Genomic DNA, 1,136,607 nt, shown 5'->3' with positions numbered 1-1,136,607 from the left:
CATATGATAGTGAGTCAAGACAAATTTTGAGTGAAATAAATAGTATCCAAAACATGTAAATGTGTTTGAATCAGATTTATCAAAATTAGAGAAATTGCAGCGCATCTCAGTTGCAAAACTTACTGCTAATATCGCTACAAAAAGTGATTGAGCAGCACGATCAATCATTTTTTGGCCTCTTCCCCAATGTGCGTGATGTAATTGAATATTTTATATCCTTTAAACTCGCTGTCTTCTGCTCAAAATAAACGTCTCCCCAACTTTATTTTTTTAGCGTATCCGAGAGTAATTAAAGTTACTGAAGTGCTGACACAGATGCTTTGCCAGCAGTAAAGCTGGCGTTTACAGCATTCCTGACGCAAAGAGAACAGGAAGGACAGAAATAAATCCGACATGTCAAACTCCTTCAGGAATAGTGTTAAATGTTCCACAGGCTCACAAAGAACGATGCTTAGGATGAAATTACAGGTCAGGTTTCTCTTAAGGCTGGTGCTGCTCATAAACATTGTTCATGTCAAACTATAGTTTACGCTGGGGAATACATGTGAAAACAAGCGAAAGCAGTCTGCTTTCAGAAAAAAACAAAAGTGTGTAGGCGCTTTAAATGTGAATTCCAGAATAGAAAAAATGATCAGAAAAATAAATAAAAAATTAAACACTCTTGGCTGTAATGTTCAGTAATGAAAGAGGAAAATAAATTAATACTATGTTACAGAGTCTTAAGTCAGCAATTGGAAAAAAAAAATCTGCCTAGATAAAAAGCAGATATTGTCTGAAACAATCGTCTTGTGAAGATGAACTCATGCAGAGATTAAAAACCCTCCACAAACTTGGAAGTTGGAGAGATCTTGGTGTCCTCAATCTGTCACCACCCCTTTGTACAGCGCCAATGAAGAACAGGTCACATGGTCTCCAGAACCCACAGGCAGCCATACTGTAATGTATATGCACCGCAAGGTCCACAGGAACCACTGGAACACCATACATGTTACGTTTGTGGCGTCCTCTCATGATCCTGAGCAAGGTGGGGAACATTTGTTTGTTTGGAATAAAATATCTCATATCTTAAGTGGTAAATAAATCACAGTGTCTGTATCTCAATCTGCTTAAAAAAAAAAATTGCCCATGATTTTCTCAATTTTTTTTCCCCAAAACACGTGCAACAAGACCTTTTCTGGCATTTATAAAGCTATGTTTTAATACAATATCACACATTTTTTGTCATTTATTTCCACCTATTCTCTCACAAGTGTAGCTGTTGCATGAAACTCTTCCTTCCTGTCTTTTCCTCAGTTTTAAACTCTTTCGAGTCCCTCTTGGTAGCGATCAGTGTGGGTGGTCACAGCTCAGCAGCAGCCAGAGCTGACACTGTGCAGACAGAGAGTAAGGTTTAGCTTCAAGCGTCAGTGATGTAATGCAGGTGAGCCCGAGGATAACAGATTACAGCTAATAAGACTAAGGCCGGGTTATTTCTCGACCATCAATTACATAACCTCTACCCTCGTTTTGGCTTTATCACAGCTTCCGTGAGTGTGCGTGCGTGTGTGTGTGTGTGTGTGTGTGTGCGTGTGTGTGTGTGTGTGTGTGTGTGTGTGTGTGTGTGTGTGTGTGTGTGTGTGTGTGTGTGTGTGTGTGTGTGTGTGTGTGTGGGTGATCTTCTGGCACAGACTGTTGCTCACTTATACATCTCACTCATGCTACCCTAAATGCTCAGGATGGAGTAGCTTGACAGTGAGAAACAGAACCTATACAAAAAGTGAAAGTAGATAACTTATCCGAAACAATATTGCAGCAAAAGACGGAACGCGGTGGGAAGTGAATGATTAATCTAAAATTTTATATATGAATAATTTCAAAAGTGCCATGTTTCCTCTTTTAATGCACTTGATCATTGTTGCCGTCCACTAATACAACATGTGCTTTTTCTGTGGGAAAGTAAGCCGCCTATGCACTGTGCCATCAGACCGCACACAGTCAAGTAAAGCATTTTAAAATTCTGAAAATGTGTGCAAAGTTTTTGTGTGGCTTACCAATAAAACACAAACGTGTCCTATTATTTATTCAAATAACCCCTGATGACTTTGCAGTTAGTCTGTCACAATGCAAAATAAAATCTATGTGCTGCTGTCAACATTTTTACTACTGTAGTAAAATTATCAATCAGCTTTGACCTTGCGTCTCTGTTCCTGCTGTCAGACACATTCTCACTTTCCTGACATTTCACGACTTTCAAGACAGCTGCCAGCATCCCCGGGCCTGGCCGTCCAGGCGAGTTCAACCTTAGAGCGGACTGCAATGTGCTAAAAGAAACACTGAAAACCACCAAAGTTTTTATGGCGCCCACAGGTTCTTGCCGCTCTTGATCTTGAAATGCGTGTCTGCATTCCGAGACAACCAAAGTTGAACTTTGGTGTGACCTGTGCAAGGAGGAAAAGGAGAAGCCTTCCTGTCTAAGAAAACACGAGGATGGATGTATGCGAGAGAGAATGGAGACAAAGAATGATACTTCTGTTCTGCTCTAACCTTCTTTGTACAGGTCCATCTGAAAGTCAATCATTGCAAACAGAGAATGTTATTAATGTATTTTACCATAAACTAGAGATGGGTTTTTACAGTGTATCTTTTTCTTAGGGACTAAAATTGGTTACATTTTTGTTGGTTATGTACCTTTAAATTTTTCTTGATTAAAAAACAAAAAACATGAATCAATATGGGAACGTTTATTAAAAAGTTACATATTTAATGGTTGCCCTATTTTTTTCACAAAATGTTTTTTTTCTATCTATCATATTTAGTTGTATTTTCTATTTTTTCTTTCTTCCTGTCTTTTTTAAGAAGCTCAAGAAAAGAAGAGAAGTAAGGAAAACATCCTGACCAAAGACGATCATGCGTGTGATTCACATTCTGGTTGTCAAGGCATGAAAACATCTAAAGCATCTCAGGTTCTGCTCTGTTTGGGTCACCAGTGAATGAGGACGGCTTTAGATGAAGATAGATTCAGCAGAGATAGAAACAAAGACTCAGAACAAGCAGTTGGAGCGTTTGCCTGCCTTGACCTACATGGGCCAATCCCAATCCTATTAGGCTGTTAGCTGCTCATTTAGCCTCAGTGTGAAGAATGATGGTGTCATGTCAGGCCAGCGTGACAAACAGCACCTTTGGAGGCTCTGCAGTTTGTCTTGTTTTCTAATTGCCTGAACTGAACATCTTGAACGGTTGGGTGTGGTTTGGACAGGAAACATATGAAAACAAACATTTACGTTAGTTTTAATGTTGCAATTGGCAACACTTTGGCTTTACATGTAAGCTCTCGCCTTTCAGTTATATAGGTAGTGAAGTTTATTGATTGTTTGGGCATGAATAGTAGATATTTTCACACTAGATTTTGAATATTGTTTTACTAAGTAGGACAGAAATTAAAATACTTATTGTACAACTTTTGTCTTGCCATTTTTTTCTGAAGTTGATGGTTGAAGCCACTAAATTCTGGAGTGATGGCTAAGATTTCATGCTTATCCAATCATGTATTGTGCTTGAGTTTGCTTGTACATTCAGGTGTGTCCCTTGAGGAACGCCTTACTTTGGATATGCCGTCTGCAGACTGACCTACTTGCCAAAGAATGTTGTAGTAAACACAAACCTTGTGCACTCTGATATGGTGCGTTCACTGATGTGAAAATTGACCAAATACAGTCATCAAAAGCAACTTATCGGAGCATTTTCGGTGGTAATCCTTTATTCCAAAGCTGGATATTCTTACTTGAGGCAAAGGTAATCTTTTGGACTTTGGAAAAAGGAAAAAAAAAGAAAAATAAGCAACAAAAAGGTGAGCTCAGAAAAGTCTGAAAAGCAACATCTTAACTTTTCATGTTGTTTGGATTTCTACTTGAACTGTTGAAAATACTGGATCATTTACAATACACTCAGATTTCCCTGCGTCCAATCTGCTTAGACCTCCTGTTGAGGGACTTTTCATCATATGACACCAGGAAGACGTCTCGCAAAAAGGTGATGCATGCATACTTATACCCTGCAGGCATATTTTTGGGACTCCCACAGAAAACATTCCTTGTAAACAACATTAACAAGGATGCAGAGTAACGGTGTGTGTGTGTGTGTGCGTGCGTGTGTGTGTGTGTGTGCGTGCGTGCGTGCGTGCGTGCGTGCGTGCGTGCGTGCGTGCGTGTGTGTGTGTGTGTGTGTGTCTGTGTGGCAGCAGTTTGAGTGGCAGGGTGATGACTCAGACCTCAGATTTATGAATTGCAAATACATCATTTTCCCAAAGCTTTCACAGTAGACAGAATAAATTATATTTGTGGTGCATGTTGTTAAGGAAATAATGCAACAGTTATATTCCCTTTCAGCCTGAATGTGCCTAACGTTTTACTCTGAACACTTTGTTCCTCGTGGATGCTCCAGGGCAGAGAAGTCCAGGCATCTCCAAGTGGTCTGTGGCTATCAGGAGCTAATCTTTGCAGAGTTGTTAATGATAAGAACAAATCCAGTTGAAGCACAAAGGCAGATTTACAAACTAATTAATCCAAAATGAAGACCACGCATGCTCCGTCTGTGACTTTCTAAATTTAATCCTATTGCCAGTGGAGACAAACAATAGGCAGATTGTTATTTTGATCCCAGGTACCAGCAAGTAAACATGAGAGTGGCTGAATTTAGAAAGTGGCACATTAAACTCAAAATAATACTCCAACACACTGGCAGCTTCTTGTTATTTTGTTATCCTGCCAACCTCTGAGGAGTCCGTCTTTTATTGCAGAGAGGAAATCTCATATCCACCACAAAGAATTGTCTCCTTTATTTCTATCAGGAAGTAGGAGCTCAATAAGAAGATGCTGTGAATACAATAAGGTACCACGTCACAAAATGTATCAACATTCTGTATTCCAGGTATTTTTTTTTATTTTTTATTATTTTGCTTGTCTTTCTCTGTTACTCTGCCAGGATTGTCCGTCTGTAAATTTCGCAAACAAAAAAGCGGAAAATATTATTATTTCTGTAAACTCTTGTAATCGTGAAATGTCTACGTGAATCGCTGGACACGTCCACCTCGTCAGGATTGAAAAAGAGATGTGATAATCAGCTTCGGGACCGATTTCTGAAGATTTGAGTAGTGAACACAAATTCAGGCAAATTCTAGATTCTCTAAAATGTCCTTTTTGCCTTTTTGTTTCATGTGGCTGAGTACCAAGGAAAAGCCCAACAGATTTACTTTCACAAGTATATAAGCACATATATAATTTTTCCCATTTACATAAATACTTCTACCACTACACTGTCTTGTTGATATTTCTGTCTCCAGGACAAGTATGTTCACTAATTCACTACACATGGCTTCTCTTTCCCTTTACTTTACTTCTTCAGTCTTGAAATGTTTTCATCCCACTCAGCTAAGCCGTGTGACAGGTCCTCCACTTTCCCCACCCACCTTTACATGCATCTGCTTCAGGTCACAGTCAAATTACCCGACAAAAGGTTTTCAGCCAGTGTCTGTCATTGTCATGCCACAGCGCTCAGGGAAATGTGCCATCTGTGTCCTCCTTTTTTAAGGGGTTTGAACACCTAACCGATGCAAAGACACCAACACATATTGCTTTACAGAGGCCACAGACAAAGTTGTTGACACAAGCAAATGACAAACCATCTATAAAAAAAATTAAAAATAAAAATAGCTTCTCAATATTGTGATTTTCAAAGATGATGATGATTTTTATTCACTGTTAAATATGATTTTAATGAAGGATTCTGATGCACAACCACCAATCAGTTAGCGTTGTATAGAAAACTCAAACAAAACAGTGATGTCAGAGCCTGGCCATTGCCTTGCTAAGCAGCTCGGTTCCATTCTCATCTCCCTTCAGTCTGGACTTTCTCCCATTGAGCTTGATTTCTGACTTCAACAGACCCCATGCCTCGAGGAAGCAATCGTTTGGCAATAGCCGAAGGTTCAGACCATCTGGAGCTGGATTTTACAAAGCTAGTGCTCTTAGTGGACTGAAAGGTTGGACAACATTGGCTTGTTATTTTAGTTTTTGTAGCAACAAGCTGAGTGTTGCTGTTGGACTTCTGTAGTTCTGTACTCTCATATTAAGGCATAGATTTGCCCAGTAGAGTGGTGCAGGGCGGTAAGCAGATCACACTTTTAGCGATTAAATGTCTTCAATTGAGTTGCAGGTGTAGAAACTTTTAAATATATTTCCTCACAAGCAGAATTAATATTTTCTTTAATTTAGTTGCATTCCTTCATGTCAAAATGACGATGAGTGCTATTTTTGGTTTACGTAGAGAGAGGAGAGCTGTTGATGTGATGTACTGGCAATTTCTTTATATCTATTGCTGGAGATAGGCACCAGTGACTCTGCGACCCGGCACCGGGTTAAGTAGGTATAAAAAGCAGATCGTGTAGATGGATGGATGAGTTGTTTAATTATACCTTTCAGCAACCTGCCATAACCTGGCACCAGAACAAATTTGGCTTTTAACCCCAGTTTCTGCTTCACTGACTCCAAACGGCTGCAATAATCATAATTAGCAAAGCCTTCGGTGGTAATAAAGTCAGAGACGAAGATAGATGTTTTGTGCAAAGCACTCACATTTATTGCTTTTGCTGCAACAGTTTTTCTCGACTCAGACAGAGATGGTATCCTTTGCTGAAGCATAATGTGATTTACATATCCCTGATGGAAGACCAACATGACGTTCGGCTGTACAACAGGAATTTGCTCGCGTTGAATCAGCAGCCTTGAAGAGAATGGGTGTGAGAGAAGATTGTAACACTCCTGAGGTGTCGCATTGATCCATTTTCAAAGTCCCTTTTGTTACATTGAAAATACACGGAGAGCATTCTATCGGTTTCCTTCCCTTTGTGCGTAAAGAACTGGGTGTAAGGAAGATAGAGACAGGAAAAGAGGAAAAATGGAGGCAGAGATAAACGCAAGATTTAAAAAAAAAAAATGAAAGAAACATATGGAAAGGCAGGGAACAAATGAAGTGCAGAAGGGATTCCTCTTTTATTTCCAGGTCAAATGTCTATAACATCAAAAGCTGCTTCATCTGTGCAGCCTGAAGGTAATAGATTATCCACGTGATGGACAACATTAGGACCACATGGGGGAGAACAGTGGCAAAAAGGGTGAAGGCAAAGGAAGGAGGGCTAAACAATTCCATATTTCGCCAAGTCGCTGAGCTCCATGTCGCCGAAGGCTTCCCATGGGCAGACCACTGTGAAGTCTGTGCCAAGACCCTCCATGCCTGGAATGTCATCTCCAAAACTAAATCAAAGAAACAAAGAAGCTTTGATTAGAACAAACGGAAAACCTGAAGGCTGGAAATATGGCCTAAAATATTAAAGTGAATCTGTCAGGTTCTCACCCCTTCTGGCCTGGTTTAGGTGCCTTGCTCTTGAAGGTACGAGCGGCCCTCTGCTTGAATTTGGGAGGGGCCTTCTTCTCAGCGGGAGTTGCGACGTCTGCCATTTTTATCTGGTCACTGAAAGCAACGAAAGAAAGAAATACATAAACCTCGTTTTCTTCCACTTATCTTGTGCCTTACAATTTCACAAACATTTCCTTCACTTTTAGTCCAGTTTACAAATAAAGAAGCTAATCAAAAGGTAAAGGTAATTTAATTTTTATAGCACATTTTCAGCAACAAGGCAATACAAAGTGCTTTACAGGAATTAAAAGGAAATACAAACAAAATAACAAACCAAAGGAAAGAGCAAAAGAAGAAAAAGCTAATAATATTGATCCAAACTAAATAAACTAGATACTGCTATTCAGGGTTGGTAGATAAGTATAAGTAAGTATCCTCTGGTCTAATTTCTTTTCTGGTTTGGAAGAATAGGAGTCTGAAAAGTAGTTGCTAAGGTAGTTTTTCTGGATTCCAAGTTCTAATCCCAAGTAACAATTTAAAAACTAAATGGATGAGGAACTGCAATGAAAAAACCACTGGGTAGCTTGAGAGACGCAGAGTTCGGAAATGCTTTTCAAGACGTCTGTGCGGCTCCATTTCTATCAGCACAAGTAAAGGAAAAAGTAACTAACAGCTACGCTTTCTCTCTACAATCTGTTCTTCAATCTATGAAGAACAGATTGTCAAAGACGTGAAACTGTATAAGAGTTGACTAAATTGCAGAGTCATCTCACCTTGTTCGGTGTTTTTCAGAAGTTGTGTGATGAGCTTGTTCGTTTCTCTGCTCTCGGTGTGTTTCTCCTTTCCCGGTCTGAGCGTCTGCTTTTAAAGTCCCCGAGCTGCTAATCCTGCTGTCAGTCTTTTGAGTTGGCACCTTTTCCAGACCCTCCCATGTACCAGCTCAGCTGCAAATAGGTGAGATAAAGGATGGCCAGATATAAATCCATGGTGTATTTTAAGATGGACGTGCTGGTCAACGTGCAAATTCAACAGAATCGCAGCCGCCGTGTTATTTGAGGTCAGTTGATAGGCAGTATGCATCTTGACCATTTCACGCTATTTTTGCATTAAAAAAAATTTAAAAACAGTCTAATGGCTTTTATTGAAAACAAAAAAGTGATTAATGAATTGATTAACAATGTAGTATGTTGTATGTGCAGCACAAAATCTACCATAAAATCTTGTTAAACCTAGCATTTTCAAATACTTAATATGCAGAATACTTTGTATTCTAGTTATACTGTAAGTTTAAAAGCTGGCATTAGCTGGTGCATTATTGATCTATCTGCTAGCCTGCAGTCAGCTGCTTTACAGTCGCAACACCTGCAGCTTGGAAATGCTTACTGAGCGACACCTCAACATAAGTGATGGTCGGTGCTCCTTTAATTTCCAGTTTTCCACCATTCCAGATATGGCCAAACAGCCATGTTAGTCGTTTTTAACAGTAAGAGACAAGTGGAGCTTCCTTTCTTCTGCCAGCTGACTGGTTGTGCACTGCCACAGGTGAGGTGCTTTGCAACGCAATTTGGATGAAAAGCCCTTTTGCAAAGTACATTATTATGTTTTTGTTTCTTTTGGGGGGAAGAGGGGAAATATTTTTGGCACTAGTGGCCTTTATTGAACAGTAAATAAGGTAGACAGAGAAGGAAAAACATGCAGTAAATGGCCCTGGACTGGCAGTTGAACCCAGGATGTTCACATGGAGCATTACAACGTCTGGACATGGTGCGTGCGCTCAATCAAATGAGACACCCAGCTCCAAGTTTTGCAGTTTTTATTCAATAATTCCAAACCTAGTATATCTTTTAGCAATAATACCATACTTGCAAAAGTTTTAAACTATCCATTATCTGTTTATGCTAATTATTCAAGGAGCAATGTTTCTAATTGGTGATCAATTATTCTGCTCGCTTTTCTTCTTTGGACTTTGGATGCCTTTTTAAAAAAAAAAAAAAGTTCTGTGAACTTCTTGCAACCTGAAAACAGTGAAAACTACAGTATGTTCTCTCAGTTTTCTTTTAATTGTATCTAAAGAAATTTGCTTTCCATCTCTTCTTTTTTTGGGAATCAATTCTAATTATTCTAATTATAATTCTAATTAATTATCTAATTAAAATTATAAAATTCTAATTATTTTCTATATATACTGCTCAAAAAAATAAAGGGAACACTTAAACAACACAATATAACTCCAAATCAAACTTCTGTGAAATCAAACTGTCCACTTAGGAAGCAACACTGATTGACCCGACGAGGGTCCCCGTTGTCAATCAGTGTTGCTTCCTAAGTGGACCGTTTGATTTCACAGAAGTTTGATTTACTTGGAGTTATATTGTGTTGTTTAAGTGTTCCCTTTATTTTTTTGAGCAGTGTATTGGTAAACATGTGTCTCAGGATCACCTGCTCAAAGGTTTGTAGTATGTGATATAAGACCCCAGAAGCCTTGAAGTCTTTGCAGGAGATCAGCCGCATGGAAAGAGATAAAGTGTACTTAATTATTCAGCTCTTAATCTGTCCCTTCATGGCCCCAGGGGAAAAGGTAACGCTCAGACTGTAAGTAGGACCTTAAGTGATCAATCATCAACGTGACACGAAGAGTCAGACATTACTTTATAAGAAAAAATGTTATTAAGATTTGCTATATGTCAGAGTCACATTGACCAGACTGAAATTAAAACTGCTTTTATTAGAGGCTATGGTTTTAGAAGAAAACATAAGCTGTGCACTTTTTGAATATTTTCACACATGGTTTTATGTTTTTGGACATAGAGCCACAGTGAGATTGAATAAATGTGAAATGACTGGAAGCTGTATAGACAGTCGTGCAGTGCCATCGTAGAAGCACTTTCACTGCCTTGCAATGGGATTTTAATGCTGTACAGACTGCGAGGTAGCAAATGATTGAGTTTTACAAACAAAAGAAATCAGTAAAAGTCTGTTTGTGTTCATCTTCCTTTACAATGATAAATAAAAGTCAGCACTACTAACTGTCTTCAGAAGTCACAGAGTCATGAAAACACCAGATTGTTGGGCAATGAGACAATTTCCCAAGCAATGAACATATATTGGCTTTTCAGTTCATCCACAACCTGCAGAGTTTGGCTCTCCACCAGCCTGGCCTTTATGGCAGAGTGCCAAGAAGAGAGACACTTGACAGAGAGTCACTGCTGGTCCTGTTCCACAAGCCATGTGAGGACAAAGTAAGCAGGTGGAAGAAGTTGTTCTCTTAAGATCCTGTCTGCAGAACTCTATTTGTGGTGGAATATTCCATATATATCACCACAAACAGACTGTTCCCTACCACAAAAACTGATGGTGGAAGTATTTTGCTGACGGAGTGTTAAAAAACAGGGAAACTCCATGTAGAACCTGCTGCTAATGAGCGTCACCATCCAGCAGATGACCCTGATCATTTTGCCAAGTATGTAGTGAAATAATCCTTTAACTGCTGACTTAAAAATTTCTCTTCGCAAATGTTCATTCAACTTGACGCAAGTTCGGAAGGAAGGATGTTATTCTGTAGTTATTTGGAAAATAACTCGTTACATGTAGCTGTGCTATACATTGTAATTTACTGGGGGTTTTTTTCCAATTCTTTCAGAGCATTTCTCTGATTAGAATTAAAGTTATTATAGTTGCTGGTTCAACCTCCACAACACTTAGTGATTTGTGACCATCATAGTAACGGTTTCACATTTCTTCCAACAAATTGCAAACCCTTTAGGATACATGCGTCAATTGCTTCCATTCTTTTCTGCTTTATTGTAACATTACCATTTTCTCGCGTCAGTCGAATGAACTGTACTCAGGACTGTTAAATGGTCATTCTCTACAAACTTAATGGCTCTCATTTTGCTGCTTGAGTCGTTACAAACAAAAGAATGTCGAGCAGGTTGTCAGAATCTGTCATGCAAATGTTCCCAACCCAGACATAATCTGAAACACCTGCGGTTTAAATTCCAGCTAACAGTGTTTCTTGCATAAACGCAAATTCATGCGCCACTTTGGAGATTTGATTTTGTGAAAGACAAAGACAAAGACTTTTGCTACTTTATATTGATGGGATGTTTTGTGATGATCTATCACATCAAAATGTGTGGCTATAAAGTTAGAAATGATGAAAACTGTAAATTAGTATGAATACTTGTGCGAGGCAGGCACTGTGCTTTGTTTACGGAGTGCCGTTTCGATGAGCAAGGTGGCAAACTTTCACATGTCAGGACACATTAGGGTATTAGAAAGCAGAGAGGGGAGGGGAGTATATAAGATAATCACATTGCAGAATGCATGCGCATAAGAAGCTGACCAGAGACACATCACCATGAGGTAGGATGAAATCTGTAACATTCTGTATGGAGCCAGTTGCATAAACATCTATTTTTTTTTTTTTTTTTACCTCTTATAATTTTTCTAAGGCTATTTTGTAATTTGTATCGTTGTAGTGTTAGACTTTGGGGAAGAAGTAGGATTGGGGTTCTTGAAAGCATCTCGAAGAGAACTGATGATGTTGACTTTTGTGAATCCAAAACTCTCCCCCTACAATTGACAAGATTGGATGTTATAGTGTCAATGTGTATTGTGTTATTTATTAATTGATGTTCATATAGCAGGTAAATGTCTGAATGCAAATATGCGTGGGTTTAGTTAGTTTTCTTATTTTCAAATCAATTCATTTTTTGTGGTTGAAAACACCGAAAGGAACGCACAACACATTGTCTGAAATTCTGTATCTACGAATTATTACTTGTTTTCTGTGATTCAAAGAAAAGCAAACTGATACTTGTGTAAAAGTCTGGCTTACTTAATGAGGCATAAAAATCCAGCCAGGGAATAAAGATTTTAAGATCTAATAATAATAATAATAATAATAATAATAATAATAATAATAATAATAATAATAATAATGATAATAATGCATAAACTCAAAGCTTCTTCCCATCAATAAAAGCTGGAATGAAAACAGATCACAGGGTGCTCTGTGATTATTACACAGCAGATTAAAACTAATTAGATAAAGTGTAAATAACAAAGTAGGGATTACCCCTTTAAAGCTGGACACAACAATTATTAGTCAGAAGAGCCTTTACGTTTAACAATAGCCACATTATAGCATTGATGTTACATTGGTTATTTACAGAAGAAACATATTGTAAAACCCTAATCAAAACATGTTTTCCAGTATATCTAAATCTAAGTTATAAAATATTCAGCAGTTTTTGGTTTGGTATTTGACCGTATGAAAAAAATATGTATTAAAAGACATATCTTTATGCATTTTTCATTTACATATTTTCTATTAAACATTTAATGTCTAAGCTATTTGTATGACATTAAAAATAGGTATTTTTAATATCATCCAGACCCCCTGTAACTATTAAAACCAGGCACCCTTCTAAAAATCCGAGTTTTCAATAAGAATAAATGTATTCTTATTGAAAACTCGGATTTTTAGAAGGGGGCTTGCAAATCATCTTGGACTAGAATAAAACTGATATTTGACATATGTAGAACAGAGACTCTCCACCAGGGGGCATAAGTCAAGGATGCGATTCAGTACAGAAGGCCTTTGAGAAAAGTGCCAACTGTGGTAAAGCGGTAGAGGTCCCAAGAACTAAAAGTATTAAAAAAAATGTTAGATTAAAATAGGGTTAAAATGTAAGAAGAAAAAGATTTTGAGTTTATGAAGTAAAAATTAAAACCAAGACTTCTCCCTGTGTACCAAACACTTGAGTTTTTCTGTGACATGTTAAAACTAATGGAAGTACAAAAACAAAATCTCTTTTTGTCAAAAGTTTGTTGATATATGTTAAGCCAATTAACTTTTGTCAGGTTAAAAGATATTTGGGTATTTATAACTTTGAATAGACCGGGAAAAGAAAAAAACAAAAAAAACAAAACAAGAATAAGCTCTTTGCATAACAAGGTCTTAAGGTGGACTAATAGCTTTGGTGTATAAATTGACCTAATCTGGGAGAGTTATGTCACTGGATGTCTAGTAGGGTCTTAGGTAAGAAAGCACGCGAAGGCTGTTTAACTCTGAGATTACCAAACTCACTGTACATTTTCTTCCAGTATCTAAAAATAACTGAAGGGGTAGAGAGGACTTCAGTAAACATCAATGCATCAAATAAAATGCCAGATAATCAACAATTTCTAACTCAATAGCACTACTTGAGAAAAGATGACACTTTACACCAATGACCCTCCTGTGAAATAATTCAGAGGGAAACTAAATAGAACCAGAGAATTACATTTTTAATGGTAATATTTTGGAAGACATTTAATTGAAAAAGTTTTTTTGTTTTTTTTAAGAAACTCCAGCAACTAAGTCCACACTTTGTGTTTTCAGTGAATAAACACATTGAGATTCCTCTTTGTCATTTACACAATAATACACGCTGAGTCAAGACTTGTTTTTGATTGTAGATTGGATGACGACATCACCTGCCTGGAAGGCTTTGCCACAGACATCACAGTGATCTGTCTGTAGGAAGCTTACTGGGACGTGGAGCTCAGCGACTTGACTCAATATGGAATTATCCTCATGTCATCGTGCAACCTGTTCTCCAGATACTCCCTGCTCTTCTCTGTCTAATGAGTTAACTCAAATTGTGTTTGTTGATGTAATGCTTAAGAACACTTTCTCAGAAAAATTTAAAATATGAGTTAAAAGTCATTTCAAACATATTGAGTTTTATAAACTTCCCTGAATTCTCAATCGCTCGCATACTTTGCACTTCCCATGTGTTTCCATACATCTGCTTTTTTTTTTTTTTTTACATTTCTTTATTGAGAATGACAATGCAATTAAATTAGATTTTAATTTGACTTGGTTTCAACGTTGATATGTATTTTAACACTTCATATGAAATTTAAAGGTGCGTTTACTTTTTAAAAGTGCAAATTATCGTTTTTGTTTTAATCTGATGCTGTGGGTGTAACTTTTGTGTTTGAGCTCGGTTTGTTCACAAATACATCTCAGAAAATAACCTATTATTTCTTATCCAACCTTGCTGTACCCACATAAATAAATGACTAAAACACCAACCAAACTGGAACCAGTTGGAATGGTGAAGAGCTAAGCAGGAGCATAGTCATCCTCATAGGCAGCCATTTTGAATTCACAAGATGAAAAGGAAATGGTAAGATGATACAGTATAATAATTGTAGTTGGAGTGGATTAATGGATTTAGTTCACACTAGGGAGGTTCATACCTACTATATACCAAGACTAAGCTAGTGCTGGCTGTGGTCAATATTCTCATGATTACCAAATAATTGGTTCTAAAGTCAATAAAGTCTATGTAACAATCTGTTTCTGGCGTTTTTCTTGTGATTGTGTTCCGGCATTCAACCTCTGTACATTTTATGCAACTTTAACTTTTTATCCCACATTGCATAGTGACCATGACTTTTGTTATTGAAATTTTACTGATAAAAATCATTAGACATTATAAAGCCTTATGAATTTGTGCTGTTGAAATCAAAAATAATTGCACCCGATTAGTATTTCAAGTAGTGTGGTAATTTGACAATTAAATTTTCGGTATCAATGCAAGAACCTAAAAAAAAATTCTGCAAAACTGTCTTATCCATGTGTAGATATGGGCTGGTATTTAAAAACATTCCTTTCCTTTACATTTACAATTAAAGACTTACTTAAACAACTGTGTATAGCAGCAGGTAAAATGGGAATTATTTCATTTCTTTTCTGCTACATTGTGTTAAATTGTAGATAGATAATAAAACACTTATTTGCCTCATGTCTTTTCCCTTTTTAAAAAATCAAAATCAGCTAAATGAAGTCAAATGACCAAATCATAAGTACATTTTAAGAAAATTTGATTGGTATTGGGGATTCTACCTGTTTTAACTTGGTTTTAGATCGATACCAAAATCCCCAGAATCACACAGCCCTAAATACCAGATGAACAAAACAACAAAAATACATAGAAGAACAGCACTTCTATTTGATCTTGTTCTTAATCTGTATTTTGTGCTAATATTTATCAGAATATAGTTAGTATATTTTAGTAGAAATGTAGAAGTTGAACCCATTAGGACAGTCAATGCAATTTTAAAGTAAAAACAAACAGGAGGCTCAAGCACAACAAAACATTTTATATAAAACATTTTATATGGACATTCAATAACCAAAAAGGAAAAAAATAAAACAATGGTAGTCAAAGGGATACAGACAGGACAAAGGGACCGTTCATTGAAAAACTATATTAACTATGAAGAATGACCACATAGTTTTCTATAATACAGGGCCGAGAAAGCCATGACAGGAAAATGAAGCTGCCAAATTCCATTTTCTTCAGCAGCCATTTTGTTTGTCAGCAGGCAACTTTTTTTTTTTTTTTTTTGCCAACAGCGATGTGCTCTTTGTTGTCAGCTAGATTGCATCCACTAGCTGCCCATCAGGAAGTTTAGTGGTGATGGAGGGTGCTGCGGCTCTCCGCTGTAGGAATCAAATATGAGAACTCACGAGATTCATGCAAGACGGTTTTTTTTTTTCTTTTCTTTTTTTTTTTTTTTTACATGACAACTATCACTCATGCTGGTTTGTCCATGCCATTAGTGGCTCCAAAAGTCCATCTTCGTGAATTTTATTTATTTATTTTTTTTGAGCACTTTTCAAGTTGGGAACCAGAACATGCTGGAAACTTAACATCTTTGGCTACTGCCATTTTTAAAATTTAGCCCAGAGCACATTCTATATTTAGATAAAATACCAAACCAAAAGGATGAACTAGAACTGTTAAATGAAAGAAGAAAAAAATGTGACTGCCCAAAATATATTTTTTTCAATAGTTAAAAAAGTGGGACATTAAAAAAAAAAAAAATTAACCCAATCCCACCCCACAAACAAAAACAGCTCAACAACAGTCCTATTTCACACAATGTATATGATTTGCCAAACCAGAATATCAACCTGCGTATGCATGAGTAAAAACACTTTCAGTCATTCAAACTGAATATCCACTGAAATGATGAGGAGTCTTCATTAAAATAGAGGAAAACAAATCAAGCAAAAATAAAAAATAAAAAAAAGAACAAAAAAAACTACAAACATAAAGGAAAAAGCCACTGATTTAACGAAAGTGCCACAGACCTGGTCTCAGTCTTTCTATGGCTCACTGAAACAAACGGAGGGGGGGAAAAAAAGAGCACTTTTTGTAATTGGTGAAATAATGATTACGTGTCACGACAACAATTCCTATGATCAATTGAACAAAAAAACAAAACAAAATAATAAAAATGAAACACTTTGGTGACGTTACCTGCATACCTTTAGTTACGCTATCGATGTATGCTCTCAGCTCAGGAATTTTAATCTGAGCCCAAAAAGTAAAAGTTGAAATTTGCACCTTACTGAAGAAGTGACAACACATTTTTATATATTAAAAAAAAAACAAAAAAAAAAACAAAAACAAAACATTTAAAACAACGTAAATAAAGACACCTATAAGAGCATGATAATAATAACACAAGTAATATATTTATATTTATATATATATATATTTATACGGCAGAAAAATGTGCTTTCTACAAATCTTTGGAACACAAAATAAGTCAAAAGAAAAAGCCACATTTTGGAAATATAGGGTACAATAGTATAGAAATATGCACAATAGTAATGTGTTTTGCATTTAAATATTCACTATCAACTCACCAACGGAATCTCTGTCTTGCTCAGTAATTGCTGTTGGCAGCATCTTAAACGCAATTACCAACTAAAGTATGTTTCAGGAAGACTCATCCATTGCTGGACTCTATAAAAGATGAAGAATGAGGGGAAAATCTAAATAATAGAGCTTTACAATAAACAGACCACCGGATACCTGAACAACCCCTACGGCTGCAACCAGATGATCCCCAACAGGATGTAAACTTAACAGGAACATGTTTACAGTGTAGTGTTGCACTTTTTTTTGTAGTGTTCCATGATGGCCGCACACAGACTGTGTAGTGAAATTCTGTGCATGACCAAGAAGACGTGAGATATAGTTGGTATATTACTGAAGAGTGGAGTGTTTGTAATAAAGATGCATTTTTTTTGTTTTGTTTTGTTATCCCCCCCGAGTTTCACTGATGAACCTCCACCACAGTGGTGCAGCTGTTTCAAACAAAAAAAAAAAAGGTTTTAATATTAAGAAGAATGAGAATAATTACAACAGTAATAATAATAATAATAATAATAATAATAATAATAATAATAATTTGGTAATTGTTTTTTTTCTCTAAACTAATTTCTTTGCATAACATTTTTTTTTTGTTGAAAGTTTAAAGGTTTACCATTTCCACATACAAAGAGAAACTTGAGGTAAGGAACAGCTCTAATAAACCCCTCCCTCCTTCAGCTTTCCGTCATTTCTCCAAGACGCTGGGTTCAGTCTTCCTCACAGCAGAACACTGAAAGGGTGAAACTCGTCCTTTTACCATCTGCCGACATTGCGGACGAACTCTGAAACCCACCACTGGGTGCTTTTGTTATTTCGCCATTCTGGTTCAAAAATCTTTTTTCTAACCGAAGGCACCTTTCTGCTCTCGAGACTGTCTGCTTCCCTCTTACTTTCCTCAAGAGTGTGTGCAGGCCAGCCGGCGCTCGGCTCCTTCTAAGGCAGCTGCTCAAATGTCCATTATCCACATACAGCCTCTGGAAGAACGCCTGGGCTCTGTCCCCAAATCTTGTGCTGCTGAGTGCTGAGAGAATAACAGGGGGAGACTATAATACAGCCGTGCAATTGAGAAGGTGGTCACTTTTCAGTCAGATTTTTTTATTTTATTTTTTTTTATGTAAAGGCGACCCTTCAGTCTTTAATACAGCATTCCTCTATTTTTGTAGAAGCTTAGATAAGAAAACGTGGGACTGCTCTGGGGTGGGGTCTGAAATATCTTTGCTGTGGTCGACTCCACTCTTTAAAACAGGGCGCAGTCCACCTCCAGGACAACAGAGGGAGCTCTTTCAGAATAATTCAATGGGAGAGGGGAGGCCCTGGGTCATGTAGTGTCTTTTAATAAGGGGCAAATCTGCTGTAGCCTCCCCTGTAGAGAGTAGCCTGAAAAAAAAAATACAAAAAGATTTTTACATTTTTTGCATTTGTTTCAGGGAGGATCTCATGACTTATAATGAATCCCCCCATAACTAGTTTTCTTTTGACATGCTTACTCTCCCCCATGATGAATGCAGCTGTGAGATACCTAAAAACACTGACTTAACATAGTGTAATTATGTATCTTCCATTATAGTATAGAGCCAAAAAATGTACAAATATGGTGATGACAGACCACTCAAGCAGTGAGTCAACAGCCAGACCATCGAAATGACCTCTGCAGGCATGAAGTTTCACAGGTAAGACAATGGAAAGTGTTTACATTTCCATATCCTTTTTTTTTTTCAGTAAAAAAACCCAACAAAAAACATCTGCAGATCCTTTTTTAAAGGAACTCAATAATTGCTCTCTAGCACTCCTCCTACATGTTAACAAGCAGTAAATAGCTGCAGCGACATGCTTTTTGGTCAGTGTCTGAAGAGAATATATTAAGATGTTTGACTCCAGCAGTTGTCACATTGTATGAACCTCTCCCACTGGCACCATATGAAGTATTAGTGAAGAACGGTTCACTTAAACTTACCATGGCTCCAACACCATAGGCTGCTGGGGCCAGAGCAGCATGGTAGGGATCTGCCGTGTAAACCCGTCCGTAGCTGTGAGAAACATCGCATTATGCTTAGAGACAAATAGCAACAAAAAATAATAAACAGCAACAATGAGATAATGAAGGGTTTGTTATTGTTTTATCTATACTTGTATATTCATTTTGACACCATATTTTTATTTATTTTGTCACCTAAATCTAACTGTATTTTAGCAATGGAAAAATGCTGCAAAAAAAAAAGTAAGACTGAAGGGTGAAATCCCGGAGGAATACACTTCTAGAAGCCGTCACATCTTGAAAAAGAAAATGTTTGATTACACTCACTTCTAATATTTAGCCTAGGATCGAACATAGCTTTTATTTATTATTGCTAAAATTAGATATTGTTGGAATTCTATTTTTTATTAGACACATTTTTTGTTATTGTTTGCTTGCATAAATGTGAATTATTTTTGCCATTCTGTTTTTCATAATTTTTTTTTTGTCAATGGCGACAAAAACTGACAAAGGTTTTGTGAACAAATTCAAATTTACATATTACTGGTGAATTAATTTATCAACAGTGTTTGAATGTGATCCTGTTGGATGAGCAGATCCTAAAAAGGCTCCTGTGAATGTTTAGTTGTTTGTGTTTGAAATGTTTTAAAGACGTCCTGAACTATTGACTCACCTGTCACTGTAAGCTGCTGCTGCTGCAGCGGCTGCTGCTGCAGGAGTCGCTACAGCAGCTGGCTGGGCGTAACGATACGCTGCGTAGCCGCCCTGTGAGGAGGCGATGGGAGAAGAGGGAGATGGATGAAAGTACGTGGGAGTGCAGAGGAGGACATGGGGACGATGTAGGGACAGGTGGGAAGGGGCAGGAAGAAAAATGAAACATTTGTTCAATGCTCACTATGTGCTTTCTGCAGTGCAGACGACTAGTAGTGAATCTAAAGGGTTATATTGCGAGAGAAAACTGCTGAGAAGAGCGAAATATTAACAAGCAGACAGTCAGCAAAACTGGCTAATCTGGTGCAGTACAGCATTCACAAGGATGTAGCTACGGCTCTGTGTTTCTCTCTCACTCCATGACTAACTCAGCAAAACTATCCGTAATTGTATGTGACGCTATTTTAAAAACATTTTTTTTTATTTTTGGGCTGTTTGCAGCCTTCAACGTGCGTCATCTTCCCCACTGTGTTAGACAGAGAGGGAGAGAGACCTTAAAGCCATAAATGTGCCCAACCACCGTTCCCTTCCAAAAACACACGGTCAGAGAAAGGGGAAGGAGAGGCGAGATGACTGTGCCATTATTTATGTTTGCATGAACAGCTTGTGAACAGACACCAAAGGAAAAAAACAACAAAAAAAAAAAACTACAGGTGTAAGGAAACAGTCAGCCAGTTGGATTAAAAAAAAGAGCAAATTGCGCACTCTCACGTGGCCGGCAACCAATCACTGACAGACACGGCATGCTTTCCCAAACTTAGAACACATATTAGGTAAAAAAAAAAAAAAAAAAATCCTACAAAAAATAAAATAAAATAACACACACCACTGCATTCTACCCTAAAGAATCAGTCACGACCAAGTCCCTGCATTCAGGACCACACATTGGCTGCTATGGGGGGAGAAGGCTGGACTAAGTAGGAGTGGAGGAGGACAGAAATGAGGTGAAGGAACAAGAAGATGGAGTGAGGAGGGGAAGAAAAATGAATTGGAAAGGAGTTGGAGAGAACGGTAGAGTAAGAAATGGAAAGGAGATTTAAGAAAAGCAAGAGGGAGAATAGAGAATAAAACTACCGCAGCTAGAATGAAAAAGAAAGATGAGTTGGGAGGATGGAGAGATTTGGGAGGTAACAGGAGGGAGGAACGGGGGGGGAGGGGGGCCAGCCTTGTAAGTATGTCCGCATGCTGACACTGATTCAGTTAGCATGCCACAGGTGAAACAGATAGGGAGATTCCTGGAAGGGGTCTGAAATAACTGAATGTGTGTGTCCTACATCCTTCTGACTGCCAGTGTACACTCTGTGGACTACAACACTACTCACGACCGTTTCCTTTTTCCTCACTTTCCCAAAACTTAAAATGGATAATTTCACTGAACAGTCCACACTGGGTTATTATTAGGTATAGATTTGCCTTAATTTATAATCTGGATTTATCTGACGCTCTGACTCACTGGGACAAAAACAGAAGTGTTGGATTTAACAAGAAGAATAACTTTATTCAACTTTTATCTTTTTAAAGTTTCTACTCCACAGTCAACACCTTTTAATTGAAAGGTCAAGATAATAACTTGCTGTGTACTGCAACTTTGTAAGTTCTGACTCATTCTTTCATGTAGGAGAAGACCTTTCTTTCTTTAATTTTCTTTTGGACAGCTGCACAGATCCACGGCGCTTTTTTACAAAGCATAGACTCTCCACACATTTCAGATTAATTGTAAAAACAGCTAAGATTAAAACCTATGGTAATAAAATACATTGAAGTTTGCAGTTGCAATGTGACAAAAAGTAATAAAAGGTCCTGCTAAGCACTCCATGTACAATTGAAACCAGAAGTTTACATACACCAAAATAAACAGACACATGTACCTTTTGTCCCCCACCATCTGCAGTTGAATCAGACTAAATCTCTGTTGTTTTAAGTTTATAGGCTGCCTGGATTGAGATCAGGGCTTTGTAGTGACCACACCAACACACTGACTTTGTTGTTCTTGGGCCAGTTTGACTGTATGCTTTGGATCGTTGTCCATTTGGAAGACCAACCTGCACCTAAGCTTTAATTTCTTAGCTGATGTCTTCAATATTTCCACATATTCTTCTTTCCTCATAATGCCATTTATTTTATGAAGTGCACCAGTCCCTCCTGCAGCAAAAGAGCCTCACAACATGATGCTGCCATCCACATATCCTTCACAGTTAGGATGGTGTTCCCAAGCTTACAAGCGCCTCTTCCTTTTCCTGCATAAACATACAAACATACCTCCATGCACACATTATTATTATTTTTTTTGTAAACGTCAGACTTTTAAGACATTATTAAATGAATCTCTAATATATCCTTACTCTGATTAACCCCCCCTAAAAAAACTTCAGAAAGTGAAAAGAAATTGTGCATCTGTCTTTTCATTCAGTGCTTGTGAGCTTCTGGTTTCAAGTGTAGGCATCTTAAAATTAGTCTTGTAAAACAATCAAGTTATACTGCAATATCTCAGTCCATTACTGTAACTGCACACCTGCCATCTGGATTTCAACTTATCAATTATTTATCCACATCACTTGGAAGATTCGTTGTTTTCTTTGGGAATTTTAGCCCAATTTTTTTCTCCCCCTTCCGTAACTCCACCCATGTCAGAATCCAGTGAGTTAGTAAAAGAAGACAGAAGAGGCAATTCAATCTCAGATGGTCAATAATGTCTAGCAGCACGCAGTCATTGGAGACGAGGAGGATGCACACTGGCTGTCACATAGAGTGTGTAAACCCTACCTGGGGCAATCTGCCACTAATGTCCTGAAACACTAGTCTACAGAGAGAACAGAAACAGCTATTGTCAACCTGGTCTCACACATACACACACATACACACACGCAGCAACACACTCATGATCACACTGGTACAAACGTACTCCACAAAGGCACAGAAACAAACCCCAGAAGAGTTTACTTGTGAATGGGCCTGATTTGAACGGTTTGCTGCACTGAGGAGGAATACTGCATATCACCAGGTGTGTTACTAAATATTTAGGGCTCTTAGAAAATACCTAAAAAATAAACTTGGCGTGACGCATTGTAATAATAATTTCAGATTTAGGCAGAACGACACAAAATGCGTTACAGTGACTAATCAAAACTGTCAAAAGTACACGCCTCTGTGGGTTTGATCCACACCGTTTCACACTTGAAAAACCCACAGGCAAGCGAAGGAAAACGTAGGTGACGAGTGAAGCAGTGGAGGAGAGGCATGGCATACTTACATAGAGGTCAGCCGCACCGTAAAAACCATCCTGATAGGCCATCACACTGAGAGGGAGACAGACGACAGCAGGAGAAAAGACAGAAAGGTAGAGAGTACAAAGGAGTGGTGTTCGGAAAACCAAAAAAAAAAAGAAAAAAAGAAATCAAAATGAAACAAAACAATGAAATAATGGAGTGAAGCGCCACCGTGTGGACAGAGCAGAAAACAACAAATAGAGAAGGTGATGGGGAGGTGAGAAAACGGTGCCAAAGAAATTGTGAGAGAGAGAAGAGAAAAGAAGGGTGAGATTATTACACACCGTGCAACATGCAAGACTAAATACCACCTCTTTGTATACAGATGCACCGACTTCAAAGTGTTACTACTGCTACTTCAGCTGGTGAGATTTACCAAAAACAAATAACTTCAATTTAATTTTATGACAAACTGCAGTCACATCATAATATGTTTAAAGGTACAAGGAAATGGTATTTTAGCTCCGCAAACTATCAGTTATTGTTTTTATAAAAATGTATCCAAACACAACATGCACGATTTGAATCACTGTCTCGATAAGTGAAGCCATGCCTTAAAAGAAGATGGACCTTATCCAAGTTTTTCCTTACTGATCTAAAAATACAGGTATTTCTATTACACATATTTACATATATATTTACCCAGGGTATGCTGGGATGGCAGGTTGTGGGACGGCAGCCCTGACCGCGCTGTAGACGGGCCGAGCTCGACCCCGCAGATGCGTTCCTCGAAAGGTTGCAGCGGTGGTAGCGGCAGCCGCTGCTGCTGCTGCTGCCGGGTACGGGAACCCTGGAACTGAAGATTAGACAATTATACGACAAAACATGCCGCTTTCATTGTATTCACAGTGGTGCAGTATTAACAATATCTCCACAGAGGGAAAAAAAAACATCTTGATTAATCTGTGTTTTCATAATTTACCACCTACGTAAGTGAGTGGCTGTTGGCAATCATTTAGAGTTTCTGCAGTTTTATTCAGCTAAACCGATGTGATTTAAGTTGTTTGGTATTCAAGCTTCTAAAAAAACTTTAGAGTCAGGTTGGTGTTAATAAAGGTAGATGTTCTCAAAATAACAACTAGGCTGTAAAAAAAAATACATTCACATTGAATGTATGATCCTTGCCCTTGCAGGGTGGGGGGGGCAAGATTGTGTCTTCAGATTATACTAAGCTCCACCTGTGTAGTTATGCACTAATGCTTCACTTCTTATGGTCTCCCTGATCATGATTGCTTCTCATTTTGTATTTCTTCTATTTGTCCAAGAATCATACCAAGCCTTGATGATAATCAAACTACTTATTTTTTAGATTGTAGGTTGATGTTGTCCCACTGAATTAAAATAAAAGCACAACAAAAGACTATCTTATAAGAAACATGTTTTACCTCTGCTATAATTTATAGTTTTAGTAATGCTCAACAACTTTGGAAAATAAAAGCCTGCGGATGTGCAGGTGTCTCATGTTCTAATTCTTAGTTTGTCTTTGCAAGGTTTTGCCTGCAAATTCTGTATCTGCTGGATATTATTTGAGAAGCAGAATAAAATTCATTTTTTAATATCTTACCTGTATAGAGCTCAGGACTGTACATGGCTCCAACCATAGGACTTAACTTCCAACCAGCTGTAGGAATAAAATAAAAAAACAGCATCAAGGCAACATTCCTTCATAAAGAAAGCTAACATTTTCATGACTAGTAACTTAACGGGTGAAAGGAACCAATTTCGCCAGTCAAGCTGGTTGCAAGAACGATCCAATATAACATTTTTATTTACGGTTCGTAACAGCGCGAAACAGAATGAATAATGTGATTTGAACCCAAATGTTGGATCAGAACTCAAACAAATCCTTGTAAAATGATCAGTGATCTAGTCCTAGAATAAACACATCCACCTTTCAATGTTGTTTTGTGCTTCCCCACATCTTCCAAGCTGTTTGGGAGAGCAGTTTATTAAATTTAATATTGGAGCTTGAGATTTATAAAAACGTAAGCCTATTGACAGAACTGGCAAAATAAATAAATAAATAATAAATAATCAAAAATTCCCTTATGGTTTTAGTCAAAACCATAAGGCAAACATTAAAATTCAATACATGAAGTAATTAAACCTGGACTGAAATATTATACAACAGTTTTTTTTTTATTACAGCCACACTTAAACAGCTGCAATTCAAATACAACAGGTGCAGTTCACTTCAGTTTAAAACACAAAAAGTAAAAAAAGTAAAAACAAATGTGCGTATGAATGTGTGTGTATTCAGTCAAGAGTCAGAGGCCAAATACTTGTACGTATGGTGTTAAAATTAAAGGTCTGATGTGGCAAATGTATGACGAAGACCGTCATTAAATTATAAATCCATGTAGAAACCATGGCAATTAGTGGGCCAGAATTTCTGTCCTTTAGAAAATGTAATACAAGAAAAAACTCAGAAACAAATTAAACATTTTTATAAATGTAAAATGGTCAGATAAAATTTTACGCTTTATAAGACTATGTAGGGCCTTTCTTTCTTTACACAAGTGATATCTATTATGTAAAAAATACATACTGGTTTTTGCAGCTAGCAGCTGTAACTACATTTATAGCTAGAATAACATTTTAAAGATTATATAAATGAGACATATTCTGCCTTTTAAAGGACAGAATATGTCCTTTAAAAGGACATATGCTGTTATTTTTTAGTTGTTATTATCCAAAATCCTTCTGTCTGGTAACTCAGAGTTTATTTAATGTAGGATTTGACTGAGCAGCACTGGAATCCTGCAGACTAAAATGAAGATGTTGCCACGGAGGTAATTATGCAACGATGATCTCAGCTATGATATGTGCCTCTCTTTTTTATCTGTGATTCCATCGCTCTGTGACCTTTAACCTTTAGCATATTGGAGAACATCATTTGTGCTGCTGTTGGTTAATTATTACATTGGCATGAAAAATGTACAATAATAACAGTTGGAATATATCAGCCAACAATTACTGCACTCCAAGCAGCCCTTTATGGTGTGAATATTGCCCTCAATATTGCGATGATGATATATTTGTGATTATATTGTGCGGTTATATAAAATGAGTTTCATTCCTTAAAATGCTACCAATATTTATATTGTACTAAAAAGGAGAAAAGTCACCAGTATAGCTTAGGATAATATGTTACCATATGGAAGTGCTGCAAGGCTCTCTCCATTAGCGTATGGTGTGGTCATTTTCTTGTTCGTCATCACTCTGGCTGTGGCATTATTAACCTGGAAAATAAACAAAAGGTTTAGGAGCCAATTTATTCAGTTTTTAAAAAAATAGAGATTCAAGCAAAATTCAGGAAATATGAACATATTAATAGGAATACATTTTCTTAAAATTTTAGAACATTTTATTTTTCACAAAAATCTTCTGCTTTTCATTTAAGGCGCCATCGTACTTTTAATTTCAGTTTTTATTCTTGACAGGGTGTTAATTCTGTATATGAGCAGCGATGGTATTTAATGCATGCGCTTCTTTTGAAAGAAGAAACACTGAAAACAAGGATCCCAGTGAGTAATCAGGCAGTTTTGCACACAAACATTGCAACTATTGGCACATAGAACAAAGAAAATAAAAAAATATATATATATATTTCAGAGCAAAGGCATTCGAAAAGAAATCCAAGACCATTATATTGCTGCTAAAAAAGGAGGAGACAAAGAAGGTGAATTAAGCAGCAGATTTGTCAGTTGAACAAAATGCAAAAACTTATAACCAAAAATAAATAAATAACATCAATCAAACAAACAGTTTGTACAGAAATTACAGACAGCCAACCAGAAGTGCATCACATCACCAGAGGTGAGCAAAACTAACCAATTAGCAAGCATCAGATGCAGCAAATAGACCAATCAAAAACAGAAAAGAAAAAAGGTTGGATTCCCTCCCAATTGAGAACACATCATACAGAAAAGGGAGGAGGGGATGGAGAACAACAGAGAGAGGACAGAGGATGCAGGGGGAAGTGCCAGTCCACATGAAAGGAAACAGAAAAACACAGAAACGTGAGGAGGAGAGTGAGGGTGAACGATTCATCCAAATGTGCAGTTCTTCCAACGAAAGGAAAAAAAAAACAATAAGATGTGATACACATACAACACACAAATCTGATTGTTTGCCTACATCGAGTCTAACTGTACATGAGCCATGATGGAGGAGATGATGATTGGTGCAAAAACGGACACAGAGAGAAAGGACAGCACAGAGAAAAGAAAGAGGATGGGGGATGCAAGTATCATTTCTCAAATTAAAAATAAAAAAAATAAAAAATTCAACCAAACCAAAAGCAATCAAACCATTGCTGTGAAACACTGCCGGGCATTTCAGATCAGTGTCGCACACCAGAAAACACCTCGTAGCACACAACCGACGACACACACCATCCAGAACCAAACTGATCAAAAGGTAAATCAAGGACACCTCCTCACAGAAATCAGAACAAGGCAAAGCTGTTTTCATTTAGGTTTGCCAGGAATTATTTCAGGGTGCTTTTTTTGTTTTATTTTATTTTTTATTTTTTTTATTTTATGTCAGCTTTGCTTTAAAAATCGGCCCCGTTTGGGAACCCGAGCTACTCATCCACGAAACACAGCTCTGATTGAAACATTAAGGCTGCAAACCTGCACTTCGACAACAGTCTGAGCACTGGTACAGGAAGTGATCATCAAGCACTACAGCACGCCATGATATACAGACAGCTATTATCCCCTCTCCAGAAGAGCTAACATAGCACTCATGCTCCAGCATGCTCTCCCGCTAATAAGGTGCAAGAATGCAGCTATTGGCTGACACATGACACAGAGAGATGACATAGTACTACATGACGTCATACAGATGACCAGAAAGAGAGTAAACCATGCAGGATACAGCTCACGAATTAAATGCTTTGAATGCAGTTAGAGGTGATTGTAATGAATGCATTAAGAAGTGGTAGTCGTAGTTGTTGCACTTGCAGATAGATGCGGTACATTCAGTTACACAAGTGGCCTTATTGTAATGCCATGCGGTAAATGGCTAATCTCCTAAGAGTCTCATTCACCACCTCCCCAATCAATCACAGGATTAGCCAATCAGGTTCTGTCCACCAATCAGTCAAGCTCCCTGCAGCAAGGGAATCCTTTGTTTGGGTGCATTTTCTTTTTTTTGTTTGGGCGCATGGGGTGGGGGGAGGGGTCATTCAAAGATGATGCCATGTGTACACAACTTACCGTGGTCAGGGGAACGGCGTGAGGACACGCGAGCAGTTACCGTGGAGACTGACAACAACAACAACAACAACATACAAAAATCATCAGGGAAATCGAGAAAATATGCGTAAGAAACAAATGATGAACCAAACAAAAGAAGAAAAGTAAAACAAAATAAGGCAGGAAGGGGGAGGGACAAACAAAACGAAGTAATGAAAAGCAACCCCCACCCTGTGGTAGAAAGGAAGTGATGTCAGAGGTCACATGACAATAGTCACCTGCAAGTATCAGCCAACCACCTAGCCTCTATAACCCACCATGACGACAGATCATAAAGGTTAAAGAAATGGAAGAAGATGAAACTCAGGGGACACGCTACGATAAAATAAGAAATTAGAAATTCAATCTCTTTCTAGAGTGATTTTGCCTCTTACTACATCACGAGACAGAAAAATGAACAAAGATATGGGGGGATGAAGGTTGACATGAGGACAAAAACAGAGAGACAGACTGGTCAGGTGTGAAAAGAAAGATAGAAGGAGATGGAAGAAAACCTACTTAAAAATACAGAAAGGAGAGGGAATGACAGCTATCTATGGCATTGTCTTCACTTCTTTCTCCACCCTCCATTTATTTTTGTAAATCAGCACAACCTACACACAGACAAAGAGAAGAATGCAGGACATCCAAAGACCATGCAGAAGAGCTACAGCAGTAAGTAAAAGAAAAAAGAAAAGACGTAATCTGAAGCACGATTTAATACCAACAGCTCGAGCAAATGACAGAAAGCATGGTGCGCGCGTGTGTGTGTGTGTGTGTGTGTGTGTGTGTGTGTGTGTGTGTGTGTGTGTGTGTTCCCTCTCGGAGGCCATTTGCAACTGAAATCTGAGCTCATGCTGACAAATTAAAAAGGAAAAAAAGATGCCACAACAAAATGCACTTCCATGAGATCTGGTGTTCGTTTTCAAGCGGGGTGTGTGCAAACAGTAAGCCATTTTTTTTTTTTTGTATTTAACCATCCATCTTGCTTATGTGATTATATATATATATATATATATATTTTTTTTTTTTTAGTTCTGGAAAATCAAAAATGACATCACACTTCTCACAGCAGTTTCATTCCTCATCTCCCGCCCCTGAAATGTCCCACCACCCCACCCATCATGCTTCGATCTCTGAACGCACCAAACATATCAGCTGCGACCGCATACAAGTCGCTCAGTGTGAAGTGACAGGCTGGGGGAAACTCCCAGCAAACTCTAACCTTACAGTGCCTCACCAAAGTATTCACGCCCTTTGAACTTTTTCACATATTGTCAAGTTACGACGTCAAACAGTTGGGTATTTTATTGGGGCTTCATGTGGAAGACCCAAATAAGATAGGGCATCATTGTAAAACAGAAGGAAAATGATAAGACTGATTTAAAACGTTCACAAATAAAATCTGAAAGTTTTTTTTGAGACCATTTTGAACTATTATAATAATACTGCAATTGCACTCTCTCAAATATAACAAAAAAAAATGTTTTAAGAGAATAGCCAAAATAAACTAACAAAACAACGGAAAAGAATAATTAAAATGGATTATGAAGTCTGTAACTAAAATTTTATTTCAAAAAATAATAATCACTTGGTTTAGACAGGGAAAACAGGCAAAAGTGACAGGTAGTGCAAACTAACTACTTCATATCGGGTATCAAATGTTTAGTGTTTCTCAAAATGCAGACTTTCCAACAATATCAAAAGGTAGCATCTATTTCAGAATCCTTGTCCTAATAAATATCATCACACTAATTTTAATTTATCACATGATTACTTGATCTACTGCTTAATGTGCAAGACTTAGAATTGGGGCTGAATTTGTGTTCAGTTTCTTTTTATTGTGAACTCAGGTGCCGTCAGAAGTCACAGAGGTAGTGACTGGGGTTTAACTGTGTGTAATTTAATCTCAGAGGTTTGCTAGAGGACACTAATAAAGGAAGAGCATCATGGACTGCAGGGAACGCAGCAGACATGTTAGAGAGAAGGTTGTGGTATAAGTTCAGATCAGGGTTAAATTCTGAAACACTATCCTAAGCTTGAAAAATCACGTTGAGCATCGTTCAATCCAAAACTGACAGGCTGAGCGAGGAGCGCGTCAGTCACAGAAGCAGCCAAGAGGCCTGAGGTAACTTTGGAGAAGATGCAGAGATCTGCATCTCAGGTGAGCAAAGCTGTTGACAGGAAAACACGTAGTCTTGCAAAGTGCGGCAACAAAGGGGTTGTTGGAACAGAAACAGAAAGCAAGGAGACAGAAAGAAGTGCTGTTTCCAATTTGCCACAAGCAATGTAAGGGGCATATTAAATACGCTGCTTTAGTCAGGTGGTCTGTGTATGTAGGGGCGGGTGATATGGAGCTAGAATTTCATTGCAATATTTTGCGGTACTACTGTGTTAACAATTAAGATGATTTAAAATATATATATATATTTTTAGGTATAGCATTCATAGCATCATGTATAAATATTGTTCCTGAAAAGCATACCCATTTGAAACAAGCTTCTTCAGGATGCCAATTACTTAAATAAGTTGTGATTTGTGTCACTAAACTGCACATAGTAATTGCATTTAATCATATTTTCAAATTTATTTATCTCGTTGTGGAACAGACAGTGGAAAAAATAGTAAAAAAATAACATTTCCGATAAAATTGTCTTTTTTAACAATTAATAGGAATTTATCGAGACAAAGATAAGTGAAAATTCATATCATAATTCATAAATGCCCACTTCTAGTATGATCCCTTGAACAAATCATCCCAGTAACTGAAGCAGAATCAAACTGTGACGATCTTGTTTATTCATTGTGGAAAGCTAAGTCTGGCGTAAAGATAACCACTAAGCAATCCTGGAAGACATCCTGTTGTGGCCTTGAAAAGAACTGAGACCAGGGGCAGACAGCTGAATAGAAATGCAAACCACACTTTTCAGATTTGTATTTTTTTTTGTTTGAGAGGATTTGCGAAATGTTTCCTTCTGCTTCACAAATTTATCCTACGTTTTACTGAGTCATGGCAAAGTCATAAGAGAATACATTTCGGTTTGTGGTTGTAAAGTGACGAAATGTGAAAAGGTTCAAAGTGCTTAAATCGTTTCGCAAGACACTGTACGTTTCCAACCATGCGACACCAGCAGGCACTTTTCCGTTCACAGGAGAAAACAAGAGAGGCTTTTGAAATCTCTTCCAGTCATAAACACAACCATAAATCAAAAACGGCCACTCATCATGATCATGGAAGAAGTGATGATGAGGATGGAGAAGGTGCAGGGAAACAGAAAAAATAAGATAAAATAATAATAAAAAAAAAAAAAACCAGACCCTACATGCTGTGACAGAAGCAGCAGAAATCGCCAGCGATCGAGTCGTAGTGACGTCTCACCAGCCATGCCTGTTGTGTAGCCACTCCACCCAGCAAGCTTTGCAAACCACACAGCTCCAAGTTCAAGGTGCAATGGAGAGCCCACAACACCAACATCATCAACAACATCAACGACAGGAAGTGCCGTCATGAGAGAGCGTGCGGCACCGCTGCACCATGCTATAGTGAAGCCAGAGGAGGGGGGAAGAGGGGCACACAGAACAGCCACGTGGAAACCTTCTCTGGGGGCAGAAACCACCATAATGGTTCTCATTTGTCATTTCTAGAAATGAAGGAGAGACAGAGGAGAAAATGGACATTGTTCTGGAGGGCTGGACGCTCACCTCGATTTTACGTCCTTCCACCAGCGTGCCGTGGAGCTTCTCCCTGGCCCTCTCTGCATCTGAGCTGGACTCAAACGTAACAAACCCGAAGCCCTGCGAGGAGAGGGGGAGGAGGGTGGGGAAAAGAGGAGAGGCGGCAAAACGGGCAGAAACAACAATTCAGTTCCTATTTTATAAAAAACAAAACACTTTAATGCTTGAGGGTCTGTCTCCACCATCTTACCTTGGAGCCCCTCTCGTTGAAAATGATCTCAACATCAAGGATTTTGCCAAATTGCTGAAACGAAAGAGAAGACGCAGTGAAATTAGGAGACTGCAGAAGCACTGAAGTCACATGTTCGCCACAGGGAGTCAGCACTGCTCAGCCATGATGAGCTGGCACTGAGCCAGGATGGGTTCTCCCACATCTATCTCTCCCCTACTCTTGCCTCATCAAAACATTTTGGAGGCATTTCTCTTTACCAAATAGCGGTTATCACGACAGGCCGTTTCAGGGTAACAAAATGTTCTGACTTTAAAGGGGCAGAGAAAACGTTTTGCGCATTGCAAGCAGAGAGAAAAGGAGGATTTTATTTTTTTATTTTTTTGGCTACGTACCCCAAACATTTGCCGTAGGTCGGGGTCTCGGAAGCGGAAGGGGATGTTAGACACATGGAGACGTTTGGGCGTCCCCTTGGCGTCCGAATCATCCCCAGGGCCCCCGCCGCCACCCCCTCCACCTGAGCCAACTACAGACTGACCGTCAATCTGAGAGGAGCCGTCAGACTGCAGGGTCAGAGAGACAAAATAAGACATGAACCAGGTTATTCAACTGATTACAATTTGTTCAGATATTTGTTTTTATCATAAAAGCCTGAGTAGACTAATGACAAACAAGAGGCACTAATGACAAACAAGAGGCGGTAATTAGCCGATTATTCCTCTGATTTATCTATGTATCAGTATTTACAGACATGTTTCCATAAATGGTACTTGTAGGTACTTGCATTGTTTAACATCAAACAACAGATCAGAATTAAATCAAATGCCCCCTCATGAAAATAAGACTTCAGTAGGTCCAAAATTTACTAAAACCAAAACCAAAGATACAAAATGGATCGGCGCATCTGCATTTAGAACCAAATTTTGAAAGACATTTAAGTTTCTGATTAACAACAACTTGAGTGGCTTTTTCACTTTCATCCAACACAATTTATGTTAGAGAAACAGTCCCAGATCCAGGCTGCTTAATAAAACAGAAAAGGAAGGAATTCAGCAAATGTGGAAAGCTGCAGAGAAAATAATGTTGATTGCCTGAGAGGCTTTACTTAGCAGATTTATTAAGCGAATTTATCACCTGCAGTCCAATAATTCAAAATAAGTACGCAGCGTAGTCGGGAAAGTGTATTTATTTAAGAGGAGAGGAAGTCTGAAAGAAACATCCCTATGTAATGTCAACTGTATTAAACAAACAGATCTATTCAGCTCAAGTTGTTTACAAATGTTAAATCATTAGAGCAAATATTTAATAGTAATTAAGTATTTTTCTGTAGTAAAACATTTGACAGAGCTATTTAGGTTCAGAGCAGAAACATTTATAGAAGTCTGGAGATTCACCGATCAAGTTTTTACTGGAAAATACAGATTTCTGCCTGTCATTAATGTCCCAGTGAATGATTCCAAATTAACTTGTCTGGCATTTTTATTTTTAAAAAACATATAACATGTGTAAAGCAATTTTTTTCACAGAGGTTGTACTTTTGAATCCATCAAAAAGATGACTTTTTCCTTACTTACTCATCAGAAAGGTCCTTTAATTTTATCTGATAGTTTTACAATTAAAAGGGTCACATCAAAGAGCAGCAGTTTGTTGCATTTATAGACCAAATATGGTCGAAAATATTAGTTTGTTGTGTTCAATGAATGAAAGAAAAAAAACTCATCAGGTTTGCAGTATTTTACCTCCTGATCACAGATCAAAGCCAGACAACAACAACAGACTGGATGACTCAGATTTCTGTCAGATTGATTGGTGCATCTCCACATATCCAGCATGGATATTGAACCTATGATTTAATTACTCAGCAGTCTAAAAGAAAAACATAAAACAGCTCTAAAAAGCTTAAGTCTTTTTGTGGGCCACACCACAAGGTCGGCGCTCACCTGGCTGAGGCTGTTGCCGGCGTTGGCCGCGTTGTTGCCTGCTCCGCCGGCCTCCACCGGGCCCTGCACCGCTCCTGCCGCATACAGGCTGCTCCCGTAATCCAGAGTCAGGCCGTTCTGAGGAGGCGGAGGCGGAGGAGGTGGGAAGGCGGAGAAGGGTGGGGGTACGAGTCCTTCCTGACCGCCAGCACTATCCTGAGAGCCCTGTGGACGGAACGAGAGCAGAGTGAGATGGCAGCGGGAGCCACGGTAGCCAGCTGGTGAAATTCCCCTACACCTCCCAGACACTGCGAGACCATTTCCCCAGAGTCTTGGCCTAAAAGTCATGCAGACATGGTGGATACTAAATTTTAATTTTTCCCTCCTGTGTAAGAGCGTGCATGTATCTACAGCCCCCTGCCCATTAAATATTCACTGCAGCCACATCTATTATTGAGGGTCAGATGCCTCCATGCTCGGTTTGTTGCACAACGATGAGTGTCTGACGCCTGCACACACACTCACAAACGCCTCTGCGCACAAATCACCTTTGACATGCAAACACCCACACACCTAAGCGCTCGCACAAAGACCAACTGTTATTATGGAAGACTCTCCAAGTATTTCACACACAATTACCCCATAAGATACCAGTTTAGGTTACCAGCACATAGTGGAAAACAATGCAGACATCTGCAAACACACAGTAACACACACGTACGCGCGCACACATTCCTCCCTGCTGGCAGAGGGGCATGAATACCCTAAATGGTAATAGTTAGTGAGCAAGGGAGGCAGCAGGGAAGGAGGAGGAAAGGGGGGGACGGGGGGGATGGACGATAAAAGGTGGTGACTGATAGAAGAGGCATGCTTTGCCTCTGATCCATAGCTGCAGAGATAAACCATCCATCACTGTCTTTCAGATCTATTTATAACTCTTGAGAATTCATGGGATGGCCAATCAATTAGAGGCTGCAACAAACTGGGACAATCCTTTGCTCTTAGTTTATTGATCTCACTAATATAATTACATCAGGACTGCAGCCGTGCCAAGTTGCACCAAGATGCAGGCAGGCTTTAAGGTAAGTGCTGAGGTCAGCATGCAAACATGCTGAAGCTGCTTACGGTAACGGCGCATGTTGGCGGTGATGTCAGCAAACCACCATAGCAGTTTGTACTAGTGCTTGGCTGGCTTCTCATGAACAAGACGGCCTCCTATAAACATATGATGATGGTAAAAGACCTTCTTCACCAATGCATTATGTTGACCACACAGAAACACTCACACAGAAAATAAAAAAACTAAAAAAACTAGTGAACACATCTAACTTTTGCCAGGTACAAAAAGGCAACCGCCTTGTAGACATCTTGTCACAATGACAAACGGACTTCGCTAGATACCATCAAGGCTAACCTGGACGCAGCAGAGTAGATCTGTTTAATCCTCTTAAAATTTCCACCTCTGGAACATGTTGTATTTAGAAACATTGGCAGTACTTTCGAAATGTCAAGATTTATTTTACAGGTCTGCATCTTCAACGCAAACATGGAGCTTGCTGTTCACCTGCAGTAATGAAAACCAAGCTGTGCAATTAACCGAGATCACAGTCCCAATTGTAAGTATGCTTTTATTTCGTAATGTCTTCTGACTGATGCGTATCTCTGCACCTTTCAAAGGCTGAAAGCAAGATAAGCTTTGCGAAGTCATGTTTTGAAAAGTCTGCACAAGTAAAAATGGGAGAAAGAGGAGAGGAAATGACGCATGGTTGGTACTAAACACCCAGCAATAGACGGCACCATGTTGTATCTGGAAGAAGTCGAGTGTAAAATGAAAATTAATTTTTCCACAATTCAGCAGGCCATATCACTAACATAAAATATGCAACACAGCTTAAAATAATAAAATCTTGTTTTACAAATATTCTTCTCTCAGACACAAACTGAGACTTCGTCTCTGTTCCTAAAGTAAAAAAAAAGAGAAAGAGTTTAGAATCGTTCCTGGCAGGAGGGCTAAAGAGAAATAAGTACAGTTCTTAAAGTGGGACCTTGGATAAAATCATTATTGGCAGGAAAAATCAAAGTATAAGCAAAAATGGATGGTTTTACATCTCTCAGCAGGACTGCAGATCTTTTCCCGTTTTTCTCCTAGAATCTCAAGTTCTGAACCATTTCCCTCATTGTTCTGGTACTGTTGGATTGCAGAGATGCCTTTAAAGGCAAGAATGCCCGCAGCTTGGCTGAACCAACCATACACAGTTAGGAAAATGTTGTCTGAACTATGCTGAAGTGCAACAATAACATGACTTTTTAAGCATGTTCTGCAACCAAAAGGTGGCCTTTCATACAGCAGACAGCAGGTTCACTGTATTCACCATCACAGTGAGGTACGAGGCTGAGCACTGCAGAAATGCTTCAGTTTGCTCTCAACGCCAGTAGAGACGTAAATCTGCAGGGCGGCAAGTGCATGTGGAAAAACTTCCTTCTGCATCCATATGAAAAAAAAAAACCTTGCTTGACTCTGAACCTGACATTGGTGACTAGTGCTAATAAAATTGTAAAAGAAGGTTGGTAGAGCTACTCATTTTTTTTACCTTATTGCGTTATTTTTGTGTTTATTTAAAACAATGGGTTCTTGTTAATGCAACCTGTTCATGCTGTTTCCAGATGCAACCTCGATTTAATAAAGACAATCAAGTGATTAGGAAACCATCAGATATCCTTTTTGTAGAGCAAATCGGCCCTGGCACAGGCAGCTTCTCCGTGTCGTATGACTGGGAAGCTGCGATGTGAAAAGTGGAAAAAAAAAGAGACAAAGATACTGTTCACACAATAATAAGGACAAACTGGGCCAAAAATGAGTCACATGCATTCATTTAATATCAACCTGAATATGATAATTAGTAAAAAGAAAATACAGAGTTTGTGTTTAACCTAAGAAACTTTTTTTCCAATGAAACTTACTTTTTATTTATCTTCCTATTGTGTTTTTCATTCATAGTCTACATGTAATTATTTTCACCATATTGGTTCTGCTTTCCTCTGCGGTTATTAATATTTAATGATAGTTGTAATGAGGTAGCACAAAAAGAACACACTGGTAGTAGCAATTTAACAGTAATGGTTGATGTCCTTTTTATCATAATCGTTTACCAGACATCTGCTTGGTGTATGTGTGTGTGTGTGTGTGTGTGTGTGTGTGTGTGCGCGCGCGAGCGTGCGTCTGTCCATGCGTGAGTGACAGTGATGCCCATCTGAGCTGCACAATGGATCACTGTCCCTTTGGGAGAGTTAAAAGCGTGTGGGAGGGTGTTTATGTCTGTGTATGTGTGCGCGTAAGCCATCTGTCTCCCAGCTTTTGACCTTTCTCAGCGTCGCACCTGTGACACTGTAGTCCAGCCCCTCGACTCTGTAACAAACCGGGGGATGAACGCGGTCGACACGGATCACATCAATATTGTGACACAGGAGCAGCAGACTGTGAGGGGGAAACTTTGTCTGTTCGTTGGCAGAGACAAACAAAAGTAAATAAATACAGCAGGAGCCCTGGAATGAAATGCAAGAAGCTTTTAGAGAAACTGCTCTTTCAATTGCTTTGGATACTGGTTTGATAGTTTATACAGTGCCTTACATAAGCATTTATACCTAGTGAACTACAACATTTTGTCAGGTTCAATCTGTCATCTGGAAATACACAGAGGATGGAAACAACTGTGAAACTACAGACACGGCTGTCCATCAAAACAAGGAGAATTTATCAGAGAAAAAGCTGATTGTATCGCTGGAGAAGCTGCATACATCCACTGTTCAGGAGGGAGAATATCCTGAAAGGACAACTATCAGTTGTTGATTTTACTTGTTCTTGAATAGTTAAAAAAAACAGAAGTGAAAAATAGAAAGAGCCGCTGTTGAAATAAGCCATTTAAAGTTTGCCCCAGGCCTATGAGGGACAGAACAATCATGCGGACGTCGATTTCAAAGGGCAATCCTGAAAGAAAACCTGTTAGAGGCTCAAAAGACTTGAGACTGAGGTTCAGCTTCTAGCAGGACAATGACTCTCAACATTCAGACAGTCGCAGTGCATTGGCTCAGACAAAAGTAGGCCTGGACAATATGGCAGAAAAATTACATCTCTGAATTATTTTCATGCCAGATCCAAATTTTTTAAAACATTTTTTCCAAAATAGTAATTACAAATGACAGTAAACATTTTTAAAAAGTGGCTTTTATTTCAATAATACCTTCTGTGAGTTGTACAACAGAGTATTGGGGAAAGGCTACAAGGATTCTTGCTTAATTATGAGAATATAATCATAATATTAGCAGATTAAAGACACAATTTTTACCACATGAAAGTCTTGTGAGAAAAAAGTCATTATGAGAAAAAAGCTTGGATACAGTAATTATTTTTGTTATTTTTTGTGGGATTTCTCAGAATTTGGCTACTTCATTCTCCAAATATTATGACTACATTCTTACAATATTTTTGTACAAATATTCTATATTAATTACTCACAATTACAAATGAGAAAAATCTAAGCGAGACCCCTATATATTTTGTTGTAGAGTTGACCTGAATTCAAGTCCAATTAAATAAAAGCTGTAAAACATCTCTCTGCTGAACTGTGGAAATCCCAGTAGTGTATTGGTGAAAATAAATTCAGATTTTCCAAAAATCTTCAAAAACAAAGTTTTGATTAATTCAAGGGAATTTATCGCCCGGCCCTAAACCAAAGCATATTGCTGTGTTAACTGGCCCAGTCAAAGTCCACATCTAAATTCAATTGAGAATCTGCGGCAAGCCAAACAAAACAGATCCTCACAAAGTCTCTCCATCCGATCTGCCTAAGCAACTCTTTTCCTTCCGCTTCATAACTGTGCAGTTCTTTGTGTTGGACTATGACATCAACAAAATGCATTAAAGTTTGTGGAGGTTGTGGTTTGAATATTATTGCTCTGTACTGGAAATTTCAGACTACGTATTGCTGTATAATCCTTCAACAAAAACTTTTGCTAATCTTACAAATAAGAATGTTACCCTTGCAGAAGCCATTAAACCTGCTAACTAATCCTCTTTTTCATGCTGATGTCGGGAGAACGTAAACACTTTCTGTAGCTTCAAGAGGAGAAAATGCTCAGAAGTCATCCTTTATTGACTGCAGTACCGGACTGCCTCTTGTGATTTTCAGCAGCGTAATCACAACATGAAATCCTGTTATCTTACTCCCTCCTGCTCCCTGATAGCACGCAGTAAATGCATGTACGCCATTAATCTCGACACTCTGGCAACGCAGTCATTTTTTTATTTTTTTTTCATACGGAAATCCTTGAACTGCTCCTTTGAGAGTCTCTCCCAACACAAACCGTGATCTCCATCTTCAGCGTGTGGCCACTCGAGCTGCGCTGCCAGCAGATTACTGACCGCTGTGTCCAAGTTTAACTTCATTCACATTCTCAGATAGCAGCTGTGTCCGCTCATCTAAACTCTGCAGCTGTATGAACCTGCTCCAATATTGCCCACGGGCATCCAAAATAGGATTCTGCTGAGTGATAACATCCCTCACATTGCTGCCTTCCTGTCCTGTGAACATTTCATGTGTTATATGTTGAAAATGGGGGCTCATTTTTTTCACACTAACCATGGCAGCTATTATTACTCTCTGATAATTTAGAATACCCCACGTCAATGATGAGGCTCTCAGTTGTAATTGGGGCCTAGAGTGAAAATAAAAAATCCTGACCTCTAAGCATTTCTCCTTCCACGCTATAATGCCTCTTTTAAATGTGCGCTCGGTAAACAGCTGATATAATTTTATGCTCTAATTAAAGGATAGAAGCCTTAAAATAGACCAGGAAATCATTAACGTGAGGAAATTTCTCCATGTTGGATAAAGAAATTCAATCTGTGATGGTAATAATGAGAGCTGCGTTCCTCTGATGAGAACGATCTGAATTTATTACATTCGCCTCTCCATCTCGGAGACGAATAGGAGAGAGCAGAAACGCGTAAATTAGTTAGCTTAGATCATGTTTTAGGCTGAGTAATGGAAGAAAAAGAAACCTATGCTAAAGGACCGACCGATTCATAGGCTCGTCTTAGATTAAATGCACTCACAGACATGAAAATGATCAAGGGAGGAGGAACTAATTCCAGGTCAGCAGGTGGGAGCAGAAACAGAGAAACTAGAGCTGCTCAATGAAGAGCAGGAAGTCAAAAGTTCAACACCTGGATTGGGTAAAGTGGAGGAAAAAGTTGTTTCTTGAACAACTTTCTGGAGAGATTTTTAAGAATTGATGAATCCATAAGTCCATTATGGATTTAAAACTGAACTGAAGAAATAAACATGATTTTTTTTCCCTCTAAGCAACTTAAATGTCACACTGACCACCAATCAAACGGCTTGACATTTTCAGTAAAATTGCTGGGTGAGCAAATGGTGACGTCAATAATCCTCATACAAAAACAGGATATGTTTACAGTAGAAACTTGAGATATAATCTTACAAGCAGCTTCGCAGGTTGCACATTACTCAGACACTAGAACGAATACAATTTTTTTTTCCAACTTCTGGCAATAAACGTATAAATATCCAACATGCTTTTTAAACCAGGCTGCACAACCTCTTCTCACCTTCACTCGGACAAGTTTAACTTTATTTATCCTTGGTGTTGTTTGGCATTGTGGCATCGTCTCTGCACATTTGCCGCACAGATGGTATATAGAAGCTAAAATTTCTAGCTAGGCTCAAAGAGCAGCTCATTTTGATGCAAATGATATTTGGCTCCATTTCTACCTAACTGCAGTTATAAAGGGAGACGTTGTTTGCTTGTTAATGTTTTCCTTATAATTTATTAATCACCTATGAGTTATTTATGAGGTAGAAAAAAACGAAAAACACTTTTATGATCGCTCTATGCGGGTACCCATTACATCAGCCGAACAAATCAGGTTTTGCCCTCTTTATTTGTTCTGATGAACTTCACTGCTATGAACAATATCTTTTGTGTTTCTGCGGCTGTTTGGTTCGTCTTCGTCACAAAGCTGGATATCATGCCAAGTTACTGATGGCATTTGGGCAAACGGTAAACATGACTTCTTAAAACTTTATCTCAAAAACAGCTTCTTTTTTAACCACTCCTCCAGAGGACAGAATTGTGAAATCCATGTAATTGTTGATCAACGGCTCTCTGATTTTAATGCCGATATTTGATCTGATCTTCACCTTTCCGACAATTATAAGAACACGCAGATTACCGTGATGGCTCTAATCATGATCTTAATAAATATTCCTCCCATGTGTGATAAGACTGATCAGAAGGACCCCAGGACCGCTCCGAACAGGAAATGTTCAACATGTTTGAATCCCAAGGACAAACAAGTAACGTATTGTCCAATGTGACGTGTAGCCAATCAGAAAGCGAGTTGACAGACACACGAAAGGGAATGCAAAGTACATAAATAAGTTGTAAAAATACAACTGTCATGGCGCATCAGAAAGTCCAAGTGGACATCAGAGACATCTTTTTGTTTCTTGTCTGTTAAAAATAGTCCCCAATCGCCAGTGCTTCTTCCTCGTCGGTCATGCTTGTTCACTTTGAACTCACGTTTGATCTTGAAAGGTTTTGCAAGTGGCGTGTTGCATTTGCTGTGTGGTTTGACAAGATTCACTGTTGGACTCCATGTCTACATCGCCAAACTTGTGATGTTTTGTGTTGTAAAATGTGAGTTGTAAATCAACTGACAGCTGAACCAGGCATTCGGTAGGCCTGTAGTTGTGCCATACAGTTTCTATTTTCAGAGGATGGATAGTTTTGTTGGTTTCATGATGTTTCTTCAGCAATATTCTCAAACAAACCTCCAAGGTTGGATTTTATTTTGGGGTGTCATGTTGTCTTTTTCACTTCAGTTCTATGATTTGATAGATGTGTTCGTCTATCACATCAAATCCCTGTGAAACCATTGCTGTTTCTAGGTGTAATATGACAAAAGGTAAAAAAAAATAAAAAATTAAAAAAAAGGTATGTATGGTTTTGCACAATGATATAATTATTTAAACAACCAGTTCTGACGTCATTTACATTATCTCGTTTAAAACCTAAAGTCATCCCTTGCACAATGGACTTTTTACTGCAAAAACAAATGGCCCCACGTTGTACGCTAAGCTTCAAAATAGGCCAATAAAGCAAAAACAAACCAATTAAGCTCGCTGTGGAAGCTTTCCTCAGGTACCTGCCTGCTGCAGAGAAAAATCACTGACTATGCAGTGAAATTCTACCTTCTGACACATTTGCTGGGGAAACTACCTTCCTGCTGTGCAGTAAAATGTTCCTCACAGCTCCGGTGTTGTCATTTGCGAGTCCCAACATCTATGACTCATGACACATCTCACTCGACTACTGATGAGTCAGACTTGGACTTGACAAGTTGTGATGCAACTGGACAGAATGATAGTAACGTGGAATTTAATACAGCACCACCACAGGTCCGATCAGGTGAACCGGAGTTGTTGATGCTTTGAAGCGATGTGATTTCCATGGTGTTTAAGCGTTCGTCGGCTCCGTCAGACGCCCTTGCTCGCTGCCGTTGCTCATGCTCTAACAGACCCCAGTCAGCAGGAGAACGGACTACCCCGGCTGTTAGCGCCGCTTCTGCCAGACGAAAATAGAAGCAGGAACGCGAGCCAAAAACAACCCAGTATTTGTGTTTCACGACCGCCGTTTTCAGAGATCCATTTTGGCTGCATCTCGGCGGTCTTTTCTTTACCTCGTATGCCGTGTTAAAAGCCTGGGTATCTACACAAACATTATGTGCTTTGCGTGCAGCTCTTTCTATCTGGCATGAGCCTTTTGCTGACTGCGAGTGGCTTTTGAGATTCACATCAGGATAAAAGCCTCAGCTGAATAAATGCACTCAGAAAGGAGGGTGAGAGGGGGGTAAGAGAAGGAATACAAAGACACAAAAGAAGGGCAGTCCCGGTCAATTGTAAGAGAGCAAACTTATGCGGTGCATTTGTGTCAGCACTCAGGTTTGCTCTGTTTAAGCGCGCACGCCTCAGTGTGTGCGTCTGTGCATGTGCTCCCCCTGGCGTTGGAACGCTACTAGGTTGCGTGTGCGTGTATGTGTTGGCCCCCCCGCAAAAGCCAGTGAGTCAGAGCGGTAGCTGTAGCTGGCTTCCTTTCGGGTCAGTTAGCAGCACCAAGTGGGTCTGAGGAAGGCACGTTAGAAAGCGCCCCCCGTCTGCCGCCGTCTCACCACGAAACACGAGGAGACAAGAGGCAACACGATTTACACTAACTAGGCCATCGCTGGGTCATTTCACATGAATAATGTCATTTGAGGATCTTTACTTCCTCTGGGCGCCAGCGCCTCTTTGCAGGCCGATTCAGCGACTCTGGAAAGTGTGATTCATGTTGTTAACAGCCCCTCGCGTTTTGGCTCAGTGATCGGATTAACTGAGGAAGTTCAGCGCCTGGATCCCATCTTGGATTATTTTATTCGCCGCTGCAGAAAAAAAAAAAAACAGCTGGAGAAACGTTCATGACATGTGTCTGTGGCATAACGATGAGCCAGGAGACACCCTCTTGTTAAATTATTCCAGCCCACGCCATCATCCCCCACCCCTCACCCAGTTGCTCTTCCCCGCTCCTCTTGCTGTTCTCCCTTTCCTCCCACTCTCTCTCTCTATGCTGCGCGCTTCACTTCTTTACGCTTCATAAAATCCAGACGGGACCCCTCGCATACGTCCCGCCCCCACACTTGTCAATCAAGCCCATTTGCCTCTTAGCAACAAGGATATCAACGATGCTCAAGCTCCTCCCACCACTCCATTCTCCATCTCCTTATAGGGTAACATATCTGTTCATCAAACAAATGCCTCCTACCCAACCTCTACAGTGTATTGCATTACACCTCTTTAAAACTTTATTTTTACATTCTTATATTGCAATTACAGACCTGAGTAATTTGATAGATCAACACCAAGAAATGCTTTATTGTTAAATTGAAAATTTAAGAAATACTTTGTAGAAGAAATTTTCACTGCAACTGCAGCTCAAAGCATTTTGGGATATCTCTCTAACTTCTTTCCACATCTGGGGACTGAAATGTTTGTCCATTCTTTGCAAAATAGCTCGTGTCATACTAGATGGAAAGCAGCTGAATATTAATTTCACAGCCACACCACATGATTGCAGGATTCGCTCCATCCATCTTTTCAAATACCTTGCACGTCATAATACCACCCACCACCGTAGGAATGATTTTTGCAGTTCAGTACTGTCTCTACCCAGATTGAACATCTAAACACAAATTTTTTTTTTTTTTAAACTGCTATTCTAACACATATTTATGCTTTGATCTGAAGCTTTTCATTGCAACCGAACCAGTAAGTTTGGCTTGCTAAAAGCCAAACCAACAGCAAAAAGGTTTGCTGTTTTAGTTTTTCCTCCAAGAACTCCCTTTATTCAGTACCAACATCCATCTTCTTATCATCAGCATTGTCATCCTAATGGTCTCAACACAGAATCCCAAATTATGGAATGCATGGTCATCACAAATTAAAGATTTAGAAATAGTCATTTATAACCACCTCATAGGTTTTGTATGAACAAATAACAGATGTTGTGTCGATACTTTTTCTTCGGTTATATTTTTAATAGTTTTTGTTCTTTTAAATATTTTATATTCAGCACTTTAGACATCGTTTGCCATTTTTAAAAGTGCTTCATAAATAAAGCTTACTTAGCTTTCCTGTCCCTGCTTAAGACAGGCATCCCCGCAGCAAGATTCTACTGCCATCATGCCTTACAGTACTGAGATAATGAAGTTTTTGCTACACAGCATTTTACATTTAGGCTGCAAAATTAAATTTTGGTCTTGAGTGACCAAAGAACTTTCTTTCCACGTTTGCCGTCTCCCTGGCAAGCCTTATGGCAGACTGGTCCTCTTATGGCTTTCTATCAGCAGTCCTTCTTATTCTACAATAAAGTCAGACGTCTCCACAAAAGCTGCAGCCTTTTATGAAAAATAAACAGTCCAAAACAAAAAAGAGGGGATGACACCTGACAAACATGTGCAGGTGAGCACACAAGCTCTCTAAACGATGTGTGTTTACCCAACTAGCACAGACAGCAAGGTATGACCATGAAACCAGTTTGGCTTGTTCAGGAAGGGCTCTGCTTTAGGGCGACTCATGTCCTGGCGTCCAGTTTGCTTTTAAAGAGCGCACGCAAGCCAGCTGGAGGATGGTGTTGTCACTGTCAACTTCACCCTACGAAGAGTCAATGAGGGCAACCCCCTATCTGTCACACAGGCCGTTTTATTTTTTATTTTTAATAACGCCTCACAGAGCGCCGTTCCAGGGCCAGCAGAGACGACTGCTAAGGAGGCAGAACTGTCACAGCAGCTCAAGACTGGAGCGCTTTCATAACTCATCTTTTTTTTTTTTTTTTTTTTTTAAAGTCCAAAAGGTGCTTAACCTCTCACAGCTCTCCCAAACTACAATCACCTCCTTCCTCAAACCGGCAAAACAATTGGCACAAAATGAGTGACTCATGCAAGTTGCCACAGCAACACTGCTCATTGGGATCATTTAACAACCTTTATTGTAAAAGCCCAAAGTAGAATCAATAACCAGATTTAGGGAGGTGTAGGTGGGGGCGTATACTCACAACCCGTTAACAGTTTATGCAAGCGTGGCAGCATGTGTTCAGCTTCGGCAGCAGGTAGGCGTCTCTCCCTCGCCTCTGGGCGCACGCTTAGGTGGGGCTTGAGAAAATATTTCAGTCTTTTGAACCTGATCTGCTGCTCCAACTCCTGCAGTAAAAGGCCAACCTTATTAGCGCATGCAGCAATATGAGGGAGCTAATATATTACCCTCATCGTACGGCACCTTTACACACTCGTAACTGCAAAGTCAGCTCCAAGAGCGTCCCAATGGCCCGCTCCAACAAACCGAACGCATTGTCACATCTCCAAGTCCGTCACCTCGTCAGTCTATTTCCACCCCAAGCATGCAAACTGTCCAAAGGTGTCCAGTCACCTTAAAAGTATATTTCCTGATCTCATGCTGCTGTTCTCTTTTGGTTTTTCCAGCCCATCCCCCTCTCTTCCAGGGGCTCTTAAATGAAAACATTGAGATAACAGCTGCCAGGGCCCCCGGGAGAGCAAGAGGAGGGAGAAAAGAGGTCAAACAGTAAAGAGAGCATGAATCTAAGGTACAGCTGAAAAAGAAGTGAACACACACACACTCACTCTGATCCTGACTCACTCCAACTGAAATGTAATATGAACATGACACTTCATGCACCAACTTTGCAGCCCACTGTGTGTGCTTCGGCTTCTGTGTGTTTGTGAAATGTGTGACACAGAAATTACAGTGAGGAGGTGTTTGGAGCTGAACAGGAGAGAGGGAGACGGAAACAAGAGAAAGTAAAAGTGAGTAACAACACATGGAGAGAGAGAGAGTAAAAAATAGACAGGAGCAACTGTTCACTGGACACCTGTCCCTTTAGCTCAGGGGTAATGTACAGAGACAGCTGCAGGGATAATACAGACTTTTTACCAACCTTTCCTCCTCCGTAAAGCTCATTTATTTCCACTTTTTTTTTTTTTGCTCGAAAAAAATATCTAAAGAGTTGGCGTGTAGCTAAACTGCTCCATCCAGCTGTACGATCTAACGCAGCGAGCGGCGCGCTCACATGGATTCCTCTGAGCATACATAATACATTGCCGAGCACAGTTTCTGGCAGCGGCAGCTCTTCAGATTGCGTGCACACTTCTAGCTCTGGGCAGGGGAACAGATGCCACAACAACGGCGGTAACAATAATGCATTGCCACTCGTGCGTCTTGCCGTGGCGAATCATGATTGCGGCCGTTACAATCTCGCCGTCATCCACTACACTAGTTTCTCTGTTTGTCGGCCGAGTCCTAACAGGAGTCTGGCATGTCCCGTGCGGACCACGGTAACGGGTCAAGTAGAGTCCTCGTCTGTTAGTACTTAATTAGCGCTTAATGCTCGGTGACGGTGCCCGGTGCTCTCATGCTGTTTCTCGTACTGCAGCGGCGGAAAGGTACGGAGACAAACACTCACCGACAACACGTTAGGATAGTACAGTCCCATCATCGTATACTGTGCAACAACTCCAACTGTCGCCGCTCCTCGCTCCTTTCCTCTTCTCGCGCTGCCTCGCCTTCTCTCCCTCTGTGTCACCTCACCAGCTCCGTCTCTCTTGTCTGTCTCACAGATTCAAAATCTCCCTCTCTCTGCCCCCGCTCGCTCCGTCTGCCCTGCCAATCCCCACCCCACCTCCTCCTCCACCTCCTCTGCTGGCCTCTGTCCCTGTCACTCTCCCTCGCGTGCCTTCTTCTGTATTCCCCCTCTCTTTCCGCTTCTGTCGTCTCCCACTCACTCTTTTCTCTTCTTTGCCTCTCCCACTCGCTCCTTGCTTTCCTTCTACCCCCAGCCTTCCTTTTCGCTGCTGTGCCCTTGCCTGCTCATCTCTTCTGTCTCTTCTCCAGTCCTCCTCCTCTGCTCCTCTCTCACCCAGAAAGCCTGACGCCTCCTCCCCCCTCCTACTTCCCTGCTTCTGTCACACCTGCAAACTTTCCCCTCCCCTCTGCTTCCTTCTCATGTCGCAGTCCTCCCCTCCTCTTTCTCTCTCTTCCTCTGTTCTCTTTCTCCATGTAGGTGAGTTAACTGGGGCTGCTGGCACCACTGGGAGAGAAAGACAAGACTTTCCCTCTTCTTCCCTCTATTCCTTCTCAGACATGCACCTTGTTAGGAAACCGCACTGCCAACTGCACACAAGGTTTACGTTTTGAGCAACATTCAGGAGACACTGCTTCAGAACAAATGCCATCAACTCAAATCACCAAACAGAGTGTTAAAGGGCTACTAAACCTGCTAGGATGTTACAAAATGGCACATTTTTAAGTGTATGCACATCCTTTTGAATAATATATGAAGATACACAGTGAGAAATAACAGCCGCAACTCAAAAATCTGACCTTTTTCTGATCAGTAAACACCTAATCCCTAAGGGTTAACAGGGACGGGTGAAAGCTAGTTTTACAACAACAGCACTCTCTCTCATACACACAGTTGGACGTCTCCCCTCCACATAATGTAAATAATGAATGAATTCACACAGCAGGAGTTTAGAAAGAAATATTCTGAAAGCTACTGTCAGGTCCAAAGCGTTGTAGAAAAAAGACAGTAACACATCAACTACTACACTGTCATTGGTGCATCTCAACCAGCATAACTTTAATAGTTTTTGTGCATTAGAATACAGTGACAAAGCCGTTCAGTGTGTGCTATTTTTAGCATTCATTCAACATACATAAACATGTTTAGTTTCATGATGTTTATAATGTTAAAATCAGTTGAAACAGCTAAAGAAGTACTTTGTAAAAACCTAAAATTATAATTCCTCCCCATTAGGCACGTTTGTCAGGTAGCCACTGGTGGTTTTTTGTGTACTGTATCACAAAATACAGGCTAACGTCACCAGCTAAGGGGGCTTCAACTGTGCTGGGACTTCATAAATATGCTTTTAGTACTGCCATCATTGGGCTAGTGACGTTGCACTGTGGTGGAAAAGATTTATGTTCTGCTAAAAGTAAATCAAAGTATTGAGGCCCTGTCCGTATTGGATATTTTTTGTTAAACAGAGATATTCTGTGTTTGCACCTCTAATCCACAAGAAAAGTGATTTTTATAAAACTAAAACAAACAGGCTGTTAAAACCGTTTGTGGTGCATCCCTGTGGATTTAAAGCTTTGTAACATAATGATACAAGAGCCTACTTCGTGCAACCTACTTATGACTTTGTGGGCTGAGAATTAGAGCGACAACTGGGATGTCTTACGTTTTCTGTCCATGTTGGTTCCATCTCTGTTTTAGTTCAACTTGCTCTGAAGAAGTCGGTGACTAAAACCAAAGGCTGAACAGCATAAAAGAGATCACCATAAACACATTTTAGGAAGAAACTGTCATGAAAATGCATGAAAACATGGTGAACAGAGTCATATACTAAAGCAGTAACAGGTGACGCAAATCACATCCCTCTCTTGTATGGAAATGGTCATTGAAAGGAAGACTCAAGAGTTAGCCATTTTCAGCATAGGTGAGAGATTTAAATATGAAGTCACATGTCAGGCTGCTGCTTTTAACTCTGGATTTTAAAAGGCTGCCTTCATTTTCACACCCAGATGTTATTTTTTTCTTCTTATTTACAGTGGGATCTCCATTTTCTCAACAATATGAAGACTGATATGTACAGCTGGCTACGCCAAGAATGCCAAAGGTTAAAACAGGATGTTTAAGAAGTCAACTTTAAACTAGTAAAACCTTGCATTTACTCCTGACAGATTAAAAACCATACTTATTTGAGCTACATAGAAAACTATGCACATTGGGTACGTAGGTTGTTAGTATATTAATTGTAGAGGATTGCATCACATCCATTCTGGTTAAAAACTTTGTGACTGGCTCCTTATTTTTCAACAAGACATTTTTAAAGGCATATTTGTTTTAGCTTGACACGATGAGTTTTATCCAGAAAAAGGAGGAACAGATTTTAATATGGAAAAGTTTTTCAGCTGACACAGCAGTGTTTCTCATGTTTTTTTATTATTATTAATACGTTTTATAATAGAGCCTTCCCTTAATTTATTTTGGCTGCTATAAATAACTGCAGTCGTGCCTAACGGTCTTACATAACGATTAGAGCTCTGGCAGTGTTTGAAGACCTTGAATTTGAGACTTTAAAAAGGAAGACGAATATTCAGAGATTTTTGTGTTATTTTGGCATAAAATATCAGCTGCTAGGCTTTCTAAGATACTTATAAGATATTCATATTTCTTTAACGGTACCTCTCAGCTCTGCCCACCGTAGCTTTCCACTAAAAGCATAACTACCTAATTTCTATCGCTGAAGGATTCATTTCAGCTCTCTGCCTAGTAATGAGTTGTTTCTCCCTTCACACACACACAGCTCCCTCAACTCTCCAGGCTCTTCCTTTCAGGAGCCTTTGATCGCATCATTCTCACACTCCTGTTGACAGTTTAGCACCTCAGTGTTGTGGAAATCTCCGCTGGCCGGCATTGTTTTCTTCCTCCCCGCCCCGCCTTCCCCTGACCAGTTCACACCTCCAAGCCCCAGGAGAAAGCCCTGACTGACGTCTCAACATCCCAGAAAGAAATTGCTCAACACAAAGCAGAAAAACTTTATGAGTAGCCTTGAAACATCATCTAGAAGGAAATGATTCAAAGCCTCATCATTTTCCAATGAAATAAAATCCATCTAATTGACTCCCAGGCATACACAGCATCTACTTAGCTGTACTGGGGAGGAAAAAAAAACCTGACTTGGACTGCGGCAAATAAAAGCGCATGAGTGAAGACCTAAGACAGATAAAGAGCCGATAAAGCAGCCAGAGGTTGCTGAGCATCGCAGAGAGTGAGGGATGAGGGGATTACGAGCAGAGGCTGAGAGGATGAGTGGATGAACACAGGATGATCTAAGGATTAACCACATAAACTGAACAGCCTAATAACACAATCAGCCAACTAATACAAACAGATTGTATACTTACACACAGACATCCGCACAAAAAACATGTGATACGGCTGGTTTTTCTTTCAGGAATTAGATTTTTTTTATCCTATATTTGTGGGCAGAACAACAAGAATCTGCGTGTGTTTAGAGGCCTAAAGATGAAAGAAGTGTGTCCTGTGAGCCTAAAAGATGATTACTATCATCGAGGACAGAGAGGAAAGTAGGTGGAGGATAGGAATAGATGAGTGATGGTTGTGGAGGCACATCTTCCTCTACACAACCATTAAAGTGAAATCTACACCCCCACCTTGTGGCTTACAGAACAACACCGAGCCATGTTAGTGCTGTACGCAGGCTGCAGGGATGTGGCTTATTATGCAACTAACATAATACCAACACTTTCACAGGTGCTCTTACCTGACTGTGAGATGGGTATCCATGGTAGCCAAGGGTCAAAGGATCGTTGTTCTGAAAGAGAGGAGCGGATTTTTTTTTTGGTGTAAACATGGCCTGTAATTTCAAAGGCAAACAGACACTTTGTATTTTCATCACTCGGGAAAGCAGTTTCATCTCTTGTCGTGTCTCTATCTGACTTTACAGTTTTTGTGTGACCCCCCCAATCAAATTAACTCCACTGGTGACACACTCCTGCAATCTCCTCAGTCAGCCTCCTCTCCAGTTTTCCACCCGGCGGATCCTTTTGTCTGCTTGTAAAGACGTGATAACGGGGGCGAGGGAGCTCATGCGAGCGGCGGATAAAAGGCAGGAAAAGAAAGAACGAGTGTTGGCGCGGCTCTTAAAATCATAAATAGGTCAGGAGTGTCGGCGAGCGTGAAGCCCACTGGTGTGGAATGCCATCATAACCTCTTATGCAACCTCTAACAAGTTCCTTTAAATGTTCTGGCTGCACGGAGCAAAACTTGCTACATCAAACGTCTGGAGGAAGAAGCAGAGAAAGTCATTCCGGGCCAATTCATCCCTTTGCCAACTCGCACCCCCCATTTCGTACCTACATGTTGCAATTTCATCCAACTCTACTTCCATTTTGGATGTCTAAATTACGTTTACTCAAATGGATAGTTCAGGATTTTCGTAAGGTCAGTTTAAAAGGCTGTAAGCCGTTAATCCCTTATTGGCAGAAGATGACTCTCTTGACATCGTACCATTCCAAACTTGCTAGGCCAGGAAGCTAACGCTAACTGCTGGTCCGTAAGGGGCCGAGACCAAGTGGACTTTTACCAAAACAAAACATCTAAATTTCAGCAACATCTGATAATGCTGATGTATGAACCTTCAAACTGACATGATGTTTTCATTAGGCAATTATTTACCCAGGAAATAGATGTAGGAGGCTGTGTGTCAATAATGTGAAACACATATCCCTAGTCAGTCATTGCAGATGATGGCCACTCACACTAGTGATGTTTACATGGACATAAGTAAATATCTTATTGGAATAAAAATGCATCATGTAAATACCCCATTCAGAATATTCTGATCAGATTCACCTCGATCAGAATGAAATTGTAATCCGAATGAGAGGATCACAAGAGCGATTGTTTATGCTGATTGATCATTTTGAATGGAATGTATTTAAGCACTTCTTATTAACTTGTCTGTCTAACTGACTTGAGATAGGTGCCCTATGTTAATGTGATGTATGTTCGGCAAGACTCGGTATCAGGGGAAGCAAAATTGTTTTAAAACTGGCTTGTTATGGTCCAAACTTAGATGGATATTTATTTGCTTCTGCTCTCTAATCCTGTAATGCAGGAAGACCAAAAACATATGTAGCGTAGCCCGTAGCTTAATTAGGGGGTGCAGTAATGTCTCAACCAGTATTAAAATCTGGGATCCATTATGGGTGCTCAGAATGGACAATCTACTGCATTTGTTTTTATGGAAGTGCAACTTTTTCTGTGTATTTTTAGGAACATTTTACAACTCTGCATATGTCCGTGCTTCTATTCAAAATAAATACTGGTGCATGTAAACCACATCATGATTGGATTTAATTAACTCTGTGCCTACATAAATGATACATTTTGATTATTTAATCCAAATACAAGGAATTTTGGGCATGTAAACAAAACTCCAGAGCCAAAACTCCTGAGCTGGAGATTACTTCCTGAGGTGTCTTGTCCACCTTCGCTGCATGCATGCTCAGTGGGATTTCAGAAAAAGTTAACTTAATGCAATCAATTGTTCGCTGTCACTCAGGAGGAGTGTTTTCTGCAAGTCTGCAGTTTGCTAGGTTTCCTTAGATTGAAAATGTAACTTGAGTGCACTGCTTCATAACGGAGATAAACTAACGTGTAATCAACTTGGAATCTGTTCATATGATTGGATTCAAGTGACTTCTTTTGGTGAAGAGCCTCGAGACAACTTTTGTTGTAGATCGGTGATATATTAATAAACAAAGAACAAAGTTGTTCCTGTCAGACTGAATTCCTGATATAAAGGAGAAGCACTGTAATGTGCAAAAATATAAGAACCTTTTAAGTGAATTCCATCAAATCATCAAACTCAATTTACCGTGTAATCACCAACTTTTTTGTAAATATGTATCGAATGCAAATGTGACGGCAGTTTTGTTGTTCATAAAATAGTATTTACATAAACCACCATGACATTTCTAGGATTGAAATTGTTTCAAGGCAGCAGAAGTCCATTTGTTTCAAACCTTACTAGACCGGCCACATGCCGGTCTAGTAAGGGTTGACCGGCAACCCTTACTAGGTTGCCGGTCAACCCGGCAACCTTCTCTAAGAGATGTCTTAGTGAAGACATTTCTTCACTAAGAGATGTCTTGGCATCTCTTAGTGAAGATAACAGTTATCTACTGCAGGTTAGGCTGGGCCAGTTAATGATATCAAGGTTTAATATTTATTATTTTTCTAGGTGTGATTTTAAAACAAGTAAAGTTTTCCACATTACTGCTGAAAAAGCATCATGAGATGCCAAAGAAAGAGCCAGAGCAACTGGTAGTACAAGACTAAAAATGACTACTGCACATACCTTTATAAGAAAGAAAATATAACAATCTGAAAAGCTACCAGTAAACAAAAAAGACAGAATTTTATTGTGGAAACTAACAGTACCCTCCATCACTCCTAATAATCCAATAATGCTGTTTATAACTATTTTTGGCCAGCCATGAGTGCTATGCATGTTAAGCAGCTGCCAGCAGGCTCTCCTGACAAGCCCAACCAACTTGCTTAAATCAGTTTCTTAAATTTTTCATATAAAGACCAGGATGCCAAAATGGTACAAGAAGCAAATATACAAGAAAATTACAACTGAATAAAGAGGGTATTTATTCTATTTTTAAGACTATCAAAAATAATTATCATAGCATTATCATAAACTCAGTTACCAATGTGTTACATTATTTTAGCGGCAATAGAAATGGGAATAGGTTTGTTTAAAATTTTGTGTTTAGTATCGTCATGTTGCTCAAGGTTGCCATCTGTGCAAAGAGTCTACTTATGGCATCTGCTCTGAATTGGTACTACAATAATAAACGGAATTGAAACTATAGCATGAGAATCTCATAAGGCTCCATGCTTCTTAATATATCTTGGGACCAACTTTATGCAGACTCATAATGTTGTTGTTCTGGCTATTATGCAAATGTATTTCATTAAAAAGAAGACTTTTCACAGCAATTACAGCACACTCGGAAAACAGATTCTCCTGTCCCTGACTTCATATCAGCAGATTACAAAACATCTCCGCTCCTCCCTCTTCTCTCAGTCCTTCCTCCTCTGATCTTCCTTTCATGTGGAACCAATGTCCCCTCGTCTGCTCTGTCCCCCAGGGTGGAAGGGGGGTGGGGGGGCACTTTGCTCTGCGCACATTGCAGCTTGAGTTGCCTGATTAATACTGGAGCCATCTCACTCTGGACCCCATGAGGCCATTTCACTAAAACTGAACACAATGTATCCAAATGTAAGAGGCAGAAGCAAGGAAGAGGAGGGAGAGGAGGAAGAGGGAGCAGGAAGCGCCTTCGTGATTGAAAAATACAGCTTGTGCGAGTCTATCTCGGAGCCAAAAATGTACTTAGTGATCTGGCTTTGGGAGGTAGAAGCTCTAAATAATGAATCACCTCTTAGAGGCTTGAATAACATGAATAAAGTATAAACCGTCTTTTGCAACGAGGGCAAACTCCGAATGCAACACACTGCAGGTATGGAGGAGCAAAACAACACCCGGAGAGGAGACGAAAAGAAAAAAAAAGAAAAGATTTATGGAGCTGCATGCTGCGTGGAAGTAGAGGGGGTGCTGGGTGAAAACACACATCTGGAAACATCTGGAACTCATATGTGCGAGGCACTGAATATGGAGCCTGCGATATAACGGAAAATGGACAGGGAAAAAAAAAAGATGGAAGGAGCAAAGACAATGACTCATACATGAGCAGAGTCATGTGCTTAATTTCCTTAAGGACCCGGGAGAGCTGAGATGAAGGAGGGAGGGGGGGGGGGTCTGTGTGGAAGAAGCACAACATGAGTGAGTCTCACTCTCGCGCTCCACGCCACACTTACTTACACTGTATATGAGAAACAAAACAACTGTGTATGTCATGGAGTCATGCTTGACTATTTAAATTCTGTTGGCAACAAAACGAAGCACGGACGGTTCCTGCCTGGGAGATGGTGACTGGGTTATTTTAGCACCGATTAGAGTTTTGTAGCCAATTCCTGGTTTTGTAAAGCTTTTTAAAGTTAGCCAATTTCGATTTTTTTTTTTGGCAAGAACTGTACAAACAGCATTACATTTTTCCAAGCCTCTTAATTATTCGCATCAGCAGCAGAGGCTATGTCACACACACAAAAAAAAAACTATGATTGCGCAATGATGTCTTAAGCTGTCTTTAGCCTGTGGCATTAGTGACAAGCGCAGTTAACGAGGCTAGCCTTTTGAAAATAGCAGTCTGTGCATTCCTCGAGGATGTAGAGCCCAACCTTAAATCAGATTTTCAAAATGCTGCCAACATTTCCAAATCAAGTATATTCCAATAATGACAGACTAAAAACACAAAAGGCTGAAATATTTGTAAACTTTTCTCTCCATTAAGTTTCCTGCTGAAAGTCTTGCTCTCTCTTGCTCTCCATCAGCCTAAATTAACCACAGACAGCATATAGTCCTTGTTAAAATAGATTATTTTATCTCTGCTTTTTCTGACTTATTTTCAAAACACTTAACCTATGTTGGAAATATATAACTGTTGGTATTTTCTCAGTGCGACACAGTAAGTGGATTTTCACACTTGATAGCCCAGAGACTTGGTTTGACTGGGGACCAAAAGTGCAGCATTTGTTACATTTTCAGCTGGTGCAGTTCGCTTTCACACTGCATTGTGTCAAACAAGCCGAATTAGTTGAAAAACGAGCCCACCCTCTCACCTGTAGTAGTGCTGCACCAAGAATCACTGAAGGCAACAGCACGGAAACCTCAGAAGACATGAGTGCAAACTCCTTCTTTGCAAAATGGAAGCAAAAATGGAGTTAGCGTCAGGTTTTAGAAACTGCTGGTTTTCTCTTTGGTCTTTTAAGCCTTTCGCATTTGTTTAGGTTGCATTTACCCAGAATTCCTTGCGCTATAGTCCGCTTCCTACATATGGACTGCAAGTGGGCTAGCAGTCTCTAGTCCACTTGCAACCACATACGCATTCAAACTGTGTTAGAGTTCACTTCAGTTGGAATGAGACCTACGTTTTTAGGTGGACCCGCACTGGCTGTTTTGGTCTGAATCAGAGTTTGATTGTAAATTTACACTTTCACACACAAACTGGCGAGGGCATACACAGTGAACCGGTGGCTGTGCAATCTGGAGAAAATAAGAAAATGACCTGAAGACAACAGATTGTAAAGAGGAGATGGGGGGAGGAGGATACATGGCTGTGCAATCTATTGAACACATCAACCTCAGTGCTCCAGCAACCACTGCAGGTCACGGCAGGTGCTTGACGGTAATTCTGGTCACAGGACCCATGTCTATTATGATTCTGCCCTGGGTCGGCTGCTTTTCTGCTATTACCCGAGAGTTAGCCTTCCCTGTTGCAATGCAGGAGACCACATACACTCAGGAGGATGTGAATCCACTGTTTCCACAGCACGTATGTGCTAACCCTCCAGGCAGCCAGCCCAGTGATCTGAAGTTTGTTTTCCCTTAATACACCTCACATTCCTTCGACTTTTCACAGTAAAACTACACGTGCTTCCTCAAGGGGATGTTGGCTGAAGTCAAAGTGGATCTTGGAAGCTAGCTTGACACTTCGGGAATCAAGATAATCACAGCAGCATCAGCTGCCAAATCATGTGCTACACAGCGAACACCACGGTTCACTGCACTGATCTTAAACAGAGAAAGAAAATACAGAGTTTCTTTTTTCCCCCCAATAAATAACTTCTGATCTGATAAAACAGAATCAACATTTGCTTGTTGTCGATTACTGCTCATGATAATTGCACATAATTATTTGCTCTGCCTCACTGCAACATCATTTAAGTGAAAGTAGAGACTGAAATGTGGCTTCTGGGAATAACGTCAGTGGCTGTATGTGGAAAAGTATATGTGGAAAATACTGCGGCCAGTGCTCTGACACTTTAGTGGGATTTTGATAAATGTGCTGATAAAATTGTTAAAAAAAGTGTTGGATTGGGTATCACACTGGCTTCAACCCGTCAGCCCCCTGGTGTGCAACTTCAATAATGTCTAATTGCTGACTGGAGCCGGTAACTTAGCACAACAGTTTTCTTTCCGTTTCTTTTTCTTTGTGTATTATGTTTCAGCCAACTTGCAGAAAGTACAGCAGATACATCCAGGATCGTGTAGTGTTGATATCAGCTTCAAGAAAAGTCTGTATTACAGATATGTTACTCTTCCATCAGGCTCAAATTTCTGTAGAAAAACAGATTTCTGTTAGCAGTCTTTCTCATAAACAACAACTTTCAAAGTTTCAGACTTGGCATGGAGCAGATCAGGTAAACATTATATTGTAAAAAGTATTTGCTAATCTACCCTCAAACACATATGAACTTGAGTGACATCCCATTCTTAATCCATAGGGTTAAATATGACGTCGACTCAGCCTTTGTACTGATAACATTTTCAATATGGTTGGAAAATTATTAAGAATTATGGTGTGAAAACTAAAATAGAAAGACAACAGTCTTCTTGAGGTAACACATTATTTTGAAAACTACAGTGAGCAAGTTACAAGCCATCAGTCTGTCAAGCAGCTAACTGAACAACCTGACAAAAACAGTTTTACTGTATGCACAGCAACAGTTATTGGGGGATTATCTTGTATTTTTAAGTACAAGTATCAATATGATAAATAATAACTATAATAAAAATATATTATTTTTGCAGTTGCAGAAAAACTGACTTTTTTAAATAAAAAGAACATTGATTTATATATTTCTGGATTATTAATTTAAAACGCCAGTGCTAACATCATATTTTTAATCAAGGTTATATTGTGAGAATCTCATATTCATCCACGCCTAGCACAGACCCTCAGCCCCAACATTGGCAGCTAGAGTGGAGCAATATCATGTGAATTAAGGTAGAGGCTGCATTGCAGATGGAAAATTATTGACTATGATGAAGCAAGAAGGTTATCAGACCAAAGGAGAAAGAGAAAAGTGAGAATGGCTTCTAAGGCCCTGACAAGATCTTGTCTCTCGAGACAACAAAAAGCTGTGATACTTCTTGTAAAAGTGAACTCTGTCTTGCAAATTGCTATCTAGTTGGTATGTGACTGTCTGTTACAACAAGTGGAAGCTAATATTAGGAGCCCCATATAAGAAGGTGAGCACTTTGTGGCTCCTATTTCAAAAAACAAAAAAATGGAAGCAGTTTTTCAACTCTTCCATGTTGTTCGTGGTTAAATATGACTAAAACATTACTGGCTGTACTCTGCGGTTGGGTAACAAACATAGCACCAGATTCATACCTTCTATGTTGTTGCAGGTGGAAACGTTTTTGAAAACCATTTTTACAGGCAAGTTGAAATCAAAATAGAAAAACTTGGAAAAAATGACTTAATAAGGCACCTGTCCAGGGTGTACCCCGCCTCTCGCCCGGAACATTAGCTGGAGATAGGCAACAGCAACCCTCCCGACCCCACTGAGGGACAAGGGTGTCAAGAAAATGGATGGATGGATGGACTTAATAAGGCAAATGTTTTCAAAGGAAGAGTGATATAGATAGAGACAAGAAAAATCTGTCAAAAAGAGGAAACTGTATGCAACCTACAATCATTTAACTGCTTTTATTCAAGAATGACATTTTGTCTTGTTAAACTGTTGCATGCATGGTTTAATGTTAAATCCTGTGGTGGCATTATGGCCCCCTGAGACTATTTTTTATTACCAAAAGCAGATTTTGAAAGAATGTGATAAAATCTTTCTTTGTGAGCTAGGTGTATTATTACGCCCACCCCTGATTTTACCTAAAATAATCAAAATGCATTAATGCAAATTGGGGGTTTTGATGGATGTATTTAAGTACGGAAATTAAATTAACCAGAAAAGAGACGTTTCAGATTTTTAAGTAGCTTTGTGATAGATTTGTCATCACTATTATCAACCAGCTGGGTGTTTCAGGTTAACATAATCTTTTTTTCAAATAATTACAGATTAGTTCATTTTTTCTTTTTTAGTTCTTAGTAGGCCTGTCGCGATAAACGATAAATCAATTAATCGGACGATAAATTAAACCTATTGACCTCATTTTAATTATCGTCTTTATCGTCTCTTCCGGCCTTTTTTCTTTTTGTTGATGACACTGAATGAAAAAAGGCTCAGCTCCGATGCTCTCCACTGACCCTCCCTTCCTCATTTCCTTAGTCTAATGTCCAGCGCACATTACACGAGTTCTCGGCCCATTTTTAAACCCTGAGAGACAACACCTTAGCCGACAGAAATCCTAGGTATAACGGTTCGATCGGGTTTGTCGTGCCGTGTGGTGTGTGGTGTCCAGCCACATGGGCACAAAATAATGGCTACAAGTCCAGTTAACTAATTTTAAAATCAGGCATTAATCAATGCTTTACTATAATCTACCTGTGATGCATGTGGCTAGAGTCAGCGTAAAGTTCTGACTCAATGAAAATCATTTTAACCTGTTTATGTCACGTTAACGAAGAACAGCTGAAAACTTACCTGGTTTATCAACTGAGGTAGCAATTTGGCTCCAACTCCTCCCCTTGTCATTTCTATATTCTTTGCACGAAATGTTAAATAAATATTAATGTTGTTTCCACAAATCATCTCCAATGTCCGCTGGACTTCGGGTTGCGCGGTTTCAGCTGTTTGGGATTCCCCTCCGTAATTTCTCCTCAGAAAGCGGAGGAGGAGAATCCGCGCTTTCTGATTGGCTACTTGTCACATTCAGCTTTAAGCTCCCAGCCGGGGAAAACCCCTGATTTAGATCGGAGAGGCCACGACGATCCACGGTAACACACCACACACTGCAGGATGATCGGTTAGATCGGCCAACGATCTAAGATTTTCGTAAATAGGGCAAAAAATGGTGTAGTGTGAACTATTGCATCAGGTGGTCGGATGTGCGCGTTTTCTCTATTTAAATCTAGTGATTACTGAAGGGCAATATAGTATACAGACTTCATAATCTGCACTCTTTTAGTTGAATGCAGTATTAATTTCCACTTTGGCTTTTTGTTTAGTTTTTATTCAAGTACGTTTTTTGTTAATGGAGACTGAGAAACCATTTTAGTTTTGTTTTTGGTTGTTTTGTTTATTTAGTTCATCAGTTCCAGTGTTATGTGTTCTTTTGAAAATAAAGTGTATCAGGAAATTGCATGTTTTAGTCATTTCCATTAATCAGTGTCAAAAGGTCTTGAAACAATATTATCGTTTATCGCAATAATTTTTTAGACAATTAATCGTCCAGAAAAATGTGTTATTGTGACAGGCCTACTTCTTGGTCTATATGATATACTGGAATTATCTAAAAATGTGGACAAAAAAGGCTCAAGAACAACAGAACCTTGATTCGTAGAAAAAAGCAATGGCTGCTTTCCCATTTCCAAATAAGCAGGTCTTATTATACTGCTATGCACCAGAAACACATCAGGAGCAGCACATCACTCAGCCGCAGTTCATATGGGATGATAACTACACTTTATCATTGGCTCCTCAGCAGAGCCGCATCCCAAAACACTGCTGCTACCTCAGAAATGCAAATCACTCGAAAGGTTTTCCCCAGAAATTTATAGCAGCCCTGAAAAATAAAAAAAAGGTTTTCAATCTGGTGGATGAGGACATTTTTCTTACTGATGTTTCTGTGTCGTTTCAGTGCTGTGGCCAAGATAAAAGCATGAAGGGCTGAACCACATATATTACTGTTCTGGTCCAGTCATTTGTCCTCTGGGCTGCCACTCCAGGCAAGTCCTTATTAGGATCGAGAGAGTCCCGATTCCTACACAGAGCGACAGCATAACACCAAGCACTCCACGGCAGGCCAGACGGATATCGAAGCCGACAACCTCCTCTCAACATTCCCAATGATCTGACTTGAGCTGAAGATGAGAGGTGTTATAAATCCCCTGCCACCCTGAAAATAAAAACAGGACTTCCCCCAGCACAGCGCATGAATATAAAGTAGACTGATTATATGTTGTGAAGTCAGCAGCAGTGAGCCAGACACCAATGTAAAATCCAAACCCTTGCTTTTAAAGTACGGCTCAAACTCCTGTTAGACCCGCAGCCGTTAATTTGGCCGCATTAGCTGAACATTCAGTCACCTCCTTCATGCTGCACTGATTTAGCAATGCTTTGTTGCTTAGCTAAAACTCTGCAGATATGATTTGACAGTGCATTTCCACCCCTGCACATTGATGACATCACGTCAAGAAAAGAAAAAAAAGAAAAGAAAAAAAAGCAGCGACAATGACAGAGTGGGTAAAAATCTCATTGTTGAACAGTGGTGGCATTAACATATTACTCACTACTTCAACCACACCCAAATGTGCTGTCTTCACATTCAGGTCAAAGTTCAAATCTTGCCATTAAAAACAAAATTGCCCTAATGTCAGCAATACAGGTTTTTCTTTTCCTTTTTTTTTTTTGATTTACAAGAAAGGATGGAAAGGATTAAGTAAGGGGGACTCTTGCTTCTGCGAGCCGGGGCAGCTGTAATATTTTCCATTCCCTGCAGATTAGCTTAACAGACACACTTCTCTGCACTTTCATACGGCTTTCTTGGAAACAAGTTTGCAAAAGTCGGAAAACTTAAGGTCATTTAGAAAAGTTTGACTCTAGAATATGTATGGCGTCACCGGGTTGGAGAAAAATAAATACGGCAACTTGCAAAAGTAAACGGAAAAAGTTCAAGTAAACCACTTTTTTTTACATTTTTCCAGTTATAACAACAAACTTCTATGTTTTCATTTAGCTTTTATGTGACAAGACCACCACAAAGCAGTGGAAAGAAAAGGTTATTTGGTGGGGCTTTTCTTTTTATTATTGTAAATACAAATTTGAAAATGTGAAATATATTTTTATTTAAGTCCCTGTACTCCAACACCTGGGGAATAATCCAGTTCTACCAACACTAGTGAACAAGGCATTGTGAAGAGAAAGGAATGGGAAATTTTCAGTCCCTATATGAAACATTACGTATGTTCCTGCCCTGAACGAATCATCCCCTTGGTGAAGCATGAGGGTGGCAGCATCACGCTGGAAGGTGGCACTAAATACAGACCAATCCAGAAAAAAAACTCAACTATGAATCTGAGGCAATACTAAGAAAAAAAAAAAAACAAAGACTGAGCTGAAGCTTTCTCATAAAGGCAAATAAACTCGACACGTGCAAAGGAGATATACATATCTTTTGTTTTGCTTTTTGTTTTAAATTTATTTTTGCTTGTTTATTCTTTTATTACACTATGTTAAATAAAGTCAAACCAATATATATATATATATATATATATATATATATATATATATATATATACCCTGAAAAACTTGCAGCAAAAGGTAGTTTTAAAAAGATTGCATACAAAAGCATGCAACTCTTTACAGATTTTCTATGTAAAATCATTTGAAAATTATATGTCATTTTCTATTTAGTTCATAATTATGTACTACTTTGAGTTGGTCTGTCAAACACCTTGAAGTTTGCAGATATGTTACAAAATATGAGAAGGTTCAAGGGTCCGTCTTCAGTTTTTTTCAAACAATGAGCTTTAACAATAATCTGTGTAAAAAAGGTGATGATAATATGTCTATAAAGGAATTTCTTTCAAAGTCAAGCTTAAATTAACTGTTGGAGACATGTTTATTGCTCTCCATCTTCATTCTAAATTCATTGTCTGATTCTCTAAACAAATTAATGTTTAATTTATGACCTGTCAGAAGTAATACACTGACAAACATCACATTTCACAGTGATGACATTATAATGTACTTTTTCAGCTGAAAGGGTCAAAATTGTTTCATAAATTCTGATTGAAAAATTACTGTACTAATTGATCATACTGGTGTCAGCCAATTTGAGCAGCTAAAAACAAATAGCAATATTAATCTTCATTTACTACCCGCTACAAATATCTGGGCATCCACTTTGTTCTTTTCGTTTTAAATAAGAATCTTTGATCCCTTCAGTATCCACAGTGATCCCATAAGCTGGAAACAAAGCCTCTTTACTGCCATTGATAGTGCAAATCTGCTCCTGCAGTACCAACAGAGACTGCCTTTGAGGGGGGGGGAAAGGGGAGAGGGTACCTTTCCCACTCTCATTTCCGGACTGTCCAGCCAGGCAGTTCGATACGTTTTAGAGCCTGAATACGATTGATCCAACCCCCACCACCACCCAAAACACACACACACACACATACAATCCCCCAATCACGTGTGTAAGTGCATTACAGCAGGCACTGCCTGTCAGCACTCACTAGACAGGACGGCGATCTGAAGCAAGCCATTTAGTTTTCCCAAACAGGAGCAAACAGGCCACTTCACCTCCATTACTGGCTCTTTCAGTGGTGGAGAAATTGCTGTCTGTCTTCCAGTGGAGTACTTCAGTCTACATAATCCACTCTAATGATATCCCGCACATCCCTCTGCCCTTCGGTGATGCTCTATTAAAAACAAGATACGGCCATTTTTGGTGCACTGAGGCCAAGACGGCTCTATTGTCATTTACTTTTTTATTGCTTAGTATAAATCAGATAAAGGTTAGAGACATACTTTGATGCATAAACAAGTATAATCTTTATATTATGTGTTAGACTCTAAATGTGTCTATAAAAGGACATGCAGCACTTTTCAACCTTAGTTTTGAAAAAATGTTTTACAAAATATTTATAAAACAATCTGAAGGGAATCAGAAACCGGTACTGGCCGAGGGAAATGCTGATCTGTGCATCTCTAGTTCATACCGCATTGGCCACATAATTAAAGGCTCGGTTTGTTTACATTGTCCACCCTGTGGTGTGTTTTAAGGATATTTATCAACCAGATGTTTTTTGAAAAGTTCTAACAGGATGTCTGGGAAGCAGCCTGATGGAGACATGCGTTACATTGTTACAACTCCTGCTTCGTATTAAAAGTCAACTCAAGGCATGTGTAGCTGTGAAACGTGGTGGTATTTCCCTCCCAGCTGGTAATGGAAGCAGCAGAGTGCATGCAGGGCCTTCTGCTTCAGCTCCAACAACAACCATCACTTGGGATAAACATGTTGAATAAAAACAGCCTTACTGTTCTTAAAATATGAATCGACAATTGTCCTCACCTGTCCAATCTCGCCGATCCCTCCTGAGCCGTCGATTCTGGGGCGCTTGCACTCAGCCCCGGTGGAGTCCACCAGAGCGGCCGCCGTCTGTCCATCGGGCTCCGGGTCTCCGCGCTTCATGCCCCGCACGGCTCCCGGAGCACCGGACTGGTTGGCGTGAACCCCAGCCATGGTGTCCAGCTCCCTGTCCCGGTCTATGAGAGCCCGGGACACAGGCAGCATGATGGATGCAACGTCGGTCGACATTAACATTTAAAAAATCTTCTTTTGTTCCTTTTTTCCCGAAATAAACCGAGGCTAAGACCGCCTACTTAATTTTCTGCACCTCCGTGCCTTGAGCCTGACAGTGGAGGACAATAAACGTCTTAATAGGACAAGTTGTTTTTTATTTAAGTTGGGCCTTTCTATAACCCCCCTAAAGAGTTGATGTCTGTAAAAAAACAATTTTTTTGGCAAATATCTAATAGCCTGCTTTGTTTTTACTCTCAGCAAATATGAAAATGTCCCTGTAAAATAAAAGCAGCTTTAATTTTAAGCTAAGCAGGTAGCCCCTCTGCTGTCCGTGTATTTATTTACTGCGGGGCTGCCTTAGAGGCCTGCCTTATTTCAGACCATAACAAAACCAATTAAACACACCAACTGACTGCTGAGCTCAGTTTCCGTTTGCCCCGTTTTTTAAGCCTCCTCCTCCTCCTCTCCTCTTACCGGAGCCGAGTGTTTAGAGAGCGGAACACCGACAACAGCCTACCGCAACCTCAAGACGAAGAGCCCCTCAACATGTCTTCCCCGTCGCCTTTTTCCTCCCTATCAGCCACAGAGAAGTGGTTCACTCAAAGTCAGCCCTCCTCATGAGCTCTTGTCCATGTTAGTCCGCAAGAGAGGGGGGTGAAAAAAAAAGCTCTCTCTGGCTTAAAGTGGGGGGGAAAAAAACCAACCAAAAGGACGGACGCACAAACGGAGGGACGGATAAACGGACGGAGGGGCTGCGGTGTTTCCTTCTCCCTCTCTTGGTTATTATTTTCTTCCCTCTCCCCGTTTTTTTTTTTCCCCGGCGGTGTGTTCCTGTAGCGTGTGTTACAGAAAGGAAACTGTCCACCCTCCCTCCTCCTCCCACTCTCCTGCTGTATTCATTCCCCTCCTCCTATCTTCCGCTCTGCCTTTGAACGCTGAGCCAGGCAGCCATGCAGCCCGCAAAATACACGCAGTGTGCCGCAGTGCTTCCATACATTTTACTGAGGGGAGGTGCGTTTATGGGGAGGAGGGAAAGCCCTGCTTTAGGAGCCTCTCTGCTCCCCACGGTCCAGATTCTTTAAATCAAATTATCCTCCTTACATTTCTACTTGTGTTGTTCGGGTTTTTCTAGCTGTTTCCATGCAGACACCTCACATGACTAAATAATAACGGGGTGGGTTTCTCTGCGAGATTTCATGCCTAACTCATTACACAACCATTACCCAGGCCAAGGTCCTCACAAGCCCAGCTGTGAGTCATGCAGCTCGCAGAACCTCATGTTCCTCTGGCAATTTTATTGCTTGGATGACACCCAGTGGTCAAAGGCTACCAAGGGAGGAACATATAAAAAAAAGGTACAGAGAAGGCTTTATTGACTCCTAAATAAACTGGTCATAAACATTTAAAGGACATGCTTGTTCTTATACTCAGAAGGAATAACTAGTTAAATCTAAATGCAAACCCTAAACTTTTCAGACTTCTGTCCTTTCCTAAATTTACCCAAATGCAAACTATTTGGTAATTTGGTGACCTAGTTTCAGTCAAGCGTCTTAATGAGTCCCATTAAACCGTGAACCACAAATTGAGTGTATATGAGGGAAAACAATGACATCACTTTCACCAGATACTGGGCTCAAAAGTCCTCTCAAATGTTCAGTGCCTTGCATAAATATTAACACCCCTTTAACTTTTTCATATTTGGGTTTTGAGATTTCATGCGACAGACCAATGCAGAACACGGCGAAGCGGACGGAAAATGGTTTTCAACAGTTTTTACCATCAAAAATGTGAAAATTGTGGAAAGACGGTGCTCACTTTGTAGCACCATCTTTCACTGACAGCTAAAGAGCATCTGTGAAACTAAATTTCCAGGTTTTGTCACATATTCGTCATTTAATTTGGACTTTCTCGTTATTCATTACTTTGATCTAATCCACTCCCCTGTCTGGCTGTATCCTTAGGATCATATTCCTGCTGGTGAATCTCCACCCCAGCCTCAAGACTTCTAAGCTTCCAATTGTTTTTCTCCCATGACTGTCCTGTATTTAGGTCCATTTATCTTCCAACAACTCTAACCAACTTCCCTGTCCTTTCTGCGGACAATCCCCACAGCATAATGCTGCTACCACTACGGCAGCTTCCAGGTGCACTACTTTGTTTTAGGCTATCACATTCAATCCAATAAAATACATTGAACTTTGTGGATGCAACATGCCAAAATGAGCAGAGCACCACAAAGGACTGTACTCTTACCATTCCATTTCACTCTACACCAAACTTGCAATATAAGTCAGAGTCCTGTCATCTTCAGAAAGAGTCTACTGACTCTGGAGTCGTCAGGTGTATCAGAGATGGTCAAGAAGCTGAAGACAGAGTTGGTGGACCACTTTGTGGCATGGCGTGGCAACAATCATCGCATCTTGCAATGCGAACAAAACATTCTAGATTTCATAAGAAAAAGGGTCAGGTCAAACACTTTCTATAGAGAGGATCTGGAGGTGGTGGAGGCAGAAAAATACTTCTGTGTTAACATGCAGACGAAAGGATGAAGCCATCTACAAAAAGAGAAGAGAGAGCAAACTTTAGTAGCACAGTTTTAGTAGCACAGTAATTCAAATGTTTCCCTTCATTCAGACATTAAATTGCCCAGTTTTATTTTTAGCAAAAGGAATGTGCCAGTGTTTGCAGAAGGGATTATAAATAATTTTCTTTGCAATATTTAGAGTAACCAAACATGACCCAAACCCTCCCGACCCCACTGAGGGACAAGGGTGTAAGAAAATGGATGGATGGATGGAAACATGACCCAGTGGTATGCATTTACATTAGTGGTTAAGAAAAAAAAATAAACAGTTCTGTGGTCGAATAAATTCAGAGATTGGTAGGCTTAGTAGTGGGTGAAAAGAGGATGTACTACATTTGCTTATTGGCCTCTAAATAAGAGAAATGCTATATTATTTACCTTGCTTTCAGCCATGAAATCTAGGTAATTTAATACACCGCAATGCAAATATTTTTCCCATTGGCCAATGGGTTTAGGTGTCTAACCTCTTCACAACCCCAGATTAAATTGCTCCCTCTCAGCATGTGCAATTTAAATAAACTTACATCAATTGAAACAAGCTGTGTTTTTATGGGCTACGGTACAGAAGCCCATTTGGCCAAAATGACAAAAATATGGAAAATCACCCAGTTAGTAGAAGATGGTTGATTTTTAAACTCTTAAGGACTGAAAAATATACACCACCTTTGTATGAGATATTTTAGTTTTTTTCTGGGTTTGTCTACTCATAGTACTTGAACCGGTATTAATACTTTAATCACAAATCTCAATGTATTTTTCTGGGATTATATAAAATACAAAATGACATAATTGAAGCAAAAGGTAAAAAAAAAATGTATGGGTTTTAAATCTTAAAAAATAAATATGTGGTGTGTATATTTGCATTTAGCCTACAAATAAATATTTCATGGCCATCTCCATGGTGAAACATGGTAGTTCGCTGTGGAGATGCTAGAAATAGCCAACTCTACAAGGTATTGACCAAATGAGGCCAAATGGGAAAAAAATGCACAATTTCCTTTTATTTTGCAATTCAGCATTGAAAGTGAATTATGTTGCAACATTAAAGCCCAAAACTGTACATTGAAGTTTTGCAGTGGTGACCTGACAATTACAAGACATTGCATCTTGAAAGACGTTGTACATGCATTGATAATTAACAAAAGCAAATTGCTGGTAGTTTTCAGTGGAATTGATTTTTACACTTTGAAAATTTTTAATTTTTCAAAATTTGCATTTGAAGTCTCAACAAAAATGTACTATGTTCTTAAGGATACTGGACAAACCCCATTACATTTTACATAATTTATGCAGTCAAACAAAATGGTTTTTATTTACAAAGCTTTAAAAAAAGTTATGCGAATTTGACTGCCATTAGACCAAAATTAGCTTGTGTGAGCTATGCAAATACCTGCATGCAGCTTGTGGGATATTTCCAATGTACTGGGTTTGCAGACGGTGAAGAGTTGTTAAGCAGGTTTATGCATTTGACGGTGAAATGAAAGTTGAACAGACGTTCAACAAAAATCTAATTTTTGGCACTACAGAATGTAGGGACAAAGGCATTTTACATAGGTGCAGCTACAAGGATTTGTGTGAACTAAAGTTTGACCAAACAAGCAAAGAGTGTTAATTCATTAAACAATATCAAGGTCTAGTCTTTACAGGCAGAAGTTTTAACTCTTTCATGCATGAATTATGATCCTTTGTGTCAGGATTTTTTTCCAATGTTTTATTTTCTTAAGGCAAAAAAAAAAAAAGGTAGGAAAATTTATATACATATACACATTTTTTTTTTAAGGTAATCAATTGCAATTTTTTTCCAAATACAAAGTTATTCTAAAAATACATCAGTAGTATTGTTCTTTAGGGGTTAGCTGATGTCAATTTTTTTTTTTTCCTGCAAGAGTCGTCTACAGTAGGAGGGACCGGGTTGGTTGGCATGTTTTGTCTGTCGGCCATATTGGATTCAACAAAAATAATTTCTTGCATTTGCAGCTGATGGCCAGTAGTTGATAGCATATTTTATGATGCATCTGTGTGCATTTATGACATAAAAATCCACAAGAAAATGGCTTTTAGATAGCTGTCCACTGTAGTGACCACTATGCATGAAAGGGTTAATGTAGGAAAAGTACATAAAAGGCATAATCTCATCTTTGTCATTATTGCACACTTAGATTTGGGATCTATCTTCAGCACAAATACAAAGTACATGAATTCCTCTCAATTTGAGATGTTGACCTTTTTATTTTGTTGGCAAACAAACTCAAAAAAAAGTTATTTATTTTGACTTTGTTCAGTTGAAAATACTTCATACTTTTCTATGATGCATTTATTGGTGTAAATGCAAACATTTATCAGCGGAATTTGCAAAAAGTACCCCTTAATTACAATAAAATATGAGTGATGTTTTAAAAACAGGATCTCAAAAAGCTTGCATGTAATGCCTTTCTGAAAGTTATTTTCTTGCTGCAGTTTTAACCTAAACTTTTACTGCTCATCCCCATATCAATAAATAAAATAGTTGCAGGATTAAAGGAAAACACAGCCCCGCCTTCAGAGTTTTTCAAGAGCTTTTATTGGAGGTTATTTGTATCATATCTGAGGACAAAGAGGAGAGAAGACAGTCAGAACGCAGACATAAAAGCTTTCAAACAGGAGCATCAGCTATTTGTACCATCATTTCCAGGTGTTATGCACGTTTCAACTAACAAAAAAAATGTATTTACTCAGTCACCGTTCTCATTTAATTAGGTTAAATTAAATTGTAGTTTTCACAAACTTTCTGAACATTTTCAGTCTGATTGCAATAAAGCTGCATGTTAGTATACCTTCCACTGGAACTCAAGGATGCTGTGAATTAAATCCATTTTTCCATCGTCACTGACCAAAACATCCCTCAACACAAGGACCATCTCGAGGAGAACAGATCTCAGTTGAACACATAAAGTAGATCTGAAAGGGAGCCAAATGAAGATCAGGAATGAATAAAAGTATTGCAGACCAAAAAAAACCTCATTTGAATTTTAATCTCATTAAGAAATAGTTACGTCCAGATAATTTGGACTTAAAAATAAACGAAGTCAAAGCAACTGTTCATAAACCATATTGAGGCTTATATTTACAGTGACCGTCGATGCTCAGCCTTACCTCCTCATCCATATCCTGGAACTCCCCATCCGGCAGGAACTGAAAGGTGCGAATGGTGAAGCGGCGAGTCTGACTCTGAGGAGACGGTGGCGTCGGGTCTGATAGAACCGTCTCTGGTGTGGCTGGGTCCAGTGGGTTGGGGCATCTGCAGTGATGGCATGAGCATTTTTAATTCTTCTAGAAGCTACCTCCTCAGATGAGTTTGGATTTAGTCAATGCTGGTTGTTTTTACAGTGTAGATGTCCTGGCATACCCATTGTAAAGCAACACCCACGCTGCATTTCCAGAGCGAGGGTAGGCCACACAGAAGTGCACCAGCAGCACCAAACTGGGATCTGGGGAGCTGAGGAGGCGCACTTCAAGGTGGAGAGGTTTCCCCAGCAACATGTGCAGAGGCTGGTGATACTGTGGGTAGTAACTGGTGTACTGGGCATCTAATAATAGATGGTAGCATAGGAGGGAAATAATCAGTTCAACAAATTCTATTTTTTTTTGGTTCATCTTCCTCATCAACCAGCATGTATCTACTTTTTTCATGATGCAGTCGTTCTTTTGTAATCTTTAATAGAGGTGTAATGACCAGTAATGAATCAGTTTAGAATATTGTAGACCAATTTGATTCACCCATACATTGTTTTTCGTTTCTAGGGTAGTCATAATGTCTTTTTTTTAAAAGTCCTTTTTGTTTACACAAACTACTTCAGTAATTTTGTTCAGTGTAGAATTTTCCAGCTTAGGTTTGACTAATAATTTAGATTTTGAGCCACAGATGATAAAATGCAGCTGAGAATCACTGCCAAGTGTAAAACAGCCCTTCAGTTCAGCATTGACTACAACTGGGGACTCCAATAAAGTCTGGTACTTGAGAGCTACAATCATATTTCACCAGACAATATCATATTCAAAGCAACCAGATGGCACTACAAAGAGACTGTAATTAAACATGAAATACTGTCCTTTTTAATATCACGCGACTGATCCACCTCTGATCTCAAACATTAACAGAACCTTTTGGTTTCGAAAGAAAGACCATTTACCTTTGGCAATCCTGAGCTGGACTCCAAACACCCCCTGAGTATGCACATCAGGACCCAGGGTGGGAGTTTTAACGACGTAGCTCACACTGAGAACTGTTCCTGGCACGTATCTGCACTCCACCAGTAACCTGAAAATAATAGACGAGACTCAAGTCATAGCAAAAACCGTTTAAATCCAATATGTATTGCTTTTACAATTTTACATTTGCAACCAAATGTAGTGCAATCAAAATCACAATGAGTTGCGGTCATGTTGGTTAAGAAAACTGAAGATTACTTGCAGTCAGACAGCGAGTGTAAAGTACCAGCGCTGAGATCAGAACGCAGAAACAGCTGCTAAGGCTTTCTTGTGGCTTTATTGCTCCCCAAGCATTCACTGGAAGCGCTTCAGGAGCAGAGCATCTGTTGTACAGCGTTTCTAACAAAGTTCAGATTTGTTTTGCCAGCAAAGCTAATCACACACAGAAAACTGATGCATGTTTGAAGTCAGCTGTAAAAACCACACCAGAGGCCTTAATGTTTCTGAATTTGTTCATTTCAAAGACGTGCATCTCATAGAACTGATGCCAAATTGCATTTCATTTTTTATGTTGGAATAAGACTGATCTTTGTAATGACATTTTTACAACTAGAGCATCTCAAATTAAGAATTAAGTTTGTTTTATTGGTTTGCATTTATTTGCTTTATTTTCCTTCAAACTTAAACTCCTGTAGATTTATTACACAGTAAAAGAATTTGTGTCTTATTTTTGATTGAATGCAGCTATAACCCAAAATCTAGCTGGTCAGTGGAACTGCAATATCTAATTTACTGACATATGCAATTTGTATTGTACTAGAAAATATGTCACCTTGCTGAAGAGCATGTTCATGTACATTACAGTCACTGAATACTTGCAGAGATTAACCGAGCTAAAATCCCTTTGATGTCTCTGGTTCACGAATAACACAATAACTGCTACAGTTTTCGCCCATGTCCCCAATACATCTGTGTGATGGCTTTTAAAGATCCGACTCCACCAACCTTGTGAAGCTTCTCAGAACTCTTTAATCAACTTTGCTTCACAATCCTCTGAAGGGTTCAGTCATCTTGTGCACTTTCCCCATATAACACATTTTCTTAACACTAAACCTTCCAATAATATGCTTTCATACACAGCTAGCGTTAATGACAGTCTGCTGGTTAGCTGTTGAGCAGCAAACTTGATTGTTTAGGGAACAACATCAAATTTTGTATTAAACATAATTTTAGTTATTCTTACGCAATATTCAAGGTTACGAGAAACTAAATTCCGTATTTTCATTAGCTGAAAACAAAAAATCATCAAAACAGAGATACAAGTTTTAACGTGTCCAGTGAAATTGTATTGTTCAGTTCCATGACTACTTCTCCTTGAACTGAACCAAAATAAAGTTAAGATATTTTTGGAATTTATATAGACACTTTTAAATAAATGACAACTACAGTCAAGAAAGAGTAAAATAGGGGAGAAAAACTTAAAAACCACAAATTATGTGCTTGTTGAAGACGTAATTTGATCTTTCAGAGGAACGATGCAAACTAGGTGCATGAAGTTATACAGATAGAAGTTTAGCAGTGCTTCACCAAGACTACTACAGATGGGATATAAAAGCGTTAGCTGACCTGACAGGTGAGTCTCTTGTGATGGTGCCATAGTTAAGGCTGACAGTTTGTATTGTGTTCGTAATCTCCACCATGTAGACGACAGTCTTCCCCACCACCTGTCAAGACAGAAGGAAAAACAAATACTTAATCCATTCTGTCCATTTGGATGAATCAATCCATAATCTATTGATGTGATCCCAAAAGGGTCAGCCTTCATGTTTGTTTAGGGTGATCTCCTGTATTTTAAAACAGCTGAGAGTCTGTTTTAAAGAAAATGTAGCCTTTCCAGGTCCTCATTTCTTTAAGCACTAAAACCTCCCAAGCTGAATAAATATTTTCCAGCTCCTGGTCAAAACTGCCCAAAAAAATCCACAATTGAAAAACTGCAAACACTACACAAACCTTTGTTTGATTAAACACCTTTTTATGGGTAAACAGTCTTGAAATAGAAAAGTAATCCGTAGTGGGTCCATGTCCTCCTGGTGGTTGCCTTAATGTTCTGGAACATCGAGCACCAGCAACAGCACTGACAGCCGTCTCCTAAATAATCATCATTAAGCCATCAAGGATATTTCAAAACTGTAAAGAAAACACCCACTAACTCCAAATACAAATATGTTTGGCTGATCAAACCGTCAAATCAGAATTTATGCCGCTACTTAGTTTAAAGCTGGAGAAATTCAGACAGGAAAGCCCCCGAAGTAGAAAACACTGCAGACAAGAATTTCTGAAAGCTCACCACTGTCACATTTCGAACTAAAACCCGTTCAGCTCAGGAGAACAGAACCCGTCTCCTTCCCGACTCCTGTCATTGTGGGACACTTCCATGGTGCTTATGCTTGCATACAACTCAACAGACTAGCATAGAAACTTTCAGGAATCTGGCAATTGAACCAAAAGATGAACCAAACTTGGCTGACGTCCATTTTTTCATGCAGCCAGACAAGGAAGCAGTGCGTTTGAGATGTTCCCTTAAAAACACACCGTCATCTGAGCAATCTCAAATGCTCAAAAGGCTTATGCATAAGCCTCTTGCCTGTTGCTTATGTTGTCTGCACTTAATTGACAATATAAGCAACATTTTCAATTCAAAAACTCTTTTTGCTGCTGAATTATTGAATAAATAGGAAAATGAGCTCAGCAACAAAGATGTTCATTTTTAATCTGCTAAATAGGTTATTCATTCATTGATGCCAAGTGTTATACCAGTATTTCAAGAACACGTGATCATTCATGTAACTCGGTTTTTTTTCCCTTTAGTAATCTGAATGGTAACATAAGCGTTTGGGATATCTGCGGTTGCTGCAACATGTTTTGCATTGAGATGGTATTTTAGGCTTTGATAGCGTCTGTGATAGGCCAACTCCTTTGTGCACAACAATAGTCTTGTCCAACTTCCCATCAGATTGTTTTATAAGCAAAAATGAAGCCAAAGTGGGCCAAGAAAAGCAGCTGTGTTGTTCATCACTGTCGGCACAACAGATTTTCAGGTGTACAATCATCAGAAATATTTGACTCTAATAAAAGTAATTCAGTTAAAAATGTTTAAATTTTAAATCTATGCAATTAGTCAAATTTGAAATGAGTGCTTTAAATCACATCCTTATGAAGCGTGCACACACACACAACAAAAAAATCTCAATCTGTTATTTGCGAATACAAATAATTTTGGTAGTCCCAACCCACATTACAGTTAGGTTCTGCTCTACTGGATTTAATGTCAAGGAGAAGAAAAAAAAACTTTATGCTGGCCTTCTGTAAAAAAAACTTTTTACACAAGGCCTGGTTTCAGCTGTATATAGTAAAATAAAAATATATTCACAAACCTAATTAGTTAAAATGTCTTTGGCTTAGACCCGAGAATCTGAACAAAATGGCGTTCATTTCCAACCCATTCTTCGATATTTTGACATGATTTATGAATCTCACCACTCTGCGTGTCCCACAGCCATCCATTGGGATTTTGAACAATGCATACTCAGGGGTCACCCTCTGAGGTCTGCAGGTGGAGTTGCTGGCAGCAGCCAGCAGCGCAGTAGAAAGAGGTGGGTCCGTGAGGGAGGCGGGCACAGAGAAGATCATGTGGCGGTCAATAGTGCACTCTGGAGGGATGAACAAAGACACACAAACAGATACACATGCACAGTTACGAAAAGGTCGCATGAACAAAAGGTCAGAAATCTCAGGAGGCAATTGATAACAAGACCCAAGATTCTTCCAGCCGTTCTGTGTTGCTGCCGGCTTAAATCATGCTGCGCCTGCCCTGAATATGCTTCTTCACACGTCTGGCAGCAATAGTACCTTTCTGTACTCTAAAACAGCTCGACTGCACTTAGCTAAGTGGCGTGAAAATGCCAGTAGGGATACAGAGCGCAGCTCACCATCCATTGGGTAGTAGCAGGCAGGGGGGTGCTTGTTGAAGCAGCAGCCCATGGAGAGGCACTGTGTCTCGGATATAGAGCTGGATCCGCAGGGGAGGCGGTATTCGCTGTGAAGGTTGCACTCTGAGGGGCAGCACGACAAATGTCAGGAACACAGCTGAAATAACAGACGGGCCTGGACAAACTGAACAGCCTTTTAGAGAGTTAAAATCTACCTACCATGCTCAGAGCTCGGGATCACAAGCGGGCAGGAAACCTTTGCCTCCTTTTTTCCACTTTGCGTTGTGTAGAGGATGCTAATGATGTACATTTTACCCTTTTCAACAGAAATACAATCATACAAAGAGTTAATACGCGCATAAAATAGTCACTTGTTCAAAATATCATGTGCTCAGCGTGAAATCCGAGTCAATACTTGCCTGCACGCTCATATGACAGTGTGAATGTAACTGGAGAAACAAATGGATTTTGCCATCCTTGGCCTCACTTGCATAATATCCACATTCTTTAGGCGCTTCAGCAAGGCTCATCTGGTTCCCATTGGTATCTTAAATGCATATGTGAAAAACTCACAATAAGACATTTCAGTGTAGACCTTAAAGAGAACAATTACAGCTCTGCAGAGGGAGGCAGAAATCCCCAGTCACAATAAAAAGCCAAGCTTTACCCCCCGCTCCCATTCACCGTACAGCAGAGCCTCTGAACCCTCTGAACTCATGCAGAAATGATGGCTACCATATGCACCTGGTGTGTACAAAAGCAGACACACACCTTTAAAAACTATTTCTGAAATGGGTCCAGGAGGAAGCACGACCTTCATCTGCTGGAAGGAGCAGAAGACTTCGGTCCTCGTGGCAAAGGATGGACCTGACTCGTCCTCGGTGGCGCTCGGAGCGGTGGGGAAAGTCCATGGAGTTTCTTCTGGAGAATCAAGGGGGCTTTGATATGGGCACTGTAAATCGAGAGTCCGATTCTGCCAAGTGAAGAAATCCCAATAACTTATGGGTAGAGAAATGGTTGTGGGAGTCTGAGGAGCGAGAGAGAAATTGATACAAAAAAAGTTAGCGCAACTACACAAAATTTATAGATACACTTTTTAAAAAACAAGTGAATTTACCTAAACTTGCAAAAACAATGTATTCTTGACAGCTAAGATGTATGGAGCATGAAAAAAGATAAGACTCTACAGTCCACAAATGCTTATACTCCGTGATAGATTTATCTGAACATGAATTAAGCTAAACTGCTGCTTTGCTTAAACAGAAATTCAGACCTTATAGAGCAGAACGACCCTAGAAAGAAGAAATATAGATTACTAGAGTTTTATCAAACGAAACGCTTAAAATACTGTGCAACCTTGGAACCGATTAAATTTTTTTAATACTGCTCCAGCTTTTTCCTATAATAAACCCCAATTGTTATGGTGTGTGATTCAAAATTTATCAAGATCATGTGCCATTTCATACCTAAAGTGCTGTAGTTATACATAAAAAGTACATTATTGCAAAAAGTCTAAAAGGATCAGAGAGAAGGATGATCTTTACTGACAAGGCAATAAGCAAACTTTATGTAAACATGAACAAAAAAATAAACTCAGTAAACACACACGCAGCACATAGAGGAATTAAACAGTCGTCTGACCTGTAACTGGCTGTGGCAGGCCGGCAGAGGAGAGTGGAGGATTAAGCCGTGGCCTGCAGTCGCCTGCAACATGTAGCCACAGAACGGAGACACGCTGGAGAGCGACTGCCATGACATAAATGGGTCTGAGGAAAGTAGTGATGCGGTTAAAGATTTTTTTATATTTAGAATCAATATACTGCTTTAAAACTCATTTTCAAATGTAAACTAATATTCTGCATTTAGGTTTGATGCCTCTGAGAAAGAAAAACTAAACAAGGGATCAAAGGTTCTCGGATTCCAATAAGCTATATTGTTTTAACATGAATAGCTGTAGCATATTGTGTACTTTAAGCTTAGTTCTTTGGAGCAACACCAAAATGTATGCAGTTGGATGCATTTTGATCAAATGTGCCATAAAAGAAAACCTAATTACCCGCCAACAACCTTCCAATTTTGTAAAGTATAATTCTGAAATGGACAGGCTGTAAAAATGTTGGAAATAGAAACATTAAGATAGGAAAGAGGGAAACAAAAAAGAAAAACGACACTGAGAAAAAAAAACCAAATGGAATAAGGTATAAGGTATTCTGGAAACACATATTTGCCCATATTTGTTGTTGTTGCCCCATTCTTATCCAGAACTATAAAATCACTTAAAATCCAACTGGAGACTTTTTCCAGACTGAGGAGGAACTCTCAAGAACAAATTTCAGATGATTTATTCCTTAAAGCTAAATCAGCTAAAATTATAAAAACATCACATCCTTTGATACCTGGAACCCCCTAATCCTGGAACACAAATTATATTTGACAAGCCGTAAGGAGCCACATTTTCCTCTGAGAAAATCTTTTCTGTTTACACAAATACTAACCTCTAACATGGATGGATTCTGGGTCGGCATAGGGCAGGAAAGCAGCCATACTGTCCTTCAGACACTGGACCCGGGATTCCAGAGGGGTGATCCAGTTCGGGGGAGAATGAATCTTTGGATATTGGGGTGAAAAGGAATGGAGTTTAGGGTGGTATGTTTGGTAGAACATGTGAGGACTGGCTGTCGGTTTCTCAGGCTCCTTTTGGACTGGCAGCAGATATGGCGGCAGCTGAAAGTGAAAAGGAGTTTGGATAGGAGATTGGCTGGAAGGATGCCCAGGACTATCAGGGGTGTCAACCGGTGGAGTAGCAGCAGGATGTAAAGCAGAGTAAGAAAATACTGGATGGTAGTAGGACATGGGAGGATAAAATGAACTGGTTTGATGCTGTGGGATTAACGGCCGTTTTGGTGGAAAAGAAGGACGAGGTACAGGAGCTTTGGTCACTGGTATTGCCGTGAATACAGGATGATCAGGTTTCTGATGATAGTACTGAGGATAAAATGGACCCACTGGAGACTTGGACTGGTCTTCAGCTGCTGCAATCAATTCCTGGTAATAGAACGGGAGGTAGGGATAGAAGACAGATGGGTGATCAGGAAATAGAAAAACCTGATGTTCGGAAGGATCCTTCAGATGAAAATGAGGAGGGAAGTACTGCAGATAGCCGCCTAAAGAATACATCAACTTTTCAGATCCAGGTGGGTTCTGGACGTGCTGTGGCATGGACTCAGGGAAGCGGTCAGTAGTGGGCTGAGGTGGATGAGGGGTCCCTAATAGGATATGGGGGACGACTGGAAGTAGATGGTGGTACTGAAAACCAGAAGAGAAGTGGTGCTGGTAGAGTGGGTTTTGCATTGTCTGCTCCTTAACTGGGGCTCGATGAGGGGGAGGGAGAGTGGTAGTGGGGACAGGGTGGGTTGGAACTGGTAAGTATGGAAACAAAAGGTCACCGGGAAACTGAGGAGGATACTGAGGCAGGGATGGAGAATAGGGAAGCTGAGGGCTGACGGGGCAGGAGAGAACATACTGCAAACCACCCAATATGAGCCGAAGCTGCGGACCATCCTGTGGAGAAAAAGCATATTGACCTCATGTTATTCACTGGTGAGAATCCAGGAGCAGTCTTCAACTAAATGAGCAAACTTACATCAGTTGTGATACAAGGAGCACTGTAGGAGATTAGGTAGGTCAACTCCTGGGCCTCAGAGTCAACCAGGAATGCACACCTTTCAGACACAAAAGGATCCTTTGCTCCATCCACTGCCAAACAAGTTAAACATTTCTGTTACCGATCCAGTCAAGGATTGAAAATTGAATTTTGGACATTTCCATACCACTTATGAGTTTTTGACTCAAACCTCTTGTAATTTCATGTTCAGCTGTAGAAACAAAGTAGTCACTCCTCTGTTTGTTAATCAGTTTTGAAATTGTCCATCCAAAACCGTTATTTCTTTGTTAGAGATGGTGCTCCCGCCACATACAGATTTTATTTTTGACTTTTTGTCAGACTAAAATATTTCAAACAAATTTGATTAAATCATTGTACAAAATCCAATTCTATCATCCAAATGTAACAAAGTCTATCATGAAAAATCTGGCACAACTTGGAAAAAAACATTTTTAAGACTGAGAAAGTCTTAGAAACCACAATGAGAGCAATGGAAACCATCCAAGAGTTCACAAAGGAACCAGAACAATGTCCGACATACTCATAGATGCCTTTTTTGGGCCAAAAAAGGCATCTATGAGAAAATTCCCAGGCAAAAACCACTGAAAACCACAGCCTGATTTCACATTCTCCAAACATCTTAATGAGCCACAAGACAAATATTATATTGACTATGAAGGCACAAAAAATAAGATTTTTTCTGCATTTGGGCAATGCAACAGGATTTAAGAACAGGCAAGTCCACTTTTGCCTTAAATAGGATGCATCCATCCATCCATTTTCTTTACACCCTTGTCCCTTAGTGGGGTTGGAGGGGGTTGCTGGTGCCCCTCTCCAGCTAACGTTATGGGGGGAGGGGCGGGGTCACCCTGGACAGGTCGCCAGTCTGTTGCAGCCTTAAATATGATGTTTAAGCTAAAAACACCCCTCCGGAATTTTTGGTGTCACTTTTTTTTGACACCAAAAAAATTTGTCAAAATTCCTGTGCAGTCATGTAAAACACTTTCATTTACATTGCATCAGCTTGTTGTTGGCACAAACAATTTAGGGGTCATTTTTTTTAATACACAATGCCACATTAAATAATTGTGTTTCTTAATAAACAAAACCATTAAATAAACTACTTAGAAACAGGCAACTAGATATTTAAAAATAAATTTGTAACTGGACAAATATGTATTCACAGCACAAAAAGAAGACAGCTGAAGAGAAATGCTCTTTGCCCTACTGGTCAGTCTGCCAAGTAAATTCTGAGCAGATACAGCATAAATAGAACTAGTTTTATGATGTGCCTGTAGCCTACATACCAACGACATCAAGCACAGGTAATCTATGCTCCTGCCCTTGGATCTTCACTGCCATGCCATAGGGAGAGCAGAAGACAAAGGGAGCAGACAAGGAGTACATGGGAATAGCCGTGGATATCATCACCGGGCAGGACAACTTCAGTGGGTTCCCCAACCACAGCATGGGCAGCACGTAGCTGCCATTCTGAAATATAGCATAAATAATTAAATAAGACACAGCGTGGCACAGGTATACTATAACTAAAGACGACAACACTTTTGATCCTGACACCTCCTTAACAATATAGCAGCCGTCATATGGCACCATCATCTCCAGGTCAGTCCATGATGCCTTCACTGAGTAGCCACAGTCGGAAGGTAGCTGGAAGATGGAGATGGGAGAGGCCCTGTCTGGAAAAAGATGTTTTAAGATGGTGAATAGAAAGGATTTAGAGACTTCAGGAGAAGAAAGGGACTTAATACAGTGCTTAGTTCATCCCTCAGGAAAGGTCGTATACACTTAAAGTTCAAAATTGGTGCAGGAATGTCAACAAAAAAGATAGTTCAGCTATCAGGCAGAAAAGGAAATCATCACAATTACCACCATTAACACGTGAATCTTTCTGCTTTGTTCATGCTCTTTGAGGTAAACACAGCACATCTGCAATGCATCCCATCACCTAATGAGATGTTTGCAGCATGAACAGAGCCTTACTTCTGTCAACTTGCAGGTGGCTGAAGCCTCTACCGGACAAAGTTAAAGTCATGACATCGTCAGCACACTCCACCAGAGGTCTCATGGCCTCCCATTCAGAGAAATATGGGCTAGAGTCAGACGACAGGCCAGAAACCTTCCCCTCAATTTCAGAGAAACCTAAAAGATACAGAAAAAAATGTCTCCCGATTAATGTCAACATGACTAAATTATTATATGCTTGCATTGATAATATAATTTTTTTACTTCTTGAAGACGCAAACATTACACTGAAACGCAATTTAGAAACGTCAAAGCCCAGACCTCACCTCATGCAACTCTGAATAATGTTTTCTAGCACACTGAGCTGCAAAAATGTGATTCAGGCACTTGAACAGTTATTGCATGGGTAGGGTGGGTTTCATAATAAATAAAATTAGAACTGCTTTAATGTTAGTGAAGCAGCCAAAATGGTGAGGATTTATCAGTCTGAAAGTGCTAACATTTATAGCTCGTGCTAACTGTATACATAATAAAAGTGCAAAACTGGTTTGTTAAAAACCCATAAAACAAATTAATAAAAAATGCTATTCAAGAAAACATCTATTCATACAGAGCTAGAGATTATGGCGTTGGCAATGAAGCCTTCCTAATAAATGAAGTTCACCAAAACTGTCCGAATAAAAGTGGAAAGGCACAACAAGATGCTGAATTATAAGTGTTTGGCTCCTATGTCAATAAATATTTTGTCATTCAATATTAAGAGTATGAACAGTTTTTAGTGTGTCAATCTTGAAACTAAAATGTAAATAAACGTTTATCGGCACTCATTTCCAATGACAAACTAATGCAGGTGATGTAAATGTCGCGTGTGTTAATTTTACATGTTATTTACGTCATTCGACATCATCTACAAAAGGGATGACTTTCTTCTGGGTTTAATTCATTAAAATATTTCCAGTTTACCGTACAATACAGTCGCCCCACAGGTGTATGTATTTACTATGTGAAGCCCTTTGGTCAACATTGGTTGTTTTGAGCTGTGTAAATAAATTTTACCTCACCTGTAAAATCTGCTTGATAACCATCTTCAGAGTCTGGAGCAAAGGGTCCTTCTTCTTCCTTGACATTACCAGTGGTCCATGTGGGGCTAATGAGGGCTAACCTGTCGCTAGTTTGATCAAGTTCTGGTGTCCTGACACCTGGGTGTGGGTTTGTAGGATGCTTAATGTCTAGCTGGGGCTCCAGGAGTTTCGACAGGATGGATAAATTCCGACTAGGGGTCCATATAACCTGTTTAACCGTATACGGCCGTCCTCGCTGACCGTCGTCAGGCCTCTCCTCCCAGTTTAAGGCTGACTCTCCCCGCTTGGTGGTCGAATCATCTTCCCTTTGTGCTAAACTAACCGAGCCACTTAATTGAAAAGAATAGAAAAGAACAATAAGCGCTATTAAAAATAAACGTATTTTTCTTATTAGCTCGCAAGTCATGGCGGGTTTGAAGAAGCTCCTTTCCCAACACGCACACTCACGCGCCACCTGAACACGAGGCAATTAATTAGGAGTCATCAAGCACGAGCCAATTAAAGAACAGCAAGTCGTCACAAAACGTGGGAACTGGGAGAAAGTTTCTGCTTGGCAGTTATTGAGATTTTTTTATTTTTTATTTTTTATTTTTACGATGTCTTGTTAGTATAAATTCTAAAATGAATTGAATCAGTTTTACTCTGATATATTGTTTGAATTTAATCAAAATAAAACAAGCGTGCCAATTTGCTTCATTTTTTTTCTTTATATTTGAATCAACACTTCTAAACAGTGATGTAAATGTAACAGCTGAGTGATTCTTAAATAAATAACTTTAATTAATTTTTTTTCAAATATACTTCCATCTTAAAACATAATTTTTAAGATCATTATACTCAAACTAGTTAAGTGAAGACGAAAAAAATGCTATGGCCCACAAATACTTTTAACTAGGCAGTCTTGGGGGGGGAGGGGATTATTAAAATTGTGTATTAAGTCTGACGCTTAGTATTTTTATTGTATTATTTTAAATGAAGGTGACTAAAACATAGCAGTCACTAAAACTTAATTGGTGGTTGATCTTTATGAAGCTGCCAGCAGATGCTTTCTAAATATGATTATTTTCTCTGATCCAGGCTCAGCAGGGGATTCAGATTAAAAATAAATAAATAAATAATAAAACATTTGTGCATTTAGGACTGGAAACCTCTCCAACAATGACCATTGGATATAGATAGGCACTATCCCCCTTATTATCCTGCAAGGACAGGCAGCTATAGAAAAAAGATGAATTAGTGCATTTACGTGCCCTTGGTGAGTCACATCTTTTTGTCCTGAAAAAAGGTGCAGAAATACTTTGAATGTCAGAAATCTGCTTGCAGGGGTTGAGAGTGCAGATGGAAGTCAAGTTTGCTCCTAAACAAATCCAGCAAGAGATATGAAGACTACAACCGTTGTTTGCTTAATTTTTTTTTGCTTGAGGAAAAGGACACCGATATAAACTGATAGCACAGGAAAGGGGACAGGAGAGCTGTTAAAACGGAAGGGAAACTCTGGGCATGATCCACTAGCAAAGCCTAAAACATCAGAGGATATCAGCAACCTCTTGGTTCTTTCCCAATATCGCTCTTTGATATAACACCAGGCTGACTGTTGTCCAAATAACACAAAATGTTACCAACTCCAGTTCCAGATGCATTCCACTTTTATTGGTTAACATTTTTGCCCCAGCAGCTTGCACAACTCTTCAGAAGCATGATCTGATTTGAGCCCACCCACCCCCTCTTTGTCTCTCAGAAAACAAACCCCTCTCTACGTCTAACATCAAACCGTGTAAACTAAGTCGTCAGTCTGTTCATGCCTAGTGAAATTCAACTGTCAACAAAAGAGGAAAAGAGTGAGACACAGCAAAAGAGGAAGTGAATGCGTCTGCACCCTTCCCGGCTCAGACGGAATAAAGCAGCCTTTGTAGTACTCAGAGCAGGACTTCATCACTCCAGGCCAGTTTCTCTGAGAGATCGCCGGCTGTCAGATAGCCGCGCTTCTCAAGAAGCCGCTCTGTGACAGTTTGTTTCATCCAAGACGGATGATGTTTAAATTCTGCCAACTAATATCATGACTTTACTTCATCCATGCTCGTAAAATAATAGCTGTCTGGCGATATCCAGTTTGATTATGTGTATTTGAATGAAATGTATACTCTACTGCACAAATGCAATGTTTGTGCAGTAGAATAATCCACAAACATAGAATATTGAGATGAAGGAAGTCCTTTCTGTTACTGAGCAGTAAATATAAAGTATTCCTCAGGCCGGCATAAAAAAAAAGAAAAAATTTTTGATTAACTTCAGATTTACCAGAATTTTATGAATGCTAGAGACAGGGCATGTTTCATTATACAGGTCTGTTATGATGTTAGTGCCTGAGAAACAATGAGATAAAAGAAAAGTATTGAACATTGGAAATGAATAGTTCTTGCAGTTTCACTTGGATAATAATCATGTCACCAATAACTATGGGCCGCAAAAATATTAGCTAATCATGTCGTATGTTGCTGTCTGGCTCTCCAGTTATACGATTTCTGATGTTTGTTGTTTGATGCAGCAGTCAGTGTTAAAGAAAATCACCAAGATATTCTGGTAAAGCCATTAAGAAAACTACTTAGATGTATAATTCCAACGTATTCTATTAAACCATATTGTTGAACTATAAATAATGGGTTTCCTTTTTCAAAGTTTCCTGGATAGACTACTCACTACCTGCATTCTGTTCGCAATGGATGCAAATGAGAAAAATATTAACATCGTTTAGTAAAATGTTTTTCTCATCACGACAGGCATCCATGTTATTGCATATCACTTAATTTCCTAATTTTGTGCAGCCCTTATATGTAACACAGGAAACACAGAGTTAAATCCAAGTTTCCAACTTCAGTAGACCAGCAAACTGGTTACTTTTCCAATATATAACCCTTTTTCTTCAGTTTGAAGACAGACAGAGCCAAAAAATAAAAAATTGCCTTCAGTTTTTAAACAACTTCTGGCTTGGTGCTTATGGGGTAAACAGAAATGTTCCAAAACAATGAGAAATGCTGGCCAGCTGAGAGGCGAGGGACATAATAACTGTCATTCTCTGTCTAAGACGATGATTCTCTTATTTAATGGAGACCTTCAGAGAAGACTATGAGACACCAGCACTGAGGAATGTTCTTACAGCTACAGACTTGCAACTATATATTTATACCCCTGACACTTTTAAACACTTTATGACTTTGCAAGAACAAACTTTAATGCATTTTGTTCAAATTTTAGGAAGACAGTCACAACAAAGTGCATTATTGTCTAACAGGTTCTGTGCTGTAACCTGCCAAAGATGTTTTGCATATATGGCGCCGCTCTGTGAGATCTGCAATTAACAAAATTATTGCATGCAAGAGGAAGTTGGGCCTCAGAAACAGCTTTTCTGTAAGACAAGTCTTGCTGCAGACATGAAGATTCAAACTGTGGGGTATTATCCAATTGAAAATGTAACAAACAGCTTGATAAATCATAATTTTTAATCCTCTACTATATGGAGATGCTTTTCTTCAGCAGGCACAGGGGGAGCTGGTTCGAGTTATGGGAAGATGGATCAAGATCCACGATAATCTGAAGGTTGTGATTGGAACATATCAAAACGCAAAAAAATGAAAAGAAAAATCGAGAGATATGAACAACTTTACAAGGAACTGAACCTCTTTACCTTGACATCATGAAAAGCAGAGGATTTGGTGACCTGCCTGTTTATATTCAAAACACATCATTCTGTGGGGAAAAAATAAGATATTAAACATTCGGTCAAAGCAAAGCTCTGATGGGAACTTAGACATTTTGTCTTAGTTCATTGCTACGACAGTGAATCTCGAGGTTTAATTGCAGCATTTCTGACTGATGAGACTGTTGACACTGTTGATGAACTTATAAATGTGGTTCTGGCATAATTCGATCAACATGCTGTAGCTGCTGAACGTTCATAAAACTCTTGAATGCATGAAAAATTCCTTAGGCTGAGCAGCTCACAGTCATAGTTTTAATCTTTTGAAAATATTTTTATTTTAGCAAGCACACACACACAGACACTTTGGGATGTTTGGGATCGTGCGAATTCTCTCAAACTCACAAATAACTAGAACTGCTTTTCCCTAGACTCAAGAATTTCACAGAGGTTCATGCATATTTTCTTTTATAACCCTTTAAACTGCTGTCATACAACATTAGAAGATAATTTGCATTGATTTCTGTGGCTATTTATGCTGAACCTGGCCCTCATGCAAAAATGAACTGTAAAAAGAATGGACTGAACTGAAATTGATCTCTTTTTCATAAGAGGGAACTCCATGAGGTAAAATGTTGAAGCAAAATTTATTATTTGTGTACTGGTGTTGAATGAAAACTAATTTTGAAAATGTAAAACAGAAAGGCCTTTCTACCAGGAATAAGTTATTAATAAGTTGCTATTGAGGTTGCCACGGTTTCAGGAACCTAAACTTAGTCTGGGTCAACTTTATGGAAGAGAAATGTTGTCATTCGGTAAGTTCACGATTTCAGTCTTTTCAGATCTGAGATGTTGTTGGTATTAAGAAGATTTCTTTATTCATCAGACATTTGTCAACTTTATGCAACCTTAATGTTGTCCAACCTGACAACCTACTTACTTTTCCTACGACCACAAAGCTATAAAGAGCACAAAATAATAAATCAGTTAAATTAAAAATAAAACATTGTTTACATCAGGTTTCAGCAGCAACAGACAGTTAAACATTTTTAAAAAACAAACTCTGGAAAGGCTATATTTGGGTAATTTGTACAGGTCAAAGTATACATCATTAACGAGCATCTTATTTATTTATTTTTTACCCAAATCTGATTTAAAAAAATTCAGAAACTGCAAGCCTTTCTTAAACTATAGCAGATGTGTGAGACCCATTATGTTTTAGATTTACAGACAGGTGAATGGGCATAATTTATGGTTTGATGGATAGTTTATTATTGAGCAGGTAAAGAAAATAGAAATTTTAAAAAGATTTGAAAATTTTTGACTGGACAAAATTGTGTCCTTTGAGTATTTTTAACATTAGAAGATTCAACCATGTGGCAACATGCTTGGACACGAATGGCCAGCTCTTCAGGGTGAAACACGGTGGCAGCAGAGTCATGCTATGGGTTGCTAGTTTGCAGCTGGCACAGAAATGATCATACTAATACTTTTGATAAAGTTCATATAAAACAGGAGCCATGTTGCTGAAACTTATGAAATGTAGACTTCTAGTTATTGTCTTCTCTTTGCTTTTCCCCTCACGCTTTAAATGTCACCATCAGAGTGCGGCTGTTTCGCAGAGGATGGACTCAGATCGCGCTGCTCCACTGGCTACAACTCTGTCTAATGTGCCATCATTGCAGAAGTTATTCTGGGTGCACAATGGCACAGAAAATGGAAGTTACAGGGGATTCTTCCTCTAACTTCCATCAACACATGGGGACAGTTGAGCCACTCGACTCAAATATTTAAAAATACAAACTCATCACAAAGTCAGGACATTGAAAAAAAAAAAAGCATATATATATACTCATATATATATATATATATATATATATATATATATATATATATATATATATATATATATATATATATATATATATTTGAGACTTTCTGGGTGGGGCTAAGAGGGGAGAGTAAAAAGGAGTGGAAAGAGAGTGAGAAAACAGGGAGATGTGTGTGTTGAGAATTAGAGGCAGGGTGGGGACACACTTTTACACATTCCCAAGCAGCTGCCGCGCCGAGACTTGAAGCGCTTTCAGGTAACTTTTACTCATTCTGTTCTGTTTCTATTTCGGAAAAGTCCTGGATTACCTCACGTACTCTGCGGAACTGTGTTATCAGTCTTATTTGCTATTGTAAAGAAAGATCAAGTTAGCCGAGTGCACTGTAAAAGCGTTGAAGGGCAAAATAAGCACAATAAGTGCGCCAAAGAGGCTGCACATTTAATATAGTCATAGTTGTTTTTGTGCAAGTTAGAGTTGTGAGTCGTTTTTGCCTCGCTGGATTCTCGCGCTCTTTCTAAAGTTGTTGACTGCGGTGTCGGGCCTGTGTGTGTGTGCGTGTGTGTGTGTGTGTGTAAAACTGAGGGGGTCCCATTTGGGAATGCCCAAACACGTCCAAACAAACGCGCCTTTCTCGTCCACGGAAACTGCGGAAAGCGGTGAAAACGAGAAGATAAGCGAAGATCAGTAGTTTTCAGAGAACGTAATCGGGGAGGAATTGACTTTAAGTTGCTAGAAAATAGGACAGAGTTGTAAAACGAAGCGCTTTGGAGCGTCAAACCGCCTGACTGTGCGACGTGTCTGACTCCAGATGTTGTTCAAAAATCCTCCTGACTCCCGGGGCGTGTTGGGATTCGCATGTAATGGCTCTCTGTCTCTCTCCTCTCTGTTTTCAACGTCTTTCAGTGTTAAATTGTATAACTGGAACTCGTGCTGTGTATTAATTGATGCGTCCTATAAAGCGCGTGTGAGTGGAAAATAAGCAGTGATGTGCATCCGTTCGCATTCCTCTCATTTATCAATTTTCAGAGGGTCACAATGTTGGTGCTGGCAGGGATCGTCGTTTTGCACATCACCACCGTCATCCTACTCCTGGTGGCCACCATTGATAACGTGAGTACTTTTTATTTTCTTACTTACGGGGGTCAGAAGTGATCCCCCCACTAACTGATCTGTACGGATGGCAAAAACAAAGTTGGGAAACAGATTTTCACTGCAGGAGTTTAAAAAATTGCACTGAATGACAAAAGTCCCTGCTAATTTGTTTTCAATTTGGATGATGACATCACAAGAGGCAACAGAACTGAGCTCATGGGTTTGGGTCAGTCAGCCCCTTCAACAATTTATACTCGATGTTTTGCCATTTTAAAAATGCAACCGACTTTGTAAAAACTTTTGCAAAAAGTTAAATAACGTCAACTGAGACGGCCAATGGCCATTTGTATGCACACTAGCAGATTCAGGTTAGGAAAAACATATATTAAAATTTTTTTTAATTTTGGAAATTTACAATAAGCAGATGGCACCCATTTGGTGGAATGGCCCATTTCATGTAATCAGTAGTGAAAGCAAGCCTTTGTGAAAGCTAGACAGCAGCTTTAGCATACATTGCTTCATGTTTTACTTTTTCACTATTAACAGTGGACTGTGAGCAGTTTAAGATCACAGCAATCTGTTCATGTTAGCTGTGGGGTGATAAACACTGATGCTACTTTAACTGAGGGTTGTATTAAATGTCCTTGGATCATTTGAAAGCAAAAAAGAACTTAAGAAACTGAAATCTTATTAAGCTAGCTAAGTCATTACGCACTCTCAGCTTATCAAAATAAAAGCACTTCCTGCTCTGTTCATTCAGAAATTCTACATTCTTGCTCATTTGGTGTCTTTACTGACCTCTGCCCATTATTTTTCACTTCATAGCTTACAAAGGGGTCCTGATGCCAAAAAAAAACATTGACAAATAGAGGGAAGGTTTCATTTATCTTAAGCTGTGTTTTAAAGAATCATTGTTTAATATAGATTTATCCAGTTCACGTTTGATCAGTCTAGATATCTGAAATAAACAATCTTGAAAGTGAAATACATTCCAGATTCCATAAAAACTGTAAAACATCCATGAGTTTACGTTTTAAAGGACACTTCCAAGCAGATGCCAACTTTAGCGTCAGTCTTGGCGAACAGTTAGCCTGTCTCTGTAATCACTTAGTGCAGATCTTTATTCCAGATGTAGAAGTCTCACTATTAGTTGGCCCTTAATTGTGAGACTTAAGTACAATTTCCTTTTCCACTTAGCGATAAGAGTCTCAAAAATAACTATAATGTGGAAAGCTTAAAACACTCCTTCATATTCAGGACTCATGATATTAGCTTACACAAAGACACATGCTAACAACAATGGGATAGCCCTTCAGGAAACATCCTTCACATTGATTAGAAATGTAGTGGATCTATAGTATCAGAAAGTTTTATGATAATATTATTTAACCTATCCCTAGCCCTTAATTATTATTTTTTTTTACATTTTTGGCAAATATTCCTGAAATTCCATGCGGTGTTTTCTACTGCAGCTCCAATGTTGTGGTGTGACAATAAATAACAACATGTAAACACCTCAAAATAAGGAATTTGATTAAAAAATACTGAATAACAAAGAGACAAAAAGACAAATTACATTATCTAAAAGAACCATGATTATTTGCTATATGCCCTATGTGATGTATTTTACAGACAAAAGTGTGTGTGTGTGTGTGTGTGTGTGTGTGTGTGTGTGTGTGCGTGTGTAAAATATTCTCACGAAGACTGTGGATTTTATCTTGACTAAATAATGCTTTACAACAGCAACACAAATAGAAAAACCAAACATGACATGTTGTTTTGTATGTGATTTACCATGTTTAAAGTGAATTTGATTTTACATAAAAGTCTGACTAATCTCATTAAGTTATATCTGTAGCAGAATTTTTTTTAGTTCAGAACAGCCTAAGTTTTCAACATTGCCTTTCCATGCGTCTTTGGCCTCACGGTGCCAGTGTGTAAAGCATCGAGAATAAAGCCTGACTTGAATGTCAAAATATGTTTTCGCCGCCCACTGTGTTGCAGATCTTGAAACCTCCACATGCACAAAAACAAGCAGAGCAATGTGTATAGAATAATAAAAAAAAGCTTTGTAAGAGAACAGTGAATTGGTCTGCCCACACTGATAAACACATACGCACACACACACACACACACACACAATTAGAGGGAAAAATAAGATGAGGAAAGAAACTTTTGCCGGCAATACAACTTCCAAACGTTTGCAATGTAATCATTATGTGCCTCTGTATGTTTTGACGTTTATTCTTGTTTTCAGGCTTGGTGGGTTACTGACACTGAATACACAGACCTGTGGGGCAAGTGGGACTTAATAGGCTTAGACTGGCATTATGGCAATCTGAAGAAATACTCAGATGTCCAATCAGGTTTGAATACAAAAAAAAAGAAAAAATTTAACATCAGCGGTGTTAATTGAAAAAGTAATTTTTTTTTCTCTTTAAATCTTACTGCAGACTTCCTCCAGTCGGTGCAGGCCACCTCGGTCCTGGCCTGCGTTTTCACCATCCTGGCCCTGTTTGTGTTTGTGGCTCAGCTGTTTACCCTGCCCAAGGGGCAGAGGTTCATCTTCACTGGCATTTTGCAGCTAATCGCTTGTAAGTAACCTGGAGTCAAATGCAGAATGCTGCTGTGAGAGATATTGATTCATGTCCCTGTTTCATATCGCTGGATTTGGTTCCTTACGGATGCCACATGCTTGGCTGACTGAGGTCAATAATGCCATTAAACCTCGATGCTTTCGGAACGGAACGATGCAGACGGTTGAAAAAAAATGAAACATTGAAGCAGAAATAAATATGAGATTTTGTAGCATTACGGCTGCACAGTGGCGCAGTTGGTAGAGTTGTTGCCTTGCCCCGGTCTTTCTGCATGGAGTTTGCATGTTCTCCCTGTGCATGCGTGGGTTTTCTCCGGGTACTCCGGTTTCCTCCCACAGTCCAAAAACATGGCTGTCAGTTTAATTGGCCTCCCTAAATTGCCCCTAGGTGTGTGTGTGTGCATGGTTGTTTGTCCTGTCTGTCTCTGTGTTGCCCTGCGACAGACTGGCAACCTGTCCAGGGTGACCCCACCTCTCGCCCGGTACGCTAGCTGGAGATAGGCACCAGCAACCCTCCCGACCCCACTGAGGGACACAGGTGTAAGAAAATGGATGGATGGATGGATTTTGTAGCATTACAAAAAGATGCATTATTATTTAGTCATTTAGCCCTAAGACTAAATGACTACAAAATAATAACAACTTGTTTAAGATCTTGTTTTAAAGGTCAGAGAAAACATGTGATGCTTGAGCTTCCATGCACAGATCAGCTCAAATGAAATGCAAATCCTAAACTGTAAATGACAGCTTATGTTTGCTCATTATGTAGATTGTTATTAAGTTATAAATTGTGAACTCTTCTCTTCCTGGTCCTTCATAGTTACAGCCACATATTCTGACTGCAACAGTAGTTTTGGTTTTTATGTGATAGAGTCACACAGAGTAGCATAAAATTCATTTTTTATACAATTAAACATCTAAAACCACGAGTTGCATTCTTATTCAGTTTCCGTCACCCTGACACCCTAAAATAAAATCCAGTCCAATGAACTGCCTGCAAAAGTCACGTAATTGGCAAACAGAGTCCATGTGTGTGTAATTTAATCTCAGTTTAAATCTGGCTGTTTCACAAAGGCCTAACGGGTTTGTTAGAGAACACAGGTGAACACAGTGACAGACAACTAACAATATACTCCTGAAAACACCATCCCCATGTGAAACATAGTGGTGGTGGCATCATGCTAAGGGAAGCTGACGTTGAACAGAGACAGGAAAGTTGGTTAGAGCGGATTGGTAGAAGAATGGAGCTAAATATACAGCACACCTGGCTGTTAAAGATTTGAGACTAGTCAGAGGTTCAGCTTCAAGCAGAACTACAACATCCTGACAAACACCAAGAAGTTCATCCATGTTTTCAGTCAAAGTCAGGATCAAAATCCAGTTGAGAATCTGTGGCAAGACTTAGAATTTAATGCTTGATATTCTCCACCAAATCTGACAAAGCTTCTACAATTTTGCAAAGAAGAATGGGTAAAAATTCACGTCTGTACATGTTCAAAGCTGGTAGAGACATACCCTAAAAGAATCACAGCTGTAGTTGAGGGAACAGGTCATTCGGCAAAGTATTAACTCATTTTCTTTTTATTAAAAAAAATTGTCCTAAGTTGTGTTGTTGTATCACATAAAACCTAAATGAAATACTTTGAAGTTTGCGTTTGTAAAGTGCCAAAATGTGCAAGAGCTCGTCTCTTTTATAGCCAGATGAGTTGCTGGGAAAACCTTTCACCCTGACTCATTCTGACGCCTAGCAGTTTGTTCCCATCTTGTTTGTTCCTACAAACAAGATGAGAGATTCATCTATCTGGGAACAGTAACTGTGTTCAGATATCTTCCAGGAGTTTTATCGTCCTTTCCATTGTTTCATCTGTCAGTGCCTTTGGCTGGGCCGCGTTTCCTGTCGATCTGCCAGCTCACTCAGCTCCACAAGCACAACTTTTTAACTGTAGACTCATTAACAAGATCCTCGTAAATTCAACTTGTCTCAGTCCTTTCGGTATGTTTTAAGACAATTTTGTATGACGCACATATGTATCAGATAATGGTTAGGGTTTTTTTTGTATCGCAGGCAACACCCAAAAACTCCTCCAATGTCTTTACAATCCCCAGTGGGGGATACAGAAGGGTGGGTCAGTTTCAGACTCATGTTTCTGTTCGACTAAAGAATTTGACCAGGTGGTATTACACAGAAACATCATCGGCTTTTAGGAATCATGAACTCGCCTCTTTTCATCTCACAGGAAATAAGAAAGTAAAACATTTAAGGCGTTTTAAAGTAAGAGCGACCTCCTCAAATGCTGTGACCGTGTTTGCGTTATTGTGTGAAAGCATGACAATGTAGCAACAATAAACAAGTAGAGGAGAACGGCGTTCAAAATCACTGAGTGTAAAAAAAGATCGTGTGTTAACGTGTTCCTTTTTTTTTCATTTTCATCTCAAAAGCAAAGATTTAGTTGAAGCTTAACTCACCAAACAGCTGCCAGTGAGCTGAGAATGCCTGGGATGTTACATTATTCAAGGCTCCAAAGCTTTGTTGCTTCAGTCACGATTCAAAACAATTGGATTTTTCCATCCTGGAAGCCTCCAGAGGTTTTTTTTTAGTGCACAGCCATATACTGCAATGCATCGAATAACCACATTAAAAAAAATGAAAATGGTATGCATTCTAAACATGACTATAATCAGTGTGATCCTTTTAGATGTTTTGGTGGCAGTTCCTACTTCTAACAGATTGTGTTGGCCCAGATTGTTTAAGGAAATAAACAATCAGCAATCAGCAGGCGACTATATGGACACCTGATGACAAAGAAATAGTTACTGACTGCTTCCTTGAGGACGAACCGCCACAAGAGGTCATTCGTAAAAAAGCTTGCTTGTCACGGAGTGCTTTATCCAGGCATAATTGAAAGTTGAGTGGAAGGAAAACATGTGCTAGGAAAATCTGCACCAGTAATAGGGATAACCACAGTCTGTTCAAAGACATGGAGTAGATTGCTGCAGTGTGGACTGCCGCAAGAGTCAGTGTTTCAAAAGCCATCTCAAAGAGAAGCGTTCAGAAAACAGCTTTTTACATTCCTTCTGTTAAGCCAGAGCGTTTTCCAGAGGTCTAAAGTCAGTGCAGCCAGACCAAGAACCAAGTAGATGGACATGCTTTCCTGTAGGCCGACATCTTGAAATAGCTGGTATTTACTGGTCTGATGTAAGACTGTAACATTGTGAGAACCTCGGTCTTGTAGTTAGGGTTTGGCTTTGCTTATCATTTACAGCAATCATTTTAAAAAAAATCATGATAAGAATGTTGACTTAGCGTTGTCAAAATAAATTCAAACTAATGATGCTTAAAATAGCCCCAAACTGTCTGTATTGTTGGCATTGTTAGTTTTACTATTTTCTCCACTGTTTTTTGCATTGAGAGTATCAATAAATATCAATACATTTCAAAAATATAACTAAATGTAATTACTGTGTGCAGATTAGTGATATAAATCACACTTTTTTGTGTGACTGGTGTCCTAAAGAAGTGCATTACAAGTGGGTATGTATGGGTATGATAACACAAAGTATATCGCTAACCCCTACTTATAATAATCATCGTAATGAACAGAAATAAAAGCTTTTCAAGCTTTTATAATCAGGATCTACATAACATTAATGGTTTTACTGTTTGAACTGAATGGCCTGGCGCTGTACACAAGCCCTCTTTAACAATCTTGTCGCAGTTGACATTTTTCCTTTTCAGAGAAAACATGACTACTTCTAAAAATCTCATCTATGTGCATCATCACTCCCCATTTCCTTCCTTCCTTCTCTCCTGCAGGCCTGTGCATAATGACCGCAGCCTCGATCTACACAGCACAGCTTCACACCACTGAAAAAAAAGGAGGGTACGGGCACAGCTACATCCTGGCGTGGATCTCCTTCGTCCTCACTCTCTTCCTTACCATCACCTACATCGTCCTGCGGAAGAAGAATGCCTGAATCGGAGGATGACGGGATCCATGCTCCTTTGTCCTTTCAGTCATTTCAAGACTTGTCAGCTTCATCCTCAGTTAGGAATATGTTGGAATGCTAACGAGCCAATACTCTTTGTTTTGATCTTAACAAGTTGGAGTTGGAGAGTGGGACTGTAAGTGGGTAAGATAAGGAGCTTTCATCTGTGTAACCTTAAATAATTAATCATTTATCTCTGCGATGTAGCTACTTGTAGGTCTGGAAACTCAGTCCAGACGTTATCAGTATTTTAAAGTCTGTGTGAAATGTCACTTGCTGTTCTTCTGACTGTACTGACTAGATTTCCGCCGCGCTCATGTCTGATCTGATCATCTAAGTTTAATGTGTGAGTGGAACAGATCCAGTCAGAACTGTTCACACACACCTCATTGGCAGGCATTCAGTATTCCTCAATTTTCAGGTTGCTGAGCTAATTTATAGGTTAAGCAAAAATGTAAACAATCTTGAATTTGTTGTGAATTTTCGCTAATCCGTCCCACACCTACAGGCTCAAATGTATAATTTCGGAACGGATAAAGCAGGCTGAGAAAATAAGGTCCTGGGAATCCATAACCCAATTGGAAATGTGTGTTCTGTGCTTAAAAGATGGGCCTCTGCCTGAAAACCAACTAATTTGAATGAACTCTACCATTTTGATAAGAAGTAACCAGCCAGAATTATACCAAAAGGTCAGTGAGGGTGCATATTTATTTTTGAGTGTTTATAGAACAAACATTTCATTCAAACTCATGCATCAGATTCTTGTCTTCTAAAAATTCCTGAAGCTACATGAGGCATCATCCTGTCCTGGGGAGGGAAAATAAGAAAAATAAAAGAAAAAAATTAATATGAAACTTAGTCCTGTAATTAGCGGATCTAACCTCTGATCAGAATTGCAGTTTATGTTTGAAGCTTATATCCAGGTTTTATTCTGCAGCGGTTGCTGACGTCCTAAGACACGAGCGTTGGGCCATTCATCTTTTCTGTTGCTGAGCTAAAAACTAAAGTTTCTAACAAAGTTCTGATGTGAAAAGATGAGCACCAGAAGAAGCAGCTCCTGGGATATACTGTATTTTAGAAAGATATGTCGAGTGAATCCATCATGTGAGGAAATTGTGTCGTGAGGCTGATGGTTACTACTTCCCTGTACCCCAGAGGGTACAGCGACTTGCCTAAACCGCAATAACAATGAACACTCTTGAAACAAAAGCCTTACTTCACAGAACATTTAATCGTTTCTCATTATTTTACAAGTATGGTATATGCCTTTTACGTCTATGTACAATGTAACCAATTATATTTTTGTAGCATTTTGTATTGAGTGTATTTTTCTTAAGCTATGTTTTGTTTTCTGTCTGTAGTCGGCTGCTATCTTATGTAAAGTACGTTTGTACAAGTGAATCTTAAAACGACCCAGGGATGAAGAGCGGAGGTGTTATGTTTTACCATTTAACAGAACTATGCATTAGACAATTTGTTTGTATTTACATTGGAATCTAAGCCATGTCTTTTACTAATAAAGTCAATTAAAACAAACAGAAGCTGTGTTTTACCTCAAACAACCTCACTTTTACATCGAATAAGAATTGGTCCAGGTTGAAATGAGTGAATAAAACATAATATCTCTACCAGAGTTCCTAAACTGTGAAAACAACCCTTCTTCGGGTCTTACAACAGACCGCTCAGAAACGGGAATATTCCATTACACACAGTATTGTTCCCAGAGGAAGTGAGTAAAAGCCAGGCTGTGCTAAATCCCTTGACCAGACGGTGCAATTCGCTCCAGAACCACAAGGTGGAGCAGGTGATTCTGCTCTGCCGTCAGAAAGGGCCTGCAGAAAGAAGCCACAAAAACATGTGATCAATATTGGCAAATGATGGCGAAGCCTGGAAATGCTTCTCTGATGATCACATGATGGGAAGAGACATTTATGAGTGCTCACCACAGCTCAGTCTGCAAGGACTTGAGGGACTCGGTGTCTTTCTCCTGACACGCCATCTGCAGAACAGATCTGCTGTTAGACACCGCACCAATAAAAACACAACTACAGATTCAAATGAGCTTGTTAACGTCTCATATTTCTATGTTTACTGCCTCATAACGAGCTTAGGCAGCATAACAACAACAGAAACTCTTATTTTATTAAGGGTATTTGACATATGCAGAGCCTTGCTGTATTAGTCAAACAGCTTGAACGTTTTCCACTTCTTGTCACATTACAAACGTCTATTTAATTGGGAATTTGGGGAGATTTTTGAGACAGACTGGCACACAGTAATGCATAATTGAGAAGTGGAAGGAAAAGAAAACACTTTTTTTATTTACAAATTAAAACCTGAAAAAGAGTACTTTGTAGAAGTACGAGCACCTTTTGGTGTAATTGCAGCTGCAAACCAACACCGTCAATATATTTAGGTGTAGGCCATTAAAAGACGCAATTGTACTTTGATCAGTCTTTCTACTGTAACTTAAGGCCAGTTGAAAACTTATCACAATATAAGGGTTTCATATCAGTCAATATCAATAATTTTTCATACTTTTTTTTAAATTATTTTAAAAATCTGAAATACAGCCGGCAACCAAAGAGCAAGTGATGCCACCAACGTTGCTTAGCTGGCCGTGAGAGCTTGAGTGGATAAAGCCTTTCCTTTGCCTACATCTCCCAGAATGCTCTGTGGTTCTGGATTGCAGTTAAGTGAAAGTATTGAACATTCTGTTGGACATATATTTTATTGATATTAATCGCATGTCTATTGCGGCAGCTAATGCTATTGACTTATTGCCCAGCTCTCTAGCTTTATGTTTAGAGTCTTTTTCCTGCCGGAGGATGAACCTTCGCTGCTAGGAGGAAAAAAAAACCCCAACCCTCTATCATTTTACTTCCACTTCACCATCATGTTGAGCTGATAAAACTCCAATAAACTACTTTGTGGCTGTACAAATAAAAAACACAAAATATTAACTGCGAGAACCTGAAAGATATTATGAAAAGTCTAGCAACATAGGTGTCAAATAGAGAAGAGTAATTATGCTGCCAAAGGGGGAAATGCAACCAAAACATTTATCACTGTCATGTAGAGGCTATGAAAAACAACTTCTGTGTGCGAGGCAGAAAAGGTCAGGAACCTTTTGACTTGGCCAAATGCATGTATCACAAAACTCACCACTACAGACTGCAGAAGCAGGAACACATTCTCAGGCAGGAAGGTCACTGAAAGAGCAAACAGCATTCATATTTAGACCACTGCCAGGGTCATTCGCCTGATTCATGCTCAGAGTTTGACAGGAACTAAAATCGTTCACTTTTTCCCCTCCAACTCTCCCAAACAGTTAAATATTAAGGAGCGCCTACCTTGGCTGTGAGGGTCAAAGGACTCCCATGCGTACCTCTCCAGGGTCTGGGCATGTTCTGGTAGTAACTTCTGAGGTGGAGGCTGCAAAGAAACACACACCCACACACACACTGAGGCAGTTCCATTAAAATGTGATGACCTGCAGCAGCTGAGCTGTTTTAATGCCTGAAAATGCTTTGCTCTTTTACAGCTTTAACGGTTAAGGGTTGTTTATTTGTAAATCAATTGCAGGATAACTGACCTTGATATATTTTACAAAGATGAATAGGCAAAAATTTCACTCTCTTTACATGCAAAGCTGGTAAAAACACTGCCTTCGTAGAACCATCTTCTGCAGCAGAAGGTGGTTCTACAAAGCACGGACTCAGGAAGGCTGACTAAAAATTCCCACCACACTTTTGAAAACAATGTCTCAGTTTCATTTCACCTCACAAATTTGCGCAAGTTTGTTTTGTACTTGGAAAATTCAATTAACAGACTGAAATGTACGATTGCTTATGCATTGTGAAAGACTTGCAGGTGTGTGAATACTTTTAGAAGACCCCAGTGTTTGTCGCAAAAACATGTCAGGAGTGTCTTTACATAACAAGAGCAATTTTTTTCACGAAGCTTACCTCAAGTAACATCAGCAGCAGAACTCTAGATATCTCACATTTTGCTACAATGTCCAGAAAGGCGCCTTTCGATTGAAACAAAAGAAACTGGTCAGCTTTTTCAGTTCAATCACAGGAATAAACAACACTAGAGACAACATAGAACAATACAAAAGTCTGAGCATCTGAGAATGGTGACCAGTAGGCTCTGGTCGGAGCCTCACCAATAGGGCTTGTGGTGCCTGGCAGCTGCAGTCCTCTCTCCTGACACATCAGCTGCATCTCTGTGAACACCGATAAAGCACCGTCATAGTCACCTGCAAATCAGAGGAGTTGAATACAAAGTCAAACATCTGGAATCGAGCCCGACGTACCGCAAACGACATGATCTCATTCGAATGAGCGGACGCAACTCACGTGTGAGGATTTTACACGTGGCCATCTCTCCCATGGACAGCAGAGCTTCTATAGGCGTCTGCGTCTGTAACTCCGCAGCCCTGTGGAAGTGAACGATCGCTTCTCCCGGTCTGTTCATTTCCTATAGAAGTAGGGAGGAAAGACTGATGCGCCATGTGGCTTACGTGACCCTTAAAGCAAAAATGAAAACCTTCTTCATTAATCATACGGGACAGCTGGAAGCAACAATCAAACCTTGAGCGCGTTGCCAAGTTCCAAACACAGGCTTGCTGCCATCACAGGCTGGTTCATCTCAATGTACACCTGTAACACATTTTCACATCAGCATTCAGTCACAGCCCAAGAATGCAGTCAGACTCCCATCTGTTTTCAGATTTTACACCGAACGGAGTTCTGCTGCTGTTACGCAGCCGACCTTAATGGCAAAACTGTAGCAGTTGAGGGCAGCTTGAAGGTGTTCGTCGAAGCCCGGAGCCTGCAGGGCTCTGATCTCCTTCTCAGATGACAGGAAGAGACGCGCAGCGTCAGTTAAGGCCAGCGCTTCTCCAGGAGCGTTAAACAGGGTCTGCTCGCACCTGTACAGAAATAAAAAAAATACATATATGGAGCTGAATGCAAAAGTGATTTGAGTCATTTTGAAATTGTCACATTTATTGGTCGCTGAAAAAAATCAGTGACCCAGCGTTATTTTCCAAAATGATAAAACAATTTTCTGTAAGCATCTTTAAGGAAAACTTTCACTGAAGCAGCTGAATCTACATAGTTAGAGCTACAGCAAAGTCAGGCAATAATGTTGGACTCAAGTCCTTACAGTAAACTGCAACTTCAGGTACTTCCAGTAGAGAGTGCTGTCCATATGCAACTGGCATCTTAAAATCCAAGACATCCATCCAACTCAGCTTATTTGAAATCTGGTTGCCGAGGTAACAGGTGGTTCAGAAGGAAAATTCAGAAATCCTCCCTCCCCAGTGATGCTTTACAGCTCATTCTGGGGAATTTCAGGACCTTTTAAATAAATCCTTTCGAAGCAGAGAAGCAGCGGCTCTACTACAAGTTCCTCTGATAGAGCACATCAACCTGTCTCTAAAGCTGAGTCCAGTCATCCTGTCATGGAAGCTCATCTTTTAGTCACGTTTCTTATGACCATAGGTAAGGGTCAGAACGTAAACACAGAGGTTTAAAAAAAAAAAAGGAAAGAAGTGTGCATAAGAGTACTATAATGTAGTACAAATATTTTTCTAAAACGGCCCCAATTACAAGTGAAAAAATAGAGCTAAATTTTCATTTATGCTGCACTTTTAGAATAATAATCAATAAAAGCAAATATGGTGTCATGTTATAATTCAACGCTCAAATGTTTGGAACCTTTGCACTTTTTAACCTTGCTATTTTGCAAGCTCATTACAAATGGACAGCTGGAAGCAAGGCTGTTAATACCTGATATTTAGATGCGTCTTTGTATTTGTTCCGAGTAGAATAGTCTCGACTAAAATTACCACAGTTTGAAGGTAGCAGACACACGACTGGTCCAACCTCTGAGTGCAGCTGCCAGCTTTGATCAGCCCCCATGTAGCTGCTCATGCATGGCACATTGCTGTTGCGTAACAAAATTTACCTAGGTATAACTTCGCTTAGTTTTTTAGACCACTTCAGACTTAGAAAACTTAGAACACTTTAAACCAGGTTCATCTGGCAGCAGTAAGACGCTTTATCTGCCATGTTTGTTTCGAAAGAATAGCTTAGAGTCAGCCAAAGACTGGAGCCAAACTCAGCTGACTCACACAGCAAACACTCCGAGACACAAATACTGCTGCAGGTAGTAAAACAAAATTAAATACATGTAACGATGTAGACAAAAATATGGACATAGATGCATTATTATAGTGGGTGTCAAATACATAAACCTGTTAGCCTTTAGTCCCATACATTCACGATCAGATCACTCAGATCCAATAACATCAAATATCAACAATACTTTCAATAAGTCAATATAACCCTCTGAAGAAAACGTCCCAAAATCTCTCATTGTGTCGCCATCACAACCAACTGAACGGCAGACTGAAATAACCATAAAGAGGTCCAAACAACATTAAAATTCAACCTTAGCCGTGTGCGCTCACCGAGCCATGGCCAGGTTACAGAAGGCCGCATACTGAAGACAGTCCTGCTGCTTCAGCTCCTTCGCCAGCTGACCTGGAAGCACGCACGCAGAAGGAAAAAAATCAATGAAACAGAAGAGGCAAACAGTGAAACTGTTCTAAAACATCTGCTCCCCGTTATCACAGGGGCAGACCAAGTGACAGCGCTGGTGTCCTGTTCAAACATTTCTCACCCTAAGAGAGCTGTTAAAGATATTTGTGGAAAAAATGAGGGTCGTGTGCAGGATACACACAACCTTCATCCTGAAAAACAGGACAGCTAAACTGAAAGGAAAGGAAAGACACACGATGAAGAATTAAAGCAAGCTTTTTTCTGTCCATGTTGAGCAAACACATATTAAATCTGTTCTTTTTAATATAGCAGTAGTACCTTTATGCTAATTACTTTTGCTGTTGCCCTGTGATCAGTTCGGTCTTTAGGGTCATGATAAACAACCCGTGGCACAATTATTCTATTCTTTACTTAAATATTGTAAACGTTATTTCCTGTCAGCTCTGTGGCAGCTATAAGCTGCTAAGAAACCAGACGATATAAAATTATATCAGTCAAAACTGTCTCACAAAGAGACAGATTTTCAGCTCTTCTTCTTGGTTTGACTTGATCCATCTCAATCTTTAACTGTTGCTACAATTAAAACCTATGTAGCCATGGAGATGAATCTGTCTCTGATATCCTGACAATCTGCAGACGCAGAGTTTGACAACCATGACAAGAAAATGCCTCTTTGTGTCTATTTTCTGTTTCAGGTAACTGCTCCACTGGAGCCTTGACAGCCTCCTGATGAGCATCTTTGTTTGGCCAGGAAACTTGGTAGAAGAGAAAAACAGAACAGACTAACTCAATGGGACTTAAGTTATTTGAGCCTTTTATAGACGTTTGTTAAGATTCATAATAGTCATTTTCTAATATAAAGGCAGTTCTAAAAGCAGCAGGTTACAAGTTTCTGCTTAGTTTTGGCAAACATTACTGCTAGAAGAAAGAAAAAAAATCTTATTCATAAAGAAAAGTTTTCTATGTAAGGACTAATTATCAATATGACACAAGATACATTTTTAAGAAGCTATGCAGGAGAAAAAAAAACATCTATCTCATGGAAGCGAATGTACCCGGCTGCCATCGACAGCAGATAATCTTCAATTATGGATACGGATCGACTCACCAAACTGTTCACTGGCTTCAGCTACATTTGGCTTTCGAAGAAAACGTCTGCAATGAGAAAGCAAGATTAAGTTTTGACCTGTTATGTGTTACAGGGCTTAAATCTGACAGTGATGAAGACTTAAGAGTTTGATTAGGGATACATGAAATATAGCAACATGTCAATATCAGTGCACACAACAATAAGGCAAAGGGTTGTTTGGAATGAGGTAATACTTTGCATGCCAATAAACCTACTGAATGTAGTCTCAATGCAGTTAAATGTTCACACCTGACAGATTACAATACCAAACATGATACAGGTCACATCACACAATGTTGGAAGCACAGATTAGAAATAGAAGAGTGAAAAATATGGGGATTTAGAGCAAATGATGTTGCCATCTTAATGATTACCAATCATTGCAAACATGTGATTTTCTAATATTGTGAAGCCCAACTTTAATGCAGCATATATTTATTGAAACCTGGAAACAAACATGTTTCACAGAAATATTAATACTGTAAAATACCTCAATAAACCCCAAAAGTTCAAGGAGTCAGAGAGTGATAGTATTACCTTAGAGTGTTTCTTAAAACAAAAACAGCAAACAAATTGTGAAATTAACTGATTAATTTTAAGCATGACAACAGCTTACCTCTTAGATAAGAACACAGAGAGTAATGGGGGTAGAGATCAAGCAATAGAAACAACATCTCTTTTCCTTTTACTTTATATAGCTGATCAATATTTGGATTAATTTAATAACTTACATGGCTGTCAGCAGAAATATCAACAAATGCTTAGATATTTGATTACATTAACAAACTAGTAGTCCAATATTATTTTTAAGATTAAAAATAAGCAACCAGGGTGAGGGTTAAAATCTACTCTTTTTTTTCTTGCTCTAATTTTAACACAATTGTTATGCAAGAAAAATGCATTTGGTCACATTCATGTTATTCTTCTTGGTCTTACACCTCAACATTTTGAAGTCTGACATTTCTATTACATTTCTTTTGTGGTTGATGTGTCTAACGATGAACGTTTGGGAGCATGTTTTTCTGAAATCAAACCAGCGACTACCACTAACTAATAAAGGTAAAGCTTACTCAATAAAAGGAATAAACGTCAAAGCTAACGTCAAGTTAATAAAAATAAGCAAACACATGTATTGCACAGATAATGGGGAAAAAAATGACAGAAACGGACAGCGACCGCTAGCTTTGACTGTTAGCATTAGCCTTCAATGCTACATATAGCAATCAAGACAATAAACGTTATTGTTCTTAACGTTGTCTAGTCATTCCTTTCAACCTCACAGTGAAACAAAGTAAGTTAAAGTCTTACTGACTTCTTCAATTTATTTGACACAGCTCTGTATCTCGCCAGAAAATCGCCTTCCGCAGCCATGATAGACACAGCTAAACAAACCAAACCAGGAAGTCATTCTGACAGGAGCTTTGCGATTGGCTCACTGAAGGTTTTCTCAAGGTTTCATTGGCTGGCGTATGCCGAATGAGTAGCGCGTGTCCCAACAGGAAATGTCCAAAAACAGAGCTTCTAAGCTGATGCATCTAAACAACAGGTAATGTTATTACGGTATTATCCATCCTTTAAAATCTGTATATTCGGCGGTGGTTACAGAGGCTTTTATTAACATATCAAGTTAAATAGTTTGTATGATGTAAATTAACAGTCACATGATTATAATAGTTTCTCCTTTTTCCTTCTTGTTTTCTCCACTGTCACTCCTTTATGGTGATTTGACGTAGAAAGTAGCTCCTTAGTTTTGGCAACATAACAATGACGTGGTTTAACAGCAAAAATGTGTTTGCTGCTGTGATGTTAAAGAATGATATGCCCTAAGTAATAGTAAAAAATTCCAGTAAAATATATTTAGTGATGCATGATGCTCGCCTCAAGCGGAGTTAGATGAATACCTCCAAACAAAAAATCATAAAATCAATACTTTATATTAGACCTTTGATGTTAAATAAAGTTACCAGTATGTATCTGAAGATACTTATATAAGTATATCTGTATCATACTATGGGAGAAATGACTAGGTACTGCTGACATGCTGTGCATTTCTTGCTGACTGCTGGTCATGTTGGTTTGTAGGCATTTTTAAATGGTACTGGCAGTGCCAATAGGTGTCAATATATCGAATAAAACATATTGTCCATAGTCATATGCAAGTATATCAACGACACCCAAACTAAACCACTACACCGCAAGCAAACAATTGCAAATATCTGCTCATAATCCCTGCGTATGAAATAATGTCACAAGAACACAAAAAACTACAGTAAATGAAATATCTGTTACTGATTCAGCAATATTTATTATATCCAGCTATCAGATGTATAACAATGTGACGCAAGATCTAGGATTCTTCATTTAAATACAAGTTACTCTTAATACTTTTGTTTATTTATTATTTACACAGTTTTATTGAAATATTTGTTGCAGATGTTTGTTTTTTTTATCTTTTGCTTTTACTTTTCTTGAAATATCTCCTAACTTGTTCCTGCCAAATGTGACAGTGAAAAGCACTGATGTTTAGCTCGGTCCTATGAAGCGAAATCAGTCAAACCCAGTTTATTTAACTCAAAAGTTCTCATAAACAGACTCAAAGATGCCTTCATCCTGGTATTCGGCAATTTGCTCCGCCTGTGGGGGACAGAGCAGGAGACGGAGCAGTTATGGGTTTTATGTTGACATTAATTATTTCACTATTGACATCAAACATTTTAGGATTGCTAAAGAGTACCTTTTTTGGGGCATTTACTCGCTTTTCGTTGGCAGCTGAGTGATCCAGCACATCATAAATAGACCTGGGCCGAGCCTCCAGACTCTGACGGGTTCAAGAATGATTAACCAAAATAAACTCATAAAACCATGGCAGATGGAGAACAAAAAGAGATGAGTGGGGAAAAAAATGTATGCTTACGGCATAGAACGAAGAAGACTGAGCTGCTGCCATGTCCATGTTGTCTTCCTCTTTTTCTTTCTCCTTCCTTTCTTCTGTGTTCTGCTTCTGTGTTCTGCTGGTGGCCAGAGATCCAGACTGTGTCTCCTTCTAATTGGAGAGAAGTTTATTGGTCACAGGCTAACATGAAACAGATGTAGGATAAGTATTTCTCTAAAATGTTTATATGTTTATTTGTATGTATGTATGTATGTATGTATGTATGTATGTGTCTGTATACATCCATGACTGTATGTAGTATGCACATAAATTTGGGTATATGTTTTTTTAACAGTTGCAGATTAAAAACACCTTATACTTTATTAGCATATAAACTCATCATTAACATTAACTTTAATCCCAATCCAGTGTCGAATAGGTAACAAGTACAAATGATTGAAGTTGTTCTGTTTTGCGTGGGCTGCATGGTGGTGCTATTATTAACGCTGCTGCTTTGTGCAATAAAAGTGCTGTGGCCAAAATGGGGCTTTTCTAAATAGAGTTTGCATGTTCTCCTCTTGCATGTGTGGGTTTTCTCTTGTGATTCAGTCAGTTTTCCTCCCACCGTTTAAAATTTTGGATGTGTCTAAGTTAGATATGAGTGTGTGTCTTGCGTGTGTGCGTGTACTCCCATGTTTTTTTGTACCTTTCTAAATGCAGGAAATTCTGTACAGATTTTGTAACATCCCAATATGAGACAAAAAGCAACACTTACATCTTGCGACGTGCTGCTTCTTAACCTAAATCTTACCCAATGTCCTCTGAAGACATACACAGAGGCAAACACACTGAAGACCAGCAGCACGCCCGTGAAGACAGCCATCATGAAGACCTCTGTGTAGTCCGGCTTCTGCGGCTCCCTGTAGGCTTTAGATGGAAAAAACACATGGTCAGTCTGTGCTGGAATGCAGCAACACTGGATGGCAGAGGTTGACTTATAGATTCCCCATCTGGTGGGAAGATACTTGTGATCAAAGAAGCTGTTGCTCCTGATGTCACCAAGTTTTGACTGAAGGCATTTTTCAGTGTAGGATTTTGAAACTGGTTGTTTCCAAAAACAGAATGTGCTCAACACAGTCAGGCTGAGAATCTGCCTTCTGGTTTCATGCAAAAAAAAAAAAAAAAAGAAAAAAGTGTGTACTCCCTTAAACTATTTTCATAATTCGAGGATTATAGTTGATTTAGGATGATAAAAACATTTAAAAACTGGTCATGTGCTGGCTAAAATTAGCTTGATCTTTTGATAAAGGCTCCTGTGGCAGATTGAGAACAAAGGGAATGTGATGTGCTTAGAGATGGAAGTTGGGCAGCAAATCCAGTTGATGTTGTAACTATAAGAAACAACTCCACCACTGTTTGGCTACTATTGCTCAGCTGCTGGATAAGAGGGGGGATTATTTACAGCTGCATACCCAGCATGTGCATATGCATGAAAGAGAGTGCTATGTTTTCTATGACTGTCCCTATATATCTGGTGGACTGGCAGGCTGGTAGCTTTGATAATCAAAGAAGAAGAGAAAGAAATTTTTATTTCACTATATATTTTGAATATACACTTGTTAAATGGCAATGTGTTGTTGGTTACGTGTTTCTTCTTGAAACTTAGATGGAAGTTGGAAACCATGATGCAGTCGTATAAACAATAGATGCATGTTTATGTGTTTGCATAAAAGGAAAACAAAGGCTACATTTACATTGGTTTGTAGCTTGAACCCTTCTGTGCTTGTTTCACAAACATTTGTAATACAAATGTTTGTGAAAACTAACATCGTATTTGCTGGAGTCACATTCAGAGGATCTGGTTTTTACAAAATCAAACATCTTCATGTAGGTATGTGGATGAAAGGAACTCTGTGTACCCTGATGTCTTGTTAATGCTTACCTGTCACCCGAATAAACCACTTCACCTCAGCCGAATTACTTTTGCAACTGTACAATCCTGAACTGCTCAGGTTTTTCAGATCCAGCTGTAGGTGTTCCCCTACTGAAAGGTCGATCATAATTTTGCTTATCTGTTGTCCATTTGGGTCGTAGCATGTCAAATATTCTGAAGTTTCGTTGGTAATTTTATGGATGGTGCCATGAATTGTGAGATCTTCGCCGGAGAAGGCCACAAACACAGCGGTGTTCAGCATTATCTCTGCAGTTTAGACACAAAAGAAGTTCATGTTACTCCTAAATAATGAGATTAGAGATGAATAAGGCTCTGATCACTTAGCTGGTAATTTCTAAATACTTCATGCTAAATACGTCATGCCGTCTGAACATTCTCACATCTGGTCAAGTTACAATCTCAACTTTCAATGCATTTTATTGGGATTTTACATGACAGAGTGACACAAAGTAGCATTTTGATGTGGCAGAAAATAATGCATGGTTTAGACAATTGATGTCCATGGTTGGTAGAACCAAGTTCAACCTCAAAATGGCTGCATATTTCTGAGTTATGCCTCGAATAGTCTAGCAAATCTTGAGGATGAAAGTTTTGTCCTTTTTATTCCACAAATAAAACCTGAATCTCAGTCAGATTTACAGAGAAGAGTCCGTAAATGCAATTTTCAAGTCTTTCTAGGATCACCCTGTATTTAACTCTACTATCAGTGAATTAAATAACTCACTGATTTTCTTCACCTTCATGGGGGTGAAGAAAATCACCCCCATGGCATGGAGCTGCCACCACCATGCTAAGCTGGTGGAATGCTGTGTTCATGGTGATGTGGGGAAACTTAAGTTTTAAATTTCCTTTGACCAGAGAGAAACGAATTTGTGTTTTCTAGATAGATTAAGGTAAACTGCATGCAGTATGCCTGTATTTATGGAGTGCACAACTAGATCATTGTATGAACCGTGGATCTCTGCAGCTCCTCCAGAGTTACCAAAAGCTTTTTGGCTTCTTTTCCGATTAATGTTCTCTTTGCCCCTCCTGTCAGTTCAGATATGTCACATAAAAGTATTACTGATTAAACTTGAAAAATTATGTAGCTTTATGTTATTAAAGCTAGAGTTTAATCAGTAATACTTTTGTAACAAATTTATGTCAGATCATGATTTCTTGGTTAATCTCAAGTTGCCATAACGAAGACATTTTTAATCATGTCAACTTTGTATTAAAAGTGTCATTATTTACCAAATGCCACTTTATGACAACAGTAATAAATATTCATGAAGACTTATTCATGTTCATGGCAGGTGTTATGTCATGTTTATGACAGTGTCATGATAGTCTTATTCACAACCCGTCAAATAAAGTGCTACCGATGAAATTACGCAGAAATGGAAAGTATTTATTTAGAGAAGCAACGAGTTGCATTCAGTTTTTTTTAGTATTATCAGAGTAAAGAGAGCTGAATCAAAAATGTGTGTTAAGCTTCTCATTTTTACTTTGAAATAATGTTTAAAATTAGAAATAGTTTTCCTTCTTTTTTATTTATTTATTTAGCACTTTTATGTTGTTTTATCAAGTCAAATTCCAAAAAAGTTGCTTTGTGGTTGACAAAATATTTAAAAAAATATTTATAGAAAACTGTAAACAGCACTAAACAAGAGTTACTTTATCATATTAAATATAGGTTTCAATTTTTAAAAATTCTGACCCATGAAACAAATTTTTTTTAAACATTTTTATGACATTTACAAACCTTAGAAGAAAGTTAAAAATAAGTAATTGTGACTAATGTGACACTAAACAAATGCATATTTGATGAGGAAGACGTCAGCCATGACTCCTGTAGCGATCTGAATCGGCCTATGCAATATTGAGAAAGCATTTTCACAGTCTTACCTATTCCATTCATTCCTTTACACACAGAAGGGAAGGAACATAGAAATATCCAAGCCAAAGTAAAGGAAAAATGCCAGAAGTATTGAGCTTCCATGTCAGGGAAGTTATCAGCCGTCTGGACGGGTTTGCGCCAAATGTCTCCTCTCTCTCTGTCTTGGTGAATAAACAGCAGCGGGTTTCCTGACAGCAACAAAACCACTACTTCCTCATAAAAATGTTCATTTTTCAGGAACCTGCTTCAACTGGACATTAAAGGGCCAGAACACAAACATAATGAGACCTTCCATCTCTGGCAGCTTGCATTAAACACAAAGGCCTGATTCCTGATGTGACCTGCTCTGAGTTGTGGTAAAAAAACAAATAAAAAAAAAAAAACAAATAAAGAGTTTCTGGCTGCTGCATTTTAGTCAGTTTCTAGGGGTGAATTGCTGTGTTGGCTTTCTACCACAGTGAGACAGTGTTGGAGGAGTAACTGCGTGAGTATGCTCATGTGGTTAGAGCTTCTCTGTGTTTGATGTTGCAATTTTACTTGTGTTAACATGAACCAGGTTCTTTCATTGCTGTCGCTTTCTGATGAAGTTTTGGGATGTTGGAAAATTAACAGCAGGAGTTTTCATGCCCAAGTTCATTTGGTGGTCTTGTTTTTCATCTGACCTCCCTCCTCCTCTTCCTCCCCTCTGCTTGACTTTTGCACCACATTTTTCTCTGGGGGCACTAACGGGCCAACTCTGACCTCACCTCTGCTGCAGCATGAAAACAGACGTGTGAGCTGGAAAAACATCTGGATGCCAGGAAAACACTTTTTTTTTTTTTTTTCAATTACACATTTGATGCAATTCATCCTATCATCTGCTTATTTTCTCTCCCCTCCCTTTTTGGGAAATAAATTAAGCAGATCTCTTCTTAAAAGATGCAGTTGAATAAAAATATTTGCTGCATTTAAAAAAAAAAATCACCTTAAAATGGTGATACCATAAACGTGTACACACCACAGTCAAAAGATGGTGATTTGTCAAGGAAAAGAATCATTTAAAAATATTTCTTGGCTTTAATGTGGCCCATCTGGGAAAGTTTAAGTTAAGTTAAAAAACAAACAACTTTGTTAGGAATGAAATCTCAAAAATAAGAATAAAAAGCTGAAATAATCTGGTAACATAAATGTGCACACCTTTATACTGATACAGTATATTGTACAACAAACTTTTTATTCAAGTTCAACATTCAGGTTACTCCGGGGTTTTGACTACTTGTACCTATTTGCTCTCTAAATGATTTTTAAATGTGCTTGTGAATTTTATTAAGCAGATTTGCTGTTCTTTTTACACATTGGGTGTATGTAACTGCACACTCTCAAGACAAAGACTATAAGACTTTACCTCTCTTATAGTCTCAGTAACAGCACAGTAAAGTTTCACTGCATATGTGTGCAGCAATAATAAAAACCTATCCTTGATTCATTCATTTAAAATTATGCAAGTGCAGAAATGTAGTTTTATAAGAAACCGAGACCTGGAGCAAATGTAGCAGGCTGTGTGGTTCTATTGTACAGCTGGATTTTGAGTTGAATTGGCTGAGACCTCCTCAACCAGGAAGAATGATGATCTCTAAAATGTTGTCCTCTGTTTTTGAAAACTAAAATGTTTTTTACAAGAAAAAAAAAAACTCACAGTAGAATGATAGACTTTCAATATTTTTAGGGGGAAATTTTTACTTTTCCATGATTGAGTTGCAGCAGATTACTTCTCTAAGGTCCCGGTTGATGTCTTTTGTGTGTAGCTTTATGTCAACACACACCTGTGTGCTCCAGACCAGCAAACTGCCAATACATTTTTGCAGCCATGTGCTTTTATTATTAAAAGCACATGGCTGCAATTTTCTATCGTAAACCTTATGTAATCACTAAGGCCTTATTGTGTTTATGTATACAACTCTTTTTTTTTTTTTGCTAAATTATAACATATTTGAACATCTTGTATGTTTTTGTACAACTTGGTTAAATTTGATTTAGTTTATTACCTAGTAAAGACTGAATCAACTTTTGACAGTCTCATACACAGAAAGCACACAAAAAAAACTGCTTTTTTTTAACATTGCTATATCCCTAAAGGGACATTGAATAAAAATAATAAAACAATGCATTTTCTCATGCATACCAGATGTTATCTGGTACGCACAAGATCTGGTAAGCACCAGGTACTATCTGGGGCACACAAGAAATTAGTTTTTTTATTTACTCCATTATTTAATGTCCCTTAAGGGACTCCATGTATTTTTGTGTAACCTTTCTTTAACAGTAAATAAAAGGTCCAAATATATCAGCCTGCAGCTGAGTGATATAGTTTAAATTTAGATTAAATTATATGTCCAGGTCCCTCTTGCAAATGAGATCTGGATCTGGAGTTTATGATAAAATAAAATAAAAATAAAAACTATTTTCCATATGTTTAATAAAACAGCAATTACATTATATTAAGCTGATCCCAGCTTTGGAGAAAATATTGTTAGCAGCACATGATTAAAGTAAATCAGACATTAGTGATAAGAAACTGTGCTCTACTATATTAGTACAGAACTTTCATCACTTCGCACAGCAAAATTAAAGCCTCTTACTTCAACTGCAACTGAAAAAAGGTGATGAATACATGGAGAGAAGAATGTGAGGCAAATCAGGAAAACGGGAATCTTTAACACATCTGGCAGCAGCTGTATAGCAGAGTGAGTGAGTGCGTGTGTGTGAGAAAGAGGGAGAGTCAGAGGTGGGCGTGCGCTGAGGTCTAAAGATACCACAGCTCTCAAAGCCACTACACTTATAGGTGTACTCAGATAAACAAGACTGTCTTCATAACACCTCTGTGGGCCAAGGGAGACGAGACGAGAGCATCAGAGTGGATCGCAGGCGGATCACTGACAGAGAGGAGAGAAAGTCTTACAGGCTCATCATCATTGCTTACAACTGTGAGTATTCCATCATTTTTTCCAAAACAGCTTCCAGCTCCCCCCCCGATTCTTACGTAAGTTTATAAAAAGTTTCAAATTTCCCAGCCACAAACTTTAACCGCAGCAGCAGAAGATAACTTCCTCTGTCTCTGTTTTTCCTGCGAGTTTCAAATTAGTATTATTCAACAGCAAAATAATGAGTAACCGGTTAATTATTGTCTTTGATGGAACCAGAGTGTGCTACTGATGGAAGCTGTTTGATTTTAGCTTTTAGTTGTCTTCCTGCTCGGTCGCCAGCCTGTAACCCGTTTCTTGTTTTTCCACTGTCAAACATGGAATTTAAAAAGGTTTTTTTGTGTGTGTGTCAGATTAGAGCAGAACAGACAAACAGACTAAATACTTATAAAATATGAGCCTAGTCATAAAGTCTAATTCAGGGGTCACCAACTCCAGTCCTCGAGGGCTAACATCCTGCAACTTTTAGATGTGTCTCCGCTCAAACACACCTGGATCAAATAAACTGCTCGTTTCCAGCCTGTTGCAGAGAGGAATGAATGCTGGTGAGAAAATTCAGACATTTTGGAGCAGAGGTGAATCTAAAAGTTGCAGGATGGTAGCCCTTGAGGACTGGAGTTGGTGACCCCTGGTCTAATTCAAGTGATTGGAGACAGACAAATATGTTGATTCAACTTGATCAAAGCCAAGTCTCACAAGTATCTTTGGTGTTTCATTCTGTTTGTTCCTCAGTATGTTTTCTTCCTCTGTCATATGGAGCAGCTTTTAGCTTTTAGTTTAATGAAGTATAAAAAACCTTGCAGAAGTTTTAATTTCACTTGATTTGTTTGGCAATTTACCACAATAAAACCACAAACATTTGAGATATTTTAAGAGATATTGAGACATTACAGTGTAGCTATGTGGAGGGAAAAGGATAAATGCTGTCCACGTGTTTTGGATTTATGTCTGGACTTTGATTAGGTCACACATTAATGTGTTTGATTGTTTCCTTTAACTGTGATCAGTTTTCTGTTTCTGTTGAAGAAAAGCAACCCCTCAACATGACTCGTCCACTAAGACATACCGTCATAGTTTTCTGTCATGCATAGTGTGTTACACGGTGACAGATGTAGAAAACTTTACATGGATGTGCAAAGGCGTGCCAAGAGATCTGGGCAGAGTGACAGTGCTGTCTTATGAGGTTTCTGTTTCATCATGTCCTTGTTGAGAAATGTTTTGAGTAGCTGTCAAAAACAAAATTTCTCTTTTATATATTTTGCTTTTGAATAACTTATTTTAATTATAAAAATCTCCTTTTACACAGCGTAGGTGTATTTTTCATAGCTGTGCTTTTGCACTCACTCTATGCTGTCCTGGCATTCACATATTGCTTGCAGAGGTAGTTACTGATTTGAAAAAAATCTACATTCAGGAGTAGTTTAACTGCACAGTCCTTTTTTCATTTATTTCACTAATATTTCTGGATCCTCTCACTGTCATGGGTGAATTCACCGAATGAAGAAAATCATGTTCTAACAACAAATGCGCCACACTCAGATTTATGTTAAAGTGAGACCTCTTTTTTATACACAAGCTTTGCTGTTTTAGTGATCCTTTTCTATCTGTTGTGCCTGTTGTGCTGTGATATTGATCCTGTATCAGTAACGGTAAAACTTAAACTTCTTCACTAGTGTTCTCTGACAAACCTCTGAGGCTTGGGCAAAAACGTACTCCACACTTTTCAAATTTTTGTGCTTAAGAATCTTGCCAAGCATTCATCATTGCCTTTCTGCTTTAAACTTACGCATTATTTTGTGTCTTGTTTTTTCACATTATGTCCAAATACAATACAGATGCTTTTGGTTGTAACATGACAACATCTGGAAAAGTTTAAGGGCGCACGATTACTTTTACAAGGCGCTGTAGTTTCATGTCTGCACCTTGAGAATTTGAGCACCACCATCACGTTGAAATTGGTTACATTGTAAAACACAATTTCAATGAGGAAAACTGTTACTTTTTCTTGGACCAAGGTGACTTCTGCCTGACATCAGTTCCACATTTTGGATCCTCATCAAACCTACAGCGGATGACCAAATGCCAAACACACTCGTCAGCCAAATTTAACAGCAATGAAGCTGCCAAATAGAAAAACAGAGAAAGTACATCCCAGAAACGTTTAAATCTTAACTTGGTGAATAATTCAGATTGGGTTGCAAGGTGTTACTCTTGTCCCAAATGTTAGGCTGCCAAAGAAAAAAATGACACAAAATATTTGGGTCACAGAGAATGATTTTTGTCTTTAATTTAAATCGGCAAGAAAAATTATCTGAATAAGAAATGACCTCATCATTTCTTTTGCAAACTAACAACTGAAATTGGAAATCAAAACTCTTTGGTTAAAAGTATGAATGCAAAACATAAATCGTTTTTACTATAGCTTTGTATTTAAAACTATTATTTTTATTGGAGAAAATTGTTCACCAGTTTGAGCCAAAATCATAAACGTAAGGCCCTGAAAATAACATTATTATATAACAACAGTTTATTGTCACTTTTTCCTCCTGTGGAAAATTTTCTGTGAAGTCTATTCACCTCTCTTACCTAACAAATTAGATCATACATTTTGGACAAATATCAGTATTGCATGTTTGAATTGCAATAATTACCAACCATCACTTAGGGTCAAGCATGCCTCGGTGGTGAGCTAGCAGTCATGTGAATAAATGCTAAGGCTGGCACATATGACTTGAGATGATTGAAATCTGATTCTGCAAACTAACTCAATAAAGGAAGTCAGGCATTTGTGGTTGAGATTACATCAGTAGCTTTTTATAATATGCTGGATGTCTGAAAGAGGAAAAAGTGGAATATGATAAGAGCAGATTAACATCGAGTTGCTTCAATCTTGAAAGTGAAAGTTAGAAGAATCTTCCTTATTTAGATGGGATAGTACACTGGCACACTATAGATGTAAGGCTTGCTAGGCTGCGCGTCCCGTTGTCTGATTTTCCATTTTCCAAGTTAAGATTAAAGGTCAAATATTTCTTTATTTTGTTTCTTTAAAAGGCTGCGTGAGATATTTTATCCCCCCATTCATGTCAATACTTAACAAAACTGTTTGAGCCTCGTGCTTGACAGCACTATGATTTTATCATTTTTCTCTCTAATGTGTTTTATTGTCTCATGCAATAAAAAAAACCCTAAAAGATTTATAGTTTATTTTCAGCAAAAGGCCACATAAAAGCTTTGTTCTTTCCTTTGTATCCTTCTTTTCAAAGGACAGCATCTGTCTCCTGGTCATGGGCCCTTACTCTGTGTTCATGGTGTTGACGTTGGTTGCCACAGCAACGGAGGCCCGAGCAGGCAATGAGGAGAATGAGTTGGATTACGGGTACTGGAACTACAGAGAAGGAGGTATAAATTTATGACTTTCAGAGTCCGTAAATCACAGAGCAGCTAAAGGAAATGCAGCAAAGTGTCCAGATGAGATCTTTGATATATTCAGACGTGAATGGAAACCTGATGGTGTCCTGCTCTGGTTTCAGCTGACAGCGTTGACGTGGCCTCGGTGCGCAGCGTGACCAGAGTTTTGGACGCCTGGGGGAAACACATATTCAGGGAGATAAAGACTTTACTGCACTCTCAGCCCAGCAGTCTGCTGCCGGACTACTCCAGGTAAATTTTAAAACAGGGGCGTGTCAAGAAGGTTTTTGACAGGGTGGCCAGATGGAGGTCCCGGAAACACCTGAAGCAAAACAGAATTTCAGGAGGTTAAGTTGCTTTTATCATATTTCAGGCTGTTTGAAAAATTATAGACTAGTGTGGTGTGAACTTGTTTTTTAGCCACATGAGGAGGTGTAGAAATACGTGTAGAAATACCTTCCGCTGTGGCTGTATCTAGACATTTTTGCCTATTAATCTATACTGAAAGGTTCAAGCTCAATCTGACCACTTGTGAAAATATATTCAGAAGTCATGGCACAAATTCTGGACTTGGTCTGAACATGTATATTTTTTGATACAAATCTTTCCATTGTAGCTGTGGCTGCAGGCTGCCATCTTGCTAGAACAGTGGTTTTTAACCTTTTTTGAGGTACCGAACCCACCAGTTTCATATGCGTTTTCACTGAACCCTTCTGTAGTGATAAATAAAATATGATTTCCCCCCCCCCACCCCCACCCCAAATTCAAGATATAGGGGTGACCCAACTAGAGTCTAGTTGGGTCACCCCATGATCACTAAGTCTTCTTAAAAGGTGGAGTCTCTGGGAACAGTTCTTCAAAATATAGTCTATGTTTTCAGCAAAGTTGAGCTGACTGTCCAGGAACGACCCAAGGTATTTAAAATTTGCCACAGTTTCAACAGGTTGGCCATCGAGAGAAACTGGAACCACTTTAAGGTCTTGTTTAGATCATTTAATTAGCTCTACATTCTTAAGATAAAGAAAAAATAATAATAAATAATAAAGACTTTGCGGTATTCTGATTTAGTAGTGTAATTATATTAGTTGTGTTACCACCACCACGCCACTAGAGGCAGTAGCAACCCCGAAAAGATGCGACTAAGGAGCAGATTTAGAAGTACACCGAAAGCTACAGAATTAGGTAAAAACTGAGCTTTGCTGAAGTAAATAAAGACACAAGTTTAAATCCATGCTGAGAGTGGAGCTCCTTCTATCAGGGCTCTTCCGCAGCTCTGATTGGCTAAGCAATGTAACGTGATCCTCTGCAGCAAGTGATGGCAAAGCGGGGCGTCATCACGACTTTACACAAGTGTGTCTTTACCTCCGCGACAGAGGCTCCGCCGAACCCCTGAGACCAACTCATTGAACCGCTGGGCTTCGATCGAACCCAGGTTAAGAACCACTGTGCTAGAAGTTAAACTTTGGTCCTAGGTTCAAGTCTTTTGCTGTCTGAAATGTTTTCTCCCAGAATTTCTCTGAATTTAGCTCAATCCATCTTCAAATAACCTCTGACCAGCCTCCTTTTTCTCATGATGGTGCCACCACCACCCTGTTTTACAATTAGAGGGGACATCATGTCACAAAGTTACACATCAGGCAAGCAAAGGGGAAGATTCAGAAGTAAATAGAGCTTATAAATGTCATTTACATAAAAAAATATTATGCTAGATCCTATTTAAACACTACAGCAGTTTCCAAATGTTTACTGAGTCTTGTTAAAAGGAAGTGATGCAACGCAGCAGTAAAGCTGCCTCAAGCTCAAGACTTTTTTAAATATGTGGCTTGGATAAAATTTGAAATGAACAGATGTTTCCCCAAGAAATAAACAAAAGCACGCCTCATTTTTAAATATTTAAGATGCTATTTGAGGCCAAATTTAGAAGAACTGTTCAAAACAAAAACTCTTTTGATGGCTCAGGGGTACAGCGGCAACATTACATGAAAACAGCACTGCATTTTCTTGGTATTAACTCCCGGCTGACCTTTTCAAATTCTTTAACTCAAATCAGGAGATGTTTTTAAAGTAGAATTAGAAGAATTCATAGGTTCCACATTTTCACTCTGACACAAAGATCTAGGTCTGCAGAGGTTTTTAATCTTTCATGGGCTCTTTGTATTTTGTTTCCATGGTTCCACATGTTTTTGTTTTCCTGAAGCTTTTCCAAGTGAATCATTTTGTGATTTTCTTTGAACTTTACCTGCTTTTACCTCAAAGCCAGTCCAACACCTGACTGTTTTCAGATGAACAATTTAATTGTGTTGTTTTTTTTTCTTTTAACTCTTTCTTTTGAATCATTCAGATATAAGGTATTCCTGAATTTATTGGCTGACTTTGAGATTAAAACAGAAAATAAACAAATAAAAAAAACATGCAAGTAGCAGTTAATGTTTTTCTTTAGGCCATCTTCTCCCTGGTTGGCGCTTTATGTGTGACACTGCATCTCCACTGCTCTTCCTGCAGGGTGCGCCCTCTGTCCGAGTCTCTTAACGACCTGTTTAGGGAAGTCTCCCTGCTGCGCCATCGCATCACCGAACTCTCTCATCGCCTAGCAACGCTGGAGCCCTACCTCCGTCGCCACGGTTACCGCGGGGATGACATGGCGGAGGCGGGAGGCGGCCAAAGGGCTCAGATTCTTCATGGGGAGGCCACCACGCTCGCCCGGTACGCCCCTGAGAGCAGAATGACTGCGAGGGGGAACAGGGTGATGAGGAGGAAGCGGGTGAGGGTGGTCAGGAACAGAGGTGCTGGTTCAGAGTGAGGGACAAAAGACTGGACCGAGGGAGGAAAGTTGTTTATAATGAACTGTGGAGTCGTTGTATGTGAAAGTATATGTACAACACACTCAAATGCAATCCTGAGATTATGAGTTGTCATTGTGTGACTCAACAAACTCTTTAAAACTCAATAATACTCTGTTTGTTTTAGTTTGCTGTATTCCAACAAGTTTCAGTGGTCAGAAATGTGATTTCACAGCTCCTTTGTTCACAAATGTGATCAAAACAAACACTTAATTTTCCTACTGAAGGACACTCAGGATATTTGATAACTAAAATACCCAAAGACCAATAAGCTACGGTCGAAAGACTGATCTGCCATTTTTTTGCTCTATGGTTGCTATAGACCAGGGGTGTCAAACTCCAGTCCTGGAGGGCCGGTGTCCTGCACCTTTTAGAAGTGCCTCTGCTGCACCACACCTGAATAGAATAATTAGATCATTAGCAAGGCTCTGGAGAACTGAGGAGGTAATTAAGCCATTTGATTCAGGTGTTTTGTACCTGTGGCACATCTAAAAACTGCAGGACAGCGGCCCTTCAGGACTGGAGTTTGACACCCCTGCTAGACAGATAGGATACCTGCCTAACTACTGGTGTTATCTTTCAACTTTTACGGTTATCATCAATATTATTTTGAGTGGTTCAAATCTCTAATATCTGCTCTAAGCATGTCTGTCTTTGCTTCTTTTGAGTTTTTTTTGTCTTCTTTTACATTTTTGTATTTTAAAAATGTAATCAATGAAATGAATGTATGGATGGATACAAATAGCTTCTGTCCTGTTTGTTCTGCTTGGACAACAACGATATAATGAAAAGTAGAATTCTGTCAGTTTTCTCTGAAATATTTTTGCAAATAAACTCAATGTATGCATTTTATGTTGACTTGTAGTTTTTCTGCAAATAAAAACGGTAGAATAATTCATCTAATCAAAATGGTTTCAATCTGTTTTCACTCTTTCCAGAAGAGTTGGTGTCTTCCGATGATGGAGTGCAAAGAAAAATCATTACCAGCACTACGAACCTGTTATTATTTTTGTCAACTATAAACATAGAAGTCATGTCAAATGTTAATTATATTTCGGTGATTTTTAATCCTTTGGAGCCGGGATGTTAAGTTCTACAGTTTTGAATTAAAAACAAAAACACAGTTTTTATAAAATACAGTTTTGGTAATTGTAGCTGAACTAAAACAAGAGAACAGTCCAATTTAACGACAGACGGTGAGGAAAAAAGTGTGTGTCTTTTCATTCGCTCAGTGAATCTAAGCTCTTGGTTTTAACTATATTACTACTTGTTTTGTCCCAAATTTCCTAAAATGTTGGAATGTGTTTTTACATTATGCACTTTGAGGGTCAGTAAAGGCGGATGATACGCAGCAGAGAGATAATCTATCAACTGGCAACTCTCATTAAATTGATACTAAATGTTTCACTTCTCAACATGATTTCCTTAAAGGATAAGGTGAAATCATGGAACAGGCCATGAAAATATCAGCTCAGGTGATGAGCTGATATAAATCTTCAGTCGTCTGTTTGAATCGAGTCACAGATTCCTTTTTAGGATTGAAGCATTTTCAGATCTGGCTTCTTCTTGTCCCCTGGGGTTTTTAAAGAAATAAAAGATATATAATAAAAGAACAAGAGGTGGAGATGTTATAAAATAAAAAAAGAGCCATTGTTGGCAATTCCTATCATTTAGAATTGCAACTTTAGGGTTGAAAATTGGTGCATTACTATGGAAGGTCAAAAGTGACTCTATTCAGTATCACAAATGAAACAACAGATTATCTTTGAGTTGTGTTATTAAATATTCAAAATAAACAAATACCGTTATCAAGATGTTTCACACCTAAAGCAGATTAGATTTAAAATCAGGAAGTTTTTTTTAATTTTTTTTATACGGGAATGAAAAGGATCTCTTAAACAAAATAACAACAAAAAACCCAGCATTTCATTTCATTTATTTATTTATTTCGAACAGACATTAAAAACAGTCAAAAAAGAACAAGAAAACAAAATAGAATGAGACAAACTTAAGAAATAAAATGTAAAACAAATTATTTTGCCCATGTGACATGCAATTTTATATTTTCTGTTCGAAAAGGAGCAGGTAGAAGATACATCTTATAATATCCTGCCCCTTTCATACTAGTCAATGTATTACCAATACATTGACTAGTAGCATCAAATCAGATACTGGGGTTAAAGATAAAAACTTAAAAAATTATTCAGACCCTGCTGTGGCAGAGGCAGGGACCTGTCTGAGCAGCAGCTAGGTTTAAGTAGACTGGGAACACTGGGCTCAGGTGTTCCCAGTTAACGGTTGATTCAAGACCTACTTCCACTCCCATTCCAGCTGAGAAACAGGCAAACATAAAGACAGGGAAAAACAGCTGTCAGATGACATATTTATTTAAAATGTTATTTCATTAAAGACTTGCATACATAATTATTGAATAATTTAGATGATTAAATTGTGGCACTTTTGCCCAGATTATACCGACATTTTAACAGATGGCAAAATAGTTCCAACCAGCATGGTCTTTGTGAAATTCTAATGAGACCTTTGACCTCTCACTCTTAACCGTCCAGCACCAAACAACAGCCTGGCTCCACAATCCGATGATGTTTCTGCCACAGGGTGTCAGCCCTCACCTGCTCAGATCCTTTTGATGAGGACTTGCTGTCAAAGTCAGAAGTGACCCTCCTGGTGCGTTATTATCTTCTAACATAACTTTAATATTCTCTTTCTTTACGGCAATGCCGTGTGCTTCTGTGTACAAGTTTGCGGGCACAGGCGTTGAAGTTTACACTTTCATTAAAACTTTGCCAAGTGTTTCTACAGCAACAAGCTGCTCTCCTGCAGACCGTCACCCTCTCCGCCGTGTGGCCTGGTCCTTTGCCGTTTCAGCGTCTTCTTTCATACTGTAAGCTGTATATCCCGCCCACCCTCCTCCGGACCCTCCTCTACTCACTCACTCCTTCCTCCGTGCTGCTCGGTGTGGGCGTTGAGCTCAGGCTGTTCTTTCCATTTCGGTACTGTATTGTCAATGCATTGTTGCATCCGATCCAGTGAGGATGCTGCGGGAATACTCTATAACTCTCTCTCGCTGCCTGTCTCTCTTTCTTCATCCCTCCTCCCTCCCGTCCCTGGGAAAAAGAGCCAGTTGCTAGGTAACAGTTAATTGTCAAGAAGTAGTTACATGTGTTTCGCTGCATCCCGAGCTTGTTGGGTTCCGCGTAGGAGCCGAACAAGTGAGCAAAATAAACTGTTTTCCTTCCATCCTTTGAGAAGAAGATGAAAGTTTCGAGAGAGATCAAAACAGCTTTCCTCCAGCACCCCACCTTGTTCTATGTCACCACCCAGGACTGCAGATGTCAAGGAGTCTCCCACCCAATCTCTGTGCAAGGCATTGGTACTTTTTATCCAACCTGCTGGTTTCTTTAAATAACTCCTGTTGCTGGACAAGGCTTTCACAGTGAAGGGTGAGTCTGAGGAGTGAGCGAGGTTTGGGAGCTTTGATCTGTGCTTCTCGGCTCAGTTTGCATCACTTTCCTTCTCCCTCAACAGATCGACTAGCTCGCTCGGTCTCTCTCTTTTTTTTTCCTCAGGTGTTTTTACCCAAACCATCTTGTCCGTTGTCGGAGAGTCTTCCAAGAAGAGAGTCCAGGTTAGTGTAGCAGACAGAGGGAAGCAAATGAAACATTAAAAGAGCAAAATATTATTAGCTGTAATCTAATAGCTAACAGCTTATCTATTAAATTAAAGATTTAAATGATTTTTACTAAAACCAGTAAAAAATCATTTTACTGGTTTTAGTAAAAATGAAAATTTTACTAAAACCATTTTATCTCATTCCTCTCAGAAAGCGTACAGCAGAAATTTAAGCAAACAATTGTGTTTGTGCAAAGTAATTGACATTGGGTTTTTTTATACTCGTCATCTTTTAGATTTATTTATTCAAACTAAATTTTCAGTAAAAATCTATGGAAAACTAGTTACAAATTCTTAATAAATCAGTTTTTAAACATTTAAAGTAATGTTTTGTAAGACAAAACATTACTATTTTGTTTTACAAAAGAGTAAATCTGAATCACTGTATGTGATGTCTCTTAGTGTTTATAATGCAGTACCAGCTGATTTTAAAGCTGAGAAACATAGTTACATTTGAATGATTTCTGACTGTTCAGACTTGACGGTGGCAGCCACATGTTCCAACAATTTACCAGGTTTAGCTGAGAGTACAGACATTCAGAGATTATAATGAAACATAGTTAAAGGCTCAAAAACGAATCACTTATAAAACAAAAACATTTCCCGCCGTCTGAACACATGGAACCACAATCCTGAAGCAATCATCACATGCACTCTGGAGTGGTTCTGGAAAATCTTTCTAATAAACTCTGGACCTCAATGTCTGTCAAATACAATGGCAACTCAATCACACAAACAAACCCAAAATGAAATCCTGAAGCGAGTTGAGACAGAGTTGAGGAAGGAAAAGAAGATTGTTTTTCTAATGCAATGAAAATTTCCCTTTAGAAATCAGATAGTGAAATGTCCAACTTATCAATAGTCATATTACCCACACAAGTTTTTAATGGAACCAGTGAATGTTTCATTAACGGCAAATGCTACTATCTAGTTTATCTCTTGTTTTAAGGAAGGTTTTAGTCATAGAATCAAAATAAGGTTCCTAATTTGGAAGTGAAATGTCTAAAACTGGCTATAATTACTTATTGGAAAGATTTGCTGTATTCCGTAATACAAAAACCAATGACGGTCCTGCACACTTCAACAGGATTCTATCAAGGCAGAATAAAAATGCTGGCAGTTTCCTAAAAGCATCCAAGGTTTTGTTGGATGGTCATTTTACATACAAGCTCAAATAGAAATAAAACCGTCACTTACACTTTGGGTACATTTCAACAAGCTTCTGGCATCATTCTCTCTGTTTGAAAACCTCTGTTCCCTTTAGAATTAGTTAAGCTAATGTAAATTAGCCAGTTTCATAGCACAGGTCCACCCTTCGAAGCATAGTGGATACATTCTGAATATGGTTGAGGTCAGTGCTTGAGGTCGACCACTCAGGAAGTTTAGTGTTAGCCTTCCCAAAGTTTTGATGTTTATGATCACCTAAATGTGGCGAATGTTTCACTTTGAGAGGAGGGGATTAGTTAATGTACTGTATTCAAGATCCACCAAGGCTCAAGCCATCCTTTGGGTCCTGCTGGAACACCAGTATCAACAGTGGAATAGATCTGACATAAGATTTACTTTGAAGGGTTTGCTCCAACGTGAGCACAATTAAAAGCTTGAAGCTGCAGACACAAGAAGCCAAATGCTTCTTCAGGAAAGAGTTTTGCTCAGAACAGACAAATCTTGAGCTGTTTGGCTCCAGCAATCACCAACATGTTCAGAGGAGTCAAGACAAGGCTTATTTTTTAGGCCCATGAAAACTGTGGCAACTGGTTTGCATGGTGGTGGCAGCACCATGCTAAGGGTCTTTGCTTTTACTTTGTTAAAAGTGGATGGAATAATAAAAAAGTAAGATTACATCCAACATTTTTAACTTTAGCTCAAAGCAACAACTTCGTTTTTGTTTTTTTTCTAGACACAGCAAACCCAACAAAAAGAAACTGTGTTTGGGGTAGATCAAGCTTCTGGAAAGATATTGAACATTTATGAGCTGTGGGAGACCATGAAACATCTCGAACAATCTCAACCATATCTGATGAAAAGAGTGGTCAAATTCAGCCAGAATATTGGCAAAAAGCTCATGGTTTTTCTGCAGTTTGCTGAAGGACTTTTATCTAAGTAATAGTGGGGTACGTGTATATTTGTGGTTATATTGATACTTTTAGCCTTAAAGAAAATCCACAATGAATTTAAACACTAGCATCCAACTCTTCCCTGTAAGAAAACATTGCAAAAATCATTCCATCACAAGAAAAACAGTGCAATAAATCCTTCCAATCCCAATATAAGTCTGATTTTATATAAACTGCCCCAGAACTGTAAGTGAACTGCAAACATTTTTTTTACAGTATTTTCTGTTAAAAAATATATACACACATGTAATTTTACAAAACCACATAAACATTTCATTTCAGTTTCACAGTATGAAAAATGGTACAAATAACATTTTATTTGTTTGCGATTTACAAGTTATATGAAGGTTTGAACAATATTACACATGATCAAAACAATGAAAAGGCGACTCAGTTGAGATTTCTTATTTTTTATTAATACTCAACACCTTTATTCCAAAGAGACAGAAGAATAATATTTCTCAGCACTTATTTTCACATTGACTGTGTTTAATCTCGTTTTCAATATTACTAAATATTCAATCAAATCTGAAATACTCTCTTCACACAAGTAATATCTCTCCATACAAAAGAATGCAAGGATGAACTAGAGTTTTCTTGTATGTACACTTTTCACAATCTGTACAGCTCAGGGATGAAGTTCGATCCTCTGCAGCAAAACACACAAAAAAAAAACAAAGACTTTTCTTTTTTAAGACAAAGAGGGGAAAATAGAACGGCTCTGTAAAAATGTCAATTGTGCTTTCTGTTTACCAATAAATGAAGGTCCTGTACATTTTTTTTTCTTTGAGAAAAACATCCTTTTTTTAAAGACCAAATCAAGAACAAAATGAAAACACAGACCTTCACTCATTAAATATGTGCACTAAGTGTAATAATAAATCATTGCACAATTCCTGGCCTGAAGTCGTTACAAAAGCACTTTTGTTGAAGGGATGTTGACTAATCAAAGATTTATCCCAAATAGATGTACTCTGTTCATTTTCTTTACAGTTATTATCAAAAGTTCATGAATGTGAGGTAAGATATTTACATCTCATTTTATTGTACATGTACAACAAACAGTGGTCTCACTCACTCTGCCTCTCTTCCATATGAGCACACACAGAGGTAATCAAGCGTATGTATTCAGGCACATACAATAACAAATAATGAGGTTTTTTTTTTAGCTTTTTTTAAAAAAGGGAGAAAAGCAAAAAACAAAAAATAAGCAGAGGTTATGAAAAAGAGCCACTTTCTTAGTGACAAAGAATCAAACCAAGACCTCAGCTTTGAAGAAAAGTGTGAAACAGTCAAGAAAACTGGTATTTAAATCACCACAATATGACCTTTTTCATAAAAAATGTTTCAATTAATTCAGCCATATTTGTATGCACTTCAGCATGAATTTCAGTCTTGGATTGGTGTTTTCTCTTGAAAGAAAAATAAAATCAAACACTCACACACATCTACAGAACTGCACGGATCATCGGCATCAGAATGAAATAAGAAAAAGAAACACATACATGCAAACCCATACAAACACTAGAGACCTTAAGTATCATACATACTGACTTGTCAGCCAAAGAGAAGAAAAGTCTAGAAAGGTTCTGAGTGGGCTTTACAAGTTAATATCATTCAGTCACATTGTGGTTCTGTATTAGATCTAGAGCGGGTAAAATGACTGAATCTGCATGCTAAATGGCAAAAGGAGACTGAAAATATGTATTTATTTTTCTCTAATTGTTAGTAATTTGGCAATTGTAGATTTGGTAGGTGTCAAAATCCTAAAAGCCATACCGTTTTTTTTTTTTTCCTTTTATACAAAAAGTTTATATAACTCATTCTCATATTCTCCCCAAAAAGTCAACAGATGACTTTTTGTTGACTTTCAAATCCAAGCCAATTTTGGCTTGGATTTGAAGCCAAAATTCATCCTTTCTCAAAGTCTAAATATGTGACAGCTTTACAGTTCAGCAAAGGACGGTTTAAGGCTATAGCTTTTTATATTTTGGTAGCTAAAAATATTGGACCCACAACTTTGAACAAGCAGTGCATTTTTGTATTTGTGGGCATAATCTATTGCCTGCAGTTAATTCAGAAACTGATTATAGTTTTTTTTTATGTGCTTATTTGAAATAAAGACTGTAAAAAGCACAAAAACAGCGAGTCAGGCTCAGTCTAAAAGGTATCAAAATGTCTGCGAGCTATATACTATATTTTAGTAAGCAAGTTGTGATTTTTCCTGTTTGTTTTTTCCTTCCAGTGGCATTGGACTATAAAGCACTTCAATGTTTAATAGATAAAAACAGATCTTATCAGCATTTGGGTACTTTTTGGACAGTTATTGCAAAGTTTCAGTTTAAGTCTACAGAGTTTCTATTTAGTCTGAAAAATGACTTTTCACTATAGTATCTTTAAAATCTGGATACGTGTTTAAAAAATATGTATGGAGAAATATTTATATATCCATCCATTCAGTCTGTTTTTTTTTTTTTTTTTGCAGTTTTCCATATTTAAAGCCTGTTTCCAACAGGAATGACATAAATTCATAGTGAAGTTTTTTTTTTCTTTTTAAAGCACTGAGATCTCTGAGAGTTTGAGTCTGAAAGATTACATCTGAGCAAGGGAATAGTATATATGCAGACGGACTGCAAGCCCATCACAAGGCGTGACATTTTTGCACCTCTGATCGTACAGTAAAAACTTTTCTGCAACTTATTTTTGTATTCAATGCGTGTACAGTGATTTGCCGACCTCTGATAATGCTGCTAGCAACTTGTTAATTACTTACACGTTGTCCCTTTTAAGTAGATGTTTCTCAAATCAGAAAAGGAAATAAAACCTTAATGGATTCCATGCTGATTTGAAACAGACTGTCAGGCAGCTGTTTTGTTTCTTATGGTTTATGTCTACAGTTCTGTCTGCTATTACAGAAAAAGTCCTTGTTTTTCCCCAGAAAGCTTACTGAGCCTTCTCAGTAAGGCTCAGCTTACTGAGCCTTCTCAGTAAGGCTCAGTTTACTGAGCCTTCTCAGTAAGGCTCAGTTTACTGAGCCTTCTCAGTAAGCTTTCTGACTCTGACTCTTGTCTTCTGTGCGGCCTTGTATCACTTTTGTTAAAGGTGGCATCTTTACAGGACTTACACTTTTCCACTTTTCCAGACAATGTTCGATTTGTCCTCACACTAACTATGTAATCCAGTATAGAGTGGGTCAACAATTGTGTAACAGATGTTTTATTTCAACTAGAAATGACTCTAAGGTTAATTTAACACAACAGTAACTCTTACCCTTGTTTTGTACCCACTCATTGCCAGTGGTCCTAACCTAATTCCATGTTACAAGCCAATGCTTACCAGTTTATTTCTCCTTTGGTTAAATAACTTGTAAACATTATAAAAAGTATAAAAATAAAAAATCACAAACCTGCTCACTCCTCACATACCCTAATTGCTTTTTTTTTTTGAGGATTTTATTCTACACCACATTCCCATTGATTGTGTTTCTGATTCCAATTTTGGTCATAATTTGTGAAGCACAAGAAATTACGACCCCAGAATAAACCCCAAATAACTCACAGTCCTGACAGACACTGTTAGACAAGAGCTGCTGCACAAAGTGACACGACCAGCCACATGGCTTCTGCAACCTCTGGCACTGAAGCCACACAAGACTCTTAAAATAATTTAGGGTAACCTATTTTTCATATAATCACGCTAATAAAAAAAGACTAATTGTAGCAGATTTTTAGTGCTTGAAATATTTTTCTGTTTTTTTTTTTTTGTTTATTTTTTCATTAGGTTTCAAACTGAGTAAAACCTAAAGACACATTTCAGATATTTTATATTAGAGCTCTTACAGAGAAATTGGAATGAGTCAAAATTGGTATTGGCGGGTAAAAGCATTATAAAAACTAGAGCCTAGAAAATGACAACAATTTGATTGTTTCATCTGCAAAAGTAAACACTTTGCAGACACCGACTGAGGGAACAGCTATGGTCTATTTTTTACCATTATCTTCAAGAATTGGGGACTAATAAAGCAGTCATTTTCTTAAAGAGTCAGTGGTGTTGAAGTCCCCCTCTCCCAGCACAGGACAAATCACAATGTTTGCTCATCTGTTTTTCAATTACACAACTTACATTTGGATCACTGCTTATATATACTTGACATATAGGCAGCAATATTTTTGCTCTTTTTTTAACTTGCAAACAAAACTATCTTATTCAGTACTAATTAGTAGACTTCAGAGGTGCTGGACGAGTCATTTTACTATCTTCAGAAAGAACCAGAAGGACTGTTGTCTCACTCTTTCCAGCCTTTATTCCCATACTGGCATTTGGCTGTAGTAGCCTCGTTATCTTTATGTACTCTGAAGTTGCAATGTGTCATTGCAACTTCAATGAGACATTGCAACTAAGTATTTCTGATTTTACTTAAAATAAATGTGTAACAATATTTTTTTTGCAAGGTATTAAAAACAATATGTAATGCTAGATCTCTGTGGTTTTCCATAAAGCGGATCAAGATTATATTGGCGTTGGTAGTTTCTTTATCATTTCGTATAAGGAGCTTGGGATCAATACATTATTTAAATAAAATAAGCCTCCCATAGTTATGTTAACGTTAAAAATAAAGGAATGTTGTAAATATATTTCCTCTTGATCTAATGCCCATGGTGTCTTTCAATTTGTTCATTGCAAGCTTAGTTTAATGGCACCAGATGAAACTAAAACTATAATATTGAATGGTTTTCTCGTGTGTCTTTGCTCCCAAATCAGTTGACTGATTGCGAGAGGATCTTCCTATCAAAAGAAAATGGATAGAAAATCAGTGTAAGTCCCATTAAGGCACATCCAGCGCAAATTGAGAAACCCTTTTGGTACTGGCGAAGCAAGTAACAAAAACCGCAAATCAGTATGATGATGTTGCTTCTGCAGTTGAAAAAAAAATAAAAAATAAAAATCACAAATTTAAAAGTACATTTAATGCTCTCAGCTTATCATGCCTCTTACATACAATTCACTGCAGTCAAAGTAAGAAAAGTTAAAAAAGTAAAACATGAAGAATTTATAGGAAAGAAGATACAGAAAACCAACAAATATCGGTGAACTGGTTGCCCAGCCTCCTGTAATGTTGGCGAACTAAGAACGAATTAAGATCATACAAATATATAACATGAACTATTTAAATAAATCAAATAATGATAAGAATAATAATAATAATAATATTATAAAACAATCCAAACTGATCATCATCATTAAACACTAGAATAATATTCAATAATATTATTAACATCATCAATACAATTATTGTTAGTTTACCCTGTTACTTCGGCAGAAGTGTAGATTTCTCATTCATGATTGTATATCCGTTGCTAAACAAAATGTTTGGACAGACTGCAGGAAGGAGGGAAAGACCGTAAGGATGTGAGGAGAGCAGAGACTGGAGAATTGATCTCACCTTTTCCCACTCCCTCCAACCCTCCCTTCCCTTCCCTTCAGATCGCTCAAGCGTTGGAGCAGCACCAGAATCCTTTCGTCTCATTAAAAACTTCTCTCACTTTGAACTTTGCCAAACCTTATGTGGCAGAGGCCCCTGTGTTTTGTCCAGAACCTCTCCTTTTAGAAGACCGAGAACAACACACACACTGTTGTGTACCCTCATTCTCTTCACACAGAGAAGTCATTAGTTTTTGTCCTCTTCCACTCTTTTCTTCACCCACTTCATCTTCTCTATCTCTCCCTTTCTTCCTCTGACCAGTCTCAGACATCTGACTCAATGCTCGAGAGCTTTTCATAAACATGTCCATTGGCACCATTGAAGGGTCTCTGTCCCTGTCCCAGACCTAACGTGTCCCTGCCTCCGGGCAGCAGTTTGTTGGCCCCGTGGTGGTTCCCCATGGGTCCTCCCACCCCACCCAGGCACAGCTCATTGGGGTACCTTGTGGCCACATTGGACATCACCCCAGCTGTGGCGGACGCGGGCAAATAGGAAGTCGCTCCCATGGAGCTGCGGAAGTCCCCTCCTCCTCGGCTGTTGTTGAGAAGTTGCTGCTGCTGCGTCTGTGGCTTTTTGATGTAGTACGGTTTGGCACCGTGTAATAGACACTGGTCGTCACCGAAGGTTGGGATGAAGGGGTTCTGGTTCACCTTATCTGGGTAGAGAGATTTAGACAAGGAGTAAGTCCCAGCCCCTCTGTTACCACCACCACCACCACAGCCCCCTCCTCCCATCATACTTCTGTCTCTGTCCCTCAGGTCTCTCTCCCCCACTGAACGTCGATGCAACCCACCTTCTCCTCCACGGTACAAACTGAAGGAGGACCCTCCTGCTGCTCTATCCCCTCCTATTCCTCCAAACATGGGAGATTCCCTTTCACCCGAATACCTCTCAAACATGTGTGCATAGGGACTGGGGCCCTCCATGTAACGGTCTTTTTCTTTCAAACTCACACTTCGGGGCTGAACAAACTGCCCACCAATACCTCCTCCAACCCCACCCATGCGACCAGCTCCCTCTCTCTGCAGATCTACAAATGTATCGTAAGAGTGCTGCCTCCGTAACACCTTCCCCCCTGGCCCTAGTTTCCTGCGCTGTGTATGAGTCTGGGTCTGACTAGGTCCTATGCTGCTCTTCAGACCACTAAAAATCATGTTGTTATCCTCACTGATGTTGTAAAGGTTGCTTGGCTGTATCTTGCAGGAATCACAGCGTTTGCAGAGCGTAGCAGAGCTGGGGCGACTGCCACTCCCCCCAACTCCGCTAGCTGAGCACGTGCTGCCTCCTCCTCCACTGTGATGACACACAGTGTGGCAGTTACGACACTCCCAGTCACCCCCTGCTATACCTCCCCCTCCAAGGCCAGAAACTCCTTTCTCCCAGCAAGTATGAGCCTGTTGCCCTGCTGACATTCCACCAATCCCACCTTTGCACTCTGTTTTCTTCCCTTTACCTTTGAGGAAGTCTTCCACAGGCACTAAGCTTTTACAGATACCACCACCACTACCACCGCCTGCACCGCTTCCTCCACTTCCACCCTCTTGCTCCCACTTGGCCTTGCCCTCCTTGGAGCGGAACTGGTCCGCATAGAAATCCCTCAGGTTGTCTTTGTCTTTGCGGAATATGTAAGGTGAAGAATTACCCGTTCCTCCTCCCCTCTTCCGCTCCAGGGGAGGTGAGACCGGGCGGTGTGCCAGAGGCCCATGGGGGAAGTGGTGGTGGACGGTGTGGTGGTGGGGTCTCTTCCTGAAGGCGTTCAGCTCTATCTCGTCCTGCTCCCGTCTGACCTTCGCGGAGGCTGGCCTCTTTTTCAGGCTGTCCCTGTACTGCTTACGCCTCTTGGTGCTGCCCTCCAGGTTTCCATAGGTAACAGTGTGCGTGGAGATATCCGACACATCAGAGCGAATGTTCCCATCGTCACCCCCTGAGCCTCCCCCTCCCCCGCCACAGTACCTGTCGTGTCCCCCGATGAGCCCAGTGCTGGATGCTCCTCCTTTGAAAGAAAACCTCCCGTAAACATTGCTTCCTTTGAACCCACCCTGATTGGTATCTGCAGCGGTGTGGCCTGCAATCAGGTCAAATTTACTTGTATTCCTGTGAGTCATTGAGGGGCGGGGCTGGGTGGTGAAAATGGGCGCTACCCCTCCCCCCAAACTGTCAGCATCGAACATGCCACCTTCCAACGAGCTAGCGCTGCCTAAGCTACGCGGCCTATTGGGTGGGGGGCCGGACATACCCAGAGCCGAGGCCGGGTGGTGGTGCCGGTAATGCTCCTGGTAGAGGTTGCTGTCCTTCAGGGGCAAGTTGCCAAAAGTCCTCTCCACCTCGCTGATATAATCACTGAACATGGGATCCTCTGGAAGATAGGGCGGAGCAGACTTACAATCTGCAGGGTGACCCACCAGGCTGTGCCGGTGCTTCTGGATATCATAGATGGCCGCTTCACGGCTACTGTGGCTATACTCTAGGGCTGCATGTGGAGAGCCATTGACGCCTGGGACTGCAGTCATGTCCTTAGCAGTTCGAAGTAACCGTAGGATGTTGGAGTGGGTGTTGTTCATGTTCTTCTTTATGGTAGAAGATGGTGAGTCAATGGTTGACTTGTTTTCCTCGATTTGTACCCCATGGATGCAGCTGTAGATACCCTGGAGAGTGAAAATGGAAGAAAAAAAGGGTAGAGAGAAAGACAGGGTGAGACAGACCATAGGGGGAAAAAAGAGAGTGTGAGGCAAGGTATGAAAGGAAACATTAAAATGCGTTGAAATAGACAGAACCAGAAAGGGTTTTAACAGAAAGAGAGAGAGAGCATCACAAACACCAGACAGAGGCAAACAGAAACAAGAGAAGTTAATGCATTGCCATCTTCTCTGTGACTATGAGTATGTTTACTCTATTAAACAGTTATAGGATCTAAGTTCATGAATGAATCATCTCTGGGGAACAATATGGACTGGCTCAGCTCAGGAACATATAAGAAACCAGGTATTCACTGAGCAGATCAGTGTCTTGATTGAAGCCACACAAGAAGCACTAATCTTGTGGTTTTGACCACAAATCAATAGGATTAATCAATGTAATCTGAATTCATAGTACATCGCTGCTACACAAGAGTTCTGCATGTTCCCCTACACTAAACTGTAAAATAAATCACTGCCAGGGAGCCACTTCTAACCTTCTTTATATGTGAGAAACTGGTTACTTAACGTCTGTATAAACAAATGACACATAACATTATGACCACTGAACGAAACAACAGGATTTGCAAACTATTACATTCAATGGTGACTAAACATTTTGCCTTCAAATTTGATCCTTCAGAAGGAGGAAAGATGAGGAAGTGTAAAAATGTAAAAGAGCTTTACAAGGGCCATATAATATGCCTAGAGGTCTGCAGTGATCAGTGTCTATGAAAACAGTCAAAGGAAGAAACAGTCGTGAACCAAAGACAGAGTGGCGAAAGGGCAAGTACAATGTTAAACACTATACGCAGCCTTTCATGCACACAGCTTTACATTATGTCTGTTCTGTTTTTCCAGAGCACAATGCACCATGCCAGAAACCTGAATTAGTTCAAGAATAATTTTTAGGACCACAACAATTTTGAGGTATCAACTTGAATTCTGAAACCTCCACATCTTTATCCAATTGAGTGTCTGTGGGAACAAGTGAATATCGCCCTACAGGTTTTTAAAGGAGGCATCTTAAACTCCAGTCCACTGCTGGTAAATGTTGCCGGTGTCCTGTAACAATTAGATGTGTAACTGGCTCACTCGATCAAACTCAAGCAATTGATTAGAGCCCTGCCGGTGACCTAATTATTTAATTTGACTGCAACAGAGAGACATGTCTAAAAGCTGCTGGGAAACGGACTTTTACGGCCTCGAGTTTGAGACGCCTAAATTAAAGGATCTGTTGCTAACATGCATGTGTGCAAGATACTACAGCACACCTTCCAAGGTCTAGTAGAGTCCACATCTCAAAAGGTTAGCCATTTTGGCAGTAACAGGGGTCCCCAACACACTGCCAGGAAAGTGGTTATGATATTATGTCTGATAGATGTAATCTGCCATTGTCGAAAAAAAGTGTGTGTTTGGCTTTTGATGAATGGTGAAATGGTTAGTTTGGTGTTGGGTCAAGCAAACATGTTCTTCAAATACAGGCTGCGAGAATCTGGTCAAGGCGACAGTCAAATCTGAAAGGTTGACGACACACTGCCCACCAGCGAGTGTGCTGGCCAACGCTCCTCGAAGGCGTCGACTTGTCAGAAACAGTTTTTGTCTGTCTCTTAGTCACTTTCCACGTCACTGAGCCGCATTCATAATTGTTAACCATCAACCCTCTTTTCTCTCTTGGCTTGATCCCCCCCTTTGTATTTTTTATTTTTTTTAATCTTGCTTTCAGGGTGCATTGATGAGCGACAGCTGCTCCAATGGGGCTGTCTGTCTTTATCTCTCTTCATCTGCTGCTTCTCTGGCTGAAAAGTAACGGGACCGAGGTCGTGAGCACACTTCTTTGTTGGTACTTCTCACCTTTCCCATTTTTCTGTCACCCACGTGATTGCTTATCCCTTCTTCCATTACCTGATCTCTTTAACTCGGCCGGTGTCGATAGCTTTTCGCTGCCGTGCTACTTGCTCATGCGTTCCAGTAAAACAAACTGCATTTAAACTATCGTAGATGTTTCACAATCTTAGAACGCTGCGTCAGTCTTTAGCAAATGTGTCCTGAAACAACCGTAATAGGTTGCCCTTTCTGAACTGTGTCTTTGATTGAGAAGGAAGTAGTTCATCAAGCAAAACCAGTTTCTCATGTTTTTCAAACCAATCTCTGTCTGGGGTCCTTCACCTTAGTCAGTGTGGGTGTAAACTAAATGACATTACAATTAGAAAGGCCTTGCTTCTTAACACATAAATACTGGTGGCCTTTATTCCAGTAACTAGCTATGAATCATTTGCACAAAGCAATTTTCTGCCCCCTGAAAGGTAACATTATGCAAATCAAGTACAATAGAAGGATTATTTATATGGATCTAATTTACTTGTGTGAACTTGGCAAGGACTAAAATGTTTTCTTCTCTAAAGCTCCTTTTCGTCTCAGCTAACTATTCACTACTTTTCACCAAACGCTTTGAGGCTGGACCTGTGATGCCTTCTTGTCACCTTGTGTGACCTGTGTTAGGGCTGTGGTCTCACGGACAGCTGCAACGCCTGCTTTAACTAAATAAACACAGGTGGGGCGTGGTTGGATTGTGACAGGCTAAAATGGATCATAGAGTTCGTAATTCGTCTTCATTTCCACTGACTGCTCTTATAGATACAGAGTTCTAAGATAGCAAAGTGTGTATGTACCTCAATTTAGCATATATCTCAATTTAGTATATATGTTGTGCTAGAAAGCAGTCTTCCCCACAACTCTACTTAGAGATGTGTGAAATCTTAAATCTCAAAATCTCATACCAAACAATTTAGAAAATCTAGCATTTAATTTGAGTAGATGAGACGAAGCCAAACTTTGTTTCTGCTTCACATCTGATGTTTCTCACACTCTGGATATTTATTATGTCTACCTTAATTATTTGGCGACACATTATAAAGTTTGTTTGTCTTTTCTATTTGTTAAGCACAATTATTTCTTCCCACTGAAAAGAAAAGTAATTTTTTTTTTATTCTTAATCTGGAGATCATGTCACTGCAGTAAAAACTTTAAGGCTTGTTTTACATCTTTACCAGAAGTGCCAAAGCACCAGCTCACCTATTAATAGCAAATTCAGATTTTGAAATGGCTTTTATGTGAAGTGAAGGATACATATTGTGTATTTTTAGTTGTCTAGACTAGTAAAAGCTACAGGTAAACCAGATGAGTCATCACATCCACCTGACTGACTTGATACACTTCAACCAGTGCCGGTGGCTTCAAAACAGCCGGTCTTGTGATCTTTCTGTCAGGAGGACAAAGGTCAGAGCTAAAATAAAACCTGGGAACACTCACTCTGCTGATGGAGAACGTGACCCCGGGCTTCCCCGAGCACACGCCCATGAAGCAGAAACGCAGCTGCCAGTAGAACAAATGTTCACAGATGAAGGTGATCAGTGACAGGACCATGGCAGCCCCGAGCATGTAGAAGACCCCCGCCATGTTGTCTACGTCCAGCTGGCTGCTCATCACCTCGTTCTTCTCGTTGTGACAGATTCCTGTCAGCCATAAGGCCTCGAACTCCTCCATGTCACCTGGAAATATAGTCACACAGCAATCGTCATGGGGATCATGTGATAGACAAATTTTATTCAGTTTGTCTCTTAAGAGAAGAAAGAACTGGACAATGCATACTTACATACATGGAACAAATGTCATTTTGAATTACTATTTCTGAATGCCCAGAGGAGCCTTACCATTAATAATCACTTTTGAAAGGCTTGAACATTTTTGTCAAACATTTCAGTAACCAGCAGATTTTAACAGAGATCTTTACAAGGTCTGATCTTTATGCCCAGATTGATGTCTAGGGTACATTAGAACTGGAGCATCATCACCACCATTTTTCACCAGAGATAAGGACGTGGATGAATCAGAACTTTCCAAAACTGAGGCCATATTGATCGGAACACCTCACCAGGTTCAATCTTCAACTTTGACGACTATTTTCTTTTCTGGACAAGACATCCCCCTTTCCACCACAGTTACAAATCTTGGAGTTAGAATGGATTCTCATCTTACATTTGAAAATCACATTAAGCGTTTATTTAAAACCTGTTTCTTTCATCTTCGTAATATCTCCAAAATTCGTCCAACTCTCTCTTTCTCTGATGCCGAGACTCTCGTCCATGCCTTTGTCTCCTCCAGGCTCGACTACTGCAACTCTCTGTTCATTGGAATCCATAAAAAACATCTTCAGAAGCTTCAATACATTCAAAACAGCGCAGCCAGGATTCTTTTGAGGGCCCGTAAATCTGACCATATTACACCGATTCTGCATGACCTTCATTGGCTTCCTGTCACCTACAGAATTCAGTATAAACTCGCCCTCATTACCCATCAATATTTAAACAGAACTTCACCGGATTATCTGAAGGACCTTCTCATTCCACATTCATCCACCAGATCTCTACGATCACAAGCCTGCAACTTCCTCCACCTTCCTCGATCCAGATTAAGGACCATGGGAGATCGGGCATTTGCTGTGGCTGCCCCCCGTCTCTGGAACTCTCTACCCGGATTATTTGAGAGCTCCACAACCACTGGTTGACTTCAAAAGAGGCTTAAAGACTTTTTTATTTAAGCAAGCCTATTCTGCCTCCACATGATGTTGATTTTATCTACGATTTTAGTTGCACTGTGTAGCACTTTGAGATTTTTTCTAATGAAAAGTGCGGTACAAATTAAATTAATTATTATTATTAATTATTATTATTATTATTATTATTATTAATAAAGTCTTTTTTTCTCCCAAACCCCAATGACATGAAAAGAAATGTTACAAGCTATGATATACATCATTATCCTTCAGTTTATTTTCACAAACGAACCTCTAAGATCGACATCTTTTGCTTCAGGTTCAATTAAATATGAAAAAAAAGTTTGTGAATCATTTTGAAAATGAATAAGGTAATACATTTTTACCCCATGAAAATTCTGAATGTGCACTTACAAAATTAAGCACTTATTCACATAATCTACACCTTTGAACTTACTTTCACTGCTGATTTCATGAGAGAGATTGTTTATGAAGAGGCATTGACTTTGAACTGAGTCCATAGTTCAGACTGAACGTCTTCGACCGTCGAAGTATTTTTTTGCAATTTATGCGTGACTTGAGTCATATCTATACAGCAAAGTATTTTTGTTGACATCCATTTTATAAAATAAATTAAAACGAAATTAGAGATTTCAAATAAAACGCAGAACAGGAATTAACCGGTTCGGCCTGCAGCAGGCTTAGACAAAGAGATATTCTCTCCAAATAGATGCTTGCAGTTACGCCATCTGGACAATATGTCTTTGTTTTACGCCAAGCGATGTAAACCAAACACGGAAGGAGCTGACTACGCATTTCATAAAGTAATAATCCGTCAGAATTAAAATCAATTTAATCGCCTATGAATTACTCTCTTTTCTTGTACTATCCAGCTCATCCATCTCCACCAACAAACCCCTCTTCTTTTTGTTCTTAATTTACATTTTCTCAGGTAAAATTGTTCTCAGAGTGTTGTTGTGAGGACGCTGCTAAAACCCTGCCTGTGCACACACAGACATGAAGCTCTCACCAAGACAAAAACGGGACTCGACAGATGTGAGCAAACATCGATGAGTCTGATCTCCTAACCTGGATTGCTGTATGTATCCTGACATCCAAACAACCCATATGAAGTAATGAGGTAATGTCAGAATAGTTAGCCTTATGTACAAGGCAAACAAAAAAAATTAAGAAAGAGTAGTGCACAAATGCAGTTATTTATGTAACAAACACGTTGCATGCATGCACGCGACACAGTTTCAAACAATCTGTGTAAAAGTCTGAGTCAGTGTGACGCTAAGAGATCTAATCCATGGTGAATGTGTTCCCTGTGCTGACCTATTTATCCATCACACAGGACACAATGGAAAGTGATAGCACCTTGAAGGCCACCGTCTTTGAACGAGTGTGTGCGCGTCAGCATGCTGCTCCGCATGAGATGTGACAGGAAGTAAGCAGCAAGACATGAATGGTTTGCTGGATTCTCAGAGGGCAAAAGTTCACTCGTGGAACATTTGTTTCTTTTCTGTTAAACCTCTCCTGAGAGACAACATTTTAAAATGCTGCCAAAACACCAGCTGATAACACGTTTAAAAAGGGGTGGTATTATGTAAAAATGACTTTTTTGAGCTGTATGCCATGTTATGGTGTTATTCCATTATTAAAAACATGCATGACAATTGCCACAATTGCAGCAACAATCACACAAAAAAAAAAACAAAAAAAAAACACTGAAACATCCTGGAGGGATTGATTAAGTCAAATAACATCCACAACAGAGAGCCAGAAAAGGTTGAGCTGAGTAAAGCCATCATGAGAAAGAAAATAGCAGGTACATAGCTGTGCCCTTTCTACACATGCTGTGTCAGCCTTTCACACATACAATTGTTCAACTACCTGGGCTGCTAGTTCAAAGAAACAACAACAATGGAGTCCATTTTGTTGCTGCTTCAAAGAAAGGTAGACAAGAGTAACAAAGGACCAACAGGTCTATCTTTAACATGGACAAATAAGCATAACACAAGCGTGCCAGTTGTATAAAATGGCTAGAACACGAGATGTTTTGTGTGACCTCAATTCCAAATGTGTCTACGTATTTTAATGAAAACAAAATCTTACACAATTAAACGTTTGCCATTTGTGAAGGTAAATAGTCAAAGACGATTAAGACCATACTGATAAGATTCAGATTAGGAAAATCAAGAATGATGATTCAAACTTCTAGAACACCTGTTAGATCATGGTTACAAGACTTTACCGTGCGTTTGTCACCCACTTCTTAGGCTTCTTTTTTTTTATTACACACCCATTAACCTCATGTGAGGTTTAATAACTCGTGGATTACTGAACACCAAGAAGTCAGGGAAAAATAAAACTACTGGTTGAAAACAAACTTTGTGTAATTTGATGCAACATGTATTTATAATTCCACAAAAGATGCTGAATTTTAGACGTGTGTCACATTTGTGGGTTTAATGAATGCAGGAATGAATTAATTGGGGGAATTAATTCGCCTATTTAATTTGGAGAGGGCAGTTTTGTGACTTATATTGGAATAACTGACTGCAAAAATAACTTTCGAAAAGGCAGACAGCTAGATAATGTGTGTTATTAGAAATAAGTTTACCCCCAAATAATCTTTCACAGCTAACTAATTCCAAGTACTTTCACCTTGAAATGTCATTCAAACTTTAAAATGTAGTCACATTCTTCAAATACTTTTTTATTTCAGCTTTTCGATATCTTTTAGAGGTTTCATAAAATCCCATGGCAAATTTTTTGCTTGCATTATGCTCCTTTTCTACAGTTTTTCTCCTTGCCTTTTGCTTTATTTCGCTGTTTCTGCCTATTTCTTACATTTCAGCAAGTCTTCTGCAATTAACTCCAAACGCTTCTGCAATTTTCACTGAAAACATGCAGCTTACAGCCTTCACAGTGCGTTTTCGCAAAACATTCACATTTTTTCTGTTACTTTTTCAAATAGGAAATTACTAATAGTTACTTGCAAACTTTCAGGGGGGAAACAGACATTATTTGTCTGAAGTTACCTGGTAATAATTTACTGCAGGTTTATGATCAAGCAAACTGAATTATGCCATAATTGAGAGTGATGTAATTAGATTGCTGCTAAGATTGGCTCGGTTAATCACAACAAACAAAAGCTATCTCATTTTTCCACACTGTATCACCATCATTAGTCACCATTCTGCAGCCAGTGGATGCTAATGGGAGATAAATCAGACACTCAGACAACCTGCTGCATATGCATATTGAAATAATATGTTCTGTTATAGCAAGACCACAATAACATATGAGATTATGTGGAGGTAATAATTTATACAGAGATAAAAGCACTGGATATCAGAACATCAAAACATTTTGAAGAGTCCAAGCTTAATTCTTACAGAGAATCTGTGGAAGGAACTAGATTATGATGACAGTATGGAAACCTCCAAGCCTAAAAGAAATATATAGCTCATTGACAATGGTTATTTAAATACAAGTGGAAATATGCACATATATGTTCAACAATTATTATTAGAAGGACTTTGACAGCTGTGATGTTAAAAAAAGAATCACAGCAAATAACCCTCCCTCATGGTGGTTACTTCTTTCACATTTTATTTTTGAGGAATGTCCATCTCACTTTCTATCAAAAAAATAATCGATCTAAATCTGCCAGAGGTATGAATAACTGTGGGCTCAATTGAAGATCAAATTGATTACTTTTCCAGATTTTTCCAGACTGTAGGAACTCAGTTTCCAACTACTGAAAAGAAAATGTCAGCAGGATCAAACTGGTGGAGTAAAAAGTGAACCTGAAAAGAGGCTGACAGAAACTGATAACAAATGCAGCAGCAAATTACATCACTGACAAATTCAGTATAATTTCTCTGCTGAGATGCTGCTGTATAAATCAGATAAAAATCTGCTTCCCATATCCCCTGGTGAATTTATTTTCCATGTCAGCCTGCCAACATATGGAGGCAGTTGCTGCAATCCATATGACACCGACTGTCAGTCACACCTGTGCGGCAGCATATAGAAGCATATGCATAAGAATGATTCCATCCACCATGTTGCTTTCAGGTAATTTCATCAGTATTCTTTCTGGTTTGTGGCAAACAGTTTTCTGAGTGTTTCCTGAGCAGCTAAATATACACACTCACACTACATTAAAGCTTTTACACCTACAACAACAGGAGGGTTGCTGCTATATGTCGACTGCTCTGTAAAGCTTGGCTCTTGGGTTGTTTCATCCTGCAGCCCAACAGTTTCTGAGTATTTTCTCTGGTTCTACTGTGTCAAACTGAAAGCTGCCCATTTAAGCATTTTGAAGTTCTAAATTTCATTTCAATAATCGTTGTTAAGAACAGAGGCATTGGGCGCAAGTTGCTACAAAGCAGAGATATGTATTACGTAGTAGGAACATGACACATTTCAAATCCAAATATGTGTTGTGTGCTTCAAAGGTGAAATTATTTTTGTAGCAATTTTGAGATATACATCTACAGATTTTCTAACTGAGTTTTGTTTAGAAAATGGGTGGTGAACAGAATTTGAAAATCTTCATTTCCCTATTTATTAAGACATCACACCTAAAAGGTCAACCCAACAAATATACTCCAGCTATCAACAACAACAACAAATAAAATAAAATAAAATAACTTGTGTTATTTTCACGTCAGCCGTTTGTTCAAGCTGCAACAGACATTACTGGCAAAGGAGAGAAGTGACCCAGAAGTGACCTGCAGCAGATACCAGCAAGGCATACCTAGGAGAAGAAAGTTTCTCAGTTTTATCCTTTTCCGTTTTCAACCTGTTTGATAGGGAACATGCTGTACTTGTAAATGATTCAGGCATTTAGGAAATCTCAGAGGTAAGGATTTGCACTCTCTACACACAGATTCTGCCGTTTACACTGACTACGCCAAAGCACACTAGTCATGCTAATCGCTAAAGCGTGCGTTAAAGGAAGTCTGAAACTTGGACTATAACAGTTTATCTGTGTTGTAAAATAATGGTAAAACCTTGATTTACAGCAACTGTTCTCTCGCACATAGTGCTCTGCTCCAAATATTAATATTTAATGGCTGCTCACAGCAGGAAGGCTAGAAAAACACATGATGATGTTAAATATAGTGCTTGAAGAAAAATTGGAGTCAATGAAAATCAGGAGGCTTACAATGTTACAACATAGGAGATCAGAAATCGGCTACTACTAATGCCTGATTGGTGTGATTCCTTTAATTCCTTTTCTCTCATTTTCGGCTAAGCTCCAACAGCTGGCCATGATGGCATATTATGCAGCGTTTGCTTAAAATTAGTCATGTGGAGAGCAAAAAGAAAAAAGTCACCACAGGCCTAAAAAAAACTAGTTGCAGCTGAAAGTCAAGACAAATCCAGCAAGCATGTCTCTTAAGCCAATAGACGTTTGGAGTCAACTTACTAAAATGCTTTTTTCAGTCCATTTAATTGCTTAGTGAATTTTGCATGATTCTCATGCAGATATGGAGACCAGCTGGTTTCTTTTCTACAAAGTGTTTAAAGATCACATTTAAAATGGACTGTTTTGAGTTTAGGAATATTTTTCTACCTAAATAATTTACAAGTTACAGTTTAGTTACAAATAAAATAAATGAATAAATAAATAAATAACAGGCTGCACAGTGGCGCAGTTGGTAGAGCTGTTGCCTTGCAGCAAGAAGGTTCTGGGTTCGATTCCAGGCCCTGGTCTTTCTGCATGGAGTTTGCATGTTCTCCCTGTGCATGCGTGGGTTTTCTCCGGGTACTGCGGTTTCCTCCCACAGTCCAAAAACATGACTGTCAGGTTAATTGGCCTCTCCAAATTGCCCCTAGGTGTGAGTGTGTGTGTGCATGGTTGTGTGTCCTGTGTGTCTCTGTGTTGCCCTGCGACAGACTGGCGACCTGTCCAGGGTGACCCCGCCTCTCGCCCGGTATGCTAGCTGGAGATAGGCACCAGCAACCCTCCCGACCCCACTGAGGGACAAGGGTGTAAGAAAATGGAAGGATGGATAAATAAATAAATAAATAAAATCTGAAAATGGCTGAAAATAAGTAAAAAAGCACTCAAGAAAAACTGCTCTTCAAAAATCTTGAGCAAATATTGTTAGAACAGGAAGCACAACGTAAAGAAATAATGACTGTCTCTTGACCTTTGTGAAGTTTTGCATATGCTCGTTATTGGTCATGAGTGTTACCAACGCTGTCCAGCCTTACCATCTCCAAACAGCATGAGGATAGCCAGATCCACGGCTCGTTTCCAGCCCGAGTCCTTCTGAATGGCGATGCCGTAGCCTGTGGAGGCGAATACTTTGCCGCTGCCAATGGTTACCAGCTTACAGCCCTCATCCCTGCCAGCCATGTAGTTTAGCACTGCTGCGTCATAGATGAAAGCATCCAGTTTCCTGTGAAGCATAAAGATGTGCTGTTACAGTGGAGAAACTCATACAACAGTTAAACCCTTATAGACTTTCGTTGTGCCTCACAAAAGACGCAGCCTAGTTGATGTATGTGTTCCAGTTGCTCGCCAGTTAAATTCTCAAGAACTTTATAATCATTATGGAGAGATTTATATTTGCTTCAGCAGCACTGGGCACCTGCTCACACTGCCAAAAGTACCAGCAGCTGGTTTAATGACCATGGTGCTTGACAGGCCAGAAAACCAGACTGACCTAAAGCTTGTGGAGAGAATCTACAGAGGATTATCAAGACGAAGATGAGACACATCAGAGCTATGCAGAGAAGCTAAATGCTAATATCAAACCAACCTGGGACCCCTGAACAGCTCAGCAGAGCCACAGACTGATCACCTCCAAGCCACACTGAAATGCTGATGACCAAGTTGAGTGCATACTGTGCAGTGCGTGGACATATTTCTCTGTAAATCAACATTTGTGCTTTTAAAATCTCTTTTATCGACTTTATGCAATATTTAAATTTTTGGGAAAAATTCAATTTTGGGTTTTTAACATCAAAACATATCAAAGTGACCAGGAATAAAAACCTTAAATATGTCACTTCATGTGGGATGAATATGTATGACTTTCACTCTTTAATCATTTGCTGCCGTCTTTCTTCTTACTCATGTATAACTTATATCTATTTTAAGTTACTCTGTTGTCATGGTATTGGTGAACATACTGTCATGCTGATTGGTTTTATGTAGTTAAAACTCAAAGGTCTCTATCAAACCCGAAAAAGGTATTGATACCTGGAACATGTTCACATTTTTCAACGTTTCAACCACAAACCTTAATGTATTTTATTGGGATATTATGTGAAAGATCAACACAAACTGTTTCAGATCAATACTGTACATTTGAAAGCTACTATCAGCATATAGTTGTATTCAGTCACATATACTTTAATAGTCCTAAAATGAGTAAATAAATTCAATGCAATCAATTACTCTTGAAATTACACTATTTAGCGCAAGCTACCTGTGTGTAGTTTAATTTAGACTAATTATGAAACATTATGAAGACCCAGCTTAAGTTTTCTTTTTTTTTTAATCCCTAACTTTGAACATCTCACAGAGCACTGGTCAAAAATAATGTGAATATAAAAAGAATACGGCAAAACTGTAAACCTATCAAGACACGGCTGTCCATCTAAAATGACTGGCAGAGCAAGTCAGAGAAGCAGACAAGAGGCCCGTGGCACCTCTGGAGGAGCTGCAGAAATCATGAGGAGGAATTTCTTGACAGAGCTATTATTAGCTGTGTATTCTACAAATCAAGGAAGAGTGGCAAGAAGTAAGCCGGTGTTGCAAGAATGCCAGAAAGAAGTTCTGGTTGCAGTTTGCCAGAGATCATAAAGTGAACGGAAAAGAATGCTCTTTTTAAACGAGACCAATACCGGACACTTTAGGCTACATGCAAAAAGCAACATGAGGAGGAAAGCTAACTCTGCACCTCTACCTGAAATCATCACCCACTGTGAAACTTGCAGGTTCCTGCATCATGCTGGGTGGAATTTGGGAAAGCTGAACAGGCTTGATGGGAAGATCAGTAGAGTCACAAACAAAATCCTTAAAGAAAACTTATTTAAACCTGTAAAATAATGAGGTGAGGATTTCATTGTCTGCAGGACATTGATCCTTAACATTCAACCAAAGCTTCAATGAAATGGCTTAGAACAAAGCTGTGCATTAGAATGGCCCAGTCAAAGTCCAGACTTGAATCATATCAAGTATCTTTGGCAAGACTTGATAAACGATGTTCACACTCCAGAAAAGAAAGTTAGTTGAGACATACCTTAACCCTTTTTAAATTAATTAACTTATGGGGCCTGACAAATATTTAACAAACTTTTCAGATTCTTCTTTATTGGAAAAAATATTTAAAAATTTAATCTTTTTAATTCTGCTTTGCAACTTTTGAACTACTTTAAAATAGTCTTGCCTATAAAATGTCAACAGAATACTTTGAAGTTTAAAGATTGTAAAGTTATAAAATGTGAAAAAGTCCAAGGGGTGTGAATACTTTTGTAATAAACTCCATAAATTCCTCTCAAAATCAGCGGGTGGTTTTTCTATGGCTCCTGTTTTTGGTCTAATTATGTTAAAACACTGTTGTAAAATGTCCAGGATCCATTTTCCCATTGTTTAAAGTAAAGTATTTTCCAGAGAAGCTGTGTATCTTCTACATATTGACCCACAGTCAGTTGACTGATTGACATGACAGTCTGCTGCTTCTCCTGCTACCATCAAATGTGCCTCAGGGCACCTCAGGCTTCCGTGGCCATTCAGCATCGGTGAAACATCACAACTTTGCATTCCTGTTTCCTTGGCAGTGCTTGATGAAAATGTTTGAAGACAGCGAGAGAGAAAGAGTGACAAAGATTCAGTTATAAAGCGAACACAAGCTCCGCTGCTGTTCTGGACGCCACTGTAAAGGCAGATGTGCACCGCCGCTGGCTGCTCCTTCACATTTCCCCCAAATGATCCCTCTTCTTCTGCAGTCCTCTCTTATCATTTCATCATATTTTTTTTTATTGTTGTTTTGCATCATTGCGCGACATTCCAGATCTTTAACACTGTCTTTTTTATTTATGCTGACATCCTTTCAACTCCCTCCTTCCCTGCATCCCCCATCTGTCTCTCTGCCACCCTCCTCCCCACCCCTCCAACCCTTTTTCTCTCTGTCCCTTCCTCACCCCGTCTTCAGGCTGTACAGGGCTTCATCTACATTCTTCTGGTGGAAGCTGGTCATGTAGGCGTGCATGTCTCTGTAGTTGTTGCGGATGTTGCGCTCTGTGCTCCCGTTGGGCACCGTACCAAACCGGAAAGGCGGAGAGAACTCGTTCGGCTTCTGGAACTGTAGAAAGGAAGAGAAAAAAAATAGAGAGAGAGATATTCTCGTTTGGATGTAAAATAGCAAAAAGCTGCTAAAGCACTGATAAGAAAAGGAAAAGCAGAGAATTACACAAGTGCCCAGAGTTGCAGCAAAAAGAAATGGAACATTTTAGACAAGCACACTCTGCACACCAGGAGACGTTATAGATAGTGCAAGCAGAGAAATGAATTGGACTCAGCCTTTTGCACGTATATGAAAAGACAATCGCAGATAAATCTAAATTTCTTGGTGCAACGTGAAGGTTTCATGGAACCGAAAATAAGGGGGGAAAAAGCTACTATATCAGACGATATCAGCTCCACTTTGAATTTTGAAATTTGAGCTCCAAGCATTACATTTTGTTATCTAGCTATCGCAACCCACAGATCTTCTGATTAACTAATTGTGACATAACGTTGCCAAAAGAAAGAAGGAAGGGAGGAAAGAAGAAAAATGTTTCTTTGTAGAACTATACACTATTTTTTCAGTAATCTGATATAATCCTACAAACAACAATTCACTTTAACACTCTTACAAGGTGAGAGACAACAAGAGTGAGCGAGCAATTCCAACTGAGGATGTTATAATTTAACAAAATGTCTCATAGCTGCTCTCACACCATTTCCATACCTATTGGCTTGTAAAATTACACTTTTTCAACGCAATTGAGCCAAAAGAACCGAAAAACAGCTGAATGCTAATACACAGCTACTACTATACAGAAAACACACAAAATATCCTGTTCTTTTGCATTTATACACAAGAACAGCCTTTTTAGTATTATATACTAAAAAGGCTACATAAATTAAACCAGTAACATGAAAAGTCTGCAAACAAGCTCTAGAAGCCCAAATTTTTCACACACCTGCTCGTCACGTCGCTCCAAATCCTCACCTTTTTGTCTGACAAGCCCGACACCTGGTCCACGTATTCCTCCTGGATCATGAAGGCAGCCAGGTTGGCAGTGTAGGAGGCCAGAAAGATGACAGCGAAGAAGGCCCACACTGACACCATGATTTTACTGGTGGTGCCTTTGGGATTCTGCACAGGAACGGAGTTGTTGAAAACCAGGCCCCACAGCAGCCAGATGGCCTTGCCGATGGTGAAGGAGGGACCGCCGGGCTCTAAAGGGACAGAATGACAAGACGAAAGGACAGTGGTGGGATCAGCGCGCTTTATTTACTTCCGACCAGACGTCGTGGGAGGCATTTTAAAGGATCGCCACCATTGAATTTGTCAGGGATCACAGTATGTACTGAGGAGTTTCCATTTACTCCTGCTGCAACTGCTGGGGACAGCCCGGCTGTTATACACTCACTCTGCTCCACCTGCCTCTGTGGCTGTATGACAAGGTGTCAGGAAGCAAATACTACCTACAGCAGCTTTGTGGCAACACAGATGAGGAGGGAGTGAGAAGGGCAAAGTGGCAGATGGACGCACAACAGGCTGTGGTGATGCGGCAGCCGCAGCAGAAGCCCAAAAGAGTCTCGTATATGCAGGAATCCTACATATATTTCATGCCAAAATTACATTGTTTAGTGTTCCAGAAGATGCTGTTCTTTGAGGCGCCAGATGTAATACAACATCAGTCTACTTATGTGCCTTTATGAGGCATCCAGTCATTCAGAAATTTCAACACTCTCAACAGAAATCAAACACTTTTTTTTTCTTGTTTGACTGTAACTGATAAAAAAAATTCAATCTCTAAAGTGAGTCTTGTGTATAAAAAGGAAAATAAAGAGCTGAATCAGAACCAGGGAATCTGATGAGTAAATTGAGTGCACCTACCTGCTAAAAATGCATCTGATTCAACAGACGCCATTAAATCTGAATCATGTTTTCTATCTAACTCCGTCCATTCAGCGGCGTAACACTTGTGTTACGTTTAATATTATAACAACAACAAAAAAAGACATTCCAATAGCAGAACAGGTGATTTCTAGTTCACACAGTGAGGCTAAGAATACTTAAGACCACCAATCTGGTTCTTGTCAATGATCCTCTTCATTAGTGAAAGAGCTTAAGTGACTGTCAATGTAGATAAGCACTCAAAGACATCACGCAGAAAGTCTCAGCACTCCAGTTGCTCTCATTCAGTAAAGATTGTCAAAGCAATTTAGCACCTGGAGTTCTCTATCTGAACGGTGCATTCAAGGAGAAACCAAAACTCGATCTTCATTTCGGCACGTTAGATTGTTTGACATTGAACCTCATTGCCCCATTTTTCCAGCATGAATTAACCGGGCCCAGACGTGCAAATGTGTGTTTCTGAATGCGTGCGTGCGTGTGTGTGTCCTCTCACCTCGTCCGTCTGCCAGACAGCGATTGTAACCCACCGGGCTGAAGTACTCGAACACAAAGACAGCCACGGCCGACACGATCAGCAGCATCACAAACATCATGACCCAGACATCGGCGCTGAAGGGCTCTGAAGGAGAGCGTGTGTTGGGGTACAAAACAGGGCAAATGTGTTAAAGCATTTTAAAACCTTCTGTTTTTTTGTGTGTGTGTTTTGTTTCATTTTTCCATTCAAGCACTGTTCTGTTAATGTTTATGGATTTTTCTGAGATTGTGTGAACAACGACGAGCAGAACTGACGGGAAGGGAAGTAAGCGTGAATATAAAACTCATAGAAGTGAGCATGTTTTCCAGTTGCTTTATATTCTGCACTGCAATTTTCACCCGCAGCAATTTACTTTACAAACAAAGCTATTAGATTAATGTACTTTGACAGCTGCTCTGGAGTGTTAGGCTTTATTACAAAATTGCGTTTTTGAGCTGTAATCACACCAGAGATGAGGAGACCTGAGTGAAAACTCTTTTAAATGCCAAAATATTTATAATAGTGTCATTTTTACAGTTAAATGGAAAAGTATTGTTCATCCATCTATCCATTGTCTATACCAGCAATGAGTGGGCGAGAAGAAACACTGGCTGGGTCTAGAAGGGTGTCTGTGCTTTTATTTAAAGAAAAAATTAATTTGGTTAGCAACTAATCTGCAACAACCTTTCTCATTACAATAAGATGCAAAACACAAGGTTTATCATCATTTTCTGATGCTTCTTTAGCTAACTTTTTGGTTAAATGTAATACAAAGCCTTTCTAAAACTTTTTTCCTTTTTCAGTTCTTTTTGCATTGTTAATGTGGAAGTGTTCTAACTTTAACTGTTAAGTATAGCTCAGAATTCTGCTTTTGTTTTTGATTACTCCAAATGTTTAAATGATCGCTAATCGCATTTGCTCAAGTTTTTTTTTTTTTTTTTTTTGCTGATTGCAAAATCTCCTCAGAGGATTTATCTGCTTGATGTCAATGATCTGACCTTTCTGAAACAGACTAACCTTTATTCTACAACCACATGTATCATTCCACATTTGTGTCGACATCAGCTGAGATTAAATAACTTGTTACCATCTCAAAGATAATCGCACACACAGTAATTTTCCAACAGAATGCTGCCGTCTATTTGCTTAGCTAAATCCAGCTGGTAACCTTTTTTTTTTTTTCTTTTGCCAAGTAACGTAAAAGCTCACATGTGAGCAGAGACTGCACTATTTTCTTTTTGGCTGGCCATTACCATATGCAAGAATTTGATGTTCCTGTTTCTTTATGCGCACGTATGTTTGTTTTTAACTGCAGAGATGGAAATTAGCATAAATGTTGTCTCCAAAATGTTGTGAAAATGTTGAAATTTGGTCTTTGAAACTATTATGTCATAAAATCTGAAGACAGGAAGGATTTCACAACAACACAACACAAATGAAGAATGTGTTAGTAAGCGTTGAGCTGATGTCCAGATCGAAGCCTAAAAGCTGACGATCGGTTGCTGTCCTTGCTGGAACATTTATTGCTTCTAAAATTTGAGCTGAAACAACATTGACAGCTAAAACGAATCAAAATCAGTGGAGGCTGATATCATTGTTTCCATTGCTACTCACTTCAGTAAAAAGGTGTTTAGATGTGCATTGCTGTGCATTTATGATGTGAAGCGTGAGTACATGTGCATCTAGTGGGTGTTTTGCCAGAAGCGCCAGGCGTGTTTCTCCTCACCTAGAAAGGCAGAGGGGGAGACGGTGCCGTTGCTGCGGGAGACCATGACACTGATACCCGTCTCGATGAACGGCACGGAGAAGTCGATGACCTCTGACCTCTCCTCGTTGATGGTGAGCGAACCCACGGCCATGTGAGCATTCTTCGCCACCACCTGGGGGTCAAACAGACACAAACACATGGGCTCCGTTATAGAAATAGACAAAAAAAAAAAAAAAGAGTGAGCTAATGTGATTTCCAGGTTTCTCACATTAGGAGAAAGCGGCGGAGAGACTAATGTCTACATAATCTCTATTCTGGGTCAGCGTTTGACTCCCACCAGCATGCTCTCCTGGTGTGCTCAGGTATATTTAGCTCCATGTTTCTGGAGCCTCTGGCCACAAGTAAAAAAGGTGGACAAATGACTATGTTATTAAAAACTACGTATGCTGGAGTGAATAATACTCTTGCACACTTTTGTTCCTCCATCACATTTATTCCTCGAGGCCTCCTCTTTTATTCTCTATCTGTTCTCTGTCTGTTGTCCTGTTTTTTTTAGTTTTTTTTTTTTTTTGCTCATGTAAATGTAATCACTCGCCACTCGCTTAAGCTTTAAAGTATGCACAGCGTTGCCTAAGTGGAAACCTCATCATCTAAAGACTTCAGATTTTAAGATGACACACAATCAGCTGCACGTCTATGCAAGACGGCTGAGCTGTGCCGACTGCATAATGTGTGCAGCAGTGGAGTGGGTCTTTGCCCGAGGCTGCTTTCTCCCCCTCACTCCAATCGGCGTCTTCTCTGTTCTTGCTCCATCTCTGATTAGGAACCTTCATTGAGTCCTCCTGAGGTTTGCTGGATCTGATCACAAGCTTCCCCTCAGGCCGGGTTGTGGGAAACAAGTGCTAGATGTCCTGACGGAGACGGCGAGGAACTAACAGAGAAGGATACTTAGACAGCATCATCAGCCATAGTAAATAAAATTTAAAAAAAAAGATATATTTCTGTGAGTGGGGACTGCATTTCCTGGCGGTTGGAGTGTCTGCGCAGAATTTTTTATTTCAGACGTTTCATTGAGACGCCGACTCGAAACGGCTTGAAAAGCGGCTTTATGCGTGCTCAAAGTAAAGGCGGTAAAAGTGATGGGGAGGGGTAGAAGGGAGACAAAGATCTTTTATGGATTAAATAAATAAACACATTTATTGATGAATTATAAATGCATTCATATCTGGTGCGGCTTTTCACCCACACCCGCAGAGATGCATGCGCAGCCCTGTCACAGAAAGAGTCGCTTCACATCTGTGCAGCTTCTCGCTGACATCTGCTTGAGGCTAAATTAAAAGGCTACACCTGGAACGACAGCTTATCTCTCGCTGCATACCAGCAGATGTTAAACTGATCAAACCGAGGCTGCCCTCTATGTATTCGGGTTACGTGGGATGTGTTAGGGTTTGCAAACATGAACAATCTCGCTGCTGCGATGAATATGCAGGTTTAAGCACACATCATATTCGTTGTTTTTGGTGCACTGCCTGGTTGCGTCACTCCGGCGGCTCAGTAACATTTGTATGGTAATATCTCCTGCGTTCTGCTGCAGTGCTCTGCCAGCTGTGAAATTCAAAATCAGCTGGTGTGCCAGCAGGTCTGCATGAACTGTCACTGTGGGTATTTTCAACCTGCTTACAGTCCACACAAAGCTGGTGCTTCTCTCCAAAGGGGGGATAAACTTGTCACTACAACACACTCCTCTTTTCTTCACAGGATTATTTTAAGATTTAACACAAAAGTAACGTGAGTTAACTTGCTGTTAGTCAGTAATTAGTGAAAAGTGTTCTTACCTCTCCCACCATGCCGTTCCAGGTCCCATTAACCTTCTTGCCATGTTTACCATTGGTAACCAAATATAGGTCGTACGTGAACTTGACGGTTTTCGCAATCTTTTTCAGGATGTCAATGCAGAAGCCTTTGCAGCAGCGCTTGATGTAAATCCCCGAATCGCCCGTGTGATTGCTGCGATTTGGGAAGCGGAGGAGGGAAGCAGAGAAAAAGCAGAAAAGGCAGGTCAGTATTTGGGTTGACACAAAATGCGTCTCTGAATTGAACAGTTCATCACAAAAGCCACGTCAAGTCTGAACAGAACGGATACAGCGGCTTGTAAGAGTATTCGTACCTCTTGAACTTTTCCACATTTTTCCTTACCATGTCAAACTTCTGTGTGCTTTATCAACCTTTCATATAACAGGTCATGACTGTAAAGTAGTAGAAACCGGATCACCTCTTTCCATTTAGTGCCATCACCTGCATGCTCTACCCTCACTCCAGCTGTCTCCTGGTAGAAACCAGACTGTTTTTAAGTCTTTTATTACCTCCAACTGGTTTTTTCCTGCTTTTCTCTGTATTTAGCTTCAACCATCAACTCCGACCAGCTTCCATGCCTCTGCTGTGGAAAAGCATCTCCAAAGCATGATGCTGCCGACACCATGCTTCACTGTTTGAACGGCGTGTTCAGGTTGAGCACTTTCTTTCATATATCTGCTTGTCTTGTGGAAAACTGCAAAAACTACTTTTTATGGCTTTTTTAAAATCACAAATCATTTATCAATCATTTTCAACTAGGTGACTTCTAAAAGGAAATGTTTTCCGTGTATTTTATCTAGAAGAATTTGAGTAAAGGGATACATTTTTTAACAACTTTTTGAAAATGTTGATCTACCAAAAACAAAACAATAAAATGAGTTAAATATGAAAAAGAAAAACTCAAGCATAATGCAGCCATCATTTTTTTAAACACATTAAACCTGTAAATGAATGAGTCACAGATTGAGTTGGGTTGTGCTTCATGCTGTTTTTCAGTCAGTTGATTAACTTTTACATCTGCAACAAACTCACAGATGCCAATTGTATGCTGACACAAGAAAACAGGCTTAACTCTTCCATCCAAATCATACAGTAATGAAAGCCTCAGAATAACTCACAGGGAAGGCAAACATCTAACCGAGCCGTGCGTCATCAGTCAATAGGCTGCGCTGGCTCCCAGCAGATACAGGTGCAGAACAGCTGTGCACCAACACAATGGCAGCTTTGGCACAGTTAGTGGATGCTGTTTTCGCCAGAGCAAGGACAAAAGTGTTTGTGCTTTTTGTGTTAATTGTATTTATTCCTACAGCTGCCTTCTGAAATCAAGCTGCTTTAAGTGAACAGCCCTGGCGATAAAAATGCAGCAGAGAGCAGGAGGTTTTAGCACCAACGCTGCAGAAGCTTGCTGAGTACCGCTATGCGTTTAAAGACGACTCCACGTGGCTCTGCGCACATTTGTGTCTGAAAATAATCCTGCATGTTGGTGCGCCTATGCCTGATATGCTGCGAGGGAGACAGGCGGAGGAGGGTAGTGCGAAGATGGGCATTGGGAGAAAGAAAGGAGGTGAAAGATATCTCAATAAAGAAATACAAAAAAAAAAAAACATGGAGCAAGGAGATGTGGTGCTGCCTCAGGAGATTTCAGGTAGCTCAGAGATAGAAAAGGGGACCACTGAACAAAATTCATTATCACACTCCAAGCAGAGCTGGGAAGGGAGAGGGGGTCAATGTGACTGGGAGGAAAACAGGGACAGAAAGCGAGCCAGTGTTCTACTTTGCAGAGGTGAAACAAGTCAAAGTAATCGCAGGACTGAGAAGAAGAGCTGGAAAGTGATTACAGCGAGCTGTGGCAGCAGAAAACAATACAAAGCAGACAAAAAGAGACAGAATGGAGCTAAATAATAATCATAAAACAAACACTTTACTTACAGGCATGTTTCTAAATGGAACTGACTTGTTTGTTGTTTTGTCTTTGACTAATATACACTAGCTTGCAAACACACCCTTACACCTCTTCAACTTTATCACCTTTTGATATCCTAAACTTGAAGTTTTTTATTTTACTGGACTTCATTATCAATCTCTTTTACTGCAATGCCCTGCTCTGCATCCTCAGAGTCAATCGTTCACTGTGTGTTATTTTAGTGTTTTATGTTGTAAAGTCTTTGAAATGCCTTGTTGGTGAAATGTGCTGTACAAATAAAATTTGATTGATTGACTGTAAATGTACTGCAATGCTTGTGTGTGCACTTGTACACACAGACATGAGGAGATGCAAACAAGCACACACCCTCACACACACACGCATGCACACACACGCATGCACGTATATACTCATTTAAGCTTGCACACATTTATGAGCAAATGGGAAAAAGAAAACGTAGGCATTTTTATTGGTAATTTAACACCTGTTTTTTTTTAAAAAAAACTAAATATTTTTTTCATAAATCCAGCTGATTATTTCTCACAATACATGAAACATGTTGTTCTAAGATGTGCTCAATCCACTTTAAGTGAAAAAAAAACAACCTTGTAGATGCACAGAGGTGATAAAGACATTCCTTAGAGTACCATTTTATAGCACAATCAAGTAACAAGCAACAACTTTGTGGAGTAACACGAACACTTGGAAAGTTTTACAAAATTCTGTCTTCAGATAATTTATAGACGAAGCATTAATGTAAACTTTTCACCTGAGTTTTAGCTGCTTCCGACACGGCACAGTGTTCCTCATACATGTCCCACTGAGTGGATCCACGTCCTCCACGATGACAAACGGCGCCTCCTCCAGAGTCACGATGGACAGGTGGTCCTCCCGCTCCTCCACGTCAGAGTACAGCTCGAAACGAGGCCACACATGGTACCTCATCGTCAACGAGCCTCTTTCCCACTTGCCAACCTGCGGAGGGAGAGCCGTGTGATGCACGGGCAACTCCAAAACATTGATTTCAAGTGGCAGAAGGAGACACTCCAAAACCGAAAGCAGCGGCACACACCTCACACAAGGAGCAGAATGCAGGGACGGGGGAAAAAGAAGAGGGTGGAATGAAAAGAGAAGACATTTTACCCTGTCCCACTGCCGGTCCTTGTCGAGAAGTATTATGACTAGTTTGGGGAACATCTGGTGGCCTTTTTCGCTAAATGACAGGTTTCGACCTTCAAATGTCACATTCATGACGTACCTAGAAACATAAAGAGTTTAAGTTTTAGTCACAAGAATCCTTTTCTTTTTTGGAGAGGAGAAACTCTAACATGACCTAAATCAGAATATACAGTAAGATGAGTGAAGGTTTTTACCAGGTTTATATTTTGATTGACATGTTTTCTAATAGGTATAACATCAGTGGATGTTGAAAGAGTTGAAAGAACACACTAAAATAGTCTGAAATTTTTCTGTCCTAGCCACTGATACCAAGCTGATGCAATCATTTTGGCATCTCTGGAAAGGAAGTTCGGTCGACAAAAAACTAAACTTCACAACCCTCAGGGCCCCAAAAGCTCCATCTCTACATCCTGGTAACTGTGGGAAACCTTCAAGTATCCTGACACGTGTGCTGGACTTTCTTCACCTGCACACACAGGAATCTGCTGGTTATTTCTATAAATGCTCTGTTTATGCTGTTGGGACAGACTCTGCAGAATCTCAATCAAATTCGAGCTCTAAAACAGTGACCCAGGAAGTAACCTCGAAGGAAACTTCATCATTCTTCAGAAACTGTCGTTCACAAGAACCCGGGTCAGACGTCGCCCACCGTTCGGTTTACAGTTCAAACAAGAGAACGTGTTTGAACTAACATGTAAATTCACTGAATCTACCAATTAGCCTCACACCTGCTTCTAGTGTCAACTATGTTCTAAATTCACACAATTGGTCATAAAGTCAATAAAAACAGGCTGAAATAAGAATATCTCTTATTTATGTTGCAATTTTATTCGAATATTATTACTAGTTTTATATGCATTGAGTAAATGTTTATTTACTTCTTGAAGTTTTAGTCAAGATGTTTTAAGGAGAACAAAGTAAATTTGACAGGTAAATATTGAGTGTGAAATTTGTAAGGCTGCTGACAGGAACAGCAACTGGCTGTACGCAATATACACATTGCAAAGAACTGCCTGAACTGCAATAAATGTTAGCTCATTACTGCATTCAGACTCTTTACGCCTGTAACATATTTAGTGCCACTTGTTGTTTAATGCAGCTTATAAAATATTAGAAGTAAAGAAGTGGTAGGGTGGTGAAGCATGTAATTAAAAAACTGCAAGTTGCTTCAATGCCAAAACAACAGACAAAACCAAGAAGCAACTTTTTAAAATAAGACCTTGTTGAGATGGAAATTAATATATATACATATTACTTGGGAGTTTGCACCAAATTCAGAACAGATAGCCAAGATTAAGGCATATTGTGATGTTTTTTTCTCCTGATATTGCCTTGTTCATAATTTCATTCACTTTATTAAAATGAGTAGACAATGGTAATCTAACCTATTTTTGGCTTAATTAATTAATCCATGACATGTTAAATTGATATAGTCACCCTAATATAAACATTTTTGACTGATTAACCTTTTAGCTCAAACAAATTCAGAGCATGTAGAGGATGTATTTTAACTTTTCACACAGTTGTTTCCTTGACAGCTGACGTACAAAACGGTGCCTTTAACACAAGATATTTCTAAAAGTGGAAACCGGAGAACAATCACTTAAGTGTCAAAGAGTCTGACTCATTGCTATGAATACTCACTGCTAAGCATTCATCTTTATTCCAGCGTAGTATTTAAAATGCAATTTTATTCAAACCTTTTGTATGTAATCAAGAAAAGAATGTCTAGTAAGGTGACGCTGCAGAAATGTCGTTTAACATCTGCAGACACAAAGATCTCTCTCTTTCCATGTAGAATGTATTTTTAAGTATACAGATTCTTTTGTTAGGCACTGTTATCACTACACTTTACAAGCAAAACATATATGGTGAAAGATGTTTAAAATATTTTACTATAAGCCTTCCAACAACCACAGAAACGTCTAAATTAGTTTAGTCCTTTGTGTAAACAGATACTGTGGAGAATCTGGAAAAAAATCAACAACAGAGTAAGCAATACAGCAAGTATAAAACTGAAACCTTGACTGAAAAATTTGTTCCAAAGAATCACTTCCTGAAGTACGACAGCACAGACAGACGTGCAATAACACATTTCACCCTGTTGAGGGCAACATACTATGTTGTAACACATAGAAAATATATGTCATGTATTATCTTATTGACACACGACGGGTATAAACATTGTTGAATTTAAGTCCTAATATTTTCGTTCATTTTGTTCAGTTTTAGAGATAGCGCAACAACAGTAGTAGTAACGGTGCCTAGAACAGTAATATTGCACGCTGATGCTGGCTCAATAACTGTCGACACAATATACAGAAACAGTGGGTGATTACCTAATATCTAGTGGCTACAGTCGATGACATAACTCCTTGAAGAAGTACTTCATTTCCAAGTATCGTGCAATATTTAAGAACCACTTCAAATTAAGTGTCAAGAGATCAGGGCAGGTGTAGGCGTATGGATAGTACTAGGGAATGGGATGAAGTTTTAGCCTTTTCTTCCTGCTATTTTTATCAGTAGAAGTAGTAGCCTTGACATTTTTGCATTCAAAGCACAGGACTAGGACCACTACAAAGGTGACCCACTTTGAAACATATGCCACCCGATAGACTTAGGAGGAGGCGGAGGAGAAGGAGTACAGGTGGGAGTGAAAGCAGAGCGACAAGCAACCAGACCGGAGAGCTTGAAGCACTGAAAAGCCGAGAGAGAGAGAGAAAGAAAAAGAGAGAGAGAGTCTATTAACTGCCTGGTGAATCCATATCAGGATATACAGTATATGTGTCAACAAGTGTAGAGCGCTGGCAGATAAGCTGGAAGCATGGCTTTCGCTCTCAGCCGCCTCCTTCTCTCCCTCTTTCTCATCCTGATCTGTGGGCTGCCATCACCATGGAGATGCTGCGCTTCTGAAACAATCCACCGGAGAAGTAAATATCATGAATGCAAGCAGAAAGGAGCAGTGTGTGTGTGCGTGCGTGTGTGTGTGTGTGTGTGTGTGTGTGTGTGTGTGTGTGTGTGTGTGTGTGTGTGTGTGTGTGTGTGTGTGTGTGTGCGTGTGTGTGTGTGTGCGCGTGTGTGTGTGTGTGTGTGTGTGTGTGTGTGTGTGTGTGTGTGTGTGTGTGTGTGTGTGCGCGTGTGTGTGTGTATAGACCTTTAAATTTCACCCATCATCATCGTCATCATCATGTCCAACAAAGACAATCAGTCTATTCACGGCTAAATCCAGAAAACAGATGAGGCTGAAATCTGCCCAAGATTTTATCACAAGTACATCCCACTAAAACAGTCAGCGCCTCTATCCATTGTGTCTTTGATTTTATTTATAGAGCAATTCGCCCTCTATAACGAACACACACACACACAGACCCGAGCAGGCTAAATGCTTCGAGCGAGTCAATAATACGACCCAAGCCTCCATGAAATGCCTACTGCTGCATACAGGCTGGCTAGCAACACTCCAAGAGCTGTAATGCGTGTGTAACATGGGATTAGCCTCCTAGGAATAATCTCAGTTTTGAATAGGCGACAGAGAAGATCAGGGCGGGTGTGGGTGGAGGCTCCGGAGGTCCAACCTGTTGCCGCTGCAGCTGCGAGCGTGGACAGGGAAAAGGCACGCATGTACGGGTGGGGGCAAAAACCTCAACATGGGGACACGGGGAGGTCCTAAACGCCATATAATGTCATTTGACGTGTTGCCATGGCACCCACAACCACAGCAATTTTTATGCAATCAGCTGTGTTGCTATGGGAACAGTAATCTCGTCCAAGAAAGAGAGACAGAAAGAGAAAGAGAGCAAAGGGAGTTTTTTTTTCTCCTCAAATCCAAACCTGAGCGTTTACCAACTTCCACTCGCTCTTCCACTCTCAGATCAATCTGAACATCTAGCCCGCGAGCGCCTCCCTCCAATCGCACATCAATACGGCTCATTTGGCCATGCATTGACCTGTGGCTTTACAAAGGCCGATACAAGCTGCGAATGTACAGTGCACGGCGCTGCTCTGTTTGTCGTTTTGTAGCCTTCTACCCCCGACGTAGCATTTATGTGCCGTTTGATCCTCCACATGTCGGAGCTCCCCTCTGACTCTAGTGGAAAGAGAGTAAATGTGGAAACAACTGGGATGAGCCGCTAATAGAACCTCATGCGGCTTCATCACAGCTATACGCTGCGCCTTCCTTGCCAACTGCTCCTCTTTTAATCATAGCTGCGATGGGATTTTTAATTCTTAGTTGCAGACATAATGAATCATCAGTCGCATGCACATGACTCTCTTTTGCTACACTTTCTTCTTTTTGTAGCTTTTGAAATGCCCTTTCTTAAATTGGTTCTTATATATCAAAGCGGAGCTGAGCGGGATCACAAACTCTGTCACTGCAATGCAGTAATGTAAAAATACACTTTATGTCTTCTCCACTGCGTGTGGACATGTACACACACACTGGCATACTGTATCTATCGGCTTTGGATGTATGACTCACAGTTTCCAGAAGAGCAACCTATGAAAAGACGTGTTTAAGAGAGAAAATAGGTGCTTCATTTGAAAATGTCTGCTTCACAGAAGCTGCAGAAAAACTCTGTAAAAGGCCAAACTGAATAGAAAAACCAGCAAATAGCAGGTTTAGCAGGTGAAATATTCAGTTAACCGTTGGCGTTTGATCAAAATACAAGAGCTCCTCTTAAGAAAGGAATATATTGTATACAGAGAACAGCTACATTGATTTCAGACATTTATAGCCCGGGGTTTCAAGGATGTAGTCCTCTGGGCTTCTGTCTTACTCACAAAAACATACTTAATTTACACAGAGAAATTACAACGGGTAGGCACCCTTATTTGTGTCCTTTATACAAATATGTATCTGGAGATCTGGAGGACTTGAGTTATGAAGTAATTTTTAAATTAAGCAAACAACTGAATACATGATTACGTTTTCAATATTTTCAATATATCTACCGAGTACATGACAGTGCTGGTACTGACAAGTTTTGCTCTGATTATTCCTATTCTTATGTAATAAATCAAGAAAGAGGTTTGAGGACGGTTGTACACTCCTGACATCTGCTCGTAATGCAGTGCAGACCATGTGAGAGAATCGGTGCATTTAAATATTGATGCATCGACAGTAAGAGAATTTGCAACGAGTCTAAAGCCAGGGACACATTGCATGACTTTCACAGTCATCACAGATTTTGAAAAGACTAGATGTTCACACTAACAGTCTGGTTTTTTTGTGTCCTGACTGAGAGACGGGGGATCACAGGCTTAATATCTTCACACATCAAAGGATCGCAGACGAGATTTTTCAGGCTAACTAAAGCCAACAGAGAGCACCAAACACTTGTGGAAACTCACAAGAGTGCTGCCAGAGCGGATTGTCTGGTTGAAACAAAAAAGTCAAAGTTTATTTATCCAACCAATATCTGTTGATATTTAGATGTTACTTTTGTATACAAGTTAAGCAGTTTTGCTTTAAAATTAGCTATGCACAAGAAATTCCTTGCCTTACATTTTGTGTGCAACAACCTTGTTTATGTTGGTTTTAAATTTTTGATTCCGTTATGTTAATTTATAGTGCGCTCTATAATTACAGCCAACCATATACCCTTCTGTGCTGATTTCCATAGGGTGGAAAATGAACACAAATTTAGGATTATTATGTTTGATAGAAATACAAAAAAGGAGTCATTTAACCACATTTATAGCTAAATATGCGTATAGCATTAAAAAATTAAAATGAGTAAATAAAAATGTACAGCTGTGAAAAAAGTGGGGAGACCATGTGTTTATAGTGCAGATAAACAACTAATATATTTGTAATTTAATATATTTCAAAATATACTGAAATAAAATAGTTTGCTTGTTCACTTCTGGTATAAAACAATGTGAGGCTCTTAATCATGACTGGTAGGATCTCTTCTGCCAATGCACGGCAACCTGCTGAATTTTAAAAGCAGTCGCACTCCCATTCTAAACTCCAACATAATTTTATTGCTTATTTATTGAGTCATTCGTAGCTTAAGGCTCAGCGCTGGCACCACACACATACAGGGAGAGTGACGAGGACTCCACACAGGAAAGATGTAAGACACTGAGCCTCTTTGAGCTGCAGCCTTTAATAAGTGAGTCCACAGGAGCTGCATGTGATCTAGGCCCATGAGGACCCCCGTAGAGCGGGACACATCAGACAGCTACCTGTGGAGCCTGAGTAGAGCGAGCCTGCATCAGAGCACGCTCTTATTTTGGAAGTGAATACGAGAGTCAGGGACAACGACCTTCTGAAAAAGCTCAGGTTACTGATTTGTGCTTTATTTAGGCTGCTTTCAAACTGAGAAGCCATACTTTTTTATATGTCGTCCTGTAGTCAAAGTAAGTAAAAAAAATAAAATAAAATCACGCAGCTTCACACTTTGTCCTGTTACAACACAAACTGCAATGAACTTTATTAGGATGTCATGTGAGCACAACGTAGAACAATTGTGACGTGGAATAACTGCGCACCATGTCATCGAAGCGACGTTTTGATCGCATTCTGTTCATCTATTTGTTTTGTAAGGTTTTTTTAGGATACCACAGCAAAATGCTACTTTGTGTAGATCTGTGAGACACAATACCAATAAAATACACTGATGTTAGAGAGTGTAATGTGACAAAATGTCTAATAGTTCAAAGGGTGAACGAGAAGACTAAAAATACAGTTTTTATTTCCCTACCTATATTGGTACGCATATTGTTGCATGCAATATGCATAAAATGCTTGCAGCATCCATATAACTATGTTTTAGCTGTGATAGTGAAAGTGATTCTCCAGGGTGTTATTTTCTCTAAAAGCTTTGACAGATTATGTAAGAAAGTAAAAAATATTGACAAAAGGTCAGATAGTATATGACAATATGCTAAGGAAAACGACACTAAACAAAACTCCATAAACAAAACTCCAAGAGTTGTCGATTTATGACATCTTATGGTTGAAGATTTGATTACTGAGGATATGCTGATATGACGTATGAAATATGATCCGCTCTCTTGCCTAATCAATACATTTAATTAGCCCTCACTGGATTGAAGAGGCAATATAAAAAAGGGAAATGCTAATAAAATATCAGACGCTTTTTAAACTGAGATGTTAAAACCTTGAGCCAAGGCCCTGAAAGCCCTGATGGGATCAAGACTGGAGAGGAGGAGAGTAATCTCTGTCTATTTTTATCAAGCCACAGGCTACAAGGAGATCAGGGCTTCACTCTGAATTTCTTAAAAAAAATAAAATAAAATCTGATTTAAACTCCTAAATATATCCATCCCAGTTACCTGCAGTAGCTCCTTGACTGCATACTAACTTCATTTCAAAGCTGTATATATCTTGCTGAATCAAAGCGATGAGGTATAATTACACTTCCATCACAGTGTTGGACTGAGCTTCAATCAACCACAACTCTTATTATCTGGTCTCAACTCTGACATTAACATCCACGTTGAGGGGAAATGTCAAAAAGGTTCTAAAGGGTATTTATGGCATTAATGTTATCCAGCAGCTCAAACAACCGTCTCGGTTTACGGTTTAGCAGAAAGCTGTTGTTAACTTAAGTGGTTGCAGATTGTGTCCCTGGGGATGGTAAGTGGGGTAACTCAGGTTAATTAGGCAGGAGGAATTTAAGAAAACAGACTCTCTAATTCTGGATAAATTCCTTTGCCTTGTGACTGATTGCATTCTGTGTTTGTTAAACTGAGTAAAAGATGTATCAGGTACGTCTTTGTTTGATCTGAAAGATGAATTACCAAGACATCCAGTGCCGAGCAAATGTATTCACACCTTTCCACGTTTAGCCACATCACACGGAAAAACTTCAGCGTGTTTTATCTGAATCAAAATGTGATAGACCAACAGAAAATGATGCATCATCGGGAAGTATGCAGAATAGATGGTTCTCAAGCTTTTAGCAAATAAAACTTTGAAAACTGGTGTGCGTTTACGTTTAAACCCCTTTAATCTGATACCCTTAACTAAAATAGGATGAATCTACTTGTCTTGAGAAGTCCCAAGTACAGCTTAACTTAATGTCACTATGAAAGCATCAGAGATTAGTTGATGCACTTTAGTGAGCAAACAGCATCAGCAAACGTGTGTGTAGAAACACATTTCATTTTCTACTAAAATATCCCCACTGTGAAACATGGTGGTGGCAGCATCATGCTAAAGAGGCAGATGTTCTCCATTTTTTTTTATCTCTAATGAAAAACGTGTTGCTTTTTTTTTTTATCATTCCATATTCTGTAACTTTAATCTGACACCATTCATCCATCCATTTTCTTACACCCTTGTCCCTCAGTGGGGTCGGGAGGGATGCTGGTGCCTATCTCCAGCTAGCGTACCGGGCGAGAGGCGGGGTACACCCTGGACAGGCTTTTCTTTTTTTTTTTTCATGATAAAAGATCATAAAGTTCATGTTGTATAACCTTTGCAGCCTCTTGTTCATGATTCCACTAAGCATATGGTTTTCAGTCTCAACTGGACTTCCCTGGTTAAATAAAGGTAAAATAAAGAAATAAATATCTGCACATATAAACTTTTATCAATCCCACATATGAGCATATAAAAACAGTAGCAGGGTGAAACAGTGCTGCACATGTAAAATGTTAATTCTTATTCCTTAATGAGAGATCCTGTTGTGTATCTATGACATTTAAGAGTAAGTCCTCCACAGCAATTACACTGCAAAGGAGAAAAAAATGCTTCATTCATGCTAAATTTTATCCTCAGAGAAACACAAATTACTCTCTACATAAAACAAATGACTTCATGTGCTTCATGTGATTAAAACACATTTTCTGTGAAATCGGACAGCCATATGACTGTCCTACTAAATATCGGGGTAAAAAAATCCGACTGGTAAAGGAAAAAAAAAAAAATCTAATACAACTAGAGGAAAATAGAAAACCGCTTCGGGAAAAGCAGTGCTTCTATTGATAGCCTGACTAAATACACTTCCAAAAGAGATTCTTGGAGGAGATATAGGAGCTCTTGATACCCAGAAGCACACTGGAATGGCTTGTGCGCCTTGTAATAAGAAGCAAATTTATAAGACAGACACTTTCATTGTGCCATTAAGAAATGCAATAATGTTTCCTTCCTGCTGCAGGAAAACACTACTTTAAAGGTAAAATTAGATGGGGGAAAAACACATGGGCAGCGTCTGCAAAGGAAACACAAAGATTATGTGATTATCTAGGTTTTATTTTAAAACTGGCTTTAAAATCAGCTGCCAAATACGCAGATGTGTAAGTACAATGAAAAACAGCAGATTGCAGGAGCATTCACGCTCCCTCAGCTCTTCCAGATTTATTTACATTTTTACTATTTTATAAGAATTTTATGAGCTAGACTAACACAATGTAGTGTTAGTCTATCTCATAACTGTGAAATGGAAAGACGATAATACATGGTTTTCAAAACAATGTGGCGTATACATCTATACGTAGCCTTGTTTCATTCATGAATTTGTTGAACCACCTTCCTTTTTAGTCACCAATTCAAATGGTCTGAAGTGTGCCTCTGCACTTTTTACCCGTTCTTAATTTACAAGTCTCGCCACAGATTCTTAAATAGATCTATGCATAGACTTTGACTGGGTCATTGTAACACAAGAACACTTTAATCCAAGCTATCTCATCCTAGTCAATGAATCATGTTTAGGTGGCATAATTTTAAATATTTTTCATGTTTTTTTTTATTGTTTTTTTGTTTTGGTATCAACTTCTCTACTTGGTTTGTTTTTGTCTTTCTCATTTTTCAGCTTTTCAGATTATGCTTTTACTTGAAACTATTTCAGAGTTGAGGTTCAGATTTAGATTACGACAGATCAATCAGGTGTTATGATCTGTGTTGTTCAGTATAGTTTATTTTGAGATTTTCTGTGTTTAGTACTGTTTAGTACTGTTTCCCTGTGAGTCTCTGTCCTGTCCTCCCCGTTGATTGATCCCAAGTGTGTCTCGTTCCTGTAATTACCCTCCCAGTGTATTTAGTCTCACGTGTTGTCTGTGTTCTTCGTCGGATCCTCGTCATGTGTCTATCGTCATACATTAGTCGTCGTTGTCAGTGTGTAGTCTGCCGGCACAGTTGAACTGTGAAGTCCTGTGCCGGCCTTAGCTCTTCGTGTCAGTCTTTTGTTTTGAGACAGTTGCTACCGGTGCTGAGCCTCTGTGTTTCCCGCTCTGCCGTGCTGCCTGCTTGTTTTGGACTGTTCCGAGCATCTATATTATTAAACATCATCATCTTCACCATAACCTGGGTCTCAGCGTTTCTCCTCACCACTACCAACCACAACCCCTGACATCAGGACTCTATGGCAGAATAAAGTGTTGTATCTCACTAAAGGCTTGTAGTTTTTTCTATATCCGTTAAAAGAAAATCCATGATGCTGCCAACGCCACGAGTTCAGGGTGATCTGAACAGAAACCGAGTTTTGCTCTGTGAGAAGTTAAAAACTTAAAAACCAAACCCTGCTTTGAACTTGTCCATAGCTTTCTGCCTGACCTTTCTGCTGCATTCTCTGGTTTCCATGATGTTTGTTTCTTAACGTTCTCTAACAAACAGAACAATTAGATTCATATTTGACTAAAATACAACTCCATCTAAAACAACTTGGACCACATATTCCCATTATCTCCTTATTCCTGTTCTGTCTGACAGGAAACGATGGATGGCCTCTGGAGACCCGTTTGCCCATTCCTTATTTTTGTTGTAATTTCTGTTGAGTATATACTTATTTATGCATATTTTTATGAGTGTAAGTGCCCCATAAGGTCAACAGCCTCTAAACAAATTGGAAACTCTGACTCACTTGGGTCCTCCCTCTCTGTCCGTCAGCACTGACAGGATGTCATGCTAATGCAGCATGCAGCCCATGGTGGCCTGTAGCCATACAGGACCTTGCAGAGACATATGGCCTTATTATTGCTTTTGTCTCTGGAGGTGGGGTCCAAGGGATGGAATGGGTGAAATTAAGTGTGTGTGCAGCACAGGTGTCTTGTGTGTGTGTGTTTGTAAGAGCCTTGCTATCCCCTAGAGTCGACATCAAGATCCACCGATTCACATTCTCTACCTTCACTCAGCAGAGAGGAGGAAAATGGAATGGCTAGTTGGAGAACACACACGCACACACACACTGTTCTCACGTCAACACAGACACACAAACAGCGCGCTGCATCCCAGGTGTGTGCCTGAAGGATGATTGAGAGCCAACCCTGTGTCTGAAAGTGTCCCTCGGGGACTGAAATATTCATAGCTGTGGTCCCATTGTTGTCTCAGTGCTGTTGGTGGCTGAATCCTAAATGGCATACATAAGTGCTCCTGATATTACGTGCAGAAACGAGGGCAAAAGTTGCAGTAATACATCAACCTTCACTTGTATATTACCGCTGCTGTGGCAGAGGAGGTTGCATAATTTCCCTATCTGCTTCCATTCCTCAAACTGAACCTGACAGGGAAACAACAAAAAAATTGGGGGGAAACCAAATGAAAATCATAAGATGATAACTGATGTGGACTAAAACATTAGTTTTGTAACAAAGATTCGTATCCAGCAGTTCTTGGCATTTCCTTCCGTTAAGCACAAAGATATACCCTGCAGGGCCTTGCTGAATATTCATACCCCATTAATATTCCATATTTTGTCCTGTTGCCATAAACTTTCATGTATTTGGTTGAGATTTTCAAAGTAGACCAACACACAGCAGCCTGGTCGTTGCCAGCTTCACTCGATTCTCATTTCCCTTCAGTGCTCCGTCTAGGATTTCTCCTGGTGAAATTCTTCAGTAGAATTTTGTACTGTTCAATCAGCCAACAAAAGGAGAAGCTGTGTTGGGAACAATCGTTCATTTTAGAACTGTAGTTTGCCTGTAGTTTAACAACGGCAGTGGAGGAAGTGGAGGAAGTGAACGAAGTCGTTCAGTCTGCGTTGGTCACATTTCCAAATATTGAGCAATTAAAGTCGGAGCAAGAGGAATGCTTAAGACATTTTATTGCTGCTGTTCTCATTAACAACTATCTCACGTGACAATTTTCATTAAGCTTCACAGTGTAGCTTCCTTCACAATTGAGCTGGCACATTACGTACGTCACGGCCAAACATCAGTGATTGGGTAAAATCAGACCCAACTTCCTCAGACTCCACTCCTCCAAGAAGCAACCAATTCTCAATAGCTAATTTTCAGATTATGGGCTGAACATTGCCCTGTGGCCTATTCAAAGCCTGGGATATTGTTCCGTCACCTAAGATTGTTTTTTATCTTCTACCCAACAATATTTATGGCCTGCCTGCTGTTCTCCCCAATATCTAAATTTCATTTAGTGGCATCAGACAAAAAAAAGCCAAAGTGAACACATTTCTGAGTCGGTGTTGTTGAAAGCAGCAAATCCAGCATGCGAGTCTAAGAGAGTATTTACACATTCTCTGAGTTGTTCTTTGCCTCTTTTTTCATTAATCTGGTTCTCCTCGGGCAGTCAATTAGCTGTGAAATCTCTGATCAATGTAAACATCAAAGGCATGCCCTATGAAGTTAAATGAGGATTAATTATTGAATACGAATCCCCTTTCTTGCAACGTAATGTGCCAAAAAGCACAACAAGGAGATTCCGAGGAACAGGAAGAGAAGGATGTTTTTATTTAAAGATCCCTGTGGGTTAGGATAAAGATAAGAGGAGATCACGTTATAAACTAACATCTGTGTTTGCTTTAGGTTTTAGACTTTTATTGGCTGTGGAAATAAATTCCAACTTCTATTTTAGTGAAATTGAAAGCAACGATCTGCAGCCAGGGAGCCAATGCGATCAGCACCAATATAGAAATAAGTCAGAGCTGTTTGTGGTAGTGCATACATCCAACAAGTCTGAATGAATGTTACTCCTGATCCGCATCTGCATCAAAAACATAAGGGTGAACTGAGTCATGTTCCACGTCTGGTAATGTTTTGGTACTTTCTTTCCCACCAACATAACCAAGAAAAGCAACCAAACTAGTCCTAACGGAGCAGGAAGACCAATAAAAAACAAACAAACCAATAAATAACAAAAAGTCTGAACAAAAAACTTGGAGGTCAGTGCTTTCATAAAGTCAAAATTGTACAATTATTGTCCATGATGAATTCTTTGATGTGACTTATTGATTCCAAAAGTCAGTCTAGCAGTAAGCAATAAGTATTGGGAAGGATCTTAATTCAGGTCAAGGATCTTCTTGTGTCTTCATTAGCAGCCCCTATGATCGTCTGCCTCAGCACAGGTGGATTTATTTTTAGTCCAGCACTTGATTGTTTTGTCCCCATCCTGTCAGGATCTTGAAATATGAAATAATTGTTTTCCTTCATCCAACCTTGTGCATCTCAACAGCCCTAAAATACTCAAAGACACAAAAGGTTTTTTTGCAAAAACGACTAAGTATTTTAAATCTGGATATTTTTTGCTTCTTTAAGGTGTCTTGATTATGTGAATGCTGTACAGAAAGTCATGTGAAAGCCAAATTTATGAACAGATTTTGAATTTTTGAGGCTAATGGACATAAAAAAGTTTAACTGAGAGTTTCCATTTCATGCAGTTTTCAATTGATTGCCTCCTTCATTTGTTTGGCCTCCTTATTTACTTACAACCTGCTAGTAAATATCCTGCAGCACCAAATGCAAATGCTTGCAAATTCTTTCCTGCACTCATGATTTTGATCAGGAGTGGATTGACAGATAGAAGCAATACATGCCTACTAGATTTTGGGTTGGATAATATTGAATTCAGGTTTTATTTTTAAAAGAATTATCTATTTTTGATAATACTAAACACATCTTTTAAAATCTGGTTATAATATGTTGCTATATTAGACCGCACCATACACAAAACGAGACTCACGTTTGATACTCCAACTCGAGTCACATTCACATTGCAAAAATGAAAACTCAAATTTGACTTGTGCCCCGAAGACTTGACACTTTACCTGAATGCCAGGTAAAGTGTCAAGTCTTAACAGACTTGACACTATTAATAAGACTTGCTTTCTTGTTTACAAGTCCAAATGATCAACTTTCTGCTCAAACAACCTCAACTTTGTTTACCAGACAAAGGTAACGATTACTGATTATTAAGTATTGTTCTTTAGTGACAAAATTCAGTGGCTCTAAAACCTTTTCAATGCTGCACCAACATTTTTGGGAAAGTCCCCCTTAGACATACAAAGTGTAATTATATTTGGTTTGTAAAAGGTGAAATAAAGGGACACTGGTAGATGCAGCTAGTAGAACGGGTCATTAGGAGTAAGGCCATGTTTGTTTTTGCACATCCTCCATTTCCCCCCAGCACTGACTCACTTCAAGATTTCCTTGGAGTGGCCGATGCTGGAGCCCTTTTTGTCAGGCGTCCCGAGGCAGCTGGACTTCTGCAGGGTCTGTTTCCCTCGGTCCAACATCATGGTTGAGGTTGCCGTGGCAATGACAGCCACTGCGTCACGTACTCTGGCCTCGATGTTGTAGTCCCATTCGTCATATGACACAGAGATGAGCCCTAAGAGAGAGAGAAAAAGCACGAGAGATGAGGTGAGAAAAAGGCAAGTTTGAAGAAAAAGGAAACCAAAGAGAAAGTGAGGGGGAAGAGACAGAACAGTGAGGAGACAGGATGCAGAAAATAGCAGGCAGAGAGCTGTTAAAAATTCCCGGAGGGTGAAGGCTTCCATGAAAAAAAAAAACTACGCATTTTGCTAGAGAAGCAAAACTAATAGTGAAAATATAAATCAAATTCTTAGCACAATACCGAAGAGATCACTCTCAATCAAGTATAGTACACTTAAAAAAAAGACTACTATTGGTTAAAAATAGAAAGAGATTGCTGAATTGGAACATCAGTCTAGACTGTGAACCCCCCTTTCCAAACGCTCACTTTGTTGCTCTTGGCTTTTCAAGCATGAGAAACTGCTTCCTATCAAATGTCGACATCCATTTCTTACACCCAAACAACTTTTCAGGTCATTCTTTTTCTCTCACCGCTGGTTTGGATTATGTCTTCGTTTTTAAAACCTGTACTGTAAATGCATCAGAAAATGGCAAATCTGCTTTTTTTTGTGTGTCATATTTCAGAGTGTCAAAGCAACAGCAACCCTAACCGTTCTTTATTTTCCTTCTGAAACAAATGATAATTAAAAAAAAGGAAATTCAGATAAGCTCTTTGTGGTGAGAGAAGAGATGTTTAGTATAGAGCAACTGTGACAGGGCCTGACGTTTAGGAGAAATAATTAATTGGGGGGTTCAGATACAGATGGACTGCTGCAAAAGCTGCTGGTTAAACTTAGGACCAACAGACACATTTAATTTTTATTTAAAATAACACATGTAAAAATATAAAGTCTAAAACATTTCCCAAACAAAATAACTTTAGATTAATTAAACTCAAAACCCATCTATGCCCCACGGTGACTACCAGTATAGCGCAAATACTCGAGGAGAACATTTGCATATGCAAAACAGCCCATCTGTCACCTAACTTTATTTTTATACTGATTTTTGGGACACATACTTCTGTTATTATAGCTAAACTTGGAGGCAAATACAATGTCTTAGAAAAGTATGCTTAGCCCCTTTAACTTTTTATCATTTGGTCACGGTACGACCACAGACTTTATCATATTGCATTGGGATTTTATGTGACAGACAAACACAAACATGATTGTGTTTGTCATGTTTTTCATTATTTTTTACAAAATAAATACAACAAATTGTGGTTAGCATTCAGTCAATCTGATACTTTTAAAGAAGATCCGGTATAACTGGTTTAACCAACTTCCTTAAGAGTTAAACGTTGCCTGTTTTTGAGTTACACATGTTTGGCTTTTATGGAAGTGCCAACTAAAAAGGAATTCTCTGAAAGCCATAACGAGTCCTACGTACAGTTACCGACAAGTCATGTAGAGGAAGAAAGTGCTGTGGTCAGATGTGACCAAATATGAAACATCAAACTTGGTGGAAACCTAACTCTGCACCTCACCCTGAACATACCACCCCCACTAAGGTGGTGGCAGAATCTTGCTGTGGAGATGGATTTCTACCCTAGGAACAGGAAACTTAAAAGGACCACACAATTAACTCTCTATATAACACTACCTTCATAGCAGTGATATAAGTTGTTGGTTGCAACATAAAAAATGACTCCTGACTGCATTCTGCTGCATATGTTGCATTCCTGGAGTCGAATTACATGGCACTGATATGAATTAATAGTTCTTTGCCTACCTATAGGGAAGACAGATGGAACGTGGTCTGCATCACCGGCCACCAGCGAAGGTACAATCCAGGTGTAGCCATAACCTGTCAGGCCTACGGAGTGGGCCACTTCAAAAATGGTGGTCGCTTCCTCCTTGGTGCAGTAGAGCAGGATGACTGGACTCTGCAACTTTTTCATCTGATTTTGGATCTTGGAGTCTCCATCGTCCACAGACATGTCCAGTATGATGACTTCTTCAAGCTCCCAGCCCACAAAGCTGTTGTCAATTGTGCTGCGTACCTGGTTTGAAAAGGAAGAGGTGAGCTGAGGGAGTGACGGGTGAACACAGGCGATGGAGTGTGGAGATGCATCCTCCCAAATCAACTCCCAGGTTGCTACACAACTACTCTGTACATACCCCTGGAGAGTTGGAAAGAGCGTTCAATTTTCTGTTTTAACAAAACTAAAATGAGACAATCTGTTTCCCATAAGCTTTAGGCAGGAAAGGAGCTGTGCTGGAGGCACTGTGGTACACCAGTAGCACAAAACCACATGAAGATGGAGGTGCTGTGACGCTAAAAGTAATTCACTGTCTTTCTGTTTGCACTTACTCCTGAATTGTTTATCAAAATAAAGCATACAGATGAAAATAACATGTTTTTGGAGTTCTGTTTTTAGGAGCAACCCAGAGAAATGCTGACAGAGTTATTTAAATGTAGTATTTGTTGCTAGTTTGCACGTTTTTGTTTACAAAAGTCCTGTCCGTTTTCCCTGTTTTCCCCAATCTGAGACTATGATTGTATCTTTTGTTTAAAGGCAAATTGGTTTAGATAGACTTCAGTTGTTCTATTTATTTATTTATATGGGGTATTTAAAATGCCTTCCAGTTCCAGAGTAAAGTGTTCTTTAGAAATTAAAGTTTACTGATTTTGAGAGGGTGTACTTACTGTATAATGCCATTATTATTATTTTGTTACTTGAAAACTCTCAAAAAGGCAATGCTATTGATTATCACAATCATTTTTGGGACAATTTATTTTTGAGCAAAATTTGTTATCATAACAGGACTAAACAGTACTGTGCAAAAATACTAGATTATACTTTAAATTTAAACAGGGAACGCCATCATCTTTCAGTTCATACACCCTGCCAGCATGGGGCCCACGTGAGCACTTGGCTTCTCACACACAACATAAAACTTCAAATTTCTAGCTAAAATTTGGAGAGAGAGAAAAAAAAAATCTGAATTTCAAACTATGGTCTGATGAAATTGTTTTAATTGTCTTAATTTAATGTGATTATTCATTCATTTCTGCTGTTTGTGTCTGCTAGTGTCATGTTTTCTGCATACTGTATCTGTGACTAAGTCAATAAATAAATTACCACTTTCCATGTGCAGTTGTAGACACGACCAATTAGTCGAAATTGTCCTTCCCCTGAGTCTGCACTAAAAAGCTGCACACAGGACACATCTGCCAGACCAGGTGAATGAGGGGAATAACCTTGTCAAGACATCTAATTTGCTGCTACGAATTTGATAGTGAGATGGTCAAGAAGACACATTGAAGAAAACTTATTGGTATGCAGCTTGGTAAATCATGAAATTAGGGATGCTAAATGGGCAAAGAGTCAAGCTTAGACAGCCTGGACACCTTTTAAGAAATGTCCTCACTGAGGAAGCTGGTGGGAGATGGACTCTGAACTTTTTCTGCATTCACAAGAAAGACGCATAGTTGTAAAAAGTCACATTAAATGCATTTTGCTGAAGTGTGCTGAGGCAGGACCAATTACCGGACTCAAGATTTATATAGATTTGTTTAGAATAATCAACGTTTTTGAATAAAACAGATTGGGTAGATCATTTGATATAAGAAATTACACAGAATACACTCTTTACAACTGCTAAATTACTCAGGTTGTTTTTATCTATATTCTTGCTTAAGGTCATGTATAAAACTTAAAAAAATATGTAGATAACATTATTTTAATTTGGGCTGCACAGTGGCGCAGTTGGTAGAGCTGTTGCCTTGCAGCAAGAAGGTTCTGGGTTCAATTCCCGGTCTTTCTGCATGGAGTTTGCAGGTTCTCCCTCTGCATCCGTGGGTTTTCTCCGGGTACTCCAGTTTCCTCCCACAGTCCAAAAACATGACTGTCAGGTTAATTGACCTCTCCAAATTGTCCTTAGGTGTGAATGTGTGTGTGTGCATGGTTGTCTGTCTCTGTGTTGCCCTGCGACAGACTGGTGACCTGTCCAGGGTGACCCCGCCTCTCACCCGGAACGTTAGCTGGAGATGGGCACCAGCAACCCTCCCGACCCCACTGAGGGACAAGGGTGTAAAGAAAATGGATGGATGGATGGATTATTTTAATTGCAATAGTTAATATGCAATATTGCAAGAACGCTACATAGTAGGTCTAGTTATTGCTTTTTTGTTGAAGCTAAAAGTAATTAGACGACTGGTTTAATTTTTGTGTAAGTCATGTAAAAGTATAATATTTGTATTCTCTGCTTTGATACTATAGGAAAGTCAGACAATCCCATACTACTAGCAGTACAAAAGGGTTATTTTGTCCTATTAAAACTGTATATTATTGGTACTTGTGTGCATTTAGGAAACCCCATTTTACTCACACAGCTATAAAAAGGCATTTTGTCCAGGGGTGTCCAAACCTTTGCATGCCTCTGGATTAGTAAGTTGATACAAAGTGAATCTGACCACTGTAAAAAGCTCCTCAGAGGAGCATGAGCTTCTTCTTTTATATTCTTATTTTTTCTCCTATTTTTAAATGGCTTGCTGCTTTAATATTCAAAGCAAAGACGCTTGACACTGCTGCAATATCACTATGAAATTTGATTAGATGACTTTCAGTAACCTTGTCGTGTCTCTCAGATGTTCTAAGTTATTCAGGAGCTCATGCTCTCCCTTTTTTATTTTAACTGGTCTGTTCCCTGCCTCAGAGATAAGCAGGCTGAAGCTGCATTCAGAAGGGCATGTTAAGCCTTCTCCATTAAAGCAAAGAGAAACGGGAGGGAGCTATCCACTTGGAGCAAACTCTGACAAACTTTATCATTTTGAAATGCTGATAATTAGGGCTTCAAAACCAGAGGATATGTGCCTGGAGACAGATGAGTTTCAGACCATTTCAGTAGCTGAACTCAGTCCTGACAGAACGAATCCCATAAAACGGAAGATAAGAATAAACTTTAAGTGATTTTGCTTGGATTGCAAAAGGAAACGACAACAGTTACTGCTGCAGGATAATGCCTCAAGAGCGTCTTTTTGTGCGTTTACCTTGTTGATAAAGTCCTGGTACCCGGGGTAGTATGTGGTGACGATAGAGAAGATGTACCAGTCATACTCCTCCATAATGTTCAACATGACGGACGCCTGCTGCTCGATGGAGGGGCCAAACTGGAAGAACATGGAGTGGTCGTCCTGGAAACCAGAGACACGGGACCAATCAGCAAACAAGGTCATGAGTCACACATCATGGGAGAGAGCAAGAAGGTTTAGGGCATGGATAATGGTGGAGCCTGTCCAGTTCCTGAGAGCCTGAGAAACAAAAAAAGTCTTGCATCACTGAGCTTTTTTCTGTTTGCTCAATGTGAGACAATTTGACACATTTAGTCATTTAAGTAATATCCTGCTCCACATAAGTAATTAAGTCCAATATCTTGTCAAATATTAAAGTACATAAATTGACATTTACTAAAGTAAACATTTGGTTGCTGAAGTATTCTTAACCCTTGAGTTTTTGCCAAGTGACAACCACATACTTCAATGTGTTTTCTTAGAACTTTGTTATAGACCAACACAGAAATGATAAATGCTTTTTAAAATGCTGCAAATAAAAATGGCGAAGTTGGATGTACATGTTTAAGTCACTGCTAGCCTGATATCCCATAGTAAAACCTGGTTCAATCAGTTTGTATCGGAAGGAACAGTTTGCCACCATAGCAATGAGCAAATCTCACGATTTTCTAACCAACAACTAGAATGGCACTAGCTCAGGTGTGACATTATGCCCAGTTCACCCTCCAAGAGAAAAATCCAAAGCAGCACAAATACAAAACGATCCAGGAAGGAAACCTGCCAAGAGGCCGGTTCCTGTTCCAGCAGGAAATCAGCCCTAAACATGAAGCCAGAGAAACAACACAGATCAAAGCATGCAGATGTGTTAGAACGAAGATTGCTGCTCATATGTTCACCACCCAATCAAAACTGGCAAAAAAAAAAAAAAAAACTGGTGAAGATGAACTATGAAAAGCTTCAGCTGTAACGGCGGCAGCAAAAGTGTTTCTATAAAGCTTTGGTTCGGCTGGGGAATTCAAATGCCACTCTTTTTTACATTTTTATGAATTACTTACACCTCCTATGTGCACCACACAAAACTGGAACAAAGCACACCCATCTTTACAGTTGTAATAATAAATATGCACAACTCTTTAACTGTTGTACATTTTTACATAATGTTCAACAGTTTTAACTATGACTATTTTTCCAAGACTCTTTATTTGTATTGTCAGGCGTCTGATTTCCAGACATCAACCTTTTTTTTAAAAGGTCATTCTCCTTGTGAGACAATGGAAGATGTTTTCTTTTCGCTCGAGGAGAACATTTGGCTCTAAAATACCATCAAGGACAGGTCAGTAACTCACTTCCAAACAGCCAGGAAACTTGTGGGGATGAAGATGTCCACACTTGTTATTTAGAAATGCAAACAACCAGCAGCGACAAAAGAGACAAGCTGTAATAAGAAACTCATCCTGTCAGTTGTTTCCCAGTTTCTACAGAACAAGACGTACTGCTGACAGGTGACAAAGACAGAGGGAGGTGTTGGATCGGCCTTTAAACATTGACCTCTGCCTATACATATTCTTATAAATTAATCAAACCTGCCAGTAATCATGGCAGCAGGGTAGGACTAATGCATTTACCCCTGCTCTGATGTCAGCCTATATCTTCCCATTCATCCGCCGTTTTCCCACAGGGGAAAGAATGAACGTGTTCCATAGTTTCCGCTTTAATGATATGGTTATATCCTATCATTGTCAAATCACGGTGGAGATACTGGCAGTGTTGGAAATAATTGTCTGAGTAGCGTGTGTATGTGCCGGCCGAACCCTGACACATTATCCAACCTGGCAGCATGGCGGTGCGTACACTCCACTCTGTTAAAGGAGGTAATGAATGCATTCTCACGTTGATTGGCAGCCGGCGCACCGTTCACCCTCTAACTCACACCTGCTTTGAAAAAGTCATACTTGTTTAAGCATTTCCCTCCAGCGGTGCACGTCTGAATGACTCACTGATGAGTGTTATGTGCACCTTACCTCACCCTTTATTATTCAGCCATTCTTTAACCATGTCGCAAATCTAGGTTTCCATCTGTTGCCTCCTCGTTCACACGTCTCCCTGGCTAGTAGAGAATAAAACAGGCTGGAGGTGTTGTGATTTTTACTGCTACTGAAAATGATCGGTTTTGCCTAATCAGTCTGAGCAGCCCGATCTGCTAAAGCTTTGAAATCTGTGCCGTTATAAATGTGCTAAAAGTGTGAAGCGCTCCCTGTCTGATCCTAATTCAAATTGTCTAGAGTTTGCTGGATGTTTGAGAGATCACACAGATGGAGATCGTCTCTGAACGTCGCCTTTTAACTCTTGCCATAAATTCTTATTGAGATTTAGGTAATAATATAATCCGACATGTCTGCTCTAGACCATTCCTTCAACATCTCACAAAATGCCTCATTACGACATATCCTCACTGAAGCTGGGTTGTAATATCCGGAGATCCAGGCAAAGAGCAGCTTTTTGTTTAGTTCCTTAGCTGGTTTGAATCAGTCTATGTCCTTTGTACTCTCTAATTTACTCAAACAGTATCATTTTCCCTTCAGTGCCATGTCCCCCTGCTTTGTCTTGATCTCACTTTTTCCCTGCGTCTCCTTTCCAAACGTGAGTGATGTACGATGTAATCACTCATGAAATCAAACCTGCCATTCGTCGGCTATTGTGAGGGCACTGCCTTCTAAAATTGCAGCTATTCATTGTCACATTCTGTTTTCTTCTTCACGTCCTAATAGCCCTCTTTTATGTCATATCTATTATTCACATCGGTGCGAGTTTTTTCCTCTTCCATTTTTATTTGACTCCTCCAACATTGCCCTGTCTTTTTCTCTTTGTCTTCCATTTTTACATAATGGCCTGTGGCTCCATTAATTCGTGTCACAGGGGTGTGAAGGGATGGCTGTGTGCAGCATTTAGTGGTGCTGCCTGCCTCCTCGCTTGCTTGTCTGTTTTTGATATAATATTCCATCAAGAGTCCAGGGGAAAAAAAAAAGGCGCATCTCGTAATTTGTCTTCACTCTTTGTGTGTATGCCTCTGTCTACTCACAAATTAGCTTTCTGTGAACGGTCAAAAGTTTACCCCACAGATTTTAAACAGGGGCGAGTTCAAGGCTTTGGGGAGGCTTAATCAATCCCTTCTCCATGCATTGCAAATTAAGTTTTGATGGATGCCCAATTGCAGCTTCCAATTCTGAGAAATCTTTTAGTATTAACTTTAAATAAAGGTTTCACAAATTACAAACTAGGTTTTGAATATTCTACTTTCAGCGTAGAATAATCTAGTCCAAGTTTGAAGAATCTAAGTATTGATGTTTTTAATCTAGAGCAGATTAAAGATGTTCAAGGTAGTGAAAAAAATTGGTGGACTCGCCCTTTAGCCATTTTCTGAATCAGAAGCTGCAATAAGAAGCTTTGTTTTTTTGCAAAATGGAAGAATGAAGTGGAACCGTTTCTAAATTCTTCAACATCGGCAGAGTTGAAAACCAACAAAGCTAAATAAGATTCACCATTTCTGATTAAAATTGTGGTCAAAAAGTGAGGATGTGTATTTGTGTCTGTATATGTATATTTGACCTTATGTAGATTACAGAAAATAAAAATAAAAATCAAGACAAATTCAAATATCATGAAAGCCCAAAATAATATGACATATATTCCAATGATCAGTGTATGAAAAATTCTGGGTAGAAAAATGTAGTTTTGCAGCTAAAATGTTTCTTCTTTCGCATTTGGAAATTTGATTTCTCTCGCTAAGCAGTCCAAAGTCTCCTTTGATGGATTTTATCATTTCATTATGCACCAAATGTTTTCAGTGCTTGACGGGTTTGAACTGCCAACAAGCCAATTTAACAAGCCAATTTAACACCAGGAGTCCTTCACGCCCACTGAAGCCAGCAGAGCAAACAAACTGGTCTGTATGCAGAACAATCTTCATTTTATGATGGGATTTTTGAAACACAGCTGAACACTATTCCAAGTTTCCAGGGTAGAGCTGATCAATCCATTTATGTAAAAACTGCTTTTCCATCCAGTTTTTCCTCCCACAACGATTGGTGTCCACGCTGGCTATCAGGAACTTCCAACATCATCATGCGTGATAGGATAATAGACTTCCTGTCAGATTGCTCCAGGAGAATCAGACTGGATCCCTACGCCTCCACCGCTCTCAGACCAAAGACCGGGACACCACAGGGTTGTGTGCTCAGCCCACTCCTCTACAGCCTCTACACACATGACTGTGTCGCCACTCAGAACAAAATAAACAACAAGATCGTAAAGTTTCTGAATGGCTCTATAATAGTCAGCTTAATCTTGAGCAAGAAGAGAGAGAGCGGGTTTCAGAGTGTGCATACTCAATAACCTGCTCCTCAAAACCACAAAAACAAAGGCCATTGTTATTGACTGCAGAAAGAGCAAAATAGACATCCAGTCACTCATGATCGATGGTGGCCTTTGTGGAGAAAGTACCCGTGTTCGGGTTTCTGGACATCGAGCTGGAGTGCCATTCAAGGAGCTGCTGAATGAGCCTCAGCAGAGAATGTGTTTACTGGAGATCCTCGGAAAAACATTGTTCCACAAAACCTGCTGCTGGCTTCCTATCACTGTTGCAGAAGCCACGCTCATGTATTACATGTGTGTCGAACGGCCTCTGCACTTCTTCGGAGAAGAAAAGCGCTCAACGGGGCTGCCAGAGAAAATAATTAGTCATTTTATTTATTAAAGAATGTTGGTGCACTGCTTGGCTTTTGTTTATGCCTTTAACCTGCATGCATTAAAGAAAGTCCTTAAAGACGAGCACTGTGGTAGGGGAACATGCGGCTAGAGGAGAGCTAAAAATAAACTCCGATGGCGTTCAGTCAGCTTTCACAGTGGGGACTTGATTTGTAAACTGAGCTTTTTTAAAAGATTCATAGACTAATCTAATTAGTTAATGACGCTGGAAGACCAAGCTGCTGTGTTTGATTACATCTGTCTGCGTCAGATTTGACTGACATCATAATCCCACAACCATTAGCAGTTTGTTTTAGCTGGAAAAATTACTATTAATCATGCTCCATTAAATAAAACCTGCACATCTGCAGGTCACGCCATGCTCTGCACAGTGTTTGAGATTTATGGTTCTTTTTTTCATTTCTTGAGGCAAAACCCATTTCCAAGCCAGTTAAATGATCCAGTGATCATTCACAAAAATAGTCAAGTTTTCTTGTGAACACTGATAATGCTCATTAAGATTTAAACATGGGAGTTCCACAAGGTTGGATCTTAGGTCTCATGTTTATTAGGGAAGCGCACATTGGGAGCCTTTAGCAGTTGTTGCCTTTAACGCACATCAGACGTGCCACACTGGAGTGCGAGGACAGATTACAGGAATCCAGGCTGAAATCCAGCTTTATCAGAAGTATCAGTGCTTCAAATGTGAGTTATTCAATAGAAGATAATAGTAAAAGTCTTTACGTGACCATTTACACATTTACGTGATGTCATCAAGACACTGCAATAATTTTCAAAGCTATGCTGATGAAGCAGAGCTCCTATGTTGCTACATGACCGAATAATCTACTTAATGCATTTTTGAAATGCAGATAACAAGTCTTGGATGGCAGAATTTTCTTCAGCACAATCAAAACAAATCTTTAATTTTAGTAACTGGCCTTGAAATTCACAGTACAGTCACAATGAACCTTTCAGAACAAGTAAACAAACCTTTTCCAAAAAAGTATTCTATAATCTGAAGAACAAACAGGCTTGGACCATTTCTCCCTCGGTCCTAATAAGACCCTAATACACTCATTCATAACTTATCTTCATTAATGCAGTGCCCTGTTATAGCTGATCTTACTAAAAAGAACGAAGAGTTGCTAAAAAAATTTAAAATGTCATAAAAAGTGTTGAAGGGGACCATGAAGCAAGCTCATCACAGCAGTTTTACAGTCTCTGCATTGACTACTTGCATGTTTATTATCTGTTTTAAGGTACTTTGATTGGTTTTTAAATCCATCAATGGTTATAGTCCAACTTTTCTTTTTTTTTTATCCGAGTAGCTTTTAATCTACAAACGGTCCAAACTACTAATGTGACATCAGGAGAACGCATTTCCTCCAGTTCAGCATTTCATATGACATTTTTATTAACCTTTGTTTCGTTTAAGCTTCGGCAGTTTAAAAAGCGCCCCAAAAATAAAAACACAAACTGATCGGATTAGTTCAGCCGCAATAAATTCCTTGAAGAACTGCAAAACATTCAGCTGGAATTTATCTGTGACTTATTTGTCTTTGTTTATTACAGTCAACCTAACAAAAAGATCACAGCACAAAATATATAAATATATATATAAAATAAATACAAATAAAACAACTATCTGATTACAAAGATCTTCCCAGCATCTCAGATTCCACTGGTGTACTCTTTTATCTGTGGCGAGTCAGGGCCAGTTAATTCATTGCTGTCATGTTTCTTTGTATCATTTTTCTCGCTGCCTTTATGCATCTTTTGTTTTCTTGCTGATCGTGAGACACATCAAACATTGCTTTCATGTCTCAGCCTGAGCCCACCATTCTCAAAATAGTTGCACAAACCCTGCAACAGTTGTGTGAATCTCCCCCCCACCTCTCAACACACACGCACACACACGCACACACTCCTCAGAGCAGCTGGTGGGAGAGTGAATCACTCGAGGAGCAATATTCAACCTTTGTGCAGATAAGCCACGAGAGCTCTCAAAGTAAAACAAACCTCTGTGTGTCACTCCTGCTCCCTGACGCACTGATCTGCAGCCTAAAGTGCGAGCATGACCTCCAGTTAAGAGGTTGACGCCGGCGCTCTCACTGAACTCACTGGAGATCCCAGCGGATGACAGAAATAACCACATGCTAATGCACGCACTCATCTGTGTAAATATACACAAAGTTTTCTGTTTCTCCCCCCAGATGATCCAGACGGAGCGAGCGTCTTATCCTCTCAGCAGGAGGCATTAGAATGAAACCCGACTGCCAGAGACGAGTCAGGGGCTGCTGCTTGATTTAAACCCATTAGGACAGTGAGTTTTTCCTTCGTTTGTCACAGACACCTCTCAGGGCACGTGATCAGCCCGCCGCAGCCGCCGCAGCTGCTGCATCGGTGTGCAGCGGCGCCGCACGAGAGCTGAGCCGAGCCGAGCGATCCTCCGGAGGGAGGGCTGAGAGGATTTGGCAACTCATCTCCATGTCATGCCAAAGAAAGCCTGTCTCCAATTAGATTTGTAGCAAAAGAGCGACATTTCGGCCCAGTGCTCGACAACCCCTGATGGAGAGAAGGATTGGGGGTGGGAGGTGGGTGAGGTGGTGAAAGGGGGTGGCTGCTAAAGCCGGAGAAAGACTTGCTTGAGAAAACAGGCAAGCAACCCTCAGAAGTCACAGAGGCAAGGCTTCACAAACACAAACATAAAAAATAAAAAAAAAAGTGAGGGAGGGGGTTGGGGGAGCTCCCATCCGATGGCAGTGCACACATCTTTCCTTCCAACACTCGGCTTTTTCCACTTCATTACACTCTTCTTTCAGCACTTTTATCTTCATCCCTCTCCTCCTCACAGCCTGAGCACTGTTGCTGCTGCTGCTGCCACTCCTGCTCCATTTAAGCCCAACCTGCCTCAGCCTCACATTTCCAATGAAGCACAGCATCTTGTGTTGATTCATTTTGTACTCAGCGATTTAATAATAAATGAGCAAATTTTTGTTTCTAATTGTTAGTTTTATTTTAAAGCTCCCGTTAATGTCAGACAGATTTAATAACATTATTTTTGGGCCGAAAGAAGTGTCAGTGAAACACAGATAAAAAGCACAACTTTTTCACACTATCAGAATCTGAGTTGCTTTTTATAATGTAAAATATGCTAAGCGACAGAAAAATGACAAACGAAGGGAATATTTGGAAACACGTATTTATGTAGGTCTCAGTTAATGAAGACTAGCCCATATAATGTAAATCTTCAGTTATGAAGTGCCGATGCTGTTAAATCAGTTTTTTTTTTTTTTTATTCACTATGATTGCGTAAATACAATACATGCGATTAAATCAGCAACAACCACTTCTGGTCGGTGATTTTCATCCTGTAACATTAATGCGGCTGATATTCTTTGATTTGTATTCCGTTGCTGCAGGTTGAACAATCAGAGCGCATTGTGTTCGACGTGGTGTTACTCATTCGGGTCTACGCGTGTTAATCAGAACCTTCGCAACAGAACGCGTAAAAGGGGACGTCACGCTGAGTTGAAATTCGGAAAGGTTTTTGTTGATTTGGTTCCACGACTTCTTGCTTGAACAAAGGCCGTTCAAGTGACCGTCCTTACGAACCAAAACAACTTTATTAAAAAATACTAAAATAACAGGAGGAGGAGTCTGCACGGGGTAATAAAGGGCAACTTCCCCCTTTCAAGTTTTTTGTTCCTGAAATCATGCTTATAAAAATTTTAGGTCCTTGAAAACTGCAATTACGGCCCTGCATCGTACACTGTCTGCATCCTGGTGTGTGTGTGTGTGTGTGACCCAGAACGATGTTCGGGGATGAAATAGGAGGTTAAAGAAAGTGAGCATTTTGAGACAAAGAACGCTTATGCCTAAAACTTGTCTTTGTATTCTTAGAAGTGACAGTGATCCAATAAGTGAGGAAACTTTAAAAACCTGCAGTGCATCTAATAGTTTTTTCACCACTGTTATGTTTTAGCTGGAAAGCAGCAGGATAAAGAATAGTTTATTTTTGTACACTGAGGTTCAAAGGACAACAGGTTTATTTTATTTCAAGCAGCAAAGGCAGTAATTTTAATCAGCAGGCAGACTAGTTATACTATGTAGTGGATTTACCTTTTCAACTATGATGCACATAATTACTACTACACAACCTATTGCCATTCATCATGCAAATGTTCATGCATTAATATAAAACTACCATGACAATATTTTCATTAAAAATTTTACTATTGCATTCCACTACTTGATCCACTACATTTTTTTTTTTTTACTTTAAATTAGGTCAGTTGAGGTAGCTGCTTAAATTTGAAATTTATTATGGATTTTCTCTAATTCATAAAATGTCAAAAAAGAAATATGCAGAAACGTGTAAAACACATGCATACACATTGTAACAAACTAACTTGAATAAACTTTACAATTTTTTTTTACAAGAACAAGCCAAAAGTCCACCAGAAGCTGTTTGCACACTAGTCTAGTCTTCTGTCTACTGATGACACCTTAAAGACAACCAAAGTGTCGTAAAGTGTCAGCAGCAGATGCTGTTTTCTACCTTTTCAGTCAGTGTTGGTAGGTGGCTGGTTCAGTAGTAGATTTGCACCGGTGTCAGGAATGGCAGGTTACATCCTCCGTATGTCTACTAATGGTGCTAAATAGTCGCAATGACTGAAATCAGTGTGGCTACTATCTTCACAGCTGAGACAAATCTGCTGCAACTTCAGATTTATTTAAGGCTTTAAATCAGGGATGTCAAAGTCAAATACACAGAGGGCCAAAAAAACAAATTTGCTACAAGCCGAGTGCCGGACTGGTTTAATGTTTATTAAAACATATTGAAATGATTGCACATAGCCTATTGAACCAAGACCTAACACAGTGTATATTATTTAACGATTAAATGAATAAAGCAATATTTTGTTATGGCTCTATCAGTAACTTCAAGGGAAAACATTTTTCAAGAGGCAAACAGCAACAAATTTAATTGTTTTTAAAAACAAAATATGTTTCTTAATATCAAGATAAATGCATAAATCAAAGTGCATGCATTATAAACTGAAAATGCATTACTGTGCTGCTCTATGATCCTACCGATCACTGCTTTCAAATAGTAAAGTAAAAAAATAAATCAAATCAGTTGTATTCTTTCTCATGGCTTTTATCTGCAATTTTACCTGAATCCATTCAACTGAAAAATAAATAAAATAAAATAAAATACAAAAATATATGGCACACAGACAAAACAATACTTCATTCAAAGAAAAATCACGTCTTGTAGAAACAAATGTAAAAATTTAACTGAAACTTATAAACTGAAAATACGTTACTGCTCTGTGATGCTCACTTGTCTGAGGCTGAGCCTGATACTTGGAGGTGTCTCATATTTTGTACAAGTTCATCAATGTTCGGGGTGAGGCTCTGAATAATGAATAATGAAGCCGTTTGGGCGCGCTGTAGTCACTTCGCGGGCTACCGTTGCATTATGGGAAATGTAGTGTTTGCGGGCAAAACACGAGCGGGCGGCTCTGGCTTGCGGGCCGGTTCTCATAGTAATTAAATATCATTCAGGGGGCCATAGATAATTGATTTGCGGGCCGGATGTGGCCCGCGGGCCTTGACTTTGACATATGTGCTTTAAATGATGCTGCACATCACAAAACAAGTTAAAAATGTGAACATTAAATGCATACGTTGATGTGATGTAGGAGAAATGTTTAATATTTCCTCAGATGGTTATGTCCTTTTTCAATTTGCCATTTAAGTTTCGTGGACAAGTTCAAACACTCAACTCTAAATGCACATTGAGTATTTTACGAAAATGTTTTGTTTTCAGATCCATACCTGAATCGCCAGAAACAACTCGTAGCTGCAATACTAAGAGTTTCTAATGCAGAAGACCTTTTAAAGTGTGATTTATTTTCAAAAACATTGTTTATTCTTTCTGCGGTGCCTGAAGGGCAGCATTCTGTCTTCTTTCTCTGTGAATCATTTAACGCCGCTTATTATAGACACACTACATTAAGCGTGCAGCATGAAGTTGGTACAGGTGAAAAAGGGAAAGCATGTCTCCGCATCACGACGCCACCATCAACACATTCCCCACAAATCTCCGACTGAAACTAACATCTTTGGTTGCGTCGCCTTTGTGCTTCACAGAGTCTCCACACTGCTGGCGGTACGATTTGTTCATAGCCGCTTCCAGGAAAAAAAATGAAAACTATTACTCTCTCCAGAGTGCACCTGCAGAGCCACCACACACTAAACTCCTTCAACAGCCGACCAGTGTTTTACTTGTTGGGGCTGCCGGATTTCCACATGGGGAAAGGAAAACTCTCACGCTGGGCTTCTGACAGCACATCTGTGTGATAGTCATTCACACCAAGGGAGGAAATATTCTCAGTGTCCTGGTTGAAAAAGGACTAAACCAGCCTCAGACAGGTTTACATTGAGACAAGTTATTCTGAAAACTGTTTCTAGATCAGTTCCTTGGACGTCTTCAGCAACAGTCAAAGTCATTAAGTTTATCCTTTGGCAGCATTTCTGAAACACAGATAAAATGTCTTTGTCAATCAGTGTGGGTGTTTAAGATCTTGATATGCGATACAAATCTTTAGGGAAGATTTAAGTCACATTAATATGAAGTAAGAGCTTTGACAAACTTATACGTCATGCTACAAGTACAGAATTGAATATATTTTTCAGTGGTTTTAAGTGCTTAAGTCGTGAGTAAATGTAAAGATTTGCATCAAGTGAAATATATATTTTTTGTCCATGATTCTGGGCAAAGTAGCTACAGATCACATGGAGTGTCTGTAAACAGTAATCTTCAAGTACTGAAACAAATTCTAAAGTAGATCTGGACTTTGACTGGACCATTCTAACACATGAATGTGCTGTCATCTAATTGAGTTCAGTTCTCTATTTTCCCACATGGGGACATTTGGTGCACAGTAGCGAAGACAGCCGAGGCATAATCCACACATGTGCAGCCCAAAATGTAACGCTTATGACAAATACACTAAGAAGTATGTGTGAAACATATTGCTTTACAAGAAACCTCTCAAAAGCCTGCAGGTGATTCATGCAACAGCGATTTACAGTCTGATCTCAGAACATGAGATAGTAGATAACGATAAAGCATGTTAGGCTGATAAGATCCACAAGCCAGTGAGTGTTTCCTGAGAGAATAACAACACGAGCCAAAAAAGATCTTATCTAAAAAAGCACTGAAAACACACGGGATTATTTTTGCCAAGGAGAAACTTTGCTGCCAGCAATGTTTTGAATAATTTGCAGGTAAAAGAGAATGGCTAGAAGTTTAAGGCGTCGCTGTTATCAGCTCTGGAGGTGAGAATGTTTCATTTGCACAAAACACTGATCAAATGGGGTGAATCCTAGAAATGTTTCCCTTATTGGTGGTCGTCCTTTCCAGTACAAAAACTAAACCTGCATAATACAGCATAAAGCACATCAAGTGGAAGTATCTTACATTGTGACACACAGAAGCTGTAAAAATGTCTCTTGTAGGACATGTGGCCTCTTACAACGGCTCATGAAAAATATTTTCCTTTTTAATTAGGGAGGAAATCAAACTGGGTTGGTCTGTAAATGTTTCAGAGTGGGCAGCATGAGTAACACAGACTCCAAACTAAGCAAATATAAAAACCTCCGACTATTTAACGACAGCAAGGAGTCACATTCAGTCTATTTTTGATGAACAGTAGTAAAACTTCAGACTGCTTCATAAAATTGCTAGGATTGCACCGCGATAATGGCTGGCAACAATATTTAGATGTTTCCAGCTTCATCAGGCCATGATGGGTAAATCAGAAACTCAAAGATTAAATATTTTTACAATCAGTTCAGTACCAACACTACCAGGCAGGGAGCAAACTGTACTTTTATGTCATAGTTTTCTGATTAAAATACAAGTCACAATTTAAATGTTCCCTTGAATAAAATCATTCTAAAACAATTAGACTTCTGCCTATTTTGAGTTTCTCTCAGAATGAGCTGTTTTAGGCCGTGTTGCCACTTCAAGTCCAGCTGCTGCTGGCCACGCCCAACCAACTCAACGTCTACATGTGACAATGAATGCGAAAAGATGCGCAAGTCTGCAACCGTACATCTTTGAAAAGCAGAAGAATGAAAATAAAAGCTTGAATGCTTTACCAAAACTCTTGTTGTCTCCTTAAAGCCGCCAATCTGCCACACAAAGCTTCACAATTTTTAAAATGAAAGTTAGTGCAAAGGATCCAGCTATCCATCGCTGATTTGCAGCTGAGTTTTTATGTTGAGTTATGTTTCCTAGAGATCTACATTTAGTCTGGAAACTCGAGTGACATCAGTTGCTCAGCAGGATAAACAACATAAGAAAAACAAAACAGCAAGACAGCAAGCTGTTCAGCAAATACCTTACAATTCAAGGTGTAAACTGACTCATGATGTTTAATAACTGGACCACAAAAAATAAAATATTTGTCAATTCAGTGGCTGAACAGGCCAAGAAATACGTGTTTAATGTGCAACTTGTCAGCTGCAAGCTGCTGCAGGTTCATTCTTCTGTGTTTGATCTAATTTATTAAAGATAATAAGAACTTGTACTTAACAGGGATAGCAAGTGATAGTTTTCAAATATATTTAAAATTGAGGCAAAACTGCAAACGAGTTTTCTGTTACAATATCAAAGATGAACGCTGCCTCATTTTAAGTGATATATTGGTAAATATTACAGTAAATAATACAGTTTAATACCAGACATGAGCCTGAATCAGTGAAGTACAGAGGACTCTTGCCTATTTGCAGTTCAGCATTTGCAGATTTACCTACTAGTGGATTTTTTCTTTTTGGAATGTGACTCCAAATTATTCAAGATAAATTTGCCTGATGGATAGCAAATTTGCGGATTTCACCACAGAGCATATTTAAAATATGTTGCAGCTGAAATACCCAGGCACATTGCTACTTGCCATGCCATTGGCCTGTGTTTTGACCAATGGCATGGCAAGATCTGATACATCATATTTCATATGGAAAGCTAACTGGGTTAGACAAAGCTGCTTTATTTATTGATTTGTTTACACTTTACTTTAAATTAAATTATTCACTGAAAAAGTAAACTCCTGCATAACCTCCTATTTCTCTTCATCTCTGTTTATGAATAATCATTGCTCCCTTGTGTAACATTGTGTAAATGCAGTGGCATATTTTAAACTTCTATAAAACCACAGAGTTGGCAGTGCCAGCTTTTTTCAGTTATGTTCTAAAGTCTGTTGTAAACGGCCCAGATGGAGCCGTTTTCACAGCTTTGTGGCGCTAGCTTTGTGACATACTTATCTTTCCACCTACAACCGACTTAATGAGGCATTTTTAAACCTAAGCAAGAGTCCATTATAAAACTGCCTCATTTGTGTTTATATTAATAGTATGCTAGTACTTTTTGGTAAATTTGTAATCATTCCTTTTTCAACAAAACATAGTAAAAAAAAAAAAAAAAACAGTATCTGTGATTCCAGTTTTAAATCATTCGATCATTGAGCTATTGCTATTTGTTCTTGCCCTACATGCTAAAGACAGTAAAGTGACAGCTGGACTGTGCTGTTATTTTCTCAGATAGCTGCAACTCAACATAACACCACAATCTGCAGTTTCTACAAAAAAAAGCTGACTCTACATGATTCTGAAAGAGCCTGAAGAGCATTGGGCGTAACACAGGACAGCTCGAATTCGCTTCATTTTAGCAACATAGACACCCTCAATGATGGAAAGATAAAGATATTCGGGATCTGTAACTTAAGGAAACGTGTTTCCATATTTCATCTAATTGTGACAAACACCTGCATCATGATTTAATCCAATATCGATTTAAAATACTTCGCAAACCACTTGATTTTATTTCTCCTATTTGAGCTCTCTTTTGTTTCGAAACAGATTTATGTTATGTAACAATCAACACTCGACAATCTAAATTCATTAAAACACCAGAGCGGCCTGTTATCTGCTCTGAAAGACATCATGTATTCAATTCTGCAACACTAATCATCAACCGAATGTCTAATTATAACAAATTAATCTCTTTGTCTCACTAACACATTCAGCCTCAAACAAACAGAGACACACACGTACTGGAAGCAATGCGATGCCCAGTAAACCACATGTGCACACGCAAACACAAACATACACACACACACTGAAGCACATTACGATATAAGAAAAAACAAGGAGCAAGAGTTTGCCTCGAGCTGTCTTTTCTGCTGCATTGCTATTGCCGTTCTTCGCACCACAAGGAAGACGCAATTAATTGTCTGATTCAATCTCCCGCTGCTACATTCGGTGCTCCGGCAGCGCTCACATTATGACAGTCGGGCCCACAACCGCGGCCCTAACGCAGAGTGGCAGAGATGACGACAGAGAACAATGGACGGAGTCCAGCCCACGGAGCAAATAATGAGTTTGAAACAGCTCGATTTAATGAGAATAATGGACATGAGAGCGAGCAGCGCCGACCTGTTAGCTGCGCCCAGATCGTTGGGTGAAAAACTTGCAAGTCGAGCAAGACAGTAGGAAGGGGTGGAAATTAATGGGACCTTTGACCCAGCGACCTAATGAAAAGCTCCTCCACGAGGAGTTGATTATGCTCGTTAGCAAAGTAGGTAATTAATCACTGACACACAGCAGCTTTCTTTACTACTTGGGTCAATTTCCACCAAACCGAATGAGCGTGAGACATAATTAGACTTGAACCCTGACTAACCAACTGGTGTGCACAAACTGTGCATTTGTGCTTCTGCATGGCTGTTCAGGAGATTATTCATTACACAAAGTCTGAGGAGAAAAATGGAGGGAAGATTTCCAAGAACAGCCCTGAACCATTTCACACTTTGCTACAAACACAACTTTCAGAGTATTTCAGTGAGATTTCTGGTGATAGTAGTGCACATTATGAAATGAAAAAAAAAAAGAATAAACGGATTTCATAGTTATTACTAAAAGAAAATCATTTGTATTCAGTAACCCTGAGTCGATACTGTAGAATAACATTTCTCTGCAGTTGGAGCTGCAGAAAAATGTAGAGAAAGTTTTGAGGCATATCTCAACCAGTCTTAAACAAACACAGTCAGAAGGTTTCGTCCATTCTTTATATATATACTCAAGCTCAGTCAGATTCAATGGAGAGCTTTTGATTACATCAACTTACACGTCTTTCTGCAGATTCTCAAATGGATTTAGGTCTGAACATCGACTGGTTCATTCTAACACATCTCTGTGCTTTTTTTTCTTGGTTACCCATCTTTGTGACGTAAATGTTGCTTTATTGTGGACTGAAGAAGTGTTCCTGCATCGTCTAGCTTCTGATCAGCTTCAGTCTTGGTGTTCCTGCTCGGGTTAGAAGGTTGAAACTTGGACAAGACTTTCCAAAAGGACAACAATTCCAGAAACACGGAGAACATAGAGAGAGAAAGCAAATCTTCAGCTTCTGGAATAGCTGGCTGTTGAAAATGTCTATTGGAACCCAATCAATTTACTTGTACTGTGCCATTTCTGAAAATACATTTCTGAAAAGAAATGGCACAAATTTCTGCTCAGGCAACAAAATGTGTGGAGTTTGCTTGCAACTTATTGAAATACAAGCAAGATGTGGAGACATGCTTGAGCCTGCATGTGAAATTTTTACTGTGTAGATTGGAGAATATTCACAATAAATTCAAACTCGTGCATACAGTTATTCTCTTTTTTATCTTTTATACAAGTTTATTGTATTTGCATATTCACTGAGAGTGACCCAAAATGTATCCGACATTATTTAAGGAACTCTGGCCCATAATAAGTCAATACAAACTTCTTTCAGACACTACATGCTTCAGATCACCACAGTTCATGCCTATCTGCTGATCTACAGCTGGAAGTGTTCATTTGAGTCTTTAACTATGTCAAGTTCACCCCGACTCCTTCCGCCACTTCTCCTTCTGCATCCATCCATCATTCCCCCCATCCCAGCGCTCTGCCTTTTCGGTTCTTCCTTCCTCTCTTACAAGCACGCAGGGTGAGAGTGCAGGCTGAAGTCAAGCGCAGCGTGCAATGAGAGACACGCGGTTCAGAACCTTGTCATGACGTGCTGCTCCTCGGCGTGTCTCCACTCCATTTTCTCTCGCTGCGTCTCCCTCTCCCACTCCACTTTCCTCAAGGCATTAATCTCTTAGTCGCTTTTTCATTTGTGCAATCATCTCCGTACATCCACTTCCTCTCGTCTTTGCGTGCGTTTCTCTCAATCTGTTGCACTTTTTCCAGCCCCTTTTCTCCCAAATCCATCATCTTTCCCTCTCTCTCTCCCTGGGTGAAATCAGAAAGGCTGCTAAGTGTGGCAACGTAGTTCTACATACACATGGCGCCACAGAGGAAATATCAATCACTTCGCCCTGTCTCTTTCATCAGCTTTCTTTCTCTCTCTGTGTCTTTGTAGCCCTCCCCTCCTCTTTCAATTTTCCCGCTTCTCATTATCATTATTTCCTTAGTGCCGTTCATCATTTCCTTCCGATTTCAATATTTTACCCTTCCGTTCTTTCTTATAGCACTCCCATTTCATTTTTTTCGTTGACGCCAAAGCCATCTTCCTCACTTTCCTTGCGTTTGCGCCGCGCGTCTCCTTCCACGGCGCAAGACTTGCTGACTGGCAGCAGCTGGTCTGTCAAAGACGGAGAAGCCGTGGAAGGAGGAGGGCGAGAAGCAAAAAAAAAAGAAAAGAAAAGAAGAAGTGAAGGCGAGACTCGCAGAAAAGAGGCACGTCAGGGATACAGAAAGCCATTTCTAACTCAAAGAGACATGCAGTGTTTCCCTGGCAACTCGGTTGCCATAGAAACGGCCTTGCTAAAGATGCCATTAGTGTGAAATAATACCTACTTAAACCGGGCTGCACTGTATGCACACAGATACTGGAGCATAGCCACTCTCACATGTTAAGTCTACTCACTGAACAAACTCAGGTCAGCAGCAGCAGGAGCAGCAGCAGCTCAGTAAAAAAAAAATACTCAAGTTTGTAGACTAATTATAACTTTTTGCCAGAAGGATGAGACAAATCATTTCACTAATATTAGAAGTTTTACTGGTAGCTTTTGCTTTCTCACTAGTTGGGATTAAATCAGACTCAACCTGTCTTGGGTCTGTCAGAGTTAGCGACGTGATTTCTCGCTGCGAAATTTTTCGAGATTTTTTTTTTTTCCGAGGTAATTATTAAGCGTTTAAACTCACTAAGATCACTGTGCCCTTCTTAAAGGACGTGGAAAACCTAAAAGTTAAGATTTTGTGGTTTCGTAAGTTGCCTGTGAACGTATTTTAAGGCACATTGCTTCTTTTTATGGCACCCTGAGAAAATCACATAAAAGAAAATTAGAAGTTGGATCCGTAACAAAATAATTGAGGAGATCCTTTCAGAGAATGGACTATAAAGATTTTACTAGGGACAGTTCACATATAAATTGCATTTTAGCTTATAAGTCCTAACGCACAAGTCACATCAAAAAACCTAGATTTGGCATTCACAACAAAATTAAATTGTGACTGGAAGCTTGAAGAGCTGGACTGGTCAGTCAAACATTTGATCCAGTCTCCATACATGGAAAAACAACAAAGCTCCTCTCTGTGAAAGCTGCAGTTTGAGGAAGAAGACTAGACATTTACAGTCAAGTTTGCTTTAGAAATTAATCATTTTACCAGAGAAACGTTTAAAAATAGCAAATATATTACATAAAATCAACTTTTTTTAAACTTTACATCATGTTATAATGTTATTACCTCATCAAAACCACACCTGGAATGCAGTTTTGATTCTTGATGTATCTTTGAGAAATCCCTGAATCAGCCATTTTGGGGTGCCTAAACGCTTGCTCGTTACAAAGCAGCATCTATTTCCACAAAGCTCTTCTTTGGAGCTGCAGTCTCCAACCAAGATTCCAGTTCCTCCAGACTAGCAGCAGCAGCAATTAGCAATTATCATCCATCATGACTCACACATGTTCAGAGTCAAACTCTGGCTGAGACATATAGAGATACACTGCTTTCAGCGTAAACTGTATCTGTCAAAGTTATTTTTATTGAATATAAAAAAAGAAAAGGAGTCTGAACTGGATGAAAATGATTCAAGATCCACAACACAATCTGTTAAAAGTCACTCAAATCACAGTTTCTTTATGTCAGCCCTTGTTGTAGTCATATACTACCAGACCTCATGCACTCCTCTGACACAGAAAACTTTAGATTTTGGTAAATTACTACTTTGGATTTGTATCCTACTGCTTTTTTATGTTTGTGCTGTTGTTGAAAAGGAAATGCACCTCCGGCAATTTATTTCAAATGTCAAATGCTAATACAATGTCCATCTCTCCACGAGGATTCTTCAGAGAGAAGTTTTTCACATTTTAAAAAACAAACTATTTTACAATAAATGACACTGACCGCTTTTCTCTTTTTCCTTACATCATAAAACTAGCTCTTATTTCTCAGAGCTAGCACCAAATGGCAGTCTTTGACTTCAGTTAATATAGGTGTGTTTAGCAGAAAACAACTAAAACAATGGTGCAAATGCCCAACATGAGAATTAAACATCACTAAAACCAAAACGGGCTGCACAGTGGCGCAGTTCTGGGTTCTGGGTTTGATTCCCGGCCCGGTCTTTCTGCATGGAGTTTGCATGTTCTCCCTGTGCATGCGTGGGTTTTCTCCGGGTCCTCCCACGGTCCTCCCACCGTGGGAGTATTCTCCCACGGTCCAAAAACATGACTGTCAGGTTAATTGGTCTCTCCAAATTATCCCTAGGTGTGAGTGTGTGTGTGTGTGTGTGTGCATGGTTGTGTGTCCTGTGTGTCTCTGTGTTGCCCTGCGACAGACTGGCGACCTGTCCAGGGTGACCCCGCCTCTCGCCCGGAACGTTAGCTGGAGATGGGCACCAGCAACCCTCCCGACCCCGCTGAGGGACAAGGGTGTAAGAAAATGGATGGACTGATGGATGGATGCTTAAAATCATCCTAATAGATAATTATTAGCTTGTAGCAAGCTACTAATGTAATGTAGCAAGCTTTTATTAGCTTGCTACATTACATAAGTCAGCTTTAACCTTTTTTTTTATAATATTAGAAGTTATTCGTTTGTATTGTCAGCTGATCATGTAAGAGATGAAAGAGGATGTTTTAATGCAAGAGAAATTATTGAACAGACTTGGTAAAGTAAATTAAGAAAAAAAGAGATAAATGGCTTAGCAGTGTCTTTGACTAATGATGAGTCTGTGGCAGAAAGTGAGAAATGGATAAACGGCATCTGTAACATTCAACTTTTTTCCTCAGTAGGTCAAAAATGCAAGCAACATTGAATTTCTTTGACTAATACCAAAGCACTGCCTTTGAAGGGTGGGAATGTAAGCTTTGAGCCTGTACTTGCCAGTTAGTGCTGGCTTACTTTGATCCAAAACTGAAGACGAAAAAAAAGGGACAGAGGAGAAGATTAGAGGGAAAGATGCAGCGTGAAGATAGAGGAAAAAGACGGTGAAAGCAAAAAGAGACGGGTGCGGGAAAAAAAAGCAGGAGAAAGTCGGAGGCGAGCGGCTCTTGACTCTGAACATTTTGGGGTTTGCGGCTCCCCATCAGTGTGGGTAGCATAAACAGGGCTGTGTGCGATAACACTCTGCAGGCTCCAACAGCAGCAAAGTCCCTGCTTACCTTCAATCTACCATTCTCAGACTCAGCGAGAGCTACACACCTACAACAAGCTTACCTGACTTTATACCTGGAGCTTTCTATAGAAAGTTGTGGGCGGTAAGATATCAACTAAGGCTAAGAAATAAAAACCGTATGTCAGGTCCTCCGTGTAGCTGCATTTCAAATCTTCTGAACTATAAATAGAAACCAGTCCCAAAAGTCCAAATCCGCTATTTAGCACATGAGGTTTTACATGTTAGACTCATTGTGCAGCATGGCTCTGCCTCTGTCACTGTTTGGATGCATCAGAAACAGTTTGGAGACCCAATTCTCTGCAAGCTGACAGTCTGATGGCGCCGTACAGAGGAGCAATAGGATCCAGCTAAATTATGGAAGTCGCCTTGTTTTCGAGAAATTATGAGGACTTTCAGTGGCGCAGGAGACATGAGCTCAGCAGAATGGAAATTAAGAACGAGGGTCGAGGCTGATTAAAGGACAAGCTGAAGGCGCCAGTCATGGTGCCACTCACTGTGTGTCATTTTCATCGCAGATAAAGACAACAGAGCTGAATGTGTCAGTGGCGGCTCCTGGAGGGGCTCGCCAGCTGTCACCAACAGATACTAGTTCCCGCTCCCCACCGCTCAAACACACACACACACACACAGCGGAGGAGACATGTACACGTTGCACATGACATGTTCCTGCAGGCCGATGCATATTCAAATAAATGTTATGTTTTCTGACATTTTTGCAGCACTTACTCTGTGCTACAAGAGGATTTAAGAGCATTTAATCCAGCCTACTGTCTCACATCAGAGGAGATAAATGCATGTAGCACATATCTAGTACTCTCTTCTGAAACTGTGTCAGGTCTGACTGAAAAAAAAACCAACAATAAAAAAAACTGTTAACAGTGATCGAAATGTTTTATTCCACACCCGTTTTAGTTGGTGACACAAATAAAACTATGGAGTTGCTGGTTAAATATTGTAAAGTGTACCAGGTCAATTTGCTAAGGTAAACATGATATGTTGCTTTAATTCTCAACATAAAGAGATCAAGAAGAACAAAAAAACCCAAAAAAAACTAAACCCGCAAGTAATAAAAGAAAAACTTTGACTGGTGCCGACCTGTGACAAGCTGGTCAGAACTTAAAAAGTGCAATTTCTCCAGTCAATGAACACATCACATGTGAAAGCTACTGAGTCATGAAAACATTATGAAAACCCCAAAATTCATCAGCGAGATGTTTAACTCTAAAGTTTATATATTTAGACTGAATGTCTGTACTCTGAGTGATTGAAACCGATGTCAAACACAATTGTGGCCAATAAAGTTCATTCTGAAGCACAGAAATGTAAGAGCCAAATAAAAGAAGCTCTATTTGCTACGACATGTAGAAACCTGTTTAGGATTTAGTCAAAGAACAAGTGAGAGGCTGAACATCTTAGGACAAGTTGTGATGGAACATGACGGATCAAGAAATGTGGAACATGACAGATCAAGAAATGCCTGCGGTCTTTTGACAAATATGGACTCTCTCGATGTTTTAAAATATTACTTTCTAAAATCTTGTTTCGCAGCGACTGCTCTCTCACACAGTGTGACAACTCTTCTAATTCTACTAGAATTAATGTCCACTAATTGACACAGCAGCTGGAAAAGAATTAAATCCTTCTCTGCCTGTAAAGGCTGCTTATAAAAAATCACTCCAAGCTGGGACTAGGATGCCTTCTCGTCATCTTTGTGTGATTTCTGAAAGACTGAGGGGGCGAAGAGGGTTCAAGTCAAAACTCTGTTGCTACACCTCTGAGTTGCCAAGCAAAGTAGTAAACTCTGAAATTTTGGCTTACGTGCTCGACATTCACTGTAGTTTAATTTTAAACAGTGCATGAAATCTGCCTGTATTAGAGTTTCAAATATAGGAGCAAGCTAAACACAACTGAATATCCTCCTAACCAACAGGGAGCAAATCAGCAAGTTAGACGCCTCTGGTGTGTTTTTTTTTAAAGTAAAAAATAAAAAATAAATAGGGGGTTGTATTTTTTCATGCACATCACAAACTTATAAAATGGTTCACTTGACATGTATTTTATAAATGAACATCAGCATGAACTATTCTGATTTCTACTCCAGACATTCTGGGATCCCACAAAGACGGAGCCATTTATGAAGTTTTCCATCTGCATGGGACATGATCCGCTCGACTGATGTTTTATGAATAACCAGCAGCTGCTGGTTGCCGCTGCTGCTCTTTGTGGATATATGATGCAACTGTTCTCACAATGGAGACGTAGCAACAGCACGAGGCATTGACCAAGCCTTAGTAGTTGCTTTGAAGGAACTTTATTAGAAACATAATATTTCTGAGCTGATAAACATTGCGGTGTAACAATGAATAGATGTGTGAAGGAATCATGAATAAAAGGCTCCACAATTTGATATGGATATAAAAAATTAAAAAAAAATTAATTTCCAACCTTCATTCCAACTTGTGAAGAACAAACTCTTCTTTTTAGTTTGTGTTTTATTCACACTGACTGAAATATGACAACACACATTAGGCCATGCTGAGAGAAAAACACACTGTGTGTTTTTACTGATACAGAAACAAAACTTCCACCTTGCTTTTTCAGCATCCTCCGCGGCTGCGCTTATCTCGATCCCAATAAACGAGGGTTGGCTCATGAATGTAAATGACTGCAATCCCCTGCTCCCCGCAATTAGAACAAACTCAACTTTTTCTGGCTTTTAGGGATTAAATACCCACAAGTCAGCCCTTTCTTACTGGGTTTAAGAGGCCTTCCACAAGCCTGATGCAAAGCCATGAAAACCACCACATCGTGTGAGAGGTTTCTCACCACCGGCTCTTATCTTTGTGCCTTTTATCTCTTGCTGGCTTTTTATCTTTCTGAATTCCCCTAACCACTGCAAACACATCCGTGATGAAGGTCAGCTTCATAAACAGTGGCAGCGGAGCTCTTTCTAACACACACAGCTTCAGAGAATATTGACTGCAGTTCACAAGAGTTTGTGTAGAGTTTAAAGATGTTTTAAAGCTACGGCACAAAAACTACCATGCACAGAATAGAGAAATGTATGCTGCTGCACTACTACCACCTAGACAGTGAAGCACATGTTAGCTATCCTCTTCAGCGTTGCAATAAAACAACACGATGACAGGGTTGTGTACCTCCTCTTTCAATATGGCCTCACTGATAACATGCCAACGCTGAAGCATCTATCATTTATGTGTTCAGCCCTTCTGGCAACAGCTTAATATTGTGATTTTAAACAAGCCAGGCGGCCACTGTGACTGGCACATGAACACAACACCAGACGCAGAACAGCAGTCCATCACTCAAGCTGATCACTGCTTGTTTTTTAAAAAAAGTCGTGGGAACAAATTATTTGTCAGTCAGTGATCATGACAAGTTCTGTGAAAAAAAAAGAAAAAGAAAAAAAAAGTATAGTCGCCTTGTGCAGCTGCTCACTTACTCAGGGTTCAGTATGGAGGTAGGATCAGGTTTGCAACAGGTTACAAGGGCAGAATATTTTCTCTTTTCTGCTCTTTACAGAAACAAGAACAAGTCAGCTGCATAAACCACTTGTTGCTTTCAAACCGCAATTTTAAAACGGTGTCATGTCACATTAAGAGGACTGATTTATTATTATTATTATGGTCATTATTAATACTTGACTGTTGTTTTCTAACTGCTCCACATACTTTTAATGTCATTAGGATCACCATCATTGCTTATACACTCTCATACACACACACACAAACACACACACCATTAGAAATATTCATACATTAAAACACAATATTTTCTGTTTCTTTTTCTTTGTTTGTTTTGTGTTTTTTTACTAATGTAATGTACCGCACCAGGTATCTTGTACTCTGATGTAAAACAAATCTATATATTGAAAGAGATAATTTGTAGCTTCATAATAAAGTTATAAATTACGCATTAAATCTTTCTGGCCATGGTGCAACTGACGCTCATCAGGAAGTGTGATGGTCAAAATAAGGATTTATAATTGCAAATAGAAAACAAAATTACTCAAAAACACTACTTTGCGACAAAATCAATTCCACATTTGTCCAAATTGTTGAACTTCTTCTGGCAGCAGTGCTAAGATACTCGGCTCCTTCCCTCCTTAAGCTGCAGCTGGAGGTTTTAAACTCTGCTACCATGGAGAGTACATCTAGAAGACAACATGTGCAACACTCTTTAGCCAACAGGACAAAATATATATATTGTTCAGAGGAACTTTTCCGGGCTGCATAGTGGCACAGTTGGTAGAGCTGTTGCCTTGCAGCAGGAAGGTTCTGGGTTCGATTCCCGGCCCCGGTCTTTCTGCATGGAGTTTGCATGTTCTCCTTGTGCATGCGTGAGTTTTCTCCGGGTACTCCGGCTTCCTCCTACAGTCCAAAAACATGACTGTCAGGTTAATTGGCCTCTCCAAATTGTCCCTAGGTATGAATGTGTGTGTGTATGCATGGTTGTGTGTCTCTGTGTTGCCCTGCGACAGACTGGCGACCTGTCCAGGGTGACCCCGCCTCTCGCCTGGAACGTTAGCTGGAGATAGGCACCAGCAACCCTCCCGACCCCACTAAGGGACAAGGGTGTAAAGAAAATGGATGGATGGAACTTTGCAGAAAGATGGGACAAAAAGGAAATGTCAAGGGATGCCACATGGTAGCTATGCTACCACTATGAGAGGCACTTCAGAACAACTTCAAATGCTAAGCATAGCTCCTGTATCTGGAGTAGCGAAGCATCAAACAAACAACATAAGCTAATTGTGTTAATGCTTCATGGACAGCAACAGCATCAATGATGTTCTGTCAAACTGAGCTCCCGAGTCCTGACAGCTTCGCTTCCCAGCTGCAAGGTTCTGAAACACTCCGCTCCAATAATGCTTTGTTCTGCTGCAGTACGAATTAAGACAGAAAAATGTTAATTAGCCGGTTGCTCAGTCGGCCTCCAAACAATGAAACAATGACACAAACCAGCATACCAACGTAGTGACCACCACCTTCCTTGGTGGTCACTACAGGGAATATTTTTGCAAAATTACCAGAAGGACAGAAATTGTACAGAACTGCTGCCAAATGTGTTTGTATAGACCAGGTCCTTGTTTACACTGTGAAAATGTTTGCTTCGTATGCTCCAGATCCATGTTTGTTTTGAAACACAATTTATCTTATTATAGGTTGAGCTTTTATTTGTCCCTCAGCAGCAAAAAAAATATTTTATACCGACAGCAAATTAACAGACAAATGAAAACTCACAGTGGCAGAGTAAAGGTAAGCAGTTATAATAAAACACATAAATAATTGGATGACTGAATCAAAGGAACACATTTCCACAAAGAATGTCAACATTTATGCTAAATGTTATCTTTTACATTATAGATTGTATAAAGTTTTATCTTGAATGTTAAAATGTTATCATATTGTAATTTAATTGTATGTTTTGCTCCTAACTAGAAAGAACTCTGATCCTTAAAAGATCCTGATTCTGTTGTTGCGTCGGTACTGAAAACTGTCGATTCATTTCCTCAGTCTTAGGTTCAAGGTTGTAATTTTTTATTGTTTCGACCCTACCAGGAAGCGCAGCGGGCAACTTTGTTTTTACAGTTGTATGTATGGCTAAGAATGACCCCAGGGGCAATAATTAGACCCAAAATGTTTCAATATCTTAAAATAACTTAAAAGTTACACCCCTTAGGGCAAACTGCGTAGCCAGGGTTATATATATGAGAATTTGACTTCCTCTGGATTCATCTTCTGCTACGTCTCTTTTGATTCAGGCAGATTTAGTCTGTTGTAACATCTGCTGTTTAAAATGAGAAATGGAGTTGGTGTCATGTTCTGGAACCGACACTGTTCATATTGAAGGCAGAACAGGCTTGCAAAAAGATTTATGCTCAATAACCTCAGCATAATTTGTACTTCATACATTCAGAGAAGTATCTTTAACTTCTAGGAACTACGGGTTGTCTAAATAATTGATATTTTATCTCAAACTAATCAATATTTCCAAGAAATGGCTATAAAAGTGACATCTATAAAGATATTCTTTTGCATCTAAGTCATTACAAACAGGGACATTTTAATCTTCCCAAGCAGACACACATATTCACCCAGTAACAGAGACACAAACTCCCACCTCTGCACCTCTCTGCAGTTTCACCTGAACATTAATGACTGAGAAAAAAAACAACAAGCCGCTGCTGGAAGTTTAAAATGCCAATAACATTTCAAGGATCAGAGCTGTGCCATCTTTAAGGGAAACACAAATGCAATGTATAACCAGCACTCGTAAAACATCAGTAAACATCTTGAATCTGCAACAATGACGCACGCAGTAAACCTCCTGGATAAAATTAGCTAACATTATCTGTTCAAAAATCAACTACTTTCTCATAACCCTATGATTGCTCTAAGTGAGATGTTTCCCCTGGAGTGGATGTGGTGCAGAGTCTGCACCATGCAATGCTCTGAAAATACAGAATAAATATTACTAAGCATGCAGCTTTTTTTTGGCTACTAAATGTCCAGCTAGTGTGGCTAATAATAAAACAGGTAAACATTAGTAAACTGTGGAATCAGAAAAAGTCTGACCCAGTTGTATCCTATCCCGCGGGCTGTTGTTAATCACCCAAAAAAAACAAACATGTAAAAATACCAGAACCACACAAAAAATGAACAACTGCTGAATATATACAGATTTTTCTGTAAAATGTGACTTCAAATAAATCACAGAAAATGTGCCTATTTTTTCGTAGAGCAAATCTAAATTAGAAAAAACTGACTTTTCAAAATGGTATTGCGTCTCAAGATATGTTTCAGTACCAATACTAAGTTTGAAATTTTAAGAATTCAAGACAACTCTAAGAACTAGTCATAAATCTTCCCTTCTTTTTTATTTTCTTTTAGATAGTGCATTTTGAGTCAGGATACAAAAAGGGGCCATTCAGGTCAATAAAAAAAAAAGTCTAAAGTACTATTAGCAACACTGTGTTTCCAGCATTTCAACTTTTTATAAAGTTCAAGGTAAATATAACATTTATCACCACATTATGAATAAAAATTATCTAAAACTCATCAGCTGGTAAGAAATCTGCAGTGGCACACTATTGTATGGTGTCATGAAAAACCTAATCCACTTCCGTTTAAATCATATCCCATCTTTGGCTTCCTTAATAAGATTAGCAGGCTAATTAGGCCTCATGAATTGGAATGTTAAAAAGGCAAGATAGTTACTGCTGGCAGGGAGAAGCGGAGTGCGGCTCCCAAAGCCGCCTGACAACCTGTTGTAACCGAGTGTAATGCAGAGAAGCCTCCTGTGATCTCCAGAATTATTCATCCTGTCCACGCACTGCGCGGTGGCTGATAAAACGAACTCATTATAAGGAAAGAAAGGCGAGTTGGAAGTAAAAAGAGGAAGCGGGAGGGAAAAGGGAAAGGAGAAGTTTTTCAGCTCATTTGAAGGACACAATTAAAATTTACGAAATTAACTGGAAAAAAAAATAAAGAAGGGAAGAAGCTGATCGAGGGCTCGGTCAACTCGCAGGACACGGTGTACCTGAGTTGTAGTTAGGGTTTGGCTTAAGAAACCAATACAGGAAAAGAAAAGGCAAAACCAACACAGGAAAAGGGTGTTACGGAAAGAGAAAATGTATTTCACTTTAACCCTACCTGACTTCCTTTAATTTGTGTGTGTGAGAAAGTGGGGAGTGTAACAGTACAGCAAGCTTTCCGTCTAATCCTGGGGGTAGTGTGAAGTGAGTCGTGGTGGTCTGCTGCTAGGATACCGCTCCTCCATGAAATATTAACTCAATAAAACTTTACCTAGCATTGCGGTAGTCTCTGCTGTTATTGTTGCATGCATTTTGTCAGACGGTTGTGTTGTCTGTCTGCTTGCTGGCTGTAAAAGGCTAAAGTAAATAACGTGCCTGTTTATAAGACAGTAATAAAATGACACAATGAATGGCCCACTTGCTAAAAAATTTATGAAAGCAACACCAATATGCTAAGTTTAAAAATGTATTGCATAAAGAGATGTGAATTGTCAACAAAATGTAATCAAATTACAAAATGTTTTAGCAAGGTGAGGAGGTAACAGTTTTTTGTTTTGTTTAGTTTTTTTTCTGGGAGATTAGTCCATCCCAGCTATGGTCTGTTGCTAAATCTAAACTTGTAGGTTTTTTTTACCTAAACCAAACTCAAGAGTAAACAGCAAAATGCCTTAAAATCAATATATAATCTCTAGACTAAAATACCCAGCATGAATGACTTGAAAGTTACATAGTTAGCAAAATTGTCGTTTATTATTATATTATTATTGTAGTTTATGATAATTACTGTGGTATAAATTTCCATTTCCTCCTGTTTCTAGCACTTTATTCTCGAGTAAATAAACAAATGCAGATCGCAACATAAAAAATAAAAAAAATCTGCTAGAACATCCACAGTCTCTATAGGACCTAGCAGCAATCCTAGATCTTCTGGATTGCATCAATAATGCATTATGCAGCATGAAATGTGAAAGTTCTCAAAATGTTTTGAGCAAGCACACAACTTCTGTGGTGAGACTGTGGTGGCTCCAGACACCAGTGGCAGCAAGACTGAGCTGTAGAAATGAACAACCTGCTTTTACTGTGCATGAAAACACGCACACAGCACACAGCTTATTTGCATACACATCTGGAAAGCTAACAGATTAAGTCTTTTTCTCAGGATGCAGCTTAAGTAACATATTAACACACATAGATTTCACGTGAAAGCTAAAACCGATTGGTTGTTTAGCTCTTATGCTTCTTGTACGGTGATTGCAATAGTGACTGTTTCCCTATCTGCAGCAGGTGTAGTGATGGAGATGCAGAAACTTCCCATTGTAGTTAGCAACCTTTCAAAAGGCAGTAAAATGGTCTGAATTTGCTTTGTGCTTTTTCAAGAGGATGCCAAAGAGCTACAATCAGTCATTCACCCTTTAACACACTGGTGGTGGTGAGCTACATTGTAGCCAGTGCTGCCCTGAGGCAGGCTGACAGTTCAAGCCAAGTCAATTGGTGCCACTAGGGCCTTTACCCACCATCAGACAGAGCAGGAGAAGTGTCTTGCCTAAAGAAACAATGATTGAGAGGGACAGACAGAGCAGGAGTTTGAACCGGCAACCCACTGGTTACAGGACAAACCCCTGAGCCACTATCATCTCTAAGTAAGTCTTAAAACCTGCAATTAAGAAGAGGGAACAAATTTATTTCTAAAAATGCTAAATCTGACTTTCTTTTTCTTGACTTTTTAAAATGAAATGTCTTTTCTACATCTTGTATTTATTTTTTCAATTAGCAGACTCCCTGAACAATTACTGCCTGGTAAATGTTTCATTTAACTGCTAATCATTTGCATGAATTTTATACATGTATGCACATAAATTAGTCAGCTTGATGGAACTAGATCAACATTTTTTTTTTTTAATTACATTCTTGGCTGCTGCAATAATCAACTGAGTCACAAGAAAATATAATTTCCAGACAATATATTTATAGACTGAGACTTGGTGATGCACTGATTTTATTTTGGCATCAGAAGCAATAAGCTCAAGAAGTAACAGTTTATCAGAGTGGCATGTTCAGGATCTGCAAACACTCTGGTGCCACATTAAGGAAACTTGTGATGGGACTCGAATAAAGTATTTAATTGAGATTGACAAATCAAGATAAAAACTTTTAAACAAATTAATTTCAAGATTTGTAATTAATTAATAGAATAGGTAAATTAAGCTCAATCTAACACTCAGATGTAGGTCTTCATTTTAAATTTGTCCAAGCAAGTTGAACAAAAGCAATACAATAATCTTAAATTTATCGATTTGATTTTTAATTTTAAGTGTCACAGAACTTATCCTATAAACTTAGTGTGAGTCTTGTAACTATTCTTTGTTTAATGGAGGTGCCTGGAGAAGGTTAATGCATTTCAGAGGTTTCATAATCTTTATTGAGCTTCTTCACATCCATCTAAGTATCATGGCTCCTGGTCTGTAAAGGAGAGCCGATATAAAAAGGACTTCTGAGGTACTCTCAAACATAAGATTAATTCATAATTTGAGAAAGAAGACTCTGAGAAGATTTTAGAAGGTTGAAGAGACTAGTTCAGTAAAAAGTTTGGTTTGAAAAACAGAAACAAATGAGAGGTGAAACACATCACATAAGTCACTGCACTATATTTGACTCTTACTAATGCTTTCAAATGCCTGGAAAAATGCACTAAATGGAAGATGCTGGAAATTTAAAGCAATAAAATGGGACAAAAGAGCAGTTCGGTTCCAAATGTTTTCCTCGGATCGATTCGGATCTCAAAGCTCCTTAGATTTTACCTTTCTGAGTCAAATACTCCTGTCCTCGTAGAGCACCTTCGTCTGGCTCTCCAAGACCACAGGGATGGTAAATAGGATTATTTCTGAGGAGATTTATATCCCATCGCAAGCTCCATCTGTTAGGGGCTTTTAAGGGTTAAAGGTAGCAAAATAAGAACATCAATCAAATGAAGTCTGCCAAGGTGTCTCATGAAGACAGAGTGATTGTGAGCGAAAGGAAGTGTGTTTAAAGCTCTAACAGGATGAGATTAGCTTAACCACAGCGAGGACAGCGACAGACACTGCAGCTTCATCTCTGCTGTTGTCACAATAAATGTTTGAAATCCCCCAAAATGTGTCTTTATTGTCAGGAATGTTACGTTTTACTGGGTTTGTTTCACTGCCTGTTTATTGTCAATAAATATCAATAAAATAGAAAATATGATTAAATGCAGTGACTGTGTGCAGCTTAGTGATACAAGTTACACCTCTACATGTGACTGGTTTCCCAAAAAAAGTGTGTACTGTAATAGGTTTGTGTTTGTGCCATGCAGTCACAACCACACAGTTGCATAAAAAAGAAGTAATAAATAGTTCTTATTGTTACCTTTATCATCATCACAAAATATCCAACCTTAAGTTTAACCTTATATGTTAATTAGTTTTGGCATGCTTGGTGATAGATCAAGTCAAAGTCGCAGATAAATGTGAAGGAATGAAAATGATACACGTTATCATGTGTCTTTCAGATATCATGTTATCTGAAAGAAAAGTGAACATTAGTGACCAGAAATATCTTGAAAAATAAGGAACACTGCAGAAAGATGAGGAAGAAGGTTTTAAAGTTTAGACTATAAAACAATATCCCAAGTTTTGCACACCTTGTGGAGCTCTGTTCCGTCATCGTTAGAAGACCGTCAGACAATCAGCCAAGAAACCTGTTTTAACTCAAATCTAATCAAAATTTTAAGAGCTCTGGAAATCCACAGCTGAGGTGGGAGAATCGTTTAAAGGATTAGTTGGTTTAGTTAGATTGGGGTAGCCAAACCTTTCCCGGTTTCTGATGTGTTTTATGTGTTTAAAACGCCTGAATCAAATGAGCTTTTAAAGATATCTAGAGAGCATCAAAATATTAATATAACTGTTGGAGCGAGAACACATTAATCATGCAGGATACCGATGCTTTGGGCCGAGAACTGGTGTTTAAATCAAAGCATTTTAATGAGATAATGGCCTAGTCAAAGCTTGTACTTAAACTCAAATGAGACAGCCTCAAAATCGGTGTCTATTTACTCTCTCCTTCCATGTTCATGTTTCAAATTTACATGTTTTTCTGATTATTTTTTTTGTTACAGAGGGAAAAAGAAAAAAGTAACATTTTCTTCATGACTTTCTATACGCTAATGTGCATTCAATAGTTGCTCTCAAGTCCAGTGGACCTGGAATCAAATATAGCTTATTATCTAATTTTGTACAGTCAATCAACTTGCATAACAGACCTTGGAGTAATAAGGAAGGATGCTTACAAAAGCCCCAAGTTGGAAATGAGAACAATACGGAGGAGAAACTGTGGTGACCCTTGGCTCAAACCATCATCAGATGCTGCAGATTGACAAGGAGCTACTTATCGCTGTACAGTTGGCCTGATGTATGTCGAGCTCAAGTAGCCAAGCAGGTCTGCGAGATAATTTACTTCCCAGATCACATCTGTCTAACAAGAGTGCACACACACACACACACACACAAGCACACACACAAACAAAAGGATGCCTATTTCAAGATAGAGAGGGTGTATAATTGCGGTGATCAATCAAAGAGCAGTGAATCAGTTTTCAGTGACAGGGCGAGCTGTGTGTGCACAGGAGAGGAGGGCTTTTTTTCATCTGGGATACAATGGCGGCTTGCTGCTCTTACACACAGTATTTTATCTTTCTCTTTGCTGGAGAAATCCCACCACGAGCGAGCCAAAACACAGCAGCCCATTCATCTATGAGTTTTATTACTGACCACCTGATATAGACAGTTTTTCAACCGAGACAGACCGACATGAAATCCAAAAATAAAGAACCGTAAGCAGAAGAAGAGGCTTTAGGATACGGGAGGCTTCATGACACTCAGCCTGTTTGTTTTCATGATTTCTGCAATGTTTACTGATTGTACAGGGACTACTTCTCCCTAGAAGTTTTTTTTTTTTTTTCATCTTTTTGATTACAACCACAAAATTCAATGCAATTCATTGAGATTTTAGGCGACAGTCCAATAAAAAGTTCAGGATTGTTGGGAAACGAAAACAAAATGATACATAACTATTTGATTCAAAGAAATCTAAAATGTGTGGAGTGCACATAAAACACATCAGGTTGGACGGAGACCTATTGTTAACAATTTTAACAGTCTTGCCAAAGATCATGAATTGGATAGATGGCTAGACTTTGACTAGGACACTAACACATGAATATGTTCTTAGGAGAACCTAAAATTTTTTCTTTCAAGATTCCCTTGCGTGGAGCTCCATCCGTCTTTCCATTAACTCTGGTCAGTCTCCCTGTTGCAGGCGAGGAAACGCATCCCCACAGCATGATGCTGCCACCATCATGCTTCATCATGTGGATGGTGTGAATGTCTTTTGGCCACTCCTCTGTAAAAGCAAGGTGTTTTGAGTTCATCTTCTTTCACTTCTACAGCTGTAGCTGGATTTTCCTTTCACTTAGGTATCTTTGTGTTGGTACATTTTGTAAAAAGCCAATAAAGTGCACTGAAATGTGTGGATGTTAAAAAACATGTTGAAACAGAACAGTGCTTCATTTTGAAGAACTTTGTATATTTTGTCTGAAACAGGTGCTATATAACCTAGAACATATATATCTTTTTTTTTTTTACTATGGTGCTTAAAAGAATGTTGGACAGTATTAAACTGAGCACTCAAATCCGAAAAGAAAAATAAGAGCGTACCATTTATGACTGATGACACCGGGTAAGCAGAGCGCCCCTGTGCACCTTGTTTGCACTGAAAACAACTGCTGCTAATCTCCCCAAACGCAGGCAAAGAGGCTATTATCTTTCTATACCAGCACACTGTACGTGTCCGTATTCCTGCACAGACACACACAGCTTATGTCCCAACAAAAGATCTGAAGGGCCTCATTAGTCTCCGGAGCCATAGTTGAGTGCAGGCAGGGGCCAACTACGACGTCCTATTATCCCCAATACCGACGCATGGCACAGTGTGAATTAATGGCTAAACGGAAGCGTGCAAATCGCTTGGTGGATAATGGACCAACCTGGATGTAGCACGGCTTTATTACAATGAGCTCCTGGAAGCCAGAATACAGTCACAAATCGGGTCGTCTGCAATGAGCACGAGGGATGATGGTGGGTTTAATTGAAGTTCAACGTGGCTTCCAAACTGTGCGTCATTTTACCAAACAACAAAAGCAAAGAAATGAACTGATAGGAATGAGGAATAATACTAATACTGCCATCACCAGCAAATGAAGAGCATAACAGAAAACGCGTATGCGGGTCTAAATCACCAGCTCCTCTTCCGTTCTTCAGGGTGCACATTATGTCATAAATTGGCCAGGAACGCATTAAGACTGGTGCGCAATAAAAGCAGATGCCAATCCATGCCTGCACAGCCTAGCTTGGGGTGCAGACAAGAGGTTAATTGACAAAAATTACTTCCTCTTTGCTGAGACGTGTAAGGTCAACGGGGCTCATGTTCTGACACAGACACACAGCTGGGACGTCAGCACGGCACTTTTCTATACCGTCACGTCCTTTATTCCTGAAGTCTGCGACATCCAAGGCTTATGAAAAACTGCTCTACTCACACTCTGTATGCAGTGTCCTGTAAAAGTATTTAAAAAATCCTTACATTTATTCACGTTAAAAAAACTCAGGTTAAGAACCCAAAACTGAAAATAATTTTGCTGGGATTTTTATGTGAAAGTTCAGCACAAAGTAAGTAAAGAAGAGGAAAGCATGGCTTTAAATTTTGTTACAAAAACATTTATATTAGTATTATACTAGCACAAGACTTTTAATTGGGACAATAAACTCATAATATCATGATAACAATGTGAACATCAGAAAAATAAAGGCACAATATTAGCGGAATATTGTCATAAAATGTATTAGTCATAAAACTATGAGAAAAAATTGTTTATATATATATAGTATATTTTGTCTTTATTCTGGTATTATTTGAGTAATATTACAACTGTTGTTTAACAACTGCACCAGTTTAGTGAAGAAAGCTAAGCAATAAAACAATAAATTTGTTTCACTTTGTCAGTATCCTGTTTTTTGCAGAAAGATATTGAGAAAGAAGGTCAATTTTTTGTTTTTTTGGGGGGGATTTTTCAGCATCGTAGCAGGGTTCTGGATTATATTCATGGGATGTGTGAGTCAAACTACAAATAACAGAATCATGAGCAACATTTCTAAAAGAAAAAAAAGAATTGCTACTTGGCAGCAGTAAGAGGCAATTCTCCAGTCAATTCCCTCCTCACTTTATCACCATCCTATTATTGATGCTTTTCTTCCTGTTTTTCCCACTCATGTTATTTAGCTTTAATCTCCCCGTTCATCTATTCAAGTACTTGCCCCTTTATGACCGCGACCTTTTCTCTTTTGCCACCTCTTTTGTCTGCCTAAAAAAATAGCCATCTCGCCCTCCTGCCTGCTTTTGTACAGTGTGTAAGGAGAAATATATAAGCAGGTGGTTGCCATGCGAACAATATCCACCGCTCTCACCCCCTCGCTCTGCGCGTGAGCGTGTGACTGACAGCGAACATGTGTAGCGCAGCGAGAATAAAGGCTTCAGAAGAAAAAGGCCAAGTGAATGGTAATCACTGGAAAAATGTGTTAAGCATCTGATGATGTTTAAAGCAGTTTTCAGTCATAGATGCACAAACATTGTTTCCTGTTGCCCTCAGGCGCGCTGTTAAGCATCATCCACATGTTCACCTCTGTCTCTTTCCGTTTGTGGCCTCTGTCACGCTGTCGGCTGCAAATGCGGTAATTATATGTTGAGTAAATAATTGCGTTATTTTAAAATCTCCCCCCTCCTTCTCCTCTTTATCTGCCTTGTTCCTCATCTTTGACACCGCTGTCTTCTTGTTTGCCGCTTTTTGTTTATTATGCAACAGCTTTTTATTAGAAGAAAAACACGGCGAGGTCTCCTGATTGGTTCTGCTTTTCTGGAGAAAAACAGGGCACAACTGGACTCGGTTCTGTTGCTAATTCAAGTTAATGTAGTCCTTGATTAAAATGTTCTATGAGAACTCAATTTAAACCAGATTCATTTGGGTGGTTTTATGTACTTTATAACACAATCAAATATGCCATTACCTTCAAGTATTAAAAGAAAATGCTGTATATATTAAATATAACTTTGTGGAAATTGGCAGCACTTTGTGGGAGCAATTAAAGCAATATGCAATATGCAAGCAGTTTTCAATGAAAGAGTAACATCATAACTTAATATAAGGTTGTGAAAAGTCAATTTTACATAATCCCACCCGCATAAGGCTTTACATTTCATGAAACACAAATATTGCAGTTTATTATTGCATTATATTTACTTATTTATTAACCTATAACTAGGAAAGGACTCATTGAGATCAACAATCTATTTTGTAGGAACGTTCTAAGACAAGCAGCAGCATAAAAAACAGTTTCAGACTAGATCTATGAAGAGAGACCACAAAATGTAGCAAAACCACCTGCAATCCGATCTATATTTAGATCGGATATTTTACTGCCATAGGGAAGAAAAACTACACAGTCGGCTGTTCGGCAATGGATCAAGTGTTACTACCTCTTAAGAAGCACAAGGTTTTGACAGCTTCCAGGTCTGGAATATACAAGTGTGTCTTACCCCAATGTCAGCTAGGGAAGACATCAGCAATGACCTTAGACAAGCAATAAGACAATTCAGAGTCAAGTTATGCTGCATTCAGAAGGATTATTCACATGTAAGAGTGATGCCAATCTACTCCAGAGAATGTACTAGAAAGTTCACAACAAAGTCACACTGTGAAATGTGTTCAGAAACACTAAGACATAAAAACGCTCTAAGAGTTCCTTCTCATATGACACAGTCCTTAATTAGAATGCAAAATGTTAACGTTCATGACGGTACAATTGCAAGAAAACTGAACAAGTATGAGTAATTTGGAGGTCAAAGTTGCAGCCGGATGAATTATTTTGGGGGAAAAAAAACCAAAGAAATGGTGTAATTCAGAGGCGTTGCATATGTACTGTAGTGACATTGCATAACCACCTGTTTGGAAATAAAAAAACAACTGGCATTCTCTTGGGCTCACAACTTATTACCTAATTATCAGTACATTCAATTAGCCACATGCAAGCTTGCAAACTCGATTAGCCACGACCCACATTGATACATTGGTTAAAAAATAAACTTACATGGTTGAAACTGAAGTGAAATGTACTTTGAAAGAACTTTGATGATAAAGTCTGCAGATGAAAACAAATTGTAGCATATTAATGGTTATAAAAAATAACTCCTTAAATATCCCTCTGTCAAGCTACCAGTAAGTAGGACCTGCTTCTTAATGACTGGCAGCATAATGTTTGGAAAATTTCCAAAATATAATATCAGCATAAACACATCATGCCATTGAAAGATTTCAATAATTTAGATTTTTATTTGCATAAAAAAGGTCGATCTTTATTGACACTCTCATAAATAGTCTGTGAAAGAATCCCCCTAATCTTCAGCTCATTCCACATATCCTCTATCAGATTCAAGTGAGGATCCTGGCTGGGGAATATTAATATCACTTCTAATCAGAAAAAACATGTTGATAAGATTAAAACCTAAACCTACCAAGGGTATAAATAATACATGGTTAACTGCAGTTATAGAAACAAAAAGAAAACCTCAATAAGTGCCTCTCTGTTGAGGAAACATTTCACACCAAAAGAGAGAGTGGAACCACTAAGCATAAATAAATCAGCGAGTGCAGACAGTGGTTTCAAAATCTCAACATTTTCTTCTTTACTTCTTCTACGGTTTAAATTCCCCTCCCCCACCACGCTGCAAGTCAACAGGCATTAAAAAAGGCTCTGTTAGTTCAGATTATTAAAACTGTATCAATATGATATGATATTTCAGCATTAGTAGGAGGAGTCATTTTTGCTTTAATTAAAGTCAATAAGACCCCGATCAAAATTCTTTTGCTTGAAATTTGTGGGTGAATACATGAGACCGTAAAATCAGGGTATTTTTAGTGAGGTTATCAGACTGGCTCATGCTGCGTACAGCTGACTTCAACACTAAAGTCAGTTTCAATCAGCTACTTTCATTCTTTTATGTTCATTTTTATAGTTTATAGTGGCATTATACTTTTCTCATTGTGCTTCCTGCTTGATATTTGTTTTGTTTTTTTCTTTCCTGCTCTGTTTAATGTTTTACACCTTCAGACCAGACTACAGTCCCACAGAGATGTTTTTGGACTTGTTAGCTTCACACTGTGAGTCCTTTAAAGGTTGAGTCTAGCCATTGTCTGGAGGCTCAGTGTGACGTCAATTAACAGGGAAAAAAAAAATCGATCTGTCAAAAGGCTGCGAAGGAATGAAGGGCCAACGGCAGAGGGCAGGCCTACCTCCTCGATCTAAAACAGACCACTTGGGCTGATCCACCTGTTCAAACTGCTGAAGCTGACAGGATGCCACAGCTTGTTGAGAATCGTTAGATTTACACGAGCAGGAATTATTCTCTTTGTAAATGAACTCCACATAAAATTGCTCGGCTTCTTACCTTGGCAGCCATGACCATGGAGGACCCCCCTCGGATCCCCAGGATGGGAATGTGTGTCTGAGCAGAGATGAAGTCCAGGATCTGAGCGATGGCCTCCTGGTCCGTGTCGTCACCAAACACTACGCCTTGTAGAGAGTTCCTCATCATCTGCGCACAGATCCGGTTAATGATGCTCTTTGGGTCCGTCTCGTTCATGGTGACCACCTCGACTTTAGGGGGATAAGGGATGTGGAGGAAGTCCTCTTTCTCAAGTCCTGCACCAAGGGTTACTTCACTGGAATTGCCCACCAGGATGACGGCAATACTGAGCGAGCTGATCAGTTTGGGGGCGTTAGGAGGAAGTGCTGGCGAACCCGGAGAGTAATGAGGAGGGATAACAGCGCCCCTCTGGTTTCCGCCTCCTCTCTGACCTCCTTGTCCACCTGGGGAACCTCCAGGCCCTGTTCCTGGCCCCCCAACTCTCCGGGGTTCGCAGATGGGCAACAGGAGTATGGAGAGTAGGAGCAGAGATGAGGACAAGGAGAAAAAGGGCAGGATGAGCCGTGGCTGGCGTTGAGAGCGATGGCACGACTGGTCCGAAGGAGGAGGAGAGTGCCGAGTTGAGGAGGGAGACACCAAACACTTGTCCTGAAGATGGGAGGGAGAATGGTGGAGGCTGACAAGCATCGTGGAGAATTGTAAATGCCGTCCCTGTACGGATAGAAGAGAGACACAGTTAAGATCTGGGAAACTTTTTCTCGATGCAGGGCAAACAATCAATTAGCAACTGGACCTTTTTGAGGTTTTTGAAACGGCTAATTTTCCAAACACCAAAAAACATTAACTTATTGTCCATAAAGTGCTTGAGCTGTTTTTACAAGCAGTAGATAGCCAAACGGAAGGACAAAGAAATGTGAATTTTGGATAAACGGTCCCCTTCAAAAGCTGACGTCTGAAGAGAAGTATCACAAAGTGAAAGGTTTTGCTCTTGTATGGGACCAAGATACAATCAGTAACACAGTGCAGTGAAACATGGTAATTTGAAAGTAAACACTGCGAGTGAAATATAATACTGTCCATCCACTGTTGGAGATTTGGTGGGAATCTGTAGCTGGTGCAATCAATACAGGGGACAGTGGTGGTTCAGGTTAAGCTACATTAGCAGATTAGGAACAAAAATTATAAAACAAAATACCTGAAAATTACACCATACTTTTCAAGTGTATGTTTTTTCTCTTATATAAAGCCACAAAAACTTAAACTATAAACAATCAAAAACAAAAATGAAACATAAAAGATCAAAATATTTTTTTCAAAAATTAGAATATTTTAACTGTGTATTTTGTCTTAGCTTAATATTGGGGTCAAACACACAACTGACTTTTAAAGCTCAGTATCAAACTACAGAGTGAGAGGGACTTCCTTTCACAGTGCATCAACCAGCAACACTAAATCCATTGTGGGCCGAATGTGTGAGTCAGTTTTGATAGAGTCGGGGTAGTACTGGGTGCGTTTTGACAGATTGACAGCCTCAAAGCGCCATGAACTCGTTGCCGGGCTAAGTGACCATTAGACACTCCAACAGAGCTGCGCTGAGATTCTCACTCGTTTTTTTCTTGCTCCTTCTTCTCTCCCACTTCCACATTACTTTCACTGCTTTTCTGCCCCTAGAAAACTGTTGACTCTTCCATTTTTAGTTTGACATTAAAATAGGTTTTAGCTAGTAGCTATGAGTAAGACCAACACGCATTCATGTTGTGACTGTCCAGGGAAGTTAAAATAAAAAAAAAAACACATACAAGTTTAAAAAAAAAAAAGGCAAAAACTCTCATTACGACTAATTTATATTGTGGTGTTGCAGGTTCTGTAGCCTGCAAAGCACAGAAATACAAAATGACTTCAAGACTTACATAAATCCAGTGCAATACAAAAATATTATTTCTTTGCACAGTTAAATCATATTTAGGTTTTGATGCAGAATAAGGGATTTCTTTTTTTGTTCTGAGCGAAGAAAGAAGCTGTGAAATATGATGGTGGGAGTGTTTTAGTTTGTGACTCCTTATTCAAGGAGCTTGCAACAAATAAGAAATTAATGACTGTTAGAGATCAAACATGGCACTTCTATAATATATTGACTCAGGAATGCTGAATACAACCACTCAATATATTGTGCAGCTCTACTATTTTGCAGTGACAGCAGAAGTATGTCTTTTAGGCACCTTTAAAGTGTGTTTAATGTAATATGTAGGCATACTTTTTAAGTACCTAAAAAGTATGAATTTTTAAGTGCCTTAAAATCTTTTATTATTTATTAAAATTGCATACAATAAAAAATGATAATCATGATGTAATTTTTAAGAAAGTACCCAATCCATTTTCAGATGTAAAACCTTATAATCAACGGCATTAGCTCCAGTTCATACTCCAGACCAGATGGTGGCGGTATTGCACACTTTCATTTATTTAAAAAACGCCACAAAGAGAAGAAAAAACTTGAACGCAGGGAAGATAACAGACGCTGTTCAAATTCGTCATTTTTACTCGCATAATATTGCCTTCAAAGTAGAGAGGGCCTTGACAATAGTTACTAATTTTGGTAAATTCAAGCTGGTGACGTCCTAATTCGAGTTAGACGACAACACAACGGGACAACAACCGATGGAAATGAAATGTGTGTCACAAAAGGAGCCCGGGGGGACGAAGGCTGCTAAGTGTTGCTAGCTGGTGGTAAGTTTGCTTATTAATTATCTTCATTTAATTATAAACAGTGTAGAAAAGATATATAACTTAAGTTGGTTTTATAAATAATTATTTTATCAATTTTATTGTGACTTGTATGATTATTACAATAGGAATCATTCAGCTTCATGTTATAACTGCATGGAGGATGTTTGTTGCGACTTATACTTTAATCCATAAACTTAACCTAGTTTTAATTAAGCTCCATAAGACAGAGACTTTGATATTGTGAGGTTGTTGTTGTTCTAATTCGTTCATCAATGTTGTTATCTTCAACATATGTTTGCAGTCTAAGCAAATGAAGATGAAAGAACAAGCCAGAGAAATCAGGTGTTAGGAAACTAAATAGTTTTCTGTCTCAGAATAAGCTCTGACTCCACCAGGAGTGAGGGCTTGAAGGAGGATGAACCTTCACATTGTCTTCATGGTGTAAGTTTGTTTTTTCAATGAGGCGCTAGCTACATTTTCAACAACAAAAACTGCTGTGTTACCAACACCAAGAGCTTAATAAACATGATTTGATTTAAAGATAACTGGAAATAATTTTTTTCCTTGTTAATCTAACATTTCTCTTTCATACATCTTATTTGTTGTTGGCTTTCAGGACCCTGTGATGAACTGGTGACCTGTCCAGAGTGAGCCCTGCCTCTCATCTGATGGCTGCTGGAGATGGGCACCACCAGCCCCCCTGACAATGATCAGTGTGTTCAGATCATGGATGGAAAGATTTTACGGTAGTTTGTCTCCATAAGTCCACACTTAAAACAGCTTCATGGTTATTGCCAACATCAACAGATTCTATGACATTGCTGACTATTTTTTCTATTTCTAACATAAACAGGCAAAGAAGACACCCAGAAATGTTTTTCCACCCCAGGCATCCGGTCCCAATCATCATCAGTTCTGATGATGTCATATACACAGCGAGTACAAAATGTCTTAAAATTGTAAGTATTATTTTTTTATTTGCCATTTTTCTGTCTTCTTTAAAATACAAATGCTTTCTCTGTTTAATTGCTCTATTGTTCTTTTTTGTAGGTTTCTGCAGTGGTGCAGTGAACGGGAATGTTCTATCGTTGATCCTCACTTTCATGTTTTATTGTCACACTTAAATTTTCATGTTCATGTGTTCACTTTTGATGTGCAAACTGATAATTTATGTAAAGTTCATAAAGTTGTGAGTAAAATTGGACAATTTTAAAATGTCGGTAATAAAACAAAATATTTGAATTACCTTGGGCATCTTGTGTAATTAATCTTTCCATGTAATTGTAGCCTAGAACAATTCGTTCATCAATGTTGTTATCTTCAACATATGTTTGCAGTCTAAGCAAATGAAGATGAAAGAAGAAGCCAGAGAAAGTACATCCATAATGTACTTTGTACATTATGCATGTAATGTACAAAGTATGAGTAATTAAAATTTTACTTTATTACCAATAGCAGTAAATCAAAAATGAACATTAAGTGTAATTTATATACATTACTAATATACTAGTAGCATATTAAAAATATATTAAAAGTATATTTTTAATATAATTCTATGATAGAATTAGTACACTCAATATGGAATATTTTGGAATATTTCTCTTGATTACTACATAAAAAAGTATACTTAAAGTATATTAAGTACAACTTTAAGTTGTTCCAAAAAAGTAAGTTGAGTATACTAAATTATACTAAAAGTTGTAATTTAATACTATTTAAATACTACTAACGTATACTAAGAACAAAAAAAGTTGTTCCAAAATAGTACAGTTTACGTACATCAATCAAAGTATGCTAAAGTATGTTAAAATTTAGTATACTAAAGCAGACCTTTTTTTTAATTGGGTAAGGCAGTGGAGTGCCCTACCCATTGGCCCAAAGCAATGGTTCCCTGACCCAAAGCAATGGTTCCCTGGCCCCCCCTGTTCCAGCAAAGCTGCGCAGATCACTGCCAGTTCAGACTTGTGGGAATAATGCATTTAGTGCCCACAGATTCTATTTTTTTTTTCATAGCGCATGCTCACTGAGGACCCTGAGTGCTATTATTAGCCCTAGCAACAGTTGCCATGCTGCTGACAATGATGTCATCAGCATGACTTCAAATGATGTCTGTGTCATGAGGCCCTTCTAAGGATGATTTTGTGATGTCATAGAGTCCATGACATCACCAACTGATCAGTTAATTCTCTGATCAGTTAAAACAAATCAGTTAACAAGTAAGTCAACACAAGATTCATTTGGAAGTTTCAGCTCAGCTCAGTAAAGATGAATGACGAAAGACCACAGAGGGAAATGGATGTGAGGCCTAAGGTCTCTTTTTGGACAAAAGTGAAAAAAACATTGTCCAACAAAGTTCATTCTGGTCAAAGAAGCCCAGATTGCAAGAAGAGAAACTTTCTCAGTGAACTTCTGTGGGAAGTGATTGAAAAGGCTGCAGATGGACCAACTCTGCATCTTGTCAGACAAACCTTTGAGGAACAACATAGCAAAATTTTGATCTTGCTTTTGAGAAAAACTGGAGAATTAAATGTGGACGTACTCTCTGAGGTGTCAGAAGAGTTAGGAGAAAGGATTTTCCAGAGTATTGCGAGAGATGCATTCCACTTTGCCAGTGGACTGCATTTAATCGCACTACTTGATTACCCAGAAGGACACCAAGTTATTGTGGAAAAATTCAAAAAGCACCTTGAGAATCCTGTTCCTAAAAAGAAAATGTTAACGTCCACAAAAAGAAAGTTCAGAAAGACTTTTTTTCCTAATGAGGACTTGTACGCAGATGAAAACTGCCTGAGTGAAGATTATACTCAGGCAGCAATGGACCCTGAACAATTTTTGAGGGACGCAAACCGGATGGGTTTCAGACGAGGAACCGAAGACGAAAGGAGAGTTATGGTGGAAAATATTCTTTGGAGGTTGATTTATAAGTCTAGTAACAGATCTAGCTATGGGCATTACAAAATGAAGCACACCGAACCTGTCCAGAGAAAGCTTGCTCCAAAAATCTGGAAAGAAGTAAAGGACATAGACTTTGTCTTTTTTGAGGATATGGAAAGAAAACTCTGCCGAGACATCTTGCAACTTCTCTGGGGCAATGAAGATGCAGTTAGAGAATTGCTGTTCAAGATGATAAAAAGCGACAACCCAATAGTTATTTACAAGGTTGTACAGAGCTTTAGAAGGAACCTGGCACAACCAAGGAAAATCAATCTCCAAGAAAACTTTCTTCAGAAGGCATGGAGATGCATCAAACAGGCTGCGTGTTGTGCAGACGCTACAGATGTAGTAGAGAGGCAAGAACCCTCTGGGCATCTCAGTTTGGTCCACTCAGAGGTCAGGTCTGCCTCCGAATCAGGACCTGTCTCCAAGTCAGGACCTGTCTCCGAGACAGAGTAAGGTCCGAATCAGGACCTTACTCTGAGACAGGACCTGCCTCCGAGTCAGGACGTTCCTCCGAGTCAGGACCTGTCTCCGAGAGAGGACCTGCCTCCGAGTCAGGACCTTCCTCCGAGACAGGACCTGCCTCTGAATCAGGACCTTCCTCCGAGACAGGACCTGCCACCGAGTCAGGACCTTCCTCCGAGACAGGACCTGCCTCTGAATCAGGACCTTCCTCCAAGACAGGACCTTCCTCCGGGTAAGGACCTTACTCCGAGACAGGAACTGCATCCGAGTCAGGACCTGTCTCCAAGTCAGGACCTGTCTCCGAGACAGGACCTTCCTCCGAGACAGGACCTGCCTCCAAGTCAGGATCTGCCTCCAAGTCAGGACCTGTCTCCAAGACAGGACCTTCCTCCGAGTCAGGACCTGCCTCCGAAGTCAGGACCTTCCTCCGAGACAGGACCTGCCTCTGAATCAGGACCTTCCTCCGAGACAGGACCTGCCTCCGAGTCAGGACCTGCCTCCAAGACAGGACCAGCCTCCGGGTCAGGACCTGCCTCCAAGACAGGACCTGCCTCCGGGTCAGGACCTTACTCCGAGACAGGAACTGCATCCGAGTCAGGACCTGTCTCCAAGTCAGGACCTGTCTCAGAGACAGGACCTGCCTCCAAGTCAGGACAGACCTCTGAGTCAGGACCTGCCTCCGAGTCAGGACAGACCTCTGGGACAGGACCAATTTCCAAGTCCAGACCTACCTCTGAGACAGGAACTGCATCCGAGTCAGGAACTGCCTGTGAGACAGGACCTGCCTCCCTGTCAGATCCTGCCTCAGAGTCAGGACCAGCCTCTGAGACAGTACCTGCCTCCGGGTCAGGACCTGCCTCAGAGACAGGACCTGCCTCTGGGTCAGGACCTGCCTACAAGACAGGACCTGCCTCTGGGTCAGGATCTGCCTCCGAGTCAGTACCTGCCTCCAAGTCAGGACAGATCTCTGAGACAGGACCTGCCTCCGAGTCAGTACCTGCTTCCGAGTCAGGACAGACCTCTGGGACAGGACCTGCTTCCGAGTCCAGAACTATCTCTGAGACAAGACCTGCTTCCGAGTCAGGAACTGCCTCCGTGTCAGGAACTGCCTACGAGACAGGACCTGCCTCCAAGTCAGTACCTGCCTCCGAATCAGGACAGATCTCTGAGACAGGACTTACCTCCGAGTCAGGACCTGCCTCTAGGTCAGGACCTGCCTCCGGGTCAGGACCTGCCTCCAAGTTAGGATCTGCCTGCGAGTCAGAACCTGCCTCTGGGTCAGGACCTGCCTCCAAGTCAGGAAAGACCCCTGAGACAGGACCTGTCTCCCAGTCAGGACCAGTCTCCCAGTCAGGACCAGTTTCTCAGTCAGGACCATCCTCCAAGTCCTCATGCCTAACGGTGTTTCCAGGATTTTTTCTCACCAACGGAGAGACACGTTATCAGAAGTCTCAAGACTGGATGCGTTTCTTCAGCAGAACTTCACAACTCACAGGAGTGGGTGATTATGACCTTTAGAGTGCTTACAAGTTTTGGGTCTGAGAATACCGGAAACTTTTACTCATCCGCTGTTACAGTCAAAGCGAGATGGATAGAGCTTACCGAAGAGTCAGAATGGGGGGCCGAGGGAACGGTGGCGGACTGGGGGGGCTAGAGTATAGTTAGAAGGGGTTCGAAGAAGAAGGAAAGAAGGTGGGAGGGCGGACTGTGGGGGACTGATGTATCGTTAGGGGGTTGGGGGAAGCGAAGAAGGAGGGGGCGAAGGAGAGACATTGAGGGTTGGCTAGCGTACCATTAGAAGTGCGAGGGGGCGAAGATGGTGGGGGGGGGGGGTCTAGCGTACCGTTGAGTGCTGGGGGGACAGACGGACAGACAGCGTATTGCAAGAAGGGGGAGGAGGTCTGGCTGTAGAAGGAGGGGGGCGAAGGAGAGACGTTAATCCCCCCGACCCCACCAGATATGCTATTTTATTTATATAATTAGGGCTGTTGTAAACGAATATTTTAGTAGTCGAGTAATCTATCGATTCTTTTCACGATTAATCGAGTAATCGTATAAAAAAAATTACAAAATAAAGTATTGGTAAATCTGGCATAACAGCAGTGTTACTATCAGATATCAATATCAGTCCAATTTTTCATTTTTGAGCTTCCCTAATAATTACTTTTTTGTAGTTTAGAAAACTAAACTGTAATAATAACTTGCTTTCTAAGTTAACCTGAAGAAATCTGAAATTATTTTCAATTTAATAAAAAGAGGCAGGCTCACAAATACGCTTATGTCTATAATCCAGCTTTTAGTTTATGTATTCAACTTCAGTAAGTTTAATAGATGAACTCTCACGTTGCCCCATACCTTTCAAGCTTTGAGTTTGAGAATACGGGAAATGTCGCCTGGAGAGGTGGTGAGGGGCTGGGGTGAGGGCAGGCGAACGTAAGATGGGGGTGGAAATACGAACGAACAAACCTAATGTGTGTAGGGGGTGGGGGGAGACACGACTGTAGACCAGGGAACGAAAGTAAGCACTGGGGGGAGCAATACGGGATATTTACGGCACCTTCATTCGTCAAACTCAGAAACTCATATACTAGCCATGTACCGCCACAATGCGCTCTGCCTCCCATTTGTTCAGAATGGGACGATAAGAAATTTATTGTGCGGTTCGTCCGTAAAGCTACACTTACACTGTAAGCATCAACTACTCAGCCGCCCGCCGTGCTCAGTCTATCCGCTCACCTGTATAAATACACCTGCAGTGCTCTTCCCACTGTTCGCTTTCAACCAGCAGCTCCTGGAGGAGAAAGGTTGCCGTACTCCAGGCATCGCATCAGTCATTATGAGGATGCTTACTGGTTCCCCAGAAACAATGAAAACCCGGGCATTATCATCAATCAATAAAATCCCCACGGGCCGAACTTGAAAATTTGGCATTATGCCGCTAACACTTAGTTTTCGTCAACAACTCAGAGGCGGAAGTCAGAGCAACGCGTAACGCAAATAATGTTCCCACCGGAACACTGTGCGCTAAATAATAAAACATAAATTAAATAAAGTGTTGTCCAAGTGTGCCATTTGGAGACGCCAAATGAGACTCCAGATGGCACACTGGGACAACACCTGTACATCCTCAAAAATAAACATGTCCAAAATGACATTTATTTATTTTTTATTTTTTGTGCTATTTTTAATCAGTCTTGAAATCCACCAGCAGAATACTTTATTCTACAGATTTATTGTATTTTCCAGTCCATACATTCAACACTCAATGTGCATTTACACGAAATAAAAAATAAAAATCTGTGTGAAGCAAAATCTTTCATTTTTTTGTGTTACAAATGTAACAGCTACAAACTACTAACAGTTAAAGTATTTTTGACAGCAAAAACAGAAAATTTTGCTTGACATCTTCATAAAGAGACCAAGCTTTTGCATGTACTCCAAACTGTTCAAGAAAAGCAGCTGATTTAATTTGGGTATGCCTTTGCAGCCATGTTTGGTGATTTAGGGGGGTAGGGTTAAGTTGTTTACAAAACCTGAATTTTCCTTAAATTTGTTTTGCATAAAGTTACTCAGTTATATTTGAAATCATATCCATCAACGAGTAAAGATAAAACATAAAAAAACACCAGAAGAAATGGCATGGATCTTTCAGCTGGGTTTGTATTCAGATCTCATGTTGCATCAACAGGAAGACAGAGGAGCAAAACCCATCAAGTGTAGCTCAAGTTATCTTCTGAGAAAAATAAATCATCTTGCTGTACTTAAGGCATCAATTTAACTGTAAGAGAAAAGCAGCAGGCATTATACATTGTAAACTTGAATAATATTTTAGCAACAAATGTAAATGTCAATTTTATCAGGTTTTTGTGATTATAATTTCTATTGACTAAAACTGAAAATTGAAAATCAGGTGTTTAGTTTGGAGTCAGTTGTTAGATGGGAGGGACAAACAGCAGCTGACTTAAGATATTGGAAATAAATGTCCCATAAAAAATACACATAATATGTTGTGTTGCTTCTTTATTTATAAATGTGCTCCTTTAAATAAAAATAGCTTGAGACTAACATGTTCTCATTTCCTTTGTGATGAGCTGAACTTTGTTTTGCTCATCATAAAGTAACATTTTAATGAGGTACGAAGCGCAAAATTTTCATCAAAAAATAACTGTCGTTTTACTTGAGTATCCTACATTATTTTGTATTCTTTCCACCTCTGCTGGCATATATACACATAGATAAACCATTTGACTTTTTTAACATCTGCAGTAACCTTTTTATCTTTTGTATCACTGTCTTTTCCTTTGAACAAATTAGTAATTGTTCTCTGGTTTTAATTTCACTTGAATTAAAAATTCACTGCCTCGTGGTGTTTTCCCAGTTTTTATTTCAAAGTCTATAAATGATAAGCGATTTATTGATTCAGATTTCAGATAAGTCCCAAATTGGGCAATTGATGTTGCAGCAAGTAAAAAAAACTAAAAGACAAAGTATCAAAGATTTAAAAAAATAAACAACAAAACATGCTAAAAGAACATGAAATACAAATCAACACATAATGGGAAGAATACAGCAGTGTATTTCATTATTGACGGACAGTTGCTACAAACACTAAATCAGGTGCAAGTCCCCTGACCTCGTCCTGCATTAAAAAGAAATATTGCTGTAAGTAGGAACCAAAGAGAGCTTGTACCTGTTACTTTTCATACTAGGAAGTCTGAGCCTGATGCCGGAAGGCAGAAACTGGAACTCAGCATGTAAAGGATGAGAAGTATCAGCAATAGTGGCTTTAGTTTTACTAATGATTTGAAGTATCAGCAATAGTGGCTTTAGTTTTACTAATGATTTGATTTTTACGCAGTTCTTTAAGTGAGTGTTACCAGTACCAGACCTAGTGGAATCTGGGGCCAGTATCAAGTGGGGCACAGGCAGATGAATCCTGTGCAACCAGATCTGTGGATCACAGAGGAAGCGAGTCGTAACAATTTATCTCTGGCAAGAGCTCGTTTATTCTGATTACAGAAGAACAAAAAAATAGAAAAATAAAATACAATTACAATACAATTCAAATTCAATCAACATCCAGAATTTCCACAAAGAAATAAAATAAAACAAAATTCACAAATAAAATAACATAATAGCAAAAAATGAAGAAAATCGAATCCTAAATTAACATAACCAAACTGAAAAAAACACTCCACCTAACACACAGTAAACACCAACGTCCGTCAGTTATAACGGCCCTCTTAATCATTAACGTTGGGCAGTTATAACCATTACAGAGGTTATAAAAGAGATCAAGCCCACTACAAATAAGAAAATTTTTAAGAGAAATAAAAATACTGCAACACTACGAAATACAAACACAACATTGACTAATTATTATATATTTACAGAACATTTCAACTGGCCCATAAAAGTTGCCGTTTATACTACCTGTATGAACAGGAAGTGAGTCGTAACAATGTATCTCTGGCAAGAGCTCGTTTATTCTGAGCCGCACATGCCCAGAGCCAGGAAACCCGTTCTCCCTGTTAGACCCACAGACAAAATAATCTTTGCTGACCCTTTTTTTGTTGATTGTCTGAATTGAAGGTAAATTTTAACTTATCCAAAATAGTCTCTAGATATTTGTAGTTTTCTACTGTCTCCACTGTCTGACCTTTAATTACTGTTTGATTTATGTTACGGGGCTTCTGTCTACAATCAATGCACACACAGTAAAAAGTGCTGGGTTAAAAATAACCCAATTCGTAACCCAGCTCTGGGTCAAATATGGACAGACCCAGCGCTGGGTTGTTTTAACCCAACTGGGTTGGGTTGATGGTTTGATCCAGCACATTGGGTCATGGCAACTAACCAAACGTTGGGTTAAATTAACTTGTTTAAATTGGTTAAATTGACCCAAAATTGGGTTACCAACACAAGGGTTATTATACCACTATAGCTGGGTTAAAAAAATAAATTATTTATTTACCCGCCTACCCGGGCCGCATGGGTGCCCATGGGGGCCCGGGTCTGGAGGTGCCAGGGAGGGAGGAATGTTTTCAATTCGCTTTAATGTCTGATTAGAGATGGAGAAAGTGCGCCCTCGCCTGTTCAGAAAGGTGTATGTAATGTTAAAGTTACTGGCCCTCAATGGAATATATAGTAGTCAGTCCCAGTGACTGTTTGACTCACAGTTTAGCCAATGTTCTTCCTGGCTAAAAATGAAACGAAAGACGCGCACCCCCCGAGCTCAACAGTTTCCAGCAGCGCAGGTGATACATGTGAGGGGCCCGGTCATTGGCCCCGGTCATTGGCCCCGCCCCCCGGCCCGACGCTGACTGGTTCCGCTAGTGGTGCTTTGTGTTGGTTCACTCCATAAAATCCAGATAAAACGCACTGAAATTTGTTCTTTCAGTTGGATAAAATGTTACTGAGCACACTCATGTCGATATCAAAGCATCCCTTCAATAAAGTTTAGCTGAAATTTCCAATGCATTATCCTCTAGAATCACTTCTCCCTCAAGATCGATATGAAGTCGACTGATTACCTATTATTTACTATTACTTTAATCATTTACAGCTCTTCACTGCTCACAGACAAAAAGGGAGACGAGAGGAGGAGATGGTGGAGGAAGAACAGAGAGAAAAGATGAAAAGATGTAAGCAGGGATAGGTGACAAGCAGAGAAATATACAATTAGTCATAGTCTGAACCAAAAGTTAACTGGGGAGCAACAGATTGGGCCATAATTCCTGCAGATAGATTAGACATCTTAATAAAACTAAGTTCTTGCTCCAATTCTAAATTAAGCATGCAGCAGCATTTGAGAAAAGAGGTAAATAAAATGCAGATCTCATTTGCAGAGCTAATCCATACATTTAAAGTTAAGGGACCCAAAAATAAATAGGTCAGGTTGTTACGGGAAAAAAAGTGAGCAAATGTGGGAAAAGGGGCAAGAGACGACTGGAGAGTCCAACAATGTGGAGGAGACCTGATATCCACAAAAAAAGAAAACCTGTCTCTCAAAAAGTCTAATTACCAGTGGTTTGTCAGGCTTAATTGCAGGTGCACATGCTAATTGTAAACGAGCTGAGTTCTCCACGAGGACGGCAAAGAAGAAGAAAAGGCGCAAAGGAGGAGGAAGCGAGTGGGAGGAAGGCAGCAGAGAAAAGAGGAGAGCAAAGAATAAATAGAGACATACACAAAAGAGATGGAGGTGGAGGAAGGAACAGCAATAAGGAACCCAGAGGAGGGAGGGAAGGGAAGGGAAGGGAAGGAGAGCAAAAAGCAGGAGCTGTGAAGAAGAAATGCAAGGAGGAAAAACGAAAAGAAGACATGATTAATACGAGAGGCTGGAAAAAAAGAGGAAAAATGGTGGGGGCATGCTTAAAAGGGAGGGAAACGGGGGAAAAAAAGTGAGAAAGGCCACAATTCATGGTGTTGATGAATAAAAGAGAAGCTGATGAATCCACTCAGAGAAACTGTTGGGGGAAAAAAAATATTTTTAAAATCACGCAAGGAATGTGACAGCGAACGAGGCAGCGGAGAAAGGCTCATCAGGATATAACAGCAGTGCTTGGTTTCCATAGTAACACTTCAAAAATGCCTCCACATAACACCCTGATGGACAGGAGGATGCACAAAACTCAAGTTCTGCAGTTAACGCGCCTTCTGCCAAATAATAGCACAACATCCACTTCTAACCGCGTGCGGTGTCACCGCTCGCCGACAGAAATAAAGAGGCTCGTAAACGCAAGATAAATAGAGCAGGCATGTGTGCGGACACCCACGTACACATGCGTGAGGTGAGTTAATGCACTCCCCGCAGATGGAGATGATCTCCCCCTTTTGGTGTACTTCACATTAAAAATTCATAACCCAACATGGCTACGGGCAAATAAACAGGAGCAACACAATGGAAGGAGCAGCCATTCAACAAAGCTGCTCAGACCTTCGTGCATCATCAGCGCTGCCAACGCCAACCCCTAACCAGTTTAATGACATTTCAATACACAACGTCAAGAGTAGATTATTTACTCCCGGAAAACTGAATCCAGGGTGGCGAGTACATATGTGCCCTTAAGTAGCCATTACTGCACTTACACGGCAATTACAACAACATATGCGGCGCGCAGAGAACATGGGCGAGTGGTAATAAGTGGCTACACAAAAACACTCCCCAAGTGTGCGTGTCTTGTACCCGGTAATTTGCAGCAGGCGGGAGTAGCTGGGCGCTCGGTAATGACACAAGCATGAGCACAAACGCAGCAGTTCAAATCAGCCGAGAGCTGTTATCCACACGTTCAGACGCCTGGTCCATCCTGATTGGGCCTCGCCACACTCTAGATACCCATACATCCAGCAGCACACACAAACATACCAAGGGTTTAACAAGAATGCAGCACCATGTGGGCTGCTTGGCAGTAGTGCTGATGGATTAGTCATTTTCTTTTCAGTGTTTTTGAAAAAGCACAGGTTGAGAACAACACACTCATCCAAATGGTTGACTTTTAGCACTTTGTCTTGTTGCACCAAAGTTCAACGGATTTCATTCGGATTAGCCAGAACAAAGTAGGCTGTCGTTTATGAAGGCGGACGAAAATGATAAAAGGCTTCCAAAAATTGTTTTACAAAAATCTGAAAAGTGAGGCGTGCATATGTTTTCCATGCCCCTGAGTCATTACTTTGTAGAACCAGCTATTACTGCAGTCGCAGCCACTAACATTTTGGGGAATGTCTCTACCAGTATTGCTCACCCAGAAGCTGAATTTTCTCTTTGCCAGATTCTGTGGAGGTTTGCAAAGAACAATTTTCAATTTGGATTTAGGTCTGGATTTCTACTAGATCATTCTAACACATGTAATCTAAGCGATTCCTTATATAATTCTGAGGCTGTTCAGTTCCAACACTGAAGAAGACGGCTGTATTGGTTTAAGCACACAGGAGGAAAATGAAGACAGCAATAAATAATTTTTCCTGGTAGGCTAATGTATCTTTGCTTTGTAGCAGCCATGTTCCAGGCACTGTTTGGAAAAAGCATTTACGTTACATATTTGTGTCGTTACACATCCTGAAGTCAACGGCACTTATTTCACTAAAAGTTAAAAAAGTCTTTCTGTGCACCATCTTCTGTGTAAATATCTTATGTTAAAACATGGACACCTGTAGCTTATTCACAGATGCAGCTGATACAAACAATTGTGTTTTTCTCTTTAAGTGAGTGGCATTCGGGTGCGCTCAATAGTCTGGAAATTACAGTACGTTTGCAAGGAATTGTAGCTTTTCCTGTTGTTTTTGGATGCTATATAGAAACCATTAAGACAAGCAGATATGGATGGATCTCAAGTATAAATAGCATGAATTAAAGTAAATGATTTCCTATATGTATTGACCAATTAGTAGACTTCTGAGGGCAATTGTTAGTACTGGACATCAATTAGGGGTATAAGATTAAGTAAAATATGTCATTCTCCTTCCACTTCACCATTTTTGCACTACTTAATGTTGGTCTACCAAATCAAATCTTAACAAAACACATTGAAGTGGTTGTATTGAGGAAAAATATGAGAGTTCAAGAGGGACGAATACTTTTTCAAGGCCCTGCAACAACTTACAATAACAAATTCATATGGAGTAAAATTGTACACTGCAGAGCCTAAAGCAACACATGCATGCATGCAGGGCATCATTATCAGACTCTGCAGCATCCCTCAGGACCTGATGTGGTGGGCTGCACTGAATACTGCTTGAAAGGTATTACACTTAACCTAATCCGACAGCCATGTCTGTTAAGGAGCCCATTTCTACTCAGTGGGTGGTCAGTCACAGGTAAGAATGGCACTTGTGTCATCTCCACTGAAAAACTCTGTAAACAAGACATCACTTATCAAATCATACCCCACATTGTGTTTTAATGAACTGAACATCTTCAATGAATGCATACTATGACGTGACAACCTCCATATTTTACGGATATCCCCTGAGGAGGCGCACCACTGGCTGACTGATGTCTTACATTTCTGGTTAGTGTCCCTACTCCAAAATATCATCTATAATTCATAATTGTACTGGACTTTATTTATTCGAGGGGCCACAAAACCAGCAGCTCGGTAATTGCTTCACGTGTTTCATATTTTATTTTTGCTGACAGACAGCAGCATTGGTTCACATCAAAGTGCCAGTTTGGAAATGCAGAAGTGACCAAACCAACGCTTTCCAATCGCAGCAGCAGTTTCAATCTCAAACCAGGTGCAATTTTTGTCATATGTTTTAGTACATTTTGTAAATACCCACTGACTAGTATTTAGTGTTTGATTCAAATCAAGCTTTATAGTTTGAAACCAACACCTTTTGCACTGAAAAGCCCAAAAGCACCTGTTATGTATTGATGAATGAGCCAATGAACATCCAGAGACACAGCAGTTTAATTTGACTTCAATCTGAAGTCTTAAAGGTGACCTATTAGGTTTCCTTGAACAGGCTAGGATAGCTCTATGAACTATACAAGACATGTTCAACGTCATTCTTAGATAAGATTTTGGTCTGCTCATTTTTGCCTATCGTGAGCTCTTTTCAGAACAAGATGTTTTGGAGCCTCTTGTCACTTTAAATCCAAATAAGCTCCTGGCTACGTCCTCCAACTCAATGTGTACATGAAAGTGGCTGTATACAGAAGCTCAATTATACAACTGTATATGTCTGAAAATAAGATGTAGAGCCTCCTGTACAACTAATAAGAATGTGGCAAGTGGTTTCTGGGTGGTAAGTCAACAACAAAACGTGTCTCTTCCTGCAGCCGTTGTACAGTGCATAAAGCACCAAAACCTTAACTTAACTTGACGGACTTAATTGGGAAGTTTTTGAAATGGCTCATTTTCCAGATATCAAAAAACATTAACTAATTTCCAGAAATAGCTGGGTGGTTCTTTTTTTGGCCTCAGACTGTTTTTTTAGAAGCAGTTGAGACCCAAATGGAAGTAGAAAAACATGTAAAGGGAGAATTTTGCACAGTAGGTTTCCTTTTATGTGTGTCAGGTGCAGAGCGTGTCACATTGTGCGTATCTAAATGAAGTTCATATGAGGCTAATATTGCATGATGCATGCAATATTATATGTCAGTTGTAAACTGTCCCTCTGAGGAGAGATGCAAACTTCTGGGAATTTTCAATGTTGGAAACATTCTGTGTAAAGGAGCTGGAATTAACAAAAATTTATGGGTGTAAACAAGAATACATCCGAAATTACTAAAGGTTAGCACGCAACAGGGAATTTAAATGTAGTTGGCCCAACAACCAGATTTAATGCATGTACACGTCAGTGATTTTAAAGCTGTTCCTCAATCAAAAACACACAGCGCACTGCTTCCTGCACAAGTATTGAGGTCATGCCCCCTACCGGCACCGTGTATTCCTCCATCACATCCACAGATTTTTTCTACCGAGGCTACACTTCTGAGCCCAGAGCAACAAATTACTGAATCTTCACCTCTGAGTCTGTAAACCAGATAAAATGGGAGACATTTAGATGACATAACTGAGTAGCTACATGCATTTTATTTAGGTTATTAAGGTTCAACTAGTAAATGTCAGGAAGATTTTTGAATGAACGAAAATATTTTTATATATGTGGTTGGATGTGATGCTGCCCCTAATTTCCAGTTATTTACAATACATTATCAATAATTACCATAGTTTTGATAGAAGGTTTCTATTCCTATTTGGACTAACTTTAGCCTAGACTTGGGAAGCTTCTGGGATGTTTTCGGTAATTTACCAAACATTTTCCAACCCTTCTCAATCCTGTATGTCCATTATATTACATTATTTAAATATTAAACACAATTACACTACCAATTACAGTACTGCAAGCAATACATTTCTTAAGGAAAATATATTTTCCTGACATATCCAGCTTATTGCTTAGTTTTTATTTGCATGAATGCTATTAAGACCCTCTTGCTCTTTACATTTAGGGTTAAATTCATTTGTCATTTTAACTCAAGACTAAACTCACCTGCTTAACTAAATTTTCAATTTCAGCTTGTGTTATTTTTAAATGTTCAGACTTTTCTTCAACTTAATTCAAGTAGGTTTTTTTTTTTGCTAACCTGTGTTTTTGGCTAATTCCTCGAGTTCTCCAGGTGTTTGTTCCTGCTTAAAATACTTCCACACTCAGACTCACTTTTGCATTTTCTTCAGTATTTTTATCACATTTTTAGTAAAATTTTAAATCCTCCAAATATTTTTGAAAAAATTTTTACAGTAAAGTCTTAATCATATAAAGGGATCTTCTTCACTTTTTCACATTTTTCATGCACATCATACAAGACCTATACATTTATTAGAAATGTATGTAGTTTCGGTTTCAATGATTTGGACAGCGGCGAAACAATCCATTCACTTAAGTCAGTAAACATAAGACAAAAGAGTGTCAGCCTTTCTGCAGGGACACCAATATATCACAGCACACAGGACCACGGCTGCCTTCACTCACTGGAATATTAATGTGGAACATGGGTTAAGCATAGAGAGAAAGTGGGATAAGCACTTGGTGTCTGCGGTTTCCAACTGATAAGTCCTCCAGCTACAATCCAGTACAGATTTGTCACAGTTCAAAAGGAGCTCTTGTCACATGGCAGAGGCAGCAGCAGTGAGTCCAGGGTTCGGTCAGTGTTTGTAACTCAATGTGGGCTTTTTTTTGTTTGTTTGTTTTTTGAAGCACCTCCACATTTTACAAAGGTGTGAGCTGCATAGAAATCAGAGAAAATGATCAGCTTGATCAGTGCTGTCAGATTGGAAAGGTCTAGTCTAGACCCAAAGTGAGTTATTCTCATAAGTCATAGGAAACAAATACATTTAAGAAGATGTTTAGATTTTCATGACATGTGAAGACATGAGTGGTTCATTCAGACCGTGAGAGATGAAGAGAGAACAAGACGTTCAGCAGATAACAGGAAGGCTGAACATGTCAAGATACTCTTGTGGAAAGAACAGTGGAGGAAATAGTAAAAGTAACATTTCAGTTAGTTTAAAAAAAGCCCCAAAAACTAAAGTTTATTGTGACAATAAAGAAAATTCTCGTCATAAAAACACATTTTTCACAATAAACGCCCAACACTGGATACAGTACGACATTTTATAGATAATAAACGCTGAAGTAACCATTTTAGTAATGCTTATCCAGCTCATGGCTATCACATTATGCCAAAGATTGTATTCAGAATAAATGTCAACAACACATTTATTCTGTGTGGTTTTTTTGGTTTGAACACTCAAAGTTGTTGTTTTTTTAAATTGAGATTAGAGTTCAGTTACAAAATTTTGACTAGTGCAACTCTACTAATAAATCCAGGTGTCCATCAGTTGCCATTGTGCAAAGGTATGTTAATGATCTAAATGTTGGTGCTATTTCAGAATGTTTTAGTGTCTTTTTTGTCTTCTTTTGCTCCCAAATGTCAAACCAATTCAGGGGGTATAATCAGTACCAAAATAACTGCAATAATTTGAACGAACGCTATTAATATTAAACTGTCAGTCAGTGCTGCGAGTCACACTGTTGTGTTCAGACAGGTAATCAGACATCCTGCAGTGATAATGACTCTCCTGCAGGAGTGGTGGAAACCAGCATAACTTTTATTTACACTTTGTCTAATTATTCAAGTCATGCTTACAAAGTCAAATATCAGTTTCAGGTGAACTTTAGCTGCTAAGTACACGGCCTCTCTCTGAGTCATGATTATACGACACCGTGCAAACTGTGAGCTTTTGCACACTTCAGCAGCCACCGGCTGATTTTTATTAAAGACTTTTTTTCCACTATCAACAAATCCCTGAAGACAGTATTAGTCCATTATTGTTCATCTCTTTCTCACCTTCATACCAGAGTGTTGGCAGCCCCTGCTTTTCATGCGTTTCTCACAAAGTCAAACACTCAATAAACATGCAAATGTCCCAAATGATGTTTTGAGTATTGTGACAAAAAGACAAAATAATGTGCCCTGCACAATCATTTGTTGTTGTTCTTTTCTTTTTCAAATCTTGTTTATTTGGGGGAGAGTTTATTTTTTTCCGATAGAAATTAGGATTTTTTTTTTTTTGCTCTAATGTATCACTTTTTTTTTTTGACCAGCACTTTCTGGGTAAGTTATTTACCCAGAAGAAGAATTAGTCAAATAGATTCATATAGGGGGCTGCACAGTGGCGCAGTTGGTAGAGCTGTTGCCTTGCAGCAAGAAGGCTCTGGGATCGATTCTTTCTGCATGGAGTTTGCATGTTCGCCCTGTGCATGCGTGGGTTTTCTCCGGGTACTCCGGTTTCCTCCCACAGTGCAAAAACGTGACTGTCAGGTTAATTGGCCTCTCCAAATTGTCCCTAGGTGTGTGCATGGTTGTTTGTCGTTAGCCGGAGATAGGCACCAGCACCTCCTGACCCCACTAAGGGACAAGGGTATAAGATGGATGGATGGATGGACGGACGGACGGACGGACGGACGGACGGACGGACGGACGGATGGATGGATGGATACAGGTCAGGAAGAGCCAGACAAGTATTCAACCTGCCATCACATGGATGCAAACATGTAACATTACGTAATGTGCCTATAAAGTCTTCATCCCTTTGAATGTTTCACTCTTTTTATTGCTGTTGCAAATCAATTCTGATCAAAGGAGAACATTTATTTTCCACACACAGATTGTGTCAATCTGTGTGTGCATTTACTTAATGCTGAACTGAATATTTAACTAAATATACTTAAATAATTTTATTTAATTGTCATTATTTTATAGAAACCAGTTTTCACTTTTGCAATAAAGTTTGTCACAGTATTAGTCAAAAAAACCTAATTTTGTTGACTTGTGAAAGCGACAAAACAGGAAAAAACATCCAAGGAACTGAATACGTTTTATAGGCATGGTAAGGCGTCCTTTAATGGATTAAGCAGCACCTTTACAGAATCGGTCGCAGTAAGGAAAAAAAATAAAATCACCACTTTACTGAAGTGCCTCTTGGATATTTCATTAAGTGCAGTTTAGTCTGGTCAAGATCCCCCTCTCTACTATTTGTGCATATAATGATGTCAAAGAGAGGCTTCCTTAAGATAATGCTATATTGTCTCTTCGTGGCAGGCCAAGAAACTGACTGAGCGTGCTCAGGCATACAGATGGCCGCAGAAGTGCAATGCATACATATATGCACAAGTAAAAGCTCCACGGCGAAAAGGCCAGGAGTGAAGAAAAATACTTGGACAAAGAAAAAGCCAACTGCCCCCCAGGGTCTTCATTATTTCACAGAAGTCCTGTATTCCACTGAAGTTTAATCTCATTTCCTGGACTTAATTCAGCAGCGATATAACATGTTCCTCTGTACAGATATGCTGCAGTTGACTGAGCTTTAATAGTCCTGGAGAGCCACTGTTCCTACATTTACTGTTTTTGTCCCACTTAATCAAGGGATAGTTAAGAGCAAAACAGAAGAAGAAAACCTAATGTCAGACGACACGCACAGTGTAATGCAGAAGCAAAATTATCACTTGGGTGTTAAACTTTGGAACGTCTAACGGCTTATGTAAATGTTTCTCACTCAGTGACTTCTGCTTTTGAATTGAATATTTGTGTCATCAAGTCAACAAACCCTTTCCACGTGTCCCTGAAAAGCTGCCACCTTTGGTAAGATAGTATGTTGTCATGCCAGTGCCAGATCTGGTGTGTGTGTGTGTGTGTGTGTGTGTGTGCGTGTGTGTGTGTGTATGTGCGTGTGTGTGTGTGTGCAACTATACTCTTGGTTCTTCAACAGTTGGAAAATTAATGAGCCACTATAGAGGTGTTTAAAAGTTAAGACAAAAGAAGCACAGATGTACACGAAATTATTTTTAAAAAGTCTTCAGCCATTCATGTGTTACATTCAGGCTGCGAGTCAGTGAGAGAGAACAAGACTTCAGTAGGAAACAATAACGCTGAGCGAAGTTACTCGCTTTTAGTTGCTAACATTACAAACTGTTAACAGCAAATTAGTAATACAGGAACATCATCTAACATCACTCTTAGTAATGTAAACTGATATAAATGTAAGATTTTAAATTTATTTAAAAATATGAAACCCCTAGTGCAGCGTCGTCACACAGCAGGGTGACCTCACCAGCAGTGCTTCTAATAAAAATAGTAAATGGTCATTCATGGCAAGTGAGAAGGTAACAGATTTATAAAGAGGAATTTGCTTTATGTTGTTATATGAAAATTAAAATGAAAGCAAAAGTTGTTGTTAGTAAAACAAATAAATATTTGATGTTAAATGCAACATTTTCCTGTTTAATATTTACATTTCTCTTAGACTTTGTTGAAAGGTTTTTACACCAGTGAAATTTTTGCCAATTAATAACTGGAAAGCAAAATGTCCTTAATGGGAGGTTGCTTTTTTTTTCTTTTTACAGAATTTCAATCAGGTGAATGAGGAGGCTTTGGTAAAACATATCTGCTATGAGAGGTTTGTTGGATAAAAGTCAAGAGTCAATCTGCCTTTTGACTTTTATCAAAGTGTACTGTAGGTATCTGTTTGGATGTTACACCCCTTTAAAGTCTGACCTGGCTAAATTTTGACAAGTGCAAAAGGTACTAATATAATCTAATGTCAGTAATGATGAAGACATTCTTAATTGATGAAGGAAGGGATCATTATTGTGAGTGGGAAGTAGCAGGGGTAATAATCCCCTACAGTATCTGCCTCTGAAGTAGAGCCAACAGGGTACAGTTGGTTTCATTCCAGGTTTTTTCTTCCTTTCTTCCCTTTTTTATACATAAAAGAGCATTGTGCTGTTAGTCCCTTTAATATAGTGTGTTACCCTGAGCACAGTCCATAAAAAGCTCGTCCCAGCATGTTTTCAGTCACTGCTGAAAATGTATTTCCCTCCAGGGTTTCTTTCAAACCTCTTACTGAAAATCTGAAACATGAAAGTGAAGTTTTCTATCTCCACAATCCAGGTAATTTTGGTCTTTACTACTTCTCCAGCTGCACAAAAAAATTACTCACCTTTTACAGCTCTCCTGAGGTTTCCATAACAAGTTTATTGCACCTTAGATTCACAAGTACAGAGGAGCTACTGTTCGGTTCAGTCGATTTTATAATCCCCGCTATTTATACCGAAGGCTATTTGTTGGCCCAAACTTTCTGATTCTTCTACCTGCGGCTGCGGTGTTTCCTGGAAAGCTAAATCATTTCTCTATTGTTTTCATGCTATCATAGAAAACATTACAACTTCACATAAACAACATGTTTGGACCTAAATGAAACTCTGTGGGAAAAAAAGACTTTTAGAAGCATTTTTGTGGTGGCCTTGGTACAACCAGTAGTTCATAAATGTGCATTTTTATAAAAGAAAGTTGTTGTTTTTTTAAAGGTTTCAAAGAAAGCACAGACTAAGAGGTGCTGTGTGGAGGAATGGATGTAAGAAAACAGCTTTTAGTCTAATTCACAGGTTACTTCCAAACAAAGATTTGCATCCTAAAATCCAGTGCAATATATTTATTTCTAGCTGATAGTTCCCCCAGTTAAATGAGAGCATGCGTTAAATTGGAAAGGCCAACATATGTATTTATTTAACTGCAGCCAGTCAGGCTTTTTAAAACCGTTGCTGTTTACAAGATGCAGCGTAAAACATTTTCTGAAAACCTATTGTAATTTTTCCGGCAGGCGACCAAACGAAATGACTTGTTATACACCTGAGTTCACAACAAAGCAAGGGCACAAAGTCATCAAAAGTATTATTCAAATCGCTCACACCTGCAGAATGTGATGAGGTTCCATCAACGGTTAATGTGTTGCATTTGTTTTCAGAATGAGTCGTTAAGACGCGGTAAACCGAAAGACGGACAAAGGGAGCTAAAATTACACGTTAGTGGTATTTGTCAGTTAAAAATAAGACTCAGATTATGTATCTTAGCAACACGATGTAAAAAGTGTAATCATTCAGGTCACATCAGCTCTCAGCCTGCTCTGCTAACATAGAAACAGCGTCGTGTGGTGCAGCGAGCAAAGCGGGTGCCCATGTAAGAGGTTAGTCCTCAGCGAAGATGTCCTGGGTTTGAATTTGGGCCTGTGCCATTTACAGCTAGTCTTCTTCTTCCTCTGCCCTCCTTCCTGTCTGAAGAGCCGACAAAACCAAGGTCACTAGTGCCACAGAAAAACTTAACAAAAATATGGCACTGTTGTACTGAGAGCTGTTTGAATAAGTGCACGCAGCAGTAATAAAGCTTTTAACTATGTGTCACACAGCGGGGTTTTTTTTACTCACCAAACAATTTAAAAAATGACTTGTACTTAAAAGGTTTAGCTAAAAATTCAGCTCTTGCTTTTTTCAAATATGCACAATGGGAGTATGTTTGCATTTCTTTAAAAACTCCCTACATACGGCTTGCCTTGATGAGATAAAACAGACAAACCTTTTGCAGAGAAAGATTTTTTCCTCTTAACCCCAAACCACTTAGAGTGACACTGAAAACCTGGCTCTCCAGCAATTTCAGTGACAAATGCAGTGAAAGTTCAGCTTAAATGACAGCTGAATTAAATGGGATCATTATTCCAAAACTGTATGAAATCGGTACTATTATGCTATAAAAAAAATTAATAGTGTGTTCTGGTTGGATGCATCTGTTTCTGTAATCCAGTATCCGAGTACTCAAAGACTGGATATTGTTTTTCCAGTGAATCTTATAAGAAGAAGAAGTGAGCAAATCTTTTTTTTTTGCATATATGTAGAACATGATCCTGTAGCCCCCTGCTGCAATTACCTACATCATGGTTGATTCATTTCCCTCACTTACCAAAATGAGGTAAATGACCAACTTTCTCTCGCTTTCTCCTTCTCCACCTTCAAATTTACCCCACTGAGAAGTCTGCTCGTCTCTGCCTCCCCTGATGAGCTTTGTTAAAAATCCCTGACAACTGCACATCTTGGTGTTGTTCCAGCGTGTTTGGGCGATTTCCTCCTCATCATTTCTGCAGCTGTTTCCCCTGCGAACCCACTTCCAGTCTCGAGTCATGGCTAATTAATTGACAAGTTGCCCCCTCAGAGGGATCAGATGGAGACATATTCGCTGACACCTAGAATGGGTTTAGCGAGCCGGTGCCCTGGAGATGTCAAACAGAAACCACCTGCAGTTTGCACAGCTAAAGATCTGTGAGGGAAGTGCATGACAATGGAGGAAAAAAAAACAATCTGATCTGAATCAATTACGTTGCTAGGAATTCTGAAAATAAATCTCAATGCTCTCGTTCTCTGCGTGCTATCATTTGCAAACTCCCATGAATAAATAAACTACATGGCAGAACTTGATTGATTTTGTCCTGAATAAGCTGGATCTGAGGAGCTGCATCAAAGCAACCTGTTTTCTCATCCTTTCCTCCTTTTGTTCATCACTTCCTCAGTTTCTGAAACTGATCAACGCGCCATCCATTCTGAGCAAAGTCAACTATGCCTCTGTTCCTTGTGCTTCTTTCAAATACAGTATTATCAAAAGTAACTTTTTCAGCTATCAAACCCTCCATCACTCCTTCTCATCTCCAACACCTTGCCCCCTTTTCACAGCTCGCAGTTCTTGCCTTTAATCCTATCAAGTCTCTTCCATCTGTGGCAAAATTATACGCAAGAAACCCCTCTCAGTCTCTCTCCCGACTGTCAGTGGAGGCGCTTCAAACAGCTTCCCTTTGGCATAAAATAAAAAAGTGTCAGTTTCAGATAAAAACCCAGCATGTGTTGTTCTGCTCGTACTATTACGTGCAGGATAAAAGGTCCATATGTGGCTGAATTGTTGATTCTGGAGCTACGATGAAATATATAATTACCAGTGCAGCGAAATCAGCCACCTGCATTGAAATGAATGCAAGGAGAGCCTGCACAAACATAGCAGCTTATAACTGGTTCAGTGACAGAAGGAGATGCTCGGCGTTGTAGGTTGAGGTGGCATCACAGAGCTGAGCTCCCTTTTCTCTATTCTTAGCTGCTCCTCCTGCTCTCACAGTCACACATCACAAGGTACTGAAGAGGAGAGGAAGATGAGGCATCTTTGGATTCTGGATTCAGTAAGTAAGGATGGTATGTTTATTCACTTCGCAGTTCATCAGGAGTCCTGCTCTTCCTGTTACATCAACGCTATCCATATATTTCGAATGAGTGCAAAGGTAAAAGTTTATTATACACAAACCAAACAAATAAGAGATCCGAGCAAGACAGAGAGTCAGATTGACCTCAATCTAACAAACAAACAAAAAGTTGAAATACCGGTATTGCCACGCACAAAACAGTTTAAATTTTACATAAATAGCACAATGCACAAATAGTGAAATAATACACTTATATATTTTATTAAATATACCAACAATTTATACACTTTTTCAAAGTAAAAAATCTTGAGTGGCATTACACCACTCAAACCCTATTTTAGTCTGGTGTTTTGATGATATTTCTTTGGTGAGCTCCAATTTTTTTGAGGTTGGAAGGCCTTCTTGCCATCACCCTAATCTTTAGATTCTGGTTGAGACGCTCCAAAAGGTCAGTGCTCTTTGAATTTGAAGTTACATTTCTCAAGGTAATTAATCATTTTGGGTTTAACTTCAAAAGCAATCTGGGACAAATGGCTGCATAGAGATGTAGCCCAAAGGATGATGACACATTGGTGTAAAACAGCGAATATGAGACATGCAGGATAAAAGAACTTCAGAAAGTGATGTAAAATGATGCTGCAACATCTGCAAGTTGCGCAAACAAAATAAGCTTGAGCGTCTCTACATAATTTGCTGTTGGTTGTGTAGTGTTTTTTCTCTCTGTCTCTGCATCCTTGTCTTCAAAAGGACAAATAGGAGACCCAGGGGACTACAGTTTCATAATACAACTGTCTGAGGAAGCAATCATTTAATAAAATTAACACTCCCTCACCATCAGCTCCTCATTCCAGAGAGGATTCTTCAAAGAAGACAACCAGGTGTGCTCAGCATCTTTTTTGCTTTAGGGTAATGATGGGAAAGAAAAGCTACCCATTACAGAAGGACACAAACATATTCAGGCTTCCTCTTCCCCCCTCCCCCCGACTACATGAGTTCAGACTGATGCTTAGTTGCTGTCAGCTTAACAATTACCAGCCAAATCTTTTCATTCTAGAGTCTCATGTTCAAACAATATGTAGTACAACTCAACACTAAGGTTGTAGTTACCTACAACAATGTATAACATGCTGAGTTATCCCACGTAGTGTCAGTCAAGATCACAATTCATCAGACAGCCAGGACCCAAAGTAACAGTCTTCTCTCCGTAACAGTCTGTCACACTGTTGGAGGGGAATCTTGGCCTCCTCTTCTTTTCAAAGTTGCTTCAGGTCACTGAGACTTTCAGCAGGACCTCGATTCTCTTTCTTCTCAGACTCTCTTTTGTAAATTGTGCTGCTCTGCTTGGTCTTATTGCTCAGGCAGACTCTAGACTCCAAAACCCGTTTTGCTCCGAGGTGAGAATATGTTCAACTCAGCAACTGCACAATCCAAAGTCCCCGCAGCTCTGAAACAAGCCCAGATCGTCACACCTCCACCCATGGACTTAAGTAGTGGCATGTTTGTGCAGATGGTGTGGGTCATCTCTAATCCTCTTTCTTTTCTTTTGTTTACTTGTTAGAAGGTTGTTTTTTTTTTATCATTATGTGATCTTAACATATGAGGTTTTAAAGAAGTGCTAACTCGATCTGCTAAGTGGAGCAGGTCTGATTAGTAATGGCCAGTTCTCACCTAGCCGGTACATTTCCATGACAGTCTGAGGGGTGAGTCTTAGTCTCCCTCCCTAATTTTGGCCTAATTTTTGTTCAAATATTAATGACAGTGTAATTTGTCATGTTTTGTTCATTTTAAGGTTCTTTTTAAACTATTTTTGGCACTTGATAGGGACCTGGTGATTTATTATTTATTTATGCAATGAAATGTAAAACTCTAGACAGGAAAGAGTGTATTTTTATAGTTTTCCATGGACACAGAACATATTATCTGCAGATAAACATTATCCCATTTGACAGGCTCTGAAAAAAACATAAGATGACTCATTTCGCCATATCGCTTATTACTTCCACATCTCTATAGAGCACGGTTTATGGTTTTTGCACCACTGAACACTGAATATACATTTTCCTCTTTGTTATGAAGAGTTTATGCCCTGCTACTCTATTGAAACATGTATCTCTTTGAAATAGTTTATGTTTTCTTCTCACTGACATCCTCAGTCGCATCAGAAAAAGGTTGGGTTTTTTTCCCCCGTTGTCGTGATGTTTTGCACTAATGCATAAGCATGAAAGCCCTCAAATGTGTGTGTTTATTGGCCACATTGTTGCGCATTGTTCAATAATTCTGCAAATATAAACACAGATCTCAAACAACAAAATGTAGACCCTTCCAGTCAAATGCTGAAGCCCTTATAAGATGTTGCAGTCTAGACCAATTATATAACTATGTGGAGACTTGATAATTGATGTTTGCAGACGCGCTCCATCTGATCTCACAGAGTTGTCAGTCTCTGTGCAGAGACATCCCTCAGCACACCTGCAGCTGTAATTGCAGTGAAAGGTGGTTCTACTAAGTATTCACTCAACGGGGTTGAACACAAATGCGTTCCACACCTTTTCAGATTTTGATTCATAGAATATTTTCAATCGTCTCACTTCCACTTAACAGTTCTGCGCTACTGTGCCTTTCACATAAAACCTTAATGAAATACATTGAGATTTATGGTGGCAACATGACAAAGCGCAACAGCAATATAAAACACGAAGCGGACGTAGTGCTGTTGTACGCGCAGTGTGGTTCCTACTGCTGATATGAAATGTGAAAAGTCTAGTGGTGGAGGGAGAAAGACGTTTCCATTTAGCGATGTGCCATTTCAGTGAAAACTCAGACATGCATGGATGGCAGAGAGACATTTTTGAGGCATTGTGCAACTCCGCACTCTGCAGTCTCCCTCTCCGACTGGCTCTGAGTAAACAATAAACACCAGGCTGCTCAGCACCTGTAATCCTCCAACGACTCAATCAACATTTGTAAAGCTGCTCACACGAGGCTCACATCCAAGACTGACTCGACCGGCTGTCGGTGGAGTTCCAGCCTCACCACCACGTCCTTTTTCTTTGCGGCACCGCACCGATGCCGCCCTGCTCTTGGATCACCGATCAAAGCAGGGGGGAGGCCGTGCTCCCTCTGGTTTCAGGAGAGTCAGAGCTACGGACCCATCCCCAACATTAAAAACATGCAGCATCACGACGCAGCAACAACACACCCCTCCCAGGCCTTGTTGCTTATTCACTAAGAGATACATGTGTCTACAAAGCTGACTCCTTCATCCACTGTCAGCGAAGCTCCCTCGGGATTTGCCGCCTGCGCCTCGGTCTTTGCCTGTCTGTCTTTTTCACCTTAACCCCTTACTTGCTCTCATCGTTTTCTCTTTAAAATAATTTTTTTTTAAATAATCTGCCAAACCAGCCCTTAATTTCCAACTTTGCCCAATTAGAAAATTACGGTTTGCATTTGGGAACTGTCACTTTCTGTGCCTCATATGTTAATAAGTGAGCATAATACAATAAGCCTGTTCTCCGTTGAAGCTGTTGCCTTGTGCAGGAGGGACACGCCGGCTGTCACACCTCCTCTAAGTCACGCTCCAACAAAGACACCCGAATTAGATGGTTACGTCAGATCTTGTGATTTGATGAACGCTCAGTTTAGACTTGTGCGAAGAAACTTGTCTTTACCCCCGAAGGCGGGGGAAAAAAAAAAATTTTAAAAAACTATCCAGCCAACAGTCTAATCCGCGGTGCCACCAAGAGACAAATCCTGGAGCTGCTCCATTGGCAGGAGCCGGACACTGTGGCAGAATGAAGGATTTTGCTCATTTTCTGTTTCAAAACTGTTTGCGCACACAAGAGAAAAGATCAAACACATATTCAGCTATCTGAAAGCAATGTGTGCTCATAGATGTTAGCAAAGGCCCCGCATATCAGCGGATTTTACTGGCTGACTTTCTGCAAGCGCTTTCACCACAAAATGAAAACCTACAGCGCCTTGCAGAAGAATTCATACTTGTTGACTTTTAAAACATGAATACACTTTGATCTAAACCAATCAAATCAAAGCTCTGGATCTATTTTTATGGTCGTAGTCCTGCTGTAAACCTCCACCTCAGTCTTCTAACAGGTTTTTCTGTAGGATTGTCCTGGATTTTTCTCTATCCAGCTTGAGATCAACCCTTTCCAGCTTCTTTACCCTCACCAAGCAAAAGCTTCCCCACATTATAACGCTGAGATCAACAGGTTTCACAACAGGAATGGTATGATCCACCATGGCTTTTGGCAAACTTTAAACAGGGCCTCTGGTTTTCTCTCAGGATATGTTGTCATTCATTCATTAGGAGCCAGGTTCATTTGAGCTGTGGCTCTTCAAGAGTTACCAAGAGGCCCCCTGTCTGCTTCCCTCGTCAAAGCCTGTTGCTGTAGCTCAGGGGTCTGCAGCCTGCAGCTCTGGAGAAGCAAGTAGCTCTTTGGGCATTTCATAATGGCTCAATAATTTGACTAAAGAATTGCAGAACCAACTTTCTTTTTTTTTTTTAATGCTTTAAAAAAAAACTCAAAACAGAAATAAACTGGTTGTTCTTTAAAAATTACCACTAACTTCTTATAATACATAGATATTTATTAAAAAATGTTAAGTTGTCTTTCAGAAAAGGTTATGTAATATTTGCAGCTCTAAACAGGTTATATATTTAGCTGCACTGAGGGTAATATCGGCTCTTTGGTTTGTAAAGGTTGCGGACCCCTGCTTTAGCTACACCTCTTCACAGAACAGCTTATGTATATTATATATGTATACTGAATTTTTATTCAAGCGGAGGCATTATGTATTTTCCAGGCATGTAGTGCCATTTCACAGCACAATTAGGCAACAATTTTACCTTCAGTTGTTATAAAAATGCTGTATATATCAAACATGACTTAAAAGAAATTTGACATTTTCAATTTGACGCCTTGAAATTGGCCTCTGTTTCTGAAGCTCCTGCTCTTTCTACTTCTCTGCCTTCAGCATGTCGCCACAACAACGCCTTTCCATTAAGCCATTCACAACCGATAGGAGCGACGGACTGAGAACTAGTTGGTATGATAAGCTCAGGAAACTCAAGACCAGGCATTTGTTAATTGCTACTGCTGCTAGTCTGAAGAAGCCGAGTGTGGCAGTTGCTCTGCTGTGCACTACAGCTCCAAGGCGGAGCTGCGTGGAAACAGGTGGTGCTTTGTGAGTCCGAGCATTTAGGCACCCTTGATTGGCTACCACCAGAGATCCGAGAATGACAAAAGCATGCATGAATGAGTCAAAACAAAACTATAGGCATGTTTTTGATGAATGAATGACATTATAACATGATACAAAGTTTAAGAAAAAAAAGTTGATTTTGCATAACACCCTCCTCCCCCTTTAAAAAGAGTACTAAAGTAAAGGGGAATGAAAATGTGTACACCACGCTTTTCAGATTTTATTTGCGAAAACGTATCATATCAGTTTCCGTCACCGATAGCCAAGCACTATTTGTTCTGGTTCATCACATAAAACGAAATGTATGAAGATTTTTTTTTCCATCTGTAAGCAGCAGCCAAAACGCTCTCCAAGAAATACGCTGCAGCTTCCCTGTAATACTGCATTACACTGATACTGTTGTCTAGACCGGTTCTCCCTTGTGGCCCCCCAGAACTCTTGTTTCTGATGGGCTTATTGAAGCCAGTGCCTTGTTATCCCCTATCGCAACGTAACTCTGGCTAACAATGTACCAGGAGAAAGCTTGCGCACGGGGAAAAAAAACAAAAAACGTCTGTTTTTATTTTATGCTTCCACACTAAATGGGTTTTTCTGTCATCCTCTCACATTTCTCTCTTCTGTTATTTTCTACACATGTGCTTCTTGTTCCCTTTTAAACACTGGATGCAGGCATATATATATAAAGCTTCTTTGTCAAGTGTGACAGCTGAAGTTTAAACACAAACCCCACCTGCAACTTGAGTCAATCACATCAGTGAAAGCCTGCACAGAATTCAGCCATGTTTTCATCCAAGCCTGTTTTTTTTTTCATGATGCATTGTTGTGAACTGATTGCTTTCACAAAACATCACAGCTCATTGCACAGAGGCCTGTTTCATTGAGTACAACTACAAGGCCAACCAACAAATCATACCGCAGACCCTTGAGGCTATTGTATCCTGCATGCACCATGTGTTCCCACAATGGGAAATAGTATTGTTAGAGTCCTCGTTATTATTCTTTTATTTCAATTTGAGTAAAATAATCTAAAATTAGCATGAAAAAGATTTAAAAGTTACTGCTTTTAGAATATTTAACAAAAGGAACAAAACACTTCCAGATGTGCATATCAATGACCACATCAGACTATTGTGTTCAGTAGATTCCCTGCATATTTGTGGTTCATTGTTTCCTGATTTTTCTGCAGGACATAGCTCCAAATTATTCACTTAAAAGGCCACTTATTTGCAGAATTTTTCTATAGAGCACATGTAAAATATTTGAAAGAAGATGTAACTTGGGAAGCTGAAATAACTAAGCTGCTTGACCTGCTTATTGGCTGGCATTTAGAAAGCAGCCAATCCAGGAGTGCCATTCATTTTCCTTGCTATTGATTGGCTGTAGTATCTTCAAGAATGGAGATAAGGAAGACTGTAGTTCTGCAGTAGTACAAAGGTGATTTTTACTGAGTGTAAGGTATATTTGGTGTTTGAATTATTAAAATCGGCAGTTATTAGTCAGATATTAGTAATTGGTATGTTTCAGAAAACATACCAAGCTTTCCGCTGTTGTCCGCTTATTAACTGTCTAAATAATCCATCTTTGAAGATTTTGTGCTCTTACAAAATAATTCTTAATAAGCTGGTGCAAGGAATCTGACAATAAGGAAAGCTTGATAAAGAGGGACGTTTTAAGTAACCGCATGGACACACATCCAACCTATACACAAAAGTCTGTGGCCTACCTTGAACATTGCCAGCCTGGATCTCCTCTCTGCTCTTCAGAACGGGCATGATGGAGTGGCCTGCGATGTGAATCCTCCTCTCATAGCCTCAGATGAAGGGATTTAGATGTAGAGAGATTAATTTGCGCACAGAGGACAGAAGTCTGGTGGACACTGGAGTGAACTTGGGTTGGTTGAAGGTGGAAGGGCGGGGGGCTTCTGAACTAGTAGAGGGAAGGAGGATTGTGTGCGTCAGGAATGAGTTCCAGACTGACTGATCTATGGTTTTTTTTTTTTTTCAGGATTTCAGAAGTCTTAAGAACTGACAATTAACCTAAAATGTCTGTACAGGTGAGCAGATTTGAAGTGACTAGATCATAAGGCGTACGGATGGATGAGTTGAAGTCTTTTCATTGGTCTCTCTTCCTCCAACTGCCTTTCCCTTCCCACCAAAGATGGTGATCGAGCTGAAGCCTCCCTCCAGAAGTCTGCTGGAGTGTGAGCGCTGTTGCTGTGGAGATGAGGAGATGAGGAGCGCTGTGTCTATATGTACTCCTCTTTGTCGCTCTCCCCTTCTTTCTTCTTTGGCGTTCTATCACTTCTGTGGTTTTGCTTAATTTAGCCAGTCATGATCAGCAGCTTGCCGGCCCGATCTCCTTCTCGATTGTTCTCGATCTGAGCAGAAATAAGAAACGAAGGACAGAGTCAGACGGCAGGAGAACGTTGTTCGTGAAGGTTGAACGTCATTGCTTAAACAAGTCAGCAGCCTCTGAGGTCAAGGTTTAATTCAGTCAAGCTGCTGTGACGACGTGCGTCTTTCACCGCAGTCTCGGCGTGTTGGATATTGTTGTACCAGCTACTTATTCTGACAGCAAATGCGCCCACTGTTGGGTCTTCTGTGCTAAGATTTGATCTGCTGCTTTTTAAAGCAAAAGTCCAGAGCAGAAATTATATGAAAAATTTATGGGGAGCGTTGTGAGAACATTAGTCACAAGAAACTCTAGTTGTACCTACATCGAGGCATCTGATTGATTCCTGGTGGTAGAACAACGAGGGCAACAATTCATCAGCCTCAGCTCAATCGGTCTTCCTAACAACGTTGTAGTCGGGTTATTTCTTGACTTTATGAGCCAATTTCTAATGACGGTGTTGCAAAGGGGTTCTGCAATCTATCATTTGCTTTGTTGTTCACTTTTTATTGCAGCAGCGAGAAAAACAAAATGGGAAAACGTGCACATATATTCATACATTAACAAAATCAAGAAATAAATGTTTGGCATTAAGAAAATCCCTGGAGACAGTTTTATTGTCACCTCAGCTGTCAACACGACAACCCCTTTTCACCAATAGCAGCAGCATTTAGGAATTATTCTATAACGATTCACAAGGTTAGAAGAAACAGCGGCATTCCTCTTTGCACAATCTCTCTAGATTCTCTAGAGTCCATGATCCTCTCTTATCCTCAGGTCACCCCACAACATTTTTATAGCATCAAAATCTAAGGACTGAGATGACCAGAGAAGTTGACCATTTCTGTGTTGATTTGTCCAAGTTTTTGGTTTGTTCAAGTTTGTCTTGAGTTCTAATTTAAAGTAAACTGAAACAAAGGAGGCTTTTTACAAACTTTTTACCAGAGTTGTATAAGTGTGGACGTTGTTGTAAATCAAGACAGTGTTTGACATGTGCTGTGGCTAACAGAGAGGTTCCCACATCCATATCTGTTACCTCTAGCTAACCAAAGTTCACCATTTGCCTCACTGTGAGTGCGTACACCAAAAAAGAGCAAGCCAAGACGCGACAATGGCCACCGCTAAGTAAACTGACTGCTAAAATTTAAATAAAAATCAAGTGTATCTGTTTTCTTACAGTGGGCTTGTAATTTGTGCTGTACCCTATTGCTTATTATTAACCGGATGTTGCAGTTTTATTCCCGTTTGTTCCTCATCTCTAAACAGTTCCTCTGAAAGCAATAGAGACATCATTCTGTCTATACAGCAGCAGAGCCAATTACCGGATAAACAAATGCGTGTATCCACATAAATTTAGCCAATCAGCACCCATAAGGGTCACTGTTTTGACACGCCATCTTATATTAGTTCACCGTGCTGCAGATGCACTTGTCATTACTGACAGAGACAAACGTGGGAACCGAAGACCCAGGGCTACATAATTTAATCAAACCTTGGAAAGAGTACAAGTGAAGCAGCATTTCCCACAGTCATGCAGAATCCTTGCAAAAACAAAGCTTCTAAGCAGAAAAGCACAAAGACTACAGCTGGAAGCAGTCATGCAGATACAGTGTGCAGCTTTCCATGCTTACTTTTAAAAACATCAGGGACAGATAAAACACGGACTGTTGAAGGCGAGAGACATTCATGTGAGAAAACGTCAAGAACCAGACAACCTGGACTCTGAAGGACTGATTCTGTATAATTGCTTGTATTTCTGTAAATTAATGTTTGTGCAACTTCTTACTTTGCTTGTAAACTGAGATATACAGTTAATTACTCATCCTCACATATTAGCAAAAGACATTATTGAAAAATTTAGCTGGGCCATGCATTGCAACGGGTTGTGTGAAATGTTACCTGGTTGTAATAAAATAACGAACGAACGAAGTTAATCTCCGTCATGTTTACATTTTCTCGGCTATTAGAGATCCAAGGAAAAGCAGAGAAAAAAACTGTGGATTCTTTGTAAATAACGCAAAAGGTTTCCACTAAAAGCGTCAAATAAAAGGTGAAATACGTCATTTAAATATAAAATAAGTATTAAACAAATAATCTTTTGTTATAGAAATTTAAATATTTGTACATGAGAACTGGAAACTTCTACATTTTTCCAGACCATTTTTTTTTATTTTTGCAACAAATCCAGACCTGGAAAACATCACAAAGAAAATTACATACTTTTCCTGACCTGTCAAGACAGCGTACAGATTCTGTAAGGCGATCAAACAAGATGTCGTTTTTACGCATACATCTTCAGTGGCGTGTTTCTGCATACCAGAGTGTGTCTCTGTAACTTGAGGGGGTTGAATAATATGTAGGTATGCACCGTTAAGCCTTGGGAACATTGTCAGCGGATATCCGATGTGCAGAATTTTAATCCCGTCTGGCAGTGAAATGAATTATTCATCTAACCAGTTTTGTTTATAAATATCCGTCTTTCACTCAGACTCCTTTATGGTCTAATTATCTCAAACTCTCAAGGTGGTATTAATATGATGCATATAGCTTGACTCCTTTTTGCAAACCATATTTCAATAATGTTTATCTGATTAATCTAGTTGTGGGTAAAACAGCATTTCTGAATAATGCTTTTATAGAAAACCATTTGGTTCGACTAAAGGCTTTTGCGTACGCATGTTTTTCTTTCTCATTGTTTATTTTTTTACACAGCATCAGCTTTTTCTTTACAGCAGCACTGTTTGTTTAATCTAGTGCTAGCTCAGAGCATGACAGCGTTTCATCATCATTTTGAAAGTTGTCCTGAATCGTTTAGAGCATTTGAGCTCAAAACCATTGGAAAATCCTCCACTTCTTAAAGAAATAAGGTGCGCTGTTTCATGCTGTTAATGGATCATTTAAAAATAAATCCATGATAAAGATTCCTGCCTGGCATAAAATTTTAAAGACGCCATGCAGTGGTGCATTTTATTTTTTCTACTACAAAGAAAAACACGGCGCAGTATGAAAGTTTGGACTTCCACAGCAGGACTTCACAAAACACAATGTTTTTAAAGAAACACACTGCTTTGTGCATACTGGGGTTTGATGACATCACAAAAGGCAACACAACTGAGCTGATTGACTGGCATTAGTAAATATTATGATTTTCGACAGATTGTGGGTTTCAATTGCATCCACGTCATTTTCCGTTCTGCCTGGTTCTTTTCACGAACTACTCCAATTAATTTAATCCAGGAGTGTGATGAGATCTCGCAATATTAAAACACAATAATTCTCCCGAAGATAAAATATGTTATGCAAATCAATAACTGCTGTCTACTTCTGTTTGTACGTACTTATTAGTACTTAAGCTTTTATAATTAAGCTCTGAATATGAAGGTGTGTGTTTTAGGCTTCATACTTAAGCTACGCTCACACAGCAGGTTTTTCATACTCACTAAATGCGACAGCATTCAGACTTCTGTGTGAACGGTTTACAACCCGAAAGCGACCCACATTCGCAGAAGAAGAACGTTGACGTCACACAGCAGCGCACTGTTTTACGGAAGTAATGATGGGTGCCGCCGCCTTTGGATGGATTTTTAAGTTGATGAGCAATGGGAACCGATTGTCACGAGATCATAACAAGACGAAGGACGCTATTAAGAAGAAAGCACAGCTACGGCAGTGGCCTTTTGTGGAGCGTTGACGGCAACGTCTGTAGAGAAATCTGTTTGTGTTGGTAGTCGGATCCGGGACTGGTGGGATTGTGATGTGATGCGCTTCACTGACACAGACTTCTTTCATAAGTTCAATAATGAGCTGGCCCTCGCGACATTTTCACAGAACAATTCACTTGTTTCATTTCATTTATGAAACTCTCATTGGGAAAAAAAAACCTTCATATTTAAATGCATTTGCATAACATTTGTGAAAGTTTCCTTTCTTGAATTTTAATTAATGGGGCAGTATTATGTATTTTCCTGGCTCCTAGAGCCATTTTATAGCACAATCGAGTAACTATGTTACCTTCAGATGTAATAAAAATGCTGTATACATCAAACATGATTTTAAAGAAATTTGACTTCGCAATTTAACGCCGCAAAATTAGCTTCTATCTCTTTAAGAACCTTCTACTCTTTCCATCACTTCGCCTTCAGCACATCATCACAATAATGCTTCTCCATTATCCCATTTAAAACAGTTCTTAAGAGCACTGGACTGAGGAGTAGTTCATATAAGCTCAGCACATATATACATCCACCCAGGTGTGCTAAATTGCTGCTGCTGCTAGTCTGAAGGAGCTGAGTGGAGAAGGCGCAGGGGAGCCGTGTTCTATGAGGATTAGCTTGGGACTGTAGCTCCAAGGAGGAGCTTTGTGGAAAAAGGCAGTGCAACACTCCAGGTATGTTTTTGATGAGGGAACAACACTGTAACATGATATAAGGCTGAAAAAAGTCAATTTTATATCATACTCTCACACTCCTTTAAGCACCAAATCTCCAAAGCATCCCCCATCTCCTTTGGTTGCTTTTCTTTTCAATTTTCGGTTACAAGTTATCTGAATCGACTACAACAGACCCTAGAGCTCAACTTATTTAACCCACTGTCTGCTTTTAAGACTTACTAACAAACACCTGCCTAAGAACACTGCACATGCTTTTAGCGACTTATCTTCCATTTGTCACTTTATCTGCAATTCGTTTTAGTCTGGTGTAAAATTCTGGTGTAAAATTGCTTGTTCTTTCTTTTGTGGTATATATTTTTTTATTTCTCTTATGCTTCATCTGTTGTAGATCTTTGTTTTAAATGAGAATTGGTTCTCAATGGATCCACCTGGGAGGTTTAACAATAATTTTAAAACATTACAACAATATTATTGCAATCTTGTCTTATGTAGTTCTTGTAAACTTAATATTGTGCACTATCACATCACTGATATACATCTTTGGAAGAGCAATGTAATAAAAACACGTGAAGACAAAAAATCCATTAGGTCATAATCAAAGTAGCTTGAAATTTTATGTGATGTTTTTCTTTTTTTAAGAGGTAAGATTTCACCTCCCGACTTACAACACTGATGTATTTGCAGTCAGCTATATTTAGAGTAACTTTAATTAAAGAAAAGTCAAGGTAATAGCTTTAAAATATTAAAATGAGAAATTATGTTGCTGCCTGTTAACTCAGTCTAAGGAATCAGAATTCTCACCTGTTGTTATATGCAGGTGAACACAGCACTGGATCACTGTGTTTTTCATGGATTTACAGCCTGTTATTGCCATGATGTGCTCATTAGGGAATATATGGAGAACACCAAAACTAGTGCACGAGTCACATTGAATGGGTTTATTAGCCGAGATTTATTCATATATTTTCCACTGCTATAGATCCTTTTTTTTTTTTTTAGCAAAGAGCTAACACTCACAAGGAGGGGGACTAAAATAAATTTTAATGCACACACCTCAGCCTCACTGAGAATTTCTGGCTGGTTTCTGGCTCTGAATTATAAATAGAGCCTGATAAGTCTCTCTTCCTTAAAAACACAGTTGAGCAAAGCGATAAGGGAAAGAGGTGTGAAATTCATAGAGATACAACCGTGAATGTGTAAAAAATGGACAGAGATCAAAGGCACGGTCCGCTAAACAATCAGTTAGTCACAGCGGAGCAGAGAAAGGTTTCATCCCTTGAGCAAACGTGGTGGAAAATATGAAAAACAGCCTTTTTCGTGGAGAACCTGCTGATGGAAGTTCATGCACGACATAAAGATCATGCAGACAAGACGGGTGCGCGCTCCTGCTGGATCAGCTGGGTCCGCGCACACCCACCCCCCTACACACACACACACACACACACACACACTGCTCATGCACACACTCGCTCAGTAGGAAGTAGTGAGGGCTAAATGGATTCACTACTCACCTAATTAACTTTTTTTTTCTGCAAAACATAATTTATAGACTGAAGTGGAGATGTTTTAACACTGGAGCAGAGTTGAGACAAAAAGCAAAAGACAGAGCAAAACAAGAGGCGGTGGGGGTCCTTCATGTTTCTTCATGACGACATCCCCTCCCCATCTAAATAAGAGCAAGAGGGATTTATTAAGCCCGCCCTTCAGCGGTCCATAAGAACGTGGTTGGCGTAAAGAAGCTGGTGTAGGCCTAAGCTACAAGTCTGCCCTCAGGTTGAGCGTGCAGGCGATTTCAGCTTAGTGTCCATGTCAGTGTAGGCTGAATGGAAAATAGACTAGAAGCTGCAGCAGAGAGAAGTACAGAGGAAGCGTCAAACAAAAACATAAAGAAGAGGTTGAAGCCGTGACAGAGGAGAAGACAAAGGCGATGAGGGAAATGGGAGATTCCGTTCTATCTGTTTACATCTGTCCATCGGTCTCTCTACAACCTGCACATGCTGTCGAGAGCCCCTCCAAAGCGCGCGGTCTGAGAAATCATCAGCCTGCTAATGCCACCTGGTCTCTGTTGCACGTAGGATGGGGCAAAGCAAAGGTGGAGCGGCTTCGAGAAATTTGGAGAAACTCAATGTCTGGATGTGCATGAAGGTGGGAGGAGAGCATGCAGATGCAGCGGGGGTTTCGATTCTTGGAAATATTTAGGATTGTGTGTGCGTGAGAAGGCAGCGGGAGGAGGAGGCTGGAACAGAAATAATAGCTGCTGATGGAGTCACAGCACAAATTAAGCATGAAATGAGGAACAATTTTAATGACTTCACATGACCAGCAGTTCAGAAGTCAGTAAGCAGCTGAATAAATGTTTGTTCTAATTTATTTTAGGCTACATGGCAAAAACTTTTGCACAAAATGTTTTTGCAAAAAAAATCAAATAAAAACGTTTATAATCACACGTTTTTAATTTACTAAATGAAAAAGATATAGATGAAACAAAGAGGCATATATTAAAAAAAAAAAGGTTTTCACAATGAGATGGATGGATGAGGAGCGTGCGAAAGCGGCGCGAGACCAGATCAAAAGGCACTCGGCGATCAACCCTTTTTCTGAGGCTTCAGTTTAGTGTGCGAGTGCATGTGTGTGTTGATGTGTGTTTTATGTATACGTAAAGCACACACAAATACACACAGACGGACAGATAGACAGACACTAAACAATAGTTAACCTACCTAGAGGTAACATTAAAGAATCCCGCAAGAGTGTGATGCAAAGAAAATGGGTGTGGAGGGACCAAGAGAGAAGGAAAAAAAAACCAACAAAAAAAAGAGTCATTCATGAGGAGTTTTTAGTTGTCTCTGAAGAAAATTCATCCAACTTCATATCACATCAGAGTTTATAGAGACAGAGAGAGGTGTGAGATGGGAGGGATGGTGAACTGATCAGTGGTATTTGGAGGTAAAATGACAGGAAGTGACAGGGATGGTGGTTTGGTGGAAGGATGTGGGGAAAGAGTGAGGAGGGACAGGGAAAAGGACAAAAATCAAATCAAAACTCCCCTCTCCTTTCTCACATTCATGGATATAAGAAATTATACACCACGTAGATGGAGAAGTAGATGAGGAGGCAGATGACAGAGAGGGAGACTATGTGAAAAGATGAAGCACCTCCCAGCACCGCGATGAGGAATAAGAAAAATATAAAACGAAAGAAAAAATTGAATACTCCAAAGCCTTCCGTTTTTGCTCTGTTTAGTGAGGCGAGGAGGAGAAAGGGGGGTCTTTCAGTTTTATCCCCCCACTCTCTCTCTCTCTCTGTTCCTCTCTCTCTCTGCAACTGATCAGTCTTCAGCTCCCCCTCAGTCCTCCTCAAAGCGAGATGCCACCTTCCCCTCAGATGAGCCGTAACCTCAGGCTGGCTGCATGATCTTGTCGCTGTGCAGAGACACAGAGCGTGGAGCTGAAACACACTTCTGACGGGCGTAGCGAGCGGACCACAACTCCAGCTGCACTCTCGCTCGCCTCCCTCCGATCTGGAGAGAAAGGTGAGAGAGAGAGACAGAGAGAGAAGGAGAAAAGGAAGCGCACTGAGAGGAGGGAGAGAGAGAGAGCAAGGGAGACGTGAAGGATTGTGAATCAAAAAGAGAGTACAGTAAAGATGGGCTGCAGCAACAATTGTGCAGAAAATAGTTTCTTTATAGCGAACGTTGGCTCCCTCTGTTGTTGCGCTGCGCTCAGAGACCAAAATAAAACAGGCAACTGGGACGCTTTCTGAGAGATTAGTCACTGGCTGCGATGCAGGAAAACAGTGGCGGTATGCAGAATTCAGCACAATAACATAACAATTGATAATTAAATGATCTGATATATGCTGTTTTACTCACCTTTTCTCTACATAGAAAGTGTTGAGAAAACGAGACATTTGCTACCTGTTGCTCGTTGTTACCTCGTCTCCCCAGGTCCGTCGATGTCGTGTGTAAAAGTGAAACCGCAAAGACAACAGTCACAGTTCAACTTCACAGTCAACCAGAATTTTATTCAAACAATCAAGCGCATACAATCACATCAACAGCTCGTCATAATCATCAGAAACCAAAGTCACAAAGAAGGAATTAGAAAAATACAAAAATACAAAGACGCGCCTTTGGAGACCACTGTGTTCCACCCCAATGATCTGATTAGCTGTTTTAGCTCAATTACTTTTATATCAAGGCGTGTTTCTACTTTCTGATGCGTTCTAACGTACAGTTTAGAGGTGGCCTCAAACAGCCAGTAATGATGTGTTGCTGTTTGCACGCCAGAGACCATGCAGGTGGTACCAAGGCCAAGCGATGAATTTATCGTTGTCTAAGCTATCCTCCCTGTGCATTTTCCCAAGGCAGGAACAACAGATGTGTTCATTTTCATACACAAACATTTTACTCAAGAAAGTGGGACCAAAGTTTGTCAGCTATCCGTGTTTCTCATTTCAAACTGCCTCAAACTGGTTCCTGAACCACACAGGGCTCTCCTGACCTCTCCTCTGACCCAGTGCATCAAACAGCAGATTTTGATTAGAAAAATTGGCACACGTTTCTTATAATATCTTCAAACTCTTATAAAACAGACATGAGCAGTTTCAATACCAAAACATTTGTTACACTCAATATTTTCTGATTAGTTTTCTACTTGTTTGGATATAATGAACTAAAACATTTTCTGATTAATATATCACTTACACACTTGTTAAGAATGTGATCTACTATAAAAAAAAAACTACTGATTAGACTAATTTTAACTAAATTGTGATCATTATATATAAGAAAAATGTTCTACTGATTAAGTTATATATTGATTAAACTAAGTCCAAATCTAACCTAAATTGAGGCCTATTCAAAACAATCAGGATCAGTCTAATATTTCAACATGTGCTAAAGTTAAAGCTAACATTAAAACTAGCATAATTAAACTAATTTTTCCAACATAAGCTGATTGTTTAACTCTCTCTCTCTTAGATGGAGCTGTTCGCTGAGATCTTGCAGTTTGTCTTCCTACCGACTAGAAAACCTTCTCAGAGTTGATCAGTTCAGCTGTGAATCTCTGAGATGAAGCCGCTGAAGGAGCTACTACTGCCATTAACATCTTACTTTTCTTTTACTTAGATAGTACTCATGGATCAGTGCTTCTGTGTTTTGTGTGCCCTGTCTATTCAAACCACCAGGTGGTCATCGCAGATGGCCATTCACACTGACTCAGGCTCCGCCAATCAGGACAAAGGAAAATAAATGCTGCTGCTGAACTGGCTGCTGAACTGGCTGCCTTATAAACACCAGCCTACAGCGTGTGTCAAGTAGCATTGTGCTTAGGCATTTCAGCTTCCAAGGCTGCATTTTCTTTAGAAAAAAGCCAAATTAGAACAAACTAGTATGGTGTCAAATACTTTTTCACACCAAACCAGTTAGTTACAGCTAGTTTCAGAAGATAATTAAGTACAGATTATGGGACACACTTAACACAATATTGAAATTAAAATTGATGCTAAGATATAAATGGATATTGGTGTCTAAGACAATTCATAATAAAATGAGCCAATAGTTTCATATTTGAGATGAATGATTTCTTATCATAAGGTCATAAGTAAGTAAGTGACTTAAATTATTCATGAACCATATTTTATTAAGAGCTAAATGTCAACGCAATGCACAATAAAACTATGAAAATTTACAAAGTTCATTATCATCATCATAAAAAACAGTATAATGAAAATAATAATATTTATTATGATTATTATAGTCATTATTAAACCAACTTGATACTGGTTCCAGGGCTCCCCTCTGTGGTCATTAAAGGCATTTCAGCATGAATGGTAAAACCAAAAATCCAAGTGTCACTTAACTGTTTGCAATTAATTTAGTCGCTATGTATTTTACTTACTGTCAGCTTACGGAACTTATCATAAAGCATAAAACCTTTATCCAACTCACATTTCATGATCAACAGAAGCTGACTTTGCTGTCTAGGCTGCATTTCCTGTGGCTCACATTGAACGAGCATCATACTGAACTGAACTGAACAGGACTTGGTCTCGTTTGTCTCGAGTCTTCAGATAATGGTTGTTGTGTCTCGGCAATGAATCATTTTCCTTCAGTTGTGTGTTCTTTGCAACAATTAGCCTAATAAAAATGAGTCCACTCCTCCTCTGGGATGCATCTGCCTCTGAATCTCTGTGGAGATTTTATGTCGACTATTCTGTTCATTTTTGAGGCTGGTGAAATGTATTTAACCCATCTTGCAGGACAGGACATTATTTGTCTTTTTGTCCCTGGACTATCTTTTTTGGAGACGCCATTAAAGTTCTGGCAGAAATCGTTTTTATTAGTAGTCATGCCTTAAAGAAATAACAGATTGTACATTTCATTTGCAAGCGGTTGTGCAAAAAGATGTTTACAACATATCAGCATTGCTGATGCTCATCACAAATTCAACTTCCCATTGTATGCAGTAGGATGGAAATTATCTTTCTTGGAATTAATTGCGACGACTGTTCGGTTCATACTGTTTAAAGTTTGTTAAAAGCGGCTTAGAGGATGGATGCATTATTTAATATGACGCTTTATTATTGCAAATATTTTTCATTTTTCACACACAGAGCAGCACGGCCATTGCTGTTTGCATCTGAGCTGAAAGCATGGAAACCTTGCACTTGTGACAGGGAATGTGGAAAGACTTTACAATAATAAGATTATGGTATGAATGTCTCCATCCACCCACTTATCTGTGCCTGGGTTGTTGTGGCAACAGGCTGAGTAGAGTATTCTGAACATCCTTCCCTCTGCAGCGATGTTTTCCAGTGCCTAAAAGATATGCTTAGGCGTTCTGGAGCACACGATTATATGTGCTGCCTAATAATGACTTCTGGGTCTTCCTGGGTTCCAGCAGTTTCTTTGCTTTTTTTCCCCCCCGAAGGAACCCAGGAGGCATCAGAATCAGAACCAGCTCAACTGGATTACAAGAGCAAAAGCCCTCCTGAGATTTCAGTGCTTCTTGTCCTATTCTGAAGGCTAAATCCAGACACTTCCCTGAGAAAACTTACATCCTGCCCTAACAGAGAGGTTACATCTATTTCTACTTTACTTTCAGTTGACTTTTTTTTTACAAAAGCATATCTCTGCATTTCAACTTAATCTACTCTGAACTTTTCCCACTCTCAATTTATTTTCAGGCATCCTCAAGATAGATTGTCATTCCCAACCAATCACATTTCCAATTAGGTTGAAGGTTTAGGGTGCATTAAGCATGTTAGGAATTATAGGAGCTACAATTTAAACGCAATAAAATCTGAATGCGATTTAAAATCACATTTACTGGGATTTTATGTGGTAGACCGACACAAAGCACCACAGCATCATGAAGACTCAGGAATGTTGTGAAGACGTTTGAAGCAGGGCTAGGCTACAAAACAACACCCAAAAGTATTTCGCAAACGAAAGCAAGAACGCCTGGTTCCGTAACAGAACAAATGCATAAAATCAGGCAAGAAAAGGATTTTATAAACTTACAAAACATTCATATTTACAAAATTAAGCTGAAATGTGAGGTTACAGATGATAGCAAAGAGCCGTTTGGGAGCCTAAGGAGGCAGCGGGCTTTCTGAAAAGAGCCAAACTTCTCCTCAGTTCAGAGCGCTATCTCTCTCTGCAACAGCCCAACTATGAAACGCTAAAAACCGTGCTGAAGTGTAACAAGAGAAGAAGAGAAAGAGGCAAGTGACGCGTGAAGGAAACACAAGCATCAACATCGTCCAGCTGTCTCTCATTTTGTTTTTATTCAACTATGCTGGCATGATTAACTATATTGGTTCTTCACAAGCCACACATTATGCTGAAAACAAAATAAAAGAAAAATCTCTAAATTTAAACGATGCTATCCATAAAACAGACAAAATTATTGGAATGTGAATGAGAGTAATTTTGAAATATCTGTAAAATTATGTCCTGGTACCTGCCTGGTTTCTCCCTGCACCAGGCATATTTTCCTCAGCAAGTTATAATCTCTCCTTACCTGAGAAGACACTGCATCATCATCATCATCATCATCATCATCATCATCATCATCATCATCCTGCTGCTGGCCTCTGGTCTAATGTCTCCTCTCTGACTTTGCTCTTTCTATTGTGACAATAAAGATTTCATTTAAATATGTGGGAAGCAACAGTGAACACATCTTCAGTACAGAAATGAAAGACGATTCGGTTTATTTCTAGCATTAATATCAAGGAATGCAACACGGATAAAAACATCAGTATTCTTCTCAAAGGAGGGATATTATTCAAAGTCACCTTTTTCATATCGGTACATTATGTGATAATGGTATTCTCTCAGTTAAAACATTGCATTGGTTCTTTCCTGCATGTTTAAGGAATCCTTAAATCTCTGGCAGCCAATCAATGCTTCCTAAACTCTTGCTCCCACAAAGCGCCATCTATTTCCACATAGCTCCTCCAAGGAGCTGCAGTCTCCAGCCAAGCTTCCACCTCACAGAGCACCTCCACCCCAATTAGGTTGAAGGTGTGTTAAGCATCAACTTCACCAGACTAGCAGCATCAGCAATAAGCAAATGGTGAAGCTTATCATACAAACTGCAGTGCTCCTGTTGCAAAGAACAAAATGGAAGCATGGTTGTCATGATGGAGGACAAGGAGGAGTGTTGGAAAGAGCAGGAGCTTCTTAAAGAAACAGAGGTCAAATTTATTTTAAGTTTGAAATGCAGCATCTTTATAACTGAATGTAGTTGTTAGGTCTACTTGATTGGGATATCACATTACTCTATGTGCCTGGAAAACACATAATACCACCCAAGCTTATTAACACGATAGCCTACTGGCTAGTCGTTTAGCTAGCATTATCTGCATGGAGCAGTATTGGTCAACTTACACGGTTTGTTTGAGGGGTAACGGGGGGGAAACTGCGTAAAGTTTTTTTGGCTCATGCTGGTTTGCTGCCACACAGCCCCACTCAGCAAATCTCCCGTCGGTGAGTCACGGCTTGCCTGTCCGCTGCACTACGGAACCAGCTATGTCATTGCCTTTCTGTGCAAATTCGCTCAAAAAACATCGCTTACGGGACAGTCTGGGCTTTCTCCCCTTCGTTTGGGTTCTCTCCGGTAATTTTCTACCGGACCAATCAGCGAACAGAAGGAGAGGTCGAAAACGATTACGTCGATTTTGTAGTCTGCCTGTAGTTTTAGCAATGGTAGCGGAGGAAGTGGACGAAGCCGTTCAGCCCACGTTGGACACAATTCCATATGTTCCATACTGTTAATGTTAACATAACATTAACAGTAGTGATGGGTCCGGCGGCAACACAGATGCGTCAAGCCCATAGACCAAAACCCGTGTCGGTGCGCGTATTGGTTTCAGCAAGTCACGTGACCGATACAGGAACTGTTTCGAAATGACATTAAAGCGCCAAACTGTGTTCATAAGGAAGCGAATCTGTCAAAAGCATTTACCAAACGAATTCTTGATCTTTTACGGAACAGCGTCAACTATGGAGCAGCTTCAAAGGAAAGGTTTCCGCAGTGTGGGACCATTTTGATCTTATAAAAAAAAAAAAAAATTATTTTCATTTTGTTGTTTCATCCGGTTCTTGTCAGTTTCTACTTGATCTATCTGAATCCAAATCCAGCTGAAATCGACTCTTAGTTTACTTTCATATTGTGTTCTGCAGGTTAAGTGTCGCATATGTTTGACTAAACTGTCTTATTTAAATAAATACACCCCCTCGATGCTGAGGCATTATGAGGCCAGGCATGAGAATGAAGTCCCAGATACACCTAGGACAAACTCAGATATACAGCCATTCTACAAATTGCTCAGTTGCTTTTTATAAATTATTTCATATACAGTGAACCCTCGCTATAACGCGGTTCACCTTTCACGGTATCGCTGCTTCGCAAATTTTTTGTGCAGTTTTTTTTTTATCCCACAGTGTTCTGCGTCCTGATTGACCGTATGATTGGTTAAAAAAAAAACAGTATCCGCGCTTCTTCTCTACCTGAGTGCCAGTAACGTTACAGTATTGAATAGCCTACAGATTTACCATTCAGGAGATGGAAACTTAAACTTTGAATGCCTGCTGGAAAAAAAAAAAAAAAACTGTGGCCAGATGCAGTGGCGCAAAACCCGACTGAAGGCTCCATTGACGAGATCCATCGCTCTGCCGTAGATACAGCTGTGAATCTGGCGGGGCAGGTTGGAGGAGACGCTTTAATGGCATGACTCTGGATCACATTAACGCCCGATTGATGCACACGCACATCCGCTGATCTGAAAACAGGTTTTGTTATTTGGTTTCAATGTAGAGTATTTATTTATGTTGTGTAATAACTGTAAAAAATAAATAAATAAAGGTAACTACCAAACGGATTTCGCCTATCACCAGTGGCGGAGCTGGACTTTTAAAGTTGGGGGGGCCAAGGGGAGGCCAGGACTACCTCTGGGGGGGCAAAATTTTAAATGTGTGTGTGCACATATATATAATTTAAAAAAATAACCAAACTGAATATTTGGTTAGTTTTTAAGCCCCTCTGTCATTTGACATGTTATAATTAACACATTTGACTGGCGCACATGGAGACATGATAGACTTTTATGCAAAGAGTTCATCACAGAGGAAACTAAAATCAATCAAATAAAAGATCCTTTCTGAATATCATCTCATGGACACTGAACTAAATGCGTCTTTCTGACCGGGAGCTGACAGCGTGTTGAAGAGTTATGGACACCTTGGTTAGGAAGCTCTGATTGGACAGGTAATTTGACAGCTAAAAATAGTCCGGGTCGGACCAGAATTATTTGCCTGATGGTGGTTCGGGCTTCTAATGAGTTTACATTAATGAGTTTGGAGCACACAGAGAAAACCTAAAGAGAATATGAGCTACTTATTGTAGTTTAAGTAGAGGAATAGCAGCTGACTGTTGAGAGAGGAAAGAAATTAAAGTGCAGATCCGTTAAGCAGAAACAAGCGCAGAGCGCTGGGCGATAAATGCTCCACGGTTACGCTCCAATTAATCACACATGAGATGACAAACACCAGATATACAATATATAGTTGCACTGCTTACGTTAATGGTGTTTTAAAAACAAAACCAGTAAAAACTTAACCTAGTTAATATGTCAGATTCCCTCCTCTCCCTCGTCTTGATAAGAACAGAGAGCAGTTCGCTGGTTTCTATCCAGAATGTGATCAGCTGACCACTTGGTGCTCAGACAGTTTCAACTTTACGCACAGAGAACATCGTGGAGCTCATTATTAATCAGACTAAGAACAATATCAGTCAGAGAATCATCTCTGATCTGGACGCTTTAACGGACCAGAGACTTTGGAGCTCCTAGCTCAGCTGATCTGCTTCTGCTGGTTTTTCTCCCCTGAGAGAAGTGATGCGGATCAGGAACCGATCAGAGTTCTGCCGTCTTCTAATCACGTCATTTGGTGAAATGTTACCTGATTTCAAAAACGTTCTAGCAGAGAAATAATAAATGTTTCGTTTGATGACTACAAATTGGAAATAAAATGATTTTTTCTTTGACAGACAACGAAAAAACTCCAACCCAACCTCTGCTCCAAACTACGAACATTGTCGGCCCCTCTTCGGTTTTTTCTCTTTTTTGCGGAGGATCAATAAATAACTTATTGGTGTTTTACCATCACCACCAGGTATGAAGGGCTTTAGCCTTTGAGTTGCACCACAGCGCAGCATAACTGAAACATCCAGGAGAAGAATATCAGCTTGTTGTTATGAGTATAAAGGAGGCTGGTATCGCGCCTGATAAAAATCTATTTATTTATGTCATCACATGGACTTATATAAAGTTTTATACATTTTCTTTTGATATATTTATTATTTTTTTCTTCTTTAGATATTAGGTTGGCTTAGAATGATTCCAAATAATGTACAGGAATGACCTGGTGCTGTTACATGTCAATCATCTGGGGGGGCCACTAGGGGGGCCAATCAGATGACAGGGGGGGCACTGGCCCACCTGGCCCCCCCCCTCTGGCTCCGCCACTGCCTATCACGGGTTGTTTTCGGAACGCAACCTCTAAGAAAAAACAAGGGTTCGCTGTAAACGTAGTATTTACTTCATTTTTTTCTACAGCAGGAGAAGTTTTGTCAAACAAGCGTAACAGGATAAATTTCAAAATGTCGTAAAAACTTTTTTTTTCAAATAAAAATGTGTGGGGGAAAAAAAAGCATCCACAACTATCCTCATTCCAAACACATTCACTTAAATTTTCATTTTATGGTACATGTTCACATTATTTATTGACTGTATATCAAATATATTTGAAATTTTACTGAAGATATGACATAATACAATATATAATATTCAATAAAATACAAAGACTTAAATCTTATTGTATAGAGGTTATCAAATCACTACGTTGCCTGTAGGAATTTTTAATGTCCAGCAGGTGTCAGTATTCAGTGACACAGTGTCGACACAGAATCGACACAGTTTTGCTATGGGTCGAAAAGATACACGACGCCTCATCTACCCATCACTCAGCCGCCTCATTCATCTCTTTGTGATACGGGATAGTAGTTTACAGCATAGACATAAGATATTATATTATGAACTTATATTATGTCTGTGGTTTACAGCACAGGTAACTTCCGGTATGCTTTCGTAGCCCCGAACTGGCGCATTACATACGTCACGACCAAACGTTAGCGATTGGGTAAAATTTTTAATTTTCAAAATCGGCCACACCTCCAGGAAGCAATCGTTTCCCAATAGTCGACAGGCCCCGCCCTTCTGTACGAAGCCGACAGCGTAGACAAGGGGCTGTTTTTTTTTTTTTATCAAACTACCACGTAACGGACTAAATGGTAATTATTGAGCGTTTACATTATTATCTACCACCCCGGTGCACGACCTCCGTCCGGCAAGATTAGAGCCAGTGATATGTGCACTCATGATGCGTTTAAATACGGTTCAATAATATACTTTATCGCATGTTAAGGAATTCAGTTGTTGCAACGACAAAAAAGTGCGGGGAAGAGAGGGCACAGCTCCCACGCCTATTACAACAATTATGTCTTCAGCTCAAGGTCCAGGGCCAGTTCTGCAGGGTCACTGGGCTCTGTTGGTCCCTCTAAAGAGTATTCATCATATCACCATGATCTCTGTAGGTCACTGTTGCATATTACAAACCAGAAATTAAAATAAAGAGGAGATTAAACTTTAATAAAACTTTTTATTCTGTTTTTCAAAGTCTGGTTGCCAGACAGAACTTAAAAAAGTTATTCTGTTTCTACCACACAAGTATACATATTTGTGCAATCGAGTTGAACAATGAACAATCTTATCACCTGTCATCAAGAAAGGAAAGAAAAAAAAAAAAAAACAGAACAGTCTTGGTCTGAGTTGCAGGAGTGAACATAAATATCTGACCTGGCAGAGGGCAAAAATAATACGGTCTTTTACACAACAGCTTAGATCACAAAAGAATACATCACATACAGAGGAATCAGACAGCCAGCAGTTTGCTGGTTCATTTATCCGAGTCCAGTTTTTTTTTATGAAGACATATTTACAGATACTGTATGTTCAAGCTTACAATATTTGAAATCATGAAAAGAAGAAAAAAAAAAAAAAAAGAAAAATCATAAGAAGAAGCTGAAAAAATGTCTTTATTTTGTATCAACTTAGCTTGAACTGGAACTGATAACATTTGTGCATTGAGGTTCACAGAAAGAACCGTAGCGCCCATAAATGTCTTTGGCTCGAACTGCAAAATAGTACGTGGAGCCGCACTGGAACTGGGTCAGTGTGCAAGCCATGGGCAGAGGAAGGGCGTTCACTTCCCCTATCTTCTTCCAGTGCTGTTGAGCTGTACCGCTACTAGAGTTGTCTTGATGGAAGGCATAGAGGTGATAGCTGTCCACAGTCGCGCAGGTGCGATCGGTTTCTGCAACGCTCCAGGACAGCACGATACCGGTCTGACCCGGCACCAACTTCAGCTGAAGTTGCTGGGGGGGAGAAGTCTGCTCCGCCTCTGGGGGCAAACGCTGAGGCGCAGGAGCGGGAGGGAGAGGAGGGAGCGCCGAGGTGGGGCCACGGGTCGTTGTAGTGGTTACAGTGCGGGACTTCAAGGATTCCTTCACAAGAGAGCAATGAGAAGAGCGGTTGTAATTTCAAAAAAGCAAACAAATGCCTTCATAAGTGAGTAAATATTATAGTAAGTTTCTTTCATGCTTTTCCACCAATCAAAAACACCAAACATAATTACTGAGAGTCACAAAACTTCTATATAATGGCTCAACCTATCTTACACAGTAATAACTGCCGTTGAGTGGAAGAAAATACAGCATTATAAATACATCTGAATCAAATATATTAAGGAAGCTTCATATATTCACCTGTGGGGGGCGGTGATGCACCGTTATCTGGGGATTGCTTGTTGAGTTCGGATTGGTTTTTGGGGATGATCTTGGTCCTGTACCTGTGAAACAGGAATAAACATGCATTATACATCACAGGCATCAATTAAATACCATAAAAACAAAGCATAAATGTGAATTTTTTAAACATTTCAAATCTTAATGGTTTGGGCCAGTACATGGTGAGTTACTCTTGTAAAGCCTTAAGGACTGGTTTGCATACAAAACTGGCCACATTTACTGGTGCCCCTGTTGAAGTATTACTGCAGCGGAATGAAAACTAAAAAATGAATTTTAATTTGAGCATATCTATTAACCAAGATTTGTTTTGAAAATGAATTGCTTTGTGGGATTGCTGGGTGGCTCAGTTGGTAGAGCGGGCACACTATGTGCAGAGGTTATAGTCCTCGTCGTGTTTATCCCGGGCTCACGTCACTGATTAAAAAGAAAAAAAATTGTTGGCAAGAAGAGGGAAGAGAAGAAAAGAGAATCTGGAACTCTATTATCTTGGCTAAAGAAATTACTCAAACAGTAATAATTAACACTAGAACAGCCACAAGCAGTCATTTTGACCTCAGTTTGTTGACCTTGTAAGTTTACTACCAAAATAATAATTTATCTAAATGTTTTTTTCTAACTAAAATAATCCCAAAACAGACTTTTCATTCAGTAGGCAAAGTTTAATTGTGCGTTAAGCTTTTGCTTGCATCGATCATCAACATTCAACTATTGCAAGCAAATTTTGTTGACTTATCAAAAATCTAAACAAAATGACTAGATACAGCAAAAATATTTGTAAACAGTAAACATTAAGTATGAAATAAAGTAACAGAACACAAATTTGATGTCAAAAGTAGAACAAGAACGAACACAAGAACTATGTACACTTTTTACAATGAAGCCAATGAAATCATTTATCATTCACAGCGAGTGCAGATCACCACTGTTCGCCTGGCGCAACTCCCACACACAAATTTAAAGCATTTGCTGCAAATGTTGGAGGTTTTATTTTTACTGCAGTATTTCCGCACTTGGCACTGCTTCCTTGTAAGGCTTTTGGACACTTTTAAGTCCAAATGGCTAAGACTTTCACTTTGCTCAACCTTCTTTGGTAGTCGTCTCGCCTCTGTAAACTCTGTATAAAGCTCCTCCCCTAGCTGCTGCAGAAACCTGCACCATGGGATCTGGGTGCCAGTGCACTGCTGGAACAGAATGTGACCATTTATTCCCGCAAGGTCCAGTATGTTGTAAAACACAGCAACATACCATCTCTGTGTACCAAGATTTACTGAGTATTTCCTTGCCATGTGATCCAGAATGTCCTCACTGTATTTTGTGTTTTTGCCGAATTGCACAGACTCTGATTTTGCCTTCAGCCCATCAATAAAATCCGGGTTCACAGTACTGAGACTACAGGTACTTCTGCAGATCTCCCTGGGCTCCAAGACAGTATCCCGTTTTAGAGAGGTGAAGAAACCATCAGTGATGTTGATGTTTCTTCCCTTTCCCATGAACGGCTCCAACAGATTCACAGCTACTTTCTCCTCAAGAAGCATTCCCTCCTCTCCCAGATAAGGAGCCACACTCAGCATGTATTTTGACTCGATGTCCACTGCCAGCCAAAGTTTTATTCCAAATTTACAAGGCTTGTTTGCCATGTACTTTATAAATTTACACTTGGTCTTGGTGGGGAAAGGCTGTTCTTCAATGATGATGTTGGCATCGGGATTGTAACAGGCAATACAGTTCTTCACAAACATGTTCCAGGTAGCTCAGATCCTGTCTTTCATCAGTCGTGAACATTGATTTTTATTCTGATTGAAACTGAGAAACCTCATGTCTTTGAACCTGTCTCTGGACATCGTTTCCCTGAAAAACCGAAGCCCCATTTCTCCGACCAGAGACTGCCCAAGTCCATATATTTTGTTCCCTTAGCTCCACGGATATACAGGATGCCGATAAAGGCTTTCAGTTCAGACATGGTCATGTCCCACGATCTGTTACTCAGATGTTGATGAGCTTCAGTCACAGTACACTTCCTGATGTGCTTTAGCATGCTTGGGTCAATAATGCACAGGATTGCAGTGAGCGCAGTATTGATGCTGTGCTTTGCGTAGAGAGTGGGGCCAGTGGCTTCACTGAGGACATTTTCACTCTTCCACTTCCCTGGATGCTCAGCAGTCCACACAGACTCCTCCTTTACATTTTCTACCTTCACCGCCGCTAGTAGGCTGGCCTTCGTGTTGGCACCAGGTGTGGAAGCTGGTTCAGTATGCCCCATGATGAAAATAAATTGGCAATGAATAAGGTTGCCAAATCCAGCCTATGCTGTAGTATTATCATGATTCATTAACCTGATGATTTAGCCAACAAAGCGCCTGCAATTAACCCAGCTTAGGAAAGCTCACCTGACACTTCAGCTTTTATAATTGCCTTTGTGAGACGGTCAGAAAACATTATGGGTCTCCTTTTGCTTGAGTTGTCCTCTGACTCAATCTCTGAAGATGAGGAGTTTTCATCCACCCAGGAATTGTCGATATCGTGTCGATACCTCCAGGTCAGATTGTCCATCGGAATTGTAGCTGTCCATGTTCAGTCTTTCCAACGCCATTTCTACGGTCATATTTCTTTTATCAGCCCCTCCTGGATTTCCCGATTGTTTTTGTGTTCATAAATCACAGATTTTGTACCGCGACTTTAGAAATATTTGCAAGAAATTTTGTGACGTTTTTCCACAAACACCTTCCAAAATCTTCATTTCGAAGTAGTTGGATTAGAAAAAAAAATACAAAGAAATGTGTATTCTTTACAGGACTTAAATAGCTGGATTTTTGGTATCGGCAATAAAGCAGACTACAACATTACATCAAATTAAGCTAGAGCAGCAGCGTATTAGAAGCAAAAAATACTGACACCTGCAGGTGGGAGTTAGAAGTGACTTGAACCTAATATCTATGCTTCTGTCCCCTTAAATTTTTTTAGCACCTTTCTCAATTTCTTTTATCTTTTATTGTCTGCATCCATGTCCATTACATTTAAAATAAACCCAAAGAAACGACACAAAGACCAATGATTTAGGTAATTTCTGCAAAAAATGCAGTGGTGAGTTGATTTTGTTTTTTGCTATTGCTGAATTGTAAAAAACTGGAGGGACTGTTTTATACCTTTGTATAGTTTTCTGTCTTCCTTTATAGTTTCAGACATAAAAGAAACAATTAGGACAATTAGGAGAACAAACACCGCTGGAGATGCTGTTTGACCGATGGCCGTCATATTTCCCACCTTCTATTTTGGAAAATCAAAATAGACCAGCACAAAATGGCCGCCTGTGGCCAAAACAGGTAGAAACGATTGTATTTCATTCGTCTTTTGAACACTAAATATGAAATCCATTTAATTGTGAATATTTACATAGTTTTTCAGAAACGTCGGGGACCAGCAAGGATTTGTATGCTTTGCTTTGATAAGTGATTAAACATGCAAAATGAAAAGCAGTCAAAAGCGCCGTCACAGCTGTTCTAAAGTTAAAGATCCCTCTGTCTGTTCACGTTACCCTTAATTTCACAGAAATGAGGATGAACAACACATTACCAGAGTGGCAGATGGTGGATTTTTCTCAGATGTTGTAACCACAATAAAAGATTAACTTATTTGAAGGCTTTTCACTCATCTTTATCATAGGTGAGAAAAATTGGGGCTGGCATTGTCAAGTTTTAAAATAGAAAATAAATTCATGCTCATTGTAATTTGTTGCTCTTACTGTTGGGAATGCTGATCACTGGGTTAGGCCGGGGGCCAGAGGAGGGCGTTGCACCTTGCGCAGTCTTCACTCCTGTCACTGAATAACACAGGAAGCATAATAGTTGGATCATAATGAAAAAAAAAACAAAACAAAAATTACTCCAAATCAGTTTTTAAATGAGAAAAACGCTCCTTTGTACCTTGTACATCGTCGTCATCCTCGGTGAGGTCAATGACAGAGCCTTTGGGTCGTGCTGGAGGGGGAGGTGCAGCTGCTTTAGATGGAGTGGGTACAGAAGCTTGGTTGTCTAAGTAGAATAGAACATTGCTGATGAAGATGTGCAACTAAGAGGAGAGGAAGTGAGCATTGTCCCACTAATCCTACAATTCCCTCACCTGTCTTGGATGTGAGAGACGTCCCCTGTGGTGTTCCTGGTGCGGTGGAGCCCGTCGCTGCTGGCCCTGAGGTTGCAGGTGACGAGGCTGAAGACACAGCGCCGGCCACGGACACAGACTGAGCCGGGGCTCTGACTGTGGTCACAGACACCCCGGCGTTGGGTGTGGTTATCCTTCCCGCCCCACCTTGATACACGGCTCGGGCTAGGGAGATTTGCGTTGTGGCCACCTGCCCAGAAGAGGCCTGCAGAGTGGGAAGGGCGGCAGCTGTGGAGGTGGGGGCTGACGCCGTGTTGGCCGCAGGAGAAGGCTTGAGGATGAAGGTGGTGGTGGATGGAGTGGTTTTGGCCTTGTTCAGGGAAGTGGCTGCAGCCAAAGAGGAGACGGGGAAGTTGACGAGCGTTCCTGTTTGGCCGTTGACCGACAGAGGCAGCTGGATGACCAGCGGCTGGCCTGCGGTCACCATGCTGCTCCCGGAAGTCGTTTTCAGCACCAGAGTGCCCGGTTGGCTTTGAGTGGTGATGCCGGTGGAAAAAGTGGAGGCGGCGTTAGAGCTGGAGGTGATCAGCTGCAGGATGGAGCCCTGTGGGACTAGGGTGGTAGTGGAGGTGGAAGCTGGGGCTAGGGCTGAAGCTGGGGCCGAGGCAGAAGCTGGGGGCGCTGTAGAGACCGACAGAGGAGCAGCGACTGGAACCACTGCATTGACAAATGAGAAAAATCAAGCGGATGAGTAAGAAAGACCCATGGAAACTTTGAAATACCCTGTAATTTGGTTATTTTGTGAATCCTTAACACATTCATTTTGTCAACCACAAACTTAAACCCAGGGCATCTGGAGTTCATCATTCTGAAGTTGAATCAAAAGTGATTCATGATTTTTAAAATGCTTTATGAATTAAAATCCCAAGCAACATAGAAAATATGTCGGGAAGAAAGTTGCAGAGGGGTTTTAATCGAGGGTTGCCATTTAATCTATAGAGAATTCCCACAAGTGTCACGTCACAATGCATTCTGGGAAGTGGTTGCTCCACGTCAGGTTTGTTAAAGCCAATTCTATACGACGTAGTTGAACAAACAGTAAACTAGTGCAAAAACATGCACTCAGTACATAAACTCATGGATGTTTTCTGTGCAGCAGTTTGTCTAACTTCAGATCTTGTGGAGTTTCAGAACACATCTATGGAATGACTTGGCCAAAAGTCAGCAAATTGGAATATTTTAAAGAAGAATGTTGTTCCCTCACCACAACCTCAAAGTAACATAGTGATTGGAACCAGTGCAGCTAACAGCATGTTCTATAAAGTGAATGCTGCATAAACTCCCCCATAAATTAAAAGTCATTTTAAGTGTCTGGTATTTAACTAACTCTACATGGGGTGCTGAATACACATGTGCCACTTCATAACTCTGAGGTTGGAACTGAACAAAACAAGGTCAAGTTGAAGTTATGTGAATAATTTTGAAACGTTTTTAACTTACCAGCGGTGCTGGATGAACCAACAGCTGCTGTAGTCTGCTTGACTTCAACAGAGGTCCGGACTGGCCTGTTCAAAAAGATTGCTTATGCTTAGGATTACTGATATAAGAAGCCAAGTACGTCCATTGACAGGATGACGACTAACTGTGTGGTGGTGGGGACAAATAATTTTATTCCATTTCAAACAGCCATCTTTTCACATCTTGCAGATAGAGACTCCAGCTCACAGGCAAAGTTCAGGTTTAATTCTACATTACAGTGTCAGGTTTAAATGTTTCTCTTTTTTTTTTCAAATGATGTAAAGCCACGAGGAGTCTGTGTCAACATGTTAGTGATTCGTCTAAATAAAGTGTCTAGGTTGATCATTGACAATTGTCCCAGAATGTTTTCACTTCGCTGTGTCAAAAGAGCAAAGGAGTACTGTCGTCGTATTCGCGGAAAAAATCTGGCCTCCTCTTTACTCGGAGTATTTCATTGATGGCATCTCGGATCTCTCTCCACCTGTCAGTGGACAGGAACGGAAAACGACGGTCGATGTACATCCTTATTGTCCTCCTCAGGTTTCTGGGCAGAGCCTCCTTGCCCATCAGTCCAACATAATTGACCTTTGCGACCCAGTCACAGTAGACGTCATATGGCACCAAGTACCGGAATATGTAGGACGCATAGCGGTCGGGTCTGGGATTCCCTGAGCTTCTCTGGCAGTTGTGATAAAGTACTCTCTCCAACTGAGACGAAATTGTGCGGAGCTTTACATCAGCTCTGCATCTTCCCTCACTGTGCTCTGCCAGCATTCTTGCCATGGCGGTATGGCGCGCCATGTCTGGCTCCTTCTCTTCCTTAATTTCCAGCTCTTCTTTCTCCTTCTTGACAGGCAGTGCAGGAGTCCTGCCAAGAGAGGGCGCCCCTCCCTCTCTGGGCGCCTCAACTGTCTGCCCACGGAGCACGCTGTTGGGAGGAGAGGTGCAGTTTTAACTACACTCTGCACTGCCTGAAGAAACGCTCAGGTTATCACATTGTAGAACGTCACAAGACTCAGGACAAAGGGTGCAAATCACCGGGGCACGGGGGTGTGGGGGGTGGGGTGTGTGTGTTTATTCCTAGCAAGTACTAGGAAGTGCTCTAAAGCTGATCCTGACAGGATAGGAGGATTGAATTTTTCTGTCCATTAGCTTTATGTTCACTTTTACTGGTTACACTTAGCAACCTGGGACAATGTCATCGGATGGCGCTCTGCACGGTCTCCTGTGTAGTATTGGCTTCAGTCCGGTATTGTCACGTTCTTACAAAAGCCAAATTCTAGTCACACAAAATATCACAGACAACTTACATGTACAAAACTCAGCTGCTGCGGAAATATTCAGTCACATGGTGATAAAGGCTTGAAAATGTGAGTTTCCAGTCAACTTGTAAAAATAACCGTTATAAATTTGAGAAGCTACATTAGTTTTGTAAATTAACAGCCACAACACCTGGTGAGCAGATACTTACCGCTGAACTTGGGAGTTGTTTGTAACAGTTGCAGTCTTGGCAGCAGCAGTAGCAGCAGCAGCAGCAGCAGCAGCAGCAAATGCCTGTGGAAATCAAACGGTCATCTTTTATATCAGACCTAGACATTTTAGACGCTCTGCTGAAAGGCCAGTCTGCGGTTGAGGTAACAATAATGTTTTGAAGTTCATTCAAAAAGCTGATTTTTTATTTTATTTTTTTGTTAATTTTGTGAGAAAGACTGAAATTCTAGTGACAAATTCCTTGTGTGGCCCTGAATTGTTTTGTCACAATGTCACACCCTAGTAACACCTCAGGCAGCAAAGGACTCAAAACGTAGCTATGAAGAATAAAGGAAGCAAAAACAAACTAATTTAAGACGTGCTAAAAACTAGCTAAAGTTAGTACAGCATGGCATCAAAGGTTGGTTACGTAAGTACTGAGTCACAAACAAGAAGTGAGTAAAAAAACACACACACAAATTACTATGAGTACACTGATTTCAGTTTTATGGCCCAATGCTGATCTTGGAAAAGCCTGACTTGCCGATTCCGTTTTTGCCTGATATAAATTTTTCTTGCCTGAAATGTTGCTAAAGATAGCAAAAAAGTTGCTGAGTTGGGGTGACTATTTATTGCAAACGTGCAGGCATGATCTAGTGGGCCGGTCCATCAGTCAAGGGAGAGCAGAAGAGGACAGTGATTGATTTTTAGATCTTTGCTGAGATGGATAAGATCAGCGTCACATGTAAGCATCGGACGATCACCGATCTCCCAAGATTAAGAAAATCGGCTGGCCAATAAATCGGTGCAGCCCCTACAAATGACCAAATCTCAAATTACAGTGGCAACCACAAGATTTATGGATGAATGTAGAGTAAATAAGTTAAGTATTCTTCACATATTAATTGTTGGCTAATATATTCTTAGTGCTATGAACTTGCATTTTATTTCCTAATGTGATATATAGACAGGTGGACAGCATCTCAAAGCAGGAGTTGCTCACTGAACACAAATGACGTTGCCCAAAACGTGAACAGTAGGAACCACAGATGGGAAAAAAAGACAGAAGAAAATGGACATGTACCGAATTTTCTGCACTACAAGGCGCACCGGATTATAAGGCGCACCTTCAATGAATGGCCTCTTTTAAAACTTTTTTCATATATAAGGTGCACCGCATTATAAGGCGCATAGAATAGACGCTTCAGTTTGGGTTGCCAATTTGTTCCATACTCTTATTATTACCCATCCACATTTGTAAGGAAGTGGTCCCCGAGTACTTTATATAGTAGTCTGCCCCAGTCGTTGTTTCACTCACGGTGTTGGTGTTGCGATATTGTGCCCAACTGCTTTCTGGGTAACACAGACCAACCGACACGCTGCCGCTGCAGTCTCTGTCTCTCTCCCCCCACCCCCCGGCTTTAAATGTATTATCAAACTTTATTAACAAACCAGCGTTCTGACAACTATCCCAGCATGCACCGCGCACTTCTTCTTCTATGGGGGAAAATGAAGTCGGCAGCTGCTTACCGTAGTTGCTAGACCTGTTGTGGCTCAATATTAGTCCATATATAAGGCGCACCGCCGGCTTTTGAGGATATTGAAGGTTTTTAGGTGCGCCTTATAGTGCGGAAAATACGGTACTGCAAATAATATCGCAATATTTAACAATATCATCGCTGTTACAAGATGTTCTAATATTCCACCCATCCATCCATCCATTTTCTTTACACTCTTGTCCCTTAGTGGGGTCGGGAGGGTTGCTGGTGCCTATCTCCAGCTAACGTTCCAGGCGAAAGGCAGGGTACACCCTGGACAGGTTGCCAGTCTGTCGCTGTGTTCTAATATTGTGCAGCCTAAATACCAATATGATATTTAACTTGATGGCAACAAAAGACACATGTGATGGCAATTATAACACACAAGGTACTGAGTTGGAAGCAACAACACTACAATTTTCTAATATTGTTCAGCCATATTTTAATTATTTATTAGCTCAAAGAGGTTCTACTTGGGGAGAATGTTCTAACAGCCTTGATGAAGAAGTTTTCTTCCTAGTACTTTTGGGAGAATCTTATTAGAATCATATTTAAGTTACATAGCAACATTTTTGGATCAGCAGTGTTCATCCAGCCCCTTATAACAATCGATTGCTCACGTTGCCATCTGAGAAAAAAAAAAAAGAGAGAGAGAGAATTACCTAGCCCCTGTTTTATGGCTTATGGCATGACCTTACTACAACTTTAAATATGTCAACCATACGAAACAATAAGGCAGAAAATCCCATTTTACCTCCTGTTTTCTTTTGTTTTCCGACACCTGATTCGCCTCTCCAAACTTTTTGGCCAGTCGAGCAATCTTGCTCTTAGAGAAATAAATAAAAAAAGTTAGATTCCTAACGGTGTTACAAGCCTGTAGATTTTCTTCAAGCAGAAGACTCCCCGTTTACTTACTTGGAGTGAGTTGATGGCAGTTTGGTGTTTAGTGGCACAGTCGATTTTATCTACTCTGTCCTTTAACTCCTGGAAATGTTTGTCAAAGATTGTCAGCTCCAAGATCTTCAGACGCTCATTCACAAGCTGCTGGACGATCTGAGAAAGGAAATAAATATTCTGTGAGCTTATTCGTCACAAACAGGAGAAATCTTTTTGCCAGCCCAAGAGACGCAGAAAACAAACCTTTTCCAGTTTTTGCTGGCTGCCACCTTTTGCGGTGATTTTGAGCTCTAGTTGGGCCTCCAGCTCCTCGTGCTCAACCTTGGGCCTCTTGCCCTCTCTCTTCACAGTCACTGCATCGTTTTCATTTCCCTCTGATAAAGTGCGCTTCAGTCCCGAGTTTGAGCTCTTCTGCCCTTGATCTGTGAGTGAAATAAGACACACTAGTAATGACCCTGTTTGGCTCAGTTGTTCTACATCCTAATCATAGATAGATGCAAAGCTAGTTGAAACATACCCCCCAAAAAAAACACTTTTAATGGAGCCAAACTTCGCAGCAAAATATTTTGATAAGAAAACTTTGAAAACCAAATCTTTTACTTGACAAACATGGAACACGCACAAAAAAATACTTTTGCAAGGCATGCTTGTCCCAGTCTGTTATTTTGTCTAAGGTGACATTTATGGCAGTTTTACTTCAGATCTATTTTTCTTATATGGGAGGAAAAGAAGGAGCTTGTTATGATTTCTGTACCTGTGTTACAAGGTGGGGTGGATGATGGTCGAGTCGGTCCTTCCTCTTGTCCAGCGTCACCTTTTTCCTTTTTGAACTCAACTTTCACTGAGTTCACCTCCATTTTTTCCTCCGCATTTGAGTCTTTCTCAACAGAGGCTTTGTCGCTGTCTTTCTCTTTGCTTTCAGCCGTTGGTCGTTTGTCCTCACCAGACGCAGGGGGTTGTGTTAAAGAATCGGAGGGTGCTTCGCCGGGGGAAGGAGGCTTTTCATGTTTCGCTGTGGACGAGGATTCCTCAGAGTCTACGTTTGTTGAGTCGTTTTCTTCGTCCATTGGTTCTATACATTCAGACAGTGCAGATGGTTCAGGAGACCGTTTGTCGGAGTCCTTTTCCAACTCCTCAACTACTTTCTCTGGTGCAGCCGTTTTCTCCTGAATGAGGATATTAACAATAAATTAATTCAATATATTAATGGTAAACTTTTTAAATTCAAAGTGTTTTGAATGTCCATTTCTGAGCATTTACCTCCGTTTCATCCACTGGAATCACATCAGCGTCTTCCTTCTGTTGCTCCGTACGTTCTGCAGACACCGGTGCGGCAGACTTGCTTTGTGCGGATGGTGAAGAACTTCTCTTCTCTTCATCCTCCATCTTCTTTGCATCGTGGGATTCTGAGGGTGGTAGCGACGACTGAGGCGTAGCTTCTTCCTGTGGGTTGGGACTTTGGGAAGAGCCCGGGGAGGGCGAGAGATTCAGGGACAGGAAGGGCGCCGGAGAGCTCAGGGATCCTGGAGTGGCGGGGGAGGCCGCCTGAGGAGAGTTGGGGTCGGAGGAACTGCTTTGCTCCTTTTCGCCGACCTTTTGCCCATCTTCCTTATGCGTGCCGTTCACCAGCGGCGGCGGGGACGGGTTGGAAAGACCCGGAGCAGAGTTCAGTAAAGTGCTGTGAAGGCTTTCCAGTTGCAGACGATCACTAATCTTCATGGTTTTCCTGGCACGAAAAATTTTCTTTTTTTCCTCTGTCATAACTTCCATTTCTTCCTGCAAGGTGACAAGAATAGATCAGATTTCAGAGGCTGGACCAGTCAGTTCCGCCCAGGAGTCTGATCGTTACGCCCTGACAGCTGTAGAGCCTGATCCAAAACACTAGAGGTCACTGTGGAGCTCTTCTACCTTTTTGTTTGCTCTTTTCTAGAGGGTTCCTTCACAGCTCTGAGAACCAATCAGTTCGGAATAGCAGACAGTATTCTGCAGCCGATTTCTCAGTTTTCAAGTAAAATCAGGTAGATCCTTGAAATCTGATCCACATTGTCTCTGTTTTAGAGGCAGAACCAAAAGTAGCATCTCTGTCAGTCAGAACCTCTTTTTTGAGTCCATCAACAAAAAAAGAAAAATGAAGTCTAAAATCCAAATTTTGTTTGGATTGGGCTATCAACTTCCTGTTTACCTAAGCCCGGATCCAGAGAACAGAAGAAAAGGACACGGAGTTGAAACAGCAGCTGTAGCCCAGGCTTTCTCCCTTCCCCCCCTTCAGCTATTGGCGGAATCCTCAGCCAATCAGAGCGGACTAACTGGGGCAGTCCTTGCAGCAGCAAAGAGGTTATGCAAAACATGGAAGGCTTTCCGTACAAGGTTTTTGTTTCCCCACACACGATACCACTAAGGCTAGTTGTAGAATTGCTTTAAATCTCCATTTTAGGAGCCTACATAAGTGAGAGCTCTTTTATTCATTAATGAGATTTACAGTCAAATATATGTGATGAGGGAAATTGCTGAAAAAACAGCAATGCTACTAACAAAATAAGTTAGACTTTTAATCTGGGACTCACCTTCAAACCAAAAGGTCCTTGGTCATGGATTTAACACCAGCTTTGTCTGCAACCTGAACAGGTAAAAAGAAAAAGAAAAAAAAATATTTAAGTGATTTTCTTAGCAACAAACATGTCGAACAAATTATGATGTAAGCCTAAATTTAGCTCCGTTAAAAAAAATAATCCATCAGGATCCTAAAGAGATTTATTGAAGCATTTTGAGCTTCTAATATCGTAGCACACAGAAAAAGGTCAACACACCAACAACTATATAAAGAGCTGTTCTGCTGAGATGCAGCAGAAAGATACTTAAAAAAAAAAAAAGCATTTTATTAACAATGACAAACTTTCTTATTTGGTCAAACACCAGAGAAGACATATCTCTATATTGAGATACAATCATCAAATGCTGACTTTTCTTCCCGTATTTAAAGAATCAAAAAACTGCGATCAATGCGATGGGATCAACAGCAGAACTAAAGGTTTCTGTTGGCTTCGGGGCAGGAATAAGGTTCAAAAGCTGGGTCTGATGATCATTTTCTGTGTAAAGTTGGTTAGCTTTACTGTTTCTGCATTGCTGATCTGTAGGACTGCAGCAGACTCGGTCATGTGACACCGCTACAGTCAAACAATGTTTGATTTAGCCTTCTGCACCTTTGCAGGCAGCTCTATGTATGTGGAAAAGTACTAGGATGAAGTGTATACTTTACACTGTAAAGCACCAGCGCAGGATGCTGGCGCACACGCTCAACACCCTAAACCATCTCTGCTCTGTTCTCCCACTGGAAGCATGCTCTTTGCAATGATTATAAAATCTTTGGCTTAAAAAGATGAGGCATTTTGTGTTGCTTAAGACATTAACAATGTTTAAGAAGAAAAACAGTCGGCATTAAGAAATGGAGCGATGTAAAATAGCAAGAATGATCAATGTTCCACTTCACATTCCAATCTGATTGCAGACCGCGCAGAGCATATTGTCTCCCCTCCCCCATCCTACGGCCTCAGTAACCGAGCCTGGATTTGGTGCAAAAACTCAAAATGGCTGCCAGCTCTGCTGTTCGTTGTTAAGCTGAAATCTGTAGCTAGCTGAAAAGGGACTCTGTCAGATGGATTGGGTTGCAGCGCAACCGTGTATAATAAGGTTTCCTTGCTGAGCAGAAGGCATCAGCAACCAGAAAGAAAACAATTGAAATAATATAGTTTTTCAAAACATGTAACTTCTTGCTTTAGTAGATAGTACGAGTTCTTTCTTAAATTCATCAGACATACAGCTATTTACCCTAAAGTTATTGTTGTAATCAGAAAACTTTGCCAGCAACAACACTTTGCAGAAAAGTGAGAAAGTTATTACATGCTATATTTATGAACCAGAAAAATCACCAGATTTATTGTTAAACATGTTAACTGCAAGTTAATATTGTTAAAGCGTGATACGTTTCCTTCAAGATAGCATGGTTTGTAGATAAACCTTTCCTTCTTGTTTCACTTGCTAAACTAAAGTCATCAGTATGACAACATCAAGTTTTATTGCAGATGAGAGAGAGATGCTGACCTTTCCTAATTTATTTATTTTTTTCACTTTTTTGATAAACAGCCGCAATATAGAAAAAGGTCAAACGCTGACAGCATTAAAAGGTGAAGACAAAAAGATATTCTCCTCTTGTGTTAATAGGAAAAAAAAAAACCTTTATTATGTTGTAAGCTTGTAAAACGCAGGGTATGAAAATGTCTTTGTCAACCCAAAAGTGTCGTCTGTTTCACTACGGTCATTGCTTTTAGTACTTTGTGCTGCAACATTTAGTATGTGTTGTAGTAACTTCATGTACTACAGAAATGTAAAACAGAAAATTACTTGTTTGGGACAACAATCTGAGATGCTGTACACGTGACCTCTGAGAGGTTGTGAAATATATCAATTCTAGCATCTTATGTTAGCGATTAGCATCAGTCGTTTGCTAGCATTGCACTTTCTGTGCGTGTTCCCTAGTGAATGCAAATACAAAACAAAATACAATACAAAATTAAAATGCTGCCAACACTTAAATTAAGCTTACTTGGTGACAGAAATTGGTTGAAAGTTGAAAAAAAATAAATAAAACTTTGCATCCAGCCTTCCCATTACCTGCTTTAAGTCCTGCTCTCCCTCAGCTTCAATGTACCATAGACATAACTGGATATGTCATGGAAAGCACAGAATCCTTTTATATAGTTTCACAAATCTCTGTGCTAACTTCATTTGGCAAACTTTAGCTACATACACTCCCGATCCTTTGGTTTAACTGCTTTTGCTAAGATCCACTTTACATGATTGTTCATATAATTTAAATGTACCTGGTATCAGATTAGTATAAACAGTCCACAGCCTTGAAGTGACATTGCGCACACAATGAAATGTAGCATCCTTATTCACTTATTTATCGCTGCACGATGTTGCAAGTGTTCATTCTCTAGCTGTGCGATCTGAGCCGGTTAAAATACAAATTGATCCATCAACCATATCTTCTCTAATGTTTATAGTAGAGCAGGGGAATAAATCGATTTTATCAACTAATCAGATTTTTTTTTCACGAAAATTTAATTTTTGAGAATTTTTTTTTTTTTTACCAATTCACTCCTTGGGCTTCCATAGCACAGAGTAAAGTCAGCACACTTAGGGCCTACCATCTTGTTTCACAAGCATGTTTTACAGCTTGTATTAAGCTGTACTTTGAATTCAGGTCATCTCCCAAAATAGATTACTGAAAATAAAACCAGGTTTTAGGAAATAAAAAAAAAAGATTAAAATTGGAAATCAGTCTTGGTATGAAAATAAAAATTTATTTTATTTTTAAGCCACAACACCCAACCCTAGTTTGTAGAGGCTTTCAAAGGTACCTATGGTACCTTTCAAGAAGGTATCCACGGTAATAACAAAGTAATCGATATTATTTACTTAGTTTTAGTTTTTGACTGGCTTGTCAACATTCAGCTCCAATCACTTCGTCGTTGGTAAACCCAGTTTGATGTCTCAGTCCATCTCTGCTTTTTGTACTGATCTTCTGCAGTTTGGTGCCTGTTGTGACTTGTTGCACATTCAAAGCAGTTATGAAAGAGAATTGAACTTTGTAGCAACTCAGCTACTACCCATTTTTATCATCTCATAGTTTATGGGATCCAAAATTTATCTGTGTTAATAATAAAGTAATTGATTGCTGTATTCAGAAGTACCATTCCGTAGGTCAGATTATGGAGGTCACTTAGTACTTTGTTTAGAAGGAAGTCCTACATTTTCAAGTTTTACACACAGAAACCACACAGGAACTGATGTCACAGATTTGTGAGGGTGAAGGAGAGGAATGTAAGGATAGCAACAAAAGCAACCAGCAATTTCACCAAACATCCAAAGCTGTTCTGTGGGTCATCAAGTTCATCCAGTTTGAGCAAAGAAATTTTGATGACCTCTGTAAAAGTTGCCATGTGACCCCCTCCTCACACCTCTAGGGTTATTACACATGCAACATCCTATGCACAATAATATAATTCATTTGCAGCAGGGATATGGTAAGTGTTGGCATCTACTTGGGCAATTCCGAAGAACAATGATTCAAAAAAACAAAATAAAAACAAACAAAAAAAACACACACGAGTTGACTAATCTGAACATTTTGGTTTCTGCAAAAACAAAAGTACAAACTTTAAGTATAAACCTTTTTTTAATTCCTACTAGAGAATACTCTAAAGGTTTAGCTAAAACATGAACCTTAAAACAGGAAGAATAAATCAGTTTCAATGAGGCAGAAATGTAAAGCATGCTTAAAAAAAGAAATGGCAACCTTCCGCAGGATGTGTGGGAAAGGGCCCTCCATATTATTTGCTGATTGTGGGAGCTGGGAGCAGCTGAGATGGCGGCCCCAGAATATAAAAGAAAGGGGGAGGGGCTCAGCTGGGACCAGTCCATGTTGCTCCTAGCAGGGGTGTGTTCTCCACAAGGGTGTGTAGTCAAAGTGAGAGCATTCTGGGCATCACCAAATCCCTTTAAAAAGACACAAAACTTTCTTCCCCAGTGCTTTCTGTGACATGCAGCGTTGACTTCATACAGTATAAGTTGAATAACTCTGTCACTTGCTATAACTGAATCATACACCTGCAGGTATAAAAAAATACCTGGATATTGTTCATGCTGCACTTTAAAGTGCACTCTGGTGATTATCACTTACAGTCATAGCTAGCGGTGCACAGACAGAGGGGAAGTACACTGCACAGCCTGTTGCATAGCAACACCCATCCCCCACCTCTAGCACTAACTAGTGCACAGTATGGAAATAACACCCAGCCTGGACTGTACCACTCTGACAAAAAAAAGGCTAGGAGGGGAGGAGTGTCTGTTTGTCCTTTATTTGTCATTTAAAGAATCAGCAGTCAACTGTAGCTTCGTGAGTAAAAAGGTCAAGAAAAGCACTGTAAAACCTGCTACTGTTATGACAAAGACATTGATTATTACTGTAAATTTTGAATGTGTTTAAATGATCTTTCACTGGACTGAAGATGTGGTGCTGCATTCATTTTTCTTATGCAATTAAAAATGAAAAGTCGTCCTTGGAACACATAAGAGATCAGCTAAAGTGCTATGTGCTATAAACTGAGCACAGGTTGCCACTGTACTGAGTGCTAATCATGTTAGCCTCAGCCTAGTTCTGTCACTCCACCGACGGTCTCCGTTTGGACTACAGAGAACCTTAGTCAGAAGGCAATTTGATCTCAAAGGTCTCTTACAGATTACAGCTAATGTCAAAAGGACAGGCTTTTAGAGAAGACCAAACTGTTCATTGTCTGGCAGAGTTATCCTTCTAAAATGTAACATTTAAGTGGTGTCTTTGTAAACAGCAGCAGCATGTCTTTGTAAACGTATTTTATCTTTTTATTTTTTTCAAAATCTGAAAGTTTAGGAGATTTAGGTATTTAAGTATAAAAATACAAAGATGTGCTCAAGGATTAGGGAGGGGTCCTTCCTTTAGTGCTAAATTCAGTTCAACAGACTATGTGGAGACTTGACAAATAACAATGGAACTGAGGACTTTGGTTTCTGGTTACTCCCACAACCAGTTTTGTTCTCCAAATGCATTTTGCTTCAATCCAAATATTCCAGCCACAAAGCAGAAAAAAATATCGACAAATTTTCAAACTATTACGCCTTCCGAGTCTTTCAGAACAGGGTAGATCACTGAAAATCTGAAAATTATTCTAAGAACTTTCTTTTTAGTAAATGACCTAATCGGAATGTGCTTTATTTCATCAACAACAAAGAAACAGCAATTTCCCAACAACAATTTACATTCTAATCCTTCTAATAATTCTCTTAATGCGTCATAGAAATGGAAGAAATAAAAATATAAACCACTTTCAATTTGGCACAGCAACGCAAAAATCACCCAAGTTGAAGCTTAGCTAACAGTGCACGGCCGTCGCTAAATTGCAGAGGCACATAACACCTAATCTAGAAGCAACTGCCCCCCGCCCCCCACCCCCCAGTCCCACAGTCCTCCCACCCTTTCTGTATCTTACACACACAGCCTGTGTGTCTCTGGAACAGCCTCTCCTGCTCAAACATGGACTGTACCACTCTTAGGGGAGGCGGGAAAACGAGTGGGGGAGGGGCGTGACAGACAAAAGCGAAGGAGAAAAAAAAAAAAGTACCACAGCACTAAAACAGGCAATTTGACTGCTTTTAATGCCTTTCAGTTTAATCTGACTGCTTTCACACAGACCATGAAGGAACACACCTAATCTCTTGATTAAACCAAACAGGTAGAATCAATCCTCCTAAGAGGTCTATTTAAATCATTTCCTTGCACATTAGCATATTTTTCCACTTATTCTCTCAGCATTCCAGCATGTGCAAGTAACAACTGGCGCATATTAGCCACACAGTTGCAGGCTAGTTGCAGTAAGTGGGGGGGGGGGGGGGAAACAACAACAAAAAACAGAGCAAAGCATGCCACACTGAGGAGTCTCTATCTGTCCAGCCTCTCAAACAGCAGGGAGGGGTTGGTGTTAAACAGGCTGAACCATTCCAGCAAGAGGGTGGATCCTTTCTACGAACAGGATCAAAGATACTAATTTTTAACTTCTCATAGGTAGATCACTTGGTGCATTAAAATGTCACATTTCAGTTTCTACATTAGTTGATTCTTAAACCCATTTACTAATATGTTGAAGACTCAGAAATAAACACGATGGCATAAGATGAATCTGAGCTTTTCATTTAAAAAAATAGTTTAATATGTCTTCTTGTGATTTCTCTCCTTCACTAAAAACACTTGTTTTGCAAAGAACAACAAAACTAGCTGTGCATTTATTGCCCAACCCCCCTCCTCTCTGTCTGCCACTGTAGAAACACAAAATGGCCACCAGTGTTGCTGCGAACAGCATGCCGAGCACAAGCAAGAGCAGATCAGATTACTGACTCCGCCCACAAAAACAGCCAAACAGGATTAAAGCAAATACTGTTATCTTTGCATGTTATTTTTGATGAACTTAACTCCTGCTTTAGAGATTGTTGTTGTGAGAGACCACATGAATGTTGACCTGGAACAGCTTTTTTTTAAATACTCCTGCTTATTTGACCCCAAGCTGTACTAGACATATTAATGTAAAACAAGAAATAGCAGAGGAAGGAAATGGAACATTTTATTTCCTTTCCTATTCAGATGGTTTTAGGTGCTTCAACCAGTGTTTCCAACTGTAAACATGACACAGACTTTCTTGGGACTGGGACACAGAGCAAGTTCCTGTTTATTTCTGATAAACTAAACTATTAAAATAAGTAATTACCAATAATGGATATAAAGCAACGAATTGTCCAAAAAGGCTAAATGCAGTGTGGACAAAAATAAAATCAGCCAGCTATTGAGGGCAGACACTGCATTCCAACTACACTGCGCAGAGCGCGCGCTCTACCCTTCCCCCACCCTGACTGCTGGCATATGGATTCACTGAGACTCAAAATGGCCACCCTGTTTGCTGTGCGTAGCAACACGGAGCTTCTCCAGCCTGCCGCAGCTTCCAACAGAGCGTTAGCTTCAGCAGCACCGAGCCGCTGGGAAGTGATGCCTGTCTGTCACAAAAAAAGTAAAACCTTTATTTCGGTGGAGCTGACGTCTTCAGTGCTTGTCGAACGCAATTTTTCTTTTTCTTTTTTAAATATTGGTTATGTCAAACTGATTCCTAGGAATCAACGTGACCCGTGTTGATTCCAACCACACACTAAAAATTATTTTGATCAGCTTCCAGTGATTTTGACCTTGCCAACCAACTTGACTAAAATCCTCTAATCTGCAGTTCCAGCGGATATTACAACATTTTATTGAGATTACTAAGAAAGTCAAAAAAGTGATTAATCACATCACCTTCCTTTTTAACCTAGCAAATCTGTTTCTCAGTCACAACTTATGAACACGTGACTCAGGTCCAGTGTTAAACCTGACTCGCCTGTAGCTGTGAAAGTGAGACCGTGTCAGGCTGGCTGTTCGCTTTGTGCCAGACTAACATGTAGAAGGACACTCCGCCTCAACCTGACAATCTGAACAAATCCGCATGTTTAGAAAACACAAGCATTACGAATGATTTGAAACTGTTTAATAGATGTATATATGTTTACAATCAAGCTGTTACGACTGATTATTAGGAATTTGTACTCAAGTATTTCTTGAAAGGAAGATAATTCACACACAGGTGCAACTCAGTCAATTAGAATATCTACAAAAGGTTTGTGGATTTCTGTAATCCATATCTTGGATGCGTCTGTATGTGGTGACACCACCTGAAGTCCAGACATTGTCAATATCCCCTAAACTTTTGAATATGACAAAATCCACTTAAGATATTGCTATATTGTGTACTTTTTAAATAACTACACTTTTTTCTTCCACTAAACTTTCTATAGTTATGCTTGGATGCAGCCCTCACTCTAGCTTACCATATTTGTGGATGATATCAACCTTATTTCCCATGATTGTATAAGCCATAACAGGGCATTTGTGCATTAAAAGTTATTTTAATTTTAATATATTACAATTCCTCAAGAAATACAATGGTGTTTTTTTTTTTTATTTCGTCAAAACTACCAGATCTAAAAACCTAAAATATATCACTCACTGCGAGATGAATTGATGTAAAACTTTTCACTTTTGATGTCAACTGCTAACTTATTGAGATACACGTGAATAATCTTCTGGTGTCTGAAAAAGAGCCATTTCCAAAAACAGGATTTTTGTGGCGTCACAGAATACCAATTTGCACTCAAATGCCTTCATTTGAGTGAGAATATAGTCGGTATGTTACTACGTATCAAACACTATAAGTCGTAATCTAATAACATCAGTGAAATTATTACCCAACCAGTTTTATTTTACACTCTCCCATAGGATCAAACATTTTATCTGTGCTGCAAACTCAAAGGCAGGAAACCTGGTGGGAGAATGCAGCAGATTATTTTTTCCTTTCTGTAACATTCCCTTACGTACATCCGTTTGTGTCTTTCTCCATGTACCTTGGAGCGGTTTTGTAGCGAAATATACTTAAATGAAATTTTCTCTAACATTACTGAAATATTTATTAGTTATTTTGGGGTAAAAAATGTTACTAAACATTTGTCGACCACTTGACTGATTTCCGTTTCATCTTATAAGATCTATCCAAGATAAGTCAATTATAGATTAAAAATGATAGTAATTATAACGACCACTTATAACCTGTTAAACAAATAAACAGAATAGAGAACAAAGTATTAAAATAACATGAGTCTGCTCCCTAGCCTACTACTGCCCAAGTATTGTACGCGTGATTTGCTCCTGTTGTGCAAAAGCGAAGAGCAGCGACAGCAGGCTAAAAGGAAAAAGGGGAAGAAAACTGGGAGGGGGAGGGCAGAGCCAGAAGGTTCCATGTGAATCAAGCATGCACATGGTGATTATTCTTTAGCCATGCGCTACGGAGAGAGGCTTGTATCATAGCTCAAAACAGGCCACATATGTTAATCAAAAGAAACATCTTGATGCAAAATAAGGTTAGCCTTGGCTTCCTTACGGTATATAAACAAACAAAATTCTTGTTGACAGCTAAACTAATAAGTCTTATAGCTGCTTGTGTAGCTCTGAAAATAGCCCATCACACCTAGAACAATCTCTGAATGTCTCCACGGTCTAAGTCACACTGACTGATGAGAACTAAAGCTAGGACTACAGTCAGAGCCTAAGTCCACAGCCAGACACAGCGCCAACACCCATCCCCCACACCTGCAGTCTGCTCCTCGCTGGAGGTTTACTGCCAAGCGTGGACTACACCATTTCAACAGAAGGGTGTTCTTACAAATGAGTGACAGACCTGTAGAGGGGTCTCACAAATTTGCAGCTGTTTAAACAAACTACACTGTAATTAAAATTCAACCAGCCTGAGTCTAGGATGAATTTATTCCCAGCAAATTACAGGTCTCTTAAAACTGGTAGACATTCTACCCCATAGCCTCGAAATGGTAGCTCGTTCACCCTGAGCTGCTGGATGAAATTTTAATTAAGTCTCTGTAGCTAAAAAATCTGCTATATTCTGCTTAAAGTTTGTCATGTCTAAGTAATGTTTTTTTTTCCCCTATAAAAACAAATCCAATATTCCGTGCTGCCTTTTCTCCTTCTGCATGAAACACACACTGATTTTTTCTCTGTGAAAAGATGACCAACACCTTCTGATTTAAACTAAATGCATTAGTTTAAAAAGTTAGCTTCAGCTACATGCTTCCCAGCCTCCATTTCTAGTGTGATGGATTGCTTGCAAGTGGACGCTTGTAACAGAAAATGGCGGCTCCCACTGCTGCTGAGAGGGTTTCCGTTACGGTGACTACTGTAGCACAAACCTACATATGACCGTCTCTTGTTCATCCAAACCTTCCTGCTCCTGACAGTCGTTTTTCAAAATCAGATCAACTTACTAATTTTATTTGATTACTTTTCCCCCCTCATTTATTAACTTTTATTTAGAACAGGTGGCACACATTTAGGGAAATTTGCATTATACACAATGTCCAGAGATCAATTGTGTTTAAAATGTAAATGTAATTTATTCATTGTCTGCAATCTTTCATGAAATAGAGAACATCAAACTACAGAAATGTTAGACCTAGTTACTAGAGTAAAACCTGATGCAGATAATTTACATGACACATTATCTCACAATGTGTCATGCATACAACACTCGTCTGAAACAACTGAAGCACTAATCCAAAATAACAGGGAAAAAAATGTTTTTTCCAAAACTTTGTTTTTATCCACTAGTAGGTTTAACACTGCAAATTCCTGATGTAAAACATATATTGCCAAATTGCTGTACTATGCTGATGATACTTTGTTGATACTACACTATTGTACCTCTTGCTTTGTGTGGAAACAAAGACAGTAAATGTTTTCCTACAATTGTCTTGAGTCAAGACAAGACTGAGCTTTTCTCTGGTTTAAAGACACGGAATGCTTGGACTGTGCCACCACTAAGAACTTTTCACTTTTGTGCAAAGTTATCATTAAAAGGAAAAGATTTTAACTAAAAACATGCCTACTTAGAAAGAGTACCTTTTCGTAGAAAATTATGTTCCAATTTTAAGCTTAGTTAGGGTCTGAAATAGCAGTGGACTCCAGAACTGATAGAGCCCGGTATCTATGTTTTTTGGGGGGGTTGTATTGGATGGTTGTGCACCTCAAAAGAGGGAGAAGGCAGCTTTGATTTCACAAGCATTAGTAGACAAACTAAACTCTGGAAGCTGCATTTGTTTTAAAACTATGTAGTTCCAATTATTTGATGTGAACGTTGTACGTCTTGTAGATTGCTCAAGCCTATCCTACCAGTATTGTGATCTCGGCAGTACCGAGACGATGCAACAAACTACAAATTTCTATAAACTAGTTCTCTATTCTTTTGCGTTGGGTTACCCATCACAAATATACTTGAACTATTTTCACATTAAGGTTTAGGTTGAGAAGTGTCAATTTCCCCCTCAGCAGGCTGAATGCATTCCTGATAAAGACCAGCTTCAACATGTGCATAAAACACAAGTAAGAGATAAGCTATCTCAATTGTATCTGTATAAATCGCATGCTCTTCCAACATTTGTTCACTATTGATTAGCCTCTTCTTTTGTGGCCTTTCTGGGTTGGTCGCATTAGCTCTTTTATTCTAAAGAATTCGTCTCGAATTGATATTTTTCAAGATTTTAGTTTGCAATGCTTTCTTGTTCTCTTGTCAGTTAGGTTTGGTTTTATAAAAGCAGTTACTTGTTCTTATTCTTGATAGATTTTGCATATATAAATTACATAAGCTATATTATTCATGACAAATCGTTTAACAATCAAAAAACCTCTACGAAATATAGCCACAGATTTGTAAATGTAACAAGTGTGCAGTAGCAAGTGCTTTACATCTGCAGGGAATTTATTCCTGTAGATACTGTTCTAACCCCAATATTGACTATACAAAGTGATTGGGTTATTGGGAGTCTCACAAAATCCTGCAATAGGCTTTTGAAAAAAAAAGCTCACCATTCAATTCAACACCGTTACAATAACCACCACAAAATTTCTAGGTAAACCTATAAACCAACATTGCCCATCCCCATTTCTGACACCTTCCCAAGCTAGAGTCATGTGTGAAATGACTAGAGTAAAATGGGAGGTCAAAGCTGTATGTAATGGAGGTAGTAGTCTCAGAGTCCAGTTGATTGAACATGTGTGAGGTGGAGGGTAGGGGAAGCTCAGTCTATGCAATTTTTCACTCTGACCATCGGGGATCTGTCCACACCTCTGATTTTGCTATGCTGACTTAAAGAACAAAAAGCACACATTGTTGCAGGGCTTGACTGGTTACTGTGAAAGAAACAGGAAAAATACCGTATTTTCTGCACTATTAGGCGCACCGGATTATAAGGCGCACCTTCAATGAATGGCCTATTTTAAAACTTTTTTCATATATAAGGCGCATAGAATAGACACTACAGTTACAGTGGCCACCCGTCCGTATTGAACCGATACGGGACATGAGTTGCTCCGTTCAAATGTGGATGTGTAATAATAAAGAAGTGGTCCCTGAGTACTTTACATAGTAGGCTGCCCCAGTCATTGTTTCACTCACGGTGTTGGTGTTGCGAAATTGTGCCCAACTGCTTTCTGGGTAACACAGACCAACTGACATGCTGCCGCCGCAGTCTCTGTCTCTCTTCCCCCCTCCCCCGGCTTTAAATGTATAGGGGCTGGTCCCTTGGTAACCCTAGTCAAAGCACCCCGGATGAATGTCTAAAGCCACTTTGTTGACATAAAGACTGTCAACAAAACAGCCCAACTTGGGTTGGCGAGGAGAGCCTTCCGCGACTGGGCCAGGGCGTGGCCGGACGATGGTCACCCTTCTCCGTTCGCGCACAGCATGTTCGTGGAGAACGTGATGCTAAATGACCTGCAGACGACATGATTATCAGGTCGGTAGGTAGATGGGTCAGTTAAACTTTATTAACAAACCAGCGTTCTGACAACTATCCCAGCATTCACCGCCCGCTTCTTCTTCTACGGGCTAAAAATAAAGTCGGTGGCTGCTTACCGTAGTTGCTAGACCTGTTGTGGCTCAATATTGGTCCATTTATAAGGCACACTGGATTATAAGGCACAGTGTCGGCTTTTGAGGAAATTGAAGGTTTTTAGGTGCACCTTATAATGCGGAAAATACGGTATGCATTTTTAACCAAAAGAGCTCTATACATCGTTTCTTTGCCATTTCATACACAGATTTTTGTTTGCAATTTCAAGACAGTCCAACTGTGACGAGTTGGACTGTCACAGTCCAACTCGTCTTGCACACCAAACACAATACATCTTTACGAAGACTCCTTTTTATCTTTTGGGTACAGTTTGGTGTCTGATGTGAAAGCATAGGGTAAAATTATGGCAACCGAAAATATCTATCATCAGAAGGAGTTGATTTATTTTGTTTGGATAACAAGATCACAAAGGCATTGTCTTTGCTGTTTGCAATCTAGTTCTGTATGGCTAACGTCTACAGTTGCAAACTTTATAAGTTTATATTTTCTAATCTTCATCTAACCCCTGCAAGAAATTTGTCTGACTCAGATCAGTAAATAATAATGGTTTTGTTTTCTTCTAGTACATTTCAGTTCTATGGCATCATTACAAATATTCATGAACAAGTGGCCAGGTCAAAATCAAGGAAAGTTTGCCATATGTGAAATGGCCAGGTCAACCCTTGAGCAGGAAACTGAACTCCACATTGCCTCTGACCCTTTTGCATTGGCTAATGGCATACACTGGATACCTTAGCAAATCTGCAAATACAAAGACTGATTGTAAGGGACATCCATGAACAACTATTGCCATTATTATTTGGTGTAACAAACTGTCGGCAATGTCCAACCACAGCTAATTTTCATTTTCTTCCCAATTAAACATTCTAAGTCAAATGTATATAGAGAAGGTCAAACAACAAGTCTTGGAAACATTAATATTACCAAAAGCATGTTGACTGGCTACTGGGGAAAAGGCAAGTCACCTACCTACAGAAGACATTGTTGCAGCAGCAAAAAAATATCCTCTTGGTAAAATTTACACAGCTTAAAATATGCAGTAGCCCGTGAGAAAGGAACTGCAAAACAACGAAAGTGGGACACCCACAACGACTAATCCTCCTGGCCAACACGGGAATTGCAAATCTGATCATTTTGAAGTCAAAGAATACACTTCAGACATGACAGACACTGGAAACAGATAATTCTCCACCCCAAAGAAACAGCAGTTTGAAACCAGCCCTGATAACAAGCCTTGTTCTACTTTTTGTGTCCAATATTCATGATTTTTATAAATAATTTCCTTAACTCAAATTCATTTATGGTTGATACTGAATAAGTAACAGTCCCGCAAAATAGTTAATGTTTCTTTAGCGCTTTGTTTGATTTTGCTGATGTCCACATCGTAATATTTGTTATGATGTTGCTATGAATTTCAAAATGGATTGTTTGCATTACATTGACCATTGGATATATTTCTGTTAGGAGTGTACCGATTTATCGGTGCAGATTTTCTTAATTTTGGGAGATCAGTGATCGGCCGATTTTTACACAGAGAATAGATTTTTACACATTGCCAATTCAGCACTTTCTTGATAAATTGAGCAACATTTAAAAAATAAAAATGGTATCAACCAAAATTGGAATTGGTAAGTTATGCTTTTTAAAAGATCGGTAATCGGCGATCGGCCACCCCTAATTTCTGTTTAGTGATGTCCAAATCTGAACCCAAGTAAGAGTTGGAGCTTCAATCAAGGCTTTGTAAATTAGTGTTTGAGTACCTTGTCCATTTCAGAAAATCCTTTCTATTCTTGATCTGCATGTTTCTTACCAAGTAAAATGTCTTAAGAAGTAGGGGATGAAGTCAACCCAACAATATTAGACCCCTGATCCTCGATGGTAAATAGTCACAACCCAGTGACCTCTATGGGCTGTTGTTGTGGGACAAGTTGGCGGTACAATTCAAAGCAGACAGTATCTGCTGCAGCAGGAGTCCATTGTGGCAAACAGAGCAGTAGCACCACATTATTGTCCATCTGATCGGCGTAGCAGTTTATTGTATACAACAAATTCTTAAAGAAAGAATAAAGCATGTAAATGGATATATCACTGATTATATCCATGTACATGATTGCAAAACTGTTCTATAGGCTGGGGATTTTGTTGGTATAAAAAAAATTGGGCTTCCCTTAACAAGTACTTCCTGTTTGCAAAAGCGTTCCAAGTGAAAGGGAGGCTTTTTATTGGCTCTCATTTGTATCATGTGATCTACTCTGAGTGGGGGAGGAACAAACAGTAGTCATTAAAAATTGCAATATTGAAAGCAAAGTGCTAAGTTTTGAAGCCAGACAACCTATTCTTTAAGCTTTGTAAAATGACATTTCAACTGAACTCTGTTAAAATTGAAATTTTTTAAGAGCCAAAAAAATGAAAATAAATAAATAAATAAAAACAAAACTGAGTTATTAAAATAAACTTGGCCTACATTAGGCTAATGTAGGCTAATGCCAACATCAGCCTATCATTTAAACCAGGGGTCCCCAAACTTTTTCCTGTGAGGGCCACATAACTTTTCCCTTCTCTGGTGGGAGACCGAAGTCAGTTTGTAACAGAAAAAGTGAGATGATTGCAGGAGTGCCTAAATGTTCAATGTATTGTTTTCCAGAAAGCACAATCAAATAACCTTCACAAAACAAAAGTCAGGGAATAAATAATAACACTATTAATGAAATAAATAATAACCAAATAACCCTTTCTGGGTTCTTCACAGAAAAAAAACCCAGGAAATAACATCATTTATCAAATAAATACCGTATTTTCCGGACTATAAGCCGCACTGGGCTATATTGTTGCCGCTGTAGGTTTTCCACAGCAACGCAGCAGCAGCAGAGGGGGGCGGACACCCACAATTTGAGTCATAACAGGTCAATTGAATATCACATTTATTACGGTTGAAAAAGAAAAAGTTCCTAAGTTTAGATTTGACTGAACTGATTACGGTAGTTTCCGAACGGTAACTACAACAGTAAAAGTGCTGATCCTTTGTGTCTGACACTAGCATGTGCTAAATGAAAATGGGCACTTTCTTTGTCATATTCTTCTTCTTCTCCTTCTTCTTTAGATTTCAACAGCAGCTTGCATCCATTATTGTTGCAGGGCTTCCCCCAGTGTATTATAAGCCTGGCGGCCCTCCATGCTTTACTAGCCCCGCCGCCAGGGCTTATAAACCTATCCTCCTAAAGGATAGGTTTATAATAGATAGGTTTATAGTTTATGCATTTAAAGCCGACAGTGTGCGGACTAATCACACAGCTGGCGCCTCTACACTTTGCTTCGCGTTTGTGGATAACAAGCAGCGCTAACCTCATCATGCAGGTTCAGCCCGGTGAGGCGCTTTCGCGCACTCCTCAGAGTCACTCATCACGGTGATTTTATATTATTTTTAGTATTATTTTTCCGTTTACACGATACATCAAGCCATATCAAATGAGTTGCATACTTGGAGTTAATGTGCGCAGCCGCACGGAGATCTGAGAAACTCGGCCCCTAAACTCGACCAACCAGAACAGTTTCTGTGACGCTTATTAAAAACTCAACAGACATGAAATAAAAGAGCTACTAAAGCCACATTAGCAGCATTGAATTAAATCTCCCGTTTATTGCGCATCTCTGCGTAGTGCAGCAGATTACCTCATCATGCAGGGCCGATCCAAGGCTGTATGAGGCCTTGAGCAGAATTTGATTTTGGGGCCCCTTTTGTTGCTAAAAATATCAGCACCTCTAACAGCTTCATCAGCACCTCTAACAGCTTCTGTGTTAGATTTAGTGAAATATGGGAGAAGGGAGTAGTTTAAGACGAGAAATCTTCTTTTTCCCCTCAATGCTATTTAACTGATCAACAACATTCTCAAATTTCAATTCCCTATTAAAACCTAATTCCGTTTTAATGACCGCTTTCTTCTTTTATTTCCAATTTTGACTTCCAATGATTCACTTGGTGGTTCAACCCCTGGTGGTTGAAGAAAAATCGACATATAAATATAAATCTAACATAACAGCAGTATTACTATCGCATATCAACATCAGTCCAATTTTTCACAGTTGAGCTTCCCTAAAAATAACTTTTCTGTAGTTTACAAAATTTACCTGTAACAATAATAGCTCGCTTTCTAAATTAACCTGAAGAAAAGTTATATAAAAATCTGAAATTATATTCAATTCAATAATAAAGAGACAGGCTCAAAAATACGCTTATAAAAATGTCTGCACTCCAACTTTTTGTTTATGTATTCATCTACAGTCAGTTTAATAGAAGAGCTCTCACCTTGCCCAGACATTTATAGCTTTCGTGTTCCTCTTAGCGACGGGATTTGACACCTTTGTTCATCACACACAAAAACTCATCTACCAGGTACGTGCCGCCACGATGAGCTCTGCCACTCATTTGTTGCAACCGGGATATGAAAAACAAAAATTTTCGGTTCGTCCGTAAAGCTACACTTACGTAAATAATCTAATGCGCAGCCGCCCGCAGTGTACAGTCTATCTGCTCACCTGTACAAGTACACCTTCAGCGCTCTTCCCCACTGTTCGCTCTGAACCGCCACCAGGCAGCAGCTCTGGGAGGAGAAAAGACTACCGTACTCCAGGCATCGTGCCATTTATTTTAAGGATGCTTATTGGTCCCCTGAAAAACCCGGACATTATCACCAATCAATAAAATCCTCCCAGGCCGAACTTGAAAATTGGACGTTATGCTGCTAACACTTAGCTTTTCTTCAACAACTCAGGCAGAAGTGAGAGCGCTGCGCAACACAAGTAATAACCCTGCCGGAACACGGTGCGCTAAATAATAACATCTAATTTAACGAAGCTTCGAGGCAGATACATTTTCCTCGAGGAATTTTAATAATTGAGGTACTCGAATCACTCCAGGAATCGTTTCAGCCCTAATTCTTTGTATTCATTTTAAATTCTTATTAAATCCTGTTTCGCAGCAACTTCTCATTTGCATATTGTGTGATGTCTCCTGCGCTCCAACTGTAAACAAAAGATGACTGTTTATGGCAGAAATATAGAAAATCCTTGAGGACAAAATTCAAGCATATCCATGGCATCGCTTTCATAAACCTAAAAGTTGTATTCAATTGAGACGATGTCAGAAAATGCCTAATCTTAAATGTCTTGGGGTAGCTGTAGCTTACTCACCAAGAGTAGCCTGACAATAGGGAGACTATAAGTTTGATTCAAACTACCTTGTCCACTAGCGGAACAAGTCAGCATCGGGCCGGGGCCAATGACCGGACCCCTCACGTGTATCACCTGTGCTGCTGGAAACTGTTGGGGTTGGAGGGCGGTTTGGGCCGCGCTTCTCGTTTCATTTTTACCCATGAAGCACATTGGCTAAACCGTGAGTCAAACGTCACTGGGACTGACTACTATATATTCCATTGAGGCACAGTAACTTTAATATTGCATACACCAATATTACATGCACTTTCTCCATCTATAATCAGACATTAAAGCGACTTGAAACCATTCCTCCCTCCCTGGCACCTCCAGACCTGGGCCCACATGGGCACCCATCCAGGCCCGGAGGCAGCCACCACCCCAGCCTCCCCCCATAGTGCCGCGCCTGACCTTGTCCCAACTAGCCGATGCATCTTTGGGTGTAGCATTGAACCCCTAAATTTTTTACCGATTTGTATGTGACAAATGTGGTTTATAGCAGTTGGTAAGTTTAGGCCCTGTTTACGCAGATCTGGACTAAGAAGTAGTTAGTATGCTGCTGCCGCTAGTCTGGTGGAAATAAGTGATAAGTGTCCTGAGGCGGGAGCTCGGCTGGAGATTGCAGCTCAGTGGAGGAGCATTGGGTAAATAGGCAGAGCTTTGTGAGAGCAAGCGTTTAGGCCTGAAAATACCAGACGGCAGTCTTATGTAAACAAACTTTTAGATAACATCTAGAAAAGTGCTGCGTAAATGAAGTCCTTCTAAACTTCTAAAATATTGGGGGAAATGTAAAAACAGCTCTTTGAGGTCCACACACACTGATGTGTCCATCTGATACATCACTGTAATACAAAGAAACCCAACAATATTACTTCTTGCCATAACTTATTATGAAGGCCATAGAATACGTGGCTTAACTATTACAACACATATTTCATTAAAGCAAAGAAACTCACTGTTAAGACTTTATGAGCTGAAAAAAATACACTCCTTGATAATTGTCAGTGTTATATAATAAATACCTACAAATGAACAAAGAAATGTTTATACAGTAATATTTTGATTTCACGCTAAATAGCAAAGGTTTTCTTCTCGATTCATATTTGGCAGCTGAATACAGCTAACTTCAAAAACTGTTCAATTGTAGAAAATCTATGATTAATGGTGTTAAAAGAGAGGCTAAATGAATCTGACAAACTAAGAAATACTAACTCCTTCATGGACGTCTTTGAAAAATGTAGGTGGTGCCTTTAAAGACTGCTCCCACCTCCACAGGGTAAAAAACTGCAATGAATTACAAGTGCACCATGTGAGCACTGCAACAGAGGTGTGGGGGAGGTGAAACAAGAAACAGGGCTGTACCATCTTCCAAAAGGTGAAACAACATCTGAAATGGACTAATTTAGATTAATTTTAGATCAGATTCAAGTACCAAAACTATGATGAAGGAGTTCAGTTGTGAGAACTGAAATTTTACTGTGATTCAATAGCTTTGTTAATCACATGCTTCTGTTGTTCCCTTGGGAAGCGTGTACTCATTCATTTGTACATTAGTTCAACTAAAACTGAAAAAAAAAAAACTCATTCTAACTTCATAAGGAAACACTATATAGCAAAAAAACTGCCTAGCTCTAGTTTTACCATAGAGATTAGGCCACACCCACTTTTTAAGGCAATGTGCTTCATGGAAAATCACTGGCCTGTACCACTTCAGGCCAAAAGGGGACCTTGACAACATACAGTGAGGCGTGCTATCATTTCCTCTTATATTTTAGTCATAGTTGTTTTTTGCCACATGAAGATATTCATGTGTATCGTTAAGTTTTACTTTGGGTACAAAGAGAGAAAAAAGGGCAACCTTAAAAAAACCCTCCAGAAACGTAATGACAGATGGAAATAATGGGACAAAAAAAAGTATTGGTTTTATAACTCCTTAGTTTTTTTGTATTCAAGTATATGGAGAAAATCCATGAACACATCTCTCCTGTGTGTCTCTTCACTCAACTGTAACTTGTGCTGTGAGCTGGTTGGGGTTGCTGCTTGTTTTAGCTTCAGCACAACATACCCGCCATGCTGACTTGTTAGGGGTGGGTCTTTAAATATTTCACAAAGACATATTTATACCAGAGACAACATATGTTTCCAGATAACACTGTAAGTATTTAAACCAGAGAATCCATCAATAATATTCATGTCAGATAAAAGGAATAAACTAGTGTACTATAATGTTTCAAAAAGTAACAGAAAGCTAAATCGAGCCAGAAGCTGGATTGACATCAGAGTTAGACATGCAAACAGCCAATAGCACAAATATTAAACAAGTAAACCCCTACAGCAAATCTACCCTGCAAAAGTATGAAACAGGAAAGTCTGGTTAATTGATCAGGCTAAATTGTTGGTTAGGCTCCGCCTATAACTTCAAATCAACGCTACCAAAACGAAAAAAAAAATCTCTCATTATAACATTAAAATGCATTCAACAAAGCATAAAAAATCATTAAAATTTGAACAAATTAGAATTTCTGAAAATGTGATGGCTTTCACTAAAGCCGTCAATTCCCACAAAAAAATAATCATGCTGTAACTTGAAAACTAAAATGCACAAAACTGTAAATTACTGCCCAGTAAAAACTGTCAGACGCAGCAAAGACACTCAAATAAAAGTGCCGCTATAAGAACAGAAGAGGCAAGAGTGCCTAGTGTCAGTTGCTAGGACAACTGGTCAGCTGAAAATTTTGGATAGGCTCCGCCCACAAACATATCCGCCACGACAACGTTTAAAAAAACAACCAGCTTCCTTGGTCATGACATTACGAATACAAAGTAAGATTTTTCATTGCAAAATTCAACATTTGAGGAAAGTTGCAAAACGGAATTTGTGGAACTCGTAGCTGTTTTTCGCTCAAGCTAGGAGCAACGCAAAACTGCACTGTAAAAAGTCTTTATGATACAGCAAATATATTTAAAAGCAAAATATTAAATAATAACGATAATAATAGAAGTAAAAATAATAGAAACATGTTTTAATATTTATTTTAAGTTTTTAGCTATAGTGATCAGTGTTAGCTTACATTTCTTATTATTGCTAGCTGCTAATGACAGCTTCAACAGGTCACTCTTTAAATGGTTATCCAAAAAATATTTTCTTATTGACTGTAAATTCAATCAGGAAAAAAAACACAAGAAAGCCGCTTGACTTAAAAAAAAAAAAAAAAAAGAAAGAAAAAAGAAAGAAAGGGAAAAAAAGTGAGGCTTGGTTAGCATGCAGTACCGCAACTCACCGACCCGTAGTCCAGTGGTGTTGAGTTATTTTCAGTTTGGACTTTGATGTGTCCGCTTCTCTGCAGAACGATGCAGTCAGGATGTAGTGTGGATGGAGCTGCAGGACACCGCTTTTTACATGCACAAGGTAAATAAAGCCGCAGTTCTATGTTGTGCTGTAGTCGGCACACTCCACTCCGACTCTGCTTCTCTTGGAGGAAAAAAAATAGACTCCTCCTCCTTTCGCACAAACGACTCAAAAAAACAAAAAGACCAACGGTTGCGCTGTGACGTCAGTTGTCGGTGGCGGGAGCGGGGGGTTGGTCGGCAACGCCGGAAAGTCGTCCGCGTCGAACAGCCGTCGCGAGCTGATTTTTTTTTTCCTCCTTTTTAACTCCTCCTTGTAGTCTTTCTATACCGGCGGAGATACCAAAACTGGTACCTAAAACCGGAAAAGGTACTTATGAAGAAGCTCCTGGACGTCACGGGTGTGGTTCCTAGAAGTTGATCCGGCAGGACTCGGCAGCAGCAACCTCAGTCTGGAGCAACCCAGCTGCAGTATGGTAGAAACAGCCACACAGAGCAGACTTCTGCTAGGACAAACTGCAGAGGAGCTGCATATTAGCACGGAGAGGGAGGGGTGTGTGATTTGTCCACGACAAAGAAAAACGGTTCAGGGGGAGGGATTAAACCGAGGGGGAGGGATTTAAACAAAGGAGGAGGAGCTAGTCCAGCAACAGCCTCAGAAGTGTTCTAAACTAACTTCCACTACACCTGTGGTATAATTAGGCTTTAGGTCCTACATGACAGTACTATGACTGTGATTCATTAGTCTTGTGTGTTCATGTTCCCAATATCTGGATCAGCATGGAGAGGTTGAGCTTTTCTTACTCAAAATTATTGTTATTCAGAACTGTGCCTTATATGACACGATACGTATAAGGCACATAAACATGTACATGTACAGCCTAATTTTTATGTAAGCAGAGTGCTAAATCTAAAATTGTGGAGGAAATGTGAAGGTACCTTTTTTTTCAGCTGAATAAGTAGATGGATGAGTCCTCACTCTGAGCTGATGGGAGGCCACAGAAAAGCAAGACCACAAGAAAAAAAATTGTTAAAACCTTAAAAATGACAGATCTGTCGTGTTTGTGCTGCAGGAGATTGCGTCTTGCTATCTATCATGGCTCAGTTACACATGTCAGCCATTTTGTTGACTCACTGACACAAAGAAGTAGTACAGTACCACCAAAGACCAGCAGAGGGCAGACTGAAGATTCTCTGATCATAAGCAGTAGAACAATATCTGTCTTTGATCACCCCAAGTAGTCCAGACATCTGCACTTACTTTAGTCTGGTTTAGCTAGGATTTTTTTTTTACATGTTCATACATTAGCCATGATCAGTAAAGAGTCTCTGCTCTCCATGACCAATGCTTTTTTTCCCCCAATCACATTCATGCAGACCAGCCCAGACAAGATCTGAGGTGCCAGCCTGATCAGGCAAAAGCTTTCTAAACAAGGCGCCAAAGTCACCTGCATATGTCAAGAAATACTGCTAGGTTGTGCTGCAACATATTGCTTCTAAAGTCACAGAAAGCTCCATATCTTGCCATGTGCAACATTTTTACAGTGCAGCAAGTTCAATAATGTTGAGGTAACTTTTCCTACGGATTACACGCTTGGCTCTGTTCTCGTTACTACATTAAGCACGTTACTTGTTCATGCTTAATTGGACAAAAAAATGCTAGCAAAAATCAAAACTTCCTGTTGTACATTTAACCTGATGGAGTCATTTTTCCTCATCTGACAGTGCCTGACTGATTCAATGTTTTTTGCTATATTTTGCAGCAATGTAATTTTTTCCTGTTTTTTGATTAATTTCTGCTTTTATAGGTTTATAAAAATATATATATAAAATGAAGTCATAACATTTCTAACCACCGGGGGGCGCTAGAGCTCAGATTGCGTCTCAGTGCTCAGGAAGAAGCAGATATTATTAATGCTTCAATGATGCGAGTAGAACAGCAAACAATTACAATAATGTACTGTTACAAAAGTTTGTACACCCCTAAACCATGTGCACTGCTTTTCCCATTTTTGATGTAAGGAGGAGGAAAAATAAAAATTAAGAACACATATTTCTTTGAAAATGATGACTTCAGTGTCATATACATGTATTACCATATTTAATAATGTGCGAAGGCAGGATGTTTGTAGCTCAGAATTTGCTCAAATTTAATGAGATCCATCGTCTTCAGTTCTAGCCATGTTGTCTGTGCAAGCATGGCACATTTTTTCCATCCCATATACCTTCAGTGGTACCAGGCATTGAGTCCGGTTTAGACTGAATTCGCTGATGGGTATTATTTGTTTGTAAAAGGACTTGAGCATCTCCAGATTTTCCTCCGAAGACTCAAGAAGTTCAGAAATCACAGGTAAGTTCTTTGTTGACATTTTTATGAATGACAAACATCTAGTCTTCTAATGCTATAAATTTTAAAATCTTTAGCATAGCACATTTAAAAAAATGAAATATCAGTCTTATTAGGGATCTGACTACCTCTGATTAAGTTTATATCCACATTCAGTAACTAATTCACTTGAAGTTTGAATGAGCCTTCTTGGAACCAAAAAGTAAAGTCTGATGTTCACTGTGATTTTTTTGTATCAATTAATTTCTTTAAAAATCTGTTGTAGGCCATAGCATGGCGTAGCAGTAGCAGACACCTCATACGCTAAGGATGTAGGCCTCGACACAGCCATTCTGTGTTCGATTCCTGGCCCTTGCTGCATGTCTTCCTGTCTTCTGTCTGTGCATTTCCTGTCTGGTGACTGTCAATAAAGGCCACTCGTGCCAAAAAAGTGTGCTGGGACCTTGAATAAGTGATCTGTGCTAATTTAGCAGAACAGGCTAATCAGCAACTGATTTAACAATCTCAGCAAACAATAAATGTCAGTATCAAAATTTTAATAGACCGTTTTTGTTGTGTGGATGCTACAACAGCTGTCATCTTTGTCCTTCACATTATCTGTCCTAACCATTTTTACCATTGGAATTAAGAGCTTTAGTACCAGGACTAGCCAACTCGTGCCAGTTACTAATGAATAATGAGTTGACTCTCAACTGGCAGCCCATTGTGAGCCAATGGCCTGCCAGTTTTCAATGTCTCCCCCTTTTGAGATTGGGAGACCATTCAAAAGGTCCAGCTATCTTCTCAGACAAACTTCTACAGAGGCCTGCTAACGAACCTTCATGTTTGTTTAAGGAAATAACTAAAACATGCATTGGCACTTGAAACTTTGGGTACCACTACGCTAACAGATCATTCACTGGGAGTCATTTTGTTTGACTAATGTTTTTTGGGGTTTCTTTTGTTTTTGTTTTTTTGGTTTTTTGACCAAACGACCCAGAGGTTTTAGCAGTGAAAATCTTCCCTTGGTTTCACCTTACACCACTTATGCCTTGCCTACAATACAATATTTACCTTTCGCATCTGATTCAAGGTACGGTCCCAAATAAACTGAATACGTAGGCCAGTGATTGTAATAACATTTTCATTTTGTAAATGTATTACTGTGGCAAAACACAAAGACAATCACTTGAGATGAAATCTGTCTTTATAGACCACATATACCCAGATTAACTTGTTATCCTGCTCATTTCTTCTTGGAAAGCCTTTTCCCAAAGTTTTTGTTTCACAGGTTTGCAAGTAATGAAAGTCTGCCTAAAATACTGTGGTCCCTTTCATGTTTTTTTTAAATGTGCCAGTTACTAATGAATAACGGGCAATTACACCACATAATTGTTTACCTTGTCTAGCATTACATTGAAGAACCTGAAACTTACAAAAACACATCTGTTCATTTATTTTTGCATAGCGCATCCAAGAAGTCCGATGGCCTCCATTTTACAACGTTGCATCCAATATCTACAAAGGAGGCATAGTCATTTGTTAGAAGGAAGTGCTGTTCAAACTGTCTAACAGACTAAGCTTTCTCCTGCCGTGCAGAATCATGCATGGTTTCATACTGGGATAATCTGATACAGATGCATACCAGTTAACCATACCTTGCCTCTATTATAGGAGCATACGCCAACATCCACCTTCCATCCCCCAACCTTAAACATAAACTGGTCCAGAAAGTGAAAAACTGAATAAAAACTGCATAGGTTGCACATTTCCACCTACAGGAATGTTTTTTGTTTGTTCCTTGTTGATTTGGTTGCATACTGGCACAGTTGTTAGCACTGTTGCCATATAGCATGAAGGTCCTGGATTTGAATCCCCCCTGGGGCCTCTCTGTGTGGAGGTTTTATGTTTTCTCTTGTTTCCTCATAAACTGGTATGCTGGGTTATTTCAGCGCTATAATTTCCTTTTAGGAGTAAATGTATGCATACGCGATTGACCTGCTAGCTCTACTTATAAACTGGAGTCCTGCGTACCCTCAGTTTTACCCTCTGATCACTGAAGAGAAGTACCAGCTTCCCACCATCTTGTGAGGATACAGTGGGGGAAAGAAAAGGAACAGATTAGCTTTTTTCAGTTTTGTTTAAAAAGAGCAGATCAATTTAACCTAGAATGACTTGCAGTGCCACCATTTGACAAGTGAATGTCATTGCAGATGAGGTTTGTCCGAATCTTTAAGAAGCATAGCATTTTCAAAGATGTGCAAATAAAAACTGAGAAATGTGAATATTGAGAACTGATATACAGTTAAGCCCAAAATTATTCACACTCCTAGCAAATATAGATTTAACATTATTCATCCAACTAAGAAGCTATTTATGACTGGAAAAGAGGCATCTCAGAAAATATAATAAAATGACAAAGGAATACCCACTCTGAATTATTCTATTTATATTCAAATTAACAATGTTATTGAAAATTTGTTATGTTCTTCTCAGTAATTAGTGAAAAAAATATTTACATGCATTGCAGCAATGAAACCCTCATTGTATTTCCTGACCAAGTTTTTCACTGGCATTTTGATCATTTGTCTTTGGTGATGAACTTCAAGTCTTTGAGGTCAGAAGCACTCCTTACCATCACCTTAATCTGTAGCCTGGCACCCGTCATCACACGTCATTTGCCTAAAAACGTGATTAAAGGTGTCGTCAACTAGGTTACAAGAGGGGATGATATCCAATATCCTACATGTTGTACCGAGTGAATCAACCAAAAGGGAACGCTGATATTACTTCTGCTCTGAAGAAACATGAGCAGTATTTACATAACCGTTTAATCCTGTAAGTGATATTGGAGGGATTGGTGCAACTCTTCACCAGTCAGCAGCTGAAAGGACAGTAGGAAGTCAGTCCATTAACCGTCTACCACACAGGTGACTATATCTTACAACTGTAATAAAAATCCCTACAGATACTTGATCATAATTTGTCTAACTGCTTATAGAACCAATAGTGCTTCTGCAAGCAGTGTAAGCGAAAGTAAAAACTATTTTTGTCAAGATCAAGATGTGCTAAAGTGAGAACTCTTACATCAATTGGTCCAAACAGAACTCAGCCACACAACCAGCACGTCAAAGGAAAAGTACCACCAAAGTAGAACCAGAACCATCTGTCGTGGTCCGCATTCATTATCAAAGTTTCACCGTTTTGACAACAGTCTGCAAGAAATCTGGTAACTGAACGCTGGTTTAATCTCACTTGCATGGAACTAGGACTCTCACTGACTTAGCCCGCAGACTCCTCCAGTTTTAAATAGCCTGCTAGTGTGTAGTGTTTTATTCTCTGAATCACCGAATAAGCAGGGGTGAAAGTAAGGGGGTACGGCACGGTACTGCGTACCCCTAAAAGATTTAGCGGTGGTACGCAGTACCTGCAAGAGAGGGGAGCGGCTGTCTGCTGTAAAAAATTAAATAAAATATGTGCAGCCGTGAGTTCACCCACTAATCAGCCGTGACTGATTCGTTTTTCAAGAACAATCTAAAACAAGACTTAATCAGTTAATAAATAGCTTTTTACTCATTTCATATTGTTTCTGAACTGTTCGTGCTGTGCTAGAGCAGGGGCGCAACACGTCGATCGCGGAAGGTTTTGAGTCGATCTCTGCATTAGGAGACAAACTGAACGTCGCCAGGACGCTGAGAGCAGCACGTCCTCCTCTGGCTGGCTTCAAACGTTCGTAACTTTATTAAAGAGCAACAAAAATCAACAAAACGTGTTCAAATTAATGACCCAACAACAATAATAATCTCAGTGATTATTGTTTCAACAAGGTGTTGCGCAGTTCTGTGCGTTTCTGCTCCATTACCTAGCAGAGCAGGAGTTTAAAATTAACTAATCAACCACCGCTGTGTTAAGGGAGCGCTTATTAATGATCGCAAAATAAATATCAAGCCTGCAAACCTAATATCGTAACGGCCTGAACGTTATGTTTTTAACGTAATCTCTGGTCGGCTTGTGGAGCGCAGGCAGTTGCCATGGCAACGGATATGCTTAAATGACAGAGAGAGACGGAGAGTAAAAATGTGCGAGTGGTTTTGAGTTGATCACATGTTCAGGTTGTTTTACTTTTGTTTACCTTTGTCTTGACGCATCACAGCCGCTGTAGTTTCTGAACGTTCAATAAACACAAACTTGGACTAATTATCTCGTTCTTTGTGAATATACGTCATTTACAACAAAAATCAAACACGGTATATATTTTTCATTAAGTATTTGACAAACAAATGGCTTCTACCGCGACAATTATGTGAAATTAAATTAATTGCCTAATATAAAAAATAGTTTGCTGTCGGGCTCAGAGAGAGGTTTTTCCTTTATCAAACAATTTTTCTTTGCCTCTTATGTAGTGGAAATACACTACATAATCTCACCAACATCAGTTGGTGAGATTTAATGATAACCTTTTTCAACCTTTATAGCTCCACTGTTGAAAATGAGACTCATTCACAAATGACAGTGAAATAAAATCCAGTCCAACATCTGGTTTGAGGTGATTCCTCTGGAACCTGTTGGAGGAAAAATATCCCAACTTCAGAAGATGAGCTTTAACCTAACAGAGCTCTGTGGTTCCTCCTATCAGTTTGAGAGTCAGGATAAGGAAGCATCATGTTAGGAAGAGATGTGGAAGCTGCAGGATCTTCAGAAAAACAGGTCATGATGCTGAGCTACTGATTATCCCTCTGTCTGGACACAGGATCAATATAAACAGTTTAAAAGTTAAATGAATGGTTATATGACAGACATGGAAAACTGGGATGCACTCCATGCCATAATGTTCAGAATTTAGGTCTCATGGCATCTCAAGGTGTCAACATTGCAGCCAGTGGGCTGAAGGAGGAAATACAGCTTTATTTTGTAGCAATTCAAAAGCTACACAACTTTTATCGCTTCACAAAAAAATTAATCAGCACAGAAACTCCAAAGCACACAAAGAAGCTATATATATATATATATATATATATATATATATATATATATATATATATATATATAAAATTCTTGGGGGTACTATTTGTCATAGTACCCCCAAGAATTTAAAACTACTTTCACCCCTGTGAATAAGAAACAGGTTTGTTGGAGGGAGCTTCAAGGAACAATAGGGCTTTTGTCCAACAGACATTTTGAGAAGACAGGCAAGAAATACAGAGCTGTGCATGCCTGCATTCCATCAAATATAAGGTCAAGGTGGATCGTCAGTCGTGTTTTGGGCGCTAAAGCAAAATTTTTTCATCATTTGAAGCAGATGATCAACTTTCAGAAGCAACATGACTGAATATGACTTTAAGTGGGTTGCAACTTTTAGAGACAATCCCTTCCCAGTCAATTCACATATCCCGCAACTTTGAAAAACTTGCTACACCACTGCGTGCAACTGATGTACAAACCAGTAGGCAACTTGGGGTTAAATACCTTTGCCAGGGACAAATCAACATTTGTTAGGAGAAAGTTGGAATTCACTCTCCAACTTTCAGACTGCTAGATTATTACTCTTCCCTCTGATCCACAGTCGTTTCAGCTACCTCCAAACCATAGAACATAGCAAAACAGGTGATTCATGGTTACTGTTCTACCAACGTGAAAGCAAATATTTAAAAGAATCCCAAGGTAATAAAAATCAACTATGCATTCACTTGAATTGGCCAAAATTGACGTTTAAAGTTCTTTATGGTGGTAAAGAACTGGGTATAATGGCGTTTGAATAGCTTTTAGCTTAGCTTGTCTCTCAGGAAACCCCCCCTGCTTCTAAATTCATGCTGTGCTGACTGCTGTCTGATAAAATACTGACTGATCAAAAACGAAAAGTTAAATCACGCACTGCTACAGAATAAAATGATTCTAAAAACAAGTCAATTTCAATGTGCTGTGTAACTGTACAAAACTAGCCCCACAACCCAAGGCGCCGAGTAACAATATAAAGTTACTGTTTCAAAGTATGAGGTGACCTATTCACTTATCTGATCAAATTGGACATTCCAACAATTTATGTAGTGTTTCCTATTCTTGCTCTCTGGAGCACACACTGCATATTTTAGACATTTCCCTTCTCCAAAGACTCTCAAAGAAAGGAATTACCTCAACAGCTTGTAATCTTGTTTTGCAGAGGAACCACTGCCAATTACTCACCAGCTTAAATCAGGTGCGTCAAAGTTGTCTGCAGACAGCAATTTCAGGGTGATGAGTTAGGGAGGAGTTCTCCTCAGGTTCAAGCGAACCGCTACTCAGGGCAGGGCTTAAAGAAAGAACATTTCTGTCAACCAGAACAGCTCTAAACTCTAAATGCAATTCCATCTTTTTTATAAATTGTGAATGACCCAAAGAAGACAGAAAGCAAGCAGGTATGATGCAGAAAGCTTTAGTAACCAACATAGCAAACAAAGCTCCAAACACAAGAAGGCAAAAAGAAAAAAAAACTAAAGACAATCAAACGAGAACAGAGATACAACAGGAGACCAGCAGTACATAGGATCAGACAGGGAACCAAAGAAACTCAGAAGTGCAAATACTTGAGTGTACATTTAATGAGTGTTGAAGGTCTTTTAATTGCAGATGGATTGTAGACATTTTCTGAAAGAAAGAGTTAAGGTTAAGCAGGCAACAAGCAGACTGATAACTGTGGTGTGTGTGCAAAACTGCAGGTTATTCGCCCAATGGGACTCCTCGGGCAGCTGGAGTTAAAATACAGGTTGGCAGGAAGGAAAACTCTCCTCTCAAACATAGTTTTCAATGCAACTAAGAAAGACACTGGAGGGAAACTGTATTCATTGCACAGCTCCATCCAAAATGCTACTTCTAAGCTCATATCTCAAAAATCACCCAGGTGATCCTCAAGACAAGGCTTGGACCAAGGATATAATGCGTGTATTTATATTTTGAGTAAAACAGAGTATTTCAGAAACATGATCCAGTCAAACACGGTGCCATTAAGTTAAACTTGTTCACTGTCTTTTTGATTGTCTTTATTGTTTTTGATGGCTGCACTATTGCAGCATAGTCTCCTGAGTGTCCTACTGACTGCGTCTGGCTGTTGAACTTACTTTGACCAGCAGGGGGCTGTACGTGCGCATGAAGAAATTTGTTGGTAAACCTTAATTTAAGTCTCTCCACTTGACTGCACTGTATCACTCCATGCACTGGCGCCAATGTAAGTTCACACTTTTTCTTCACACCAGCACTGCCAGAATTCAGCCAATAATGCAGAGCACCTCTTCAATGTCTTGTTAGTCCTCTACCCTTTAAACTAGCTGGTTCACCAAAGGGTTAATGTTCTGTTCTGTTTTACATGTTGTTTTCAGTTTTATGGTAACCTCCTGCGTGAATCTGTGATGCACTCCTGGGGTAGGTTTTGTTGCCACTCTTGGGAAGATTGACCACTGTTCCATATTATGTCCATTTGCAGATGAAAGTTCTCACTGTGGTTTGCTCAAGTCTTGAAGCCACTTCGTGACTCTTTTTATACTGATGGATGACAAAGAACTCGTTTGTCATCTGTTCTTGAAATTCTGCGGATCGGAGCAGATCCGCCCCGATCCGCGGGCAAAAAGAATCATGATGTGATTCTTTTTGCCATCTTTTTTGCCTCCTTCATGTTCTCAGTAAGGTTCTGTTTAAAGAGGCTGTGTTATGATCCAGTCTAGCAGCAGAAACAATTAGCAAACTCCTGGCGGAACTGTGCATCTGCAGAAATTCTTATTATATGAACTATTATTCAGTCCCACACTGAAAGAAAATTAAAAGAATGTTTGTAAATGTCTTAACAGAGAAATGCTGTAATGAATTGCTGAAATGTAGAATGTGGAGTCTTTAAGGAGCTTCTTAAAGACACAGAGGCCCAGTTTCAAGGCGTCAAATTGAAAAGTCAAAATTATTTTGAAAGGTTTGATATATACAGTATTTTTATAACAACTGACGTAGTTACTTGATTGTACTATAAAACGGCAGTCAAATAGTCAGGAAAATACATAATCTTGCTCCTTTAAGAGAATCCTTGATTTTACAGTATGACAGTAATTACAGTAATCATTTCTGTATAACAGCAATCATAAGGATTACTGTATGACAGTGGTCAAGCCTGGAAGTTAGCTGTAAAATGAATCTCACCCTTCCAAAAATGTGGGTATGGTCATTTCTGATTTAACAGAGATTGTTTTGGATAGCTTTTTCCAACTCTAAAGCACAAATTTCTGATTTTAATTCTACATTTTGTATTTACTTAGGTTATCTCTGTTTGATATCAAAAAGTGTTTGATGGTCTGAAACAATTAACTGTGACAAAAAAGCAAAACCAGAAGAAATCCGTGAGGGAGAAAATGGTTTTCACAGCCATGTAATGACTCAACACTGTAATGGAACATAAACTTGAAACAAACTGATCTTGACCTCTGAATGAAGCCGTGCTGCAGTCAGGCTGAGCAGATAAAAGGCCCCAAAGGAGGATCAGTCTCTGATGTTATGATGACTAGACACTGAGACATTGTTCTGAAGGAGTCTATGTTTGCAACGTCAAACATCGGGAATGGTTCATTGAGCTACACGTGAAAGGGATGACCTCAGTAACAAGGAAATATGACATTATTGGTTCTCTGTTTCGAGACGATTACCAAAGCTTTCAGGAGTTTGCTTTAAATAAAAGACACTTGTTTCAGTCTTGAGTAGGTTTTCTCTAAATAACCTTGATTAATGCCCTGGTGTTTTCACGTTCAAGGAATAAACTTCTTAACTGCTCCAGATTCAGCTTGACGTTTCACCTGAACATGCTCTGAAACATTTCAAGATATTCAAGAATCAAAGGATGTTTAACTCTCTGAGATTTGACAGAAAAGAAACTCCACTTTATTTTGAGGTGCTTCCACCCCAAAAATGGCTGTGAATCTGATATGAAGGATTTTCTTAATGGTGTGATGTAATATTCTTATGTCATGTTTTCATTATATGTAAGCACAAAATCATCAAAACAGAAATAAAGCCTTTCAAATCTATCTAATAATGGATTTCAATGTGTTTAAAGTTCCTAAAATAAATTGGCTTTTTAATATTCTAATTCACTGACTGAGTCTGAACATGCAGTTTAATTATTCTGTATGCTATTTAAAATTCAGTGGGATAACATCCCAACTTGTGCTTGATGATGTTTCCCACTCTGGAGGTCAAATACAAACATATTCAAGATAAATCAACAAATTAGGAGACAAAAATTAAAAACATGAAGAAGTGCATTTATTAAATAAAAGAATAAATTACAATGATAAGACACCAATGTATAAATACTGCCAAATAACACTGGAAATGATGCTATAAATGTGTCATGTCAACTTTGCAAGAAAGTTGTCAATAATGAAGTGACCATGTTGAAGTTATACTGACTGAAAGGAGTAACAGGAGTTCAGAGGGCAACCCCGTGACACACCAGTTCAATGCACAAACCACACATCCAGAAATATTCAGTTAATGATAGTGACGTGAGAACTGACTGGCTGTACAGACACAAGCATGCACAAACAAACACAATACCACACATCTCTGCTTTTAGACCTTGGATTGCACTAAAATTCACAACTATGACCATTTTGCCCAACGTCACACCCACACAAGTGACTGTTTATATTAATGATGAATGATTTACTGAAGGATTACAACATTTCGTTTTGGCATATTTGCTCTCCACAGCAAACTGTACAGTCATGGCCAAAAGTTTTGAGAATGATTCAAATGTTAATTTTTACAAAGTCTACTGCTTCAGTTTTTATAATGGTAATTTGCATATACTCCAGAATGTTATAAAGAGTGATCAGCTTAACAGCAATTAATTGCAAAGTCAATATTTGCCTAGAAAATGAACTTCATCCCCCAAAACACATTTCAACTTTATTGCAGCCCTGCCTTAAAAGTACCAGCTAACATCATTTCAGTGATTGCTCCATTAACACAGGTGTGAGTGTTGATGAGGACAGGGCTGGAGATCAATCTGTCATGATTAAGTAAGAATGACACCACTGGACACTTTAAAAAGAGGCTGGTGCTTGGCATCATTGTTTCTCTTCTGTGAACCATGGTTATCTCTAAAGAAACACATGCAGTCATCATTGCACTGCACAAAAATGGCCTAACAGGGAAGAGTATCGCAGCTAGAAAGATTGCACCTCAGCCAGCAATCTATCGCATCATCAAGAACTTCAAGGAGAGAGGTTCCATTGTTGCCAAAAAGGCTCCAGGACGCCCAAGAAAGACCAGCAAGCGCCAGGACCGTCTCTTAAAAGTGTTTCAGCTGCGGGATCGGGCTACTAGCAGTGCAGAGCTTGCTCAGGAATGGCAGCAGGCAGGTGTGAGTGCATCTGCACGCACTGTGAGGCGGAGACTCTTGGAGCAAGCCCTGGTCTCAAGGAGGGCAGCAAAGAAGCCACTTCTCTCCAGGAAAAACATCAGGGACAGACTGATATTCTGCTAAAGGTACAGGGAGTGGACTGCTGAGAACTGGGGTAAAGTCATTTTCTCTGATGAATCCCCTTCCCAATTGTTTGGGACATCTGGAAAACGGCTTGTTCGGAGAAGACGAGGTGAGTGCTACCACCAGTCTTGTCTCATGCCAACTGTAAAGCATCCTGAAACTATTCATGTGTGGGGTTGCTTCTCAGCCAAGGAAGTCGGCTCTCTCACAGTCTTGTCTAAAAATACAGCCATGAATAAAGAATGGTACCAGAATGTCCTCCGAGAGCAACTTCTCCCAACCGTCCAAGAGCAGTTTGGTGATGAACAATGCTTTTTCCAGCATGATGGAGCACCTTGCCATAAAGCAAAGGTGATAACTAACTGGATCAGGGAACAAAACATAGAGATTTTGGGTCCATGGCCTGGAAACTCCCCCAGATCTTAATCCCATTGAAAACTTGTGGTCAATCATCAAGAGACGGGTGGACAAACAAAAACTTAGGAATTCTGACAAAATGCAAGCATTGATTGTGCAAGAATGGACTGCTATCAGTCAGGATTTGGTCCAGAAGTTGATTGAGAGCATGCCAGGGAGAATTGCAGAGGTCCTGAAGAAGAGGGGTCAACACTGCAAATATTGACTTGCTGCATTAACTCATTCTAACTGTCAAAAAAAGCTTTTGTTACTCATGATATGATTGCAATTGTATTTCTGTATGTGATGAAAACATCTGACATACACACATGAAAACCAGAGGGCAGCAGATCATGTGAAAATCTAATATTTGTGTCATTCTCAAAACTTTTGGCCATGACTGTACATGGCGGAACATTTATAAATGCTTAAGTCTTGAAGAAAACCCGGTAAACACGTTTACAGCTCGCTTAATTCAGTGCACATAATTTGAGTATTTAACATTAAAGTTTTTCATAAACCTGACACGATGAGAGATGTTGGCAAACTCTGTAAACCTTTTTAGGAAAAAAAAAAAAAAAGTCAGAGCAACTGAAGTCTTTTTTGATCCTGTCTTAATGTTGCGTAGTGCTGCCACCAAGTGGTGAGCATGTGGAATTTAATTTGAAACTGGCAGTACACATTTTTTTAGCTCTGTTCTCACGCTTAGTAAACAGACCACATACCAGTTTATTTTGCAGATATCTTTTAAAAATCCTGCTCAGATTTCGGCCATGCAAAGATAACACACTGGTGACAAAACTGGAAAATGTTTTTTTTTTTTTTGTAAAGTCAGAGCATGTGATTAAAAGAAAACCTTAGTGCAGAGATTAGTGTCTTTCAAATGCTATGTCCTATATATGAATATATACTGAATTAATCTAAAAGCTTGTCATCTGTTTAAGTGTAAAAATATTCACAATTACTAAAAATCCATCTGAATCTATGATCATCTAGTTAAACATACTCAAGGTGTCATTGCAGGAGCACACGAAGCCCATGCAAGAGTTCAGCTGGATCATTCCCATTTAAACCTAAGTCCTCATCTGCTGTAATATAAAGTGGATAAAACCGCTGCTGTCTCCAATTTAAAAAAGGTTGAACTGAGCCGGGTGAGGGAATATTACAGAAATGTTTCTTTACTGGAGTTGGTAATTGAAGAAGACAGCACAGCTTGTTAGGTTTGTTAGGACCTTCTGACAACAAAGCCACAGGGATCTTTTGTGTATTCAAGCAGCAGCTGCAGAGAATTTTAATCTTTAGCAGAGCTGGCTCGTTACTCCCCGCTGCACAGAAAATCAGATACAATTCTAGAATCTCTATTAGTTAATTGTACACTTCTTAATGTGGCACCTTATAAGATTTTTAAAAACGGATAAAAAAAAGTTCATTTAAAATGGCACTATGTCTCACCGTAATTGGTTTTACGTAAGTAAACCATAAAACAAAAGATTTCTTATTATTTCAACTTCTAATGCTCGACAGCGTATGTTTCGGTCTTTGCAGCCAAGAAATGGGGGAAAAAAAAAACAAAAAAAAACGGACAATAGTATGGTGATTTTTGGTCACCCATTCAAAAAAATCTATTTCAGTGCAAATTTCCAGGTAGAAATAATCCTTTTTGAAGCAGACGAAATGTCATCTAAGCAGAGATGCATTAATCAGGCCTTTTCAAATCATTACCAATTCTGAACACTTTTGGATTTGACCCGCAGATTCAGATTTTCACCCAGTCAGATGTTTTGAAGCAATTTTGAATCAATCAAAAAAGAACCTGCAAAATAATAACCATCAAAGTCTGATTAAAGAGCATCAAATTTCATTATGTTTGGTGGGAGTTCTTAGCTGATCAAAGCCGATCAATGGGGAAAATTATCCACTTTGGGTCTCTGGCTGATTAACTGCTGCATCTCTGCTTCCTATCCGCATGCCAGCCACAGTTTGACTTCATATCCTGCTGCCTCTGTTGTACTACGTAATGTTAAATTATAATCAGAACTTACATATTACATTTAAAGTCAGAAAGCATTGACAGTATAGTGTTTTACACCCAGACTTGAAAATCGGACTCATTATTCTCTTATAAGTTGCTCTCCACACATAAACTCAAAATTCAACATTTTTGTTGCTGTCATTGAACACAACATTAAAGAAAAGTGACAAAAAAGTAAACTACAAACCCCCTCAAGAATGAGCCAATTTCAGCCGTAATCGCTCACGTTGTTGCGTAAAAACTTAAACGAGGAATGGATGCAAAGTAAAGGTCAGGTAACGCGGATCGTGAATGTGCTGGAGAAAATAAATTCGGCTGGAGATCACATTAGTTTGTGTTAAATGCTGTGTCTAACTATTCAGGGGGAAAAAGGCTTCAGAGTTGTAGTCTGAGCTCAGCTTGATATGATATGCTTGTTATTACATGTTGACAGAATGTGAACTGCTGACTCTCTTTAGGAGTTATTGCAATTCATTTGTAAACAGACATCTGCAAATACCCCATAGAAGAGAGGGGAGAGCAGCAGCAAGCAGCTCCTAAAGCCAGCTGCTATGCACAAGTCGGAGATGTAATGTAATCATGTTTTATCTTGGCTGAGGCATATCACCGATTTTCCATTAAACCCTCATCAGATGGTGTCCCTTAGGGGAAAAGATGCGCATATGTTGGATGGGTTTAACACGGAGAGGGAGGCAAACAGAGTTGACACCAAGTTTTACAGACTGATAACAGTTATTTCACTCATGCAGCAAAGCTGGGGGTGAAAATCATACATTTTCTTATAGACTCCTATATGAGCTTCATTGCACTGTTTTCATCCTGATCGATTCTTTCACTGCCTGACTACAGGTTGCTTTCCTGGGTGTCATTTGAAGTGATGGGGTGCAGACCTCCGTTGTCGTTCAGTCTCTTGGCACGGTACGTCTCGTAGTGAATGTTGTGAGTGACCTCCTTCAAATCCTGGAGGTGGGACCTGGAGAAACGATGAGGGAAAACTCAGAAGACAGCTCTGTAGTCAGTTTCAATACCATGGAAATAAACAAACACTCCTACAAATACTTAAAAGTGAGCAGTTCACCTAACAATTTTTGGACTGTAAGAGAAAACTGGAGTGCCCAGAGAGGACCCACACATGCACAGGGAGATAATGGAAACTCCATGCAGAAAGACCCAGTGTCAGGATTTGAACCTACGTACCTGATCAGGAAATCTCTCAGCTGAGCAAACTCACAATGGTTCGGATTTTCAACTGAGACAAAAAGAAGAAACAGATTGAAACGAACATCCTCATTGTTTGTGTGGCAGAAACACCAAAACGTCACCAACGACGCCCACCTTCTATGATTCCCCACGGCGTCTTCCTCCCCAGGACTCGCTTCCCGTTCACTTGGTATTCTTTATCACTTCCCACCACAGCAAAGGGCATCATTTCCTACAGGCAGACAGATTTCCACACTGACTAAGGTTCATGAGTTGGAACAAGTGAGCAAAGATATTCCTCTGCCTCAAACTCCAACAAAAAGCGGGAAGAAACTGTGAACAAAATCATGAAATTTGGAGCTTGACTTGGGCTGAGAAGCTGAAAAATCCACTCATGTTCAGTGAAGGCCTCGTACTGGCAATAACAACACTCTTCAGTGTGAAAGTTAGCTGTTTTCACTATCAGAGGTGTTTCAAATATAAATATCACAAGAAGTTTCAATACTTATTGAGGCGCATTTAAAGGAAATCTCTTTTCATCTTTTTGAGCTTTCATCTTCTGTCTGTCAGGGAATGTGGCGGATTTGGAAATGTTGGCAGTCATAGTTAAAGTGAGGATCCTCATAGTCAAGGAAACTGACACAGAAACTGCTGATCACAGCCACTAAAGCCAACTGTACAAATTACTCATATAAGCTACTAAAGTAAAGCCTTACACTCTTATCATCTTGCCTTTCTGTTAAATATTATAACAATCCTGCTTTAAGACTACGTTCCCTCTCACACTGTGGCTTTGCATGTTCCCCATATAAATAATTAATAATCATTCTGTTAGGTTTGACTGTGAGCATTTGTTTAATGCAGGAAGATGCCAAGGAAAGTGTTTCATCTCCAGTCCTTTATGCACTAAGGATTAGATTTGTTCATTACACAAAGACCTTCATCTTCCTCACACACAGCTCAAGGTGCTAAAAAGGAAATCACTTCACATCACAGTGGGTTTTTTTAGTTACAGATGCATCCTCTGTTACAAATGATCAAGCATATACTAACGGAATGTTATTTTAAGCAGTAAATTGTTTGTTTTGTTATTTAAAGTAGGAATTGAATTTGAATATTTTAATATATTTCTAATACTGCATAACAAAGGCTTAAGTGGTTAAAAAAAACTCTGCAAAGGCGCCTATTTCTTTCAATCTGATTAATCGATAGAATAATTGATTACTAAAATAGCTGCAGCACTAAAGTAAATCAGAGCAGATATAGGCAGGCCAATTCAAAACAAAAAGAATCACAAATTAACCACAAAAACCCCGGTGACCGGTGCATCTGTAGTCACTGGGATCAGATGGAAAAGACAGAAAGAAAGAAATCGCGAGCACGTACCCTGATCTTGTCGTTGTCACTCTTGTCCTCTATGTCATCATCAAACTCTTTCTGCGGGTAAAACTCAATCCCGTTCATTTCCAGCTCCTTCCTAACCTGCAGCACCAGCGAAGACAATTTGAACAATTAGGAGAAGCCGTGGGGTCAGAGTTGCTCACAGATGAAAACATCTGCGATCAAATGAGTTCTCTTCCCTGTCGAACAGATGTTGCGGCAGCTGTACCGATCGCACTCACACGCTGTTTGAACTCTTGTCGCTCCTCGACAGTCATTGTGTCAGACTTTGCGATCACTGGAATGATGTTCACTGAGTGACTCAGGCGCTTCATGAACTCGACATCCAGTTGTCGAAGACTGGAGCAGATGTTGAGAGAGAATAAAAGCCGCGTTAATGCGACAAAGAGTTTCAAGACAGCTCATCCCGCCAAAAAAAAAAAAAAAAAAAAGAGAAAAGAAAAGAAAGACAGGCAGAGCCAACATGGGACACAGAAATATCTGTAACACGTCACACATCTCATTAGCTTTTCTCTGTTTAGGAATTACTCAAAGAGTGTGAAAGTTGTTGAAGATTCACTGGACAAAGGTTAAATGTTCAACTCTTATCTGAATGTTTAAAAAAACTTCCAGTTGATCTTAATTATTCCGACTGAAAACGATGAGACAAACTGGCAGAGACATACAAAAGACTGAATGGTCATTTATGCATTAAGGAGTAATTTCACAGCTGTCAGCAGCAGCTAATTGCGAGGTGCTCAAAGGAAAGACAAGAGCATCGCATCGAGGCAGTTTCCGGTCTGCACGAAGGATTTTTGTGTTAAAACATCAATTTTACTTACGAGTGTCCAGTTGGGGGAATAAAGTAGACGCAGCAGTGCACTCTGGTGTCGGGGATTCGCTTCTTTCTGGTAATGTTCACCTCTTCTTTCAAGAACTTCTCAAACTGCTCATTGATGTACTTAGAAATGGGCTCCCAGCTGCGGGACACAAAAAGCATGACGCTGCAGCGCTCCGGATCCCAGACGTTCAGTTTTACAAAGAGAGAACTATAAGACAGGACAATAACTAGGTGGGTTAGCCGGAAAACCTACCAGTTGTCATTGTTGATTTGGTCTCCAAAGCCGGGAGTGTCAACAACCGTCAGCTTCATCTTGACTCCACCCTCTTCAATCACTGCAACAACAAACGCAAAGACAAAAATGGTTTTAAAGCAGATAGTGTGGTCCTAATGCCAAAAAATAGGGTAGAAACAGATCGAGACTCTAAATCAGGCTCAAATCTCTAATCAGTGTATCTGTTGTGAAAGAAAATATACAAATTAGGTTTAAAAAAGTGGAAACTGCCTCACTTACACCTTGGATTGTGGGTGAGTTTAGTTTGAGCTTCATTAAAAAAATGACTCAAATCAACCACAAGTAGTGCAGTTTGATGACTTCAAGCTGATAGTGCTAAACAGAGGACCATATTTTGCAGGTAAATTAGTAACTAATGCAGTTATTCATATGTCCCGCAGCCCAAAGACATTGGCTAGTGACAGGATCGGGGGTCTCTTCAGTCCTGCACGGACTGGGCAGCATGCAGTCAGTGATTCATGTATTATTTCTGCAGCGTATCAAATTTTGCTTGGCATAACTGTGAGGCCATCTGTCCAAACACTGAGCTGAAATCGGGGTTTCTGATAGCAAAGTGATCCTCAGCGAATAAACAAACAAGTCCACAGGTGTAATGTATATAAAAAAGACAAAATATTGAACCATTTCTTACAGTAATGAACTCTCTCTGTCTGTTCCTGAGAAATCTAGCCTCTGTGGGTTGCTTCTTTTTATATCCTATAAGGTTACTGAGTGACTACTCATTAGCCTAATTAGCCGGGAGAAATTCCAACAGGTTTGCTTTGCTTTTACATAATTTCTTTTCAAGTGTTTACTTGCTGCTGCTTAAAACTAACATGGGGCTCACAGGTTTGTTCAGAAGCTGTAAGAGGACCTTGAGGCAAAATTAAGGCCACAAGATTTGGGGGAAGTGAGAGCAAAGTATCTAATAAAGTTGCAACGCTGGTTTTATTTTTTGTGTAATGGTGCCACTAAACAAATGTTCAATTTTATTAATGTATATTTTATCTAAAAAAAGATATACTGACCAACATTGGACTATATATATCATTTGTATATGTCATTGGCAAAATTTGTGGAACACATGCACAATCAAATCACAGTTTGGTGTAACAGATAATCCTGCTTAAAGAGAAACAGAAGGTGTAATAGTTGGTTAAAACTACCAAAAGTAAAAGCCTTTTATTTAAAGCTCTTGAGAAATTGAGGTTTAATTAGGAGCTGGAAATCAAAGTCAAACCTTTTTCTTTTTTTCTTTTTTTTTTTCACAAAAGCAAAGATGAAGCTCACTCCTACGTCATTGTTACAATTTATCTCACCAACTGGATGAATATCAGTCAGATCTCTACAGTTAATTACCTGGACAACATTCACATTCAGCTGACTTAATATACTGTATGTAGTTAGCTTAGCACGGGAAATTAAAATAAATGTACAGTCCAAGAAAATAACTTCTCTGTTACAGAGACAGAACAAAATTATTTATAATTATAATTATTATACTAATATAATTATAATTATATTATACTAATATTCCACATGATCTCTTTGACAGCCACCATATTACTAGCAGTATATTCACTTCCTTCTAGATCACAGCAGATATGACTATGGTTATTCTATAGTCTAATTAATGGCTTGTACTTGTATAGCGCTTTATCAAGTTCATAGGATCCCAAAGCGCTTTACACTACGTTCTGTCATTCACCCATTGTCACAGGCATGTAAACTAAGTTCATGGGAAGAACCCTGGTAAATTAAATTTTGGTAACGTAATGCATATAAGTTCAAAGTATTCTGTAAGCTCTGGAAAGAAACATTTAACTTCTGGGAAAATACCCTGGTAAGTTTGACAAACATTGAAAAGGTTCAGGAAGGCCACATCCTTTATGCTCCAGAGCTGAAATATGTTCATTTAATCTGAATGTAAATAAAGATCTTTCTCGCTTTACTTACCGTGAGACACTGACTTGATCTCTACAGTTTTGGGGATCTTTTCGTCACGTGACCATCCTGCACTCTTCCTGCTCACCTGGGACTTGAATAAGGTGTTCACCAGAGTCGACTTTCCAAGGCCGCTGGGACCTGAGAGGGAGTTAATGGAAGTCAGACAATGCAGAAACTTAAACCGGGGGATCAGCTAAGAGAAATACAATCTATTGTGACGTACCAACAACCATGATGTTGAAGTCAAAGCCAGTCTTCATGGTCTTCTTTCTCATCTGCTCAATGATGGTGTCAATACCAATGTAGCCAAGCAGGGTGGAGCCCCCTCCGGAGCTGTGGGAGCCTCCGTGACCCACACTGTGAACTGGAGCATGACCCCCAGCATGACCACCGCTGTGGCCCACACTGTGGCCCACACTGTGACCCACGCTGTGACCGACAGGGTGGCTGGGGCCGTGACTTCCAATGGGAACCGGAATAGCGCTTGGAGGGGGCACAACGATGCCACCGGCTCCCACAACGGGGCCCTGGGGTGGGAAGGGACTAGAAGGGGAAGGAGCGCCCACATTTGGGGGCTTGGCAGGGACAGCAGGCTTGGGTCTAACCTCTGGTGGAACTATGTCTGACATGTCTAGAGAGATGGAGAAAGACAGAAATAAAAAAATATGATGGAGAAGTAGGCCAGTGGAGCAGCTAATGCTTCTTGTCCTTTTACTTGCTCTATATTGAAGAAATGAGCTGCTGCAGCCACCACTGGCTTCAAGCTGACATGCCAGTCTGTTTTTGAATGTCTAAGCATAAAAAAAGATGGTTTTGGGGTGGCCTACTCAAAGTCTAGACTTAAATCTCATAAAGATGCATTTTGCAAGCAGAGCCCCTACCTCTTAGTGAGACCCTGAAAACATTGTTTTTCAGAACAAAGGGGAAAGGGAGAAATCTGACTTCAGTTTTCTAACAACATGAAACACGGTACCAGAAGAAGGCAACCGTACGAGCAAGAGGTTATGTCAGAGAGGGACAGACAAAAGTGGAGTCGTTTCGATTGTCTGAAATGGGCCAAACTCAACAGTTCTGCCTCTACAAATGTTATAAAAAAAGGGGAAAACAGAAACCAGGTCTTAAAACTGGAGTGTTTTTCCAATTATTTTTGCGTCTGTATTTCTCTGGTGTGTTGTTGCTGCCACATTTGATTCCAAGTTGCTAATTATTATAGGTTTAACCGATTTAATTTCAGTGAGCAGAGACATCAGAATCAAAAGGAATTAGCCACAAACCCGCACATCACTGCCCCACCATCGGAGCTCTGGTTTTAAGCCAAGCGGACATGTAAAGTGTGATTACCAATTGGAGGAGGGGATTTGAGATTTGCTGCTGCAAAGAGAAGATGTGAGCCTGTATATTGATATGTAAAGGGGAAAATAGAACAGAATACAAAGTAAAAGAAAAATTACTTCGTTAAGGGAAATTATTGTAGTTTTTTTAATCAGAATTTTTATTTTAATCACAATAGTAGCATAAATTATTGCAATAAAATTCAAAGTTTGTATCGCTCACCTCCAACAGTAACATATTCTCACACTGAATTTTAAAAAAAAATTAAGAAAAAACATTCTCTACTTAAAGTATATTTTTTCATTAGTAAAAATCTTACAATAAAAAATCCCCTTTGTCACCATTATGTATTTTCCCCAGCATGCAGCAAACATAAAGATCATTCTGCTTTGCACAAATCTAGATCATCCACAGTCCTTGGTGCTGTCTTCTCTTCATGTCCCAGCTTTTCTATTTCATTTTGGTTTGGGGACGGCGGTGGCCATTTTTTATCTGGTGGGACGTTTTCTGGATGGTTGTCCTGCTGAAAGACCCAATGATGACTCAGTTACAAAACCACCACATGTCGTTTTAAAACATCCTGATACTTCAGCACTTTATGATGTGATGGTTATCAGGGTGTTTAGAAGAGAACCCCACAGCAACACAACTCCTTCACCGTACCTAACAACAAATCTCAACAAATCTTTCGCACCTGGCCTGTTTGTTGCTGCAAAATTCAATCTTAAGCCCCTTTCAGATCATCCTTTTGTTCTGACTTAGCTTGAGCTATTTCACAAAGAAAAACGGGCAAAATATTCACTAACAAAGTAGCAAAAGGTGGCTCTACAAGACATTGGCTCAGGAGGGCTCAATAAGATTTGAAGTTGTACCAAACGTTGACAAAATGTGAAAAAAGTTCAAGGTGTAGGAAAACATCTGTGTCATGTATGTTAGAGCTTCGGGACACTGCAACAGAACACAGTGGAAGCTTATTGGGACAAGAGCAAACCACTACTGCATCAGAAACATCAAATCAATCCAACGTTTTGGTAAAACATGCTTTGTGAAACGAGCCTTTCGGTGCAGCAGGCCGCAGAAAAATACAGAAACCTTCCTGTTGATGCTGAGCCAGAGATGCTGATGATGACCCGAGCTCTCTGGATGTGCTTATGGCAGGGCCACTTTAGTCACAGATGCGGAAAGCAGAGGCTGTCACTTTGAGTTACTCCAGCCAATGGTCATCATGCAGCTCTGCTCCCTTCACATAATCTCATCTCAGAGACATATTGTTAGAAACATTTCAGCACAGTCCACGAGGGCTGACACATACACGAAAGATGCTAACACAACCACAGCTCTCATTTTAAAAGTAAAGATATATAAGCTTTTAGAGAATATGTTAAATGTTTTGTGTGTTTTTTAGGAACGAAATATGAGCAGATTTGCCATTTTCATTTGTTCTGAATAAAAACACGAGGTTAGTTCCATCCCTCCCAGCCCTGCCAACCCCATTGTCTCTGCACTCGGTCCTGCGGGCTGCGTTAGCCCGCTGCTAACACGGTCTGCTCAGCAGCGTCACACTCACCGATCCCCGATCAGTCCGGCCGCGCAAAGAGAAGCTGATCTCACCGGGTCCGAAACCTGCTCCGAAAAACTCAACACAGAGATACCGAGAACAGGAAGGGTCATGTGACGAGCGATGCTACCTTTTCTCTCTTCCCTCCGGCCGAAAGAGAGCCCCCCTTTGTCTGTTGCCAAGGCGACAAGAGGACAGGGAGTGGGGAGATGCAGTGCACATGCGCACAGTAACTTTGGCTCAAAGGGACTTCTTTTTTTTTTAGAACAGTCTGTTGACACTGATGCGCACTATTTATAGATCTGGACTGTAGCATAATTAAAAGACTAAGTACCCTAAAGATCTGGAATCATAACACTATTTTAAATATTCACAATAATCCTGAATATTTGCAGTTTAAATGAAACAGGTGAGAATCAAGAAAAAAATCTGCACTTGCTACTTTTTGAGAAGTTCGCAGTTTAACTTTAAAGTTAATCAAATACAAAGAAATAACCTCATATACCAGAGACTCAAAGGCAGAGCCGGACTGAGAAATGAGTGAACTAAGCTGCTGCTCCGAAAACCATCAGGGGGTTCCCATAAATGTTTTCAAGTTCAACATAGAGTATAGAGCCAAGATTTTTATTTTTACTTTTATTTATTTAGAATGACAGTAATGTTATTGATTTGTCAGTTTCAGCATTTATAAATAAAAAGTTTTTAAACTATTTAAAATGTAAGTTTTAAAAAAAATTGGCAAGTTTACTTTGAGAAAGCTCAACAAATAACCCTAGCTGTTGTTGTGTTTCAAGCTGGGGGTTTAAATTTTTTTCTTTGGCGTATTTATAGTTAAAAATACAGTAAAAATTCACACCTCCAACTACACAAAACATTATCATTTTAAAAGTAAAGATATATAAGCTTTTAGAGAATATGTTAAATGTTTTGTGTGTATTGGTATTGCCTTCCAATACCAAGGCATTGAAACAAAATCATAAATTCAGGGGAGGATGAAAAAATTACACCAGACATTCTCCCTGAGCTGTTTTTTCCCCCCCAAAAGTCGTCTAAAAATAATGTGAAGCACTTCATGACATAGCACATCCAGGTCCACAATAGGATCCTGATTCCACACAGAATGACGTCTGACTGGTCTTATTTAACCAAAAACCCCTCAAGAAGACATTGCAAATCTCATGGAGAGATCGATCATCAGAGACTTCACCAATAACTCATGTTTATATCAACACCCCCAGAAAGCCTTTAGAAGTAAAAACTCTTTTCTTTTCACCCACTACTCACACTTTATCTCACAGTTGCTCTCCTTACGTCACTCTGCCGCCATTGTTTCTGCATGTTTCTGCTGCGTTTATGTTCCCATGTGGAAAAACTGTGCTGCTTCCAGTTCTCTTTGCTTTGACAGAAACTGTTAACTAACATGGTCACATCTTTACTCAGCCTGTCTGTTCGTCTGCTGATAAGGAGCAGCGTCTTCCAACCCTCTGCTATCCTCTTCGCCCACCCCACCCGCCTGTGCCCCCAACCCCCGCATGTTCAATATTAGTGGACTCCTATATGAAATAAAAACAGCAACTGAAACACCATGAGACTGACCTGAGTTAAAGTCATTCTAGCGTTTTGTGGACATGTTTACACTCACCTACATACACTGAGTCTGGGTAGTACATGGTGACATAATAGGGGTCTTCTGAATCCTCTGTGATAATTGCTCTGTCTGGGCCAGAGTGTTTTTGTTGACAAGCTTGTGTCTCTGCAGAAGGCTGGTAAACAATCTGCTGTGGCCACTCAGAGACTCTCCTGGAGTTGTGACCAGATCTGTTTCTGTTGAATGGGCGTCCTGCCATGGATGGGGCCCAAGGGTATTCTGGACCCACGTTGTGGTCAGGTGTTTTGCAAACACCCAATTGATTCAGAACTGCGTGACTGAAGTTCATCTCTCTGTGGTTTTCACATTGCTTAGTCATCTCCTGATTCCAGGGGTGTTTAGCCTGGACGTCAGGATTTGAAAAGGCTCCATCCTGGGAGTAAAGAGGTTCATCATATGCAGACTGGAGGATCCCCAGACTCTGAGATGCCTCTATTTGTGTCTTAACTTGATTTAATCTCTGTGCACTACCAGACATCAATGATATCTGACCGAAGTCGCTTGACTGGCAGCTGAAATCCTGTGATGGACGCTCAGATCGGCTTACCGTAGTCTTTACATCCGTCTGGGTGGAAAGCCTCAGGGCCTGGTTTGGTGCAGACCTTTGATTCTGAGAGGACTTGCTGTTTAGAGACAAAGCTTCTGGTTTTACTCTTGTTTCAGTGTCCAAATTAAATTGTTGTCTTCTTCTTGTTTCACTTTTGTCTGAATTAAGACTTATCTGAGAATCTGCAGAAAGGGACGATTTGGTCAGCTTTGTCCTTTTACTGCAATCTGTTTTCTGAAATGATTGATCATAGGTGGTACATTCAGAAGTGTGTGTGTAATTGCTCCCGAGGTTGTAGTCTGTTAACCTACTTCGAAGCCTTGACTTGATAGAAGAGGCATCAAGCTCTGATGGAAAAGCATCAAAATGCCTCGTCACTTCCTTTGGTTCACATTGCTTTTGCAGTTCTGCTATTGGTTTCGGTGTCAACATGGTAGCAATATTTGAATTCCTGTTTGGAGTCTTTGGTTTTTCTGTTACTGTAATTTCTGTTTTCTTCAATCCAGCTTTACTTTGAGCTTTGCAGGAATTGTGACATAACGCTGGAAGCCTGCAAGAGTCAGTCTGTCGGGTCTCTCTGCAGACTCTTCTATTCCCAGGATGAGTGAAGTTCAGCAATGCTCCTTGGTCAAGAACATCATGCTTGATCTTGTTGGCCGGCTCCACTGCTGTGTTAGATATGGAAATAGATCGAGCATGTCTCTCCAGAGCAACAGGAGAAGGCTGCCTCTCTTGTTGGCTGTCGGTAGCCGATGAGGGTGATGGGGTCCGTCTGGGTGTTGGGACTGTCAGAGTTGGCGACACTCTTGGCTTTTGGTCTGGCTGCTGTGGTATCGGGTGAAAATCACCCAACACCGAGGAGGGGGGAAGAAGAGAATCCCTTGGTCTTGGTTTCAAAGTGCGGAGTGTGGGAGAGGAATTTGGCTGTGGAGCAGGGGAAACGCAGATGTTGGGTTTAGCAGAAACGGTCAGAGAGTTGTGTGTTGAGGACTTTGTCCTTGGAAGTGTTGAAGCTCTCTCCCCGTAGTTTTTCTGTGAATTCAGACATTCTTTGCCTCGCATGAGCTGACATGAGGTCTTGGAGGAAATCACATCATTAGATCTAAAAGAATAGAGAATATCAGATGTAAAAGGCATTCAGCATAATATTTATAGACATGTGACATATCATCAAGCCACACATCTGCTTACCTGTTAACTGCTGAGAGTTTAGAGTTGCCCTTTTCAAAGATGAGCCCCTTTTCATCAAACGATGGGAGTAGGATAGCCTTCTTCTTGATCACAGGAGAAGACAGAGAAAGAGGAGGTGACTGGCAGACTTTAGGCAGCTCGTTTGTTTGTCTGCAGGATGAAGATGTACCCGACATCAGAGGTTTGTGACGATGAAAAACACTCATTCTGTTGCATGTAAAATGAACCACCTGCAAAGAAAGACAAATTTTATTTATGGACTCGCACAAAGTATGCATAATTGTGAAATGGAAGGAAAATTATATCTTGGCAAAAAAGAAATGAAGTCTCTAAAAGTGCTACACTTGCATTTGCAGCAAAAATTGGTTTTACAAAGCATTGAGTTAAGGCACTTTTCAGAATTTTATCAGTAAAGTACTTGGAAAAGGATGCACTTCCAAAATATTCAACGAGGTGACAAAGCATGAAAAATATTGAAGGAATATACATTCTAAATTGAATGTATTTACAAATTAAAACGTCCAATTTCTCTTATCAGTTTCCGCTACGCAACCTATAAGAGCAGAATCAAAATTACCTAAATGAACAGCAACATTGTGAAAATACAAACTGATCCAAAATATTGTCATTCAAAATCAGTTTAATGAGCCATAACAGAAATGGAGATGTTAGACTTTATCTTTTAATTGCAATAAAGAATGATGTCAAATTAGTTAATACATTCCCATCAAGCATCAAAACTAAAGCAAGTCTTAGAGCATATTAGTATTTACTGAAACCAGCTTTTACAACTGCCATGTTATGGAGTAGAAAACATGGAAATCTCATCAAATGCAACATTTCAAGACAGTGTGCATTCTGATACAGAACAATTTTAGATACTTAAGAATAAAAAAAAAAAGCAAACCTGATGTCTGATGGTCTCTCTGTTACCGTCACTTTGAGAGAGTAAACAAGCCTGCGAGTGCAAGACAATGAGCAGAGAAGTAGGAAGCAGTGGGCGCACAAGTGCCATTCTCGCCATTTTTCTCCTCTGAGCCCTCACTGTTCCACTCCCACTCTGGTGTCCCGTTTGATTTGCTCCGCTGGGCACCGTGAAATCTGAGTGTGGCCTGTGTGCAGCCTGTCTGGTCCCAAAGCAGACATGCATTCAGAAACCTACTCAAGCAAAACTACAGAAGGATGAGCGGGAAGTTGTTTGAGCACAAATGGTGGACCTTTGCTCCTTTTCTGGCCTCTGCAGAAGGTCACACGATAACTCTGTGGGGGTAAAACTGCTAGATAATTTAGGAAATTAATTGTCATTCCGATAAAGCTACACACTAAGCTCATTAACATGTACAACATGTAAAAGACTTGGTATGGGATGGTAAAATTGTCACACTATAACCTTGATTACACCCACTAAAATTAGTTGTAGTTCTCAAGTGGACAGAAGTATACTTTATAACGAGTGGATATTAGCTGGCCAGACTAGCACTGGCAGTAGAGGCAACTGGCTAATTGTCTGAGAACTAAGAGGGTTTATGTTTTTGCTGCAATGAAATGCAAATGGTTCCTTACTGGATTCTCAACACCGCCCAACCCTCTCCAACCGGGGCGACTGCTACACAACTTGCCAAGTGGAGAGTTTTTGTCAGCATATTGAACTGTACAGGAATGCAACATTTCAGGAATGCAGTTGGCCTTGATTTGTTGAAACATCAGTGTTACAGTAACTCTGTCAAAATGGACGCAGGCAGTGAGGACTTTGCAGGGACTCAGTGCATTTGCAGGGAGTGGAGGAGTAAGTGGCAGCTTTCAGAAAAAAAAATATTGGCAAGTGCAAACAGCTGTATGTGACAGAGTATTAGGGCCAGACAAAGAAAAAAAATGTAAGTTACGACCATAAAGTCATAATAATAGAAAAAATGTTGTGAGAATTAAGTCATAGGAGATCTTTCCTGCATCTCTAACAACTAATTTAAAAACCGTGGATAATACGAGTAACACCAACATTTAATTTCAACAACATTTAATGGGATCAAAAAAGTATTTTTGAATCAAACTGAAAACATTAACATATGATAAAAAAAAGAGCAAAGAAGAAAGCTGTTAATATTTTTGTGCAAATCAAACACACAAAAGTCTGGCAAACGAATGGAGTGAACGATTTTATTTTGTATGAACAAAGAAGGCAAAAATGGCTGTTACACTATTTCCTCATGACGTTGTCAGAAATCAAAACACAATGAATTAAGAAACGCTATTTTTCCTCACTGTTGGTCCATCTGTGATGTTCTTGGCACGTTGAAGGAATCTCTTGTATTTATTCACAGCAGGTCACTGTAAGAAGCGTTGCATCAGTTTGGCACGGCAGAACTAATGATCCACATGCCTTTTCAACAGCTGCCTTACGCACATCAGAGAGAGGGGAAAAAAAACTTCCCCCAGTGGCAGCAGATTTACATCATTCACTTCCAGAGTTAGGTAGTGAGGATAGTTGCATTTACTCGAGTAGCATTTTGCAAAAACAAAAGTACTTTTTACTACTGCTTTTATTTGAATAATTTTATTATTACATCTCTTACTTGAGTAAAATTTTCTGGATTCTCTACCCACCGTCAGTATCTTCACTGAATGGAGAACAAGCTTGTTTTAACCAGTAATTCACCAAAAACACACCTGCTGTTTTTGTTGAAGTGTCTTAAGTTTTATACTGAAAGAAATTGATTTGGATTTATTTTTTCTTAAGTTTGTAATTATGTTATTTGCATGAATCATTTTCTTTTTGGTCCGCCAACATTTCACATAACTTTATATTTTGGTCCATCTGATGATGTAATTTAAAAAAATAATAAAGTAATTGATATTTTGATCAGTTACTCAGCACTTGAGTAGCCTTTTTACTGAATACTTTTTTTTAAACTCTTGACTAATTTCTTGGATGGCTACTTTTTAGTTTCACTTGAGTAAAAATGTGTTGAAGTAGAGCTGCTCTTACTTGAGTACACTTTGTGGGTACTCCATCCATCTCTGTATTCACGAACAAAAACACAATCAAAGTCAACTTTGTGTCACATGTAAAGTGATTGTCAAATTACAAAATGTATGCAAAAGTTGGCACAAGTATAGAAGATGGCATCAGACGTACAAACACTAAACGGAAACATGTTTTTTTTTTTTCATCAAATCACGATCTTCTTCTGCAGTCCTGCATATCTGCCTTACTTTCTTTGATCCCTGCCGGGAAAATCCACAGAGAGCAAAGAAAAGTTGGAATGATAAATGATCCCTCATCCTGCTCCTCTTTTTGTTGTCAAGGTGTCCCCCCCCCTCCCCCCTGTACGCCCTCCTCTCCTCCCTGTCCCCTCTGTGTCTTGTCTGCCCCCCACCCTCTGTCTGGACGCGTCCTCCGCCGGCCACCGCTCTCCATCGTCGGATCAGATCAGGGCATTGCTATCGTCATCTCTGCAGTTCACGCTGGCCACCAGCGGGTGATGCCGGATCGTTTTGTTGCTCCATTTGTGGGCGTCCTGCAGCCCGGGCTCGAGGAAGTACAGACACGCTCCGAAGCCTGCCAGCACCAGCACCGACACCAGCAGGTAGAGGGGCACGAACCAGTCCAAGAACAACCAGGACATGACGGCTGGGGGCAGAGCGCGCGGGATGGGGGACGGCGCGAGGAAGAGGACGAGGATGAGGAGGGCAGAAAGAGAAAGAGGAAAAATAAAATATCACTGCCTCTACTCCTCCAACGTCACATGTCTTTTTTTTATAAACCTGCCAAAACTGGGATTCATCATTGTCAATGAAAAAAGAAAAAAAAACAGAGGGGGGCGGGGGGGTCGATGCTTACCTGTGGAAGAGCTCAATCAGTTAGTCCCTTGGGGTCCGAGGGTGAGGGTGGGTGATGAAGAAGAGCAGCTGGAGCGAGTCAGAGCGGTCATGGGAAGATCGCTTTCCACCCGGTGCAAATCACACACTGCCCTCTGAGAGGCTCCGAGAGACACACAGGAGCTGCATGCGGCTTCATCCTCCAGCTACCCGACACGCTGACGTGGAGAGGAGGGGCTGCCGTTACCATGACAACGCCCCCTGATGGTGGCTGAGAGAGCACTGGGGGAGTGGGAGGAAAACTTATATAACTATAATCATTTTATTCTTTTTTTTTTAAAGTGGGGGCAGAGCGTGGAGGGGATGTGGGGCTTATGGAAGGAGGAGGGTGAGGATGAGGAGGATGAAGTCCTTCGGATGTCTCTTGTTGCTCAACGCCTCGTTGCTCACTGCATAAAATCGGTTCTAATCGATTTAACACCAGTCCGATCACACACTTTATGTGACATCGAGTAAGAGACAGGCAAGTGAGCGGAGCATTGGTGTTTCCTTGTATTTTTTTTTTAATCTTGACTGACTGACAGCGGCTGCTACAGACTGGCGACCTGTCCAGGGTGAACCCCGCCTCTCGCCCGGAACGTTAGCTGGAGATAGGCTCCATGCAGCAACCCTCCTGACCCCACTAAGGGACAAGGGTGTAAAGAAAATGGATGGATGACTGACAGCGGTTGCATTGTTTTATGGAGTCGCTCCCAAAGGGTTTCCCCCCTCCCCCCATTTTGCCTTCATTCCTACAGTTTCCAACACAAAAGCTGAGGGGATGGCCTACATAGTGAGAAGTTGTCATTTTTTTACCCCCTCAAACTTGCCAGGTTTAGCTCCTTCTGCACAGATGTCACCAGATTCTTGAAAAGCTGCTGACTTCAACAGATAATCTTCAGCTGGATGTCTGAAACATCAGAGAGCAGAAGTGATGACCTGACTCCAGAAATAACACAAGGCTGTTACTTTATTTGGTAATGCTCTCAGCCATACAGCACGTTTTATATACTTTTTCCATTCAGGATGTAGCTTATTTCAGCATGCTGTGTCACATGACAGGTAGAAGAACAAAATGTTGTCCTTTTTGTCATTTACTCTGGACATTTTCCCCTCATTCCATTGGTTTATGCAGGGGCATTTCTCTTCCTTCTGCCAACCATTATTCAGATCACAAGATGAGACGATTTGGGGCTCGTGAGAATGGGAAGAGACCTCAGCTATATTTCTGGAGATACCTGCAAATAGATGGCAGGTGTCTTAGTGAAATAGAGGTTACAGGGAGACAACATCTACAAAAAACAGAGGAAGTCCAGAGCAAAAAAAACAAAGTTCAAATGGATAAGCAAACAGGGAACATAAAGGACTGAAATCAAGGACCAAAAGTGAAATAACTACATGTAGCCAAGAGGAAGATCTGACAAAACAGAAAAACAAGGGAGGTATACATACACAGGGAGGGTGATTTCAGGCACAATGAAGAAGTTAGTCAGATTTACTGATTGTGGAACATACACATGTGTTGTGACTTTTTTCTGCCTCATTCTTTACACGGTGAGGACCCAAATATCAAACAAATGCATCATGAAATAAATATTTAATGAGTGACAGATTCTTCGTTTTCTGACAAGTTTTTAAATTTAGAATTATTACTTTTTATGACAAGTTAAAGTTTTAATTACACCGGAGGACAAACTTTGTAGGGGCCTGACAAAGAACCTGCCATGCTGACCACCAGAACACTCAGATTGTTTTTGAGAAAATCTCCTGTTTGTGTTTATCAGATCAGTATGACTATTTCCCTGCCAACCTGACAAAAAAAAAAAAAAAAAGACAGACCGTTTTTTTCCTTCTGATGTTGAAGTGGTTTTGCCGAAGCATTCTCCTCCCGTGCTAAAGGCTGCGCCTGCCAGCACTGCCTGGAGCTCCTCTACCGCCTGCGAGGAAAGAGATAACGCACAAAAAGTGCTTGCAGTGCTTTCCCTGCTTCAACAGAGGGACGGTGGTCAATAATTTAATCAGAAACAAGCCTCATCAGAGCAAATATTCAAGTTTATTTAATATGACTGAAGAGGCACTGTGATCTGAGAAAAGATGGCACAACCACCAGCGAGAGGATGTAATTAAGTCAACTACCTGTGCCGGTATAATAGCTCTAGGTAAGAAAAATAGCAGCTGGAGCAAAAGTCTATTGTTTAGATTTTGTTGTATTATCACCGCAGCGCAACTAGGTGCTACAGGATGGTAGAAAAGTAATAAAAGCAAGTTTGTTTTTGTCAAATAACTACAATTATATCCAGAGTTTGTCAGATGGAAAAATTGCCTTGGTACATCCTGGAGGCAAGGTGCCAACTTTTACCCAAAATGCATAATTTCAGTTTACCCTTGTAGCATCACAGCTAAATGTGTTACAAATCCATGTAAAGACCCCACAGTAGCTACTGCTGTGTTTGCACTGAGCATTTATAATGGATGAGTCTATTGGCAGCAAAGGCAGACAAAGAAACTAAGAAACATGTCATTGTTCCCAAAATAAAATACTATTTATTGAGGCAATTCCACAGATAGTCACAAAGGTGAAGGATTTAGACCCCAAAATAGGAAAAATACACATTTTTCTAACTCAGAAATATTAATAACCCTTCTCTGTTGTTGGCTCAGAGGCTGGGGTTTCAACAAAACAGCAGCATAGAATAATCAGCAAGTTAATGAGATGAATAATGCATTTCAAGAAGCTTTAGACATGTTAATATGACGGCACTCAGCTTTGTGTCACAGTGTTTGACTGACCAGAGGACCCTCACATCTATAACAGAGGCTGTAAGAGCACTTTGGTCTGCAGGAAGTCAGAATTAACAGGATAAGAGATGACTTTTGGGTAGATTAGATGAACATGATGATAATGAGGAACAATCAATATGTCAGGAGAAAAGTTAAAATATGGATACTTTAACAGAATCATTTTTAGTGTTTTTTTAAAACCAACAAACAGATTCTTAAAGTAAATCAAACTACAAAATTACAACCACGCCCTGAAAAATCAACCAATCTACTGCTAATGAACTAGTAAACTAAACTTATTTATATAGCCACTGGAGTCTCAGCTTAAAGCAGATATTTGCTAGACCATATTTGTCCAAGGTCTGGAAAATATGTGGGTTTACTAGGCAGCAGCCTTCATAAATGCATAATTTCATTGAAATGTATGGCATAAATGTTTTTAATTTTTAATCATTTGCTTAAAAGCCCAATAATCTAAAACCAAATCAAAAGAAAAACTAGACTGAATGGAAAGATTATCTATCCATCCATCCATAACCAAACATAAAGAAATGTGCAAAATAGTTGATAAAAGTCTTACTATCAAAAGTTGTAATGACAACTCTCTTACTGGATTGTAAAGTCTGAAAAGAGAAACTCAGAGAAAGAGAGAGTAAGAAAAAGAAAAGCTTAGAGCGAAAGAAAAAAGCAAAGAAGAAAATCTATGGTGCAAAAGAGCATGGCCCAGAAAACATCAGGAATCAAACACCTTTTTGTCCTGGATTGGGTTTAGTCATGTCTGACCCACCTTGGGTTCCTCAGAGCCTCACAGGACATGAAGGAAAATCTGGGGTGATGTGACAATGTCAAAGTGCAGAAAAGTAAACAATATGTTTTGTTGCGTGGAAAAATCAGTCCTGTCAGTCAATCTGACTCCAAAACATATTTATTATGCATTACAGAATCATAGCTGAGATACAATTGACAACTTTTCTTCTTCAGAGCATAGACAGCTCCAAAACAACAACAAAAAATCTAGCTAAGAGAAGCTTTCCGTATGAAGCTGGAGAGTAAATCCAGGTCTAAAAGTCATTTTAAGAAGAATAAGTTAGTACAAAAAAAAAAACAACCAAAAAAAAACCATACAAACAAAAAAGACTACTACGTTCTAAACTTGCAGAAAAAGACCAAGAAGAGCATCATTTGACATGCTGATATGCATATAAATGAACAGATTTCCATAACAGCTCCAGGCTTATAAACCTTCCTGTTATTCATATTTTAACCATCTCAGGAACATTATCTATGTGATAAAGGGTAATTTCAGCCAAATCTAATGATGTCCTTCTGCAAATGTCTTTTCAGAGGGTGAAATATTTGCGTGAGTGTTCAAGCAGCAAAGTCAGAGTTTCAAGGTTCATAGCTACAAAGTCATCCTTAAATGTTCTTTCCCCCCGCCCCCATAACCATTTGCCAATAAATCTTTCTCAATTTTTTTTTAGAATCTGAAGCTAATTTTACCAACTGCCACAATTAGCTTTTGGTCTTTCGGTTCAGGCTTTGGTGTAATTATTCTTCCACACCAGCTCACCACCTGCTGCCTTTCATTTCGTGTCTCTTATTACTCGACTATGCCAGGGGTGTGGAGTCATCATAGGAAGTATTCATGCCAGAAATAGAGCCAAGGCGGCCGGGATAAGAGTTAAACTGTAACAGACTGCAGCAGTGCTCATTTGGCTGATGTTCAGTCTCAGCAGAATGGAGCTGATGAGATGAGCTTTTGGGTGCGGAAAGGGAGGAGAAAAAACAAAAGATGTATTAAAACTATGTTTCACTCCACCACAGCACCACAGACAAAGAGAAGACTCTGTAGGATGTACTGAAATATGCTCGGTGTTAAGTGTTTTACATACGGATTTAACTACATATCAATTAAGAAAGCACACATTGCTTTACAGCTCTATATTTCTTTAAAGAAAAAAGACTTTCTGCATTAATTAGATTCGCAGTACTGCTGACACCTTTAAAAATCTGCCTCATCCTCCACCTCTGCCATATGCTGTCAGTCTGACAGCAGACACCTCGTCCCATTTACTGACAAAATGACAGCCATAATTACCAAACTGTTCACACCCAAATCACTCCCCAATCAAGAGCGTCACTTCTGAAAAATTTCCGCCGGCCTGTCGACTCATCTCAACTCTGCACGACTTGGATGGTTTTCCATTATAATTGAATAAAGGCTCTAAAGTGGGTGGGCAGCAGTGGCCTGTGCAGACACTTTGGGAAAAGCTGTTCCAGTGGGAAAAAGGACACCTTGTTTGAAAGGTGTGTGTCATTTCTGATTGAAATCCTCAAAATTTCAACCGGAAAAAATGCCTTTTGGTGATGCAAGCTAAGCAATGAGTTCTAGAGTCAAATGGCTTTTAGCTCAGTGAGGAGAAAGCTCTGAAGCTTGGAAACAGCCGCTGTGAGGAGGAGCTGCGTCTCCGAGGTGGCACTCGGTCCACCCAGGAGTTCTGCACAGCTGATTGTCCGTCCTGGGAAATTAAAGGATTACTCTAACACGAACGAAGGAATCAAGGCAACACTCAAGGCTCGTTTTTGATGATGACATTAAAGCATGATTTAAAGCTAAACAAAAGTTAATTTTACATAATACTGTCCTTTTAATATTTACCAAGATTAGGTTTTTAAAAATGCGTAAAGCTATATCCTGGTAGCTCTGTTGTATTTGGATTAAAGCGTGTTACAATAGGATGTGCCAACTTGTTGGGAAACATTGCACATTTTGGAAGCAACAATAAGCAGCAGGTAGAGTGAAGAAGAGTTTAATTATAAAGCAAAAAGAAAAAAAAACATTTACAAATGTTCTCAAGAAATGACGATTAGAAAATGCAACAAAGCAGAACGAAGAACAATGGATGAAGGATTGATAGTGACGGGAACTAATGAGGAGCAGTGAGGCCAGGCAAGTGTGAATACTCTTAATAAGGAATGGGAATGACAGGGAAACAAGAAGAGCTAATCAGAGGGAAGTGGAAGCAGCTGAGAGACAGAAAGTGCACACAAGCAGATGAGACATAAGATAAAAAAACAGCTGAGAAGAGGAGAACGCTGTCAGGCTAAGGGAAGGTGAAAGATGAGCAGGAGGCAGATCACAAATGAGAAACTTAGAAACTAAATAAAGTTGAACACAACTTGAAGAACCTCTACATTAAAAAAAATATTAAACCAGATAGTACACAAAATAGAGGAAGGAATTAAAGGTGGATCTAAAAAAGGAAAAAACAACAACAACAAAAAAAAATTTAAAACAAACACAAATCAAAATAAAAGTCCAAACTCCTACAGATTAGGACAATCTTCCTCTTCTTAGTTCAGTTTAACACAGAAAACTGAAACGTGCCTCGTAATGCATCCTGCTAGATTTTCACTCACTTTGAAAAGGTTTGAAAGCTTTTCCCACTTCGAGAGCTGACTGATCCAAGAACGCTGAACCTTTCATGATGGAGACAGTCTCTCTCTATTTTTTTTTCTGTTGGTTTGTTTTTGAAGCGTGATAACCGCATGAGCCGTCCTACTTCTGTCACAGGATTATTCTGACACTCAGCCTCTACTGGAACCGGTTCCAGACCTCATCGTGTCGATGAGCTTTCCACGGAAAATCTGCGAGAAGAACATTTGCATCATTTTTGTTTTTCAGAAACTGTGAACATTTAAAGATTAAAATACACCAACCCTCCACACAAAAAATATAGAAGTCCAATGTTTAAAGCATTTGCAAGGATATGCCATTGGAAAACACTGAGCTTTATGCTCATTGTTTTCTGTGTCATGTTTAGGGTTAATAAAGGGTCCACGTATAGAGACAGACTGTTTAATACTAAACTGTTCGTTAGTAATAAGTAATAAGGAAAATTTACTGGGAAAGAGGAGAACAAACAGGAGGAATGAGCTAAGAACAATAATAACCAGTGATGTTATATACTGAGGTGAGAGTGGAGACTGACAGGTGAGATAATCAGGAGATTAGCAACAGCTGCGGAGGGACGCAAACAGAGGCAAGGTAAATAATAAACACCAGATACAACAAGACACAAAAACTACCAAACAAGTCCAGGAATACTAACTGATCTAAGAGAAATAAATCCAAATGCACAGAACAAAAATAAACTAAGAAACTAAACACAAAGGGAGGCAACACCTTTCCAATAATAGTAAATACAAAGTTAAGAACTTAATCTACATTTTGCAATCACAAACTGCAATGTATTGCAAAATTGTTAAAGTATGTTTCATGTTTTTAGACCTTTTTTTTTTTTTTTTTTTTTTTTACACTGAGCTGGTTTTCAGTGAAGTCATTACATTTCTGTTGCTGTAGAGGTGAGAATGAGACTCGACTGACATTCCTTCTGAAAATTAATGCTTCGTCGTCCCAGAATCGTTTCTCAGTTTGTGTAAAGAGGAAGCAAGCTGCGGGTTGATTTGTTTTTGCACTGTGAAAAATGTAAAGTTTCATTTAGAAGCCCCCTAGTGGGGACGCACACCTTCTGTTATTTCTCATCAGCAGTACTTGATCAATCAGGGGCGGATCTACTGGGGTGGCATGGGGTGGCAGTGGCCACCGCAAACGAGAGGCTTGCCACCCCTGTTGCCACCCCAGCTGGCGACTAAGATATTCAATAAATAGTTATGGCAAATCGGAGATTAAGCGCATGAAACTCTTTTTTCCGACAACATTGAATGCAACACAATGTAATCTGACACCCAATGCCAAGTAGTGAGAAGTGCGAGAGAAGGACAGAGCGCGAGGCAGCAGCATTGATGGATATATATGTTACTGGACTGGACATTACGTGACTTATCGTAAGTCACACATGCGCCATTTCTGTCCATTGAGTCAGGAATATCGGTGGTCAGGAAAATACTACAATCAGAACAACGGACGCAATGTTTAGCAGTTAATTCAACCATAGATAATGGTAATAAGGGCTTCAGATTTCACAGGTGAGGAAAACGTTTTAATTTAAAGAAAAGATTGAACAAGTGAGCAGTGGGTCAGTTATACTAGCCTAACTGTTGCTGGCCTGGTATTGACTTTGATAACCTTAGCATGTGCTGCGCAGTTCGGTGTGTTTTGGTTCCGTTAGCACTAAACAACCCGCCCACCACGTCATCAGTAGAGCAGCTGTTTAAATCAGCTAATCAACCGCCGCTGTGCTCAGGCGAAAACTTATTAATAATCACAATATAGACATTAAGCCTGACAACATAATGTAACAGACTGGATGTTCTGTTTTAGTGTTTTTGCTACTTTTTTGTGTGAGAAATGTTTGCTTTTTCGTGTTGATTCCCCTGATCAGTAATCTCTGCTCTATCTGCTCGTCGAGCTGTTGTTTGTCGGTCGCCATGGCAACGGGTCCGCGTAAAGCCGACATACAGAGCGTGAAAAGGCGGAATAAAAGTTGTTGGAGCTATTTTTTTATTTAATTATTTATCCATTTGAATTTTGTTACTTTATCCTTAAATTTCAATTTTTTTTGTATTATATACAGAGTTTATTTGTAGGTTGATAATTGTTGATTTTTTTAATTTTTTTGTTTTATTTATTTTTTTATTTATTTTCTAAATTTAGACAGGAAGTAATGTGGGTCAGTCCACTTTCTATAAGTGCAGGGGCCTGGGGGGGTTCGAAACGAAACTGAAACTGTTGACTTTAACATTAAATACACCTTTCTCAACAGGTGAGGGCGCACTTTTTCCGTCTATAATCAGACATTTAAGCGACTTGAAACCATTCCTCCCTCCTTGGCACCTCCAGACCCGGGCCCCCATCCGGCCCGGTTCGGGGGGGGCAGTCGCCCCCCCAGGCCTCCCTATAGCTCCGCCCCTGCCAAGAACAATCAATAAGTTTGGACATTGAACCTTCTTTTGCCTGTGTCGAGAATCATGACCCCCGTGCCTTAGTGGCTTGGAGGAACTTTTATTGGATGTTTGGCTTTACAAACAGTCAGAAGTGGTTCTGTCTAGTTTGGTTCTTTACCTGTTTATCAGCTTTATTGTACCTTTATTGTGGCGCACTGCAACTGCTGCAATTCCTAAAAACAAGCGACAAAAACTGAGCTAATCCCCTGTGTTCTCAAAACATGGTGATATTTATAACAGTCGTCAAACTACGGCTCCTACAGCATATTTAAAATAAAACGATTTACCAATATAAGTAGAAATTCGCCCTTTCTTGCATCTTGACAGAACTAACAGAAACTAAACTGTTTATAAATGTGTATCATGGAGAATTTATCAAATATCAGTTTTCTAATCTTTCTTTTAAGTCGTATTTAATAGATATATCTAATAACAAATGATGGCGCTACTAATATGTTCGTGACAGATTTCTCCTTGTCCTTTATTGGGATAAAATGGTTTTCTGGACACAATGAATCACATAGCGACCAATAGGCGCTGTCCAGTCCAGTAATGCATATCAATTAGCAGGAGAATGAAAGACGTAAAAATAATTAACTGTACTACATTAAGAAATTGTATTTAAGCCTCGGTGCTACATGAAGCTCATTTTGAAACAATGCAAGTTAAAAACAATATTTTGTGTATATATATATATATATATATATATATATATATATATATATATATATATATACTGCCACCCCTGAAAAAGTCCCTGCCACCCTCTTGCCACCCCATAAATATTTTTCTAGATCCGCCCCTGTTGATCAACATCCGGTATGTAGGTCAGTGCTGGAGTTTACGGCTGTTAAGATTTTCTGCCGCCTCAGAGACGTTCCGCTCATACTGACACTGCTTCTTTGAATTTGTCTGTCTGTCAGGCCCAATTATGCACAGGCCTTATTCAGGCTAAAAATAAACACTAAAGATGCAAGCATGCCCATTTTTGCATAAGGAGGCAGGAAGAAATGAACTCACATTTCTGTCCCTGCAGGCTTGCAGAAGTTCTGCTGTCAATTTCCTTCTGATCGGCGTCTGCAAATATTTTCTCCAAGCTGCTTTCTGCTGTGTAGAAACAAATTTCGCACGTGTTATTTCCAAATGTAAGTGGAAAAGATAAGTCGGAGGAACATCTTACAAAATACAGAGCGGAGAGGCTTCCAATCTCGACTGCAACTCTGCTCATAACAGATGTCGCAAACTTTTTCTTGAAGCGCAGATAAAAAATTCCCCGAAGATAGAGAGCAGAGCAGCAACCTGCCAGCCAGGTTAATCTGAAACTCTCAGCAGAGTTTCAGATTAGCACCGCTCCTTCAGCAGGAAAAAAGAAAAAAGTTCCACCTTCAGTACTTTCAGCATATTAGGATAAATACAATCGCTTGGAATCAAATTGTTCCTCACTTCTTTTCCACATTTTGTCACGCTACAGCCATAAAATTAAATGTATATTATTGAGATATTATGTGACAGACGAATGCAAAGTAGTGTTTATGAATTCAGCTCAAAGGCCTGATTTTTACCCATTCTCAGCTAAAACTCGCACAGAGTTTTAGCTGAGAGCGCCTCTGGGAGTCGTTTTCCAATTCTTGCTCAAATATTTCCGCTGAATTTAGGTGTGGACTTTGACTAGGCCATTCTATCGTGACAGTGTTTTCATCTGAACTATGCTATTGTAGCTCTGGTTGGTTGTTGAGTGTACTGTTACGTTGGATGTTATAACTGGAAACACATCCTCTTTTTATACACATATAAAATAATGATTCTTCCTCCACTTTTAATACTCTTTTATACACTACTTTCTGCTTGTTTGCCGAAAAGCATTTCAGTAGAATACATGGAAGGCCATGGGTGTTAAATGGCAAAACGTTAAAAAAAAAAACCTAAAAACTTACACAAGCCGCTGTGCGAACCATGTTCTACTCCAGTCGAAACCCTCGGTGTTAAAAAAGAGAAAAAGACGAAAAAGTGTCGGCCAGTAAACAATCAGCTGCTCTTTGTGTTCTGACACTGCAATGCGTAATAACGGCGAGACATACAGGGAGCCATTAGATCAAGTCAAAGAAAAGGGCAAAGATGTACCAACTGGATTTCAAGATGAACACGACGCCTTAAAAATGTCAAACAACTTGCATTTCTTTTTCACTTCCGAACAGTGAGGATTTCATCTGACTTCATAATGATGTCTTGAAGCTTCTTGCAGAACAAAAAATAAGCAGGAGGTTAATGGAGTTTCTGCTTGAGCAGCCAGTAGAGAAACACAACAATAATGTATAAAGAATAAGCGGTCTGACTCTGCGTCGCCTCTCTGCCTTGTAGTTACAGCTTTGTTTGTACCGAAGACCCATTCAGCGGAGAGGATGTTGACTTGACAACAGCAGATCTTCAGATTAAAGAGCTACTACTCATTGTTTCCCTTTGCCTGCTTGAAACGAGGCACTGCGGTTCCTTCCTGCTGTTTACTGCTGAAATTGTAACTGTGAGATATTGATCTTAATGCCAAGGAGAAAATCTCAACAAGTCCAAACGTCATCGTTATGCTCATGAATCTGTGTGGACTTTATATTTTCAGGTATCATTACACCAAAGCAAGCAGCACAACAGTCTTCACCCCTAAAGGCAACAACTGCTGAGTAACTTTAAATCGATCCATAGACGGCGGCAGCCAGTATTATTTCTGTAAAATAAAAAAAAAAGTGCTGCTGTGTGATGTGTGCGTGTTGCCTGTTGGGGGTCACTTTGGGGTCGTGAATTGTTCAGACAGAAGTCTAATTATGAACAACCAGGCATTCTATCAATTTGTTGGGGGGAATTCAAAAGTCTAACCTTGCTGTATGCAAGGTTCTTGTTCTACAACCCACAGCAAGAATCAAACACGGAGAACCAACATTTAGCTAGAACTCAGCCCAGAACAACTGGAACCAATATCTAGCTTTATACCTCCAGAACAAACTTAAGAAACCCCTATTAGTTTAGAAATCATGGACCACCACTTCTTCTTATTAAACATAGGCAGCCAATATTTAGCTTTGTTCTTTACCTTTTTGTCTTTCTTGTGGTTTTTGTTTCTATTTCCTTCTAATTCATGTAATGCACCTTGAAGTGCCTTATTGCTGAAAATGTGCTATATAAATAAAATTACCTTAGCTTATGTTGGTCCAACCCAGAACCCAACCCTGTAGTGTTCCATATTTATCCAATTGAAAGTTAGAAAGATCCTCTGATTAGTTTTAAGAAAAATTAAGTTATGATGAACAAAGGGCCACTTAAACTCTGGGGAAAAAAGCAGTAAATTATCTTTAAATGCCCACATTTGCTGAAAATTATCTGTAACTACTGATTATTGATTCATTATTTATTTACCATATTACATATTGTCGCTAACCTAACCGGCAATGATAACCAGCCACAACACATGTTGATCCAACTATCTTGCAGAATCGTTCACCTCTACTGTAAAAGTGACTACTTTTCTCACATACTTTATTTACTAGAATATTGCTATTCTAATTTTAACTCAAGAAGATCGCAGAAGGCAACTCAGAGTGTTTGGGAATGAATCTCAGATAAATATTTTTGTGTAGAAGGAGAAAAAAAAGGAAGTAGATCTGTGGAGAGCAGCGAGGCGACAGCATCCCCCCTGTGAGGATAGAGAGCGCTGGACTGTGGAAAACACCATATGGAAGCTGATGACGCAAAATAAGTTCAGTCTGAACTAAAATCAGACACGTAAAGCCACTCACAACACCTGCCATGATACCACACGATGAGACATAAACAAACACAATAAAACAAGAAGGTTTTCCAAGTTGTTTTTCTTCTCTGCAGTTTCATTCAGCCATGCTGTAGCCGAGGATGGAGAATTTGCTCCACTGCAGAGCGGTGGGAGCAATTTCACACATCATCAGTCCGCTTCAGTATCTCATCACAGAAACACTGAGACCGTTTTTAGTTGAAAGAAAACATCACTGTTGCTTTTAGCTGGCAACGCTGCGGAGCTTCGGTCGGATAGTTAAAGTCAATAAAACTTTCATGATTGATTTTTTTTTTTGTTTTCCACACTTCGTGGTTGTAAATGTAGCCCAGACCCCATTGTACCATCCACCGGCATCCTTTCACATTTGAGTTTAAATTGCTGTCATCGTCTTTGTTGACAGTGTTTTGTAGGTTGCTGTGATTCTCTGTGACATAAAAAAGAAAAAAATCTAACAGTTACTTTCAATGAAAGTGAGTTTAGATGGTTTACAAAAACACTGAAAACACAGAAGCATTAGATGTTATTGTGATCTACTAAGCAGATGCTGTTTGTTATAAATGTAAAAAATTAAGTTTTAAAAAATTAACTTTTTTTTAAATAATGCACCACTACTCACCAAAATAATGAAGTCTCTACTGTCATCTACAGGACAAAACAAGAAACAGATGCTTCATATAGCATTTATATATAGATGCTACATATATACATATTAAGATAATTTACTTGATGTGTCTTGTAATTATGACTTTGAAAATTAAAATTATGACTTCCTGTTGGGCTTTTATTTTTTTTTCTTTCATGGCCCAAATGGGTTTCCATAATTGCACTCAAGACAAACCTGTAAAAAAAAAACACTAAACCTTAAAGAAGTTAAATTTCACTTTAAACCCTAATCTGTAACGGGTATGAATAAATTTGGGCTTAACTGTACACTTTCAAACCTTTGATTACTCCAAAATAAAAACACTTGTATCCATGCAAATTCATAAAATCATCACAGGCTTCATTCAGTAAGGGCAAATGTATTTTATTTCTTTAAATATAAAATACTCCAAAGTACACAATGTGTTCAGACAATATTGATGAATATGTCAGCCTCAATAAACAGTGAACAGAAAAACTATATGGGTAGTTTGGCTGTCTGATTGAAATAAGTGACTGTTTCATGTGCACAACAAAATAGGACTGAAAAATAAAGGTTTTCTGAAGTTAAAATAATAATAATGATAAAAAAAAAAAAGACTGGTGAAAATATTCCCCTTTGGCATAAACTGTATCTAACAAGGACCAAGCATCAAAATAAACAACCTACTGCTATTGGAGAAAAACTGCAACTTGTCGGTCACTAGACCAGGAATGGGACACGGCTAAAAACAGTTCATGTGACTTACATGAAAACATATTCATTTTCCTCTACCGGTACTGATGACGTCAGTAAAACAACTTTGAAAAGTAGGAAAACCTGCAGATGCCGACATCGGAAAACCCAAGTATGCTATTTTTGATACTACTCACCAAACATGCCACAAAGAGTAATGTGCTGCTGGTTTCTAGGAAAAATAAAAGTATCCCACTGATTTCCACCGTCTTTCCTTAAGCTTTCCTGACAGAAAAACACTTACGAGTTGATGAAAACAAAGTTTGAATTTACCATGTTCAAGATCGAATATACTATAACACTACTTTCAGGACAACTTGCCAACAATAAACCATGCTGGGATCCCGACACAAACTTTGCAGGATTCGTAGATATCAGGCCTTAATGTCAACTACAGATTTGATTTTCTGTACAGCGCTCTCATTAAATAATCCACAGCCAATTTCTTCACCAATAAGAGCGTCAAAGCAATCCTCAATATTGGATGTGGCGTAATATTTTGTTTTGTTTTAATTGTTGATTTAACTTTCTAGAAACAACCAAGAAGTGCTAAAATAATCAGCTAAAAGTTATAAACATGGTTAAATTTTAAGTGTACAAACAGCGACAAAGTCCTCAGTACAGTTTTTAACTGTAACCTTCATACAACATCGTTAAATCAGTTGTGCCGTAAGAGGAGACGCACTTTATTCGTTCTCCCATAAAAAGGGGGGGGGAGGGGGGGGGGGTGTGGTAAAAGCAGGACCAACTTGCATCGTCTCGCGTCCTCAAAGTGGATGTGGGTGATTTCGCTGTCATTATTGTTCATATTTGGTTGTTCTCAAGTTTCAGAAACCTGTTTAGCCTCGGTACTGGTCAGCTCAGATCCTCCGGCTGCCAGTTTGTTAGCCTATCTAAGCACCAAAGGATTGGAAATGTTCCTTGATTTACCAGAAAACAAAATCATAAAGCCCCGCGTGGGTCTCTGTCCCGTCCGTCCAGACTGACATCAGTCTGTCAGAGCGCTTTTTGTCCGCTTGCCCTGCTTCCCTCCGCTGGACGTAACGGCGCTGCCGTTGTAGCCACCCGCCGGCCCCATCGCCTCGTCCTGCTGCTCCCCCTTGGCGTCCGGCAGCTCTTCTTTGAGTTCTCGCAGGCTCGCCATCACCTCGTCGATGGTGGCCGTGCTCACCAGGTTGAAGTCGTGCATGCTGACCAAGTGCAAGAGGAAGTTGCGGCAGAGGTTGCGGCGGATGATGTGAGCGCCGAGGTTCTCCACGAACAGCATGACGGCTTGTTTCATCTGGTTGTCGGCTATGAAGCTGGATGAAAAGAACAAAGCAAAAGAAAAAAAAAAAAGGTTAACGTCAAACTGCATCAACAGGTGTCAGGTGAGGGAGGCATGAGGTACTTCCTACATTTCTAGAGTTTATATAATTACACCCCCATGACATCATCGATAAATGTTTCCATGGTGACGGAGAACAAGACAAGTCAAGACCAGACTTTCTTTCTGCTGACAGGTGATTAGCAGTGCGGGATTTTTAGTCCCACAGAAAAAAATGTTTCCATGACGATATGTATTATGAATAACTCCATCTTCATAATTGTTCCTTAGATTTCTGATCTTAGTCACTGACCGGCATAAAGGTAAGTGAAGTGAAAACTCATCAAAATCACAAGAAGTGAGTCACCTCAAGCTGAAATATCTCTGGTTGAACTCATGTCTATTTATTCAATTCAGCAGCAAAAAGGGTTTTGGAATTTAAAATGTTACTTATTGTGTTGATATATGATTTTCAATTAAAATGCGACCAATTACAAACTTTTCTTAATTTTTTTTTTAACTGAACATTTTATGATCCAAGAAGCTTTTAATCTCCTCTGGCTTCTTCTTGTGTTTCTGTTGTGTGGTTTGAACGTCGACCTGTTTGTTAAACTTACCCGTGCTTCATGACATGCAGGTTCCAGAGCTTCATCACCTCCTTCTCTCCCTCATTGACGTCTGTGAACTCATCCAGTTGCTGCAAATGGAAAAGAAAAGAAAAGAAAAGAAAAGAAAAGAAAAGAAAAAAGGAGTGTCAACCAATTTGAAAAACAGTGCATACAGTGTTTCATTTTTCTTGCATGAGGGCCTTTATCGCCTCTTTATTTCACATCTGGCTACGAGCAGTTAATATATCTACACTCTGTTTTGGTTGTATTTTGCACCAATTCAACTTTCTGCTTTTTGGAGCGGTCTCTCATCCATGTAGCATTCAAACAGTGCCAGAGTTTAGGCGGACCAGAGTTCGCTTTTTTTGGTCCACATCAAAGTTTGGTAGGAAACAGACTTTCTAGGCACAGGGTTGAACCAGATGGCAGCTTCTCACCGTGGCCGTCTTCTCTCGGAGCCACTCTGGGTCTCTCTCGTCTTCGCTGTCCACGTCCATCTCCTGGGGCCGCAGCGGCATGCAGCTGTCACTGTGGAAGTAGAGCCGGTTGTGGCCGCTGACGTACGTCCTCTGCTGCTCCAGCTCGCCGTCCTCGGACTCCAAGAACTCCGACAGACTCGGTTTGGTCCGCTTGGGCCTAGAGACGGCGAAAAAGAAAAGGCAGCCTGCTATAAAAGTGTAGGTTCAGACTGTGAAGCAACCAAAATGTTGATTGTGAGGCATTTATCTAAAATCCAACATATCAGCGCTTACTAACCAATGGTGTTTAGTGACTCTACAATGAAGCGATTAAAACTAACTGGGAAGACGTAGCAGAGGTTGAAACAAGGCGGCATTTACCTTGAGACAAGAATGTGGGTAACTGGGGTCCTTTTAACTGGGCCGTTTCGGCTGAAAGCAAAGCCCGGCTGGCTGTGGATGTCCTGAGGGTTGCCCACGTAGGAGCCATCATAGCACTCATTGATGGACACGTCTATCCTGGCTCCTTTGGGGTGAGGCTGAACGTTTCAGAAGGGAGAAAATGATCAGAGAATTAGGCATCACCGCATGCACAGAGAGAGAAAAAAAATCTGATAAATTAAAAAATAACTTGGATATCTGACCACACAGTTTCCTCAAAGGTGACCTACTATGCTTCCTTGAAGAGGTTAGAATAGGTCTATGAGTTATACAAAATATGTTCACTACATTTTTCTGCACAAAACAATTCTAAGATAATGAGATTTTAGTTTGCCTATTTTGAGCTTATTTCAGAATGAGCTGATTTTGAGTGTCTTGTCACTTTAAATTAGGGCTGAAACGATTCCTCAAGTGATTAGAGTACCTCGATTATTAAAATTCCTCGAGGAAAATTGACCTGCCTCGAAGCTTTGTTAATTTATGTTTTATCATTTAGCGCACCGTGTTTCAGCCGGAACATTATTTGCGTTGCGTGGAGCTCTGACTTCCGCCTCTGAGTTGTTGACAGAAGCTACGTGTTAGCGGCATAACATCCAATCTTCAAGTTCGGCCCGCGGGGATTTTACTGATTGGTGATAATTCCGGGTTTTCATCGCTTTTGTGGGACCAATAAACATCCTTAAAATGACCGGCGCGATGCCGGGAGTTCGGCAGCCTTTCTGCTCCGGAGCTGCTGGTTGAACGGCGGGAAGAAGCTGAGGAGGATTTATACAGGTGAGCGGAGAGACTGAACACGGCGGGCGGCTGAGGGTTGATGCTTACAGGGTAAGAGCAGCTTTACGGACGAACCGCACAATAAACTTCTGAACAAACGGGAGGCGGAACATGGCTGGTAGATGAGTTTCTGAACAGAGGAGCCGTAAATATCCCGTATTGCTCCCCCGGTCTACAAAAAAGTAACTGGTAGGGAAGCTCAAATGTGGAAAAAATAGAATGATGTTGATATCTGATAGTAACACTGGTGTTATGGAAGATTTACCAATATTTTATTTCATAATTGTTTTTATCCGATTACTCGATTAATCGTAAGAAAAATCTATAGATTACTCGATTACTAAAATAATCGTTTACAACAGCCCTAGTTGTGACTAAACATTTGGGAGGGTTTTTTTTTAAAAAACCTTTTCTACATACCAAAAAAAATAGCTTTTTTCCCCATCCCTTAAGCGCTCAGGCTGTTTTTGAAGCAGTAGAAACCCAAGTATAAAAACATGAAAAATGTGAATCAATCTCTGAGAGAATTGGTCCAGTAAAACTCTTGTTTTATGCTAAACCAGGCAACAGAAAAATGGTGGCAGTATTGCTTTATACGACATAATTAAAAACAAATTAAAAATCAGTCGTGCTGAGATGAATTTCCCATCTTATTTCCTGCAGTATTACTTTCTCTAAAGCGAGGCCTTGTGGCTAGAAGAGTGATGGCACCGAGTGTCATTCACAGGTATAAACAATCATTCTCCTCCAAGTTCAATAATAACAACATAACATTTCTAATAAATTACAGAGCCCAAAACCTTCAAAACAATGTCCTTGCATTTAAAATTATTGCAAACTTAGCAAGTTCTGCCAAAAAAAGAGCAGGGACGGAGCTAAAACTTGCAGGGCTAAAACTTGGGATACCTGGACAGAATCTACACATGCATGAAGGCAACAAGCAAACTTCAGACCCTAGCAAAGGATTCAAACCCAGAACCTCCTTGCTATGGGACAACTGTGCCTCCTTGCAACCCTGAAAATTCTGAAACTTAAGGTAGCAATGAAAACAGTAATTCTGCTGAGGCAGAAGGACAAGGAAAACTGGGAAAAAAAAAGAGCTAACTGGATTTCAGGGAGAGCCTGTGATGCACAGTGATAAAATATTATGCCTGTTCCTTCTTCTGTGCACTGCATCCTGGAGTGAGTCTTAAAGTTTAAAGTCTGTTGAAGCAAAGGAGGACGCCTCTCGATTTAAACCATGGCAGATTAAAAAAACAATATGTGGCAGACATGAATCAGAGAGAAACCGGGACAGCAGCGTCTAACAACAGGAGATTGGATATTGTGGAGACTCTGGAAATGCAACAGCAACCTTCCTGACCTACAAGCACAGGATCTGGATCAGATCTTCAGATGAAGATATTTTCTGCTCAGAAATTTGTTGCTTATTTCTGACAAAAAGAACCAATAGAGGTGAGGTGTTTGTTCTGTAAAGTGTAATATATGGAGCTTTTTGACCGAGTGCTTCCTGTGCCCATTAATCGGCTGCTTAAACCACTTTTTTCAGCAATACCACTGAAGTAAGAAAGGAAAGAAAACAAGTAATTTATTGTACTTTAGATCTATGAGACAAATCTTGAACTACTCCTTTAGGAGGGTGGATGGTACCTGGACCAAAACTACTGAGGACCAACACACGAGGAAAAAGGACTGCCGTCTAATTTTTAGGTTGTCTCAAATACTTTGAACACTGCCCCCAAGTGGTGGCAGAAAGCAACAGCAGCTAAATGTGCATCTACAGTTTAATCACACAGCTACAGAAATGCTACAAACATAAGTAAAGATGAACTGGTGGAGCATTAATGGTGCTTTGATTATTCTGCAAATGCATAAAAAGACAGGACAGTCTGACATTTCTTAACCGACTTCTCTGTATGAAATCCAGGGACGACAACACAAAACTGTGCAGTATGTCTGATGTTGCATTATTGGCACTGAGACTGAAACACTTGGATGTTTCCCCTTTTCCAAAACGGCTGATTTACTGCAGACGTGAAAACGGCATAAATCGCTTTAAGACAAAAAGTCCCAAACTCGCTTCCTTACCACATAGTTGAAAATGAAGCGCGAGTGGGAGAGCTTGAGGTGCTTGAGCAGGCTGTAGAGTTTGCTGCAGTTCAGAGTACACCAGGGACAGTGGAGGTCGTCTCTGGCCTCAGTCTGCTGCCGTGTGTTATTGTTGTACAGGAACTGTTGAAGAACACATCACAGAATCACTACAAAGCAGTAAGTAGGTGTAAAAAAAAAAAAAAGTCAAACATTCTTTTTCCTATCAAGATAAACGTTTAATTCAGATGCAATTCAGTGCCAATCCCAGTGATTTTTTTTTATTTTTTATTTTTACTGTACCTGATAAAATATACGGAGCTTCTGGCGCGGCTCAGATGGGATCTGCTCTTTCCTCGTCTGACTGTCTGTGCTGACCGACTCTTTCACTGCTGACAGAAACAGATGCACAAGTTAACGTTTTGTTTGTCGCCAAATACTGTGCGTTTGAGACGAAACTAAACAGTGACTTTTCCTCTGCTCCCAAATATGCGACACAAATTTGAACATTGGAGAAGTCCCTTCCAGACAAAACAACATCCAACTCTATGGTGCCATGTAACCGCTAATGATGATAGTAATAGCAATACATGTCTATACTAGAGATGCACCAATCAGGCTTTGCTCGGCTAATTTTAAATAAACAAATTATACAGCTCATCGTTTTATTTCACTACAGTAGCTTTTATTTTATGATGCTATTGGTAGACGTAAGCGTTTTTCTTAATAAAAAGCAAACCAAAAAAAAAATGTCCCACTGTAAACACTGAACATTTCATCATCATTTCTTGTTTTTCAGATTTTTCACATTCTGTAATGTCAATCATGATGGCCAGGAAGCAGACGCAGCGGCGCTTAACTAAGAGTTTGAGGTCGCCGTCTTCTAGAAACAACAGACTTCAAGGGCATTTCCGTTTCGACAAAAGGCAACATGACCGCGTATGCTGATGTATTTAGATTGATCCATGATCTAATGGATGAGGCCTGAAACAGCAGCACAAGGAAACGGTTCCTATTCATCTCCTCGGCCCCCGACTGGATGCTGCAGATTCTTCTCGTCTATTATTTAAAGCTCATCAGCATTCTGTTTATTTGGGATTTTCTTCCATTCGTTTGAATGTAGTTTTCAATTTTCTGTCACTTCATTTTGGCCTAGTTTAGATTGTTCTCTTCTTCAAACTGTTTGTGATGTAGAAACGATTTGTACCCAGAAAAAAGAAAACTGATTGAAACTGCTTGGTGAAGTTTGTCACAAATGCACATCAGGGTTATTGTGTTGGACAAGCCATTCACACACACCCAAGGGGTGTGTCACACAATCACAAATGTACCATTTAATTCAGGGGTGTCAAACTCCAGTCCTCAAGGGCCGCTGTCCTGCAGTGTTTAGATGTGCCACAGGTACAAAACACTTGAATGAAATGACTTAATTACATCCTCTTTGTGTAGATATGTTCTCCAGAGCCTTGCTAATGACCTAATTATTCTATTCAGGTGTGGTGCAGCAGAGGCACATCTAAAAGTTGCAGGACACGGGCCCTCGAGGACTGGAGTTTGACACCCCTGATTTAATTGAATAAAAACGTTTATAAGATTACCCAGAGATATTTTGTCAGCACTTGTTAAGCCAGCTATGACCACAGGCTGGTGAACCGGTGCATCCCTAGCATATTTACATCAATAGGTCTGGAATTTTATGTTGCAATATGAAGCAAAAAAGTAATGCTTACACTTTAGTTGTGTGCTACATGAGTTGATCTCTGCTGAATGTTTCTCTGAGAAGTAACAGAAATAAGATTATGTAATGACTAACTCACTCATTTTCTGCAAAACAATAAACTGAATATAAACAGTAAAAAATTGTTGTTTTTTTTTAAATGTAAAAAGAAGCAGTCAGCGTGACTTTTGCAAATTAACTAATTATAAAAACAGTTTCTAAATAAAATGAATAAAACACAAAGTAGTTCTCGTGTCTGAAAGGGACTCAACAATTACAATGCTGTTCTTTTTAGGTCCAAATGCTTTATGCCAAACAAACTGTTAGCAATTCAAGAGCACACAGCCATCTGTGCACCATCTTCGTCTCTTTAATTAGACTTTTCTGTCACCTCTAAACAAAAGACCTAACAAAAACTAATTGGCATTCAAAGAGACGACCAGGACGTATGAACATTTCACAATCGACCTCGACTTGAACTTCGTACGTACTCATAAGGGCTGCGCGGTGGTGGCTGGTCCGGGTCTCCATTGGGCTGGTGGCTTCTGAGTTGCGGGTGGAAAGAGGTTTGGCTACAGGCGCGGTGGACTTTGCTCCGGCATCGCCTGTCCAACGCAGCGTAAACTGCAGCGTGGGTCCCTGAGAAAACGTCTCGAACGGTGGGATTCTCTGTGGGACCGACACACAGAATAAAAACGTCTCAGAGAGGAGCAGCAACGACTCCGACACACTGTCGTCTCAGACAGGAGTCAAGAGCGAGGGAAAAAGTATCGATGTGCCGAGCAGGTTTTTATTGGCCAACACAGATTTCTGGTTTTCTTTGAGGTCTGATCTGCATGTCAGATTCTCACCAATACCATTTTTGTAAAAACTAGAACTACTGATGCACAATTTTTATTAGCATTAACCAAAACTGGCCGATTCAATATCAACGTCGGCCCAAATTTTCACATTCTTGCGTCCCTAGTTACAACACACAAGAGAAAAATGAACAGCAGGTTCTTCTGATAGTGATTGTAGATGAGCAATCCAACAGAAATTACAAGATTATCTCCTTGAGTGAATGGAAGTATACATTCCCTCATTTCTACAATCGTCTGATCAATCCATAGAAACTAACCTATCACAGCAGACTACACAATCTGCTAATAGATAGAAGTCTGTCTCCATCTGCTGTATAAACAACATTGGACAACTATCAGTGTGGATCTGCAGGTGTTGACAAGGCAACTGCAGAGACGTTGAAAGAAGAACTCATAAGTTAAGACGAAAAGAAGCTGATCTGGAGACAGACTCGGGTCACTCACCTTGCCATCAAGGATCGTTTCCCACGTCGCCCGTTTCTTGCTGACTGGACTCTCGTCCATCCCTTGCATTGACACCTCGTACTCTCCGTCCAGCAGCTGCAGCCTCCTGTAGGAGAACGGATTCACTCACTAAAAACAGGTTTAGCCCAAAAATCTGTAAGGAAAAGGGAGAAATTGGACCAGAACCGGCTCACCGATTCTTATCAAAGACGGTCATCTGTGCAACATAGGTCTCTGTGGTCCCTCCCTCCTCTCTGTGGGCTGAACCTCTCTTCTTTCTACTGGGAGTTTCTGTCACATCTAAGTGGGAAAAAGTGACGTTTTACATCTAGTTATTAGAATTACAGCTGCACATAAAAAAACAAAAAAACATTGACGCACCAATATTCTCATTGGCCTCCCCATTGACCAGACCACTTCTCCCAGTGCGCGACACCCTGAAGAGGAGCGAATAGGACTTCACCATGTGGCTGTTGCTGGGCTCAAACTCATTGCTGGGGACGAGTAAAGAGGGGCAGGAGCCCAGCTTGGTCTGCTTGGAGTCAGGATTCAAAGGCACCTGCTTTTTACCGGTAGGCACTTGTTTTATCGGGCAACTGACGTCCTAAAGAAGCAGACAATAACGAGAGTCGTCAGCAGGGAAGTGAGGACAACAGAAAGAAATGATCGGCTTCAGATATGAAACTTTACACGATACCTTGCGCTTTTTATGGCAGACTTTGACAAGTAGCACCTCTAATGACACTGAATGTTGCTCGTTCTCTGAATTCTGAGATGGCTTTTCTGTCAAGCAATAAAAGAATGTTAATATTAACGCTTCAGCTGAATACATTCAAACACGGACGGGTTCTGCTGGTACCGCTATGAGTGCCAAGTTTCGCAGGAGCACACCTATCCTCATTCAGATATTGATTTGGAAAATGTTTTTAAACAAAGAAAAACACACTGCTTACCATCCTTAAGGAAGAACCCGGTAAATGTTAACTGTAGGTGTGAAGACAAGCTAAAAAGTACAAAAAGATATGCAATAAATGCGTATTAAAGACTGACGTTAACCATCTTAAAATAATTCAAAGTGTAAAACTTAGATGTGATCTTCCTTACCTTGGAGAATCCTGCTCTAGTTTCATTTTCTCTACCGTCTTTAACAAATCGTCCACTTTGAATGTTTTCCTACAAATCAGTAAAAAAAAATTTAAAAAATTAAATATTTTTCAAACAGGGTCTGCTGACTTGTGTAACAGAAATTTGAATTGCGTACCTTCGAGCATTTGTTCGATTATTTCTGTGAGACATGAAGGTGAGGGTCCTGTGCAAAAATATGGGCTGAAAATGATAAGAGGTGAGAATAAGTTTGGATGGTCAGGCTAGTGCAGACAAATTCCTGAAAGGAAAAAGGAGTAAGAGTTCACTTACCGCGATGAGGTTCCTTGTACGGAGGAATCTGTATATCTGAGTAGGTTCTAGAATCAATAAGACAAACAGTGAGCATTAACATTGAGGTATGGTTCAAATCTGCTTGAGCTGCTCAATCTGTCTCTCAGCCTCCTTCTATAACTGATGATCAAATATCAGACCATTTTAGTATGTTGGGAGCTTTCTACTAAATTACACATTTTTCATTAGTTTCTGTTTGGAATTGCCTGCAACACTAGTTGAAATATAAGAAAAGGCTAAAAAAATGTTTTCCTTTTTTAAAATGGCTGCTAACCATTTTGTCAGGAGGCAGAATCTTCTATTGACTTAATTGCTGGCATTTGTTTCTAGTTTCAAAGAAATGTAGACCGCTTTTAAACAGATAAACTCAACTTAAAATCTGCAAAGTCGCATCACATCTTAGAAAATATGCAATATTTCTTCTAAGTAAGCCAAAGTGTGAGTCAAGTCAAAGCGAGTGTAGAGAGGATATACTGAAGTATGACAACTTGGGGTATTATATTCTCTAGATTTACTGACTATAATTAAGAAAGTGTCTTAAATCTCAGAATCGCAACAAATCTGTGTGTTTACCTCAGTCACGTGGGTCTTATATCTGGAGGCAAGTTCAACAGATCCAGGTTTTATAAGCATGTTAATAAGTAGCACCACAAAAGCTGTGTGTAAACTCTAAGTCAGTCGAGGGTTACTGAACTTGGATGTGTGTACTTTCAGGTAAAACAGGTATAAAAGGAATAAGAGAATGAATCAGGATTAGGAGGCAGGAGGAAAACTGAAAAAATGAGGTGGGCATCCCCCACTTTCAATATTCGTACAATAATCATATTGCAAATGACTGCTTGCAGTGCAATAATGAATTTGATGTCTGATATACTTTAAGTGTTATGAATGAAAATGCAAAAAATGAAGAAATAAATACAAAAATATTAGCAATGTCACATTTATTCCAGAGCTTTATTTGTGTTATCTGGATGAGACGATCATCGTTAGAAAAGCTTGTTCTGTCCTTTCAGTCGTTTAGAAATTCCTTCCCCGTCGATTTTGTCATATTCCATTAGGCCTAAAACCATCACCCGATTGAGACCGATTAATTAGTCTGCAACAAAGTTCGGTCTGGTTTTCTCACTTTTCTCACTACAGAACAGGTTCTCACTGCATTCGGTGTTTTTTACGTCTAGTTCCAACACTATGAGAAGGTGGGAAACCGGAGGCCTGACAGAAATGATCAGCCCAACAAACGTAACTTCGCTGTATAGCGGGCTAGAACTCTGAAAAAACATAGTAAAGTTAAATCAGCATGTAGAAAGCGGCGAAATCTTACTTTCAAAGGCCTGTAAGAAGAGCTCATGGTCGGCCTGGATCTGCTCCATCTTCGGCTTCTTCACGGAGTTCATCACCGCGGATGAGGCGGGGTACACGGCGCCGTTAGCTTTGCAGCTCGCCCCGCTCATGATGTGACCTGAGTTCTGGGAGGGAAACGGCATCTCATATGGGTATATAAATCACTACAGAACAGGTGGTGGATATTTACAACAGTTAGCTTAGCCACAACAAGGCACATTCTCTCGCATTAGCGGTATAGCCATCACCAACTAGCTCGGCTAAAAGCATGGCTAACGAGTTTGCTATCTTGGGATTCCAGTGTGAAATTAAAACTGGGCGGGTAAAGAAAGTCGGAAAATTTTCTTGGGGGAAATATTGAAAGTAATGAAACATAACCCACCCTGGCTGATGGCATTAATGTGTCAGACGACTGGCAGGAATCAACAGCCGAAACCCATGAAGAGGAGGCAACGACGCGGAGGCTAATTAGCTAGCAATGCTAGCATAGTTCAGTTAAAAAAAACAGGCGTCCTTACACCCAAAGTTCCGTTTAATTCTCCTGATCCAAAATACTAATTTATATCAGTGTAATCCTTGGTGAAATTAATCACACTGATAAAGAAGTGTGATTTACTGTAAGCTATATGTCGCTCCCTTCAGTTTGTACTAAACAACAGAACAAGAGTAGGTGGTCAGCCAATAAAAGACGAGCCGAGAGAAAGCTGCGGCCTTATTGGACAATCATCTCCGGACATGACGTACACCCCGCCCTCGCTTTCAGCGATTTTGCGGGAAATCCACTTCACCAGCTTTCATTTCAAAACAACCAGGTGCTTTCACACAGCATTATAACCTTTTTGGATATATATTGTTGCATTTTAATTTATTTGTCTAGCTGTTTTTTTTTCTTGAAAAGCTAAATAAAATACCCAAACATCTGTTTTATTTATTCTGAGGTTTGTCCAAAATTAATTAAACTCTTCAATAATCAAAAGAAAATTCTTAATGTGTAATGCAGCAGCCAAAGCTAACCAGATTTTTGCAGATTTCCACTTGTATTTTGATGTTTCATCTGAAGTTAGAAAGCCTCCCTGCCATCACCCTAATTGTTAACTGCCTCAGCAGATTTCAAGTCAGGACTCCAAAACATAAATATCACTTCCTGTCAAAAAAAAAAACAAAAAAAACCACACATGTGGGTAACAGGAAGAGATTACTTTTAAAACCTTAATTTGCCAGCGATATGACATATTTGGGCCTTACACGCTAAACAGTCTGTGTGAATGTATATTCATGTATTCAAAGATTGTGAAAACATTTTTCAAAGTGCTATGGAACAATGTTTTAATAATTTTCACCTGCTGTGATATGAATTTATGCTATTTAAGGCATTTTAAGTAAGAATAAATGTCAAGTGTCCCCATTTATTCCTCATCTTGTGTTTTTTTTTCCTCATCAAATTTTGCAAGCGTTTTTAAAAATATTTTTCTTCAATTGTAATTGTTTTGAAGTATCACATGACCCTCAGAGTATTTTTGGAACTGAAATTTATGTGTGTCCAAATATGCAAACAATATAGATACTTTCATGGGGTGTCCTAACTTTTTAACATTGATGCAGTTACCAGACTTTTGAATCTTTTTCTTCTTATTCTGAGAAAATGTTCTCATTGGACAGAAGATTAATCTTCATAGATATGCTAACACCTTTCACTCTTCAAATCAAAAGGAAAAAAAAAATTGCTGCTATATCCAAACAAAATTTGATTGGTTTTACACAGTATTAAATATGTTACAAACAATGTGTTATATTAAGAACATTGCCTGTCTGACTCTTTCTCCCAGACTGAAGACTGAATATCTTCTTTCTGGTTTTCCTATTACAAAATTCAGCTGCATGAACGCTCAGGAGGAAACAGAAGGACAGCTTACATCATACTCATTTTAAAACCTGTGCATTAGATATTTGTGCCACTTAAAATCAATTTAAACAAACTTTTGGTTTTGTAAGTATGCCTTTTTATTTGAATCGCTTGTGTAGTATAAGCCTTACTGAGCCCAGAGATATTTGGATAAAGCTCATCTGATGGTGTCTGAAGTTAAATGGAAACTCATAGAGAGGCATTAATGATTTATTGCAGCCCTCACTTTTGGAAAAATGGCAGTCTCAGGATCAGATGACAGCTGAGAAGACAGTCTTTTTGTCCTGGCCTGTAGCTGAACGTCAGTGCTTCTTTTTATTTATGATTTTTTTCCACATTTGATACTAATCAGTGTATTTCCAGCTTGCATTGATTCCTTTATCGGTTTGTCACAGATGAGATTATTTTAGCTTTGCTTTATTTTGTTGTATTTTAATGCAATATTCATGCAGTAAGTACTATCTTTTAAACCAGTTTTTAGCATTGTTTTAGATTTCATCAGAAATGGAAAAAATGACTTTTTGTCTACTTGTCTTATGGTTAAACTAAAATCTGTTTAGAATCTCCAAATGCCAAAGCTTTTTAAAGGCTTATAATTCACATCTCATTATATTTGTTGAATTTTTATTGATATGATCATTATTGTTGGAAATTCCCAATATATTGACATAGGTATATAGATATTGGTCAAAACTCTTTAACTTTCCTTGCGGTCTTTCCTCAACAACAGCATTAAGGTGTTACATAATGTGTCACCAATCTGAGCTTGCAGTCAGTGAAACTGGTGTGAGCGTATACATCTATGTAAGTGAACAAGCAAATAACTAGTGGTGTGCACATGTAAATCTTCTAACTCTAACAAACTGCCCATTAGTATTCTTTGCAAATACCATGAAGAACAATTTTAGGATTAAAGGAGTAGCATCCCAGTAAAATCTTGAGAAGCTCATTCATGTGTTTATCTTTAGAAAATTTATTTCTGCAACAGTGCCTTCAGGTCAGTCTAAAAAGTCAGCTGATTCAGAATGCTGCTCACATTCTCACTGAAAGTAGGAGAATAGAGCACATCACTCCGGTTATAAAGTCCTTATACTGGCGCCTTGTAATTTAGAGAATACTTTAAAATATATTTGATAGTTCATAAATTACTGAATGGGTTAGCACCAAATACATTAAGGAACAGTTGTCATTGTAACAACCTTCCAGACCACTCAGGTGTTCTGGTTATTGTCTACTCTGCAGCCCCAGAATCTGAACAAAGCATGAAGAAGCAGTATTCATCATTTTTTTGTGCTCCTCTAATTCAGAACAAACTTCCAAAATCTCCAAAACTGCTGAAACTCCCAAGGCAAACCCCCCCCCCTATTTTTTGAGTTACCTTTGTTATCAAAATTAACTGAATGATTCTAGCCCAGATTACATTTTATTAGTTCTCTTTTGTTGCTATAGGTAATGTTTCTTTTTAGTTTGTTTTGTCATATTTAAGTCATGCATATCACATTGAATTGTCTTGTTGCTGAAATTGCAAATAATAGCAACAGTTACTCGACTTGTTTTTTGTTTCAGTTTCTGTAAAACCACCTTGTGGATATAAAGTCTTACTGATTGCTACTAAAACACATAAGGGAAAATACATAACTAAAATCTATTTTATAGACATGCATTTTTCAAAAATATTTATTTTCTTACAAAAATTACATTCAACATTTGTATTTTGTTTGAAATGTAGATTTACGAATAACAACTGAAAAAAAAAGGAATGAAAAAAGAAAAGTGTCTCCCTCCGTCCGTCCCTCTTCCGGTGTCGTGCTGTTCCAGCGGCGGATGTTGATGTTTTGTTTCGGAGCTCGCTGAGGCGATATGTGAACTACTTCATATTTTTGTACCCACCCTCTCCGTTTTGTCTTGGGTCTGTATTTTAGGAAAGGTTTCTCTGTTTGTCGGCACCGTGTTTCTCCCGGTGTCACTGCCGGGGAGCGATGATGGAGGACTTTGATGAAATCTACGAAGAGGAGGAGGAAGAAGAGGACGAGGACAGGGCCGCAGAGGAACAGCTCCTCAAGTACGCTCCGGACCCGGTGGTGGTTCGAGGGTCCGGCCACGTCACGGTGTAAGTGACCGGTGAAGCCCGTCGCTTTAATGAGGGACCCCTTGTCTTTACCGAGGAAATAATCAAGCCTTCGCTGTCTTCCGCGTAAAACTGTTAGCACAGTGTTAGCGCTAGCGAAGTCAGCTAGCTGCTAACCTAACACAGCAGGCTGAACAAGGAAGGAAAGTGGAGCTGCTTATGACATTTACATTTTGACAATGGAGATTTACGCGCTATCAACCTCCCACCTATAGCTTAATAGTGACGTTCCACTGACAAACCCAGCTACTGTGTGCTGACACTTTTACAGACTTTGTTTTAGCCTAAATATCCGTATATCCAAATATTGACCTGTAGAACTTTTAAGCACAGTTTAGGAGCCTGTTTACTTCAGCATGTATGTTTATGTTTTATGGCCAGATTTAAGAAGATTGATCTAAACCAGCTTTGTTTAACAAGATTAGCTGTCAAGATGAACTTTTTAGCTTTGCATAAAGATTTTTAAGTTAAATAGACACCATGTATCCAGACTAGTCAGTTTGTGTAAATCTGACTAAATAGAACACAAAAACAGCAATTCAGTAGTTATTGATAACTTAAATATGATTAAACATTCTTGAAGTGAATCAGAGGGGGGGGGGGACCCATACTCTTGCAGAAAATGCAACATCCTACAAAGACAAGTGAAGTCCTGTAAACTTAATAATAAAACAATGATTTTGCTATAAGCTGATTGAGGGACAAGTGGGGGGAAAATAACAAAGTTTGAGAAGAAAACGGTCAGTAAACTAGAGATAACATCCATCCATCCATTTTCTTGCACCCTTGTCCCTCAGTGGGGTCGGGAGGGTTGCTGGTGCCCATCTCCAGCTAACGTTCCAGGCGAGAGGCGGCGGTCACCCTGGACAGGTCACCAGTCTGTCGCAGGGCAACACAGAAACACACAGGACAAACAACCATGCATACACACACTCACACCTAGGGGCAATTTGGAGAGGCCAATTAACCTGACAGTCATGTTTTTGGAATGTGGGAGGAACCCGGAGAAAACCCACGCATGCACAGGGAGAACATGCAAACTCCATGCATAAAGACCGGGGCCGGGAATCGAACCCAGAACCTCCTTGCTGCAAGGCAACAGGTCTACCAACTGCGCCACTGTGCAGCCCACATAGACATAACACATTTTTCAAAATACAGTTAAACAAACAAACAAAAAAAAAGATGAATCTGTCCTCAACCATCTAAAAATGGCAGACTACAAAAATTCGGAGTGGGCTTTCCTAAAAACCTGTATAAAGGACGGATTGAGGATGGATTTAGATTCAGTTACACAGACCAAAGTCAGACGCATGTTTTGCAGTCTGAATGTAACTCTGTCCTGGGACATATAGGTGGCTAGATATTACAGATATGTCGATTAGAATTTTGTGACCGATATCTGATCTTAAATTTGTGAAGCGTTTATATGCTGATACAGATTTCTCTAAGAACTATAAACACAACATTTAAGATATTTTTGGATCCTTTCTTCCTTCCTTGAGCAGACATTAATTATTTATGTTGAGGCCAGAGGTGGTGTCATGCCCTGAAAGGGCAGAGCGAAAGAGACTGACTGATTATAGACTTGATGTTTTAATTGGCTGTAGCATCTTGTAAGGGAGACTGGTGTAGCCATCACTGCAGAAACCACATTCTCTGGTTCAGTTCCCTCTAGGTTTTTTGCTGCTTAACTCTTAGTTTTTTTTAAAAAGGCTGCCAACTTTTCCAAATCCATGATGTTCCTTAAGAGGTTGAAAGCTCAAAAGAATGAAACTGCACATCTTAGCTTTAATCCATTCAACCTACATGGCTGTTGTCTATTGGTCTCTCTTGTCATGTTTTACAAAATATATATTTTAAGTAGATTCTTAACTCTGTGTGCTCCCTCTGACCTTATTTTAAACACCTCTGTAATAATTAATATATATTTGTTGGGGACACTGATTGAAAATTTGGGCTGGTATCAATAATATTGCAGTTAAGGTCAGTAGGCATGTTTACAATAATAATAATAATAATTCAGGTGGTTGAAAACTTTTCTGAAACTAATCCCGTGTGGACAATATTTGTTTATTTCAAACAATGTGGTGGAGATATTTCTTTTTATAAAGACCCGTCTATGTGTGCACAAGGCCTTTGGATAGAAAAGCAATCTTTATAGCGGACATTTTATAGTAGTAGTGAATAATCTGACCTGCTTGTGGAAGTGGATAACCTTTTCATAAAATAGTCCATAATATTTAAAAAATCCGAGCTTTCGCGTCACAAGATGTGCATTCACAAGAGCCACAAGAGAGTCACAAGAGCACCGAGACCCAGTGAAGTTGTAGATGAATTTGCTCGACACTCTGCGGTCAGCCTCTAGACTTTTAAGGTTTATGTATTCGGGAAACATTTTTCTGTCATTGTGTGAATGCAGAAGCTTTGCACTGTTGGCTTGTGATTGTATAGGCTGTAGCTGAATGCCATAAATATTACCAGAGATTACTTAAAAATGTTAAGTATGCAAGTCTCTCCTCTTAATCCTTTTATACTTGAGGAATTACCTTAAAGCGACTTAATCCTTTGCACAAAAGAATTCAGCTGCATTTTTAAAAGGAAACATTCCTTCATGCAGTCATGAGAATGAAAAACTGTACTGAGTTTTTTTTTCTCTCCTAGCCTTTGTTAGGCCGTTTTGTATTACCGGTCACCAACCATGGGTCCAAAGATACTGATTATTGTTTTACAACCGTTACATTACAGTGATCTGTGCAGGACTTTTTCTTTACTTAAGGCACGTTTTAAGAGTTTTATTTCAACATTTATAAGCGAGTCCATGGCATGGAGCGGCTTTACATGTCACAGACGTGTAACATGTAAATTCTCTTTGTATAAAGTTTCTATTTGTTATAAAACTTCTCACACTTATTCTTGCCTTCTGTGTCTTCTATGAATGCACATCATCTTTTGAATGGTCTAGCTGATATAGATTAAACATTTAATGCTGCTGTGTTCGTCAAAGTTAAGTAAGGTTGACAAACTAAATAAGAACTGATCATGGTTTTTACTGGCTGGTGCTAATTCCTGGTTTTATTTCAAGATAAGATAAGCTTTATTGTTATCCCACACGTAAGGCAGTTCAGTGAAACAGTGTCGGCAGCAATAGATCAGATAAAGACGCAGTGCAAAGGTGGCTCGAAAACATAAAAGTTTGTAGTTAAAGTGAAACAAAAGTAAAAAGCTTAAAATTATATTAATATTTAGTACCTAAAATAGTCTGATTTTGACCTATCTCAGTTTTCTAAATAAAACCTATAAAATCGACTGACTTGTCTAAGTTCTCTTTTACACTGTTGGGCCCCATTTGTTTGCATTTGACCTGCTAGATACGAATCAGAGCTGATAGAATGGAATATTGTCACGTTTTGAACACTTCACCGGAATACACAAATCAGACCATCTTTCCTTATCCATAATAAATGAATAATGATTATTCCATCAAGACTGCTTTGCCTTTGATTAAGTTGGGTTAAAATGTTTTTGTTTTCTTTTTTTTCCACAGGTTTGGACTTAGTAACAAATTTGAGTCAGAATTTCCTTCAGCACTTACAGGGAAGGTGAGTGTGTGACAAATACCCCACTTACTTATACATGTTCACGGTGGGACTGGTAGAACCGGCAGGATTCGCACATCAACGCATCACAGGCCCATGTAGAATGGGGCTGGTGGATCACCAGATATTTCCTACATTACTTGACTTCCAACTACCAGACGCTCCAAAATATATGCCGTCTCTGTTCTATTCTTTGTTTTTCATTTTTTAAAATGCCCTTTTTTAAAATTGTTATTGCCTGAAAAGCAATAACATAGCATTTGCTTGGTTTTGCTTTATCATTTGCAGCTAAAAATACTTTTAACGAAAGTTCAGCCCTTTATTCTTGACTTAACGTTTTTACAGTGTTGGGCTGATTGGATCTGATAATTGGATAGCAAATGGTGCTTAATAGGAGTTTTCTTTTAACAGAATTTGAATCAGTTGAAGCTAAAAAGTGAATTTTTATTTACAGACAGATTTCTTTTTTATCTTAAATGCAACATCTATATGTTTTTTGTACAGTATTGGCTTAATATCTGCTCTGAATGTGTTGTTCTTTCAGCAAGTTGCTTTTTTTTTTAGTCTGTATTCTCCAGTTAATGATTAAATGACTATTTAATAAGTGATTTATTGCTATTAATCTATTATATATATATATATTTTTTCAGGACTAATTTCAGTTATCTTCTTTTTTTCCCCTATATTTACCAAGAAAAATGCAGTAAATATTTGCTCTTGCACAAGAAATACAAATGACTTACTTACGTAATGTCAGTAAGTCTGCGGTGTGTCAGATGAGACTGTATTTACAGTTTTTCGGCCTCCTGTAGGTGGCGCCAGAAGAGTTCAAAGCCAGCATCAATCGAGTGAACAGCTGCCTGAGGAAGACGCTCCCAGTGAACGTGCGCTGGCTCCTGTGCGGCTGCCTCTGCTGCTGCTGCACTCTGGGCTTCAGCTTGTGGCCGGTCATCTGCCTCAGCAAAAGGGTAGGAGGCAGCCGCTACATGCCGACTTTCACTTGCATGCATCTCGAAAGTAGCTGTGTTGGATTTGCTGCAGCATCACTGTGAAAACATTGTTTTCATCATTCAATGTTTTGTCCTTTCCCTCCTCAGACGAGAAGATCAATAGAGAAACTTTTAGAGTGGGAAAACAACAGACTTTATCACAAGGTAGGGGAGCATGCTGATAGATGCTGGGTTTGGAAATGTGCAAAATCTCTCATCGTTATTTCACTCGTTTTGCAGTTGTGTTTGCATTGGAAACTTAGCAAACGGAAGTGCGAGACCAACAACATGATGGAATATGTGAGTATATAAGTCGTGTTTTATTGTTTTATGAGTCTATATGTTAAAGCGACACTTGAAAATACATCTATAGGATCTATAAACACCAATCACTGCGAAAGAAAACTATTGAAGGCACTGTTGAAAGTTTAGTTGGGCCAAGAAAAATTACATAATTTGTGGTAACGGGTTAGCAGTAACCCATTACCACACCTCTTCCATTGAAGTAACCCTCTTCCATTGTAGCAATTTCAGGTTAAGAAATTATACTTTTTAAAATATTTTCTGTCAGTATTTAGCAGATGTTTGAAATTGTTTCTTTAATCAACTGTTAACAAAAAATACATATAGATATACATATTTAAAGCAATCTATTTTTTACCCTTTACAGTGACGTTAACAGAGAAAGAGACTTCAATTGTCTGCTGTGGCCACAAATTGAGACATTTGTAGGTGTAAAGAGGGAAACGCAGAAAGCAGCTGAAACATTAGTCATTCAATTCTAAGACGTTCAAGACTTAATCCTAAGTCTGCGAAGGAATATTATCATTTTTTTTCTAAATTATTAACTATAAACACCTTTTTTCAACAGACTTGTCAATTCGACTAAAAATAAACTCTTGTATGAGTTTCTCAAAATCTTGTTTTAGTCCTGGAAATGTTCTTCTGGTGGCAGAAGACCGACTTTGTACTTGTTTTTATGTGTCTTGAAGGTTCAGCTCTGCTTCCCATAAGCAATGTTGCACATTATGTCACACTGCCACATGATGGAAGCGTAAGGCCTGAGGAATGGCATCAGTGTCAGGAATAAACAAAACCACTCTAACTACGGTCTCTTGTCCATCTTTGAGTTGTAACTTGCATTCTTTTTGTTTTCCGACCTGCAGGTAATCCTAATAGAGTTCCTTCCCAAGATCCCCATCTTCAAACCAGACTAACGAGACGACAGAAGAGCCAAAAAAACCCTCCACCGCTGCCCAGTTTTCTCCTAATGGCTGTGAAACTCCTCCCTCTGAAAAACTCCACTAGTGTTTACATTTGTCGCCCCTCTTTCCACAAATATACCTGTTCTGCATCCTTGTTTACAAATCCAGCAGCCCCTTGCTTTTTTTTCCCCTTTTGCCATTGAAATTTGACCATTTGGTCAAACTTGTGCTCTGTTGAGCAGCTGCTGACCCTCTTCAGAGGAGAAGCAGCCATTTGCAGGGACGCTGCTTTTAAAGCTCCGACAAGAAAACTGGACGCTCAAGTTGAGTTCTGTGAGACAAAAACTGGATATTTGTCACTTTCGTCCCTAAACTAAGCACACAGCACAGCCAGACTTTAAACAAACTTCACAGGCTCCCTTGGTTTGAGAGCTGTTGGCTTCACGCCCTGAATCTGTACTTTGGAAACAAGCTGGAGCGAAACACGAGAGTTCATCCAGATAAATGTGAAGCAGACAGACTGGTCCCACAGGAACATGTCAAAGTTCACTCCTCAGCCGTCGGATGTCTTCTTGCCCTGTGCACAACCAGTGACAATCACACACTCTGACTGCACTGTTTATACTATATAAATGGGTCTTTGTGCTACACAGTTCACCCAAAGCAATTAGATTTCGATGTTTGTGTCCAAGTGATGGACTGGTCACCTAGCAACCGGGCAACGACAAAACAAAGGTTTCTTTCACTGTTTTTCTTTATTTTACGGATCAGGTTTTGTTTACTGTTTTTGTTCAAGTGTGCATGTGCGGGTCAGACAGAGAAACAAGCAGTCAAAATGGAAATACAGAAATGTCACACCTCAGAAAGAAAAAGATTTCTTTCTTAATGGGGTTTTTTTTGTTACCTCTTATGATCTTTTTTTGGTTTGTGTAAGTGTATTGTTCATGGCAACTTTTGGTTGTTCCTTTTGTTAAATTTGTGGTTAAGTGTCAACATTGAAGCACTCTCTCTGAGTCCTGCACTCCTTTTTCTGTGGCCTGTGTCACTAAAACACAAAGCTTAACTTGTTTCCAAGTGTTTGAGTCCAAGGGTGCGTTCACACTGCCATGAAAAGATCAGATACAGGTCACATTACGTCAAAAAAATCGGAATTGGGTCACTTCAGGCTGCAGTCTGAACGCACCCCAAGACAAGAGTCGGAGCTCTGCTGTTTTAGGTGTCTCGATTTATAAGTTCAGGTGTTTTGGTTGACAAGGACGTTTAAATTAAGCAGACTCAACCCAAACTGGAAACGTGAATTAAACGTTGCACTAGTACATATTTGTTTTTTTTGTTTGTTTTTTTTAAACCATAAAACTGCTTCTTACGTTGGAAAACCTACAAAGATTCATCTTAGCATCCTTGTTTTTTTTACCCTCATGTTCACTTGCTGCAGTGATGCTGAGCTGAATAAAAGGCGATCAAGACGGTAATTTCTTGGTGAATATAGGGATTTCAAAGGTGCCACTCTTTCTGTTTAAAGCTTGAACGCATCATAGACGTGGGAACAGGTGTGGGCCGATATGAGACTGAGTGAAAACGCCACGCTTTCACCGATTCACGCAAAGATTGAAATCGGTGTCTAACATGATGTAGTTGCTTCGAAAACGGCTGCAGCTACAAAAATAACAGTATTTCTACAGTTAGTTTTTAAAATGCGCTGACTGTGCATCATGCAGTACCTTGTTGCAGTTCTTGCCTTGTACGCAGCGACACAGGCAGCATAACAGTCTGATGATAGCTGGTCAGTTAGTTGTGCTAAGGTAGCTATACCAGACGTGATGCTCACAGCTTTCATTACCAGGAATGTTTCTAAACGGCATCTTTTTTTTTTTTTTTCCTTGCAAACAAGGGGAAGTGAAGTGGCCTTTTTTCAGCCAGACGACAGCTCTGTTGTTCTGAATATTCAGAATGGAGAGAAATACATCCACTCTGGTTCTTTTTCACGGACCTTTGCAGCATCATGGCGATAAATTGTAGCGGTTTGAAAGTTTCTAAAAGCCTTGGTGTCCCTTCATTCTTTAAATCTGCCCACACCTACCTGAGAAGAAAGAAAACAAAATATCTAGCACCCATTGTAGAATATAAGTAGTAAATTTATGGCACCTAAAGTGAGATGATTTGTTTTAAATTCAGCAACGGTTTTGGTTTATTTTTAACTTCATTGACTTTGTCTAAAACTGCTTCCATGTCACACGTCACAACTCAAAGCACCGCTCAGTCTGATGGCATACTCGGCATTTGATGAGGAGACAAGTTGGGACCGACAAAGACTGCAGACCAGTGCCCAAAACATCCATATATGTTTACTGAGATTATGTATACATATATCTGTGGAATTTGAACAAAGCCACCCTGTTTTAGCTCCGGTGACTGTACAGGTGGCACTCAGGGGACATAAATAATAAAATGTAGCATTAATAATCCTGTTGTCATTTTCTTTCCACAGTTGTGACAGGGTACCATGTGTAATAAGTACAAAAGACCACACATTACTTGAATAACTGTAAAATTATGCATTTAGTTTGTTTTGAGATGAAGAAAAAAAAATGTCAAAGTTGATTAAGCTTCCTGATGTCTCTGTGGTCTTTCTGTGCAGAAGCACACACTTCACCAACCCACACAGAAAAGTATTAGTTTATATCTTAAAAGACGATAAAAAAAATAAAATCAGCTGTCTTGCTGGTTGGCATTTTTGGTTCATCTGTCACTTTTCTACTTTTGATTGTCCTCTGCTTTTTGTAAATCAAGGCATAAGGTGTTTATTTTGTTTTTACGCTTTGGTATGCGCACAGTGAATGCCAGATGCATATTGAGTTCGTATTGCTGATCGTGTGATCGAGTTCTACACAGAAATGTGTCATTTTTTATATGATCCAGAGTGTAACCTGTATGTGTGTGACTGTGTGAGTGAGAAAAAGATATATACACATGTAGATAAAGTTATAAAACTACCAATAAAACAAAAATGGACAGCTTTCTTCCTCATTATTGTTGATGTGCAGGTTGTTCTTAATTTTTACCATCTCTCTTTGTTAAGACATTTCTTTTAAAAATGCTTCATAACCATAACACTGTAAGCCCATTTTAAGTCTGCAATAAATCTGAATAGAAAAAAGGACTAAATTAAAAAATAAATAAACCACAGTCCAAAAACATGACTGTCAGGTTAATTGGCCTCTCCAAATTGCCCCTAGGTGTGAGTGTGTGTGCGCGTGGTTGTGTGTCCTGTGTCGCCCTGCGACAGACTGGCGACCTGTCCAGGGTAAACCCGCCTCTCGCCCAGAACGTTAGCTGGAGATAGGCACCAGCAACCCTCCCAACCCCACTGAGGGACAAGGGTGCAAGAAAATGGATGGATGGATGAAAAAACATTATTGAACATGACTTCTTGTAAGAAATTAGCAATTGTGCACTTCTATTTATCATGTCACACTGAAGGTTCTAGCAATTGAAGAGTCCAATGAACCTCAAGTCAAATTCTTAATAAAGTTGATGAAGTGATCCCAAATCTTCTCTAAGACGTAATGTTTGGTTTTCCTAATTTGGTAAATTGAGCTCAGCTCACTCAGAGAAACAAATTATAAAGATTATTTATATATTGATGTTTTCAAGCCTATACTCATGACAGTTTGCTTTTGTAGATTATGATGGTACAATTCTTGGTTGTAACTAACTGCGACCAAAATTAAAGGTTTGTTTATAGATTTTAGGAAAAAAATCCACCTTGACCTGGTGTTTTTGAAGTCAACTGAGCTTATAAGCTTATAAACTATAGCTCTGCTGAATTCCTTTGCAATTAGTGGATGATTTATTCATACTTATCGAGCTAAAGTTACTTTTTCTCCCGCAAAAGAAAGCACTTAGGAACAGTTTTTAAAATTATTTTACTGACATTAGTGTGACAGTAAACTTGCTTTCAAGGGACTCACTAATTTCATTGTAGCAGTTGTAAAATATTGATATGACAGCTGAAAATATTGGGCAGTGCCAGGTCTTAATTAAGAACTTTAACTTAAAACACAACGAAATAAACTTCAACACAACTTTTAGAGGTTTATTTAATACATTTTACAAAAGCATTTTATAATAAAAAAAACTTCTCTAATGTATTCCCTAAAATTGGTGGTAATTTATATTCATAGTAGTTTAGTTTTTTTAACTTTTTAAATTCACTTTATTCCTAGAGCAGTCAGAATGTGAGTGTAGCCATTTGACTACTAGTAAGAGGATTTGCCACAAAATTTACATATTTATTCTTTTCTAAGCTCATTATTCTTCTTTTTATACTTTGGAGTTTTATTTAGGGGAACTGAGTCAGAGCTACTATTTCAACCAATTAAAAATTTCAAGTGTCTTCACCTTCTGACCAGATTCTCTATCGCCTGTATTGCTCTTGTGCCTGATCCTCATTTTGTTGAAAGTCTTAGTTTAAAATAGACTTTTAAGTCTTATGTCATTGTGATTTTTGTCACACTTTTGTTACACCGACATAAGACTAATGTTGTTATGTCTGCATTTGGGTCCAACTCTATTGAAAAACCTGACAAACTAATCTTGATTTATGCGAAGCAAATTTTTGCAAATAATTGGACATTTCAGAGCAGCATAAAAACTCTCAAAAACTCTCAAATATCATCCAGAAGACACAATTCTTTGTTGCTCAACATTTTTATTGAAGGGAAGAACTCATTTTCATTTTCTACAAACCCGACATGCTATTTCTTGACATCCAGCTTTTCCATTGCTTTCAGTCTAGAGTTGTGGGATGGCGAGAAGACATCAATTAACATGATATTTCCTGTAGAAACTCGAGATCAATTGAGTTTGGCCTCCAGATCACAGACCTTCTCCTCCTGATCACAGATTGCCTTCTTTACCTTTGCAAAATTCTGAGGAGCAGAAAATCATTTATTAATTTCATTTAATTAGAAAACATCACGTTTGTTTTTCAAAAGACATACAACAAAACAACATATACAGTGGTCACCGCAGTTCTCACATATTTTTGTGTAAAACATAACCCCAAATTCTTCACCAAAAAGTTGCTTTTTTTCTAGACCATATCTAAAACATTTTTGGCGCTGTGCTATTTGACATGCTATTGGCTGGCATTTGGAAAGCAGCCAATCCAGGAGCACCATTTATCTTCCTGTAGGGTGCGTTCACGCTGCATCCTAAAGTGACCCAATTCCGATTTTTTTTTTTAAGTAATGCGACCTGTATTCGACCTTTTCATGGCAGTGTGAACAGCACAGGTCGGATTTTTTTTTTTAATATGACCCATATCCGACACGTATCAAATTCAAATGCGACCTAATATTCAGGCCGCATTCATCCGAACTGAACGTCACTGATTCTCAACAAATCTCACTATTCTGCGTCCTGATACGCGCAAGCGGGAAGAAAAACAACAACCATGACGGACTATACGAGGATTAAGTTGTTAATATGTCGCTCCGGCAGGACAACAACTTCAAATATGTGAGCTATGCTCCACCGTTAATCTCCATGTTTACTTCCGCAAACACTGAGCACTTCTTCTTTTTATAGCGGTTGGCAGAACACTGAGAAAGCTGACGCTATTGCGCCCTCTAGTGCGCATGCGGGACACTTTCAGGTAGTTTGCCCTCCACACTGCAGAACGCATACAGGTCGCATTTACTGGCAGTATGAACGGCCCCGGCAGGGGCGGATCTACTGGGGTGGCATGAAGTGGCAGTGGCCACCCCAAACGAGAGCCTTGCCACCCCAGTTTGCGACTAAGAATTCAATAAATAGTTATGGCAAATCGGAGATTAAGCGCATGAAACTTTTTTTCCGACAACATTGAATGCAACACAATGTAACCTGACACCCAATGCTAAGAGTGGAGGGAAGTGGGAGAGAAGGACAGAGCGGAGGCAGCAGCATTGATGGATACATCATGGATATATATATATATATATAATATATATATATATATATATATATATATATATATATATATATATATATGTTACGGGACAGGACATATATTGGTGGTCAGGAAAATACTACAATCACACTAAGAATCAGAACAACGGCCGCAATGTTTAGCAGTTAATTCAACCATAGATAATGGTAACGTTTTAATTTAAAGAAAAGATTGAACAAGTGAGCAGTGGGTCAGCTATACTAGCCTAACTGTTGCTGGCCTGGTATCGACTTTGATAACCTTAGCATGTGCTGCGCAGTTCGGTGTGTTTTGGTTCCGTTAGCACTAAACAACCCGCCCACCACGTCATCAGTAGAGCAGCTGTTTAAATCAGCTAATCAACCGCCGCTGTGCTCAGGCGAAAACTTATTAATAATCACAATATAGACATTAAGCCTGACAACATAATGTAACAGACTGGATGTTCTGTTTTAGTGTTTTTGCTACTTTTTGTGTGAGAAATGTTTGTTTTTTGGTGTTGATTCCCCTGATCAGTAATCTCTGCTCTATCTGCTCCTCGAGCTTGTTTGTCGGTTGCCAAGGCAACGGGTCGAGAAAAGGCGGAATAAAAGTTGTTGGAGCAATTTTTTCTATATCCATTTGAATTTTGTTACTTTATTCTTAAATTTATATTTTTTGTATTATTTACAGTTTATTTGTAGCTTGATAATTGCTGATTTTATTTATTTTTTGTTTTATTATTATTATTATTATTATTATTATTATTATTATTATTATTATTATTATTATTATTATTTATTTTCTAAATTTAGACAGGAAGTAATGTGGATCAGTCCACTTTCTATAAGTGCAGGGGCCTGGAGAAGGACCAGCAGGCATTTGGGTTTGGGACCAATGGTTTTTAAGAGTGGTAGCATGAGAACAAATGAAAGTTTGATCTCTGTAATTGTTTGGTGAAAGAGGAAAATAAATCACCAAGAACAATCAATAAGTTTGGACATTGAACCTTGTTTTGCCTGTGTCGAGAACATGACCCCAGTGCCTTAGTAGTGGCTTGGTGGAACTTTTATTGGATGTTTGGCTTTGCAAACAGTCAGAAGTGGTTCTGTCTAGTTTGGTTCTTGACCTGTTTATCAGCTTTATTGTACCTTTATTGTGGCGCACTGCAGCCGCTGCAATTCCGAAAACAAGCGACAAAAACTGAGCTAATCCCCTGTGTTCTCAAAACGTGGTGATATTTATAACAGTTGTCAAACTACGGCTCCTACAGCATATTTAAAATAAAACGATTGACCAATATAAGTAGAAATTCGCCCTTTCTTGCATCTTGACAGAACTAACAGAAACTAAACTGTTTATAAATTTGTATCATGGAGAATTTATCACACATCAGTTTTCTAATCTTTATTTTAAGTCATATTATCTAATGACAAATGATGGCGCTACTAATATTTTCGTGACAGATTTCTCCTTGTCCTTTATTGGGATAAAATGGTTTTCTGGACACAATGAATCACATAGCGACCAATAGGTGCTGTCCAGTCCAGCAATGCATATCAATTAGCAGGAGAATGAAAGACACAAAAATAATTAACATGAATATATATACAGTATATATATACTGCCACCCCTGAAAAAGTCCCTGCCACCCTGTTGCCACCCCATAAATATTTTTCTAGATCCGCCCCTGGGCCCCGGCCAAAAAATCGGAATTGGGTCACTTCAGGCTGCAGTGTAAATGTACGCTTAGACTGATTGGGTGAAACCACAAGAGCAATAATAAGGAAGAACATGAATGTTAGCTTTCGTGTGAGACTATTTCCACTGTGCATATTGAAACATTTTAAGGTTTATATGGTTTTCGATTTAAACAGGCAGTTAGAAGCGCTTGTAGAGGGGGTTTCAAATATAGCACCTATTTGAGAACACCAAGAACATCAGATTCACTGATTGGATTTGATCTCAACTTTTCTCTTTGGATATTTGTCCCACTCAACTTTTGATTTCAGCTATGGATGAAGAATAAATGTACGTTATGCCATGCCTTACAAAAGTATTCATACTTGGTAAGCTTCCATATCCTGTGACATTAACACCAATTAGAGGGAGTATATCGTTATGAACTAAACAAAAAATGACACATTGCTTTACACAACTAGATGAAAAAAATGTGGTGGGGTCAAAGTTTGTCAAAGTTGGAGGGAAAACAAATTGAGTGAAACTTGTATAAAGGAAAAGGCTTTACATCAAGGGAAATAATGTTAAAACAGTACTCTACGTACAACGTACAACCCAAGGAGTTACACTTTTCAAGAAACAACATGCGCATTTATGATTAAATTAGTTTTCACACCTGTGTTGGGATCCTTGAGTTGAACTACTCCGAAGTTCAAACACTCGGCCTGCTTCTTAAAATCTTCCACCTCTTCATCCTTCACTGCAGTTCTCCTACCTGAGAGAGAAAACAATATCCTAGAGTTTTTTAAGAGTTTATATGAGACACATTACTGTTAAAACAAGGATGGTTCTGTGTTTAATTATTTTATTGACAGGTCTCGCTCTGCTCTGAGCAAAGATTTTTATTTATTTTTTTTGCTAAATGTTCTGTTAATACACGTCAAAGAATGAAGGAACTTGAAAGTCTTGTTTTAGTTTTAAGTAACTGTAAAAAGTATTAAAAAGATGCTGTTTTATGAGAAACATCCCTAAGAGTGCTAATCTTCTGAATGAACGGATCAGAGCTGAAGAGAGAGACAGAGCTAAATGGAGCTGGAGAGAGTTGAAAAAAATTACTATCTGCTGTTGTTTGATGTTATTTAATTTATCGAGTGACAACTGAAAACTTTTTGCTGTTTTCAGCCACAGGGATGTGGCCGGATTTTTCTAAGCTTATTTGATGTGACTTGGTGCTTTTATTCTCACTTAGAAGCTCCAGACTCCTGTGCGATAATCTTCCAGTGTACTGGACGTACAGAAGCATGCAATCTGGGCAGGAAGTCGGCAGGAGTGAGGCACGGTAGGAAAAAGGTCGCTCTGAGAACACAAACATGCACAGCATAATTAAAAAGCGTTTTTCCACCTCTGAACACAAGGTTCCATAATGTAGGTTCTGCGTAACGGTTTCTACAATGGTTGCCACCCACCCGAAAACAAAGTGTTGTTTATCACCGTTATGTTGTTATTGATTATGTGGCAAATGCCGGACCTTCAACAGGAGAAAAATGTTGTTAGGAATAAATTGTTTTAAAATTGTTAATGAACTAAAACACTGCAATTCGAGGTTTGAAATTACATTTTTGGGTGCTGAGTGGTGATGACTTCATCATTCGGAGTAATAGCCTTGACATCCACCCAGTTGGATGGTGGCGAAAATAATTGCCCAGCTGAGGCCATCGCCACAAAGTTCCATCTTCCAAGCATCTGGAAGACAAATAACTCACAAGGTTTGTGATTTGATAAATACAATCAGTCAGCATCACTGCGACAAAGAATCCGTGAAGGCGTAGATGATCTTACCTTATCTCTCTCATGGACTTGAATGGATTGGGTCATATTTTCACAGCTGATCACAGGAGCTGTCTGTCCGAGAGACAGAAGACTGAACACAACCACGGCTGCCTGAAGAGACTCCATCATGGCCGACTCGCTGTACGTGTCTGTCCTGACTTCACAGGGTGCTGTAAATTAACAAGGTTCAGGCACTGTGGACTGACAGGGGCCCCATTATTTATTTTAGTGTCGCAACAGATTAAAAAAAACAAACGTCAGTTTCAGTCAGTGGTGCCTACAAGAGCGGGAAATGTTTTGAAATGTTTCAAAAGATCAGATTAATCAGTAATGGCTTGGTTCATGATGTTTGAAGAAAAACAGCATTTCTTTCCAGCAATGACATTTAAAACCAGCGTGTTTAGTTTTAAGGAGTTTCAAAACATTCTTTTTGATTTTTTTGCACGTATTTGAGATATTTGTGGCTAAAGGGTTCAGGTTGCTTTTTCTCATCCATCCATCCATCCACCCACCCACCCATCCATCCATCCATCCATCCATCCATCCATCCATCCATCCATCCATCCATCCATCCATCCATCCATCCATCCATCCATCCATCCATCCATCCATCCATCCATCCATCCATCCATCCATCCATCCATCCATCCATCCATCCATCCATCCATCCATCCATCCATCCATCCATCCATCCATCCAGTGTTGTAGTGAACTGTCTTGTTTGTGTTTCAGTTACTTTTTTGTCCTGGGATTTTGTTCTCAAGATGACAGGTGTGACATTTACCGCAACTTAATATGAAAGACTGGTTGTATTCAATAGCAGCCATGTTTTTCCACTTTGAAAACTTTGAAAATTCAGACTTTCTCCATACGTTTACAGCAAAAACTAAAATTTTGCCGCCATGGTCTTGAATGGAACTGAGGTTAGATTTTTTTTTTGATAGGATTTTGACAAATGTATTTGCTTAGGTGACAAGTAAGATTTACTTTGAAATAACAAAAAGCTTAATTTGGAAAGTTGTCTCTTACCAGTTAAGGTTATATATCAAACAGATGATGGAAATTAACTGACTCTAAAACTGAAACTCATGGAGTAGAAAATTCACTTTTAACATTGATCTTTCTGAATAAACAGTGTGTAACCAAGTGAAAGAGTACAATGTGAAGCCCTGCATGTCAGGAGACTGATTAATTATATGCCCATCTTCGTTGTAACCCTGTTGTCATCATGTTGATTCCAGAAATGCTTACCATATTTGGAATTATTTTCCTGATATCCATATCTTCTGATCTAACCCCAGACCATGACAAATCCTGTTAAGAACATGAAGGAAAGTCTTTATGGATGTCACAAAGTGTCATTTGTTAAATAATGACACTTTTACTGCAAAGTTGGCACATTTAATGGACTTTCAATGCAAGATGTTCTGCCATGTTTCTGATAGTGTCATGTCAGTCTTATGCACACCCCTTCAAATTAAGTGTTATCATAATGAGTCTAACCCATAATAAAGAAATAAATCTATCGCCATTTTGGAAATAACTATATATATTCTGTACCTGAATGGTTTTCTCCTTAGCTTTGTGATGGGGGACATACTGCTCCACTTCCATCCACCTCAAAAACGTCCAAAGCATTTTCCTGAAATAAGTTCTCAGTTGTTTTAGGTAGAAAACCTAACACTGAAGTTAGCATCTGATTCAACGGGTTCCTGAACAAATCATGTGCTGACTTCAACTTTTAAGAACAACATGAAGGTGGTGATTAAACATTTCTCTGCATCCAACTCGTCCTCTGTGAAGTAGCTGGTGAACATTTCAACCAGAATAAAAAGCGAAATACGACCCCACAGACAAAAACAGTCACACAATTTTTGTTCTCCCATTTTTTTATTAGGGTGAAATATCATTTCCATACATGCTAATTTTCCACCGTTTCTCCAAAAGTGCTGAAGATTTGTGAGAACATTTCAGAAAAGGTCTCTACCGCTGCTCCACTTCTGAAAATCTCATCGATCATTTTCATGTCGCCAGCACCCATGAAACTGGTCACGTCAAAACTAGTTGAGTCTTTGGAGAGAGATGGATCTGGGCAAAAACCTGAGTGGTAGAAAATAAACAGTTTTGATTATACTCTTATGACACAAGACAATAAAAATTATACTTCATATCATCTACTTAGAGATTCAGGACTGAGTATGGAGGTGGCACACTTCTCTGACAAAACTTTGTAAATCAGAAATTTATTTGAATTTAAAGTGTCTCAGCTTTGCTTCCAAGTATAAGATGAGATTCACAGTGGAAGAAAGAATGTATTCGCTGACACAGGCTCTTAATACTGGTACATGCCTACAACCTGGGGGGTGACATTGACAAATGTATGAATGATTAACCCAACCAGACGGAGAGTTTGTACCTTGGTTTGGATCCAGGAAGGCGGCTTCTGGTAAGTTCAAACACTCCACCTGCTTCTTGAACTCCTGCAGCTCAGCAGCAGAAACCTTCGGTCTCCTGCCTGAGAGACACAGCATGCAGACGACGCACTTTTGTTAAAATATCAGCATTTTGAAGTGTCCTTAATTGATAAATGAAAGCTCTTTAAACAAAACTAACCAGATTTGTTGTAATAGTTGAGAAGTCACTCTAATATTGTTTGTGGTTTCTAGAACTAATGATAATAGTAATAATACATATATTAATAATAAGTATTATAACGTACTATTTATTCCTAAAGCATATATAAAATTACCATGCCAGTGTAATAATATACAGCATTTGTAAAGAGCAGCGTTCTATTGTACGTGACTTCATTTATAAAGTACATAAATCCTGTGATGGACTTTGGATAAATGTTTCCTCTGGGCCCCACACACACATCCACCACAAAACACACACAAGCACACACACGCACACACACCACACAAACTCAGAACTTTAGCTTGGAAAAAAACAAACAAGACTTGTTATGCAACTCATCTATCCATTAAAAACTCCACGCATCTTTTTAAAAATCTTTTTATCTGCATTTTCATTATTTTTAAAACAAAGCTTGAACTCTAACAATTATTCTGGAATTACTGGAACTCTAGAAGACTAGAAAAATAGATATGTGCAACTTTACAATGGTTTGCTTTGAACCAGAACTTACACACTGTTACTTTCCACAACTGCTGTGAAGTTGCAAAATATTCGACCAGTGTGGCTCAGTTTTCTACCTAAATTCAGTTTGTCTGATGTTTAATCCACTGAACCTGAATTATGAAAACATACGACGCATCTTTTCAAGTTTTTGGTCTTACTCAGAAGCTGTACACCTCTGTATGAACTTCTTCCAAATGTTGCGTTGTAGTACAAAACCATGCAGTCAGGACAGCCTGTTTTCAGCTGGAAACTAGTTGTGGAGTACGGGTAGGCTGCAAAAAGAATTTAAAACACGTTTGAAAATGTGTTTATCTTCAAAGAGCATGAAGGCCAACCACATTAGATATGGTGATTGAAGAAATCATTACTACCTACTTAAAGTAAAAGTGTTGTTTTCCAGGGTTGAGTTAAACGTCATAGAGAAGCATAGACCAGCCCTTTAAGAAAAAGAAAAAAATGTTAAAAAGCCTTTTCACTTAAATTACCTAATAGGCACGTCATAAATTTGTGTTGGTTTTGTATATGTCACATAAAACAAAGATAGAACCCGGAAACTGAGGGTTTAAATTACATCTTCAGGTGCATAGAACCGATCATGATGTTTTCCTCAGTAGCAGCGACGTAATTCGCCCAGAGGGTTATCCTTGACATCTCCAACAACTGTTTGGCGCTGACTACGTCCGTGCTCTCTGCTATGAGGTTCCATCTTCCGAGCAGCTGGAAAACGTCGGATGTGTGATTGCTTTCATCAACCCTACAGATACAGATAAAACCTGAAGACCTTCAGAGCTTCTTACCTGATCCCTCCCAGGGATCTGAATTCGTTTGGTTAGACTTTCACAGTTGGTCGTAGGAGCTGTCTGTCCGAGAGACAGAAGACTCAACACAGCCACAGCTACATGCAGAGACTCCATCATGGCTGACTCGCTGACTGTCGGTCGTGGCTGTACATCTGTGCTTTTGGGTATCAAGGTTCATCCCATGATACCCTAATAGCAGCTTCAATTGTTTACTTTAGTGTTCAAATAGATAAGAAAACATCAAAAAGAAAAAACAAGTCTCATCCCGTTAGAAGTTCTTGGAAAAATCCATGACTGCACACAGAAGCAGTGGTACTGGTACACTGCAGGACGAAACAAAATACACAAAGACTACGGCTTCTGGAATTGTGATTTTTATTCAAAATAACATGTAAAAAGAGGAGCAGTTTTCTTCTTCTGTTCAATTTTAGTGGATCAGAGTCCTGGCTCTCTGGGCCACACTGAATAAATCAACAAACGCTTCAGTTTCTTATATAATTGTCATGAGAAAGGAATAAAACCAGAGCACTGTTTCAGTTTATAAACATGTCAAAAAGAGAATCCAAAAATTTTCCCACTCGAAATCCCATCTTTGCCTGCAGTACCGAGTTGATTGCGCTCAGGCCCTCAGAGGGCGTGATGTCGTCAGGGCAGATTTCTGTTTTCATTAAAAAAAATTTTTTTAAAATTCAACTATTAACAATCGACATATACTGGAACATGGGGGGGAAAAAAAGCTCAGATTTTCTTACCGTTGTCTGAGTTTAACATTATAGGTGTCGGCATGTGAAGGCACTCTGCTTGTTTCTTGAGCTGCTCCAATGCAGCAGGTGAGACGCTCCTGCTTCTGCCTAAAAAATAAAACTGTTCCCTTTTAATTGCATCTTTTATTAAAGACTAAATGGATTTAATTGTAAAGCCCATGCAACACGTTTCCACTAATATTTGTGTTTCGTGTCAAAACAGAAAAAAAAAATGTTGGTAAAGTGTGTTTCTTACTAAAGATAAGCAGACTAGTGAAATTAGTTGCAGAGATGATGTCCTCTTTGGCAACCAGACAGTCAGCGCACTCTGTTGACAGGTAGACCTCTTTGAGGTAGAAAGGTTGCTCTGTGGACAGCAAACACAGCACAAAGCAGACAGCAGAGTGGATTGCATCAACATAAAGGTGCTTCATGTTCTCCCTGTTACTTCTCTTTACTTACCGATCAACATTGTGCTGTTCTCAAAGATCACGTCGTATGCTAAGCTGGAGCAAGTCCCAAGTCTATAATGTAAAAGGTATAAGATCTGATAGTTATTCCTGTGATCAGAAACTAACCGTATAAAGACCTTATATAGACATTAAACCAAAATTAGTTCTAATTCCCCCCGTGAAAACTATGAAAACTATGCTTTTGCCTCACCTGGAAGAATACTCAAGAACTCATGTGTTATCAAAGAAGATACTCTTGGTTTCCTGGTTTCTAAATGGCTCTAAAGGCAATTTAGAAATTGAGAAAAAAAAAAAAACATTTTAAAAGTCAACGTTTCTTCAAATATTGACTTTGCGAATCCATTCGGGGCTTGTAATGGGAGTACTTGTCCATAAGCTAACCCTGTTTGGGGGTAATGGCATGGAAAAGTTGGGGAACTCCTGTTCTAGACAGATCTGCCTTCTGAACTATACTTATTTACACCAATAGTGTATATGGTTATTTAAATTGAAGGCTACTTGTATGTAGCGCTAATATCTCATGTTTTGCAAAGTAGAAGCATATCTTAGGTGGGTAACTACGTGAAGAACAGCAGTTTAAAATGAATAAATCCATATTTCTCTGTCTGCAAATATTCAGCTAACAGTGCTGTTGCGTGGGACGCTTTACATCCTCTGACTCTGGACGATATTGAGAACGTTGCTCTTGGAGGTGACATTCAGGTCCAGCCAGGTGTCAGTCATCAGGTAGGCCAGCGACCGACTTCCTGGGATGTCAGAACTCCCCCCGATGTAGTACCACCGACCCAACATCTGCAGCACACACACATCACAGTGTACAGTTGATATATGTTGGAATATAACTATTGGTGTCATTTAAGGAGTGTGCAAACCTTTTAAAATGATGAAGCGATATGCAAATCGTTTCAACGGTTTCTTGGAAATAGATGTGGTGGACTGTATCATAAGGAAACTATATCAAACTATATTAAAGTGAAGAAGTGGCTAAAGTGTTACTTGTTGGGGATTTGATGAGATAAAGGATTGTGGCTATGGTTTGATTTAAAAAAAAAACAACTTTCAAGGAGATGTTGGTTTAAAGCTTAGAATACAAAATTGCAGAGATGAATCAGAAGTGACATGACTTAGTGCCAATATCTGCTATTTCTAATTTAAACTTACAAATCAATCTAAATAAAGCTCGGACCTTTCATTAACACATCAGAAATTTATTTTAGGAAAGTTGTGTTAGATTTCACACCCATTTATTAGGGAATTAATAAGCTGCAATTAGACAATCTGTTTACATGTTTAGTTTTAATTTAATAATGCTGACAGGGACTTACTTCTTCTTTGCTGATAGCTATTGGTTTGAGTAGATCGTCACAGCGGCTCAGAGGAGCAGAAAGTCCCAGAGAGAAGAGACTCAGCAGCACAGCAGCAGCAAACTTCATCTTCATGAATAAGCTTTGAGTTTTCTTCTCACTATCCTCCTGTGTCTTAACTTTATACCTCCTTCCAGCTAACTTTTCGTCAGAAATGTACCGTCAGTGTGTCACAAATTTAGTTTCAACAGTGTCCCTTCTGGGTGAAACCTACAGGCGGTGTAACCAAGGTAAAAGGTTAGAGAGAGAAAACAGATGTTGGCCTTTTTTTTGAGGGCGATTGATCAGATCACATGGAAGAGAGAGAGTTGAAGATAGAGACACGTGTACAAAACTGTTGGTACCCTTCTGCTGGTGACTGAAAAGCCCACACTGGTCACTGAAATAACTTGAAACTGAGAAAAGTAATGATAAATAAAATGTTCCTGAAAGTTAACAAATGAAAATCAGACATTGCTTTTGAAATGTAATTCAGCAGATCCATATAAAAATAATAAATAAAATTACAGACAAGCATGTTAAAGGTAAAGACTATAAGACCATCTCCAGGCAGCTTTATGCTCCTATTACTGCAATTATTCACAGATTTAAGGTCCACAGGACTGTAGTCAACCTCCTTGGCGACAGGAGGAAAAATGACACACTGAAATGTTAAAAGTTCAGAACCTGCAAAGAAAATTTCAAGTCAAACAACTGTCTCTACTACTCTTCTACTTTTGCCAAATGTTCAAGTAGCTAAAATGACTCCTGAAAAAAAACCCCAACTCATTCAGACTTCTGTTTTAAAATTAAATCACAGAGGCACTATTTCAGAGTTGCACATGCTAACAAAGAGAAAAAAAATCCACAAGGGGAACTGAAGCATAAAACACCCCAAACTCTGAACAGCAATAGATTTCAAACACAGCACTTTTATGTGTTCAAGCAAAAACATTTTGCATTTTAGTAAAATCCCAGCTCTGACATCACCAGCTGAACTCTAAAAATCACTTAAACCAGTGCTGAAATCGCTTAACGGTTAAAGATTTACACAACATATCAGGTATTCACATGAAGTTGAGAAAAGAACATTCTCACGTGTTCGATGTTCAACAGGAACATAGCGACTTGGAAAAACATACTTCTAAAAACCTGATTTGGAAAAATACTCTCACCAACACACCAGTAATGATTTTTTTTTTCTGCAGGTGAAAGGCGCTCCACTGAGGGTCCCCTAAAGAATCATTTCTTTAGGTTTAAAACACAGAGAACTGGAACAGTAACCAGTAAATGTCAATGTCAATTATTAACAATGGATTTTAGTACTTAGTCCATCCATCCATCCATTTTCTTCCGCTTATCCGGGGTCGGGTCGCGGGGGCAGCAGCTTCAGAAGGGAGGCCCAGACTTCCCTCTCCCCAGCCACTTCTTCCAGCTCCTAAGGGGGAATCCCAAGGCATTCCCAGGCCAGCCGAGAGACGTAGTCCCTCCAGCGTGTCCTGGGTCTTCCCCGAGGCCTCCTCCCGGTGGGACGTGCCCGGAACACCTCACCAGGGAGGCGTCCAGGAGGCATCCTTACCAGATGCCTCAACTGGCTCCTCTCGACGTGGAGGAGCAGCGGCTCTACTCTGAGTCCCTCCCGGATGACCGAGCTTCTCACCCTATCTCTAAGGGAGAGCCCAGCCACCCTGCGGAGGAAACCCATTTTAGCCGCTTGTACCCGTGATCTCGTTCTTTCGGTCATGACCCAAAGCTCATGACCATAGATGAGGGTGGGAACGTAGATCGGCCGGTAAATCGAGAGCTTCGCTTTTTGGCTCAGCTCTCTCTTCACCACGACGGACCGGTACAGCGCCCGCTTCACAGTAGACGCTGCCCCAATCCGCCTGTCGATCTCCCGCTCCCTTCTTCCCTCATTCGTGAACAAGATCCCCAGATACTTAAACTCTTCCACTTGAGGCAGGACGACCCCCCTGACCCGGAGAAGGCACTCTACCCTTTTCCGGCTCAAGACCATGGCCTCGGATTTGGAGGCACTGAGCCTCATCCCGGCCGCTTCACACTCGGCTGCGAACCGCTCCAGTGAGAGCTGCAGATCACGTTCCGATGAAGCCAACAGGACCACATCATCCGCAAAAAGCAGAGATGCGATCCTAAGGCCACCAAAACAGATCCCCTCAACACCTCGGCTGCGCCTAGAAATTCTGTCCATAAAAGTAATGAACAGAATCGGTGACAAAGGGCAGCCTTGGCAGAGTCCAACTCTCACCAGAAACGAGCCCGACTTACTGCCGGCAATGCGGACCAGACTCTGACACCGGTCATACAGGGACCTGACAGCCCGTATCAAAGGGCCCGGTACCCCATACTCCCGGAGTACCCCCCACAGGGCCCCCCGAGGGACACGGTCGAACGCCTTCTCCAAGTCCACAAAACACATGTAGACTGGTTGGGCGAACTCCCATGCACCCTCCAGGACCCCGCTGAGGGTGTAGAGCTGGTCCAGTGTTCCACGACCAGGACGAAAACCACACTGCTCTTCCTGAATCCGAGGTTCGACTATCCGACGGACCCTCCTCTCCAGGACCCCTGAATAGACCTTACCAGGGAGGCTTAAGAGTGTGATCCCCCTGTAATTGGAGCACACCTTCCGGTCCCCCTTTTTAAACAGGGGGACCACCACCCCAGTCTGCCAGTCCAGGGGAACTGCCCCCGATGTCCATGCGATATTGCAGAGTCGTGTAAGCCAACACAACCCTGCAACATCCAGAGCCTTAAGGAACTCCGGGCGGATCTCATCCACCCCCGGGGCCCTGCCACCGAGGAGCTTTTTGACCACCTCAGCGACCTCGTCCCCAGAGATTGGAGAGCCCAGCCCAGAGTCCCCATGCTCAGCTTCCTCAACAGAAGGCATGTTGGTGGGATTGAGGAGGTCTTCGAAGTATTCCGCCCACCGGCCCACAACGTCCCGAGTTGAGGTCAGCAGCGCACCATCCCCACTATAAACAGTGTTGGTGCTGCACTGCTTCCCCCTCCTGAGACGCCGGATGGTGGACCAGAATCGCCTCGAAGCCGTACGGAAGTCTGTCTCCATGGCCTCTCCAAACTCCTCCCACGCCCGAGTTTTTGCCTCAGTGACAACCAGAGCCGCATGCCGTTTCGCCCGCCGGTACCCATCAGCTGCTTCTGGAGTCCCACAGGCCAAAAAGGCCCGGTACTTAGTTTTTAAGAAAAATACTTTTTGAAGAGGAAACTAAGCATTAGAATAAGGAAGAAAGGAGATTTTAAATTTTAATTGCTTGTTGTTCTGGGTGTGAGATGGTCCTTCCAGTTTATTTTAAAACTGCTGATATATTTTGGATTTATGCACAAACATCATGGTGTGAAGAACATTTAAAAAAAAAGAAATCCAGGGAACAGAAGTTGTCTGAACAACTGCTCCTCTGCTGATGGTTAAACTGGTTTGAGAAAAGGTAGTAGCTCAAATAGCCGTTTGTTAAAACCAAGGTATGCAAAATATCATCTCTGAATTCATAATGGAAATAGCTGGACTACAGCAGCAGAAACCCCATTTGATGCCACTCCCACTAAGGACAGAAAACTTAGGTTGTGGATCACACAATTCCCAATAACAGACTAACCAGGAAAACTTTTTCTAAAAAGTCTTGACATTTGCTGCGATATAAAATAAATTAAAAAAAGTATTTCTGTGTTGTGAAGCTCTTGGTCATCCATAACAAGCATAAAACACGGTGAGTAGACATTTAACATTTTGTCCAACACCTAATAAATAAACAGACAAAGGCGACTTATCAAAAGTGTTTTTAATGGAACTTAACAGACAGCACTTTTTTTTTTTTTTTAGATGTCTTAATTTGGGACGAGAACAAAAGGATATCAAACCAACAATAGAAAAAGGTCGTATCAGACTGATGGTCCTGAATATACAATGAAATCTGTGAGCACGACCTAACTGCTGCCGTCGAGCTCTGACGGGAGGTTTGGGCCAGGATGGAGGTGGGTGAAGAAACTACCGTCTACAGGGGGAAGATAAGAAGGATGAGCAGCTCTCCCTTCAGCTCCCGCTCTCCTCCATCTATTCTGAAGTGATGGTGAAGTTTAACAAGAGGATGCAGGGAAACCGATGGAGAGCAGAACGACATGATGTATTGATCTCATCCCCTTCCCCAGCATGAGGACGCATTGAGGACAAAGCAGGAGCTGGTCGACGCTACTCCATAGCCTCCTGGTTCTCCTGATCTGCACCCATATCCTCACTAGCCTCTTTGCCCTCCTTGCTCCTCTTACTCTTCTTGTGTTTGTGTCTCCTGTGGCTGTCGCCCTCCTCGCTGTCGTGTCTCCGTCGACTGCTGCTGCTGCAAGAAACAGGAGGAGGACACAGTGAAACGAGGGCAAAAGACAGGAGGAAGGAAGAGAAATCAGAGATGAACAAAGATAGGTGAATGATCAATAAGACAACAGCGGGAGAGGGGACAAGAGGACAAAGAGGAGGCATGATGGGGAATTGATCAAGGAGGAGGTATCTGTCAATTAGGAGAGAGAAAGATGAGAAATAAACAGAAATTCTATTTTTGCCAAGCCTTTCAGCTCAAACTTTTCAGATATTTTTAAAAGAGCTTCGACTGACACAAAGTTTAATCTACTGCAAGTGTCGGTAAATATTAAATCTACATAGTTTTATTGAAAAAGCAAAAGAATCGGCTCGCAAGATGCATGAAAGACAGAAGCTAAGAAAGAGAAATATTAGAGACGCAATCAGGTTTTTACGGAGCCCCTTAGAGGGTATGGGGAAAATTTCTATTTTGCATTCCCTCGCAATATGCTTACTGCAATATCGGCTGGTCAATATACATTGAGAATTTATAGATCCTCAGTGAAAACTTCATTATTAACTCTTTGGTGCAAAAAAATGATTGAAAATTGACTTATTCACTGCACGTGTATGTCTGTTTGTGTAAGGTTGAGATGGAACTGCACATGAAAACGGCCCTTTAAACCATTCAGTCAACCAACACAAAAGGGACAATTAAAACGGTTTCATTACACCGTGATCAAAACTCAGAAATAATCCAAATTGTTTGAATGTGTTTTTTATTTCTTTCCTTCTTACGAAAAGTTTCCGCTTACATCATAGGTTGTGGTGAATTTCTATCCTAAAAAAGAAAATATAAAACTTCAGATGTTTCACAACAAAATATTAACAAAGTTTTTCCACGCATGTTAATATTTCGTTGTGAAACATTAACATGCATGGAAAAACTTTACAAAAGCCTTATATTATGGCAGAAAGTGCGATGGCCACCGTAAGAAAGGCTTATAGTATTTAAATGTGCTGCATGAACTGATTAGTATATTATTGAGAGAAGGCAAAACCTATAGTGAGGTAACGCAAAAGAAAAAAAAATCCTTAGGACATCCGTCTTTGTTTAATTTACATAATGTGTTTTGCTTGGTAATTATTCACTTTTCTTTTCAAATAAGAAAAGTGAATAACCTTTTCTTATTGGTTCTCAACCTGTTTTATTTACCAGTTAAGTGAAAGTAATTCACTTATCAATAATATCCTAATTTATTATTTACCCATTAAAACAAAAAATCTAAACTTTTTATTAGTTCCACAAACACATCAGAAAACATCACTTTGCATTCAGTTTTGAGTTTAGATAACCTCACATTAAAGTTAGGGACGCCAATGCTTTCATGCATAAAGAATTTGCTTTCTGCTGGATTCAGAGCTGCAACTTTAAGTGAATAACCTTTTCTTATTTGTTCACAACCTGCTTTATTTACCAGTTAAAATAAAACAAAATCAGAACCAATTTGATTGGATCAGACATTAGGACAAAAATTGCAGCTTGCAGGTGAAAATATAAAGGTAGCCAGGAAACCATATCAGTAAAACTCTGATCTGAACCCATAAAGTTTAGGAATGAACAGCTGTTCCTGAGAAAGACTGTAATAAAGAAGGATTCAGGTTTACAATCTGAAAAATTGTTTTTTAAGATGTTGTTCTTATGCAGCGAAGAAACAAGGAAAAGTAGCATCTGAATGAAGAAGGATGAATTTAAAAAGTGCTACTGTAAACCAGTTAGCTCGTTATGAGTGTGTGCTGGTGTACCTGTGAGAGGACTTGCGACGTCCCTCCTCTTTCTCTCGGTGCCGCCTCTCTCTGTGTCTCTCCTCTTTTTCTCGGCTTGCCCGGTCACGATGGCGCTCCCCGTAACCACGTTCTTGGTACTCACGGTAGCGATACCGCTCCTCATCACTATGGCAACAGATTGAGAATTATCATCCATCTGGATGAAAATTGTTCATCGAAATTGTGCATTTACTCATCTACATGGTTTCTAAAGTGATATTAAAGACACTTTTCTATATGACGGTGACAATCAAGCACTTATCTCCATCTAAAGCCTGAGCTAGAATGATTACATGACAGTGAAGCCCCCCCACCCCACAGGTCGTTCTCCAGAAGAATACACACCATTGTTGTATCTGTCCTTCTGACCTGGTGTAGCTCATGGTTGAGGGGCTGTGCTCCCTCTCTCGCTCGCGCTCATGCGTTCGCTCTCTGGGCCGGTCCCGCTCCTTGTCTCTCTTGTCTTCCCGACGGGAATAATAGTCCCAAGGTTTGCTGTTGTCCACCATGGGGGGCCACGGAGGAGGCACGCCTCCAGTTAAGGGTGGAGGGTAAGCACCTGGAAAGGAAAAGGAGACGAGAGTTTGATGGAAATTAGATCCCGAAAACTGCAACACAAACGAAACACTGAGCTCCTTTAAATCAAGGCTAAACCTCCCCACCACTTCCTTTTAGAATTGCTCTAGTTAATAATAATTGCAACTTTAATCAATACATTTGATGTATATTTGATGATGATTTTGATGATGTGACAAAATGTAATGCCAATTGCTAGTTTCATAACTGGTTACTATATTATGTTTTTATCATGTGAAGCACTTTGAACTGCCTTGTAGCAGAAATGTGTTATACAAATAAACTTAACCTTTATTCAGTTAATTATTTTTGATAGTTTTCTTATCATGTGATAAGGAGAATGCCAATAAAAATGTTTTACCTTGAGGAAACGGGTACGGTGGGACAGAGCGACCATCGTAGCCTCCAGGATGGCTGTTATGGAAACACAGAGAAGACACTGTGTTAGTAAATTGAATTAATTACAACACTTTATTAAACATCCAGTTCTTTATTTAAAAGTATTCTGACACAAAGTAAAAAAAAAATAAAAAATAAAAAAAAAAGTAGATTAAAGCTGCAGTATGTAATTAAAAAAAAAAAGAGTTTTCTACATATTTGTAAAACTGTCACCATGTCCTTACAGTAACAAGATGAGCCATAATCAGGGGAAGAAAAAAAAATAAAATAAAACACTTGGTCAGAAACAATCAACCAAAGAAACAAGGAGGATTTTAGCGCTGTCAATCAACTTTGTGAATACGCTGCTCACACTCTCAACCTGGTTATCTCCTGCGGTACAACTCCTTACCCACAACAGAGCCATGCCATGACTACAAAGGCCACCATTGACGACAACAGCTTTCACGTTATTCAATGCCATATTGGAAGAAAACATAACTTCAGAGTTCACTGACTTTAATTGAAAACATGTTTACATAACTGAGAGCACATGACAAGTAGAAACATTAACCCCAGATTGTTCAATGCAGCTGCCATCAGGGCGAGTGTTGTCATGGACGTTACCTATCCATTGGGGGAATTAGAGAAGGTGGAGGGCCGCTTGTTGGAGGGTGAAAACCAGGAGGAGGAACTGTGATGGGCAATCCTGTGAGGTGGAACAAGGTGGAAGAAATACGCATACTCAAAGCAACCAGTTTTCACAAAAAAAAACAAAAAAACAACAGAATTATAGGAGAAACTGAACTCACTGGGTGGAGGTATAAGAGGAGGTGCAGTGCTGACGTTTGGTGGAGGAGGGAGGAAAGGAGGCGGGGGTATGTTCGGAGGAAGTGGTCCAGGGGGGAAGAAGGTGGGAATCTTGGCTGCGGCTGGTTCAGCTTCTGATGTTGAGTGTTCAGATATCACCTGTGCAACAACAGACAGCAGAGGGCGCTGTTAGCATGTCGCTCAGGTCTTTGAGAAGAAACTTGTTTCAGTTGCTTCTGTACCTGGATGTTGTTGCCCTCTAGATTGTGTCTGCGTCGTCCCTCAACCCTGCTGATCGTGGCCGTCTGTCCACCAATCACATCAATAGTACCACTTGTCTTCCTACAGTCAGAATATTTAAAAAACATTTGAGCCAAAGCAGAAACCAAAACAACAATGATTTATTACTTCTTGCAAAAAAGAAAACCCCATCAAGATGAATGATGATGGAATAAAACATGGAAATATGATGTTTAGTTGACAAGAAACATACCAAAAATCTTTAGCTACATCATAATTAAACTAATCAAACTATTAAGTCTAAACATTATTAGGTTAAAAAAATAAAATAAAATTGCAAATCAGCTATTTTTTATTTCTCAAGAACAAAATGATGCTCATCAATAAAAATAAACCAAAATTTACAGAACCTCAATACGTCAGGTGTTTCTCTCATAATGAACAAAAATAAGCCACTTTTAAATGTCAAAAACAAATACCACATTGACGTTTAGCTTAGTTTTTGTAATTCTATTTTTCCAAGCCTTTCCTCCTTTCTTTCTGCTTCTAAAGACAGATTAAAATATTTTCTAATGTTTTCAATTTATTGTTGAAACTACTCTGCATTGGAAACAGTGTTGCCTCATATTAGTCTTCTCTGGGGGCCATTTGGAAAAATAAATGTTCTGCTGCTCAAATTTTTATAGAACATTTACAGGTAATGAATAATGTCGATTTATTATTTAATAAGTTGCAATATCTACAAAATCTCTAAACTTTTATATGTTTAGTTAACAAAAAAGTGGATTTTATGGGTTTTTATGAATGGGTATAATTTTGATTCTTTTGCCTTTTTTTTATTTGTTTTTATATGTATTCCCTAGTTTTACAAACAATAAGTTAAATAGCAAAAGCCTAAAAGAACTGTACACAATATGTTATGCAAGCTTAGTTTAGCTTTATTTTATGCATTTATGTGACTGACTTCTTGTTATAATGTGACATAATTTGTATTACCTCCAAAGGAATTTGCCAACTATAATTACTCCAAGAAATGTGATTTCAGATACTCTTATTGCAGCAGCTATTAGCTTCAAGGTAATTAATCAAACCTGCATTTAACCAGGATAGAAAACTAATTGAAAGCATTTTGTTTTTGCAGCTAGGAACATTAAAGTACAGATGTTACCTGGTGATCTGACTGACAGCAGACTTGTACAGGCTGACAGGAGACGTAAAGTCTGTCTTGGAGGTGTGAACAACCAAACTGGATACATCCTTTTCATTTCCTGTTCTGCCCTGCTGAACCTTTGCAGACAGCCAGAGGAAATCATAATTAGCTAAAGATTTTCACAGTTCGTACTGTCAGTGTAACTGATGAATCTGAGTAAACTGGTAGAGGAACAAATGTCATACAGAGATCTTGCTGGTCACTGAGCCAATTGTAGAGACCTCCAGGCCCATTCGCAGCCTCTTCTGTTTCTCACAGTAAGCCTTCCAGGTGTCCTCATTAAAACCATAGTTGAAATAGTCTGACAGATCGGCTCCTGCAAACCGAATCACAAAGACACTTTCTGTGAATTACAGCACTAATAAACCTGGGAAAGTAAACAGGGATACGCATTTCAGCTTGGTTTATTATGTGGCTGTAATAAAATATAAAGTGTATTTGAAAATGGATTAAGTTTACAATCACATTTGAAGGCAGCATAGACAACTATAATGTGAGCACTGATCCGTTTTCCCTGAAATTACAGTCTGAATTATTTTAGCAAAACATGTGGCTGTAATATTTTAGATGATTATTGTGATGAATCTCTCGATTGCATTTGATTTTTCCACACTGTTCTTTTACATCATTACAATAGTCCTTTCAACCAGTCATACATCACAGAAGCAGGGAGAAGCTGAGTGCATATAAAATTAAAGAATAACTTTCCAAGTATAGCCCTCTGCAAATATGATATTGTGGTGATCATTGTGATTTGAGAAAGTTCAACAGACCTGGCTTCCTCCAGGGTTTCTCTTCAAAGCTCTCCATGTCCACCTCCAGCACAGGAACGCCATTAATGCTTCCTGGTGCATCCAGATCCACGCCCTTCACCTTTGTGGTTACTGGAAATAAAAACAACATCTTAAAGGCTGTTTTCACAGAAAGAAAAGAGGTAAAACTGGTTTTACCTCTTTTCAGGTTAACTACAGAACCTGAAAGTAGCTTAACCTTTCTGCAGGTTAAACTACAGAAGGGTGCCAACCTTGTCCATAAGGTCTGGATCCTGTTGTCTTTATGTTGAGGTTAACAGGGGGGGTGCCATATGTCCTGAAGAGAGAGAAAGAGAAAAAGACATGATAATGTGAGATTATGCTGTTTTCCTGGAGGACATTTTAATATTGGTGAATGCTGATAATCATATGACTTGAAATAAGAAACTAAATTAGTTGTGTATAAATTGGATGTTTGTGGCTCTGCACTACATAAACACACTAAACAGAGATGAAATAATAGTAAGTGTGAACATCTTTCTGTTTGGAGCTCACAGCAAACACACGCATGCCCTCATTATAAAGTCTATACAGCTCCATTATTTTCAGCAACAGTAAGGCTTTCTTATTATTTTAATTAAAAAGTTGCTTCTAACTTTTTAGATGCAACTTCTAAAAAGTTAGAAGCAACTTTTTAGAAGCAACTTTTAGTAGTTGTTGAAACAACTAACGCCTGACAGGAACGACACAGTTCAGTTCACCATTTTATGTTCTGGCTTATTCAGGAGAGCGTTTTCACCAGTTGAACTCTCACTGGGAAGGCGGGGTGAAACCCAAAATTCTAACATGGCATCCATTGGTGCTACAGCAAACGCATCGCACTGGAAAGATTTGTACTTGAAGCAAGCAGTGGCCGCACTGCACCCACTCACACCATACCGCTCAGAAGAAACGAGGCATCGGTTGCTATTTTTTAAAAGACTCTTTATCTTCTAAAGCTTTTAGGTTGCATTTAACAAGCATTGCAAAATATATTTTAATATATAGAGCCTGAATGCATGGTACTTATTTAATTAGCCACAACGTGAACATTGTGTAATGATAAGTTTGCAATGTAGTGCATAAGAAGCCGCTGTCCAAAAATCTCCTTCAAGATTTGACTCCCTCAAACAGAAAATTATATGAAGTTGCTACTGAATGCTGATTGGATCTAGGTTTTATTTTCATTAACTTCAGAGCTTCCTTTTCCATATTTTATGTTACAAATTAACTCCAGTGTGAATTGCATTCAATTTTCCCTCAAAACTCTACACACAACACCCTATAGTGACAAGAAAAATTCTTATTTTAAATTTATTTCTGTAAATATATTAAAACTAAAAAAAAAATAAAATAAAAAATCAATGTATGCATTCACAGCCTTTGCCATGAAGCTCAAAATGAGGTTTAGCTGCATGTCGTTTCCAAAAATAATCTTGAGATGTTTTTGCAGCTTAGCTTAAACATAAATCCTCTTGAAAATATTCTAAGGAAAACCTACGTGTATTGCGGTGCTCCAGTTTTGATGTCACCAATGGTGACTCGGACATCGTCGTCGTCATCATCGCTGTCGCTGTCGCTCTCCACATCCTCGCCTGCAGCTTCACCTTGGGACTGAAAGCCCAGAAAAAAAGCGACACATGTAAAGCCATGAATGTTAATGCGAGGTCAGAAAGAAAAAAACAACAACAGTATCAGAAAGGTGAACAACAGAACAAAAGAGAAGGATGTGCCAGGATGTGAAGAGGTTACGTACCTCGGAGACCACTCCGTTGCCCGTAGCGTGTACATCAACAACAGCAGCAGCATCGTCTGTTGAAGTCTCAGCAGGTGCACTGCAGGTGTAAAACATAATCAGACACCATCATTAAAAATTAAACAACCAATGTGTTCTTAATGGATAGAGTTTTGAAAAGGACAAGATAATGATAGGTTAACTATTTCTTCCTCCCTGAATTTTACTTGTTGCAAAAAAATTCTGTTGAAATGCTTAAACTACAGCGTTTTGTACAATCTGTGAATCAGCTTTCTCCAACCCCAGACCTCGACTGCAGGTTTCCTGTAACTTTTGGAAGCATCTCTGCATATTAAGCCTCTGCAAGTCAGTGAATTAAATAAATGATTAATAGAAAGAAGATAATTCGGCCATTTGATGCAGGTGTGTGGAGCGGGGTGGATCCAAAACGTTGCAGGTCAGTGGCGCTAAAGAACAGGAGTTGCAAACTCCTGCTGTAGATGATGGCGGCATGACTGATCCTGGTGTAAATACAGAGGTTTGAACCAGTAATATAACAAAAGCATCAATCTGAGATTTTGCCCTTGCGAAAGGAAATCTTAGATTTAAAAAATCTTATCTAATCCCTCGACTGTGTAAGTAGCAGTTTGTGAATGCACCAACCCACAATGATGTTCCTCTAGAGTAGAGTTTGTTACCTGGCAGCAGCATCTAGCTTGGGTTCTTCATCTTCCTCTTTGCTTTCTGACTCATCTGAAATACAGAACAAACAACAGTTTAGCTAATAAAATTACAGCAGTATTCTAAAAAATTAACTTATAACAGCAAAAGACAGAGACTATTTATCATAATACGGTACAATCCTATATATTGTTTAGTTTCAAAGCATGCTTCTGTTGTTGATGCTAAAGGCCCGAAGACCAAATCAAACAGTCAATGCTAGTTAGCTTCCAGGCTAATGTTCCGTTATTCTCACAGAACGGAGAGGTAATTACTGCTTAACGCTTCGTTATCAGAGCTGCAGAGAAACCACAACGCGTCTCTAATAGATAAAGGGAGTTGTTTCTAGTTGTTTTTACCTCCATAAAGCCATTCCTCCTCTTCGTCACCGGCGCTGGCGTCAGTGGTAGCTGTTTTGTCCGCCTCCTCCCCGGACATGTTGAGCTAACGTGCAGTTTAAACCAACAGCAGCCGAAGCAACAAGTCCCAAGTACGCTTAGTAACGCAAAAATACGAGCGATATTTATCCCTGAAACGGGAAAGTGTAGTTAAGAACCTAAAATATTACTTCTTACATTCATATTAAACCTCTGGAAGTCAGCGAGACGCCCGGAAGAAGCTGCGGGGCCCGCTAAGGTCAGAGAACTGGAGCTGAAAATCACAGCGACCCCAGCTGGACAAAAATAACTACTACTGCTTCAGGTTAGTTTGTTACCGGATAAAAGGATAGTTTGGTACAGTAAAAAGTACTCACAATCTCTGCTTAAGTAGAAGTACAAATACCTGAAAAATGTTCTAGTAAAAGTAAAAGTACAGGTTGAACTGTTTACTCAATTAAAAATAAAAAGTTTTGAAATGTACAAAAAGTAGAAAGTAATTTTCACCTTCAAGAACACAGAATCACTTTTGATAAGTCTAAAATACTTAAAAAGTTCTAGTCATACAAAATACTTTATTTTTTTCTTCTGTTGACAAAATGAATAAACTCTCCGTAACAGCGTGGATATACTGGAACAGCAGTTCTAAGAACAAGCCAGTTATATGTAAATAAACAATTTTCAGTATTTTCTTCAATTATCTGCTAGATTGTGTTTTTTGAATAAAATACCTCGTAAACATACTGAACTTTGTTTTTGTGACATGAAAATGTGCAAAACATTCAAGTGGTATGAATCATTTTGTTATAATCACTGTGAAGAAAGTCTGATTGTCATGCAACCAACATTTGATGTTGTTTTATCATCAGTGTTTCTTCTTCATCTTCTCCTTCTTCTTCTTCTTTTTTAAATCAATGTTTCATCTTGATTACTCAGTTTAATTCATTTGGGATGTCTGAGAACAATAATCGTGTCCCATTGTTAGTCCAATATTGCTCCGTTATTGTTGTCTGTTTCTACATTTCATGATGCACCACACATTTTCGTAATGGGCTGCAGCGGGCAGGCCAATACAGCACTTAGTAAGCATAATTAATAACGCAGCTCTGCTTTTCTTTCCATGACAAATGCAACTCCTATAGAAATCTGAGATGGAGCCAGAAGACTGCAGAGTCAGCAGCATCAGATACATGTTGAGCTTGATGTGTCAAAGATCCCCCTGCTGACTGTAAAAGTCTTCAGCTCCCTTGTGTTTTTTCACCTAATTCTGTGAAAAATCTGCTCCACAATCAGGTTTCAAATATTTCTGAGCGAGGCCTGAAAAAAGGAGCACAATTAGGATCTAGGTGCACTTTTGTTCTGTCATCTGGAAACAAAAAGAGACCTTTTGGTGGATATTACGTTATTTTTAAAACCGCTCATTATTAAATCATTGCAAGTCAGTAATTTGATGTAATCACCTGGATTTCGTTAGATAGAAAGGTAAATTTTTTCTACCAATTTGAAAAACTAAGCTTGACCACATTGTTTAATAACTAGGATGGAATAGGATCTAACTACTCCTATGTTTCAGGATGAATAAATTCTCGTAAGATTTGCAGTTATCAGTTACTTATGAGTTATTCTAATAGTTTTCATCTGATTAAAACAGCAGCACGGTGTATTTCCTTCGTTTATTGCACATTCCTTTACTGTTTGGTTTCATAAATGGAGGAAAATACATCAGTTGATTTGTGTAGCTGATAGTGGTTGGTTCAATAACAATTATAAAATCTCAGTGGTTTTAAAACGCACTAAACTTGATTGGTACATCATTTCCAGCTTCAAGACAAATCGAATGCAGAATACTGTAAGCTCCTATCTCTTAGAGACATCACTCCTGACTATCTCTGTCCTCCACTTGGTCAAAAACAAGTGAAGGACACTGAACATTGAAAACTGATGTTTTTTGATGGAAGCTACAGACCAGTTAAAAGATGGTCCACAGACCAGATGAGACCCAAGTGAGACTTCATGACCTTCATGCAAAATGTCATTAGTGTTAAAAAAAACTGACACTTTATGGTGCTGAGAAGACAGGAGAAGATAATTACAGGGAGGAAAACCTGTTAGAGACTGGGCTAGAGATTTGCTTTCCACCCTGAGCACGCAGCCAATACTCAAATAAAATGAAGTAGATCTAAGCACCTTCCGATGCAGAATGGCCTAGTTAAAGTTTAGTATCTCAGGAAGACTGTAAGATTGATTTTCTTAACAGATACTCTCCATCTAACTTGACTGAGTTTAAGATGTTTTGCTAAGAATAATGGGCAGAAAAAGTTTCACTATAGACATGCAAAGCTTCCAAAAAGAAAAAGAGAAAAGAAAGCCCTAAAGACTTGTAGTTGTAACTGAAGCACGCAACGGTTAAACACATTATTGTTTCAGGGGGGGCTAAGCACAAATTCAGACCACACTGTTCCGATATTTATTTATAAAAGCTCTTTTAAAAACCATATATTATTTCCCTACTTCAACATTCTGCACTACTTTGAGCCGGTCGCTCTCACAAAATCCCAATGAAGTGCGCTAAAGTTTGTGATTGTAATGTGACAAAATGCTTTGCACGGCGCTCTATATCCTTTCCTCCCACAGATAGCTGCAGCTCTATGTTTTTTATGACTCTGAGCAGCAGCAGCTGCTGCAGACTCAGTAAACCGACTCTCGTGACTTCTGGCTCTGTTTGCAAGAAGTTGCCATTAATGCAAAGCAGACTGTTAATGCTTTTATGGCCTTTCACCGTTTAAGTGGGTTCTGTCTAGCTGCTCGGCAAATGACTCGGAAATTTTGTGGATTGTCTCCCGTTCTTCTCTTTTCACTCTAAGTGTCATCACAGAGATTGCACACAGAGGCGTGAGCAGCATCCAAGCTGATCCGCCTGCTGCTGGGAGGAAACTCACTAAGCATGTGTAGCACCTCAGCTCTCAGAGGGGGAAACGTTATAGTTAGGAGTCTATCGATTTTCCACTTCTGCGTGTGAACCCTCTGCGGGGGTTCATATCATGAGCATCTACCGTATCATATCATATGTGTGAGTTTCATGTGGCTCTTTGTAAGTTCTCACGTACACACAGTTAAAACTCACACACACACACACACGCACACCCCCACACACACACACACACACACACACACACACACACACACACACACACACACACACACACACACACACACACACACACACACACACACACACACACACACACACACACACTCAGAGGGACGTCAGAGAGGGCTGCTAATGGTCTCTGAGTTAAACTGATCATGAAAATTACATTTATTTTATTCACTCCGTCTCCTTCAAACTGATCTCTCCTGCAGCGTGGTTCCACCATCTTTCCTGTGTTTTGTTTTACTTTGTTTTTCCAGTTCATGCCTCATCTTCTTAACCATTTCCCTCTTGATGCCCTGTTCTGCACCTGAGCCATTTATGTTCATATTTGATTTTCCAAAATAACAAAATTTTCAAATTTTCCACTGAAAAGATTGTTCACTGCTTTCTTTTTTGCCACAGCTAGCTTTGTTTGGGATCATTTGACACTTTGATGGATTGGCATCAGCTCCCTTTGTGGTTACTTCTTGTTTTGTTCCACTGTCTGCCAGAGTCTGTGATTACTGCATGTTTGTCTCGGTGGGTATTATGTGCAACTCTGGCAGTAATTCTCGTGTGTGTAGGAACATCCATGCAGGTTTGAAGAGCACTGGGTTTGGTAGAAAAGTGTGCAGTTGTCTAATTAGTCTTAGATAAACTGGAAAAACATTGTTGGAGGAGTTGTTTTGTCTGGTGCAATGATTACTGAAGTAACAAGGTTTAAAAGGCTTTAATTAACTGGTCTCAGTGCACAAATTACCTTTTATGTGTAATGATAGATCTGTCAGGCTATAAAGGCATGGGTGACATATTAAGAGATTGTGCATTTGGATCAGTCTACTGAGTGAAATGGTCCACAAAATGCTGCCAGACAGTAACATTGATTAGAGAAGCTTGAGGTGTTAAATTGAGACACTTCATCAATTTTCTACAATTTCAAAATTACTTTCTTGACCATTGCCATTCCACGCAATACGGTCATTTGCATATAGACGCTGCAATACATAAGCGGAAGAAAATATCCAAACAATACAATCTAGGAATCCAGAACCAACATGCACTTATTTATTTCCAAAAACCAGTTGAAATTGTTCCACCAATACCGCTTGATTTTGGGTTGCCTGACATGAACAAATGAACTAATCTCTTGTTTGTCAAGCTTAGTACAAGCTAAGACTGTGAAAGATGATTGAGATTTTAAGCAATAATGAGAATATGAAGTGGTTAAGGGCTGAACGAGCCAGAGCCTCCTGCTGGTCAAAATCTGTTGTTTTGTCCTCGCTGTTTCTTTGTTTGTTTGTTTACATCTCTCCTATCTCCATCTTATCTTCCCTTACTGTCATGCTCATATGCTTTGCTTTTGTTTCATCCAGTATCTCATCCGCCCTCTGTACCGCCCTCTCTCTCTCTGCTTCCAGCTCCACGCTCTCTCCCTCCTGCGTCCATCCCTCTCTCCTTACGGGGGATTAGGGCGACTCACAGCCTATTCGATGCTAATCGGGTTTATCCAGACAGAGGACGATCATTGGGCTATCAGTAATTACCCCTTACTCATACTAGCTTCTACAGATATGTGCGCTGACACATTTTCAATCCACATCATCTTTTTGCATCAAACATATTTTTATCACAGCAGCGTGATGTCACCACAGATTATTAAAACAGATTCTGTCTCCTTTGTTTGACAACACAAAAGTCCATCTGTCAGGAAACTGAGTCTGCTTCATTCAAATATGCTCAAAATGTACTTCTTTTGTAAAAATGATTAGTGTATCTTTGAGACGGTCTATTCCAGATTTGAGAACAAAACTAAGGGATTTTCTTGTAGGATCATTTGCTCCAAATGTTAAAGCTATGCAAGAGACTTCTGTGTAAAAATCAGCCAGAATTACTTTAGATGTAGTTTGTTGCCTATAGAAGGTCTTGGTCAGTTTTTCTATTTGTTTTTGCCATTTTGTTGTGCAATATTTTTGATCCAAATTATATTATAATAAATTATTAAAGGAGTGGTTTTAATTACTGCTTTAGCTAAATCCAGTGAGCTGCATTTCAGACCATTTTAACCTGAAAGACATTTTTTTTTTTTTTTGCCATATTAAAGTTGGGATATTCTGGTGACAGCACAACTATTAGTTTTACATGCCACAAATCCAGGCTTATCATGAGAGTTGTAGAAAGAAAACTGTTGGAAAAAATTGTAATAAGTTCTGTTTAAAGTTACCAACTAACACTGCACATCATTTTAAATCCCCACTTCAAAACATGGTGATGGCAGCATCATCCTGTGGGTCTGTGTTAGAACAAGTTGCTCATTAAAAAGAACAGCCAAGACAGGAATCACAAAGAGTCTCTCTAGATCTTCAGGAGGAAGATACAATGAGTTACAGTCAGTCAAAAGAAATGATCCTGCTTATATTCACTTTTTATGAACGTAACACAAATGCAGGGTGGAGGATAAGAGAGTTTCCACCTCTGCAAAATCCCCTAGAACAATGGTTCCTTATCTGTGCTAACTGTCCTTATCTCACAACAGGAAGTGAACCACAAATGCTGCCATGTGTTTCACTTTAATCGTCAAGAAGTTACAGTATTCTGAATCTGTACTATGTTCTGGAAATAATACGGTCAAGAGGAACAGATGAGTAAGTAATAAATGAAATCAATGCAATCAGTGCAACTGATGCAACTGATTCTCAGTTGACAACATAAAAATAATTTTTTTTCCAGAAGTATGCTTTTATTTCAGCAAGAACAGAGCTAGTAAGAGTTGATGGGGGAAAAGCACTGAGCTGAATCTTAAAGAAAAACCAGTTAGGGGCTGCAAAAGACACTAAAATATGTAAAATGGGTAAAAAAAAAAAAAAAAAAAAAAGCAAAGGTCCAATTCCAGCACAGACTGAAATCCAATGAATAATCTGTGGTAGAATAAAAAAAAAATGCCACAGACTTACTCTATTCAGTCTGATTAAGTTTGATCTGCTCTTAAAAACAGAGTGGACAAAAAAATGGCAGTCTCTGCATCCAAAGATGGTATAAACATTTTAAACAAAACACTTCCAGCTGGAATTTCAGTAAAAGGTGGTCTGACAAAGTATTGAGCCAGGAGGGCTGAATGCATGCCACATTTTTCAGATTTATATTTCTAAAAAAAAAAAAAGTTTTAAAACCATGCCTTAGGTTTTATTTTTTATTTTAATTTTTTTTCATTTTACAATTATGCTACAATTGTTTTTGTCTGTTCCACTAAAATACATTGAAGTTTGTGGTTATAATGTGAAATTTCAGGCATTGATATCTGTAATGACCATGCCAATGTCTTTTTGTTTGTATAAATAATAATAATAATAATAATAATAATAATAATAATAATAATAATAATAATAATAATAATAATAATAATAATAATAATAATAATAATAATAACAACATACAATTTTATGCCATAATTTGACCAGTAATATTAGTACTAAAATGAAAAGACATTTCTTGTGTTTTTCTTTTTTTCCCCAAAGGTTAACAATCCACTGAGATGCAGCCTATTTTGGAGTATTCAGTCAAAGTAAAAGTTCTAAATTTCTCTTAAGGATAAAACTTCAATATGTTACTTATTACTTTTATTTATTTATTTATTTAACCCTCCTGTTGTCCTCATTTTCTGTATATGAGGAAAACATATAGCGATCTCGGGTCATTTTGATTTATCTATCTGTGCTTTTAGTTCAGTCTGTCCAGTCCTAACTGAAAGGAAAGAACAATAACTGAACCACCAATGGACACTTAGCAACCACACAAAGTTGATATTAAAAAAAGAAACTACACACATTCCTGCCCTGACCGTAGTCAAGTGGACACAAATGGACAGATATCAGGTTTATAATGTCCACTCAGCAGACAAAGAGAAGAGCTTGGCTGGATTGTATCGAGGGGGGAAAATAAAGCTTAACCTGAGCTTTTAGACAATCATTAAAAGGAGGAACAATGAGGTTTCCTTTGAACTGCACGTGTCTCCAAATGTGTGCTGTCCTGCATGTGTCAAAGACTATGCTGGTTTCTGCCTGGGGGTGTGAAGATAGCTCCATTTGCAGGTGATTGAGTTAGGGTGAGTGTGTGTCTGTGTGTGTGCGTCACCAAAAAAAAAGAAAGAGAGGGGGGAAGGTGAAGGAGAACAAGAGGGAGGGTGGAACAAGGAGAAGGAGGAATGTTTTTCATTACGTAATTTAATCTAAGTGGCTATTTTTCTTGTATAAAACCTCCATTGCCCTCAGTGAGACCGCTGTCCTCATCTGTCTAAAAGCACTGAGTGAGTCACGCTGCAGATCCACACACACACACACACACACACACACACACACACACACACACACACACACACACACACACACACACACACACACACACACACACACACACACACACACACACACACACGCACGCACACGGAAAGTCAAAGTGAGTCAGCCCAGATCTGCTGCAGACACTCACCTCAATAATGAATAATGTAACAGGGAAGGCAAATAACTTCTCAAGTGGCATGTGAACTCAGCGGACAGTGGACATATGAATGATCCTGCTGGACAAAAAAAAAAAAAAACTCAGAGCGTAGCATCATCATGGAGCATATGGGCAGCTGGACCTCAGGTGAATTGTACTCTGACACCCCGAGGTGCTGCTTTGTCTGTGGAGGAATATTTAATAGAAGGTGTCAAACTACAACTGGTAGGTTTTGGCGGATCTCATTAAAGCAACATATGGAATTCATTCATGTATTTATTCACTTTAAGTTTGTACCAAAAAAGCTATTTTTGTCGGATATATGAAAATTAGCTGGAAACGGCTCGAAATGTTACATAAAGTGTAAAAACGCAATAAATACGATACTGTATGTAAACATATCTTCCTCTTCATGCAAGTTCAAGATGAAGGACTGAAGCAAAGTATACAACCTAAATGCATACATGGGTATTCTTTCTTTTCCTCTTTATTTTATTTTATCTTTTTTTACCAAAAACCGGGTCAGAAGTTGTGACCCAGTTTTTTGGGTTGAGGAACCTGCTAAAAGTAATGCTGGTTGTGAGAAGGTAAATGATGTCTGCCACACGTAGAGATACTCTTTCCTGTACTAAGAAAAAGCTGAAAATCTTAACATTCCTTCTCCAATCCTTGTGGATTTTTTTTTTATTAATTTCATTTCATGTTTGTATTTGTCACGGACAATCAAGAAGTTAATTATTGGTTATTTGAATAACTATATACAATATAACCTTTAAATTTCCAATTGAAGTGTTAATATTGTGATTTTTTCTTCTTCTTCTTCTAATGTCCTGTCATGGCATGTCAGACTTACCGCACGGTGAAGCTGGTTGTCTGCATGTGTCAGGACCGGTTTGGTCTGCAAAAAGGACGTCTGGAGATGGTATCCTAAATGCTTGATTGACTTTATTAAATCAGGGTTGCATCTGGTATCAAAGTGGACAGGTTACATTATTAAAAATAACCGTGTGTTTGTATGACCTCAACTTTATGGATTATTTGTGTGGGTGAGTGAGTGTGAAAGTGTGTGTGTACGTTTGTCACCTACAATGGAAAGATGAGGCAAGGAAGGAGGAAAGCTGCTTTTTACTGGGCAAAATTAGAGATTTAGTTATTCAAACCTCTAAAATTAATGATAAACTTTAGCTACTGATATTTAACCAATGTATTTTGAGTCTATTAAAAACATGACATCATATTAAAATCTTTCCCTATGAAGACATTATCTAAGCGATTTACCCTGCTACGATCCGTGCTGGAAAGTTAAGAGTTGTTTTGTTTTGCAGGACGTCTGGGTTGCTCCTAATGGGTGCTTGTCTGCAAAGGGAGATTTGTAGATCTATTTACATATTCCCACCAGGCTGTCAGAGATGCACTGGGTTTAATGTGTTTAAAGCAGTGATGCTGCTTAATTAAAAGGCTGATAGATGGAATATCTGAGATACAGAATCCTCATGGAGAGTTTGCTCAGTGTTCACCAGCAGATTGTCTCATCTAAACCCATTTTAACAGATATTGCTATCTATGTGCTGAGTAGTGTTTATAAAAGTTTAGTAGCTCTAAACCTCTTAGATTTTTAGCCTTCAGTGCAGTTTTTGAACTTATTTTTGGGAGTTTATCAATTAAAATAAATATCTCTTATATCCTTTAATGTTTTGAACCTAGACTAGGCTGCCTTAACTGGGATCATAAACAAGATATAGTTTATTTTAGCCAGTACCATCATTTTATCTGCAAGCACTCTATTGAGAGAGGGAATTTGCCTTCTACTATTTTGATTATGAGATTCAGGTCAGTTGTGTCAGCTTCTTCAGCATGTTGGAAATATGGATGTTTTGCCAATCAGGGATGGTTTGACGGAAATGAAGATCAGAGATGCAGAGCGCTTTTGACTTAGTCTGATTCATAGAATTGTCTGAAATTGTTGAAAATATATTAATCAGTATCATTACTGAAAGAGATTAGTTTGCATTTTTAAGGAAGAGCATGACATCATCAGCATAAATTTTATAGATTATAGCAAGTACAAATCAGGAGAATGGACTCCCCTTTATACAGGTTGAATTTTGTTATATTTACATGTGTAAAAACAGATGGAACATAATTTAATAGTAAAAAAATATTTAGGCATAGCATACATAAGTACAAAGCTGAAAAATGAATGTCAAGCTGTGGCTCAAAGACCACCGGTAGCCTGTTGGCTACACATTCTGGCTCTCCGGGTGATTTTTGTGTCAACTATCTCCAAGGAAAACAATTACACAGAGCACAAAATAATAATAAAAAAAAATGTTTTTGAAAGCAATGTTCTCTGCTGGTTTATTTTTTAGCCCTACTACTCAGTCATCATGTGCTGCGATAAGACTGTAGGGTGGTAGAAACAAACAGAACTATTTTAGTGCCGTCTCATAATTGTATCCAAAGAGACAGGACCAACATGAACCAAAGTACAAAAAAACAAGCGAGAGGCAAAGCCACACGGAGTCACACACTCTGACAAGCAGCGCCAGTCAGAGTCGTGTAAGTAAATTATGCAATAACCTGTGCTTGTTAACCCATTACTAGAAAGAGAATTAGAAATGCACATTGCTTTAAGGGTTTGTTTTAGTCATGTTATGACGGACTCCTGAAGTGCTCTTTAAGCTTCCGTAGCTCTTTGAGGAACAACCTGCGATAAAATCATTGATCTAAAATACATTCATCACTGGTTATTAAATAACAACAGATCTAGTGTATTTTATCTTTATTGATGTCAGATTAGGCTGCAGAAGTTGTTTGTGTTCATGAGAAATCGGATGTCATCGGAGAGAAGTTTGTAGCAGAACTTGTTCTGGCCTTTGCTAGATCTTTTTCTGAAAGGGAACAAAAATATATTGAAGCTAAAACACATTCTGTGATTAAGTAAAATCATTTATGTGCCACTAACCAATGTAATTTAGTGATGTAATTCGCACCACAAGCTTAGATAATTTAAAAATAAACATTGTTGCTGTGGCGGCTGGTTGGTGACAAACTTAACTGAAAGTGAGACCCCAAATCAAGTATCTGCTCAGGATTCCCTGCTACTTTTGGACAATTGTTTCAGACATGACTGATCTACAAATTGTTGCACGCCTTTACATTACAAGAACTGGTTAAATGAATTGGAAATTGGATCAGTGTATTGCTGATTAGGGGAATTTGTGAGCCATCTCTCACTGAGCTGCAGAGAGACTCCACTGCCAACAAGTGAGAAGTGTCAACATGCAGTGAACACTGGTCCATGAAGTGTGAGGAGATGCTGCTAGAGAACGACACTGCTACCACATTAGGGATGAACATTTGACAGCCAGCTAGTTTAAGGGAACAGTTCTCGCTGAATGTAACCCTGCAGTTCTATTTACAGGAAATGTTCTTAAGTACGTTTCTCTGCAGTGACAGTGTAAGTTAGAAGGGCTGACTTGGATAGAAGCTGTTTTTTTTTCCGGTAAATGACCGACTCACAGTCTTGGCTGCTGTCCAGCCAGTGCCGGACAGATGCACTCTTAAAAACTGCTGGGTTACTTATTTAACCCCAATGAGGGTTTATGTTGTTGGGTATTTTGAAACCAAAACTGTGACCACATTTGGTGGGTTAGAGGAGCAGCTAGATGAAGCGTCATCACTTCTGGTCCATGGTTTTCTAGATGGCCTATTCAGGAGGACTTTCACATTAGACATTGTTGCTGGTGGTAATATGCCGTTAGGTAGACATAAAGCAATCTTGGTGTGGGTTTATGGGGAATTTTGTCTAATTGTCAGAGCGTAGTGGTGTTTGCACGTTTCACCTGTTCATGTGTTTGATTCTCTGTTGTTGTTTTTTTTACCAAGGAGTTCACCCAAAGTCCACCTGAAACTCTGCAAAGATTAAAGTTATGAATCATTCACTTTAACCAACTACATGACTGAAATACAATTTATTGGTTTTTATTTTCCACCTATACTTCGATGGCATTTAATGTTTAACATTTCTCACTTGGATACTTTTGTTTTTAATGAGAAAACCAAACTCAACATGCCTGATCAAAGTTACAACCAACTGTTGTTTTAAATGAACCCAGGCCTGGATGAGTCTACACACGATCCACTTACCAAAACACTGGTTGATTTTGAACCCAGCCGTTTTTAGAGTGTAAGGAGGCGTGGCAGCCATCCAGCGCAGGGAGCAGAGGAGACTGTGCCTTTAAACGCCTCAGCTTGAGCTCCATCAACAGAGACTCGGAGTCTGCAGGAGGACATCACCGCGTCTGTGCGCTTGTTTCTCTGGATGGACTTGTTCTGCGTCGTTGTACCTGTGGACGGAGTCTGCTGTGCCACCGCGGGATGGTTATTTGTGCCCTTGAAACGCATGGAGTAGAATTAAAAAAGACGCAAAATCTGCCTAAAAATGAGGTGCCCTTGGGTTATTTGTGCCTCATATTTCATCTTTCTGCCTATTACAGGTAAGAAAAACACTTTTAATGTTGTTTAGAATATATTCTGTAATACCCATGTTGATTGTCTCTTCACATGTATAGAACATATGCTAACTTCATGTCCAATTTATCAATTTTGTACATTTCCCCAAACCTCCTCGCTCCCAAAACGAAGTCTGTGTTCTGCTTTCTAACACTGTTTCTATTTTTGAGATTGTCCATGATTAACGGCGTTGTGCATATTTTAGAACAGCCTCCTGTTCATTTTTTTCCTCTAAAAGAGAGTTTACATGGGCAGGAGCACATTGTTCAAGGAGAGCTTGTTCCCGGTGTTTTCCCTCAACCTGCTCTTCATTTATGCAAATACGCTTTACCGTAAATGCCTCCCCTAAACGGCAACAGGTGTGTGTCCGTGCGTGTCTTGTTTGAAAAAAAGAAAGGGTAAAAAAAAAAAATCCATTAATTATTTAGACTGTCCCTTCCTAAATGGCACGGATTAGGTTGTACGAGCAGAACAAACAAAAAGCTGCGCGCACACGAACGCACCACGTAATCGACAACTCAGCTCCGGTTTAATTCATCCTTTCGCTTGTTTGCACCTGTAGACAAACCATTTAGCACCGGCTTGTTTAACGGCTAGCAACTTATTGAATTTTGTTGTATTTAGGTATTTGAGTATCGAACATGAATATTCATGTAAATGTCCACATTTACATTTAAATACTTGTGGCACTTTCATGATCGTAGAAGCATGTAAATATTTAGAAGATTACTTGTAAGATATTTATATGTCACTTGTAAGATATGCAAATATCTTACAAGTAATATAAGCTGTACATATTTCAGAAATCTTTCTTGCATCTTCACATAGTGGCCAAAACTTGATTGCTTCTTTGGATGCTGGCCTTTTCGCTTGCGGTTGTTTCGTACGTTTGCAGTTTGGCAGTTATATACAAAATGATATAATTTATTAAGAAATTATTTATATGACACAATCACAGATATTAATCAATAAGAGCGCGTCACAGAGTGGGGGTCATATATTTTCCCAGGCACGAAATGGAGCCAGTTATGTCTGTTTGAATGCTGGTCGTCTCGTACGTCTGCATTTTTATTCGTTTCTTCCAATGCTTTTTGAGTAGTCATGTAATCGTCTACCACAGGACGTGGACCCTATACGTACAAATATATTCGCCCTGTTGCTGTTTGGTACCTATCCAGCTTTATTTGTTTCGTATCTGAAATGGTGCCATCTACTGATGATTTCAAATGTTTTTCTAGTCGACACCATAAGGAGCGGCTCTAATTAGCACTATCTACAAGCTAAACTTTGAGTTGATTTGTTAGCGTCCTTAGTACATCTCATTAGAATAAACGTACCCAAACAGTGTAATGTAATTATGAATAGAGTCAAATACAAAGTTTTCAGGATAAAAAAAATGTACAAAAAAGAAAAAGAAGAATCATAGTTGAAATTTTAATGTTATTAAAAAATTATGGTGAAATGTGATTATGAGATGGTGAAGAGGCAAATTGACCAACACCCTATGTGGAATAACATAATCTCATCTTTTTGTTTGGCCATAAAAAAAAAATAAAAAAAAACCCACTTGTTGACTAACTGAACAGCCTCAGGTTTTTACACAAAACCTTTAGCCGGAATGGCATATTTTTCCCAAACAAGCCGATCAGCCGGGGGACATGCGCCCACTGCCAGTGTAAACACAGATAGCCTATTGATGTTTTGGAGGGAGCTCATCCAGATGCTCCGTCAGAGCTCCACTCCAACCCCCAGGCATCACAGTCACATGAAAATCTTGTTCTTGAAATGCTGCTTATCATGTGAAAATCTCTGGCTGATGGGGGCCTGACTGAAACTAAAAATGTTGGTTTAGGCTTGTGTCTTTGAGAGATGGATCGCTGGGGCTTAATGTGTGATTACTCTGGTTGGATTGCTCATAATTATTGATTGCTTATTTGAGCTGTGGTGGTTTAAAAGCAGCCTGTCCATTGTGCCAAGGATTACATCCTATTTAACACATTATAGCCCCTTTCATTGGTTTTGGTTTTGTTCCACTCTGGTCAGTCCATGAATCATTTAGTTTGTCGAATGGAAGAAAAGCAGCAGTAAAATTTGATGTGTCATCCAAGGAGAAATACCAACACTGATTCTGTTATAACTTCTCAAGTCTTATTAGTACATCAAAACTTAGTTTGTTGCATGTTGTTGAGGTTTGACATCATAACCCAGCATTAAATGACACATAACGGTGGAGGAGGTGGTGGTTGGTGCTAAATAAATACTTAACCCTAAATAAAACCTGTTACAATATCAATTGTCTCTAGAAGTAATTTATTTACTGAAAAGAGTCCACCATTGTGTAAATGACCTCAAAGCTCTTTTTTTCCACCCAGGCTTTTATGTCACGATTGTTTTTATTCTTTGTACAATTAATGCGGATTTTTGTTGTACGTTGTATGTGAAAAGCACTTAATAAATAAACTTCTCTGGTCAGATGAGAACCAAAGCCAAACTTTTAAACCTCCATGTAAAATGCTACATGTGCAGGTAAACTAAGATGAGTCAAAACTGAGAACACGTCATCGCCATGGAGACACACGATGGTGGCAGCATCATACTGCGATATTACTGCTCTTCAGAATGAACAGTGAATGATATGTTAGTCCAAACTGATGGCACACTTTTCAGATTTTATTTGCGAAAGTTCCAGTTTATCATTAAGTGCTACTTTGCATCGATGACAAAATGTGACATAGTTAAATACCTTTGCGATCCACTTTGTAATCAACTAAATAATCTGAATTACAATCTATTAGTAAGATTCTCCTGATTTGTCCCTAAGTTGCTTCATCACCTGTATTCTCTGCTCTCTGTTTTAGCGTGGAGCAAACCTGTCATCTTCCCCAGCGAGCCTCACATAGTGGTTCCCAAGAAGGGGAAGCTGCAGCTGCGTTGCCATGACAACGCCACAGTGTCCGGAGCCCCGTTCCTGCTCAGGTGGCACAGGGAGAAGAACCGCAAGCTTGAGGGGGAGGTGGAGGAGGGCAAGGTAGCTTCCCTCACCTTGTCGGGGGTCCAGGCCCAGCAGATGGGTTGGTATGTGTGTGTCAACAACCACACCCAGGAGAACAGCTCAATCTTCGTTTACGTTAAAGGTGGGCACTCGAGATATTAACGGATTTTCTTGATCGCTCAGCCGACTCTTTTTACAGAGGGATTTTCAATCTAATTGATGTCCCCAGACCCTCACAGTGCTTTCCAGCAGACCATGATGAGCAGTATTCTGGTTCGGGCTGGTGAGGACTGCATCATCCCGTGTCTCGTGACCGACCCCGAGGTCGCCAACCTGTCTTTGGAGACCTGCGACGGACGACCTTTGCCTTCAGGAATGGTTTACAGGGGGAATCTGCAGCGAGGCATCATCATCCGCAATGCTAGGGAGAAAATTAAGGGCTGCTACAGATGTGTGGGACAACTCGACGGAAACAGAGTCACGTCTGTCCCATACAGCGTTGATGTTCGACCTGGTGAGTAGGAAACATGAAGTAAAAGAGAAGAGTAACATGTGGTTCATGTTGCCTAAAGGGCTCCGCATTAGCATTCCAGCTGGCATAGCTTCACTAGATTTGTCTCATGGGTGTTAATGAAGTTAGAAAGGAGAGAGAGAAACAGAAAGAGACTGAGTGCTCTCTGTATGTTATGTTGGTAAGGGAGCTATTTTTGGGGAAAGCAAGATTTGCCGTGTATTTCAAATGCTTTTCCACTCACAAAGAGACACAATCGACTAGATTTTATTGGAGCATTTTCTTCTTTTCAAAGTCCAAGCTTTTCCTTTCTGCAAATGGAATATTGTCAAGATCACCATTAATGTGAACATTCCTGGAAGACTGTCTTTCTACACCACATGATGCTACTGATGGCATTTATGCAGATTTTGTAGCGTGGAGAGCAGCAGAGGTGGAAGGGCGTTTGTAAAAATGCAACATTTTACTTGCTTTTTCAACTATAAATTTTATTGTCAAACTGTCTTGGCTCAGATGTCTGAGAAAATCCTTCTACAGATTCTCAATCAGAGACTCTGGAGAGAAGTCTTAATATTTTTAAATCCAGGAAACCCGGAAAACCAGGAAATTAGTGATTCAGTTCACCAATTTTAACTTCCATATGTGCCGGATATGCACATCCCCTCACACAGAGAGGATGAATTGTTGGTTGTTCAACTAAAGATGTTATCTGTACCATAACATTTCCTTTTGGTTTTGCAAATTTAAAAAAAAAATTGAAGTACCTTTAAAAACTAGAGTAGCAGGACACACCAGTTCCATCTGCGTAATTCAGCATCGGCGCATTTTACAGAGGTAAACTGAGATCGTTTACCATCAAGCATGTTAGAGCCTAAAGCAGACAAGGGGTTATGAACAAATTATTTAAAAATAAAGACTAAACTATTTCTAAAACATCTTAATCAAATCAAGAATATAACATTCATAACAAAAAAATATTTATTGCATTTAACAACAAAAAACACCTTTTGTTAACAACATACTAGTAATGGTATCATGAATTTGAGAGTATATATGTTCAAACTATGACCAGTTTCACCGGCTTGCATTATTCATTAAATCACAAAAGTAATAACTAGTAGCATAACAAGACATTTTGTATTTTTCTAGGTCCATGAGGTTAACTATTGCACTGCTGCACCTGAAACATGCCAAACAAAATGACTCCAGGTGACAATCTGCTGGTATTAATTGGACTTAAATAACCCTAATGCATTATGTCTGTGGAGTATCTGTATGTGGGTATACCTTGCTGTTGATCATGTTTAGGATCAAAACGTTAAATGCTGTAAAGTTCTTCTGTGTGAGCTTCTCTCTACGTGAAATTCTTAAAAAAAAACAAACGCATACATACAAGATTAATGGTAATACATGGATGCAAAAACCTATAAAGTAAATCACTTAAGTAATTATGAAGTCAGATGCTGGATTTTGAAGTGATTCTAATGGTAATGCATTAAAACATGCCTAGGGTGAAACTACAATTTATACAGACTCAAACTTCACTTAAACCAACCTTAAAAGCCTTGAGGCTTTGCTAATCAGTCAAAAGATTACAGCTGAAACTGATTTGTCCTCTCATCCTCAGTTCTGCATCACACACTTGCTCTCTTCTCTGAGGACTGTGTCTACATGGAGACAGGGAGGAGGGTTGGGGACGGATAGGGACGGGTGGATGATGCGTGTGGGAAGGAGGCGCCCAGGGATTTGAACAGAGCTGTGTGCGAAGATTGTTTGGGTTAAACAGAATTGGTGCAGAACAAGCAGAGAAACTACGCAGCGATGTGAGCTCCGACGGCAGTTGATTGTAGAAGTGAATCATGGCATTTATGGACAAACAAGCGTTTGCCTACTCGCACACACATACTGAGCTTTTTGTGTGCTGTCATGTGAGCACAAACTACTGGTCACACACCCTCTGAGGTTCGTTTATCTTGGGTGTGTGATACTCATTCGTCATGCTTTTCACGAAGAGTGAGCGTGGTGATGAAGTATGCAAATATTATTGGTACTGCTAATTCTCTTTGATGCAAATATTAAAACACTGAAGCCTATTCAAAAAGCCTCAGTTATCACGTAATTGGAATTATAAAAGAGAACATCTGGAAAAGTGCGTTTGCACTGCGCTTGTTTGCTTGTCCTCACCTCATGTGGAATTATGACATTGCTGCCTTTGTATCCCAGTGCCAGAGTTGCGGCCAGAGGTCATCCTGTCCCACAAAGACACGGTCATCCTGAAGACAGGCGAGGCATTTGAGCTTACCTGCAACTCCACCAACATCAACTCAGAATTCAGTCTTACGTGGGACTTCCCTTCAGCAGCGGTAAGATTAATGCTGGGTATTTAAACAAAGTTATTTGAGAAGGGTGTCTTTTTCCTGGCTGTTTAAAACTCAACACTTAGTTGTTTTTTTTATTCACTTATTACTAATGTGTACATGTACAAACATTTAGAGGTCTGCCACGTGGAAACAGTTAAAAAATACATCAAAAAATAAATACTTGCTTTATACTTTCACAGCGCAAAACAAGTCTATCTCCAAAAACTGAGTGGGATATGTGCAGTATCTGTGAATTGTAGGGGCTAACACAAGACAGAAGTTTAAGTCTCAGATGCAGAGAAGTATTAAGTTCACTGCTGTGATTTGAGCCAAGCTTTGAAATATTTTTTTTCTTGTAAACTGCTTTGCCTAGATTTTATGTACCTTTTTAACTAAACCAAATTAAATTGACAAACCTCTGGTGGGTTTTTATAGAGGCATTAATTTGGCAACTGTTAAAAATGACATTATCTATTAACTTCAAAAAGTTTAGTTTTGCAATTAACTACAAGACGGCTGAAAGTGAACTAAAAGCACAACTTCTGATTGGTTAAGTGGCGTTAAAAAGTTTATAATTTAAATAACTATTAGTCACGATGCTAAGTTGCATGTAAAATACAACAATGTGGTTATGTTTGATGCTAATGATTTACAGAATCCTGTGAAGTCCCAGATCTCACACATCCTGCCCAGCTCCCGGGGATATTTACGTTCAACCACGCTCTCCATAGCAACCGTCGGCCAATTAGATTCTGGAATTTACCGCTGCCACGCCCACAACGAGAAAGGTCACAGTGACGCTGCAATGCAGCTGGATGTACGTGGTAAGTCTTAAAGTTGGTTTGTTGGGTCTGAATCATTAAGTTTATGAAACCAGTAATGTCAAACAAAACTGGAACCTGAGGGGAAGAAAAGCCCCAGATCAAATGGTATATTATTCACCCCAAAATGACATATTTTATTTTCTTATTATGCAAACTTAGTCAGTACTCCAGGGGAGCATCCATCACTACTCAAATTACATTACAGCAGTGCACTGTGATTGTTTATTCAATAGATGACTCAACCAACAGAAATATGACTCAAACATGCTGCAAAGTTACTATACCAACTGTGGCAACAAAACTATGTTTTCTTTGTTCTTCAGGTCAGGGGTTCATTACACCTTTAGGAAATCACAGTCCAATCCAAGAAGTCAAAGAAGGGGAGAGCCTGACCCTCTGGGTGGAATTTGACGCCTATCCCGCGCCGCGCTCCATCTTCTGGTCCTACAACAAGGAGCACCTCCTCAACACCACAGAGCACGTCATCACTGTCCGCGCCGTCAAACACAGGAAGTACAGGTGCACGGCATTCGGAGCGCAACAACACGGTGGGGTTTGTCTGCCTGAGGACAGATATTGAAGTCTGTTTCTGTTCCCGTCAGATTCACCAGTCAGCTGAGACTGGTGAGGGTCCTCAGCTCTGAGGGTGGGGTCTACACGTTCTCGGTCAGTAATGGAGACGCGTCCGTTGACCGCTCATTTCACGTTTACGTCAACAGTGAGTAAAACGCATTCATCACATGTGGTGTCAACAAGAGCAAAGCTTCCTTATCTCGATCAACTCTGAGAAGTCAGAGTTGATCGAGTGTTAGTGACTACTCATTTAGCTTTGAGCCAGAACATGAATGCTAATTGCTCTGCTAATAACACACTGACTGCTAGTTGTGGCACTAAATTTCTTATTTATTATTATTTATTTAAGTGCAAAGGTGGGTAATAACTAGTTGCATTTACTCTGGAGCATTTTCTTGAGTAACTCTGGGGAAAAATGTACTTTTAGGAGCAGTTTTACTACACTGTACTTTTATATTGCTACTTTTATTTCTGGAAGAATTAGTACCCACTGTGAGTATCTTCATTGAACGATGAAAAAACAAAATATGCACAAGATACAGGCACACCTACACCTTAAGCTAAAGTAGGACTTCTTTTCTATTTTTATTTTCTATCTGCTGACCCTGCTATTTGGCACTGGATGTACTTCACCCTGCTCTAGCATTATAGTATATTTGGATTCCCGACTGTAAGTGGTTTCATAGATTTTTTTGTTTTATGATTTGGAAAAGTGCTGCCTGAATCTGTTATTTTGCATTCAGATAATTTATTTATATATATATATATATATATATATATATATATATATATATATATATATATATATATATATATATATATATATATATAATATTTTTTTTTTTTGTTAATCTTTAAAACAGCAGAATTTGGTCATACCTTTACGTCTGCATCTGTATGATGACGTCATTTTTAAATATTAAGTCAGATGTTCTGATACTTTTTACACGTACATGAGTCATGTCTTGTACAGTTACTTTTTACTTTTACTTGAGTAAAAATATGGTGAAGTAATACTTGTCTTACTTGAGTACAATTTTTGGGTACTCTACCCATCTCTGTTTAAACGCCAGTTAAATATGTTGGGTAACAGAGAAGGCTCAGTGAGTGCAAAAAAGATTTATTGTGATATGAGGCATCAGTTATGCAGCTAAACAGCAGCTTTAATAGACTATAAGAAAGGATTGGTGAGTAAGAATATTTTCCCAGTTAGAATCTCAACTTAATGAAAATGTCCTCTCTATACATTTAAATTTCTTTAGTTGTAGTAATGGTGATAGTTTTTTTGGGGGGGGAAAAAACCCTGATATTACTATTTTCAAACTTTTGTGGGGTTTGGAAAACTTTGGTATTTACTGTGAAACTCTTGGTTGGATCATTTCAGGGTTGTCACACATATAATCCTCTGAAGTGAGATCTTCTAAGTTTTCATAACATAAAAAATCACTTCATAACAGTTGCTATGTCTGTGTTTAGTTCAGTTGAGATTTCCCTGTGTACAGTATTACAAATGACTCATCTTCTCAAGTTGTGTGTTCATTTTTCTTGTTTTATAAACATTTCTCTTATCTGTCGTTTATCTTTTCCTACTGCAAGGTAAGCCTGTTATCATTGCGCAGGACGGGCCAGTTGATGGTCAGGTCCGCTGCATTGCCGCCGGTTATCCGGTACCGAAAATTAGCTGGTACTTCTGTGAGCTGCCCCGCACAAGGTATGTCAAAATGTAGACTGGATTTCTGTGATCGTGTCGTAATCTCTTTTTGTTTGCCTTATTAGATTATTTAAGATGATATGACGATAAGAAAGACAAGCCGGCGCAAGTCTTTGTCACATTTCGCTTTGTTGGTTCATAGCCATCTGTCTCTCCATCTTTTTTTTATGTGGTAATATTACAGATTCTCAGTTAGTGAGCTGCTGACCTAATTATGATGGACAAAATAAAGGTTAGCAGTAACAACTGTCCATCTAAAATAGTGAATTACCACAGTTATTATGTTAATTCACTGGGTAAGGCAGTGAGTTAATAGATGAAGGTTTTCCTGCAGTAGAAATAATCACCTAAAGATGTTTTAAATATGTTTTTGCCCTTACTGCTCTCTTAGTGACTTTACACAGATCACTTGTGATAAAATAAAAAAATAGCTCACTATTCACTTCTGTAACCATTCATCTAAAAGAAGAAAATGCTCAAAGAAGCTGGACGAGATGATTAACACCCTTTTGGGCCAACAGAACACACACAAGTAGCCAAACCAGGCACACATGCCTACACACAAACACCATAATGCCAAAAAAAGTGATTTATTTTTAGAAATGTGAAGTTAAATATCAAGTTAGGCTAAACATATTCAGAAATTTCCTGCTGTCACTAGGAAAAACAACTGCTGGTTTTCTTGTGTTAATGATACAGTTATCATGTTGGGTTTGTTGGACATTACTGTAGCATTTTTACAAAGAGAAAGATGTTGGAATTGATCATGGAAGCAAACAGAAACATTATGAATGTCTTTGCTTGTTTCAACCACATGCTTCTGTGTATCTTTTTGCAAATTCTGCACTATACGACTGGACTCAAATACAAGAGTTACCTTCAGTAATTGTCTTTCTACAAATATCACTATTTTAATTTTTTTTTTAAAGAGTCCTGTTGTTTTAGCAGAACAGAAATCAGTGCGGGAAAAGATTTCACATGTCGAACCTTATTATTCATGTCATTTTTGAGTTTCGAAAACCTGCTGGTGTAGATCGCATGTTGACGAAGACAGAGTAAAAAAAAGTTAAATAGTTCAACTTCCCATCAGGTGCTCCAACCTGCCCAATGCCACCCAATGGGAGAGCCCAGAGGTCACCGTCCTGTCGGAGTCAGCGTTTGGCAGGAGTGAGGTGGAGAGCCGGCTGAACGTCAGCAACGAGCACGCTCAGTACCACACTCTGGAATGTGTGGCGTCCACGCAGGGAGAGGAAGCCTACACTCTGTTCACCATCAGAGGTAACACATTTCACACCCCTCACACCATCTGAAGCCATACAGGGAGGGTGGACGGTAGAGACGGCGCTGCATAAAGGGGGCAGAGGTCAGATGTGTGGAGGGGAGGAGGGTTATATTCTGGGCTATGCTGCAAAAACATTGTTTACATCACAAGCGCATCAACCCACTGACCCTGTGTTTGCAGAGGTCAGGTGTGTGGTTACTGGGTACGGATTGAATAAGATTACTGTATGCTGACTTTGCAGGCTGGGATTATGTGTTGTAGATTTACTAATCCCTCTCACACAAACACCACTGCTGCAACTGTCTGCCGTTACCGAGGAAGATGTGTGTGTGTGTGTGTGTCTGTGTGTGTGTGTGTGTGTGTGTGTGTGTGTGTGTGTGTGTGTGTGTGTGAGGGTAAAGGAGCAGCTAATAAAAATTCACTGATACTGTAAATGATTTCAACTGCCATTTTGCTCATCTTGGGATTTCTAATTTTGCTTTGTGTGGGTGTGTTAATTTCACAGAACGCATTGTCCCCCATAAACTCTTCACGCCTCTCCTAACTGGCATGTTGGCTACTGGCGTCTTCCTCAGCGTCATCCTAGTGGTGCTTTTCTATAAGTATATGCAGGTGAGAGCAAAAATAAGTGTGCTGAACTGGTAAGTGCGCCCTTTGCCAATTCGAGGGTTTCACTTTTTCTCCCCGGGTCTGAAAGTTAGGCAAATGCAATCTAGATGAGCAAAATCATATCACATGTAACAACATGCCAATGTAGTGCAAAAATAAAGCCAAACTATACATGCAGTGTTTAAAAAAAACGGCACACTGCAAAGTTTGTCCTTTGCTGCTTTGATCGAACTGAACATGAACAGGTAGAAATTTGGGGAGTTTTCTGGTCTTGAGTATTCAGAAAAGTTGCCAGTATGGTGCAATGCTAATAAATTAAGGCACATTCTTTTAAAGATGTTTTTTTTATTTTTTTTATGTGCGATTAACACACAGGTTTTTTGCAGTCTTTGGACTCCTTTTGTGTCGCAGTTTGTTTGAATGTTATTACCTTTTAAATTCCAGTGGTTTCTCTATGGCACCAATATCTTTTTCTTTAAATAATCATCTCTGAAAATAGATCGACTCTCTCCCTTTGCCCGTCCATCTCTCCTCATACTCGCTGCTGCTCTGTCACACTGCAGCATAGGAAGAACCCAGAAATGATTTTACTGTTGTTGACAAAACAACATAGCACAGCATCACTTTACATGCAGCTGGTCACCACTGAAGCGACACTAAACTGCTATGGACAAATTGATTGACGAGTTGAGGAGTGGTCCTGTTCTGCCTGTTGCATTCTGTTTTAATCAATTGACAGACCTAAGTCTCTGAACGAAACGTTTCCCAATCCTGCATACGCTCACTTCAGAAATAGCAGTTTTCTAAGGAATTGTGAAAAGCAGGAGAACCTTACACCATCTCTCCAGTAGAAGGGTTATAGCTGGGGTCAGTTTTCAAGCCACGTGACCCTAACACATTGCAACCATTATTTGACAGTGGTCTCCTCTGTATAAATAGGTTGTCTAGTGTAAAATGTGAGGCTAAGAGTGAACTGGAGTTTGTGCATGAATGGCTGTTTGTCTAAAGCAGTGGTTCTTAATCTGGGTTCGATCGAACCCCAGCGGTTCAATGAGTCGGTTTCAGGGGTTCGACGGAGCCTCTGCCGCGGAGGTAAAGACGCACTTGTGTAAAGTCGTGATGACGTCCCGCTTTGCCATCACTTGCTGCAGAGCATCACGTTACATTGTTTAGCCAATCAGTGCTGCGGAGGAGCCCTGATTGAAGGTGTTCCACTCTCAGCATGGATTGAAACTTGTGTCTTTAATTACTTAAGCAAAGCTCACAGTTTTTACCAAATTCCATAGACATTAATATGTAGACGCCTCATGGAGCGGGCCGGCCCGTTGCTGCGATACGTAACAGCGTCCGCCATATTGAATGTGGAATATGTGCCAGTAAGCTAATACAAGTGAATGGACCGAACTTTATAAAGTGCCGTTTTACAAAGTATTTTAAGTTAATACCTGCAATAAACATTAATGATACCACAAATCATCTCCTTGACACATTTTCTCACACACATGTTTGGCAATAGAAGAAATTACTAAAGACAGAGTTTCTAACTTTTGATGTGATTATTTAATTGTTTTGGGGCATTTCTGAATAAAGAGCACAATGCTTTTATTTGATAGAAATGATTCTGATAATTTTTATATTGAATTGATGAACAGACACACTTTTACAGTGTTTTATTAAAGAATATATTTACATAATTCCATAATTCAATGTACATTTAACATTTCAAGACAAGAAAATAATTTTCCTGCATTTATTTTTTATACGTTATTGAGAAATGACGATTTATAAATCAGTCATTGTCAAACATTAAACTACATATTTTTCTTACTTTTTTCCAGAGAATAAATATTTATTACTGTATGTCAACTCTGCTATTGACAGCAGAGTGAAAATAATTCTAACAGAGTAAATTGTTTTTATTTCATTACAAAAGCTACATTAATACACTAATACTTCAGATTGAGATATTTAAAAATACACAAAAAGTGAAAGAATAAAACATTTATTTATAATACTGGGAACACTGGTCACAGGCAGGGATTCAGTCTGCTGGTCACACTGTTTGTGACTGAGCGGAGTAATTATGCAGAACAGGGAGATCGATTATTTTTTTAGAGATCATCTGTCTCATGTTAGGACAGCGAAAGTTTTAATAGGTATGTAAAATGTATTTTTTTTTAGGTTAGATGCTGCAGTTTTAAGCAGAGGTTCGGTGTGAAAGTCACTACCAGGTGGCTGCTACAGGCTGCTGCTACGCTAGCAGCCTGTAGAGTAGCAGCACTACAGGCTGCTACGCTACCTGTAGCGCGTAGCAACGGTTCAACAGTGAGAGCAGAACCAGCGTCTTACATCGCAGCTCGAAGACTTAAATAATTTTGCGGGTTATTTGTTTAGCTTTCTGGCCGTCATGCTAATCCGGGTGAGTGTTTGTAGCTGTGCGCTGCTTTACCTGCCATCTGATCCTCCATATGTCTTTTTTACTGCAGTGAGCCTCGATGTAGCCAAACTCCGTCAAGTATGGCATTGTTTTTATGTCGTTTTAGCTTCGTTGTGTTGATGCTTTTTGACGTGCTTCAATTTTCCGCCGCAACACGCAAACTTCCCCATTCACTCAGTGCGTTATAGTTTCACATCGCTTAGGATTTGTTGCTGCGCGTTTGCGCAGTGTGAAGGAAAGAGGAGACCAGCTAAACAGGCAGGCTGCGAAATGAGATGCAGGTGATCGGTATCGGCAACAAGAGCCAATGATCGCCGATCACCGATCATGCACTTTTTCACGAAAATCGGCCCGATTCGATCGGTGACCGATCGAATCGGGCCTATGTATATATATATATATATATATAAATTTCTATTTATACATATATTACCTCGACATTAACAAAGACAGATGGACAGGGAGAGCCTGACTAAAACTACCTAGATGTCAGACAACATCTGGATCTTATTATGTGTCTCCGCTTATGAGCAACTTCATGTTCAAAAACAAGCCCAAAAATCTGCAACCCGCGACTCATTAAGTTTGCTAGCGACGTTAGAAAAAGAAAAAACAAGCCCAAAGTCACTAATCGGACTTGACAGAAACTCAAAATAGTTGATTTTCCAGCAACAAAATGCACATCTCCCTCCTCCCTCCATTGTTCATGTTTCTGATCAGCTGATGAATGTCGCGTAGAAACGGCGGTCGTTCCCCGAGACGCGCAGAGGAAATAAATTACATTGCTAAAGAAAATAGTAACGCACAGTGATTTGGATAAGTAACTTTTATCTGATTGCTGGATTTGGAATAGAAATGCGTTAGATTACTCGTTACTGAAAAAGAAGTGGTCAGATAAGACAAAGTGACGAGATAGCACAGATCGTCAGAACACTTGCAGGCTGATTACGTCATAGCTCTGCATGTATTCCGGAGATGATGCGTCATAGTTTGTGATGTCACTAGCGCTTTGTTGTGTAACACGTATATAATTCCTGTTGGTAAAATTCTACCTCATTCCAAGTCAGTTCGAGGAGAAGAAGATCTGTGTTTAATCCAGTAAAATGGCTCCGATGAAGTCAATAAGAGGAGATCTCCAGGTCTTAGTGGACAACCTTGCGATTCCAGCTATTGAAGAATACTACCGACAAATCTCGGAGAAGGATTGGGAGGATTTGACATTGGGATATGAGGACATCAGAGAGAACACCAAATATCTCTTGAAATATCTGACGGACGTCTTTTCAGATGTGGTTTCAGACCTGGTTGACAACCGCGGGTTCACATATCAGGACTTGAAAGCCGCATTTGAGAATATAGTCTCTCAGGCCTTCGCCCAGGCCATGGGCATTCAGGAGACTATAAAAGACGAGTGCACAGAGGTAATTAACATGCTTTTTATAAAGCATGTTATATCAATGGTGACATCTCCCTCAGATCACGAGGACCCCACCGAGTGGCTCAAGGTGGGGTTACAATTCAGTTCTCTGGTGAATCCTGTCATCTGGTTCGTCCAGGAACTGAGAAAAAGCAGGAAATCACTCGAGGAAGAGCAAAAAGACGCGGTACGACTTTTTGTACAGGAAGTCTAAGACACGTTGGTGTCTTAACTACCTGAGAGAGACGCATGATCGCATTGTCGACCAAATCTGGGCTGAAATTGAAGGACAGCGATTTAAAATCCAGCAGAAATGGATTCCTGCCCTGAGCAAAAAAGTTTTTGGTGACATCACTAAAACCTTTGGGTGTTCTGCTGGATGGACGCTATCCTTCATGGAGAGCGAGGAGGTTGACGATGTGATCGCGTCGTGTCTAGAAAGTCACCTCAAAAAGCGCCAGAAAAAGAGAGGCAGCTTTGTTTCAAGGCTTTTTTTCTGGTGCTGTTAATGCCGTGAGATGCTATTTCTCTAAGTTAGGGTCAATAGTGTCTTGCCTCTCTGTGCCTCCGTCAGCAATGACCCCATGATGCCTCTGTGCTTCCGTTGATTCCGGACGCATTACGCCTCTCTGTGCTTCCGTCGATTCCGGACACAAGAAGCCTCCCCATGCTTCATCCGATTCCAGCGAAAACGTCCGTTAGCCCTCTGCTAGTCCCAGGGCTTCCAGTTTGCGCAGTTCCAGCGAGAAAGAGTCTCCAGCTGGTGAGCCTTCAGTTGTCGAGCCTTCAGATGTCGAGCCTTTAGTTGTCGAGCCTTCAGCCATCAAGCCTTCAGATGTCGAGCCTTCAGCCGTCGAGCCTTCAGATGTTGAGCCTTCAGCCGTTGAGCCTTCAGATGTTGAGCCTTCAGCCGTCGGCACGACAGCCTTCAGATGTCGAGCCTTCAGTTGTCGAGCCTTCAGCCGTCGAGCCTTCAGCCGTTGGCTCGACAACCTTCAGATGTCGAGCCTTCAGTTGTTGGCTCGACAGCCTTCAGATGTTGAGCCTTCAGCCGTCGAGCCTTCAGATGTTGAGCCTTCAGCCGTCGAGCCTTCAGCCATCGAGCCTTCCGATGTCGAGCCTTCAGATGTTGAGCCTTCAGCCGTCGAGCCTTCAGATGTTGAGCCTTCAGCCGTCGGCTCGACAGCCTTCAGATGTCGAGCCTTCAGTTGTCGAGCCTTCAGCCGTCGAGCCTTCAGCCGTCGGCTCGACAACCTTCAGATGTCGAGCCTTCAGTTGTCGAGCCTTCAGCCGTTGGCTCGACAGCCTTCAGATGTCGAGCCTGCAGTTGTCGAGCCTTCAGCCGTTGAGCTTTCAGCCGTCGAGCCTTCAGATGTTGAGCCTTCAGCCGTCGGCTCGACAGCCTTCAGATGTCGAGCCTTCAGATGTCGAGCCTTCAGCCGTCGGCTTGAGAACCTTCAGATGTCGAGCCTTCAGCCGTCGAGCCTTCAGATGTTGAGCCTTCAGCCGTCGAGCCTTCAGCCGTCGGCTTGAGAACCTTCAGATGTCGAGCCTTCAGCCGTCGAGCCTTCAGATGTTGAGCCTTCAGCCGTCGGCTCGACAGCCTTCAGATGTCGAGCCTTCAGTTGTCGAGCCTTCAGCCGTCGAGCCTTCAGCCGTCGGCTCGACAACCTTCAGATGTCGAGCCTTCAGTTGTCGAGCCTTCAGCCGTCGGCTCGACAGCCTTCAGATGTCGAGCCTTCAGCCGTTGAGCCTTCAGATGTTGAGCCTTCAGATGTTGAGCCTTCAGCCGTCGAGCCTTCAGATGTTGAGCCTTCAGCAGTCGGCTCGACAGCCTTCAGATGTCGAGCCTTCAGTTGTCGAGCCTTCAGTCGTCCAGCCTTCAGCCGTCGGCTCGACAGCCTTCAGATGTCGAGCCTTCAGCCGTCGAGCCTTCAGATGTCGAGCCTTCAGCCGTCGAGCCTTCAGTTGTCGAGCCTTCAGTTGTCGAGCCTTCAGATGTCGAGCCTTCAGATGTCGAGCCTTCAGATGTCGAGCCTTCAGCCGTCGAGCCTTCAGATGTCGAGCCTTCAGCCGTTGAGCCTTCAGATGTTGAGCCTTCAGCCATCGAGCCTTCAGATGTCGAGCCTTCAGCCGTCGAGCCTTCAGATGGGGAACTAGAGCCTCCAGCATTTATACACTTATTATTACTTATCATTATTTAAAAAGGTCTGCAAACTTGGTAGCACAGGCGCTACCAGGAATCTTGGGCCCCATGACAAAAAATTAGATTGGGCCCCCCTCGCACAACTGCTGTTACAATCTATTTGACCCACAAAGAGCATCACAATTTTAAAGGCTTGCAACAAACATTAAACTACATACTTTTCTTACCTTTTTCCGGAGTAAAATATTCCAGTATGTCATCTCTGCTATTGACAGCAAAGAGTGAAAATAATTCTAACAGAGTAAATTATTTTTATTTCATTATATAAGATGTATTAATACACTAATACTTTAGATTGAGATATTTTAAAAAAACAAAAAGTGAAAGAATAAAACATGTATTTATTATACTGGGAACACTGGTCACAGGCAGGGCTTCAGTCTGCTGGTCACACTGGGAGAACTCAATGACTACTGAGACGTCCTGGTTCACAGGCTAAAGCGAAGGATAAAAGAGAAATTATCCAAAAGTGAAATGGAAATCAATATCAATATATGTTTCCTTCACATTCAGAAAAATACATTTTCAGCATGTTGGGCTCTGACTCGTAGCATCTTTATAGCTAAATACCGACATGGTGAAGCTGAGCTGGAAACAGACTGAAGAACAGCAGCTCCAGCTCTGATCCTGACTGAACTTTCCTCACAAAACCTGATCTTTAATGCACTTCTCCTCTAACAGCGGTTTCTCATCAGCTCTCTCTCATTAGAAAACAGTATGAAAACGTTAGCAGCTACGCCAACAATCATTGGTTACTTCGGGCCAATTAAGCTACATAGTAAATATTTTTCGGTTGTTTAGAAGCGAATTTCTGGCTGCAAAGTCAAGTAATTCTGATCTTTCATCTTTACCTGTAAAAAGTAATGCCAATGAATCCAGTTTGTTTCGTAAAACGGTTGAAACAAGTCCACACAGCACAGGACTTAAGGAGCTCCGATTGCTCTGCTGCTACATAGAAGATGGCGGACGCTGTTACGTGCGACTCAGCGCTCCATGAGGCTCCTTAGTCGCATCTTTTCGGGGTTGCTACTAAATCAGAATACCGCAAAGTCTTTATTATTATTTATTAGTTTTTCTTTCTCTTAAGAATGTAGAGCTAATTAAATAATCTAAACAAGACCTTAAAGTGGTTCCAGTTTCTCTCGATGGCCAACCTGTTGAAACTGTGGCAAATTTTAAATACATTGGGTCGTTCCTGGACAGTCAGCTCAACTTTGCTGAAAACACTGACTATATTTTGACGAACTGTTCTCCGATACTCTACATTTTAAGAAGAATTAATGATCTTGCAGTGACCCAACTAGACTCTAGTTGGGTGACCCCTATGTCTTGAATTTGGGGGGAAAAAATACAATATTTTATTTATCACTACAGAAGGGTTCAGTGAATGCGCATATGAAACTGGTGGGTTCAGTACCTCAAAAAAGGTTAAGAACCACTGGTCTAAAGTATCTTTGTGTTGGTACCATAATGGACTAGAGACCAGCCCAGATCATCAAGACTGTCAAGGTCACAGATTAAAAGGTCACTGGTTCTTTTGCTCATCTGACTTAATACATTTGTCTAATTTTAAGTCTTGGTAAGAAAAAAATTAATCTTATTAAAGCTTAATACGTAAAGTCTTAGAATTGAAGAAGGGTGTGATTTCTTGTCACCTTGACTTTGCCCACCATAATACAATTGCAACTGTAACCCCACGGTATGAGTCATAAATTTCCCATCTGTGCTATTAATCCTGTACAAACCTACAAATCAGTTTATAGACACCCTTGTTCAATTAACTCCATTGAGCAGAACTGATATACAGTTTCCATCATTGAAAAGTAAACGGCTTCAAAAGCTGCTGGCAAAGAGCCTGTTCTCATTTACTAATAAGGTCTGCCTCCGTGCTGCGCAGAGCGTGTTAAAGTTACAGGCATCGGTCTTTCTGCATTTGGTGACGAAGTTCTGCACAGAAGAGGGAAAAGCATGATATTTTAATCAGCATGAATGTGTGCTAATGAATTTGAACAGAGTCAATCAGCCTTTTGGAGTGCACGCACTGTGCAGTTAAAAGGATTTCATGACACGGCGATGACGCCTCGAGCCATTAATTCACCTCCCTGAGCACGATGTTTTTACGGCGCTCAGATGAGTCAGGCTGTTTGAATACCAGCGTGTGCATCTGCACCAGGATCCTGAGGGTGAAGTCTAGACGCGAGCTGTCAAATAAAGAGCTTTGATTATTCGGGATATTGAGAAAAGAATGATGGAAGTGGCACAAGCGTATGAGTGATGGCCCCAAAATTACTTAATACGAATGCTGGGAAATAAATTCAGTAACGATGAGTAGTCGGTGCCAGTTCTTTCTCGGTGAAAGTCTCTTTTTTTTCCCCAAACTTCCACAGAAACCAAAATTCCAGATTCAGTGGAAGGTCATTGAGAGCATTAATGGAAACAACTACATCTACATCGACCCCCTCCAGCTGCCATATGACCTGAAGTGGGAGTTTCCTCGACAGAAGCTTCGCTTTGGTACGGCAGCATCCTTTATGTTTGTACGATTGTGCCATCGTTTAAAGGAATAATTCAGGATTTTCTGAGCAAAGTGCAGGTTTTGTTCAGAGGATTAAAAAGCAGTTAAAACCATGTGAATGAAAGTCCAGATTAGGCTGACCTACATATTTGACGGCAACTTGTATTGGGGACATCGGATGTGCACCAAGATGCTCTTATTGTTGCTGGCTGATGCTCCAAGAAGCATCGGAGCAGTTCTGTTTAGTAGAACTTGGATAGTTAGTTGTATTTCTTAGAACAATCAGTCCTGCCCTGGCACATTTCATGACAATATGCCTAATGTTTGTTCGAAGTGGGAATTAACTCACATTCATTTTCTTGTGCCATTACGGTTTATAAATTTGGTGAATGATTTGCACTAGCGAGTCATTTACAGTGAAGCCGGGGATTATTTGTATGGGAAATAGAGACAGGAGGCGGCGCGCCACCAGTGATCATCAGATTTCACACAAGATGCAACTTGTAGAGTTTTTTTCACCCAAAGAAATTATCATAAAAATAGTAATAAAATAATTGTTTCCACTTTAAACCATTATAATGTCAGCTATAGTCTTGGCAATCTCAAAGTAGCTGTTAGCATTAACCTCCAGTACCAACTAATCTGGATTTATACTAAATAAAAACATAAAAATCTACTGCGAGGAATAAAGTAACACCAGACAACTGGCTCAATCTTAGTTTAAAAATCGTGAAATTAAAATTCTGCCACTGTTTTGTTCTTCAAGGTAAAACTCTGGGCTCTGGGGCTTTTGGAAAGGTGGTCAGGGCCACTGCGTATGGACTTTGCTCTGCAGATACCGTCACAACTGTTGCCGTTAAGATGTTGAAACGTAAGTTTTTTGGTTTTGCTCCCTCTTGTGTGTCTTCGCGACTTGTGTAACATCATACAGAAATACATTTACTTATGCTTTCATAGCTAATGCTCATTCCACGGAAAAGGAAGCGCTGATGTCTGAGCTGAAGGTTCTGAGTTATCTTGGAAACCATGTGAACATCGTGAACCTGCTGGGAGCCTGCACTGTTGGAGGTGAGAGACGACTATAATCTGTCATGTGGCAGATTTTCACTCAAACTTACATCAGTTTTTTTTGTTTTTTTTTTTTACATTTGGACTAAATATTCTCAAACAGCTCTATTTATGTTAATTCCCTTTGAGCTATTTGAACTTAAAACACATCTAAATCAAATAGCTGAATTTCCTCCCCAGCAGTCACTCAGCTCTGCAGTTTATGAGCCGTTCATTTGATGCAGGTGTAAGAGAATAACAAATACTGGACCTCCAAAATCCAAGATGGCACATTTAAAGATACCAAATGGAAAAATACTACATTCATGGACAGGAATAGGGTAACAGGAGAATGTGACAGAGGCTGAAAGCAGGCTAGCATAAATAAAGGGATGAGTGAATACTGGAACCAGGAATAGGTAAGTCTAATGAATGTGAATGAGGAGGCTGAAGAACACGGCAAGCACGAAACAGGAGGAGAATAAAAAAATAACACAAGAAAAGTGCAAGGATTAGTTAAAATGATATAAAACACTGAATACTGAAATTAACAGGAAGCTATGTCAAGGAAACAAACACATTCACCCAACTCGGAAAATAAAAGTTTTATGACTCGTGAGATATTTATTTCTATTTCTATTAGGATTATCAGATTTGGCACTAGAAAAATGGAGATATTTGGTCCCTAATGGTAGACGTCGTTGTTTGGAAGATTGCCTTTAATGATTCAAAACAAACTTTATGTGGTTGTCTGCTCACCTGCTGACTGCTCAATATATCTGTCTTAAATCAGATACCACCCAGCTCCAATAAAAGGACATGCTGCAGTTCAGCTTGTCACTAATTTACCATTGATCAATGTCGTTTACCTGCCCACCAGTCAGTATTGACTGTGATGGACCATTTTTATTGGTTTCTAACAAAGAGGATGGGAGTTGTTATCGTTATGGACGCATTAAAAACTTGAAGGATGCCTTCAAGACATGCAAAGATCCTCATTACAAGTTATTATGCGCTGACAGATATTTGCTTTTGAGATACATTTATTGCTAAAACCCGATGAGCTCATCCCATGTCCTACCACTCGTCAAATGCAGTCATTAAAATGACTAACAGCAATACAAAGGCAGTACCATCAGCTTTTGTCTCATCTTTATTGTTCCTTTAATGTTTTTTTTTGTTTTGTTTTTTTTTTGTTTTTGTTTTTTTTTTTTTATCCCTGCATCCCGCCAGGCCCAATTTTGGTGATCACAGAGTACTGTTGCTATGGCGACTTGCTCAACTTCCTTCGAAGGAAAAGAGAGTCATTCCTAAACTCCCAGGTTGGGGATGGTTACTATCGCAACGTCTCCAAGCAGTCTGAGCCGACAAGGTATTTATCTGTGCAAATTGTTCGCTTTGATTATAATATTAATGTGGTTCTGCTTAGTAAACAAGTGTGCGTGTGTGTTTGTGCGTGTGTGTTTGTGTTGCAGGGATGCAATTGGTACAGGGTACATCCCAATGCGTCCCTCTGAGAAAGAAAGATCCTCTCAGTCAGGTACTTCTTCTACATTTGTATCCACTTTGAAATGTACTGCAAGTTTGACGAAACTTGACAATGAAGTCTTCGTTTTAGATTACATAGATGAGCTCTCTCTGGATGCTGAAGACCTCCTCAGCTTTTCCTACCAGGTTGCCAAAGGAATGGAGTACATTACCTCCAAGAATGTAAGGCTTTGACACACTCTGTTCATACTTATTGAGCAGTTGCAGAAGAGATTTTAAAGGTGCAGGCAGCCAGTACATAAATCACGCTAAAGCTTATTGCCAACATATATGCATAAAGCTTGCTGTTGGTGCTGATGGTGCACTTACACTCACAAACACAACCCTGATGCTTTCATTCTCAGGCTTGTACTGGACATAAATAAACCAACCTTCTCGTGTTATTTATTGTTTACATGGAGTACTACCAGCCATGCAGGAAAACCCTGTGTCCAGGGGGATTTTTAACAGACTCGGAAATGTAATAAGGGAGTTTTAAAATGCTGCTTTTCTAACTTCCTGTGTGGCTAGTTGTGCTGCAGCGTCTACAAAAAGCATTGATTTGGCTTCAGCCACTTTTTAAGTTATTTTTCATCCTGCCTTCTATAACGATGCTAATATAAGATTTCTGTTAGCAACTTTGTGTATGTGAAAATACAGTCGTTTTTGCTGTACAGGGTATAAATCAAGGTACATTCCTATGTATGTAAGTCATCCACTAAAAGAAGGAGTTGTTTTTGGTTCTAATTCGAGGAAAACCAGTGGCATTGATGCGTCTTTGGCAAAGAATTGTAGCTTAATTGCCACAAACCTTGTAGATCGCCTAAAAAAAGCTGGAGCTACAAATGTAAGATGATGTAAGTTGGTGGGGTTTCAAAAAAGAACTACAGGTGCAAGAAAGTGTTAACACAAACTGTTTTAAAATGCACAAAGCAAACTAAAAGCACTACTTAAAGAATCACACTTTATGGCCAATACTTTTGGCCTGGCTCTACAAATTCCTTGATTTTACCTACAGCTACATATTCCTACATTTTCATAAATATTGGTTCAGAAATAGACAAAATTAATACAAAAGACAACAAAACTGTTCAACTTTCCAACGAAAAGCCTAAACTGGAAAGAAACTACTTTGAGAAAGTGACAGCTGATGTGTCTAGCCCAACAACTCTGCCGTAACAACTCAAACAGCAATAACCACACACAGGCTGCATTATGTTGACCATAATCAATAAAGGAGTAGTTTTGCTTTGCTTGCTATGAAAACCCCAATCAATGAGCATCTATATCTCGCTCTACAAGAGAATGAGACGTACTAATCAGATTGTAAAAAAAAAAAAAAAAAAACATTATCCTAATTCAACAGTTGTTACTCTTTGGAAAGTTGAATCGGCTACATTTTTATTGGAAAAATGTTTACAAACTAGATAGTTTCTCAAATGTAGGAAAGCTGTCTCTGATGCTCTTACAGCAAAACATGCTGAATGTGCTGGACATCTGTCGGAGCTTGTTGCTGCTAAATGTTTAAACAGCTACTAAGTTCAAGAGTTCACCTCGTTGCTTAGAGTTACACAGGCATAGATTGCCCTGTGCTCTGTTGACTGACTTTACGCTGTTTTTTTTTTGGCTATTTATCCTGATGATCACACTGTACTTTATGAAACATTAGGCCATGCCAAATGTTTTACTAATATTTATTTCTATGTTTTGTTGTTGTTGTTTTCTAATTTTTGAAACAACTTCACAGGCTCGGACTTATCTGCACCTGTGCGACCGATGCAGAAACGGGTTACACAGGTGCAGATAATAACTTCTTGGTTGTTTTCGTGTGCAGTGCATCCACAGGGATCTTGCGGCGAGAAACGTTCTGCTGACTCATGGCAGGGTGGCGAAGATCTGCGACTTCGGCCTCGCCCGAGACATCACCACCGACTCCAGCTATGTGCTCCGGGGAAACGTGAGCGCCTTTCGTTTGTTCCCTCCCTTCATCCATCACTCTTCCCTTCTCGGCCCGATTTTGTTTCCAGTTTGCGCATCGAGGTCCTGCCACCCAAGCTTCTCTTCTTTTTTTTTTTTTTTGCACTCGGAAAGCTCCCTGAATCGTTTTAGATGTGACCGCTGCAATGCGCTTATGCTTAGTCATCAATCACTAAACATCACCGGACGTTATGGGCTTGCTTCGTCACATAAAATGAATTACATGCATAATTAAAAAGCTGGAGATCATTTAAAGTGCATCCCTTAAGGTAATGTTCCCTCTCTCTAGGCTCGCCTGCCTGTCAAGTGGATGTCTCCCGAGAGCATTTTCGACTGCGTCTACACCTTCGAGAGCGACGTGTGGTCCTACGGCATCCTGCTCTGGGAAATCTTCTCTCTGGGTAACATTTCCAAAGTTCTGCGACTTTTTCATAACTTTGGAGCCATTATTGTCATCAGTCAGAGCTAACCGGAGCCTCATTAGAGTCTGGAGATGACGCTCCCTAGGCAACATCACTTAGCAGAGTCACTAATGCAATCAATTATTATGACTAAACCCCGGCCGTCTTCAGCGAATCTATATATTTGTTTTATTGTAGCATCACAGAGAGAATGTGTGTGTGTCCGTGTGTGTGTGTGTGTGTGTGTTGGTGTTGCAGGAAATAGCCCGTATCCAGGGATGCAGGTGGGATCTGCCTTTTACAAGATGATTCAAGACGGCCGCAGGATGAACAGGCCAGAGTTCGCTCCTATCGAGATGTAAGCGTTTTATCGGTTTCTGAGAATTCCCAAAGGAAGACAAAAAGTCCGTGATTATTTTCCAAGGTTTTTCTAGAATAAGAATTTGGTGAACTAGTTTAAGTTTGAGATTTTTTTTTCAAACCCAAAACTAATAATCTCCCTTAACAACTTAATGACCTTCTAGTGTCATTCTAACTAGATGTTTGAAAACTTTTCTTATCGGAATTGGGAGATTTTATATAAATGTGTCAGTTTTCTGGTCAGATTGCGCCTCCAAGCATAATCATTACATTTTAAATAGGGCTGAGGTCGCTGCAATTACAGAGATGTATTACTTTATGCTTACTTTATTGTTTACTGGTGTGCAAAAGTACCTATGGTTTGTGTCCATGTTTTTGAGTGCGTTAATTTGAAAAACCAATTCAAATAAATTGAAATGTGCATTTAGTACAGGTTATTAAGTCATTTAAGTTGTTTATTGTATTCCCAAGTATCTGAAGAAAACAAAACAAAGAGTGTATGCACATTTCTGACTTGTAATGGTTTCTATGAGGATTAATTTTCTTCTTAAATAGTGTTGCTAGACTCTTAAATTGTGTTATTCTGTTCAGAAAACTGAAGGAGTCTTAGTGATTGGCTAATAAAAGAATTGTGATTTAGGCAAAGACCTAAAATCAATAAAAATCAACTGCGGTTACAACAAAATTCGCCACACCTCAGTTGAAAGAAAAATCCTTTCTCATATAAATCTTCTGGGGTGTGAATAGTTTTGGGCTCGACTGCATATACGAGAGTCAAATGTAGGTTGGATCAAGACAAAGATAATGCACATCAAAGTCTAAATCCCAAAGCTTTTAGGACAAGCGGCTCACAGCTTGGTGAGCCCGCTGCTCTTCCCCTAGAGAAATGCAGCATAACAGCTTTCGTAAAGGCAAGCTGCACGCAGAGATGTTCCATGACACGAGTCCTTTTAGAAGAAAACAGACGAGGATGAGGCGACTGCAGCGCCGCAAACAGATGCAAGGAGGTCGTTACATAAAGCTAATGGCCGTAATGTAATTTGGGCAACAGCAGGACACGAAACATCTCACTGCTTCAACTCGGCATCTGCATTTCCTGTTTATTGTTGGTCTATCCCAAGAAAAGGGGCATTTTTGACATAAAGCCTTACAAAATCCATTTGCACTAGATAAGCAAAGCAGCAGATTTAATTTATAAAATATTTTGATATACTGGAGTCATTTTAATTTCACTTCACAATTATGCACTATTTTGTGTTAAAATCCCATTAAATTATATAAAGTGCCTGTGTCTGAAACGAGACAAAATATTAGAATAAGCATATCTTTGTTTGCTTATTCACATCTGTGTTTAAATGTAGACTAAATGCACACCATTACACCTTCAAACTAATCCCAGCCTCGCCTCTGCAGGTACGACATGATGCTGTCCTGCTGGAACGACGACCCTCTGAAGAGACCTTCCTTCAGAAAACTGGTGGAGAGAACCGAGCTGCTGCTGTCGGAAAACACCAAGAACGTAAGCGGTTAGGAAACGACACCAATTTCAGAAGTGTTTTTTTTTTTTTTTTGCTGAAATTGTTATTAGTTTTGCACCGTCACCAAAATCTGTGAAATCCCACAGGTGTACCTGACTCTGAGCAACGCTCCAAACGCTAGTGAGCAGCAGAGGGCGCCATCGCGGAGGCTTAGCTCTGTGTGTAGCACCACAGCTCCTACCCAGCCTTTACTGCAGAACGCAGTCGACGTCTTCCTGGATTACGTCTGACACACACACACACACACACACTCCTGTATAAACAATTCCACAACTACAGCTCTTACACACCTCATGTGCAACCATAAAAATGCACGTTCATTGAGCAACAAAACCTCCAAACTAACTCCTAAATGCTGGCAGTCTTTCATCTCAGAAGCTCACAAAACACTCATGCACATAGTACTGTGTATGTGTGTTTATATATATATATATATATATATATATATATATACAGGCCTTCACTGGGCTATAAGCCTCTAATTACTCTTCCCATTGGTGTATTGATTGTTGTGGTAGATATTTCAGGTGCATGTCTATATAAAGCAGACGGCAGCACTAACAGAACATCAGATGCATCATCACCCAGGAGCACTGGGGGGGGAATCTGGCTCACATTCAGCCTTACATTACATCTTAAGATACTTTGACTGAAAGTACAAGTTCATATATGACTAAGGAGGGATAATGTTTGACTAAAGAATAGATGAGGCACTGCTGACTACCAGAGATGTTTTTGTGAGGGATTTGTTTCACTTTGTACAGAACCAGTAGTTACATTTAGGGCGATATTCTTGTTGAGGGATCATTGTGAAGACACCACGGTGAACTTCAAGTTCTCTCGACAAAAAATATTCGCCAAAATATCCATATTTGTCTGGTCATTGTCACTGGATTTGTGAGAGATAATTTTTTAATAGGCCTTTGCATACACACTTTCTCTGTAAGGCAAATGTTGACCTTGCAGAGAAACCAGTGAGCCATAAAACATAAAAGTGGTGTTAAAGCAACGATCCTCAATGGAAGTGATTTAAAGCCATAAGTTACAGGGCCTTGCAAAAGTATTTTTACTCCTTGAACTTTATCACATTTTTTCAGGCTGTAACCATAAACCTTAGTTAACTTTATTGGGATTTTATTTGATAGAGGTGAAAGGGAAATACTGTTGGGTTTAAAAATATTTTAAAAAACGCTTTAGAAATTTGAAGCTGAAAAGTGTGGTGTGCATTTGTTTTCAGGTCCTCTGGGTCAATACTTGGTAAACTCACCTTTTGCTGCAGTTACAGCTGCAAGTGTTTTTGAGTTTTGTCTCAACCAGCCTTCAGTAGGTAGAGACTAAAATTTCTGCCCATTCTCAGTTACACTATAATGACAAAATGTGAAACAGTTCAGCAGGTATGAATACTTTAGCAAGGTGTACACTGACTCCCATCTATGTGTTGTAGCTTCTTGTACTGTGACTAACTGATTCATTATCGTGTGTATATCCAAAATAACTTCTTTAGCAAAGCCACTAAGGCTGAGGATTTAGGTCTGATTGTGTGCTTTTTGTTGTCAAATCTGTATGCAATGTAAATAAAATAGAGATGTGCCTTTAGACTTTTTTTTCCCTTTTTTTTGTTAAACTGGATGTATTATCTCCTGACTGTTAGTGTTGAGACAATGAGCAGACATTTCCTCTGCAGTTTGGTTTTTGAGATCATTGCAGTTTTGATACGGTTGGTTGAATTGTAATAATAAAGAAAGCACCTGTGATGGTTGAAAGAAGTCTACAGTCTTTGTCATTTTGTCTCTTTTTGTGACGTGAAGAAGTGTGATTGGTTTGGGGTAAAGCTAATAGATGTTCTATCAAAAACAAACAAAAAAAGCCCAATGCTATTATGTTTTAGAGCCATTTCTGGTAATGCAGGAACTCCACGACTAATCACTGTTTCATGTTTTCTCTATTTGTGAATAGTGGCTCTTACTTTTTTTTTGTGCCCTTAAAGTCTCTTTTGGTCTTAAATTTCTTTAGATCAGGGCATGATGTGCTGCTTTTGACAATAGATAACGAAGTTATCAAATTATATAATCCATAATTTCACAATAAGATCATTTATTTTGTAGCAAAGGGGCAGTTTTTACGCGTAATTAAAATCTGAATATTAAAACCGCTTCCTTATTAATGCCGCTATTTTAATTTTAAGCTGTTTACTGATCTGAAAAATGCAAGTGTGGAACTAAATTCGTAAGGTGGGTAAACTCTTCCTATTTTCTCTGTTTTATTTTGTTTTAATTTTTTTTTGCAAAATTGTATGTTCAATACTATGAAATATTACCAAAGAGGTGTTAAAATGCAACAAAGACACAGAAAATGAGAGAAATTCAAGTTCAGGTGTCGTGTTTAATATTTGCAACAGTTTTTTTTTTTCTCAAGTTGACCAAGATGGGACAGGAGGGGGGATTATAGTAATTGCAAACATTTTGCTTCAAAATATGGATTATTATTATTATTACATTTGACTTTGGGGTAGATAAAAGGAGCACAGAAGAAAGGATTTACATACGTACAGTACAGGTAGAAGCATAGCACCATTTTACACTGAATACTGGTGTTCTTAGCTTTGTGTCTGTGTACAGTATTATACTAGAACTACACTCTTAACAAAAGGGTGGTTTGAAAGAAGAAAAGTGATAGCTGTTTCCGTGTGGGAAGGCGGGAGGGAACGGGGTGTGGCTGTCTTGTCAATGCCATCGGCCATCAATAATCCAACACTTCGATTTTCAACAGCTTTTTTTTTCTAAAACCTCCCAAATCAAATGTCAGACACACATCATTCCTAAAAAAAAAAAAAAAAGAAATAAAAATAAACTCCAAAAAACTAAACATTTGTCATGATGAAACATCCAGAGCTAGTTGACAATAACTTTAAAAAGACACTAATGATTGTTTTTTTTTTTTCTTTTTCAGATCTGTTATGTGGAAACTAGTGATTGATGAGCTCTCTTTCATTCCCCTCCATTTCCTTCATAACAAAGCCAGTCAAAAAACTCTCCAGAATCAAAATGTACAACATCCATTAGTCTTTAAAAAACACCTTTACATTCTTTGGGCTGGGTATCAGTGTCATAAACTAGATCCATTTTCATCTCTAGACACATTCACGCTATAGAGGCTCTTTGTTGTTATGGATGGAAGACCTTGCTCAAGCAAGATCTTTACTTTTCAATGATCTACTTCTGTTTTTTTTTATTTATCATCTGATGGGAGCTTTTTGTGAACTTCTTTGCAACTCTGTAATCAAACCAGTGCTTTGCATTGAATGTGCCCCCCCCCACCCCACACTTCTTCAGTCACACACGTTTTCTATGAAAATATACTGGGTTACAGTGAAAGTCACCATACATACAAAGTCTCTCTCACACGACCCACATTATCAAATTTGAACTCTCTCCCATGCAGTCTCGCAACAACACGGATGATTCTCACAAAACATCACTTCTTTATACTGCAACGCAAGAACTGATTGGCTATCTCCAGGGGGGCAGCAAATACTGTCACCCCCCGACTGATACAAGAAGTAGGATCAAGGAACGAAGACGCTATACACACACACACACACACTGCATCCTCCTACGCTCAGGCAAAACAACACATTCTAGACGCTCCTTTGCCAACGACTACAAGCTCCTTTGCTCCGAGGCTTTTTTTCTCTGTTTGATATGGCTTATCGCTGTAGTACACACAGACTGAGCCAAAACTCCATCGCCGCCTTTATGTATGGACCCGGGCCCGGTTCTGCTTTCAACTGCCATTTAAGAACTGAGATACAAGTGAAGTGGACTGCATGAGAGTTTCTGAGGCCTATGGAGAGAAGGAAGGATGAAACACTAATGACAGGGTAGACCACAAGGAAAAAAATCCACCTAAGTCATTAGATTTAAAATTAGGGTCATATTTATACCGAAGCTCACTCCTTAACCATTTGTCCTCCTCTATTATACCCTGCAAAAACACAAAATCCTACCAAGTATTTTCTGTCTAATTTCTATAGAAAATATCTTATTACACGTGTAATTAAGACAAAACAAATTTTACAGGTGACTTTTCAGCAAGATATAGACGCTTGTTTTAGGTCAATTCCTAAATATAAAAATATGACTAGTTGCACTGGCAGATTTTTCCACTTGTAATATTTAAAATTTTATTTTAAAAATCTGCCAGTGGAACTAGTAGTATTAGCATAAAACAAGATTTTATGTCCTGCTGAAAAGCTACTGGTAAGTCTTATTTCAAGTGTACTCAGGTTATTTGCACTGGAAACTAGACAAAATATATTTGGTAAGGTTTTGTGTTTTATTAGTGTAGGCATGGGCCATTTACGACTTCAGTTATGGTTCTTACAAAAGTCTGTAGCAGCAAGTATGTAAAGCAGCGGACTGAAGGCTAACTACTGGAGCAGACAGCCTGACTAATAAGCCAGATAATTTCATCTTGTTGTACTCCCAGTGTTAACTTATAAAAGAGGGAATGGGAAAACGGTAATAATATTCTGTGTACAAAGACAGATTAATTGACAACTGACTAAAGCTAATGGGTATTTGTTAACATTTTTGTTTAATTCAACAGAGAAGACTTGTATGGTTTAGATGTAGGAACCCTGTGTATCTGCAAGAACCGATTCTTAAATTCTACATTTATAACATAAATATGTTTAACCATGATCAATATTTCATCTCTGAAATTTTCAGGACGCTAAGTTTGGTCCCACCCAAAACACTGGAAAGAGAACTGAAAGTATCAATAGATTAGCTTTTGATACTAAAAATAATTATTATTCAAGAAAATAATTTACACTTTTGCTTAAGGGTTTTGGTGTAGTTATTGTTATCGCACAGTGAGAAGCTCACTCTGGCCCATGCCTACTGCGTGTTCATGCACTTGAATTCGACACCAGTAAGAAAGAAGAAAAAGGGCTTTTTGAAATCAAAGTCAAATTTTCCACACAGATGCCGCACCCTTTATAAACACCACTTCCTCTGGTCTGTGAAGCATCACTGTCTAATCCTTCCTGGTCTGGTTCCAGACTGAGGCAGAAGCAAAAACAAGAAAACAACTTTCCGCATTCCTGAGAGGACAAGTACCATCCAGCAACTTCAAACCCTTACTAAGTTCAACATCATAAGACACGAGGGCCAAACGAACACGCCCACTACAAGATACGCTCGCTCCGAGTCATGCACATGAGGATTGTATTATCAAAAACGCACATTAGCTCACGGAATCACACCACAGATTACAAATTAAAAAAAAAAAAAGGTTTTAACAGTGATATTTCTTTACACAACCACATTAAGTGCTGAAGTTGTCAGGAGGTTGAGGATATACTGTTTGTCACGTATAGGGCTCTCTCTGACTGGTAAAAAATAATCCCTACTATATACATATGCATGAATTTTGTTATTAGGGGTAATATCTTTTTGGAAAATATATTTATATATATATATATATACTTTTATATATATATATACTGCTTTGAATATTGTAATTTAAAATAAAAAAAACAACACAATTCACTATGTTATTGGCACTTGGAATCACTAAACCCGTTATACGTACAGAAATTATCCTGCAAATAATTCAGTTAAACTGTAATCTAGTTTCTTCTAGCTTCTTGTCAAACATAATTTGTAATTACAAAGGTAAAAGGATCCATTTTTGTCCTGGAGACACAGTGTTTAAAAGCACCTTCTACAAAAAAAAAAAAAAAACACCCAAGCCCAATCCTTCCTATTCTTCTTTTTTTTTTTTTTTAAATACACCAAAAGACTTTAAAGCCTTGTTCTGGACTTGTTTTTTTCTTTTTTTCTTTTCAAGAGAACGGGGAGGGGGTCTTAGAGAGCACATCACTGCTCTGTTTGACCAGAAACCACAAAAAAGTAAAAACTCTGTTTCCAAAAGCAACTAATAAAAGCGTACACAGTTATTCTTTCCATGCAGTCATATAAAATACTATGGTTTTGTTTTCTGTTAGGCTATACTTGGATATTTACAGGTTTTCTTTTTATCATACAGTAAATCTGTACACTGTCTACTTTGAGACTCTTTCAAAAAAAAAAAGTCCATAATCATCGGCGTACGGTGTATTTCTTTTTCCTTTCGAAGTCTCCAAAGACACTGAAGCTCCCTCATGATTCTACCTCTGAAGAGGAAAACAGGAACTTTCTCCTTCCTTAAGCCTCAGCGATGGCTGTCGCAAAGTTCCTTACGAACTCTGAACTTTCCCTCTTTCCTAGAAGTAAAAATCTTTCAAATCAAGGAAGGGAAGGCGATCGTTTTTTTGGAGGGGAGGAGAGGTCTGTGACATCCAGAAGACCCACACAGACATGTACAGCAGTTCCCTACAGCTTTCCTCCAGGAGTCATTGCTGCTGGTGGTTAACACTGTCAGTCCTGTGTGATGACGAGGCTTTCTGCTGTTTCTGCGGCTGTGGTTTCAGCTGCTGCTGGTGCCTCTGATGGTGAGATTGCTGCTGCGTCTGCTGCTGCTTTTGTTGCCTTTGCTGCTGCTGCTGATGTTGCTGCTGCTGCTGATGTTGTTGATGCTGCTGTTGTTGTTGCTGCTGCTGCTGCTGCTGCTGCTGCTGTTGTTGTTGCTGCTGCTGTGGAAGTGTTGTCTGGGTGAAAGCTCCCTGTTGCTGGAGAGGAAACGCTGCCTGCAGAATCAGCTGGGTAGACTGGTTACTGTGAAGAAGACGAGTGCCCTAGCAGCAAAAAGATGGAACAAATTATTTTGGAATTTGTCTTTTTGTAAGTTTTGAACTTCTTAAGCATTCAACAATACATAACAAACGCTAAGAAGTTGAGTGACTAATTTATTAAGTTCTGAGGTTTTCTCCAAACACTATATTTAAATACTCAACTCAGTGAGTTGTCTAATTTCAAGATAAATATCAGGCAGCGGTTTTATGGATAGATCTAACAATTGTGCAGTTTATACTGACCTTTTTGAGTGGTAATGTTTTTTTTCATAGTTGCTAAATTGTTATTTTTTTAATGCATAAAATTCACTGAACTATCAATCTGCTCTAGATGCTTCAGACTATTTTTAACTTCTGGATGCAAACAGACATGATGTGTTTAAATGGGCTCACTCTGCCCTCTTCTGTTACCTGCAGGAACTGCTGTTGCTGCTGCCCCTGCTGGTTGTTTTGTGCCACTACAGTTGTTTGGTTTTGGCCATCGGGTTGACCTTGAGATGATTGGGCCGGTTGTAGAGTTAAGGTCTGGGTTTGTCCCCCCTGCTGAGATAAAAAAAGAAAAACATTTAAGAGAGGAGAAAGTATTTAAAAGTTCTGCCATCTTTTTTCAAAACTTAATAGGCCTTTGACTTAATGTCACTTCATGCAGTCAAAGCCCAAAACAAAAGTTGTGCCATTAAAAATAAATATTATTCAATACTAAATAGGTTACTTCATTACACCAGTAAAATTTAGCAGTGATATTGTACAGCTTAAAAGCACGCAATCATATTTTCATACATATTCATATTTATTGATGCCTTCATGGAACCAACAATGGAAAAATGAGTAAAACCAATAGTCTTGACCATAATGTTGGTTTTGGTGTTTATATGCCTTATAAATTGGAGTTTATTGTTCCCATAACTAATCATAATTCTTATCGTGTTAAAAGAAATTAACCAATAACGATAAACAATACATTAAAGTACTGAGCCTACCTGGTTAAAAAACCTAGCAACTGCAAAAAATGTTTTATGACTAATATGCAAGATGTTTGTCAACATCATATGAATGTTTATTTTATTTACCTGCTGGCCACCAAAGGGGTTGTAGGCTGTAACAACCTGCCCCATAAACATAGAGGTGGGCACCATGACAGCACCACATGCATGCATTGGAGTCGTCACGAGCTTTGTTACAAGCTGCTGCCCTGCTGGGAATCTGGAAGGAAAAAAATAATACATTCGGGTAAGTTTGTTATTGTCATACATCACTTTTTCTTTTTTTTTAAACAGAGAATAAAGTTTGGTTATTACCGGATCTGTCGGTCCTGTGTGAAGGTGGCCACCGCGGTGCCTTGCTGCGTGTTGTTCTGCGGGAGGCTGGTGCTGATCTGCAGCACGTTTGGTGGTCCTGGTTGGGAAATCATCATGGTGTTGTAGAGCGGGGCAGAAACGGATCCCTGGGCCTGAGGCTGAGCCTGGGCAGCTTGCTGTGGCTGACGCTGGAAAAACAAACAAGCAACAAAATGGGAATTTACATCCAATTCTTTATAATAAAGCTTTATTTGTCTGATATAGCCACATTCAATAAACTGGCATCCGCAGTTGAAATGTAATTTAATAACATCTTTTCTTTTATGGTGATGAGATAATCAGAGATACAGATGCAGAAAAGTGTGAAGAAATGCAGCTTCATCTGAAGGCAGAGAGCGTTTGGCACAACTCTAATCCTGCTGAGAAATGGTATTCATCTTACAATGACAAGCTGGGCAAGGAGAGCATTAATCAGAGTAGCAGCCATACTATATTTTCTTAATCCTATATTATGCTGAATGTAGGGATCTGCAACCAATGGGGAGCCCAGTAAAATTATGGAAAGGCAGCATAAGGAGTGTGTACCTATGTGTGACCCACCTGTGCGAGTGTATTGGTCTGCTGCTGTAAGCTCTGATGAGGAGGAGGAGCTTGCTGCTGAATGGTGAGCTGCTGAGATCCTGAATGAACAGGGTTAACTGAGGGCTGCTGGACCTGACCAGTCAAGGTAGCTGCTTGTTGGACCGAGCCCACCTGCTGGAGCTGGACGTTCATCGTTCCACTCTGCTGCTGCTGTTGTTGCAGCAGCATCTACAAAGGAGACATCAAATGTCAGAGCAAAGTGGAGGCAGAAAATGTTGGTTTGCATGCTTTTTTGTTATTTTGATGCTTATGCTAAAAAAAAGTGTTAACAGAAACAAAGAAATTTTCTCATTAGGGTACAGATTCAGGTACCGATATCAATTTAATCGGTACCTGAATCAATTTAATCGATTGAAAATCGAAAAGGAAACAATATGTAAAACTAAAATATATCTTTGATCCAAATTAGGTAAACTAAATACAAACAAAAAGGTGAAAACAAAGCAATCTGTATAAAGAAGGAGGTGGAAATTCTGCTTCTGTTGTGTTCAAATGGTATTTTCCAAAATTAGGAAATCTTGGGAAAAATTCCTCAAAAGGTTACAATTTTACTTTAGTCTTTTGGCATTTTCCTGAAATGTTATTTAAGTGTGACATCTACCCACAAAGCACCAACAAAGCTTGAATAAAAGTAGAAGACATGTGTGGCACTAAGATAAATATATCATAAAAAGGTATACATGCTACATATTATAACAAAATGCAGAGTAAGAGCTTATTATAACACATCTACAAGTTGTGTGTAGCATCGAGCCCACCTGTATGCCCTGTCCCTGGACTCTCTGCAGTTGATCTTGGATGTTCCTCAGCTCCTCCTGCTGCCGCTGGATGTTTGCCTGGATCATTCGGGTTCTCTGCTCCAGCTGCTCCTTCAGGTGCTGCATGGCATTCACCTGTGCTGAGAACTCCATCACCGGCTTCAGAAGACAAAGAAGAGCTCTATGATAACCCACTTTTCAAGATACGGTCCTCTAACATACTACAGAAACCTTAATTTTGTTGAATGAGAATGTGAAGTTGTATCAAGTAGCTTTAGATCCTTCTATCATCCAATTTATGGGTGTTTACTGCCCTCTGCTGTTTTTCAGTTACCGTATTTTCTGCACTATAAGGAGCACCGGATTATAAGGCGCACCTTCAATGAATGGCCTATTTAAAAACTTTTTTCATATATAAGGCGCACCGCATTATAAGGCACATAGAATAGACGCTACAGTTGCCACCCGTCCATGATTTGTTCGTTCTCTACAAATGTGAATGTATAATAATAAAGCAGTGGTCCTCAAGTACTTTATATAGTAGGTTGCCCCAGTCATTGTTTCACTCACGGTGTTGGTGTTGCGATATTGTGCCCAACTGCTTTCTGGGTAACACAGACCAACTGACATGCTGCCGCAGCAGTCTCTGTCTCTCTCCCCCCCGGCTTTAAATGTATAGGGGCTGGTCCCTTGGTAACCCTAGTCAAAGCAACCGGGTGAATATCTAAAGCCACTTTGTTGACATAAAGAATGACTCTGGTCAGCGAGGAGAGGCTTCCGCGACTGGGACAGGGCGAGGCCGGACGATGGTCACCCTTCTCCGTTCGCGCACAAGCATGTTCGTGGAGAACGTGATGCTAAATGACCTGCAGACGACATGATTATCAGGTCGGTAGGTAGATAGGTCAGTCAAACTTTATTGACAAACCAGCGTTATGACAACTATCCCAGCATACACTGCGCGCTTCTTCTTCTACGGGCGAAAATGAAGTCGGCGGCTGCTTACCGTAGTTGCTAGACCTGTTGTGGCTCAATATTGGTCCACATATAAGGCGCACCGGATTATAAGACGCGCTGTCTGCTTTTGAGGAAATTGAAGGTTTTTAGGTGCACCCTATAGTGCGGAAAATACGGTAGTCTTTTTTGTATAAGCATCTCCTCTGAAGTAGGTGGATTCATTTCTTACCTGTACATTTGCCTGAAGTTGCTGCTGCTGCTGCTGCTGTTGTTGTTGCTGTTGTTGTTGTTGCTGCTGTTGTTGCTGCTGCTGCTGCTGTTGTTGCTGAGTGATCATGCCAGGATTCAAACTCTGTCCTGTGGTCTGTGAGCTCATTGACTGCAAACACAAAGAAGATTGACAAGAAACACACTAGCTAAAGTGCATTGATATAAGAGAAAACAAAAACATCAAGTATAATTAAAATCCATTATTTTCATCAAGCCTACCTGGCTGCTGATGGAAGAGCGTCGCTGAGATGTCATCTCCATGGTAGAGGCCAGGGACTGTCGAGGGGGCGTCGCCATGTCCATATGCAGCTTGGGAGCTGTTGCTGCAGAGACAAAACTACTGGTGACCCTGCTAATCCTAGTGAAACACTTAGCAATCGTCTTTTACTTGTACTGAGTACGAGGATTTAACTCGTTGGCATAAACTGTGTAGAGTTCCTTACAAGTGCAAGTGTTGTCCGAGACATGAGACGAGGACTTCCTGGAGCTCCGCGAGGATGTCGACGGTGTTCGGCTGTGGTCAAACCGCTCCAGAGCTTCCTTCAAGCTGGATGTGTTCAGCTGTGACTCCGAACCAGAGTCCTGACTCTACAAATTTAAAGTAACACAAAGATTAGCAATTTTAAAAAAAAAAGGTGGTTCTAGTTGCAACCAGAAGATTGCAACTAGAAGTGACTGAACTTAAACAAGAAAAGCATGAATCTGAGATCTGACTAAATCCATTTCTACATGTTGGATTACACATACGTTTTAAATATATTTTCACTCCACAGATGCTGCCAAAATTAGATTTTTCAAAATCCAGCACTTGTTTTCATGCAAATCAAGAATATGAAACACAGTTAACAAACAGTCAGATGTCAGTGCTTTTTCAATAACTGGAAGAAATTAATTAAAGGGCACATCAACAACTTTTACTTCATGTAAACTAAAGCTGTTTAGTATTAGAAAAACATGCATTTTTGTTGAATATTACAATGATATTAAGAGCAATGCACCCCTATTCTTCTCACTCACGTCATCAAGTTGTTGCCATCACTTTTTATGAGCTTTTGTTTTGTTTTGTGGGTCATGTAGAACCAAAATATTCTGAACACTAGGTGAGAATGACTGGTTCTGCTACTGCAGTAATTCATTTTTAAGACATTAAACATTTTAATATGAGCATTCTGAATTTGATTCCCGCTACATGTTCAACACATAAGGCGTTTCCAGCAAAGCTCGTCCAATGCTTTACCAAAGCTGAAGGTAGAAACAGGTCTTGGCTGGTTCCATAAAATAACTTTGATTTTTCCATATCCAGGGAGCCAGCTTGGCGCTATGTCATCGTGACACTATAAATGTCTCGACCAGTAAATGTTCTCCTCAGCTTAGTTGTGGAGGAAAGCACTGCAGGGAAGCAACACAAATCATATTGTTTACGTCCACATCCCTGCAAACAGATGCTCTAATATTCCCTGCTTGCCTTCTTATTGCTGTTTTGAACACACTGCGGTTTAATCTTAACAACCCCAAACAACTAACGTCTGATCGCTACCAGCAGTGCTGCAAAGGAGGGATATAGACAGAGTTTGAAGTGAGATTTATTTACAACACCTATTAAAACACAATCAGTGTTTAAGAACTCAGCAGGAAATGACGTTTACAGTTTCATTTCAAGATCTGATGTGTGCACATTGACCAACTTAACCCTAACCTACTTTTTTTTTTTTTGTAGATTAGACAAAAAATTAGCAGTTCTTTGCTAAGAACTGCTACTTTAAAATGGCAGGGGATGTGGGGTGCCAGAGTTTGTGGTGATGATAACACAAGGAACGGCTGCCTTATAACTCTTGTCTCAGTTTCGCAATTGAACTGGTTTAGTGGAAAAACCACATGGTGATTTTAACATTTGCAACCACACACAAGCTCCACTGCAAGTACCTTTTAAGAGACCATCTAGATTTTGCAGCAGTGTGTCTCAGTTATTAAACTGCCCCAGCAAAGCTTATAAAATGAACACTGGTGACATTAGCACATCTGCTTACAGTTTACCATCTCCCTGAACATTTCAACAGAAATTCTAAATACCTCCAACTGTTTCAAGTGATTTATTTTAGGTACTGTGATAACTTGTCTCTAAGGCTGTGGAAGAACCACTGCTACTGGTGGCACTAGTTTTCCTGGATGGCTGCCAGGTGTTTGCAGGTTGAAACATAACTGCCGTAGTTCACTGAGTTCAAGATGAGACAGCAGCAGCAAAAGACCACAAGCTCTAAGCTGCGGTAAAACAAACTTTAATACCGTCTGAAACTAGTGCTCATTAGTTAGAGTTTTTCCCACTTTATGAAACTGGTTGACTATTGCTACACAGAATAGTTTGGAAAATGATTTGGAAATATTTCCAATCCTAACCTACAGAATATCTGAGACTATAGCCAACCTACAAAACTTAAAATAATGTGCTGCAGATGTGTTACTCTATAAATAACAGAATATACATCATATTATATGCAGCACATACTCATTATTCTGCACAATAACCACAAGGAAGCCATTACTAAACGTGGCCAATGATTTTCTTCATTTTCACTCATGTATAAACTGAAGTAAAATGCTTCAAACAAATTAAAAGTTGCTTTTTGTTTTCAATAAAGCAGTAAAATATGGTATGAATATTTGTAAATACATGAACTAGAACTGCCCAATATATCAGATAGTAGAAGGTATCAGTGTATGTAACGTCTATATAGCAAAAAGTTACTTAGAAACAATGTTTAGTAGGATTATTATATTTCAATTGCCATGCATGGAAATTCTGCCTATCTGTAATGTGTAATATCTTGTTGGATAGATGCTTTGTTTTGTCTTGGTCATCCTTTATTTTTTTTAGTTTTTTTTAATAACATAGCTTCCATTCACCAGGTATATCACAACTTCTGTAACTAATGTGGTTGAGAAAAATACAAATGCAAAACTTAAAAACAAACAGAGCATTTCGAAGAGGGATGACTCACTTTATCAACAGCTGCCTCTGGATTGGTCTCTTCAATTCCCAGCTCTCTGCGCTGCTCTGCCCTCACCTCTGCATAGCTGCATAGCAGATTAAAAAAAGAAGGATTTCTTTAGGGGGATGCAAAAATAAATGAACAAACAATAAAAAAGGTAGTTTTTATAAAAAAAACTGATATGAAAAAGATAACATAAAAATGGTTTTGTACCTGACCACCGTGTGTGTGCAAACAATAAACTCAGGTCTGGAGTTCCACTGATGATAGGTGATGTAGTAGTGTGTCTGCAGCCAGATCCACTGTTGACCTTTAGTCAGGAAGCGATAATAACATGACTTCCCTTTTCCATACTGCATCACTGAGAGGGTGAGGGATAGAGACAGGCAAAACAAAAGATGTTACAAAAAAGGCAGTGATAGGAACCCTCTAAAGAATCTTGAATGAAAGAGAAAGTGCATAGCCTCACAGTGTTCGTGACATTTGGCAAGCGTCTCCAGGTCATCCACGTGGTAATAGTCATACCCTGATGTTCCTAGAACCTCAAAAGGCAGATAGCCTATGATTGGTGGAGCTCTGAAGAGAGAAAAAATAGACATCACAGAAATTAATGCACAATTCAACATGTTTCAGAAAATTTGCCATTAATTATTTCTCCCTGCTGTCCATGTTCACCATTTCCAGATCTTTGTGTTCACATGTCAATCTGTTTCTAAACCATTTTCAGGAGGAGCGCAGTGCGTGTATGAAAATGGGTCATGTCTGTTTTCATCTGTCTGCCAGTGCATATGTACATGTGTGTGAGTGTGAGTGTGTGTGTGTTATGGTTAGAAAGCTTACGGTTAGAAAATAGGCAAAAATCAGGTGTTAGTTTATTATTGTCATCTCTCTCATTGAGACAAACCTACTGGTGCAGTTCATTATGTCTCAAACTCAACAGGCCTCGACAGCAATCTTAGACCTTACACTGCAAAAAGTCCCCTTCCAAAAACAAGAAAAAAAAGTACAAAAATAAGGTACAATTTTCTTAAAATAAGAAAAATTATCTGCCAACAGAACAAGAAAATTTATCTTGTCAAGATTTTCTAAAACAAGAAAAAATATCTAACCAAGATAAACCTATAATATCTTAAAATTAGTGTATTTTTACTTAAAACAAGCCAATTTTACTTATACGAGTAAGATATATTATCTTATTTTAAGAAAAATTATCTCAAGTAAAGAAAATGTTACTCGACACTGAATTTCTTGAAATAGCGTAAAATTTTCTTATTTGAAGAAAAATGTTCTATGTATTAAGAAAATAAATCTCATATATTCTATTTGTATTAGTAAAATTGGCTTGTTTTAAGTACAAATACACTAATTTTAAGATATTTGTAGGTCTATCTTGGTTAGATATTTTTTCTTGTTTTAGAAAATCTTGACGAGATAAATTTCTTGTTCTGTTGGCAGATAATTTTTCTTATTTTAAGAAAATTGTACCTTATTTTTGTACTTCTTTTTCTTGTTTTTGAAAGGAGACTTTTTGCAGTGATATACCTAAATCTAGTTTATTTTTATTGTTGCATAGGATTAAAATATATATTTTATCATAGCTTTACTCAAGGTTCTTATGCTAAGACAAAAATCCAAAAATTGATCCTGTGAATACTGGAACAAGAGATGTTATTGGCTTGCTGAAATGAAGACATGAGTTCAATTACTTTTAACATATTTATTACGTTTAAGTTTCACATAAACACAATAAAACATGACTACTGGTCAGAATAAAGTCTGGATGGGCATCTGATTCTGAAACAATCCTGTAAAATGACAGAACAATGACGATCTGACACATCTGCCGCACTCATAAGATGCCCTAAGAGTCAAGCAAACCAAATTGTCCAAAGCAAAAAAAAATCTTGGGATTAGATGTCAACAATAGGAGCTTCCTCCGCAATGAACTTCTTCCAATAAGCCATAGCCTTTTATATGTGGAAGTCTTGCCTCAGTTACAGACGGCGTTCTCAAGACGTCTGTCAGCAGCACAGAGAGGAGTGGCCTCAGACACACGGATGCTGAAAGGTGTAGTAGCTGTGATGTCCTCCTTTCAGAAGATCAGGGCAGGCATGGTTCCAATGGCCAGTAGAAAGTTGGTTTCACGATCACCACAGAGCTGAAAAGTGATCTTGTTTGAAGTTGTTGGGTCATCTGCTAATTGGAGCACAGACAGAAAAACAATCACAAAACAAACCACGTTTTAGGGTCTAATCAGTGTAATGATGAATCAGTATCATAAATTTCTTACCTTGAGAATTTGAAGGACGCCGTCACTTGCAATTCCCAAAGTTTCTTGTAGATGGTGCAATACGTGATTGGAGATGTGTCTGGCATAGGCTTCACCATGGCAACAGTTTGGTTTACTTGAAAAATAAAACAAGTCTTATTTTAGTTCATGTGCTCAATTACAATATTACATGAATTCAAGATGGCAAGAAAGTTATTTTAATTAAATCAAACAAGGACTACTTAAATTCACTAATTAAAAATAGTGTTTAAAATATCCTGGTAACAGTGTGGAATATCTAACCTTGTAGACTCATTGCATTTAAGTTTTTAAATTACAGCACATAAAACACCCTCAAAGTTAGTGAAATACTAGGCGGAATTGCCCTTTAACCATTTCCCGAATGAGAAGCTGCGAATGAGAAGCCACCTTAGCTATGTTAAAAAACGGAAGCTACCATGAACCCGTGTCGATATTATTTTTAAGCCACAGCTATTGTGGTTAATAACTGTTCAAAGATCATATTCACAAGAGCGGCTCTTTAACCGCGGATGAAAATTGGCATATCACGACATGCTAACTAGCTTCAGTTAGCTTATCTTAGAAAGACAGACAACTTTAAACTTACCTCTGAGTACAGCAGCTGTAGGGTCTATACACGTAAAAAGTCCTCCATCTTCATTCATGTCCAACCGAGATTAGAGAATTTGCCAAAGAAAATCTTATAAAAGTACTGTAGATAAAAGCTTAGTTAGTCTGTTACAACTGAATTAACCGTTAATGAGGGCAGTTAAATGATCTCTGGCGTTGCCGTTAGTGATGTGCGGATTGATACTGAAATATCGATTCTTTCGATACCAGAACTTAATTCTTTAAAATCTATTGTCAGATCCAAGGATCAATACTTTCAACACTTTAGTAATTTGAGATAATGTAGATTAACAAGAGCAAGTTAGAAAGTAACAAATTATTGAGATCTTGCCTAAATGAAACGTTGTTAATGGGAACTACTTTTTCTTCCGCCTGATAAGTATGTAATGTGTAAGGACGTAATGCCCATGCGCAGCGTGCTGCTGACGCTCACTCACTCAGAAATGAACATGTTGACAGATTATAAAAAAAGTGACATGGAGCTATTTCAGCTGCCATTTTATAGTAGTTTTAATAATTAAACAATGATGTACACTGCAAAAAAAAAATAAAGGGAACACTTAGACACTTAAGTTAACACTTAAGTGTTCCCTTTATTTTTTGAGCAGTCTATTTAGTAGGGTTATTACTTTACTAATTTTCATTTTTTTAGTTTGCAACTCCATTTTCACATGTTTTGTATATTTCTGCTGAGTTAAAATAGCTTATAGTAAACAAGATTGTTGTCTCAATATACTTCTGAGTTTAAAATGAGTGCATCAGAGTACATTGTGTTCTTTTTATGAAGCCAAGATATGGATTACATTTATTTTTTATTTTATTAAGAAACAAACTAACTGTCTTTGCACAAAGTATGGGATCTGTATTGCCAATACCAGCTTAAATTTTACTCGGTATTGGATCGGAAAGAAAATCTGTTGTATCAAACATTAATACTATCTCACTGACATTTTTGGCGCTTTCCCATTTGGATTGTATGATGTCATAAAAGGGGTTACAAACATGATGAATAAAATATTGTTCAAACTAATATTAGTAACTTATAAAGTAAGAATTTGAAATATAAACCAAAAGTTAAAATATTTATCATGACATTGAGCTAATCAATATTGTTGATTCTAATCTCATTGTGTGGAATACCAGCCATTTAAAATCACACATCGATAGAAATTTCATGGCATGTCAGTAAGAGGTCCCACATCTTGCATCAAGAAGATCAGATTAAGGTCCACAGCAGACGGAAACATGCCAAGAATTATCTTGATATATAAACTGATATTGTCTCTGAAATTGTTGTGTTAAATGTCAACCGTTTAAATATTAAATTATAATTTCCAGTACACTCTGCCAACTTATACAAGAATATAAGTTCATGTTTTTGTTTTTTTTTTTCATTGACAATAACACAAAGGATTCCATTTGGACATAGTCTGTTTTAATTATCTGAATACATTTCATTAAGTATGTGATTTCGCTTTCTGTGCTTGAAATAAGAAATGTTTACTTATATAAAATAAGTTCTAGACTTGAAGTTTGATAGGTAAATATTGATATTCTAGATTCTAGCACATATTTACTCATAATAAGTAATATTTTCTTAATATTAAGCTTTTATATCTTACTGAGATAATTAAGTACAAAAACACTTAAAATAAGAAAAATATTCTAACATAAATCCCTCTTGGTGAGAAAAATTATCTTGTCAGAAAGAAAACAAGAAAAATCTCCTTAATTTAAGATATTTAATCTTACTAAGATTTTAGTTTTTGCAGTGTAGCAGTAACTTAAAAATTTACCACGATGGTAAATATGCCTAAAATATAATCTATTGCATGGAAGCAATGCTTGACAGTCGCATATATCAGTGCAGTTTATTTCTTTCCAGAATGGCACTATATGCCATCTTTTATATCCTCCCCATTATATTGCCAAAAAACAAACAAATAAAAGTTTTTATGTTGGTTATTTGTGCAAAACTTTGTAAAAGTCAAATTTGTCAAAATGTCCAGATGTTTCTAGCATGCGGACCAGCATGAAAAATGTTTGTGCTTACTGGGGATTACTTCACTGAATTTACACAGCTGAAACTGTAAAGTACAATGAAATCTGTATTTCATGTAACAGCCGAGCACTAGATGATTAATCAAGTTGAAAAGGAGCAACAGTTCACCATTGAGATCAGCAAGAGTTCCGCAGACTAAATAGTATTCATTATTTTAAATTCCGGAAGCTGAGATAATAATAAGAACAGTTGATTGATAAAGGTATAAACATTGAAACTAATCACACAAAGCTTTTCTAAAAACATAGAAGACCAATCTCTACATGCCACCATGGTTGCTCACAAAGCAACCGCTTGAGATACACAAAGCTGTCATCTCAAAGCCCGATTATAAAGATGTTCCTCTCATGCTGTCTTCCCTAATTGTGTCATTAGTTACCTCTAATTAAGGAAAATTCTAAGATGAAGTAAAGAAACAGTGGAAAAGCAGTCAAAACTCAGGTTCTGCAGGTTGAGGCAGAACGGAAAGAGCCGGGACAGCACAACAGGTTGCTACCCGACCAAAAAACAAAGGAGAAAAAGCACAGGTCAGCAATCTGAACCTCTACTATGCCATCTGCAGCATGTTTTAAAATGAAAAATAGGTCAAGTTCTTTGCTAACTTGCAAACTTGGGCTGCAAACTCATTTTTAAGTCTAAACCAGGAAATTGGTGACATAATGTCTGCAGAGCTCTGTCTGTCTTAATGCATGTTGACATCATCCAGGTAAGACAAATGTCCATGTTTTAAAATGGAAGAGAAAGTTTACTTTAAATGATAGTTTAGATCTAGTTTATTGTTCCTAGGACTCAAATCTTGCTGATTATACTCACCAGCTAGAATAAACTTGCAAAGATTGATGTAACACACTAAGCAGAAACATTTTTTTGTCTCACAAGGTATTAGAGACATTAAATTTCACACATCTTCATGTGTGCTACTAAGAGATTGTACTTTAAATTCCTTCTTTGACCTAATTTATGACAACAAAACTCCTCCTGAAAATATTTTGGAAGGGCAGACATGAATGTAGGAGAGGAATTCCCCACACAGAGTCACTACAGAGTGCGTTTACCTGTGGTCTAAAAAGAGGAATTTCCATTCTAGACTGTGCCTTGAGGTGAATTCTTCATTTGGCTCTTCGACTGTGCACATTTCCTACAACCACAAAAACAAACATGAGAATCTGACCGGAAGCATATTGTATATAAAATGAGAAAAGGACGGCTCAACCGTGTACTCATCCTGACAATACCTTGATGAACTGAGGTTTGGCCAAGCGGACGGTGGCTACGAAGCACACCTGGTCGTCGAAGGCAGGCTGCAGCGACCGCTGTAACACTCCTGCCAGACCATTCCTCGTAATGTTTGGAACTGCAACAGAGAAACCGTTTTACTCTCCCATTAAATTAAAAAAAAAAATTAATATCACTTCAATGTTTTCACATTTTGTAAATTTTTGTGTTATAAACTAACAGAAACTAGTGTATAACTGTGAAATAGAGGCATAAAACTGTTTTCACAAATAAGAAACTGAAAAACTTAATTTACAAGCCACATGGTTTTAAATTTTTTCAGTTCAAAGAAGCAAAGTTTTTCGTACACTTACACAACTTATAGAATATAGTGAACTTTGACCTGACAAAATGTGGAAATGTTCAATATGGAATAGCTACTGATAACATTGCTGCATGATTGAATACTTTATATTGGTCAAATTGTAAAAGAATGAGACTGTTAAGTAACAATATCATGAAACATTGCTAAAGCATCCAGTATCATATTAACTATGAGTAACATGAGCAACATACCGTTATTGAGGGATTTGAAGTTGCCAATAAATTTCACATATTCATAAACTGGAGGCTCTTTGGGGTCAATTGCTCCTCGCAGCATGTGACAGAAGAACTCTAGATGATTCTTAGCTGAAGAGGAAGAGATAGACAAAAACTTACTTAAATTACATTTCTGTAGATTTGTTTACAATGTTTCAAGGTAAGAAAAACAGATGGCACTGAATCAGCATATTTCTAAAAATGAAAGTCTTCACAGTAACTGTCAGAAGATAAACTAAATCCATACAAGTTATTTCCAGATTTTAGAATAAATATTTTTGGAGACGTTTTATTGAGTTTCTGTTCAATAAATCTTGCAGCATTTGAAGCTAAAGCACAAAAACATAGCGCATTTGATACTCACTCTTCATATAGTCACTACTGAGGCTCTCCAGTTCAGTCGGGTGTGTAGACAGAACCTTATACACTTCGGAGTGTTCCCCAACAGGCAGAAAGTTTAACAAGTTCTGGTCCACCAAGTCCGCCTGGAAAATACAAAGATTCAGGCATAGAAATACAAAAACAAAAGAATGAACAAACTCTTCACACTCCACAGAAGCTCTTACAGCTTTTAATCTGAACCACAACAACAAACAAGCCCACAAAATGCATTACAGCGTACACCATCATACAATGAAAGACCAAAACAAAATGAGCAACAAACAGAAGCGGTAATACTTACTGGTAGGTGTTCTAGTAAAGAGGTGACACTCTCAGAGACATAAAGGATGTTCCCATCAGTCATTATTGCTATAAAGAATCCATCCAAAGCCTGATCCAAAAGCAAAAATTACACTGTCAAATGCTCTGTTTACTAGCAAGGGAAAAGTGCAAATTATATTTTGAAATTAAGGGCTGGTTTTTGCCAGTCAGAGAAGGTGAAATAAAAAAATATACACAAAAACAGAAGCTTTTTTTTAATAAGCCAAAGTATCAAGTGCAGATATAGGTCTGGTTAAAATGTCATATAGACTTAAAATTGGCATGAATTATTTATCTGAACCATTGTTTTCCCCAGGATAAAATAACTATCATTTTCTAATGACGCCAGGTGTACAGGTCTTATATATTGCTTTTTTCTAAACAACACAGAGACAAAATAATACATGCAAATTTAAATATTGGTAATGATTTTTGAACCGCTCAGACCTTAAATTTTCTATATTTTGCCTTCTCATCTGCTCTGCAACCATTCTATTTATCTGACTAGCCTATACTAGTCATCTCAACTCTGATTGCAGGATACTAACGTACATGAACAGCTGGAGTACAGCCAGTGCCTTTCGCTGGTTAAAGAACACATTATTGGCCTAATTTGTGTCTTGTTGAACCTCAGCAAAAGTTTCAGTGTCTCTATTGGTTGCACCAGTGCATCCAGAGGAGCATCCCATCAGAACAATGATTCAAAACACGCATCAAACATCGTTTCTTAATGGATGCAGTGGGGTAACTTCTTTAAGTTCTGAAAAGGCCCTTAAGCTTTCAACTGGAACTTTATTTGCTAACTACAATATAAAAATTAAACCACAGAAACAACAGAAGAGTTGGTACAACACTGTTGTCACCCACAGTACAGGAATAGAGTTGAGAATGTGACATTTCTGACCTCCAACATGAGCTGTGTGAATTCTTCGTTGCTTAGAAAGGGGGGCTTCCAGTCCTGTCTGATCTCGCTCGACTCTGACTGAGCTGCAATCTCTGATGAAGGAAGAAGGATGGATGAGATTTAAGTAAATACATTTCAGGAATCTTGAAACTAAGAACAGATGGAGATGATGCACTCACAGAAAAATGAAGGTCATATAAAACAAATGTTCTCAGAGACTAATCCAATGGCAAAACAGGACAATTAAGAACAAAAATTGTAAGTTGCAGGAAAAAAGTAAAAGCTTGGATTTGTAAAACTATTAGCCCAAATGCAGTTCTTGCACCTAATCTACAATCATCAAGCACTAAAATAACTCAATCCCAAATTTTAAGTCAGCAACCATTTCGTGTATGGCAAGCACTTACAGCAAATCAAATATTATTTTACAATTTCCATGTGCCATAAAAAGGGCAATAAAGCATGTTTTTACAAAGTTCAGATCATGAAGGTAAACAACCCTGATAGTGGAGTGTATATCCAAGTGAATAATTAATCCCAAAAACAGAGTAAGAAATCTCCACCCAGCAAGGAGTTCCACGTAAACACGGGAAGTGACGAGAGAAGGATAAAAACGCCTGACCTTTGTGTTTACACAGGAAGTCGATGCTTTTCTGCAGGATGGTGGACTTGTCCATCTTTCGGGTGTTACCTGGCAACATGGTGCCAAGCTCTTTGATGAGGACATTGAACTGGTCTCTCCTTTTTTTCTCCGACTTGTTACGGGACACGCTGTAATCCAAAGCAGGTTGGTTAGACTTGAAGGTATCAGAGCCTCCTTGGTGAAACTTTACCAAGGCATAAAGCTCACCGTTTCGCCTTGTCCTTCTCATCTTCTTCCATCAACCCATCAGTGAGGCTGCAATCATCCCTATAGGATGTGAAAAAAATTGACTTTCAGCTTTCTCCTTGTTCTAATTGTGTATGTTTGTAGGCAGCTTTGAAGCATAAAAGTGTTGGTAGTAACAGCTAAAAAAAGATTTCTAAGAGGGATAGTTCATGTAAGTTTATTTGCAATCACAAACAAAGAGAGAAAAAAAGGAATGCGCAATGCTTGCCAAGAAGGTTTACCACATGAGTAATAGGGTGTGTCTTGTCTCAGCTCCAAATATGAATGTTAAAACTTTCATTTATAATCACAGACAATTCACGAACATCATACTTTACATTTAATTATGCAAAAATATATGATCATTTACAGAGAAATTAATGTGTGTGTGTGTGTGTGTGTGTGTGTGTGTGTGTGTGTGTGTGTGTGTGTGTGTGTGTGTGTGTGTGTGTGTGTGTGTGTGTGTCTTTGTCAGCATACCCTATGCTTGATGTCATGGTGGCTGCTGATCAGGGCTGTGGCTGTAGTAATTTGTTCTTTAGGCGTGAGGTAGGCATTTGGAAAAGCACCTGAAAATACCAGAGCGAAACAAATGATTGCTTTAATCCTTCATAATCCAATTCAGTGGATTAACAGCATAACTCATCTCAAAAGAATCATACAACAAATTTGTCGCTTTTAATTTAACCACCATTAACTGCAAACACTGCCGGCCACATTTATTTTAACCACTGCTAAAGATGAACAAAAATCTTCAAATAAATTCCTCTTGCATTGCAGCATCGTAACATCACACTGAAGGAAATAGGACAAACACAACATCTGAGTCTCATTTTAAGAGAAAAGAGACCAGACATAAAATTGGGTTACTGTGTGTCTGGTGAGTTATCTTTGTCTTGATTCGACCATTTGTTCTGAGTTATTATCGTGTTGAAAGACCTAATGACAACCCATTTTGGGTTTACTTATTTTCATTTGATATTCCCTGCTATTTCAAGCATTTCAATCCACTCTGATGGGTTCCCAGGTCTTTTGGAAGAGCAAAAAGCGCACACTATCACATACTTTCCACCTCAAACCTACATGGAGTGCTTGGTGATGAAAATATCAATCTTAGAATTACCTGATCAAAGCTTAAAGTTACTATTGAAGTCCCAACAAACTCAATGTTTACATTTGTGATAGTGGAACAGAGAAAGCTTTCTAACATCAATCTTAACTATTTGACATGTTAGTAATATCTAACTGTTGACAATCTATGATCCTAAGATGATGGTCTTTGCATCAGTTCTTCAGCAGTGAGTTTTGGAGACTATTACTACTCCACTCTCCGTGCATGGTGCCAAGATAAATGTGGGTCTATGTCTGGGCTAGATGCCAGTGTCCAATGGTCATGAGCTTTTGGGTCATGCCATTTCATTTTTTTACCCAAGAGAAAAAGTATTTTTTTCTTAAATGTAGCTTTAAGCATTTTACAACTAATGTGACTGATGTCAATACTTGCACCACTACTGGTTTTGTTCAAAACAATACTTTTATTTTCCCAACTGAATAATTTTAGTTTTTTTAATATGTCAGAGAAAAAATTATGCTACAGTGATAAAAGTTCAATTTCTTATCCAGGTTTTAAACATTTTTAACCTGTGGTGCCAACAAGCTTGGCCAGCACTGTAGAAAAAATATTTATGAAGTTAATGAAAGATGAATATTTCTATTCTAAGTAGGCATTTATTGTCTGAGCTAAATTTAGAAATATATCAGCGATTTTATGTGTGATGATGTTTTAACAACCTGTGAACCAGTTTGTGAGTCATGATGAAATCTGGATCAATACCAGTTGCGTCAAGTCAATTCAAGTCAAAGAAAACGCAAGCACCTGACAACAAAAGTGCTTGTCAAGATTTTTTTTTTATGTCTTGGCACTGTTTCATTTTGTTTAATAGTTATCTAGTACAAGTAATCTCCAAAAAGGGAGGATTTTGTAGGGAGAGCAGTGAAATATTTGATGTGTTCCTAAAAGAGCTGTTTTACAGGCAATTAAACTTCAGAAAATTTAAGTAGTTCAGATTATAACAAATAATAATACAATAATGTAGAAACACAGCTCTACATTACAACGTCACTAGGTGGCAACAAACTCATTCAAGCACTGAGTAGATGCACAGAGCAAATCAATGAATTGATGAGTCATAACTTTTTCTATCTAAATGGAAACAAAGCTGAAGTTATTCTTTTTGGACCTAAAACAGAATGACAGAGTCAACTCTCAGCTTCAGTTATTACAGCTAGAAATTACTGATCAGGCCTGAAAATCTGGGTGTAGCGATGGACTCTGACCTGAGCCTTCAAAATCACATAAAGACAATCACAAAGTCGGTCTTCTATCACCTGAAGAACATTTTCGAGATTATAGAACTAATGTCACAGCAAAAGCTAGATGATACATTAAATTTACTCAGATCAAAACTGTGTTTTTTATGCAATTCCATTATGTCTAAGTGTGTGAAGTTAGTCCTCACCCCGCCGCAGCTTTTGCACAATCTAAACGTCTTTTCTCACTGGCCACAGAATGGGTTGGGGACTGTCACTGACTCAGAGGTTAAAAGAGGCATTGAGGTCATTGGGGTTGAAAGAGGACAGCAAGCCACGAGGAAGACAAACGGAGGTTGACCAAAACCTGCTGAAGAAACCAGAGCACAAGAAAGAGGGTCATGAGGGTTTAGGCAATGATCTTCCATTTTTACAAACACCTGCCCAGAGGACAGAGAGAGAGCAAGAAATGTAATCATGGCGAAATCAAAAAATCCATGTGATGTGAATCATCTAGACAAAACAAACCTAATTACTTGTTTTGTAAAGTGCTTTTTAACTCAGTTAAAATATATTTTTAGTTTTAAGAGGTCAATTACCACTAACAAAGTTATATTTTGAAATAGATTAACTTAACATAATAAATTAATTTTTAAAAAGTGTTTATTTCTACATTAAGGATTCTGATTTCAGGAATGAATGATTTCTAATGTGTTGTAACATTTTTTTAAGTTGGATACATCAATAAATAGTTGACATATCCAATGTAAGTTTAGGTTCAGCAACATTGACTAAATCAACAAAATAAGGCAAAGCAAAGACCAGAGATTATAAACAATCAAAATAAGATTACTTAAAGGACTATAACATAAATCCTCAGAACTTGTATGTAATTGTATGCAATTAAAATATCTCATTACTACACCCATCATGCTATTTGTTTTCTTTTACAGATACAGTTTGAGATCTGAGGCAGAGATTTGACATAAGATTAGCTCATTTTAAGGGCTCTAATAACATTGTGTGCTTCCTTATTACAAATATTGGCAACAAATTCTGCAACACAACATTTAAACTCGGATGTTTAAAAAAGTTTCGGTTCCTCTAAAACACGTGAACTCGTGGGATAATTGGTCTTTAAAAATTCCTGTGCTTGAAAGCGCAATAATTAAATAAAACCACAAACCTTCAAGAAACTTTTCATTTGCCAGCACTTATTGAGAATACTTCTCAACTCACCTTCAGCTGGAATGTCCCTTGTAGACAAAACTGGCCTATTTAGATCCAAGTCTTCTTTGCAAGCTGCGACAAAACTTCTCACCACACCTGAGCTGCAACACAAAGAAAGCCCTGATTCATTCACTAGCACTGGGTCCATCATGAATCACTCAACACGAATAAAAAATATAAACAGATAATAAAATCTACGAATATAATTCATGTCATGAATTAGGCAGCACATTTTCAGAAGATTACGTGCCAGATCAGAGCAGATGGCAAAGCTAAGAAGCGATGCCTTCATCATGTCTTGATGCTAAAAACTTGTTGGGACGTTGATAAACAATGACTCAGTTCTTCACACCAAACTGTAACTCTAATTCAGCTGCTAATTTGGCAGCTGATCTAAATATCCATATCAATTTATTAAATTGGAGTTTAGTTAATCATGAATTCTCACATGCCTAAAAGGTCACGGCTATCTTGTTAGAGCCCATAAAAACCGATCAAGTGAGTCAAAATAACTAAACGCTGCTGCTTGACACATTCAAAGGCTTGAGGGATGAGACTCGATATTTGCTTGATCCTCTCTGCAAAATAATAAGCTAATTATTTTCAGTAGACAAATAAATCAATTTATTTCTCTGCATGGCCCACATTCAAGAAATGTAATAATACCTATTGAAATATTAAGTTATGCCAATCTCCTTCTTAAAATTACATGCCAGATATTTCCTGTAAAAAAAATCAATCCAGCTCAGTTCAAAGTTTATGAACATGCCATGGTCAGTATTTTACATTTATTATATTTTGTTGAAAGGTGTTATTTAAATCAAAATCTAATCTACCTTAATAAAAAAATGGATTTCTTCTTGTTTGTTTTCACCAGATTCTTCCTTCAAATGTGTTTTTGGTAATAAGGTTGCAGCAAAACATCTGAGCCGTTGTAAAAACACAGCAGGAATTTCACCAAACTACATGAAAGCAGTTCATAGCATGCTTTAGAATGCACGCCTAGTTTGTCAACATTATTAAGAACGAATAAATAGTTGTTGCTCTTTTAGACTCAAGAAAGTAATCTATATGAAGGCTTATTGAGATTTTAAAGAGTTACAGCCTGTAGCTTTTTTAATGGTAAAGTTTATTCCAGCTGCACGGCAGCTCAGCTGGCTGAAAAATGTTCCAGCACTATTCTCCTTCATTACAAGTATGGCAAAACTTAGATGCTTGGAAATATTTTTCATATTGGAAAACATGGGTAATGCGCAAAAGCTACATTACCCTACTATTCTGGTAACCTTTTTTTTAATAACTATAGTTGGCAAGCTACAAGCATCAGGTCTATTACAGACTGGCTACCTGAGGAGACAGGCCAACTAAAACCCAAATATCAGCGTGTGTTATTCTAGCAGAACAGAAAATAGTACAACAGTATGGAAAAGTACTTGTATGCAACAACAACTTGGAGAGGTTGCTAATAAATTATTAATCATGTTATTACACATTTTTACTTGGGTTAAGGAGTTAAATAACTGTAATACATAACATTTATAGCAATAAATATAAATATGGCACAGTATTTTTCCACAATATGAATAACTGTGGCTATTCTGCTTTACAAAAAAGTAATTGGATGATGAATAGTTTCTGTAAATATTGTGAAACCTTGGTAGTAGGTTACTATAACTACTGCTAAAACTGCTGCAAGTACCTAGAGGAACCTTATTATATCCTTCCTCTGCTAATGGCAAAGCTGAGTCTTATTGAGGAAGTTTTGGTCTGACAAAATTGAGTCATTTTGAAATACATATTGCAAATTTTTGGAAAATACTTAGTGGTCACTAATTTGTACCCAAATTTTATACACATTACCATCTCATCCCTTCTTGCTTCCATGTCACACCTGTAAGCAAACTACTTTTTACCAATTAAAGCATCACATATGATTTGATTTGATTAAGAATTTTCAAGAATCATAAAATAATATGCTCAAATCTCACAAATTATTTGACTATTATTCTCTGATTCTGAAAACTTTGTATTACGCTTAGAACCAGGAGATTATTTACTGTATATGACAAATTACAACTCCTGATCAAATCAAATTAACTGTACGTGACAATCTGATAGTTTATATTATTATTTGAAGCCATATAATACCTGGTGTGCATGAAACTACACCAGCAGATTGCACAACTAGAATACTAGTTATTTTGCCCCTTCACCATTTGATGCCTTCCCTGTTGCCTAACTTTTTATGAGAACAAAATTATTCAGACTAATGCAGGGTAGTTTGTACTGAGCATTGTCAATCTATACCCGCCACAGGGAATGTTTTGTACTCACTTTGACAAAGAATTGAAGTAATTTTCAATATTTTAACACTGCTTAAAGTAACTAAAGCAGTTATATAACTAAAAAAACCTAACAGAACATATTTCAGGAAAGTCAACTGACTCAAAACTTATCAGCACCAAAATAAATCAGACTAAATTGTCATGAAACTTTCCACTACAACACAAAATCAAAGTTGCTCATTATGGTTTAAGTACATGTTACAATATACTTTGTTTTACAAAATGATCCTAGGAAGGGATGAAATGATAATCTTGAAGTACAAATTGTCAAATAAGGGTAATGACCCAGATCTTTTCATTGCTAAAAAATGACTAAAGGACCAAAACTGCAAACGTAGGCGCATGACTATAGCCTCTTGTGATGTCACTGAAACAAACAAACATTGCATTTTTTTAATATTTGCTTTTTGTCAAATTTTGCAGTGAAATCCATCCTTCACTATCGTGCTGCTGTGTTTTTATTCTAAGTGTACAACTGTTAGTATATCAGTATAATAAAAAAGTACACCACTGGATAGCATCTTTAAACTGTCTGGAGAACCACTGTCTGACTATTTCAAAACCCCTGCTCTTAAGATTTGACTGCAGGCAGAAAGGTCACATTAATTGTAAGAAGCCCAGAACATATTATCTTTCTCATTACTTTGCATTCATAGCTCTTTGATGGGTCTGTTCGAGCTGCAATTGATGGTCAGTAGGTGAAGCGTTATTACGTTGTGCTAAGAAACACAGCACTATTACTAATGAATAAACTCTGACATTAGCAACATGGCCGCAGCAGCGCTGTTGACCAAGAAGTAGTATTTTACATACCTTTTAATGCCACAGGTGTTGTTGTTATACAACCATAAGAGAACAACCAATACAGCTAGCTTGCAGGCTAACTAAGCTGGCTACCGAAAACTGCCCATTTAACTCAAGAGATTTAATGCTCTTACTGTCCCCGTTTTCTCCCGCTACACTCGTAAATGGTAACGCGATTCACATTGATCAAATAAACATCCCAAATAATAATAATAATAAAAAAATTCTGTCTCTATCATTGGAAGCTGGCGCCGCGCCTGGAGCTGTCACGCAACAACTGACATTGAAGACGAAATAATCTTCAAAATATCACCGCTGTGCCACTAACAGTGCGAGAGAGTGCGTCTTAACAACCGCACGAGGCAGCGTCCTCGGACAAGCCGACAAAAACAGAAACACCAGCCAGTGAGAAACAGCCTAAACCAGCGACGGCAGAAACGTTTTTCGCGGCAGATGTATGTACAAACACACACGCATACATGTATAGTCAATGGGCGCGCACACACACACGTACACACACACACACACATACACACTCTCTCTTTAAGGAGGAGCCGCGCACGCGCACGCCCACTCGCTCACACAGATACTGGCAGCTCAGAATGTGGGTCACTGGGCCTCTACTCTCCCTCGAGCGTGCGGAAACAGTCCCGAAGCCTGCTCTGCAGTCCGACCGCTTCCGCACGCCGAAAAAAAACACCGTACACAAACAACTGAGCTGTTTCTCAACAAAAGCTTTTGTATGTGCAGTAAAAAAATATCTTTACCTTCACGAATTACCTAGCAGCCAGTCTCCTTGTTTTGCTTACTTGAGCGTCACGTCGAGGCGGTGGGGGCCAGGAGGACTGAGAGGACTTCGGGCTGGGGAGAAAAACAGGAGGCCTACTTCATATTACGACGTACAGTCATGCGCAATAGAGACAGTAGGGCGCACTATTTTGCAAGTACAGTAGCAGAAACGGAGGGAAACTGCTGAGTGATCTCCGGAGGAGAAATGACTCCGCGTTTTTATGGCCGTTTCAACCTGGCTGCTCCACTCTGAGTCCATTGGAGGTTTTTATAAGTACAATGTGGCAACTCAAAACTTTCATTTGCGTTTTACTCGACAAGAAGTAAATTATGAAGTTCCTCTAAAATATTAGGTTGCCTACAGATTATTGTAATAAATTACTTAAAATTGTTTAAGTGAGTTTTTAAAGCTTGTTTGACACTTCTCAAAATGTATTAAGCGGATAAATTTATGATGAATTGACTGAATGTGATACATATCTAGGTTGAAACAGATTACTGTAGGGATAGCCCAGCCCAGATAGCAGGGCTTTCCTCTTTTTATCAACATCCAATCATCGGCGAAAGACGCCATGACGCTTTATACCTAGTTTCGAGGCCCCCCTTATTTAATAATGTGTGAGTAAAACTGGAAATAAACTAGATATAGAAAAATTGAGGCACCCAAAAGAACTCTGATTAGTTGCTTTATATGATGTCACCAGAATTTTAGATTGCCTTAATCTAGATTAAATAATGTTTTACAACAAAGCATTAATTTAAAAGATTTTGGTGTATTTTTTCCCATTGTCCTACTGACAGTAAAAACACCAGTGGTTAATGAAGTATATAGGGTAATTCCATTAGAAAATCCGAGAAATTTCAAGGTTTTACTTAAAAAAAAAAAAGTGCACTGAAGAAAATAAGCAATTTCTCCATTGGGCAAATGCTAGTTGATGACATTACAAGAGGGACAGAAATCAAGCTGTTATTTGTAAACACTATGATCTTTTGTCAGATTTTGATGTCAAACTGAGGCATTCAAATTTGATTCTAATATTGTTCTCGTCACAAACTGCAAAGCAGTGAAACACGTTGTCTTTTATTGTTTACCAGTTTTCCTAAAATGTATTCTGTGTTGTTAAACGACTTAATTGCTGCAGCTGTACAGAACACAAGAGAACGATCTTTAAAAGAGGGATATTTGATTGAAACCATGAAAGTAACAAAGGAAAGAAAAGGAAGTACTCAAAAGAACTGAATATGCCTTATATTTTGCCGACAGACGTATTGGGGCATGGGATTTTTTGGAGGAGCATAGACTTCATTTTGATTAAACAATGTTTTACAACATAAAATGCTGTTAAACAAACTATTTAAAGTAAGTTTATTGATTTTACAGAAATGTCTGCCTGGTTGTTTAAATGGAATATTGCTCTTTGTTTTCTCCAAATTACAATTTATCTTTCAAACAATTTTCTAACATTGATCACACCACATAGTATACACTGAGGTTCTTCCCACCCATTGACTGGACATGCAAACAAACAATATGAAATGAATTTGGTGTTAACAGATATTTGCGTTTTATTTATTTATCTTGTGATAATTCTCCTGCCTTCTGCAATGGGAAAGACCCCTGGGTGGAGAACCATATTACCTACTTCGTAAACTTTTACTGCAAATCAGGCTCTCGTATTATTCAAATACAAGTACACAAAATTACCCTCCACACTATGTCAATATTTGTTCAACAAGAACTAAGCCAAACTGCAGAAACAGTGAGTAAAAATAGAATGTTCTGTAGCTTTCAGGACCACGTTTAGCTGCAATAACTTCAAGCATTTATGAAACATCTCAGTCTTTAAAAGTTATTCTGGTGGAACTTTGGTTTGTTCCTTGCAGCAATGATTCAGCGTATAGGTTCTTGTTTTTGCACAACTCTAAATGATCTGCTAAAAATATTAGTCAAGCTGAGGTCTACATTTTAACTTACGTTGCATGTTTGCTGGAATTGCTTAAGTCAGCAACTGGTTAAACATCTAGGCAGGTTATTTCTTACTAGAATCTACTAGTATACAGAAGAGTTCATGGTTGACTCAATGACCACAAGGTCATGCTGCTGCAAAACAAACCCAAATCCTCAGCTTTCCACCTCCATGTTTGGCATTCAGTATGAGTCTGTGCCGTTGCTATGTTTCACGTTTCACAGTAATAGCATGATGTGTCATGTCATGTGTTATGGGTCACTTGAGGTTTTATTTGCCTGATTTTAATATTTGGAAAGAACCAGATATACTTCCGTAATGCGTGTAATATGCAGTCTTAAAATTGATAGAATTTTTTTTTGTGGGCCGTTAAAGCTATGACTGAGATTTTTCACAGACTAATAGAACAAGATATGACAACTATTTTGTTCAGAAAAAGTACTTACAGATTTTTACTTTAATTTCAGAAATGTTCCTACATGTAGGAAAAAACCCTTAAATAACCATTTTTTTTTTACAATTGTTGTTGTTTAAAAGTAGGAAACCCAACCAGCATCAATTATGTTACAACACAAGTCTGTTTATAATACTGATTATATGTATTTAGAACTTTTTGAGGTACATCTCTGAAATCTAAATCAGTGTCAGAAATAGACACAGTTATAATTACTTTTACCGTTGATTATCGTTTTATAAATATTGACAGTTTTGACAAATTCAACAAATTTACTTCCTTTGTAAAACCAGTAATTCAGAACTCTCCAGTTATTCACATAACTTATAATTTGATGAAAGAAAGTGAAATCCACTAGAGATTTGAATGTTTGAAAAGTTATTTGATTATTATTAAAAATGTGACAAAGCTGCTCAAAGGGTGAAAAAACGTAGAAAAGTTGTCAGCAGGCTCGGGAAGTATTTTCACCTAACTGCTTCGATGAACCCCAGAGTTGTTCTTTTTCTATACATTAGCGCCCTCTACTGAAGAGAACATTTTGTACTTTGCATGGTTTTCTTCTCTTAAACAAACAGACGTGAACCTATGGGCTGCCACGTGATTTCATGCCTCTCCATACAATTGGATTCACTTTAATAAGATTATAAATAACTCTGATTTGCAGTCCAGAAAACATATTATCCCTGATTTCCAAAGAATCTCAACATGTTGGATGGATGAAACCTTAATGCCATGTTTTTAAGTGAAACTTGTTGATGTAAAGATATCAGTGTGCTGCACTGCTAATTGAAGTAGCCACTCAGAACTTTAGTTTTATGAGTGAAACTACTATGGATAAAAGGGAATTGGTATTGGATTGTTGTTTAATGAAACACTTCGAGGCAAGACAATGATAGAGGGAAATTCAAACACTTGAATATGCTTCTGTTGGGTTTATAGAATACTGTTTAAAAGAAAGTTTTTTGATTATTTTTCTAAACTACTATTTGTTGTCCGCATTGATTTTGATTACATTATAATAGATGTGTTACAGCCCCTGTTTTATATTTGGAATGAAGGGCATAGCAGTAAATGAAGACAGATAATACCGTATAATGCAACTTTTATTTATAAATTAGTAATAATTTGAAGGTAAAAATCTGAAATATGAAGGGTTAGTTCAAAACTTTAAAAAGATTCAATGTCAAAAATAAATCGACATCACAAACCGCTACTTCAAAAATGAATAAGAACAGCTTCCTTCAATGGAACTTGAGCAAATAAACTATGTCAACAATAGGAGTCTTTATTAGGAGACCAGGCCTAACGGAAAAAAACTCAACCACTAAAATTATTCTGCCAAACAGTCAACTGTTGCCAGATGCCAGGAAGACATCTTTTCTCCCAGTTTTTGTGCTCTTCTCTTCTAAGGAGCAGAATGAAGTCAGTTGTACTCAGTTAACTTGCAGGATTTGCAGAAAAACTAACAGGAGCCCCACCTAAACCAGATAAGGACCTCTACATTCAATACACTCTCCTATAAAATCTGAAACCACAGTTTGAGACACATTTACTGCCGCACAACTATTTTGCAAATAAACCTCTATGAATTATAAAAGATGTCTCCTATCAGCAAAGGGTAGGATGTTGAGACATACTCAGATACATCAGCTTATAAAAAGGCACCAAGCCTTTTTGCTCTCAGCACAGGAGTTTGTCTCTGTTTAGATTTGCCATGAGTCAGGGATGTGAAAAACACAACAGTTTCTCAGTTTCATTTCTAAACTGATTCTTGGTCATGATACAATTTGAGTCATAAAAATATGATTCACTACATCATTAACAGAATGATTTTTTTCCCTAACATGTCACTCCCCAACACAAAACCAATACCATTAATAATGGAAAAAGAGCCTTCTGCAGCAGAGAAAACTCCAAAAGCTAATGCTAATGAAGCAGAGGAGGTAAGTTACCCAACAACTCTCACAAAGGTATCTGCACCACCAGCAGACTTCTCACTTAATGGCAATACACTGAACACAACCCTGGATTGTGATCAAACAGTGTCTCAATGCACTTTTACCAGATGATGGTTTTCAATTCTTCCAGTAAGTGAAACCAATGCTTCAAAGAGAAAATACACATCTGCTGTTTGATTTTGAGTGGATGGACATTTGAGGAACAAATTGACTCTACTGTGTTCAGCCTGGCCTTGTGTGGATGATTTATTGGATGATTTCTTGGATAAGATTGAATGTTCCAACAGAGCATGATAATGACCAGAGCATGGTCTTTATCATGCTCTATATCCCTGCTATCACCAGCAGAACCAAAGCAGAGATGGCCACAAGATGTTACAATAATGCTAAAACATCTGCAGGTTTTTAAGCCATCATGCCTGCCTTTAGGCTCTATTGATAAATAATTTTTGTTTCAAAGTTGCAACTGAAATGGATCAAAATTCTTTAGATAAAGTCCAAAGTTATCTCTGGAACCATCAGTTGGAGATCTAAGGCAGTTGCATATGTAGACGAATATTTTACAATTTAATTTTTCAGGAAGTCTTTCTTATAGCGTATATATATATATATATATATATATATATATATATATATATATATATATATATTGCCTTGCAGCAAGAAGGTTCTGGGTTCGATTCCCGGCCCCGGTCTTTCTGCATGGAGTTTGCATGTTCTCCCTGTGCATGCGTGGGTTTTCTCCGGGTACTCCGGTTTCCTCCCACAGTCCAAAAACATGACTGTCAGGTTAATTGGTCTGTCTAAATTGCCCCTAGGTGTGAGTGTGTGTGTGCATGGTTGTGTGTCCTGTGTGTCTCTATGTTGCCCTGTGACAGGCTGGCGACCTGTCCAGGGTGTACCCCGCCCCTCGCCCGCCACGCTAGCTGGAGATAGGCACCAGCAACCCTCCCGACCCCACTGAGGGACAAGGGTGAAAGAAAATGGATGGATGGATGGAAATGTAAAAGTAGGTGTTCAATTGCAAAGCAGTGAAATTCTGTGACAGAATAAGCAGCAATGTTACTACTTCAAAAACAACAACAGCAAACCGCATATTCACGCATGTTCAGTTGCAAAGCAGTAAAGTGTGACAGAAAAAGCAGGCATGTTCACATGGGTGCTTGAATAAAAGTCATTTCCTAAGCATTAGCACCCTCTACTGGAGAGAACATTTTGTACTAAACAGATTCTGCTCCTCTTATTCAAACATAGATGTGATCTTATAGGCCACCACGTGGTCTGGGCCCTGTACAATGAGGGTTGCTTTGACCTGCTTGTTGACAGCTCTGTCCCTTTCAGCACAGAGTACATGCTGTTCCTGTCCCCTTGTTCCCTTAACAATCTGCACATCTTGAACTCCAGAGCTTTCATGGACTAAAGCCAATGACAGACTGGAGCTTTTGAATCTCTAAGGATCCCGATTGTTTGTTTTCATATGATGGAACTTGGATGACAGCATTGTTATGAACAGACACATTTTTACACGCTGATCTCTTTCACCTACAGTATTTTTCAGTGTTTTCTGATCTCAAGAAAGGATTTCCACTTTAAATGCATACTGTTTTAAATGAAGGGAGCCAGATTTACTCTGCATTTTCTGTGTCCCACAAACATTACAGTACTATGATATCACATTGAAATTTTGAGAAAAATACAACCTCTGTATTTTTCTTCTATTTCTTTTATTTTATTATGCAGGGAGAATAAGAATTGTTACAAAATCAGTTATTGGTACCATTAACAATTTCCATAAAATCAATCTAACTGAAACTTATAAAATATACTGAACTTAATGTATGACTCTGTTTCCCAGGGATATAAGCGTGATGAGGAAAGCCATTTCTCTTTAACTTTTCTAAACAGGACAGACACAAGAAGAGGCCAATTAAATAAGGCAGACATTAACCTTCATAGATCAGGAAATTATAACAGAAAAAATATCAGAAAGCTGAAATTCAATTCAATAAAATTTTTCCTCAAAACTCCCATATGCACAGCATACACAGAATTGGAATGGTGATTCCCTCATACCCCTGGTGCAAACAGTAATATACATAAAAAATAGAAATATGTGGTAAAGAAAAATACCTGTAAAAACACATGAGACAAAAGGTTTATGGGGGTAGAGACAGAGAAGGAAAACTGGGAAGAGCTGGAAAAGGACTTCAGCATAATGCTGGCCTGATGGGTTTGCTGGTTCTTGTCTGGATGCTCTGCATTCTCCTCCCGGAGGACAGGAGACGGAAGAAGACCTTAATGCTGAGTGCTTTGTGGGCCAGGCGGGTTTGGTTGGTGTCCTGGAGTGTGAGATGGAGGGTACCAATAATCTTTTCTGATGCTCTCTGCGCTGCAATGTCTTCCTGCAGGATGTGGTGCAGTCACCTACCACCAGGATGCTTTCAGTGGTTCTGGAATAGAAAATGGACATAGTGGGGATCAGTGGTTTGGCTCTTAGTCTGTGGAGGAAGTGGGGTGTTGCTGCTCCAGGAAAGATCCTAAGTGAGGTACACATCCAGGAACTTGGTGTTGCTCTCTCTAAAGCAGCACCATTGATGATCAAATTGGGTTGTCATTGAGTAATTCTTAGATTTTGTGGGTTAGTTCTATATTTTTCGGATTTCATTTCTTAGTTTAAGGCAGGGGTATAATGATGCTGGTTAGTATTAATAAAAATTTAAGAAATAGGCAAAAGAGGAAATGAACTGACTGGAACAATGAAAGTAACAGAGACAAAAGCACAGGAGAGACCGCAAGGGTGGAAAAGGACAATCTGGGCAAGGAGAAATGAAACAGACTGGCTTTAAACTGCATGGGAGGTGATAGATTGACCTAAGAACCAGGTGAGACTAATCAAGGGAAGATATTCCAGCTGGGTAAAGAACTAAACTGAGAAGCTGAGAGAAAATGACTAAATAACACTGGCATGAACACTGACAGAATTATATGGGACAAAAAAACAATCTTACTAACAGTTCATGAACTAAAAGCTAATGACCAACTCTAAAGTAAGAGTCTAAACCAGTACACATAAAGAGACCACAAAAACAGAATCAAATATCTCAATAATGAACTGTGTATATACTTCGAAAAATAATCAAAACACAAAGCCTAGGCAAGAACAGAAACTCTAAATGGATCATGAAACTGGCTCTTACCCTTGTTACTGTTGCTCCTGTATTCCTGCCCCATTCAACAGCCGGTTATCACTCACCTGTTTCTTCCTGGAGTCTCCTGCATTTGTGCCCACTCCAAACAAGAAACTATGGCCTAATTCATTCACATTACCTTTATTATGATTCCAAATGTAACAGGACATCCTCACATGAAATGCATTGGAAATGAATGATGCTTTTATGATCATGCATGCCAGCAGCATACATTACAGAAGACACTTTTTGAACTCTTCATATTAGTGAGTGATACAAGGTAAGTAGAATAAACCTCATGTGTTATTCATAGGTCTTCAACACTCGTGTGCTTCCTTTCTGCTCCCTGCCCATCCGCTTATCTTTCCATCTCAGAGACAAAAAGCCTCTCAAGTGAGCATCCACAAAGACCATCGACAACAACAGCAACAGTAAAGCACTTAGCAGTGGAAGGACTCATCTTTGTTTTCTCAAATATGACAAATCCAATGGAGCCACACTCTGTCCTGCTAACAAATCAAATCAGCAGTTTGGCCCGGGTTAATCAGGGTGATGTTTTGCTCCGAGAGAGGTTCTGAAATCTTTGAAAAGCATGCTCAGAGGTAGTGGTCTGTTGACATGTGCAGCATAACATCTCAAGGAGCCATCATTAAAGAAACATTGCATTCTTTTCAGCAGCCCTCGCCCCCACCACCACCCTTCGTGTAAGTGCTTCACCTCAGTTGTAACTATTCTCAGTGATTGAATTACTACAGGGTAATGGAAACCATGTAGAGTGCTGTGGGACATCCTTTTCCCACACAACAACCGTTTAATCACAGACAAACAGCGGGCACAGTGCCACATTATCTATCACTGTCTGAATATGAGTGAGAGGAGGAGACGGAAAGGCAACAATAAAAAAAAAACATTCTGAATTTCTGTGTTGTCTGGGAAATTATTTGAAACTCTGGGAAAGTGTTTTTTTTTTGTTTGTTTTTTTGTGATGTCTGAAAAATTTAAATGTAGGCGTGAAAGGCATCAACAGGATCCTTCCTGGCATCATAATGGATCCCAACGAGGGCAATAAAAATGCAAAGTGATGATGAGATTAGCATTTTATTGCCTTCTTTGCTACTTAGACCACTCTAGTAAACATGTTAATAGGCAAGTCAAACTCTTTCACCACACAGTGGTCTGTTCGTGTGCAGAATTCACACACAACCAGCCCACAGCCACAGATGTTTCTTACCATCAGTTCAGAGGAAACATCCCCACCTCCCTCCCCACCTCTGACAGATTCTGGGTTTTCCCAGTCACGATCAGCATCTCATTTTTCCCCTCCCCATTTTTTTCTTGAAATATTCTGTGTTAGTTTGTTTTGAGGCCCCTTTTTGTGAAATTTGAATCCCTTTCTCCCATAATGTCGTCTCTTTTGAGGGAAGAGATGCAGAGAGTTTTATTTCGACCTGCAAAGCACAGACTTGTGGAGTTTATTGAAATCGAAGAGCCAACGCCTGGAAGGCATTTTCTCTGCGTCTCAGGTAAACTACTCTTATTTTTTTCCTCCCTGTCTTTACTGCAGATGAAAATCCCGGTGCCGCACTGCATCCCTTTTCCAATTAAAAGTAAGTGCACTTCTGTTTTCACAGTTGGACAAAAAAAAGTGGTGCAGTTAAGCATAGTGCATTGTCAGATCTCTCAGTCAACCCAAAAATCTGGATCCAAGAAGTTACCAACTAAACGTTCCAGCATCCAGGAATGCTACAAAAGGACAGAGATCTGGTCCCTGCATGACCTGACTCTTGTTGATGGAAGAGATCCTGATGTGGTAATTCACATTTCTTTTAATCAATTGCGTGTAGTTCTTTTCTATGGCTACATTTGTGATATTACTGCATTTTTAAATATCTATCTATCTATCTATCTATCTATCTATCTATCTATCTATCTATCTATCTATCTATCTATCTATCTATCTATCTATCTATCTATCTATCTATCTATCTATCTATCTATCTATCTATCTATCTATCTATCTATCTATCTATCTATCTATCTATCTATCTATCTATCTATCTATCTATCTATCTATCTATCTATCTATCTATCTATCTATGAAACACCGATGTCTGTTTATTTTCTTAATCAAAAAAGTGGCGTAGCGTTAATGATGTCATAGCAGCCATCAGTAATACTTGTAAAAGTGTAACAACCTGCCAAAAGTATTTAAATTCCTTGAACGTTAGACAATTTTTTTATGTTTTAACTAGAAACTTGATTTGACGTAATAGAAAATAAGTGTTTAAAGAGGAATTGTTTTTCAACCCTTGGAATAATTTTGTACAATTCAAGGTCAGCACTGTTGTTGTCCACTAGAAAAGACACATGAAACTGATGGATACTTAAAAATTTTAGGAGCAAGGTTGTCATAAAATTTTTTATTAAAATGAAGAAAATATTCATTTATTCATAAACATCTTTGTCTTTTGTTCATATTTTTTTTTTAGCTTTAATTTCAGTTTCCCATAAGCAGAACAACAAATAATCGATGACTTGGGCACACCCATTCATTAACATTGGCAAAATACTGCATTTTCAAACAAAGAGTGGGCTGTCACAAATGCAATAAGATATGTTCTGCACAAACAAAATTGAAAATAATCAAAACCATACAAAATTATTTACTTCAGAAATCAGACTTCTTTGTTCCTTTCACTAGAATGTTGTACATTTAACATTTTAATTGGAAAAAGAAATCGATTTTTTTTTACTTGATGAGTTTATCATTAAGATTAGACACCAGTGTAACACTAAGTAATGTTATGAAATGAAAGGAAAAATTCTAAATGTTTTAATTTAATTCATTTTACAAATCTATTTTTGAAAAGTGCATTGTCCACGTCTACTACTAGGGTTTTGAACAATGGAAAATAAAGACACAACCTTAGAAAAAAAAAAGAAGGCCAGTAGCTTTATTACACCTGCACATTATCATGTTTGTTTATTTGCCTCCAGGATGACCCCTGCTTCCTGTTGCACTTCGATAAGGTGCGCACAGTGATGGCCATCACCTGCTCAGCTAAATACACGATGGTGCGCGCCCTGGTTGCCCTCTGCGACCGCTACTGTCAGAAGCCGCTAAATCTGCAGAACTTTGACTTCCCTTACATCAAGCCCACCACTTACTACTCCAACAGGGGGGACTGTGTCGTTCTGTCCCAGATATGCTTCTATGCGTGCAATCTGGTTTGCTTGTCTATGTGTCCAGTGCCACTGGACGCCTAACAACACAACTTCTGCGTGTTTCTCTATAGTGCGTGAGCATTGTTGTGCTGTAGCTAATGTTCTGTAGTTCTGGTCAATCGCAGGTATGCTTCAGTTGGGTTTTAAGAAAAAATATTGATTGTTTATTTATTTTTGCATCTTTAAAGTGTATGTTCATGACAAACAAGTTTTAGATTGATATTTCTAAGACATCTTTTGTACTTAGTGTTTCATTATGTGATCCATAAAGAGTCCACTAAAATTGACATTCACAATAAAACAAAAATAAACTGTAGAAGACAAATATAACAAAGAGTTTAATGACTTATTTTATTGATGGTAAATAAAGACTCCTGTGAACACAGTATGTTTACTATGTGTTATTTATTTGCCATCTCTGTATTAGTGGATCTTTCTTTATACAGGAATAAACAAAATATGCTTTACTATACAAAACCATTACATTTGAATATTTTTAAAATCCAGAATAACTCCTGGACTCACTAAAATAAGTATCGATTTTTAAAATACCTCCTGGAATGATAGAGTAAGTAAGTTTATTTAATAAGTTACTCATTATTTCATAGAGCTACGGTTTTTTCGTTTTATTAAAAATCACCGATCCTATCTGTAATTTTTTTAAATCTCATTAGCAATTAGTATTACTATACTAATTCATTGTATATTACTTTATATAGATAAAATTTATCGAAATTAGTTGAACCAACACTTTAATTTAAGCAGGCGCTATTACATAAACCAAGCATACCTTTTTCAGTTTCTTTCATCGGAATATGCCCCTCACAATATGGCTGACAAACTCACCAATTATGTGTGGCACTCGATGGCGCACAATTTTTAGTCGTCAGACAAAATGCCTGATAAAAATACACCTATAGTGCTTGGTCGTATAATTATTTGTATGCGTTATCATTTATCTTTAGATATTTTACAACACCATACATATCCATTTTTACTATAATATACTTGTGACAAAATCACCTGGAACTACGCAAACGTTTAGTGTCGGTTTGTCTTCGGCTTAGAAAGGAAAGCCTCTCCTTTCTTCGGTCTTCGTCCACGCCTAGCTGCCGCCAAAATTCAAGTAGAGACAGGGCTGTCGGTTGTAAACACGGGGTAGCAGTGTCCTTGCGTATTTTCACATCTCGGTTAGTCTTAATACGGAGTTATCCTCCAAGGACTGCGGCGAGAGGACAGAAAGATGTACATCAAGTCTATAATCATTGAAGGGTTTAAATCCTACGCTCAGAGGACGGAAATCAACGGCTTCGACCCGCTGTTCAACGCGATCACAGGACTGAACGGTAGCGGAAAGTCCAATATTCTAGACTCGATATGTTTCCTTCTGGGCATCTCCAACCTCACACATGTAAGACTGCTATCTAAATCCGCACATTAAGTCATTTGGCTATCCGGTTTTAAATCCATGTAATTTATCTTAATTTATTTCACATTAAAGGTGCGAGCTTCCAACCTCCAGGACTTGGTGTACAAAAACGGACAGGGTGGCATCACTAAAGCCACTGTGTCTATTACTTTTGACAACTCCAACAAAAGCCAGAGTCCTCTGGGGTTTGAAACCCACGACGAAATCACAGTCACCAGACAGGTACGGATACAGTTTTTCTCTAATGACTATACAATTTCACAGATTTCTCCTTTATCTTTTTTTTCTTTTATCGCAGTATTGTTAGCCGTATGCTTCAGAAACACCTTTGATGCTTAGGAGTTTGGGTCATAAGCGTCAACATTAACCAACGCAGATTCTTTACTTGGGATTTTATGTGAAAGTTCAGCACATAATAGCATAATAGGATAAAAGGTTTATAAGATTTTTCAAAGATAAAAACAAATCTCAGTTTGTTGTCTTTCAGGATTGACCTCTATTTACATTCATCCATTTTCCCATCGACTATGATGAGTTTCTCTTTCCACTCTGAGGAAAACCACCTCTAGTTTTTCAGTCTAAAAAGTGTGACACGCGTTTGTATTCAGCCCAGCTGAGTCAATATGTCTATTAGGATGAATTCTTCGACTTTCCTGTTTTACGCTACATCTCATTAACACTCATCCTTTTCTGCTTCCCACACCATGATGCTGCTACCAACATGTTTCAAAGTGGGGAAGATGTATTAAGGTTGATGCAGAGTTATTTTCTTTGATATGAAAGGTGTATTCATATATATTCTGCCCATTTATTCTAATATCCATAAATAAAATCCACTGTAAGGCACTCTGAAGGTACCTTATTCTACTCTAATTATGGTCTTTCATTCAATCAAAATGTTCAATTTGTGTCTGTTTCTGTCTTACAGGTTGTGATCGGTGGCAGGAACAAGTACCTCATCAATGGAGTCAATGCCAACAACACCAGGGTGCAGGATTTGTTCTGCTCTGTCGGCCTTAACGTTAACAACCCACATTTCCTCATCATGCAGGTCGGCCATTTCTTCACATTCCTTCCATTCTTTATTTTTTATTTTTTTAAGACTTCAAACATTAGACTAAGTTTTGATCTTGTGATGTTTCCATCACTTCAGGGGAGAATCACCAAGGTTCTGAACATGAAGCCCCCAGAGGTAAAACCTGCACATGTCACCAAATGTCTCACCGATGGCTGCCTTCAATTGGAACTTAGTAGAAAACTCTCTTCTTCCAGATTCTCGCCATGATCGAGGAGGCAGCAGGCACCAGGATGTATGAGTGTAAAAAGATCAGCGCCCAGAAGACAATTGAGAAGAAGGAAGCAAAACTGAAGGAGATTCAGACTGTATGAGATGCAGGGCCATTTCCATTTTTTTTAAAATCTCTGAATCTATTTTAATAGAAAAATGCTGCAAACTTTGTCTTGTATTTAACTCTTTTAGATTCTGGATGAGGAAATTACTCCCACTATGCAAAAACTGCAAGAAGTAAGCTGACATTTGAGCTCATTACCTGTACTGATGCCAAGAAAAAACATTCCACTCCTTGCACCATGTAAAAGTTTTCATGTTAATCTTCCTAAAACCTCTCCTCTTTCTCCAGGAACGATCATCCTATTTGGAGTACCAGAAGCTGATGCGCGAGATCCAGCACTTGTCACGCCTCTATGTGGCCTGGCTGTTCGTGTGCGCTGAGGAAACCAAGAAGAAGTCTGCAGAGAATCTGAAGGTGATGCAGGACAACATTGCCAAGATGCAAGCCAACATGGCCGAGAACGAGAGCAAAATCCAGGAGCTGTCGGCCCAGATTCAAGAGCAACAGAAGAAAAGGGACCAGGTACTGCAGAAGGGAACAGACAGAAAAGTTTTGTGTTTTATTTCACTGTAGTTTAGTGTTTTAGCCCCCGCTGGTTGTTTTCATTGTGATTTTCTGACCTCTGATATTAAACTGCTCATTTCAAGGAGGTGAACGGCGTTTTAAAAACCCTGGAAGACACTCTTGCTGACGCCCAGCGTGTGGACGCTAAATCTCAGAGCGCTCTAGACTTAAAAAAGCAGAATCTGAAAGATGAAACCAAGAAGCGAAAGGAGCTGGTGAAGAGCATGGAAGAGGTAATGAAACAATTAGGGCCGCAGCTAACCATTATTTTAGTAATCGGGTATTCTGATGATTAATTGAGGGATTGATAAATAATTGACACATTCTTCAGATTTTTAATTTAACAACTTAAGCTTATCTTATACAATAATAATAATACATAAAAAATGCAAAGAAGCAGTCATTCTTTTTTGTAAATAAGAAAAACATTTTATTTATAACAGAATTCTTTTTAGTGTACGATTGATCATTTGTAGCAAAGGATGCATCTGCGGTCTCAATAGATTTTATTTATTTATTTTTTTTACAGAATTTGAACCAGGTGAAGCTAAACCTTTAGAAGTTCTAGGTTAAACATGTTTACAGACAAAGAAGATTTTTCATCTTAAATGCAAAGTGTATACATTTTTTTTGTACAGCTTTGGCTTAATTAAATGTTTTGATTTTGTTGATCTATCAAAATATAGCATTTTTTTAAGAGTCTGTATATTTCAGTTAATGATTGTTTGATTTCTAAATGAGTTGACAATTTCAATGTGTATATTCAATGTGTATATTAATCAATTATTAATATAGATTAACTAGCTGGTTAAATGTTTCGGAACCAGCTAGTGTTCCCGGTGTGTTATTAAATGCGTCAGCAGAACCCAAAAAAATAGAAATATAAAACTTTTTTTTTTTTTTTGTTTCCTCGCTAGGATAAAAAAATGCTTGTGGTAAAGGAAAAAGAGGTTTCCAAATTGGCCGAGCAGCTTCGCACCGTGCAGGAGGAGGGACAGAAGGACAGCGCCGCCCTGGAGACCGCAGAGCAGCACTTCAAGGCCGTGTCGGCCGGTCTGTCCACCAACGAGGATGGCGAGGAGGATACGCTGGCTGGGCAGATGATGGCCTGCAAGAACGACATGAGCAAGGCCGACACCGAGGCCAAGCAGGTGAGAAAACTAACTCTGAGATGGAGGTTCGCTTTGTCGTGCTGCGCTGCTTTGTGGTGGTTTTGCATGTTTGGTCCTACTTATTGCACTAAAATCTTCTCTCTTTCTAGGCCCAAATGACCCTGAAGCACGCTCAGGCTGAGTTAAAGTCCAAACAGGCTGAGGTCAAGAAGATGGACAGCGGCTACAAGAAGGACCAGGACGCCCTGCAGGCCGCCAGAAGCAGCAGGGAGAAACTGGAGGCGGGGTTAGCCAAGCTCAACTACGAAGGTAACAAACGGTTACTTCCAAGCTTTAGTTTCATTTCTCCACTAAACCAGTGCGATAACCGTGGCTGTGTCTCTGCAGAGGGAAAGGAGGAAAGTCTGCTGGAAAACCGGAGGCAGCTGTCCAGACAGGTCTCTCAGCTCAAAGAGACCTACGAGCGCCTCATGTCCCGCTTCCCCAATCTGCGCTTTGACTACAAGTAACGGCTCATTTTTCTGCACACTGAACATGCAGGGCGGAGAGTCTTAATAGAAAAGGTTTTTTAGTTTGTATCACTAAGTGGGTTTAGACTTTATTTAAGACTCAAAGTCCAGCTAACCAGTTCACTACTTTGATGGTGAACTTCTTTTATTATCTAGATTACTTGCATCAGTTAAAAAAAAAAGAAAAAAGAAAATTAGTAATTTAGTTGCATTATGATGCAAAAAACTAAATAAAATACCAAACTGTATCTTAAAGAAATGAACGTTAATGAAGTGTCACACTTATCAGAGGGAATTCTTATGTCACGAGTTTTGAAAAACAGAAGTAATAGTTTTTTATGTAGTTAATTTTGCAGGAACAAGTAAAAGCACATCATTTTCCCAAGGTGCAGGGAGTGAAGAATAAACAATATTGACCATGGAAAATGTGTTTAATGAATATTTTTATTTCTTATTCCATAATTCAAAATATAAAAGTAAGTATTTCTGGTAAATAGATGTTCTAAAAATGATTTTCTATTTAGACGATGACACTCTCATTTTGTTTGCCCCATTAAACTTTGGTTTTTGTCCAACTTAAAATATTGTCTATTTAGTACATAATTGAGATAAGAACAACACATGTCTTAAGAAATAAATCTTTCAGTTTTAGTTTAAAAATAAAAAGTGTCCCTTCAGTTCCCTCAACCTAAGAATTTTGGCCCTACAGGCAAAAAGTTTGAACTCTTACTGGTTTACACGTGACTACTTTTTTTAATTCAGGTTTTGCTTGAGTTGAAATTAAATAGCTTCTTTAATTTCCGGGTTTTAAACCACATGACTGACCCCCACGCTAAAGCAAGACGATGTGATTGCCAGGGATCCAGAGCGAGGCTGGGACCGCAGCAAGGTGAAGGGGCTCCTCGCCAACCTGATCACCGTCAGCGACGTCACCTACGCCACAGCGCTGGAGGTTGTTGCCGGAGGTCGTCTGTACAACATTGTTGTTGATACGGAGGTAGGCGCGAGCAAAGACTTGAATATGGTAATAAAGGTTTTTCAGAAAGACAGCGGGACTCTTAACCCGCGGGTCGGTGCGTTCCTCCCGCGTAGGTGACGGGTAAAAAGATCCTGGAGAAGGGAGAGCTGCAGCGGCGGTACACCATCATTCCCCTGAACAAAATCTCTGCCAAGACGCTGAACGACAAAGTGATCAACGCTGCAAAGAGTCTGGTGAGAGAGCGGCTTCAGGTCGGAGTTAAATATCGACGTGTTTGCTTGTAACTCTTAAAGAGTTCTCCGTTTTCTTTGCACTTTTCTCTGTCAGGTTGGGCAGGATAACGTTCACACGTCCCTGTCTCTGGTTGGCTACGAAGCAGACCTGCGGAAAGCCATGGAGTACGTGTTTGGGTCCACCCTGGTGTGCGACACGCTGGACAACGCCAAAAAGGTGGCCTTCGACAAGCAGGTGATGACCAAGACGGTCACGCTCGGAGGGGACATCTTCGACCCTCAGGGAACTCTGAGTGGAGGTGAGACAGGGGGGGTGAAAATGCTGCTGCGCATGTTACTCAACAGGTTGTTGCTAGGTAACCAGAATGAGTGAGTTAGTTGTGTGAGGCGGAGCAGCAGCTAAAGACTTTCCTCTGCCTACATCTCCCAGAATGCCATTCCACAACGGAAATCTGAACACGTTAGAATCGCAACGCAATTCAGATCACGAAACTCTGATCTGTGCGTTCCTAAACATCTGGAGTCACACGCGACTTTTCCCCTCCAGGCGCCCGCTCTCAGTCGGCCTCCATATTGACGAGCCTGCAGGAGGTGAAGGAGGTCCAGGACCGCCTGGAGGAGAAGGAGGCCCAGCTGCAGGACGTCGAACGGCAGCTGGCCGATCTTAAAGGAACCGCTGAGAAGTAAGCAGCTTTCGAGGACGCTACCGCATGAATTTAACATGTTTGTTTGCAGAAGTTAATTAACTCTTTGCTCAAAAATCAGCACTCTCAGAGCAGTAATTAAGTCAAAAACATTTTAAATGAAAAACTTTCTACCCAGAACTCCTCGAGTGGTATAATCTTTAGCTTTTTCTTGCATATTTTAAATAGTGTATAAAATAAACTATAGTGGTTAAATGAAAACTCATTTTCATGTTTTTTTTTCTTCATCTGATTACCCGATTAATCGTTACTAAAACAATATTCGATTACTGAAATAATTGTAGTTATAGGAACCTTAAAAACGTGGTACAGAGTTCTGAGCCGGTCTCTTTAATCCGTCCAGGTACCGGCAGCTGAAGCAGCAGCATGAGCTGAAGCTGGAGGAGGAGCAGATCCTGCAGGCCAAAGTGCAGCAGAGCTCCTTCCACCAGCAGCAGGAGGAGCTGGAGAGGCTGCGCAAGGCCATCGGTCAGAACGAAAACACACACACACACGCTGTTCTCTTAAGGTAAAACGCTCTACGCCGTTTGACCCAACGGTGTGTGAAGCCTGTTTTCTGTTTGTGCGTTTGGCCAATCAGAGGAGAGCGAGGAGACGTTGCGCGTCACCAAGGAGGTGAAGAAGAAGGCCGAGGAGAAATACAAGGTGCTGGAGAACAAGATGAAGAACGCCGAGGCGGAGAGGGAGAAGGAGCTGAAAGCAGCCCAGGAGAAACTGAACACAGCCAAGGCCAAAGCAGACGCCTTCAACAAGAAGCTGAAGCAAAAGCAGCAGGTAAAACCGCCGACATTTTGTGGTACTGTAATTATAACAATAAAAATGATGATAAAGGGGAAAAAAATATTTAATACTTCTTTTTTAGTTAACTGCATGGCACAGCATTTATAGCGGCGCAAACATAAATGCTGGTTTCCAAAAACATTCCTATTTGATTTTTCTGGACGCCACATACTTAAAGATGTGTGATTTATATCACTCAACTGCACAAAGATATTTATTTAGTTATATTTTCAAATTTACTGATATTAAAAATTAACATTTAGTCAGTTTTTTTTTATTAACTGAAATTTATAGTGACGACGACATATGAAATTCTTATGAAAAGAAAATTTTCACAGAATATAATACATGCGCCCATCCTCAGTCCCTTCTGTTTGCCAATCTGTCCATCTACCTCCTCTTTTAATTTTTTATATGTTTTAAAAAAAACAAACACAACAACAACTGAGAACTCTGGGAAGTTGAGTCTGGACAAGTAACATGTAATCCTGACATGGAGAATCTTCTGCTTCTGAGTCTCCCTGCTGGGTGTTTTGATATTCAGGAGTCTGACGCTGTGGCCCTGGAGCTGGAGGAGCTGCAGAGGGAGCAGGCCGGCTACGAGCAGCAGATCCAGGCCGTGGACGAGGCCATGAAGGCCATCCAGGAGCAGATCGACAGCATGGCCTGCACCGTCTCCCAGAACAAGGTGCCGTTTACAGGACTGCGTTGAAACCAGTTCAGATAAAGTGAATCATCTACTGTGTTGAGTTCCGCTTCTGTTTCTGTCAGCTTATCTGCCATGTTTTTGAATTTCTTAAACGTATTAAAAGTTTTCGAACCACTTTTAACTCACAGCACAGTCATAAACTTTAATATGTTTTACTGGAAATACTCAGCTAAACTTACTTGCTGAGAAGTGTCTGATTTGTCCTGTCATCTTTAGGCCTGTCACAGTAACACGTTTTACTGGACGATTAATTGTCCTAGAAATTACTTCAATAGAGAAAAATGTTGTTGTTTGGGAGCATTTTCATGTGATATAAGCGTGTGTTGCACTACTAGGTGTGGGCAGGCGGATCATATCTAATAACAAAAATTATATTGACATTTATGGTGTCATGTGACTGTTAATACACTGTATGAGTGCAAAAGCTACAAATACTTCCTACTTTGTAACGTAGGAGACGGTGCGTAAAGCCCAGGAGGAGCTGAGCAAACAGAAGGAAGTGATCATGACGCAAGACAAAGAACTCAAGGTGACCTTTACGTTTGTCTCGATTGTTTTGGCTGCCAAACACCACAATTTACTCCTGTCTGTCGGGAGCGGAGTAATTACAGTGCCCTGACGGTTTATGGCATAAACACCTACCAACTTGTCACGTTGCCTCTCTTTCTGAATGCTCCAGGAGAAAAACACAGAGGTGAACAAGATGAGGGAGAAGAACAATGAAGCCCAGCTGAAGATCAAGGAGCTGGAGCACAACATCAACAAGCACCACAAGGAGAGCCAGGACGCTGCCGATAAGGTTCGCTCAGTCTCTGATGTCCATCCGCCCATTGCTGCGTCTCTTTGTTCTCCTAATCATGAAGCATCCTCCAGGTGAGTCGGATGCTGGAGGAACACGACTGGATCCATTCAGAGCGGCAGTATTTCGGCCAGCCGAACACTTCCTACGACTTTAAGACGAACAACCCCCGCGAGGCCGGGCAGCGGCTGAAGAAGCTGGAGGAGACCACCAGCAAGTTGGAGAGGAACGTCAACAAGAGGGCCATGAACATGCTGAACGAGGCGGAGGAGAGGGTGAGGAGACGGGGAGCAGGGCGCGGGGATGCAAAGCTCCGCACTCGGGGTTCCTTCGCTGTCCGGAGATGTTTGACAATCGACTTTCGGTATTTTCCAGTGGAAACATATTTATACCTCCACACTTGAATTTCATACATTTCTGTGGAGTTAGGCCTTAAAATCCATTCAGAATTATATTAAAAAGTCTCAAAAAGTCTTTGTGAAGCCTGCAGAAATCTTGTTTCCGTCATTCCTCGTATACGTCCATCTATCTTGCCTTTTCTTCCTTTATTCCTTTATCCATTTTCCATAAAACCTTCTCACTGCAGAAACATCTGTTACAACAAGAAGTTCTGAAAACAAAACGGTGCAGGACAGATTCACAATTGTGTTTGTCCTACTGCAGTACAACGATCTAATGAAGAAGAAGAGAATTGTGGAGAACGACAAGGCAAAGATCCTACAGACCATCAAGGAGCTGGACCAGAAGAAGAATGAGGCACTCAACCTGGCCTGGCAGAAGGTCTGCTTTTCGTTTTGCACCTGATTTCTCTGCAAACGTTGATTAAATTTACCGTTTTAAATTCATTTCCCAACATTTTCAGTGATGATAAAACCACCTTTTGAATGTTTTTATTTTTATTTATCAAAACAAAGAAGGGCAGCAGGGCTTAGTGCCATCTTCAATTTCAATCCTCCCTCTGCAGGTAAACAAGGACTTTGGCTCCATTTTCTCCACCCTTCTGCCAGGAGCCACAGCCAAGCTGGCTCCTCCCCAGGGATGTGGCGTCCTGGACGGTCTCGAGTTTAAAGTAGCTTTGGGCGACACCTGGAAGGAGAACCTGACTGAACTCAGCGGCGGGCAAAGGTTTGAAACCTTATGGTGCTCCTTAGTGTGTTTTCTCAACCTGTGTGAGAACATGACTTTGATCTCTCTCTCTCTCATCAGGTCACTTGTGGCTTTGTCTCTCATCCTGGCCATGCTGCTTTTCAAACCCGCTCCCATCTACATCCTGGACGAGGTGGACGCAGCTCTGGACCTGTCTCACACGCAGAACATCGGACAGATGCTGCGCACACACTTCACACACTCGCAGGTAAGTGACTCAAAAAAACGCCATTTATTGAGAGAACATACATACATACATACATACATACATACATACATACATACATACATACATACATACATACATACATACATACATACATACATACATACATACATACATACATACGGAGCAACAATAAAACCAAAATTGTACAAAAATGTATATATTTTGCACTTAAGATACAAATACTCCTGTCTGTAAATATGTTCTACCCAGAAATCCTCAAGTGGCATCATTTTAACTTCACCTGGTTTAAATTCTGTTAAAAAAAAAACTCATATTAAGCACCTTTAGGTTTCCAATTATTAATCAGATTTACACAATAGTGATGTCAAGTGAAGCAGAAAGGTCTGAGATTTTCACAATGGAAGTAGTTTTTTTTTTTAGATACAGATAAATCTCTTGCTACAAATCAAGTGTTCATTAGAGGAATGCTGTTATTGCATTGTAGGTGATGGAATGTTTTTCTGATTTAAATTTTTTTTAAATTAATTGTTTATTTGCGTCTTTTAATGTCTTTCTAATATACAGATATAAACAATTCTTAAATGAAAAATCACTCATTTAATCATTTGTTTGCAGAATGTGAAAACTTAACAGATAATCAGAATAAATCTCTAGAATAGATGACTAAAATAATTGATAGTTGCAGCCTTCTTGCAAACTTTGTGGAGACATAATGTTCCCCAAATGACCTGCAGCTGCAGTCAGAGGCGGGGAACTCTACAATTATGGACCCAGGAGGAAAGAATAAAAATGTGCAACACATTTTTTCTGATTTATTCTCCGAAGTTTGAAAACCACTCATTCTTGTTCTTCCACTTCCATTATGCACTACTTTTCTACTGGTCTATCTCAGCAAACCTCAATAAAATATACAGAATTTAGTGTTTTTGTCATGTGACAAGATGTGTAAAAGGTTTGAAAGACTAAATCGAGGACAAAACGGCGGCTTCTTCCTGCTACAATCTTTCTCTCCTCTCTTCAGTTTGTGGTGGTGTCCCTCAAAGACGGCATGTTCACCAACGCCAACGTCTTGTTCAAGACCAAGTTTGTCGACGGCATGTCCACGGTGTCGCGGACCGCGCTCAGCCAGAGCGACTCCAATGTTCCGCTTAAACTCCACGACAAGGCTCGACAGAAAGACAGGAGGAACAAGCAGCTCATCGGTTGATCACTGCACTGAAACCAGCAGGGCGGCCATCTTTGTCTTTACCTAAAACAATAGTAACTGCTTTTTATGTCTCACTGATGTCTGTGCATCTATTTAGCAATCCTGTCTAAATACTTCATTTGGGTCCGGTGCTTTGTGTGTTCTTTTTATGTGTGCAGCTGATGGATATTTGTGTTTTTTGTAAATAAAGCTGGTAAACTTAATTGTTGGAGGTTTTTCTGTCTAACCTAAGACTATTTATTTAAAAAAAATGTACTTGTGGAATCAAACAAATTCTATGGCAGGACGTTTTAACATATCTGGAATGTATGGTGAAAACAGATTTTATTAGTACTGGATGTATTAGTTATACATTATATCTTTATATATATCTTTATATATTTTGATTAGACAAACTATTTGAAATATCTTTATATTCTGACCATCATAAGTGTCAGATAAACCTGTACTTTGTAAGAAATATGCAATTTATGACTTGCTTATGGCAGGCCATTTTAACATAAAATTATTTAATCAGTAATTATTTTAGATATCAAAATGTATTTTGACTATCCTGAATGGCTATATATCCGCATTCTAATTCAATCCATCTTCACTTACATTTTGATGAGTGGAAATGTATTTCAATTATTCAATATTCAGATATCTAAGAAGTTATTACATGTAGACAGTCAATTTTATGTTAAAGCTGCCTGCCATAAACCTGCAGAGTTAATGAGAAGCTTCAAAACCAGGTCAGTGGTCCAAAGTTTTATTTCATGAAGGATAAACTGAAACAACCACAACATCACTTGAAGTCAACAGCAGGCTCACTCTTCTTTTCAGGCTTTAAATCAGGCTGACATCTCAGTCATCTGGCACATATTTTCAGCACTTTTATGAAAAACACACTTCACCATTTAACAGCAGTGAAGTCTTGTAGTCGGTCTTCCTATTGCTGATGTTTAGAGAAGTAAATTCATTATTAAGACAAACTCACAACAGTAGTAAAATCCCCATTTTGGGGCTAGAACTATACAGTGTCCACAAAGTCAACACACTGGCTTATAAAGCGTTTCTCATCGTCTCACGGCCCAGTTAGACAAATTTCACACATTGACGTCAAAGCCTTGTGCCCTGACATGTTCACCCGCAGCACCGTCACAGACTATGGATCGTTGGAGTAAATTAAAACAACACGGATGTATTATGGAGTTCAATCAGATATGTGCTAATGGATGGTCTGTGTTGCTGCTTAACACGTTTAATGGGCAGGTCGGTTTCTCCGCGCTCGCTCAGGGCTGGCTTTGGATGCGTCTGCGCAGCTCCTGCGCCTTGTCCCGCAGCTCGGGCCGGCTGTCGGACTGCAGTGTCGACAGGGAGCGCTGCAGCTGCTCCCGGCTCCTCACAGGCATGCAGTCCCACTGCTCACTCTCTGGTAATATCCACACAAAAATGTGTTACAAATCAGCTGCAGAGTAGGATGTTAAGGTTTCAAATAAATCACATCCCTTTGGAGAGAGACACGGAGAAACAAATCTGAAGTCCGAGAATAAAAACCAAGAGATATAAAGACAGAATTTCATCTGTTCTTTTTTGTTTGAATCAGCAATGCCAGGAAAAGTTGGGCAAGATTTCTGACCGGCACGTTCTGCAGCCCACCAAGCTTTTACTTGATGCACTGAACGCATCAAATAACAGCTATTATGAGGACCAGAATCTGCCTCCGTCTGTTCTTAATGGATAAATAAATAACGTCCCATTTTCAAGCCGATCAACAGGAGCACAGCGAAATTCATTTTCCAAGAAGGTTAAATAATGTAGACCTAAATTTGGAAACATTGAGGCTCGGACATAATGTATGCTCAATAATACAGAGAGCAGAATCAATAAAAGCCTACCTCCTGTTCTCTTAACAATCAGATCCACCACAGACAAGGCCTCTGTCCTCACAGAGGAGTAGCTTTTATTTTCTGTGGAGAAAATTAAACAGTCTGTGAAGACATGAGACTTTCAATTAAAGCCATTAGATTTTGAATTACCTCCTTACCTAAAGCATAAGTGAGAGCAGTGCAGGCCTCGGTGAGGATCTGCGATAGTGCATTTGTGTCTTTGTTGCCCTTCTCGAGCAGCAACAGGCTACAAAGGAAAAAAAAAAATACATCTTTGTTTTAACTAGCTAAATAATTCAAATTGTGGAAGACTTCCCAAATCCAGCGTGTACAGTTTGTGTGTTTTGTGATCCTCACCCCTCAAAATACGCCTTCATGGCCTGAAGAACAGCCAGCTGCACCTTCCATGTGCTCAGCTTAAGCTTCCCACACATCAGAGTGCACAAATCTGTCTGGAAACGCACTGCACACAAACATGCGCAACAAAGAGAGAAGTCTTTATCTTCGGTTCAGATTGACGAGAGCAGATATGACGAAGGACTGATGTGGGTAAACGCTCTAAACTGCGACAAACCAACAGAATTCACCTTGAGTTTGTGGGTTTCTGGGCCAGGTCTTCCCAAGTGTCTCAAAAGCACAGAGTATAGCTTCGGTGTGCAGCTCCTTATCTTTCACATCTTTGTCATCATCGTCGTCGTCGTCGTCATCCATCGACCTGGGAGAGGCGCCACCGCTCTCTGGACAGCTCTGTCATAAAAACATGAGATTAGGCTTCTTCCCAAGGCGAGTCTTTACAAAACTAGCCTCACAACAAACAGAAAACTCAGAAGCGAACCTTCTTGATCAGAGGGAAAAGGATCTCAGCCATGTCGGTGAAGCGGTCTTCCTTACTGCTGTGGAGAACATCTGCGGCGCAGCGCAGAGCGGCCATTTTGTAAAGCAGATTCTCCTTGCGGCATTCTTTGAACACGACATCCAGGACCTCTGGGATGCTGGGCTGGCCGCTGCACGGCTTTTGCAGCTCCGCACTAAAGACCGAAGAAGAGATGAGCTCAAGTTGACAGGAAGTAGTAAATGAAATGTATTTCATTTTCTACTTTTTACTACTTTTCATTTATGACTAAACTGTGAAATTAATTTGCACAGTTTACCATTATTAAAGCCCAGTGTTCATTACATGTATTTGATAAAGTTTTTAAATATGAAACCTGAAAGAACAAACTCAGGTGGATGATGACTGAATGGAGAGCTGGAAAAACAAGATGGTACTAAAGTCTGAAACTATAAAATCACTTCATTCCCCCCCACGCTGAAAAATCATGATGTCAAAGTTCAATCATATTCATCCAGAGCTGCACAGGAACCCAGGCAAGAGCAGGAAGAAGTTCTGCAAGATGACTGACCTGCACTTGGACACCACTGACCCGATGGCTTTCAACAGCTCCTCCTGCACAAAACCAAAACACCAAAATCTGAATCCAGTGTTGTGTTTTATTTCCAGGCTTTCTTAAAACGACAGGAGCAACACACACCTTGCCAGCCCAAGTTCGTCCGGAGAGTCCCTGCATCAAGGCTGTCAGCACCAAACCGAGGTGCGGTGCCACCAATGAGCCCGTCTGTTCCTTAGCAACAGTTGCCATGGCAGCTGCACCCTGAGCCTTCATCTTCCAGGACTGAGACTGCAGGGCTTTTTGGGTGATGGTGATCAGCTCCGTCATGTAAAGCCTGATGCCCCCGAAGCTTCCTGAAGTCAGAGAAAAGTATTAAAAAATGAAACGGCTTTTATTCCTGGGAAACAATCCTTTCCGTTTCGTAGCACCGGTATTTGTCATGCAACGGCATTCCCCACCTGGAACGTTCTCCTGCCACACCTCTGACCACAGGGTGGCATCGTGACTTTCTCCTTTCTCCTCATCAGGACCCGGCGCCTGATGCATGCCCAGGAAGGCCAGGGGCAGGGCCACGCCTGCGTGGGCTTTCAGCACATCCGGACTGTAGTGGCTGATGGCGTGCACCGTTTGCGCACACGACGACTTGTACACTGGCTCTGGAAGCAGGAGAAACGGAGTGAAAACATTTAATTTAAAAGGGAGTCAAGGCAGGAGAAGAAAGAAAAAAAAATCACAAGACAAACTAACATTTTCAACATCAAACTTCTGTGAATTTTACTGGAAGCAGCACAAAAGTGTAAAAATTGTGTGGCATTGACTTGTATTTAGATTCTCAATTTAATATAGGTCTTTACTTTGTCTAGACCATTTAAAAAAATAAATATTACTTATATTTGTTCACTCACAATCTCCAACAAACTTCACAAAACATCAGAATTTACATCACAATAATTTGGACACACTCCCTATGTAGGAAGAAGGGGACTTCTCAAGACAATGGGGAGCACTCCATTTTATGAAGGGGTCTTAGGAAAGAAGGGAGGCAAATATAAATGCACCCCACAGTTTATAGATTTAAATTTAAATGCAAAAACAGAAAGAAAAACTGTGTAGTTTTTCCAAACGCCACACATCTATGCACTGCTTTGTAAGATTCTAAGAAAATACACTCGATTTTGTAGTTTTAAAGTTATACAAAGGGAAAAACTTAAGGGGTATGAATACTTTTGCAAAGAACAATATCGTCACATTTTATTGCTGCGCTGAAAAAAGTTAATTTCAAAGTAAGATTCACCTTCTTTCTCCAAGTACCAGTTGCTGAGCTTCAGTAGTAGTTTTTCTACGCTGCTGTCCTTTGCTGACTAAAAAGGATAATAAATGTCGTCATGATAAAGTATGTGACAAACAGACAAATCCAGTGTTTAATAATCCTCCAAGGACTTCATGTTAACAGAGAGGCTTACCCTGACGAGGTGTCCCAGAGCAAAGGCGAAGGCTTTCTGTACGACTGTGCTCCTGTCATGAATGCCATTGAGCAAGGCACTCATCAGTTTACCTACGGATGAAAACTGATTAGCTTGTTCGACTCGAGTTATTAACCGAGTCAGATGGAGTGTCGCGTTGTACCTGAGTATGGGGTTAGGTCCTGAGGACACTGTACCGTCAGGGACACAATTACACTGGCGCAGCCTCCCTAAACCGAGAACAGAAGTCATTAATGCAACCGATGCGCTTCTGTGTGGTGGAGAATCCCTGATGGATGCTTGACTGCGGGACTTGGTTCTACCTTTGTGCCCAGGCCCACTCCGCTCTTCAGCAGCTCACAGAGTCTGGGAACCAGCTCTCCCAGCACAGAAACATCCAGATGCTGCAGACACTGGAAGAAGACACGTATTCAGAAGCTTTGCCTCGGTGAAACGTGAAGCTGCTAGTAATTGCAGAAACCTCATGACTAACTAAGACATCCCAACATTTGGGTTGGAAGACTCTACAGTGAATTAACTGGCATTTTTGGGTGAGCATTTATTTTTGTTTTACCATGTTAACAGTCTCCATCATTGGAGAAGACTTGGCAGCACTGAGCCTTGCAGCATCCATGGCACTCTGCAGAGAAAGAGCAAACATCTCATGTCACAGGGCTTCTGCAGGTTTCACCAGCACACATTTAAAGACACTTTAAGACCATTAATTGAATGTAAGACCTGTATCACGACAGAAATGTAGAAAAGTGATATGTAAAGTATATAGTGACAAGCTTTTTACCACAGAATAAATACACCATCATACAGGTTGGCAAGAGAAGTGAGCTAATGGCGAAGACGAACGTTTTCCAGCCAACCGGTGTTAAATTTACACTTTACTCATGATAGATGCAAAAAGGTGAGTTAGCTATGGTATGTCAGCAGCTAGTTAGCGGTAGCGCAAACCTCCTTTAGTCACAGAACGCAGTAAATATGTTTACAGGTGACTTAAATGTTTGCCTGAAAGAAAAGTCCCACGAGAAAAAAACAAATACAAAATTAAGTAGTCCTGACACGACAAAAATTGACATATTTAAAGCCAACTTTCATTTCTTTTTTTTTTTTATTAATTTGAGACATTTTAAGGCCTTAATTTTAGATACATGATATTAGGACTTTTTAAGGTAGCGCAGACACCCCTGTATCATCAAATGCAACTTCTGTATGATTTGCAGGTGAACTGAAAGTTGTTTACCTTTTCCTGCTCAGTGGCTCTGAGACTGAGGTAGTTGAGGACCTGAGGCTCCAGGGTGCTGAGGGCTTCCAGCAGGGCTGGAATCAGCCGAGCAGCGTGAGGCTTTAAGCGGGCACCAGCAGTCTTACTGATTTTCACCAGGGTCTGAATACTAGGGAGAGAAAAGTTGACAAAAAAAGTTATACATTTCCAAACTATGCAGAACAAAATCAACAAATGCACTCAAATAGCATGTAAAAAAAAAATCTAAACTGACATTTTGTAATTTTTCAGTCCTTTCCAAGACGACAAGGGGTAAATAGGCTCCAAATAATTGAATTCAAGGGGAAGTAGGAGGGTATTAGGGGCTGCTTTCAAAAATTCAGTCCTTTTAGTTTCAGTGAAAAAAACTCTCAACATGACATATTGGATTTTATGCTCCCAACTTTACGGGAACAGTTTGGTGAAAGCTCCTTCCTGTTCCAACATGAATGTGTACCAGTGCATGAAACAAATCAATAGACATGCATGAACTAGTCTGGTGTGAAGAAGCTGACAGGCCTGCAGAGCCCCAATCTCAACCTGGCAGAACACCTTTGGGGATGAATCAGACCTGAGACTGAGAGCCAACCTTCTCATCCAACATCAGTGTCTGACCACATGAAACGTGTTTCAAGAAGAATGATCAAAAAGTCCAATAAGCCCACTCCTGAAACTAATGGAAAGCACTCTTCTTATTTCAGAAGAGTTGAAGATGGTAAAGCTGTAAAGAGTGAACCAGCGTCATTCCGTATAGATTAAGAATGGGAAATCACACATGCCCGTGTGGGTTAAGGCAGATGAGCAATTACTTTTACAGTCTACTGTATTCCCCATTCACCTTTCAGCATCAGTTGAGAAACCATCTTAAGACATCTTTGTTTCATATCAATCAGTATTTATGTTGCACAAGTAAACAGATTTACCTGAGAGAGCGAACCTCGGAGACGTTGCTAACGATGCCTTTTTCCAGCAGAGTGGGTAACATCACAGCCACAGTCCTCTGGGCCGCAGAGCCAGTAGACTCACACATACGAACACACACCTGCACATAAAATCAAAGAGGCTGAAATACTTACACAGTGGAATTTAAACTTACACGCAGTCCAATGCGCTGACATAACATTACCTTACTGAGCGTTTTAAGTGCTAAGTCTGCAGCCTTTCGCACAGACTCCTAAAAACGAAAACAGACATTAAAAGTTCAGATGGAGATTAAATCATGAACCACTTTGAGATTTATTTCAGATTATTTTTGTCTGACCTTGATGTCGTCCAGGACTCTGAACAACGTCTCCCACATCTCTGCCAGGTGATCGATAAGGTCATCAGTCTGACGGCCACGGATCAAGTCGTTGAGGGCCAGACAGCTGCAAGACAAATCCATCAATTCACTTTAACCCATCTTGGAGAAGATAAACACTCTAAGTGAGTGGCCGGTGCAATCTACCTGGACTCACGCACTCTCCAGGTGTTGTTGGTCAGGTTGGAGATGACATCCTGCAGGATTTCCTTCAAGTATTTATCCACCTGCGCAAAAAGAAACAATTATTCCTGACGGTTCTTCACACCCACTGTCACGTCATTCTGTCTCTAGCCAATGTTTCAGTTGATGTACAAAACTACGAAGTCTCACCAGGGTTTTATCGGTGACTAAGGCATCCCAGATGCTGGTCATAGCCTGGCGAATGCTCAGGTTTGGGTCAAACTGGTAGCGGTACAAACGAGGCACTAACTGTGGCAGGAATGGAGCCAGCTGCTCCCCAGCCTTGGTAGCGATCATGTGGAAACCAAAAGCTGCTCCCTGGAAGAAACAGAACGTTGTTTTAAGTCATGGAGGAGAAGAAAACCTGGCAAAAATGGTGGAGGCAAAAGAGAGAGAGCCTTAGTGCGTTACCTTGCGTGAGTTCCACATGGCGTGGTGGTTTGCCAGGTTCATGAACTTATAGACCAGATCTGGTTGGTTCAGGTCGCTGGCCAGTGAGCAGAGCTCCTTGTATGTCGACAAGCTTTGACTGGAAGAAAATTACAAAACTTGTTTTACTATTGGTTGTAACTCAAACTTGTTACAAATCGACTATTTATAACCAAACTCACCCATCAGGCGTTTTCCCCAAATCCTGCCCTTGAAACACCTCGGTATCCTCTGAGACTGCATGTTTCACCCTGTTTACAAGAATAAATAATCATACAAACTCTCAATTTACTGCTTAGTTCAACCAGCAACTTACCTCTTTCCAGTCATGAGTGTTTCCACCAGTGTAGACACCAGCTCCTGCTGATCAGCCTCGCCACCCATCTCATAAACGAGCCCCAGGCCTTTAGATGCCACATCCTGACTGAGCTCTGAACAGAAAGGAAAAGAAGAATGGATGAGGAAATAGGGACGAGAGAAGCTGAAAGAGGTGTAATGCTACGAAGCTCAGTTCAGCTCAGCCATCCTTGTCTTACCATCCGGGTCTGAGAGAATGGAGATGAAGGCTATCTGAATCTCCTTCAAATGAGACTGCAGCAGCAGAGGAAGACGGGAAAATTATCGCTAAAGCTTGTGCTTTATAAATAAAGACAGTAATCCTACGGGTGGGTTATGTACGTACAGTAATTTCCTTGTGCTGGCTGAGTTTTTTGACCAGGGAGAGCAGCCAGATGCAGGCCGCCTGCCGCACATGAGGGTTCTGGCTGGGAATGTACCTGGACAGAATGGAGTTGAGGACCCAGGGAACCACGTCGTTGTTTTTAACATCTGATGGAAGAAAATGGAGAAAAGAAAAAAAAGAAGAGGCATTCAAGAATTACATTAAAACGGGTAACCACACACAAGCTGGATCTAGTTTGTATATTATGCAATTTAATAAATAAATTTTAAATTTGTCAACTGCAGTATTCATATGCATCTACATCTTGCATAAATTGCTTAAATTTCATACATGTAAGCAATTTAAACATACTAAGTATACATTTTATGTGCTTAAATGACCCAACAAACAGATTTGTAATGACTGAAAAAGTTTGTCAAACCTTTTTAATATTTTTTTTTCATTTCAACATGCTGAAAAAAACACCTATTATTACAAATGTATTAATTTGTATTCTGAATCCCTTTTTTAAATCTAGTTTGATCACTTTTTATGGTACTTGGGATACTCCTTTGTCAAATGTCTATGATGTGATGCTTATAGGAATGATGGACTGGACCTCACTTCCACTGTCGTTACTGGACAGATAATATCCATTATTAAAGCTACTGATCACCATACAGAGAGATCTCACTGGTTGTCTTAGTCCGGGATGTTTCTCTCCCTTTTATTTTAATTTGTTCATAAAAATATTTTAAATAATCTTTGTGGGAATTTGTGAAATGACTTCATCCCATTAGTGACTAAAATTCAGATCTATTTCACACCAGTAGGGATTAAACCTGTAGAGACTCACTGTGTGGCGGGCTGTACTGGTCCTCAGTGCAGGTCCACGGATCTCTGGCGGCTCCAGAACTGGTTCCTATGGCAGCGCTGGTGATGGCCTCTCCCACCGTGAACTGCAGCTCCACCTGCTTGGCCTGGAAGGTAGAAAGGAAGCAGAGAAGGGTTGGTATCGGATTGTGACAGTTTCACAGCAGAATAATTTGAATACTTCTAAAATCACTTCAAGAGAAAGTAAAAAAAAATTTAAAATCTAGTTTCATACCTCCACTGAATCCATGAGGCCCTGCAGCAGCTTCTTCTGGTGTGGAAAGTCTGGGTCTCCCACTGGCAGATAACCCAAGGTTGTAATGGATCGCTCCTTCATCTGGAACACGACGCGGACAAAATCAATCAGAGCAACAGCACAGCAAATCAAAGCCATTAAGAGTCACAGCTTACCTTTAGGCTCTCTTTGCCAGAAGTGATGCGAGCCAGCAGGTTTTCCGTGACGGAGAGTTTGGTGAAGCCGTCTCCCTCTGCAGGGATCAGCAGGGTGCCATTCCGCCCAATTTCTCCCAGAGCTGTGCAGGCTGCTACGGCCAACATGGCACTGCCGCTGTCCAGGAAGGTACCTGGATGCGAATACATGCGATCACTTTAGTGGGGAAATTATCAAACACTAATTATACAACTTTACTTTGTTTTTTTGTAAAAGAGGTTGCAAAAACATACAATAAAAGTTGTCTATAAGTCAGTAAAATCTGCACAAAAAGGATTTATGTAAAAAAAAAAAAAAAAGTTCATACCAATTGTCTTAGTAGCCATGGACACTAGCTTGTCATCATCTTGGGAAGTGATGCTCATCTCTTCCATCTTGTTTTCTGTCAACTCACAGGAGGCGATGGCTTTCTTTCTGCTCAGATTCCTTCCCACCATGTAGCCAAGAGCCAAGATGGCGCCATGCTGAGTCTCAGGACTCTGAGATTCAACCCATAAAATAAATATTAGCAGCGCAAGCTTATGACACAAATAACCGCAAGACTATGTGACATACATGGTTGTCTTTGGTGATTTTGACCAGATTCTGCACGGCTGTCTGCAGCTCGTTGCCAGTCATGGTGGAGATCACCAAAGCATATAGCTGGGCGGCGAGTTCCCTCATGTCTTCCTTATTGGTGTTCATCAGACTCTGAAAGAAGAATGTGATTACAGCTAATTTGGATAACAAAAGTGAAATATGCATGAAAGATAACTTGCTGAATGACTTTTAAAAACTCTGTACATGAAATAGAACTCACTTTGATCCAGTCTATTTTATCAGCAAACCTGGGGGCGAGTTTTTCTGGACACACAGACACCACTTCCAGTAAGCAGTACATGACTGGGATTCCTGCAGGGAAATTTAGATGTAGATACATTATGAATACTACAACTGACAAATATAAAATGTTTTTTTCTTTAGTAAGGACTGAATTAGTCTTAAAACAGAACAAATTAAAGTTTTAAGAGAGAAAGTACAGCTACTATGATTTAGACAACTCATAAATCCGACAAAAGAGAATAACCATCGCTTACTACCCGTTTATACCCCAAACTGCCTCCGAGGAAGGCAGGTTAAGTCTCACCTCCCACAGCAGAGAGCAGCTGCTGCAGTAGATCCATGTACACATGTACGGGGTTTCCCTCCAGGCCTTTTGGCGCTGAGGGTGGCAGTTCAGCCGAGAGCAGTGTGTGGACGTAGCGACCGATGGCTGGAGCATCGTCCTGCATGTCCAACAAGCGGGTGGACATGGGCCTGGCGCCAGCGCTGTGGGCCAGACACATCCTCAGGTACAACATTATCTGAAAAAACAAAAGAAATCCACCAGAAAACACACTTATATGGTTTGCCGAGTCATCTGGTTTTATCCTCAAATGAAATAAATATGTTTATTATTTACCTCTCCAAAGGCAGATGGGTTAAAAGGAATTGTGGAGGCCCCAACAATATATTTTGCAGGGGTTTTGATCCTCTGAGCTGCCTAAAAAAATGGTGAGAATGTGAAGAGAGTGGATCGTTATTTCTTGAATTAGAAGGGCAACATTATTTTGCAGGTGTGCCGTCTGTGAGATGCTCTGAGCCCCACTTTTTCCTGGATGTAGGCAACCATGTCGGGAAAGGACGGCATTGGCTTCGGTCCGTCCTGCTCCGAGCTTTTTGTGGGAAAAGGCCTCAGCACCCTTTGGGCCTCTGCAGACACTTCCTCTCGTCTAAAGCGCAGAGCATAAAAAAAATCTCACCGAATGCTAAGTTCACTACAAACATTTATCTTAATTAAGCCATTAAATTTTTCTTTCTGTATTACAAATAGTTAAGTGGTTCCATAAACTTACGGGTCTCCAGCAGCCAGCAGCAGCAGGTACCTTGATGGCACGTGGTCAGGAGCAAACACTGTGCTGGCAAACTTCATGGCCACCTGGCGAACTTGTACCTCCGGCTGCGTTGAAACAACAAGCGGCAGGTTTTTTATTTCTGCTTACTAAGCTTGTTACAGGGTTTTGTACACTGTTCCCACAGTAAAATTAAAACGTTTTCAAGGTACATTTTCAAACTTTTCCACACCATAGTTAACACTGGAGATAAAAACGATACCAGTGAGCTAAAGACAGTTTCAATTAACTATTATACTGTATGATGTAATTTATTACTGGAATCATTAGGGACAAGGTCAACTGAAATATAGCAAAATTTTATGTTTTGAAAGGTCTCTCTCACACATATCCTGTACACCTGACTAGTCAGAAAAAAACTAGTCAAAACAAAAATCTCTAACAAATATTCTCTCCAAGATGTCTGGCATTTGGCAAATAAAAATTATTTTGGTAATTCTAACTGACCTGAAATAAGATAAATTTGGTCTGATTTAACTTCAGACAGTGAGAAGAAAAATGTGCTTATCTTTTTATTACCTTTAATTATCTGGTTTCAACTATATTGCTTTCTAAATTGAGGCTGTGAATCAAACATCTGATTGCACTTTATTACAAAACTGTGCAGTTTAAATATCAAGTATGTTTTAGGACTTTTTACAGAAATGAATCACTTTCCAAAACTTAAAATACCTAATTAAAATTCAAGTATTTTCACGGATTTGATGGACACGTATGAACTCAGATGTTAAACCACACATTGAAGTTTTGAAAGAATCAAATTCTCTTCTTGACGTGGTAGAATACCTTTGAAATATATGCAGCTACCAGGGCTTCCATCAGATTCAGCAGCGCCCCCTGCAGGTTGGCATACGCTCCAACCATCATTGACAAAGCTTCCTGAATGGCAAGGCGAACATCCGGCTCCTCCTGATCAAGCAGACACAGTGTTTAAGGAAAAATACTAAAGTAGGTTCACCTCCAACTTTTCCAAAATGTGTTCCACCAACCTTACACATGGACTCAAAAAACTGCTGCACAAGAGCAATATCCTTTGTGAAAAGCTGAGGCATCCGACTGAAACAGGAAAAAATAAAAACAAGCGTCGGTTTGTCTGTTTCTAAATCGCTCCCAACTGAAATACCAATAAGATGTTATCGTAACCTTGACAGCTTTCCAACAGCAGAGTAGGCAACACATAATAACTTAGGATCCTGCAGAGAGAGACGTTGTGAGAGAAAGAAAACACGATAAACCAAACTGAAAGAATTACCAGTGAGGTGCAGGTTTTGATTAGACAAGAAATTTGATAATGACCAAAATAGGAACCAAGTTGTCTGCAAAGATTAAAACACTTGTTTAGAATAACATTCTTTTTGATCTGCTAAGAAACGTACTGAATCTCAAAGTGTCTGTCTTCACTCTACAATAAATATAAACAGACTGATATTTGCTAACCGCGATAAAACAAGGTGCTTAAAATGTCAAAGCTTTAATCATTTTGTTTCTGTTTTGAATATTATTTACATTTGGTAAATTGCAGATCTGTACATCACCAACTTTTCTCTCTCACACACGCACGCACGCACGCACGCACGCACACACACACACACACACAGTGTGATGTCACCTCTGCTTTTGATCTAAAGCATCAAAAGCAGACACCACTTCCAGTAAGCAGTACATGACTGGGATTCCTGCAGTGGGAATCACCTCTGCTTTTGATCTAAAGCAGAGGTGACAGATTATGGCAAAAGTTTCTTCAGGCTTCTTTGCTGCTACAATAAATGAACAAATGACTAAACAGTTTGATACGTCTGACCATAAATCAAAGCGTTTCGCTTTCAAATATCAAGTTGGACGAAGCTGTTATTAAAAAATAAATGGTGCAGTTTTATATTTTGAGATGTGCAAAAGAAAGTTCACGAGCAACAATCTACTAAGATGATACAATTGGTTTGTTGGGGGTTATTTGCACAGATACCTCTGCTCCATTACTTGGAGGATCTTTCAGTACAAGTACATTTACAGTTTGTAAAGAATGATCACTGCATAACTTGATGCAGATACATAGAAAAATCACAGTTTTACTTTAAACATTTTCTTTTAAAACAGTTACAGTTTCAATTTAGCCTCTTAATGAGACCTAATGCAATCAAAAACAGCTAACTATCAGTAGAGCAGAACTGAATTAGTCTTAAAACATTTTTAAATTTAATTAGCATCTTATTTACCTCCTTGTATTCGTTGATAAGTTTGGTCAGACCATTGAGCAGCATTAGTCCTAAAGGCTTGTTAGTGTCAGGGCATCTGTAAATTAGAAAAAAACATTTAGGCTTTATTCTTGAGAGGGAACACAGGTAAGCTGTTTGTGGACAGAGGAATAAGTGTGAATGTCTTACACCATGCAGATGTGATGGACAAACTGTAAGGTGAGAGACAGCAGTTTGTTGTTGGTGTTGGCCCCAAACAAACCGTCATAAACGACCTGCAGCGAAAAGTAAACCAGTAAAGACATTAGCACATCGCCACATAAAAGATGACGTGGATCTCTGAACAGGCAGCAACAGACATTCTGACGACTGATTGTCTAAAAAAAAAAAGAGTCAGCATGACCTGGATGTTTGCTGGGAAGCACTCTGCTGCCAGCCGGGAGCGTAGAAGATGTGGCAGGATTTTTAGTTTGACTCTGGTGCTCACTGGATCGTGTTTCAGCTCTTGCTTGACATTTCCACCCTGCAGAAAATGCGTGAACATTTTTACCTTGATCTGAATTTGCATCAAAATCTCTTTCATTGGCTTTTAAATTAAATGTAAATTACAAACCTTTGTTTTAAGAGGGACATCTCCCAGATACACCTTGAACATCTTGTTGATAATTAGAGGATTGTTCCAGTCAATGATGCTGGAATGAAAAAAAAATAAACATTAGGAAAACAGCTCTGCAATGTGTAAACAGAGCCATCTTGTCGTTCACCAACAGAAGCTAACGGGAAACAGAAACTAAAGACGTTCACAGTCTTTCTACACGTTTAACATAAAAATAAAAAGCTCTACCTCTGTTTGCTCCTCAGCTCCAGATCGGCTGCAGTAGCCACACTGTGTCTCGTGTCGCTCGAAGCCACCGCCAAGTGGACCACCGTCTCCACCTCTGGCACTTGCTGGGCCTCAATGAACTTCACTATGCCCAGCTTACACTGTTGGAACAACAACCAAGGGAGTTAGACAGAAACCTGCAATTAACAGCCAAGATAAAAACTAAGATTAAACTGAATGGACAATGACTGATATTCTCCATGACACACTAAACTGAGACAGATTATCTTGATATTTGGCAATATTTCCTTTAAACTGTATGACCTGGGCCAAACATTTTTAGTATCCTTCCAAAAGCTTGTCATTTTCTGTCCTGCAAGCTTTTATGTAATTACCATAGCAACCTATGGCATCTTCATTCATATATGATTCCAAATATCTGGTTTCAACTGGGAACAAAATATTTGATCAGACAGACCAAACATGACCATATGAATACGTTACTGTACCTGCTCTAGCTGCTCGGCGTTCCACTGGGCTTCTCCAATAACCCTCTTTGCAGCATAGACACTCATCCCTGGGGGAGGCTGGGGAAGACCCTGCCCGCTCCCAGTGACCGCCCCGTCCGAGGAACCTCCCTGGGAGGAGGATGGTGCAGGCCGAGTGGGAGACTCACTCAGCACAAACCTGATGATGTGGGAGAAAGAACTCTCCAGTTCAAAATGCTGTCATCCTCACGACTAACACTCATTTCCAGCCGCACGTTTTATTTTGACAACTCACCCATAAGGCATGAGCAAAACATCCAGCATGAACTCCAGTAGAAGGTGCATCATCTTTGGCCTTTCAGTTAAATTGAACGGAGACACGCTTTTGGACGAGTCTGCAGGATACTTCATGTGGTAAAGAGTGGGAATCAGAAGGTGCATCAGGCTGAAAACACAAAGAGAAAATGGAGAACTTGTGTCATGCACTGCTGGTTTTGAGTTAGATGCAGTCAGGGCTGGTTAATTTGTTTTTTTGGAGGGGATTTTTAAAAGTTCCCTGATAAATTCTTGTATTTCATTTTCATTCACTTTGAAGAAATATATAGATATATCCAGTTTTGCATTGTCACAGTTGTCCCACATTTTCTTCAATGAATAATCTTTACTGTGCTTTGGTACATGTAGAATGCAGAATGCTTTAGCGATGAGATTTATACCGTTGCTGTAAACTATGAACATGTCAGCAAAGCCCAACGAGAATAGATGAACGTTCTTTTAGATTAATCGGATTCACTAAAATTCATGGCCTGTGTGTCCTTAAGAAGGCTGAATACCAAAACTGAATCAAAAGTATTAGCTTGATGTGGTGCACAAATGCACAATCCTAAAATATGAAGAAAAAAATTATTTATTATGTTCTCCTTTTTTTTTTACATCTCAAAAACCTAGAGTTTCTAACAGGAGTGTTTAACACCTTTGGCATCCGGTCTAGAAGGTGACAGTACTTCACTGGATAGATATGTGAGAATATGCGCCCCCTCACCTGTCCTGTTGTGGCTGCGGTTTGCCTTCCATGGCAGTGATGAGAGTTGGGGCCAGCTCGCATTGTTTTGCCACCTCTAGACGAGGGTAACCCATTTTAATATAGATGATGGTGAAATTCTGTCAAAAAATGAAGTAGATTTCATTTTAATGAAACAGACCTGTTTTTGTTTCAGTTCAAATACCAAATCAATTAAAGATCACACAAAGTTAAAACACAATTTTTAAAAATCGGATTTATAATGAAGACAAAATCAACTCACACATGTGCCATTCATTTGATAACTAATACTGACTGAATGTTTGCTCAAGATATTTTACTTAACTGTAAAGTGACTGAACATAATAGGGACAGTAAACATCGTCTCTCACAAGGCAAATACTGTATTAATATCTTACTGTAACAAAAGAAGCAGCCGCAGGGTCCTGGTACTGCACCAGCAGCGTCTCCACCGGTAGCTGGATCTTTGGTCGGCTTTTAATCCTCTTGTTCAGGTGAACCAACAACTCCATCACCTAGTCAGAGACACATTTCTTAGTCCAGTTTCACGAAACAGATGCATGAATAAATAATGCAAGGAAACATATGGCCGCTGAAAGCAATCTTTAAAGTACAAACTGTTAACTTTTCCACATTTTGTGACTCTAAATCCACAAACTTCAATATATTTTAAGGGGGTTTTAATTGATAGACAAGTAGATCAATAAACAGCCGTGCATATTTGTGAGGGGCAGGGAAATGGTTTTCAAAGTTTATTAAAAATGTCAAATTCTACAAGTGGGGAGTCTAGTTGTTTTTAGCTCCCCTTTCTCTTATACCTCTAAAGAAACCTAGTGCAACCAGTGGACTTCACTGGTTGCCACAATTAGTAAATTAGGTCCACCTGGGTGTAGTATAATCAATGTATTAACACAGTTGTTCTTTGACCTGTTATGCTTCCTTAAACAGTTTAGGACTATGGACTATACAAAACATGTTCATTACATTTTTTTGTACAAAATCATTCTTAGATGATGAGATTTTAGTCTGCTCAGTTCTGCCTATATTGAGCCCATTTCAGAACAGAGCTGTTTTAGGGCCTTTTGTCACTTTAAATCCAAATAAGATGCTTCTGGCCACGCCCCCCACAACTCAACATTTACACTCACACATGAAAATGGCTGCAACCAGATACGCAATTATATAACTGTAGATCTTTGAAAAGCAAAAGAAGGTCATCCTGCGCAACCAACAAGAATGCAGCAAGTGATTTCTGGATGGTAAGTCAACAGCAAAACAGTTGTCTTTTCCAGCAGCCATTGGACAGTGCATACAGCTGTAAAACCCGGCTGACCAAACATGCTGGAGCTCTACCTGGGTTGCCGAGTGACAGCCTGGGCTTCGCTGGGGTTGCTAGGTGAGGGGAGGTGCATGCTGATTTGTAACTTGACATTACAGGGATTTTTTTAAATGGGTCATTTTTCAGACACCAAAAATCATTAACTTACTATTAAAAACCAGCAGGGTGTCGTTTTTTTCTGCTGTGGTTTTTATAAGCACTTGGGCTGGTTTTATCTATATATGAATAATTAGTGTTTTTTTGGGGCATAACTTAGTTACATAGATGTAAAATATTAAATTGTGTCTTACTCAGTTACTCAGTACTAGGAACCTTTTTACAGAACACTTTTTTACTCTTATTTCAGTCATTTCTTGGAAGTCTTTTTTATTTTTAATTGCTGCTTTTACTTAAGTGCAATTTCTGCGTACTCTACCCACCTCTGTTAATTCATCATGCAACAACAAAAAGTCTGGCACTACCTATAGGTGCCAAACCTATGTGACTACACACACCTAAACTGGCTGGCTGAGCACTCAACCATTATTTTTACTTTACTACTCACCTTCTTTCGCACCCCCTCCTGAACACTGGAGAGTTTGAGAAGAACAGGTGGCAGAAACTTGGAGATGATGTCCTGAAGCTGGTCATCAGTTTCTGCATGGCCCAAGCGAAGGAATACACGTTCCAGTTGATCTAATCGAAACACATTTTTACTTCACCGGCACACCAAGTCATGGTATCAGCAGCTCCTACTGTACAGTATCTTTCGGTTTTAATATGAATCTTTAACTCATTGGTGACTGCAGACACCCTCTGGGTTAAATGAACCATGTTAAGTCATACTTGAAAGAAGCATTTTGTCCCATTATGGCCGATGAGCTCAACCTGCCAGCTGCTGCACATAACCCAGCCATGCCTTCCTTCTCCTGGCTTAGCTTTCTAAGCCGTTAGCAACAAATAACAAGATAGTCCACGGAGGTCATCATCTCTTTTTTTTAATTAGCATGAAAGCAGCAAAATATTTTTCGAAGCAGTGACACGTCCGTGTAACTTAACCTAAATGTCACAAATGCCAAAAATACAAATATCCACTGTAAGGCATTGGTGAGAGGACATATACAAGAAGCCGATGTGATAGTTTTATTTTCACCATGACTGGGCAAACGGCCTCCTGACGTTAGCATGTCAGCTAGCTACGTAGCCTGTTCCCATCCTAGTTTTAAACTGAATTTGGCGTTATCATTACTTTAGAAATATCCTTAGTAGCAGGGCGAGCAAAAACACATCGCCACGTCTGTTTTGGCAACCACAAATGGGACATTTAAGAGGATATGAATCGTTAACAAGGCAGAAAGAAACTTACTGAGTTCATCCTGGGCAGCCATGTTTGCACTAAGTCATCAGTGACCCTCCCAGTTGACAGAGACTGCCGCTTCTCTGGAGTGCCAATAGTGCCACGACGTAATACACGAATTAATAATCGTAATTATTAAACAGTTATTTACGTCATTTAATTAAATGACGTCGGAAATAAGTACGTTTTATGAATAAACTGATTATGTTAAGTCATTAAGTATTTTGTTATATTTAAAAATATTTTAATGTAATGGTACACTTGAAGTTAAAACAATACAAAACTATATAACCATTTCTTTTTTATATTACTTTACGTGTTTCCATCCCATCTATTATGAAGAAAATTAAACTGTCCATCCATCCATCCATCCATCCATCCATCCATCCATCCATCCATCCATCCATCCATCCATCCATCCATCCATCCATCCATCCATCCATCCATCCATCCATCCTTCCATCCATTCATCTATACATCCATGATCTTCCGTTTATGTACAGCATGTTCTAGCATGCATTACTGCAGATGAGCCTATCCATCTATCCAACACCTACTCCAACGACCCATTATCGTAACTAACACTAAGACTCTTAAATCTCTTCGCTTCAGGCGCATGCTAGTCTTGACTTGCTATCAACCTTTTTCCAGTTTTAAACCAAGGGCTCAGACTTGGAGAAGTAAAGTCTTATTTACACTTAGCTCCACAGCATGCATATCACAGCATGCTATGTCTTAGTATCTTCAGAACATAGCATGTCCTGAAGATACCAGTACATGATATGCATAAGTCTTGACTTTTGGAAAAAGACAAGACTTATGGTCTTGTCTTTGCAAAAGAGCAAAGACAAGATCATAAGTTTCTAAGCAGACATCCTCCTCTCCATATACTCTTTCAGATCTTGCCCATCAAAACTGATTGGAAATCAGTACTGGTAGAATCCAATCTACACTGAAAACAAGCTTGGTAGATAACATCTAGCACAGATTGCCACAAGTGGCCCTGTCCATAAAACATGGTTCAACTGCATGTTTTTATGGCGATATGGGGTGAACCATTCAACGACCAAAAATATCCTCAGGGTTCAAGGTGTATGTGTATTCCCAAAAGGGGTTGCATGCAGTACTGTGCAAAAATTTAAACCACAACGGATTTGATTACATTTTGCTTCCAATATATCATAGAGTTTTTCTGTTTTTGTTTAGCTTTATTTATTTATTTATTTTAAATTTTTGAGGAAAAAATGTAATCAAACTGGATGCCATCTCTGAAAGCTGAGAAGTGGAAACTGATTCAACGACTGGCACACTGAACGCAGCATTACTGTAACCTGCCACCAGCACTTGTTCTTGGTTTACTGACCTCTGCATCAGTTTCTGCTGGGTGCTTGTTGAAATGTTTTCCACAGCAGTTTGCTCCAAACAGTTCTATCGGTTTGGATTACAGATCAATGTGTTGAACTACTGGAGTTTTTGACAGTTTGACTCCTTACAGCTAATTTGCTTTGTGTTACCTCGTAAATACGGTATTCAAAACCAACTTTTCTACTGTGTACCACAAAGAAAAGTGCTACACAGTAGAAAATATACTGCTAGTTTGAAAACCATGGATTGAAATCTATGTATTCCAATAAGACTTACATCCATTCATCCAGCCGTCGTCTACCTGCATGTCCTTGTAGACTCAAAGGGGCGCAGCAGTAGGGCAATTGGTGAGGTACACCCTGGACAGGTCATATTGAGATGAAAAGAAGTCAGTCCATTACACATATGTATATGAAATACTCAGCAAAATGTTTAACCAAACCATAATTTCTGTAGTTAGTAAAACTTTCTTCCAATTTTGGCACAGCAGAAATTCCCTAAATGAATCAATGATGGAATACAAGCTTCTCAAGAATAATCTGACCAAAAGAAGCAGTGGTAATTTTTGATATGGGCAAAATTTCTTTCTGCCTGGGGCAGCACGGCATAGAGAGTGCCACTGTTAGCACTAGAAAAAAAAAAAAAAAAAAAAAAAAAAAAAAAAAAATATATATATATATATATATATATATATATATATATATATATATATATATATATATGTGTGTGTGTGTGTTTTAATCTAAAAATAGAAGAGAATCTAATAGATAGATATAAAAATATTAAGTATGCTTCTTCTATTTTTTTTTCTTCAAAAGATCATGGAACAGAGATCATGGAACAATTGGGCTCTAAACAAAAGTTATTTAGCTGGACTGCGGGGGAAAATGGCTCTTAGGATTGTAAACGTTGCAGCCCCCTTCGCCAGCTGATTCGCAGATCTCAAAGTACATGGATGGGGCTACACCACTACGGCCATGACAGTAGCAGCAGCAGCGTAGAGCGCAGGCGATGTGGAGCGCAGCCCCTCTTCTTCACGGCACGAAGCAGCAGCTGTCATGTGAATCAGCTGGGTGAACAAGGAAGGAGATAAACAACAACACGACTGCGTCTCTTCATCAAGGTAGGTACAAACTGTTGAGCTTAGTCGGGTTCTCGACAGTTATAGAAAGAACAATGTACTGAGGCCTGTTTTGTAATCATAGTGTTTAGGAAGCAGGTTGCATATCGTGGCTCCTGTTGCAGAATGTTCGAAGCTATCAGCGGCTAACCCTTTAGCACTGGCAATCACTGAAGTTGGCAATCGTGCTTCTGTTGTGAGCATTCATGTCTTTATTCGTTTGTCTTACGAGTAAATCTGCAAGTCACGAACAAACACACCAGCACTGAAACTCCAGAATGAAGCAGTTCGACTACAAGAAGTCGGAAAGGATGTAGCTAAGGGCCTATGTGAAGCCACCTTGCGAGGGGCATTTAAACCCCATTCACTGTACTGTAACAAGTTAGCTAACGTTACAGCTAGGTTAGCCTACTAGTTATTTATACCTTCCCCTTTACTGCCACTGAAGGTAAGTACTAATAAACCGAGTTTTGTGAGTTCACATCTGAGAAGCCTGTTGACTGTTTAATTTTACGTGAGCTGGTCAGCTGAATTGGCAAGCTGCGCTGTTTGTTCAGCCATTACTCGGCATCATAACAGAACGTAGGCTAGCTGGCTAGTTACGTTTGGAGACAACAAAGATGAGCAGAGTACACACGCTGAAGTATTAACAGTCAAATGCAGCTCAGCATAGATTTAAACTCCTTCGAGTGTAGCCAGATTTGTTTTAGTTACATTAACTTGTTTCAGGAGGCTGTCAAGAATTTTAATTATTTGTTTAAAACCCAAAGTGTGAGATAAAACTGTACTTTGTCTTTTTTTAAATTATTTTTTACTTTGCTTGTTTTAAGTGATCTATTTTTAGTCTGAAAGCTGCTTTCTAAAATTTATGATTTATTATGCGGTAATGTAAATTTCAAAGAGGCAGCATCGAGAGGGAGTACAAAAGGGTGAGGAAATCTGAATTCACATGGTGCAATGTGATCCTTTGTGTACTGGCACAGTAAAGTTGGGAGTGGAACTGGGATGGGTGGCTGGGACAAAATGCTGCGAGGGGCAGCTGCAGGTTCAAATAATCAAAACAATATATGCTGGATCTCTACTGCCATCTAATGGTCTTTTTATATAAGAGATCTGCTTTCCTTAGATTGGGATTTCAGCCATCCCACTAAAAGGGGATGAGGTTGGGAAGGGGGGGGTAATAAAAAAAAAAAAGGCATTTAATATGATAGATTGCTTACATAATTTTGCTCATCGAATTGGGATTAAAAGGTTAAATTGTTTAGACATGTTTATATCAACCGATATTATTCCTTTAAGATTTAAAAAGTTGTTTTCATACCACAGGACCTCTTAAAATTAACCTAATTTTAGAGATAAAAAAAGTTTTTTTTTACTTCTAAAATGAAAGTACAATGACGGCTGAAACAAAAACAACAGTACTGTTACTATTACTATTAAAATGTATTATATATATATATATATATATATATATAGTAGTTGTTTCTAACAATATAGTTATTTATAAAACATTGAGATACAATGAAATCAGACTTTTATAGTGCTTTTCAACCCTCAAAGGGTTCTCAGACGCTTTACAATAAAATCGGTCACTTCCATTAGCACACACATTCACAAACTGAATAATGATGATGATAACGATATTAGTTATAATAACGATACAAATCATCGGCATGATGTTCATCATAAATGATAACGATAAGGAAAATGAACAATGTAGCTTTAAAGATGTATTGGTATTCCTGCAGAAGCAGAATGGGCTGTGTTTCTACTTAGTCGTACTTAATATGGCTTCTGATAAAAATCGACACACAACTGTCTATTGAAAAACAGCGAGAAATAACAGAAGCATTTGTTTTCCCGTCTCAGATTATAGCCACTGAGGAGGCAGGATGGCGGGAGCAGAGGTATCCGCCCCTGCAAACCCCACCTGCAAGATTATGACCTTCAGGCCCACGATGGAAGAATTCAAAGACTTCAACCGGTACCTGGTGTACATGGAATCTCAGGGTGCACACCGGGCAGGCTTGGCTAAGGTTGGTAGAGACTTTTTCTTCTTTATATGGGGTCTTTGAGAGGTATACATCATTGCTTCCTCTTTATTCATGTATCAGAGTTTTATTAACCTACTCAAGCGGGATTAAGAAAGTAAATCAGAGAGAAACCTTTTAATGAGTTTCTCTTTGAGAGCGAGACGACTGCAGTGTTACCGAATCGGCTCTCTTTTATCATTTAGATTTTACTGTTTCATTTTCAGTAACAAGTCTCTGTTTTTTTTGTTTTTTTTTGTTTGTTTGTTTGTGCCAAAGGTGATCCCCCCTAAAGGCTGGAAGCCACGTCGAACCTACGACGATATCGATGATTTAATGATCGACGCTCCAATTCAGCAGATGGTGGCGGGCCAGTCGGGGCTCTTCACTCAGTACAACATCCAGAAGAAGCCTCTTAGTGTGCAGGAGTTCAGGCGGTTAGCAAACAGTGACATGTGAGTATTATAGTATTGCATTTAATATTCAATATTATTAATTATTAGTGTTTTGCAAATGGGTATTTCTGTTCTGGTTCTGGCGGAGGAATATTTTAGAAAATGTTTCCTTATGGAGCACTTTGTTTGAATTTCACCTTTTGTAGGTGAATTTAATTTTTAAGAGTGACCTGCTCCAAGTAGCGACTGTTCCCACAATTAAGTGATCATAAACTTTCTTAAAATAAAAATAATACTCATTCAAAGATTAGTCTACATTTCATTAAAATTAGGGAGTAATTAAAGCATTTCTTTTACTCTTAAAGATTTTTTTTTGATTTAGGAAACTGTGAAATACATGCAGAGTAACATCTATGTCAAGGTTTAAAAAAAAACCAATATATTTTTCATTTTCTTTCTTTTTAAAGGTACTGTACACCTCGCTACCTGAATTATGAAGATCTTGAGAGGAAATACTGGAAAAACCTCACTTTTGTCTCACCCATATATGGTGCAGATGTGAGTGGCAGCCTCTATGATGAGGTAGGTGACCTGTCTGTCTCTCTTTACATTGGCTTTTTTTTTTGTGCCTATTTTTTCCTCGTAGTCGGTCATAATCGTCTGTCTGTGTTTAGGTTGGGTGCATGTAGCTTGCAGAGTCTGTAGAATCTTGTCTGAAACACTGAAATGCCTTTAATGCAAAGCATTGCAGAGTGTACATCACTGGAACGGTTTTATCTTTATATCTCTGGTTTCAGTTTTTATTTTTGTTGAGAGTATTGGTATAATATAGTCACAGTCATTTTTTACAGGAAGATCTGGGATTTCATTGGAACATAATATTTTATGTAGCTCACAAAAACCCCCCAACAAAAAACAGGATTGTAAATTGTCTGTAGCACCGGTTTAAGCCCCCGTTTCCAATTTTCTAGGACGTAGAAGAGTGGAACATTGGACATCTGAACTCCATCCTGGATGTTATCGAGGAGGACTGTGGTGTGTCCATACAGGGGGTCAACACACCGTATCTCTACTTTGGGATGTGGAAGACCACCTTCTCCTGGCACACAGAGGATATGGATCTGTATAGCATCAACTACCTCCACTTTGGAGAGCCCAAATCCTGGTGAGCATGTGTGTGTGTGTAAATGTGTAAATATTCAACAAAGTGGTGTAAGTGGTGCAACTTCCAGACAGATTCCACAAATCTCCAGTTAGTTAGGTTGGTGCTGGTATCTGAGAAAAAGAATCTGTAGCTTGATGAAACGTCATCTAAGATGTTTAGATTGCAGGATAAATTCAGACATTTTATGATTTGCATTTCCACATTTGGCAAATATACCTTTGAATTGTTGCATCACTAATACACTGATGATCAAATATGTTCCAATATTTATTACTTTACATATTAAGTCACTATGATATACAGTAAACCTCTTCAATATTTTAAATATGAATTAAATCCAAATTACTTGGTAAGCACATTTGATTAACATTTAAGAGTTGCTCTTTAAGACTAGACTATGGTTAACCTGAGATTATACAAGCAATGCAGAACCTTGCAGAAGTATTTCCAACCAGGAAGTTCTTTTACATTGTATCTCCTTAAAACCATACATTTGGGATTAGTGACAGACCAGCACAAAGTAGTGCACAACTGAGAAGGGGGAAGGAAAACGACCCTTTGTTTTCAGAAATTGTTCCAAATACAACAACCTGAAAGGTGTGAGATGCATTTGCATTCAGCCCCTCTGAGTCAATATATGGAATTGCTTGTTGCTGCAATTATAGCTGCAAGTCTTTTTATTGTTTTTCTCTACCAACTTGACAGATCTGAACATTTCCCCTCTACAATGTAGGATAGCTCAAACTCAGTTATATTGAGTAGATGGCATCTTTGAACACTGTCTCGCCATTGATTGGCGGTTGGATTTAGGTTTGGACTTTGACTAGGCCAACATACAAATAAGTTTCTATCTGAACCACACCGTTGTCACTCTGGCTGTATGTTCAGCAAGAGCATACAGCTCTGAAACAGACAGGAGGGTGAACCTCCACTCTCCTGCCTGTTCCTACAGTTTCATTTTCCAGAATTTTCTTGTATTTGGCTCCATTCGTCTTCCAGTTACATGACGACCTAACTTGTTCCTGCATCTCTATAGCATGCTGTTTCTCCCAACAGTTGGTTTTTCCTCTCCACTCTTTGATTTAGGCCAGTTTTGTGGTTTGCATAGCTATTAGTAGCCTTTTCAGTAGATTCTGTAGGCACTGTAGCTCTAGGTAGCTATTGCTAACATCCTTCAATGTTCCTTTCAACCAGATATTCTTCATGTTATTAAGATTTTTGTTGATGTGTTTCATTCAGCTCAAGGTTTCCTGTTCTCACTTGTTGTTTGCATAATTAGATCATTTGCATTCACTGTCAATGTGAGTTTACACACAGTTATGAATTAGTATGGCAATAGTATGGGATGAACCACTGTTATTCTCCAAGGTTTCTCAAATTTTTTATTTGACTTGTTTTTTAGGACACATCCTTTGTTGTCTCTAAAATTAAACGTGAGAGTTTTTCTTTTAGTCTCTAATTTATGTTGAATTATTGTTGCTTAATGCGTGGTATTGTTTGAGTTTTGAGTTGGGTTGGGTTATTTGGAGGTAGGATTGCAGTAAGAGACGAGGTGGGGAATGCAGATGGATCTGGACAGAGTTCTCTTTTCATTTCTTTGTCAGCTTGCCTTGCTCCATTTCCTTCTTTTGCCCTGGAGGTAGTTTTGCTCATTAGAGTGGGGAGCCCTGCAGCCCCCACAGGGATCAGTGTCGCAGCCAGACTGTGATACACACATATAAACACACACTCACTTAGTGCAGCCCCGTGTGCCAAGCACTTGCACGTATTTGCAGCCCCTTATCGTCTGGTGCACACGCTCACCGGCGCGCTCCTTTCATCCTGCTGCTTTCCTCAGCATCTCATCTCAGGAGGGGATCAGCTTAAAGATGGCAGCCTTCTCAACTCCCCTCCCGGTTCCCCGCTTCACCTCCACCGAAGGTTGTGGAGGTTTCTCCCACTTTCTGTGTCTCCCACTGCTGCATTAAGCTGACGGTGATGGAGATGCCACAGACCTGAGGGCGGATGGAGCTGGGCGGATGGAGTGCCAGTTGGATCCCTGAGGGGCCTCTGTCACACTGTCTGAGTTTCTGGCAGAGTTTCCACTTTTAAATCATATTGCATCAGTGGGGTTTCGTAGGAAAACACAGAATAGTTTCCTTTTTTCCATAAATTTATTGTGCCAGCAATCAGTAATTATTTTGACCTTTCCATTGCATTACAAAGGTTTTGGTTCTTGTGAAGCTGGAACTTATTAGAAAGTGTCAGTTATTCTGAAAACTTGAGCCTCATAGTAGGATAAGCAATGAAATTTCGCTGCTTTTATTAATCATTTTATACGTAACAGTTAAAAAAAAGTATATATTTCTTCCCCCATCTTTTCACTTATCCACCACTTGATGGCTGTCTTGAATTTCCTAATGTTGGCACTGAGGCAATAATTAAGTGCAGCCAGAAATAACTCTGTATGCCCCTCTCTAACAGGTATGCCATCCCCCCGGAGCACGGGAAACGACTGGAGCGCCTGGCTACAGGTACGAAAAACAACATACAAAAAAAGTTGTTGAAAACCCAGCCTTTAATTTAAACACACTAATTCCTTGGAGAATAAATTCCAAGTGAAGACATTTTTTTAAATGCGTTTTTAGACAAAATCACCAACACCACTCTGATTTTTATAGTTCCTTATAAAAATAATTTGAAAGACATTTTAAATCCGAATGCAGAAAGGAACTTTTTAAATAATTAAAATCCTGTTTTAATTATTTAAAACCGGATCTCTGGTGGGACAGACTAGAGATCCGGTCTCCAGTAGCCTCCACCATGACCAAGTCTGTTTACTATCTACAACTGCTTGTTTGTAAGGTGTCAGAGAAGCTTTTTCTGTCATCTAGAAGCATAAACGTGTTGAGTTTACTAAACACTTCTGGAGTGTTAACCGGAATCATATTAACTGGAACAAAGAAAGATTATGAGGAAAAGCAATGTTGAGGATCTGTGATGCTGTGGGCTTTATTCTCTTCCAGAAGCACTGGGAGTCTTGTTAGAGTGCAGGGCATTATGAACTTTTAGAAATGTATCCCATGGCCAGAGTGTACAAAGTGACAGCTAGAGATGGGCAGCGACTCCCCCTATAGAAGATGGATGGATACATTTCTATCACCCTTAATGTTAATCAGACTGCATTGGGGAATCATTTTGTTAAGGAAAGATACTGACGTTACTGTTTATTAATTCAATCATTCTTTTAGGTTTTGTTATGCTTGGAAACCGAGACTCTTTGTGTGCTGACATATTAAGATAATATCTTTTTATAGATCTCCTTTTTGTTTTTAGACTCTCTGTGATGGTGTGTGTGTGTGTTTTCCTCTTTCAGGTTTTTTTCCCAACAGCTTCAAGGGCTGTGAAGCTTTTCTGCGCCACAAGATGACCCTTATCTCTCCCTCTATACTAAAGAAGTATGGCATTCCCTTTGATAAGGTAAACTCCTCATTCTGTACACATTTAGCTTTCCCTGCCCTACCGCCTTTACTGAACCAAGGATCCAAACTATTGAAATTTCACTCTCTCCAATTTTTACTGTTCTGTCTACTCTATTTGTATAGTTTTTGTTTGGTCCCATTTCTCACCAACTCACTTCATGATTAATATTCAGATTACTCAGGAAGCCGGAGAGTTCATGATCACCTTCCCGTATGGTTACCATGCTGGATTCAATCATGGCTTCAACTGTGCGGAGTCCACAAACTTTGCCACTTTGCGCTGGATAGACTACGGCAAGGTGGCCACACAGGTAACATCACACTCAGGTCAATCTGAACACAAATCGTTTTAAAGCTTTGCACAAACAATTTTAATTATTATTATTTATTTATTTTTTCATTTTTAAAAGTATTTTAAATAAGAAATGGGAATGAAGTCTGAAATAGCCGACTGGCAATATGAAGTTGAGCTCATCAACAGCTCATATATATATATATATATATATATATATATATATAATATATATATAATAAAATGCTGCCTCCTTTTCTTTAGTGCACATGTAGCAAGGATATGGTGAAGATATCCATGGAGCCCTTTGTGAAGCGTTTCCAACCTGACCGTTACGCCAGCTGGATGCTGGGCAAGGACTCGACGCTCATCGACCACACGGTTCCCACTCCCAGTACGACGCCGGAGCTGCAGAGCTGGTTACAGAGGCGCCGTAAGACCAAGTCTGCAAACAAAGGGTACCGTATGCAATCTGTGGTGATCTTTCCTCTTTCTCTAAAAGATAAAAGCTTTTTGGTTTGACTCTTTTGCAATCTTTCTCCTGTCATGGCAGCGGTCACTCTCGTATGCGCTCCAAACGCCTCAGGACCACAGAGGAGCCGGTTGATCTGGATGGCAGCTTAGCACTGAGCAGCAGTAAGAGAAAACCTCTGGGTGGGCAGTCTGGGCCCAAAGCGAGGCGGTCCGCAGCAGGGACCGCCTACAAGGAGCTGGAGAAAGGGAAGAAAAAACAGGCCGAGCCAAAACACAACCAGAATCAGAACTTGCCTCAGCTTTCTGGTAAGATGGCTTGATTAACTTTTCTTAGTTTTTTTTTTCCCCCCACAAAAACGGGTTCATCATCAGCATGACTTCGAGCAGCAAACAATTTCAATGAGTTTTAAAAATAAGAAATGATAATACATGTTTGACTTTTCTTGTGAATTTTCTCTAATGCAAATGGGAGTCCAAATTTTACATACAAATATATACACACATCCTTACTAATATTTGAATAAAGGTCCATTAGCATTGTGCAGAAAATCCCCTCTTCTTGGTTTCCTGACCTTTTTTTTTTTTTGACAAAGCCCAAAAATCCCCAATAGTCAGATCATTCTAGAAGCTAACTGTTAGCCTGCTTTGTCCTTTCCAAACCAGACTGGGCATGTGAGATTATATTCCTGCTGGAACAGATGCTTTGTACGGGTGAAAGCACTGAGCAGCAGCAAGAGAACAGATACTTTCGCATGTTCACAATGAGTGATTGTAAAATTCTCTGTATGATCAGATGTGTTTTTTTGCATTTTAAGCCATTTCTATCTGATTTTTTTTCATCACTGACTGATATTTGCTTGTTTTATTTTTCTGCTTTGTTCTCACCAGCTTGCAAACAAATGTGTGTTGTCAAGGTAAACCGTGTTGAGAGTAAAAACGTGGAGATTTCTAAAAAGGACACGTCTCAGTTGAACCCCCAGGCTTTACCGGTGGAGGGCGAGCTAAAAGCAGCTGAGTCCGACCCCCAGGACCTCTTAGGAGTCACAAACTGGAGCCCTGAAGGACCCAGAGAGAGTCCCGGGGCTCCACCGCCGTATCTGGAAGTCAGCGATTCGAGGTTTTCTTCTACGCAGCAAGACCTTAACTCACCTTCCGGCACGAACCGGCCTGCAGAGACTCTAATGGACACATGTCTCTCTGAACCTCAGGCTCACGTATCATATTCCTCAACTTCAGCATTAACTTTGAGCACCGACACTGACAGGAGCACGCATACGGGTACCAGGAATTACACTAACGACACTGTAAAAGCAGAAAACATGGACGTAGATGTTGATCCTGAACATGTTAATCAACACTCCGACATGAAAGCACTTTATGAACCAGCAGAGGGCGATGGTTACACACCAAGTGGCTCCTGTGCTGCCTCACAACGCACTCAGAGTGTGGGAAAAGGCAGCACAGAGGAAAGCCTTTTGCCTCCCCTGTTGCAGAGGAATGCAGCGGATATGCCACAGCTCACACCGGAGCCGGCCGGGAAGGTGGGTGCTTCCCCGTTGCCACCTGTGTTGACCCAGGAGATGCCCTCCCTCACCCCGGCTGACGACGACTTCACTCATTTCCGCAAATCCGGATCATTAAGCCACCAGGTTGCACCTGTGCTTCAGAGGGAGACGCCAACTGGCTCACCGTCCTCACAGGAAGCCAGGGAGGAAGGGACTCGTTTACAGCCAGCAGAACCCTGTACAGGGGACCATGACAACCGCTGGCATTTAGAGGCTTCAGTTAATTGTGAGGAGACAGCAGAAGCAAACACAGATCATTTAGCTGCCAGTGGTTTGTGCAAGAGAACATCTGGCGACGTCCATGAAATGTTAATAAAATCTGCTGCGGAAGGAGATCACGCAACGCTGGAAAGTTTCATCCCTGAGCAAAGTGATACAACTCAGAGCCATCTGGTTCAAAGAAGCGCACAACTCAACTTGCCTGATCCAAATAAAGACAGCTACAGAACTCAGAGAGCCGGTGCCTGCAGTCCGAACGTCCTGCTGTCATCTGCTAACGCTGGTGTTCCCCAAACCCCTGAGTCTTCACTATACCCTCAGCATGAGAACCACTTGGCATTAAAACCCAACTACCACACTATGTACTCTAACTGTTCTTCCCAACACACTGAGCCTAGAACCTCCTCCATCAGTATCTGGAAGAACTTCACTTCCCAGAGTCCTGCGGTCCTCATCCAGAGTCTGCACCCAGATCTCTCGTCTGACTTCTCTCACGATCCTCTACCTTACACCATGTGGACCGAACCTCAGTGCAAAGAAGTCACGGACCTGGAGGACGCTGCGAAGGACCTATGCAGGTCAGAGAACCAGGAGGATGAAGGTGGCGGTCTCACCTGGGCCCAGCTGGAACCCACCTCGCTCCTTTCAGTTAGTGCTATCGAACCTCTGGGACTCTGTGAGAATTACGAGTTGCAGAAAGTCGAGGGGAACGGAGCTGAACCCGTGTCGAGACGGAGCGAGGCCGATGCGCGCTTACACCCCGAGAGGGTGGCATTGCTTCTCCGGACCGAACAAGACGAGACGGATATGGAAGATGAAGAAGCATCTGATCGTGAAGATGAAGAGCATCAGCATAGTTTGAAAGGACGCTGCAGCAGTGATTCTTCAGAGGAAGAGGAGGAGAATGATCCAAATAATTACAAATGTGATGCATCTGGCCTTGAACCTGGGGAAATTAGTGCTGTGAGTTCTTTTCCCTTTCTCTCTCTCTTTTTTTTTCTCCACAGTTTAGTTGATTTCTTATTCTTTTACACCAAGACAAATTGTGTGCATGGTTTAACCTCCCACTAATCCCTCTCTGTCCCAGTACCCAGCCCTGTCAGCCAAGAGGACCACTAAGAGCTGGCGTCACCCTCTCAGGAAACCCACCGCAAGAGCCGTCCCCACCGCTGTGAAACAACAGACTGCCAGTGACGAGGGTGGGCACATTCTCATACACACGCCCATCCACACATCGAGTTATTTTGAAGGCGACTGTTATGGCTAAGCATTGTAAAGAGGTGCAGACAGCAGTAAATGCTCCTATTGAAAGCCATGCTCAGCAATGCTCATTAAAAAAAAAAAAAAAAAAAGAAAATAAAAAAGATGTTGTCTGTTGTGGTTTCTGTTGTAAGGGGTGGCTCCAATCCAGAAACCAATATTTTCAATTTTTTTATGGCTAAATTGCAGTGACCCCAAACATAGCTGCCATAAACTTCCTTCTCCTTAATTAGATTTGGAGGCACAATCTCCTCAGAAATCATTAAACCGACTAAAGTTAACTCAAATTTACAGTCTGAAACGTGTTAAAACACCTTAATCGCTTTTCTTTTTTCACAATATGATCACAAACTTTAATGTACTATGTTGGGATTTCATATGAAAAACAAAATTAAAATTTTAGGTTAGTTTATTTAAAACGGGGACAATGTATAACATACATTAACTACAATAGGAGAGAAATGGTGAAACAGAAAGAAAAGCAAACATGTTTAAAAACATCCAAATAGTAAATTTGTTCTTTGCAACCTAAAATCAGTTTGCTTATAGAAGCCACATAAGTGTTCGCCTGTTTTGTGAGCCAACCCAAAGTCATCATGTGGACTAAATGACGGGATAAAACTGAGACGTTTCAAGCAAGCTTTAGACAATAAAACAATAACCCAGTTTAATAATATAACTTTTTGGCCTACAGGCAAAACGCTGTTTGTGGTGGAAAACTAACACTACACCTCACCCCCGAACACACCTTCCGCACCAGTGGTGGCAGCATCATGCTGTGGGAATGCTTTTCCTCAGGAGGGACAGGAAATCTGGTCAGAGTTGATGTGAAGACGGATGCAGATAATCCTGGGAGAAAACGTGTTAGAGGGTGCAAAAGACTTGAGATGGAGGCAGAAGTCCCCCCCCCCCTTCCAGCAGGACATCGCACCTAAACATACCGCTCAAATTGGATGCTCACCAGCAGATTCGCGTGTCACCATGACCCAGTCAAAGTCATGACCCAAATCCAATTGAGAATCTGTGGCAAGACTTGAAAATTGATGTTGACCGATGTTCTCCATCTGAACTGACTTGAACTGTTTTGCTAAGAAGAATGGACTAGAATACGAAACCGGTAGAGACACTACCCAGATGACTGTAATTGTAATTGCAGTGAACGGTGGATTTTGCTAAATATTGACTCAGGAGGTGCTGCAGACCATTTGCGCGCCACACTTTTTTTTTAGATTTTATTTATAAGCAAAGTTTTGAACTCGTATAAAACTTTTTCTTTCACATCAGTTGTGTATTATTTTTGAAGGTCTATTGAATAATATCCCAGTAAAATGCGTTGAAGTTTGTGATTATAATGTGACAAAATTCGAAAAAAGCTCAAGGAGTGTGAATACTTTTGTGAAGCGTTGTAACTAATAATTTCTGTATCATTAACTCAAATGTGTCTTCTCCCACAGTAAATCCTTCAGCTCTGTGGTCTGTTCCTTCCCTCCTTATATTCTAAATGATATGAACTCCCACCACCATGACCAGTATGATGCCTCTGACGTCAATGCACTCATAAACATTTAATTGTCTGGCCTACCACAGTGCAGTGACCTTTTGAATAGATGATCTGTTTGTTTTCAAAGTTTATACGAGGCAGACGTGAGGGGTCCCCCTTAGCAACACTCCTGATGCATGTATACACACAGAATCACATTCGTTATCTTCACGATTGTCAGGGTTGAATATTTCAGCACCCGCTGCAACGGTTTATCTTAATGACGGTAGAATGTCCATGGCTTTGTGAGGACTTTCATATTCAGGAAATAGCTTGGTCTGTGGAGAGATCAGATTGAACTGAGCAGCAAGTCCTCAAATGAGCATGAGTGCTAGAAACACAGATGAGTTATGCATGTTAGTAGGGTTGCTTGGATATGAAAGTTTAAACCAATAGCTACTTAACCATAATATGTAAATTTCCCTACACTCTTTCCTGACCAAAACACTTAAATTGCTTCTCTATTTTACTTGAACACCCCCACAATTCTGCACTGTATCACTGTCACATAACCAAATAAATATCACAAGGCCAACCCCTTTCTAGTCTCACCCCGCCTGAAACGCAAACAGTAACACGATGGAGATGAACATCAGTTGTGAATATCTTATCACCTTCATGCCAGTATGTTAAAAAAGTACTAACATCAGCCACTACAGATGTTAATACATCCCTGCAGGCTAGCACTATCAAAGCTCTGGATCGGCAATAATTTTAGGCTTAAAATAGTAGTAATTGACAAAGTCAAGCACTCTCGCTGGATGCATCATCACTTTCACCAATGTAGTGGATGAGTGCTCAGTCTGTGTAGTTGCCAGCTGACAAAAAAAATGTTTTGTGTGGAAAAACATACAACTTGTTATCCTTATAGTTACATAGAACATGTTGGATTAAGTGAAATTAGGTAAAAAAATAAAATAAAAATTCCTTCTGATGAGAATAGCTTCTAAAGGAAGTAATGACGAAAATTTGTCTGGATTAGACCAAAGATAACTAAATAATACACAGATCAGTTGATTAAGAAATTGGAACAAATATCATCTGTGACTTGGGGATATTTGGCATACTTATAAACAATTCTTTAGCAACAATTCACAAAGCGCAGGCCTGCTTGTGCAGATTCACTGGTTTTATTAGTAATATCTCCTTAATAAGTTTAAACACCCATGCTCACTTGTTAATGATTATTACAGCAGTTAGAAAGATTAACTATTATTTATTTAGCTTCGAAGAGCTTTTTCATCACTTCGCAGGCGTGTGAACTTATTGTAACCACGGCTGCGAGATATTAATTTTCATTTGATAAATGCAACCAATAATTATAGCCGTGCTAACAGAAAGCTATTAAAAATGAGGGGATTATTGTGAGATGAGAACAACGTGCTGAACGTTTTTGGCTGTAAATATAATCCAAAAACGTATTTTAGTCAACTCTTTTATCATCGGCAGGAAAGCAAAGAGTTTTGTTGTCATTTTGTTGACACAACAGTCCTGGGTGAAGACGTAATTAAAAATTGTTGCTAGGATTCTTTATAATTACAGGGATTAGATGCGACTGCACAGCAAGTCTGCATTAGAGAATGAAAACTGCAAACAGCAGTTATAAGATTAGCACATGCTGCATTTCCACACCCAAATAATAGACCTAATTAACTAACAATTGCTAAAACGATAAGCCGTTATTATTAAATGTCTCCCGATTTTGACCCTTGAGAAAGAATCAAATAAGCTAGAGCCGGCTGAGAAAATACATTATTAACTGATGTTTTATCTCATGTTAAAACTAAACAAGTCTATAATTGTGACGGTGCAATACCGATGTAATTTTTTTTTTGGACAAACTAACTTAACTGTTTTCAACTCAAGTTCAAGCTTGATTTGATATTCTATGTCAAAATTTCAGACTCCGATCTCCTGGATTCTTAGTCTTTTTTTTTTAGACTGAATTTGAAAGGAATACATACAAAAAGTCAGTGTGATGTAACAAATATGTGTATAATGGTCAATGCTTTGAATATGTAATCTAAATTAGTTAGAAAGCAGGTAGGTGAAAAAAAAAACTAAACAAATGGAAGGATGACACAAACACACACACGCATTCATACCTGAGGACAATCCAGAGAGGCTATTTAACCCAACAGTCATGTTTTTGGACTGTGGGAGGAAGCTGGAGTAACAGGAGAGAACCCACGCATGCACAGAGAGAACATGTAGGCCAGGATTCAAACCTAGCCTGGTGCTACCAACTCTTCCACTCTGCACTATGTTTCCAATTAAAACCTTTAATAATGTATTCAATGGTTGACGAATAATCACTGGATTGTTTTTAGTGTAGCACAGAAAAGGTTGAAAGCCACAAATCAAAATAGTGTTGCTGCTAAAAAATGACATCAGCTTAAACACCTTTCAGACTCCTATTCGTTCCACGGCGTGAGGAGAAAAATCTAATAATTTCCTCGGCATATGAACTATATCTTCCAATTTCTCTATTCTATTATGTGTTGCGTATTAACAGCTATTTTATAAACTTGCATTTGACCCTCTTAAAACAGAGCCTCCTGAAGGGAGCCTGGCAGACGAGGAAGAGGATGAGGAGGGGGAGAATGAAATGGAAGGATGGGCAAAGCCTCTCATCTACCTTTGGCAAAACAGAAAGAGCTGCTTCTCTGCGGAGAGGGAATACAATGCTCATGCAGCCACCATGGAGCCACACTGTGCTGTTTGCACACTCTTCATGCCATATTATCAGGTAAACGCACATCTATAGATGTATATCAAAACGGAAGTTCTAATTTCCGTTTTGCTACGTATTGTAAAACCTGCAAAACAAAGTATATTAAGGTTACTTGAACACTGGTTCTGCAAGACAGCACTCTTCAGTAGTGTTGATGTCCCTTGATAGTGTTTCTCTTGTTATTCGTTGGGTTGGAGTTTGACTGGGCCATTTTACTAACACATGACTATGGTTTAACCTACACCACTCAGTTGTAGCTCTAACTGTCTAACAAATGGTCAGTGAACACTTTGGCAGGATTTTGTTGGTGATTCCCATTTTTGTTAGTCTATATTACCTCGTCTGCATTTTATTTAAATTTAAAACCAACATGTAACCTAACAACGTGTTGTTTTATGTTCTGAAGTTACAGTGTTCAAATAACTTGAAGTATATTTGCTTATTTCAACACGTAATGTTGGTGGGAAAAGTGAAAACAAACAGTAAAGAAGAATCTTAGATTTCCTACTGAAGCAGAATATATTGTGTCGTAATCCTAATATAGTTTTTTCAAACTCACTTTTTGCCTTTGCACTGAAGTTGCTGCTGAACAATTACTGGTCAATTACATGAATAATAGAAGTAACACTAAACCCACAGGTCACAATAATCACATAGTTTTTCCACAGGGATGTTGCTGTTTATTACAGTCGGCCCCCTGTAATTTCCTGCTGGCTGAAATGCCACGTAGAGTGACAGCTCTCTTTACAACGCAGGGAGGCATATGTTTCATCACCCACATACCCTGTCAATGTTCCAGCCTCTTTAGGTTTTACAAAATTATGCTGCCTCTTTCTCCTGCAGGCTGACGACAAAACCGAGGACAGCAAATCTGTCACAGCGAAGGACCCCTCCAGAGCTTCGTCTCCATCGGAGAAACCCCCCACGCCTGGCTGTGGTGGGCTGAGGAGGTCCAAGCCCCTGGTCCCGGAGATCTGCTTTTCTTTCCGAGAACAGAACTGCCCCCCAACTCCTACGAACCCTCTGCTGCAAGAAGACGGCACCTCCCCTCTCCTGTACTGCCAGAGCTGTTGTCTGCAAGTTCACGCAAGTAAGTCTGCACAAGGAGGGATTAGAGTGGGAAGGACAGTGAGCGAGAGTGCTTTCTGTGGTACATGCCACTGTTTACTGTGGTCAAGCTTCATGGGACTTACCAGCCAGCAGAAAGTGTAGATGGAGTATGTTTTATGTATTTGGTAGAAGGTCGCTGGGTTTATACGTCCTGATTTTCTTTAGTCTGTTTTCTTTTCAGTCCACTCTCTCAGTCCCTCGCTTTCTCTCTCTCTCTCAGAGGTATTCTGCTTCCCTCATCAACCAATCAAATCTTCTCCCTTCACCACACATAGGCCGTGTTCTAAAGCCCCAAACCAGAAACAAGCCTTTAAATATGTATATCTTTTCATTTGACTGCATACAGAGTCTATGCATTTTACATTCAGCTTTAGCTTTGCTTTCCTAGAGACGCACCGAGAGATTTGTGGCTGATTTTCAATCGTTGCGTTGTCACACTGCTGACCATTTTACCCAATTAGATTTCTCTGTTAGACCTGCAATTAACAGCATTCAAAGTAGTTTGAAAATTTATATTTACATTTGGACACAACAACGTCACAGTTTTCTTTCTGAAGGTTATGTATGGGGACTGAAATGGTCATTTAATAAGGGACATATTGTGTCATGTGATCCCTTTATCCTCTTAAAAAGATCCAAATACGACACACTTCCAGTGCATTAATTGAGTAATGCAGATTTTTATTTAATTGCCTTTTAGGTGAAACCTTTATGGTTCAAAAAGAAAGGAGGAGAGGCAGAGAAACAGGCCCCACCGCATCTTGTATTGAGTAACTGTAGACATCAGTACTACTTAAACAACATAGATATTTGCCACAATGCTATGATTTCCAAAAGGTTGCCAGCATTTCTAAATCTAGCATGACAGACGGAGACTGAAAACTAAAAACAATAAAACAGGGACTTTTCTGAAACACCATCAAGCTCCTTGGTGTCGGTGGGTTCAAATTGAGATCTTGTGGCGAACCAAATTTAGTTTGCTGCAAAAGTACTAAATGGCAAACGGCAAACAACTAGCAAAAAGAACCAAGTGTTACCAAGTATTTTTATGTCTTGGCACACTTGAAACACAATTAGACTAACTTACAAGTAGCTTTTCAGCAAGACACTGGAGCTTGTTTTAAGTCAATAATTTCTTAATATTGATTTAAAAAAATACTTTTTTCAAAATCTGCTAGAGGAATTAATTAATTTGTAGCTTTTTATTAATATTAATGAGTTGCTGGTTCCTCCTGTGCTCCTATGTCTTGTTGAAAAGTTACTTGTAAGTTGGTTTCATCTTATTTCCAGGGTTCTAAGATATTTGTCTTGAAACCAGACAGAAAAAACTTAGTGAGATTTTATGTTTTTGAAGTGTAATAGTGGAAACATGCAAAATGCTCCTGAGCATTTAGAAAAAAGGTTTGATTACTGTAATGCCAACACAGGCTTCTCTCTTTATCACCGAGGAGGCTTATAGTTGTTATTAATAATGTCCACAGTAATGTCCTATTAAACATTACCTATCATTTCCCTTCAGAACCAAACTACTTGGTCCAATGAAGGAACCTGTAACAGTATGAATACTTCTGAGCCTGGCTGTTCTTTACATCTGGAAGTGTCTGACAGTCACTTTCTTTCTCTCTGAGTCAGAATCAATCCCTGATACTAGAGTTGATCCTGCCACATATCCTCTGAGATCCAGACATGTTGTGCACTGTGCGGTGACTGCGTAGCAGCTGTACTGCATTTGTAATTACTTGGTTTGTGCTAGCGTGTGGGAGAAAGAGATGAAGCTTATGTCATCTGACACCGAGGGAAAAAGCCACAAGCTTGATTTTGAGACACGGGAACGAATACACGTTAATGTAGCTTTCTCCCCCCGAACAGTAATCTGAACTCTGGGAAGGAAACGGAGGTGGGCTTGGATTTTATTTTCGGTTATGTGATGGATAGTCAAGGAAAAGATCATAGACTTTAAAATGTCCCTCTTCTTTACATGTCTGAAGGCTTTTAGTATTTTTATTGTAACCATCTGCCAGGTTTAAAGGAATCAAAGCAGTTTTATTACAGCAAAATCTGGAAAAACAAAAAATCTCTATTTGTGGAAAGTAATTTGAAATGTTTTTCTTGCAAAATGCACATTCTGCTTCTAAAACTAATCACAAATCACTAACACTAAAGTACTTAACATGAAAGTATCATTTAGCATAAAATAGACACAGAAACCACAGTTAAAAAAAACCTTGTATTGTTTTTTTTTTATTTTATTTTTTATCATGGCCACCCAGATAATCCCTCACACACGGCCACACAGACCACTAAGATCTCAATTTCCACTTAGTCTGCAATACTGGACTTGTCTACATAGAAACCCACCACTTCAATGCCATCAAGAACCTCTGAAAACAATGTGGCTATGGCATTTTGTCCGCTGTTTTGTAACAATAGACCTCGCTGTTCCTGTCGACTGTTGTTTTATCTCACTCTACTGGGACATTTTTTCTTTTTTTTACGTCTGATTTTCCCCTTGTCTCCTTCCTGTAGGCTGCTACGGTGTAGCTGCAGAAGACATCAGCGAACAATGGTCGTGTGATCGCTGTTCGGAAGGAGGCTTTGCAGCTGTAAGTCAGTTTATGTCCATATTTTAGCAAACCTGTCCTGTCTTGTATCAAAGTGGTAAAATATAGAAGTGACCCTAAATTGAATAATTTTTTTAATTGCAAAAGCATAATCTTACTCTGTCAATTTTAGAGAAACCCAACTTTTGTTTTAAGGAATTGATTTTTAACAAAAGAAAAGCCCTTATTCTTGTCTATTCATACATGTGAAATATGTTGGTATGTTTGACGTATACAGCATTTTTATAACAACTGAAGATAACATGGTCACTTGATTGTGCTATAAAATGGCACTATGTTCCTGGAAAATACATAATTCTTCCCTTTTATAACATCAGGCATCAGATGCTTTTTCTTATACTAACCTTTTCTTTTATGTAGAAGGCACCTGGAGTGTTTCTTTTTCTTTCTGAAAACCCTATTCTTACTTGACCAAAGGATATTATTTCCAATTAAAGTTATACAGGGTTTCTGATGGCAGGACAGAACGTCTTTTTCCAGGCATTCCTCCCTAACAACCAGTTTGCATGTACATACAGTCTAAGGGTCATTACAGAGACTTGGTAAACCCCAAAATGTCACTCACTCAGATTTATTTACCTTCCTTACCATCCTGCTCCGTGTGTGTAATAAACGTGAGTCTCTGTCCAGTCTTGTGGCCAGTGGCTAAAAGAAACGGGCTTCTGTTTCATCATATTTGTTATCGGTGGAAAGAGAAAGTCGTAGATCAACTATTAGAAGTTTGTAGAAACGCTGATCTGCCTCAAAAAACTTTTTTTTAAAGAGTTCAGCTACATTGTTTTGATTAAACACATTTCATAACATTGTTTTTCTCCCCATTTAATCAGTTTGGCCAAATATAGATTTTTTTAGACATCCTTGCCAAGGGTGCCTATAAACTGAATGATATAGAATCATATTTCCATGGGTTTTTATTTGTATTTTTTGCTAGACAAACTTCAAGTGTATCCAAGCACATGAGAACATTTTTGGTAGCTCGCCTCTCTTTATTGGTTTTCTCAGGAGTGCTGTCTCTGTAACCTCAGAGGTGGAGCCCTGAAGAAAACCCAAAACAACAAGTAAGCAATGCTTTTTGTTCACTTGGATTATCTCTGCGTTTTCATCCCTAATCTCAAGAAATCCACCAAATAAAGCGGCCATGTATCCTAATGATCGGTGTGTGCTGTTGTGGTTTGTTTTTCCACGTGGACCCGGCTGCAGATGGGCCCACGTGATGTGCGCCGTCGCTCTTCCAGAGGCCAGGTTCGGCGATGAAGCCAAGAGGAGTCCCATTGACACCAGTAGGATCCCCATGCAGCGTTTTAAACTGGTGAGAGGCCACACGCACACACACGGACATGCACACCCCCCCCCCCACACACACACACACACAGAGAGAGAGAGACGCAGAGTGTCCTTGAGGACTCGTCTGGTCTAATTAAGGAAGTATTCACAATCCTAATTAACAATGTGAAATTAACATGCCTGCAATCAAAGCTAGATAATTAACTACTAGTTGATGGGAATGGCAAAGCAGGGTGATGTGGGGAAGGCTTTCTATGTGGTGTATTATTTCTAGCATTTGTTGTGTGTTTGCTTAATGAGATATCGGAAGTGTGTCTCAGCAGAGCTGACATGTTGACGCAGGTTAGCTCTGCGGGAACCACGATGACTCAGCAGAACGCGAGGTGTGTGAGAAGTGCTTCCCAATATAGGATGAATAACAGAAATGTGATAAAGCTAGTTAAATTACAGCCACTGTTTCTGAACAATAAAGTGAAGTTCAAACGGTAAAATAGATTCAAAGGCAGAGCGTTACTTGCTCTTTGAAGTGTCGTATTATGTCAGATTTATGGAGCTCTCACTTGAAAAAACAATCTTTTGCAAGGCAAACAATATGAGCTCCTAACATAAAGGTTTATTCATGATTTCATAGGTTTTATTACTGCAGTGATGCAGACGGATCCGAGCGACATTACTCAGAATGTACTTTATATTTTCTCACACCACACTGAAATTAAGGCTCATTTAGGTTAGGGAATGCTGACCATAAAGTGATTTTTTTTTTTCACTTCCAAAATAAGCATTAAAGGCCAGACCAGGCTCATAAATGCTTTTGACACAACAATTTGGCGAGCGTACTGTAGGGACTTTCTTCGGTTTAGCGGCCAGATTACACTATTTGTACTGACTCTAAGTGGAGCACATTTTGTGTATACCTGCTCCTTTTTTAGTTATTAAAAACTTTACCTTTTACTTGTGTGCATCATGCATACATCACATTTGTTACCAAGTAAAATATGTTGACAAAAAAGAAAATTAGCGACAAGTACATAAATAAATAAATGAAATGTCTGGCATTAGCAGGAGCATTATCAGATCTCCATTAGCAAAAAATGGGTTAAACAAGGTGGAGGCAGATAGAGAGAGCTGCAGAGCATTAAATAAGACTTATTACCAAAGGGTAAATATTTTTCCCTCAGTTTCAGTTTTTGAATTTTCTATTACAGTGTGTTTTTGTTTTGTACTCACTTATTATTACTCGCAACTCTCAATCCAGTCCAATCCAACTTTGGCAAACTAGATTAAAAATACATGAGCAATACTTTAACCGGATGTTTTTGGTACGCACATTAGTAATAGTTGTAATTTTTAACCAGATCTGTGTTGTCCAACAGACGATAATTGTGAAATTGTTGCCATGAGACGAAACTGATTTTAAAAGGAGTTTTGGACACCATCTTTAATGTGATTCAGTGGAATTCCTCGCAGTATGATGATCATAGGTCAAACTCCCAGCGTTGCTGGATGAACACAGTTGTTTCATGTGTCTGAATTGCCTCCTCAGCAGGCCATCAATCTGTGCAGAGGGTCTGCTAATGACTCGTTCATTTAATTCAGATCTGTTGAACCATGTACATATCAACAACAACAAGAAACTGACCCTTGAGGACTAACTCTGGACACCACCTCCCCAATCATTTCAAATTGCTGTTTCTGGGAGCATTTTATTTTATCATGGCATTTTAATTTGTTATGCATTTCATTTGAATGAAACTGGTTGAAAATGAATGCCTTTTCAAACTGTACAGTAACATTTGCTCTGAGAACTTCTATGTTACTGGGGAAAATGTATTTTGAGGGAGTAACTAGAAATGCACCAATCATTGTTTTGTTAAAAAGACCGTCACAGAAATCCAGTCAAATTGAAACAAAACTGATCAGTGTCTCAGTTTTATCGAAAATTATTTCAGCCTCACAGGGCAAACTAAAATATATATTCAATAATTCATTTTAGAGAAATTGCTGTTTTAAGAAAAGAAAGCAGGGTTGGTTGTAACATTTAAACGAGTTGTCAGTGTCAGCCATCCATAGTATCTTATTTTTTAGAAATTAGCAAGGTAAGCAATAGTTCGGTAAATAGCAGTGTCTTCGTGCATTTCCAATAGACTTTAGATGCTAACCTAAACTCTAAGAGTTCATATATTGTGCTAACATTTTAATGTTTACTGTATACTATTACTGATGGAGGCTGAAGGCTATTTTCTATAGAGATATGTTGGCTGCTCAGTTTCATTTTAAATAGTTCCTTATACTTCTCAGCTTTTCTTGAGTTTTTTTTCTGAACACTTCACTTATATTTAAAAATAGTTAACATTAAGACTTTCTGAACAGTGGAAGATCAGCTGTTACAGATCAAAAAGAAAATTGTATGAAATCCAAGGTAGTATGTGATAAAAGATGACTAAACTGAAAATTTGTCACACTTTTCAAACACTTTTCTTCTAAATAAGTTGATGAAAACTGAACAGATAACACAGATTTTGTCTTTTGTTTTTAGATTTAATTGAATATTTTACCTTTACATACTGTCCACTTTCTATATTTGAATGTTCCTCCCACTCGCCACATATTTTGAAGTTCGCTGTCGCCACAGCAGCCCAGTGCATTCATAATTCACCGCAACACACGCGGACTTAGGCATTCATAATTTACTGTGGGAATGTTCTTAACGCATGGCTCCACATAGGCACCAGATGAACTTAGCAGAAGGAACAAGCACTGGAAAAATATCCTTAAAACACTGTTATGTTTACTGTCCTTTATCTTTGCATCTGAGTTGGTTTTTAACTATTGTACCAATTTATCTCGGAATTTGCGCATAATGAAGATTACGCTAGGTGCCAGTAAGAATCTTGTCAAACTGTATTCAGTGGATGAATGTTGACACAGGGGCCACTTTGCCTCGACTTTGCTGTCCATAACGGAGCAGGTATGGGAAAAGACTATTAAAATGTAGGTCAAGTTAGTTATCAAGAATCACTTCGTCCTTCATCTGAGAGAATGAGCAGCTAGGAAATGAGAGGCCTCATTATTTGGGAAAAAAAAAGAAAAACGTTATTAGGATTTTCATCATCCAGCTTATATTAGGCCTTTATGTTGCCTTTTACTTCATCTCACAAGAGAAAAAGAAGAAAGTCTCTCTTCACAGTATCTCCTGATACTTAACTGATAGTTAAATGAACTGATTAGCTGGTAATTGGGAAGATGAAGCCACTGCTGCTGCAGAGGGCATACAAATTTAATTAATTCTGTCTTGATGCACTAATTAGATCAGTTATTGATTTTTTTTTTTTTTCAAAGGGATTAACAGAGGGGATTGATTTCAGAGGCGTGACAGATAGCAGAGTTGGGAGAAAAGTTTTTTTTTTCTTTTTTTCCCCCCTGAACCTTCATAATTTCTTTATATATATCTACCATTCCAGACTGTTGAGTGTGAACTGCATTGTTTCTCATCTGCTCTTAAATAGCAGACGAGAGTGTGGCTTTCTGAGCTCTTAGCTTACTTTGTGTTGCCAGACCAGCGTCTGTATATGTGATTCCTGGCAGTAAATGAAGCCCGGGTGTGGCTTCTAAAATGGAACCAAAACCTTTGGTTAATCAGACTTAATTCATTTGTTAACAGGGACGCAAAAACATCCTGGACAAAACCAAATCCCTGGAAGGTCATTTTGTAAAATATAAAATCATAATTTCATTATTAAAGCTTAAAAACATTTTTTTAACGATTTGATTGCCCTTTATTCAAGAATGGTCGGTGAGTAATGAGAGAAGGGGAAGACATGCTTAAAGGTCATCAGGTCTGGACTCAAACCTGTGACTGCTGTGTTGAGGACATCATCCTGAGCTGAAACATTTAAGAGAAACAGAAAAGCAAAAACAGAAGTCGGTCAGTGGGTAATTTCTCCTCCACAGCATGGTACATGTTCCCTCACAATATAGGACAGTTTTTCTTTTATTTTTACCTACTGAAAAATAACTATTTGCACGTCAGCTTATTTCTATTTCACGTCACTTGCAAGCACAACTCATTCTTTTCCTAAACCTCCCCCCCCAAAAAATATCAAAATAGCATCTACAGATGGCTCAAAATGACTTTCCAGGGATTTGGTTAATGCATAAATTACATTACCACACCGCAAGAGGGAAGGCAGAAAGCAGGTAAGTGAAGTGAAAAGTAGAGCACAGATGAGTGTTTTAAAGAAATGGAGTGTGATGGGAGGTCTGTGTGAAAGGGGTGAAAGAGAGGAACAGCAAACATGTAGGGTTATAATGGGAGGGTGTCATCAGTTTTTCCCCCCCCCCCAAGAAGAGAAGGAGGAGTGGCTCTGTGGGAGAGACAGAGGCCACTGCCACAGTGGTGAGAAATTTAACTTGATGGGCCACTTAGTGCAAAAAAGCTGCAGGATAAATCTCAACAGTGTTGCATAAAAACTGGGCAAAGCTGGTGTGTTGAATACGCCTGTATGTGTGTCGGTCTGTTCTGGAAACCTTTAAACTCTGCTTTAACCTGATACATTTATTTTGGTGCCTCTTTGTATTAAACTAAACCAATAATTTGAATCTATTGAATGACATTGCCTTGTATTTATGAACAGCTGTACTGCAAAAAAAAAAGAAAAAAGAAAAAGGGTAACATTTGATGGGATGAATGCTTTTTATAGGCACTGTATTTTATTTCATCATGCACATTTTGTCCATATTTAACAACTGACCATTGGGAAGATTACATTTTTATACAGTATAAATATTTTTTTAATTTTAGGAGACGGAAGCATCTGTCAGAAAAATGTTGAGATGGAAATGTTTATTTTTTTCCCCCAACAGCTTGATAGACAACTCTTTATTTTGATTTTATGTTTGCTATGAACTCAGAGCATAAAGACAAAACACTTTTCAATTATTTGTTTATTTATCACAAGTCATATCACTGTCACAATGTCTACCAAGATTATTGGCATATATATGTTTTCCTAATATGACCGTAATGCTCTGGTTTGGCTTTTTAACATTTTTTTATTTTACATGCTTTACATGTGTGTGACTTTTGAAGCTAGGATGCATTTATCCTGCACACAGAAATGTTAGTCACAAGATTTTTGTTTTATGCTTATTACTAATAACGATGACAGTAAAAATCCTAATAGTCTGAATAATAAAGAAAACTTTAATTATTGCTTCTTGTGATCTCCTGTCAACTAGTGAACTGATTCTCACTTTTACATGTTGATCCTTGTTCCAGATTACAGCACCTCCTGTAGTTCTATATTGCACTTTACTTCTGTTTGGTGTTTATTGCTGTTAATTGTATCACATAATTTATATCAGCACTGAAGATTTCAGCAAGGAAAGGTAATTCCTAGCCTGTACAAACAGGCTAGAAAGTAAAAGAGTTTTAAAAATAAAAAATTTTGATTCTTCTTTTAGTGCAAAACCAAGGTTCAGACTGTGGAACTGACGGCTTCGGTATCGTCTGTGTGTGTTTACAGAAATGCATCTATTGTCGCAGCCGCTGTGCAGGGAAGTGGCAAGCGGGCGCCTGTATCCAGTGCTCATGTGGCCGCTGTCCCACCTCCTTCCATGTGACCTGTGCCCATGCTGCTGGTGTCACCATGGAGCCAGACGATTGGCCGTATGTGGTGTCAGTCACCTGCCACAGACATCAATCACGGAGTTCGTCTGCTGTAAGTTGCAGGATAGCGGTTCACTGCAGCGGATGAGACCCGCGCTGTGTTCAATAACAAACAGGCAGGAGTCGAACAATTCCTGCCATGTCTAGTTTTGCGAAAATGTTGGCCGCATTGTGGAATTAAACTCTGCTAAGTTTAGTTGAAAGTCGCCCTTAATCGCTGGGTTTTATTGTTGGAGTTGATGTGACTGTAATTGTAAAAATATTATGCATCAGGACATATCAGTTTTGGGTCGCCATCAGGTTAGAATGAATTTAATACAGCCTGCGATGAACATTAACGCATTTTGTGTGGTTTTTTTTTTACGTCAAAATGTAGTTGCGTGGACTGGTTGATGGTGCCTTTTCTTAACTTTATTATACAGATATATTTATTAGGAATAGAAATCTGTTATATGCATTTCTATGTGGTCTCATTTACTTTCATACCATTTAATACATTTCAGTGCAATGAACAGCCTTCAGAATAAATCCAGCTGTGCTTGGAAAATGAAACAAATTGAATCAATACCCCAGGGTTTGTTCATCTAATGTTTTACTGTTCAATCCATCCTTTGAAACAAACAAAATGTAGCTCAACCAAGACATGGCTGTCCACTGAAACTAACTTGCCGGGTAGAAAGAATCCTTTTAAATCCATAAGAAAGTAACACTGAATAACAGTCAGATGCTACTTTTTAGCATAGGCAATGAAATTGTCTTGGAAAATGGTCCGACGCGCCTAATCGTAGACAAACATGACAGTTCTACCGCTCTGAATAATTAACATTATATTTTGGGATTCTGCTCTAAAGAGGATAAATCAGAGAAGCAGCCAAGAGACCCTGGTTAACTCCAGAGGAGTCTCAGAGATACAGGCTGAAACATGGTGGCGGCAGTATCATGCTGTTGAGAGGTTTTTCATTAATGTGGGAAAGTTGGTCTGACCCTGGAAGATGAGTGAAAAACATTTGATGGAGGAACGCCTTTCTGAGGCTGCAAAAGACTTCACCTTCCTTCCGACAAGACGGCTTTAACCTTACAGACCAAGCTACAGTGGAATGGTTTCAATCAAACCAGGTCCAAGTGACGCAGTCAACATTTCTATCCAGATTGAGTTTGAGATGTTTATTTGGAAAGAAGAATATGTGAAAATTTCAGTCACAAAACAAACGTGTAACAAAAGGCCAACAGCTCTAATTGTACCAAAAAGTTTTTTTCTATGTATTTAGTCCACCTTGATCAAGGTGGACTAAATACAAAGGCATGACACACTTTTTTCCTAATTTTTATTTGTAAAATAAAAAAAAATTAATAAAGGAAATTATTTTCCTTCCCGTTCTTAATTATGTACTACTTTATCGGAGAAAGATTTGCTGTAATGTCTTCTCTAGAGACGACTGAAAACCGTCTTGGCTGCGTCCTGAAACAATCCTCCTCCTTGTTGCATGATGGAAGTTATATAGTTTGGAAAAGGCCCTGAACTCTTCTCAGATTGCTTCTCAGGCAGCAGAAGATCAGCAAACAGCTGCTTTTGACCCTTCAGAAAACAGTCTGTGCAGTGTTTGGTTCATCTGAAGTTGCGATGTTTACAGTAACTGCAACGGCTTGTTTATATAATAAAATATTTATTCCTCAATGTCCCGACGAGTAAATCCTTAAACTGGAAAAACTTGAACTTTCTTCGTGACTTGAAATCCCAGATCGGGCGGAACATTTAACCACAAATTATACTGTTTGCGAATAGATGTAAAAACATCCTCATCTTTCAAGAAAACATCAATTACTTCTGTTTATGTGGGTCAAATCAACACACAGCCATTGAACAGATAAAAATATCATTGATATATAATAGATTTCAGATTTGCAATGGAAGTGAAACTCATACATTCTTAACGGCACACCCTGTTCTCTTCCTGTTCCTACCAGAACCAGCGGTTGTGCCAACCTCCCATCTCACTGGGCCAGACGGTGATCTCCAAACACAAAAACCTGCGTTACTACAGCTCCAAAGTGACCGAGATCACATCGCAGACCTTCTACGAGGTCATGTTTGACGACGGCTCGTTCTCTAACGACACCTACCCCGAGGACATTGTGGTGAGGGTTTCTTTCATTTGATCCTCTCGTTTGTGAGATGTCATATCGGCTCCATTAAGATCCAAGATCTGATATGTCCTTTTATTAGCACTTTTAGTCTTTACACCAAAAATATTCAGTTGAAAGGTGTTATTTTATTAGAAACCTCTTTGTGGATTGTTTGTTAAGCAGTTATTGCTCTAAAAAAAAAAAACAAGCTAAAAAATAAAACATCAGAGACCTGCTGAGTGACATTGATCACAATTGTCTGAATCAGGATGTGTGTTACATCCAACAAATTTTGGTTAAATTAGAATCACCCAAATATTTTGCATGTATTTTCATATTTTTTTTGTTTTTATATGTCTGTACACTTGAAGTAGCAATTTTGCATTAAAACTAGTACTTTGCGGATGGCTTTAAAAGTGTTTTGTGTGTGGTACAGGAAAAAAAAAAAAGGCTCACTTCTTTTAAAGCTTGTCAGAAATCCCACAAGCATGAAAACTGTTTGGTACTGAGGCTTTTTATAAGTTCTCAGAGAAAAAAAACCTAAACATACTGAGCATATTCCAAACTTTCCAAGGTTTCCCATGTAGATTTTATAAGCGTAAACACAATACGCTGAAAAATGAAGCATGAAAACAATATTGGCGTGCTGAAAAAGGTTCAACTCCTTCCCCTTTTATACTTTTCCCAGTGAAGGCTGCCCATATTTCTATAAAATCAATTTCTTTTCCATTTTCTATGAGCTCATATAACAGGATTAGTTGCTTTTGTTTGTTCAGGAACTTGTACATTTTAGTTTTAGGTCGGTTTGGTTTACACAAATGATTTCTCTTTGTTTTTTTGTTAAAAAATTTTGTTTAAGCAAAAGGGGGCGAGAAATTAATTCTAAATCTAAACAGGTTACCAGAGTGTTAGTGGCAACCAGCTCTTTCAAATGAAGTGGCTTGTTTTGAAAAAAAAAAAAAAAGAAAAAAAAAAAAAAACCTCTCCCGCTGATTTTGCTATCATACATAACAAGTGGATGCTTATTCTCAGACTTACTCACATGATTGCTCAAATGTTATTTATATGCTTGATTAGCATGAACTTGTGCAGGGTAGAAATTAGCATCACTGCTACAACCTGGTACCGTACAACCTTCCTTTGAAAAGGTTGATGAGATGTTGCTCGTCGTTGGTGTATAATTTAAAAAAGGTCTATATCATATTTATTAAAGATATTGGCCAACACAAACTGGATGTTGATTTACATCACCAGATGTATGTAATCCCCAGGAGACCTTGTGATTATCTGCCTCCTTAAAAAACAGATGACATTTTTTTACTGAGTTATTTCTGAGATTTTCTCAATTTGTTTAAAAGTAGCTCTAAACAAGCTGAGACACGTCTCCAGCTGAAACGTCTTGAATTATGCAGATGTAAACTGAAAAATTAAGATAATTGGTCTTTTACATCTCACCTCTAATATTAGAAGACCTTGAGACTGCCATGTACGTATCTGATGATTTCCTCTTATGCTTCCAGAGTAGAGACTGTGTGAACTTTGGTCCTCCTGAAGTCGGGGAAGCTGTTCAAGTGAAGTGGCCTGATGGGCTTTTCTATGGTGCTAAATACCTGGGATCCAACGTTTCCTATATGTACCAGGTACACACGCACAACCTGCTCCAGAAAACTCTTAATCTGCCAAAGATAGTCGACAACAGCAAGAGTTGTAGGTCAAAGCGAAGAGCTGGACTTCTTGAAGTCCCTCAACGCCCGTGTCATCGCGACTCCTCTGACGTCGTCAGGGTCCCCTCGGCATCTGAACCGAGAGGCAGAGCGAGAAACGGAAGGAGATCACTGGGGAAGGAGAAGTTGTGACGGTTAGAGATGAAGGCAGTCAGAGAGACAGTGGTAGAAAATAGGTCAAGAAAAGAGAAGAAGGTGAGAAGCAGAGGATGATGAAAAGGAGGTGCCAATCTGCATTATTCAAACTCACTGAATTATTCACCTTGCTCAGGGTCTCAGGGCTTCCACTTAGAGCTTTATTTAGTGAGCCGGGCGTCAAGCATTAGTTATGCACAAATGCTTCTATGACGCACTTTCTCTGCTGGACATGGGTCAGAATTTTTATTTTTTATTTTTCCCAAAGCTTGAACAAGTATTTTCCATTGTCAAGGTGGGTTTAAATTTGGCACAGCTTTAGCCTCGGCCTCGCTTCCAAAAGTTACGCTTCCTGAACAGGACACTTTATGTTTTAAAGTGAACATCAGAGTCTTTAGAAAGGGTTAAGTAAGGCGCAGGTTTCCAATTACATCACTCTGTTTCTCTTCTGCTTTGGGTTGCAACGAAGTTGAAACAGGCTGTTTTGAATCCCAAAATAACGTACCCAGTAATACATATGGATCCCTACATGGTCAGACATTTTCATACCCATCAGGTTTACATCACCAACATGTTCCTATGTAGGTACCTGGGGGTTTACTGGTTGCTCAATCTATTAGATTTAAATCTAAAGGGCAGAGAGGCTCTGAGTCTGTGGGACAGAGATGGTGAAATGTGCTTCAACAGTTTGTGAGAGCTTCAAACACTTTTGACCTTTTTAAGAGAAAACTAAACGCATTTGTTTACGCAGACATTCCTAATTCGCAGCTATCTGCAGTGCAATTTCTTTGAATTATATTGTTTTCAGTATTTTTTATGTTTATATGGGAAATGTTCTTGGAATCTAACTTGTAAAGGGCTTTTCTTTTTCTCTTTCTGTCTTCCTTGCTTTCTTTGCTGCTCTTTCTTTCCTGGTTTCTTGCCCTTTCTTGCTTTCTTTCTTTCTTTCTCACTTTCTTTTTTGCGCTTTCTTAATTGCTTTCAGTTTTTTTGTTTTTCTTCTTTCTTTCTTGCTTGAAGTGACAGGATCTGGTGATTCGGTATAAATTATGTATGAATGGCAAGTGATCTGTTTGCACTTACACCCCTCAGATTTGCACAGTGAAACCTTAAATCATTTAAAAACACAAACAATATTTCAAACCCCTATTTTTGTTTTACTCAGGTGGAGTTTGAAGATGGATCTCAGGTGCTGGCCAAAAGAGAAGATATCTACACTTTAAATGAAGATCTTCCTAAAAAGGTGAAGCGTAGACTTGTAAGTATTAGGAAGTCACACCATAGGTTGGACCCTTTAAAGGTGGAAAAGCCAAGTGGAACCTTTTGCTCACTTGTTTCCTGTCATGTCTTGATTTCTAGTCGACAGCCTCAAGTATGCGCTTTCAGGATGCCTTCTTCACCACGCAGGGGGAGAGGAAAAGACAGAGGACACCAAACTCACGCTTCCAGAATGACTATGTGGCCCTGCCAGGCCTCCGTACGACTGCCAAAAGCACATGGGAGCACCGCAGCCACAAAGGGAAATGAAGTCATGGAGAGAGATCAATGGCAAACGAATGCACTGAGTTAACAGTGGATGAGAGCTGTTTCTTTTTTTTTTTTGTGTGTGTGTGTGTTTTTTTTTATTTCCCTCTGCGTGAGTGTATGCTTGTGCGTGAGTCTTCAGGATCTGCTTCCATCCATGCGGCCCACACAGATTCCTTGCGCAAAGATCACAGGAAGTGATGAAACGGAATCTCGGCTTGGTGGATGCCGATGTGCGAGCGGCTGGCTCTACGTTTGATTCCCGTGACGGGCGAGTGGGCGGTGTGACTGCAGGTTGGAGAGGAAGTCTGGTCGGACTCACTCAGAGGAGGCGAACAGAGGGGGCTTTGCTGCTTCCATCAGGGAAAACACACAGAACCCTTTTTTGAAATCACTAATCACGTCTTTGTACATTAAAAATTCAGAAGTAATTTTTTTTTAACAGCCCATTTATGAACTTTTTTTTTTGGGAGGGGTGGGGTTGGGGTAGGATTGGGTTGACCTGCTTGTTGAGTTTCCAGCTTTGATTTAGATGTTTATGTACCCTGCTTGTAATATTTTCACCCATTACATTTTTACTGCATGTTCAACACTGTCTAACTGCTTCTTCCCGGCCAAGTCCAAGCACACCTCCGCGGCCTCCTCTCTGCGTGGTTTTTCCTACCTTTTAATGATTAGAATATGTCAATTCTACCATTTGGCAAGTAACAGCATGTTAATCACTTCCTCTGGGAAACATTCAGTCAGGAAGCTGCAGCTCTGTGTTGGACTTGGCCTCCCACTGATGTGAAACGCTACTGTTGCTCTGTTAAATCAAAACCAGTGTTGAAATTATTTAAAATTTGTATTTATTATTTTTTTTGGCTTAATATTGGTAAAGTAATGCCAACTACTGTAAAAAAAAAAAAAAAAGGATAATTGCAAGTTTATTTTTCTTCTTTAAATGAGATGTCGATTACGACAGACTTCATCAGATAAAGGGAATCTTTGACGTGAGTTTGGGGAAAAAACTGTTTCTGAGGCTGATTACAAACAATGAACTGGATGTTGAACATCACATTGAAATGGTTATTAAAGTATTTCCTGAAAGCATTATTTATACACCGTTATTTACGCATCTTCCTTATCAGAGGAGAAGTAAAGGGAATTTGGTAACACTTTATTTGAAGGGGGGTGAATAAGACTATCATGACACTGTGATAAACATGACATAACACCTGTCATGAACATGAATAAGCCTTCGTGAATTTTTATGACTGTTGTCATAAAGCGTCATTCGGTAAATTATGACACTTTTAATACAAAGTTGACATTATTCAAAATGTCTTTGTTATCACAACTTGACATTAACCAAGAAATCATTACTGTTTAAATTTTACCTTTAATAACATAAAGTTAACTAATTTTTAAAGTGCAATCAATAATACTTTTATAACAAATTTATATCAGCAATGATTTCTTGGTTAATGTCAAGTTGTCATAACAGACATTTTGAATAATGTCAACTTTGTATTAAAAGTGTCATAATTTACCGAATGACACTTTATGACAACAGTCATAAAAATTCACGAAGGCTTATTCATGTTCATGACAGGTGTTATGTCATGTTTATGACAGTGTCATGTCAGTCTTATTCACTCCCTTTCAAATAAAGTGTTACCGTGAATTTTCTTTTTTATGCATATGTCATAACTGATCTGCAGGATTGGATTGTTTTTAAATTAGTTTTCAGAGAAAAAAGGCAGATTGTAGTACTACATTTAGCTAAGTTACAATTTTATCAAGAGGTCAACTAATGCAGACCAATAACCTAATGATCTTGTCCATTTTAAATTGGACATGTACATCACATGACTACTGTTCTCTTCCTGAATTGTTGGTCGTTCCACTAAGCGATCTACCAAATGTACTTTCCAGTAATAATTTAAATATTTGTCAATGCAGGAAATATAGAAAAAAAACAGCTAACGAACAATGTTTGAACTCGGTAAATATTTACTACAAGCATAGTAAATATTCTTGAATAACTGAAGATTCTAACTAAGTCATCATCTGTTTCTGTCTATGAGCAAACTGCAGGAAAAGAAAATGTCAAAGAAATGCAGTTCTGTTTATGTATGTATAATATTGCCTACTGCATTTATGGCATTTTTAAAGGACTTTTAATGCTCAACCATAATGTAGTTAATTGCCAATGATGTCATGAAAATTTGCGGCAATAACATTTTACCAATGAGGAAATAAGTTATGGGTCACTGCCTAACTGGCTCGATTACATTTTTGGTTTTATTGCGGTCATAAAATGACCAAAATTATGTATGCATCATAACTCATCTAGGGGGGAGAACCCAGAACAACATCTAGAGTTCTGCAGACCTCCCTTACTTAAGAAGAGGTCAGTCTTCGCGATTCATGATAGAAACTGGTCAAAACTGGCGTCAGTGGGACGAATTCAAAGGTAAAAACGTCTGCTGAGCAAAAGGACTCAAAAGAGACCAGATCTTATTTGCCAACAAGCATCTGGATTTTCCTCAAGACTTCAAGAAAAATCCAGATAAATGAACTTTTCAATAAAATTTTTATCTAACTAGATAAGAACTTACATATATATATATATATATATATATATATATATAGAGAGAGAGAGAGAGAGAGAGAGAGAGCTGGAAAAAAATTAAGTGATGTCAGTAGTTCATAGACTAAAAGAACAATGTTCATTTTACTCAAACATTAACCTATAAAAAGTAAAATCAGAAACTGATCATTCTGCAGTGGTCTGTAAATATACATACTTTATATATATATATATATATACACATAGATCATTTTATTGAAAAGTTCATTTATTTCAAGACCATATTCACTGAATGAATCATGTCGATTAATTCCGAACAGACTGATGTTTCTAAGTCTTTATTAAATTATGACTTTATAACCCCTGATGATAAAATAACTTCTGAGATGAACATTTTCAATACATCAATTTAGGCTTAATAAAAGCTTGTTTAAAACCTACTTAAAGATTAATTTCAAAATATTATCTTCAAAAGTGACAAGGGTCATTGTAATGCACATTCAAGTTTACTGAATATGACCTGAGCATGCAGCCGAGACACATTCGTTTAGCTAGATGTTTTTCTTTGAAGTTGGACTAAAGACTCTCCCTCTGCAGCTCTGTGGAGTCACTGGGAGCCATTTTGCTGTAATTTAACAATAAAAAGTCAAACATAAGTGAGCATTAGTTTCAGCTCTCCACCACAGCCCGAATCTGTTTCCTAATGTGGATTTAACGAGACTGAAAGAACTGCAGGACTTGAGGCCCTGTGAGGCAGGAATGCTCATTAAACTTCCCAACATCAAGTCAAATGCTGGATAGTAAACTCTGAAATAACAAGAAAGAGAGTGAAAATGAGGGGATATAATTAGCTTTTCGAAGGCATTTTACAATTGGCAAAGGGGGGAAAAAAATGCAAAATAACGAAAGAGAGTAAAGCATGAAGCTGTGCAGTGTTTGGATCAAGCTCTCTCATCATCACCTTTACTCTGAGTTGCTGTTGTATGGTTTCGGTTTATTGTTTCCTGGTCGGTGATAATAGATTCGTTCAAGGACATAAACTAAGTGGCATCCTGCGTGATGAAAGTCTGCCGTTCGAAAGCTCTCCTTCATTCATCCAATATTTACAGTTTCAGCATAAGAAAATACATTTTTACAAGGTTCGCGTCACTCAATAAACAGTCTGTTAAAACATATCTGGCAACCTTCTTGTAAAGTTTTGGTTGTTCGTGACGTATTTGAATTTTTGTGTAAATTAGAGCTTTGAGATGAGTGCCTTTGCATGTTATGCATGTTATATTGGAAAAAAGATGTCCAGTGAGAAACAAAGTAAATAAATAGTTAATATCCTTTTCTGCAGGAAGGCTCTCTGTAGTATTGAGACAGATTGTCATTAAACTTGGAGACATCACTTTGTGACCAGAAAGTCACAGTAAACTTTTCTACAGGGCTATATTTACACTACTAAAACATAAAGTTAAGGTTTTTTTTTTTTTTTTCTCACTTACTAAAAACCAGCTAACTATCTTGGCAGATTCTACCGGTCATTTTAAAATCAGATATTACCTTGAGCACAACACCATAACTTTGCATTTGAATGCCAAAATAAGTAGCAAAAGAAAAGACTATTTTTGTGTTTTGACCCCGTTATTAAAACAGTAGTTTTCTATTTAACATGTTCCCTGTTGTTCTATTTCCCATCAGTTTCTGTTCAGGGAAACTGAACACACGAAAAACAAAAAGGGAAAAAAAAGAAAGAAATAAAAACAGAAAATAATTAATTAAAGAAAATAAGATTGGAAATGAAACAGTGATAATGTTAATTGAATATGTTGCACTGTATAATCAAATAAATTGGGAAAGTTACTATTTTTTTGGATGCAATATTATTATTTTTTTTACTTATTGCCAATTATTATAGGATCTATCCTTCATATAACAAAGACAGCTTTGATTTTCAGACTCTCCCCCCCACATTTCCAAAGACTTATTCTATGTCGCAGTATGAACCTCTCACAAGGTTGTCGTTTAAAGGAAAAGATCAGAAATTCTTCTCGTCAGCACATCACGAACACTGACATCTGAGACTCCACTGTGAATTTTTCATGACTCTGTTTTCGCTTGGCGTGTTGTAAAGTGAAATGAGCTGCAAATATGCCTGGAAACTTGCTGCTGGAGTGAAAATAATCAGGAGCTCAAATAAGAGGTTGCTATTATAGGCATAAAACCTATTCTCTGACCATATTCTCAGGGTTCTGATCGCTAACTCTCCTGTGTTTAAGCTTTCAGCATTTTGCTAACAGGCCTTAATCATAATGTCCTACAATTTAAGAAAAATAAAGCTTAAACAAACTCATTACTGGCAGGAAAGTCTCCACTATTTTGGGGGTGTTTTCATCATAAATTTGAACTTGCTCTTTTCGCAGCCCACTAAAAATCCAACATACAATTGAGCTCACAGATTAGACTATAGAGTCGATTTTTTTCATCCACAAAGTTTCAAAGTTATATGCACAGATATGCTCAAATGCACAGTTGAAGCTAAATATTCTCATACATTGTGTGAGAAGGCAACTGTTTTCTCCTCACTGTCTGACTTAGCAGTAACTAAATTATTTGTGTTTGGTAAATATCAGAACAATGATTGGGAAGACAATTCCCCATACACTATAAGATTAAAAATAGGTGTTTTAAAACAAGTCTAAACCTAGATGATGATGTCTTGACTTTGCAAACATCTGATTTCTTAGGTCTTATACTCTAAGTGACTTTGAGTTCTCACAAACTGGAGGGAAATAAAAACGTCTGTGTCACATTTCTGTAATCTTTTTTTGTTGTTGACCAAGAAAAAAGTGGTAGTATGGAATCAAGACTTCAAATTAAATTTGCAGCTCGCATCACCAACAAGCTGGAGACGTATTTTATGGTCAGAATAAAAAAAACAGCAAACCTGAGCACCCAATTCCTGTTTTGTTTTATAAAACAGAAAAAAAACAGTTCACTTAAATCAGTCTCAAAAATAACGTGGCATTCTTGCCCATTATCATATATAAATCTTTATATCTAAAATGCTACAAAAGTCAAAATGTTCGGAAATGTTCCAATTGTAATAATATTTTATGACATTGCACTTGTATTTAGAAGAATATAAAGATTTGTTCTGCAGGATCATTTTTCACCTCCAATTTTCTACATAACAAGCTCTGTAGCTGTCAAACTGACCGTAATATGCATTTCCCCAAAAATTACTTTTTAAAACTGTCACGTTGCTGCTAAAACAAAAATCACACCAACACCAGTCATTTCACTTGAGTTTATTTGTAACAAATGAAACCTGTGTCAATATTGAACAGAAATCCATACAGACTGGGTTTTTGTGTTTTCCACACGCTCTGAGAACCAACATAGGAAAATAAAAAAAAGCACTTGTTGACTCAGAGCCCGTAACAAAATGAAAAAAATAAAATAAAATAAAAAGTTTTACATGTACAGACCAATTGGTGGTAACTGACCCAAGCAACACATCGTACGTTCATTTTATACAATTTATAAACTTCAGTTTTATCCATCTACATGACACATTTGAAGGAATGGGGGGAGGGAAGGGGTATTTAGAACAAGCTTTTAGTGAAACTTCTTGTTTGTGGGATAACAAATCCACAAAGTGGCGTATTGCACGATACAGCTGTGCCGTAAAACCGTGATTTCAGGTGCAACTTTGATATCACTCTTTATATCTCATAAATGTCTCTCTTTAACTTTAATTTATCTCTCCGTTTAGCGATGCATCTCAATTACTCTCTGTGTTTTGTGTTATTTACATATACACAACCGTGTGAGCATTACACAATCCACTTTAAAGAGTTCAAGTAAGTCTCCTTTTGGGGCGGGGGTGGGGGGGAATCCGTAGTGGGAGGGGCTGTTAGAGATCTTAGTAGTGCATAGTACAAAGAGAGAAAGTGCAAGTCTTCCCTTAAGCGGTGTGACCAATAGGGGGCATCTCAGAAGTGGTAACATGCATATGAAATAATAATAAAAAAAAGACAACAGGGTCACCGCTAGATGGTGGAAAACTTTTGACCGTCTCTTGTGCGGTCAAGCGTTGATGGAGATATATATATAAAAAAATGTGACTACATCTGTTCTGTGTTGGTAGCACCTGAACTTCTCTTTGCCTTCGTCATTATTGGATAAAAACACAGACATGGGGGACGAAAGAGTGGATTGAGGGACACAGATGAGGAGGCTGACTGACTTCAGGTGAATGGTTTCAGGTGGGTTACACAGGTGAGCTACGATGGTGTCAATTTTGTTCTTACTGACAGAGAGCTCCTCTGTTGTTCATCTTGTTGTAGATTACTGCATAGCTGAGCAATTCTGGCTTGTCGGAGCCGTTGTGCGGCCAAACCGTTCTGTCAGGCAAACCGAACTCTCCCTGTGAAGAGTTGTGCACGCTGCCTTGCAAAAGCATTCGTACTCCTTACAGATGTTCACATTTTGTCGCAGTACCACCACAAACCTTGATGTAGACCAACAATGCATAATTGTGAAGTGGAAGAAAAATGATACGTGACTTTCATTTTTAACAGTTCTAAAAAGTGTGTGCATGTGCATATTCAGCCCCCTTTACACTGATACTTGAATCCACAGATACCCACTGCCACCAGAAGTAACCGAGTTATTAAATAAAGTCCATATGTGTGTAATTTAATCTCAGAATGACTAAAGTGAAGGCAAAAGAGATTCGTCAGAGAACGTCAGAGAACAGGCATCATCATGAAGACCAAGAAACATAGCAGACAGGTCAGGTAGGAAGTTGAGGAGACGTTTAAAAAAAATAAAAATGTCCCAAGCGTAGAACATCTCCAATCTATGACTGAAACCTAAAGTGATGGCTGTCTTCCCAAACTGACAGGTAAGTGAGGAAAGTACTAAACAGACACGGTGGGAGAATCTCTTGATGGAGCAATTATTAGCTGTCCACAAGTTTGACTTTTATAGAAATGTAGCGAGAAGAGGAGAACAGTTGAGAAAAAGCTGGTTTCATCTTTGGAAATGAGTAAAAATGCAAAAGAAAAAAAAGATGAGATTAATGTCAGATTTTGAAAGTATTCTGTGTCATGTAGTGCTAACACTGCACATCGTTTTGAATGCTCTATCCCGACTGTGAATCAAGGCGGCGGTAGGGTCATGCTGAGGGAATAGATCTACATGAGAATCTCTATCATACCTGAAATAGAAGTTTACAATTCCTCTCCATTCAGTCTCACAGAGCTCGAGCTATTTTTGCAAACGAGAATGGGAACATGATTTAGTCCCTTGACGTACCAAGCTGCTAGAGACCAAAAGCTCAAAAGTCGCAACCACAGAAAAAGTTGATTAACAGAAGCTGAAAACAAATACAATACACACTTTTCAGATTTTTATTTGCATAAAAAAAAAAAAAGTAAATTGTGTGATTTTCTTTCCACTTCACAAATGCGCACGACTTACACATTAAAACCCTAAGAACATACACTGAGATTTGCGAATTACAATGTGACGATTTAAAAAACCTTAACGGAGGGAATACTTTTGCAAAGAGCTGTACATAAAACTCTTGCAAGCAACAGCTTAGACTTTATTTTGCCTAAATGATCAGTTCATCCAGATAAAACTCCTGTAACTGAGTCGTAAAAAATAACTCATTGAATAAAAAGAGCAATGCTGAAGCAGCTGCTGGGTTCGAAGCAAAGACCATCCAACCCACATGGAACCTTCAGTTTGACATTTTCACGACCAAAAAAACTGAACATTACAAAAAAAAAACAAACAAAAAAAATACTTTCACATACCGGAACAAAAATCATGAGCACAAACACTCAGATCACATACACACAAGCATACGTACATAAAATATACACACACACACACACACAAAAAAAAATCATTTAAAGTAACTTTATCAAAATAGGCGTGTAATATAAGGCACTATAAATCTAAAATCAAAAATACTCAATAGATGCTGTTTGAAATGTGACTTTGATCATTTCGTTCGCTTCGACGTGACCTCCGGAGTCGTGACGCTCTGTCCGGACACACTGAACCAAATCGAGTGTAAAACATCTTGTATCTGGAGTAAACGACACACCTTTTTATCAACATCGTCCTCATCATGGCGTATAACTGCAGTTAAGTGACTCGACACAAAAATATATAATACATCTACTTATTGCACACTGAATCAGACAGAGAGAAAAGTCTAAGGTGAGCATTCCAGTGAGAAATTTGTCCCCTTCCCCCCAAAAACCTAGACCCCCTGCATCCTTTTCTCGCTCTCTGGTAAAGAAATCTCTGTGAAAGCTTATTTGGACACATAAATAGTTGATTTCTCCCCTCCCCGTCGTATCTTGCCTTCTGTACATGCTTTCTGCACTTTTTGTGATTTAGGTGGCTTCAAATGAGCAAAAACGCACAACTCAGTGGTACTTTCCGCGTCCTCACATCTCCTTGCTCTGCTAGGCAAGACAGGCGTGTGCTGAGATATTAAGCCGCTGGGCACGAGTGTTTTCACAAAGATAGGAGGTGGAGAGTAAGTGACAGTGACACTCGAAGGTGGCGTTTGTCGCCAAACGGTGAACATCCTCCACGCTGGATTTGATTGTACACTTTAAAAAAACATGGCAACAGCTTTCAAACCTTGCTTTTTGTAGTCAGTGGGGACAAAAATGCTAAAAAAAAGATAAAAACAATAACAGAATGTGCCATTTTGTTTTTAAAAAAAACTAAATAGTCATATATCTTTCTAAAAAACTAAATTAATGTTTTGCTTTGCAGTTTAAACCTCTCTTCCCTTATTTGAAATGGTGAAGCGTAATAAGGTTGAACTGGTGGTGCTTATTACTGTAGAAATGTCCTCTTTTCATTCGCAGGAAACAAAAGTCTGTTTCCAACATGATCCAGAACTAAAAAAAAGGAAAAAGAAAAAAAAGAAAGAAAAATACTCCTCGGTGCTCCTTTTTAAAGTACGTGTTCTTTGTCTTTTTAATACTGTGTGCTCTGTGTCCTCAGTTCTTTCTGTTGGCAATTCTCTGGTGCGTAAAAACCCAGGAGGATTCCATCGGGTGGATGCGCGGACTTCAACCTGGCGCTCCTCGTGATAGAAAAATTTCCAACTTTTTCCCGCCGCTTGGTCCTGCCTTTTTTTTTTCAGTTTAGTGATGCTACACTGGTGGTGGACGAGGTGAGAGTTCCACACCGAAAACAACACAAAGCAATCTGGGTGCTCACAGAAGCACTGGAACCAAAACGTATTCATCATCATCATCATCATAACAAAAAAAAAAAAATCTATATTTGATAAAGTATTTTGTTTTGGAACAGTGGTTGAAGCTGCTTCTTCAGACTGACCCACAGGTGTGTTTGTGTTTGGACTGGGTGGAGGAGCAGGGGGAGGGCGAAACGAGTCTCCCACCCTCACCCCCCGGGGGTCGAGCAGGATCGCTATGGCTCAGTTAGAAGTGCTGTTTCTGGGTACGGGGCGGATAAGCCGGTGGTCTGCCGCCCCCGTTTAGACTCTGTAGGTGGTGGCGAAATCTTCACGCACACATTCCAGCCAAGTGCATGTATTCAGGTTGTGTGTGGCACTACAAAAAGGGAGCAGTCGGCTGAATGGGGCGAGACTAGACAGCAACTGGGTTTATGTTGCATAGTGATCGAAGCTTCCCAGGTACTCGAGACTGGCCCGGTAGCAGAACTGGTACTGATCCTGGTGGGAGGGAAAAGAAAACATGGATTAAGAATGAAACATAAAAAAGATGCATTGATGTTTTTTTAATGTCAAATTAGATATTATAATCTCACCTCTGTTTGAACGGTGGCAGGTCTCTGTGTGCGCAGCATCTTGACCGTCTGGAAGATGTCCACCACCCCTTCGTACCTCATCCTCTCCAGGACGATGCTCAGGGTGATGAACACGCCGGTCCTCCCGACTCCAGCACTGTTGGAAGATGGGGAACCAGTTAGATATGAATTTTTGTAGAAATGGTTTCTATTTTATCAGTCAGTCCGCTTTAAAGAGAACTAAACTGGATGTGCCTCTTAAATCATTGTGGTTCAAGGTAGCAAATCACTTTTTCAAATAAGGGACACTTACTCTTAATTTCAAACAGTTGGTAAAAAAAAAACTATTTGCATACAATGTAAAATATTTAACTTGCTTTTCACAATATGACTTTAATATTTAATTTAATTTTATTTTTTACATGAAATGGGATTACAAACATTATTCAGATTTACTAAATGCTAAAAGGATGTATGAAGACGTTTACAATACTTAGTTAATTACGGACATTTCCTTAGCACTGTATGACTTGGGTAACGTTTTTTGGTTATCTCTTTTACAGTATTTTGCTCTAAGTTTTGAATATTGTTCCTAATAGAATGCATGTAACAGAGTCATGTTTGTAGGCTGTGTTGTTTGCACACATCTTCCCAGTTCTGATCAACCAATTTGACAGAATGCTTGAAGTGACTGTATATTGAAAGACATTTTTATGTCAAGCTCTAAAGTCCTGGGTGACGTTTTGTGATGTGTCAATGTGTACAGATCGTCTTTCCCTACGATGCCATCTATTTTGTGAACTGCACCAGTCCCTCGTGCAGCAAACAACCACCCTTCATGTACTTCACATCTGGTATTTACAGGCTTCAGAGTTTCTCCATTTTCCTCCAAATGCCACGGTGTGCATTGCTGGCCATTTCTTATGCTTAGAAATATGTAGGACTAGACAAATATTTCAATAGGGACTTGAGGTACAAATAAAAACAACAAGAAAAACACTCCTACCTGCAGTGCACAGTAATTGGCCCATCCTGGCCAAATTGTTCTTTAGTTTTGTGAACTTGGCCAATAAAATCAATGAATCCTTCTCCCGATTTTGGCACTCCTTGCTCTGGCCAATCAGTAAACTGGAACTGACGAACCGTCCTTGATTGGCCGTCCTGAATGAAGAAAGTAAGTGGTTTGGGGGGGTTTTCTTGTCTTTGTGCATAAATCAAAACACTACACCAGCACGAATGCATAGAAGCAAACAGAAGACTCACTCGGGCATCAGTCACTTTGAACTCTCGGAGGATGTACTGAGGCATGTTATATTCAGCCATGGGATCAACCACAAAGTACTGGTACCTAGCTGATCTCTCTGCTGGCCAGTACTGGTGACACTTCTCCTGCAGAGGACAACACAAATCATTATCTTCAGATCGTCACATCAAGTTTCAGGGTGTCACTTTAAAAGCATAACAATTGTGGACTTTTTATCATGAGCAAATCTCAATTGTACAGTGCTGTGCAAAAGTGCTCAGAGCTCTTCAACTTTTTCCACATTTTTTACAAGTCCAGTATTTGAGAGTCGGTGTCCAGCAACCTTTAGAAGTGTCTCTGCTTCAACAAACCTGAATTAAGTAATGAGGCCATTAGCAGAACTTCTGTAAATGCTAAGGAGCAAATTGGGTTATTTGACTCAGTTGTGTTAGACCAGGACATTGATTAAGCACTGGCCTTTGTCACCTCTGCATTACAACAAACTAAGTATTTTGCTGTCATTGCTTGTGATAGACCAAAAAGTGGTACATAATTGAGCATAATACCAACAAAGGAAAATCTGAATTTGTATTTTACTGTCTGAGTCAATACTGCTTTACAGAAGCAACTTTTGCTTAAATTACAAATCCAGTCAATCAAGTCTTTTGGGACACATGTTTAACAGCTTTGCAGATTTAAAGACTCCTTTTTTTTACCCATTGTTTATAACAAAATAGCTCAAGCTTAGTCAAATCAGAGAGTGAAGAGCCACTTTCAAGTCTCCTCAGATATTCTCTCTTGGAATTAGGGCTAGACACTTCTAACACATTCACACTGCACTGGAAGATGAACCTATATGTGTTCTTTTATATTTCTCATGATTGCGCTGTAATTAGCTCCACCCATTTTCTCCTCAACTCCAGCCAGTTTCCATGTCCCTGCTGAAGGAAAGCCTCCTGACAGCATGATGGTGTCTCTCAGTAGGTTTAGGGTGTTCAGGGTGATGTGTGGTGTTACTTTGCTACCACACAGAGATTTGTATGTGGAGCAAAAAGTTCAATTATGATTTCATCCGATGCTTTGTGGCAAACTACATATGTAACTTCTTTCAACTTTCTCCCATAAGGAACAGATTTACAGAGGATATGACTAATAGTTGTCCATTTTATGGTTGTGGCATAAAAAATAAAAAAAAACTTCCACCATGCATGTTAGTCTTTGACGTACCCGTCCCATTTCTCTCAGTTTGGTCAGCATGACAACTATAGTGGAGTTGTGTTCCCACAGCATTCTCCAGTAGTCCTCTGTGGTCTCAGCCAGTGGGCCCTGGGTTGCTATGTAGGCCCGTTGTTGCCTGCAAACAAAAGTGCATGATAAATGTGTAGCGCACCCTTCAAACAAAGCAACAGCAATTTCAAGAATACCCACCTGTATCCATCGATGAAGCTGGCGTTTATGTAGTCAGACCCTTCCACCCCTCTGATTGGCTGCAGACACACGCGCGTCGTCTCATAGGGCATAATGTTCACCAGTCGGTTCTTGAACTTGTTGCATGGCAGATTGGCACTCACAAACCGAGACGTATGGGCCTTGGCACTGGCCAGACGCTGGAAGCAAACACAATATCCATCATATGTATATTACATCATTGCAAAATTACACACTTTTGATAACTTTTCAAAATAAGAGTCTGTGAAGTAACGCTGTGGGTCAACCGAAGGGGGAAAAAAAGTGTAAGCAAATTCAAGGAGCGTATTGAAATGGATTCAACACAAGGTCTGGACATCCTCTGGCGACCTGCACAAGTAAAACAGGAAGATTGGCTAAACCAGACAGGCCTCAGGATATTTAGCCAGACGTCTTAAATTGAATAAACAAAGCGGGGGCGACTCCAAGGGATCGGGGCAGCGGTTCAGGAATGGAAAGGGGCGAATATAATGAGACGAATAAGAGGAGGAGAAAATCAAGAGTTGGGGTGCAGGAAACCACAAGGCCCCACACTGTCTCAGCTCACATATGTGAACCACACATGAACCAGCACCGGAAGGGGGAAAAAAAGTAGAAAAATAAAAGAAAAGACCCTCACCCTGAGGAAGAAAAATAAAGACAAAGTCTTTTTTTTCTTCCTTTTTTTTAAAATCAAACCATGATTTTATGTAAGTACATGTGCAGACACGGGGAATACTCCCCTGACCCTCGGCTATTGGATGACATGGCTTTTAAATGGGAGACAGAACAACAGAAAAACGGGCCGAGGGAGAAACCGCAGACGCTGGCGGAACAATGGGGTCCGGTTAAGTGAGCGGCTGCGAAAGAACCAGCTCTACCTTGTTTTCTCACAGACGAGTTGAGACAGAAAATCCCCCCCCTGACCACAGCTCCACCAGTCATCCGGCTACGGCTGCGAACCGGCTTTCCAGCATCAACAACAGCAACTCTTCACGCCGCCTGCGCTGACTTTGATTCTGTTTTATCAGCAAACAAACACGACGTCTTTACCACTCCATTTGACACATGCCAATATCGGCTTTGAAAATGTTGAGCGAGGGGAAAAAAAACACGCCGCCTTAAACGTGGAGCCGCGGAACCGCATTTGTTGATTTTCTCGCACACATGCTTCAGCTTTTCTTTGATTTTTATGCGTTTGGATGTGACACCCATCATCCATGAGAAATCCCCCACGCTTTGTAGTGTTTTTCTAGTGGTGGGCGCTTCAGACGGCAACCCGCGACGTCCCGTGGGTGTTCCACCAAGATGAAACGCAACGAAAGAGACGATCCTGGCGTTTTGGTTCCTATTCGCTGTCTTTTGGAAGGAGACCACTGCTATTAAGGGGGGAATGTTGGGCCATTTCATGGAAGGAGACTATGCGGCGTTGCTTTATGTTGACTTTGCCCTCTGAGCGTTTGAGCAGACGTAAAACGTTTCCTGGAAAAATCTGAACCACCTGCTTTTGCTTTATGTATACCTGAGAAAGCCAGATCAGTTAGGCCTGCAGATATCTTATCAGATGACGTGGATATCAGAGTAAAAAAGCTAAAAGAGTAAAACGGCTTCAGCGCAACTGTTTTCTGCTGGTGTTTTCTGTGTTTAAACCACCTCCATAAGTCAGCAAAAGTTCTTTTATAAACGTTTTACTCAAAGTTTACAAAAGTACAACTTTGTATTAAAAAAACCCAAAAACATGTGCTCCCCTAGTTTCAGAGGAACCATCCTCTCTGGTAGCACCAGCAGATGTCTTAAGTCTCATAATGAAGAGCTGCAAACCAGCAGCCTCCTTGAGATTCAACCTTAATTCATATAACAACGTCTTTAAGGTGAACTGAAACGATAAAAACTAGTAAAACATAATAAGACAGGAAAGAAGCTTAGAGGTTGACAGTCAAAACATTCCTATGGAGGACAAATCCTGCCAAAAGTATCAATAAATATAGAAAAAAATAAATAAATGGCTTGATTTGCATCCCAAAAAAAAAGACATTTCCCAATTTATCTGACTACACGGTGTGACATAAATTATTTATCATTTCCAATAGTATGAATTAAACATTCATACATTCACACTGTTATTTAATTTCTCATTTTATTTCCAGTATTTTTGCATTACTATGTTTCATTTTTTATTTCATTATTTATTTATTTTTTCCATTTTCTATCTTAATACAATTTTATATACAATTTATTAAGTTATTTAATCTTTCTCATTTGTTAATGTTCCTAACTTATTTTTTTTATACACACTTTTTTTCTTATTAGACGTTTGGTGGTTTATTTTCCCTAACATTTAAGGTGATTTTTTTCAGATTCTTTATAGGTCGCTTCTACCAAAGCTAGTACATGTCATGTTTGTTTTATTTGTTGTATAAAACAAACACATCTAATAAATCTAATAAATCATCTTACATCTAATAAATTCTTCGGTGGTGCATGTATTTGTCCTTACCTTGAACTCCACCTCCATGCCAGTGACGTTCTCTCCCGGCTCAATTTGTGTCAGCCTCTGGATGTAGGAGTACAGATTTCTGGCGGGGACCTCGGTGTTCCCGCACGTCACGGCCTCCAGCAAAGCATCGTGGATGAAGATGTACTGGTCTTCCGTCTGGACCATGTAGTTCCTCTGAGAGCGCATCAGCGTGACGTGGCCGTAAATGTCGACAGTCTTCTCCTGCTTGATGCGCTCTGTCATGCCGTCGATGACGATGAAGCACCCGGTTCGGCCCACGCCGGCGCTACAACGATAATAAATAAATAAACAAACGAATAAATGGACCGACAGATGGTGATGTGATTGTCTCACCTAGGTTGGATGAGACCAATGTAAGCACTAAATCTGAGCTTGGAAAGCTCCGGTATTTGGCGCCTAAATGAAGCAAAACACGGCAATGGCGCCAACTGGCGACAGTACCAACATGGCATGTAAAAAAATCGAAATCAGCAGTGAGTCAGCATCATGATCATATCACCCCTATCAACATATAATCCAGAAATTTAATACATTTAGCTGCCGACCCAAACACTTCACGTTTCTGCTGCGCTGGTACCTAAACGGCGAGACGACCTGACTGAGCAGGTTTCTGCAAGCGAATACAGAACCCTTTATATGATTACATTAATATTACTCTGCATGTGCGTGTTGTTCAGGTGGAACGAGATCGGGCCCGTCGAGGCCGGTTGATGTGTTAAGGCCCATCATGATGGAGTCTTGCCGAGATAATTAAATTTGACTGATAATCCTGCTGGATACTCCATCTGACTGCGACAGAAGATTAGGAAGAGCTCCTCTCCTGCCAGCCTCCTGCCCTCATCCCCCTGCCTCTTTATCTTCGCCCTAAGTACCCGTCCAAAACTCGAACGCCAGCACTGCCACTTTTTCACTCACACATTTTTGCTTTTTTTTTTTTACACTCCATTTTCTCTCCATCTCCGTGATTCTTTAATTCATCATTTTCATTCACTGCGTCCAGGATTTTGCTTCACCTTCTCTCCCATTCTGCACAAATCTCCCCCTCTAACTTCCACTCCCCTTGGTACCACTTTCTCTCAATCATTGTGTCCGATTCCCCCCCTTTCTTCCTCCACGTCCATACTCCACTAATTCCTCCTCCTGAGAGCTTCTGCTCCATATTTTCCCCACTCAGCTCTATCTTTTTTTCCTCCCCTCGCTCGCTCTCTCTCTCGCTCACTGGTAAAAGCAAATAGCTGTTTCTTTCCAACTCTGGAGCTCGACACTGTGCCGTGACAGTAATGACACGTTTTCAGAATCTTCTTCCATCCAGCAAATGAGCCTCCCGCTGCTTAGACAGCAACTCATTTAAATGTAAACTTACGAACCCGGCTTCTCAGGCAGCATGAATAGCCAATTTTCAACACTGGAAAGTAATCATGGGAAATGTTTGAGATGGTGAATTTTGTTAAGAAAGGAATCCGGGAGCCTAAGCCAGTCATGGTGGTCTGGGGTTTGCATATTGGCAGGTAATTCCAGGCTGTCTAAAAAATTTTAAACAAGTGCTCTCCAACTCTGGCTGATTTTCATAAACTAAAACCCCAAACTGCCCCCTCAAAAACATCTTGAGGATCGGGTTTGTTTCCCTTTTGCATTCACTGAATAGGCATAAACGCACTTCCGTGGCTGATGAGACAATATTATAGAAAATCAGACACACCTGCAATGCACAATCATTGGTCCAGCGTCTGGGGGGTTGCAGGCTTTGACCCGGCGAAGGAAGGCCAGGAACGGGGTGGGATGTTCGGGGACCCCGTGGTCTGGCCAGGCTGTGAACTGGAAGTGACGAACCTCACGCTTCTCATTAGAGCCGCTCTGCAGGAGCAGAGAGGGCAGATCAAACACCGATTAAGATACAGTTATTCTTTTAGTACATTATTTTAAAATCATCAAGATAAAAAAAAAACAAAAAACGTTATCCTCCTGAATATTTAAATGTAGAAAGAATATTTACAAATTACTTGAAAAAAGTAAGTTCAGACAAATTTATTGCTACCTGTCATGACCCCTGGGTGTAAGATCAGTTTGGGATTTAGCTTTTTGTATTTAAATTTTATTTTCTTATCTTTTTTTTGTTAATAGATGCCTGTGTTCATGGTTAACAGTTATTCCCAGATCTGAGTGTCTTTGCTGGATTACTTTAGGTTTTGAGAAACAAACAAAACTGCCTGAACAATGTCATGCAGTTACCAAATTTATTACATGGTAATTTGAACAATTTAAGCAATCTAAAAACTCACCCATTTCTAATTACCATTTCAAAAATGTCTGAAATCAGAGTTGCCGGGACTTCAATGTGTTAATTTTGATCAATTGATCAAATAATTTATTTTTACATAAAAAATAATAAAATAATTTGGAATCAGCTGAAATCAGTATCAGCCGAGTTGAGGAGCATCTCTCTTCACAAAAAAAACGTGCACACTTGATTTTGAAAAAGAGGCATTACTGTTTCGCATGCTACCTTGTAAAGCGCGAAGGTCCTCATAGAGTAGGTGGCCAGCTCCACTGTGTCCAGTAGAGTGATCTGGATGAGACCGTAGGTCTCTGTGCCACGTGTTGGCCAGTACTGATCACATTTCACCTACAAAGGAGAAAACGAGGACTTGTGAGATGCAGAGGTTGTTTATTTCACATGTGTACATTTCTATAGAAAAAAACACAGAAGAGGGCACAAGTGCAAAAAGAAGTGAAAAAAAGAGAAGACAGTGATGAAGTAGATCAGTTTGAGATTTTAAATAATTCAGACAGATATATGCACACAGAATCAGACCAGTGTGGCGGCAGAAGGGTTTTAGTGAGCGTGTGCAGCGAACAGTCACAGCGAGAGGAAGAAAGTAGAGAGAAAATGGCCACCCGCTGACGAATCCTCCAACGGAACCACTTATTGGTTGTAAAAATGCCCAGGACGAGACTTGGCTATGCGTGTTCCCCTGTGCTCCATCACAAATACCTACAGAGGAATCTCATGGCATGCCACAACCACCAAAGCACCTGGAATTTCTTGGTCTAGGGCGGTCATATTTGTAGTTCTGCAACTCGGCTTCAGAGACTAAAGAGAAGGGAAGAAAAGAAAATCCCAGAGGAGATAAAAGAGGTTGGTGGGGGTTTGGTGGGGGGGCGGCGGGCCTTGGCAGAACCAGGCCAAACCAAACGTTATGTGCTGATCCCTCCAGTCCTCACATCAAAGACGGCTCAGTTTGCTCTGCATTCCACTGCTCCAAACTGAGGATTATGCTTTTTGGCCTGGGATGTTCAGGCTGTAATTACAGCTTTCCAACTGTTGTTTTCCCACCAGACCTTGAGACACTGCAGGGACACAAATGGTTGTACACGTAGGGGGGGCTGAGAGTGCTGCCAGCGAATAAAGAGGGCAGAATAAAAAAGGAAACTGGTGTGATGACTATATTAACCACAGATTTATGGCCCAACAGCGTGACTGTGGCTTGATTTGCGCTAGGAGGAAGGGCTCTGGCAAGATTCCCACGGTGGAACCATCTGTGATCATCTTTATACTTAATGGGTAAATACAAGACTGCGTAACGTTGAGAGGTATTAATAAGATCAAATGGTTTTCTCAAATGAGCAGCTCGCTACTCAGACATATACAGTCGTCCAGGGCTAGGAAGAAAGGAAAGAGGCAAATATGTCCAAATTAAAAGATGTCCCTTCAGGACCTTAATAACACAGATAAAAAAAAAAAATCTTCATTAATCTTTAGCCTCAGATGTTAACTAAGATTTTATGTAATGACTAATAAGCCACTCTTCTTTTTAATGGTGGGAGACAAAAAAGAAAAAGTGTTGTGATCATGCAAACTCTACACATTCATGTGCACTGTCTCTGACCTGCAGTGGCTGTAGTAAAACCCGTTTCAGAACATGTTGTGTTTTGGTAAATGAGTCTGCATTATCACTTAATACAGCCGAGAAAACAAACCAAACACGGGGAACAAAGGGGCAAAGGGATTAGGGTGCATTAAAAAGGGGAGGATTAGAAAAGGAGTGAAAGAGAGATCTTGCCTTAGAGAAGAAATAAGAGGGCATCTGAGGGTCAGAGAGACACAACAGAGACAGTTGGAAAAGGTTGAAACGGAAACAGAGTTTTAACACAAAGCATAGGTTAGTAGGAGAAGAAGCACAGACGGGGAGAAAGGATCGTTTTCTGAAAAGGACTCTGGACATAATTGGTTAGCACTTAATCATGATTCATACCTCGAGCCATTCTTGTTCATTTTACTCTTACATGACATTCTCATTATACTGGTTTTTCACTCAAGCGCACATTCAGTTAACAGCAAAATGCCTCGGAACCAAAAGACTTTCTAATTCATCACCGGCCGCAGTTTAGCTGTGTCTGTAATCCCCTTTCGGCCTTGCTCACCAACATATTCTGTTCTGCTCTATTCTGTTCTGATCCACTGCATGTGGCCTTGTGCTGCTCGCTGCTTTAAGCCAAACAAAATGATTTAAAACTAATGATTATTCGCAGAGCCTTGGAAACGTGTTCGTACCCCTTTAACTCTAGTCATGAGAGAAGCACAAGTTTTAATGTAATACAAATAGACTGAAGGGGGATGAAAAGGATACATGATTGACACTGTATTTCCAACAAACATTAAAAAAAATGTGGAGCTGCCCTCAATCAATACTTTTGTAGAAGCACCCTTTGCTTAAAATTCAGGTGCAAGTCTTTTGGGGTACGTCGGTACCACCTTTGCACAATCAAGACATTTTTAATAAATTCTTCATGCACGGAAACACAAGCTCAAATCAAACTGGGTTGAGAGCATTTGAAAGACAGAGTTTTCAAGTCTTGCCACAGATTCTCAGAAGCTTTTAGGTTTAGACTTTAACTAGGACATTTTCTAAAATTCCATTTTAGCTTTTACTGTGTGACTGAGCTCATTTTCCCGCTGAAAAGGGAGATTCTGCTCAACTCCTGGCTTTTTTGCTGCCTCTCTCAGGTTTCCGTTCAGGATTTTCTTGTATTTTAGCTCCATCCACCTTCATATTGACTCTTGCTTACCTTTTCATTTCCTGCAAATGAACAGGATCCCCACAGCATGATGCGTTTTACATATAGGTCTAAAAGTTGAGTTTCAGTCTCTTCTGACCAAAGAAATGCTTTTTTTTAAAATATGTTTGACCTGACCCATGGATGGTTTGTGGCAAACTTTAAGTCATGGTTTTCTTTCATCAACAGTTTTCTTCTTAGCACTCTTTGATGAGGGCAAATCTTTGTAACAAAAGACTAACTACTCTGCTGTCCACAATTCGTGACTTCTGAATTGGTTCTGCAAGATTTCTTCAGGGGTATCAGAGTGAGGAGGCGTGAATACAAATGTATGCCACACTTTCCAGCTTTTTACTTGTCATTTTCTTTACTTATCATTTTCTTTCCACTTCACATACGTGTGAAGTGGAAAGCAATATTTTGTTGATCTTTCAATTGATAAGAAAACACCCAACAACCTAATGAAGTACATTCCTATGATTGCCTACTAGTCTATGACACACCCTGTCTCTATATGCAGATAGAAAACTTAATTTACTATGCACTAACTTTATAAATCTGTCAACTTGCAGATGCAACTTGTTAGTGTGTGACAGAATCTAATAATTTTAAATATTTTATGTAACTTTATAAAATTCCTTCATGATAAACTTTTTTTTCTTCCCAGTCTGACTCCAAGTCGCTTCCAGTGCCACCATTAATCATTCTAGACATACATTCTAATGCGTTATTCACTTTATTTATTGGGCCTTAAGCAGTTAACTACACTTCCACAGTGTGTGAGCTTCCTTGACCTTTTTATTTTCCACTAGTGGTAAACCCGAGCATGTTGAATTGTCGTTATTCTACCGTGCTTATAGCTGTCTTATACTCCAGCGTAATTACACCACATCGTCTCACCCGTGACTTCTCCTCCAGCTTGGTCATCATGACGATGTTGGCTGTGTGCTGCTCCCAGACCATCCTCCAGAAATCCCCAAAGGTCTCTGGAAGAGGGCCTTGAGTGGCTATGTAGGCATTTTGACGGCGGTAGCCATCAATGTAGTTCGCATTGATGTAGTCGCTGCCAGGGACACCTGGACAACAAGAACACAAAGGAAATCATCAGGATTCTGGGGAATTAAGGGAAAGACCCATGAAAAATTACAAAATTCTTATAGTTTAAAATAGTTTGTGTGACAATATTGTGGATGTTCAGTAGGAAAACAAAACAATGAAAGACCAGATAAAAAAACAAAGTATATGTTTTCCAATCGGTTAACATTAAGGATGTCTGGACTACTTTGATCATCTCAAGTTAAAAATATTTAGACTTATCAAATCTGAACTGGATTGTTCTAAACTGGTTAGTGATTATTTGACTTATAACACTAAGATCTGGTGATGGTGAAGAACAATGACGCACAGTGAACAACTCACTGACATGTTCAGAAAATCAGATATACTGATCTGAGTCCAAAATATGATCTGACCATCTGAATGTTGCAGCTAAAGTCAAATTTCATCGAAGCAGGTAACATTTTTCCAGTTTGTTTTTGTCTGACAGCTAACGGGAATGGCACCTGGTGTTGCAGAGATGATGATATTCTGCATAGCTTGGTTGTAAGAATTTGTTATTGTTTCCTTGAACCAGTCTACCAATTCTCCTCATCAACTTTGTCATCAATAAGCCATTTTCACCCACACAATTGTGGCTCACTGGATATTTTCTATTTTCTTAAATTTCTCTCTAAATCATTGTGAGTAAACAAATAACAAGTTACTTCTTAAAAACTCAGACGTAGGGAGGGCTGAGAATCTGATTGGCTGATTCAATATTTATGTTAAAATACAACTGGACAGGTGTTCATAATAAATGGCTGGTGAGTGTACATTTCTAAAATAATAAAAAAAGAACCATAGTGTTCATTCAATTAATATCGAGTGCAATCACTACATCATGCAAGTTTTTAAAAAGCAGCTGATTAAAAAAACAATTGTGGTTCTTGATGCAAACATCCCAGTGAACATCAATTATTCTTATTATTAAGCTATATGACAGGGGAAAAAAATGAAATGGATTATTAAAGTCCACCACTCTGAGATGGTTTATGTCAAAGTAATAAAGGTTGAAAATCATATAAGTTCTTGGGATTAATGTTTTCACAAGGCCCAGTGTCCTCTGGTCTTGGATTGTTCCGTCGTCTTGTTTTATAATACAAGCTAAGACGATCATGGGCCTAATCTGAGTATACTGTGGATGTTTCGCCTACAACGGCAGTACGACTTTAAGGCTCTCTCTGCGTAAGACTCGGCTGACGCTGCCTGTCCTGCAGGGGATTGTGTGTGAGTGTGTGTGATGTGGGAGACCGTCAGTGTGTGTTTGATTTGGGATCAGGCCCGCTCATCTAGGGCCTAATACCATAATCCCAAAAATCACTGAGTCACAGCTCAAACATGCATGCATACGGCAAAACACCAAAGCACACGCAAAGACATGCGTTCAGAAATGTACGTTGCGCGTTGAGCCATGACCCGATTCTGCCGAGGTGGGAGACGAGAATCCTTTAGAGATTTCTGATGACAATTTACAGTTTAAAGCAAAGAAGAAGTCAAAGGGAGGAAAAAAAAAGCAGAATCCTCACAGAAAGAAAGTATCGCAGCAGATTTTCTGAGGGAGATTACTTTATGAGGACGACCCTTGCAGTCGTAAAACCCCAACCCGACATCACACACGGCACAAACCCGTTTAAATGAAAGTCTTTTTTTTTTTCACACATCTTAGTTCCAATGGGATGGGGACAAACAGTAAAGAGAAGCTTCTAACATGTGTTTATCAACCTCAGTCTTTAAAGGACAGACGGCTTTAATGGTCTGATGCGCTTTAACTTTATTGCAAGGGACTAAAACTGAGGCATTTTGCAGATAAACGCACAAAGACTTCCACTTTCTCGGTGGCTGTACTGGCTTGGCAGAGCTTGTGCTTTTATGAATGTGCGAAGGAGACTGGGAGCAAAAAGTGCATATCTGTGCTTTTGCACATTCTGTTTTTGTTTTTTTATTTTTTTCCCCCAAGTTTTTTTTATTTTATTTACAGCACAGTGAATGTGTGTGTGTGTGTGTGTGTGTGTGTGTGTGTGTGTGCGCGCGCGTGCGTGTTTGCATTGATGAATGTGTGGTACTGTGGGTTTGGACGTGCTCAAGAGTATATGTTTTCAAAGCTGAAAGGAAGACAGACAAGCCAGAGCTCCAGGACAGATGGGGGTGGAAGGGCTTCTCACACATGCTCTGCCCAGATAAGGCTCATCTGTTTGGGCTTGGCCTCCCACTCCCTCCCTCTCTCAGCATTGGAGCAGCCGGTTTTATTGCCTCGGGTCTTTCCCAGTTGAGGTGGGTGAGCATGCTTCAAATGCACAATCAGAACATAACTATGACAATTTTTTCTTATTTGCTTCCTGTTCTCATTTTAGATCAGTCACCACAGAAAAAGTGGTGCACAAATAATGTATTACCGAGTCTGAAGAGCATATTTTCATAACCAAATCCTCTGACGTTGAAGTTATTATGAAACCGGTTTTACATTAGGGTGCCATTATAGGTGGAAAGATTTCTGTGATTTATCGGCAATATTTGATATCTTTTATAGAAAACCATGTGAGACTTTATGAAATGCTTAATATAATTTATGTGATAAAATGCAGAATAAGAACATTAACATTAATATTTTTAAGCATATTATATAAATTCGATCAAGAGAGCCTTTTTCCACCCACCCCTTGTTAGTTGGTATATTTTTCTTCATTTTTAACAATTGTGGCTGAAAGCAGACTGGAGCTGCACCAAAAAAAAAATCAGTGGATGATTTTCAGCTTCTCGAGTCCAAATCAGTGACTGGCGGAAAATTAAAAAATATGATTTTTATCTGTCCACTAAGCTCAGCACTTTTAGATGAGGAAGTTGTTATTGCACTAAGAAGCGACTCTGAGAATGAGTGAGGTGTTTAAAATGAAGTCTAAATAAAAAGAAACTGTGCACAAAACCATTTAATATAGATTTTTAAGGAAGAATGTAAACTGTTAATTTTAGCTACAACAAAACAGAGTTACATTTCAGCTGATATTAGGAATTTCATGCCTTTGCCATTTCCTACTTTGGTAGTTTCAGGTTCTTCACTCACTGTTAAATTGTAAGAAACAAAAAAAAAAAAGATGGATTTGAAAATGTTTGTTGAAAAATCAATTAGAGGGGCTTTAAATTGGTTTTTTTGAGGTTCTAATGCGACCAACGCCTTCTTGAGCGCCATAGGTTCTGAAATCTCAGGTTGTTTTCACACCAGGGGATTTTTATTCGATTGAGTGGGTAATGTATAAAAGCTTAACAAATTCATTTGGCCTGATACACTTTCACTGCTTTATGAAAGTGGACCAAACTGTCTAGACACCATCATAGAGTTACAGTAGCTGGTCTGTTGGTGCTTTATCACTGCAAGAGCAGCAGGTGAAACAATGAGCTACCCAACATATTTCTCTTGTGTACTAGACAGATGTATAGGTACACAGAATGATGGCAGAGACCATGACAGACTGCTGGGGGTTGCTCAGAAATTGACAAATTGCAGGCCAAGTATTAGTAAATCTGTCACTTCCTCTCTTTGGTTTGCTAAACAGTCTGTTTACCTTATTCCAGGTTGCTTGCTTTTCACTTTTAGAAAAATAGTTTACTTGCAATGAAACCAAGATTCATTTTGTCTTTGATTTAAACAGTAAAATCCTACTTCACATTGGCTACTCTCTCACACACAAATGTCGACTATTTTCATTCTTATATAAATCACGAAAGACCATTCACCACAAAACGGCTGGAATATTTAAATGCTTTTAAATACTGCTGACAGCAGACAGGTTAATACAAAAATAAAAAAAACCCTGAATCGACTACAATCGGCATGAGCAGGACAAATCTCTGATCAGTGCACCTTTATTGCAGGTTCAACACACATCCAAAATTTCCAAAACACATAGAAGCAAAGAAAGGTTTTGGCCCTGGCTGCCTTATGAGCAGGTGTAGAGCCCAGGCATCCTTACCCTATCTGTGACAATAAACATTTTAGACACAGGGATAATGCGACCTGGGATTTGATGGAGATCCAGATGGGATGTTAAAGCCAGAACCATGTAAGATGGATAGTTGATAGCGGTTCACTGAATGTGCGCAGCTGCTCCAGTACCACCGTCAGCAGCAGCCCCTGGCACCGGCACAGGTGTTGTGCCAGGACACCGGTGAGTGAGACTAAGGAAAGCAGCATTGACAGGACGGCGAGAGATCCAGATCTATGTACATGGGAGGTTGCTTGTGTTTATTTCTTTTATCAAATCTGTCATTAATTTAATTGTATTTTTTCCATTTCTTTTTTGCGTTACTTCCTTGCATTAAATAGCTGTGTTGTTTGTGTGATTTTATAAAAACCATGTAAGTAACAACATCTTTATGTGCAGTATTCAAACTCCAGAAATGTAACTCTACTGCATCTGACAGCAATATTTGGTTCAACAGATATTAGATAATGTCGGTAATTAACAGCAACTAATTTCCCTTGAGAATTTCTTTAATCATTCGTCTCACTGAATGTGTTTTTAAAATCCTGTCACACTTGTGATTATGATGTTGCAAATTGTGCCTGCAATTCAGCATTCCTGGCATCAAAACCCGGCTGTGGTTCTACAGATTTTCTCTATTATTACACCGGTCCTAGCTTGGCTGCTGCTAAGATAAAAAAAAAAGAAAAAAAAACTCTTAAAAATTGCTATATGATGTAACTGGATGTACATGACTCAGCAAATTCTCCAATGTTTTTTCTCATAAAATTGACTTAGTAACTTCTTCATCCAACTGCATCCAAACCTAAAACTCTCAATATGCCTTTAATAAGAGCTGCAAGTCTGATGGAAGTGTTTCTTACCATCAATGCTGGAGAGTATGACCCTCGAGTGATCATATGCAATGACGTTAGCGTAGCGGTTCTTTGGTTTGTTGACCTCCAAGTTAGAGTTCTCCCATGTGAACTGCTGAGATGGGTCTATGGACTGGAAGACACAAAGGCAACACACAACATAGATTTAGAAATGTGTTGATTTTTTTCAGGTTTGGCAGGAAATGGATTTACATAATACCAAGAAAAGAAAAAAATGACTCATTCATCTTAGTTTTTATTTTTTAAAAATTATGTAATTTTCAAACAAAAATGTCAAAGTAACAGAAATATTGACTATCTTACAAATGCATGGATGTAGCAGCCATAGCTGTCAGTCTTTGAAAGATAAAAAAAAGCCTCATGCTATGCATTAGTGGTCAAAGTTTGGTTAGTAGGACCAAACAGAATCCTTTATTGATAGTTATGATGAGTTTCAGGTGGAATTAGAGTGAACAATGGCAAAACCCGAATGTTATTAAGTTCCTTTCCATACATCTGAAACCGCAAAATCTTTCTCAGAACAAAAGCAAAGAAATCATTTATACTTCTGATGTTTGTCAGCTGGCTGTACTGGTTCAGGCTTCTTGCTATATGTAGAAGTCTGATTTATTAGACTGATGATTTATCTTATCTTCTTTTTTAGCCTGCTCCCTTTGTGGATGGCTCTTGATTGCCCATCTGTCTTCACTTCACCTGCCTTGCCTGCTGATGGTAGCAAAAGGTTTGTATGGCAGCCTCAATTCCTACAGCTGTGGCTACAATGTAGCATACTACCATCATCATGTGGATGTGTGTGTGTGAAACACACACCAAAAATCAGAGAACCCTCATAACCACCTTGTAAACCTTCTCTTTCACAATACTTGTTTCTAACAAGTCCATCCAGTCTGAAGTCTCGTCTTCAACCCTCTGCTTTAGACAGTTGGCCCCGGGCACCTGAACTTATCCACATTCACTATATTTTACCACTTAAAAGCCTTGCTTTCCCTGTACACATCGTCTACAAACATCATGATGCACATGGATTCCTTTCCAACCCTGTTTGTCACGTTTTCCATCATCAGTGCATACAATAAGGGGTTAAGAGCTGAACCCTTGATGCTTTGAACTAGCGACAAACCAGTGTATTCCTGATGCTGTTCCCAAATCAGGAGAAAACAGGGAGCGCAACATTTTGAATTAAATTTTCTCATACAATTTTTTTAGGAGTTTTTTATTTCAATCTTCTGTGCTTTTATTCAAAATCAAAGCAATAAGTGTGGTTTCAAAGCAGTATACTAAAGAAAGAATTACTGTCTGATTAATGACATATGGGTACGGTGTTGCAAAGGGTATTGCTTTTCCTTTTATTGTCACATAAACACACAATGATCTATTTTATTAAGGCAGGAAGGTTTCCAAACCAGAATGGACCAAAGTAATTGCACCAAGCATTCTGAGCTACTGGCAATGAGTCTTTTTTTGTTTTCCTTGTAGAAAGGTTTGCAAACTAAATAAATGAAATCATCATGTCTTATCTGCTTATCGTATTTACTCAAATGATTGGATATTAAAAATTCAATGACGATCTAAATCATTTTGCAAAAACAGGAGACTTCTGTAAGGGGAAATACTAATTTACTGCCATTTTTGATAAGGTTGCACATATTCTAACTTAAAACTGACTTCCCACCAGTCACTTGTGAGAGTTTTTAAATTAACAAACAGTGTCAAACAATGCTGAAGCGCCAGCGACAAGCCACTATTGAAAACACGCTGCAAATTTAAGACGAGCACATTAGTGACTCTGTACAGGAACACGGATACTTATGATATCCCTTTTCAAGGAAGACTTTCCATTTTCAACAGACACACTCACTACCAGGGAAAGATGATAAAAGCACAATAAATTTCCATTGGTAGAGAGAGGATGGTTGTGTCAGACCATTAAGCTCCTGGAGGGTAATTACAGTGTAACCGTTGCTGTTAGCTGGGAGAGGCAGACATGAGGTCATTACAGGGCTGTCAATGGGGAGGCACAAAGAGGGAAGAGCCAAGGCAATTTAGCAATTTTGAATATTTTACGACACATAATTATGGTTTTTGTGGAGGAAAAATGGACAGGAGTGGTGCTGGCTGAGTGCATGTATGCGCACTCGTAAGTTCAAGACGGCTTTCCACACAGTGCCAACACCAAGTGTGTCTGATTATCACACCGCAATCATTTCTGGCCTCCCTCTCGCTCCTCGGCCGCTCTTCCACCCATCTCTTATGCTCCTCTGCTGAGGGTTCAGAAGCGAACAAAGCACACAGTCATGCAGAGAAAATGTGAGGCCCAGCAGAGCGGTTCCCGCGCCAACCACAGTCTGACACACACACAGCTTCTCCATCACCGTCTTGTCTTTTCCTCCTGCTAAATGCCCTCGTTGGATTATTTTTTTTTCTCGGCTTTTTCCTAAATGTGTCCTAGAATTGCTTTATACATCTGTCACGCACAATCTGTCTCTTTCTTGTGGTAGCCAATTAGAGCCTTATGCCTTCTCCTTCACCCAAAGGTCCTTTGGTGGACATGATTTTTTTTTTGTGGCAAAACAAAACATTTTTACTGCTTTAACAGCTCTCTGTGGAGCTCATTGTAATGCAAGCTCTTGCTGTAACAGCGGGCATGCTTGGAAATAATTCTGCTGATCTGTCCACTTATGTTAGCGAGCATTACCAAAATTTCAGACACACCGTTATCTCCAAGTTCATACCATCATTGCTTTACATTAACTGTGCTGCAAGTTGGACGCATCTAGTAAAGAAATTTCAGAGAACCTTTTCTTTCTTTGCGGCCGCTTCTTGATCTCTGCTTTCCCTCTTTCGACACCAGAGCGCAGAAACAGGAGCCCGATAATCATCTGGCTGCAAGCAAGCTGCGTTCGAGCTCGCAAATTTGACATTTTCTATCTCATCTCATATTTTCAAGCAGAACAAGACAACAGTAAAAGGGAGGAAAATGGACTTTATCTTTTATCGTTTCAAAGTCAGCAAATCAAAAGCGGATGCCAACGCGGAGGCTACTGAAATTGAAAAATGACATGGCACTGATAAACATGACTGACTGCAACAAAACCAGATGAGTTTCTCCCCGAGTTGGAGATAATCAGCATTCCTACCTCGTACTCTTGAGAGAACTTGAGATTGTCATTTGCCTTGAGGCGCTCAATGTGATCTGCCAGCTCAGAGATGGGGACGGGCGGGTGACTTGCCATGCCTGCCGAGCACAGTGAGAAACAGCGAGACGTTGTTTTGATACCGACATTGTGCAACCGAACTATTTTAGAAGAAAAAAATTAAAAGCTGTAGTCTCTGAGGTGGTGTTGTTTAGAGTACTGCCAAGAAGCAAATGGAAGTTAATTATTTTGAAGGCGACTTTTATTCGGACAGAATAAAATCATAATGATGTACAAAAAAAAATGCATCCTGATTGCGTATGAGCGCTGCTGGTGAGAATCAACAGAACAGGTGGTTAAAAAAATCAGCATGAATTTTTTTTTTGTTGTTGTTTTCGGTGGTGTTGCTCGGTGAAATGTTGTCAATTAAAGCTGCTTCGTCCTGAATGGAATGGAAGGTTAATTAGAATGACAGATTGACAGGAGAGTGAGAGAGAAAGATAAAGAGGGAGAGAGAGAGAGAGAGAGACTAACTGACTTGACAAACGGCGATAACCGCGGTAGACTGATACACGATAAGCTGCGAAAGGAGAAAAACATCAAAATTAACCTCATTAGTACAACAATCACCAGAACCAGCATTTCATGTTTAGCCTGTGTGCTGGTGAGAAGTTTACACACGTTCATCATTTAGGCAGGAACATTTTATGAATTTTCAGTCCGCTTTTAAAAACGCATTTCAACTGTTCTTCCTTCAGAGTGACATGGCACTGCAACAAAGAACTTTGATTTTTAAAAACTTTTGTTTGGCTGCAAAAGTTTGAATTTCTCTGGAATATTTTCCAATCCACACAGGGTCATGATGATCAGTTTCTAAGTGAAGGTAAAATGTCTTTAACTTGAGCAAAGTACTGTTGTAGTTCTAGTTATTTAAGCTGTTTTCTTACGTCTGAGAGCTTTGAAACTGCTTGATTTCCTGAAACGAGGTCTGACTTTTCTCCTTTTTCATTACTTTCAACCAGGTTCTAACCGGCTAACTACAGATGCAAAGATATGAGAACTTGGGTCAATATCAATAGCCTGTATTGATATTGCAAAGGCAAATGCAACAAAATGGAAATAAATATTGGTTATTAATATCCAACCAGTTTTACTTAAAAAAATTACTAATGTCAGCCGATACCAATGTTAGTGCCGATACATCACGTATCACTCTAGCTAAATGTTGATTTAAAGGAAAGTTGAAACATTTGGGAGAAGTTCTTCCATCTTTACTCTTTGATTCTTTGGTGTCAAATGCACCAGTAGAAAAGACAGAGTGAAACAGACCCTTAGCATGACGCTGTCGCCACCAAGCCTGACGACTGGTAGAGTGCTAGGTCTGAAAGCGTCATCTAGACTCCAACAAACATTCTTCTTGACTGTTTTCTTGTCTTGCTTTATCCTTGCTTTATCTAATTGTGAAGCTTTTCTCAAGAAGCCATTTGGCTTGTCTATTGGAGCAATGGAAAATTTTAGTCAATTTTAGTGCAAGATCTTCTTTCCCAGTTGTCACCCTTTCAGTCCATGTCAATATAAAAATAGGTTCAGCAGAAACGCAATTGTGGGTATATGTTTATATTTGATCTTGTATGTATAAACTAACTCTGACTCTGTGTGGGGAAAGTCTAAATTCCAACTTATACACCCATTTCTTCTTAAAAAACTATTGTAGTTAATTGAATACAATCTTCAAGATCCATGTATGTAAACTTCTCACTAGCATTGTATTCGTCTCCCACCTACCTGGAGTCTGGAAGTTGATCCTCCGCAGCTCCACGGGATCTGTGGGATGGTGGGAGGACATGGCTTTGCTGCAGGGAAAACTGCCCTTCCTTCCCTCTGCCTCGGCTCTTTTCCTAGAATAACAGATGAAATCTGGCTCAGTATTTAAAACACCTGGTATGAAATGAAGTTTAAGTCTATACTGTTGGGCCAAACGTAATTATTGTTTCCAATGTCTCAATAATTGGATGTGATTATTGGTAGCCAAAGATCTCTAGTTTCAATTTATAGTTCCTGCAGAACCAACTCAGGTTCGTCTGCCTGGTTGACAACATTCAGAAGAGTTTCAAAACGTTTTGATTAGCCTATCAGCACTGTGGGTGTCAGTAGAAGAAACAAACTTTATAAGATAACATACAAATGTCTTCTAGGCACTTTGAATAGCATTACTGGAGGAAGACAGCTTTGTCTTGGCACTTGAGGAACATAGAAACCCCATGCAGAAAGAGTGGGACTCAAACCCAGGACCTTCTTGCTGCAAGGTAACAGTGCTAATTCAAATCTAAAAATTCCTAAGCTAATCAAACCTAACCAGAAAGTCCAACTCTGCTTTTAATGTAATCGTGAAAACACGAAAGGGAAGCACTCTCAATATGTTTTGCTTTTTAGCATAAAGACCACCTTAGACTTGCATAAAAACTGTAATGTATAAGTTTGTCAAACCTAGACATTGATTTTCTACACTGATTAAACTTCATTAAGCAGCAAAAATAGATTTTCATTTTTGCCAGAAGATTGCTAAAATCTCTTCTTGTCATTTTGTGAACCCCGTATCGTGTATTACCACATCTTGTGAGCTGATGTATAATATTTACACTCCCATAATATTGGCTGCTATATTTATCCAATGCAGTGTATAAAGCTTTTCTTCTTGAATTATATAATCACTTAAGGTAAAGAAGCAGTTATCAAAGCCACATTAGCATAATTTGACACTAGTTCAGTCTAATATTTGCAGAAGTCCTTGAAGAGGTTTTTTAGGGCGAGCGGCCCTGTAAGCCAGAGGAAATGTAAATAAGGAGTGCTTGTTTACCTGTCAGGTTTGCTGGATCCAAAAGGGGGACAGGGGGGAGGACGTGCAGATAAAAGGACAGACAAGAAGGAATACCATTAGTGTCCGATCAAAGTGCATCAGAGACAAAAGGAATCCTGAGCTCATCACTTTCTTTTTCACATTTACACTAATCAGTTTCTCGGTATGGCATTAGATATGCAAAATACCACCTCCTGTGGACACAAAGGGCAACGGTAGATTTAAAAAAGAAAACTTCATTGCTATGCACTGGATGCGCATCATGGCTAACCGTACTGACGCCATTACATCTAATAACGAATTAGAAAACATGGCTCCAAGTGCAACTTAACTCCAGATGAGACATTAACAGTCAGAAATCTCTAGGAGTAACCCTCTAGGGCTTATGAACATCAGATTATTGGCATCAAGGTTAATAATTTTGCTATGCCACATCTGTCACAGCAATTATTTATGTGCATTAAAAAAAAAAAAACCTCTTGCCAGCAGAGCTGATGATTATCATTAAGGACGCTAACGACTTGTAATGTTATCTTACTCTGTCTGTCTCTTATGTAAGCAAATGCTGCCATCCATATATAGGCCATAATACAGAGTACAGGGACAAAAATGATTCAAACTGAATGGAAATCTATGAGATAACGGCTTTTAATTCCTCTTTTTTTCAATCAGGATGCAGATGAATACAATGAATCATATCTCAATCTGTCTTCTACTGCCAAAAGGTTACTCTTACCTCTTAAATAGAAGAATGGCGATGACAATACAGACAATGAAGATGACAGCCAGCACAGGGCCCACGACCCACAGCAGACCCTCCTCCTCGTCAACAATCGGCTGGGGATCCACGTCCGATGCGGTCACCGGATCAGAATAGGGGCTGGTTGAGAACATTGTCTGCAGGAAGTCATGAGTTCAGCCATTTTGGCATATTTTTTTTGCATCAACAACATTGTTTCCCGAGCACACGAGACCACGCTTACGTTTTCTGAGAGATCCAGGAGAGCAAGGACAAAGAAGACATACTCCTGCCCACCCTGCAGAGGACGGTTGCGGAAGTCGCCGTAGTTTCGGCTGTCGCCTAAAGTGAACTCCAGTGGGAGGGTCTTAAAGTGAGCCGTGACATAGGCTCTGGGCTCTGACTGGCTAGCCTGTCTGCGGATGCGAAGGGCCCGGCTGACGCTTGTCCTGTTGATCTCTCGGAGGAGCTGCAAGGGAGAGCAGCAGGAGAGTCTGGTCAGAAACTTATTTAGATGAGCAAAAAGGAAAGTGTTGGCGAATAAACAAGTAGTACAAAGTACTCAATCATACTAAGGTAAATGGTAGAGTTGTGAGGGAACAGCGGGAAACAGCTGGGTGTAATTGTCCTTTCTGCACCTTGCACAGGTATTCCACTGTCACACTACAACTGCAAACTTCAATGCAATTATTGGCACCACACAAATTGGCACTTAATTATAAAGTAGAAGGAAAATGATGCTGGGTCTTAAATATTTTACAAAAAAAAAATATTGGAAAATGTGGGGTGCATTTTTATTCAGCACCCCGAGGCAAAATTGAGTAGAACCACCATATGTGGGGTTTTGGGTTATGGATCTGAGCAGCTTCTCCACAGTAACCATGAGCCTTTAGGCTACTTATCTGATTAATGCAGTCTTTGCCCAGTCCATCACGCTAGGTGGATGGCCATGTCTTGGTAGGTGTGCAACTGTTGTCATAGTCTTTCTGTGTCTGGGATTAAACAGTGCTCATAAGATTGTGGAAACCTCTCTATGAGTCTTCAGGGCATTGTTTGCTCACTCATCTCCCTATCTGACCCTGATTTCTTCTCTGGATTGTTGTATTTACACCAAGATTAAATAAGACACAAACAAACCCTCTCTCCTTCTTACTTTGGGGTATCAGTGTAAAAGAGGCAAATCATAACTTTCAGACTTTTATTTTGTGAGAGACCTTTGAAAACATGTGTCCTATTCATTTCACTTCATAACTTTGCACCTCTCTGTGAGAGTTTATCACATGACATCCCAAGCGCACACACACACACACACACACACACACACACACACACACACACACACACACACACACACACACACACGCACACACACCCACACACACACACACACACACACACACACACACACACACACACACACACACGCACACACACACACCCATACATGAAAAAAGTGGAAGATTTCATGGAGTTTGGATACTTTGGAAAGGCACTGATATTGCTAAAAGTGTTTTAGTATATTTGAATCTCTTTAAATAAAGAAATCTCTGATAATTTATCCAACATAAAAAACCCATCAGTGCAGGAGCAATAGGCTGCAGAAAGCATTGTTTCCAAGGCAAATTTGTCTTCATCAGCTGAGGTGCTGTCACATTTATCTGCTGATAAATTGAGCAGCGCACCATAAAAAGGCTATTGAACTAATCTTACACACATGAATGTGCCTTCAGAACAGCATAATGAGGTGATAAGGTCTTTAGAAGTAGCCGGAAGTGAAATTGGATGGGAAATGTTATGCAAAATCATTGTTTGGAATAAGTGCGGTACAGATAGCCTTGTCGTCTACTTTCCCGGAGCTGCGTAAGCGTTCACTTCACTTAAAGGCCCCTCATTGTCCAGATGTCCTTTTTCCTCCTACAATTATCACTGCTGTCACTGAACACCGTTGTCCTGTATAGATATGCATTATGATCAACATTAAGCTCTGCTTACCTCGTCCAGATTCATCTGATCAGGATCATCCCAGGGATTTAGAAACTTTCCTCCTCTCTGCTTCTTCAGTGGCACCACCACCACATAATAACCCCTGAAGCAGAGCAACACTGGATTCAAGACCAGGAACTTGGACAAAGTATTTACAGAGCTTCCACAATTTGCTACAGCCATATTTGAAATCGCATTAATATAATCTCTCTGCTCAAAATCCTATACCCCATCAAATACCCCGTCGTGGCAATGTGGTTTTTGGAGATGTTTGCAAATTTATAAAAAAATAGAAAACTAACAAATTCAAATTCCAGTGCCCACCACCCAACCTAAAACAATACATCAACTTGGTGACCCAAGATGTCAGATAAAAGTCTGACAGGCCCTGATCAGAGATTAGCCTGTCAGAAACAAAAAAAAAAAAAAAAATGCTTTTTTTAAACCAGCAAAAGCATTAATGCTCAGAGGTTCACTCTTCCCTTTTGGAAGTTGTTGTTAAAAAGACAGAGACATTCAACAGTGAATTCAGATAAGGTACAAATATACAGTAAGAGTAGCTATTTATTAACAAGAAATCACCACATCAGAACGTTAGACGTCAGCAGAGAGCAGAAAGTTGAGCATGTTACAGTAAAGTCATAAAACATGCTAGATTTAAAATTGCTGATAGACTTTCAGACATCTCTCTGTTAATGTGAAGTGATCACAGGAAAAACACAAAGAAACCGCTGTTTTGAAAATAGAAAAATCATGAATCATGAATGAATCAGGTACAAAATCTTTGACTGGTGCCTCTATATCGATAAATAAAGCTGGCAGATTGACAAAGCTCTCATTTGATTGTGAGAGCATCTATAATCTTTACAAATGGTTTCTAAGGCAGCAGTCAGTACAAATTAAATAATGGAAAAAAAAGAATGTGAATAAAATCCACAGTTTTCAAGACATAAACAACATGGCAATTGCAAAGAGGACAAATGTAAACAGCAGAGTGAGTCATCCGGGGTTTTAAAATGCAAAAACTGCTATCATTTGCTATCTATATTTGGTTTTACGGTTACAAAACACAGACGAAAGCATCAGCCCTGGGCTCTCATTTGTGGGTGTTTTCAGACGTGCTTTGCTGCCAAATGTTTGAAATCTTTTGTTATAGGCCAATAAATAAAATAAGAAAAAACTGACGTGAGTTAACAGATATCTCTCTGCGAATGTAGGAAGATGAACCTGAAACTTGTTACTATTTAACCACCACATGTACTGCATTCCCGTCATTACCTGACTTTTGCTGTCGTCTGCACAGTTGGCAGCTGCACAGTCACCATTCCATCCGCATTTGTCTTTCCCACAATAAGGGGTTTGCTTTTCAGGATGTCTGGGGCGGTTGTGGCAGTGACGCGGTGCTGCAGCCCGCCAGCGCTGTTGGCTCGGTTTGTGAGCAGGAAAGAGTACTGGGTGTCCGGATCCAGCCCAGTTATGAGCTTCTGCGTCTGCTTGCCGTCCACTTCCACAGACAGGCCTTTTCCATACAGGATCTGGGAACATAATTCACAACATGCACGATGTTTTCAGACTTCAAAACAGTTGTTTTCAACTGCAAAAACATCTACACCGCGCTGCAGATCAAATGTATGGCACTTTTATTGGGTATTAATTTCAAAATAAAGCTAGCTAAACTGTGACAAATCACTTGCATTAGCAAGATTAATGAGGTGTGATGTGTAATGTTTTGCTATAAATGGATTCCTGTGTTTTTTTTTACATACTCTATACAGATTTACGTTGTCCTATAACCAGACCAAACATTTTTAAATCTGTTGAATACCCCTTTATGTGATACAATTGTGCTATTAATATGATGATCGATGTATTTATTGCTAAGTTAATTTTTCAGCCAATAAATCAGTAACATCTAAATAGAAACCTGCACGTTTGCATAGTGTACCTCGAGGTTACCCTCTGCTTTTTCAGGTTATATTTGAATTAGCAAGCTAGAGAAGAAACGTTTGCTTTAATAGTTAAAATTTCTTTCTTTCTTTTCAGTTACCTCCAATCCTTCATTACCAGATCCTCCAGTTGATTTATGTCCACTTCACCTTGCTCCTGTTTGGTAAGTTTTCAGTTTTTTTTATTAAAACAAATTCTGTGCTCCTGTCTGCATTTTATTTTCACTTTTCAGTGATTCTATCTTTTAAAACCACAATCATATAAATTTACTAACAATCCACCCAGGGCCTGCAGGTAAAAATTAGTCTGTGAAGTCTGGTCTTAGATTATGAGTAGTGCCTCTTTTGAATATTTTAGTATATAAGCTAACTTCGCCAAAGTAAAAATGACTTTTAGAGTTTGAGTTGTCACTTTCAGTTTGGCTCCTTTCTGCTCTATAGTCTATTTACTTTCTCATCTGCTGGTTAGTATTTTGATTTTGTAGGTGTTAATGCTACTTGTTTTAGGGTTTAGAATCAGCCGCAGCTGTTTTCACTCTGGTAATTAGTTTCTCCTTTTTCTTATCCTAGTAACCATTGCCTGGTAATTGTTCCTTGTTGGTCCAGTCATTCATTTTGAGGTTCTACAGTTCTCTTCCCTTCATGCTACATTGTTCTATTTGAAGTTTGCAATCCCTATTTTAAATTAGTTTCTGCTTTTAGCTCTGTATAAGTACATTTCTGTTCCCAAATTAGTTCACATTATTAACCTTTTTAGTTATATACCATGCAGTGAAAATGTATTTACAGTAAACGGCTGGGCAGGGTTCTTGTCCCGGATCTCCCAAGAAAGCAGAACCGAGTTCTTCATGGCTGCCTTCACTCTGAAGTTGGTGGCAAAAACTGTAGCACAGGACAGACGGGAGCAGAAGAGCAAAAAGATTTCAAGAGTGTTAGATTTTTTTTTTCTGCAAAATGAAACATATGCAGTCTTACCTGTGTTTCATTCTTTAGAAGCAGATTCAAACTAGCTATTTGATCTGATCAACAAACAACATGACTGGACAGAGACTCTGCCCCAGACCCAAGACTCTTACCTTGCTTTAGGAATAGGCTGTTGGGTCTAAGGCTACAGTGACAAGACAATGAAAAAGGACACTTAAGATGCAGTAACTATATACTGAGTGTTTGTGGCCATGTGTATGTGCAAATTTGCACAATCTGAGATCCAGAGGGCTGTTTGAACCTGGTTCTGGCATCCAGAATAATGATGATGGGTTTGCAAGAATGTGAGCGTAGTCCTACCTTGGTCAAGCCGCTGCGTCCTGAACTGGATCCCGGGGCTGTACGGCCCAGGACCGACAACTGTGAACGCACACACCCTGACATCATACACAGTATCGGCACTAAGACCCTCCAGCAACACACTCGACCCAGGAGTGGGCACCACCACCTCCGTAGCGTTCCCCCGACTGTTTATGTCCTTATACAGCACAGAGTACTTTGTAATTTTTCCATTTTGCTCTATCAGAGGGACTGATTTCCATGTCAGTTTGAGGTAGGTAGCAGAGGCCTCCTCCAGAATTATATTTTCTGGGTATCCAGTCGGAACGTCTTCTGGAGTGGTCACCTCCTTGACAGACTCCTCTCCGTAGCCCATTTTGTTTCGGGCAGAGAGTCTGAACACATAGTTAGCTCCCTTGTGGATATCCAGAGCAGTGTAATGGGTTTCTTTAGTGGGGAACTCCACCACCGTAAAGGGAAGAACATCCAAGCGGCCGAAGGTGAGTCGGTATCCCAGCAAAGGGGTTGGTGGGTTGGGAGGGGGATACCACTGCAGAAGAGCAGTACCTAATTTAGTCGCACTAACCAGCAGTCTAGGTTTCTCAGGAACTAAATAAAAGGGAGACAGTAAAAGAAGAAGAAAGAGAATGATGAAAAGATAATTAGAGGGTTATTATAACACACAGCAAAACGGGATAATACATATAATGTGCGACTAAATGACCTACTTCTTAATGGCAACGCAAGGTAAGACATTATGACGTATGACCAATTTGGTAATTTAGCAGCCTCTAATGTTAATTAATGAAGCTAAACATGATTACTCATAACTGAGCCTTTTTATCAGTGAGTCTGTTTGTGAAGGCACACTTACAAGGCAAGGCAGTGCATGCAGTAACAGCTTTGCTGCGAGCACCATCACCCTTTGCGGTGTAAGCTCCCACTGACACAGAGTAGGCTGTGTCTGCTTTCAGGTCTCCGAGCACAATCTCCTAAAAAACAACCATCGGCTCCGTCAGCTACAAGAGACAAACAACTGTGGCATTGCTGGGTCTTAAGATCCAAATGGATAGAACAAGACAGAAACGGTTTGTAGACAGCAAGGCATTCAGTTCAACTGCAGTGCCTAAGGCTCTTTTTCCATTTTGATGGAAAAGCTTCTCCTTGGAGATTATCTTAGGAAAATTGAAAAACAAATTTTATGAATCGTAGAAACCTAATACAAAATCTTATTTAACGGCACAAATTTTTTTTTCTTTTTTTTTTTTTTACCACATTTAGTAGAATATATTTTCTAGCTTATTTGAATAAAAACAAACCAGATAAATTCAATTCTCATTTGGGAAGTTATAAGTATTGGTATTTGTCTTCAAGGAAAAAAAAAAAAATTAGAACAAAAACTCAGTGGAGAGCGGAGTGAAAGCTCTCGGCACAGTCTGGATTTTGAAGGTAAAATCTATCCTACTCGTAATGTTTTGCTTTTTTAATTTTCAATAAAATGCCTGACAAAAGGTTTACTTACATATTCTGCTGAGTTCCCATATTCCCACTAAGCAATGAAGCCATAAAGCAGGAAAAAAGAAAAATGCACACTTTAGAGTATTTGAACAGGATCAACAACATATCTCTAAATATAAATAAGTACATAAGTGAATATTTTCAGAGACTATTGTCAAAGGCTGTTTTCACAGTAAAAAAGCAATATGGTCATTGCTTTCTAAACAGAATACATTACATATCAGCTTGACCTAAAGTGGTATTTATATTGATCCTGCATGAAAAGACACTTATGTCTTATTTATTTTAGGTTAATTGCAACCCACAATCAAAAAGGAAGTCGAATAACTTTTCTTCTTTGTTTTTCATAAATTGCTCCTGGCACAGATTACTATATAAGTAATTAGTTGCTTGTGTTCATGTTACCTGTGAGTCATCTATGAGGATGTCTTTGATGAGGGATTGACCTTGTGGTTCGCCATAGTTTGTCCGCACATAGTGGACTTGGTAGCCACGGACCTGTCCATGTTGCAGCTCAGGTGCCGGAGCACGCCACTTCACCCTAATGGCCGAGGCATTCACTGTCTCTGCTTCAACCCCTCGTGGAGGACCACTTGGAACTACAAATGCATTTTGGAATAGAGGTCAAGGGTCACAAATGATGGGCACTTAATAGTAAAAGCTGTCAATTTAGTCCTGTCGAAAATAGGTGGGCAGAAAAAAAAAAATCCAAAATCTGGGGAAAAAACATTTACAACCCTTCAAAAAGTCTTTAAGTGCTTTTTGATGACTGGTAAAAAGCCGATAGGTAAAAATGAGAGAGCTCGAGGAAAATCATGGTTGGAAAAAAACGGTGAAGTACAGGAGGCAAATGTAGAGAGAGGTAAGAATGGCAGAGAGCGAAGTATTTGTTGCCAGGGGCAAGTAAAAAGTGGCAGTCATTCAACGAGAAAATACTGTTATCAAGAAAGACATCTCTCGTGCTGCCAAAAACTGCACTTTTACCCGAAAAGAAAAAGACAGAGAGAAAAAAAGACCCTCTAGTCACCTCTTGTTATCTGACTGACTCCAGTAAAAGCACTCTAAAAATGGTGGACTTAGAAAAAAAAAAAAAAGATTTTATGAAACAAAAAGGACTAAAAAAATATGGAGTGAACGTTCAAAAAAATTGCAGATTCTTGATAGCACAAAATACAGTTAAGTAATGCATATTCAATTATTTTAATTGGTAAAGAAGACGGGGAGGATTTTGTTTGTAAGACATGGTCAGTCAGAAAAGCAAAGACAAGACGTAAGTGGGTTGTTTTGTTTGCACGGATCATCAGTATCATTATAAAATAATGAAATCAAGAGAGTTCCTTGTTACCAAAAACAAGATTTTAAAGGATAGGAAAAGATGCAGGAGGATAAAAATGTCAGTGGAAGAAAATGGGCTTCTGGAAAGAAGGAATATTCAGACGAGATTTCTGAGTTTTGGGTTAATTTTTGAGGTTATTAGAGGGAAATCAAAACAAGGATTATTGAAATGGGTGGATTTGAAAGTGGTTCTAAGATGCTACATTCACTTAAAACTTAAGCTCACAGTAAGACATAATGCCTCTGCCAACCAGTGGTTGTTAGTTGGGGGTGACCCTCATTCAATATTAATCAGCGGTCGTTGTTAGTTGGGCAGACCAGCCTAAGACGGGTACGGGAACATATTTGCATTTATTTCAGGAACATACCATCTTCCTCGGTGCGGACAAGCAGCTGTAAGCTTTCCGGTCCTTCTCCAGCCTCCGTGAGCGCTCGAACAGTTAAGCCATACTCTGTCCATTTCTCAAGATTTTCCAGGAGATACGGAGAACTTCCCGGAGGAATCCCGTCAACTCTTTTGGACGTTTTGTTGCCCTCCATTGTGGAATACTGGATGGAGTATCCCGTTATGATGCCGTTCTGAAACTCCAGGGGTGGTGGAGCCCAACTTACCAGGATGCTGGTAGAACTGGGACTGGTGCATGTGATGTCCTGGGGAGGTGCTGAAGGAACTGGTAGGCCAGTATTGAGGAAGGTGGTTGTTGTTGGGGTAAATGTCATTGGGTGGTGTGTGCGAGTCATTTTGTGTCGGATGGAGAGGTCAAGAGGGTGTTTGCCATGAAAGAATGATGATGAAATTGAGCGGATGAGAAGCAGGAGAACAAAAAAGACAAAGAAACATAAAATGAAAACAAAACACTGGATAACGAAAGCTCCTGTGTGTGAGAAATGACTGTGTGACTAGAAAGCAAAAAAAAAAAAAAAAATAGCTGAACAAAGATACCGAATGAAGGGTGTCACATCTGTATAAATGTTTGGTTAATGAAAACAAGTGAATGACTTCAAAGAAATGCAACACAAAGACACTGACTAGAGATATTACACATAAAGATGCCAGCTATAACTTACTTGTCCTTTGCCTAATGAAGATTCTCTGATCCATGCTGGACTTCTCAAGTCTATCTGCGAATTTCTGGCCTCTTACCTTGTAGTTGATTGAATCTGACAGAACTCAGATTGATACCAAACAAATAAAGGCTTCGACTCTAATTCATTCATTCATCAACTTAAACCCCTGACTAAACCAGCCACACAATTAAAAGAATTGCAAATTCTTTTAATTGTGTTTAATGATTCGGTTTTCAAAGAACTGAAGAAGTGGTGTTGTTCTCAAATCTGTGGCTGACGTGCGTATTTTTTCTGATGTCAGATTTCAGATGTCAATATTCATTCACGTATTTGTTTAAGCATCAACCATGAAGTCGGCTAAAGTCTGCATTGCTAGTGGCCCCATTTTGACAATGCAACAAATGAACTCATAAAGATGTGTTTGGCAGAGAAATTTGTTGATTTCACCAGAAGTATTCACACTTTTTGAACTTTTCACATTTTGTCACATTACCCCAACACTTGATGATTTGTTCATGTTTAAAAAGCTGAAAATGTAAAAAAAAGAGTTTATGTTCAAATGCTGTTTTGGAGACCAAGCTGAAAACCAAAATAAAATAGTAAAGATAACAGGTACACCAGCCAGTGAGCCAGTAAGTATCAATTTGAATACATTTTTTGAAAACATCTACAGACAAGGATCTCTTGGCAATGCATGCACTTTTTATTGTTTTTAAACTGTTACCCTCAGGTAGATGGTATTTCTACTGCTATTGTTTTTTTTTTAAACAAGACAATACAGAGCTGTTCTTTATAGCAAAAAATCAGTATTCAAACAAAGACAAAGCTCATTTGTAGTTTTAAAATACCTCTTTTCATGATCAGAAAAGAAAGCATGTTTAAATCAATACCTGTATCTCTCCAGTTCTGTCTTGACATTGTCTGTTGTTTGAGAACATCTGGATGGATGTGTCTAGCGTTCTGTTTTACTTTCTGGGGTGACGTATATGAGCAATTTCCTGTGCTCAGTCACTAATAAAATGTCCTAGCTGGGACTATAAAGTATCTATTCCATTCTAGATGGGCCCAGTCAAAGTACAGAACTAAATATAATTGGTAATCTAACAGTCAGATTTGATAACTGCTTTTCAGAAATGGCCCAATATTCAGTCCAACATCTGCGATTGAGATGTTTTACCAAGAAGAATGGGCAAAGATTTTAGTCTCTGGATGTCAAAAGTTATAGAGAGATATACCCCAAAAGACTTTCAGCTGTCACCGCTGTGAAAGCTTTTTCTACAAAGTGTTAACTCAGGGGGAACAAAACAATCCCCCCAAAGTATCCTAGTTTTAACATGAAAATCTTTGAAAAATCCAAGCAGCATCAATTCCTTTGTAAAGGTCTATAGCTTGGGTTTTTTTTAGCACCTTTTTGGCTCAGTAGCCTTGCATTGTCAAAACAGAAGCTTATTTTCCCCTCTTCTCTCAAATCCCATCTCAAAAACACAACCACACACTTTCACACCATGTAGTGCGCGTAGATAAACCTACGTGTCTGCGGAGTGTCAATGGACACTTCGTTGGTGTACGCTCCAATCCCATTTTTGCTCTTGGCAGCCAGCTGGAAGGTGTAGGTGGAGAAGGGCTTCAGGTTCTTCAGCAGGTAGGAGGTGGCTGGCTCGAAGCTCACTTTCCTCTGAAGAGGCGCACAGATAAGAGGAAGCTCTTAACATTCAGATTGGGTCGTCTTCTCTCTGCTCTTCATTCCATCCACTCAAACATCCACTTTTAATATTTATGTTACCATCCGTCCGGCCATCAAGTAAACAGTCCACGCTACCAGTCCATCCGTTTTTCCTGTGCCTACCTCCTCAGTGTCGTCGACCCTTCGATACACCAGTTCGTATCCAGTGATTTGGCTGTCCGGGCCGCCCTGAGTCGAGGGGGCCACCCAGGACAACAGGATACTGGTCTCAGACTTGGCTTCACCCTTGAAGTCCAATGGTTGAGATGGAACTAAAAAGAAGAAGAAGAAGAAATGGAATAAGAAATGAAAATATGACTACTTATGTGTCATGTGTTTTCCCAGAATTATGGGGCAATGTGCTTTTTATAGTGAATCGTTTTGTTGTTTCTCTAAGTTTACCTCCAGTCTTGGCTATAATTTGGAGATCCTGTGACAAAGGTCCATCTCCTACAGAGGTAAACGCCAGCACTCGGATGTAATAGGTCTTGTTAGGAGTCAGATCCTGGATGGTGATGAAATTGGTGCCTCGGACCATCTGCTTCTCCCACTGTACGCGTCAATGCAACACATGTGTGCTCAGTTTTAATGCGGCTAACAAAGTGTCAGATTTTAAAGTTATTGACTCAGATGACGCAGAACCACACACCTGGTTGACTGGGAGTGTGTTGTCTGAGGTGTAGTACACCCTGTAACCGACCACCTGACCGTTGGGTTCCTCCGGCTCGTCCCAATGAATCATTGCTGTTGTAGCACTCAGCATCCGACCTATGACCTGCAGGAGAAAAAAAGCCTTCAGCTGAGCAATTCAACACTCTAAAACTTGAAATCAGATTCATTTGATTCAGCGTTGTGGTGCTTAAGATGAAAAGGCAAACAAAATCTAAACTTCACATTTTATTCCCAGAAAATGAAGCTAATGATTAGTCTACAAAGGGGCCAGGACTAAAGGAAAAAGAGTTACTGTAATCCTAAGAATGTCAGGCCATCAGTTTAAGACCTTAAGCTGAAGCGTACCTGGGTAATTCAGCACGACAATGATCCAAAGCACACCAGCAAGTACATGTCTGTGTAGCTCATATAAAAGCAAAATGAATATCTTGCCTGATATAAACCTCAGCTTGCTTTTATAAAACATATCAGTGTCACAAAAAAGCCAAAAAGAGAAGGAATCTATAAGAAGGCAAATACTTTTCTGCAGCTCTGCACATGAAGATGCCATGAGGTGCCTAACTACAGTAGCTAAGATATTAACTACTTTTAAACTTCTGATAAAACCTTACTTCAGAAATCCTGAACTATCCCTTTTACGATGTCCTCCTACCTGTCGAGGAGGCGATGAGGGAGCCTGCTCCGCTGTACGAGCCTCCACCACCTCGCTGGACGGACCCTGGCCAATGGTGTTGACGGCTGCGACCCGGAAATCGTAGTGCGAGTACGGGCTGAGACCGCCAACGCTGTAACGCGTTGTGGCAATGCCGTCTATCCCTTTGTAAGGGTCGTCTGAACCCTTGGCGCGATGCTGGAGCGAGCAGGAGACATCAAAAGAAAGAAGAGGAGTCACATACACAATCTGTTCCTGCTTAATAGCATAAATAAATATGTAGAAATTACGAAATCCCAATCCTTTGATTACTAATTCAGTCCAAATCTCAGTCTACATATCTAGATGTGAGACACGACATGCCAAGTGTGGTTGTCATGCTGTTTTATAAACAGAGTATTGAGTCAGAGCTATTTTTTATTCCTACATTTAATTTCACTGCTGCTTCTGGGAGGAGAGCAGCCACATGACAGCGGATCCCATTTGAGCAAATTGAGAATTTAAAAGTGTATCACCAGCCAGAGGCTCTTTTGTTTTATAGCCCTGCTTAATGATCTGTTAATAACAGTTTACGTTCATATATAAAAGAAAAAAAAAACTATTGCTTTAGACATCTGAAGTTCTGTGACTCGGGAATGTGTGCAAACAGTGTTTTGTGTGGATGTGTGTCATCGTAAATTATTGGAACCCCTATTAAAGGTAAATAAAAATCCTCTACATAATTCCCTTTATACTGCAGTAGAAAAATTTAACATGACACATTTCTAAAACAAAAAATAAAAAAAATCTAACTTTCAATTTTATTTTAATGGTTAGAGTGAGAAAGATAATCCTTCCTTAAGAAATAATTATTTGTTTTTTTGTTTATTACATTGACAACTACCCCCAACAACTCCTCTAAGACAAATAAAACCGACACAACCTTTTCATTTTTACTTTTATAAGTTGTTTGCTATGTTTAAGATTTTGCAAGACTGTTTCCCTGTGGCATAAACATCATGTTACAAAGAGGTCTTGCCACTTTTCAAAATTGAAAAGACATTAAAACAAACCTTTCCTGGTCCATGCTATAATCAAAAAACAAATGTGACAGGGCTTTCTGGACACCAGGCTTTGGAACAGGCTTCCTAATCAAACCGATTCAGCCCAGAAATATGAATAATAATGAAAAAAAACCCTCATAAAACATTTCTCTTTCTGCAAGTTTGCTGCACCATTTAAGTATGACACCTTGGCTTTATTTATTTATTGTGTAATTTTTTTCTTTAACTATCTCTGTTCTTTGTGTTAGATCTCTTTTCATCACATCAAAATGCATACATCGCCAATTTTGACTTAATTAACAGATGCTAAAACCTCTATTGTTTTAAGGGAATGACCTATGGTGAACAGTCATACTGTGTATGAACTGTACAAAATAATGAGGCTGTGTAAAACTAAAAGAAAATATTTCCAAATATCCATTTTAGTTTTTTGTTGTAAATCTTCATTGCATGTAAAGAGTTCTGCAGTTTGTGAGCGCAAAATGATGCACACATGCTTGAGTGAGTGTTTGCTCCACACCTGTATGATATAGTAGGAGACTGGTTCGGGATTTCCAGAATCCCAGGTGAGAGTAATGCTAGTTGCAGTTCTTTCTGTCACCACAGGAGCACCAGGAGCCTTTGGCAGGGCTGCAGGGAGGCAAAGGCAATAAAATCTCACCCATCAACCACTTAAAACTTGAGAAAATGTCAAATCTACAAAACAATCAAGTGACGAGGCACACAAAGCGTCACTATGATAACATTGCCACAATCTTTGCCAATTGATTTAAAATTATGGAAGGCAAATGTGAACAAAATTATTCTGGTCACCAACATGAAGACATCAAGTTCACCCAAACGTCAGCTATTCTGTGAATGTCTCTGAGGTTTTTTAGAGAGCAGTGGTCAGTGGTGACTTTTCAGCAAGATGTAGGACCTTGTTTTAAGTCAATAATTCTTGAAAACTGATTAAAAATGTACTAGTTCCATTGGCAGATTTTTTCAATCACAAATAATTTTTCCCACTTAATAAGAGAAAAAGCTGCCAGATATTTGACATTTTTTTAATGAACATTCAAAAATTATTGAATTAAAACAAACTCATATCTTTTTAAAAAGTTACTTTAAGTTAGTTTGGTCTTATTTCAAGTTCACCAAGATGTTTGTACCAGAGAAAAGATAAAACACTTAGTAGGATTTTGTGTTTTTGCAGTGCATGACCCTAAGCAAACAAAACATCACGTGGCGACAGCTCAATGTACTGTACATTGAGCTGTCACACATTCACTGTACTGTGTGGTACAGTACAGTGAAGGTGTGACAAAAGGTAAAAAAGTTTAAGGTGTACTTTTTAGATTTGTGTTTTTCTTATTTTACTTTAGTGTACCAGATGAACACTTTAAATCTGCAGCAAAAACGACTTATTGTCCAAACACACAAAGCTTTACAAGTTAAGTCACAGAATCGCTGTTGTCATTATTCATTTTCTCGTTTATATTCCATCCATGGAACTCACCTTTCACAATAATTTGCGCCATCGCCTCGATCACACCTAGCGTGGACATGGCAACGCAGGTGTAGTTGTTGGACTGACGCACGTCAGTCAGCTCCAAGACGTTGCGTCCAATGGGCATGTCGTCCTCGGGCGTCAAGTCTTCCGCTCCCAGCATCCACTTCACGTATGGCATGGGCGAGCCGACCGCCACGCAGGTGATGTTGACGTTCCCCCCCGGCATGATTTCGCTGTCAGCCGGGGGAATGGAGAAGCGAGGGGGGACGCGACGCACTAAAATAAACGACGACGAGGGCAGGAAGGCGAGAGGAGGGACGCGATTAGAATTCAAAGACTTTGCAGAAAGAACAACAACAACAATCAGGGATTAAATGAATCTTTTACAGGATTTAGAATAAACTGCAAGCACACAGAAAGGACATCGTTGGTGGGGTTCATGTGATATGAAAATGTTTTATTAATGCCAATGAAAGTGCACGCTGTTTAATGTTTTATGAACTGCAACAAAAAAAATATACAAAAAAAGTCACAGCAAATACATGCACACAAGGGAAAGGAAAAGTTTTTTTTCTTTATTTTTTATTTTTAACTAGCTGGTTTGAACCCCCGACGCCTGTAAAACGCTAATGGATGTTTTGTTAAAGGGAAAAAAAAAAATTGGGAGAACCTCAAACGAGCCTCCCAGTCATTACTGTACCAACCTTCTCGCAGCTCTGCAGAGGGAGGCGGTGGAGGAGGTAGAAAAGAAAGGAAAACAGGAAATATCAGACAAGACGGCAAGAGAAAACAAGTAAAGTATAGAAGACAAGAGAAAGGGCGAGAGAACAAGGAAGAAAAGAAATGAGGAGAGGAGAAAGAGAACATAAACAGAGCCGTATATTAGATGGTTGATGTTGGTGAAAAGCCTTCTAGTTTAAGGCACTGCCAGCTGTCTCCACAGACCGCCTGTCAAACACTCCCTGAGCAGCGCTGCAAGATTTTACCGGCCTTGCAAGCACTGTTAGACACACATCACTGACTCTGCACCGTTTCTCTGCTCTTTGTTACATACATAGTTGATACATGTGTGTACCCCACTTCAATGTGTGTGTGATTTTTTTTTTGTTTGTTTGTTTTACCCAGGAGCAATGCTAGATTTGCCAATTTGTGCTACACTGTGTAAATGCCCCCTCTGTTTTAGTTTTTTTTTTTCTCTTTTAACCAGGGTGGGCAGGCAAAAGAGCAGAAAGCCCCAGGAATAAAATTGTCTCCAAGATTCAAACATTTGGCGGGTGCACGTGTGAGCGTGTCGAGGGAGCAGGGAGGCTGACGGCGCCCGAGGAAGTGAGATGCCTGTCAGATTTGGGGAGGAAACACGAGTTCTAACCGGACCATGATCTGGATTTTCTTCTGAGGTCTAAAGGCTAAGAAGCCAGGGCAGAGCAGATTAATGGTTTGAAACAAAACTGATCTCAGCTGCTGCTTTAAACGTAGCCCTGTTTATGAATAAAATATTGAGTGAATTCAAAATCTGTAGGTAACAGTAGTGTCAGATCACATTAAGTACTTATAACTGGTGATTTCTTTTTGCTATGTTACAGCCGCCATATTTCACGTGTTTTACTGAGATTTTATTTGAAAGACCAAAACAAAGGAGTAAAAATCAGAAAAGAAAGGCATGTATTTGCATTCAGCTCCTCTACATTAATACATGGTAGGATCACCTTTCCCTCTGATCGCAGAAAGCAAGATGAGTCTTCACGTCATTTTCACATCTCGAGACTGCTACCCTTCAGCTCAGTTAAATTGGATGAAGAGTTTCTGTGAACTTCAATTTTGAGACCTCATCTCAGATTCTCAGATAAGGTCTGAATTTTGACTGGGTCGCATGAATATGCTTTGATTTAAACCATTCTGTTGTTGCTCTGGCCATATGTTCAAGGTTGTTGTCCTGGTGAACGGTAAACCTCAGCCTTAGTCTCAACACTGAAACTTTCTTCCAGGGTTACACTGAATTAGCAAAATTTACCTCCCCATCAGCTTTGACCAGCATCTCCAGAAAATGATGTAGCTACATTTGATGACGTGTTAGGTTTATGTGTAGTGTTAGTTTCCTTTCACACAGATCTAAGTTTTGGTTTCATCTTGCGCACAGAAGAGATGCTCACCCTGATTTAAACTTCTCCACAACTTTCTCTGTGACCAGTCTGACGTGTCACAGCATGTTATTGTGCATTGTTACAAGCACAATACCAATATTCCTCAAACATGTCAACCTTCTTTCTAAAAATATGTTTAAAAAAAAAAAAAATTTGGTGGTGAACAGACGAGGGAGACGACTTTGACTTACCTCTGACATACAGGTTTGCTGGAGTGGAGTAGCGTGTCCCAAAGCTGTTGGTGGCAACACACTCATACTTCCCCTGGTCCAATTCCTCACTCATCTCTATCTGTAGGGCACCTGGATGGATGGAGCACCAGAGAGAGAGGGCAGAACACAGAGAAGATAAAAATAGCAATTACACAGCAGCGGAAGACATGTAAGTGTCTAAGAAAACTAAACATTAAAATGGCGTTTAAGTTTTCAAATAAAAAAATGACACTGGAGGCAGTTTCCACAAAATGAGCTGAATTCTTTTCAGGGACTATAAAGGGAACCACCACTGTCATTCACACGTTTTTATCATTTTCAGCAAGAATCTGCCCCAAAATAAGCATCACCTTGCTGATGTAGAAATGAGAACAAAAAGCCAAAATAAGGGGACACAAACCCTATAAAAAAATAGAGAATGTCGTCTCCATGCAAGACAGAAACACATAAACAACGTTGTCAAAATATGTCCAAAAATCGTCACCAATAAAGTATTTTCAAAAAAAAATAAAAAATGTGCTGAAAACTGAGATTAAGTTACATTGCGGAGCAAATCAGTTTACAAGGATAACATCTGCGAAGGTATTGCCATAGCAATCAGATATCCCAAAACGGATCCACCAGAGGGATCAGGAGTGTGATTGATGTCAGTTTAAAAACACACCCAGTTAGTAAGGAGGTAAAGACATTAATCGAGCTCCATCAAGGCCAACAGATTAAAAAAAACGACATACGCAAAGCCTTGGGAAGGGACCGATGCTTTCTCGCTCCCTGAAAATAGAAAAATCGTCAAAAAAAAGTCAACCAGAGGTTCTTTTAAAGATGGTGTGGAAAGGCAAAAAAAAGCGCCCAGAAAAAACTTTATCAAAAAAGTGGTCGTTTGGGGCTTTTTATTTTCATAATGGAGGAGAAGAAAGGAGGTGATGGTAAAAAGCCATGAAGATGTGTGTGTGTACGTGTGTGTGTATGTGTGTGGGTGTGCGCTGAAGTGTGAATACACTAATGTGTGTCTGAATCTTCGCCATCTGGACTCTTCAGGCAGAGTGAATAACAGCTGGGAGGGAAAACAAAACGGGGACGTTTGATTGGGCAAATATAGACAAGGTAGAAGGACACACCGGTTCAAGATTGGGTCAAGACTGTTGTAAAAAAAAACAAAAAAAAAAACAGATAAAATAATCGAGTCATAAAAAAGATGAAACAATCCTTTTTTTTGTCACCTCAAACTATGCAATGCAGAAATAAACCAAGCTTGTAGACACTCCATGCTCTATCGGAAACATTTACATGCTGAAGATTTCATGAAGTTAACCCCTTCCCATTCCGGAGAATGAAAATCCAGATACATGGCTAAAATATTTGGCCTCTGTGTACTAAAACTGGACTGAGACCTGCTTTAAATTCTACCTTGTTTTCTTTGTTCTTTTGACTAATGTAGAAGTCTCTATACAGTGATAATAATACCAAAACAACCCTAGCAGACCTCCAGACATGCTTGCCGTTATTATCAGTGATATCAGTTCGCAGCTAAGGGGCCAGAGAAAGAAAAACATGGCACTGCATGATCCTGAGGTTTGGAGCTGAACCCCAGATCACTGCGTCGAGAAAGTGAAGGCCTTATTAATGAGAAAACACGCTGTGCCCTAAAGCTACTACGAACTAAAATGACTACAAGTAAAATACCAAACACAACTGTTTTGTTGACGAAAGACATTACAAAACCTGCATGTTTTGAATGCAAAATATCACTAAAAGCTTAAAGTCGTTCTGTTTGTCGCTACCTTTAGTTGTATCCTGTTTTGTCCATACAGCGAAGGCCTCTATGTCAGAGGAATACCCAAACTCTCCAACCGTACTCACACACAGCAAGTTGCGCAGAAAATGGTGTGCGGGTGACAGTCGGAATGGTAAGGGGTTTTAAACCGATGGCTACAAAGAGGAAACATGATGGAAGTGGTGAATGTCTCTGTGAAAGAGTGAACACCGAGGGTGAGGTGGGAAAATATGAGACGAGGATGGCAGATGAGAAGAGAGTCGGTGACAGTTACAGCATTAATGATGCTATTTATTGCTCAACTCCAATTACTCCTCTTGTACCTCCTGCAGATCTGAAGCAGTTTGGCAAGTTTTGTCAATAGAGCAGAGTATATAAACCCCCTCCATTCATGAACCCACCAAGGGCTGCTATTCAGATCTGCAAGACAAGTTGGAAGCAGGGGTTGCAAAGGAATTAGGCCACTCTGTCATGTTGGTCCACGCAGCAGTCTTACCTCGTATGGGCGTGCCACCTGAGTGGGCAATGAATGCACGAGATTAGAGAAGGAGAAGAAGAAGAAAATGTTAGTACCACAAAAAGGGAGACGGGGGCAAGGGAGGAGGGAACTTTGGGAGTATTGGGGGTAACTTGTTATAGGAGAAAAATCAAATTAGAGAGGAAGACTTAAAATACTGATCCTTAGACAGTAAGAGAAAGTGGAGGCATAAAGGAATAAGGCAGAATAAGTAAAGACAGAATAAGCCTGAGAAGAGAAAAGCAGGTTTTAGATAGAGTGAGAGACAGTGACAGAGCTACAAGGGGATTGGTTATTGATTGGCTTCATTGATTTGCAGCAGGGCACATGTGGCTCTAGGAGTAGGAAGTACTTTCTGGCCCTGAGGTTTACACTGCTCTTATAAAAAAAAAAAAAGGGAATCAAAGTAAGATTTAAACCTAAAAGTCAAACAATATGTAAATATCTGTATGAATTTAAAAGAAACACAAGAAAAAAAATCCACTCTCCAATAGTTGAATAGTATCTCAGTATTTTTAGTTTCTTATTTTTTATGCTCCAATTGATCATTAAGCTGATATTGATTTTAATTCATTCACAGTCAAAGCTAAATTATTTTTCATGATTTACTTCTCAGTCTATCGTAAATTTGAGTATAGAAATATATTATGGACTACATATTTGCCCCCTAGATTTTTCCATAAAAGTCCTTAAACAGAAAAAGGTTGAGTAGGAAGGTTTAGCTTTTTTTATTGACTGGATTGTTTCACCAGCCTTACCTCCGTGACTGAATGAAGGCAAAGGAGATTTGTATTGTAATCTAGTTTTATTACTATAACCGAGACATGCAAACTTTTATACAACAGAAACTTCAGATCCAAGGCAGGGCTGGATGACATTTTGTTTCTGACGGATAGTCTTCACTTAGCTAAAGCAAGTGAAGAGCCACATGGTAAAAAGACGACATTTGAAAACCACAAATAAATTCTGCCATAAAATTTCTGCAATTTTAAACTCTGATTGCCAATGCAAAGTTTTGTCTTATTGTATAAAGCGATGTAATAGTAACATTATTTTAGAAGTTTTAAAAGTTTTAAGTTGTACCTCAGTCATAATTTGTTCTACATTTGAGGTTTATCATACAAAAAGACAATTCAAAAGACATTTGTTACTAGAGTCAGTAATATGATAATTAAGGCCATCCCTAGTTTAGAACAGATAGATAATCTTCAATGCCTGCTTGTAGACCTCAAGCCATATTTTGGCAACGTATTGTCTAAAAAGACTAAAACTAAATGCTGAATACAAAATTAAATAAAAATGCATTAAAAAAAGAATATTGAAAAGTGGATTTTCTCTCAGTAAAACATTGTGATGTTTTTAACCTGTGATAAAAACCAAGCCTATATTTTCCCCAACCCAGACTAACTTCTCTAAACTCAAATCTGAACAAGCTTATTTTATGTGCATCCTGCACTGAGTAGTAAATGTCTGGCAGTCTGAAAACCTGGCCAGCATGGATTGATTTTTTTTTTCTGGCTCCACCACTGGCATACCTATCTGCTGTCTGGCGTATTGACTGGTAACTCTATACAACAGAGCGGAAAGATTAAGTGGGTGAGTGGATGAAAGAGTGAGTGACTGAGTGAGAGAAAGAATCATTGAATTAGTGAACAGCTGGAAAAGTAAATAGGTGAGTGTGAGGAGAAAGCTGAAGTTCTTTGGGTGTGGAAAAGCTGCAGGTGCGAGGTGGAGGGTGGGGACTCAGCTATATCTAAGTTGACAGAGACAAATATCTGTGTGTGTGTGTATGTGTGTGTGTGTGTGCGTGTGCGTGTGTACGTGTGCGTGTGTGTGCGTGTGTATGCACAAGAGCTCCTATATTTATTTATGTTCATACCATTCAAACTTTAGAAAAGGGTAGAACTACTGTAAGTGTGTGTGTGTATGCACTTCTGAACTTTCTGATTTTATAGTGTGTGATCGTTAGTAAAATGCATGCCATGCATTTTAATAACAGTGCAGTAAGTGTAATAAAAGGTGAGCAGCAGCAGCGACAATAGCAACATTAGTGAGCAGTAAATAGAAAAGTGGACAGTGAGGGTGTGGGCCTCGGAACAGAAGCACTTACCAAAGGACTCTGTAGTTAAAAAGATACAAAGAGAAAAGAACAGCATAGAAAGGGCATTATAATCGGACCACTGGTTACAAAGACGTCTTGACTTAGATGAAACACCTTATTGGAGATCCACAGAACGTCACTACATACAACTTTATAGTGAAGGAAATATTAAAGTAATTTTTTTTTCTTTTTTTTAGCTTTTCACAAATTATAACATACAAGAAATTAATCTAACATATTAATGATTTTACATTTAACATTGTTAACAATAATCAGTGTCATTCATACCCCTTGGACATTTTTTTTTTTTTTACATTTTGTCATTCTAAAACAACAAACCTCTGTGTATTGTATTACATTTAACGTGTAAAATAAATAAAAACTCATGAAATGTATTTAAATTCCGCTCCCTTGAGTCATTGTGTGAATAAACCACCTTACAATGCAGTTACAGTTTCATTCTGGTACGCCTCTACTAACTTTAAACTACAGAAGCCAAATTTTGTTGACTTCTTTGGAAATTAACTCAAGCTCAGATCTTAGAATTCAATTTTTAAGTCTTGCCACATAGTCGCTGTTTGTTTTTGGTCTAGACTTTGACTGGACTCAAGCTAACCTCAAAAGCATTTCATTGTAGCTCTGGTTGCATGTTTGTTTCATCCTGCTGGGATGTCCACCTCCGCTCTGACCAGGTTCTCTGTTTTGGCCAAAGAAAAACGCCCACAAAGCGCCATGTTGTCATCACCTTAAATTTTGTTGAATAAAATCAAGTGGAACTCCTTGACCTGACCCTGGATTTTTTGCTAAAGTGCCTGTAGAGTCAAAGCCTCAGAGCACGGTACGTACAGTGCTCTTTTCAGAGTTTCTTGCTCTAAATAAATGATAACTATTTCTCATTTTCTTCTCACGTGAACAAAGTACGTGACTTTGCTGGTCTCTATCACATAAAATCTCAGTAAAACATGTTGCAGTTTCTGATTGAAACATGGCAAAATGAGATAAACGTCAAGGGGTATGAATACATTTGCAAGGCTCTATAAAAAGCTAAATGATTAATAATGATGATTATATTAAAAAGGGAGGAAAAACAAGAGAGGTTGGTTTCCATAATGACGGCAGAAATTTGGCCCTCCGTTTACAAGATAATGGGTTTTGGGTAAAGAGTTGTGCCCCTGAAGGCAAGAGGGAGAACTGAGGAGGAACAGGATTTGGGATTTTACACACTACTGTGGCTATCAAACACAACACATGGAAAAGGTTTAGCCTGCCTGACTGCAGTTATTATCCATAATAAAATTGGTTGAATTTGGTACATATTTCTGTAAATTACATAAGTACAGTTTCAGGAAGTCAATTTCACTTCGACAACAGGCATACTTAGCAAGACATGAAGAAAAAACAAAAAACAAAAAACAAATTGAGTCTTTAGTCACAGCAGTGGGCTTTATCAAGAGAGGATATTCCTTTATGTACATGCCACCATCACTTGGTTGTGCTGCGAATGTTGCAGCAGGAAAAATTGTTCAACTTTGATTAGAGATCAGTAGCCTGCTGCTACTTCTCGGGAACATTTCAGGAGTTTAGTTTTTTTGTGATGGGGATTTGTACAGGAAGTCCTCAGACAGTTTGGAGAAAAGTCTGGAGTTTACTTTAAAAAGGGTTTGAACAGTTTCAAGGGGTTGGTGACCATACACAGCAAGCTCATAATACAAAAGCGGCAGAGAAAGGCAGCTGAAAAACACAGCCAGAGACCGCAGCAGGAGGAGGGCGGAAGCATTGTAAGAAATTGGTTAAATGTGAGTCAGAACATAAAGGAACTCTGTTGGAGCTGGAAATGAAATAATAAAAAAAAGGTACTGAGGATAAAACAGATTAGGGATAGGAGGGGAGATAAAAGAACTTTGGGAGAGACAAACCTACAGGTAGAAATGAAAGCAGGGATTCAAAGGAAGGAGAAGAAAAGACAGGTAAAAATCGGTGGTTACCTGAGCGGAGCTGCTTGATTCGACCGTGATTATCGGTCGTGTTGACTGGCAGGAAATCCTTGAACCAGGTAATATCTGGGTCAGGATTGCCACTCGCAGCACAGAGCATAGTGGCGGTCCGTGAGCGTTCCACCACTTTTAGCTGTGGACCCATATCAATGGTGGGAAACCCTGGGGGCAGTTGATCCTCTGCAAAAGATTAAAAACACAAGTCATACATAGAACCTGGTAGAACACGTCAGTAAAATTCAATCTATTTCACATGAGTGGGTACACGTTACAGGCCACATAAATTAATGTAATGTACTTGACAAGTTTGGGGTAAGTGTCTGGTAAGTTCAATAAAGTATCTTTTCAGTTCTGGTAAAGGGAAGTAGCTGGTCCCAAAAAGTGGTTGGTAAGTTATAGAGTAGTTTAACTGAAAGTACCAGATGAGTTCTAGAAATGTACCCGTCTACATCCAGAAAGGGTTTGGGGAGAAAACTGCTGGCAAGTTTTGTGAAAGTGAGTTCAGCCAAGTTCAGTGAAGTGCTTTGTATCAGGTAAACGTATCAGTGCGTTACAATATGTTTTTGGGGAAAGTATTTTAGAAATTCCAGGAAATCACTGTAAAGTACCTGATAAGTTTGGGGAAAAGCTGAACATACCTAATAAGTTTCAGCACAATTTAGAGAACATTGCAAAGTAATTTTTAATTTTCAAAGTTTAATGAGTAAGCAAAAGAAAAAATAAACTGGACTTAGGTTTCATTTCTCTTGGAATAAATATTATATAATCATAAGAGGAATAATGTACTGATGGAACAGGCAAACTGCAGATTGTCACATCTGTAAAAGAACATCTCAGGATGGAAAAACAGGCAACAAATTCTACTGTAGACAAATCCTGCAGCTTTAAAACAAAAAGCTGAGGCAGCAGTGGACAGAGATTCATTCATCAGATGACTGAATAAATGTGGCCTGATCTAATGAGCCCTGCCTTTAGCTGTTGTATTTAATGAAAAGGGTTAGAATTTAAACTCATATTAATCCCACTGTGTACCCTTTAACAATCAACATTGGCAGGAATGTGAAATAATGTTTGGCATATATATTCATGATGCATTTTGGGTCCCTTAGTGCAAACTGAGCATCATTTAGAACCTCCAAAGCCTTCCTAACAAATATTGCCGACCATGTCTATCACTTCATGACCTCATTATACTGTCTTTAAAGAAAGGTGCCTTCAGCACAAAGCTTAAATCATATAAGACTGATGTCATGAAGGCAAGAATGGGCTTACTTTACTGAAATGACTATGCAGTAGCCACATATCATTCAATAAAGTCTGGTCAGTAGTCAGATGTACTAGACTTCTCCCGCATTGACGAGGTAAATGTTTCATGTTTTTTGTAAATACAGTGACGCCAAGAAACGGTGTAATTTTTGCTCAAGACAGTTGTAGCGTGAGAGTCTCAAACTGGACCATGTTTACTCACAAATAAGCACATCTAGTGTGCCACTTTTTTTTTTTTTTTACAAGCCAGCAGAACATCCTGATCTATGAGGATTAGGAAGAACTACTTACAGATGAGTGCAGTGACCCATTCTCATCTGCTCTGCAAAGCACAGGCTCTAGATTGAAAGGTCACTGAGTCAATGGAGCATATGGTGCGCACACAACAGAGAAAACTTAATTATATCTAATAAATAACTAAATAAAATGAAACCCATTAACACTCGATGCCCCTGTTTATCCAGCACACACACAGTCAGTGTCATGTTCATTTCAGGAGGTGAAAAACACTACGTTTATCTTCTGGAGTAGGAAATGTTTTTAACTAGATGTTACTGAGCTCAGAGTTTCTCAGAAAGACGGCTGTTCAACTTAAAAAAATATACAACCATGTGAATATCGAGTGTGTGTGTAGTTATTTGCTAACCGTTTGTGCAAAACAAATAACACAAGATCCACAGCACGACGAGCTTGCAAAGAAATTTAAAACATCTGTCAGGATGTGGCTCTTTCATGAGCAGTTGCGCGGGGTTTCCTAGACTGAATAGATTTTGTTATGCACAGCGATCAGAGGCTTTTAGATCCATTTCCTCATCCAAGACTTTTCAAAAGGAGTTATGCCTACATTTAGAACCGCGTTTAAAGGAAATAAGCCTTTGGTACTCCAAAGTCGTAACTGTTCAGGTTCTGCTCTTCTGTGAAGCGCTTCCACCTGGCGACTTGAAGACAGGATGGGCCCGGCTTGGATTAGATGCTGTGTATGCCTGAAAAAGTGTGCTTAGTACAACTTTGGGCTGTGCAGTGCAACACAATAAATCACTAAAAAACTGCTTAATGTGATGCTCGGTGGATTCATATATTGTAGAACTTTTATTCATAGGCTGATAAATAATTGCTTTGAGCAAGTTTGATATTTAAAATAAGATGTTTCATGCATAAAAAAACATATTTTTCTTTTACTTTGTCAATCATCTGTTGTAATGATGTAACTTTAAAATCTTCCGTTCATCTGTGTCTCTAGTTCTGTAGCTGAGGCCTCTAATACTATAAATAAGTAAAGCTTTGGTTTTTAAATTACAATCACTTTGGCTGTATCACCTGACAGTTCAAATGCTGGGATTAGTCAGTAGACACACATAATCATACGATCATAATATGCCCAAATCTATAAAAGACGTTGATAAATGAGGCCTGCTAATGCACCTTATCACAGTTCCAAAAAGAGGCTTTATCTCAGATTAAGTTGGCTGTTGTGAAAGCGATATGAAAATCTATGAATGACAATATGATACTTGAAGCTTCGGGAGACTCAGCAAATGCAATAAATTGACACCCCACCGCATACCAGGAAGAAGAAGAAAAAAATGCAAGAGTTGGTTTTACATTCCACTGATGCCTGAATATATGTTGCATCAGGCTGGAAACAAGAAGCAAGACTGCACGGTCCAACGGAATGGGCAACATTTTACTCTACCTGACAAAACTCACTAAAGCTTTAGGCTACTGCTGCGCGAATAAAAATCAAGTGAAAATCAATTCTCCATTCTGCTGGGAATCTGCAGCAAATGAGCTGCTCTTTTTAGAAGCTCTGTCGAATCTCTCAAAGTTCACCTCTCAGAAAAAAAAAAAAAAAAAAATCAAACTGGCACGTCCAATAAAGATGTGCCCGCAGAGACTCACAATTCCTTTAGGGAGCTTGAATCAAATGTGAATTCGTAGGTATCGGTGGCAATTAAATCTGCAGAGCCACTGCACGTCGATACAGAAAATCAAAGGTGGCGGGCCAACTTTACTCACCTGCAGAGGGAGGTTTAAGTGGGGATAGGTAACTGTGGAGTCTAAGGAGTATTGAGGATCAAAGATGAGGGAAGTCAATAGGAAAGAAAAGATGTATCACAATTTGGAATGAAATGAATACAACGCAAACACAATCATAACTTTTGAAAAAAAAAAATCAGCTTCTTGAGTCACACATATTGACTGACAGTAAGATGAGCAAAGAATGAGTGTTGAAGCTGTATTTGATCTAAAGGAACAGTTTACCCTCCTTTTTTTCCCCATTTTCTCCAGAATCCCTGGTGATTCTACCCCTCTCCACCACACACAAGCTCATTAACGGGAAATCCTAGCGCTGAATCTCACCAAGGAGATGCTAATTCTGGCAGTGGCTCATCGAACCATGGCCGATGGCTTGTGAGACGCCGGCATCGACGGGCGGGTGTGTGGCCTTTTAACAGCTCCGATTTCAATCAATCACAACAGGCTGACAAATGGAAACATGGATATGATAAACTAAAAGAACAAGACGAGAAGGTGTTTGTGTGAGCGAGTTCGTCTGAGGGAGAGAAGGTGAACGAGGGGAGGCTGTGTAGGGGTGGCAAAAGCGTATTAAAAAAAAAATGGAAGAAGATGAGAATAGATTGGGACAATGAAAGAGTGGCAGAAAGGAAAACAGGAGGGAACAAGAATGAAATAGAAAGAGGGAGAGAGAGCATGAGGGATTTAAACAGCATAACAATCCTGATTCTTTCTGCTTTCATTATGCAAATGCTTACTTCAAAGCAAGGCCCCTTGTAGGCAGGAATAATGCATTCTATTTCATCTACCTGGGGTGGGACACTGAACTGAACAATGAGGGTTCGAATAGTCGGAATGCTACTCCCTCTGCCACTTGTACCCATGCGCTAACGGAGCTGCCAGTATGGATCTGCTCGCAGAGAGGCGTGAAGGCCTGCAAACGAAGATGTGTCCTGACATAGACCTTTCGCAGAATTATTCACAGCTAATTAAGGCATCTATATGCTCACTTATGAAATTCCTGGTTTAGTGTCAGGAGCTCACCTTCACGTTTTTGGGATTAAAAATTTCAGAACACAATTGCAGCGCTCTGATTTGAGGAGTACAGGCGCAGCTGATTGCGACTTTATTTTGGCACAGAGAGCAAAGTTCCTCCAGCAGCAGCAACACGATTTTATCCTCAGATGCAGCAGAATGGCTTTCTCTTCAGTTCTTTTGTGCTAAAGTTGACCTGATGTGAGTTGACAAATCTAAAAATGTTCAAGGTTCTACAATGCACCCAACATTATCACATGTAAAACACAGCTGGTCAGAGAATTGACTGGGCATTGTAATTTACTTGACCTCCTCTTATTCAGCGAGGGAAGTCGCTATTGAGGAAAAAAGACTCTCAGATAAAACGGGGCAAGAAGTCATTAAAAGGAAATTTATGGGAACCTGTATGTGTTTCATTTATGGTGAGAGAATAGTGTCACAGTTATGTAATGCAAGGATAAAAATGTATTCCACACACACAGCTCTGGCTTAGTGTCATCATCTGCCCGGAGGACTGTATGTAAACTCTAGTGTTTCAGTCACAGGGTCTAAAGTATGAACTGCCTCTTTCATCAGAGTCGCAACAGCACCAAACATATTATACCTTGTTAAAGTATTTACACCCCTTACACTGTTCAGTTTAAACTTTTGTCATACAATATATTTAATATTTTTTGATGCAATAGAACAAGTGCATGTGAAGGAAAATGTAAAATTTTGACCCAATCTTCTTAGCAAAACAGCACCATTTCAATCACATCAACTGGGAGGCATCTGATAAACTCACATTTTTTCTTCCAGTAATGACATGTTGTGCTGTGCTGTGTAGAGTTGCCTATCGACTGTGAATGCTGAAAGAAAAACCTCCCCACATCGTAATCCTGCCACCACCATGTTAGCTTCCTGCATGTAGGGCAAAAACGTATATTTTGGTGCAATCTGACAGGAACGTCTTATTCCTGTTGTGAATAAGCGCCATATGAACGTCGGGTCTTTGCAGCCGCTCCACTGTTTTTATGGGTTTCCTGGCTGTTTCTTCGATTAATGCTCTCGTTGCCCAGGCTGCCAATTTAGGTAGACGACTTGAATGTTTTGTACCTCTGCTACACTTTTTCATTTTTTTTCATTGCACAAAGAGATATTCAAAACCTAACGTCTCCACAAATTTATCTCTGGCCTGTCTGTTTTGTTTCTTGGTCTTTATGATGTAACAACATTTTCTAACAAACCTCTGCAATCCTCACTGAACAGCTGGAGATTAATTTACACTCAGCTGGACACCATTTACTAATTAGGCGAAGGCAATGAAATGCACTAAGAGACATTTTTCTATCCAGTTCACAGCTGTAAGATACTGGAGACATAAATTCCTAATAAGGAATATTGACTTAAAACAAGGGCGTCAAACTCATTTTCATTTTGGGCCAAATAAAGGTCATGGATGACCTCGAAGAGAAGATATGGCTGAAAGTATTGACAAAACAACCGTTTAATAAACTGTTTATATTAATAATTAGCTGCATTCTGTTAGTACTTTTTGAAATTACATAGTATTTATTTTGACACTACACAGATAAAAACGAATTTCATTTTATTGACACAAAAATATTTAAGCACACAACTGTTATCTTGAAAGTATTATTTTCGTGGCACTCTAGACTCTAGAGAGCCGCATAAAAGGTCATGGTGGCCTGGACAAAATGAGAAAAATAGTGTATATCTGACATCTGGGCGAAAATTTATACCTTCTACAAACTTCCACACGACAATGTTTTATTTGGATAAAGCTACCTCTTCCACAGTTTCCAGTTTCTAATCTAATTTGAGGGACATCATGTCCCACAATCGTGAGAAATGATGTGTGAACACTGTATTCATCGTGTAAGACTAAGATCTTACTCCGTACACATGTTGGTGTCATCTGCCTGGAGGACTGCATTGAAACTCTGGTCTTTCAAGAATGAGCAAACCTTTTCTTAGACAAACCAGTACAATATTACATTCCATGGGATTCATGCAAAAAGGTAAAAATTTTAACTGGCACATTTTGCTTAAAATGAAATAGGCTGGGCGATTATTTCAAATCTAAGAATCCACAGAGCTGAATGTTGCCTACGGAGGCTGAAATTAGGCATTTAATAAGTGTTAAACAAGAAGCTATTTTTATTTTGATGAGGTGGCTTTTACTCTGAAAATGGCTTCTGCTTTTGTTGTGTTTGCGTAGCTACTTCTGTGTGTGTGTGTGTGTGTGTGTGTGTGTGTGTGTGTCAACGTCATCTCGTCTTCCTTTCTTTCTTTTTGTTTGAAATAAAACATGACAACAACAATCTGAGAGGCCTCAAGGCAAACAAGCTGTCGAGGTAACCAGTGTTGTTACCTCAGTGGATTTCTCAGTTTTTTTCCTCCCATCAATTAAAAAAAAAAAGTGACAAACAACATCTTTGCTGAGTTTCAGGACAAACCTTTGCATGCTACAAGAAAACAGTTTTTACTAATATTTTGCTTTTTGAGGGCAGGATCTAGCTGCCTACTCCACGTGTGCCCTGTGAGGAAAAAGTAGCAGTCGGGTTCACCCTTGCAGCTGCAACGCCGTCGGCAGAACGGAGGCAAGCCAGTGGAGCATCAGGCTTCCACTTTGAGAAAATGTCTGAGGCGTTGTGCCTCTTCTAATTTTCTCTCTGAGTGACCATGATGCGAGTAAACACAGCCAACATCCCAACACGGACGTTGCTTTTCACATAGGTGAACGTTCATCCTAGCAGCTGATGTTGTGCCTGAAAAAGTTGGGATCTTATTAGGTCGTCAAACATCCACACGGACAAACAGACAACTCTTGCAGTTGACTGCTGACTTACAAGAGCAGTGGATATTTAAGCGAAAAATTGCTCCAAGCTCCATTATTATTTCAGCCGTTGCCAATCAGAGCCATTTACTGAGAGCCAGGATTTCAATTAGTCTGGTTGTAATCATCAGTAATTAAGCCAGCTGACCTTTACACCAGATCCCTCCTGTCAGCCACTCAGTCACTGGAGCTGTGTCTTTAAAGAGCCAGGGGGAACCTCAGGACACATGACTGACACAAGTGGAGTGCGTGTTTTAGTGAGCATCCTGTGTGAATCTGCATGCACACACACGTGTGTGTGAGTGTGTGCGTGTGTGTGTGCTTTGCAACTGACATTTCGACTGACGGTCTATCAGGGACTATTAGCCGCTCCCAGGTGGCCTCTTATTCATCCACAACACAATGACTCCTCAGAGGAACAGAAAGAGGCTAATCACTACATAAAGACGGACTGTCTGAGTTTGAGGACACATTTGTGTGTGTGTGTGTGTGTGCTTGAGTGGTTAGGTTCTTGATCAAGAAAGAGACAGATGATGAGTGAGCTGCAGTTCAAAGCAAGAGAGATGGAAGCGATGCATATGAGAAAAAAAAAGCGCACACAAATGTAAACACGGAAGCCGAGCGTTCGCGCTTGCAATCCAGTTTTAAATAGATACACAAACACATGCACATTGTCACACGTAAGACAGACAACCATGTGAGACAGGAAAAATTCTGGACGGATGGAGCGGAACAGCACAGAAGATGCAAAGTGTTCTGATGTGAATAATTTAGAGGCTGCTGTGCAGTGGACCTAAGAGCATGAGAGACACAGAGCGAGAGGGAGACAGAGAGAGAGAGAGAGAAAGAGAGAGAGAGGGAACGAGTGAAGAATGAATGCACCTAAAAGAGAAGGGAAGAGTAAGAAAGAAATGAACTTGTGGGAAAAAAAATATGGTAAGATAAGAGGAGATATACCACTCAGAGAGGAAGAGGGAGGTACAGAGGGTGAGGGGATGGAAGAACAACAGGCTCCATGTCCTTTTCCCCATGAGCATCACTCCTGCAGAGGCAGGTGATGTGATTATCCACACTTGAGGAACTTCGCTCACTAAGACACTTCTGAGCTTTGAACTACTGGTGCATAATGTTCTCCTAATGGACTCCAGAAACTCAAACTCAAACATCACTAGCTGCACTAATGAACTCACACGAACATAAATCATCGACCGCAATAATTCTAGGATCACAGCTGCACACAAGTGCAGCTACTGTATGTATGTATATATACATATATATATATATATGCTGTACATTTAAATGTCTGATATATCTGGGGTTTTCTCCTTATTTTAGTTTTTGTAGGATTTTTCTTTTGTCTTTGTAAAACAGCACAAGCAATTTCTCTCACTAGAGCTTATCTTTCATGTTATGTTTCTTTTAGTTGTATTTACCCACAATGCCCTGCACTATAGTTTACTTCCTGCTTTTGAATCAATCTCCAGTCCACTTGGCATTCACATTTGTATTCAAACTACACGAGAATTCACATCAACCGAGTGCAGACATGGCTTTTTTGGTCCATGTCAGAGTCTGAACGTGGATTCCAACCTCCCCAAATGAACCGGACTTTCTAGGCAAAAAAGCTGGAGTTTGATTAAAGTGAGAACCCAGCTTTTTTTCTGCGCAAAGCTGGCAAACACAAATTGCAAAAGACCGGCGGCTGTTAATTGTAGGGAAAAGTGGCTCTACAAAAGAACTTATTCAACTGTGTCGAGTTTTATTAGTAAAAAACACAATTTTCCTTCCACTTTGCTTCACATAGCACTTCAATAAAATGCCTTAAAATCTATTGTTAAAGCAGAAGAAAATGTGGAAAAAAAGTGAATGGAAGTCATTAGCAGGTCCTGTTAAGACCACTGAGTAATTAGCTAATGACATAAATGTAGCCGCAGCGTTCTACGCCAGCTACCAAATGATTTGAACCACTATAATAAAGCGCTACATTGTAAAACTGAATCGAATGGCAGTTTTTCCTAGTCCTAGGTATAACAAGGACTGGTTTAGATTTTTTTTTTTTACTTAATATCCCTCTATGACAATGAAGATTAGTTATGACAGCACCAGCACTGCTTATTTTTGAAGCCAATGAAGATCTGCTTTCATCGCAATTAAAAAAAGAGGAAGGAGATGCTTAGCAGAGCATCTCCTTCCTCCTTCCTGACCCTAACGCATCAGGGCAGGCAAAGAAGGGGACAGATAAGGACCAGTTGTGTTTTGGAAGGGGAGGTTCTCTGAGTACCATGCGGATAACCCAGATGTGAAGCAGTGCATGTGTGTCCACGCTGACCTCGTAAGACGCTGAGTCGAGTGGTAGCGGTCAGTTCTCCTGCTGTGTTGGAGGCGTGACATTCATATATCGCCTCGTCTCTGGGGGTCCTCAGCGGCTGGATCCTCAGGACCGAACCGGACCCGTCATCAAACTCTATTACCTGAAAAATGAATTTGTATACAGAATAAATTGATAAGAAGTCATATTAGTTTAGCAAAATTAAACGACTTGCTAATTCAAAGCGTCACTTGTTTCAGATTAAAAGCAACTGCTTTTAATTTCTATAATAAAGCTTAAGCATTTCAGTAACACAGCTGTTATGCTATAGGTTTATCTTTATAATACAAAAAACCTTTAAGACCCTTCCTGAGTCATCATTTATGATGAAAAGTACATTAAAACAGCTTCTGGAAACCATTAATCATCCACTCCACCGAAATCACTTTCTGAGGTAGAAATACAAGGAAATTACTTGTGCATATTTATCATGTCCTCCTTAGATATCCAATAATGTTTGATTATTTTTTTTTCTTTTCTTTTCACGAAGATTAGATGGTGCATTACAACTGCTCTTGCATAAGCTTAATACACTCATGTAATTGATCTGGATTTAAAATTCTGGGAAAGTTTCCACTGACTGAAATCCAATATTGACAAATCCCACAACCAGCCCTGTCCAACAGGGCAGCAGCAATGACTCTGCAGGAGCTCCAGCTCATAAAGTTTTGGATTAAAAATAAAAGGCCTGCTCGAGTGATTTGATCACAAACAGGAAGACGGAGAGATGAACTTAAACCTGCGAGGAAACTGGACTTATTGAAGCAGAGAAGCATCCTGGGTTCAGGGTGACAGTGGCTGAGCAGGATGGAGGGCTGATTCACCGTCTCCTCCGTCTGAGAGCGACTCACCAAGTAGGGAAGCAAAGGTTAAACGCCTCGGGAAACTAATAAGACCGAGTGTAAAAGAATCATATGGACTGTAGCCCAAGGCATCATCTGACTTATAAGAGAGCTGAAGCACATGGCATTTCACACACCTGCGCAACCTTTGAAGTATAAATGTAGAAAAACAAGTAAACTGATTGAATCTTTTGAGCTTTAAAGTACACTGTCTATACAACTATGAAGCACAGATCTCTCAGCTCTCACTGCTGAGTTAAATATCAACTGTCACTGCAACACTGTATAAATAATAGACCTTTCTATGAGAGGCTATGATGATTTATCACTTTAAGAAAAGCTGCTGCTGTGGATAATGGGACTCTGTGATATGTTAGCATATTCACCATAAAAATACCATCCAGAGTTTTATTTCCTTCTATGAAAACAGATGAACGGAGACAGTAGAAGCACCCTGGGCTCTGAATTATAAACCTCTACAGGGGGATGTGGCAAAATACAAAACTTGGTAAAAAGATCCAGAAAAAAACAGTGAATTCTGCTTTAAGTGTTTTTGGGTTGATGACATCACAAGATCGGATAGCATTAGAAAACACAATGTGATTTATTACTAAATAGTTTCTGAATAGTTAAAGTTGCTTTTGAGCTGCAAGGGGTTCAGCTTTTGTGTTTGAGCCATCGATCCTCCCAAGGCGGGAGGATCGATGTTGCAGAGGGTGGTGAAGCTGAAGCAACGACTGAAAATGGCAAATAAATGAAATGAATGGGCAAAAAAAGATAAATATTTATATTTCTGTTTGAATTTATCCACTTTAAAGTTTTTGTTTTTGTTGTAAATTTTAAATGAGTAAACCGTTTATCTTGCATGAACAGTCCGATCTCAATCAGCTTAAAATGACAACTTCTGACTACTGAGAGTTTGTGTATTTTGTCTTGTCTGCTGCAAACTGGGACAGGTATGGAGGCTAACTGGTAGGACTGGGCTTATTATGCATCCTCCCCCATGGTATCAATTATGAAAGAAAGTGGTGTTTAATGCAGCCTTTATACGGGAAACGTTGATACTTGAAAATTATCTCAATGCATTTCCCAGACGATATGGATTTTAAAATGACCTTTCTCAAAATGATAACTGAACAATTTAGATAATGAATTCTGGTCATTCCACTTGGTGCTGATCTTTTTTTTTTTATGAACTTCTTTAATGTGTTTAATTGCTACTCAATGCCATGCTCTTTATGACTTAGATGTTTTGTTACAGTAGTAGGGCACACCAATAAATACTTTTGAAGGAGGAATTTCAGAGCAAATTTTAATGACTGCCTTATGTAACGTGATCTGAGACCTATGTGTGTGCTTGAGCTTGTTTATGAGAGGGCAAATTGTATCATATGTATTTATTTACTACAGAATAGCAAAACAATTATAATTAAAAAAAAATGAACATGTCATGTTATGCAGGGGGCGAACTATATCTAAAGTGAATTTGATTGTTTTACAGAAAATTCTGGACCGTGTCATTAAAATAAGTTATTGGGTTTTCAAAGTTTAGTATCACATGAAGGAACAAAAGGAATTGTGGATCTTCACAGATGGTGAGCTGGTATAATAGAAGAAGCTCATTCACTCTGAGAGTTAAGAGGAGATGAATGCGTCTCCGATGCCCATCCATTAATCCATTAATTATGAAGCTGCAGCCCGGATATGGTCAACTCAACCCCAATAAACTCTCCTGTAAACAACAATCCAATCAATAAGCTGCTGTTTTGAGCTCTGTTATGAGATGCTAACATGTACCCACTTTTTTAAATTTTTTTTACATTTTTTAAATCTACAGCAATATAGGATTTTAGATTAGCAGTCAGGTGTTTAACATCACAGCATCATACCTCAAATCTCTGGTTGGTGACTTTTTTGCCTTTCTTATTCCAGATAATCTTGGGCTGCGGATCCCCCGTAGCCTGGCACACGAAGGAAGCCACTCCCCCCTGCACTCCTGTTTGGTTCTGTGGGGTTCGCGTGAATCTGGGTGGAGCTGTGAGGGAGAGATCATTTTCAAAAGTTCAAAAGACATTAAGACAGCTAATGTGCGAGTAAATGTTTCAACTAGCTTCGGTCCTAAGTTTCATCACTGTTTCACCACTGCTAAAATTCCTTTAAAAGTCATTTTTGTTGCCTGATTATGGAGCTCAGGTTCTTTTTAGCTGCAGCTATAGAAGACAGATAGCTGCAGCTATCTGTCTTCTATAGCTGCAGCTATAGAAGACAGATTTGTTTAGGTAGTATTGCAGACCAGTTTTCTACGTAGTATTGCAACTAATACTACTTTTTCCACTTTTCTCTTACTTTTTCCAGATCCTATTCAAGGTGCTGGAATCAAGGAGAATCATATACCATGCAATTTACTAAATATATTATTGGCATGTAGAGTATAAATGCAGGGAGCCAGTTCAATTATCGTGTCAATGCAGACCTTGGAAACTGCAATATTGCACACACTGATACTGTAATAGCAACAGCCATTGAAAGCACTGTGCAGCTCTAAACTTGATCATCTTATATTTTTGTTTCAACAATTGAGTGAATACCATAATAATGTCCAACTAATGTAAAATAGCAGCGTCAGTCTTATGCAGGCCATTCCTTAGTTTCAACAAGAAATTTGTGGTTATATTTCAAACAATCATTTTCCTTATTTCTACATTTATAAGAATCAACAAAGTACATTTTTTCGTTCAATTATGTCGTAAATTAATATAATGTAATTACATCACACTATATCACAATATAAAATAACATCACACTGTATGTAGTGATTTTTAAGCTAAATGCTTCACAACTTCTGAGCAACCCATTTCATTTTCTGTCTGTGTTTTACTCTACTTGCAGTGGACCTGTAGTGAATTTCCCAGTTTACACATGCATGTGGGTGGCTTTGTGTCTGTGTGTGTCTCTTCTTCCCCGTATGTGTGTGCACGCTCCCATCATGTTTTCCCTCTGTCCCTGTATCACCAAAGAAGCTTAATATTTCTGTGCCATAAAGGATTTATGAAGACTTACTTCTAACATGACCACTAAAGCCCCACGTTCCGGGTACGCCAACAATATCATAACCCCAGCCTCCGCTGGATTGTGACATCACAACATCAAAAAGATTCGGCCCGTCAGTCACGGCGCGTCACCACCAGCTTGCCTAATGGCATTCCAGCCAAACCAGAAAATCCCTACTTAAGGGCTTACCGCCAAGCGCCCTGACAAAGGGAGAGAAATTGCTTTTTGCTGTTTAAAAGGAGGGTGGGGGGAATGGGAGAAAAGCTAAGCTGTTCAGAGAGGGGGGAGGAAAGGGAAATAGTGAGGAGAAATTAAGAGAAAAGCAAAGAGCGATGGAGAAGAACAGATGAGGAAGGAGGGAGGAAAATGGGCAGGAAAGAACGAGACGCAGAAGGGGAACCAGATGTGACGCCAAACAATAAGAGAAAAGCAACCAATTAACTGTTAAACTTAAGTGCTTCACAGCCAAGTACCATCTCACATGCAGCTTTATGTGCATTCACAAAAAGAAAAAGAAAAAAATCAGCACCTGGATTCAACAGAATAACTGCAAGAGGCAAATGATTTGACATTCACATAAATTAACAGAATTCAAGAGAAGAAAAAATTAGCAAAAAAATGGATGATACAGAAAAATGCATTTATTATAGGAAGAAATGACAAACTACTCCAACAGGTTGAGCTACAATCAGTCCACATCGAAAAATTACGTAACAGAAAAATTCTATTTTTTTATGTTGTAATTTTTTTGTGAATTCTTTTCCCCATTATGACCATATTTCTTAACTCGCATTTCTTGCTGATGCCTTATGCAAGTTTCCTAAAATAGAAAATTTTTAAACTACATTGAATAATAAACTGAGTGGTTTGATAACTAGAATTAATTGGAATACATGTGTGATTGAATTTAAATACATTTTTTGCAAAGTGCCTCAAGACGATATTTGGTGTGAACTGGTGCTATACAAATAAACAGAATCGAATTGACTTAAGTTTTACAAATCTAAAAAGTAATTTAATGCATGTTTTTTCACACACAAACACACACACATGCATGCACGCACACGTCTTGTATTTTTACTTTGTTTGATGAACATTCATGCACTTTTCACCTATGTTCTGGAAAGTTGCCAAGGAAACCATTCTTTTTTTATATTTTTACTCTTTCTATGCCACTTTTTCCAACTGATTGTGCATTATAAAATAGTAGTTTGCAGATTAACAGAAATTGGTTCTTGTTGTTTTATTTGAGGCCATAATGTGTGTAGTTTGCCACTCCATCCTCACACCAACTCATGCATGCCGTTACAGTGTGAGTGGGTTTGTGCTGCAGGAGTGAGACGATATGTGAGAGAGAGACATGGGAAGGCTGAGGGGAAAGAAAAAGAATGAGGAGCGGGGGAATCTCTCCCTTAATCCTCTTACTAATCTCTCACCCACAAAACAAATGAAAAGTGTAAAGCCAGCAGAGCCATGCTAACAGGCTTGCTAGATCCTCCAATTGCTTTTTTTTTATTATCTCGCCCGTTTTTCTTTATCTATCCAGCCTCTTCGTACATCTACCGTTTCACTCTCGAAGGTTCCCTCCATCTTGCACTTATCTGGGTTCCTCACTCTTAATTCTCTGAATAACTTCTTCCTCCTCTTGCTTTGCAGCTGCTCCCCTCACTACTTTTTTTTTCTTTCCCTTCTTCTTGTTTCTCATTCCCTATCTCCTCCTTCCATCTCTGGAGTGTTACATAAGTCTTCCTGTCACATTGACTGGCTTTATAAAGTGTGTGCATGTGGGGGGGCACTGGTGGAGAGAAGTGGTTCAACCGTATTCTCCACAGCTCCTCTAACTTGGGTCCTCTTCTCTTTAATGTGTCTCCTCATCTCCATTTATCAACCCTCCTGCTTTTTCTTCTTTTACATCCCTCACTTCGCCCCATCCCATCCTCTTTCACTCAATCCTCTGCTTCATCGTTGGATTGATCCTTTCTCCTTCTGTTTTTCTCATTTTTTTTTTTCGTCATTGCGTCAGAATGTTCTAACCGTTTGGTCTTATGCTTGTGATCATCAGAGATTTTTTTTTTGAGATTGTGGTGCTTGGCAGGATTATACACTGGCATTTGGGCCAATGGAAAACAGGCTAAGCATAAAAGAAATTAAGAGAAAATAAACTCTTTTTTTTTTATATTTCATGATTTTTAAGTTGGTCTGTAGACGTTAAAACATATCAGATGCAATTTACATTTTATAGCATCTATTGTGTTTGTCTTGAAGTTGATTTAAAGGCGAGGTCCAAAGAGAAACTTTGGAATTGAGCATTATCAGCTTTTTCTGCTTAACTGATGGCAAGGATTACACATTCAGCTCTCTTTTTAACAAAAATGTTCAGAGGGCAAACGGCCATCTTCCATCTTTTCCCACATACTTTAAAGGCAAAGGAGTAATAAAACCCAACTAAACTGTTATGTGCTGATACAGGCTAGCTTAAGAGTTGTTTATTTTTTTAAATGAACAGCAAAATTAAAGGAAACTAATGGCAGTGTACGGGGACTAGCGGGACGCACTGCTGCCGCCAGATGGTTTCTTAACCGAGAGGGACACTCAAGAGAAGTCAAGTTTGTAAGAACAGATGCTCGATGAAACCCTCCGGGAGAAAGATTTACGTCTATAGTGTGTCAAGATTACGTGCATTTTAGAATGCCTTTCTATTAAAGAAAACCATATGGAAAAATAAAATGACCATAAAACACTGAGAAAATATGACTGTTAGATTTTTTCACTGCTTGAAATAATGAATAACTTTGCTATTAAGCTAATCACTTATTATTTACATTATTTAGTTATATAATCAAATAGTTTATCTGGTAAGGAGGTGAAACACTTTACCTCTGCTATACAATTGTGTCTATATATGTTTATGATATGTTACTTGTGTTTTATCACTATATATTTATTTACAGCTTTGCTTCTTTGTTTCTATATGTATTTATTCATTAAAATGAAGGAACTGAAAGTATTGACGAAATCAAACAGAAAAAGACTCAGAAATGATTTCTCTGCTTTGTTGATAAAGACGCCCTCTCTACTATTTGTTCCTGTATTATACCACCGATTACTAATCATTTGTGGTACTTTGATTTATTGTGTAGCACCTATGTATCACTTGGTGAATGGGTGAGAAATTTGATTTTTTTTCTATGCAATTAATAATAAGATATGTTCTATAAATCTGGTATTGTATTTGTTCACTAATGATGTAAATATACAAACATAAAACACAAACGGGGCAAAGTACAAATCTGTGTTAGATTAAGAGATGAAAAAAATGTGTGTGTTCAGTGATCTGAACTCATTCCTTCAGATCCTTCAAAGTCATAAAGTCTGTTATAAATCACTATCCTGTAGGTCTTATCATATTTGCGCTCAATCACTTACTGAGGCTGATGTGATTCGCAAAAGCATAAAGCAGGCAGGCCTATCCAAACAAATCAAATCCAACAAAAAGCAGCAGCATGAGCTGCAAATATTTTCTGATACAACTTAGAGCGGATAAGAGAAGCTCAGAAAAACTAGTTAATTGCCAAAAAAATCTGACATAACATAGTGTAATATATTTCTGATTTTGTCTTTGAACATGCTTTAATACATTTAACCTTTTGGAACAGTAAATATGCATGTGTTGGAAGTTTAAATGAAATAGGAAAAACTGGTCTGCATATATTCTGAGTCTATGGAACACAGCATTCAGTGAATATACTTACATCCTTCCTAAGGAAACATAAAGCTGCCATATTGTGAGTGAATTTCACTGCTTAGCAAATGACTCCCCAAACAAGAACTGAATTAGGTCCTTCAGATAAGCTCAGGAATGAGGCCAATAGGGGACTAAACCACGAGTTGTTAGTCTGAAGAAGAATGGGTGGGCAACTGGCCAGGACCATAAGTTAAAACACATTAACTTCAAACAGACACATTAAGAACAAATGATCAGCCGCTCGCTTTTGGGCCAGTAATGAAATTGGATTGCTGGGCCCAGTAAGCACAAGGGCCTATCATCCCTCTGCAGAAAACATAAGTGGTAATTGGAAAACATTTGGCTAAATGGGCTATTCTAACATAGAAAATTAAATTATGCACAAATAAATGGGGTGATATTTGATGAAAGGTTTAATTAAAGTAAGGCATTATTCAGGTTTCTGAAAGATTAGCTATTCATCTGAGCTAAACCCCAACAAATGAAGAAAAAAATAGATTTTATTTAAACTTTTTTTTTGGAGTTGCATCGCAGCTCCTTCTCACCTTATGGTTGCATTTTTATCTGTCATTTTCTTTTAGCAACCTCCAGCTGATCTATGACACTTAGTTATAACCACTATGCCGTTACAGCAGAAGATAAAACACACTTTTATTGCCTATAGTTATGAGTGTCCAATTAGAGTTGCTCTTAATCACCCACAGCAGACTCGGGGCCTGGCTAGTGCCGAGTTAATCAGGGTTAATTTGCTAGAAACACAAGGGGAGGAATTAATCAAACGGGATCTTCTTTTATGCACAGGTCATTAGAAACACATGGGCGACCCATTGGGTATACAACTTTACTGGGTCAGAGCTGGCTTCCCATGAAGACGAACAGAGGCTTTCTCAGTGCTGGTCCCAGCGCATTAGTTCCATACCAGTGCTCGGCAACGTTGGCGCTAAGCTTACGCTATGCAGGCCTCTTCACAGACGAGTGCACCTGCTTAGCAAATGCTAAGTTAAGGTGATCACATTCTGTTTCTCACAGATGGGTGCGCAGCTATGCTATAACTGCGGATAAAATATGTAATTGCACCCTCAATGAAGAGTCTAAGAAACTTGCTCAGCATCAACGCTTAGTTTCCACACTAATTGAAATAGAGTGCAGTGCGTCCACAGTTTGAAACGCATATATGGCTGAAAAAGACACGAAGAGTACCTGATAAATATTTTAAGTAGTGTGTCTTAAAGAGTTATGGGATCTGATGCTTATCTGACTGTTTTAGATGTGGCCCAGTTATGTCATCCTCAGTGGAAACATATTGATGAAGATTGTTTGGACTTTCAATGAATTTACACAATATAACAACCTGCTGTCAACAAGCCCTCTCATGACCTGGTAAGGCTTTGTAATAGAGCTATTCAGCATCATCATCGTCAGAGGACCTTCGAAGGTTCCTACACTCTTCAAAAGCCCGGGATTTGATTTAAATATTTGAGTACATGAGTATTTCTGTCTGTCTTTCTTTGTGGCTTTCCTTCCTTCGTGTCCTCGCTTTTCTTCCAAAGGACTTTTCTTCCAAAGGACTTTTCTATGTTACTCATTTGAAATCAAAAAGCAACTAAACTCTGGATCTTATGTAAAAACCACATTAAGACCCTTTTTTGTATGAGGTGCTCAGTCACAAAGTAACTCTGCTGTAAAGCGTATTCAGCTTTTATTATATATTTATCAACTTGTTTCAATCTAAGAATTGCCTCTGATTTGCCATTCGATACAAATCAAGTTAAAAGTGTTTTTATTATATCGGCTGTATTTTGCAGAACAGCAAATTAAATACTGATTTGTCATGTTTTCAGCTGGATAAACTAATTGCATTAACTGTATGTAAAAAAAAATGTCTGCATACATTTGAACTATTTTTTCTACAATTGCTTGTGTTTCATCCATCTGTAACTTAAACAGGCATTGAACAGAGCTATTTCACTGCCTGTAGAGGCATCAGAGATGTAAAAAAGCAATGTAAAGATTGGGTAGTACATCCTTTTATTCATTATGCTACCACTAGTGCTTGTTCTACATTAAATCAAATCATATTCACACTTATTAAAACTCTGCTTGTGATAAGCTAATCTAAACAACAAAATCCGTTGCCTAAGAAGATCCTACCACAGAAGATCTCTGTATTTAAGCAAATCATATCTTTACATTCATGTACATAAATCAAAAAAGGATTTTGCTTCAGTGATGTGCGATAATCTTGACAAGAACATTACCAGTGTAGCACGAGAAACATCTAGAGTCTTGATCATTAAGAGAAATCATGAGATAAGCCGAGTTGCTTTCGTATTTTGTGGTGAAGTTCCAACTTTGACTTTACTTTCATCTGTGATTTAAGCTACATCAATCAATCATACAGAATAGACACAATTTATCCAAGAAAATGACCTGATTCTTTTCCGTGCCCCTAACGGATTCCCAGATCAGAAACCTCTAATCTGAGAGGCCCTCATACTTAAGCCCAGGCCTCTGAATCCTCACTTTACCCCATCCATCAGCGTCAAGAGACGACCATAGACCTTACATAACTCTAGATGCTTATCCGGGTCTAATCTCATCCGAACTACGCATTAAACATGCTTCCCTGCATGAACATATAAAAAAGACAAGTATAAATGGGTTCACACAGGCACAGATCACTAAACACAAAGCCCCATGATAACACTGGATGAGCTCCAGAGAGCCACAGTTTAGGTGTGGGAATCTGTCAACAGGACAATCCTTCACGGATTTTTGCAAAGAACTGTATGAGCCTGAGCTATATCAGATTCCAGTCAACCTGAAGTTGATGCAAAAGCCGGCAAAATGCCATAATCTGACAGGTCAATCAGTCACCAAGTGAGCAGGTTCCATGTTTCAAGTCACGCCTCATAGGTCACATATAAAAAGGTCATTTTATTTCAGCAACACAGAAAAAAAAATGCTTCTGTATTTTAGTGTTTTTCCCCCTCTAAATTCAATACAGAGCCTTTACAGAACAGTAATGATGTGATGCAAGCTGAAAGTAAACAGTTTCACAATCCTTCCTCAAGCTGAATCCTAAACCACTCTTGTCTACATTCAAAATGTTAAGAATGTTTCAGGGCAAACAGTGTGCTTCCTGAAGCACGGGGATGCAATCTAGCCATGTGTCATCCTTTGGAAATCGTTTCTTTTTGTTGTTTGCACCGTACATACAAAGGGGCTTGTATTTCACCTGGAATTACTGTTACATCCAAGCTGCACGTGCAGAAGGGCTAGCTGATTCCAGGGCAAACAAGGGTCAGTGAAGAACCACCATCTTATTGCAATTGTCCCTCTTCCCCTTGTTCACATCCAACAAAACGAAGTGAGATAGAGATGCTGTTTCTTGCACCGGGTATTTCACGGCGTACATGGAGCAGTGGCCTAGTTTGCAACCGGATCAGGGCATTACTCTTAATCCCCCAGATATATGACATAAGCACGCACGCGCAGATAGCCATGCTGAGAAACAAAATAAAAGGTGGTGGGAGAGAAGGTAGTAGAATCAGAAGGAGAATTTGAGAGAGAGGAAAAACACAAACAAGCTGGGCACTGAGTTTTGCTTTTTTTGTTATTATATTGTTGTAGCATGAACATAAAGTAACGTCACATTGGATACTGGTTCACCTGACTGTACCTTAAATCCCTCAGTCAGTATAGTGTAGTAGATCTGTTCCAAGCATGCGCTATCATTTCTTAAACTACAGCTTCTGTTGTTGCATAAACTGTAATTAGAGATACATCAAATAATAGGCCAGAAACTGGAATTGACCAATTTTCCCCTAAATGGCTCTAGTATGTGAGTGACAATTCAAGTACAAAACAAAATCTTTTTTTATCCATCCTGTTTGTTAAACGTATTAAAATTCTAGCTGCTGTCACACTATTTTCTGTCTTGCAATATCTGTTGGCATATTGAAAAAATTGTTATATTGTGTTCAAGAGTATGACATTTACAGCATTCTCTTGTGTCAGGGCAATGTATGTATGTTCCTTTTCTATTTTCTTTTGTTTAATCTCATCATTACTGAGGCTGAATTAAACATCAAGGTAAAAAAAAGTCAATGCTCTGAGTGCTCCTAAGTAGTCAGAAAATGATTGGCCAAACTTGTCAAAAATGAGGACAAGTCATTAGCGTCACCTTCAGTTTCAAGCATTCGGCAAGCCGAGTGGAGTGAATCTTAATTAGCGGAAACTGCATGTAGAGATTAAGTAATATCTTTATTTATGTTATTGCTGTGCTATTTAAAACGCACCTGTACCTATTTTATTGCACTGAGCAGTATGTAAGGTATACGAGGTCTGCCATCTACAAATGAAATATCAATGATCTATGTGTGCCTCCAAATGGTTATACATCTATCCATTATTTAAACATGCTTAATTAACAGGATGATCTGAGTTTCACTCTCAGTTCCAAGCATCCAGCATGCAGATGTGAGTAAATTTTCGTCAATTCTGATTATATGGCACAGCCTGAAGTTAAACAATGTTATTAATGGATCATTTTCAACATATTTAAAGTTGTTATAGTGTTGGTTTTGTCATGTGTGGTATTTAAATAGACATTTTTAATAAGTTCAGCAACATATGCCCGTGACAGCTTTGCTTCACTTGTAATGAAATTGTTTACATGACAGTGTCAAATGACTTATCAAGGGGTTTTCCCCCTTTCTGACTACTTCTCAGTAATCAGAAGTTGTTTCCTTATGTCATAGTTTCCTGTGACATAATATCAGCCAATGCAATTAAAACATAAGGGAAACCATGTACAGTGATGCATTTATTTCGGTTTTAGCAAAAAACACACGAGTTTATCCCCATTTAACAAGGGCTAATATCGTAATTTATTTATGTACATTTTTATTTTCATGATTAATCAGTTTTCTGTTGGATTTAAAGCTGCAACAAATTTTCTGTGTTGTCTACTTTTGTCCTATTTCATCTTAAAAAAAGATACATTTTAAAGATAAATTGGCTTCCCGATTTAAGCAGAATCGGGAAGCCAAATCTAAAAAAAAACAGTGAAACAACATTGACCAGAAAAAGCCTTAAGTGGGGCATCTCTATCAATATTTCTTTTTATTTTGTTCATTTCATTAAGCTTTACAATAAACATAATGATAAAGACAACTGAAAGCAGTTTCCGAATGTGTTTACCATTTCAAAACATGGTGACTTATGATGAGAAACTAAGATATCAATTTCCAGACAGCCTCCGTTTCAGTTCTTGACATTCAAATCTCAGATTATCCTCTGCTGATATTAAAAGGGATGCAGAACGCTCTATATGTGGAGATAAAAGGGTAAAAAAGAGAACAGATTCTCATGCTCTGCATTTCCTTCTATCTCAGCAGAGTACAATGATGGAAGAGAGAATGCTGAAAGTTAGTAAGAAAAGACTAAGAGAGAAGTGAAGGGTGGGAAAGAAGACAATGTATACTTAGAAAAAAAACAGACTATGAATCCCTTACACCCTTTTCTGGACTTGTGGTACTCTTCTAAATCTCAGAGCCTCAGAGCATCGTTGTTTTGATGGATGGCCAAGCCTTTGCCGTCTGACCCTGGAACTTCCACGTAGGACAAGAGGGGAGGAGGTTGAAAGCAAAACAAGATAGGCTTGAAAGTGTGCTTTCACTCGGGCTCTGTGAGGCTTTAAAACATTCCAGCACAGAAATTACTGCCTGAAGCCTATACTTGTGTGTCAGTTTGGGTGCTTTTACAGGGTGGTGATGATATGTTATCAGAATCGCACAACTGCAAGCTTGGAGCTGCACTGCACTCTCTTTTGGGCAAACAGATCATCCTGTACATGTTCAATCAGCTGATTTTACGATTACTCTTTCTGTTTCATGTTCTATCCAATCTTTTTGCCTTTCGTGACCCCTCTTTTTCCTTATACTGTATCTGTCCACCTCAGTCTCCCCACATGTCCAAGAGTTTTAACTTCAGACACAAAACATCCTGATTTTTGTGGTTAATCATCCATCCGACGAAATCTTAAGGAGTCCTACGCTCGCAGAATTATTTTAATTACCAACCAGCACTTATCTATTGAGTATCTAACAATGCTAAATACACAGGATACATACAGTCTAGAAAATATGAAGTAAAATATATTTTGAAGTATTTTATTCTTGTTCTTTCTGTCTGTACATCCTAATAGTGCTCTGCTGTGTGCAGTTGTTCAGTTAGCCCTCCCTTTACACACAATCCTGCTTTCACTGGATCTCGTTAAATTGCCATCTTTGTAGAATGACATATTTTTGTCGCTCTTCTCTTTATAGAAAACAGCTGTAAAATAATAAGAGGATATCAGTTGATTAGGCGGGTTATCTGCCAGTCATAACGAACCCAATCCAGTTTTAAAATAGGGCTCCAAACTGTCATCAATAATGGTAAATTAGTACCAATAATCTCAGTACTCAGTCAGCAGCTCTCATTGCTGTCCTGCCTAAAGTAACTGTGTTGCTTTTAGCTTGTACAGTACATTTCAGTTTCTTAGAAACTTAAATACACTTCTTGCTTTAGTGAGCAGTAATTTGGGTTAGTACACGTCAGCGTATCACAGCTTAGCGGAGCTATCAAGTGGATTTTACAGCTTTGTGGGTTCTTGATTGTAGAGATCTCCACATTAGTTGAAAAATATTCTCCTCCTTCACTTTATTTTTGACTATTTTGATGCATTGGTGACTGCTTAACTGCTTTCAAATAGATTGGCTTTATTGCAAGCAAAAAAAAAAATAAATCCCCAAACAGTTTTGAAGACAGACCACTTGAGAATTTACTCAAAATGAATAAAATCCAACAGTCATTTCAAATCAATTACTTGCAGTCATACACAAAACCAGGCTAAGACTCCTGAACAACATCCTGATGTGCACAAAAACTTTCTTGAGAAAAGCTTTGGATGAGGACCAAATGGCAGGGATGAGATGCAAACATGGCATTAACAGAATCACACAAGCAGTAGGGAAATTATCTGATTTGCCATATGTGACCTGTCGGCCTGTGCCAAGCACTGCTAAGAAGAACAAAAACAGCTGGCCTCCAATCAGAACTGCAGCCTAACACACACTGAGACTGGCACAGAAACCCAACATGTGCACTATCTGCAGTAGAGAACTGTATGAATTTGGCATATTCCAGTATGAGTGGTATACACATACACACATACTGGATTTTGTAACTTGTCAGATTGCAGAAGATCTGTGTGTCTGCATGCTTTGGAGTGAGAAAGTGAGCAAATGACTTTGTAACAGGACTCACAGTCAGCGTCAGCGAGGAAGAGGAAGCTGAGGAGAAGCAGGCCTGGACTGACAGGGAGCATCGCGGGATAGTTCGACACATGCATGCTGTATTCACCGTGAGCTCAGAGCCTCACTGAACAACAGGATGATAGAAACAAGCCTTCACAACCTGAGGAGACAAGACAGGGAAAGTACCATTAGAGAAAGTCCAAATTAGTCACAAATGTGTTTAGATATGCACACATATTAAATATATATATATATATATATATATATATATATATATATATATATATATATATATATATATATATATATATATATATATATATATATATATATATATATATGCATAGTTTATAACCACACCCACACACGGCCCAACACACACTTAGAGACTTAGGGTGCTTTAGTTCCCTCTAGGCTTCACACTCCTTGTGTGCAGCCGCCTCCCCTCTATTACACTCATACACTCATCGTGTGCCTGTGTGTGTTTGTGTGGTTGTTAAAAAAAAAGTAACTGATGAATTTCAACTTATGGCAAACATTTAGCAGTAAAACACCACATCTCCTCTGAAGCTGAGTTTTTATGCTCCCAAGTGAGCAATGGCCTCATTTTTATTTTATTTTATTTTATTTTTTTTGTATCCCTGCGTGTTACACAATCCCAGAGAGCAGGCTGTACTTCCATGTTATATGTTTCCCAAATGTGCATCAGAACAGCGAGATTTCAGATTGATAAAAAGGAACGGATGGCTCTAAGGTGGAGGGGTGGAAGGACAGACCAAGAGATTGATGGATGATGGGGAGATTAAAGTGGGAGGAGACTGGCTGATGTTATCTGCTGGCTATGTTGCACGGAGTGTTGGATCAACATGCAGCTCAGTGTTTTTATCCTTTCATCCTTAGCTCACTTCCTGCCTTAAAGTGACTCTTTTTATGATACATTTTCTTCCTCAATTCTTTTTATACCTTAAATTTATTTATTATTTTTTTATTTCTACAGTTCCTGCCACAATATGCTTTTCTATCACAGCAATTGAAAAGTTTTTACCTTTGTAAATTTACCTTGTTTGTCTGTCACTGGAAGATGTAGCACAGGATTTTGGCTTTAGTGGAGATGTAGTGCTGTGAAAAATAGTTGGCCCTTGCCAATTTCTTCAGATTTTATTTTTTCCTCACGGTATAATGTTTTAGGTCATCACACTCATTTAAATAGAAAAATATAACCTGAATTGATATAAAATGCAGTTTTAAAATGCCGTTTTTATTGTTGTTGTGTTAACCAACATTCTGACAACCCCTCAACCTCTCAACAATTGTATTTATTTCATCTTTATAGAGGAATTTTGACCCAATATTATTTTCGCAATAGTCTTGATCAAGTAAAATTTGAATATTTTCAGAATGAACAAACTGTCTATAGGTTAATGATTTAACAAGATGGGTAAAAATACTTTTCCCACACCGCTTGAGAATAGAAGTCATAATTTGAATACTGGAGTTTGTATTAACTCAGATCACTCTTTGATGTTAGTTGATCTGAAACATTTATATGTGACAACACTGATCATGTAAATTTGTGTCTGAAGTGTCTTAAACCGCATCACACAAAGAGAGCTGACAGAATGCTGCTGCTGCTCAGAAACTAAAGACATATTCTAGCATGTAGTAGAGTTATTGTATATGCATTTTTAAACTAAATTGTTTCATATTTGCATCTTGTGCATGTGGCTGGGTCATGCAGTGCCCATGTGATAGGGCTTGTGTATGTGTTTGCATGATCTCCAGAACTGAACAGATTCATCAGCAGCAGCAACAGTCTTAATCCTCTCTGCTCCTGAACAAGCCATCTGATTAAAAAAAAGAGGAAGGGGCCGGGGCCCCAGAGCCCTTAGCCTGCCTGTAATGAAGGCAGCAAACAAATCAACCCACACTGGATTTTCCACTTGGTTTAGTCCAAAACAATTGCTTTGGGATAACTTAGATCTCTCCCTGTACAAATTAAGTTCCCTGATTTACACTGCAACAGCAGAGAGGGGAACTCAGACTTTACTGTATGAAATGGAAATATTTGTTAGAGCTACAACTTAAACTTAAATTGTAACCAAAAGTGACTTATTTTAAAGTTGTTTTTCATAATCATAATACCAGTGATGCACCAATCACATCAGTCGACCAGGCATCGAAATCGCTCATTTCCCCTCACAAGGTCTGACCCAAAATGGGCATTAAAGATATTATTTTTCATTATATTCAGTATATGCATCAAAACGGAAAACTGACACCAATCTATTCTTTAGATGCTTCAACAAACAGCATGTCTTTTGATATTCTTCTTTTTGAGTATAATTTTAAAAATTCTAAAGTAAGAGACATTTATTCAAAACTTGGATACAAAACTTCTTCTACTTCTATTTCAAAAGCTGCATAATGTTTATTTTACACGCTCTGCGTAATTGTTTACATAAAGCAATTAGCGAGTTTGAATGTGATATAGTCTAAAGATGGAAAACTGGCAACTGGAATCATTCAGTAAAAGCCTGCTTGGTGCACCTCCACAGAATATTTTCTTGTAACAAATATTCAAATTGAACAAAAACCTTGTACAATCAAGTGAAGTGAGTAGAGTTCTTCAGAAATTTGGTTAAATGTTCTGCACCAAAAAGGTGCAGAACTACTTTAATTATGGTAACATATGACATTATGTGCATAAAAACCATAAAATCAGAAGATTAGGTGGCTATTTTTAGGTAAGGAGAGGTTAATACTGTTTAACTTTCAACCACAGTGCAAAAGACACAATATTAAGAACCCCCTCTGGAAGTCTGATTGCTGTTATATAAACATAGATCAAACAGGCTACATATTCAAGGTGTGACCTTTTTTATATAATATATATAATAATTTTATGCTACTGTGAGTGCCAAAGCAAATTTGAACATATGTTTTTAACTAGACCAGAAAAACATCCTGCTAAAGTCAGATTTGAAGCAGACATACATGGCAGCATGAATATAAAACGATGCACAGTTTTGAATGAACAGGCAAAACTCTCAACCAAAGCTGAAAAATGCCTCTGGTGGCAGAAATTCTAACTTTCTGCACACCAAAGAACAAAAAGTTAGAATTTTTTTGGCTGGCATTATCTTCTTCGCTGGAAAATGGTGGACTGTGCTTAATAGGCTAAAGGTCAGTCTCCACCTCAAGCAGCAGAGTTCAGTGGGATGGAGGAGGAGTCGGACAGGTGAACAGGGGTCAGGTGTGAGGCTCTGCTGCCAGTTAATATTTCCTTTAGTCATGGGATATTGATCATAAGTAAAAGAACTAGATCCTTGATACAGGTGGTTCCTCAAAAGGGTTGACTAAATGAAACTCTATAGAAAGAAAGAAGAGAGCCATGACTGGAGCATGGGGAGCTCCAAGTAGAGCTGCTGCTCCTCCACTAAAGATGACAGTTAAGCAATTTGATCATGATGCCTTTGAAGGGTTTTCAGTCAAGATCAAGAACAATCTATTTCTAATGACTTGGAAACATTTCGGAACCAACCATCCCTCAAAACGAGCTGAAGAGGGTTGTTAAGAAAAGGAATTCTGGGTTACCCTCCAAAACTTCTTTTCCTTCTAACCTGATCACAGATAAGCAGAAGTCAATAAAATAATTAACTTTTTTTTTTTTAATTATGCCTTTTTGCCCATTTTCACATTTCGCCCTTATTAAGTGATGCACTTACTTACAGTGCTTTATCACGGCAACATTGACCTAAACCCCTTTCAAATTCCTAATGGCGTAATAGGAAACTGATACCACTTTGGTGTAAGTGTGCATAAACGTGTGTGAGTTTGTGTGTCCAATAATCAGTCCAGCTGATTCGGTGTCACTGGAAAAGCCTGCATTATTTAGTATCTCACTACACAACATGTCACGTTAATTAAAAGGCTAAGATAACTCGATGGCCGTGTTGAGGGGATGGCGGTGACGGAGGCTTGATAAAAAAGGAACAAAGGGAGACCAGAAGGCGGCAAAAAAAAGCGAGAACAAAAAAAAGACACAAACCCACACAGAGAATCTGCCGCCAGGTAGTCACCAGATTGTAGTCTGGGTGTCTGTTGTTGCAGGCATTACTGAGAGAGTGAACAGAAAGCCCCTTTTCCGGTGCGGGAGCTTCTGCTGCTGCTGTGGATCACGGTCGGTACTAAGCCATTCACTTATATTAGGTCCTATCACTCAATTATACTCCGTCTGTCTGCCCAGGCCTGCTGATATCTGTTACACTTATCTCTTAGATAGCTCCTGACAGAACAACGGCTGTCTCAGAGGCTGAGGCTAACGTTTCTGCGCAGCACGGAAAAGTGATAAGGTTAGGAAAATCTATTTTGGCCGTTTTATTTTACCGACAATGAAAGTTTTGTTCTGACACAAATTATCCACGCATTAACTTGGATTTTAGAACGCGGAAGGTATGAACTCATTTCTCTATGTAAAACTTCGGACTAAATGAGAAGTCAATCTACTGAGAGACGGGGCAGCAAAGTTAACAGATGAGGAGGCAAAAGTGAGGAAAGGCAATTTAGAAGGGGAGCCTGTGATCCAAAAATGGAATGGAAATAAAAAGACAGCGTGGGTGGATGATGAGAGAGAAGAGGGCAGACTACAAAGCGATGGCATAGTACAGCTGGAAGGGATGTTGAGAAAGATAGAGAGAAAGACAAAAGACAGATCCTAAAAAGCGTAGCTCAAGGCAAACCGTGTGCTGCGGAAAAGAACAGTGGGAAACCTAATTTGATTCCATATTCCAAAAGCTGAGCCACCAAATGCAATTAGACATGCTAATTAACTTATTCTGTTTGCCCTGTTGAAACGGTGGCAGGCTGGCAGATGCGTCACCAAAGAAGCCAATTTGTGATTGTTGCATCATATAAGCTGGACAAAGAACAAGAAAAGCTAAGTGGGACAAACAAGTCTTCATCACAGATTAGCGTTAAATCCAAGTCAGGTTTTCATTTTACACTGCGTTCCACATTTCTGCACTACGCTTAAATGTCCTTACATCTTTTCCAAGTCCCAATCAAAAACTTCTGTGTATATTTTTGGGACAGTAATGAGACACAAAGTAGTGCATCAATGTAAAGTGGAATGTGGTGGAAGAAGATACGGATTTCAACATTTCTTTTTTTTTACAAATGAAAATCGCAGAATTGTGACCTGCTTTTGTATTCAGGTTCCATATATCCAAAAATAAACAGAGTCCACCTGTGTATAGATGAATTTTAATATATATAAAACTGTTCTGTGAAGGCTTCAAAGGTTTTATTTTAGCTTTTTTTTAGAGAGAACAGTCAAAAACTTCATGACAACTAATGAAAACGGCAGACAGTTTAGTGAAAAACTTTGGGAAAAGTTTTTATTTGCAAAAAATAAAAATAAAAACATGTCTGTCCACCTTAAGTAAGTGAAAATTTCCTGATGACTCTGGAGCAGCTGCAAAAACACAGCTCACTTGTAAAAATTGCTCAAAAGGCCATTAAGAACAAACAGCCAGAAAAAGGTTATGGTTGTAAGCAAGTCTTGAGACGTAAATTGTAAGCTTTGGTAAAACATGTTGTGGCAGAATCATTCTGTGGGTATGCTTTTCTTCAGCAACACAACACACGAAGCTGTAATTGTAATTTAGACTGTTGAGCTTGTTTCACTTACATGATTCAGTTGTGGGATTAAAGTCATGTTGTCAATAATGTGAATATCTTGTATCTTGGTAGCCACATCTGCTTATAGATATATGAATACTTTCTAAATACGTCCTACAAAGAGCTCAAGCCAGCCCTCTATATAGCTCTTCTTTGTGATCTTGTGATCTTTAAATATCCTTAAAACTAGTGTATATATATATATATATATATATATATACACGCAAAGAAGCAAACTTTTTCTTCCTTCTTCAATAAATTAATAACATAAATAACAACAAACTGTTCCCTCGCAGGGCAACAAAGAAAAGTCGAGGGAGAAAGCTTGAAGGGAGAGCCGTTTGATGTGTTTGACTAGCAAGCATGTATGCGCACATCAACTCATCCACAAGCTGATTACCAGTTATCTGTCATCTCCCCCACGGTACACAAACAGACACAAACAGACTCCATAAGTAAGCCCTGAGTCTGTTTCCAAGAGAAATGTTGGTGTTTAAAGGCCACATGTCTCAGCGGCAGCGTCTGTGGGGATGACACTGTGACAGATTTTAATTGCCTTTCTTCTTGGAGTGACTCACTCAGCCACCCAAGAGAAACTACTGTATGTTTCTATGTACAAAATCTATCCTCTATGTAAAGCAGCGTGTTTGTCTGCAAGTGTGTGAGTTAGAAGATAAGGGACATGAACAATGCCATCACATTAAATCGATACTTGAACCTGAGCAAATGAGGTTTAGACAGAAGCCATATGTTTGAAGGGATATTCACCATATAAAGGCAACTTTGCTTTTGCATTATTTCAGCGATGTTGTAAGTGTTCCTTTACTGAATCTTGGATGAGATCCTATTCAGTGCTACAAAATGTCCACAACTTCTGCACACGACAGGTTCAAGATGGCAAGTTTGAGTTGAAATGATTACTTTCTTTATTCTGGAGAGATAAATGCAGAAATCTGTGTGAACTTACACAAAAAGATCATAAAGTCATGAGAGAAGCTAAAGTAGTTTTCTGCTGCAGTGAACAAGATATAAACATCTGTGCAAGTGGGAACCTCATGGTTGAACCTCTACAATATAAAAAATGTTTGCAAAATGTTTGGACATATAAGGATTTATAAATGTAGAAATAAATAAATAAAACCAAATGCAGGTTCAAGCAGCGACATCACAAGTAAGCTCCTTTATAATCAGTACTGTCGATTAAAGCTTTCAGGTTAGCTTATAGTGGAAAAAAAACTAACAAAATGTTTTACACTGCAGAAAGATAAATCCTATCTGCTTTGATTTTAGCAAAGGGGCTTAACATAAACCTTAAAAACTGTAATGTATTGTGATACAAAAGCTTAATAATAAGGTAACGCAATCATGCAAATAACTCCATTTTAAGTAATTAATACCACATGCTGCTTGTCTTTGATGAATGCTTTTAGCAGACAGGGAAGGCAGATGAAAACGAAACATTTGAGGTTAGCAACTGCAGTTTGAACTTTTTTACACTCATTGTCAAACCAAAAGGAAAAAGAAAAGAGGAACAGCCTGGCCTTAAATGGATGTGTCAAATGTAATCTGGCTACAAAAAAAATCTATAGTAATTTACTTCTCGTTTTATTTGCTCTTCTCTTTCCTTCCATCAATGCAATGTCCCCAACACTTTCAAAGAGCATAAGCATCTTAGTCACCAAATTCTGTATGAGCTGTGTGCTTCACGGGAAATTACAGCGAATGCCATCAGCTTTCTAAGCTCAGTAGAAGGAATTCTTAAATACACAAGTCAACGAATTACTGCATTGTCGTAATCCCGACTCCAATAATGTACAAAATCATACTGCAATAATGACTGTCATCTGATTTAATGTACAACTAACAAACTTAAGTCATAAGTAAAAAGTGTAATGAAAGGGGTTAGGCTAAAACCATGGTACTGCTAAGTACTACTACGGCCCAGGAGACAATAGTACAAGAGTTGACAGGGTCAAAATGTGTCCCTAACCCGGGTCGACAATCTGTTCCAGACCCATTGCATGAACATTGTGAGAAACTCTTCACTGCCTCTCCCTAAAGGTTTTAACTGTTGCCATCAGGTAAATAATCAAACCATCAAAAGGAGAACTACTAGAAAGCTTCACAGGCATTGCTCAGACCAAAAATCTGGCACTTCTTGTTCTTATTCCAAGTGTACACAAAGGATTTTATACAGTGAAGCAAAGCACAACCTAATAACTAATGCAACCAAGATCTCAACTTCTTTTGCTTCCAGTTCTAAAGTTTAATCTCCAAACTCTTTCACCTACTTTCTACTACAGTGAGTTTAATAATGCCTCTAATAATAATTCGACTGATTTCTAAGCTTAAAGTGCTTTTACTGAGATGCCAGAGAGGTGCCGACATAAAAAGGATATTGTTTAGTTTTTTTCAGCTGCATGCCTCAGACAGAGCTAAGTCCAAAGCTCATAAGAACATTTGCAAACTACAAAATGGGGAAGCATTGCTGAGATGAGGTGTTGAAGGTGAAGTGATGGAACGAGCAGAACTTAAGAGTCAGAGGTCAATTTTAAGGTGTTTAATTGCAAAGTAAAATTTCTTTTAAGTCATGTTTGTTATACACAACATTTTTATAGCAACTGAAGATAGCACAGTTACTTTATTGTGCTATAAAACTGCACTCTGTGCTTGGAGAATTTCTAATACATCTTCTTTTAAGAGAGTCATTTGGACTTCATCAAAAATACTTCCTTCTTTTTGGAAGGATGGACTGCACCTGATCAACAAAGTCAAATTTAGGACCCAATTTAATAGGGGCTGCATTGAATGCAAAAAAATGTTAGGTAGTCCCTTCACTGTGCACCATGCGTCATGGGCAGTGACAGCATTAGGACAGCTGTGACTAACAGACCCACTCTTAAGCTCTGTTGGACCAACTCTGGCATGCAGCCATGCATGATACTGAAAGAACCAGAGAGGAAGAGGCGTGGAAAGAGATGAGTGAGGCTGAGTGGATCGTCAAGAGTTGTGTCTCTGCATGTGTGCGAGTGTGTGTGTTGGGGTATGGGGATAGTTGGTTGACAACATGTAATTACCTATTTGCACTGCTGTTAGTGTAAATCTCATTGAAGGCTAATTGAGAGGTGCATTAGTGAGAGGGTCATAAAGCTGGCAGCAGGACTGCAGTGGGAGATGGATAGATGGAGGATGTGAGAGAAAAATGAGAGATGAGCTTCGGCTGAGGGGCAAAAAGGTTAAGGAGGGGGATCTGAATCGCTTTGTACGGAGGGAAAGGCTGTGGAGGCAGATGTAAGAAAACAATAGGAGGACATAAAGAGTGGTCATGTGGTAATACAGTTTGCTGGATCGGTGAATCTGGTGAGACTATTTTAAAAAGCAGAATTAAACCTACATGTCTTAACCCTCCTGTTGTCCTCGGGTCAAAATGACCGAGATGTGTATGTGTTTTCCCTATACACAGAAAATGAGGACAAAGGGGGATTTTAGGATAGGTTATTCCACATGGGTAGAGGAGAACAGAAATGGTAATGACTAGTTGGTTACTTAATTAAAACGGGTAACTAGGGAATCAATTAATTAATAATCAGTGTTCTAATGCCTATGGCACTGAGAGCTAGTAAAATGCTTGCGACATAATACTAGCATCTGTGCACCAAAATTTAAATAACTACAAGAGAGAATTCACAATGAAGGAGTGATTTGCAATGGTAATAATATCAATCTGTAGGAACGCCCCTAAAGTCCTGTAAGGACAAGACAGGCTGGATGTATGTATGGAGGGAAGGATATAAGAACATGTTAAGTAAGTTTTTTTTGTTTGTTTTTGGTTTCAATTCTTTAGTTTTTCAATCTTAATTTATTTGAAAGATATTTGATTAATTGCTTTTGATTGTTTAATTGCAAATTATTTGATTGCATTTCATAAAAAAATAGAGGTTTTTGATAAAAACCTCTATTTATTTGAGAGAGACTTTTGCTCATTTATTTAACTACATTATGCTGCGGGTTCAGCAGCTTTAATTTGTGCTCAGCAAAAAAAAAACAAACAAACAACATTTTATCCAGTCATAAATGAGGACATTCAACTGTTAACCACAAGAGAACCAAAAATAACATGTTTGTTTTTTCCAACAAAAAGCTCAGATTGCCATGAGGTAATCACAATATAAAGAAGCAGAAAAATGTAATAATGCCCATCTAAACCGAAGTATCCTCTCATCTAAATAGTGGTTTATCTTTTATATTCATTTAGGAAGACCAGCTTATTTTTACAATCTGAGATTGGTTGGCTCTCTGGAAACCCAGCACTTCCATTCACAGCGGATTACCCTGTGGGCTGTAATGAGGCCAATCGTGCGGCCTTTCAGTCCCATAGTAAACAGCATAAACTCCAGCTGGAGGTTACAGATAAAAACCCCCAAATCAAATAGAATAATAGAATTTGTGGTTTTAAAGAAAATTGTCTTCGTGGAGATAGCCTCTTCATCCCCTTAAAATGACCAGGAACAGCAGACCAGTCCCATATGTAGCCACTGCTTGTCTCTCCATGCTATCTTGTCGTCTCATTTTTGGCAAACTGCAAACAAACCACTTTATTTGGTTTGCTACTATTTCTATGCAATTTGGTAGAAAGCAATCCATAGCCCCTGGCACGCAAGGAAGCCACTATGCACAGACAGATATCCATGAGAGGGTCAGCCACAAGAAATCATGTGAATAGATAACAAGGTTAGCGAAATAGCTGTGCCAGGTGGCTAATTTACCCTCTGTTAAAGCTAGCCAAGGACAGAAACAAATCTAACATAGTTAACTTTGGGCACAGACATATCCTTTTTGAGAGATTTCTAAAGAAGGAAAATATAGTTTGTTCAACTTAGGAATATTTGGAATTTTAGCCACTGATCTGCAAGCATTTTCATGCGCATGCTATGCCAGCCACATAGTACTAAATGAAATTGCTCAAACTGAAACGCAATAAGAAGATAGATTACTTCTTTCCTAGTAAAAACACAATCCACACAACTATTATTCAAATAGCAAACAGCTATTTTATAAATTTTTGTTTCTAACCTTTAATATTCAACTCTGACTTTAAACTGAATTCTTACTTAATGAAGATAAATAGGGGTACAGTTACAGCTAGAATTTTCACTTTTTTTCAATTTTGCTCAGCCATTCAGCTGACTAAGTTTCATGACTGTGTTCACCCTTTTTTTCTGGAACCACAAAATAAAAGCCACTCAAACCAATTGCCTTCAGAAGCCCCTTGTTTAGTAAATAGAGTCCAGTTGTGTGTAATTTAATTGTGAAAGAGAAGCATGACAGAAAAGACATAAGGAGTTCCAACTGCAGTTTGGCTCTAGCCATGCAAAGGACTAGAAAAAAGGTGCTCAGGATAAATAAAACCAAATATTGGATGTTTAGCCTTCAAGAAAAACAGCACGTCACCCTGGATACAGCATCCTCATTTCAGGGAAGCTTTTCAGAGTTTATAGAGCTAAATACAGGGCATAATTGAAAGACAACCTCTTACAGTCCACAAAAGATGTAACCGGGCACATTTTTACCTTTGGTCACAACAACCCAAACACGCAGCCAGAGCGACAATAGAATGATTAAGGTCAAGGTAAATGTAATAGAATAGATATTCACAAATTTATTGAGTTTGTGGTTGTAACATGAGCAAATGTGTTCAAGTTGTAGGAGTGATTTTGTAAGGGAATGCATATCTGTGATATAATACGTATAAAAGTTTCTTTAAATAAAATTTTTTTGGTGTAGTTTTATAGGCAAGCTGCTCTCTAACTTACACCTAACCTACAAAACTTCCTTGGGGCTTTCCTGTTTTGAAAAATGAGAAACCTTATTGACTGTACTATCCCCTTTCTGTTCCAGGATCACATTAGCCAGTAAATTGCTGTTTTCTGGCTGTATGGGTAGAACTTGCATTACTTTGCATGCTGAATAGCTGTTTGTTGCTATATTAAGTTTGGAAGTGTTGAATATTTAATTTGAGAACACTTTTGTGTGATCCTAACCTCCTCCACTGGCAAACAACATACAGCAAATGGGCTTTGGTGTCATTTATAATCTGGCACACTGGAAGCAGTCAACTTTGAAATATGTTTAAGTACATGGATGGACGGAGGGGAGCATAGACCTATAGACGGATGAGTCTGCAGTATGTTTACGGTGTGACATACGGTGTGAAGTCCTACCGTCTTCCCGTTACATTCTAGGTTAAGACAACGGTGCTGAATACACATCAGGAAGAACGTATCCGTCGACAGATCCACAAACACACACTTCTGCCGATCTTTCAGCCTAGATGACCTCTGCGAGAAGGAGGAGTACAGCAGTAATAATTTACAACTCCTGAGCAGCTCTAATGTCAAATAAAATATAGATTTCCTCGGGGCCAGGAAAGGTCCAACCCTTCAATAACTTTGCCTTTTATTCACATGCTGCTGCAGCTATAACCCGTCTCTCAGAGGCGCTTCTGTTATATACTATATACCATCTCAAACTGGGCATTCAGCAGAAGCCTTAAACGCGCAGCGCAATCCTTTACCTTTCAGCCTTTTAAGAGTGCACCGACTGCAAAGCCCTTAGGCAAACATGTAACAATTGCAGAAAACAGGCACTCAGATACTTAACAGCCCACAACAACTGAGAGAGCCTCCTGCGGTCCTTTATCTCAGAGGAGGAGGATGAGCAGGAGGTGGCAGATAAACCGTTCAGTAGTTCATGAACCCAACTTCGTTCGTTGCACTGAATTAAACAGTCAACCACAAGTCAAGAGACGGTCTTCCTTATTGTAAGACTAAAAAAAGCCTCTCTTCACTCCTGAGCACAAAAATGACTAACAAGATATAAAAAAAACATATATTCTTCTTTCAGGGTGATTTTATGTGGCGAATATAAATTAAAGTCTCATTATAAAATCTTCAGTCGGTCTCTTCAGATGCAAAGCTAGACCAAGGTGAAGAAAGGTTGTAATCGACTGGTGCTTCAAAAAATGAAGCCACACTAAGTGGGAGACCTAAAGCTTTTGACAAGTCAAATGCATCATAAAACAGAAGTCTTTTGAAGGTCACGGAGCATTTCATGGCCAATAGGGCCCAGAAATACATTTTTGATCAATCTTCTCCAATGTCTTCTTACAACGGCTGAACATAAAGGATGAGGTTACTGAACCTTTCTCCTCCAATTGATTTTGGGCAACACAGTAGTAGTGTGAGTATATGGTTATGACTCAAAATAACATGCAGGGAAAAGCCAGGATGCAAACACTCTGTATTGGAGGTTTACTTTGTTGTGCATAATGGCAAACTGAGGAATCCTGAAACTGTGGAATCAACTATAACTATTTCACTCTTTAATATTTTTCCCTTTTCATATATTTTTCACATTTTTTTGTGATATCATGTCTAAGCATTTTTGAGTGTCCTAAAAATGCTACAAAAGTTTGATGTATTATTATTATTATTATTATTATTATTATTATTGTGTCTGTCAGTAATCAGTTCTGGGTGTGGATAACGATGTCCATAAATTCTGTGACAATATAGCAAAAACACAAAGAACTGTAAGCAAGTAAATACATTTTCATGGCCAACTTTGAGTTAGAATTCACAGAATGGAATCATTTGACAGAAACATGTTCAAGAACAGGGAAATTATGTCAAAAAAATATCATATTCTTGGAATTAGTTGAGCTTTACACAAATCTCCATATTTACAATTAGTGATTACTTAGAATGGAAATAAAGTTTTTTTCCTGGAACAGATGGCAGTCTTACAAATGCAGAGAAAGTGTGAGATGGGAGAAGAGAAGGAGTGGACAACCTTAAAGTTAAAAGGAGTTAGGAGATACAGCGAGAATCCCTATCTCCTTTGGCTCAATAATTAAGACTGGGTACGATAAATATATAATGGGGGCTTTTTCCACCATGTACATCTCTTCTTCTTGGAGATGGGACCTCAGGGAGACAGACCCAGGAAGAGCTGCTAAGTACACTGGTCATTAAAAATAGATGCAAGGAACACCGGCCCTGACAGGCCCTGTCGACCAACCACCAAGAGTGCTGTGATGGGAGTTGCCATGGTTACATGGGTCCCAAATGGTCTTTGGTTGTCAGTGTGAATCAAGTCATACATCTGAACGGCCACATAAATTCCAAACCCCCGGCCACTGGGGGCATCAAAAACCCGACAATGTCAATGAGGAAGGGAGATCAGACCTCCAGTGGGTGCGATGGCTGAAGAAGAAAGAGACTCAAGATGGAGTCACTGGCATGACTTCTCAAAGAGTCTTTAAAGACGTTCTGGTGGGTGCCGTCAGTGCTTCGTCTGTGGCTGCTGTTTCCAATGCTTGTGCAATAGAATGGGCTTTTATATGGAAAGTTGCTTGAGCACGACACAGCATTTTTCAGAAGATTAGATCTCTGTGAGCCATATATTTCAAAGTCAGCTTATTCAGACTTTTTTGATCTGAACTGCTTCAAAAAAGATTTCATAAGAAGAGATGCAAACAGTGGCAGACAGACTGGCATACAGGACTACTGGGGATTCCCCTTATGTGCAGGTGCATTAGTGGTCCGGTGGTTTTGGCCGTAAAGAAGCTGTTGCACTCGCACCATAGTCAAGCAGCATGCTGTTGTTTTGCAGTGCCACTAATACCTTGAATTATACTGTACAAATGTTTTCTCTACCTCCCCTCGGAGTCAGCCACATCTCAGCGCAGGCCAGACAGCTGACATTGAAACGTGTGATCCGAAAAACCCGTCGTATAAAGCCCGACCAACAACAACAAATAGCCTCTGTGGCGCTTATTAAAAACTCAACAGTCATGAAACAGAAAGGCTTTGTCCCTCCTGCCACATAAATTATAATCTCTCTGTTTGTCTCACATTCAGCAGAGAGATGTGCAGTACAGACTCAAGCTCATCATCCAGGGCTGGCTAAAGGTGTAATAGGGGCATAAGCATAATATAATTTAGAGGCCCCTCTTCTTGAGAACACCACCACTAAGAACAGAGATTCATTTGAAAGCTTACAAAATAAACCAATTAAAACCTAAATTTCAATACTGAAAAATAAAAAATTTCTTTATGTACACATGCATATATATATGCCTATATTTTCTATATTTATCCCCAGTTCACCCTGGATATAAGTCAGAGAGGACCTACAAGTATTATAGATAGTATTGTTTCCTTGGAGCAACCATTGTTAAACTAAAGTTACAACATTTCTGTATCAGTAAAATTGATAATCACAATAAAACTAATTCTGGACCTTTGGAAGAAAGAACATATAGGAAAACAGAAGTTACCATACCAACAAATCCCTTTCACATAGGTTTTTACCTTGTAATGTGGTGCAGTACATTTTATGCATTTGATTGTGTCAGAATTGAACAATATTTTAAAAAGTCTTATAAAGAATGACCACGCAACTAAGCTTTAGAGGACAGAGCTTTACATATATATATATATATATATATATATATATATATATATATATATATATATATATATAAACTTGAACCTGCAAAGTCACGACCATAGAAGAAAAAATCTGTTATCTTCTACAGTCAATAAAATCCCATTACAAGATGACTGAGGTGAAAAATAATCTTATATTTTGTATGCATGTCCAATTGAAATTATGAGACAATGTGTGTTTTATTTGTCTTCATTTGAGAGGGGAAGCGCTGTGGCAATACGAAAAGAGACTTGAAGCCATTAGCAGAATACTGAGGAAAAAAGTTCCAGAGGACGACTCTGTTTCTCACACACAATCAGAGATACACATATACAGCCATGCAAACCAAAATGCATTGATCGGTTCATGGGTACTTTAGTAGCAACTGCATAGAAAATGAATGAATCATTGCATATTTATGCTGATCAAATGAAGCCACTGAGGTGACAGACTGTCATGTAGAGGCTGCTATCTGTCAATGCATGTCCTCACTGACGACGTCGTCAATCATAACATCACATCGATAATGAGGGATTCAGAAGCGAGGGTTCGGGCAGAGAGCCAGTAAAGGAAACCGGATAAAAACAGCTCTACAGCACTTTACAAGCACAGGAAGTACTTTCCTCTTCATAAACGAACCTACCAGAAGGTCAAACAGGAGCTTCATTGCTTTGATGATTGCCTGGAGATGTGAAGCACTTGTGGAACTTAGCTTTAAAAGATGATGTTGGATATTACATTGATATTACACTGAAAAAGAACTCAAAAGGTAAAACATAATAAGCAGAGAGGGAGCAATTTATTCAGTGCCAGTGACTGTTTTTCAGACAGGAACAATCAATAAGGTTTAGAGTTGTTTTGAGTCAGAGATGGTGGAAATTACTGCACAAAGTCTGTATGAAGAGCCATCCCTTTTAGTACTAACATTTTAAATGTCTCTTTAAAAGTACACTGCACATTAAAGATATTCAACTTCACTGTAATGCTAAAACCTATGGCAAGTGTGGCATTGGTTTCTCTTCACAGGATTAGCTTCACAGCTTCATCGGTGCATTGGATTCATCAAAACATTTCTTGGTTCCAGTGAGCTTATCCTACATGTCATGCTCACTTAACAATCAAGGCAAGGAAAGGATGAAAACAAACTGCTGTTCTCTTCTGATTCAAAGGTACATTTCTGACTTTGATGCTGTCGCTGCGTGGACACACACTGCGCTATTTTATGCTACCACCTGATGATCAGTGCAACACTTCACACATAACCACTTAAAAACCTCATACCTGTTTGTTTTACTCAAAGTTTTACCTCATAGAGGGCTTTCTGACAATTGTTGCATTTTTACCTAAAAATGGGTTACTATTTAAGTTTATGTATCAAAATTCAAATACCCATACAATAAAAGACTGACATGTTGTTAGGATACTATTACTAAATGTTGCAATGATGATATTGAAATAATTGTACGACATTTATCTTTATTTTATTTACTTCTAATGATACCCCGCTTTTTGTCAACTTTAGTAGCCGAGACACTAAAATAGGGCATTTTTTTTTTATTTGTCCAACTGAAAATCCATCCAGTTGGCCAAATATATTACTGGTATGCACTAAATATGATGGTACTTAAAAAATAAACAGTGCTTTGCAATATGACACAAATACTGCGATGATGACAGTGAGTTAAAGTAGTGTGCAGCTCTAACAAATATCAGATATTTTTCTATTAACTTTACAGCTACATTCCTAAGTGCGAACAATTTCATGAAATTATACCTTTTTATAACTATGTGGTAACACCCTGATACTATGGCATTGATTATCATTCAAGATTTTCTCAATGATTATGTCATACCAGCCCCAGTCTACACGCAACAGTTTTAGGAGCAGGGCTGAGTCATTTTTATTCTCGAGGGTTAGAGGGTTTGCCATAATCCCATTCACTGTTGGCAGAATTTCTTCTTTTCGTTGTAAAATCTGAGTTTTTTCTAAAAGTCAAATCTTGGCATGACTAATGCCCTTCTGAAATTTAGCTAAGAACAGTCGTTTTCATGTCAAGCTTTTCATATAGTAAGTACTTTGCGCATAAAAGGAATGGAGTGTCGGTTTATTCAGGTGTTTTCCTGAAGAGGCTTTTCTTGTCTTCAACAAGAAAAGCTTTCACTTTCAAAGTGTTTTGCCCTGAACAATCATCTGTTCTCCTTTTCAACCTCCTTGACAATGGAGTTTAAAAGGAAATATGTTTCCCTCATAGAACAACACAAACAAGTGTTTGACAAAAACTGATAAAAAAACCCCAAGAGGAAACAAAACAGCGCTCATACAAGTATAAAAGAGCATAATGATCTAATCTGTCACTTCCTTAAAGTCTGATAGGCTAATGCATCAGCACAGGTGAAGTAATTTGTCATGGAGCAGCAGCAGGTTATGGCAGCGAGCTGATGGATTGAGGCTGTGTACGGAAACGATGGGTGAGTTGCCCTTGTCGAAGTTATGAAAAGGAGAAGAATGGGTGGGTGGGGGTGGAACAGGAAGGAGGAGAGGGGAGAGGGTGTGGATGCAACGAGACCTAAATGTGTTCTGAACAGACTCGTTTGTCACGGTTTGTCATCAGGAGAGAACCAGTCTGTAAACAGCCCATGTGTGTGTGCATACAGTGGCAGCTGTGCGCTTGACGGAGAGAGAGAGTCACATAGTGCGTTCGCTCCTTATTTGACGGTGTGCAATGAGTGTGCATGTGCACTAAATGATCACAAGGACTGCTCACTTCATTTTGAAACGAGATCAAAGAGACAATTTATGGTGGCTCGCAAAAGTTTTTGTACCCTTTGAGGTCTTTCCACATTTTGTCACATTGAAATCACAAATTTCAGTGTGTCTAATCTGGATTTTGTGTGACTATAACACACGAACCAGCACCTGATAGGGAAGCATAAGGCTTACACAGTGTGGTGTAATTTTTCTGGACCACATGCGAAATGCTGTGTGAGGTGAAAAACCAACATCACCTTGATTACACCAACCTCATGGTGAAGCAACGTGGCAGTTCCAAAGGTACAAGGAAGCTGGACATTTTTTGCACGGAAGATAACCCAAGATTTAATTCTGCAGATGTGCAACGCTGGTCAAGACATCACCTAAACACTTGTACTAAGAAGGTGGTCAAGAAAATATTGACTGGAGTGGACTGAATGCAAACGTGTGCCATTTGTAAAGAGCTTTAAAAATATCTTAAGTTTTCTTCTGTTTATGAATGCAATTTTATACAGTTCCATAAAATCCCAATACATAGTGTTGAAATCTAGTTTGTAACTGGAGAAAATAACAGAAAGCTCAATGGGTGCGAATACTTTTACAAGACCCTACTGTAAATCTGAGCACATGTACAAGAACTGACTCAGACAGATCATGTGTCTGGGAATTCAAATCATTTGACCCCAATCTGTGTTCCTGCATTATTTATAGTCCAATGCTGGCCAACCTTTGTTTTTATTTAAATGCTTGTCTGAGAAGAAGACGTGTGTGTGTGTGTGTGCGCGCGTGGGTGTGAGAGGAGATGGAAAACAACATGAATATAAATAATAAAGCAAAATCAACTCACCCTTTTGTCTCTCTCTCTCTTCTTTATACACACACACACACACACACACACACACACACACACACACACACACACACACACACACACACACATATATATATATATATATATATATATATATATATATATATATATATATATATATATATAAGATCATTACAGCTAACTTATGCACTCTGAATATTGCTTAGTGCTCTACACTTTAGGTTCTCCTAAAGGGGAGTTAGTTTGGAGAATACAGTTAGCACAAGCAGCCTGTAGAATGGGATTTAAGAGAGCTGTTCTCACATAGCACGTCCCTCCACACTCCAATAAATGCTCTTTTACAATCCCCTTCCCTTTATATCAGGCACATCTGACGCACACAAAATACAGCCCTCTTTCTCTGGGCCAAGCCGTCAGGGCAACAGTGTGTATCCTGAGAGACACGCTGTGCCAAATCAATGGCAGCCAGCAGCCATCCACAATGAGCCCCACCATTTCACTGGCTGCCACCCAGCGCAGCCGAGAGGCAGCTAAATCATCTGTGAGGCTGCGTGCAATGAGCAAAGCGTCACAACAGGAGGAAATATCACAGGGCTGCAGAACGCGCACGTGCGCTGGCCAATCAATTTGCTCGGGGAGGGCTTAATGTATGCTACTTGTGTAGGTTCTGGTTGTTGGGATAAATGCGGCTTTGCGAACATCATATAGATGAATCTTCTCATTCAATTGATCTGGTGAAATGCATATGTGAAGCTAACACACACAAACACATCTGTCTCTCTTGGCTTCACACACTAAGTCGGGGCTGACATTCCAGGCCGGTTTCTAATCAGTCAATTTGAACTTCAGCCAAGAAACGTCAGACAATATTCTAATCTAGCATTTCTTTCCTTTAAGTCTGAGCACATGTTGCAAATGTTTTAAGACACAGAAAACGCTCACGCAGACACCTCCGTGCACCTGGATGGGAGCAGAAACAGTCATAGACTCAGGAGGTGACACAGCCCTGCAGGAGGAAAGGGGATCAATCTGTGCCCTGACTGATTACTGAACCTGGCTCAAGTGTCCGTGGCACTTATGTGCAAAAAGGCATTTTAAAAAAGTGATTCGGTGCTACATGAGAAAGAAACTAACGTCATTATTTTTTTTAGAAAAAACATCAATTAATAAATAACTGGTATCACAGTCTCTGACAAACCATAACTTCTCCATGTCTGTGAGGTTATGTGCTTTCATACAACCCCTAGTGAGCTTTAAAAAGCAGTTAAAAATACATTACAACCTAATTTTTGTGTTCAGAGCTTTATACTTTTTTGTTTATCTCTAGGGATTTCCAGATAAGGCAGCTGACAGTGTTGAGAAAAGCTGACGTGAGCAGCTGAAATGCCAGTCTTTAAATTTTATGATGTTCATAGTCAAGTGCTAGATCTCTGAAGCAGGAAATAGATTTGTACTGATGCTTAAGTTTGCATGAACTTACCTAAAACCCCACTGAAATATATTAGGATGAATAATGAGACCAAAGGAAACATGCTAGCGTTAGCCTAGCACCTCAGCAAACCGCTCGATTGCTGTGACTATAATTAAGACTGTGGCTTTATTTTTAAATGAAATATTCTTTGCTTTCTAAAGATTTTACAAAACTGTTGCAATGTCGATGGTGAAGGTTTGTAGCACATAATTTAAATATACATAAAAAAATACGAGATTTATTTTTGCATGATTAGATTTTTATCTTCTAGAAAATAGATGAAGAAAAAAATTTAGAAAACCAAACATCTTTCCTTAATTCATTTTTTTTGCCATACTCTTCCAGACTTGGTAAATGTAAAAAGTAAATTCCATACTTTTCTGGACAGATGACGTTTGCCGTAAATTTACTTTATCAAAATTGACTGAACTAAAACATTTGAACTAAACTGTTTCCTGGAGGCCTTATGACAAAAACAAAACAAAAAAAAGATCACTCAAAGTGTTTTCTTTCTCATTTGACCTTATACTTATGTAATACATAAGAGAACACAGAACTGAACTTCTCTGGAAATAAATCAGATGTTACCAGGAGGCACTTAATTATACACCTTGTGCCATTTATTTAGTGTGCTTTACGATAAATAAATCCCTGGGGGTTTAACTGCATTTAACTGGAAACCTCTGGTGCAATGTTAATGAAAAAACAAGCAGGTGGGTCTTAAAGCTCCTGCATTACTTCAATACCAACCTATCCTGCATTTCAACAGCTTAAGAAAGTATCATTATATCCTCATTGTCTAAATTATATGCATTATATGCTCGTTGTAGCTCTAAATGCGTCTGTCAGCAGAGACTGCCTGAGGCAAACGAACTGGTCACTACAACAATTTGTGACATTTGTACCAATACAGAGCGGTACTAATTTAGAGTACCAATAGTTTTGTTAGTTACCCAAAGTAAATATGTAGCTGGCTTATTTTATTACTGCTTTAAAAGTTGGCTCTCCAGAATTCCAGCACAGTTAAGTGAGAAACTTGGTTTATTGTATAAATTCAAGTCAAAGACTTGGAGTGGGTGCCGAGGAATTCATTTTGAATCAGTTCGTTTCTATCTCCACAGCTCAGCCCATTCATCTTCAAGCCAAAGCATTCTTCTGGGTTTGTTATGTGGTAACCGATCTTCTTTCATCCAGAATGTTTATGATTCACATGAATAAAATATATGTAAGGCTCTGAGAACCGCCTTATTATCCTCAGTATTAAGATGCATATCTTGGCAAGCGGTTAGAGAAAATAGATAAATAAAATCCTTGAAGGAAAAATTTTCAATTGAAAAGCACTCAAGTAACAGCTTATTGATGTTCAGGCCGAGACAGAAGAGGAGCTCTATCTGTAACTTTAGAAGACAACCTTGTTATTTTCAATAAAGCTATTACAGGAGCCTCTTGTTGAGAGGGACCGGGGGAGGCCGGCAGTTTCTGAGGTGTCTCTTTGCTTTGGCCAGGAGATTCAGAGGATGCACGGGGAAAAATGATGCCAATCTCTACACCGGGGGGATGTATTAAATGACGGCTCTAATTTAATATTGAGACATTGAGAAACCTGCTAAGGCACTTCCTGTGTCTGAGGGCCGTTCAGGAATGGAGCTGGTGCTTGCTGAGTAGGTTGTTTGGGATACATTAGCGAGGAAGGGAAATGATTTCATGGCACGTATTTACAAGTTGAGCGATGGGCACGGTGTGATTATGCGAAGCTGGTCTGTTGGTGCCGTTTTATTTTTATCTAATGCACTGGCATGCCCTAATCATAAATGTTTCCAATTTACGACGTCTTACGGGAGACGAGTATATTTACATTGATACATAAAGCAGGCCGTTCACAAAAACAGACTTCAATTCATACTAACATACAGTGTTTTGCAAAAGTACTTTTACTTCTTAAACTGTATCATATTTTGACAAAGCATGACAAAGTTTCAAACAGAGTGGTGAGAGTTAAAACTGTGGAGATTTTTGAAGTCAGGTTATATAGCAACTTTCCGCACTTAGATGCAAAATACATAGCACAGTTCAATCCGTCATCCAAAAATGGAGTGTGGTGCAACTCTAAACCACGTCCTACCCAATCATGGCCATTTATTTTAGCTCTTAGGCAAGGCAAGGAGAGCATTTATTAAATAAATATATTTTTTGAAAAGTTTAGGGTTTACAAATACTTTTCCAAAGCACTTAACAGACATCAAATCCACAAGAATCAGCATGACACTAAAGGTCAGGTTTGTAATACTTGCTGCCTGTGGCATCCTGTCATTTTAGGACAGCGTTAAGATTGTAATTCCAAATGTTTGTTGCATGCAAAGCGATTATTTATCTACGTGCAGACACGCACACACACACACACACACTTAAAGATTTCAGCACACTTTCATCTTGTAGCATTAGACCATCTGAGGTCTTTACTAAGACTCGGACACGCAGTAAGCCGTCACAGAACGAAGACTAACAGAGTTGGCTGAGAAAAACAGCATCAACACACACATGCACACACACACACATCACGCATCATTTAATCCCAGGTGCCATGGGGAGTCTAAGGAAAATAGGGAGGCTGAACATAACGCCTGAACATGAATAACAAGAAATTGGATTTGTGTTGGACTTTCAGTCCCCCAGAGACGAAGAGATGGGGAAGTGAACGACATCAGGACAGAAGAGAAACAAAAGGACAAAGGAAAAGGCTAAAATTTGCATCCTTGTCCATGATTTATTTGACGGCGACAGAGTCTTTTTGATAGACGTTAATTAAACCTTGGAAAGACTTAATCTCGGACACACAGGGGATGATTTAAAACAATAATTTGTTGGAGGTGACTGATGAGTGATTATTTTAGGTGTCCACATGACACCCTCAGTGCTTATTTATATCCTTACTCATTCCCTGCTTTAGCTTTCTGTGCTCTCTAAAGTGTCTGCTAAGGGACTGGCTGACGGAAGATAATAACAGTTTTTACTGCATGCACATAATAAACATGCATGATTGTAACACCTGGTGGGGGTTTGTTTCCAAAAAAGAAAGAAGAAAATAAACAAAGGAAGAAACAGATGAAAAAAATGGTTGCACCATTTTGGTAAAACTAGGGGGAAAAAACTCCCCCACTGAGTTCTTGTGTGTAAAAGATTCGCAGTGGTCTTGGAGAGCGCTGCCACGAGGGAACTTGCTGTTTTACGACCAGTGGCAATTGGTTGTCTAAAAATGTAGTAAAAATATTCTCAGGAGATATTTTTTTGTTTGTTTTTTTTAATCCAACAAATCATGAAAAAAAAGCAGGTATGCTTGCATAATTGCCTGAAATGTTTAGGGTTTATGTTGCTCTTTGAGGTTGTTTCCAGTCTGCCTTTTGGAAGCAGTAGCAGACGGGAGGAAGCAGAGGGCAAACAGAATGATGTAAAAAATAAGGAGCCACAACCACAAACACCAGAGCAATTTTTTTCATAGGTTACATAAATTGTGAAGTGTGAGAGAAATAAGGCATGGCTTTTCAAAATGTTCAAGTGTGTGAGTCTCTGAGAAGCTTACTGTGCTTCAAAACAATCCAATCCAACTGCCTTCAGCAATCACACAATTAGAAGACATAATGTGTCTGTAACATCTGGATAATAGCAAATGAGATGAAAGACAAAAAAAGAACAGGCCACAGACCAATAGAAAAGCAAGAAATAAAAAAAAAATTGAAAACAAGCCCCTCATTCCAATAAAGTGTTTCTGCTGTAGTTTTGGAAATATTGTAATCTTTTAGGAGATTGGAACGTACAGAAACTTTGAAATACTGAACTACAACTTTCTGTTTCTCTTGGTTTTAAATATAACACAAAGTCATTTTTAAGACAAGAAAACGTACAATTCTGTGTTGATCTTCAAGTAATAGTTACAAAGCCAAAGTCACTTGCCAAGTTTTGCCTATATCTATATTCAAAAATAATAAAAGCCATGAAACTGTGACGAACAAAGCTTAGTTTGCCTCGATTCCGCAGGCGGTAAGGAAGTTGATAAGTCCAAATATCTCTTTTGGAATAAAACTTTTTTTTTTTTGCACATTTTTACCAGGGGTACCATCAATTGCAAACGTAGCAGTAGACTTTACGAAAAATACATGGAAAGTAGTTTAATATTCACGCACTTTAAGTGAAAACACCATTAATTAATCAACCAGTCAGCATTCCTACGAGTAGCTGCTCCAAAGTTCCAGACATTAACAGAAAACTCAAAACCATTCAACTGTCCACACTTGACAATTGCTGTCCCAGAAAATATGACAGTGATGACAGCAGGGTGTCGAAGACGTTACTAAAAGCAAAGGAAAACGGAAAGAACAAACAATTGGACGGCTGCCAGTTTCATCGAGTAAAGTTTAATATCCCGCAGTTTCTGAAACTGGAGCGAACCCTGGCTGACTGCTGTATCCGCGCATCTGTCCACTGAGGAACAAGGGAAACTCTTCGAGAGCGATTTCACAGATATCAACTGGGTTTTACCGCTGTTTCTCTGTGACAGTGATTAAAGGAGGGAATAATGAGATGTAATGCAAACACATGTCACTCAGCCACCACTTGTAAGGAGAACGAGGAGGAGACAATAAAGGAGAGTAAACAGAAACAGGCAAAAAAAACCAAAATGAATAAATGACAAAACAAACAGCGGTGGAATGGAGTCGACAGAAAGGGACATATGGCCACAAACAGAACTGAATTCTCTGGCAGAGAGAGAGAGGAAGAGAGAGAGAGAAGAAGAAGAAGAAGAAGAAGAAGTGATGTGGAAGTCCTGCAGCCTTGCTGTTAAGCTGCTGCTGCAGATTAAACTGTATGGTAGAGAGGAGGGATGGAAAAGCAGGAGAGACAGAGAAAGTCTGAAAGAGTAGGAGAAAGAGCTGTAAAGGGAAAATATGGGCTTTGTGGTCTGGCGCTAGTTTGCTATGTAAAGCCATCATGCATGCTGTGGGGATCGGAGACGAGGGAGCTGGAGTGCAGCGTCGATGAGAAAGTAATAATATGAGAGGAGCGCAAAGGAAAAGAAGACCGAGATAATAAAATGTTAAACTGAGAGGAGAAGAAAAAGGAGGGAAACACTTCGGCTGTGACTCTGGAAGATTGGCTCCGATTGTTTCTGGGAGTTTTGTGTGTATAAGTGTGGCTGGAAAATGAAATTGTTGTGGTTGCGCTTGGCTCCGTCATGAGGCAGGGGGTTGGCGGGTTGTTGGGGGTTCAAAAAGGGGAACCTCCGAACCACAAAACCCGTCTGTTCCTCTGACTCTCGTTCCTCTATTTCTATCAGCTCCTTACTGAACAAAGACCAAAAGGTCATGTAATAATACAGAAAATTAGGCATGCATGCTGACATATATTAACCATGGAAATGTTATCACCATTTACATTTTATTATTTTTTTTATTCATAAACTGAAGCAAAAGTATAGAATCAGCATGTGCCCTGAAAAGCATGGTTGGGCAATGTTCAGCTTGTGTCAAACTCAGTTTCATATGCATTTATTTAATGATGGTTAAGTTACATTTTTAGAGCAGCATTTGTGTTAGTGGAGCTCTGACAATAGGCAGTTTTAACATTAAACATATTCATAATAATCCATTTTATTTATTACACACTACGCGTTTAGAGTAAATCTCAAATTTCTACAAAAGCACAAAACCATTAGCAATTTAAATTAAGGCATGGTTCTAGCTAAAAAAATAATGTCTTAAGATAATGTTAAGAACTGTGTGTGTGTGTGGGTGTGCGTGTGTGTGTGTGTGTGTGTGTGTGTGTGTGTGTGTGTGTGTAGGTTGTTACATTCTCAGAGTGTCGGTTCCACAGTTTGGTGGGAGCAGCAATCATGGTGTGTAGTTCTGTCCTGGGGAGAGTAAGTCAGTTTGAGTGTGTGGTAAACAGGGAATGTGTTGAAGTCTTTAAGATAGGACGGAGGGTTTCCATGGATGCACTGGTGGTTGAATAGAAATGTTTTCTTCAATTCTTGTAGTGATGGGGATTCACTGGAGCGACTATATAAAGGGTGTTACACGTTCATGTTTCCATGCACTCAGTTCTGGATATATTGCAGAAAATTTTTGGTTGGGATCTCAATGAAGATAGCATTACAGTAATCAGGTGTGGGGAAAAAATAAAACAGTAACAGACTGTGGCACATTTTAAATGATTTCCATCTTTACATCCATCTTTGTCACTAAACACAACTGGATAACTCCAAATCAAATTCAAATTAAATGTTAATTTTGCCCATTCCTTTTAAACAATAGTCCTATTATTCTGCTCTTTACCGCTACCGGGTTATAGTTGCCACTTTTTTTAAAAATTTCCGTATCATTACTGTGTGTTTTTTATCACTTGAAATCTTTTCAAACCAAAATTTGTCTTTCTTGCAACTGAGGAAAATGTGGCAGCTGGCACCAATAGTTGAGGTCGATCTGTGTTACTCCATGTTTCACATGGTAAAAAAAAAAAAAGAATCTTTGTGAACTCCAGTGGTTTCTTTAAACGTCCCCAAAAAAGGAGTTCAGATAATGTGACAAATATTTTTTGTGATTTTAAAAGCGGTACTTTTAAAAAAATCTTGGCATTCCTTGATACTAGTAACTGACTCATGCCTAATGGAAATGGTTTGTGTCTGGAATAATAGGCAGAACTCTGCTAAATATCCCTAAGAAAACAATATTTTCCTCTCCCACGCTGCTTCTGAATAGCGTCTCCTCGATAAAGCCCTTGTTTAAGGAATATACAACTAAAAGATTTTGTTCAGGCAAAAAAAAAGAAGCTCCAATAAAATCCCAATGGGAAAGTAGAGGGAAAAAAAATGACAGAAACAGGGATAACAAACCTGGCAGAGCGGAGAACAGTTAAAGTGGGGGAAGGCTTGAGTTAAATTTTTAATATCTTACCATATGCTCATCTCCACAGGTAAAGACTTCTTTGCTATAAATTACAGGCTGTTTGTGGAGATGATTGTGTGATAGGTAGACAGATGAAAAAAGACAAAAAAAAAACAGCTTCTGGGGAATGAGGAAACGCAGTGACAGGCAAAAAAAAAATAGCCGTAATATGAGCTGATAGATTAAGCGAAGAACAAGCAAATGAGACAAAAAGATGAAAGAAACAAATCTCATCGATTAGGCTGAGATGCTGGAGAAGCGAAGGGAAAGTGAGATCAGGGAGCAATCTAGATATCAGAGGGAGAAAGAGACAGGGAGGCTGAGTCTTGGGGCGACCCAACAAGCCAGTGATGAGGACGGTCAAGACGGATTGGAAGCTGTCCCCTCCAACTGTTAGGTGAATCAATAGCATTGCTGCTTCTCGGCTTTTCTTCCTCTCCCTTCACTCCTCCAGAGCATTTGTCCCATCATCTGTGCTAACGTCGACACAGCTGGGTGCTGGCTAACTGCGGCTGAGGCAGGAGCCTCTTTCTCTGACTGTAACAGCCGTTTTTCACCACGAGGCTCTCTCTCAAAAAATGCTTTTTGAGAGTAGTTACATACAGCTTGACTGGTGTGAAGAAGTCCTGCTATTTAGTCTCCAGCTTACATGCACACTCAGGCAACAAAAAAGGTTTTCAAAAAGGGATCAAAAAACTTTTTTTTTTGTTTTATCTCAGTAGAGTTGTTGTTATTGGCCCTGCTGGCCTGTTCCAGTCTTCCTGGTTTCGACTGAGCTGGTCTGTGGGAACCAAACGCTCTGCCACTATAATTACCAGCACGACACCAAACAACCCTGACCTTAGCGCCACCTCTCTCCGATTCATCGCCTGACCCAGCCCTCAGAGCGATGACTTGGCCCGTTTGAGGCACACATGAATCGCAGTCCCGGCTCTGTGTGTGTTTGCGCTGACAAACATGCGGCGCGCAGAAATGCTCTCACTTACAGCTGGCACTGCAGACAGTGGCATCCATCACATCTTGTGAAACTTAATCTCTCAGAGGGGTGGAACAGCTGCAGTGGCACGCAAGTACATGCACACAGAAACACGCTGCACAGGGACGCACTGAAATATTGGTCAGGGTAGGAGTTGGCCATTCTCAAACATGGCATGTGGGGAGGCACATCTAACCTGAGTGCAGCAAGCTGAGGTCAGACATAACAGCTTAAGACTCACCTACCTAATGTGACCAGGAGTTTATACAGAGAGCAGTAAAGTAGTTATCTTTACTGCCCTGACTCCATATATCAGATATACAGAGTACATGTGTAGCACATATGTACTCATTATAGTTGAATCATTTAGAAGGTAACTTTATTTTAAATTCAGATTAAATGCCTCAACAAGTCCATTGCACTTTAGATAACAAAAATGTTTCTTATTTCAAAGTGAAGCAGGACGTATCTCACTGTAGTGTTGTCTTTACAATGTTTGTGTTTTAGTACAATGTAAAACATATAAAGATCCAGCAGGTAATGTTAAATTTTTGATTGAGTGAAAAAGGAAGACTTTCTACTTTTACTTTTCTGTTGAAAAACTAGAAATGTCATTGTGCCGACACTGAGTTGACAGTGAAACATAAACAGGTTTTGGAGCCATTATTAATTTGGCTAATGACTAAAACTCAGTCTTTAAAAGGACAGTATACATGTGTCTGTCAGAGTTGAGGGTTGCTTTTTACCCTTTTTATAATAAAAATTTTTATGATGGGGTTTATTTTCACCTCTGGCTACACACCACAGGTTGAAATTTTTGCAACTTAAATGCAGTGCGAGTCCCCGTGTCTGCCCCCAGATCAAAATCTAAAACACTTAAAACACATCAGACCTGAACAGAGATTATTTTAAACACAGATTAAGATTCATGAAGCATTTATCACATCTGTAATAGCATTGCATTTGGTCTCTCTTAATATTAGACAAGCACAAAAAAGTGAAATGTTTGAACTTTTCAAACCTGGGCTACATTATTCTACAATGCTTACAGATTCATTTAAAACAAAGAGGTGATTTTTAGCTCTTAAAAAATCTGTAGCTGCATCAATTAAATTCTCCAGAAACCAAAATTGATCAGTTTTCCATTGATTGGATCTAAATAATTAAAACTTTCAGCCACCCTTTAGTGACCATGCTACTATTTTGTCATTAATTAGGAACCTTCATTTTTAAAACTTCACAAAGCCCTCCCGAGCAAGTTCGTTTTTTTTCTGGAGCAGACACCCTCCACATGTGGAGCTGGTACGTGAGCCATGTCTCATTATCACGTTTTCTCCATGCACATGTCTCAATCTTACAGGCTCACAACCTAACTGCTATAAGAAGACTTGCGTGATTGATCTGTACGCGAGTCGAGGTCTGTAGCGGGCGCTATATAGACAGCAATTGAGCAAGACTGCTGACTGCTGTCAAATCCACAGTTATCAGCACGTTACAGCACATTACGGTCACTGAGTTACAGAGGTGGCAAAAAGAGACGCGGGATCTGCAGCAGAACAGGAAGCTATCATTGCATCCTGCAGAAAGAGAGATGATCATAGAGTCCTGTGGAGATCCTGTTACGGCTATAATCAAAAACCCGTGAAAAAAACAAACAAAAAAAACAGACACATGTTTAAATAAATTAGAATCCTCCACAATTCAATTCACAGTGCCCACCAAAAAGCAGACCCAACTGGCTCCCCAGTGTCTGAATGCACCACTAAAGGGTTTTAGGTGATGTGCCAGGAGCATGGGTCCAGTCGTGAGAGATTGCCTCTGAGCAGGTTTTGAGTGGGGAGCAGCAACCCCAGTGGAATACAAGCTGTTTGGAGCCTCCTTAATCTCTCATCAGCATTAAAAATCTCATTTAAGGAGTTGGCTTGGAGCTATGGGAAGTGCTGTAATAATCTCGCATTGCATTAAATAGAAATGTAGAGAAACTACCCGGCTAACACTTTTATATAGAAGGACACTTTTATAGATATTAGTAAACATTCTATTCTGATCTAAAGCTTTAAATAAAATAAAAAAATAACAGGAAAAAATGGTGCCAGATTGTGATAAATACAATGGATCAGGCTTAAACTGACATCTGTATGAACTCACGACTACCACACCAAGGTGCAAAACTGATTTCTCATTAAATCCCACAGTGGCCACTTGAAACATTCATAAAACAACTAATCAGCGACAGGACACATATTAAGTGTCACTCACTCACAAGCATGCACACCGACTCCGTAACCGCAGATCACTTCTTAGCATGGGAATGCATTACAAGAAGAAGTTAAGGGCTGCTGTGCTTGCAAGACAATAACAGAGGTGCAGACAAAATCTCAAGACACTCACCATATCAACACCATGCAGGGAACCGTCGCTGGAAACAAAGAGAATAAAATAAAGCTCTCAGTGTGGACAGATTCACGCTCTCTCCGTCCACCGTCTGCCTGCACAACATCCACCGTGGCAGCAGCCAAAATAATCCACCGTGCGTCTGTTTCAACCTCTCTCCCTCCCTGCTTCCCTCTCTCTCTTTCTCTCTCTCTCGCTCTCTCTCTTTCGCTCTCTCGCTCCAGTAATTTCCAGCCCGGTATGTGTGTAAATGTGTGTGTGTGTGTGTGTCTGCGTGAGCGTGCCTATGACTTGGTAAGGTAACTGCTGAGTCCTCCGGTGTGGTGGATCAAGGGAAGCTGGTGCTGATTTAAAGATGCAGAAGACAAACGAAATGCCTGCGAAGTGATTCGCGGGGAGGGGGGGGGCAGAAGGGTGGCAGTCCGATCTGCATAAGAAGCAGTCAAAAAAGATATCTTCAACTTTATGTGCAATCATCACTTGAGAGGTCAAATATGCACGAGAATATGGGGTCAGATATTACTGAATTTCATTTGTCATAATTCTGTCAAAAATAAAAGCAATCACAAACAACTGTGCAACTCGAATCTGACCTAACCCGTATCACTCCAATGCAAACTTCTTTTTTTTTTTATTATTCTTTTTTTGTCTAGATTATTTTGCGAAATTAAACTCAGTTTGAAATTAAATCTCTGCTGAATTTTGGCAACAGGCTATCCGAGATAATGCCGGGAGGGTTTGAAGATTATAAGAAGCGGCAATCACAGACACAATTTATCTCCGGAGACGAGTGGAGCTGATCTTATCTCCAGTAAGCAGCAGCTCCTTGATAAGCTGGGAATATTGCCTGAATGCTTCTTGTTATTAAGGCCAATGCTGTTCAGATTGAGATTTAAGGGACATTATAAAGAGTTTGTTGGGGAGGGGATTTCAGGGCTCCACAAGAAAGAAATAGTCATGCTTTGGATGTGAAAATTGTATCTTGCTGTTCAAAACCTTTTTAAGGATAATTTTGTGTTCATAACAATCTAACACCCTGTGTAATGAGCCATGCTGCATATTTCAGAATGAATAGAATACTAAAGTGAGACGAGCTCAAAAATTAATTACGCTGTACCAGAGTTTTCCAACCTGACATTTTTAGATGAAAATTGTGTCTTCAAATGCTGGAAATACCCTTGCACCAGTGATAATGTCAGCAGTAATGACACGGTTAGTTCAAGGAAGTACGCGTTTAGTATGGCTAACATTGCTGTGAGGCAAAACAAGCATCATGCTGTCTTTGTCTTTTCTTTGGCACAGTTTGCAACTTCCATAAAGCCATTAGAGTTTAATGGAAACAGTCTGGACACAGAGACAGAAGAAAAAACAGAAGGTTGTAAAACAAAAGACAGGCTAAGTATAAAGACTAAAATAGAGTATTCAGGTCCTGTTCCAAAAGCCTCAAGTGTGGGAAACTTCTTTCTGCCAGCTGACTGGCAGTACACATCCACATGTTTCAGTGAAGGAGTAGTGTATTGCTTGATGCCTTATATAGGAAGAGGAAACGCTAGTAAATTTTTGCAGTTTTTAAACCACAACAAAGCAAGTGGGTACGATTTTGGTTGATCAAATATTTCTTAAAAGTTATGCACTTCTTTTGAATAGTCTGCCAGCACATAAACGCGTTTGGTGCTGGGATAAATTGAACATCCTGGCGCTTTGTTGTAAAATGTAACAGTCTGACAAAGTCGCACCAAATAACATTTGTGTGTCTTTTACTCAAATATCACGAGAAAGGAGCTTTAACAAACCAAGGGGCCAGTCCGAACTGATCAGCATATAAGCACATGGGTTTAATTTAAATACAAACTAGTCAGAGGATGCTAAATAAATTAAAACAGTGAATTATCTTCTGTTTAAGCAATAAAGTATACAGAAAGTTTTCGGTAGCTCTCTGTTGCACCAGCAGCTACAGAGCATTGTTCAGCAAATTCAAATGCATGCCGGTCATGTAGGCAGGGAGAAAATTAAGAAAGGACATCGGCTTTAAGAAACGTATGGGCCAGAGGTAAGAAACTAAAGAGTTTAAAAGACAACTTGATGAAGAAACAGTGGTACAGAGTACAATATGAGAAGTACAAAGGAAACTTTATAAAGGAACTCAATCAGCAAATCAGACCAGGTGCTCTCCTTTTGTGTTTTTGTAACAAAGAAAAAAAAAACTGAATTACTCCAAAGACAATAGCACCAGCAGCAATACACCTCCAGCAAACAGTATATCTGTCATCAGAGAGCAACAGTGTTCCGAAGGCCTTTGTGTTCCTGTTCCTTGGTCATTATTCTGATCTAATTTCCTCTCCACTGAAGGTGAAGGTTAGGATCTTCTTTCAGACCAAGGCATAGGGACCCTTTCCAGCAACCTGTGCTCTTTTATTAGTCCTCTCACTTATCTTCTACTGTGGACGTACCCACCTTTGCACGTCTAGAAACGGAAACTCTTCACAATTCTTCTTTGTCAAAACAGTTCAAACTCAATCAGATCGGCAGAAGTGCCTGATCATCAGTTGTGAAACTTTGCTACAGATTCTCATATGTGGGCTTTGACAGGGCCAATTTAAGTAATATATTTTGATAAAATATGCTACGGTACCGCTAGGTGTATGTTTAGAGTCTGTGCCTCACTGGAGGGTGAAACTACATACTGGTCTCAAATTTTCACAGTTATTTTTTCAGGATTACTTATTTAGGTCCCTTTATCTCCCAAACAATTTTGACTAGCGTTCCCAAAGCTGCTGGAACCACAGCGGGGAGAAAGTGTGCTCTGCATAGAGTTAGTTCTGTATAACTCTGCAGTTCTTCCAGAGTTAGGGCTCTTGGTTGCATCGCCTGATTCTATTTTCCTGATGGGCTGAATACAGAAACCATACATTCTTGATTTGACGTTTGTGAGAGTAGCTCTTTCCATATTCACAGTTATGTATGGACTACTTTGTGTTCATTGAAGTTTGAGGTCATAATGGGGCAAAATGTGAAAAAGCTCAAGGGTTATAAATATTGTAGTTTCAATGTTTCTTGCATGCTTGTCCTGGTTTTTGTGTGTAAAAATCCATCATGTTCCCCATGCATGGCCCTTCTGGTTCAAAAGCTGCCTGCGGATGAAGAGCACATACCATCAACCCATTCAGTTATCTGTTTTCAATGATTTTTTAAGTCATGCATGAACTTTCCTTTATAAACACTTTTTATCCAGTCACTAACCCAACACAATATCCCCAAAGCTTGCACTGAAACACAGATGGAAGTGGATCTCTACTATATGAAGAGGATATTGAAAAAGGACTAAAACTGGGTCAAATAACATACTCTGGGATGTTTGTTGTCTTACAGTTTTAGATATTTCATTCAGCATGCATTTTAAAAGAAACATTTCAATTCATTTTTGCATGCAATATTCTGATGTTAACATAGCATGAGGTAATCTTTAATTTTAGTCTTAAGTCTAATTTATAACCAGAGCAGAAGGTTATAAAGTCCTGCTAATAGCTGCAAGGCAAGAATCTCAGCAGGTCGCCGCCGCACATACATAAAAGGGAATGCTGGATTAAAATGGGGGAAACTTTTAAAACACGTTTCATGGGATGGCTGTGGCCTAGTCGTTAAAAAACAGTTTGTAGAACTGAACAGATAAGTGACAATTAGCTAACATTTCACAGATGCATTGATGTTTTAAGAGACTTGACACCTTTAAAAAATTCGTTAGTAAGTGATAAATTAATACAGAAATTGCTTTGGAATCGAACTAAACTGTATCCAAGCACTGAAGCGTTTCTAACCATTTTCATAACAAAATTTGTTGATAAAAATAATCCTAAAAACACAGTACAGACAGATAACTAGTTGATGGCATAAAAATACAGATATTTGTGCATACATGGAAATACAGATGGATATATGATATTTTGTGAGTTTGACCTACGCAGGTCACCGATGAACAGAAACCATTGACGTAGTTTTGATCTGTAGGGTTTTAGTCAGAGATTTGATTGTTTCTGCTTGATTTGTTTTATAGCTTTGGTGCTTCAGATAATCTGCTTTTGTCCATGTTTCCTAGATCGTTCATGAGTTTGATTCCTCTGTTGTCCTTTATTTGACCTTCACTTAACTTTTATGTCTAAATAAGTTGATAATTAGCTATTTGTATCCAGCAAAGTAGTCACCCATCCATACCGACATTTCTTAGTAATTTCCATTCTTTGTCAGATCATCTTAAGGTATTTTCGGACTGAGGGAGCGGGTTCACTTATATCTGCTTAACTCGATTCAGACTCTTTGTTTTTACACAGGGGAAACTGATGCCATTCGTAATTTTTATAGCTGCTTTTATAAAGTTTGTCCAGCTGTTGTGTCAGAGTAAAGCTGTAAAAAATTAAAATTACAGATGTTCTTACAATATTGCATGCAAAGGACTGCTTTTATGCAGCAATCCAATTAAAATGCCTCGTATTCACATTATCTACTAATATATTGTTAGTGTATGGATTATTATTGCCCTTAATGGCCACACCAAATGTATATTTTCAGTGGCTGAGGTGCGACTGCGTGGACACATTGTGATAATTGCAAAGAAAAGAGTGAGTAAAATATGGGTACATTTTAAACTATATTGTCATTGGAATATTTAATGATTATATAGTTTATCGGGTAAAAATAAAACCCTGTTTCTTAAGTCTTAAAAGTATTTTCTTTATGTGTTATCTGCCATTACAACATGTTTTGCTGAGGTCTGTAATTCACTTTAAGTTAACATCCTATTCTCTCAAAATAATATTCCTGGATGTGTAACCACATCAGTTTGCTTCAGCTGGAAGTTTTCTTCCACAGTTTTGGATCCAAATGAAGAGAGTTTTACTTTAGCAGCAGCCAGACTGCTTATCAGCATTTTAACGTTCTTTACATTCCACATACTGTATGTCTGACAATAACTTCAGGTGACATTTAGGTGCAAAAACTTGCTGTGAGCTAACTCATCGCAAGCAGACTTATAGAGTTTGGATGGAATAAGAACAGAAAAAATCTGAAAAAAACAAACAAGCAAAACATTTTAACAGTTGCATCACTGCTGTGGACCTAAACCTTAATACCTAATTATGTGGAGGAATGAGAGATTTCTGAAACAACTGTATAGATCATTAATATAAATAATTGTTATAGAAATAGCTGTTTGGAGAATAACACAGAGGGTTGTGTACATCGGAGTAACAAAAATGTTCATAACCCGAGCAGAAATTAAGCCTATAATCCTGTAAGAATGTTAGCATTTATATACAGTTTTCATCACAAACTTTTATTTGCAACTGTGATCAGATGGAGGCAGACAAGGCTCACAAAAGAAAGCTTTTAAAATCCACCATGGGGTGCTGTTTTTTTTTTTTTTTAGCTCAGAGTCTCAAAAAACCCTGTTCTGCACTCAGATAACATTTCTGCTGACTGCATCCTCCTCAAATCCACATCTTTACTTCAAATACAGAAATCTGATCTTAACACCTTTCTGTCACTGGATTTGTCTTTAGTGGAAATGATTTTATGGATTAAAGTGTTTGGAGTTCTAAACATTCATTTGCTTTATGCTTTTTTTTTTTCCTTCACACTTTTTCCTTTTTTTTTTTTTTTTACATATTCACGTATTTAAATGTTACTTTCTACTGTCAGTTAAAAGTATAAACACAAGTGAAAAGTATAAATGTTAATATATGACCTTTAATGTACCATAAGGTACATACTGACATGGGAGTTTGGGCTTTTTAGCATTCCTTCTCCCAGCTCATCCTTTACAACTTCACATAGCCTTTAAAATGCTGTAATCAGCAAACATGCAGCTCTTAGTGTAGCCTACACTGCTTTTTTAGTAAATGTCAGAAGGAGAGGTAATCAGCATGTTAGTTGGCTGTTGAGCAATCTCAATGCGACTAATGTTCAGTATTGGAAAGGCAAGAACAGAGAACTAAAAATGGTTCTCTTGGAGATATATGCTTCACATAATATAATCTGTGACTAAATGCATTGCTGATGATGATTTATTTATTCATTTCAATTCTTCTTGTTGAAGTATCCGTGTACATTTAATAAAATTCGGCTTCTTTAGTTTTATTAGTTTTATGTCTCCTGCAAAATAGCATTAAAGTCTTTTGGTGATTTCAAGAGAAGAAATGTTATTTTGCCATTTAACCCTCCAATTCTCTTAGCACGACACTCAGGAGAAACACCGCAAATGTCATGGTCGAACAACGGGGAAGTTGTCCCATCAGACCGTCAGTTTCCAAACCCACACACATAAAAAAGCCACGTGGGGTCAGTCTGACCCTGCCAGACCGCACACAAAGTAAAATGCTCATGGGGTCCAAATAAAGCTGTTTCTTAAGACTGAGGGAGGGTTATAGAACAAGAATCAAGGAAAATCAACTCAAATCATCACTAAAGCCTCACAAAAATAACTTTAACTAGTTATGTAAACTATTAAATATTTACTCAGCGAATTATGAAATGTCATGTAATTACTGGAACGCCTGGAGACAACCACATAAATTTAAAATGGAGTTTGATTTCTACTCCCTTCTATTATGCCAGTAACAATAATAATATCAAGAAGTAAACACTGAAATTATACTGCAAGTATTTTATTTAAAAATGTATCAAGAGTTCTGCAATTAAGTGTATGGAAACTTACAAAGTGGGAAAAAGTAGAAAATAATCAGATGCAATGGCTAAAAAAAAAAAACAATATAAAAATACAAGGCAGACTTTCCCAGAGAGCGGGTTCGTGTTTCATTGCTGTGAAGGTTAAACTCCTGACTTGTGAGCGAGCTACAGAGGAGTGGCCCATTAAAGCCGTGACATTTCAATAATTGCCTTTAATCTCAGCATCACAGATAATCAAAGTGCCACCCACTAATAACAACACACACACACACACGCACACACGCATGCACACACACAGACACAATGCGTTAATCACTGAACCTTAATGGTTTATACCATGTCCATGAACGTAACCAGCACATTTTTATCAGCCCGTACAGTTCGGTGCACAAATGATGCGATAATATTTTAGGCACAAACTAAAAATGTTTTCATATGTTTTCATGAATATTTGAAGTCACTTTAAAAGCAGGAAAACATTAAATCTCATTGGTGCTTGTGTGGAAGTTGGCTTCGGCTCTTCTGTGAATTCAGGCTGTTTTTCTTCTGCTTTGTCATGCAATCCCACACTGACTTAATGTTGAGACCAAATCTCTGTGCCAGGCAGACTGTCTATTGCTGTACTTTTCTTTCTTTCTGCTGATGATAACTTTTTTATGGCTGCATGTTTGAGTCATCAACGCACGCTGCAGAACAAGCCACAGATCATATGCCTCCCTAATGGTACGGCCAGGCGAAGGAGAATCATCAAGCATTGATAAGAGAAAAACTATTTTTCCTTTAAGCTATAGACAAAAATTTGCATACAGTAGTTCGGGATTTTTAAAGGGAGATTAACATAAACGGTCATAAACATTTAATCTTTACCTGCAGTACTGTCTCGGTGTCTGCATTTAATAAAAATCCAGATTAGTTGGTATTGGAGGCTAAAGCTAATGTCTGATCCAACACAGGCCAAGACAAAGTGGACGTCTCTGTCTTAAAGCAGGTCCTCTCCGTAAAACACGTCACAAAATCTTTGTCAAGTTTTTCTGTTGTTGAAGGCCAAAACAGCAGGCAGGAGGCAAGCAGAACAACACACTGACAGATCCCTTTGAACACTGAGAACTGATATAATTCTGATAACTTTTTTCATTTAAAACTGCATTTTACTCGTGTAAATCGGTTCACTTTTGACTGCAGCATACACACAGACGTGTTTCATGCTCAAACTGCATCATTATCTCTTTCTTCCTTTAGGCGCTGTCCTGGCACTTGTCAGTTCTCCAGTCATTAGTTTTACACAGTTGGCTGCTAACCATTAGCGACTTGGCTGCTTGTTAGCGGGATGGCAACTTCCCTGGTTGCACCTGGACAATTACAAGCATAATTTCATAGATGGAGACTCTAATGCAGCTAACAAGGACTGCAAGGACAGTCAGAGGAATGTTACGGGAAAGGCTGCTGACTAAAAGGCTAAACAAGGATAACATTTGCTGCTCCTACTTACTTTTCTCTCTCTCCTCCTCTTCTGACTGATTAATTCTGGTAGATGTTTCTGATTTAGCTCTAACAATATCAACCTTCCTCTTATTGACTGTTGGAAAAGATAATTAAGAGCTTTTACCTTTTGGAATTGACCAATTTACCTGAGAAGCTCTAAAACATCCTCTTGTATTGTGGTTAATCTTCACAAACAATATTCAGCTCAAAGTACCAGTGCCTTGCAAAAGTATACATTCACGCTGATAATTTTTTTCGATACTGTCAATTTACAACCACAGATTAAGTGTGACTTATTGAGATTTAAGATTATAGAGCAAGAGTGAAAACGTACGCATGCGTGAGTGGGGGCGAGGTGTGTGTAGGGGGGGTCATAGGCAAACCACGCTTATTAATCTTGTTGGTATTTTACATTATACCAATAAAATACATTGTAACTGTTGGATGAAGAATGATAAAATGTGGAAAAGTTTATGGGACTTGACAACTCTGACTGCATTGAAGCATGTGTGTCTCTGTAAGTCTCTTTTTGTTCTCCTGAGAAAATTTGATTTAGCTGGACTGAATTTTGCTTCTTCAGCTTGTTATGTTTATTAGCATAACAGAAACAGTAAAATAACATGTTGAAAAGTGGACTTGAGTAATGCACTGGAGACATATCTGCTGCCTGGCAGGAAGGTGCAATTCTGCATCCAAGCATCACAAAGGATGAAAACAAAAGCGGGACACAAAAGAGAGCGAGAGAAAAAAAAACAGACTAAACAACAAATGAGAAAGCAGCTGAGCGGTCTTAAAGAAGGTTTTTATCGAACGCTAAGAATGGAGGGCAGATGATGAACACCCAGCCTGCTCTTTTCACTCCCAGGAAATTGCATTTTGGAATATCGAGCAAGCTGTTATGATGAAGTACACAGCCCCTCCCTCTGTGTGAACACACACACACACACACGCACACACAAGTGCTCACATTTTATTGTAGCATGTATTGGCAATACAAAAAAGATCATATTTACAGAGCTGCACACCGTCACGCACACAAACACAACCACACGTGCATGAAGAAGCTCTTTTTTTTTTTTTTTGTTTCAAGGACTCCCCCCTATTGAAAGAGAGGAAATGAGAGTCGGCGCAAACAGAGAGGGTAACAGAAAACAAGGGGGTGGAGGGGATAGCAATAGAGCAGGAAGTGACAAGAAAACAAAGACACAATAAAGGAGCAAGAAGGAGTGAATAAAAAAGAGAGAATATCAGAGAGAGGCTTCCTCTTCTTCTGGCACTGCTACAGTTGTCTTTTATAAGGCAATCAGTGTGTAAAACAAAACAGAAAACATCTTTTCTGCTGTTTAGAGCCAATGGGCCCTTTTCAAATGGCAAACAGGCCAATCATTAATTATGGATGGTGATTGTAAAATGAGTGACAAACAAACACAACATTCAGTCATGGGAACAAGCATTCTGGAGATGGACGGAGTTCCACCGGCAGCCCCCGAGTTCCTGTGGACAGCGCCGCACAGATGCAGACATGCACGCATACAGAGAAAAACACAAGCTATAATTTTGCAGCTTATCTTTGTTTACATAAATACAGCAGCAACTATAAAATTATACAGAGAGCTTTCAGGTACAGGCTGTACACAGTCGGCTCGCAATCACGCCAAAACCCATGCCTGCGTGAGCACACACAACGTACACATCTACACGCGTGCAAACGGGTCATGGAGAAGTGGCTGTCACTGTGATTGGTTCCTGCTGCCGAGGGCAAACCCACAATACCCAATTATCTGTCATTATACACCACGGCAGCTCCTGCGGTCTGGAAGCCGTATTTCTCTGTGCATGTATGCGTGTGTGTGTGTGTGTGTGTGTGTGTGTGTGTGTGTGTGTCAACGCGGGAGAGATTGGCAAATTGCTAGTTATATATTTCAGCATGCTAAAAGACGAGAGGGGAGATGCGGAGGAGGAGGAGCAGGCCAAGTCGAAATATGCAGAGCGAATATAAAAGGAGGCAAAGAGAGATTGATTATTATTTTTGACAGCTGTAGAGAAGATGGGATCACAGGGAGCTGGAGACCTCCGCGGAGCTGCGTGCCGATGACAGATGTTTGGTGACCAGGACACGCCTGTTGCGGCGCGGCCAAGAGTGTTGAAGGCCACAGATTGAAGAGCTCTGTCAGCGTATGACTGATATTCCATCATGTATGAACAGCATGTGACTGAGCTGTGTGACCTGCGTGAAGAGAATCTGAGAATTACCTTGGAATTCGTCTCAAAGAGCTCGCAGAACAAAGGCCAATATGCCTGCTGCTGCTCAGAGACACAATCTGTCATTAAGCTATCACGCTCGATTTCACTTGGTTTTGGTATCTGAAGTTTGTACCAAGTTAAAATGCTTCCTATGTCCCCTAGGTTTGAGATTTTTTCTTTTTTTCAGTGAGCTACTCTGGTTTGAGTTCAAAGAAAAAAAAAATAAATCCTGTCTTCAGATCTTTAAATCCACCTACTTGTTGATTCCAAACTGCTTAGAGATCCCCTCATTTATCAACCCATCATCATTTATTTTATCTTGGCAAATAAAATGTTGCCTTTGCTTTGCTCTGGTGGTACTGTACAAACCTACATCCTTTCCTCTTCATGTTTTAAAAATCTCACATAAAGTTCAAGTTTTTAAAGCAGCTCTACAACAGTTTCTTATATTGCCGTGTATGCTACTATATCTCATATCAGATGCATTTTGTACACTATGTTTACTGGGACTGAAGGGTGTAACGTGTATATTGTACTACTGCGTCAATAAGGGCTTGGACACTTTTGCCATCTGATTTTCTTATGGTTTGGTATTTGATGATCACCTCACCATCAGGAGATACAAGTTTATCAGTTCCTGCACTGCATGTGTTCATGTGTTAACAATATCCTTGCTGCTAGATTTGAGTAGGACTTGCATCAGTTCTGCAGCAGTGATGCTTGTGTATTATGTTAGCTACATGGCATGTTCATAATAGAGCTGGTGATCACATGGCACATCCTTGAGTATCAGATGCACAAGAAGGCAATGATTGAGCTTTACTTAGCTTTGGCAGCGTTTATTCCCTATTGAATAGAAAGGAAAGATAGATAGTGTGATGGGCATATGAAGACGTGGACTGGTAGTAAATTCTAGAACTCACAGAGCTGGTATGTGAAGGAATTCAGAAAGCATGAATCTAAAAATGTGTCAAGGTAAAGTGATAGTTAGTATTCCTGCATCACAGTAAGTCTCCATACAAGTCTGTCTGTGTGAAGTTTGTTTTTTCCTATGGGACTCTTTGACTTCAATTTGGGTATTCCTCCCACGGCCCAGGCACTTCCATGTAAGCATTCGCTAGCTTATTCAGCAGCAGGACGGTGCATAGTCACTGCAAAAAAAAAAAAGTCTCCTCAAGAATCCTCCAGGCATTGACCTAGTTGTCAAACTCCCAATATCCTAACCCAGTTAAGGATTTACCAGGATTTGTAGAAACAAGTCAAATGTGTGCAGGAATTTACAACCAAATCTACATAACCTGAATTATATCCTGTTTTCTTTTACTAACCACAACCTTTGCACTTTTTCTTCCCTTCTTCATACATTGTGAATGTATGTGTTTGGCACATGCTGCATTTCAACGCCGGTTAGGGAGAGTAAAGTCCTTCAGGCATTATGGATGCTAATCTGAGCCCAGTCATGGCAGTAAGCCTTAACAACTCTAATGTAATGAAGAGAGGACACTGAAGGCCATCAATTCAGTTATTAAGTACTTTTCGTTCTGCCCCTTGAAGTGCTTAAGAATTGGTGCCAGAACCGTAATCTAGACAAGTTTCTGTCTTTGTGATGGTGTTGAGAGCTCTTTGACAAGAGAAAATACGAAGTGTGTCTTTTTACGTTCCGAATACAAGAACATGTGATTTCAAACTGAATATACATTGTGGACCATAAGATCAGAAGTCAGAAAAAAAAAAAAATTACACGATCCCCTCGTAAAATCTCTATGACCTTCAGTTCATAATGTTCTAGATCAATAATTTATTGCTAAAGCTTCTTTGCTGCTCTATTGAACTGTCTTCCTATTCAAACTTGAACAATGCTCAATCATGACATGAAAGTCATCATACCATCCGTCTCAAAATAAATCCATCTTACTGTACACTCATAACACACATCTGGTGTGTGTGCGTGTGTGTGTGTAAGTGTTTGTGAAGTCTGACACTGATCTGTCCCTGCCTGTTTTACAGCTATGCTTCTATAATCCCCATCCTAATCCACTGCCTGTGTGTGCATCTGTGTGTGTGCGTCTGTATTTGTGTATCGGTTTATGTTTGTGCTTGTGACGCATGGTGTTTAAAAATTACAGCTTTCAGCGGCGCCTCTTTTTGCTATGTCCCCCCGCACTTGATGTGCAGTACTGCAGATAGGAGCCGTGGCCCTCAATCTAAGCTCTCCTCGCCATCGAAACACTCAGCACGATGGCCTGGGCTCAACGATTCTCCAGCCAATATCTCCATTACCATTTTCCATCCACAGAAAACACACGGTGACAACTGGATGGCTGAGGGTAATATTGCTTCTAAATGATCTGTTGAAATGGGTGCAGTGACATAGGAGGAAAAAGGCCAATGCTGGTGAGGAACTGGTGATTACTGCTGCATATGTCTTTCTGTCCCTGAAGGTATTTCTGGCTCCAGAACAGCATGTTTTTTGGCCTGCGGTTGCTGGCTAGGCATTCAATCCGGCGTCAAATGATTCTGCAGTAGTCAGGGGTATTTATCAGTTCCGGCACAGCTGTAAACATAACACCTGAGAGGACATGAGGATTTTCACTGAGTGTGCTGAAAACGGGGAGCAACCCACACATTCAGACTTTGCCCAAGTGCACAGTAAAAGACGAAGAAGAAAAAAAAAACACATAAAAAAATCATTTTAACTCAGTGTATTCCCTAATCCACAGAGTTCATAATTCCTCAGTTTTTCAAGTTAACGTTACAGATCGATATGTTGTTGTGGACTGTGAACTGGACGTCTGCTGCAGCTGCAGCCTTCAACAGCCACAGCACAAGAGAAGCACGGAGAAAAGACGAGTTATTTGAAAACTCAAACGTTTGACCTATTTTCAATCAGTAAATACACCATGCTAAGCGCTACAAGGTTTGACTGACTGCAACACTGTTTGCAGTAGATGCTGTCTTGGGGGAGTCAATTTTCTTTTGCAGTGTGATGTGGTTAATATTAAACTGTGTTTCAGAGCTATTTTTTTCTGAATGTATGTGGTTTTGTCACTCTTAGTGCAAGAGAGAACAAGACATTCAGTAGATAACAGAAAGGGTGAATGGAGTATGCAATTCGAGTCCATTTCTGATATTCTCCCCACAGGCTTTGAAAAAGAGCCGACATGATGATAAATTCCCATTTAGGATGTAAAAGTTGACCTTCATTCTTTTTGTGTGTGTATTTTTAATGTATTTACTCTTTATTTACATAGCATCCAACATTCTCAATGCTCTTATATTAGGTTGGAACAGGGTTCAGCGAGAAACAATAAACTATTTTTCACTGACCATTGTTCTGATCAGAAATTGTGGTCCTCCACAGTGCATACAGTGATTAAAATCAATTCACTCTTGTAATAGTCTGCAGGGGTCTCCCTGGGAGAGATAATTGACTTGTCAGCTCCAACAGAATGAGGGTAACCCATTGCTTCTGGCTGGGCTAAAGGATTCGGTCACCTTTTTTAACGGGTGGACCCGAGTTTAAAATCCTAAAAGTATTTTGTTGTAAAATGTTGGTATTCTTTTCAACAAGCGATTTTTTTCCCCCCTTCTTTTACTGACTTTGCACATCAGTAGAAGGAAATAAACGTGAACCTTCTTACAAGGGAAAATAAAGTTAGGAGCTGAGAAGAAGTTCAGGTTGTATATCTTGTGTTAGAAGATGAGGAGAAGATGTCTAACCTTGGAGCCCCAGCAGAGCACTATGTTAGTGGAGGAGCTGAAGAAAACCAAGCAGAAACTGGCAGCAGCAGCCAGGCAACAGAGCATTCAAGCAGAGTGTAACGGATCTTTTGCAGCTTGAGTAGAACGGCCAAAATGTTAGAGTATGCTTGATATATTCTGCAGTGAGTGGGAGAAATCAAGTGTGAAGCAGCAACACAGGTTAAGCTGACTGCCCGGATTAGCTTGCAGCTCATTTGTGAAAACACAAATAAGCATTTTAAAAGTTTATTTTTTATTTTTTTGGAATTGGACAATCAAAGAGTAAGACATAAATTATTGTAGATTATTCTACAGATTACAGACTTCTTTTTTAAAACCCAGTTTGTAACCTGTAACCTATACATGAAGACAAAAAAATCCTTGCATTCCAGTTCAATATCACGCATCGCCTTGTCTTGTGAGCTGGATGTATTGCTACATTTCTAGATATGCCAAGAATAAGTCACAGTCCCTTTCCATATTGGAGTTACTCTGCTCTTGCATGACAGACTACCAGTACGGGACAGTATAGTAGTTGAAACCTTTTAAAAACATCACCGTTCCATAAATCCAGTTTCCAGCCACGTGATGTTGCAAAGCTGCATACTTCTGTTTATAAAAGACGAGTCAAACAAATGTTGTTAGTCTAAGTCTTAAAAACTGACTGAGGCTGTAAGTTTAAAGGATGTATGTGAATCATGTGAGCCCAAGTTAGAAAACAACTGATGGACAATGCAACATGGAAAAACTGAAAATTAGGTTTTTTTTCTTCTTTTTTTTGGTTATGTCTTTCAACCCTTGTGTAAATGGGGTCCAACCGACCCCACACTCGTAAAACTTGTGTCCTCTGCCACAGTCCTCTACGTTTGCCTCAGTGCTCGCACGCACAAGGGTTAAGTTACAGTAAATGAGGAACGAGAGAAGGGTCCGGTCGTAGTAAAACCATAGCTTTTATGTTCTTAGGGTCTTTAGCCCAAACGGACACCGGGGCACTTTATGGAGCGACTCAGCCTTTTCAGCATTTAAGAACTGCTCTTGATAGCGAGCAGAGAGAGGAGTAAGAGGTTGATGAGTGAAGCCCTCAGCAACGGTAATCCCATTAGTGCTGTACTGGATGGTAAGCTCTCCACTAATGAGTGATGAGTGTGTATGTGTGTCCCATGTGTGCATGTACCCAGTATGTGCGCGTGAGTACTGCCGAGTCCTGCTGAGGCTATCCTAATTATCAGACGTGACTCACGTGAGGGTAATTACAGCACATGGAACAGTGGGAACAAGGCTACAGCTGACCCAAAAATCTTCAACACTAATGAAGCGATAGCACTCGCAGAGTCCACGCAGGCACACATTCTGTTCTCACATCTAGCTGAGACATAGGGACCGAAATCGTGAGTCAGTAAGACAGGCAAGAGGACAGAAAGAGGACAAACGTTTCCTTCAGACTGCATTAGCGAGAGCAGTGAGATTTAGGAAAAGCTGTCAAGAGACCCTCGGCCTTGTTCCTGTATGAACTAATCTGGCAGCACTCTGTTCTTTGTCATATCTGGTCACAGCTCTACACTACTTTGGTCTGCTCCCACAGCCGCGGATTAAGCTCGGCTACCCGAGACTAAATTCTCTATTGAGGAATCATCTAAGTGTAATCCCTGTGTGAAGCCATCCCTGTATAGTACAGCATATTATTTCTTTCACAATGACTATTATACACACCAGACTGCACGCTCTGGAGACACACGCGGACATGCACAAGAATGGTTTTGCTGTGTGTTGGCATGGGAGCCTGAGGGTTTCTTTAATTTGTTACCCAAAAAAAAGTTTGGCTCACCTGAGGCAGCTCACATGGGAACGCATTAACTAAACCTAGGTATAGGATATTCTCCAGCTGTCATTTGTTTAACTTTCAGGAACATTCTTATTTAACAGTCCAGAATCACTTTTACTGAGGCTTTTATTTTATGCGTTTTCTGTTTTAACATCTGTTATCTATCGAATTTGTGTTAAAAACGATCATGACTGCATAACAGGGTCATGAAAATGCCCATAAAGATTATTCTGTTTTTCTTTGTTTGTGTGTGTCGTGTTTTTTTTACATGACTGTGGAAAATTATTGCTTCACTTTTGAAACAAGAATCGCCTGTTTAAGATTACCTGTTTCATCATTAGAGTTGAGTTCAGATTTTTACAACAAAACTCAATGACTACCTTCCATAGCAGGCAGATGCTTCATAATTACATCTGGTTGCTCCTACAGGTTTAAACATTGGTTTGAAAGGCTCTGGAGCATGTTTACAGTTGGAATAGCTGTTCAGACCACAGCCACTTCTGGTAACTTAAAATGGTTATATTTATTTTCGGAAACAGATGAGTCTATATTACTGCATGTACTGTTTGGGTTTATTGAACGTGAAGCAAGAACAACACCATATGCTCTCTGTGACAGATTAGCAGACATCCTTGCTGACTTACTCCTAAAAAAAAGGGGGAAAAAAAATCACACACCTAATTTTAGTTCCTTGCTCTTTCACTATATCCAAAATCAGAAATATGATATCAGATTAACTAAATGTAGATTTGTGACTGACTCATCCCTAATGTCTTGTATTCACAAAGAAACGGCGTGGGATGAGGGAACATAAGATCAAGCTGCTTGAATGGGTATAAGAAAGACCTTGGAAACCACCTGTGATACCACTAAGGTATCTGGTCCAAGTGGAATTTAATTAATATTTTGAGTGGGAAGCTGCATCACAGCTGCCTAATTCCCAATGCTCTATTCCCAAGGCTTTGGCAAGAGTCTAAATACAAAGGAGCGAGGCATCATTCAAGGTCCACGGCTTTGCTTTTATTGTCAGGAGGAATCAAGAGGATGATTCAGGTGACCTGTGTGTGGGCATGTTCTCGCTCCTACCTTGGCCTGTTCACTTACATCTGTGAAAGATTTATTAACATTCCTGAACTTCTTTCTAAGATGAGAAACTACAGTCACAAAAGAAATTGCTTGGAGTCGTGTTAGAACAAGGGCGGAGTATATTTTCTTCAAATAGGTTTGTAAAACGACAAATGTGTAATTTGTACTTTGAAGAATATGTTTATGGTTGATTAGGTCACAGATGTATCTTCCCGTAAAGAAAATGCATTGGATGCGTTTCTGATGTTAGTTGCAGTTGGAGCTATTAGAATGTCAGATAACTTTCTGTTAGCTGCTCTAGAGGGCACGAGAAAAAAAAGGAGCCCTAACCAGACACTGGTACTAGAGCGACTTTTTGATCTTCGTATCATGTTATAATGTTATTTTCTCATCAGTGTTGCTGTGATTTATTCCTGCATGTCTGAAAAATCCTTGAATCTTGCAGAGCAGCCACTCGGAGGTGTTCCAATGCCTGCTCATAAAATGCGCCATCTTACCCAAAGATCCTCCTTGGAGCTGCAATCTCCAGCAGAGCTTCCTCCCTGCAGAGCGCCCCTCACCCATGTCTTTCCCATTTAGCCCCATTAGACTAGTGGCAGCAGCAATTAGCAAACAACTGGTGGAAATGCAAATCTGCTGATTGTCATGCAAACTACTTCTCAGTCCAACTCTCCTAAGAAAGGTTGCAAATGGAATCATGGAGGAAAACTGTTGTTGTGACATGCAGAAGGGAAAGTTCTGGAAAGGGTAGGAGCTTCTTAAAGGAAACAGAAGCCAATTTCAAGGCAGGCATCAGATATGGCTATGACGCAAAGTTAAATTTCTATTAAGCAATGTTTTTTTTTATATGTACATTGTATATTTTTAGAACAACTTAAAGTAGCATAGTTAACTGGTTGTGCTATAAAATGGCACTATGTACCAGGAAAGTACAAAATAGCATGGGATGTAGAGGATGATTTAGAGGATTCAACACAACATGATGTCCTGTTATTATAATATTATTATAATTTTATAACAGGGAAGACTCTGTCATCCTCCTGAAGGAAGGGTGGTTTATGGTTTTTAGGACATTAAAAAGGCTGGTGGATGGGACAGATCTACGTCAGCAGTAAGCAACTCCAGTCCTCTGGGGCCGGTGTCTTGCAACCTTTAGATTTTTTTTAGATTGAATTACCTCCTGAGTAGGTAGTCAAGTTTTTCAGAGACCCGCCAATGACCGGCTTATCTGACTCAGATGTATTGAAGCAGAGACGCATTTAAAAGTTGCAGGACGCTGGCTCTCTAGGACTTGAGTTGTCAGACACTGATCTACTTTTAAGTGTACTAATAAATCACAAATGTGGGCAGGACATCAATTTTGACAACTTAAGAAGCTTTAAAAACATTTTTAAGCCTATGCATATGAATATGGAAAACAAACAAAAAAATCTAGACTGTCCTGTCTGTTTTATCATTTTAGGGAAGCTGGGTACAGAATGAACTTACACTTTCTGTGATTTAAGACTGGAGACTTTGACTATGTCTTCAAGGTCTGGTGTCCTACATCGTTTAGATCTGTCCCTGGTCCAGCACAGCTGAATCAGTGGTTGAATTATCTCCTCAGTTTGCAGTCAAGTTCTTCAGTGTCCTGCTAATGACCTCATTATTTAACACAGGTGTATTAAAGCTGAGACACATCTAAAAGCTGCAAGACACCAGCCCTCAAGGCCTGAGGCTTCAGGCTGTATGTAGTTTGTAGTTTGAAAAGCTGCAAACTTTTCAAACTATTTTGAAAAGTTTGTAGCTTTTCAAAATAAAAGCTTAAGTTCAGTCGCATTTATGAATAGTTAAGGCAAAACGTGCTCATTTATATGAATTTATGAAATGTTCAGCAGCATAAGAGTTTATAATTCAAATTTATTTGCTATTTGGCATATTGGAATGGTCTAGTTAAGCAAAAAAAAAAAAAAAAAAAACCCTAACATTTTTAGTATTAATAAAGACAGTAAAAGATTTATTTAAAAACTATGTGTTTATTTTAGTGTGTTTTCTACTCCAAATTTGTTATACTGACATTGTATGTGTATTTTGATCTCCAGAATAATATAATACTAGCTAGTTGGTTGTTTGAATATTTTGTTGATTATGTTAAAGCCCAACTAGGGATAAATGGAAAAGGAATAAACTCTTTGCTTAGCAAAATAACAGGGTTCTGCACTGAAACTAGTCAAACTCTATCATCAATATTAAAATGATATTCTATTCTGTTCTATATCTTAACCTTGCAATGTGTGTTTAAGTTGCTGTATGTGCTCATGGAGGTGTTTTGTCTGCTGGCGTGAGCTCACACATCATTTCTTTGACGGCGCAATTAACCGAAAAGCAAAATGAAGGGCGACCCACTGATTTGTGTGTGTGTGTCTGATGCAAAGCAGGATACCCTCAGCCCACACGTTAGCTGTCACATTTTCTACGTCTTAGTGACTCCTACAAAGAGTTGATGTTTGTCCGCCTGCCTGAGTGCATTTGTGAGTTATCTTGATCAAATTCCCAATTACACAGATGAGTGGCTCTTTAACGTTGGATTCCCCATACAGATAAACACTTATATATCACATCCACTCTCTTCCAAAGTACAAACACAGACACACAAATGAGCCTCACAGGCCAGAGGCACCAGGCACTTCATTTCCCATTCCGCCCCCTTCTGCACCCTCGTATTCCTCTCTGGTCTCCCCAACACTCAATCCACAGTCACTATAGCAACCTCACAAAGAGCTACTAGCAGTCAAGCTGATCATGTCACTGCAACATCAGTCAGGGGACGGAGACGCACGCCTCCAAATCGACTGACTGCGTACAGCGGCTCCCTCCCTCTCGTTTCGCGGAAACCAACAAAACCAAACATACCGTACCTTTGCTCATGTTTCATCCTCGCCGTTGAAGTTTGAATGTGGGAGCTGAAAGAGAACAGAGAAGACATGTTTGGACAATTGAATACTCATCAAAAAAATCATATTGATTGGTGTGTCCTCTTTCCTTCCTGTCCTACAAAAAATGATTTGCTTCAAAACATATAGTGATGATGAGGCAGACAGAGAACTAGATAGGGCGGCCTATTAAGGTGCTATCTGTTCAAAAGGGGCCATTCAAGTGCGTTCCTGTTAGGTACGTTACTCTGCTGCCACCTGTAGATTACACCCGGTACTTCCTCCATCCATCCATCCTTTATTTTATCCTTGCAGGGTGGTGGGGCACCCGGTACTCCACATGCAGAAAGTCTTAAGAATGTGACAAAGGCTCAAATGTAACTTACTGAAGATAAAAAAAGGAGTAGATGAGTTGTGCACTAGACAAAGATTTGATGTTTAACATGCTGTTTGATTCCGAAAAAATCCCCACGATGCTATCTTTCTGCCTTCTGCGCACAGTACAAAGGAGTACCACTGAAGCAATCAGCTCGCCTCAAAATCCTCAGCACATCATCCAAGAATACTTTCAAAGAGTTTGATCAAATCTCTGAGTCTGCTTTTCTTTTCTTTGTACTTCAGAGGCTCGATAGCAAAAATGAGTCAAACGCAAACTCAAATTCCAGCCAGCCTCTGAACGGAGAAAGTGGCACTCAGAGCAACACGCACCAGCTTCATGCAGCTTCTGCATCTTTAAAACAAACTGGGAAAGGATGAGCGAATGCTTTATTTTTAGAGCAGTGACGCTATGCAAACTTGAACACTAACACGGGAAGAAGGCTCAGCGATGCGTTGGAGAGCCGCATATTCAATAATGTATCAGAGGCAGCAGTTTTTAAAGACAGCTGGGGATCGCCGCTCTGTCTTGTCTTGTCTCTTAGCATGTCTTTTCCTGCCTTCTGTCCACTGCGGATGGCAGCAGATTTGCCTCTCCTGGGGGCTGGTGATGTTTGGTTAAACTTTAATCCTGTCGACAGTGTCTTCACTCACTTTCTGTTCCCGAGAATCAAGTCTTCCTCTGTGTTCCCTTTCTTCAGTCAGCGTCTCAGAGCAAACATGTCCTCCATATCTCTTTGTTTTTGTATTTCTAGAGCTGACACAAGGTTAAGTATTGTGTTTGGTCTTTTTTTTGTGTGTGCATTTAAGCATAGCAAGGCAAGTGTTATGTATAGCACATGATGAAAACAACAGACTGAAATTAGTGATGTTTCAGTTATTTTTAATCAAAGGCAACTGCAAACAAACGGGCTTTTATTTAATGGAACTCTGCTTCTGCATCTTTGTGGTTTTCTGGGAGTTTGTTTAAAAATAGAGGAGCATAAAACCTGAACGCTGCTTCTCCATGTTTGGTTTTGATTTTCAGGATGCAGAGTAGACTTGAACCAGAAGACCCAAGTGGTTTGGAGGGTTGATACAATGATTACAGATCTTTCACACTATACTGAAAAGACAACAAATAAATTGACAGATCACAAAATCAATTGGTCACTTTATCCTCCCGGAGTTGGCAAAACATTTATTGAGGCCCTGGGCAGAATTTGATTTGGGGACCCACTTCCAGTTAAATCACCTGTGCTATAGCTATATTGCCCTTTACAACTGGGGATCAAATATAATTTAAATTTATTTCTTTATCATTTTGCGTGTGACCTTTGTGTCATACCGCTTTTAAATACTTAGTAATTTCTGCATAGTTGATTTTTTTTAATACAGGAACACTTGAGTAGAAGGAAAGAACAAATTAATTATCTGGGGTTATATTTTTGTTTTTACACTTATTTATTTGCAGCAATAGTGTGCATGAAATGGAACTTCAGCATAGACACAAGCAGCAGAATTTACTTACTAGCGATATTAAGTTATGACTCTTGACATAACTATCAAATCATAATAAAGATATAATCATAGATACTTTAAATTTTAAATAAAAAGCATTGCATTCTTTGAATTTTGATATCCAGAGACCATTTAATACAAAATACAATTAGGCTGATTCTTGATAAAATTAACTCCAAATCCAACATTTTAAGAACTTCATCTGAGCAGTAAATTATTGCCCCTATTAGGGTACTGCTGTTATAAAACTCCTTTTATCAAACTACATGCAGACCATCTCTTACAAGCTTATTACACATTGATACTCTGTAAATGTTTCATGCAATTTGAAAATAAAAAATATTTTCATCTTCACTCCATATGATTGTTTTAATAATACAGATACTGATAACATTAATATTATTAGTAACTATGTCAAATTATTTCTCATGTAGATCATTTTGCTGTTTTTGTTTACAGTTTCCGTGTACATACTTTTATACTGAAAATTGCTATTCATAAATGCTAATGCCTGCTGTGTGCAAATGAGTAAGGAAGCAAATCTGCATTGGAGAGTGAAAGTTGAAGAATATGTTCACGTTTCTGTTTTAGCAACACCATGATCAGTGCTTACCTTGCTTCAGTACACAGATTCACTGTGCTGCTTCATCCTTGAGGAATAAAAGAGCACGAAATCTCCCCAGAATTCTCCTACAAGACACAAGAAGAGGTAGAGACAGAGAGAGGGGGTGGTGGGGGAGAGAAACGAGAAGAAAAGGAAAAAAAAGTGGGAAAGGGATTAGGAACTGTGCCTCAGTCTTTCAGAACTCAGAGCTTTTAAAGCCAAGTCTCACTTTCTAAAAGTTCCCTGTGTTTCTGACTGTGTGTGTGTGTGTGTGTGTGTGTGTGTGTGTGTGTGTGTGTGTGTGTGTGTGTGTGTGTGTGTGTGTGTGTGTGCGTGTGTGTGTGTGTGTGTAAAACTGTGGGCGCGTTCATGTTTACAGCATTCAAGCCGAGGCTTTTTTTTTTTTCCACAGCGAAGCCAGAGTTCAACGACTGAGTTGTTCCAAAAGCAGTCTGGGTCAAATGGACATCCCTGGCTCAACTCCTACAGTGGGAGCTTTTAAGGCTTTTAGGGCCTTCCACAGCAGCAGTGTGCAAATCTAGCAGACTGCAAGGGGGAGAAGGGGCTGAATAAAAAGGGTAAAAAAAAAAAAAGACAAGGTGGGAAAAGCATACTGCACTTGAGTACAGGAAGCACACACTGATGGGTGAGGAGAGTGGGTGGGGGGTTGTATTAGGACACAGGTGGGTGCTTGAGCACAGAGGTGTGTGAAATGTGAATACAAAAACACGCCGACATATACACACACAACATCCAGACATCACTCTTCAGTGTTTTCCAGTGTTTGGTCACTGCATTGACCCGAGACTCTTATTCAATATTTGTGGTACGGCAGAGTGCACTGAGTCATGACAAAAAAAAAAAGAGAAATCACTTCAGATGTGGAGAGGGTCTCAGAGGATTAGAAACGGGTTCACAGTTATTCTTGTCATGACATCATGGCAAAGCTACACACTTGAAAGCAACTAAAACATGTAAAAATTAAACATTTGAAGAATTTTATCGCAGTAAATAGCTACCATATAAAAGCTTGACACAATTCACCCACAACACACCTATAATTTTACACTAGAACAAACGGTAATGGTTCTTTTCACCACTGATTGGACGCAACCTGCCTCCGGCTAACAGAGAGATAACATGCCATAGCAAGCAGCCGCCACCAGTCTGCGCTGTCACACCACTCCTGCATTTGTGCCGCTGACCGACTTAACAAACCGGGCCAGTCGATGACGGCAGCATACACTGAAATGCAGGGATTTCATGATGGAAACATGATGAGTGATTTAACAGCGAATGATAACTAGGCTGTGTGTCATTACTGTTGCTTTCTTTGACCCACAAACACCAGCCGTTTTCAGGTCGCAGCAGCAGGAGCGTCTTACGTAATGTAATCGAAAAGCCGTTTGATGAGTCCATGTCTGTGCCTGGCTTTCATGATCTGTGAAAGATGTGATAGATTTCTCTGCTGCCCCAGCTTGTGCATACTATGTGCACTGTGGCAAATGCTTGTTGCACACAGTGTGTGAAAACTAGTTCACACTTTATTTTCAGTTGATGACACATTCGTCCCTGGATTCTTTCTCCAGTTGCATCATGTTTCTTCCCTAATAATACGAGAGCTGTAAAAATCTGCTTGTGAGAGAACTACAGTGCGATTAAGTTATCCTCTATATCTATCTGAGATTTTGACTTAACTGTGTAGTCTTCGTCTGCCTTCCAAATTTATTGTCAACCCTTGAACTTTTACACATTTTGTCCAGTTAAAATCTCAGATTTTAATTACTAGGATTTTTATTTGATGGACCAACATAAAATTGTGCATAACTGTGAAACAGAAGACAAATGATCCAAATATGTTCAAGACAACTGTTGGGTATTTTTCTAGTAAAAATAAAATTAAGTGATTTTTATCTATACAGCATGTTTTTTGTCTGGATTAAAACAAATCTCCTCCAGTTTTAAGCCATGATTTAATATTACAAAGCAATCTCTGATCAGCATTACCTGCCCAAAAAACTTTCACCAATTCTTCTTTGCAAAATAGCAGATTGGATGCAGAGGGTCTATAAACATCAAGACCCGCCAGAAATTCAGTATGTAATTGAGGTCTTAACCTTTACTAGGCCATTTTAACACATAAACATGCTTCTTATGAGGCTGCGTGGATGCAGTGGGTTTTATTTGGGGGCTTCAGAGGAGAAGGGGTTGAGTACAAATGCATGCTGCAGTTATTTATTTTTTTTAAAACTTGAAGCTCATATAAATTTTGTGCTGCTTTTTGTTTGCATATCACATACGGTCCCACAGAACACAATGACATTTGTGGTTGTAACAAGAAAAAATGCAAAAAGATTTAAGGGGTATACATATATTTCCAGTCTTGCTGACCTATTTTACTCGTCTGTATCTGCCCAGTAGAAGTAATTAAAGACCCAGTAGATTTGTGTCTGAAAGGAAGTGTGAAAACAGTAAATCTAATGCAGATTTTATAGAAGATCTTGTATGTTTATCCAGAATTGGTGTGAGCAGATGTACTTGTAGATTCCTCCCTGATTTTTGTGTGATAAAGTGGCACCCACTATGAGGCCCTTTTTTTCAACCCCCTACTTTGAAACTCTCGGAGAACTCCCATGGGAACCCTTCACAGCAGCCTTTGAAGGCTTTTTATGTTAAATGGCTGAACTGACTGTTCTGCGAGAGTCAATTAGAAGGGAATTCATATCCGTGTGTTGTGTCTGGACATCCTCTTGCAGGTTTCAGCTGGTGGCGGATGGGATTCAGGGCAAAGCTGCAGATTATTTAGGTCAGCGAAGTGCTTTCTCGTACCATTTTCACACCATGAGGCAAACTATTTCTGCACTGAATTGCACGCCGATGGCCCAGATAATTTGTGATGTCTAACCCCTAACCACGGCAGCCCAGTGGAACGAGGCTTACTTTGGTTTGGCTTCACTCAGCATGTGTGAAACACTCTTCTTAGGGCTTCTGTCAACTGAACTCAACATCAAGGCAAGTGGGTGAGCTGGGCAGCGGAACGGGCTGCAGACATACATCTTTAAGCCCAGTTAAAGTGGAATAGCATACTGAGGGCCACACATAACACTGACATGATGGCCCACAAATATCATCTCCTCGCACAGATTTCCTCGAGCAGCACCGTCTCTTCTTAAACCGTCACTTAAGTGTGAAGTGTCTGACGACCACGTGCTCACCCGCAGTGCAATTTTCTAGAGACAACGTTTCAGCAGCTAAAATAAGTTTGCAAACGTGTTTACTCTTTTGGAAATCTATTTGCAGCCTCTGATCCAAATTTTTCCCAGAATTTTAGGGAAGTTATTTTGTGGGTCAGGCCAGCAGCAGGGGATCACAGCAGCACAACACTGTTCTGCATAAACAACTCGTACTAGTTTACAGCTGGTGGGAGTTATGCATGCCTAGTATCTAAATAGCAACACAAAGTAATAGGGATGATTAAGGGTTTTAGGGGGGGATACATGATAGACACACAAAATGGCTGCAAAGTAAAACTGAGCTCTTAGGTGTGTAACCTTTGACCCCACACTTAAGACTGGAAAGGCCCCTGATGGAATAAGATTTATTCAACTTGCACAACTATACTTATAAAGTAATTATACAAAAAGGCATCAAAAATCATAAAAGAAAAAAACACACAACATAAGACTGTTCTCACTTTAATCCTATTGTGAAGTAAAGTTATAGACATGATGATTGGGATTTGAACCCAGGACAATACAGCCTCTGTACATGAGGCGTCCGCTCTACTGCTACACACTTGTTATTTCTGGCAAAGTTATTTCCTCAGAAATAACTTACAACCTTACAGGGACAGCACATTTGGGAAAACAGAGATGCTACCAAACGTCTGTCTATGGGAGACCTTGCAGATGCAAGATAATACGCTTGTGTTATTGTTAGTGTTCAAACACTGGAACCCCTGAACACTCTAATTTAATAAATAATGTTGACTCAATCAAAACTATATTACTTGCTTATTTTCTTTTTTACAAAGCATTTTTTGTCACAAGCAGAGAGCTGTGTAGATACAAACCATCATGCAATGGAGGAACTTTTATCAGGGAGATTTTTTTGTTCTCCAAACCATCATTACTTAAAATTCCAACATTAATCTGTGTAGCTGGTTACTCAATGCAAACAACTTAAAACTGGCCTTAAACTCTTAAATTTCTTTTTTTCAAACTCCTTACATCGACTAACTCCACTGCTGTGCTAACGCTAGCTTGTACATGAGTTGTCATGCCAAGTGCAAATTAATTTTCAGCTTGAATCATTTCTATTTCTTTCTCCATAAAAAATGTTTTGCAAGAACTAACACATTTATTAAAAGAACCTCATGTTTAAAATATGTTCTTTTCTGTTTCTTGTGTAAAGTTGTTCTGTGTTTCTGGCACTAAAATGGAGCATTCCCGACAGATCTTCACATCTACATAAGTTTATTGTAGTGTAGCTGAGTAAACATCCTCTGTTTGGCTATGCCTTTATAATAAAACAACTTCTCTCAAGGGTGAATGTTTTATTTTTTTTGCTTGGCAACCAATGTTGTCCCTTTAATATTTTGTTTAAGTCACAATTTTTAACAGCATTCACACATCTGGGATACCGTTTACTTTCTGCAAAACAAAATAAATATAAAAAAATATAATTTACCAATGCAACATTTGCCTTAGTGGTAATATTATTATTTAAATAATTATTTTAGCGAGGGGATTATAAAGGCAGATGGCTTTCTTGGCCTCTTCATTTAGCATAAATCCAGATTAGTTAGAGGCTGACTCTAATGGCCACTTTAAGAGAAGCATAGACCAAAGCAGACGTCAACCGTCTTAGAAAAAAAAAGCCAATCTCAAAAACATCACAGAGATTTATGCAAACACATATTTTCATTTCAAAATTCAGCCAGTGTGGCTGAAGTCTTTAGACTTCAGCCACACTGGCATTTGTTGGTTATGTATGTAGACGTCTTTTAGATATGGAGACGGTCAAAAAAATGGAGACAGCAGGTGACAAGCCACCGCCAATCTTCTTCTGCACGCCAAATACTGAAAACAGAGCATGTAAACCTTTTCTGAAAAGAAAACAGTCTAAAAATCTGCTAGGTAGAATTCACCTAGAACTGCTTTATTTTAGCTTTTTCCATTGCTTTACTTTTTATATTACAGTTACTTCCATCAGAAATTTCTTGTTTGCTGTTTCATATTGGTAGGTCATTGTTGGCTCACCGCCTCCAAACTTCACTTCCTGTGTACATAATTCTCAATTCTCTCTGTAAATAACCACTGAAGACACATGTAAATGATTTATTAAGTTTCATGGAATAAACCAAACCAGTCAAACCAGCTAGTCTGGATTTACACCTAATGGAGACGTTAAGATGTTGGATTTTTAGCTGGATATAATCCGATCACAGTTTCACTCCAATATTCCTTTAAGATGCTACATAAATATTTATTTTAGTAATAAAAGGAGAACAATTATTATTGCATTTTGTTGCATCTTTTATTAAATGCTTTAACAATGGATGACACCAACTGGTTAGATCCTTTCTAGGATTAGAACGTTTACACTCTGCCCTGTACAAACAGCAAAGAACTGGAGTAACGTCTGATCATTCTGCATGCAGCATCAGATCACAGTTTCTGAGAAGCATCTCAGATTATTGGAATGGCCTTTTTCTTTCATAGATTCTGAGTTTAGTCTGTATGTACAAAGTGAACATGCGGATAATCTTGTAACCTCTAGCAAATAAAAAACCCATTGAAAACTGAAGTCGACAAGAAGGGTGTTTGCATAAATGCCAATTAGAGAGAGAACCAAAAAAACATTTTAAAATCCCACAGCCAAAGCAGAGTCCATCTGACGCCAGTGAAAACAGCTAAACTATCTCAACCAAAAGTCCATTTGAGCTAGAATTTCAGAACACCAAACTATTTCCTTCAAGGACAATACTACAGTTTAGGGTTTACTCCCACTATTGAAAATCCTCCTTCACAATCTGTAATAACCCCTCTGTGGGTCAACTAATTGCTCAGGAATGAATGGCAAGTTTAGAAAGCAGCTGATCTGATGATGACTCAAATGGAGACCTGCCCAGCCTGAATAGATCCACAGCTAATTAGACCTGTTTCAAAAGGTCACCTAACTAACAGCAGCAGGTGGAAAAGAGCAGCAAAATAATAATTATAATCTTCTCGACACTAATAGTCCATCTGATGGAGCTGGAATAGAGGCTAATAAATGGGGGAGAAAAAAAAAAGAACAAAAAAACTTTGCAGGCTGACATTTATTTTCATCCTCCCCCAACACACAAACCAATGACAGTTTCAAAGACACACTTGATTAGATTTTCTACAGAAACTGAGGGTTTTGCAAATAGCTGGTGATGACAATGAAGTGTGCAAGCTCCACGCATGTCACATGATGTGTCACTCTTGTATTGCTGTGCTGCCCTTTGAAAAATGTATTAATGCAGGCTTAAGTGCAATCCCATGTTTGTGTGGTTGTAACAGCAAAATCAGCCCGTCTTCACACATCTGTGGGGTTGGAAGGCCGACAGGAAGCAAATAGAACATCTGAATTCACACATCTGTGAAGGAGATGCTTTCTGGTGCTGCTCTGGATTCATCTGAATCGCGCTTTTGTTTAAAATTTCACGTTCTTGAACCTAAATAGCCAAAAGATATTTATCCATTTATTTGCTTCTCTTCTTGTTTGTTCTATAAAATCACTTGAGCCAATTTCCCCAAAACAGTTCCCCATTGATGTCCCTTTTTATCACTCACACACTGCTTTTTAAGAGTGTGTATACATTTTAATGTGATCTAATGTCATTTAATTGAGTCTAATCGTTGAATAATTCCCTTTAGAGGGTGAAATAAATATAAACTCACACAGAGGCCCAGTTTCTTCAGACATTTTTCAAAATAGGAAAGACAAGAGAACATGTAAGGTACTGTATTACAAGTCAGGAAATTATATGCAAAACAGTTATCCTTACATATCTATAATCAAAGCAACAAAAAACATAGTTTAAAATGAACCAAGGTAAACAAGGTGGGGATTTAAAGGTCACAAAACTTCAATACCAATAATTGAAGTCTTTTTACAAGCTTAAAAAAATCTCATGAGACCATTTGATTTTAACACACTGCTGTATTTAGACAGTTAGAGAAGCCTGTCTTGAAAAGTGATATCCAGTTAATGTCAAGAACCGACAACAGCTAGTACCGTTTTTCAGGACTATAGAGTGCACTATACTATAATCCGCAGCTACAATTTTTACTTTTATTTGCTTAAAAAAAAGAAAACTGGAAATTTACATATATAAGCCGCTGGTATTTCCGCCGTTCTCGGTTTCCCATAAGGACGCAGCAGAGGGTTGTTTCCTAATAAATCTGATGGATATATTAAGGACGAGGCCCTCTGTCTCCAACGCCGAATCATGGTTTTGTTCACGCCGAGCTTACGTGCATAACCTCTATTTCCCTCCTGTACTGCCAGATCTTTAGTCCTCAACTTAAAAGCTGCATCATGCAAGTTTGAATAAATTTCTCCATCGTGCCTGCTGCTAGCATGTGCTTGTTCTGAATGAAAATTAGCACTTTCTTCTTTGATTTCCAATTTTGACTTCACTTCCTGTTAAAGAGCCCCCTGGTGGTTGAAAAATCCACAGAAAAGCCTCACAGGATTGAGATTTTTTTAAAACACATTCTTGATGTAATATATGAAACCTTTGTGAAAAACAAAAATGGATTCTTTGTCTTAAGAAAATATTGCAAACATTGTCTGTCTTTAAACTTTATTAAGAGGATGTCCATAATTATAGCATATTAAATCTATTAAAAGTTTATACATATTGAAATAAATTACATTTACTACCCAAAGCAGTTCAAAATGTCTGTGTTCACCGCCCTGCCCAAGTAAAATGGGCTACAAATGGAGAACAGCTACAACAGAAGGGTTTACATGGCAACAAAGTATGTGCAGTGAAATGACAAAGCTTACATCATGAAGAGGTGCCACGTCTTAGTGAAACAAGTTAAGTTCTGCTTAACGCCACAGTGACAAGAAAAAGCAATGACGCCTGCTCTCCTGAGAAGAAGCCGCTATTGTGTGCTTGGAGCGGGCCTGCAGACATGGAAATATGGTGACAATTGTGAAGTATCACTTCATAGGTGCAACAAATTACTCAGTGATGTCCTACTTTTAAAGACATATTGGACTCTGCTGTGCTGGGGGCCAAGAGAGCGACTGACTGAGGAGATGAAGCAAGCGGAATAGAAGTGTCTTCAACACAGAGGTGAGGTGAAAAATACAAAAGGATGAGAGAGTATGAAAAGGAAAGAGGGGCAGATGTGGAGAATTATGGGATGTGAGTGAGGGCAAATGAGATGTAAGAGGAAAGAAGAACTCCTAAAGCAGAGAAACTTTAGCTTTATTCCAATTAATCATTAATAAACAGAACATCTAATCTCCTTTCATCGTTAACACGAAACTCTCTGAATGATTACATTCCACTGCTTCCAATGCAAACACAAAGCCTGAAGGTTTTCTCATTAGGAAACAGCAAAAATTTTGAATAAGTAACACCTGACATTTTTCTTTTAGAGGTAACTGAGACAGAGCTTTAATATAGACTGAATAAATAAAGAAAGGTGGCAGAAAGCCACCACTGTGGAAGCAGAAGAGAGACCAAGATGACCTGACACCTGGTTATTTCTTGCTTTTGACGAGGTCGCAAATGTTAGGCTGATATTGGATTCCCACGAGCGCTGAATGGGAATGCTGGGGAAGAGCAAGAATGGCTGCACAAAGACTGCAACAGGCGTCCTAATGAAGTCCCTCAGTCCCACCGCTAAAGTGACCCACTTCTCTTTTTTCTCTTCTCTCTCTCTCTCTCTCTCTCTCTTTCTTCCCCCCTCTAACTAAAACAGATGCCCTAAATTCTCAACGGGGGGGGAATATGCATAAATTTAATTAAAATGAGTAAAAGCAACAGGATAGATGCTAAAATCCACCCGTTTCCCGACCGAACCATTAGTCTTCAGGCTGGCTTGGAACCCTGTGCGTGCAAAGTCGGATGGGGTCAATCTTCATTCCAGGGAGAAAATGTCACAATGAAAATGCTAAATTACAATAACACCAATGAACTTTCACTTTAAAGGACAAAACTGGATTAAAAAGATGTTTTAACTCAACGTGCGTATTTATGTGCAGTTTTATCCTGGTTCAACATTTTCTTCAGGGTTTTTATAGGTTTTTCCAGAATTTATTTAAAGATTTAGATGTTCATAAAGCAAAATCCTAATATTTAAAATGTAAACCTATTGTGCATTTAGTTGAAGTAGATTATTAATAGGTGGTTGAGTATTTTTGTATTTTTGAATTAAATAACTTATTTAATAGAGTTGGAAAACTAAAATATCATATAAGATCAATAAAGAGTTCTTTTTAAGCAATCAGGCTTCTAAAAATAATGTTTATTATATGCAAGCATTATTTGGTTAGGTCTCTTGAATAAATGACTGAATCGATGCAGCGCAGCATGGATACAACTAATTATCAATTACATTATGTGGTCCGATAAGGCTAATTTATCAGATATTTAATAGGATTTTTATGTTATTGGTCTGTTGTAATATTCTAAACTTAAATGTAGTTTTCCCATAAGTCGCATTGAAAAAACTCATAATATTTAATAGAAATAAAGGATAGAAAACATTAGTCTGTGTAATTAATCCATATAATTTACTTCACTCAGTGATAAAAAATTAACTATTTAATACCATTCTTATTTATTAAACATGGTTGCATTTGAATTTATGGTATTAAAATAAAAAAAAATTGTATCAATGTTATCAAAGCAGCATGGAAATATTCATTCATACTGCCAATCAGAAAAGAGATAGGTTTGAGTGTCCTAGAGGTGAATGCATTTTGGTACAAAATGTGTGCACTGACCCGGGATTAAAAGTCAGTGACCTTGTGAATATATTGGTTGAAGCTGATAAGAGTGTCATTAACCACAGTGTAACACGTCCTTCACAAACACGAAGTGAAAAGCCACAAAGAGATGAAGAAGCCATCACTGCAAAAGCAGTTTTAAAAAAGCCAAATAACAGTTTGCAAATGAATTTAAAAACGATACATTTTGATACTAATGATGATACTAAACCTGGAGTATTTTTGTCATAATGACCATTGGTACAATTTGAGGGACAAAAGAAGAAGCGTGCCAACCTGGGAACATCATACAATCTGAAGAACATGAGGGCGGCGACATGATGCTGCAGAGGATCTAAGGCAACAGCTCTTCCAAGGCTCTTTTTTTGGATTTTAAACACACAACTTGTGGCAGTTCGCTCTTGATTTTTTTTAATTAACTGAATGCATCCTTGACAGCCTTGGCTAAGTAATGAATAACATTACAGATTATGTGGTGATTAATTACAATAAGTCACTACCAAAATGGTAATTACTTTTTGATAAGTACAAGAAATTAGGTTCACTTTCAACCACCTTGCCTAAAGCTATTATTCACTCCCAGCCTCAATGACAAATACCTTTGTATGTTGATACATTGGTTTCTAAAGGTTTTTCTACAATTTCACACTTTGCTGGTAAGATGCGAGATTTTTCCTGCTCTGATGGAACTCGCTCTTTTTTTACATCAGGAAGGACGAGCAGATTACTCCTGTCACAGCTCCTGTAGATGCACGACTGTGCATGTGTGGAAGCACACACGTGTGTTTGTTTCTGCCCCGTATCTGCTGTCATGCTGCTGGTGAAAAACGAGGTGCATATAAGTCATCCAGTGAGAGGTAGTCACTAATAGGATAGAGGCTGCTCCCTCTCCGATACCGAAGAACTGACAGACACACAACTTGTGCACACATAGGCTGTCAGAAACACACGCACATAAAACACACACTTGCACACATCTACAGGAGTGAGCTATGGCCTTATTACCTACCTACCTACCTTTCTTTCTTTCTTTCTTTCTTTCTTTCTTTCTTTCTTTCTTTCTTTCTTTCTTTCTTTCTTTCTTTCTTTTTCTTTCTTTCTTTCTTTCTTTCTTTCTCGAGTCCTCCCATAAAAGCACAACGTTGTTCCTATGCTATGTCCTCTTTTACACTCCATCCATCCATCGCTGTTTTACACACTACCAATAAAATCTGTTAGAATAAATAAAATAATAAAAAAATGTTCACCAGCTAACATTCAGTTTAGTCAATAAAATTCCAAGAAGGTTTTAAAACCCTCATACTCAGCTAAATTAATACAATTCTAAGCATTAAGATCACTTTGAGGACGGGTTTGTCCTCATCTCTGTTTGTCAAGAGGGAAACTTTAGCAGTGAGTCCGAGAAACTCAAAAATAACTGCTTTCTGATTAAAAATACAAAATGCTAGTAAAACAGTAATAAACTTTGTAAAAAAGTATCATATCAGAAAGTTTTTAAATTGCAAGCTCAAATAACCCTTACATTTATACGAGTGAACGTCTGAATCACTGATGTATATGGCAGTATAAAGATGAGAGTAGATGGCTAGCAGAATTGTAAACAGTGATGGGGTTCACAAAGATTTGATGGGTTTAGTGAACTTTAAGCTGGACAAGCCTCTTCCTCAAGCCAGACATTTTTTTTTTCTTTTTCTGAGAAATACAACTCAGACAGAGGCAAAGTATCATGCTCGAAGAGTTCACTCTGGTGTGTGTGGGTGAGAATACGGCTGAAACAGGTGATGACAAGGGCACCACTTCAAAGCTCAATCTGCTATGATGCTGGATTAATTCATGTTAGAAATTATAATTGTTTTAGTGCATCTTCAACACTCGTAAACATCCATCCATTCATTAACTGACATTGCTTATCCTTGCACGAAAAGGGCTGCGGCTTATCTCCAGCGCTCAATGGATAAAAGGCAGGGTCACTCATAACATCTCAAGCCACTTACAAAAATATGACATTTCAATCAGGCACATAATTTATTGTTTTCTGCTGGATAATGCACACTGTCTCAACCACACCAAAGTCAAACCGGAGTTTGGGGAGAATCTTTAGTTTAGCGCAGCGAGCATAGACAACGACTGACTGTTTTGGTAGGATTTGTGATAACAAAAAAATAGTCAGTAATGTTGTTAGAATTGAATCAATACTCAATAATATAGTTACACCTTTCTAATCAAAATCAAAATCTTTTTATTGGCTAAAATCTAATCCTCTCACAAATTTCGTTTTTTATAGTGTATTCCACCTCGCAATTTTGTCACACTGCTTTTCTCCTCCTACTTCACTCCTTTCTTCCTCACCTCTCATTATATTATTTTCTCCCTCGTTTGACACAATGTTCTCTCCCCACCTCCTTGAAGCACCCGACACATCCAACCCGAACATTATAATAACATCTCTCACATCTCTTTTCCCCAACTGCACCTATTGCGCTTGCTCTGATCTCGTATACCCCCCGCACCCCCCACACTACCGTTCTTCCCACTTTCTGTCCCAATCCACTCTAACCTAACCTATCGCTCTCCTTTCTCTCCATACCCCTCGAAACTTTCATCATACCACACTCTTGCTTGATCTATTAATCTCTATTCTCACGCACTCTCCCCCTTCTCCCTTGGCTCTTTTCCTTTTACCCTCCCTCATTCTTTCTCACCCCATTTTCTCCACCTCTCCCAACACTTGCCACCTGCTGGTGACGTTGTCTAGACTGGCAGGGAAGCGAGGATGGTGAAAGGGAGGAGGCGGATGGGAGACAACACAAATAAGCGGGCACAGAAACATGGGGGGATAAAAAGACATGCACTCTGATAAGGAGAGATCCTTCATACAAAAGATAAAGTGGCAAGGAGAAATGAGTAGGACACCACAAGAGCTGCAGTTGTAAGAGGGTTTATGATATGAAAACAGAGCTGACAATTTTTAGATGAAAAAAAACCCTTCATTTTGGTTCTTCTTGAGTCGTCACTGTTGTGTTTTTTTTTTTTTAGCTCCAAATTGCTGGCCTTCTTCCACGGAAAACAGCAGTAATCATTTTCTAAAGATCCCAGCTTCACATTCACAAAACACCTCCCTCCACCCATCTGTTTTCATTTCTTCACAAGATCCAACAAACCTACCCTCTTCACAAACGGGATCAAAGCCGCGGGCCACGATCTGAAGAGACTCTCTCAAGTTCTTCCTAACGTAAACGAAATTAGCACGATCGGCGCTGTCATGTCGTGAATAATGACGGCAGTAGAAGAGAAAGGACAGCAGAAGAGAGGAGAAACGAATGCTTCAACTGTGTGACGAGGGGAGCGAGGACGAGCAGATGCTAGATTACATCTTTATGTGGCACTTACACACACAGGTTTGCTTGACGCCGCGTGTCTGTGTGCGTGTTTGACAGGAGGAGGTGTCCTGTCTGTCTGTAGCAGGATGTGATAATTAACCTTTCTCCTGCTGAGCGGAGCTATTAAAGCCAGACTGTAAGCGGGTTTTTATAAAGAACACGTCACATTACACAGTTTAAGTTGTTTTGAGGTGCTCTACAGTGAGAAAGCAATTGTTGGCCCTGTTCATGCAGGCGCCAGTTTTCTGATTCGTGTTCGTCATTTCATTTGTTGGATGCAGTGCCTTGCAAAAGTATTTACACGTTTATAAGTGTCTGGACCTATTTTACCGTTAGTACCAAAACATCCATTGTGCATTTTAGGGATTTCATGTGGGCCGATACAAAGGAGTGCATAGTTGTGAAATGGAAGAATAAGGATACATGGTTTTTAATGTTTTTTATGCAGCGAAAACTTAGTGATTAAGCTACAGCTTTAACGCTGCAATATATGTAACTTTTACAAAGAATATATTTGTTTCAAATTTGTTAAAACTGTCACCATGTTGTGACAGTATAGTTTAAGAGAGATAATCGGTGTAAAGATCAGTCTCCTCCACCTCCTCCCTGTGCTGCTATTGTTGTCTGAAGAAATGCACCGCTCCTGACCAAAACAACCAATCAGAGCGAGGAGGCGGGTCTTAGTGCTGTCAATCAAACTCACATGCTCTGCTAAATTTGCTAATGGTAAAGAAACAACTTACCGTTATAGTAAAAGTGTTAATCTGCCTTCGTCAGTGGCCATTTTAACTTGACTGAACCCTAACCGTCTAATCCAGTGGTCCCCAACCCCCCTCCGTGGACCAATTGGTACCGGGCACCGGTCCGTGGACCAATTGGTACCGGGCCGCGCAAGAAATAGTGAAATATTTCCGTTTTATGTATTATTTGAGTCTGGAGGATCTTTTATTTTGAAAATCCTTTAACCGGATTCTCTCGGTTACTTGCGCGCCAACACTGAGGCCACACGCAGCAAAATGAGTAAGAAACAGATCAGATGTCTTTGGAAAGTTTCTTTGCGAAGGGGAAAAGGCCCAGAGAAGAGACAGGAGAATGGATTTATCCCGGACCGGTAGGTGAGTCCCACATTACAAGCCGCTCTGCGTAACATGCGGCGACCGGCTGCTAATGAGGCAATGAAGCTTCAAGCTGCTCCGCCACGTAGAGACCAAGCAGGCAGTGCATATAAGCAACACTTCGGGTGTTATTATCTCTCATCAGTCCCCGATCGGACCGTCTCGTTGCAGAGAAACAAGCTCAGGGCTCCCGTTAGTCATTATCGTGAGTTAAAATTTTCACGAAAGTAAAATGTTCGTTTTTGTGGCGCATCTGTATCTTATTTTGAAGAGATATGTAAACGTTACAATAGCGACCTGAGTCAGAGAGGGTTTTGGATGTGGTCGAGAGGAGATGAGCAGTGGTGGAGAAAGTACTCAAAAAATTTACTTAAGTAAAAGTACAAATACACAGTCAAAAATGTACTTAAGTAAAAGTCAAAGTACCACATTAACATTTTACTTAAGTAAAAGTAAAAAAGTCCTGGCTTTTAAAAATACTTAAGTATTAAAAGTAAAAGTACTCGCTGAATGCATTACCTAATCGCTAATATCATTAAGTGTGCCGATCGTATTTAATTTTAATACATCAGAAATGTGCCATTTTAATTAACACTACCACAGATTAAACATGTTCTTATTGTGTTTATTCTCTGTAACAGTTTAGACTTAGATATGTGATTCTATGAATCATAATTTCAGGGATGGAAACATTTTGTCTCCTGTCCTAACATAGCATGAACTTCATTAGTCACATTTATTTAGAAAGAAATCTAACTGAAAGGGGATGTAAAGAAGGTGCGGGCGGGGTGGAGGACATGCAACCAAGGAGCCATGCAGCAGAGTTGTAGTCAAGACCACCGAACCCGAGACCAAGACCAGCGCCCCGCGCTAAATGACACAATAACATTAAGTTTACCTATCAAAATTGGTTTTCAGATAGATCTGAAAGATCCACATTCCCATAAAAACACCTAGATATTAAATACTTAGAGCTGAAATATATTTAACCAGTATCAATTAAAACTCACTTCATTCTGTTTTGCTTTCATCGCTGTGCTACAATCCGCAGATGTCTCCTGCTATTCCTAGAAAAATAAGCCCTGGGCGGTTGCCCATATTGCATATGTCAGAAACCACAACTGAAACATCGCAATTAACGGTAAATAACTTTCAACTATGAACACTGTCCAACGGCGCAACAAGTAACTAAGCAGAATGAGCATCGTGACTGTTTTCATCCTCCCTCCCACTGCGATGTTTACCACCATGACAGGAGACGAAATCAATCAATGAGCAATGAGCATACTCTGTGTTCATACTTCAACTTATATATATATATATATATATATATATATATATATATATATATATATATATATATATATATATATAGCTACCGCAGTGTACACAAGAACAAAGAACGGCTCTCAGTGAGGCTTCAGTCCTTAGGACTTAGTAAAGATCTGTCCAGAAGAATCGGATCGTTCCTGAATGTCATATCACTATATTGCAGACTTTGGTCACAGCGTTGTCCCATATATGCGACACCTCAGTCAACACCTCCACACAATAATTCAGCGCATGAGTGACAACTTTTTTCATCAGATGCAACATGTGTCTCAGTACAGCTAGCTTTGCTAGCACAGATCTTACCTTTCTTTAAGCTTTCCTTCCAAGTGACGCTAAAAGTTGGACGAAGTCCCCACCGTCTGTGAAAGCGAAGCGCTGCTGATTTTACATGTCGCCATATCAATTTATGCAGCGCTATTATGTTATAGACAAACATCTCCTCCCGCTCAGAGGAAACCACTGCGCATGTCTGGAGCTCCGCGTGCGAGTAAAGGTGGAGCCGATGGGTGACAACAGACACTAAGTCACGTTATTGCTCAGATTTTACAGCGCCACCTTAAGACCCTGAACTTCACATTTTAACGGAAAAAAAAACACAATGCGACTTGGATGTAACGAGTAACGCGACAGTTTTGTAGAAATGTAGTGAAGTAGAAAGTACAGATACTTACTGTAAAATGTAGTGGAGTAAAAGTAGAAAGTCCCCATTATTAAATCTACTTAAGTAAAGTACAGATACACGAAAACTGTACTTAAGTACAGTAACGAAGTACTTGTACTTCGTTACTTCCCACCACTGGAGATGAGTAGAGCTTGAGTCTTAAGTCTGGTTTAGATGGAAAGATTTAAGAATTGTCGGCCGATTCTCCAAACCTCTGTGACCACAGAGCTGATAAAAGTACAACAGGTTCGATCGGTTCGTGTGTCCAAGGCAGGAGCAACACGAACCGATTCCAGTCACGAACATCCCGATTCCAGAGGATAATCCAGTAAAACCCCCAATATAGCGGGAATTTAGAATAACCAAACACGGATAACGATGTGGAAGCAATAGTGATAGTTTGTGGACTCATTTTAAGAGATAAAAGTTGTAACAAAAAGAAAAGGATAAAAGGCGACGGGAGCAGCCGCTCTATTTGCTGCACTATTGATTTGGAGGTGACTGTTTTTTCATAGATAACATTTTTTAACTGAATAAACATAATAATGACATTTAGATTTAATAATAAACATTTCCACATATCATCTCCGATATTCACCGGACTCAGTTGCGCGATATGTCAGCTGTTTGGGATTCCCCTCTGTTCTTACGTCATCGCGCTTTTTGATTGGCTACCTGTCACATTCAGCAGGTTGTATTCTTGTTCCCAGACAGGAAAACCCCTACAGGTTGCGATAAAAACTCCAAGACAACCCAAATTGGGTATATTCAGGATTTAGCGGGAACACCAGCACCCCCCCACTCCCTCCCTCCCCAGACAGCAGCAAAGTTTTCCAAGTCTTGACCGGTCCGCGGTAATAAAAAGGTTGGGACCACTGGTCTAATTCATTATTCAAGCATCTGTCAACATATGATCTGGTGATCAATGCATCTTTTTTCTGTACCTTTTACCAACCATCATAAGTGAATAAAGCCACAAGATTGACTGGCAGCTACAGTTTCATCTGAGATGAGCAGGTTGCTTACTTATGTACGCGCCACTTACCATAAAGGGAAGTAATCAATTGTCCACCTAATCCATTCAAAACTAAACTTTTGCAATTTACTAGAATTTTTGTCAGTAAAACTGCATAATCATTTAGAGAATGTAGCCTTGGAAGGGTCATGTCACTGAAAAATAACAGTGCCTGGCCCCCAAAAAAATGTTACAACCTGGACTTTACAAAGCAAACAGGTTGAGTCTCCATTTGGATAATTACTACAAGGGCAACTATTTTTCAGTTGGCAACAAGTTGAATTACATCTATTAAGTTCTTTTATGAAGGGTCAAATTTGGTATCAGGCAAAGGAAACATCAACATATAATCTATAAACTACTAAATACAGGTTATGAACCGTCTAAGGAGTTACTCAAATCTGAAAGAAAAGTGGGGAACCATCTTCTTCAAGGAAGAAATATGACTGGGAAAAAAAATCCTGAATGGACGTGATCAGCTAAACATCTGGTGAAGTTAACTGTTTATGCAGATGAAGTAATGCACCCATCATGCCTAGTATCTACTGTACAAGCCTGTGGGAATAGTGTTATGAGTGGGGTTGCTGCAGATGGGTGTAGGTTCAGCTACATTGTGAGGCCAAAACTGAAATCCGAAGACTGCCTGAATAAAGTGAAAGACCAGGTTATTCCATTGCATTAATGCATATATTTCTTCCCTGATGCAATGGCCATATATTCAAAGTTAGCAATGTCAGCATTCATTAGACCCAAGCTGTGAGAGAGTGGTTCAGGATCATCAGACATCCTTTTTTCACATGGATTGGTGACCACACAGTCCAGACTTTAACTACACTGAGAATCTAAAGGATGTGGTGGAGAAGGAATTGGCGCAGTGATCAAACTCTCTGATCAATAAAAGATCTTGGTGAAAATTTAATGCAACACTGGATACATCTTGAAATAAATAATCTCGCAGCAAATCAACAAATCAAAGCAAAAGGCGGTGCATCAAAGTACGAGTACATCCATCAAGTCTGCGTCTATTCTTTTATTTGCAGAACAAACAAAGATGGCCACTAGACAAAAATCAACGAAAATGCTCCCAGTTGCTACACTTGACGGGTGAGATTACACTTGTAAACTGCTTTGTGAACGTGGTGCAGTACTGAAACAAACATTGGGATCAAAAGAGTTGCAAAGGGTAGAGAAGACTGGTGTTTTTTGTGAAATTTAAGCATTCATTCATTGGTAAATGAATTCAGTGGAACAAAATCACAATGCTGATGCAGACTGTGTAATACTGAAGAAATTTTTGACCTACTGAGTTTTCACAACCCAAAGACAATTCTGTGCGTATATTTATCAGCATCAGGGACAAAAACACTGATCTGAAAATTCCTGATTGTTACATAATGCATTACTGTTTTAAGTATTTAAGATGCAGCTGCATACTCCTTCGCTTGAGTAATTACAAAAGTAATTCAATGTTTTCTTTTGCTTGTTTCTGTCCGCCAGCATTGTTTTAAGTAGTCCAGTTACTCGGTAGGTGTGAGAGAAATTGTGCCGATGCAAAAAAAAAAAAGATATCTTGAGAGAGGTCAGTCAGATGTACATAGATTAAGCTGAACAAGCAACTTGAAGTTGATAACGGAAACACACACAGTACACACAGTTTAAGTGTGCTGTGTGTTGTGCCCTTTCTACATCGGAAGGTTTGGTGACCTTAAGTGTTTCCTGCTCTAAACAAAAACATTGTCTTCTCACTGACTATTAAGATATCTTAAAGCTCTCGTCAAAGCAGCTACAACATTTCAGTTGTAGTTTAAAAATGGTCTGAAAGCAGAGCTGGATTCTGCCGAGCAGTGCACCTGGGTAAAACTGCTGCTGTAGGCAGATTACAGGCATTTTTTTTTTTTTTTATCTGTGGCTCTAAATCTGATTTTTTTTTTACAGAAAAAGGCAGCTAATAATTTCAGTGAAAATAGTAAAGGTATTACATAACAATACTATAACACGGAGATGCTAAGGTATTAACCAAAAACTTGTTCCAACTTTGAGACACAACACAGACATAGTAAATTGTGATGATGAAAATACCAGGTATTTGCATATTTTTTAGTGTTTCATTTAATCAAGCAAATTGAATTTTCAGGCAACTTGTGATTGAATCACATTTTTGGTTCCATTTCAGAAAACAGACAATCAAATCTAAAAAAAGATGGTGGTGGTGGTGGTGTGATGGTTCGGCTTTGCTACATCAAGATGACTTTCCATAATTGATGGAATGTCCAGTTCTGTTTTCTACCCGAATGCCTTGAAGGAGAAAGTCTGGCTATTGGATTGTGACTTTAAGTTTACATGTTCTTTTGTTATGAATCAAAAGTCTAAATGGAGGATTTGGAGAAGCATATGGTTTAAGTCTGCACTAATATCAGATGGTGTGGCCTGGCCCTTAACAGATTGTTCATGCTAAGAAAGAGGAAGAAAAATTCAGCAAAGAAAAGCTGACTGAAATTCTTCCAAATTTTTTTTTTTGACAAATGGCAAAATCTAAACTTAGGTGTGGGAAGACATTACTTGTTTATACAAAGCCAGGTTGGTTTGGATAGCTGGGCTGGAAGCATAACATTCTTATGCTGATTTCTATATTAGTCTAAGAAAAGTCTCTTTTACTTAATTATATTCTTTTTTTTTTTTTTTTTGGCATTATTCAAAATGAACTTGCAGGTACAAATGTGTCAAAATGTCCCCAGATCAACTAATTGAAACCATAGCAACTGTACAAAATAAAATCAATGTAAAAAAATGTTACATCACACACACAAAGTAAGGCTAATTGCAAAGCAGTGTGCCCTGATGGAGGGACTGCTGACAAGAGACCTGTGGTGAGATCTGGACAATGTCACAAAAGAACGCCGACTGTCAGTTTAAATATCTGAACAATTCAGTAACACCTAACACTTTGTATGTTAGAACTAAACATGTCGCCTCCTCAAAATCCCGCTGAGTACATTACTGTCTGGGCTTAGGTAATATTACAATGAGCATTTAGAAAAAGTTATTCTTTGATTAAACATGTTTTTTTTCCCCCAATATCTTATCAAATCAATGCTAAATTACCCAATGATGTAAACAAGTGTTTGTTTCATTGTTTGCCCCGTGTGTCGGTGCTGTTCTGACTGTTGTATAATCAAGGTTGCAATGCACTTCTTGCCAATTAAAAATTGTGATTTAAGTTAAAAATGCTTTATTTAGAGTATCTTGAGCTTGGTCCTTTGAGGCAGCTGATGCCGAATATGTTTTTTTTCTCTTTTATAAGTTTGAATAACTAATAAATAAAAGATAATATTGCCAGGGCGGCCTTCTTGAAGCAAGACTGCGCTTTTTCATTTTGATTTTCTTTCTTCATTTGCTCTACAAATATGTCACTTTTGAGCCTACATGGAAGTAGATAGAGGCACACTTACAAGCAGTCGTGCTTAAATCACAACAATCACGTCATATTTTAAAGTTACGCAACATTTTTTTACTTTTTGACCAGTCAACTCCTGTCATATAATAGTGATGACATACTATTATATTAGTATGTCATCACTATTCAAGCAAGGTTTTAGAGAACTGATGATCTGGGCTTTGAAGCGACAAGACCAGCAGAATGTGAAACAAGAAAAGGTTTGCAGCATGTCAACTTTACATTTTCTGTCTCAGAAGGGAAAGCTGCACTGATAATGTCAAAAAGAAATAGATTTGCAAGATTATCTAACTAGCTCTAATTAGCTTTTCGGAAGCTGTTTATTTTCAGTGTTGCATATGAATTTCTTTTAGAAAAACATGCCACAGATTCTTTTTTTCATCAATTTATATCCAGCTGCAGCGATATTTGTAAGTCATCAGGCAGAACTAATGAATGTTGATGTCTGACATTGTAACTTATTTAAAAGAGCTTGATGATGGTAAATAAACATCCTTCTGTCAAATAACTGACATAAAATCAAACAAAATACCTCATTTGACCAGAACCAAATCTCACTATTAAGGTCATTATTGTCACCAAAAGATATGTCATGAATATACGAGTATATCACATAAAGTCCTAAAGTTGAATAGATCTTCAGAGGAATAGATCTTCATCTTATGTTATGCATACATAGAAATCTGTGTGTCACATTACTACAAAAAGTACTCTTAATATTGTTGGCTGTTTAGGGTTTCATTCAGTGTCTTGCAAAAGTCTTCATACTTTTTAGATTTTGTCAAATTACAACCTAAAATCTCAAAGTATTTTAATTGGAGTTTATATAATAGAACAATCTAGAGTTTATATAATAGAAAACCACTAAGAATTACGTAGTAAAGCCAACCTGCGTTGGTCCGAAAGTGGGGATGCTTTGCTACATCTCGATCAGCTTTTTAAGCTAGAAAATGAAATTGTTGCCCTTTTCTACTTAGCAAAATGGCTCAAGCTTGGTCACAATGAACACAGAGTGTCTGTTGAGAAAGGTTTTCAACTCTTGTCAGATATATTCAGATTAATTTAGTTCTGGATTGATTGGGTTTGATTACTTTGTTGATTTCTTTAAAACAATCATTATGTTCTATTATGTTCTTTGTGTACCAATGTGGCATAACAATTATGCCGTCATAGAATGGCAAAGTAATATATAAAATGAAAACAATGCTGAGTGAACAAACCTAGGTGTCTTTTTCTAACAAACATGAACACCGATAGAGAGAGAGAACAAAACCAAAAGTGAGGGCCAATAAAGCAGATGGGCCAGCAGTACAGTAGCATATGACTTTGTACCCTGAGCATCTCCAGTAGCGGCATGCTGGCCAAACCTTAGCCACTAATGAGGCTCTAGACACAGTCCTCACTGAGTCCACTCCAAACACTGAACCACACACACGCGCACACACACACACACAAGAAAATGGACAAAAGCGTTGGATGTAGGCCTGTTTTCTCAGATTCATATACTGTATGCACAAATGGTTTTAGACAACTTTGTATAACAAATCTATAGCTGAAGCACACTGATAATACATCTTTGTTTTGATTAAATCCTTTGTAGCTTCTTTAGTGGAGTGATGTCATCTGCTTATCTCCAAAGATCTAGAAAAACAATTTCAATTTAAGTAAATTAACTGTTTATTTAAACAGTACATATTTAACACTTTTTGAACACACACACACACACACACACATATATATATATATATATATATATATATATATATATATATATATGTAAAGAAGTATGCACATAGAAAGTACATATTTGTTATATTGTTTTAAAGCATTGTATATTTTTTTGCATTGATAAGGTTTCTTTGATCAAAATATCAACTAGTTGGTTTAGTCACCATCAATTATCACTCAAATCAATTCTGCCTGATGACAGCAAAAATTTATTTTTGGTAGGTTTACTTATATTCATGCAAAAAACAAAAACTAAGGAAACCACAGAAAACTGTGAATGAAACTTCTTCTACATCATTTTATGACATAAGATTTCTTCTATTTTAAATAATTAGGAAATTAATTATTATTATTATTATTATTATTATTATTATTATTATTATTATTATTATTATTATTATTATTTATTATTATTAATGCTTACTGTAGGGACACTTAATAACAGACCTGATGGTTCGCCAGTACATTATTCATTATAATATGGCAACTTCCAAAAATTGTCTCAACAAAAAATATGAACTCCTGTTATATATAAGAACATGTATGTTATTAGTGCATTAGTGGTGAAAAGATGGCCCTTTAAAGGGAACTCTACATACATCGTTTTCAGAAAGATCAAAGGAATTTTCTGAGATTAAACTGCAGATTTTTATTCTGCTGCAATTCCTGCTGTGTTGAGATGTTATTTTCACAGTACTGACTCCTGCTGTTTGGAAAAAGAACTGCAGTGACTATCACAGGAAACGCGGAGAGATTTCAGTCCAGCAGAGTTTAATTCACCATGATCATGTGGATCGACTAATATTCATGCACAATGAAATTCTGATTGCGCACAAGGTGGTTCTACCATTACTTTTAGACTATTTGATTTTTTTTAAGAACTCACTGTTCTTTGAATGTCAGCGCATTTACATTTTCACATTTGTGAGAAGTAAATACTTGTCATTGGAAAGTTGACATTCTCAAATTGAGACATTAGTTCTTATGCAAGGAAATTTTGTTTTTACTGCTTTCATAATTATTTTCCTTCAAGCAAAGAGAGACATTGCCATGCTTTATATTTTTATGTTGCATTGAATTGTAATTCTGTGTAATTGGATTACCGAAAGAGTGTGTCACACAAATAGAAGAAAACAAAATAGAGATGCCCAACTGTACATCTGAAATTCATGGATAAAACAACAACAAATATATATATATATATATATATATATATATATATATATATATATATATATATATATATATATAAATTTTTTTTTGTTATAATCACTACTTTCTGGCAAACTAATTGAATGCTGGAATGGATAAATGATTATTCATTTTTCACTTAGATGTAGTAAAGGGAAATGGAATATTATTTGAACCAATATTCAAACTTTTTCATTCGACTTCTTTGAAGAATTGAGGTTAGCTACCGTTCACGCTGTAGCCTGAAATGACCCAAATCCAATTTTTGGGAAATCTGACTTTTTTTTGGCACTATAGTTCACACTTTCAAATATATGCGACTTGTATTTGATCTCCTGTGTGAACTGCAAACAACCTGAAAATGTCGAGCATGTGCAGTAGAGGGCGCAATAACGTCACACACAGAGCGTGTTCGGAAAAATTCTGAACGTTACCATTTACATAACATGCATTTCAATTTTCAATAAGTTTACACAGTGATGCAGTAGACAGCAGCTTAAAGTTCACTAAATTTTCTTTAATGAAAAACAATATTTGCTAATCAGGGTCAATTTCTGCCACTTTGTGACTTTAATATTCCCCTACCAGTAGACCTGCTTGATGATCAGTTATTATTATCCAATAAATATATGTTGTTATTAAAACTAACAGTTGGAATAACTCTGCTGTTCATTTACCATGGAGGTAATACTTACCATATCAGAGTTCACATATTAACATTGAAAACATGCTTAGTTAAAATTAAATAATCACTTCCACACAACTGCTCAAGTTTTATTACTTAAATATCTTTGGTTTATAGTTTAATGGTTTACAAATAGCCCCTGTAAGAAAATTTAATTTCCTTCAATGCAGTTCACCTAAGAAATACTGAACTTCCCAATTTTTCAAATGGTTTTATTCTCTTTTTATATTACCACGATAAAAAACAAGAAAACATTGATATCAAAAACCTCTTTTTCAAGGGAGTCCTGGCTGAGAGGAAGCAACAAATACAACACAAAAACCTATTACTATCCTTGCCCAAAATGCAACAAAAATAAGCATTTCAAGAAAAAAAAAATCTCTGTATATAAATCTCTGTACTATAGTTGATTTAAAAAAGGGCAGTTGAATGTATTTTGAGTAGATGTTTTCATCTAGTTGAGGTATTTGAGAAAACTGCATGTTTCCTTTTCAAAAACGCACCTTTGAATTTGACTGAATGAAAATTTGAAGCCACTATTGACTGAAAACATCTTTGGCCAAACTTCACATTTCCAAACGTCATATTTCCATAATCTCTCTATTAGAGTCTTAACTGACTCTAATAAAGAACTTTCTTTATTTTCATTATTTATGTCAGTGAGGATTGGTCAGCAATCTAAAGAAAGAAACAGTTTCTTAGCAAATACCTGTTAAAGAAGAATGGTTGGATTATCTTTCTCTATGAGTTGTGATTTTATGTTGCTTACCAGATGGTTTAATATGTATATATCTTTAAATTAATTACTAAAATGTTTCCCAGACAGAAAAATCACCCCTGTTAAACTGTGTTCTCCTCTCATTTTTAGGGCAGGATTTTGTTGGCATTTCATATACATGACAGCTATAACACGGGTTGTCAATAATGCATATTTCTCTTATGGAAAAAGTGTTTTTTGCCATTTTGTAACAGCAGAGCTTAAATCTTTATGAACACAGAGAACAAATTGACTTAAAGGAAAGTGCATCTTACACGAGTGTTTCTGATGCAACCGTACTTATGAGTAATTAATATTACTGAGAACCATGCTGTACAAACATTACAAAGAATAGTCAAATTAGATACTTGTAATTTATTGAAGCTAATAACACTTCAAAAGTGGGAATATCTTACAAACTATTTCTAAGCCTCAGCAGGGGGGAGGAGTGCAAAAATTAAACAAAGCAGCTTTTAATCTTTAAAATTTTTCCAGACGTATCTGTAAAAATTACCACAAGGAAATTTTGAATGGTAAAATATTAATTTTGAATAAAGCAGGGAAAAAATATATCTAGAGCATCAGGAAGTATAATAAATTATACACAAAGCTGCCCCAAAGCCATACAACGTGAAGGGGAATTCCTTCAAGTGAAAGAGCGTTAAGTATTTAAATAAAGCTGCAGAGCAACAGAATGCATCTTTTTTCCATTTATGTCAAATATACAACACAGTACTGCAATGAAAACTAAAGTTTAGTAAAATTCTCATGAATAGACAATTTATTTAATGGTCAGATTTGGACTGAGCAACAAAGACCTGTGAAGTCGAAGAATCAGCTTCAACTTTGCTATTCTGTTTTAATGTAGCATTACTTTAGTTATGTATTCCTTTCAGTGCAACATCATTTTGCCCATCTACAGACGTTTTCAGACTTTATGAAACTGAGAACAGCTAAAGCTGCTGTGAATCATTTTAACTGGTTTGCTTGAATCTACTCATATTTTCTTGTCCTGTGTTTTGAGCTCAAGCCACGTGTTCAAGTCTTGTGCAATTTAAAATCCAAATAGAAAACCAGATAAAACAACCTTTTATATACATTCCATAAAAAACAACCACATTATTGTTACATTACTTCAGAAAGATCATACTTGATGCAAGACTAGCAGCTAACCAACCAGAAGCCAGTTCCTGTATACTTAAGACTTCAACACATTTTGCCGTACTGCGCCAACTCTGTGAGCAGCGTGGACTCCGCTTTGAGTCTGCAATGATTCCGCCTCGAGAGCCACAGACCTCCATGCAGTGTGGTACGGCTGAGGATGTAGGGGTCGTAACCATGTTTAAAAAAATATTTGCACTTTGTCTGCATGCTGTCAACATCCCTCTTGCTCCTCCTCCCCTCCCCCCATCAGTGCTGTGAAACAAACAGCATTTAAAATGCTGGAAGTGTCTCCAACGCTTTTGCAACTGAATGTTGTCAGCCAGTACAAGAAAAAGTCTTTATTAGTTGCCTCTATCAATAAAACAAAACATCTCAATTTTTTGGGATACTTCGGATCTCTAGGCAACTTTTAAGGCTCCTCATCATCTGTGCCATCTGTTCCCCCTGCAACACTTCCATTTCTACCTTCACTCCAAACTAGACCATCACTCTCCACACAAACACTTGGTTTCCATTGCCCCAGTTTCTGTTCATTCCCCACATCAACCAATAGGATTCCTCCATTACATTTGGACGTGTAGCCACAGAAAGCTCCCCAGAACAATCACCCTAATCTGAAAGACATTTAACAATTTACCAAAAACCTGGAAACTATTTTTGCGACACAATACTTTTCTGACCTCAAAGAACTAAAGCTTTTCTCCAAAATATTATTGCAAAAAACCCAGGAAAAAACTTTTATGGAAAGAATTATCAGCTTCTATGCTTTGCCATCTTTTGCAACAAACAAAATAATGATTATAATTGTAAAGTACTTGCGCACACCACCGTACACAGAAAAATGATATTCAATATTAAAAGCTGACGGTATTTTTAAACGGCTGAATCGATTTCTATCCTATGTCGATATGAAGCTTTTATTCTTTTTGCTAGTCCTTCACAAAAGGAAGCTTTAAGTGTCCTGGAGTTATTTCATTACAGAACTATCACTAATCACCTCACCAGAGAACCCTAATCCCTCAGCTCAGGAAAATGTTGTCATTTGGAAACTGAAGCTCTTCAGGACAAAGAAGCTAACATAAAGCCTCTAACACGAAATGTTATCCTAAAGCAAAGTTAAACAAACTTGACCGATGCGGCAGGACTGGCTCATTTAGAGATGATGAGTGCACCTGCCCAGTTCCTCCTCCTGTGGGGTTAGCCCAGCAGATGGGCTGTAAGGAGACCAGGTGATCATTTGTTTCTCTCTGACAGAAATTAGACTGATCGAACAGAAAACTTAGTCGTTGCTTGTAAGAATAAATATGCTCACCTTTCCTTTTCACTTGTCCCTGGAGTTTCATTTTGCTCATAAATATTCTTTTTCAGCATTTTTATCTGGTTCCTTGCACTTTCTCTACTGCATGCAGATGCCGCACCCGTAACAAAACCAAGATAAAAACAAAAACAAACAAACATCGCATCATCCGGGTTCTTGGAGCTCAATCATAAGCAGGTTTGCTGAGATACAAAAAGGACTGTAACACAAATTTAAACCACTGATGCCAAAAGAAAGCATGAAAAGCAGAGACATGCAATTTATTTTTACCAATAGAATACTTTTTTCATCAATTCTATTTCTCCTTGGTAGCTTTTTGTTCAGTGCAGTGGATTTATTTTTCCACTGTTGATGCACAATTGCATTTTAGTAAATCATAAAAAATGCATTTTCTTCTCAGTGATTCAATTGACCCATTTATCATAGTCATTAGAGTGCTCTATTTTTTTAAAAAGATTTTTCTGTAGGTTTTAGTCACATTACTCAGACACTAAATGGGCAAAAAGAAAAGAGGGGGAAGATAAAGTAGGAGTAAAGGTCAAAAGGTCAGGATCTAAATCCCAAATGTCTGCCTTGAGGACTTTTAGTTTCTGAAAAATGGTCATTATTTTAATAATCATGTTAAAATAAACATGATCATTGCTTTTTTTTTTTTTTTAATAAACAAAACAAAACCAAAACTCAGTTTTCTCAGAAAATTTTAATCTTACTCAGGACTAATAAAAACAAACTTTTTCTACGGAAATGTTTTGTTTTGGCCAACACAATCATGAAGATGGCTGGTGACTTGTCAGTTGCCCAGTAGGTAAAATGTCAACAAGAAGCCTTGACAGAATTCAGTAGCGAAGCCAATTCAAGAGTCTCGGGGAAATTCAGAAGGCCGGCAGAGTCAGTACTTCAAGAGGCACCAAATACAGATGTATTCAGGACATAAACTAAAATTGTTGGATTTTGTGAGGTGAGCCATTGCTAACCCAGAGAAAATGTGAGAAGTCTCCTGTTTGGGATAAAACTTAATTCTGGATTTTATTAGGAAATACAGATGAATTGTAGAAAGAGTAGACAGAACTCAATGTGCATCACATCTAGTGTGAAGTTTTCACAGTCAGTGGTGACAGAGGTTATCTGAGTTTTATCAAGTCCAAAGCAAACACAACCGTCCACCAGGACACTCTGTGCAGAACTCCATTCTAAACTTTGCTAACAAGTTCTAAGTAAATGCTGAGTTAATTTTTCCAGCTGGGTGTGGCACCTGCCCACACTGCCAAAAGTACCAAAACCTTCTTTAATGACTGTGGTGTAACTGGCAAGTGATAAACCTCAAAGTAAATCTAACAAAGTACATCCAAGAAGTAGAAGAGCTGAAGTTTGATGTAAAAGCAACTTCTGTAAAACAACTTCTCCCAACATCTCAGCAGATCCTCAAGCTGCCACACTCCATGCCACACCGCATTGATGCAGTAATTCATCCAAAGTGAGACTGAACCAAGCACTAGAGCAAACACAATTCAGTGTATAGAAAAACTACTTTTCAGAATGCCAACATTTTTATAGCATTCAAATTTTCTGAGAAACTGATTTTGTTTTCTTTGTATTAACTCTAAAGTCGATATCATCTAAATGAACAGAAGAAACTCTTGAAAAACTGAATTTTTTAAAATGAACTCTTCAACAATATTCAAACGTTTGTTTGTTTTTAGAAGAATATGTGGGCTTTTTTAATGTTGTTGATTATAATTTTCTCTAATTGTCATTGTTGTTTTCGTAAACATGCTTCACATCAGGTTAAACAGACAATGGAGTTAAAATAAACGGCCACCTACAGCCTAAAACCATTTGGTTGTAGAACGAAAGTAAGAAAAAGGCACAACATGTACACCCCAGTTTGCCCAGGCTCACAGTTACGCTTCAGTCAGATATTACAAAGGAACCCTGTGTACCCAAACACAAGGTCAGAGCCAGTCTATAGCACGGTGGTGGATTTAATTTTCTTTTGAAACTGTTGTGAGTCTGCTGGCATTATTACAGAGCATTCCAGCCTGAAAGCAATAAGCGTGAGATATAGTACAGCTGGAAACTGCACTCCATAAACATTACCATTGTCACTGCATTCATTCTGAAAAAAAGTTTTTTTGTTGTTGTTTTTCCCTGATGGACCTTATTATGAATAACAGATTATGACGGTTTTAAGACCCCCCAGGAGGGGGGATTTATGAGCTTTAACACAGTACTCTCAAACACTGTTTCGATTTACATCACAATATCATGATCCATTGTCTTGATTTAAAACTATTAAGTGAAACACGATGAAAAATATTGCAAACGAGTCGCAAGTATTTCAGTAAAAAGTGTTCTACTTCTGATTCAGTTCGGCACACATCAGAAGCGGTGGTGGAGCTCCCTGCCACTCAGTGTCTTTGTTATCTTAACACGGTGTTATTGTGTTTTAGTGAGCAGAATATGTTCCCAGGTCCCAGATCTTACACTGACACACACACACACACACACCCGCACGCACGCACACGCACACACACACACACACACACACACTGTACTGACTGTTGATGGCATGCGGTGCACTGTGGGTAAAATGTCAGGGTACGAAGAACAGAAGCAAAACACGAAAAATGGGAATCTTACCTTAAGAAGCACTTCAGCACGTCAAACTGCAAAGAGAGGGAGCAAAACGGGGAGAGACAAAAGAGAAAGGAGAGGGAAAAATATTGTAATTAGATCAGTGGAGACAACACAACAAGTTATAAAGAAAGTTCACAAAGTAGGATGAGTTTATCTATGCTTTTGCTAAATTTTAGAACATTTCCAAAAACCAGGTGTTCATAATCGACAGTAAAGCCTTTATTCAGACAAAAATAATACTCAAATGCATTTAAAAAATTAAATTGTTGCACTTTTTTCCAATGTTTTTATTTATTTTATTTTTTTATTAATTGCACAAAAACAATACTCAATGGACAATATCTTCACTTCATTCCTGTCCTTCCTGCTATTAGAGGCTTTGCTTAATTTATTCCAACAGCCAAACTGTACAACATTCTACGGAAGCGCATTGCTATCATGCAGGGAAAAAATTTTTTCGAGCGCTATCACGTTATAACGTGATACGTATCTTGTTAAAACGTGATACGTATCTTGTTAAAACGTGTTACGTATCTTGTTAAAACGTGTTACGTATCTTGTTAAAACGTGTTACGTATCTTGTTAAAACGTGTTACGTATCTTGTTAAAACGTGTTACTATCTTGTTAAAACGTGATACGTATCTTGTATAAATGTGATAATTTTATGTCCAGGAAGTGGCGATATTATGCTAGGCTATTACAGTGGCTAACAGGAATCGGTCAGGTTTCCCTTCATGTTTGGTCTACATGGATACGGATGCTGCTTTGCACTGTGGTTAAAACCATTAATAGCATGCTACTCTGAACAGGATCCTAAATAGAACGGGCCTGCACAGAAGGAAACGTCAATTCGGTCCTCTAGCGTTCCTGACTGTCTGGATCGAAGCTGAAGTTGGCTTCCGATTGTAGCTTCTGATTCAGGAAATGGCTAAAGAGCGATTATAACGGAGGCTCAGATGTATTTGCTGAATATTTTCTGTTCAGATTTCTTTTTTTTGACAGTACTTGCTGATCAACGGCAACGGCTGTTCGTAACCAAGCAACCGAAATCAACAGAAGGCTAGATAGTGGCAAAAAACAAAACTTGATCCTGTTAAGCATTCTTCAAAATAAAAGACTTCCTCTCTCCAAAATAAATCATAAAAAAGCTTTGAATTTAATTATTTTTCACGTCACCTTCTAACACTTTTTACAATTACAAAAAAATCCTGCTCAGAGTAGCATGCTATTAATGGTTTTAACCACAGTGCAAAGCAGCATCCGTATCCATGTAGACCGAACATGAAGGGAAACCTGACCAATTCCTGTTAGCCACTGTAATAGCCTAGCATAATATCGCCACTTCCTGGACATAAAATTATCACGTTTATACAAGATACGTATCACGTTTTAACAAGATAGTAACACGTTTTAACAAGATACATATCACGTTTTAACAAGTTACATAACACGTTTTAACAAGATACATATCACGTTTTAACAAGATACGTATCACGTTATAACGTGATAGCGCTCGAATTTTTTTCCCCTGCGTGATAGCAATGCGCTTCCGTAACATTCAACTTTAATGATTTTTGAAAAACAAAAATTATGCACTCATATTTGGGTTCACTTCCTAAAATGTCCAGAGAATTAAAATTAAACTACTCAATTTTGTTACACAGCTTAAGAAATTCCTACCTCAATCAAATGTTTTTTTTTTTTGTTTTGTTTTGTTTTTTTGCAGCCACCTCCAAACTTTCAGCGTAATTTTGTCTGGATATTTGACCACACTTCTTCCTGGCACGGAAGAATTTTTAAAGCAAAATCTATCAATTTTCAGTACATTTAATGTTTTCAAGAAGCTTTATAATAGCCATCTTTATCTATTTCAGAAACACCTTGTGTAGTGTTTGGACCATTATGCTTCTGGGAGCCTCAGTTTGAGTCAAGGAGATCATCAAAGCCCAAAATGAAATTGAAGTCAATGATGGGTGGAAATTCAGCTGTGACCAGAGTGGTACTGTTGCTCTGCCGTCCAACTTTTGGTCATTTTAGAGCAACTGAAAAAACCTTAAGCGTTTCTCTCCGTTACCGTTTTCATGGCCACAATAAACAGAACATTTAGAAAAAGACATGACTCAATTACTCTAACAATTCAACAATAGACGGATACACAGAAAACTAAAGTGACCTTCATATATTCTCTGAATCATGGAAACCGGGAAAGTGTTTCCTAATTTAAAAAAAAACTTTCCCATTGAAATGCTGCAGACCCTACTTGAAATATATTGCTGCCTTCCCAGACAAATTAGATGTACCTCGCCACTTAGTTTCTGAAAAGGTCACAAAACAAACTGAATGTACCACTTTCTAACAAGAGTCTGAGGAGAACTTAAAAGCACACTGAGTAGTTATTTTATTTAGCAAATGCCGTCTACAGTGCTTTTTATATACATTAGAAAGGTTCCACTGGAAGGAAATTAAAATTATATAATTTCATGCAAAGACGACATAAATAACCTTGAGCTAAAATCTTCTAACTTTAGTTGCTGCTGAAGTGCATTATAGCAAGACTATAACTATTCAAAAAGCTTTGCAGCTGTCATGGATAATTTATGATGATTCTGTTCACAATATCAAATAATCCAAATTTGAACCTAACCATGTTATGAGAAACAGTGCAGGAGTGCTTGGAAGAGGTTTATCCCAGCAACCTGCCAAAAAGTATTTAATACTGTGGTGATGGCAAAATTCACAAAATGACTACAATCTGTAACACTCAGTATCTGGAGAGATCTAATTTAAAAAAACTTTTTGTTTGCCGTTTTGTTGCTTTATCTAAATAGATGTATATCATAGATTTGGGAAAAAGCTTTCAGAACTACTTTCAACATCTTTATGAGAGATCCAGAAAAGTTCTACTCCAAGAACTGAGTGCAGCATCCTTATGAGGTTTCAATGGGTGATTAATGCATAGTAACATCCTGATTTGCTTTACATAAAAAAGGTCTGTCCATAGAGATAGCTTAAAATCATTTTATCAGCCTGGATACATGGATCCCAGTGTCCTTACTGTCTCAGATGATACTTAAATGAAAAAATACAAATCTCCACACACAGTAGTTTCTAAAAAATCTGGTCTTGAACTGATTAACTGTTTTGTGTATTTGGGGGTGTATTTGGTGCCACCCATTGAATGAGGCATTTATAGACTTTATTAAAAGACTATGCAGTCACAACAATCAAGACTGCACAGGAAGAATCAGACAGTGTTGATGGACTTTAGTGGGAAGGAGTAGAATACAAAATTAATGCCTCCAACAAACTGGAAGGTATGACCACCTTCACATAGTAAAAAACTACAAAACAACTTTAGCTTTTTTATGAAGATAGCGGGCCATCAAATGTTTTCCAAACCAAGGAGAAGTTCTAATGTCAGAATATTAACAAAGATTACATCAAAAGTAAAGTAACAAGTGTCTAAAGAACACAGAGAATCAGTGCTGTTTCAATTTATCCCAAAAATATGGGCTCGTATATTGGAATAACATCACATTCGATCTGATCACAGTTGTAACCTGTAAAATTATAGCAATTTGCAAATTGTAACACTGGTTAGTCATAAAGACAGGTAGCATTGCATTTCTTCATATGCTATGAAATCAAACAGTAAATGATTTTGTGCATAAGTGTGAATATTTGTGCAAATAGCTTGAGGAAATACAAGTGTTTTTTTCTGTATGCTTCAGATGTATGGGAGCCATGTTGGATAATAAACTCGCAGCTGATTAAAGACCTTTAATTTGGTGGAGTTTCAACTTCAGGGAGTCGTTAATTTATTTCCAGCTGGAAATTTGGAAAACCTGACTGAGTACAAATAAAGTGTATCATAAAAAGAACAATGATGCTTCCACTGAAGGGAGATAAAAAGCTTTGGGTATAGTCAGCTTCCAGAGTGCACTGGCAGGTCATGCTGACATTCACCAAATGGGATGTTGTGTTCAAAGTGTTTGATTTTTCCCGGATGGCGTATTAGTAGCTTTGATCCACTCATTTTTGTGGCAAATCTGACAAATTGGAACCACGGATCTCTTTATCTCTAATCTATGCAAAGACCAGTTTACTCAATACACTTGTTGGCAGTGTTGAGGAACAGTAAACAGATTCAGCGCTGGCTGGAACTTGTTGACCTGACAGAAATATTCTTACAGTGAAAGTTCACAGATCCACAAAGTACAGCATCCCTCGTTAATATCTTCAGCAAAGTGGCTCCAAAACCTGGTAATAACAACAACAAATGTCATGTTGGTTACAAATAATTCTCTCCCACAACCTTCATAGGAAGACTGGTAAAATATATTTGTAATGAGTATAGTGCACAAGTGGCTTAAAGTATTTAAAATAGTACAAGCTGTAATTAACCTACAAAGCAACAACACGACACTACATCCATGTGCTTTAAAACCAATCTGACACCCATGAGAGCACGCATACACACACACACGCACACACACACACACCTACACACACACACACACACACACTCCCATAAAACACGCACACACAGACATGGTGATCAGATTGTTTCATTAGTGAGGAGCTGATGGATAACCCTCCCAAAGGAGACATTGACCAACAGGCCATTGATCTACTGAGCTAGGCCAATCTGTGTGCGTGTATGCGCGTGTGTGTGTGTGCATGTGTGTGCATGTGTTTGTGAGAGTGGAAAGTGCCGTACTGATGGAGTCTTTAAGTTGTTAGAGTAAGCACAGTAAATCTAATCCAGCAGTGTTTAATGGGGAGAGAAAGAAACAGGCTGTCGACATATTCATTAGGTCAAATTACTCTGCCCGATCACTGCCATCTCACTCACTCAGTCACCCACCAGAGCAGGAAAGAGCAGCAGTGATATGTTCGTCCTGGCAAACCACTATGAGGGGAATGTGCTTTAGCGATAGTTAAAAAAGCATATTTATTCCAATTACTGGATGACAACATGCTGCATTTGGAGGCATTGAGTTTCATTTGATCTCGCTCAGGCCTGGCAGAGCACTGAAGTGTAAATCAATCTGGCTAAAACCGGGATCATTAAATTATACAGTCTTATTGATGATTTAATAAAGCTTATTGGGCTCAGGGGGGTGTAATAATGACTTATGGTAATAACACAATGACACAGGCGCATTTTCTCGAACGAGCTTGTTGTAAACATTAACAATCGCAAAAACACGAGAATGCTTTATTTCTGGCAACAAATTACCCTGCCAGGAAAGTGTGGGTGCCTGATCGTTTTTCGTCTTGCATGTGAGTTATATGTAATTAGCTTTCTAGCTTGTTCTCTTACATTGGACGTGAAGGTAATTGGAGCTTTTGGACACTCGCTCTCAATCTCTGTCAATGCGAGCGTGCGCGTGTAAGAGCGTGTTGGGCCTGGGATTGTGGAAGATGGCCAAACCATTACTGTGCGCTCAGCCTGCTCTAAAGCAGCTTGCGATTCATTAGTAATGAGTCCATTTGAAAGCTAAATGAGCATTTTCGAGTGGCCAAGCGGCGACCTGCGCAGTGATCGTGTACACTTATCTGCACCGCTTTGCTATTATACCATTAAACACACGTACGATTGCACACACAGTGAACAGCGGTTTGTTGTGACGTTTCTTTAAATTCTCTCTGAGTTGGTTTTTGTGTGTGTGTGTGTGGGGGGGGGGGGTGGTGCGTGTGTGTGTTCAGGCAGCATAGCTCACGTGGAGATAATGAAGTCAGTCAGTTGTGCCATTAATTACTGTTTTACACCTGCTTGTCTCAGCTAATTAGATATGCTGACACACAAGCACACACCCGTCTTCTTTTGTGACACGCACACAACGTAAACACGTGTTTTATCACACTCAGATTCACTCCCAAACTTCTAGACACTTTTTTTTATGTAGACAAGACAAAAATACTTTCTCATTTTCACTTTGAAGAAGGTGAGATGGCACAGCTAAACACAGCAACCCTCTTAGACTCTTCTCTGCTGTACTCCAGTCCTTATGGGTTTCAATTCTACCATGCAGTGGAGATGGGCCAGTATGAGATTCTAATTGTATGATATTGAGTAACAACACAGCAGTTCCACAGTATTAACACACAGGTTCCAAAAGTGGGTGGGTATAAAAATATCATGTAACAGTAGCAGCTTTAAGACAGGCTGTAGTGAGGACTGTCAGACAGTCCTCACTACCCTGTCTGCGTGTAGTGAGGACAAAATATTTTCAAAAAAAATCTTTGATATGCTGTTGTAAAGTCCAAAGTTCAGCTACGTGTAGCGCTTTCTGCACATTGGTGGTCTGAATATAACTTACTTACTTTCAGTGCATTCTGTGTTTTATGGATGGATTATTTCAAATGAACAAAACTAATAATATATAACGATAATAATAAACATTTACCATGGCAAACATTAAAACGGTAACCCTCTCATCCTACATTTTTAAGTTGGATTAAAAGGATATCTGAGCAAGACCAGAGAAATGCATTGCACAGAATGTGCTTCACACATAGACAATCTGACAATCTGCTTTGGCAGCTCATTAACATTTTCTAATCCTTTGTGATTTTCATATTAGCCAGCCTTATTTAAAAAAAATAATAAAATCGTATCATCATCTAATCGCTAATATTTAAAACTGAAAGGAACACTTAGTCATACAGCTCCTGAGATAGTACAGTGTATTCATTATTAGAGTTATAATAATGTCGATAGAAACATTTGTTTTTATTTTAACAAATAGACAAAAGGGGAGTAAATAGCACAAAAATAGGTGAGGGCTTTGAAATATGAGTCAGTGTCAGCTGGTTTTACAGAATTTAGTTAAAACATTGTCACTTTAATGAGACTGATGGGTGTAGTGCTACTTACATTCTTGCAAGCAAGGAGTGATCAACATGCCGCAGAAACAGGTGGGGGAGGGGTTACGGCTGTGAGTCGCTGCTCTGTACAGTCAGTGGAAAATGTGGTCACTCTGATATTGTTTTTGGTAGTCTTTAAAATGATTTTACATTGCCAAAACAAAACACTGGAAAAGTTTCAGAAATTTAAACAGCCAGAAAAAACCAAGGTCACGCTGGTGCTTCCTTAAAAGAAGTCTAAAGTGCAGAAATAGTCGGAGGAAAATAAAGCCTTCATACTTGAAACTAGAATTTGTCTACTGAGAAGCCTCCTCTTTGGTTTTCTATCTTCCTGTATTTAAACCGTTTCGCTAGGTGTGTGTTTGTGTATCCTCCTCGCCCATTTCCTCATAAAAGGCCACAGTGGCTGCTGGCATGCTGAATAAAAGATGACAGAGCAATAATATCAGGGTGATTGCCAGCGAAGGAAACAATGATTTTGTCCAACTCAAATAGGGACAGCAGTTATATCCGAGCGTTCCAAGTCAGCTGCGATGAGATGTTTGCTGTCAAATGAAAACAGTTTCTTCTCCACTACAAGACTAACTCTGCCTCTTTCTGGCTTTTGTCTCACTGTCAGGGGCTCTGGTCCTCCCTCTCTCTCACATCACACACACACACCCACACATACGCACACACACCCGCACACACACGCACACAACGTAGAGCATATGGCTATTTCGCCCCTCTTTGAAGGGTTGCTTTGAAGCTATGGCATCCGTATCGATTGGTGCTCAGATGAGCTCGCTTCACCAGAGCCCTCCGATTATCTGTCGCTTTATTTCAAACAGAGTGCAGGAGAGGGAGGCTTACGCACCCATCACTCACTCACACTCTCATAGTCAGTTATGCACTTATACATGAGCTGCAGACCCACACACGCACACGCACGCGCGCGCACACACGCACACGAAATTGAGGATAATGAGATGAGCTTACGCACCGAATCCCAATACTTAAGGCAAGCTGCGCTTCAGAACTGACAAGTGAGTGGTGAATTTCAAGAAAGTGAGAACACAGTGAGAAAAAGAGACTCTAAAGTCTGGTGATGAAACTTGGGAGAAAACATTTCCCCCAACAGCTCAATAATGATTTAGAAATAAGAAAAAAAGATAGAAAACTTTTCCCACATGCATTAAAAAGTCAGTTTGTCAAAAAAAAAGAAGAAAGAAAATTGAAAAGAGAAAAGAGAAAAAAAAGTTAATTTCAAAGTCACCGCTGATGACGAGATGAAAAAATAAAAATAAAAGCACAACTTTATGGTTGTAGCGTGGTGTAGAGGTGGAGCGTGTACTGTTGTGGAAAAAAGAATTATCAGTGAAGTTTTCAGACCTCGTTGCTATTTGTGTTAATTTAGACAAACTTTTTAAGAAGATATTTCTGATAAAATCCATTCTTAGAAGTACGATTTGGCTCACGGACCAAAACATGTTTGAACAGATGACTAGAGATTCTGACAAAATACTTCTTTCTATCTCTCTTAGAAAGGATATGAAACTAAAATTAAACACAAACCTCTAATATTAGACACACATATAGCCCACAATAAGACAATTTTTAAGTGTCTGAATTCCTTATGTCTACTTCACAAACTCTACTGTTGCATCCATATTAAATAGCATTGTTATTGACTAACCATATTTTTTTCTTTTGTTTTGCACCATATATTCTAACTACTGTGCAGATCAATGGTGTGCTGAGCTTTGTTCTTGTTTCTTCTTTATATTGTTTCAGTTTTAAAAATGGGGAGAAAAGGGCAAGTTTTATTGGCCTACACTTTTCACCCATGACCTCAACCCCCCTACATCCATCCATCCATTTTCTTACACCCTTGTCCCTTGGTGGGGTCGGGAGGGCTGCTGGTGCCCATCTCGGGCTGATGTTCCGGGTGAGGTTCACCCTGGACAGGTCGCCAGTCTGTCGTAGGGCAACACAGAGACACACAGGACAAACAACCATGCACGCACACACTCACACCTAGGGACAATTTGGAGAGGTCAATTAACCTGACAGTCATGTTTTTGGACTGTGGGAGGAAACCGGAGAAAACCCACACATGCACAGGGAGAACATGCAAACTCCATGCAGAAAGACCGGGCCCGGGAATCGAACCCAGAACCTTCTTGCTGCAAGGCAACAGCTCTACCAACTGCGCCACTGTGCAGCCCCACCGCCCTACATGTCTTCTATAAATTGTTAATGTGGGCACATGCTTTGCACTGATTTCTTAAAACCGGGGACATTTCAAAAACGTGGTCTCTTCTCATGTCACTTTTAAAAAAACCGTAGTACCAAAATATGCTGCACTTACAGCCGTGTTGGACCTGGGATCTCAAGCAGCACTTCAAATATTAAAAATTCCCTGAAAAGTTTAAGAAATATATTACATGTCTCAAAAACCCTAATTTTGACCAAATGAACATGATAAAAGAACTACACTTGAAACTATAAAAAAAAGAAAATCAGTGAATTACTCATCAAAAGCGCCATCAAGGGATTTCATCTTAAACTGAGCGTCGACAATGCCATAAAACAAAAGACTAAAAAAGGCTCCATGAATGTTCAATACCACACAGATATTAGAAAATAAGTTTAACGAATAAAATGCTAAAACATTTATTAACCTAATAAAAAGCACAGCCAACAAGGACTGTTTTGGCTGGCTGCGGCACAGATTATTTAAACAGAAAATTTCTGCTTCATGCCCATTGGAGTATGACAGACAGTGAGCCAGAGTGACATGAAATGTTAATGGTCTGCCCAGAGCAGCAAAACTTCATAAAAGTCTTGATTTAGAAACCATAGTGGCTTTCAGGAAGAACCAGCGCTGTCACATCACACAGTTGAAAACGCATGCTGATGCACATAATTTCATACACACACTCTCACTCACGCACACACACGCACACACGCACACACACACACGTGACATACAACTTGTGTTTTGATTAAGACTTGAGGCTATGCTGCTTGGGTTGGATGATATGGAGAGTAAACATTCTTCAAAAGTGTAGCTCACATGCAGCATGATATCACTCCTGGAAGCTGCATGTTGCCAGAAAATACTGAAATATGCATTTGCTGCAATCTTTTTTTATTTTCTTTGACATAATGAAATAAGACACACAAGCTGCTACCTGTAATAATAAATACAAAATCAATGCAAATGTATTGCAGGTTTTTTGTTTTTGGGGGAGGTGGTGGGGGTTTAACTGACATTTGCAGTGAGCTCCAACAATCTCAACTATATTTCAGATGTAGAAATATCATATTTTTAACTGCAGTTTTAAGACACGCTTTGCAGAACATCCTGTTCAAGCATCATATTTTTTTAGATAAATATTTCCCCCCCAAAAAATCTAATAAAGAAATAAATATTAGTATAACAACCTTGTTCACTCCATACCTACCAACAGTAATATTAAACAACCAATAAAATATGGAAAACAGTAAAGGTAAAAAAGAAGGAAGGTATTGATTCTGACATATCCTCCACAAATAAGTCATAATAGAGGGATCATATAAATGCCAGTAGAGGATAACCTGCTCTGAAATTGTCCAGTTAGAGTGAAAGGTGACGCCGGCCATCCCCACCCAGTTACAAAAATTGGGAGGAGTATGACCAGGCATAGCGACAGTGCTCCAGGCCAACCACTCGATTGGCACGTACACCCTCATTATTGACCAATGGGTCAACAATAAGCCCGGATGGAAAAGTCATAGAGCACTTGCATTTTTACTGAAATTAACAAAGATGCTGCTTAGAAATTCGAGGATTTCTTAAGACAAACAGTTGCACTGTTTTATTTACTTACAAGTGTTATAGTAAAGGGTCATTTATAATCACAGATCGCTTTCCTTTCACCTTTGTTGCATGCAATTTTTTGTTTGTAACATAAAATCCATAGGGCTTGGGGGTTGTTTGTGATAAAAATTTGAAAAATATCACCCTGTGACAATACGCGCACAAATCTTTGTAATTTAGAAACACAACATTCATTTTCCCCAAGCGAGAACAAGATGATCACAACTTATATAGCCTGTTCTGGGAATCAAATAAACATGCACAGGAAATTAAAAAAATTAAAAAATTTTAAAAAATCCTACAGGTGTGTATTTCACATGCAGTGTTCCCCTGACTTTGAAACACACACAGGCTTACACGCAAACTCTAGAATAAACCTTGGATTCTCGGAAAAGTCCCTGAGCCTTCAGTCACCCTTACTGTTCTGTGAGGCTCTTCATAGACATGTCGCTATACTTAAAGGACTCCCAGGTACTTTAAAGAGATTGGAGATCAAGCTGAGTGTTCCAGGTAGAAGGTGAAATGAGACACTGTAATGATGGAATATTTGGGGGGGGATTAATGTAGTTTTTAAGCATAAATGCATAGAAAATGGCTCTGTTGGACCAAGAAATTAAATCATGGTGCAGATAAGTAAAATATATTTAACTCTTTTAATCTAACAGTTATTTTGATCCATTATGCAAGAATGGGAACCTAAAAAGGTTTCATTGATCTAGAAAGACTGAAATGTGCCCATTGTGTGAAAAATACACTCATTATTTTACAAAGAGAATATTTTCAATTCCTGCTCCTTATAGTGCAGAAAGTAATGACATCCTAACCAGGATTTCACTCTTTGATACCAAACTGATATAAAATCAGACTAAATATTTTCTTTTTTGGGGTCAGTAAGAATTACCCAAATAATATATATATATATTTTTTTGTCAATTACCAGGATAATAAGAGAGAGAAGAGTTTAGACAATTACGTTCTGCAAATTCTAAATTTTAAGATTACTACACTTCTGATTAATTCACAGCAGTTGAGTTAAACAGAGGCACACCCACGAAGGTATTTTAAGACACACCACAAACGCACTGCTTCCTTTCATGACATCATGGGAACCCCGAAAGATATCAGGCAAAATCTCAAGAAAAGGAGTGTGTTCAAGAATAGACATCATGGGAATGTCCAGCTTTGTTCTCTTCAGAAAGGATATGGCTTCTGTGTCCCGAGATGAACATGTTTGGTATGAAATGTTTTGTATGAAGAGCAAAATACCTTGTGAAGTTATAGCCCACGGCTATTGTTTGTGTGTGTGCGCGTGTGTGTGTGTGTGTGTGTGCGTGTGTGTGTGTGTGTGTGTGTGTGTGTGTGTGTGCGTGTGTGTGTTTGTGAGAGTTTTATTAGCCACAGTGAAACAATTCCTGTACCACATAAACTGAAAGACCACCAAGAGGGAAAGAGTACAATATACCAAGAACAAAATAAGTCAAATTACAGTTTGCAAAATGAACTGAGGGGACAAAATCTTAATTGTTCGAGATGGATCCTGTGATAAAACTGTCTATGAAGATGGATCCTAAGTTCAAATTGAAATGTTGGGCCATAACGAGCCCTGTTACGATTTGAGGGAAAATGGGGGATGCTGTAAGCCTCAGAACACCATCACAACTTTAAAGTACAACGATGAAAACCTTATATTGCGGGGGTGTTCTGCTGCTAGAGTGGCTGGCATTTCACACAAAATATCATTATGAAGAAAAGAGCATTCTGTTGAAATATTAAATGTATTTATTAAATGTATATATTAATAATTAACATCAGGCTGTGAGAAAACAGGTCAAGTGGTTTTTTTTAAATATAAATATCTGGTTTTAAATTGTACACATCTCAACTGTATATCAGTTACAGGATATATTGGTGAGCACACTTGCTGGATTTTTTTTAATGAAATAAAATGAATTTGCAAATAAACATGCGGTTTATTCTTTTACATAAAATGTGTCTGCCTGGTTATACAGAGAATACTGTGTTTGCTTTGTAAGTGTGTGCATGCATTTGTGTGTTATTGCGTGCAGTCTAGGGAGGCTCAGAGAGGGATGTCTGGTTGGGTAAGTTTATTTGCTGAGGTTGGAGGTTTATGTGCATAAGTGTGCCTGAGAGGACCTGAAAGAAATGAAAATGCGAGTGTGCGTGCGTGAGTGTGTGAGCAACAATGAGACAGGAGAGGCCAAACGTTCACGTATGTGTGCTGCATTTGTGTATTTTCACACTCGTTAGTTTGGTCTCCAACCTTTGCAATCAGTGGTAATCCTGACTCAGCATCAATAATGACCCCATTAGTCACAAACCCCTACTGATACACACACACACAACACACGCGCACTCTTACACACACTCATGTTGCCAGATGGACACTTCCTCTAATTAGCGTGTATGCGCATGTACATCTTTATGGGATGCTTTACATTAAAACTGCATGCACATGTCACATATGGACACTTAGTGCAACTCACTTCTGACAATTATTCCAAGCAACTTACGTAAAGTTCAAACCACGTCCAAAATGTATGCAGATAATTAAATGTGGGTTATTATGCTGCAAAGCCGTCAGTTGAATCTAAGTTATTAAAACATTTCATTATACAGTTCAATTTTCCAATTATCTCCAGAAAGAAAAGAAAAATAAGGATATTACTGCAACTGTGGGGAAAATTAAAAGCAAAAACATAAAGATCATTTGATTTACTGTCAGGATGAAGCAGATGTAACAAAGTTAGATGAAGTCAGCACTCCAATGATTATCAATAATTCACCTAATTTTCAATTTAGTTATTTTATTTACTGTCAATTCCCAGCAAATGTCTTCCCGAGGGACTTTACAAGACAAACAAGTGACATTTACACACAGAAATATTTTCAAATCAATGTAATAATTTCAACAAATTTAAATCCAATTACATAAATCTAATTTAATTCTAGACATAATACAAAGCAGCCAAATTCAGTTTGTGATGTGAAATTGTGTAAAGTTGTCAATATGTAAAAAAAATAACAAAACAAAGAAAGCCATTTGCCTGGAGCATTAGACTTTGCAGCAGTTTCTCATCTTTAGCTAGCATGTGGAAAAGGAAAAAGTGGAATGGTATTGAGACAAAGTGTCAGTATTCTAAAAATAATAGAGCAGAATTTTTTGCATAACAAAGATAACATTTCAGGGCGCAAAATTCTGGATCCTAATATATGTCGTTGACTTGGTAGCACACACATCTGGAAGTTGCGGTCAAAACTCTGATACATTTGTAATTTTGTACATCGGAAGCAGAAACGTTTGTGAAACTGTGATCTTTGGAGGAATGGTGAATGAGCATTGCTATTTGTTTCTGCAAACTGAGATTATTCTCAAACAAAAGTTTATAAACCGTAAAAGATTTTATATGTCCAATGAATACATTTTATTGTACCATATAGATCATAAATACTTCAAATCCTGGACTTTCTGATTTCCCTTTGAACCAGAAAGTCCAGGACTGGGAATACACTTTCACCAGAGTACCCAGAGCACATCTGGGTACTGTGGCTTCTATTTTCAGTTGAACAAACGGCAGGCATATCAGGTTAATTAGAGATTATACGACCTGAGTGTCTGTGTAAAGGTGTTAGCCTCGTAACCTGTTTATGGTGACACACACCAAACACCAGACTTTGCAATTATATATAGTAATTGAATTAATCACACGTGTGCTTTCCTAGCATACATGAACATAAAACTTCATAGGTCAATATCTGTTTCAAACTACCACAAGTGTTCCAAACGCCTAGTGTGAGAAATATTGTCCTTCATGTTTTAGATATATCAAGAAAAATATGACAGGAACATAAATTAATTACGATGAAGCAGTAAAACATCAAACTGTGAGAAGAGTCTCAAACTGGACACTGCCATTGGTGTAAGACCAGTGGGTTCCCAGACACTGATTCTTTTTTTTTTTCAGAATTATCCCCAGACATGAATGAGATCTTTCTCAAAGACAAACATGATTTTTTTTTTCACAATAAATCATAGCCTTTCAAAATACAACATTTCCAAACATTGCACATTTTCATTAATTAATTCTTAAATTTTTACTATAATAATCTCAAACTGCCCCTGGTTTATTAGAGAATTTAGTTTCCTTGAGTTTTGGACAAGAGATGTAAATGCAAATGGTAAAAATAGGATTTAACCTTGGTCCACTCATGTAGCCGAAATTTTAGCTTCAGAGGCACATGAGTGTGTATTTTGTTGTTATATATATATATATATGTATCCAGCACCCTGAGACTGTACACGAGCCGTAAGGAAGGAGGCAGAGGACTAGTGAGTGTGAGAGCCACTGTCCAGGATGAAACATCCAAGATCCATAAATACATCAAGGACAAAGCCTCAACGGACGATGTGCTCAGCGAATGTCTCAGGCAATGGGGAACAGAAGACAAGGTGCTGGAGGTACCATCATGGGAGGACAAGCCCCTACATGGGATGTACCATCGACAAATAACTGAAGTGGCTGATATCAGGAAATCCTACCAATGGCTGGAGAAAGCTGGACTCAAGGACAGCACAGAGGTTCTCATCCTGGCCGCCCAGGAACAAGCCCTAAACACCAGAGCAATAGAGGCTCAGATCTACCACACCAGACAAGACCCAAGGTGTAGGTTGTGCAAGGAGGCCCCTGAGACAGTCCAGCACATAACAGCAGGCTGCAAGATGCTGGCAGGGAAAGCATACATGGAACGACATAACCAAGTGGTGGGCATAGTGTACAGGAACATCTGTGCAGAATATGGACTGGAAGCCCCGAGATCAAAGTGGGGAACATCCCCAAAAATGGTGGAGAATGACCGAGCTAAGATCCTGTGGGACTTCCAGATCCAGACAGACAAGATGGTAATGGCGAACCAACCGGACATTGTGGTGGTGGATAAAGAACAGAGGAAAGCCGTTGTGGTGGATGTAGCAATACCAAGTGACTACAACATCAGGAAAAAGGAGCACGAGAAACTGGAGAAATACCAGGGCCTCAGAGAGGAACTGGAAAAGACCTGGAAGGTGAAGACCACAGTGGTGCCTGTGGTCATCGGGGCCCTCGGGGCAGTCACCCCCAAACTGGAGCAGTGGCTCAAACAGATCCCAGGAACAACATCAGACATCTCAGTCCAGAAATGTGCAGTTCTAGGCACAGCCAAGATACTGCGCAGAACCCTCAAGCTCTCAGGCCTCTGGTAGAGGACCCGAGCTCAGAGGATGAAACAGACCACCCGCGGAGGGTGAGAAGGGAATTTTTTATATATATATATATATATATATATATTTTTTTTTATTTATCTTTTTTATATATCTATTTTTAATGGCAAATGTATAAAAGTTCCTTTCAGGAAGATTTAGCCAATAATATAAATAACTATCTTTCATTCTATTCTAATTTAAAGTTAAACCTTTTTTAAATAATCATGAATATAAATGCTTGTCCTTTTCCATATAGCAGGGCTCTTAAAGTTCACCTCTCATTAAACATGCACAATTTTGCCCTTTGCTTTCATCATGACTTTCAATGAATATTTTCATAACATTCATTCATTGAAGCTGGTTCTTATTTGACTTTCAAACTGAAAAAAAAGAGAGACTTCTACAGGAATACAGAAGGAAAAAAAACAACATTATACCGACAAGGACATGCAGAATCGCATTTAAATATAGCATCACAATTAAATTCATGGCTTTACTTCATGTTGTCCTTGTTTGAGGTTGCATTTCTTGGAGATATCATTTGAAACTCTGGCATGGATTTGTGCTCTATCTATTTTGACAGAGATGGCGTTTTAAAGCCTTCAACATTAATGACTGAAAAGGTTCTGGTGCTTCATTTACAAGCACACTTTCACACAGAAAATGAGGCGTGAAAGAGGTGCACCTCACAGCCCGTACAAAAAAACCCAGGCCATATTAAAGAAATGAAATGAGAGGGGCATCATTAGCTATCTTAAAATCTGAAGTGCTATTTGCACTTGTGGCTGTGAGTCACATCTTTATGAAAACATTGAGACGCAGAAAGAAATTATATTTTGTGTATTACTTAAGATTACAGAGATTTCAGCAATACTTTGTTGGAAACTATTATCTGATGGGAAGCTGGGAAGCAGCTGTGCATAGTTCATGTATTAAATATACTGCAAAAATCCCTGTTTGGTACATAGCTTGCATATAAAATTGCAGCTTGCCACTTTCAACATTTACGCTCTCTGAAAATAAACAGGCTCATACATCTCCATTTTTTGGAGGTTGGAAGTTCAAATCCTGCACTTTCTGTCCTTAGGGTTATTTTATGACATAAATACCTTTAACATTGCTTCTTTAAAATGTTTTGGAAATAGATGAAATATATTAAATGCTTCATGAGAAATGTAAATATGCACTTATATTCAAAGAACACTTAATGGATAGTTACACCCGCAATGTTTAGTCTCTGATTTAATGAAAAGGTTTTTATATTGTATTTGTATGGATGTTCCGAACATCTGCTCATCTCTGTTCATATTATCCTCACCTACATTTAAAGTCATCTTCATAAGGTTAGGACTCTTTTCCTCTCACTCCGAGTCCGATGATTTTTAAAATGTTGTTAAGAAACCATGAATTAAATCTAAATTTCTAACTTTTCCTGTAGATTTTGAAAAGAAGAAAAGGCTCAGAGTTCACTAAGAATGTTTGAAATAATGAGCAAGGCCCAGTGTAGATAACAAAAGAGAGGGCATCGAACTTCTGACAGATAAGGAGGTGCTTTTATTTTGATTAGAGGGAATTGTCTTTGTAATGATACAAATGATAGCTTAATAGTGAACAAAATGAAAGATAATAAAAGCGTATTTTTCCAGAAATGGGGTCCTATACCACAGCTTTCCATTGGGGAGACATCAATGTGGTCATAATTTAGAAGCAATGGGCAGCATGAATATGTTGTTACAAACCATCAATGTCTCATAGTCCAGAAATATCATTAGCTAATAAATCAAGTGCAGCATTTAACGGGAGAATATGCACAGGCAGTGCGTCATCTATCAGAGCTGCAGTCTGGAGTTTACACACTGCTGGCTTGCCTTAACTCCTGATTCCATGAAATAAAGTTATCAACTCAAGTAATCCCAGCTTTTTTATGAGCTACCCTTTTAACAGGTCTATAGAGGAAATTCCATATTTTGGTTTTAACACAAAGGTTCTGCAAAACAATCCTGCACTCGTTATTACTTGCACAACCACAAAGGCACATCTAAACAAATTTTTGGAGGAATACATGTATTGTTACACCCCTAACCTACAGGTGCAAGTTTATCTTTTTCAGTACTTTTTGTACAAAATCACTCTGTTGTGAAATAAACTGTCTGTTCTGGTTTCCATTCTCACACTCTAGTCACCATAGTAACCTGATAAATCTTCACCACGTTGCACTGCCACAACAGATTGTGTAAAACAGTACCATTGAGAACTAATGCTCTTTTCTTCACTGCAAGCTTAACAAAAGTCAGGTCAAGATCAGATATGGCAGACAATTTGTTCAGCTTTCAAATGGTGAATTTCAAATAAAATACTTGGACAATCAGTGTGATCATCTTCAAAACAACAGCGACACCCACGGGTGACACAACGTGATGAGGTTCTGGTTACTAAAAGGTGATTTTATTTAAAAACCACAAAAAAATACCACACAAAAGTTGATTTTTAACATGCTACCACATTTTCATGCTCAACCCCCCCGAAAAACAATCTCTAACTAATAGTTACTCAAGCTCAGTAAAGTGTGGAACTTCTGCTACTGAAGATGTGAAAGACATTAATCATCTGCTAAAAATTCTGCAGTGCAAACTAGATTTGGTGAAAACCATGCATATATAAAACAAAATATTTCATGTCCTGCAGGAGTTTAAAGTGACCTCAAAATCTGAACTGCATGTAAAGCCACAGGACTCATAGCGCTACGTTTGATTAAAGACTTCCATGGAGAATGCACCTGTGTTGGCTCACTTTAGGCTCCTTAGAAAAAAACATTAATCTCGCCTAGTTCCTCAGTATGTATTTAAAAAAAAAACAACAAAAAAAAACAACAGAAAGTCCAAAAGTGTGACAGAAGGAGAACGGCTTTCGTGCCCCGGGAGGAGAGAGAAATCTGGGAACCATAAAGCAGAGATTATGCTGGAGCATCGGTCCTGGCATAAGGGAGCGGTGACGTCAACATCGTGGAGCTGCCATTTATACTGGCACACATTGCAGTTTATTAACTGCAATGCAAAGCATACATAGCATTAATTTTACAAATAAAAAAATATGTAAGGTGTGCGATGCAATATTTTGTAGAATAACATTTTACTGTAAATACAGGCACAAGGTCTTTTGGGGTTTGTCTCTAACACTTCTGGAGACTCAAACTCTTGCTCATTACTCAGACTGGTTGGACAGCACCTGTAGTCAGCATTTTTTCTGAGTCTTAGCACTGATTTGCAACTTAATTTAGGCCTCCACTACTTTGACTAGTCCATTTTAACATGGATCTATTTTGTTCTGAACCACTCCACTGTAGCTCTCTGGCTGAATGTTAAACCTCCAACTCGGTCTCAAGTACTTTGCTGCCTCTCCACCCATCTTCCTACCCATCATCATTAGCTGAGAGTGGTGTGTTCAGGATGATGGGATGTTTTGCATGACACCAAACAAATAACATTTTGGTCTCAGTTTAGAGGAAATTAATACTTCTGCAAAGAGCACTGTAATCATGGATTTGGACAACCATATTAAGAATTCAAAACGTTTCTAAAACTCTGCACCCAAATGTTTTTTCATGAATGAGATTCCAGTGGAAATTGGCTTGTTAGCATCTCTTCACAGATCTGTGACGTTCATATCTGTATCCAGACTTTCACATCCTGTAGGACACATTAATATGACACCTACCCAGCAAAGACAGTCTCATGTAAAATATCAAAGTGAGGAGCAGAACTGCTGAGTGTCTATAGGTCAATGGTCATATGTCAAAGGTAAAGATCCTGTCAGCAAGACTTGACCCCCCCCTTGTCCTCTGCTAGACCCCAGCTGTGTGTACGTTTGCTGTTTTTGTGCAAATAGGCATACAGGCATAAAAGAGCACAAGGGTTAGTGCATATTGCCTGCTTGTGTTTGTGTAGAAGGCAGATAGTGTGTGTGTGTGTTTGTGTGTGTGTGTATTTGTGACCCTGTGCCCTAAATCCTGACAGGAAGAGCCAACGGGCTAAGAGAGGAGTTCTGGACCCTGGGGTGTCAATCACAGATTCAGATTGACAGACGAGTTAGCTGGTGCTGCTCTCACATTCACCCACACACTATCCCTCTCAGGACTGTGTTCTGTCACTCTCTCAAGCTGACTGTCTTTCACTCTCCCTTCCTGTCTCTGTCTCCTTCACTGCTTCCTCTTTGTCTCTGCACTCCGTCCATCCATTTCTCTGTTTTCGCTGATATCTTCTGCGTGTCCGTGTTTGTACAGTCACATGCTGTTTTCGGTTTGTCAACCGCCCACCCTGCCCACCCCGTTCACTGCCACTATCTGTCTTTCAGCTTCTCTCCGCTGTTTTTCCTGACAGATGGGTGCCTAAATCCACTTCTGTTTCGGTTTCGCTCTACTTTTTTTTTTTGCTTCTTTGCTTTCTTCGGAGCGTGGTGGTGGTCGTTCGTGCATGCGCGCAGTTACTATGTATGTGTGTCATTCAACATCTGTCTGGGTAGTGGCTTTTTGTAAGGTTGATTAATTTCACATAGGAAACACAAGCTTAACACTTTAGAAATGAGTAAAACACAATTATTCAAAAAATACTGAAGAAACCAGCTAGTTACCATCTTTCCTGCTAAGCCAACATGGTACTTGCATGTCTGAAGATATTAAAACAAAACACATTGTCATCTTAGATAACACCAAAACCATTTTAATCCAATTATTCTGATGTCACCTTAGAAAATCAGCCATGCCGCCACTTTTCTGGGGTTACTGAGCAACCCTGAGAAAACTCACAATTTTTCTCTTACCATTGGGATCTTGGCAGTTTTTTTTTTGTGTTTTTTTTTATCCCAAACAGGAACCCGTGTTAAATTTAACAACGAGTTAGACAACCTGAAAGGTTTCCGCAAAACCAGTGAAAGCCTAAAGTAAGAAAATTTAACAAAGGCACTTCTATACATTTGGGAATTTGAAAGCCTGCAAACTATGTGGTGCATTAAAATAGATTGTTAGATATCTCTACTTAAATGACAATGTATATAATAAACAGTAAAATCTGTTTTACTAAATTTTTATTAAAATAAATTCTGAAAAGTGTTTATATGCTTAAGCATCTTTACTCTGATATCCCTAAATAAAATCAAATTAAAGGAAATGCGTTCACTTTGCATTTAAGTACCACATTGTGTTGGTTTACCACTTACAGTTGGACTAAAATACACCAAGGTTTGTGTTTCAAACTTCACAAAATGTATGCTTCTGAAAGGTTATATTACCCAAATGGTAAAGATGGTATACTATGTCCATTAATAATTGACATCTTATAATCATATTACTTAGTTATTCAGATTTTGGCTCTACTTTGTTCCATTGTTCAAACTGTGAAATTAGGTAGCCTTGTTGCATGGCTCCAAAGCAGAATGAGGCACTGAAACTAGAGGTGTGCCGATCGATCGGCCACCGATCATAATCGGCCGATTTCCATGCAAAAGTGTATGATCGGTGATCGCCGATCACGGTCTCTTGTTGCCGATCACACAAACCAATCACCTGCATCTCATTTCGCAACCTGCCTGTCCAGCTGGTCTCCTCTTTCCTTCACACTGCGCAAACGCACAGCAACAAATCCTAAGTGATGTGGAACTATAACGCACTGAGTGAATGGGGAAGTTTGCGTGTTGCAGCGGAAAATTGAAGCACGTCAAAATGCATCAACACGACGAATCTAATATGGCATAAAAACAATGCCATACTTGACGTAGTTTGACTACATCGAGGCTCACTGCAGTAAAAAGACATATGGAGGATCAGACAGCAGGTAAAGCAGCTCACAGCTACAAATACTCACCCGGATTAGCATGACGGCCAGAAAGCTAAACAAATAACCCGCAAAATAATTTAAGACTTCGAGCTGGTTCTGTTCTCACTGTTGAACCGTTGCTACGCGCTACAGGTAGTAATATTTCACAGACGGAGCGCCGCTTCTGCTCCACCTGGTAGTGACTCTCACACCAAACCTCTGCTTAAACTGCAGCATCTAACCTAAAAAAATACATTTTGCAAAGGTATTAAAACTTTCGCTGTCCTAACATGAGACAGATAATCTCTGAAAAAATAATCGATCTCCTCCCTGATTACTCCGCTCAGTCAGAAACAGCTACTCAGAACTAGCAGTAATCAGCTAGCCGCCATGCTATCAGGATGTTTTCATTCAGTAACTCAGGATTGTTTATTGTAATGGAACCTGTATTTGCCTTTGAATGTTAAGTTTTATACTTGAATTTTTTGGCAATGTTGAGACGTTTTATTTTGGCTCTTTGCATTATTTAGCCTCTTCAGAGTCTTCATATGTTTTCAGTCTGTTAAAGATGGTATTATTGATAGCAGTACAATTTGCACAATACCTGTTTTGTTTAGTTTTCTTCTTGGAAAAAGTTATTAAAAACAAGTTTTTGTCTAAATTAAGGTGAATTCATGGTTCCTTTTTCCACATAATGTCACCGGTAGTGTTTATGATAAAAAAATAAATAAATAATTATGTGATCGGTATCGGTGATCGGCCCTCATGGGTGATCGATATTGGTATCGGCAGGAAAAAACCTGAATGGCACATCTCTAACTGAAACTGTATAGTAGATCCATTAATTTGCTTTGCATGGACAACGGTTTTGCGCTGCACTGAGTAGAGTTCTAGTGGAGTGAAGCTCCCCGCTTGTTGTAGAGTTGCAATCAGCTAAGAGATTTGTTGAACTTTGATTGTGATGTGCAGTGACGCACACTTGTGCAGCCAAAAGATGGAGGATATCTATCAAAGTGTTGCCAACTGAGAAAAAAAAATAGCTGGTCAATGTAGAAACACAGCTCCTTCACAAGCTCCACATGTGGTTTTAGCACAAAACAAAATGCAATATGCAATTTCTTAGATAAATGTATCCATCAGCTACTTCTTAATTTAAAATCTCTTCCTCTTTTGTGCTGCGCTCTGCTGTGGATGAACGGAGTGCAGCGTCATTAGTATTCTAGGTTTTACCATGCACTCCCACAACAAGCTCTTCGAATGCTGTTTTCAGTTTCAAAAACCCTTTAAAGAGCCCCAATATTAGCATTACTGGTAAAGATGTCACTTCAAATAAGTCTACCTTTAGGAGCACAACAAATTATCATGCTGAAACAAGTAAAAATGTTTGGGTAGTCTTTGGTGAGAGGGGCAAATCCCAAATCAAGAAACAATTGCCAATTGGTGTGAACCATCAACAGTGTTAAACAATAAGTGCAAATGAAATATTTATGTAATTTCTACCTTGTTTGTTAATTGTGAGCATAGCTATGATGTAACTTAGACCCTTTTCTGTGTGGTACTTCACAGTTACATCACGATTTAACAAGGCGACTGACTGTAATTTCACCAAAACCACGTTAGTTTGGAGTTTGGATAGCTTCTTCCCATCATAAATGAAATCATAATTTGAAAACTGCTCTCTGTAAATACATTTTGTCTTTGATTTTATGTTTTACAATCTGAAACATTTACGTGTGACAAAAAGAGAACAGAAGACATCTGAAAGGGGCTAAATATGTCTCCCCAGCACTGCACAGTTCCTATTAAAAGTGTCAACCATTTATGGGTTTAACACACTCTGAGGCTTCTCAGCTGCAACATATAACCATCCTAGGGACAAGGAGTTTAAGGGTGAGATCAGCAAATCATTTTGTTTTACAAGAAACTTAAAATGGAATCCCAGTTATATCTCCAACCTACATCGCTACTTCCTCTGTTTCTGTTACTGTTTTGGTGAGAACCTGAGATACAAAAAATAAAAAAGTTTGTTTTTTTCTAACGACATTCTCAAACTACATTTGGAGACGGTTTCACAATAACAATGCCATCTTTAGTTGAATTCTGCACACTGATCACATCTGCCTTGTTTTAGCGCAACCTATAGTATATTCCGGCATAATCTTTTGTGTTTCATCCCATCATCCCCTAGTTTAATTTCCCTCTCCTCTCACCCTTCTTCCTATCCTCATGTACAGCCTTCTGTCTCCCAATCTGCCCTCTCTCCGCCTCAGCCTGTTATCGCTTTTTCTTTTTGTCTCTTACACCTGACAGAGACGGGATCAAGTGGTAAATCTCCTAAAGCATGCTCATCCACCGCCGCTTGAGCCGCAAAGCTGGCGAGAGAGTGAAGGAAGGCAGCGGGGAAACACTGAATGTTAGTTTGTCAAGAGGAAGAACAAAGATACAAGATAAGAAAGACAAACAGAACAAAAACATGGTGGAAGACACAAGAGGTAGTGGGACGGCTTGTGTTCGGTTCGAGGGTACAGACGCCGTTAGAGGTGATGTAAGAGGAGACAATGAGAGAAACTGATAAAGACGTAAGCTTTCACATTACTCACAAAGTCTTCACTCATTCACACACACACTCACATTCTCATTTTAGTGTTGGGATGAGTAGCGTGATTAAAATTCCCCTTAGGCTGGAAGACATCCTTCCTCCGCTGGCAGAGAGAAACATGTTGAGCTAAATTCTTTCAACTCAAGGAGGACCATGACTCACTTCTTGATGCCTCAGTTAAAGATTGTGCACAAGAAGTGTAAAAGAACGCATGTAGGTGACTGAAATGCATTTCTTTTCCTTTTTAAGTAGCATTTTAAGCTTACACATGCATTTTTGTCTCTGTAAATGAGTCGGTAGTCTTTTTTTTTTTTCCTTCCTGTGGCCGTATACTCACGATTGTACTTCCGTGTGTGGGTGTGCATTTGTGCGTCTGCGTGAGTGTGTGTGACAGCAGGGCTGGCCAGAGTGTCCATAGCCGGTGGTTTATGGCTGCTGAGGTCTGATTACATTGGTGTGACTGGAGGGGTGAGCAGACTGGTGCTTCTATCTGTCTTCTGTGTGGCTGACTGCACAGAAGCACACACACAACCACACACACACACGCACGCACACACACAAACACACCCACATGCAGACACGCACACTCACCAAATAGAAACGACTCAACCAGAGACACTTGGCTTACCTCCCGGAGATCTCACAGAGACACAGCTACATTATGGATTTGCACAAGAATACACATCTGATTCATCCGTGATTTGCGTGTTCTGTGTCTCTTAATGAAAGTGATTATGATTCAAAATGAAAGTGCTACAGCCTGGTGGACAATGGCATAATGAGCCAAATGACATGCTTTTAATCTGTACTCTGCATGAGATACATATTCCTTGAATGCTGACATACAAACTTCTCACCTTGTTGCCTTTTTTTGCTTCAAATAAGGCAGTAAGGCTTAAAAACATACTGTTACAATTATTCACTGCAATCTACTCAGGTTTAAATATGTCTAAGTGATGTGGCAATAAAGCTGATGTCTGGTTTTGTGATGTGGTTACATTGTGCCTACCCAATGTCACTTGTTGACATTGGCTAAATATTTTCCTTCCACAAAAACTTCTTTTACAAACTGTGAAGTTTGATTATGTGCAATAGTAGGGCATAATCGTGAAGTGAAAGGAAAATGATACATGGTTTCCAGAATTCTTTAAAATTAAAATCTAAAATAGCATGCAATTCATTTTATTAAAGTCTCTCTGAGTCAAAACTGGGTAGGACTTCCTTTTACAGGATTAAATCTAAATCTGCAACTTTAACAGGACAAGTCTTTATCAGATCTCTACATGTAAAGACTTAAATGTTTTCCAACTCTTTGCAAAATAGATCTAACTCACTGAGAGAATGTAAGTAAGTCTTGCAGCAAATTCTCCTTTGCAATTTGGTCTGGATTGTGATTGGATTGTTCTAATCAATTTCAGCTCTGGCTGCATTTTTGGGGTCATGGTCTCAAGCCACCTGGAGCCTTGCAACAAGATTTCTTTCTGGATTTACCAGAATATTTATCATCTTCTTATCATATCTGAGCAGATTCCCCTGTAGTTGTGATGTGCCAAGACCAGAACTATTTAAATGCTATGAATAGTTTTGTACTGTAAGTATGTGGCGCATGGAAAGTAGAGAGTGCCAAATTACAATTAATAAAAGTTATAACCATTGAAATGTGTCATTAATTTTTTACAAATGGAAATAAGAAATAATTAAGTAAGTAGGTTACGTTTCTCGAATTATTAAACGTATTGATTTCATTTAAAAACTAGATATAATTATTTCATGGTTTAATAAATTATTTTATATTCCTGTGACGAAGCACATCATGAATTAAGTTAAGCTTTCAACTTCACCCATCAAACTCGGTGGGTGGGGTTAGGGCAGCTTCCGCGGAAACCCTAATCATCTGATTGGCTGCTTAACACTGAAAGGCAAAACAACTTCTTACAAAGTTTGATGCTACTCTGAGGTAAATATTTTCACTGGAAGTGTGAATAAAATTTCACTAAGTCATGATTTATTTCCTACACACTGTGAGTGAGGTCAACTCCAGCCTCTCTAGTTTGGCCTAAAATATTTCTATCAAGTCCGCAAGAGAGTTCACTGGTCCTGCGTGGAGGCGGTCGCCACAGACTTCAGACAGGATCAGGGTAAGTCCCGCCCACTGACTAACTCCAGTGAACCCATCAGAGAAATATTAGACCAAAGTACGGACATAAAGACCGGAGTAGCTCACACAGAGTCTGTGGTAAATAAATGGCAACAATTTAATTGTTTTTGGAGTTATTCCTGCACTTTCCAACTGTGATATTGACCTTTGTAGCCATAGCAAACTTGAAATAGTTTGCTTTGAGTTGCTATTTGAAGCACCCAATCAGACGTCAGGGTGTCCATAGTAGCTGCCCTAGACCCACCCAGTGGGTTTGATGGGTGAATTTTGTGGTTTAAATTGATTAATGATGTGCCACAGAATAGGAGCATTAAATAATCAATCATTTAATTAAGGCACATAAAATTAATTCTATATTTATTAAATTATTTCTGTAATTTCAGTTTTAATAAGTAATGACGTTTAAATAATTATTTTGTGAGATAACCATTTATTGTAATTTGGCACTCTCCACTCTCCATGGTGATGACCAACTCTGGAAATACGAACTGCTGTAATGCTAAACCGATTTGGATTTATTAGTCAACTTTCCAAGTTCATGACACCAAAAACACAGTAACATCACATATACCTAAAATACATGTATTCTTCATAAATGCTGCATAGAAGCAACCCAGCAATATCCATCAGGGATGCCACACAACCTCATGCAATTCTATGTGAATGCTCTGCTGTATTTGTGGTGATGTGGAGAATAAGGATTCAGTCCCAGTGGTCTGCAGAATGCTTGAGGTGGATGACACGGCAGGAGACTTGGCACCCTTTTTCTGGCTCCGTTGCTTCTGGCACATGTTCTGGTCATGTTCCAAACTCTGACGGTGCCTTGAATGCTGCTGCGGGTGCCCTGAACTTGCCTCTGCCCTTGTCTTTTTTATTTATTTATTTTTTTTATCTTGATTTGAATTTTGTTTTTTTTTCTAGTATGTTGATGGGCAATGCACAACTGTTGCTTGTTTTGAGATAATGTCAAGAATGAATCACAAATACAGTAGTGATCCTCCCCTTTGTACACACAAGTAAATGCCACAGATATGATATCAGCAACAGCACAAGTACAAAAACGATCAACAAATGAAAACTTGGAGATCGAGACGCTATGGCAACATGACACATGCTGTAAAACATTGTAAATGTCCACATATCTCCCAATATGCATGCGATACATGAACCTTACCAACATTTTCATATAAGTATATGTTGTTGTGTTTTTAAATTTCGTTGTGTTTAATGATTTGTGGATGTGGTTTTCACTTCAGGGCCAACATAAAACTCCTACTAAATTCTTCTAGGACAGCGTCCAGCTGCTAATTTTGTTATTATTAATTAGTTTTAAGCTTATTATGACTCCCTCTCAGTGCACTTGGAATACATTTTTACCTGGTGCACTTGACAGTTTTTACTCAGTTTTAATTATTTCAAATGTTGGTTTATTATACTCACGACTAGTTAGGTGTACCAAAAGGAACTCTCGTTAGCCTTTATGTTTTATGCATTTCGGTCAAAGATGTTTGTCTTTTTCCTTCACAGGTGCTTCAACGTGGAGGGCAGAGCAGGGGAGTTGTTTTGTTTTATGGTAAGAGGTTTTATTACACACAGGTTACTGGATAAATATTTTAGATTAATAAAGATGGAATATAAAAAGGATTTTTGTTTCAACTGAAAGAGCACAAATTGGCACATTTCTGTTCTAATCTACTGTCGGTCCTTTGCTATAAAGAGTCTGACCTTTGCAAAGAATGAGGCAGTGTTTTATGATACTCTTGCTTAATGATAACCATGGTGGATTTATATAATACACAGAGGGATAAAGCATAGGTAGGATGCTTTATCTTGCGACTCAAAGCGCACACTATTAGGAACCCGCCAAGAGAGAAGTGACAGCGAGAGGAAGGAGGGAGGAGGAGGAGGAAGAAGAGGAGGCGATGGTGTAAATGGGGTAGGGGCTCTGCAGGAGAAAAGGAGACTTGCTGCTGCTACATTATTGAGAGGCGGCTAAACCTTCTGTGCTCGGGGAAATCTGAGAAGGTAAGAACAAAGATGGAACCAGCGCATAGGTGAGAGATGGGGCGGAGATGAAAAAAGAGAGGTGGTGAAAGATAGAAAATAAGCAAAGGTGAAGAAAAGACGGACAGTGATGTATAGGTGCATTGCTGGGCAGTCCGCTGCAGCGGTCCCAGGTGTGCGCTGTGTGAGGAATTAGGGGGAACAATGTGAAGTGACGAGGGAGCCTCAGAGGGCTGACCGTGTTTTTTCTTTTTTTTACTTCCGCTGTATCAGGAGGAAATACCTCTTACTAATCAAAATGCCGTTCTTCTGTTTTCAGAGAGATCAAGAAACAAAAACTGACAAGAAGCAAAGGGGAGTAATAAGGGAGAGATAATGAGCTATGAAACTTGCGTGTGTGTGTGTGTACATGTGTGTATTTATGTATGTGCGCATCTGACTTAATGTGAATCCAAAAAGTGGATGAAAACCAAGGCTTTGGCTTTTTAATCAGCCCCATCAGCACTGCATGGGGACTCTGAGAAGCTTTCATGTGTAGTTTTCTCTCCGCGCGTATACGCACACACACAGACACGCACACACAGACACACCGAGAAGCACACGTACGCAAAGCATCCCCTCTTGCCTTGTGTTCTAAATTTACACCTAACAGGAGAACAGGAAAATGGGGGAGGAGGCGAACCGAGCGAAGATGGAGAGCGGAGGAAAAGTGGAGGAGGACAGGATGGCGGATGGTGGAGGAGAAGTGCACATAAGTGGTGGAAGAAGTTTAGACAGATATTAGGATTAAACAAATCTAAAAAGAGCGAAATGAAAAGGAGCGGAGCCAACTTGGATTTAGACGGCAGGCAACAGAAACTGTGGTAAGGAAGAGCTGGAAAGAGTTAGACAGACCGGAAGACGGAGAGGGAGGGTAGAAGGACAGCGGTATATTAGTCAAGGTGTCCAGTCTATGTATTGCCTGCTGTGCAATACCACCCCTCTGATTTACTCTGCCGAGTGACAGATGAGAATGAGCAGGAGAAGAAGGGGTTGGGGGTGGGGGGACACAGAGATGAGGAGGAGGACGGAGGTCTTGCTATGAGCGTTTAGGCCAAATTAACGGCACCTCATAAATTAGACTAACAGCCGAACCAGCCAGTCTGGGAGGGGAGGGGATGTGACTGAGTGCGAGTGTGTACAAGTGTGTCCGTGTGTACACAAGAGAGCAGGCACACGTTGCTGAGAGTTATGGCACATCAAGGGGGAACAATTTGAACCAGTGCAAACAGATCACTGTCTGATGAAGCCGTGATATCCAACCACTCACTCATACCGACACAGTCTCCTCTGGATTATCATGCATGCCAAAGTGCTCTCTCCTGCACTCATGATCTGAAACAACACACCTGCATCTTCTTTCTCTGAAACAGGATTAATGTAAGTGGACCTGCACGGTGGATGAATATGCCTTCAGTAATGTCTGGTTGCTGTTTAATGCACAGCGCCTTGCAGAGGTGTTCGCAATCCTCGTACTTTTCACATTTGTCAAAGTACACACAGGGATTTTGTGTGATTGGCCAAAATTGAGAGTACAAATCTAAAAAAAAATTTTTTTAAAAAGTGTAGCACCAGAGCAATTAGATGTGTCAGTCTTTCAAGTTTTGTGTCTTGCTGTAGACTAAACTTTTTGCCCATTCTTGTATGAAAAGTAGCTCAAGCTGTGTCTGATTGAACAAAGAGGATCTGTGAGAATCAGTTTTAAAGCGTGGGCCTTTCGTGAAACTTAGGAACCACAACCACCCACGAAAACGTACAATCCACAAGCACTTGAAATAACCTCTAAAAACGCTCTGTTCATTACAGTTTTACTAAAACACAACTGCTGAATTTTGACGCGCAACCCTTCCTATGAAAATGGGTTATTAGAAACCTTGATGTGCTATCTGAAAACACCAATAATGTATTCCCTCCAGTGTGCTTCCTGCATCCTGCCTTGCCTTCTGCTGCTGCTTGTATTTCCAGACTGCTCACACATATAATCTCCAGGCGTCTCCATGCTCATTCTGGCTTATCCTGGTTCAAGAATGAGCCAAAAACAACAAGAGTTTGGTTTGAAAACTTTGGACTACTGTGAAAACATGGCACCATGTGCAATATGCCAACTCCATAAAAGGCCACTACATTATGCAAAAAATACTGAGCATGTTCTTGAACAACAATTTCCAAAGTGTGTACCGGCTGGATGTGTGTGGAAGAATGGCGTCATGATGGAGGACGGGACAGGGGGTCCTGATTTATCCAGTTCTTCTATTTTCATTGATTTGTGGTGAAAATATTACATACCAAACTAGTGTTCAAGCTTCTAACATGGGAAGCAGAACATGTGGTGTTAAACCATCTCAAAGAAATAACCGCAGGTGTGGCATCCAGCTCGAGTCTCAACTTGAAATGGCAGTGCAAAATCTGGAGGAAAACCTTCCACCCAATATTTCCATTGGGAGGAAATATTGAAATTATTTTCCACCCAATGACAGATTAGGAGTGAAAGAGTTTTATAGAAATGGAAATATGGAAACAGGATATATACCAAATCCAAAGAGAGCAGAAACACAAGAAAGTAACACCAACTAAGAGACAAATGCCAAAACGAGATGAACACCGCCTGACGGATGTCATTACAATGAATGGCAAAAGAGACCAGTTAGTTAGGAATTCCATGACTTTAAAGCTACAATTATTAAATCACACAAGATGTAATAATTTTAGCAATCTACAAGAGGAGAAACATTATAGCACTTTATGACCCTTGCTGCACTCTTTTCCTGTGAAGATCTGTCTGTTTTATTTCCTGTTTTTTCTGTAGCTTTTTTTTTACCAGATGTAAGAAATTCTTGAATGTCAGTTTTTTCCCAAAAGATGATATAGGCAAAAAGTTTTTTTTTTTTTTTTTTAAATCACTTTTGGCAAAAAAAAAAAAAAAAGACTTTAGGAAGTTGACAACATGTTGAAAAAATTAGTAGAAGTTAACAACATCTACAACATGTTGGCAAAATTGTGCAGATGATGAAAACCTGTTAAAAACATTTGCCTGCTGTCTAGTGATGTTACCCGTTTTGCTTTATATATCAGTATATACTGTATATATTTTTGCAGCTGTGCATTCTGCAGTGCAAGTGCATACTTATATAACAATTTTAAATATAATCTTAAGGAAAAACAAGGTTGCAAGAATTTTACCCTACTTGTGTTATATGACCGGGGTGAATACAGCCACTAAAGACTTTGAATATGACTTCATGCTACACAGCTCCATCAGTTTTGTGATCAGATAGACACGACTTGCTGGAAAAACCACAATATTCAACCACAATTCATATTTTTGTTTACATTTTATAATAATTAAATAATGAAATAAATTAAATTATCCTGTTGGTGAACATGTTGGAATAAGCTGGCAGACATATTAAATGCCAAAACTGATACATTGTTCAAATGATAGTATCTGCTGAGCCCTGGAACTGAAGAATTTCTTTTTATCTCTGCATCAGCTAAAGACATTGTGAAAACAACTTTAGTCCTATAAAGACATCAACCTTCAATGCTGTCATGATTCCAACTTTACAAGAATTACCTTTTGCCAATTTAGAGGTAATTTCAAGTGCACGAACAAGTTTAGTCGGAGGCATTTACAGAACGGGAACATTCTGCTCACACTCGGCTCAGTGCAAATTTTATTACCCTTTAGATAATGTATGTTTTCTGGTACAATTGCAGTGACTCATAACATAAATCTTCCCTCCCGTACGTTATTTATGTCAGCACCTCTACATTATGAAGAAATGTTAACTCTGTCAGAAGTGCAAGCACTTGCCGATCGCTGTGTGATTACAGCACTGCTTGACTGAGTGAGATAATAATATAACCGCACACACACACAGGCACGCGCACGCAGTCCCATCCGCACACCAATCTTAGAGGGACGGAGTTGATGCTCAGTGATTAAAGTGGCATGCTTCTGAGTGTGTCACCTGGGTTCTGCTGTATCTTAAATCAGGACAGTGGGGCTCAGATTGGGTATTGACTGGCCTGCAGAAGTCTCCATCCATCATGCTGAGAAACGATAGCGCGGAGGCCGCCCCTGAAGTAGCCATATACCACCGATGTCGCTCAGTTGGCCGGCCGAGGTGACGCAGGGTTAGGCTGGAGGCGCGGAGAGCGGGCAGAGAGGTGCGGCTCACAGGCAGATCCAGGCAGACAGGCAGCATGTCGGCTGTCAAAATACGGATAAACACTCCGAACACGAGCCAATGCGAAGCCGAGTGCACCTGTGACAAACACTGGCTGACAAACACATATGCTCAGACATGAAGCACTTATCATATGAGATAAGGCTCCCTTCTCCGTCTCTTTCCTGCTGTCTGTCACTCTCTGCTCCACTATCAGAAACAGCCATACACAGCAACACACACCGCACTCCGTCTTGAGGGCCTGCACAGCATCTTTTGACTATGTGCCTAATGATAATAAATGAGCCATCATGGGCGGGAAGAGAGGCACTAAGTCATTTCTTTCATCGACAGGAGGAAGACTGGGAGCCCCAAGGTCACCCTACTGTCAGCATCACTCTCCCAAATGACTCCTTGCGCTCTCTTTCTCTCACACATCCATGTGTGTTCTCAACAGAAAAAGTGGCACGAAGAGCCCCATAACACCAAACGATCTGCCAATTGAGAAGCCCACATTGATTTTCTCAGTTTTACCAAATAAAACCCCATGGATGCAGTTCTGAACTAAAGATGGTTCAAATGCAGAACTGAAACACTTATGGTTTCAATTCTGCATTCAAACGTAGGTGGGTCATTATATTAGGAGGTATAATATAACCAACGATGACTTCAAAAATCAGCTACACCTGAAACCAGAGGACCAACTAAAGTGTGAATGAAGCCACTACAGAGTTACTATACATTACTGGTAGCCAAACCAGATCTCGAAAACGTCGTAGTTTCCGTCTCACAAAAGCGTTATCTACAGTATTGGCATATAGTTTAGATTTGTCCAACTCACTGTTTTATTATCATAATCCCCAGACATGCACACAAATGTTGTTTGAGAGTCTTGTTCTGAAGTCAGAAGGGAAGTAGCTTCTCTTGTGTTGATGTATTAAACTAACAAAGACTGCTTGTTGGTTAAGCTAACACTCAAATCCATAAACACAGAGTAGGCTTCCAGTAACAATCAATATTTTATGCAGCTGATTATAGGTCACCGGATAGAGCATTTTCAAAGCTTTTTGGAGCATTTTAAAATGAGACAATCGTAAAAACCATAACATATTATGGAAACCTTTGGTTTTTAAAGTTATGACTAAAAGTAAGCTAACTAAAAGTAAGTAAGTATTTTAAATTGTTCTAAAAAAAATACTGTCTGGAAAAGTTCTGATCATGGTATGGAAGCTAAAGGAGCTCCGTCGCCACTCGTTCCGAGGTAACATGTTTTAAAAACATTATTAGCTGGCTCATAAGATGACTTTGATAAAAGCAAACAGTGTTTTAATTTTATTTTGAATCTGTCTGAAAGCCACATTAAATCCTGGATCCGTATCTAGTTGCATTGTAAAAAGCCAGGTTTTATATTTGACATGTTCCAAATACCTCACTTCCAGGTAAAGTTGTCTTTACCTGGAAGTCAAGCCCAAAGGAAATCTTACATGCACATATTTAACTACTTGCTAGAAGCCATCAATTTTCAAGTGTAAATGCCAGTTGAAATGAGATGGTGGCACAACGACGAGTGTCAACTTTTGCGAGAAGGTGGATTACATTTTCACATTTTTACCTGTGACAGGTTGCATCTGTGGTTTAGGTAGAGGTTGCAACCTATTATGACAAAAGAGCACAGATTAGTAACTGCTATTTCATGCCAAGCATCTTTACCTGCTCTGGGCGGAAGAGTACCACAAAAGCTGTGAGCTTTAACCGTTAGGAAGACAGCACCAGATCAGATCAGAAAAAAGTCAGGAGAGCATTGCATAACGGATGTCTTCGTGACCTTCCTGACCCTCCTCACTTCCATTCCTCTCCCTAATGAGCTGCAGCATATTGTCATCTCTCCGAGTCTCAGATCGGAATTCAAATCCACACAAGGCAAGCCAAGTGAATTTATCCAGCCAAAGGACACACACTAAAGGAGTCCAAAGCAGCCAATTTTTTATTAATACCATGCTAAAAATATAAGTTTGTGGGAGAGATGAGGCATCAGAGGACACGGCAGTGGAACGAACAGGAAGGTAGCGCCTTCTTTTTTATCTGTGGGAATTCTCCTCACACACACACACACACATGTGCACGCACGTATGCATGGGCGACCACACTCACATATATACGTTGCAAGTTTGGACTTGAGCTGTAGAAAGCTAATTTGCACCACATTGAAATGCATCTCAATTAAAGAGAAACACATCGAGGTGCCAAGGGAGGAGAGAGATGTGAGAGAACGAGGGGTGTGAAGCAGAAAGTGTGTGAGCGTATGAGAGTATTAGAGGGGTGGGTGGGTATGTGCGAGTGTGTGTTCTCAGAAGGGGATAGCTCAACTGTATCTGGCAGGAGAAGAAGAAGAAAACAGAGAGAAAAGTGTGTGTGTGCGTGTGTGTGTTTTTTTTAAACACACTCTTGGAAAAAACATTTCATTTGAGGATGAATCAGATTTAGAAAAAGGGTGTGAGGAGGTTTGAGGTGCAGCAAAAATCCCAACTAACTTCAACCTTGTTATCACCACCTCTTTGGTTTGGCGCCAGCACACCGGGGCTGTCCCTGCTAAAACTGTGTTTGTGCTCAGCTATTTTTAAACCCGAGGCCATGTACTGTTTGACAGAATGGGAGGATAGCTGCAAGACGCAATAAGGTTTTTGACTAATTGCGTTAGCAGCCAGGATTTTACCTCTGTGTCTTTGAGATGCTTTATTTGTCTCATCTGCCTGTGCTATGTGAGCGAGAACATGTAAGCGTGTTTTATATTTTATCTTATATGCATCTTTGAGAACAAACAACTGGGGAAAAAAAAAAAAAAAAAACTCACAATCTGGCACATAAAAAAATAAAAAATCTGCAGTTGTTTGTAATGTCACGACCATTTTGCATGGATTGTCAGGTTCTTATAAGAATGCGCCCGTACCAACCCAGCGTCTTAACAAAAACACTTAATACAATTACAGCTCTTCCATCAAGTAAAAGACACTCAACTTGTCTACATCTCGCAGAAGCTCTTTAAGCAGGTGTTTGCGTCTGTTCTAGCAACAAAGCTGACAGAATGAGGAGCACTCACGAAAAGAAAGAGCTTTTAATCTTATTCTGATGTAAGATGTAGCAGAACCCTATTCCTGACTGCAGCACTGTAACACCATTATCACAATGACGTCATGCACCTGCCAGAGAGAAAAATAAACACAAAGTGTCTTAAAGCCTTCCAGGCTTGAGATACACATCATTTATGGCTTTATATAATGATATGTTCAAGCTATAGAATTTAGGCAGTAAGATATGTCACTTTTTACATTACACTGGGCTCGAAAGTATTTGCCCTTTACAAATTTGTTTTAAATATTTTTTTGTAAAATTTATTTCAAATCATGTGACAAACTGGCGACCTGTCCAAGGTGTACCCCGCCTCTCGCCCGAAACATTCGCTGGAGATAGGCACCAGCAACCCTCAGGACCCCATATCCCGACAAGGTTGTGCAGAAAATGGACGGACGGACGGAGATGGACGGACAGACGGATGGATAGTTTTAAATCAAACAAAATTTTATATCAGACAAAAATAAGAAACATAAATCAGAATGCCTCTTTAAAATTATGGTTTCCGTTTATGAAATAGAAAAGCTATCCAAATCAAACAACCCCTAGATGCAAAAAATGTAAGTACACCCTTTGTCAAATACATTAGCTATGATCAACCACATTTTACTTTTACTATGTACATCAAGGCCTGATTAGGTCAACACATCAAGCCCTGATTTAAAGAAAGAAATTGAGACCGGATCAAAGAAAGTTATGGGCAGCATTCAGTCTGTAAAGGACAATAACGTATTTTTAAAGCTTTTAAGAAACCTGCAGACCACAGAAACAGCCATTGTCCACAAATGAAGAAGACTTTCCTCCCAGGAGTGCTTGGTCTGCCATTATTACTTCAAGATATCAAAGACATTTGGGAAAATATCATGTTGACAGACTTTTAGAAAGTCAAACATGGTGGTGGTAGAGGGAAGGTTTAAGGCTTATTTGGTCCTTCAAAGTCCGGACTGTTGAATTCTCCTCTCAGAAAATCAGAAAATTCTCTGGCCATCAATTTAAAACATTAAGCCCAAACTCACTAATGCAGCAGGACAACAATATAAAACACATCAGCAAATCATTATCTGAATAGGTTTTGGAATGGCCTAGTTAAGCTCTAAACTCGACTCTTAACGACTATAACAAAACTATTCTGCAAAGAAAAACAGCCCAAAACTCCTCTACGATGATGTTAAATACTGTAAAACATTGCAGGATATCGCAATTGCTTAATGGTTTTTATCATCATCAAGAATTGCAGAACTAGTAGCTAGGTTTAGAGAGAAACTACTTTTTTCCACATAAGGCCAGGTTGCTTTTAATAGCTTTTTCTCAAAATAAATGAAATCATCAATTGTCTCCATCAGTATATTTGTATTTAGGTAAGAAAATCAAACACTACTAATAAATAAAGGCTCCTGGAGCCACAAAAACCTTAAAAAAAATTAGGTTAGTCATTTGCTTCAGTTTAGACAACATGTCAAACAAAAGGTAAAAATTACCAGAATAATTGACATTGGTTTAAATTGCATTTTGACATGGAAATTAATGCTACCCATGGCTGGTGCCAGGGAATCTGACAGGCTTTTCATCCCTTCTTGTTTATTTGCCTTCACTAATTTGCGCCTATAGTTATCTCCAGAGAAAAACTGGCTCTGCTGTTTCAGTGCTACCTCTCTGCTTTGCTAGTGCGTTATCTATGCCTTATGTCAGATGGAGGGATAAAGCTGCAGCTGCAGCACTCGGACCCAAGTGTTCAAGAGCTTCAGCAGTTTCAGCAGATTTTTTTCCCCACTATATTTATTTTAAGGAGTGTGGAACTATGGTAGATGTTATAGTACAATTGCCTTTGATAGCTGAACAGGAGAGCAGTTTCTTTTTCACATTAACAATGTGAGGTTATCCTGGAAAAAAATGAATGTGTGAATATGCATTTAGATATGTTAATTGGACTAGAGAGCTTATAAGTGAGAAATTGTGAAAATGAAGAGACCAATGAAAAATCATCCTCATGAAATAAGTACAAACATATTCAATTCATAAGAATGAGACAAGATGATTTTAGCAATACATTTGGGAAAACTAGGAGTTGCTATTTTTAAAGTGTTCATCACAATCCTGAAGCCAAAATAACGATAAGAAAATTCTCTATTTTATATTTTCACAACCAAAACAAAACTTTCAATAATCTGTGTTCGAAGAATATGTTCATCATAGAATTAATCCAAGTATTTCAGATTTTGAACGAGAGATGATCTAATGCTACTCATGAAAAAGCTCTTCATTTTAGCATTGACAGGAAATTACAAAGCAGACGCCAACTTCAGCAGAGTTAGAGGCAAACAATTAGCCTGCCCAGCTTTTCTGACAGCGCTCGCAAATTGTTCAGTTCTTGTCTGACAATCTGTCAACTTGTTGTAAACCACTGGGGAGAAACAAGCAATTTGATGGGGCCTTTTCAGTAGTTTTGTTCTAAGGTGTTGTTGTCCAGTCGGTTGAGAAGTCTGTATTAGCTGAAAACATAAACACAAGCTAATACAGCAGTCTAAAGTGCACACCTTTAGATAATTCATAATAGCTCATTATGCAAACAGCAAGTGGATAATAGAAACACTGATTTCACTTTGTTGAAAAATATTGTGGTTTTGTATTATTATACCCCTAGTAACTAAGTCTTTTTTATGTTTAGACGGAAAGCAGAGAACGTCTAATACGGGGATGTTGTGGGACACCTTGCGCTTTAAAGAGTTAAACTCCTCACCCAAAGATGTTTGGAGTTTGGAGGTTAAAGTTGTCTAGATTAGTTTTACATTGATCAAATCATTTATCTTGGAGACGGGTTCATGGTGTTACTCAAAAAGAGACAAGCTCCTTAAGGGACTCAAAATCAACAATGTTGACCTGAGGTGGGTTCTCTTCTGCACAAGTGGTCTGAAACAGTGGCCCTGAAATGCTAATCACACTTCAACACAGACAACAGCTTTCCTAAGTGCAGAAGTTCATTCCTTTAATCTGCCAGATAATTAAACATCTCAGCATGGGTACTATTCAGATAATCAGTTTTGCAGCTGTCATTATGGGGACCAATACCAAACCTGTCATCATAATCACCTGCACAGCCATCAGTGACACCACATCAGCTCATCGTCGGAAGATACATCTCATTTTTCACCTGACAAGAAAAACCGATGGGGTGTACCGAAACTAACTGATTGGTTCATAGCATGATTGCACGGCCAAGTCTACAAGACGAGGCTCAAATTCTCTGGTGAAACGTCTGTGTGGATTCCCTGACTGAAATTCATCTAAACAGAGTGCTGGAGGTAAATTGAGGAGTGAAGAGGCCGGACACTTTCCAATAAAAATGAGTTTTCTTTCATTCATTACGATGCCTGCTTGAGACATATCATCTCTTCACATATTTCATTTCATTTTTTTCCCCACAAGCTTAACAGAGACACAAAACAGCAGAACCTCAACTGTTGTCCAACATTTTTCAGACATGTCGCCTTCGCAGAGAATTGCCAAAATTTGAGTCTTACATGAGCAGTCTTGTTACCTGGCATGGGCCGGCATGAAGAAATCAATAAAGGCACTATGGGTTTACAATATTACAGTTTTAACACAAAAATTTAAAACAAGAGTTATGTGATTGCTTGTCAGTATTATTTTCAACAGTGTTTCCTGTTAGAATGACGAGTGGCTCCCCTGCAAGTTGTAATCAAACTATCCTGTCATGTATTCATGCGTATGAATAAATGTATGCTAAGCTTAAGGAAATGAGGAGCATTCTGTGGAACAATAAGTTCAGTCATGTATATGAAGTATGTGTGTTGCTGGTGATGGTCCATATGCAGTTTGCATATGGAAGTGAACTGATCTTCATCGGCACAGACATAGTGTCTGTATAGGGTACTTTGGGATTAAATGGTTGTATTATTGGCTTATTGATGTGGAATTTGCATGCAATTTACAGTAATCTAGGAGCAGTGGAGCATTTTAAGGTTTAAATACAAGGCGTTTTGACATGCCTAAAAACTGGCAACTTGGCTTGGTCTAACGTCAAGTTGTGTGTATTACAGAAACAGATGAGTAGTAAAGTGATACTGTGGCATTATTCAACTAGAGCTGCATGCCTTGCCTATTGCAGGCAAGGCAGAGTTGCAATAATGTCATAGAGGGTTTAGTTTTCACAACCTGACTGTCTGTATTCAGTTGAGAAATATTTTCAAGGAATTTAACTGGGCTTTTTATGTAGGTAAGAAAACCCCCCAGCAGACTTCATCAATGATCTGATCAGCAGTGTGCAACAACAGGTGAGGTGGTAATAATGCAATTACTCCATACTGATACAGCTGGAGAAAATTCTGGTTTCACAGTTTCAACCTCTTATTAGCCCACTATTCTGTTATCTATGTTGGAAAACACATCAACAGATATATTTTTAATTTTTTTACATATTTTCTACAACTGTCTTACATTAGCCTAAGTGCTGCCTTAAATTTCAAACAGGCTGAAATATGAGGAAATTATTTTTTTTTTTTTGTGTTTAAATCTGTCATTAATGCTGACAGGTTAAGACAATGTAAACAAATGACATTCCCATGTATTGCAGTGGACTTGCCTCAACTTGCTTCTGGTCTTAATAAAGAAATTCACTCAGTAGTTAAGTTTAGTCATCACAAATTCGGTGTGAAAAATATTACCTCAGTGAAAAGCAATAGTTGTATTTCGAGTGTCATTTAGGACCTATTAATAACTCAGTGAAACCATAGTATTGTTGCTGTTCTCCAAAGATCAATTTCTGACAGCAGTTATTGATATGGATCTGTTGTGGTGTGCTATGTAGAAATAGTGGAATAAGCAGGCATCCGACTTAGCTCAGCTTCAGTTCTCTCTTTAATTCTTTCTTCTTCTTCTCACATCTCCCATACATAGTCAAGAGCTCCCCCTGCTGTCCTTTTCATGCAATAACAAGACATAACAGGATCACAATGGGGTTAACCTGGTTAAATAAAGGAAATGAAGAAAAAAAAAAAAAACAGGTGTCAGAATGAAATTTTCAGGAACATCCTCTGTGGAGTGTAAGAAGTTCTCCATAGGTGTGAAAGTGCGCATGTGCAGAACATATGGCTGCAGGGACTGTTCTCCATATGCATGAGAAGATAACAAAGACAATGGAGGATAGCATTGCACTGTGTTGCTTCTTAAACTGTTCAGTTTAGTACAACTCCTGAAACAGAATATATAGGTGTGTTACATGAGCACTTAGTTTATCTGAGATAGGTTACTGTTTTCTAAATGAGGTGGAAGATAGTACGGTGGAAGCTAAGGGTCAAAAGCACATGTGCGTTTCAACCACATTCTAAAACTACAGCGCCACACAGTGTCCTGGCATGACAACTACAGAGCAGGTAAGGCGTCTATGCAATCTCATTTAAACATGGAACAATTCCCCAGCCTACATCCAAAAATACCAGCAGCTTCTGGGTAGCGGCCCTATGTAGGTGTAGTCTTGGTATTCAGCCTATTGAATGGACTCATTGGTGGATTTTGATATCGTTCAGAGCAGCATTATAAAAGGGGTGTGTGTACAGATCATAACCTACAATGTCACAAAGACAGTTCTATGTTGCTTTTATGCATTTGTAGTGAATAAGGAGACCACATTCTCTTCTTGTTGCCGGGAGAATGGAGACCGTTTTGCCTGCCTTATCTGCCTTATCCATCACAAATGATGTGGTCATTCCAAGTTCTATAAATGATGTTACTTCTATGACCACCTGCTACTACAGCATGCATGGTTGTAGAGAACTGTGGGCAGTGCACAGAAACAAGTCAGGGAGGGGCACTGCTGTGCCAACCTAAGCTTCATCCAGCCAGAACTTTTTCTGGGATCTCATTAGAAGCGCAGAACCAGCACGAAGGATAATTTTAGCAGTTCTGAAAATGTAACTTTTCAAAACTACGACACTGGAAGTTTTAATCCTCTTCTCTTTAGTATTTTAAAGTCTACAGAAATGTTTGTGTTCCTGCAGACTGTGACAGAATGTGACTGGGAAAACTGCTTACTAAAGTAACCCCCCCATCCTTTTCTTCCAAAACTTTGAGTTAGCATAATCTCTCTCTGTTCTTTTCCTCTTTTTGCTCTCTCATTCTTTACTTGCACACACATGAGCGAGCAAAGCCGTCTCACACACCCACACGGGCACACTTAAAAAAGACACACACACACACACACACAAACACACATCCCTACATACAGTGACAGCCCCATACTGTAATTAAGCAATAAAACGAATCAGCAAATTACTCAGACAACCTCCACGGGGCACTTTGTCTGGTCTTCACTGGCCTCTTGATCTGCCCTTGATGACACCGCTTATGAACCTTTAAGCGGCCCTCAGCTGTGCTCGGCCGCCTCTGATTGAGAAGTCATCACATTAAGTAAGGACTCTATTAGCTCAAATGGTGGCATGTAACCAGATAATCGGCTGTGGACAGCAAGTGTGGCTATGTGGGAGGTGAGATGCTAACGGATGGTGTGTGGGAGAGTAATGTTTTATGTTGGAGGAAGTGTGAGATCTCCATTAGAGACAAGTTTAATTGATAAACAGGACAATTAAAAAAAAGCAGCAAATGGCCCAGTAGATGCCTTCTTACAGCACAGCCGGGAGTGTGTCACCACGTATAATGAGCAGTAATGGCACTGACAATAAGCACATCTTAAAAAGAGCCTGTAAAACCGTATTAGATAATATGATCATTGTAGAGGCATTAAAGACTAATAAAAAAAATCCTCCCAATAAAGGGAAGAAAGAAAGCAGCGCTTCCCTGAGGGATCCCGCAAATGTTTCTTCTCACAGTCTTCTTTCCTCTCACCCTAATCTCCCTCCTGTTCTCCCACACTCCGGACGGTATTATTTGACTCTCAGCGCGCTTCGTGATAGGAATACTGACAGCTAAATTGTCACAAGTGGCCACGTTTAATTCACATGCACAATAAGCGGGAACTAAGTGGGGTACGTTACAAAAATAAAGAAATAAATAAAAAGGAGGGGAGGGGAGGCGGGGGGTTTCCGAAAGAAGCGAGTAAGCAGTGCTGCGGCGTTTCTGCTTTTGTGCATGCAAAAAAAAACAACAACAACAACAAAGAAGAGTTGGTCTATTAAAAAATAAAAAAAAATAAAAAATGCACTTCAATAATTTGGCTTGCACACGCTGGGTTCTTATCATATCAGCACAACAGATGCAGCGCTTTGGATAGTATTCACCGTTAAAGGAAATGCAATGATTTTTTTTTTTTTTTTTTTTTAATGTAACTAAGTGAGCTCACCACAAAATCCAGATGAGCGCGCGATGTACGGAGAATCCCGAGGAGTTTCCCGTGTCTTTCTTCGCCTCAAGTTGAACACAGCGGTCGGATGCGGTCCCACGGTCCCGACTGTGAGAGCTAGGAGGAGAAACAAGGTAAGACATCATCTGAGAGAAAGCACGGCACAGAGTAGGCAATCGAGGTCAGCTAGACTCTTTGGAAATAAAAAAGAAAAGAAAATATCAATGTTGACACGTGTTTTTAGCTAAATAAATAGTTGATTTACCCCTTTAAAGGAGCCGGGACAGCCGCCGGAGAGTATTAGGAGAGTCGGAGGAAGGAGCGGGCAAAGGCTGCGGTTGTCAGATTTGACTCCAAACTAGTGCTGACGATGCGCGCAGAGATAAGCGACGGAGGAGAGAGAAAGAGAGAGAGAGAGAGAGAGAGAGAGAGAGAGATGCATGAGCTACACTGAAGTAGAGGGGCAGAAGAGGGAGACGACCCGTTGATTTTAACAACCCCCTTAAAAGTTGCACAAGTGGGTCAGAATGCGAACTCAGAACATCATATGAACCCCCCATGTCCAAACACAGCATGACTGAATCCTCTTACACTGACCTGTAAGACGAATAGTCATATGAAAACGAAGCACTCAAAAGGCAGCAGGATATTCAGAACCGAACAGAAGAACATTACCTGTAAACTGTAACTTTGCATTGATTTGATAAGTGACTACAAGTTGACTTTGATCAAGGTTTTGCAAACGCTCAATTAAATTAAGTCTATTTAACTTTTAGGTGTATTGTGAAGTTACTATTTTGACTTTAATCAAAATAAGTAAAACTTAAACTTATATTTTAAAGCACTTAATTTTAAAAAGTTGAGCGCATTAAATAATTTAGTTAATTTGAAGTGATATTATGTGAATTGTGTGATATTGGAGCCAGCAAGGTATTCCACAATCCATTGGACCACCAGCAGGAGGAATGAGTGAGATAAGTGCTGGAAATTTAGAGTCTTTTCAACGATTATCTGATTTGTCACTTTGTTTAAAGATGCTTAGGGGCAAGAAAGGATACTTCAAAGCTGCATCTATGCAATCAGTTCATCAAGAATGAGCCTGTGCCAGAGCTTAATGCCAGAATGCTCTGGCATTGAGCAGTACATCTCTGCTGGGCTTAGTATTTTTGGGTACGTACATTTACAGTAAGAACTTAATATAGTGATTACCCCTTAATGATCATAGCACTACACATTTCCTTATACTTAAAAATAAATTTGGTTAAAATGTTCATATAAACCTAATTTTGTGCAGTGTAAAGTTATATTTTTCATTGTTTTATTCAGCCAGCTCTGCAGGAGCAGAAACCACGGTTTCAGTTTGCAGGTAACATTTGAGATGACACCTTCCACTTGTCATCTCAAATGTATCTTTTGAAAGATCTCAAATGTATCTTTTGAAAGTGATTATTATGCAACAAATACACTTTCATTAAGTCAATATTTCCACCTTTAAATATGTTTTCTTGTTGGTCTGATGTATTATTCCAATCTTAAATGTCTTAAATGTTTTATGTTTTTATTCAATGTATGTGGAAAATCTGTAACGGAAATAAACGTACATTTGTCATGAAGATGGAGTAAAGACTGTAATGCAGAGGAGACTGAGGCGACGAGTTGGTGGTGAGTATTTAATGAAGAAAGTAAAAAAAATAAGAAGAACTTACAAACAGTTAGGTAACATGGAGCAAGAGCAGGGAACAAACAGGAATCATGGAGGAGTGGAGAAGTACAGGAGGAACCAGAGGAGTGAGTGAAAGAAAGGTGGTTAAATACTGGGAGAGAGAGTGAAAGCTGATTGGCTAACAAGTTGCAGGTGTGAGAGGAGGCAGCAGAAGACAAACTGAGGTAAGAGAGAATGGCACAAGGGGGCAAGGTAGAGTAAACCAACAGGAGATCTATGAAAATTAATCTAACTTTAACAAAGAATAACTAAAAACCAGGAATAAATAAATCTAATCTAACTAGAAAAACTAAGGAAGAACTGACCTAAAGTAAAACAGAACCAAGGCTGATTTAATAAGAATAACTAAGAAAAACAAATTAACTAAACTACAAACCCAAATGATCAATGATCCTAACACCTTAAACTTGCATTTAGCTTAATCCATTGCCTCTGACCAACCTTTCTTTGTGCTATGAGAAGCATCCCATCTTTGTGATGCTTCTTCAGCAGTGGCTTTCATTTTGCCACTCCTCCATAAAGGCCACATTTCTGGAATGAATGATTCATACTTTTCATCTAGACATATTTTTTTGATATGTTCTTTGGATCCCTTGAGATCCTTCACAATTACCATGGGCATCTTGACTGCTTCTCTGATGTCTACCTTATCTTACCTGTCAGTTTAGTGCAACAACCAAGTGATGGTAGGTGCAAATGGTGCCATGCGCCTTCCATTTTCAAATGATATAGCAGTGTCGTCAAAGATGTTTAAAGCTTGTGATATTCTTTCCTTTTTTACCTCTTCAATTTTTTTTACTCTTGCTCACCTGTCTGCTATATTCCATGATCATACCATTGAGGCCTTTACAGAACAGCTGAATTCATTCAGATATTAAAGTATAACCAACTGATTAAGGTTCATCAGAAGGCAGTTGGCTGCACATTTCTTTAGTGGTATCAGAATAAAAGGGGTGGTGGTGCTTTCCAACCTTTTCAGACTTCTTTGTAAAAATCTTTTACAACCTAGTGTCAATTTTCTTCCACTTAATTAACAATAAAAATAAACTCTTTGTCTGTTAAGAACACTGGTACCAAATAGTCTTGTTTAAAGATGCAAAATGTTTGGACCAAATGGCAACTATAGGTATGACGCTCAGTTCTTTAAATGATACAATGAGATGCTATGTAGCTTTTGTATTATTAGAATAAAATATTAGAATACTTGTCCTGGTTCTGTGAGAGGAGCCTGACGGCAAAACGTATCCACAAGCTTTACCTCATTACAGTCAAAGGTTTGAGCTGAAGTCAACACTTAATAATAAGGAAGAAAAACAAGGTTTTCACTTTATGCTCCTAAAGGTTTTGATGTATTCAGACATCCTAAGAAAATATTTCTACTTTTATTCTAACTATAGGTTAGATCTATTACACCTCGGGGTTTGCTCCTGTGGCATACAGCACTTGTGGTGATTTTTAAAACATTTATTTCACTAATAAAACAAATCTAACGTTCCACAAAAATTCTGTAGTTAATGCTTTCATACAGACACAGATTTTATTCATTTGGCAGAGGTTAGTCTGACATAATACAATTACTTTACACTCCTGAAAATAAAACGGGTTAAACTTGTAACTTTAAATAAAACAAAAGTTCATGGCTATTAATTATAATTTACTCATATTTGAGACCTGAAGTAGATGTTTTCACCGTGACATTTATCTGCTAATTTATTATATATACATTTTGTCAAAATGCAAACAAAAAACTTCAGAGTATTTTGTGATTCTATGTGATAGGTAAACACAAAGTTGTTCATAGTTTCAATCAAATTTTCTTGAAAAAACATTATGTGTGACAGACAAATATCCGAGTTTGCCCATGTCTTAGAAGGGTACCGTCCAGACCATTTTGTTCATGAGTCACTGTTCAGATACGCGCTTCATCCAGCCTTAATGTGCTTCACATATATTAGAAAGAAAAATAATCAAAACCTTCAGTTTGTATCTCTGCAACGCTAGAAAAAGCCACAATTCCAGAACAGGTTTTATCAGAGGGCCTGAGAACAACGGTCAATAAAATATATTGAAGTCTGAGTAACATGATAAAAAGTGGCATGAACACCTTGTAGGGCATTTTAGAGAGTGACAATTACAGCCACATACTGTAGACTTCTTACTAGCAGCAGTAAGCAAGAGCGTATAAACCATTAAACCACATAAGGATTAATGACAGAAAACCTGGCAAGTTAAAAAGCAAAGATTTTTCTTTTATTGTGTGTGTGTGTTTTTTTTTACCCTAAATGATAGGGTAGTGAAAATTGTAGGCCCCTGGGATTCAGTCCAGCTAAGCCAGTGCATTAAGGCGGCCATAATGACAGGAAACAAAAGTAAAAACTGAAAGCAGTTCTCGTGTAAAATCAACTGACCAAACCACCCTGCACGTATGTGATAAAGTAATTGCCCCTTAACCTAAATACTGGTTGTAAAACTTTTCACAGCAACAACTGCCATCAAGCATTTCCAACGCAATCAATTTTTTAAGTCTTTGTAGAGGATTTTTTTTACACTATTCTGGAGAGTCGTTTTTATTCAGCCACACAGCCTGTTGAGGTCATACAACAAAATTCTAATCAGATTTTATCTTTGTGGCTTTGAATAGGCCACTGCAAAACTTCCATTTTGCTTTTTTTCCCCCATTCAAACACACACTTGCTGGTGTGCTTTGGACCATTGTCCTGCTGAGCTTCAGGTTACAAACTGATTGGTGGATAAAATGCTTCAGGGTTTTCTAGTAGAGAGTCGAATTTATGGTTTAGTTAATTCTAACAAGCTGTACTGGTCTGAAATAGAAAAGCAACTTGAGACCAACACACTTCCTCCACCACACCAATGGACAGGAGGTATAACACTCTTTTTCTGAAATACTATGAGTGCTTGCTGTCCCAGATGTAAGGGATGCACATTTCAAAAAAGTTCCATTTCTGTCTCATTAGAACCCCTTTCCCAGAGAGAAACGGAGGAGGTGACCCCCAGTAGCCACAGTGCAGAAGCCCCAGGGGGCTGAAACAATGAGCCCATAGGTTCCGCCAACAACCAACTATGATCTAATCAAGGATACAGAGACCTGAGCCCTGAGGGTACACAACCCCACAGCAGAGGCCGACAGAGCCAGCGCACTCGACAGTCACCAGGGTGAGCCGATACATACCCGAGTACTCAGACACAGAGTGACATCAACGCTCGGGTGGGCACAGGCACCAGCCAGGAAAGGGGATTGTGACCTGGAGAAGTAGGTCCCATATCTGATAGGGCGTCCAGGATGATCCACAAACTCTGGGAAGGTTCACCAATGCTCCATGTTTCCTCCATCAGTGGACATTGACTGTGAAATTGTAATCAGCTTTACAAAAACTGTGGTTAAGCACGGTTAATTCAAAGAAAGCAATTACATACGTTTATACAAAGGGATCGGTTCGTTTGGCCAACTTTTCTCCCTTTAAAAGATGCATTTTGTGTACAGTTGCCCTGGCAGTCTCTAAATACTCCTTTATTGACTTCAGTCTCCTTTTTAATTGTGACGACTGCTATTCACAAGGCAAGAGTGGCAGATGCGGGGGAACGGAAAAGTATTGTAGGATGTGCAGGGGATAAGATTAGAAGGATACAGTAGGTAAAAAATAGCGGAAACCCACCACTCCTTCTCTGTCTGAGATGGGAGGAGGAAGAGGAGAATCATTCCAAGTGCTGAATCTTTTCTTTTCATATCACATTCCTGAGTCACCACTTCATCTGTCCACCTACCCCCAGTTTTCTTCTCCCGTGTGTCTCTCTGTGCCTCTACCTCTCATTCGTCTTTCCGTGCTTGCTTTTTCTCTCTCTCCCGTTCTCTCACAAGGAACACTGCTTGTTTGTCCATGCACCCAAATGTCTGCAACATCCTGCTCTCTATTTACAGAGCATGTGGGATGAAATGTGCGTGTGTGTGTGTGTGTGTGTGTGTGTGTGTGTGTGTGTGTGTGTGTGTGTCAGATTTGCACTTGTGCAACTTTGTGTATCTCCCTGTGTTTGTGGATTGGCTTTGTTTCCAAGTCTCTTTTTGTGATCTGTGCATTGAAATATTGATCCGTGTTTCTAATTTTGGGCCTTTCAAAATCTATTGTTAAACATGTGAAACTGGTTGAAGTAAAGGAGAAAACAGTCGCAGTGTGTCAGCTAGTCATTCTGATAATAAATCAATCCGGTCATTTTCATTTCACCTTGGAAGGGCAGAAGGGAGGACTCAGATAGGAGGGCAGGAGAGCATATTATAAAGCTTTTACCCCCTGATTTAAAGAGCAGAGCCCGCTTTTTTCCTCATGAAAGCTGCGTAGGCTCCAGAGCCGTTTATTTAAGACACTCTGGGAATGAAGCCTTGAGTAGATTTAGGTCTAAACCTGGATTTAGAGGTGATGAATCTTATTGCTACACAGCCTCTGTCATATCTGTATCCATCTGCCAGTCTTAGTTCTCTTTCATGAATCACCCTTTTGCAGCTAAGCTTGCCAGAGGAAGAGGGAGCAGAATAAACAACCACATGGATTCATTTTTTTTTTTGACAAAATTACAGTCTATACTCAAACAAGTGGCAGCCAGGAATAGTGATTGGTCGACAAAGTGAATGTAGCTATCAGCAGCGTAACAGAAAAATACCCTGTCAACAACGGGGCATAGCATCAACTTGAAGAAAAAATATTAATAAAAAATAAATAAAAGCAAGGAACAAGAAAGAAAGTCTAGGCTTAACTAAGCCTGTTAAGCCTAGGCTAAGCCTAGGCTAACAAACTGTTAATTTGGCAGCATTAACACAGACCCAGTTTCTAGTTTTACACTGTAAAAACAGTTTGGGTAAAAACAACCCAATTTGGTTTTCTAAACCGAGCAGAGGGTCAGATATGGGTCAGCTAAAGCCTGATTTGATTTAGCACAACAGATCTATATCGCAGGCTTGGAACCACAAGCCCTAAGGTCAGTTTGAGCTGGTTAGAAAAAAATGAGGCATTCAGATAATTTTAACACTGCACACAGTGTAAAAAGCTTGCAGAATCCAACTAAATGTCAAGACTTTGTGAAGGTTAAAAAACATGTTTTAATGATTATTTGAGTTTTACTTATTTATTTTAAACTACATACATAATTTTCACATTATTACTTTTTTTTAATGTGATGGCAGGGTATCAACAGTTTGGTCTCCCTACTTATAATCACACCCATATTAGGGGTTGCGTGTTCGGGCTGCAGTGGCGCAGTTGGTAGAGCTGTTGCCTTGCAGCAAAAAGGTTCTGGGTTCGATTCCCGGCCCCGGTCTTTCTGCATGGAGTTTGCATGTTCTCCCTGTGCATGCGTGGGTTTTCTCCGGGTACTCCGGTTTCCTCCCACAGTCCAAAAACATGACTGTCAGGTTAATTGGCCTCTCCAAATTGTCCCTAGGTGTGAGTGTGTGTGTGCATGGTTGTCTGTCTCTGTGTTGCCCTGCGACAGACTGGCGACCTGTCCAGGGTGACCCCGCCTCTTGCATGGAACGTTAGCTGGAGATAGGCACCAGCAACCCTCCCAACCCCACTAAGGGACAAGGGTGTAAGAAAATGGATGGATGGATGGTTGGATTATTAAGCCATTGTCATGGTATGTAGTGGTTGTTGGTGGACCCAAATGCAGAGAGGTAGCAGCAGCTTGTAGATTAGGAATATTTCATAAGAATAATGAACTTACAAAAATCACAGGGAACCGGGGCAGAACACAAACCATAAATCCAACGGGGGAAAAAAACAGAAAGGAGACATGAGGATATAACAGGAGGAACCAGAAAGGAGAGTGACCAGGAGAAGGGCTTAAATACTGTGAGGGTGGATGCTGGAACAAAAAACTTGGGCTGATGAGCTAAGGGGTTGCAGGTGTGAGGAGAGAGAGGGAGAGATAAAATGCCAAGGAAGGGTACACAATAGACGAGGAAATAAATCTAACACTAAATAAGAACTAGAGGTAAGAAACATAATTCTTAGCTGCTTTACTCAAGAAATATACATAGCTAGAAACATTAGCTATGTTTCTAGCTATGTTTCTGTTTTACTTTAGTAAAACAGAAACAAGACTGGTCTAATCAAAGAAAGAGTCGAAGGAACACAGAATAGTCAAACCTCAAAAATAACTCAAAACAACTCCAGGGCATAACATCTATTTTGTTTAAGGAGAATGAAAACTATTTCAGTATATTGAGCTTTGAATTTTATTTCATTTATTTATTTATTTCAAAAAGCTTTTTAAAAACAAAGAAAACCAGTAGGAGAAGAGAACACATTTGTAATCTCAACCAAGTACAAAGCAGTTGGCTTATCACTGCACTATTTGAAAAGGAGTAGGGAGACGTGAACACTTGCTAAATCCTACCTCTTATGTCAATTTAATGAAATATACCGGTTAGAAATTTATAGTATGTTATAGTATTTATATCCCTGTCCTGTTCAATCACTGCACTTAGTTACTGTATATATATTGAGCTATTATTAATTTATGTAGATAATTATTTCATGATGCCTTATGTATTTATTTAATTCTAAGCATTCTGAGCAACTGCACTGAGCAGTTAGCTTCCATACATGGTGTCTGCTTTATCCATGCCTCTACCAGGAACCCCAAAAGAAATTGCAGAAATTGTTCAGTTTCTAAAACCAGATTGTTTTTTTTTTTTTGGGACAGAGCAGAGTTTATGTATAATGCAAAACCTTTTGACTCATGTTTTGTTATTAAGCTTGTTTTCATGAGTCCATGTACATCAAAAAAGGTGTTTGCCCCAGGTGAAGCAAGTCACCTGGGACAGAATTACACTATACCCTTACATGGGCACGATTCCACTGTAATGTGTGTGTATACTTATTAGTAGTCAGCAGAACAGAAAAAACTAGCGGTACAGACTGAATTAACCAGAAAGCTTAATGTTGCACTTTATGGATACTGCTTCATTTCAACATTTCATTTATAAACTTCTCTTCCATGAACTCTCAATGCAAAAGGTGAAGGTATTTTTTAATTGTCATGATATCAATTTCCTTTGGAGTAGAATTCAGTGGAAAACTATTAACACAGCAGAGACAGACTCCTCCTCCCAGTGTCTTAATTATTCATTCCCCCGGGCTGTCATCATTAAGGCAAGCCAGACACTGGGACATATTTGGCATTATATTTTTAATGCAACAATAACCGGCTCAGCAAAAAAACCCACCACAGATTATTCACAGTGTGTCTTGGCACGGCTCCACATGCTGTGACACATTATTATACACCCCCTCTCCACCACCCTTCCTCTCTCTACGCCTGTCCTCTCCCCACACCCTTTTCTTCTTAATAAAGCCCCACTTATTTCTCAATCTACCTTTTCCCCTCTCGGATACTTGACTTCTTTCCCTCCTCCCAGAAATCAGAAGGAAACAACGCTGTGTTGTCATACATGTTCCGTCGATTTGCTCACGGGATCCGTATTTGTGTGCCATGCAAGTAGGGCTGACGGTGCATTGTGTGTGTGTGTGTGTGTGTGTGTGTGCAAGTTGTTTGTGTGTGCCATTCTGCGTGCAGCAGGAAATTCATAAACTAGGCCATATCGACCACCCAGGGGTTTGAAAGCTCAAGGGGTACCGAAGCAACATGGTTTAAAAAAGAAAAAAAAAACAAACAAAACATTTCAAACACCATAAAAGGAGGAGGGAAAAAAAACACAACACATGTGCACCCAGTCACGCACGTAAGTGGGTATGATCACACACGTACTGAAAGACAGACACCCCCTACCATCCGAGACACTCTTAATTCCTGTTATGCTCAAAGAGTAGCATCAAACATCCGAATCACACACATATCTAAGCCAACCTCATCTTCCTTAATAAACATCCATACTTCATTTATAAGTTCCTCCTCCGGCTCGTAACAGTGGCCAGCCACTTTCCTGCAGATCAGGCCCTCTGTTATTGACAGCTCCTGAGAAATGAGCTGCTGGACTATTGATTCAGTCACAGTATAATAGATATCAATGGGATCAGCTGAGCACTTAAACTCAAACTCTGACCTCATCAGTGGTTTAAGTGGAAAGATTTAGCTGCATGTTTTAAATCAATTTTAAAATAAAGTACAGCTTCTTAAAAACTGTAGTGGAGAGGTGGGTCATGGAAAATGATCATACCCTGTACTCAGAAATGCACCTTACTGAAAATGTGACAAGAAGAGAGAGAGCCATGAGAAATGTGTTTTCCGTGAAGGACACAGAAAACATGTAAAAAGGGGTTATGGTCAAATGAGAAGATTCTGAACTTCATTCACATTGCGTTTTGGCTGAAAACCAGTTCCACTCCACATTACGTTGAACACACAACCCATCCATCCATCCATCCATCCATTTTCTTACACCCTTGTTCCTTAGTAGGGTCGGGAGGGTTGCTGGTGCCTATCTCCAGCTAATTTTCCGGGCGAGAGGCGGGGGTCACCCTGGACTGGTCACCAGTCTGTCGCAGGGCAACACAGAGACACACAGGACAAACAACCATGCACACACACACTCACACCTAGGGGCAATTTGGAGAGACCAATTAACCTGACAGTCATGTTTTTGGACTGTGGGAGGAAACCGGAGTACCCGGAGAAAACCCACGCATGCACAGGGAGAACGTGCAAACTCCATGCAGAAAGACCTGGGCCGGGAATTGAACCCAGAACCTTTTTGCTGCAAGGCAACAGCTCTACCAACTGCGCCACTGCCACTGCAGCCCGAACACACAACCCCTAATATGAAATACAGTTGAAACTAGATATTTACATAGACCTATTGTTTTTTATCTCACTGTCTTCAGTTAAATCAGACTAAACTTTTCTTGTTTTAGCTTAGTTTGAACTGAAAAACTACCCCAATTAATGTTAAATTGATGTTGAATGAAATACTTATATTTTGCCTTGTTATGTCCCTTTTAAAGGGCTGTAAGTTATAATTCCTTCTGTCCATTTTTATCACCCTATAATCCTGTTCAAGGTCACAGGGAGCTGAGGCGTATCCTGGCAGTAACAAGGTAAAAGGTAGAGAACATCCTGGGAAGATAGTCAGTCCATCACAGGGCCAACAGACACACACACACATGCAGTATGTATTTCTATTTTCACAAGGAATTCATTGACTTGCATTCATTTTTCATTCATCTCTATATCTTAAACTTAGCCCTTACCGTAAACTTAAGTTGAACTCAATTTACGCCTTATTCCAAAAATCTAACCCCAACCCCAAAACAGCACTTCTTCTTTAGGGCTTTCAGCCCCATAAGGAGTAGTGGGTCCTCACAAATGTAGTATTTGTTGTAAAAAAAAATTGCCTTACAAGGTGAGAGATGCTAAAACACACACTCTCGCCAACTAAAACAAGAATGCATTTTGACTGTGGGACAAAACTAGAATAAGTGGAGAAATTCTTCAAATACGCTGAAGACCAAACGAATGTTAACCACCAGAGCCACAGTGGAGCCCTGTGATTTTTTTCAGTTCTCCTTTTGTCAACCGAATTAATCCTGTTTGCTTAACCTCCTTTCATGTGGAACAAGAGGGTAAACAATGGACATGTTGCTATTACTTCCAAGGGTTAGCACAAAGGAAACCCTGACATACCAACCAGTCACAATCACTCAGTGAAGTTAAAGTCAGTGTGCACCCTAACATGCATGCATCTAAACAAATGGAGCATTTGGAGAAAATCCAGGCAATTGACAAATTTGCACAGAATGGCCTGCTCTGTTTTCTTACTGTTCACTGTGCTAACACATCATGCAGCTGCTAGATTTGATCTTAATTCCATGCAATAATGTTTTCTTGCATCAAATTATCATATCATACTATGAATCAAAAAGGAAAAAACTGAGGCAATTAAAATATCTTCTTGTCTCTTTCACATAACTGTCACATAACATTAAATTACTGCAAATAGCGGAACATAGTTTTATGTTAGAGGTGAGTTTAAAATTAAACTGGAAGATTATTGACAATTATTCAAAACCAGTTTAAAATATTTAAAAGTATAGTTGTACAGTTTTAAGATATTTTTTTTATATAAGAATACAAAACTACATTATGGAAATTGGTTTTACTCAAATACAAAACTGCATCATCAAAACAATTATGGAATTCACAATTGTATATCCAAGATGCGATAGAACTCAGACTACCGTCATCAAAGTATTCAATGACATCCACATAAAGTCAGACTATGGAAGAACTAGTCTTTGTTCTGTAGAACCTCAGCACAGCATTTGACACTGCTGACCGTAACATATTATTAAAGGGACTGGAGAGCTGGGTTGGACTCTGGTACAGTATGAGACTGGTTTGAGTCTTACCTAAAGAACAGGAACTTCTTTGTGCCAATCGGTAACTTATCTTCAGAGCGGACAGAAGTCAAGCATGAGGTACCCCAAGGTTCCATCCTGGGATTCCTCCTATTTGACATCGATGTGGTCCAACTAGGTTAGGTCATAACAAGTAATAAGATTGCCTGCCATAATTATGCAGATGATACACGGCTCTACATTATAATGTCAACAATTGACTCTGAACCCATCCAACCACTGAACAGATGCTTAACTGAAGATGTGTGCACACAGCTTCAGTTATTACAGCTAGGAACTACTGATCGGGTCCAAAATGTTGCTCTAGTGATGGACTCAGACCTGAACCTTCGAAGACATATAAAGACAATCAAAAAGTTGGCTTTCTGTCACCTGAAGAACATTTTTAGGATCATACAACTAATGTCCCAGGAAGAGAGAAACTCACGTATGTGTTCATCTTTACTTGCATTGGTTGCCACGACAGTGTCTTTACAGGTTTAACTAAAATGTCAATCAAACAGCTGCAGCTGATTCAGAATACTGCTGCTTGCATTCCCACTAAACTAGGAAAGTAGAGCACATCACTCCAGCTCTAATGTCCTTACGCTGACTCCCTGCAGCTCAGAGAATAGGCTTCAAAATACATTTGTAGTTTATAAATCACTGAAAGGCACCAAAATACATTGTAGTCCTTTTGTTGAGCCAGAACACTCAGGTGTTCTGCTTCTCCAGAACCAGAACCAAACATACATGGAGAAGCACTATGGTCCTCTGATCTGGAACAAACTTCCAGAAAACTGCAATACAGACGAAACAATGAGTTCCTTGAAATCAAGGCTAAGTCCCCACCTGTTTAGAATTAACTTTGATTAATTGTAACTGGAACATTGATCAATATATTTTATGTATATCTGCTTGATGATTTGGATAAGGCCATATGACAAAATGTAAAGTTTAATACTTGTTTCATAATTGGTTGCTGTCTTGTGTTTTTATAGAGTAAAGCACTTTGACCTGCCTTGTTGCTGAAATGTACTAGACTTAAACTTGACTTGACTACTGATATTAATGGTGAACAAAATTGGCCTGCATGCAAAACCTGGAGAACAACTTTTCAAATAAAGATAAAAGATGACTGGACATTTCCCAGTCCAACACATTGCAATCTATTTGAACCACAAACAACTATTTTTGTCCAGATAACAGCAAATGTAGAAGGCTTGGGTTTTTTGTACACGGCAAAATCTTGTGTGCTGATTGAAAGTATGTTTTAGCCTGTGTGGGTACGTGAGGGAGGGACCACAAACCTTCCAGCCAGTGGGAAACTGCTCCAGTGCTGCAGCTCCCATAAATCTCTGTTGCAGAAGTATGCTGAGGACATGAACCACATTACAGAGCAAGCCCACAGTGCAAATGTTTAACTCTACCAGTCACAGAACCAGATTTATCTGACTGACTGATTTGTCATTTCATGGCCAGTCTAGCTGGAAACAAACTGATTTCAGTCATCAGCTGATCGATCTTCGCTCCTGAAGTGGCTACACCAAATATTGATCTGACTCTGTGCAGTGCAGAAAGTATGCGGTTGAGCACAATGAACTCAGCTACAGCAAATTTATGCTTAAAGTTGGCTGTACAAATACTTTGGAAGATAAAAAAAAATAGGCAAAAATTGTAAGACTTAAGAAAAACATATTTGAAGGTGTTTGCATTGAGCACTATCCACGTTCCTGGGCATCGATGCCATAAATACTCCCAGGACAAGAAAGTCCACACTCACTTTTAGAAAACAGCACCAAACAATGGCATTCTGGGATCACCAAGTCTGCTATGTCTTTAACCCTTAAATGCTACTTACTTGGGAAATATGCCAGGAAAAAGGCTTTTCTTTTCTAACATAAACAGAAGTTCTGGGACAATAAAAGGAACCACATGCTTTTTGGTCAGATGAGCCTAGATATATCACTTCTTGCTCCTCATACTCACTACTATGCATGGTCTAGGATCTGTGAAGATGTGGGCTTGTTTCTCTTTGAAAAGCTCTGCAAACCATAACACAGTGAAGGGGCCATCTTGGACTCTAAAAGTAGCATTTTTTAAAAATTATTTAAATTATGTGACCTCTGCAAGAGAACTGAAAATGGGTCATCACTGGGTCTTCTAACAGGATAATGATTCAAACCATATGGACAAATTCACACAGAAATTGTTTGCCAGACACAATCAGCATTCTTATTGGCAATCTGTTCTCAGAGCTATGCAATCATACTGAACTGAGGAGAAGAGAGCATTAGGAGTACCCAGAATTTGGGAGAATCTATTGATATTTTGGAATGATCAAATATTTATTTTTCTCTATTGACAAGAGAGTTGGAGGGGGAAAAGTTTGGCACTGGTCATTTTGTTAAAGCAACTATTTTTTATGTCTCCAAATTAATATATTTTCTCAAATTAAACATTGCATTTCTTAAATAAATAAAAAAAATCTACTATTCCAGAGTGTCTGTGTCAGTTGGGCAATGACATTCAGTTTGATAAGGGAGCTAAAATTTGTATTATAACTGTCAAAATGAAGGAAATATCACAGTTCCTAAAAATTTATTCTAAATGCGTCACATAGTATGAGAACAAAATTGGTCCCACCAATTTGTCTGAGGTACACCAGACAAATAGGAGCCATCAGGGAATCTACAGAGAAATAGTTCTCAGACAAATAAGACTTAAACCATAACAGTGTTGCATCTTTTAGACCAAAACATGTTCAGGTCTTAGGAAAAGAATCTTGTGACTACCTGTGTCAAAGGCTGCAGCTGGAAAGGTGCATGGCGCTTTATACAGAAATATAAAAAAGTTTTCAGAATTAATGTTTGCTGTAAAATCAGAAGTTTGATTTTCTGCTAGGATAATTTAACTACTGCGTCCATCTAAATGATCAGCTAAACTTGAACAGCTTTGTGTGGGCTCAGGTCTAATCACAACATTTGTTTAGCAACTCGGTTTGCCTGGGTTCCTCCAAACGTGTAGAGATCTTCACCACCTGTCTGCTTGATGATGTATTATCAGGCCAATTAAACTTTGGTAAAGAGGAGGACATCCTCTGCATCCAAACACCCAGAGACACAAATAATAAGCCCACTTCTAGAGGCTTAACAGATGCCAGTTGCCCACACAAACATTGTTTATCAAAAATATTTCATCTTTAGTCATTTTTGCTGTTGGGAAGCCAAGCTTTGACTTGGAGATGAGTAAAAACACAGTCACTGCAAGTGAATTTATTACCAATGCATTCACTGTATCAATGCTTTATGGCCCCAACACCCCACAGTGCCTGCACATCCATGTCTTAAATCAAATGCTGACTAACAGTTGTCCCAGGACTGCATTGCAGGAAAACAGCCTGTGGAACTGTAGCCCCTTTCATGGATGCAACTGTGATTTCAAATCCTATGGTTTTGCGAAGAAACATCAAAATGACTGATATTAAAAAAGAGCGATATAAAGACTAACACAGTTCATTACCCTATTCAGTATCAGGCTAATCACAACATTGACGTCTCATTGTTAAGTCAATATTGTTTTCACTTAAAGAATAAACTCTATATCGAGGTACATTTTGAGTGAATGATGTTTTATTTAGATAACTTATCCTCTAACTGCCGTGAATATAATTATGTTGTAAAACACAATGACACTGGGTGAAACTCAGAAAGGTTGCCAATTAAGGAAAGCCAGTTTTCACATTATAATCTTGAGTGCTGGATTTATGTCCTACCTTGAAAATTAAAGGCCAGTAGGGTCAAAAATCTGAAAGGTTTTCATCATTGCTTGTGCAGGAAAAGAGCTGCTTTCTGTAGGGCTCAGCGATACGGCTTAAAAACGCATCACGATATAAGAATTTCATATCAGTCCATATCTGTCAGCCACACTGGTGACTTGACCTTTCCTGTTTTAACCAAAATTTCATCTCAAGCTGTCGTAACATCCAGTTGTTGATCACAACTCGTGTGATGCAAAAAGTGTTTCCATTGCACTTTTGTGAAATACACTAATTTCGAAATAAGTGTAAAAGTCTTTTTATCAATTGTATTAATTTTCTCCTTTCACTCCACGTTGCTTTTTATTTTTTTAGTGGCCAAAACCTTTCATCTGACTACATCTTTCAGAATGCGGTGCAGCTCTAGTTCAGAGTTTTGAGAGGGTTTGTATTCAAAACAACAGCAAATATATGGAGGAAGATCCTCAGTCATATGAGCCCAAATCAAAATGTTCAACTTGCATGCAATGATTCAACCTAAAAACTAATGAGGAAGCACGATGGTGAAGGCATGATGCTTTTAGTATGCTTCCACAGGTACAGGAAAGCTGGTCAGACTTAGTGGTGAGGTGGGAGGAGGAGCAATCTTGAACCAGGAACAACTTCATAGAGGACTGTAGCCTCTGTGGATGGTGCCTGAGCTACCACTCAGCCCTGTCACTTTCTGTTTTAGCTAAGCCTTTACAACAATAGGCTGCACACAACTGGCCTGTAAGTTTCTAATATTGAGTTGCTGCATGCAGATGTGACTTACCAGCTTTTGGTGAATTACAAAAATGTAAAATTTAAAACGTTCTCCCAAAGTATAAACAGCCCAAGATCATAGCTGAAGAAAAAGTTCTCACAAAATGAATTGTTCTTTCTCTACAAAGAAAAAGCATCCAGATCAAAAAATCAAAAAGAAGAAAGCAAGTTGCAAGATAGAAAGTGAGATGAGTGCCTTGGCGCTCCCTCTGTGGCATAAAATGTTGTGCATTTAGTCTCTAAGGAGCCTTAAGGTCCCTGTTTCCATGTTAATTGATATCTTCATTAATGAGATAAGCACGCTCTGGGAGGCAAGAAGTTACTGGAAGGTGCAGTTGAAAAAAGAAATCGAAGAAGAGAGTGGAAGGTTTGAGGAATAAAAAGATGGGTCAGGGAAAAGACCCACTTTACTCCAAACTTTGTATAATGAGACAGGAAATCTGACCATTTGCATCAGAAAACATCCAAAAGAAGATGTAATTGAAGAACGCCATGGAGTAAAAACATTGCACTTAAGAGATGGTTCTCTCACATAGATGAGTCACAGTTCACAGAGATGTTAATTACACAAGTGATGGAATGAAAACTCAGAGAACGGGAGCAGCTGTCTGCACAATTTACATATCACACAGCCTACATAGCAAGGAAAGGAGGGAGAGCTGCGTGAAAGATAGAAAGAAAAGAAAGGTAGAAGGAGATGGCAGAATATATGACAGAGACTGGGTTTGGTGAGGAGGGAAGCCAAAATAACAGACTAAAAATATTCAAAAGGAGAAGTTAAAGCTAAAGCATCACTGAACTACTTAGAGCTTCAGTTGAAGAAATACTGATTTTATGGAAGATCAACAGAAAATAGAAGGCCGTGTTCTTTTTTTCTCTCATTGAAGATAAATGTTTACAACAATACGATCACATGGTTTTGTTGTACTCACAAAAAAAAATGCTAACTGCTTCAAACAAGTCATTACCACAAAGGAGAAGCTATTGGCAACTAGCTTCTAACTGGCCACCTCTTAGAGCACAACAGATAACAACTAATTCTGGTACAACACAATAACATGACGTGTTTTGCTCCCTTCCCAATGTGAGCCATGAATGAGAAATTGTAAGGCCTCTGGCTAATGACAAAAAAAGAGAAAAGAATAGAAAGGCACAAACAAAGCAACTGTTAGCATGAAACTGCCAAAAAAACTACCCTGCAGTGGTACTCAAGGCTTTAAGTTTGCTTACAAAAAATAACGGCTGAAGTCAAAAGCTGAAGACCTTAATTTTTGCTTATTGTTAAAGTAAAACTGTGAAGGTAAAACTGAACTTGCTCCAATGAGCCAACTAGTGACTGTTTATTTAGTATTATCTCTGCAGCATAGTGGCCATAACTATGTGTCTTTCATATTTACATGAAAGACCCATGTAAAGTAGTGCATCCCTGAAATGGAAGAAAAATTGTAAATGATTTGCAAAAAAAAAAAAAATAGAATAAATACATATCGGAGAAGTGTAGCACACACTTGCAACAACTTGCTAGCTTGCGCTAACAACTAGCTTTCATGAATAGGGGCCAAAAGGAATGCAACTTTCAAAATGAAGCCATGCAGTGGACACAGCAAACCTGAGAAAGTGCTGTGGTCTGATGAGACCAAAACTGAAAACTTCATGCAAATCTGTGTGCATGAATATAACGCTGAACACTACAGCCCTCTGTGAAACATGGTGGTAGCATCATGTTGTGGGGATACTTTTCTTTAACAGTGAATGTCGGAAGCTTTAGTGGGAACTGAAATGTTTGTTTTGTGCAATGATATTGTGTCAAAGAGTTGCATAAATACTTCTGAGTGGAACTGTACTCATAAAACAAAATAAAAAAAACATATTTTTTACATAAATTAAATCTAGCACATAAAACACTTCAGACATATATTTTGGTACTCTTCAGAAAGTTTTATTTATTTATTTTGCAATATTCTGTGTGTCTACAAGGTATTGTGACCTTCAAGTTTCAAAAAATCTCAAAAATAATATGCATGTCTTTGCCAACCCCACAAATACCAACAGAATAAAAAAAAACAAAAACAAAAATAAGCTCAAATTATAGATCCTCTACTTAATTTATTAAATAACAGGGAGATCTGTTCAATTTTGAGGAAGAGCTGTGAATCTGTGACTGGAGCTGTAATTCACCGTCTGGCACAATTTTAATTGAGGGAATTTCCTAATGAGAATTGAAACGCCGCCCTGTCCGGGAACCTAATCGTCTGCTTCCATGTAACCGACTAGGTCACCGCTTTTCAGCCCTGTTATTTACTAGACGTGAGAGGAAGGCAAATGAGACAGTTGTGTCAATCACAAAGACTTCGTTCATGACAAGCAGGTGGCCGTGGTGATTGTGGTGGAGGGGAGTGAGCGTTGGTCTCCGGCGAACAGGCTCTCTCAGTCTTAGTCATCAGAAACTGCTCTCAGCTGAGCTGGAGAGACAGAGGAAGATAAGGCTCGGCATTAAGAGATAAGTGGTTTTAAAACTCGACAGATATTTTATTTATGCAACAAAAAATGAAAAATTTCAAATATGCAAGACTCCAAGGAGAATACATTACTGGCCACATTCGTTCGTGCTCGTGGAGAAGACGATTAAAAAGCGTTCAGCGAAATTATTCCTGCAGTCCAACCACATGATCTGCGACCGAAAATTCAGAAAAATGCAACATTTATCGAATCTATGTAACAGAATCACTAGCGACCTAATTATTGGTTCTCCTAGCATTGTGATTAACAGAAATTAAAATTAAGCATTTTAAAATGTGTGTTTATTATACAACTTGATGAGAAATTCAAGAGACTTATTAAACCATGACTTTGTCTTTTTGGGATATAAATTGTTCCACATAAGACTTGTTTTGCAACAATGTCGGATGAGGATCTATATTTAACTTGCCATTATGTACAGTGACCAGCATGGTAAGAAAGGCAAAAACAATCTAACAGTAAGGGAACTGCAGTGAAGACTGGCATGTTAGACTCAATACGTCTCCATAGTAACCATAAATATTAGCTACATACCAAGCCAATTGTTTGGAGGGAGCAACAGGAAAAAGCTTTTTCTGTTCTATGTTGGCAAACATGGCATTTTATGAACTCCATTAGGACCTTATTTGGCCATGTGCGTTTTGGTCAGATGATGCAGAGACTGAGCTTTACAGCAACTAACACTCCGGATTAGTTTGGTTTGAAGCAAAAGATGCATGTATGGAAAAGCCACTCATGCCCACTGTTTAGTCCAGAACAGAATTTGTACTAAAGTGGGTCTGTTTCTCCTCCAAAGGCACTGGGAACCTTGTTATATAACTTGGAAACTACCAACATAAAAATCCTGCACTACTACTGAAAATGAGTAATCATTGGGTCGTTTATCAAGATAATTATCCAAAATATTTGGCCAAATCAACACAGAAATGGTTGACCAGTAATAAAATTAGCCTTATTCAATAGTCCTTCTAGTTCCTGGACCTGGATTAGGAGTTAGTGTGCAACGTGTAAAACGTGTGCTTTATGTTTTAAAGATTAATTTATTTAATTTTAAGTTTTGAGCTTGAATTGCACCAAACTACAAGAAAAAGCTGTGTGCAATCTTTTAAGTCAGTCCTAGGGCTGCACATTTTTCATCTGTCATTTGTTTTAAAGTTAAGGTGATTTTTTAACGTTACTTTCACGTAGGTGGTTTGAGAATTATTATTTTTATATTTTATCTTTTGAGTTTGGATAAAATGTATAGGTTTTATGGGCTTGTGTTGTTCTGTTTCACTGCATATTTTTTTTTTTTTTTCAGAAAATTACTTGTATCATTTTTCGAGTCTTATTTATTTTTATTGCTTTCATCGAGGATTTAAGCTTTTCGGTCACTCCGTGTCAATTCTTAGAACAAACAACCCAAATAAATACATACTCACAAAACAAGACACCCCTATTTATAAATCAGATTTTGAAATGTGTTTGGTGCCTATCTGCCTCTGGCTTTCAAAACATTTACACAGCGTTTCATTTTTTGTATGTAAAGATTACAGCTCTAAGTTTGTGCAAAGAACGGTGAGCAGAGTCGGAGAGAGAAAACTTTAGATTGGTAGCACAGCACTGGCTAACATTTACTCGCACTTATTTGTTTGGTGTAATGGATGAAGTAAACCTTTCGGGCCTTTGAAGAAGACAACTTTTTTGTTTTATGCTTCACTGATCACGTTGATAGAGACTAGTTTTCCAACCATTCTGAGACAAAGAGCAAAACGCCGCATTACAAATGCTGATGCAAAGTCTCTTAAGATTAATGTCCCCATAAGCCTGTGAATGAAGGATCATAATTTGAGGAGTGAAATTAATCAGTGTAACAAGGGTAATTGAAATAATGAAAGTGATGAAACTACTGTTAATCATTCCCGTACCCTCAATGCCAGAGCGGACAACTTTAAAAGCAATTGAAAGACCAAACCATCAGCTAATTTTCTAATAAGAGAATTAGGAAAATAACACGAGCATGGCTAGCTACAAATATTACAGTTTACTATTAAATTTTGCTCTTTGCAATTTATAGCCCTTTGTGGCTGTATACAAATATCTTAAAGCAACATTATGGGATCTCTGTAAAGGTTAAGACATAAATGTGATATATTCAACCGTATTGGATGTGACACTCATCTGATTCTCAACTTGAAGCTCTACACTTCAAGTTATATGAATCAGACTTGATGCTTAGAGCCAATTTTTAAGTAATTTGATAAAAACTAAACAAAAACCAAAAAAAAAAAAAAACAACTAGCTAACCGGCTTAGTTCCTCTCAGCCATATTTATATCAATGGCAAACACTGCCAGAGTAAGTTTTAATAAGAACTTATTTGGAAAAAAAATTTAAAATACCTACAATAAACAAACACAGCTAATTATTTAAAAATTACAATACAAAACTACAATCATTTAAATGTATTATTTGTTAGAATCATATATGATTATTTCAGTATCTGTTGAGTTATTTCACTGTGATGCAGCATGACGTCAGTGGCGGTAAATCTGACATATAGAGTGCAGTTGGTTGGCCGTTAATCTGCCGGGCTGGTGGACCAATCAAACGTCAGGGTGTATTTGACCAAGCAAGAAACAGCTTAAATTATTTTATGATGTCCCGTAGCACTTGAAATATAAGTGATTAATTAAATATGTAAATAATTTCATATGGTTTCCCACACATAATTAATTCAAGTTGAAATGACACACTTTATTCAGTTAGCTACATGCTTAATGAATTATTGACAGATTTATATAAACGTTGAGGCATTTTATTCAGTTAATCTATTTATCACAGTTTTTCTAATCACTCTATTAAACAGAATTATTCATTTGACATTATTTATTCATTAGACTGTCGCACTTTGCCCATCAATACTTCAGCATTGCATATAATCAAATCATTTAAATTGTGTCTTTGAACATACAGAGATGAAAGCAGATGTGTACGCATACTATAAACAAAAGGTAACTAGCCTTTTCCTGTTTGGGGTCAGTTAGCTTAGCCCACACATGGGCTACCAGCTAACACACTGTGTAAAGCTGTTGCAAAATTCAGCTGCCAATAAATTATGTATTAACTCACTCTATCAATTTAATAGTGTTTGACCAAAGTTTCAAAGGGATCCATGACTAGCTGTAACTTCAGACTTTATTTGAGAAACGTTTATTTTAGCTGTAAAAACAATACAGCAAAAATACTGTAGGCTGTCTGGCTTTTATACATTTCAATAAAAATATTATCACATGTTGTATACAGTACAATGCATTCTGGGTAAATGATGTATGCTTGGTGTGATTCAGTCAAAATGAGGAACGTTGCTAAGCAGTTTCAATTTGAACTGGGGCGTGTTGAAATTGACGGAAATGTAGAAAGCAAGAATGCTATTTATGCCAGTTATATATGTGAATATTTTCTTACTTTCAAGCACTGTCCTGTAGTTTTATTTCAAGTTATAATTAAAAGTGTGAATTTATTTATTTCTAGCGCTCAAATTTTGTGTTCCCCAACTCTGACCATGTTTTTACACTTGTGCACATTGTAGTCTACGCTGTTGCAATCAGCCAACGCTACATTGCTTAGACTCCTTACCCCGTGGTAATTAATGGAAAATGGCCAAATACACATTTTCCATGAGGCAACATTTTAAAAGGCTTCTCTTAACTGACTGAAAACACCATCTACTGACTTTAGTGACCTAATTTTGTCAAAACGCTCAGTACAGCTTCGGGGCTTTGGCTGCAAATGTTCTGTCTCCTCAAGTTTTCAACCAGTGAATAAAGCAATTTGTTAAGAAGTCGGAGGCAGTTAACAGACTATTTGCAAATTATGAAGACCGTCCAGGCAGTCATCCAAGCTCCCTCTAGTTCTTCCATATTCCTGGTAACGCTAACGAGACCTTTAACATTGTAGCAATGAACAAAAGTGCATCCTACAAGGGTAAGGAAAGGTGTGGAGACGCTTTTGGACCAAAGAGAATCAGACTGCAAATACATGACAGTGGACAGGTGTGTCATTTTAACCATTCTTAAAATATGAAAAAATTATATTTTATGCAGAACTGTTTTCCTTTACTCTCTCTGCTGGCAAGGACGTGCCTAGTGCCTAAAAATAAAATAACATTTTATGGCAGTAGCAAAATTTCACAGTGAAAATATGTCCCAAATTATGAAATACAACATTTAGCTTGTACATTTCATTAACATAGGAAATTACGTTTTTAGAGAAATTATTGTTAATGAGAATGTTAAGTTGCAATTTATAATTTTCCTCTACACAGAATACAGCTGTTGTTTTTAGAATAGCACATCAGACCAATAAAAAAAGCATTCACAAAAAAAGAAATGTGTACGTTTGAATGGTTTACACCTGTATTTTCAAAAGTTGCTTCTAATCTGACAAGTCTCATCGGAAGGCATCTTCTAATTTGTTCGATTCACGCAATTCCTTTTTAGAAAGATCAAGACTAGTACAAAACAGATGAATACTTTTTTCAGTTCTGAATGTTTCTGAAATGTTACATAACAGAGATATGTTTTTTTGGAAAATGGTGTTCAGGTCCATTCCTCTGTATGAGCAACATCATTCATGCAAGAACTCCCACTGCTTTACGGCATCAGGTGGAAACACAAGCCCTGACTTACAAGCCTGTCAGGCTGACAAGATATGGGTGTGGTCATCAGTGTCTCTGACTTCGTTTGGGGGTCCATCAATCAGTAACCTGGCAGCATGTTCACAGGGTATTTTATCTATGTGCCACCTTTGAAGTATTCTGGATCAACTCATTTGGCACTGCGTTGCTTTTCCTGAAATCCGTTCCAAGAGCTGTGGAGCAACATGCCAAAAAGCCACAAACTGGCAATTTGATCAAAGCAATGCAAAGACTATGTATCACAGTAAACAAAAGGGAGTGGTGGGCTAAAGGTTAGATGTCAGAACAAATCGGCACAAAGCTTTTAGTCTGTTTTTGTTTTTAAATATTTTGCTGCATTTAATTATTTTCTGTTGATAAGAAAAGCTGCAGCTTAATTTTTCTTTTTAAAGTCATGTCGTAAAAACCATAAAACTGGTAAATTGTCTTTTAAAACAAATGTTTTTGCCATCTTTTGCATGGAGAAAAACAAAGGTAAAAAAAATAATAAGTTAAAATTAAGCAAAAAGGGCGAAACAAAGCAACAAATTCAAAAATAGTTGTGCAGGAAAGGCAACATGTTGAAGTTTAGCAGAATGCAGCTGATAATTACAGCAGTTTCAACACAACAGTTCATTTGCTGGACAACTGAACCCTGAGAACCACCTTTGGCTGCAAGTTTTCTGGCTAGCTTGTTTTCCCACCAGCAGGTGAACCTTAGCTGTAGCCTCAAGTATTTTATAGATTCTTATTTTCTACCTCGGTTACTATGTTCCCCCCCCATCCATCTACAAATCAGCTCTGACCTGCAGATAAAAAGTTTCCTCACACCACAGCATAATACCACCACCATCTTTTTGTAAATAGAGGATGATGTATTAAGGGTGGATGCAGAACTATCCATCCATCCATCCATTTTCTTGACACCCTTGTCCCTCAGTGGGGTCGGGAGGGGTGCTGGTGCCTATCTCCAGCTAACGTACCGGGTGGGAGGCGGGGTCACCCTGGACAGGTCGCCAGTCTGTTGCAGGGCAACACAGAGACACACAGGACAAACAATCATGAACACACACATTCACACCTAGGGACAATTTAGACATACCAATTAACCTGACAGTCATGTTTTTGGACTGTGGGAGGAAACCGGAGTACCCGGAGAAAACCCACGCATGCACAGGGAGAACATGCAAACTCCATGCAGAAAGACCGGGGCCGGGAATTGAACCCAGAACTTTCTTGCTGCAAGGCAACAGCTCTACCAACTGCGCCGGATGCAGAACTAGTTTTTTTGCAATCTACTGTTTGGTCTATGAGGTATTTGTTGTAGTCCTCAGCCTCTCTCTCATCATATAACCTTCTTTTTTTTTGCAGCCATCATTAATACAATAATAGATGGAGGCGGATGTCTTTCACCTTTCATTTGAAGAGAATAGGACGTTAAATTAAACTTAATTGCTACAAAAGGCTACGTAATGACACATTTTAGAGGGTTGTTTTTTTTTTCATATGACTGGCCATCAAAAGTTTGTACAAATCTCCAAGAGCCTGAGGAACTAAACAAACATACTAATATTCTCGTAGGAAGCCTTTTGTTTAATATTTGGATCAGCGTTACTAACGGGGGATAACAGAGACAATGGAACACATCTATATTTTACAATACATGCTCGCTTATCAAATGACAATATTCCAGTGACCTCAATCTGTCTAATCTACATTTGTGTATAAATATTTTTTCAAAGCAAACAGCCAAAATTAATTTGTCATTCTAAACAACTGCTCAGCCTGGAGCTGGCAAATGGCAGCAACTGACAGCTGACTGTTTGTGTGAACTGTTCACTGTTTTGAACACTTTGAAGGACAAAAGGGACATTTGAGTTTACTCCAGAATTTTAGGATGCATTTAGACTCTGTAGTTAACACAGCACTAGTTACTGAAAATGACTTGCTCACTTGATTAAGAGTGCTTTACAGGTGCCATTAAATATAATGCTTAATTAATTCCCAGGTTCCAGATTACACGCATAAAAACACTAGTAAATTTATTTAATTAAACCGAAAAGAAAATGTTATAAAAATCCTGATTTACAAGGTTGTCTCCTGTTTTCATCCCTAAGTGCAACTCAGATTTTGACGGGATGCAGGCGATGTGAACAGTTTGACAAACAGAAACACCTGGGATGTCATAAAATGAGTTCTTTCTGAGCTCAGAGGTCTAAATTATTAAGTTGCAAGTTGGAAAAAAAAAATCCCCGTTTTTTTTATACTTGCATATTTACTTGCTCCTAGCCAGTGTAAAACATTTGTGTACTTAAAAGCGCAGACAAAGCACATATCTCTTCTGGTTGCTCTGTTCATGTCAACTTCAGGTCATTCAGGTTTCATTCACTTGAGCTGAAGTGTTTCATTTGGAACCAGCTAAAGTCATACTGCTGTGGAGCCTAAACTGTGAAGTCTTCATGAACAGTACAAAACACCTAAGAAGCCTTTACTGGAACTGGTGGGAGGACTCCACAAGAAGCAAAGTGAGTAGGCAACAATAAAGGAAATTTGGTGGGTCCATTGTGTTGCTTGAGGAAAGCTTCTGAGTGGGAGACAGTTGAGTTGTTGCCCAGAGAGATGCTCCTTTTAGCAACCATTATAAATCTACCTCAGGTTCTGTGATCTTGAAGTTTGCAGACCTCCCCGGGCCAACGTAGTGTAAAGAGAAGTCGACGTTCAGAGATCCCAGAGGCAAGACACGACAGAAGCCAGTGTAATTACAGGGTTCGCATTAGATTAGGATGTGCAACGTCTTAAAGCTAGGAATCAGAATTAATTACGGGAAGAAATAATTTTTAAGATGAAATTTATACATTTGGGGGTGAACTTCAACTTCTGGAAAACAATTGAAAACGGGCACACATGGTGACTATAAAAAAGTATTTACACCCCTCAAGCCTTTCGCATTTTGTCCTTTTACAACTACACATCTTAATATATTTGATTAGGACTTTATGGTATAGATAGACCATCACTGAAATATTGCTAAATTGTGTCATGGAAAGAAAATTATATATCATTAACATCTTCTGACCCATGGTCATGATGGGTTTATCCCTAGATCTATGTGTTGAACTGGGTCCAGCATCGGAGAGACCGACCCGCCGGATCCACACCATCCCTGGCCAATTATAGGTGTTAAGCACTCTGGTGTTCCTGGCAACCAGCTTCTCTGAATCATCAGATAACAATATGTTTGACTTAATCAACAGTTAATTAACTTTCTGTAGTCACTGTAAGAAGCACCGCAGTTCAATGACGTTATCCAGAGGTCTGGGATCACAGCCAGCATTAAGTACAATATTGCCCTCCGTCCTGAATGGCACTATTAACATGACCACTGTGGGAGAACAGGCCAACATCATAAGCCAGTTTACAACAATATTGTCCGGTTTCCCAAGCGTGATTGGCTTCACTGTCTGGATTCATATTGCTGTAAGGGCTCCGTATGACAATTAAGTATCTTATATTAATAGAAAGCATGCGCGTTCTATCAATGTGCAAGTCATATGTGACTCCAACAGGCAGCTGACATAATGGCTGCCTGGCCTGGCTCAACCCATGACTTTTATCATGCCGCAAAGCAGGAACTGTAGATGTGCTACAGTCTGTAGAGCCGTGATTAATAAAGGGAAATGTACTGTTTTGTGTGTGTGTTTGTGTGCAGGGTTTTTAAATCCATATATTTTTTTGGCATATGCCATTTTTGACTTTTGGCCATATGTAAACTTTAAGCATATATCCTAACCAATGTGTCATCAATGAGAAATCTGAACCCTTATTGGTGGACAGGAACTATCGCTAAGAAAGGAAAATCTTATGTTTCCTGATCCCAGGTCTGATCAGTCATTAGATGAGTTCTCCAGCTGTCTGCTGCAGATCAATTACTGTCTGCTGATAACAGCTACACAGAACTCCACTTTAAACAAAGTTCAAGCTATCCCCTTTGTCTTTAGCAAAGCTGTTAAGCTAATTTATCAATCAAGCTTTCATTTAGTGATACCTTACTTAAAATGAAATGTCAATTGTGTATGTTTTATTATATATTGCTTTGATTTGTTGAAGCCGTCATTACAGCAGAGTACTGAAACACACATGCACAGATGCACACACGCACACGCACACACACACACACACACACACACACACACACACACACACACACACACACACACACACACACCCCTACACACATACACATAAACAGTGCCGATGCTACACCCCAGTGAATGCTCGGAGACAGTGAGAAAGTGACTGATTGCCTAATTTTTTTTTTTCAATCAGAAAGGAACACAGAAGAGAGAGCTGTCATCTTTCCTCTGCCAACGGGATATATATAGCAAGTAGGTTCTCTTAAAAGTCAAGATGAAAACATTTGCTTTGTTTTCAGTGCATAGCTGTTACACGGCTTTGAAACCTGAAGCAGGGAAAAGATGCTCCTTCATGTCTCCCTCAGTAAGCAGGAGAATAACGAACAACAAGAAGGTTCCTCTGAAATGCCTGACCTAATATTTGACAGATCGTCAAGAGATCTGTATCCAGGGACCAAAACCAGATTTACAGCCACGATTCGCTCATATTATATTTTATTCCAGGATTTTATCAAGTTTCTTTATACGGACCACCAATCTAAAATGATCTAAACTGATTTCTCACTTTTTTGTCTGAGCTGTCCTTTACTTTAAACAAGGCACAGTCAATCAAAGCCCGTCCTCGCTTCCTCACCGCTGCAGCCGGACTCACACAGCCGTCCTGCAGCAAACTGCCAGCAGTCACAGCAGACCCATTGCACTCCGTGTCCGTAGTGCAAATGAATCACACATTTGCAAAGCTGTAAAACGCCATTGATCAATGCTTTCCACGCTCACAATTCCCACTCCGGATTCACAACAAGGAGTTGTGAGTGAGATGGTTTTAAACCCAAATGTGACCAAGCTGTACAAAAATGGAAATTGGACTGCAGTAGCCACTGTTCAACTCAAGGAGGGACGCCTTAGGATCGTTTGCAGAGTGAAACAAATTTACAAAAAAATGTCGCAATTTGATCAGAAGCCATAAAATAGCACCCTTCAGGACCTATACGGTTTATCTGCAAAATGTTGATTTGGGGTTTAGTTACTCTTTTAGCTTTCTTAAGTTGACCGCCTTTTTCAGGGCTCAGTATTTCTCTTTAATATATATTTCCCTGACATCATTGCACATCATATAACCTAATTAAAGAACATTTAACAGCTGCTGCCAAGAAACTGTTCATAATGAATTATGAGAGGCTTTCATTAATGTTTCTACTACTGTTTACTCTGTCTACTTGCTGTTTTTGTGTACCTATCTGTGCACTCGGGTCGTCATTTTAACCTACATTTCTGACAGTTAGAGGCAGCAAATGACTTAAGACTAGGGCTGGTTCACTTTCCAGCTGGACATCAACTTCAGACAAACGGCCAGAGCTACAACGGAAAAGGTTAGATTAAAGCATGTTAATGTCTTAGCCCAATAGAAGAACAGACCTAAAATTGGACATCATCCACAATTTATCATTGCTGTTCTCCTTTCAGTGTGAAAGAGCCTGAGATTTTCGGAGCCAAAGAAAAGTGTAGAAATGACACTTTCTACACAGCTGGTAGAGCCTTTTAGGGTACGAGTGCAGATGCATGTCACACTTTTTTTTTTTATTCGTAAAAGCCATGTATCATTTCCCTTTCACTTCCCAGCTATCCACTTCTTCACGTTGGTCCATCTAAAATCCCAATAAAATACATGAAAAATACATGGCAAGATGTGAAAAAGCTCTAGGCGTGTAAATTTAATCTTGCAAAGCATTGTAACTCATCTGTTCATTTTGGTAGCTCCATAACTTACTCCAGTTCTTTTTTTTTCTTTTCTTTTTTGCAAAGCCAGCTGCATTAGTTGGCAGGTGAGAAGGAAACAAAAATATTGATTCAGGACAAACAAGTATAGCTGCCGACTGCCTGACTAGGCAGAACTTTAAACGTAAACAGAATAAAAATAGCGGTATCGATTGTAGCAAACAGCCACTACCACACTGACGCGGACACAACTGGTAAGTAAATAAAACGCTCTGATTCAAATATAAAATGAAGGAGCACTGTTGGGACTGCTTGTTACGTGTCACTTTAGATTTGCTGAGTAAATCCCTGCGCCCCATCCCTTTACCTTCTCATAAGGCTCAACATACCCCAGTTCTCAGAGGAGCTAATCTCACTAAGTAATCTTAAAGATGCGCGAGCACGGAGGGGGAAAGTCCTGGCTTCGGCACTTAAAAGATGCACAACACAAAACTCCCAAATACTGTATGCATGCATTTATTAATCCTTTCTGGCAAGTAATCTCGCAATGTTTATGCGCCGGGCTAATCTTCATTTCCTCTGCTGGGGGACCGAGGACGAGACGCCCACTCGCAGGTAAGCCTCGTTCCCAAGTGCCGGCCATTGCTGCTAATCCTAGTTCCAGATATGGATGAGACAAACTGGAGAAACGGAGAGGGGATTTTAATGTTGACACGCGTTTGCGTCAGTTTGGATGCGTGACTGGAAAGCAGACAACAAGGGGAAAGCAGAGTTTGATGAGCTTTAAATGTCAGTGATTTATTTTATCTTTTTTAAAGAAACAGGTCAAAAATGTCAAAACTTTAGACATGTTACTATCGGTTTATTTGAAAAGTTACATTTTTGTTTCAATATACAGTATCGTTGCTATGTTATGACTGTATATATTTCAATGGGAACAAAAGTGACAGACCAAGCAAACTAGTGAACTGTGTTGTAAATAAAAGGGACAAGTTTGACGCTTTTTTTTTGCATATAAAAATGCACATCAAGGGATGAAAACTTTTGCAAAATGACTCAGTCTCTGTAAGATAAGACACAGATCCCACACATCATCATTTGAATTTAGAAATGAACTTTCACCAGGTCATTCTAACAGTTCAAGGTTCCTCGCCGAGGCAAGTTGATATGCCCCTGGCCATAACCCTCGCATGAATACTTACTGATATTCATATTCAAAATATGTGTCTGCATTGTAACTACGACTGAGCGACTGTAGCTTTGGTGTGAAGTGCGTTGAGTGGTCTGTGCAGCTAGAAAAGCCAATTCAAGTTAAGGACAGTTATCTAAGCAGCTCCATTGTAGTTTTGGCTTTATGCTTAAGGTTGTGGTCCTGCTGCGAGGTGAACCTTCACCTCAGCCTGTAACAGGTTTTCTTCCAGAACTTACCTGTATTTTGTGGCATTAAAGTAAAAAGATGTCAGTACAAATGACACTTTAGGAATTTCTGACTTACAAAAACCCTTTACTTTGTGTTTGGTCCGTTAAATAAACAGCCTCAATTAAAAAAAAAAATACTTTGAGGATTCTGGTTGTCGTGACAAAATGTCAAAAGTGTCAAGCTTGCATACTTTTGAAATGAACTGTAAAGGAATATTACCTAATCCATCAAGTTTGGGTCTGGTTCTCTTATGTATTATTTTACCAGCTAAAACTACATTTTGGTAGAGAGATTTTGCCTTAATTATACTCAGACTAACCCTAAATACTTGAATAGTACGCACAAGAGTTACCTTCTGACTGGAAGGTTTGTGCGATGAGTGTGCTGAGGATATGTGTGACACAGACAGACACCGAGAGGGCAGCCTTCCTGACTCCAGAGGCCCAGAGGCTTGCTGACCTATTTCTGCCTGAGACTAGCTGCTTCATCACAGACAGTCACCAGCAAAAGCACCTGGACTGTGACTCTGTGTGTGTGTGTGACTGCGTGTGCAAGCGTGAACACACACGTAAGCCAGGTATTGCTGTACATCGCTTTGTTGCTCGCTGATGTGAGAATACGCTCATTCCCTCCTCCTGTCTCCTTTCCTCACTCTCCAGCTTTTTCCTAAGGCAGCACTTTCCGCTCTCTCACACACACATGCGCATATGCATGCATGCACACAAACACAGCCACGGCTCTCGCCTCTTTCAATCTCGCAGGTGCTGCCTGCTGTGATGTCCAGTGTCGGGTGTAGCCGTGTCTGCGTTCGCAGCGGGACCGTCCACGCACGTGCTCCCTCGCACGAGCCCACGGGCGCGCGCACACACACACACACACAACCACACGTATCTTGGAGCATTAAATGTGTTCGCAGCAGGGTAAACCTGATTCAAACAGCCAGCCAGAAAGTCTAATGATTGATGATGAGAGTGGAATAACCGCAGCCACAGCAAAATCACACAAACAGGTTATCTGGGACCTTGAGGCCCTGAGCTGCTTTAGCAAAGCAGAAGACCAGTGCTTTGAAATGTTATAGACAAAAACCACGTATCATCCAATGTGGGCACAGATTGTGGCAGTTTTCATTTAGCTCTCCATGTAGCATGGCATGGCATAGGAGGCACTGCTACTACTCAAAAAATAAATAAATAAATAAAATCATTTGTTGTGGCCCCAAGGCTTCATCAGCAGGACAGTGACTGGCTAAATCTAGGTCTAATCAAGCTTAACATTGATTTATAGACTTGATCTGGACATCTCTTTTTAAAACTTAAGCAACTTGAAAATAATGTCTTAGTTTATGAACATGGAGCTTCTGACAATGAGCTTTTAATTAAAAAATGTACAACTTGTCTATAAGCTGGACTGGAATTAGCCTAAATGCTATGTATTTCTACCCAACAAAAAAACAACTGTTTCTGTCTATGTGGTTTTTTTTTTATTTAATGGTTAAATAATACAGAAAAGCATTAAATTTCTAATGTTTTTGAAAAGTTACATAATGTAAACAGTTTCTTACAAAATGGCTCTTTGGGTTGGGGGGGATTCTAAGCCAAGTGTTGCCTATCCCTAACCCTGCATGTTAACGCTCCTGGCCTCTTTCTCCCTCTGCTTCTTTTGCAGGTACTTTGAGACAACTTTTTGCTGAAGTGCTGAGGAGGCAGGCAGGTAAGCAGGCACGTCAGCAGCGGGGCAGAGGTGCTGTTAGTCTGATGAGCAGTAAAGCTGTCAACACCAGAATAGCTGGGAGGAGATGCATTTGCTCTCATGTTTACCAAGCTAAAAATCCGGTCCGCCTAATATCCACCATGTTGTGCCAAATGCTGAAGAACCTTTACAAGCCACATTCTCAAACTTTAAAGAGTGAAATATGATGCGGGGTGAAGCTCAACTCTCACAAGTCGAGGCAGCCGTCGTACATCTCCTGCTGCGTTTGGAGAGCATCCTCGGCTGTCGAGGACTGGATTTGTTGTTGCGATAAAGCATGATGAAGGTGTTTCTCTCGTACCAAAAAGTGTGATTGGAGTCTTTCCCACTGACGTAAGCCTGAGAGGAGCGTTTTCAAAGAAAGCAGTGATGTAATGGAATATGAAGGTACTAGTCAGTCTCCTTCTTTTTCTTTCCTCCTCCTCTATGTCTCTGTTTCTCCCTCCCTCCTCTTCATCTCTGTTCTTCTTTGTTTTTTGTTTTATCTCTCTCTCTCTATTTTTTGTCTTGGCAGCCTCCTGCTTCTACCCCTCTGGGATCCCTGAAACCAAACCCAACAGCTCCCTCGCTTGGTGGAAACACGGAACTACGCCAAGTGTCAGCTGCTGCTTGTGTACTCTCTGTCTTCGTGTGCACATACCTTCCATCTGTCCACAAGTATACTGCTGCACATTTCTCCTCGCCCTTTTCATTTCATTGTGTAATATTCCATTCAGGATGCCAGATTGGTCCTTCAATGAATTGTTATTTTCTAGACACGCAGGCAGCTCCTCTGTCATTGTAACTGCCAAAAGCGTGAAACATTTATTGGACTCAAGTCCCCACTAAGGAATCCAACGCTAATGCTTCTCCTTCACCTCCCCTCCTCTTCTTGTCTTCCGTCCTTGTTCTCCGTCTTCATCAAAGCGAGGAGCCACCAGCTCTCTTTGCCTCTGGGAGACCCCACATCGAGACGCACTTTCTGTCCCAGCCTCCTCTGAAGATGCAACTGAGAAGAAAACAGAGTTCTTTAACAGCTCTGATGTTTCATGGCGAGGACATAAAGACAGAGCTTTTTTTTTCCTCAATGACATACGTGACTTTCTATTTTATATATATACTGTATATAAAACTTTAAGAACATGCACACAGTGCTGTTTGCGCTATTTTTTTTCCCTGGCAAAGAATAGATACATTTTTACTGCTGTAGTATGCTCATGCAGACAGACTCGGGAGTCAATCACACACACTCCAGTGTGACTCTGTTTCTAAAACAATGCAACTAGGTTCAGTGTACTGTGCCAGTTGGTAAAACGTTTTTCCATATATGGAAGCCTAGCCAAGTGCATCAAGTCACTGACTTTGCAACGGTGCTTCCTCCTCAGTGCGAGCAGAGTGACAGGGGACAGTTGATTGCATAAAGTCATAAAATCTGCAGCAATCCCTCATACTGAGCATTGATGTGAAAACAATGTACTCAATGCATTTTTCTATCTGGGAACTCAAAACGTGTTGAAGAGTTATGGAGGCGTTGGAGTGTATCTGTGACCACAACAATTTACTCTGATGCACCAAGAAGATTTATGATTACTAGGGACAAACTTGAACCTCTTAGATAAACCAAACTAGTGCAGTTCTCCTGAACCCTGAAGCTTTCCAAGACAATTCTGTGATCGACTGAATCCAATGAAGTACTGAGATCTAGTGGAACAAATGCAGGTACAAGTCTATTAGCAGCTGTGAGGATATCATTAGTGACTTTCAGGAGAGTTGCTTCAGTGCTGTGATGAGCTCTGAAACTTGACCAAAACTCTTCAAACAGTTCATTACCATGTAAATGCTCACACATTTGATTAACTTTCCTTTTTAAGATTTTGAATAAGAAAGGAAGACTGAATCAAGGACTGCAATTTATTACTGCAAATTCCAGACAAACCTAGTCTTCTTTGAGTAAATTTATTCAGTGTTGTAATTATCCTGGATTAAGAAATAAATAATAAAAAAAAAAATTAAATACTTATTGCAAGAATAATTAGAACCCTGAATGTGTTGTCCAAATCTTCTTTTCATCTCTCCATGGGTCAGAACTTATTTTTTGCTTTGGGTCATATCAAGACCATGAATGTCCTCTAAGGGTTGGTTGTGGCAAAATGTAATGAACTCATGAACAAATAGTTGAAATAATTAAATAAACTGCTCTCTCTGCATACTTCGTACAGTTAAATAATATTGAACATTGATTTAATTTGGCACTACACAGACAAAATCTGCTTTGGTTTGACTGATAAAAAAATATTTAAGCACACAACTATCAAGAAAGTTTTGTTTATGTGTCTCTAGGGTATAGTGGGCCACATAAAAATTTATGTTGGGCCAGATTTGGCCCCCGGACCAGGAGTTTGACATATGTTCTCTAAGAAATGACAGCTAGCAATCCATTTTAAAACTGTTACAGTCAGAAGAATTAGCGTTTGAAATGAAAGCATCCATGGCTGAAGTCCAAAAGCTTCTCTTGTCTCTGTACACTTCATCAAAATGCATCCAGTGTGTTAAAGGTCGCAGCTGATGCGTGTGAATTAGTGACACATTTCTCCTGATCTGCAGCTGAGACTTTGGTTGCCAAAAAGCCCAATCTTACTTTACCTAAGCTCACAGAGGTTTATAAAGTCTCAGTGCAGTTAGCTAAACCGCACTTTTAGCTGTGCGATGGCAGGTCAGAAAAACTTTTTTTCTGACATCCATCCCAAACAACTGGTTGGCAAGTAGATAGGATCTAATGTTATCAAGACTTGTTGACCCCAAAATGCCACTCTTTGCTGCAAGTCTCCAACAGTGAGCTTTGGGGATATATTTACCCCCCAATGCTAGTGTTTACAATGTGGTGACAAGATAAATATGTGTTCTTGTCCTTGTTTGTCGCTTTAAAGTTGCTTTAAGTTTCTTTTCTTCCGCTGACTTTAGATATGGAAAAATTTTGGAGAGTGGCAATTATCCTGCAGATGTTTTCTGACTAATGAACATACATACACACTTTAGTTGAATGCCAAATGTTCTCACTTTTCCCATTTTAAGAAGTAGGAAAAAAATACTCCATATTTAAACCCTAGAAAAACGGGAAGTCGTGGATTACTAGAGAGAAAATTGTCTCCAAGATGACTCACTGTATCATCCTCCTCTTTTGCATCAATCAGACCAACAGTTAGTCTAATACACACACAAACTAATATATATATATATATATATATATATATATATATATATATATATATATATATATATATATATATATATATATAACATACATACATACATATATTCTACTCAAACACTCAAGCGCACACACCAACACTGAAGTGCAGTGGGATTTTGAGACAGGAAGCCCACAACATAAATATCCAATTACCAAACACATCAAAAGCACCAAGGATGAAATATTGATAACTTTGAGATATTTATGTAATCCACAATGGTGCCTTATATAAGTGTTCCATTTACAAGGAGGAGCAGAAATGTTCAGGGAGGTATTGTGTTTTTTCCCTCCTTTTTTTTTAACATCACAGAAAAAAAAGGAAACTCTGTTGGCAGACTATGGCAGTAGCATCTGAGAGCAGAGTGCCTTCAAGTGTTTGATCAAATGCGACTCTATGTCTTTTTCTCCCTCACACTAAATGAAACACTCAGACCAGTGGAAATAAAGGCAAAGTGAGTGATGACTTAACCAGAAGTGAAGCTCTGCTCTGGCATTAGACAGACATTTATGATGGCGAGCGACCGGGGTGTTTTATTTGCCAGCTCATACGCGCCTGTCATCGTTCGGCGATGGAGCCTGTTCCAAGCATATGGAGCTAATTGGGGGTGGGAGTGGTTTGGGTTTCTGTCTTCATGGCTCTGCTTTGAGCTGCAGATCACAGACTCGGTGCAAAGGCACAAACAAGCAAGGAAATGTGGATTCTCTCTAATTAATTGTACATTTTCTCCACTTGAAGTGAGTATTCTGAGAGATGTGGGCATGTAGAGCCTGCATGTGTTTTCATGTGTGAGGGGAAAATGAGGGGGAAAACAGGGAAAGACTGAATACATTGACTTAACTTTCGTGCCTTATCAACAAGCCACTCTTCATGGCTTTTCCTTTGAAACTGCTGTTTCTAACTAGTGTAGAATAAATTATAGCTCCAAATAGGAATAATAATGAGAGCATACATTATTTCTGTTGTTGGTACTGGTTGATGTTGTTGTTTGTGTCGGCAAGAAGGCTTAGATCTCCTTATACGCAAGGAGAGAAAAAAAAAGGTAACTTCTCTGCATGTTTTATAAGTTTGGGTGATGTTAATGGTGACCCAAAAAGATGTCCTAGATATTTAGGGAACATCCTTTTGAAAAATTCTTGAAGCTACAGACAGAGGAGCAGAGTGAGCGAAGGGAGAGAGAAAATGAGAGAAGTGGGAAACCAGGAGAGGGAATGATTAGATGAAACACCACTTCTGTGTTATGAATGACTAATATCTCTCATTTCACCAAACAAAACCTGCCTTTATTCCCAAATGTTTCACCACTCGCGACGTTTGGCACTTTGAAGAGTGAGGGCTGGATCATATGGAGGAGTGTGCAAATAAACTCATTATTAATATTATTTAAAGCATATATCCTGCTCCCAAACCGTTTTACTGGCTCATCATCTCCCTGTTACCTTCCCACTGGCACTTTCCATCGGTGGAAATCCCTGAAGCCATTTTTGATGCGCTTGTGTCAGTCGACACACAGCTGGTCTCTTAGGTGACTGAGGTTTCAATCCCAACACATTGGCCAAACCACTAAACCATGACTCACCGCTGTTACATTATTTTATTATCGTAGGCTGTACAGTCCAATTGCAGTAACAAAACGGAGATAATATGTCAGAGTCAGAGAATATGTACTTGCAGTGTGCCACAAAGTTGGTTTGCAACAACCTGCTCTACATTTTCTAACCTCTGTATTTATTTATTTATTTATTTACATTTTACCAACACATTTGTTATGACCGGAGGTAATACTAATGTTTTTAAGAGGCCCAGCAAAGCTCCAGACTTTCTGATGGAAAATCTGCAGAGGCAGTTAAAGATTAGGGTGATGGCAAAGAGTCCTTCCAATCTCAAGGACTTGGGGCTCAACACCAAATATAAAAGACCAGTGGAAACATACAAACAGTTGGTTTACATTACAGGAAGGTTTTGATTGTTGTAACGCAAATAAAGAAATTTCCAATTAATATCTAAGAGACAATAAAATAGATATTTTTATATATTTTTTTAAATGTATTTTTTATCTTATCTTTCGAGAGACGCCTGTTTCATTTCCTATCAAAAACGAACTTTTTGTTGAATGATAATAAATTATAACCGGTCATGACTGAGCAATTTTGTGCATACTTGTAAATATTATCATCACAAAGTAATATGTTTTGTTAATTCAATTCAAAAAGTGACATAGAGACACATTTGAAACACGTATTTTGGGTAATTTTGATTATTATGACTTTCAGATAGAGAAAATAAATATTTTTTTCCAGAAAATTTGAATATTAAATAAGACTAAAAAAAGAATTTTAGGAATTGGAAATATACTAGCATGGTAAAAATGTTTGTCCATGTACTGCGGATGATAAGCACAGTAGGAGTAGGGTTACCTCTCGCTTTGGTCTTTCCAAAGTCTTCAATAATTTTGGTGTCTCCCTAAGCACTGACTGCAGCCAGTGCTTAAATTCCTAATAATATATTTGGTTTGCAATTCTAACAAAGGCTTTTACTCTCAAACGTGTAATTTGTACATTATTTACTTATATGCAGTAATATTGTTCTCTGCTCTGCTCTTCTACCTTTCTACAAACTCCAAATGATCTAAACTTTTTTTTCCCTGAGTTTAAGGTAGAGCAGCCCCTTGTAGCAAAACATCAAGCAGCCACAAAACAGAAATCCCCATATTAGTTCTGAGGCACAGAAATATTTTCTTTTCGCAGCATGCCTTTCAAAGTAATGAATTTCAGAGGGAGGATTCTTCTGTGACTGCAACGAGTCTCCGTCTTGTGCTGATGGGGGGCTTCCTCCTCGCACCAAGTAAAGTAAACAACAAAAGATCTGACACATATGCAGAAGACAGATAAAATGTATACACTTGAAATCCTTTCAGGCAAAAAAAAAAATATATAGGGAAGATCAAAATAAAGAGGCACAAAAATATGTGTTGGAAGATACAGATTGACTCTTGATAAAATCCAGGTTCCTGGATTTTACAGACCTGGGACAGAATCATCTGAGACGGGCCCCTACCGAAGGCCCTCTGTAACTAGTAGAACATTATCAAACATCTCTCCTTTCCTCTTGTCCTCTTTCCTGCTTCTCAATGCTCAATGTTTTTATAGATGTCTCAGATTCCCTCCTCCTTAATCAAATCCTAGATGATATCAGTGGCTAAAGGCAGTGGCGAAGGCTAAAAGTCAAAAATCAGAAATGTATCCATCATGTAAAAAAAAAAAAAATCAATAGCACCAATATATTTTAAAGGCCTCAGTTTATCACTCAATTGAAAGTCAATCAATATTTAAATCAACCATATGATTTAATCTATATAAAGACTAATGTTTTATACAGGTACTTTTTATTTCTTCTACAACTGTACATCATGACATAATTTAAACTGCTTCCACGTCAGTGAATCAAGCCCTAATATCTGATTGCTTAGCCTGAGCAGAAACTCGGCGGCACCCCAATCACCTTTTCTACATCAGTATTCTGAGAGGTTTTCATGTCTTGTGCTAAAATAAATGTATGATGTGCTGCTGCACATGACTATTACAATAATCAAGCAAAATTACTCATGTTAAATTAAAAATAATGATTTTCATAATAGTTCTTAATTAAGATAGAGATGTTGTGTGTCACGTGCATCTCCAGTTTTATTGAAATGTTGATATGTAATAAATATGTATTTTGTGATTTTCAAATTAGGATTTTTAGGTACCTGCTGCTGTGAAATCTTAGACTTTAGCACCAAATGTTGTGCCCCAAATCTTTATTAAAGCAGTCTTCTAGTTTCTTAGCAAGCCGAGGCTCTGCGCAGCAATAGCTCTACACTTTGCTTTCTACAGAGGGTTTGGACAATTTCTTAGAAGCAATTGCTTGGTATAGACATGTACTCTTTAAGTTGTAAATGAACATAAGTGCTGAGCTGAATGACATCTTCTCCAGCTATAAAATGTCCTCAAACATTCGTCTTGCGCCGACTGTAATTGCTCAGTATTTGGAATCGTGACCAACGCAGACAGAATGGCTTCACTCACTTCCTCCGCTGCCACAACCATGAAGGACTACAATTCAAAAACTCGGCGTCATTGTTCACAGCTTCTGTTCGCTGATTAATCTTGAGAAATTGAGCTCAATGAGACAAATCCCAGACAGAGCACTGAAGAGAGATAAAAATCAAACGAAACTGGCAACGGTCAAGTTACTATGCAGAGAAGTAGCATTTTATGGACCAGTCACAAACCTAAAGTTGTAGGTAGAGACAGGAAAATGAACAGCTGAAACCTATGGCCCCATTTTGGGTCAAGCCAACAGGATCAACTGCCGTGGTAATCTTCTGAGAAACACGCCTTTAACTTTTGTTTGCTCTCCTGCTTCACTTTAGCACACTCATTACAGCTGTACCTCTCAGCCGTCTTGTCTCATCTGAAGTCTTTTAGGTAAAGGTGGTCATTAACGACTGTACCGTTTCTTAGTTTGCTTTAGATTGCTGTTACTCTTTGAGGCATTTTCACTGCTGCGCCTGGGCAGAGGATTTAATCCTAAACACCACTTATGTGTTTGGGACTGGGGTTTTCTTGACCACAACTTCAGGAAGAATTAGGAAAAAACATTATACAAAGAGTCCAGCTATAACACCTACCTCCAAAGAAAATTAGCTTTGCTTTACATCAAAACGACCTCAAAAAATTGCTGCTAGGGCTATTTCATAAGAAAGAACAGGCTGCCAATCTGTGAGGGTTGCTTTGCTTTCTCCCCCGTGACACTCTCCTCCCAATTTCAGAATAGAGGTGGGTGATCTTGCATTATTGGATAATAAAGGAATTAGAATGTGTTGATGATCTGTCAAAGCAGAAAGTGTGAAACTGATTCTGTGGTCTTAATCAGACCAGCCAGTTTTTATTTCTTCCCCTTTCCTTCAACTAAAACTAAATAGATTTTAAAGGACATGTAACTGCTTACTGCACTATTGGTATTTTATTAATATTTTTATTATTATCCATTGGACTCATCTTCTCAGAAGTGCTAATGAAGACACTTAGCAGCTGATGCAAAAATGAGTGAACACTTTGATGAATGTTTACTTTTTTCCAGAATAGTCTAGTTTGAATGCTTAGCTTGCAACCAACTTGTCTGACTTAGCTAAAGATCAATATTGTATCTGGGGTGTGTATAAACTCACCTAAAGCAGCAACAGTAGCTTCAGCTTGTTTGCTGATGATTTTCGCAATAATTTTGACAGAGTCTTTTCTGTCTAAAATTTGTTTAGAACTGCACTTTGGCGTAAGTGTTACAAACATTTTTAATAGCTATGCTTTCGTATAAGGGAAATTATGATTATGTGATGATTTTGGTGCCATATTGCCCATCCACACTAAGCAGTTGTGACATCACTAACGCAGAGCTTGCTCAGTACAACCAGCACAACCAGTGTGAGTGCATCTGCATAGAGGGTATGTGGAATTTTGTAACTTGTAATGACAAAAAGAAACCACTTTTTACTAAGAAAAACATCTTATGAAAAACCAAACTAAATTCCGTGGGCTGTATTTGGGAGAAGATTAGATAACTGGTGGTATTTTTCTGATGAATCCTTGTTCTGATTATTGGGCAGATCTGGAGGATCATTTGTCTGAAAATATGGCAACAAGTAGCACCTACAATCACACAACTTGTTATAGTCCATGTCTATTCTCATCAAAGGCTGTGGGCCTAATACCAGTCCAGCCAATCTTTATTCACTCCCATGAATAAGGATTGGAATCCAAATATCCTCTAAGAAATTTATTCTAACTATTCAGCCATAATTTATTGACAATATATCCAGCAAGAATGATAAGGAGATTGCACAACCGTCAGAGCATTTACATTTTTGAACAGTAAACATTAAACTCCAATTATTGTCTCAAAAGTTGAAATACTGACCGTCAGAGTAAACAGAATTGATGACCACTGAGTCTTTCCATAAATTTTACATACAAGCTAAAAAAAAGTTTTAAAGCTTCTTACTTTAAAAAAAAAAATTGACAAACAAGTACCGACTCTTCCTGCCTGTAGGTAGAGCACATCAACAGGACAACTCTACCATCACACCTCTTTGCAAGGCTTCTCCTGGTTCCTCCTTCCTAAAATTAGCACAACTCAAACTAGAACTGCCTCACAACAAATGCTGGCCTGAGCATGCAATGGTGCTGTTGCTAGTTAAACTCAGTGGGTCAGGGTGGACGTTAACGTTTACTACACAGCAGCGTCTTCTCGTGGAAAGAAGCATCGGAAATTCCAGCATGTACGTGTGAAATGCAGAGGGCGACTCCTACGGCTTCACAGCAGAGCACGAGGTCCTGCTCCGCTCTCCCCTTTCGCACAACGTAGTCTCGGCAGTTGTCCAGAAAATATGTAATTTTCTTAGGCCAATTACTCAATTATGTTTCAATTTACCTTTTTTCAGTAATCACTTTTATGATTACTACTAATTATGGAACCCACACATCTGCAATTAGTCAATATAAGGTATGCAACTGTGTTAATCTCTTTCTGCAGCCCGGTCACATGCGGTGTCTCAAGTTCCATTGCCTTGTAGCACAAAGCCCAATGTGAAGCACATGTGACTGTATTAACCTTTCTGAGCTACTCTGCGGCAGTCACTGAGGAGGAAAGGAGGAAAAGATTAGAGATCGAAAGTTAGAGACGGCTTCAAAAGCTTTTTTGACAAAATAAAAACTCAGGAAAGAAATTGCTCCATTTCTCATATAATTTGCTGCCCCTCTGAAACTCCAAAGTTTCAGCTCTTGTATGATTTTGTTTTGTCACAGAGAACAGAGACTTTTCATGAGCAGGAGCACGGATTTGGCAGTGAACTGTCAAGTGATTCACGCTGAAGCAGAGATCACAGTGCGGCACCCCATGTGACTTAAAAACCTACACAAAGACCAGAGAGACTCATACTGACATATTCCTCTACAAACACCGAGGATGGGTCTTTATTATTTTTCTAAATTCAAAACATTGAGTGTGCGTGAAGAGATGCCTGGAAGAAAAAAAAACACAAAAAAAATACATAAACTGGTGGGTTGATAAATCTGATCTGGGTTTATAGTTGTGTAAGGCACATTTTTGGCAGGAGAATAAATTGTGCCTCTGGTCAGGATCAACTGATTTCAGGGAAAACACAACAGAATAAATAACTCTCACAAAGGGTGGAATTATTAAGCAGATTACAGAGCGACTATAGCACATGTTGACTCCAAGGGTAGACTGATTTGATGAAGCAAACAGAAGAAAATATCTCCATTTCACTTCATGTCTGCACCTGGAGTAAAAAGGTAAACAATTTTATTAAGCTGTCATATCCCCAGCATTTAATCCATTGTGACAACAGAATTAATAGAAACCTACCGTCTAAGGCTGTTAAGTCTGATTTCCCCGAATGAAGAGATCTAATTGTGCTCAGTACAAAACGCTCTATTCACTTTATCGCTGCTGATGACTTTTGGGATTTAGTGCAACAATAACCGTTTTAACAGAATCCAGCGAAATGTGTCACATTAATAACTAAAATGAATCTGGTGGTTTTGACCAAGAAGATTTCAAAACAGCAAAGAGGTTTAATTGCAAGAGATTTATTGTTAGAAATAAGGCCAAATATATGCATAGCCCTTGCATTCAGATTGGTCTCATTATAAATAATATAAATTAACTGCTGTACAAAATGGTACCAAGTGACTTTCCATTGCCCCCAACTATACAACATTTCTGACAGCGCATACTTTTCTCACAAAGATCCCAATTTATTCAGTACATGCTTCACGTTATGATATAGCCCATCACAAGCAACAGAAGCTTGCACAGGAACATTAAATGCTTCTTTTTACCACAGATAATGCAACACGTTTAGAAGTCCATCCAGTCTCACTAAGGAGTTCTAGTTGCTGTTTCAGGCACAATACTTTGGACGCACATGTGAGTTTAGTGTAAGAGATGAACCTAAAAACACAGATGTGACTCATCCATAAATGTGGGTTGCCTCCTTTCTTTAGAGTTATTTAAACTTTTTCCAGATGTATGGCGGTTTTTTGTCTTTTGCACTCTCTGCTTCTATCTCAGGCCTCGGTAGCCGCTTAACCCTACATTTCACAGCGCTACTATAATTGCTCCTCATAAGTGTGCTGCGTGTGTGACATGTTGCCGATACTTTGCTGCGGCCCTTGTAGGAATCTCAAAGGCATTTGACAGTTCAGTGCTACTTCGTGTAGAGACACTTGGTGCTATGACAGAACTCACTGTGGCAATATTTGACATGGAAATGTCTGTTTTTTTCACCCTCCCTCACATCTTTGTCACCTGTGAATGTTGTAGTCCACCCATACTTTGTGTGGTTTCTACTGGTGAACAGGCTAACACCTAACATTTGGGTATTCCTTTCAACAGCAGGAGGAAGTTGACAATTCTTTGGAAAGACTTGGATGTTTAGTAGTGTATGTTTTTGGACAACATGAGGCACTCCATACTGAAGGGATTCCTGGTGGTTTTGCTAACACAACACAGCACATCTGAAGGTAGGCTGATATTATAAAACATACTCTGATACAATGACCATGTAATTGTAATCTGTGGTGACTGCACAGGGATTCGTAGTCTAAATGAGGGAAAAGGTAAGTGAGATTATGTCTTGTGAAAGGAGGAAATACAAAATTTTCTCAATTAAAGAGAGCACCTACAGAACTGCAGGCCTCCCTTGCCTTAGTTTAGGTTACAGTTTAAGGTTCAGCAATAAGAAAGAGACTCAGCTAAGATGAAAAACCTTAAGGCCAAAACGCTGTGCAAAAAGAACACAAAGTTCCACCTCACAGTATTGGAAAGTATTCTGTGGACTCATGAGACAAAAATGTCTCACGAGTCTTTTGGTGTTGGTACTATATAACCAAAACTTTCAAGGAACTTCATACAGTGAGGCGCATGGTGATAGTGTGATTTTCTGAGGCAGCATTGCTGCGTCACAACAATGAGCGCTTTCTTAAATTATTTTAAAAGCGTATTTTGTATTTTCTCAAGTTACATTTGTTTGATCTGAAACAATCTCTCAGAAGATGCAAAAGGTAAAATTGCAGTTCCACCAATCCATAAATTTGTTCATCATCATTTCATCAATAACTTTATAAATACAGAGCATCGCAAACTATAGATTTTACTTATCCAAAACACATAAAATGCTTGGCTATATATTTTCAGACATGTCTGCCCCCATTCAGTTCCCAACTGAGGCTGCCTACCAAGATGGCCAGACCTTTCTCCAGGAACCAGAAATTGTGCCTTTAGTGTCCACTCCCAGCTTGAAGGACGTTCAGCAGGCAATGCAAGAAGTCTCAGAGCAAGTGAAGGACCGTGGAGCAGAAGAAGTGTTAAAAGAACTGCTTGAGAGGGTGGTAGAGGCAGCTCTGGGTCAGATGGAAGCAGCTGTTCAAGAAAAAGATATGGCTGTGGAGAAGGAAGGGGTAGAAGAAGATGCTCAGGGAGAGAGGGAAGCTGAGGAAGAACCTGAAACATTGGAACCACTCCAAGACGGGACGAATATGACTCTTGAGATAGGAGATAATGGTTTTGAGAAGAGTGAGGTAGAAGCAAGGGTGGATACATTTATAAATGTAGCTGGAGGGGGTAAAGAAGTTGTCAAGGAAGAAGGGGAAAAAGTAGCTGGATCTGTTGAAGAGACGACAGACAGAGCAGCAGTGAGTTTGAAGGTTACCGGTGAGTCATTATTGGAAACTATATTAACTCAAGAGGCGGTGGATGGAGCCTTAGAGGAGACAGAAGGGGATTTAGAGGCTGCGAAGAAGGACAGCGAGGAGCAGGTTGTGTTGATAGTTCTAAAGAATGCAACTGAAAGAGAAACACAGGATGGAGAGGAAACACCAGCTACTGTGGAGGTGGCAGTGGGCGTACAGCCAGAGCAGGAAAAAGAGGAAGAATCTAAAGCTGGCCTTGGAGTGGCTGATGAAGAACAGATAGAGAATAGCAGGAGAAAGGAAGCAGCTCTGCTTGAGATAAGTCACACAGACCACACAGATGGAGGGAAAGCATTACTTCATCCTAATGATCATGTAATACAAATAAAACCCGTCTTTGGAGAACCGATAAAAGAGGAGAGAGCGGCCAGGAGAGAGGAGAACGTGGATGGACTAGAAAAACCTGACGACAATGGCTTAGTGGAGACAGAAAAGGCAGAAGCAGAAGGTACAGATTTAAGGACAGTAACAGTAGAGGCAAAATATGGTGAGGTTGTAATCAAGGAAGGATCAGTGGCCGTGGTGGCTGAAGGAGGTGACAATGCTGGAGAGGAGGAGCAAATTGCTTTGGAGGATTCAGAGGACAATAAAGGGGATCAAGGTGAGATATATGCAGCTGCCATGAAGAAATTTGTAAAAGTGGAATCAAAGCCCAACAAGAAATCCAAAATCTTTATAGACATGTTTTAAACTGACCGAATGTGCTTACTTTAATTTGTATTGCATTTTTTCCATTGATATCTAGAATTTTCAGAATGTAAGCATGAAAACCATTTTAAAATTTTTCCTTCCACTTTATAATGATGAGCTACTTTGTTTTACGCCATCACATAAAAGCTTGGGTATGACCACTTTTACAAGACGCTGTAGTTCCATCCTATTAGCAAAATGTTTGCCTTTTGCGTAATGTTTTGTGTGTCATATTACACATCTTCTCGTTTAGCGGCAATGGTGATCGCTGGTCCACAATCTGAAGAGAGTAAGAAAGACTTCGCAGAAAAGAGACCTGAAAACCAACCCTCTACCCCAAACCCATTATTTGTTGCTGGTACAACTGAAGATAATACTCTCATTGAGGTGAAATCTAACCATCAGAGCAGGACCATCACCTCAAATCCTGGATTTTTGCCACACAACCATGGCAGGATCCAGCCCACACTAGATAAGTTTGAAAACAATGTTTTTGCTGAATATCATCAGGAAGAAGGAGAGAAACCGAATGGAATCAGGGACCCAGTGGAAGTTACACCTGGAAAAACAGGTAATATGGCGGAAAAAAAGTGCAAGCATGCTACACTTACTACGAAGAAATTTGAGGCCCATTCACAATATGGCTCCCATCATAAAAAGAAAAAAAAATCTATATTTAATACATATACTTTTTCACCACCTCCAAGTAGACTAGCTTTACATAAGCTAATAGTGAAAAAAAAGATATTTTTTATAAAACAAGGTAATTTAAAAAAAAATATTAACATAAAAAAAACAGAATTCTAGTTTATCTTTTTGTTTAAAGCAGTATGTTTATTGATTCATTTAATTCAGTTCCTCCTGGTTCTCTTTCCTTGTCTTTTGTTGGTAATATATTTGTTTAGATAAGAATGAGCAAGGCCTCGAGGCATGGAAGACTGGCGCTATTTTTACTGCAGTCTTCTTGGTTTTGGAGACCGTCGTCATCATTATCTACGTCCTCAAATGTCGGAACAAGAAAAGGTAAGCAGTGAAGTTTCTGTGCATTAAGGATTGCAAAAAAGCTTAATAAAAGCCAGAAAAGAAAAAAAAAATCAATGTAAGTGAAACAGAAATTGCTTCAGAGTGAGTGACTTCTGACTGCCACTTCAGATAACTTCAAAAGAGATCCGGGTTCAATGCACTTAAGTCTTAACCCTTCTCATGAAACACTTATGCAAAATTTTAAAATAACTTCTTCTAATCCTTTGTGATGTAAAGGTATTGTGTAAAAAATGCATGTGAAATGTGCCTTCTAATGGAACAAATAGACTGAACTGAGGATAAAAGGCAGAGTTGTGTGTGTGCCAATTTTCTTTTCTTTTATTAGTTAATATTGTTAGAACCAGTGTTCAGTGTCTGCTGAGTCCTCAGTCCCTATAGATACGAACAAAATCTGAATTTACAGTCCAAACTAATGTGCTGTAATTTTTCCCTAATTGGGTTTTTGGTTGCATAAAATGTTACATAAACTTTGAAATACAAATGAAAATACAATAAAAACACAACTCTCATTTTGGCCCAACAGTGCCATGCCTGCCCGAAAACAAAAGAAAATGTAATTAATTTACTAAATAACATGATTTACAAAAACAAAATAAAAAAGAAAATGACCTGGACCGTGTCTCAGAACCAAAAGTTCACTATTAATTTGAAGGACCATAATATGTAAGTGTTTAAAAATCAGTTCATTTTCAGTGCATCCAACATAATACCAGTTCAAAATCAATTTCATTTCATCCATTGTGGCTTGATTACTAGAGCTGCACTTGACAAAATAACTTAAATGTGGAAAAAAAAAATTATTTTAATGAAAAGATTTCATTAAAATAATTTGTAGCATGATGTGGTGGCATTCCACAGTAAATTTCTTAATAAGCACTTCATGATTCAACGTTTACAACTAGATGCAAGGTGCATTCTTTGTTAATTAGCTTTGTAAGGAGCTTAAGGAGCTGAGGCTGGTCTCACTCAGTTGCTTTCGAGATCAACTCAAGTTCTCGTGGAAGTCTGACCAGGGTAAAGTGAAATCAGCATGAATCAGAGACATTTCTGGAAAGGAAGACAACTTTTGGACACAATAGATAACCCCAAACTCTAGCCAAAATATGTCTTGAAGCCTTCCATCTAGTATGATCATTTGGAACAGCCAGATAATACATCCAACAACAACAAAAGCGTGAATCCCCCTCCGATTGCGATTACTTTAACCCTTTCATGCATGAATTAGGATCCTTTGAGACAGGATTTTTTTCAACATTTGTTTTTTTAATTTTCTTAAGGCATTAAAAAAGGTAGGAAAAAAATTGTAAAAAAAAAAACAAATTATTTTTATTTTATTTTTTTAGGTGATCAATTATAATTTTCTCCAAAAACAAAGTTGTTATTTGAAACATACATCAGTAGTATTGTTCTTTAGGGGTTATCTGATGTCACAATTTTTATTTATTTTTTTACCTGCAAGAGTCGTCTACAGTAGAAGGAGGGACTGGCATGCTTTTTTGTCTGTCGGCCATATTGGATTTGACAAAAATAATTTCTTGCATTTGCAGCTAATGGCCAGTAGTTGATAGTGTGTTTTATGAGGCATTGGTGTCCACTTCAGTGGTCTGTGTGCATTAATAACATAAAAATCCACAAGAAGCACAAGAAAATGGCTTCTAGACAGCTGTCCACTGTAGTGACAACTATGCATGAAAAGGTTAGGGATGTGCATGTGACAACTTTAGATTAATTTTTGCAAATTATGTTTATTTTTTGTATAAATAAGTAGAAATAATAATTCTTACATTAGCACTACTACTAAATACATCTAAGCACTCATTTTCTTAAAGCTGAAACTAGCAGTCTGATAGCTAGCTGTCGAACCAACAGGCCCACAATCACAGATGGGACTCACAGCAGTGCTGGTACAGAATTGCCTCTGATGTTGCCCAAGCTGCAGTTAACATTTCAACACTGGCGGATGACGAAATGAGGAGAATGTGCTTTGTGTTGGCTCTGGATCTCCTCTTATGTTCACAAAATGATTTCTTTTTTATCTTTATTAGGATGTTTTTATAGCTTTCCAGCACTTGTCCGAAGGCTTCAGAGCAATGCCTTGTTCATTTGCAAAAGGGCAACAGGAAGCGAATATGACAGTGATAAAGAGACGTTGTTCATGTGCTTCTGTGTGAGCAGCACACCAGCAGCCGTGCAGCGGGCTTGTGAGGAAGCGTGTGTTGAACCAGAGACAGAGATGGGAGGCGACTGCAGTGACGACACTCTGACAGAAGACAACGAGAACTCTCAAGAGTATGTTTACTCACGAAGATGTTTGGGATGGTGGAAAAGATGCGTAAAGTGCATATACGTAGAATGGAAGCACAGTTTATATTTTCTTTCCTTTGTCAGAAAATGTTTGGAAAAGGGCATCGAGTGTATTTTGAATTCTTTAGTGTAAACAATTATTTTTCTCAGTTGATCCTTGGATTGCTATTTAAACGTATCAAGAAGAATGCTATGAATGAAAAATAGATTCAATTTATTACATTTTTATGAGACATGTTATTGTATTCTTCTTATGTTATAACCATATGTTTATACAGAGATGAATCAGATTCGCTCCAAAACGGTTAGTGATATACCTCGGAAAATGGATCAAAATGTGCATAAAAACAAGTGCTACTTTAATATTGTGCACATATGTGAAATCAGGTTGTTGCATCTTTTTTGTTTTCAAATGTCCCCCAAACAAATTGGTACAGGATGTGTGTCATTTAGAACTTTAAAATATGATTTTGAGAGGATTTTTCACCAGCTTTGTGTTATTTTATGATTCATTGCATCATAAAAAAAAGTTTAATTCATTATCAACTAGACCAGCCAAATGTCAGATTTTCAGACCGTCAGCTGACCAAATATCACGCTTTGACCTAAGAACCTGTGGCTCCAAGACAAAACCAGCTGTGTGCTTCTCAGCTGATTACCTCTAGGGAATTTTGTGGCCAGCATGCTCAGGATTCTGCTCTTAGCATCACATAAAAGACTGAAAGTGCGAAACAAAAGAGCTTTACTGGGTAATGGAGGTAGCAGTTTTGGATCAGTAACAGACTGAAGGTGTTGATGGAAAGAAAGTAGAAAATGTGAAATGTTTGGCTAATAAAGTGTAAAAGAAAATGGCAAAATTGAATTTAAATGAATATTGAACAGCAGAGCTATCACAAAACAGGTTCTTGTGAAGTGACATAATCTGAACATTTACAGAAAAGTTGTCATTATAAAATTACTTTACTATAATTAGTGTTCACAAACTGCAGAAGTTACTGCAAAAAGCGTTGTACAAGTTCTATTTTGGGGAAGGGAATGATCTCAGACTGAAAAAGAAATGCTGTTTATATACATGCTATGATGCAAGACAGCATGATGCAAATTAAGCTGTAATACAGAAACAGTAAGAACAAGAGAAGCAGATTTTCCAGAAAGAAAAAACAAAGATTCATATTTTTCTACTCTAAATGCTCAATGTGGAGGGTAGAAAATGTATGCTAAAAGCACAGAAACGCTCTGCTGTAAGGGAAACTCGGTAAAAGGCAATAAAACAAGTTTATATTATTAATGTTAACACCATGCACAACGATTTATTTTAATTTGATGGGCACTGCATAATGTAAACATTTCCGTCTTAATCTAAATGTTAGAGGCAGAAGTGCTGCTCCACCAAAGAGATCGCAACTAGTCAGATGGGTCTTCCGTTGATGTTTAAAAACCAAAATGATTACAGATAACTATTGACATTAAAAGGACAAATTACATTGCTGCTGATCTATTGGAGTATTTGATGTGGTTTTATTATTCTAAAAACCAGATGAAATCTGTACTTTTAAGGTGTCTGTATGGATCAAATTATAAAAAGGAGCAAACAAAGGCAACAGAAAATCTCGACATCATACCTTTTGACAACTATTTAAGAGACATCATAAATTACAATCCACTGCAGTAAAATATTAATGATCAAAGAATGCAAAATGTATCAATATTTCGCTTCTTCCTGTATTCCACCATTACTCTGCATTTTGTATTTAGCATAGACTTGGCAGTCAGAGGTGGGTTTACCTGGAACAACCTTCTCCGACGTTGACTGATGCATAACCCCTCAGGCAGCACAGCTGAATTTACAATCTCATTGCTCCAGAATAGGCAGGTTGCAGCAGTAAGCGTGGCACATGTAAATACATGCAAAGTAGCTGTCCAAGTGGTAAGAAAATAACAACTCACTTATAGTATCTGAACCTCAAAACATTGCTTCATCTAAAACAAATGAAGCACAAGGTCAGGCTTATCATTGAAAAATTACAAAAGACAGTGAGAGCTTTAAACCTTGGAAGTGGTTTAACTGGCAACATTCAGTCAATTTCTGTTTTACTTTGATTCTTCCTTTTTTTGGTGAGGGAGGTGGGGGGGTTGTGCAAAATTTCTGCAAACAATTTCTGAAATTGCACTAGACGTGATGATGTTAAAGAAGTTAAGAGGTGCGTGTTCAAAATACATTCATCCAATTCTGAAACTATTTTGCCTAGGACAGCATCACCTGCAATTAGTCCATAATGTCAAGTTATTTATTTATATCTGGATGTCATTATCTCCCAGTGTGTCTCATTTGAGCTGTGTGTCTCCATCTGCTGTGCAAGCCATTAAATCAACAGCCCTTCCTATGACAATAGCATTTCCTCTCAGCAGGATATTAAACAGCAGTCCAACCGCCTTTATAAGGGGGGAACATATAAAATTTTCTCTGTTAGTTGTTTCTGTCACCCCAACATTTAAAAAAAAAAAAGTCTGTTTTTATCTAAAAAAAAAAAAATCCTGATCTATATCCTATTTTTGTCTTCTAAAAGACACATAATGCACTCACATTCACCTGTTTTTAACCTCAAAGTTCCCTTACCTTTTTTACTTTTTAAAGAAAAGTATTTCCACACAAGTGTTCAATCTCTCCAAACTCTCCTTTTTTGCCAGGATAACCAGACTCGACCCATCTGATGTGGCTTCAGCCTTGGCCATAGAAAGGGAAAAGCAAATAGATGGAGATGTAGTAGGCATGTTGAACTGCTCACCAAGCTCCACAGAGATGCTGCCCAGTCCAGGACCAGGATCAGACTCTTTACAAGACATCAGGACTCCCATATAAGACACCCATTTCTTTTCTTTTGCTTTAACTGAATAAAAACCAAAGAGCCATTTCCTACCCAACTGCTTTCCAAACCCATCATTTGGGTTCAACAAATAAGCCATCATTATATTGATTCCTGGTATTGATAACTGTCATATATCTGTGTGTGCAATAGAAACTAAAGACGTAACAAAAATGTGGGTGAACAAAAAAAACGATGCTTTTATTGGCCAAATGTACCGTTGGGCCCAAGCCTGTTCTTCTGTACATGCAAAAGAATGGTGACTGGCAAAATACCCAGAAAGTAGGCTGATATCTATAATATGTTGCTTTGAATTACATAGAAATGTTTTTAATACTGTAATGCTAAACAATGCTACCAAAACATAGAAGGCATCTCACCCAGATTAAAAAAACCCAACATCTTCACACATTTTGATACTTGGTTGAATTTATATTCTACAATGCATTATTGAGATGATGGATTTTATTGAGTTCAGCCCTTCAGGCTTTCCCTTCGAGGGGATTTTGTACACATGTACTACCAAGAATTTACTCCCAGTCATCTGTCTAACTTAACTCATAAGAAGTCATTGTTTTTACTTTTCTGATAGAAAAAAAAACAAAAACAAAAGGATTTTTGTGTGCACAGCTTCACCAGGAATGTCATCTCACTGCATTTTTCTGCGAGTGATCACACAAAGTGCCATCTTTGGAGCTATGATCACAAGGCATGTGAATAAAAATAAACGTTGAAAAAAAAAAAAAAAAGTATCTCTACTGTTTAGATATCCTCAAGTGTTGTGTGCAGCCTGCTTTGTGGAGCACGGCACTCGTGGATGTGTGTGAGCAGGCTGGCTCCAGCTCTACAAAAGTCCGGTCATGTGTCCAAAGCTATTTAAGATGAATCAGAGAAATGGGCTGATTCTTTGGGGGTAGGGTCACAATTTTGCAAACAGAGGAGCAGCATGCATCATCAGAGGTAGGGGTCCGCTTTATGTTCTCCGCTTTTTTTTTCTAAAGTACTATAATCAACTAAAGATCTTACCTTTTAATAAAATGAATGACCGCTTCAACGCCTTGGCAATCACTATGAGACTACGCTGTATGGAGATTAGAGACTACCAAGGTATAAAGATGTAAACCATCACCATTTTGTTTTCATTGGTAATTTCCTTGAGATCTTATTATCTCCGTTTGCTGCTCCAAAGTCATTAGTCACTCCATTCATTCCTAATCTACAAGCTTCAAAAGACAAGCAAATCCAACTACAAAAAGAAAGAGGGAGGAAATCATCTCTCACGAGCTACTGTTGAAAGCGCTTGAGCTTGTTACGTTGGAAGGCTAATGGGATTGTGAATTATGAATAATGACTTTCACTGCCTGCTGGGGCGTCTATGAAGTTAAGGTTTGATGATTATGTTGAGTCAACTGGCTTCAACAAAAGAATGCATACCCACTTGTGTTGTTGTGGAGCTTATGTGGAGTGTGTGTCAGTTTAGCGTTGAATAGCTTTTTTGTTTTTGCATCAGATGTCATCTGTGATGAAGGTTTTTAAAAGGTACGAAGCATCATAATCTCAGTATTTAAAATGTCTGAAGTAACTTTGTCTTTTCTTTCTAACCTGTTGCAAACTGAATTGGACTGTGTTAGCGTGTGGATTGCGGGTCCACTGGTGGTGACCTTGTGTGCCAGCCTCGCTTGGGCCCAGTTCCCTCGAGAGTGCATCACTCCCGAGGGGCTGCGGAGCGGCCAGTGTTGTCCATCCCCTACGGGCGTAGCGGGGGATGAGTGTGGCTCCAGCACAGGAAGAGGGCAATGTGTGACAATCGCTGCCGATAGTCGTCGCCACGGGCCACAGTACCCGTACGCAGGCCGTGACGACAGGGAGAGGTGGCCTCTGAGATTCTTCAACCGCACCTGCCAGTGCAATGGCAACTTCAGCGGCTACAACTGCGGACGCTGCAAGCACGGTTTGACTGGGCCAAACTGTGATCAGAGGATCTCTGTAGGTAAGAAAATGGATTCTGTTTAGTCTTTAAAATGCAAGACAATGCAGTGTGCCCTGGTACGCCCTTTAGAACTTCACAAGTCAATCACATCCGCTTCTGGGATTAAGAGAGCATCTTATCATCTGCAGATAAAGAATACAAATGGTAAATGTTATTAACATTTACTTTTCTCTCTCTCTCTCTCTGTTCTGCCAACCTGACTCTAGTGAGGAGGAATGTCATGCAGATGAGCACAGCTGAGAAGCAGGCTTTTGTAAATGCCCTAGACCAAGCTAAAAAGACAGTTCATCCTGACCTGGTCATCTGCACAAGAAGGTATGTCATAGTTTTATGACATTAAGAGTTTAGTCGCACGTACAAGATTTCAAAGGAGAAAAAAATATTTGGATTAGCATGAAAGAACAGAAAAGGGAAAAGACTCTCGTGTTGCTGGAAGGCAAACAAGTAATTAGCCGCACCCCCAGATTAGCTCTACAACTATACATTGTCTGCACTTTTACAGACATTTAAATGTGACCCTGTATTCCTAACCAACTTCTGGTTGAAGTGAAATTATAAGAATGCTACCAGCTATATCAATTAGCCTGATGAGCAAATCATCTGTATGGAAAATTCCCTAACAGCCACACATAACCTTTGAAATCTCAGGAACGTATTGTGTTTCATTTTGTAAAAGGACTGCTTGTCACTAAATCAAAAAGTTTGTTCAAGTCCTGGCACATTTAGAGCACACCGACTGTAGTGAGGAAGAATGTGAGGAATAAGTCATATTAACTGATGAGCTAAAGGTAATACAGTCGACAGCTTTAACTAGCATAAATTAAGCTATGGTTTGGCTGAGAAAACAGCAATGAAACTAAAAATAAAAGCGAATAGCTTTTAAAATTTCTTGTGGGTACCAAAATGTCTGTCTCCCTGTGAAAAAGCTTAGACTTGGCTGTAAGGTAGAAATAATCATCTGATGCTTCATGAACTCTAGTGAACTGTGTTCCTGATGTGTCTTAGGTACCAGGAAGTGTTAGGACCCGATGGCAACACCCCGCAGTTTGAGAATGTCACCATTTACAACTATTTTGTTTGGAGCCACTACTACTCTGTCAGTAAGACATACCTTGGACCGGGCCAGGCTAGTTTTGGAGGTGTGGACTTCTCACATGAAGGTCCAGGTTTTGTCACCTGGCATCGATTTCATCTGCTGCAACTGGAGAGAGACATGCAGGTAAGTGGGGGCTTTATATTGATATTGCAGTGTGGCTTGACACACTGATTTTACAAATGGCTGATTTTAGCCATTTGTAAATGATTATCAGAAGAAGTCTTTCTAGGCTCCCCACCAGAAGCAGATTAATTCTAAAGATTACGATACAAGTGGTATACCAGCTAGCATGCTGTAATATGCTAGCTGCTGTACACCAGCTAGCATGTTCTACTATGCTAGCTGGTATATAATGCTAGATGTAAATAGTATGTTACAAAAACATCTGCTTCCCTGTGTATACCAAAAGAAGGCAGACATTTAACTTGACAAGGAATCCCCCACAACCCGCCCCCAAATAAAGGGTTAAGGTGATATATATATATATACATATATATATATATATACGCATTAGTATTAATTAGAGATGTGCCGATCAGGTTTTTTCCTGCCGATTCCGATCACCCATGAGGGCCGATCACCGATACCGATCACATAATTATTATTTTTTTAATCATAAGCACTACCGGTTACATTATGTGGAAAAAGGAACCATGAATTCACCTTAATTTAGACAAAAACTTGTTTTTAATAACTTTTTCCAAGAAAAAAACAAAACAGGCATTCTGCAAATTGTACTGCTATCAGTAATATTATCTTTAACAGACTGAAAACATATGACGGATCTGAAGAGGCTAAATAATGCAAAGAGTCAAAATAAAACCTCTCAACATTGCCAAAAAATTCAAGTATAAAACTTAACATTCAAAGGCAAATACAGGATCCATTACAATAAACAATCCTGAGTTACTGAATGAAAACTTCCTTATAGCATGGCGGCTAGCTGATTACTGCTAGTTCTGATTGGCTGTTTCTGACTGAGCGGAGAAATTATGCAGAACAGGGAGATTGATTATTTTTTCAGAGATTATCTGTCTCATGTTAGGATAGCGAAAGTTTTAATACGCATGTAATTTTTATTTTTTTTAGGTTAGATGCTGCAGCTTTAAGCAGAGGTTCGGTGTGAGAGTCACTACCAGGTGGAGCAGAAGCGGCGCTCCGTCTGTGAAATATTACTAAGTGTAGCGCATAGCAGCGGTTCAACAGCGAGATCAGAACCACATTGCAGCTCGAAGACTTAACTAATTTTGCGGGTTATTTGTTTAACTTTCTGAGCGTCATGCTAATAACCCGGGTGAGTGTTTGTAGCTGTGCGCTGCTTTACCTGCTGTATGATCCTCCATACGTCTTTTGTACTGCAGTGAGCCTCGATGTAGCCAAACTCCGTCAAGTATGTCATTGTTTTTATGCCACATTAGATTCGTCGGGTTGATGCATTTTGACCTCCTTCACCCCACATGCTTCAATTTTCCGCCACAACACGCGAACGTCCTCATTCACTCAGTGCGTTATAGTTCTACACCGTATCACGTAGGATTTGTTGCTGCGCGTTTGCGCAGAGTGAAGGAAAGAGGAGACCAGCTGCACAGACAGGCTGAGAAATGAGAAGCAGGTGATCGGTTTGTGTGATCGGTAACAAGAGACCGTGATCGGCGATCACCGATCATACACTTTTTCACGGAAATCGGCCGATAAGGATCGGTGGCCGATCGATCGGCACACCTCTAATATTAATCATTTAATCCACCCATGCATAATTTTGCCCTCATGTCAACTGAACAGGATATGCTGGGTGATTCCACCTTTGCTCTGCCATACTGGAACTTTGCCATCGGCGGCAGCGAATGTGACATCTGCACCGATGAGCTGCTGGGAGCGAGGAGTGCCTTCGACATGAACTCCATCAGCCCCAACTCCGTGTTCTCTCAGTGGAGAGTCGTCTGCGAGAGCGTGGAGGACTACGACGTGCTGGGCACCGTCTGCAACAGTAAAAAGCCAGTTACACCGCACAGACACTCGCCTTTGCCGCTCGCCTCGCCGTGAAGGCGAGCGGTGCTGCTGATGTACAACATCGTCTCAGCTGCATCCAAAAAAAGAGGGCAAAAAGCTTGTAAAGAGAGCATGTAGAACATAAGCTGCTATAAATAATACCTCACAGCTGTTGTGCTAAATTCAATACTGCTGGCTATTAACAGTTTGTTTGAAACTACTCTGGTTGTCAGTGTTTGCCTTCTGGGCTGCACTAGAGCACACAGAGTTTGAAATATTCCCCCACTAGAGGACAATGGCGCTTCCTGAAATGTTCATGTTTTCCACAATAGGTCACGCGACTGAGGACGGAATAAAAGACTTTTGTGACTTAAAGCTGCATGAGCTGCTAAAAGTGACTGATTGTATTGGGATCAGCTCTCGTTCCAGGAGATTAGTCACGTTCTTTGCTTTTTTTAAAAGTTTTCTTTTTGTATGGAATTGAGTCACATCTCATTTTGTCAAAACACATAAGGGGGCGGAGGGTGACTGAAGTAGGTAAAAATACAAGTGATCGACGTACGAGTGTTCATTCTTTTCCATGGAGAGTCTTGACAGGTCGGGTAATTCCCGCACTAACAAGCAACTGCTCCTTAAATGGGTTGGGGGAGGAGGGTGGCAATGGGGGTTGCCTCATTTGTGCATCTGCTTGTTGAAGACAGGAATCTAGCAAGTCTACAGTTCCTTTGATCTCAGGGAATAATCTTCAAACACACATAACCCATTTATGTAGCCCCCCTGCTCGCATGTAGGAGAGAAAAGAAAGGCGCAGATCACGAGTGCAGGAGAGAGAAGAAAGAAGAAAACTTCAGTTCTAAAGCCCCCACACACTACCGTTGAGTCCGATTGAAATAAATTTATCTGCCATCCTGTCATGTCTAAGACTGATCTGACTGCTACAATGTACCACATGGAAGTAGACGGTAAATGACATCCAGCTGTGCTCCTAAGTTTACACACGCTGGTAGAATATTAGATTTGCCATTTTTCAGAGTTCATACAGAAACTTTTGGACCAGTCACGTTGAGCTTTCAGGTGAAACTGTTCAATGTTAAACAATTGTGTTTGGTCTTTCTGAAATTTCGACTACAACTGACCAAGTGATCTGGATCATAACCTTGAATTTATTCCATTATGATCTACTTACAAGTTAACACACACAAGTTTAAACACACCCCTCACCTGTTTTGTTTGATTAGATTGGTGCAGGTAATAAATAAATAAAAGTCATTAAGTTTTTGGGTTCCCTATAGATCACCTGGTGTTGTATTGCCATTGTTGATTTCAAGTATTAGGAAAAGTAAAGCGGCTGTTAAGGAAACGGGGAAAAAAAAGTTTATTTTGGAATGCCAAATGCTTTTCCAGAAGAAAGCCTTCACTGTGACAAAAAGACCAGTGAGCTTCACAACCTGTGGTGTAAAGTAATTTTGAGTTATGAGAACAAAAATCATCATGGCCATAGTCCCGATAGCAGCAACAGTGAAACAGAGGTGGATCTCTAATGTTTCAGGAATGTGAAACTAAGAGAAATGGAACAAATCTGGAACATTTCAACATGACAGTAATGCAAAAACACAATGTCTGATCAAAACAAATTGAAGGAATCTCAATCTGCTGACAATGCAATCATTGAACTACTTTGATATTTCAAAAAACTGAGCCAAAGAATTCGCAAGAACTTGTGGATTTTGCCAAGAACACTGGGAAGGTATGGCATCTGAAAAAATAAACTGCTTTATCCACAGCTGCAACAGAGATGCTTCCGTCTACGTCCCTTAGATGCAGGTGACTTTGGTAGTTTCTGTTCTTATAAATTACAAAACAGAAATAGCTTGACGATAAATATCTTCCCCCAGCCACTAAACTTCATTGAAAGAAATCTTCTTGTATGACAATTCGTGAACTAACCCAAAAATATCCACAAAAGCAGAAATTCTGCCAGAGCATAAAAATTTAAAGGCCCAACTGTATAACTGGAACTTATTTTTGCTTGATTCAAGCAACCTTGACTCTGTCCTTGTGCGTTATCCTTATCCTCAAGGTACTGAGAGCAGTCCAATCAGGAGGAACCCAGCAGGCAACGTGGCACGACCCATGGTGCAGAGGTTGCCGGAGCCCCAGGATGTGCTGGACTGTCTGGAGCTTAACACTTTCGACACTCCACCTTACTACTCCACCTCTTCTGAGAGCTTCAGGAACAGCATTGAAGGTATCTGGCCATCGGCTATTATTCACAGCTAAAGCAGCGTTGCCATTACCTCATCCATAGAAAGGGAAAACTGCAGTTCAGTTGCACAGGAAAAGAAGCTGAAGTTTGCGTGTGAAAATATCGAGATGAAAACTCAAGCCAGAAACTCTCTCTCCTGCAATCCTCCACCCACATGCACATATGGTTAGCTCCAAGACAGCATTTGCTGTTCCTAATTTTGGTAAATCAGTGATTTCATTTCTTTTCTCTCTTTTGTTGTTCTGTTTTTAACTAGGCTACAGTGCCCCCCAGGGGATGTACGACCCCGTCATCCGCAGCCTCCACAATCTAGCTCACCTCTTCCTCAACGGGACGGGTGGGCAGACTCATCTGTCTCCTAATGATCCCATCTTTGTCTTGCTGCACACTTTCACCGATGCGGTGTTCGACGAGTGGCTCCGCAGGCACCAGCCAGGTACGCTCAGAGTCCAGCCTCATAAGCTTGCAATTTCTTGGAAAAGTGTTCAGACTTCTTAAATATTTTTCCCTTCTCACAAATATGATGTTCAGTCTATCTTCCTGGGTTGTTATGTGCTATTCTAACATGAAACAAGAGAATAATTGTCAAGTAAAAGAAAAAAAAAAAAACGCCTGGGTTTCAAAATCGTTCACGATTAGAAAAAATGGTTCACATTTATATTCAGCACTCTATTCTGATATCCAGTGCATTTAAGTGCCTACAGAAGTCACCTACTTGATCAACTGAGTTTTGTATTTTTGTCTCAGCACAAATGCAGCTGCTCTGTGAGTGCGTTAGAGGTTTGTCACAGAAAATATTCCAAGCTTTAGACACAGAGCATCATCAGAAAATCAAGAGTCTTGCACAATTGGAAACCTACCAAGGCATGGCTGTCCACCTAATCCGACAAGCTGGTCAAGCAGAGAAATAATCAAAGAAGGAGATTTGATTACAATGGTAACTCTGGATGAGCTGCAGAGATTCACATCTCATGCACTGAAATTTGGTGACAGGAAAACTCTTACTCATTCACGCCACAGATGTGACCTTTTTAGGAAAAAGAGTAGCAAGAAGAAAATGATGCAAACTCCAGCTGAAAGTGAGTCTCTGTGTTGTTCTGAGATGAACTGGCTGGTTGGACTGGTTGTCCAGGATATACACCGTTGCTGTAATGTGACAAATGTGCCAAAGTTCAAACTATATGTGTACATTTGCAAAGCACAGTAAATTCAGCTGTGGCAAAAGAAAGACGTGTAACAGCTGTGACCATCTGCCGGTAGGTGAAATAGTTTATCCAGAAGAAAACGCCCCGATTGGACACAACCGCAGGTTCAACATGGTGCCTTTTTGGCCTCCTGTCACCAATGCCGAGATGTTTGTCCCTGCCCCTGAAAACCTGGGATACTCGTATGAGGTCCAGTGGCCAGGTGAGCAGCACATTCACACTCATCCATTAACATTTTTGCTCCCAATGACCCAGTTTCACCTCACCTGCATTCCTTTCCTACGCAGCTCGTCCCCTCACCCTGTCTGAGATCATCACGGTGGCCATTGTTGTGGCGGTGGTGGTTGTCGCTGCTGTGGGCGGGGTCATCGCCTGTGCTGTGCGTGCTCGCTCCCACAGCTCGGCCGAGGTCCTGGAGCCACTGCTGGCAGAGACCTACAGGCGTTACTCAGAGGAGGACAGGAGGCTGGACAAGCCCCAGTCTGTTGTCTGAGTCGACTTCTGTCTGAAGAGGGCCTGGCGACTTCACACATTTCTTCTGACTTTTTTTATTTTATTTACCAATCTCTTCTAATAAAGCGGAGGTGGTTTTATACCCAGAACCTGTGCTTTCTTTGCGTCATCTACTACTAAATTGCACATATCTACATTACTGATGCACATTTGATAATTTAGAAACAATGTCACTTTCACCCCTTTTGCTCAATGTTAATCTCATATTCGACTCACACTCTGCCAGTTTATCTTAAGGTTTAATGGATCACACCATAAAGGCTGCTCCGATGTTTGCGTCCCCCATTTCTGTCATTCTGTTGTTTACCCATCCTTGTCATTAAGTAAACAGGCAGGGCTGTGTGAACAGACCGCAGACTGATCTTAAGACAGCCCTTTTGCTGCACGTGCAAATTTATTTGTCTAAAGCCTGGGGCCATCTGGCAAATCGCACCACTTAATGTTAATCGTCCACCTAAAGAATGGTTAATTCAGAGAGAGATGCAACGTCTTGATAACAGAACACACGTCGCCCTCATGTGGATAGGAAGCATTACTGCAATAGCTCACATTTGTCTAGATTTTCAAGGTGTGAAGGCTAAATTAGGGCAAATGAGCTTGTACAAGATCTTGTGCACTCTTTCTGCAGTGAGAGAAAACTGCTGAACATAATTCAACCAAACTATATTTTATATTTGAATCACCCAAATTGCATAGTTTGAAAAAGAAAAATAATAAGAAAACCTCATATTTAAGAGTGCTGCATTTCAACTTTGTCCAGTTTTTGGTAAGTCATAACCAGATTTTCAGTTCATTTTAAAAGAATTCTGCACTACATTGTAGGCACTAGATTCAACTAAAGAATGAGCGGCCCTCCTTCTCCCGCGCCGTGACCTCTCCGTTTGCCAGTAAAAGCCAACTGTTACGTCAGATTATCTGAAAATACAATAGCCTCGCAAGACATTGAGCAGCTCCAAACAAACGTGTACAGCCCACAGAATTTCTATTCCCATGTGGCGTTTTTTTAGAAGCCTAAAAGCCTGAGCACAGACTTTATGAACCCCTTAAGAGATGTCTCACAGTGTAACGGTGGTGAAGAGGCATTTTTTTATAACATATTTTATATTGTTGCATTTAACAGACAGGAGAACATAAAAATAATTGGAGTAAAGTAAAACTGTAAACGGGTTTTTCAGCACTTCTTTGCTTCACAAATGTTTTGTCACACTATATTGACAAAATCCGATGTACAGCTATGCAATTTTATAAAATAAACCATCAAAGTATTCAACAATTTTGAAGTAAAAAAACGTTATGCATTGTTTTCATGCTGCTATACAACTAAAAATCTAAAATGTGCAGTATGAATTATGATTTAGGGCCTCAGTCAATACATCAGCTTTTACTACCATTAAGGCAGGTCTTTTAGGATACGTTTCTTCTAGGGCTACACGTGTAGAAGTTTAAGTCATGCAAGACAGGTAAAGTGTTGTCAAGTTGGATGAAAAGCATCTGTGAACATCTATTTTCAAGTCATGCAACAGATTCTCACAGGACCAGTCTACCTGATGAAAATGCTTCGATCCAGGCTGGCTATGTTCAGGGTCTTTCTCTGAATGGAATCTGAACCTTCACCCCAATTCAGTCTTCTGCCTCTTTCACATTTGTTCTTCTGGGATTGCCCTGCATTTAGCTGCATCTATCTCCAAGTCATCCCTCTTCTTATTTCCCCACAGCATGACGTTGCCTACACCATGTTTCCCTGTGGGAATGGTTTATTCAGGGTGTAGCACAGTGATAGTTTTCTGCAATAGACAATGGGTTGCATTTAAGGTCAAAGTTTTATTGTACATGTTTGCAGTGGCCCTTTAATGGCTTGAGCCAAACAGGCATTGAGACTTTGGGATTCTTTCTTCTTGCTACTTCATAAGAAAGTCCAAATTTATGGAGTACTGTCCTGTCAGCAGACTTTTCCTCTGGACAGAGAATCTCTGCCGCTCTTAAAGAGCCAGTTAGATTAGGTGGATGGCTTTGTAATAGTTGGTTCTCTTCTAGATGTCAAAAATAGAAAGAGACAAATATTTCATTTTTGGAAGATTGAACAGTGGTCCTTCGTTTGTTTAAAGCTTGGGGCATTGTTTTATAAAGTATCTCTGTGTGAAACTCGTTTATTAACAAACCTTAAGCCTTTTGCAGAACAGACATATTTAGACTGAAGTTTAGTCACAGTTGGTTCAGAATTCTTTATAGAGGAATTTCAGGAGAGGCAGATGAGTACAAATGCATGCTTGTTTTTCTTTTAATGTTTCATTTCCTTTCCAACTCTGTTATGCTCTACCTTGTGTTGGTGTACATACAACATAAAATCCCCCCCACCCCTCCCAAAAAATAAATTAATAGTTTGTGATTGTGGCGAACTAAACCTTTTTTTTTGCAAGATAATGTTCTTCACTTTATTGATTAGGGAAAAATAAAAGTTTTAAACCAAAACAGGTCTAATATACAGAGATTCCATCTAATAAAAGTTCGGTACATGAAGCCACAGCTCAGGATTACATCTCCAAAATCCGTATTCTACCTGTCCCATCTCGTTTGGTAAAACAGCTGAATTTTTATAACTCCCAACCTCCTGGATGTACTCTGCTTCTCTTCTATAACTGCATGACTGAGCATAATTACTTCTAGCTTTAGGCTATGACACAGAGTTAAAATGAGTGACATGGGCATACATGCTTCTGTGTACTGAGGTTCCAATCAGTCCAGCTCATTTGCCCATGACAACCCAGACTCGGAGTTGAGGGATGACACGAAGGTGGTGGCGCCTAAACGTACGCTGCAATTAAACCCAAGCCTTCAGAGCGTACACCAGTTCCAGTCAGTCTTCCCTTTGGGGTATTTTTATATTAATTTGAGGGGAATCGGATTTTAAGGACTCAGCAGTGGATTGAATTACCTTGGATTGGCATTTTTGCAGCGTAGGATGGTACTCTGAAAAAGAGCCTCAAACTGAATGGTGAAGATTTTCTTATTTGGATCCATCGACATTTGGACAGCACTAGGTGACAGTGGCAGGGGAAAAAAAAAAAAAAAAAGACACATTGCTCTGGATGTATGAATATGAATAGATGTGACAGTCATGCACAGAACAGTTTCCTGGCCATTGCTACCCTTCCAGAGACAGGAGGATCATTAGCACCTTTCAAGTGTACTCTCATGAGAATTATCTTAATTTAAGATGCAGCACAAAACTCACTGGTGAGCTTTGCAGTCTCAGCGGCAAAGATAAGGAACAACGGGCCAAAATTCAGGGGAGGGGGGAAGAAAAAGTTTTTGAAGGGAAATATCTGAAATGAACAAGCCTTTTGCCATATCTCCATCTCTTAAAAGCCTCCTCATCCAAGCAGGCGAGCAATTGTTCATCTGGACCAGGATAAGGCAGACTGTGATGGCTGGGTTTCAGTAAAGCTCGCAATGTGAACAGATGGCTTTGATTAATGCGAAGGCAGCAGACAGGCTCTCCTGAGATGCCTCCACTTTCCTAAATGAGACATTTGTGTGCAATTGTATTGTTTGTTAAGTTGTCACCAGTTTCGTCTGCTGTTTGAATGAGACTTCCGATTTTTTTCTGGTTGTTGTTTTACAGAGGCACATTCCTGTGTTCTTTCATACTAAAACAATCATATTTAAGATGTTTGTTTCACTGGTTTTGTTTTCACGCAAGCTTTTTGTTCAGGTGAAATAGCAAAAACTCTTATTTTAGGTTACAAGTACCAAAGTTAATATTAATAATAACTTCTAGAATAAAAGATATCTTCTTATGGAACATCTGAAAAAAAAAAAAATCAGAAATGTACCCTTATTAAGAAAACCACAAATCTAAGCAATTTAGAAAAGTCCAGATGATGACCTCATTGTTTGTAAACTTCCGACTGGTCAATTTATAAGTTAAATGGAGGCCCACCTGGATGTATACGATGCAAATCCAGCTTGCAAATATGCTCAGGGCCAAAGAATTTGAATGTTTGACCATGATGAGAACTGCTTCATATGGAGGAAAAAGGCAGAAACATTACAAACTCGAGAACACCATCCCAACGGTGGAGGATGTGGCTGCAGAAGGGACTAGTGCCCTTCACTAAATAAATGGCTTCATGCTAAAAGAGCATTATGTGGAAATACTGAAACAACATCTCAAAACATCTGCAAGAAAGCTTGGTTAAAGAAAGACTAATTTTCAGACAGAAAATGCAAAAGCCACATGATGCAATGAAACAGTTGAACAAACAGGCACTTACAGGGAGGACACAAGGAGAGCAGGACTTTGAACCAGGGCAGCAGGATGGAAGAAACGGAGGAGGTTTCATAGAAACCAGGTGTGTTTAATCAGGAAATGCTAAACAGCTGAGTGGGAGTACTAAATGGGGAACTAAGAGAAGGATATTAATGAAAACAGTGGGAAACAAAACAGCACTGTACTGGCTATGCACAAAGAGCATAGCCAGTACAGAAACAAAACACAGGAATGAACTAGATATGGAAAGACATAACAAATAATGAAAACACGCACAAAAAACTAAAACACAAACCCTCACAGGTCATGACAGGAAGCTAAAGGTTGGACACAAGCGGGTCCTAAAAAATGACCGTCGCTCTAAGCATATTGTTAGATATAAAGTGGCCTTCAAAGCTGTCTCAATTACATCAGTTCTGTCAGGATAAATGGGTGAAAGCTCCACCAAACTATTGTGAGAAGCTTGTGGAAGAATATCTAAAACCATTGATCCAATTTGAAGGCATGTCTAACAAATACTAAAAATATGTATGTAATCTTTGAGTTCGAAGAGAAAAAAAATATCCTCTCAATATTTTATTATCTTGGAAAAAGAAGTATTGTAATCCTAACTGGATAAAACAGGAAAGACTTAGTCTGGTCAATTGTTAGGCAGGGGGGGGGAAAGGTTATAGGTGTTTTACACAGTGTACATGAATATCTCACAAAGTAAAAAAAAACTCTTAAGACTCTTTTAAAAAACTAATAAATGAACTTTTAATACAATCGGTTACACAGAGCTACATAATGCACACAAGTGTAAGTGCTGTGGCTTTTTAAAGACAATTAAAACAGACAGTTTTCAATTAAAATAAAGTGTGAATTAAATCAAAAAGAGCAAATGCTAGATGTAGATTGCACTTTGCACTAAAAACACATTCAACAAGTGCTAAGAAGAAAAAGCAAAGTTTAGCATGTTGATTCTCTAACTGCCAGACATAACGCGGTTGTCAAAGCTGTCCACAGGTCATGTACGACATTCAGAATGTGAGAAACCATGACACATTTTAAACGAATGTGGTACAGAAATACAGAGGAAATGAATATCAGGCCTTCAAAGACAGTGTCCTAAAACCTTATTGCCTTACAAAATATTGGCAGAAGCACTTGGCATGTTGTGCGTATTGGGAGGTTCCCTTTGAGTGAACAGAGGTCAGTTAGCAGTGTGCAACTGCATGTCTGTTTCTTGTTGTTATTGTTGTTGTTCCCTGACAGATATTTTGATTTTTATTGCTTAAATATGTCAGAAGCTCATATTATTAAAATACAAAGGTTATTAGTTGCCCGTTATGTTTCCATGAAGAGTGCTGCACATAAACACAAGATGGTTGCATAAATCGTCAGAGACGTTTGACACAACAGTTTCTGACTGTGCTGTGATAATTTCCTCAACAGTGTTATGTGTTTAGAGAAAAGTTCTCCAAATGATGTGAATGGTGCCTCGCAAAAGTATCCGTGGCTTTAAAACTTTTTCACGTTTTGTCAAATTACAACCAGAGAACTGTGATGTATTTTAATGTGACTGTATTGCATGGGGCTGTATAACAGAACAACACAACTGGATGCGTTGAAAAAGGATTAATAGCTTGTCAAAGTTTTTAAATGGCGACGGCAGCATTTTGCTGCCGGGTGATTTTATTACGTCGGGGCAGAAAAGTTAAAAACAAGTCTTGCCACACATTTCAGATTATTCTATGAAAATAAATCGCGTGTTCTTTTCCTTTCATTTCAAAAATGATGCTGCTGTAGTTTGGGCCATTTCTAATAAGATTTTTTATACATTTGTGAAACGTGAAGAAGTTTATGAGGTATGTCTATTTTTCTAAGGCATTGAAGGTGCATTTGGTCTTGAAATTCCCTTTATCATCCACATTTGGTTCCTCACCTTTGAGCAGTTTTAGAGGAGACAGTTACACCTGTATGTTTTCTTGTCTGGTAAAGCAGCAGAGGGAGTTATGTATCGGTCATGTGTGCGTTTATTCTGGGACACAGTGAAGTTTTACTCAGGAGAGAACAGTTAAGACTACAGTTCCTTTGGTCTTTTTTAAGATTTCCACAGCTTCCGCATGAGTCACACCTTCCAGGCAGTGTCCATTCACAGCAATGATCTGATCGCCTCGTTTCAGCCTGCCGTCCTCAATGGCTGCCCCCTGCCGAGACAGAAGAGTCCACCGCCAATCACAGACTACAAACTACTGAGTCTCGTTATGTATTTGTTGTAGAGAACAAAGCCCACTTCCGGAAAACAGTGGGATTATAAATAGTAATCCTTTCATAACTTGTTTATTGAAAATGAGAATAAAATTACATTTCATGTAATGGTTTCAACATAGATAAACTCGAAGATTACAAATTGTCTCGTGTTAAAATTGAAAGGAAATGGAAAGTTCACTTCTTTTAAAAGTGCAAAGAATGATCTGTTGAGCAGCTACAAACTGATGCTTTGAGTTTGGATTTGATTTGTTCTAAAGAACATCTCAGCAGATAACAACCAATTATCAGTGAGGCTCCTGAATCATATTCTGCTCAAGCCGCTCTACAGCCTCAGGCCGTCCTTGCACACATTAACGTTTTTGTTTCAGTTTAGGAAACTTTAAACTTTTCTCTGAAAAGGAGGTTTGTGAGAAGATACTCCTGTTAAAATTGAAAATACAACATCAGGTCTCATCCAAACAAACAGTTTGCCTGTGATTTCCGCCTACAGGTTTGTAACAAAAGCAGAGCAGGACAATGGGAGTTTCTGTTTTCCATGTCTTACAAAGGTGCACGTTAAAATAAACAGACTAAATAAGCAACGTAAAGACATAGTGTTGAAATTCGCACTTTCACAAGTTGGTTTCTCACCTTGCTGAAAATAGTTTTCACATAGATCGGCAGGTCTCCGTGAGGGCTGCCGAACCCCCCCACGATGCTGAAGCCCAGGCCTGACAGACCTCTCTCCAGACTGATGGTCTTATAAACACGTGGACTGTAAGGATCAGGGAGCAGACTCATGACTGTTCATTCAGGCCCAGGTTGCACCAACACTGCATTCAAGTGATTTTATCTTTACTCAGTGGTGAAACCAGGAATAATGGAAAAATAAATAAATACTGGTGAAAACTTGCTGACATGGAGTCTTACCAGAAGTTATTCTGAGAGCAGCTGCTGGTTGGATCTGATGAGCTGACATGAGCCTCACTTGGATCCTGTGAGCTACACCCTTCGAAAGCAGCTGCCACCTAAATACAGAAACACAAACACACACACGCGTGCCCCCACACGCACACACACACACACGCGCACGCGCACACGCACGCACACACACACACACACACACACACACACACACACACACACACACACACACACACACACACACACACACACACGCACACGCACACACACACAGCAGGTTCTAATGTCATATATAAAGCCTTGTAAAGATACTGCCACCCCCTGAACTATTTTTGTTTTTTCTCGTTACAAACCCAAACTTCAGAGTTTGGTTTGTGAAAAACCCAAACTGGAGTTTTATTTGAGAGATCAAGTGAAAGTAGTTTATAATTGTGCAATGCAAGTAAAGATGTCCATAGTTTAAAACACTGTTGTAATAAAAAATGAAAAGTGGCATACATTAATATTAGTTTAGAGTCCTAATAAGGCAACGACTAAAAAAAAAAAAAATCCAGTGTGGCTTAATTACAAAATTCAGTCCATGTGTGTGTAATTTGAACTATTTAAATCAAACTGTTCTGGAAGGTTGAGAGGTTTGTTGGAGAACTTTAGGGAACAAACAGCATCTTGAAGACCAAGCAGCACAGCAGACAGGTCACAGAGGACATTATTTTGTTTTTAGATATTTAAAGTTGTAAAATAATATCCCAAGCTTTTCATATTTCATGGAGCCAAGGTATGGACATCCTCCCAAAGTGACAGGCTGGACATGGATGGCATTAATCAGATTAGAAGCAACAGGTTAATGGTAACTCTGGAGGAGATCCACAGTTCAGGTATGGAGAATACCTTAACTCTATGTTGACAGGACAATTATTATGCACTTTAAACATCTGGACCTTTTTTAAAGAGTTGAATAAAAAATAAAGTCCTGTTTACTTTTCAAAAAGTTGTGTTCAGAATACAACAGACATGAGGAATAAAGGCTTTGTGGTGACATGAAACCAAAGCTGAGCTACATGAAAAACACTAACAGTAGTGGAAAATGTCTCTTGTTCACCCTGAACACACCATCTCCACTGTGAAACACGGTGTTGGCGGCATCATGATGGACACTTTTCTTCAGTTGTTCAGAACAGAAGGTCAGTGGATGAAGCTACAAACAGGGCAATCCTGGCAGAAACCTGATAGAGGTTGAAGACGTTTTGAGACTGGGGAGGAAATTCACTTTTCAACCGGAGAACAGGAAGAAACATGGAGCCAAAACAAACAAGCTGAAGATTTTGATAAAAACTTTCGGAGATGCCAGCTCCTAACTCAGACTCATCTCCATGGAGTTCTCATCTATGCATACTCCTTATTGTAGGAGGCAAAAATATCATGTAATATGTCATAGTACACATACTGTATCGCATGTAAAAAGAAAACACATTTGCTTACATGTATTAATGGAACACGATACGACATAGACAATATGGAGTACTATTTGCTGTACAAGGAAATTGTCTCTTTGCCAAGCAAAAGAAAGACTCAGGTAGTGGGAATATCATGTGACCGCACACTGAACTTTGCAGAGGTAAGCCTCTCTCAGCTCTGAAGCTGCAGTGATGAGTGAGTATCCTTCTCTTGACATTAGAGCAGTAAAAATCCTCCTTGCATTCAGCACCTGTCTGTGAGTGTGGCTTCTCAGCTCTGGTTCAGCTAAGGACAAAACATCGGCACAGACTGAGCATCAAGCCGAACCTCAGAGTTCCTTTGTCAACTATAAGTCCAGACTCTGAGGCTCCTAACAGAAGTAAAAAACATGCACAGTTCACTCATTAATTCCAGAAAATTCAAGGTTTCTTATGTTAGCGGCACTCCCAAGGCTGAGCTTGAGGTTGAGGTATGTTTTTCTTTGCTTAGTTTGGGGGACAAAACCGGAAGACAAATTCTTTCTAAAGCAGTTTGATGGATCTAGTTTTTGGTAAAGCTCAGCTAGAGCTACACAATTTTAGTTTTAAAAATACTTTTCAGTAGTTGCACTATTTAATGCTTTGCTTTTAAAAAGCATACTTTTATTTGCTGATTACTCTGATTATGTCCGTAATTGATGCTTCAATCAGTGACTAAACTTAAAAGAAATCCAAGAATATCCATGTGCTATAATGCTTACCAGGCCAAACATGAACTTAAGGTTAGCATATAATCTCTCACATGACCCAAAACATGGCTGCTCACAGATGCTCTCTGACTAACAGACATTTTGATCTCATAAAGACATACCCTAAAAGAACTGTATTTCACGCAGAAGGGGACTCTACAAAGTATTTACTGCCATTCGATTGGTACATTTTGATCTCAAGTGAAAAATTATCAGTTACAGTTATCAGTTATTATCCTGCATATCTTGGTTGGTATTTTTTCATTATTATTCAGGATTTCCATCTGATTAAATCTGGATAACAATAATTAACTCAATTGTTTGTGCGCTAGTTAACACAGTTTGATTCAAAACTGATGCATGACAACAATTTGATGGTGCTACTGATGTCACGAATCAATTCAAAGACCTACTGCAAACTGTCAGCTCTCTCTTTGATTAAATACTTTTTTAGAGAGGCACAGTAATGTCTTGGTTGACTTTTCTGAAAGTAAAAATGACCTAAAGTGTGAGGTATTCCTGCCTGTCTCTGACAGTGCAGAGGAAAAATCTTGCTGACGTTGGAGAGATTCTGCCATTATTCATCTGGTCATTATCCATTGACTACTGTATGTCTAAGTGTGACAGTACCTGCAGACTGATGGTTCCTGTGGCGTTTCTGAGCAGGGCTTCAGCGTGGTCATGAGTCATTCCCTCCGTGGACACATCGTTGATGCTGAGGATCCTGTCTCCTGTCTGGGGTACGCACATACACACACGCACACGCACACACACACACACACACACACACACACACACACACACACACACACACACGCTACAACTTTTCTATATGCTGAGATATTTAAATTTAAACTAAAGCAACTCAGCTGAAACTTTTTTTTAAGGCTTTAAGGCTTTTAATGGTCTAAGGGTTCCTTCACATTTCTCCTTTCAAAATTCCATATTTCTCCACACTCACATTTCCACATTATTCAGTCAAATTTTTCCCATTTTTAAAATGTAAACACAAAACTTCAGTACAGTTTTGTCACTGTTAATTTTTCTCTATAGTGGATGGATGGACGGGCAATTTGATGGAAAGACTTAATCTATTGAAGGATGGATAAGATGAATAGAAGGACTTGAAGTGATGGATGAAATGGTTGATGGATAAACAGATGGGCTGATGGATGGATGGAGCAGAAAGTAGGTGGAGAGAAAGGAGAACAAACTTTCTCTCCATGGTCATTGACACATTTATCGATGGATGGATGGATAAATAGATAAATAGATAAGAGAATTTTGTTTTAGAAACTCAGATATTTGTTTTCTAGGGGGAAACATCTAGAAATAGTAGTATATTTTTAACAGCCTATTTTCTGCCTCAAATATTTATTTGGACTTCCAAAATACTTTGTATGAATTCCACAATTTTCCTTAGTTTTATTTTAAAACCGGTTCTTTGCCATTGTTTCTGTTCATAGATTGTATTTAGACTTAGTTTAGTTTCCACCTCATCTTTTGAATCAGAGCTAAATTAGTAGCTATGTGTATCCTCTTCTGTCCGTGCACACAAGTTTTAGGTCAAAATGATTGATAAGATATATTCAGTAGAGTCCAATAATCAGAAACCTTGCCAGCGTATGATCAGACAAATAAAAACACACAGGCATTGCTCACCTTTAATTTCCATGTTTTGGCAGCCAGTCCATTGGTATCCATAGAAGCAATGAAAAGAGGTACGTTGCCATGGGGACTACTCACTCCTCCATCTAAACTGATTCCCAGGGTGTCACCTGGACCCTGTGGTGATATCAAACATAAAGACAAGATATTGTTGCTTTAATTCATGAGTAAACTCAAAGTCTTGTGATGTAAATAACAAATTGTTGCTTCTAAATTGGACCTTTTGGAACAGATGAAATCTGATTTTCCTAATTACAGAAAATAAAATGTATTCCTTTTTTTTTATTTTGAAGCCCCTTACCTTCTCTATTGTTACTTTTCTGAGCTCAGCTTCTTGAAGCATTTAAGAGAATTAAAAAAAAACAAAAAACATTTCAAAATGTAAAGGTTCAGAGCAAACAAGTTTAACTGGGTGGTTTTGAATTGAAAACTGTAAAGTGTAAATGTACATGTTTTTTTTTTTTTTACCTGAATAAATAAAACGCTTACTGCAGCTCCCTGTTTTGTTGTCCGTCTCCCTCTCGTGGCAAAAAGATGAATCACATCCACTTTTGCTGGTCAGAGTGGAGCAGTCAGAGGCTTCGCTCTGGATAAAACACAACTGAAAATATTCCTAGATTCACAAAATAATATTGTTAAAATAGTGCAATATACTATAATAATACCACAAAAAAATTATTATGGGCAAAAGAAGTCTGGATTAGTACATTACATTTTTTTCAGCTGTTACAATTACCTTATGAATATATATGAATGTTTTGTTTTTATTTCCTCTGTAATTTTGATTCATATTTATTCATTACATAATTTTTTTCTCTTATCTATTTTGTTCTTTGTTATTTTTCCTTTTTATTTTTTTTCTTTTAGAAGACATATTAAAGATAATTCTAATGTTATAAAATATTGCAAAAAAAATGAATGATATTAAGATGCCAAGACTATAACAAAAAAATACATGAAAAGGGAAGGACAAAATGACAAAGACTGAAACAGAAACAAGAAACAAAAAATGCCAATAGTAATTACACTAAATTTAAGAACAATTAAGTAGGAATATTAACACTGAGGTACATCAAACAACATTAATATCACATTTTGTGCCACATTTTGTACATCTAAAACTATTTAAAATTACTTTTAATATTTTTGTTCTTTTTGACAATCAAGTCATTCTTTCTTTCAATATTTGTCCTGAATTATGGCAGGTCTGGTCCTCCATACCAGTCAAAAGAGGAAAACAGTTTACCTTACTCCTCTGGGAATACTGGAGCCCAGCTTTAAAACGAGCTACCTCTAGGTGGACTGCTCCAGTGCACTCCTAAACCAAAGCAAAAATTATTTTTAATCTAAATGACGAGAAAACTTAGTAACACAAAAAACTGAAGAACAGTAGTTGTGTTTTTGCGACAGGTTATTGAGTGAGACCTGTAGAAGTCTCTGCGCATGCTCCTGTGACGCGGCGCGAACATCTTCCCCATTGATCGACAGAATCTGGTCGCCGTGTAGCAAGCTGCCGTCTGATTCTGCAACGCTTCCTCTGATGATTTCTGACACGAAGATGCCTGTGTCATCGCTGTTTGGAGGAAACAGAGGTCAAAAAGGTCAATAAACTCCACCTTGTGAAAGATTATAGAACACATAAACTTTTTGTTACTACACTGTGTCCTCTGCTGGATTATCCCAAGACAAGGAGAATTAACGAAGTAAGAACTCTGTCCAAATCTGACAAGTTATAATATTTCCATAGCATACCGCTGAGAAACATGAAGCAAAGCAAGTTTGTTTGCATGTCACATTTCATCCACAGAACCATTCAAGGTACTTACATAATAAAAACATAAGAGTAAATTACAATGTCATAAATAAGGAAAGGAAAGAAAAGTCAGTTATGTTTCTGTTAGTAACGTAAGTAGAACAGTCAAAGGCAACTCTAAAATTAGTTTTTAGTCTTGATTTTAGACATAAAGATCTAAAGCTGTTTAATAGGAAGAGTAAACACTCTGCACAGAAGCAATACCAGTGTGGCTATAAACCTAAATTTTGGGAGAAATGAAAACATATCAAACTCTTATTGCTGGTAGAAATACATTTGCCGCTTTGACTTTACATGCTAAAAACATTTAAGATTTAACTCGTCTAACATTTAAGTCTATCAGTTTAATCTCCTAATAACCCTGAACTGTGTTAAACAGATATCAGAGACTTTATAATGTTGTGGATGTGTGATTAAACACACCTTATAAAAGCTGTTCAGCCAAGTAAGTTGTTGGGAACTGTTTTTTGGCTAAAAAAAAATCTTATAAAATAATAAAAACTTGTAATCACTTTTGAAAACAATTTTTAAATATTTGACAACAGCAACTAAAGCAGTTCCTACTTTACTGAAACTGTGAGATTCGCTTTGCAGATGATGTGTCCCTCACAAGAAAGTGATGGGAAAAAAAATAGCTTTGGGGAATATTTGATTAACCTTCACTCTGACCCGTTGACAGATTATTGGCAAGTCCTTTGCTTTATAAGTTTTTGCAAACTTATCATGCATTTTCAGCACTTTGCAGCCAAAACGAAGTCACCTTGCAGCAACTCTGGCATCCTGGTTCCACCACAACATTTCCACTTGCAAAAAAATAAAAATAATAATTTCTACTTCAACTGAAGAACAAAACTTTCACAAAATCACAGGAGTGCACTTATTATTTTTCTTCCATTTTTATCTTTGACAAGAGGGTTTAACACCAATGCAATGTGTAAAATTGATTAATAGATACATTGAATGCTAAAGTCATTACTAGCCTCCAATTGCAGGACACCATGAATTCATACTGAGGGTTATTATTTGCATACTTGATAGGTGACAGAGTGCATCACCTGAGGGTGCTCATGATGTTTTTTGTGTATTTCACTCATATGCATCAAACATTACTAATAAATCCAATATAAGAGACAATTCAGCATCCAGTCCCACTTTACAATCTGTCGCTAAACGTTTAGCCTGAAAAACAGCAAACTGAATTCAGAGCTTCCTTTAACACCAGGATTTTTTTTGTTTATCATTGCAAGAATGACATTGATAATAGTTAACCCAAATGTTTTTTTGAAGGCATTTGTTTTATCACTGTCCCTGAACACTACCGAGATCTAATGTTTCTAATTTGCATAACAGACGTTAAAAGATTATGCACGAGTGAAAGTCAAATAAATAAATACACAATCTGCACTAAACTCAGAAATCTGCTTCTCTATAAATAACTATTACAAAGTGCAAAATATGGCTTCCAAAGAAGTCGCATTTGCATTTGCAATTGCAATTTTTTTTAACAAACCATTCATAGGTCACACCAAATGGCCAAAGGTTTAGTCCAAACTTATCACTTATCCTCTCCACTGGCGGAGCAACAGCTTAACTCTTTACCTCTTCCCCACGGTGGTGAACCCCAGGCCTTCCTCTGGACGAGGCGTGAGTTCCAGATTAAAGATGTCCCACAGGTCTTCCTCCCGGTAGGCCTCCTGGTGCCTGAAGACACGAAGCCGAACTCGTTGGGTGGTGAGCCGCAGGACTGCAATCGCCTCGTCATGCGTGGCCTGCCGCAGGTCTATGTTATTCACCTAAAGAGGTAAAGCCAAAGAAAAGGCATTAATGCACAATGCATTTATTATTATTATTATTTTGTTTTTTACATTTTGTTATGTTACAACCACAAAGGTAAATGTTTGTTCATTGGGATTTTAAGTGACAGACCAAAACAAAGTAGTGCATAGCTTTATGTTGAAAAAGAAATATTATAAAGATGACTTTGAATGTTTTCATGCATAAAAATCCATGAATTGTTCAATGTGTTATCAGTCCCTGAGTCAATAACTGAGGAACCAGTTTTTGCTACATTTGAAGTTGCAAATCTTTTGAGGGAATGGCTCTTCTAAATTTCTACATCCAGAGACTGAAACTCTTGGACTTTCTTTTTTGCAAAATATCTCAATCTCAGTTAGAATGGAGAGTATCAGTATATATATCCATTTTCCATTTTTGCCAGAAATTCCCAATTGCATGACTGGACCACTCTAGGGCATGAATGGCATTAGATCTGGATTCAAACTGAATTGTCTCTGTTTTCTAATTTGGTCATGCCTGAGGGGGAACTGGTTGCACTTTGTTCAGGGGCTGAATCCATATGTACGCCACACATTTCAGATCTTTTTTTGTTAAAAAATATTTGAAAACAGTGTATTATCCTTCTATATTGGGCATTACTGTGTATTGGTCTATCACTTTAATGACATAGATTGTGAAAGTGCAACAGAAGCCAGTGGAGTCTTATGTGTTTGCATGCATGGTTCTGTCACACCTCTAATATTTGGTCTCCAGCCTGCAGCCTCCCATCTCTCTGTGCTGCGCCGCCATCATTCACTTCATGGATTATTACTGCCCCCTGGTGCAAAAATGAAAAACTTCCCTCATTATTACAGAAAAGACCAAAATATGTGGACAATCCGACAGTGTAATTGGCTGCTGCAAGTTTTTATTACCGATTTTAATCAAGAATGGAAAGAAATTTGATTACACAACACTCCCTTCTAAATTTCGCAACATAATTATAAAACCTTTACAGCAAAAGCTGATTACTTAAACGTATATTTTTAGACACTGCTTGGCTTTTCTCACCAGAAGGGTGTCACATCCTCCTACGATGCTGAGGCCCAGGCCTAAGCTTTCTTTGCAAATTTCTATGGTGGTTTCCCTCCCAGCTGAGACCGGGCAGCTCCGGGGGTCAGAAGTTGAAGGACTTGAGGCTGGCCAATGCGAGCACTCTGCTGGAGAGGTCTGCTCTGTGCCGAGGGACGTAGAAGAAGACTGAGAGATGCAGCGGGGTTCAGATGAAACAGCAGGAAGGTGGGGGTGATGGGAAAGTGATGAAGGGAGAGACTGAGAAGAGGAGAAAGGGAGAGTCTTGGACCGGCTGATGGAGAGCTTGACAGTGACTGGATCTTTGAGAATCAAACTGGACACCTGAATACAAAGAGGACAGGCAAGTCATAAATCATTAAATCAACTTGACCTTGGAGAGCGCGTACGTGGCAGAATCTGTATGAGTGTGTGTGTTTCTGAACCTCTTCTACTGACAGTCCGGCTACAGGTTCATCCCCCACTGCTACGACTCGGTCTCCAGCCTTTATCCTGCCGTCCTACATATGGCAGCACGGAAGAAAATGTACAATAGGCAGAATGTAAGTCAGAATGTGTGCAAAAGATATTAAAGAGATTAAAAATCAAACACACCCTGTGGACAAGGATCAGCATAATTGCCTGGGGCAATACATGAAAGCTTTTAAACACATGACGACATGTCATTAAAAAACTGCAACGACCATTTGGAGTTTAATCGGAAGCAAACATTTCCACAAATGCAGACAGACCGTAAAAATGATATCAGAAGCTGCAATTATATGTATTATACTTTAATGAGCTGCTTATCGGCAGCTCTTTATTTTGATTAATGAGTAATTGCACGTCAAATTAGAGAGGCTTGATAAATTATAAAGCATGATGAAATAATGTGCAACCTATGTGTTGAAAGAAAACTGGGAACTCATAAGGAAATGAACAAGGTAAGAACTAAAATAAGCCCTGCAATGCTTACATACATACATACATACATACATACATACATACATACATACATACATACATATATATATATATATATATATATATATATATATATATATATATATATATATATATTTTTTTTTATATTTATAAAAAAAATATATATATATACCAAAAGTATTTATACACTATTTATACACAAGTGGAAACTTGTGGTTATTTGCAACCACACACATTGAAATGTGCTTTATTGATATTTTAAGTGATAGAACAACACAAAGTACACATTTGTGAACCAGAGAGAAAAGTAACACATGGGCACAAAAGATGTTTTTAAAATGAACATTCGTAAAACCTGACATTGATTTGCACTTGGCTTCCCTTATTCAATACTTTGTATTTTGTGTCCCTATTGCTGCAGTTGCAGCTGCAAGTCTGTTGGAGCATCTCTAGGAATGTAAAAAAGAACCTGCGACTATTTACACATTTTTAAAGTAGGAAAAGCAAGCCAAAAATAATTTATATGAATAATTGCAAAAGTTTTTGTCCCAATTTCCACTGGGACAAAAATGTGTCGCAGTCTGATGTGTAAGTCTTTGTAAGGCTGCTCAGACAGCAGTGGCATTCAAACACATGTAGGTTTGCGTGCCACATTTTATTTCAATAAACATCCACACAATTTATTGAAATAGTAATGCAGTGACTATTTTTCAACCAGACTGTACCATAAACCTTTATTAGGGTAATTAAATCAGCGTATAGCTGAGACTGCAGAAACTGACAAAAAGACCACAACATTTTCACCAGGGATTGACTGATTGGGTTCCAAGCAACTGATGGTGAATGTAGGGTTTATTGATAGTTAGTACAGCAAACCTGGCTGAACACAGGAGCAATTAGGTTAAAGGGTCACATTGGCAGTATACAGACACATCAGTGAATTGCATTTTTTATTCTTGCAGGCAAATTGCATGCTGGAGGGTGTTAGAAGCAACATCTTGGGTCAAATTTCTGTTTTTGTCTAAATTTACTCCCTCTTTTCATGGCACAATCAGGCACACTTGTGACTTGCAGAATTTCTTCTACATGTTCGATGCGTCTCCTACATGGTATTTGTCAAACAAGGGAGGGCTCCCTTCTTGCTTTGTGATGTGTGTGTGTTCGCTAATCTGTCAAATCCAGCCTTGTCCACCGGATTACCAGAAAGAGAGGCACGACTCGTCACTCTAGAGATCACATGCCCAAAGCTCCAGACTCCAGAGCTTTCCACCAGTGAATCGGACACATTGTACTTTGTAATGGAAGGCTTGGAAGCAGGACAAACCCATTCTACAGGCCTCCTTTTAGACTGTTCTTGAGTTACTCTGAAGGCAACACACATTTGGAGAATCTGCTGTGCGATTTTACATGACTTTACCACTTTGTGGGAGAGTTGCTGTCATTTCCATTCACTTCCACTTTTTCTTTATAGAGAGATGGACACATTCATTCACAAATACTTGTGAAGCAATCTGCATGACAAGGTGCTGGATATTATTCACCTATGTCCACAGAAGTAGTTACTTAAAACAATCCCAGAAAATTACACACTTTTAGGAAAAACAGGAAATGACATTGTTTTACTCCTGTATAATTAGGGATGTAATTGTGAAAGAAAGAAAGAAAGAAAGAAAGAAAGAAAGAAAGAAAGAAAGAAAGAAAGAAAGAAAGAAAGAAAGAAAGAAAGAAAGAAAGAAAGAAAGAAAGAAAGAAAGAAAGAAAGAAAGAAAGAAAGAAATGAAAATAACTGAGGCAATTTGCATTTCTGTATATTAAGAGACAGGTCTGTTTTTATAAGTATATTTCAGTTGTGAACGGACGCAGTTTTCTGATGCATAAGAGTAGTTTTCTACTCCGTGACTCCCTGAAAGTCCAGAATGGTATTTAAAATCCTCTGCCTTATAGGTAAAGCTCTTTTCTGACCAACATCCAGCAGAGTGTTTCACTCTCAGACAGCAGGGTTATTTCTGAATCCTGGAGTGACTGTGTAGAATAGGAAGTAGAGCCTTCAGGTATCAGGCTACTTTCCTGTGAAACTACTGCCTTATTTGAGAGATGTAGCTGATAACCATTAAACATAACTTGTTCTTGTATTACAATATGGAAACGTACAAATATAACATTTATGAATCATTTAGCCTCTATAAAAGCATTATTTAATGCCCTAGATAATTATGACAATAGGTCAAAAATAAGTGCATTTCCTCTTCACAATGTTATAAACTGGCTGGGGGAAAAATAGTGTTGAGCAAAATTGGGATATTTAATGTCTGAGCTGGTAACATTTGTATTTATTTGGTAGCAGTACTTTTATTCAAGTCGCACCTCACTGGCAGTGCTGTGCTGGATCAGGGACCTGACAACCACTCCTGCTTTGGAATAGTCCTCACCGAAGCAAAGGCCCAGACCTACATGATCCTGGAAAAAAAATCCTTATATTTAAATGTAGTGTTTAAAGGCAAGAAAAATTAAAGCCAGATGCATCCACGAAGGGGAAAGGAATTGTACCTGGGGTAGGACGATATGCTCGATGCCATGCGATTCACTCTCTGCAGGGTCCGTCTTAGAGTCCACTGTGTCCTCGTCCTCCCTCCTGATTCTCGTCAGCATTTGTCCTGCTTTATTTCTATTAAAATGAAAGTTATCTAACTCATCAAAACGTGATTTTTTTTTTGTTGTCGTCAGAAATAGCAGGTGTGTAAATGCACATAACAGGTTATTTACCGGATGAGAATGATCTTGACTTTAGAGGGTGCGTTGTTGATAATGGTGGTGGCGTTTTGATGACTCCGACCGTACAAGATCTGGCCATTTATCTGGGAAAAAAAAAACAACAAACAACCGTTGGTTTTTGTGTTTTCTTTGACTTGGCATATGCCTTTTCAAAATGCCCTTTGATTTTATGTGCAACAATAATTATTGAAAGCATAAAACTAATTAAAGTGTCTAGAAAAAATGTCCATATCCACTGAACATTTACTGTCACTCTGCAACCAAAAACGTAAGCTTATAGCTTATTGGGTTTTTATATGACAGACCAGCTGAAAATAGTGTTTAACTTTAATTGGACAGAAAAGGTTTTCCAAATTTTTTCCAGATAAAAGTTTGAGATGGAGGGTTTTTGTATTCATCCATCGCTTACAGGAGAAAGTTAATATCAAATTCATGTCTCAAACTCAAATCATGTGTCTTTCACTCCTGTTACAGTTCTTTTTTTGTGATAACAGTACCCTTTTCTAAGATTTCGGCCATTTGTTCATCTCAGCCAAATTTGTTCCCCATTTCTATTGACCTTACTTACCTCCAGCAGCTCGTCCCCAACATGTATTCTCCCATCCAAGCCAGCAGGCCCATTCGGGTCTATTCCTTCCACACAGACACTCATTCGTGCCCTGGAGCCCTCCTCGTTGCCTGCGAGTCTAATTCCCAAACCGTGAGCTGCAGGGTCCTTCTCCAGCTCAATCATGTGGAGCTTTCCTGACAGGCTGCCATAGCGCTGGAGCATCTTCTCTAGCAGGGAGGGAGTGTTAACAAACAGGAGGGTTGTTAGGAGGAGAATATAATGGCTCAGCCAAAAAGTGTGGCCGACTACATCTAATGACTGACACTTGGAGACATGTGGAGAAGCAATCCAGCCTTGAGGACAGTGTGTGCGTGCATGTGTGTGTGTGTGTGTGTGTGTGTGTGTGTGTGTGTGTGTGTGCGTGTGTGCGCGTGTGTGTGTGTTGCTGCAGTTTGCAGGGATATTTATTGTTGTGGACTGGGAGGACAATGTGAGGGTTTCTGTTCGCTGCACATATATAATATAATTGTGCTGTGTGTGCATGAGTGTGTGTGTGTGTGAATATGAACTTCTGTGGCGATATACCAGTGGATACATGTCTATATGTGCATGAGTTGAAATTTGTGGTTGTTAGCGAACATTTTAATAATGCACGTACATGCTCTCGCTTAAACACATGTTCGAATTAATATTTTAAGTTACCTTAAAGTTACCCGCTGGCGTCTGCATAATCCAGCTGTTTGAAATGTTATGGGGAAAAAACGAGGTCTTGCGTTACTGACAAAAAGAGAGTTGTGATAAGTATTGCCTGCCAGGGTTCCATAATGAGTGGCATCAGCAATTTTATAAAAATAGAAAAAAATAATTACTCCTTCACTGAATACATGTGCTTGAAATTAAAGGTAGGATTTTTCTAAATATGTCGGTGTTATTTTATGACTTCTTTCCAAGGGGTGCCAAAAAATATGACTGGCACTGAGGTTTGTATGTGAGAATGCCTTCCTGTTATTATTGTTTTTGAAGCAGGTGCAAAAAGAGGATAGAGGAAACAAAACTGTGTCATATTCCGTAACTAAAGACAGCTCCATGAATTATGCACCTTCTGAATGCTGCCTGTAGCCAGAATTATAACCTTTATTTAAGGAAAGGATCAAGGTGGCCACTAAGATAATTCCAGGTCATAACATTCATTTCCACCAAAGGAACAAAAGAGTAATCAGCCAGATCACTGCGCCAGCCAGCTGGTCTCCCGTGTAAATGTCAGAAAAATATGTCCATGTCTAAACTGTGTAAACTCATTGTCTGTGAGCATCACAAGTACAATCTCCTCCAGAGTTATTTATGTCTTAGTGGGTTTATAGTTGGGTTAGATGACACATGGACTCAAAATCATATCAAGGCAGTTTGGGTACATGTGTTGTGTTATAATGAGAAGAAAGTGATAAAAACGTAATTTGGAAATACAGTACATCGATTACTGAAATCTGTCAGAGCACCATAAACACTGGCCTAAGAATATAACTTATCTCAATATCAGAGAGGCTACTTCAGTTCACAAGTTTACGTAACAGGGATTTAAAAAAGGTGATGTTTCCATCCAATCATATTAACAAATGTGTTAATATTAATTTATGCCTTTAGAAAATTGACAGGAAACACTATATAGTCAGACCAACAAAGTAATAATCCCAAAAATGTCACTTTTTGGAGCTTGCTCACATTACGAATTAAATTTCATCATTTTCACATTAAACCACAATTCTAATGACGATATTTTTTTTTTTTGTTTTTGAATGATAATACGATAATGACAGGTTATTGCTTTGTGAGATTCTGTTTTGCAAATAAACTGAAGTTTTTACTTCAATTAACTTTAAAACTTAACCTCTGACTTCTCTTCTGTGAAGGAAAAACAAAAAAATATAGATTTCTGCTTTTGTTTTTAATTATGTCAGTTTTGGTCCTCCTCAGTCCTTTGGTCTTCATGACGATCTTTGATCCCTCTTGTTCTCTAACAAACCTCCAAGGTTTTCAGAGATTTTTGCTCAAATTAAATTACACACTAGTTGAGGAGAAGAGGTTGAGAGGGCATCCCGTATACAGAAGCTGTTAGTCCTTGGTGCCGTCTCTGGGGTTCGATTCCTGACGCTGGATTGTAGCTTCATGTCACTTCCCTTTCTCTCTCTCTCTGCCCATTTTTGACTAATACATCAATATTAGTCAAAAATGTCACTATTGTCAAACATAAAGGAAAAAAAAGAAAATAAATCACTCACTAGTATATTATATTTACTATTTAGGGGTTTGGAGAAGCTATTTTATTTAGGGATGAATACAAATGTACACTACATCTGTCAGATTTAAACTAGTAAAAATAAAAAAGAGTAAAAAAAAAAAAAGAAGAAATTTGAGCTATTTATAATTTTCTTGTCACTTCACTATGCCATACTTTGTATTGCTGTATCAAATCCCAAGTGTGGCCACGCAATAAAAAGTTTGAGGAGTGGGAGTAGTTTTCGAGGTTCGGTATCAGCATGTGTTCGTTCTCTCTGGAGCTTTGAGAGGGTGGCGGTACTCCCCCAGGCTTTGGGCAGCGGGCCTATTTATGTCTGCATGACGTCTTTATGATGCACACTTACTCCTGCCGGTGTCGTCTCCATCCTCTGCTGCCGCATCGGCTGCTGTTGTGACATTTACGGGGCTTCTCCGATCCATTCTATCGGATGTCGGCGATGGGGCCTTGGGGAGAAGTTTTTGCATTATTGAAAAGGCAGAGTTTGAGATGCCTCAGGGGCCCTTCAGGCATGAGCTGAATGACCCCTGAGGCTTGTTCCGTGCGCTTGATGAAGCAGAGGGAAACGCTGGTGAACAAGATGAATTAATGAACAAAGTTTTTAATGCCAGCTATAAATAACATGAAAGATGGCCAGAAGAATCATGCATTATTTGTAGCAGATGCACAAGTACATGGGAAGATAACTTCAAAAGAGCGTGCTGTCTATTTAGAGTTATGCATCTGCATCAAAGCAAAAAAAAAAAAAAGAAAAAAAAAGACTTTTTAGCAAACAAGGTAGCTGCAAGGGACTTTGAACCATAGGGGTTCTATTTACACATGTGCACATTAATTACTTTCTTACAAGTTAGTTTGATGCAAACGCAAGGCTTCTTTTGAGATGTTGCAGTAAAAGCCATGCATGCACACTCACACTAAACGATGCACCAACCTTAAAGGGGGTGGGGGTGAAGGGGTTCGCAGGGGAAAGACTGAGGAACAGACTGCTGAGAGTCTCTGCCTCCTAAGAGCATGGAAGGAAACACAGATATAGCTCTACGCATTGCTGCACAAATCGCACAAAAAAAAAAAAACACATTTTGGAAAATTCTGCGTAGGTGTTAATGACTCATCACTCTTTATATAAAATGCAGTGCGTGTCACTCAATAAACTGCTGAGAAAACACAGCCAAACCTCTGCTACAGTGTGGGGGCTGACATTCAGTTTGAGCAGGTGAGTTTTGTTCGGAGTTTCAATATTTACTGCAGTACCTGCTCTTTACCTCTGCAGGGCAGTGTTTGGTTTATGTTTAGAAGCATCATTTAATCAGCCTTTGATGGCGCTTTATGTCAAACCATGATTGTAAAGGTATATGGTTGCCTAATACCTACAGTTATTGTCATATTTCTTGGCTCGGAAAGTCTATGGAAACATCCCAGAACTTAATGATATTGTTATTACATTATTATAATTATCATAAGGTGGATGAATTAAAAATGAAGGGGGGTCCTGGTTCTGCTTTTTCGCTCTTCCTCATTTTTTTTCATTGCATTTTTGAAGTATCGGACTGGGTCTCGGTGTCGACCGATACTCAAAATCAAAGAAATCGGATTCGAACTCGGAAGCAAATAAACCTCATCGACATCCCTGAAGAAAGAATCAAACTTTCCACCTAAGTATACATTCAAAGCCAAAAATCACAGTGTGACAGTTCACCTAGGGAGCAAATCTGCCTTACCTTGTTGTTGTGTGAGTCGGACAGCGGTGTAGGAGATAGTCTTTCATGATTGATGGGGTTGGGAGACTGTTAGAGAAATACAAGATGCAGAGTGGGCAGATGGAAACCTATATGACTATGAGACATGAATACAATTTTGATTACCTTATCAGTAAAAGATACCTTTATTTAATATCTTATCTGTCAAGCAGCCGTCATGATTTCAGGTTTCAAATATTGATGCACGTTTGTTGGAGCGTACCAGTGTAACATACACTGAAGAATGTGTGTAGTTCTTGTGTCAAGGTTAAATGAAATACCTACGTATTGACATGTATGTATGTTTTCTGAATGTTTCGGAGCAGCTGTACCTGAGTTCTGTCCGGACCGGACTGAACAAGAAGCTGCACAGTGTCCCCTGCCCTGCGGATGGCTTCTACTGCCTGCTCATGGCTGGCATCTCTCAGGTCCACGCCACTCACCTTGGTCAAGAAAAAACATGCAAGCTAGATTATCATTATCATTTGATTAGAAAAAACGAACAAACAAACAAACAAAAAATTGAAATACTATGCGTGTTGCTAAGAAATTCCTGATTTGCTCAGGAAGTTCACCTGCTAACTGGACCTGTGAACACACAGGTATAATATAATCACTCCAAAGAGTTCAAAATCATCAATTTGACTTCCATAGTTCAGCTACACAAAGAATTTGCTCTTCATCAGTTGACCACATGTTCCACTCCTTCTGTAGATCTTGTCAACTCCAGACATCTTAAATAGTCCAACTGCAAAGTTTGACCTAATAAGTGTTACTTGTGTGTGTGTGTGTGTGTGCGTGTGTGTGTGTGTGTGTGTGTGTGTGTGTGTGTACCCAACATTCTGGAGTTATTACCTGTGTTTATGTTAAGTTTTGCACATGCCTGTAGAAATGGACTGTGCACAATGGAATGCACTTATGTTTTATGTGCGACGTTATAAAACAGGGATGTGAATGACTGGTGGAAATGATAGAATAAACCCACACTTCACTCGCTGTGCAGTGGGGCGTTCTGTCACAGGATGCTGGTAAGAAACAGCAGACATGAACCAGACTGACTTAATAGTTCCAACTTCTTCCGAGGGATCACCTCTACTTCTATTGCCCCCCTCCTCCTTGTGAGGTAGGTATTCCCAGTAAAGGTGCAGAGCAGATTTTAATTTACAAACAGGTAAATACCTAGTCTTTTCCACATCAGAAAAAGACAAGTGCTCGATGTTGAGAAAAACAACATTTGACACAACCATGCTTGTGGAAATGGATAAACTCTTCTCCTGGGACCGGTAAGAAAATGCTCTGACAAGTTGTGAGTTAAATCGACTGACTCGAGCTCAGAATAGGATTTCACTTCCAAAGTGGTTTCTTCAGATAGGAGTTGAACAACCAATCATAGAGCTTTGGGTAACCATGAGAACTCACATCCATATTCAGGGATGAGTGGTGTGTACTCTGTTCCTAAATGCAAAATGCTTTTGTTTTACTTTAAGATACTCAACAAGAAAAATAAATGTTTTTGCCTTCCTATAGGCAAGGTGTTGTTGAGTCCGTGCTCACAGCTGCCTCAGACGTTTGTATCTGTTTTATTCAGCGGATGCGAGTGGAACCTGACATGGTCTTCTGCTGTTATCGCCTCTTTGCCTCAAGGCTGAACATGTTGTGCATTCTGCAGCCATTCTGCTTATCACAGTTGTATAGAAAGAAAAAAAAATGTTATCCAAATTACAGTAGCCATTCTGTCACCTCAGACACACAATGCCGTTCTTAGATCATATTCGTCAACAAGGACATTTATGAAACTAATACCTTTACAAACCACATCTTGACTCATTTAAAGAGGTCATATTTTATTCCCACAGTGATGGTTGATATACAAGTTATAAATCTAGAATGATTTTAATTTCCGCACTTCCGTCAGATTTTTTCCCCCCAATTTTACCTTGGGTGCCTTCCTCCATCCATTTAGTCTCACTTCCAATTGTTTCATTTTTTAAAATATTGTGGTATGTAGTTACTTTATTACAACCACTTTTTGACTTCCAAATGTGCAACCTTCAAGGACACACACACACACACACACACATGCACACAAACCTCCAGTATCCTGTCCCCAACCCTAAGGGTGCCATTAAGTGCTGCAGGGCTGTCGGGGCTGATGTGCTTGATGAAGACACCCCTCATCATCTCTCCACTGCTCAGTCTGCGGCCCATGCCTCTGCCTCCCATAATGCTGATACCCAGCGATTGGCTCGGTGCTCGAGTCAGCTGCACACTGTTACAGAGGAAGGAGGCAGATACTGAACAGCTCATTATCCCTCTAAAAACTAGAGTTGTGCTCAATACACCGCTGCAAAAAAAAAAAAAAAAAAAGAAAGAAAGCAAACAGAATTAATCCCGATTTGTACCCTTATCTTTATTTTATCTTTTTTTTTTATTTTTGCAAACATTCCGTTTCCCTGTATTCTCTGCTTACCACTGGGGATTATATTCCAAAGATTAAGTCAAAACAAAAACATATTGTTTCTCACAGGAAGCCACATGAACGATGATTTTTGTGTGTGTGTGTGTGTGTGTGTGTGTGTGTGTGCGTGCGCGTGTGTGACGCGTATATTACGTGATTTATCCAAGTGGCACAAACGCAATAAACAGAAGATGGTAAAGCAGTTACTTTCTCCAAATCTCAAAAAAGATGTAGCATGAAAAAACAAATCTGCTGTCCTGTTGTTCTAAGACCACTGTGAACATAATTGGAGCCCTCTTGGATTCTGTAAACCTTCTCTAACACAGAACGCCATGAAAAGCATCATGGGAATTGGTTTAAGAGCATCAGACAAGTGAAGCTGAACACAGTGAATTACTGACCTTTTAGGCTGATCCCAAGACCAGGCTGCATGTGAGCAGGCCTCTTCATGGTCCTCTTCTTTACCATCAACTTTTATTTTCACCTGTGGAATTTTTACTTTTACACCTTCATTTGTTTCGTCTGCTCTCTCTTTTGCATCCGTTTCCTTCACTTTGCTATTGGGAGGCTTTTGGAGGGATTTTGGAATCTGCCAGCTGGTGGTAGGAGAAAAGACACCCAGACGGGAGAAAGAAAAGAACAGAGTGAAACTGATTGCAAATCATTTAAATGCTTTGGGGGAAAAAAAGCATTTTAAAAATGATGCTCTGAAGCATGTTATGTGTCATCCAAATTAAATGTCAACTATGTGCTCCAAATTATATGTCAATAGGTTTCAAACAGTAATTTTGAGAATTTGCAGACAATGTGATGTCCAACAATCATTACCTCTGTCAATTCTATAATTATTAGCTGTCTCCTCAATTTTGTGAGCTGAGCAGCATTGGGCAATACTACAAAAAGCTCAAAATATTAGGAGGTACAAACAAGCCATTTCGATGTCAAGTTATGAAATCGGTTAGTGGTTTAAATCTTACATGTTCAGCATTTTAAAACAGTATTAAGTAATCCACTTTATTCCAAACAAGAGCTTAAGGCAGTGAATATGTCAGAGATATGTCAGCAACCAATGAAGAGCACCACATCTTAAATGTAACTGCATTCTGGACTCACTCAATGCAGAGGGGATCAACATGACCAGCTGCAAAACTGGTTAAACCCTCTCTTCAAATATCAAATCACCCAGTTTGCTTTTCACTCCTGTTATGAGCTTCTGGTCCCTCACATGCTGACAATCAGATACCTGATAAGTAAAATCTGTGAGTATGGAGCTCACAACATTCAGTTGGTTTGACTGATCTATACAGAGAGGACAACGTCAAGCTGTGTTTAGCAAAACAAAGTTTCGGCAGTTATTTGGAATAAGCTCTAGTACCATTAGATGACGAATATCACAAAACATGATGTAGAGAACCAATAAATAGCACTTCAAATTTGTCAAGTGAAAAACAAAACTGTTCAGCTCAAAGTTTTCAAAAATGTGAGGTCCATCACCATAGGTAACCCAAATGCTCAACTGTACTGCTCATCCCACAAATGCAAATAATTTCCTAATCAAATGCTGTACCTTTGAAAGGCACAAAAACAGGCTTTCCAACAATAAAGCAATTACTGCCAAATCACTAATATGACAAGGAAATAAGCAGTCAAGCAATTTTCCTTACTTTTACATCTCTCTGTCTCTCTCTAAGCGTCTCATCCTCCAAACTAGAAGCACTGTTAATAAAAATAATAATAATAATAATAATAATAATAATAATAATAATAATAATAATAATAATAATAATAATAATAATAATAACAAAATCATCACATCATCATAAGAGTAATTTTTGCTGACTAAAACAGGCCCCATGATTATTACTGTAATAGCAATTTGCGGTTTAATATATATATAAAAACCAATGATAGTCATAGTAGATAAATTTGCACACAGTGATCGCAAGACAACATTTTCAAGCAGTTACCCATTTACTCCTTTACAAGTCACAAAGGTTGAAACTGAATTATATTGTTGAGCCTTGAGAAAATACACTGATTAAAGTGCAAATAGCCCTGAAAATATTTATTTTCTCCCAGTGAAGTCACAACAAGGTTGTGTCTTGAGGTGTGTGTGGGTGTGTGCTAATGCATACAGTATCTCTGTTGACAGCGCGTGCACCGAGTTTGTGTGAGTGTGGGAGAAAGAGTAAGAGAAAGGCAGATATTTTCATGAATATGTTTAACGGTGCGCGGCTGTAATAAGAGCCAAGGGTGTGCCATCACACAAGCCCGTAGCCAGTTAATGCTCAGAGGAAAGCAGAACAAATGATCCTAGCAGGACTGAGAGGGCGACTGGGAGAAGACGACAGGAACCAGACTGGGAGGAGAGACACACAAACACAGAAGAGTGAGGGTGAGATGAAAGACGGATTGCAGACACATAGCAGAAGAACAGACAGACGTGATTGAAAGATAAAAATGAAGAAAAGATTGCAGGGAGTAACGGACGACGGCAGGGAGAAGAAAAGTGAAAACAGGAACAAACGGAAGCGCAACGATTCATTCTTGCTGACAGTCGGCTCTGAGATCCACACACGAACAGCTAAATATAACTCAGGGATTCAACACGGAGAACAACGGAGAGGAAGAAATACCGACTGGAACAATAAAGCTGGCTACATCCTGTGGCAGTGTTTTCTCACCTATGCGGTTAATTAAAGTGACAGATGTTGGATTTTTTCAAATATTAGATATGCCGTATTTGTAGTCCCATAACTTTGGTGCAGAAGGAGTATTGACTCAATTGTGGAGTCGTTCTGTTTTCATAAATGTTAATTAGAAGGTGCATGTGAGATGTCTGATGTTGTACTCCGCCTTAAGTGTGTTAGTTTGTTAAATTAAATAACTTACAATGTCACATTTATTTAACTTAATTTTATTTTATTTATGTCAACTTATTCTACTAAAGAATGGAACCGGATGTTTTGGTCCACAGCATCGCCTTGCAGCAATAAGTCTCTGAAATAAGTTTTCTAGTTTTCCAGGTACCCAGTGACTAACATTAGTCAGCAAGTGTTAGATAAAAATTGTAAATTGATCTCAACGAAAACCCTGCGCAACTATTTTGTTGGCTATGCCACCTTCTTTCACCTGTGATGGTTGGTGATATACACAACACGTATTAAGCAATTGATTACGGTGTTAAGTCTCCAGCTGTAATTTTGTAACATGGTTCTTGCGAAACCTGGCCATGCTACCACAGATACTGGGAGTTTGGTTAAGTTAGAGACTCAACATGATTGAAAGATGCCTTTTATCGTGACTCAAAGCTTATTTACAAGACATCCCTAATACTTGATTGTATGAGCTAAAAAGTAAAATAAATATCATTGAACTGTTGCGAGCCTAATTTGCACAAATTCAGTTACAGTTTCATGAATGAAAAGTTGTATGTGGGTGAAAAAAAATAAAATAAATAAAGCCATTACTGAGCTGGTACAACTAAACACAGGTACAGGTAATTCTCATTATATGAAACTCTTCTGACTCTGCTGCAGAGAACTGGAGCTCTGGACCCTTGGTAAGGATTGGATGACCACACAAAAAAAGCAGAACTCTCTCTCTGTCGTACATTACCTTGTGTCTGAGCCTAGGGTGATGGTGGGGATTATGGCTGGCCCTCTGAAGGCTTTGAATGAAACAGTGGCCCTGACTGTGGGTGGCTCTGGAGCTGCTGTTGTTTTGTGTTTGACCGAGGCAGACAATCTGAGCGCTGATGAAGCCGGAGGACAGGAGGATCTGGCTGAGACTGACTCAGGCTCAGGGGTAGGTAGGGTGGGCGAAGAAGATGGACTGTCTGTTGAGATGGAGGCCAGAGGAGGCAAACAGAGACGGGTTCGGTGGTCGTCCACCTGATGAGCTGGAACATAGGTTATCCTGAAAGCAGGGTTAGATAGAAAATATATATATATATATATATATATATATATATATATATATATATATATATATATATATATATATATATAGTCAAGTAAAACTGACAAGGTTGCGTACAGTGTAAACATCACCGTTAATTCAGAAAAAGTTATTTTTCTTTAGTGAGAACAAAAATAGTTGAAAAGATCAGTAAGTAGACATTAGGCCTTGATGAACATAATTTAATTATATTTTTTATTTCTAAGACTCAAAGTATAATTTACGTTTTATTTCATAGACAATGTGGCATTTTGTTGACTTTCATAAAACCTTATAGTTTGTGACCACACCAGTCTTTTGGTAAATAATCTGGTAATTCTATGAGTAAATGAATCAAATGTTTCATTAGGTTGCCTTACTTTAAACACAAATGCACATCTTTTAAGCTTTTTATTTGTGAAAACATTTGAGAACTATGCAGCATTGTTTCTTCTCATAATAATTAGAAATATAATCCCACAAAAGTATACTGAAGGTTGAACAGGTTTAAGCAGTGAGAATATTTCTGCAACCACACAATGCTCTATAGATATTTGATAGTAGCCATTAGAGTTCAATGAGCCCATGATTGATATATATCCCATGCTGTTTGCTAAAATGACACATTCTGGACCATCCACAGGGCTTTTATTGTGCAAACTGAGAGAACCACTAGCAACAGCATTTCACTTGTCAACTTGAGATAATTATAGGTCTGTACTGAAGGCTGCGTGGCATGCCGAGTCTGATGTGGCCTGATTGGCATTCAACCTCTTGTGACAGATACGTCATGTTGTGTTAATTGAGCAACATTCCCATGTTTCCCTTTGAACAGGTTCGAAGATGGCACAAGGCATTATTGTCTCCAGACATAGCATTCCTTGTTTTTTTTGTGTGTTTTTTAAATCCAGGTCTGAGAAGAGATCCCTCTCTTCGCCTCATCACATGCATGCTCAGGCATTGTAGATGGGTCATACAGGCACATGAAATAAACACTACTGAGCCTCACTTTGACTTGTCTCATGAGTTCAACTGTTTCTAGCATGTGCCACTCAACCTCACACAATAGCTCTGGCTCCGTACTTGTCAGAGAGGTGACATTCCATGTCCCTAAAGCCGGATTATACCAACAGGAAATGACCAAACAGAGGGTTCTGCTCTCACCTTCCTTCCTCCCACTTTGCACGGCACCTGATCCTGATATTCCTATCTGCAGGTGGTGGGCCCAGGCAGAGCGGGCTTCTTGTAGCTTCTTTGAATTGAGTCTTGTGAGCTCTCCCACAGGCCTGGCTCCATGATGGTGCACTGATATCCCTAATCTGGGCAAGGTTCACCTCTTGTTGTGGTTAGCCACATTATCAGAAGACTTAAAACTGCTTTGAGCTTCTGCGCAACATTCTCTCTGACCTGTCTGATGTTCCTTGGTTTTTGTGATGTTGTTTGCTCATAGATCTTCTCTAACAAACCTCTGAGACCTGTATATAGTGGCTGGTTTTGAACTGAAATCAGATCACACGAAGGTGGATTCTACTTACTGTACTAATTATGCAACTCCTGAAAGCAAGTGGTTGGTTATTTTTCGTCCTGTCAGAATTAAGGAAGCTGATTAGAAATTCTCACCACGCTTTTCGGATTTTATTTGTCAAGAAATGTTTTGAAAACCATGTGTCATTTTAGTTCCACTGTACATAGAGTAGATGAAAGTCATAAAATTACAAAACATGAAGTTTTAGGGATAGTAACGTTTATACAAAGCACTGTAATAAATAATGTTATAATGTTCAATTGTCATTTTCCTGGTCAATGAAATAAAAAAAAGTTAATTTTACAACCTTCCCAAAGAGAAAAAAAAGAAGACAACAAGTTCCCCTTCTAATTCAACAGAGCTCAGATCTTTTTCTTTTTTCATGACAATAAACTTATGAATTCGATAACGCCTCATTGCACTTAAACGATACACTTATGCTATCAAACATTACTGTAAGAGTAATAGAAAACAGTTGTTCAAATCTTCCTTAATTCATGAAGGTATTTTGAATCTTTAAGTTTTCTGTGCTAAGCTGTTGTGACTGAACCGTGCGGACAGCTTGTCTTGTCTCAAAAGACGCAGTTTGATAGTGACAAGCCCTCATCCTTCTGCGTGCCTCACTCTCTCGCTGCCAAAGCAACTCGGCTGCCTCCACTTGCTTTTAGATTGTCTGAAGTGCTGTCAGAAGGAGGCAAAGAGAGCATGTGTATGTGTGTGTGTGTGTGTGTGTGGAGTTGAGTGTTTCTGTGTGTATGTGGAGAAAGAAAGAAAGAAAAAACATGTGTGTGTTCATCAGTGTGTGTATTCTGTGTGCAGTGCGTGCATGAGAGACTCTTTAAAACGTTCCTTTATTCAGAGGTACACTGTTCAAGGTGAGATGAGAGATGAATTATTCAGAAATATTTCCCATAGCAGGAAGAGGGTGTTTTTGGAGGTTAGGCCACTGAATGCTTTTGTGTGTGTGTGTGTGTGTGTGTGTGTGTGTGTGTGTGTGTGTGTGTGTGTGTGTGTGTGTGTGTGTGTGTGTGTGTGTGTGTGTGTGTGTGTGTGTGTGTGTGTGTGTGTGCGTGTGTGTGTGTGTGTGTGTGATGCTTTTAAAGGCAGGGGAGAGAGATGCAGAGAGAGAATGTGAGTAGGTGTTTAACAGGGCAGAGGGATAGTGGAGGTGGAGCACATCCCCAATCAGCCAAACAAGCTTTTTCAATGTGGAGCCATAATTGCTGATGCTGGAACAAGTGATAATGTAGCCAGTTTTTCCTCAGGCAGTCTTTAAGAATTTCATCATCTAAACTGAACATGACTGTAGCGCCTCAGTCAGATTTGGCTGCAATAAGTGAAACATTATTTGTCTACAATAATGCAATGAAAATTGTTGTGCTCTGTACAGTGCACACTTAGATTAACTATAGGAGTAGTACTGTCATTCAAATCATGGAAATTGTCAAGCTAATATGTTGACTTCATCGGAATAACTGACTGCATTCGACTACATGGTTCTCAAACCGGAACCTTCTAAAATCTTTAAGAGGTGCAAATAACTGGAAAAGTAATGAGTAATCGCTTTTCATTTGTACCCAAGGCTCTGAGCAATAAGCACATTTAAATGATTTACCCATGATTTATGATTTATTAGTATTAATTTGTGATAGCTTAAAGGGATAATTCATTTTTATAATATTTTAGGGTTGTGTGGTGTTCTGAAAAGTCAATGTTTTACTTGCAGTATGAAGCAGTTTAAATGGGTCTAAGAATTTGAGAGACGCTCTCAGGAATCGGCATAAATCCTACTGAGATCATCATCTAACACAACCCAAACTCAAAGCACTCGCAGACTAAACTCTATGTGAATCATTTTACCTTATAGATTTACATCAGACCATTGTTTTATCTGTTAAGTATTTTGTAAGCCAAACAACATTTTTATTTAAGTAATATATATGCTGTGGTCGTGCAATTCTAATTACCATGAACAAGGAAAAACATCGGATTGTATGAATAAGGTTTACAAATTTTTAAAACCTTGGGGGCTTTTATTTATTCATTTATAATTGTATTACATTAAATTAAATTAAATTAAATTAAATAACTAATTAACTCAAAAACAATATAAAGGTTATTTGTTCCTTTATATAAGCAGATTATGTTTTTTTTAATTAGCAAATAACAGTTTAATAGTGTTGTGGGCAAGAGACACTTCTCACCTCATCTCTGGCCCTATGACAGAGTGCCTGCGGAGCATGGACCTGGCCTGGGCGCTGCTCAGATTTGAGGCAAGTTCTCCATTTATGGCCAAGATGACATCCCCCACCCCCAGTCTGCCATCCTGGCAAACAGAGCCCCCCTGGACCACGCTCCGGACCAGCATGCCTGTGCCGTCCTTGATAGCACTCACCGACATCCCTGCCAACAGGCGCACAAACACATCACACAGAAGCACACAGAAGCATGGGTGAGTAGAGGATAGGCTAAGACTGCTCTGCCAAACAGACATTTGCCCAAACAAACACCTGACTGCTGCAATAATCAGTATAATCAAGACAGACACGAGGCAGATTAGCACACATAGACACATATGCTTGACATTTGCACGGCAGCATCCTTCACACTCACACTCGCATAAGTTGCATTAATGCAATCACACACACTCGTGCTCACAGAGGGCAGCGGGCACAGGTGACTGGAGGAGTGACACATGCCATTCGCACAAACACCCGACTTTGGCATTAGCAGTTTGGACACTAGGTGGATTACGCTAACGAGTCATTAATGCAAACAGGCAGAAGTAGGTAAATCAGGTCTCACACACACATAGAGGCACACACCTCATGCACACACCTAAACATGGTGTAGAGAGGGAAGGCTATGCCAGATTAGATAGGCTGGTTTAAGGTGCTGGCGTACAACACTGCTAGCTACTAATGAAGCACATCCACAACACTATGGTCGTACAAAATTTGAACTTGGTCAAAAAAATGACTTTGTGCTTAATTTTACTTAAATAAATAGTTTATTGCTTTTTTTTTGGTATTACATTCAAATTGCAATACAATCATAGTGCATGGAGAACAATAATTTGGGAACACAGCAACTGCCACTTACAGGACAAACCAAAGATACACATTTCAAAGACTGAAGTCTAAAGAAATAACAGTTAAAGTTTTCAACTCTAGAGGTGCTGAAATACAACACTGCATCAAAATACATCTAATATTACTAAAAGTGCTTATATGTATAATTAATAGAGATGCACCAAGAAAAGCAGCAGGCATCAAAATGTGGATGCTCTCTTTTAGGAATCTAAAAATCCTTTCTTGAACACGTCATTCTTAAAAGATACAACCTCAGCAGCAACTCTTTTTGACGTGGTTGTTGTTGCTGAGGAAAGAAATCTCGGTGTTAGCTATTTTCAGTATCAATGGGTTGTTTAAAAGTGCAGGCAGAAATATAAGAAAAAAAAAGTAAAAAGCTATTTAAACTAAATATTGTATTATGACATGTCAAGACATCTGCAGTTTACTGAGGCTGTAAGAGATTGAGAAAGAGCAACACTTTCAGCAGATGACAGGAAGGCTGAAAATATTACAGCAAGGTTGCTCTGTTTTATTCTTCTAAGTTTTTAAACTGTTATGTAACATAATGGACCTTTAAATCTATTTTGTGTTCTGGAAATCCCAGAGTGGAGGTAAAGAGCTTCATTTTATTGACTAAATACAGACTGTAATGCTAATAATGCTACCTGCTAAATTAGTTGCAAAACAATGCAAAGATTTTGTTGTTTTAAAATATTAAAAAGCTGCCTTGTAGTGGCAGCTGCTACTAATATGAATAAAGATTGCTTTATTCATATTAGTAGCAGCTGCCACTACAAGGCAGCTTTTTCTGAAGGAAGGATGGAACAAAATATTTTTATACTTATCAGAGAAAGTGGAATTTGGGAAATCTATATTACAAAACTTTACACAAATCAGAAAAAGGTAGCAAAATTCTCAATGGTGCATTTCTAATAATTATAATTAAATTCATATTTCACATGCAAAAGCATTTGATTTCAGCTCAACAGCACATATTAACAGTTCAAAAGACTCAAGTGGAAAAGTGTTACAGCAATTGCTTAGAAAATTTAAGAACATGTAATGATTAGTGATTAGTCAAATAAACAAGGCAAGAACAAGACTTAGTTTTTCAAACCTGTTTTCCTTAAAACGTGCTGTTATGCTCCTGTATGTTCATTCTTTGCTACAAGCAATATCATTTGTTTTAAAAGGTGGACATTAATATGGTTATGGAGAGAGTTACACATGGCAACCAGATCAAGTAAAAACAACAATATGGTACCAGGTATTGTTCAAATACAATGAATATCAAATCTCTTCCCGTCTCTGTGGACCAGCAAAAGTTTGGGCATTTCTGTGACCTCTGATTTCTGTTAATTGAGAAAGTGAACTTATCCTAAAATAGTAGCACAATGAATTGTACAATCATATAATATGTGTTATGTATAACATATATTATGGGCTTTATAAAGCAAAATTTAAATGACAAAACAAGAACAAAAGCACCATTAAAGGGCTTAAAGGCATCATAAGAGATTTGAGCTCTCAGGTTAGTTTTTAAATCTAAGAACTTAAATATCCAAGATGGAGAACGAGGTACCGTAAAGCGTTTAACTTCACCATGCAAAAGTATTCACACCCCTTGAATCTTGTCACAGAAATTCATGAATCAGGTCTGATACAGGTATTAATAGTGAAGTAATTATGGTAGAAGAGTGGCAAGACTGAAGCAATTCTTGGGAAAAAAAAGCCACATGAGGCCCTGATTCCAGTATGACACAATCCATGTAGAGGACACAGCAAACACATGGAAGAAAGAGCCTTGGTCAAATGAGACCAACTTTTTAGCATTTTGCCAAAATGAGAAAGCTATGTGTGGTGGAAAAAAATATAACTATGAAACATGGTGTGGGCATGATTTTCTGGACAGAAGTGATGGGGAAACTGATGGAACTAAATACAGGGCAAGTTTTAACACCTATCCAAGATTATTATTTTTTCGTTAGTTGTAAAAACCATGCAGACAACTCTTTTCTGTCCAAAACTAAAGGCCAATGTGTCGTCAAGTCAAGTTTATTTGTTTAGCACGCTTCAGCAACAAAGGTCTTCAAAGTGCTTTAGGCATTTCAAAGCACTTTATCACACATAATTAGAACAAACTACATTGATGTTTCTGACAAACTGTAAAAAAAAGTTCAAGGAATAGAAATACTTTTGCAAGAAACTGTAACAACTCTTTAAAGCTATGCCTTCTATCATAAAAACCTAAATACTAACATAATATCATGATGCATGCATCCCTTAAGACAAAACACCAGAAAAGACTCATGACCCACCAGTATTCATAACAAAGTGCTTGTAGAAACAAATATAGTATTATCTGGAAAAAGTACATATATGCTAGTTTACGAGACCTTATTGCAACAATCAGGAAGGTATGGAAGAATGTTTATTATGTCTTAAAAGCTATTTTTCTTGCTTAAGACCAGGCAATCTTGCTCAAAGAACACCTGATGGGACTGGAAGGACAATCAACATTAAATTGTAGGAGTACTCAAAAGACTTAAATAATCAGGTATTGACCTTCATCATTCATTTAAAGAAAACCATTCTTGCATCTTAATCACCAAAGTCTGAGCAAGACTCAGACTTGCTCAGACTTTGGGATTATAAAAAACCCCATTATATTTAAAATATAAATATTATTTAGAAAATATTTTCATATATAGAAAATTATTTTTTTTTAAAAACATTTAGGCTTTAATGATTAAAGCTCTGTGTGGGACAAACGGATCACAGCAGGTAGGCATTAGCCAGTTCCCAGTATCAAGGTCTACCAAGATACAAACGTATACTATGGTGAACAGCCCCTTCTAATGAGAACACGTCATTCTTAAAAGCTACCACCTCAGATTGAGATGACATCTCAATAACAAAAAAAAATGGCAATCATTCTTTTGAAGTGAAGAGTGTCTTGCAAAGTAAATTTCTAAGCCATTATTATGAATGCTGCATTTGTGTTAGACTCTTATTTTGAAGAGAGAGAGTAAGTAGTTCTTGAACTGTCCTGTTGTGCCGACAGAGTTAGCAAATAAAGACTGCTTCCGCGCTAGCTGAGAGCACGCTATAATAAAGCTTTGAAGAAGCCGCCATTGTTTTTAAATTGTTTGTGGAAGTCTTTTGAGGCAGTGACAAGAGTAACATACAAGATTTGATTTGTAAGGAGTGTAAAAAAAAAAGACTGGCAATCTTTTTTTTAGCTGCTAACAATGCTAAAAATAGCATTTGCTTTGGAGCTCCCCATCTGTACACTAAATGATAATTTCATAGGTTTATATTTGGACGTCAGGACTTTATTTTATCATTTCTAATCCAATATTGGACAACTAGACAATACTTCACTAGGGAGAGATTGTTTAAAGCAAAGGTTGAGATATAAAAAATGTGTGAAATTAACAAAAAGAAAGCATTTTCTAAATGTCTTTCAACATTTAAGCCACTATTTAGACAACCTTAAAACCAAATTATACAAACTAGTCAAATTTTCACTATAATACTCTACACTAAGGTAAAATGCTGTAAAACACAGAATGCAATTTGTGAAATCTTAATTTTTCAAAAGAAAAACAAGTAGGGATTTTTAGTTTGCGATGGACTGGCGACTTGTCCAGGGTGAACCCGGCCTCTCACCTGTTGACCACTGAAGCTAGGCACCAGCACCTCTGGTGATCCCATCAGGGATAAGAGTATAAGATAATGGATGGATGGGTGGATTTTTAGTTTTCCCAGATATACTCTTAAAATCTTGTCTTGTTTTGTTGTCTCAAAACTCAAAAGCGTGTGCTTCTCAACAGTTTGTAACTTATTCATCAATATTTAATCTTTCTGTTTGAAAGAAAAGCAGTGAGGTCATTTGTTACATTTTTGTATTAATTGTCTATCTTAACACCATGATAGTGCAATACTGTGGTATATGCTTTCAAGATTACCAAACTGTGAGTTTCAGAAACTTGGCCATGCCTGACTGCAGTGAGGACTACAAGAAACAAACAAACAAACAAAAAAAAAAACTAGTTGGGCAAAAATAGTCATATCTGAGGGTGGGGGAGACCTGACAGTTTGATGTTTTCTTGGACTATTAGACACCTCAGTGAAACATTAAGTTCTACTGAATAGACCATCAATCCTTAGCCAAAAATGTATAAACTCAACTTACATACAGTAAACTCACAGAAGCATCAGATTCTCATAAAAATAATCATTTTAGCTTGGTACACAAAGTCTTGTAGAATTTCTGTAATAAAAAGTAGCAAAAATCCCAAAGTACTTCAAAGGATATTAAAGGATGCCCAAACTTTTGCTTATTACCACTCATAAACTCCTGATCCACATATGATATATATATATATATATATATATATATATATATATATATGTGTGTGTGTGCGTGTGTGATTTGTGTGTTTGAATTTCCAGTAGAGTCTGTGTCATTAAATAAATCAGCAAGGGGATCCAAACAATCATAACCGATGAGAAGGGTGCACTGATACTGTGACCTTGATTTTCTCTACCACAAACATTTACATAATTTCAAACTCTTTCTTTTTCTCTCTTTCTCTCTCCCTCTCTCTCTCTCAAGCACACACAGACGTAGGTAGTCGAAAGCCTTATCAACACATGCATTCTGAATACAAATGACTGACTTGGTTTCCTTATACTTTGCATAGTGTCTTTAGTTAAAAGTGGAGGATTGGCTTCGACTCTGTTGGTTCATGTTAAGACAGCCAAACACTGGAACTGGAGTTAAGACAAAAATCTCTTATTTTGCAGATAACAAAAAGTCTAAATTGACCAACACCGTCATATAAAATGTATGGGTTTAATTCGGACATTGAGATATACAGTGTCTCTCAAGAAAGTACACACTCCTGTTAAAAGGCAACAGGTTTTTGTGATGAGAAAGTTTAATTTCCACATGTTACCTGAGGTGTATTCCATATAATTTAGTGGAAAAATAAATAAAACTGTTAGGAGAAAAGTAAAGGGTGAAATAACCTGGATGCATTAGTGTGCACAACCTAAATCTAATACTTCGTTCAAAATAGCTTTTGATTCAACTTAGAATGCAGGTAGGTGTCTGTCATCATCCCATATATTGACCTTCCAACATTGTACCACTCTAATCTCCAAAAGTTCTCAAAATCTCTCAGATTTTGATGACATTTCTTGTCCACAGCCCTATTCATGACACCCCACATATTTTCTTTTAAATTAAGGTTTGGACATTCCAAATTTCACATTTTCTGCCATTTTTGTAGAGAGTTGGAAGAAGTCTTAGCAATGCTGAAATGTACAATCTATCAGTTTTCCAGCAGCCACCTCAGGGTTTGTGGCCAAAGCTGTTCAAGATGTCATCCAACCACCTTGACAAAAATCTTATATCCCCCTGAAACCTCAACCTTTATTCTGCCAATACAATGTTTTACTGTGACTGTGAGGATGGCGCTCGTTAGATGGTCAATGTTGTGAACCTTTCAGAATTTTGACAACATTTTCAAGTTTTGTTTCATCTGACCATAACCTTATTCTTGTTGCTTTGTCTCTTGGCAGATTCACAAGGTTTTGTTTTGTCTTTTAAATTTTTTTAAGAGATGTCTGAACTTTCTAATGTTGCTATTGTCACATACTTTCTCTATTTGTTGATGACTGTGCTCCTTGTGCCTTGATGCAAATGCCCACAAGTAGAGGTACATAACAATGAAACTTTATGTACCCTTTTCCTGACTGATACCTTTGTACAATCACATCTTTCTGATTCTCTGTATCATCTCTGCAAGCTATAGTTACAGCTAAAGCCTGGAAAAGTGAGAAAAAGCCAATTTCAGGTTAATCAGATTCAATACAACTCAAGATGGGTGTGAACGCAAGATGACTTAATGGTTAATTAAATCAGAAGATGGTTTAGTATGTTTACCTTAAAGATGTTGCCTTATGCAAAAAGGTTATTGCACCTTGTGCAGGATAAATGTTACACTTTAGGTAGAAAAAAGCTTTAAAAACAAACATGGTCTCATTTCTTACATAACAAAAACTTGGTATTTTACAGAGGTGTGTACTGAGAGCCATTGCACCTTCTCATTACCTTTACTATTAGTTAGCATTTTGAAGTGTTAAACAATGTTAACTATCTCATTCAAAACACACACATACTGCCTCCACATAGAAATAATCTCCTTTCTCAGGTTTGACGAACACATCACGTCACCATTCCTCTTCGGGGCAGTCGTCATCACCGTCTCCAATTAGTGTCATCAAGGCCATGCCTGCAACGTACACACACCAGGACACCATCACCAGGAGAAAGACAGAGAACATACCAAGGCTACGGTTGCCCCGGACAACAGTGATTGTCCTCTCAAAGCTTGTGCGAGGGGGCAGAGGTGGAGCTTGCTGCCCACCGTCATCTTCCATTGCGCAGCAGCGATAACGCAGCTGATTTTCCTAAGAGAAAGACAAGAAGGGTGTAAAGGAGGGAGTGAGAACATGACAGTGGGGTGAGTGTTTTATGAAATGTGATACTGACATTCGTTTAGAGCATAGCTATGCTACTGTCTTTGTATTTTGCTTCCAAGGAACCAGATGCATTAAAAAAATGTTTTAATTGATCTTGATCAATGTAAGTTTTTTTAAAATTATTTTTCTGCTTCCTCACTCAATTTGAACAAAGAAAACTTGCTCTTTTGTACAAAGAATAACATTATATGCTTTTAATTTTACATTTGAATTCAGGTTCCTCTGAAGACTGAAATCATTTCTCTTGAACCTTTTCATATTTTGTCATTTTTCAATCACAAATCTATATTTTATTGAAATTATAGATTTCAATGAAAAAAAATGTAATCTTTTATAACGTATTCCTAATAATTTCAACATTATTAAAAAAATTATTTTCATTATTTGTCCACACAAAAGTCTCAGCAGGAGGGCATACATTTGAATTTACCCCCTCAACAGTGACATTGCAAAATAAAATCCAGTGCAAGCAGCCCATATCAGACCTAGCAAAGAAACAGAGTCAAGCTGCATGTAATTTGATTAGTGGGCTTTAGAGAACATTAAAGAAAAAAAACATGAAGACCAAGAAACACAGACAGGGCAGGGAGAAAGTGGCCGAGAGGTTTAAACATGGACAAAACAACTTCCTAAACTTCGGACTAAACATGGAGCACTGTTCAAGCCATAGTCTGAAAATGAAAACTTTTGGTGCCGCAGAAAAGCATTCAGTGCTTCACTTTTTCCACATTTTGTTATGTTACAGTCTTTTCACAAATTGTATTAAATCAATCTCTTTCCTCAAAAGTCTACACACAAATACGACAGTGCAGAAAAAAACTTAGGTGAAGTCCACCTGTGGTAATTGAAGTTGATTGGACTTGATTTGAAAAGGCACACACCTGTCCCACAGACATGGCAGTATTATGATATATAGTTGCAATGCTTCAACAGGAACTGTAAAGCTGGTCATAGTTGAAGGTAAGGCCAGCCCTGTAAGAAACCATGTTATAATCCCTGTTAGAGGCTGCAAAACCATGAACACTGGGGCAGCAGTTCAATTTCACATGGGCCAAAACTACAAACATGCAGCCAGAGATGGAATAGAATAAACCAAAAATGTATATGCTCTTAATTTTACATATGCTCTTAATCCAAGGTGACTGAGCCTGAGCAATTTTACAAGGAAGAATTGAATAAAAAATGTGTCTATTGAGGTGTAAAACCAACAGAAACATATGACTTGCAGCTGTAATTGTAGCAATAGGTGTTAAGTTAGAGGCTGAATACATGATTTCTGTGCATCATTTACTTTTCACTTCACGCTTACGTATTACTGTGTCTTGGTGTATCATATAAATAAATTGTTGTAATGTGACAAAACAGGAAAAAGTGTATGAATGATTTTGCAAGAGGAAAGATGAAATAAAGGGAAAAACAAAGGTTTTTTTCATAGTGTATGTGAAGTGTATATTGAAACAAATATAATCTCTAACGACTCTTTATGTTAAGTGATTCGGCAACTATTAAGTATCGCATGAAACGCAGAAACCTCACGAGCCTGAAGAGAAAATACAGCGAATATCAACAAGATTATCTGTTTTTGGGGCTGTAAAGGGAACCCAACAAAATATTATGTTACTATTTCAGTCTTAACTGTGGTGGGCTCAGCAAACAAGAGACCATACTGGAATGAGGCACAGGGAGTGAACAAAAGAAAAGTGGTTCATGTTTCTCGGCACACTGAAACTGGGAAGCAAAGATAACCCAGCTATGATGGCTGAAACTACTGTATAATTACAGCCATTATTCTTGAATAATACAAAATAATGCTTGAGAACTTTTTAAGTGGTACTTGTGGGTTGTCTTAAAAATAACAAAACGGCGCATAATATTTTGAGGATACGTGAGTTTTAAAAAAGCACCTATCAATCAATCTCCTTTAAAACTTTAGAGCAAAACTTCAAGAGAAAAGCAGGCACCCTGAGGAAACTTGTTCCTCAACACTTTTTTATGCAACATGAAGAGGAGTTCAATGTTCTGCATATTCCCTGTACTGCATTTCTAGAGTGCTGTTATGAAGTAGATTCACATCTTGGAAAATTATCATGATGACTATTATGGTTAAGGTACATTGCATAAACTCTGTCCTCTTGGAAACCTAAAACTGATCTCAACAGAGCTTACACAGCTAAAACAGAGAAAGCATTGCATATTTTCTGTACAGGGAAAAATGAATTTCTTTGTCAGCAAAAAAAGTAAAAGAAAGAAAAATGACAACACATGGATGTGATTTTAGATGAAAGGATTATGCACCTTCAAATTTGATGGAGCTGAATGCAAATAGGGATTGTGTTAGACTGATTGTAGAGAGATGTCAGCTCTGTGCTTCTGCTTTTGTTTTTCATCTCCCTTTGCATTAGTTTGCAAAGCCGACATTATACATGACCAGTCCAGCAAAGGTCAGAAACTAAGCAGCAATCAAGCTTGATAGAGTCTTTTTTTCTAACATAAAAATATCCCACCAGGCATTAGGTTGTAAACTAGAGAGCTAATTGACTAATATTTTTATGGCACCTGGATAAAATTGGATCACCTGTAGTTCAAAATCTAAAATACTTAAGCTGATGAAAACTGAAAATTTTCCACCAAAACAAAGCAAGACTCGGATAATCAAATATAAATTATTCAACCCTTGTATCATTTAGAACAGATTAATTAAGAAAAGCTTCATCATTTGTGAAATCGTTACAGTATTTGTAAAACAGTTCATTAAAAAGGGGGCTTTTCCATTTTCTTTCCCAAGTCCTAAAATCACTTCTCCTGAACGAGATATTATGTCACAAGTTGAATGAAGTTACACCCCTGTCTATCTGCAAACATGTGGCAAAAGAGTGTGAACATATGAAATGCTGAGGAATATACTGCAGTCAGTGTGAACTGTTGGTAGCCTGGGTGCAAAACTGAGCAAATTATTTTCATTTTAAACATTATGTGTTGTTTGCATAACCCTACTGCTTGTCACATGTTTTAAATGAAGTTTCCAAATTTGTCCCTTGGCTTCTCAAAAAAAAACAACAAAAAAAACATGCTCCTTCAGAAACACAAACTTCTATGAACACTTTCTCCAAACTCTTTTTATTCTGCGTTTGCTCTGTGTGCCCCCTCAAGAATACTTTCTCTCCGAAGGTTGACAAGCATTACTACAGTGAAGGCTGTTGGAGCAAAGACAAAAAATGAAAAACATTGACAAAGGTAGCCTTGTCACATCTCTGTGCGCACTTCACAAAAAAAAAAGGGCAAAGCACAGATCTTTTAAGTCTTATAGTAAGCAAAAGCAAAAAAAAGTTCAAAATCTTGTTTTGTAGCCAGGCTGATTTTGATGAGAACACTGTGTGAGAGGCATTGAGCTAGACCTTCATGCCCTTGAGGAACAGCAGTAAGCCCCTTTTCACAGACAGGAAATTGTTGGCAATTAAGCAACAGCAACTACAAAAGCTTGGCTGAGTAGGATCAAGCCAAGGCCACAATTAAAGCCTTTGACACCGAGCACTTTCTCTATACCTGACGCTGTGACACCGATACAGCAGTCAGTGATCTCCACATGGTAGGAAAGGAATGAAGAGAACAGAGACAGACATGGTAACCTTTAGAGGAGCTAAAATGGCTACCCACGGTATCTCAGGTTTGCATGATAATGAAGAGCTCTGAATGATTCTGTGGCGTTACTTGCGGTTTTATTCAGACACTACGGTGGATTTGTCTGCTCATTAGTACAATTCTAATAACGTAGTCATCTGTGCACAACACAGAAGCAGTTTCTTGTTCATTCTAAAAAAAAAAAAAAAAAACTGCAATGCTTCTGCACTTTTCATCAGTTCTTTCCATACAATTCTCAGCTGCTTCTGGACATCCTCATTTACTTATGTCATGTCTGTCATAATCAATTATTCTTAGGAATCCTGAATTGTCATTCCCCATAAAACGTATTGTCCTCATTTTATTGTTTCTGTCATTACAAACAAAAACGTCGAAACGGTTGTCAAAATCTGTCAAGTTAATTCTGTGCATTTCGTCCTCGTTTTTCCCTGAAAACGTCTCCCAAACGGAACGATTTCTCTCCACTGAACCTCAGCTCCCACTGACAAGGAGAAGTGTGCGAAGCATTCGTTGCAACCCCTGATAAGCCACTTCTCCACAGTCACTCAGAGCTGAATCCCATGAACCCTCAATTGGCAAAGCACACATGAACAGGACATTGCAGCATTTCAGCAATGCTGTGACACAGAAATGGAAGGCAAGCAACTCAAAGGAGAGGTGAGAATGCTGGGATTATAGGGAAGGGGACATAAAGGCCAAATACATAGGAAAATTCATGCTGAAATTAGGACTAAAATTGATGCTGCAGCCAAATGTTGGGAAAATCACTCTAGACATTTTACCAGGAGAACAGGTGAGTATATTGGAAAATAATTCACACCAACCAATCTACACTGCACTGCAGTCATTGTGTGTTATTTCCCCACAACTAAGTGAAAAAGTGTAATTGTGGATTTCAAATGGTTGTGCAGCTAGCGTGTAGCGCTGTCTTGAGCATTTTCAGGTAGCATTACCAAGATCAGATGCACTGGAAAAAAACAGAGCCAACTTTTCATTATGAAAACATCTTCAAGCCATGACCATCTAAACACGGTATCAAGACTTTTCATTTCCCCAACGCTGTCTTGCTTTAGACAAAAATGTTATCCATTTTGAGCAAGTGGCACGCCTGTGCAGGTTATTCATCAGGTTTTGCAGTTTGTACTAATTGTTTTGAGAGATGCACCAGCTGTTCTGCAAATGTTGAGACTGATGTGAGAAATGTACCAAAAGCGCCAGAGAAAAACAGCAAAATACGTTTCTAACTAAGTGTAAAGCCTGCGGAAAAATCCAATTTATTGAATTCTAAAAAAAAGGGATTGGGCATGAATAATAAACAAAAGATTGTGGCTGCTGAAGCTTAGAAAACAAATTATGCAGTATAAACTTTAGAACAGGCATTTTTAGATATCTTCAGCTAGTGTTCAGGAAACAGACAGACAGATAGATGGCTTTGCGTGACTTACCGTGTAACACGGCTGACTCAAGCTGTGGTCCTCGGCGTTCCAAGTTGTGCCGTTGAAATTGGCCTCAGCTGCCTCAGCTAGCAGGCTGACCTGAGTGTGGCTGTCAGTGTCATCGGTCGAAGGCCGTGCGCTTCGCTCCGCTATGGGCGTCAAGCCACCACACAGTTCCAGCTGAGAATAAAAATAATCCAACTTTTAGGTTTAGCCCATTCAGAAAAAAACAACAACACACAAGCACACATACACAAATGAAAGATTGAAAAAGGGGAGCCTTGGAGAAAAAAATCTCTCTCTGCCTCAGAAGTGAGTGAATTGTAGATTCCCAGTAAAGCAAACAGGCTAGAAAAGGTGACTGTAAATTAGACGGTCTGGACTGCTCTCCCCTACTCTCTCCATCTGTATTGTGGCCGTGTTCATCTTCCAACCACATAAAAAATTCAAAAGGCCTGTAACCGGATTCTGTTCCTTGTTACTAAGCCACAGTACAAAACAAAAAGAAGAAATACAATACTTTTTCGGGGGAATCATTCATCTAAGTAATCTATTTTTTTTATTCCTTAACATGCTTGTGTATATATGTGTATATTATGTATATTATGGATATGAAAAAAGTCTTGAAGAAGAGGAAAAATCTTGAATTATTTCTATTTGTTATAGCTATATATACATTTATGTCAAAGGGTGATAACATATCATTACACTATTTTAAATTGCAACTCCTCATCTTATGGTAAAACAACAACATGGTGTTGCCTTAACTTCATTCTACAGATGCAGTACTGACAAACATGGAAGGCATTCAGTTTTCTACCGCAACATTCTTATGACTTAAAACCTTTTTAAGAAGATGCCAGGAAGAGGGCCGTAGTGATCAGGCTGCTTGCTATTGAGAGATAAATGTAACTTTGTGTGATGAAAAGCAGCGAGCCAAAGTGCAGAAATTAAACAGTTGCCAAAAAGTCAATTACGTAATCTCAAATTTAAAACCAACCATGACAAGTTGCTTCCATTTGTTAAAGGCATTTACTCCAAATTATCTATAAAAATTTCCTTATGCGTCTACTAAATTTATAAGCTTTTTAATTATTAATTAAATAAATATAAAATAATCTTCCAGTTCAAGTATGTGCTCCAGGTGGAATCCTGCAATGTATAAAAAATAAAATAAAATAAAAAGGTAAATTTTTTTTTTTAACCTCACTCACCGGCAGTGGTTTAGCAACGCCAATTTGAACAAGCCCATACTCAGTAGACTTCAGCACATGCACAGCATAATCCAGGCTGGAACCCTCCAGGTCAGTTTCATTAACAAACATTAGTCGGTCACCAGGCAGCAGGCGGCCATCTTGATCTGCTACACCTCCAGGAACCAGTGACCGGATTATCAGAACTGTTTTGGAGGCATCCTCTGGATCCTAAAGTTAAGCAGAAGATTGAATAGAAAATTTTTGCTTGAAATACACATCATCAATTTAGTATTTTTAAATAAAATGAGGGACAAGCTTAGGACAATAGTGCAATCGGAAGGTTTATTATAACAACAAAAGCCAACAAGTCAAACATATCCAAATAAGAAAAAAAAAATGCAAATCAGAAGCAGTAAAGACACGACCATAATAACTTCATATGAAGTACAAGCGTGCACATGTCCTCCCTTTCTCCATCTCCAATTTTAATTGGCTCTGTTTGTAATTCCTAACCTGGTAGTCCAGGATGCTGAAGCCAAGTCCTGACTCGCCTTTTTCCAGCTCGACAATTTGAGCCTCTTTCTCCCACATGGCCAGAGGAGGTGACATGGGGGGCACGCCACGCTTCGTAATGTCCTCAGCTGTAGGACAGGGTATGACACAGCCGTGATCCAGCTGAGACAACGAGACAAGAGCGAGAGAGGGAGAATGGAGACAGAAGAAGAGATTTGTGCAAATGCATTAAACTAAAGTAAAGCACAGATATATTTTTTCTTTAGAAAGTGACATGTTTCACTGGATTACCGTCTCACCTTGTCATTGAACTCAGCCAGCAGCTCTTTGAGAGTCAGACAGACATCATCATTTGCTTCTTCATCGCTGTCATGAACTGAAGGGGGAACAATGCGGCAGCACACAAGGTATACTTGCACTGGCAGTTCTTTCAGAACACTGACCACCTCTTTGTGTGTCTGTCCAATGAGGGGGACTCCATTTACCTAAAATCACAAGGAAATGATTCATGATTTATAATTATTGTTATTATTAATATTAACAAAAAAACTAAGAGTGGGACATTTTTGTATTCAACCCCCTTGTCAATACTTTGCACAACACCGTTCACTTTTACTATAGCTGTCAGTACATGAGAGCTAAAGATGTCCATTTTGGTCTAGACTCTAGAGCATCTCCTTCCACATGTTTGCCTAACCACATACCTGTAAATGGCTTGTGGTGACTTGCAAATACAACTTATTGTGGCTTTCTTTCAGCAATAACCTTGCCACACATTCATGTAGAGCAAATTTGTGGCGCGCAGGAGTAACAGCTGAGGTGGCGACAGAGTTTCCCCATCTGGGTTGTGGGTCTCTGCAGCTCCCCCAAGTTTTCATGGGTCCGTTGGCTGCTCCTCTGATTAATGCCTATTTCGGTGGACCATGACGTCCTGGTAGGTTTGCAGTTGTGCTGTAATCTTTATAACTTCTTTTATGTTCTAATCCTGCCTTAAAACGTCTCCATGACTTCATTCCTGACCTGTCTGCGTCTTTGTTCAATAATGTTCTATAACAAACCTCTACAGCCTTCACTAAAACAGCTGGATTTATGCTGAGATTAAATTACATCCAGGTGGACTCTTTACTGCTTATTAAAATGTCCGGAACCATCTAGTTTTGCCGGTCACATTTTTTTTTTCCTCCAACCTTCTTTGTTTCTCATTGTCTGGTGTTCTCTCATTGTTATCCTGATGCTTATGTTATGTTTATAGTTTTTGCTGTTTAATTAGCTTCCTGATTCCCTGTGTAATCAGAGTGTCATTCTCCAAATAATCTCTTCAGTTTAGGCTGTCTTGTTTCCCCCTCAGTCGCTCGTTGTTTCCAATCAACCACATGCTACTTGTTTAATAATCACCACCCCAGTTTAAATACCGAACATGGTCTGTTAGTTCCTGCCTTTGATGTTCTGAGCCTTGCTCTCTGCTCTAGTGGTTACGGCTGTGTGTAATTTCATCCTTTACTTCAGCAAATCACTGTTTCAACATGGTCTTGCCCGTCTCATGCTTGCATTTGGGTCCTTCACAACCACAATTAATGATCATTCGACTTTGTGGTTGTAGGAAAAGTTCAAAGGGCAATAGGAGTTTTACAGAGAGATGCATACCTTTCCACTGTCTGTCTGATGTTGCACCTTCATCGGAAGAGTAGACGGCAAACAACTGAACCGAGACTGAAACGGGTAACGGTATCAGACTTACTTCCATTATCTCGTCTCCAGCAAAGATTTTGCCACTTTGACCTACAGGCCCCTCTGGTAAGATGGAGCAAAGGTAGTGATGTCCAGCCCGAGCCTCCAGACTGATACCTAGACCACTTGTTTCACTGAACCTCTCCAGCTGACAGACCTACAAAGCGAGTGATAGAAAAACAGAGGCGAAAAGGAAATCTTAGGTGGTAAAAGATGCATTAAGATGTGGAAAATCATAAAAGATTTAGCAGCTACATGCATGTAATACTACTATACAAGTCTATTTTTTTTAATGCATGTTGGAATTAAGATTTATCTTTAATAAGGGGAGACGTACAGTCACTTCAAATCGGTGTCCAACGGCATCCTGCCACCTCTTCCTCAGGTTTTCCTCTTCCTCTGGAGTCAGTTTCACACCTTTGAAATGAGCACAAAAAAAACCACATTTTCATGATACACACAAATCCATAAAGTCTCCTATATATACACACATTGTTTGAAGTCCCACACAGTCAAATCAATAAAGAATGAGGTCCTATATAAAAATCACCTTGGATCTATTATAGAGAGAGACAACATAATTCTCCTTGAGGCAAAGAAGAGTGTGAACACACAACTGCTCAGACAGTTGTGAGGAATATACACACTCACAACGGAGGCAAGAAGGCATGCATATTCACATGTAACATCTTGTGATTTCTTGACAAAGTTTTGCTTTCTGATTCATCTATTAAAGCCTAACAGCAATCACGGCCTATTTGTCTGCAGTCTCTAATCAGGCCCCGAATTTCTTCTGTCTAAATAAAGCAATGTATGCAGGCAGAGTGAGAGACAAATCATCTGGAATGAGCTGAATGAGCTGGATAAACACATGATTGCACAAAACTATAAATAGAGTCCCATCAAAGAGCATGGTTCATGGCGCATTGCTGTTTCGTGATCCAAGGCAGAGCGGCAGACCGAGTCCTGTGAAGTGGTTTCCGAGTTGCTGCGCTCTGCGGAAACGGGAACTTACCATCTCTCGGATCGTGTCGGGGTCGTCTGCTGGCATATGCCGCTCGCCGGGAGATTTCACGCAGAGAGCTGATTCCTGGGAGACGGAGGAACACGTTTTGAGCACACAGCAAGCACGCTTGTATTAGAAAATATCTTTTCCCTTTCATGCACAGAGCACAAAAGTTCATCAGTTGCTCAAAGAAGCACCAAAATTAGACTTCAGTCTGAGTCGAAATTGATAGCAGAGAATCTCAATCACAGCATTCCTCAGCAGGGGAAGCTGCACCGGTTGATATCTATAAAAACCTCGGCATTTTTGTTTGCTCAGGAATAGATATACTGTCTCTTTTTATCAGCGCGAAGCACCTGTCTCCTGAATCTTGTTGAGGCCTGATTTGTAAGGGCTGCCTTCATGGAGGCTGTGGGAGTGTCTGAGGGGCTGCAGAGGAGGAACTGGGGGCAAGATGTGACGAAAGCAGACAGCCTTTCTCAGCAACCTCAGCCTGACAACAGGACCGATCCTCCTGAGCACCTCCATGGCTCGCTGTTCACTGCAGCCCTGAAGGCTCACACCATCTACCTGGGGGATGAGATGAGGAAATTAAATATACAATTATGGACAGAAGTGGATGGTGGTCTCGCACTCATCATCTGCAGGGCTGTAAATATCGATGTCAACAAAGTCTGTGCATTAATCTGGCTGTATATTTGTCTACTTTATAATCTGAAATTGGTTGGTTTCTAGGCATAAACCATACATTTAAAAACAGGTTTAAACTTACATTTTTTAATAGAATTTTAAAATGTTTTTTGGAGGAACTGGAACAACAAACTATGTCCAAGTTTCGACAGTGTAGCTGTAAATGTTAAAGGATTTAAATGTGGACTTTATTCTTTGTTCTATTGTTCAATTTCTGCAATACATCAGTGCCAAAGGGCGTGAAAGAGACCATAAGCATGATGTTACAAGCACTATTCTAGTCGGTTTAATGTTCTAAGACTTAGGAAACTCACATTGACTCCTACCATTGGTGGTAGGAGTCAAAAATCTCTATCTGTCTCAGTTCAGAATAAAACATTGCTCAATAAGACACTATGCTTCCAATATAACCGTTTGCAAATTTCTGTCATTCTTTGTCTGCATCAACTCAGCCTATGTTCCTGTAAAGCTGGTTATACTGTGGCCACTACTGCTATTTGACCATCTTCCACTTTATTCTCTTATGTTAGGTTATTCCGAACATACTAACCAAATTCCTTTCTTCTGAGTGGGTGCAGTTTTAGTCATATGGTTGCAATTTGGGCACATTTGAGTCTTCAAACAGGTTTCAACCAGCATCAAACTGATTTAGAAACCAAAAGGAATGCCAGCATTTGTGTTTTAAAGGAGTAGTTAAATATCCAGCCACAGCTATGGCAGGCCTTGTTTGTTGGTGGCTACAATAATTGTTGGTGGTTTCTCTTCACATGCTAAGAGACATTATCCAAATTAGTAGAGGGGGGAATAACTGTAAAAATGGAAGTTAATTGTTGTACAATCATTCCACCCTGGAAAACTGTCTGACATAAACTGCAAGAGAAAAAAAAACAACTAAAGGTGGGGATAGAAGTTAAGTCACATAAACAAGTGTTTTATAAATGTAATGTTACAAAAAAAACCATCTACTATGTTTTTAGAAAACTTACAGAAAGGATAATATCTCCAACCCGCATCTGTCCATCTTGATCTGCAGAACTGCCCTTTACTATGCTCTTCACCATCACACCGGCACTGTAGACTGAATGAAACACAACCAAAGGTTTACTGATTAAACTAATATGAAAGATATGATTAAATTCTGGTACACTTCACCTACAATACCTGAGTTCAGGTCTCCTACGTAGCTTGAGATGGAAAATCCCAGGCCCCGGCTATTTTTAGTGAACTGAACACTGAACTCATAGTCATCATTCAAGCCACTGGGCTGGAAACAGGACAGAAAGGAGAAAAATGATAAGAATTTAATATTACTCACCAAAATGACATCGTTTACAAAGATGAACAAAGGTACACGGCAAACACACAAACCTTGTCGTCCAAAGTGTCCTGATTCAGAGCAGGGGAGGAGAGGTAATTGGGTTTGGTAACATCCCTGGCAATGAGAAGTTTCACCCTGCTGCCAGCATTTCGCAGCACCTGGGAAAAGTGGTGGTTTGTGTGAGCAGGTGAAAATGGACATATGAGTAAGCATGTTTGCATGAAACAGAGAAGGATTTTCGGAGAAGGAGCCAGATTTTCCTGAATAGTTGACAGTTTTAAAGAAACAAAGAGAAAGAATGTAGCTGGGTTAAACTGGCATGCAAAAACAAGGTGGTATCTTAATTTGAAGACAAACACTTGGTTCAGTGGAAATAAAGAACTGCAGTGCCTTACAAAAGTCTTCTTACCACTTGAATGATTTTTTTTTACATTTTGATATGTTACAGAAATAACTGTCAAAAGGTTTTACTCCTAAGGTCAATATAATGAGACAAATCAACCGTTCAGGTTTCTGGAAAGTGGGTAGAAGACAGAGTACCTGGAGAGAATTCAAATTCTATACAGAAAGACCTCCTTGTAAAAATGTAACAATGCTATGTTCACCACCATGGAGCCTTGTGGAACCACTTTGGGTTGCAATCCCAGAAGTGACTCTTACATCTCTCCAGCTTTGGTCATATAGAGTCTTTAATCTTTGCCTTTTGTTTTTGCAAAGCAACTTAAGCTCAGTTAGTGTCTGTGAACAGCTGCTGTCTAGTCTTGACACACATTCTCAACTGGAATTAGAACCATTTCTTTATAGCCCTGACTGTTTGGGGTCATTGTGTTGCTGGAATGTCAACGTCGACCCCGGTCTCAAGTGTTCTGCCACCAGGGTACATTTAGGGTGATATGCAGCGTTTGGCCAAAAAGTTACAGTTTTCTTCTCATTTAAGCAAACTACCTTTTTTCCACACGTTTTCTTTGTTCCGTAGATAATTTGTGCCACTTTAAGCTGAAATGATTATGCTTTCTTAGACGAGTGCCTTTCTCTCTTTCTAACTTCTCTGACTAATGACCTGTTACGTGAGGTTCTGCGGTATGTGTGGCCCTCCATGAGCAAAGTATGTCAGAGTATGTGAGGGGCATTTAGTCTATCCCATAAAATTCTAGCAGCCTACACAGTTTTGACATACAGTGAAAAAAAAGTGGTATGTATGAATACTTTTGTAAGGCATGGTAAATATAACTTATCTGGTTCTGAAGATTGAGTACCTGTGCAACTTGTTCACTGCTCATGCCTGCCAAGTCTGTATCTCCAATATGCAGAATCTGATCTCCGCTGCGCAGGCGACTGTCCTGCGAAACATCATTTGAACAAATAAACACACATTTTTACACAGACTATACACAAAGCACATCAGTTTTTAGAACAGTGCAGTTTTTTTTTTGCTGATGCATGAAGAAAGCCACTCTCTTTTGATTTTCTCCCTTAAGCTAGCCTTAGCTGTCCCATTTAAATGGTTTTACAATTGACTAAAGGATTTACCCTCCCTGCTGCTCCTCCAGGTAGGATTGTCTTGACCATGACTCCTGTGCTGCGTCCTCCTACGATGCCAAAACCAAGTCCTTTCCCATCATTGATCAGCTCTATTATCTCAACGTGACGCCTCTGACCAGTCAAAGGGAAGAAGAAACCGAAACAATTTAGGAAGACGATCCTCATTAAGATTTCAGCAGATTTACAGTAAAACCTCCCATGTAATGTTCACTGTACCTCATGTGCAATAGCAGAAAGGTTCCTACCCATCGACATGGTGCGGGAAATACGAGGAGGAGTGCAGTACTGAAAACAATGAGCGCCATATGTGAGTGACAGCTTCATAGGACCTAATGAAACCATTGTCTGATGGTAAGACAACCACACATGACTTTAATCATCAAAGGAATAATACTAGGATGTAAAATGTGACATTTCATAGGGTAGTTTCATAGGGTAGAAATTATTTGGTAGCTTTGAGAAGGTGTTAAAAATAAATTGGTCCCTGTCAAAGAAAAGTGCCTTTCACCTTTATTACGGGTAGTTTTACATACCTGGGATTCCTTGTGAGAAAAGTTGTCTGGGTAGATATCTGAGAAGGACAATTCATGTGAACCAAAGGAGGAGAAGCTGCCATCCTTCTGAAAAGACTTTCGGTTCTCCACAGCCCAAGTGTACGAGTCGCTGTGGCTCAGTGCCTTTAGGCCAACAGGTAAGTCCAGACATGGGCCACAGTTCACGGACACAGATTTGGAAACGCCTTTCCCCTAGTTGGACAACAAGAGATTTGAAATGAATGCAAGACAAATTTGGAACAACATAGTTGGAGGAAAAGAACAGATGCAAGAGGAGAATGGATATTGAAGTCAGAAACATTATATGAGGACCTCAGTGCAGCTTTCGACACTGTTGACCACGACATTTTACTGAATCGACTGGAGAGTTGGGTCGGACTCTCCGGTCCAGTGCTCAACTGGTTTGAATCTTACATAAAGAACAGGGATTTCTTTGTTTCAATCGGAAACTTCTCATCAGAGAGGTCAAAGGTCACATGTGGGGTACCCCAAGGTTCAATCCTAGGACCCCTTCTTTTCAATATTTATATGCTCCCACTGGCAAAGATTATAACAGGACATAGGATTAGCTACCACAATTATGCGGATGATACACAGCTCTACATCACAATGTCACCAGATGACTCTGAACCCATCCAATCACTGAATAGATGCTTAGAACAGATCAATGTGTGGATGTGCCAAAACTTTCTCCAGCTAAACAGAAACAAAACTGAAGTTATTATCTTTGGACCTAAAGATGAGCGAACTAGAATCAATGCACAGCTTCAGTTATTACAACTAAAAACCAGCAATCAGCCCGAAACCTGGGAGTAGTGATGGACTCTGACCTGAACCTTCAGAGCCACATTAAGACAGTCACAAAGTCGGCCTTCTATCACCTGAAGAACATCTCTAGGATTAGAGGACTTATGTCTCAGCACGATCTAGAGAAACTCATCCATGCGTTTATCTTTAGCCGCATTGATTACTGCAACAGCGTCTTCACAGGTCTGACTAAAAAATCAATCAAACAGCTGCAGCTGATCCAGAACGCTGCTGCTCGGGTTCTCACTAAAACCAGGAAGATAGAGCACATAACACCAGTTTTAAAGTCCCTACACTGGCTCCCTGTAGCTCAGAGAATAGACTTTAAAATACTGATGTTAGTTTATAAATCTCTGAACGGTTTAGCACCACAATACCTTAAAGATCTGTTATTACTGTACCAACCGTCTAGACCCCTCAGATCTTCTGGTTCTGGTCTGCTCTGCATCCCCAGAACCAGAACCAGACGAGGAGAAGCAGCATTCAGTTTCTATGCACCACAGATTTGGAACAAACTTCCAGAAAACTGTAAAACAGCTGAAACACTGGGTGCCTTTAAATCTCAACTTAAAACCCACCTGTTTAGAGTTGCTTATGGCTAAATTAGGGTTAGAGTGCGGGTTTTGATGTCTTCCATGTTTTTATGTCTTTAATGTTTTTAATTTTTTCTTCTTTCTTTTCGACATTTTAATGATGTAATGTTTTTTGTTTTTTTGTTTTTATTTTTATTTATTTTTTTTTATTTTTTTAAATCTCTCTCTTTCTCACTGATTATTTCTGTTTTTATTTTAATTATGTAAAGCACTTTGAAATGCCTTGCTGCTGAAATGTGCTATACAAATAAAATTTGATTGATTGATTGATTGATTATGAGGTTAAAAAAATGAATGAAGGGAAGGGAAACTGAAAGGATTAGGAAATGAGAAAGGGGAGGGAGAGGGAAAAAATTAATGCTAAAAAATGCTGAAATATACAAAATGAGAAGAAAGGTAAAGGATATGTGACTAAGGAATGTGAGAACAACTTATTTTCACTCCTCTTAAACTGTTCCTTTGGTCTTAGATCTTCTGTTACAAAGCATGAAAGAGCGTGTCAGTGAAGGCTTACTTCTGATATGTATGGGTCTGTTAAAATGGTCATGATCTGTTGTTTTCTTTTTAGTTTTCCTGCTTTTCTTTCACTTTAAATTCTCATGTACAAAAATTCCAGTGGCTTGGTCCAGGAAAACCTTCTATTTTTGTTCCATGTGCCGTCGTGTTTATTTTTCTTATTTCTAAGCAGATAAGTAAACAAGTTGATGATTTACAGAGAATGGTACGCAGATTGTTGACTGCAGGCGGAATGAGAACGCAACGTGTTGCTGGAGACAGAGCTAAAGTAAGGGAACAACTACACCTCTCCATCCACTGTTTATCCCTTGGATAACAGGCTGAATTATTTAAAGATTGAAATAAACTTTCAGCATGACTGTACACCCACGAGGAAGATGCGCATGGTTTTTGTTTTTTAACTTTTCTACTCTGCTATCTGCTAAGAGACGAGTGTGCTTTCATAAACCTTAAAGTTGAGTTGACTACACACCGATGGATGGACATTACTTCCAACCAAAGAGCTGGAAGTACCAGAACATCTGGCTCTGCCTCGATGGCAAACTGTTTGAGCTCTTACATTTGAAGGAAAACTATCAAAGACGTCTAGACAAGACACGTGTATATTTCCATATTGGCAAGATGAACCTCTAACTGTGCACCCATCTGACCACAAATCTATCTGAATACGAACAGAGCATAAATGTCCCAAGCATGAATCATTTGCATATAAATACATGGGATGGACATGGCAACCCCTGCTTTTGCTAAAAGGTTCAACCCCTACATCATGCTCTTTGTTTTGCACATTCCCTTATGGTGTTATCTAACAGACTGATGGTAGTTTAGGGGCATCCTCTTCCAGGGCTATAAAGAGATGTGTGCACTGGGGGACAAACTCCTAAACTTCTCCACACAGCATTACTCCAATAAAGCCATAGTTTTTGTATCTGATTTACTGTTATTAAAAAGAAACTGCAGCTCAGGGGTATCATTCAGCTTTGGTTGGAATTTACTCTGAAACACAATTTCACAATCAAGCAGTGTCTTCAAGGTAGATCAGAAAATATCTGAGACATGGTTTTTCCTGATCAAATGATTTTGCACCTGTTACAGGCGCGTAACTTATGTTGTCATGATTCTTTTTTTCAGGGATTATAGTTTTGGTCATCTGTTCTTTGTTCTGATTAGATCAGTCTTGTTTCTCTTTTACCTTAGATCAGATCTCAGGACTTTTAGTTAGATCGTATTTCTTATTTACTTCTTGTGTTTTGTTATTCTTTATCACAATTAGATTTATGTTTTCCCAGCTTCCCTGTTAGTATTTGCTCATCCTTTCTCCCCTCTGCCATCTTTCTCTCAACCCCTCAGCCTGCCTTTTGCTCTCCCCTCAGAAATGCATTCAGTTAGCAATTAGCCCTGATCCATAGTTCCAAAAATCATATTTTTATGTTGATTTCATTCACTCTTTGCTGGATTTTTATGTTACCTTACTGGTACACAGTCCCTGTTTTGTTCTCTTCTTGGTTCCCTGTTTTGTTTTGTTTTTTAATATTTGTTTAGTCATTTTTAAAATTAAATATGCATCATCTACTTCCTATCTCTGTCTATTATGCATTTTGGGTCCCATCATCATCATCATCGTCATCGTCATCGTCATCATCATCATCATCATCATCATCATCATCATCATCATCATCATCATCATCATCACTAATCATGAAATGTAAGTTTTACGTGGTGCTTTTCACATTTAGCAGATATTTTCCCAAGAATACACAGCTGTGAGTGTATCTCCCCTGTACGTGGTCAGTGTGACATTCTTGTGTAAAAAAAAAAAAAACACAGGGCATATTTGGCACCTCTAGTAAATCAAATAAACGAAAAAAAAATGTCCAAAGAACTTACTCTTCCAGAGAAAGCTAACTTCTTTTAAAATTAGCCTAAATTAGGGACGCTTCTGAAACTCTTCTGGAGGCTAATTCTACACTAGTAGTAGTAGCCTAATCATGGACAATGACAGTCCTAACACACTTTTCTTGATATTTTGAGAACACACAGAAGTAAGGACCAAGAAGCTGATTCTTTTTTACAGCATGTTGAAATTCGGAAGCACAATGCTGGCTGGTAGGACCAGGACAAAATGCTGTACAATGAGTGGCACACTGTGCTGTTGAGATAATTCCAAAAAGAAAAATAAAATGTCTCCATTACTGGTGGGTGTCTCACAAATTACTTCCCAAAAAATGCCTCTGGAAAATTTCCTGTATAGGACAAATTACTTTATTATACTAAAATTTTGATGTTAAGTGTGCATATTTTGATTAGGATAAGAGGTAGGCTTTTGAAGAAATTATCCAAATTTCAAACATTTTAAGTGGGAGAACCTGTTGCCATGAATTAATTTATCTGGTTCAAATTGCCTACTTTGAAATAGATTTAATTTGTATTCAGAAGTTTCACTGCCAAATAATAAAATTGCAATATGTTTTAACTTAATTTTGCACACTGAAAATTTTCATCCTTTTAATTTATCATTTAACCTGCTTGGTCTCCTTCTTATCTCACATCTCCTTATTGTTTGGTAGAACTCAATACGATGTCCACAGTCATCATAGAGGCATACTTTACTGATTTGTACCCTATTTGTTTCCTCTTCTTTGGGTTCATAACATACAGCGGTCTGAAGTCCAATTTTCAGAATTAATAAAAAGAAGTAAACCGCTTCTAAGCAGATTTGCACAACTTTACCCTGAGGATATATTGCTAATGCTACAAATAATTTTCCTGGTACAAATTCAAACCTTTTTTATGCTCCAGTGCCATGTTTCTTCGGATGCAAATATACTAAATGGCTTCAGGCATATGCAAGATTGCTAATTTAATGACGCTTGTGTGTGAAGGCCATTGGGTATCCTATTAGAGTACACCCCATCAGGCAGTTAGCAAGCTTTGGTACTTACCACTAACGAGTGAGCTAAATGTCTAAATGGTGTCATAAATGTCCAACAGATTCAGATTAAAGAAAAGGTTTGGGAGCCTTCCAGTATGATGAGGATTTTTGCATAGCTTATTTATGAAGTATGTTCTGCGTTTCATGAATCATACAATATTAAAACTCGCATCTGTTGCAATTAACAACATTAAACACTTTCGGTTTATCTAATCAGCTCCGCTATAACATAGTGGGTTCTCCAAATTATAAACTTGTTGACTAATTAAAGCCACAAATTCTATAAAATGCTTAGTTACTTAACAGACTGTCTGAATGCTGATGGCAGTTGCCATTACTTCTGCTAAAACATTTGAGTTCATCCTTCTATAAAGTCATTTTCATGCCCTGTCAACGTATTTACAGAGCTATTGAAAGTATTTGCCCCCTTCCATTTTTCTTTTGCTTTTGCTTTTGAGTCCAATAAAAATGCTTTAGTGGACCCATAAAGTAATTTTAAAAAATGTTTGTGTATGTACATTACAGGCACAATACTTGACTGACCCTATGAGAAAAAGGTCATTGCTCCCTGATCTAATAACCAGTTGGGCCATGCTTGATCCCAACCGTCATCAAGTGTTTGTGATAGCTGGCAATGATTTTTTCAACATTGCTATTAGGAATTTTTGCCCAATGTGGACACTGTGGACTAACATGTCTGCTTTGTAAATGTACCAACTAAATATAACTGCAGACATACTGTCGAATACACTACAGTCCCACCATTCACTTTGTAAAAACTGCTTCACAGGAGTTGAAGGAATGACCCCTAATTTCTATACTCTTTAATGTCAAACATGTGATCAGACAAAACCCCAAAGTTTTAGAAACAGCAGTAAACATTTAGGATCAAAAGCCTTAAAAGAAGACCCTCAGGGGTGTAAGGATGACTATGGAACAAAGCTGCATTGGAGGCATGATGGAAACCAAAATCATTAGGTGATATAATCTGCCAAATTCTATAGCTGATCCTTTTACTGTATATCAGGCTGTGCAAACATATGTGACATTAGGCCATAACTCCAAACAGCAACACAGACATTTCCGCCCAATTTGTGGTCATGATAAGCACCAACCATCCCTCCCACACTCTATCGTAGCTTAAGGGGTAAGCTTAGGTAAGCTGATTACTCATCTAGTTTGGTCCCTGCATTCAGTATTTTGAGAATCCCACCTCTTTCCCCTTATCATTCAATACAAACCAAACACCCACACAAGAGGCTTGTGCTATACCTTCACCGGAGGCTTTGGCTGAGCATGCTGCAAGCTGAGTATGTGCAGGAAAAGAGGACTCTGCAGGACAGTCTTCAGCACAGAGAGCTTTTCCTGAGTGGGAGCCTCCCCTCGCTCCTTCAGTTTGGCTTGCAGTCTTTCCACAGCTTCTAAGGCGCACCGAGCATCTGCAGAGAAAATTGATTTTAAAGGTTAGAGAGTTCGGCCTTTCTGGGTTACAAAAAGGTAACATTGGGAACATAATTGTTATTTAACATTAAACGACAATTCAATTATTCCAAATAAATAATACAAATTCTGCTCCTTAAATCAACTTAACAATTAGACAGGCTAACCGCTTAGTCTCAGAGCCTGTATTTGGCTGGTTAACGGACATTATTGTTAAAGCAGCATTACCTCACTAGAAATATTTTCATGCAGCTAAATTTGAGGGAAAACTTTCTTTCAGCCAGCTGCAAGACAGCAACACAGGTTTTGTGCTCAAACCAGGGTTTCTATTTTATCTCATTAGAACAGCTTTAAACTGTAGGAAAATAAGGGATTTTCAAACTCTAAGTTTTCCAAACCTTTTCCACCTTAATACTGTAAACTGTCCCTGGTCTAGCAGGTTAGAATTGATCCATCCCTGATGCATCTCAGTGGACAACAGAGGTTTCTTGGTGTGCATGTGTGAATTCAGAGACCGTTTCTGCAACACAAAGCTCTTGCCAGCGATAATGTCTCACTCAGATAAATTTGTCAATACTGGCTTGTGGTGTGAAAGCTGACACTAATGCCACTCTGAAAATTAACATTTTTAGCAAAAATTTCCCTTAACAACACTAGAGTTCCAAAAGACACACTGCAAGGACAAAAATACCTTTGTAGAATCATTTAAGCTTACAATTATTATTATTATTATTTTAATTTTCTTTCAAGAAACCATATTTGGTATTTTTCCAGTTAATCTGCTGACTAAGGCTTGAACACTCTTCTCTTGTTCATTTTCAATGAGAATTTGCAAGATTTGAATGTTTTGTACTGACAAGAGTTTGAAGAAAATCTTCAAACTCTTTTCAGATAGTTGAGCACCAATAATTAACTCTCTTTTTGTAGTGCTGATCTCTTTCCAGACTGGCATTGTTTCAACAAACAGCTGGAAGAGTTACCAACCACTGCTGACACTCAGTTAATTAAATCAATTTGGTAAGCCGGACCTGGCTGCCATTTACCCTCCTAATTACGACAGAAACTGTAAGGTTGGACTTAGCTTTTAATCCCAATGGAAGCACTACTAGTGTGTTTTTCGCACATTTCCCCCTTGGTGATTTTAATTAAACAATTATTTTGTTTTGTTATGCTGTTTTTATATATTTGCTGCTTAAGTTTGTATAGTCAAATGCTTTTCATGACAGACAAAACCTATAAATAATTGCTGCAACTGTATCATATGTGTTTGGATGCATATTCTGCTTCTAATGGCTTTACTCTAATTTTGACATTGGCAGAAAGTCGGGGAGTGTTGATGTGAGAGGGAAAAGCAGCAAAAATTAAAGACGATGTGGTTGGATGGTCCAAGCAAAGAAGCTTGTATACCTGCACTAAAGTGACATCAGTGACCCAGAGAAGCGCCAGTGCGAGTTCTTCCAACATTTTCAATAAAGTTTACGTTAAAGTTTGGCCCCAGCGAACTTAATGAGGAAACATTAGGTTGTCTGGTACGTCGCAGAACAAAAGCAGTAGACTGCCAATTGTATCAGGTCATGTTGTCCTTGCTCATTTAGCCGAGTTGGGACTAATGAGTACAAGCCACAACTGAGGTAATTGTTTGTGGCAGAAGCTAAAACCCTGTAAAGTCCTCCCTGCAAACTTTTGACAGGGGTGTGAGGCCAGCGCCACCTGCTCATGTAACTACTCGCGCCTGTCTGACTGCAGCGGCCATGTCTTACACCCTAATTTTAAGCCACGAGTGTATAGATGTTATTGTGACGCTTTTTTTTTTTTTGGAGGGGGAGGAGACGACTCAAATACACTCCTACATCTAAAAGGTCACCAAACACACTCACCCATGATCTCCATTATTGCCAGAGGGAGTTCTTCAGTCCAAATTTTTCTCTACGTCTCAAGCTGATATCATGCTTGTCCACTTGGCTCCTGTAACGTAGAAAGTAAGTTTAGAGAGTTTAGAGAAGCTTTGCAGATTTTTACAGGTTTTGATTCCATCTGTGGAAACATATTCCTCCTCTAAGATAGAATTTGTTGAGAATTTTGCAGCTCTTTCATAACCTCCTTCCACTTTCCAAGAAAATATCTAGTTTAGAAGTAATTATTTTACATCTGCTCATCAGCTTGTATCATTTCCCCCATATATCTTCTTCCTCCAGGGCTTGTGCCATGTTTGTTTCCAAGCGCCTTGCTTGTCACCTAATGCTCTTTAGCAGGATTTAAATCTGCTCCAAAAGGCTTTATCCGCCCCTGATGATAATTAACTGGGACACACGGCCTCCCGACCCTTCTGACTTAAGTAGGGGTGGAGGGGAGGAGAGTATGGCTTCAAAGCCTCACACAAGTGACATGATTTGATTTGCAAAACGACGGCATGGAAATGACAAGATCTCATCTGAAATCTAATTGGGAGCCAATGATGGGCATCGGAATAAAATGTTTATATGGCTCTTATTGCACGTCTAAAAGTTCTTATTAAAGTCGTGCTTCCTAATGGGTTCTAAGAAAAAAATAAATAAAAATACTGGTCTAGCTTACGGTAAAATTTCAGCGAACTAACTGCTGTTAATTTGCTAGTCAATCTGCGAAGCTGCTTCTGTAAACAAAGGCAATTTAGCTCCATTACTATGACAACCAGACGGACATCAGAAGCAGCGCAGTGCTCCGTCTCACCTCCATTGTAGCAGACGATCAACAGGTCCTTGAGAGAATCCCCTCCACCTTCAGCAGTCAGTCAGTCTGGTGGTACAGATAGACTTTTACAGAAAACCGAACCACTTTTGCCGGTGGATCGAGTTGCGACAGCGGTCTGAGACGCGCCACAGCTGCCAATAAAAACAGATGAGCACTTTATTTCCCTGCGTTGAGTCCAGTCAGAGCGTCAAGAGAGCGCGTCGTGCAGTGCGCATGCACACCCCCTTTGATCTCCAAGCACAAAGAGCTCATCCCCTACAGACTGAAGAGAAAGAACGGTGTGACACAATTAAAAATGGTATTATACTCTCTTTCTTTTTTCTTTCAGTTTTTATAGATAATCTGTTTTTTCTCACAGATAGATTCTGAAGCCCCCCCAAAAAACAACCCCCCCCCCCCCCCCCCAAAAAAAAACTATAAACGCTCCTTGGATTCAAAACAACCCGAAAGTATGTTTGTTAAACCAGGTCTTGGATCCAGCACTGTATTGGTTTGATTTCCTGTTTTTTTTTTGTTTTTTTTTTCCAGGGGGTTAAAACATGAATCATAAACTGAGAAACTAAAGAACCACTTGCAGATTCAGGTCAGCATTCCAAACACCAGAATGTCTTGAATGTTTTGCTAGGAGAGTTGAAATTTATTTCTGGTTAACTGTTATTGGAATATATGTTCTAAGTATAGGGCAGAAAAGTGAAGAGGCACAGAATTCAAGCTGTGCGAAGTCCAAGTGAAATTTCCACAGGTAGTGATAATGTGAGGAGTTATCAGCTAAGTGGTCCTCTGCAGAATCAAATGTATTATTTAGCCTTCACACGTTCTTAAAGTGATCCACGATTAGTTGCAACAATATTTTGAGAAATATTTCAAGTTGAATACTATAGGATGTTTTTATAAATCTTTAGAATAAAAATACTGCCCTACGGACGCCTCCATGTTGCTGAAGCTGCAATGCATTCTGGGTAAATGAAAGGCTAATTCGCCTAGTGCTAACTCCGTCCAGCTAAAACAGAAATCAGTAACATTCCATTTCAATTTGAACTGAAAAGTGGCAATGTAGAAATCACAAGGAGTTAAGAGGAGGAGCAATGAGAGGAAGAGAAAGGAGTTTGCAGAAGAAGCTGGGGTTTGTGCTGATGTTGCCAACTTCAGCTTCGTAAATAAAACGATGAATGACAGGTAGCTACTCCAGGTCAGAATGTATGGTGTTAGGTCAAGTCCGGTGTTATGCCCAGAAAAGCACGCCTGCCCAAATTTTCATCCCCTGTCGCGGGAGCGCGCATGCTCTAAGCTCTCGCATATTGACGGTTTAGGGTCCGTGATTTCACTTTCCGTACCAGTGGCAATAGTTTCGTTGTAAAAAAAAATTCCAGCGCTACCTGCCTCTGTTGTTTCTCCCAGCTTATTTTGTTCGCTAGGCAGCGTTTTGTGGATAGAAATAGTTGGTATGGCATTTGGTTTTAACTTCATACTGTCATGAGGCGGTGTGGTGGTAGGTGAGGAGGAACGCAGGCAGGAACCAGGATGTAGCGAAAATGATGAATTTAATGACAAAAACTAACAAGGAACAACGGGGAAACAGCACGAGGAAAACTGGCAGCACGGAGACAGGTGACATCAATTGACGATCAGTAGACAAGGACCCGACGAAGAACACAGACAACAGGGGAGACTAAATACACACGGGGCAATCACGGGAACGAGACACACCTGGGAGACAATCAACGGGGAAAGACGCAGAGACAGGACTAACAGGGAACAGAATCACACAGAAACTAGAAAATAAACACATAGAAACACGGATCATGACAGTACCCCCTCCTCAAGGGGCGACTACCAGGCGCCCAACAAAAGGTCCAAAAAACAAAAAACAACCCAACAGGGTGGGCGGAGGGGCGACGGCAGGAGGGCCAGAGTCCAGAAACAAAACCAGATCCCAACAGGGTGGGCGGAGGGGCGACGGTAGGAGGGCCAGAGTCCAGAAAACCAAAAACAAATCCAAAACGAAACTGACACCAAAACCCTCCGGGGGCCGACCACGGCACAGGAGGTAGACCTCTCGTGGGCGGTCCGGCGGGCGGCGATGCAGGAGGCGGAGCTTGAGCCGCGGTGGGCGGCGACGCAGGAGGCGGAGCTTGAGCCGCGGTGGGCGGCGACGCAGGAGGCGGAGCTTGAGCCGCGGTGGGCGGCGACGCAGGAGGCGGAGCTTGAGCCGCGGTGGGCGGCGACGCAGGAGGCGGAGCTTGAGCCGCGGTGGGCCGGTCGGAGCGCCGGCTGCTGCAGGCGCTGGAGACTGGGGCTCGGACCGAGCAGAGGCCGGGGAACCGGCAGGACGGCCGGCTGGAGTCTCGGGAGGAGCACCGGGGAGCTGCGCACCGGCAGCGGACTCGGAGAGCTCTGGCGGAGCGCCGGCTGCTGCGGGCGCTGGGAGCTCGGGCGGGAGGACGCTAGGGGACTCTGGAGGGACGCTAGGGGACTCTGGAGGGACGCTAGGGGACTCTGGAGGGACGCTAGGGGACTCTGGAGGGACGCTAGGGGACTCTGGAGGGACGCTAGGGGACTCTGGAGGGACGCTAGGGGACTCTGGAGGGACGCTAGGGGACTCTGGAGGGACGCTAGGGGACTCTGGAGGGACGCTAGGGGACTCTGGAGGGACGCTAGGGGACTCTGGAGGGACGCTAGGGGACTCTGGAGGGACGCTAGGGGACTCTGGAGGGACGCTAGGGGACTCTGGAGGGACGCTAGGGGACTCTGGAGGGACGCTAGGGGACTCTGGAGGGACGCTAGGGAGCTGCACACCGGCAGCGGACTCCGGCGGCTGCTCACCGGCAGCGGACGCGGGAAACTCCGGTGGTCGAGGGCGGCGGCGACGTCGATGCCCCGGGGCCGGGACCTCCGGCGGCTCAGAGCGATGGTGACGTCGTGGCCCGACACCTGGTGGGCAGATCGCCATACGTGTCCCCCACCAGGGATTCATCCTGTCGTCTCGGTTCCCCGGGACCGGGACCTCCGGCGGCCCAAAGTGGTGGTGAAGCCAGCCAGCAGCAGGCTCGGACGGCTGGCCGGCAGGACAGCCGACTGAAGGCTCTGACGGAGCGGGCCATGCCACCAGCCGTGCCGCCTGACGACCAGGAGTCAGTCTAGCCCCCTGAAACCCCATCACCACGGGGACTGTGGCGACTGGAAACTCCGGCGGCTGCGCGCCGGCAGCGGGAAACTCCGGCGGCTGCGCGCCGGCAGCGGGAAACCGGCAGCGGGAAACTCCGGCGGCTGCGCGCCGGCAGCGGGAAACTCCGGCGGCTGCGCGCCGGCAGCGGGAAACTCCGGCGGCTGCGCGCCGGCAGCGGGAAACTCCGGCGGCTGCGCGCCGGCAGCGGGAAACTCCGGCGGCTGCGCGCCGGCAGCGGGAAACTCCGGCGGCTGCGCGCCGGCAGCGGGAAACTCCGGCGGCTGCGCGCCGGCAGCGGGAAACTCCGGGGGAGGCTCGGGCGCCGCGACAGCGGCGGACTCGGGAGGCTCGGGGGCCGCGACAGCGGCAACGGCAGGAGACGGACATGCAGAGGTGGTAGGATTGGCGGGGCGGAAGCGTGGAGTATCCGGTTTAGGAGGCAGAGGGTCGCCAGCCATGATGGCCATAGCTGTCTGGCGTTCCCACTCTGCCTCCAAGAGAAGCTCCTCCAACCCCGGAACCGGTAGCCGCGGAGCCCAGTACTCCAACTGGAGTACCAGTCTCGTGGCGAAACCAAGCCGACGCAGGGCGGAGTACGGCTTAGCCAGGGCCTCCATATAGCCCCTAATGGAGTCCTCGAGGTAAGCCCGTTCCACCTCCGTCGGGTTCATCCTGTTCGCGTTTCTCACCCTTAGTGGTCGGGTCCTTCTGTCATGAGGCGGTGTGGTGGTAGGTGAGGAGAGACGCAGGCAGGAACCAGGATGTAGCGAAAATGATGAATTTAATGACAAAACATAACAACAAGGAACAACGGGGAAACAGCACGAGGAAAACTGGCAGCACGGAGACAGGTGACATCAATAGATTCAATTGACAATCAGTAGACAAGGACCCGACGAAGAACACAGACAACAGGGGAGACTAAATACACACGGGGCAATCACGGGAACGAGACACACCTGGGAGACAATCAACGGGGAAAGACGCAGAGACAGGACTAACAGGGAACAGAATCACACAGAAACTAGAAAATAAACACATAGAAACACGGATCATGACACATACAGAGTGTATGGGCTCTCAGCGGTTGAAAAACGATTGCTACCTGGAGGCGTGGACTGTGTAGAGGTTGTACATTTCACATTACTAATCTTTGCCTGTGATTTATACGCCATTTTGAGGCTATGCAGCTTACCGTAATCTCCCACCATTGTTCAGCCTTTGTCTCCTTCAAATGCGCATTTATGGGGGAATTTTACTGCCATAAGTAGAGAGCATGTACATTTTCAGCCTGAAAGCAGAATTTCATGTGTTTGTTCTCAAAACTTGTAATGCTTGCACTCAAAGCTTCAATCTACACAGATTAACTCTATGCTGGCAAACCTCTCTGCTCTTGCTCTCTTTTCTGCTCTCTCTCAAAACAAAAAAAAGTACTGTCCCCTGGCAACTTTCCAGCCAATAGGATGAAAGTGTTATAATGGGCAATGGGAACCTCCTCCATGTTTGTTTCCTTCTAGTGGTTGTGCCTGTGTCACTATTATGATTGTAGCATCTGTTTTTTGTGCCACAGGCTAAAGTGAACATGACAAAAGTTAGAAAAGCACTGATTCTCTTGGTAATTAAACCCCCACCAAACTGTGTAAGCAGAACAACACACAAGACCAGATTTATTTATTTAAGAGTTTGTTGTGGCTGTTTTTTTTTTTTTTAACAGCAGCTGTCCATTAAGCTGAAAGTTACAACCTTAACAGGAAGGCAATGGCCAGGCTAGCTTGAAAGGATAACAACCACCTGACTCAGTCTTCTTGAGAGAAGTTTTGAGAGCACAAATGTGGGTCCTTCAGAAGTTGTTTTCCAAACGGCTCCTGTCAATTGCAATCTTCTTTTTTTTTTGTCATGCGATAAGAGATAAAGACTTGCCTCTTTTTTTTTTTTTGTTTAGTTTTTTGAAGCTATAGCCAATAACAACAAAGTATGGCATTATCTAAATTTGCACCAGTCAAACGCAATATGATAGAAAAAAATCCAACTTTGGTGGTAATGTTAACCTTCCTGTGTTTACTCTGTTGATTCCAGTCCAGCAAGACCCAGCATGCACTGCTGGGTTGATGACGTGGCCTCCATGTTTGAAAAATATGTGACATTTTTGTAATTGTGTGTGGATCCTTTCAATGTACAGCCATAGTTTGAGCATCTTTATATCAAGTTGTATTGTTACATTAATTCATGGAAAATGAGCCCAGACCAAGTGATGAGAGGATAAATATTCCTACCTGGAATCCTCTCAGTAGGTCCACATTTTTATATAAAAAATCTTGATAACACTTTATTTGAAGGGGTGTGCATAAGACTGACATGACACTGTCATAAACATGACATAACATCTGTCATGAACATAAAGAAGTCTTTATGAATGTTTATGACAGTTGTCATGAAGTGTCATTTGATAAATAATGACACTTTTAATGCAAAGTTGCTCTAAAAGTTGCATTAAAAGTGCCAACTTTGCATGATTTTGTAAATTATAATAATTTATCAATCAATCAATCAATCAAATTTTATTTGTATAGCACATTTCAGCAGCAAGGCATTTCAAAGTGCTTTACATAATTAAAATAAAAACAGAAATAAACAGTGAGAAAGAGAAAGAGATAAAAAATATTACATCATTAAAACGTCGAAAAGAAAGAAAAAGAAATTAAAAACATTAAAGACATAAAAACATGGAAGACATCAAAACCCGCACTCTAACCCTAATTTAGCCATAAGCAACTCTAAACAGGTGGGTTTTAAGTTGAGATTTAAAGGCACTCAGTGTTTCAGCTGTTTTACAGTTTTCTGGAAGTTTGTTCCAGATCTGTGGTGCATAGAAACTGAATGCTGCTTCTCCTTGTTTGGTTCTGGTTCTGGTTCTGGGGATGCAGAGCAGACCAGAACCAGAAGATCTGAGGGGTCTAGACGGTTGGTACAACAATAACAGATCTTTAAGGTATTGTGGTGCCAAACCGTTCAGTGATTTATAAACTAACATCAGTATTTTAAAGTCTATTCTCTGAGCTACAGGGAGCCAGTGTAGGGACTTTAATGCAAAGTTGGCATTTTTAATGGACTTTTAATGCAACTTTTAGAGCAACTTTGCATTTTACAGTGTCATTATTTACCGAATGACACTTCATGACAACTGTCATAAACATTCATAAAGACTTCTTTATGTTCATGACAGATGTTATGTCATGTTTATGACAGTGTCATGTCAGTCTTATGCACGCCCATTCAGATAAAGTGTTACCAAAATCTTTATTGGTCACTGTAAGTACATGGGATATTCAGTATTCGAACTGAAGTACAGAAATAAATAAAATTTTTGAACATATTCATATTTATTGAAATACACCTGTAATACCTTTTAAATGAGCAACACTCAACAATTTGCATGCGTTTCATTTAATTCCCCTATCGATTTAGGATTTTCTTGTTACCAGTAGTAAAATTGACTAAATCATTTACTTGACCCTTATGACTCAGATCACATTACTTCATAAACACTCCAAATAGCTTTCAATGTCAATAAATTGTGGAGACAATGGTTTTCAATGGCTTATTCATTTGGCCTGGCAGTTGTGTCTGCAGAGCAGCATTTCAATGCAGACTGTAAAGTTGGGAAGGCATAACCATTTAAATTGGTTTTGCTTTCAAGCACACACAGAAAATTGTCATATATTAATTAATTTGCAGCAGCAGCAGAAATGAAGTGTGATACCACCACAGACAAAAGCAACACAAAACCTACAAACCAGAAAAAATGACTGTTAACTATCATGTCTATTTATATTTTAGTCATTTTAGTTGTAGCTAGCACATTCATCAGTTATTTTTTTCCACAATTTGAATGACTTAAAATAGATTTACAATTTTTATTTATTCTTTTATTTTATTTATTTAATTATTATTATTAACCAAGTCACAAGTTTCAAGGTTTGGGACTTGTATTCTTGGTGAAAGGTCAAGTTCTTATCATGGACAGCAGCTTACTTTTCTCTTCTCTTGAACCAGCACTAATTTAAAGCAGGGTGGAGGTGTAGAAAACCTTGATGAGAATAACCCTTGACCTGGATAAATGACAAGTAATAATATGAATTATTTTTAGTTTTAGTTTGCAGTGAAAATTAACAGATTAAAACCAATAGACAAAAGGTTCATTATGTTTAATAAGACATTTAACAATTTAATTCTGAGTTGGGGGGGGGGGAATCGAAATTCAAACACACCCACACATAAATTTACCGTCTTACAATGTCTTATTTTGGCCTGTGGAAGAGGTTTGGTGTAGTCTCATCAGATTGCTGTTGAGTTCGACACCGGGATCCGTGAAGAATGATAAAGCTGCTCTTTTCACGATGTCAACAAACTGAGTCACAGTTTCTGACCCAGTGTTTGGTTAAAGCTACCCAATTCTTTTACAAACAGCAACTAACATTTAGGAATTAAAAATAATAACCATGCACCACTCATTCAGGCAGTTGCACAACCCTTGGATCTAAGTATGCTATTTCTATTCCTGATATTTTTATTTATTTATTTATTTATTTTTTAATCTTGTACAGTATATTGTTGTTCTTGTAAATCTAGATTTTTTATGAATGTTTAACTTTTTTGGACCTTTTGTGTGAATCTACATACCTTGATGTTGGTGTTACACATACTCGTTTATTGTTCCCACTGGACAATGAAAGATATTTATATTTTAGCCTGTTCTACTTTAGAATTTGTGTTCAGGCTATCGACACAAACAAACATGCATAGATGATAAATGCCTTTTATATATTTATTTATTAATTCATTCATTCTTTATAGGTCAATAATCACGGAAAGGCTGTAGGTTATTTATAGTCTGCACTTTTTCATGCTTTTGACCTTTCCAGGCAGAGCTTCCTTTTGTTTATTCAATTAGGCCTGCCTCAAACGTGAATTTATAAATACATTTTCATTTCCAGAGCTAATCTTGAGTGTCTTCTCATCACCCAACTTTTTCACCTCATTGCATATTTCCTCGTGGGTTTTGAGACATGACTCTCACGCCGTTTTGATTCCTAAACTGGATTCGTGGAGCAAATCTCTAGGTTCGTTTTCACTTTTATAAAGAAGGTTGTTGCCTAAAATCTTGAGTTTCAAAACCTTATTGAACCATATTTGCTATTGTGATCATCAGAATGTCCAATCCCTCACTACTCGACCCCCAGGGTTTCCCTCAGCATATTATAAGCCTGGCAGGCCAACAGGCTTTACTTGTGCCCATGTCTAATAATGTTAATTTAGCTTAGTTTCTTTTTAAATTATTGCCTTTTTTACGACTTTGTAGTTGGTGTTTAGTTATTAATCTTCCAGCCTTCCAAAAATGCAAGTAGTATTTTCAAATTTCCTGTCAACTTTAAAACTTTTCTAACTCAATAACATGGCGGCCGGCTGGATGACTGCCCTAGCAGCACCGGGCTTAGCAAGTTTGCAAGTTTTCTGGGGGAAACTCTGACCCCCTCCCACCCCCCACTCGCAAACTCACAGTACTGTAATGACTTTGGAGAGTTCCCCAATGAAAAAATTCTGAGTATGGATTGTTCTACCACTGCTAAATTGTTAATATCTCTTGAGCCTCCAGAAGCATGAGAGCTTCTAGAATTGTTTAATTCATTGAATTGCGTATTTCTCACTGAAACTGGTGACAGCATAGAACACTTGGCTTAGGGCCTTGATTAGGTTGTTTCAAGTTTTGTCAACTGTACTTATTTTAGGTGCAGTTTTTCGTTCTAAAAGGATCTGTGACCCCAGCCCTGAGAGCGCATTGGTATATTTTTTCAGTTATTCATGTCTTAGTAGGGCTGTATAAAGTACCTTTGTCCTAATTTTGCTGGATCTCAGTGCTGTGTGATTATAACATCCTGACTAATGAATACAAAAATCGATCAAGGCTGTTTCAGCTTTTTTGGCATGCATGCAAAACAGTGTTTGTGGACACACCATGTCTCACTGTGAGACATGGTGGAGGCAGCATCATGCTGTGGTGATGAGTTTCTTCACCACAGGAGACCTGGGCATATCTGATTTTCATTTGTTAAAAAAAATATTTAAAAAAAAATTTCAAAATGCCTTGCTTTCCTTGAAAGACAAGAACTTTCGAGGTTTTAATGTATCAAAACGTTGAAAAGTGCAGTTTCGATTGATCAGAGGCAGTACAGTCTCTCTCCTGGTAGAGCTCCCTTTTACAGAGCCAACAAAGCGGCAACAGGAGCAACAACAAATCAGACGGAGACTCGTTGGTGTCCAGTGACGCGGTCTGTAAGGTGGAGCTGTTGTTGCCGTCCACCTTTCTCGCCTGAGGACTTTTTTTTTTGGCCAGCCTCTGCGCGTTTTCACACGGCAGGTGGAGCTCTACGTCCAAAGATTTGGGAGTCAGGTCCAGTTCCGTGTTTTCCACCAGACAGACAAAACCCCCACTTCATATCTCCCTCTTTTCCCTTCCTGCATCCCCCAGGCAGGAATCATCACCTTCTCTCCAAAACCCTCAACCCGCCCCTCCACCCCCTTCGCCGCCCGCCCCTCCTTGCCTGCCTTCCTGCCTGCGACGTAGCGCTCCTCTAGCCGGGGCTGCGCTCTGATCGGCCGAACATTCGCCGCGCTCCTAAATTGGTTTGTCATTTCTGACCCTCCCGCCCCCCCGTCCCCTCCTCTCTCTCTCTCTCTCTCTCTCTCTCTTGCTCTCGCTTCCTGACCACGGTCCTCTGCTCCGTTGCGCCTGTGGACTTCAGCTGAAGTCAGTTAAGAACATAAGGAGAGAGACGGGGGAGGGAAGAAGGGAAGGACCGGGATACAGACAGACGGATAGAGGAGGAGAGAGAGAGAGAGAGAGCGAGAGCGAAGGAGAGAGATACGCCTCTGTCCTCCTCCAGCTCTACTGGGCTTGTAGAGCGTTTGGACGGAGTAGAGCTTTTTTTTCCCCTCCTTCCTGATCGGGATCCTAAGCACGCAGCCATAGCTTTATCCCCATCCCTTCCTGGAGGAACACTTGTCCGGGCTCCCCCCCTTTTTTTTTTTTTGCACCAAGTCGGAGTCCAAGCAGCGATCATCAAGTGAAACAAACCGACTAGGAAGATATATTGGCGTCCTGCTGCCTGTTAAGAAACATCGCCTCTTCTCCGTGCTGGATGTGTACATATTTGCCCTGAGATCCCTGCTGCTGGTGATTGGGTAAGAATCCACTTTTTTTAAAAAAATGTATTATTCCCTCTCAAATGATGCAGATCTACGGAGACATGAGCTGCGAGCGTCTTTGAGACCCCTTTTGGCTGCATGTCAACCTGTGCATCTGAGCTGAGATGCTCCACGGCATGCAGCGCTGACTTGGATGCCTATGGGAATGTGGCCTGCGATGATTGCGCGTACAGAGCTGGCCTCTCGGTGGGTAACATGTTAAACACGGGTTCGCACAGGATGCTTGTCCGGGGGTTTCGCGGCTGCGTAAAGGGCGTCGCTCGGATGTGACTCGAAGCAATGAGCGATGATCCCTCCATTACCTCTCCGGATCCCAATCAATGGCAATCACATTATCCCCGTGACAGCTCCCGTCGGCCTCGGCGTGTGTACGCGTTATTATTCCGGTGCTGTACGGCCGCATGTATCTGCCTCACTGCGGGGCGCAATTACACATCACATGTGATGGATGATGGATGGCAAGACTAAGGCTTCGCCTCTTATTAAGGGTTCTCTTATTTTATGCGGCTGTCACTCGCGTGTTCAGACATGGGAATGCAGTAAAGCTCGCAGGGCTCGGGGACGTGCTCGGGTTTTTGTCAGCCGCAGTCCAGAGGATCCGAGAGAAAAATAATGGCACTGTGTTTGGGATCAGCAGCATCCAAGAGGCCGGCGCACGGCAGCACAAGTCAATCATGCGGATTCACGGGTTAAAAAACAAACAAAACAAAAACTGATCATATTTACAAAAGGAAGGCATCCGGAGGTTGGGTCTGCAGATGACCTTGGTGTATTACAGTAAATTACAGAAGGTGGCACACTCCTGCAGAAAAAGAAAAAGAAGAAAAACCCAGCCACTTGCTTCAGAATTAATTTTAATAATATTGAGTAACAAGTATTGCTCGCCTAATCTGTTTTAATTCCTCACTAATGATTGACTGGACGACTGATCAGTGATTTGGCAGACAAATAATTGCAGATAGCTGCCATTTAAAGCCCTCCCCTCTTCAATAGGCACCCCTGGTGTCTGAGAGTCTGCTTGGGTGGCTGTGTACTGGCCTATTTGAATCACATTACCCTCAATATCCAAATGGCTCTTAGCAACAAATTTTCCAACTCTTTGTGGAGATCTTATCCAAGGGGAAGCAGGATGGATGATAATATGTTTACAGGGCGATGCAGCAGAGAAAGACGCCACAGAGGAATCTGTTGAGCAAAAATGAAAGTGGTCACATTTTATCATGTTACACGGTGCCTGTTGGACCATATCGGCTAAAAGAGAGGCATGTTTCCTTGGAAATGTTTACAGCTTTAGATAGGCTGAATGTAGATACATGGATTTATATCAGGACGCTTTGCACCTGATCACATTTTGACACTGCTCAACTTCAAACAGTTGAAGTATTTAATTGGGATTTTTTTTTCAAAACTTTTTTTTTTAAATTTATGTACATTTCCTCTAACTTCTTTATTTTACAGTACACAACACACACACATTTAATTATGCCATGTGATGATGTAAAGAATTGCCGGAAGAAATTTAGTGATTCACTGATATGAGAAGTTGGGCCGATATGCGATATTAATATCACTGTAATGGTCAATAACAATTTTTTACACATATATTTTATTACTGTTTTGACAATGTTGGGGGAAAAAAAAACCCTGGCCATAAACAGATTGGAACAAGTCAAAAATAAATATCAGTTGTTCGTATCGGGAACGTACCAATATGTTAAAAAATTACTGATATTAGCCAATACCGATGCCAGTGCCGATATGTCGTGCACCCCTAGTTAAAATAAGTTACCAGTGGAAGTATTGTCACACTGTTACCTCTAATGCAACATAAAGTCATATTAGTCATATTAGTGCAGTCCATCTGCAGACTTCACCCTGAATACATCATCCCTCCTGCAAAACATTGCGGTGGCATCAGGCTGGAAGGTTGGTATTTCTACACAAAAAGTAAGGAATCTTAGAGTTGATGGGAATAAAGATGGGGTAAATACAGGGGATTGCTGGAAGAAAATCTGGTAAAGGCTACAGAAGTCTTGAGACTGGGTGGAGAGTCACCAAAAGACTTTAAACATACAACTGGAGCAGTGTTTCTCAACCCTGGTCCTCAGCGCCCCCTTGCTCTGCATGTTTTAGATGTGCCTCTATTCCTGAACAGCTGATTCAAATGATTGCATGACCATCAAGTGCTGGAGAAACCTGTTCATCACCCACAGATTCAATTCAGGTGTGTGGCAGAAGGGAAATACCTAAAACATGCAGGACAGGGGGGCGATGAGGACCAGGGTTGAGGAAAACTGAACTAGAGCCACAATTGGAATTATTTAGATTGAAGGGTATACACTTGTTAGAATGACCCAGTCAAAGTCCAGACCTTAATACAATTCACAATCTGTGGCAAGACTTGGAAATTGATGTGCATAGATGCTCTAAAGCAAATCTTACTGAGCTTCAGCTATTTTGCAAAGAAGAAAGGACTTTCAGTCTGTAGGTCTGCAAAACCAATAGTGACATACACATAAGATAATAAGCAGGAACCTCATGCCTAATTAGATGTAATTGCAGAACAACTTGGTTATAAAGTATTGACTCATGGGAACTGTGGGGCAAGGCAATTAGTTAAACTGGATTTTATTTAAGGGCATCAGAATAAAATGGGTCTGAATACAAATGCATACCTTCCACTATGTAATAATGCACCACATTGTGCTAAGTGACAAAATGTGAAAAAGTTCAAGCATTGCAATACTTTAGGAAGGGACTGAATTTACTTCTTTCCAAATCCTGCCTCTATTCACCATGTATGTGTGTTTGTGTCTGATTTCTGAATCTGTCTCAAACAGTGGAGAAAGATAAGCTTTAATAGTTTTTCGTGTTATCTTGTCTAAATGGTTTACTTTTCTGACAGGCTCAGATAGCCTCTCAAGAGCCAGCCGCAGGACGTTTGTCAAACAGACAAGTGTGAGCGCGGGGTTGTTAAAGAACAACCAGAGTCGTGTTCGGTAAAATTCATGTAACACCAATGTTTCTCAGCCCCTGAAAGCGTACGATGTGCAGCAGCCGACGTCGAGCATTCTGCTTACTGTAGGTCTGTCTGTCTGTCCTCCCATAAATTAGGTCACTGCTTCTTTTCTGTTATGATGCAGGAGACGTGCTGAGGAGAAAAGAAAAAAAAAAAAGAGTGAAGCACGGTGGTTGTGCTAATTCAGATCATTTTTGCTTGACTTGAAGACCTCGCTCTCCTTTGTTCAGAGCTGTTAATATCGCAAATACATTTGGTTTAGATTTGGAAGATTCCATGAACAATATCTACCCGTGAAACGGAAGGAGGTCGTTATTGGAACAAGGGATTGTCTGTTAAACATCTTCTGCTAACACGAAAACCTCCAGATAATGAAAATAAACCTTGGCAGGCAACACGATTCATCTCAGACAGACAGCGTTTGGGAAATGCACACAAGAATATTAAGACAAGCAGGCACATAATCAGTTTTGTTACAACTGTAACCGCTTGTTACTACAGCAATTTGCATTTTCAAGGGGTAATGAGAGAATTTCATTTCAGCATTTGTGCTGTTAGTTCAGCTTAGTGGCTACGCAGATCCCAAACTCTGATTTACCGAGAATTATTTAGAATCAAATGATGGCAAATTTGCAGCTTTCAGTCAAAAAAGTGGCTCACATTCCTTTCTCACACTGCTATGAACATATATCACCCCCCCTTATAGATTTTCTCAGTTTCTCCCTTTTTTGTCACACTTGTTTCAGATCATCAAACAAATTTTAATTTAACAGACTGAAACAAGAATGACCTCAAGATTGGGATCAAAATGCAGTTTCCAAGTAATAATTTAAATTGTAAAGAGAAAAAAACATTCAAACCAACATTGCTTTATTTGAAAAAAGTTATTGCCACCTGCTTAATGACTGGTTGTGCCAATTACTGTTGGCACACTATTTGTAATTCAGCCACAACGTAAAGTTTCCAAGCATTAGTAGCATATCTACGGTAATTGAGTGGTGTAATCAGACTGACTACACTACTGTTCTTTTTTTTTTGTACTAGTATTTTTCTGCATGCATTTGGTTCCAAAACGCTTCATTTTTGTCTTGTCAAAAATTTTCCAGAAATTCTTGGAATCATCAAGATGTTTTAAGGTAAAGCGAGATAGACATTTGTGTTAATTTTGGTCAGTATTGGTTTTCACTCTAGCATGGATCACATTTTTACCATGTCTTTTTCCTGCTATTAAATCCTGAACGCTGACGTTAACTGAAGCACTGCTTTAGATGTTGTTTTGCAACCTTCTGAAATAGTTAATAGTTTGCTCTTGGAGTAATTTTGGTTTGCTGACCTCTTTTGTGAATGTTCTGCTCTGGTCTAAGTTCTCTCCATTTATGGACAGATGCTAGCATAGTTTCCTGTACTCTCAAACTCATAGAATTTGTTTTGTTTCTCTTTCCAGATTGTTAGATAAACTTCTTTCTGTGAAAGTTATTTGTTGGTCAGTGAAATCAGGATTTAACATATTGCCAGGTTTGCTTGGATAGTTTTTCCCTCTCAGTTAATGAAATCAAGATTTGGAGACACTGTTTGCATTTACTCAGGTCATCTTTGTCTGATATGAACTTTTTTGAAGATCTGAAACACGACCCATGTTTCATGGTGGTGGTATAGGATTTATGGGTGACCCAGAACAATTTAACTAAGACTGAAAATAAAAAAAAAATAACTTTTTTTTCTTTGTTGAAATTTCTAAATATTTAGCTTACCCGTTCATCCTCCATAAATATGTTACAATTAGCAGTTATCATTCTACATAAATACAGGAGTTAAAAGCATCTTTCAAAAAAACTGATAGTATCCTCTATTTTTGCAGTGAGTTATATAAATGGAAAGATAGGGCATTTTTTTTATCCTATTGTTCTACAAATGATTTGTTTACAGCTTCTTCTCACTTGACAGCATGGGAAAGCACAAGCCCACCTTCTTCCGGCTAGCAGGTCTCCTCTACCAGCAGCCTTGGCTCCTGCCGGTGCCCACATTCACGAGAAAGAAGTTGGATATTGTTTTTGGGGTGATTAAGCTTCTCATAAGTGTGTGGGAGCTGTCTACTGAACGTGTTCAACTTTCTGATTACAACTCAGAAATATTGCAAAATGTCCTCTCTTTTGGAAGTGATTGCAGGCATTTTTTTTTAAAAGTAAGGTGGGCTTGGCCAACATTTCAGCAAGCTGTGTGGGTTTTGGGACTTTGCCAGGAGTGGGAGTTTATAATGTCTGCCTGATGGTGATAGACTGCATTTAGCCTTTATATTTTCTGTGCTTTCACCGATACTCTGAAGACCATTTTTGACCTATTCAAACTATCATCCTGTCGTTGGCTTTGACATTGACTGAACGAGTTGGACAGATGCATTCTTTTTGTGTTTGTGCATCCTGTTTGCAGTTGTTATCAGATTATTGGAAGATAATGTTGCACCCTGACCTAATCCTTCAAGGTTAGAGTGTATTCTGCCTCTAAAGCTAAGGGCTTTTCACCTCCCGCCTTCAGCTGATAAGAGCTTGAGATAGGCTTAAGGTTGCTGAACTTATGCTGACATTGCGGTGTTTTTGTGTTCTATATCTGCCTGTAAAGACAAAGGGGCTGAGGAAAGTAAGCAGCTCTCTGTGTCCTCAGGTCCATCTCATAAAGGAAGCCTCTGTCAGCATGGGTGTTGTAGTCTGTTGTCCTCGCCAGGGTCTGCAGCCTGCTGTCTGGAATCAGATCCACCTGTTTGTTGCTGCTCTTGGGTGCTGCGTTGCAGGCATTGTACCATTCTCAACACTCTTACTTCTGTGTTCCTCCAGGTGACATACTCGCTCAGTACTCTCACTGAACACAAACACACTTATTTTTACATATAGTTCCACCCAACTACACACACCCACCCACCAGAAATCACATAAATAATCAAAATGGATGAAGGGTATGCAAACACAGGTTGCTGTTATAGCATTGTGGCTGCCTACTTTGATGTTAGATGTTGTTTTTATTTAATAAAGTCAATCACGCAATTAGGATTCCATCTTGAGATGTTCTTTTTTTTTATAAAGGAAATCTGCCTTGGCACATCTAGGAAACCTTCTTTATATAGTATGCCTGAAATGCAGTAAACAGGACAGGTTAAGACAAAGGAGATTGCAAGAGACTTGCGAGCTGATACTTGGAGAAATTTTTCATCCAATCTGATGAAGGTTGAGCTGTTTTGCAGTGAAATGAGCAAACATCTCAGTCTCCAGATGTTCAAAACCCCAAAATATTGGCAGCTGGAAATGCGGCTCTACAAAGTATTACCTCAATTCAATAAATAAACAAATAAAATAATTTATTTTAGTTCACCTTACAGCAGAAACCTATCACATAAAACCACATTAAAATACAATTCAGTTTGTTTAAGGTTGCAACACACTGCTGCTCTTTAGTGGAAGTTCCTTGCTGCGCGACTGTGCAAGGGTGAGCCCTAGATGTTACCCTACCTGAATCAGGATAGTTTAGGAAAAATCTACATTTAGGAGTTAGAGTAGACCCAGATCTTGAAGCGGTGGGAGCATGTGGGAGCAACATGCTTGAAGAGGCCCTGACTATAGTTAGGTTCAGTTGTTAGCTTGGATTTTTTTTTTATCTTCAAAATGAAGATGATGAAAATAAAGACTTTGTGCTGAAGAGACATGGTTGTAGTGGTGATATGGTGGATGGTCACTGTAGAGGACAATGACTGTTTGCAGTGGTGGGATTTGAGATGGGGAAGGCGACTCACTTTGTGGATGATCAGGTTACTCTTGTATTCAAATGTTCTTCATCATATCCAGTTTTGTATTAAGTTAATTTATGCTTGGCAAGCCAAAGGCCCGTGTCAGAGAGCTTCTTAGATAAACATTAGGTTGTGTTTATTATGCCCGCAGAGACAACCAAGCTCTCTGCACAAATAAACCATCACTCATGAGGCATAGGTTGTAAAAAGAAAACTGCTTTCATAATAATATTAGTTTTTAATGAAAACACAGCTGTAGAATTCAACTGCTCTTTCAGTGGTTTTTCATAAAGCCATGATGATTCCTTTTGATTGATTCTTTTGAGTGCCGAGCTTAACCTAATTCAAAAGGCCTCTCCTGTGCTAAATGACATCTCTCTCCTATATTAAAATAATAATCCAAGATTCTTGCCTGGCATCCTCATTCTCCTAAAGTACTTGGTCATGTGTTAACATATCCGTCCTCCTACCCGTTGCCTCTCTTAAAGAAGAAACCAGACTCCCCTGCATTTTCCATCATGGCCCTTAACTCATTCATCCTTTCTGTATGCGTGAAATCCATGTCGCTCTCTTCGCCATGCGGCCAGAGTATAGTGCTTTATGATTGGGAAAAGGGAGAAACCAACTGTGGACAGACTCATTCACTGAGTGACTGTGATTAGAACATTCCCTCCACAGTGAAATGTCTAACTCTGTAGGGATTTTTAAGGGCTCTAAAATCAACCCACCTCAGCTTTTTAGTGGTCTGTAGTTTCTGTGCTGTTTCCATGTTGTTCACTGTTCGACTGCCCGCTAATGCCAGGTGTTACGAGCTATTTGTGAGGTGCTGAAAGTGATCCGTCTTGTTTTCCTGCTCACTGGATATTGCAGCGTTAAGCAGTGCAATGTAATCGAATCTTTAAACAACATCAGGCGGTGAAGCTGAAGGTAAACGGTAAAAAACGAATTGCACAGATGGTTGAATCTGCCTGCCCTGATGAATTTTATATTGTGTCTGTCAAACAGAAAATAATACATTAATGCTAATAATAATAATAATAATAATAATAATAATATTAATAATAATAATAATTAATAATAATAAAAGTACATTGTATTTGCATAGCACTTTTTTCTAGACACTCGGACACTTTATAGGAATCAAGTAAAATTGGAAACAGAACACAAGTACATAAAAATCATAAAAGAAAAACACTAAGAAATAACAAGTTAAAAAATATGACAGCAAAAAACAAATCCCTCCCCCCAATTCCCCTAAAAAAAAGAAGAAAAAGACAATAGTCATACATCAAACAAATATATAAAATTGTTAAAAATGCATATCCAACATTGGTTTGACTAGGTAGATAAAGTAGTGCAAAATTGGGAAGCGGAAGGAAAATTATATTTGTTTCATTCATGTTTTTACAAATACAATCTCAATCATGCAATTATATTCAGGTCATTTAACATTGATACCCCAAAATAAAGTAATATAATCAGTAAACATAATCCATCTACGTTGGATTTAATCTCAGCAAAAATCCAGCTGTTTTGTGAAAGCCCTGGAGATTTGTTAGAGAACATTAGAGAACGAAAAGCATCATATAAACCAAGCAGCACAGCAGAAAGGTCGGGGAGGAATTTAAAGCAGGGTGAGATATCCGTGTCCAAACATTGGCCCTCTTACAGAGTACTGCTAAATCCATAATCTGAAAATGTAAAATGAATAGGGCAACTACAAACGTACCAAAACACAGTCGCGCACCTAAGAGCATTAATCAGACAAGCAGCCTCGAGGCCCATCTGACTCTGAAGAAAGAGCAGCGATACACGGCTCAGGTGGAAAATTCTGCTGACAGAACAACTATTAATTGTGTAGTCCATAAATCTGGCTTTTATGGTAGAGTCCCAAGATTGTTGAATTGTTGGACGAAAACCAAAAGAATTTCCCCTTAGTTTGCCACAAGCCTCATGATCACACCTGAAAAAAGAGGCTTTGGTTAGAGGAGGCACAAATTGAGCTTTATGACCTACATGTAAAACGGTACACATGGATTAGAAAACCCTGAACAAATGATGCCTCTTTTTGAAAAAAATGGTGTCAGCGTTATGCTATGGATTTCTGTAGTAGAAAGCTTGTCCGAGCAACAGGGAAGATAACAGTGTTAAATAGAGGACATTTCTGGAAGAAAATCTGCCAGAGGCGGCGAAAAAAGCTTGTCATGGGGTTGGAGGTTCACATTCACCCTGAAGCAGGAGAACAGTCTTAGGCACAGTGCCAGAGCTACAATGGCATGATTTGGATCAAAGCATGCCCATGTGCAAAGTTGTCCCAGTCCAAGTCCAGGTTTTCATCGAATTGAAAATTTTTGACAAGATTTGAAATTGAATGTGCAATAAAGACAAACTGGTCCGTCGATTGACATATGGTAATTTGTTTCTTGCTTAGATTCACAAGCATTACTGATTAAGTCAGATATTTTTTAGCACAAGACAAAAGAGCTCATTTCCTGTCGCATTAAAACAAGGAAGGGGCTTATTAAAGCAGAAATTTTCACAGATTTAATTAGATAATCTATTTACTGAATTAAACACGTTTCAAAAACACAAAAAGAAAACCCAGCTTATATTTAGATATATATCAGCTATACTAAACAAATAACACACAAGAATAGAGGAGTTGTAATGACAGAAGTGATTAATTAAGATTAAAGTACAACCCTATAATTATCACATCTTCAGACCCATGATTAGAATGAAAAGTTCCACAGAAAGCACCAGCAATGTCACCTCATAGGAGAGGGTCTGTGGATCACATCTCGCCTGTGCAGGACTTTTATATGCAGTTTAGATGTCACCCCCCCCCTCCTTTCCTTCCTGCGTGGGTTTCCTCTGGGTACTTGGTGAGCCTTTGCATGCATGTTAGGTTAATTTGTGACTCCACACTGACCCAAAGGAGTTAGTGTGTGGCTGTTTTTCTTGTGTTGCAATCTGTCTTGGGTTTATACCCAGTTCAGATTGCCCGTCCATAACTACCCTATGAGTTTTAGTGGGATTCAAGCAGGTATTGGAAATGAATGTACTAAGGAAATGAAAGATTCTGTTTTACATTAAAATTCAGTATTACAATGTCCTTACAAAGAGATTTTTGGATTTTCGTTTGAGATTTTTTTTTTTGACATCCCTTTGATTTGCATGTTAATGAAACAGAAGTCGTAGATTAATCTATTGAAAAGTAGCTGAAAACTTAATTAAAAAATGCGATTTTGGATTCTAAAAAGTGGATCTATTTTTTTTACAGTTTTTATTGTGCTAATGTTCTATATTCAATAGTAGAGAGAGCACAGAGAGAAGAGACAGACATGCAGGAAATAGTCAGAGGCCAGGAATCAAACGACTTTGTTTAGGATTGTAGCCATTATATCTAATTGTGTTAGTTATAATACTCTTGGTACTGTGTTGGTTTTTCCTCCAGGTCAGTGTTTCGCAACCCTGGTCCTCAATGTTTTAGATGGCCTGCATGTTTTAGATGTTCCCCTGCTTCAGCACAAATTTTGTCAGTTGACAGGTGTTTTCTGAACTGCAATCAGCTGAAACATATAGGGCTGTGTGCCTTGAGGACCAGGGTTGAGAAACACACAACATACCATGGGCATCTCACACCAGCTTATGCCTAAATGCCACCTAACTTTGTGTAAGTGTTGGGAAAGGAATAACAATAGACTGGAGCGGGTATATGATGCTTCAAAACCAGAATACAACAAAGAAAACCTAATGAATATAAAGTAGGTTCTTTCAGGATTTTGCAAATGAAAAAAGCAGACTTTGGAAGTATTGCTGCATTTGCTGCATAACATTTACAGATGATACACAATGCATATATACATATAAAATATAAAAATACATTTGAAGAATCAGAAGACATCTCTGTTGGTTGGAGGATAAGGATGTAAATCGATCCTGAATGGATCGAAAACAGACATGACTCTGGAATAAATCATTTCACTATGCATTTTGTACACTGTTTGCACATAAGCAACTAAAAACTATTTTAACTGTTACATTAAAGCTAATTGAATTATAAATGTCAACTGCAGCATCTTAGAGCTGCAATATGGCACTCTTATAAACAGTCTGCTTTTTAACATATTTGTTAAAACCATCACAATATCCTGTCAGCATAGTATGAGACAGATAATATGAGAAAAACTCCAGGAATGACCAGTAACAACCAGGAGGGTTTTAACATGTACAGTATACGTTTATATACGTATACTGTATATATAGGTGGGGTGGGAGTTTGAAAGTACATCATACCAACATTCAAACATAGGGGCAATAATGATAGCCTGGGGCTGCTTTGTTACTTCATTCTTGCTGTAATTGATGAAAACATAACTTTTGCTTTCTATTAAAAAAATCCTGAAGGAAAATGCCATAAGTTTAGGTTGCTTGGGTTTGCAGGAGATAATAATCCATAGTAGACCAGGCAGTCAATCTCCAAATAATAATAAAAAAAAATACTAATCAACTTAGTTTTTTTATTCTCAAAAAACATTCAGTGTGGCTGAAGCAAAGCAGAGTGGGCCAACATTTCTCTGTAGAAATGTAAATAAATCTCATTTTCAGTTACTGAAAATGCTTCACGTCAGTCGTTGGAAACGTTTGAAAACTTCATTATGCACAGTGTTCATGCAGGTCCTCTTTATCTGGAGCAGATAAAGAGGACCTTATTATCTTCAGTATCTTCTTATTTGAAGATACTGTATGAAACATATAAGTGTGACAAGAAGTTACAGGTACGTTTTCACACCACCGTAGGTATGCATTGCTACTAACGCCTTTGTTCTTGTAAAGCCTTTAGTTCAGACGCTATTCCTCTTTCACAAAGAAAAAAAAAAAAAGAAATTCATACACTGCTCCACACTTGTATGCTGTGTCCTTCACCTCCCTGTGCACCACTCAGAGCTGCCACCAGTTAATAGACACACATACATGCATGCATTTCCTTCCACACATTAATGTGATGCACATCAACAGCAAGCACTTTCCTTAAACAAACACGCTTGAACTTGAGTGCATAAGATCAGATACTCGGAGGCCCCACATGGACTTGCCTGCAGCTGTATGTTTACAGGGGTGACAAAAAAACACAGCGAATGCCGAATCAATTATTGTAAGTTGCTCGCTCAAAGGTCTACTGATTATTTTTGGTCTCTGCAGGAAGGCCTTTGCAGTAGTGCTCACCCCCTTCTCCCAGTCCGGTCCCTTTAAACGAAGCATTTCTGTGTTGTTCTACGCGTGAAGCCAGCCGGCCAGTGTTACTGATGGGGAATTCTTTGCTTTTGTTTGTCGGTTTACTGTAGCGTGCCGAGGAGGCCTCGCTTGTTTGGAGAATGGGCTTCATGGAAATGAGTCACACACAATGTGATGCAACACAGCAGATCAGATTTGAATTATGGGGCAGTGAACAATGAGGTCATCGCGGGGCTGGGGGCATAAATCTCTCGGTGGCATGGAGTATAAGACGGCATTTCTTATCAATGGAGGAAACTACCGCAGGGTTTCAAAACACAAGACTGTTTAAGGACTTGGTGCAAATAAAAGACTGAGGCAGAAGACAGTTGTAAGGGGAAGCCTAGATTGGCTGTTTTATGAATAGTGTTGCCTTCAATTACTTTAACAGTCATGTTTCGCCGCACAGTAAAATGTTTGTTGTAGTTTATTACAGCATGTTGTTGAATAGATGCAATTTACTCTTTTTTTTTTCTTCACTTTCCAGCACTTGCCCGCCTCTCATATCCCCAATGCTGCAACCAATGATATTTTCCATATCTTTCCCTTCTTCAGCAGATTGTCTGCAATCAGCGTCGGCTGTAATACCATCATCCCTTGGCCCCTCTTAAATTTCTTGCTTACTGGGCTTTTACTTTAACTGCATTACATACATCTTCCACTCCCTGTTCATCTGGTTCCTTTCAGCATAAACCAGGCCGAAAGATCTGACTTGAAGCACGTTGATGGGACTCGTCGTTTGATGGCAAATTTGGAAAACAACGCTGTCATTTATTGTGCCTGCTTTGTGGCCCGGCTGTGACGCTGATTGATATCGAATGGCATTTTCATTCGGAGTCTTTGGGAGTGAGAATATGTGCCAGAGAGTATTGATCTGTAGCTTAGCTGTTCGTGTAGTGTGATAGGATGAAGAAAGGAAAGAATGACTGTGTGGTAATGCTTGATCGAACAAAAGTATAAACAATAAACATTTGAAACTTTTCACATTTTGTCAGCCACAGTCTTCAGTGAATTTTATTTGGATTTTATTTGAAAGATCAGCACAAATATTTTTTTTCCTCCTTCTTCTTCTTTTTTAAATTAAATATCTGTAAAGTATTGTGGGCATTTGTGTCCAGTACCTCTGAGTCAATGTTTTGTGGAACTAGCTTTTGTTGTATTTGCATCTGCCAAGGGTCTGTTGATCTCTCTCAGCTTTAAACCTCTGGTGATTAAGTTTCTTGCTCCTGATTTTTTTTTTTTTCCACAAATTGTCAAATGGATTCTTGTCTTTACTTTGACTAGACTCATCATGTCTGTATGTTTAGGGGTAATGTGTTTTGTACCCAGGATCACCCTGTATTTTGCTTCACCCTTCTTCCCATCAACTCTGATCAGCTTCTCTGTGTCTGCTGATGAAAAAGATTCCCACACAATGATACCGGTGCCATTGTGTTCTTTTTGGGGAATGGTGTTTCAAACTGATGTGCAAAATGAATTCTCTTAGACACACAAAATTCCTCATGATGACCATAAAGTGTAACATTGAGTCTTATTGGACGTAAGGATCTTCTTTGCTGTCCGTAGCTTAGGGAAATCTGAAAATTGCCCTTTTTTGAGCTTTCTTATGATAATTGCTTTCAATTTGCAACTTTTCCATAAAAGCAATGGACTATATTTATTAATAAAATTACATAGGAAGGTGATAGCCTGCAATACAAATGCACACCACGCTTTTCAGTTTGTAATTTATAAAAGTTTTGTTTTGGAATAACGTGCATCATTATTGTCTAACTTCTTCACAGTAACTGAATTTTGTGGCTATTTGCTAACAAAATGAAAGGCACTCCAACAGTGGCTAATGGTATGGTAATGTAAGTTTTGTAACTTGTTCCTTTTTGCATCTTTTCTTCCACCTTCTTAATTCATCCACACAACCTTCAGGTGCAAATCTAGCACCTTTCTCTGCCCAAGTTCATTCTTTTGACTGGTGAATAATGCTCGACAAGGAGAATTCTCAAATCCGCTGGGTTCCTTTTAGCACATTTACAACGTGTGATTGCAGAATAGACTGCACAAGACTGAGGCTGACATGGTCCAACTGTCTTCAGATAAAAGCACCACACTCCCTTTGGTGTGGATGCCTCCCTGGCAATTTGTCCCTGAAGTATCTTTCACATTGTGTAATAAAGTCATTTTACCACCTCTGCGTTGTGCAAGGGAACTTGATAGTGTCACACAAAGACAGATGACTAGGACCATAGCCTGTGGGCCTGCAGCAATAACTAACAACAGGCCACGCGCCTGTTTTCTAAAAAAAAAGAAAAGTGTTTGCATCTTCTTTGAGTATGCTGACGAGCCTTTTTTGAAGGCTTTTACTCAGATAGGATGATAGAAGATCTGTCATAGCTGAAAGGGAAAGTGTAGGTTCAAGATCTTTTGGAGGATAGAGTAAGTGAAGTACTTGTTGACCAATGTGGTCTTTTAAAAAGCTATGTTTGTGCAAAATTAATCTACCAAGGTTTTTGCTATGTTTGGTCTATTGTGTGTAGGAATCTGGATTTCTGAATGCATCACAAGCATTGTACAATCAATCCAATCAATCAATCAATCAATCAATTAAATTGTATTTGTATAGCACATTTCAGCAGCAAGGCATTTCAAAGTGCTTTACATAATCTCAATCTCTCCTCAGGGCTGGGTACCTGATTAATAGTGGTGTGGCATTATTAAATCCATATTATTTAGTTGCAAAGTACTTTTTTATTGAGTTTTTCCACCTTAACTTTTCTGAAGTTGATGTCCAGTAATCAAAAGTAATTGGACTCTTGAAGGAATCAGTAAAATAATATGAAAATTAAAAATCAATTTATAAGCCTATGTAATCTTAACCTTCCTGTTTAAATGTTTTTTCAGCATAAAAACTAGCTTACATGCTTAATATGAGAGTTAGTTATTTCCTTTTTGTCACTCTAAATACTCATTCGATATGAACATGAAATACAGCATGTAATATGTTTCATATACGTGGTAACATCTGAGGGGATAAATTTAAGTAAAACAGTTATCCTGCTTAACATTGAATGTGGTTTGAACAGCTTAATAACTGACCAGCTACAGTCAGTGTGCCATATTCTTTATGCTTGTTGTTCTTTCTGGCAGGCGGCCTAGCCAATCTGTTTTGATATTCTCAGTGGCTCCCCCCCCCACCCCCCCCCACCATTGAAAAATGCTGGCTACTCCCTTAGCCCCCCTCCCTGAGAATCAAGTTCGATTCATACAAATTGTCATCTTCTTCATTCAAGATATAAATGTAATAATCAATAAATGCATAGAGATGTATTGTAGGAAAAAGACAGAAACAGTGCCCACTTTACAAATTCTACAGTATTCTGCTGTAGAGAATAGGTTCTGTTGTAATTATAAAATTCTGAAAGCACAACCAGCCCTCGAAACAAATGAATACATGGTGATAGGAAGCTTGGAAGCAGGAGCTAACACGCTGAGAGTTGCTTGCATGAGCAAGACGTTTTGCTTTCTGGTAAGTGCTGAACAACCAGCACTTTTAATTTATCATTTGCTCCTTTCTTCCTTTTTCACACTCTCTTTGTCTCCTTCCACTGATCTAAATGAGTCACATGGACGAGAGTCTTTCATTTTCTGCCTGGGTACAGCATGCATACTATTGCTCCATATTCTTTATGCTTATATTGAATTAGAGACCAAGGGGATAGCTGTGGTTTTTAAATGAACATTAAGAGGCTCCACCCTTTCAGAGAAAGCTTCAGCTTCACCATAAATCTCCACCAACAGGCATCGACAAAAATCCTAGACTGTTATGATGCAATCTTTGGTTTATGGCATAATTACAAAGGCTAATACATGAAAAACGATCATGAAGGCATATGGCAGAGTCCTAATTACATCCAGAGGACTGATGAATAATGGGGATGATGTGGGACACTGATCCAACCGCTGCTTCTCACAATAGAAAACACTATTGTTTTCCTGTGGGAAAATGTGAAGCGTGTCTCGTGTGAAACCTACTCTTCTTCCGAAAGATAGAACCGAGAGGAACAGAGGAAAAATAATGGAAAGAAAAACTCATCTATCCACTCTTCAGCAAGGCAAGAGCACCCTGACCAAAACCCTTTTTTCAGTAGCCCTCATAAGCTCCTAATAAAAGCTGAAGCGCTCACCTGTTTCTGGACTTTTCCTTTTTCTTTAAACTTATAAAAAATATATGATTGTAGATTGTAACACATACTACTGGTAGCTTTAAAACATACATTAGCAGAAAGAAACAGAAGACTGATGTGGTTAGCAAGATCAAAAAAGCACCCAAAGAAAAGGACTCTTCGGTTTCCATCTACAGATAAAAGTGGAACTAGAACAATAAGAGATTCTGATAACTAAGCAAGAAATGCCACAGTGTTTTGGCCTTATGATAATAGCCCCCCATTGTTTCCCAATGTTATTAAAAAATCTCCAGCTCAGTGTAAGAAAACTCTTTAAACCCTTATTCATGCAGCATAGAATGGAGGTGTGGATAAATGCGTGTTAACTTGGTCTTTACAAAGACAGAAATGCACTTTGTTTGATACATTTAGAAAATCAACGCTAATAGGTTTAAGAGAAATTTTTTTGGACGGCAATTTAAATGGTAACAGATTAAAATTTAAACATGGATAAATAGCTTTCAAATATTGAAAGATTTTACAAAACACTACAGGTTTGGATTCATAACCCTACAACAATGTATTAGGGATGCACCAGATGGATTAATTAATTTGAACTAGAAAAAATAATTCTTGAACTACTTTTACTGAGAGACTGAGGCTAGCCGTATGGTTGAGCCCAAAGCGAATTTCTACTATTGTGAAACGGCTCCAATCGCCAATATGATCAGTGTTTCATGAACTTTCCCACCATTGTCACTTTGCATTGGGTGGTTGGTTAGAGAGAGGACAGTGATTGTTTACATTAGTAAGACAGGTTATTGGCGGCCCTCTCCCAATGAATCTTTTGTGTGAAACAGGTTTTTTAGTCAAAATAAATTTCAAATAAAAACTAATTTATTAATTTTCATAGTGTCTTTGCTTCTCTGATGGTTACTCTGACCTTAAACACCACGCATCATCAGTTCTCAGAGGGTGTCTTTGTCTTGGGTGCGGTACGTCTAGCAGTTGGATATAATCTATTTTATGAAGTAAAGACAGAGGAATATGACTGATCCATAGACTTTTAGCAATAAAATACTGAGCTACCCCTTTAAGACAAAAACACTAAAAGGAAATACGTTCTTGTAATGTAATATTTTGTTCCCTTATTTGTGTTGCCAGCTATTTACTTCCACTGGAAAATTTCTAATCTGCAACAATAAGCCTACATGTAACAAAAACAGGCAGTCTGACTTTATGTCCCCACGGTCCCTCTCGAAAAGGAAGCTCTCCTTCCTGCGATGGTTTTCAGTACGAGTTCTGATTGTTAAGCTTGAATTCTTTCGGTATGAATGCATTTCCAAGGGTAGCTTTTCTGGTGTGTGTCTTGGTTAAATCTAACACATTTTTCCATAAAGCTGTTGCTGTGGTATACTCTGGAAAGTTGTGCCCTCCGACAGTTGAAGAGCGACTTACATTTTATTGAGTAAATCCTTTACAATGGTTTAGGAAAATGGTGGCTGGCCGCTGGTGTACACATGGACTTTTCAGTGGCTGCGTCTTTGACCCTCTCCTACTTGTTCGCCTAAGCGAGCCTTAATGAAAAATCTCGTTCTTTTCCACGTTCCACTGCTTACGCAAACCTTGTCCTTCAGTTCCTCTCTTCTGCATCCGAACCCACTTCTGTTCCACCTTTCTTCCTCCATTCCTTCCGCACTGATGCCACCGTTGTTAACCAGCTAGATGTGAATAATGCATACTGTCTTCCGAGAGAAACAAGTCGGACAAGCATGGATGGGCTGCAGAGGTGGGGGTGCTCATCACTTAAGTTATTTCTTACTAATTATCACTTGCCTGTGGTGATTCTGCTGCATCGAAGAGCGAGCATACGTATTGCTTTTTATATTTGCCTGCCTACACATGATCACACATATAAGTAGAAATCTGTGAAGGCATCTAAAACAGAGAAACAGCTTCTGGCCTCCTGTGCTGCCTAATAGACCCAGTTACTGCACAGCCGTGCCCTGGAGCGCCACAGAAGTCCAAGCCCAGATTGTTGATCTTGATGTGTGTGTATGAATTTTACATTTGTTTTTTGTTTTTTTTGTTTTTTTTATTTGTGTGTGTGCCTGGAACATTCTTCCTTGGCTCACAGATAAAGGCTGCCAGAAAATAAGGGCATACAGATAGACGCTATTTCCTGGACTGCATCATCTTTCCCAGAAAAACAGCAGCACACTCACTGAGCACAAACACACACACACACACAGAACTGAACAAACTGCATTGGTCGTGCCAGAGGAGATGAGCATGAATCTGTGCATAAAGCAAACGCCGGGAAGGGACGCATTGAGCTTAATCCTAGAGACCTGGTCAAAATGTTTATCCTTAAAGATTGATGAAAATTACTGCGATCAAGCAGATCAATGGAAAACAAGTAGTCATGCTTTTTAAAAATGTCATCACAAACTTCAGTAACTTTTGTTGGAACTTTATGCGATAGGCTGTACAAGCCGAACGTGACCATGAAGCGGAAGGAAAATATGACGCATGATTTTCAAAAGTTTTTAGAAGTAAGTGCCAGAAAAGTATGAAATACGTAGTGTTCAAAAAAAGAACAAATGCCAAATGAAATGAGTGTACAACAAGAATACGAACCCATCTATTTTCTAATTAACTAACCAGCTTCATAGATCCTGGAGAAGAAGAATTCTCCTGCAGATTGATCATCATACCACACATCATCATGGAAATGTAGTGTTATGGTTGATGTCTGGAGTTAATTTTCCAGTACACACATATCATATTGAATGCAAGCCAGAAAGTTCAGTTTTGGTCTCATGCTACTACAGCTCTATCCTTTACATGTTTTCTGTCTCACCATTCTTACATAAAGTCCAGATTTATGAAGTACACGACTACTGGTTGAAGCAAATGGGCTTCGATACAAATGTGCACCACACTCGGGATATTGTTTTGCCAAAAAGTTTAAAAGCGATATATAATTTTCTTTTCAGTTCATAATCCCGCATTACTTTATATTGGTCTGTCGCATATTCGTGTTGCTGTAGCACGACAAAATATGAAAATGTTCAAAAAGCACCAGTGCTTTTGCAAGACCAGACTAACCAGCTTCATAGATCCTGGAGAAGAAGAATTCTCCTGCAGCTTGATCATCATACCACACATCATCATGGAAATGTAGTGTTATGGTTGATGTCTGGAGTTAATTTTAAAGATAGAATGAGACACACTGGTAAGAATAACAGAACAGATACAGAAGTCGGTAGAGAAAAATGAAATGACAAAATTGGAAGAGGATGCAAACCATTTCAGATATGAAAGTCTGTCTCTGCGTCCGTGAAACACAGCTACCAATTTCCCCTCGTCCCTGGCATTTGACAGAGAAATGCTAACCATATCAACAAGCTATCATGGCACAAGAGAGCTTTCCCCTCAATAAACTGCCAGGGAGAACAGAGGTAGACCATTACAGTCTTTGATATCCCAACACTTAAGAGGTCATTACGAGGCGGATCGCACAAGCACATACACACACACACACACACACACACAAGCGTGGCGGCGTAAACACCAAACAGGCGCCCCGGCGAGCCGCAGCGGCTTTGTGAACTGTCTGGTTCTTGTGTTTGAGTGGGTTATGGCTATTCACACAATCTGGATGAGGCCATTATTCACATGGCACCCCACATTCACTACATATTATAGCTATCTGTCTCTATTGTGAAAAATGACAGGGACTTCAGTTCAGTGAGCTTGAATAACACCCCCTCCTCTCTCTGTGCCTCCCCCCACCCCTCGCTCTTCTCTCCAGGTTGAGGATGTCCTGCTGCCACTGAGATGTGATTCTCTGCAGTTTCATTTCCCTCCAACAAAAGAAGATACACTATCAGGTAAGAATATGTGTGGGGGGGATTAAATACATGCAGTGTGGTTGTGTAACAATTTTAAACATATTTACCAAGGTACACTGGTCAGGTCAGAATTCATTTGTATTTACAGCAGCCATATTTAGGCCTGAAGGGATAGCCAAGCAAATGCACACACACAGCTGGTGCTGTGTTTTTTTTTTGCAGACTCTACAGTATGCGTTATGCTTTTTTAGAACCCAAATGCGACCCGGGGTTTTCCCCAGAGACCTCAGGGTTCCATCTGTGCCAGGAAGTGCTCTAATTGGCCCGAACAAATGTGCCCTCTGAAAGTGCTAATCCAATCTGATTCGACCAGGCTTCAGAAAGAATATGGAAGAACGCGCGGCGTGCCGTGAAGGCAGCAAAGGATGGAAAAACGAGCAGGAGAGACGCACTGGACGCACGGGAGCAAACAGAGTTCTAATTGCAATTGGCCTGCTGTTCATTGAACGCATCAGCAGGAGTTTTACCACGAACGCAGACCTTCATCTGCCCATGAAGCCACTCACCACAACTTATTTACACTGTATTTACAAGCTGAGCAAGACCTGTAAAATGTCGAATTTACGAGCTTCCGTTTAATTAGGAATACTGTCTCCCAGAGTTGGCTGATGAATTGCACAATCAGTTTATTGGCAATAGAGGGAGGCGCAGTTGTTTGATATTGACACACTTGCCAGGGAGCAGCAGTTGACGTCCGTTTTTCACTAAGAGGAGAAATATATTGCATCTTTGCTGTGTAAAAACCCAGAGGTCATGTTTTCATGCAAGATCCTATTCTGTATTGATTGAATTGGCTGAGAGTAATGTGAAAGCAGGGTGCTCACTTTCTCCTACTGTGTGGTTTTGCATTTTTCTTTGCTGTTGGTGATATTTCGTGGGTTCAATTTTCAAGCGTGTTTCACCACAGGCCTCAAAATGTCCATTTTGATGGTGCCGTTCAAGACAAGCGTTAGGCTTTTTTTTTTTTTTACCTTTAGATTTCATTCGCATTGCATCTTAATATTAACATTTTTTCTGCATTCTGAAAATGTGGTGCAGTCCTCAACAAGTCTTGCAAAAATATTCCTTTAATTTTCGACATTTTGTCATGTTCCAAACACAAACTCCAGTGTATTTTACAAAGTTATCAGTAAAGAAAACTCTGAAAAGTGTAGCATTCATACATTATTGTGAAAAGATTTTGCCCCTTTTCATATTTCCTTTCTTTTTGCTTTGTCACATCTAATTTTTGCAAACCATTAAATTTATTTTAATATTAAACATGACTAGAGTAAGTACAAGTCATTGTTTTCTTGTTTAGTATGAGGTAAAAAAAATTATATGAGGTAAAAAAAATTATATAAACCGATCTGAACTTATGTGAATAATTTAAAGCTCCTTTAACCTAATGACAGGTTGTGTTGTCCCTGCCGCCAGCAATTCCAGTGAAAAATCTTGGCAAAAAGTATTTTACATTAATCTGGCCACATTAATTTGATTTAGCCACATTGGATAGTTTTTGAGCATGAATAGCCTGTTTAGGTTGATGGTGTGACATGACTATACATATATAAATATTTTTTTATTTTCTGATTGATCCAAAGGTTCACTTCCAATTGCCCTATGAATATTTGTCCTGCTGCGTAATGTAAGTGCCGTTGAAGTCGAGGTCACAGACTGATTGTCAGACATTCTCCTTCATTGTTTTGTGATACAGAGCAGCATTTATAGTTCCATCAAGTACAGCAAGTTGTGAACGTCTTGAAGCAGCAAAGCAGACTCTACTCTTTGCAGTTTTAGTAGATAAGGCATTGCTGGGACAGTTCACTACTGTTTTATGATTTGTAGAGTGACTCTTATTGTGCTCTATCCAAATCAGTAGATATAAATTACTTTGTTTCTCATCTGTTCGTTTTTTTTTTTTTTTAGATTGGACATATTTTGTAGACTCTGTTAAGCTTTAGGCATGTTTTTGTTGGACAAGTTCTGTTTATAGGATTTATTGAATTTATGGGTCCAGCAGAAATTAGGCCTTTGTGTGACTACTGAAATTAAGTGTTTACTCTTATTTTAATTTGCAATTTAACAAAGAGGGATTTGCATTGTTTTTCCCTTAATTGCTGAAACCATCATTCAAAATTTGTTTGATGATCTGGAATACTTAAGTGTTGGGGAAAAAAAATCAGAAAAATGTGTAGGTTTAGGTTGAAAAACTTTCACAGAGCATGAATACTTTTGCAAGCATGTGATTTCATTTGTCATACACTTCCTGTCCAGGATTTCTCAACCAGCCTGCCTACCTTCCTTCCTTCCTTCCTTCCTTCCTTCCTCTGCTCTCATATGAATCTGAATGCTTGCTTTAAAAGCTAACTTTGTGATATCAAGGCTGCATTTTGTCTTTAATTCAGCGAAACAATGAGCGAGAAGAAAGAACAGTGGGAAATGGGATATGTCATTCTTTATGTTCGGGTGGTGGAGGGTATGTTTCTGTCCCTGGGAAAAACAGGTGTTTCCTGCTCCACGTACACAACCTTCATTTACCTCATTACTAATGAGCGCTCAGATTGAAATACAATCTGTACCGGCCGGACGTTAAGTGAGTCCACGCAGCAGCACAATGCAGAGGGATAAGTAAATTAGCACGCTTTGAAATTGCATGTTGCACTCACTTGTGATATGCAGTACGTTGCAAAAGTATTCACACTGTATTCACATTTTGTTGGGGTGGTATATGAGAGACTACAGCAAATAAGCGGATATGACTGTGAAGTAGTTGGAAAATGACGCAAGGAAAAAAAACCTAAGTTCTACAAAGTGTTGCATTTAGATGTATTTGAGGCATCCTTTGTGGCATGCCTGTACCAGCTTCAGTAAGATTGGACAGATAGTGTATGTGAATATCCATTTTCAAGTGTGACCACAAATTCTCAATTAGATTTAGGCTCTGACTTTGACTAAGCCATTCTCTAACATGCATATAATTTAATCAAAGACATTCTGTTGCAGCTCTGGTTGTATGCGTATAGTTGATGAAGTTGTAACATGACTAAATGTGACAAAGGTGTATGAACACTTTTGCAAGTCACTGTGCACACCCGATTTACCTTTAGGTTGACAAACATTTATTAAAACAACTCAAGTGCCTGTATAAAATAATGTATTTGGAATTTTTTTTAATCAAAAATGTTGGTAAATACGACCGCAATTTCAGTAATAGCTTCAAATTTCTAGAATATTCTCTACTAATAAATATTAAATCATTACATTAAAAGGCTAGATTATTGAAATTTTATTATTTCAACATGGAGGCCTTGCTTTTTGTGTCCATACTTACTTATTTTTCTATTAAATAAAAATAAGTTGTTTTATTAGAAACTGGTTGTTTCTAATAAAACAACCTGTGCACACAAACAGTAAGTTACCATTCATACCCTCCTTCTTGGTGCACCCCACCATTGAATGCACGCTTATTGTTTTACAATATGACCTGATAAGATGGAGCCCATATTGTAAACCCTGCCAGTCAATGCCATCCACACAGCTGCCACAGAAAGGCTGCAGATTGTCCAGGGTCCAAGTTGAGGGCTTTGAGGCTGCCACTTGTGGCATGCGTGTTTTCTGTGCTGGCGTACTTTCGTCTGTGCTGTTTGTGCCTGTAAGACAGAAGCCTGTTTCTGAGAGTTGACAGATGGACCCGTGCAATTAGACGCAGCCTGGCTGTGTGAAGCAATGCACACAAACAGACGTGTGCAAACCACATGAACCCAGAGCCGGGCAAGGGTGCAGATGTCTCTGAAACTCTCGATCTGACATAGGATGCAATAGAGATGCAGATCTGTTTGCATGTCTCTGTGTCTGTCTACCTAGTGGGGGGAAACTTATTTGTGTTTATTTAATAAATGAGCTGGCTTTGTGCAATATTCATGAAATTAATAGAATTACTTTTATGTCTCTTTAAGCCATTTCAGATCAGAAATATTTGAGTTTTTCATTAAATTCCATTCAAATTTGACATTTGGTGTAAATATTTATTTACTAATTTTTTGTATACAGGCACAAATTTCCTGTGAATTTATTAGGCTTTATTAGTATTTGGATCATATTCTGTTACAAAATAATATGTTATAATTCTTAAGATTAGTCAGAATTGTTTCAAAGTGATCTAGATTTTGCTCATTTTGTCTCCCTAATGACTGACCGGTTTTCCTTTGGCAGATGCAGTAACTATCCCAGCAAAATGATGCAGCCACCACCATGCACAATGTTAGTTTTAGGCTGTCAAATATGAAAAAAAGAAAAGAAAAAGAGACTACCTATTACCTGAACACCTTCTTCCACATGCTTACAGTGGCTCGTGGCACACTTCAAACGGAAATATTTGTGTCTTTCTTTAAGCAACTGTTTATTTTCCTCAACATTTGTATTTTTAATCCCACAACATGCGTTGTCATAATGAGATTAAATGATAGATGCCAAAGTAAAGAGGGGTAAATACAAACTTTCAGATTTGTATTTGTTGAAACATAGGAAACCTATGTGTCATTTTACTTCCTTTTCACAGTTATGTGCTACTTTGTTTTCACATAAAGTTCCAATAAAAATATTAGTTTAAGATTGTGCCCTGATAAGATGTATAAAACTTCCATACTTTCACAAGAAGAAAAAAAAATCATCAGATGAACTGATATGTTAAAAAAAAAAAACATAAAAAAAAAAAAATCAGCATTTGGCATTAATAGGCATCTGCTGACAATAATAGGCATACAAATGCGACAAAAGATAACAATTCTGAATTTAGCTCGAATAGGGATGTGTTGACCTTTGGTAACAGATCGGCCCAAAGGAGATTGGATTCACACTGAAAGGTCATTTTTTAAGACTTGGTTGTGTTGCAGCTGTGAAAATCTCGCTGCTGAAAAACTCGAAAATCCCCCAACAAGTACCACCAGGACCATGCCCCGTAAGCACTTAACCTTTAACTTTTCCAGTGGCGGGGCTCTTTGCTCAGCGGTGCGGCTCAGTGCAACTGTACTGCATGGCTCCCAGGTGTGATGATGGCAACGTGTGAATGTAATCTGTCTTTCTCTCCTTTCAGCTGCTTCCCCTCTGTCATTCATGCAAACCCAGAGCATGTTTTGTCAAAGCACGGTTGAAAGGAGATTATCCATTGATCATTTATGAATACGTGTCAAATGCTTGCAAATATTACTCCAGGAATGACTGTTTCTCCCATTTTTCCTTGGTTTAGTCTGTGACTTGTTGACTGTTCCGTAGATACAAGTCAATCCCTTATGTACGCTTTCTTTCCTCCTAAGATCTGCATAGAGCAGCAGGGGAGCACAAACACACACGCACGCACACGCACACACACACACACCACAAAGTGACACGCATATATACTCAGATTAAAATTCATTTGCAAACACACACATATTGACACTTACAAATACAGTGCATTGGCACCTGAGTGCATTGGTACAACCTCCAGGACATGTACACTTGCATACACATATCAGCTGGGAATAGCCTACAGAGATGCTCTTTGTAAACAAGTTGGAAAAAGCAGCTATTCAGGGCCACACCATATTCCATGTAGGATTAGCCGCCTTATTTGTGTGAAGCGCTTTTATTGAAGAAAACAAGTCACGGTAGTAAGTCCTGTTCTTTCTTCCTAACCGGTGCCTTTTCCCATTTATGGTGTTTTGCTTGCAGAAAAGTGCTAATCATGTAGAGTGTATTGTAAATGAAGACTTCTAAAGGCCTCAGCACAGCAATGTGCAGATGCTCTCACAGATGTTTTCCCTCCATGTGTCTGTTTACCAGTTCAATTATCCTTATCATCCACTACAGATTGTTGATATATTTAGGGGCCTTCAACATAAATTGAATCAAAAACACAATGTTACATTTGCAGAAAAAGTCCACTTTTGTGTTTACTGTACATCTTGGTCAGAGATGGCAGATGTTTCATTTATTGTGAGAACATACAGTGTGTAGCAAAGCAACCAATTATGGAAGGCTTACATTCAGATTTTTTTCCCCAAATAAATTAGTTTCTTCAGTGTTTCAAAAAGAAAAAGTTTAAACTCTTTTTAAACAGTTTACCCTGTTATTATACACACTATCTTATGAAAATATGCACACGCTTCTGCTTCTGCACATTTTGACACAAGTAGCCAAGAAATTTATACAAGTCGACTTTGTCATATCACTAAATAAACTCAAGAACTGATTCCTTTATTTTTTCAGAGTAAGAGTCTCACATATATATACAGCCTGTTAGGCTTAAAATACTGAGCTTCAGATGAGGGCTGATATTAAAAGATGAGACTTATTCCACCAGATATAGTCATTCTGAGACTTGCTTCATTTGTGGCATTTATATCAAGACCTAATGCCATGGGGAAACTACTCAATATACCAATAATTTACAATAAAGATTAAAAAAAAAGATTAAAAACCAACAGAAAACATATATCTTTCATGTAATTCTATGAAAATCAGATTGAATAATTCAGTTTAATCACTGTGATCCCACTTTCAATCTCTGCTGAATTACTGTATTTTCAGTGCACCTGCCTGCTTTGGTTTGCTGATTGGAACACATCCGCCCACCAGGGATATGAAACTGCAATAAGATCCAGACCTCAGGTCTATGTGATTTGAATATGAAATGATTAGATTATTGATTTTGGCTATTTGGATCTCCCACCCGAGGTGATGCCGAGGCGGCACAATCACCGCAGATGACATTTAGTACTGTGTTTACCTTCGCTGTCCCCATTGATTGCATCAAAATCGCCACCCATGCATCCTGCAGGAGCTCTTTGTCTCATCAATTTGCAAGAAGTGAAGGATGGAGCTCCTCAGAAATGCAACAGTTGTGGCCTTTGTGTGTGCAAATAACCACATTGCCTTGCAATCAAGAGTGACGCCATTGCTACGGGCTAACATTTCAAGTACCTTTGAATATAATTTTGAACTGATGCATTTCATGCGAACAACAAATGCACTCTAAATAACACAGGTGAAACAAGCATTTTAACATCAGTTTTTCTATATTTTAAGATGTCTTGAATGACAATTTAGGACACATTATACATTTTTATTTGCAATTTCATATTGCCATTTCAATTTAGACTGTGTACTATCAACCTCTTAGAAAGTACATGAAGACATCTTGCACTTCAACCTTTAGATAAAAGTACAGCACATTCTTGAGCTAAGCACCAACCTTGTTGAACTACAGATTTCAAAAATATGTATCCAACATTGATAGAAATAAAGGTTAAATCATTCCAACATAAGTATAATCCACACAATGTCTAAAACTCATGTAGAGTGAATATACAACATCTACATAAATCAGTTTGCACATGGAGGGCCATGTAAAATCTTTTAGAGTCCTTTTCCACATTATGTATTTTGTACCATTAAAAATTAAATCCCTGTGGAAGATAAAAATATAAACAATAAAAACAAACTGCAACAAACTGCCTTTATAGCTGTTGACACTATTTAACAAATATTTGGTGAAAACACTTCTTTTGTAGTGGTCGATTTGCTAATATTTCCCTATTCTACCTTTTTAAAGATCTCAATTCTCTTCAAGGGAATTGTGTAATAAAAATTTGCTAAGTCTGACAAATTTTAGTCAGACTTAACTCTAATCTATGACAGCGAGGTTTTAAAACATTTTTCCGGTGAAGTCATTCTCTTGTTATACATACAGCTTTTTCCTTCAGATTGATCAGTTGTAGAAATTCAGTCCAATTTTAAGGCAACCACATATAAGCTCTAAACCTACACACAAAGATCAACCCTGCAGGGAATAGCAATAACTCTTAATTTTTATCTTTTTTTTTTTTTTTCATATGATGCTCCAGGTACATTTCTTCCTAGCGCACTGCTGGGCCTCCTCAGTCCCAGCAAACTTTGAAGAAAAATCTCTTCCTCAGTGCAGATTTCCGCCTTTGTTCTCAGAGAACTAAAAAGGCAACGTCAAACAAATGTATTTGCAGACAAATGTTCCCGCTTCACCGTGGACATCCGTCACGGGATGTTATGTGCACATCACAGTGTTCGGTTTTGCTGCCGTCAAAGGGTCTCAGAAGGACTGTAACATTCAGTGTATTCTGTGATATGTGAGTGAGGGGTATTCTTTATGAGTCCACCAGTGTGTGTTTTCTTATGCGTAAGTGAAGGTGACAGTCTGAAAACGAATGTATCTCCCTCTTATCCATCTGTTTTTTCAATCCCATTTTCTCAGCATTTAGACAATCCAGCCTTAAGTGCTCCCTTTTATATTTATATACCAGTGTTGATGCTTATGTATTATTGAATCATGAAGAGCCTGGTAAGCACCCCAGAAAGGCCTATTTCAATAAATATTTCAAGACCTCGATACAGTTCACGACTGCAAAAGCAAAAGGTTGGGTGCTTGATGTCTTATGCAGAAATCTCTTTTTCTTTGCCTGACTTTACTGAATCACTGGGATCTGAGCAAATCTTTGGAAGTTTGCATTTCTCTGAGCCAGTATTTGGATGTCCTATTAGAGGGATAGGAGAAGCAGTCTCGTTATCTAGACTAGAGGGATCTCCTTCAGGTAGGGTTAGTTTGAAATGCAAAACAAAGGATGAGGAGCCCATGAAGAGCGGTAAACATTTCTAATCATCTTTACTGAGCAGCAAGGAGGATGCGGCACAAGAAATGCACCGAACCGAAAACGGGCATTGAAAAAAGATTGCATGAACGTGAACGAAAGGTCCAGAACTTGAAAAAGAATAACTGATAGTTGATTGAAGCTCCTATTTATTTAGAGATTTGAGGATATTCGCATATGAAGCCTGCTTCTCGGGGGTTCAAATGTATGCCACAAGTCTTGCATCTGGCCTGTTTTTCTGCCTCTTTCATCAAAGCACCATCACTCATTGCTGAGGTGGCTGTTCTTCGTACTGTACTGTACGGGACGACTTTCTCTTCCCCCCTCTGACAAATACAATCGCATGTGCACATAAATGCTGCCTCCGGGTTTAAGGCACGGCTTTGACGGATCCATTTTGACAGTACTGGGTTCAGAGCACAGCGACAGGGGAAGAGGGAGATGGCGACGGAGGGAAGAGGGAAGGTGGTATGAAGGAGAAGACAGATGAATCAAAGGGAGGAGTATAACGGCTGTGGCAGTAGAATCAACATCAATGTGTCTCTCGCTGACATAATTGAGTGTATCAGAGGCAGTTTTGTAAACCATTAGTTTCACCCCCGCTTATCGGTGACTCTCTTCTATTTGTAGAAAACTGCAGCGTCATCTGTGTGACTACATGTGATCATAGGTTTAGAAATGTGCAGTGTTTTGCAAAAATATTCATTCATAGCCCTTGAACTTTTTCGCCTCACAAGCAGAAACTTCAAATAATTTTATTGGGATTTTATGTAAAACTGAGGGCAAGTAGAAGTAGAAGTATACATTGTAGGGTGCTGTGGTGGCGCAGGGGCAAAGCACAACCCATGTATTGAGGCCTTAGTCCTCATGCTGGTGGTCGCAGGCTCGATTCCCAGCCTGGCGACATTTGCCGCATGTCTTCCCCCTCTCTCATGACCCCCTTTTCTGTCAAACTACTTTCAAATAAAGGCCACTAGAGCCAACAAAACCTTTTTAAAAAAAGAAGTATACATTGTTTTCTCATTGCTTTAGATTATTTTCTTGTCCTGGAAAGTTTCCAGTTGTGCCATACCCCTTTTTAAAATGATAAATGTCCTGTACCCCCATAGAGCTTTATCAAGTCCAGGGGACCCCAAAGTGCTTCACACTACATTCAGTCATTCACCCATTCACTCACACATGGTGGCAACCACAGAGGCAGAAGGAGAGGGGATCAAGCCAGCAACCTACCAATTGTGGGACAAACTCCTCCACAAATTATTGGGACCACCATCGTCCCAATAATTGATAGTTTTGAACAGTGCTTTGTAAATTGGAATTGGCTAATATTTGACAGCAGAGCAGTTTCTCAAATACATTTCAGTGTAAGGAGCTTAGTTTTTACCTGAAACGGAGAGTAAAGTTCATAATGTTGAGTATTTCAATCAGATTATCTGTAATTTGAGTTGGCCTGTGCGGCAAATGTAACGTAATAGGCTCCAATTCTGACAACATCATATTCAACAGACGTGTGCGTCTCCATTTCAAATCTGAAGTGACATTTGCTTTTACCTTTGAAGCAGAGTGAGACGTGAGCGTACTTACTGTATATCCCTGATGAGCACAATTTCATTGTGTTCCTAGTTGCTCCTGTGTCTGTGAAATGAGAAGTTTTATTGGAAGGTTTCTGTGTTTCTTGAAACCCACAGACAATCCCAGAAAGATGAAGAAGTTGAGAAAGGACTTTGAGGGAAAAAAAAATCTCTTCTAGTTCAATGTTTGTTCAGTATCACTGGTTGGATGTTTGAACTTGGTGTGAAAGGGGACTAGAAGTGAACAGAGGCAACATTCCCCGAGCCTGTTATGTCTCACACTGGTACAAACATGGATTTTAACTTTCTGCTGTTGTTTTTTCTCAGAAAATAAACTTTCAGCCAACTTTAACCCAAAAGTCCTTACCAGTAAATATTAGGATTCCGATGTTCCAATTTTTGACATGAATTTTTAGCTCTGAGTAAAAAAATATTGTTTATTAACCCTTGTGCGTACGAGGACTGAGGCAAACGTGGAGGACTGTGGCAAATGATACAAGTTTTATGGGTATGGGGTCGGTTGGACACATTTGTAAACACAAGGGTTAAAGAGAATCTTCTGGAAAGTTTTCACACATTTTTTTTATTATTATAATTTTTTTTTTTAGCTTTTTTTATGGTATTCCTAAAAGTGGTAAAAATGTTCACTCTGTGAGCAGTGGGATCAAGTCTAGTGTTTATCACAAGTCCTCCATAGGAGAACTGTACTGAAGTAGAATACACAATGACAATGTTGCTATAGTGAATCATCTCTTCTTAGTACTTTAATGTCCACAAGGCAAAAAAATGCAGTTTAGTTAAAAAAATAAAAATTAGGAGTCAAAGATATGAATTTTGTAAATAGCGACCTATCTTGAACATGCTGTACATCAAATTTGTGTCTCTAAGCCTGTTAGCGATAGCATCTTAAAGACCAATGTTGGAAATTATATTCCACCTGATCATGACGCAATTTTCTAATGGGTTAGCAAGCAGTATGCATCTGCAGTTTAGCTGGTGAGAAGGTCGGCTGTTATTTGTTTCCAGAAGAGAAATGCTCAGTTTCATAAATGTTTTAAAATTGAAAAATTGTAAGTCAGGCTCTCAAAACAAATAGCTAATACGATTAGCTTTGATATCTTGGTCAGCTTTGACAGCCTTTTGTTCTTTGGACAGATAGGGCAAATGCAAATATATTTTAGCATCATGCAGAGTAGCATGTTTGGGGCAAATGAGTTATCATTTATACGCATATATAGATTAGGGCTGAAATTATTAATTGGACAAAGGATGGTGAATTGTGATGAATCACTTATTGATATAACCATCAATTAATCAATTTATTGTTACTTGGATTAACTGGATGAGCAAATAGTTTTAAAAAAATGGACCGTTTGCTGAAAAACAACATACTCAGAGCAGTAATTAAGCCAGAATTGTACAAAAATGTATACATATTGCATTTAAAATAAAATATAAAAAAAAACTTTGTCTGCAAATACATTCCAATTCTAGAATTTTAAAGAGACAGTGTTATGTATTTGGTAACACTTCATTTGAAGGGGGGTGAATAAGACTGTCATGACACTGTCATAAACATGACATAACACCGGTCATGAATTTTTATGACTGTTGTCATAAAGTGTCATTCGGTAAATTATGACACTTTTAATACAAAGTTGACATTATTCAAAATGTCTTTGTTATGACAACTTGACATTAACCAAGAAATCATTACTGTTTAAACGTTACCTTTAATAACATAAGTTACCTAATTATTAAAGTGCAATCAGTAATACTTTTATAACAACTTTATATCACGTATACCTTTTGGAATACGTGTGCCTCACTGTCTCCTGCTCCCCTCCCCATTTATATTATCATCATCATTTCTGTCTTGATTAATCCATCCATCTTTCCATTTTTATTTTTCTGATCATTATTCCTCCCCGGTCCTCTCTGCATGCTATGCTATTTCATCTTCTGCCCTCCGTTTTTATCCTCCATCTTCTCTTCCTTCCCGTACACTCCCATCTGCTCCGCTTCTCCTCCCCCTCGCAGTGTTTCCTTGCATATCTCCACCTCAGCCCATCTAGTCTCATGAGGGAGGCAGCGCATGCAGAGTTGATTAGACTGGAGCATTTGAAAGTTCAGAGCAGAGCGCAACAGAAAGTGGTGCCTAGCCGGCAGGCAGAGACGAATCAAAACGGATGTGCCTTGCACAACGAGGTTGTTGGCGAAGGATTTTCAGGGTGGTTTCAGAGCATTGGATTTCTGGGAGCGTCCTCAGAGCAGTCAGAGTCAGCCATGCGGAAACTGCAGTGGTCCGGTCAAAGCAGGAGCTTTCCCCAGATGCATAGCATGTCAAACACAGAGGCAAAGGATGGTCTGCTGTGTAAAAATGTTTTAGACACACACATACACACACACGCGCATATTATATACGCGTGAAAATATATATATATATAATAACTATTTTGCAGAGAAAGATGGACTATTTAGATTTGCATAGCAGAAGACTACCCCAGAATACTTAAAAAATCTTGTAGCTTTATTGACTATTGTGACCTAATTTGTGACGGTCTGCTACATAAAATTCAAATAAAAATAGATGAATGAAATGTGGAAAAAAAAATGTAACATACATAAATACTTTGCACAATTTTGCATATAATCTAAATATTACAGATAAAAAGATGGCAACCACTACCTACCACAGATTTTGAAATGAGGACATTGCGTTTGTACCATAATGACTAAAACATGTCCCACAGATGTTGGGGTGACCCATACCTTCCAGGCTGCTTTCTAGCACTCTGTGGTTCTCAGCCACACAAAAGAATTACAAACAGTGCTGCATAAAATAAATCACTGGGCAGATTGTCTTAAGGCCACAGATGACAAGTGTGCACATTCCTACAGTTAAACTGCCCCTCACCCATGTTTTGCGCACATACACGTCGGCGCTTTCAACTGTGCGCCTACTGTACATGTTGGGATGCTGCCAGTGGGATGCTATCATGCTGCTTTCCGCTACTTCAGTAAGATATACAGAATCAGAGTGAAAGACACAAGCTGACACGACTGTCTGTCTTGTCGAGTTAAGATTTGACCAGCACAAACACTAACTTGTCATTAATTGTGATTTTAATGTAGACAGAGGGGGCCATGTGTGACCTCTCCCCTTCCTCAAGTTGAAGCACAACAGATACATGCTGTGGCCATGTTCCCAAGATGTTCATATTGTTTTGGAGCTGACAGTATGTTTCCTCTGAGCCTCTGGTCATGCTGAGGGGCAGCTCACTGCCAGTTAGTTTCTCTCAGCACAGAATTTGTCCTGTCCTACTTTGCTTTGTCTACATGACAGTAATTTGTTGGTTTTTTTTTTGTTGTTTTTTTGTTTTGTTTACATCATATAAGCAGAGATTAGACTTTTAATGATGCATTGAGCTCTCAAGATGAGACAATACAAAATACTACATGGAATTTTATCTTTATTTTGTTATGGGGAACTAAGAATTAATTTGAGAAGACCTTTGCAGTTGTGTACACTAGGTTTGACTTGTCTATGTATGCATTGTTTTCATATTTGTGTAAATACTTACATAAAGTGCAGAGGTGAGGTCATGGCATGTTTAGTTGCTGTAAAGAAGGGCATTGCTAAGACTGTAAAACATCTTACAGTCTTAAGACTGATATTTTAAAATACCTTGGGCATTTGATGTTAAAGATTATCGTGGATAGTATGTTTATTACAATACAAAAATGTCATACTTGATGCCTGTGAAAATATTCAACCACATTTTTGACACTGCAGATCTTTTAAATAAATATGGTTCTTTCTGATAAAGACTGTAAAATTGTAACCAATAACAGTGTAAAATATTCCATTTATGAAGCCAATGAGTTGTTTTGGCAACCCTATGCTTGGTTTAAAGGATTTTAACTCCACTGAAAACATCTGCTTAAAATTTTGTTCTCTCTCACAAGAGAAGGTTAGGGATGGACCTTCACTCGCGCTGTTCAACATGTCTGTGTGCCGTGTGCATCTTTCACATGTGGCCTGTATTTGTGTGCACTGTGGTGGTTTTGAGCGCCACACGCATGATGCACATTGGAGACGTGGTTGTGTTCATGTGGGTCAGGTGCGGTGATCTGTTTTGTGCTTGGCCTCCGATAATATCCTCCAGGCGTCCCTGGCTTCACGCACACGCGCACACGCACACGCACACACACACACACACACACACACACACACACACACACACACACACACACACACACACACACACACACACACACGCACACACACACACACACACACACACACACACACATCCTTATTCTCTTTCGTTGTTGCTCTCAATAACTCTTGAACTTGTGCTGTCCTCTTCACCACACAGCAGTCCAGTCTTTTGAAAACCATTGGTAGAAAGCCACAAAATTAGCCGCGTCGCAGTGGTCACAGTGTGTGAAAAAAAAAAAAGTAGTGGCTTACAGTCCGGATATTACAGTTTGTGGAAAATCATCTGTGACTCAGTGCTTTAGATAAATACAACCAACTGGGTCAGACTGGACAGGAATTCAATCCGTATTGTTCTGAACAGTGCCCAGACAATGTATATTGATAATGATTATGTCATACCATGGATTATACTATGTATAGCTGTTTAGGGCAGGAAATTATTATGCGAATAACACTCTACATTTATCTTGTCTGATGTCATTCTAAGGTTTTGAACTAATATCTTAATGTTAGAACAGCGCCCTTTTCCAGCCAGAACTAGTTGGCACTTGCTTGCCCTGTACCACTCGTGACCTGATGTTCCTAATGTCCAGAGAGGAACCAGTCGTCTCCAAAATCAAAACCAATATGCAAAGTTTTTACATTTCTAACACAGTCTAAATTAGCCAAAGTCAGGTGTTGACTATAATCAAAAATAGCGTTTTAAATAGAACCTTACAACTCTGTGCTTCTACTGGCTTCATTATACTATTTAAGGGGGTCTAGGCTTCTTCGTTGCGTTTGTAACAGAGTCAGTCAGCCTAGCCGTCACAGAGTCTGTAATTGTTAGAAAAACAACAGTGCTTTCCTACTTCTAAATAAGAACTTCACGCACAGGTACCAGTTGTTTAGCTTGAGGCACTCACCTTTATATCTGGGGTTCATTGTAATAATAAAAATAATAATAACAAAAATAACTTTGTCTGGCACAGCAGCTAGAGCACAAGACAGACTTTGACAAAAAAAAATTATTCATCATACTCTGGGCAGGGCTGTAATTAATTGCGCATTGTTAGGATTTGAATGTACCTCATTACAGTTCACAGGCCAGACTTCTAAGTTTTTCTCGTGATTAGTCATCTCCCCGTTGCAAAATGAACTACCTAATTTGTGTGCGTCCATATGTGTATGTTTAGCCACTCCAATCAAAATTCCTCCTCCCTCCGTACCTACACTGATGATTATTTGCTATGTCACCTTTACCCATTAGTGCAGTCTTTACCCAGGAAACAGCTGTCCTCTCTAATTTTAACCAAAAAACATGCAGGCGTTCACTGCCAGAGAAATGGTCCATTGTTAAACTTACCTGGCAAGCCAACCGAAGGTAATTTACCATAGCTTGGCAGACACATGCCATTTTACTGAACATGGTGCATAACCCCTTGAGCTTTGTTCTGCACCAACTTCTCTGTCCAACCAAGCAGAGAATGAACAACTGAGGAGACTAAAGAGTGAGAAGTACAGGTAAAAAAGACAAAGTGAAGGAAAACGACAAGGGAAAAAAACATGCATGAACTGCAGTGCTTTCTGATTCAATTGTAGCACAATGCAGAACAAACTGGCCAGATAAAATGCATGGGCAACTACAACTCTTATAGGTGCATGCAAATGTGTTTTTTTTCATAAAAGGCACAATATAGTTCTTATTACACGGCATTGTTTTAATAATTTATTCAAAGTTAGGGATTTATCTGATTAATGCCAACTAATGAAACTTCTGAATAAGCTGAGTTTTGCTTGCCTTGTCAAAAAGAAATAAATGTAGATATCTTGCAAAAAGAATTTGAGCTTTTCAATTTTATTTGATTTGGTTTTTGCGAGTTGTGTTGTGGACTGCTTCACTGGGAATAATAATCCTTGTCAGAAATCTTTATAGAGTAGATTCTACACTTTTTGTTTTTGGAATGATTTGAGCTTTTGTTTTGTTCGAAATTTGAAGTATAAGTGAAATTATTTAAAACCAATAAATGGGCACAAAGATTTATATTTTTTGTGGATTTTCTCTAATCTGCACAGGATCATAATTGTACATACAAGCTCAAGTGTGTACAACCCTCCCCCCTGCAACTTCCCAAGTGGTATTTGGTTAAATATATTTGAGCAATCTTCCAGTACAGTTAAAGTCATTGCCATTCTGGAACCTGAATGTTGACTTAGTGTATAATCAGTCACAGTTTGGTTTTCTTTAAGTCATTAACCCCAGTTACACATGAAAACAGGTGCTGGAATGGATACAGTGTTTGGTATGGCTCTTTCTCGACTCTGTTGAAAATATGTTAACTGTTAAAGGAGGAAACTGGCCAGAAAGCCAAGTACAAAAAATGACCTTTGCCACTACTGATGCTCATTATGTTTAGTTTTATATAAGTGCACAGCTTAAAACACAGATATAACATTAGGACAGCTGATAAGCTGTGTTTGGCAATTTGGGGTGTACAGCACAGCCTAATGAAGTGAGAAGCATTTATGTGTGAAAGTTTGTATGTGCAAGTCAGGGCGTACCAACGCAAGTGATTATGCATGTGCATGTGTAGGATGACGCATGTTGACAAGGTAGCCCAAACCAGTCAGCACTCATTAGTGAAAACGAGAATCCTCGAATGAAGAGCGCTCCGACAGCCAGGGTACTCGTTAGGGGACGGCACACATACAGAATTAACCCAACATCAATTAGCTCATTCATAGATGCAACCGAGTCTGTTAGTCTTGCGACCTTAGTGACAGCTCCGGTTATGTCGACCTTGTAGGAAATGAATATTTGGAGCAGAAAAAATTGGGACATTAAAACTGTATCACTTGTGCATGCAAAGCTAGGAGGCACCATTATCTCTTGTTTGTTTTAGGCTCATATACGTTTTTTTTGCTGATGTCAACACTCACTAACTCAGCCAATCATATGACTTCAAACCGACGAAGAAGTTCAAACCGAACAGCAGAATGGGGAAGAAATGATATTTAAGTGACTTTGAACATGGCAAGGTTGTTGTGCCAGACAGATTGATCTGGAGATTTTAGAAATTGCTGATTTTCTCACTGGTTTACTGAAGTTGGTCTGAAAAAACAAACAAACAAAAAAAAAATCCAGCCAAATGGGATATGTATGGATGAAAATGCCTTGCTGACGTCAGAGGAGAATGGACAAAGAAGGAGATGGGCTACAGCAGCAGCAAACCACACTGGATTAAGGGGAGCTCTAACGACAAAAATGAGGTCCAACCCGGTTCTACCGAGGTGTACCTTTTTGAGTGACTTTGGTTGTATGTCAGCAATTTCAGAAAGCGGTAAACTTTGGCCAAATCATTTCAACTGGGTTTGAATTTGTTGTCTTTCGTTACAGCAGGTAAATGTAACAGCCTAAATTGAGGATGGGCTCATTCTTTTGTTCTGGTCCTGGATACTAGTTGATGCGTTGCTCTGCTCCTGTGTGGTTGGGTGTGGCTGCACTGAGGTACAGTAAAACTAGCTCAGCAGAAAGAAATGTGGAGTTTATTCCAAGCGACCTTCCCTTATTTGTTAACTCTTTTTTACAAATTATAAGGTTCACAGAGACAAATGATTTTGCCAGAGCTTATTTTCACAGCAGCCTGGTGAGTACAGTGTAAACACATCACATATGTTCTGATAATTAGCGTCATTAGTGCCTGTTTATTCATAATATTTTAACCAATCAGCACATTAAGATGATGAACAGAAATAGGTTAGAAACACATGGCTATGCTTTGGGGCTATAGCTTTTGTCTTTTCATTACAAACTCTGTAGATGGAACATCTTTTTATGTCTCTATTTCAGCATATGGGAGAATGCAGCGCTGCTGAATTATTTACGCAACTACAGTGGTGTGACTTTGGTTTAGTCCTAGATTGCTTCGGGCCATTACAGCACTATTGTCTGTGAGGACACCACAGACAATAAGGGCACAGAAGAAAATGAAAGAGTTAATTAGGCGACGGGAGGGATGCTGGTGGAGCTTAAAGAGTGATGGAATAGCTTTTGAATTATGAAACAGTGGATGGAATGCTGCGACGGGTGGCATCCAGCCATATGTTACCACACAGCTCCTCTATCTAGCCAGGGACAGCTGGTCAGATTGCTCATGTTCAACCGAGTTAGGGACCAATCAATCAAATGCGGGCAACTTGTTCGGCCGTTTAGGCAGAAGCCAGAATAATACACAGGACACTATTGTGAGTGCATCACTTTGGCTGCAATTAGGAATTTGTCAAGAACTGTTAGCAGATATGAAATCTCTCTCACATGGAAGCTTCTACTTACAGAATTAAACGGGTTTGGATGGTAACCAATCCGTGTCTATTTTCAACACAGAAATGTCCAGTGAGTTCTTATTCTGATGCTTCATCAATTTACCAATTTGTATTGAATTTGGTTTCTCATCACACAAATTGACAGCAGAAAACATGATATTTTTGAGCTCATAAAAAAAAAAAAACAAATAACATGTAAACTCCCCCCCCCCAGAAAACAAAAAAACGATATTTTACAAAGATAGAAAAAGCAAAAGTAAACATTTTCCAGAGTTGGAAGATTATGATCAAAGTTCTTTAAAAAAAAAAAACCCACAACTGATTTCATAAAATGTTTGGACTGCTTTCTTACGGAATGCAAATCAAATTTCCTCTTGTGCTGTTCAACTTCAGCTGAAATTAAGTTTAGCTTGAGTGTCCACGATAATAATCTTAAATTAATTTTCAATTTCAAGGATTGCGTTTGCCATCCAAAAAACAAAAAAAAAAATAAAAAATGTCCAGATAACTTTACAACTCTTATCATGCCTTGTGTCGTCTGTTCTGAGAGATTCAGATTCAGCATAGACGTGCCTAAAGGCATATCCGTCTGTCAAGTGTGCAGAATAAATGTTTTTATTTTTCCCCCCCCTTTGCATCTGAGTCATTCTCTTTATGCAACTAAAATTGTTTTCAAGTTCTAAAAAATATCTGAGAAGCTATTTGACTTCACAGCTCTGATATGATTGAGACTGCCTGATATTGTCTTAGTCTCTTCTGGGCCAAAATGATATGGCCACATTGATCAATAGTCTCTGTTACACATGATTTATTTCCCATGGCTCAGGCTGTCTGCTTTGTTCCATCTGTCCCCAGCTCTTGCAAATTTCTGCTGCCTCTCTTTCTCTCAAAGTCTCACACACACAAACTTGACATGAATGCTTAGTTGGGGCTGTGTCCAGGTTCCCATGAGAATGGAGACCACTTAGGCTCAAAATAGGACTTCTTCTGCCTTTGAACCATCCCTATGAAAAATGTGTTTGAAACATAACTAGGTTCATTATATAACAGCTGCACAATGTTGTGATCCTTCTGCATACTTAAAAAAAAACAACAAAAATGTATGAATATATACTTTTTGCAGAGTGTATGTTAAATGTGTAAATATCCCATATTCTATGATTAAAACTGGTGACTTTGAAGGTGCAAACACAAAGCAGTGGAGTTACTTGCTGAGTGGACGAGTGAGCCAGTGATTGAACAATGTTGGCCTGCTTTAATCAGTTCATAAAAAAAGAAGTGGAAACAAGCCTCACCAGTCTGTCACTGTTACAACTTATCTCAGAGACCATCGTCTAATAATTGTTTATTGCTAATGGACCATGAAATGAACAATTAGATCGGGACATCAATGTATTTCACACTTTGATGCTGATGTGGAATGCCAAGTGGAGTGAATCTTGATACAGATAGAACATCAACAGTGAGCATTTAGAGTTGGATCTCTTTCATATTATTATATATGTCGTGTATGTATTGGCATATGATCGGTTTTCCTTGTAACATATTTTTTAGCAACAAATCGTCCTGTTCTTCCAGCAAGGATATTTGAATTTAATTTAAAATAAAAATGTGTAGGAAATCTTTTTAATTTCTAAATTCTTTACTCTTCTGTCATATTGTTTCTTGACTTGCCCTGTAAGCTAGCGGTTCAAAAAATGCTTGCTATTTGAGGTTAATCATTTATTTTTAGGATTTTCTTTAGCGTGACAATATCCCATGCGACATTCCAGCACCAAATTGTTTTAACACAGTCTGTTCCAGTAATCTTTAACAGATATGGGGGAAAAATCTGGCAAGTATATGGCATAAACCTTAACTTGTGTTTAATAATACCTAGTCTACTGTTGCCAACTGTGCAACTTTTTTGCTGAGTTTAGTACAGAAACAAATCGATATAGGTCAGGTTTTTGTTAAATATTGGTAATCAGCCAGAAAACTGCAATCAGTGCACCCCTACTTTCTTTTAATTACAACAATAATAACATTTACTCCTGCTGCCCTCGCATTAGAGCATACTGCTAGAATAAAAAAAAACTTTTTAGGCATTTTAAAAAAACACAGATATTATTACCTGCTTTCATTCTGTGTGCTTTCTGTCTGCTGGCGGGAGGGAACACACCTGACTCAGCACGTGCAAGTGTCGGTGGCAGAGTAGAAGCATGCATGTGTTTTTGTCCAGCTTTTGTCAACTTTACGATGAGCTCATGGATGTCTAGCCATCGGTGCTTGATGCGCGTAGCGTCTTGCCCGCTGAAATATGTGTGGCAAGTAGAAAAGCCACCACATAGGGACAGAAATTGCCCATGAAGTGATCTGGCCTTTCTTATAAAGACTGATAAAATCAATAACATTAACTGTGAATATCTACAATTACCATATGTGACGATCTTCTTGGCGGGGGTGGGCGCTCTTGTTGGTGGGGCAGGGATTCAACTTCTTCGACAGAGCATCTTCTTGTGTTTTGATATGACATCCAACTGAGCAAATCTTCTCTGTGTCGATCTGCAGGCCTGTATGGTGTCAGGAATACTGAGCTGTGAAAGAAGCAGCTCAGCACTCGAGCGCCTGGGCTCAGCAGGAAGCACCTCTACGTCCGCTTCCAGGTCAAAATCAGACGCCATGTGGGCCAGATGCCTGATCTTCATTTCGGCGTTGATCGCGCCCATCGCCATAGGTAAGAAACGAGCTCAGATTGATGAGTCTTCAACAGACAGAGTTTTGTTTTCAAGACTGTTTTAGCTTTTAGTATAATTTGCAATGTTTTACATCATCCTCTGTTTTATTATTGTATACTTTGGCCAAACCCACAGTTATACTACACACACACGCGCGCACACCTGCACACACACACGCACATGCACGCACACGCATGCACATGTGAGCTGTGCAGATGCAGCCCCAGTAGGTCATGTCCACATTACCTCCTCTCTCCTGTGACAGTGAGCTTGAAAGACTCCAAAAACAGAGCTCTGGCCCACTTGGACTTAATCCCATTAATGGCCATTGTCAATCACACTTTGCCCACTGTGTGCTTGTTCACACGCCTGCTGCCACACAGATGAAATACTTTAAATGCTGAAATACTCAGCGCCCACACAGACCCTCTTCAGACACACTCTCAGGCGCATGCACACACACACACACACACACACACACACACACACACACACACACACACACACACACACACACACACACACACACACACACACACACACACACACACACACACACACACACACACACACACACACGCACGCACCCAAACAAACACAGTCTTCCCAAGTCGGCAGCCACTCGAGGCACACAAACACCACCGGCTTTGCTTCAGCACCAAGAGATGAGTTTCAGTCAGTGGCATTTGCATCAGTGTCTGAAGAATAAGTCGACAAATGCAAATCGGGCTGTTTATACTGGGTGAGGATTAGCTGAAACAAAAAGTGTTCTGCTTGAGAAAACACGGAAGCAAACACACCCTTTTCTCCACCAAACCGAGTCTTGTCATTATCACAGGTTTGTGAACACAAAACATGCATATGATAAAAATGTTCATAGCAAGATGCACATTTCTAAGTTTAGAGTATTTATGAAACAAACAAGAAAAAGAACTGCAACTAAATGAGTTGACTACATTGCAATATTTAAGGGTGGGAACTTAGATCTGGTTTCTGAAGGTAATTTGATATTTTTAGTTTCAGAAAACGTATGCATTAAGCCAGCTGTTTCAAAGAATTGGGAATGTTTCTATTTTGTCATTGGGATTGATTGAGATATATAAATAAACTGGCTGGAGATCATAATTGGCTCCAATAAAGAGGTCAGATACAAATAATATATCTTTATTTATATTATATATTTATTATTTTATTTTATTTTTTACCTTTTTCCTTACATCTTAATGTCCTGTTGGATTCAAAACTACTACCTCTGTGAAAAACCACTATTTCTCTTTAATATATTAGTTCCACTTTTTGTTATGTTTTTTGTGAGTTTTTTTTAAACTGTTGGAATTGTGGTATCCTGTTCAAAAAGAGTTATTTTTGAAAAGGACATTATGAATATTCAGGGTTTCTCCCAGTGTTCTATAAGCCTGGCGGGCCACCAGGCCTTTCTTGTGCCCAAACCAGGCTTAACATTGCTTATTTATTGAAGTCTTTTTAAAATGTTTGCATTTTTCAAGACTTTATAGTTGGTGTTCAGGTATTAATCCTCCGATCTTTCAATAACACATAAATATCAAGTGATATTTTCAAATTTCCTGTCAACTTCAAGCTATTTTTAACTCAAAAACACGACAGGCTGCTGGATGAATGACTGCCTTAGAACCCCACCACCGGGCTTGGCAAGTTTTCTGGGGGAAACCATGATATTAAAATTTCCATGTTTTTTATTTAAAGTACCTTTCACTTTTGAAAATGTGCTGTTCTTTGTTTTACTCTGAGGATGCACATTTTTTTCAACCGACACTTTGACAGTTCAAATGAGAGATCACCTTTTAAATCTCTCTCCTTTTCCATCTCACCCTCTCATTCTCCTTCCTTCCATCTTTTCAGCTCTTTCGCCAATCTCTTGTTCTTGGCCCAAATGCAGAAATCAATATCCTTTTGTTTCATCCGCACCCCCCTTGAGGCAGGGAGAGCAACTGAATAAGATTGTCTGTACCGTCCACGGCTGCCAAGTTTCTGTCGCCACTTGCACAACTAATGACAGACACATTAACGTGCACTCACGGCTCACACGTTATTAGATGAAGAGCAAGATGGGGAGCTGGTGTCTGTGCATCAGTATATGTGTTTGTAATGCTTCTGTATCAAAAAACTGAATGTTCTTTGTTATGAAGTGAAATGTGTGTGGAGAGAGCTCTTCGGAGGCAGATTGAACAATCTGTTATTGGACTTATGGGAGATACTGTAAAAATATAAAAAATAAAAAATAAGGTAACGGATGGGGCAAGATTATCTGTGACAGTCGTGAAATTTTACTCCTTTTGCTCTGAGTGCTTTTCAGCTCACTTCATCTTATCGCTACTTGATCATTTTAGATAACGATTTTATTACCCTGGATATTCAATTTTTCTGTGGATTCAGTGTAATTCTTATGAAATTATTGTTCTAACTTTAAAGGGATTAAATGTAGACCACATTTCAAGTAAATGCTTTCCAAAGTATGTTAACCCAGCTGGCCTTTGGGAGGAGGGGAGGTGCTGTAAAGGTTTTGTCAAATTTTTCTACATAACTTAATCTACGTTAACCCTCCAAAACCAATCTTTCGTACTAAAAAAAAAAACTGTAATACTGATCGTTTCATTAATTTGTAAAGTCTTGAACTGTTTATAAATTGGCTGGTTTTTGGGGGGAGATTTGAATTCGGCTGCTTTGTTTGAGTGAAAGGATAACGCTTCAGCAAGTCGGAACATTTTGTGCAATTTCATGCTTGTAACAGTCCTGGGGTGACCCTTTACTGTTGTAACATGACTGCACACCAGAAGGCATTAATGAAGACATTAATGAACAAATTTGGTGCGTAAAAACTGGTGTCGCCTTCACGCAGAGTCTTGGCCAGAACCCAAAACAAAACCTTGGGGATAAATTAGCGAAACCCAAGTCTCCTCATCCAACATTATAGTCCGACCATGAAAATGTGCTTCTGGAAGGATGGTCAATGAGATAAACCTGCTCCTAAAACTTGTAGAAAAGATGGCATGTCACTCATGTTGGTCTAGTACATATTAATACTTTGATTTTCCTTCCGTCCACATATAGCATTAGCTTGAAATGACAGTACAGGGCCAAATGATATGTTGTGAGATAAGTAGATGGTTTTAGAATCTGAATGGTCAGACAGATTGTGAAGTGGCAGAAGTGTTGACAGCTAAATTACTGTAATGCTGTTAAATTCTCACATGGCCTGATTATGTGTATAAAATGAGACTTTCAGCTGATCTATTTACCACTTTTTAAAATGGTGCCTAATCAAGACCTTGACAAACTCACTTTTTTCAAATTTTGCTATGTAAGAACAGCAAACTTCGATGTATTTTATTCTAATTTTATGTAACAGGCCAATACAAATGATCAGATACAGAGAAAATGCTGGAAAAGGACGTGATTGTCTTTTCCACAAAAGTAGCACCTTTTGTGGAAAAGGCGCTGCTTTTCCACAAAATAAAATCAAATAAATCTGATTTTATTATATATTTTTTTAAACGGAACTGATGCTAGAATCAGTTTTTTATTAGATTTTTTTTTTTAAATCAAACACTTTTGTTTTGCACAACCTGGCAGCCATTGGTTTTCTGTGAAGATCTGTGCAGCAAGTTTAAATACATAAATCGTATCGTCGATGCCCTAATATCACTGACTTCATTTATAAACACTGCTTTAAAAAGCAAGCAGTGTCTGTGACGCTTAGCATTCCGAGTGAGCTGGTCTGTAACTGGACCCAACAACACCGGAAAACAGGAGCTTAAAACAATGTTTACAGAAGGAATTATGAAGGTCACCTGGGAATGAGGAGGGAGAGAGAGAAGTGGTGCCAAGTAAGCAGCAGTGGAATTGGTTTGGTAGAAAATCTTCTTGTACAACGCTGTCGTACAATTTAAAATCTGAAAAGTGCGATGTGCACTTTATTCTGTCTCCTTTGCTACAATCTTGGGGTTACGTTTGTTCCAGCTTTGCATATTCAGACATGTTTGCACATTTCTTTTTGCAAAATAGCTCATGCTCATTTAGATTGGTTATGTAGCATCTTTGTCGTCAATCAATTATTTTCAAGTTTTGCTATAGCATCTCAATTGTATTTAGAAATTAACTTTGACTACGCCATAATTAAGGGCTTTTTGGTACTGTTAATGGCCCAGCATTGTCGGACCGAAGTCAAAATGTTGATGCACGATCATGTATATTTCGGATGTTTGTTTTCACGCAGTTTCACGGCCCAAAAGACACACCGAGACGAGCTCCCCCTTCTGCTGCGGTAACATCATGGTGTTTTGTCGTGTGTGATTTACAATGGCATGATGAACACAGCGATTGTGGCAAAGAGGAACGACTTTTACGAGTTCATAAGTTCAGAGGAGAAGGACACAAGAACTGAGAAAGAGGAGCTTATTTTAATACATGCTTCTCCACAGCCTCCAGCATTTGCTCTTCAACATCTTCTCTCTGATTGAAAAAATATATTTAAATATTCTAACTATCTGTGCTTCAATCCCTCCTACCTTGCACAGACAGTCAGTACAGCAGCTCATGGAAACGCTGTTTTCCACATAAATAAACACACCCATGACATTTAGACCAATCACACAATAGCTCCACCTGCAGGGCCTTTTTCAGTTTTCTTCCCGAAATTGTCTTTATTTAGCTCTTTCCATTGTCCCATCCAATTACCAACTTTTCTGCCTTTGCTGAAGAAAAGTATTTCTCCACCACACAGGTCTTCACAGAATTGAAGAATGCAGTTGATTATGCTTGATTTGGGGGTTCGGAGTAAACCAGGAAGGGTTTGCAAATGTTTACTGATGGAGGTTGAAGTTTGCATTTGCGAGCTGACCAAATGAATGTATACAAGTATACAAAAATGAATACTTTTGCAAGGCAAAACATTTTATTTTAACATTTTATTTCTTAAAATGTTAAGAAATAATAGCACAAATAAATACATCTTTTTATAAATATTCAGGTGGGACGTTTGCGGGTTATTTGTTTGCGCAATTGTGTTATTTGTGTTTTCATCTTTGCTTTCTGCCCAGTGTGGACTCAGCAAGGCAACAGCATAAGGCATCACATCCAAAGCTAGTCTAGACAGCTGCCTCACAGTACTGTCAATCGATCCATGCACGCTTCACTTAACCCTTTCTCCACAATATAGATTCATACAGAGGCAGCCATGATGTGACCATTGAGAAAACGTAACAAACTAACACTTATTGCGGTAACGACCCATTGCCTTAAGCACCCGTGCTCACACACGCGTAGAAACCCCCTGATGTACCATCAATGCTTCACCTGCTACCGAGACACACATCCTGTCTGAATGTGCGCTTACGGTCTACTCATGGCCTGCGGTGATACACCTATGTGTGTGTGTGTGCTCGCATGTGCATGCATGTAAATGGCTGTGTGTGTTCATTAAAGAGGACATTTTCAGTAAATGTCACTTATATATCAGTCCTATCTCTAAGCGAGAGCCTGCCATTACCAGCTCCATGCCCGCAGGTAGCGGAACCACATGGATATCATTGACAATGGCTGTGAATTTCTTCCTCTTCATTCCATCACTCAGAGCCTTTTGTATGCATGTGTGGCCGCCACTGCGTGCCCGTGCGCGCGGGCGTGTGTGTATCTGCGGCGTGGTGAAGGGCAGTATTAAGTTGAGCTCAGACAGAGTGTCATTGAGCTCATTCAGATTCTTTGCTGCATATGTGTAAGCATGACGCTCCTCCAGCTAATGAAAGAGTCAAGGGAGGGAGGACAAGGTTTCTATGGCAACCGTCACAAGGAGAGAAAGGAGAATGGTGGCGTGTCTTGCTTTTTAGGGACGTCGTAGGACTGTGTGCGCTGATGGTGGAAGTCTCCGTCCACGCACATGCATGTACATGTGCAGCTTATTTTAGCAGCACCAAACAGAATGATACATCTGAGTCACTTACTTATGTTTCAAACCAGTTTGATCCGGATTTAGTCTACAATTATTTATTTCTCCATATGTGAACATTTGTAATGTGTCTGTTTACTTAGTTAGAGCAAAAACATTTCAAATATGATTTTTGAGAAAGAAATGAATCCCGAGACACAGTAGCATTTCTGAGCTTAAATTTTGCACCGTTTACATTATTATTTCAAAGGGGTTAGGTGATGGAAAAACACACATCAACACCTCGGCTCATAAATCTATCAGGGGAAGACGGCTAAAGCTCTTGGGGTTGTTGCTCAGAGTGACAAAGAACAACAGTTTGTGAACTGCACCACAACAATCCTAAATCCCTGGGAACAGCCAGACCAACAGCAGCATTTGTATCTCTTTATGCACTTTAGGTAGCATGATTTTAGCAATTCCTTCTACTGTTTCACATAACAACTATATACTTCACTATAACTATATAACTTCACCTCCATGCACGGATAGCCAAAATCTGGAGAAGATAAATCACAGCACATGTGCAAGTATAAAAAGTTTTAAGTTTTTCTTTTCTCAAATGTAGCTTTGAGAAAAATCAAAGCTACATTTAAAAACAAATAATCAGATGTTACTTTTCACTTCAACTCATATTTCAATGGACTCCGCAGGAAATGTATTACTGACAATAGTAAAAGTTTTCTTGGCCAATTTGGATCAAATCACTAAGTGTGACCTCTGTAACTAAGAGATGGCTAGATGCACATGGCAGTGCCAAGTAGAGGTGATTTAGGTACCAGGTTACAAAAACAGAATTTTTTCCTTGATCAGTGTATCAACCCCTTAAAAAACTTTCCTCACCTTTGGCCACCCCTGGTCTGACATGGCTAATTGCAAAAATGCAGCCAACAAATCCATTTCACAAGAAACTTGCTATGATAGAAGTCTTTATCAATTCTCATGTTTCTTAATGTGGATAATTATGTCTCTTTGCAGGTGAACAAATAAAGCTTGAGCTGAAGAAAGTTTAGCCCTGCACAGTTTAAGCCTTTTACTCCTCAGACATGAGGAACAGCATTTTTGACATATGTTGTTTCACAGTTTCTCAGGCAAAGACAAAAAAACAAATCCAAATAACATCTCACCTCAACCTTTTGTGTGTTTTTGTGTAGTTTATGGCCGTGCCCCAATCCCCATGGCGGTGGTACGCAGGGAACTGTCTTGCGAGTCGTACCCCATCGAGCTACGCTGTCCTGGCACGGATGTCATCATGATCGAAAGCGCCAACTACGGCCGCACTGATGACAAGATCTGCGATTCGGACCCCGCCCAAATGGAGAACACCCGCTGCTACCTTCCCGATGCGTACAAGATCATGTCACTCAGGTCAGTATTTGATTATTGTGGAGTTCTCCGTATTGCAGGACAAATCTAGAAAACTTCAGTTGTAATTTATTACGTGCTGCTTTGTTGATCTCAAGTGTTGCACGGTATGCTCGGCTGCAGTGTGCAATCTCGAATTGCGCCACTTGGATAGAGCAGAACAGGCATTAATGTCAGCTGCTTTATTTGAGGCAACGAGATCAGAGCTAAAGTAAGTGTGTGCTGTCAACTCTTAGTTTTTACATGTTGAGATCTATCTACATGTTAATCTGCTTCCAAGAAGATCACAGAAAACAACAGCTAAGAAACAACTACCAATGAAAAAACATGAAATGGAAAGAAAGCCAAAGGTGAAGGGGGAATGCACTTAAGGCAGTGCAACTTATGAGCTCTGTGTCTTGCAGATTTGCTGCAGCACAATACCATAAAAGAAACAGGATGGAGATGTGTGAGCTCACCCTCTCCCCACTCACTTCATCTGTGTGAAAACCTCGTCTATCAGCTGTGTTGTTGGGCAGCTCAATGATTGAAGGTCATAAAGTGCTTCGCAGAGTATTATCAGTTTATTATTGAACAATTGCTCTGTTTTTATCACTTCACAAGTGATGGGATAGGCAGTTAAAGAGAGAGCTATTTTCCTTTTTGAGCAGCTCTGAGTTGTCAGAATCTCTCCTGGAATAGGATTCAGTCAGAGCAGTTTCAGTTTGGAGAGTCAAGCCGAAAAAGGGGGTTTGTTCTTCACCAAACGCCTTTGAAGAAGAAACTTCTTCAAACCATGTAAGACAGCATGGATAATAAGTTCAGTTTTTGTACCTCGTTGTTTTTGGTCTAAGACAAATGTTTGGCACCAATAAAACATAAATGTGAAAAATAAGACCTTGAAATATAAATGGAGAATACAGTTAGGGATTAAAACCATACATCTATTGCTGTAGGCAAACTCTAACATTTTCTATGTATGTTTACAGCTTAATTCTGTTGAATGACAATGTAACTTTTTTTCAATGAAGATGGAATTTTTGATGAGGGACAATTAAAATACATTAAGTTAAAGACTGCATGGTGGCCTCTAGAGCACCACACAGTGCAGTGCCAGGGTTCATTTTATATAGATGTTCCTTGAAATAACAATTTTAGTGATAGATTGTGCAAAAAAGAAAAGCGTATCACTATACAACTTCACAATGAGGGTACCAATAATTATGAAGTATTCTTCCAGCACTCCAATTCTTCTTTTAGTACTTGAGTTTTTACCTGTGTTAAAATAGATGTGAACCCATTAAACATTCCTCAAACTTGGTAACTTTAAGTGTTTAGAAGGAGTATGTGGTCAATTTGGTTGTCATTCAAAACCCTGTGGTCTGTATCAGTCTCTATTAAAAGCTGAACTACCAGTTTGTTCTCTAATAAGCAGGTATATTGGTCAGAACTAAATGGATAATACTACCAGGCCAAAGATAGCAATAATAAACCAGGGCTCTCTGTAATGAGAATGTCTGGATATAAATAATTCAATTATGTCGCCATTAGTTTCTGGATTTTTCAGATCATGTGTTGCTCTGACTTTGAGTGTCCCCCCTCCCACTGCCCCATTATTTCCTCCCCTCTTCTTTCTTCTGCTTTACTACTTGCTGTGATTGCGCCTCTTCTCCTCCCTCCTCTGTGTCTCTGGTCAACCACCTGCCTCTGACATGTGCTGGTGTTGTGATGGGCATTACTTTGGCCTGGCTTGGTCTCGCTAAACACTCCGGCTGCTGCAGCCTGTGTGGCCGTTCTCCTGCAAGCCAACCCCCTTTCTATCTATAATTTATATGCAGGCATACGCACACACACACACGCGCACACACAACATGTTCCACCCAGGGGCTACACCAGACTTTAAGCTCCAATTAGCAGAGCCAGAGGCCAAACTTAATCTTGAGGGATCCTCTGCGGAGGTGACTTAGACCGGAAACAACTGTTTATCGCCTATATTTGAGGTGAGAATGTGTGAGTACGCGTCGCAGTTGGCAAGTTTTTATTTAATGCACCGAGTACTGTATGTGCATGGCAATCAACTTGGCTCAAGTGTGCTCATGCGCTCAAAGCCCTGTTTTGAAGAAATGCACACAGAGAGTAATAGTCAGCATATGCACATGCACACATCTGATAACTTGTTAATGTGCATTAAAGGATTTTTTTTGTGGGTTTTGCAGACATTGCCGTGAAGATTTTCTTTTGTGAATTCCAGTCCTGCACCGCACTCGCATCGCTCCTTACTCAGTCTGTTTCAACCTGTCTGGATCCCACTCTATCATTCCCTCTGTGTCTGTATCATCTCTGGCTTTCAAGCTCAGCTCAACTGGCTGATAAAATCAGAGCATGTTCCGCCTGCCCAGTGTTTCCAAAGTATCATATTCCCTCTTTGTTTTCTCCTCTGCCGCACTCCAAGGCCAGGGAGAAGCGTGCGCACAAGTGCTGTGTGATGATGAACGTGTGCATATGTGTACATGTGTGTGCCCGCACCGCATAATTGGTCCTGATATCAAAGCCTCATATCTCTAGAGAGTCTCACAAGACTTCTCAGGCAACTTAGAAAGGACCTGATACTGCTGCATTTACCAGATTATCTCCCCATTGGGATACACTAGGTTGAAGGGGAAATGAAGCCTTGGCCATGAAAGTTAAGCTTAATCTGTTTTACTGGTACACTGGCCTTAGTTCAGTGACTTGGTCTGTTTTATCTGCTTTTAAACTGAAGCTCCAAATATTTCTTTAAAAAATTTGCTATTGACGATTTGCTTTGTAGATGGCTTTTCAACTTGTTTGAATTTTCTTTTGACTTTTTAATGTGCAACATTAAGATCTAGCTTGGTGAGAATCTTTCTCACCAAACTCTTGCCTCTATGAAGCTTGCTTTTGTATGCTGGTGCATGATCATGTTAGAGCTGAATGGGGCATCACCAAACTGTTCCCACAGAGTCAGCAACACACAATTGTCCAAAATATATTGGCATGCTCGTGCTTTAGGAGTTGATTTCAGTGTAACTACGGGACTGATCCCCATACTATAATAGTTTTGCATGCAATCAACCTGCCAGGGACTGAGTATAAAAATGTGCCTTTATTGCATGATTTGACACATACAGAATGAACAAAAATAATGAATTATTGTGCACTGTCCCTTTTAAGTGAATAATTAAATATGTGCCTTACCAATCTTTATATTTTTGACATGATGCGGTCAGGTAAGTACCGTTCTCCTGACAACCGTCAAACTCATACTTGCCCCTTGGATTCCCATACAGGGAGGCAAGATTTCTCCACTGCTCTAGAGTCTAGTGATAGTATTCTTTACACAACTGCATCCAATTGTTGCACGTACTTAAAGCTTGACTCCAGTTGCTTGGCCATGAAACCTCGTACCATGTAGTTCCCTCTGCAGTTCTAAGGTCTGTAACTACCGACTCTGTAGAAGGTTGAAAATCCCTGCACACTCTGGACCTCGAAACCTCCTGAGCCTGCTCTGTTATGTTTAGTGGCCCATCACTTTGTGGCTTAGATGCTGTTGTTTCCAATCACTATCCCTTTTTTTTTTATAATACCACTATCAGTTGACTGTGAAATATTTAGCAGCGAGTGAATTTGACGACTGGACTCACTGCACACGTGGCGTTCTGTCACGGTACCTTACTGGAGTTCACCGAGTTCCTGAGAGCAGTCCAATCTTTCACAGATGTTGGAGCACTCTGCTTGCTTAGCTGCTGGTTGTTATACACCTGTGGCCATGGAGTTCAATGATTTGGAGAGGAGACCCTATACAGTAGGTAGCACTGTATATGTCTTTTCTAAATATGTGTAGTGTTGTTGGCTGCTTTCTGTTTTGGATAACAAACAGTGCTTTTCTGGCTTTAATGTATTCATTAAATTTTTTATATACTAAACCCACAAGGGCCTCCATATCATTTGAAGCTCCACTAAAAACCCTTTTCAGTCCAGCCTTTATTTTATTTTTTTGGCTCTAGTGGCCTTTATTTGATAGTTAATTGACAGGAAAGTGGGCAATGAGAGAAGGGGGAAGACATGCAGCAAAGGTCGCCAAGGCCGGGAATCGAACCTGCGACAGCTGCATCGAGGACTAAGGCCTCCATATGTGGGTTGGGTTCAGTGAACATAGCAGTGGAACTGGTTTGGTAGAATCAAAATCTCCCTGAAAATAGCTAACTTTAAATGTTTTTCACTTAGCTGAGTTGTTTGCTTGTGGTATAGTATGGTGCATTGGAAAATCAAAAAAAAAAGTTGGACTTTTTAGTCTCCTGGCACGCAGTCAGCAGTCCAGCTAGGAATTGACAAGGCCCCATCTGACTCTTTGTGCATCTCTGTTAAGGACATATGATTCCACTTTAGAGTGTTTGTTAAGCTCCCCCAAGTTCAACAACACTCTCCCGTTCAGGTCCATGCATGTTTTCCAAGTAAAATAAACGTTCCTTTTTTCACTAAAGCTCTCAAAGCTGCCACAGTTGGACACAGTCGGGATGTGATTGGACGACTATATATTAGGGCAATATTTCATAGCTGGCAGTGCTGCAAGCACAAAATGTTGAAAACCCTCCAAGTTACAGCAATTTGTTCAGATCAGAATTACTTTTTAAGGCGCATAGGTGCTTCACGACGCACTCCCTGCCCAGCGCTGATACTTAAGTGCTTCATGAACCAAGCACCTTTTAGCCGGCTCTCTCTCTTTCACGTTCGTCTTCTTAATCCCACGAACACCACACTAGAGGCCAAAAAAATGTGGCCAGCCTGAAGGACATGTAGACTGTGCACGCAGACACGTAAACTCTTCTCTGCTACCTCTGCCAGAGCTATCGTGTTAGAAAATTACTTTTAGACTTCAAACAGACCTTCCCCCTCCCCCGGCATCTCTATACCACCTTGTCACCTTGTTTGCTCTCCTCTTCCTTCTTTTCCATCCTCCTCTAGCTCCCTCCATGCCTTCAAAAAGAGTACCTCAGCACAAAAAGAAAAAAAAAGCTCCGACAGGAAAAACATGGGTGGGGTGCTTTTTTGGCCCTTTTCCTTGCCTTTGGAAGTGTTAAATAGCAACATGCTTCATTTAATATTCTCCTATCTGTCACCCTCTTGATATTTCATTTTTTTTGTCACTCCATTTCCAGCTTTTTTTTTCTTTTTTTCTTTCCTCCTTCCCACTCCTCATTCCTCAAATCGGTTTACACTCCCCCATTTCTCACCCTCGCTGTCACTTTCCCTTCCTCCATCGCCATCTGTTTTAGCTTTCACTTCCATTTCTGTTTTTACATTCACTTTTTTTCCTCCTTCACAGGCAATGAGCAAAGGTGGGCTATAGGCCGGGGGCCTAAAGGTTGTAGCATGTTTCCTGGATTTAATATGCTGTTTCTATGGTTTTGGGCTCATATCGACCAAATTCGCCCCCGTCGTCACCAAGACAGACATTAAAAGTCTCCAGATGAAGCCCTCTGTGGCTTAAAAGAAGAAAATATATATGCCACCGCCCTGTGAGCCCACGCATGCGTGTTTTCCAAAAAACGTACACTTTCAAAGAAACTGAAATAGTTTATCATCTGTTCCTGTGTTGAAGAACTAAGTCTCAGCCTTCAAAGCTTCAGGTTGATTGTGCTTATATGAAAATGTTTTTAACCATATGCATAGAAAACACGCGTCCTCGGGCCCCGTATTTCGAAGGTGCACATCCCACGGTAGTGTGCGTTTGAGCGTGTATGAGTTAGTAAGTTTGCAGCTGCAGCGTTTGAAGCATTCACGCAGGACACAGTAAAGAAACCTCTGAAGTTCTCTCCCTCTGACTCTCTGAATTATAGAAAACCACTTGAATCGCTGACTGCAATCTAGTGTTAGCCGTGCACTGCAGTTTAAGAATGTTACCGGCGGGCTACGCCATACGGTTTGTCGCTTTTTTAGGGGTTTGTTTTCCCAGGCTTATCTGCACTTCATCTGTCCTCCCCATTTGAGTCTAATCCATCTCCTGTAAAAGCAGAAGACGGAGGAGAAGTCGAGAGAAGCCGAGCAGATAATGATGCATAAATAAACGTTACCAAGACCTACATAAATCTTACACTTTTGATCATTATTCCACCTCTGTGACTGAAGCCATAAAAAATAATATCGTTGACTAAATTGAAGTTTTACATTGAAGCTGTTACTGCTGTGTGAATGGGTGTTGTTTTGTATTGGCTGGCTAAAGAATTTCTTTAAGTTCAGCTGGGTAATATTTGCTTAATTTTGTTGTTGTATAAATTTTGATTTTTTGATGCATTGGGTATTCCATAAATAGCGCATATTTACCCGGTTTGTGCATTTTACAATGTTTTTTTTTTTTTTGTCTTTCCGTGTTTTAAGTCTAATGTAGCTGTCTGTGTGCTGTCCATGTTTTTGTGCCATTGACTTCAATTCATAATGTAATTTTTGAACAAACTACTATTGCAAGTTTATCTGACCATTTCCTCTTGGTGTGATGGGTTCAAAATTTCTTGTTTTGTTTTCCAATAACTGAAGATGCTTTTTTTATATATTCTAAATCTGACAATTTGCATATAAAGATTGGGAAAAATGTACTTTTTGCGACGGATCAGAATCAATACAACCAAAGCCCCAGTCATCTAAAATTAAAATTTTTAGTTTGCTTAGATTCAAAGCAAACACAACATATTTACCAATATGGATTGGGGAAAAAAGTATCGGAAAAAAATATAAACATTTAACATTTTCTTTTGAAAATGAATAAATAATTCCAACTGCCATAAATGAGATGGCAGAAAATCTAGAATGTATATATTAAACTAAACTAAACTAACCTAAAGTAAAATTAAAATATATGGATTTGTGAAAAAATGTTGATGTGTTTTTTGTTTTGTTTTGTTTTTTTAAAGAATAGACAATATTAGAAGTCTAGTTTCCTTCATGAAGAAATTTTTACTTTTTTGTCCACTCAGAGATTGGGGAAAAAAAAATATTTTACTGCGAATATGAATATTAAAATTCATGAAATTTTTTCATCATTGAAGTTAACAATTCAATTCATTCAAAAAATGAAAGGACTTCAGAAGGTTAAGTAAGTAGCATTTTAAAAATTCTTCACTTTTTCTTTTTGATCTCTTCGCGCCGCCTCTGTCCTGCCTCTCCTATGAATCCTGCTTCCCACTGAATGAGGTCATAGCTTGAAACGGCCTACTTAATATGTGTGTGTATGTGTGTAATGGTGTATGCAATTCTACGTGCATGTGCTGCCACCCTCATAAAGTCACCACGGCTACACGGGATGCCCTGCAGCACCCTGGGGGCCCAGCTGTCACCCATGCTCAGTGCAGTAATTAGGGCCCCCACACATACACACAGTTGTGAACATACACACGCACATGGTGATGCGCGCAATTCAGAAGATACTTAAATATAAATGCTGAAATGCACAGCATTTTTCAAACATATTTACATATTTTTTGACATAATCATAGTTATTGGGAAATGGATCTCTTTAACCACTTGGACTAAACTTGAACTCTTTTGCTAAGAATGGGCAAACATGAGTCTAGTTGTGCAAACCTAATATACCCGCAACAGGCTCGCGGCTGTAATTGCACTGAAAGGTGGTACTCTAAAACATTGACTCAGAGGGGTTGGATAAATATGCACATTGCAAATACCAGAAATTTATTTTCAGAAATATATTAAAACCATAGAATATTTTCCTTCCACTTCACTGGGCACACTTTTTTGCTGCAGTGTCCTAAAAAATTGCAATAAAAAAATAAAAAATAAAATAAAGATTGTTGTTGGTTGCAAAGTGATACAATGCAAAAAAAGTGGACCCCTTTCTAAAGGCAATGTGCATACATAAATTTCCTTCTGGAGTCAACAGGATTGTTTTGCAATCGAGCGAAAGATAACGGTGACAACCGCAGACATGCTTCTATACTCACAAGCTGATATACCTCCGCGCACGGAATGACAACTGGGCCCTTTTTTTTCGCTTAAACCTCTGTATTTTCACATGGCAGAGTCTCTGCTGTCTGACCCTGTTCCTCTGTCACTGCAGCTCTGCTAACCTTAGTTATCGTGCTTCACTGAGCAGCAAAACTACATGGCTGCCTGAGAAAGGCTTGCGAGCGGCACAGACAGCGCTCACTTCCACTGCCTCTCAAACGCAAATGCACACAAAGTGTGACACATTCGGAGTCGACGAGCGTGAATCAGTGGCCTGGACATTGCCTGTGTGTAGACAGTGACTGACTACCTGACTGACTTGATACTTTGACACCGTCACTGAAGCGCAAATCCAAACCAGAACACTAGGCAGCGATACCCCCACCCTGCCCTACCTTGGAGCCTGCTCCTCTGCAAACGTGCTGCATCCTGAAACCTCTGTGCTTTTATCAGGCGAGACTGAACTGAATCCTACAGTTCACTTCTCTTCTGCTTCTGAGCAATGATAGAGGATAACATCCTTCTTTGTAGGCTCTGCATCTTTAGAATTTATACAGACTTAGAGGCTTTCTTGGCCTTTAGCTAGATTTAAACCGGATGGTCATATCTGTTTATTGTACAAAGTGGGGGGGAAAAAATCCACAAGCAAACATAATAACGAGCGAAAGACTGGGATCTAAGCAAAGGAATGTGCCTAGGTAAAATAAAGAGGAAGACTCCCCAAGTGTGTCCTGGAATTGGACGACGTAGAGGTTGCCATGGTTACTACTGGAAGAGGAGAGAGGTGGAGGGGAGAGACAGCGGAGCTAAAAAAAAAAAAACCTGTACTTGGCTGTCAGTCTAACCAGAAGGATGGAACGATGAGGTGTTTTTGTTTGTGTTTGGTGTCTTTCTACATGATAGACCATACCATGTCATAATATTATAAATCAGTTTTGTTTGTGTTCACTGCAAAAAGAGATAATAATTGATAAACATACTGAGCTGAGTCTTTATCTTGGAAATTGTGTGGAAAACCTTTACATGAGTTCACCTTTTATTCCAAACACAATGTTTCTACCTGGATATTTAGAGAAATCCAACCTTTAATTTGAGTATATTGAGGCAATTGTGGGAAAAAAAAATCCTTATTGGATGAAAATGTTGAACAGAATAATTTTGGTAGTTAGAATTTAGCTAATGTAGCTGTACAAGTACATTTAAAAAGAATAATTCACAATTTTACTAAGTTTTTGAAGTGTCTCTTAGTTGTTCATCTTGCATAATTACTAATAAAAAAATGTTGATCAAAGTGAACAAAAATAAAATGTATTCAGTTCATCACAGCAATTTTATTGCATCAATTTTACTTTTTTTTTGAGTGGATTGTCCTAAATGTTTTTAACTCTTCAGTACAAAGAAATGAGGCTGGCTTTACTAGGCTGACCGCAGATTGATGGATTAGACTGAAAATCGAAGTTTAACTTGCAATTCTTGTTCGCCTGACTTGAGTGATCGCTGATCATCTCTCCAGCAGCCCTTTTTAATCGCTGACATCTTCCAAATGGCAGTTCATTTTGGATCCTGTCATGCATGAAGCTCGACAGGGCAGGGAGGTGATGCTGGTTGGTTTTACACACCCTACAAACCATCCAGCAAGCAGTACATGTGATATAGTCACTGTGTGCGTACATGCATTTCAGGGCATGAAAAGCTCTTTTTTTTTTTAAAGAAAAGAAATCTAACAAAAGAAAACATGTGACAGATGTGAGAAGGTGGCCTCCTCCAGCCAAATATTAATAATATAACACATTTCAAAGTTTTCCCTGTTGGAAAAACAACATTATTTTACCTGTGGTTTGTCTGACAGGCTGACAGAGACACATTCAGTGAGCTCCACACGCTGTGTTAGTGTTGCTCTCACTTGTGTGTGTGTGTGCGTGTGTGTGTGTGTGCGTGTGTGTGTGTGTGTGCGTGTGTGTGTGCGTGTGTGTGTGTGTGTGTGTGTGTGTGTGTGTGTGTGTGTGTGTGTGTGTGTGTGTGTGTGTGTGTGTGTGTGTATGCCGTGTTGGAGGGGGTAGGAAGACAAAAAGTGAGACAGATCTGTCATTTCTTCATCAGTAGAGTGTGGTTGGTCTGGTACAGGTGTGATGCATCTGCTTCCATACATCCCCCAAGGTAGACATATACACAGACGTGTACAAACACACAGGCCCCCTTGGTTTGCTCCCTATCTCTCCCTTCTGTCAATCACAAACCCTGCATCAATCTTCAATTACGTACGACATTCCTTGTCTATCTCTCTCCCCGCTGCTCCTCTCCTTCCACTTCCTGTTCTCAATGCACTTCCATCACTTCAGTTGTCCATCTCCGAAGAGCCCTTCTGAATATGTGTCTATAACCACATCAGGGTCCAATAAGACAGAATTGAGGCCAGCAGTGGAGGAATCTCATGTGTGTAGTGTATAGAGGATGGAGAGGGGGAGACAGTGGCTTTTTCTCCTGTAGCAAGATATTGTAACTCTTTCTGCTGTCAAATGACTTTCCTCAGCTCCTGCTGGACATAAGGAGCCCTGAGCCATCACCTCTTGCCTTTTGTTCTCCTTATTTATGGCATCCTTGATTTGGAATTCATCAATTTGTTTAATAAATTTGTCTCTACATAAGAGACTTTATTAAATTTCGCTTAGAATAAAATGTTATGTATCATTATAGTGCTACACAAATTGTAATTTTATGGATGCATTTTGGATGTGGATATAATGTTTTTATTAGCTGTTTTATTTAATAGTTTCTGCTTTATTTTTCTCACAGTAATTTGTGTCCCGGCACATTACTCTGGAAGTAACAAATAAATTATTTGGGATATATGCTGTATATAGCATAATCTCTAATGCGTTCTTAATTAAAGAGTAGACACACTTGGTTGCAAGGCAAACATATTAATATGCTTTCCCATCATGCAATGACAGCGACCGCTTTAAACTCCTCTTTGAATCTTTTCAGATCATTTCCCCCTATGTAGAGCCTTCTAAAATGTGCTCTTGCATAATTTCCCAGATACCGTGCCTTGTAAAAATATGCGTGCCGTTTTTCTTTTTCAGTTTCCCACCCCCCATTTTTGGTCATATTTGATAGACTAATACAGGTTAGTAGGTTATTTTGAAAAGTGTTGTCAAAACAATTCAAAGGTCATGGACTTTTTCCACACCTTTCCTTGTGACACGCTCCACTTCATTGTATTTTATTGTGCCTTAACGTGATGGAGCAGCTCCAAGTAGTCCATAAATGTGAAGTGGAAGAACAGTGTAGAACCATCTCTCACAACAAGTACTTCTCTAGGTCACTTGGGATATGTCTCTTGCAACTTCTTTTCAAATAGCTCAAGATCAGTCGGAATTGAAACCAACTGTAGACGGCAATTTTCAAGTATCATCAAAGATGTTCAGTTGGATGTAGGTCTGGACTTTGATTAGGTAATTTAAAAAAATAAGAATTTGGTCCAAACCATTTCCATTTGAGTACTGCTACTTTGCTACACTGTAATTTTAGAGTCGCCATCATGCTGGGCAGATAACATCATATAGTCTCACCACAATCTTGAATTCATAACACTGAATTTTTGCCTTGTGTAATCATGCATCCGATTTTTTTATTTATGTTTTTATTATTATTATTATTATTATTATTATTATTATTATTATTATTATTATTATTATTATTATTAATTTATTTTTTTTAATTTTTTTTCAATTTGCCAGCAAATATGTCATCGTTAAAATTTCACCTGCAAAGATTTGCCTGCAAAAACATTTGCCTGCAAATGTGGTGACCTTTTGGTGACTCAAGCCAAAGCAATCAGTCAAGTCAAGCATCTATTAGCCAATCAAATTTGATCAGGTTTCAAACAGTTAGCTGGTTCGCGCAGCTAAATATTAAGAGACACACCTCTGGCCCAGACCAATGAAGCGAAATTTGAAAGGCTAAAAGCTACTGGACTCGATCTAGTGCCGATGGATTTAGCCTGGGTCACCAGAAGGTCACAACATGGTTGCTGAATTTATGCAAGTAAAAAGGTTTATTTTGTAGCTTAGAATTTTTGCAGATTAAATTTTTTTATGCTAAATTTAAAACAAACATAAGTCATATCTAAAAATTCACTGGATAAACATTTTGTGTGTAAAAGCAATCTGATTCTAATGAGACTATATTTCTTCCATAAGATTATGAACAAATCTGTTTTCTGGATGTCTCTTTGCAGCGTGGGAGAGAAAAAAAAAAAAGCAAGAAAAAGTTGGTGACATTCACACAAGGAATCCATATTGCATGTTCAGAACATTGCACAACTCTCTAAGCGAGGCCCACCCAGAGATTTCTCTGTGTCTTCACCATCCGTGTTCCTGACGGCGTGAAAAGAGGAGCCAAAAGATTGCTCAATAATGCAGTAATGGAACATATTACACAATCAAATATAGTTTGTGGTTATGAATATATATTTTTTTTACATTTTCCACCCTGTAGCTTTCCCATTGGCCACTAAAGATAAGCAGCATACTATCTGCAACAAGCACTAGTAGGCACAAAAAATGGCCGGATGGATTATAATGTCATTTAAATTTTTATTTAATTAAACAAGAATCTTTTTATGCAGTTATACACTGCAGTTTGGCATCATGTTTGTCTTGGATTTGCGCCCAGGATAAAACATTTTTTCATGTCTGAGATTATTCATTTTTTGTTCGGGACCAAAGAGGAATCCTAAATAGTGACTTGCAATAGTATTTATGCCCAAAATAAAAATTTGAAATATGTGATTTGGAAAACGACTCAACTTTGTTGAATAAATACTTTGGAGAATCACTTTTCAATGTAACTTCCACGGTTGCCTCTGTATTTAGCTCCATCCATCAACCCATAAACTCTGTGCAGCTGCTTTGTCCCTGCTGAAAACAAACATCTCCACTCCATGATGCTACCACCTCCATGTTTCACAATGCGGATGCTGCTGGGTTCAGGATGATGTCATTTACAGAACAGCTGTACTTATACTGAGAGTAAATTGCACACTTGTGGACTCATTTTATTAATTAATTTACATCAAAAGGCAATTGGTTGCTCTTATATTGTCTTATTTAAGTGGCCTAATAAAAGGACCACTTTAGTTTTTACTTTTAAAATTGTTCAACAACCATAAAAGGTCTTTCCTTCTTGTTTTGGAACGGGCTATTTGCTGCTTTGTCTAAGAAAAAACAAAGCAGCAAGTGGTGTGTATGCATTTAAGTATGTCAAATAAATACATTTTTGGTTTCAATGTTTAAAAGTTAAATGTCAAGTTTATGTCTTCCAAGATTAGATCCAGTTGTCCGAATATTTTTATGTGTATGCATGTAGAATAAAATGACTTGTTCAGTTTTAAGACTTACAAATGATATAGCACACTAATCACAAATTAATGACTAATTAATCACTGCATTACGTATTTAAAGGTAGTTTTACTGACTTTTATTGAAGTCATGTTCGCACAGTTCCATCTTAGTGTTCACAGACTTTTTCCAAAAACAACAAAGGAGAAACATTTAATAGCAACGTACATAGTGTTCACAATAATAAACAATGAAATCCTTTGGGTTGTTTGTGTAGAAATTTAAGAAAATTTCTTAAGAGAGATCTATTCCAGAATGTTTTGGATGCGCTGTGTGTGCTCACACTCTTGTGGACGACGACTCTGGGAGGGAATCTGTATTGGTCTGACGCTAACACAGCTTTCAGTCTTTCATTTTGGTTCCTCACACTTAACTTTCAGAAACTTCTCGCAGGTCATCAGGATTAGTTTTGCATCTTACTTGTTCAGTAATTTCATATTGTTGTCCTTTTTTCTTTTAACGGTTTCACGTGCGCAGGCTGCCACACAAACACAATGCCCTCTCTGTGTTGTATATCTGCTCGCAGGTTGACATTTGCTCAGACACAGATGTTGCCACACACACGGGCTCAGTCCGCCGCTGACAGCCTCGTCAAATCAGTGACATGGTCCTTTATATTCGCACAGATGATTGAAAGGGAGAGGAAGGCATGAAGAGAAAGGAGTTGTGCCGAAACATCAGAGACAATAACAGCAGCAGAACCCACTGCAGAAACACAGCCTCCTTATTCCCCGCTCGCCACAGCTCAACTTTGCTAGTGAATGGTTTGTTTGTGTGAAAGAAAAACCAGCGGGCAAGTCCGTATCCAGGGCACAGCTTTCTTTGATGTGGTCATACTAATTAACATAAAAGAGGGAACGACAAAGGAAAATAAAAATAAAGAGCTGTGTTGAGAATAGGTTGTAAAGGTGTATGGGGTTGTGCATGGATGATCTACGCATCTATTTGATGCATGGAATATGAAAATTGTGAGTTTTTCCTGATGTTTGGGTGTTCTGTTTGACTGAAGGATAGGCAGATTTTTTTGTGAGAAAAAAAAAAAAAACAGAAGGCGATGGAGGTACTGGGGACATAAGGGAGTCATTTTTGGATGTGAATCAGGGTACTGGCTCGGTTGGCGCGATGACGTCAGCTTGGGCTTTACTGAGGATGGAGGGATTGTGAGAGAAACAGAGGGAGGCTGAAGATGACGCCCTGAGGGAGTCGGGGATCAGAAAGGTATTAAGGCAACGGAGAGAGGAAGAAGAAGAAGGCAGAGAACGAAGGCAGCAATAAGAGGCCTACCACATATATCGGTGTGTGTGTGATGTCGGAAACTGCAGCTAAGTGGGTTTAGGACAGATAAACAGAGAAAAGAATGATAGTCGGAACAACAGACAAAGAAGGAGGAACTGAGAGGAATAATTCCTAGACGGGAAGGATGAAGACAAAGGCAGAAAAAAATTGGTTTATTATCTTGGCTTAGAAAGTGTGTGGAGAAGAAGGAATAAAAGGTGCTGCAGACAGAAATAGACGGAGTGAGAGAGGAGTGATTGGGAAAAGATATAGCGCACAAGGGATTTTGTCAAATCTTTGCTCCCTGCCCTTTATTTAGTCAATAACCTTCAGTGCTTTATGAGTGTGCCATGAAACCTTTTTTGCAGTGTCATAAAGCAAAAATATATGCACAAAAATGCACAGCTTCCGTTTGTGCAAGGCCTATATTTTTTATTTATTAGTGAAAGGGTTCGTGTCCACATAAATCCAGTCATTTACTTTTCTTGTAGCAAACTGAAATGAGCAGTTAACAAGATTTTAAACATGAAAACACAAGAAAATAAAAAATGGCAATAGCTAAAAGGGATGTAATCTTAGATTCGGTTTTCAGGCACACTTTAGCTTTGTCCCATTCTGGTGTAAGCCAGATGCAAATCAACGTATTAAATTCTCTTTTCTGTGTTTTCACCCAAAAAAAAAACTAATGTTTCGTGAATGTCACAGTTTGCTACAGCTCCCACGCCCCCCTCTATAAATGTTACAATTGGTGGTGTGGACACACCCTATACAAAAACAGAACAAAGATGTGAAGAGGGTTTTTATGAACAGAGGTTTATCCAAAAAACTAAGGTGGAATTTCCACAATGAATAAAATGGTTTTCATGAAGGTTGTAACCAATTCTGTTGGATCCTTGCTTTTTAGATGGAATATTCCCTCCTACTTCTATAATAACGACACATTACTTTTACAAAGCAGCTGACTTCCTCTGTGCTGTCAGTGTTCACATCCCTTCTCCTTAAAGACTTAGTACGGAAATAATTAATATCACTCCCATTCCTGTAGGAGGGAACACACTCCTACTCATACTACTACTTGTCAGCAGGTGAAATGACATCAAAAGCAGCAGATGGATTGTTTTTTGTTTTTTTTTAGTTCATGATGTGAAAGATGCGAGGTCATTAAACGGCATTTTGTGCTCTGATTCACCGCCGTGTCCCAGGTATTTGTGTTCATCTGTGGGAGTTGTGAGCAAACTTGTGGCAGCATGTCACTTTTATACCATTCCCACTCCTCACTCCACAAGTTGCACTGGTGACAGGTGACCGATGATGAAGCCACCGGGGCAAGAAATTAAAAAGCACAGAGGCGAGAAAAAAAAGAAGGGAGAGAGAGAGAGAGAGAGAGGAGGGACATGTATTATTATTAGAATATGACAGACGTGGCAACACATGCAGTTTGAACCTTTTAAACTCTAGTAACCCTTCAATTGACCACTGACAAACTGGTCAGCAGTAAGCACCACGAACGTGACGGCAAGTAGTGCGCAGCCAATGTTCGTTTTATCAAACATGCATATTGCACTGGAAATCAAATTATCTCTCATGCATATTTCATTATTCTAATTGTTGAATGATACTATGAAAAAAGGAGACCTGAGGGATCCAACATGCTCATTAAAAAATCTCAATGGGAGAGTCTGACTGCTTCTAATGTAAATGTCGTCTGTTTGACAGGTGTGCACAGAGGGAAAGCAAGATCAGTTTAACTAATTGAAAGGGAATATTCAGAGGGAAAAAATATATACTTAATAACCCATCTTAAAATATTCCCTTTCTTCTCATATCTCCCCCCTTTGTCCTCTCTACATAACGTATTCTTCATGCGTGTTATTTCAATAATTCATTTAAATCAAGGAGTACCATTGAGATAAAGTGGCACTTCAGTGTGAAGAGCATTTTAATGTTATAACGTATATCTGTCATGATAAATTATGGGCACCAGCAGGCCCCCCTATAAATCACCTTTGCTTGCGTGGCTTGTTTAATTACACCTACTCATAAATCTGATGTGTGCGTTTTTATCACTGCACACCTTATTGTACATGCTTATAAACATGCACACAGAGAACGTGTGCTGTCTTACATTACCTGCTTTATTAGGAGTGAGACATACTTACATTGTGTGTGTCAAAGGAGAGGACCCCCCCTGGTGATTAGAATTAATTATCCAGAGTCTGGGTCAAAATACTTTTAAAGGCTGGTTATTGTTCTTGCTGCTGAACACACACATGCACACGCACACACGCTTAGACACACTCTTGTAGTGTCCTTGTGAACAGCTCTTCAGCAACCATTGTGGCCCATCTTGTGTACAAGTGAACTCAATAATTTCATTGCTATAATGTCTGCTTCACAAGTACCAGTAAGCGTGTTTGTGGTCTGCTGCATTTAAAACATAAAGAGGCCTTAAGCAGAAACGACACCTGAATGCTGGGGGGGTAATGCAGAGAAGTGCATCATGAAATTGTATGCGTCTGAGCAGATGTGTGTTTTACTAACAGAGGAAGCATGACACTAAATGTTACCCGTATACACTCAACTTTACAAGGTACAAACGGGAATAGTAAAATAAACGTAAAAAAGTAAATGTAGAAATAAAAGCAAAAGACAAATATCCAGTATCACTAGCTGCAGTCAAACATAAACCTTTTGGTTCGCATGCAGTGAGGTTATGTGTGAGGACAGCTAACACTGCTCATCACTCTGAACACACAAGCCCAGCATCGATACACATGCTCATGGCAACATCAGGCTTTGGCAATGCCCTTCCTCATCAAGGGCCCACTACATAAATACTTCAAAATAAAGTAAAGTTGTGTAACATTATGAACGGAACATTATTATCTATGCCTTAAGTTCCTTTTTAAGAAAATTATTCTAATGTCTTTTACCAGTTCTTGTCTTTAGTTTGTATAAAATGTGGAATGTGGCCGTGCATTGTATGTCACATTAGTCGAGTTGTCTAATATTGTTTTTCTATTACTTATTTAGTTCAGGCTTTTCTGCTGTGTTTGATGGTTTTGTGTATGTTTGTATTTTGTTTAACTCCCACAAAAAAACTTAGTTATTGGTTAAATTGATTGATTAAATGATTTGCTGACTGATTGAAAACTGAACCACCTTACTAGAGTGATAAGAAGAGTATGGAAAAGTTATGTTTAGATTGAGCTCCATTGATTGTCAGTTCTTTTTAGAATTTACTATCATGATTTTAACTTTCAAAGCTTTGAATGACTTCCTGAGCATATTTGTGACATTATAAAAATATATACATAAAACTTCAAATTATCCAAACAGAAACTGATGGTAGTTTATGTTTATATATATATATATATATATTCAATTTTTCATATTTTTCATGTCTCTGGTGTATTTACATGATTTCACTGTGAACACTGTATTTTGTGAATGGTGCTATATGTGAACTCTCCTTACTTTAAGAATTTTACTTGATTAGTGACAGGTGTGGAAAACAACAGTTGTTTCAGCGTACATTTGAGAAACGTCTCTTTAGATTTTGCATATTTATAAAATCTATTCTAAAAGACACAAACATGGCATTTATTTGAGAACAGAGAGTTAGACGGAAGTGTGCATGTTTCAGCTACATGGACATGTAATATTAAATTTGGTTTGGCAAAGGTGTTAGTAGTAGTTTGTGTTTCAATGAGCTCCATCACTTCTTCTGTCATTGACACTTTCTGCACACTTGTTCCACAAATCCAACTTAGCTTGGTAAAACTGAGACAGTAACTGAGTACCGACACATTAAAAAACACATGCAGCACTGTGTCTTTCCATTCCTTCTTTGCAATATTCAGAGACACCGGAGTTGCTATGGCTATAGGAGCATTTGATTACACTGAAACTTCACCTTCTACCTTGCTCATTAAAATTGACCTTGGTGATTTTCTTTAATAACTATACCAGATGGTTTGGCTACTAAGAGTAGCTCAAATCAGCCTGTGTGAAATGAACAAGGGAGATTAGAGTTGGATGAATCATTTGAGACTGCAACATACTTCAATATATCAAGTTTGTTTGTGTTGGAGTTATTTGGCTTAAGTTTAATTATCTAACCTATAATTTACATATTGTTCAATTTCTTCATTTCCATAAATTGCTGTTGTTGTTTTTTTTAAAACACTTTTCTTATAACAGCCACTAAATGTATCTCATTGTTCTTATGAAAAATATTATTAAGCAGCTGTGGGCCTAACAATACATCGCTGTGGTCCTACTGTGTGACATCATCTATTGTGCAGCTTTGTGTTCAGAAGGCTAAAACATAAACTGGTTAGCTGTATTTTTTAACTTTCCACTCATGTTTGTCTTACAGATGCAACAACCGTACACAGTGTGCCGTGGTGGCAGGGCCTGATGTTTTCCCTGATCCGTGTCCGGGGACATACAAATACCTGGAGGTTCAATATGAATGTGTTCCCTACAGTAAGTAGCAAAATTTCATATATCATTTATTTTCTGTCCTAAAATGAGTCACATGTGCTGGACTACCATTGATTGAGGCAAAGCATTACTTACTCTCACACCTCGTTCTGTATGTTTTATACACGTAATTCATCTTCACACGTTATGAAATAATGGTAATTATCTGTTTTTTATTAATGGTGAAAAAAATCACAATTCTGACTGCCGCTTACATTTCTTTTGCTTTTTATATTTTTATCCTAAATTTTATTTTGAGTTTTTTGTTCATTCTTGTTCTAATTTAACTTTGTAGATGCAATATGTCGCGTTGATCTAATTCATACAAATATATATATTTTTATTCGGAGGTTAAATGTCTCCATCCTGAGTGAGGGGAGACGAGGGACATGTGGTAAATGACCATGAGGTTTCTTTAGTAATTTTACATTTCTTTCCCCTCGCAATTTCCTAAAATATATCCAAAATCTGGGTTATCCCTCCAAGCTTAATGAATGCAAAGGGGATCATCATGGAGACTTAGCGGATTAAAGACATGTTTTTGTCCTTGATGTTTATTTTACACTCTCTCAGTGAGGAGGGTTTGTCCGTAAGCTTTGGCAAAATGCTTTCTCTGCATCCGCTTTACTAGAAAGCTAAATCTTATAATTTTCCAATATGTGCTGCCGTTTTGTGGTTACTGTTCAGAAACAGAAACAGCTACCTATTAAAGCTTGTTCAGCTACTTTTTTGTTTGTGTACTGTACACAATGTCCATATACCTAAATTAAAAGTGTATATTTTTATGAGATAAAAAGTAAGAAATAGGAATACACGATTTAAAACTTTTCCCTTATATTTGACGTACTGTGATGACAATTAAATTGCCTGTATAGGAGCCTTTCTTTACCAGCCACGTAGAAATAACAGGTGGTAGAAGGACAGCTGTGCATTATTCCATAGTCAGAAATGTCCACAATGTCCAGCCTCTCTGGCAGAAATGGAAAACTTGAATGGTTTGAAACCATAACTTCCTAAAAACGTGCCATATCTCTGATTGGTTTATGCTTTCTGTATTAAACCAGCTACTGTGGCAGCAAACAGAAATTTATAATGTGAAAAGTTATATTGGTCTATAACAAGTATATAGGTCTTAACACTTAGTTAGATTTTGGAATAAATACTAAGATGACGGCCAACCAAAAAAGTGGGTTGCACAGAAAGAATAGGTGCTCCTCATTTTGTCTCTGCTGTTTTGTGCTTTTAAAAATGATCATCTTTTCATCTCCAACTTTTTCTGGCACAATCATTTCATACCAGGGCAGCCAGATCAGATGTGTTTTGTCATTTCAAAAATACGCCTCCTATACCATCTATGGTGGGATACACACAGTGTCCCCTGTTAGGCTGCTAATCTTCCAAGCCCCAGGTGCTGAACAATCTTTGTCGAAACTGCTCTATTCAGAACGATCAATGATCTAACCACTGCTCAGAACTAGCAATTTGATGGCGCTCTTCACAAGACGCGTTCAGTGAGTTTTGAAGTCACCCACTGACAATTGTCAATTTACATGTTGCACCTTGGCTCTCCTGTTATTGCCAAGTTATGGCACAGCTAATTAACCAGGCTGACTCATTGGAAGGACATTTTTGAGCTGATCAGAAAAAGATCCTGCTTCAATTATTTCCATCTGTAAACTTGGCTTGATGCACCATGAGTAAAACTTTTCTTTCTCACCATTCTCATCGCTTAAAGCATTTTTAATAAGATGGCAAATACAAGGCCAGGGTTTGCGGGGGGGTTTTCCATCTGTATGAAAGACTGGATAAGTTAGGGCTACTACGCACCCACCTTTTGCTGCACATTGATTGTCAGCTGGCTTAAAGAAAGCTATTGCACCATATTTTCAAAGTAAGCTCTACAAATCTTCTACAGCTGTTTTTTCCCACGGGGGATTCCTACTTAAGAGTTGAAATAAAACTAATAAATAAATGTTGGACATAAGATTACAGCAACTGCATAAGTCAACATAATGTACACTGATGTTTCTATCTCAGTCAGAAGCTGGTGGATCATGTTAAATATTTTTATTTTACATTTTCTACCTGAGGTTTTGTAAACTTGCTGTATTTTTATTTGAGGTTTACATACATTGAGACATTTGCATCATCCCAAGCCTAAACTAAAATGACTGTTGAAAAGAAATTGTAACTTTTTCCAAAATTGCGAACACTTTTAAAGTCCTTGTCTCACAGCCATCTTGCAGTCTTGGCACTACAGTCCACACAGACAGCCAAGGTGATCTCCCACACTGAAGCATTCAATTATGTCGAGCTAAACGGCTCTTGCCTGGCGTCTAGAATGACCGGCAGATTAAATAATAGGACTATCAGAGCCCTCTCTGGAGCAGATGGAAACACAACCTGATACCTGCTTAATGCCCCGCCAAGCACGTGCGCACACACATCTGTTTCACGCCCATGCGCGCAAAGGCGTTCTGTGGGCTTTTAGCCTTCTTTCAGTCATTCTTGACTTATCTGGGCGTTCCCGCTTTTGAAAAAAAAAAAAAAAAACGCCTGGCCAAACATACTTAGTTAATGGGTTTCTCGCAGTAAAGATCGGCAGAGTAAGATCAATCGGAGATGAGTTACGCTCTGATCTGATGAGCAGTCGGTCAGTGTGGGTACAATTTCTCTCTGCAAAAATAGGCAGCATATGATACAAAGTCATTAGAGAGCTCGACTGACAGATAGCGGGGTCGCAGTGAGAGATATGAAGAAACGGCCTGCGAAAGGACTGTGAAGGAGAGAGTTGTTTTCGACGGCGCGCATTAGCATCTTCAGCTTTCTGTCTAAAGTGCTCAGTCTGGATCAGGTAGCACCGTGATACATTGCATTGCTCCTGGGGGTGTGTTTAGCCTGGAGAAATGTTTACAAGATCACAAAGAAAGAATCATGTTGTTTAAAGATTAAGTAAGTCTTTGGGTGTCGGGAGTCCACATTTCAGATGTTTCTGTCGGAGAACACCTCAACCTTTACATGGCAGAGAGCCATGGTATTGCATTCCTTAAATATTTATGAAATCAATTTTCTTTGAAAGGTGTAATAATGTGGAAATCTTGGAACAAGCTGACATTCAGGCTGGAGCTTCAGCTGTCAACCATCACGCAGCACGCATAAAGCAGGAAATCAATTCTGTCAGCGGCGGTTGCTGCCAGATATATGTTTTGTAAGACATTAAGTGGGGAAAAATCTCCAAATTGTTGCCATGCATCAAACTGATTCAATAGAGATGGCTTATTTTGTGAAATGTATGACAGTGCGCTCTGGCTGTTGCCTTTTTAAAAAAAGAGCACAAGGTCCAACTTTAATAAATCATTATTATGTTTGAAGGCAAGTTTAGCTACAGCTCAATCAAATGAGTGCAACATCAGGGGATATCCATAACTCTTAGTGCGTCTCCCCAGACGGCAGGCACACTGGTGGCGCTGTGTAAACATCTGAGTCGCCTAGCAATCATCTCTGAGGGCGACCGTTGCTAATCACAAACTAAGTGCGCAGAAAGAAAATGAGCCAAACTCCAGAGAGACACAACTTCCCACTGCAGATGCACTTTTCCCTCACAACTGCCAGTCAGGCGGAGTTGTTTCCAACTGCACAGATAGCGTAAACAATCCTCAAAGTGGGTTGTAAAACAGGCAATTCAATTATGTTCGGTTCAGTTTTCAGTGAAATGATGCGCCTTCATCCCCCTCCTCTTTATTCCATCAACATTTTTTTGGCTGGTGCTACCTTCATCGCTCCTCATCTCTGCAGGTTTTTGGCTGTTTTCCAAATCTACAATCAAGTGCCGTCTCTTTTTTCCCCCTCTCCGGCTCACCGTGGTACGAGTGTGTGGTGGTCGTGTGCCAAACTAGCCAGCTAGCTTCTGCAGTAATTAGCCACCTGTGTATACTCGCTCATAGCACTGCAGGCGTACTATAAATATCCATACATCCATTAGCACACTGCTGCACAAAGTGCTTCACCAAGGCAACTGTTATACATGGACGGGTCTGATCTTAGAAAACAACAAAATGATGATTGGTGTAGCCTTAGTCATATTGATCCTTTAACACTGAATATATTAGGTTGTATAACTAAGAAAATAAATTATTTGCCTTTTATCTCAGGCAAATTCTAAATTAAGTGGAAATTATTTTACATATTATATAATCTATATGTAGGTATTATTAAGGCAAATCTGATAAATTAGGCATTAACTCTGACTGCTAGAAGAGGCAAATGGCAAGGGGCTTTGACCCTTTGCATTTGTTGAATATGCATCAACAGGTTGGATGCAGTAAAATCAAAAGAAGTTTGAGGGGAATTTGCAAAAAAAAAAAAAAAATCTGAGGAGATGAAGCAACAAGGGAGACTTTCGTGGAAAACTGGTAACAATTCCTTTAAGTCTTAGTTTCTCAATTATAGAATAACATTTCATGGACAATTCTTCTATCTGACTTTATGTTTTGCTGTAAATATTGCATTACAAAATGTTGCTGATGCTCCCACATTCATATGTCACATTTCAAAATGGACAACTCGCGTGAATTCACCCTTTGGAAGGGGCACCTACCTTCCATGTCTTATTACCCAGCTGTACTTCTAGTGGAAACTGTTCTTGGTAGTGGAACAAAAAGGTTACACCGCTTGATGGTATCTTTAAAATAGGAGAGGACACATGGGCCATGTCTATCCATTTCCTCATCTTCATTCAGCATACCGTTGTTCTCTCCACTGCTGTTATTAAGCAATTAGGAATTATTAATCAGGAAAGCCAGTGATACGTTATGCAATACCCATGCAGTCTATTTAAAACAATAGAACTTGGCTCACTAGGAAAGCTAATTAAAAGATAAAATCAACCTTCTTGTCTGGCCAATTAAGGACTTCTGTCGGGTTGGACCTTTGGAATAACTTCATCATGATGACACTAGACGAGCTGTGTGTATGTGTTGTCCTGGAAACAGTCACTCACCGTTAGGATTGTTTGTTTAAGTGTGTGTGCATTTTGTTTGGGCAAAAACTGCAGTTGTTTCCTTGCAAGAGAAGAGAAGATGGGAAAGGAACCAAGAAAACAGAGGGAGAGATGGCGGCGCGACAGCTGAGACAGAGATAGAGGGAAATGGGTTAGACGAGGAACAGAAAGAACGAATTAACTGATAAAAGACGGCGCACGAGAGCTGGATAGGGGGAAGCGGGGAGAGAGGTAAGTGCTGGAAATACATAGGAGGTAATGGAGAGAACGGACGAGGAGAAAAGCACGTAGTGAAATAATGAAACAGGATGGCAGGTGAGGATGCGAGGACAACGGGGTGGGAGAGGGTAGAATAATGGAGAAAGCAAAGCAGAAAATGGCCGTGTCCAGATATGACCTTGGGCCCGGGCCTCGGACTGATTGGAGATCAGCGATAATCGCTTTCAGGCTGCTGTCGCCACACATCCTCCACGCCTCACACGAATCCCACGCACATCGTCTCCGCTCTAAGACGAACACCTTCTCAATAAACCATACGTTTTCAATAAAAATGCTAATTATCGTTACACTGCAGCGCAGTTAGGGTAGCACTGCTTGTGTCTCTCTGTGTGCACACAGGACAAAGCAGAAAAGAAGTGTGGCAATAGGAATGGCATCCAAGACGGAGCCTTTCATCCAGGTTGAAAATATTGTAGTGCAGATTTTAATGAACGAGAGGGTTTTTAATAAATGAGACACAAGACAGGTGACACATCCCTATTATTCTGCTAATGTTTTCTAATATTCATTCATACCTTTGCTCAGAATAAATGAGCATGTTTTTATTCTGTAGCTGCAAAGGTACAGTAAGTGATTCTGCAAATGATCTGTCAGAGATAGTGGATTGATAAAAACCTGCCTCTTCCTCTGCAGGAATCGGTTCTGAATAATGTTAGGGAAGACACTGACAGACGCTGCTTTCTTGTTGACGTTCTCTTAGAATTAAGGACATTTTCTTGCAAAGTTGTCACGGCTCTTTTTTTTTTCTCTCTCTCTCCCTCATCTTCTTTTTAGCTACGCTCAGTAGCTAAATTAACGGCGGTGGAGAAAAATGTCTCATCTCTTTGCATCATCCTCCGTGCGCAGGCCCCCCTTGACAAAACCTTGAGGTTTCAACAGATGTCTCGCTGACATATATTGTCGAATTTTGCGTACAGAAAAATGAACGGCTGTGATCTTATGAGAAAGCTTGATGTCTTACCCTCGTCCTAGAGATTAAAGCAAGAGACACCTGGGAAAAAAAATAAAAATCTTGCAATAAGCTCTACAGCAGAGGCGTCCATTAATCTAGTGAAACACACAGCGGTGGTACAAATTGAATGGCATTTGTTTGACATTTTCTTTGCCATTTGGTATACTTGTTGTCCGCCACACTTTCATTTGAAATCTATTAGTTGCTGGCAACCTTGAACTCTGCATGTTTTTGCTCTGTGTATGGGAGGCTGCCTCAGAGCCTTTTGTTATTTGAAGGCCTTGTTCTTTCAACCCCCTGCCCCACAAAGTCTCCCTTTGCGTTGGATCAATGCATTTAAATTAAAGGAATAATTCAGGATTTTTGAAGAGAGGTTCTGTTAAAAGGCTAAAATTCATAACTCTCTTTGCTTTCTCATTCAATATGCACACATATTTGTTGACTGAAGCTAATGCTGAAGAGAAGACCAAAGCAGACTTCTTTCTTATTTCAACTCTTTCAGCTTTGATGTTATAAGAATTACTAATGATTTTACTAATGCCGTTTTATTATTTTTAAACTTGTAATTTACGCAGTAGCTGGTAAAAACATCAGTGTAGCGCCAATGATTTTCCTATGTGAAACACTTGGGAATGGCGCATGTAAAACGTTTCCACTCATTTCTACTGTCTGATGTAAAAACAAAGCAGTGGCAAAAATAATTATGGAGATTTCAAGTAAACACCATTTTGTGTTTACTTGAAATCTTGGCAGCTCTTAGACTAGCTGTTAACTTCAGTTTCAGGGACTGACTAATTTGAGCAACCAATGGAGCCACTGAGCAGGTCAAGCTGCAGGACAGAGTGAGACATTCAGCAGATTATGGGAAGGCTGAACATATTGGAACACATATGCTATTATGTTCTATCCTTTGGAACTTTCAGCTTTTGTCATAAAATATGCGGGATTTTGAAATGTTATGAATCTTTGATTTAAAATAAGTTTTTGTAATATTTGCTAAGCTAACCACAGAAGTCACTAATAAAAGATGCTCAAAGCAGTTTAAAAATGAACTCTGTCATCATTTTGTCTTTGTTTTGACTCATATTTAAACCCTGAATGATAGTCTTGTATTAATTATTCTTAATATGATATATGTAGCTCCTAAATAGAAACAGGAATAGCATATTCAAAGCAAAATTCGGACTTGTGCATTTCTGCCTACGGCCAAGAATCTGAACCTCTCTTCAAAAATCCTTAACTGTACCTTTAAATTCACAGATAACAGTGCTTCTGTCACACACTCACACCCACCCTGCTACACAGACAGGCTATCTGCTTTCCTTCCCAGTTCTCACGAGGGAGTTGCCTGCATGTGGCGAACCATTTTATATCTTAACTCAAAACGACACACATGCACACATGCTTGTGCACACTTGTGTTGGGTTTTGACATCAACACGATCTTCTTCCAGAGATTGCTTATTTATCTGGAGTTGTGCTAAGCTGCACCAGTTACCATGCATTTTTCATGAGCCAAGGATTTAATGGTTGCGTGTGTGTGCGTGCGGGTGCGCGTGTGTGCGTGTGTGTGTGTGTGTGTGTGTGTGTGTGTGTGTGTGACATGCATTTGTGTTTGTCTTGTTCTTGGTGATGAGTTCAGGCATCAGTGTGTTGAAGAATTTATGCATGGAGAGTGCAAATGTGGTGCATGTGCACTATATATAAACATGTGTCATGCAGAAGTTTTGCGAAATGTTTTTTCCTTTGAGGACTCTCCACTCCTTCTCTTCTCTCCTCCTTTCCTCTCTCATCTCAGGGGACTACTTCCATCCAGCAGGTCTCTAACAGTCTTGAAAGACACCGGGGCACAGCCTGCAGGATTAGGTTTTCTGCTATATTCACATTCCACATGGGTTCCCCAGGGACCAAGGTGGAATGAAATTCATATGTTTAAGAGGTTTTCTTGCAAGTATGCACATTTCGCTGCAGGGTGCTCTGAAGCTCTGCAGATTGAGCAGAGAAAGAGAATTGGAGTCATATTATGAGATCTTCCAATATTCAGAGATCACTGTTGGGTTGACATTTGCTCCTACCATTGGCCAAATAACAACAAATTTATATAAAAAAAGGGGGATAAATCAGTTTGAACAGGTGAAAGAGCAGCAATATGCTGTTTTGAATCTGTTCGATGCAGCTGTAACAATTATTAAGAATTACAGAGTTTGAAAAGAAAACGTCTATTGGAAGTAGTCATTTGTGTATTTTCATTCACACAAATAACTAGAACAACTAAGAAAACTTAATTTATCAACAAGATTTGGAAATGGATGGAAAAAACAATAAATAAAAACAATGTCAATACAGTTAGCTCTGTGATTGACCAACAAAACTGTCCAGAGGAAACTTCTTACACTTTCATTATTAATAGCTCTTAACAAATTTTACAGCAAATGTGTTTAAAACAAAAGAAGGTTTGTATATAGAAAAATATTTTTTATTTGTTAGAACAATTACAAAGATAGAAAGAGAGCATTATAGATGCTTTGTGACATTATCTGGCCTCCTTAGAATTAGACAAGCTAAAAACTGCAATATGTAAACTGGTCAGACCTGGGCTGATATTTCTTTTAAATTTTAAACAGTCTTTGATTTGTAAAAATTATTCTCATTTTGGAAGATATTGATTAAATGTTGTCTTGCCTTTTACTTATTAACCCAAAATCATGTATTGTCTCATCCTATGAGGTGGATGAATAGTGACACCCCTAGTGTTGTAGTTAAAGCAAATCAGCTTCCACCTTCACACACACACACACACACACACGCGCACACACACACACACACACACACACACACACACACACACACACACACACACACACACACACACACACACACACACACACACACACACACACACACACACACAGATGCTTGCACACCCATACTCACAAAAATGACATGCCATTCACAAATCACCAGCTGGGCCACTGTGGATCAGAAAGCACTATTATGTAGCACTTTTGGCTAGGCCACTGAAATGCAATCCCACTAATCACATCAATTTTCTAGTTTTCATTGCTCCGCTGCTATTAGCATACATTAAAGAGCTCATTATCTCAGGTCAGTTTGTTTTGCTCTATTTTGTTCTGCACAAAGGGGTGAGACCACTAGGGGTAGAGCAAAAACATTCCTGTTTCCCCCATGTTGTGCCAAGCTCCTGCTTCATCCGGGTATCCCCTCTCCATCTTTGTGCGCATCTGTCTGCCATGTGCATCTCTGCTTCCCGTCTCCATATGCGTGTGCAACATATGCGAGATGCAATCCTGTCAGATAGCTTTCCTGTTGCAGTGCTGCCTCCTCAGACGCTTGTGTAATGTTATTACCAATCACACATGGAGAGCATCCTGGCACTCTCACAAGGTTAGGATGAAATATGAGGACGATTATGGAGATCCAAGATTGTATTATCGTGATTTCCTTATTATTGCATCATTAATCTATTTTTGTCTCTTGTCTCTTTCTCTCCCTTGTTCTCTGCATTTTTTTCCTTCTTCAAATCGTTTGCCTGTGGCTCATGCAGAAGTCGAACAAAAAGGTAAGTCAATCAAACACACGTGCAAAATCAGGGTGTGGGTGTCACTTTTTGATCAGATTGAATGCTTTGTACTTTTGGCAAGAGGACATTTCCTTTAAAGATAGCCTTCTGTAGCAAAGCAGCATTTGGTGGAAAATTAGAAACACTGCATCTCATTAGACATATTCTTGAGTCGGATTATTCTATGCTATTGTGGGAAATGTCACTTCTCCATCTTGCCACTGGAGTACATTTTTATAATGAGCCATTGAGAAGAGAATTACATTGACATTTACTATTTCAAAAGCTGAGCTGACGCCAGTACTTTGAGAAGCTATTGACTATTCAATCAATATTCCCAGGCTTTCGTGTGAAATCTGGAATTGCTCTATCGAGAAGAATGGGAAAACCCCATCTGCCACATCTGGCATGTCTGTATCTGCCGCGCTGATGTGACAGCATTCCAGTTAAATTACACAGACCTCTATGATTGGTTGCAGCGGCTTCCCAGAATTGACTCCATGTCCCACATCCCTCATTAAACATGACCTCAGTATTCCTCGACGGGAAGGCTGAGGATGGAATGGGAAAACAGTTATTGTAGCAACTGCAAAAACAGCAGACGATTAAAGATGTGCCCGCTTCTGAAACTGGCGCTGACTGACGGAAATAGAAAAAAGGAGAGAAGCGGAGGAAGCATTGTGAGGCTAATCAGGACTTTTGGAGGGAGTGAGGAAGGGGAACCGAAGGAAAGAGTGGAAGTAGAACAAAGGGTGCTATTTTCTCTTTATCACATAACTGCGATACCAGAATGTAATATGTTGAAAGTAAGGGATGGTGCTGCTCTGCTTTAACAATGCGAGTATCATTCACTTGCAATCAGTGCTGTTTTTTTAAATATGGACCATATGGTTCACCACCAAGCACAGCATGGTCTTGAGGGGGACAATTGAAAAAAAAAAAGTTTTGTCAGTAGTGCAAAATGGTACCAAACAAAACAACTTTTGTAGTGTTCATGTTCACGATTGGTCACTGGTGGGGTGGGATTTGATGGGGAACTCCATGGGCTGCAGAAGTAGAGGGTTGTCCAGGGCACCAGTTATTCCAAGAACTTCCAAGTAATAATAGAATAGAACGGAATAGAATAATCCTTTATTAATCTCACAGTAAAGAAATTAACTTGTTACAGCAGCACAGTAACAAAATATACCCTTTTAACCCTCAACGGGGTCGAAGCTGCTGTAACAGGCTGCCACTCTTGTAGTGTCAATAACAGTGAAGAAAAACAGAGCACAAACTTTGTCAGGAAATGTTTGACATATATCACTATGTGGGTGAGGCTTATGTAATGTGTAATTATCCTCATTTTCCTCAGTATTTCTGTGCCCGGGCATTCTACGAGGAGTGTACCAAAGTGAACATCTCTTTGAGTCTGACCACCAGTCAGGTGCATGGTGCAAAGATCCGCTTCAAGCCTCTGATAAGATATACTACATGCCCTGGACCCCGTACCGCACAGACACACTTACTGAGTATTCGTCCAAAGAGGATTTCATTGCAGGCCGCCCCACCACCACATACAAACTGCCACACCGAGTAGACGGGACCGGCTTTGTGGTCTACGACGGTGCGCTATTCTTTAACAAAGAGCGCACCCGCAACATCGTAAAGTTCGACCTTCGCACGCGGATCAAAAGCGGCGAGGCCATCATCGCCAACGCCAACTACCATGACACCTCTCCGTACCGTTGGGGGGGAAAGTCGGACATTGACCTCGCTGTGGATGAAAATGGGCTGTGGGTGATCTACGCAACAGAGCAGAACAACGGACGCATCGTGGTGAGCCAGCTTAACCCTTACACCCTTCGCATCGAGGGCTCCTGGGACACCAGCTATGACAAGCGCTCTGCTTCCAACGCTTTCATGATCTGCGGCGTTCTGTACGTCGTTAAGACCGTGTACGAAGATGACGACAATGAGGGGACAGGAAACAAGATTGACTACATGTACAACACGGACAAAAGCAAAGAAACAACAGTTAATATACCGTTCCCTAACTCCTACCAGTATATAGCTGCAGTGGATTACAACCCAAGAGACAATCTGCTGTACGTGTGGAATAACTACCACGTGGTCAAGTATTCACTGGACTTTGGCAACAATGGTAAGTTCAATGGAGGATCTCCCTCAATAACCGCACCTCTTCTCGTTTCTTCTGTCATTTTTGATTCCACATGAGGTATTTTATTGAGAAGTGCTTTTTCAGCTGTGACATATGGAATGTTTATAGGCACTGATCTTCTTTCAGTACTTAATTCTGTGAAATTACTTGGAAAAAGTAGAAAAAAATATTGCTCCATCTGTGCTGCCATGACTCTCACTTATGACTGTTTTTCACCTCCTCCCTGCAATCTACAGTGCACATGTTCTGAACTGAAAATACATCCCAATGACAAATAAATCAGCTCCAGTGTACCTTCACTACTGCTCCCTGATATGCTATTGGAACAGAGTTATCAGTCGTGTTGCTATTTCTAGAAATAAGAGACATCAAAAATCTACCTAGATCTCCGCCGTTTAGAAGATTAGTGCTCAGACAGGTCTATGCTGAGCTTCAAACACCTTTCCACTCGCCAACTTTCTCTTCCCATGACCGTTGAGCATTCGTACAGAATGTAGCCCAGAATGTCTGCATGGAGGATGAACAGAAATATCCGTGTATGATGAAAGATCTCACATCCTCTGCTTGACGTTCATTATAGTTTTCTTTAGCCCCATTCATATGAGTTTGCTACGGCATACTGTCACTTTTTACGCTTTAAGAACTCTGCAAAGGTCTATCCAATATTATGAAAGCAGGACTTTGATATTTATTTTTTCAGTTCCAAAATAGTGGGGGAAATTGAAACACCACTATCTGCCAATTTAATTTATGGCTGATGTTTAGCAAGTCTTCACCTTTTATTTCACAAGATGACACAACTTGAATCACAATTCGAAACTCTGGAGCTATTTGCTAAAATAAATAATTCAGACTCAACATTTTATTAGCCGCACTGTGCTGTACAAAACCACACCCTCCTAACCCCGGACTTTAATAAAGTTAGATTTGACTATTCCTCTTTGCACAATCTCCCCAATCCAGATAGTGATTGTTTCAAATATGGTATTTCAAATTGGGTATGTGGCCATGTACTTAACATAGTTTCTCTGAATTTTTAAGATAAACAAGCCCACAGCAGTAAAGATATATGACTGTCTATGACGGTTGATATCAGGTGCACATTTAAACATTCAGAGCCTCAGATTTTTTTTTTTAAGCCTGCCACCATCCTAATTACCATCACTTTGTGCGACGTAAATGTCAAATTGGTCTTAATCCAGATTTGTTTGCTGGATTTACAGTTGTGTTGAATTTAACATAAAGTTAGTTAGTAATTGTTTGCTTGGGTCCATCCTCTGACTTAAGATTTCAATTTAGTTGAAATGTCATTAATGAAGTTTTTTTTTTTTCTATTCCAAAAAAGTTTCCACTTGCATATCTACATCTATACATATATTTCAGCTGGCACAGTTGGGCTTGTTTGAAAAGGTCAAAATACTGTCTAACTTAAATCGTGTCTTACTTTAGCTCTGGTATGAGTTGTAAGTTCGACCTCCTGTTCATCTTTCCCCTTGGATGGATGGAAGGGCTTCAGCCCCAGGAGCCTAAAGGGCTATTTGCCCAGCGTAATTGCCTTTCAGCACCTTTCTATGGAGTGGTCAAGGCAGTCTGGCTGCGTGTCTTATTAAATGATGTCTGAATTAACGCATGCTCTTACATGCAGTTAGGCAGCGCAGTACAAGAAATTATAGAGAGAGGCAGCTGTAAACTTGGTTTCTACCGATCAGTGTGTGTGTGAGGGGTTTTGTATGTGTGATGCTATGCTGTAGAAATGTGCTTGTTTGTGAGTGTGTTTGTAGATGCGCATAATGATGAGTATGCGCGCGTAATAATATATGTAAAGCATGAATTGCTGTTTCGTTCATGAGTGTTTATTCATTATTAAGGTGACATCATACCTATTATAGAGCTTACGGTGTCTTGGGAGGCTCTAAAGTGGAGATCAATGGGGATTCAGTGTGGAGAATGACCTCCAGTGCATAGCAACAAGCCAGAGTGCTGACCAGACGGAGATAAATACATACAATCAATTGAACATCACTCTTTTTACGTGCGTCCTCGTTCTCCTGTCTCACTTAGGGAGGACAAAGAATAAATTAACTACCTTAACTACATGATTCTCTCATTCTCCAGAAAATAAAGCGACTGATCAATGCTCCAAAGATTTAATCTGGTGCATGTTGACACTACTGTGTGGCCTTTATCTCTGTGAAACCTGAAGAGAAGAACTCCTCCTAATGTCACTTTTTCCCTTCAAATGCGTGAAGCATTGAGCTAAACGTTGAAAGCAAACTTACCATGTTCCAGCTTTGGCATTTTTTTTCTTGTTCCTTTTTCTTAGTCTATTCAGAAAACACAGTGAGAAAAGGGTCTTTCAGAATGTTTCAGCTCATTACTGTTGTAGCCTAATGTACTCCCTGTTTTTGTTTTCGCTTATGTGGACTTCTTAAGATATGAAATGAGACAGGAAATGGGCCATGGTCTAAGAAAGAGACGAGGTTGGCCACCGAGGACAGAGAGTAATTGGGCAACAACAGAGAAGCACCAATTACTTAGTTGTGTCTACCCAGCTGGATAACAAAGGCAGGCGGTTTGAAAGAGTTCCCTCTGAGGCTCTGGGATTGTTCGGGTTCGGCATGCCGGAAAAGGAGCACAGTTTCCTTGGCACACTTAAATTTAGCAGGCCAGGTACAAAGAGAATGCCAGAAAACTGAACTGAAGTTTCCGTCAGGTTACTGAAACATTATAACACAACGGGTGAAATACCAGAGTTCTGGTAGGTACATTTTAGGACCTGTGTGGATACAGACCTTTTGGACTGACTGTACATTGCTTACAATGGAATGTGGATATTGTTTTAATAAACTTGTAAAAATTGCATCAAGATCCAAATGATTGCAATCACTGTGAAAATAGCCATTAGCTGCACACGATGATAAAGTTAGCATTTGTTGTCAATTCCAAACTAAATGGCTATCTTGCCATTACTATGGAGACCATATCATCCTCCATAAATGTGAAATTTCCTACACTGATTAAACCTTAATAAGCTACTTTACACTGAGAAAAGATTGCTTGGTAATCTTAATCTTAGGTAAGCTTCCAATGAGGATATTTTACAAGTTTGTAAAGTTAATTGTTATTTTAACGTCTAATCTTTTCTTTTCCACATGAAAATCAATGTGATAAATTGTAATCTGACTCAAATTATACAGTGCCTTTCTACACAGATTGGTAAAAAAGTGGGTTGGGTTGGGTTAGGTATCCTGGCAAGGGACGCATCAACATGTGACAGAAGGAAACTGGAATCAAACCAAAAACCTTCCAATTGGAAGGTGACTAATCTACCACCGAGTGACAGTCATGTCAATACAAATCTTTAACTGGATGGACAAAATAAATTCAACACAGCGAAACGAGGGGATATTGTTATCTTACATTTATATTTCACATGGTACTAAATAATAATAAGAATATGTTCAGGTGGTGGTGAAATGAAATTGATAAAATTTGGTTAAGATAAGTCCTGAAAAAGCCTCCGTTTTTAAATTGTTTGGTCATAATCCGATGAGAGCAGCTTGTTGACATTAGTGGGCAATTACTGATTTTATTCTGTGACACTGAAACACATTTGTTCATCAGTACTTTAAAATGTGAACTCATTGGATTCATCAAACCGGTATTAGATCATTCTGAATTCAATAGACATATTTTAAAACACAGTTTGAGATTAATGAAACCTTAACTCTGTAATTAATTCTTCTTGCATTAGAAAAACTATTGAACTAGCTATTCAAACTTTGAGGAGAATATTATACATTAATTTCAGATTCTTTAAATATGGTTTTAAAAAAATAATTTTTTGACAACAAACATATAGTTTTCCCAAAATATGTCTATGTCTATTATAAATAATATTTCCAAAGCTTTCTACTGAAAGTGCATTAATGCATTGTCTGCTACATTACCTGTTGGCTGCAGTGAGACTCCTGTATGCTAAGGAGTCTGGGACATGCTTGACAACTAAGTGAGGATATCTTTTTGAAATGCATTCTGCATGGTGTTCTGTTAATGAAAACTATTGCACAAAATATTAGAGAACAAATATTTAATGGCCTTCATCCACATTCTCCTTCGATTCATTACGAAACTGTGTGATCCGCTAAGAAACTCTAGCATTTTCCATCCATCTGTTTGGCAGTTAGTTTGGTTTACTATTCAGCAGCTTCTTTTTATCTCTGTAATGAAGCTTGCCTCTGTCAAATAAACACAACAGAGAACTATTTTTTGTGTTGCAGTTGCACAGACTCCTCATTTGATAGTTATATAGAATTGCCTGTGTATCAGAGGCAGTGTAGCTTGTTGAATTGAAATTCAGTTTTTAGATGTGTGTGTGCGTGTGTGTGTGTGTGTGACCACTGTTAGTTTGAGAAAAAACAACTTGTGTGAGTAGGTTCAGAATGGAGTAAAAAACTGGATAGATCCATAGATTCAGAGTCACAAATTACTTACTGTGCTATACAGTGAAACAAACAAATAAAAATAAAAAAACATCCCAGATGGAGGAGTCCTTGACTGTTCCTTTTTGATCTGAAAAAAATTGTGCCATTAGTTATAATTATTATCAGTCGTTTAGTACAAAGTCAGAATGCCTAGTGATTAAAAAATATATTTCTGTCATGCCTATATGTTTATCATTACCAAAAATGTTAAACAACTGACTAAGCATCCTCCAGGAGTATCCTCCACATTTTTTTAGGGATTTAAAAGTACGACAGTGAAGCTAAAAAGAACTTGCACTCCCTTTAAAGGTTTTACATATGTCATGTGCTTCTTGGGTTGGATCTGATATCTCGCAAACTTTTGTATTTTGGGTTCAACTTAGTTTAATTAGTAATTATTTTAAAAATTATTGTCAATTTTTAGGGTTTGAAACTGTACTGCAGTAGCGTCAACTCCAACAATATCTTCATGCTGTTTCTAAGGTTGAAAACGTTTTCATTAACATCTCAGTGGGAGACTGAACACAGATTTCTCTGGTTGTGTAAAGCAAGGAATAACCCCCTAACCTCTGTGTGACTGGTGCAAGCTGTTAGTTAATTGTTTAAATCTAAACTAAAGGGCACCCTAAAGTTCTTCCTATTGTTTACAAGTCTTGTCTGTTTAGGAATTTTTCCATTAATGAAAAAACACACGTGGCGATTGTTAAGCTGCCAAAGATGGCTATAATTTAATTTCTCCTCGACTGTCCCATTTAAAAGACAGCACTGTGTTGAAACAAACATGTAGCAAGCTAGAGAAGTAGTGCATGGAGAATGAATCTATACTTTATTTAATATTTATTACTACAATAACTTGTTAGATAAATTTAGACGAACACAATACTGACTTATAAATACGTGTTTAAAGTTCTGAAAGGGTAAAGTATCGACAAAAACTGACTAAAAGGAATAAAAGCACATTTACCGGAGATAATTTTGCGGCCAGTTTACACTCATCAGTCGTCGTAAAGCTTTAAGTTGCTAGTTTTAAGTTGAGCCCATTACCATTTTTCTTTAACAATATTAATGTAAGAAACATAAGTGAATGTGTTCACAATAGAGCAATCATTGTAAAGCAGCTTTTCATTGTTTTAAAATAAAAAAATTATTTCATATTGGTGATTTTTTTTAAAGTCTCTTTAGCATCTTGTATTGTCGTTTAGCATGTTTAGTATAGTCGATATCACAAGTTTGTCCATTCTCCAAGTGAAATGAGATTGTAAGTCTTTAGCTAAACTTCAAGATATCCAAAAGGCGGCCATGTTTAAAAATCCAGAAAGTTCCATCAGAAAAGCTGAAAGTTTAAAATGATAAGCTATTATCTGCCAGAAGTCTTGCTCTCTCTTTTGCAGCCTGACTGAAACATAGGCATGTCTCAAAATACATTGTCCTTTTGAACTTCACATATCTGTGCTTCACTTTAGAAACCTCACAGTCACTCAGCAGCCACTTTGACACTAAAGAGTCTTTGCTGTTACTGCAACCATGAAACACTTAAGCATGCTAAGCTCATAAATCAGATGCTTTGAATTTCCAAGCAGGCGGTCACTGGTCAGAATGAGCTGAATTGATTGAAAAACAGTCACAAACTGATTCACCACTGCTTTTCTGCTGCATACATCTCTGGAGATTGTCTGTGAGCAAATGAAGTCAAACACCAAAAGAAAGTCACATGGCACCTTACATGTTTAATTTACTATGGTTTAACAAATAACATTGAAGTTTAATCGCAGAACATACAGCAGCTGTATAATAGAGTAGGTTATGATCTTTTTTTTAAATCTATTTTCCTTCTCCCTAGATTCTTTACAAAAAAGCAAAGTGCCTCTCTTCATCTATTGTTTCCCTTGTCTGTTTGTGTTTTATTCCTTTGCTGTTAAATCCCCATTCTTTCTCCCTGTGTTTCTCACACATTAACATAGACTCACAATGGCAGGAATCTTAACATTTCCTCTCTCTGTCTCATACATCTTTCTCTTTAAATGATTGTTTTTTTCTTTTTTTTTTCTTTTTTCTTTCTCATTCCTATCTCACACATAATCTGCCCTCCTTCTCTTCTCCTATCCAGCATCACAGGGTGGTTTCATCAAGCACCCTCAGATGTATATATTATAGAGGCCTGGTGCATGAATGCCTATGTAAAGTCGGAGTCAAAGTCGCTTGTCTTCGCATCACCCCTTTCTTCCAGCTGCAGTCCCCCAGCACCGACTTACTCTCTGCTGTTTATGGAGTTGTTTCATCATGTCTTCTTACATGCATATTATAGAGACTTTGCCCTACGCAAGCAGCATGGCTCCGATGAAACATTTGAATAATTTATCACCTCGAGTCTGCCTTGCCACACTTTAGAAAGTTTTCCCAACAAAGTCACAAAATTATTCATGTTTTCTGCATCTTGAAGATGGGTGGGGCGAACGGGGCTAAACCAGCGAACATGCCAACTCACACGCATTGTTATTCCCCACTTTGCATTTTTCTCTCTTTTCTATTTCCACAGCTACCCCACTGGGCTAGATTTCTGTTATTTTATATCTGGGAAAATTGGTATATGCTGAAGTTGTACAAAATGCTTTATTTGGTTTTCTTTCAGTGTTTTTTTCCTCACCCTTTGGGATGATACTGCACTTAGGTTTGCATGTTCTACTGTACAGAAACCACAGCCTTGAGTTAGAATAAAAAATAAAGTAATTGTGAATCGCCATGTTTGACCTGACTTGTAGGAAGAAAGTTAATAAAGGTGGTAATAATAAAGTATTTGCATAGCTCTTCTCAAATCAGATTAAAAAGGTAAATAGTGTATGCTACATAGATATACACGAGTCACATTCCAGTTTGATATATATGATATGAGACTCTATAATAAAAAGCAATATAAAAAGACAAGCACAAATTAAGTTTTATTTCTGTAGCCACAACATTCAAGAAAATTCTATAACGTTCTGCAGATGAAAGTCAGGAATGACCGGAATTCTGTGTTTTTTAAAAAGTAAATTACCACAAAAAAATACTTGAGGAAATGAATATATAACCATTAAAGCCAAAATACATCTTCTAAAAAACATTGGATTAAATCTTTACTGTTCTGTGTAGTAATATTTTCCGTGATTATAGTAACAGACATGGCATAAACTTGGTACAGCCCTTTGTTTGCAGAACCACCTGTAGCAGAAATACCAGGAAGTCTGTGTTTTTTTGTATAAGTTTATTCGTCTCGCATCTTTGTGGACAGCAATTTCCGTCAACAGCATTTCACTCAGGGTTGTGTCTGGTGTTTAACGGCACCATTTCAGCAGCTTCGCTCTTTTCTGTCTCACTCTGCCTGTTGTATATTTGCTGGTGTGCTTCGGATAATCGGATTTGGAAACATGAATTGTGCTGCCATATTGTTTTAATAGAGAAGAGCCTTTCTCCTGGCAGTGCTTTACAAACAAGCCGTATTTGCTTCGCTTTTCTAATTGTGTTTTTAAGTCTGAGTCTTGGACTTTTTTTCAATTTCTCTTAGCATTCCACAGTCTGACCTTTAGGGAAATTTGCTGGGACTCCTGATTATGTCAGATGTTGCCTTAGGTGTTTTTCTCTTGGCGATATTTGCTCTGAACTTTGAATAGTGTGGAAATGACCTAAAATCCAGGTCCGCTGCGAAGCCTTTCCTCCTTGCACTGTGTTAACTGTGCGCTCCAGACCAACACACCTGGAGCGTACTTCAACATTTACAAAGCTGGTCACACCTGCTGGTTACCAGTTATCCAAATGTTTTAATTAGCAGCCCTGGCTGCTGCTTCGTCTCTAAAATAATTTGGAAGTAGCAAGAGTGTGCTTCATTTTTGTAAAACTGTAGTCTGAACAAAACTTACAAAGAATTAAACCGCTGCCTAAAAGTAAACATCAAGTACGCCTCAGTTGTTGATGTGTTACCTTTCACCCCCGAGCCTTTAAAATATAAACGTCCTACTTGTTTTGTTTTGGGTTTATTTAACCTGCAGTGACTTATGGCCCATATCAAACTTAATCCTAACGACTGTCACCATATTTTCATTTACATCCTACTGGTTATGTTAATTATTGGAACCTGTTATCGCCGTTCTGAAATGTGGAGCTTTTGTTAAACTCAAAACAGATTGAACTTATTTTTTATTTCTTAATACTTCCAGATCCAACAATGCTGCAATGTTTAGGCAAATATGTAGTCATTGTCATTGACTGTTATCTTACTTATTTTTAGTTCATCTACAAACAATAATTATGACCTTTACTTGCCACTTTGTTAGTTTAGAGGAATTTAAGTGTTCACTCTTGAACTCTTAATCGTCGAAATCCTGAGGAAGTCGAGCAGAGAATGTCTATTGTCTTTAGAAACTCCATTCCCTTGTCTTTTACTGCAAAACCTCTCCCTACCCTCTCCATACAAACTCACCACACACACCCCGTTTCCTTCTCTCCCCCCTTGCTCGTGCCTCTCGTCCATTCTCCTACTCTGCAACAGATTGCAATCAAGCAGCAGCAGTGCCGGGAATGCTGGAAACATGCTTAAGTGGAGAGAACAACAGCAGTTAATGGTTAAAGTGGAGGCCATCTTTCACCGGATTAGACTAACCGTTTCACTGATTAGACTAACCCTTGTCACTTTTCTTGCTTGCCTGTGTGAATTCTGTCCATATCCACACTCTGCTAGTTTTTTTTGTTTGTTTTTTTTTAGTGCAATTTTCTGTTATCTATTGCAGCACTCATTTCCTTAATACCCAAACAGTAAGTGAAGTTCTGCCATCGTTAATCTCTTTACGGTTCATTCAAAATAAATATGGATGGGGTTGCTAATACTTTTTCTTGGTTAAAAGGTGTCTCACTATACCTACAATCTTTTGCTTAGACATTTTTACCCATGGCATGTTAATGCTCCTGCTCTTTCAAAGCTTCTGAACTGCTCCCTGGATGTCCTGCAGTGTTGTTGGTGCAGCGGCACTAAAGGATAACTTAATGGAAAAGTTGGGAACAGATTGATATCTAAACTCTGTATGGATTGTGTATTCGTTTGCAATGTGTGGTCACTTGGAAGACAAATTCCTACCCTCCTAGGACTTGAAGGGGATCTTTTTAAACTTACAAGCAAGTTCAGTGTTACTTAGTGACAGCTTGATTCTTATAGTAATGGTGGTGAAAACAACTGATTGCAGTTATTTGAAAAGAGTTACAGATGAGGATAGATTTAATATCCACTGAGCTTTTTCAAATTTTGTCATATTACAGTTACAAACTTCAAGTCATTTTTATTTGTATTTCATGACATGGATTATCTATCAAGAGATGATCAGACAGCCACCTAAACTGACAGGCCTGTCAAGGACAGCAGTAATCCAAGAAACGGCAAAGAGATTCGTGTCAGGAACGCTAACAGCAGAGATCCACTGCACAGGTGAAAGAATGTAAAACGGGCAACCATTAGTTGATTTAACTTTTGGAGAATGGCAATACAAAACCTGTTGCTAAAACCAGTTTGCAGTTTGCCACAAGCCATGTAGGGAACACATGAAGAAGCTCATTAGATCAGAATCCATCTTCTTTGCTTACAAAAGTATTTTCATTTACACCACTGTTTATTCTATCAAATGTGAATTCTTTAAATTTCCTATTATATGATCTATTATTATACTACCTCAAAAAAGACCCGGAGTTTAGGCTTTCTCTTAACATTGTAATTTGTTTACCCCTCAAAGATGCCAACATTAGATTGTGAGAAGGAGCTACTACATGAATTTATGTGTGCATTTTTAATCAAGCAAGCGAACCTATGATTATAGGTGATTAGTGATGAGAAACTGGAATAACAAGCTAAAGTAACACAAACGTTATTAAAAACAATAAAGCGATTCACTTCTATTTATCAGAAAAAAAATTATTTGGCTAAAATAATTAAAAATTCTGCACCTTATCATTCAGCTGATTTAAACTCTAAGATTTTTATCAGAGTCTCCCCAAGTTGCTCTCTGGAAAAAGTTATCTCTATCTGATTTTGAGTGGTCACTCGAAGGAATTAGGTCCTGAAGGCAAGAGGGCTAGAGGGATGGATTCCCATCCTAGAGGACTTCTTCTGTCCTTGGCTCTCTCCGGTAAATAACATAAATAATTCCATTTATGGAGTAAACAGCATCAGTTGCTCCTCTGTCCAGGGGATGCATGCTCCCAGCAAACGGCAGCATCTTATCTGCATTTGTCGAGGCTGAGAAAAATTGACTTCATTGCCAAAGTTGACTTTGGAGATCGCTCCACTAAGGGATAGTCATAGTTTATCTTTCACAGAATGTTCATGGTACCTTAGACCTGAATCAAGTCATGATCCGTGCAAAGGCTTGATGTGTTATGTCCATAGCCCCCTTCCATTCAGTTTAGGTTTATGTGTTTATGATCGATCCATGCCACACATTTCAGATTTCTACTAGTAAAAAATTTGGAATTTGCCATTTTCTCACCAGTTCAATATTATGCTCTGGTTTGTCACATAAAATTCCAACAACAGAAAACACTTAAGACTATGCAATAACTCTAATTGGTTGTAAGGAAAAAATAATACTTTTCAATACTCTGTGCATGCATCCTGTTTATGACATGAGAAGTCTTTGCTTCACAATGCACCTTTCTTATACGCTGGTGTGTGCTCAACACCCCTGCTAACACCCCCACTCCGCCTCCGCGCGCTCCCTGCCCATCCTTCTCTCTCCTCCAAATAGATTGCGACAAAGCCGTCTCAGCAGAGCCTGAACTGTGCTTCGGAGAGTCTGCTGCACCTGTTCTTTGCTTGTAGTGTGTCCTTATCAATTGGATAGCCCCAACCAGACCTTCTGTGTGCATTTGGCCCCTGCGCAGCATTTCCTCTGCCTAAGAGTAGATGCCAGAGCAAACAGGCCAAGCCAGGACAATAGAGTGGAAGGGAAGCCCACAGCACTGCAGGAAGCTAAAAACAATTATGCAAACAGGTAGCATAGCATGCCAAATTAGCTGTGCTGCTCAGATGTTATGAAAAAAAAAAAAAACAGAAAAAGTGAAATGTGAAGCAGAGAGAAACGTTTTCAGTAGCCACTGGGCTAGTTGCAAAATACTATAGCTCATATTGTAGCACATAAAAAAAATTGCTAGATGTTTTTTGCAGAATTAGCATGATTTTCAGAAGACTGAAAAGACACAGCCCATGATTTCTTATAAAGTAGAGAAACAAAGGTGAAAACAAAAAGTAGTTTGTCTTTGGAACAGAGGGACTTCCTCGGATTATAATAGAAGCATGTAATTGGGAAACCTGCTGCAGGTGTCTTCGGCCGCAGCAGGAGGATGATGACACAAATATCCAACCAACAGGCAGGCCATCAGGCCTATTCAGCCACATTGGCTTATATATGGGAAATGTTAGCTGTGGAATAGGCTGCTGCCTGGCAGCCATTTTAAAACTGTCCTTGTTAGTCAGGGTACTTTTTTTTTTCCTCTTTCTTTTTTTTTTTATCTTAAAGCATCACTGCTTTGAAGTGCATTCTGTCTTATCAGCAGGCTTGAGCCACTCGCCACAAGCTCTGTTCGTACTGAGAGGCACATTTCTGTTAAAGTGTGGGTATGACGGAGCGAAATGTAAGCTCCTGTATTATTGGGTGTATATTTGTGTGCTCTCTGCAGCCATAGGGGATGTGTGTTATCACAGTATGCAGCCCCTTTTTAGTGTGTGTGTGTGTGTGTGTGTACAGCTATTACGCCCAGAAAGCTCCCCTTCTCCATGCAAACTCCAACTCCTAATTAGATTACTTTGACCTTACCTTGCCATATCCATCTCTCACCACTTTTAATGCAAAGAGGAAATCCCCTATATATAAGCTATTATCGTCATGGATATTAAGAAGCAGAACAGACACTTCATCTCACTTCTGCAAAACTTTTTTGTCTTAGTTAAAATCCCTCTAGTCTTTTTCTCCTTTGCTTCTTCTGCTGCCTGTCTGTTGGTTTTCGTCTGACGGTGTCAAACAACTTGCCAGGGGAAATTCGTTTCACCTCCACCCCCAACCCCCTCTCTTCTTCCTCTTCTTCCTCTTCTTCTTCTTCTACCTTTTTGTGCTGTGGATTTCACAATCCCTCGGTTTACCAAGCAAGAAGTCAACAAGAGCTTTCTGGGCAACAGAGCAGAAGCAGAGACAGGGAGTCTTACACAAACATAGAAACAGTGTCTCGCACTCGCACAGATACACACACACACACACACACACACACACACATATTCACAGGTTCACGCAATGTCAGTGTGCATGCGAGATGTGCTAGCATCTCAGACTGACTGACTGACGGCATCTATGTGGCCCCTCCGGTGTGGTGACAGATGACATCTTTGGGAACAAGTTTACTGCCTGGTTGCCGCTGTACCACCTTCCCCTGGGCTCACTCCAATGCAGGGAAACGCAATAGACTAAGAAATTTGCAAATAAAATTACATTAAAACATTTGGTTTTATATTTGTTTGAAACTGTTTTTATTCAAATTTATTTTGCTTTGAATGTTGATTTTTCTTTTTTCTTTTTTTTTTTTTATCAAATGGCCAAAATAATTTTTTGAGTTGTCATTTTCTCACCATATGATAAACAACAGTCTTATTGCAGCTCTTGGCAATATTGCAATATAAGTTGTATTGTCACAATCACTACTGTAAATATTAGCTATTATCTGTTGGCTACAGACTGAAGTAGATGAGGACTCATCTCAGCTTATCTTGTCTCAGACCCAAGGCTGTCAGCTGGCCTGGTTGCCATTACCTTTATATTCGGTTTTTCCCCATGGAAAATATTCCTGCTGCACTTACTGTGTTTCCTCTCTTTGTCCTAAGCATAGAAATTACCTTGTGCCAGTTTTTGTCTTCCCTTCCCGTCCATTGTTTGCCAGTCGGGACAAAATGGCCTCTCATTCACAGACTGGTTCAGCTTCGTTTCCACTGTTGCCACATGCTTGCAAAAACCTGAGCGACACCAGGGAAGACAAGCCGATGCCAAAATCTGGGGTTCATTCAAAAATGTTCCTGTCCTTTTTATTTTATTATTATTTCAGTGATTCTTGAGAATAGGGACAAAACAGGTCATATGGATAAAGCACAAAATTTGAATAAAATATACACAAAATATATATATATATATTTTTTTCAAATATCTGACTAAACTAACCTGGGTCATGTGAGCACAACAATGTATATTTTCCTGGTGTTTGCTAAATATTTTTTTTATTTTAAACATTGTAGTCTGTGGATGATGCCTGTAAAAGCCCTTGTTCAGGAGCAGAACTCAATACATTATGATAGTTTAAAACAATTAAAGAAATACTAAAATTATATATTATGACAATTAAGTATAAGTAGTCATATAAATAATTATAAAAGTATCAATAAATTGAATTAAAAATTATTGTTATATATTTTCCAACTACATTGAAATTTGTCCCTAGTTTTTGTCAACACCGTCAAAAATGAAAATAATGTAAAAAAAAATCAGGCATTATTGGGGGGCACCAGAACTTCTGAGGACCCCATGACCACTTTCTTTCTCTTCCTTTGCTAAGAGGGCTAGTTAGCTATGGTTAGCTTATGTTATTCTTTAGTTTTTTCTTCTGTTTTATTCCTAAGTTGCTTGTCACAACCATGATGTGTCATCTCCATAACTGACAATTTACAAAACTTTGATGAAATTTTGGTATATTGTAAAGATTTCATGGACCTGATGAGCTACAATATGGCCTCCTTCAGAATAACATTATATCAATTGAGATAGTTTGGCTTTTTGTCAACTCCGTCAGATATCAACTCCATCAGAGTTTTTCTGACTCTTTCAGTGAAATTGTTGTCAAATCTCACTTAAATGTGCTATGAATTCATTTTAATGCATTTTACATAAATTGCATTACTTCACATGTACCAAGATTTTCATTTTACTCACTAGTTTGTCACCACCTTCAGTTCTGTGTCAACTTCGTCAGATGGACTTTTTGTTGTTTTTTGTTTTAAATAATATTTATTTTGTTTCTTGAGAAGCATTTGTCTGTAAAATTAGTAAAAATTTCACTAATAGGGTATTTTAAAAATAATTTTATATTTATTTTTGTCAGATGGTGATGACAAAGTTCTGGGTCAGGTCAATTAAAAATTTAATTTTTAAAAAACATGTTGCAACTGGGAGCCTGTACCTTAGCATCTTTATATTTCCAATACATTATTTGTCATATTTGCATACATAAGGTTGAGAAATAATACAAAAAAAATTATGGGAAAATTAAAACCCATTTTGTCCCTATTCTCAAGAACCACTGATTTTTATTTAAAATCAATTGACTTTCACTGCACCATTTTATATTTAGTATGGAATTGAACTATACATATTTTGACTAAATCTGAACTGCATTGGATGCTGTATCTATCAACTGTCTAAAGTTGACATTTCTTGTAAACTGGTGTTATATGAAACAGCTAAACTGAAAGAAATATAATATAAAATAAAAAGTTTACGATCCTGTTTGATAGATTAATCAATGGGATGCAAAGTTCATTCCTGGACAGTACCTCATATTTTATTAAAATGTTGATTGGCATTGCCATATTGTATTAAATGTTGTAATTGACTGTGTAAAATCACATTTTACAGTCATATTGATCTCATATGAGATAGCAACAAAGTAGCAACACATCCCGTTTAGGTATTTGTTTTTTATTATTATTCTTTACTTCTTCTGTAGCCATATGTTTTTTATAGATAGGATTCAAAATCTTTTTTTTTTTTCTTAATCAATGTCTCTTTTTGTGTCAAATGTTTTGGCAAAGAGGACAGTGTTTACGTTAAGCTGAGACTGTTACAAGGCATTTACCCAAGGCCTCCTACGCTTAAATGCAGGCAGATATGTCAGCCCTCATGAGTATAACCTAGCCTTCTTTTACATAAATGTTTCATGAACCTGTTATGTCATGCTCCCGTAGCTTCCCTGCAGCCTTGAGAGACACGAGTGATGAATTCATCACACTGAAAGATAAAGTGCTGCAAAAGTGCAAGGGAAGTGGCAACAGCAAAAAAAAAAAAAAAAAAAAAGTGTGCAGGACACGAAAGGTGGTGTTGATGAACGTAGGAGCTGATTTTGGTGGAGCAAAGAATGTGTCGGGAAGAAAAAGACAGTTTTGAGAGAGCAACAAATAATAATGCCAGGAGAAGAGATGAGGAAAGGAAGGAGGAGAGACAGAGATTGGCTGGCGGAGAAGTGCTGAGGACCCTCGTCTGTGATGCTTTCAGACTTTTTGTGTTACCACACCGGTAAGCTGCCAGCCGCTGTGTTTTCTGGCCTGTACTCAAATGACAGCAGACATCAACCTCAGATACACACACACTCACACACGCACACGAACACACACCATTACTCGCCTATTGTTGTGGCAGGCCCCCTAATGGAGCTTCCTATTTGAGTCCAGATAGTCACACACAGCCTCTGCTTCATAAGTACACTCACTCAGACAAACACGGGGCAGATTGACAGCTGGGCCGCGGCTGCCGCGGATGATTGATGGCAGCGCTCCGCGGAGAACGTGCCAGGCAGGGGCAGCAGAGATTTCAGGATTTTGCGAAGCGACGTGGTTTAGGTGCAGAAACACTCCATCGAGCTCTGGAGAACAGAACGTAACAGGATGTTACAAAGGCTGCCAGTCAGGCAGGCAGACGGAAAGAATGAACAGCGTCTTTAACGGAACTGGAGGGGGAAAAAAATAAAAAAATAAAAAAATCCACAGAAAGCGAATGCTTCCAGTCCACGGTTAAATGAAATAAACACCCGGTCTTTCTTAGCACCACACAAAGTCACACTTCATTCTCCACTCTCACACCTTCCCATCAACCCCAAAGGAACAAAGGTGCAAAAAGATTTGAGAAAAGACATTAAAAAAAAGGGGGGAAAAAATCGGTACAGGAAAAGGAAACTTATTATGTGAATACCCTTAAGCGTGCCTTACAGAAATACAATCCCTTCAGATTTGGCTGATGTTGTTACCTCTAATTAAGCCCCACCAGCACACACTGCTGTACACTGAAAACTTGTATTGATCTATATGTGCAACTTTATGGCAAGCTGTAATGAGCAGTAATGGTGGAATTTATACAGTTATGCTCTTTTTCTCTAGACACCCCACTAGGAGCTGACAACTCTGTAAGCTTTCAGTGACTGCGATCGACACTATGCGGCAGGTGGACAGAAAAATAAGTGCTGCTCTTTCTGCTTTTGCTCAAAATTGACATACAGCTGCAGCAGGCGACTAAGCTTGACTTTTCCTCTGGCTGCAAACTATATAGCTTCATTGCGTCATTGACGATCTTCAACGAATCGTCTATGTTTAGGGTTTATCTAATTACGTCTGGAAGTTATGCTGCACTGACGCGACATGAAAACATTGATAATTTGTACACCGCTGTCCTTCTGATCTGGGAGGACTCCTGCTGCTTTCACTCCTGCTGCGTTTCTCGTTGCCTTTAAGTGCACTTTAGAAGATGTGTGTTTCACGGCCACGGTTTTAAGATATATATAGGTATTTATATTATATTTACATAAAAGTAGCTAGTATCATAAAATATGAAAAAGAACCAGGCACAAAAATAAAGCTATGGTTTCATCACTGAATCTCTCTTGAACATTTTTGACTTGCTTTGCTGTTGGACAATTACTGCAAACAAAAAAAAAAAACATTTATTTAATGTTTGTTTGTAGCAAAACAAAAAAAACGTTAAATATGATCATATTTACCATTCTTTATTTTTGACCGACGCATACAGTGTGTTGGGTTTGGTTGCCATGTAGTGTCAGAGTAGATTTACTCTACAACAATTGAATAATGTAATATTCATGTTGACTTTTTTGAACCAAGGGTATGACACACTTCATCTGATTAATGAAAGTACATTAGGAATGTGGCAATAACATCCCAATTTAATGAACACATCACTGCTGATATAAATAGTGGCACCCATAGCTTTTGTTATAGAGTAACAGGTAACTGATGCTATTTTTCAATCTATGCTTTAGTATTCCATTTTTTTTCTTGTCTAGGAAGTTTTGATTAATATTTCTTGGCTTGTTACTTCCCTCGGGTGTAAATATCACATTCCACTGAAGTCCATTTTTTAGCCACTCTTCAAAATGAGAAAAAGCAGGAAAATATACTACCCCTCCTTACTGTTCATATATATATCTGTGTGTGTCAATCATCATGGTTATTAGTAATAATTTAATCATAACTGTAACTTTTTCAAGTTAACTAGATTTTGTAGGAACTCTAAGTTAGAATTTCACGTGTTTTTGTTTGTTTCTTTGGGTTTCAATATGTTCCCATATTTGACATATTAAACTTAAAGATAATCATACATTCTATCCCAACCAACTTTTCATGTATATGTAGAATTTCCCCTGCATATTAAAAAATAGGGATAATACAACTGAAGCATTTCTTAAATTTAGAATTACTTTTTTTGTTTGTTGATCAATGTGAACATAATATTCAGCGTATTAAGGAACTTTTAACTAATAATTTCAGAATTCCTGTTTTTTTGGAGGAAATGCACAAAGACCCATTGATTCTTGCAGAATTGATGAAAAAGTAATGAATCAATGTTTAACAGATATTTATTTTTATTAAATGACAGATTGCAAATCGTAAATATCAATGTGTGACTTTCAGAACCCCTTTTCTTTTCACCCCCAATATTCAAAAATAGAAATAGGAGGAAACATGCCATCCCTTTCTACTTTTCATCTATAAGCATACATAAAGCTAACGAGAGAAAGTGAGTTATCCTATACATATATAATATGTATATATATTTTGTAAAGTATTCTTTTCTTTTTTTTATCCAAGTATTGACAAACCTTTAGCTGGCAGTTAATGACAATGTGACCCCTTAAGGTTGGAAAAACATGAAAACCTAACATCTCTTTTCAACTTGCAAAGCATAATCAGCTGAGCAGCTGACAGGGGAAAATAAGATTTTATCTACATGGATATTAAGATTAAATTCAGTGTAAACTCAAGTAACTTTTCATGTATTGAAGTTGATCGCATGGTTGAGGAACGTTTAACTAATAATTTCCTCTTCATTAGAGTGTAGCTATAACGTGACATGAAGGCAAATTTTTCTTAACCACTTTTAAAAATGGGAAAGAAAAAAGTGAACTTACCACTGAAGTAAGGGAGATGCTCACTGAAGTCAACAGTCAATAGCTAAAACAGTTTAAAACAGCTGTGACAAACAAAGCTGCCATCAATCTTGGGATTTGGCAGGAAGGGTAAAAAACTACGTAATCTAAATATTACAGAAATGAAGTATGAGATTAATTTATGTAAGGCTTTAGGCTGCCAAAAATGTTAAGTGTTTTATATGCAAAGGTTGTTTCTATCATTAAAGATGTAGACATAACAAATCACAAAGTCTGTGTGCAACGTTACACAGTGATGTTAAAGAACAACGGAATGTCAGTAATCAACAGTGGAGCTTTAACACTTGACAAACACGCGTTCTGTTACTCTTTCGTTCCCTCTTCTTATCCATCCTTTCTTCATAACTGTCCCCTAAACAGGGTCGGTGTGAATAATTAAGTCCTTTTACGATGAAATATTGACAACAAAGAGTGTGCCATATGCATTTAAGTAGCCTCCCTGCCTCTTGCAGTGTCCTCGCATCGTGAATCATGCATGACGCCGAAAGAATGTTTTTTTTCCGCCAAGTTAGGCTGCGAGATCCACTGCTGTGAACTGCTCCCTCAGGGAAGACTGCTAATCTGTTCCAGAGAAGACCAATCATTGCTCTTATTTAGCAGTTGGTGATTTACTTTGAAATAATTACAGATTAAAGTGTGTGTTTGTGTAGGTCCCACACACAGACGCTTGAAGTTTTTCTTTTTCCTGTTTTGTTGTTATTTGATTGAATGCTTAGAGACATCTCCTGCACTGAAATCTGATGAATTACGTGGGAACTTTTTAAAGTCATCAGAAACATGAGCTACTTGCTGTGAACGGCACTTTTGGTTTGTAAATGAATGCCTGTGAATGTGTTTGAAATCGTGCCATATTATGCCACTGCACAATAATGCTAATTCTTGCCTGATCGGTCTTTTAGTGACTTTGTTTGATCTGCTATGTGTTACTCTTAGCAACCTGGCTCGCGTTTAATTAAGTAATACGATAAGTTGGATTCATTATATTTAGGATCTTTTAAAAAGCTCTCTAATTTACTTCGTCTTTCTACCTTTCAGACTATCGCCCACCTCCCATGCTTCCACCCAATCGTGGAGGGGCAGGAGGAGGCGGGGGAGGCTCCTCCTCCTCTTCGACCAGCCGCGCCACCACCACACGTTCCCCTCCCTTCTACACCACCCCGAGACCTCTCCTCACCACGTCCCCTGGCCAGCGGTACAGGACAACCACCACAGTCCGCCAGCCTAATCTGGTCCCGGCTGGAGGTTCATCGTCCGACTCCAATCACATCCCAGATACCAACCAGAAAGCAGGCCGATCCCCTCCCGTGCAAGTCCCTCCTGCGGCCCCACAGCCGCCTGCGCTGCCGCCCCAGGATTTCTGCACTCCGAGGGTGACTGCAGACATATCGTGGCCCCGCACGCAGCAAGGCCAGACAGCCAAGCAGCCCTGCCCTGTGGGGACCCTGGGTGAGTGAGGTGGATGGAGGATAAAGACAAAAGAAAGTCTGTGTGTGTGTGTGTGTGTGTGTGTGTGTGTGTGTGTGTGTGTGTGTGTGTGTGTACACAGTGTTTGCAAACTGAGTTATATGGTTCTGCATTTGCAGCAGCAGGTACTATTATCCACGAACAAAATTAATCCCAAAATTTTAATCATGTAGGGGATGACTCATTAACATAAATCAAAATATTTTCAATTAAGAAACTGCAGTGGCTGTTTACTCGATTGCTAACAGCCGTCGGATTCCAGATCCACTCGCCAGAAATATGACTGAACATGACAGACAGACAGACGTTTTATCCTTGCTAAATATTTTTGCCAATAGATCAGCGCAGAATATTGTGTGTGGGCAGGAGAACTGCATCCACTCATTTAAAGAAACTAATAAAACACGTATTGGAGTTAAGGTGGTTCTGATAGAATGACTCAGGGTCGACGTCTTTATAGCCATACCTGTCGAACATTGTCCCATTTTGTCAAAACCATAAACGTTAATAACTTTTATTGGAATTTTATGCGACACAAAGTGTTGTGTGAAGTGAAGGAACTGTTTTTTAATTTTTTTGAACAACTAAAAAGCTGATCACAGCCACGGGTTTCTAGCTGCTGTGCACACATAGAGACTGAATTTTTGGCCCATTGCTCTTAATGAAACAACTGAAGCACAGTCAGACCATATGTAGAGTGACCATCAGTTACCTTTCCTGATGGTCACCAGTTCTGGTTTGTTGTTTGAGTCGTCGTCCTGCTGGGAGATGAACATCTGCTCCAGTCTCAGGTCTTGTGCAACCTCTACCAGATTTTCTTTAAGGATTGCCGCGTGTTAATGTAGCTCCATCCATCTTGTCATCAACTCTGACTGGCTTCCACATTACGCTACCACCACCATGTTTCGTGGTGATGGTGTGTTCAAGGTTCTGCATATTTTGTTTTTGGCCTCACATAAAATGTCAAAAGTTTAATTTGGTGTCACTGACCGGAGCATTTTCTTCCACATGTATATGTCCCCAGGACTGGCTGAGGTGAAAATGTAAATTGGACTTCTTGTGGCTTTGGTTTTGTAAAATAGATTTTCCTCGATGATCTTCCTCAAAGGCCAAGTTTGTGGAACACACAACTTCTAGATGTTAACAGATTCGTCCATCTGAGCTGGAGAGCTTTGCAGCGTCTTCAGTGTTAGCCTTGGCTGCTTCTCAGCCTTAAGTGGACTTTTAATTAGGTGGCTTCTGAAAGCATTTTTTTCCTCACTTGTTTTATTTAGCTGTACCAGAAGTAAAAGATGAATGCCACTGAAGTTGCACATATTTCACATCTTTCACATCAAAATCCTGCATTAGATTGTGCTGGTCTTTCACATAAAGCATGCACACCTTGCATGGTTCTGTAGCTCTTTTACATGCTGATACAGCCAAACACGGCAAACCCCAAAATGCCAAACAGCTTCCCTGTCTTCTGGAGAATGTCATGGTTGTCTCACCCTGTTTGCTCTTCTTGTCTTACAGGCGTGGCCACATATGTGTGCTTGCCCCGTTTGGGCTACTGGGCTCCCCAAGGCCCTGACCTCAGCAACTGCACGTCACCATGGGTCAACCACATCATGCAGAAAGTAAGTCTGAATGCTGCCACTGGCTCGGTCAGCCCTCAGCGATACGCTTGTGTTGTGACTAAAGCCCCCGAAGCAGTTTTTCTCGCCCATGCCGAAGCTTTGACCACAGGGAAAGATTTAGTCCATGTATCGCTTCATCATTCTTCCTTAGCCCTAACTTTTGTTTGAGATCTGAGAGATTACATCGCTGCAGGGAACAAGAAATGTCTAAGGAGGTCATGAACTCACAATGAGATTTTATCAGAAGCGACAAATTAGATAATGGCTTTATTAATTCACTGTTGAATGAAAAACATTCCTACGTTTAAAACTTGCAAGAACATTAAAGACTTACATTTTCGTTTGTTTTGAATAAAACTTTTTTTCAGTTGTTACTAGGAAAAAAACACAAATAAATAAATAAATACATGACCATAAGGTTTAAAAATAAGCTGCAAAATGGTGAAGTGAAATAAAAAACACCCGATTATCAGTTGTGTTTATTTATCTAAATTCATTTTAGAATTTAAGTCATTTCTAAAATGTAACTACAGATTTGGAGCGGTCATCTGAAAGAGAAACCGTTGAAAAAAATATTTCAACAATATTTTTGTGCTTGTTTTCTACAGTTGTTTTGTTTTATTTTATTTTGGTAAATGTTTTGCTGTTAAATTATTTTCCCAGTTTGTTAAAAAAAAAAAAAAATCAGTTTAGTACCAGTGAAGCTCAAATACAGGGTTCATGTTCAGTCTGAGAATCTGGATCTAGATATTTCTCTGTTCTGGATAAAAAAAGATGGAAAGATCCTGGCAGGGGATGTAAAACATTTGAATTTGCAAAAAAAAAAGTATCTGCAGACACTATTTTATGCTAATTATCTAAATTAATTAATTCATTTATTCATTCATTCATTCATTGACCCATTTATTCTTCCTCTCCATCCATCCATCCATCCATCCATCCATCCATCCATCCATCCATCCATCCATCCATCCATCCATCCATCCATCCATCCATCCATCCATCCATCCATCCATCCATCCAGACCACTGTTGGAAAAGCTGCCATATGCAGGGAATTGTAGAACTGGAAATGTGTTTTTTCCCTATATAATGATTTCCTAAACAACTTACAGTACAGTGTTTGCATGCTGTATGTAAATGTCTCTGCTGTATCGGTCTTATGTTTTCACCCTATATGAAGTGAATTTTAAGCTAACCCTTTACATTTTTTTACCTCCCTCCTTTTCTCCCGTCACCGCCATTCCTTCACATTTGCGTCTACCTCGTCCTGTCCGTCCTCTTCTGTCTTGTTTCTCTCCATCTGTCATTTTGCTGGAACCTTCCTCTCTCTCTCTTGCTATTCTTCACCTGACACTCTTACAAACTTTTTCTCCTTTGCCGAACTTTTCCCTTCTCTTCTCACCTCGTCTAACTTTTTCCTTTTTTTTCAACTGCCATCCATCTCTCTGTTATTTTCACTTTGTGCTCCCCCGCCTCCCCCCGCCGCCTCCCCCCGCCATCCTTCCCTGGCTTGCAGCTTCGCTCAGGCGAGACGGCAGCGATTGTGGCCAAGGAGCTGGCAGAGCAGACCAAAGGGCTTCTGCGTCCTGGCGATGTGCCATCCACAGTCCGGGCCATGGCCCAGCTAGTCGAACTGTTGGATGTCCAACTGAGGAACCTCACCCCCGGAGGCAAGGACAGTGCTGCCCGCAGCCTTACCAAGGTACTGCCTAAAGACACAGGAGGTGAACATGTACAGAGTGATGGAGTAAAATAGACTTTTCTACAGGCATCAGCATTTATTGGGCTGCAGCTCAAGCTGACAGAAAATCAGAAGAAATATGGAGGAGTAAGAAAAGGGAAACAGATAGGGGAGGAGGGTCCTTTAGAGTTAACAGAAAGATGAATAGCATGTTCTTTTGTTTTTGTCTAAAAAAAAGAAAAAAACATCTTTGTGCAGAGTTTGATGAAGTAGCAGGCGTAACAATGTAGAACTCCACATGATAAATAACTGCTTTTAGTCTTTCTGTTTTATCCTCTTCACTGTGTGGCTCTTTGTATGAAGTTTTGCTCGACATACCACAAGACAGATAACTGTTCTTAGTGTTTGGCAGGGTCCTTCCACTCTCTTTACAGATCGGGACCAACATTTAATAAAGCCATCTTTCAGTTATTCACATTTAAAGTACACAGCAGAGCCCTGAGAGAGAGAATATACAGATCATTTAACGAACCTCTGTCGCTGAGCTGCAATTGTTTAGAGGCAGTTGATAATTGAAATTTTGTCCTTCTTTAGCTGTCACATTAAGTTATCCTTTCGCAGTGGAGTTAGCCATGAGATAGGCTGGTTAAAACTGCCTGATTAACTAACGGTTTGCTTCACAAAATAATCTGGAAATTTCTCTGAAGAAGCTGTTTGATAAAGATCTGGCTTTTTTTTTTTTAAATATATAGATTATATCTTTATGAATAAAGCAGTAGTGAAACACAGTAACGAGCCTGTCAACAGAGGCTTCAGTTGCATCTTTATAGGTTACAAAATTGTATGAAAATAATTTATTTCAGTAATTCAGTTGAAAAAGTTCTTTTTTGTAAATTTTGATAATTATGACTAACAGCTAAAGAAAAACCCCAAATTCATTTGCATAACACAGATAAAAATTGAGCTTTTTTGAGCCAGAATGAATGTGCTGGTCATGTTATCGTCATGACTTTTTGGACGTGACAGTTGTCCAGCAGACAATCACTGACACTATCCGTAAGGAAGCTCAGCCTCAAAAACAATATTTCTAAAGGATCTGGCCGAAGCAGTGCTCTTTCCAAGAGTACTACTGGAAAGTTGAGTGGATGGAAAAAGTGTTGTCGAAAAAGGTGCTAAGGCAACAGAAATACTGCAGCCTTGAGAGGATTGTAAAGCTGAGCCCACTGAAGAGTTTGTGTCCACTACGAGACAACAGAGATGCACACAGGACATTTCCTTTATAAGTCACTCCTGAACCAGAGTCCACATAAAAAGTGTCTTAAAGTCCTATGGAGAAAAAGGACTGAACTGCTACTCAGTCTTGTTATAAATATAATTTGGTCCCGTAACCTGGAGGAAGATAGGCTCACAATCCAAGTTACTTGTAGTGATGTGTTGTATTTGAATGAGTTAGCTCTAAGAGTCGACTCACTATAGAACGATACTATAACGATTCTATAGTAAAAAATTCATTTAAAACACAAAAAGCTCCCATGTAATTACTACATTTTGGGTTTTTTGTTTGATCGAAGTTCTAATAATCAATAAGTACAATATGTGCTTGAACTTTATCACTGCACATATAATGAAACTACGACATATGAGTTCCATTTGTTTATTTCAGTTACTGACAGGGATTAACGTTTCAATAATATTCTAATTTACTGACATGTAATTGTATAAACTGAGTCTGTCAGTACTGCCTTGTAAGGCTGCCAGTTGAAAATGCCAGATGGGGAAAGCTTTGAAGGATCATTTTTCTCACATTTATTAGTTTTTGGTTGCTTCTTTTTAGTTTTAATAGATCAAATGTAGTGGAAATTGTTAAAAAGCCATCAGAATTTCACGTTTCATGTTTCAGACCACAATGTATTATTGTGTTTACAAACCAGAAAAAAAAAAAAAGATTTTTAAATATTGAATGTGACAGACACTAGACAAACCAGTCAAGCTAAAAAAATTAGCCCTTTCCGGTCACCTACACCTGACCTTTTCTTTGTTTTTTTTGTTTTTTTATAAAAATGCTTTACGTTGTTATTTGTTTCTAACTGAATGATATATTACTTTGGGATGCTTGCTTATTAATGTTAGGCAACTGACCAGTCACGCATGAAGGACTCTGTAATTAATGGCATCAATTAAGTTGACAGTAGATGCAGAGATCAAGTCAATATTTAAGAGGGAAAAAAGCAGGAAGATAAATATGTTAGAGCGAAAGAAGAAAAGGCAATAAGGGGTGGGAGACTGAGTAGCATACAATTTGGCCACCAAAGTGTTTTTCTTTTCTTTTCTTTTTTTTGCACACTCTTAATGAAGTTAGTGTATCTCCTTTTGCATGTGTGTGTATAATAGGTGAGAGGTGCTGCACTGCTAACAGCTGAATTGTTTGAATTTGCAGCTTCAGAAGAGAGAAAGGTCCTGCAGGTTTTTCACACAGGTATTTCCATTTCCTGGTTTGGTTAATTACTTTGCAACACCGTTGTCCCTTGTGTCTTTGGGTTTTGTTTTGTTTTTTTGTTTTTTTATCCATTATCCAACACCTTATGCCTTGCGGGGTCGCATGTGGCGCTGGCGCCCATCTTCAGCAGTCAACGGGCAAGAGGTGGAGAGACAGACGGGACAAACAATGAAGCACACACACACACACACACACACACACACACACACACGCACACACACACACACACGCACACACACACACACACACACACACACACACCCACAGCTAAGGAGAATTTAGAGAGACCAATAAACCCAACAGTCATGTTTTTGGACTGTGGGAGGAAGCCAGAGAACCCAAGCATGCACAGGGAGAACATGCAAACTATTTTTTGAAGAGAAATTATTTTATACTTTTTTTTTTTTTTTAATTTGCAGTATGTTATCTTCCATGCAAGCTTGTGTGTATTTCCTTGTGTGTGTGTATTATCACACATGACACCACCACACATGAAATGCAATCATGTGCTGCAGCTTCCAGAGATGCACCAGTCTGAATTTTCTGTTTGCCATTTCCGAATACTGTTTAAGAACGAAATTCAGATATGTTCATCAACGTCTCTCCGGCTCTTATTTTCCTTCAAATACACAAGATTATCAAATATATATGGCATTAGTAATTAATGCAATTAATTAAAAAAAGAGAAAAATACATTTCATTTTGATCTTTAATTCAGAATTTATATTTTAAAAAAGGGTTTGGGCAGTTTGTCTTTTGTTTTGAGTCAAAATGTTCTCTTTTGCTCTTTTTAAAAGGAACAATTGATTTTCTAAAGTAACAACCTTGACATTTTAGTAGAATAAAAGGCCTTTTAAAAGTCAGTTATTTCAACCACTGAAGATGGTAGAATGTTCATAGAAGAGAATCCTTTAAAAACCTGATGTAAAATGTAGAAATTATGACTATTTTTATGCTAAATATTTTTGAGTCGAGTTTGAGTTGCACATTTTAACTATTGTGTAATTCAAATGTAACGAAAATATATCACACAGAAACTAAAATACAATGCTGCAACTTAATATCATTGGATTATTTAACTCTTATTAATTTAAGAATGGTCTTCATGCAAACCTTTTGAAAACTTTTAATACATAGATAATGTAAATAAAAGTGATTTAATAACAGAATTTATTTTATTTTTTTGTCTAGTCCTAACGACCTAAGTGGTCAATAATTACTTGTATTAGCAGTACATGAGATATCACATTGTGTTAGGAGTAAAACGACGCCTTTAGAACAAAACCAAAACGATGACAGAGTTAGTGATGATGTTAGTGATTAGCAGAGTTACGTGTCAATAGTAGTCAATGTGTGTTTTACCTATAAAATGACATCTCAACTCCTCCAAATTAATTTTTAAAATACACAGATACCAAAAATAAATCTAAGTTCTCATCCTTAAGCAATTTTGTTGTTGCTTTGACGTTTCCCATGAGTCGGTTACCGAGTTGGCATTTTTCCAACTGAAAGTGACCCGACTCCATTACTCAGTGCATGATGCTCTCATGATGTAGCAATGCAACCCTTTGAGGATAATAGATTTGTTCTGGTCTCGATCTCCACTTTTCATCAGCATCTCTGTATCAGACTGTTTCTTCATTGGGTTTATTATTCCTTGGTTTTTAATTTTGCTCCAAAATATATCACCGATAAGAGGGCACGATCAATATCAGTAATAGCTCATCTTGGTTGCATTTATCTCAGCAGAATTGCACACAGGCTTGTCTGGGAGCAAATAACTGGCTATCCATCTCCATTTCTTGAAATGCCGTGTGTGTAGCACACATTGAGAAACATCGGAACATGATGGATACCCCGTTGAGTGCGGCTCGATCACGGCCTCGCTGTGTTAAAAATAATACCTTCCTGTTTTTTGTGGCTATGAATTAATTACACTTTGTCCTTGTTGGTGTTCTTGCATCGTTGTTTGTTTGTGCCGACGCCGTGGGCTAACAGAAAACCTAACATGTTTCAAGAATGTATCTGGTCAACCAAAAAAAAAACAAAAAAAAACAAGATCACTATTCAGCAGATCAAAGGACCCCAAAATCCACATGCATGGCCTGTAGACAGAGAATTTCTTTCTGTCTTCTTCACCCACCGACACATGCATACACACACCCACACACACGCAAACACATGGTAGATGGGGTTGCTCTTTTTTCTCCTGATGCAGGCTTTTTTCCTCCATACTCCCCTGAAAAGTCTTAACGTCAGCACCAGTCAGCAATGTCACATCTTAGAACATGGCTTAGGAGTGCATGCAAGATGACACGCACGCACACACGCGTTCACACGCAATACCACAAATATTTAAATATATTTTCAACAATAATCTTTCGCTGTCACATCGCAACAGTCAGGCATTTGTAATGCGTCTCCTTAAGCCAAATAAGGCTGCATTTCAGGGGGGGAAAGGCAGCGCGCGCACGACTCTGCACAGGTCTGAATCCAAATGCCGGAGCACACGCCTCAGGTGCAGCAAGAGGAGGCCTGTGAGTGATCGATTATATGATTAGCCTTGGTTATGTGAAACAAAATTATACCAACAGGCTCTTTACTCTGCCAGATAGAAACGTGCATGATTAGGGATGTGGTGTGGCACTGCCCTCTCCTCGTTAATTATCCGTGGCACTAATTGCCAAGTGAGGAGAGTGTGCAGGAGGTCTACATTCTTAATAGAGACAAAAAAAATAATTGAATTCCCTCCCCTGTCTCTCTCTCTCTCTGTCTCTCTCTCTGTTTCTCTCCACTTCTTACACTTCGTCTACCCCTCCTCGGTCATTTGGTTTTGGGTAACTGGGGACTTGTTTCATGTATACCAAATTGGCAATTTACCCATGATGAAGTTGGTGGTGTGGAGAGGCTTTGATGCTTTAGGATGCGCTAAAAGAAGAAGGTAGCCAGCCAGGTAGAAGAGGGTCAAGAGAAACTGTAGAGGATGAATTTGAAGTGAGAGAAAACGGCAAGAAAAAAAAGAGGAGTGGAGAAAAAACAATATGAGGTTATCCAGAGTACTTTAAAGCTTCATAATGTCTAATTTTTAGGGGTAAAATAATACATCCAGCTCACTAGTTTAAAACTAAGAATCCATTTGTTTTTGTTTTGCTTAAAATTTTTTTTCCAAAATCATCTTGTTTGTCTCACTCTGAGGTGGCCTTAAAGCCAAAAGACATTGATTTTTTTTTTATATTCATTCAACATGTGAATCTAATTTCACATGTTAAATTATCTCATTCAGTTTTAATCGCTTTAGGTGATTTATATTTTAAACTAGAGATGATCAAATGCATTTCTGACTGTCAAAATGGCGAAGTAACCCTTTAACTTTGAGTCACTAAACAGTTTTATACCACCTTTAAAGTTGTTAGCCAGTATTGCATGGCGACATTTTCTACCTATGCTCATGAACTACTTATATTTTGTCAGCTGTTGCTTCTGTTATTACTTCCATTTTGTACTGAGTGGACAAACCCCTGCCACACAAATGACTTAAAAGTTAAGGGAGTTTTCTTCAACGCTAATGTAGCTGATTGTTAAAAGTCAGTTGAAGAAGGTCACCATTTGACAAGCCATACATTAAAAGTGGAATTGTTATACGAGTAAAGTACAGTGAAAAAAATATCTGCTGCGTTACATTACACTAATAACTATATTTACAGTATTTACATATATTTTTAAAAAGACATGAAAACTTTCAATTCTCACTGTTGAATATTGTCACTAAATAATGCCAAAATTCTAAAAGATAATTTTCGATTGCATTCTTTAAAGGCACACATTTGCTAAATTCGAAAACATACTGTGTTATTGTGCAACATCATAGAAAAATATCGGGGATGTATTTGTGGATATTTGTCCGATTCAACTTCCAGATATTGAGATGTGTGCAAACAATTCTTTAAAACTATAAAGACCTGAGGAATGTCCACTCTGTTGCCAGGTTACGCATAGACCCTTCAGCAAAATTAAACATAATGTGAAATTCTGGGAGTATCCACATTAAAATGAGTTCTGTACAGCATTAGGCTGAAAGAGGATGTATAGAGAATTCTACAAAATTAACATAAGATTCCAGTTTGCAAGTGCAATCAGGACTAAGACCTTAATGACAGAGGCATGACCTGATGCTCAATCAAACTAAAGCTTAAGTGATTGACCACAACAACCATGGCATCATGAAGAAGAAGCAAGCATCTGAAAATGTTTAGGCAGTATGTTGAACCTGACTCAGTTACAGCAGTTTGGTCACAAGAAGCAGGAAATGTCCAGCAAACAATTGTCAAAATGTTTAAAGACAATTCTACTAGACGTTTTTAAAAAAGCAATAAAAAAAAAAACTTTACATATGGAAGGAAGTCCTCTCATTACTTTGACATTTTGCAAAGAGCTTCATAATCTTACTTGACCTAAAACAGGAAAGATTAAAAAGACCCTGTATCCTTTAGAGAGAGAACATGAAAATTTGATTTCCACTGTAAACATATATCTTTTTATTTGTATGTGGTCTTTCAGTAGCATTGAAAACCTTGTAAATGTGCCAGCTAATTTACTATAATTAATTTTTTTAAGGTGAAGCCATTCTAGTACCAGTGATTATGTATTTTTGAAATAAAGCAGAGCTGTTTCAGCGCACCACCAAAGCTTTTTAGGAGCCAGACTCCTCTCATTCATGTTTATTAGTCATCTCCATCAAAACAGCCAGATAACTCAAGAACTACTTTCCCTCTTACTTCAAATTAGACGTTTCAAACATAGTTACCACAGAATGTGAACTTATATCAAGTCCCTGACAGATCCAAGGTACTTGATAACAGCTTAGAGCCATGATGCTTGATGAAGCCTTGGGTTTTCAACTGGATTGCGTTTCGCAAGACACATTTTACTTTGATGAAGAAGCAAAAAAAAAAAAAATCCTTCAAACTCCCTACAGCTAATAGCAGATGAACACTGATGAAAACATCCTCACACTTTGTCCCATCTCAACCAGGCAACTTCAAAAAAATCAATAAATTAAGATCCATCTTTCCTCTCTTGTTACCTCTGCATATTTCTAACATCCCAGCTCTGGGCTTTTACACAGTACAGCATACTGTACATGTGCTTGTGTGCCCAAGTTCACCTTGGGTGGTTGGGAGTAGTCAACCAGCCCAGTTCTAGTCTGCCTTGCCGCTGCTGTTTACGCTGGATTACCCCTACGCCTCAAAGCATTTCACTTCTGCCCCATTTACTGTCATGAGGCTGTGTATGTGCTCACAGATGTGCGCGGCTTTCTTGAATTTTGTGGTCTCACTAAGAAACACACACTTCCTAACGGGCGCCCCTTATCTGTCTCTGCAGAGAGTTCTCCCCGTCTTTGAAGAACCCCTTAAAAAACCCTCTGTCTCTTTTAGCCCCTAAGTCTTCCTACTTGTGCACGATAGAAATGTCACCGACGGCACCAGAGCTCCTAGACACACTCCGACTCAACCCCGCACATTTATTCATTCTGTGTCTGTCTTTCTAATACTGAGATGTCTAGCCCTTAAAGGAAATGGCATCCCCTTTTTCTGCTTTACCTAACTCCCCTGCTTCTACAGATGTAATCTCAGTGCTGGTTAATGACGTTTCAGTGGCGAAAAACATTGATGAAATTAAGAATGTGAGTTCAGTAAGAAGCAAAGAGAAGTTTAATGAGAGTAGAGAAGCTTGGTTATTGCTAACACATCAGTGTGAGCATTTGTGAGCATTATACGCCAGCAGCATGAGTAATGGAGAATGAGACGCATCAGCAAAGCTCTCATATCTGCCATGGCCACAGTAAAGAACGTCTTCCCCTCGATCTGTTTTCTTTGCCTGGGCAGCTACTGAACAGCAAGTGGAGCAGAATGATGCACAACAATGCTTCCCCTCAGCCCGCAGTGCACACCCCCAGTTGCACACACAGACACACACAAATTAGCACAGGCACATGCATGCCGTCCCATTCAGCGCATGCCACACGGCTCTGATTTGAACTCCAGACAACAGTGTGACAGTACGGGAAGTAACTCGAACAACAGTCATGATAAAGATATGAAAAAGACATGAATGTTAAATGCTAAAAGCAGTTAAGAATAATCACCATGATTAAAATTTAAAGCAACCGAATCAACTAAAACAAGATTAGCATGGATGAAAGAAATTAAATATGTACAACTCGAGAGTAGCCCCGGGGAAGAAACGGGGACACGCTTGAGAGTGTTCTGCAGGGTTCCACAAGTTGTTAGAAGTTGCAGGAGAATCTCAAGGAGTGTTGATCTAGAAAAAGTATCATAAAACAACTCTGATCTTGTAAATTATTCCAACTTTGCATGTTTAAAAGAAGAGTTGAAAACACTTTTCTCAAGTCTCATTTATATAATTTGTCACTAAAAATATGAGATTTTTCTTTACATAAATGATCTTTTCCAGCTCCAACTTGAATTTTGTACATATTGAGACATATGCGTTGATGTCTACAATCTTTGCCTGTTGTGCCTTTTTGGTATTTGCGCAGTGAGGCGCAAATACATAGGTATATGTAAATCACTACACAACGATGTACTTTATGCTTTATAATAAACTACAAGATTGCAACATTTGCGTAAACTTTGTCCTTGCACCAAGTCAAAAGAAAATAAACTAATTCATGTGTAACTGAAGAATAAAACAGGCGCTGGAAGCAAACTTTGATTTGCTTTGATTCACTTTACATATCTGAGTACCTACACATTACTAGTCACAATGGCTCCTGTATAACAGTTGTACAAATTTAGCAGCAGACGCAAAATAATCAGCAGACGCAAATCGCTCTAAGATGTAATGCTGAAAGCAATTATGTCCCCGCAACATCAAATCGAATGCTACAAAACCTGTCAAAAGCAAAATCTGATGTAATATTTATTGTAAAATCAATTAAAAAAGTAGCATGTGAATTGTTGGGGGTTTTTTAGCAACGGTTTGCGTTCACATTACCTGACAATAAGTACAAACAGCTCTCATAAGCTGTAAAGGTTTCATCGAATAATATATGTTGTAAGGTCAGCTCTAAATAATGACAGTTCCTCTTGCGTAATCAATATCTTATAGAATATTGGACTTGAAAATAAAAATAAAAAGATTCAATTTGATTCATTGTATTGAGAAAGTACATTTAGAATTCACTCACCTTCAGTTCTAAGTTTGTGACACCACTATATATATATATATATATATATATATATATATATATATATATATATATATATATATATATATATATATATATATATATATAGTTTTAACTATAAAACTACTTTTACAATGAGTAAAAGTAGGAATTCATCATTATTCCTGCAATGTAGTATTTAAAAAATATATTATCAGGCTGGATGCAGGCTGGTGAAGAACAAATAAACAAACTTTGATTTCTTGTTAAACAAATTACACTTAAACAAAGGTATTCCAGGTGCAGGAAATTGCCATTTTAAAAATCCCAGGGTGCAGGAAATGGGAAACAATTGTCAGAACACCAATAAGATGATAACACTGATGAGACTCTGACAGGGAAAACAATGCAGAATACATACTGCATATGTTACAGAAGATTGTTAAATCAATCAGTGACTCAAACCTGACATAGTCATAGGAGGGAAATGTAGACCGAATGTATGGAGAAATGGAAATCATTTCAAAATGACGTCAGGAAATAAAACAAACAACACACTATGGAAATAAAACACCAAACTAAAAGCGACGACACCCCAACACACAAAACACTGATTTTAAATGGCAGCGTTGTAATTTGTTGGTAGTCACTGGCAGAACGACACCAAAAAACAGCTGTAGCTGCAATAATGTCAAAACTTTCTGTAAAGGGCTTGAAAGCCTGCAGCCGTCTGTCACTGTGTTGACAGGATGTTGATCGAAACAAGTTTGCACAAGTGTGCTGAACATCCACTGCTCCTTATTTCTGGCTGTTTGCTGAAGAAGTGGATTAATTAGTTTTTGTTTACATGTAGCTCTCCCAAACTCATCCGATATGCATCCCTGCTAATTAGCTGCTAGCGCTAAAAGAGGACATAATATTATCATATTAGCTTGTTGGGAGCAGGGTTTGTCTATGTGTGTCTGTGCTTTACTGTATTTATGTGTAGGTATAACCCTCACAAAACACCCCCAAAAAGAAAACAGGATCATTTCTAAACCAACAGAAAAACTTGAATTAGCTCTCATTTATCATGTTTAGTAAATTTCTTGCAATACCTTGCAAAAAAACTTAACTGTATTTTTGTGGCATTTATGTGCTAGAACAACACAAGAAGCAGGATTAAATTATAATGCCCGCATATTTTGAAAATCTCAGTGCTCTGTTCACTCTATTCTCTGAAGATGTAAAGAAAATACTTCAACTGGCCAACCTACCAAAATTTGGCCATCTACCTGAGCTGACAAGAAGAATATAAAACAAAGAAGCATTCAAGTTGCAAAGTTACATTTGGTAGAAAACTAACAAAACACTTCATCCTGACCCAACGTTCCCTGTAGTGGTTTGGATCAAATTAAATTAATGTGTTAGATTGGCCCCAAAAAAGTTCTGACCTAAATCCAAATGTCAATCTGTGACAAGACAGGAAAGTTACAGTCTGCAGATGCTCTCCATACAGTCACAGTTTGGGCTCTTTTACACCGAAGTGTGAGCCAATATTTCAGTCTCTTAATGTGCAAGGCTGCAGTAAGCCAAAAAAAAACAAAAAAAACCCTTTTCTTTTCACTTCACAGAGTACGCTGCTTTGCGAAGGTCTATCACATACAATGGGTTGCGACAAGACCAAAACTGGAAAAAAGTTTAAAATATCTTGCAATAATTAATACAAAAAACGCAACACTTGCTGCAGCTAATTTTCCTGTTTTTCGTTTCCACTGTGAACTGACAGGCAGGGATCAGGAGGAAGTCGAGCGCTGGATGTGCGAACGGCAAAAAAAAAAGAAAAAAAGACAGAGATTTCGCAATCCGTTTCTTTGCCCTTGTCAATTCCCTGCCAGAGATGCTTTTAGCTTCTTTAATAGCACCTGTGTTACGTTTCCCGCTTTCTCACTGCCCTGCCTCTGAAAACTGAGTTACAGATGAGCTGTGAGTCTGCATGAGGGCTGGTTTACAGATCAAGAGAAAATAAGGAGACAAAGGGGAGTGTGAGATGTGTGTGTTTGATAGCACCTGTATTCGCTTCTCCACCTCTCCTGCTCCCGGTGGATGCCTGTCACCGTGGACTCACTGGACTGTTTTATCGCTCTCCCATGGCTTTTCCCACCCCCACCTCTGCACCACTTCTCCTTTCTCTCTGTCTCTTTATCTCTCCCTGGGCCTTCCTGAGATGGTGTGTGTGTGCGCGTATGAGCGTGTTGTGGTGTTTATGCAAGAAAAGCAGGAGCTGACTTCTTGAGACTATAAGGAAATGTGAGCTGAAGATAAAACACAGCAGGTATTATACGGCGGAGAACATTTCATGTTCGGCATAAGACCTCTACTCGGTCTTCTATAATATCTTTGGATTCAAATCTGCATCACACCGCTGGATGTGAACCAAAAAAAAAAAAACTCCAATTTCTTTCTGACACCCACAGTATAATTGTTCCAACTGGCGGATGGGACTGTTGTTTAAAAGGAGTTTTAGGGTGTCAACATGTAGTGATTGCAATCAACTAACAAGCTTGATTTTCAAAACATCTGTGATTATCCTCATAACAAAAAAGGAGCGTGGGTACTAAAAATGTGCTTTTCATACAACATTTTAGTCTTCCTCTTTTTTTTTTTAAATTCATATCTGCATGGGAATGCCATATTTGCATTGCTGCCATCGCATCGTCCTGACTGCTGTAATTTATCAACGTGATAAATGTAAAGCTCCCGCATTCTCACAACTCCCGGCTTCAGTAGTTTGGGGTGTAGCAGCGCTGCTTCTGCCCTAGTCATAGTCGCATTTATTTTTACATGCCGCATGACTGACTGAAAGTGGTGAGAGCGTCAGCACTGGCTTCAGCTATGTGACCTCTGTGTCTTTATTGCTCCCCCAGGCGATGGTTGAGACGGTAAATAATTTGTTGCATCCAAGAGCTCAGGCGGCGTGGAAAGAGCTGCCCACCAGCGAGCAGCTGCACTCAGCCACTCTACTCCTCGACACCGTGGAAACGGGTGCTTTCATGTTGGCCGACAACCTACTGAAGACTGACACAGTGCAGGAGACCACCGACTACATCCGTAAGTACATTTTACGGCTCCTTTTCAACAAAACCCTTTACAGCTGGACCTACAGATCTCAACGATTTGGAGGGTCAACCTCGAAGCAAAGCTGTTTGGAACATTTATCAATTTTCAATCGATATCATCGCAGTTTTGCTAAAAGATGTTAAAATTGTCTGACGAGTCCAAGTTCACAAGGTCACAAATGGAAGTAGGTTATATCCGTGAAGTTGCTTGGTCACAAAGTTCAAAATACAGAAAAGTGTAACACCAGGCGAGCTTTAATGGTTGCAGTAGCTACTTTTTTTTACTTTGATTCCATCTTGTAACCACAGTAAATCATCTGAGACGGTGTGTTTGGGGAATAACTAAAAGCTTTGAAGATGTAAATAGTACATTTACAAAATTTAATTTTAATAGTAATTTCATCCTAAAGTAATGATATGAACTGGAGAAAATTTTATAATGTTTGGCATCAAAGCAGTGGTTTTCATTTGATCCTCACAACTGACCTTCTGGGGATGAAAGTTTGAGGCTCTGTGAGTCTCTATGCCAGTGATCTCAAACTGCATTCCTAGAGGACCAGAATCCTGAAACTTTTTAGTTGTAGTACTTGGCCTACACACTTGAATTAAATGGATAAACTGCCTCACCAGCATGCAGTCAAGTTCTACAGAGCTCTGCTAATGAACTTATATTGGAGCCAGGTGAGCTGAAGCAAAGAGACATCTAAAAGTTGCAGGACTCCGGCCCTTGAGGACTGGAGTCTGAAACACCCTGAAATAGAAATCAGCTGAAATAACCAAAAAATAGGTTCGGGCTATCTTATTTTCATCACCTTAATCGTTTGATATGCTGAGGTGGGTGAACCTACATAAGCACAGACAGGGTGTCTGCACAGTGTAGCATGAAATTAGTTGTTGTTATTATTATTAGGTCACTGAATAATTGGGTCACAGGATTCATGTCTTTGAAGTCTTGGTGAAAAGTTTAGTTCTTAAAGAAAGCTGACTCACTCAGAGTTTTGAAATTCAATCTTCACAAAGATGGCCCCCTTTGTAATCTTTATGTTTTTATCTCAACATGCTATTAGTTTATGTTTTACTTCTCTATTTAAATATATTAAATTATATGTTTTGGGTTTTTTTACTAACATGCCATGTTTCTCTTGTAAATTCCATATCAGTTTAAGAGAGAAAAGGACAATTGTTGAATAATTCAATTTTATTTCATTATTTTGGCATATTCAGTGCAATCCAACAACCCCCCATTGGACCACTGCTTTTAAACATTTTGCAAATTTTGTGTTTAAAGGTAATCGGATGACATTTCTTTCACATACTAAGGAAAAAAGGATTATCATAGTAACATATCAGGAAGCAGCATTAACAGGTGTCATATCCACATCTTGGTTTATTCTGCGGCTTGATATTGATGTTTCATCCATCTTAATTACATTTCACAAATTAATATAAAACCCCTAAATAGTCTTAAATTGAAAGAGAAACTCAGAATTTAATAGACCGTAGTGTTTTTATTTCGAGTTTCGTAATTCAATTTCTCTAAGTGAAAGCTGGGAAAGATGATACTGTTGTTCTGTGGTGGATCTGGTTGGGAAACAAAAGACAAATATTCACACAGGGCTAAGCTGCATGGTACACAAAAACAAAAGCGGTAAAATATAATGCTCTAATAACATGATTAATTAGTTCGTATTCTGCAGGGGGGCAGAGCAAAACAAAACAAACAGAACCCCATGAAGCTGTCAGTGATAACACAGCGTGACAGGTAGTCAATAAATATACAAAACAGAACACGCGTGCAGTTTTAGGTGGTCTCTCTGCTGTGGTTGAGCAGATTTTCCGCGGCTCCTAAAGGGGGAAGACGAGGCTTGTGAAAGAGGAGGTTTATAGTCAAATTATTGCTCCTCTCGGTTCTGTGAAATTCATTTATTTGTTTTACATGGAAATAGCTTGGGAATTTAGTTGATTTAAAATTGCAGGCATTAATATTTCTACTGTTAATTACAGTACATTAGCATAATCAGGTATGCAACAATGTGCGGTAAACAAAATAAGTACTCAGTAAATACAAAATTATTTCAGCAAATCTGATGCTGCAACTTTCAATCGTACCTTTAATTATCAATGAATGCAACCAGCAACATTCTAACATGGCCCTTGGAAGTCAGAAGTGTGAATGTGTTTCTCACAGAAATTAATTTGAAAATTGTACATTTTAATTCCTCATTCATCACACATGTAAGCCAGTTTTTTATAAATGATGGTACTTTCAGGTATTTGGTTACTGTCTTAGAAGTCAGCAAAAATTGATTTAAATGCTTTTCCTTAAAAAAAAATAATAAAAAATCGCCATCCTGTGCATTATTGCAGATCATCTTTGAGAAATGCTGTTTTTAGCAGTCTCCTCAAAGTCTTAGCGGCCCAGTCTGCCCTTATTGATCTGCTGATTGATTGCAAGGTATATAGTTGTTTCTTTCAGACTTTCATGCTAAACTGGCTGTTCTAGAGTTGATTCATAATGACTTACAATGTCCTGCAAAGGTAGTGAAGCTTCTCCCGTTTTGTTATGATATAAACACAAACTTTAACGTGTTTTGCTAGGAGTTTAACGTGGACATTAGACAGTAGCACATAATTGGGAAGTGGAAAGAAAATGATTCCTATTCAATATTTATTTACGAATAAAATGTAAATGGCGTTGTGTGTATTTGTATGCAAACCTCTCGCTGTGATACGCCTTAATACATTCAGCCCACTGCGTTCACAGATTTACTTAATTAGTAATCTAACAGGCAGAGATAGAGAAAGCTTTATGAGGAGAAGCTAAGGTTTATGGAGGTTTTGCACCTTGCACTTCTTCTTCGTTTTGGTCTGTCAAATAAATTCCTCGTGGAATGTATAAAATTTTAGCTGTTGTGCCATAAGACGTAAAACATAATGTCGAAGGTATGTGAGTAAAAAGAGATACTAACTCCCCTCCCTTTTGGATCTCAAGCTTTGTAATTTAGTAGACCTGTTTACATGCACAACAAGTCATGCAGCAAGCTGAGGAAAAAAAAAATCCAAAATGCTTTTCATCGCCTCTTTAAAGGTTTCCATGCTTTGCTTTATTATGATGAGTAAATATGCAAAGCTGTCAAGACGGAGGTCAGTATCAAGATGTTTTAAAGGGTCAAACCCACTGAGATACTTATCTAACAAAATGAAGGAAAAAATATTGGCCTTGAGGCTGGCATGCTTATTTTGCTGGAGACAATCATTTTTATTTATTTATTTCCATATTTTCTGCCCTCTGCTCGTAGGCGGAATTGACAAAGGAGAACAAAGCTTGTTATTAAGGCATTGTGCACACCACTTTCCTTTTTTTTCTGTTCTTCTTCTTCCCTAATCTCTTTTCTCGCCCGATCATGTCATTACTGGGCTGCAGCACAACAGAGTTTTGCTTCCTCTTTGTTTTCCATGCCTTTAGGAGACGATATATCTGCGAGTCTTCATTTCATCTGAGCCCAGACCAGCAAGTCGCACCCACTTAGATCCCCCCTCCTAGTTATCTTCATATTTACTTCCAATGTGATTTGATATTTTTAAAAACTTCCTTCACATCATCCCCTATTACTAGAATTCAGAGTGCTTATGCGCTACTCAGTCACAGATGAAAAGCTGCAAAGGAGGAGCAGGAGAAGAGAGGAAAATGAAGATGATAAGAGAAGAAGAAGAAGACTGGATGAGTGCATGCTTGAGGGTGATGGTGGCAGTTGAATGTCAAATGATGCTCTGAGGCCTTTTTTTCTGGCACACTTTTACATCAGTAAGCAATGATATTACAGCTATTTAAGTCACACAGCATGGTGATTACATTACTGCAGTCGGAGACGGACTGTTCAGACAGATAAGATTTCACAAAGTTTGTCCTTTACTGTGTGACTTTGTCAAATTCTTGATTAGTGCTAAAGGAATAGTCTGGACACTTTGAAGTGAGGTTCTGTGAAAATGTTATTGACTGTTGATATCTTACCTACAGCAGATAACTCTCTTGGCATCTTCACTTAGTATAAATCCAGATTAGTTGGTCGAAGGGGCTGCATGCAGCTAGCCACTAGTCCAAGAGGCGTCTTCAAACAACTCCAATCTGAAAACTCTCAGAGATTTATGTGAACACATTTAATAAACCTTTAAAGGTTTTGCCACATTCCTATTGAGTGGTGATATAGACAGAAACTGATGTTGGTTTACACAGGATCTGGAAGTATGTGGCAGTGGGTCTGTATTTTTTTTTAATTGCCATGGGCAAATAAAATAAAAAATAGACAAACAATCTTTGATTAACCGTCTGAATTTTTTAGGGCATAGAATAAATATCGCTTAATGGAAAGCTACATTCAGGGTACGACACTTTACCCATTTTGGGAACAAAACATATCTATTTCTTTAGTTTTAAACAGTTTTTCATGAAATGCCAGAGATAATGCAGAGTGCCGTATGTAGCCTCTGATACTGATACAGAAAATGTATTTTTCTGTATAAAAATTGATAAACTCCTTTGAGAAAACATTTGTTTTTAATTAGTGTTATATAAACTAACTGAATTAAACTGAAGAAAAGAGCTCCCGTTTCACAACTTTAAATATGGCTCCACATTGTCAAACATCCAAACAATCTACTGTCTTATCAAAAGCACATTCGGCGCTTTGGAAAATTATGCAGTTAAGGTAACACTTTTGTGAAATTTATATCAACTACAGTCTGGTTGGCATGACTTGCAGTAAATTAAACAACTAACTCAGGCCGCTGTCTTGGTGTGTCACACAGGAGGAGGACGGCAGACAGTCACAGTCAGACAGCAGGGAATGTCCCATCAGACCGTCAGTTCCCAAAACCACACACACAAAAAAACCTTTGTAAAAGTCCACTCGAGGTCATTGCAATGCCACCAAAATATGCTAAGGTTAAAAGCTTGTGGGGATGTCATCTCTAAAGACCGTAGAAGGGTTAATAATATTAACTTCATTAGTTAATTAGCTTCCTCGGTGAGTTAGTGAGAACAACTAATTCACAAGTTAAAAATCTGCTTTCTAGGTTGTTGATTTGTAGAGTAGAAAAATATATGATATTGTGTCCATTAAGTATCTTCAGTTATAGCTACTGTTAAGACTAACTTAATACACATTGCTTTAACTTTTGTGTTTTAATATATAAATGATTCGTGTCATTTTATTCTAAACTCAAATACATATTTGACTACACTGTTATCTGTTAAAGAAGGAATAAATTAAAATGGCAACCCTAAAACTCTAGACGGGTACAAAACATGCAATTTCACACATCCTAATTATTTCATTTTTATTATTATTAGTTTCATGTTTTGTTATAATGACACAAACTGTGTTGCTTTTATGCTAAAAATCCTGCAGCAGCTCTGTCCAGCAGTTTACTTTCATACCTAGTTTTAACTTATATAATTCCTGCGACCCATCTCCGCCAATTATTTTTTTTTCTCCCCCAAATTCACCGCATAAATATTGTTACATAAATACTCATCAAAATGTAGGCTACTGCATGAACTTCAAACAAGAATATGCCTTTTTTTGGTGGGCTGCGGGGAGGGTAAAAATCATCTCCACATTCTTCTTTTTTTTGTGTGTTGTTAATCTTCCCTTCCAGCTAATCCAGTGGGAAGATCCTCCATGATTATCTCTCCCCCTCTATTCATGATCAGCCCCAAACCGCCTGTCATCTTTGCACCTCCCTTCCTTCTTCCTCACTTGTGCCTCCGTCTTCCCTTACACTTTTTAAGCTCATCCCCCGCCACATTCCCCATCCTCCTTTCTTTTCCTAACAAGCCCTTTAGATGAGAGTGAGTGACAAGAATAAATTATTTGACGCAATTTAGAGATTCTACTGCAACAACTGTAAGTGATATTATTGTGTGAGATTGTGACTGAGGCACGGTACAAGGCAGACAGATAAATAGTGTTATTATTAGAAGCAAAGCAGTGATTTTGAAGGGATAACACAGCGGTAACAGCCCGTGCGTGTGTGATAACGATAATGAACAAGTGTGTTTCTAAGGAGGAGGATTGTCATGACATGGATGTTTTAATTAGATTAGACCCAGCATGTTTCGATACCCCGCCGATCAGTTTGGCCGTGGGGAACGGTGCATGTGGGAGTGTTTGCTTGCACCTACAATACCTTGCAAAAGTATTCACACCCCCTGGAATTATTTTCACGTTACAACTGACAATTTTGTTTCAGATTTATATTACAAGTTAACACAATGTAAAGCATACCTTTAAGGAGACATGGTTTCAATCTTTTCTTTACAAATAAAATTCTAATCTGAAAAGTGTGGCATCCATTTGTCTTCAGGCCCGTGAATCAGAAATTTGTCCATGTTTTGTCTTTCCTGTTGGGTGCATTTCTACTAGCTGCTCACTTCTTACTGTCTTTGCATAATAGTTCAATATCAATAAGACTGTGAACAGCAACGCAAAGGTCTTGCCACTACACACACATGTAAATATTTTTTCATATCACTTACATTGACTTTTATTTTGGGGTGTCAGGGTAAAGCTTTTCATTGTAGCTGTGGCTGTATGTTTTTGTCCTGATTTAAAGTGAATCTATGCACCATTCTCAGTTTCTTTGCAATCTTTTAGAGGTTGCATATTTTAAAAATGAACCTTTATGTAGGATCGCATCTCTGCTTTTTGCGGATGATGTGGTCCTGTTGGCTTCATCGGAACGTGACCTGCAGCTCTCACTGGAGCGGTTTGCGGCCGAGTGTGAAGCGGCTGGGATGAGGCTCAGTGCCTCCAAATCCGAGGCCATGGTCTTGAGCCGGAAAAGGGTAGAGTGCCTTCTCCGGGTCAGGGGGGTCGTCCTGCCTCAAGTGGAGGAGTTTAAGTATCTGGGGATCTTGTTCACAAATGAGGGAAAAAGGGAACGGGAGATCAACAAGCGGATTGGGGCAGCGTCTGCCGTGAAGCGGGCGTTGTACCGGTCCGTCATGGTGAAGAGAGAGCTGAGTCAAAAACTGAAGCTCTCAATTTACCGGTCGATCTACGTTCCCACCCTCATCTATGGTCATGAGCTTTGGGTCATGACAGAAAGAACAAGATCATGGATACAAGCGGCTGAAATGGGTTTCCTCCGCAGGGTGGCTGGGCTCTCCCTTAGAGATAGGGTGAGAAGCTCGGTCATCCGGGAGGGACTCAGAGTAGAGCCGCTGCTCCTCCACGTCGAGAGGAGCCAGTTGAGGTGGCTCAGGCATCTGGTCAGGATGCCTCCTGGACGCCTCCCTGGTGAGGTGTTCCGGGCACGTCCCACCGGGAGGAGGCCTCGGGGAAGACCCAGGACACGCTGGAGAGACTACGTCTCTCGGCTGGCCTGGGAACGCCTTGGGGTTCCCCCTTAGGAGCTGGAAGAAGTGGCTGGGGAGAGGGAAGTCTGGGCCTCCCTTCTGAAGCTGCTGCCCCCGCAACCCGACCCCGGATAAGCGGAAGAAAATGGATGGATGGATGGAACCTTTATGTAGTTTTATGCATCTTCCTCTCAACTCAAATCACCTTATCTGCTCTTTTTAAAGAAAAGCTTTCTCACTTCATGATGCTGCCACCATCATTTATTATAGTGGAGATCATGAGCTTAGGAGTTTTTTTTGTTTTGTTTTAAAAGTATATTTGGCTCTAATCAAATCAGAGTATCTTCTTCCAAAAATTCTCAATTCCCAAGTTATTTCACAGAATTATATGTTCATGTGCGAAGAGTAGAAGACTACGCATCCTTTTTCCTTCCTCTTTAAAATGTTGCATTGTTTTGTGTTGATCTGTCACATAAAATCACAAAAAAAACAACAACAAAAAAACATCCAGGAATGCATTTGCATGGCACCGTATTGTAGGTGGTTTGGTTCGGTGAAAGTGTGAGTTACAGACAGACACATCACCTGTGTGTCTTTCTTTCTCTGTGCATCACTGTCTGTATTTATGTCTGCCTCCATTTTCTCTCCTCTGCACCTCGGTATCTCTTTCCTCTGAGCCCCATCTATTAAACTCAGCAAAACATTATAGTCTTTTTCCATCTGTCTCCACTCCAGTCCTCTCCTTTCAACGCATCCTCTCATTTCCCGATCTCATCCATTCTGCTTCTCTGACTGCTCTCTCCTCTCTTTTTTTATTTCCAACCTCCCCCCCAGCACTTCTTACCCGTTTTTAGCTTCTTATCCAGGCACTCTTGTTTTTTATCTGACTTGTCGCCATGTTGTTTACTCAATCTGAGAGGGCTGTTTTCACCATAAAAAGCAGCAGGCTAAATCACCAAATCACTCAGAAGCACAAGATAGCAATACACCAAAGGTATAATTAGTCCTTAATTAGAAACTTTATCTAACACTTTACACGGTTGTAATCAGGAATGTGCTAACGAACTAGAATTGTGAAATTAGATTCCAACAATACAAGAGAGGCAGGGTAATCTACCTCAATGTGTCAGACCAGTTGCTTGGAGACACGGCTTCAGTTTGAAGTATAAAATTTCTCATTATTTCTCTTTAAAGTATGTCAGCATTTTTTTTTTTTTAGCTCTTTAGAAAAAGTTGGGAACTGCTCGAGGATTCAAGCCTGTGTTCTACTTTGAAGCACTTTGTGAGAAAACATGCTTGCTACAAGAGACTGTAGAGCAAAGATGATGTCATGTGTAAAGCAGTGATTTGACATTAAGGTGTATTTTTTTTATTATTATTTTTTTTTTCCAGAGCTGGAGGTAGCCAGGCTCAGCACGGATGGAAACCTTGCAGATCTGACGTTTCCTCAGTCAGAGCAACATGGAAACGCCATCCAGCTGTCAGCCAGCACTCTGAAGCAGCACGGCAGAAACGGTACAAGACAAGTTTCATGGACTCTCTCTCTATAATACTTGCTAGGGCATCTGTGACCCTTCTCAACGTCTACTTTTGTAAACACATTCACTGTTTACCATAAATGTTTAAAAGTGCATGCTTGCTTTTTTTTTTTCCTTTTTTTTTTGGTGAAAAAAAGTCAATACGCTTTAGTTCTATACGCGATGTTCATTTGTGAAGGGAAGAAGAGTTTTGTAGATCAACCTAGTGATTATCTTTATTTGATGTTAAAATTTGAGGACTGAAACACTTAACAGAGACAAAAAACAGGAAATATGCTGGGAAATTTCACAGCACTAATAAATAACCCCCCATAAAACAGCTTGTCATGGTTAATTTAGCATAAAAGGCAGATGGTGAGAATTATCTTAAGTATGTCCACTTGTGTGTTTTTGCTCTTTTTTCAAACATTTTTTACATCCTTGAAACTCTACAGTGGTGGTGCTTATGCCATAGATGTGCATAGATAATGCAACTGTGTTGCACTATCTATGCACATCTATTAAAAAAAAAAAAAACGCCACTAAATAGTTCCATCAAGTTTTGTTTTTGTTGTTGTTTGTTTTGTGTTTTTTTACATATATTGAGAGCATCTTGTCCATCTCTTCTCTCACAGGTGAGATCAGGATGGCTTTTGTGCTGTACAGGAACTTAGGTTCCTACCTGCCGACGGAGAACGCCAGCGTCAGACTGAGCAGCGAGGCGGTCTATCCAAATTACTCCGTTATCGTGAACTCCCCGGTCATCACAGCGTCGATTAACAAGGAGAGCAATAAGGTGTACCTTTCTGAGCCCGTCGTGTTCACTGTCCAACACCTGCAGGTAAGTGGGGGCTTTATCAGCAGAATAAAAAAAAAACAACTAAAGCTATCAGAAGAGAACAGGGCTGTCAGATCAAATATACTTTCCTGCAGTTGTTTTGCACAAAGAGAAAGATACGTTTTTTTTTCTTTCTTTCTTTTTTTTTTACCTGGTTATCTCAGCAGGAACGCTGCATTTCTTATTTCCCAACCATGGATTTTCATCACTAGAGTTTGTGATATTTTTTTAAGATAACTGCTACCTGAATAAAAAATGGTCAGTTATTCAAGGTTGGCTGCTTCCAAGTGTTTTTATTTGTTGTTGTTGTTGTTTGTAAACAATTTATATTTTCAGCCCCACAAGTTTTCCAGGAACTCACTGGAAGCTCATTGAAAAATTATCACAATCACTGGCTTCCTGCGTGATTTCAGTACATTTTTAGACTTCCTTTCAAAAATCTATTTAATGTTAAAGAACTTCAATATCCTGCCTCTGTAACATGCTTCACACACCCAGCCCTCCTTTATGATCATTAATGTCTGCTGATCTGGAGCTTCTAGCAGTTCCCAAGACGAGGCTGAAGCGAACAGGGGATCAGACTTTTGCTGTGGCAGCACCGAAGCTATAAAACCAGCTGTCTTCAGACATTAAATCCTCCTCATCTCATCTCCTGGTGTTTTTTAAACACCGCCTATTTCCTCTAGAAAGCTTGTAACACTAATTGAGGTTATTCATTTGTCTTTTAGATGTTTTATATTGTTTTTGGTCTTTTGCAAAACAGTGTGCTTATTTTCTCTTCATTTACGCGAAGGCTCATAATTATCAATCTTTCTGAGATAATAAAATCATGCAAAAGGTGCATCAGGTTGTTTTTTTTTTTTTGAACAACCAAAAAGGATTTATTTTCATTTACTTTTTATAGCCACAAAATAGACTTTAGCTATATTTACGCTTATGGAAAATGGAAAAATCTTTATTTTCATTACATAAATCAAACCTTCTTAAAATTGTTGACCAGCAATTTCAATGTTTCCACTGGTTTGCTGACAATTTATCTAAAGTGAAGAGCAACAAGTCTGCTTGCCGTTACTCTAATCTTTAGTTCCCTTCATCAGATTGAAGTCAGTTCTCTGGCTGGATTGAATTGGATTGGAATAAATTTACCAGCTGACCAGCAGTGCACAGCAGTGGTTCCACGAGCTTGAGGATCGTCCAGTCAGTCCGGCTTTGTCTGGCATATCAACAAAATTCAGCAGCATAGGAGGAAAATAAATTTGAACAGTTTTACAGATGTGACTTTTTAACATTTGTGTATTTCATTCCTATTAGATTGTTTCTTTGTTTTAACAAATGTGTTATTTTTCTTTGAAATAAAGAGCCATGACTCATAAATTATTCCGTCAAAAAGAGCAGAATGAAAAACATGTTGATCATCCTCATGTGTGCGCCTCCATCTCAAACTCAAACTGTGAGTGAGACACTCACATTTTACGTCTTGATAAAGTTTTGACACTGAAATGTAGACGTTTATAGAGTAGGAAACTTGGAAATTTCCATAAAACCCCATTCTTAATTTACCAGTCAACTTGCATTATACGCGAGTCTTACTGAAACTTTATTTTTAGGCTTTTATTTCCAGGTATTTCTTCACACCGTGCAGAGATTATCACAACAATCAGTGATTTCCCTCACACAAATTAGAAAATAGTAACATGATGCTTGGATACAGTTGGTTGAACAAGCTAGCTGTGCATTATTATTATTATTATTAGGACCTATATTTGGAGCATGGAGCATAATGACTATGCAGTGCCATCTCAAACTTGTTTTTTTTTTTATATTATTTCCAGAACGTACACACTCTTTATATCCAGGTGTTATGAATCTGCTCGGTGAGGTGATAAGAGGAGCGAGGGAATGCGTCGCAAGTGTCTGCGGTGCCTTCAGATGCCTTTGTGTTCACAGACTGCAATTATTTTCACTGCAAGGATTTCACCAGCAGAAACTTTACGAAGGCTCCAATCATCTTTGGAAATTATGTGCAAAGTTTTTAAAAGTGGATGTAGTGATGCTCTTTTGCTTCAATAATATCACCCCTCTAAATTGTCCCCCCAGATTAGACAATCTCATATGCAAAATAGATGTACGAGTATGAATTTAACGGAGGAGAGGACAAACTTCAGTTAGATATTTCATTTATTTATGTATTCATGCTAGAGTATGTCCTTTATATTTTGTCCTCCATAGCGTGCCCACCAGGCTCCTTTACATACGACAGCAGAAAAATGTATTTGCGAAACTCTGCTTTTTTTTATTTTTATCTTTTATTTGCATTGTGCAGTTATTTAATGCCAGAGAGAAACAACGCTTAAGCCTCATGTTTTTCTTTGCTAATATGTGGTAACCTGGAGTGCCTCCCAAAACATTTCATACCACTTAAACTTTTTCTCATTTTTCTCAGCACAAATTTATTCTGATAAGTCTAAATGCAATCCAGTAAAATCAAATGCCTTCTGAGGTTACCTTATAGAGTCCAAAACAATGAAGACGAAGTAGCACAAAAGTGGGTTGTAACTATGGAGACACCCAACCAGTGTTATGTTATGAAACAATATCCCAACTTGTTATCATTTCACATTGGTCGATCCTTTATTTGAAAATTAAAAGATAGTGGATTACATGACGGGCTGGGCTAGAAGAGCATTAATTAGAAAAGAGCTAAAAGCTCTGGAGGAGCTGCAGGGAACCTCAGATCTTGTTGGAGAATCACTTGAAGGAAGCATTATTACAACTAATTATGGTTCTTGTGTGATTGTCACACTGAGTAAACCCAGTTGGGTAACCTGCTTCCTGTAATGTCACCAGCAAATAAGATGCGCCTACTCAATAAAGGAGAGTGCAAATTTCTCACAAATTACTCATTTAAAAAGTGCAATACTAACCTTATTGCACATAACCTTATTTAACTGATAGGTAAAAAGGCATTTTTAAAAAAGACTTTTAAAAAGGCTTCTCACCCCTGATGTCACCCTGGACAAGTGCTCTGTCACCCATATCTAAAAACCCAACAGATTGGTTGAAGAAAGATGTAAAAATCCAATTTTTTCCACAACTAGAGGTCACAATAAATTGCGTGGAAGTAGGTGTTCAGGTGAAACCAACAAGGAAAATATTTGCACATGACTGAACTTTGCATTCCGTAGTGAAACATGAACTTATACTTAAGTATATTCTTAAAAAAGGAGTGATGAGAATAACTTTGCTCTTAATGAATCAGATGCTACTGTTACACCTGAATCCCCCCTCCTCTCCACACACACACGCACACACACACACACACACACACCTGCTGTGGGACAATAAAAGCAGTTTCTAATTCTTGAATGAGTGTTAGGCTATACATTTTCAAGTTCCTTTGTTTTCGCTCCAACTGTGTTCGACACTCTCCGGATGAGAAAAGAAGATTCTTCCGCTCTAACAGACTGAAGTCCATATTGTCTCGGTGGCGATGGTCTGCACCAGGGTTTCATTATGTGCTTCTCATTCAACAAGCAAATGTGTATCCAGTTGGTGACCCAGCTTGTTGGCAGCAGCAGACTCCTCACTTGCTCTTTCCGAGAGCAACTTTATAGGCCTAACAAACACGTTGTCAGTTTACACAACACAAGCCGCTGCTGCGCCGCAGAACGGCACACAATGATAGCGGATGCAGGGCTGTCACCTCCTGCCATGGCGCTCTGTTTATTTGTTGCTGCACTTTTGCATTCTGTCTCTTCTGTTTGTTGTCATGTTGCTGTGTGCGTGTGACTCGCTGTGTAATTCCTCCTTCGTTTTCTTCCGCCGCGTCCTCGCGCTCTCCAGCCACCTGAATACACAGATTTCCTTTGTTTTTGCTTTTGTAAGTTTTTGCTCACTCGAATCTTTCAGAGCCTCAAACAAATATTAATGTCACAATAAACAAGTTTAACTTAGTCGGCCCACAGATTTGTTTTCAAAAATACGATCTTCAAAATGTTTTCTTTTAACAGTTGTGGTCATGGGTTGGTTTTGGTAAGCAGTGGTTTATACCTCAGACCCCTACCATGGATGCCTTTTTGTGCTCTATTGTTGATCTCAGAGCGTTGACCTGAGCTGAGAAGAAACATGGCTGCTTTAGAAAGGCTTCGGGGGTCTTTTGTGTGATTTGGCACACCGGGCACTTGTGACTAAGGCTAAAAACTGTTTCATATTTTCTACATTTGTATAAAATTGCTTTCATTGTGTCTTGCATTAAGCCTTGGTAATGACTTTGTAACCATTTCCAGAGAGATAGAAGACTTAGACTTTATTACTTTAGATCAGAGTGTGATGTATTTCTTTTTAAGACCCTTTAACGTTCTCCATGTTGTCACATAGGTTCTGTTGGAGTCATTTCTTGCTTCTACGGGTCTGGCAATAATTAGGGCTGGGTGTGGCTATTCTAACAAAATTAAAGAAAAAGCAGAAGAAATCAGCATGAAGGGAACGTTTTTCATCATAGCGTTGTACTATTTTCCTGGCCATGCTGCACCACCCCCACCTCTCTCGTCGTCTTGTTGTCTGTCTTTGGATTTCTCTTGATCACAATCTCTATTTCTTTCTTTCTTTTTCTTCAGCAGTCAGAGAAGAATTTCAATCCCAACTGCTCTTTCTGGAGCTACTCCAAGCGCACCATGACGGGATTCTGGTCTACGCAGGACTGCCGACTGCTCGCCACCAACCGCACACACACCAGCTGCTCCTGCACCCACCTCACCAGTTTTGCGGTACTCATGGCTCACGTGGAGGTCAAGGTACGTATGCTCTTTTTTTTTTTTTCTCTTTTTTCTTTTGCTTCGCCAGCCAGTTACGGCAGAGGGGAGGGTACCGAGAGGTCAGTTATTCATCATTTCATAATGAACAGCTGGCCAGCTGGTTAAAAGATTGTGAAGAACAAAGGAGGAGAAGACACGGGTCACCTGTGTTTTGCAGATTGGATCTCTTCAGTGCCTGAGTGTCGGTCGGTCGGTCTGTCTTAGCAGAGAATATTTTTAAAATTGATTTGTTAAGCCTGTTGATGACATTGAGCTGACAAAATATTATGTAATACTGACGATAGGATCTCAGAGTTCTGGTTTAGTGCAGGAGACCCGGAACAAAGCTCCAGATCGCATTTTGCTGTAAAAGTGATATTTGATTAGAAGATGAGAGCGTTTATTTGGATATCCGTGAGCCGTAGTGGGTGTTGGAGAAAAGCATTACTGACCCGTTCGGTCTGGAATAAGCGCTTTTCATCTACGTCTTTTGTTACAATACGGTTGTGCTTCTTTTCACACAGCTTCGGATCAAGTGCGACACCGGTTCTGTCCCCGTGGGGACGCGGATGTGTGTTACATCTAAAGAGGTCATGGTCAGAGCTGGCTTGGCAGGCCTTTGTGGAACACTGTGTGAGGTTTTGAGCAGTAGATCCATCACTGCAATGTTACGGTGAACATTGCTCTGCCTGCCAGCTCGCAGGACACTGATGGATAGAGCTAGCACACCTGTGCAGCGCGGCGTAACGCTGCGGCCCTGAACGCTCGGCGACACGCGGCCAGAACCAGATCACCGGCCAGGGCCGGTGGTGGCGCTCTGTCAGTGCGTGTCTGGTCTTACAGGAACATGACCCGCGTGGGTTTCCAGTAAACCAAGGTTAAACATAGTTATACTGGCTGTGTGTTTACGTATTATTAAATTATCTCCCCCCTGGCTTGTCTTGTTTTGCTTTTGCTCACAGAAAGCAGACAGCATGCACGACATGCTCCTGGACGTCATCACGTGGGTCGGGATCCTGTTGTCGCTCGTTTGCCTGCTGATCTGCATCTTCACATTCTGCTTCTTCAGAGGCCTGCAGAGCGACCGCAACACCATCCACAAGAACCTCTGCATCAGCCTGTTCATTGCTGAGTCACTGTTTCTGGTCGGGATCAACAAGGCCGATCAGCCAGTAAGACGTTTGTGCTTGTTATTATGCGTGTGAATGTCCGTATTATAGGTTTGGTCAAAGGCTCAGGAACTCTGTTCCTTAACAAGAACAAAAAAGAGGAAAATAAACAAAAGTAGACTTTATATTTTGCTTAAATGTTTAAATTATGTCTTTTCATTCTTTCCACTGGTCTGATATACTGCTCTGCCCGCAGTTATTGGTACCTCTGGTAAAGATGTGTAAAAAATGTTTCATATAAGTACATTATTGGCAGCTTCATAGTGTCAGATTAAAGCTTTGGAAAAATCCAGCCTGTAATTTAAATGCGTTGATTCATTTGGAAAAAACTAATCTTAAGAATTAATTATTTCATTTACCAATCAATAACAATCCAATTAAAAGTAAATGTAATAGAGATATATTTTTGATATGTATTTTACTTTATTTTTAAGGTTGGTCAGAATATTTAAGAACTTCTAATTAATAATCAAGGATTTTCCTGTGTGTCATGGAATTTAACAGTAGCCCATTTATTTTAGTATAAAGTACAAAAATCCATATTTGAGGGGTAAAATAGCCTCCAAACCTTACAGTGATAGCAACAACCATTAAATCATTAAACAGTATCTACATGCAAATCAGTTGCTTTGGATTGATGCCATGTAAAAGGCTTTTCTCACCTAGAGTCACAAAGTTAGTTGAAGTTTGCTGGGATCTAAACTGGAGCAGTGAAATCTGATAAGATGGAAGTTAAGCTACAGTCTTTGTCAACAGAAAAAGGATAATGTGAACATGTGAAGCCGTGGGTCCTTTGCTTCACCAAGGTCTTGGGAACCTTGTTAAACTGCATGACAACATAAATTCTTTTAATCCTTAAAATGTGTCGCATAATTGTATAGTGACCTCTATTGACTCAGTGCGTTTGAGCAAGAGTAAAATACGAAAAGATTGTCAGCTGATAAATGTTCCTACAGATGTGTTTTACTCTGAGATGCCATCGACAGTGATGCCAACAGATCTGACTGGCACTGTGACATTGTTTTCATAATAGATATTAGCACATCTCTTAGATCTCCTGAGTATCAAATAATCATAAACAAACATTTCTCAGGGTGGCTTCCTTTTCTCTCATTACCAACTGATGGATTTATTGCAGTGGTTCTTTCCCCCAAAATCCCTTGTTTTCATTTTAAAGAAAACATAGCGACAGATTGGTTGTACAACGATTTCCAGCTAATTCATAAAAGCATTGAGGACCTAGATAGAGTTAAGCTGTTGTGCTTTACACGGCAGGCTAATTCACCCATGATAAATATGTGCAGGCCGAGGGCTTTAATTTGCCTGTTTGAAATCCATTCTCAGCAATCACAGAAATGATTTACAACACACGGTGCTCTTTACACAGACCTGCCTCATAATCTATTAAAGCTTATGTGCTGGCTTGGGTGATGTCATTGCTGTGTTTCAGTCTTCATTTGTCACCTTCTCCCTCAGGCTGAAGGAGCCGCAGTCTCGTTCTCTCTTACTGCATTATCCTGTTAACCGTGCAGACAACATTAAATAAACCATTTCCCAAAAACTAAGAGCCACTCGCTGCACATTTTTGTAAACGTGACCCCCACGACTGACCGTTTATTCCAGAGCGGCACCGTACTTAAAAAATTAGCTCCCAGTACATGCGTCACTGCTGAAGAGCAGATTTAAGCCTGTTTGAAACACAAGGTGAAATAAAAGTGCACTTAAAAAAAAAAAAACTTTCTTTTTCTCAGGTGTTGATTGTTAATATTTGTCAGTGGCACCTTGAAAAGTTTATTCTTTGCAAGCAGTTACAGTCAAGGACTACTGATACTGAGCAAAGCCAAACTTAAGTTTGCAATGGAGACGCTACCTAAAACAAAATATCATATTGCTATTGATTTTTTTTTATTTTTATCATTATTGTGTATTTTTAGTAGATAAGCCTGTAATACTATTAAATCTTCGCATGATGTATAATATTTTCACAGCTTCTCTTTTATGGGATCAATCTGATATTAAACACTACTTGATAACATTTGAACAACACTGATTCATTTTGAATGTAATGCAAAAGTTCACTTATTATAAAATAAGCTTTGGATTTATATGAAAACTAATCCTTCATACTTGACCTTTCTCTGTCAAAACAGTGGGAAGCAGTTCCATTTTGCAGAGATTTAAAAGGCCTTTTCTTAATGTTATTTCTGACAGTGGTCATTCTCATGATGAATTAGTTATTGCCCAAATGGACACACAAACCATTTTTCTGATTAAGTTTTGACTTTTTTGCGTGTTCTGTTTATAAAGTAAAGTAAATGATGTGTTCATGATTAGGTGTTTTGTATGTTTTTATTGTAAAAAAAAAAAACAACAAAAAAACCTAACATCTGGTTTTACATTTAACCCTTTTCATTACAAAAAGTGCTGAACATGTATGCTGATTTGATTATATACCAAATTGAACTGAACTCTTCACCTTCAGTACAGCAATTCAACCTACATATTAACCCAACTACAAAGTATTCAAACTGAAATTACTCAAGTTTGGATTTTGACAAGCCTACTTGTGCTTTATTACTTCAGTTCAAAGACGCTGAGTCACTTTGCTGCAATTTTTCTCTTTTGTGCCCATATTTGTCATTGACTAAAAGTCAGTGCTGCCAACCCGGCTCACGTCTTTTTTTTTTCTTTTTTTTTTGTCGGTTCTTGATGAAAGAGCTTTGCTACCTTTGTCTGGAATGTGGTCAATCAGCACAGGCTGCAGCTGTGAATGCACATGTCTCTTGTATCTTTCTCACTTATCCTCTTAGGTTGTAGACAGCAAGTGAAGTGTGAACTACAATTAAAGGTTTTGTTTGAAACCCATTGGTTAGAGCGACCGAATCAAAGCTCAGACCTGAATAAAGTTAAGATCTGTCAGGATTAAGAATTGTTTAAAGAAGCAATCCATACAATCTGACTAAGCTTGAGCTATTTTGCAAAGCAGAATGAGATAATATTTTCATCTATGGTGAAACATGTCTTGTCGGCATCGTGCGGTGAAGAGACTTTTCTTCACTGAGATTCCCAGTCCAGTCTGAGTGAGATAGAGCTGAGATTTTAGCATTTATATGTACAAAGCTGTTAAAAACACATCCAGCAGACTTTTGGCTATTGACACACGGAAAGATGGTTTAACAAAGTATTTACTAAGGAGGGGAGAATAAATCTTTTCAGATTCGTATTTGAAAAAAAAAGAGAGAGAAAAAAAACTGAACAACATGTGTCCTTTTTGTTTTCATTTGACAATTACACACAGCGTTGTGTTAATTTGTCACATGAAATCCCATGAAGGCACACTCAAATTTGTGGTCGGAACATAGCAAAATGTGAAAAAGTTTAATTCGTACTTTTGCAGGGCACCGTATCACTGCCAGCAAAAAATTTCATCCCTAAAAATGTTCTTCCTTTTGTGAATGTGATAAATTACTGCTCTAAATCGGACTCATATCCTTATCGCCTGCAGTATATTTTTCTGCTCTCCAACTAATCAGTGCAGGCGTCCACCAGCTTAAATATTTCTGTGTGTATTTCGTCTCCAAGTGTAATTCGAGTCTTCTCTTTCTCTCTCACCAGATCGTCTGTGCAGTCTTTGCGGCCTTGCTACATTTCTTCTTCTTGGCAGCCTTCACCTGGATGTTCTTGGAAGGGGTGCAGCTCTACATCATGCTGGTGGAGGTGTTTGAGAGCGAACACTCCAGGACTAAGTACTTCTACCTGGCAGGGTACGGCGTGCCAGCTGTCATAGTGGCCGTCTCGGCCGCCGTGGACTACAGGAGCTACGGCACCGACCGAGTGTAAGTAGTGTGGGGGTGAAGAATGCGTGGCGTGAAGCGGAGAATGGATGGACGGGGCAAGGAGGACGGAGGGGGAGGGAAGTGGGGGCTGAGGCTGGAGTGCCTGCTGTCATTTTGGCTGCGACTGCCACAGTGGACTCAACAAGCTTTGGCACTTCTCAAGAGTCGATACAGAGAGGCTGAGAGGGGAGAGAAGCTGAGAAGGATGAAGAAGAGGAGAGAAATACGGGGACGAGCAGCAGAGAATGCACCACAGAGTGCCTGCGTGAGCGCAACAGCGAAAATGTGTGAATATGGAAGGATTTAGCAGGCAGGATAGAAGGAGGGAGCAAAAGAAGTGTGGCTTAAGTGTGCGAATGAAAGCATTGAAAAAGGGGGGTGATAGAGTGGACTGTTAGCCTGTGTACACGTCCATTCTGGTCTGCAATCGAGTGTGTCGAAATGTGGCTGGCCTCTGCTGCGGGGGCACACAGTGGTGGGGAATGAGGATGTGCTTAAAAAGCACAAGGTCGTGTATTGACGTATGGTTGACACCTTTGACCTCAGACGCTGCAGGACTCCTAGAAAACAGCATGCATCTCATTCATATGAAGCATATGCAAAGTAAGCAACAACAACAACAACAAAAAAACTATGAAGGCTATACCCAGTTTCACTTGAGTGTCAAAAATCTGTGAATACTATGTGGTAGACCAATGCAAAGTCGTTCATTATTGGTAAGTAGAAGTTTTTTTTTGTTTGTTTTAAAGAAAAATCTGTAGAACCATCTTTTGATGTAAAATCAGCTGCAGGTCAGATAAATGCTGGTACGTACAGGAAGCAAAACGTTTGTTGTCATTCTGGCCAAGACATTTTATTTTTCATGAGAAACTTCAGTGCAGAGCTGCAGGGAGACGGTGAGAAAATGTTGACAAACTTGACAGTATTTCCATTTTCATTCATTAACCAAAATGAAATAGCTGACCAACACACAACTGCTGTCAGACACCAAAAGAGAGTCCAGCCCAGGTGACACCTGTCGGTCCAGGTAATTCTTATCTTGGTTGGTCGGTCATTACGCCAAACTCTTTCCAGATAAAAGCTACATAAAATCCCAACAAAGTACATTAAGGTTTTCTATGATGTTATAAAGTTTATGTTCTCATTAGCTGTCCCTCGTTATGTGGCTGTTTGAAATTTGAACAGGACAGTAACAAAGTGAATGTTGGGGAAAAAAAAAAATCTCTTCCCTCAAGTACAATTAAAATATTGAAATATTGTAAGGTATATAACCTTTAAAAGATTCACTGGCCTAAATGTTCACATTTATTGTTCCATCTGGGACCTATTGTGGCTCAGACAACGCATCGCCTCATAGAAAGCGAAAGACGAGGGAGGGGCTGAATTTAGCTGTGCTTAACGATCAAGCTACACCAATTCACAGGCCACTTAGATCAATATTTCATTGCAGAGTGATCATTAAAGCATGAGAGTCTGAATGCCAAGTTCTGGATGAATAATCTCACTGCATCCCATTAGGTAGCGAAGCATTGTGGAAAACTTGAGACGGCAGGTTTGAAAAGAGAAACGAAGAAAAGATAAATGGCACGGCGTGCGTTAGAAGAATGAAGCCGAGCGTCACAGAAATATCAGGTGTCGTTAAAGGTTTGATCTTAGTAGTTTTTGGTAATACTGTACCCAAATATCTTTTTAATAGCTCCGCGCCTGTCGGCCCTCGCCGATCTGAAAAGCGACTGACAGAACTATTTCCACTGGAAATCGCTTTCCCTTTGAAAGCAGCAACTTTAATCACTCATTTATCACTCCAGCTTTGAAAATGACACCACTTATCATTTTTAGCATTAACACACTGAGACAAAACATGTGAAAACATCACACACCACTCCTGCTGTGTCACTCCTGAATATGTCCCCTTTTCTTTCCCCCCTCCCTCGTTCACATCCCATAATGAACGGTGGCTCTAACTTGGCAAAGGAGCCCTAATGGAGGGTTCTGTGACTCAGTCAGGGACCCATAATGGAGGGCTCACTAATGTGTTGGAAATTGAAAGATTAATAATTCAAAAGCAGCTGGTCATGAATCAGTTGGCCATTTTGCCGCCATCTTTCTCTGCAAGCAGCTGGGCCTGACCTCAGCGGAGGGCACTGTGGGACATTTTCTCCCCCCGCCCCCCTCCCCTGCTTGCTGCGATTTACAAGTGAAAATGTTTTCGGATTGATGTGCTTTAGCATACAGCAGTATATCTTTTGCCAGCGCAGCTAACCTCAGTGTCAGAAATTGCAGGGTGTGTCGGTATTTTCATGCAGGTTTTGTGTTTGCGTGCAAATCTTACGTGTCCGTTTGCGTGCCTCTGCTCTCCACTTTAACTTCAGAGCCATTCCCAGACTCTATAAATAGCCTTGCGAGGTCCACATCAGTAACTCTGTATTCAAATGAATTGAGTTGTGTCACATTTCAGCAGCTGCAGTATGTTGCGATGTCATATATCTGAGCCCTGAGGGGGAAGTAAAGGTTTATAAATCACAGGTACTCATCCCGTGCCGTCTCCCCCTCTGTGTGTGTGATGTATGTTTGAGATGTGTGCGTCATCTATTTTCCTCCTACCTGTAGCACTTCTCTTACTTCTTTTATTTTCACGCACTTCCATTCTTTGTCCTCCCATATTTCAGCTGCCGTATGGCTACGTTGTGTCTTCTGTTCTCTCCCTTGTGACTGTGGCAGTAACTCTTTGCTAGTCTGCAGCCATCTGGGACAGGGCTCGATTTTGTTTCGTTACTTACACTAGTAAAGCAAACTGAGTTTAAGCTCTAACATTTACAGTCCATTTTATTTGGCCTGGATATTTGATAGCAAAATGTTGATGTTTCTTTTTGCAATATGCTTATTCAGATTACTTGATTTCAATTACTTTATTAAAATCTGATAGGTTCTAACTGTTCTGTTTTATACTGACTTAAACTTTGGACACAAAAATTTAACTGGATTTATAAAAGGAGAAAAAAAATCTATGAAAACCAACTTACCCCTAAGTAAATAAGCTAATGAATTTACAAAGGACCAGTGTGATTTGGAATGTTTTGTTCCCTAAATAATATGGACTCATTTAAACAGCTTTTAGTTATTATGGGTCTACTATTAAAATGTGCTTTATAATATGACGTATTTATGGGTGACACCAAAGCAGTAAAGGAGGAAGCTTTTAAAGTCCAAATATATTTTCTTGACACTTTATTTCCCACATAAATATAAAAAACTGCTAAAGATTAGATAGTCCATTACTCAATCAGAAATGCCTGAATACACAGATTCAGGCTGAAAATCATCTTCATTTGATTATGTATGGATGAAGTAACCTATCTAATGTTGGATTTTGGGAAGTTGCAGTAATGACATCATTGTGTGAGAACACATTGTGTTTTGTTCAATCAAGAGCTAAAAAATTAAGAAAGACAAAGCTATGGTGTATTTATATATTTGTACTGTGTGCATATAGCAACACGTCCTTGAACGTTGAGGTTAAATAGGCCGAATGGTGACTGAATGACACTTTAACTCAAAGAGACACTTTAGTAACCCACATACAAAACAGATGACTTGGTAAAAAAATAATAAAAAAGAAAGATGAATGCAGCAGACTTTTGCACATGCAGAATTGTTTACAATAACTGGTTATCATGAGCTATTAACGTTAATATCATGAGTTCAAGCCCCGTTTTTTCCCCCCATCATTTTGTTTACGCTTGTTAGCCTAAACAGAACATGTCATCTACAACTCACTCCACTACCAAATATATCCACATTTTTGTTTAGACATTTTCAATGTCTTTTCAGCCTTTAAAAAGGGTCACTCTGTATTGATAAACAGACTTGATTAAAATGTTAGTCATTTTATTACCTTCCAACATTTCTTTTTATGGCTCATGCATCTGTTTGCTGTTATGTTTCCCATGCATGACGTCTCTTTGTCCCTGCCTGCAGGTGCTGGCTCCGCCTGGATACATACTTCATTTGGAGCTTCATAGGACCTGCTACTCTCATCATCATGGTAAGATATCGAAGCATGCAAGCTTTAAACGGCACCGGGTTCACTTTGAGAGAGGCTGTGGCAAACTGGTGCAGGAGCCACGGGCTACATTAAGGTGTTTGTTAATCCAGCACAAGGTTTGCCTGAGCTCCTCAGCAGTGTTAGAGTAAGCGGAGGGAACTTTGTGTCAACTTAATAATTCCCATTCACGGATTAGCTCTCACGGAGGCACACATTCCTACAAGCTGGAAATCTCTGGAGGGGACACAGAGCACAAATCACTGCACGTTACACAGATTATGATAATAACTCGGCAAAGTTAAGATGTTATTAGGCATTTACTTTTTCGTCTAGGAGATGTTTTTTTTTTTTTTTTCCTCCTGACCCAGCTGCTTGACTGTAATGCCAGTTGAACATGAGCTGCCAGATAGTTTCCAGCTCTCCCACTGGAACAACGCCGAATGAGTCTCAGCAGTCGGCAAACTGTTATGAGAGGAGACGTGCCACTTGAATAACTTAAACAGAGACAGAAATAGAGTGAGGTGATCCAACACATAAAGCACTGTATTTGATATAAACAGAATGAAACGACGATGGGATACATGTCCAGTTGCCCAGTCGCCGTTTTTTTTTTATTTTTATTTTTTAGTCAGGTTAGAAATGTCAGTCTCCCGCCGATCTAGTCAGAGCAGCAATAAGAGCAGAGCCCGGGTGAAAATGACACCATTATGACCTGATCTGATTGGTGACAGCCTCCGAGACCCTGGCGCAACGGCCCAGGCAGTCATCGTTAAAGCAGCCCATCTACACATTAGCGGGCCAATCGAAAACACAGCATCTACGAGAATTGTGCTTCTATTGTTACAGTGATCATTACGTGATGTAATGACTGCTGTATTATCCCTCAAGCTCCAGTTGCTGTATTTTTGAGCACACAAAGGTGGGTTGATTGTGTGCTGAAATTGTGTTCCCCAAGCCAATTACAGCTGGAAGGGAAATGAAATGATGTGCGCTGTTTTGGAGTTGTAAGTTGCTCCTTTGACATTGCGTCTTTTAATTAGTCTCGTCGCTGCGGAGGATCTTAACATGCGCGCCTGCATTTCTGTGTTTTGCAGCTGAATGTAATCTTCCTCGGCATCGCCCTTTATAAGATGTTCCATCATACGGCCATCCTCAAGCCAGACTCCGGGTGTCTGGACAACATCAAGTAAGTTTGTTCTGTTCGTGCCAGTCTGCCTCTACACAGCAGGGCTTATGCTGAAAGCAGGGGTGGATTATACAGGCGTGGATACATTTATGCTGAGAAAGGAGTTTGAGATTTTGGGGAATAGACTTAGGGTGTGGTTGTTTGCTTGGCAAAGAGGTTTGATGCCGCTCTAATGTTTGGTTTCATTTGGAATTAGATTAGGGTTGGGTAATGAAAGGGTGGAGGTGTATGGTTTGTTTGGCACAGCTGAATGTGTAAGCAAATTATTATGTTTAACATAACAATTTACGTACGTTGAGTTATCTTGTCCACGCTAAAAAAGATAATGGAGCTCCAACTTCAAAAAAAAAAAAAAGTATTAACTGGTCACAAGTAATTGAATTAAGTCACACTTAAACTTAACAAATTAACTTGAGTAAATTTAACTTGAGTTCTTGTGAACACTTAGCGCAAAAATATTTAAGTTTAATCACTTGTTCTCTTTTTAGCACATTGAAAAAAGACTATATATCAATTAAGTTGTATTTCTTTTTGTTTCACTAAAAAAATAGGAACAAAAAAGTAATTTGCCAGTAGAGTAACCTTATTAGTTTGATCACATTCTCTGTCTTTACCTCAATTACAGATTTTAAAATAAACTAAAAAAGAAAACGTCTGTCAAATCAGAAGTCCGACTGTTAAAAACCGGATTTCTTATTCATTTAATGCTGACTGTGTTAAACGCCCATATAGGACAGTAATATGTCAACTGTTTTTGTCTCTGAAAATTTTAAACAACGTATTGTAGCAAATGCTTTCTCCCACACACAGAAAGCAGTTGCTCTTCACGATATTAATAATGCATAATCTTTTGGCAGAAAGAAGACACAAAAGTATTTAGAATGCTTTTTTGTTTTTTTTATTTATTTGTGTGTTTTTTAGCTGGATTCAGTATTGGCTGGGAAAAAAACAGAAAATCAGTCACTAACTTCCGACTGATGTTCTAAATCAAGAACAGACCTTTTGTTCTCGGAAATATTCACGTAAAACAAAGTGTTGCGTGAACATGTCTTTACATCTGTGATGTAATGAAGCTCAGAACCACCTAAGCTGTGTTCAACAAATATTTAACAGGGAGAGTGTGATGCTATGTTTGACAGCTTACCTGGCTGAGCGGAGGACAAACACAGTGTGTCATTTACCCTCAGGACCCTCACCAGGCTGTGTCTGTCGCTTAGGTGAAGACTAATTAATGAAGTTACAAGTGCTGCCCACCTGCATAAAATGTAGCAGTCAGTAAACCTACGTGGCTGTAGAAATTCAATAAAGTTAGAGGACATACTCCAGATAAGAGCTCTGAGCAGCAAACGTTCAGATTGAGCTCTTGTTAACTGAGAGTTAAACTTAGATTGGTAATAAGTAATCAGCTACAAGCATGTTTACAAAGACGCACTGGAGTTAAACCTTGTGAACTGTGCATTTGGCAGTAAAAGCACATGAACCAGAAAGGATATACAGTCATGTTGAAGAGAGACTCGAGGCTTTTATGCTGCAGACATTTATAAAAGTCTTGTGGTTCCAAAAGAAGCCACGATTCTCACCCTTCCACCACTGTGCTTTACAGCTGGTATGAGTTGCTTCTGCAGACATCTTGTCTTTGACTTCTACATCAAATGTGGCTCTTTAACTGATCGTCCATTTGATCCCAACTGTCCGAAGAATTTCCAGTTTCTTGAAGAATTTCCAACACAAGAAAACTGGATTAACTCTTGAAAGAATGAAACTTTATCGCATTTGTGACAAAAGGGGAATTTTTAAATTTATTTATTTTTTAGTGCTTTACTAAATAGCTTCTGGCTAACTGTCGTACATTCAGATCAACGTTTTGTACCAAGTCTAAATAAAACATATTTCATATTTCCAAGAGTTTATTTTTCCTATACATTGCATAACTCACGTTGAGGGTTTTGTTTCTGAAGAGGCTGAACCAACCTGATATTCTGCAATTTCTTAATTCAAGTTCAAACTCCAATGTAACCTGGATTTTAGCTAACAAGCCTGCCTGAGCTGTGGACAGATAATAAGTCACTAAATGACTTGTCTTTACTGAAGTTCTCATTTGATTTTCCCGTCAATGAATTCTTTCATGAAATCTGTGTTATGTTAAACGCTTAGCAAAAAGTTATTGAAAACTGCAATACGGTTATAATGTGATAAATGACTAAGAAAAGAAATCAATTAATTTACATTTTGTACTTTTGTTTTGTGTCTTTCCGTAGCCTGGTCTGTCTGTCATGGTGAAAACTGTCTAAATTGTGTGAAGTCATCTTTCGCTTCATTATGTCATATTTTTTTTTATATTATTTCAGTAATCACCATCATAATTTCTGTTTTTTTATTTCTTCTTTTTACCTTTAATTTATTTTTCTTCACTTTGTTTTCTTTGTCTCTTTAATCTCACGCCACCCTAAGTTATCTTTGTTGTGGATTGATTCTGGTAAGGCGTCTTTCTAGTGAGACATTTTGTTTTTGTTTTATTTGTTTGAACAAACTATTCAAAATACCTTATAAACTTAATTTATTGACCCCCTATGATTTATTAGGGTCTAGTATACAAATATTTGACTTGATCTGATGAAATATGATGCCTTGCAAAAGTTTTCACATTTTGTCACGACTGCAATTTTCAGTCATTGTTCTCGGGATTTAATCTGGCAGAGTTGTGCAAAGAACAACAATTCTGGCTTAATTACATGTAGTAGAAATATGAGAAGTGTTACAATCCTTTGTATTCGGTCCCCTTTACCTGGACATCCCTAAATAGTGTCACCAAGAGCTTCAAATCTGTTCTTCGAAGGGTCAAAGGGCTTTTTAGAGAACAGTATTTAACAACCACCTGGACTGCAAGATGTTAGAAAGAACCTTAGAATAATATAGCTTGTGAGTTATAGAGAAACATTTTTCTAATCAGTGGTAATGTATTTCTGCTTTGAGTTTATTGCAAACATTGACCCCAGACAGTGAGCAATCTAGCTAACTGATGTGAAAAAAAGAGAAAGTAATGATTGCTTCCATCTCAACAAAACTGTTTCATTATAAAGGTTGCAAACAAAATAACTTTGTTTTATTTTCTTAATTGAACTAGAATATTTGAATTCCCTGCTAAAATATTTTCTGTCGCATTAGACATGCACACCCACATACAAGTGGCGTAGGGAGTCTGAATCGGGTGTTACTACATTCATTTATATTTAGAAATAGTTCAATCAGTTATGCTGATATTGGACACAGTCAAATTGCAATAACCATTTGCAATAGCAAGTTCAGGCCTGACAAAAAGCATCATAAATATGAAGGGACTTAATAAACCAGTCAAGTTTTACACTTAGATGTTTAAGGCAGGATTAGGTTGTAAAACTTTATTACAAGCTTTGAAGATTGTGCTTAGCACTGTTGAATCTCAAGATGGAAAGAGTATAAATCAGAGAAGTAGCCAAAAGCTATCATAGGTGTAACACTGCATGAGCTGGCATTTATCCATAACTCAGTTTAGAGAATATGTTGACTAAAAAACCATTAGCCCTGCAATCCACAAACCTTTCCTTTAGAGAAAAGTGGTAATAAGAAAGTCGTTGATCATTCAAAGCTGCAAATACTCCTAACTAAGATTTACCAAAAGCCATTTGGGAAAAACAGAAGAAGGTCATCTGGTCACATGAAACCAAACGTAAACTTTTTGGCATGAAAGCTGGTATGTAGAGGAACACAAATTATCTGGAAAACATTCACCCTACTGTGAAATAATAGTAGTGGCAGCGTTAAACTGTGAGGACTCTTTTTTTTTTCCCAGCAGGGAGGCTGCTTACTGTTGATGGGAAGATGGATGGAAATAAATAGAGGAAAATTCGGAAATAAAATATGTTAAGAGACTCCAAAAAGTTGAGATGGAAGTTAATCTTGAAGCAGGGCAATGACCTTAAACGTGGAGCCAGTGATATCATGTAATAGTTAAGATCAATGCATATAGATAGATTAAAATATCCCAACATAAATCAAACTGAAAATCTGCGGCAAGACAAAAAAAAAAGTAATAAAAAATGATGTTCACATCCATCATTAGTTGATCTTATCTTTTTCTTTCCACTTCACAAGCATAATATACTAACTTTGTCTTGTGCTATTTTACACCAGGTCCCAATAAAATACAGGGGAGTGAATATTTTTGCAAGGCACCATGTGTTAACAGTGTTGGCATGTGAATTTGGGGCAACAGCTATGAGAGAGAAACAGTAATTCAAGAGGGATTTGGAGGAAGAGGTGAAACGGTGGGATAAAAGAGAGAGATGAGTGCAGCCGTTATTGAAGAGGGTCATCAGGCGAGCTTTATTGGAGGTTCTGTCTCGCCTGAATGGTGCCACAGAGGGCAACATCGAATCAATCACCTCGGTCTCACTCACTTACTCTCCTCCTCTGTCTCCCTTCCTTCCTCATAGCTCTTCTAATATCTTCCTCCACATGTTGTCCCCCCCCACCCCCCCTCCCCCTACACCTCCACCCCCACTGCTTCCCTTTGCCTCTATCCCTCGCATTAGAGGTGATCACTGCCCAGTCAGCCAATCAAATTAACAGTCATCTTCTCGGCTGCGGCGGACCCAAAAGTTTGACCTTTGGAGGGAAATGTCATTTGTAATGGCTGTAATGTCCCTCTACTTACTGCCCCGTGAAGCCAATCACATTCGCACAGACACAGACACACACTTATGCGAGCACCTGCCTGGATGTGCCTCGGCATGACCGCATTTCTATGACATTTGGCCTGTGACTCATTCGTTTGTAGCCTTTATTTAAAATAAAAGTTTACAGCTCTTCTTTGGAAAGTGAACTGCGTTGAGCAGGCAGAGCTCTGGACCCCATTAAAAGTAGTGTTCTTTAACCCTCTGACATGTATTCAGACTGATGGAGTTTGGCTGCAACTCGCTGAAAGTACAGCGTAAAATACTTAGCGTTTTTGACAGCAGCGGTTGATGTAATCTGCCTTTTTACCCTTCTTCCCTCTCCTGAGATGATATCTAAACGAAGAAATCCACTCTGACTTGTAAGGGTGTAACTCTTTTTAAGTTAAACTCCCACTGTTCCTCCATCCCTCTCCCACAGTGTCACGGCTCTCCGTGACCCCACTCTGACCCCCTCTCTCCTGATCCCACATGCATCAGCCTGAGCTGGCTGGTTTTTCTGATGCAGAGAGCAGGCAAAGTTTTGCGAGTCTGAGTCTTAATCGTGAGGAGCACACTACAGCTGATGGAGAATGGCTCATTTCCAATTGCTTCCCTTTCCTGCGCAGGTCGTGGGTGATCGGCGCCATCGCCCTGCTGTGCCTGCTGGGCCTGACCTGGGCATTCGGCCTAATGTACATCAACGAGAGCACCGTGATCATGGCCTACCTCTTTACCATTTTTAACTCCCTGCAGGGCATGTTTATCTTCATCTTCCACTGCATCCTTCAGAAAAAGGTGAGCTGGCGGGAGAGGGAATGTTTGACAGAAGTGAACATATATAGTACAGTCGTGGCCAAAAGTTTTTACATTGAGAAACTCTTTTTTTTTTAATAAACTACACTGCTTCAGTGTAGTCAGAATGTTCTGTCAGGTGTGTCTGTGCAGACATTCTATTGCAAATAGGAATAAGACCAAACAGACCTCTTCAAGGAACTTTATCACTATGTGTGACACATTATAGAGATTAATTACACACAGATGGATGTTTGAACGCTTTGTTTCTGTAAATCATGATTACTTTCCTCTTGCAGGTAATGAAAACATGACATTTAAAATAAAAATTTCACATCAGCCCATTAAAAAAAACACATTTAATTCAAAAATGTGGGCTTAATGAAAAGTGAAATGTTATTTTCAAAAGGTACCTTTTAATCTGACAAACTGACCTCGCCTATTTGAATTTGTTAAATATGACTGTACAAAACTGGGTCCAGAGCAAAGAGACAAGACCAGATTTTATCAATATATATATATTTTTTTGCAAAACATATCCAATTTAATTTTGTTTTTGTAAATAGAGTAAAGGTCTGAAGTTTTGAAGAATCTGTAAATAGTATCAAATATTCCAGTCAAGGTTTGGCAGTTTGATTATTTTCATGTTTTCATGGCAATCTCATTCCAAGGTGATGCAAATGCCATTGGAAATTCTGTTTTCTGTTTTACAAGTTGAATTAAGTTTTCATTACTAAGCTGCTATTGTGTTTTAGCGCAGCTAGTGATGCTTGCAAACCTTTAAAATGAGAAAACATGTAAAACTAAAAAAAAAAATGATTGAGAAATGAATCTATTTTATTAAAAGTTAGCTTAGAAAAAAAGCATTTAGAATGGATCCGTACCCAAAGATTCAGTGTGTTGATCCCTGAGCAACTTAATCACTTTTACCTTTTGCCACGGTGCTTGGAAAACACACCGCCAAACTGCTCCTGGATCACCGGTCAACGTTTCTCCTGCTCTACGGAGAAATGTTTCCGTGTTCCCTAACCTGGAATTGTAGGAAACATTTGCATGAGCAGCTTAACACACAGAACAAAGTAGTTATTTTTTTCGGAAACTTTCAAATTTGCAACTGAATTTTATCTGATCATTTGTTTTACTAACTTGGAGTCAAATCAAGTCACAATAAACACACACTGACTATTGACCATGACTTTACAGCACAAAGTCATAACCCAAAACCTTAAACTTTAGTCATAGAAAGACGTATCAAAAATGCATATATATATATATATATTTTTTTTTTTTTTTTGATAATGCTTTGATGTCTGAGCTGCAGTTGTAACAGTTGCACACTGATTTTTTTTTCTATTTTACTTTACTCAAATTAACTTCTATCTCTCCTTTTATCTTCAAAAGCGAACTTCTTTTACACTTTCAGTTTGAATGACCTAAAGTACTTTTGAAAGTTGTTAGCAGTTCTTTTTGAAGTTACATGCAACTTCTAGACAGAGCTAAGACATCATGACATCAAATTTTCATGCACATACAGTATATAGTTGTTTTTATATATATATATATATATATGTGTGTGTGTGTGTGTGTGTGTGTATGTGTGTGTGTGTGTGTATGTCCGCGTGTACATGGGATATGGGATCACCTATCCAGAGAGAATGTCCTCAGAGCTGTGCTGAGGTTTTCTTTGGCCCCAGCCCAGCTCAGTTTCTCCCAAGATGCATGGAGCAACTCGGCACGCAGCTGTTCAAACAGAGCATGTGGCAAGACACGTCTGCCAGTCCAACAAGCTTGTTAAAAATCAATTACGGCTTTATTTGTTCTAACTTGATTGGGATCTAAGTGCAGATGCTCTGTGTGTACAAATGCATCAAACGGCTCTCCAAGGAAAGTCTCCTTTTCGGTTGGATACGTGGCTTTTTTTTTTAGGGTTAGTGTTAGCAGAGAAAAGTTTATGAATTTAATCTTTTAATGTCTGCTTTTTATGGGTTGAACGTTTACTCAGGGAGTAGGAGTAAAAGAAGTGTTTATTTTACCCTACTTTGTCAGGAGAAAAAAAAAAAGTTCCTCAATATAATTAAGGGTGAGGTAGCATACTTCAGTCAGTTTAATTATTTTATTTTTTTCACTTTATTGAATTCCCAATTCATTTGTGCTTAGGTGCGCAAAGAGTACGGCAAATGTCTGCGTACTCACTGCTGCAGCGGCAAGAGCGTGGAGACGTCCATCTCCTCCTCCAGTAAGACCACCACCTCACGGACCCCAGGCCGCTACTCCACAGGCTCACAGGTGAGCTTACCTGCCTGCACACCTGGACGCTACAGCACAGCAGACTCGCAGGTGAGGCGGGAGCGCGCCATGAGGGGTTTGGGTCTATCGTTTTTCACTTTCAAATTGTCAAAAAAATTTAACTGTACAGAGCTCTGCAAAACTATTGATACCGCTTAAATTTTCTCACCTCTCATGACATTTCATACACAAGCTTCAGTTTATTTTAATGCTATTTTATGTTACAGACTAGGACAAAAGAGTGCAGAATTTCAAAGTGGAAGATTTTTCTTTTCTTTCTCCCCAAAGTTAACACTTTTTACAACCAGATTGCTGGCTCTACCAGAATTGAAAACTGGTTTTCATATGTGGCGACTGACAGCTTTGCCTCCAGGAATACGTTGATTTAGCACCACTTCCCATCAGTATCCCCCACCACATGGTGCTGCCACCACCATGTGTCTTGGTTGGAATGTTGTGTTCAGGGTATTATTTGTTCTTACAATGTTCTTTCAATGTGTTCTTGCCATGTTTCAATCAAAGCCAGATTTTTTTAAGTGTGTGGAGAAAAATACTGGCGGCAGATTTTCCCTCCAGAACTGTGGATCTGTGCAGATCCTGCAGACTTAACATAGGTCTCTTTGCCGCTTCTCTGATTTCTGTTTTCCTTGTGGAACCTGGCAGTTCAGGTGGACAGCCATGTCTTTGTACTTTATGTGAATTTGCGTAACATGCTTTTATTGATGATGGATTAAATTGTCCTCTGAGATAGCCAAAACTTGAGATTTTTTTTTTTTAACGTGGCCTACTTTAAATTGTCCACAGTGTTATGTTTGGCTTGAATGTTGTGTTCCTTGGTCTTTATTATGCTGTTTGTTCAGTGATGTTGCAAGAAAAGCTTTCGAGGCCTTCACAGGATTTATGCAGAGGTTACTTAATACACATGTGGATCTTATTAACAACTAATTGCACTGGATTTTTATCTTGGGCTATCAGACAGCAAGGACCTAAATTAAAATGTTCACTATACTTTTGCCATTTTTAAATGCTCTTTTTTTTCCCCTTAGCATTTTCCTTCCACTATCCTAATTATGCACTTACTTTGGGTTCTTGTGTCATTTAAAATCCCAAAACACATTTAAAATTTGTTGTGGTAAAGTCATAAAATCAGGAGATCTCACAAGATCTGTGAATAGTTTTGCCTAACACTGTGCATCTTAACGCAATTCATTCTAACAGCTGATTTTGAATGGAAATTTTCTTTTGGCGTGAAAGTGAGATAACCCAAACCCCGCCCAACATGGACATTGTTGCTGACATTCAGGTTTACAGAGTGAAAACAAGACTGATGCATGACTTTTTGTCCCTTTCTCGTTGGTTCTTGCTTTGTTTTGCTTTGTTTTTTTCTTTACTGCCTCTCCTGCCCTTGTTTTGCACATCATATTCCACTTTTCTCACCCGATTTCTTCCCCTTTCTGTCATCCTTTCTTTCCTCCCTTCACTCGGCCCTGTCCCCCTCACTCCCTCCCTCCCTCTGTCACAATTGCTTTCTGTTTTTTCGCTCTTGCCTTTGCCCCCATGCCCCGCCGCCCTCACCCCGGTCCCCCAACACTTTCTCTCTCTCTTCGTTTCTCCTCTCCCTCGTGTAGAGTCGCATCAGACGGATGTGGAACGACACTGTGAGGAAACAGGAGTCCTCCTTCATCACTGGAGACATCAACAGCTCCGCCACGCTCAACAGAGGTAACCACGGGATACCTACCATTTGCTTCCACATCACTGTCACTACATCTACTTTACTAATAGCAGGGGGGTTGGAGGCTGCACACGCTGTCATTTAGCAAAGTGGTGGGAGTCCAAACTTCTGATTATTGTATCCTTGAAGCGAAGATGATGAAGAGAATAAGGTGTAAATATCACTTCCTGTTTTTAATGCAGCTTCTGTGGGTGGTTTGCAGGAAGAAAAGAAAAAGGGGCAGCCTCCTGTCAAAAATAGAACACCACCCTTTAGAGTGGCAAGCTAGTACTGCAGGGGGTTGGGTGGGGGGCGGGTATCTGCATCGAAAAGGAAGATGTGTGGTGAGGCAATATTGAAAAAGTAAAGTTTGTGTGTGTTTCTTGCTATTGCTTGTCTCTTGATAACTAAATGTTCAGTGCCCTACAGAAGTCTTAATTTCTGAATTAATGTGATAGACCAACACAAAGTAATGTATAATTATGAAGTACAGGGAAACAAATATATATATATATATATATATATGGCAAGGAGAAGGGTGGGTAACAAATAAAAACTCACAAAAGGAGCATGCATTTGTTTTCATCTGCTCTGAGCCAACACTTTGAAGGAGTGCAATTATAGCTGCAGGTCTGTTGGGGTGTTCCTCTACCTTCTCCCTGTGTATTTGTCACCTCGGATTGCACTAAGAATGTCCTGAACGTCAACCGTGACATCTTCCCACAAATTCTAATTCACATTTAGGTTCTGGACTTTTTGTTCTAATGCATATTTATGCTAATCTAATCAAAGTCACGTTCATGCATTGGTAGAGTTGCAGTTGTGCCATGCACTTTCCGTTTTTGAGGATGGGAATTGATTAGGTGACTTCTGTGGATAAACCCTTGCACTAGATTTTATTTTGGGGGGTATTGGAGTAAGAAGGATAGAAGATGAATGTTTACCTCCATTTTTTAAATTTTTATTTGCAAGAAAGTTTCATTTGTGAAGGAAAAATGTATTTACATTACTCTGTGTTGGTCTGTGAAACGTTCAGCGTTTCAAAGACATTATTATGTAGTTTACACACCAATATGCAAATGAATAATTACAGTACACTTAGGTAAATCTAGTTATTTAGATAAGCTGATTGTATTCGATTAGGGGTAGTATAATTAGAAAGCTTTTCAACAAAGGTTTAGCTCATGCAGCTGAAAGTATCACTGACATTTTCAGACATTTTCGGTTTCCTTCACTCCAGCCTAGGACACTATAATGGACCATAGTAGCAAAATCCATAAGCACAACCAGCTTAGGGCTAGTGTAATGAGGCCGTAGACACCTAAATGGCCAGACAGTCTGACACGCACACACTCACTGGAAACACACTCTGCCATTTGTTAGTCTCCAAGTTGAGGGGTGGCCCTCGCTTTCTTCAGGCCACTAATAAGCTGTTAGCATGACAGATGGATACTAAAGCAGGCACGGTGCGTGTCAGCACTTGAATTATCACGCACTTAGTGAGGCTGGGCTTAGGAAACTCACACCTCCTTTCTGCTCTCACTCTTTTAAAGTGCGGTGGACGGAGCTGCTCAGCCAGAACATTTCCAAATGACTAGAAAGGGTGACACAATGAGCGAAGGTGGAATCACTTTCAATTATTTCAGTTCGTCGAAATTTGCGGCTGCAAAGAACTCTTTTAGTTGTTACATTTGGATACTCGCTTTATCTGATAACATTCAGACAACAGTATTACCAAAAGAAAGAAGTAGTTCTTAATAACAACGTAATTATTCCCAGGAGATGTGTGAATTTTTCCAATCAAATATGTTTGAGTAATGGCAGCGGTTGCTGATGAAGACAGAATAAATCCAAGCAAAGATAATTGCATCACCGAGGTAACGTGTAAATTGACAAATAATGTGCGGCCGCATGCCACATAGATTATTGTATAGAAAGAGACAGAAGAAAGGAAAAAAATATATATATATTTTTTATCTCGCCTGCGTTGTTTAAGTCACTAGAAGTCTCTACTGTGAACTGTCTTGAAATAATCTGAATCAAGTTTTTTCAGACAGTTTTTGAACCGGTCATCTGTGACAGCTGTGAGTCCAGGCTGTATGGATGATTTTCTACATGGTTCATTTCTGCAGGAAATGCATACAGAGCTCATTTATAGGATACATTATAGGGATAATTTAGCTTGTTCACTGACTTGATACAAACCTCCAAACGTCAAATCCAGCATGTTCCATAACAGACAGATATTTAAGCCGTTATAAAGTAAAGCACAGAAATGTTGCTGCGCTCCTTTGAGCCTTTCTGTCATTTTCAGGCCAGGATCATTTTGATTCCCCCAGTACATGTTACTTTACTTTGAGCTTTAGTTTTATTGAAATATTGAAGCAGGAAATTTTCCGTTGGGACATCCCTACTTTAAGCATCGTTTTTACTTTTTCCCTCTGTTTATAGATGAGGATTAACTCATTACCATTTCTCACAAATATTCTATATCACCATATGGGTCAAAATTTTATTGTATTATATTGACAAAAATAAGCTGTTTGCAAAAAGTTGGGTAAAAGAGAGGGCTTACCACGTCAAAGAATTTTTTTTTTGTTCCAATGAAATATTGATCAAAGCAGAGTAGCCCTATGGGTTAAAGTTAGCTATGGCATAGTATATGCTATACTTAAAATAAAAAAAAAAGTTAAAATGCCTTTGATCCTGCATTTAGTTACAGCAAAAATCCAACCAACCTCCACCTTCAACAGTCAGAGATCTTAAGAAACACAAGCTGAGGAGCAAGAATATTAAAATCTCTGGGATGCTCGCAGCAGATTAAATCCAAACAACCACAGCACTCACTAATGCAAACACTGGTGAGATAAATATTCTTCTGTCATGCCAGAGATTTATATAAAAATCATTTCGATGTTTTAGTGTCTCTGTTAGCCGTAAGACAAATACTCACTTACAGGTTGAGCTTGCGAGCCAGTTGTTGTTCAGTATGAAAAGAAATTGATTTCGGCCAGTCAAGATCATTTATATTCCGTGTTATTTTTTTTATAAATGCAGTGTCTTAATGTATACATGATTTGTCTTGTAGCAAAGGAAAAAAAAAAAAGCACATATTTTGTGACCCTTTTGTCCATTAGCTATGGTGTATTTATGCGTCTCTGCTGAAGCGTGTTGAACTGCAGCACAGCCTGCTCTGAGCTCTGCCACGCTCTCGTTGTCTCTCTGTCTCCCATCCCCTCTCCTCACTCAGCCTGTACGCATCGGCTGCAAGAATGACTTGTCAAGCTTTTTCTCGGCTTTCTCCCTAAACAGTGTTTGCTCGTTTGATTCACGTGTCCTCTTCTCTCCCTCTTTCTTCCAAACACACACTCGCTCTCCATCTCACTCTCCCGTCTTTTTTCTCTCCTCCTCTTCTTGCTCACTTCCACTCTGCAACGGCTACACGCTCTGTCCTTTAACCTCTGTCTTCCACTCTGCTTCGTTTTTTTTACTCGACTGCTTTTCTCTCTCTTTTTTTTTTCTCTCTTGCCTTGGCTGTTGCTCTTCCTCTCTCTTTCTCTATCTGCCTGTACCAGGAGCCATGGCTAATCATCTTATAACTAATGCTCTCCTTCGTCCCCATGGTACTAACAATCCTTATAACACTCTCCTGGGGGACTCGGCAGTCTATAACAACCCAGCCGTGGGCATGTACAACACCCAAGGTGTGCCTAATGTTCCTATTATCAATGTTCAACTTTTAAAAGTACTGTTACAGTTTTGTATACCTTTTTTTTTTTTTTTTTTGCATGGCTATCTTATTTAAAAGCATTTAAGAACTTAACTTATGGTTCTGATGTGAGCTGAAGAATGGCACTGTAACTTACTTGCATGCATACTGTATAATTGTGATTGTGTGACTTCACCAATGTAGTTGCAGACTGACATTATCTTTTAGAAGCTGCTAGAGGTCTTAAACGGAGACAAGATTGGTTGTACGAAGTAGAATAATTGAAAATTGCGTCCAGCTGGCTGTAAATGAGAAGGTTCAAAAGCAAATCCTCCCCAAGTAAATCATTTTCTGAATTCTTTGCTTTTGTGTGAGACGGCCGTTTATATATTTTTTTTCTCTCAGCCAAACTACAGTACTGTTAGAAAGTTTTGCCCATGACATACTTTTTTGTTGCATCTAAATGTTTCAGATCTTCAAACATATCAGATAAATATAACAAAGAAAAACAGGAAGCAGTTTCCAAAAGATGATTAATTTTTTTTCAGGTGGACAGAGTTATCTAAATCAACCTGGCTCTTTGTGAAAATGCAGTTTCCTCCCTTATTAAATAATTGTTTTTTTCATGCCTTTTTTGAAAACACAAATAAAAACAATCTCAAAATATAAAGTAGGCTAAGATCACAACACCACAAATTGAGACATTTTTGTCTGAGCTACATCTTTAAAATTATGTTCAGTAGTCATGCAAAATAAAATTAACTTAAAAAAATTAAAAATAATAATTTATGCGCTTAAAAGAATTTATGTGAAATAAAAAATAAAAAAAACATCCTTCAAGGCATTAAGGCATGGTCTTAATGCCTTGTCTCTTACCACAATAAAAAAAATAAAAATTATGGTCAACATCTATCTGTCTAGAACGGATTACAAAGACATTTCTAAGTCTTTAGCACTCCAGTGAACCATCGCAACAGTCAGATTTTTCTATTGAAAAAAGCACAAGGGTGGAAAACTCTTCACCGAGTGGCCGGTCACCCAAACTTACTTCAAGAGCATATCAACAACTCATCCAAGAGTTCCTGCAAAAAAAAAAAAACTGAGCCCAGCATTAGGTACTGCAGGTCTTGCTAACGCTAAAGTCAGAGTTTATCATTCATCATGGAGTAAGTTACCAGTTTGGGTCGTCAGCATCTTGAAACACAAAGTTTTCTTTATATTTTTAATATGAACGACATGATCTCTATCAACCAGGTTTTAAATTTCTCCAATGCGACTGAATGAAAACGATTCCAAAAAGGAAGAGTTGGCCAAAATTCCCCCCGTAGTGATGTAAAAGACACATTGTCAGCACTGGCAGAATGCATTATGGCTGTTGCTGCCACCTCTGGTGACAGTAGCGGAAATTAGTTTTAGATGGTAATTACTGTCACGTAGAGCCAGATTGATTTACATAGCTTTTTAATGTAGTCAGAGACCAAACAACTCCTGACAGTACAAGTTTGCCAGCAAGTAGCACTTCCTGCTGTAATCTAATGTTTTGTAATTGTTCTGCTTTTGGAACTTTATGGAGCCTGAAAAAAGCAAGAAAGATGTACTTTGTTTAAAACAATAGTAGCAACATCAACACCTCTCATACAAACGTAATGAGCAAAAATGTGTCTCAAAACCACAGGATGAGTTCTGGGTGTTCATTGTTCTGGATAGTAATATATTCACTTTTGAATTGGCCCTGCTTTAATAAGCAATTAGCTTTAACTCTGAGGCTCAAAACTAAGATGACTCTGACCTTTATCCTCTGCAGATAAGAGACACAGAACTCAATTATAACTTAATGGAAGATAAAAAAAAAAAAAGAAATATCACTTTATATATCCTGGTGTAACCTCGATTTTTATGTGCATGTTCCGTTATTGCAGCTTTTTGCTTTGAATGTTGCTTTGCATGCTTTGTGTCAGGCTCATGTACATTTATGCAATTGTTTCAGTTTTAACTGTCATTTTTGTGATGTTTTCTTTTTTTTAATTTTTTTTTATGTTTTTATCTGTGTGAACAAAGGTTAACCTTTGTGAAAGCAGCCAGTCAAATATTAGGGAATACTACAGAATTGACAATCAAAAAAACATCTCATTTTGAACTATTGCTCTTGTTTAATTGACTCACACATTTGTTTCTTTCCTCTCTTCCCCCTCATGCCGTCCATTAGCACCTTACCGAGACACAAGTACGTTGTTAACTACTGCTGAACTCTTAAGCAGTAACTTTGTTTATTCCCTTTTGATGCTTTTAGAGCTGTCTTAAGAAAACTTTATGTACATAATTCTTCACAATGTTTTTTTTTCCAAAACACTCATTACATCATGTCATACTCATAGGTCATTTGGATTATTTTCATAGAAATCTAAAGTCCAATTACCTTTGAAAATACAATTAGTTTAAAATATGCATTTAATGCATACATTTATTTCACTATTGTTACTCAGATGCATTACATTCGAAGTATATTTCGCATTTTTTTCCCATTAAATATACATGAAAACATTTTTGGATATTGCTGTAAAGCTCTGACTTTTTAATTAGTTTTACATGAAGAGCTCACTTTAACTGCTAAAATGACTTGTGAAGCTTCTCAGACATGAATACATGAAGCATTCAAGCGATTGGGGTTCTGTTGTCATTTTATTTATGCATTCTAACACGTCTTTTTTTAAATTTTTTATTATTATTATTCTTTGCTCCTCAGAGGGCATCCTGAACAATGCCAGAGACGCGAGTGTCATGGATACGCTCCCTCTTAACGGTAACCATCCCAACAACTTCAGCATGGCCAGCAGCGAGTACTTGAGCGACTGCGTTCAGATCCTGGATCGAAGCGGCGGCTACGGCACCCACAGCAACCACAAGGAGACGACCTTGGAGAAGAAGATCCTCAAGGAGCTGACGTCCAACTACATCCCCCCTTATCTCAACAACCACGAGAGAGCCACCACTGAGCGCAGTCACAACCTGATGAACAAGCTGGTCAACAGCAATATGGCCAACGGAGGTAACTGGTTTCATTTTTTTTTTTTTTTTTTGCAGTTGTGTAACTGTTTTAGGTTTTGCTCTCCTTAGAGCCCAGGAGCTTCTGAAACCAGCAAAACAACATTTAAACAATCTTTCTCCTGTCCAACACTATGCAAAAACACAAATGTTTAAAGCAAAACTAAGAAATCCCACTCTTAGTTACAGGCTTATGGAAAAAGGAAATACCATGTTACAGATGAAATATTTCAAAATTAGCTGTAGTTTGGAGCAGCTTCGGTTTCTCTGTCTTCATCATGCCTGAATCTCCTTCATATATTGGTAAGATTTGTTTAAAACTGTTTTCAGATATCTAAACATTCCACAGCTCTAAGCACCCTTTATTTTACGCAACACATTAAGCATTAACTTTGATGTGTGGTACCTAGCAACTGAAATAATTGCAAAATGATAAATGGTCACAGAGAGGAAAATAAGTATTTGAATTTTTTTTTTGCAATTTTGCAACTTCTCTCACTTAGAAATCATGGAAGGGGTCTGAAATTTTCATCTTAGGTGCATGTCCACTGTGAGAGACATAATCTAAAAAAAAAAAAATTGGAAATCACAATGTATGATTTCTTTAAATATTTATTTGCTTTATTTAATTTAAATGCTGCGGTTTCACTGAAAACCAGCTCTGTGTAATCAGGGGACTAGCTGAGTGGAAAAAGAAAGGATAGAATGCAACCTGTTGCAATTTTTTTTTACAAAAATATTAAAAGAAATTCAATGCTAACTGTTCAAACAGCAATGTACACACACATTATAATGGATGAGATTATATTGCAGAAATATGTGGCAATGTATATACATTTCCTAGATAGAAATGTAAGTTGTAAGTCAGAAAGATATTTATTTCAAAGTAGAAATTATTGAGCCGTCTCTTAACATTTCATTATATTTTTCTATAATAGGCTGATTTTTAGTAGATTTTAAAAGTGTATTTTTCTTCCTGCTCTTTCAGGGAGCATGGCTGGGGGAAGCAGCAGCTCCAGCAGTGGAGTGAGTGGCTGTGTGGGCAGCAGTAAAGAGGACAACAGTCCAATAGTGCTGGACAACCCCGCCGCCTTCCCCCACGAGGAGAACCTGGGTTTGGAGATCATCCGAGAGGAGTCCAACGCACCCCTCCTGCCGCCGCGGCCCCCGCCACCGGACAGCCACCCGCCCCCTCCGCCTCCTCTTCACAGCTTCTCCCGGCAGCGGCGCATTGCCCAGGAGCCCAGCGAGAGCTTCTTCCCCCTGCTGACCAATGAGCACACCGACGAGCACACGCATTCGCCGAACCACAGAGACTCGCTCTACACGAGCATGCCGGTTTTGACGGACCTCCCCGACGGGCAGATGAACGGGCTGACGGATGGAGAGGAGGACAGCTCTGGGGAGCTCCAGCCCTGTAAGAGTGCCACGGCTCCAGAGCTGGATGATGTATACTATAAGAGCATGCCCAACTTAGGCTCCAGGAATCACCTTCACGAGCTGCAGAACTACTACCACATGGGCCGCGGGGGAAGCGACGGGTATATGGTGTCCGGGAGCAAGGAGGAGTCCGATTCGTCTCCAGAGGAGCCGCCAGTGGACCCTTCTCATCTGGTCACCAGTCTATAGAGCCAGCTGAGTCCTTTATCCCTCCTAAACCCCGTTTGACTCTTTCAAAGTTCAAGTGATATCATTCTGTGTTGCCGACTGACAGACGGAGCTGACCTAACCCTGGATTCATACACTGTGTGACACGACAATTGTTTCTGACAATATGGCTGATGAGTCACTGGTCAAAAAAAAACAAAAGAAACTGGTCAAATCAGAAAACGTGTTGTCATAAATGGTGCAAACTGAAAAGGGTGAGTCCCAAAGACAATCGAGCAGGAATGGAAAGTTCAACTCGAAACGGGGAGGTGGGCTCTGCAATTATGTATCTGTGACTTTAATTTGGAAACTTGGACTGATTGTAGCCCCGCAAGATTCCCCCCCCGGTATGGACCTCTAGCAGATCCTAGCAAATAGTTTCCACTGACACCTCTACGTTGGCACGAGCCCTGGTTATTGGAGCTGCGTGTGTGTCTGTCTCTCTGTCAAAACTCTTATTCCGAGAGGGTAGAGCAGGACCTTCACTGATAAACTTTCCCCAAAGAGGCGTCACGATCCTGCCAGTCGAGTGAAGGATGTATTATATATGCCCTCACTAATGATCGTCCACGACAAAACCCATATCATTCTGGCAGTTCAGCTGCGCCCATGTCACAATGATGTTCCAATCTCTCTTCCTGTTCAAATCTGCTAAAACTGGAGTTGCGTATGGGCTGGTGTAACATTCCTACGAGCCGTAGTGGCTACAGAAAACAAAGACGGAATATAATATTACAAATGAATGAACCAAGGAGGGGTCGAGGGGAAAAATAGGGTTTCATCGATTCTTCGCTCTTCTGTAAAGGTTTTTCATCATCAGAAGGATTGGTGAGAAACCAGAAGCTGTTTATGTATTGTACAGAATAAAATAAAAGATACAAATGTTGCAAGTCTTTTATTTTTGGATTTTACGTTGCAAACTTTGTGTCTCTGGGACTGTTCCTAAGTGTCACAATGAAATATATTCTGGTCACGGACTGACCTCAGAAGGAGCAAGGAACAATCTTTTCGTGTCATTCTTTCGTAAATACGACAAAGCACTCCTCAATTAATATGCATTTACCCTACGCACACGACATTCTGGTTTTTTTTTGTTGGTTTTTTTATAGCAACGGCACTGTCACATTTTTGCAAATCAGTTTTTACTGTATGCTTTACCACTGTGTAGATGTAAAACTGGATGGAGACAATGAAGTGATAAAGGAGGAGGAGGTACCTTTTAGGGGAGCTGCGTTGCTGGTGGAGGAGCTTGGATTAGAAGTATAAAGATGGACCTAACAGACTGCGATAGTAACACTAGGATGCTTTATGAAATATGTCATTTCTATTGCCAAGTTTTTTATCCGACATACATTGTTGCCCTGTTTTAAAATGGATAAAAGCTGTCGTCGTCTGAGCTACCGTAAAAGCAGGTGAGGTGCCACGATTCCAGCTGGACCATGCACACGACGGCTCCTTCCAAAATCCCAGAAAGCCGATGTTTACTGACTAAAAAGGGGGAGGGGAAATCTTATGTGTATGAAGTGTAGCTTGCACATGTATCCCACAAACTCCCTTCATTTCTGCCCCAGAAGAGAAATTATTTATTTATCTGTTTATTGGTTTATAAAGAAGGCTAAACAAGCTCAGAGGGAAGGAGGCTGGCTTCAGGGAAGAACGGATTTAATGCGGCACTGGGTTTGTTTGTTTGTTTGTTTGTTTGTTTTTTTGGGTTTGTTTGTTTCTTTTTAAGTTATTACGATCATGATTATTATTACAATATTACTGATAATTATTTATTCTTTTTGTATGGGTTCCAAGTTGAATGATCTCATAACTAATATTTGTTGTAACAGTGAAAGTTGTTTGCCAACAAATAAATTACTGACATAGCTTTGAGTTTCTCTGTGTCTTGGGTCCTTTTATCGTTTATGTAGAACTTAATTTCAAACATTAAAGAAACCCATCAGTGTTTTTTTTTTTTTCCATGACCATTGTGAGTCAAAGCTGTAAGTATTTTGTGGTGTGCTTTTTAAATATATTGCTACCCTCTCCCAGCTTTTAGCTTATATAAACAGCCTATATATTTCAAAATCTATTGAGTGCCTTAAATGAGCGTTCCTCGTGGCAAGACATAATCAGATTAAGCAACTTATTCTAGAAGCATTTTGCAGTCCTAGAGGTATATATGCATGCGGCAGATTTGCATTGTGTAACATCTATTTATAAACGATTTACATATGATGAAATAAATTCACAAAATTCTTTCCAGAGTTGTATAAAAGCAATTGAACTTAGTGCATGACGCATGATGGCCACCCAGGACAAAAGTAGAGGCTTCCTGGATCAATGCGAGTTCTTGAAGACTTTATTTTTATGGGAGCAATTTATGTGATGAGGAAGTTATGAAACATGTAGCTTGCAAACTTTAATGAACTGCCCAGATATTTCTAAGAACTCTGTGGAAAGCTAGTCTGCCACAGAGTCGGGTCTCTGATTCTGACCAGCTTTGCTGCTCAGATGCATCATGATTTCAGTCCCCCTGCACCCCCAATTACTTTCACACCAACCTGCTTCATATTTGCATGGTGACAGTGAATGGAAGCACCTGAAAGTCTAATTTCTCTACAGGTAATAGTAATGTTTTACTCACAAGGCTTTACCACACTATGGAGATCTCTCAAAACGTTTTTTTCCTAAGACAATGTCTGTCTGATGACACTCAAACTCCAGAGCCATCTTTAGTCATATACTGAATGTCACCTGCAGGTGTAAATGGTAACACACCACTGGACAGTAGTCATTTATTATTTAATTTAATAAAGCAAAAACAAATAAAAAAAAAAGTCTCATTTGCTGTAAGAAACTGTATGCAGACAAAAAACAAAAAAAACTAAATCACAAAACTTCTGGTCACCTTGATGGTCAGTCTGCTGACTAATTCTATAGCAATTTGTTGTAACCGCGGCTTGAACAGTGTTGGTTTCTAATCCCTCGGCTTTCAGTATCTTTCTCCCTTGATACTAAGACTGATTGAGTCATAATCCCTCTTGCAGAGAAACCATGTTTTCATTAACCTCAACGTTTCTTTTTTTTTTTCTGCATAGCAGGATTTTTGAGGAAAGAGTGGTTTGGTCACGCTTACAGTTGAAATCAGAAGTTTACATACACCAAAAAAAAAAAAGAAGAAGAAACACACACTTTTGTTACATCAGACCAAACATGTCCTGTACTAGAACTGCTACATTTATTTCTATTTGCTAAATGCCACTGAAAGAATTTGTCAGAAATGTATGTATTATGTCATCAAAATCAAAAGTTTACATATAAGAGGAGATAGAAAAGTAAACTTTATTAAAAGATTCAGCTGTCTTGTCCTTTAAAAGAAAAAATATTGTAATATCTCTTTGGGTAAATGAGAAAATGGAAAATATACTTTCAAAGATAACAGTAAAATGGTCCGACAGGGTAAACAAAACAATTGTAACTGTTAAACAGTGATAGACTCATATTATCTAAGTCTGCTAATTATTGAGGGGATGTTCATTCAAAATGTGTTTTTACTTCAAGCTTCCGTGGCTCTGCATCATTGAGTGTTTTATGTGACAAAACATTCCTTAATGATACTTAAACAAACTAAAAATACACTTTCCATTTTTTGCTGACACTGCTGTCAGCTTGTTAAGCAAATTACAAACAGTGCTCTCATTGTATTGTAGCAAATTGTATCAAATTGTATGGGTATTCTTTTGACATCTAAATGAAACCAGATACTCACACACATTGTGTAAAAAGACAAATAACCTTTTGGATTTTGGTTTCCTTTTTTTAAACTCAACAGCTGGACATTTCTGTAGAATTTGGTCGAATTGCTGGTTAAACTGTTTTATTTTGACAAAATGCTTCAGATGTCCAAATGTCACAATAGTTTTCTGGAATTGTGGCCCATTTGTTGCCACCCTTGTTCGCACACAACTTTTCAGTTCTGCAAAGAAATGTTCTACTGCGCTGAGATCTACACTTTCTTTTAGTCACTTTAAAAATTACTTGTTTGTGCTATGTTTAAAGTGATCATCCATTTGGAAAAACCATTTAAGTCACAGGGTTGTGTAGAGAGGATGCAGGTTGTTGAAAAATTACTCTATTAACTTAGCAAAATACACAAAACCAAAAACGGACAAAAATCAAAGAGCAGGGAAAAACTACTGCTATATGCTGGAGATAACAATATAATCTGATCCTGAACTAAACAGGGAAATAAGCAAAAGAAAATATTTTCTTTAAGAACTAAGTTATATAAAGAACTATAACTGAAGACTGTGACCAAGATCTGAAAATGGTAGGATCTTGGGTTGTTTTGTGTTTTTCTGGGTTTTTAGTTTGGTTTATTTGTTGTCTGTTGTCCTTACTTATTCTCTGACCAGATCAATCTCATTTTAGTTCTTCTTTTTTTCATGGCGGTTGGCAAGCAACGTATTGATGTGACATCGTTTTAATTATTTTGGTAAGATTATGTTATTAATTTCTTGTATTTGGTTATTCTTACTTAAATTTGTTTCTGTCATTTCTCTCTCTCTTCCTCAGCCTGCGTCTGCTCTCCCCACACAGCTGCACTCAATTAGCAATCAGTCCCGGTCCATTGTTCCACCAGTACTCCCAGTACTCCACCACCTCTCTGTCTCTCACTCCTTGCTGGTTCCTCTTGTTCGCTTCATGTCACCTGGTTTCTGTCGCATGAATACATGCGAAAAACCAAGGAACTTAAAGCTAATCTAGGCGATATCTTGAGATGTTTTTTTAAGTATGTCTACACTCCGAATGACTGCAAAACACACCAGTCCCTCTTGCATCACAGGACATATTTTGCATTTGGAGTAATAGCTCCTTCTTTGTTGAGAGGCCTTTCAGTGCATGTCAAGGATAAAACATTTTTCACTTTGGCTAGTGACGTTGTCTTACTAGCTTGAGCTAGCGTGTTCAACAGGTGTTTTTCGTTGCTCCAGGGTTTATTCAAGCATTTTGCACCAAGACACACTTTATCTCTGAGCCCCCAGACTCGTCTCCTTCACGGATGCTGTGATGGGTAGACATTCCCGTGGTAATTATACTTTTGTATAATTGATTAAACAGATTGACACCTGTAGGCGTGTGGAAGTTACACCTAAGGATGAAACAGACATAAGGAGGTACGCAATTTTGTTTCCTGCTGTCTTGCATGGTGTTTTACATGGTGTCACACAAGGAAGCATCCCTTTGACGTCTTGCCCTAGCAATAGGGGAGTGGGGCGTGGAGGTTCATTTGTTTTAGGAAATAGAAACATAAATCAGGAAAGGTTTAGGCTAATTTAACGTCAGACACAGAATCTTTTGCGTCTTTCATTACAACATGTGTAAATGTCCGGTTTCAATTTCTGTACCGTCTAACTGAATTTCTACAAAACTGGTTTAAATAAAATGAAAATATGTTTTCATCCCTGCATTAAAACAAACAAAAAAAAACCCATAAATCCATCCCACCTTTTACTTCTAGCTACACCACCAAAGCTGTTTCCTGTCACTCACTTGGACAGTATCTGGAATTTTGCTATCTTTCATTTGCTTTGATCACTGATTCAGTTTATGCAGAGTAAATTTGAAGAACATAACAATGCAACAGGAGTTAGGAAAATGAGAACTGGTAGGGAACAAAAAAATATGGTAAAAAAAAATTAGATGGAAGGAAGGAATAAGAAAATGAAGTTTCTCTAAAGATACTTTTCTTTGAAACCAAGTGAAGCCACCTAACATTCACACCTCCCTCCTGCTCGCTCTTTCCTCCGCCAGAAGCAGCCTGATTAAATGAGCGCTGGGCTATGTGGGTCATATCTCTGCAGGAGTGCTCTGATCGGTTAGTGCTGCCTGGCTGTGTTATCTTCCTGCTCTCTCTGTTTCGCTGCTTCAAGGGAAGGCATTCAGTTATGTCTTACAAGGTGACATGTCTCTCACACTCAGCTCAAAGACCAAAGGCAGAGGGGATGCGATGATGTGCAGGATTTTAAATTGAAGGGAATCAGTCTGTTTATTGTGTTTGTTTATGATTAATTCATAATTTCTTCAAGCCTGTGGAATTCAAATGCGGTGATTTTCATTTGGAAAAAGCTAGAGTAGAAAGTGCAAAAAATCTTATCTTGTATGAAGTGCACAGATTCAGAAGTGTTGCTTCAGTTTTCCAAACTTGAGACGTGGCAAAGAGAAGAAGATGAAAAAAAAAAACATCAGGATGTCACAGAATACACTTTAGAAGAAGTTTCTAAATACTCTTTAGGACATTCATGAGTTCTCAGATGAATATGCATACTTTTTTTACAAACAGATCTTTTACATGTTTTCGAAGACTTTAATTGCATCTCAAAGTTCATCGTAAAAGCGAGACTTTGTTGAAGCCCACAGAGAGTGAAGCAAAAGCTGATTGACAGTTTATGTGTTATTTACCAAGTCCTGTACGACGGGTGTAACCTGCTATTGGATCATGTTAGGGTTAGAAATTAGCTACTGTAGCTGGCCATATCAAGATGAATTTAAGAATGCAATGTAAATTAGGACAGGCCACAAACCACAGTGTCAGCTTTCTGATTCAAACTAAGAATAAGGTTTAATTTCAACACCAATGCATCTTGGTGTTGCGTCTCCTTAAAGAACACCATCATTGGTCTTAAATAGTGAGGTGCATTCTACTAGTAATTGGAAGTCTGATTTTGCTGGTCAGTTAGAAATAAAACAAAATGCAGATTGGAATTCCAGCTGGATAAGCTTGTGTTTTCGTTCCAATCCGATATGGCTTCCATACATATAAAAACACAGTAAAAGTTGCCAGCATAAAGCACTTAACACTTCTGACACTTTTTTTTTTTTGTCCCATTACACATTCCACGGTGTTGCACATTCAAATGCGCTCGTTCATAAAGGAAGCTCATTTATTTGAGGACTTGGAACTTAATGAGGCTTTTTCGAAAATGATGAAGTTGAACTCAGTTCAGCTCTTTCTGGCATTGTTTAACTGAACTCCATTCAAGACAGCGTGAAGATTAACTCCTTCAGAGGGAAACGTTTTATGCTTCATGCAGAAAAGTGCTTCACAGCATTTTCATTGTGACAGCTCGGTGGCTGTTGTGTGTCTTTTTGGGGATGTGATTGTGACAATGTCTGTTCCTCCACTATAAGCATAACAATCCCATAACAGCCTAAACTAATAGATTTTATTGTTTTTGGACGGGTGGGTTTTCCACTACAGAAGAGAAGACCGAAGCAGCAGCTCGATGCTTTCTGTACGCTTTGACTTTTCTCTCAAGTCATAGCAGAGGTAAACCCCTAAAATAATGGCAAAGATGTTAACTTTACTTTACATGAGTCAGATGTTATGTCAGCTGCTGATATTTTTTTATTTTAATTAAGAATTTTATTAAAGATAAACACCATCCTGGAAGTGTTTTAAAGGTGGCTGGAAAAAGCAAACGCAATTAAAATTGATACATTTTCTGTAACATTTTCAGAGTGATTTTATTTTTTGACATTGAAAGCAGGAAAATGTGAATGATAGCAGGTATTTTGAGATTTCAACCAAAATGAAGCAGCTTATGTGAGCAATAAGAATTGAAAATGATCAGCACACATGATTGTGATTTTTTTTTATTTTTTTACTTTAGTCATGAACATAGTTCAGAAAGTTGAACTGGTGAACGTATTTTTTTGATTTAGAAATAGTTCTTGTAATGAACTGAGTAACAAAGCAGCTTTTTTAAGGGAGGTGGAAGAAAACCGACAGTCATTAATGGCTAGTTTTTGTAAAGAGAAAACTATCAGTGTTAAGTTTCCAGTTGTGATTTCATTCTTTCACCATTCTGTACATTTGCGGGTTTTTATTGTTTCATGCCCACCTTTTGCAGATGTTTTTTTTTTGTTTTGTTTTTCAATAAACTTTATGGTAAAGTGGTTATGTTGTTGAGCCAATATCTTGCTTAGAGTTATTTTAAATTGATCAGGTCTCATAACTTTTTCAGTATTCTTTTATTAAGTGGCCCAAAAGGTGATCAGAATAGCAGTCATAGTAAACAGGGAGTAATATAAAATCAATGCATAAATTATCAATATTTAGTTTTTTTATGATCATTATAAAACAACTAATCAAAAACTCTTAGGTATCATGTTAAATAAACCGAAATGCTATGGATGCATGAGTATGCACTTGATAACCTGGAGAGGTCAGCATGTTTATTTAAACATGTATGTTTAGACATTCACATTTATACAAATACATTGTAATTTTTCTTTTTACACTATCTGTTAAGGATAGGTAAATAAGGCTTTTCAGTAAAATTCAGTTTGTTTTATGACAAAGACAGATATTATACCAAACTGATTGAAACAAGTTGCCTTTTTTTAAAAAAGAAACAAAAAAGTCAAGTAGCCAGTTATATTTCTTCCTCCAGCTACTGTAGTTGGCAAAAGAAAATGTTAATTTCCACCTCTGGATTGGATTTTACCATTGACTAGGAGCAAATGACATGGAAACAAGCATCCTCCATCTTGAAACTGGCGAACAATGTGGCGTCTGTTAATGAAGGGAAGTGTGACATTTAAAATGAACTGTGAATCTGCTTAATGTTAAAAAACCAGCCCATCCATTTACAGTACGACAGTTCAATGTTTCCATCTCATTTCCTTCTTCTGCACAGTTGAGCGCCATGGAAAACAGCAGGTCTATTTCCGCATCCCTTCAGATCCGTCCTGGTTTGGAGCACATTTCTTCTGGAACCGATTCCAGCAGTCATTAGGCGAAAGGCGGGGTACACTTTTCAAATTCACCAGTTCATTAGAAGGCTAGCAAAGATACAGACAACCAAATGCACTAGAGTTAATGTAGTCATCAGGTAATCTGATGCACATGTTTTTAGAAAAAAAGTTAATAAGAGCTAATTACAACCAAAGATCACTTGTGATATTATTTTGTAAAACAGGCCTGTAATCTATTTACGTTCCTAGGGTGTTAATTCAACATTAACACACAGTAAATACACCATTTTTATTTTTATTTTCTTTTGCGTAGAGGGAAAATCTATAAGAAATATTGTTAAAAAGTTTTTTTAACAAGCTGACCAGTGGCACTGTTATTGACAACTCTTTAGAAAATGTGATTGAATCATTTTTCTTTTAATTTAAACTACAAGAAGAAAGTCAGGAGTTTGTAGGAGCTTCTAAATAGTAATTTGTGACACAGAGGCCAGTTTCTTTTAGCCAAACAACACGAAGCAAAACAAGGACCTCTTGAAAAGGCGTCCATAACATTTCTATTTCTATTTGGGATCCCAAGATCCCAACAAATCTTCTGCACAAGGCAAAAACCATCACAAATGTAACCATGTTCAAATGAAGCAAAGACTAAACTTTTTGGTTATTTGGTAAAAAAAAAACGTGGATTTGCTGAAATTTAAATGGCATATTAGAGTAACAACCCCACAAGACAAGCAATCAAAAGAATGCTTTAGATTTTGAGGATACCAACTTTACTTTCCAACTCTTAACTTTCTGAAGGACAGACTTCCTTTCTTGTAAAAGAAAAAAAAAAAAAGTGAGTTCTGCAGGAGTGCACCAAAACAAGACGGGGCACTCTGCTCCGACCCCCGCCTTTTTCTGACTTCAACCCCAGGAGAAATGCGATAGAAGATGTTACTGGCTTTGAAACCTTACATTTCTTTTAACCTTACATTGAGTTATGTCATTTGCAGAATAAGACTTTATTTAGTTTCTTAAATAAAGTTTGAACTTTCAGAGCAAGATTATGCCGCTACAAAATAGAGATGGAATCACAACAATTCTAATGTGCCGCGAGGCTGAGGTTTCTAAATCATATTAACTTTTTTCTGACAGTGTAGAAATAGTTTAAACTGCAAAAGGACGACCTCCACTGACCGCTGCTAACGTACATAAACAAAGCGAGGCCCACGCCAACCCATCTGTGTCTGGTCCATGTGAGACAGCACAGCTTAGGCATTGTCTCTTCACCTCAATTTTCCATGCGAGCGCCCCGTGGAAGAAAAACACTTAAAAGGTAAACACAGGTCACCGTGAATAATTCAATACAATCGGCAAAAAGGGAAGCAACAAGCCTCAGCTCAGGAATGACACAGAGGGAGCTGCGAGGTGGGAGGAATGGACAACTCCTTCCATCCGTCCGTCTGTCCGTCCCATCCGTCCATCCATCCGTCCATGCGCTGGCTTCCCTTTTTGAGGTCGCATACACCCCCATGCATGTTTAATTGGCTTTGGGATGGCATGGATTCTGCTGCCTCTGCTGTGAGTCAGATTCAGCACGCCTTTTCTGGAGTGTGCCTTTTCAGGGGAGACTCATCCATGTAGATGCTATTTTAGGAACACATTAGGAGCCCAAAAAACACTGACATTTAAACTATCTCCTCGATGGCTGGGAAAAGCGAGAGAGCTAGTCACCAGCGCATTTGACAGATAGGCGTTGGGTTGCTGCCAGTGTGCTGTTGGGGGGGTGGGGGGGTGTGCCTGTACAGTAGGCCAGTCCAATGTCAAATTACTTTCCCAAAGGGATGCTTATGGTTCTTTTAAAAGTGATCCCATTTCACTTGCAAAAGAATTGATTAAACTGAACCAAATGCGAAAATCAGTCATAATTCCGGAGACCAAATAGGAGGAACAGATGAAATGGAGAAGTACTTTCAATTAATAATTCAGCTTGTCCACACAGGAGCAAAGGCAGCGCAAGTGGAAAGGTGTACTGTCAGCCCTCATGACACCCACGAACATTTTGCTGTAGCAAGACGCTTTAATGAATTTTAAACCCAGACAGTGATGTTCCTGTAATGACTTTCTCCGTTACTAAAGTGAGACTTTACAGGGAAACTATTTCTGACTTTCTCCCTGTGGTCAATGATGGAGGAAAATGGTGTAAAAGATGATGTTATGCAGGTTCCCCAAGACTCACTTGTATGGAAGGATAGTGCCTAATAATAAAGAAGCAAAAATGTCGATCTAACCTTCCAGTTTTTCCAAGTTCAGACAGGAATAGAAGGTACCGCCGTTCTGTAAGGAGACAAATTTACCATGCATATGAAACTAAGCAAATTAATCCATGTGTACAATTTACAAAGGTTGCTATCTATAAAAATAATCTAGGCCATCTGTGCATATTGTGCCTATGACATTTTTTTTTTAGTCTTTCTTATTGCTGTCAACAAATAAAAATACTGCTCTAATCAAACTGACCAGCTTTGAGCTGATTGCCTCTGATTGGTTACTGGTGGGCTTAATCCTGAAATATCTTTACTTCATGTAGCTGTTTTTCTCTCTCTATAACATGTAGAAAGAAAGAATGCTAAGTGAGGTAAATCCTTCACCTCACCTGTCGCCTATAATCAGTCTGCCTGCAGGCAATGCTAAGTCAGTTAACATTTAACAGGATGTATGCACTTTTCAGAGTTCTCCTTTTGGCTGTTTAACTTGTAACAGGCTTCTCATATTTATTGAACAAGAGGCATGAAGTTGACAGTCTGGCTTCTTACGAATTTGCGTTTTGAGCTGGTTAGAGCTGGTTACAGTGGATGAACCATTGTAACCAGTTGGTCTGGAGTCCCGTTATGAGGTAATTGGCTAATGAGCTGCCACTGAGAATCTCTTCAAATGTGTGCAGTGCGTAAATCAAAGTAACTTCTGCTCCAGCTCATTTCAGGTTAGGCAGTTGTGAATACAAAACTGCCAAATGTACATCTGCACACACACATCAATAAATAGTATGCAGCATGTTTTACAAAATTCATTTAAAGGTTAGGAACACATGCTTTGAAGCATTTGTAATCATTTTTAGCTTAATTCAAAACTCCCCACTTGTTAGAGAACCCACAGTACCTAATTTTATGCATCCATTAAAGTGTGCTTGTGTCATTGCCTATAGAATTTATTTATTTATTATTTTATTCAAAACTGACAGAGCAAATCTCAAGAGAAAACAGGAAAACTACCCAGTAAAGGCCTGATCAGTGTAGCTTTGAAAGTAATGCTGAATGTAAAGTTCATGCCCCAGAATTTGGGATATTACTGGCATGTAGTATCTGACAGTAAGCATAATGCAAAGATTCAAAGCTGTAACTTCAAAAAAATGATCTATTCTATTCTGCCTGGAGTGTGACAACTAATTAAATTGTTCATTGTTCTCTTTAATTTTGCCTTTTAATTTTCTTGTATTTGATTCTTTTTCACACTGTTGATATCTTTATTAGTGATTTAACATTTTCCTGTTGTCTTCAACTTTTGTATTGTTTAGAACACTGCTGCTGCAATTTTGTTTTTCCATAAACATATTTAACTTGTTGGTATATATTGGAGTTACACACAATAGAAATTTAAGTTAGATCATGAGTAAAACGCAGGCAGACATAGACATTTCCATCATTTTTGAGCCAAGTGGTTCTCTACAGCTAAGTTCCAATTATAAAATAGCGTCGGAGGACATTCTACAAAAACAAACTTTGACAAAACACCCACACACACCCATGCATTCCCCTTGTCAAGTTTGTTCTTGATTCACAGCATCAGACTTAAGTGCGAAGGTTAAATAAAAAGTTCTGGTGATCTAAGCTTCTGTTCTACTTAAATTGTTCTCCAGGAAAGATTCTGCAAAGCTTATTAAGAAATATAAATAGACATTGCGAGCAGAAACATCAAACATGTTGGAATAACTTGTCAAAGTTAATCATTTCATAATGGGAACTGATTTAAAACGTGATGAGATGGAAATCCACCAAGTTAATCTTACCTCAGTTCTGGATTACCTAAAGTAGTTCAAATTTGCATCAGATACTCTTTTCCTGTCATGTTGGGCTACATCAGATATAGCAGAACCATGACCTTGTTGCTGGCATTGTCCCTTTGAAAATAAATTACACGTGAGCACATCTGCATTAGAGCAGACAAAGGAATCAGGAACCAAATGCGTTTTAGTTTAAACCTCTCACTCGCAACCACACTAATGGAAAAAGAGAAGAAGAAAAAAAAAAACAGTTGCTGGTGTTATCCAATGAATTTTTGTAACACTGTGGAAAGAGAGGAGCAGAATCAGAGAAAGCAGAAAAAGCCTGATGAGGGAAGCAAGGTGTGAATGATGTGCAGACAAAAAAAAAAAAGAAAACATGAGACTAACAGGATGGAAGAATAGCACCATCTTTCTCTGCTTCCTCTCCACGCAGGACCACAGCCAAATGTGGCGTATCTCTGAGGGCTCATCCCTCAGCTTTCTTTTTTGGTTGTTTTGTTTGTATTTCTTTTTTCTTTTCTTTTTTTTTCGCAATTGGTGATGAACAACAGCTGCCTTACAGTGAACCCAGCAAACAGGCTCTTGATTGTAGCCGCTTTCCAAAACGAGGCAAGAAACACTCGGCTGCAATTTTACTCCAAGAACAGCGGGACTTTTCGAAATGTAGATCCGGACCACGGGCCTTGTGGTACAGAACACCACTCCCCTGTCTGCTAAGTACAGATTACAAGTAGTTCTCATCTGCTTTAATGTGATTCCACTGGCAGTGAATATGGTGGTCTTAAATTTTCGCAAATAGTATAAATAGGGCTATTGACCTTTCCATGAAGCTTTTAGCAGGAAAAATATGATCTACACTGAAATAATATTCCTATTCTTTAGGCCTTTGCTCTGAAAGTGATTCCAAGGTCTATCCAAATGTTTATCATTTTTATGATGTGTCTGTTTTCTTCCACTTTACGTCAAATTAGTTTCCGTTTTGGAGACCCCAGCGTGTGACACGCAAACTGGATAAGCAGGCGTGTACGGTGAGCCAGGGCGTAAACACACTGCAGTGGAAGAGCTGAAGTTGTCAGGGATTTTCAACGTTACTAGCAGCTTTAATTGCAAGTTGTATTTACTTATATTTTATACAAGAACATAAAACCAAGTCCTGTTGTTGCTCACGCTGTCTTCCGGATTACGTTATGTCTCTTTTTGATACAGCATCATTGCAGTTGTGCTCACAAGTAGAGATACAAGTAGTCCATTAGGGAAAGCCCTTTCTCAATTTGTTTTTTTTTTTTTTTTGTCTGAGTGGTGAGACAAACTTATTGCTTGTCCTGAAGGAAAAATAAACCTTGCTGCAATCACAAGAGACAAATGGAGAACAATGACCAAGTCATGTGGCTAGCTCGAAGAATGTGGAGGATGGATGTGATTGTTTTTGTTTATTTGTTTTCTGCTCTGCCCGTCCTCCTCACAGCTGTCAGCTTGACTGTCTGGGGGTGGCATTTTACCTCAGTATATTTGGAGTCTTGGGCTGTTGTTTGGATATGAATCATGAATCCTCTTCTCATTCCCTACAGGAGATGCTGAGTGCCAGTTGCTATGGCTACCCAACATCTTGGCTCAGAGAGAAACCTTCTGAGGAAATTCAGACGTATTTTTTTTATTTTTTTTCCCGCCTCTCTCGCTCTTTCGTTGCTGCTCTACTTGTTAGCTTATCCAAGCTTGTGAATAAAACCTTTTATTAAGCTGTGAATGTTGAGGGCTTGGGTACAAGGTTGAGTGGTTAATATTTTTAAGTTTTTCATTCTGTTTTATGAGTCCCAAATTCATCAAACTGAGACAGAGCTGCTTTTAGTGAGTCAGGTTGAAAGGAAGAAGACAAGGTAGATCTGGTTAGTGCAAATTTATAAAAGCGCTAAACAGGTGATTGGATTTAGAAAAATGTATTTTATTTAATGAAATTTCCAGAGTTTTAGCTGTCTACGAGCTCTTTGTCTAAAATAGCGGTTCTCAACGTGGGCGGGCGTTCAGAGGACGGCAGGGGGCGCTGGCGGACATTTTTTACAAAAGGTGGGCGCTGGGATTCCTTTGGGGGGGCGTTTGGTCGAAGGTAAACTTTACACCTTATATGCACAACAATACCAGTTTAGACTTTGAGCAACTTGGTAAAACTGTATTGTGTAACATTAAAACATGCTTGGCTGCAACTGTATCGATGGCAGCTCTTCTTCTTCTATTCAGTGTTTGTAGCTTCTTGGCGCAGCTCCGCTCCTGCTACTGGTAGCTTCACCTCATCAGTTCAGTGTTACACTGGCTGATGACACTGCTGTGATTCACTTTGTCTGGTATTTTTGTACATATGTTTTGGCAGTTCTGTGTTCATGTTAAGCAAAAACGTATATTAAAAAGTGTTTTATTTCCGTTTGAAAGCTGCCCGCTTCCATGGAAGGACAACAGAAAATCGCTCATAAACATGTAATTACTAAAATCACAATACCCTGACTTTGTATCCCTCTGAAAAATGAACCTATTTAAATAAAGAAATCCCTCCATGGGTGATACCACGATAGAGAGCGTTCATTTTATAGCGTTCACCGGAGCTGTAAGTGTTCCGGTATGAAACGGGTGTGATAGAACAACGGTACCACAGAACTTTTAAATTTCAGTAATCAGAATACCGAAATTGTTTCCGTTGTTTTAAAAGGTTTATGTCAGTCTGCCTCTTCCCCATCGATACGCTTCCCGACTGCCCTGCACCTTAGGGGGTAAAAAAAAAAAAAAAAAACACTAAAAAACGAGGCGCACATTGCGCAAAACTCTGAAACAGGAGAAGCGGGACATAAAACGGAGCGACGAACTAGATGGGAATTATGGCATAAAAACAGAGAATCCGACGCTGAATAGTGAAAAATCAACACATGGTGTGAAACACATGACGATTAGGAGGCGCAGCAGGTGATGAGTGAAAATTACTGATGGTCAATAAACGATAAAATAAATCTAACAACAGGAAAGAAGCTAAAGTGGACATAACAATAAACCAAGAGAGGATAATACTAATAAAAGGAAACTAAATGGAAATGAATGAAGAACAAAATGCAATAATAAACTTAAGAAACTAAAGTAAATACAGATGAATAAACCGATATGGCAAGGCCTTTTGAGTAATAATTAATACAGAGGACTGTATGGCAAGAATAAACAGACACTATTTCCAGATAAAAGGTAAAATAATATTTTTGAAATGTCATGGCTTTGTTGAGACCACATCTAATACTGAGAATAAATATATCTTACAGACCATAACAGTAAAGTACTTATCACTTATGTTTTTAATTAGATTTGATATATTTATTTCTTCAGTATTATTTTTCATGTCAGTGTTAATGTCATGAGGCTGACTCCATGACACTTTGAATTTGACTCATTGGGATTTGATTAAGAACCAGATTTGTTCTTTGTAATTTCTGTCCAGTAAAACTATTAATCTATAAATAAATTCCTGCCAGCATGGTGGGCATGTAGGGCCCTACGTAGGCCCTACATGGTGGTGGGCCCACATGGGTTTGCCCATTTAGGGCCCATTTAGGGCCCATGTGGGCCCACGTTGGCTGTGACAGAAACACTGAAGAGAAGAAGAGTTATGATCAGTGGTGGAGAAAGTACTCAAAAAATGTCCTTAAGTAAAAGTACAAATACACAGACAAAAATGTACTCAAGTAAAAGTACCACATTAACATTTGTACTTAAGTAAAAGTAAAAAAGTACTGCCTTTTAAAAATACTTAAATATTCAAAGTAAAAGTACTTGCTGAATGGATTACCTAATTGCTAATATCATTAAGTGAACCGATCGTATTTAATTTTATTACATTAGAAATGTGCCATTTTAATGAACAATGCCACAGATAAAGCATGTTTTTATTGTGTTTACTCTGTAACATTGTTTAGACTTAGATATGTGATTCTATGCATCATAATTTCAGGGATGGAAACATTTTGTCTCCTGTCCTAAAATAACATAAACTTCACTTTTTTTTTTTTACCACTAGTGGCATTTATTTTTAAAGAAATCCAATAGAAAGGGGATGGAAAGAAGGTGGGTGGGGGAGGACATTGAGGAACCACGTAGCAGAGTTGTAGTCAAGACCACCTACCCAAGACCAAGTCAAGACCAGCACCCCGCGCTATGTGACACACAAAAAAATAACTTACCTATCAAAATTGCTTCTCAAATTGATCTAAAAGATCCACAGTCCCATGAAAATCTAGATATTAAATACTTAAAGCTGAAATAAATTTAATCAATAAAGATCCGTCCAGAAGAATCGGATCGTTCCTGAATGTCACTTTATTGCACTTTGGTCACAGGTTGTCCCATATTTGCGACACCTCAGTCAACACCTCCACACAATAATTCAGCGCATGAGTGACAACTTTTTTTCATCGCAGATGCAACATGTGTCTCAGTACAGCTAGCTTTGCTAGCAACACGTCCACTGAGCTTACCTTTCTTTAAGCTTTCCTTCGAAGTGACGCTAAAAGTTGGACGAAGTCCCTGTGAAAGCGAAGCGCTGCTGATTTTACATGTCACCATATCTATGATTTATGCTGCGCTATTATATTACTGACGATTAGACAGACATTTTCTCCCGCTCAGAGGAAACCACTGCGCATGTCTGGAGTCCGCATGCGAGTAAAGGTGGAGGCAATGGGTGACAACAGACACGTAAGTCACGTTATTGCTTGGATTTTACGGCGCTACCTTAAGTCCCTGAACTTCACATTTTAACGGAATAAAAGAGCAATGCGACTTGTGAATTAGAAAGTACAGATACTTACTGAAAATGTAGTGGAGTAAAAGTAGAAAGTACCCATTATTAAATCTACTTAAGTAAAGTACAGATACACGAAAATTGTACTTAAGTACAGTAACGAAGTACTTGTACAAAGCCTCAACAGACGATGTGCTCAGCGAATGTCTCAGACAATGGGGAACAGAGGTGCTGGAGGTACCATCATGGGAGGACAAGCCCCTCGATGTGATGTACCACCGACAAATAACTGAAGTGGCTGATATCAGAAAATCCTACTAATGACTGGACTCAAGCTCCCAGGCCTCCGGTAGAGGACCCGAGCTTAGAGGATGAAAGAGAGAGAGACACCACCCGCGGAGGGTGAGAAAGGAAATATTTTAATTTTATATATATAGTTATTCATATATATATGAATAACTGTCAAGAATTTCAAACCATAATGGGTTAAAACAAGAAGACTCCATCCAGCTTTTCGGCATAAAGAAGCTGTGAAACGCCTGGTACACTTGCAAAAATCTCAGAGTTGGCATAATGACATCTTAAATTTAAAAGGTGAGAAGATCTCAGCGCTTGAAAACCAGAAAATATACTGATGGAAGAAATAGAGTCTCACTGCACAAATTTCTAAAATGCAGGTGATGCACTTATATGCCAACCAAAAGGGCTTCACAGCATGAGTCTGAATGTACAGATGAAAGGAAAATGAGGGAGAAAGCTGAGAGCACTTTAGAAGAGCAACATCTTGAAATAAGTGTAGGTATTGATACTCGGTCTCAGGAAAAGATTCTGCCAGAGGACCCAGAACATGTAAGGACCAGAAGGAGAAAAACACTATAAGATATGATTTGGAGCAACTGAAACTGAAGCTCACATAAAAAAAAAATATGCTGAAATTGAGAAGAAGACAACTGTTTATGATGGGTTAGAAAAAGAAAAAAGACAGAACATTGAAATGCTCCAACTAAAGTATGGAAGGAAGAACTCTGAGAAGTGAAAATAGCTGTGGAAGTATGAAAAGTACTTGAGTGAACAAGCAGAGACTGTGACAAATTACAGAAACAGCTGTGATGGAGACGGAGGAGGATCTGTAACATGAAAGGTGTCTGCGGCAAGTCTTTCTAAGAGACAGCAGCAACATTTCTAGAAAGGAAATCATCCAGAGTCTGATGAACGGAAATGAAAATATGAAACAGCTCACAAACCTTTTACAAATAGTCCCCACAAAAGGCCAGTATTATATAAAATTAACTGTTTTAACTTCACGAAGTGTTGTAACGTTATCCCTGCATCAAAAACATACCTGGAGTGTTGCAAAATGGCTGTGTGGAACTAGCTCCGCCTCCGAGGGTGCAGCTTTGTACATACAAACATGTGAAAAGGTTTGTTTTTTTAATTTGTTTTCATATTTAAATGTGTAAAGCCATCAAACAAGTCTTAATCTCAGACAAGGACACCCTCTGTGGACAGAAAGCAGACCCATTTAGAACCAGTGTCCTCATGAAAGTTAATGGGTTAAAACATGGATTTTACTTTTTAAAGTAATAGAAAAGCCATCAGAACCAACCCTAACCTAAAAACACAGGCAGCTCTTTGATAATCATTAAACTGTGATTAAGAAAATAATTAAATAGAACCTACCCTAAAAGAAGTACTAAAAGATCTAAAAAGCATCATTTTAACCCATCTAAAGAAAATCAACAACAAATGAAAATCTAAATCATTTTTATCCATGAATTTCAAATCCATTCCTAAAGTTTATTTTAGATAGTTCTGTGATACATGCATGTTTAAAACACCTAGAAATGACCTGAAGGTTGGCTGAAGCTATTGTCACTGTCTGTGTCACACTCCTGACGGGTCTCAGGCAGCGATAAACCCATAACCATTATAATCTGAAAGGGTTTTGCCCAATTGCAGAACAAGTGTGATGAAGTGCAAAGCGAAGACATCCCAGCAGCTTTTCAGTTCGTGCGTGAACAGAGACACGGTGTCACTTTCCAGAGCTGGGGGCAATGCACAACAATAGTGCTTGTATTTAATGCACTGAATGCATTTGGATAACATTTATATGGCAGAGTAGGATTTTTCCATTGCAATATAATTTTATTCCGTACTGATTCAGACCTGGGCTGCACAGTGGCGCAGTTGGTAGAGCTGTTGCCTTGCAGCAAGAAGGTTCTGGGTTCGATTCCCGGCCTGGGGTCTTTCTGCATGGAGTTTGCATGTTCTCCCTGTGCGTGCGTGGGTTTTCTCCGGGTACTCCGGTTTCCTCCCACAGTCCAAAAACATGACTGTCAGGTTAATTGGCCTCTCCAAATTGCCCCTAGGTGTGAGTGTGTATGTGCATGGTTGTGTGTCCTGTGTGTCTCTGTGTTGCCCTGCGACAGACTGGCGACCTGTCCAGGGTGTACCCCGCCTCTCGCCCGAAACGTTGGCTGGAGATGGGCACCAGCACCCCTCCCGACCCCACTGAGGGAAAAAGGGTGCAAGAAAATGGATGGATGATTCAGACCTAATAAAATACCCAAGATCAAATTCCAGACATTTTCATTCTGCGAAGGAACCCTGAACTCTACTACAGCAGCATCAGAAGGCATCTTCGTCTCCAGCCTCTCCAGCTCCCCTGCCCATGTTTGACCTAAAAAGTCAATCCTGAAATCTGTGACAATGGAGCTAACGGTCTCTAACAGCAATTCCTAGCAGAGTTTCTTGCACGAGCCTGCAAGGTAGAACATAACCTGTTTTTTTTTCTTAATAAAATAACTAAATTTTTTGTAATTTCTTATGCAGATAATTTGAGCAGATTTGTGATTTCTGATTCGATGAGATCTGGGGTTATTAAGAAAACATCTAAGATCGCAGCCTTGACTGTCTCGGCCTAACGATAGCAATGTGTGCCTCGATTCCAAGGAACAAACATTTACAAGCTCGAGCCGTCGCGTATCTGCCTGTCGCTGTTTGCACGGATCACAGCTATTTGAATAGAGCCGGCATGTGGGCTGAGCTGGTACAGTCGACTTTATTGACAATAATCTACAGATATTTGTGTGAGAAGGAGTTCTGTAAATGTTGGCGTTGACACAGGAAATTGAAGAGGCATCATTAGACATTCATTATGAATAAATCTTTGCTAGCATGACGATCTGCTTTGATGAATGTGCCTAATTGAAACACCGGTAATTAATTTCCACTGAGGTTACAGGCAAAAAGATATCCCACATACACACGTAAACATGCAGCGACTCTGCATTGCCCGTTGCTCTCCTAAAAGCATTTCATCTTTTAAAAAAAAATAAATAAATAAATAAAGGCATGACGACAGTGTGTAAAAACGGGATGCATATTTTGTTGCCCTTGTGGAATCCAGTGGAATTAAGATGCCCCGAGACTCTCCAAAGTAAACATGAAGACATTATTGTAAGCTACCAAGACAACACATTTTTCACTTAACTAATCTGAAATTTAAATGTAATTTGAGAACCATTCAAATGTATAAGTCACGATTCACCTTGCAATATTAAAAACTTGCCAACATGCTCACAGCATGAAATTCAGCCAAGTTTCTGTGTGTGTGCGGAGAAGTTGGGAGGGTATTGTAAGCTGCTCTGCATCAATAACTGTGCATGTTTTGATGAATTGTTGCTTTGCCTCACTCTCCTCCTCTCACTAGTATATGTTGTGGATGTTCAACCCATGCAGGAAGAGCATTATAACCAGTATGCTTGCTGTGGCCTCCAAAGACTCTCCATTTTGTATCCGCTGCCTCTTTACAAATCACTGATGCGTGAAGTACCCACTTATACAACAGGGAGGGTGGCTTGTCAGGGGGGTAGGCTGCATATGTTGCGTGGAGGAATGGAGGTTGTTGTACTGTTCAAATAAATGTTTCCATGGCAACCACATGCTCCATTAGTCCCCATATCAAAACTCAGGGATAAAGAACCCAAATTTCCCCTCTGTCTCATGCACACATGCATACAGTTTTTACAGTCGGATCCGTCAGTGGGGGTTTAAACTTTGGTCAGTGATTGCACAGTGTTACTCGAGGACATTATGCTACAGTTAATCACTTGACCGACTGAAAAGAGACTGTTAAGCAAGGGTAGCGATGGATGATGTATTACAAAGCATTGCTGGGAAAAAGGAGACGCGTTCAAGAGAGGACACAAGCTCTAGCTTTTTTGATTCTCAACAAGACCTGGTTAGATCAAGTTCTGCTATTCCATGGACTCCACTGTATAAGTGAAACTTAATGCTCTTGACATTTTGTTGAAAATTGTACTTTTTCTACATCAGTTTCCACAAAAATAACAAACATCCATTAGAAGAAAATGTATCTATGCTTGTTTTTTAAAAGTTTGTTTTCCTATCTTTTAAAACCTTAAAATAGATTAATAATAATGATTCTTTAAAAAAATGACAATACATCTTTTAAAATATATTGACCTGATTGTATTAAACAATATTTAAGTTGACCTTTTTAAAATGTCATGTAACAAGTCTGAAATTAGTTTTATGTGGCTAGACTGGGGGCAAAAATGGATTGCAAATATTGAAGACCTCTGCACTAGATGTTCCTTATAATCATTGTCAATAGAGACAATAGCAATTATTGGTACAACGAGTCAATGTCTTCTTCCATTTTATGGATAAAGTTGTGGGAATGAAGGTCCCCTGGGACCCATGGACTGGGAAACTCCCATCATACTTCTTCATATCTCCTTTATCTCCCGATGAGCTCTGACTGCTTTCCAGAGGTGAATCAATATAGTCGGTAGGTTGACTCTCTGTTTTTCTAGACTGTTGAACTCCTTCTGCCTTCACAGACCCTCAGTTGACTGCCCTGCCACAGATGGACCACTGCTATCAGCTTACTCATCCGCATCTTACCTGCCTGCCCGCTCTCCTTCCTCTGCACCATGTAGAAATGGAATCCCCGCTGTTTGACCTCCAGACCTGAAAACCAAGGATAAAGCAAGTTTGCTTTGGATTTTATTATCATATGCATAAAGGAGTTTCTCATCTCTGAGCTAATGCCTCTCTCCTTCTCCTCCTCCTCAGACAAGAAACGCCAATAAACCCATTCAGGTCTTTAAATAACCTATTTTTCAACTCTTCTGGGAGTGTGTGGTCAGTAAATTACAGGTAAAAAAAACCCCTCTCATTCTTCATGAAACTTCCCCTACTGCAAAAACACTGGGACTAAAAGTAACAGTGTAGCTGCCTCATATTTCTGTGTCAAAAATGGGAAATGATTTGTTTTTGCTCCGTTTTGACTCCTAGGCTTCCTATAATTCCTAAGTAAGGCTATTGGGTTCTGGCAACTGTTTGTATACGTCTTTTAAAAAGTTGCTGAGCTGCACCTTGGGTGGGCTTCAAAGAGCCCTAAGGCTTAGCAAAACTCTGTAATACTAGGAACAAGCTCCAGGAACAGCTCTGTTGCCTAATTTTAGGACAAGGGCAAAAAGCTAACAAAATGTGTTGTCCTAGGTTTAGCATAGCAGTGCGATAGTTAAAGTTGTTGCCAAATTGCAAAAGATTTCTCATTCAGTTTTTAAAAATAGATACATGTACATGTCTAATGGAAACTTTACATGGTCAGCCAGCAGAATAATAACACATATTGTCAAACTAATAGAAAAAGAATCAAAAATGGATTAGATGTAGAGAATTGTGAAGCCATCGGTATCAATTTTCAAAGAATTAGGTTATATCTTTCAAATTGAGTGAGAACATACAATATTTTTTGATTTATCATTTGGTCACCATTGCAAGGCCAGTTAAAGAACCAGGAGATACTGTAAATTTAAACGTGTGTCCATCATTTGATAAAAATGAACATGACTAAAATAAGGGATATCTTTTTAAAAAGTTTAAATCTGGGTTTTAAATGTGATCGTTTACATACCCTAACATAATCTTTCACAAATGCTTTTTGGTCACGACTGCTGCAAGATTGACCACATTCAGAGTAGTCTTAGTAAACTTCAGAAACCATTAAATATTTTATCACCTCCATCCTGCTGATGTGTGTCTGCCTTTTGTTTCAGTGGCATAGGAAAATAACCATCTGGCATCGCCCTGCCATGCATCTGACGCTGTAGTAAACACAGTTTGTTACAGCCGGTTAAGCCAGGCAGTCACACATTTTTTTGGGACATTAAAGAATCCATCCTGAGCGCCACACCTCTAACATGTCATGGAAAACACACTTGTTCCCAGAACTGACACAACTGCAATCCAATAATCTGAGCAATGACCTAATAATAAAATAACTCTTACTCACGTGACACTATGTTTGGCGCTCCTGCTGAATGTTTTTAACTGAAAGTGAAACTAAGCAAAATCGCGTTTGGCTAGTCATTGTAACCAGATGTCAACATAATACAATGGTAAAAATACAAAACATCTTAAAATAAAAAGTTACAGTTTGCGATATATTGCTTTTGAAGTAGGAATTTTATGTGTGGAAATATATATGTTTTCTGCCTTTAAGCTTTTGGGAGACCTTAATTGTTGCTCTGTATTCTTACTCTTTTTTTTTTTTTTGCATTATAAAAATACGTATGTTTAAGTCCTCTTGTGTTATGATAGAGAGGAAGGGAGAGTGCCAAAGAGTAAAAGCCTAAGAATGGTAAAATAACGCATGAAGGCAGAGCACAAATGTGGTCCAGGCAGTAACAGCTGGGCTGTATCAGTATATCTAATGTTCCATCCATTTATGTGAGTCATCTTTCTGTTTGTGTATTTAATGAGTTAGCACAGGTGGACAGCAGCTTTCATGGAGGATTTCGTTTGGATTGCTTATACAGCAATTAAACACCGGCTTTAATTTACATTCCACAAAGCAGCTTTTTGACCTTAACATAAAATGTATTTCTTAAAGAAAACTTAAATTAAAAAAAACAACAAAAAACTAAAAGCTTAGAGAAAATTGTTCTTAGAGAAACTAGTAAATTGAGTCAATTATGAACAAAGCCTACTTGCAGAATTGCGAAAGTAGCATTTAAAATAAGAAAACTGTCATTTGAAAATGTGTCTCCATCCCACTCATACACAGCCTGAAACACATGCATCCAAAGCAATATCATAAATAGGTACACACAAACATAAATACACGACAGCTACACAAGCTCATAGTGTGAGCCCAGAATCTGCAGACTGACTGATGGCTCAAAGATCTGCTGCGCTAAGCCTCAAATATTTATCACAGACTCTTGTGGTCTCTCATCTGCTGCCACATGTTCATCGACCCAATGCCCCTGCTGTCTCAGTGTGCATGTCTATGTGTGTGTTTGTGTGGCCTTGTATTTGGCACATTGCAAGGCCCAATTTTCCAACAAATGCTATGTTTTGAAGACCCACTGGAAGTCAATTCAAAGTTCTCAGATTGGAAAGAAGTACAAGGATGTGTGTCTGTGTGGACGGGATCGAAGGGTTTACTACTTTATATATATATATATATATATATATATATATATATATATATATATATATATATATATATATATATTAGCTTGTATCCTTGGATTATGAAACCAGATCCTGAAACTTCACAACTTTTTAAAAAAATTTAATTTTATTATTATTATTTTTTTCCATTTTCAATTTCAACAAGTTATTTTGGAGTCAAATCAAAGTCAAAGATTTACTCAAACTGAAAACAGTAAAACACACTACAGAGGACTTACTGTCATACTGCGTCTTTGCAGAGATGCTTCTGTTTGTAGAATTTCATCACTAAAACTCATGGCAACCTAAAGTTATTCCTGTTTTTTGTAATTTTTGTAATTTTTTATTTTTATTTTTTTGTAATCTAGTAATTTATTTCAGACAAACCTTTCACCGGCAGTGTAGAACAAACACAAAGTACATAATAAATTTCTTGAAGACACATCACATCGGTGATTATGAGTCTGAAAAGGAGAATGAAGAAGTATAACTTATATTATCATACCCCTTTTCCAGCTGTAATTTATCACATTATTTTCAGTTTCTAATATCCTTCCTGACAAAATGAAATAATAATTGTAGTAATATTTCCTCAGCCAAATGAAAGTACTGCATACACACACATACACATTTGTACACATACATATATACATATTCACATATACATACACCTATACACATATACATACATACACCCATATACACACCCATCTGCTTATATACAATACTGGCTGTAGAGTGGCTTAGGTTGTCAGCACTGTTTGCACATAGCAAAAGGGTTGTTGATCATGCGCATTGCCGTTGCGTGCATGTGTCCAAAACCATGCTTGTTTGGTTATTTAAAACTAGTCTGCAACTGGACTAGGATTTTAAATGATTAAGAGTAAAGAATTAAATAGGACAGTAAAGATACCTTTAGATCAGTGGACAAGAAGATATGCAATATTGGGATTACAAAGTCAGATGAGAGTTTAGCAATGTTTTGAGGCATTTTAAGAAGGAAAGATAGAATTGTAGAGAATTGAGGGCCTGAACTGACAGGATTAAAAGTAAATGCAGAAATATATAAATGGCTCAATAAATAATCACTGTGTTCTGGGCACAGTTTTACTCTAATTTACATTGATGCAGATTAATTATTTTTGTATCTGATTATTTCTAACTCAGGTAATAATAGGATATAAGTGATTATTATGTTTAAAACATTACTAATAACTGGTTTATGCGATACTTATTTGTCATTCTTGGTGTAGTCAAGTGGTACAAGTTAGTCTCCCCAATTTGTGCACATGCCTTTGCCAATTTGTTTGCATAGTGTATTATTTGCTTGTGCTGTTTGAAGCCTGTAAATGTGAATGTTGAGACATGCATTTATTCATTGTGCCGTACACATTTGTGCATTTACAAATGTTGCACACTTGTGGATCTTATTGTACACATACAAATCTTGCCCTAAGCTTTGTCAATCTTTTTAAGAGTAATTTAGCTCCATAAAACTTAATTGACAATCTGATTGGTGATTTTACAGCAGCCCACTACTATAGCTTAAAGCTTATACCTTTTAGATATTTTGTTCATGTCCATTCTCTGATGTCCATAGGCGTGCACATGTATATGGAAATGGCATGTGGACAGCGGGAGGCTGTTTTGGTGCCTCTGCTTCAGCACTAGCTTTAGGGGCTCCATGTCGGTGGAAGCCTGTGGGTCCAACATCTGCTCACCGTTGGTGGGAGACAAGCAGCGAGCGATCATTACAGCCCATTTCTCTCATCTCCTACCCACTCGCACCACACCACTTCCCATCTTTTTAATCTTTTTCCTTTCCCACTTCCCTGTAATCCTCCTCATTGCGTTATCCACCTCTGTCCCTTGAGTTCTGTCCTCGCGTTTTATCTTTTCCTTGCTTATGAGCTTCTGTATATATATATATATATATATATATATATATATATATATATATATATATATATATATATATATATATATATATATATATATATATATAAATAGCAGAGGAGCCAAACACCAACTCCTTGTAGACCACACAGTCGCCCGAGACTGCAAAACCCGACACACCAACCTGTGTACCGCTTGGATTGATTACAAGAAAGCCTATGACTCAATGCCACACACTTGGATCATTGAATGCTTAGAGATGTACAACATCAATAGGACTCTAAGAGCCTTCATTGCAAACTCGATGGGGCTGTGGAAAACCACCCTTGAAGCCAACTGCAAACCACTTGCACAAGTGTCCATCAAATGTGGCATATACCAAGGAGATGCTCTGTCCCCACTGCTGTTCTGCATAGGCCTGAACCCTCTCAGCCAAATCATCAACAAGACTGGCTACGGATACCGACTCAAGAATGGGGCCACGATCAGTCACCTCCTCTACATGGATGACATCAAGCTGTACGCCAAGAGCGAGCGAGACATCGACTCACTGATCCACACCACCAGGATCTACAGCACTGACATTGGGATGTCATTCGGACTAGAGAAGTGTGGTCGGATGGTTACAAAGAGAGGGAAGGTCGCCCACACAGAAGGGGTCTCACTCCCAGAAGGAACAATAGCAGACATAGAGCACAGCTACAAGTACCTGGGAATACCACAAGCAAATGGCAACCTCAATGAGGTCACAAGGAAAGGAGCCACAGCCAAATACCTCCAACGAATAAGGCAAGTCCTGAGAAGCCAGCTCAATGGCAAGAACAAGATCCGTGCAATAAACAGCTATGCCTTACCAGTAATCAGATACCCTGCCGGAATAATTAGCTGGCCAATGGAAGAGATGAAGGCCACGGATGTTAAGACTAGGAAGCTACTAACCATGCATGGAGGATTCCACCCCAAATCCAGCACCCTGAGACTGTACACGAGCCGTAAGGAAGGAGGCAGAGGACTAGTGAGTGTGAGAGCCACTGTCCAGGATGAAACATCCAAGATCCATAAATACATCAAGGACAAAGCCTCAACGGACGATGTGCTCAGCGAATGTCTCAGGCAATGGGGAACAGAAGACAAGGTGCTGGAAGTACCATCATGGGAGGACAAGCCCCTACATGGGATGTACCACCGACAAATAACTGAAGTGGCTGATGTCAGGAAAACCTACCAATGGCTGGAGAAAGCTGGACTCAAGGACAGCACAGAGGCTCTCATCCTGGCCGCCCAGGAACAGGCCCTAAACACCAGAGCAATAGAGGCTCAGATCTACCACACCAGAGAAGACCCAAGGTGTAGGTTGTGCAAGGAGGCCCCTGAGACAGTCCAGCACATAATAGCAGGGTGCAAGATGCTGGCAGGGAAATCGTACATGGAACGACATAACCAAGTGGCAGGCATAGTGTACAGGAACATCTGTGCAGAATATGGACTGGAAGCCCCGAGATCAAAGTGGGGAACACCCCCAAAAGTGGTGGAGAATGACCGAGCTAAGATCCTGTGGGACTTCCAGATCCAGACAGACAAGATGGTAATGGCGAACCAACCGGACATTGTGGTGGTGGATAAAGAACAGAGGAAAGCCGTTGTGGTGGATGTAGCAATACCAAGTGATTACAACATCAGGAAAAAGGAGCATGAGAAATTGGAGAAGTACCAGGGCCTCAGGGAGGAACTGGAAAAGACCTGGAAGGTGAAGACCACAGTGGTGCCTGTGGTCATCGGGGCCCTCGGGGCAGTCACCCCCAAACTGGAGCAGTGGCTACAACAGATCCCAGGAACAACATCAGACATCTCAGTCCAGAAATGTGCAGTTCTAGGCACAGCCAAGATACTGCGCAGAACCCTCAAGCTCCCAGGCCTCTGGTAGAGGACCCGAGCTCAGAGGATGAAACAGACCACCCGAGGAGGGTGAGAAGGGAATTTTTTTTTTTTTTTTTATATATATATATATATATATAAGTATAAAGCTGAAGGAAAGGGGATCATAAGGTGGCATTAAAAGGAATGATATTGCTTCAGGTGTTTCAGGGAGCAGCCTAGCTAACACATATGAGATAAGTTGTTCAGGGTTTTCTAAAAGAGAGAGTTTCGACGATTTTTCTATTTCATCAGTGATGCTAGTAAAATTACTTGTTTTTTCTTTACTGGTATGCTTTAAAAATTAAAAGCATTTACATTCACATTCAGTATCATCACAGGAAACTGAATCATGGTTTTAACACAGTTTGTATGCAGAAAAAAAACTACCTGAACCAACCATTGAGGTTCAGGCTCTGGTCTAGGCTGTAGAGCTAAAAGTTCAGTTGTTTTAGGAAACAGGGTTGTTTCTTAAACCAGAGTAAAAATGGGCAAATGCAAAAGCACACTACATTTTCTGCAAGAAGAATCAATGTATTAGTTTCAAAACCATCCAACAGTTTATGTTATTAACATGAAATGTCGTTGAAATTTGTTGTAGTAATGTGGAAAAATGTAGTAAAGTTCAAAGGATGTGAATACTTTGGCATGTATGAAGAAACACGTGCTTGAACAAATAAGACAACATTTTCTTTATATCCTGTGATGGACTGGCAAAATGTCCAGGGTGCCCAATGGGCAACCCTGGAAGGATGGGAGTGTTAGATAATGAATGTTTTTATAAGTGGGCATTATTTTTGGCATAATGCAAACAGGAAGTGTCAGCTGGTATGAAAAAAATAAATGATGCACATTACTGGAGCAAAAGTCAGTAATTTGGACGAAAATCAAAGACAAGTCGATAAGAGGAATAAGCTGAGCTGTTGATGAAATTTGCTGCTGATTTAGGGCCGGCAGCAAAGCTACGTGTGTTTTCAAAGTTTCTCAGTTCCTGTGGTGTAAACACAGCAGTGCTGGAAAGGAATGTGAAAACAAATTGTTTACGAGGAAGCTACACGGAGTCTATCTTTGAACTTCTTAAAGCCTCATCTTCTCCAGTGTCCATCTGGCAACTCATTCGTTTTTACTCTGGCCACTCATTTCACATCCAACACACAAAGAATACTTTAACTGTGCTGCCATTTATATCACGGCATATATTGCCACTTCTGCTGAAATGATGGGGGACCCTGGAAGACAAAACTGCCAAAAACATGCCAGGCTGAATTTGGACAGCAAGATCTAGATTTACTCCACTTATCTGAAGACATGCACTTCTAAAACTAAAATAACTAATGGAAATTAAAAGCTACGCTTGCCAAACTGCCAGACATAGAAAAATACCACACACTGGACATTTGAAACACAAATGACAATTTGCACATGTTTCTCAGATTTCTATGCATTTATTTCAGGGTATTGTAACATCTGCGTATTTTTACAAACATGGCAGATTAGAATTGATCTGCCATGATGTTTGGCTGTTACAGTTACAGGTTCTAAAAGGGGGACAATGGTATGCCTGACAAGTATTACTGCAACTATCCAATGGAATAATAAAATAATAATACAAAAAAAAATTTACCATGAGGGTTACTATACCTATATATTCAATATTTGAATTTTGGACAGTTATTCTTCTCAGACAAATATAATAAACCACCTCAGATTATGTTGCCCAACTAAAGCCCCTTGATAAGAAAATCTTATGTGGATGTTATTTTAAATGAATAATAAGAAAGAAGATAAATAGCTTGAATGAGAATTATTTTTGCCCTTCATGTATTTAAGTTTATGTCAATCTTGAACCTTCGTGTTGTGAGTCTGATATCAGTCACTCGTTTTGTGTTGTAGCTCTGCTTCCTGCCTGTGTTTTGTACCAGAAACACGCAACACAGGTTCTGGTTTTAATGTGTTAAATTCCATGCTATTAATGAATCCAAATTAATGTGTAAAAGTCCAATCCAAATATACCTATATATTCAATATTTGAATTTTGAAGACCTCAGGCTGTCTGCCAACAAACTCAACACATGTTCCACCTGAAGTAGGAGAGTCCACCAACACAGGTCAGCAACAACTTAGATCTGAGAAAGCCACACCTACGTACCACAGATCCTTGGGGGCTGAGATCTAGCACACAAAAGTGAAATGCTTAAACTCCATTTCTAGAACTAGGAGCAGTTAGGATACTGAGTAGAGAAGATCCCTAACATAATGTTTCAGGATGTGATGGGAGAGTATTTGGGTAATCTTCACACTGGAGCAAAACTGGTAATGTTGGTTGATTAGACATTAAATTCCATTTGGCTCAAGACATTGTGTGATGTGAAGGGGATTTTGGACTGTATGCTTTTTTTTTTATCCATTCTCTAGATGTTAAGTGATCCAAATAACAAGGTGTAAATTTAATTCATGCTGCTGCTTATGTATAGAATGAAAAACAGATCAAATTCACTCTTTTACGAAGGGTTTGTAAACACGAGTGTGTCTCGGGTTTTCCACCTGGTTTCTGTATTTTTTAGACCCAAAGAGAATTTGCTGTATTGTACAGACCTCCTTCTGTTTTGTTAGTTGACTTCATGCTGGCTTCCCACACATCTTAATGGCATAGCATTAATTAAGAATCCAGTTCTTGCAGACATTTCGAATTTTATAGGACTTAAGGGATATTACTGCGGTGATAGATGATTGAAGTCTTACTGTAGAACACTGAATTCTACTCACCATGCTCTTTTTGTGGTAATCGTGTCTGGGTAGTTCACAACAAATATCTTTGAAGACTTTCAATAAAGACAGAATCTTAATTTATCTTCTTAAAATTAAAAAAATAATAATTGTCGTAATGAAAGAAACATTTATCAGTTCAGTGTATTATGACAGTATAATGAATGTTTATTATGACTAGACATAAAACTAAAACTCTGTTGTATGAAAACAAACCAGGATCGTTTTGCTTCAAGACACTGCAATATAAAAGATTTTAATATAAAATGAAAAAGAAAAAAATTCACTGTGGAATGAAGTGAAAAAAGTTCAGTTAAATTTTTTTTTTATTGAAACATAAAAAATGCTACAAACAATAGTGTGCATATAACTAAAACATGTCCAAGTCTCAAACAATTCATTGCTCCCCTCTGTTTTTCATCTGATCTGTTTAAGACATTTTTTTTTCATGCTGTGTCTTTTAGATCCATCCCTCTCACACCCACATAGTAGCACACTCTTCCTCCCATTGTGAATTAGCCGTACTATGCCACATATATTTACTACATCGTTAACGAGAGAAGAAGGGAAGGTAGGTACAGCGAGAGGATTCAGGTAAGAACGACTGAACGCCTACAGTTTAAGCATTCAGAGGAGCACCACATAAGCTGAGATCCTAACACCCACATCCCATCTGTCACATGTGAACCTTACACAGTTTTCCCTGGATATGATACCTTTTCTAATCGTTTCCAGGTAGACATTTGCTGCACCGTGACCAGAGAGGTACACCAGCCCTTTTTTCAATGGGTTTAAAATTCTGAGTGTGTTCTTTGCTGTTGTTTTTATCCTACCTGACAGTGTCAACGTATAGTTAGAAAAATATGACAGAGCACTGATAGCATGATTTATAGCACAAGCCTTATTGCTGCAAAACGAAGTAAAAAAAAGAAACAAAAGTCTGCAAATGAAATTTTTTTTAACACGTTTTACCTTCATTTTATGTTCATGAAAAGGTGTAATCCTTTTTTTTATGTTGGCTTTATTAATATACTGTTTTTTTTGTGTGTGTGTTTTCGAAAACAGGACAGTTTCCAAAATCTGAGAGTCTCTGCTCATCTTAGAATAATCAAGGTGGTGTCTGACCTGCCTGGATATGTATGTTTTCAACTTGTGATAGACAAAAGTATTCCAGAATCCCCACAAAACAGAAGTAGCCCTTTAGGTTAGAGACTAATCATAAGCTACTAATACCAACTTCACTATTATTAGTTTGCGTTGTTATAAAACAATAGTCTTGCAGTGCTTCCCTTGCTGGACAACCAAATATACAAAAAAATAAAAAAACTGTATGGGGTGCAAGCGACAGATAATTCCTTCTTTCCTCTATGTTAGCCATGTTAAGGTTTTTCACAGAAATAATAACATATTCTCATTTTACAATAATTAGAATGCTTCTTAAAGCAAGAAATTGAAATTATTAAAATTCAGACAGTAGACTTACCAGTCCAGTAATCTTTTTTTTAAATAAACATAGTAAAGCTGATATTAATCATTTGCTTTGAAGGTTGGGTAATTAAGTTTGTTGATGTGACATTTGTAAAGATCTTGCTTGGAGTTTGTATTTAAGTGTGACCCTAACAGCCAGGGTCATATTTTAATGAATTAGAAAACGATAAAGTAGAACCATATCTGTCCAATGATGTTTAAAAACATGTTTTTTATTTCATTCCAAGGTGTTTCAGAACCCCATGACAAAATGCATCTTATTAAATCATCTGCATGAGGAGAATCAGATTTAAATCTTACATTTTAATTAGCATTACTCAATGAATTTTTTTCAAACTTTCAAAAAGCATAAGAGGTGGCCTTACAGACCAGAGAAAGCGTAGTTAAAGAAAGAAGGATGTTCTTCTCTTTTTATCGGGCTGCAAACTGAAGACTTTTTCCAAGCTGCAAGAAATGCATGAAGAGCGGATATTTTACATTCTATCTCCATGGATCATAAAATCTCCCCCAATATCCTGTCTGAGTTGATTTTGCTCTTCTGCTTCATCGTCTCTCTCTGTGTCTGTCACAGCAGCATTTCAGTACAAGGACTGCATCATTTTATTTACGGAACACAACTTGATTTAAGATGCTCTGCCAATAGAAGCACTTTTAGGACTTTATTTGATTGAAAAATATACATGTTAATACTGAACATTGTATTGACAAGTAGAGCAAATGTGTTTTGGCATCATTGAAAAAAACACATTTTGGCAATGATGCCAAAATGTGTTTTTATCCAGCAAATGCAGATATGCTTCTTAACAACACGCCCTATTCCGATGAAGTTAAACAGAAAGTTTTTTTTGTTTTTTTTGCTAGAGAAATAATTATTTACCAGATCTAGTTTTTAAACTATTTCTTAAAAATACATTTTACTAATATTAGACTTTGGTAATACTGATCCCCTCATTTCTCACACACCCACAACCCTGATTCTGACAGAAAATATGTGCTCCTCACCTACATCTGCTGATAAATTCACAAAGGGGTCACAAGGGCAAACGATTCAAGACAAAAATAATAATATTGTTATGGTTTGAAGTCAGCCTCATGTGCTGTAATCAGTGGGATTTCACTGCTGTGTTTGAACACTTTCCAGCCCTTTAGTCTGTGCCAGATCATTGGAAGCTTCTGCCAGTGGAAGTCCAGTGGTTTTCCCCTCATCTGTTCTCCTTGTTACAGTCTTGTTTCTGTGCCCCAGATTTGTACGGCTTTGCCTTGTCTCAGTTTGACTTCAAGCAAGCTTCCGATCTCTGGACACCAACCTTTTTGTGGGCCCTGACCTCTTGAGTTTTGGCCAAATCTTGGAAAATTAATCAGATCTCTGTCTGTTCATGTTTGACCCTTGGCTGTCTCTTAGTTTACCCTCTGGATCCTGAACATGCTGCTGACAAATTCTCTTACATGTGTGAACAAATCAAGCCTGTCCTATAGACTCTGATTCCGTGTTGTCTGCTGTGATGTCATCACGCTCTCCTGCCACTTCCTGGTTTCTGACTGAAGAGGAAATGCCTGAAGAGGGTCACATCCGTTTGGATCCCTGGGGCCCAAAATTCCTGAAGGAGTATCCCGTCTGGATCAAAAACCTTATTCCAGTCCTAAAACTTTGATTTTGAATATTACATTAGAGTCTTTCACAACTACTCTTTCTTTCAAGAGTTTCTGGGGTGCTTCTTGAAGAGTTTTTCTGACTCCCATTTAAGATAAATCTTTTCAAAATATGCTCTGTGTTTGGCTGAATTTTCAGGTCCTGTCTGGTTCATTGCAGCTATGGGATGTAAATGAATTAAATATTTCTGGGCGACGGTGGGACAACAGTGACAACTTATTTTTTATTTGACTTTAGCCAAACAAGTTCCCACTACAAATCAGAACTAGGGAATGTGGAGAGCTTTGAAAGCAGATTCTTTTAGACAAACTCTTAAGTATGTATGGAATGATGCAAGTATTTGGTCAAATCCCTTTCAGCCCAGAGAAACACAGCATCCTCAGCTCGTCTTGCTCACTGTTGGTCTGTGGGAGTGAACGTGCAGCTGCCTCGCAACGCTCCGTGAAAGCCAAACATCATGAATCTCCAACACAATCCAACACAGAGAGCAGCTAAGTGGCCAGCAAGAGGAGCAGAAATCATTGGTAAAGATGTATATAAACTCCAGAGGGCAACATTTGCAGATCAGTATTCTGCCAGATGTAAGCTCATGTCCATCCAGGATGAAAGGCACTAAAGTAAAAGCTATTTTGCAACATCAGATTAAGTCATTCAAGCCTGTAGACGGCATTGAAAGATCAATGGATGTCTCAGTTTTATACATCCATGTAATTTGCATAAATAACTACACAAGTTATAAGTATTTTTGGTAAACGTCTTTTTACAGATCTCAAGTTACCCGGCTTGCTTGCATTTGAGTTTCTAGCTGAAAGTAAACATCCTCTCCTTCAGCTGATTGGTCAACTGCAAATCGAAATGTTTGATTGACATGCCATGTGACTGTAAAATTGCACTTTGAGTTTTTAAAATGTATTTTATTGATTCAACCCATTAAAAAAAAGTGCATTGAGAAAAGCCCACACTCTTGAACTTCACTGTATTTTTTGACAACCTTTCGATCTTGCTTGGACCGTTGTCAGGTCAAAAGTCAACATTTTATGAATAACATTGCTTGTACTGTACAAGGTTCAAACAAAATTACTTTGGTGTGTAGGGTTGTGTGAAAAAAAATTAGGAAAACAGTTTTGAAGAATAAACACAGGATGCAGCATTTCTTTGCAATATTTTCCCATTGTGTTTTGTTAGTGAGCTGGTGTTTGCACAAGGAATGAAGAAACAGCCTTTCATGGAAAGTGTAGGTATTTTAACCAAAGAAGGATATATTTGATGAAGAAGAGAAGTAGTGGGAGTGAAGTGATGCTTGGTAAATAATGGTGAGAAAAAGAGAAGCTGCACCCACACTATACCTCATTAAAGTAATGATCTGGGTGACAACTAATATGCAAGAGTTTTTGACAAATTGTGCGTTATCATCCCAGTCGTATAATAACGAATCCACAACGGTAAAAATGACTTCCTCGTTTCTAAAAGGAGATAAGATTCTTTCTTGACATGACCTCTGGCTCAAGTTTCTCCATGACAACAGTGCCGATTGATTCTACTTGCTCGCTCATGCTAATTAAAGCTTTGTTTTTGTTTTTTTTTTGTTTTTGTTTTTTTGTGAAAAGACACACATGAATACACCTGAACGGTGGTTGGAACAGTGAAGGGGTTTAAATAAGGTGAAGATCCAAACATCAAAAGTAAGCGGTGCAATGTTTTCAGTTGTCAAGAGTCACATTTTTTTCCCCCCTCGAACCGTGCAACAATCAGCAGCATAATTGCATCAGTGAGTGCCCTCTGGATTTTACAAAAATCAACATAATCCTCTGCCGTATTTGTGCAGGTGTGCGTGTGTGCACATTGGAGTTGAAGTTCTTCTCTTTTCTTTTTTCTTTCCACATTAAGCATGATTTACTCTGTGCTATTTCTCCTGACAAATCCCTTTAGGTTGGCTGTTTTATTACCCTTCCTCTCTTTCACCATCCTGCATGCGAACACGCTCACACAGAATGGGCTCAACCACACGCACGAAACGCGGCGATAGTTGACTCAGTGATCATCCCTGCTCTTTGGCTCCACGTACACCTGCTCAGTTTACCACCTCCCACACACGTTCATGGGCACTCATACACACATACACACACAAACACACACAAAAAAAATTGGTAAACACTCGCTGCACTTCCAAGCAGCTCAAACAACTCCCAACTTAGTTCCCATGAGAGCAGCAGTGGGGGAAAGACATAGAAAGAAAGATTAAATGAAAGCACAAAAAATAAGACTATGAAAGCCCTTTGTTCTTATGTTTCTTTCTTTTTCCTTTTTCCTTTTTTTTGTCTTTTGCTTTCTGCTTTGGCTTGTTTTCCTACCGTTGCACCTCCTTTACCCCAATTCTTATCCCTTTTACTACTTCTAAATCATGTCTTTCTATCTTTAGAACATTCCATTTGATCTCCTCTCACTTCCTTTTAAACTTTCCCCTTTCCTGCTCATCCTCAGTGCTTTGGGTCACTATTTTACTTCATGGGCAACGATTCTGTTTACCTCTGGATCTTAAGAGCTTATGCCAAATTCAACCATTTTGCCCTCTATTTCTCTGGAACCAGCGTGGGCACACAGAGAAAGCTTCTCTACATGGAGATGTCATCCACTCTACATCTGCCTCTGTGGCCTGCTGCCCTGTAATACCTATATGTGTGTATGTGTGTGTTTCTTTGCACTCTAGTGCACATGCTAGCCTGTGTGTTCGCTTCGTTGGCTGCCAAACAGTTAGATTTGCTCTTTGAGCATAGAGGTTTTCCCTTTCCAGAACAGTTTGTCCCAGTTTCCTCACTGAGAAACGCTTGTAGCATTTGTGGCAAGCATGACTGTGTGTGTGTGGGGGGGGGGGTGCGTGTGTGTGTGTGTGTGTGTGTGTGTGTGTGTGTGTGTGTGTGTGTGTGTGTGTGTGTGTGTTGGGGGTGTGGGGGATGAGGGTAGAGCGAGAGAGAGAGAAAGTGTGTGTGTTTGCGTGTGTTGGCAGTTGTGTCCATTTGATTCTCCCTACTTAAAATAACTTTATTGTTCAACTTTGTGGAAATATGTCTTCATGTTTAATGAGTGCTTGTTGCAATCAGTGGTGCTATTTAAAAAATTAGTTGTTCTAACCCTAAAATACTAATTATTTTAGGGTTAGAACTCCAGTTTTACTGGACTCTTTTAGTCCAGTAAAACTAAAGTGCTATATGAACAGAGTATTTACTGGACGTTAATGCTAGGGTACTAAAGAGCTAAATTAATCATGTTGATGCCTACCTTGTGTCAATGACATGCTTTACAGAATAGTATTTTGCTCTAAACAAGATAACCTTCTGTCTTGCACACCTTTCTGCATGATTTCACTGAAGGAAGCTGTTCTTTAAAACCAACTTTTCACTCAAGGTTTCAGTTTTACAGTTGTTTATTATTGCTAACTGTTGCTGATTTTGTCTAACTGACTATGGGAAGGCTTCTGAAAAGGAATCAACGTCATTTGCTGCACCACATCATAGGTGTATAATGTGAGGGGAGTAACTGGAGCTGCTGCACAAACAGTCTTCGCCCACTTCAAAATAAGAGCATGAGTATAAACGTGAAAACTTGTGATAGTTGGTAACCAAAACTTTTATACAGATGTTGAACTCTACTCAGCTCAAAGCTTACAAAACAACCAAGTAAATTAAAGCTGTAGGGGAAGTTATAATTTAAATGTGTTCAAAGTGAGTTAAAAGTGCTAAAAGAAATATTAGCTCCAATATATGTAGATTAGCGGAAGTGTGTTCATCACTATCTGCAATAATTTACAAAAGTGAAGATGATAGAAAAAGAAATAACTTGAATCAGTTTAGACAAATTACTGCTCAATCAGAAACTGATGAATTTCACATAGCTGCCATCTTCCGTCCATCCATCCAGTTTCCTTTGTAGGTCCTTTCAAGCCACTGTAGAAATATGTGAGATACATTTCTTGTAAGCCATTTAATGTTTTAGTCTATAAAACTACACAGAAAAACACAGAGAACACTGGAAATATTAATCTGAAAGAGCATGGAATTTTAATATGAAAAATGTGCACAAAGCCTCTTAAAAACACAAGGCACTATTTGACATACACTAAGTTTGTTTTGTGTGCTTTAATGCTGATGATTCAGTCCCTGTCATGTCAATGAGAGATCAGGCACAGAAGACACAAAGCATTTCTTGCCTATAGATGCAGAAGCTTTCAGAGCAACTCATCATAAATGCTTCTGTGGTTTTGGGGCTGTCTGCAAGGCCTGCAATTATGATAGGCTTCAGTCCATACAAATCCATCCCCTGACATGCCTTTTCATGCTCTTGCACTCATCTACAGTACCCCATATTATTATTGTACAGATAAAGTCTCTTTATTCATGCTTCAGGATGTGCATGTGTACTTTTCTGAATCAATAAGAGCACAGATACAGGACATTGCTTTGTTATTCAAGTTCTCATGCATGTTTAATAAAATTACTATGAAATAATGCTAATTGTGGTTTACTTGCTAAATCAGATACTGAGTTAATCTCTTTTGTGTGGCTGTTGATCTGCACATCAATCTGGGGCAGACAGTAACCAGGCACTAATTCATCTTCGTGCACAAAAGCAACTGTTTCTCCAACAGTACAATTATATTTACAAGAAATTTGAATTTTGTGGCCAGTTCTCAATTTAGGGTGTTTGTAAATCTTTGACTTGGTGATGTTAGACAATTCCAGTTTCTATCTATCTTTAATTGAAAGTATTAAAAAGATTTTTTCTTTTCAGTTTTTCTGACTGAATGGTCATTAATTATCTATAAAAGGACTACAGGTAATTTATGCATAGTAGAGAGTAGCTATGAGAAAACTTATTCATATTCTGAATCAGACAATGTGCACTTAGTCAACATTTTGTACATTAGTGTAACTACTAGTAGCAGAATTCTGCTCACTGTGAGCAGAATTCACAGTGAATTCTGCTCACAGAAGGTCTATTGTAGGTCTACAATAGACCTTCTATTGTAGGTCTATTGTAGACCTATAATAGAATGTAGGTCTACATTCTACTGTAGAGAATGTAGACCTTTCTTTTACACTGACATTCCCAAAAGTCTACAAACATTTTCATATCTATCATGATCAGACAAGGCTTAAAGCTCTAATGAATAAAACAATGAAAGTCACTTGTGGCTGTTCACATCAGAGTACAAAAGTTGCTAACCTGCATGTTGCCAGGGTTTCAGGGTTTTTGAATTGCAGTTTTTGATCAGAAGTGGTCACTCACCACTGGCAATTACAGGCACAGTGAGTTCAGCACAGAGCACTTTTAAATCTCTGGGAAAGGTGCAGGTCAGCAACTTCTAGCAACTTTTCGGTTGTTTCCTGGCTTGCTTTTTTTCTTTGACGGCTTATTTCTTGGCATTAGTCAGATAAAGGAATAAAATGCAACTATGGTAAGCTACAAGCCAGAATACAGCTTAAAAGTAAAGGTTAAAAATTTGGTCTTAAGCCCATTGTTTTTGTTGTAAAAAAAAAATTGAATGTCTCTTGAAGTTTAGAAAATCCCATTGAAGCATTCAAAAAGTCATTCTTTTTTTTTCAGGAACTTGGACACATGCCCAGCGGTTATTGTGAAAACCACCCAATCAAACAGCATCAGCAGTGACCAGATTTTCCTTGGGTTTCAGGATATTCAGGGTGAATGGAGGCCTAGTGAGAATGATTAATGATTGTATGATTAAAGGAGGAATTGATTTCCATGACTCATTTCTGTTCTGTTTGAGTTTCAGGGACAACATAAGGCAAAAGGCATCAAAACTCTTTCAATACAAAAAGTGTAATTAAATGTAATAAGCATGCACAGCGTGTTCAAAGTCAGCCGGAGCACCCTCTGTTGAAGGCTGACTTTGACAACCACCCAACAGCTGACCTGCACAATGGGATGTTATTTCACATCAGTAACCATTGGCCTTGAATACAGAGTGATTAGCTGCTAACAGGGCTGCGACAATAACTAAACGTGGAAAGAAACCTCCTTGGTCTGTGTGAACACATCAAAGCAAATCAGACTGCATTCATTGAGTTTCATAAGGTTAATACATATTTCCTTTTACATATTTTCTAGAAGCCGCCCTTACCTTAATGGCCAAGTCACTGAAGGAACATAATTGTCAGTTTGTTTCCTTGGAAGTCAATTCTACAGGGTCTAGCAAATGTATTCATACACCTTGACGTCTGCCACTTTTCCATGTATGCTATATACATTTTAATGTGATACATTACTATAGAGTGCTTATGCTATAGTGTGAAGTGGAAGGAGGAGAATATCAACTTGCTATACTCTTACACGTCTAAATAAAATCCTTATATAGCAAACAATTACTTTTAATAGTTATCCAATTAATAGGCTACCTGTGTCTTCTTTGAAGGCCATATAAGTGAATGGAGATCAAGGAACACAGGAGAGAGGCCAGTGAGAATGATTCTGAAGTTTAAAGCAGTCTTAATTTGCAAAACAATATCTCAAGCAACATCTCGTGAAAAACACTGTTCAACCCATCAGGCGATGGATACTTTCCTGTTTTAGATTAGTGGGATAAACAAAATTATTTCTCATTTCTGTTGCTCAATACCAATGTAATGAGAGTAATATCTTTCTTAGAGTTTTAAAGTTTATACACATTTCTGAGCTTTAACTTTCAGGCCAATGTCTAAATATGTTCCACGATGTTCTTTCCTCGCGATCGCATCTTTTTCGATTCTGCAGCAAAACACCTCCATGATATGATGTGTCGCCATTTTTTCTAAATGTAATGGTGGACATTATCACCACACCATTAAATTTATTTATTTATTTATTTTTTTTTTTTGCATTTCACATATCTTCATAAAAAAGCAGATTTGTGAACTGTGCTCTTGCCATTATTTTACATCTGGGTAATGGCCTTTCAGTCAGTTTTGTAACAGGACTCATTTCATTATAGATAATGACACTTACGACTATGAGCTTTACACAGAGACTTCACAAAGTCTTTTAATTACAATTTAGGATTACTAAGCATGTGGTAACACCAAATCCGGTCCATTGCTGACACACAGAACACATCTCCTTCCTTTTTTAACTGTGAAGAATGAGACTCCCCTGTCTCCACCCAAAACACCATAATGGCTGGCAGTGCAGTGGGGCTTACGCTTGGATATAACTGCTTGAAGACATGAATGTGACACCTTCAGGTACAAGGCAAGGCTTTTGGCACTGTTTAAATGCTTAGTAATCTTAGCATATTTAAGCAATGAATGCAATAGCAATAAAAATATATCTTAGTGTCATGACATGCAGCAAATACAAAAATATTTGGTAATTGTAGGTGACCTAAAACTAGAAACATTTAGTTTGATTTGTTATCAACGAGACAAAATGGTCTGACCACTCTTTCCTCCGAATGTCCTCTGTATCAACGCTCACTTACTGCAGCTCAACTTTCTACCACATATCTGACTGAAGCCATAGAGATGATCTTGGGTGACCCCATATAAAAAGCTCTAACCCGAGTCAGCCGCGTTAGCAATAACAATATCAGTTGTCCCAATACCTCGCTCCAATGCTAATCTAAATCTATGTGCCCCACACAAACACACATGCCCTTAAAAGCACACACTGATAAATTGCATATATGGCAACGGCCAAGATGATTCCATATGCCTCTGCTCAACCCCTCCCATGGTCCCGCCATCCCTGAACCTGACCTTCAGTGTTATTAAGAAGCCTTCTCTATTCCTGACACTGGCACGGTTCATCCCTGAAGAAAGCAATTCATCCATTTTCCAATAACTTACCACCCAAGGCAATTATGTCTGTTTCCCTGCCACCTCTCTGCTTCTCAATAAAGTGCTTATAAATGGGGAGGGCAAAGATGTGAATCAAGGAAGTGATTCTGAAAAGATTGCTGGGTGTGTGAGGAAATGAGACAGTGAGAGAGTGTGTCTGCCAGAGAGCGAGAGTGATGGTTTTGTTAAGAGATGCGTGAAGATAGCAGAAGTGATATTAAAAAGTAAAAGTCTAAAGCGAGAATGCATGGAAGAAGTTGTGAATTTGACATGTCTAAAGCTGTATTTCGCTCAGCTGCATTCACACACGGCTCAGGCGATGCATGCAGACAGAAGAATGAACAAAACCTTTGGAGGTCTATTGGGTTACAAAGATGGCACCTTCTGTTTATCCACACGGAGCGTTAAAGTGTTGTTTGTATTTCACTTGGGTACCTGTAAACACGCATAACCTCTGCATTTCTTTTAATGGACAGCATAGAATACTGCAGTGTGACTTAGTAACCAAGATGGAAAAATATGTGAATACATTATCTGGATACTATCAGAAAAACAGAAGTGTTAATAAAAACTAAAAAAATATGTTTTAATCAAAGGTTTAAAAGCAATATTAATACTGCTATATCAAATAATATATATCAAATATATATCAAATAACACATATAGACACATTTAATAACACATTTTTATTTACAGGAGCATAATCTAAAGTTTCTTCCATATTTTGCATTATTACATTGAAAATTTACAAACGTCGTACACTAATGTCAGTATATTTAATCCCACCTGCTTCATGCCATTTATCATTTGTTTTTGTTTTTGTTTTTGTTTTCTTTTAAGTTGATCTCAAAGCCCAGAAACAGTCACAATGGGCATAATATGTGTATTATGATACAATTGAGGTAAAGTATTGGTATTGGTATTTATTAGTCAGGAAATAGCTAGAGGAAAATACTCACCAACAGTTCCTGTATCATGAGAGGCCTTAAAGAAAATGGCAAATAGCCTGTACTTATATAATAAGTAAAAGTTATTCTTTATTTGAAAGAAAACAAAATCTGCACTACCTGAATTTAATTAAAGTGAAGGTTAGATTTTTCCAAATGAATCAGATCATGTAGCTGAATAAAGATTAATTAATTTTATGGCCTTACGTCCTTTGGAAGAGACGCCACTAACTGCGATAAACATCATTTAACGTAAAAATATTAACTTTGAATATTGCCCAGCTGAATAAATAAACAAATTGTTATATTTTTCTAAAGTTTTAAAATGATATTACACTATTGCAACTAAAGAGCAATTCATTTCATGACTTTTTATCCTCTTTACAAGAGATGCCAATATTGTGGAGTGCACTGTAGTTTTAAATGTCAAGTAAAGGCATCTTTGGTCATATGCTAATGTAAATTAATCATAAATTCACCCACACATTTTTTTGTTACCGCTTAGAACCATAGTTTCTAAGCGGTAACAGAAAAATCTTGTAAAAAGCATTTTGTTCACGGTTTTCTGTCTCGTAGCATGAAAGCTGAGAGCGAAACAAGGAGATTGTAAAGGTGTGATCTGCTCAATTCTAACATCTTTCATGTCTTTTGGGTGTGTTTTATAATGAACGATTAACGCTGCTTGTAAAATAATTAGAACATTCCCCAAAGCCTAGCTTTGACTGATAAACTAGTGTATGCTGCATAATCACCAATTTATTAGGTTATTAATTAAATCAGAAAGGTAGTTGGGCAATTATAAAAAGAGTTCATGGTCTAAAAGTTCACCAAAGTATTTTTCTAAATAAGTTTTAATATAAGCCAAGCAGGCCTTTTGATGCTGATTTAAATAATTTACTGTTTTGTCCATTTCACTTTCAAAGTTGTATTTGTAAAACATTACATACAATAGATGACGACTAAAGATAATTTCATTTATACCTTGAAAAAGTATTGGTAAATAATCACTGTGGAGGACAACAGAATGTCATTAGGACATTAAGCTTCACCACATCCTCCTTCATCTTTGGCTTATAGAACAAATGAGGCCTCTTGACATAAAACATTTTTGTCAAATCAAGTAGTTTTTTTTTTTTTACTAAACAGCAAATAAAAGTTGAAGTAAAAGTGTTGTCAGAGTAACAGCCCAGATCTCCTGTTACCTCAGGTGTGCCTCTGATTAGTTGATCTTTCCACCAGGATGACTCCTCTCACTTAATCACACACTGATGAAGAAAACACATTGCTTTATGTTGTATAAAACAACATGCTCAACATATGTCCAAACCTTGGAAATGTGTTGAGAAATGTCATAAGAAGTGTGTCTACTTTACTGTAAAACATCCTTTAAATGTCTGTTTTCTGTTGCAATTAGATAACCAAAGTAACTAAAATTTGAACCAATCAGCAACGCCCTCATGTCCTCCACGTTGCAGGGCTTCCGACCAGGGTTGATGCAGAGTTACCAAAGTTTCACAGCTTGTTTAACCTCCTCCTCTGACAGTAGCAAGACTTTCTGTGCACCCCGGGAAGACTAATAATAACACTACCCACGACTGAGAAATCACACCTGCCTACACCAGACACAGGCAAGAAAAGTGACACATAAAAAGCAAGACAGGGAGAAAAAGAATAGCATATGTGTTTCTGAGTATAGACGAGGGGGGAGAAGGAATTATTGAGAAAGAATGATGCAAACAAGACATGAAGTTGGTTTACTGTAAGTTAAATAAGCAACCAGTGTGTAGCAGAACTCCCCGCACGCAGGCTTTAGCCACAATGCTGATTCTTTCTTCTTGTTGGTACATTGTTTTATTTACTCAAAACCAGAGCAATATATCTAAAACACTACAGACCTCACTTGCCTCAGCTAGTGTCAGTGTTTTTTCTTTCCCACATATTTTTCTGTTTAGGAATTTTAGGAATACTATATAGAGAAGTGTTTTGCCTACAGGTGCAAGGGAAATGTAGATCTAAAAAATAAAAAAAAGGATGTCTAAAGATATAATAACATGATTGACTTCATTAAATCCAGATGCATCTGTCATCAAAGTGAACAGACCGAAACAACGAAATAGGGACCTGTTTGTATGACCTTCAGCCATTTGGAGTATTTGTATGGTCTTTTACATTTGTGTGTGTGGGTGGATGAGTGTGGATGTGTGTATGTAGAGTAGGTGTGTGAGATTTGTCACCTATAGTGTACAGGTACAAAGCTGTTAGAATGGTGAGAATGACAGAAAACTCACAACCCAAGAGCAATAAAGGGCAAGCAGCCTCTGTTTCTGTCGGCTGCCACGGCCCCGGGCCATCCGGCTCCTTCACAGCCGACACAGAGCCGGGTCCACAACCAAGCACAGGAACAGGAGTCCTTTCTTTCATACATGGAATCGAATCATCATTTCAAAACTTCAGTTTGTATTTACTCTGGTTATTTTGGTCAGAAAATAACATTTATTTCATGATCCGAAACATGTAATTTTAACGAGAAACAAAAACGGGAGAAATCTGTATTGGTGGCGAATTCCTTTTTATGTCTGCTGTAAAGTACACACTTACATACTTGAAAACAAAACTGAGCCAGAGAAAAGGGATTACTCAAAAAAATATTTTTTTTTTATCTAAATGCCGCTGAAGCATGAACATTTCTACACTATTTTTACTGTGCTCTGGCACTTAAATGCCAGTGTGCTTCTGAGATGGAGCCGATATTATTGAACTGATTTTTTAGACCGTTTGTTTTTGCACGTGTCTTTCAGTCGTTGCGCTGGTCTCTTACATGTACTCACAACGTCTATAAATACACATTCACTTCAAAACCAAAAGAGCAAATGAGTCGTTTATGCAGCGCCTTCTGAAGGATCTGCGGCTGCATGTGCTTGAACCTCTGCAGCAGCAAGCGGGATAAGTGATGGAGGCAATGTGAGAGCGCAGAATTGCTGGACAAAATGAACCATGTATTTGTGATGCACAATATTTTTTTTTACTAAATGGAAGAGAATTTGATCTTTAATGGTCTCCCTTCCAGATTGAAATACTTGACTGATTCTTTGTTCTGCAAGAGCATTAACAACCACATGTAGTAAGTCATACTTTACGCCAACCTAAATTTTACCACGTTCAACATACGTAGTAATTTTGCTGTAGGTTTAATGCAGGGCATTTGCCATATAACCACTTTGACATTTTATATTTTTGCAGTTTTGGTTGTTTCAGATCTTTTTTTTTTTTTTAGCTACAAAGAGAACCCATCAACTACAGGTCAGACATTTGGACCACTGATCTTTGCAAGAACATTGGAGAGTTTTTGAGCATGAACTGTGATTTAAGGTAATGCCACAGCATTCCAGCAAGCTTCAGGTCATGACTATTACTCCAAAGCCTTCATTTTGTTTGTCTTCTGCCACTCAGAGGTGGTCTGACTGGTGTGTTTTGAAACATTTTTCTGCTTCACAACCCAAGAGCTGAAGAAGGCTTTCCTTCAGGATTTTTTTTTTGGTAGACAGTAGAGTTTCATTTATCACAGCAAGTCTTCCAGGTCCTGAACAGCTCCAGACCATCACACTACCACCACCACCATAGTTTTTTGCAGGCGTGATGTTCCACACCTTCAAAAGAGTTCAGCTTCTGCATTGTCAGTCCACAGTTGTTTTCTCTAAAGTCTTGGGGATCATCAAGGTGTGGTCTGGAAAAATTCAGACAAGTCTTAATGTCCTTTTTGCTCAGCAGTAGTTTTTATCTTGGAACTCTGCCACGCAGGCCATTCTTGCCCAGTCTCTTGCTTGTGTTGGAGGCATGAACTCTGACCTTAACTGAAGCAAGTAAGGCCTGTAGTTCTTTGGATGATGTCTGGGGGTCTTTAGTGACCTGATAGTAAGCCGTTTCTCTGCTTTTGGAGAAGTTTTGGTTAGCTAGCCACTCCTGTGAAGGCTAACCACTGTTTCATGTTTACGCCATTTGTTGATAATGATTCACCATGTGTTTTAGAAATGGTTAGATGTTAGAAAGCCTTTAGTTTTGTTAATTTTCATGATTTTTTTTGCTAAAGGCTAAAGAAAACATGACCTTTAAATTTAGAATATTACATCAGACCAATAAAAAACCATTTTTAAAAACAGAAATGAGGTTTTAATGAAAGTATGTTTAACACCTGCCCGAAAGTTACTTCGAAAAGGTACTTAACAAATGAGACACATTGGGTCACATGTTGTAATTTGTTCAATATGACTGTTAACAGACCAACTTGGTCAGGGAAAGACAAATTAAAATTAATGAGTAAACGTAGAGAGCTAATTCCAGACACCAGATTAACTGTGACTCAAATGTTAAAACTGCAACAAAACATGACTTTATATGTTACCGGTGGTTAACATATAAAGAACTTTGGTAGTTTCTTCAGAGGCAAATCTTCTGCTTCAAGCAGCTTGATGGATTCCTCCATTTCCTAGTGTTGCATCATAAAAAGTCTTCTTTTGCAGCCAGTTCTTTAAGTTTCAGCAAAAATAAATGAAGACAGTTAATGAACTACAGAAACCTAAGAGCTGTTTACTAAATGTGTGCATCCATATTAACTAACAACTACTCTGAACCAATATTGCATGAAAAAGTGAAATTACAACCACGTGTGCTGGTGTGGAAAAAAGACATTGTTAAATCAACACTTTAAAATGCTCTCACAGTTTTAAAGCTAAGTAAAGGTATTGCAGTAAATTAAAATATGTATTTTGATTAGGCTCATTTGTGGAAAAAGAAAACTTTTCAAAACAAGAAGATATTAAACATACTTTTCTTATGCAAGCATTTTAACATTCCGATATTTTTTACTGATCAGATGTATTATTTTCATTTTAAATGTCATGTTTTCATTTGCTGTAAGCCAATTACTTAGCAGAAATAAAGGCTTGAAAACATCAGTCTGTTTGTAATGAATCTGTATAATTTGCTTCACTTGGTGAATTCAGTTACTGAAATAAATTAACTTTTCAATGACTTTGCAATTTATTGAGCGCAACTGTTTGTTATCTTTGAGTGGTACTGCTAACAGATTTTTTTTTTTTTTTGACAAATGCAACTAATCGGGAGCTTCCTAATTTAGCTGCAGATCAGTTAATATACTGCAGCACCAGATGTGTAAAAAGAAGATGCCAAAGCAATGTGTACCTACAATTTCTTCAGACACGATCCAACACAAAACAGATACGTTGTGTGACGGAAAGGGCTGTGACAAATTACAAAAAGTTAATGAAATGTGACATCACACAATATTAGCTCCAAGATGAGATTGCTGCAAAATTCTGTGGAAACTTAAAATTGGTTTTAGGGATCAAGGGCAAGGTTTGTTGAACATTTTGAGATAGTAAATTTATCCACCAACCTTTTCCACACTCCATTAGCAGGGAATGTTGGGAGAAAAAGGTATTTGTGAAGATTTTTGTCTCCAACTTCAGCTTTGAAAGCATCCCTTTATAACTTAGCTGTACTGACATATTGCAATTTTAGCAACCACTTATAGGACAATATGTGGAGTTAATGTCAGACATAGCTGATTTTTCTCAGTAATTGGTGGAAATTGCAGCGAAGGAGTGCAAGTATTGGCCTTGCATTCGTCAGGTAGACAGAAAAACACTCCAAATGAATGCTAGAGCTGCTAAGATGCCCCGACGACCCTAAGGTAATGATGTCAAATTGTGTTTACAACTTGTTTTGCTGCCCCTGTTTGGCCTAGAATATCCATCAATTCAACTGGAAGAGGACAATAAAAAATGTATGACTTATTTTCATTTGAGGGGCAAAAGAGAAAAGCAAGCATGACTATAAAATTTTTAAAAAAGTAAAGAACGGCATGAGTCCTCCTTAAGCAAAAATAATGTAAATCAAAAGTAGATTATCAGCTGTAACAATGGTTTGTGTTTTTCTGTTTGTTTTTAAGATATAAATCTTACATTGTCCCCTTGAGGAGGATGACTCGGCTGCAGATCGATCCATGATTGTTCATCCCACCGTACATTCCTACTCTAGATTCAGTGCATCAAGTAATCAAAGCCTCATGTTGTTTGACAAAGCTTTTCATGATCTGTCGATGATGATAGATTGTGTGTGCTGCAAACATAATTAGGGATTTCAGCAACATAATATATCTTACTATTTTACGCTTTCAGAATAGTGAATGTGTTGGATTCTTTGTGAACTGACAAAATGCTGAAATTATTTTTGTACCACTCCAAGAATTTACAATAAAATTACAATTCAAATTTAGAATCACAGATGTAATGTACACTACACGGGATAATATACGACAGTGCCTCCTCTATTGTTTTCTTAAGGGATGACTGTTGCTATCTGTAACACAGCTTGTTAGGCTACCCTGTTTGCCTCATTAGTGAAGATGATGAGAAGGAAAACATAAAGTATTTGTATCAGATTATACATCATTATTCAATTGGTTTTTCCACTTTAGTGTGGGAAAACACTTATAAAAAAAAAAGAGGATTATAAGAGAGTCTGGGAAAGTACTGTGTGCCAGCAGATATCTGGGGAATTCCTGAATAAATTAAGCTCACAATTACAGACACACTAATATAGATGTGTACACACACACGCACGCACGCCCGCGCACGGACACGCACACACACACTTAAGCAGACAAACGGTTGACCTACAGTGTTCCCACGACATCTGTTCATACAGCATCCAGTTGGTTGAGCAGAAAAGCCACAATGGGCTGAACTAGAATATTACGGGAAAAAACAAGTACAGAAATAGCTTAGTATGAATTTCTGGTAATCATGCGTATCCTATCTTTCTCTCCAGTTTATTGTCTAGTAGTTGTCAGGAGCACTTTAAATGCTGAAATAGTGGACAATTTTATTGTACTAAGATATAATTATATATTTGAAACAAGCCATAGCACTTCTAGAACTTTTTATCAACATAAAACATGCTCAAATTAAATATAAGTGTTTTCTTAAGATTTTTTAAATTAGAGGCTTTTAAACATCTTTAATAGATAGCAGCTGTATATACAGAATTATATTTATTCAATGCAAATACACTCACCATTCAGTTTATTGAGTACATTTTTAACATAACTAGTAAATATCTAGGCTTATGGCTATCCGCTGGTAGTAACTAAATGTATACAGACATTCAGATGAAATGAAGAATGAACAGAGAATCAGAATCTGGGGGAACATTGATTCAACTCACTTCAGCTGCCTCCATACATAAGAAAACTAGGAAAACACAGAAGCAAAAGAAGTATGAATGTAATAATTAGACATGCAAAACTGCAGCACAGAACACCACAACACTGAAAACCAAGATGACAAATCAAAGTCCTACATATAATGACAAATGTCTTGAATACAGAGGGATAAGATACACAACAGTTTTGTTTTGGTGTCAAATGAGTCTCAGAATAGTTTCACCTTTAGCTTTGCCATTTCACACTTTTGTTTTGATTTTGTTGACAACTGGGAAACATGGAATTTTCTTTTCTTTAATCATTCTGGATTTCACAGCAAGATAAATAAAACACGCACCCTGTCTAATGTTGGCTGGCTTTAGATGTAAACATAAAAAGCAATCAGTGCCAAATCACATCAGTTGCTTTGTTTCTTTGATTATTTAACTCCAAAAGGTAATTTATTCCCCTGGTAAACCTGAAAGTTGTGATTTCTCATAGCAATTAGGAAGGTGCAGTGTGAGGGGAGATTTGTTGTTCTAATAATGTATATTTTTCTCTTTGTTTCCAGTTCATTATCATGAGTTCAGTCGATGAGTAAGGCAACCAGCTGTCTTAATAATATCTTTGAAATTGTTTAATAAACTGGTCTTTGGCTTTATTTTTGCAACCTCCCCACCGCAGCCATTAGTGCCACCGGTACTCCCTGCCTCCCACAGAGTTTGACTTTAATAACTGTAAGTATGCATGTTTTTCATGAGCATGTAGCTCTGAAAACTTAATGTGATGTGCTGTCGCAAGTAATACCTTATAACCGCACCTCAGGTGCTTCTCAGTTTGAGATGGGAGTTTGAGCTGCTGCACAACTTAAATCCTCGCTGAAATTCAGTGCAAACTGTTATTTACGTGGATTGGCTGAAGGGAAAATCAATTCTGTTTTCTGTGGGTAATTCTGGACACGTTAATGAGTGTTTGTAACGCAAACAGTGTTTCCTTTTCAATAAAACGCTGAGTGAAGAAAGAAAAGGAGAAAGCTGTGCGGAACCAGAGAAGCAAACACTTCAAAATTTGCTTTACAGTTGGTCATTCTTGCATTCTTTTATTTTATTTTATTTATTTTTTTGTAGCTGTTTTTTTTTTTTTTTTTTTTAGTCTCCCAGCCGGGAAAATTGATACGCTGCTGCAAAGTCTAAAAACAAACATTAGCATCATAAAGCAACGATTGATGCATCCACTGTATGTTTGCCACTTCTAAGGATGGTCAACAATTTTCAAGGAAGCGCTGTTGCTGTGGTAATTGTTTTCTTTTATTATTATTTTTATAAGCCGTACGGAATAGATTCGGACCGAGTGGTGACAGACTGTGGGTGGACAATGACTGCCTGGATCCAGCACTCAGTTTTGTTTGCACCCACATTAGTCACATGGGAAGGGACTATAATTGAGTCAAGGCATCAATGGGAAAACATGAAGTTTTTTTTTTGCCAGACTTATAAAACACAGATGAATTTCACAGTTTTATACATGTACAAATTAATTATTCCATAATGGCCTCACATATGTTTCACAAAGCCTCGCAAAAACGTGGGGTTGGATAATTGCGGCAGTGTAAAGGAAAACTGGGCCACCATTCGACCACTCACACAGAGTTTTCTTTTGATCTACTTCTAAACTTTTATGAACATGAAGGAAGACTTAGCTACAAACCGCTTGGGAAGGATATATGAAAATCTGTTTTGAAATTTTATGGCGGACTGATGTTGTTATGAAGACTTTTTGAAGTGAGTGGCTGTGCGACGGCGAGTTTTCAAAGATGGAGAATGGGAAGCACAAGAGAGATGTACACAAACAGACAGAGCACTTTGTTGTCCACACACATTTAAGAAGATCTGAGAGGGAAAAAAAATCTTCACTTTTCAAGCGCTTAAAGCAGAGGTCAGGATCCAAAAAGCTATTTATGCCCTCTGCCCAGTGAAATAAAATTTGTTTGAGACCTCAAAGGCGACCCTACAAATAAATATAACATAGTTTTTCTTTATAAATATCCACTATTGGAAATTTGTTTAGATTTTTACATGAAAGAACCACCAAACTCAAACTAAAAACACTTCATTTTTTGGGATAGAGCATTGTAATAGCAGATATTACACACATGGCTGCACTTTCACAGTTGTTGCTGTCATACAGCATTCATGCATTCAAGCTCTGGGTTACAGATAACATAACTGACTCACTCAGTCAGATATTCAGGCTCCTGGAAAAACATATTTTTATAAAAGTTACCTAAGAAACAATGATGTGGATTTTAACTATGTTACATCTCTTGCTGGTACTTAATGCCAGGAATAATCCTAATTATCTTTCATTTTTGAGAAGAAGTTGTGCTAATTAATATATTTAAAATGTATTGTTACAACAGAAAGAGCAAAATCAGGGAGGAAAAAGCAGCAGGGATGATGATACAGGATCTTCTCAGGTACGGATAGATTATAACTTGTTAAGAAAACAAGGTTTTTACATATATTTCTGAATTATCATTCCCACTCCAAAATATTGTTGTCTACATTATAGCAAGTGTAGACAGCATGCTGTTTCCCTTAGTTTATTTCTCACACATCGTGTCTTTGCCTGATTTTAGATTAAAGAAGATAGATTGGAAACATTCGTTTCTTAGATTTCTGAAAAAGTAACAGCTAAATCTTATGCTAACTTGAACATAATTATTTTTTGGTGACTTATCCACACTTGCATGGTCATTGTTTACATCAGTACTGTTGATTTTGTATTAATAAATAAAATGGCTATTTAATTTGAAATGTTACATTAACATTTTCCATATGCTTATATTTCTAAAAACTATTTACTGCACAAAAAAAAAAAGCCATCGTCCGCTCCGCAGCAGCCAAGTCTGAGTAACATAGACACTGGTCAAATGAGAAGACAGCGACAAAGCTTGCCTCTTGTATAATAACGTAGGTATTTATTATCTGATGATGTAGTGTATTATCACGACTGTGAATATTGACTGTTAAAGTTATTTTAATTGGCTTAAAATGGCAGAGGTCACGCTCTGACTTGTCATTAGCCTTCCCCAACACTAATGATAACTTTTCTACAAATTCACAGCCATATAAAGTCTTTCTAATACAGATAAGAGATCATTTCGAATGATACCTTCAAACAACATCAGTTCTAAAGATCTAAGCTATTCCTTTAATGGTAGCGGATTGTAGTCCATGCACATATATAAACATACACGTGTGAGGGAACACATTATGGGCCCTGCTTCTCAGGAGCTGGCCCTTCTGTGACATTTGGAAAGGGCAGGAGCAGCATCACTCATTTAAAGCACACACGCGCAGCTTTGACCTCGGTGTCATGAGGTTTCAGCATAGTCCCCCCTCACACGCCCCGTACAGAAGTTCAATACTCAGATTAGCATCAGGAATAAGGATTAGCACACTCCTGCAGGGTTTGGACAGCCTACACTCGTTTCACCAGGCTATCCCTCAGCCCCCAGGGGAACAGCCACACAAAAACACAACACACTAACCTGCAAATCCACATACGTTAGGCACACAGTGTACGGGGGCAGTAGGCCCAACACTTTGATTTGTTCTGAATGGAGTTCATTTCTAATCAAGCCAAGGTATTGGTGTATTTGTTAATATTTGTCAAAGATAAATCATTGTAGGTGAAAATGTTTGACATCGACTCCTGATTCAGTCATTAAGCAGATGAAGCTTTACATCTGAAGCAAAGTGTGCTTTATGTTGCCTTGAACCTTTTCACATTTTGCCACATCACATACACAAACTTCATTGTTTAGGTAGGAAACATGATCCAACAATTTCAAGTTTCTTTTCATAAATACAAAAACCTGAAAAGTGTGGTGTGTAACTTAACTTACTCTGAGACAGTACAATAAATATGTCACCCAATTTAGTAAGTAATCCACGTGCATGTGCTTTAACCACAGTATGAATGTTACTGTTCTATGAAGAGTTTTGTGAGGAAACATTAAGGAAAAAATGAACAAAGCAGCCAGTTTAGAAAGAATGTTGTGAAAAAGTTTTAACTGGATTGGGTTATAACACGATAGTCAGAGTATTATTCAATATATAGCATTTAAATTGAACTTGGTACAACTATGAAACTGTTAAAGACTATTTATCAAGATTATTTGAGTGGAAGAAAAGTAAAACTGAAAAAAATTCACTGAAACATGATGTTGGCAACATCACCAAAGTTAAGAGGAAGATAGATAAAAACTACAGATAGAGCAATCCTGCCAGAAACTTCAGAGGATACGAAATACCTGCGTGGCCAAAATCAAAAGCTAAATGCAACTCCAAATATGTAACAGAACCTGAAAAATTATGTTTACAGCTGCTCTTCATCCAATCTCACGGAAAGAATTGAGTCCTTGGATGTGCAAAGCTGTAAAGACATTCCCCAAAATAATTATATGCTGCAATTTCAGCAAAATTTGGGTCTACCAATTTTTGATCCTGTATTGAGGTTTGTGATTGTAATGTAACAAACAAGTCAAAGAGTTCAAGGGGTCCACAGACTTCAGCAAAGTAGCTTAGCTACAATGCAACTAAAACCAAATTAAAATGCCACAAATACTGAGACAACCACAGAATGCAAGCAGCAAGCAAAGCAACGTCAGACAAGACATTTTAAAACGGAAACATACTTGATTTTCTCATCCAATTGTTTCAGAGCATTGGACCCAGCCCAGAGAATCCACAGTTCCCACATGTCACACACTTCGTCACCCTGTAGGCGTCTAGATGAACTGTATAGAGTTACAAGGTCGTTAACGTAAGAAAGAGCCAAATTATGTGTTGCTGTAAAGACCTGGAGAATGTTTTTTTTTTTTTTTTTTTTACTGAATTCTGATTTTTACTAAAAGCCAGTGAAGGCACATGAGAACTGAGAGCGTAATATGGCGTCCTGGTCAGCAGTTCTACAGCTGGGATTCGGCACATCTCTGATGACTGAAGTAGGAACAATGAGAGCTATAGTAGTCTAGGCATAACAAAGCAAAGGCATGAAATATATAGCTTTTTGCAGTCAATAGGACAGAGGTTTTTGTTTTATTTGTTGGAGGAAAATAGAACGAATAAAATATGTAATTTATTTGTCAAATTTTGGTTGTTTGTTAACATTAAGTCTACTTTTGTGACGTCGTATGAAGTTTATTCCTAATATTCCAACGGAATTGAACTAGACTGTTTTTTGAGGCAAACAGTAAACTGAGGTACTGCTTCAAAAAAACAATTAAGGGCCATCCAGTGTCTAAACTTAGCTAAATATTGAGTAGTGAACTTTGTAAAAATCTTAAGCGATAGCCCAAAAGGAAGCATAAACTAATAGAAGAGGCCAGTTCCAAAAATTAACCCCTTCTACCACAGATCAGGGATGCTAGATAGACGTTCCCCCTGAGGTCACATGAAACCTTCTATTCATAAGTAATAGATGAAATACTGAAGAATAGCTCACAGATCAAGCAGAACTAAAATAGAAATTTGACGATGATCTAAACTGATATTTTTATGTATCATTGGTAACCCTGAGGAGCACTGTCTCTACGCTGCCTTTGTAGAAAACCTGCCTGAAATTCGTCAAACATCTAATTCATAACGGCATTCTGCCGCTCCCCACTGAATACTGCAGAATATTATAACTTTCTTTAGAATCTGACATTTCTAAATCTTTTTAACATGAACCTGCTCAATTATCTCTGCTGTGAAATACGGGACAGAGGGAAAACTGTCTCAGCAGCAAAATAAACTCTCCTCCATACTTGACTGCCTGTGCAGCCTTACATAACGATGCCTCACAAGCCATCTCACAGCAAGTGAACTTGTTCAGTATCATCAAGAGGCATCTCTTCTATTTTTCACTTTCTCAGATTTAGCGGTGGACGGCTGACTTGAAGTAGGCACTTCTCAGTCAGTCAGAGTTAGATCATTGATTTTTACTTACGCCAGGTCCGTGGAAAGGGCAAGCAAAAAAAGTGTCTAAACAAAGACGCAGACTACTCTGTCGTTTGGAGCATTGCTGCGTGTCAGACCTCAGTGTTTGCTGTGTTAGAGGCACTTTTGTCCCATGGTCTGCCCTGTTTGTATTTAACAAGAAAACCTGGATGCCTCTGCAGCCACTGTGTGCATTTTGCTCAGGAAGCTTAACAGAAGAGCAATGGCTTAGAGACTGGGTTCAACGCAGCGGGTTTGGCTGTTTTTATCTCCCCTGTCTGTCTGTCTGTCTGAGAGGCTGCAGCTTCTCTCCTTCGATGAGTCACTCACTGAGCTGCAGCAAAAAAAATAATAACGCTTTCCTACTGCCACACTGTGGCTGCTGTAATAATAGAATTAGATATCAAAATCTAGTCCCTCCGGTTATGACTGTGGCTTAATAGGACAGTGGTGGTGTACACCTGCTGCAAAGTCTGCAAGAGAAGGGATTTTTTAATTATTATTATTTATTTTTTTTAGTTTGGAGCATAAACTTCCATTGTTCAGCATCAACCTTTGCTGAAGCCACAGTTTAGATCAAAGTAGAACACTAACTGCGAGCAAAATCTTACGTCCTTAATCCTTTTCAGGTTATAGGAGTTTTGCAAAGAAGCAAGAGGATGTCATGTGCAGCTACCAACCAAGAAGAAGAGCTTCAAAACACTCTCCATCTAAACCGTTGGTCCTTTACCATAAAGGTTCATTAGTCACAGAAGATGTGGACCACATTGAGTAAACTGATCAATTTCACACTGACAGTATACATTTTTACAGTTCTATTTCAAAGAGCATTGAACCTCTTACCATTCTATTCACTATTAACTCAGGTCTACATATGACTGGCTTCCAGTGAGGTTTTAAAAAGATAGTTTAAAAACTGTGAAGCATGTAGTTTAAAATCCTTTTAATGAAATGTCAAGGAAAGTGTCAGAGTGAATTTGTATGGAGTACAGTCACCACTGACCTTCCCAAACATCTTCAAATATCTTGCAAGGAAATATTTGTGGTTGTGAAAAACAGACATTCTTGGTGAAGACAGTAGAGCCGGGTCTCTTATCAGTCATATCTCATACACGATACATCATGTATATCAGATAATAAGCTCAGCAGACTCGCAGTTTGAGCTACTTCTCAGTCCTAAGAATGGCTTCAAACCGCATCATGGAGGAGCGTTATTGTGATGACGTTGGGAACAGCAAGGGATTCTTTAAAATTTCCTAATTTCAAGTTGTCAAAATGCAAAGTCAAATTTCTTTTAAGTTATGTTTGATATACACAGCATTTTTGCAACAACATAGTTCATTGAGTGTGCTATAAAATGGCTCAATGTGCCTTGGAAATACATAACAGGTGCAGGCTTGCTTCCTGAGCAGATGCCCTGACTAATTAACCAGCCAGCATCGACCTGTTACTGGCAGAAAAGTACAATATTCTGTCAATCGGCGACTTAAAAATTACAATAGGATGCTGAATGTTATGTTATTGGATTTCATAACTGTCATAATCAATATGTTATAGAGCAGCTCTGAAAATCTTTTTTTTATCATTATTTATTAAATGTATCATCAGGAGTGAGAACTCACATTTTATGAGTAAACAGTAACTAACAGCACGTATTTGGATGCACATGTTTGGGTGCATCAAAGCCTTCAATCAGATCACTGCTTTGATGCATAAACTTAAATAGTCTTGGAATTTCTTCATTTTACATTGGATTTAAATACATGCCTTCTGTCAAAGAATTTGCAGCACACACACACACACATGCAAGCACACACACACATATTTTATATACATATTAGAAATGTGGTACAGCTTTAGAAAACCATAAATTCTTAATCATTAAAAAACTTGGCAGGTCTGTCTTTGAAAAGAAGCATAATTAGGTTTTGGCCAAACATAGTAATTTTTGTCTCTGTATGTACATAAATTAAAGATTTAATTTTCTTCTGCATTTTTCAGAAAGAATATCTACTGTGAATAGATTTTTTTTCTTGCAGCCTTCTTAGATATCTTTACTATGAATAGCAATAGTTAGGGAGAGTGCTGCAGAAACAGCAAGGGAATTTGGTGTTAAAGCAATAGTTTCACTTATTAAAAAAAAAAAAAAGAAAAAAAGCTAGATATTTGATAACCAAAGACCTAACTAACTCAACAATTGGCTCTATCACAGACTTTGCCCAGGGTGTGAATTATTTCAGCTGCCAGTAGGTCACACCCCCACCAGAGAAAAACACCTGGTGTGTTGTTCAGACATGCCAAGACCTTTACAGAAAACTAGCTGGTGCTGTGGGGAAGACAGCAGGCAGGAACAACCTAAAAGCTGCACACACGTGACAGGAATTTGTGTACTTACATTTTCAAACTCTTTTTTTTCTGTTCTCACAGTAGAAAATAAATGTGACGATTTGCAATCCTACAGCAAATGCTGCAAAACAAAATCTGTGTGTCTCCACATGACAAACTTAATAACACTGAATTCTGGATGAAAAATTAATTAAGAATAATGAGTGCTAAATGTTTCAACAGTTTATATCACCTGAGTTCTGCAAATATAAGTGAGATGTTTGTCCCAGGAAACATAAAAAAGAAGAAAAAGGAAACCAGAGAGATTGTGTGTGTGTGTGTGTGTGTGTGTGTGTGTGTGCGTGTGTTTTTGTGTGTGCACATTTTGGTACTTCAATAATGAAACACAGTCAGTGAAGCCCTTAGTTCTGACAGGTAATATGAACACATTCTCACACAAGCACGCACACATCCACAGCTGTTCACATACTGTTGCAATTGAAAGCTGTCAGTCTGAGACTTCGCCCTCCACAGGGATTTGCACCTGACGACAGCTCCAGGACTTCACTCCTTCTCAGCTCTTTGATATTATCCCTCACCCCCTAGTCTCTCAGCTTCTGTCCTACTGCTGCACTCACCTTTTTACTGCCATCCATGCACACGCAGTGCACACCTGCTGCAAAAACCCTTCAACAGTAAAGAAAAACAAAAACACTAAGTACTAAAGCCCCTCAGTATAATAACAGAACCATGGATGACTCCTGAAATTGATATTTCAGTCTTCTGTTCAGTTCACTGCAAACTGACGGTATCAGTCTAATTGGCAGCTGTCGTATGTTCACTTGCCCAGCTTGTTGTGGCTTGAAAGAAACTGCAGTTGAAACGATTGTGCAGCTGAGACATCTGGAACAGAATCTATTTTTGTGACAAAGACTTTCATTGTTCTCAGATGACTTACTTTTCTTTGTCTGCCGTGGCTAAATGGGATCGTTCATAAATTGGACAACTTTAATTGTGTTTACGCAAGTTAGCTTAATCAGCAGAGGCACCTAAATGGGACCGGGTACATATTCAGCTATCATTTTCCAGGGAAGCTATAATAAGCTCTTACAATACACAAATTAAACCAGATGTTAACATACACCGAACAAAAAGACACATTACTTTTTTTTTTCTTCCATATATAACATTAAATTAGTTCAAACTTGCGCTTAGTCAGTTGCAATTACCAAATCAATCTGGAGAGACTCAGACGGAGAAAGAAAGCAATTAAAAGAGTTTAATGACAAAATGAACATAAAAATAAACACAAAGTCCTTTGGCGTTCAGGCCCCGGCCGGGGACGTCGAGCTGGACTTCGATAAGCTCGATGACCATTCCTGATGCAACATAGGAATGTAGACTCCCCGGGGTCTGTACTGGTGGCGGCGGTCGGAGGAGGATGAGGCCTGAGAGCCGGGAGCAGAAGGTGGAGATGGGGCGGCGGTGGGTTGATCGCAGCTGGTGAGCAGAGGAGGCCATGGGTGAAGGTCCTTTTGAACTGGAGCCCAAACGATGATTGGCTGGAGCGAGGCTTGGAAAAGGTCCAGGTTGCAGAGAGGGAGGCGCTGATTGATGAGGCAGGTGCGACTAGAGAGTCTTCCAGACTGAACTTTTGTCAAGACTCCATTTCAATCTAAATCAAAACCCAAGTGATTATTTTGCCACTTTCTTGAAATGTGGGAGTTTACGTACATTTTCCTAATATATGGTAGATTTGCCTTTAAAATGACGTGGGTCAAACATTTGGGGAATGCTTCAATATCGGCCATCTTCAGAATTTAGATTCTAATTAATAAATTAAACCATTCTATTTCATTAGTCAGTGTAGCGGTTACGCTATGTCAGAACAGAACTTATTTCGCTGTGATTATTGACACTCTTCTGTCTCTTTCCTAAGCAGTATGATGGTTGAAAATATATGTTGTTTATACTTGTATACTTGTATTTGAACAGGCGAACATAACCGGCTTCTAGAAGTAGTTCCTAAGGATAAGCTGAACTGTTGGAAGTCCACACTTGATATATTTACATACTGTATGTATTTTTCCATGATGTCACACAAAGAAGCAGTATGTTTTAGGGATTGCCTTAGCAATGCATTTCACCAAATCCATCTTCAACTCAGAGGACAAACAAAAGATTACAGGCCATATCATTTTTAAATTAAAATGATTTGGCTATTTTGGGGCTATTGCTAATTAGTTCCATAACAAACTACTGACTTGCTAGTTTAGTTTGTTATGGAAAGCAGAGTATTTTGATTCTGTTGAACTTGCTGCATTACACATTTACAAATAAGAGATCTAAGTGTAAATTGTAAGAATAAAAAAAAATCAAAATAAAAAAACAGACAGAAGTTATAAATCCACCCTAAGCTTATAGCTACTTCCATCAGTGCACTTTCAACCAAACAGAAATTTTTTTAAATAAAACAAAATTACCAAAGATCTGATTATATTTTTGTTATCTTTGGTATGTCAAGACATTTTTTAAGTATCAATATGTAGACTACTGTAGGTCCAAAGTCAATGTCAAGCACCACCTATTTTATCTAACCACACTCCTGCCTGAATTTATTTAAAGCTATATTTAAAAGTGCTTTTTGCTTCAATGAGACTCTAAATCAAGCAGAGATTATTCATTGAAATATATAACTTAAAATCAATATATATACATTTAGTGGATGCATATATTAAGAAAAGTTTAATAGTAATGTATCAAATGTAGGTATGCAGATGATTACATCAGTATTAATGCTGCTAAATGTAATTTTTAAATTGAATTACAACATCTACGCAATGCATTCATTCGACACCAAGCTGTGAAATCCCAAGTGGGTGTCATTCACACTCAGACCTCTAGATGGCGGCAAATTGCTTGCGGAGTCTTCGGTGTGTCGAACGTGCATCTCGGCTGCATTTTGCAGCAATGATGAGAAAGAAATGAACAGTAGACAGAGAAAAAAAATCTTTCAAAAGTCACATTTGAATTTGAAATTGAGACATAAGTTGTTAAATAAAACTAGAAGCTTGTAGAGTAAACAAGATTTTTAAAGGGGAAAAGTACTCAGGAACTGTGCATTCGAAAAGGCCCAGTAGTGCAGTGGTAAAGAAACAAGTGATTTGGACCAAAAACAAAGGAACACAACAGGAATTCCAACAGAAAAGCTATGCTCAGGTGATCAGATTGATGAAGCGTGATGACTTAGATAGTAAAGCTTCTGTATCTCTCGTCTGTCTTCCTTATTATCTATTATTGATGTGTTGTTGAAGTCCTGCTGAGTTCCCAGAAACTTCCTGCTATGCCCTAGGTTGTTGCTCCAGTAGAGAACAAGAGATGATGTGTATGTGAGAAGACATTCAGAATGATGTGCCAGCACAGATGTCAAGACTTGAGCTGCAAACCCTTACTAAACTTTATCATTACAGAGGTATTTCCACGCAACATCCCAGGGGAAATGCTCCAAGGCTGTTATAGTTACTTATCAAATCACTTTGGATTGTCTATAAGTTGTGTTCATCTTGATATCATGAATTCTTGTCATCAAAAGTAAATTTTTATATGGTTTGAGTAAAAGATTTACATATTTCCTTTTTTATATTTTTTATTTTTTTACTTATAGTTCTTTCAAAACCCTTTTCAATCAAATCCGATCAAACCCCCTACACGCTCCAGGTGCCACACATAAGATGATTGTTCTTTCTTAGAATCAATAAAGTGTTGAGAAAAGCACTTTCAGCCACTTTAATCTGACAGACCGCTAAACGAGAAACACAGCTGACACAAATTCAGTGGGAAAAAAAAAAGGGTTGACGTACTTTGCCTCACAAAGCGATTGAATCCACAAAGAAAACTCTTTGACATTATGTCAAGCCAGTCAAAGTGAAAAATAAAGCAAGAAAACATCTAAAGTGAGCATCTGAGGATTTATGACTTGAAGCTCAAGCAAGTTCCTCCTCAGTTCTTGGATAAAATTTTGAGGCATCTTACATAAACTTTTTGCCTTTTTGGTTAGATAGAAAAGCTCTTTCAATTGAAGCAAAGACTATTTTTTTGGGGAAATAAGTCTTTTATTTCTCTCACTCAGCTTGATCTAAAAGCTAGCTCAGTTACAAGACTTACGGTCTACACCCTGCCGCTTTGATGTGATTATCTGTCTTTTTGTCTTCTTCTTGGCAGTCTGGTTACACTGTAGCTTTATCTCACCCATTCTCTCTGCTGATTACATAGTGGTGAAGTCGCCTTCCAAGTGCAGCCAGTAAAGCCCGGTCTCAGTTGGTGAGAGATGTAGTCCGAATATATCAGGAGTACTGCAACAACTCTGTTCCCTGAAAAACACCACATGTACAGCAATCCATCACAACAGGGGTTCCAATGTTAGACTAAAGGTTTTTAACAGACACAAACAGTGTTTTAGACTGAAACTTGACAGTTTGCACATTATTGCACCTTCCCAAAGAGATTAATGCAATTCTACCTAAATAGGAAGGATGGGTCTTTAGCCAAGGGAAAAATTAGTTGATAAAATTTAAAGAGCTTCATGCAGGAGTTAAGATGCATGTGTCAAGGCTAAGCATACAGCTCCAAAGCCAAGATGGTTGAACATGCTCTGATGTACTGTACACACCATCTGTCTATTTAAAAGCATTAAAAAGAGGTTGGAATGTTTTGGTTTACTCGGTTTTCCATTGGCTTTTATCATAATTTCCCAGATGAACACAACTGGGAATCAGTATAAAAGGTCCAACAATTTCATCAGCATCACAAAGTTTGTTACATCAGAAGAGAGTAGGTCACTGTGTTTCCTAAACTAGTGTTTTAGTGACTAATGTGCAGTGACAACAATGCTAGAAAATAAAGTGTAGACTTCCATGGCAGTATTTTCACCTTCTGCTTTCAGAACGTCATTGTTCTGAAAGCACAATGACTTTGTTGTGCTTTAGGAGCTTTCCTAAAACTTTGTTTTAGGAAAGCTCCTAAAACAAAGTTTTAGGAGCTTTCCTCAGAGTACATATAAAACCAAAATAAGGTTCTTTTTTGATACTGTGGAGATGTAATATTTTATTATTTCATTGATGTTGTTCGCTCCTTCATGTAAACAGTTCAGTTTCCAAGAAGAAATGAAAATCTGGATAAAGTGCAGCACAGATTTTTTAAAGTTTTGAGTTTATTATCCTGCTCTCAAAACAGGACACACTGTTTAAATGTACTCCAGTTCAGTCACGTCCACTCTATGTTTTGGGACAGATATACTTCATGCTCAGATGATTAATTACATAGACTTTATATCATGTTGTTTTCTGCATAAAAAAATAATCAACTTTAGCTTACAAAAAATATGTAAAAAAATAAAAATAAAAAATAAATCAACTTTTCTGCTTATTTAAAGTTCTTTTCTGTGAAAGTTTACAAGAACAAGAATTTATTTAAAAAAATAAATACATTCAGTACTGACAAAATTACGCTATTACGCCACTAGGTGGTAATGTTGAAACACTCTCTGAAGACGTTACCTCAAAGTATATATCTTGGAAGGGAGAAATATAGGAGGTATTATGTAAATTCCTTTAGAATTGAAACTTAATTTTAAGGACTTTTAAGGGGATATTAACTGAAGACAAGATAATTTGGGAATTGGGATTTTATAGATATTTGGATAAGTGTTTTGAAGTGTATTGTTTAATTACCGTAAACAATGACAAAAGTTAACATACTTCGGTCTCGCTAAGATTATATTTTTCTATTGCAAATGAAACAGCCCTGTTTGTTAAATTAATTTTCTAATTGTTTTTGATTAGAAACAATTGTATGCCAGAACATTCTTGTACAACACCAATCCCAAAACAGATGAGCAATATTTTCTTCGTGTTTTTTTTTTTTTTTTGCAGAAAGTGGCAACACCACTGGTTCAAAAATTATTATTATTATTATTATTATTATTATTATTATTATTATTATTATTATTATTATTATTATTATCTTACAAAAAACATTTGTCTTTCGAAGTAACCAAGTCCACTTCTAGTTTATATTTCCGAAAGCTTTGGACAGATAAAAAATATACGCAAGACGTTTTTCTCTGTCCAATGGAAAATGCGTGATGACGTAGCGTATGATTAGCTGTCGAAAACCGATATATCGAACAAGAAGCGGAAGTCCTGTGAAGAGAAAACATTTGTTAGAAGTTAGTTAGCTAGCTAGCTAGCTGGTATCAACTTATTTCACAATAGAAAAGGCAGAAAATCGCTGATTTACTGGAAGATTAATTTGGCTTTGCACTTTGATTAGTTAGTCCTTTTGGACTAACTGCAGTTTGTTTGCAGGAGGACAAAGCAAAAGGCAGGTACCGTTTACTGACCTAACACTGCATGTGCTAATGCTAGGCTAACTGCTAGAGTACAGTATATTTATTTTACTGCATTCTGCTGTTTGTTTTTCTGTCTAAATTAGAATGTTAAACTGTCTCCCAATGTTGAAGAAGTTAACTGTTTAGGTAATACAGCAGTGATGACAAACGTTAGCTAAATCAACCAGCTTACAGTTCGAGCTCTTACCTTGTTTTTCCTATCAGTTCTTTAGATCAATACCTTTGTGTTTATATCTTAGGAGAATATATGCCCTGTCAAACTACTAATGTTATTTTCTTTAGTTAATCAGAAATGTTTTGGGGGGAAGTTCTCATCTAAATAAACCTCGGGGGGTATTTCCAAATTATTAATCGATTCCAAGGCAAAGCATGGCTAACAGGCTTCATTCGTGATTTTCTTTCCCTTTAGAATTGAATCCTTTGTCTTCGTCATATTTGATTATTTCAGTTGTTATTTTTGGCTCTGGTTTGTTCAGCCTTCTTATTTGGAACGAGGAAGAATAATATATCTCCTTCTCACTCATTATTTTTCAGTAACTTAGTTCTAAGAAGCAAGACTGTTGTAAATTTCACGCTTTTTAAAAAATTTGCAGTAGTTGTATATGTTTGTTTTTTTACTCCTGCATCAATTTGTTTATTTGACAAATGCTTTTAGCTGCTGTAATTTTTAAAATGAAATTTCATTTTTAGTTAACTTTATTACGTATGAGGACAAAAAATCCAACATTTTTGCTTATAATTATATGTTTAATGTACTAAATTGAAAATGTATAGGTTTTCTTTAACCTTGTATAGAGCAATGTATAATAGTCTATGTATTGTGTTGTTATAGTTCTGTGTTTTACCCCTGTTATAAATAATAATTGAAATTTGGAGAGAATGGAGGGAACATGTGATGTGTAAAAGATCAGAGATATACCTCAATTTATTCAAATCTACAATGTTTGGATAGACTTTGCATAATCTGTTTGAGGTGTGAGTTAAACACTTACTACCCAGCAAAATTAGCCATGTTACCATTTTAACATAAATTCATCTGTTCTTTACCTACATTTTGTCTTATTCACAAGTAGTGAATTTGTTGTCTGTAATACATTTTACCTCGCCAGTGGAATAAAAAAACAAAACAAACATGCATCCGAACTGTGGATGGCAGGGCCTAAAATGAGGTCAAGTGGGACTGTTGGAATCTGCAAAGAGCTAATTCATGAACTGAAACATGCATCATCCTTCATCTGAAGGATTTAATTTTTGAACCCAAATTGAAATGTACTTATTGACAATATTGCTGGTTAAGGACAGAGAATTGATACAAATGGTCTGAAATTTGATACTTTTTCTATGGACCTAGAGCCATAAATTAATACAGGAACTCCTACGTTTTGCACAGTATTAAATTAGAGAAGGGAATCTAAAGAAATAGATCAATGAGTTTATGAGGCCAACTGAGTTTTCAATAACTAAGTTTGGATCCATGTTATAGTCACTGTTGTTTAAGATATGAAGTAACGCATAGAAAAGATTTGTCTGGTAAATGCTCATTTCTTTAGGAATGGGAATGGTCTTGACTTTAGGGTAAGCAAAATCTTCGAATAAAGATGCAGCCAATAACCAACAATAATATTTGGAAGATCATTAGAAATAAACCTGGTAAACAATCTCTGAATATGAATTATTCAGAATAAAGCTTTTGGGTGAAGGAGCACTCAGGCTGTGTTGGGGAATAAAACGGGGTTTATCAAATCAGTCATTTGAAATTCGTTGTGTTGATCTGCCTGAAATCTGTTTTGCGTCAAAATACTTATACAATGTCCATGTTTTCTTCCTCCATGTCAGCCGGGATGGATCCAGCTCTGGTTAGAGAGCGTGAGCTGTTCCAAAAGAGAGCTCTTTCCACTCCCGCTGTAGAAAAGCGGCCAGCCGCATCAGAATCTGGATCTCACAAGAAGAAGAAACCCAAAGTAGATAAGGAGAGCTCCTCTGGATCCAAAAACAGCTCTGGTAAGTGAAACATCTCATTTAATCAGTGACTCTTTGAATAAAGCATGAAAGGAAGACATTGCTTAGTCTTGAATGTTGTTTTTTTTTTAACATACTATCTCTGTGATGGATGTCTGTGATATTATACACATCCACATTAAGAAAGATTCCCATTCCTGTGTAGGCGATTGACAGATACTAAATGCTCCATTGGGCTGTAAGGTTATATTTTACACTTTAGAAATGCAAGTCCTAGCTTTTCTGTTCTGTCATCTAATACATTTCTGTCAGTGACACATTTGTTGACCAGTGGTGAACAAAAACTCAAGATAAGCTGATTATGGTCACTTTCATTGCAGAACCTTTAGTTGTAATAAAAACATTGCAGTGGGAATACATTGATTGGCACCTCTGGTAAAAAGCCTTAAAATAAGTTTGTGTTTCATTGCAGTAGCTCACATGCTGCTGCAATGAAAAATCCCATGTTAAGCAAAACTGTTTTAAAGAAAATCCTTGGTGGTCCACTTGGCAAGAGGACTGTAATTAGTCAATGACATTCCACAAGTTGGGAACGCACAAGAGGAGGGAGCTTTGATTGTTTCTTCTTTCTGCAATCTGTAGATCATTCATAATTTTCATCCATCTGTTCTGCTGTCTTCTTGCTTATTGTCACATGTTTTTTGTTTTAAAGGATTTGTATGTCAGAACTGGCAAGGTCATGGAAGAAGTTTGATTTTTGTGTTTGATGAACCTCCTCTTTGCTTTCTTGGCCACTTGTCTTGTATATTATGTTGACAGATCTGATAACCACTCATTTTAAGTTTGCTAGTAAAACCCACCAGATTTTTTTGAATGTTTAAATGATGGAATTCACTCTTCCCAGACTCTTTGGAAGAGTAACAAGCTCATGGCATCCCAGATCTTCTACCGTATTTAACAGTCCACATAAACTGGCTTTCCACTTATGCATCCTTTATTTCATTCTCCATCTCAGTCTGAGTCTCATCTGACCACAGGCCCAATTTACATTCCCATTAGGGCTTTTTCCTTGCAACTGTCTCAGACAGTTTCTATGCGGATTCTACATAGCAACAGTGAACTTGGAGAAATATTTATTTCTCCAGTCATCCTTATCTCTGTGTGTGGTGGTAGGACAGAAATTAATCTGTGTCTAGCCTAATGACCTTTAGCCAATATAGGCTTCTGTGTCATGTAATTTATTTTCATATTTATAACAAAATTCTAAATTAAAACAATGGTTGACATACATGTGTTTCAAATAAATTTTAGTGGGATACTAACAGTTGTGCCACCTTAAAAAAAAAAAAATTAAGATATTTTAGTAGGTATAACAATATGAAGTGCTTTGCACAATGGTACAAAACAGTGAGTTGTCAAACAGAACTCCATTAGTTTGTCTTGTCTTGTGTGTTCCTTCTGTCTGATTTCTCCAGCAGTCCTGGCAGCTTTTGAGCCATTTAGACTGAAAAATGTTGCTTAGCAACCACTTAGAACCAGGATGTTGCTTTGGAACACCATATTTTATCAACCAGCACATTTTATCGATAAGGCAATTCAAAGTGCTTCACATGATGAAAACATGAAACAAGGAAAAAAGTGGCATAATAAAGGATGGTCAATGAGGGAAATCATGGTTTCAGCATTTTGCAGTTTTCTGGCAGAGTGTTCCAGATTAGAGGAGAATTAAAAACTCAACAATGCTTCTCCATGTTTAGTTCTGATTCTGCCAATGCATAGTAGACTAAAGTCAGGGGACCTAAGATTGATATGACAACAGGTCTTTTAAAGTATTTTCTTATTAAGCCATTCACTGATTTATAAACTAAAATATTTGAAAGTCTATTCTCTTAAGTTACAGGGAGTCGCTTTAGAACTTGGGTGATGTGCTCTATTTTCTTACTTTTGATGAGGACGTGGGCATTCTGGATCAGCTGCAGCTGTCCGGTGTTTTAGAGACCTGTGAAGAAGACGCTGTTGCAGTAATCAGTTTGGCTGCAAAGCCTGCAGTTCAATTTATGTTTCATCATGACTGAAATACATTGCTTTTCTTTTCTTTTCTTTTTTTTTTTTGGACACCAAGTAATGGCGACACACTTTTCTGTGAAGTGGGACTTTATTAAGAGAAAAATGACTTTGACATTGCATTTCAATAACACGCTCTGACAGACTGTGTTGTAAATGAGCTCTTAATATATGATTTGCAGACAGATTGGCTCAACAAGCTTTGGAAAGCTTACATCAGTTTTTTTGTTTTTTTTTGGTTTTTTACAACAGGAATGGGAGCTTTCCATTGGAAACCTTACAAATTGTATCATTGATCCCTTTTATTTACACACACACAGTTCTGACAAAATAATCCCACACAATTTACATGCCAAGCAACAGTCAGTTTTTAAACAGTGATTTAAAAAGCCCACATCCTTTAGTGAGAGTTAGGCAGTTTGTGGTAAGGCATATGGAATGACACAATAAAGTAAATGACAGATCAGCTACAAAGCTTGTGTTGAGCTAAAGAAGCAGTGCTATTTATATAGGTAATGTATAACATGTGGAAAAAAGCACGCTTGCTTTCCAAAGCTGATATGATGATTAACATCACCATAAGTTTGGCATGCAAACAGATGGACCCTTTGAGTTGGAAAAATGATCCACCAAATAAGCTGTTTATCTTTTTATTACTTTGAAAGAAGTGTTTTGGGCAAAATTCTCAGCTCTCATGCTTTCAATTTCACTGAGACATTCTTAAATTGGGTGGAGAGAAAAAAAAGAACAGAAATCAAGGTCTCATTATTTATTGTTACACTACTCCTCACTGTCCAACAGTTTCAGTCCCCTTTTTCTTTTTTTTTTTTTTTTTTTTTTTTTTTTTCAAAAAATTCCCAAAATTCATCTTTGCTCATCTCTGTTGCCTCTATACCACTTCAGTGTGGGACTCTGGCTCCTTGCAGATATTGGTCATGAGCTTGCTGCAGCTTCCTGGGCCTTCCTCCTGTAGTTGGTGGTGTGTTTTCCCCTTAGTGCAGCACCCACAGTCAAGTAGCTCATAGAGCACAGCCAAGGCAGCCAGGGAGAGGACGGTGAGGATGAAAAGCAGAAGGATGACGAAACAGGCAACATTCCAGCCATCATGGAAAGGGTAGACCTCTTGGACCTGTAAGGAGACTCGGGACAGAGGGATGGCCTCAGGGAGACTACTTGGGTGGATAGTGGTTGTGTTGTTGGCCATGTTTTCTGGTTGGAGACAAAAGCATGAAGAAGATGTATTGTTGTGAAATTATGTGCTTAGTTTTCATTTCTTTAAAAATAAGTAAGAAGGAACTGTTTGGTGATACTGTATTGCAGTGAAAAGTTATGGTTTTACCATATGACTATCATTGAACTTTCAAGAAAATCCCTATGATAGAGATTTCAGCCGTTCGGCTTTGATCAGCTTACCAGAACACAAAAATCTGATATCTTCCCGATCTAGGAATTCACCTGGTTAAACACTGCTTGCTCGTATTGAATTCTCAATATGTTAGAAATTAGCTCAGGATGAGATTCGTCTTACAAGGAAAATGTTGTACTTCACCAATGGCGGGGAGGAGAGAGAGAGAGAGAGAGACTTTCATCACATAACAGGAAGGCTTAATAGTACAGCAAAGATGTTCTGTTTTATTTTCCACCCTCAGCTTGTTATGAAACTAGCAGAATTTGTGAATATTGCCAGTCTTTTGGAAATTCCAAAGTTAAAGTACAGCTTTACATTCTACAAAGACTGCTAAAGTAAAGTTTACTAACTAATATAAGATAATGAAGATTGGCTCAATTGTCAACGCTGTAAATTATTTGGTTTCACAAATAATACTAAAAGGTTGTTTAACAGCAACTTCTCTTTCACACAGTCTCTGCTTATATATAATATAAACTAGAGGTGTGCCGATCGATCGGCCACCGATCATAATCGGCCGATTTCTGTGAAAGTGTATGATCGGTGATCTCTTGTTGCCGATCACACAAACCGATCACCTGCTTCTCATTTCTCAGCCTGCCTGTGCAGCTGGTCTCCTCTTTCCTTCACACTGCGTAAACGCGCAGCAACAAATCCTAAGCGATGTGGAACTATAACGCACTAAGTGACTGGGGAAGTTTGCGTGTTGCGGTGGAAAACACGCATCAACACGACGAATCTAATATGGCATAAAAACAATGCCATACTTGAGGAGTTTGGCTACATCGAGGCTCACTGCAGTAAAAAGACGTATGGAGGATCAGACAGCAAGTAAAGCAGCGCACAGCTACAAACACTCACCCGGATTAACATGACGGTCAGAAAGCTAAACAAATAACCCGCAAAAATATTTAAGTCTCGAGCTGCGATGTAAGACGCTGGTTCTGCTCTTGCTGTTGAACCGCTGCTCTGCGCTACAAGTAGTAATATTTCACAGACGGAGCGCCGCTTCTGCTCCACCTGGTAGTGACTCTCACACCGAACCTCTGTTTAAAGCTGCAGCATCTAACTTAAAAAAAAAATAAATTTTACATACATTTTAAAACTTTCGCTGTCCTAACATGAGACAGATAATCTCTAAAAAAATAATCGATCTCCTCCCTGTTCTGCATAATTACTCTGCTCAGTCAGAAACAGCCACTCAGAACTAGCAGTAATCAGCTAGCCGCCATGCTATCAGGAAGTTTTCATTCAGTAACTCGGGATTGTTTATTGTAATGGAACCTGTATTTGCCTTTGAATGTTAAGTTTTATACTTGAATTTTTTGGCAATGTTGAGAGGTTTTATTTTGGCTCTTTGCATTATTTAGCCTCTTCAGATCCGTCATATGTTTTCAGTCTGTTAAAGATATTATTGATAGCAGTACAATTTGCACAATACCTGTTTTGTTTTGTTTTTTTCTTGGAAAAAGCTATTCAAAAGCTTTTATCTAAATTAAGGTGAATTCAGGGTTCCTTTTTCCACATAATGTAACGGTAGTGATTATGATTAAAAAAAGAATAATTATGTGATCGGTATCGGTGATCGGTATCGGTGATCGGCCCTCGTGGATGATCGGAATCGATATCGGCAGGAAAAAACCTGATCGGCACATCTCTATTATAAACACATTTTCTCATCGGAAAGTATTTGAATCGATCAACATTTTGGTAGCCTTGTGTAAAGCAAGTTATAATGGATATTTGCAAAAATAGTTTGTATAGTTTTTACAATATAGGTATTGTATCTAAGGAACTGCATTGTTAAATTAGGAGATGTTCAGTAGCCATATGGTTAGACAAATTGTCTCTCATCAGTCGTTCTTTTAGCCATCGCCAACCACTTTGAAACACTCTGAGGTGTGCAAGGATTTCTGCCCACACACACGCGCACACACACACACACACACACACACACACACACACACGCACGAGTGCGCAATCATGTTCCTGACACACACAGAGAGAGAGAGAGAGAGAGAGAGAGGTAGCTGACCCAGATTGCTGACAGATAGAAAACACTGAGCAGAGGAACTAAAGTGCTTGTCTCTTTCCCAGTTTTCTTAGATTACATTTCCTGTCCATTTCCTCCTTGAGCTTCCAACTCATTCTGGTGTTACATGTGAAACACCTGCTTTAATGCTACAGAATAATAGTAGAAGGGCCTGTAAATGTATCTTTAGAGCTTCTTGTTATCTGAAATAACTCTTAGCGCCCTCGCTTCAGTTCTCTTAAGGGGTTGCATTTTTGATTCGAAGGCCGTGTTCAATAATTTATTCTGCACCACTTACTTCCACCTCTTAGGATTTTGTGGCCTACATCCAGTCTTTACTTTTCATAAAGATCTGGCCGGCTGATATTGATTTTTAGATGTCTATAATATTAGGAAAAAATACAATGTGGGATAAATATTTAAATAACTTAAGTGTTAGTACTGATCTGCTTTTGCAAGAAAAGATCAAATTAATTGTTTCTGCTTCCATAAGCCACCTTTGTTGTTTTTTTTATAAACTTTCTGGTAGATTTTATAGAACTAGAAGAAGATAAAAGATCACTCTTTGCCAGGGGTGAAAGTAGTTATTATTGGGGGTACTGTGAAAAAAACAATATATATATTGTTATATATGTGTGTGTGTATGTATGTGTATGTGTGCTTTGGAGTTTCTGTGCTGATTTTCTCGCGAAGCGATAAAAGCTGGGTAGCTCTTGAATTGCTACAGAATGGAGCTGTATTTCCTCCTTCAGCCCACTGGCTGCAACGTTGACACATTGAGATACTATGAGACCTAAATTCTGAACATCATGGCATGGAGTGCATCCCAGTTTTTCATGTCTGGCATATAACCATTCGTTTTAGCTTTTAAACTGGTTCTATTGATCCTGTGTCCAGACAGATGAATTATCAGTAGCCTAACATCATGACCTGTTTGTTCTGAAGATCCTGCAGCTTCCACTTCTCTTCCTAACATGGCACCTCCTCACCCTGACTCTCATACTGAGGAGGAACCACAGAGCTCTGTTAGGTTAAAAGCTCATCTTCTGAAGTTGGGATATTTTTCCTCCAACAGGTTCCAAAGGAATCACCTCAAACCAGATGTTGGACTGGATTTTATTTCAATGTCATTTGTGAATGTTAGAACCTCATTTTCAACAGTGGAGCTATAAAGATTGAAAAAGGTTATCATTTTGGGGAAGATCTCATCAACATCAATGTTTCCACTAAATAAGAGCCAAAAAAAATTGTTTGATAACTTTATCAGGATGGGTTAGGAAAAGCCTCTCAGACTCTGAGCCCGATAGCGCCAAACAATTTTTAATATTAGACAATTAATTTAATTTCACATCATTATCGCGGTAGAAGCCATTTGTTTGTTAAACATATTTACCGTGTTTGATGTTTGTTGTGAATGACATATAGTCACAAAGAACGAGGTAATTAGTCCAAGTTTGTCGTTTATTGAAAGTTCAGAAACTACAGCGGCTGTAATGCGCCACATCAAAGGTAAACAAAGGTAAAGCAACCTGAACAGGTGATCAACTCAAAACCACTCCTACTTTTTTACTCTCCTTCTCTCTATGTCATTTAAGCACAGCGGTTGCCATGGCAACCTCCTGCACTCCACAAGCCGACCAGAGATTACGTTAAAAACATAACATTCAGTCCGTTACGATATTAGGTTTTCAGGCTTGATATTTATTTTGCGATCACAGCGGTGGTTGATTAGTTAATCTTAAACTCCTGCTCTGCTCGTTATTTTGGTAATGGAACCGAAACACACAGAATTGCGCAACACCTTGTTGAAACAATAACCACTGAGATTATTGTTGTTGGATCATTAATTTGAACACCTTTTGTTGATTTTTTTTTTTTTTTGTTCTTTAATAAAGTTACGAATGTTTTGGTAAGGAGTGAGAGGAAGGCGTGCTGGTCTCAGCGTCCTGATGGCGTTCAGTTTGTCACCTAATGCCGAGATCGACTCAAAACCTTCCGTGATCGACATATTGCACCTCTGCTCTAGCAAAGCACAAAGAGTTCAGAAACAATATGAAATGGGGAAAAAAGCTATTTATTAAACGATTAAGTCGTGTTTTAGATTGTTCTTGAAAAACTAATCAGTCATGGCTGATTAGTGGGCGAACTCACAGCTGCACAGTGAATCCGTTGATTCTTTACAGCAGACAGCCGCTCCCCTCTCTTGCAGGTACTGCGTACCCCCGCTAAATCTTTTAGGGGTACGCAGTACCCTGCCGTACTCCCTTACTTTCACCCCTGCTCTTTGCACATTGATAGCTATTTATTCACTTTGGAAGTAGAGGTGACATCACACTATGAAAGAGATGTCACTTTAAAACGGTTATTTTAATGGCTTCCTTGGTCTTTGCTTCCAGTTGTAAACGTAGGTGTTTATAACTAATGATGAAAATGACTGACTTTGACTCAGTAAAGACATCTGCTCTGAAGAGTGTTCTAACTACTGCCTAGGGCTCTGGTATGATGGTTCCACCTATTTATTTAGTTTTAGACCATCCAGTCAGCACTTGGTGTTAATGATTACATTAGTTAAAAACTTGAGTTAAAACAAACTCTGGCCATTATGTATGGGAATTTATCTTATCGTTTATCATAAGAAATATTATAAGAATTTTAATTTGTCATAATGATAAAATTCCAATGTTTGAAAATCCTCAAAACTGACTGTATTGTGGCATTTCTCGTTGAATTTTCCGCTGTCAGTTTCATAATGAGGTCAATAAATTAAAGTTACTGTATGCGGTTTAGTGATTTTATTTCATCAATTGATCATCGTTAATATCCTAGACCTAGTTGCACGTTTATTTTTCTGTATTATTGAGATCTGGCATAAGCTTTTGTGTGTGCGCTTTCTTTCAGTTAATGCAATTTTAACTTTATAATCCATGTCATATCAATTTCACTCAGATTCATTGCCATGGCAACAACCTCACAGACTAACCTTAGCTGACCTCCTTCATCCCCCCCGCATGTTTCCAGCTTGATATTTCTGGTTTCCAAACCATCATTAGGGGACACTTTGGCTCCCTGCAGCATCTGCCACCAACCCCCCCTTTGCGAGAGCCCCACCCCAGCCATGGTTAGTAGCTGTTGCAGGACTACGTAATGCTCTCTCAAAATTGGCCGCCACTCAGAAAAAAACCCACACATTCCTGATGGTGTTTTCCTGGCCATCTCTTCGCCGATTTTACCCCCATCACTGGTTTGTCGTAACCGCAGCAGTTTCCTCAGAGCTGTGTGTTCTGACAAACGCAGACATGACGCTCATGAACGCCTGCGCAGACGCAGAAACGGATATTCTGGTGCTTGTTATTCAACCAGAGAAGAGTGCAGACTGGTCCATGTTTATTTAATCCTCTCTGTGCGTGCGTGCGTGCGTGCGTGCGTGCGTGCGTGCGTGCGTGCGTGTGCGTGTGTGTGTGTGTGTGTGTGTGTGTGTGCAAGCAATTTTGGCCTTACTATTGCATCTGACGGCTAAAGGTTTTAAATGTAATTTTTTCATTGCTATTATTTAGAAATGCTGCAGTTTTAAAGAACATTAAGCGAAATAGATTTGATTTGTAAATATGAATTTGCTGCATTTTAACGTTTGTGATTCAGCAGCTTAAAAAACACCTACCACTAGTCCTAAGATTGAAACCAACAACAGTTTTTGTTTTCAGGTCAGGCAGTGGGTTGTTGTGATCGGTTCATGTCAAACATGATTCAGACTACACTTTATCTGGAAAAAAAATATATACCAACTCACCTGCGTGTCTGGCTCAGCCTCTTAAAGATGCTGGATAAAAGATGAGCTCCCTTGTTTTCAGTTCTCCCCCTGTCTCTTGGATCTTCCCCTCGCTCACACTCGCACATCAACCTGCTCTCCTCGGCACACTCATGCACTTTCAGCCTTCGCTCGTGCACCCGCTCTCCTCCTCCGCCACTCCTTGCAGCTCTTCATGCATCTCCTGAACAGATCAGGCTTCTCCCCGTCATTGGCTCTTTCCCTCCGCCCCTGCTCCCACACCATTCGCTAGCAGAGCTGTCAGAAATTCGCTGTTCTGCCCACTGTTCAGTTAACAGCCACAGAGGCTCCTTCCCACACCGTGAGTCATTTATAAATCGGTGTCTGTTTTGAACCGTGATTGGTCAGAGCTCACTTCAGGGAGGTAGTGAAGGGTGTTGTGACTGGACCATAGCAGATATTAGACCCATTTTATTGAAGTTCATGCAGTTCAAACTAGATCTTTTTCTCTCCTGGATCCCTTAGAAAATGATATCCAAATTGTACCCAAAAAATACTCCTACTCATATTTTCAGGCAGAGCCTTGTAAATACATTAAGTTTTTAGTTTGACTGCCAAGACTGCTCAGCCACAGTTATGTTAATATTAATATTTAATCATTAAGTTTGGAAACACACTTATGTTGCATGTGAAAAATAATACATAATAACATTTCCCCCAAATTTCAAAATTTTCTGTTATTTTTCCCAAGCCACCTGGGCCAAATCCACCTCACATTAGCTATTTCTATGAACCTCCTGAAATATTATTTTATAGGTCAAATTAAATTATTTTTTGTTCGGATAGGTCCAAATGACATCAGTGTGAAAAGATGTTAAATATTATAACAATTTTAAGAATTGCTAATCAAATGTAGAGAAAGTTAGAATATTTTACGTTAATGTCACTGTGGACATTCATGACTTTGATGTGACGCAAAATGAAAAATGTGTTTCTAAATTTTGTATTTGTTGCAACACAGTTTCAGAAAGCTGCAACACTTCACCTAAACGTAGCTTTTTTTTATAGCAGAATATCAGACGTTTAACTGAATCAACCCACATTTCATTACATTTTGGAAAAAAGCACTGCATTGATTTTTAAAAATTTTTCACTATAAGAAACATTTCACACATTTCGTGTATTATATCGACTGTGCTTATTATATAATGGTTTCTGTTTTTTTTTTTTTTTTTTTTTTTTACTGTTTTTGTTTTTTTCTGTATTCCACAGAATCTGCAAATGGAAGCATTAACAGCAAAGCAAGCGCTGGGTACAAGTTTGGCTGCCTGGCCAAGATTGTCAACTACATGAAGGTAAGCACGTGTTTAAAAAGAGCATTAGTAGGCTTCGTGTAGATTTGAATGTTTTTGGGTCAAATGTTTTTATGTCATTCCTAATTGCATGAAAAGTGTTGAGATCAGAGTCGGGCTGGCTCAACACTTCCTACACCACCATTCATTTTTTATTATCCAGTCATCTCCATCACAGCTTCATAAAAAAGTCTATTTTTCGGGGGTGATCATATCAGCAGGATGAGTCAGACTTGTCCACTGTGTAACATTTGCTCTCGAGTCTTTCTTTGGGTACATAAACAGCTTGTTTATCATTCTGCGGCTCTGCAGAAAGGCAGCGATCTTCTGTCTGCGCTGTGACTCATCTTTTTTTTTTTTGCTGAACTCGCATATCACTCGACAGATTTCTTTTTAATGCTTGTATTTTTGTGCCATCTGTTGATGCGAGTTTTAAAAGCTGCAAAGCACCCTGACATTTTAGCTGCCAACTTGCAGAAGACATTGCTGAATTGGTCAATGGTTTGCAATGAAGATATTTTAAAAAGTAAAATAAATACTGTGAAATAGTTTTGTGTTAGCAGGTGTTTCTCCTACATGTTGTTTTAACTTTGCCTGATCTTTGTCCTGTTTACAGACGAGGCATCAGAATGGCGACACCCACTTCCTGACCCTTGATGAGATACTGGATGAGACCAAACTTCTTGACATCAGTCTGAAACAGAAACAATGGCTAATGACTGAGGTGTGCTCCTGTCATGTTCAGGGTCAACGCAGCTCTTTGTCACCTCAAGAAGAATTGGTTCTTTCCTCAAACATTCCTCATAAACTTTATCCTACGTTTAAAACTGATTCTTTACATTTACATCATCTGTGTAGAAATCCTAAACCTTTACAAGTCGCTTGCTTCCAATGTTGTATACTTTTATTTTTTAAGGGTATGGATGTTCAGGCCGTCCAAAGTTATCATTTATTAATAGACTTGTGATCCAATACCTTTCCAGTTCATGATTTTTGCAACTTTGTTTTGAATAAATGTTGAGTAAAATGACAACAGCTTTACATGTAAGTACATCTTTGTCCCAAACTTCAGGCCTTGGTCAACAACCCAAAAATTGAGGTTCGTGACGGAACGTATGGGTTTAAGCCCAAATACAACCTGAAGGACAAGAAGGCTTTATTGAGGCTGCTGGACAAACACGACCAGCTGGGGCTGGGGGGAGTGCTGCTGGACGATGTGGAAGAGGGACTCCCTAATTCTGCTAAGGCTATCAAGGTAATTTAAAGTCAATTATATGAGAGAAGATAACAATTGGCATAGCTACTACAAATGGTGACTTCCAAAAGTTTTTACGCCTCTTCCTATTTTGTCACGTTCCAACCATATAAATGCAAATGTTCTGTCAAGGCACAAGGGGTTTGTTAGAAACTGTGTGTGAAATGAAGACCAAGAAACGCACTAAACCAAAAAATGTGTCTAAGGTCAAGAGGCATAAATAGTTCTGCAGGGGGCTAAAAACTCAATTGTCTTCCACAGGCTTTGGGGGATCAGATTGTATTTGTAACAAGACCAGACAAGAAAAAGATCTTGTTCTACAACGACAAGCATTGCCAGTTCGTAGTAGATGAAGGTGAGAATTTTTCTTTATTATTATAAGTTTGCCTCTGAACCAGCAGACTTTGACTTCTCATTTTATTTTTGTTGTTCCTCACTTTGCACTGCAGAATTTCAGAAGCTGTGGAGGAGCGTGCCAGTGGACTCCATAGATGAAGAGAAAATCGAAGAGTACTTGAAAAAACAGGGCATCTCTTCCATGCAAGAGACTGGACCAAAGAAAGTGGTCAGTTTCTTTTCTGTCTTATATTTATTTATTTCAGCAAGTTTGTATAAAACCTTCTTTTAGAGACAAGAAAAAATATATTTGTAGTCACGCTTATTCTGTACTAGAACAACCATCTTGTTTAACTTTGGATTCTGGCTTCCCTGCAGATGCCAGTTCAAAAGAGAAAGAAGCAAAGCGGGCAGAGGAAGAGACAATTCAAAACCCATAACAACCATCTGGCAGGAGTTCTGGAGGACTACACGGATGGTGTGCCGGCAAAGAAGTGAAACCGCTCACTATAATCCGAGGTGGCAGCAAATGAAGCCGCTGGCTGTACAATGCAGACTTTGTTGCGGTTCTGTCAAAAAAAAAAAAAAAAAAAACCTAGCATGTTCCTTTATTTTCATTCCCTCCAGGGATCAATAGACATTACATGGAGCCAATAGCAGCAGTGTTGTGGAATGCTTTTTAGAGTCACTGGTCAAACCTCAAGGACGTTTTTGGGAAGAGTACTGAGATCTGTAAGCACATGAAGGCTGGACAGAAGTGGGCACATCATCCTTACAGATAAAATGTAAATGTGGTTAATATGTGTTAATATTACTCTGATTACTTTTAGTTGAAAGCAAAGACGTGTTTTGAAAGGTGCAATTTGAGTTAAGAGATGTTCTGATGGTAACCATATGTGTGGAAGACCCAGCATGAAAACATCTCCATCTTTTCTTCTTGTGGACTCTCAGAAGACTCCAGTGCTTTTACTTTGCAGAACCATGGTACAGTGGTTCAAAATACAAAATTTGGGGATTTATTTTAATAAATTTAATTGTTTCACAATACAGTTTCAAATCTCTTACAATAATTGGTCAATACTTTAAGTCCATCTCCCAAAATTTGAGGGAATTTTTTATTTTTATTTTAGAAAAGAATAAACTAGCAAACAGGTAAAAGGAAATGATTGATCTACTGTTAGAGTAGAAAATACCAAAAGGGCACCATTCTTGGTGTTTAATAACTATGTACATATGTTACCTTCAAACAAAGCAATTTAATTTAAACAGTTTACTGTTGCATTTTAACTGGTAGTCTGGCTTGCTTTAATTGTTTTCTTCAAATGGTGGTAGTTTGGCAAAATCTTCATCAGGAAGTCGAGTTGGAGGGTCTGCGGCTGTAATGACAATAAAACATTTCAATAAAGAGCATAAACATGGCAAAAACAAAATCCTAAAAATGTAGGATGTCCTGGATAGCTTCACCACTGTTGCATACTTTCTCCAAATGCAGATAATGGCTCATTGTGGTTTCATGGAGGCCCAAACCCTTAGAGATGTCTTTGTAACCCTATCAGACTAACAAATGTCAAACACTTAAATTTTCATAGAGGCAAGATGTGTTGTTCTTGACACATTTTACCCCATTTCATTTTTCTAAATGGGTTCTATTTAAGTGGTTTCTTGATTTGACAGATTAAGCGGTAATCAGGGAGGGGTGGCAACCATAGATAATTCATAATTTATCAATGGATGCAATTATATCTTCACATGGATGCAATTATATCTTCACATGGGAGTAGATTGGTTGGATTGCCTTTTTCCCCTAAATAAAAATGATCATTTATATTCATAGCCAGGTTATCTGTGTCTGGAATTAAAAATGTGATAAAGAAGACAATAAAAAAGGGGGCACTGCACTCTTTGTAGTGTTTATACAAGACTGGCTTATTTCTGCTCTTTATGCAGCAATGCAATTTTGAAAGTGATATTAGCTGGTTAAACAGTTCAGGTATTTGCTTGAGTAGAGCCTTCAGTCAGCAGCTTACCAGGCACTAAGCTTGTCAGCTGTAGTTTTAAACCTGCTCTCTTTAACCCAGCAAGCAGACGATGTTCAGCGCCGGCTGAACATCCGCAGCACCTTGATGTAAAAATCATGGCATCCATGTTTGTTTTCCTTTATCATCTGTAGATCCCACTAAATGTTAAGATAAGAATAACCATTTTTCCAGGAGTAGAATTTAAGAGTCATTGGGGTTAAACAGTGTAAACCTTCCCCCTCCTCTACTTCTGAACATTTGATCCATCATAAAAATTGGTCAGAGTAGCTAAGTACACATACAAAACTTTCAGTCATGCAGGGATGTCTAAAAGTAAGGAAAATAGTTTATGTATACCTAGTGGGTAAAGTGGCAGGGGTATAGAATACCTGCTAGTTTCAATTGAGATGAATCAATAGTCCCAATAGAAAAATGTATTCATTTATTCTACTGTGACACCAAAATAAAAATGATAATCCTACACCTGGAATATTTCTCTGTAACCTGGACGTGCAAAACCATATGTATCCATACCTGTGGTCTCTCTGTTTGAACTCTCCTCATACATCCAGAGCCATATATGACTGTGTTCTCAGGTATGACCTCACAGGTGTTGACCTGACAGAAGGCTCCAATGATACATCCACTGGTGAGAATCACATTCCTGCCAACGTCAGCTAGATGGCAAGACACAAGAAAAAGAAAATATGGTGAGTAATTCTATTAGATTTTGGTTCTAATAGCTGAATTTGGTAGAGTCCACCTTTAGATTCAATGACGTTGTTGTCACCAATTTTCAAGGCTTGAGATACTGTTTAATAACAGTTGAGGCAAATCTGGTTTGGAATTATGAAAGCGCAACATTTGCAATTATTTATACACAATAACAGGCACAGGATTGTCAAAAAAGGATACCACAGCCGACTTCAAACACGTTGTTTGTACCAATGGTCATGGTCTTTGGCTCCACTTCAGAGTCCGGGGTGATGTTTTCTGGATAGCTGAGATTTATACAAATGTGTAACATTTTTACCCTTAAGATTTGTTGTAAAGCTCTATCCATATTCAAATTTGATAAATACTTGTAAGATGAGTCTAATCCTCACCTGTTGATGATCAGAGCTTGTTCTTCAATTAGGTTGCCTTCTCCAATCACAATGGGTCCTGCCTCTGCTATAATCCGAGCTTTTGGATGGACCACTGTTCTAGGGCCTGAAACAAACAGTTACAGTAAAGACAAGTTACAATCCATTTGCAAAATCTCTTGGCTTATGTGTTTGCTACTTTTTTTTTCAAAAGCAGATCATCTTACCAATAGTAACATCTCCTCTGATCTCGCTTTCAACACAGACTACAGCCCCAGCTGCTATTTTAACACTGCGAAAACAGCAGAAGTAACCGCTTAACAATGCTAGCTTAGGGTGCTAATTAGATACTTTTCTCGACACGTTAGAAAAAGCGGTAAAACTACTTCCCTGCCACCAGTTCTCAATTATTTCTAAACAAATAGCAGTTAACCTAATGATTGGACATAAACCTATGCTTACATTACCTTTTCTGTGCGTTTAATTTGTCTGCCATGGCAAGAGCTGCTCTGATGGGAGGCTGCGTTGATTCACTCGGGTATCGATTGGAAATCCTTTTCTCCACCCTCTGAATGTGCGCATGCGTCTGTCAATGTAATAGCTCCTGCTCCACTGTAAACACATACCAAACAGCACTATACTAACATTACACTACTACTGCTGAAGTGTAAAAAAACAAACAAACAAACAAACAAAAAACATTCAGGCATTTTTATGGAGGTACACTTTTAAAACGTATACTAATTTAACTGTCTTAAGAAGCAGTTACCATAGCAACCAACTCTAATGACTGCTTACAGGAAATAATTTGATCAATATGATGGAGACCTACACTTAAAAAAGGATAACCAAATCACAATTCAATAAAGTAGTTAATGTGCCAAAAACGGCACAAAAATAAGTGTTTTAGAAAATGGTATACAGTGTGACAATTGATCTGTTTATTATTATTATTATTATTTCACCATATTAGCATTACACATTTTTGCCCTGTTAATTTTAATTATTATTTCCACTGCATTTTTTTTAATACAGCTCCTATTTATTTATCCTTCTTGTAGGCATTTGAAAGAAAATGGAGCGTCAAAAAAACAACCATATCTGGCACATTGTACACATTACTATGTCTCTATTTTTGGTGTGATTGTTGGCACATTCATTGTTTTATTTGAACATTCATTTATTTAATTTATGTATAACACCTGCTGCCTGATTGCAAAATTGATGTGACAATTTTCTGAACAGCGGAACTATTTTTGTCCCTCCACGCTTCCTCTATAATATAACAACAAGGAAGTGTAGGAAGTTGAATACATGGCAAAAAAGAAACCAGGAGAAAACCCAAAACGCATATCTTCACACACATATTCAGCTGCGAGAGAGAAGCCGGGAAAGCGAAAAGAAATGAAGCAACCCAAACAAGCTAATATCCTTTTCCTCGCTGTCATTGTTGTCGTTATTGCCGTTTGCGTAGGACCACTAATGGCTGAAATCTCTGCGCGTAAGTAAATGAATGTTGGCAAATAAAATCAGATACACTTCTTTGTGGCTTGATTAGCAACATAGCTATTTGGCTAATGTTAAGTAAAACTTTTCGCAACCCTTTCTAACTATTTACAACAGTTTTAAGAAATCGTTAACGAGTCACCCCTCAAAGAGTGAATCACCAACCTATGTACTTGAAGAAGGTTGAAACTATTATCTGTCACTAAAGGGGAGCATAATCCAAAGAGTTTGTTGTTACCTCCTTTGGCTTGAGAGAAGAAAACCTCTAAGTAGTAGTCAATTAAGCATATCCTGGATAAGCGTTAGGAGATACTCTAAAACTGTACAGCAAAAATATGAAATATTTATTCTGGATATAGTCTCATCGACACTTTAAAAGAATCCAAAGACGGTTTATTGCCACCTATTAGGATTTCAGAGAAATACATTTCTGAACACTACATAGAGTCTGGATTAGCATAAGTTCTTTCACTGAATCTGTCTCCAAAAATCCACAGTAAAATAATGAAATATTTATTTTGGGTATAACACAAGTATGTGAAAGCAATAGCAATGTCATAAATACTTACTTGACTGTTTTATTTATTTTTTTATCCGCCTGCAAGGCCACTCCTAGTGCTCTTTTACCGTAAGCCACCATGTATGTGCGAAGCTAATGTTTAAGAGGTCGAACGGCTTGACCGTATTTCTGAGTTTTGGTTTGGAAATTGAGCCGCAAATATTTGAACTTCCCTCTTAGGGCTATTTATGGATTAACTCAGCATGTGACCAGTGAACTCAGCAGCCATATACACTGCAGACCTCTCACATGCTTTTGTCCTCCGCACCTTTTTGCTAACTAGCATTTCTGCTACCAAACTGGTTGGGAATAGCCCTCTTTCTCTTTAATCTGTACAACCGCATATTTAGGACATTTGTTGATCATATCCTGAAAACCCGAGCTTGCGTGCGCGTTTATTTCAGAACAAATCATTGTAAATGTTTCTGATTATCTAAGTGGTTTTTATAGTAGCTGTGCATTGATTTTTTTTTGTTTGTTTTGTTTTCTATGAAGAACCGAACATAATATGCTAGAACGCTTTAGTTTATTATGTAGAAGCCGATTGTTAATGGATGTCATCTGACCTATTTTCTTCTCTCCAGCTGACTTCGGTCACTCTAAACACGTTGGTTTGAAGATGGATGAGGCTCTTTTGACAGTCAGCAACGAGCTGGAGACGGAGGTCCTGGTGTCCTGGAGGTCAGAGCGCTGCTACCAGGTAAGCTCCAACCTACCAGTTTATGCAGCTCTTCTTGACTGTCCTGCATCAGAAAACAATCAAAAAAAAAAAAAAAACCAAACAAACATCTGATGCGTTTATTGATGTATTTCCATATGTGCTGCTAGTGTTTGTACCAGCATCTGGGGGTGGTGCCAGCAGGGAGCAGCCCTGGCCAGCCCGGTTCTGCTGACTTTTCTGTGAGCACACAGCATGAAATAACTCTGCAGCTCAACAGCACTCCTGATGCCCAGGAGCTCTGCAAGTAGGTCTATTAAACACATTGTAGTTCTTTGTGTATGAGAAATGGTTAATTTACTGCCTAATCATCATATGCTTGGTGACAGAACTTCCATATCAACTATTGAATTCAATTGCATGTTGACTTTGACACTTGAGCAATTAAAAAAAGAATTACGAGTTATAAATATGCATCAACTGGCTATCTATGTTGTCTTGAAAAGTCTTATAATGTCACAGCCACTGTAGACAACTGTCTACAGTATTTTATTTGGCTTTATTTTGGCATTCATTTCATTAATGCCTTTCTTGCTCAGCTTGTTAGTTTAGCTGGACAGTCATGTTTTGATAGGTTTGCAGTAAGGTCCATCCTCTCCTTTTTCAGAGGATGGATTGAGCGCTGAATGCAAATGCACCCCACACTTTACAGTTTTTTATTTATAAAAATGTAAAAAAAAAAAAGCCATTTATCTCTCTCCATTAGACCTACAGTTATGCACTAGTTCATGCTTGTCTACCGCAAATCAAATTCCAATAAAATACAAAGTAATTTGTAGTTTTGACACGATTAAATAAAAACGTTCTAGCAGTATGACTTTTTTTTTTTTTTCTTTTTGCTTGGCATAGTATATACAAAAGCAAGGATAAGTGACAGTCTTTATTAAATAATTTAATAACCAGTTAAATTTACTGTGTTTGTTGTTTTAATTCTCAGAGTTCAATTCCACTTCGGGGAGCATGGGAACTACTCTCTGTGGATGAAAAACCTCAACACCGTCTCGCTCACTAACTGCTCCCTAGTGACCAATTCAGAGCCTGTAAACAGTAATATGCGTGAGTGTCACACACATGAATGCTTGATTACACTGGGGTCATATAGATGAAGGTTAAATATTTCGAGCCCTGGAATGAGGCTTGTACAAATAACATTTCTTTACACTAATGTCCCGCTTTTTCCATGCAGCGATCTTGGTTGCTTTTTTTGTCTTTGTGGGACTGGCCTTGATATTTGCCGTCGGATGTAGAGTATTAAGGTGGGGCTGATTTATAATTTTTGTCTTTTTTATTAAATCATTTCCTAATAAGATGTAGTTTTAAGTCTTGTGTGTGTGTTTTCATGTGTAATATCTGCAGTGTTGTTGGATAAAAATGTATGTAAATCTCTCAAGCACCAGTCTTTTATGAAGTGCTGTGTTTGAAAGCGGTTCCCCGTAAGCACACTGTGATTCTTGTCTAGACTTGGTGTCGTAAGGGGTTTCGTCCTCAGAATCAGTGGGACCATGGAGACAGAGAGGCTCATTAATTCTGTGAGTGTTTCTCCCTGCAGGTTTTTTTTTTTTTTCTAAAGTTCCTTTGTGATTTAAGCACCTGATTTTGGTAGAATGCAATAAAGTTCACATGTGAACTTACTCCAACCATCCAGGAACTGGGGTCTCCTCGGACAGACGGGTTAGTTACTGACAACATCCTCCCTTCCCCGGCCAACGCCAACAGAAGGCTTCGATCGCTCGACACGTTCAGAGGGTAAGACCCGCCCCTGCATTTCAGTCCAGCTCTGCTGACGCAGCATTAAGTGATTTACAACTTTAGCCTGACTTGTCATCTTTATTTCATGTGATTCTCACAACAAATGAGATATTGAAACAATCACATATTATTTTACTTCCACACTAGCAAACATACTCAGTTTCTTGGTGCTACATTATCATAAAAAAAGATACGGCTTAGTTACTTGTTTTTGATTTAAAAAGACAGAGTTTGTGGTCAAACTTTCTGGTATTTAGTCCCTTTCAAAAGTATTCCTTCCCCATAAACTTTTTCACTAATTACCTCAACATGCTCTGATAGGATCATTTTAATTAGGTGGGTTGAAGCAGAGATTTAACACAGGTCTTGAAGGGCTAAACTTTTCAAATCTAACCATTTTGTTTAAATCTGGTTATATGTTTGGAGTCATTCTGTTACCAAAATGTGACCTTCTGACTCTGCCTTAGTTGTTTTGGTGCCTACATTTCCAGTTTTTCAGCATTATGATGATGTTCATCTGTAAATAATGCTTCCCTTACCCAGACTGATTTGATGGGTTTTATTTGCACTGGGTTTTATTTAGGTTTGTCAGATAGAATACAAATGTGCACAAGATATTCAAGATTTTTATTTAAAAAAATATTAAGCCCTGATGCATCCCTTTTTATTTGCTTCACAATGATGCACAATGTTCTGTTGGTCTGTTACACAAATTCACAATAATATACATAATAATATTTGTGGTTTTAATCTGACAATATTTGAACAAACTCAGGGGGATGTGAATAGTTGCAAGGACACTGACGTGCAAGGCACTCTTTATGAAAAGTTTTTCCATCTTTTCAAATTTCTGTAGGATCTCTTTGGTTATTATGGTGTTTGTGAACTATGGAGGAGGACGATACTGGTTCTTCAGACATTCAAGCTGGAATGGTGAGCCTAACCTTTTAGCTTTCTTCCTTTTTTTAGTGCTTTTATCTGTTGTCATCTTGCCTTTTGTTGTCGTTCATTTTGTTGATTTTTTTATTGTCCTTCGCTTCATAGGTCTTACAATTGCTGATCTTGTTTTTCCTTGGTAAGACAAGTTAATTATTTTATATGAATTTCCCCACTGTGGAACAATAAAGGATATTTCCATGCTATTATTTTACCTACAATTATTTTATACGTACACGGGAAGGGAATAAGAGTGCAAGAGTTTTCAGCCCCCAACGTTTGTCTTTCTTATGGTAGTCCTAATGGTCCCTTCCAGTTATGTTTCATCTTCTCTCCCTTCACTGCATGTCTCCGACCTCCACCAGGTTTGTGTTCATCATGGGCACATCCATCGCTCTCTCCATCAACTCATTGCTGCGCGGGGGAGCGAGTCGTACCTCTCTGCTCAAGAAAGTCTTATGGAGGAGCTCTCAGCTGTTTCTCATTGGTGTCTTCATCATTAACCCAAACTACTGCCTTGGACCGTGTAAGAATAAATGTCTCCAGTGGATGTTGTTTGTCATTTATTATTGATTATTTTTTGCTGAATTCAGTCCTAAAGTGTATAAAATTGGCTTTTATAGCTTACATTTGTTGTAGTCTTTCATCTTGTGTCTTTGCCTTAAGTTTTTCATTTACTCCATAGTATCGTTGGACAACTTGAGGATCCCGGGTGTGCTGCAGCGCCTCGCCTGGTCGTACTTGGTTGTTGCTAGTTTGGACTTACTGGTGGCAAGAGGACATCTAGACATACTCACAACAGTCAGCCAAAAGCTTTGCTTTGCTATCATTATTTAATATTTCTTAATATTTCTTTTAAAGAAATCTTTAGAAAATCTTTAATTTGTTCCAACTGCTAATGAGAATTGTCTGTTTTCCAGGATGCTTGGTGGTCTCCTGGTCTTGATATAATACTTTACTGGCCAGCCTGGCTTTGTGTGCTTCTTATGGAAATTGTTTGGCTGTGCCTCACTTTCCTTCTTCCTGTACCAGACTGCCCAACGTGAGTCAACTAGTGCTTTTCTGCAGCAACAATAAATTGTTGGGAAGACATTTTCCCTAAGTGAGAAATGTATACCTCCTCAGGACCACTGGATGCTTTTACTGCATTAAGTCCAGTTTCATTTGTAAACTTCAACAAATATTTTCTTTTGTACATAATTTTTAGATAAGACTGAAGCAGTCAATCCTGCTCCTCTGTCTGCCCTATCAGTAACATGAATTTATCCCTTCCTGTTGGTACAGAGGATACCTGGGTCCAGGTGGGATCGGGGATATGGGCCTCCATGTGAACTGCACAGGCGGAGCAGCTGGTTACATTGACCGCAGGCTATTGGGAGAACAGCATATTTACCAAAGTCCCTCATCAAAGGTTTGTGCAATGTTTATTTTGTGCTAATTTTATTATTAGAGATGCACCAAGAAATTTCTACTTGATCAGCCCAGACCGGCAAGTCAGCAGTGTTAAAATAAACCTTTCAAATGAGTGAACACACCATACCTAAGCCCTACTTCCTTATGGCAGCAACAGCGCTAAGAAGACTAAAAGTTACCTATTCTCAGTATCACTAAGGTGTACTAAAAGACAAGAAACTGTATTTCCTATGATGGGTACAAGCCCTCATAACCTCAAACCCCCATTTTCATAGATATGTGAGTCTAGACAATGAATGGATTGATGGAAGAATGTATTTTATATGACATGGTAAGATATCTGCAGTTAAGTCAAGGCTTCTCAGGAAATTGATTGGAAATTGATGACAACATTGTGATCGGTGCAGCTCTAATTATAAAGACTTTCTTCCTAAGAGGCCCTCCCACAGTTACACAAATATTACTGAAAAGTAAGCTGAATCAGTTTTAGAATATTTACATGAACACCTCTTTGTTTTCATTGTAATATTCAGGTGATTTATGCAACTAAGATGCCTTTTGATCCAGAAGGTGTTTTGGGAAGCATTAACTCTGTCCTTATGGCTTTTCTTGGATTACAGGTTAGTATTTATTTAATACTTTGTAAAAAAAAGAAAAAAAAAGTAAATAAATATATAGGATAGTAATATCCAGTAAGTGGTTATAACATGCATATACTTTTTTGTGCTCAGGCTGGAAAGATACTTTTGCACTACAGAGATGTTCCTACAAGTGTTATTTCAAGATTTCTCATCTGGGGTCTCTTACTGGTGAGATAATTACCTATTAACTTTGTACAAACATGAAATAAAACCAGACTAGTAGATCTGAGAACTCACGGGCCGATTATGTTTTCAAAGACACCATATGCACACATACATTCATTTAGGAATAAAAGAGTCACATCTGAGGAAAAGAGAAAAACTTAAAAAGCTACTAAGCTTGAAGAAAAGTAGAAAAAAAAATTCTTTGTAATGTGAAAGCACCAAGAATGCCCCTTATTTTTCCTCACACAGCATTTACAAATAGTTTTTTGTTTGTTTGAAAAGATAATGGGCAGTCAAGTCTGTGGTGTATTTTGTAAAATTGAGGTTAAATTTAAATTTGATGTTTGCTCTTACAACACACCATAGGCCGTATTAAAACCCCTAAAACTTATAGTAGGTGTACTTTCTTTTAACAACGGTCGTCTTCAATATACTAGTTTAGCATCTCAGCATGAGTTCATCAGGCTAGGTGATTTAAAAACAGTTTCAATATTTACATTTCTGAAATTACTAATTGTACTGAAAAGTATGTTTCCTGTTGGTTATTTTTCCTCCCCTCTGGATAATTGACTGTTCTTCATTCCACAGGGAACCATATCAGCAGTTCTGACCGAGTGCTCCACAGACAGAGGTTTCATTCCTGTCAACAAGAACTTGTGGTAAGGTTTGCTCCTAAGTATTGTAATATGGGAAAGTGTAGTCCAAGTGTGGTTACCTTTTTGTGTTAGTTGAACAAATGCTTAAGAACGTTTTCCCAAACAATTGTTTTTAATTTTAAAATGTAAATACTTAACATTTTCTGACAATCATGTTTTTTTTTTTCTAATTAATTTTTCACCTAAGAAAACTTGTACATTTTGTTCTGTAAACACATCAAACATCCTATCTTAAGAATAAAAATATTAGATTGTGTATGTCAGTAGACTTGTAGGCATGCAACCAATGGAGATATTTATTTGTAGGAGAAATGCTCCTTTATTTTGAGTTCTTTTCCAACCCAGGAGCTTTACTTCAGGTTGTATCTGTTCAATTAGTATTAATCATGTTATTGAGGTAATCTGATTGACAGTGTTATACTGTCAGCCTGCCAAGACACTCGCTTCAGATTGTACCCATATTCATTGATGTGCAGTTTCCCATTTTACTTTTAACTAACTTGAGAACACCTAATCTCAACATCTTTAATAATTATCTTGTGTCTCTTTGTATCACCTCTAGGTCACTGTCCTATGTGACAACATTGGCTTGTTTTGCCTTTGTGTTGCTTGTGCTGGTCTACTACACAATTGATGTTAAGAAATGGTGGTCTGGGGCACCTTTCTACTACCCTGGTGAGCATTTCTGTTAAAAATACAGAACTGAATGGCTAGACTGTATTTATATAATTTGTCATGATCAAGATAAGCCCCTGTACCTGTTTGATGGATTGGGAGCCATTGTGACTGTTCCTTCACTCCAACTCGTTTTCCTAATTTCAGGTATGAACTCCATTCTGGTGTATGTGGGGCATGAAGTGTTTGAGGACTACTTTCCCTTCCGCTGGCGCATGGCCAACAGCCAGTCACACGCTGAGCACCTCATCCAGAATGTTCTCGCCACATCTTTGTGGGTTGTTATCTCTTACATCCTCTACAGAAAGAGGATTTTCTGGAAAATCTAAAGGACCGCTTACTAAATCGGCAGCAGTGCACAAGCAATGCAAATATTTTATTTTATTTTTTTTTTACATCTGAATTGCTGGTGATAACATTTAAAACCATGTGGGAACAGGTATTAATTTACTTTATAAGTGCAATAATAATTACTTTTTTCTAAACTGGTTTGATTTTGTCTTACAAAGCAGACATCACCATTGCTTTTCTCATCTTGCATCTTTTGTTAATGATCATTAGACTGCAGGGCCAAAAATGTGGAGCGCAAATTACTTTTTTTTTTCACATTTTTGGTTAATATTTCCAAGTATATATTTGTTCTCTTTAAATCTGGTTTTCGGTCTCTGAAAACCGAAAAGCAGATTAATGGTTTAGATTAACTGATCTAAACCAGTAATAGGTTTAGATCAGTTAATCAGTTTTTTTAGCTCAAAATTGTAATGTGTTACCCCATTTGTTTTTTAGGGGGGGAAAAAACATCTGGGAAGTGAATTTAGGATGCCAGCAGACTTTAATTGATTTCACTACTTGTCATCAAATATTTGCAAAATCCTGTCATTGACTTGTGCTAACATGTTTTAAAACAACAATGCTGTTTATTTCCACAAACATCAGATAGACTCATAGAAATGTTTGAGCACATTTACAAGAAATTAAATGTAAATCATGCTGATTATCCAAATGCTGTCAGATTTTGAGATAATTGTTCATCTTGTACTTTTTGAATTGATTTTGTCAAACTTTTATACATGGAATTTTTTTTTATATTGTTCATAATTTGAAATGTATTTAATAAAGATAATTAAGAATTGTTGTTTTGATTTTAAATATACTTTACCTGGCACCTTACAATTTCTTTTGAAAACAAAAGAAAGCCAAATATTTTCTTAAATTTTAGCTTGTCCTAAAGGACGGCTTTAAAATATAATTCGTGTTAGTAGATGTTATTTATATTCAGCCTGTATGTCAAAAGGTTGGTCTGTATTGCCTAAGAGAAGTCGTGGGAATCATGTAACAGTGAGAGTGCCATGAGAGAACTAAAAAAACGGGTAGTAAAGGTGCCTCTTAATCTCGCGATGCCTGTGGGTTATCGGTTCGTGTCAACAGTAAGTTTCCTATTCTCGCGCGATTTAACTACTTTCCCACGCCTGTTTTGGCGTGTGCTTTCTGTTGGTCACCCCATCGCCACCCTTCTCTTTTCCCCCTCCCACTTCTCTCACCCTTTCCCCCCATCACATCTCCCTCCGTCAATCTCGTCTCTGCTAGGACGGTTTTTCTGAAGCGGATTGGCTTTGGCGAGAGCTTGGGGGTGGGATCTCGCGATTGTTGGATTTTTTTTTCCGATGGGGAGGGTGGAGGGGAGATTCGAAGATGGCGCCCGTCGTGACGGGGTAAGTAGAAATTGGACCATAATGTGGTTGAAAAATGTGAAGTTATCACATAGAGAAGGTTTCACAGAGTTTTTATTCATATAGGAAGTAATAGTTTTTTAAATATTAGCGTTGTTAACTCAGAAATCTCACCGAATTCAGCTTGTGCTTTAATGCTGGGTCAGTTTCTCAAAACTATTTTTCGCAGCATTCTGGTTCTCTTGCTCTTGAATTTCTCCTTAATTATTTCATATTAGTGCATATATTTCGTTTTATGTATGTTTTCTTAATCAGTTTTTGCCTCTATTTCTCCTGTATATCCCTAAAACATGTTAATGGCGACATTTTCGCAATTAAAACTAATTTATTTGTCTCAACAGTTTAAAACGATATCTGTTACTGCCTTCTTTTTGAAAGTATTGGTTTATTATAGCCAATTCTCTTACCATGCTCCACAACAGCCTGTTCCATCTCAACATCTGTTCATTTTA

The 1,136,607-nt window shown here is 39.1% G+C and overlaps 31 protein-coding genes and 2 long non-coding RNA genes across 117 annotated transcripts in view; 14 read left to right on the top strand and 19 right to left on the bottom strand.

Moving 5' to 3' along the window:
• Positions 1-6,585: 6,585 nt before the first annotated feature.
• LOC108165778 (retinal cone rhodopsin-sensitive cGMP 3',5'-cyclic phosphodiesterase subunit gamma-like) lies at positions 6,586-8,311 on the bottom strand. The gene is made up of 3 exons (XM_017302299.2): positions 8,163-8,311; positions 7,387-7,503; positions 6,586-7,286 (listed from the first exon to the last, which is right to left on the bottom strand). The coding sequence occupies exons 2-3, from the start codon at positions 7,488-7,490 to the stop codon at positions 7,169-7,171; spliced, it is 222 nt and encodes a 73-aa protein (XP_017157788.1). The 5' UTR covers positions 7,491-7,503; positions 8,163-8,311; the 3' UTR covers positions 6,586-7,168.
• A 7,223-nt stretch (positions 8,312-15,534) lies between these two features.
• On the bottom strand, positions 15,535-65,566 carry rbfox2 (RNA binding fox-1 homolog 2). 7 transcript variants are annotated; one of them, XM_081609271.1, is made up of 15 exons: positions 65,172-65,564; positions 64,467-64,660; positions 51,114-51,164; positions 35,261-35,350; positions 34,157-34,360; positions 32,612-32,779; positions 32,238-32,291; positions 32,015-32,107; positions 26,224-26,311; positions 24,634-24,690; positions 23,712-23,865; positions 23,054-23,099; positions 19,766-19,857; positions 19,072-19,144; positions 15,535-18,494 (listed from the first exon to the last, which is right to left on the bottom strand). In XM_081609271.1, the coding sequence occupies exons 2-15, from the start codon at positions 64,635-64,637 to the stop codon at positions 18,450-18,452; spliced, it is 1,386 nt and encodes a 461-aa protein (XP_081465397.1). In that variant the 5' UTR covers positions 64,638-64,660; positions 65,172-65,564; the 3' UTR covers positions 15,535-18,449. The 7 variants fall into 7 exon arrangements, with proteins under 7 accessions (XP_081465397.1, XP_081465393.1, XP_081465390.1 ...); XM_081609267.1 differs by lacking the exon at positions 23,054-23,099 and adding an exon at positions 22,567-22,603 and having other exon boundaries at positions 64,467-65,566; XM_081609264.1 differs by having other exon boundaries at positions 64,467-65,564.
• A 4,252-nt stretch (positions 65,567-69,818) lies between these two features.
• LOC103468750 (uncharacterized) lies at positions 69,819-82,667 on the bottom strand. 2 transcript variants are annotated; one of them, XM_008416037.2, is made up of 18 exons: positions 82,167-82,667; positions 81,124-81,282; positions 80,701-80,819; positions 80,430-80,613; positions 79,102-79,214; positions 77,954-79,019; positions 77,100-77,224; positions 76,230-76,485; positions 75,878-76,005; positions 75,678-75,774; positions 75,459-75,581; positions 75,007-75,179; positions 73,096-73,193; positions 71,451-71,578; positions 70,667-70,847; positions 70,414-70,558; positions 70,095-70,218; positions 69,819-69,864 (listed from the first exon to the last, which is right to left on the bottom strand). In XM_008416037.2, the coding sequence occupies exons 1-17, from the start codon at positions 82,591-82,593 to the stop codon at positions 70,144-70,146; spliced, it is 3,597 nt and encodes a 1,198-aa protein (XP_008414259.2). In that variant the 5' UTR covers positions 82,594-82,667; the 3' UTR covers positions 69,819-69,864; positions 70,095-70,143. The 2 variants fall into 2 exon arrangements, with proteins under 2 accessions (XP_008414259.2, XP_081465384.1); XM_081609258.1 differs by having other exon boundaries at positions 69,819-70,218.
• A 5,170-nt stretch (positions 82,668-87,837) lies between these two features.
• Positions 87,838-96,929, top strand: emp1a (epithelial membrane protein 1a). The gene is made up of 5 exons (XM_008416062.3): positions 87,838-87,968; positions 88,740-88,823; positions 91,063-91,171; positions 91,259-91,399; positions 95,216-96,929. Exons 2-5 carry the CDS (start codon positions 88,749-88,751, stop codon positions 95,374-95,376), a joined length of 486 nt encoding a protein of 161 aa, XP_008414284.2. The 5' UTR covers positions 87,838-87,968; positions 88,740-88,748; the 3' UTR covers positions 95,377-96,929.
• Positions 96,600-104,529, bottom strand: f8a (coagulation factor VIII associated). Its single transcript, XM_008416050.3, has 12 exons — positions 104,405-104,529; positions 103,072-103,118; positions 101,873-101,945; positions 100,168-100,327; positions 99,987-100,055; positions 99,753-99,873; positions 99,560-99,652; positions 99,357-99,421; positions 98,742-98,823; positions 98,554-98,600; positions 97,332-97,387; positions 96,600-97,220 (listed from the first exon to the last, which is right to left on the bottom strand). The coding sequence occupies exons 1-12, from the start codon at positions 104,461-104,463 to the stop codon at positions 97,139-97,141; spliced, it is 954 nt and encodes a 317-aa protein (XP_008414272.1). The 5' UTR covers positions 104,464-104,529; the 3' UTR covers positions 96,600-97,138.
• An 846-nt stretch (positions 104,530-105,375) lies between these two features.
• Positions 105,376-110,699, bottom strand: nfam1 (NFAT activating protein with ITAM motif 1). Of its 3 annotated transcripts, none has more exons than XM_008416079.3 (6): positions 109,806-110,699; positions 107,907-108,164; positions 106,776-106,891; positions 106,007-106,132; positions 105,827-105,910; positions 105,376-105,726 (listed from the first exon to the last, which is right to left on the bottom strand). In XM_008416079.3, exons 1-6 carry the CDS (start codon positions 109,897-109,899, stop codon positions 105,664-105,666), a joined length of 741 nt encoding a protein of 246 aa, XP_008414301.2. In that variant the 5' UTR covers positions 109,900-110,699; the 3' UTR covers positions 105,376-105,663. The 3 variants fall into 3 exon arrangements, with proteins under 3 accessions (XP_008414301.2, XP_008414292.2, XP_081465376.1); XM_008416070.3 differs by having other exon boundaries at positions 106,007-106,135; positions 109,806-110,691; XM_081609250.1 differs by lacking the exon at positions 107,907-108,164 and having other exon boundaries at positions 106,007-106,135; positions 109,806-110,692.
• Positions 110,700-112,553: 1,854 nt separating this feature from the next.
• On the top strand, positions 112,554-119,323 carry LOC145552286 (uncharacterized). 2 transcript variants are annotated; one of them, XM_081609255.1, is made up of 4 exons: positions 112,554-112,760; positions 116,026-116,156; positions 116,288-116,417; positions 118,668-119,323. In XM_081609255.1, exons 2-4 carry the CDS (start codon positions 116,042-116,044, stop codon positions 118,963-118,965), a joined length of 543 nt encoding a protein of 180 aa, XP_081465381.1. In that variant the 5' UTR covers positions 112,554-112,760; positions 116,026-116,041; the 3' UTR covers positions 118,966-119,323. The 2 variants fall into 2 exon arrangements, with proteins under 2 accessions (XP_081465381.1, XP_081465378.1); XM_081609252.1 differs by having other exon boundaries at positions 112,565-112,760; positions 116,021-116,156.
• Positions 119,324-125,206: 5,883 nt separating this feature from the next.
• Positions 125,207-255,887, bottom strand: grin2bb (glutamate receptor, ionotropic, N-methyl D-aspartate 2B, genome duplicate b). 6 transcript variants are annotated; one of them, XM_008416156.3, is made up of 17 exons: positions 254,909-255,885; positions 247,131-247,784; positions 214,005-214,694; positions 175,387-175,530; positions 172,123-172,393; positions 170,212-170,404; positions 155,836-155,950; positions 155,462-155,667; positions 152,750-152,921; positions 150,933-151,086; positions 149,186-149,311; positions 147,778-148,007; positions 146,705-146,865; positions 143,765-143,952; positions 136,282-136,520; positions 131,937-132,939; positions 125,207-130,949 (listed from the first exon to the last, which is right to left on the bottom strand). In XM_008416156.3, the coding sequence occupies exons 2-17, from the start codon at positions 247,137-247,139 to the stop codon at positions 130,558-130,560; spliced, it is 4,293 nt and encodes a 1,430-aa protein (XP_008414378.2). In that variant the 5' UTR covers positions 247,140-247,784; positions 254,909-255,885; the 3' UTR covers positions 125,207-130,557. The 6 variants fall into 6 exon arrangements, with proteins under 6 accessions (XP_008414378.2, XP_008414388.2, XP_008414333.2 ...); XM_008416166.3 differs by having other exon boundaries at positions 132,531-132,939; positions 254,909-255,883; XM_008416111.3 differs by having other exon boundaries at positions 125,207-132,939; positions 254,909-255,887.
• Positions 255,888-265,396: 9,509 nt separating this feature from the next.
• Positions 265,397-300,395, bottom strand: atf7ip (activating transcription factor 7 interacting protein). 3 transcript variants are annotated; one of them, XM_008416176.3, is made up of 14 exons: positions 299,775-300,395; positions 278,706-278,758; positions 277,402-277,917; positions 276,896-277,307; positions 276,385-276,563; positions 276,160-276,297; positions 275,999-276,070; positions 273,708-273,790; positions 272,219-272,283; positions 270,740-271,435; positions 270,544-270,651; positions 270,363-270,440; positions 266,582-266,664; positions 265,397-266,320 (listed from the first exon to the last, which is right to left on the bottom strand). In XM_008416176.3, exons 3-14 carry the CDS (start codon positions 277,909-277,911, stop codon positions 265,868-265,870), a joined length of 2,877 nt encoding a protein of 958 aa, XP_008414398.1. In that variant the 5' UTR covers positions 277,912-277,917; positions 278,706-278,758; positions 299,775-300,395; the 3' UTR covers positions 265,397-265,867. The 3 variants fall into 3 exon arrangements, with proteins under 3 accessions (XP_008414398.1, XP_008414415.1, XP_008414406.1); XM_008416193.3 differs by having other exon boundaries at positions 299,779-300,395; XM_008416184.3 differs by lacking the exon at positions 299,775-300,395 and adding an exon at positions 282,500-282,767.
• Positions 300,396-311,415: 11,020 nt separating this feature from the next.
• septin3 (septin 3) lies at positions 311,416-325,685 on the bottom strand. 3 transcript variants are annotated; one of them, XM_017306494.2, is made up of 10 exons: positions 325,268-325,685; positions 320,959-321,366; positions 320,745-320,873; positions 318,768-318,849; positions 318,516-318,653; positions 317,916-318,033; positions 317,680-317,775; positions 316,429-316,525; positions 316,291-316,342; positions 311,416-316,066 (listed from the first exon to the last, which is right to left on the bottom strand). In XM_017306494.2, the coding sequence occupies exons 1-10, from the start codon at positions 325,590-325,592 to the stop codon at positions 315,937-315,939; spliced, it is 1,575 nt and encodes a 524-aa protein (XP_017161983.1). In that variant the 5' UTR covers positions 325,593-325,685; the 3' UTR covers positions 311,416-315,936. The 3 variants fall into 3 exon arrangements, with proteins under 3 accessions (XP_017161983.1, XP_008414445.1, XP_008414438.1); XM_008416223.3 differs by lacking the exon at positions 325,268-325,685 and adding an exon at positions 324,910-325,024; XM_008416216.3 differs by lacking the exon at positions 325,268-325,685 and adding an exon at positions 323,635-323,832.
• An 18,676-nt stretch (positions 325,686-344,361) lies between these two features.
• Positions 344,362-356,893, bottom strand: suz12b (SUZ12 polycomb repressive complex 2 subunit b). Of its 5 annotated transcripts, none has more exons than XM_008416251.3 (18): positions 356,588-356,893; positions 356,186-356,330; positions 354,844-354,890; positions 354,689-354,753; positions 354,532-354,600; positions 354,381-354,430; positions 354,125-354,210; positions 353,809-354,031; positions 353,622-353,727; positions 353,428-353,530; positions 352,612-352,789; positions 352,134-352,178; positions 350,707-350,795; positions 350,404-350,547; positions 347,482-347,639; positions 347,080-347,278; positions 346,652-346,731; positions 344,362-346,029 (listed from the first exon to the last, which is right to left on the bottom strand). In XM_008416251.3, the coding sequence occupies exons 1-18, from the start codon at positions 356,600-356,602 to the stop codon at positions 345,717-345,719; spliced, it is 2,115 nt and encodes a 704-aa protein (XP_008414473.1). In that variant the 5' UTR covers positions 356,603-356,893; the 3' UTR covers positions 344,362-345,716. The 5 variants fall into 5 exon arrangements, with proteins under 5 accessions (XP_008414473.1, XP_008414457.1, XP_008414466.1 ...); XM_008416235.3 differs by having other exon boundaries at positions 353,428-353,533; positions 356,588-356,892; XM_008416244.3 differs by having other exon boundaries at positions 350,707-350,792; positions 353,428-353,533; positions 356,588-356,892.
• Positions 356,894-359,823: 2,930 nt separating this feature from the next.
• chic2 (cysteine-rich hydrophobic domain 2) lies at positions 359,824-369,043 on the top strand. Of its 2 annotated transcripts, none has more exons than XM_008416285.3 (6): positions 359,824-360,218; positions 363,784-363,838; positions 364,648-364,803; positions 364,933-364,989; positions 365,065-365,124; positions 365,817-365,929. In XM_008416285.3, the coding sequence occupies exons 1-6, from the start codon at positions 360,088-360,090 to the stop codon at positions 365,835-365,837; spliced, it is 480 nt and encodes a 159-aa protein (XP_008414507.1). In that variant the 5' UTR covers positions 359,824-360,087; the 3' UTR covers positions 365,838-365,929. The 2 variants fall into 2 exon arrangements, with proteins under 2 accessions (XP_008414507.1, XP_008414499.1); XM_008416277.3 differs by lacking the exon at positions 365,817-365,929 and adding an exon at positions 365,991-369,043 and having other exon boundaries at positions 359,827-360,218.
• A 1,677-nt stretch (positions 369,044-370,720) lies between these two features.
• Positions 370,721-375,676, bottom strand: LOC103468904 (uncharacterized). The gene is made up of 6 exons (XM_008416292.2): positions 375,502-375,676; positions 375,278-375,405; positions 375,129-375,190; positions 374,908-375,018; positions 374,339-374,437; positions 370,721-370,960 (listed from the first exon to the last, which is right to left on the bottom strand). Exons 1-6 carry the CDS (start codon positions 375,619-375,621, stop codon positions 370,929-370,931), a joined length of 552 nt encoding a protein of 183 aa, XP_008414514.1. The 5' UTR covers positions 375,622-375,676; the 3' UTR covers positions 370,721-370,928.
• Positions 375,677-377,363: 1,687 nt separating this feature from the next.
• Positions 377,364-382,274, bottom strand: LOC103468923 (uncharacterized). Of its 2 annotated transcripts, XM_008416312.3 has the most exons (11): positions 381,975-382,274; positions 381,299-381,441; positions 380,639-380,700; positions 380,433-380,543; positions 380,186-380,284; positions 379,431-380,091; positions 379,205-379,350; positions 379,009-379,070; positions 378,792-378,905; positions 377,909-378,007; positions 377,364-377,592 (listed from the first exon to the last, which is right to left on the bottom strand). In XM_008416312.3, the coding sequence occupies exons 1-6, from the start codon at positions 382,086-382,088 to the stop codon at positions 379,967-379,969; spliced, it is 654 nt and encodes a 217-aa protein (XP_008414534.1). In that variant the 5' UTR covers positions 382,089-382,274; the 3' UTR covers positions 377,364-377,592; positions 377,909-378,007; positions 378,792-378,905; positions 379,009-379,070; positions 379,205-379,350; positions 379,431-379,966. The 2 variants fall into 2 exon arrangements, with proteins under 2 accessions (XP_008414534.1, XP_008414523.1); XM_008416301.3 differs by lacking the exons at positions 380,186-380,284; positions 380,433-380,543; positions 380,639-380,700; positions 381,299-381,441; positions 381,975-382,274 and having other exon boundaries at positions 379,431-379,601.
• A 3,527-nt stretch (positions 382,275-385,801) lies between these two features.
• Positions 385,802-395,266, bottom strand: fip1l1b (FIP1 like 1b (S. cerevisiae)). 2 transcript variants are annotated; one of them, XM_008416334.3, is made up of 15 exons: positions 394,972-395,266; positions 394,591-394,645; positions 393,914-393,992; positions 393,659-393,771; positions 392,391-392,455; positions 392,140-392,250; positions 391,552-391,682; positions 391,325-391,443; positions 390,159-390,258; positions 389,919-390,075; positions 389,734-389,815; positions 389,090-389,142; positions 388,522-388,711; positions 388,132-388,278; positions 385,802-386,368 (listed from the first exon to the last, which is right to left on the bottom strand). In XM_008416334.3, the coding sequence occupies exons 1-15, from the start codon at positions 395,048-395,050 to the stop codon at positions 386,224-386,226; spliced, it is 1,626 nt and encodes a 541-aa protein (XP_008414556.1). In that variant the 5' UTR covers positions 395,051-395,266; the 3' UTR covers positions 385,802-386,223. The 2 variants fall into 2 exon arrangements, with proteins under 2 accessions (XP_008414556.1, XP_008414547.1); XM_008416325.3 differs by having other exon boundaries at positions 388,498-388,711; positions 394,972-395,265.
• An 11,566-nt stretch (positions 395,267-406,832) lies between these two features.
• On the top strand, positions 406,833-435,181 carry kitb (KIT proto-oncogene, receptor tyrosine kinase b). 2 transcript variants are annotated; one of them, XM_008416356.3, is made up of 21 exons: positions 406,834-407,112; positions 409,987-410,262; positions 410,350-410,634; positions 412,855-412,994; positions 413,647-413,815; positions 414,139-414,334; positions 414,418-414,533; positions 415,985-416,099; positions 417,190-417,377; positions 417,887-417,993; positions 426,438-426,564; positions 427,332-427,436; positions 427,523-427,633; positions 428,846-428,984; positions 429,088-429,152; positions 429,231-429,322; positions 430,974-431,096; positions 431,406-431,517; positions 431,776-431,875; positions 433,291-433,396; positions 433,502-435,181. In XM_008416356.3, exons 1-21 carry the CDS (start codon positions 407,058-407,060, stop codon positions 433,643-433,645), a joined length of 2,871 nt encoding a protein of 956 aa, XP_008414578.1. In that variant the 5' UTR covers positions 406,834-407,057; the 3' UTR covers positions 433,646-435,181. The 2 variants fall into 2 exon arrangements, with proteins under 2 accessions (XP_008414568.1, XP_008414578.1); XM_008416346.3 differs by having other exon boundaries at positions 406,833-407,112; positions 429,088-429,322.
• Positions 435,182-435,777: 596 nt separating this feature from the next.
• Positions 435,778-463,937, bottom strand: clockb (clock circadian regulator b). Of its 4 annotated transcripts, none has more exons than XM_017307342.2 (24): positions 463,794-463,937; positions 459,887-459,978; positions 458,857-459,017; positions 456,818-456,906; positions 456,320-456,379; positions 456,092-456,240; positions 455,470-455,561; positions 454,546-454,635; positions 454,228-454,348; positions 453,840-453,953; positions 453,284-453,402; positions 453,104-453,186; positions 447,536-447,642; positions 447,280-447,427; positions 447,076-447,151; positions 444,523-444,667; positions 444,299-444,402; positions 444,039-444,188; positions 442,853-443,011; positions 442,053-442,262; positions 441,453-441,640; positions 441,225-441,357; positions 440,566-440,697; positions 435,778-440,157 (listed from the first exon to the last, which is right to left on the bottom strand). In XM_017307342.2, the coding sequence occupies exons 4-24, from the start codon at positions 456,832-456,834 to the stop codon at positions 439,816-439,818; spliced, it is 2,739 nt and encodes a 912-aa protein (XP_017162831.1). In that variant the 5' UTR covers positions 456,835-456,906; positions 458,857-459,017; positions 459,887-459,978; positions 463,794-463,937; the 3' UTR covers positions 435,778-439,815. The 4 variants fall into 4 exon arrangements, with proteins under 4 accessions (XP_017162831.1, XP_008414607.1, XP_008414599.1 ...); XM_008416385.3 differs by having other exon boundaries at positions 440,566-440,694; XM_008416377.3 differs by having other exon boundaries at positions 458,857-459,014.
• Positions 448,769-450,047, bottom strand: LOC145555093 (uncharacterized). The gene is made up of 2 exons (XR_014091238.1): positions 449,964-450,047; positions 448,769-449,471 (listed from the first exon to the last, which is right to left on the bottom strand). It is a non-coding gene; the product is annotated as an uncharacterized LOC145555093 (long non-coding RNA).
• An 8,669-nt stretch (positions 463,938-472,606) lies between the features above and the next one.
• Positions 472,607-474,995, top strand: exoc1l (exocyst complex component 1 like). The gene is made up of 3 exons (XM_008416396.3): positions 472,607-472,905; positions 473,014-473,192; positions 474,380-474,995. Exons 1-3 carry the CDS (start codon positions 472,785-472,787, stop codon positions 474,647-474,649), a joined length of 570 nt encoding a protein of 189 aa, XP_008414618.1. The 5' UTR covers positions 472,607-472,784; the 3' UTR covers positions 474,650-474,995.
• A 396-nt stretch (positions 474,996-475,391) lies between these two features.
• smc2 (structural maintenance of chromosomes 2) lies at positions 475,392-486,523 on the top strand. The gene is made up of 25 exons (XM_008416409.3): positions 475,392-476,018; positions 476,109-476,258; positions 476,965-477,087; positions 477,190-477,228; positions 477,309-477,419; positions 477,517-477,561; positions 477,677-477,910; positions 478,036-478,185; positions 478,870-479,103; positions 479,214-479,373; positions 479,452-479,569; positions 480,432-480,570; positions 480,666-480,785; positions 480,880-481,084; positions 481,333-481,468; positions 481,833-481,957; positions 482,070-482,263; positions 482,814-482,957; positions 483,433-483,507; positions 483,658-483,777; positions 483,852-484,052; positions 484,441-484,557; positions 484,742-484,902; positions 484,984-485,131; positions 486,135-486,523. The coding sequence occupies exons 1-25, from the start codon at positions 475,851-475,853 to the stop codon at positions 486,318-486,320; spliced, it is 3,603 nt and encodes a 1,200-aa protein (XP_008414631.1). The 5' UTR covers positions 475,392-475,850; the 3' UTR covers positions 486,321-486,523.
• A 532-nt stretch (positions 486,524-487,055) lies between these two features.
• On the bottom strand, positions 487,056-505,461 carry ecpas (Ecm29 proteasome adaptor and scaffold). The gene is made up of 49 exons (XM_008416416.3): positions 505,376-505,461; positions 504,575-504,705; positions 503,090-503,206; positions 502,692-502,810; positions 501,945-502,094; positions 501,671-501,848; positions 501,183-501,322; positions 500,952-501,030; positions 500,742-500,861; positions 500,528-500,613; positions 500,360-500,435; positions 499,290-499,339; positions 499,136-499,202; positions 498,933-499,055; positions 498,090-498,193; positions 497,843-497,966; positions 497,657-497,737; positions 497,342-497,558; positions 497,015-497,106; positions 496,771-496,905; positions 496,523-496,694; positions 496,176-496,348; positions 496,000-496,101; positions 495,748-495,871; positions 494,913-495,058; positions 494,767-494,821; positions 494,547-494,661; positions 494,413-494,481; positions 494,213-494,330; positions 493,952-494,119; positions 493,766-493,845; positions 493,580-493,685; positions 493,445-493,492; positions 493,242-493,360; positions 492,298-492,448; positions 491,620-491,685; positions 491,369-491,458; positions 491,209-491,275; positions 491,046-491,137; positions 490,877-490,943; positions 490,041-490,238; positions 489,724-489,935; positions 489,595-489,638; positions 489,027-489,219; positions 488,779-488,938; positions 488,549-488,654; positions 488,350-488,438; positions 488,201-488,272; positions 487,056-487,734 (listed from the first exon to the last, which is right to left on the bottom strand). The coding sequence occupies exons 1-49, from the start codon at positions 505,395-505,397 to the stop codon at positions 487,595-487,597; spliced, it is 5,553 nt and encodes a 1,850-aa protein (XP_008414638.2). The 5' UTR covers positions 505,398-505,461; the 3' UTR covers positions 487,056-487,594.
• Positions 505,462-507,697: 2,236 nt separating this feature from the next.
• Positions 507,698-540,268, top strand: kdm4c (lysine (K)-specific demethylase 4C). 8 transcript variants are annotated; one of them, XM_008416445.3, is made up of 22 exons: positions 507,698-507,854; positions 509,721-509,887; positions 510,161-510,336; positions 510,744-510,858; positions 511,248-511,441; positions 513,905-513,954; positions 514,797-514,900; positions 515,076-515,213; positions 515,459-515,652; positions 515,748-515,974; positions 516,557-518,415; positions 518,540-518,651; positions 522,805-523,001; positions 523,830-524,076; positions 526,623-526,699; positions 527,720-527,775; positions 527,918-528,026; positions 533,527-533,721; positions 535,635-535,805; positions 537,314-537,433; positions 538,818-538,895; positions 539,012-540,268. In XM_008416445.3, the coding sequence occupies exons 2-22, from the start codon at positions 509,744-509,746 to the stop codon at positions 539,177-539,179; spliced, it is 4,731 nt and encodes a 1,576-aa protein (XP_008414667.2). In that variant the 5' UTR covers positions 507,698-507,854; positions 509,721-509,743; the 3' UTR covers positions 539,180-540,268. The 8 variants fall into 8 exon arrangements, 7 of the variants coding, with proteins under 7 accessions (XP_008414667.2, XP_008414650.2, XP_081465257.1 ...); XM_008416428.3 differs by having other exon boundaries at positions 538,818-538,910; XM_008416436.3 differs by lacking the exon at positions 507,698-507,854 and adding an exon at positions 507,907-508,299 and having other exon boundaries at positions 538,818-538,910.
• Positions 540,269-545,029: 4,761 nt separating this feature from the next.
• ptprdb (protein tyrosine phosphatase receptor type Db) lies at positions 545,030-747,111 on the bottom strand. Of its 23 annotated transcripts, XM_008416472.3 has the most exons (46): positions 747,003-747,111; positions 703,814-703,839; positions 673,381-673,457; positions 670,878-670,922; positions 650,925-650,952; positions 620,407-620,556; positions 608,186-608,331; positions 605,416-605,557; positions 595,919-596,107; positions 593,943-593,951; positions 591,812-591,829; positions 589,521-589,631; positions 587,893-587,904; positions 587,195-587,464; positions 586,217-586,326; positions 584,654-584,851; positions 583,979-584,104; positions 583,732-583,879; positions 583,453-583,601; positions 583,137-583,281; positions 580,907-581,209; positions 579,609-579,802; positions 579,208-579,234; positions 578,560-578,677; positions 577,707-578,294; positions 577,210-577,304; positions 575,755-576,011; positions 574,486-574,579; positions 572,738-572,962; positions 572,491-572,651; positions 571,755-571,766; positions 570,683-570,795; positions 569,436-569,477; positions 568,901-568,998; positions 565,752-565,875; positions 560,714-560,889; positions 558,820-558,843; positions 557,262-557,381; positions 556,458-556,612; positions 554,738-555,023; positions 552,223-552,401; positions 552,022-552,148; positions 550,815-550,940; positions 550,558-550,712; positions 549,573-549,708; positions 545,030-549,477 (listed from the first exon to the last, which is right to left on the bottom strand). In XM_008416472.3, exons 6-46 carry the CDS (start codon positions 620,489-620,491, stop codon positions 549,409-549,411), a joined length of 5,862 nt encoding a protein of 1,953 aa, XP_008414694.1. In that variant the 5' UTR covers positions 620,492-620,556; positions 650,925-650,952; positions 670,878-670,922; positions 673,381-673,457; positions 703,814-703,839; positions 747,003-747,111; the 3' UTR covers positions 545,030-549,408. The 23 variants fall into 23 exon arrangements, with proteins under 23 accessions (XP_008414694.1, XP_008414685.1, XP_008414731.1 ...); XM_008416463.3 differs by lacking the exon at positions 650,925-650,952; XM_008416509.3 differs by lacking the exons at positions 558,820-558,843; positions 650,925-650,952.
• LOC103469095 (uncharacterized) lies at positions 747,054-780,970 on the top strand. Of its 5 annotated transcripts, XR_534301.3 has the most exons (4): positions 776,937-777,290; positions 779,761-780,231; positions 780,359-780,501; positions 780,751-780,970. It is a non-coding gene; the product is annotated as an uncharacterized LOC103469095 (long non-coding RNA). The 5 variants fall into 5 exon arrangements; XR_014088256.1 differs by lacking the exon at positions 776,937-777,290 and adding an exon at positions 747,054-747,136 and having other exon boundaries at positions 780,359-780,970; XR_014088255.1 differs by lacking the exon at positions 776,937-777,290 and adding an exon at positions 776,188-776,929 and having other exon boundaries at positions 780,359-780,970.
• A 4,605-nt stretch (positions 780,971-785,575) lies between these two features.
• Positions 785,576-800,534, top strand: LOC103469104 (uncharacterized). 2 transcript variants are annotated; one of them, XM_017303901.2, is made up of 6 exons: positions 785,576-791,656; positions 792,330-793,484; positions 793,827-794,144; positions 794,479-794,596; positions 796,793-796,906; positions 799,610-800,534. In XM_017303901.2, the coding sequence occupies exons 1-6, from the start codon at positions 791,578-791,580 to the stop codon at positions 799,779-799,781; spliced, it is 1,956 nt and encodes a 651-aa protein (XP_017159390.1). In that variant the 5' UTR covers positions 785,576-791,577; the 3' UTR covers positions 799,782-800,534. The 2 variants fall into 2 exon arrangements, with proteins under 2 accessions (XP_017159390.1, XP_008414830.1); XM_008416608.3 differs by lacking the exon at positions 796,793-796,906.
• Positions 800,535-800,587: 53 nt separating this feature from the next.
• On the top strand, positions 800,588-808,933 carry tyrp1b (tyrosinase-related protein 1b). Its single transcript, XM_008416636.3, has 9 exons — positions 800,588-800,745; positions 801,417-801,775; positions 801,982-802,090; positions 802,781-802,994; positions 804,654-804,858; positions 806,941-807,108; positions 807,383-807,562; positions 808,387-808,533; positions 808,619-808,933. Exons 1-9 carry the CDS (start codon positions 800,732-800,734, stop codon positions 808,822-808,824), a joined length of 1,602 nt encoding a protein of 533 aa, XP_008414858.1. The 5' UTR covers positions 800,588-800,731; the 3' UTR covers positions 808,825-808,933.
• A 4,834-nt stretch (positions 808,934-813,767) lies between these two features.
• LOC103469128 (multiple PDZ domain protein) lies at positions 813,768-873,549 on the bottom strand. 10 transcript variants are annotated; one of them, XM_008416647.3, is made up of 44 exons: positions 873,247-873,548; positions 872,415-872,502; positions 870,370-870,536; positions 864,229-864,441; positions 863,912-863,980; positions 863,684-863,806; positions 863,410-863,493; positions 862,204-862,311; positions 861,997-862,099; positions 861,822-861,913; positions 860,502-860,715; positions 860,155-860,229; positions 859,477-859,556; positions 859,150-859,296; positions 857,711-857,896; positions 857,412-857,573; positions 856,917-857,126; positions 855,712-855,882; positions 850,432-850,555; positions 843,203-843,401; positions 839,153-839,452; positions 835,936-836,130; positions 835,168-835,345; positions 833,409-833,519; positions 833,059-833,124; positions 832,272-832,343; positions 831,687-831,786; positions 829,066-829,274; positions 828,489-828,580; positions 828,273-828,390; positions 828,090-828,182; positions 825,227-825,301; positions 824,781-825,125; positions 824,464-824,547; positions 823,533-823,726; positions 821,546-821,693; positions 821,367-821,438; positions 820,589-820,733; positions 820,422-820,453; positions 820,115-820,237; positions 819,083-819,187; positions 816,277-816,374; positions 815,998-816,121; positions 813,769-815,303 (listed from the first exon to the last, which is right to left on the bottom strand). In XM_008416647.3, the coding sequence occupies exons 2-44, from the start codon at positions 872,425-872,427 to the stop codon at positions 815,157-815,159; spliced, it is 5,766 nt and encodes a 1,921-aa protein (XP_008414869.2). In that variant the 5' UTR covers positions 872,428-872,502; positions 873,247-873,548; the 3' UTR covers positions 813,769-815,156. The 10 variants fall into 10 exon arrangements, with proteins under 10 accessions (XP_008414918.2, XP_081465198.1, XP_008414869.2 ...); XM_008416663.3 differs by having other exon boundaries at positions 820,422-820,450; XM_008416677.3 differs by having other exon boundaries at positions 820,610-820,733.
• Positions 873,550-883,129: 9,580 nt separating this feature from the next.
• On the top strand, positions 883,130-1,044,530 carry adgrl3.1 (adhesion G protein-coupled receptor L3.1). 11 transcript variants are annotated; one of them, XM_008416710.3, is made up of 26 exons: positions 883,130-883,672; positions 903,739-903,817; positions 925,129-925,294; positions 932,409-932,622; positions 951,634-951,743; positions 961,535-961,549; positions 962,904-963,692; positions 983,510-983,920; positions 985,454-985,557; positions 987,076-987,261; positions 989,678-989,716; positions 999,833-1,000,016; positions 1,008,777-1,008,899; positions 1,009,537-1,009,742; positions 1,014,359-1,014,532; positions 1,015,495-1,015,704; positions 1,019,317-1,019,537; positions 1,023,516-1,023,582; positions 1,024,677-1,024,768; positions 1,030,089-1,030,257; positions 1,032,412-1,032,591; positions 1,034,169-1,034,262; positions 1,037,830-1,037,958; positions 1,040,170-1,040,187; positions 1,040,707-1,041,009; positions 1,041,994-1,044,530. In XM_008416710.3, the coding sequence occupies exons 3-26, from the start codon at positions 925,135-925,137 to the stop codon at positions 1,042,632-1,042,634; spliced, it is 4,839 nt and encodes a 1,612-aa protein (XP_008414932.2). In that variant the 5' UTR covers positions 883,130-883,672; positions 903,739-903,817; positions 925,129-925,134; the 3' UTR covers positions 1,042,635-1,044,530. The 11 variants fall into 11 exon arrangements, with proteins under 11 accessions (XP_008414932.2, XP_008415015.2, XP_081465143.1 ...); XM_008416793.3 differs by having other exon boundaries at positions 883,131-883,672; positions 1,032,412-1,032,540; XM_008416701.3 differs by having other exon boundaries at positions 883,132-883,672; positions 1,014,356-1,014,532.
• Positions 1,044,531-1,107,893: 63,363 nt separating this feature from the next.
• On the top strand, positions 1,107,894-1,123,349 carry gtf2e2 (general transcription factor IIE, polypeptide 2, beta). 2 transcript variants are annotated; one of them, XM_008416907.3, is made up of 8 exons: positions 1,107,894-1,108,108; positions 1,109,969-1,110,133; positions 1,120,634-1,120,716; positions 1,121,330-1,121,437; positions 1,121,786-1,121,968; positions 1,122,230-1,122,323; positions 1,122,418-1,122,533; positions 1,122,683-1,123,349. In XM_008416907.3, exons 2-8 carry the CDS (start codon positions 1,109,974-1,109,976, stop codon positions 1,122,800-1,122,802), a joined length of 864 nt encoding a protein of 287 aa, XP_008415129.1. In that variant the 5' UTR covers positions 1,107,894-1,108,108; positions 1,109,969-1,109,973; the 3' UTR covers positions 1,122,803-1,123,349. The 2 variants fall into 2 exon arrangements, with proteins under 2 accessions (XP_008415129.1, XP_008415120.1); XM_008416898.3 differs by having other exon boundaries at positions 1,107,895-1,108,104.
• Positions 1,112,228-1,119,599, bottom strand: smim18 (small integral membrane protein 18). Its single transcript, XM_008416884.2, has 2 exons — positions 1,119,383-1,119,599; positions 1,112,228-1,113,364 (listed from the first exon to the last, which is right to left on the bottom strand). The coding sequence occupies exon 2, from the start codon at positions 1,113,357-1,113,359 to the stop codon at positions 1,113,045-1,113,047; it is 315 nt and encodes a 104-aa protein (XP_008415106.1). The 5' UTR covers positions 1,113,360-1,113,364; positions 1,119,383-1,119,599; the 3' UTR covers positions 1,112,228-1,113,044.
• LOC103469288 (dynactin subunit 6) lies at positions 1,122,879-1,128,153 on the bottom strand. Its single transcript, XM_008416870.2, has 8 exons — positions 1,128,039-1,128,153; positions 1,125,875-1,126,019; positions 1,125,635-1,125,699; positions 1,125,429-1,125,534; positions 1,125,238-1,125,323; positions 1,125,086-1,125,133; positions 1,124,857-1,124,999; positions 1,122,879-1,123,680 (listed from the first exon to the last, which is right to left on the bottom strand). Exons 2-8 carry the CDS (start codon positions 1,125,901-1,125,903, stop codon positions 1,123,588-1,123,590), a joined length of 570 nt encoding a protein of 189 aa, XP_008415092.1. The 5' UTR covers positions 1,125,904-1,126,019; positions 1,128,039-1,128,153; the 3' UTR covers positions 1,122,879-1,123,587.
• Positions 1,126,689-1,135,560, top strand: hgsnat (heparan-alpha-glucosaminide N-acetyltransferase). Its single transcript, XM_008416851.3, has 18 exons — positions 1,126,689-1,126,908; positions 1,128,057-1,128,172; positions 1,128,301-1,128,437; positions 1,129,128-1,129,246; positions 1,129,377-1,129,446; positions 1,129,650-1,129,719; positions 1,129,836-1,129,936; positions 1,130,796-1,130,872; positions 1,130,984-1,131,014; positions 1,131,241-1,131,401; positions 1,131,561-1,131,676; positions 1,131,796-1,131,917; positions 1,132,160-1,132,286; positions 1,132,822-1,132,908; positions 1,133,020-1,133,097; positions 1,133,683-1,133,753; positions 1,134,313-1,134,425; positions 1,134,573-1,135,560. Exons 1-18 carry the CDS (start codon positions 1,126,722-1,126,724, stop codon positions 1,134,752-1,134,754), a joined length of 1,965 nt encoding a protein of 654 aa, XP_008415073.2. The 5' UTR covers positions 1,126,689-1,126,721; the 3' UTR covers positions 1,134,755-1,135,560.
• A 113-nt stretch (positions 1,135,561-1,135,673) lies between these two features.
• Positions 1,135,674-1,136,607, top strand: part of rbpja (recombination signal binding protein for immunoglobulin kappa J region a) — a 7,135-nt gene continuing 6,201 nt past the window's right edge. The window contains exon 1 of the mRNA XM_008416832.3: positions 1,135,674-1,136,137. Coding sequence (XP_008415054.1) covers positions 1,136,118-1,136,137 — 20 coding nt within the window. The 5' untranslated portion in view covers positions 1,135,674-1,136,117. The remainder of the gene's footprint in view (positions 1,136,138-1,136,607) is intronic.

This window comes from Poecilia reticulata, chromosome 1, assembly GCF_904066995.2.
Source record: "Poecilia reticulata chromosome 1, P_reticulata-male-v2, whole genome shotgun sequence".
Taxonomy (NCBI): Eukaryota; Metazoa; Chordata; class Actinopteri; order Cyprinodontiformes; family Poeciliidae; genus Poecilia; species Poecilia reticulata.
Note: the sequence above shows the minus strand (reverse complement) of the source record. Positions and strands in the feature narration are given on the sequence as shown.

Excerpts from the sequence above, each read along its gene's own strand:
- LOC103469288 (XM_008416870.2), bottom strand. The coding sequence starts at position 1,125,903 with ATGGCAGACAAATTAAACGCACAGAAAAG. Across the intron at positions 1,125,700-1,125,874 it reads AAATTAAACGCACAGAAAAG|TGTTAAAATAGCAGCTGGGG; the intron begins GTAATGTAAGCA and ends CTGTTTTCGCAG. Across the intron at positions 1,125,535-1,125,634 it reads CAGAGGAGATGTTACTATTG|GCCCTAGAACAGTGGTCCAT; the intron begins GTAAGATGATCT and ends TGTTTGTTTCAG.
- LOC103469128 (XM_008416647.3), bottom strand. Across the intron at positions 819,188-820,114 it reads CCAAAACATGGAAATTAAAG|ACAGGAGACAGGATCCTCAG; the intron begins GTGAGCAATGCC and ends TGCGTACCCCAG. Across the intron at positions 816,122-816,276 it reads TGCTCTCAGAATAACTTCTG|TCCACGTGTTTATAAGACCA; the intron begins GTAAGACTCCAT and ends TGATCCTTACAG.
- hgsnat (XM_008416851.3), top strand. The coding sequence starts at position 1,126,722 with ATGGCAAAAAAGAAACCAGGAGAAAACCCAAAACGCATATCTTCACAC. Across the intron at positions 1,129,937-1,130,795 it reads TCGCTCGACACGTTCAGAGG|GATCTCTTTGGTTATTATGG; the intron begins GTAAGACCCGCC and ends AAATTTCTGTAG. Across the intron at positions 1,130,873-1,130,983 it reads CAGACATTCAAGCTGGAATG|GTCTTACAATTGCTGATCTT; the intron begins GTGAGCCTAACC and ends TTCGCTTCATAG.
- exoc1l (XM_008416396.3), top strand. The coding sequence starts at position 472,785 with ATGTCGTCTCTTTTGAGGGAAGAGATGCAGAGAGTTTTATTTCGACCT. Across the intron at positions 472,906-473,013 it reads GCATTTTCTCTGCGTCTCAG|TTGGACAAAAAAAAGTGGTG; the intron begins GTAAACTACTCT and ends CTGTTTTCACAG. Across the intron at positions 473,193-474,379 it reads ATGGAAGAGATCCTGATGTG|GATGACCCCTGCTTCCTGTT; the intron begins GTAATTCACATT and ends ATTTGCCTCCAG.
- fip1l1b (XM_008416325.3), bottom strand. The coding sequence starts at position 395,050 with ATGTCCGGGGAGGAGGCGGACAAAACAGCTACCACTGACGCCAGCGCC. Across the intron at positions 393,772-393,913 it reads GCAACGGAGTGGTCTCCGAG|TCCCAAGGTGAAGCTGCAGG; the intron begins GTACGTAACCTC and ends CTGGGCTTTCAG. Across the intron at positions 390,076-390,158 it reads TAGAGGGCAACAACATCCAG|GTGATATCTGAACACTCAAC; the intron begins GTACAGAAGCAA and ends GTTGTTGCACAG.
- clockb (XM_017307342.2), bottom strand. Across the intron at positions 453,954-454,227 it reads CAGTAGTGACTATATGAAGA|CTAAGAATCATCTAGAGTTC; the intron begins GTGAGTATCAAA and ends CTTCCTCTTCAG. Across the intron at positions 447,643-453,103 it reads TTCCTCTTTTTAGACCACAG|AGCTCCACCAATCATAGGCT; the intron begins GTAAACGCACTC and ends TTCTCTCTTCAG.
- f8a (XM_008416050.3), bottom strand. The coding sequence starts at position 104,463 with ATGGCTGCGGAAGGCGATTTTCTGGCGAGATACAGAGCTGTGTCAAAT. Across the intron at positions 103,119-104,404 it reads GTGTCAAATAAATTGAAGAA|ACGTTTTCTTCGAAAGCCAA; the intron begins GTCAGTAAGACT and ends TTCTCATTGCAG. Across the intron at positions 99,653-99,752 it reads CACGTGTAAAATCCTCACAC|GTGACTATGACGGTGCTTTA; the intron begins GTGAGTTGCGTC and ends TCTGATTTGCAG.
- kitb (XM_008416346.3), top strand. The coding sequence starts at position 407,058 with ATGAGGTGCCCTTGGGTTATTTGTGCCTCATATTTCATCTTTCTGCCT. Across the intron at positions 413,816-414,138 it reads AATGCAGCTGGATGTACGTG|GTCAGGGGTTCATTACACCT; the intron begins GTAAGTCTTAAA and ends TTTGTTCTTCAG. Across the intron at positions 431,876-433,290 it reads GAGTTCGCTCCTATCGAGAT|GTACGACATGATGCTGTCCT; the intron begins GTAAGCGTTTTA and ends TCGCCTCTGCAG.
- septin3 (XM_017306494.2), bottom strand. The coding sequence starts at position 325,592 with ATGACTAAGCAATGTGAAAACCACAGAGAGATGAACTTCAGTCACGCA. Across the intron at positions 318,034-318,515 it reads ATTCCCCCAACTGGACACTC|TCTTCGACAACTGGATGTCG; the intron begins GTAAGTAAAATT and ends CATCTGCTCCAG. Across the intron at positions 316,067-316,290 it reads CTGAGAGATTTCCTGATCAG|GTCCCACCTCCAGGATTTGA; the intron begins GTACGTAGGTTC and ends TCGTTTCTCCAG.
- atf7ip (XM_008416176.3), bottom strand. The coding sequence starts at position 277,911 with ATGGAAGTTATGACAGAGGAAAAAAAGAAAATTTTTCGTGCCAGGAAA. Across the intron at positions 271,436-272,218 it reads TGGTTCATCCAGCACCGCTG|TGGTTCCAGTCGCTGCTCCT; the intron begins GTAAGTTAAAAA and ends TTGTCAATGCAG. Across the intron at positions 270,652-270,739 it reads GTCTCTCACATCCAAGACAG|ACAACCAAGCTTCTGTACCC; the intron begins GTGAGGGAATTG and ends TATTCTACTTAG.
- LOC103469104 (XM_017303901.2), top strand. The coding sequence starts at position 791,578 with ATGTTTTTGGACAACATGAGGCACTCCATACTGAAGGGATTCCTGGTG. Across the intron at positions 793,485-793,826 it reads GGACAATAAAGGGGATCAAG|CGGCAATGGTGATCGCTGGT; the intron begins GTGAGATATATG and ends CTTCTCGTTTAG. Across the intron at positions 794,145-794,478 it reads AGTTACACCTGGAAAAACAG|ATAAGAATGAGCAAGGCCTC; the intron begins GTAATATGGCGG and ends ATATTTGTTTAG.
- smc2 (XM_008416409.3), top strand. The coding sequence starts at position 475,851 with ATGTACATCAAGTCTATAATCATTGAAGGGTTTAAATCCTACGCTCAG. Across the intron at positions 477,088-477,189 it reads CACATTTCCTCATCATGCAG|GGGAGAATCACCAAGGTTCT; the intron begins GTCGGCCATTTC and ends CCATCACTTCAG. Across the intron at positions 480,786-480,879 it reads TCAACGCTGCAAAGAGTCTG|GTTGGGCAGGATAACGTTCA; the intron begins GTGAGAGAGCGG and ends TTTCTCTGTCAG.
- chic2 (XM_008416277.3), top strand. The coding sequence starts at position 360,088 with ATGATGGAGGACTTTGATGAAATCTACGAAGAGGAGGAGGAAGAAGAG. Across the intron at positions 360,219-363,783 it reads GGGTCCGGCCACGTCACGGT|GTTTGGACTTAGTAACAAAT; the intron begins GTAAGTGACCGG and ends TTTTTTCCACAG. Across the intron at positions 365,125-365,990 it reads CCAACAACATGATGGAATAT|GTAATCCTAATAGAGTTCCT; the intron begins GTGAGTATATAA and ends TCCGACCTGCAG.
- LOC103468923 (XM_008416301.3), bottom strand. The coding sequence starts at position 379,550 with ATGATGGAGTCTCTGCATGTAGCTGTGGCTGTGTTGAGTCTTCTGTCT. Across the intron at positions 379,351-379,430 it reads AGATCCCTGGGAGGGATCAG|CTGCTCGGAAGATGGAACCT; the intron begins GTAAGAAGCTCT and ends GACGTTTTCCAG. Across the intron at positions 379,071-379,204 it reads GGTTCTATGCACCTGAAGAT|GGCTGGTCTATGCTTCTCTA; the intron begins GTAATTTAAACC and ends TTTTTCTTAAAG.
- ptprdb (XM_008416472.3), bottom strand. The coding sequence starts at position 620,491 with ATGCATGTGTCGAACTATCCCGCGATGCTCCCTGTCAGTCCAGGCCTG. Across the intron at positions 579,803-580,906 it reads TGTCCGCACCGAGGAAGATG|TTCCAAGTGGTCCTCCACGA; the intron begins GTATGTTCCTGA and ends ATGCATTTGTAG. Across the intron at positions 578,295-578,559 it reads TGCATGCACTGCCTTGCCTT|TTCCTGAGAAACCTAGACTG; the intron begins GTAAGTGTGCCT and ends CCTTTTATTTAG.
- gtf2e2 (XM_008416907.3), top strand. The coding sequence starts at position 1,109,974 with ATGGATCCAGCTCTGGTTAGAGAGCGTGAGCTGTTCCAAAAGAGAGCT. Across the intron at positions 1,120,717-1,121,329 it reads AGATTGTCAACTACATGAAG|ACGAGGCATCAGAATGGCGA; the intron begins GTAAGCACGTGT and ends TCCTGTTTACAG. Across the intron at positions 1,121,438-1,121,785 it reads AACAATGGCTAATGACTGAG|GCCTTGGTCAACAACCCAAA; the intron begins GTGTGCTCCTGT and ends CCCAAACTTCAG.
- smim18 (XM_008416884.2), bottom strand. The coding sequence starts at position 1,113,359 with ATGGCCAACAACACAACCACTATCCACCCAAGTAGTCTCCCTGAGGCC.
- tyrp1b (XM_008416636.3), top strand. Across the intron at positions 802,091-802,780 it reads CTGGTCATCTGCACAAGAAG|GTACCAGGAAGTGTTAGGAC; the intron begins GTATGTCATAGT and ends GATGTGTCTTAG. Across the intron at positions 807,109-807,382 it reads CTTCAGGAACAGCATTGAAG|GCTACAGTGCCCCCCAGGGG; the intron begins GTATCTGGCCAT and ends GTTTTTAACTAG.
- suz12b (XM_008416235.3), bottom strand. Across the intron at positions 354,601-354,688 it reads AATCGAACAAATGCTCGAAG|GAAAACATTCAAAGTGGACG; the intron begins GTACGCAATTCA and ends ACTGATTTGTAG. Across the intron at positions 354,032-354,124 it reads TCTGCCATAAAAAGCGCAAG|GACGTCAGTTGCCCGATAAA; the intron begins GTATCGTGTAAA and ends CTGCTTCTTTAG.
- LOC103468750 (XM_081609258.1), bottom strand. The coding sequence starts at position 82,593 with ATGACTTGCGAGCTAATAAGAAAAATACGTTTATTTTTAATAGCGCTT. Across the intron at positions 80,614-80,700 it reads GCTGCTATATTGTTAAGGAG|AATGGCAGCTACGTGCTGCC; the intron begins GTGTCAGGATCA and ends GCTATATTTCAG. Across the intron at positions 75,775-75,877 it reads ACTGTCATATGAGCGTGCAG|GGTAAAATGTACATCATTAG; the intron begins GCAAGTATTGAC and ends TCTGTTGAAAAG.
- kdm4c (XM_008416428.3), top strand. The coding sequence starts at position 509,744 with ATGGCGGGAGCAGAGGTATCCGCCCCTGCAAACCCCACCTGCAAGATT. Across the intron at positions 513,955-514,796 it reads ACTGGAGCGCCTGGCTACAG|GTTTTTTTCCCAACAGCTTC; the intron begins GTACGAAAAACA and ends TTCCTCTTTCAG. Across the intron at positions 537,434-538,817 it reads ACGTTTCCTATATGTACCAG|GTGGAGTTTGAAGATGGATC; the intron begins GTACACACGCAC and ends TGTTTTACTCAG.
- adgrl3.1 (XM_008416701.3), top strand. The coding sequence starts at position 925,135 with ATGGTGTCAGGAATACTGAGCTGTGAAAGAAGCAGCTCAGCACTCGAG. Across the intron at positions 1,008,900-1,009,536 it reads GAAGCAGCACGGCAGAAACG|GTGAGATCAGGATGGCTTTT; the intron begins GTACAAGACAAG and ends CTTCTCTCACAG. Across the intron at positions 1,041,010-1,041,993 it reads CAGCAATATGGCCAACGGAG|GGAGCATGGCTGGGGGAAGC; the intron begins GTAACTGGTTTC and ends CTGCTCTTTCAG.
- LOC108165778 (XM_017302299.2), bottom strand. The coding sequence starts at position 7,490 with ATGGCAGACGTCGCAACTCCCGCTGAGAAGAAGGCCCCTCCCAAATTC. Across the intron at positions 7,287-7,386 it reads CCTAAACCAGGCCAGAAGGG|TTTTGGAGATGACATTCCAG; the intron begins GTGAGAACCTGA and ends TCTTTGATTTAG.
- ecpas (XM_008416416.3), bottom strand. The coding sequence starts at position 505,397 with ATGGCTGCCCAGGATGAACTCA. Across the intron at positions 504,706-505,375 it reads GGCTGCCCAGGATGAACTCA|ATCAACTGGAACGTGTATTC; the intron begins GTAAGTTTCTTT and ends TGTTTCGATTAG. Across the intron at positions 502,095-502,691 it reads CCGCAGCCACAACAGGACAG|CCTGATGCACCTTCTGATTC; the intron begins GTGAGGGGGCGC and ends TTGTGTTTTCAG.
- LOC145552286 (XM_081609255.1), top strand. The coding sequence starts at position 116,042 with ATGGGCCCTTACTCTGTGTTCATGGTGTTGACGTTGGTTGCCACAGCA. Across the intron at positions 116,157-116,287 it reads CTGGAACTACAGAGAAGGAG|CTGACAGCGTTGACGTGGCC; the intron begins GTATAAATTTAT and ends CTCTGGTTTCAG. Across the intron at positions 116,418-118,667 it reads CTGCTGCCGGACTACTCCAG|GGTGCGCCCTCTGTCCGAGT; the intron begins GTAAATTTTAAA and ends CTCTTCCTGCAG.
- LOC103468904 (XM_008416292.2), bottom strand. The coding sequence starts at position 375,621 with ATGATGGAGTCTCTTCAGGCAGCCGTGGTTGTGTTCAGTCTTCTGTCT. Across the intron at positions 374,438-374,907 it reads CAGGAGTCTGGAGCTTCTAA|GTAGGAGAACTGCAGTGAAG; the intron begins GTGAGAATAAAA and ends TTTCTCTCTCAG. Across the intron at positions 370,961-374,338 it reads ACTCAAGGATCCCAACACAG|AATTTTGCAAAGGTAAAGAA; the intron begins GTGTGAAAACTA and ends TCTGCTCCTCAG.
- rbfox2 (XM_081609264.1), bottom strand. The coding sequence starts at position 64,718 with ATGTTAATGTCGACCGACGTTGCATCCATCATGCTGCCTGTGTCCCGG. Across the intron at positions 23,100-23,711 it reads GCCATCCCAGCATACCCTGG|TGTGATGGCCTATCAGGATG; the intron begins GTAAATATATAT and ends TCTCCCTCTCAG. Across the intron at positions 19,145-19,765 it reads GCAGCAGCTTACAGTGACAG|CTACGGACGGGTTTACACGG; the intron begins GTGAGTCAATAG and ends TGTTTCTCACAG.
- emp1a (XM_008416062.3), top strand. The coding sequence starts at position 88,749 with ATGTTGGTGCTGGCAGGGATCGTCGTTTTGCACATCACCACCGTCATC. Across the intron at positions 91,172-91,258 it reads ATACTCAGATGTCCAATCAG|ACTTCCTCCAGTCGGTGCAG; the intron begins GTTTGAATACAA and ends ATCTTACTGCAG. Across the intron at positions 91,400-95,215 it reads CATTTTGCAGCTAATCGCTT|GCCTGTGCATAATGACCGCA; the intron begins GTAAGTAACCTG and ends TCTCTCCTGCAG.
- grin2bb (XM_008416111.3), bottom strand. Across the intron at positions 155,668-155,835 it reads AGGACCGGCAGTGGGACAGG|GTTGGCAAGTGGGAAAGAGG; the intron begins GTAAAATGTCTT and ends CTCCCTCCGCAG. Across the intron at positions 136,521-143,764 it reads CCTCATGCTGTTTGGAGATG|GTGACATGGAGGAGTTCGAG; the intron begins GTAAGGCTGGAC and ends CTATATTTCCAG.
- nfam1 (XM_008416070.3), bottom strand. The coding sequence starts at position 109,899 with ATGGAAGCTCAATACTTCTGGCATTTTTCCTTTACTTTGGCTTGGATA. Across the intron at positions 106,892-107,906 it reads GTGGTTTATTCGGGTGACAG|CCTACAGGGAGCCGCAGAAG; the intron begins GTAAGCATTAAC and ends TTCCATCTAAAG. Across the intron at positions 105,911-106,006 it reads AGTCTTCTTCGTTCTATGCC|AGTCTGGAGGCTCGGCCCAG; the intron begins GTAAGCATACAT and ends TGAACCCGTCAG.